Source organism: Ambystoma mexicanum, chromosome 2q (assembly GCF_040938575.1).
Source record: "Ambystoma mexicanum isolate Mex_15411 chromosome 2q, UKY_AmexF1_1, whole genome shotgun sequence".
NCBI classification, from domain to species: Eukaryota; Metazoa; Chordata; class Amphibia; order Caudata; family Ambystomatidae; genus Ambystoma; species Ambystoma mexicanum.
In genome coordinates, this window is record NC_090924.1 from 1004763798 (window position 1) to 1005811741 (window position 1047944).

A 1047944-nucleotide genomic window follows, 5' to 3' on the forward strand; every position below is an offset into this window, starting at 1 on the left:
GTGTCTGCTTCATTACTGGACATGATGGCAGAAGCGGGGTGCACATGTTCTCACCTTAAGGTTTGCGTGAATGATGACTTTGGCGCATTGCTGTTGTGGGGAGAACCTTGTTGCACCTTGGGAGACTCTCCTCTGGGCACGTAGATCAATGGCAGCTTGTAATGGAGTAAATGCCAATTGGGACTCAAACCACTTTTGGCGGTCCGCCTTTGTGATGTAGTGTGTTGGCAGTAATGTTTTTGCTGATCATTTCCTCCGTGGCGGTGCAATTTGGAGGCTAGTGTGCAGGATCTGCGCTGGATTGTTCCCTTTGGCGGGAAACTTGAAACATGGGAGAAATGAGGCCTTCCTGGAGTCTTCCGCAGTGCGCGTGTGGCAGGGCACCGTCATACATGAACAGCATTGTGATGAGGTGGCCTGTGCAGCCCGTGTGCCATGTCACACAGTGGTAAGTGATTAATTGTTCCTTATTCAGTGGCAGGATGCAGCGCTCTCACCTGCTATGGCGTATAAGATGTTCGGCCACGTGCAATCTCAGGCTGTGTTAGTTTAGGTGTCCAACGCATGTATCTTCAGGCTGGAGCTCCGGAAGAAGCAATGTGAGTGGTAAACAGGGTTCTCAGCGATTTTTCATTGTTGAAGTATCCTCATCGCCATTGTTCAATCTCAGCATGTGATGGCAATAAAACAATAAGGCAGCAATGTAAATGAAGCACAGAGTTGGATCTGTGCATGTGATTCTTTATTCAATCAAGCGCGAACTGAACTCTCGGGCGGAAGAACCGCCCATCATAACATGTGGGTCGCAGCCCACTCAGGTAATGACAATAGAAAGGAGATGCGGCTGTTCATGATATTGATAACAATACAAATGGGATATTACACCATGTATATAATTGAGAAATTAATGACAAAGTTCTGTTGGCTAAAAAGCAAGATGGCCTTAATGAGCCTCTTGAGATGGAGCCACTTGGTAGCTGTGTGAACATTTCATTATTAAATGTACATCATACATGTCCTATACTGTTTGGGAGACAGTAGTCCGGACTTGTCTTTTTAATTTCATTTTACAACACAAAGGCGAAACCAGTGTTGGATTCTTACGTTTCTAAGCGTAGCTGTTGTATAATAATCAGGGCACAGGTGGCTTGCAGCAACAGTTTATTTTTACTTAACACATGCAGCAACTGGTATCATGGATAAAGGTCCATCATATGTTCATGTGCTGCTTGGGAGCAGGGTGCAGTCCCTGAGGCCCCAGGCCTATCCTGGTGGCCTAGTGGCTTTGTGGCAGTCTCAAAATCCTTCAACAGGAGGAGCACCAGGAGCATGTTTGCTCAGTGTAGCTGGCACCTTGCACTGTCTCGTTACCCACTTTGCGTGACTTTGTGTGACTTTGCACGCTTCCGGCAGGATCTCATGAGACTATGGCAGTGCTGCATCTCGCAAGCTTCCTCCAGTCGCCTTTAAGAGAACAAGGTGTGTCACAGCCCACAATAAATACAATGAGAATGCAAGGCATGCCAAGAGCACTCCAATGCAAGACCTCGACACATCTGTGTCTGTCTCGTTATTATATATATTTTACATGGCCCCCGCCTGAGTCATCAACACTAGAGGCATGGGTGGGGGCGCTTGTGAACCCAAGCAAGATGGCCACAGGGTGACAGAGCTCCTGTGCGGACGAGCGATGACGCCTGATTTTATCCCGTTCTGAACAGTGGAACCAAGATGCTGATCGACCCTTACAGCAGATAAAGGGACATGGCAGAGAATGACCAGGCTGCAGATTACACAGATCTCAGATGCCTGAGATTTCCAGCATGTACACTCCGGCCACCTGTAACACTGCTGTGTCTCCTGCCAGCAGACAGATCTGGCCATAGTGGCATTGCTGTCCCTGACGGGTGTCCAGAGAAAGCTGGCAATAAGGAAACAAAAAAATGTCACCTGCCACAGCACGTGAGCCCTGGTCGCTCGATCATTGAGGGTGGCCCAGAGAAAAGATGAGGCTGATTCCGGCAGGCGTGAAGTTCCACCACTTTGTGTTAATGTAACTTTAAACCACCCCGTAGCCCACCCCTTCAACCGACTCGAATCAGAGCCCAACGGGACCCATCTGGACACCAACAGTCGAGGTGAGAGGGCTATGGGGAAACAAAACATGCCTGGAGGCTTATGAAACCTGCAGCAGCACTGGGCACAGCAGACCCGTCACAATAACCTACTTCATCGCCCTCTCCGCTCTGGAATCGGACTGCTATGCTGCCCCAGGTGATGGCCCCAGTGGTCTGTCTGAGGGGACAAGGGGTGCACATGTATATGAATATATGAGTGGGGATAGATTTGCAGCACTTATGGTGGACAAGGTGTCAATTTTGGAATAATGCCACGATAACACTTGATGGGAGAATAACATACACACAAGCCCTCTGAATCTCTTGATATGGTGGTGGTCGGAGAAAGGTGGGAGCGACTGGGTGCTATGCCTACTCCTTAGGCCGATTCCAAGTTCCCCCAACAGCCGGCTACCAGACCCCAGGCTCACAAAGCAATGGCGCTTCCAGAAACATCAATGTCTGCTAGGCCAGATCCAAGTTGTTTCTGCAACTAACCCAGGTGAACACTACCTTTCTGCTTGGGTATGCAACTTATATAACCAGAGCTGCAATCTCAAATACAGGTGATATTGAACGAAAGGAAAATCATCGGACAGCGGACTCAAGAAACGAATAACACTGTTCAAGACATCGAGAACTGCAGGATGTGAACACCTGATTGAACGCCCAAGCCGAACACACCACAGAGAATGAACAACGCATCAGCAGACTGAAGGATAATCGTGGCACAGTCGCTATGGACCTTGATGGGGTAATCTGAGAAGTGCAGTGCTTGCGGGTCAAATTGGAAGACCAGGAGAACAGGTCTAGGTGCAATAATCTCTGCCTCGTTGGAATTCCTGTAAATGCAGCTGTGCCGATCTGGAAGGATTAATTTACGGTCTCCTGCAAGATAAGCTGCTATAGAAAACATACAGAATTACATAATCAAAAGAGTACACAGAGCCTGTATTCCTAAGCCAGCTGCAGGGGACCGCCCCCGCATTATCACTATGCACCTGTTACATTTGTAACATAAATTGGCGATGCTGAAGGAATATCACACGACACGGAGCATACATGTGGAAAACTCCAGTATAAGGATCTTCAACAATTACTCCCTTGAAGCCTCCAGGTGCAGAAAGGGCTTTAACCCCTTATTTGAGATATTGAAAGGTACTGAACATAAATATTACCTCAACATTCTGCCGGTGTGGTGTATACAGATCAACCGGCAATGAAACTCATTTGAGGGCCTGGAAGAGTCCTGATGATTCTTAAAACAGTGAGACTTGATCACTACTGAATATACCGCCATGGCGGACAAGGAGGTGCAAGCTAACCGGCTACCATCACAACCGCAGCGTCACTTCAGGGCGAGGAATGGATGGAAAAAGGTAGGTAAAAAGCCCTTAGGCCCGGAGCGCAGGCGAAAAATGAACTCGAAGTAATGATATAGTAACTACGCACTTGATGTCATCAAGCCGGTTTAGATGAGTATGAAACAAGAAACATCTCCTAACTTGCATCCTCCCTCAGGGCCGGCTTGTACAGAGACGCAATGGTTGTTCTAAACCCCTTTGATATAAATTGCCGTATTTGGACTCAGGTTGCACAGACTCTCAATCCTATCGTTTTGAACCTCGGGATGAGACGCGATGCACAGCTCGTCACCCGTGGTTCACCTTTTTCCCCCCTAACAAATCCTTAATGCAAATGTTTGGAAAAATACCCAATGTTTCTTCTTCAGGGGCACTGGAATGCAACCGGAGGAGAAATGGCCAGAGGGCCTTACCCATTGAGCTCCATGCATGGGCTGATTTAGCTGTGTATTTGGATACAGTTCCTCGATCGCAATGTTTTTGTTCTTATTGTTACTGTTTGTGCTAGAACTGGAAAAGGTTTCATGTACATGTTTGCTGTCACGAAGATGATACTAATGTCCTCGACAAGCGCAGGGTAAGGATTGCATGCTGGCTAGACTCTCTACACATAAAACGATGGCTGCACTCACACTCATTATGCTCAACATCCAGGGCCTGGGTCATCCCATTAATAGAAAACAGATGCCAACTACATGAGGGATCTCCAGGGTGATCTAGTCTTCTTACAAGAGGCGCATCTGAATACATGAAGCTGGGTCATGGCTGGGAGGAATACTGGTGCACTCCCCATGTCAAGGGAAAAGAGGTGGCTCCATCCTGATTCATAAACGCGTTCCCCTTAAAGTGATTTCCACAACGACATATAAGGAGAGTCGATATGTTCTGATCCAGGGGCTCCTGCAACATCATCCTATCACATTGCTTAACATCTATATACCCACCACCGATGCCCTGAACATTTTTGTACACATACTTTCACAACGTGTACACGCTTCATGGGTAATCTGACAATTGTGGGAGGGGACTTAAATGTGACCTTGGATCTGCAACTGGATAGGCATAGTGTGGGTACAACGTCATGCATCACCCCGATAAAACTCATCACCCTTAGCTCCCTCATGGATGACCTTCGATTAAGGGACAATTGGCACCTAAAAAACTAGGATAAAAAGGGAATTATATACTTTTTATTCCAATCAATATCATACTTACTCCAAATTGGATAACTGGCTTCGCCCCTGCAATTCAATACACATGATTTACAAATGTATCATACTTCCCATGACTCTTTGGGATCATGCACTGGTGCTATTACAAATGATGCTACCGAAAGTTCTGCAACAGTATCATCATGAAGATTAAATTCAAGAGCCTTGAATCACACCTGTAGCTCAAGCAGTCAGTCTTTTGGAAGAAGTCCGGATGCAAACCCAATCCTCTGAGCTCTGGAAGGATATTTCAAGGAAGAATCCATGGAATCTGAGAACCAAGGATGGATATTTGTTCAAAGATAACGCTCTAGTCATTCCCACACAGAAACTACAACAAAGGATAATAAACCTCTGCCATGATACCCTCCACTCCGGACATCATGGCATCATCAACACTCTCCGTCAAGTAACAAATGGCATTACTTCTGCCCATTCTCTCTACATATGGGCACACGTCAGGGGTGCCCTATATTGTCTCTTTTATATGCAACTGGCAGTGAAACTACAAAATGACCTGGGATGGGCAGGTATCATAAAGGGTCCAGAAGAACATTGGGTCTCCCTGTATGCAGATGACCCCCTGTTGTACATTAGCCAGTGCTTGACGTATCTACCACGTATACAGCATCTTTTGTAAGAATTCGGCCCTATAGCTTGGTACAAAATCAACTGGGACAAGTCAGAGATGTTCCCGCAGGTTCCAAGGACTGACATTCCTTGGGACCTGGGCTTAATTGCGCCGTTCAAAATTACAGCAACACTGCATTAAATACCTAGGGATAAATGTGAGTGCGAAGCTAAATAAACTGCTCAAGCTGAATTAACCACCAGTGCTTTGTAGAATCCAACTGGACTTGTCCAAGTGGGACTCGCTGGCCGTATCGCTCTCCGGCAGGATAAATGCCTTTAAAATGAACTCCCTACCAAAACTGATATATTTGGCCTCGATGATAACAAATGCACCCACACCTAGGATGTGTACAGATTTAGTTGCCCACATTTCTAAATGTACATGGAAAGAGAAATAAGCACGGCTTAATCTAAAAACGATAGAAGCCTCTAAAGCTGACGGTGGTCTGGCACTACCATCCTGGAGAGTCTATTACCTAATGTAACAAGTCTGTTGGACCAAAAGCTGGCTAAACTCTGAGGATTTATCAAGAGGGATCAGCATTATGAAGAGCAGCAGGAGAGAGCTACCTCATGGCAAAAGTCCCCTCCAAGGAGCAGTTCCTGGAGTTCAGTTGGAGGGAGTCTCTTCAGACTCTGTGAAGATGAAGTAAAGACACAGGGATGAAGAAAGAAAGTAGAAAAATGACCATCCGCAGTACTGTAGGGCCAGGAGAGTAATATCCTGGGACAGGTGAATCAGTTCTGCCGGAAGCGGTTGGTTGTTTCCAGCAGCGGTTGCTTCACGGGTTCTTCAGCGACCACTGTAGGCTGCAGTGATGGCAGACACAATGCACGTCGGACCCCCTGCCATTTAGGTACGAGGATCACTCTTGATTTAGAGATTTCCATATCATGGGTAGGAGCCAGAGGAGCAGAACGTTGAGTCTGCTTCAGTCAACGGTTGCCAGAGATGCAGGATTCTCACATCATCCTCAGGAACAGAATCTGGCTTCTGATTATGGGGTTGGCTTGTAGAGAAGAGCTGATATTAAAGAAAGGTTGAAGAACTTTCACCGGAGAGGGGCTAGCAGTGGAAGGACCAGGAAGGTGAGTTTCAGGGTGTGGTCACAGGATTTGAGGTGCACAGCATCAGGAGCATGCCATTTGTGGAAGGATGAAACCAGGGTGCTTGCCTGGGGCCCTCTGGTGAAAATTCATGGGCTACTGTGACTCACAGAGTCTTCAAGGCAGTGAAGGGGCACCTTCTTCTGGGTCCAGCAATGTGCAAGGCCTTCTAATAGGAGCTATAATCCAGTTGTTGCCAGATCCGGGGAAAGGAGCACTGCTGTGGGTTCCTGCTGGTCTTCTTTGCTGAGGCAGAGTTTCACATTTAGATTCTGAGGGGGTCTGCTTTTATCCCCTGGGGAAACAGTGAGCGAACATTGAACCCAATCACACCGAGCATAATTCAAACAAAAGGATGGCTAGCCAATGGCAGCCTATCCATCTTGCCACTTCCATGCCTTGTGGACAAACATTCCACACAGAGCAACTAATCCACATTGTCGTAGACAGGCACCTGAATATGCCAGTCTGAAATTGTTTCAGATTGATCACAGCCCCCAGTCCTGGGGCACACAAATACAGTGGCCAAAGAGGGTCACCTCCTCTCACTTACATAAAGTGGAACATGGGATGGTCAAGTGACACTCAGGTCTTTGAAGCAGCAGCTACAACCTCCTTTTTAATGATTGTAGGAAGGGGTCAAAAAGGGACCCAATCAATTAAAATGGATTCCACCATGTGGAACAATTCTTACACAGTATAAGAGTATGAAGATAGGAGACTGACACAGGAGTTGTATGCTTGTTGCTATACATTTTGTATTGATAACAAAAATGGGGTTGGGGAAAGGTCCTAACTTTCCCTAACTCTAGGAGGGGGTTTCCCTACCTCAACAAAACTAACTCATGAAATGGTCTGTGTCAGTATTTCCAAAGTAATATATACCGTCCTGTGTCCAGATCCTAATCTTTCCCTCACAAGCTGAACTTAATATAATGTGGAAAGGACAAATGTCTCCCAGCTGACCACCTGTAGCCTTGAAGTACAGTTCCAAAACTAAGGTGCTCCAGAATAAAGTTCCACAGAGCTCAAAGGGGTTGCTTTTCTTTCCTTTGATATTCTCTATATAGTTTCCCAGAATGTGTCTCCTCTTTTTGGATGAAGGGCTGGATCCCAGATCCTGTTGAGTCAATCGGGCTACCAGGTACCATTGTGAAAAGAGACAACTTGGCTATCCTTCTCCAGGCTGTGTGGATGGGCCCCCAATACTGTGTAAGCATACCCGGGTTCCAGTGACAGCGACGAGGAGGAGGGTGCTAGAGACTCTCTTTGTTTTACTTCAATCCCACTTACAGCCTTGGTTTACTCTCCTGTCAAGATCTGTTTGTTCCCTTCATATACATATACAGTTCGTATTCCCCACAGACCCAGCACCCAAACTGGTACCTTTGTTGTGGTTTTACTGTGCCCTTTTCTGGTTTTCCACCAGACTCGGGGACTGCGGATCTGGAGAACCTCATCACTCTTCCTTAGCTCAGTGACAGTTCATGTGATCTAAGCCGTGTGAGATAACGCCATCTGCGCCGGTCCACCGGCCTCTGATTCTGTGAGTGCTTTGCTCTGGGATGGCATGACCGCCATGTCTCTGCCCTGCCTTGGTAAGGCAGCAGTAACACCAGACAGTGAAACGCTTCTCAGGATCACTTCTTGTGTTCCTTTGCCAGCCTCTTTGTGTGGCCCAACTTACAGAATGTACATTGTATTGAAACTTCCATCGACCATCCATCTTTGCTGGGGCCGGTTGATTGATCGAGCACTTTGCAGTTTCCATTGCAAGTCTGTGAACTCGGTTCGCAAGTCTGCGCTCCACTTCTCCCCGTTCTTAGGCCCACCTTGAGAATTTATGGACTGTGGCACTTTATAAAGTGTGTATATGCTCTTCCTTCTCATCGAGCCTGAAAAAATATATGTCAGGCATGCAAGGGAAGTGGGTTCCAGCCGGTATCATCGGGCAGCATGTGGCACTCCAAGTCCTTCTTAGAGAAATGCCGGCAGTTGAGGAAGGGCAACAACAGGCAAACCTTGTTACTGTACATGTTCAATGGACACCAGGGGATTTGCAAAACCGGGTGAAGGAATTCCCATACATTAGAAATTAACCACTGTGTTTTGTGGAGAAACTTCAGATGGTCCTCCAATATTACAACCCTTTCTGGGTGGTGTGGTGGGTCAGAAGGACACAGACTGACTTTCCATCTCACTGGTACTTTTATTAACTGAAAGAAACACATGCCTATCTTTCCCTGCGCTAAGGGTTTGAATAACTAATAAAACTAAGATGCTCATCAATGAGTTCAAATCAGGATCAGACCACTGTCCAAACTAACTTATTATAGCCCTACCACTATTGTAACAACAAAAGCCAGGAGATTGACTCCTTTCTCCTGTGAGCCGATTCTTCACCAAGTTCATTCACTATTTCCCTCACTACTTTTATTAAGTCACACAGTTCTACTACTGGATGGATTCTTCAAAGTTTCAAGCATCTCTTTCCTTAGATTACTCTTTTGTTCCTTTTTATATTTCTATTCTCTTACTCTACTTGTGTTTATCCTTTCATAGGATAACTTTGTCCAAAAGATAGAACGTATACCTTGGCTTCCTGAGTTCTTAATCTTTACTTCACAGACTTTGGTTTCAGTTTGGCCTTGGCCCTTGTTTTATATTTCAATCTGTTCTATCAGTTTGTCCCTTTCACAGAATCTCCTATTCAGTAATATCTCTGGGTTATCCCCTTCAGCTCCTGGATTATAAACCTTCCAGTAAGGATCATCATTCCACATAACACGGCTGGGATGAGAATGAACGTTCCAGTAACAATTTTATTTCTCGAATATCAATATCTGATCTTGACTGGGAAAAGTATGAGCATACCAGTAATGATTCTGCTTCTCTTCAGTTAATCTCAATATCTGATCCCGGGCCAGAATGATCATGCCAGTAACGATTCTCCTTCCCTTCATTCAGTCTTAATATTGGATCTGGACTGGGATGAGTATTTGCATGCCAGTAATGATTCTCTTTCTCCTCACTGAATGTGAATATCTTATCTTAACTAATCTTTCTCATCTCTCAATACAAATATCTTGTCTTGACTGGGATGTGAATGACCGTCCCAGTAATGATTCTTTTCAGTCCCCTCTGGAGTCTCCCCTTTTCACCAAACCACGAGGACGTCATCACCCAGACTTTTGACGGGTTGGGACCATCTTCTGCACTGGTCAGGTTAGCCTCTTGTAGTTATTGCGGTTTCACACACAGTCTCTGTGGTTTCTGATTCACTGGTTTGTTTGATCTCCTTTCATTCAACAAAGTGGTATTGGTGTTGTTCACAGACCTCCTGGTCTACCTCTGCGCAACTTTGGTCACGCCATCACTTAGTTCTTGTTCTGGGCTAGGACGCCTCACCTTCCCTTCTGCTTCTCTCGTCCCTTCTCTTCTCCAACGCCATACGTCAGAAACGTCAGCTGTATTTCACCTTCACACAGGATGCCACGACTGAAGCTTTTGATATGTTCTTCATAACTTGCTTCACTGAATGTCTTTAGAGTTATCTTGGTGGTGTGTTTCTTAAGGAGTTCCTCATCAGAACGGGAGTCCTTGTCCCCAAAGGGGGAGTCTCTCCCGGTGAAGTCCCACTTGCCTCTACACCTAGGAAGGGTATTGTGGAGTGGGCTCACCTCTCTAGCATCACAGTGAAAGACTCCCCCTTGGGGAAAAGTGACAGATTCCTGTAATTCATCACAGTAGATAGGAACCAGCTCATGACAATAATGATGCTGCCCAATGTTCAACAGAGACTTGTAGAACATCCAATAGCGCAGCTCAGGATCCAGGAACAGGGGACCTTTTGCTCCAAACCAGGAACGAATAGTTACAAATCAAGGTGATTTGTCCCTTCTCCCCATGGGGAGCCCCCTCCCTGTGAGTCTAGGGAGATGAGCCCACTCTACAACACCCTCTCTAGGGGGCCGAGGCAAGAGGGACCTCACTGAGAGAGACACCCCCCTTGGGGGCAAGGACTCCGTTTCCCAGGAAGAACTCCCTGATACTCTCCATGTGAAGGCCTATATGGAAATATCTAATACACTAATCAGTACAAGTTCCATGACTGGAATGAAGATAAAGTGAACGGATACTGTTACCAAGGAGAAGATGAACTGTCCGTTTAAATCAAAGTATCCAATGTACTGTGCCGAGTTTGCTGAAAAGGGATGACATGCCAGAGGGATGGTGAGAGAGAGAGCAGAAGGCAGAGAGAGAGATAGGGGAAGTCCGATGTGCGTAGAATAACTGAAGGAGGCGGAGCTGATGTAGACCACAGAGCCTGCGAAACTTAGGATGGCTCACATCAGGAGCAGGAAACTCTGTGAGCCCGGTGGGTACGAGAAGCAGAAAGCCAGGAAGGCTGGTGTGGAGAACTTGGTGTGGTGTGACCACGGAGGATTCGTGGGGAACAGGCTGCCCTCTGAAGGACGTAGACACCAACAGAGGGAGGAAGCATCTCCCAAATTGATTACCCGTAGCGTTATCGAAAGGCCAAGAAGGGGACAGGAACACATATGAAGCACACATCAAAGAAAGGGGACAGAGAAGCAAAAGGAAGGAAGAAGCAGTTTTCCCCCATTTCCTGCAGACACCAGAGACGTTCCACTACAACACAGAAGGTAATAGGGAGAACGGGAATACTGGGAAGCCAAAAGGGAATCGTTGTAGCCTCAGAGAAACTCGTCCCAGTATCCATGATGAAAGAGTGGAAAGAAAGCTAATAACTTCAAACTGTGTTCATGTGATAAAAGGAAGTACAGAGATCACAGAGAGCGAGAGGAGAATTGGAGTATTACTACCCTGGAAAAATCACCCAGCAGCCAAGGAACAAAGAGTGGAACATAACAGGGAGAGCCACTTGTGTTGTAAAGACCAGAGGGGCCCCTAGGATAAAGCTTCTACAAGAACATTTAGGGCTTGATTCACAGAAGTGAATTATAATGGTGCAAACCCATAGGAAAATGCTCTGTGACTCAGGCCCTTGGAGTCTTCTAAGAAAGAGGAGGAGGAGACCTACAAGAGCAAGACAAAAACTCTATGCAAGAGGAGAGCAAGAATGACAATCCTCTGAGGGAGTTACCCAAGTTAATACAGAGGATAACAAGAGAATATTTACAGAATATATATTAACCAGAACTTTAATATAAGTTGATTAAAATAGTAGCAGGGTTATTTTTGGACCGCAGACTGATTCTTTTTGCACATTGATTCACAATTGATGAGCACTTTAGTAATCTAGGTAGGGAACACCCCATAGTGATAGGGAAAGAAAGATAAGCCCCCCTTTTTCCCTGGTAATAAACGTATAGTTATAATGTCCTCAGAGTGTCAGTGTCCTTCTTCTAATCCTCCACAGCTACCATAGGGAACTGTAAGCAAAATATAGGAGACTCTCTGACTGACTATTTAGATAGGTTGAAAGTAGTATTCCCACAGTATTTAGGTATTAGCAAACCAGATGAGAAAGCAAAGGAAGCTATAGCTAATTAATTTGTAATCGAGCTGTTACCTTAAGTTCAGATGAAGCAACAAAAATGTATGTATTGGGTCACAGACTAAAAATGTAGTGGAACTGGTGGTGTTTGAAGAACATTTTGTCACTTGCCAGGAGCAGAAGAAGGAAACGTTAGAGAACATAATAAAGACTTCACAGATGCAGAGTTTACAGGGTCAAGTGCAAGGACAGATGCAGAACAAGCAGGCACTGACCCAAAGGGGAGGAAATCCCTGGAATAGTGGTCAAGGTAGTCCTCCTGTGGGGCAAACGATGCAAGGGGGGGGCAAGAGGGTTGTTACCCCAGGGCAACCAACCCAACAATGACAGTGGATTCCACCAGATCAACAAAGGCCCTGCCAGATAAGTCGAGCCAGTGGTGTTCGGTAGATCAGCAGCAACAAGGGGGTTGGCCAAATCCACAGGGACAACAGGGCCCTCACCAAACCCCTTGTTTTGTAACTACTTCAAGCAAACAGAGCACTGGAAAAACAAATGTCCCTACAGACTGCAGCGACCATATCCTCAAGGTAAAGCATGACAGAGCGACATCCAAGCTCCCCCGCCAGAGGGCAAGATTCCCTTTTCGTACACTTCCATAAGAGCCCAAGCTCCTTCCCTCATTCAAATGCCACTACATTTACCCCATGGCCACCGAACACTACCCTAGTTGACCAAAATCCTTTCTGACTACCAGAAGAGGAGGGGATTTTGGAAATGCCTTTAATCTCAGTAGACCAAAACAACCCATTTGTCCAATGCATTGTGTAGGGAATGGAATGCATGTATCATGTTTCGTGGGCACGGGGGCCAATATACCAGCCCTGCGCAAGGATGCTTTTTCTGATGTACCTTTGTTGAGAGAGAAACAGTGAAAGCTGCCAGCAGATCCAGCACTCCAAATATACACCCAGTCACAAAACTCTTCAGATTAACGCTGGGGCCCTTTGCTTGGCAGTGTGCATTTCCTTTGACCCTGATTGCACCAGCAAATCTGTTCTGTAGAGATCCTCTATGTAATCTCAGATGCACTATATACTGCAAATCAGACAGTATTTTTGAGAGTACCTTCAGCCAATACTGAAGCAATTCGTGCAACTCTGAAGCTGGAAATGGGTGAAATTTGGTGATAGGCGAGGCGGGATGGTCGGATGACTTAAAGGCACTGATTGACACAGTACCCATTTATTTATTTATGTATGTATGTATGTATGTATGTATATATTTTTATAAAGCGCCGGTAGCCCGAGGGCATCAGGGCGCTTGAACATTACAACATAGAAGAGAAGAAAGCAGGCATAAAGAGACGCGAAACAGTTGGCATGGAAGACCTGACAGCCACTAGCGTTAGAGATCTTATCTGAAGAGGAGTGTCTTCATCCGTTTCCTAAATACAAGGTGGTTTGCTTCTGACCTCAGTGAATCGGGAAGGCTGTTCCACAATTTAGGTGCCAGTACCAGAAAAGATCTACCCAACCCCGATTTCAGCTTGAAATTGGGTACGACCATGAGGCACTTTCCTTCCGATCGTAGTCTTCTCCTGGGTGTGTAGAGGACTAGGCTGTTTTTCAAATACTCTGGTGCTTTACCATAGAGGCACTTGTGGACCAAAGAAAGAGCCTTAAACTTTATACGTTCCTCTACTCTTAGCCAATGAAGGGAAATCCTATCAGGGGTGACATGATCTTTCTTCTTCAGATTTTTTACTAGCCTAACCGCACTGTTCTGGATCACCTGACATCTCGCTAAGTCCTTAGACGAGGCCCCTAACAGCAGTGCATTGCCATAGTCGAGCCGTGATAAAATAATAGCTCTGGCAATGGTCGCCAGGTTACATTCATTTAGGAAGGGCTTGATATATCTCATTAGCCTGAGATAATAAGCCGTGTTTTTTTGGAGATAGCTGGTCTGGGCATGAGAATCTACCGCAGAGTTAACCATCATGCCCAAGGTTTTCACTTTAGGGGCCACCGAGATGATGGCTTCCTTAATTTGGAAGGATTTGTACTCTGCCCCTAGATTAGCCAACTGACGACTGGAACCAAACAGCATCAGTTCGGTTTTTGAATCATTCAGGCACATCCAGTTAGCCTGCATCCAATCGTCTATTGTCTTATAAACCCTTGCAATCACTTCGCTGTCAGCGGCGTGCTGGCTGCCCCCCAGTTCCAAAATAAGTTGAGTGTCATCTGCGTAATTCGTAAACGACACGCCTGCATTCACCAGTATGCTGCACAAAGTGCGCATGTATATGTTGAACAGCATTGGTGACAAACTGGCCCCTTGTGGCACTCCGAAGAGGATATCGCAGGGATCAGAAAAGTTGCTGCCCCAGTGGACTCTGGCTTGGCGGTTCGATAGAAATGACAATAACCAGTCAATAGCTCCTTCGGATGATCTACCAGATCGAAGGCAGCGCTTAAATCAAGAAGCATCAGCATCCCTAACTTATTTTTGTCAAGCAAGCTCAACATCTGATTCTGTAGGTCCAGCATGGCTGTTTCAGTGCTATGAGATGCTCTGAAGCCAGATTGTTGCTGGTGCAAGGCTTCCTGATTCTCTACAAATTTCTGTAGTTGCTGCGTTGCGACCTTGTCCAGTAATTTAAGAACAAAGTTGGAATTTGTAATTGGGCGCAGGTTAGCAGGGTCCTTTGGATCCAGGCCGGCTTTTTTGACAAGAGGGGTGATGGTGACCTTCTTAAGTTCCTTTGGCACTACACCCTCCTGGAACGAGGCATTCACTATTCTCAGGAGAATGGGGGCAAAAATGTCTTTATGTTGCAGAATAATGCTAGGTGGTAGAATATTTTCTGCACAGGTGGTGGGTTTCATATTGTTCAGTACCTCTAACAAATCTGCTACAGTGATGGGGTCAAATTTGAAAATCTGTTCTCTTGTGGTTATCTCTGCTTCTATAGATTGTATCTCCTGGTTCACAGAGGTTCTAGCCTTGATAATGTTTTGTCGTGCTTTATCAGTTTTAGCTTGAAAAGCCTTAGAGACAATATTACAATCCTCCTCTGTGGGCGTAAACGGGGGTGTGAGACTAGCAGGTTTTTCAATGCTCTTTAGTATGTCGAAAAGTTTACTAGTCTTGTTGTCAGCAAGTTCAATCTCTGAATTAAAGAAGTTAGCCTTAGCTGACTTTATTTTGTCTCTATATTCCTTGTCCTTTGTTTTCCAATTATTTTTACTATCCACTGATTTTTCTAGGATCCATTTCCTCTCCAGTGTACGTTTTTCCTTTTTTAAAGTGTGGAGCTCCTTAGTAAACCATTTTTGGCAGTTGTTGTTTTTTCTGGCTAATTTAGATTTGAGAGGGGCCTCTGCCTCCACCAGCTCAAGAACGTGCTTATTGTATTTGTCTAAGAGGATTGCGCATGAGTCGAGATCCTGAAAGGAACACAGTATTTCATCAGCGCATGACTTAATCTGTGCCCTGTTTAGATTTTTGAAGTTTCTATTAACTACTTGGATATGGGGATTGTGCTGATGTACGTCCACACATACATGGATTTGCTTTAATCCAAACAGTGTCAGCTGTGTCGATGTACCCAAACTCATTATAGTATACCTCATTACGCCTTGAAGCCTGAGTTAGATACTTCACCTGCCATTAAATTACTCTTCATTCACAGACTTATTATCCTACTAGTAGTCTGTGCAATACTCAATATTGACTGTGAAAAAGCAGGGGAATCCACTTACCATTTTATTCAAGATGGAAGAGCTGTAAATGCAGAAGTGGTCGCCTCTTTCCCAGGGATGTCAAACCCTGTCACTATCCACTCATCCATAGCCCTTGATGTCACCCATTTCACCGTAGTGTGGGATGTTTTTACCCATGCATCCAAGCCCTACCATAAAACTGTGGAGTACTGCCATGGAAAACATCATGATGGCCAGAACTCCCCAGAGAGTGCACAGGGAAAACATGAAGAATAGGCTGCCACCCATTTTTGCCTATGTTGTGAGCACAGGAGGGCAGTGCCTAAAACCACCATTGAGCTACACACACAGTAGCCTGAAACCATTGGGAATGGCAATGCTGATTGCCAAAAAGCAACTCAGAACTGTGGGGAATTCATTTTCTTAATCCCAAAAATGGTTGCAATACCGGTACTCACCACTATCAGAAAGCCGGCGTTTTAAAACCACCAGACTTTTGTGTAAAACTGAACAGAGGAACCCAAACCAGACCAAGGAAAGACTTGCTAAGAGGTGGATACAATGTAAAACTATATTCTGAAATGACTTGAAGGAAGTAATTATTTAATGTATATGTAAATATTGTAAGTTTGATTTAAACTGGGAACTAAAGTGACATTTAGCTGAATTCTGCCTGACAACTACCCCCAACAGGAGAAACCTGCTCAGCCACTCTTCCCAGGCCTAGCTGCATCCTGCTTCCCCACCAAAAGGAGTTGGTTGACACCTCTCTGATTAGATTAGGGGAGGGGCAACTGCAGGAAACTGAACAATGGACTCAGGCAGATGTTATATTGGGGGGGCCGTAAAGTGGCTTCCTCTTGGGAGAAGTGGGAGGAGAAGTGCCTGTGAGAGCCAGCTGAGCTTGGGGGAAGTGGATAAACCAGTTCTTCCACCATGTGATGTAGGAAGCCACACCCCTTTTTGACCAGGGCATAAGTTAAAAAGATAGATAACTCATAGTGCGGACTGGTCAAAATTATATAAGTAATATAATTATTCTTGGGATTTTTCTGTGCACGTTTTAAGAGGCGTTAGGACCCTGTGGTGTATTCTGGGGGGTTGCTAGCGGAAAATAGGGTCTCACTCCAAATGTCTGCATGTTAAAAATCTGACACTTCATCAATTAATGTCCATACTCCTTGCGCACATGTGTGTAATTTTTGGTAAATGTCCGATATTGGTAAACCAGTCAAAAAGCGCAAAATGTTGTCATTTTTGAATGCAAGCCCCCAGGAAGATCAGAGGCGGACAAGCATGGACCATAAGGAATATATAATGTGTACATGTAATGTCAACCTCTTGTGTATCTGGGAAATATGTATTTGAATCAAATATAGATTTGTGGGCAAATTGACCAGGGGAGGATCCTCTGACCCATAAACAGACCTCATCACTCTAACTCACAACCCAATTCCCCCAATCATGGGAGAGGGGAGAATTGGGCCAATGACAAGTAGAGAGGGGCAGGCTCAGTTATGCCACGCACACACCCACTTCCAAAACACATAAAAAGAGACTCCTGGGACAGGTAGAGATTCAATTCCATTTTCTGCGGGACGCTCTGCCGGGAGACTCCAGACTTCACATCCATCAATCTTCAGAGACCAGAAATTTACTTCAGAACTTAAAGCAAGGGCCTAAACCCACAAACTGAGAACTCTTCTCAGCAGGCCTCAGCATCTTTAAAATCATTTGCAAACTATTCCACAGCCGGGCGAGCTGTCTGAATTCTTGTGCCAAGAACTTTTGCCAGTACCCAGAAAGCAGTGTTACATCCAGAATCCACTTGATCCGGACCGGAAAGCAGAGCAGTATCCAGAACCAGAGGTCGCTGTATCCAGAGAGGCTAGACCAGCAGAGCAGAGCTGACCCAGACCGCTGTGAGTAGAACCAGAGATCCGGATCACTGTGAGCAGAACCGGTGCCTGATTGACCCGCCGAGCAGACAGAACCGCCGCCGGACGTGTTGACCAGATCCGTGACAAGGCCTCGTTCAAATTTATATTGTGAGTACCTAGCAGAACTGTGCAGAACCAATCTCTTAGTTAAAATAATCTAATTCAAGCTATTTTAACCTAAGTAGAACTGCCTCCTAGAAATCGTGTCATCTATCATTTTTAAAGCTGCACAACTGTCACCTGTCAATTCTGCAGCTGCAAGCTGTCACCTGTCATTTTGAGTTTTACTTTAAATCCGAAAATCTACCTTTATTAAATCATCCGTATCTCTGGAACCGTTTGGAACGAAATTTAACTTTCATTTTAAAGCTGTGATTCTAGGCTTTCCAACGTACCTAGAAACGACTACCTACTCCCTATACTTTTACCGCAATCGTGATTTACGCACTCGCGAAATTTACCGCGATTTGCATTTTGGCTCAATTTCTCCACTTGTCAAAATATCCGCTCCATTCTTTCCTTTGTTAAAATCCGTTTGCAACCTGGTAATAACTCATAGAGCATTGCTAAAGTGAGCCTGAACTAATACCAACAAGCATCTCTCACTCACCCGGAACCTCTAGAGGGAATTAAAAGCAATTTTAGCACCTTTTCACTTCCTTGCAAACCACATTAAAGTAATTCGCCTGTGTTTAAAACTCATACCTGTTTTCTCTAAGCTTGCCGGGGGAACTGGAACTGTGTATTGCATTATAAAGTGTGATTTGTTGGGATTCTTGAAGACTGTTTGCTCTCCTTCCATTTCTTGTATTGCATAGGGGGGGGAGTGAATTATCAAAAGAAAACGTGATCATATTACCTTTTGCTAAAATCATAACAAGTTATTTCTGTACTGCATTTTATTCCACCTTGCATTTCCTTGAAACCATCAAGCATTTTCAGCTACCTCATCCTCTATACTACTCCTATGTAACCAAATCAGTGTACCCCTGTAACATTATCCATTGTTGATCACGGTCATATTCTGAAGTGTGATATCAGTTATCAATTTATTTATAAAGTGTGATAGATATATATTGTTGAATTGTCCAAATAAACCTTTAAATTTGCAAAACAAACCTACTTCTTGGCTCAGTGGGGTCAGGGGGATTCTAAGAGGGGGGTGTTATACAAGGGTTGTCATCCAGAGTACTGAACTGGACATAAAAATACATCAATAAGGGTTTTCCTCAGCATCCCAGACTGGGCATTGACTTAGCTGTAGTGTTGATTGAATATCGCTTACAAAAGTGGGGGCTCGTAGCAGGAGATTCTGGGTTAGATCTATCACTTGTGCAGATTAATACAGTGAGCTAACTGACAGGAGACATACATCCGGTCGGATCACCACGCTGTGTTATGCTGTAAAGCACTCCTCAAAGGAACGCTCTAAGGAAACGGTCTGTTTTGCAAAAATAAAATACAAACTTCTGTAAGTCAGGAAGGAACTCGAATTCCAGAATGACGACACTGGTAGACATCAAAATAGCCAGAGAGCACTTCTTACATAAGCTATTTGTGAGAGGTGAGTGGACTCATCAGGACCAAACGGTCTGGTTGCAGACAATTGCGCAACAGGTCACTGAAACAGGGTCAGATATATGGAGAGATCAGGGTCCCCTACATGTGGCCCTGAGTGAACTATATATGGCCCCTAAAGCCAAAGATGAACATAATAAGATTGCCAGGATAGCGGCATATTTGTACCTATATATGGGAGCATGCAGGACAAATGTGCTGAAGGCCAAGATCTGGCAAATAGGCAACAGATGGCGTTAGAGAAGGCCCAATCTGATCTGGACTCTTCTGAGCAGAGGCTGCTCAGGAGCCAGGAGTCAGAAAAGGACAGGAGACAGTACATCACTAAAATAAAGGAGGATATGGATGTGCTGCAACAGGAAAAGGCTGACCAGGATACCAGATTTCTGGCCTTGCAGAAGGAGTACCAAGAAGGTTTGAACTCCCTACTGCAGAGCCAGAAAAAGCTGGAGCAACATTTAGACTTCAATAGTGCATGTGCTGAGCAGGTAGTCACCCTGCAAAGCCACCTAGATAGGGAGAAGGCAGAGAGCAATAAACTGATTTTGAAAGACCTGGATACCCAGGCAGAGTTTGACCAGGAGCGCCAGAAAGCTGGTGCCTTCCAAAGGCAAAGGGACGACCTGGCGGCACAGATGCAGGCTCTTAGTCAGGAAAGAGATACCCTAGGCCAGGAAGTCTGCCACTTAAAAAAGAAAATGGAAGAAAATCACCTGGCCCTCCAGGGACTGGGTGACCTCCAAAAAGAACACCAGAACTTATTAGAGCACACCAGGAGGGTGGAGGATGCTCTGGCAAGAAAGAAGCAGGCCAATAGGGACACAGCTCAGGAGGTAACCCTCCTGCAGCAAAGACTGGCCCAGTACTCCAGGACCAATCAGGAGGCACAGAGAGAGAATGAGGCTCTCTGCCAGCACAATGATAGGCTCCAGCAACAGGTAGCGATGCAGGAGAGACTGATAGAGTCTAGTAAGGCCTTAACTGAGGAACTGAAAGCGCAGGCTCTTGCATTGCAACAGGAAGCAGGGGCGTGTAGAGATGAGGTTCACTGGGAAAGAGAAACTCCTGAGCATAACCTCAGGAGCCCTAGTACCAGAGGCCTTCATCTCTCCCAGTCCCTGGACTCTGCCACCCTCATGTCCCCTCGCGCACATGAGCCCAGGGCCACGGGGATGGCAGATTACTATCCAGCTAGAAGTATGGGGCTCATAGGCCAGTACCTCACAGGAATGGATGGGCAGGCATCCGGGTATGGGCACCCAAGCACAGTGCAATTTAGTGGGGAACCCCAGGAGAGTAGGCCCATTAAGGGCATCCTGAAAACCTCTGCCCAGTTAGGTCAGTGGGGGGGGGTACCCATCAAATCCTGGCAGCAAGGAGGGATCTGAAGACTCCTCTGAGCATTACAGGACACAGGAGACCAGGTCCCCACATTCTGCCAGCCATTCCCAGGCTCGCAGAATCCGGGAAAACCTGGAAGATCAGACGGGCACCTCTGGGAGCAGTGCTTCTGAGTCAGAGGATGAATGGACCAGGGTTACCCGAACCAAAAAGGCCAATAAGGCAAAAAGGGCCTTGCTTAAGGACCCATTGAAACAAATAAAGGCAATAGGGAGTGTCATCAGGCCTTATCATAAGAACGCCAAGTATTCTGTTTGGGAACACTTGGAGCTCTATGAACAAATGATGGAGACTTTCCATTTGAAGGACAGCAGTAGCTGCATCCAGTACGTCAAATGGACCTTCTCACCAGAATACTCCAGTTTCTTTGCAGGGCTGGAAGACCAAAACCATTCAAGATGGTCCGCATATAGGGCGGCCATCTTGAAACATTTTCCTGTGCACAGAAATCCTCAAGAGGCTCGCAAGGCAGCCTACAATTTGCAATGTGGGGAGGATCAGGCCCCACAAGAGTTTGTGCAAGAATTAAAGCGTGCTTTTACGCAGACCACCAGAAGGGTGCGCACGGATAGCAGAGAATTTATCAATACGTTTTTCCATGCCTTACCCAAATACATAATGACCCAGCTCGTGAGAGATTTTCATGAGAAAAGATCTTTAGACTGGGTCATTGAACAGGCTACCCGGATCTATGAGGTGCAGAAGCCCATCGAAAATAAAAATAATGCGCAGAAAACCCCCAAATAATTCACAGCCCAGAAGGCCCTTGGGCCAGTCACAGACAGGGAGTCGAGGAGGTAGTCCCACAAATGGGGTCCCCCGCTCCCCTGACTATGTAAATCCCCGCTACAAGGGAAACCGACCCATCCTGGGTTATGTGTGGACTCCTCCAGCCCAAGGGGGGGGATCCAGCCAAGCACCTGACCCAGGGAACTTCCCTCCTAACGTCCCCTAGGGGGGCAGAAATTCACCAAATCCTGGGCAGAACTTTTTCCCCAGGTATCCACCCAATTTCCAGCCCCAAAATCATCCATCCTTCTTTCCCCAATTCCCCGAGCCCAGATTACCTAATCCGGGAGAGGGGAGGCCAAGGGTGGAGGGGTACCCAAATCTTCCCAATCCGGGGTATTACCAGAGAAGGGATAGCTACCCTTCCCGGGATCAGCCCAGGGGAGAAAATAGAGCCCCGTATCAGCCTGAGCGGGTTTCCCAGTTAGAGCGTCAGGTCCAAAATATGGCACGGGATCTGGGTCACATACTGAGGGCTCAACAGAACCCTCAGATGAGCATGCCACCGCAGAATGCCCCAAACTCTGGACCTGGTGCTCCAGAACAATGACGGGGGCAGCACCCCGATAACCCACCGGTTCCCTGGGAGGAGGCACAAGGGGAAGGGGGGTGTAAAGCCTTGGAGGAAGCTTCCTTCCCAACTTGTAAACAGCCCCTGGAAAACCAGGAACCGGAAACAAAATCTCCTGCCCCTGAAAGCCTGCCTCCCAAGGAGCAGAGGGGGGGGTTGGAGAAACAAGGGGCCCAAACAGACCCACTTTGTGGAGGAGGTACAGGTCTTCGAATTTGAGGGAGAGGGATCCTCAGGAGATCCTGGGAAAAGGATCTTCTCCTTCAGAGATGGGGGAACTCCTCCCAAGGAAAAATGGGTCCCAAGGGATGCCAATTCAGACTGGGGAGATGTGGAGACTAAGCTACCGCCGCCCATCATCTCATCCCAGAAACGACAATACCAAAATCCCATGGGTCAAACCCATCCTGATGACGGCCTCCAAAACGGGGTGGGGCGGCCCAGAACCCGAAACCATTTCCAGTTGCCAACTTTTTCTTTCAGATTCCCCAGGCTCTCCACAGAATTCTGCCCAAATCTCTTCGCTAGCAATGTCCAAAACCAGAAAGTTAGCCCACCAGTTGTCCAAAAATGTGCATTATCTGTGCCCCCTTGAGGAGAAGGAGGGAAGATATTATGCCCCGGTACAAGTACAGGGGCAGGGTACAATTTCGGCACTGGTGGACACTGGATCCCAAGCTACCCTTCTGTCCAAAAGGGCCTTTGATGAACTAAATGCAGGAAGGGGGGAGAATTACCGTATTCCTCTCACCTCTCTTCCTGGACAACTGCAGAACTTTGACGGGAAGGAAATTACTGTCGAGGGGACTGCAGATTTGGACATCAAAATTGGGCGACACAAGGTGAAACACCCGGTCATAGTAGTGACTCCAGAGGGCACCCCTTGTTTACTAGGGAACGACCTCCTGAGAAGGTTGTCACCCCTAATAGATTGTGTAAACAAGGTCCTCTGGACCCAGACTAGCCGACCAATAAAATTAAAACAGAGTGTCAACCATGTTAGTCTAAACGGCACATGCCACATGGTTGAACAAAAATCTGACCAAGTAGAATTTCACTTCCAGAACAACCAAATTCCAGACGTGACAGTAATAGCAGTAGGACAACAGACTGGTGATGGGGGTCCTCTCTATTTCTGAAAATCAACCTTCCTTCCAGTTAAAATGGTATTCCGCGCTGGAAGAAAACACACTGAAATTCTTTACAAATCCACAATCAGAAACTCCCACTCCTATAGTCCAGAAAGATGTGAAATCAGCTCAGAGCCTGGCTGATATTCAGCAAATTGGAGAGCAGTTGTTCATCCCTGTTCAGTTAAATGATGGGAAGGACTCTGTTCTCGCTCGAATGTGTGTGAACAACGGTAAGAGCTTCATTAGCGAAGCCATGTTCCGCCAACTCCCAAAAGATCCAGCCATTCCCACATTCAAACTGATAGACAAATGGGAAATGGACCTGGAAGCCCCTAATTCCAAACATCTCCTGCCAAGCAGGTGTATGCTCAAAATCTCCATTGGCAACAAGAGCATAGTCCATAATTGTTGGGTCGTGCGAGACGTCACTGCCGCCTTTTACTTAGGCAGTGACATTCTCAATCGCTTTGCCATTAGTTTGGACCTAATAAACTTCAAAGCTTGGTCCCAATTATCGGATAATCCCATGGGCTTTGATGATTCAGAAAAAGCATTTAGGTCAGCTCAATTGCTACCTTATGCAGTTGAAATTCAGATTAAAGAGGAAGTCACCATCCCAGAAAGGACCCGACAATTCTCCCTTGAAGTGAAAGTTAAAAGAGGACAAAAATTGAAAAACCCTGATGCTTACATACATCTAAATGCTTCTCTCCAACAGCAAGGGTTGGGGGTAAACCCAACACCATTAGTCAACATAGAACATGACACCATTCCAATAGAGGTGGATAACAGCGACTTGAAGAGTATTACTCTAGCCGCAGGCACCATTATTGGAATGGCGGTTGATGACCGACATTTTTCCATTGATTTAGGAAATGAACTGTTCGGACCGATCCCTAAGGACTGTTTTGACAGTGACAGTGAGGACAATACAACACCAGACAGGATTTTCACCCGGCATGGGGGGAACTTCCTGGTGTACACTTCTTGCCCTTATGGTAAGGAAGATGTGACTTGTGACTTCAGGAGGGATGAGGTGATTTTCCAGGTCCATGAAGGCTGCCTTTCCCACCTGAAGCCTCCAGTCCAAATCAGCACTCTGACCAGGGACTTCTCCACCCAGCTGGAGGAGGCCGCTGAGATAGCCAAACCAGAAGTCTTTCCAGGCTTCAGGCAGATGGTGGAAGAGAGGGTCAACCTAGCTGATGCCTGTGTGACTCTGGAACAGAAGCAAAAGTTGAAACAGGTTTTCTTGGATTTCCAAGATCTCTTTGCGGTAGACTCATATGACGGTGGTCGCACCGACATCCACACCACAACAATTCTCACGGACCCTGGAATGACTCCAGTGTTTGTGAAGCAATATTGTTTGCCTCTCGCATCCATGGAGTCCCTTACTGAAATAATTAAGAACCTTGAGTCCCGGGGGATAATTCGTCCAGTCCACAGCACCTTCAATAATCCGGTGCTGGGAATATTGAAGCCAAACGGCCAGTGGAGACTCTGCGCCGACCTTAGGGAGCTCAACAAACGGGTCCATACTTCCCAATGGCCTCTGCCCTACATTGACCAAGGGCTGGCCCAGATCCAGGGGTCACAGGTATTCACTGCAATAGACCTGACCAATGGATACTGGACCGTGCCTGTCAGTAGGGAGGACCAATACAAACTGGCTTTTACCTTTGGGGGCCAGCAGTACACATGGACCCGGACTCCCTTCGGATACCTCAACTCCGGCAATGAATTCAACATTTTCTTACATAAGGCCATGCCCGACCTGGGTGCGAGGGGTAACCTGGCTTATGTAGATGATGTCCTCATCAAAAGTTCATCTGTGGAGGAACACATAGCGGAGATCCGTTATGTTCTGATGCAGTTGAGGGCCGCCGGAGCAAAACTTTCCTTTCAGAAAGCACAGTGGTGTAGAACCCGTGTTAATTTCTTGGGGCATGAGATTACTCCTCAGGGTCTCTGTCCCCGGGAAAAGAAAGTGGAAGCACTTCAGAAACTGAAAGACCCCACAACTCTGCAGGAACTAAGGAGCCTCCTTGGACTGTCTAATTACAGCAGAAAGTTCATTGAGGGCTACGCAGAGATCACCAGACCCCTGATTCATCTCCTGAAGGGGGGGATCAAGTGGGATTGGGGTCCAGAACAATCCGAGGCAGTAAGACAACTCAAGAGAAGCCTCTCACAAGCGCCTTGCCTAGCTTACCCTGTCAGAAACAAGGAGTTCTTCCTGGAGACAGGGTTCTCTAATACGTGCTTGACGGCAGTATTATACCAAAAGCATGACAAGGTCAATAAAATAATCTCCTATGCGAGCAAAACTTTATCCTCTGTGGATGAAAAATTCAACGATTGTGAGAAGGCACTCCTGGCAACGGTGTGGGCATTGAAGAATTACTGCCCGTTTATCCAGGGGGAACACATCATAGTGGAGACTCCCCACCAGCCTCTGCAATATCTCCAGAGTGACAGAATCCGGGCCGGAAATGTGAGTAATTCCCGAATTACTTCCTGGATTCTGTCAATGCAAGGCTTTCCTGTGGAGGTCAGATATGGCCAAAACAAGAAGAGTTCCCTCGCGCAAGGTCTGGCTGACTTGCATGATTGTGCCAGAGAAAACTGTCTCGAGGACGAAAGTCTACAAATCAAGGACAACATGGAGGCATACCTTAATTCCCCACACAAAGTCTTTGAAGAAGACAAGTGTGAGGGAATGCCCACTGTCTATGTGGATGGATGCTCTTACCATGTTGACAACAACGGGGAGAAAGAACTGGTGGCCGACGTAAAGAAAGCATGGGTGAATGAGTCCCCAGTACCCTCTGCTGGATACAAAATTGGTCCCCGAAGTAGTCAGGTGGCAGAGTTGATGGCTGTGCATCAGGCCATCCTCACTGCCGTCCAACATCAACTCCACGAACTAGTCATAATCACAGATTCGGATTATGTACGGAACGGGTTCGTGGAGCACCTGGTTAATTGGAAAACCAGAGGCATGTTATGTGCTAATAACAAACCCTTGAAACATTGGAAGTTAATCCAAAATATTGATGATCTGGTCATGGGATGACCATCTACTGGAAAAAGATCAAGGGTCATTCCAAAGTAGAGGGACCAGACAAAACTGGAAATGACTTAGCTGATCAGCTGGCCAAAACCGGGGCCATCCAAGGGGATCTAATAGAAATAGAGTCCCTGTTGGGGGAAATCCAGGTCACTGCTATCACTAGGTCCCAGACTAATACTCACAATGATCGTTCAACTGCACAATGGAGTAAGGAGACCCCTGATGCTGATTTAATTACAGCTCAGAAGGGGGATCCAATTATTGGTAAGTTTTACCAACACCTTGAGGACCCTGAGAACTTTCCCCTGATGGATACCGATTACATTGGGAAAGAGGACCTAAGAGTGTTGATGAAATGTCCAAAAATGTTCCGAATCCAAGACGGTTTGCTGGTAAGGAAATCCAAAGCTGGCCACGATCAGTGGGTGGTTCCTACCTCATTCCGAAGCCTGATGTTAAGTCACGCCCATGATGCAGCCACCGCCGGTCATAGGGGGTTTCACACAACACTGGAAATCTTAAGAGAGGTTGCATACTGGCCACACATGGGGCAGGACCTCGACCAATACTTGAAGGGCTGTCTTGTGTGTGCACAATTTCAGCCATCATCCCTCACACACCGTGCGCCTCTCCAAAAGAGGGGGATGACACTGCCATGGTCAGATTTGCAAATCGACTTTGTAGGCCCTGTAATTCGCTTGTCTAGAGGAAACAAGTACATGTTGACCGTTACATGCTTGTTTACCAAGTGGGTGGAATGTCTCCCAGCCCCAAACTGCAAGGCAGAAACAGCAGCTGCCCTGATGATTAACCACATCTTTTCCTGTTTTGGTCTACCTCAAAGGATTGAGTCAGACAGGGGTAGCCACTTCACCAGTGAAGTAATGACAAAGATGTGGGAGATACTGGGGGTCAAAAGAAAGCTACACATTGCTTACCGACCAGCTTCTTCTGGAGCAGTAGCGAGATACAACCGAACCATTGTGAGCATCTTAAAAAAGTTTGTAGCAGATTCTGGGCCAAGTTGGGATATCCGACTACCTCTGGTCCTAATGGCCATCAGATCTACCCCTTCATCTGCAACTAAAATGTCACCATTTGAGTTGATGACTGGACGCAAGATGGTGCTTCCCCAGCATCTGCTCTACAGGACCCAAGAGCAGACACTGATAAATGCCTCCACAACTCATGAGTATGTGGAGAATTTAAGGAAACACCTCCAACATGCTTTTGCCTATGCTCAGCGGAATCTAGAAAGATCAGCTGAGAGTATGAAAACCCACTATGATTTGAAAATTACCCGAAAGGAATATAATGTGCGTGATCGGGTCTATCTATACAATTTCCAAAGGAACCAGGCCAAACAGCGAAAATTCTTGCCTACATGGAAGGGACCGTTTGAAATTATAGACAAGATCTCCCCTGTTGCCTATAAGATCTGCATCCCCAAAGGCAGTTTGGCAGAGGGGGAAGATAAGTGGGTCCATATAAATTAGCTAAAGTGTTGCCATCCCAGGCACACTCTGCAGCAACTAGAGGAGTCCTCTGCAATACCAGAGGGGGCCGCTCCAGAGTAATTCAGTTCCAACCCTAAAATATCCCATATATAGTCTCTAAAATATTATGACGCTTGTAAGCCACTGTCTCTGAATTATATCTTGTTTTTAAAAATTGGAATGCTATGTCTATTAAAGTATAAAATGTATATGTCGCCACACTATATCAATAGTGGGGGAGAAATGTCTATGGTATTGCCGCTTTCCTTTGTCGTCCTAGGAGAATGAAAACATGGAGACTGACCACGGAAGGCGACCTGGGGACCGGGAGCGAAGATCCGAGGGGTCCGGGGTACCGCCCAATCCTCCCATCAGGACCAGCAAGGAGAACTGATTGATAGACTGGAGGGAGGAAAAGATGCTGAACTGTGCCATCTATGGAATTGGAAGAAGAGGAGGCAAACATTCCAGATCTTGCGAGTTCCATCAGTGAAAGGACAGAATGGCCATCGCAAGAGGGGGGGCTTGTGGGATGTTTTTACCCATGCATCCAAGCCCTACCATAAAACTGTGCAGTACTGGCATGGAAAACATCATGATGGCCAGAACTCCCCAGAAAGTGCACAGGGAAAACATGAAGAATAGGCTGCCACCCATTTTTGCCTATGTTGTGAGCACAGGAGGGCACTGCCTAAAACCACCATTGGGCTACACACACAGTAGCCTGAAACCATTGGGAATGGCAATGCTGATTGCCAAAAAGCAATTCAGAACTGTGGGGAATTCATTTTCTTAATCCCAAAAATGGTTGCAATACCGGTACTCACCACTATCAGAAAGCCGGCGTTTTAAAACAAACCACCAGACTTTTGTGTAAAACTGAACAGAGGAACCCAAACCAGACCAAGGAAAAACTTGCTAAGAGGTGGATACAATGTAAAACTATATTCTGAAATGACTTGAAGGAAGTAATTATGTAATGTATATGTAAATATTGTAAGTTTGATTTAAACTGGGAACTAAAGTGACACTTAGCTGAATTCTGCCTGACAACTACCCCCAACAGGAGAAACCTGCTCAGCCACTCTTCCCAGGCCTAGCTGTATCCTGCTTCCCCACCAAAAGGAGTTGGTTGACACCTCTCAGATTAGATTAGGGGAGGGGCAACTGCAGGAAACTGAACAATGGACTCAGGCAAATGTTATATTGGGGGGCCGTAAAGTGGCTTCCTCTTGGGAGAAGTGGGAGGAGAAGTGCCTGTGAGAGCCAGCTGAGCTTGGGGGAAGTGGATAAACCAGTTCTTCCACCATGTGATGTGGAAAGCCACACCCCTTTTTGACCAGGGCATAAGTTAAAAAGATAGATAACTCATAGTGCGGACTGGTCAAAATTATATAAGTAATATCATTATTCTTGTGATTTTTCTGTGCACGTTTTAAGAGGCGTTAGGACCCTGTGGTGTATTCTAGGGGGTTGCTAGCCGAAAATAGGGTCTCACTCCAAATGTCTGCATGTTAAAAATCTGACACTTCATCAATTAATGTCCATACTCCTTGCGCACATGTGTGTAATTTTTGGTAAATGTCCGATATTGGTAAACCAGTCAAAAAGCGCAAAATGTTGTCATTTTTGAATGCAAGCCCCCAGGAAGATCAGAGGCGGACAAGCATGGACCATAAGGAATATATAATGTGTACATGTAATGTCAACCACTTGTGTATCTGGGAAATATGTATTTGAATCAAATATAGATTTGTGGGCAAATTGACCAGGGGAGGATCCTCTGACCCATAAACAGACCTCATCACTCTGACTCACAACCCAATTCCCCCAATCATGGGAGAGGGGAGAATTGGGCCAATGACAAGTAGAGAGGGGCAGGCTCAGTTATGCCACGCACACACCCACTTCCAAAACACATAAAAAGAGACTGCTGGGACAGGTAGAGATTCAATTCCATTTTCTGCGGGACGTTCTTCTGGGAGACTCCAGACTTCACATCCATCAATCTTCAGAGACCAGAAATTTACTTCAGAATTTAAAGCAAGGGCCTAAACCCACAAACTGAGAACTCTTCTCAGCAGGCCTCAGCATCCTTAAAATCATTTGCAAACTATTCCACAGCCGGGCGAGCTGTCTGAATTCTTTTGCCAAGAACTTTTGCCAGTACCCAGAAAGCAGTGTTACATCCAGAATCCACTTGATCCGGACCGGAAAGCAGAGCAGTATCCAGAACCAGAGGTCGCTGTATCCAGAGAGGCTAGACCAGCAGAGCAGAGCTGACCCAGACCACTGTGAGCAGAACCAGAGATCCGGATCGCTGTGAGCAGAACCGGTGCCTGACTGACCCGCCGAGCAGACAGAACCGCCGCCGGACATATTGACCAGATCCGTGACAAGGCCTAGTTCAAATTTATATTGTGAGTACCTAGCAGAACTGTGCAGAACCAATCTCTTAGTTAAAATAATCTAATTCAAGCTATTTTAACCTAAGTAGAACTGCCTCCTAGAAATCGTGTCATCTGTCATTTTTAAAGCTGCACAACTGTCACCTGTCAATTCTGCAGCTGCAAGCTGTCACCTGTCATTTTGAGTTTTACTTTAAATCCGAAAATCTACCTTTATTAAATCGTCCGTATCTCTGGAACCGTTTGGGCTAGGAACGAAATTCTGTGATTCTAGGCTTTCCAACAAACCTAGAACCGACTTCCTACTCCCTATACTTTTTACGCAATCGCGATTTACGCACTCGCGAAATTTACCGCGATTTGCGATTTGGCTCAATTTCTCCACTTGTCAAAATAGCCGCTCCATTCTTTCCTTTGTTAAAATCCATTTGCAACCTGGTAATAACTCATAGAGCATTGCTAAAGTGAGCCTTAGGTAATGGCAGTTCCACTTACCTTGGTCAATTTTGCTTTGTTTGTGGCTCAATTGCCCATTTCCTCTTCCTTTCTTTATATTATTATCTTTGTCCTGTAGTGAATGACAAGTTCTCCCCTTTTCCCAGGGTATTTCTATGCATTGGCTTTCTCTCACACTACTGTTCAGCTTTTCAGCAATTCTTTCTCGTGATTCACATCCTTTGTAGCTACTTTGTCTCAAAGTCAACATTTAATAGCTTTTACTGTGTCGAGTAATCTGCATTATATAATGATTTCCTTGAATCTCCCTGGGCTTCCCGTTCTCCTAGTTACCTTTGTTCTTGAAGGGGAACATATTCAGAAGCCTTCTTCACCTGGTGCTCTCCCTCTGCTCTTGAGCCACCAACGCCTCCTCTTCTCTGGCGTCATCTCCTCTCATTCTTCCATTTCGTTACAGTGTTGCAGTGTTCGGTTACTCACCTGCACATACCATGACCTACTCCTGCCGGTGGTATTGGCAACATTATGCGGACCAGCTGTCCACCACGTACTTCCCTCTGTGGTCTCACCACCACCTATTCCTGGGCTTCTGCTTTGTCTAGTTCTTGGGCTGTGGGTCTGCTGCAAGTCTGGCATTCCATTTGCAGTCTCCAGCGAGTTTGAACCCTGCGAGCTTCCTGGTTCCCGTCATTGCCAGGTGATGGGGCCTACCGCAGCTTGAGTGTTAAAGCATCTCTCTCCCTTTGTTCCGTTCTCTTCACGTTCTCCTTCCTCTGGACTCACACTATACATTTCTCATCCCTATGAATGGGGCATTCTCAATTAAAGGGACTTGATCCTTTTGCATAAGATTTCTTAGTTCCAGTTCTGACACTTTATGGTTGAATGTAGGACATTGTATGTATAGCTTGAGGGAGTTCCTCACATGAACAGGAGACTGTGTTTCCAGAGGAAGAGACTCTTCCAGTGAGGTCCGGCTTGCCTCTACCCCTAGGGAAGGTTTTGCAGAGATGGCTTACCTCCCTTGCCTCACAGGGTTGGGGGTGGTGGGTTCTCCCCCTTGGGGGGAAGGAACATATTCCATCAATTTGTCACAATACCCACTGCTTATTACAGTAGAGAATTACATCCTGCAGATTCTGGAATGCCACCCTATCTAAGATCTGTGGCTGTAGCAACATCAGCATTAGAACAGAGTGAAAGCATTGTGTTGGGTTCTGCTTTAGAAGTTGCAGTGTCCCAAGCGGTGGTTTCCGTGTTGTGGAACGCCAAGACTCCACAGTCTATTTCTAGAGCAAGCAAGTATAAGATTCTTCTTTTGAATATCACACTGGCCAGCTCTTTTATGTTAAATCCACAACTCTCCACTCCCCAAGCAGTGGAACCACATGATAGTACATCACAGATTGTACATGCCACATGCTGATCTCACCGATTTACCCCTACCTGACCAGATCTAGTGTACTTTGTTGACATGTTTTAGGGATCAGAATGGGAAATTGGTTACAGGGTACATGGTCTGGGTAAGTGATGGAGAGTGGATGGTTGGCCAAGTTTCCTCCACCCAATTGGCAGAATTAGGGACCCTGACCAGAGCCTGTCACCTAGCAGTCGGTCAAGATCTATACTGCATTGCACTATGACTTTGGTGTGGCCCAAACTGTGGCCAAACATTTGGAAAGAGCAAGGAATCTTAACCTCAACAGGAACCCCCATTAAGAATGGGCATTATGTAAAGGAATTTCAAGATAACATTATGCTGCCTAAGAATATAGCCATCATCAGGTGTGCCGCTCAGCAGTCATTAGATGATATAATTGTTTGCGGCAATTACTTTGCGGATTGCACCATTAAGTTTGACTGCCACATTAGGATGACTATGATGTTCCTATCAAAGCCAGCTCAGATCCATCCCCCTAAAAAACGTAATACGATCTGTCCTCAATACAAGAAAATTCCCCCTTCAGTGAAAAAGATGATTGGATATGGAAGCGGTGTCATTTGCCTGATGGCTGACTGTGGAGAGATGGCCAAGGTCGATTGGTGGCCCCCAAAAATTTTAGAATATCATGTCAGGCTGTTTCACAGACAAATAGTGGGATGGAATGGTCATGTCCCTGAATCACTCTTGGATTGCCCTCACGTTTGCTAAAATGGTACAAGACTACTGTGAACAATGTATTATTCATCTCCAGAATAATATGGAAAGTATCCTCCACACAGTGGGCACATCCACCTCATTATGGCCCCTTTGTGGGTCTTGTGACAAATCAAAGGCATTGGTTCCTTCTCCCCAAGGGCTCCCCTCCCTGAGAGGCTAGAGAGGCGATCCCACACTGCAACACCCTCCGTAGGGGTTGAGACAAGCGGGACCTCACCCAGAGAGAATTCTACAGTGGGGACAAGGACTCCCGTTTCTCTGAGGAACTCCAAAATTCATTTATGGCTTACTTGTGAATATCAGAAAATGTGAAAGACATGCAAGGTAAAGTCTGGGAAGAAGAAGATTGTATGAATTGTTATTTCCAACTAGAAGTTGCATATGTCCTTTTAAATAGGAATCCCCACTTAAATAGGACAAAGAAGCTGAAGCCACAGTCAGCTAAGAGAGAGAGAGACACACACGTACATCAGCCAGGGAAGCCCCCATCAGATGCAACACCCGAGAAGGGAGGAGACGCTACACAACAGTATAACCCTCAGGTTGGAAAACTGGCAGGAAGCCATAAGAGGAACGAGGGATGTGGAGCATCCATCGAGAAACAAGAGGCAAAGTGTAGTGGTGTGACCACGGAGACCCCATGGTTGAACGAGGGTCCCTCACACTGTGCCGAAACACTAGGTGGAGTCGACCGCCTACCAGATGAATATCCAAAGATCTGATTACCTATATTGAGAAGGGATACAGATGTTGAGATGCTGAAGCGAATCGAGAACGAAGAAACCAGACTACCCTGAATGGACAAAGGCCCAGGTGACGTTACCCCAAGCAAATACAGGTAACAGGGAAAATTAGAGAAGACAACTGAGAGCAATCATTTTGGGACCATTCATACATGTATTAGTAATTTAAATGAGAATAAGAAAACAGAATGATGATAAGAGAAATTTGAATAATCGTTAAGGGACCATTCATACTCATCCCAGTAATATAACATGAAGAGTAAAGAATTGGAATGACGAGGAAAAGAAAAACCTGAATACAATAACTATTGGAAAAGAAGCTACATTAGAAATACAAACACCTGAGAAGGGAACAAGAGTATTTAGTGAGATATTAGCAACGTAAAAGAGACTTTAAAACCCACCAGAATTGAGAGAAACACATGTGGGGGAAAAAGGCAATTGTGAATATTTATCAAAGGCCAGAGAAGATAAAGTGATAGAATATTAAAAAAAAACTCTAACCTGGGCAAGAAGGAAGAAACTCAGAGACCGAGTATCACTACCCGAGAAAGAGGGGAACGTCCCCTACTATATAAACTGAGTAGTTAGTCAAGACCCAAGAAATCAATTACCAGGAAAGGACTGCAATACAGTCCTGAAGGAACTACACAAACTGATAAAAAGAGCCACAAATGACTACTTGAAAATATCTTACTAAAGAGACAAAAGAAGAAAAAGAAGCCAGAGGAGAAGGGAGACATTCTCCTGTCCTTAGTTGTTATAATAGTGGTAGGGTCAGTTAGGTTTAGGTTTGGATGGTGGACATTTTTCTTTTGGACATTCACTGACGAGCACCTTATTGGGAACACCCTTTTAAAATAAGGACGTTAGGCATTTTTGTTTATTCTTTAATAAAATCAATACTGAAATGGCCACCAAGAGTCAGTGTTGTCCTCCAGATTCGCCTGTCTCCAAACTGACTTCTTACACCTTCGACACTAATAATTGGCAATATGCCCTTGTTATTTTGGATGTGCTTTTGGGGTGGGTGGAGGCTTACCCATGCAGGCAAGCTGAGCTTAATAAAATATTTTGTTGCCAGGTTTGGATAAGCCATTAGCATCAATTTGTGGCAAAGGCACTCATTTTGTGAATGCTATCACCATGGCACTTCTGTCCACTCTGAAAATGCAACATCATTTTCAATGCTCTCAGCACCATCAATCCGAAGTAGAGAGGAGGAATTGGGTGCTGAAAAATATGTTGCCCAAGCGGTACCAAGAAACTGGCCTGAAATAGTATGGTGTATTACCCTTAGTTTTGTTCAGCATGAGGATTATTCCAAACAGGAAAACAGGACTCAGTCCCTACAAAGTCTTACATGGTCACCCTATGCGATTGAAGTTGCCTCAAGTGTGAATGCCTCAAGTGTATCAAGAGCCATCTGTGGAGAGTGTTACGAATCTGATGACATGGCGAACAGAAGGGTCTCAGACTCTGGGCATTTATTTAATCGAAATTTTACTTTATTAATCAAGTGTAATCAAAACAAGGTTTAAATAATAAAGTAAAAAGTTCTAAAGTCCATCTCTGAGTGAATAATGCAAACCAAAGTTGTACTTCACCTATGAAGTATAAATGGGCCCCAAAGTACTAAAACCCTTAAAGTAAACTCACCTTTCACAACTAATCCTATATCTTAAAATTAAGGTTTCCTGAATGAAAATTTCCTTGAAATTGAGTTGTCAGAATAGCTAAATCAAATGGTGCAATGATGGAGAACAGGAACTTAAAGTCCATCCCTTGGCCGAAATGTATTGAGGGTAGAATATCTAACTTAAAGTCCATTGAATTGAATTGAATTGATATTTTATTTCTATCGCACTCAGACACAAGTGTTTCAGAGATCCCATTCCTAAATAACGAAAGTTCAAAAATTCAAAAGAGGACTGCTCACGCGAAACAAATCAAACTGGGACCTGTAGTTGTTTTCTAGCTGCAGGACCTCTTAGGCGAGGGATCAGCTAATCTCTCTGCGTGACTCCTCTTTCCTTCAGGAGTCCATCTTCATTACCATTCTTCTCTCTTTCCTCTTTTGCCCCTCACGTCCTCAGGGGACCTGGATTATTGCCCCTCTCCACTTTAGGGGATCTTTGCTTTTACTTCCCTTCTCCTTAGGGGCCCTGCTTCTATCCTGGTATCTCTTAATCAGGATCTTAGCAAGGACTTGCTTTAGGCTTTTGAGGTGGGTCAGTTGTTTCACCTTTCTGCATGCAGGGGTACTCTCCTTCTTCCCCCTGTGTCAGCTAATCTCCTTAGCATCTTCTTAGGATTCTCAGGTAGGTCAGCTCTTCCACCCTTTCTGGCTTAGGTGGGCTGCAGGGGTACTGTCCTTCCCCCTGGGGCAATCAGTTTCCTCCAGGCTCTTCAGGCAGCCAGTGCTCATAGATATTTCACCCAGGAAGCAACTCCTCCTTCAGGATACAACTCCTCTACATGCAGCAGAGTCTGGAGAGAAGTACAGGGAACCTGTCCCTGACTGAGACAAGTTCAGAATGAGCTGGCGCCACTTTATAGCCAGCGTCCTCCTCATCCTGTTTGCTGCTGATAGGTTGAAAGCCCTGCTTACAGGATTGGCTGACAGGGTGTTTCCACTCTGGCCCTCCTTTTCTTAGGCTCTCTTTCTCTTGGCCAGTTGGGCTTCAATTGTTAATTCACTTTATTTTCTTTTGTTATTCTTGTTGTTATCCTAGGCTCCTTTTAAATAGTGTGCCTGATCCTTGGGGCTCAGGTTTTTGTTTTATTAATCTAAGTACCTCTACCATTACCTCAGGTTTCTCTATGGGGATTGGAACCCGGGTCCTCCCATAGGCTCTATGGAATTCCAAACATCTGGAAATTCTGCTGGCGCTGCCCAAGGAAAAGACTAGGGCCTTTCCTCTGAGCTCTTGCAGCATTTCTCCACCATCTTCTATCATCGACTTCCATCCCCCAGAATAGAGAACATTCTGGCTCCCGGTGTGCCTGTACAGGAATGCTAAGGGGTGGATGCCCATTTGTTCCTCCACGTGTCGGGAGCTGCGCCACTTCTGTTGCCGCCTCGCTTCAGCAGACCGCATCGCAAATAAATAAACAACGCAAATAAATAAATAAATAAATCGCTGTAACCATCAGACAGTCAGGGGTAAGTCTCTTGTGGGGATTGTGGCACCATGAATCACCACAATTGGAGCCGGAAGAAGGACACGGAGAAGATGTTTTCATATTAAGACTTTTTTCATTTATATGAAAAGGGAAAAACACCTTTCTATCTCTATTTCTAAAAGGGGGATTCCTGTCTTACAAAACTATACTAAGGGCGCTCGTCAATAGTCAAAATGTTATACAAAGTCCTCTGACCAAACAGATCTTCTGGTCTGACCCTACCACTGAAGAAAACGTAACTTAAACTAGGCAGAAAATCCTTCCTTCATAGTTATGTAATTTGACCTCTCCTTGGTATCTTCTCTTCAGTACCCTTTTCTGTCCTAATCAAAAAGTTCACGAAAAGGCTCTAAAAGAAATACACAAGTTTTCAAGTTCCAGAAAATATTGAAGATCTGATCATATAAATGGAAGGATATCTCCTTAATCGCTTTCCACCATTTGGCTGAGCCTGTGTTCATACTTTAGTTGTCTCTGGGTTCTTCTTCAATTCATTCTATACTTATCTCTTGCTCTTCTGGCTCTGGTGACGCTCTCAGTTTCACAGTCTTACGTATTCCCAAGGGTTGTTGGTAATCCTTGATCAGATGCTCATTACCTGGTTCTAGATAGTGTCTGTACGCCGTTTGGGTGGACATAATACCTGGGTCTTCTGACTGCTTTCATTCGTTCTAGATTTATCTCTTGGAGCACTTCTCATGCTGGTGGCTCTCTCACCTCTACAGTCTTACTTATTCCCCAAGGGTATTCGTAACCCCACATCAGATACTCTTCACTGGGTTTTGTGTAGAGTCTGTATGCCATTTGTCTCGTTATTATACCTAGCTCTCCTGTGGTTTATGGTCTTTTCATCGAAAACCTTGCAACACAAGTTTTTGCATCGAAAATTAACCATCGAAAATGCATTTTTTAGTAATTTATTTTTGGGGGTCCTCCCCCCAAACCCTCTTAAAAACCCACCCCAACAAAAATGTACCCATATATATATATATTTAGCTTTTATTTATTGGCAGACTTAAGCAGCATACACAAACGGTAAAGCAATACTTGTAAAGATTCATGGGTGCAGTCTACATTCACGTTGGCAGATAATGCATACATACTGATTACGTATCACATTCTTGATTTATAAGTTTTATAAGTTTGCACTCCAAGTTAGCTCTGGTGGGACGCAGGTGCAGGAGATTCAGGGTCTTCTTCAGGGCAGTCCATTGAGATAACTTAAGAATGCAGTCCATACATTTTTAGGCTTAGAGTGCATGGGGAGGGAGTTAATATATTCCTCCTCAGAGGTCTAAGTCCAGGTGCTTTCAGCCACATTTGAAAGGTAGGGGGGGGGAGCAGCATTTCCAGCATTGTAATATACATTTCTTGACCACCATGTTGCTCATATTAAAATAATTTGACATTTTCCTGGCGTCCACACTGCTCCAAACCCAAAACAACACACCTATCGAATCTGAGTCAACTGTAGTACCCACAATATCACCGAGAGCTCTTAGCACCTCCCCCAGAATTCATGAAGTCCTGCACATGACCAAAACATGTGAATATGATTGGCTCCTTCAGAGCGGCATCTAGGGCAGGTGTGTGTCTGGTTGCGGGCCAACTTAATGACCTTATTGGGTGTGTAATATAATCTATTCAGGAGTTTTTACTGCATGCAGCGGTACCTGAAGTTTAGCGAACCTCTGCGCGTGTAGGAGCACATCCTCTTCCACAAGTCACCTGAGATCTCAAGTCCAAGCTCGACAGCCCATTCACTGCATACTGTAGGAGGTTGTTCTGGAGATTTCGTTAATAGTGTTTTATATAACGAGGAGACCACTCCTCTGGCGTTACCAGAGTTGGCTATGTATTGTATTTTAGGGGTATCAGGGGGTTCGTCCGGGAGGACACCCACATATCACGTACCGCAGCTCGAAGTCTATAGTATTGCAACATCTCCAGTGCCGACCCGGAGGGACCAGGACGCCATGTCTGTGGAGAGATAAACTTCCCCGCAGGGAACAGATTAGTCACCGCTTGATACCCCAGTGCTAGTCAATGTTGGGACAGAAGTTTGTCATGTGTGGGTTCAAGCCCGGGGAATCCCCAGATTGGGAGCCATTTGTAGTAGGGACGCACCTCTGGCACCGGGGCAAGTAAGCGATTCCATGCCATCAGTGTGGATGCAATGGGATCAGACGCAGTGTCGACCTCGTACTTGCGGTGCAGGACTAGTGACATGGGGCCTCATTACGAGGTTGGAGGTAGCCATGGCGCTATTAGCGCCATGGCTGCTTCCAAACTCGTTCTGACTCCGCCCTGGTGAATGGAGCAATTACCGGTCCATTCCAAGGTTTGCGGGACAGGTAATTCCCCATTCACCAGCACTCTTCCCCATTCCCATGTGAGCCACCAGAGGGTGGTAGTGTTATTAGCTCCAGAGTCCCTTTGCGGGTCCCATCCTTAACGCCTGGAAAAACCAACCATTAAGGGAGGACCCGCAAAGGGAACTCGTAGTAGGGCGGTAAGGGATTACCGGCACCGGTGCCCTTACCGGTAATCCCTTACCTCCCACCTCGTAATGAGGCCCATGATGTTTACCTTGGCCGCTGCAAGTCTCTCCAATTTGACATGAGATGGAGCATTTGGGAATTTGTACCAGTATGTTGCGTATTGGGCTTGTGCAGCAACCCAGTATAGTGTCAAATTAGGGGCGGTGAACCGCCCCCTGTATGGAAAAGTCATATGTGTCCACTTTTTACGGACCGCCCCGGCATGCCACAGGAACTGCGCGCACATTTTGTGTAACTCCTCAAAGTATTGTTTCCCGGGCCAGACTGGAACGTTCGCAAATATGCAGAGAAGTTTAGGGACCAAAATCATCTTAATCAGTGAGAGTTTGCTGGCTAATGAAAGTGGGAGGGGGCGCTACCTCGTCATTTTTGACTCGATATATTGTGCAGCAGCAGTATAGTTATCGGTTAATAGGGTTGATTTGGACAGTGATATATGGACCCCTAGGTACTTAATACCACTCGGGGACCAGCGGAGGGGGTATTCACACGTGGGTTGCTGAGTCGTGCTAGTCAGCGGAAATATCTCTGATTTAGAATAGTTGATTGTGAAACCAGAGAAGGTACCTATTTTCGTGATGTCACGTATAATGGGGTCGAGATGGGTATTTGGATTCCTAATATATAGCAGCACATTGTCTGCGTACAGAGATATTATCTCGGGGGTATCTTTTAGGCATATTCCTTTGCAGGCATGCCACACTCTAGTGTAGTCCACCATTGGCTCAATGACAAGGTCGAAAAGAATGGGGGAGAACGGGCAGCCCTGACGAGTGCCCCTCAGCAGAGCAAAAGATGGTGAGGTTAGAGAATTGACCAGGACTCTAGCCGTTGGGCACGTGCAAAGTTACTTGATGTACCGGATCACGTTCGGACCTACTCCCATTTTCTCCAGGACTGCCCACATATACTACCATGAGACGATGTTGAAGGCCTTTTGGGAGTCCAGCGTGACCGCCACGGGCTCAGCTTTTTATCAATCCTGGACATCGCATTAAAGAGGCTTCTGATGTTATGAGCAGTCGACCGCCCCGGGTCAAATCATAAAACAAGTATGGCATGATCAGGAGAAATATGTTCGCTATCACCTTGGCGAATACCTTTGTGTCTATATTCATGAGTGATAGGGGCCGGTAGGAGCCGCATTCGTTCCTAGGCTTGCCAGGCTTGAGGAGAACTGTTATAATTGCCTCCCGTAGAGAGGGGGGAGAGTAGACACACGTAGCGATTCGACCCAAACCTCCAGAAGTCTCGGCGCCAGGACTGCCACGTGCCCCTGATAAAATTCCCTAGTGAGTCCATCTGGTCCGGGGACCTTGCCCTGCAGGAGGTCGGTAATGGCTTGGACTATCTTGTCCAGTGTGATCGTGGTATCAAGCTATTCCCTAGTGGATTGGACAATGCTCGTCATAGGAATCTGATCATGTGTGTCTTGTATACCATGCTCAAAGTGTGGTGTGTATAGGTCAATGTGAAATTTTGAGAAGGTCTCAAGTATCTGCTGGTCAGACCATTGTTGGACTCCTTGCGCATCCTTGATACATTCTATCTGGGCCCTGCCTCCCTCCGCCCGCACCAACCTGGCCAGAGTTCTCCCCGGCCTACCTCCTTCCCCATATTTCCTCACTGCATGTGGGCAGGCGAAGTATCGTATTTCCCGCAAGGCATGTCATTCATAGACTTCGAGTTCTTCTCTTATCTGTGCTAGTTTGGCAGGGGTAGCGGCTGTGGCGCATTCTTGTTCCAGATTTTTAAGTTTGGACCCCGTGTGTTGTGTCCCGTTGGGAATTACATTAAAAAAAAGTCTCTATGTCCTAGAGGATCTCCGCCTTGAACACTTTGTCCAACAGAGCGTCCGACTTGAAGCGCCAGACGTTTCAGGCAGATGAATTTGACCCTAGCAAAACTGACAGTGTCAGTGGGGCATGGTCGGACAGCGTGCGGGTAAGTATCCTAGTGTCCTCAACCTTGCCAACCAGCTTGCCCGATATTAGGAACAGGTCGATCCTAGATGAGCTATCATGCACCGAAGAGTAGTACATGTATTCCCGCTCCAGGGGATGTAGTGCCCTCCATATGTCCTGCATGCCTAGCGATGTCATGTGCATGTGTAATCTCCGGGCCGCACGAGACAGGGACCTCTGTGCAGTACCTGTCCTATCAAGGTCATTATCAAGCATCAAATTCATGCCCCCCCCCAGATGATAGGAACCCCAACGTATCCCATAAGAAGGGAGGCTATGGTGTAGAAGAATTCAGGGGTGTCTACATTGAGGCAGTACGTGTTCACCACCATATACTCCCCATGTGTTTTTGTACAGTGAAGGATAATATATCTGCCCTCAGAATCTATGTGGCTCTTCTTCAGTACGAATTTGACAGATTTGGGAATTACCGTCAAAACACCTCTGGCTTGTGTGGAGTATGTCATGTAGTATCTGTTTGGTCCCCAGGATGGTGCCAGGCCTAATGCAAGGCGTCCCCGGGCATGAGTCTCCTGTAATAGGAGTATCTGTACCCGGTGCCTCTGAGCATAGGCTGTAATTCTGCGGGCCTTTGTGAAGTTACCTATCCCACGGACGTTCCATGCCATTAACCGGAAAACCATATCAGCACCTAGGGGACATCCCAGCAACTGTGCCACTGTGCACGCAGACCTGCATAAATTGCAATATCATGTCGCTCACCCGATATGCGCAATGCCGCATCTCCTCTGCCATTATTTGTGTAACATTCCCCAACATTTCCCCCCACCCTCACTGCCCCCACCCAGTCAGCAGTGTAACTCCCCCCTCCCTTTGTCCAAATACCTGTGAGCCGACCCCAACCTGGCCCACCGGTGTCACAGGCCCAACAGGGGCACACTCACAACAGAACCAACAGAACAACCATTGCAGTCGCAGTTGGGGTGAGCCGTTGCCGTATGACCAGCGTGTTTAGGAGCCGTGGTGTGACCACACTATGTCGCATATATTGGCGGTAGCATTCCCACATTACATTGTAGAATGTGTACAACAGGATTGAAGTTCATAGAGGCGAAGATAGTAAGCGTTTCTCACGCCGTCACAGAGCATTGCATACATCACAGAATATAACAAATGAATGGTATGGGCATGTGGTGCCATTGCCAAGTGGGAAAGGAGATTATAGAAGCCTTGGATATGGAATTGCAATGTGGACATCTATTCACGTTCAATCACTCAATGTCAAGCGTAACAGACAAATAACGGTTTGTAGGGGTGCCATCAACTCGTGGATCGAAGGATAACATATCTCAAGGTAAGACCGCCAATGGAGAAAGGGTGGCGGCACCCCTTCTCCGTCATTGTCCATTAGATCATCTGCGGGGTTGTTCGGAGGGATATGTGCTTCTAAAAATGTCACTGCTTCGTCTGGGACCGTAAAGAAATAGATCTTATCCCTGAATGTGGACTTAAGACGCGCTGGGAAGAGCATTGCATAAGCCAGATTCGTTTCTCTAAGCATCTTCTTCAATCCGGTGACTTGGCGTCTTTCCTGTTGGACTCCCGTAGATAAATCGTGAAAAAATCTGATGACTTGTGATCCCAGCCTGAGCTCACCATTCTCACTGGCCAGTGGGAGTATTAGGTCTCTGTCACTATAGCTTAAGATTTTTGCAATTATGGGCCTTGGAAAGTTACCAGGTTTGGGGCGCGAGGCTAGCGCGAGTTGGTCCCGTTCAACAGTGAAGAAAAGAGACAGCTCGGGGTTGTCCAGCAGGCCCTTGAGTAGGTTTTCAGTTGCAAGCTCCATTCGCCCCTTGAGCGCATTCTCGGGAACCCCAATGATACGGATGTTGTCCCTGCGTGATCTGGATTCCAAATCGTCACATTTTGCTTTAACGGATTTCATATCACAGGTGAGGGTGGCGACCGTGTCTTGCAGTGCCTGTATTCCATCTTCGTTAGCCCCGGTTCTGGTTTCGGCCTCAGTGATTCTGGAGCCTTGCTGATCAAGTTGTGTTTTAAGTGATGCCACATTTGCATTGCTGTCATCTGGTTTTTCATGAAAGGATGCAAAATAAAAATGTTCGCCATGGACTCGATCATGCTGGTTAAGTCTGGGACTGGGATTTCAGTCGGTGTTGCTGAATCCTCCTGGCTGGCAGAGGTTTGCACCTGAACTGGCATAAGCACCGCCTTTGCAAATTTATCCATAGCGCCAGCCTTGTTGGCTCTGCGGTAAGCGCAGGATCGGTGGCAGAGCAGCGCTTCGCCTGGAGACTGGATCGCCGAGTAGCTTGATGTACCAAAGGAGTCCCGTCTCTGTGTCATGCCACTCATGTGGCCTTTATGCAATGGTGGCCTGTATGGCGCAAGTCCCACGCAGGTGTCCGCTGTCCGGGGCCGCCACCCTCGGGGTGTCAGAAAGCAGCCGGCTTACCAATCAGAGGGTGTTTGTTGCAGGTAAATGATCCGGCGTGTGGAGCAGCTCCACCCACCCAGCACCAAGGGGGGACAGCGGCTGCCAGCGCGCCGCCCAGGAACCTGGCTCACCCCTCAAGCCGCCGCTCCGGAGCAGGAGTGCAGGGGCCAGGCAGGCAGACAAATCCACCTGCCCCCGCCACCCGGCAAGGGAAGTGGGGACCAACACGATGGCAGGTGCGGCGAATCAGCCCCACTTTAAGATCCAGTAACAGGTGGGGAGGTGAGGGACAGGCAGCACCGGAGAGGACACCTGCTACAGTAGGTGGGGGAGGCAGGCTTCCCACCGGTATGGAGAGATGCAGGCAATTCGTTCCTGAGCCCGCAGCCCCAGCGGCCACCCGCTCCAAGCCAGCATGGATGTGCAATGGGGCGGGCTTGTTGATGTTTTCGGGCTGAGTGCCCAGAGCGGGTATGTGCAGTCCCTCTAGCAGTGCCATGCTCCGCTCACCCCCAGCGGGCTCAGACAGGCGGGAAGGCTCCTCCTCTAGGACACGACCAGAGTCAGCGGGCCACCGCTCCTCAGGTCACAGAGTTGAGACCTCCGCCACGGACCGGTGAAACCACCCGAAACTCGGACCGATTATGCTTCACACTCTTGGCTTGCCATTTTCATGCTTTATGTGGGATAAAGATATCTGGAACCGCCATAACGTCTAGCTTTCTGATGGTGTCGTGCAGAGCTCGTTAGCTAGGCAGCCAGTTTCTGGCTGCTCAACAGCGCCCCCCACCCGATGCATATTTGTTTGATGGATAAGTTTCGATCGACAAGGTTTTGTTGGAAACTTTTTCGACTGGTACCCTCTCCTGTCCTCCTGACAATCCTTAGGCTTACATTATTATTTCTCTTCCGCTGGGCCTTTGGGCCCTTGATCTGAGACTGGGGCAATTCTTCCCATTTCCCCTTACTCTCTCTGGCTCCTCTGTCCCCCTGCACCACAAGCAATCCAGGTACCTTCTTGGACGTGGGACTTGTTCCACTGAGGCAGATTCAACTTGTTCACTGTGTTACTCTCTGGTGTTGTACCTCACTCATCTTGACTGCTCTTCGCCCGTCGATTTTGATGCAGCAAGCAGGGGCCTTGTTCCTCCCTCACCATCTGGATTTGGCTTTTCTTGGTGTCCACACCCACCACATCCTCTGCATGGTTACACCTCCAGGTGGGACTGGGTTTGCTCGGTCCTGGTATCGCCACGTTGCATGGTTCATTGCCTGCTCAGCAGCATCTCTCACCTTCTCCCCTCAAAGCCTGCGTCACAGCCAGCTCGGCTGTGAAGCACAACTTGATCTCCAATTGACATACACACAGAGGCTTGCCTCTGCACATTCCTTCTCCTCAATTAAAGGCTGATTATGCTCTTATTCTTATCCCATGACCAAAAAGGGCTGTTATAGATATGATCAGCTGTCAAGTCCTCCTAGTAACCAGCATTGCCTGGAGCCAAATATTCGTAGGTACTCAAGATTGTTTTGAGTCCTATGGTTGAATTAAAGATTTTCTTACGTCTGGACAAACATGGGGGGCACCTAGATGAGGTTGAGGGCAGGGTGTCCACTGTCAAGGATGATACCCGTACCGCCACTAGAGACCTAGCCTCGTCAAGAGAACACTCAAAGAACTAACTGATAAGCAGGATAACTGCAAATCCCGTTCCCGCAGGAACAACCTGAAAATGATTGGGGTACCCAAAGTGATGCATCAGCACACCATCGTGTCTACTGAGAGAAGCCCTTGGAAATTAAGAATTCTCTGCAGTCTTTAGCGAGGATCTACTGAGAGAAGCCCTTGGAAATTAAGCATTCTCAGTGGCCTTTAGCGTGGAGCGGGCCTACCGTATTCCTAGCGGGAGAAGACCACTCCTGGGAAATCTGCCAAACCTATAATCGCTCAGCTATTGAACTACCGCAATAGAGCCCTGTCCCTATGGAAGTCCAGAGAGAAGTGCCCCCAGACATATCAGGGAGCATCGATACATTCCTTTCTAGACTTCTCTGATAAAGTACAGTCATCCAGGAAGATATTCATAGATGTCAAGAAACTGCTTTGAGAGAGACATCAAATATGCAATGCACTTCCCTGCCAAACTCAGGGTGGAACATGATGGTCGTGTGCAGTTCTTTCACACCCCGGATGAGGCAAACATGTTTCTAGAATTACTACCCAGAGCTCCTCACTGTATAGGGAATAATGACTAGGAGAGAAGCTCCCCAGGATACAAAGGGTATTGGAGGCAGGCGAACACAAGCAAAGATGACAATCTGAAGTATTGGCAGTCAGAACCATGTACGTCAAGCGGAATGCCCAGGTGACTGGGCCCTGGCGTATCCTTATGCGTGAGCACATGGGAACTTTTGGGGGCGGGGGGTTGGGAGAGGGACAGTTGGGGTTGTCAAGCTTGATGTTAGGGGAAGAGGGTGGGGAGGAACTGGTGGGTAGGGTGGGGGAGAACTGGCAGGTTTGGGTTGGTGGTGGGGAGGAGGTAGAGCGGGAATCTCATCGGGGGCCTGGCAGGTTGGGGATGCAGGAAGGGAGTTGAGGGTGGGGTTAATATTAACATTACACAGAAAATTCAGAGGTTACTCTTTGCTTCCGACCAAAGATGGGTAACGCCACAGGGGATTTGGAGACTATTGTGTGGCGCTGGAGTATGAAACATTATGGTGATATGCATACTGCTAGATGAGCAACACGTGGTAGGAATGTTGATGAGGACAAACAATGACCAGGTCACTTGAAATATCACATGGAATGTGCGGGGCCTGAACTGTACATCTAAGGGGCGCAGGGTCTTACTATACATGCAAAGACATCAAGTGGGAATAGCGTTTCTGCAGAATACACATTTGACATCAGACACCGCTACTTTTCTTCATATTCATCACACTCTAGAGGGGTGTGCATCCTCATCCATAACTCTGTTGGGTTCTGTCTAACTACAATGGTCAAGGTCCAGGAGGGAAGGGGTCTGGTAGTGCAGGGAACTATAAAAGTGTGACTATGCACTCTCGGCAACTATTACGGCCCCAACCACTATACGATGGAAGCATAACTGTCACCCAGGGAAATAATCTGGGCTGGAGATTTCAATGCGGTCATGGGACAGGGCCAGGACCGCACAGGGGGAACACAAAGCCTGACACCTAGGGTGACCAGTAAAATTAAAGGCATGTGCTCATTGTGGAAAGTTGCTGATGTCTGGAGAACCAGAAACCACTAGAATACACATTGTTCTGTGCACAACTCAGCATCTCAGATGGACTACCTCCTGATTTCCCACACATTCATAAATAAGGTGACCGAGATGTCTATTCTGGTGCGCCCATTGTTGGACCATGCCCCAGTACTATTGGCTATTGAGCTGATTTCTATTTGTATTTAGTTTATTTATATTGTGCGCCTAGCCCAAAGGCATCTGAGCAATTTTCTTACCGTTTACAGGTAAGTGGGTTACAGTAGTGTTTTACATAGTAAGATAAAGTTAACGTACTGTAGAGGTCAATGCAGGGTGAAGTGAACATAGGAAAAAAAACAGCAATGCATTTACAAGGAGTTATGCAATATTATTACAAAATGTACACGATTTACAAAGGATTAAACAGTATATTTACAAGATTTAAAATGCGTCATGCAAAGAATTGCACAGTAGGACAAGATTAAAGTAGGGGTCAGTCGTTTCAGCTGCCTCGCTGTCCCAGTATCCAGCAAGCAATGTAAGTTATTGAAGACATGGGGCAGCTTTCTCCTGCTTAAAGAGCCACATTTTGGCTTTTTTCTTAAAAGAATGAAAGGACTGTTCAGATCTAATTGGGTTGGGAAGTGAGTTCCATAATTTGGAGGCAAGGACTGGGAAGCTGGACCCACCTGCTTTCTGCAACTTGAATCTGGGCAATGACAAAGAGTGGGCTTGGGCAGATCTAAGAGGGCGGATGGAAGTGTATGATGTAAAGTGGTTGGCCAGGTAATCAAGGGCTTGGTCAGACCGGCACCTATGTGTAAGTGCAAGGGTCTTGAGGGATATTCTTTGAGCAACAGGAAGCCAATGTAGGCTACGTCTGGTGTCAGAGATATGTTGTTTCCTAGGAATATTGAGGGCAGCCCTTATGGCGTTATTCTGGGTTACCTGTAACTTAAGTTTCCTTTGACTCGTCCTTAAGTACAGGGCATTAAAGTAGTCAACTTTAGAGTTCTAGCAAGGATGATGCAGTTAGCAGAGGTGAGGAAGGCTCTGCATGCAGTGATAAGTATACATGTATAGGCAGATGCAGAGACCATTGCATTGGTTTGTCTTGTGAGAGACAGGGTGGAATCGAGATATATGCCTAGAGTTTTCATGTCATTGGATTCCTTGATGGTATTGCCATCAATAAAAAATGATTTGAAGGCAGGATCAAGTCTATTGAGTCTGAAGTGGGAGCCTAGGATAAGTAGCTCTGTCTTTTCGTCATTACGACAGAGCCATGTTGTGCCATCCAGGCCTGAATGACTAGATACACATCATTCAGGGCTTTGGAGTCTGTCACATTGTCACCAGTGATAGGTGTGAGTATTTGGGTGTCATCAGCGTAATTAGTATAGGTGACACCCAAATAATCAAGAATATCAAAAAGTGGCTTCGTGAACACATTATACAGTGTGGGCGAGACACATAACCCTTGATTGACTCCACACGGGACAGGCGACGGTTCAGCAGAAGGAGAGAAGACCCTCATGGTTCTGTTAGCCAAAAAGGATCTAATCCAGGAGGTAAATTCATCGGAGAAGTGGGCAGCAATTTTGAGATGATGGCAGAGGATTTGATGGTTGACCAAATCAAAAGCTGCCGAGAGGTCAAGTAGGAGTAAAAGGGCCAGCTGGCCGTTATCTTTTAGGTCATCAATTTGTGTTTTTAAGTCGATGAGCGCAGTTTCGGTTCCGTGCCTGGGCCGGAAGCCAGATTGTCTGACCCCAAGAACTTTATTAGAATCTAGATAATCCTGAATTTGTAAATAGGCAGCACGGTCCAATAGTTTCAGTAGAAAAGGCACTGTGGTGATGGGCCTGTAGTTGGACAGGTTTCTAGGATCTAGGGATGGTTTTTTGATAAATCGGATAATCCACGCGTCCTTAAGGTTATCAGGGACAATACCTGATTTGAACGAGGCATTTATAAAGGAGGTGATAAAGGGGGCTAAGTCATGGGCAGCCTCCTTGATGACAGGGGCTGGGAATGAGTCACTTTGGCAGTTAGAAGGTTTAAGTTTTTTGATGATATTTTCCACTTCCGTGATGGACAGAGGTGAAAAGCTGAAAGGTTTAAAGGAGTGTGCAGCCGGAGGTGTTATGTTGGTGGTGGAGTGTTAAGTTGTGAGTCCTTGAGTAGACTAGATTTTTTATCATTGATTTTAGTTTGTAATGTAGATATTTTATCAAGTAGCGCTTTTTGGATGTTCGTGCACCATGTGGTGTCGTTATTACAGTTGTCCAAAGGTGCTATGGGAGATTCAAGTTCTTTAAGTATCTTGAATAGCTCTTTGGCATTAGATTCTGCCTGCAAGATGCGCTTATTGTATGTGTCTTTTTTAGCTAGGAGTATCTCCTCTTTGTAATTAGAGGAGGATGTGATAAGGATGGTTTTATTGGCATCAGAAGGAAGACTTTTCCAACATGCCTCTGCGTTTCTTTTAGCTTTGCGTAGTTCTCTCAGGTGTGGTGTGAACCACGAATTGAGATGAGCACAGGGTTTAGATTTCCATAGTTTCATTGGGGCTATAATGTTTAGTGCTTTTATGATGGTTTGGTTGAAGATATCTACTAAGACTGTGGGGTCAATGCATGATACCGAGGCATTGTTGAGAATGGGAAGGATAAGGGGGAGTAGTTTCTCTCTTGTAATATCCTTCTTGTTTCTGGTACTGATAGAGGATGCAATGTTTTGTTTAGGGCAGAGGTTATTGGCTTTAATGTTGAAAGTTATCTTATGGTGATCCGACCCGACACAAGGTGTGTTGGACACAATGTTGATACTGCAATTCAGGTCAACAAGCCAATCAAGAGTTCTGCCTTTGATGTGAGTAGGTTCCTGGATGTGATGAGTAAATCCCAAGTCAGTCAGTGTGCTGGTAAGGTCGAGAGCTTTGAAGTCATTGGGGTCTTGGAAACAAAGATTGAGGTCCCTGAATATTATAATTTGTGAATTAGTCTTGGTGTTAGCTGCAAGGAGGGATGTGATATCGTCAGTGAAGGTGGAAGTAGGACCTGGCGGCAGATAGATGAGATGCAAAGTCGCAGTTTGATTAGGAGATAGCTGCAGTTTGACTGTTAGTAGCTCAGCAGAGGGGATCTGCTTAATAGGAGCAAGTCTAAGTTCAAGGGAGCTTTTGAGGATGAAGGCAACACCACCACCTTTGGATTGTTTGGTGTTCCTGTCACATCTGATGATGGAGTAGCCATTAGGGATGGCCAGTGAGAGTGGGGGTCCTGCTGCTGCGTGTAACCAAGTTTCCGTGATGGCTAGGAAATGAAGATCTTGGGTTACAATGAAATCAGCTATCTCGAGCGCATGAGCTAGGAGAGATCTAGCATTAACAAGGGCTCCTTTGATCAGGGTATCTTTGGTGATAATAGAATTGTTGTTGTCAGGATTGAAGGCGTCTTTGGGATTAAGGGTAGTGATTCCTAGGGAATCAGGATTAGTAATGAGGTTGCCCAGGCGAGTGTGTGAATTAGTATTGGTGGGATGTAATGGACCGTAAGTTTTAAGACGAAATCTGGAGCCCAATCTTTGGTTTCTAAGATGGAGAGCACAAGGTTGGTTGGGAGTATGTTTGGTAGCAAAGTGTTCCAGCCATAATGCTGGTGAGTTCAGATATGGGTTGATGCAAGACATAATGTGGTTGGTCTAAATGTTGTGAGTGCACAGGGAGAATGTGCCAGGGGAGGATGAGAGAATGCTCAGTTGAGGTAGTGTATTAGAGCTGAAGGTGAAGGAGGGGCCTGTGGTGTTGTGCCGTGTTTTTAGCATGCAGGGGGGCTTGAGGTGGGTGTCAAGGTTCCCGGAGGACCTAGTGAATGAGATTGTGGTGAGGAGCATGAGAAATATGCAACATGTTAGGGAGATCAGGTACATTGTGATATGGAAGCTAAAGGCTAATAGCTAGGCCTATGGGCAGGGTTCTAAGCAGTGACATGGAGTTAAAGGAAGAGGGATGCGAGGAGGCCTGGTGAACGGTCTAAGAGTGGGCGACTGCGTCGTAAGCATAAGTGTCAATACATAGGAAGTGACAAGCAGTAATGCAATATGACACTGGTTGGCTTACAATGATATGTATAGTAGTAGCAATCAAGCAAATTACTGACAAAAATTAGCTGGGTAGAGCAAAGAGTGCCATAGGCAAGTCTGGCCATCCGCTGTCTTGTGAGGCATGCGTTATGGAGGGTTATGCAAATGTCCACATACATACTCATGAGCTCAGGCTAGTTCACAATAGCACGGCTCAAGCAGAATGTAGTTCGACCTGAGAGTAAGTGGCTAAAACGTGAGTGTCTTACAAGATAGCAGGACGGCAGGTCAGGTCAGTATAGCGTACAGAATAGTGAACATCATCGATAGACAAGGCAACTATGCGCTAGGCTGCAGCATGGGTGGAGCGATGTAATAGTTCAAGAACAGGTGGTGCTCCAGCTGAAAGCCGTTAAGCAAGGGCTCGATACAGCGTCCGTGCTACGATAGGCTGGTAGGTAATTGGGCGCGCGTAACAGATATCACAGTTAACATGCCACAGTTAGCAAAGGAGAGAGGTATTAGTCAATAGGTTGTGTATGCAGGGCACAGACAATCAGCAGAAGTGCGTGAAAAATGAATTAACAAAGATCATACTCCAATTGACATGAGACAAATAGGTTTATAGCTAATGCATGATATACATTAAGGCATAAAACAATTTGAGTAGTAAAATAGACAAATCGTGCACAAAGTGGATAATCCAGCAGGGTCTACTACAATCGGCAGCCGGTTAGGTGTAGAGGTGCATGGAAGGCTATTGAGAGGATCAGGCACGAGATGTAATCAGATCAGTAATTATGAGACTCGGCTGGGTGGGACAATGAGCAGTGCTTCTCGGTTGTGCGAGGGCGAAAAGTAACACAACGTTTAAAGGCATACCCGTGTGTTTCTTACTCAACCACTTAGGCAGACATGGGTAGTCCATGTGAATAAGTCCATGAAGTTTACAGCGAGTTCACAGGGAGACGTAAATCGGCATAGAGTCAGGCCCTGGGCTCTGATGGGTCAGGAAAAGGGGAGAACACCCTGGGTATGTAAGAGTGAAGGGCTGACAGACATGGTGTTCTTGGAGGCTCTTTCTGGGGTTATGGACACATTCTATGAGGTTAACGCTGGATCATGAATTCAGCTATGACCCTATGTGAGAGTTTTAAATGCGTAATTAGGGGAGAATGCATTTTGAAAGAATCTGGGGTATTAAAACAAATTACATGGGAAATCACGAATATGGAAGCCCTTATACAGGGTTTGCAGACAGGAACGACCACACCTCAGGAACAAACGGAAATTAGCAAGCAACTGCAGTTGTTCAACGTACTGGCGCACAGAGAGATCAAGTTTCACTGGGGGAAAGCTGCAGTACAACAATATGGAGAGGGACAGAGACCAGGTATGCTGCTAGCCAGAGCTGCCAAAATGGATGACTCCAACGACTGAGTGTTGTCCATAAAAGATGCACAAGGCACAGAACATTTTGCAGACCTAGAGATACTTCAAGAATATTGTAGGTTCTACAGTCAGTTGTACTCCTCCCATGTTCAGGTCTCTCAGGGCGCAGTAGGGGAATATCTGAAACAAGTCGTTTATACCTGGTCGCTGTACCGCCCATGGCCTTCGAAGGATGTTTGGATTGTTGTCCGCGGTGCAGCAAGACGAATCAAAAATAGTAGCACTCTTGGATGCCACAAAGGCATTTGACTCAGTAGAATGGCCCTTCCTGTTTGTGGTACTACGTAAGATGGGAGAGCAGTTTATCTCATTAGTATCATTATTACACACATTGCCCAGGGCTAAGATCAGGGTGCATGGTCAATTTACCCCCGACATAATCCTGGAAAGAGGCACCAGACACGGGTGCCCCATGTCACTGTTGCTGTTCGCCTTGGCGATAGATCCTCTAGCTGAGGTGATCAGGGAAAGAGATCTACACAGAGGGGTCCAGTTGTGTAAACGCAGGGTGGTGATCTCTCTCTATACAGACGACATAGTGCTTTTTGTATCTGATCCCAAGCACAATTTGGATCTGATTATTGATTGATTGATTTATTTATTTATAGAGCGCTTTACACCAAGGCGCTGATTATGAGAGATGTACTGGCATTTGGGGACTATTCTGGGCTCAAGATCAATCCAACAAAGTCAGTCCTCTTACCAATGACAGATAGTGTGGAACAGTATGCAGATGGGTGGGGGTTTCAGTGGCACATCAATCACACTCGATACCTAGGGGTTGACATAGCCCGCAACCCAAATGCCCTATACAAATATAACTATGGGAGAGTGCTCGAACAGGCCAGAACTGCAATGGGCAAGTGGATGAATTTACCCCTCAACCTATATGCTAGGATCTTCCTGGTCAAAATGGTATTATTGCCCAGGCTTCTATATATGTTACTAAACGTCTTGCTAGCATTACCCAGGGAATACTTTAAGGATCTAAAATCTGTGATGCTGCGCTTCATTTGGGCTGGGAAACAGGCCAGAGGTTCCTGGGATAGGCTAGTAGCACCACTACACAGGGCAGGATTGGCTCTACCTGACTTCGAGACTTGCTATAATGTGGCTCAGGCAGGGTTCCTCCTATACTGGTTCGAGTACCGGGGAGAAAGAGAACATGTGGAGGTTGAAAGAGCAATAGCATCACCATTCATTTTAAGGTCCATCATCCCAACGGCGCCTGACACGATGTCTAGGGTAACTAATATGGCAGATCTGACCTTTAAAGCATGGACACGCATTGAACATAAATCCAGGGCCGAAACCATCTATACCCCCGATCTACCGATCATTTATATCCCTGGAATTCCCCATACAAGTTAGAGAAGTTATGTCACCCTGACGAAACGCCTGCATCTGATCTGTTTCTGAGACTTGTTCCCGAATGGGCAGTTTATAACCTTGGCAGAAATGCAAGGAAGGTGGGAGCTCTCAGCACTAGATGTGTTTTTGTACATTCGGTTACGAAACCCTATGAAGCAGCTGTTGCTAACCTTCCCCAGGCAACCTGAAGGGGCCCCAATACTTGATAAAATACTCCAGGGACTGCAATTTTCCCTCTAATTATTTTCTTCTATGTGCAGAACTGGTTGGCTGTTGTGCGCACATTATTTTTTATGTGCGCAACTGACTAATGAGGTAAGCCACTTTGTGAGCATGCATATTTAGTGAACTACCGTTACAGAAGAGAGTTTGGAAAGGAATGTCTTCTTCCCAGCCACTGCAATTCTTTACAAATCTTAAGACACTTTTTCCAAACACATAGACTTAAATAAAATGTCATATGTGATTATACAGAAAACTCATCAACCAGTCCAAGACTTTAACATCTGTCAAACTACCTTGCAAACGACTTCTATGCAGAGAAAAATGTATGTTTTATGCCACTGCAAAATCACTCATGTCACGTGTATTCCAAAACACAAATATCTTGCGTCATAACTGATGTGGCTGTCAAGAAATTCAGAAACAATACAACATTTGCAGATGGATTTATGGCAATTAAAAGCAATGTGTCAAAAAACATGCTGATCAGATTTCAAGTGCCACCTTAATGAATTAATTCAAGGGCCAGGAGAACATGCTGGATGATAATTGCATCAAAATAACTGCACCTCAGAATATGATTATCAAGAATTCCTGTGCCTCTGCTTACTATCCACATTATGTTTTGTGGGTAGTTATAACACCAGCCTTATAGCTAAGAGACATATGCACCATCCATGTTTACTCCCTAAACAAATGTGCCAAGAAACAATGAACATATTATAGTGGCCTAGCACCTGGTAGGATGAGCTGTGTGTGTGTTTGTGTGTAAGTGGAGTGGAGGTTGGAATGTGGCGAGGGGTCTAGAAGGTAGGTGGCACCTAGGTTCCAGTGATGACGGTTGGTGGGGAAAGAGATAGAGAGCCAAAGGGAGTAGAAGCTTGTTACCTGCTCTCCTTACTCACCTTCCTCCCTTTAACTGGAACAATAAAGCAAGCTTACCCTTTGTACATATCTGGCTCTGGCGTGGTTCCTGCTTACTACTTGATAATCCCTGCCACCAAAGATACTACACATATTGCTTCAACCCACAAAGCTCCACTGATATTTTATTGAATTAGTGACCGGAAGAAACTCTAATAATATTAATGCCCGATCTCAAGAGGAATTTTAAGAGGAAAGAACATATTTTAATACACAAAGTACCCCTATTGGCAAAGCTAATTACTTTTTTACTCCCTCAAAAATCATATGACTCCAGGTAGGGAGCAAAATCTGATTAGAGCCCTGCTTCTACCCCTGACATAGGGAGTGAAATTATAGGGCACATAATAAAGTAATTAGTTTTTCCCACACTTCTGCTACACAGCCTAGATCAAATATAGACAAGAGCCTTACTGAGGTTTATTATAGAGCCCTGTTGAAGAAAATCACATATATATGCCTTTTAAGTTGATGGCATCAATTCATCAGAGATACAACTGATTGAGTGCCTTCTTCTGTAACTATGGATCCCTCTTCAGTAATTCTTTGTTATCAGTTAAATAAGATGCAGGGAGATTCTAGGGACGATACAAACAGAACACATGTTATATTGAAAAGCCCTCAGCAGTTGAAGATGGAAAGAAAAAGAAGGTGCTGTTGTCTAGACAGTGTTAAGTGGAAACATTCTTTTCGCTTTACTGAGAAAAAAAAGATCGATTTAGAAAGACTGCTCTGTGACCGCACAGAGTGGTGGTGGGTGGTGAAATGGGGTATTTGTAGGGTTTAAACCCCTGATTAACAAGACGACCAGCAGGAGAGGGTAGGGGTGTTGAAGGGATCAACTTGCAGGGGCAGTATGTGATATTTCAGCATTTTAAAGCCAACACAGAAAGGGCTGGAAAAAATATTTTTTTTGTGTTCGGTCTTTCAAATGTGGAAATAATACATATAACCATCTAGAAGGGTACTAGAATTTCCTATTCTTTAGCTAACAAGCAACACATTTCCTTCAGTATACTGCCGAAATGCCTGCCTTCGTTTTTTAAATGTGCTGCTTTGTTCATCACACGCAAGGAGTGATGACCTGTGCTGTTCCAGCCATATCCTTCCCCAGCCCCTGTACTACCCTCCAACATTAGTTGAGAAAGCACTGTAAAAAGTGAGGGATTGTAGCAGTAAACATCCACTGGGAAATGTGCAGACCCACAATACTTTGCAAGCATGTCATATTTAATGCCTCAACATATTATGTGAATTTTTAAGAATGTCATAACTCTGCATGTATGCAATTCTTTTGCAGTGCATACAAGATTGTTTTCAACATACCCTACCCTTATATCATTGTGTAGGATTACACAAGTGCTCATTGAAACCGTTTTTATATAGCACCGAGTTACCATATAATGTGTGAAGATCTATGCCCAAGGGAACTATGAACACTTGGAAACGATGCAGATGGTGTGAAAAGCATTCTCCTGTCTGAATATCCACTGCTCTGATACTATGGACGAGTAATTCCAGGCATAGTCCATACCCATTATCCCTTGTAGGCAAAGTAAATGATATTGCAATGTTGTTCTCCACTTATAGGGTAATGATAGCAATGCTAAAGTAGGAGATGCTGAGCATCACATTCGTCTTCTCAAAATCCTTAAAGGGCAAATTAATATTTGAGTGTTACAATGCGGTAACTTGGAAGCAGGCCTTTTTGTGACATATGTACAAAGAGGAGGAAGTATGTGATAAGGTTACAATTCCGAGTAGCCTGCTTATTTACAGTCGGTATCTGATATTTGAGCTGGTAGTTCGATTGTATATTGTGGGTGACGCTTTTGGTAAGTCACAATGAGTAACAGAAATTCTGGCGCGTGAACGTTATTCATATTACAACAAACATAAAACAAGTGGATGTAGCTACATGTCTGCTAACCTTTTGCAGAGTCAAGAGAGGAAGCGTCAAGGTTGTCAGATAGTATCTTAATGTGTTCTGGGGCAGAAGTTAGAGTCATAAGGTGAAAGTATGGTAGTCCAGTTTAGGGGTCATGGGTGGGGAGGGACCATTATTTGGTTAATGAGTGCAGGCATATCTTGATTAGATTCTTCTGTTCCTGGATCCAGTTTTTCATATTCGTTTTTAACCTCTTGTGTGTGTATTTTGCTGTTAGGGATTCTAGGTGTTTACGGTCACCCTTGCAAATGCAAATGAGCAGAATATCAAGACTAATTGCTTATTTTAAGAGAGAGAACATTTCAGGTAATTGCTGTGGCTCGTGCCTTATTAAATCTTTTTGAATAAGTGAGAATTGTCTGTGTGCGCTACTAAAATTCTTCTGAGCGGCACCCAGAAGGAAGCTGGGCAAGCGCACATGTGCACGGCTTAGAGGGAACTTTGCCAGGGAGGCTGTAGCAGGAGAGTGGTCTTAGCCCTGTATGCTATACGTCTTGATGTTAGGTGCAGGGTGGATGCCTCTCCCCAGAAGAAATGGGAGACCTCACTGGGATATACAATACCAGAGGAAACATGGAGGTACTGTTATGAGGGCACGAGGAAAGTGGGCCTCAATGCCAGATACAAACAGATCAATTTCAAATATCTGCACCAATTCTATTATACACAAACTTCAATACACGGATTCTTTCCCAACACCCCAGATAGCTGTGGAAGATGTCACAACACACCAGCTGACTTCCTACATCTGGCATGGGGGTGCCCACAGATCTCCAGCTTCTGGGGACAGCTATTTGGAGCGCTATTGTTATTCTGTTCTTTATACTAAGTGAAGGAAAAAGAGGATTTAGAAAACTGTATACTGAAGGGCCAGGTACCACAGTGGTGACAATGGGGTAATGAAAGCAGGACCACTGATGCAGTACATTTTCCTCTGGGAATGCACAGAGTGATTGTACTAAGAAAATGCAGCATTTAAGACCAGAGTAAGATGTCGGGGAAGAGTTTTAAAGACATGGTGAATTATAGCTATCTGTTCACTATCTTAGAACACACCTTTGAGATTTGACTATTGTTCTTAGAATCTAACACTGTGTCCAATGCTTTGTGTCAGTTTACTAGGGATTTAGACAAGAGGACACATACAACGTTTCAACATTTAGTGTATCCTACAGTTAACAATATAGGTGAGAAATAATCTGATACATGATCAGTCCCTCTGGTATGACAGTTACTGATATAGATAGGCGAGGATACAGGTATCTTGTCTTGAATGCCATGTTTGTGACTGAGTTTTCCGGTACCTCTGTCTGCCTTTCAGGTCAGAACACAGTTTCCAAACTGATCTGAGGGAGCTGCAATTTACCTGCAGCAACAGAGTGAGGTGTTACAGAGGACAACAGAAAAGGGAAGTAAGATATTGGATTTGGGATGGGAGAAATACTGCACTTGCCACTTATCTAGCAACATTTAGAAGGTTGACTGGATCATTTGGAAGAAGTCACTGGGCTTAACTCAGGGAGGAGGGTATAACTCCCATTCCAATAGTGGGGAGCTACATGTTATTGCGACACACAGAAAATTAACCAGAGAAGACTTGCAACAGCTGGTAACAAGTGTGATGACGTTGGAAGAGAGTTGCAGTGCGACATTGCTCATGAAGAGGAACAAGACTACCTGTATACTGAACTGTTCAGCATCAGAGAAGACGTTGAACATAGGAGCTGTCGGAGAATCCTTGGAATCAATTCTGGGCTACTGGAACACCGGTGGTCTTGGAGAAACTTCTGGCAGTACAGTGGATGGTTCTGGGAGTTAAATGACTGTACCTTTACACCCAACGGGCCAATAAAAGGGACCTTCTTGGCCCCCTTCAGCAAGTTAGTGCCTGGCCCGTGGCCAGGATGCAATATGGAATGGATAACGCACCAGGAAGTGAGACCACCTGGTAGTCCCGACCGGTACCTTACATTTTCCCCAGGGATAACCCGAGATTTGTGGTTCCAAATGGGCTCATCTTGGGAATCACGGCCCCTGCAGCCACCCAAGTTGCAATGTCTTAATCAATTAGGTATAGGGTAGGTGTTGTTAGTGGGGAGTCGAATCTGCTGGGGTGGGGGGACGCCTCTAGGTTAACTTGAGGAAAGGATGCATGTATAGAATTGATTTCATTTCTTGAGACAGATGTACATTTCGTAGCACCAACAGAAGCCAGACCATTACAGAGAAGAAGCAGGTGAAGATACACATAGAACTTTTGAAAGAATGGCCTAAGTTGGTATCTAGAAGGTTCAATACTGTAGAGAAATGAGCACCAGAAATAAGGAAGATAACTGATATCTAGGAAAGTTAACAGGTATTGGAGTTAATATTTAATTAGCAAAAAAGATCGTTTGAGGTAACTCATCATACAGCCACGCTGTCCACTGCAGTAGATATGGTATGTGCAGTTAGCAAATTATCAACTTTATATCACCCCTACCATGTGTACAACAGTAATTTTCTTACTTTAGGCATAGTTTCCTGCTGTCGCAGATGCTGCAACAGAAACTGAAAAGGGTCCGTAAAATGAAAACACATTGCCCACCAGGTCTGCTCCTCTTGACTCAATCCCAGAGATGTGTGCTTCTTTTACGCTCCTGGTAGTGCATAAGGAAGCACATGCTTGCATAACAAGTTAGACTGACATATGAGAAACTGAAGCAAAATGCATATAAAGTTTATACCTCATTAAAATGTAGAAGAAATAAAGGCGGAAAAACGGATGGCCCTTTCTAAGAAATGCACAAGCCATGCAAAGAAAGGGAAAAAAAGGAAATTAAAAGAAAGAGAAAAGGACAATGTTTCCCTTGCTGAACACATGGACGCCCACTTAACTACAGAAGCCGTCTATATGAAGGCATTCTTTCTCCTTGTGATGCCTTCGCCATAACCGGATGTTACTGACCCTAAGTCACAATGGACTCTATTGAGAGTTTTCCCCATTCGTTTTCTGAAGGTAATGCTTGTCGGGATAATATCAATTGGTGTGCATGCCCCAGAATTTGTTGAGCTCTGGACTTTGAGCTTGAGGTTACTGGGTAAAGGTCATCACTCATCCTGCCATTTTGTGGACTGCCCCGATTTAAACAAGAAAAGGCAATGAGTCCAACATAGGGGACAGGAAGAGCATCAGGGGTGGAGGACCAACACCCCTCACCAGAGGACGGCAGAACAGAAAGCATCACTGACCTGGAAGTCTACCACCATGTGATACTTGGGAACCAATGAAATAGACAACAGACCCTCTTAACAATAAGTGTTCGTTTGTTTGTGGGAGGCAGAATTGCATGCCAGAAGGCCTACGTAGGACTCTTTGAAGATTTGGGGTCGAGCATCTTTGGGGGTTTAAGGGTGGCAGTGCTGGGGGATGGAACTTGTTGTTTGGGTTTCAGGGTTAGGATGGGATGCTGTTTTCTTGCAAGAAACATGAGTCAATAAACCTTTTACCTGTCCATTTACTAAGATGGAAACTGCTGTTCTACTTGCCATTTAACACTGGTCACTACCCCATTCTCTTCTAGTACAAAGCCAGCATGGGATGCACCAATGCGCAAGCACATACCAGGTCACATGAGTCTTGAAAAACAAGCAGACACATGACTTCAAAGTTAACCACGCAGGGCAGAGGGCAAAGCGGCACAGGGCGGACCGCAGCAGCACTACTACCAGCAGAACCACCACAGGGGCAAGGCCACTGCTGAGTAGGCATTCCTGTGCTGCGTTCGGACGTATAGTAGAATATCTTGGTGTGGTGTTTGACAGGCACCTTCATGGGCTCAGTGATGGCTTTGTGTGGATCACTTTACTGTAGGATTAAAGCACGTTCAATCTGTTTTAAGTGTATAAATAGCCAAAATGTTCAAAGAAGCAATTACACATTTGGTGTATCAATTTGGGACACAGCTACTATCTATTAATATTTTATGTTAAGCCAATTGGTATTTCCAGACCACACATCTACCAGCAGTAGGGCCCCCATCACTCCCAAACAGTTGCAACCCCAAATATGTTGACACTGTGGGGAGCAGAAGTGGCTGGTGGTTGCAAGTTGCCATCCTGACATGCCACAGGTATGCTAGAAAATAGTTGGGCACCAGTACATACCTAAGCATTGGGCAAACTCTAGTGCTGACATCTCTACGTGTGGTGGAAATAGCGGTTAAATTGACAAAACCAGGTGCTTCAGCTGGCACTAGCACAGTGCCCGCTAGGCACTGCTGATTGAGCCAACCAACCCAACCATTTACCCAAGCTCTTGCTGCTACATAGTACAGACTAAGTGACAACCACTAAGCCCTAGCAACACATTAAAACAAGCACCCTACATAGATTGTATTCAATACAACCCACCCATTACTCCCGGCATAATGTAATGCATCATTTGTATGATGCCTTTTACCATTAGTATGGTCACAACGCACTGTAGGTTGAACTTCCTCAGGGGGACCAAAGTCCAGATATGGGAAGAAATTTGAGGTGCTAGTATGCATGTGTGCATATTGGCCAGTACGATGATGAGGGGTGGCCAAGCCCCTGCAAGCCAGTTAGGTCAAGCTGGCAAGTGGATGGGTGGAGACAAGTGGTCTAGAGGGATATGCAAGAGCGGGAGAGAAATTGTGTGCATCTACTAATCGAATTTGTTGTGAATGGTAGCTGCATTCTCATGGCAGAGGTGTTGAGCAATGTCTCTTCATGTGGTGCATGATGGCAGGGGCCTGCAGGTCTGCGGCCGTGCCTTTAGCTAATTTCCCTATGCATGGAGTGTGAGGGGTTAAATGCATTGTCTACATTCTAAACAGTGCCCCAGGATGAATATGATGGCTAACTCAGTCTACTAATTAGAGGTTGTATTCTACCTGCACTTAGGATCAGTGCAACGATGACCATCAACATTCTTCTCGATTCAACATCTGCCTGCACCCCACGTTCTTTAGATTCAAGCCTTGGCTAACATTCGTCATATCACTGGATTCAGTAGCGTGCTAGATTCTTCAATTAGCTTAGATCCCCAGACTATTCGTGTTTACCTAAATTCAGTGTAACACCTACATTCTAAGTTCACCTGGAAATTAATATAGTGGCTGCATTCTGCAAGGGCCTTCAATAGAAGGATGGCTACTCCACAAAGGTACCTAGGATCAATGCACGGGCTGCATTCTGCATTAACCTAGATTAGAGCCTGTAGACACCTGGTGTTGATACACTACGACAATCAATTAAAAATGGGAACACAGTCCCTACACCTTAATGGTCGCCTGGCTGCATTCAACCACTGACAACACCTGCTTTATTTGATAGAGGGAGCACACTGCAGAGTAGACAATCACATTTGGCTGCCACCAAAACCCACAGTTGGGCCTCAATATTCCGATTAGGACCCACTAGCCAAGGGTTCAAGCATTCACACAGCATTCACATCGACCCTGTTTTGGATTCCTCGCCAAGAAAAATAAATCCGCAAACAGATAAAGGAAAATAGTCGCATGCGCCACCCACAAGGGCCCAGTTAAGCCTGAACTCACCCAGCAGAAAAATGTATGCAGTAATCTCAAGGGGCAGCAAGACTAGTGGTCAGGGATACTGCTGACAGAATGCAGACCTCCAGCATCCTACACTTTGATGCACTCTATTTGCAGGAGTCACCCTCAAAGCCCCTCCAGTGTGTAAATGCGTGTGTAAATCAGCCATGTTTTAGAGCAATGTTCGGCAACATCTCCTTACCTGCATGGAGTGAATTTCTCCTCGCTTTGCCAAGATTACCCTTTGTGTTTCTCAATATTGCCAGTCTCCATTTAGTATTGCAAAATCTTTTCAAGTCCCTGACAATTCTCATTCTTCAGATCCTCAAGTCCACTCAGGCTCCAAGAGCTCTGAGCTTTCTCAAGCATCAGCTCTCCTGAGCGATCCAGGTACTGGATGGCTATCTCCATTAGCCTCTCAGTAGAGCAGCTTTATGCTTCCCCTTCCTGCTCCATGACGCCCCCTCTCCCAGGGATCTGACTATCCTTCCAACCCCTCCACTCAAACAATGATGTGATGCATAGGAGGTGTAGCGTCCTCTTTCTAGATTCATGAAAAGGAGCTGACAGGAGAAAAGGGGCAGAAGGAAAACTATGAGGAATAAAGACATCATTCTATAGTGTACCTGGCCCAGTCTTGTTATGAGGGCCCTGGCTTGAAACGGGGCTGGGGGAACTCCACTGTCCAATTCCATTGGCTTGGAGTTTTAGCTCTGCTACTTGCCCCGTCAGGCTCTGCTTCCTGCCCCATCATGTGATAGGGGAAGGGGAGTTGCTATAAACCAGGTTTGCAAACCTTGGTTTGGGTAAGCTAACCTACGGAACTAGTCACTTTGGAGCAAAACCCTAAATTAAACTCTGGTTACACAGCTTTATTTTTTGGAGTAGTTTGCATTACATCATCGAAAACTGGGCCATCCTGTGAGAATGCAAAATATGGATGCCTTGGCCAATGTGGAAACCCTTAACAGATGACTCCTAACTCCTCTTAAGGGCTATTATTTGGCTGTGGATATGGGAACCCATCCATATCTCTAAATATTTGATGTTTTATTGTGTCCACATTTCCTTTGCTTCTAACCAGTTGATTTATCTTGGTGACCCCATAAATAGGCTTGGGGAAGTGCGACTGAACACGAAGCAAGATGCAAACACCCTACAAAGCTTGTAACAAAAGGAAAGCCCCAATAAAACCTCAAAACAGCACTGCAGCACATGCTGTGGCATCCTTCGCCTCCTAGGTTTGCAGTATAGTACCCAGCAGCCACCCAAGGTCCCCCCTTACCTAGATCCTCACCTATAGCAAGGTCCATATCTCAGTATCTTCCAATAATCAATGCTTCTTTCTGCAAAATCCATTTTAGAGCCATTCCTGTATGCCCACAGTCACACATCATAAATGTCCATAGCATTTTCTTTGCCAGACTGAGCCTGGGGCACCAACCCACCAAGGGTGCCATGGGACGGGCCAAGCGCCGCTCGGCCATCTGTGCAAGTCTCCCGAATGTCTCCCTATTAAAACAAGATAGAGCAGCTCCTGAACATAGCAACAAAATAAAAATAAAATCAATTTAGCAGGGAAAGAACAGCCCACAGAACTATCCTTGTGTCCCAAACGGGCGCACTGGTAGTTAAGCAAATACAACACCAAATATCTGATTAACCAGAAAACAATGTTTATTAAAAACCATTGCATATCGTATTACTGCAGTGCTCCAGTCCACTGGCCCATTACTGGCCTTGCAAGATGAATGTTGTGATGCTGGAAATGCATCGGAGGGACAGGGCCTCCGTATCCTTGTCCTTTACTGCCTTTTTATCGTGTGTCATATTTTCCACGCAGGAGTTCATGTGGGACTCCTGGCGGTGCAGCTCTCTCTCTTTTGGTTTGGTGCACAGACCCATGGGATACCCTTACGGAACCCATGGGTGGGGAGTACAACCCTGTGCCCCTAGTGTATGTTTTTGGGCACCTGTGGGCGGCCCGCAGAGCAGGGTATGGGCTGGTGGCAGCTCCATGCTGACTTTGACAGGTGCGCTGAGTATCCTCCATTTTGGGGATCCCCAGGCCCTGCCATTGGAATCAGTTGATTCCTGATGGAAAACAAGATGGCCCCTGTGGCCTCTTGCTTTCTATTACCTACTACCTTGTTTTCCCAAAGTCCTGGGAAGCCCTGACTCTGTCCCTTCCCCCTGACTGGCTGTTGGGTGGAAGTTCCATATATGGTGTTGTTGTGAAGTCCAGTCCAGACTGACTGGAGCCTTCCCAGTGACTGTATGTTGTGCGTACGCCCTGTGGGTGGGACCTGGGTGAATGGAGTGTGTGACCAATATGCACTTCTTGTTGTGGTTGTCTGGTTTCTGGTATGAGAGACAACGACTGAGACAGCCCTGCCCGAAACTGGCCTGAATTCAGTGTGTAGTGTTGAATGGCTGGGTACTCATCCCAATCCACATTCCTTGTTGTGAGTGTCTGAGAGGGAGGAGGATGGCCTGAATGCACTGTGTGCCTGATTGGCTGACTGACTGCATGAATGCCCTTCTGTATGATTGGCTGCTGAGTGTGACCCAGCCCTGTGGATGAGAGACAGAATAGTATATCTGGGGACCTCTCACCACTGGAAATTGTTCAGAATCGTTCAGAAGCTGTGTCTACACTTTAAGAGTAACTGGAACTGCTGATCCTCGACGCCCAGCTGGAAGACGAAGACTTGCTGTTGCATTTGCTTCGACCGATCTGAAAGCTGCCGAATCCGTCGAAGACTGATCCGAGAAAGGACCTGGTAAGGCACCCTCTTCCCGTGCTCCAAGGGACCATCGAGCACCGGTAACCTTTGCCGGAGCTCTTTGGAAGTCAGACCCTCGAAAGGCTGCCGACCCGAGACGTGATCGCTGAGGAGAACGAAGCAAAGCACTCGGACTTCTCCGCTGTCGAAGTCCATTGCTGTCGACCAGGGTTCGCAGGTTTGTGTAACCGCTGGAGGCCCGTCGAAGTTGTGTTGCCCAGCCGTGGGGACCACTTGACGCCGTGCCACCGACGACCGGAGCCGCCCGCTCCCTTTGCCTAAGAACATTTGAATCCAAGGACTCCCTTGTCCGCAACATCGACCGCTTTGTCCCGCCAGAGAAAGTCGAGGACGACCAACACGCCAGGGAGAATCCGCCGGTGGGTTTCCCGCCACCTGAAGGCCACAAAGACTTCAACGACTCAACACCCTTGTTGGGCCACAGTTCTTCCGAAACTCTTTGCGGTCCTGAACATTCTATCGCCGAGGTGCCCCGCACACCTCCTCCTCGCAGGACGTCGCTGACGAGCACCGCCTGGATCGACATCGGGGTCTCGGCACCCTTGAACTTCTCATCGCCGCCGTCGACGACAAGTTCACCATCTTCAACGCCTCTCGACGATCCGTTGCTCCTGCTTTAAAGGGAGTCACTCAAGAAGGATCCTTCGACACGTCTTCGAAGAACTCTACTCCACCAGGTACATTGGGGGGGAAAACATTATAGGAGGAAATAAGGCTATTGAACAATATATGGACTGGGCTTGTGCTATATCTTTATTTTACAGGTTGCCCAGGTGGGGGGATCTCCACACAGAACTGTGTCTATCGGTAGAGGCCAGCATTCTGCCTATTGTTTCAACCATCTATGTTCCCTCCTATCTCTATTGTTGGTTTCCTCGTTATTGATCTGTGTGACATTTTAACAGTACAGTTGATGCACTTTAATGAGATTTGATAACATGAGTGGTACCACTTTAGAATTGTACATATTTATCATTGTTGATTTCCGAGTACAAAGTGCGTTATTGTGATCGTGTACATACCTTTGAATATTAATTATATAAAGACTGTGTTTTCAGTAATACAGTGTGTGGACATTCCTTTGTGGGGGTTCGGGGACTACATGGTACTTAAGAACCAGCCTGCATCACCTCCTGAGAAGCTAGGCTTTGATTGCTAGACTACGTTACCAATAATAGAGAATCTTGGCTGGGGTCCTCTGTTACTCTCCTCTACCATATAGAGAGCGGAAGTACGGACACCCCCCTCCAGTCTTTACACTGGTGGCAGCGGTGGGATGCTTATGGTTTTAAGAATCAGTGTATAACCGTGCCACTTACAAAATATCTGCACTTTATTAAATTAAGGTTTGGTTGTGTACAAAATAACTGCATTACAAGCAATGGAGTCTATTACAAATGGTAAATTGACTAGGATGAGCTTAGAGGCTCTCCAGAGTGCGTTTGAAGCCAGGGAGTTAGACTTTGTGGATAAGTCTAGGGCTGAGCTGATAGCTGCCGTGGTGGACTACCAGACTGATGGTGAAACTCTTGATGAGGGGGGAATGCAACCAATGAGGACTCTGCCCCTGGCGTTTCTGCTGAATCTGTTTCTGGGAATGCCACTACTCCTGCTGCCTCTGTTCCGAACCCTAGCAATTCCTTGGAGCTTGAGTTATTAAGGATGAAATTGGCCTTTGAATATCGCAAGTTGGAAATAGATGCTGAGCTTAAGAAGGAGGAGTTGGCTCAACAAGTGGAGCTCAAGAATAGGGATCTTGAACTCAAAAATAAGGACCTTGAACCCAAGAACCAGGACACTGAATGTCAGAGAATCCAGCTAGAGAAAGCTAGAGTGGAGAATTCAGCGAAACCCAGTGAGAGTGTCAGGTCCCCAGCAACTAAATTTATGAAAGATTTGGTTGGTGTGTTTGTGGAGGGTTCTAATATCCTCCAATGGATTGAAGCGTTTGAACTGGCTTGTGCAATTCATGATGTTGACAAAAGAGATTGGGCTAAGTGTTTGTTAAGCAGAGTGCCTCAGACTGGGTATGACTGTATTCTGAAGCTGAGTGTGGAAGAAAGGGGTCAGTATGAGTGTATGAAATCTGCTTTGATTGCCAAGTTTGGCAAGACACCTACCCAATACCTTAAAAGGTTCAGGGATTTTAAGAAAAGAGAGAATGTGTCTTGGGTTGACTGGGTGAGTGCTGCGCACATGAACATGATGGGGTGGATTAATGGTTACAAGGTGAAAACTTTTGTTGAATTGTCCCACCTGTTGTTTTTTGAGCATTTTTCTGAAGCCTGTTCACCAGAGCTGCGTCAGTATGTTGCTGACCAGAACATTTTGGATCCCTTTAAGCTGGCTAGGCTGGCTGGCAAGTGGGTCTCCCACCAGGTGTCCCCTAAGGACTCCAGTGGGAAGGACAAGAAAAGGGGGCCTCTCAGAAAGTTGAGGAGTCCCAAAAGCAGTCACAGTCGGGTAAACCTAAACCCTCCTCTCCGAAGACCCAAAAATCTAGTGGGGATAAGTCATCGGTGGGTGGGAATAAGAGTAGTGGTCCACCTGCTGCAAAGCAGGCTCCCAGTGGTTCCAGTACCGTACCCCGCACTCCCGGCACTTATTGGGATTGTGGGGCTCTGGATCACAAGAGGGGTGACTCCAAGTGTAAAGGTAAGGCAGTTGGAGTACAGGCTGTCAGCCTGACCTACCCTTAACCATGTCTGAGGTGGAGGCCACTGTCCTCCCCTCCTCGCCAGGGATCACATTTGGTGCTCCTGTAGAGATTTCCTTAGTGTCCCTTGGGGCCTGGTACCAGTACACAGAAGTACTGGCGACTATCCCACAGAACACCCGTAGATTTTTGAGAAGTGTCCTCCTGAATGGCAACCTTCTACTGGTTTGAGAGACACTGGGGCAAGCATGGCAGTGGTGGACAGGACCCTGCTCAAGCCAGAGGACTATGTAGGTGCTCCTCTGAGAACCACCAGGTTAGCTGGTGGGCCTCCCAAATTATCACCTGTAGCCTTAGTCACACTCGTAATTGGAGACAAGACAGCAACGCTTCCTGTCCTGGTTCAGGACAATGTCCCTGCTAACATTCTGTTAGGTAATGATCTAGTCGAGTTGGGATTGATCTCGGATGGTCTTCCCATGACTGCTGCTGCGGTCACTAGGTCACAGGTGACCCCGGGTCTGGCTGTGAGATAGGTACCCGAGCCAAAGGCACGTCCTAAGGCAAGACGAAGGAAGAACAAGAAGGCCACCTCTGTGGAGGGAGCTCCTTCTCTTCCTGCTGTTCCTACAGCACCCATTGGGATCCATGCCCCGGACAGGCTGGGTCCAGTGGTAAACCCCGTCTCAACTCCTGTGAGAGAAGAGCCAGAAGACTCTCCTGTAGAAGAGGTTCTCAACCCGGAGGATCATCCCGATCTTCAATGCTTGTTAGCTGAAGGGGGACGCTCCCGGGCCAACTTCTGTAAAGGACAGAGAGAGTGCCACTCTCTCGAGGGTCTGAGGAAACAGGCCCTGTCCCAGGCACGAGGAGAAGTGCCTAGGACATTCTGGATTTATTGGGAGGGTGAGCTCCTTGTTAGTAAGCCCAATATGCCTGAACTTGGTGCCCTCAAGAGGGTGGTGGTACCCCAGGTTTACAGGCCCTTCCTACTGCAGTTGGCGCATGAGGTGCCCTTGGCTGGTCATCTTGGTACCAAGAAGACTAAGCAGAGGCTCTCTGCCCATTTCTACTGGCCTCGGATGGGAGTAGAAGTGGAGTCCCACTGCAAGACCTGCCCAACTTGTCAGTTGTCTGGCAAGACTGGAGGCAGTGTCATTGCCCCACTGAAGCCATTGCTAGTGGTTGGCACACCATTTGAGAGGGTGGGCATCGACATTGTCGGTCCCCTGGACCCTCCCACTTCAGGTGGACATCGGTTCATCCTGGTTTTGGTAGATCATGCCACCAGGTACCCTGAGGCTATACCCCTTTGGACTGTAACTGCCAAGGTGGTTGCCAGGGCTATCCTGGGCATTTTTACCCGTGTTGGATTGCCCAAGGAGGTTGTCTCTGACAGAGGATCCAACTTCATGTCTAGTTACATGAAGACCATGTGGAAAGAGTGCGGAGTAACCTACAAGTTCTCCACCTCTAACCATCCCCAGACCAATGGTCTGGTTGAGAGATTTAATACAACTCTCAAGGGCATGATAGGTGCTTTGGAAGAGCCCCTAAGGAGGAAATGGGATCTCCTCCTGCCATGCCTGCTGTTTGCTTACAGAGAGGTACCTCAAGAGGGTGTTGGTTTCAGCCCCTTTGAGTTACTCTTTGGACATCCCATGAGGGGGCCCCTTGCCTTGATCAGAGAAGGTTTGGAAGCCACCCCTCCAGGTCCCGCCAAGCAAGTGGGGGACTATGTGTTAGGCCTCAGACGGAGGATGACACAGATGATGGGTCAGGCAACAGCGAATCTCAAGGCCAGCCAGGAATGGAACAAATACTGGCATGACCTTAAAGCAACGCAAGTGGATTGGACTCTGGGACAGGAGGTCCTCGTGATGGAGCCTACCAAGCCTCGGGCATTGGCAGATAAATGGACTGGACCCTTCAGGATAATCTCCAAGATGGGTGAGGTCAACTATCTGGTTGACATGGGAATCCCAGGGGTAGCCCCTCAGGTATTCCATGTTAATAGGCTCAAGCCTTTCCAGAGGCGAGCCAAAGTCTCATGTCTCTTGCTGGCTTCAGAGCAAGAAGAGGATGAGAATGAGCCCCTTCCCGATTTGCTGTATAGCAACCCTCAGGATGGCTCAGTGGAGGGAGTGCATCTCTCTCCAGATTTGACAACAGAGCAGCAGAGGGACTTTGCTCCAGCAGTATGCCTCTCTGTTTTTGCTGACGCCAGGCCTTACACCGTGGTGTAAGCACGAGATTGACACTGGTGACAGCGTGCCTGTCAAAAGCAGGAGCTACCGTATGTCAGATACTGTTAAGAACCACATCCAGGCTGAGATCGCCAAGATTTTGATTCTGGGTGTTATTGAACCCTCAACCAGTCCCTGGTCCAGTCCCGTGGTCCTTGTCCCAAAGGCAAGTTCCCAGGCAGGTACCAAGGATTGGAGGTTCTGTGTGGACTACCGAGGAGTCAATGCCATCACCAAAACTGACGCGCACCCATTGCCCAGGGCTGATGAGCTCGTGGACACCATAGGTGCTGCCAAATTTGTGAGCACATTTGACCTCACCTCAGGCTATTGGCAAATAGCTCTGACGGACCATGCCAAGGAAAAGACGGCGTTCTCAACACCAGAGGGACTCTACCAGTTTAGGGTCATGCCTTTTGGGTTGAAGAATGCCCCTGCCACCTTCCAGAGATTGGTCAACCATGCTCTCAGTGGGCTGGAAGCCTTTTGTGTGGCTTATTTAGACGACATTGCCGTCTACAGTTCCACTTGGGAAGAGCATTTGACACATCTGGGTAAGGTGTTTCAGGCCTTGAAAAGGGCTAACCTCACTATCAAGGCCACCAAGTGCCAGATAGCTCAGGGGAAAGTCGCATATCTTGGTCATGAGGTAGGAGGGGGTCAAATCCAACCTCTCCCCAGTAAGGTACAGGATGTACAGGACTGGGAGACTCCCACTACTCAAACCCAGGTAAGAGCCTTTTTGGGCCTCACTGGGTATTATCGCAATTTCATGGCAGACTATGGAACCATAGCTGCACCACTGACAGCTCTGACTTCCCCCAAAACAACCTAGGAAGGTTAATTGGACTGAAGACTGTCAGAGGGCCTTTGATGGCTTGAAAGAAAGTCTGTGTAGGGCACCTGTGTTGTGTGCGCCTGACTACAGCCGGCCCTTTGTCGTCCAGACAGATGCCTGCGACATCGGAATTGGAGCTGTCTTGTCCCAGTTAGATGACAAAGGGAGGGAACATCCTATCATCTTCATCAGTAGACAACTCAAGGGTAGAGAACTTAGGTGAGTTACTGTTGAGAAGGAGTGTTTCAGTATAGTTTGGAGCCTTAGGCGTTTTAAGCCCTACCTTACGGGGTCTACCTTCAAGGTCCAAACAGATCATAAACCCCTGAAGTGGCTTATGCAGATGAAGAGTGAACATCCAAAACTGCTCAGGTGGTCCATTAGCCTGCAAGGGCTAGACTTCACCATAGAGCACAGACCAGGGAAGAGTCACGATAATGCAGATGGCCTTTCCAGAAGGTATGTTGACCGTCTGGATGAGGGTGTCTATCCCGTGGGAGATTAGGCACCCTCCACCTCAGTCTGGGGGGGGCCACTGTGATGCTGGAAATGCATCGGAGGGACAGGGCCTCCGTGTCCTTGTCCTTTACTGCCTTTTTGTTGTATTGTGCCTGTCTGAGGTGAGGTAGCTTGAGATGTCATGTGGAATGTTTATGTGTGGATGATGGAATATTCTGAGTGAGTGTTCTGTGTAGAGGCGGTTACAGCTGGCTGGCCCTGGGTGATGGGAGCCGGTGTTGTCACAGCTCATGTCCTTTATGTCTTCATGTGGATATGTAACTGAGAACTTGGAATAAACTTACCTGAAGAAATCTTAAAGAGCTTGGAACATGCTTTTTAACAATGGCGACGAGTCGGTCTTTAGTAACCTACGTGCCACAAGCTGATGGACTGAGGACCCTGCTGCGGGGGGTGCAGGAAGGACAAGCTTCTGGAGAAGGACAACACCACCCCCAAAAACTGTAAGTCCCTTCACCCAGGGTGCAGGGGGAGCCAGAGGATTAAAGCCCCATCTTTGGTGGGACCGGTGCACATAAGTAGTGGGCAAGCTGTGCCCCAGGGAGTCTTCAGGGAGAAGCCCTGACATGGCTCCCCAGAGCGCAGGGGCAGGAACAGGAATTGGGCCCCATTGCAGCGGGATCAGCTCCAGGAGCAGGAAGGAGGACTGCGTCCCAGAGATCAGGGGAAGTCCAAGAAAGAGGCCCCTTTTTGGATGGGCAGCTCCTAAGTAGGAGGCAGAGCTCTGCCCTGGGGGCTGGAGATGGCGCTGGACCAGCAGGTGAAAGATAATACTGGCAATACTGAGAAATTGATGTTGAAAGCAAACGCTGTACCCTGGTCCTCCGTGAGATGTAATGAAGAGCTAGCCCACTGGGAGGAATGTGATGCTGCTCTACGTTTTTTTTAAAAGTTAGAATGGCAATGGAAGAAAAGAGACGCTGCTCTATGTTTGGGAAATTGATGTGAATTTGACATGAACAAGGAGGACTGTTTGCCTGACTACACGTCACTCCCATGTCTTGTGCACTCATAGCAATGGGGAGCTGTTGTTTTAAACGCTGTCCTTCTCACAAGATAATTGCAGGCTTTGAAGTTATGGGAGCCTGGCAGCACCCTACTGTGCTTATCGTGCACATCATGTTTTTGGTTGTCTGAAACTCTGGTGATTTATGAGCCTTTCGTTGCGAGGTCTCCTGGGAAGTGAACAACCGTTGGCCTATGAAGCTCTGCATAGCCCTGCTGAGCAGTAGTGACTGATGATGTCACACATGCAGCAGGGGGAGATGGTGAAGTGTAGAATGTTCTTTGGAATGTGCTATTGTTAGAGCTTGTATTATAAGTGCTGCTTGCCCTGAGGATGTAAAAGGGAAAGTACTTTAAGAAATCTGACGTTTGGCAAGACATGTGTCTTAGAAGGAAGGAAACAAAATATGTGTGCAGCTATATTAAGGCAGGAATGAACAATTCTTAGAACATGGGAACCCTATGATACAAATCGGATCCAAGAGACATGGTTTGTTTAGGTGCCAAATGCTGTGGTCTCTGCTTGGCAAAAGAGACATTTTCGGCAGATTGTGATGCTGGCATGCCGCTCCGTCTCAGTTACTGAGGCCACAGGTAGTGGCCAACAAATAAGGTGACATTTTTAGGTCATGACAGTATGGTGGGGTAGAGGCTTGTGCAGAGAGTAACAACCATAATGTTGGGTAGTTTGGAACTTTAATATACCTATTTAAAACTGACAGAGCATTTTTGCATGTACAGGATGGTGAATGCCTTAGTGCGCTGTGAATCTGTAGAATGGGGGCACTGCGAGGATGCAAATGAGTTTGTGTTTATAGAAGATATACATGCATCTTAAACAGCGCTGTTCTGTTATGTAAATGGATAAGTGAAACAGTGACAATATAGTGTGGTAATATGTTGTATTGAAGGGTATTTAGCATAATTCTTTTGAGGAATTGCAGGTTTCGAGTGCCAAGCACCATGGCACATGGACACTAATGTGCATAAATCGTTGCTGTTAGTGTAAGATGGGTGGTATGCATATGAGTGTGATAGCTTTAAGCATTTTGAGGATTTTGCGCTATATTGCACATGTCAGTAGAGCCTGTGTAAATGGCTATGGACTCATAGGTTCGCTTAAGAGCCTACAAATGGATATGGACGTTTTAGTTCATAAAAGTGTTAGTTTTGGGGATTTTACTTACTATGAGCAACATGGTTTTGTATTCAAATGTGCACAACGCAAATGTTTTCAATGCGGTTTATGTATTGTTTACAGCATATGGTTGCAGCATTCTATGATTTTGGAATGCATGTTATGATGAATCTGACTCAGATAGGTTGGAGAGAGTCAGTGAGTGTTGGGTATTGGGTGAACTCACATTCAGCATGGAAGTGTTGCAGTGTGAAATGCATGGTTTGAATTGTTTGGGTAATGTCAGTGGGGGATATAGTTTTCCTTACATTGTTTTGGTTTGGTTTGGGTAGTTACCTGTCGTGGTAAAAGTTGAACACCCATGCCATTGTTCTAGAGTGAGGTAGCGCCTCGACTCTTTCATTAAGGATGTTAGGATTTTCTAATTTCATGTGAGGGGATTGGTCTGGTTATAGGGGTTACCTGATTCCGGTAAAGGTTGAACAGCGATGGCATTGTTCTGTGAGGGAGGTAGCGCCTCCTCTAGGGTTTTTTTTCCATCCTTGTCATCACATTGGACAGTAGGTAGCTGGTGGTAAAGGGCTAACTGGGGACGCCTGGTAATGACCCGTCGGGATTGAGTGTGGTAAGTCCTGAAATGATGAGTAAATTGTTTTCTATGTTACTTGTGGTATTTTTTGTGGATTTCGTTGTATCCATGCGTTCAACAGCTTGTTTTGGGTTAGGATGTTTTCCTTGCTATAAGACCATTTAGTTTTTACCAGTCATTGATGTTGGCATTGGGAGTGCGTGGCCACCGCTCCCAATGTGTTTGGAAGGCCTGTACATCCTGGGCTGGTGTAATGAGTATGGTATAAAGACCATGGGTGTTTGTGATCTCAGTGATGTTGTATGTTTCCACTTTGTGAATCCCTGTTGGAGTGAGGTTGTGATTGTCTTTTTGGAGGCTTTGAGGTCTCAGTTCTCTAGAGTGTCAGACTAGAGGCCTGCTGGGGTTCCAGGGTGGCAGCCTGGACACCCGCGTTGTTGTAGGCGGGGGCAGGTGGTAGGAGGTGTAGCAGTCTTGTGGTTGTTCAGGAATGTAGGTGAATTAGCCCAGTTTCAGGGTTGGCCAGGTCCTGGGGTGAGAGCCCAGTTGCTTGTTTGTGGCAGGAACAGGCAGATGGATGACAGTATTTTTGTTATTGGTACATGGAATGTAGTTTGCAGGGTGTGATGTTTTGATGGTTGGGTTTGGCCGTGGAAGTGTCTGTCTGCCAGTTGAGTGTTACGTGTGCGTATATCTTGGTGGTAGTTGTGTTGTTCCGGTATGTGACCTTTTCTGTGCATGTATGGTTTAGTAAAGGAGGGAGGTGTGTTGTATTGTGCCTGTCTGAGGTGAGGTAGCTTGAGATGTCATGTGGAATGTCTATGTGTGGATGATGGAATATTCTGAGTGAGTGTTCTGTGTAGAGGCGGTTACAGCTGGCTGGCCCTGGGTGATGGGAGCCGGTGTTGTCACAGCTCATGTCCTTTTTGTCTTCATGTGGATATGTAATTGAGAACTTGGAATAAACTTACCTGAAGAAATCATAAAGAGCTTGGAACATGCTTTTTAACACTTTTTATCGTGTGTTCTGTCATATTTTCCACGCAGGAGTTCATGTGTGACTCCTGGTGGTGCAGCTCTCTCTCTTTTGGCTTGGTGAACAGACCCATGGGATACCCTTACGGCACCCATGGGTGGGGGGTACAACCCTGTGCCCCTAGTGTATGTTTTTGGGCACCTGTGGGTGGCCCACAGAGCAGGGTATGGGCTGGTGGCAGCTCCATGCTGACTCTGACAGGTGCGCTGAGTATCCTCCATTTTGGGGATCCCCAGGCCCTGGTATTGGAATCAGTTGATTCCTGATGGAAAACAAGATGGCCCCTGTGGCCCCTTGCTTTCTATTACCTATTACCTTGTTTTCGCAAAGTCCTGGGAAGCCCTGACTCTATCCCTTTCCCCTGACTGGCTGTTGGGTGGAAGTTCCATATATGGTGTTGTTGTGAAGTCCAGTCCAGACTGACTGGAGCCTTCCCAGTGACTGTATGTTGTCGGTACGCCCTGTGGGTGGGACCTGGGTGAATGGAGTGTGTGACCAATATGCACTTCTTGTTGTGGTTGTCTGGTTTATAGTATGAGAGACAAAGACTGAGACAGCCCTGCCCGAAACTGGCCTGAATGCAGTGTGTAGTGTTGAATGGCTGGGTACTTGTCCCAATCCACATTCCTTGTTGTGAGTGTCTGAGAGGGAGGAGGATGGCCTGAATGCACTGTGTGCCTGATTGGCTGACTCACTGCATGAATGCCCTTCTGTATGATTGGCTGCTGAGTGTGACCCAGCAGTGTGGATGACAGACAGAATAGTATATCTGGGGACCTCTCACCACTGGAAATTGTTCAGAAGCTTTCAGAAGCTGTGTCTACACTTTAAGAGTAACTGGAACTGCTGATCCTCGACACCCAGCTGGAAGACGAAGACTTGCTGTTGCATTTGCTTCGACCGATCTGAAAGCTGTCGAATCTGTCGAAGACTGATCCGAGAGAGGACCTGGTAAGGCGTCCTCTTCCCGTGCTCCGAGGGACCATCGAGCACTGCTAACCTTCGCCGAAGCTCCCTGGAAGTCAGACCCTCAAAAGGCTGCCGACCCGAGACGGGACCGCTGAGGAGAATGAAGCAAAGCACCCAGACTTCGCCGCTGTCGAAGTCCATTGCCGTTGACCAGGGTTCGCAGGTTTGTGTAACCGCTGGAGGCCCGTCGAAGTTGTGTTGCCCAGCCGTGGGGACCACTTGACGCCGTGCCGCCGATGACCGGAGCCGCCTGCTCCCTTTGCCTAAGAACATTTGAATCCAAGGACTCACTTGTCCGCAACGTCGACCGCTTTGTCCCGCCGGAGAAAGTCAAGGGCGACCAACGCGCCGAGGAGAATCCGCCAGTGGGTTTCCCACCACCTGAAGGCCACAAAGACTTTGACGACTCGACGCCCTTGTTGGGCCACAGTTCTTCCGAAACTCTTTGCGGTCCTGAACAATCTATCGCCGAGGTGCCCCGCACACCTCCTCCTCGCAGGACGTCGCTGACGAGCACCGCCTGGATCGACATCGGGGTCTCGGCACCCTTGAACTTCTCATTGCCGCCGTCGACGACAAGTTCACCATCTTCGCCGCCTCTCGACGATCCGTGGCTCCTGCTTTAAAGGGAGTCACTCAAGAAGGATCCTTCGACGCGTCTTCGAAGAACTCTACTCCACCAGGTACATTGGGGTGGTAAAACATTATAGGAGGAAATAAGGCTATTGAACAATATATGGACTGGGCTTGTGCTATATCTTTTTTTACAGGTTGCCCAGGTGGGGGGATCTCCACACAGAACTGTGTCTATCGGTAGAGGCCAGCATTCTGCCTATTGTTTCAACCATCTTATGTTCCTTCCTATCTCTATTGCTGGTTTCTTCGTTATTGATCTGTGTGACATTTTAACCGTACAGTTGATGCACTTTAATGAGATTTGATAACATTGGTGGTACCACTTTAGAATTGTACATATTTATCATTGTTGATTTCCGAGTACAAAGTGCTTTATTGTGATCGTGTACATACCTTTGAATATTAATTATATAAAGACTGTGTTTTCAGTAATACAGTGTGTGGACATTCCTTTGTGGGGGTTCGGGGACTACACTGTACTTAAGAACCAGCCTGCATCACCTCCTGAGAAGCTAGGCCTTGATTGCTCGACTACGTTACCAATAATAGAGAATCTTGGCTGGGGTCCTCTGTGCCTCTCCTCTACCATATAGAGAGCGGAAGTACGGACACCCGCCTCCAGTCTTTACAAATGTGAAGCTTGGCTTCAGAGTCTATTTAAAGATCTAGGTGCAGCTTCGTCTTCTAATCCTCCGGTAACAGTGATGTCCAAGAATGTATGCAACAACCTGGAGTACAGTGCAACAATTCTATTGTTATATAGCACTTTGATCCAAAGCACTTTACGTAGCACAGATTTACATTAACCAATCGACATTGGAACAGCTATTCATGGATTTTAGCTGCCCTGCACCATGCATCGCATAGCTGTGTCTTAAACTGATGTCCCTTTGTAGATCAGAAGGCAAGACCCCTGCCTCAGAATTCCTAGAAAGGTACAGGGCATTGGCCACTCATTCATCTCTCCTACAACAACCAGCCCCCCAAGTAAACGCGAGGGCAGCAACAGCCGAGAAACAGAGAAAGCCATTCAGACAGCGAATGTCCCACAAGAGGCCCTCACAGTTTGCATTCCCAATACAGAGCGCTGCTACCTCTTACTGCACATGTACTTGCAAGTGGCTGGCAGCCATGTTTCAAAGCAATACCCCTTTCCTCATGCAAAAAGTAGGCTTATCTGCTTAGGAAGTCATTCCTGATCCACATACATAAAAATCCCTGGCAAACTAAACTAAGCAGGAACATCAAAAAGCCAGTAAGTGGTCACTTGGGGAAAACTGGCATCACCCCTCGCCCCACCCACACATCGCCAGCAGAATCTTAAGCTGTTTCCAAGCCAAAGTCTGGTTGAGAGAAGCAAGCATGGTTGTGTCCTATGGAGGTGATTCAGAAGCATAGAAAACCGGAAAAAGATTGTCCAGAGCAAAATATATTTGAAAAAAATGTGTATCAAAGTTTATTAAAAGTGATGCCAACAATTTAAACAATGGTGTGTCAATCACTAATAATTAAACACTAATCATTTTAATACAATACAACAGCAGCAACCATATGCCTAAAATTGGCTAAAACATTATCACACATACTTGCCATTCATAGTGCGCTCATTCAAACCCAACTCATCATAACGTGACATACATCCAAAAGCTAAAAAACAAAGGAATCATGTTAAAAACCTATGGGGAAGAGGATTCCATGACTATTCCCCATAAAACAGACATTATTTTTATGTTCACAATCAATAGAATTAACAAATGATCTATTGACAGGGTGGATTGGAAGGAAAAGTGCAAAAGATCACATCCCTGTAGGGTTTATCTCTCGACCGGTTTCGACGTGTAGTGGTAGTAAACACAACGTCTTCCTCAGGAGGTAGATGTTACCATTCTGTAAGAAACATAAAGACATAGCTATAGACTACTACATAGGGAAAAGTATGAGTCATGGTTAGCTGTCTGCAGATTACAATTAAAAGGGGAAGCAACTGCTAAGAAGCAACCCAAATTTACTTTGTGGTACAACTATGGGATCATATATGCCGTTTAACAATTAGCAAACTAAAAATCCCAATCTAACAGCTATATATGACAGAGTGAAAGTGTTAGTAACTCCCAAAAGGAGTCCGTGCAGAGTGGTAGAAACCTTCAGGGCCATGGTTAATCAGCGGCAAATGTGTGAGCGTGCAACGCAGATTATATATGAACAAAGAATGTTAGTCAGGTCCAAAAAAGAACCGTGCCCCAGGAGTAGACCAACCTGGTGAATGCCAAATTGCTGTAGTGGCCGTGACAGAGTAGTGCCACCAGTCACGCTAGGAGAAGCCAAGGCCGAGTCCTGACCTAAAACAAAAACCGAAATGCACATAATGTAGCAAAGCAACTCTAAGGTATTAGAAGACGCGCCTGTGACTAGAGCAAGGATGGAAGCTCACCTGAAAGGTACCCTATGGAATTAGGGAAAGCCAGGGCTGCATGTGTAGAGAAGTGGGTAAATAGCACAGCTTAGCCTGAAGTGCCAATCTCGTCTGTGGATCACTGCAACGAAACAGCAAGAGAACCCATTACAGCGATGGAAAAAAGTTTGCCAAAATTGCCTGAGCCAATTAGAGACACTGCTATGGTAAAGTTACAAATAAAACTGAACTGAAACAACAAGAAAACCCATTACAGTGATGGAAAAAATGGCCAGAATAGCCTGAGCCAATTAAAGACACTGCTATGGTAAAGTTTCATTTCTTTTTAAAAAGCTGGTAGAATATCTACTCTTGACAAAGCTTTTGTTGTAGAACAAACCATCTAATTTTGGGTTCATTGCAAATCCTTCAAGACCAACTACAGACCCAGTTTGACTCATTGTCAGGGTGCACTGCTCTCCAACCTAGAGTATTTTCTTTTTAAAAACGTATTTAGGGAACAGGCAGTCGTGTTTCAAATCACAGATCCCAAATTGTTCCAAAGAGAGAAACACAATGTTCAGAGTTACACGGTCCTTCAGTAAAACATTGCATTGAATCAAGCAGACATTCCATTGCAGAGGTCCAGTAGTCCATTCTCAACACATCTCAGCACCCATTCATCTCCCGCTGTTCGTTGGAGAGATAATCACACAATTCTCCCCATATATCCTTAGGACGACATGATACAACCATTGCCGCATATCCTTCCTCCCTGGTTAACATACACCAGCTGCCTGAGCCCCTCCCAGGCTGAGGGAGCCGTTTGAGACTTCCAATATGCATTTTATTTAGCTATTATACAACCAAGATTAAACAATCTCTGTACTGACAAAGAAACATATGCCAAGAAGGTACTCCAGGGGAACGTCTAACATATCATACATCACGTATGTCACTTCTTCACTTCCTGCCAGAAACACCCCACCTGTGGGCAGTCCCAAAACATATTAAATGAGTCCGCTCCTGCATTTCACGCACGCTGAGATCCTGGACAGTGTCTCTCTTGGGTATAATATAGCTGTTTCAGGACTTTCGATTGTATGAGGTGCAACCTGACAATCAGCAATACCTCCCTTGTGAGAGGACAGTATTTCTGCCACTGTATATCTTGTATGTTAACAGCTAAATCTCGCTCCCACTGGTCCCTAGCCATATTCCTTGAAGGCTGATCAGCCTGAGCCAACTTATACAATCTAGAAACCAATCACCTAGAATCCCCGCATGATACACCACCTCCATGTATTTATGAGCATCTGGCTCTTGCGGAAACGATGGCCACCGGCCCCTCGCCGCTGTCACCCGAAAAGAATATTGCTGTGGTATAATTGTATTATTACCAAGGTTTTCCGCAAGCTCCTCTGACGTCACATACCTCCCTCCTCACTCCCCGGAATAGATCACCCAGAACTATCGTTTATCTATGTCCCAGGACATCTGTACTTTAGGGTCAAATGTGGGTGGGTGTCCCGGGTAGTTCCACAGCGGAACTGTGCCACTGTACAGAGCCATAAGCTATAATGCGCGAGTGCCCTATGCACTGGGCCTGGGGAAATCCAGCTTTTACCAGCTTTTCCCAGCTCATTCGAGCAGCCCCTCCACCCCACACAAATTCTACAACCACAGACCTTAGTTTGACAAACAATGCCCGCCCAGGCCAGACCAGGATGGTGCTAAAATAGTATAACTTAGGCACTACCACCATATTCAACAAGGACTGTCTACCATACAAGGAGACAGGGAGCTTGGCCCACAATTTCAATTTAACCTAAGTACCTAAAAAAATCTCAGATTGTCTGCATATAGCGAATGTTGTGTCCGGGACACCAGAACACCTAGGTATTCAAATCTGAGCGGGACCCAGTGAAATCCCAAGACATCAGATGGGCATACTGTCCTGTCCATGATGGGAAATATTCTGATTTCGCACTATTCATCTTATACCCCAAATGTATGCCCCAAATATGTAAATTGCCATACTGCCTCCGTTATGGGCTCGCGATTCCGCGCTGGATCCCGAACATACAAAAGGGCGTTGTGCATGCAGTGAAATGATCTGTGGAGCCCCAGCAATGAGGATACCCTATTACTGTGGCGCATTCTTACCAGCCATGCTAAAGGATCCATTGTTAGAGCCAACAACAACAGGGACAGTGGCCATCCCTGATGTGTTCCCCGTCCCAAATCAAAAGGCTGCAAAAGCACAGTTGGCACGGACCCTAGCTGCCAGGCCTGCATATAACAGACGCACGCAGACTCCTTTTTTCAAACTATTCATTCCTCCCCAGTCATATGCAGGTCTACATTGAGGTCTGACGTGTGAAGTGACCTCCAACCATCGCTTGTTAATCCGGGACAGGAAAATCCCATGTACAGCTTAATGTTAACAAATTGTGATCACATCAGTTTTGTTACCAGCAAAATAAAAACTTCCATCCCTTTTTATCATGGAGCAAAATATAGTCAGGGTCATTGACTTCACAATGTCCTAAAAGCCTCCGATCAATGCTATGACCAGTAGCAGTGAAGGACTTGCCTACAAGAACTTAGGAGATTTCCTGCTGGGATTCTGCACCATGGACCTTTTTGTATTGGTGGCTTATTTTTTCTGCCTCTTATCTCCTCACTTGACACCAACCCCTTCATCGCTCCTCCACCACCACTTCAATTTGAAGTAAAGAATTGGTAATTAAGCTCCCTCTATGTTCATTCCTCACAATCTTAAAATGTTAGTTTGAAGTTAAAACAAAAAACCTGACCATTAAATAGGGACCAACAAGGTGTTTTAAAGCACTTCTATATTTTCTTGGCTAGAGGATCTCCCCGAACTTAGTTCAATGGGCTGACCCTCCTCATTGCATTTGCTTGCATGGTGTAAAAGCCACTTCAAGCATTTCCAGAGTCTCTTGCTCCCGAGCCCACCCCTCACCCAGTAGCTGTTTTTACCAACAGGCCATGCCATTGTTGAACGTTTACCACATTGTTGTGGCAATGGTAAATTCCATTTAGACTAGGCTTTTCTTCCAACTAACACTAGGTTACAGTGTGCACAGAATGTTGCTGTGAATCTCCTCTACAGCCTCCACAATCAAAGCATGGCATCAGAAGCCAGACCAATCTTGAATGCCCGTCTATGGGATACAAAAATATAAAACGTTGCCAATAACTTGATCCTAAGGTCCCTCACAAGACTACATCTTGTCATCATGAAGCTTGAATTGGATACTTTGCATGGAGGATAGCTCAGCGGCAGCGTGCGCGTCTTGGAAGCAAGACGACACGAAGCAACACAGGTTCGATCCCCGGGTCCGCGCTTAGAAACCTCTGGGTGTTTAAGCGCGTTATAAATACGTAACTAAGACCAAAAAAACATAATACGCAACTAAGAAAAACAAACAATTCCTGTAACAGCGCCTCGATGCCTGCGGGCTGTGTGAGCGCTTTATAAATGTAAAATAAAATAAAAATGGTCCCTCGGGGTAATCGGTTCATAGTTTAGGCTGGCAAAATCTGCACAACAACCACTATTCCAGCAAGAATTTAAGGTACGCGACTGTTAAGAAGTTAACAAGGACCCAGAGGCCTTCCTTGAGCTTAATGGTATCTTGGATGAACTCAGTCAGGCTTTCATCCCACACTGGTCACGGTTTGGGACAATATCCTGCACACTGCTGATCCTGATCCTGGTCAACTAACCCTGTTGGAAATGCTGGATCCGTCCACTGTATTCAATACTGTGGATCATGCTATTCTGGTATCTCGGCTGGAAGCACCGACTGGCCTGCAAGGTTCCCTTAAACACAGTTTAAATATTTTCTTGTAGGGAGACAGCAAGTGCTCGAGTTGGGACCATAGACCTCTGGGCCGCTATCCACTAATAGCAGGGTACCACAGGGGTCTCCCCTACTCTGTTGAAGCACAGCCTCTGATGGTCTAAAAAGTGAATTTCATTCATACGCAGCTCTATGTGAAGGAAGCAAGCGCTCCTTATTCTTTTTGGGGCCCTTGAGTGTTTAAGAGCCATATGACAGAAGACCGTTAACGGTCTACAAATGAAGCCATCTAAAACGGAGGTCATGCTGATAGGCCTTTCCTACTTTAACGATCAGATTTCCACTCCCCCAAACCTTCTGGATGTCCCCATTTCCTATACCAGCAAAGTCAAGACTCTTGATTTCTGTAGGACGCTGATCTGTCCCTCGCTGCACAGGTCAATGAAGTGGTCCGCACATCTCTATAGGTTACGACTACTAAGAACGACTCAGTTTGTTGCTGCTGTGTTACATGCTCATGTGGTGGAGCACTTATACCCCCCGCCCCCATTTTGACTACATGAACAGTTTCTATATGGGTATCCCATGAACCAGTTACACAATATGCAATCCGTCCAAAACGCAGCGGTGCATTTTAATTCTTAAACCTTCCCAAGGTATCCACTTATCTTAGACAACTCCACTGGCTACCTGCCCAGCAGGGATCAAGTTTAAATTGCTCTGCCTTGTTCAAGTGCTTGCATGGTCTGGTTTCTCCATGCACAACATTTTTTGGATACTGGCCAACCCATTTACAAGATTTGGTGAATCATTCTCAATGCCACTCTTGGTGATCTATGTTTTGCAGTCGCACGGCCGAAGAATTAAATCTTAGGCTCATATAGCTCATATAGCAATATGTGTGAGGGTATCTCATGATGAAATGTAGGTCATCATCCCACTGAAGTATGCATGCAACTCCTGCTATCCTGGAATCCTCCACTGCCCTCAATTCTACTTATCCCCCTTTTACCCACAGAAGTAGGAACTACCGAGACAGTGGAGCAGAATACGGGTCAAAACTGAGGCGCACGATTGGAATCTAAATCTCACTGGGCAGAAGCTGGTGCCCATTACAGGCAATAGAGGGTATTTTAAAGCTCCAACGTCCTTTTGAACAAGTCCACAAAGTGTATTCAGGCAGCCATCACATGTGCTTATCTGGCAATAAGCAACTAAATAGCATCAACCAATAAGCAGGTACTCCCTCAACAGATCAGGGCAACAGAGGAAACCATGCATGCCACGAATCCACAACCAAAGCAACTAACTTGCTCCAGAATTATGACCCGGCATGCTTGGCTTGCTAAAGCGGACCTGGGACTAATTTATTGCCAAAAATTCAGAGCCAGCACCATCAAACCTACCTATGGCACCTTTGGCCCAAACAGTCCAAAGCAGTTCCAGGTGAGCGAGGAGGTCATTCTAGTCCAGTTCATTCAGGCCACAAGCAGACGCTGAATAGGTCCCAGCAGTTTTGATCCTGGGAAAAGATTTCAGCGACTCCAAACCAGTAAAGGGATTATATTTGGAAGGCAAAATACAAGTAGTAGTGCATTTATGAGCAAGCTCAATGCAATTAGATCATTGTTCAGCTTTAAAATTGAAAATCATTCCCCTCACCGAACACCAACTCACAGCCACTTGGAATACATCTTTTATTAATCTTAAGACATGAAAAGTTCACAGAAGCACATAGGTAGAGTAAAAGTTAAGTAGTGCCAAGCTTACAGTAATAACACTTGCAAATGCGTGCAAAGTTCACATTAGTTCTAAAACCCTTATTATTAAAGTAAAAAATAATTAAATTACTCTAGCTCTGCCCTTTAACAGTGGATGATTCTCCTGGTTTCTGTGTAAGAAACCAGCCTTCATGTTTCGGGAAATCAACACGACCACCATCGCAGAGGCTTCCCTTCTCACCGTCAATCGGCTTGTATTGTTTATAGCGCCTGTAAGAAACACAGGTTTTATTTCCTGCAAACAATGTAGTGAGAAAGCCATTCTATAGTGGCTCGTTTAATGCTGGCAGTGATCACTTACTTGTACAGAAGGACTGTCATTACAGCAGTCAGTGCCACCAAGAAGCCAGTGGTTAACATAACATCTGCCACTGTTCTTGCTTTGCAGGCACTAGTGTGAGACAGGATGATATTAGAAGGTAGACCCTGCGTAATTGCTACCACATCTAACCCTGCCCGCACAACCAGTCACCCCATTAATGGTGATAAAGCGGCTGCCAAAACCTACCCAATGCTGCACCTCCACAACCTTTCCCACCAATCTGCCTAGTTCCAACCAGGGCTTTAGGGCACACATTTAATCAAGAAGTCTGTAGAACTATTGCTCCATTTCAACATCAGAAAACACCAACACACCACTATAATGGTGGTTATGTTTTAACTTCCTCAGCCCTCCTACTCCAATAGGCTAGCCATTGTGGTCCAAATTGCATTTGACCCTGCACCCCAACAGATAAACGCCTTTAAGCTTCATAAGTCCCTTTGAGGGTTTGTCCATATAGCACTCACCTACCTTGACAGACAAAATTGTGCTTGCAAAAGCCATGCTCCCATCATCACTTAAGCTTATGCTCACACAGTAGGTTCCTGGTACAATTCAGACTAGTCAGCAATTTCTATTACTGCGTTGTGTCTGTTTTACCAATTCTTTGGATTTCATGATGCATGAGGTCTATGATTTTAATGGTTTTATGTATGTGAAATAATCTGAAAAGAACTTTGCTTGATGAGGATTCTCTCAGGGCGTGTTGGGCTGGCTCCAGGTCCATGTGCGTGGAATTTATAAAGTACAAACCTACTTGGGAAGCAACAACGTCGTGTTCATAAGGGACACCCCCAGAGGGGCACAGGTAGGCGCTGGGCCGGCAGAGACAGCTGGAAGGGCGAGGAGAGCACTCAAGAGTGACAGATGCAAGTGTGAACCGAGCGATCAGCATGTTGTTCTCTGAAGAGCAGAGTCAAGCCTTTCCTGAAGCTTAGGATAGAGGGGGCCAGTCTCATCTGCATTGGTAACGTGTTCTAGGGAGAGGGCGCATAACCATAAAAGGCCTGTTAATTCCCTCAAGTTTCTCAACTAGAGAGACTGCTTTTCTGGTTGCCACTGCATTGTAGATGAAACACGCTGTCTTTAATATGATGCATACTTTAAGGGCTAGCGGCGCAGCTCATGGATTATGTGGATTACATGGTCACATTTTCTTCTTCATGTGATGAGGCTGCTCTGGGTTGAAAGGAGTTCGTATGGGCTAAGGTGGCATCTGGACTCCTGTGAATAGAACACAGTCTCTGTCCAGGTGGGAGATGACCAGGGCTTGTCCAACTCTTCTAGAGCTTAGGGCAGGGATGAAAAGGTTGACTCTGTTGAGGAGCACCAGGTCAATCTGGCACTGGTATCTGAATGAGATGGCACAATCAATGGGAAGAATGAGCAATTTTGCACTGGGCCCACGGGGACTACAATTCCTGGCAGGAAACGGTGTATGCGTCACATCAGCCGTGCCGCATAGGACGCATGCAGCTCATGTCACCCGGAAGGGGATGCGGTATGCAAGTCCCATAAAGAAACACTGATGGCACAGGGCGATGCTCCTCAACGCTGCTAAATTCCCAGCTGATTAGGTTCCATTCTGGGTTCTCTTTGTTCTTGGGCCTCTGGTCTCTCGCATCTTGTCTTGTACGCAAGGGTTTACCTTCCTCCTTTCCAGGCCTTAATGTTTGTGCTGTGGGTGACTTCCACAATGTTCTCACTTGTGTCTACTTCCTTGGTTCCTCCTGCCTAGTGCCTATACTATTATCACTCTGCTGTGATACTCAGTGTCCTGTTCCCTGCCAGTATTGCCTAAACTCTGGTTGCCGCTCTATATACCCTGAACCTCTGCTGTGAGGCATTTCGATACTGAGCACCCTATCACATACTGCCTGATAGACTGCCTTATTGGAAATGATTCCTCCTACGATTGTTTGCTGAGTGGCCTTACTGAAGAGGATTGCTGTGTTTATTACTGGATTCTTTACCTATCTAGCCCCATGAACCGGTTCCTCCTAAATTGTATTTATTTATTTATTCAGAATTCTTATAAAGTGCTACACACCGCCAGGCCTCAGAGCGCTACAGAGAAAGCCACATTTACAAACGACAACTTACATAAATAACAACAAATACACAAAAAGGAGAAGACAAAAGGAGCAGATCAGTCTGGGGTGACGGTAAAAAACAAAAAACAATCAATGTAAAATATTCCAAATAAAGATTAGTTATCAAACTACTAATCCTAAATTAGAGGAACCCCGGGGGGCGATATTTACACACCTTTAGAAAGTGGAGCCGGTTACTGTTTCCACAGCACACAGTCCCTATTCCTCTGAGAACACCAATCATCGAGTTCTAATCTGCGCAGGAACTTTAGATCAAGAACATCGAACTACCCCAGGCCCAGATCGTGCACAAAGCCGAGCAAGTACTTTATTACATAAAGCTTCACAATGTTCTATCCCAGAGGGTTTCACTACATTCCTGATGATAAAATTCCTCTGATCCAGCACCAAATCTCTAATATATTCATCCTTAGGCGCTGGCATATGAGTTTTTCTTAAGCGAAGACTCTGCAAATTGGCTGATTTAAGTCTAGGGTTCATGAGTCCAGGGGAGCCATCTGGGTAAGATTTACCAATGGAGTCAACAGAGGCAGACGAATATTAGCTGCCTCCTTGTGTCGTCATGCAGCACTTTGATTTTTGCCGTTTATTGCACTGCAGGTCGTCAGAGAGGGTTTCCTGTTCTATGGACTCCAATCAAGGGGAGGATTGTGAAGTCGCCTAGGTTCTACTCTTGAACCTGGTGTGGTGATGGGGTCCTGCCTGAACAGTCCTCTAAAGCTTTGTTTCGTTTTATTTCTCTAACCTGGGGATCCATCGTTACGGCCTCACATACCCCTCTACTCTTCTTCTCACCCTTTCTTGGGGTTTTACCCTATGGGAGTGGGGCATTGTGGGACCTGTCCACGCAAGTACCAGTGTCTTGAACAGGATGTGTGACAACATTCTTCCTGGTTAGGGACTGATTAGTGTGAACATCATTACCTAGGATGGTAGCAGTGAAGACCAACAACTGGGTGTGGTGGCCCAGCCCAGTGAAGGTCAAATGAATGAGATAATTTCATCAGAAGAGAGACAGTAAGGGATGTATGAGACAAGACCTGATGGTAACCAAGCTAGAAAGCACTGTACAAAAAAATGGGAGTGAAACAGATGCGGGCAGGAGAAGAGGATCACCTTTCACTCCAGAGTTGACAAGCAGGGTCTTCAGGTGTTTCATGAATCACAGGGGTAAGCGGTATGGGCAAGGGTAGTCAGGCTGATGTTAGCAGAAAGGCTGTTTCAGAGCTTGTAAACAAAGCAGGCATGCTAATTTTCGGATGTATACTAATTGACCGTTTCACAATTAACCTTGGGAAAATTGACCTAATTTAAAAGGTCAATTAGGACATATATAAATTCGGGGGAAACCCCCTGCAGCCCCTACCCAATCCAAAACCCCTCGCAGCCTCCCACCCGATCCCCCTATATTATTTATAATCCAAAACCAACCCAATACCTATATAAAATAACTAAAATAACATAAAGGTCAATTGTGCAGAAGGTCAATTAGGACAACTATAATCAGGTCAATTAGGACAAAAGGTCAATTGCAAAAGGTCAATTTGGGTAATACCTAATTTTCTGCTCTTCCTGGATTCCAGACTGGTGATATCTTGGCTCCTGGTGTTGCATTGACCTCTTGAGTTATTATCAGTGAAGTATTATGGCGTCTTGGACATTAGTGCTTTGTAGGGGATTCAGTCTGTCTTAAAGGGGGTGAAACTTTTGAGGGATACCTAGTGTAGTTCCAAGAGTGGGGTAAATGTGGCCACATTTTATTGTCTGTAACAAGGTGTTCTGGACTGTTTTCACAGAGGCCAGAGTAGTGGTTTGGACACCTACCAGGAGGGCATTGCCACCATCCAGGTGTGAGCGCACCAGGGACTAGACAACAGACCGGATGTCTGATGGCCAGGAGGAATAGCTTGATCCAGTGCAGGAGTGTCCGCTGGTACCATGTTTTGTGCCTTCCTGGCAAGGTGTGCTTTGAAGGCAAGGTCACAATGGATGAAGCAGAGGGACCTTACCGTAGGAGCGAGTTGAGGGTGTTGAGTGTCAGAGCCTTCACGCAGGCTTGCGGGAAGCTCTCTTTCTCGAATGGAATGTAATCTAGCCCCGACAGGGCCATAAAGTACACAGACACCAGCGGGTCAATTACACATCTTTATTTACTTTAACAAGGTGGCAAACTGCCTGAGTCTCGACCCCGTGACCCCTTTGTCCCCGCCCCCTTCCCTAGCCCAACGTCCCTCTTCATGTCATGTGGCCCGAACTACGAGCCACCGCCATAACGATGTGGGAATGCTACAAAAGCCTTCTATAAGAGTCACATTACGACGTGACATCTCCCCCGTTTTTATAGTACAACTTAACTCATGTCTTTACCCCATTTCCTTGATCAGTCTGAGGGGCTTTATGCGGCTTCGTTGAGGTCTTTGGGGGTACGGAGGTTCTTGGGTGGGTGAGTTTTTTCGTCCACGCTCCACACTCCTCATCTTCAGAGGGTTCACTATCTCCTTGGTATGAGTCATCCGAAAATGACTCATCAACATTGTCACTTGACAGCTCCCATTTTTCAGGTATGCGACCTGGAAGTCTTTTGAAATGAGATGAGTTTCGTGGGACCTCTTGTTGGCGATCTCCACTGGCTGTTATCATGTTGCCCTTTTTGGTAGTCACTATCAGTGTTTCTGGGGCAAATGTCGAGTCTTCCTTCCGGGCCATTGGCTGGCACATCACTACCTGGTCTCCCAGATCTACCTTGCACTCCTGCGCTCCCTCTTGTTGTGTCAGCCCTTTCCTTCAGCTTCTCCTTTTGTTCTAAGTCACGATCCGTGTCTTGTTCAAGGGGTGTAATGGGCTGTCGACTTTGGCTCTCAGGTAATCGTGTTCTGATGACTCGTCGAAACATGAGGTCAGACGAGCTCACTCGTGTGGTGCTATGAGGGGTGTGACGATAATCACGTAGTAGTCCATATAGTGCTTGCTCGAAGGGTTTGTTGATCAGATTGGCTATCTGTAAAGACTTCTTGATGTTGGTCACAAACTTTTGTTGCGTTATCTTGCGGTGTAGGAACCCCATATATTTGGCAAAGTACTCAAAATCATGACTTGTGAATGGGGGTCCATTGTCTGATTTCAGGACCTTTGGTATGCCATATGCGGATAGCATTCTGTCCAGCTCTGGAATGATGCTCGTTGCTGACGTGGAATCAATGATCTGTGCGTCTGGAAACCAAGAATGTTCATCAATGAGTACTATTACATATTTTCTATTTTGCATTGGTCCAAAATAATAGACTGCTACCTCTTGCCATTTGTAACGGATTTGGGTGCGGCTGGGGAGCCCCTAGTGTGCACAGCTCGCATCTGCAGACACATTCCTCCACCAGAGTGTCCAACCTGGGAAACCAGACCTTTTGCACATAAGATGATTTGTGGAGGCTAATCCCTGGTGACCTTCATGTGCTAGCTCGATGACACGATCACATAGCGATGATGAGATTACAACTTTTGAACCTTTCATCACAATGTGGTTTTTAACTACTGTCAGCTCTTCCTTTACCAGTTCCAATGCCCTAATATCATCTTTCACAGTCTCTTCTTCTTGTTTGGCTTGTTGTTTAGCGTGTGACATCCTGTCAGTTCGTATGCAGTGGGGTATTATAGCAAGGGCTTGATCATTTTCTGATTCTTTACGTATGATGGCCAAACGCACCGGCAGAGGATGAAGATAATGTATGATGTAGTTGATGTAGTTGTCTGCGATGGATGGACCAGCTCGGGCTGTGCCTGCAGGGTGTCTTGAAAAGTAGTCTGCTGGGTTGTTTTCCTTTCTTGAGCGGTGTACGATGTTAAATGTATAGCCCCGAAGGCGTAGTCCCCACCTTGCTATTCTTGAGTGCATTCTTGCCTTGGGGTCACCAAAAATTGTAAGAAGTGCCTGGTGATCAGTGATGACGGTGAATGCTTTGCCATATAAGAACAGGTGAAAATATTTGCAGGCCCACACCACTGCTAGATTTTCTTTTTCTGCCTAAGAATAGGCTTCTTCTGTAGCTGTAAGGCTTCTACTTGCATAAGCCACTACACATTTTTCACTGGGTTCTGCAGGGTTGCATTGTATCAATATGGCACCGAGTCCAACTGGGCTGGTATTAACTATTACTTCAGTTTTCTTATCTGCGTCAAAGTATACCATATTATCTGCTTTAGTGATGTTGTTGCAGATGGTTTCAAAAGCAGTTTGACAGTCTGGGGACCACTTGAATGATTGATTTTTCCGTGTGAGCAGACGTAGTGGATTACTTACTGTTGCATGATCTTGTAAATATCGGGTGCAATAGCTAGCCAGCCCAGGAAAAGAACGTAGCTCTGATATATTTTTTGGCGGTTGGGCAGAGTTGAGGGCCGCCACTTTTTCGGGGTCTGATCTCATTCTTTTTTCTGAGAATATGTGTCCGAAAACCTAAGAGAGTCTTTTCGGAAATAACTCTTTGCTCGATTGAGCGTAAGGCCTGCTGTTTCGAGCACTGTACAAACTTTATGGAGAGCTGCATCAGGTACTTCCTTGGATTTTCCATAGACAAGTACATCCTCTGAGTAATTTAGACAGTTTAGGACATGGTGGATCTTGTGAATTTCCTCCAGGAAAATCTCTGCAGCCGACGAGATGCCAAAACAGAGTCTCTTGTATTGGAATAAGCCCAGGTGAGTTACGAAGGTGATGATGTACCTGGACTCTTGGGCGATTTCAATCTGATGATGTCCTTTTGTAAGATCCAGTTTCGAGAAATATTTGGTTCCATGAAGAAGGTGAATCATATCTGTTATTCTCGGAGTTTGATGTCTTTCCCTTTCTATGGCCTCATTTGCTCTTCGCATATCTACACATAACCTGATGGAACCGTCTGGTGATTTCTTCGGTACAAGTACTATAGGTGACACCCACAGAGTGTGGTCCTGTCACCGGCTCTATAACGTGTTGTTTTAGTAATTTGTTGAATTCATCCTCCACTTGGTGTTGTATATTAATAGGTATACCCCAGTAGTGTTTGGCAACAGGTTTTACTTCTGGATTGATATGAAGCTGGACTTTCCGATTCTTTAGCTTCCCTAATCCTTTAAACAATTTTGGGAAAGCAGCCTCGATGTCTTCTGGCCGAAAAAAGAACCTGTGAGCCATCAATTTGTACATGATGTGGATTAGTCCCATGTCCACTGCAGTCTTAAAACTGAGGATTCATCCTCTGTTTGCTTCAGTCTTGAGGACATGTACCTGAACCTTTGCAACGTGAGATATGTGTGCACACGTGACTGATATGACCCCTTTGCAGGGCAGTGACATGGTGGAGCCATAGGGGTAGAGGGATACCAAATCCTTCTTGAGTTTTGGTGCATTGGGTAGAGTGTCATAGGCTTCCTCGCTAATTGTGCTGACGGTGGCGCCTGTGTCAATGAGAAAATCCATGGGCGTGTCATTTACTTGGATGCTAACAACAGGGCTATGTTGCGTTGCAGTGTTGTTATTTAAAGCCCACACATACCCCTTTTTACGCTGGTCGTCTCCTGAGGAAGATGATTGCCTGCTGGAAGGTGACTTCATTTCTATATAGCGTACATAGCGCCTGCGTCTGCTGCGTCCGAGGTGTCAGATGGTGTATGTTCATCTCTCTGATATGTTTTCTTGTGGTCCCTCTCATCTCGCTTTTGCCACTTATGGTCTGCATCTGGGCCCCATTCCCGTGGCCTTGTTTATGTTGATCTTCTCTGCTCCTTGAAACTTCTCCAGAAGTTGGGCTGAATTGGGGCATTCTTGCACATGGCTCTGTTATGGTCATATCCCCCACAAGCGGCACATTTTTGTCCCATGGCAGGGCACTCTCCTGTATGGGGGTACTCATAACCACATCTGTAATATGTGGGCTACTTGCGTCTTGGTAGCGAGTTGGCTGAAGAAGATAATTTGTTGACCACTTCTTGATCAGTCAATTTTATCTGTATGGTGACTTTGCCTAGATTATCCAATTGAGATTCCACTGCCGCTTCCATGCGTGCCAGGGCAAGAATTTCATCAAGGGACTGTTGCTTTTGTGGTAGCTTCTTACAAAAACCTTGAGAGTCACACCCAGCTATTACTTGGGATCGGAGCACCTCCTCATTGGAGTACCGATGGAATTCGCAGTGCTTCAACTTGATGTGCAGTCATTACAAAGTTGTCTATGGATTATCCCTTTTCTTGATGTGTAGTATAAAAATAAGTCTTTCATAATCTACATTGGTCAGTGGTGTGAAATATTCTGTCAATTTGGAGTGTAACTCAAGATATGAGGCTGTGTCAAGATTGATTAACTCTCCTACAGTGTCCCTTCTGGCGGGACCCACAGCCATGGAAAGTCATCTTTACGTCCTATGGCACCTACGTAGAAATTGAAATCACGTAACCAGGTAGCCCATCGTGGCCCTAGGTTACTTTTATCACATATATCAAATGCATGAGGTAAGTGTAATACTTGTGACCCTCCATTTGTCGAGGGCTGCATTTCGTTTGATGGGGCTGCCCCTGTTGTGGACGTGGGATCTTTCTCAGACACATTGGCTGACTTGGTTCCTTAAAAATAAAAACTGCTTGTGGGAATTAGCGTCACTGTGACAGACTTTTGCGTAACAGCCACGCGCTTCAAAGTTTTGAGAGTGTCTCTGTGATGGTGTTTACTGTTCATTCTGTTTGTTAGATTCCTTGAATTTTGTTTACTTGTGAAAATCTTTATTGTTAGCTTCTTACTGTTTTCCTCAGTCTCAGTAGATTGCTTGTTGGGCCTTATGCTCAATGCCTCACACTCACGTGGTTGGGCTAAGGGTGCAGCACACTTCGTGACCAGTGGTGGGCTGAAATCATACTTCTTCTCCCTTATGTGCTCACTGCTTTTGTAATTGGTGCTTTATTGAGGCTTTATTGCCATGCCTCGTTCATGTGATACTCTTTATTGAATACATTTGTTTTCCTTTACTAATGGTGCTGGGCTTTCTGCTTGCTCTGCTTCCTCCCCCCTTTTTATTTGGGTCTGAGGGGGCAGTGTGCATTCAGGAGGCGCAACGAGCAAAAAAAAAAAAAAAAAAATCTTTTTCTCTTCATGGACAGTGGCGGGCTTCCGGTATGGTTTACTTAGTAAATACCTGTTATTCCTCCTGCAACTTGCAACACACGGAGGCGCACCGACATGCTTATGCAGTGCCCGACAGCACCCTCCTCGTCATTTTCTGTGACAGACAAAACTTCTGTCACGGTGTGGATTCCGTTTGCGCGGTTCCCTCAGTGCCAGCAGTCAGAGTCTTCGTACAAGCTTGCAGGAAGCTCTTTTTCTCAAACGGAATGTAATCTAGCCCTAACGGCCATAAAGTATGCGGACACTAGCGGGTCAATTACACCTCCCTTCCCTAGCCCAACGTCCCTCTTCATGTCATGTGGCCTGAACTGCAAGCCACCCACATACCGATGTGGGAAATCCACAATAGTCATAAGAGTCACGTTACGACGTGACATGGAGAAAGAAGCAATCACCACCCATCTGTGTTAACCTGTTTTGAACTTGTGTGCATTTAGTGGCTCTCCCAAGGAAGATGAAAACTGGTTTGGTAGGGTTGAGTTTCAGGAAGGCAGTCGACATCCAGTCTGCAATGGTGGTGGTGCAGTGTTTCAATTGGTGAATGCCATCAAGGCAATTGATCTTAAAGTATAGTTCTATCATCAGCATAGTGGAGGATTTTTATGTTGAATTTTGCCAAACATGACTCCATCTTATGGTTAAAGGTGACAAGAGAGAACGGAACCACCTGGGTGTTGTGATTTGCAGGTGCCCATATGGACAAGTTGGTGTGTGTCTGAGATATGAGTAAAACCATCCAAACCCATGCATGGCAACGGGATATAGTAACAAATTGTAATCAACCATGTTGAATGTAGCAAAACAGGAGCATGGATCCTCTAGGATCATATGTCCTGGATGGTGGCAGTCTCAGGGTTGCATCTTGTTCATAAGCAGGACTGATATTCCAGTAGTAGGTGATGTTGGCAGATCTTTTGAAATGTGTAGAATTTACACCACAGGAATTCCTTATGTACAAACCAAGTTGTGACACACATATTCAAATGAGGCTACTAAAATATACCCATTAAGTCTAACAGTCTCAAATTTGTATATTTTATAATGATTGTTGTTCAATCTTTTTATTAGATTTCAAACTTGTACTGCCCGTTACAAAGGGTGGGCATAAAAATCAGCGGTCCATTCATTCACACTGCGATCATATCCAAATTTCCCATAACACAATCACAGTCTGCTGTGAGAAAGTAGTAAGTATGCCAGTCTATGGCTATAGTAACTACCCTATATCAGATTCACAAATACATTGCATATGTTATGGATTAAGTCGTCCTGTTAGTATACAACCTTATAACGTTCCCTCCCAAGGTCCCAGACCATTCGCCAGAAACACGTAGGTCTCATCCAGCACAGACCAGCCTAAATCGCCATCCCAGAGTCCTCCCCTGGTGTTCCTGCGTCCTCCTGCTCCCCTTCCCCAGTCAGACAATTGTAAAGGTAGCTCTATTCTGACGTGGTCCTCTTGATTTTGCCTGGTCACATAATTCCCTAGCCCATCCTTGCTCTTGTATCCCAGGATCGGTGCCCATCCTCTTCCGATTCATGGGCACTTAAGTATGGGAGAATTTAAATGTATGGTTTGGCTAGATTCCAGAAGCGCACCGCCTGTTCAGGCCTAGAGAGACGTTTGAAGGTACCATGTTCCAGAGAGCAAGTTTAGTAAATAGAGCCTGCCACATTAGTTTAGTAGGAGGGTTGGCGGACTTCCAATAGACGATCAGGGTTTTGCGAGCGGTGAAGAGCATTATGTGTACTATCTTGCACTGTAGAGGGTCTGTGTGCCAGTCCTCCCTTTGTCCCCTGAATAGCAGTGGGACCGGTGCAAATTCGACATCCACTCCATCAAGGTGTGTAATCTGCCTGTATATCATTCCCCAGTAAGCCCCAACCTGTGGACAGCACCAAAGGATATGCCCCATCATACCCAGTACCCTGCATAGTCGCCAGCATGCCAGAGAGTGTGTGTGAGACCCATCCGGAATAAATCACTTGGTGTATAGTCAATCAATTGGATCAGTTTGTGCAGGATATCCAGATTGCAGATACTGGACGAGACCACCAGTATGGCTTCGAAGAAGTCATAAAAGTCACCTGGATTGAGAATCGCTACTAGGTCGTCGGACCATTGAGTCGCTAGAATGTGATTGCGCTCCACATTATTGGGGCGCATATTGTGTAAAAACTACACAGGTGTGGGTGCGCAGATGTGTTTTGCTCCATTTCGGTTTCACCTGCCGTTGGTGTCGCCAATGGATTGTTCAGTAGCGTGTTAGCCAATTACAGTCAATAAGGTCATATACTGGAGCCACTCTGACTCTCCCAGCCCGAGTAACCTCCTAGCCTCCGGGAAGCCAAATGGTGAATTCTCCTCATAGAGATCCATCACCCTGACGTGCTGCCACTCCACATCCTGATTACAGTGTAGCTTGTGGTCCAGCCCGTATGACAGTAGTGCTCTAATACTGCTCCAGGCTGGTGCTACCCAAATTGGTGAGTCTAGCATTGCGCGTAATCTGTGCCACTGCGAGAGAGTCAGCCCGATTATTGGGTGTTTCTTAATCTCCCCCGGCAACTTGTGCAGGGGGATAGCCAGGGCCTCGGATGGCACCAACAGGGATAGTTCTATCGTTTTCCAGCTGGTGAGGTCTTCAGTATTAAGCCAAAGCTTGGCCCAGCACACTTTTCCATGCCGGTACCGCCAGTCAAACATCTGTCTTGGAGGCCTGCAGAATTTCAAGCCTGAGCTGCGCTTTATTACCCCGCCAGATGAATCTAGATATGTAAGCGTCCAGTACCTTATACATTTGACTCATCAGGGCAAATGAGAGCATCATGGCCAAATACATTTCAGAAGAGAGTTCATTTTAAAGGCATTTATCCGTCCGGAGAGGGACAGTGGTAACAGGTCCCATCGGAGAAAGTCCTGCTTGATTTTCAGCAGGAACGTGGGATAGTTCAGTCCCACTATCTCGTCCAAGGTGGGGGGGACGGGACATTTTCACACCGAGATAGGTAACATGGTAAAGCTGGAGCCTGAAGCATCCCCCCTGTCCCCTTGCCAGGGTCCAAGGGGATGGCAGATCTTAGTGGGAGGATCTCTGACTTTGTCCAATTAATAACATAGTTGGCCATAGGTCCAAAATATTGTAACAGCCAACAAAGTCTCAGGAGTGAGGACTTGTAGCTACTTATGTACACTAGCAAATCGTCCTCATACAGGGATACTGATGCTCCTCAGTACCACATTGTATTCCAGACCACCCAGGGTTAGCCCACAGTTTTGCCGCAAAGGGTTCAATGGTAAGGGCGTACAAGAAGGGCAATAGCGGGCACCCCGGTCGTGTACCTGAATGCAGTAAGAAAGGAGCGGACATAACACCATTCATAATCATGGAGGCTGTCGGCTCATTGTATAGAAGTATTACTAGTTTGGTGTATTCAGTTGGGAAACCATAGATATCCAGCACTGAAAACAAAGTCCCATTGGACCTTATCGAATGTCTTCTCAGCATCTAATGCTAGATTCCCTCCATTGCATCAATCTCCCCTGCGATGACATGTAGCAGCCTGCGGACATTGTCGGTGGAATGCCTGCCGCTGATGAAGCCCGTTTGGTCTTTATGAATGAGGAGCAGAAGAAGCTCTTCAATGTGTTGCGCCAAGTATTTTGCCAGAATTTTCACATCGGTATTGATCAAAAAGATGGGTTGGTATGATCTGCAGTACCCCGCGTCACACCCTTTTTTGTGGAATAACATGATGTAAACCGCCAGCATAGAGCCTGGTAGGTGGCCGTAGTCCTGGCTGCTGCATATACAGATTCAAGAGTGGGAGCTAAGCGGTCTGCCCAGTGACTGGGGCAGCATGACCCCCTATTTAGGATGAATCTAGCTTTGTCAGCTTGATGGTCCCCAAGAATTCATGGACACAACAGGGATCAATTGGTTTCCTGTATAGCGTGCCGTAAAACCATGCAAACCAATCATTGACCTTCACATCACCCTCGAGCAGATTCCCCTCCTAATCCCTAATGGAATCAATAATTTGTGCTGGCTGCCTGTTGCGTGGCGCGAGTGCCATGCAGTGAAGGGGCCGATGTCCTTCACAATAGTTAGCCTGTGACCAGCTAGTGAAGGATTTCTGGGCACGGGATGAGGGGACTTGCTTTAATTCAGAGCATTGCCCAACAAGCGAGGGTCGCGTGTGCATTTATGTTGCCTCTCCAAATCTGTATGTCAGCCCTCAGTTGCGTTTCCCACTCCCCCCATAATTTCAGTTTATGGGACCATCGTCAGATACATTGCCCTCTCATGAATGCCTCATATGCATCCAAACATTTCAGTGTGGGGTAGTCAGGGGACATATTAATTTTCCAGAAAACATCAGTATCACCCTCTAGATGTTCAAGGAGATCTGGGAATCCCACGGCCCTCAAGTTGAGACGCCACAGCAGTTTCCTCCAAGGAACCTCGGGCAGGGCGACACATAGTACCGGCACATGGTCCAAAAAGGTTGAGGCCAGTATGCTGCATTCCTGAATCAAATGGGTGACATTACAGGGAAGAAACCAGTAATCGATCCTGGAGTAGCTGCCGTGTCTATTGGTGTAGCAGGTGTAATCTCTCTGATGGTCATGTGTGAAGTGGAAGCTCAGCAAGAAGAGACTGGAGGGTGGCTAATTTACACGAAGTATATTGTGAGGTAGTGGCTGTGCTTTGTCACTCCAGTTATGGGGCCAGGGCTATATTGAAGACCTCCCCCAACTAATGTCAGGGCTCCCATGTATTGTGCGCAATCCGGGAAGACATGCGTGAAGAGCATCGGTGTGTCCATCGTGGGTCCATATATATTGAGAAGGGTGATCATTTGGGGTTTTATGCACCCTGTATCAAGATATTTCTGCCACCCCCATCCACGAGAGTGTGAAGGACCCGGAAGAGAATCCGCTTATGAATTGAAATTGAGACAAACCTCTTCCCCTGATATGGAGAGTGCGCTGCCGTCCCAGCCCAACTTTTCATATTCCGTCGCATTAAGGTGAGTTTACTGGAGAAAGAGGATATCATCTTGCATATCTCACATGTAACTCGTTTTCTCTTTATAGGGTGACCCAGCCCTTGAATATTGAGTGCAATGTATTTAATGGTAATCATCTTAGGTCTGGTGGGGGAACCTGCCCTTCCTGGGCTCCATGTCTGATTTCTTAGCCACTACCCATATTCATGACATTGGAATGACATATGGAGGATTATACCCCGAAATTACCCTGAACTCCCCCCCCCCCCAAACCATAGTAGAACGTTGGGATCTTGAAACTGTATCCCAACACTGAACAGCAAAAGCCCATGCGTGGGGTACGTCGTGAAGGATCCGAGGACCCTCACCTTTCCCCATGCATACCGATGCCCCCAACCGAGGGACACCGGCTATTTCGAAAACCAACTCCAACATTGGAACAGTTAACATAAAATACACACCCACCATTGGAGCATATGAGCTCAGGGTGACAGGTGATGCAATGTGCGTCATCCCACACGTAGAAAAAGAGCCAGTCATCTGTGACATTGGGGCACAAATGAAAGCATCAACACAAGATTGCGTTGCTTCGGGTGTCTCAATAGTGGGTAGTGGACAAATGGTGAGCGCCCATTGACTGGGGGTGGTTTTCTGAAGGTGTGCCCTTATTAGAAATGCCATGAAAACATGTGTTAGGTCACGAGTCCCGGTTTGAAGCCATTCATGCAGTACTCATTTAACTGGTGACATCCATGGTCCGTAGAGCTTCTTGTAGTCGGTTCCGGTGCTGCGGTCGGGGTGGAGGTGACGTGCGCTCCACTCAGGAGTTTCCTGCTTCTGCAGCAGGAAATTCGGTAGAGACCAGTACTCATTGTCTCAGGAAGCGCCGGGCCGCCTCTAGGTCTTCGAAGGGGTGGCACTGTTTTTCTATCTGAATACACCAGACAGCCGCGAACTTTAGGTAATATCTGTGATCTGTGCCTTGGGGAATCAAAGATGAGATTGAACTCTTTCCTGCGTCCCGACACTTCAATGGAAAAGTAATTGAATAACCAGACGTCAGCCCCTTTCACACGTATCGTACCCATGGACCTGTATGCCTTCAATATGGCCAGTTTGTGTTAAAAGTTGAGAAGCCCCATTGTAATGACACATGGGTGTTCTCCAGGCCTGTGGACAGGGGCCCTCTGCACTCGTTCTATGAGGTTTCTTGGATCCTGGATCTTCAATTTGTGGCGATAAAACCCGTAGATATTGGCCTCCACTTCCAGTCCTTCGCTATGTTCAGGAAGACCTACCAGGAGGATATTATTCCTCTGGGACATGTTTTCCTGGTCCTCCATTTTTGCACCCAAGTGTTCTACCTCTTTGATTAGGCATCAATATCAGTGGTGGTCGTGTCAACATTGTCCTCCAGTGAACTGATACGCTTTTCACGGTTGGTCATCTGGTTAGTCTGTGCGAGGAGTTGTGTGTGGACATCTTGCAGGTTGTGTTTAATGTCCTGGGTGATATTATTTGTTTCCTGCATTCTCCGTCTAATGGTCTTCACCTCCAGGAGGATCGCCTGCAGCTGGTTCTGGATTTCAGCCTCCATCCTGGGCTGTCACCGGGCAGAGCGGCGTACTCAGCAAGCCAGCGTCTATGGTGTCATCAGAAGTGGGGCCGGGCACTGCCCATATTAGATTATGCCAGATGGGCACTGGTTTAGAGTAGCCCAGGCCACTGCAGTTGCATTATTTGGTGTGCCCAGTGGACAGGCTCAGCTGTGTAAGGGCATTCATAAAGAATGTCCCCTCACCATTGATGGTCCTTGTCACCACCAGGTGGGTGTTCGATCGGGGTCACTTGATTGTTCTTGGGCTATTGGGGGCCGCCTCTAGGATCACATTCACCCCCTTGTTCACCAGGTCCAGAAATCTAGCTTTTTCACTGGAATCAGAGGTGCCTCTGTGCTGGCTCCTCCCTACCAGCTTTCCCATATGCATCGGTTTGACCAGCAGAGGCCACAACAGCCACTGATCCACCAGACCCCAGCACCGTAGTGTTCTTGTCTGGGTCCCTGGGACCTGTTTCTGGCCTGAGAGGCAGACAGTGTTGGTCAAATGGTTGCCAGTGGTCCCATAGGTGAGCAAATGTGGGTTTCTCATCATGCACTGTCCATGAGAGGGAATGTCACCGGTGTAGTCTAACAATAGATGGACAGCCTGAAATATAGCGTCTTGAGGGCATTGTGCACAGGTCCTCACTCAATCTTAATCTTGCAGCACACTTTTCCCCTCAATCTGTGTAGCATTACAGGTCCAACATGGTCAGACGTATCTCAGGCCCATCATGGTTGGCCGCATCCTAGCCCACAGCTCATGCACAACACCCCTAAGTGGCTCACCTCCATGCCGAGTCGGTGGCTGGCATCCATGGCACTGCCAATCTGGTCGGGAGGAGGCACCTCCACAGGTGTGTCAGCGTGGTGGTTTCTCACAGTATAGTTCTCAGGCTACACTGCGTCTCTGTACTTCAATGTCTTCTCACCGGGCCATACAGGGTGTCATGGCCACCATGCACAAGACTGTATTTGCTGGGAGAGCAGCATCACAGGCCAGTCATCCCTCACCCACCCCGACGTTCGGGAATATCCCATGGGACAGGCGGACTGCAACAATGTTCTGGTTTTACAACATGGCTACTGCCAGACTCGTAATGATGCCCAGTGTCTTTAAGGTTTAAGTTGGCAGAGTGGTTTTCTTTCACATTCTCTGTGATGGCAAGTCCATTAGTTAAGGGCCCTTGAGTCGTAAACCAGTTTCACCAAACCTCACTAGTTCTGGGGCTGGCAATACACATACATGCCCCGGGATGAAGGTACTACCGGTCTCCACCAGCACTGGGATGGTAGGCATCTCACTCTTGGAGTACCTGCATTTCCTCCTTCTTTGTCTCAACTATTTACCCTCTCGTTCAAAGTGCTTTCCTCCTCAAGCTAAGCAACTATTGGGTAATCTTCACCTGCCCAGTAACCCTTTGCATACTTTAATTCCTTTTCTCTGGGCCTCCTGCTTTCTCGAGAGATTTCTTCCTTCATTTCACTTGCTTATCCTCCTCCAAGACCGCTTTCCTCCCCTTTTCAGTCTTGCTCTTCTGACTTCTCCCAGCCTACTTCTCCTGTGCAGTGTCTTTCCACTGACTGCCATTTTATGTTTATGGTCGTACCCCTTTTCCCCATAGTCAACACCTTCCTTTTCTAGTAGTTTTAGTGCCCCATCTATTCCAATATCTTTTGCTGCCGCCCCCCCATTCCTTTTGTGTTACCCTTCCCAGATCACTCCCACCTCCTCACAATCTACCCTTTTCTCATTCACCAGCTACTCACCTTTCTGCTCTTTTCCTTCTTCTTCAGTTTTGTCACCACCTCAACCCTCCTCCTCCATCTTTCGCCCAAACCCAGCATAAAGGACCAGTACACGTCATACTGTGGCAGCTTTACCACAAAGCCTGCCTTCACCAAATTAGCCGATCGTGAGGATTGGCTCCTCCAAATTGAATCATTGAGTAGAGAGGACGGTTGGACACCTGAGGAAACTGTTGCATGCAGGATTGCAAACCACTGTAAGGGCTAACTACCATCGTGGCTCTTAGATCTGATGTAATGTTATCGTTGTCCAGCACCATTCCCTCCATCTCTGCAAACACATGTTCGCAGAGTTTAGTATGCCAAGCAGCTGAGCTGGCCTACTGTCATTTAACCATTGCTGAAAATTCTAGGTCACATGTTCCCTGCAGGTTGAAGTCTTTATTGTGCACTGGTATCCGATAGGTTCCAGTGGTCCTTTCTGGTGCAACGTAGTCAATGTTGAAATGTGGTTGCCGATCCCTGTTGGGCGGTATTTTCAGAACCAACACTCGTGTAGGGATCTGAGGCCAATCTAGTATCTCTGCAAGGGATTTATACACTGGGGTCTAACCAAAATAAGGTGTACATCTGCTGAGCAGCAAGTTTAGACAATGAAATTTGGTGTAGAAGTACAGTTAACAGACACAGATGTATACAAATATACTGATTTATTAACAAAGTCAGTACTATAAGATACCAATGCAACTTAAAAATATAGATTGCGTAACTCCAAATACAATGCCAAACTAAAGCAACTGTTTTAGGTAAGTGGGGGGTCAGGAGGGACGGTAAACCCATAAATGTCAGATACCTTTTTAAGTCTTTCCAAATTCAGCCCGTTTATATCACTAATGCTGTAGTGGAACCCATTTTCCAGCAAGTACCTAAATGCAGTGAAGTCCAAAAGTTCTCCCAAAGCCAACAGGTACATTTTACATAGTCATAGCATACTTTAGTTAGAGAGATTACCCAGTAATTAATGAGCAACTCAAGTCATAATCACAGATAGCCCACAGGAAGGAAACACCAGAACTCCACAACTCCTAGTCAAGGTTAGTTACATGAAGAAACCCTAACCAGAACTCCACAACTCCTGGTCAAGGTAGTTACAAGAATTGGACCATGTACCCATTGAATCTCTATTGGGAAGGTAGGGAGCAATGAGTAGCAATCAAACTCTGCTCCTATAGGCCAGTTGTCAACCCCCCCCCCCCTCTGCCTCCCCCAAAGTAGGCGGTGGGCAGGTCACTGGACCTTCTACACACACAGGTAATTTTGTGTCATATGTTCTGGGTAGTGCCGGTTCCAAACTCCTTAAAAGGGATCCACCAGCTGGACAGAAGCAGTGCAACTCACAAAGGACAACCCCCCAGGACAGTGCAGGTACAGAGCATTGGCAGGGTGACACCAGTCAGTGTCAGGCAGATTCCACTATTGCAGACAGCAGAACCCATGCTCGATGCAGACCCCTCTTGGAAGGGAGCTCCTGCAGGTAACCAGGTTCCTATCTCATGAGCGATAGTGATGCCCCTTTTAGTGGCTGCTGGGATGCTCCAGCAACACCTCCATCGCTCGCATGAGATTAGTTCAGCCCACCAATCTAGGAGAAAGGTACCCATTGGAAATATTCCTTTTTAAAGGTCCGGCGCTCCAGGATAGCTCTGGCAAGGCTTGTTCTCCAGAAGCAGTTGTCTTCCATCTCTTGGCGTCCATAGGCAACATACAGAATGGCCCCAGCCCACCAATCCTGGACAGCTGCCTACCCAACACCTCCCCACCAACAGCAATACCCAGCTGGAATGTAGGCTGGGACTAGCCAGCCCCAATCCAAGGGTTGCAGCATTACTTTCAGGAAAGCTAAGCACATTTCTGAGTCTGGGTAAGGCTTATATAGAATTGCCCGTTAAAAATGGAAACCAAGACTTCCTGATACTGTGAGATTATGTGAACCTTTCCAGTTGATTAGATAGTGGAGCACCACAGTAGATTATGGCACACGCCTCATTCAGGTTTTCCAGTTCTGGAATGGTGCATGTCAGGATGGGCAGGCTTAATCAAGGATACATGGAACACGGAATGCATGCGAGATTGTGCAGGGAGTTCAAAATGTACTGCCGATTAGAGCACTTCAGGTGTAGGGGCCTATGCATCTTGGGAGCAACTTGAAGACCATTAAAAGAATATTTCTCATGGCAAACCATACTTGATCCCCCAACCTGGTAAATAGGGCATCTTTGCAGGGCAAATCATTTGTAGGTTTCCTTGGCATATTGTAGGTGAACCTTAGCTCAGTCTACTGTGTATCATGTCTGGACCATGGGCATTCCAAGAGACATTAGTGATCAGTGGGTGCCAGCCATGTAACAGTAATACAGGGTATAGCCTGTGGAGGGCACTTTAAGAGCGCTACCCAATCCAATTCGTGATACCTGCACGTTATTGCTCTAGGCATCAGTTTAATCTACCCATCGGTTTGTGGTTAATAGCTCAACAACCTGACATCAATTGAGGGCCACAGAGTAACAATAGGCTAGAACAGGGAAGTCGACTATGGGTCATACATACGACCCCTGAGGTCTAGCTTGCTACCCCTGTAATCTCCATTGCCACACCTAAAACAAAGTAAAAAAAATATATAAAAAAATGTAATTGATGCTCCTGTGCTGTGACCAGCAATATGTGGCTCTTTGGAGAGGCTGGTTTTATGGTAACTATAGCCAGTAAGATAGCTCAGTGGGTTGAGCACTCACTGCTGCAATGTGTGTGTGATCTGCAGGTTCGACTCCTGGCAAGGTCAACTTAACCTTTCATCCTACTGAGGTTGATAATCGAGTACCAACACAGGTTGGGGATATTGTATGTATATTTGTTCTGTATGAAGCGCTTACGCGTAAGTGCTATATAACAACACATCATCATCATTTGGCCTTGGACATCTGCTTGCATTCACAGTAATTTGGTAACCTGCGCCCATACACACTGATATTAACGATACATAGTGATCCATTCTTGTATGAAATGTATATCACTTTACAGTAATATCATAACCATATTTGTGAATTAGAAACAATGCTACATGATGCCACTTCCTGTTTTGTCAAGGGGTGAAGGGTCATGATCCATGTGATGTCACTTGCACTACCCCTGGCATTTTGGTGAAATGACCTCTCCAGGTTAGAAGCAACAGGGAAATTACATGACTGAAGGGGAATACGAAAATAAAGGGGAATACGAAAATAAAGGGGAATACGAAAATAAAGGGGAATACGAAAATAAAGGGGAATACGAAAATATAGGCGAATACCTTCAGCATTCTAAGCAGGAACACAAATGCAAGCTGTGAAAATCCCTATGAAATGGCACATAGAAAAGCAACAAGCAGCCCTGTGTAATGAAAGGTTTTCTAACATAGGCCCAGTAACCATGCTTTAGACATGACCCCCACTTTGTAGATAGACATAAACATGTAATTTCAGCCTATCCCAACATCCATAGTGAAAATGAGTGTCCAATTGAATAGATGACCATTATTTTAAATTAGCTGAACCCAAAATATGTAGGCCATAGGATTTAATTCGATTTTCTCAAAGCATGGCAACTTCCCCATCACAGAACACCAGTCCCTCACAGAAAGGCACAAGCACACACTCCATGTTGCAACAAGTCACACAGAGGTTGACTGCCCCAGAATGATTTGTCGATGCAAGGAGGGGGGGAGGGTGGCAAAAGCTTTCGCAGGGTTTAGTTCACAGCAGTGAAGTCATAAAAGAGCAACATGAAAAGATGTGAAGCCTCAAAGTTTAAAGGACAAGATACTGTACACGGATTGACCAGCAAGCCTCAAGTTTACCAAGTTCCCAAAGCTATCTCCCAGAAAGTTAAAACAATTTACATTCCTAGGCAGAACATCCAAAATACAACCTAATGGAGGTCATCAGCTGGCATGAATTGAACAGCACAACATGAAAAGGTATGATCACAGAGATAGAACAATCATAGCACAACACTGCATGTCGGGTAAATAGCACTTGCAGTTTTCCATGTCCAAGAATCAGTTATACAGAGCACCACAATCCACAAAGGAGCCCGAATTAGCGACCAGTACAGAGACATGCATCTAATGCACATCATGTAAATGCAGCGGTGATAGGGAGTCTTCATGAAGCTATAAGTCACACGAGCACCCCTGCATTGGACCCACGAGATACAATATTCAGAATAATAGTGTTCACATCACATGATGGTAACATTGATTACAATCTCACAATAGTTTATAATGCATAAACACATTTGCACCAGTGCGAAAGAACTAAGCCTGCAAGCAGCTAAGCCCCTGCATGTGAGGTCAAAAACAGATTAGATCATGAGAACAGGAAGGACATGCAAGTAATTCTTCCAACAGAGAAGTTGCAAAATGAATGATATGAAGCAGTTCCCAAAGGTGGGAGCAGTTGGACGGTGCCAACAGCTGATGTAAACAGGAAAGTGTGTAGAAAGTAATAGTGTGCGTCACACGGTCACATCTCACGAAGATAATTGGTCCAAGTGCATGTAATCATTCACTCCACTTCTACACTTCCTTAAGAAACCAATAGTAAAAGTAGTTTTGACTGATACAGGAGTCTATTGCTTCAGTCCAATTGCAGTGCGTGAAAAGAAACATGACACATGCAAATGAGTTAACTCAATAAGCACATCACTTTACAACCTGGTCAGAATACACCAATGAATAGGTACCTATATTGTAGATCACACCAGCCAATCACAAGTGACACAGTTGACAACTGTTGTGTTATTCCTTTCTGGAATGACTATTTATCTGACCATTTTCCTCTTTTGAATATCTTTTAGATATTTCCGTGCTCTGGTAGTTAGAATAAAATGTTATTTCTCATATCTCATGCACCTCATTTTTTTGGCTCTTCAGATTACTTTTACTGGCAAAAAACATGAAGCCATACAATTTGCTGCAGGAATAATGGCATTAGGTACTCGTTCAGTGGAAGGGAATGTGCCATTTTGGATGAATTGTCCATGTTAAGATGGATTTCTGAAGTCTGACCTGGAGGGGCAGAGGTTCAGAAGGCCAACCTAGTTTCTTGGAACAGGGCAACCTCTGGACAAGCCAGACCAATCAGGGTAGCGATGGCAGGCGGTCAAGACTAAGTCTCAAGAGGGGTGAGGGTGACAAAGACCTCAATGAGCACACAAAGCAAGGACACTTACAAATTACTCCAGACAGGTGTTATATTAAAAATATAGACACATTTATTACAAGGCCTTTGTAACATAGACCATAGCAAAGAATCACAATAATACTGAAGTAAACCAACACATCACTATATATATATATATATATATATATATATATATATATATATACATACACACACAAGACCCGAGGGGTCTAACGAATTAAGAAGCACGAAATATGTAGACCACCTAGATGGGGAGGAAAACGGGCCGTGCAAGTAATCTTTAGACCCAGTTCCACATCAAAAATACACCTAAGAGGCAGTCCAAGCCCTATGAAGAGAGGACCCTTATGCTCAATAGTACATGCACATGCTTGTGCCACTGAACAAAATAGGGTCTCTTCAAGGGTCACTAGCAGCTCAGGAAGGTGGATGAGGTCGATGAAGAACAAGTCCCCACTATTCAAGCAGGACCTCCACTTGCGGGCAGAGGCAGGTTGAGAGTGTGGGAAAGAGTCGCTCTTTGGCAACAGCGGTAGAAAAGAAATGGGCTCGTGCGCTAGGGGCCACCGGTTGCGGTATGGACTACTCACCGGTCCCCGACGCAGACAGACCCAGACTTCGCCAGTTCAGTCCACTTCGCTGGCAGGTTCGAATGCGACAATCAGGACGTCTCGACACCGTGGAGTTTCCGCGGTAGCAGGCATCAGGGTCAAGAGGGTCACAAGTGCAGCAAAATTGCACAGGTCGTTGCCACAGCAGGGCAACACGGTAACTGCGTTTACTCCGGTCCGGGCACACTCGTCTCACTTCAGACCTGGGAATGCCAAGTGTACGAAATTCGGTGTGAGGGTGCCGTGGACACAGAGCAAGCAGTCTACAGCGCAAACATCCTGCGTAAGCTGGTCAGCCCACAGATTGCCCCAGGGACACTTCTGAAGAGGCTTACTTGCAGGGTTTGATGAAGGTGCCGAGAATAGTTGGTCCCACTATTCCAATGGGTCGAAGCGCCTTCGCAGACCTTCTAGGACGATCCGAGGCAGAGGGGTTTCGCAGGACGACAGCAGGCTCTGGGTGTCAAACCTTCCAGCGGGTCACCAGCGGTTCCTCGGTTCGGCTTCTTGTTGCAGGATACTTCGCTCCTTATCCTTTGTTCGTGTGAATTCAGGAGATCGACATGGTAGTGGTGTTTTCGGACTCCTCTTATCCAAAGTTCCCTTCGCGCCAAAACGGAGAGGACCCAATGGGAGATCTGCTCACAAACACTCACTCCATACATGGACCAATCACGGACCAAGGTGATCCCAGGCATTCAGGACACTCCAGACTCTCTGGCACCCAGGATGTGTATTGGGAACAGACATCCCAGCCCACATCCTGGAGGAACACACACAAGGCATGTAGAAGCCTGCGAAAGCTTTGGCTTTCATGGGAAAGTGCATGACCAAATAAGGACTGACCCAGCTCAGCGTGACCTGGTGAAGGGGCAAGATGGCCAAAGGACAGGACAAATAACCTCATGGCATGGCCATTTTGGAGCCAGGCCACCTATTCGTACCAAACGCAGTAAGCGCGGATAACATGGCAAAAAAGGGTTCAAAACACAAGATAAACGATAGCTGCCACCAGTCTTGTCCGTGACACACATGCACAGTTCATAATAAGTCCAGCGAGAGTTTCTAGGGCCTTTGGAATGACTAGAGACCCAAGAGCACGGTAATATAAGTTACGGTGCCCTCTTGGTACATGTTGCACAAAAGCTGCAACATGAGGAAAGGACAAAGGGAAACGAAGTCTTCCAGCACTGACTGTCTTAAGGGCATGTCAGTTTCCCCATAAGAAGTGAGCGAAAGCCCAGAGGAGTGCGGCTGAGGGCTGCGCTTCTCTGGCAAAAGTTAAAACAGGGTGTAAAACAGCAGCAAAAAGTTTGGGGGTTGACACATGGAGGGAAAATATGAAATCTTTCCTAACTGTCCACAACCAAGATGGTATTGAATCCACGACAGAGGGTGGGCGGGTTGGGAGGGGGGAGACTATAAAATCCATTGAGAGTATGCTATGCACCACAGAGATGGGACACCATTGCCAGTTGCAAGAGCATTTAAGGTTGTTATTGGCACTTGCATTAAGCGTGCAACATCCTTCTTCAAAGTGGGCCACCAATTACCTTGTTGGAGCTTCAATAGTCTTTTTTGACTCCGGGTACAGCCAGGAGTAGAACATGATATCTACACAGGACCCAGTTTCACAAGTCAATGCTGGGGAAGTAGTCATTCAAGGTGGTAGTTTAACCCTTACTTTATACTCTGTCCCAGTTTTGCACCAACCCACGTTTTCAGGTCTTGAGGATGCCAGCAGATGTCACGGCAGGTCTTGAACTTCCCCCTTCTTTACCAACTATGATCCTTCACAGGTGTGATAAGGTGTTCTGGGATTCATGTACTCGTTCCTCCTCTTCCTTGCTCAGGCCCATTCACGAAAGGGCATCCGCTTTTCCACTGCAGATACAGGGGCAGTATGGGAGGATATGAGAAAGAGAGCTTCAAAAGGCAACTGGCATGCAGAAAGGGCTTCAAGAACAGCAGGCTACAGAAGGTTTGACCCCTAGTGGATTGCCATTAAGACAGCCTTCAAGGAGAGGGTGCCCCACTCTAAAACCTAGAGACTAACGTGTCAAACTAGTCAATCCTACCCTAGAGGTCTGTGTCTGAAGTGACCCCAGAGAACACTAATCTTGAGCAAGACACCTATCGCCATGATGTACAATTTACGGTTGCCAAAAGTGAGATGATCAATTGGTTGCCGGCGAAATAACACATACGGAGCAAATGCTAGTGTGGGTCATTGACTCTGCAAGGTTTTAAATGCCTCTGATCAAGGTGGTGGCCAGTAGCAGTGGAGGACTGGCCTACAGGAATTCCTGCTCTGCTTTTGCACCATGGGCCCCTTTGTGTGGGTGCCCTGTCTTTTCTGCCCCCTTACCAATTTCAAATAAAGTATTGGCTGTAAAGCTTAATGTGAGTTGGTTCTGCAAACCATTAAGATTGAAGTTGAACAAAAACTAACCTTTAAATAGGGACAAATATGCATCAACCTTGTGCATGTAAAGAACTTCTACATTTTCTTAGTAGGCTACTAAGAAAATGTAGAAGTGCTTTAAATGCACAATGTTGATAAACCTTTTTAAGTCCTCCTTCTGCCAGTAGATGGCACTACAGGATGAACCATTACTTCCGCACACATGAGCTCCGCGAGTAGGCTCTGCAGTGGCACTCCCGAAATGCCTTTCGACTCGGCAGGCTGCGTGGCAATTAGCAGCATTTTCTAAAAGGTAGGTTACTGGCCTAGCGCATGCACGGCCCTGGTAGTTCCCCAACCCCCTTTTATATCGGACTTGTCAGCATTGCACATTTGTGGCTGCACTTTGTTCTCACGGCCCCAACTCATTGAAATGTAGCTTCTCTGCAGCGTGTGCCGGTCATGGTGACAGTTACTGACGGTCATATCTATAAGCAGAGCGCTGCAACTGGCGTTAACCAGCAGTGACAAGTCCCAGATGCTGCGATTAATCACCCAGGGCCCTGGCCCTTGCCGTTTCATCCCAATTGAAATAACACCCTTTTTGAATGCCAGCAGACTTTGAAAGGATCTCGGAGCCGCAGTCTGCTGCCCTCCTCATGTACACGACTCTACAGGCCCAACAGTCATCTCTGGGCTGATCTCTTGCCGTTTGACACTTTTAAAACGGTTTGTCGAGCGATTTTGAAACCTACATTTGTTCTAGCAAGCAGTGGTCTGAAAATAGGTGTGCTGATTCAAGGGTGTCTAAGAAAAGCATAGGCGATTGTGAGCGTGCAGATGCGAGGCTACGTGAGACCTAGCCAAGGATGTGCGAGTGTGCAGGGAGGGACGGAAGTGCAAGCAAAGGATGTGGAAGTGCCAGGATGCATGCAAGTAAAGGTGCAAGAGAGTGAGCAGGGAGGAGCGATGGTGTGGAAGAGAGAAGGCGTGGAACAGAACAGGTGACGCAGGGCGTTCCTAATAAAAGCCCCGCCCCCACCCGCAGGAGGCAGTTCCGGGGCAGACCATCCACAAGTGTGTGTGTGCTTCATTGCTGCTCCCCATTCGCCCTCTACTTGCCGGCTGGGCAGTGTGGCGCCATCTGGCCTCCCACACTAGAGGGCAGCAACACGAACTGGCATCAGAACCACGTGGGAGCACCAGTTCCTGAACTTTCCGTCACAGTGCTTGGAAACCGCAGCACTTCCAGGGAAGGCCCAACGTCTCGGCGCTGGTGGTCGCCCGAAGAGCTCACGCCAACACCGACCAGGTACACGTCAACATGGCTGCTGGTATGTCCACACCTGGGCCCACCACACCGTCCAGAATTGCGGCAAACCTGTCACTGACATCCCCACAGCCTCGCACACAAGGAAGTTCATCGACACTGGTCCAGCCTTTTGACCCCTTTACCGACCCATCATCGAGTGGACCCAGATGGCAGCTCTGGATCCAGAAATTCACGATGGAGTGCAAAGATATAACAACGGCAAGGAAGATGAAGGCGCACCTACTGCTCAGTGTGGGTGACTAGGTACTGCACATTTTCAACTTCTTGAATGTTGACAATGGCCAAGATGCATACCGAAGCGCAAAAGATGCCCTCATGGCTCATTTTCTCCCTCAACTGAACCCGGACTATGAGACTTTTATTTTCTGCACCACCATACAGGCAGCGGACGAAACCCTGGATGCCTACCACACTTGGTTGAGAAAAATTGGCCATGTCCTGCGAGTTCACAAATGTTGAGAGGGAGATCAGGAGGCAAATTATTAACGGCATACAATCAGAAAAACTAAGACGCCTGATACTCAGCGAGGGCGGTATTCCCCTGCAACGGATCCTTGAACTTGGACGACAAAGGGAACTAGCTCACACCAGAGCGGCCAACATGGAGGCCACACTACAAAGATTGCAACCTGCTCTCAACACAGCCATGGTGGCCCAGATCACCAACAAACAATCCTCGAGGGATGAACACAGTGGGGGGGATATGGCCAGAACAGGTGGCAACCGCGCATTCCTGGGCCCACAGAGTGTGGCTGGTGTGGTGGCCCACGACATGGCCGCCGCAACTGTTCTGCACAAGGCACCACATGTGGCGCCTGCGGCAGGAAGGATCATTATGCAAAGGTATGCAGATCGGGCACCTCCACGCAGCCCCCACAGAACCTTCCGGAGAAGAACGCGACCAAGAAAAAGAAGCAAGCCAGTGCAAGGAGGGTCGCAGTGGCCAACTCTTCCACGGAGGAAGAAGGGGATGATGTCTCGGCAGGGCAGCACGATTCCGGTAAGGATAACGAGAGGAAAAGCAGAAAGTTATACCTGGTGTCTGCATTAAACCAAGGTCAAGAAACACAAAGAAAATCTGTCCGAAGGCGCAAGTGCATGGTCACCGTCCAAAACCAGCGCTTTCTCATGACCATTGACACAGGCGCCTCGGTGAATGTTATGCCCACAAGCATATTCCAGACTCTAAATCCTCAACCAGACCTGAAAAGCACAGACACGCTGTTGTATGCATACGGCAGCCGGAAGCCCCTATCAGTCATTGGCAGGTTCCGCACTACGCTGGAGCACGGCAAAAACAGACTATGGTCGAAAGTCTATGTCGTGAAGGCAGGAATTGAAAGCCTCCTGAGTGGGGATGCAGCAGAAAGCCGTAAGGCATCGGAGGACACTTTTCCACATGAGAGAACAAGTGGAGCAGGAACTCAAGGCACTGGAAGAATCCGGCATCATGGAGGCGGTCACAGGGCCCACACCATGGGTCTCTCCAATGGTTGTCACGCGAAAGCCTAAACAGCCCGGAAAAGTCCAGATTTGTATTGATATGAGTCTCCCAAACACTGCCATCAAAAGAGAACGCCACATCACCCCAACGATCGAAGAAATCGTGGCGGACCTCACAGGGTCTTGTGTATTCTCGAAAGTTGACTTGAAGGCGGGGTATCACCAACTCAAACTCCACAGAGACTCTCGCTACATCACAACATTCGACGCATTTGGGGTTGAGGAGATACAAACACCTGAGTTTCGGGATCTCGTCCGCTGCTGAGGTATTCCAGCAAACCATCCAAGGGGTCATCAGGGGCATCCCTGGTGTCCTCAACCTGAGCGACGACATTCTGATTCACGCCCCCGACAAGAAAGAGCATATCAAGAGGCTTCATACCCCACTGGGCAGACTACAAGAAGCGGGGCTGACCATACACAGGGAGAAGTGCGAGTTCCTCAGATCGGAAATCACTTTCTTTGGTTACAAGTTTGGCTGCACGTGCATCTCCCCTGATCCCCAGAAGGTCGCAGACATTCAGGTGGCAAGCCCACCGATGACCCCCACAGAGGTACGCAGTTTCCTAGGCATGGCTACCTACTGCGGGAGGTTCATCCGACACCTGGCCACCCTATCTGAGCCACTACAGGAATTGACGAAAGCAAAACATCAAGTGGGACAGGGGGCAGAAGTGCCAAGACTCGTTCGAAAGCATCAAAGAACCCCTGTCCGTTGACACCAAAATGGCATATTACAATACTGAGCTGCCCAGTTTGTGGATGCAAGCCCCGTTGGGCTCGGAGCCATCCTAATGCAGGTGACAAAGGAAGGGGAGAAAAGACAGAGCCTACGCCTCAAGAGCCCTCACGGAAACCGAACAGAGGTACTCCCATATTGAGAAAGAGGCCATCGCCGTGCTGTGGGGGTGCAGGCACTTTCATCTCTACTTATATGGGCGGCGGTTCACGGCAGTCACTGACCACAAACCCGTACTACCCATCTTCATGGGAACGTCATCACACCCTCTCCAAATGGCTACTACATCTTCAGCAATACGACTTTGATCTCATCTACCAACCAGGCAGTGGAAACCCCGCGGATTTTCTCTCGAGGCATCCGCGAGGGGCAACCCAACAAGAAATCCAAGTGGCCAAAGACTGAGGAACATATATGCCAAGTGGTACGCGCAATGAGACCAAAGGCTGTGAGCATCGAGTCAGAAACTCACAAGGATCCTTGTTGCAACTTAGTGAAAGATGCCATTATCTCAGGGGACTGGAAAACCTTCATGAGACACTAACACACACACACACACACACACAACAGAACAGCGGAAGCGAAAGGGTTTCTGTCCGGCATGTTCACCGTCCGGCAAGACTTGTCGATCACAGAATGCGGATTGATACTAAGAGGAAACCGCATCGTAATCCCTCTCCGAATACAAGACAGGATAGTGGCCCTCATAAGGCACAGGATATGGTTTCCCCAGATCGAGGAACGGGTCGAGACACTCATTAGCACGTGCCTAGCCTGTCAGATAACGGGGGCCCCGCCAGAACCGGAACCAATTCTATCGGCGGAACGCGGCCGCTCTCGGTGGGAGGCCATCAGCATTGACATCTACAAGCTACGAGAAGGCCTCCACCTTTTGGTGGCCGTTGACCACTCCCGATATCCGGAAGTTGAAATAGTCAAATCCACAGCAGCGGAAGTGGTCATTCCGGCCATAGAGAAAATGTTTGCAACTCACGGGCTACCTACCTCCAACAAAAGTGACAATGGGCCACCGTTTACCAGGGAGGAATTCAAACACTATCTGCAGGACCTAAATATAAAGTATCATCACATCATGCCGAGATGGCCCCAGGCAAATGGGGACGCAGAACGTTTCATGAGAACCATGGTATCCAAGGCGAATGCCAGCCCATGGAAGGTTGACCTCTACCGTTTCCTCCGGAACTATCGGGTCACCCCCCACAGCACAACCGGCATACCGCCAGCGGACCTCATGTTCGGCACCGTCATCAGATCCTCGATTCCGCACCAAGTAGGACCCCGGACGAGGTCAACGAAGGACGCACGGAAATGAGGAGAAGGAGTGCCAACGCCCACATGAGTGGCAAGAGGAGAGCGAGGCCGTCCAATCATCAAGTGGGGGACCAAGTCGTCATGCTACGCAACCACACCAAGTCAAAACTCGACACCAGATACGAGGAACTGCCATGGAGCGTCAGTGATCGGCACGGAACCATGGTGACTGACACGAGGACACCGTCAAGTGACGAGGAACTCGTGGTTCAAGGCAGTGCCTCGCAACCTGTGGACTGACAGTGAGTGCCACCGGGAAGACGAGGACGCTCAGCCCAGCGAAGAAGAGCCTGGGTCCATCCCGGATGAGACAGGAGCGATGGATGGAACTTGGGAACCGCTGGAGGCACCCGGCCTCAAGGACCTGACCAGCGAAGGTGAGCCAGATCAGGAGCCCGGGGGGGGGGGGGTGTAGGCCCCGAGAAGGGCAATACAGTCTGAGATCTGCCACGAGACCGCCAGCCAAGTTAAATGACTACGTGTGGTAGTTTGATGCACCCGGACCACGAACATTAATGGCAGGGTAGCTATTGGTTAAAGACGTGAACAGATGCTGAACTCACAGTTGATGCCAGTTATTGTTATGTTTGTTTGCTTTATAATAAAGGAGGAATGTGAAGTTCCGCCCTGCGTCCCGCTACGCGGTGACGCAGGCCGTTCCTAATAAAAGCCCCGCCCCGCGCTCGGGAGGCAGTTCCGGGGCAGTGTGTGTGCTTCATTGCTGCTCCCGCTGGAGCTGCGCCACAGACCGTGCGGCCTAGTCCAGCAACGCCAGCACACGCACGCCGAGGGCTGGAACTTAACCTGCAAGGGTGGAGCTGAAGTTTGAATCGAATTGTTGTACAGAAAGGGCAGGGTGTAGGAGAGCAGATTATGGACGGCGACAACACCATGGCAGCAAAGGTCTGACTTGGGCCTGGAGAGGCTGAGGGAAGGGGGCAGCATGCATGTTCTTACTGAGTCAAATAGCCATATTACTGAGCTCACAAAGCACAGGGTTTCTCACGGCAAGTAGTACGTGCAGGCCTCATCCAGCACAAGTGTTCCCACGGTGGGACGAGCAAGGTTGGCAGTACATACAATGTCCCTTCACTCGTGTGCCCTTTATAATGTCTAATTGCGCTCAGGCAGGACTGGTGTTCCTGCATTGGAACTACTGCCTTTATTGGGCAGTGTTATTAGTTTGCATAATGCACTGTGCATATATTTATACCAAGTTCAAACACTGGCCAAAATGAGCTCCTGAAGTACGAGCTCACTGGACAGCAAGACATCTAGGGCCATGAAGGTAACCGGAGATGCCTGGTCACCTGGTATCCCCCTAGGTAAGCTCCCTCAGTGGAGGCATGCATTGCCAGGAACTGTACGACAGCCAGTACTCTCATATTGGTTTGTCCGTATATTTCCATTGCGTTTTATTGATCTTTATGTCAGTGTGTATCCACTCACCATTCACACAACCTGATGCGCGAATGGCTTTTGCTTCAAGGTTCGGGACTCCCAATACTGCGAGTGAGCTCTCGTTATGTCGTGCTTTTGCCAGTTGTTGCTGGACATAAGACACTGGGCCTCATTACACGGTAGGCGGTAACCATGGCGCCATTATCACCATGGTTGCTGCCGGTATTTTACCGTGTCCGCCTTGGTGGATGGCAGAATTACCGCCCTACTCCAAGGTGAGCGGGAGTGGTAATTCCCCATTCCCATTTTTTGCCCCCATAGGGCATAATGGGAATGGGGAAGGCGCTAATTACAGTACTGCAAATTGCGGTACCGTAATTAGCACCAAGGTCCCTTTGCGGGTTCGTTTTTTAACGCCTGCTAAAAGCAGGCATTGAAGTACCAACCTGCAAAGGGACCTCGTAATAAGGCGGTAAGGGTTAACGGTCACCGGTACCCTTACCAGTGACCGTTAACCCTTACCACCTACCGTGTAATGAGGCCCACTGTCTTTTCAGGGTGCAAGCAGATGGGACCCATTGTACAGCATTGCTCTTGAAAGCTAAGGTATTTTGAGAATCCTGCACCTGTGTGTAATGCAATAAGACCGCTGATAGATTTAGCACCAGCTGCATGTATCCTGCAGGTCACAGGGTCTAGGCCTTTCATACACTCTCTGATTATTCATATGCCACGTGTGAAACCATCAGGTGAGCCCAGTACTGAAGTGAAGCCAGCAGATAGCAAGGCTTCGTTATAAAGTCTGCTTTCAGGGAGTGGGACTGACGTAGACCAGACAAATATGTACGTGTCTCTAGAATGGCATTGCAAGACTGAAACAGGTATGCATCACACCCCCCCCCCGCCCCCCAAAATCGGGCTAATGCACCGACTGCAGAGATCGTATCAGCTCAGGTTCACAAGTTTGAAACTTGGCAAGGACGAGTCTGCTTTTTATTTCCCGTCATGAAAAGCCCTCGCTTCCTCCCTGTATTGGGAACCCTCAGCCTGGTAACGTGCGCACTCCAACATGAATGCGTTTCTCGTTGGAGCATTGCGCCAGACTATAGCTTGACCAGAAAGTGCTGCTTAAGTCTGTGGTACAGTCTGCCAAAGCTACACATCTCCCTGACACTTGGCCCACTGCTGGCGCAGGAATCATTCCACTGTGCAGTTTACCTCACCCCACACTCCACGGTACACTCATCTCAGTACTGGTCCACAATTATGACCTTCTTTCCATCACTGGCTGAACTCATTGTTACTCTTCAAATTCCATTTACTCTCACATTGTAAAAACAGTAAAATACTCCCACCTCAAAATCATGTGGAGCACTGCCTGCAGGCCTTAAAAAAAATAAATAAATAAAAAAAAAAAAAAAAACACAAAGCAGCCCCGCTCAAGCTAGATAAGCCGGAAATTGAGCAAGTGAATGATTATTTAGGTGAGAACGTGCTTGTACTGGGAAAGGAGTCTACAGGAGTGGGACAATAGCCAGTTTTACTGGCAACGGTGGTAACGGAGCAGTAAGGCCGGCTCTTGAAGCAAACAGATACAGAAATGCTGCCGTTTATGGGGCCGAGCCCTAGGGGGCAAAGTCATTGAAAACTGGTTCTTAGAGGATAATCTTGGGATTGCCTAAAAGCGCAAAACAAGAAGCACTTGGTGGATCACAGCTTCACCACATGTTGGCATCCCAACCACTTCTGCATTAGGTTAATGAGTGCACCAGAACTGGGCAAGACACCGCAATAGGCACACGAAAGCAAACACTTTCCCCTCTGGATGGGGAGGCAGCTATAGGTTATGGGAATTACATAAAACCCAACACGTTACCTAAACAAAAACCGTGCATGGGACAAGGTCTATATTGCAAAGTACAAGCTGAAGCACATTTTATTGGCATGTTCACCATCTTAATGACAGAAGAATGGTGGAGAGTGGAGCGCGAGTGGTTTACTGTGGTCTTTCACTGAGCCCAAGTCGTTCCATTGTGTCTGCGGGGAAGCTGGAACCACTCAGTTTAACCAGCACTTAGTTGCTAAGTGGTGCACGAGTTGTTTACCAGGGTTCACAAAGAAAAGGTAACCACCATTTGCTTAACACTAGTATTGTGTGAACAGTGTATATGGAAAGACTACAAAATGAACACGTTCATTCTTAGTAGCCTTGCAAAACATTCTAACCTGTCACTACAGGACCAGATGTTGGATGGCGAAAGTGCCCCCACTCCCTGACTCGCCACCCGTAGGTGATGGGGATTACAGTATGGAAGGTGCCTGATCTGAACTGGTGCAAGTGAATTCAAAGGGGGTGGGGGGGAAGACACCAGCATGAGGCGTTAGCCAGACAAGTAGGTCAATCAGAGCGCTCAATAGGGGATGAAATAATCCGAGCTACCGACAGACAACAGGAAAGGTCAGCACAGGGAGGAGCCTTTTCACCCTCCTTGGGGCAAGGACAGGGCTAATCACTCAATTGCATCCTGTGTTCAACCCCACACCAGCCATCAAGACGAAGTTCCTTGGTCGCCAATTCACCAAACCAGAGGAAGCAAAACCCAGGCACAGAGCACTCTTGCACAATCAGGTCATTTGCAGCCCTAAAAAAATATCAAAGCAGAGTTGAAATTGCACACCCTTATTCTGGGAGCTATTCAAAACAAGCTGGACGTTTTTGGGGAGAGAACAACACTCCCATGGTAATTGAATGCCAACATGCCCGTAAACCAAGAGCACGATCTAATACGAACAATGAAAGAGTTGACGGGAAGAAAGAGGCCCAGTTGTGGTGTTGAAGGGTCATCCCAAGGCTCCACCAGTCAACATTATCTGTTTCGATGGGATGCAATACAGCTAACAGCATGGTTACTGTGGACCTGAGTGGGGCACAATATATATTCATGAAGTGCCCCAGAGAAGAGAGAGGGAGGGGGAAGAAAAAAAAAAAAAAAAAAAAAAAAAAACACACACTAGGCAATGTTCACTAGGTGGCCCAATTTCCATTTTGAAAGGTGCCAGTGGCAGCGAGACAATTATACTAGGAGATGGGCAGGCAAAGAGAAATTAGTCGTGTTTAAAGCACATTTTCTTTTAAAAGAAAGTATCCTATCAACTGTTAATACGAATTGCCCACCTGAAAAAAATATTCTAAGCCAGTCAGCAATATTATCCCTGTGTTCAGTAATTGTAAATCTGAGCATTCTCGACTAGAGCTATTGAGAGCTTGGAATTTGTAGATCCTTTGAGAACAATAAGTGGTATATGAATTATTATTGTAGGAGGCCATCACCAGAAGACCAGTAGGTTTCACAACTTCCTCAGACAGGGGGATGGGGAAGGCACAGTCAGAAAGGATGTTGTCTTCTCAATGGAAAGCTTCATAATGCTACATGTACTATGGATTATGCAAACAAAAAGGTATGCCAATATGGTTGACCACAGTAATAGCAACGAGATTTGGTCCTGCGTGGCTGCCACTCTGAATAACCATCTGTCGGAGGGGTCCACTAGAAGAAGCTAGCTCAGATAACCTTAGCCTCTTGGAACTCAAGAGGGCATACCCAGCCATTTACTAATGTATATTCGATTGGTCTTCAGGAGTCCTGGTTGACAGGCACCAGTATTAGGTGGTGAAGTGGTGCTCTCACAATTGGCTACTAAGGGATTAAGAGTAAGGATGAAGGGGGCATTATGACCCTGTTGAATTCCGAGTGGTGCAAGAAATGATATACGAGAGGGCATTTTTGGGAATTGAATGCAGGGTCTTGGTCGTCATATTTTTGTTTTGTAATATTTATTGGCATGAAAGAATTGGTCCATTGGATCCATCACTGGTACATCCATTATGAATGGTCAACGTGATCCACAACATCTTGCCTGCCGCCAGACAGAGGATGAAACACAGGCTTTCAGGATTTCTCCATCTGCCCACTGAACCCGGCGGTAAAGGGAGAATGTTGGCATTGTTCTACATATGGGACAGACAGAAGCGATTCGGGGGAGGTCAGGGAACCTGGCACAAAGGCCCCCTGAGTTAGTCTCTGGATTATATATTTGTGGACAATTTTATGTTGAGGAAATGTATTGGTCGAGACTTGAGAACAGGGGGCGCGACTATTCCTCATTGAAATGTTAAGGGAACCAATGCAACGACGGGTTTATGAGGCGAGTCACAACTAAGCATAGGATAGACCTGATGAACAAGGAATTGTGTTGAGATCAACCAACCATAGTTCCAGGAGGATTCAGAGGTCAGTCAAGTCTTCCAGAATTATAAAAAAAAGGCAGATAAGTATGGCCCAGATTCTAAAGTGGGAAATGAGGGCACACTGACCAGCTGAACTTGGGAAAATCAAAAAAGAATAAAAAAGATGGGCGAGACACAGGGCAACAGTGCTTCACGCAGATGCCGAGGCACAAGTTTCTTTTGGGCATTGTTGAATGAACAAAAGGGCAGCAATTCATCAATGCCATAATAGAAGCCGAATGGGTGCAGCACTTCTATATGGTGAAGATGAGAGCCAGCAACTCAGAACACCTGGTCCTAATCAGACTCGACCAAACTGTTCAAAATGTCATTTAATCTGGATGCTTCTTGAAGACCACCTCAATATATACATCTTATATTAGTTATAGGTGTCTAAATAGACCGAACCCAAAACGCTCCACCAATTCCATTTTGGATTCAGATGTGTAGGTACAGGATGGATCACGACAAAGCAACAGGATTCTGTAAATTCCATGGAACTAATATTAACGAGTTTGCTTTAGGTTGCTTACAGGATTTAGTAACCAAAGGGAATGACGTAATCCATTTAGCAGGTGTGGATTTACCAATTGCTTTTGGGATGGTGGGCGGGGGAGGGGTCAGTGTCTGCGGGGAATCCCAGGACTCTAAAATGTTATTGCATGAAGTAACCTCCATTTGGATGCCATGTGCTCCCACCCAAATTCAAGCGTTCCTCTAAGAGGAGTGTGTAACTGCACTGTCACTATTCCAGCAAGAATCTCAGGTACTAATCTCATTTAATTCACAGTGGAGGACCCAGAGACCTTTGTGTAATGGAACTGCTTGCTACTCAATGCTTACGAGCCTCGTTGTAGGATCATAAAGCAGGCAGCCTGTTAATGGCTTCTCATGCTAGAAGTGTAGGCCTGGTGGTGGTTGTCCCACTGAAGTATACATGCAACCCTACTGTCCTTGAGTCCACTACACTACATGTGTACTCCCAACCACAGCAGAATAGGAACTAGGAGTTGGAGGATATGGTTGCAAAACTGAAGTATACAATTTTTACTGGGAAGAAGGTTGTCCCATTACATGTTGATAGTGAAAGCTCACAACATCCCTTTGAGTCAACCCCACATAAAAAGGCGTGGGTCACAATACTACCAGGCATTCATTACATGGCCTGCTCTGGCAATAAGCAGACTTAAGCCATGTGACAAACCTAACTCGAGTACTGCCAACAACCAGTAAGCAGGCACTCACAGCAGGCTAAGTTAGAGAAAAGCCTGCATGCCACATCGCTCCCGAATTAGGACCTAGCATGCTTGTCTAGAAGATGGATTGCCGAAATTTCAGTCAGCATCATAATTTACCTTTTGCCCAAAGAGTCAAGGCAGTGCCAGGTGAGCATAGAGCCCCATGTTTGGATCACAAGCAGAAGATAAGTCCCACCTGTGAAAAAGATTTCAGCGACTCCCACAAATAGTCAAGGGATTATCTTTGGATGGCAAAAACACAACAGTGTACTTCTAATCAAGCAAATTATTCAGGTTTAAAAATGCAAAGCATGCCTTACTGAACACCAACACAGTCACTTTAATTAATCTTTTATAAATCTTGGACCTGAAAGTACACGAGTAAAAAAAAAAAAAAAAGTAGTGCTAAGCTACAGTAGTAGACATGTAAATGCGTGCAAAGTTTACATTACGGATAAAGTTGAATATAAAGTACAAAATAATTTGATATTTAAACTACTCCAGCTTTTCCCTTCAAGAGCGGACGTTTCTCATTGTTTCTGAGTACAAAAACAGCCTTCATGTTGCTGAAATAAACGCGTCCACCATCACTGGGCTTCTCTTCTCCACCATCAATCGGCTTGTATTGTTTATAGCGCCTGTAAGAAACACCAGTTTTATTCCCCGGATTGAAATGCCATTCTATAGCTACTTGCATTTAATGCTGGAGTGATCACTTACTTGTACAGAAGGACTGTTATCACAGCAGCCAGAACCACCAAGAAGCCAACGCTCAAGAGAACACCTTCCACGGTTCTTGCATTGACAGGCGCTAGCACGAGACATTGAGATTTAGAACGTGGATACTGCTTCATTTCTACTACATCTACACTCCCACCCACACCCCCACCCAATGCCCTGCTCCAGTAACTGTGAAACAGAACGAACAGGTCAATTAACCCAAATCCACACCTCCCTTTTCCCACCACCTGCCTAGTTGCAACCAAGGCTGTGGGGCAGATTTAATGAAGCAATCGAATTACTGGTCCATTTTAACACCAGTACCCCATTGTAATTGTGAATCGGTTTTATGTAACCTTCCTCAGCCATCCTAACCGAGAAAAGAACTATTGTGGTCAAATTGCTTTCGACCCAACAAACTATTTTAAGCTTCATAAGTAACTTGGGTTGGCAGTACTCACCTCCCTGGACAGCCAGCATTGTGCTTGCAAGCGCTAAGCTCGCATCATCACTTAAACTTATGTTCACACAGTAGGTTCCTGGTTCGCTGAAGGATCGCCGTAGGGTCAGTAGGCACTCATCAGTGGTAGCTTCTACTGTGTCACACACCATATCTTGGGGCACCATGCAGGCGGAGTCCGATATTATAGTACATGCATTTTTAGGAATACTGAAAAACAAAATTAGAACCAATGGCTCACCAGCTCTTCCTTGGACTCAAATTCCATCTACAATACCTCTCAATAACAGGCCAATCTGATAAGACCAATGGGATTTGGACGTGGGTTTGCCCCATGGATGGGGAAGACCACATCCAATTCTACGCAAACGACTACTTGAAGGGCTCAGCCACAAAACCATACCTTGCACACTTCCATGCCCTGTAAACCTCAGCCGCATCCCAACCACCCTGCGGTGTAGCAGTCACTGATCTAGCTGGAGTGCACGGTTCCGCAGTCACAGCACTCGCTTTAGTTCAGACAGCCTTGTCTAATGTAGCCATGTGTGCATTAAGCACATTGGCTGTGCAATATTTCTGATGCAGCACTAAGCACACAGCATCAGAAATATTGCATAGCCATCCTTCAGCAGGCAAAGTTCATGGAGACATTGTGCCAGCATGCACATTTCCCCAGCACTCAGATCACCGACACACTTTGAGGCTAAATGGTCACTAAGCAAGTGAAGACAACCCTTTAGGGTAGGTTCCTCCTCCAGGATTCTTACTAGTCCCTACTGAGGTCCTCATGCCATAGCAGCATAAACCAGCAGACATTACTTCTGCATCCACTTTGGTCTGGAGTACAAATGAAGGCTTCCCAGACAGAACACTGCCAGTTCCATTCTTAAGGTAGATGGGGTAATGTGTGCGGTTGCAAACTCGAAACCCATTGCTTCCCATTCCTCCCTTGCCCACCTTACGTTTAGCCAGCACTACGCTGCTGCGGGGAGAGGGGCAGAATCTTCCACACTCTCCATATGGGCCGTGCTGTTGCAGGCCATACAAGAAAATAATGACTACACAGTACATGGGGTCAATCCCTCCGTTGTGCACACCAGGTGGGTCGCAAATTGCAATAACAGGAACCCAAGCACACCTTACCTGCTGATCCGGTGATGTTTCAAATCATTTTATGCCAGGTAGTAGCCTTCACCCATGGTAAAGGTAAGAAAACTAAGGTGTACCGGCCTCATGGGAGGCAGGGGAAGGTGGTCCAGTTTGACACCCCCCTGATTTACAGAGGCTAAGCATGCATAGGTTTTAGCTACAGCAAATAACAGGGCACAGACCAAGGATGCGTCACATACAGGTAAAACATTACCTCACTGGTAATATTCAAGCCGATTCTGCACCCAGCGTAACAAGGGCCCTCAGGTTTGCAATGCAGTCAGATCATGAGAGCTGCCTCTTGTAGGATGGTCCATGGCTATGCTAAATGAGATACATGCCTTCCTTTAGAGCCAGCAAGCACCTGGTCGCTGGTAAACACTTGCATGTGGAAACATTGCTGGTTTAGGTAGTAAACTAGCTTGCATTCCAGTGCAAATGGGGCTGCAGGTTAAGCTCCCCATTGCAGGGAATCGCCAGGCCTCTTGTGTGACAGTGTCCCTTGCATAGCACGGAAATAAATATAGCTAGAAAGTATTGTACAAAGACTGGGTTCGAGACCACCACTCGTTTCTTGACAATCACTGTCCCAGCAATGGCTCATACAGTAGGACATGACATCCATTGGTATCGTGGTATGGGAATTACAAAAATAAAATATACCCATTGGTGAAGCATGCAAGGTTTCAGTTCTATAGCAGGAAGGATGCTCTGCTGCCAATGTGTGGCATTATTAAAGGCTTATACCATAGATGCCCTTTGAGGACTAAAGTAATACATACACTGAGGCTGTGCTTATGTCGTCAGTTGGCCAGTTAACATGAGTTAGGGTGTTCCCATCCCTTGTTTAAGGGTTCATGTTTTTTGTGTGCTGAACAGGCAGTTACTGCACCACAAGTGGTTGCACTATGCCGTCAGATGGGGAAGCTAAGCAGGGACAGGCCTGGCTAGTACTTGAAATGAGACCAAGTGGCCAGTATGCAAGGAGCTTATTCTTTTTTTTTCATTTATTGTATGTGGTTTACAAAAGAAACCTTTACTAAAAAATAAGGAAAACATTAATTACATCTAAATTTCATGTATACAAAAAGTTAACGATCCAATTTCCAGATAATAAGGGACACAAAAAAAAAAAAAAAAAAAAAAAAACTAAATTAGTGCAATTACAATTCAGCATAATAAATTGAAATATAAAATACACAATACATCTTCAAATAACTAAAAGACAGCTTATACCAGAGAACTAACAGAAGTTTAAAATTTCATATAGACAGGCATAATCATGAAATGGGGCGTACAAATCAAGAGCTTTAATAAAGCCCGCCACAGCAAGCCCATCCTTAATATTGGTAATAGGAAGACACTGACCAGATATTATCAGCCCCCAATTGACCCATTGTATTAATCTAGCTAGATATTTGTCCCTTAGACTTATCAAAGCTGTGCATTCTAAAAAGAGATGCCATGAGGACTCAATCACCCCCAAAGTACTGCAGAAGTGACAGGTAAGATCTAAGTCAGAGAACTCCTTCCTTTTATGTAGGACTTCCCTGGTGGAAAGGAGATTCCATCCGAGTTTAAGGAGAAGTGAACGATAATATCGCTTAGGGCATGGAGTCAAAATAAAAGACAACAAGCCTCTTTTCTTATGGTCAAAATGTAGGTCACAGAGAGGGATAGGAATGCAATTTCTCAATTGTATTGCTCCAGTCATGACTAAAAAGACACTCCTTAGCCTTATTGGGATTCGTTAACAAAGTGTCCCCATCAGAGGAGATATCTGACAGTGTCTTGTCACAGAGATCACTGAATGCATTGAGATATAGATTACGATCCAAAGGTCCCTGGGAAAAAAATTGTTTGACCCACATCAACGTAGAGGGTATCAGGTTTAGGAGAGAGCAAAGCTGAAAAAAAGAGTAAGGACTCTCCAAAGAATCCTGGCTCGCAGAGAGACTAGCCCTAGTTCATATCTTATGGCCACTATTGGAATAGAATTCGGCAGTTCAAAATTTTCCTCCAATAGATACCCTCGAAAGAGTCCCAAAAAGTCGAAAGTGCAGAATAGTCAAGTTCCATTCCATAAAGTTGCTTTGGGGTGACCTTACCCTTAAAAAAAAAAAAAAATCTACTACAGGTTTGAGAGAGAACATGCAGTATTTGTTGTGCTCCGATGATATTTTCACCGCCTATCTTCCATACTTTGTTGTCCCCTTTTCTACCCTTTGAAAGGCCCATGGTTCGGGTTTTGCTCGGGTTAATCTTCAGCCCGTTAATTGCATATTCTTCAAATTTGCAGATGAGCCTCTGCAAGCGAACTTTGGTGTGAAAGTAAATCATCGGCATATGCCAACCATGAGAGCCTGAGTTCTCCCAGTTTAGCACTCACCATGCCTGCATTTCCAAAGAAATCACCCACATCTGCCATATAAAGGATAAAGAGACAGGGAGCTAAAGAGCAACCCTGTCTCACCCCAATACGGGTCCTTATCCTTCTGGAAAGGGTACCTGCCAAATTGATCCTCTTATGGACCCCCGAGTTCTCATACATTGCCATGATGAGAGTTAGAAGACCAGCCGGAATACCCCATTTGGTAAATTTTTCCCAGAGTCTTGACCTTATTACCAAATCGAAAGCATTTGACAAATTGATTGAAGCAACATAGAGAGAACCATCATATTTACCCCAGGTAGAACTTTGTAAGGCAGTAATGATGAGGCCATTAAGATTAGTTGAATCGCCCACCCTGAAACCCTTGTTTCGGGAGAATATGATTCCTTGTTCCAGACGTTAAGATGGGAAAGAAGCATGGAAGAAAAAAAGCTTGCATTCCGCATCAATGAGAGAGATAGGTCTATATGTAATTTTTTGACACCAAAGAACGTAAAACTCTTAAAAACGGGAACAATGTGAGCGGTCTGCCAGCTAATGGGTACATTCCCAGAATTAACAATGTCTTGGAAAAGTAAGTAAAGGAGGTTGGCCCAAAGTTCAGCTTTAAATGTGTTGTTAGTTAGGCCATAAGGCCCCGGAGCCCTAGATTTCTCAGCTTTCGAAATAAGTCCAAATACTGTCTCAAAATCAATTACAGGCTTCCATATTTCCCCGAAAGACAGGAGTCTAATCCCTCTCCCCCTATATCAAACAATTCAGTGTAATGCTCTACCCATTGAACCTCTGGGATAGCATTAAACTGGTCGGCCTCTGCCACATCATCTAAGCTGGACAAAGTTACCCAGAATGCCCTCAGGTCTCATTATAATTACTGCAAGCATAAGCTCTGCAGCGTTTTCTAGCATCTAGCAGAGTAGCTTTTCTAGACTTACAGTAATTTTTATATATTTTTGGCAGATGGCTTTAATTTTTTTCTTTTTATCATCCCACTCAGTGTCTAGAGCTTGTACACCTCTAATAAGTTTCCGAGTGTGGGCCTTTTCATTAGCCAGATCTTGATCGAATCTATGAGGATGAGATTTTTTGAAAACACCCTTCCTAAGCAGGCCGTCTATACTACCGTGAAGAGCATTAAGAAAACTGTCAAAGTAAACTGTATTGAAAACTGCCAATTTCCATGAGAAAGAAGTATGATTACAGGAAGAGATCAGTTTATGGTTAAGTAAACTGTTATTTGTAGGAGACCAACGTACTCCGGTCCCTTGACCCACAGTTTGTAAATGGCAAGGCCCCCCCCAGCAGGCAGAAACTTCATGTCAAAAGGACAGAAATGAAACCCGCAGAATACCATGATCACTCCATAGGTTGAAAAAGACCTCAACTTCGGACGAAAGAGGAGTCAGGGAATGATCTACAAAGACAGTCTAAAGTAGGGGTTGACAAGGATCTGCACCATGTAGGACAAGATGAATTAGTGGTATCATAATAGCAATTGAGACAAATTAGACCAACCGAATCCAAAGCAAAATTCCGAAGACGACCCCGTACAAATTTCAGCCCTAGACGAGAATCATCCTCCATAGCCAATCCCAAATCATATTTGGATTCAGAAGAGATAGAACAATCAGAGTTGAGATCACCAGCCAGAAATCAATTTCCCCCTAGGGTGCAGAGATCTCCAAGAGAGAAGCATATCCGTTAGCCTTTGCAGAAACGGCTCAAGTGCAGCAATACCCTTGTGCAATATACATTAATGAAACGGAGACTAAGCATTAAATCAAGAGAAGTAACCTACACAGCCAAGATGCCAAAGGGCATATCCGGAAGAACCTTATTCCTAAAGCCAAACTAGGTACTGATTCCTATAAGAAGGCCCCCAGAAGCCTTCCCTCCCAGACTAGGTTTAGCATTTTGAGCAAAGAGGATCAAATCCATCTAGAACGGGAATTGAAAGCATCCAGGTTTCCTGCAACAACAACAACAACAAAAAAAAGCAGTGTGAAGCCCTAATCATAGTTACAGTATCCCAATTCGTAAAGAGATGGGAATTACCTCTGGAGTTCCAAGATAGAAACGCAAAGCTATTCAAGGGGAAAACTTTAATAGGAGATTCCGATTGAATCGGATGGTGCTCATTTCCACAGACCTGCGGTAACCTGGGCCCAGTTTCGAGAGTTTCCATTGTATCTGGGCGTAAATTGCCTCTGTTGGTGCTGTGGAGCTCTTTCCGGATTATATACCATGGTGAGGTTTCCCCTATACTCTTCACCCCCTCCATTATTACTGGAGAACTGAGTGGGGTCTAGTAGGTTTGCTTCGAAACCAAGCTGCTTTAACCCTTCCCTTTGTCCCATAATCAATTCCAGTACCACTCCTTGATTTGAGAACGATATTACTCACATCTACCCAACCCTGAATAGGAAAAAAGATAGTATCCATATCATAGCTAGAAATGAGAGAGCTAGGGTAATTGATGAAAAATGTTTAGGATATTACCACGGTTAAGACAAATTGACATATCTTGACCCCGGAGACTAGTAAGCTGCAAAATTTCAAGACGATCTTTTGCCTCTGACGGTTGAGGTAGAGAATCAGTAATCTTTTTAGTGAAAGGAGTTAAAGAGTCAACCTCCAAATCAGTGCCCCTTGCACCCCTTAATATAGTCCTGTTTTGGGTTACGTTTGGACCCACAGGGAATCTTTCACATGATTTGAAAGAATTGCTGTAATCGGCAAAATCAGGCCCAGAACGATCACCTTCGCGGCCCATAACAGGGCCAACACTTGACATACTTGAATGAACTAAATTAAGAGCGTTGGGTGCAAAGGAACCCCCCGCTGATCGAACTCCTGTATTGGCGGGATGACCCTCGATCCAAAGAGAGAGAAGGAATAGATGGAGCCTCATCCTGAGGAGGGATTGGAGCCTCATCCTGAGGAGGGATTGTAATTGAATTAAACAATTCGCCCCTTAGCAATTTTAGGAACAAGTAGCGCCTGGAATAAATGTTTAACCATATCAATATTAACCAAGTTTGCCGCAATCGGAGGAAATGTGGTCTCTGGATGGGGCAGATCCACCCCAGATACAGAGTTACATGGAATAATTAGGGTTTCTACGGCTGGGGAGGAATCCTGCGGCTTAATAACAGTATTGGTGGTAGATTCAACTGAAGCGTTGATAAAATCGGCTCTGGTAAAGTGGAAACTATTGTCGGAGGGGTGGAGACCAGAATGTCCACAACCCCCACAACACTAGGCCCCACTACTGGAGGAACAGTGTTAATGGTGATGGAACCGTCCACTAGATTGAACTGCTATAATGGAAAGCGAATTAACTATGGCCGGAATGGCCACAATATTAGGAATAGAGGTCACAGGAACAGGGCTCCCAGTCCCCTTGGAAACAAGAGAAGGGGTTGTGAGAGCTGAAGCATTTGCCAAAAATAGATTTTTAAAAATTGGTTAGTAAATGAAGTAATATTTTTCAAATTCCGATTTTTAGTTTTCTTTATTTGCTGACTAGTTTTTTTTTTCTTTCCTATGCAGAGAAAGCCTTTTTGATGTATCATTTCTTTAGTAAGATCAATAGGATCAGATGAAATCTCTGGAGAGGGAATAAATATAGGATCCACAGAAGAGGCAACGTGGACTCCCTTAAGTGGACCGGCCAATTCTAAAGTGATCCCTACTGGGGGAAGACCCCGAGGGATAAAATTGAGAGGATGGCCGATAAACCCCTCGTGAACTTTCTCCTCCATTAATTCCGTAATGGGATAGGGAGTTTTACCTCCATGCCAATAACCTCTCGCACACCCTCAGAAGTCATAAAGGAATCATAGAAGGATGATTACAAATATCCTGATCCGAGCATCGGGGGGGACAGTGGTACCTGGACCCATATCTAAAACTACCCCTTCTGTACTCGACGTTTTCCCAGTGAGCACTTTATTAACCAGATGGACATCAGCAATTGGCTGGTTAGAGACGATGGGATCAGAGCCATGTCTAGGCATTAAAGGATGGTCTTCCTTAATAATTTTGACTAGCTCTTCGAATCTATCAAGGCCCTCTAACCTGGAATAGATTTCAGAGAGAAGAAGAGAGTGTGATCTAACCTCTGACCATATATCATCATACAGGCTCACAAAAGAACTCAAAACCATGTTCAGAGCAGAAAGAGTTGGTTGAGAAAGTGTTATTCTGTCAACCGCCTCTATGATGCAGGATAGACTCACATACTATGATCCTTTTTTTTTAAGTCTGGGAGTAGACCCTTTTGTCTCAACCAATTTTGTTTTTCTGTACACTCATCAATAGAATTGATGAGATCAGAGGGAGAGCCCACATAGGAATCATCACAAATTTGCTGGGTGACATTTGTATTGTTAGAGTTAAGGCCGAGATGGCTCTCAGCGATGGCCTTATCAACACATTCTATTATGCTAATGTCGTCAATGTCCTGAGCTAGGGGGATCTTCAATCTCTAATTTCTTAGCTACATGATGGGTATGATCCAGTAGGGTATGATCCAATGTGGCCACTATTGGAAGTGAATATAAAGATTTAACAAGGGTGCTAGTTGCAGTCCTCTTTCCCCAAAAAATAAAAGATTTTTTTCCCTTGGATAGGTTTGCCTTGGGTACCCAAATTAGATTGTTGGTTTAAGGGTGAGATTAGAAGATTTATTAAGGAGTTTAGACACAATGGATTTCACTGTAGGAGTATTGGGAATTCCAGTGAGGTGAGCAGAAAGATTGACATGGATAGAGGAGGTATGGTTTACACCCCTAACAGAGGAAAAAAACCTCTGGCGGAAATTTAATGGGAGGAATGACAGTTCCTTTTAACCATAGAGGAGGAAGGTAGGGAATCAACCGCCTCACGGTCACCACCGAAGAATCTGTCGCGTTAGCTGCAGAGTCATCCACCATAACAGGCAGTATAGGCGTCGTAGGATGTAATTGAACAGGGGTTGAGAGCACAGTGTTAACCATATTATTGTTAGCGTGATCCATATAACCCCTAGCCCATGGTAAACTGCTGCCTTTCTCAAGATTAGAGGCTATAGTAGATGCTAGATGCTCTTCCTGTGCGTCTATGGAAATGTCTAGTTTTCCAGGCTGGTGTACGTGGAATACCCATGGCATTCAGAACCTCAGATCTGGCTCTGGCATGAATTTGGACCTGGGCCGGAGATGTCGAGAAGTCATGGGAAACATCTACTGAAGCATGATGTGGATTAACCGGTACAGCAGAAATGGAGTTACCTGGTAGAGTACTGACTGGCGAAGCAGAGGGGAGATCTCCTGTAGCAGAAGGAGTAGAAACAAGAGAAGCCTTCATAGCTGCCTGGCTTCGAAGTCCCTTATATGTCATTCAGACAAAATGAAAACCCAAATGAAGTAGGGGAACGAGAGATAAGTGAGTAGACTAAACTCAGACTGAATATGTAGTGGTTGAAATAGAGAGAGCAAAATAATAGCATATAAAACAGTCTGAGATAGTAAGCAGAGAAAATGTTGCACTGAAAACAAGAAGCTGCATGAAGCAAATCTAAAACTGCCCCAAAAGCACTAATAGAAAATGCAGATACAAATGGATCTATGGCCGAAAAATAGGAGATAATAAATACAAATACAATATAGAACATTTCTTGTGTTAAGAATGTCCTTTAAACCAGAAAGGTCAAGTAGAATGATTTAAAACAAGCTTCATTCATCAGTGAAACCAGAAGGTGCTCTCAGTCTCAGGGTAGGGAACGCCCGACAGCTTATGGAGCTGCCAGAGTCCGACTCTCCACCCCTAACCCTGAGAACTGGAGATGGTAGTGCAAATAGGGTATCAGCTCTAGGGTATCAGCTCTGGACCCTAGAACAGTTTACTCACAGGTCACAGCCAAACAGCGAAACAGCGGCTCCAGCCCTTACTACCTCCAGGTAGTAACGCCGCAAGGGTGGATATACCGGCCATTTATGGTAGGATAGAGTCACGTGACCACTCACGTGTGCACGATGGGCCCTGCCTCCTCCAGGAAGCAGGGGAAGCAGCAAGAGCTCGGCTTGCAGTGCTGCTAGGCTCAGAGTCAATTGCCAGCAAATGCAAACGCTCGGTACATGAAGCGCACCTTCCAGTTAAACAAACACAGGAGCTTGTTCTTGCAAGGCAACACTGTACCATAGTATCACAAATATTAAGCATTCCTAGGCCTGGGTTTCTGGCAAATGCCGATAGCAGCCGCTTTATTTCCTTCTGGATCAGAGCCCCTCTCACCCGTTCTCCCCCCCCCCCCCCCATATTGGTGCTCCCAAATTATTTGAATAACTGAAAGGAAATCCTTAGTCCCCATACATGGTGCGTGGGCTTCCTTGGAATAGTGATTTCCCCGATCATGGTTCGAGTTGTGCCAGTTGCAGTACATTGTGCACCCCAATAGAGGGGTGATGGTAAAAATAATGGGAGACTCCCTCAGTGTGAGCACAATCTCCGTTTCCTCTAAGAGAATACAGCAACTTGGATACCAGAAGAGGTTTACCATGCACAGACTCCACCAAGGTGATGTGCTCCATTCCATCAGACGCTGGGGCATCAATACGTTATAGTTCTGGAGCAAGCAAAGTGTCATAAGGCTCCTTCCAAATGAACAACGAGGTTAGACCCGTTGGGTGAAAACCAATGCAGACTCATCCAGAGTCATGCCATCTGTTAATCTATGGTCAGTAGCAGATCGTCCATCCCCAGAACTTGGCAAGTTGACGGGGTTACTGTCGTGCTACAGCGTAATCAATACTCAGTCAGGACTGAGTGCCAGCTCCAAGTTGATGGGGAGCATGTACTCCTTACATTCTGCAGATTTAGTCAACAGTGCAAGCAAGGCTCCATTGCGTTACTAACTGTACAAGTCATTATCCAATATAAGCATTTAGTGACTGCTCCCACCTCCCATTCTGTCTTTCAGACAATGGGGCACTCACTCCAGCAATAAGATCCCAACATGATCTATGTTCTACTCTCATGTAGGGCTGTGGTGCTGTAACACCTTGGTGGGTTGGTGTACCAAATCATAGACTCCAAAACATTCTCAAGCTGATGCCAGGTTGTGTGCATAAAGTTTGTGTTGGTTATGTAGCCGTTGATTACTGGCATGCTACATTCCATCATCTTGGAGGCAACCAAGAAACAGAAGTGCTGCACAACACGTCAATATTCCAGCGTCTGTTAGACATCACATGCATGTGCGATTCAATGCCTGCCGAATGTCATCTTCCTGTTGGCAACTAATCTTCGTGGTCTTTGACCACGAATTGTGGGTAGTCGGATCAGACTAATGCATCATACCCTTTTTTGATCAGACTTCCTGGTTAATTTCCTCTGAAGGTGCTACTTAGGGAACCCATCCATAGCAACTAGGCCCTGGCCTAATATAAAGCCAGGTTTGACTGATCTGCAACACCACATGAGTGATTAAGCCCGTTTGCTATCATTCCACTCTGACAGCTAGAGGTTTACTGGCAAAACTGTTACATACGCTTAAAGCTATTGGCAGGGTGACTGGTTTAAAATTGTGTTTTGCCCCACTACAAACCGAGAATACCCACTAAGTGCAATATTACCTTCCTTGGCAGGTCACAACGAAATCAAAGATGGCGTCAACTTGTGCGGCAGAAACTTGGACACTGGTCATCTGAAGAATGCTCATTTCGACAATGCCCTCTAAAAAGAAAAAAAAAATCCCATCAACCACAAGCAGCAACATAAATGTACACCACCCTGTAGTGGTACCGGAATCACTGCCTTGGTACCATATAGCATGCAAGTGACACTGCATACCCAGTCCCATCATATCACTGGTGAACCCATACCCTCTCAACGAGCCTTCTATGGTGCCAGGGTTTGAGAACATCCAGGGAGGGGTGAACCATTAGCCATCACTCCAGATATTGACATTGTCAGGGTGATAGTCACTAGCCATGCATGCGGAACATACCTTGCAGAATCTAAGGCACTCGCACCATAGGCTCTAGCACACCACAGTGGGCACAGCCGCCAACCGCGCAGCGATAGCCTAGGCTTACTACCAGCTACCGTCACCCAATGGGCACTAGGGAAGTCAGTGCCCAGGATTCCCAACCTTGCTCCATCTTCTGGACACTCCAACCGTTGTTGGTCTGAACGTGTCCGTAACATGAAGAGTAGTCCAAGTCCACCATAATATAAATATTGCCCTCAAGGGACCCCATGATCCAGAAAAGCTACATTCAGACCAACAGTGCACCAAACTAGTGTTAGATGCTCCACACAGCACTTCTGAAGGGCTCAGAACACAGAAAGACATTACAAGAACAAATCATGCAGCACTTCCCTCACCCTCCCCCCCACAGCGTCCTGGAGGCTTTTTAATTACTTCTTAGGTGCACCCAATGGCCACAACCAAAATGTACCAAATCCAGACAAACCACAACTCTAGATGCCAAATTCCATCACTGGTTCTAGTGATTTGAATTGCGTAAAATGGACCATAGACTTATTCTGAGCCAAACTAGAAAAACCATTAGCAAAAAAGCCTCTGTTAAGAGGGTGGAGGGGTCAAAATAAATCAGGCGGAATTGGATGGGGGGGGGGGGCGGCGGAGGTTCTCAATATACCAGAGAAGCTGCTATATTGAATCTTACAGGACTAGCCTGACCTGCAGAAAAGCAATTAAACATTCTTAGGAGACTAACCCTACATTTCGCCATCATGAACTCCCAGAAGAAGGATCACATTGGCAAACGGCTCAGTCCCAAGTATTCTATACCCACTGAAGCGCACCCATGTGTTCTGGGCTGTTTCAGGTCGCAGATTGTAGCAATACCACCAAAGGGAACACTTCCCACAAAGGTAGACTCAATCACATAACTTACCTACAATGGTGATCTTGCTGGTGTAATAGCCATATCTGTGGATGACACATTCAACAGCAGCTGTTGTAGGTATTGCTGTCGTTGCAACAGTTGTAGTAAACAGTTCAGTCGTTGCATTTACGGTGTCAAGGAAATCTAAAAGTTAAGCCAGAGACATGTTAATGCAGCTCTACAATAGTAAACAGAAATGACAAGTATTTAGGAAAGGCTGCAATACCTTGCAGAGTTGGCAACAGTTTACAGCGCAAAGGAAAGTTGCTTAAGTACAGCACAAGGCATCCGGTACTGTGCTGGGGGATGCCCGAAGTCTGAAAACCCTACAAACTATCACTCTGACGAGCCCCCCCCCCCCCCCCCCCCCCCCCCCCCCCCAGATTCCATGCACCACTGCCAGCCAGCTTGTAGACTCCAGCGGTGCATCCTTCTCATGCTGGCTATTCTCAGGTTCCACCAAACGAAGCCAACGCCCAACCCCTGGCATCTCCTCAGAATTAAGCATGCACAACTACTATTTGAAAGCAGTAGCGAGTGCTGCGAAGGGTAGTGCAGGGCTTGCCTACTCCACAGTAACATATTGCTGTGGAACAACTCCTGCAGGATACCTAAAGAACATGCAACTCCAACCTGCACAGAGCAAGCAGGTGCCAAGGACCTTCAGTAGATCACCAATTGCCCTCCAGTCTTTAGGTTGAAGTATTTGTGGCGGATGATAGTCTCCCAGGTGGAGTGGGACATGCGTGGCTAGATATTAATGGCTTAGTTTTAGAAAAGCGCAGTTCATACACTCAATTGGAAGCAAACAGCAATTCTAAGGCTGGGCTAGTGTTCTAAAAGTAGAACCACAGGGCGGGAGTGTAGTTCAGTAGTCAGTTACCTGGCAAGTTTACTGGGGACCAGCACCTGAACGAATACCGCTCTATGACCCCAATCGGTTTCTGTGGTCAATATACAGCATGCAAACCCGCAAAATACCTTGTTGGAAATTCTGAAGCTACCTTCTAATTCAGGAAGACGGGACTGCTACTGCGCCCAATAGCATCCCCACGATTTCAATTTTGCTTAGACCTACATACCACCTTCTGGCTCCCAATAAAGACTGATGGAAATTTGGTTGTACAGCCTACAAAATGGCTTCCTATGGAACCATTCTGCACACCTTATGCAAGATGTGAAGTGCATCCTTTTAAAGGCCATGTGGTGCGTTTATCATGCTACCCCTACACTGCTGAACAGATGTCACCAACTACGTCCAAAATAACCAATAATCTTCTGCCCTGTTTCAAGAGCCGATTCTCATTAGGTGCACCGGAGCATGGGACAGCGGGCCTGTGTCATGCTACCACAAGGGGCAATTGTCCAATACGTGCATTTGTGAGAGTCCAAAGTGACCAAGGTAAGTAGTAACCATCACACCGTATGCACGATACGATGTGGGTTGTATCCAAAATGCAAGAAAAGTGGGCCATGAATAGGGATGGCATCAGGATGATGAAAATCAGAATTATATCATGAAGGGTAAAATGAGCAAGGTCAGTAACCAGGCGAGAAGAGACAGTATGAACCACAGTGGACAGGTACAGTTCAGCTGTGCAGAGGCCCTCTTAAAACCAGACCGGAAAATGTTGCACGACATCTGCCAATGCAACATGTGTGGGGTGGGTTAGGGTGCTACCTGAGGCTGTCTGCAAATGACCAAAGAATTGGGTCAAAAAGGCTGGTTACTAGAGTATTGGTTGGTACCAGTCTTCTGAACAGAATCTACAGCAACTACTGCCAGACATGGGTCCTTCTGTAGTTGGGTTCAAAAGGGTACATTTGGGGGGGGGGGGGGAATCTGTAAAAGGGAGGCCATTAGTGCGTTGCAGAGGGACTATTGATATTTGAAGCAGCTCTGCACTCCACATTACTCCCAACAACCGCACACCACACTCCAGGGAGCATACCATCGAAAATTAAATGCCCACAGGTACTATTTATCATTCGTAGAGTATCTGCTCGGTAAATGGAGATGCCTTTAGATCCAGAAAAACGCTAGTGTCGATGCTTGTTCTCAAGTTATGCTCACCCACAGTTGTGAAGTCTGGTTTAATTTGCCAAACAGCCCAAAACGCGTTCCCCTTCCAATCACTGGCAAAATGCTCTTGCTGTGCCCTCAACACCACAAGTGCCTGGGACAAGATCCAAGCCATCCCTTATTGAAGTAATGCTGCCACTCCTGGAACCAGGAACGGTAGTAAACAGTGCCTTCTTCCCTCGGCCTAGTGGCATCAACCCGTCCTGCACCAATAGTCTTCGGTGCTGGATGCAGCCAGAAGCGTCCCGAGACCATCCTTTTGGCGGCCGAGCAACCGACTAGACCTCAATAGTTGCTGTCCTGCATTAGCGCATTGCAGATCCAACATCACCCAAAAAAGGTGGCAAACTGCTCTTATAGGGGCCCACACGGAGCCCAACCTTTGCCATGGCAGAGAAACTGCTTAAAATGAGGGCCTCCACTACTGCACTCAATCCATGTTGTTGCTTGGCCTACCTGCAACCGGAACTGCCACCCAGCCTGGCCCAGTCTTCCAGCCACTGCACCAGACAGACCCACGTGTCACCAGCAATGGCATACCCCAAAGGTGGACACCTGGGAACGTGGAGTAACAGGTGCAGTTTAAGTCCACTGTTCATCCCTCCCCATATGGTTTCAACGTCCACTCACTAGCACTAAAAGTGGCTGTGGCGTTCTACCTTAGAATGCCCCAAGTCTTACACACCCCTCCCGCCTCACCCCCCCAATTGTTCCATTTCCTACAAATGGCCTTTAAACTAATATTGGCCTGCTGGCTTTAGCCAAAGCATGTGCAGAGGTACCTATTCGATCAGTAATGGATGCCAAAAGGTGCATGCTTTATAAAAGCAAGCTTCGATGGGTTTACTTTACCTCAATGTGTGCAATCGTTTCATAGTAACTAGGGAGTTTTACCTGCTTACTGTAAAGGCCTACTGAATCGTTGGTTTATACACATCTGTGCGGAATTTGTTATTACTTGGCTGTCAGTGGTGGTAACGGTTTTCAAAGACTGCGGTTTAGCCGACCTGACTCGGTATGGTGTTCCACCTGCTTACCCCATCACCCACATGTATGGGAATTCAACAAGTCAACCAAACTGCAGCCAACAATCCAAACTTCCACTCACTGCTTGGCCAATTATAGCTTGAGAGTTACAAGTGTGCAAATCACTTAGTGGTGGCCTCAGAATGCCTCCCCTCCCCCGCACCCCCCCCCCCCGCCACTTGGACTCACCACCCTCTTCCAGGGTTGGTTCTGGAAATCCCTTCCAATATTGGCTTCTATGGGGGGACTCTAAAGGGCAAGTAGGGTTTGAGGGAATCACTGCACCACAAGGTGTAGTCAGTTGTGCTCGCCACATCAACCAAGACTCAGTTGGTTTTTACTTACCATCGGCTAATCTCAAACTAGCTACCAAAGATTTCCCAGGAATTTGCTTGGACACCATTGTACGCCTTCATTTTCTGCACATTTTGCACTCCCCATTGCCTCAGCACTACTGCAACTCCTAACCACGCATAGTCTGGTTTCAAGATCCTGCAAATCGGCAATTGTCGGCTTTCATTTCAAATGAGGCTTGCTGCACCAATTTCCAAGATTCACTGCCAATCTTGGCTGCAGGGTAGCGATGAGCCCAGTCAGTGGATGCATTTGACATGCTTCAACCATTGGGGTTATTCCACTGTTGTCGTTTGTTCATGTGGGCTAATCTGCAAATTCCAACATATCCTGACCCGTCAGAACACAACAGCAGCCAAAATATTCTCTTGCACACAATCAGTACATTAACAAGCCCAATAAATGTGGAATCTTACCGTCTGCATCAGTCGCATTGGTGCTGTTGGTAGGAAGTATGGTAGTTGGGATTGGGAGAGTGGTGGTTGGAGACTTTGTGGTAGGAATCACAGGTCTACACGGTCCTGGTATAGCAGCTTTGATGGTCAAGTTAAGGCTGAAGTTGCCTTCGCGTGTGTAATTATGAGAGGTTAATGGATTATTGGAAACAAATGCCCCACTGCCATCCCCAAAGCTCCAGTCATAGGAGATCACAGAAGTGCTCAGATAATGGCTGGGGTCGTGGATCTTCACAGCAAAAGAGATCGGAGAGTCCTTAATAAAGATCTGGTCAGTGGTGTTCCGGTCATTCTTCTGAGAGATGTTCACAAAGAAAGGAATTTCATCTGCAACAAACAAGGTGTGATTAGGTGGTCATCTACTGCCAATCTGTCCGAGGAGGAACGCATGCCAACATACAGAATCAATAGCTTTAAGATGCACACAAGGGGTGGAAGAAGAGGGACAAGGCCTTGGTTACACTGTGCTAGCATTTCTCACTACATGAATCAGTGCAACTCGAGCATTCACACTTTGCAAGACTGAAGCTGTCATTTTATATAGTTTGTGTGGCGTCCGGGAACAGTTGCCCTTCACCCTAGATATTCTAGCCAGCTGTCCTGCATCCGAGAACATAAAGGGCAGAACCAGCACCAAGCTTAGGATTCCATTTTGCCCCAAATTTCAGCACGTGCAGACTCCATCTACCCACATAAGATCCCTCAGTGCCAGAGCTGAAGCGCTGGACAGTAATTGTTTTGCTTCCGAGCCTAGCAGTGCCATTGACGCGCTACAGATATCATTTCCACAAGCAGGACCAATGCACTGTAAATTTCCCCCGACCCTCCTACTAGTACTTAGTATGTATTGTCGATTATGGCACTGCACTTCCACCTGGGCATCAGGTTCTGATGATTTAGTCGAAGATCAAAATAAATTCATTCAGGATCATCTCTGCAGCGTGATAATATAAGTGATCATTACTCAAGCCATCTCCCTCCAGCTATATGCAGAAGACGAATTTCAGCCAAGCCATTCACCCAAAGTTATATCAAGAGAATTCCTACAGTCGATCACTGCTATATTCCAACATCTGCTTGAACCGAAGGATTCCTAGTTTACTGATTCCATTCAGACGGCAGAGACCTTTCCATTCAAATGACTTGGGAACCCCTGCCCACCCAACCTCCCTAGGCACCACCTTGGACAAGCCCATGTCCTTGCTGCAGATCAATGGACTAGTCCTAGAGTCCCACCTTCATCCATTTGGCAAGAATAATTTGCCCCTACCTGGAAAGGTACACAAGTGTACATTGGGCAAGTGCTTCAGTGATTGCCCTACTCAATGCTACAATAGCATATGTACACCACAGAATAAACATACCCATAAATGATTAATCCCTGCCCATTATGATTCTGGGGCACATTATCTTAGAGCCCTGAGACTTGGTAATGACCAAAGAGTACAATTCAAAGTGGTCCTCCGACATGAATGGCCCCGTGTATACCAACCCCATAGATATCCAAGGTAATCACGACAACCTCACAGGAGGTACAAAATACAACTACAACTTGAAGGGATTACTTGCAGTCGGATCCACCAACTAGAAGCTACCCAAATATAAGGCTATGAGTTTCAAGGGCTGCACCCAAACTGTCCACTAACAGTTACTGCTCACTTCTAAACAGTTGGCAAAGCAGGACGGTTGGAATTGGGGCCTATACAAACGGAGCAGCAGAATGGGAAAGCCCATTTGCCCAGTTAGACTACGTGGGCACAAATAAGCAGACTTTGTCGTGTCTAAGACGACACATGCAAATTGAATATTCAGGGCACTGAATTAACATTCCCAGTGTGCATAGGTGTGCCACCAATTGAACCTTCCCAACTGGTGCCATCCTAGTTTTTCCAGAAACACGACAAGCAGCAGTAAAGGAGGAGTGACCCCACTCTCTACAGTAGTAACCCCAATTCCAAGTATGTCCAATAAACTGGTTATGGGAGGTGATGACACTGGTACCCCACATTACTGCTAAACTGGATTGCAAGCAGCTTCCAAGTTAATTGCAGACCATCGCTACTCCCGCAAAGACCCCCCCCCCCCCCCCCCCAAGTGGCCGCAATGTAAAAAAGTCCCACTTGCAAGTGTAATCTGTTAGCCTCAGTGTGCCTCAAACACCAAGATGGGATTGTTCTCCGACACTAGATAAAGGAAGACCAGTTCGTGGAGAGGACTTGCAAGGGTTTTTTGTCAGACGTTATGCATCGCATTCAGGCTGCACATTCGCATTTTACTTCACATTTCCCCAATTGTTGATATTCAATATGGCCCCCATAGGTCCTTTGGCCTACTCACTGCAGTGACGTATCCCTCCTCCCTTTCATTAGCAACGGTCAATTCTGAGGCAGTTTCCATTACATCAGAATACTTGGTTTTTCAATAATGCAACCCAACAGTCCATGTACTTTTGTAGAGACTCTGCCTATGTCGCCCAGTAGGTGCAAGGGTGGGGGGTGGAATTCCGCTCGATAATTGCATGGAACACCTTCTCCTCCCGCCAGAACTGTGCTATCTTTGGCAAGTCAGCCCCCCTTCCCACCACATGTAATCGCATCAGGGAAAAATCGTGAAACCCTTGCCAGCGTTTAATGCAGCCAATTCCACACTGTACGAGCGCGTGCGTGGAGAGAGACTGATAAAGGCAGCACCTCTGCCACTTGGGAGAGAGGCTCACAGCCAGGTCTCTCCCATTTTGCCCTTGCCGTGTTCCGTTGCAACTGGAAAGCCTGTCCAATCTCGATACCCGTCTCCTCGGCTCACCGCCTCACACTATTACATCTATACATTCACAGGATTCCGGCTCCTGCGGAAATGATGGCCATCTCCACCTTGCGCTGCCCATTGCAATAATCTAACGGAGCCGATTCCCAATTTTTCTGTAAATTCTTCTCAGGTTACAAACCTCACCCTCCTCACCCCCCAGGGTACATATCTCCCAGTACCATTCCCCTTTCTGGGTCCCAGGATGCTTGTATATCGGGAGCAAACGTTGGGGAAGCCACACACACAGAGATCCTGCCACTATAAGGAGTGGTCGTTTCCAGGCGTTTACACACTCCGTCCATGCGTTTACGGTTGTGCGCACCAGGTCAAATTTACAAAGCGATCTTCCAGAATAACAGCTTTAAGATCCAATGGAGCTGCCCCATAACACTCTTGGGCCCGACGTATACCAATGTCCTGAGTATTGAGCCTGTGCCGCCAAGTAACATAACTCGAAGTCTGGAGCAGCCAGAACCCCCCGCCCCCCAGACACTGCCAGCGTATGGAATTATGTTTCATGGTCTTCATACAATGTCTGCTGCATCTGGTACACCAATATTTAAGACGGTATGACCCCATCTAAATCCCATAAGCTCATTTGGTTTTGTAGTACCCTCAATCAGTGGTAACAGCTCGGACTGTATTAATCAATACCCTGAAGGACTTGTGAACCTAGCAACCTCCTCCATTACCAACCCAGCCCAATGTTCTCGTGTCATCTGCGTATAGGGCAATGTTGCAAGGGGGGTCCCGCTATATGTATTCCCCTGTGTCCATGCTGTTCCCTAGTCAGGCAAGCGGTCCTATTGTGAGTGCAAACAATAGGGGGGGGGGGGCGATTGTAAGAGTGCAGCCCTGTGGTGTTACATGCACCAGTGCAAAAGGCCCAGATACGACTCAATTAGTTCAGACCCCGACAACCAGATTCATGCATAATAACCTCACATATCCTATATAAAATGGTCTCCAAACCCAAAATGTTAAATACACATCCATGATCCAGAATCAAAGGCTTATACAGCACCCAAGGAGGCTGCTGCTGCAGCCTGTGAAATATAAAAGAGTTGTTGCAGATTTACAGCTGTAGACAGTGAGAGAATAAAGCCAGATTGATCCAGGAGTAGTAGTTGCAACATGTGCAGCATCTGCAGTGATCAATGATACGATCACCCAGGGGTCTACTGGGCTTCAGCAGCACCGGGATAACAGCCACCGAGACAAGAGAAGAAGCCGCCCAGCCTTCCCAAACCTTGAGCAATTGCAGGGCCAGGGTCCCACTGCAAGTTCCATTCCTAGACCATCAGATCCTGGGGCCTTGCCGGAAGCCAGTGAGGTGATTGCCTCAAGCTACTTCTGTTGCCACAGGTCCATTGAGTGCCGCAGGGGTCTCTGTTGGTAGACTCAGGAAGGCAATCTCTCCTAGGTACTGGTCCATGCACTCCTCAGCATTTGCATACACCACCATGCAGTAATTCCCATTAATTGCCTTGGTGGCCGCCAGAAACTGTCCTGCTGCCCCTTCAATCCCAGTGATGAGCCATGCCTCGCCCAGGTCGGTCTTCCTTCTTGCATTGGTAGGCTTAGCCATATAACACCTCTTGATCCACCAGCTCGCAGCAAAGTGCCTGATTAGATACTGTATTAATGTACAAGCCTACGCAGTTCCACCTCCCATAGCTCCTGCCTAGTATAATACCCCAGTAGTGATCAGTGCGCCACATAACCATAGTTTCCGACATCGTGGCGTATCCAGTCCCTTCATCCTTCAAAGAACCCTTCTATTTTCTCTTGCAAGGACGTCATAAGTGCAGCATCCAGTAGAACCGCGTGTGACATCTCTACATGCGACGGGTCTCGCAAATCACCCAATAACAATTACCACAGGCAGTGGTCCAACAGGGTGCGTTGTAAAATCCTCCTGCCCTGTAATCTTGGCACCAATACCACAGAATAGCCATAAGCCAATCCAGGACATCACGGGCTGTAACAGATGTGCTCATCTCTTCACAAGCAATCAGCTCCAGCTGAACCATACCGCAGCAGTTAATCACACTATGAGCAAATACTTGTATCCTGGCTTGCAACATTATGTGTTACTACTGACTTCTGCAATTGTATTTCGCTCTCCACTCTTGCTTTTCCACTCTTTGACTGCTTACTCTTTTCTCTCCTCTTTTCTCTTCTCCCTTTTCCTATCTCCCCTTACTTTCTTCTATGCACTTACTCGATCAGAATTGTCCCTGGACCTAATATGATAGCAACCTCCCGTCTGTTTCTTCCACCCTCCCATTACTGTGTTTTTCCGCCCCACCACCCTTCCAGCACTATCTGAAATGTCGCCAGGCCTAGTATGATAGTCACTTGTTTTGTTCCTCCCCCTCCTTTTCTGCACCCCTCTCCCTCACCTTTTGTTTTTCTCCGGCTCTACCAGAAATGTCGTCAGGTCTAGTACGGTAGTCGCCTGTCTGTTTCCATTTCCTTCCCACTCTCCCCCTCCCTTATCTAGGTAGCTCTTGCACTATCTGAAATGTCGTCAGGCCGAGTACAATAGTTAATGTCACATCCTTACTGTTCACGGCCGTTAAGAATGTGGTTGTATTTTCCCTTGTTCCCTCCCTTGCCTTGAAGCGCTTTGAAACACATTGTGTGTAGGCGCTATATAAATAAACAATCATATCATGTGGTCCTCGCTGTCCCAGAGTACATCAAGGATCATGTTAAAGTCACCATCCCATATAGAGACATTTGCCGCTCTCACTAAATGCTCAGATATGTGGCTATAAAGCCTGGGTCGTCCACATGTACCAATAACCTCCTTACCTGACATTTCCCCTCAGATGACGTCTCTCCCGTTGGTGCCTACTTTCCCCTCCTGAACTTGAAGTGGTGTACTATGGTGAACACTCCCTCGCCCGAGAGGATTAGGACGCATAACATCTTTCCCACACCCATTTAGGTGCAAACTCCTCCATGTAGTGGCCCCAGAGCATGTTTCCTATTACAATGGTGAGGTGGGGGGAATGGCGATCAAGGTACGCTAGAATCTGATGCCATCTAGCATGGGTGTCTAACAAAAGAAACATGTCGAAGTCACGCCCTAATAACAGACACCCACAATAGCTTTCTTACCCATGGGCATTGTCTTGTTGTGAGGCTAGGCTAAGGGCTGTCGATGCAAATTGGTGAAGGTTTACAGGAGCCTTTTGCATCAAGCAATTATGACCTGAACTTCTGCATTTGGCTGTATAAATTAACCTTGCAGACTGGAGTCTTCCACCTGCCTTAGCAACAACTTTGTACGTTTGAGCAGCAGTGCCTTAAGTGTCCGACATGTACTGCTACTCGTCCAGATGTTGGACTTTTCAAGCCTACCAATTCAAAAACGCTGACAATTACATCTAATGTAAATAACCAGACCGTGAGCGCTTCCTGTTTTCATTCATGCTGTTGGTTTCCTGGTTAGGAAGGACTCCTGCACTGGCTGCATAACAGGTTAGCAGGATGAGGATGCAGGTCTAAAACCTAGTTCCCTTACAGGAGGCCCACTGCTTGCCAACCAGGAATATTCTCTAGCAGGCAAATCAGACACTGAGCAGGCAAGCTTCTTGCAACTCTGACTATAGGGCCATTAGATATTCAGAGTTGTTTATCTAACCAACCACAGTATTGGTGGCCAGCCTGATTCAAGCAATGGGTTCGGGGGGTGGGGGGGGTTCGGAATGTATGCCCCTTAAGGCTAACTAGGGCCTCCATTTCTGGTCCTCGAGGCAAAATTACTAAATACCAATTTCTCGAAATTGAAATACCCAACTTTGAAACCGCCACAACCAGACGTTCCAACACAACCAGACGTTCCAACATGGCCACTGCATTTTTTCCTCCCTGGCACCTGAAGTGCCTACCTTTGTACCCACCTCCAGCACCCTCCACCAATTGGTTACCATCTAATGTTGCTCCCTGGGAGAGGGCATGCTACACTGTCCCCCTGCAAAGGCTAAAATTGGAGACCCATTTGCACCCCCGTCCACCCCCCCCCCCATCTAGCCTGGATGGCAACAACCGGTCTGCCATGCCCAATCATGCACAGCCAGTCATCGCATCCTGTGCACTCCCATGCTGACCAGTCTCCCCTCTGCCACGGAAAAGCAGGACCACCTGCACACCCACAGACCAGGCAAGGCGGCCATGCCAACTATTGTCTACCAGCACATGTCCCAGTCCCTCTAGGATACTTTGTACTCATCTTGTGAGCTAGAACCATCCCGCACCCAGCCAGTTCCTCACTCCACCAATCCTCTGCATCCCCTTGCCACCAACCAACATGAACACCTACCAAAGCACCCAGCACACATACTGTTAGGAAAGATTTCATATTTGAATGTCATTTTCCCTCCTTGTGTCAGCAGCAAACCGTTTGGGGGTTTACACCCTGATCTAAACTTTGCCAGAGAAGCACAGCCCTCAGCTGCACTCCTCTGGGCTTTCGCTCAATTCTTATGGGGAAACTGACATGCCCTTAAGACAGTCAGTACTGGGAGACTTAGTTTCCCCTAGTCCTTTCCTCATGTTGCAGCTTTTGTGCAACATGTAACAAGAGTGCAATGTAACTTACTTTACCGCAGTCTTGAGTCTCTAGTCATTCCAAAGGCCCTAGAAACTCTCGCTGGACTTATTACGTTATTACGAACTGTGCAGGTGTGTCACGGACAGGACTGGTGGCAGCTATCGTTTTTCTTAGGTTTTGTACCTTTGCCAGGTTATCCGCGCTTACCGCATTTGGCACGAATAGGTGGCCTGGCTCTCAAAATGGCTATGCCACGAGGTTCTTTGTCCTGTCCTTTGGCCATCTTGCCCCTTCACCGTCCCCAGGTCAAGCAGACCCTCCATATTTGGTCATGCACTTTCTCGCGAAACCCAATGCTTTCGCAGGCTTTTGCATGCCTTGTGTGTGCCTCCAAGATGTGGACTGGGATGTCTGTTCCCAATACACATCCTGGGTACCAGAGAGTGTCGGAATGCCTGGGACCACCGTGGTCTGTGATTGGTCCACGTATGGAGTGAGTGTTTGTGAGCAGATCTCCCATTGGGTCCTCTCTGTTTTGGCACGAAGGGAACTTTGGATAAGAGGAGGCTGAAAACGCCACTACCATGTCGATCTCCTGAGTTCAAACTGAACAAGGGATAAGGAGCCAAGTATCCTACAGCAAGAAGTCAAGTCGAGGAACTGCTGGAAGGTTTGGCACCCTGAGCCCGCTGTCGTCCTGCGAGACCCCTCTACATCTGATCGTCCTAGAAGGTCTGCGAAGGCGCTTCGACCCATTGGAATAGTGGGACCAACTATTCTCAGCAGCGTCAAACTCTGCAAGTAAGCCTCTTCGGAAGTGTCCCTGTGCCAACCAGTGGGCTGACCAGCTTACACAGGACATTTGCTCTGTCACTGCCGCTGTTTTAGGGAGCCCTCGAAACTTGGCCTCCTGCTAGCTCTGTGTCCACGGCACCCTCACACCGAATTTCGTACACTTGGCATTCCCAGGTCTGAAGTGAGACGAGTGCGCCCGGACCAGAGTAAATGCGGTTGCCGTGTTACCCTGCTGTGGTAACGACCGGTGCACGTTCGCTGCAATTGTGACCCCCTCGACCCTGAATCCTGCTACCGCGGAATCTGCACGGTGTCGAGACGTCCTGCTCATCACATCCGAACCTGCCAGCAATGTGAACTGAACTGGCGAAGTCTGAGTCTGTCTGCGTCGGGGACCGTTGAGTAGTCCATACCCCAACCGGCGGCCCGTAGCGCAGGAACCCATTTCTTTTCTACCGCTGTTGCGAAATAACAAATCCATCCCACACTCTCACCCTGCCTCTGCCCGCAAATGGAGGTCTTGCTTGAGTAGTGGGTACTTGTTCTTCATCCACCTTCCTGAAGTGTCAGAGACCATTTTTTTGTCCATTGGCACAAGCGTGCATGTACGATTGAGCATAAGGCTCCTCTCTTCGTAGGGGTTGGACTGCTTCTAGTTAGGTGTATTTCTGAGGTTGAACTGGGTCTAACGATTACTCGCACTGCCTGTTTTCCTCCCCATCTAGGTGGTCTACATATTTCGTGCTTCTAACTCTTAAACCCCTCTCATATATATAGTACTGCTTGTGATGTGTTGGTTTACTTTAGTATTATTGTGATTCTATGCTATGGTCGATGTTACAAAGGCCTTGTAATAAATGTGTCTATTTTTAATATAACACCTGTCTGGAGTAATTTGTAAGTGTCCTTGCTTTGTGTGCTCATTGAGGTCTTTGTCACCCTCACCCCTCTTGAGACTTAGTCTTGACCGCCGCCATCGCTACCCTGATTGGTCTGGCTTGTCCAGAGGTTACCCTGTTCCAAGAAACTAGGTTGGCCTTCTGAACCTCTGCCCCTCCAGGTCAGAGTTCAGAAATCCATCTTAACACATACCAGTCAAGCGCCCAGCCATGCTCTCACCTTCACACTGTTGCATTCAAGCTTCCGAACATCTCCTTAATCATCCACACTGATTCCGCAACCAACAGGACGACCTGCACGCCACATGATGAAGACCAATACCTGTAGCAAAGTCGCACCCAATATGCCCATAAACCGCACACAAGGCAATGAGATGGTCAAATACCACCACCCACCCCCACCAATGCTATGCCAAGCATTCCAGAGACATCACAGCTTGCCGGCTACCATGCAGCTCACTAGGCGGGCCATCACTGCCAAGATCAAAGAAATGAATGCTCATCTCAGCCAGAGACCTTGCATCACATCCAAGCATAAATATAACAAGCCCACCCTCAATACAGCACCACCAGGAAGTCAGAATCCCCTGCCCCGCCACCAGCAATCATGAAACCCTCCCTAATAACTCACCTTAGTGAATGCACTGGCATAGTCACTGCCTCAACAAGCTCCCAACCCAAGAACCAGGCTTCTTCCAGCAAAACACTCCCATGCCTCCATTAGGACACGCAGTGATCAATGCAAGAACAATCCAGGCCCATACCCTAGACAATGACCTTAATTTCACAACTTTAGTTGCCACAGAATCTTGTTGCATCAAGCGCTACCCTTTCCCACCAAATGCAAAGGGGGGCGTTCCTTAGCCAACAGAGAAATCCCCACCCTAAACTGATATTCTTACAGTCAAACTGACCGTATCAGGCTCTGACACCATCACCCTTCACACTATATCGCCCTCCTGGCCCAACATCCACCTTCGAAGATGTAGTACACCTCCAAAGGACCTTAACCTGGGATACAGTGCTCCAACAGATGCAATAGCCCGCATTAGTAGACTTGCTTAGTATGCTAAGCTTCACCAGCTCCCCTGGACAAACCCACCAGGCAAATTCTCCTAGCTCTCCCCCCCCCCCCCCCAATACCTCACCAAGGAACACATGTCAAAATTGGGGGTGGGGGGGCGACACCACATTTGCAACTGAATAAACTAGCATTCACCACTGCAGCTATAAAACATAAGCAAGTGGTCTTGGGAGGATAGCTCAGGGCCAACGTGCTCGCCTTGGAAGCAAGACAGCACCACAGGTTCGATCCCCGGGTATGCACTTAGAAACCTCTGGGTATTAAGCGAGTTATAAATAACCCATCATATCCTTCTAGCCAAGTTAACCGTGTACAATAACACACACATTTCAAATGGTAAATCCAGCAGCGAGTGATTTTCTTACCATCCTCTGAGCTTCAACGTCCCTCCAACCCCCTACCACCAAAGAAGAACTTGGTGCACCAACATTCAAAACACCATCCCTACCAGTCCCCTATGCCGCGCCCATGACCGACCACAGGTGTTCTGCTTCACAAACTGAGAGGTCTGTAACCCTCAAAATGCACAGGAGACATCTTCCCACCTCTCATGGTGTTCTGGTTTCCTGGTGTTCATCGAGGCCCACTCCCCCACACCTTCAGCATACTATTGCAGCAACATTCCATGTTGCTTCTTCAGCAAGTGCTTTTTACATCCAGGTTACATAAGGTTCTACCTCCTTCTTAATCTGGATGTCTTCTAGCGATGGTCACTCCTTGACCACCGCTGTCTGTACCTTGCTGCTCCTAGCTTAAACCCTTGCTTCTGCTGCCCGAAATGGTTGTTCTTGCTGACTCAGTAAGGCAGTTATGACTTTCTCTTCTCTACACTTCACCCATGTGCTCTTGCCAAAGTGATGCAATCGTTTCACGAGTGTCCAGCTCAACATAATCTGCAGAAGTCAGGAGTGGAGAACACAAATGCTGTAAACACTGTATAGAAGAACCGTGAAGAGGACGCATGGGGCAAATGCACTGTGGTTGTGGGGCTATCCAACCCCTCAAGTGGATGTAAGTCTACAGCAACGAAAGTGGATTCTGGTGCAAGATACTCCATACTGCCCCCATGAAAAATGTAATGCAGTGTTCAATAGGAGCCCGTCTATCTAAAAAGTGGCATAGAGGTGCAAAGAGCAATATAGGACGGTTCACAACAAAAGGCCCAGTAAGTCCGGAGGAAGGTATTTGTATTGGAAATAAGCAGCATGTTGAGATTGAGTTGAGCTCACCAAACATGTGAAATTCGATCCCAATGTTGATGATCCACTCAGTTTGGAAAAAAAAACTAGGATCCCTCAAAGGGTATGGCCAATGCTGGTTGTGATGCTACCGTGCATAGTTTATTTCACAATGAGGTAGGCGGTTGTGACAACTAGAAAAACAGGGGATAATACAAAGCAGTCAACCCTCCAGAGTGCGTTTCACCTCTAGTAGTAAGAAAGCCATTAGGGAAGTTAAGAATATGCGTTGATTTGCAGGCTTTAAACAATGCAATATTGCCACCCACTACCGAATATTCATGAATTGCTATCCACTATTGGCCCAGCGAAATTATTCTCTACCTTAGATCAGTGGCATATGTGGCATATCACCAAGTATGATTGCACAAGGCATCAAAAGCACCTCACATGGTTCACCACACCAGAGGTCAACCCCAGCAGCAAATACAGGTTCAAAAACCATCCATAGGATATTTGATGGGGATGAAGGCTCATTTTTTCCAAAACGATATGTTGGTGTAGAGAAATAAGGAGGAACGTGGTGGAAGACGGAGGTGTGCGCTGCCAGTTAGAAAGGGCAGGGTTGACACAGCTGAAGTGTATATTGAATAAGCAACAAATAAGATACTTGGGCCACATCAGGAATGGAGCTGAAGAAATACTTGGCAGATATTGAGAAGACAAGCGGAGGGCATTTCTAGGCGTGGCCGAGTACTACACCAAATGTGTGCCTACAAAATAGTCCTGAGAGATTGAGTGGACAGAAGTAATAAATCCAAAAAACTAGAACTTGAAGAATGCATCTGCCTTGAGCAATAAGCAAGTAAGAACGATCATCGCAACGGATTCAAGGAGCTGGGAGCTGCGCTCATACAAAGAGCGGGGTTAGCATTATATTATGCCTTTGCATCAGAGCTGCAAGGTGCAGGAAAAGAGTATACATGATAGAGATTAACCATGGGGAGGGAAGGGGGCTTCAGCAAAGTTCTGATGGTTCACATGGGGTGTGATTTTGAATCACATGGATCATACACCATCAAGAGAAATGATTATCACATTATCTAGGCAATGATTCACTACGGAAGGAATGGGGCAGAAGGATTGGGTTGGACATCACAGAGAATCTATGGCAGCAAATGTGTGTGAATGTGACATTGTGCTCGTTAAGTCAGAGAGGTCGAGACAGATTAAAATTCTAAATCGGATATTTTGGACGCCAGAAAAAATGTGTAAAAGAGGGATGTTGGAGAGTGCTGATTGTTGGAGATGTATGTGTGAGATTGGTACGCTGGAACATCTACTATAGGATTGTAGATTGGTGAGACTGTTTTGGGGTGAGATTGGGCTGGTGTGAGGTGATTGATGGGCTGCCTGCCTTGGATTTCAGTGTGGTGGTGTTGGGCAGTGATGAACCTTTGGATGTCTTAATCAGAAGAAGAAGTGGTTATTCAGAGGGGCAATGACTGGTAAGAAGATTATCTTGTGGAATTTGAAGAATGCTTTGACATTGAATATAGCGACGTGGATATCTGAAATGCATGATCTGGCTAGTGTGGAGAGGGTGCTTTATAGGAGAAGTGGAAAAATGGGTTTGAGAAAATCTCGGGTAGATTTCTTCAGTTATATGAAACTTGGCGTTTTATATTGGTTGGGAGGTGGGTATTTAGGAGAAGTTACTGTGATTTGTAACATGATGTTTTGTAAATAAACTTTAAAAAAAAAAAAAGAAATGATGCAAAGGTTTGGATAAGCTGTCGAACAGAAAAAAAAAAAAAGGTTTGAAGTTTGAATTTACAAGAACATTTGAAGAGGAGGTGCAGTGCATAACCAGGTATCCTTAATCTCACATGGAGGCTAACTGACAAAGAAATTAATGTTATTTTGGCAGTCATGAGCCAGGCCATTAGTAGGCAAGAATGAAGACGTATTAGATGGTATCGAAAATGTGATGACGGTTGGAGAGGAACGAAGTTAAAAAACAATTGATGCATGCCATTGAAGGGGGGCAGTTGTACCACTGTGGATAAAGAGAAAGTGGAGGCCATCAGGGGGAATCAGAAAGATGATCTAATGGATAAGAGAACATTGGGGGCCAGGCTGTGACATGCAAATTGAAGAGCAGAGTGCCCTCTCCAAAGTGGGTGGGACAAGTCTGATGACAGTGACTTAGATTCCCAGTGCGCCACAGGAAAAGGTTGGCACAGAAATAGCTGGCTAATACACAGTGAGGATTACACAATATTTTGCATTGCAATAGACCTGCTAACAAAATGTTCAGAAGTGACGACGACAATCAAGATTTTCGCATGAGACATTCCATAGGGAGGGCAACAGTGTCAGACAATGGGCATCATTCAAAGACTCGCCTGCTATTGAACATTGCACCAGTGCAATATATGATCCTCAGATCAACGGGGTGGAAGGAGACTACAAGATGGGCAAGAGACAGTGAGAGATGTATGCCACTTGGCGATTGTCTGAATTCAGCAGGGGAAGGAGGCCTCCCTGGCTGTAGCGAGCTATGCTAGTGGAGATAAATTAGAAACTCGAGAAATAAGGCGTAGAGTAAGACAGCCCTCACATGCAGAGGTAAGGGGATGGGTGTGGCCGAGGCCACCAGATGCACTAGGAACAGCATGCGAGGTGGTCAGAACCAAAGTAGTGTAGGAATGCTGCAGGACCATTAGACGTAGGATATGAATATCAGGGTGATGCCATGGTATGAACATGGGCCGTTATCCTGAATGAAAACCTCATGAGAATGAGATAAACGGAGCAACATGAGCCCCGTGGGTGGAAGATCAGATGGCATAGTGTGCCGGAGTGAAGGATCCCAACGAGGTCAGGGAGGAAAGCAGGACAAGGCTATTTGCGGGACTATGGAGTGAGGATACGTAGAACTGGTTGAAGGAAGAGGGCTGTGGCATGTGGTGGAAGCCCATGACATGATTGTGGAAGGAGAATCACAGAGGAACGGCAGTTTGTGGAGTGGACGGAGGAGCAGTTGAGGCAGAGCTCTGAATTCAACATATTTACAAGTCTTCTCACGCATTACAGTAGATTAGCTGAATGGAAATATTCCATGAAATTCAAGGACGGGTATTCAGGGACTCCAACGTTGGTTACAGCAGATGCACAACTAGGTACTAAATGAAGTTGGCTCCTTAATGTTACAACTTTATTACTTAATCCCACGTGGGCAGATGATCGCTTGGTGAGAAATTCTTGGCATAGCATTTTGGCACACAAGTTTAGGAGCAATTGAATTGCTCGCCAGAAAGTATGGACCAGGGTGATGCCTGGCCTCGACACAAACGTTGAAAGAATAATTTAACCAGCTCTGCATGCAACTCACATAGTTGAAACTATAGGCGCAGGGCAATGGCACCAATTCGTCACGTGGCATAACAGACAGCAACATGTGACTCCTGGTCAAGTTAGTATTGAAGTGCTCTCATCGGTCTCCATTTATTTTCTAACAACTAATTTTACAGCTATTATGCCATTTGCAGATTTAATGAACAAGTTTCCAACCGCTATCTGAAAAAAAAGAAATGGATAATAGTATGCTTTGAACAACCCTAGATACCCTTTGCCCACTCAGAACCGCCCATCTTGGTATAGTATGTAAGCACAGCCATTGCCTCACCTGTTACAACATAAGCACCACTTGCTTTGGTTACAGGGGTATGATGCCCACGGCCTCGCCTATATACAGAGACCTCCATCAGCTGCGTTCCAAGGGTGATGTTCGTCGTATTAATGGAAAGAATTGCAGATGAGCCCCCGATTAGTTGGAAGTATTGACCTAAAACAAGTTAGAAGTTAGAAGCATGGCCAAGAGAAATCTTAGCTTTAATTTGCAGCATACTACAAAGTAAGATCACCAAGTGTATGAAAGACATAGATGAAGTTCTTCCTTCTCCAGTCATGGTGAGGAGGGAAGGGCCTGCCATCGGGGAAATTGCTTGCCGAGCCATTGAAGCAGTTCCCGGAGTCGCAGTAGTCCAGCCATTGAGTCCAGTTGTAGACAAACTCCCCAGCAGACAATGATGATGATGATTCTAGGGCAGAAACAGCAATGTCGGAGCAGCAAGAACAAGCGAATGCTTCCCTTATGGAGCCAACTCTGGAATGCTAAAGACTATTGCGGGGCCCAGTACCCGTATATAGCACCCTAGGAGTGAATAAGATGCCAGTGCTAGGGCTTACCATTCCTGCATTGCACACTCTGATCATAGACTATGTCTCCATTCTCATCTTCCTTCTGGCACCTGGGATACTGTAGGTTGACTGCAAAGGTCACGTTGGACCCCACCAGCGCTGGGCTGTCACTGGTGACGAGAGCCACCACCTTGCCACCTACAAAACAAAGCGTAAATATCACTGGCCCATGAAGGGGGCCATAAGCCCGGCAGCATCAAGACCATGGACCCTACAGGATTATGACGCAGCCATCAATTACCTTTCCAGCAGTTGTTCCATCTGGAGTCTTCGTCTCCCCAGGCAGGATAGCGCTTCTCATCCCAAGAGTTGCTGTCTGGTGACCAGTCCTGAATCCAACCAGATGGAGCAGAGCTGGTCCGCTGATGATGCATCACATCACGAAACCCTGCAGGTAATAAACAACCACACAAATTAGACTACTTTCACTAACAACCACTGGATGATCAAGAGTACCTGCAGCCAATGCCGTGGTGTTAGAGCATGCTGGGAACTGAATTATAAGGTGGGGCGCAATCAGATAGGGCAGCAACAAAGAAAAAACAAGCTGGTTCGCCATATCCAAACATACCATTGAACCCACTTTGAAAGTGGCCTCTGAAGTGGTACAGTCAGAGGGCAGAAGCCCGACTGTTGGTCCGTTGGTTGTTTTTACTCTATTCAGAAGGAACCCGGTTTAGGCAACGAATCATGGGGAACGCAACAAATGGAACGCTGCCAGGGGATCAGGACAGGTGCTCTACCCCCAGCAAACGCAAGGAAAGCACATCCTACTCTAGGGTGGGTTTTGCTGCACCCCTTTAGCAGTTTGCAGTGTGACCCAATGTGGAAATAGTTATTACAATTGCATCGGCTGAGTTCAAGCCCCTACAAAAAGGGGGGCAACAGCAGTGTTAGAAGTTACAGTAGACATGACAAAGGGAAAATCCAGGAGGCGAAAAAGGAATGCCCAGGACCTCAGCGTATCACATACAGACAGTTCTACGCTGCACGCATAGGCAATCCGGGATATTTTAAGGAGACATAGCAACCTGATTCAAGGTTCAGTGGAAGCCAACGAGGCTGTGCAGTTATCCGCATCTCAAGAAGGACGTTGGCCAACTAGGGAAACTTTACAGTGGTGCCAAGATTTGGACAACTCAACCATTCCCCCCTCGCCCCCTCCCTTTCTCAAATGGCCATTTTTATCAGCAGGATAAGCAAGGATGCAAATATGAAGGCTTCCTAGAACTAAGCCAGTAATAAAAGGTTCATAGAGGCACAAGCAGATGAGCTTAGTGCAAGAAATTCGCTAAATTATTGTGGAAACGAAACTGGTGACAGGGTCATTTGATCACTTGAACTAAGGTACTGATTTCGGAAAGTCCGTGGCAATTCATTGTACCCAGTAATGTGCTTTCACTATACATTTCCTGCTGGGAGTTGATGCGATGGGTCACTTCCATTGACTGAAGCTGGGAGTTGATTTGAAAGCAAGTAAAAATCAAAGCCCGAGGTGTCCTTCCTGAAGTCTGGTGTCAACTCCAAGAGCAGTAGAAATAAAATATGGCTATAGTGACTACTCACCATCCAAATACAATAGTCCCATAAGTTATCTGGGGATGAAAGAATTGCCTCAAATGGAGCACCTATACAGTGGAGTCGCCAGGAATCAAATTTAGGAGGGGAACAGAGGGGGTCAAAGACAAAAGTAGGGGGGGCACAGACAAAAGTAGGGCGGGGGGACATGGTCACAGCTCGTCTTAAGTAGGGGGGCAATGGGGGACCCTGGCCCCCCCTTAGCGACGCCACTGCACCTATACCTGACTTTACACTAGAGCGCAGAATCTCAGGCCAATGCCCTGCATGCGTAATGCAGGTTAAAAGCCTTGGCAATATGACCCAACCCCCTATCATTTGACACTCAATGAAGTCTGCTTTTTAAATTGTCAAACGACATAGATTTCTGGATTGTTTCTTGTGCCCATAAATTGCAGTTGTTGAATGCCTTCATCCACAGTAGGTTTGCCATCTGGCACACCGCAGGCTAGTGAACGTGGCAGCCTGTGCCCTTCGAAACCATTGCATTGGAGTAAAGATAGATGTGAGAGTTTACTCGTGTATCCACCCATAGCTAGGCACTCCCCATGCACTACTTGCCCCTCCCTGCATCCTTCAGCTAGTTCCATCAAGCAGTAACAAAAAACACTGGCAGGCTCCCCACCAAGGTAGCCTTCGGAGGGTCGATGGCTGATATCGAATCCTCTACTGGTGTTTAAGTGGGCCCTCCCTCACTTTATAAGCAGGATGTGTCCTCTACTTACAACCAAGCACTGGCAAAGCCAACAGCTTCGGTTCTGGTTCTGTTCATTCGACAGGCACGGCTATTCAATGCCCAGCTATTACCCATTTTCCACCTTTTACTGTCATGGCCTGGTAAAACCATTAGCACCCAAGTGCTCATATGCATACATAAACCAAAAGAGTTGGCTTTGCCAATGCTTGTTAAAATCGGCCACCAAGACCCATGTACCGTCGGTCAAGGAAAGTATTCCATAACACCTTGCGATTGGTGCATAAATCCCTTGTATCAGAGGGACTAGGGTTTCCATCCAGCAGATCTCAGATTGTGCAATAAAGCTTAGTTATTGGTCCGGCCTTAGTCTTGCACATGTGAGAAGTACAGGCAGCCAAGGCCTGGAACTCTTGCACTGTAGTTGAGGATCACCTGATGTTTGCCTCAACCCCAAGACCACCATGTTCCTGATACCCTACACTAAATATTTGCATAAAATGGGAATCTCTGCGGCGAGATGCTGCTTCAGGTGTACGAGCACTCTCAAAACTAACACCACAGGAAAATAAAAACGCTAGGATGGCCCTTTATTACCACAATAGCTCCACCCCAACATAAAGACACACATTGCTCATAGCTACGCAACACCATGAAAATGCACGCAGGGACAGCAGCAGAACCAAGCACCATTGAATGCAAGTAATCCCGTTCCTAAAGGCTCAAGAACATTCCAGAGCCGAGGTCTTGAACTTGGAGGGTGTTCAGTTTTGTCTTCCAGGGATGATTGCCACAATGCAATTAGTTGCAGCTTGTAAGGCGCATCTACGTAAATGCTATTGCATAATAAATGTCAGTGGTTAAAATGACACCCAGTGCTGGAAGGAGTCAATGTTTACATTTTCAAAGAACAAACAAGTGCAGGCTGGTACTATAGGTGTGCACTGGTCACTAGCTGGCATCTTCCTTCTTGAGGGACAGATGTCCTCAGGGTCGGACCGGGGCATACAATCTGTCCAGGCACCAGTGAAATAGTGCTCTGCATTGCTATCCAGAACAGACCGACTATGCAAGGTAAAGTAGGTGGCAATTATGCATTTGAAAACATTTACTTCGGAACATTAGTGTAATATCGTATGAAACCGGTCTACTCGGTGTAAATCAATATGAAAGTCTCATCCTGTCAAAAGACCACCCATCTTTGAACCACGGGCTGGCAACTCCATAGGCAGCCAGTCCAAGCCTGGATTGATCAGTTATCCGAAAAGTATCGGACACATACGGGCCCAAGGGAGATTGAGATACTACAAAAAGAAGCAATTTTCCAAACGCATCTAGATTGCACTGGGAGAAGTTTCTCCGAATGAAAACGTCAATTCAAAACCACGGAGGTTAATTGACATTAGCCATGCCCGGCCCTTGGTTCGCCGTGGGCCTGTGACCTGAAGTAGTAGCCCGCTAGCGATCACTAACACACGAGTCATGAAGGACCCTTCCGAGCAATTCAGAACACGCAATAAACTTGACCGCATTCAATCATTCAGAGTCAGAAAGGACGGGACACAGCGTCAACATGGCAGACTACATACTGTTTAAGCCGCGACAGGGAAACCGGAAGATCGATGTAGAGAAACCTTCCAGTTCGAAGATACGTACCATTGAAATACTTGACAAAGGACAACCGATTACGCACAAGGCAAACATTCAACCAACACGTTTTGCCCATTTTCTTTGAATGGTAGTAAGCGAATTTACCCACCACAAGGCCAGCACCTTTATGGTTATTGCCACTCACTGCCAAGAGCCTTGTAAGGGAGACATTATCGCTCCGGATTACCGACGGCTTAAATTGAAAGCCGAGCATGTTCTGTCTATAGGGATGGCTCCAGCTGCATGCTGGGCACCCAAGGCCGCCTCATCGAAGTGAAGAGGAAGTAATGAGGGCTTCAGGCATCAGGTGCCCAGGAGTTCCTGCACCACAGAGGGCAAAGACAACACCCAGGGCCGTGAAGATTGCACTTACTGCCTCAAGAAACAGCACAACCAGGGAACTATGGCCACCACGCGAGGTAAACTACAGGGTCAGACAATTGTCTCGGGCACCAATGAAAAAGTGGCTCATATTTGCAAGTAACTATTCATTTATTTTGTAACAGACTGTTCAGTAGTAGTAACCAAGGAAGTGGTGTTTGATAAAATGTGATGCAAATTGTGCATGTAAAGAATATTTACTGGTCAATACTACTAGCCACATGGTGAAGCAACTTATCAAACTAGCCCACATTGGCCAAAAATGTGGCCCACACCAGCATGTCATTTTTTTAGGGTTCAGGCATGGACCCATTGCCCTCAATGCCAGTCCCACCCAGGGTAAACACCGCACTGAGGGTGGCCTGGTCGGAGCCACCACCCAGGATGAAGGAAGGAAGAGCTCTGCCAGGGAGGAACGAGGCAGGCCGCCCGCCACCACAGCACCCAGCTCTCATTCACTACCACCTTGTGTCTGGGCAGTAGCCTCTATCATTCTTGTGTACATATTATTGCCAATGTATATCTCCTAGGCAAAAACTAACTGTATAACTGCTCTAAATGTATATCCTGTATTCTGCAACCATATTCATAGTCTTGAGCGCCCATATACCCCTGGGTCTGGAGCGCTTTACAAATAAAATAAACAAACAAACCACGCAGAGAAGCAGGTACGTAAAAGCTGGGCTCGACCACAGTCAACAGGGAGCTCCTGGTCAGCCCGGGAAGGCGGAGGCTGAGCAACTGAAGGTCAATAGCTCTGCCGGGGAGGTGCGAGGCAGGCCGCCGCCACGCAGAGGAGTAGGTACGCAGGAGCTGGACTCGGCCGCAGGCACCAGGGAGCTCCCGGTCAGCCCGAGCAACTGAAGGCAAATAGCGCCTTGAATGGCGGAAGTCTCTCTGGTTGGCTGAACCCATCAGAACGTTCCACACGTGTGGTTACATGGGTAATAATAAAGGCCGATATAGGCAGGACAGACATTAACTAGGGACGAAAAGCTACATAAAATGTAGCAGGGGAGTTGCTAGGTCTGGAAAGGACCCGGGGCTAAGCTGATCTCAGTACTGTTGGGACTGGGGGCTAGCTAGTCTTTTGGCTGTAGATCCTGAGATTCTATCCGGGGCTACAACCAAAAGATCAGGGGCTATAGCCCCCTTAGCCCCCCCCCCACCTAGCAACGCCCCTGAAATGTAGCATTCTCACTTCAGCCCCACAACCACCTCTGTGATTCAGGGGTACAAACTACCAGTATATTCACCCGAGGGCCTGCATAGAAGGATGGACACATGTTAACTAGCGCACCTATAGCCACGAGGGATTAGCCTATACTGAAATCACCTGAATTAATTTGGGGGGTCGGGGGGCAGGGGAGGGTGCACACATCCTTAATACAAGTGGCAAACTAAATACGCGCCATCGACTAGTCCCACGGCGGCGTGCTTCGTGGATACTAGACGCTATAGTAAACCCGGGGATACTAGGCGCCATAGTAAACCCACCCCCACGGCCCCACCCACGCCTGCCGTGCCCGTCCACCCCACTCACTCTTTGCAGCCTGCGCGCCGAGCAACAGCCCCGGCAGCAGAAGCACAGCCACCGCCCAAGTTCGACTCATGTTGAAGGCAGAGTAACGCGGGCTGCCTCCCTCCAGCGCCCTTTAAAGCTCGGCCATGGGCTGCAGCTGAGGCTGGTTATCAGCAGGTCTGAATCCCCCCTCCCCCCATTCCCATCCTGTCCGGGCAGCGCCCGTGCTTCGGGGCCCATCATGTGATGGAATTAAGGCGCGATGCAGCCAGACTTGGGTAAGAACCTGCCAACCCTTCCCGCTCATGTGCTTCTGACTCACAGCAAGAGAGAGGCCACCGCTTGCCTTCCTGAAAACACAATAGATGCATATATGCGACTTTTTACGATTCGCTGCATTGCGATTAAACACCGAAGTGGTTTCCGATATCTGACAATGTGGCACACCCAGTCCTGCACTTTCCTTTTGTTCACGTTAAAGTTATGGTACCTGTTAACCGAGACTACAACTCCCAGAGTGCATTTATGTGTGATACTAAGAGACCAGGACAGGGCGAAATTGATATCTATCAGGTTGACACCGCATAGTTGCCAACATGACACATTCCATTCTGATGGCTCTTATCCAGTCCTGTTTTTTTCTTTGCATTCTGGGACGTGCAATCCGAGTTTTATAATAGAAATAGTGGAACTACAAGTCCTACCAGAATGCAAAGCACATAACCGGACTGGATCACCTACAGATTGGAGTGGGTCATGGTGGCAACTAAGGGCATGGCGCTTGTCTGTGTCATTCGCTGACGTGGCGCTATATGTGTTTGCCAATCGGACAGTTGGGGGTGGCTCATCGTGTTGCTTTTCATGTTTGCATCTGGTGGCTAGCTGAGTAGGATGTCGGCCCCGCAGCTGTACTGTAACCTGTAGATCACAGGTTCAGGCATCATTCGGGAGGCGTATAGGATAACACTAGTAAGTTCCCATGTCACTGCAGTTCAGCGCTGGGATCCCGCAATGGGACCCCACCCGGTATTACTCGCCCGTGGGCCCTGCTCGTGATTTCTTGACGCTGGGAACGCTGGTGCTTAGCCCGGGGCAAGGCGCCATCACTCCAGTGCTGTATACTAGTTCAGACTTCTATTTCCCACGGATAACAAAGCCCAGGGCAATCGGAAAGTGTGCAGAAAAGAAAGCACATGAAATCATGCACGGAAGCCGCACGCACGTGATTGACTCAGTCCCAGTGCCACCGGCCTCTCAGAGGCTCAGGCCTGTTGGGAATGTTATTTCCCTAGAGGCCAGTCCGTATCTGAGATCCCAGGAGGACAACGTGATGACCGGGGACGCAAACTTACCCGCAATCTTTAATAGCACCAAAATAAACATACGTTTTAACCCCTTCTCTCATCATGTGACTGTATAAAAGGGCCCCCCTCTCACTCACACAGCTGTAATACACAGACAGGTAATCCGGCCCAAAATCGCTAGTTGGGGTGGTCAAGAAGTAGGACTATGATAAAGAAGAGTAGGACTCAGGGTGATGAAGGTTACCAGTAAGTAATCCGGGCATTACCCCCTCGTTCCTCATCCTAGCCCTAAAGCAATGGCGGCGCAACAAGTAATAAGGGATACAAGAAAAACGTTTTGCACGCCAGTCCATTTCTTGCGTGGATCCCTGACCCTTAGCCTAGTCATGCGCTCACAGGACCTTTGCCCCGAATGGCGGTTGTTTCCTCAGAGGTGGAAAAAGCAGGGTACTGCTTAACAAAAGTGATCAGAGTAGCCCAAGTGGCAGCCTAGAAATTGTTTGAAAATGAAACAACGTCAAAGGACACCCAAGAGACGGCACTCGCTCTGGTTGATCTACCCTGGCTCCATGGAAGGAATTGTAGGAGTCGCGGCCAGATGGTAGGACATTCAGATCGCCTGTTTTATCCAGCGGGTTATGGTGGCCACCCTGGGTTTTCTTTCTGCATGTACAGCACCAAAGGTAACCAAGAGAGGGTCACAGGTCCTAGTGTTAGCCGTCTTCTCCAGCTAAGGCTTTACCTACCTGCCCATGTCCAACTTCTCAGTCTGCTCTCAAAACAGTGTGACGAATCGCAGGTATTCATCCCTTCTCCCCAAGGTGGAGACCACCCCTGTGAGGCCAGAGAGGTGAACCTGCTCCAAAAGACCCTCTCTAGTGGTTGAGGCAAGTGTGACCTCACCAGTAGAGACGCCCTCTTTGGGGACGCGGACTCCCGTTCCTGTGAGGAGCCTCCTAAATTAACAACCATAGCCGCATATGTAGGACTAGCTTCTATGAAGAGTAGCGTGGCTACTTTATGTCTGGCTGAAGACACTGTGAAAAGAAACATGTGGAAAAAGAAAGGAAGATTTCTCTTTAACCAGAGACGTGTATTTAACTGAGATGAGTCAGCGCAGAAAGGGAGAAGGAGAGTGCTATGCGCAGATGAAGCCCCCTGACGTCATCACGCTGTGTGAAGGTGGAGTCAATGCAGGTCGCAGAGCCCGAGACTTTCAGAGAAACACAGTGTGAGAAGCTGGAGGCCCTGTGTGTGCAACTGCAAAGGAAGCAGTACGAGAAGGAACAGAGGGAAGAAATACCTGGTAGTGGTGTTTCCACGCTTGCAAGTGGTGGGCAGGACGCCCGAGCAACAGCACCAAGACTACTGAGATGGGAAGCCTGAACAACTTTCGATTGCCAGCGTCTGGGGAAGGCAGGCACCCGGCCATGAACCAAGAACGGGAGATTGTGCAGCGAGAAGCAGTACCAGAGCGAGAGCTGAGCCCTGCAACCTTTCCCTGCACAACGAGAGGTACAGAGGGAATCGGAAATAGCAGGAGGCCACAGAGAAATCATTATATGCGTGAAGAAACTTGTCCCAGTCCTAAGGACGAGAGCGAAAATATAAAATTGAATGACTAACTGTAAAAACCTGAGAAAGCAGTAGTACGGTTGTCACCGCTGCGACGAACCACCGGATCCGCTAAGCCGCAGTGTTCGGCCCCTATGCTGCAATCAACCCAGCAGTGGATGAGTGCAGAGAGGTACCATCGCAACCAACTGCGACCTCGGCCGTCAGTCCAGACAAATCTACCATCCTGCGGCGTGAATACCAGCCGCGATCGCCAGGCCCAGATTGCCTGCTGGAGATGAGGTGAGCCACCATCAACCCCTCAACCTCTGGCCTCCCCCGTTCCCCAGCGCGCCACTTCTGGCAGCGGGCACAAAGGAAGATACGCTCCCACTCCCAGGCTCGTACTATTGCGATACCAGAAGCCACCTGACGGCCCAGAAGAGGGGGCACCTTCGGCTGGGCAAGCGACCGGCACAAACAATATCCAACTGTTGCACAGCGACCCCCTTGATCCGCAATTCCTGAGTGGCCGCGGCCTGCCCATCAGCGCGGGAGCGGGGTGTGGAAGGCGGGTCCCCGTACCGTTCCTGGGGCCCAGCACAAGTAGTACCAGCGAGACCAAGGCAGCAATCACACCTAAGACATTCCCTGCCATCTGCCAGAACCGGGACACTTAACCGTGATCAGACCCTGCGATCCGCTTCTCCCGCGCGGTCCCACGCTGCTCAGACCGAGACGGCGGCAGCATTCTGTGAACACAACACTGCAAGCAGGGAACATCCAAACCCTCTGAAATGGCCTGTAACATCCACCTCACCAGGCCCCTACCTACCTACAACATGGAGCCCTTGGTATAAGCTAGGAGAGCGAGACAAGCTGGCACTCCGGTGAGTGGAACCGTAGAGCACCAGCATATGTACTGGATTGCCGAGACAGAGCTTGATACAGCCATTGCTCAGTTCACCCCGGTGAAGATTCCAGAGGGCGCAGACCGCAGCCGGAACACTACCCCTGCTAACGTTAAGAACCAAGGAACCAGGACCGCCCCCAACGTACAGCCATACGTATGGTAAGCTGCGCAGCAGGACTTTATGAATAGTGCTAGTGGGAAATGTAGCGGGCTGCACTGCTGACAAGACATCCGTGGCTGAGAGGAACACGCAACCCACCTAACCCTACGCATAACAGCAAACTTCCATACTGCAACCCGGAGTGACTGTTAAACAATGGGAGTAGAGCCATTCACGCAACACGCTCATTCTCTACAAAGAACATGGGTCGGCTGAAAGGGGGTTCACTGTAACGCAGGCAGCATAGAGACATTGCTGGCACACAAGAAAGCCACGTACCGCAGGTGATACCGAAACAGCCACCGCACTGAAAACACGAAGGGGGTTGGAAGATACGAATAGAGGCGCATACCTGGGCACAAGTGGAAGCAACCAGGGGGACAAAGGTTGCTTCCGATATTCAGATTGCCTCGCTAAGACTGCCCGGAAGCATCGCTGGCCTGCAGTGCACGTGGGAACCCACGAAGAAAGAGACACGGTCCCGGTGGCGGGCAGCAGTGGGCATCTTCCTAGGCTGGTGGCGGGGGGCCACCGTTCCACACTGGCCTCTGAACCAGTCAACATGCGGCCTAAGCATCAGCCAGAACAACAGATAGGCGTGAGCACCAGAAACAGCTCAAAAGCACTGCATTAATCACCCCCATAAATATCCACTGGCACCAGCGAGGGCTCCACATCCCTTGACCACATTAAACTCTCGGGGCTCTGTGGAGAGGAAAAGGGGTTTCAGCACTCATCACCACACCTTATCACAACACAAGATTGGCCTGAGATCTCTGTCTCGGATCACCGTCTGACCTCCTGATCATGCAACCCCAGCCAGCACTTTCCCCAACGCGAATACAAGACTTAATTTGACACAGTGGGAAAGGATCTGTGCACAGGGCTACCTACTGTGCAATCATAAGAAGCCAGAAAAGGGGCAAATCATTCTCAAAGAACTAAGGAGGGCAATTGAAGTACCTCAGAGGTCGCAGGCGAAATGGCAGCCTGAGCAGTGAGTAGAGAGCTCAGCCGAAACCCTCGTAATTACACGGGAAACATACGCTTGCCCAGCCCGTAACCCACCCGAGGAGCCTTGATCAAAAGGTGAGCAACTAGCAACGAGCAGCTCGAATCCCGAAAGAAATCGGACTCGGCTTCACCGAAAATGGCACTATCAAAGAGGCGCCCCGGCCAACCAATCACCCGCCACGCAGAGACCGCTACTCTCTAAACCCCTCTCTAAACTCCTTAAAAACACCCCTGGTAGGTGCCGAAGCCCCGAGCGAACACAGGTTTCCCATGCTGCAGCCCCAGAACAACCAGCAAGAGGGAAAGCGGGGAGAAGGTGACTCGTGTGCGACAGGACCCGCAACACACTTCCCCTGTCAGCTGTATACATACGGATCCCCCTCCCCAGCACCAGCCGTGTGCACTGAGAGCGAGCGGCCAGGGGGCTTGGGTCGAGGGGAGGCCTACGGACATCGACAGCTACAAGTTACGTGCAACGTACAGCATATATCTGCCAATCCTGAACTGCCACCAGTTTGCGTTGCGCCCCGGATCCAGCTCCGGAGCAAGTACATGTACTGTGCGAGGGGGCGTGTAAAAGTGCACCGGAGTGAGGAAAACAGCAGGACCTTGTTGGGGGGGGGCGTGGACTTGTGACGGGGGCCCCTGCTCCCTCAACCCCCCAAAATTAAGATTTATACAGGCTCCCAACCGACACAGTCTAGACATTCTCACGGGCACTGAACTACTGATGCATTAGCCCACCTATACACCTGTCGACATGCACAGCAGCACACCCACCTGCAAAAACCTCCAAGCAAGGTGCAGAGTCCGCAGCGACATCACTCTGCACACCTGTTAACAGTGCAGCAGCATGCTCCTTTGCATAAACTCCCAAGCAATATACAGTGTCAGCAGCACCATTATCCTGGAGCTACCACCAAGAATGTAAACAAGTGCTGCCTCAAGGTGCCCCTGAGGCCCAGAGAGCGTGATAAGGGACAACAAGAACTGTAAAGAAGCGCATCAATCGGCCTAGGAGCTCCAAGAGGTGAAGGAGGCATACACATTGGTGAAGAAGATAGCTCCGCTGTTTTCTGAGTGGCACTGACGGAGCAGCTCAGATACCAGGGGCTAGGGGAAGGCCCGGACAGTCAAAGTCGAGAACACAGGCTCATTGGGAATGGGGAGGGAGCTCACAACGAGCCCGTCAATTACGGGCACCTTGTTAGCTAGCTCCCTGGTTCCCTTGCAGGACCCGCTATGGACGCCTGGAAAAACCAGATGTCCACAGCGGGTCCCGCGAGGGGACCTCGTAATAGTGCAGAGTGGGTTTAACGGCACCGGCACCATTGCCGGCGCTGTTAAACCCATTCCGCACTACTCGTAATGAGGACCAATGTCACTCAAATTATATGTTCTTGAAGAAAAAGGTGCAACAAGGGTATTACCAGCCACTAGGGCCCCACACATGGACCAAGGGTACAGGGGCTATCAATAGTACTGGATTCCAGTTCTTAGGCGGTTTGACAGGGTTGAACCAGGCTTTGGGATGCAATGCTTGCAGGTCAAATTGGGTTAGAATGCAACAAGTTGCTTTCATTCCAGGTGACGTGTCAGCATCGAGTCAGTTTTGGGCAGTGCTCCAATGAATCACCAGAAGCGGTTCGACGATTGAGTGTGGTTCAAAAACTATGAGTACCGCTGGTTCGGGCCGATGATTGATGCGATGAAGGCAAGAGATGCCCAAAGAAAAGAACGAGGAGCTCTTCCACAAGGCCACTTGTGCTTTCTGACTGCCCTAACTCTGCGCCCTCCCCAAGCTTGCAGCTTCAAAGAGTCTCTGTTGTGCAACCCTTTATTTTGAGGCAGGTCATTGATATGGCAGTGCATGTTAGAAGTCAGTTTCCCAGGAGATCTCCTGGTGAGAATGACCATACCTGGCAGGGAGGAGTTACTCTTTCTCGCAGGCAGTCACAGAGGCAGGCATGCAGATTTGTATCTCATTCACTGCAATGCAGCCAGTCAGGCTGCCTAGAATTCCCATAGGCTCCGATAGCTGGTCTGAGCTCACAGAGTTGACACTGGTATGAATCAAATTTCAGGTAGCTTTAATAACCATGTTTTAGCAGTGACCACACTGAAATCAGTATGGCTTACACTTATAGTTTAACCTGCCACCAGACTGATAGATCCAGGATCACAATATTTAACATCAGAAGCGCTGAAGTTAATTGCAGCCTCTGTCTGCAGGACCTTTGAACTTGCTCCATGTCACAGGGAAGCAGGGACTGCAGCTCTGTCAGGAGACCGCTGCAGCAGGCACATTTGCACACTATGTTTTTGGCATGAAGTTTTACGAAAGGGGGGGTCCTTTTGTAGCAGGTCACCCTTTCTGAGATAGATTACCGACATCATTTGATTATTAATAAAAATACAATATATGGGGCTTTCACACCCTTGCCAGATAGAAACCCATCATACGTGCTAAGGCATGTTTACATCCTAGCTCCTTCCCCCAGCTGCTCCCCTAAAGTACCAACCCTTGCTCACACCCTCTGCCTTTTTGTCCTCTAAACATACATTTCAACATTTCCCTTCCTGTTCAAACCTGTGCTCACCTGTGTAGCCTTTTACTTGTCTATGTCCCTCTCTCTCCTGCATGTAGTCTCCAGATTATTCGTAATCCTAAATGTCCCACAGAACAACCACTCAAAGCTTAATGTAAACGATGTGTACTCCGAGACCGACCTACACACCCTGTGTAATATTCCCCAAACTCTTCCCAACAATCTCCTCATTATGGGCCTGTGAACTATATGTCCCATCTCCCTTCCCCGAACTTTAATCTTCCTCCTAACAATGTCTCTTGCTGACGGCTCAACACCCCAACCCCGCTTCCCCTAGCACTTGATGCCTGCCTATTTCCCTGCAGTTGTGTTCTGTGAAAATACTTTCTCAATCATGAGCAGACTGAATTGAGCCACATCTTTTTGTCTTTTCCCTTGTGCTGTCCCCGGCCCATGCCATTGTTGTTTGTCACTTTGAAGAACATTTTCCACATTTGTTCTTATTGGTCTTTAATGTTCCTAGTGCAAACTACTGTTCTAACAACTCTAGCATCCACATTTTCTAAGTGACCACATTGCTAGTGGCCCGCTCATCAGTATTGCATGCAACCACGCTGGAGCCAACTCTGCAGTCAACGAGATAAGGCCTCCGCTTTATCATTGCTCTCTCATAGTCTGGCTCTAAATCAGGCCTGAAAATGTGCTAGTGGCAAGGGAGAGTGACAATTGTCCACTGGTGTGTAGGACATGGTGTGCTGCATGCACATGGTGAATGGAGAGGGCAAGTGACTTTTTATGCATGGTTAGTAGCTTGCAATTTGACATGTTTTCCCCTGTCTAAATGATATATTGCGTTCCAAACACTTTAACCAGAGGCGTTGCTAAGGGGGGGGTAAGGGGGCTAAAGCCCCAGGTCTTTTGGTTTTAGCCCCGGATAAAATTTCAGGAGCTACAACCAATAGGCTAGCTAGCCCCAAATTCCAACAGTCCTGACATTGGCCTAACCCCAGATCTTTTCCAGAACTAGCAACACCTCTGACTTTAACCCAATCCCCTCAGTGATCTCAAGACTCTAGTTTGGTGCTAATTGGCTGCTCATTACTTCCATTGCTCTCATGTCATCCACGTTATAAATCACCCTTTGGTTCTCTAGTTCCTTCGCCCACCTCGGCAGCGCCCCTATCAAAGGGAAGCCCGTTGGAAGCACTGTACTAATCCCTCTCCTAGCTAATCCACTGGCCAACTTTCTGCACGCCACTTCCCTTGCCAGTACACGCTGAAACCCACTGCTGCTGCTGCATCTAAAGATATCAGTACTGGCCATGCTAGGATCCCATATCAGCCGCATGGATAATATATCAGATTGAAGCAGATACACGTGCCACGCCATCAGATCCTCCTGCATTGCTCTGGAACAACCAACTCCATGATGAGGTAGCCTGGCTCCTGACATTCCCCTAGCAAAATTCCGACAAAATGTCTTTGGGCACATATTACTTTACAAGCAATGTTCAAATGTCCTAATAACCCTTGAACGTTCACCATCAGCATCTTCTTTTAACTGACCCCCTCCTCCACCAAACCTGAACACCTCTCTGTGGTCCTGTAGTAATTTCTAACACATTGTCACTGCGTCGTTCTAACCCCAAAAATATGAGACAAACTCCTGGACCTTCATCTTTTCTGGTGCTGATGGATCATCCAACTCTTCTGCCATAACCAGAAACCCTTGCAGTATTTTGGCACAGACCATATACCTATGTGCACCCCCCTGGTTAAAACACGAATTCACTGATCTTCCTTCCGGCCATAAAAGATTTATCAGGGGGAACTCTCTGTCCTTCTTCGAAACATCCCCAAGTAGATTTATAATTACTTTCCTCATTGGCGTCTCTCTAAACAGCCTTCAGAATCCTTCCCATCTTCACTGCGTTTCCCACATTCTTTCTTGCCACATCTGGCTTTCCTTTTTCCAATTTGAAAGTATCCGCCCATCAGCTTTCACAAAACCCCATGAAACCCACCGTAAATCCTTTTATCAAAATTTTTTACTGACAGCCGCGCTGCACCCTGCTTGGATATGAAGCTAGAATTACCTTAAATATCTCTAATTGAACCTTCGTATGCTCCCTTTCTGGCAGTCCCTCTCCAATTCCTTCTCATCATCAGCGCCAGTTTTAGGATTTTTGGGGCCAAGAGCGAAGTGTGGGGCCCCTTAATTTGAATGGGATGACATCACAGGAAGTGACGTCACAGGAAGTGACAGTTACTTGCCTGTAAACATAGTTCTTCATAATTTGAATATTGCCTCAGACTGGGAAAGAGCCTCTTGTGAGAAAACTGCATTGTTCCTTAAGACTCAACCAAAAACCCTCGACTAGCCAAACCTAAGAGTTCCCTGCATGTTGATATCTTTAAAAGAACACTTGGAGCAGACTTGAAATCTGTACGGTAGACAGGCTTAGTTGATATTTTCACAAAACCTTCGTTCCTTTCCTTAGGTGAAATCCTGCTGATGCTCTAAAGCAGCCAGTTTACAGTGTTATGCCATTTCATAGACATGGCTCTACAGAGCTCAGCCTGTGCTTACTTCTTTGCCATTTCATAGACATGGTTCTACAGAGCTCAGCCTGTACTTACTTATTGTGGATTCTCCTGTAACACTGATTTGTGTTGATGTGTGGGATACAGCATGGGCACTAATGCACCCTGTAACCAGGTGTATGCAATAGATAATGTTGCACAGGTCTGGGCAATAATACATGTCTAGTCCTCCTTACCGGAGATGTTCTGGCACCCGAGTGTCTTAAAGAAACCCTGGATTACAGGCTCTTGCTTCTATAAACTGCAATTATTTATTTATTTTTTTTTTTTATTTTACTTGTGTATAATCAAAGAAAATGATTTTTACAAGAAGTTGATAGTTACAGTAGATGAAAATCAAAAGAAATCAAAAGAAAGGATCGCCAAGTTGAGACCCAGTGACTCAGCTGCACAGTAGATATTAGAAGTAGCAGAAAACCATCAGTTAAGCATCCATGGTCTGCAGGCCACTAGTTATGCCGCCAATTTTAGTGAAGGCTGCTTCTAATATTTTGGCCGTGACAACCGCCCAACGAGACTTCTCGCCGGATATTAAGCGGCACCACCATGTGTGCTCCTCGAACAGGACCGAGTCTGACCGAAGCGGAGACAGAAATGGGGCACGAATGTCGTCCAAAGCCGGGCAGATTAGGAGCAGGTGGCGGATGTTCTCCACAGAGTCAGGGTCTTCACACAGTCTGCAAGTAGTTGAGGTGGTCTGCAGTCTTCTTCTCAAGGTTTCGCGGGTGTGGAGCAGGTTTAAACGAGCCCTTAGAAAAGTTGAGCGCAGTTTTTTATCTGGAAATCGCAGACAGTACGTCATAGGAGATTTCAGTTTATTGTAGGTTGGAGGTAGATGGTTTAGGCACTTGATGGAAGCTGCTTTGTCCACGGTGGTGATCCAGTCCTGCATTTTTAGTTTTTCACTTACTCTTTGTGGGTTCGTTATCAGGTCGTTAAGTGAACATTGCAGGCCTTCCAGTTTGGTTTTTTGAAGATCCACCCACTTTTGGACCGACTTAGTAGTGGTTGATTCAAGTTCCTGCCCAATTGTTTTAAAAATTGGGAGACTGTCTTTAATTAAGGTTTTCCTGAATAGGGCGAGAGCAGCCCCACTGACAGTGGCGCCTAGAGACAAAAGGCCCAGATCTCGTCTGATTGCTTCTATAGGAATAGCGTTCGGCAGACCTAAAAGGGACTTCCATATGTAGGCCTCTAGTTTACGCCATAGTTGGGGCGGTATGGTGAACATGGCGTCCATGCCGTAGGTCAGAGAGGGTACCATTTTACCCTTGTAAAAATTGATGGCCGGGATTAATGAAAATTTGCCAAACTTCCTGTCAAATGCTCGTAATTGGGAAGTCAGTTGCCTTGTTTTGGTCCAGAGGTGTTGCTGCATTTTGATTTCATGTGGCGACCCGTCTAAGAGCACACCTAGATATTTAAATTGTTGAACCACTTCGATTCTAGTTTTGCAGACTGACCAAGACCCGGTGGTTTTAGGCGGGTGGCGTGAAGAGGACAAGATCATGATTTTAGTTTTGGTCTGGTTTATTTGAAGATTGTTGGTGGTCATGTAGGTTGCCAGATTGTCCAGCTGCCTTTGGAGGCCGATCGGAGTTTGGTCAAACAGGATCATGTCGTCGGCATATAGGAGGCGAGACAGGGGGAGATTGCCAAGCTTTGGGGGGAAGCAGCGCACCAACGCTTCCGAATCTTTGAAGTCCCCCAAAAAAGCCACGAAAAGTGCCGGAGCTAGAGGACAGCCTTGTTTGACACCTCTGAATGTCTGAATGTTTCTGGACAGGGCCCCCTGTTTGTTTAGACGGACGTTAAGAGAAGTATTGGTGTGGAGGGCTATTATAGGGTGTAGTATGGCCGGTGGGCAGTTCCAGTTTGCCAGCTTTCTCCATAGTATAGGTCGGTCCACTTTGTCGAACGCCTGAGAGAGGTCGATAAAAGCCACGTACACCGCAGGAGATCCTTGTTTTATTTTGGCTTTTAGAAGTGAAAGTATGAAGATGTTCACTGTGGTGCTGCTGTTTTTCTTGAAGCCTAGTTGGTAGGGATCGCTGCAGGGAGCTGTTTTCTCCCAGCGGTGGAAATGATCTAAAAGAAGGGAGGCAAATATTTTTCCCATTATGTCCAATAGGGCAATCGGACGGTAGTTTTCCGGTGCTTCTCTGGATCCGCGTTTGAAGATAGGGATGATGATTGCTTTGCACCATGATGATGGGATCTGTCTGGTAGATCTGCAATGGTCGAACAAAATGCTCATAAAGGCAGCCCATTCCGCGTGGTGCTTTTTTAGATCCATGTTCGACAAGCCGTCCGGGCCTGGGGCTCTGGAAGATTTTAGCTTTTGGATGACAGTGCTTATGGTTGATGTTAGGGAGAGGTCGATCCAGGGTGCTCCGGTGGTGACAAAGGACGGATTCGTCTCTCGCGCTAAGCTGGCAAAAAGATCAGTGTAGAACGTGACCCAAACTTGTTCTGGGACAGAATTACTCATGTTATAGGTTGTGGATCCTTGCGAGGCGTTTACCAAGTCCCAGAAATCTGCCGTTTTCTTTGTGTGTAGTGCTTTCATCATAGCTTCTGCGTCCTGTTGGTATAGAACAGCACGACGTGCCCTGATCCATGATTTGTAGGCTTTTTTTTCAGTTCTCCAGCGGTCCCATGCCTCTTCGGTATTGGTGGTCTTTGCACGTCTTCTGAGATTTCTCAGGCTGTTTTTTTTCCCCGCAGTTTCCAGGTCATACTGGTGGGTACAAGATTTGGGGGTGGTTAGGCCCACTGCCGGGTGATTCGTATATTTTAAGAGCATGGGATAGTAGTCCGGCCTGGACGATGGCACGGAAGGTTGGTCGATCCCAAATTCAGCCACGTACTGATCGGTAATAGCTCTAATGTTGGTCCGGGTCAGTCGCAGGCGTGATTGTTTGGGATTTGTTTCAATCGATGGTAAATAGGAAGTTGAATTCCTCGCTAGGGAGCTCCAAGAAGTGGTGAGCATGTTATGGTCACTGGCGGCTGTTTTAATCACCTTAAAGTCTTGAATTGCAGCACACACAGCTTGAGACGCAAAAATATAGTCCAATGTGGCTGTCAGTCGGCCCCTCTCCCAGGTCGGGAGGAGCGTCTGTCCTTCACGGATCCAGGCGACGTTGTGTAGGTTCCGGGATGCCATGAGGGTCATCCATGCTTGTCCTCTATGCTCTGCTTCAGTTGCGTCGGATGGTTTTTTTCGGTCTGTCTTCTGCTGGCTACACTTCGCGTTGAGATCACCGCAAACCAGTATGAAAGGAGTGTTCCATTCAATAAGGATCTCATCCAGGACCTCTGCCATATTTTGGCAGAAAAGTTGCGTTGTGGTTCTTTGTGGGTTCCAGTACGTGGTGATCACAGCGAGTGGTGGGGATGAAGGTTGCTTTGGCCGATGATTTAGTGGACCCGAAGCAGGGTTCCAATCAATTAGGACTGCCAATATCCCGTATGAACTAGCTGTGGTCTTGAGCATTTTTAGATTTTGGTCTGACCGTACACCGATGAGTAGACCCGCTGAGGGGCGGCCTAGTAGCCCTTTTGTCGCCGGCGAAATCACAATGTCGTACCCGTCCATGGAGGGTGTATCTTGGAGCCAGGTTTCTTGTAGACAGAAGATGTCAAAATGGCCCAGGTCAGAGGTGTTAGGGTCAGTCAGGTGGGCGTGACCTCTGGTATTCCAGGAGGCCAGTGACAAGAGTTTGACGCCTAGGTGGTCATCGGCTTCCTTGGGTAATTGCTATCTGAGGCGGTAGGATGATAGAGCCCCTTTTACCCAGTCCCAAGGGCCAGGTTGAGGGACAGACTTTTTTGGAGCTGGTGACGATGGTGGTTTGGGTTGCCCACCCGATCTGTGGGGTGCGCGAGCTCTTCGTGGAGATTGCTCTCTCCAACTTAGTTTCCTATGCGCTCTGCGTGGTCGCTGATAAGGGGAGTGCCGTAGACGTTGTCTGGCTTGGTCCTGAGTGTCGATAGACCGCTTGGAAAGCTGTGATGGCCGTAGAAGTGGATCCGGAGATCCCCCGACGGGTCTTGTGGGGCGTTCAGGTGAGTCTTGTCTTGGCTTCCGGGTTGTTGATGGATAAAAAAAGTGCGACTTCAGTGTCTCTCTTCGATCTGTATGCCGTTGGGATGGACTATGGGCATCAGGTCTTTCATGTGGAGGTTGCTGGTCCTGTGTGATGTTCTTAAGGACAGGAGTCTTTAATTCTGACAGTAGAAGGCCTTGTGATTTGAGTTCATCGCTAGCTAGGGGGCCTATATCTTGAGTTGCCGACGAGTAGATGTGTAGGTAGGCTTTTGCTTTATTACCTCTATGATAAGGCTCCACCCTTTTGAAATCATCCGAGGTTAATTTACGTAGCGAGGGTGTAGACGATGTAATTTTTAGCACAGTTTTTCTATTCAAGATGATGTACTTATCTTTGCAATTATAGAAAGTACATATGATAGAGTACCCACTCGAGTCTTAGATTGGGATCTAAAGAAATTCAATAACAAATATAGGTATGAAAATCTGTTGCAGATGGTGCACCTGTGTTGCAGTGATCTATACATATAAAAATAATGCTGCTGATGAAGAGTTGACATGTCCACTTGTGTTTGCGACGTTAAAACATGCAGCACTTACAAAGTGGAGTCTTGCACCCTCCTGATTCCGCTCCCTTGGAACCACACAAGCTGTGAATACAATTTCATGGAGCAAGGTCCGAGAAAAAGAATAACAGAGAAGACAAGCATTGGCAATACCAACAGTTTGGGCTTTTGTGTAGGCATGGGAAAGGCACTTGCCAGGCACTGACGTACTGCTATTAACTGGCCATCGATGGTAGCCGGTGCAAAATGGTGTGAGTACATGGGCATCTAATGGCAGTACCTGGCAAATGCTTAATACACATGTCCAAACTGTTGGCTTTGCCAATGCTTGTTTTTAACAGAACTTCGGTGAAGGACACGTATAGTGCTTATAAACAGAGTGGCTGAAGCCAAACCTGGTTAAGACATTTTTATTACACAAGTAGGTTGGTTTACAACTTCAATTAAGTCATTAACTCTCAGAAGACTGCATTGAAAAAAACACTGGCAGACCTTTGAGTGCAACGTTTGATGGCAAGGCTTGATTTAAGCAAGCTCAACGAGTTCCCACTGGGGGGTGGTTTGGACGTGGAGCGGCAGGAACTGGGTGGGAATGGCCATAGGTAGTAGCATGGCCATGGGCAGTCAATGGGTGGGCAGATAACCAAATAACACCTCAAAGCTATGTGTCCCTCCTTATATGCCATTTCACCATATCTGTACTGTAATGCAATAGTTTCGGCTTAGTAGCCTAAACTAAAAATGGACACTGGCGGGGGGCGTGGCTTGGCGCTGAGGATGATGGCTTCCTAACCGTGCCGTTCCGACCACTCGATGCATTACTTCAGCTTGTTCTCATACTGACCGCCTTCTGCCTGCTACGTCTTCCTCTTACCCGCATTCAGCGTCTGCGTCTGCTACCTCCATTGGATTGTGGCCGCTTCTGTAAGGAAACCTCTGGCGTCGAGTGTGACGCAACGGGCCGGCTTGGGCCGTGACGGTTGGTCAGCTTGGCTAGGCATTGAAGCGCCACCTCCTGTTTCACATGATAATTACATGTGAAGCTGTTAGCTTAAAGCTAAGTTCCTTTTTTTCCCTTTTTTTTTGTAGTTTGTGCAAATGCTGGCAGCTTAGTCTAGTCAAGTTCTTTTCACTTTACCAAGAGTGTCATAACTGAGCTTCTATATTACGAAGGTTAAAAGCTCTTTCTTTTGTGACAATGTGTGGGAATTTCTTTGACTACGCCTAACAATTTGATAATTTTACAACGCCTCCACTTGAATAATTATTCTAATGCGGCTTTTCTGGAGTTTGAAGGCTATTTTTCTTCACAGTAATGGCCGTGCCTTGATACTACTTGTTCCCTTATTAGGAACCTCATGTTGCATTCGGGAGAATTTGAAATACTTTCTGCCTATGTTCTCTTAACATTAGAAACTTGTGGAGATTTCTGCTGCTGTGCCTTGGTGTTATATGGCTGTCTCAACCTGAATACTTCAACTGTTGTGGGACGTCTGATGCGTTAAGACTCCGCTCTCCCCACTTCTCTATATTCAAATGGTTGCTTCATCTCTGCCTATTTTTATGCAGCCTTTCTGCTGTTATGGTCACTTGGAAGGGCAATCAAGAATTGATCTTGAAAATGTGGGGAGCCTTTTTTATAGGGTACCTCCTCAATTGGACCTCAGCGCCCTTTTAATAATAGTTTATTATTCACCAATTACGGTCGCATGCCTGGGTAACAACGGAGTCTTCCTGGCCCCCTTGCTCCGTTCGAAAATGTATATATGGGTTGTGTTACTCTTACTAATATCATGCGCCCTTGTCGTATCGTTGTAAGAAAAGATAAATCAATGCTTCTTATACTCCAAGTCAAGTCATTGATTTTTTATTACTCCTTTGGTTCCTTAGAAAAATGCCCTATGTGATTACACGTGTTTCGACATTCTATGTCTTTTTCAAATCAGGGCTAGTCACACATTACATAACAAAAATTACCATTTTGTAAATCCAAAAATGCACCCAATCAAAAATTAAACAACATTGATGAATGGCCATTTTGAGGGAGGGGGTAGGGTGGGATTGTTAGGAATGAGAAAAACGTTTTTCAAAATGAAGAAACAGAAATATTTGACAAAACACAATGAGAAAGAAAATTATTGTTAGAAATTGATTGAAAAAAGATTGCTTCATAATTGTTTTATGTGTTCATCATTGAGTGTGTCGCTCACTCTTATTTCTTACCTAATCTGTTTCGTTCAAAATTCATAAGTTGAATGCTTAATTTCAATAGTCATGGGTTAAATCCCTAAAATATAAACATCATGAGGCTCATTAGTGAGTTTATTTACCCCGCGATATGTCAAATCACTTCAAATACTAAATAGGGCTATCCCTTCCGTTATTTTCTCGGCGGAGAGCGTGAATATCAGTGCCATTAACCGTGTTAAACTGTATTGATCATTGCAATGCCTCTTGGCATCTCTCACTATTATGACTAGATCCAAAGAGTATTGCCACGTGGTCGCCACGTGTAGTTGGACCGTATAAACAGGACCCCCATTTCAGAGCCCCCTCAGCACGCTTACCTGCTCCTTGCGAGCGTATTCCGTTTCTAAGAGTCCCCATCCATTCTGCATCTAGGTACTGATATTATTGTCAACTTGGTAACGGTACCGCTTAGTCCTACTACTATGTTTATTACTTTCATCCTAATTCTTGCACAATACGATCAAAAGGTCAATTGTTGTTTTGGCGCAAGTTGAAATACTTCTTTTATATATGTCAGTTGTAATTTTACTAATCCAAGACGGAGTTTTAAACAAAAAAAAATTTTTCCTCGATAATTTACCAATAAATCCCATTTCTTGATAGTCCCTGGTCCAGCACTGATTTAAATTTATCAATAAGGTAATTTTGTCTCTAAGGTAAAATATACATAACTAAGCTACAGTCGAAAAACTGTTCCGATCGTGTCCCTGACAGTCCTTTTTCTATTTTTAAACCCGCGGCCATATTTTGGGAAAATTTCAATTTTGACTTATGGAGATCACGTTCTCCTTGTTTGTTACACTTATCATTACATTGGTTTATGTCCCTAAACATCGATGGCTTATTCAAAGTTAGTTGTGTATGTAAGAAATTGCTTATATGTACCTTTGTACATAGAAAACTGATTCCGGAAAGCTATGTTTTTAGACAGAGCTGTCCCAGTTTCTTAACATGCCATTCCAGCATTGCCCTCTGGTTGTTAATTGAAGTTTCTGAACCTGGTGTATAAAATATTATTATATGCTTGTTCGACCCTTTCCAAATGGTGTTACCTCAAAGAAAAAGATATAAATTATTATATATACATACACAAGTACTGGAAACAACTATTTTTAAATCACATTATGTTGAACTTGGTTAACCATTATTTTCTTTATTTAAAGAAATGAGGACATCTCATGTTCTGAATTTAAGCCTCTTTCCACTGAACGAAATTTACAAATTAATTTTGCTTCCTCTTGCCTCAATTTAATTTCAAGGTTTCCTCCTCTTGGTCCCATAGTCACTTTTCTGAGTCCAATAAATTTTAGATGTTTCTTATCAATTAGTTGATGTTTTTGTTGCCAATGTTGAGCTAAGGGTAGGTTGGTATCCTGGCTACCAATACTTGAGATGTGTTCCCTTATTCTTATCCTAAGTTCCCTGATAGTGCTCCCTATGTATATGTCTTCACATTGACAAATAATAGCGTAAACCACAAACTTACTTCTGCAATTAATCTGATCAACAATTTTATGTGATATACCATATTTGTCCTTAAAAGTCACTGTGTTATTTTGAGTATATTTGCACATTGTGCATGTTCCACATTTCCGAAATCCTGTTGTTGGTGGCGGAAGCCACGTCAATGAGGTTTCTTTCTCTTCTGGAAGGAGTGAAGGGCTTAAAATGTTTTTGATAGTTTTGGCCCGTCTGTACGTCAACGTGGGTGTGTCATTGATGTATTTCCGAACATTTTCATCTAGTTGCAGAAGATGCCAATTCTTCCTTAAAATCTTTCTCAATATTTTATTATTTGCACAGTAGTTCGTGATGAAGCTTATCTCTTGTCTATCATCTTGAGTAGTTTTTATTGTCTTTAAGGTGCTTGCTCTATCAATTTTGGAAGCCTTTTCTTTAGCTTGAGCTATGGTGTTGTTCCTATATCCTCTTAATTGGAATCTCCTTGTGAGTAGTTTACACTCTTCTTCAAATTTCTCCTGTTCAGAACAATTCCTCCTCGCCCTAATAAATTCTCCTTTAGGTATATTTTTTATCACAGAGTTAGCATGACAGCTGGTAGAGAATAAGGTGGAGTTTGCTTCAGTATTTTTCCTGAAAGTTTTAGTTTTGAGACGGTCGTCTTCTACATAAATGTTCAGGTCTAAAAAGTTGATTTCCTTAGTGCTGTCAGTTCCTGTAAATTCTATCCCCATAGTGTTCTTATTTGCTCTTTTTCTGAAGTCTTCCAGGGATCCCTCCTGCCCTTTCCAGATAATAAATACATCATCTATGTACCGTGTCCAAAGTATGACATTAGCTTCATATTCTTTGTCCATGTAGATATGTTTATCTTCATACATCGCCATGGTTAAGTTGGCAAGGGCAGGTGCATATTTGATGCCCATTGCCACTCCTTGTGTTTGTTTGAAAAATTGGCCATTAAAGATGAATATGTTATTCTGTAATGTCAGTAGGAGCATTTCTTTCAACATATTTACTGCTTGATAGTTAGATGCAGTTTCCTTTGAAAATGTATAGTCTATGGTTTCTATTGCGGTATCATGTCTAATTGATGTATATAAGGACCGTACGTCCCAAGTTGCCAAACGATAGCCTTGTTGCCATTCAATCCCTGCTAATTTATTAATCGTTTCGGTTGTATCTCTCAGGTAAGATTTGGTTTTAGTGGCCAACGGTCTTAGAATATTGTCAATATACTGTGCCATGTTCATGGTTACCCAACCTATTCCACTCAGGATGGGTCTTCCTTCTGGAATTCTGGTGTATTCTTTATGTATTTTGGGTAAAAAGTATATTGTTGGTAGTGTTGGTTGTTTCATTTCCAAAAAGAACTTTTCATCATCTGTAACTAATCCTTGTCTGTGCCAGGTTTTAATTGCATCTTGTATTTCCGTAAGTATCTCAAATTTAGGATTAGAGTTTAGTTTGGTGTAACAATTGGGTGTATTCAGATGTGTCATTGCCATCTCCACATAATCTTCTCTATTCATAACCACTATTTTCCCTCCTTTATCGGCACCTTTAATGACCAGATTATGATCTTTTTTGAGTCGGTGTAATGCTTGTCTTTCCATCTTTGTCAAATTATCAAATTGATATTTCAATTTAGATCTGTTTGAAATTTGAGCATCATTATAGTCATTTAAATCCTTTGTAACTGTTTTATAAAAAGTATCCACTAGGTTTTCTGGCATGAACTGTGGCGTGAACTTAGATTTAGGTTTAAATGCCCTAGTGGAAAGGGTGGTTTGTTGTATCTGAAGTTCATGTAATGTCTCATGAATCGGTCTTTCGTCCGTATCTTGTAGAGATCTCAGTAAGTTTATATTGACCAGTTCTTCAATAGTTATCTCACTTTCCTGTATCCGTAATTCTTTCGGTTGATGCACCTTGATTTGTGTGTCAAAGTATTTTTTTAATTTCAACTTTCTCACAAATTTAAATAAATCTATGTGAACTTCTGCATTGTTGAAGTTTGTGGTTGGTGCAAATGTAAACCCTTTGTTGAGTAATGATGTCTCTTCTGGCTTAAGATGATGTTTGGATATATTTAACACCAGGTCTTTCACTTGTTCCTTTTCAGTGCTTCTCTGGCACTTGCTCTTGTTAATCTCCTGTAGTCTTCTGACCCCTCTGGGTTTCCTGTGTCTATTGCTGCCACGTTTTCCCCTCCTCTTATAGGCGGTTGTATTTCGGTTGCCTGTTGTGGTAATAAAAAACTAACTTGTTTTTGATTCCGGTAAGTAAGTCTATTTCCCTTCTTGTATCTTCTTATTTGGTTCAAAAAACCTTGTCCTTCTTGGATCTCCATGGTATTCGTTGTGTCTTTTTCTTGGTCTCCTTCTGAATCTGCATCCGAACTACCTGGGGAAGTATTGGGTGTACTCCCTTTTGAGCTAGGTTTACTTAATTGTTTGTATTTGTCTTGGAAAGTGTAAACCTTATCATCTTCATAATCCCTATTATCTCGAAAAAAAATTCTCATTTTTCTTAGCTTAATTTCATCTTGATATTCCTTCAAAATTTCAAACATTTTTTGGTAATTTTTCTCTTTAGTCGCTTCTGGTGCTTTCGCTTCTTGTATTTCCTTCTTAACTTCTTCAATTTGAATTGTTATCCGTTTATGCTCCCTAGAGGCATGTTCTGTTAGAAGCTCTAACATCATGTTGGAACTTTGATTCAGATTCCGTTCCCAAGATTCTGCTAGGTCCTTATCATCATCTTTTGTAAAGTCAGGGAAGATCAATATTCTTAATCCTCTCGGGATCTGTTTCTTCGTGATATAATTTTTTAGAGATTTGATTTCCCAAAATTTATCTACTTCTTTTTTTGATAGCCTCTCCAATTTCACAAATTTATACCTTAAGTCTTCTCTCTGTTTCGGTAGATTCGATGCAAATGCATGTGCGTTGCTGCCTTTTGGGGCAAATAAGTTTAAAGCATCCTCTTCTCTGTTTTCTAAATATCCTGCCATCCTTGGCTAATCTTTCTTGGATTTCTTTTTAGGGCTGCAAGGTCCCAAGTACCCTTACAGAAATATTCTTGAAAATGTGGGGAGCCTTTTTTATAGGGTACCTCCTCAATTGGACCTCAGCGCCCTTTTAATAATAGTTTATTATTCACCAATTACGGTTGCATGCCTGGGTAACAACGGAGTCTTCCTGGCCCCCTTGCTCCGTTCGAAAATGTATATATGGGTTGTGTTACTCTTACTAATATCATGCGCCCTTGTCGTATCATTGATTTTTTATTACTCCTTTGGTTCCTTAGAAAAATGCCCTATGTGATTACACGTGTTTCGACATTCTATGTCTTTTTCAAATCAGGGCTAGTCACACATTACATAACAAAAATTACCATTTTGTAAATCCAAAAATGCACCCAATCAAAAATTAAACAACATTGATGAATGGCCATTTTGAGGGAGGGGGTAGGGTGGGATTGTTAGGAATGAGAAAAACGTTTTTCAAAATGAAGAAACAGAAATATTTGACAAAACACAATGAGAAAGAAAATTATTGTTAGAAATTGATTGAAAAAAGATCGCTTCATAATTGTTTTATGTGTTCATCATTGAGTGTGTCGCTCACTCTTATTTCTTACCTAATCTGTTTCGTTCAAAATTCATAAGTTGAATGCTTAATTTCAATAGTCATGGGTTAAATCCCTAAAATATAAACATCATGAGGCTCATTAGTGAGTTTATTTACCCCGCGATATGTCAAATCACTTCAAATACTAAATAGGGCTATCCCTTCCGTTATTTTCTCGGCGGAGAGCGTGAATATCAGTGCCATTAACCGTGTTAAACTGTATTGATCATTGCAATGCCTCTTGGCATCTCTCACTATTATGACTAGATCCAAAGAGTATTGCCACGTGGTCGCCACGTGTAGTTGGACCGTATAAACAGGACCCCCATTTCAGAGCCCCCTCAGCACGCTTACCTGCTCCTTGCGAGCGTATTCCGTTTCTAAGAGTCCCCATCCATTCTGCATCTAGGTACTGATATTATTGTCAACTTGGTAACGGTACCGCTTAGTCCTACTACTATGTTTATTACTTTCATCCTAATTCTTGCACAATACGATCAAAAGGTCAATTGTTGTTTTGGCGCAAGTTGAAATACTTCTTTTATATATGTCAGTTGTAATTTTACTAATCCAAGACGGAGTTTTAAACAAAAAAAATGTTTTCCTCGATAATTTACCAATAAATCCCATTTCTTGATAGTCCCTGGTCCAGCACTGATTTAAATTTATCAATAAGGTAATTTTGTCTCTAAGGTAAAATATACATAACTAAGCTACAGTCGAAAAACTGTTCCGATCGTGTCCCTGACAGTCCTTTTTCTATTTTTAAACCCGCGGCCATATTTTGGGAACATTTCAATTTTGACTTATGGAGATCACGTTCTCCTTGTTTGTTACACTTATCATTACATTGGTTTATGTCCCTAAACATCGATGGCTTATTCAAAGTTAGTTGTGTATGTAAGAAATTGCTTATATGTACCTTTGTACATAGAAAACTGATTCCGGAAAGCTATGTTTTTAGACAGAGCTGTCCCAGTTTCTTAACATGCCATTCCAGCATTGCCCTCTGGTTGTTAATTGAAGTTTCTGAACCTGGTGTATAAAATATTATTATATGCTTGTTCGACCCTTTCCAAATGGTGTTACCTCAAAGAAAAAGATATAAACTATTATATATACATACACAAGTACTGGAAACAACTATTTTTAAATCACATTATGTTGAACTTGGTTAACCATTATTTTCTTTATTTAAAGAAATGAGGACATCTCATGTTCTGAATTTAAGCCTCTTTCCACTGAACGAAATTTACGAATTAATTTTGCTTCCTCTTGCCTCAATTTAATTTCAAGGTTTCCTCCTCTTGGTCCCATAGTCACTTTTCTGAGTCCAATAAATTTTAGATGTTTCTTATCAATTAGTTGATGTTTTTGTTGCCAATGTTGAGCTAAGGGTAGGTTGGTATCCTGGCTACCAATACTTGAGATGTGTTCCCTTATTCTTATCCTAAGTTCCCTGATAGTGCTCCCTATGTATATGTCTTCACATTGACAAATAATAGCGTAAACCACAAACTTACTTCTGCAATTAATCTGATCAACAATTTTATGTGATATACCATATTTGTCCTTAAAAGTCACTGTGTTATTTTGAGTATATTTGCACATTGTGCATGTTCCACATTTCCGAAATCCTGTTGTTGGTGGCGGAAGCCACGTCAATGAGGTTTCTTTCTCTTCTGGAAGGAGTGAAGGGCTTAAAATGTTTTTGATAGTTTTGGCCCGTCTGTACGTCAACGTGGGTGTGTCATTGATGTATTTCCGAACATTTTCATCTAGTTGCAGAAGATGCCAATTCTTCCTTAAAATCTTTCTCAATATTTTATTATTTGCACAGTAGTTCGTGATGAAGCTTATCTCTTGTCTATCATCTTGAGTAGTTTTTATTGTCTTTAAGGTGCTTGCTCTATCAATTTTGGAAGCCTTTTCTTTAGCTTGAGCTATGGTGTTGTTCCTATATCCTCTTAATTGGAATCTCCTTGTGAGTAGTTTACACTCTTCTTCAAATTTCTCCTGTTCAGAACAATTCCTCCTCGCCCTAATAAATTCTCCTTTAGGTATATTTTTTATCACAGAGTTAGCATGACAACTGGTAGAGAATAAGGTGGAGTTTGCTTCAGTATTTTTCCTGAAAGTTTTAGTTTTGAGACGGTCGTCTTCTACATAAATGTTCAGGTCTAAAAAGTTGATTTCCTTAGTGCTGTCAGTTCCTGTAAATTCTATCCCCATAGTGTTCTTATTTGCTCTTTTTCTGAAGTCTTCCAGGGATCCCTCCTGCCCTTTCCAGATAATAAATACATCATCTATGTACCGTGTCCAAAGTATGACATTAGCTTCATATTCTTTGTCCATGTAGATATGTTTATCTTCATACATCGCCATGGTTAAGTTGGCAAGGGCAGGTGCATATTTGATGCCCATTGCCACTCCTTGTGTTTGTTTGAAAAATTGGCCATTAAAGATGAATATGTTATTCTGTAATGTCAGTAGGAGCATTTCTTTCAACATATTTACTGCTTGATAATTAGATGCAGTTTCCTTTGAAAATGTATAGTCTATGGTTTCTATTGCGGTATCATGTCTAATTGATGTATATAAGGACCGTACGTCCCAAGTTGCCAAACGATAGCCTTGTTGCCATTCAATCCCTGCTAATTTATTAATCGTTTCGGTTGTATCTCTCAGGTAAGATTTGGTTTTAGTGGCCAACGGTCTTAGAATATTGTCAATATACTGTGCCATGTTCATGGTTACCCAACCTATTCCACTCAGGATGGGTCTTCCTTCTGGAATTCTGGTGTATTCTTTATGTATTTTGGGTAAAAAGTATATTGTTGGTAGTGTTGGTTGTTTCATTTCCAAAAAGAACTTTTCATCATCTGTAACTAATCCTTGTCTGTGCCAGGTTTTAATTGCATCTTGTATTTCCGTAAGTATCTCAAATTTAGGATTAGAGTTTAGTTTGGTGTAACAATTGGGTGTATTCAGATGTGTCATTGCCATCTCCACATAATCTTCTCTATTCATAACCACTATTTTCCCTCCTTTATCGGCACCTTTAATGACCAGATTATGATCTTTTTTGAGTCGGTGTAATGCTTGTCTTTCCATCTTTGTCAAATTATCAAATTGATATTTCAATTTAGATCTGTTTGAAATTTGAGCATCATTATAGTCATTTAAATCCTTTGTAACTGTTTTATAAAAAGTATCCACTAGGTTTTCTGGCATGAACTGTGGCGTGAACTTAGATTTAGGTTTAAATGCCCTAGTGGAAAGGGTGGTTTGTTGTATCTGAAGTTCATGTAATGTCTCATGAATCGGTCTTTCTTCCGTATCTTGTAGAGATCTCAGTAAGTTTATATTGACCAGTTCTTCAATAGTTATCTCACTTTCCTGTATCCGTAATTCTTTCGGTTGATGCACCTTGATTTGTGTGTCAAAGTATTTTTTTAATTTCAACTTTCTCACAAATTTAAATAAATCTATGTGAACTTCTGCATTGTTGAAGTTTGTGGTTGGTGCAAATGTAAACCCTTTGTTGAGTAATGATGTCTCTTCTGGCTTAAGATGATGTTTGGATATATTTAACACCAGGTCTTTCACTTGTTCCTTTTCAGTGCTTCTCTGGCACTTGCTCTTGTTAATCTCCTGTAGTCTTCTGACCCCTCTGGGTTTCCTGTGTCTATTGCTGCCACGTTTTCCCCTCCTCTTATAGGCGGTTGTATTTCGGTTGCCTGTTGTGGTAATAAAAAACTAACTTGTTTTTGATTCCGGTAAGTAAGTCTATTTCCCTTCTTGTATCTTCTTATTTGGTTCAAAAAACCTTGTCCTTCTTGGATCTCCATGGTATTCGTTGTGTCTTTTTCTTGGTCTCCTTCTGAATCTGCATCCGAACTACCTGGGGAAGTATTGGGTGTACTCCCTTTTGAGCTAGGTTTACTTAATTGTTTGTCCTGATTTGAAAAAGACATAGAATGTCGAAACACGTGTAATCACATAGGGCATTTTTCTAAGGAACCAAAGGAGTAATAAAAAATCAATGACTTGACTTGGAGTATAAGAAGCATTGATTTATCTTTTCTTACAACGATACGACAAGGGCGCATGATATTAGTAAGAGTAACACAACCCATACAATCAAGAATTGATGACTGTCGTAAAGGAATCAGACCCTCCCTCTGCCAATCTCAAGAGACCTAAAAGTGACTCACCTCCACCACTCTCCCCTGATGATCCGGATATTGCGGCTATATAACAGGAAATTAGAGCTCTTAAACCCTTCATTGAAACTACCAACCAGAAGTTACAGCAATTTGATGACATGTGGAAGAGGTTTTGAAGGTAGAATGGATGAAATGGAAGGAGAGTTGGCTTTGTTGAGGATGTCTCTCCGAGGGTGATGTCGCTTGAAAAAGTGGTCAAAGATCTCCAAAGACATACTCAACTTCAGCTTATAATCTCTAAGGTTAAAGAGAAAAAAAAACGTAATTGGCATGGCAGTAGAATTCATATCACGCAAGATGTCGCTAAGATCACTGATCAACGTCAAAAATAATTTGTGTCTTTCTACCTGCATTGAAACAGCTCAATGTGAGATACGGTCTCTATCATCTTTGCTCTTTCAAAGTGGCTTATGAAGGTAGAACAGCTATTTTTGATGATCCTGCTGACTTGAAGGTTTTTATTTGCACCATAAAAACTGAAGGGATGGACACATCGCTCCCTTTGAATTGTCCCTCCTCCTCGGGATCCTGATTCTCCATTACACTCTGCGGTTTATATGTACTTATTATATGCATTGCTGTTAATAACTTTTATTTTGTGATTTGATGGGTCAGGCAATGTTTGGTGGTCTGTCTCCTGCTAAGGACTGTCTGTGGTGTTTTTGACGGTCCTGGAGGTGTCACCTACTCCTATTGCCTTTTCCCTTTTTCTCCATTTTCAAGTCTGATCCTACAAGGTTTCATAAGTTTTCATGCGTTTTGCTGCCTGGATCATTGTTTTTCTCCATATTTTTAATGCATCTCTTTTGTGGCGAGAATTCCCTTTTTGCTTGTGTTCTGTTCATATGTGTTTGGCCTCTGGGTTTTGAGCCACTTTTCCCATGAATGTATATTTCTGGCTCTCCGTTTATACTTTTGTGCATACTGGTTTGGTTTTGTCCATAATTATTGCTATGTATTGGTTCATATGTTGTTTTTTGTTTCTTTCTCATTAATAGGCTGTCATGGTCTTTAAGTGTGTAACCTGGAATATTAAGGGATGTAATAATCCTATTAAAAGACACAAGATAATTTCCTACCTTAACAAACTTAAACCATCCGTGGCATGCATACATGAAACCCACCTATCACTTCCCGAAGCCATAAAGCTCAAATCCTTCTGGATTAAGGAGGTTATTGCCAGGCCTGCTGTGGGTAGGAAGAACAGCGTTGCTAATCCTATCAGCAAAAAAATGTCATTTAAGATATTGGGTCAGGATGCTGACAATAATGGGCTTTGGGCTTGGGTTAAACTTCTGATTGCCTCTGACTTTTTTCTATAATGAACATCTATGGCCCCATCCTACCTGACCCTAATTTCTGGAATTCCATTAAACAAATTATTCTTAGTTTTGGCCTTAATAACCTTATTATGTGTAGTGATGCAAACCAGATTCTGGATTCCTTCTTAGACAGGAAACCTAAGTGCATTTTTAAAAGCTCTAAGCCCATAAGGCTTTTGCCCGCTATCTGTTTGAAACTGGCCTTGTAGATACCTGGAGGCTTTCTCATCCAACACACTTGGAGTATACCTTTTACTCTCCCCCTCATGATACACTTCCGTGTCTTGATTATATATTTTCATCTAAATCCCTCACTGACATTATTATCAATTCTTCCATCTCTAACATCATTATGTTAGACCATGCTCCTGTTTGTACCTCATTTAATCTTGCTGATATCAAGAAGTCATCTTCCTGTTGGAGATTTAGCAATAGTTTATTACACAATCAACAGTTTATCCAATCATTCCTCTCCTTTCAACAGCAGTACTTTAATGAGAACCTAGATTGCCACATTTCAAGGCTGCTGCACGGGGTCATATCTTTGTGTACTCATGTAGGAAAAAATAAAACTTAAAGCACATCTCAATGACTTATACCTCCCCTCACCATAGCTGAAAAACAATTATTTCGGTCCCCCTCTGATGCTAATCTTCACTTGGTCCTTTCCTTGCGCTTTCAGATAAACAAAACACTTACTGAGATGGCCGCTGGTGCTTTGTTAAAATACAAAACCAAGAATTATCAGACTTCTATTAAGGCTGGTAAATCCCTTGCTTCATACTTTAAGTCCAAAATGGAAAAAACGTGAATCTTGCATATTAAAGATAAATCAGGCACCATCATCACCAATCCCGATGACATCTCGAACTGCTTTAAGCAATTCTATTCTGATTTATATACCCCAATGTCCTTTGTCTCCCCCTCTGGTATTGGTACCTTGCTAAATAATATCAGCAGACTATCATATCCTCAAACTGATCTTACGCACTTGGAGGGTGAGGTGACACTTCTTCAGATTAATCGCGCCATTAAGGGTTTGGGTAGAGGGAAAGCCCTGGGTCCTGATGGATTCGCTATTGCGTTTTTAATTCATTTAGATGGCTTCCTCTCTCCCAGGCTTAAAACGCTACAGTCCGATTTTGCTTCTCAGCAGCGCTCGTCGGGATCCTTTTCCGAGGCACCACTTATCCTATTCCCCAAAGCCACTAAAGACCCTGTTCTTCCCAATAATTCCAAACCAATCTCCCTCATTAACGCGGAAGGCAAGATTCTTGCCAAAGTTCTGGCTAATAGAATTGAATCATCTTTACCCACTATTGTCAAGTGCAATCAAGTTGGCTACGTCCTGGGCAGTAACATATCCACAAATGCAAAACTTTTGCTAGATGCTTTGCACATGGTATCGAAGGATAAAAAAGACAAACAAGGTTATGCTGCTATTGCGCTTGATGCTGAAAAAGCCTTCGATCGGGTCAACTGGGAATTCATGTTTCAGTCTCTTCGGTGGCATAGGTATGGTGAAAATGTCATATAACTTGTTAAACTTCTTTACTCTTGTCCCAAATCTTCTATCTGTATTAATGGCCTATCGTCATCCTTCTTTTCTTTGCTAAGAGGAACTAGGCAGGACTGCCCTTTATCTCCCATTCTTTACATTTGATCTCTAGAACCCCTATTAGAGCTTATTAGATTTGATGGTAACATTCCTGTGATTTCTTGTGGGACATCCAGTATTAAAATCGTGGTGTATGCAGAAGACATTTTAATTCTTGTTAAAAACCCCAAACTTCACATTCCCCATTTGTTGGACAGACTTTGTCAGCTCTCCTTGGTCTCCGATTATAAACTTAAAAAAGACAAATCTCAGATACTTCCTGTCAATTCTTTCTCTGTCAAACACGATCTACACGTGTTTGGATTCAAATGGTGTCATAACTCAATTAAATATTTAGGTCTTTGTTTTGTTTCCACTGTGGCCAACACCATTAAGCGCAATATGGAGTTACTAGTCATCAGACTCACATCAAAGTGGTCACCTCTCTATTTATCTTGGTGGAGTCATCTCAACACCATTAAAATGATGCTGTGCCCTATTGTGTTGTATCATCTGTAATTACTTGGGGTCCCACTACCCTCCTCATTTTTCAAGTCCATTAATTCAACCCTTCTTAATTTTCTTTGGGGTACAGGAAAGTGTACGAGAATTGCCGTTAGTAAACTAAAAGCCTCATATGAAAGGGGGGGGTCAGGTACCTGGATTTCAAACTGTATCACTTTGCCTTCTTACTCAAACAGTCCTGTTATTGGTTTGCGCCTTCCTTGCCCTCAGACATTCCCTCTTGCTGCAAGTTGGAAAAAACTTTAGTGCTTCCTTACAACATTATTGACCTAATTTTTGTCTGTAGTCACATGTCAGCGGCTTTACCGGACCCACTCAAAGCTTCTACCTCTGCACTGAGATTGTATCTCTTCCCCCACAGTAAAGCCCCATCCCAGAATTCATCTGTGTTTTTATGGCATAATAAAGCTATTGTCATCGAAGATAGAGCACTATATTGCAAGTCCTTGTTAAATAAAGGCATCAGATTATTAATGATGGATCCCTTCTTTCATTTCAACAGCTTAGAAATGTGTTCCCTATCGCTATATCAGATTTTATATTTTATAACAATTTGGTCAATGCATGCTTAGACGCTCTTCAGCGTTTTGCTAATATCATTCTTTTGCCTGATACCTCTAGACCATTGCTCTTGACCATGGCTTCCGATGTGAAAGCTGCCAAATTCTACAGTGTTTTGCTTAATTGGGAGCAGGCTACTACTAAATGGCTTGTTCAATCTAATTGGGAGTGTGATTTTGGTGTTACCTTGGATAACACATGGGGCCTCATTAGAAGGTTGGCATTCCGGTAATAATGGTACCAGTAAGGCAATACTGGCATCCATTACCGGTCCGGTGTATTACGACCATAGAAGCCGGTACTACCGGCATCGACAGGGGCCCGCTGTGGCCGTGCACCACCATACCGGTGTGCACGCGTGCGCATGGGTGCCGTGCCAGTAACACCGGCATGCCGCAAGGAAGAGGACATTATAAGTCGCACGGGCATGCACATACCGGCATCCAGAAGCCGGTAAGAAGGGCCACCATGATGCCGGCATCGCGGATCACCCATAAATAGCAAACTGCTGTGTTCCCACTTCCTGGCCACAGTCACATACCAGCACACAGTGGGGCAGCTGCATGGCATCTCGCAACCATGTTTCTCCAGTGTGCTAAACCAAGTGCTGGATGCACTCCTAAAGCATGCAAGGGCCCACATATCCCTACCACGCACAGAACAGGAGGTGAATGACACCAAAATAGCATTTCATGCACTGGCAGGCATGCCCAATGTCATTGGTGCCCTCCACTGCACCCACGTGGAGTTGGTAGTCCTGCATGCCGTGGAGGTGGTGTACCGCAATCGTAAGCTATACCACTCCATCAATGTGCAGATGCTGTGATGCCAGCAAGATGATAACACATTGTTGTGCCAGATACCCAGGATCCACGCATGATGTAATGATGCTGCGGAACTCCTCGCTACCCTGCTATATGGAAGGAGATGCTGCACGACGTGCCAGGCTTCTGAGTGAGTCTGCACTCTGGGCCATGGGAGTGTATCGTGTGGGGGCACATGCATATGCAACCTGTCTGCCCTCTGGGTCATGGGAGTGTATCGTGGGGGGGGTCATGCATATGCAACCTGTCTGCCCTCTGGGCCATGGGAGTGTCCTCAATGGGGTGTCTGGACAGTGTCCATGCTGGCAAACAACATGCCCATAATCATACGATAGAAATGGACAGATTTAGAAAATTGATTCCTTATTTACTTGGTTCCATAGTGAATTGTGGATGTGCATTCTGTGTATTGACCATGTATTATTTCAAAAGTCTACAACAAACAGACAGACAGGAGCTCCCTACTTACCTTTTCCAGCTACCATCCAGGGGCGTTGAGAGAAAACCTGCCTTTTGGACAGTTTTTAAGGTACTGAAGATTGTGTACTAACACTCCAGACTACGTGATTCAAGCCACAGAATTAAAAGTACAACTAACCAGGATGGGTTATCCAAAAAGATCATCAAGTCCACGTACAAACGAGCACGCAACATTCCAAGAGAGATCACTTTACAGAAACAGCCAAAACCACCACCACAAGAGAATATCACAGCTGTATTGAGTTATTCACCATTGGTGAACTATATCAAAAAGAAATCAAGTCACTTTGGCCTATTCTGAATACAGGAGAGCATCACATACAGGGACGTGCATTTTCTCTGAAACGCAGACCCAATGTGAGAGACAGACTTGTAAAAATCCTACGAGAACAAAAAGACACTGATCTCACACAATATAGCTTCTGTACAACAAATCAGCCCACTGGACACGCGCCATGTTGGTGCTGTACCATGTGCTCACAAACTGGACGAAGCTCGCAACTAGACATTGGACTCAAGACCCCTTGCATACAGCAAACTTTTATTAATTGCAATACAAGTGGAGTCATATATTTTATTACATGTCCATGCAATCTACGATACGTGGGTATGACTATAAGAAAAGTCAAGACCAGAATGATAGAACGCAAATCATGCTTGCGTACTAGAAAATGGACAGCTCCTCCAGTAACACACTTCGTTAAAGCAGGACATGGGCCCAATGATTTCAGTTGGACAGTGATTGAGAAGATACAACAACCTAGATGTGGGTTAATTTTCATAATCTCCTACTAAAAAGAGAACAACATTGGATTTTAAGATTTGGGACTCACACTAGGGGACTCAATGAACAGGTATAGTGGAATGATTTAGCAGTACTCCATACATGAGGCATTGCCCAACTTCAAATGAGTCTTTCCAAAATATTTGTATGCACCACATTTCCATTTGGAAGAGGACTCAGCCAGTGTGTTTTACCATCTGCAGCTGGTCAATTTTACCCAGAAAACCATTAAATTGAGAGACCTGCGATGTATTTAATTCTTTATTTACAAGTTATTGTTTTGCAATACGGCATACACCTATCTGGTTACTAACATCCGTTGAATTATTTATTCTAACATTGCATTTGGGTAATAGATATTTGTTGTGGCTCCCTACCCAGGCTCTCTGCCCCTCTTCAGTTTCCAAGCCTCACTATATAAGGCATACCTCTATTATAGACACACTGTACAGCGAAAAATGCAGGCTTCCACTTAGATCTGGTTGCCATATCACTGTAATTTGTGAGTTACCACGAGAACAGGCTCATAATAATATAAAGATGAACAATAACCTGGTGGAGCCCAATCCAACATGGTGCTCAGGAACGATGCGGCCGGTACACACTATTATTTAGGCACGCTTTGTACGCCGGCACCATAGAGACGACTACGAGCAAGGACATACGCAGATACGAGAGATCTGGCGTTTTAAGAAAAATAAGAGGTGAGCGTTTATCTGCCACGTACAAACAGAAGGTATCCGCGCCCGATATCTGGCGATCAGAGACTCTAATGATTCATGGCACTAAGACAGGCACTAAGGAGCCTGGCGAGTACGAAGCATCACACACTAGTCCGGCACTTCCATGCATTTAATTGACAACATAAGGTAAGCGATAGCTACCGCATTAATTAGCATTAAGCTGCTGCCTCAAATCATTAAGTTGTGCACACTTGGTAATGGAGTGCATATATATATATATATATTTTTTTTTTACACATTTTTATAGATCAAACAAAAAGAGGGACATATAGCCGGGCAGCCTGGGCGCATCTATTGCCAGATCGTGTTAGCAAGGTCTCCTCACAATCCGGGGGTATGTTGATGGATAAATGTAAAAAGTTTTCACCATCTATATGCATGCAGGCGGTGCAGCACAAACTAGCCTACACGGACATATGGTGGCCGATAAAATAGATACACCTATTGACTTTTACAACAGGTCTAGATGATATAAAAAGCCCCCACTTTCCCACTCCTTTCTCTTTTTCCCCACCCTGCATGCTTTTGGTATGTATAAGGATACTTCATTGAATTCCTTGTAATCACAGCACCACTACTATTAAATAGTAACCTGCAGCCAGATGGCTGCAAGATTACCACAGGGGGATACTTACCCCCTGTTCTCTACCTTATGTTTCCTGGCAGGAAGCAGAGGTATCCATCGAATTACTCCACAAAATTCGACAAGAACTATACTCTATCAAATCTGAATGGTCCTGAAGAAGATGATCAAAGCAGCCACTATCATCGAAACCGGTCGACCCCACCCGGCATGAGTGAACTCATGCTGAAGACTATGTTCACCAGTACATTATCTTGACATGTTTACAAAGAGATGTTTTATTGCTAGAAAGCTTTGGCTGCCTATAGCAAGTCACACGCTTTACATAGAGCCAGTCTTTTAAGCCTCTATCAGAATAAGGTCTTTAGTGATCAGTGCCATCCCCGTAAACTGGTGATTAAAATTCAGATTGAAATTCCAGACGAGGCTAGGACCCTGTCACTTCGATAGAAAAACAAGCATAAGATACTGTGTCTCCTTATATCAATAACTTTAGCGACCTCAACCTGATTTAGATTTTTGTACTACAGTGATGTATGAATGAAGGTTGGATAAGGATATTTTTCTTCCTATCCCTGTTAGATTGGCGGTACACCATCTGCAGCCTATGGAGAGATCCCATATGAGTGTAGGGACAGGGTGTTCTTCTAGTAGGGATAGTCTGTATGAGTGTAGAAAATTGTGCAATAGACACTTTGCTGTCATAATCAGTTACATTGTTCTCTGACACTGTTCCTTTGTTCCAGGGATGAAGCATTGATTTGTCAATTTTTACTAACTGTTATGTTTCATATCTGGGCATCAATCCGGCGGCAGCACATTGAGTCCTTGCACTTTGTATGCCTTTGGGCTTTGTAACCAGGTGTCCCAGTGAAAGGACATTGTACTGTATTTACACCCAGATGTCCCAAAGATAACAAAATTAATTCCTTTATTTCATACAATATTGTGCCTCATAAATATCTGTCATTGTGAGAGGGCATTGCTGTGTACTCACATCTAGGCAGCCCTAAGGCAACGCATTGAATTCCATTTTTTATACACTTCTGAGTTTCATATCCAGTTTCATATCTAGGTGTTCCTTGAAGGGGCATCGCCACATGTTACTCTCTGTGTTTCTCACACTTTGCCATCCCTAACTAATGCCTTACATTGTTTTACATACTATCTCACATGTAACATCCCGTAAGAAAGTATACTGCATTGATTCTTAATTAATTCTAAATTGCGCTGACAAATAGGCATCACTAAAAAAGCACATTGCAATGCTGTGTTTATTGCCCTGTTTTCCATATATGGAAGTCTCTGGGAAGGCAAATGTGTTGTTCATTTTATATACTGCTGGTTTTTAAATCTGTGGGTACTCTATATACTGTGGTGTTTCATATATGGGTGCTGCTGTGATCGTGCAATGCACTGTACCTATTTCTTGATATTCTTTACATCGTGCATTGAGTAGTTCCATTTGGTATACTATTGTGCTTCTTAAATGTGTGCCCCTTTGAGAGTACATTGCCACTTATTGTGCTCCATCTTGCCCACAGCTAGATACCGCTAACTGAAGGCCTGGCATTGTTTTACACTCTGTCACCCATCTATCTCTTAATGTGTATGCTTTATTGTTTCCAAATCATACCCTTGGCAAGACTAAAAATGGGCACTCAACACTAGCCATTGGTGGGTGGTGGCAGGGATGTAATTTCACCAAAATGCCAGGGGCAGTGGAAGTGACATCAAATGACCCTTGACCTCTAATGATATCAGAGGAAGTGATGTAATTTGAACCAACCCCAAAGTGACATCATAGGAAGCGATGGAACATGACCTTTCACCCCTTGACAAAATAGGACGGGGCATCACATAGAATTGTTCCTAAGTGCAGAACGAAAATTATTGTTATAAAATCACTATCATGGAATGGATCATAATATGTATCATTAATATCAGTGTGTATAAGCCATTATTACCAAATCACTGTGAATGCAAGCAGAAGTCCAAGGCCAAATAATAATGATGTGTTATTATAAAGTACTTATGCTTAAGTGCTTTATATAGAACAAATATACATACAATATCATCCAACCTGTGTGGTACTCATTTATCGACCCCAGAAGGATGAAAGGCTGAGTTGAGGTGTTTAAGAACAGGCTAAATCAGTGACTCACCCCCGGAAGTGTGCCTGAAATAAACCTTTAATGAGTGTAGAAATTATTGTATAGAATTCCAGAAAGACAAATTATTTGTAATTCCCATTCTTTATTATTTAGGGTCACTGCTCAAAGTGTTACACTTGTGGAACCCCCTGTTTTTTTTTTAAAGGCCAGAACAAGAAAGCCAGCCCTACAGAAACAATGAGGCACCTGGCGCTGGCCACAGCCAGCCCAGGAGCTTACATTTAAAAAATAAAAATATTAAAACTGTTTAAATTATTTATTTTTTATTTTTAGGGGTAGCAAGGGAGACCACAGGGGTAGTTAGGGAAAGCTTATGGGTCAGAGTTGCGAACACCAGCGACCCCCAAATGACATCCCTGGGTGGTGGCTGACTCTTGGCCGGTGGGGCAGGTGAGTAGCCACCTTTGCAATGTTGGTGGGGGACCAAAATTCCCAGTGGTACATTTCAGATTGTGGCATTAGAGCAGTATAGCTATAATACTTCTGAAAATGTACTGCCCAGACATGATTGCAAAGTAACAATATGGTTGCAGCCTGTAGGAAAGAATGCAGGACCTGTCATCTGTAGGAAGGATAGGTTCTATGGGGAAGGCCTTTCCCTTAGGAAGGATGGGGTTTTGAGATAAACCTTTGCTTGTGTAAGCAATAAACGAAGGGGATTCACTAAGCCACATGGACCGTAATCCCGAAGATTAGTGGACTGTAAGAGTTTGTCAATGGAAAGAAAATCGCCACTTATCCCAGGGGTCAAATGTTAGATTCTGGGCATTGTCTCTCTCATAGGAAGGAAGAGTAACACACATTTACCTCTTGAAATAATGTGTTGTGGGGAATTGCTAGGTCAGCAGAGCCATCCCTGAAGGATGGGTGGATCTACGGCTGCATAGAGGGAGAGAGAATCTTTCCCTTGTAGGTAGGGTGGATTGTGGGGAATCGCCCATCGACAAAGAACCTGTCAGCTGTTGAAAGAATGGGTCTGGGGCATTGGCTCATGGAAAATAACCTGCGACATGTTTAAAGAAAGTGATCTGGGGATCAGTACAAGTACAGAGAACATGTAATTAAAATGTAAAACTATGCCAGTAAGCGCAATATAAACACAAGTTAGTTTTATGCTGGAAGAATAGGTTCTAATGATTAGCAAAGAGTTGGAAAGCCAGTTACCTAACAGGAGGTTTGGTTCACCAGCGATAGAGATGAGCTTGCTGGGAGGATGGGTTCTGGGGATTTAGACAGCAATCAGGAACCTGTGAGGAACAACTTTGTGTACAGATTTAAGTTCAATGACTCTTGCAGAGCTCTAACAACACCCTATTGAACCAACTGTAATCAAAGATAGGCCTCCACAACGGTCCCCTAGCTTAAACATGATTAGCATAGCCCAACCTCAAGGCCAATCTCTGCCAGATGTGCCTAGTGATTAATGACCCAAAACCTCAATGCAATTAAACATTTAAAAAATCTTTTGGATCAAGAATTATTTCAAGGGTTTAGCAGAGGAATTCATTCTGTCACCTGTAGGAAGTATGGATTGTGAGAGTCACCACCAGGGATAGAAAACATGTAATTCCAAAGAACAACCTGTTCTGTGTTTTCAACCAAGGAAAGACAATGTGTCGCCTGTATTAGGGACAGGTGAGGTTCTGGGTTGCTCAGGGATAGAAAACAAGTGAAGTGTAGAAAAGGTGAGTTCACACCAGTAGGGAAACTGTTGACCCTAGAAACATTGGGTTCATCCAGGGATGGAGAATTTTCTTTTTGCATGGATGGGTCTGGGTATTCTCTTCAGAGGCTGGGAACTTTGCTTGTAGGAAGGAAGGCCTTTTGAAGATTGTGGCAAACCAGAAGAAGGATTCGGATTATAACGTACAATGTTAGTTGGTGTTTTTATTTAAATATTTTTTTTTTTTTATTGTTAAAAGCACGGACCTAGCTCGAGAGCAGCGGAGCACTGTACAGAGTGTAGGTAGCCAGAATTTGGGCTGCCATCTGTTAACAGTAGTGCAGTACTGTGAGGTCTGTGCGTCGGTATGTGTGTCCATTGGTATTAGTCCTTGGTTCAGTGTTATTGAAAGAGCCATGTTTTGAGAGGTAAAACGCCTATTTAGCCCTACTGCTATACGGGAAATACCCTACCTAACCAACTAAAAAGTAAGGTCGCTTGTGTAAGTCTGAAAATAAATGTCCTTAGTCCAACTCCTAATAGCTAATTCGACCTACCACTTAGAAAAACCTAACAAAAAGGGGGATGCCGGGGCAATAGCTACTGTCTTCGGCTTCTGCCTGAACCAATCACTTGGATCTCTTTTCCATGGGTTTAAAAGTTCCTCTGTGTCCCACAACACAGTTCACAACCTCTATCTGCAGGTTCTGTTTGTCAAATTGTAATATCTTCCATTCAGTTTCATTTTCCTCGGGAAAAACAAGATTTACTCAATACAATTTACACAATGTCAACTTGGTTCTGGACAATGTTCTTGTTTTATACCTAAAGACTGGAAACCTCCAGATGCTCTCTTTCTTCAGTTCTCATTATTAAACTTTGTGGTTCTTGGACTTCCCAAAACTCCTCTGGCCTTCTGACAGGCTTACTTTATCTCTGTCTCTGTGGGGCGTCTGCCCGCTTACGTTTTCTTGGCTCACATTATCCTTGTTGCTTTCACAGCCTTGAATGTTAAAGTCTTTTGGTTTCTCAGGGCTCTCCAAAGCCCTCTGGCCCTCTGATAGGCATGCTTTGACTCTAATCAGGTTTATCTGGCTGCCGGCGTTACCTCATCAGGAGCATTCGTTTCCATTCCGCTGCTCATCTTGGCAGCTAAGGCGCTTCTTTTGTGGGGCTCAGGGATCCGGGGTCTTTTCTGCAGTATGGTCTCAGCATCGGTTAACAAGCACCAAGCCCACCACAGCTTTGTTGTGGTCGCACTACGTGGCGAGACGGTCGCTTTTCCGTCTCTGTCCTTAGACCTTGGCTTCTCGGTCAGTCAGGATGGCAGCCTTTCGGCGTCCGGCTAGCAATTTGGTTGGTCTCCACATTACCGCTGGCTCTGTGGTCTAGTGTGGCTCCACCCCTCCAGGAGGTCTTCTCTTCAGAGGCTCGCCTCGGCATAGGAGTCTCGCCCTTTCATTCAAAGTTCCTCATGGTTTTTTGCATGTCATCAGAAACAAAAGGGGTGTGTCTTTCCGCTTTGACTGTGGAGCTCAGGCGAGATCCATCAGCACCTGATGCCAAAGAGATTGTAGAAATGCCACTATTTGGTGTATTCAAAACAGAAGTAACAACAGTCTTTCCAATTCCCATGTAGGCAGATAATGTATTCTGGACAGGAAGTTCCTTGTCGGAAGAGGAGTCCTTGTCCCCAAGAGGGGGGTCACTCACAGGGTCTTGCTGAGCTGGCTCATCTCACTATCCTCAAATGGGGTGGCTATCCTACGGGGAGAAGGGACGAATAGTCGAGATTAGTCACAGGATTTACTCAGGGGAAATAGAACTAGTCACAGGCATGTATAGTTTCTGGTGATTAAGTCAATAAGGCAGGGATCAAGTCTTCAAAAAAGTGTGGGGGCTCATTAACATACACAATGGGATCTGATATCACCAGAAATTAGCATATCAAGGTGAAATATGCACCTCAGTCCTTCACTAGTCTGGGGTCTATAAATTGATTACTTTCACAATGGCTAGTAGCAACATCTATTGCTACAGGGCTTAAACCAGCAGGAAACTCTACACACAACATTTTTAATCAAGTGGCAAAGAACTTGTAAAAACAGTACAGACCTCAGGAATTAGCACTTGGATACAGAGCTTCTCATCTCTCAGGAAGGATCATCTAAAATATTGTTACAGCGCTATCAAAACACCTCCTCCAGGAGAATATGGTCTGAAATGGTTAAACCAGGGACACACAGCCGTTCACCTGCACTGCAGGATGGGCTCAATGGATCAGAGCAAGTACACACAATTTTGCAGCTCAAATAGTGGATAGCTCCATGAACACTGGAAAGGGACAAATGATTAAACACAAAACAGTACTTCCTCTCTCTGAGAGTTGATGGGTTGTGAGCTGTTTCCAAGAACATAGGGTTTAGTAACTGAGAGCCAAATCAACAACACCCTTAATTAGGACTGGGTGAATTTAGGGGAATTGCACAGGAATGCCTAACTCAATAACCCACCCTTTGAACGTTTCAAAACAGATATTAACCATTAATGTGCTTCTCTGACCTTTTGCAAGCCTCCCCTGTTGTTAGATCCCCCACACCGTTGTTTCTCTGCTCCCCAATCTATTATTCCCCTTGTGACTGTAAAGCGCTCAGTTGTTTCCCGAAGCAACGTCCACGCTCAATAAATATCTTTAATAAAGAATAAAAACATAATTGGGTTTGGAATTTTCCTCATTATCCATTCTTTGGCATCCTCTCTAAAAGATGTTACCTCTCTGAGAGTCTCTGGTAGCCAGTACATGGCCTATTACTGAAAACCATCTTCTAAAGTTTTGGTTTTCTGTATTCATGCACATTCAGTCCTTGAGCTCTCTTCAGAGAGGACCCATTCAAAGGCGAGGTGCACACTCTATATCCTCATTTATTCCCTTTTTCAATCCATATCCCATCAATGGGACACCATCCTTCCCCTTCACCCATCTCTGATGTTCACCCGGCTCTACTCTATGGCCAGCGCTTCCCATGAAGCTCCCTTTCTTGATCCATCAGTATCTTCTCCATGCACTTCCCCCAGTTCAATTTAGCTTAGGGGTTAGGGTCTAATTACTGCAGAAATATATTATTGTAAGATTCTTGCCTCATGAGCTCAGGTATCACTGGGGCTGTGAGCAGTTAATGGGCTATGGTGTTTGGCTTGGGATACCCACAGAGATACACATGTGAAGTAAAAACAAAGAAAGCCATACTGCAGAGAAGAACATGGTCTTGTTACCATCTCCAAAGCAGTTGATGTTGTCCCTTCATGTCCCCCTGAACACTTAAAGAGTTGATAGAACACTCTGCTCAGGCAGTGCTTTGTAGGGTTCAATATTCTGGATCCATTTCTTTCTCTGCTTAAAACTACACTCAGCCTTGTATCTTCTTACTAGTTTGTTCTGCAAGCCAAATATGTAATATCCTGTGCTTGCTAATTTGGGCTCAGGAATTCACATACGACAGAAAAACGCTTTAGCAATATTAATCTATGTACTCAAAAAACCTATTTAGGTGGACATTGGATAGAAAATGTATTTCCAATACACGCTCTGTAGGTTGCGTAATAGCTGAAAGGAAATATGCAATGATATTCTATCTGCGGACATGATAATGAGCAATTGTGCAGTGTAACAAATGTCCTTTTAATTGTGACAGCAATCAAGAAGCAGGGACTTCAAGAAATTGCCATAGTTGATGCATGTCATTTCTCTTGCCCGGTAGGCCTTTCTCATTTTATTTATTCCTTTATTTAGTTATTTATTTTAGGCCACCTTGTTGGTATCTTTTCATAACGAAAGTTCCTGTTTAAACACTTCTTCCCCAAAATATCATATTAATAAAGCAACAATAAAATAATTAGTAATGTGACGTATTAAATTGCAGATATAATTTCCAGGATTTTCTTCAGCTTCTGCAGAGCCAGTCTTTAGTTATTTTTAAGGATGCTGAAAAACCTATAATTTGCCTATGCACCCCTAGTTTAATCTTGCACTTGCTGTAGAACTCAACACATAACTGTCCAATCTGAGTAGAAGTCTTACAGCAGTACTCTGGGTGCATTTCAGTAGTCCAGCATGCCTTGGTCAGGGACATCATTTGGGGGTCGCACCTGTCACCCCCGAGGTCTCGCTTGCTACCCTTGAAGTCTCCCTTGCTACCCCTTTTTTTAAAATGGAAGCTCCTGGGCTGTGGCCAGCTCCATGTGTCTCTTTGTTTCTGGAGTGGCTGGCTTTCTTGTTCAAGCCTCTTAAAAAAACAGGGGGTTCCAGAAGTGTAATATGGGCCTATACATACTAATACTAACGATACATATGGTATCCATTCTTGTATGAAATGTATAACACATTACAGTGATATCGTAACCATATTTTCCATAGTGTACTTAGGAACAATGCAGTCACATCGGGGTGGGGTCAGAGGTCAAGGGTCGTGTGATGTCACTTCCACTACCTATAGCATTTTGGTGAAATGACGTCCCTGGCCTCGGTATAAGTTGTTGGTGCAGTTGACTCTTGAGAACACTAGGGAGATGATAGCTCGTGTCCTGTAAATGGAAAGTAAGAAAGGTTTGAGTCATCAGATGAAGCATAGGTAGTAAAAGCATTTCTAGACCAAAATGTCAATTTGGGGTTCCAGTGTAAGGCTGCTAGACATGCGAATTCCAAGGTTTTATATCACTTTTAAAGCTTTCACTCTTGGCCCATTTCTACAGGCCAGAGAAGTGATGCATATGGCCCATTGGGTGGGTGGCGGCGACAATGACTTCCATTTTGTCTGTATTTAGTGTAAGGTAGTTGAGAGTCGTCCAGCTATTTATTTGGTTGAGTTATCTAATGAAGCAGTTGTATGACTTATCATCAAATGTCATCCTGAAGATTAATTGGGTGTCATCCACATAGCTGTAACATGCAGGTACATGCCTTTTGAGGAATCTCTTGAGTTGGGACAGGTATTTGCTGAAAAGAAGCAATACATGATTTGATCCTTATGGCAAGACCATCAAGCATGGAGTTCTTTACTAAAGTTGAAAAGGTTTTGTCTCCAGTGGACCGATGTATGGTGATGATGATGATGATGATGATGTTCTTCTTCATATTTAAATGTTAAACAATACCATTTCTTCCTTTGCTTCTTTTTCTTGCTTTGTTTCTATCTGCTCTTTCCTTCTTGTTTTTATTCATTCCATTGTGTTTCTTCCTTCCATCTTCATATCCTCCTTCCTTTCACAGTGTTGCCCCTGTACCTCATTTTGGCATCCCCACCCATCATTTCCTTTGATAATGTTATTCCTCTCCACCGCACCTACCCTTTGCCCCCTTTATGTGTACCCACCCCTGCTATGACCCTTTCTTGTCCCGCTCCCCTCACCTCATACTCTACTGCCTTCCTGATCCCAGAATTGCACCACACGCCAACCCCAAACCCTAGCTTACTGCCAATTTGGCCACACCTCATCCTAAACTAGCCAATGGGACTAACCCACAGACCACCATAATCAGTTGACCAGTTTATGACTATCAGTTGGGAGTACATTAATAGACTCAATACTGACAGATCGCTCGTTTCATCCAGTCTCGCAGCAGCTTGAACGACAAGGAGTTAAACATTATCAATGAGAAGGGAAGAAGGAAATCCTGCAATGCAAGTGGCCCAAACAGCTGCTAGCCTATCCTATGACCCACAGTTAGGGATAACAGACACTGTCCAAACACTGCCCTTATTCAGGAAACTGAACTCTAAGCCACAGTATAAGAAGAGAGAGAACCATGCCAGAAGTGTTGGGAGTTCATTTCAACTGCATTCTAAAGAGTTTCTGTTTTACCAGTGAGAGGCAGAGGAGAAATAAAGAAAGAGCAGGAGGCAGCCAAGCCAAATAGGCGAGAGTTGAGACTTGCAACAGAGAATAGAAGAAGGAACCTGCTGTGGGTGGGGCATGGCCCAGAAGCTGATCAGAACCAGATCATAATAAAGAACAGCCTGTGGGGGATATAGCCCAGGTCCTAGTGCTAGCTGCACAGCCAACAAGTCTTAAAATACTCTTGCAACCTTGAAACTAGTAAGACAACGTGGTGCTCAAGTTCAGGATGGTGCCCCTTTGCTGGTTGTTATAATTACTGCAGACTGAACACGGGAGAGGAAAAGTCCTGCCAAAGGGAATCCCTAATGCAAGAGTGGCAATCTGAACAGCTTGCCCTGGAAAGAGTGTCACAGGGTTCCAGCGGACTGTCCATCACTGGGATAATCTGACATGGCCAAGAGGTGTGCTAGACATGCAGTAGATTATGCTTTTGTGGGCCCAGATGTCCTGGCAGCACGTGCATTTGGGTAGGGATTGAACTGAAGACATTAGTTTCTCTTAATGTGGCCTATGTTCACTTGATGTTGCTGCATGCCTCCATCCAGGAACATACCTGCAAATCTCTCTTTTTATGTAGATGTTCCCTTAGGTCATGTAGGGGTTTTCCTGAACCTTATGCTGACCCTAGGACTCCAGTCTAGCGGAACTGGGAATACGTTTTGGAAACAAGCCAAAGAGAACAAACCCATTTTAGGTGAGAAGAGGAGGGGTACCAATGCCTGGGTGTCACCCCTATAACTATGGTATACCAGGTCCGGTCAGAGAGGCCATTCTTTGTTCATAGAGACCCCTTTTTGGTTCAGACCATCCATCCTGCCAAGTACAGACATTTCCTTGTTGTACCAACCCTTTCCTCATCAACCACACCTTTGGGATCAACCTTGCTTAAAAACAGATCAATTACAAAGATACAACCACACTGCAACAATGGCCCCTAAGTATTGCATTTAATTAAGTAATTTATCAGGTGAAATAGCTTCTGAACCACCTGACACGTGTTTTGAGCTCATGCTCTTTCTCAAGGCTTATGTTCCTGATAATACTAACTCCTAACAAGATTATGAGAGAATGTATGTTGCGGGTAGTTCTCAAAACCTGATCAAGGACGCTGTTGAGTAAACTGCTAAATACTTTGCTGGCCTTTCGGCCACCACATCTGTGTAACTCAAACAGTCCTACTTCCTTCATTATGTGCGTAAGTGGCCTTTTCCTCCCTACTCATGACCTATGTGTAATAGGAGCCTCATCTGGCTCGTCCTGCTGCAGATTGACTTGATTTTGGCATGTTTGGAACATGTGTTCACTGCACGGCCCTGTCATGGCCATGTCTAAATGGAGAGCCCTGCGGTCATAGGGCTCAAGAAGTTCCGAAGTTATGATGGGCGCTAAAGAAAAGAGTGAAGAAATTCCCCATAAACAAATGTGTAAAATGTGTTACAATGAAGCATCTAAAATAAAAATAATGATGTGCGACAATGTCTAAAATCTTTCTTTCCCGACACCCTCGCTTCATAGGGTTTGCTCTATCCCTGAATAGCCACAGTAATAAAACAAACTTGAAAACAGGAAAGGCACTGTCCCATGCATGTGACTAATCAGGCTGTTGAGCACATTTGGCATTCCCTCCATTGAAGTATGAGAAAATAAGGCATCAACTACTTTAATAGTTGATAGCCACCCATCCAAGTCACACTGAAGATACGGCCTTGTAAGTTGAATGGGTGCCCTGTATAAAGCTGATGGAGTGTGTGAAGAGTACTAGCATGGATAGATTCCAAAAGTGGAGAGCGGTGCAAGCTCTGCTTTGATGGGTGACAGGGTCTTTATGCTGGAGGAAGAAGTACTTAAGAATTGATGTTAGTGTCATGAACAAGGAAACCTCTGATAGACTTGGGGGTCAGCTGTACATTGAAAATGACAGTGGGTTTATGTAAAACTATACCTGGCGTTGCCCGGGCTTTCATTCAATCATAGGTTTAGGCAACTCTGCCAAATGTGGTGCAGATTGGTCAAACGGTGTGGCATTGTATAAGGAACACCGCTTCGCCAAGCCACACACCCACAAACACATTTTGACTTTTGCTGAAATCCGGGGAAAGGAGTGGGGTATCCAAATGGCATGTAGCCAGTAATGTCTTGGGGGTCATAACAGGCGACTGTGCAAAATTTGGTGCAGATTGGTGAAACAGTGTGGCATTGTATAAGGAACAGTGCTTCGCCAAGTCACACACACCCAAATACATTTTGACTTATGCTGAAATCTGAGGCAAGGAGTGGGGTGTCCAGATGTCATGTAGCCAGTAATGTCACAGCTGACTGTGCAAAATCTGGTGCAGATTGGTGAAACGGTGTGGAATTGTGTAGGGAACATACGTGAAGCCACACACCCAAACATTTTCACATTTATGCTGAAATCCAGGGGAAGGAGGTGGGGTATACAGATGTCATGTAGTGAGTAATATCCGGAGGGTCCTAACAGGCGACTGTGCAAAGCTTTGTGCCGTTTGGTAAAACAGTGCGAAATTGTATAGGGAACATACGTGAAGCCACAAACCCACACATTGTCACTTTTATGCTGAAATCCGGGCTAAGTGGTGAGGTGTCATGTAGCCAGTAATGTCTAGAGGGTCCTAACAGGTGACTGTGCACAATTTGGTGCAGATTGGTGAACTAGTGTGGAATTGTATAGGGAACATACGTGAAGTCACAAGCCTACACATGTTCACTTTCATATATATAGATAAGAGTAATATAAGTGCTAGGATTTCTCTCTGGTAAGGAAGAAGCATAGGGCCCAAAGACTCTCATTTTTCATACTTTGAACTACTAAAAAAACTGAGAGAAAGACGACAGTTCTATATATATATGGCCAAGGAGTTGGTGGCTATAGTCATTTCAGTATGCTTTCTCAGGGAAGGGAGCTTCATTATTGGTGTAAAATGTTGAATTTGGTCAAGAACCTTTTTTTATTCGTAGAAGAGGTGAGGATATTAATGTGGATGGAAAGATCCCTTTTTAGTTTTCACACATATGGTGCCACTTTAGCACCATCTTATGGGAAAACTATTGCTACAGAGGAGAGAAAAGGAGAAAGGGTGCCGAGAATCAGAATATTTGGTTGGCGTGAAAACAGGAAAAGCTGTTGACGTGCATTGGCTTCATTACAAATTGTTATTTTACTATGTTCTTCCTCTCACCATTCCTTAGTCTGGTCCTTCATGCTAGTCCTTCATCATAGTCCTCCTTTGTCCTGGTCTTTCTTCATCAGTCATTCATTTTAGCCATTCTCTATCATATCATATCATTAATCAGAGTGCTTTATAATAGTCCTTCTCCTTCCTCATGGTCCTTGGTCACAGTCCTTCTTCTTAGTAATAACTCTTTTATCACAGTAATTTTCCTTTGCCATAGTCATTCTTCTTTCTGATAGTTGTTAGTCCTAGTTCATCATAAATAATCCTTTGTTCGAGTCCAACTCCTTCATCATAGTCCATTAGTCATTTATCACAGTCCTCCTTTGTCATAGAGCTTTGTTCCAGTCCTTTTCCTTCTTTCCTTCTTCATAGTCGTCCTCTATCCCAGTCCTTCTGCTTTATATTAGCCTTGTGTCAGTCCTCCTCAGTCACATACATAGGGAGGATAGTTCAGGGGCAACGTGCTCGCCTTGGAAGCAAGACGACATGAAGCAACACGGGTTGGATCCCCGGGTCCGCGCTTAGAAACCTCTAGGTATTAAGCGCATTATAAATAACCTATCATATCATAGGGTGCAGCAGCATAAGGGGGGCAGGGCCCACCCTTGTTTCCCCAGGGGCCAATCTGCCATTCTGGCAACAGTTCCACCCTGCTCTAACCTGATGAGAGTGCATATTTGCTTACTTGATGGCTTTAATGTGGAACTGCACATTGTATGCAGGGCCAACAAACAATACCAGCAGGGGGCATGGCTGCGATGGTTGCCCAAGGACCGTCCTCCCACTACCATTCCTTGGTTGATCCAGGTTTTCCACGTCCTTTGGGCCAGACTCAGTACCCAGAGTTTGATCAAGCCCCCCAGAATGTGAAGGAGTCAGTTCTCCTTGCAGCAATCCTCGAGTGCACCACAGTGAAAAAAGAGGACAACGAAGTATGACAACCACCCCAATGCGAGAAGTCGGGCCGGGCCATCTGTTCCCTCATGCCAGTTGGGGGCGCAGGGGGGAATATGGATGCAGCACTGAGGAATGGAGCCCACATCCCATTCACCGAACGGTAAGTGGAGGCATGAGGGCGGAGAAGCAGGAACTCCACACCATGGTGCCTGCGATTTACTGAGGGGGCCGAAGTAGCAGGAGAGCATTGTCGCAGGACGCATCTTGAACGTGACGGTGTTGAGTGGGGTCCTCCCCTGTGGTGTCACAGTAGCACAGTGCTGCTAGGGTGTGCAACCCACAGAGAAGAACGGAACTGAGCACTAGTTCAACAAGCCCCCTGCTTTCCTAGGTGCTACGATCTAGACACTGAAGCACTGCACTTGGGTGAGATGAACACAACACTGAAAGACTTTACAGGGGAATACCTTAAATGGGAGGCTGGGCCATTCCACGGGAAAGACTTTACATGGGAATACCTTAAATGGGAGGTTGGGCCATTCCACGTAAAATCCGCATATCCTTCATGGAAAAGGATGCCATAGGTGTTTGCACAGGGCACTACTTCTAGGGGTGTGAAATATAAGATGGAGCCTGAGTCAAGAAGCAGCACTGGAGAAATATTCAAAGAAATATGGACTCTCCAGGCAGAGGTTGAATCTTCTATTGCTGAACAGTGTTGTGATTGAAAAGGTGGAAGATGGACTGGAAATGGGTCATAATAAATAACTATCTAGATATACTAAGTCTAGGATATGACATGTGCCTGAGTTGCAAAACAGAACTGCAGGACTTAAAGTGGGCGACACTGAACATAGAGAGACTATATAACCTTAGGTTTCTTAATGTGCCAGAGTTGTAAGGTGAGACCCTGGCACAAGCTGAACAGTTTTTTAAAGATAGAGAACTTGTCCTGTTTCAAGGTAGAGGCTTAAACCTTTGGCTTGACTGGGCACACAGAGGGGCTGTGTAGGGCTAGGGCCTTGATCGCCACATGATGCCCTTTCTTCATCAAGGTGCGCAATCTGAACAAAATCTGAACAAAATGAGAAAAAGAAGGATCCAAATGCATGGGAAACAAGATTTGCACATTGCGAGAACTGGTAGCCCTGAAGCTTGCAAAAAGACAAGTCTCATGTGCTTATCTTCCTGGTTTCTCGAGAGGCGCATTAAATATAGAGAGAGATTTCTTTTTGGCCTGGTTTTTGGAACCGGAAACAAATCCGACTCATTGGCCCTCATCACAAGGTTGGCAGAATGGGTTTACCGGCACTGGTAAAGGTGCCGGTGCAGGTAAACCCATTCCGCCCTACCATGAGGTCTCCTCGCGGGACCCGCAATGGGCATCTGGAAAAACCAGGCGTCCATTCCGAGTCCCGCGAGGACACCAGGGAGCTAACAACGGGCCTGTTATTAACGGGCCCGTTGTTAGCTCCATCCCCATTCCCATTGAGCCCTATGGGGACTCGAATGCAAATGGGGATGGACCGGGTTCCTCGGACCGGGAATTACCGGGTCCGCCAAGGTTGCGATGGCCCGGTAAGTCCTCATTTGAGGTACCTGGGCCCGGAATGCGGTAAGGAGGCAACCATGCCACTAAAAGCGGCATGGTTACCTCCAACCTCCTGATGAGGGCCATTGACGTCCTTGATGAGATCAAGCGAGTTAGTGGATATATTCTGACAAAGAAGAGGTTCTGAGACAGGCACAAGACTGCACATTCCAAGACTGCAGTTTAAGAAATTGACAACGCTGCCGGGTTGGATATGGCCAAGACTGTGAGCTGAAAGTGACGAAATCCAGATTTAAATTCTATGTTAAGAAACTACTTTTATGGTTGTTGACTGTTTCAGAAGTCTTGGCTAAATTTAAGTACATTCGTAGACGCAGGGTTCTTTTAGCTTCCCGGTGTTGGTGTTGTGTCAGGTGGAAAGGTTGGGGATAATTGGATCAGGTTGAGAATTATTCAGCAAGGGTGTGGAGATGGAAACAGTTTCCGATTTTACGCAGTGGTCGAAGTGTACGAAAAGAAGTAGTGGAACTATGGTCCCTGCTGGTCTGCCCCCGCTCCTCACAAATCCCATTGCTGCGCCACCTCCCACACACAATCCAAACCCCCAAACGAACACACCTGCTATTTATGGGAATGTTCAGTGCAGTGCACTGAAGTGCAAGCTTCAACTTCTTCCTACACTTTTATTTTAAAACGAAACCATTCCATAAAGGTTTCTTTTTTAAATAAAAGTATCGGAACAGTTAAACTTAAAAATAAAATGTATAGGAGCATCGCTCCCGCCCACATCGACCTCTGATTTTACTCAGGGAAGGTGGCCATAGCTGTGGGCATATATTATCGCAGGATGAAAAAGGGGCAGAGAATTCGAGGTCTGCTTCCTGAACCACACAGTGGGAAAAGGGGTTGAGGAAAAGATGGGATGGATTTTATTGTTTTTTTCGATAGTATATAAGTTTGGTACTAAAGCATTGGCTACAGGAGTCTGTTTACAGGTGAGCAGGTCCTGTGATATCAGTGGAGCTTTGGAAAGACATTTGGTTTCTGATGCATCATGGCTATGCTTGCATAGGTATATAATGGATAGTCAGTAGCGTCCCTGAACGTAAAGGGGTTGAACTCACCCTATAAGCCTTCTTAACCATCACGTGAGAACGTAGAAGACATGCCATGAATGCTCTTTTTCGCAGGAGACGCTCTACAGGAGAGGCAAAGAGAGAATGAAAGGTCTTGCAATGGAGGTATCCTATTGGTAGTCTCAGGACAAGAAGAAAGCAGGTTTAGGCCTACTTGTAAAAGATGAATGGAGGCTGATTGAGGTAACTTCTTTTAGTTTATTACATAACGAGCACGCCGGAATATCACGGCACAACCCAGCCCTTTCAACTGCCGCTGCCGTCACGCGAACCCTTGCGCTCCGAATCCAAACAAAGAGGCAGAGCTCGCGTGACGGCGCACAGACAAAACACACACCAGTCTCCACATATCTTCCCCCTCGGAAAAGAAAAAAAAAATCCCCCACATTGATATACAATTTGAACAAATACAAAATAAAACAGATCTAAAACAAAACACGAAAGAACAACTGTGAAACTGACCAAAAACTTATAAGTATATCTTAAACACAACTAATGAAACTACTTAAGACACATAATCCTTCATCCAGGCAGGTTTAGACCTCAACCTGACCGGAGCATCATAACTCCCATTCCTCACAACATTTTCTTCACTGCCGATATTAACTCGCTTGTCTGTCTTTCTCACACTTTCGTTCACACCATGTACTTTCGCAATCCTTCCTTTTGACCATACCTCACCACCTTCCAAAATCACCACCGACTTCTTGACAGCAGATATCTTCTTAGGCCGTAAGTACTTACTTACACAACATTTGCTCACCAACCTGGGATTTTTCACATACACATTCTCCCCAACTTTCCACTCTCGTGGCTTGTGGTCTGACCTGACAACAAAGGCCCTGCCCCATAAAAAATATTTAAAGTGATTAATGGCCCAGAACATTGCTAACATCTCTCTTTCAATGACTGAGTATTTACACTCCGATCCCCTCAATGCCCTTGATGCAAATGCAATTACTCTCTCCTTTCTTTCACTGTCATATTGAATTAAAGTCGCGCCCAGACCCAACACACTTGCATCTACCACCAAAACCATTTTATCCGATGAATCAAATTTTCCAATCGATGGAGCTTTACATATTGCCCCTTTAATATGTTCAAACGCCTCCGCGCACTCCGAGGACCATTCAAATCTGACACCCTTCTTTAGTATCATTCTTATGGGATTGGGTACCATCGCAAAATCCTTAACAAATTTATGATAATATTCAGCGAGCCTTAAAAAGGATCTCACCTTATCCTTATTAGATGGCACTGGCGCACTCTTTATTGCATCCACTAAACTTTTCTTGGGCCTCACACCATCCTTATCAATTTCATGCTCAAGGTATTCCACTCTTTCCACACCTATTCTTCATTTATCCCTTCTCACAGTCAAACCAGCCTTCGACAGTCTGTCCAAAACTTTTGACAAAACTTCATCATGTTCAGCCACACTGTCAGCATGAATGAGTATATCGTCCTGAAATTTCACAATGTTCTTAATTCCTTCCAAAACAGTGTCCATCACCCTCTGAAAAACTGAAGCCGCAGAAGCAAGACCAAACGGCATTCTGGAATATTTCAAAGTTCCAAAGGGTGTTATAAACGCAGTCAGGTGCTGACAACTTTCCTTCAAAGGAATCTGATGATAAGCTTGAGAGAGATCGATCACAGAAAAAACTCTGGCACCCTTGAGTGTTGACAACGTATCCCCAATTAACGGCAATGGGTGCCTGTCAACTAGAATGTTCCTATTGATACCCCTCATGTCCACACAAAGTCTTATTTGTCCATTAGGTTTCATCGCCACAACAATGGGGGATAACCATTCTGAACTTTCAATCTGCTCTATTATTCCTTTCTGCAGTAATTCTTCAATTTCTGTCTTTAACTTCTCTCTCAACTCATGAGGCACCGGCCTCACTTTATGTACTCTTGGAACTGCTCCTTCTTTCAATCTTATTTCATGCTCATACCCTTTCAGCATTCCTAACTCACTTTGGAACACCTGTGGAAACTTATTTTCCCGTTTGTCGTTAACTTCTGCAACTGTGATCAGTTCCTCTGCGTTAGCCTGTATGCGAATGCCCAGTTTATGTTGCTCACCCCAACCTAGCAGGGATGACCCTTCCTGTGTCACGTATATATCTGAATCACAATTTCTCCCTTTATATTCAATCGTTGCTTGAAATTTTCCTAAAACTCCTATCTTCACATTGCCACAGGCATATGGTTCTATGCTGTGTTGCTTAAGATCAGCGATTTTGCCCTGTAAACAGTTCTCATAGGTCTTTCTTGACATCAAAGTCCAGGGTGAGCAACTATCCACTTTCAACGTGACAACTCTGCCATTTATCATAAATACATCCGTAGGAGCACTCTCTTTATGAGAAATTTCTGCTATCTCCAATACATGTTTGGCTTGCATGGTTTGGCCCACACTCACGTTTTCCTCTTGTTCCGGCATTCTTGTTCCTGATTCAATATATTGTACTTGCCCTGAATCACGGCAGACCCTCCCACAATTTCCCCTTTTCTTGCACTTTAGGCACGAAACATTCCTTGCAGGACAAAATGTGCTCTTGGAAATATGCTGATTGCTACCACACTTGTAGCATTTAGTCTCTTTGTTCATACTCATCTTCTTAAATTCTTTCACAGCTCCCACTTCACCTCCCTGTTTTTCTCCTTTCATTGTCGCCATGTACTTATGTGTCTGTTCCATTCCTCTGGCAGTTTCCACTGCTACATCCAGAGGTACATCCTTTGTTAATAGTCTCTCCTGAATTTTCATGTTATTAGTGCACCGCACTAATTGATCTAGAATCAGAGAATCTGTTAATTGGCCAAATTCACATGTGTGGCTAAGGGATCTCAATGCCGCTATGATGTTTTCCACCGGCTCACAAGCATCTTGCACTCTCTGAAAAAACGTATGCCTTTCAAACGTAATGTTCTTCCTTGCTTCAAAATGTATTTCTAATTTCTTCTCAGCCAGGGTGTATTGATCTACCTCACCTTGGCCTTCTAGCGGCAGTTGTGGTAGGCCATCATAAACACTGCGACCCTCTGTGCCCAGATTATGTAGAAGAATAGCCTCTTTTCTCGCAGCAGCAAATGTATCGCCCCCATTGCCACTAGGTAAGTGTCAAAGAGTTTCTTCCATCTGTCCCACCTTATTGGGGGAATTCCAGGTTCCATCAGAATGGTGGAGGTGGGGCCATACTGGCTGCAGCCATCTCGATTGTTACAACTGTTAGGAAAATATAACTCTATAACACTTGATAAATTCACAGTATTGGGCTATTTGTTTACTAAAGAGTCTTTGTGCTTCCAATTTCAATGTCTTGCAGCTCTCCTAACAAGGTATAAATGTCTTATTCAAAACACTGTTCTCTTCAAACAACATCTCTCTTCTTTATAATTCAGTACTTCTTTGTAAGTCTTCACAAACAGCTTCCCTTTGAAGCTTCGTTTTTTTCTCAACAGGTTTGGCCCTCTTTCTACGAATATAGAGCCTGTTTTTCCTTTTATGGTGGGCGTGCCAGAGGGTGTGGCTTAGCAGGAGGCCTGAGTCCGTGTTACGTTGATCTGAACGGAAAGTTTATTTACTTTCTCTTTCTTGAACCCTTCCCCGCTCTCCCCACCGCCGCTCCTCACCTGGAAGCTTCCACGGGACGGGAAGCGGGGACAGGGCACTCAGCCGCTGAATGCGACCAACAGTAGGTCCTGCCGGCACCTCGCGCTGCTAACTCTCCCGAGAGATGCAGGAGGCACCAGAGCTCGTAGAGCCAAGCGGGTGGGCGTCCGCCTGAGTGCCCAGCTGAAAACGCTTCGCGGATCTCCGTCGCGGGCTCGTGTCACCGTTTGTATCCTCGTCGCCAAATGTAAAAGATGAACGGAGGCTGATTGAGGTAACTTCTTTTAGTTTATTAAATAACGAGCCCGCCGGAATAACACGGCACAACCCAGCTCTTTCAACCGCCGCTGCCGTCACGCGAACCCTTGCGCTCCGAATCCAAACAAAGAGGCAGAGCTCGCGTGACGGCGCACGGACAAAACACACACCAGTCTCCACACTACTCCTAAAAGAACAACAGAGAACTGGTTGCTTGGAAGTTAAAAGGGACTCTGGAAGATAGACCATTAATGCTCAGGGAATATTGAAGAGATTGCGACCACTCCTTGTACTGCCCTAATTAAGGTCACATGGAATTTATTGAGAATCTTTTTGAGAAGATTAATTTATGAGCACAGGGAATGTTGACAATAGGGAGCTTTACAATCTTGTCCTTATCCAACTGCAAGGAGGGGTTCTCTGGGTCGGGAATGACCTGTGGAACAGCAAGTTCTTCTAAAGTCCAGTCTAGTTTCCCCGGGCAACCCTCGCACTTGGGGACTGCTTCTGTATCCCTACAGCCCCTCCTAGCACTTGACCCCTGTGTCTGCACTTACCCTTGCACTTGTCACCAGCTGGGTGCACTTCTATTTATTTATTGTCTTTATTTATTTTACTGTTATCCTATGTACTGCACTGCCCCCTTCCCTGCACTTGCGCGATCACAATGTCAACTGGCCTAGTAGGATCGTTGTCTGTCTTCCCTCTGTTTCTCCTCCCTTGCCTCGTCGTGCCTTGAAACACTTGTGTATAGGCGCGTTATAAATGCCATATTTGATCAGTTATGGGTTGGTAGATGCATGGAGAATGGGAAACCCAGAAGTGAGAGGGTACACCTTTTATTGACATCAAGACCTATTCTTAGGTTGACTAGGTTTTATTTAATGCAGGTCAGAGACGAGACAGTTGCTAGGTAGGGCTCTTATTCTTCAAGCGTTGTTGTCGGACTACAACTTGACGTTAATTTCGTAATGCAACTGAAAGGAAAATGGCAACGCACTGATCTTTTGAGAGATCAAGCTTTTAGCGAATGTTAAAATGAAGAAATGGGTCATTTTTATGAAGCTCATAACAATGGGGGATTTTCACCTGGTTTAGTATGGGATGCTGAAAAAGCAACCACTTACAGACTTTTTATATACCTTAAGTGGCTGACAGGAGGCGGTTGAGAGTCCAACAGGAACGAGAGCTGTACAAAACTCTTCAGTGTCTTAAGTCCCAGATTGATCAGTCAGATGATTGGATGGCTCTGGTGAGGGAAATTAATAGTGGAAGTGAGGATCTTAAATTGAAGAGTATAGGGTGTGCTGTTAAAGTCAGGCAAGACATGTTGTGGCACTGGGGGAACAGCTGTATCATTTGCTGAGTATTATTATGAAGTGTTTATATAAAAGATGTGAGATGTAACTCGATGTAAATGTTTCTTTTCTCTGAATTTAACCAAACTGGTGAGCGAAGCTACAGAGCAGCGGAACCTCAGATTATTGGCAAGGAGATTATTCCTGAAATTAAAAGGATGGTTTTTGGAAAAGTTTCAGGGATGATTGATTTTTCTTTTCTAAAAGGTTCCATGAGTGCTGAAGCTGAGAAATGTCTCTGGAAGCATCCATGTTAGTGATCGCCAAGGAAGGGTATAATATCGAATATTGTGGCTCAAATAGGGCAATATCTTAATTAAATGCAGACGCCAAAATTCTTCTGAATATTGGATTCAAGGCGAGACTGGCACCTCTACGGGCTGAGCCATTTGAATCAGGTGGGTTTCCCGAGAGTTCATAAGTGGGCAAATATTATTCACAAAACCACATATCTGATTTATGCTGTCCAACAAACACCTGTTATTTGCTTTGGCCATCAAACCCACTTACACAAGGACTCACGATGCATTTAATTATCGATTATTTGCAGATTATATATTGCTCAAATTTATGTAACCAATGTGATCCGTGACAGCTTTGTTCAGCCCCTTTACAGTATTACAGGAACATCTCAGCATACAAAATGAATATTGATAAGCCTACTTTACATTCATTGGATCCAAGATCACAATATCTGGAAGATGAGGTGGGGAACTTTCTGTTCCAGAATCAAAGAAATAGGATACAATATTTGGGCATAGGCTGCCTTTGGACTGGTCACTCCTTTACCAATTAAACTACACCCTGCAGTGGGAACAGATTAAACTGGATATGCAAAGTAGAGAGAGGTTTGGGCCTCTCCTGGATGGGTTGACTAATGGCCCTAAAGATGAATGTCCTCCCCCAAGATCTTATTTCTGCTTGCTCTGCTCCCTATTAATGTTACAGGACAATTCTTAGGGGAATTGAAGATTTCTGCTCTCAGGTATTTATGGAACGATAAGTGCCTGAGAATTTCAAATTCATCTCTTACCCTCCCCTCCCAGTATGGAAATGTATTTAGGGTGGGCCAATTGAGGGTAATCCCATATTACTTGAGAAACAACCCTATAAAACAATGGATAGCTCTTGAAAATGGCATTCTGCGACCAGTCACAGAGGGGAATTGTTATGGGTGTCCAGGTCGAGGTCGAGGTTGAGGAGCACTAAGGGTAATTAAGGGCTACCCAGTCGGAAATCCATTCTAAAGGGTTTTGTGATAATTCCTGCAGAGCCCTCACAGAATCCCTGCGTAGAGTCTCCTCCAAGGTGGCCAGGGGAAGGCAGCTGCTACCTGGTCCTAACCTTGGGGGTGGTATTCGCCGGGTGGATCACCTAGAAGGAGAAAGCCATTGTGGGAATAATGTCACTCCATCAGGATAGACGCAGTGTTTATCTTCTTCGGAGGATAGCATTTCCATAATGGCAGACTACCTAAATGCGTGCTATCAGAGTAAGGTTCCCTTTCCCAGAAGCACACAAGATATTCGTGCTGAAGATGCCTATGGTCAGTATGAGAATGATGGGTGTAACAATCAGAGAATCAATACCATATTTTCTGGGGGTTACGGGTCAGCTTTAAATATGAAATATAGAACCAAAAACCAACCAGTAATCCTTTTAAATTCTTTTTTAAAAAGTGCCTTTAATAAAACCTTAAAACCAAACAAATTGAATCAGTATAAAATAGCTCAAGACATTAGGGAATTCAAGTCCCATAATGCCTTGACTACTGGAATGAGGAAGAGGAGTTCAGAGATGCAGAACTCTGATATGCCATCTGTTGGCTGTAATGACCCACACCTGAGCGGGACCAGGGAGTACTTAAGGCCCCCTCAGGTGCAGGCCCTGAGTACTCATCAACCGTGTGAGCAGCAGAGGCAGAGAGGAGATGCCGGGACCGCCGCTGCATTTTCAGAACGTTACAGTCCTGAGATAGTCATAGAAGTAGTGGCCTCAAGGAGCAGATATCGTGCAGTGGGAAGCAGTGTGCAGGGTGTCTTTCCCGTGCGAGAGAGGAACTCTCCCAGTTTTGTGAGGTACTCTGGTGGTAGGCGAGCACCGGAAGATCTCGCTGAGTAAAGGAGACTCCCAGCACAGAATCGCAAGCACTGGAGGTGTGACCGGAGCGGTCAAACGTTTGAATCCGAACGCGGGACGCAGACGCTGAACCAGCAGTGGGTCGGAAGGAAGCGCAGTAGAAGACATGTGAGTTTGCCCTCATGAGGTAATTCCAGAGTGTTCTGTGGAAGACTGCTGTCCGGAAACAGACACTTTGAATACCAACCTGAAGAAGTAAAGCGTTTGTGAAATAATTCTTACATAAAGAGCAGTAGGAAAATGAAAGACAATATTCACTGTTGACGAAATGAAGAGGAGGCAATAATTGATCAAGAGAACCAGTAATGCCTAAGCCAAAAGAAGGGGGCAAGATCTGGAAATGATAACTACCATTGGCAAAGTAAAAAGGGGGCACTGCTTGAGCAGGAGAACCAGCATTGCCTAAGCCAAAGAGAGGCATCAAGAAATAAGAGGGGAAACACGTTTTCCTGGAGAAAGAAAACTAAATCAGAGACATTATCAGCAGTTAATTGTTTAAGCAGAAGAGACCCAAAGATGGCAGGAAGAAAACCCTCCTAGTAATCCTTATCAAGGGGGAGAGGAAATTAACCTGCATTGCATGTGGCAACCAAGCCAATTAACCTGCATTGCATCTGGCAACCAAGTCAGAGGAACAAAGGACAGCAGTGGGTATTATGTCTTTTTGAAAGAAGTTATAACTTTCAATGTTGAAGACCTTTTTGTGAAGTTTGAAGTAAATAAACCTTACCATGAAGTACTAGTAGGAGTATTATCCTGGCAGACGAGAATACCAGGAAAGGGACTTTTCAGTGGTTGGTCCTGGCAGGTTAGTGGACCAGGAAGAAGATTTTGAACCACTGCATTGTGGTTGAAGGTTGTGGTGGAAAGCGGCAAGGCCACTAGAAGGTGATGATTTGAACTGTGATAAAAACTCATCTTGACAAATTCTTACTGCGTATGAAGAGATACTGAACAACGAAAGAGTTGGAAGATAAAAGTCTTTTGGTGTTGTTGTAACAGAAAATTGTGAAAACTTTGAACAGTCATCTTGGAAGAGAACTTTGTGTTGCATTTGATCCATTTGCCAAGTGGAAGACCTATGCGATGAACTATGTTGCATTTTCAAGCAGACTTTGGATATTGAACAGAACGTTCTTGACTGGAACTTCGATCTACGAATGCTGCTTTAATCCTGGGGAAGGGGGAACGGCCCAGGTTACAACGATCTGTTAGGTTTATACAATTTAAGGTTTAGTTTCATATACAGTGGAGCTTTCCCATAAAGACATTTATGGGTCGGTGAAATCACATTGAAGTGTATCCTAGTGGCTCCCAGTAACCAGTGATGGTCCTTCCCAACACTGGTTATATGCTCTCTCTTCGCAACATTCCTGACCCCTCTGATTGCCTCATTCTGTATTACCTGTAATTTCTGTATACGGTTCTTGCTAGCTCCTCCAAGTCAGGCATTGCAGTAGCCTAGATGCGGAATGATAATGGCCCCTGCAAGCGTCTCACAGTTTTTACTTGTCACCAAGGGTTTGATTTGTCTCAAGACTTTGAGATGGGAATGGTTTACCACACCAAGGGAAGCTTCCAGAAATACACCTAGTGTTTTCACTTTCTCAGAATGTGTTCTCCTCTACCTCAAAGGCTGCATACTTTGGGCCTAATTTCACCTTCGCTTGCTTTAATCAATAGACCAGGAGTTCTGTTTTGGTATTATTAAGACATAGCCAATTTATTGCCATCCAGTGCTCAATAGGTCTGTAGATCTTTGCCAGTATTCCTCAGTCTTTTTATAGTCTACATTTATTTCCATCAGAAGTTGGATATCGCCTGTGTAATTTTTTAATTGAATATCAATATGTTCCTTTTGGTCACATAGGGATTTCATATAGATGTTGAACAGGGCAGGGGATAAACTTGCTCCTTGTGGAACTCCACAATGTATTTCATCTGGTCCTGATGAGGCTTCCCCCAACAGACCCTTGACTTTGACTTGACTTGTTCACATTCATGATCCAATAAATCAAAAGCTGCAGACAGGTCCAGTAATATTAGTAGGGCTGTCTTGCTTTTATCAATGGTGTTCAGCATTTGCGCTTGCAAATCTAAAAGAGCGCTTTCCTTCCCAAAATTGCCCCTGAACCCTGATTGTCTTAAGTGGAGGATCTCAGCCTCCTCGAGATATTCTTGAAGTTGGGTCACCGCAATTTTATCTACAATCTAACAAAAAATGGGGTGGTTAGTTATTGGTCTTAAGTTAGATGCATCTTTGGGATTTTGTTTGGTCTTACCGAATGGCGTTGCCACGATTTGCTTATAAGCAAATGACGAGTTTACAAATCTTGTAAGAAGGGAGCAACAATCTTAACATTTCTTAGGACAATTTTTAAGGGTAGAACATCTCCTGGACAAGTGGTAGGATGCATCTTTTTTAGGATTCTTTCCATCCCAACAATACCAGTGGTTTTACATTGGAATTTCGTAGATCGTTGCTCTCATTTTGCATAGGGTGATTGGGAGCCTCTCTTGTATTACATTTATTGACAATCTTGGTACAGGCAAGGTTCACCTTGTCTAAAAAGGCATGTTGTACTCTAATACAGTCTTCTTTTTCCAGAATAAACGATTGTGATTGTACTTTTGGCTTCTCCAGATTTCTAAAAATCTCAAACTGTTTTTTCAGCATTCTCTGCTTTTTCAATTTGTTCGATGTAGAAGTGTTTTTTTGTCTTGTAGATTTTAGATTTCTGTTTTTTCCTGTAATTTCAATGCCATCCTATTATGCTTGGATTTATTTTTTATCCAAGCTCTTTCCGCCTGTCTTGATTTTTTTAAAGATCTGACAGGGCTGGGGTAAACCAATTCTGTTGATAAGGCTTGTCTCTTATCATTTTGGGTTTTATAGGGGCCACTCTATCTAAAAGTGTATTCAACTGCAACCCATAGACATCCATTAATCTATCCGGGATATCCTGATCCATGGCTTCCATAATAGTTTTAAGAAAATTGTCTTAGTCATCAGAATTAATCTTATTCAACGTTTGGTTGGACATTTTCTTTGGCATATTACCTATATGTTCTGGTTTCTCTGGTAATGTTAGCCAACTTTCTATAATAGAATGATCGGACCAAATACAAGGCTTTGTGTCTACTTTTCTTACAACAATATTTATGCACGGCCACCCAATCTAACATGTTTCCCTTCACGAGTGGGTTCTCTTTTTTTTCTTTTTGATCTTTAGGATGTTTAGTTCATGTTCCAGACTTATGACTTCCTTATCTGAAGATTCTCTGTACCATTGGTTCAAACCTCCCAATAGTACAGTAGCACTATTGGGTTTATTTGGGGGGGCATAACATAAGAGAGATAAGTTCCTTGTTAAAGGTTTGGCATTTCCTCTGGAGGACAGTATAGCACAACGAAGTTCACACGTTTACTGATATTGTATAGTCTCTTATCTATAATGAATGTTTACGAGTTTTCATTTCTAACCAACATAAACTACACAAAATCAAATTGCTCCCTAGGTGGCAACTTCCCTCCTTCCAGGTTGGCCAAGGGTCATAAAGGAGAGGGCGATAAATGTTTGAAACTGTGGGGAGGGGGCCACTTTTTGGCATATGTGGTGGGAATATGTTATCGACCAGGATTTTTGTCCAGAGGTCCTTTTGTGGATCAACGACACAGGTGGATTAGGCAGACAGCTGGGCCTATTATTAATACTCCTCTTTGATCTCCCACCTTAAGAGGGTGGTTGGCATACTTTGTGCTTCTGGCAGCTAGGGAATGCTTGATAATAGTTTAGAAGAGAGACTGTCCAAGGAGGAAGGGCTACAAAGAGTCAGAGGCAAATGCCAAATGGCACTGGTTAATTTCCTTATTGAATGCTGGCGGATTCCTGTTTTGGTCGAGATACGACACATTCATCTCAACCCTACGACATCCGTCTGAAGAGGATGTTCTTTAAATTGAAAGGAAGTCTCACCCTAATGACCTTACTTATAGGTTATATGCATTGAGATGTGTGAATGGTCCATGTAAATATATTTTTTCTTTTGATTCTTTTCCGTTATAAGAGCGTCCACTGTTTTAGAAAGTGTTCTTAATAATGTTTATTGTAGGCTGCTATGAGTGGCTTATTTCATGAGAGCTTGTCCTTTACGAAGCACACTTCGTTTTTGCCATGCATATTTATTTTGTTGAGAAAATTGACCTAGAAAAGAAAACAAAATATTTTAAATGATTCACTAGGTATCGTCACTTCTTTCCAAGGGGGAGCCCTTTTCCATGAGGCTAGAGAGGTGTGGCGCTATCCAGTAGTCCACGTAGGGTGGTATAATGCAGGAGCACCTCAGGGGGAGGGACTTCTCCTCTGGTGATAAGGACAATCACCTAGGGTATAGCCCATTGGCCAACGTCACATCCCAACCTTATCTACCCCTCTTGCCCCTCACCTGGAAAGTAGGTCCATGTATTTCTGTAGTGTAGGAGAAACCATCACAACAGAAAGTACCAGGACAAGGAAGAGCACAGAGGACATGAAGATTACTAACTGTGCTAGTACTGGTATGAGGTGGCCAAGTGGATGCACGCAGATCAATACATCAATAACAACAAAGCACTTTAACAATGCTCCAGGGCGTGATTGGCAACATTGTAAGAGAAGAGAAGAAGGACTGAAGACTTTGTCAAGCCCAGCCGGGATAGGCAGCAGGTGTGAGCAGGAGATTCAAACCCTATCGGCTGACCGAAGCAGAAGAGCAAAGGACGCCAGTGAGGTGTTAAGGGAGTTCTTTGTGGGTGCAGCTGAAGCAAACCTGAACTCAACACAAGAAGTAGTAGCCAAGCAGTCCAGGAGAACACGAGGCGCTGTGCTGCTGCAGCGGTGGAGAAAAGCAGCCCGTAGAGCTGGAGAGATGCGCCCTAGTCGCAGGAAGACCCGGTGGACTACCGATGTCTCAACAAAGTTAACGGGAGGTACGAGAGACCCGCAGGGGACATAGGGGTGGAAGAGAGGCAGGCTCAAGAGGCTATCTTCTGACCTAGAAGTAATAGTCCAACTACTGAGAAGGGTGCATTGAGCATCAGAGGGGAACTTAGTATGAGCATCAGAGGGGAACCTCTCTCATTGTTGTTGAAGTGGGAGAATGGAAGACCAGGCTCCCGTCCCTCACCTCTCGCGCTTGGCCTAGAGGGTCACGGCCCAGACACCCGCCGCGAGAAGAGTTTGTCCAGTTACCAGACGACCAGGTACCCTGGTACAGGAACATACGGATGTGTCCACCTGTTTGCCCAGCAGCCCGTACTGGCCATGCCAACACCTGCGGCTCGGATCAGCTAGACTAAAAACCACACGTCGTTAGAGATGCCATGACGACCTAGACAACGGGAAGCACATCAGTACAAATATACACGCCTAACATTTCCACACCAATCTACACGAAGAACATACTCAGTGCTCTGACATAGGCGACAGGCATACTCACGGACGTGCATCTTTATTATTTTTACATAGGCTTTCAGAAAGCAGAAACGCAAGATGCATCATGAACTCATCTATAACGCCGCTTGCTCACGCTTCTCTTGAAACCCGTTACCACCATGAGAGGTATAATAGAAACACGATACTGGTCATGGAAATATATGCCACTATAACCTAAAGCACCCATGCCCGAAATGGATCACTTATACACCAGGCCAAGTAGGCCTCAGGCAAGAGTTCCCATGGACATTAACAAAGCAAAAGTCAGGTTGCTGATCCCGCAGAATGAGCCTGGTGGAGCAACCAGCCAAGGTCGCAATGTTGCAAACCCACATCCAAGAACAAATCATCAAAGGCACGATGTTGCAACCTCGCACTCCGCGTACCAACGTTAAAATCATATCTACAAATTAAACCAGACACACAGTGGAAAAGCAATATTAATTGTGCAGGATTCTGCCTCAAACACGGTCCCGCCTCACGTGACCAAGCCGAACCTGACGAGATGCCAAAGCCCAGGAGGAAAAAGGCGTCTGGGTCCCTCGCTACGAGACATAGGCCGATACACTTGAAAGGCTCAATGGACATCTGCTACAGTGGGAGCGGTCAGCCTTCCACCTATGAATAAATCCTCACATTGTCTGCACGTACCCATATTGAAACATTGTTGCAAACACAGGTACACCGAGAGCTGGGAACAACGGTGGTCCCAGGCTGGGGAGCTCACGGATGCACCAATCAGAACATGGGGCTCTTATCTCAGACGTCAGTAACATTAGCCAATCCTCAGGGGTCTTCATGTAACAATTCTTATGTATCTAATTATAGGGACAACCCAGATATACCACCTGACTACACCTTGACCACTAATATCATTCTCTATATGTGTACTATACTAAACCTACCACTCGAGCAACCAATTAAGAGTGGCGATAGGTTTTTTGTTAACTTTCTGAAGTGACGCAAGTAGCGCGTCATATTACAGTAAAAAGGGCCTGCGAGCCCCACGATTGTGTGTGTGTCAGGACGGACGCGTACGCTCCTTGACCCATCCCTGCCGTTTGCATAATAAACAGCAGAAGTTGCCTTGCTCCTTGTGTGTGCCTCATACTCTGTCTCGATCCGAGATATACACGGGAGGAGTTGGGGCCTCCCTGCCCGGAGGTCTGCGGACGGCTCGGCCGACCCCGGCAGAATTTCCCCCCCGACAAGTTGGAGGCACTGCTGAGATCTGTTTAAGATCGACTTTTATTTTTAATTGTTCCAGGCACTCCCGTTGCGAGGAGGCCCGGCGGCGCGGCCCCCTCTGCCGTTGCCCCCTTCTGAGGACTACAGGACCATCGCGGAACTGCGAGAGGACCGGACAGCGCAATCCGGATATTGGCCCTCGGGAGCCGGTTGAGAAGTATCCCGCCCGCGGTCGGCGAGTGTCCAGACGTGGTCCAGACGAGGGGAGGTGGCGAGCCGCTTGGAGGGGTGCACGCAGTCGAGCGGCCCTGCATCGAGAGAACTTGGTGAGCATGACACGCACAACAAGCAATGCGAAATTGGGAGGGGGAGGAAGTAAATAAGGGAAGAGGGAGGTATTGTAAAGCGGCGAAGGTTTAACTGGGTGTTGCTAATGGACTGAATGGTAGCGAAACGAGTGCGAGAGCAGGCGGCTAACGTTATGCGAAAGAGGGGGGCGGGGCACGGAAACATCACGTGCAGCCGCTCGTAACAGTGAGCTAACGTTATGCGAAAGAGGGGGGCAGGGCACGAAAACATCACGTGCAGCTGCTCGTAGGACACTGATTGGCCTAAATCGCGACTACGTGTGTGGGTGTGTGTGGTTTCCTATGATTTGACATTTATTGATCAATGAATAGATGAGGTTCCCTATTGTTCGAGCAAGAAACTCGATAGGTAGATGACGTTTCCCTGTGGGCGGTGGCTAGTTACATAGTTGCTCGAAACGGAAGATAATTGGCTGGTTAAGCCCTCCTGGCGACGCAGCGTGCGCAGTCCGGTTATAGTATTGGTTATAGTATTGGTGAGATTACCTTGTTCCAGGAGAGACAAGAAGACAGCTGTAGGGTTAGCGGGGTAGATCACAAGTGTATTTGAACTTAAAGAACATAATAAGAATGTACCAGTAGCTCGAAGAAATCGGTGACGTCACCAGTAGGGATTTAATAGGATATCGCGAGCACAAGGAACCTTGGGTTTGAGAGTGGTGGGGAAGAGAAGCATGATAAAGGAGCTGATACGGAGATAAACTATAAACCAGTGGATCGAAAGAAGAAGGGGAAAGGGGCGTGGCTGCGCACGGAGAACGCCGGCCACGGCAAGTGTAAGAGGGGGAGGAGAACGGAGAAACAGGACGACTGTATAAGATCGTCGTAAGGGGTACGCAGCCGCAGGGGGCTGCGTGCGCTTCGGCCGCAGGGGGCCGTAGGGGAAGGAATATAATATAACATCATATTTATTATTATTGCATAACTTGTCAAAGGATTGTCGTAAGTCCCCACACTTGCGGGGCGAGGTAAGCAATACAAGGTTGTATAGTGTAAACTGCTAGTAAGGGGGAGGGTAACAAGGGGAGTGCAACCATGTCATACGGGAGAGGGTCGGGAGGGTGGGGGAACACCCTCACTACCCCACTACAGCACATATGCATCACACTGCCACCATACAGGGAGAAGTTAATTAAGTACAGCATAGAGTGGACCCAGGGGACAGACAACAAAATGTTAACACCATGGCCGCCTAATGGTAGTTTCGATCCATATGCCCAACATTCACTACTGAACCATCTGCACAATACATACAAGGGGAAGAAGTTGGCAAACCACGTGGAGGTGTTTAACTTATGGAGGATGTTCCAGGGGTCTCGACCAGGACCAAATGGGATGTTCACTATGGGGGAAACACCGGAAGAAAAGGAGATTAAGAAAGAAGGAATGGGTGGGGAAAAGGAGTGCGAAAGCACAAGAAATACGGGGAACGAAAGACAGGGAGGAGAAAAGGTTGATAAATCAGACGACATAAAAAAGGAACCGAGCAATGAGATACCCATAACACCGGGAATGAAAACGAAGGGAGGAGGGTTGTACCCTTTAAGAGAATTAGGAGAAATAGAAGGACAGTTAAGGGCGGCTGAAGGATATTCAAACCCGGCATATAGCCCTCCACCATATGTGGCTCATGGGAAGATACCAATGGGGGAAGGGAGGATTAGAGAAGAGCAGACTGTAGAGATAGGAAACGATGAGTGGGTAGCTGCACAGATATTGTTGAAATTACGAGGCTCACTAACTGGAGAAGAAAGGGAGGCGGTAAGGAGAACAAACGAGGATAGTGCCAGAGAGAGTGAAATGAGGGGAGAGGAGCTACTACGGCAGAAGGAAGAGATTTTGGAGGAAAGATTAGCAAAACTAAGGGATGAGCAGAATGAACTGATCAAACAACTTGAGGGGGAGGAAAGAGAGAGAGTGAGGAAAAGGAAAGAAGGAAAGGACGAATTGGAAAGATTAAGGGAACGAAGTGAGGAGCAAAAGAGAGAAGTTGAAAGGGTAAAAGCAGCAGCAGATAGGGTATCAAGAGTAGTGCTGAGAGAGAAGAAGAAGGAAGAAGAAGAAAAGGAAAAAGAAATGGAAATATGGAGGAGGAGGATAATATCTGAGACAGCTAAAAAATATGAAGAGGAGAAGGTAATAGAGAGTATAGTAGAAAGAGAAAGGGTGAAATGGGAAAGGAAGAGGGAGGATGAAAGGATATTGGAACAGATGAGCAACGAAGTAATGGAGGAATTAAAAAGGAAAAGGGAGGAAAATAGTAGGGAAATGGAGGAGAGAAGTGAAGAAGGAAGAGAAGGGAGGGGTAGGGAGAGTGAAAGATGGGGAGATGTATATAAAAGTAGGGAGGTAGCAACGACATCAGCACTAGGGGGGACAGTTGGTAACAACGAAAGGGGAGAAAGAGACCTAATAGATTTGAAAACAGTAACAATAAAAGGAAAAAAGGCAGAGTGGGGGGTGCAATTTATAAATGATTTTTGCAGTGAGGAAGAAGAAGGAGTGGAGAAGGATGGAAGAAAGAGTGAAAGGGAAAGCTTAGATAAACTGTACCTCACTAGAACAAACATAGATTCGCCCTGGATAAGTAGAAGAGGGGAGGAGCTGGAGAGAAGTAAGGAGGAAACGAAAAGAATAGAGGAAACACAAACTAATGAAACCACGCCACCCACATCCCCATCACGCCGCCCTCCCACGTCACTACCTACATGTTCAACCACCGCACACTCTCTGCACAGAATAAAGCTCGCGCCCTTCATGAACGAACTTACACCTTATGCATGTCGGCTTAGGGACCTCCCTAGTCGCAGGCAAGATAGACAAATAAACATACCCATATTGAACACAGGAAATGATGAAAGAAGGGGAAAGGAAGAAGAGGGAGGTAGGGGCAGAGGTAGTAAGGAAGAATTTGAAGTAGTAAAAGAAATGGGGGAAGAGGAGGGGTGTGAAGACTCAATATCATGGAGCGTAAAGGGTGACACAAGACAGAATTTAATGCCACTGCTGGAGAGAGGAGGGGTTAGACCTCAGTATGTACCTTGGAAACATACGGATAAGGAAAATATAAAATGTAGGCTCCCATCACTAAGTGGAGGTGCGGGTAAGTGGATATATGAAATGGAAAAACACACCGCAGGACAGAAACTAGCAGTAGGAGATGTGAAGGGCCTGTTAATATCAATATTAGGGGATAGAGCGGATGACATTTGGAAAAGAGCGGGATTCCATGGGGTAACAATAACAAACACATCACATGATGGGGCACCATTTGCAAACTGCAGACATGCGCTATGGCAGGCACTGAGAGTGCAGTACCCAGACACATCAGACATAGGAGCCATTACTTCCCGTAAGATGGGTGAAAATGAGGATCCTGTTGATTATATTCAGGATATTCAAGAGAAGTGGCGCATGGAAACTAGGGAACAATGGGACAAAACACCAGCCATATTTTATCATATACTAGTACAAGGGCTCCCAGAAGGAGTTCAGAAACAGCTAAAGAAAGTAGTGGGAATGGAAGCAAAACCATGGCCAGAAATACAACTGACTATAGTACATCACTGCAGGACATGGCAAGGGAAAATGAAACAAAAGGAGGAGGACAGGAAAACAGAAGAGGCCAAATTAGTACAGAAAAAACTTACTAAATATACAATGGAAGGGGCACTAATAACTACGCCCACACCAATGGCCCAAAGCCCAACGCAAGTAGTGGCTGCACAAGATCCAGCTCAAATAGCGCCCCCACAAGGTGTAATACAGCAAGTGCCGCCTCTGCAATCACACACACCGAACATGGGAGGAGGGTACCCAATGCAAGGGACTGGGTATTATAGTTATAACAGAGGGAGAGGAGGGTTTATGAGAGGGAGAGGATATGGATATAATACCCAGCAACAGGCTGGGGGACTCAGAAATCACTACCCCACAGGGCAACCCGTATACCAGGACAACACAGGGAGCTTCCCATGGCAAAACAGGGAACCACCCGTGTGTTGGAGCTGCGGACTATTAGGACACATGTCACGTACATGTAGGGTCAGGCCAGGAACACCAGCATGGAATGACCAAGCACAACCTAGGACCCCACAAGAACAGCAGGGCATGAAACAACAGCAGATGTCACAACAAGGGAGTGACCAACTACAACAAACACAACAGCCACAAACCTATTCACTGCCACAACAACAAATAACACAGCAACTGCCACCGACACAACAGCAAGTAGCGTTAATACAACCACCACCTCAAACTGAACAAACGCAATTGGGTAGGGTGTCGGTGTTGGGACACAACCCTTACACAGGGAATGGCCAATCATTGTACCCCCAATAGGCCAGCCCACAGACGGCCTTGGTGTGTCCCATCCTGTCAGTAACACCTAATAGTGCGGAGGAGCCACGCATAGAGGTAACGATAGGTGACAAAAAATTATCATTTCTTGTTGACACCGGGGCAACCCGGTCTTGCATAAGGGAAGGTAAATTTAAGATGTCAGGCGAAGCCATGAACACCCAAGGATTTTCTGGGGCTAAAGGGTTGGTTCCATTTACTGATAACGTTCCCTTATCTATTGGAGATTATGATCTGTCAGTCCCACTTTTGTATTATAGTGCCTCGCCAGTAAATATACTGGGGAGAGACATAATGAACAGGTTGAATATGACGATCTCCTTTACAGAGGATGGCATAATTTGCTCTACTCCAGGGATTAACATGCTCGCAGCACGACAGATTTTGCAAGCATACTGTGGACAGACAGCGATTAGGGCGGAGCCACTGGATGGCGAGATATTCCAATATGGCACAGACATGACATTTGCATGGATGCCAGGGATAGAAGGGAAAATATGGAGGAGACCAGCAGCCTATCTATTCCGACCAGAAACACCAGTTAATGAACTAGAAGGGAAGGTGTTTGTAGTGGACATTGAGAGCATTATTGCAACGGCTGATTATGTTGCTGTGCACGCCCAAGATAAAGAAGGGAGAGCATGGAGGGCGGTGATAGCACTAGCAGAAGGGTGTAGGCTGACACAGGTGTCAGATGAAGAGCTGTTCTCAGAAGAAAAGGAAGAAAATGAAATGGTGTTCATGATGAGTGTAGAAATATGGCTAAGAGTGGCTCACAAACAAGTAGCACAGAAAATTGCAATGGCACTTGAGGCACCAGCAGGCACCCCAGTCCCATTTTTTAAGGAGGATATGTCAAAGGTGCCCAAATCATTATGGACTACTAGCCCTTATGACGTGGGATGCATAAAAAGCATAGGGGGTGTAAGGATAAAATTGAAAAAAGGTGCCATACTACCAAGAGTGAAACAGTACCCATTGTCAAAAGAGGCAGATGAGGGCATATATGAAACCATAACGGCCCTTATAAACAATGGCATATTGGTCCCCTCAGAATCACCATGTAACACAGCTGTGTACCCGGTGCGCAAGGCTAAAGGGGGGTCTTGGCGCTTCATACAGGACCTCAGACCCTTGAACAACATAGTAGAAGCAGAGTATCCAGTAACAGCAAACCCGGCCACAATATTGTGTGGCATTCCAGCAGAAGCATCACGATTTACAGTGATTGACCTTAAAAATGCTTTTTTCTCAATACCATTACACCCAGACTCACAAGATTTGACAAGCTTCACTTACCGAAATACAAAGTGGAAACATACCAGATTACCACAGGGGTATTGTGAATCACCCTCAATTTTCAATAGAGTAATACAGATGGATTTAGGTAACATTGAGGTGGAAAGCACAGTGTTACAGTATGTGGATGACATAATAATTTGCAGTACAAACGAAAGCAAATGTAGAGAGGACTCCTTAAAAATGTTAACAATATTGGCTGAAAAGGGGTACAAGGTAGACATGGAAAAGTTACAATACTGTCAGGAACAGGTACTTTACATTGGCCAACTGATATCCCAACATGGAAGAAGGATTGCACCACAAAGAGCACAGGCCATCTCAAGCACTCCCGTGCCACAGACTGTGAGAGAACTGCAGCAATTTCTGGGGCTGTGCAACTACTGTAGAGCATGGGTATTTGATTATAGCTCATACATAGGACCCCTGCTTGAGGGTTTGAAGGAAGCAAATAAAGGGGAGAAAAAGTTGGGATGGACTATGGAAATGAGGGAGGCATTTGACGAATTAAAGGACGCGATATCAACTGCTCCAGTACTGGCATCGCCAGACTATGAGCGGCGCTTCTTTATATTTTCACATTGCGACTCAGCAGTGATGAAAGCAGTGTTGGCCCAAAAAACTAGCATGGGCTACAAACCAGTAGCATTTTACAGCGGTCACTTAGACCCTATAATGTTAGGCCACTTCTCTTGTGAACAAGGTCTTGCTGCAGCTGCTTTTGCAGTAGAAAAAGCATCAGCAATAACTATGGGGTGTCCAACTACACTATTTGTGGAACATGAATTATTTGCAATATTGAATAAACCTAAGTCCACACTAACAACACAGAGGGCATCAGGTTATGAGATTATTTTGTCTAAAGCTGAACTAGCAATTGTTAGATGTAGCACGGTTAACCCTGCAAGGTTCCTAGCAGAAGTAATTGAAGAGGGCGATTACGCCCACGACTGCACCCAAGTAACTGAAATGTACTCATGTACTAGGAAAGTTGAAGAAAACGCACTAGAGGGAGGTGAGCTTTTGTTTATTGATGGGTCATCAACTATTGATCAAGGGGATGGGATACGAAGGACTGGGGCAGCAGTAGTAAAAATGATGGAGGCGCCGGTGTGTGTGGCTATGAAGTGTGTACAATTACCACAGCATTACTCTGCTCAAGCCGCGGAACTGGTTGCACTAATATTGGCATTAAAGGAAAGTTTTAATAAAAGAGTAACTATATATTCCGACAGTGCATATGTTACATCCACTGTCCACTCAGGGCTATCAAAATGGAGAAGGAGAGGGTTTAGGAGAGCTGATGGCACTCCAGTACAACATGCCCTCTTGTTGGCTGAACTAATTGAAGTAATAAACGACCCCCAAGAACTAGCCCTAGTAAAATGCACCGCACACACCAATGGAGAAGACTACGTCTCAAAAGGAAATGCAGCAGCAGACGCACATGCGAAATATGCTGCATATTTTGGTGAGATATGGAACCCCACAGACTCACAGAGAGGGAGAGGGAGGGGAATAGCTAGGGAGATGTTAATAAGAGAAGGGTACACCCATCTCCCAGCCACACAGATTATGGAACTACAAGCGGCTGCACCAATGGCCGAAAAAGAAGTATGGGTGAAAAGAGGATGCACAATGTCACCAACTGACGCACTATGGCGCCAGGGTGGCACTGGGAAAGTTGTAATACCGTTGGCACTGTTAAATACCGCCCTGAGCCAATTACATCACCCTGCCCATACAGGCAAGGAAATAATTGCAGCACGAATTAGAGAAGATTGGTTCTGTCCCGAGTTAACCTCTCATGTGTCAAATTTTATCAGCAATTGCCTCACATGTCAACAGTTTACGGCCGGTCATACTTTAAAAGTGATAAGAGGTACCATACCCCGGCCAGAAGGACCTTTTCGGCACCTTCACATTGACTATGTTGATATGATCAACATATGTCAAGGTAATAGGTATATGATTGTAGTAGTATGCCCATTTTCTAGATGGGTTGAAGCGGGGCCCTGTTCACACCCTGATGCGTTTAGAGCAGCCAAATTCATAGTAAGGGAGGTTTTCCCCAGGTGGGGAGTGTGCGAAGTGTTAAGATCAGACAATGGCCCCCATTTCGCAAATGAAATGTTCCAGCATATCACATCCCTGCTGAACATTAAACACAAATTTGCATGTGCATACCACCCACAGGCTAATGGTGTATGTGAACGCCTGAATGGCCTATTGAAGGAAGCAATTGCTAAAATACAACAAACAACAAAGAAAAGTTGGTTGTATTGCCTTCCGTTAGCATTGTTTGAACTTAGAAACAGGCCAGGGTCCGACCACCACCTCACCCCACACGAAGTGGTCACTGGACGCCAAATGCGCCTTCCCCTAACACCAACATCAAGGGCATTCACCGACCACGAAAGTTCAGCGAATGTGTTAGGTGATGAAATGTATCAATATGTGTCTTCTTTGATTACTAGTGTCGTGTTTGTGTCTCAACAGCTCGAGCGCACACGGGGCGGGTCTACCAGCAATCAAGAAAAAGACGAAAGTACGGAATTGGGAAAGGAGAACTCGTGCAAACTTGCCAAAGGTGACCACGTGTTACTTCGCAATTTCAATAGACAGTGGAACCAGAAGAGGTTCACTGGCCCCCATCTGGTAGAGGATGTATCGACAAGAGCTGTAAAATTAAAGGATAAGCGTGCCTGGAATCACCTACATGACGTAAAGATCTACAAACTGCAGACCCGCCCCAGCGCCAACGACAGGTCCATTGGAAGAACAGCAACCACATCCCCTACAGCGGAAGAAAGTTCCACCACAGACAACGACCCAATTGTTCCCTCGGAGACAATAACTGACGAAGAAGGGGGTGATCTCCATACTGCCCACCCCATGATCACTCGCTCAAAGAGTAAAAATACTTCCGCCATTTGAGCACAAACCCCCCCCCACTGACTGATAAGTACAGTTGTATCTAAAACTGAAGGACATTGTTTGCACCAATACACATGTAAACACGTGAATGTTCTCCTTTTTCTCTCGCACATACAGGAACCGCGTAATATTGTATTGTTAAGAAAGCTAATTAACAAATTCAGTGTGCAGGTGTAGATGGTGCTGCCAGACGATAACTACCCAGAAGAATTGTCACACCAGTTCGTATACGAAATAAAGAGGCCAACATACTTAAAAAGGAGAAGGGTACGTGTCTACTACACAGCCTTCCTCCTGGCCATAGAATATCACATGCCCCACCTCCACCCATACTTGCCGGTCTTAAGAGACCCATCACTTAGAGTAGCGTGGGAGCAGCTCTTCGCCTGGGCACTGAATGACTACTTGATAGGGAGAGCTTAAAACTAACATTTAATAACGAGCACTTTTGAGAATTTTTAGGCGGGCAACTTTAACGTCGCAAGAATACGCTGCCAGGACTGCAGCAGGGTAAGAGCAAAATGCCGGTGAAATTAGCATATGTAATAAAAATAATAGGGATTTTTATGATCACCGGGTTCTTGGCTGCCTCTGTATGGCAGTACAGCTATGCTATTGATTTTATTGCTGCACCTAAACCTAACATACCCCCGTCCCCTGCTGCAACAGGTGTTACGTCAGGTGGTAATAGTAACATTGCACCCAAGCAAAATAGAGTTAAACGCAGCACATACTCAGATAATAAAGGTATTGATAATTATGTACAAGATTCAGCACACGTCACAAACAACATATGGTACCAGCACATGACCCGCATTGGTAAGCAGACAACTGAGGATAGCTGTTACGTTTGCTCATTAATACCATACGCCATGAGCGCTTCACGAACATTTGTTGCCACAGAAATAGATGAAAAAACAGCACAGTGCATAATATATTTGGCCCTGTTCCAAACGAAAGGAAGATTCCAAGGAACAGTAGTGCACATGACATGGAAAACACGAGACTCATACCCATATGAAAACAACTTCCTCAAGACCTATCTGAGTTATCACAAGACCAGTTTACATGCTGAAGCATTCAGATACATAACAAGTGGCCCTGCAAAAGGAGAAACAAAGAAGGTAACACTGCAGTATCTACCATGTGATTGGTACGCCACTGAAGTTCCGGGTAAACAAGGATGCTGGGAGAGGCCGCTACTGGCGATAACAGGAAAGGTGTATTTGGGAAACAGCTGGGAGATAGGAGTGGTTGGCAGCAACATGGTAACAAAAGAAACTATCTCAACCATCGAGACACACAATCATCGATGTTGGACGACGTGGATCAAGTATGTACCAATGCTCACGTGGGTAGAAGAAGATGAAGACCCAATAACCATACTACCATTGACTGCGCCCAAAGTATGCTACCAGCATAAAGGAGAGGTGGACGTAGGCTATAACACCAATTGTGCGAGCATCATGGAGTTACCTGAGGGGGGAGCGGGAACAGCAGTAATAATGGACCATTATTGGGCCTGTGGAGAAAAGGCATATCATACACTGCCTCCCCTGTGGAATGGTGTGTGCACAATGGTACACGTCAATGTACCATCACTAGTGGTACCTAAGAAGCATATCAATGTGGCGAAATTTCCTAAAATGGATGAAGGGGATAAGAGGCGAAAGAGATCTGCACCACTCCAGGAGGAGCAAGAGAACAAGACCAACAGCGAAGATACTGTCCTACATAGGAGAAAACGACAAGGAGAGCCACTGACAGGAAATTACCTGTGGGGAAGGTCGGAAACGGAACTAACGTCAATACCGCCAGAACACAGACTATTCAGCAGAGCAGCAATGTTCTTCTCATCAATAATACATCCGGGACTGCAGGCCTATGCAAACGCAAAATGGCTCCAAATAACCAGATGGGAACTAATGATGACCATCAATTCAACAGTAAATGGGTTCAACGCAATTAAAGAGGAGCTGCGAGCTGTAAGGATGGTAGCTCTACAGAACAGATATGTACTGGACCTTCTCACAGCAATGGAAGGAGGAGTTTGTGCAAAGATAGGACAATCTTGCTGCACGTTCATACCTGCCAACGATGCTGACAATGGTACACTGACAGAAGCAGTTTCACAATTGGCCCAGATGCACTCTAAAATGATGGACGAGAGTAACGGTGTAAACAAGGATAAGAGCTGGTTTTCACTATTATGGTCATGGATGCCATCTTGGCTGTCAGATGGACTGAAAATAATAGTGGGGTGTATTATTTTGGCTGGAGCTATTTTGATCATAATTAGATTTTGGAAAGCCCGGAAGGCACGCACGAATGACGAGTTGCTGGAAATGGTGGGAATGCACCCCTTGATGCAAGCAGATGATGGCCAGCATACAGGGGTGATAATACAAGAGAGGGAGAAGCTGCGCACACAAATCATCACCAACCATCTAGACCCACCATCAGTGAAGATCGAGAACCCAAGGAACCCCAGGAGCTACATAGGAAGATGGGTATACTGTACTCCTGGAGGAACATGTGAATACATGTATTGGTCATTTGAAGATCATTTAAACCATTATGGACATCTCGGAGGGATAACTAAGATATGGAGGGTAAGAGGAGATAACGAGAAGGATATGTTTGTGGTCGACAAGTCGACCAGAGGGGGGACTGAAGTGGGAGAATGGAAGACCAGGCTCCCGTCCCTCACCTCTCGCGCTTGGCCTAGAGGGTCACGGCCCAGACACCCGCCGCGAGAAGAGTTTGTCCAGTTACCAGACGACCAGGTACCCTGGTACAGGAACATACGGATGTGTCCACCTGTTTGCCCAGCAGCCCGTACTGGCCATGCCAACACCTGCGGCTCGGATCAGCTAGACTAAAAACCACACGTCGTTAGAGATGCCATGACGACCTAGACAACGGGAAGCACATCAGTACAAATATACACGCCTAACATTTCCACACCAATCTACACGAAGAACATACTCAGTGCTCTGACATAGGCGACAGGCATACTCACGGACGTGCATCTTTATTATTTTTACATAGGCTTTCAGAAAGCAGAAACGCAAGATGCATCATGAACTCATCTATAACGCCGCTTGCTCACGCTTCTCTTGAAACCCGTTACCACCATGAGAGGTATAATAGAAACACGATACTGGTCATGGAAATATATGCCACTATAACCTAAAGCACCCATGCCCGAAATGGATCACTTATACACCAGGCCAAGTAGGCCTCAGGCAAGAGTTCCCGTGGACATTAACAAAGCAAAAGTCAGGTTGCTGATCCCGCAGAATGAGCCTGGTGGAGCAACCAGCCAAGGTCGCAATGTTGCAAACCCACATCCAAGAACAAATCATCAAAGGCACGATGTTTCAACCTCGCACTCCGCGTACCAACGTTAAAATCATATCTACAAATTAAACCAGACACACAGTGGAAAAGCAATATTAATTGTGCAGGATTCTGCCTCAAACACGGTCCCGCCTCACGTGACCAAGCCGAACCTGACGAGATGCCAAAGCCCAGGAGGAAAAAGGCGTCTGGGTCCCTCGCTACGAGACATAGGCCGATACACTTGAAAGGCTCAATGGACATCTGCTACAGTGGGAGCGGTCAGCCTTCCACCTATGAATAAATCCTCACATTGTCTGCACGTACCCATATTGAAACATTGTTGCAAACACAGGTACACCGAGAGCTGGGAACAACGGTGGTCCCAGGCTGGGGAGCTCACGGATGCACCAATCAGAACATGGGGCTCTTATCTCAGACGTCAGTAACATTAGCCAATCCTCAGGGGTCTTCATGTAACAATTCTTATGTATCTAATTATAGGGACAACCCAGATATACCACCTGACTACACCTTGACCACTAATATCATTCTCTATATGTGTACTATACTAAACCTACCACTCGAGCAACCAATTAAGAGTGGCGATAGGTTTTTTGTTAACTTTCTGAAGTGACGCAAGTAGCGCGTCATATTACAGTAAAAAGGGCCTGCGAGCCCCACGATTGTGTGTGTGTCAGGACGGACGCGTACGCTCCTTGACCCATCCCTGCCGTTTGCATAATAAACAGCAGAAGTTGCCTTGCTCCTTGTGTGGGCCTCATACTCTGTCTCGATCCGAGATATATACGGGAGGAGTTGGGGCCTCCCTGCCCGGAGGTCTGCGGACGGCCCGGCCGACCCCGGCAGAATTTCCCCCCCGACATTGTGGTCATAACAGGCCCACTGACCACCAGCAAAGGGTCTGGGACACAAACATGAGCATATTGAGCATCAGAGGAGAACTTCCTCACTGCAGTGGACGCAACAAGCCCACTGACCACAACTATATTGCGCATTCCGAGTAAAGCATCCTCGTTGCAGTGGCAGGGAGGAGTCCATGGAGGCCCTGAGAAGGACTTGGGACTTTGTCGATACCAGTCATTCTCCTGGTTCTGAGAATCCAAAGAAACAGTGTTTGATCAGGAGACACCAGTGGAAGGGAGTCATTCCCCCTGGCTTTGGCATGAACAACAGTGGAGTGAGTGAACCACTACCAGAAGGGAGTCATTCTCCTGGTTCTGAAAGTTGTAGAAACTGAAAGTTCTTTTCAGGAAGTGATGTCTGGGGAAGGCAGTCATTCCCCCTGAACTTTGTGTGAACTACATTGGAAGCAGTGAACCAATACCAGGAGAAGGGAAACATTCTCCTGGTCCCAAAAGTTGACTGATTTAAAGGTTTGTTCTAACCACAAGCCAGGAGAAGGGAGGCATTCCCTCGGCATCCCTTTTAATAAATAACCTTTATCAAACTACCAGGTAAAGGGAGTCATTCTCACGGAAAAAGAACGTTTCTGTTGACTTATTCTTTGGCTGTAGTATAAGGGATAGAAGTAGGTAATGACGCAGGACAGGGGAGTTTGATTTTGATTGACATTCCAACAGCCCATTTTTAGTATTAGTTTGAGGCAGGGAAACGCCTCTTAGAAGATAGGGATAGTAAGGGTTTCTTTAGATAAAAATAAAAGTCTTTGCCAACCATCATGCCACCTTTGTGTCAGCCTCCTTTTTCGACCCCCTTTACAAAGCATGTGGCTTTATCTGGGACATGTCTAAGTCTCGAACAAAACACAAGTCATTGAACAGGGGCTCAAGATGTCCTAAGCCAGGTATGAAATAATGTCAGTCTAGGCTTTTAGGATAACATCTTATTGCATGATGGTACTTTTATTCTTTATTAATCAACTGGACACAAATAGAAAATGACATGTGCTAACAATACAGGACTTAAACACCTGAATTGAAAACTCAGTTTCAGTATATTTTTATGAGAGTGTGACAGAGGTATGTGAATGAGAAAAGTGGCTTTAGTATCTACACTCTGATCATTATTTTGCATGCCGGGAAACATCAGCAGAGGCAAGACAAGAGGGTTCATCCTAATGACAATGGGGCATATTCACATATGCTTAGATCTCCAGTGATCTTGGTGGAACCTGCATGCAGTAACATAACACATGGTTGAAACAGGCAGGAGCCTTTAATTCTTCGATAAAATGGGTACCATTTACACCCTTTATTAGGGTGCAAAATGGTGCAAGTACGTGAAAACCAGTAGAAACTACTATGTTCCTTTGGGCTTCACCGCATATGCACCATTTTAGGGAGAGCCACAGTGGGAAATTCACTGTGAATTTCCCTGCTCCATGTAGGGAATCCAACTGTATCTCCACCTACATCACTATGAAGAGAAAGGGATCCCTTTGGCATGCCTGCTCCTAGCACACGCCAAGAAGCAGGCAGAGTCAGAAGGAATCAATGTAATGCATCTCTATAGGTGCTGCCAATACTGATATTTTCTGTGTGAGCATTAAAGAGAAGGTAGTGGATTCACCACAGGATAGTGTTAGGCATGGGAACCCAGAGAACGCCCCACTTGCTGTGCCTAAACAGCGTCCTCCAGCGAATCATCGGAATCCCTTTGGAAAATGCCTGCACCACAGACGTGATAGCCGTTGTGTTCTTTCCGATAGATTGAATCTATAGATATTAAAACAAACATAGGTCTGTTCAAAGAATCACATAAAAAAAGAAACATGCCACTTAAATTAATATACAGCTAATTTAGTTTATGGGGACCCATTCCTAGGCCCACATGTATATGGTGCAAGGCCACCTGGTTATAAACTTCTGGCTACACCACTAGTCAAGTGGCATAGGTCCCTGTTCTACTCCTACTTTGTCCTAGCCCTTTTCCTTTGTTGGCTTAACCAGTGGCTTCTACAACACACCAACTCCCGAAGTTATTTTCTTGAAAGGGGCTGTAAAGGGCCGTCACTCTGTCTCTCCTCTAGAGGCAGCAAGACCCTCCATACCCAAGGCGTCCCTACTCCCCACGGTGGTATCTATTTATTATTAACCCCAACTAAGTTTCAAATGTCTGATCGTGAGGGCTGTGATTAATCTAGCAATGTCATCACTGCCTCCCCATGTACAGTCTCCCATCTTGTGGCCAGGGAAAGGCAGAAGCTACCTGATCCTGTCCCTGGGGGCAGCTATCTGATGGAGAACCACATGAGGGGAGATCACCCTCATGGGAGTGAAGTGGACTCACTAGGTGGAAAATGGTATCTTGTAGCCCCTTAGAGCCTGACAACACCCCCGTAACTCCCCAATCCTCCATGGCATAGTGTAATGTTAGACAAGAACATCCAGTAATGACTAATAACAAAGCTCTTACATGTCCTTATTTGAAAATGTCTGACAATATTTAGAGAAGGAAGAGTACTAGAGCGAAAAAAAGATTGCTGAAGCTGAGAAGCAAGAGATGCACTGTAGTTGGCGTCAGGATATTCAAAGCACCAAGCATCGGGAGTAGTAAGACTCCATCTTTCCCAGCGCACGTTGGGAAATCTGATGGAAGCAAGCTGCAGCGTGGAACGAGGAAGCTCCTGGAGGCACTGTCAGAAGTAGCTCTAAAGATGGAGGTTCGCTGTGTGACTGCCGTGAGCAGACGAAACTGCTGAGTGAAGTCTGAGGCATAGCGAGAAGCGGAGAGCTGACGAGACACCTGTCAGACAAGGAAGCAAGCCGCTGGGGGAACAGAGCACCGCGAAGCACTCTGAAGCTTGCCAAGTGAAGCCGGTGAGCCCATAGAGGGAAGTTGGGAGGCCGGGGCACTTCGTCCCATGTATCGCGTACCATTAGAACAGAACTGTATGAACTTAGTGACCCCAAACAGGGGGGCTGGGACACCAAGACATTTGTTGAGAGAAACTAAGGAAGATGATAATGTGTTGAGGTCCCAATCTATAAAAGAAGCAAATATCAAATCTTGGAATGGTTTAAAATTGAGAAAGAAGTCAAGTTTGTTAATTGATAGAAAGCCCTGGCAGGAGAGTATACCAGGCATAAGGATTGCGAGTCTGCAACCCACACACAATTGTGTTGATCCAAATCATTGAAAGCAAATCTGAGAGAGATCAAGGAAAGAGTCATTCCCCTTGAGAGTGTGAATTATACAAGAACACCCTGGTAGGATAGTATACCAGGCAGAAGGATTGCAAGTCTGGGACCCGCACGCAGTTGTGTTGATCCAAATAATTGAAAGCATGATAGGAGAGTGTAACAGTCAACCCCCCAGGAACTGGAATATATTGTGACCAGGGAATAATTTCCACCTGGTGCTGTCAGGAGGATACGAGAAAGGAAGCTGCTTCTTCACCTTGTAGAAATCTGGGAAAAATCAATGTAAGAGTGATACCCCCGTAGGATTGTGAACTGTGAGAATATGGAAAAGCTCAAGAGAAGAGTCAAACCCCTCAAGATTGAGATGTTACTTTATGGAGTATTTCTTTAGTGCCTTTCATCATTGGTATGATCTCAACATGCTATGGGTTGGACGCCCTCGGGGTCACTGTAGGGTGATAAGTAGGGTGTAGGGTGGTAAGTAGTGCATGTGTGCACTCAGTATGTGTAGCTGCATTCTAGTGGAGGTGGTGCTTATATATGAGAATATGTGTGCAGCTAGGCCAATTTGTTTAGTGGGGGATAGCTACATTCTAAAGATTGTGGAGGTGTGCATAGTGGTGTATAATTATGTGTGCAGCTAGGCTGACATTAATCATGGGGGATAGCTGCATTCTATTGTTTTTTGATGCAGAGGAGAGAGTCAGCCAATTAGTAGGCATGTGCAAGTATCTGTGCAGTTGGAAGAGGTCCCCTGTTCCAGATTACCTTCCTGTGCCTGTCGAATTAATGTTTTCTCCCTTAAGTCTAGGCATTGCAGGGGCTCAAAGGGTAGTGGCCATTCTAGTGTTAACAGTCCTGGTGGTTTACTGGGCCAAGCAATTGGAGATCTACAGTCCGCCATCCCTGTGACCATCTGAGCGGGCAATTGCTTGTTGGTTAAGACCTTCCAGATGAGCAGTTACATCCAGTTCTGTCAGAATTACGAGTGCTTCCTAGATACATGTATAGAGGAGCAGTCAAATGCCTCTACAGGAAGTCCCGCTCCTATTTTGCCTATATGCTGGAAACCGGAAACTGCAACATGTGCAACGCCAATAATGGTACCTATACCACGACGAATCTTTGAGACAAGGTATCGGTTGAGAAAGCCCTATGTGTAGTATCCCCAAAAATCTGATGGACTCCTTAGAGAAACGCCTGAAGAAGTGTGAAGATGTGAAAAGGAGAAGCTGGTGACATCACAAAGAGATAATAGTGATGCATTCGGAAGGATGACCAGAAAAGAGAATGCATAGGTGACATAGAATTTAATGGCGAAGTAAAGAATCGAGTAGGCTTTCATGTGTGGAATGAAGATTGCATGTGTGAAGAATACTGCAGAAACCACAAGCCATTTTACAATTGTACAAACGCTGCAACGCAAGTAGACTACGTATTCATAAGGCTGGCTATACGTAGTATATAGATTGCAGGCAGTGCCGCCAACATGTATGTATATAGGGTTATGGACATTCGATATATTTTAATAAGCGAGTCTCCATGAAGGAAGACTGATTGAAAGCTATGTTTGTCGCAGCAAAGAATAGGCTCAACTTTGAAGCAAGACCAAAGAGGCTGTCTGGCTTGATGTCAAGGACTGCAAGCAGCCAAGAACTGGTTATCAGCCGCGAAGAACAGTATAACGCGAGAAGCCGAGACATCGCCCTCCCCTGTAATCCCCGTGATGTCACGGTATCCCCACTGTGCCAGTGTATCGCTGTGTAACCAGCCTCCCTGTTCCCCATGATGTCTCTATGTATCCCTCTACCCCCCCTGCCCTGTCACTGTGTCAAGCCCCCTGTCTCCCTGTGCCCCTTATGCACATGTGTCGATGTGTACCCTTGCCCCTTGTTCCCATGATGCTGCTATATATCCTTCACTACTACCAGCCCCCTAGTGCCAAACCCAATCATCCCAACACACGCGTCCTTCCACTCCCACCAGAAACCCACCAACCTTTCCGCTCGCCCTCTTTTCCCATCGACCATCATCCACCCCACCCCTCTCGCTCACCAGTTTCCACCCTCTCTCCCCCACCCCCACCTCTGCAGCTCCGACAGCAACCTCTTCTACCGAAGTGAATTGCATCCTATTGAACGCCCGATCAGTAGCAAAAAACAGACACAGCATCTTTGATCTCCTCGCCTCTGACAACCCAGACCTGGTCTTCATCACCGAAACCTGGTTCTCTGACGACTTTGCCCCTATCGCCAATGAATCCTTCCCCCCCTACTACTCCCTCATCCCACTGAACCGTCCCTCTAGTGGAGGAATAGCATTCGCCTTCAAATCTCACTTCCACACCTCAATCATCGACAACCAACCTTCCATTCCTTCCTGCGAATCACTCCTTGTTAAACTATCCCTTTCCCTTTCATTCTCCCTCAGCTTCCTAATAATCTACAGACCCCCTGGCTACGATAGACAATTCGCAAACAACCTCTGCAACTCTATTGCCACCCTCAACTAAACCATCCCAACCTCACCCTTCTAGGAGATTTCAACATATGGCTCGACGTTCCCACCACCCTATGACACACTCTCTGGTTGACGGCCTAGACACAATTAACCTCCAACCCCACATAAACGGCTCGACTCACTAAAAAGGGCACACTCTTGATGCCATCTTCAGCTCCTACAACCGGATACATCTAAACCCCTCTACCCCTATTATCTGGTCTGATCACTTCATTGTCTCTTTCGCCATGCGCTCACCCAACCCGCTTCCCGTACCCGAACCTGAACCTCCGAATCTACGCAAATGCTGGAAGAAACTAATAATCCTTCCTGACCTAGCCGACGCACTCCTCCAGTCTCCCCCACCTACCTGCCTACTCAACAATCAACTAACCCCCGACACCTTTGACTCATGGCTCAACACCTCACTAAAGCGGCTCACACCCTCCTGCAAACCATCAGCCCGCCGTGGCCCTTTCCCTAGATGGTTCACACCCAAATTGAAGACCAGTAAACAACTATATAAATACCTAGAATGCAGATGGTGGAAAGACAAAACTCCCCTGAGCAGATCCACCTTGGCCAGGCACCTTCATCAGTACAAGGCCGAAATCCGGAAAGCAAAAAAAGCCCACTACAACTCCCAAATCCTAAACTGTAAAAACCCCAGCAAAGAACTTCACAAAATCATCTCCGAATTCACCAAACCATCATGCACCACCACCGTCCCGACCCCTCACAATCGCTGTGCGACTCACTCTCTCTCCACTTTTACACCACAGCGCTCGAAAGAACAAATGCTCTAACCAACAAACTAGCTCTCCTGCACCCACCAGGCAGCCCACCCTCCATACCAGCCAACCCACCGCCTGCAACCACTACCCAACCAACGTTCGACTCCTTTAGTCCAAAATCAGCTGACCAATTTCTCAAACTTCTCTCTGCCCGCAAACCATCTGGCTCTCCGCTGGACCCTTGCCCAGCCACAACCCTCAAAGAAATTTTCGCATCTACCTGCGCAGGAGAACACGCAAGAACCATCATAAATGACTCCCTTGCCTCAGGAATCTTTCCAGATGCATTCAAAATGGTTCACGTCAAACCACTAATAAAAAAACCTTCCCTCGACCCTCTCGAGACTAAAAACTACCACCCCATCTCAAACACAAGATTCCTTGCCAAACTCATCGACCGAACTGCCTACTCCCAACTAAATGCTTTTGTCGAAGCCAACAATCTCCTAGACCCCGCTCAATCAGGTTTCAGAGCCTGACACGGAACCGAAACCACCCTAACCTCAATCTGGGATGACCTTAAAAACACGGCAGACTCTGCGGGATGCGCCGCATTAATCCTTCTTGACCTATCCGCCGCCTTCGACACAATCAACCACTCAATCCTCTTTGACCGCCTCCATTCCCTAGGAATCCCTGGAACTGCTCTCAAATGGATAGCATCCTTCCTCAAAAATAGGAACCGAATAACCCTACTATCCACCTATTCCTCCCAAGTCCGACCAGTTGATACAGGAGTTCCAGAAGGAGCTTGCCTATCAGCCCTCCTGTTCAATCTCTATATGGCCACCCTCCCACGAATAATTCATTCACACAACATCCTGTGCTACAACTACGCTGATGACACTCAACTAATTCTAAAACTCTTGAACTCAAAACCCAACTGTCGACCTGACCTTGCTTCCTGCCTCCTCGACATAGAGCTCTGAATGACCACAAACTACCTCTTGCTAAACCCCTCCAAAACCGAAATCATGGTATGTGGCAACACCAAACTTCTTCCACACCCACTACCCAGGCCATCAGCCATGGGCAATTCGCTGACCCCCTCTAATTCAGTAAAAAATCTTGGATGCACCCTAGACTCTGACCTAACACTCTCGCGCCAAGTCATCAACGTCTCAATGTCCTGCCACTACCACCTTAAAACTCTTATGCACACTCTTCCATACCTTTCCTTTCCCAACAGACTCTCCGCGGCCCAATCAATTATTATATCAAGACTACACTACGCTAACCCCCTCTACCCCGGAATCCATGCATACCAACTGACTAAACTACAAAGAGCACAAAACGCTGCAGCCAAACTGCTACTAGCGCTTGGCCCGAGAGACCACATCTCCCCAGCCCTTAAAACTCTGCACTGGCTTCCGGTTGCCCGAAGGGTGAGCTTCAAAACCCTATGCATTTCTCACCGAGCACTGCATAAAACCAGACCTCAATATCTTCAAGACAAACTAAAATCCTACCAGCCAGCACGTACTCTAAGATCTAGCTCAGCCGGCCTCCTAGTCATACCAAAAACAAACTCAGTCACGGTAGGCGGATCGTCCTTCTCAGCCTTAGCCCCCATGCTGTGGAACGCACTCCCACCCCACATCCGACTCACTGAAGACCTCATGTCTTTCTGCAAATTACTGAAAACTTGGCTCTTCCCCTAAAAACCGACCCAAACTCAAAACTCAAACTGGATAATGCTAAATCATAAATAGCAACGTAGCATCACGATCCGAGCGAGGGATTGAAAACTAATAATCCCTATTGGTTGACTAAAAAGGCCTAACAAATTAAAATGAGTATAGAAAAAATAAAAAAAAATAAAAATATATATATATATATATATATATATATATATATATATATATATATATATATATATATATAAAAAGGGTGAACGAATGAAGTGGAGCAGATGAAGTCGGTGAAGTGGATGAAGCGCATAGAGCGGATGAGTGCGCAGAGCAGATGAATCACGTAGAACGGATGAAACGCATAATAAGGGTGAACGAACAAAGTGGAGCTGATGAAGTCGGGGAAGTGGATGAAGCACGTAGAGCAGATGAGTGCGCAGAGCGGATGAAACACGTAAAGCAGATGAAACGCGTAGAGCAATTGAAATGCATAGAGCAGATGAAACGCATAGAGCGGATGAGTGCGTTGTGCGGATGAGTTTGCAAAGCGGATGAACGGATGAAGCGCATATAGCCGATGAGTGCGTAGAGCGGATGAGTGCGCAGAGCAGGTGAATCGCGTAGAGCAGATAAGTGCATAGAGCGGATGAGCACGTTGAGCGAATGAGTGAGCAGAGCGGATGAGTGCGTTGAACAGATGAGTGTGCAGAGTGGATAAACGGATGAAGCGCATAGAGCCGATGAGTGCGTAGATCAGATGAACAGATGAAGCGCGTAGAGCAGATGAGTGCGCACAGCGGATGAATGCGCACAGTGGATGAGTGCACAGAGCGGATGAATCGCGTAGAGCAGATGAAACACGTAATAAGGGTGAACGAAAGAAGTGGAGCTGATGAAGTCGGTGAAGTGGATGAATCGTGCAGAGCGGATGAGTGCGTGGAGCGGATGAGTGCGTAGAGCGGATGAGGGCGCAGAGCAGATGAGGACGCAAGAGCGGATGAACGTATGAAACGCGTAGAGCCGATGAGTGGCTTGAGCGGATGAGCGCGCAGAACGGATGAGCGTGCAGAGCGGATGAATGCGTAGTTGGTCATGCGGATATAGATTATGGTGTGGATGTAGGGTGTGAGTGGATATCTGAGTGGAGCGGATGTAGGGTTAACAGATTTCAGGTGTGGAGCAGATGTAGAGCCTGATGGTGCTGAGCAGATGCAGAGTGTTGGGCGGACCTAGGGTATTGAGCAGATGTAAGGTGCAGTGGTGTTGAGCCGATGTGAGGTGTTGAGTGGACGTAAGGTATTGTGCGGATACAGAGCGGGTGTAGTATGCGGAGCGAAGATCGGGCGTAAAATGTGGAGCGGGGAGCGGCGGTAGAGTTTGGAGCGGGTGTAGAGTGCGGAGCGGTTGTTGGGTGCGGTTCAAACGGATGATGTATGCAGATGGAAGTGGGTGGTAGGAACGGAGGAAGTAGCTGGAAGAACAGATGACGTTTTTGGATGATACGGGTCAAGTACCAGGAAGGAACGGGTGAAGTATGTGGACAAAATAGGTCAAATATATCGAATAGAATGACTGAAGTATGTGGACGACACGGGTGAAGTGGATGGATAAAATTGAAAAATATAGTCAGAACGGAGGAAATATGAAACTCAAACAGGTGAAGTATGCGAGTGGAACGGATGGACTGGATGGAACGGATGAATCTGGGTCGGACGGATGAATCCGGGTAGAACAGATGGACTGGGCAGAACGGATGTACTGGGTGGAACAGATGAACTGGTTGGAACGGACGAACTGGTTGGAACGGACGAACTGGGTGGAACGGATAAAGTATATAGATGGAAAAGGTGACGTATGGGGATGGAACGCGTGAAGTATGGGGATGGAACGCGTGAAGTATGGGGATGGAACGGATGATGCATGCGGTTGGAACGGGTGAAGCATGCGGTTGGAACGGGTGAAGCATATGGATGGAACGCATGAAGTATGTGGATGAAACGGATGAAGCATGTGGATGGAACGGGTGAAATATGTGGAAGGAACGGGTGAAACATGTGGAAAGAACGGGTGAAACAGATGGAAGAAACGGGCGATATATGTGGATAAAATGAGCGAAGGATGTGGATGGAACGGGTGAACTGATGTAGAATAGGTGAAATGGGTAGAACGGGTAGAATGGTAGATCGGATGAAGTAGGTGGATGGAACCGGTAAAGTGGTTGAAACGTGTGAAGTGGATAGAACATGTGAAATGGGTAGAACCTGTTATGTGGACGGAACGAGTGAAGATGACGTATGTGGATCGATGATGCATGGAGAAAGGATAATACGAGATAGAACAAATAAAATCAGCAGTGCAGAAATGGTTGAAGTGCATAAAATGGTTGATGTCCGTGGAACGGACTGGAGCGCTTGGAACGGACTAGAGCGCTTGGAAAGAAATGGAGTGCATGGAACGGATGGGATTACACGGAACAGTCGCAAGTGCATGGAACAGTCTGGATAGCATGGAACGGATTACATAACAAAGATGCCGACATCTAGGCATATACCTTGCTAACTTACCCCGGCACCTCTCTCTACACTGCATGCACCAACCGCACCAACTACTTTGTAAAACTTTGCATGCCTTCAATGTACCTGCCTGTATGTATTGTAACCTTATTGTGCCCATATGTAACCAATCGGCACCTGCACACAAATGTATTTTACATGTTGTAACCAAGCTTTGAATATCCTTATGCCTTGCGCCTCAATACCCTCGGGTCTGGAGCGCATAACAAATAAAAAATAATAAAATAATAAACTAAACAGTGCACGGAATGGATTGGAATGCATAGAATAATTTGACTTACATGGAACGGTCTGAAAGCGCATTGAAACTAATGGCTTTGAGTGCTAGACACGATTGTAATGCATGGACAGTCAGAGTACATGCAACGGATGGAGTACATGGAACGGATGGAGTACATGGAACTATTGGAGTGGGCCCGGTCTCAAGCAGCTGAGATAAACCACCATATCCACATCTCCATGCTTACTCTCTCCTTTACACCACCACTCAAATAGAACACAGCGATACTATGACACCATCCGGTATAGCTGTTCTCATACCATCATGTGCCTCATACTCCCCATCACCCTAAGTAAACACTGCTGGTTACACACCCTCCAGCATGTGCGTTTCTCCTCAGGCTTAATGCAGCCAAATAGGTCTGGATAATAACCCGCCAGAACGAACACATACTCCTGATCCCTCAGCCTCCAAACTTACAGCTAAGAAGCAGATATCACACGATTGCCACACCATCTGCACACATATCCGGTGCTCACACGCACCTTTTGACTCTCTCAATTCTCTCTACTGATCTCTGAACTTCGGTTCCCGAGGGCGTTCAACCTACCAGCGCCTTGAGACCATACCAATGGTACATAAGGCGCTATATAAATGCAAAGTAACTTAACATAAAATAACATCCCTTGATAAGTTGCAAGGAGAGAACCCCATGGATGGCAAGTTTCTTTATTAAAGACAATTAAAGGCAATAATATGAGCAAATTCACAGTCTCTGATCATGCGAGCTGAGGGTGAAAATAGATGATGGGCAAGGTGCACCAGATTGAAGATAGCGTGTGCTCACACTCCCTTATATTCCCAGATGAGAAGCTACTACAAGGCCCGAGTTCAAAGACAATGTGAATGGCAGACGGCATGAGTGATGAGAGGGGTCAGGCTAATTGGGTGAGGAGATATGGTCAAGTTCACCCACGTGCACCTGGGGCACCAGCTTACGTGATGCTATAGCATCGAATGTTCCAGAAGGTACAAGCGTGCCAACCAATTATAGAAGGCCGTAGAATGAAGAGCCTTATAGTTTGAGAGCCAATGAAGTGTTGTGTTTCTAATTATTGTCGAAGATGACTTGTATCAGGGGAGGGCATACGTTGCCCACCTGACTGTAGATACCCAATCACGATCCTATCCCATATAGAAAGTATACTTAAATGGTCCCCTTGAGCCAACCACAATCTCCTATAGGTTTTCTTAGTTTGTCACGTAGTATTATGTCACATATGACTAACTTTTAGTATGTGTGGTTTTTCATGAAATGCTTTGAGATCATGCTGTGCGACGTCAGTTGATGTCTATTGTACTCCTTGTTTTAGACAATTGTTAATAAAACAGAGTTATTTGCAAACGTCCTGAGTCAGTGTTAATATTTAATTTGAGAAGTTATTCTCCGTCCCATCCATAGTACATGTTACCTTGAGTAAAAGGGCCTCTAGGGTTCACGTGGCAGCATGTCGGATAGTTGACATAAATACCCATCGACCTATAGACTCCAGTGCTTCGGACGATCAAGTGTCCTTTGCCATCTAGCCGGAAGATTGCAAGGTTTTCTGTAGAGAGCAGCTGATATAGAATTCTTGCAAGAAAATCAATACAGGTGGGACAGGTCCCTCTTTGATAAAATCCCTCCAGGTTTCCACAGGCGCTTTGTGGACAGAGGGCGAAAGTAGTCAATTGGGGAGGGGAGTCGATACCGAAGGTCTTTTTATGAAAGAGCGAATGGTGAGTAGACTAAGGGGAATGGCAAATTGAGGATATGGGATTGTGGTAGTTTAAAAGTAGTATGATAACAGACAGAGAGCAATGAAAGAACGGGATAGCAGGACAGAAAGAAGAAGAAGCACAGAAATTGAAAGATAAGAGGATACAGAGACAAAAGAAAGAGGCACAAAGAAGAGCAGGGGAAAGGAGAGAAGAAATAAAAAGGAAGCAAAGAAGCAGAGAGAAGTAGATGAAGAATTAGAACGAAAAAGAAGACAGCGAGAACTTGAGATTGATTGCATTCAGAATGAATTAATGGAGCCAACTCCAGTGATACACTTGAGCGATATAGAAGAGTTCCTCCCGTTACAGGGAGCAATGTCAGGACCATCTAAAGTCACATTAGATGAGGATTTTAGATATAGGGAGCATCGGAGATAGGATCGATAAAGTCTATCAGGATTTAAGAGAGAGGTGAATTGGAAAGCTGAGGAAATGGAGATCGATTTATAATCTCCCAATCACGAGGTGAAGAGGGAAGCATGTTTGGTTTTGAGCATAGAGCTCTGTCTTTAAGTAGGTTAACCTTAGACAAGGTTGAAAAAGAGGAGAGCCATACCAGCTGGGGACTAGACATGTCAGATGACCATAGAGAACACATCAGTGGGGATGGAAGGAGTGTGTGTGCCCCTGAGGGAGGCATACAGGCAGAAAAAGGAGTAAGATGGTCTGATTTAGAACAACCTAAGGATAGGACAAAAGATCCTATATCATGTCCACAGCATCCTAAAGGACGATCATTGTTATGCTCACCTGGTATCCACAGGGACACCACCCAGCCGGGTTACTCGCTGGTATGCTTCTCAGCTTTGCCCTGATGTGGTCTGCAGGGAAAGTTCTGCCTTGTGGTAGAATTGGGAGTGCTCTCTGTCTTGCCTTCTTTGCAGGGGCGCGTGATCTTTCATGGGCGAGTGCGGTCCAGTTACTTCACTGACGCCGGCCCGTTTGATATTGTTCAGGTAGGTTTTATTGCTGTTGTTTAGTTTTGTTGCTATCCTGCATGCCTTTCTTTGTTTAAAATGACTCTTTTTCTCCCTTAGGTATGCGGAGCTTCAGCGCGGCGAACTGGCTTGGTTGAGCCCCGCTGGTAAATGATGGCGCATTAAGAGCGCTATGATGTGGTAAGTTAGCGCTATGCGCAGCGCTGCAAAGTCTTGAGGAAGCTGTTCTCAGTAGCTGCGAGTGTTAGAGATGAAGACTGCAGGTAAGATGCTGATGCTAATGATGTTCCTTTTGTCTCCTTGCAGGTTCTGCTTCTCCGAGGTTCGAGGGAATAACTGGACATGGTGAGCGTCATGTTGCAAGCTGAAAAGTAACCCGGAGCGTGTTCTCTTGCTCGGGTGTGGTTTAAATAGCTCCAACAAAATAGTCTAGGCTTCCACACCCAAAACACTAGACCACATAGCTTGGTTCTTAGGAACCAAGCTATGTGGATGCCTCCATGTTGGCTGACAATACAACAAAGTAGTTCCCAAGCACATTGTTTTTCGTGGTGTATGAGCCTGGCACCATAGGTGCCAGGACTGGCCCCATGAGGGCTTTTGAAGAGGATGCTAGGCTCTAGAGGCCCGAGTCCTGACTCTACCTGGCAAATGGGTTTGCCAGAGGGGGTTTTGGGCGAGGGTCATGACAGCACTCCCTCCTAAGGTCCCTCCCATGGTGTTCCTTCTGTCTGGCCCAGGTTTGGTTGGGAAGTTCCAATGGAATTTCCCGATTAGACGTGGTGCGTGGATATTCTCACTGGGCTCCCAGGATCTATCTTGTGGTCCAAATCTTTTCCAATCGACGAGATAATATAGCTTGGTCCTAGAGTATTTAGAGTCCAAGATATCTTAGACTTCGAATTCTGGTTCTCCGTCAACAAGTATGGGCTTAGGTGGTGTCCCAATCCGTGTGCCGAGTTGCATTGGTTTCAGGAGGGACACATGGAATACCGGGTGGATGTGTAGATTAGGTGGTAAATCCAGTTTCATGGCTGCTGGGTTGATAATTGCCTTAATGGTATAGGGTCCTAAGAATCTGGGATGAAAGGTCCGGGTTCCCTTGATGGGTACGAATTTAGCGGCTAACCAAACTTTGTCTCCTACTTGATAATCAGAGGCCTTTTTCCGGTGTTGGTCGGCGAATCACTTTTGTTTTTCTTTGGCATGAATAAGGTGTTCCTTTGCCCTTTTGAAAGCCTGAGTAATGGTTGTGTGTAGAGTCTTTACAGCTGGCATTTCCAAGCTGGCTGGAAGGTCTAGTTCAGAGGTACGTGGATGTCTGCCATGAAGGGTATAGAAGGGCGTTTATCCCGTGCTTGAATGCAAAGAATTGTTATATGCATATTCGGCTATCCATAGTAGGTTTTTTACAATTCCTTTGTTCGTGGTGCAGCATGCACCGTAAATATTGCTCGAGTGTCTGATTGGTTCTCTCGGTTTGGCAGTCCGTTTGGGGATGGTGACTGGTAGATAGTCGAACATCGATCTGCGCCATTGCACAACATTTTTTCCAGAAGTTTGAAACAAACTGGCTGCCTCGATCAGAGACCAGAACCGAAGGGAAGCCATGTAGCTTAACCACGCCCTCCAGGAACACTTTTGCTAAAGTGGCTGCGTCTGGGAGGCCTTTGAGAGGCCTTTGAGAGGAATAAAATGGGCCATCTTCGAGAATAAGTCCACAACCACAAGGATGGTGTTGAACCCTTAGCTTGGAGGTAGATCAGTGATGAAGTCAAGGGAAAGAGTGTGCCATGGAACTGGGGAAATGTCTAATGGTTGTAGGAGACCAAATGGTTTTTGTTTCTGTGATTTATTTTGTGCGCAGACACCGCAGGACTGAATGATGTCCTTACGCCAGGTAGTCCACCAAAAGTTCTCTTTCACCTTAGCTAGGGTTTTGGCGATCCCAGGATGCCCTTCGATCAGTGAATCATGATAGTTTGAAATAATATGCTGTTGTAATTCCTTCTTGGGTACATATAGGCGATCCCTAAAAAAGGGTAGATGGTCCTTGATGGTACATTGTTCTCTTTGCGTTTGCCATGCAAGGTAGGCATCAGGATTCATTGTCCATTGGATTTCTTTTCGTAGTTCTGCTTGTGTTAATGCCATTGTGATACCCAAGAGTTTGTCTTCAGGTATAATAGGTACTGGGTCTGGAGTTGTATATACTATTTCATCTATGCCCATGTGAGATAAGGCATCCTCCTTTCCGTTTCTGACTCCTGGTCGAAATGTGATTACATAATCATATTCGGCGAATAAAAGGGCCCACGGTAATTGGCGCAAGGACTGGGCCTTGGCTGTTTTGAGATATAGCAGTTTTCGGTGGTCTGTGATGACTGTAATGGTGTGTCTGGCACCCAGAAGGTAGTGCCTCCAGGCTTCAAAGGCGGATTTGATAGCCAGGAGTTCCTTGTCCGTGATGGCATAATTAATCTCTGGAGGTGAGAACTTTTTCGACCAGAAGGCCACAGGATGTAGCTGGCCGGTTTCCGGTCTCTCTGAGAAAGGACAGCCCTCATTGCGAGACTGGACGCATCAGTTTCAACGACAAAAGGGAGGTCAGGACGAGGATGTCGCAGGAATGGAGCGGAGGTAAACCTTTGTTTAAGTTCCTGTAAGGCTTCTTCTGCTTCTTCGGTCCAAGCAAACTTTTTATTGTTTTTCGTAATAGTACTGTGATTGGGTGCACAACCTGAGAGAAGTCTGGGATGAACCAGCGGTAGAAGTTCGCAAAGCCCAGCATGCTTTGTACCCCTTTCAGAGACGTCATTGAAGGCCATTTCAGAATGGCATCTACCTTGTGCACGTCCATTCTGATGCCTCCTGGAGTAAGAATAAAACCAAGAAATTCTACTTCGGTGACGTGAAAAAAGCATTTTTCAAGCTTTGCAAACAAGCGATGTTGACGGAGCTTGGTGAGGACTGAATAAACATGCCTGACATGATCTTGTTCCGAGGCTGAGTATACTAAGATGTCGTCTATGTACACTAAGGCGCACACATCAATTAACTCCCTTAAGACGTCATTCATGAAATACTGGAATGCCGCAGGAGCGTTGCATAACCCGAAGCGCAAGACTTGATATTCAAACAAGCCGTACTTAGTACAAAAGGCGGTTTTCCATTCATCTCCTTTTCTGACTCGGACAAGGTGGTACGCTCCTCGAAGGTCCAATCTGGTATAAATCTGGGCATCTTTAACTTGGTCTAGCATCTCAGGGATAAGTGGCAATGATTAGCGTTTCTTCATGGTGATCTGGTGCAATGTGCAGTAGTCAATACAGGTTCTCAAGTCTCCTTCCTTTTTTGGTACAAAGAACAAAGGACTGGCTGCGGGGGACTTCGAAGGACGGATACATCTGTTTGCAAGGTACTGGTCTAAATAGGATTTCAAATGAAGGTTTTCTGGTTCTGTGAGAGCGTAGATCCTGCCACAAGGGATTTTTGCACCAGTAACAAGGTCGATCTGACAGTCATAGGGCCTGTGCGGCTGCAATGTATTGGCTTGGTCCTTTCGGAAATCATCCTGGAAATCATGGTATTCACTTGGCAAAGTATTAGTTGCTCCCAGGGTTGATACTGTCGTTCCGAAGTCATGGGGATACAGACGTCGGGTTTCTCCTCTTGGTAATAGCAGCCAGGGGAGCAGTCACCGAGGAAGGTTAATTTTTCGTGTCCGCCAGTCTATCAAAGGGTTGTGAGCAACCAACCATGGCATCCCTAGTATTAGCCTGAACTGAGGTGCCTTGATGAGATTGAATGAAATAGACTCCCGATGTCGGTTCTGGCACAGCAAGGTTACCCTGGCAGTGCACTGGGTTACTGGTCCAGGAGCGATTTCTGTCCCATCCACGGTGGTTACCTTGTCCATAGTTGGCTTAGACCACAAAGTAAACCCCATCTCTGCTGCCAGTTCTTGATCAATATAATTTCCAACTGCTCCGCTATCAATGTATGCTTCAACGGCATGCATTCTTGACGACTGTTGGTGGTTAATTAGGATCACTGGTATTGCAAAGTGCGAGGTCAGCAACTCTTTCTTCTCACTCGACAAACTGACCTCTACATTTGTCAAGCTTGGTAGTTTTCCGATTCCTTAGCTTCATCCTTCTCTGTGGTCCCAACTGTTCTTGGGGGTTTTACTGGACAGTCCTTCAGGAAATGTCCTGGTTTACCACAATACAAACAGAGCTGTTGTCTTCTTTTTTCCCGCTCTTGTTTTGTTAATGGAGGCTGTATCCCTCCAATCTGCATGGATTCTACAGCATTTTCAGGTACATGGGGTGTGTTTTCCCTTGGTCGAACATACATGGTCCGAGGGTCTGTCGTAGACCGGTCTGCCTTTCGGTCCTGCAACCGGTGGTCTTGCTGCACGACCAGATTTATGAATTCTGCACAGTCTCTGGGTGGATCAACTACCTGGGCTAAGACGTCCTTTAATTCGCCTCGTAAGCCTCGAAGGAATAACTTGGTTCTTTTGTTTTCTGGCCACCTAGCTTCGGCAACCAGTCTGTTGAAGGTAGCAATGTACGTTAACAAGTCCTGATTCCCCTGTCGGAGGGACAAGAGTTCATTGTCTACTACTTGTTCCCGGGTATTGCGAGCAAAATGTTTTTCCATTTCTCTCTGGAACCCCCCAAAGTCATGTAATAGAGGATCGTCATGGGTTACCAACGGCACCGACCAATCTGCTGCACTACCACTCCGGTATGATAAGACAAAAGCTACCCGAGCTTGGTCGTTTGGAAATGCTCCAGGCCTACAAAGAAAATGAAGACGGCACTTATTGATGAATGTTGCATACTTCCGTGGGTCACCTGAGAACCTCTCTGGTGGTGCCAGGGGCACTGTTCCAGGTAACGTGATCTGTACCAAAGTGGGTGGTATGGCGGGGTTTTGCATCGTTGGATTGCTTCCAGGTAGAGGTGTCTGTCCTGCCTGTGATCGCAAGTATTGCCTGCTAATCTCTTCAGTGCGTTCTTTGGTCACTATTAGGTCGCTCCGGAGGGCATTAGTCTCTTGTCAGGCAGAATGAACCTCAGCAAGAAGCTCTCATAGTAATTGGGCCAATTGGTCCATTTCTGATGTCTCCTTGGCGCCCAGGTGGATTTGTTATGGTAGGCTTCGCATTCTGTTATGCTCACCTGGTATCCAAAGGGACGCCACCCAGCCGGGTTACTCGCTGGTATGCTTCTCAGCTTTGCCCTGATGTGGTCTGCGGGGAAGGTTCTGCCTTGTGGTAGAATTAGGCGTGCTCTCCATCCTGCCTTCTTTGCAGGGGCGCGTTGTCTTTCATGGGCGAGTGCGGTCCAGTTATTTCACTGACGCCGGCCTGTTTGATATTGTTCAGGTAGGTCTTATTGCTGTTCTTTAGTTTTGTTGCTATCCTGCATGCCTTTCTTTGTTTAAAATGTCTCTTTTTTTCTCCCTTAGGGATGCGGCGCTTCAGCGCGGCGAACTGGCTTGGTGGAGCCCCACTGGTAAATGATGGCGCATTAAGAGCGCTATGATGCGGTAAGTAAGCGCTATGCGCAGCGCTGTGAAGTCTTGCCTTTGCTAACCTGTGTTTTCCTTCCTTGTAAGTCGCGGTGTTCTTCAGCGTGAGTGGAATGTCAGGAGTGGTGCCAGCGAAGAGGCGACCAGCCAGGTAAGCCTTTTGAGCAGTTCGTAATTTGTAAATGTCCCTGCTGCTTTCTTTAATGTTGCCTCTTTCTTCCTCTTTCAGGTCGTTCTGTCCGGGAGGCGTGCAGATTCGAGGAAGCTGTTCTCAGTAGCTGCGAGTGTTAAAGATGAAGACTGCAGGTAAGATGCTGCTGCTAATGATGTTCCTTTTGTCTCCTTGCAGGTTCTGCTTCTCCGAGGTTCGAGGGAATAGCTGGACACGGTGAGCGTCACGTTGCAAGCTGAAAAGTAACGCGAAGCGTGTTGTCTTGCTCAGGTGTGGTTTAAATAGCCCCAACAAAATAGTCCAGGTAAAGTAGTCCCTATGCTACCACACCCAAAACACTAGACCGCATAGCTTGGTTCTTAGGCACCAAGCTATGTGGATGCCTCCATGTTGGCTGACAATACAATAAAGTAGTTCCCAAGCACATTGTTTTTCATGGTGTATGAGCCTGGCGCCAGGACTGGCCCCATGAGGGCTTTTGAAGAGGATGCCAGGCTCTAGAGGCCCGGGTCCTGACTCCACCTGGCCAATGGGTTTGCCAGAGGGCGTTTTGGGCGAGGGTTGTGACAATCATATAGTGAACGGGGAGAATCACTGCCATATGTAAACTGGTTGAGGTTCCTGCCAAGAAGGAGGCGATCAGGAACTATTGTTCCTCCCATGGATAGGCAGACGATGGGAGCGGATTACGGAATAGGATTTACACAGTTTCCCCTATTGGAGAAGGGAGGGGCAAGACCACAGTATATTCCATGGTCACAAATGGACAAGGGTAATTTAAGGTGCAAACTCCCCAGCTTAACGGCAGGTGTGGGAAAATGGATTTATGAGTTAGAGACAAAAATGACTGGCAATAGACGCTATCAATGGTCTCTTAGCAGCTATTCATGGAGAAAGAGCAGATGACATTTGGACGAGAGCAGGTTATTCAAGGGTCACGGCACAGAACATAGCACACAATGGAGCACCATTGAATAACTGTAGGGCAGAGGTTTGGAGAGCCCATAGAGTACAATATCCTGATGTATCAGATATGGGTGTGTTTATGACACGAAAAAATGAAAGAAGATGAAGATCCACTTGCTTACATTCAAGAGCGCTGGTCTCTTGAAATGCGAGAGCCGTGGAGTAAAACAGTGGCAGTATTTTAGCACATCTTGTGTCAGGGGCTGCCTGAGCCGGTACAAGAAGTTAGTGGGAATGGAAGCAAAACCAGGGCCTGAGATACAGTTGACTATAGTGCATCACTGTTGGCTGTTACAGGAGAAGGATAAAGAAAGAAAGACAATGCTAGAAAGATTGAGCAAGCTAGGTCAATCCAGAAGAAACTGTCAAATACACCACAGAAGGGGTGGTATTGACAAGCAGAGAAGGGCTAGAAGTACAGCAAGTAGTGGACACATTGCAGGCGAATAATCAGCACCCGATGAATCAAGGAGGAAGTGGGTATATACCACAAGGTAGAGGCATGGGTAACAGAGGAAGGGGTGGATTTCAAAACACTCAAAATCGGTTTCAGAATGAGAATCAGAATGTGCAAGGAGGATTTAATCAAGGAGGGCTAATTACACGAAACCCTCATATATGTTGGACGTGTGGAATGACAGGCCCCATGTGGAAGCCAAGGGTATATACGAAATGGTCAGTACTCATGGGGGGGCAGCTTATCATCCAGCATATTGCTCACAGGCTTGGGATGGATTCGCCCAGGATCAGACAGTGTATCAGGCACAAGCACCACAAGTACAACAGGTACAGCAACCACAGCAATTACAGCAAACATCACTGTATCCACTGCAAGGGCAGTTGGAGCACGCCCCATGCAGATACAGCAGACCGCACACATGAGACAATTATTGACACCTATAATAGGGGGTGTCACAGTGGTAGGAGAGAATCCTTTTACAGGTACAGGGGTATGTATGTATCCACAATAGGACAGCTCACAGGGCGACTTGATGTGTTCAGTACTATCCGTGACACCAGACTGCCAAGAGGAACCAAGGGTTGATGTGACAATAGGAGGCAAATCTTTTTCTTTTTTAGTTGACACTGGGGTTACTCGTTCATGTATACGAGAGGGAAAATACCCAATGCCGGGAAATGCCTTGAATACTCAGGGATTCTCTGGAGCTACAAGTCAAGTTCCTTTTACTGATGAAATACCAGTCTCTATAGTACAATGTGATACGTCTGTTCCATTATTGTATTCACGGCAGACACCAGTTAATATTCTGGAAAGAGACTTAATGACAAAACTTAATATGACGATTTCTTTTACTGATGAAGGTATAGTGTGCTCCACTTCTGGGATACACTATATGAATGTGGGTGAGTTTATATTGACATTCACAGGGCAAATGGCTCTGCGAGGGGTGCCGATGGAGCCCGAAAATGTCCTTTATGGGGTGAGCATTCTGTTAACTTGGTTACCTGGCTTAGTGGGAAGACCTATGAGGATACCTAAATAATTTCTTTTTAGACCACAGGTATCAGATTGACTGACGTCTGACATGTTTAGAGATGATCCATCAAACGATTCAGTGGTGTTCTTTATGAGCATTATGTATTGCATCAGAATAGAGAAAAGGAATGTCCCACAGCGCATGGCGATAACGCAACAGCATCCAGCATTCATTGACAAAGACTTGGAGAAAGTGACAAGTGTTTTATGGACTACAGGCCCTTATGATGTAGGCCTATTAAAAGGAGTGGGAGAGGTTAAAATAAAGCTGAAACCAGGAGCAATTTTACCTTGAGTGAGGCAATGCCCAATGTCTCGAGAGGTGGATGACGGTATTTTTGAGACTCTCTTAGCATTGATGAAGCAAGGTATTCTGGTACCGTCAGAGTCATTGTATAATACCGCGGTGTACCATGAGAAGAAATTAAAGGGAGGGTCGTGAAGATTCATAACAAGACATGAGACCAATTAACCAGATTGTAGAGGCCGAGTTTCCTTTAGTTCAGAATCCGGCAAAAATATTATGTAGTATCCCAGCATGATATTTCACAGTAATTGACTTGAAATATGTGTTTTTCTCAATTCCGTTGCACGAAGACTCACAAGACTTTACTTCCTTTAGGTTTTTCCAAATTCGACCGAAACATACTCGTTTGCATCAAGGGTACTGTGAGTCCCCGTCGATCTTTAAAAGAGTCCTGTAGATGGATCTTGGTAATATTGATTTGAAAAGTACCATGATTCAGTACGTAGATGATATTCTGATTTGTAGCATAACAGAAGATAAGTGTAGACAAGATTCAATTTAATTGATGACTATCCTTGCAGACAAGGGATACAAAGTAGATGAAGAGAAGTTACAGTATTGCCACGAAGAGGTGTTGTATATAGGCCAGTGGATCTCACACAAGGGACAAAAGGTGACACTTGAAAGAGCTGGAGCAATTATGAAAACTGCAAAACCACACACAGTAAAGCAGATCCAGCAATTCTTGGGATTATGTAATTATGTGAGAGCCTGCGGGTTTGACTATAGCTCATACACAAGACCCCTTTTGCATGCTTTAAAGAGAGCACAGGTAAACAAGGAAAAAATAGAATGAACTGAGGAAGGATTTGAAAAGTTGAAAAAAGCAATTTGTACAGCTCCAGCTTTAGTAATTCTCAATTATGACGACAAATTATTTTTATTTTCACACACTGATGGGACTGTTATGACAGCAGTGCTAGCACAGAGAACCTCATTAGGGTACAAACCCTTGGAATATTACAGTGGGATGTTAGACCCAGTCATGAAAGGGCATTTTCCGTGCGAACAGTCATTGGCTGTGAATTTGTTGTAGTAAGTGCAAGACTACATCTAACTTTTCAGCACAAGCGGCAGAATTGGTAGCACTTATTGTGGCACTTGAAAAACACAAAGGACAGGAAGTGACGATATACAGTTCTATACAGTGCCTGTGTGACGTTGACTATGCATTCAGGGATGGCATGTTGGAAAAGGAGGGACTACCTCCGGGTAGACAGCACTCCAGTGCAACACACATCATTATTGGACAGGCTTATTAAGGCACCACAACTCCCAGTAGCCATAGCGATAGTTAAATGAGCAGCACATACTAAGCAAACTGACTATTTCTTGTGGGAACGAAGCTGCAGAAGTCCAAAGAGTTGCATATTCACCAGAGATCTCAAGTTTTGATGCTCCAGAAGTTAAGGAAAAGGTGGTTAGAATTATGATGGTAAAAGAGGGGTTTAACCATTTATCAAGAGCTCAGTTAATGGAAATCCAAGGCAATGCACCACAGGAAGAAAAAGTTATTGAAACGAAGAGGGTGCTCTTTATCCCCCACAGAAGCATTATGGTGATAGGACAGTACCAGAAAGCCGGTGATGCCAGTGGCATTATTAAGGGTGGTGCTTGAACAGCTGCACTACCCAGCGCATGTAACTAGGGAGAGTCTCGCTACAGCTGTTGCAGAAGACTGGTTTGTACCGAACATGTTGGAACACGTTGCATTCTATGTAGTAAATTGCATCGTATGTCAAAAGTTTACCGCTGGACATACACTGCAAACAATTAGAGGAGTAATTCCTCGACCAAATGGTCAGTTTCAGCATTTACATATGGATTATGTTGACATGCTGCAAGTATGTAGTGGATATAGGTATTTGATATCGGTGGTGTGTCCCTTCTCCAGGTGGATCGAAGCAGGTCCTTGTACACACCCTGATGCCACTTGTACAGCAAAGTTTTTAGTATGTGAAGTCTTTCCAAGATGGGCGAGTGTGTGAAGTGTTGAGATCCGATAATGGGCCACATTTTGTTAATGAAGTATTTGAACAAATAGAATTGTTATTGAATATTAAACATAGGTGTTCTTCTGCTTATCACCCACAAGCAAACAGAATATGTGAGAGACTCAAAGGCCTCCTGAAGGAGAGAGTCGCAAAGCTAAAATTGACACTGAAAAAGGGATGGCTATATTGCCTGCTCTTAAGAGTTATATGCCCTAAGGAATCAGCTTGGTTCGGACCATCACCTCACACCCCACGAGTTAGTGACTGGAAGACGAATGAGAATGCCTTTGACTCCTCCATCGAGGAGCAGAAGTGATGCCCAGAGTTCTGCAAAACTGTTAGGAAATGAATTAAATGAGTATGTAATGACTGCTAATATCTCTGTCATTTCAGATCAACTCAAGCGCCTGGGGGTGGGGGGCGGTCTCAGAACACAGATGAAGACCATTCAGCAGCCGCAGTTTCCAAACTATTATCAGCACCCAGGTTGTTTATTGGTGACACCATGCTGATCCGGAACTTTAATAGAAAGTGGCACGAACCTAGATTTGTTGGCCCGTTTATCGTGGAAGACATTACTCCCTCTGCAGTAAAAGTTGAAAGCAGGGGAGCCTGGATCCATCTTAGCAATGTTAAAACCTGCATTGGAGAGGCTGACCCACCCCTAGCAATTGATTTGGAAGCAAGGCAAGAAGAAGAATTTCAGCAGGTGCAGACTCAATCGATGATGAGGAAGAAGGACGATAAACCAATGGATTACTCGATAAGTGCAGATTTGCACTTGGACTGTGGCTCTCATGAACACTCCTTGCAGGAATTATGGCAGGCGTGCAAATCAATTTCTTGAGCCACAGAGTTCTTTGAAAATTAACTTTAAACAGTTATTGACATATTGTGGATATGATTGAGCGGAAACATTTGATAAGAAATTGGAAGCGTGAACAATATGCCGATTATTTTCGCACAACGCAATTGTTTGGTTGAATATATAGTTTTGACAAACGACGATGCCCATAGGATCCTACTTGCTGTTTTCATATTTATTCTTAGAGCTTATACTGCCTGTTGTTGGGCATAGTGTCAACATACCTACTTTTCTGCATGATCCTAAATATGGCCCTGCAATAAGGAGGCTGCTTACGGCGATAATTGAACAGATCCTGTAGCTACCTGATTTACCTGGACTGCCTGATTAAAAAGTTTTTTTCTTTCCTTAAAGTAGTATACAGGCATAATGAGGAATCTTGAAAATGGCACGATTTCAGAGAATGAGCAAACTCAAGAAATACCAGAATGGCGTGGATTAATATTCTGGTGTATAATATATGCATGTGCAGTGTCTATCTTTGTTTTCCTGTTTCTCCTGATCCACACTCTTTACTTTATTGGTCCAGGAACAGTGGAAACTCCTTTGATTCCCCCTACTCTAGGAACTCGTGCAGATTTGCTCATTCTAGATGAGCCTAGGTCTCAAGTGCTTTCTGCCCAGAGCAGAGCTGCTTTAGAGGTGTTTCAATGGGCTGCAACCATTATGTTGGGAAGACACAAGAGAAATACAGAGATTAGACTATAATCAGATTAACACACATTTAGACAGTACAGCACATTTGGGTAATAAAATGTGGTATCGGCACATGAAAACAGTATGTGAAAGAACATCTAAAGAGGGTTGCCACGTCTGCTCTCTTGTACCTTTTGCCATGAGTACTGGCCAAATCTTCATTCCCAGAGAAGTACCAGAGTATAATGCTGGTAGTCATGTCACCTAGCTGCATGTATGAGCCAAGGACATTGGGCCACCCTGTGATGGAGATTGAAATGGTTGTTCCCATTCCAAGATGATTCACTCCTGAGTTGAAGACCACTAAACGACATTACAAATACCTAGAACGCAATTGGCAGAAAGAGAAAACCCACGAGAGCAGGACCACCTTGGCCCGACACTTGTACCGGTACAACGCCGAAATCCGGAAAGCAAAAAAAGCCCACTACAACACCTGAATCCTAAACTGCAAAAACCCAAGCAAAGAACTCCACAAAATCATCTCCGAACTCACCAATCCAGCTTGTAATACAACCATCCCGACCCCGTCACAATCACTGTATGACTCACTCTCCCTCCACTTTTACACCACGGCTATTGAAAGAACAAAAACTCTAAACACCAAACTGGCTCTCTTACAGCCAGCCCGTCAGCTACGACCTCTACGCAACCAATGTTCAAATCCTTTAGTCCAAAATCACCAGAACAATTTCTCAAACTTCTATCTGCCCGCAAACCATCTGGATCACCACTGGACCCTTGCCCAGCCACAACCCTTAAAGAAATCTTTGCTTCCACCTGTGCAGGAGAACACGCAAGATCTATCATAAATGCCTCCCTTTCCTCCGGTATCTTCCCCGAAGCATTCAAAACGGTACACGTCAAACCTCTAATTAAAAAACCTTCGCAAGACCCTCTCGAGCCCAAAAACTACCGCCCAATCTCAAACACCAGATTCCTTGCCAAACTCATTGACCGAACTTCCTACTCTCAACTAAATGACTTTGTCGAAGCCAACAATCTCCTAGACCCCGCCCAATCAGGTTTCAGAACACGTCATGGAACTGAAACCACCCTAACCTCGATCTGGGACGACCTTAAAATGACAGCAGACTCTGCGGGATGTGCCGCACTAATCCTTCTCGACCTATCCGCTGCCTTTGACACGATCAACCACTCAATCCTCCTAGACCGCCTCCACTCCCTAGGAATTTGTGGAACCGCTCTCAAATGGATAGCTTAATTCCTCAAAGACAGGCACCAAATAACGACACTCTCCAGCTTTTCCTCCCAAGCTCGACCAGTCGACACAGGAGTCCCTCAAGGAGCATGTCTATCCGCCCTCCTGTTCAATCTCTACCTGATCACCCTCCCACCAATAATCTGTTTCACAACATCCTATGTTAAAACTACGCCAACGACACTCAACTAATTCTAAAATTCCTGAACTCGAAACCCAACTCCCGACCTGACCTGGCATCCTGCCTCCTTAACATAGAACGCTGGATGACCCAAAACCACCTCTTGCTAAACCCCTCCAAAACAGAAATCATGGTTTGCGGCAACTCCGATCTTCTTCCGCACCCACTACCCTGGCCACCAGCCATGGGCAACTCACCGACACCCTCAAACTCAGTGAAAAATCTTGGATGCACCCTGGACTCCAACCTAACACTCTCGCGCCAAGTCAACAATGTCTCAAAGTCCTGCCACTACCACCTTAAAATCCTTAGGCGCATCTTTCCATACCTCTCATTTCCCAACAGAGTCTCCGCGGTCCAATCAATCGTTATATCCAGACTGGACTACGGAAACCCCCTATACCTCGGAATCCATGCCTACCAACTGAATAAACTCCAATAAACTCCAAAGAGCACAAAACGCAGCGGCCAAAATGCTACTTGCGCACGGACCACGTATCCCCAGCCCTTAAAACACTGCACTGGCTTCCAGTAGCCCGTAGGGTGGCTTTCAAAACCTTATGCCTCTCCCATCGAGCACTGCATAAAACTGGACCTCAATATCTTCAAGACAAACTAATACCTTATCATCCTGCTCGCACCCTAAGTTCAAGCTCAGCCGGCCTCCTAGTAATTCCTAAGACAAACTGTACCAGGTTAGGCGGATCATCATTCTCAGCCCTGGCTCCAACCCTGTGGAACTCGCTTCCACCCCACATCCGCCTAACTGAGGACTTAACGTCCTTCCGCAAACTACTGAAAACCTGGCTCTTCCCCTGAGACCAACCGGCTTCCAAACCAGCATCATCACAATAACACTGACTCATCAAACTACCTGAAGCGAGAAAACAGCTAAATAAACTCGAATGTAAACTAGTAAGACAAACAGACCTAAACGAGTAAAGTAGATCAAAACTCGAAGCGGATAATAGGAATAAATCAATGAGAAACTAATGAGATCTGAACCGATGAAATGGACACAATGAATGAGGAGGGAACACAGTGAATGACATAAATGAAATAGTTAAAATGGATGAAGTGTATAGAACAGATGAATACACTAAGTGGAAGCGTGCATGAGTGGAAGAACAGACGACTAGAAAGATCAAATTAGTATGGAGACCGGATGAAATAGATTAACATACTAAAACCAATAAGTATGTAGAATGGTTGGGTGTGTAGAGCGGTCGACTGTATTGAGTTGATGAGTACGTGTAGAGTTAACTAGCAAGCAAATTCAGAGAAGCGAACAGAATGCAAGAGGGCGTAGAACTATTTTGAATGGACGAATGTATAGACTGGATGAACATTTGGCCAGACGAACGTATGAGAGCGAACGAGCATGTAAGAGACGATGAGCATGGGGATCGGATGAGCATGAGGATCGAATGAGCATGGGGATCGAATGAGCATGAAGAACGAATGAGCATGGAGAGCGGATGAGCGTGGAGAGCGGATGAGCGTGGAGAGCGGATGAGCGTGGAGAGCGGATGAGTGTAGAGAGCGGATGAGCGTAGAGAGCGGATGAGCGTAGAGAGCGGATGAGCGTAGAGAGCGGATGAGCGGTTAAGTGTGGAGAGCGGTCGAGTGTGGAGAGCGGATGAATCTGGAGACCGTGTGAATGTAGTGTCTGTGTGAATGTGGAGAGCGGATGAGCGTAAAGAACAGATGATCATGAAAGAGCGGATGAGTGTGGAAGAGCGGATGAGTGTGGAAGAGCGGATGAGTGTGGAAGAGCGGATGAGTGTGGAAAAGCAGATGAACATCAAGGGCGGATGAGCGTGGAGACCGGATAAGCATGAGGGCGGATGAGTGTGGAGAGCGGAGGAGCATGGAGAGCGCAGGAGCATAGAGAGCGGAGGAGCATAGAGAGCAGTGGAGCGTGGAAAGCGGAGGAGCGTGGAGAGCAGTTGAGTGCGGAGAGTGACTGAATGTGGAAAGCGCAGAAGCGAGTGTACCCAGAAGCAAGTGTGGAGAGCGGCTGAGTATGGAGATCGCAGAAGCGTAGGGAGCTGTTGAGTGTGGAGAGCGGATGAGTGTGGAGAGCGGATGAGTGTTGGAGAGCGGATGAGTGTTGGAGAGCGGATGAGTGTTGGAGAGCGGATGAGTGTTGGAGAGCGGATGAGTGTTGGAGAGCGGATGAGTACGTGGAGAGCGGATGAGTACGTGGAGAGCGGATGAGTACGTGGAGAGCGGATGAGTACGTGGAGAGCGGATGAGTACGTGGGGCGGATGAGTACATGGAGCGGATGATTGGGCGGAAAAGGTGAGTCTGTGATGCGGATGTGTGTATGGAGCAGACGAGTGTCTGGTGCCGATGTTTGTATGAAGCAGATGAATGTCTGATGCGGATGAATATGTGGAGCGTACGAGCGTATGAAGCGGATGAATGTGTGGTACGGATGAGTGTGTGGAACAGAGGAATGTGTGGAGGGGACAAATACATAGAGCGGATGAGTGTGAGGGACGGATGGACACGCAGAGCAGACGAATAGTATTGTCAAGCGGACGAGTAGTAGGCTGTGCCGATGAGTGTTGCGGACTGGACGAGTGTGTAGACTGGACCCTGGACCAGTGTGTAGACTAGTCGAGTGCGTAGACCAGACGAATGTGTAGACTGGACGAGCGCGTAGACTGGACGAGGGTGTAGACTGGACGAGGGTGTAGACTCGACGAAGTGTGGAGCGGACGAATGCGTGAAGCGCACAAATGTGTGAAGCGGACGAGTGTATGGGGAGCGGACGAATGTGTAGAACGGATGAGTATGTATGGAACAAATGAGTGTATATGGAGCGGATGAATAAATGTGCTGCCGATGAGTCTGTGGAGCAGATAAATGTACGAAGCAGATGAGTTTGTGGAGCGGATGAACGCATGGGGCGGATTGATTTGTAGAGCGGATGAGTATGCCGAATGGAGCATATGGAACACATGAGAGCATGCGTGAAGCACACTGGAGAATAAAGGATAGGCTTGAGCATGCAAAGTGAACCAGAGTACGTGAATATGTCGAGCAGACATGAATGTGTAGGACAATCTTGAACGCATGAAACAAACAAATATGCATAGAACGGACCTGTCCGCAGGAATTGAGTGACGTCCATAACAAGCTTTGGAATACAGGGAACACCTGAAGCAACATACATCATACCACACCCCACGCTTACTCTCCCGTTTACACCACCACTCAACTAGAACACAGAGATACTATGACACCATTCGGTATAACTGTTCTCATATCAACATCTACCGCTCACTCCCCATCACTCTAAGTAAACATTGCTGGTTTCACACCCCCCAGCCAGGCGTTCTCCTCAGGCCTAACGCAGCCACACTCGTCCTGGATAAAGCCGGCCAGAGCGAACACATACTCCTGATCTCACAACCACCACACCTACCGCTAAGAAGCAGCTACCACTTGAATTCCGCACCAGCTGCACACATACCTGGTGCGCACACGCACTTTTTGTACTCTCTCTACTGACCTGAACTTCGGTTCCCAAGGGCGTTCAACCTACCAGCGCCTTCAGAACATACCAATGGTATATAAGGCGCTATATAAATGCAAAATAACATAACATATTAAGACTACACAGATGGAAAAGGAGCCTGCATGGAAGAGCAGGATGCGGACATACCGTAGAGCAGGACAGGATGAAGTAGTCAAAACAGAATTGAAGAGAATGGACTGTCCGGATAAAGTAGAGCTGGCTTGGACGCCTGGATGCTGGGAGAGAACACAGATGCTAGACTATGGACAAGTAAGGACCAAAAAAGGATGGGAAGAAGGATTGATGTCCCGTGCAGCTCATCTTGTAAAGAAAGAATATGTACGAGAAGTACAAAAGGTGAATGATGAATGTTTAAAGTCATGGGCCGAACATGCCAAGCTGCTGACATGGGTAGAAGATAAATCAGGACTAATGTTTCGAATCCCACTGACGAATGCGACATTGTTATTTCAGCGAAAAAAGGAAAAGACATGTGGAAGATAACGTAGGTTGCAAGACTATAGTTGATGTTTCCAGTATGGGGGCAGGAACAGCAGTCCTGATGGATTGATATTGGGATTGTGGGCCCAGGGCTTACATGAAATTGCCGTAGGATTGGGGAGGACCGTGTTCCTTAGTGCTTATTCATGCTCCAGCATTAGTGATTCTCAAGAGTCACCTGAATATTGGCGAATTTCCGAAAGCAGATGCCCATTTGAGGAGGTGGCAATCACTTGAATTCCTCAATCGAACCAAGAGGGAGAATTATTTCTCTGCTAAATCAATAGAAGCCTTTGATGCTATTCCATATGAACATAGGCTGTTCAGTAAGACTGCTTCAATCTTTATGACAATCTTCATGCCAGGGATCCAGATGATGGCTAAGGCAAAATGGTTACAGATTACCAGATGGGCACTCCTGCAGACTATCAACACCACTATTAAGGGATTCAATGCGATCAAGGAGCAATTGAGGGCCATAAGGATGATGACCCTCTAGAATAGATATGTCCTTGATATGATTACAGAAATGGATGGAGGTGTTTGCGCCAAAATTGGACCATCATGTTGCACGTTCATACCTTCTCACAATGACGAAAATGGGACATTGACAGAGGCCATATCACTACTAACAAACGTGCACAACAAGATGGAATAAGAAACAGAACACATTGCGAATGATGGTTGGTTTGGATCCATCTTCTCATGGATTCCACAATGGATGGCGAATATCTTCAAGCTCTTGGGAGCTATACTCGTGATGATGCTGTTTGGATTCTGTGTAATCGGGATAATGATTACACGGTGTAAGAAGACAGCAAAGAAAACAGTAGGGATGAACATCATAATAGATGTCAAATCAGGATTTGGACCCAAGGAGTTGACAGATGAAGAAATCAGAGACTACATAGGCCAGTACCTTAGCACCAGAGCGAATGAAGTTTATGCATCCAAGAAACCACGAGAGGTATGTGGGACGATGGATCTACTGTAATCCGAATGGCCGATGCAGCCAGATGACCTGGAGTGTTGATGAACATGTAAAATCAGCAGGATCTCTGAAGGTAGTAATGAAAATTTGGACTCCAAAGAAGAACTGTTTCAGAAAAGGATGCCAGCATGTGAAAACTGATGGAGTGGTCGATGAATCAACCAGAGGAGGGAGTGTAGAGGCGCAGCCAAAGGCCTCTTCAGGAAGTCCCGCCCCTATTTTGCCTATATGTTGGAAACCTGGACTTTTGCAACACATGCAACGCCAGTAATGGTACCTATACCACTAAGAATCTCTTAGACAAGGTATCCGTTGAGAAAACCCTATGTAAAGTATCCCCAAAAGACTGGTGGACTCCTAAGAGAAGCACCTGAAGAAGTGTGAAGATGTGAAAAGGAGCAGCTGGTGACATCACAAAGAGATAAGAGTGACACATTGGGAAGGATGACCAGAGAAGAGAATGCATTGGTGACATAGAATTTGATGGCAAAGTAAAGAATCGAGAAGGCTTTCATGTGCGGAATGAAGACTGCATGTGAAAACAGAAAACACAAGCTATTTACAATTGTACAGATGCTGCCCACGCAAGTAGACTAAGTATTCATAAGGCTGGCTATACATAGTATATAGATTGCAGGCAGTGCCGAAAACATATGAATATTGAGTTCTGGGCATTCAATGATATATTTTAGTAAGCGAATCTCCATGAAGGAAGACGGATTGGAAGCTATGTGTGTCGCAGGAAACAATAGGCTCACATTCGAAGCAAGACCAGAGAGGCTGCCGGCTTGATGTCAAAGACTGGAAGCAGCCAGGAACTGGTTATAAGCTGCGAAGAACAGTAAAACGTGAGAAGCCGAGGCATCCCTTGATTAGTTGCAAGGAGAACACTATGGATGCCAAGTTTCTTTATTAAAGACAATTAAAGGCCATAATATGAGCAAATTAAGGGTCTCTGATCATGTTAGCTGAGGTTAAGAAAAGACAATTGGCATGGTGCACCAGATTGAAAATAGCGAGTGCTCACACTCCCTTATATTCACACAGGCGAGAAGCTACTACAAGGCCGAGTTCAAAGACAATGTGAATGGCAGACGGCATGAGTGATGAGAGCGGTCAGGCTAATTGGGTGAGGACATACGGTCAAGTTCACCCACCAGCACCTGGGGTACCAGTTTACGTGCTGCTAGAGCATCAACATTCCAGAAGGGTACAAGCGTGCCAACCACTCATAGAAGGCTGTATAACGAAGAGCCTTATAGTTTGAGAACCAATGAAGTGTTGTGTTTCTAAGTACTGTCGAAGATGACTTGCACTAGGGGAGGGCATAAGTTGCCCACCTGACTGTAGAGACCCAATCACGATCCTATGCCATATGGAAAGTATACTTAAACGTTCCGCTTGAACAAACCACAATCTTCTGTAGGTTTTCTTAGTTTGCCACATAGCGTGACGTCACGAATGATGAGCTTTTAGTATAAATAAATGCTTCAAGATCATGCTGTGCAACAACCGTTGGTGTACTCCCGGTTTTAGACAATGGTTAATGAAACAGTTTTTTTGCCAACTTCCTGAGTCGGTTTTATTATTTAGTTTGAGAAGTTATTCTCCGTCCCATCCATAGCACGCATGTTACCTTGAGTAAAAGGGCCTCTAGGGTTCACATGGTTGGGTACTCAATGAACATGTAGAAGACCAGCATCAAAAACCAGGCTGTGCTATAAGTGCTGTGCCTGTCTGACATTTTTTAGGTGCAGCGGATGTGTCGAGTAGCACTGCGGCCTTGATTGAGTTCTTTCACTCAACGAACTGCCACAGTCTTTGTGGGCAACTCTAAAGCATGCCCAGTTCTGCTGCTGTGTAGGGTTGCACAGGGCTTGTGTCTCTCACCGACATTATATAACATCTACATCCATCCCTTGTTCTACGTTCTGGAGGGTCCTGGCATCAGCTACACCAATGATACCCAGAGGTTCTGGAACTCATAGGTGACTATAACCAGGATTCAGAGGCCATTAATCAGAAATACACAACAATCGTGGATGGCTGTCAATTCACTTGCCCTGAATGACAATAAGTGAGAAATATTGATCTTGGAGTTAAACCCTCCGCTAAAAAAAGTTGGAGCCTCATTATAATCAGTTTGTGATTGCTGATTGTGCCATCTCAGTGGCATCCTCTGTCAACGCATTGGGTGTAAAACTGGACTCAAAACTTTCTATGCAGAAGCATACACTTCATCTAAGGTCTACTTGTGCATATGTTTGTCAAATTGTTGAGACAGATTAGACCTTATTTATCTGAGAAAAATAGATCCCTATTGGCCTGTACCCTAGTAAACTCCAAACTCGATTACTGTAGTAGTCAGTTTGCAGGCACTTCAATCATCAAGCTTCAGAGTATCCAGAATGGGGCAGTGAGGGCCATTCGGAGTATTGGCAGCAAGGATCATGTCACTGCGGCCAGACTAGCACTTCTTTGGCTTCCAGTTATGCAAAGAATCGTTCATAAAATGTTTACTTTGACCCATAAATGTAGTTCTGGGAATGCACTGTGGTACCTCTGATTGGCTGAAAGCTGCTCCTAATAATAGATTACCCCAATGGAGATAAGCTCCTTCAGCCACTCGTCAAATTACAGCGATTTGGGGGCACAAGGTTTGATGCATGGGCTCTGTGTGCTTGGAATGGTGTGCCGGCCCCAATATGTGCCATTTCATGTTTGCCTGACTGTAAGAGAGCTATTAAAACATATCTGTTTAATAAGAAGCACTAGTGTGTCGCTTTTTCGACATAGGGCGTCCCTGTGTATTCCTGGTTCTGTGGCACGTTATAAGAATTGAATAATAAGAAACGACAGATTAACAACTGATTGGTACAGTACAGTACATGTCACAAGAAGATGTTAATTTACTTTACCACTATAATTGAACAGGGTAACACAGTAAGGTGCACACAGCTCCACAGTCCAAGGCACAGGTCACAGTACCAGACTATGTGAAACTGGCTTTCAGCAGCGAGGGTAAAGACACCTGCAGACATTTCCCTTCACACAGCCACCACATATTTATCCGAACTGAAACCGTGCAGTACAGTGGCAGATGCCCCACTGGCATACTAATAAGCTACTGGCCAAGTTCTGCTCCGTATCTATAACTCCAGTCATAGTTTGGGACCATCCCAAATGTAACAAAATAACAAATTCAAGTAAGAAGCCAGAGGAAATCCTACACCTCACACAAACTTAAGTGTTCCAGCTCTTCTGAGTGACCTTGTGTATGACACACAAAGATGAAGGGAAAATAAAGAAGGTTTGGAAAAGGTAAGTGTGCAGGTTTTTCCAAGATGAAAAAGGGATAGAGTTCTCACAAGGCTGGATAGTCCCGAATATGGACCGGCCATATGAACAGTGCCAGGATATATGCATTGTGACAAATCGAGGGGATTCGTCCATTCTGCCCAAGAGGAATTGTAGAAATCTGGGAAAGGTCAACGGAAGATCCATAACCCTCGAGAGTGTGCACTTTACGAAACCTGAGGAAACGCCTTAGACTTCTGGAGCTTGTTTTTGTTTTCAGCACCTTTCTTTGGAACTTTATGTTGGAACTTTGGAAAAGAGCTGTGAGTGGCCGGCTGAGAGACATTTCCCTGTGCAATGTATATTGACTTCAGCATGCAAGGAGGTCAGGTTGGGATTTGGACACAGGACGGAGACCTTCTGACTGGGACACCATTTTGTTTTGTTGAGGCAGTGAAAACCCCTCAGAGTTCGGGCGAGATAGGATTTTCTGATTTCTTACAGGGCCTAAAAGGCAACCGCCGTATCTTTTGCTTTACCTCTAGGATTTCGTATATGTAACCTACTCTACGTCTGGGTTCATTCTAAGCGTTGCGAGGGGGCCATCCAGACACTGTTTTTTTCCTTTCACGCCTAAATGTTACTCTCCCTATAGCTATTTATCACTCACCCTTCCTCCACCCACCTTCTCTCGGCCAAGTCTTCCTCCCCCCAACCCTCTAATCTTGCTTTCTATCCTCCTCCACTCCCCTTTCGACTACTAGTCTCCCTCTTCACACTACCCCTGCACCACTCCCCCTTCTACTCAGTCACTCTTTCACGCCCAGTCACCTTCCACTCATTCTCTACTAGTGTCAATCACTTCTCTCACTCACACACCTTACACACACATTCACAACGCATTATCGCTTTCTTTCACCAACCAATACCTCAGCTTCTCGGAAATAAACGTCTCTACGCTCCTGTCCACCGTCATTTATACTTCTGGTCCTTCTGGTACCACCAACTCGTCCTCACCTGAACAAACCACATCTGTCTCCAGCGTGATCCTCCCCTTCTTTCTCACATCTGTTATCCCTCACCGATTCCCCAGGCCAACTCCGACTGCTCTTTCCTACCCGGGAGGTAAGGAAAGAGCAGTCGCCAGCTCTCCCCATGCTGCTTCATTTAGTCATTTCCCCTCTACAGAGGTAGATCTTTGTCTCTCTGTCCATCCTGCTCGTCTTTCCCTTCATTACACTGGAGAACGTTTCGGGCTGGATGGAATTAACACAATAGTAGCCAAAGAAATAATTAAAGTCTTCAAGAAGGGATAAGGGGCTGGATACAGAATGCATAAAATGTGACGTGATCTACAAGAATTTCATTCAGTTATGCTCAAAGATCCGCTCCAAAGCCTGAATATCAATTGCGTGTGTATTTCAATAGGGGCCACGCTTGGTTGGAGGGTTATAGGCATGCCTGGAACTTAAGTTCAGCTGTTAAGCACACGACTTCTAGAAAAGGACACAGAGCAGCGGTTGCAGTTCTCCCAGCGGTAAATAAAGGCATGCTTCTTAAATGTTTCTCAGCTAGAAAAGGACATATGGCCTTCAGCCCATCTGATCTTCCTTACAACAGTTACAGCTAGCATGCTTGCAGGAATGTTGAAGCCATTTTTGCATGGGCATGGCTAGTAAACTGGTGCTAGGTCTTGGTACACCATAATGTAGTCATCAAGTAGAACATGCCGGCCTCCTCGTGGACTCGTATAACATATCTCAGTTTCTTATTTTGGAGTCGAACAGTCCTACTGGTAGTAAATGGATTGTTACTGGAACATTGTTTACATCCCAAATTTATTGGGGCGTCTAAGTGTGTTTTAGCATTAGCATTAAGCGCTTTGAAACACATAGTTTATTCATATAGCGCTATAAACAATCATATTATTGATGCCATCTGGATGGTACAGAGATCAAAATTATTTTAAGGACACCATCGAATGCTTTGTTAGCTGCTGATGCAAGATCATAGAAATATGTCATCAGCAACAAAGACCAACAGCTCCCATAATAATCATGTGATGCCTAGCCCTTCATCTTAAATATTCTCTGCGCTGGTTCTGTAAAGGGCCAACAGAAATTCTTTCCTGTAAATGTAAAATATAATAAACAACTGCAAAAGCCAAATCTATTGACTTTACCAGCGCTCATTTTTATAATCTCAGTCAAAATATGCACCGAATATGTGCCCTGGTCTGTGAAGGTTAATGTAGCTGGAGGAAGGGGGATATTGGAGTGCTTGGTACAATATGGAGAGGGGGATATTGTTGGGTGGTATGAGCAGGGCAGTAGGATCATGAGTTTAGATGATGCGGGTACAGATTATTTGGTGTTTTGATGCAGCATGAAGAGAGTATTCTGTTAAGAGTGTGAGACCCAACCATTCATACCCCATTCCCTACCACTAGACATTCCCAGAAGTATTTGGATGTGTGGCTCAGAATGAGGGCAATTTGGTGTTTTCCTTGATTTTTAGGGTTACCAGGCGTGCTTACGTGGTGCCGACATACTTGCTAGCACTTTGATCAGCACGGTTCATGAGCTTTGCTGATCACTAAGCTCTAGTAGCACAAGGAAGTTGATTGCTTTCTTGTTGTAAGGCATGCAAGCTTACAACATGTGTGGGCATCTTGCCGGAAGAGGGAAATTGAAAATTGGTACCGAGGTTGTATATGGGAAGGTTTTTGAACGAGCATAAGAACATTCTCAAAGGTTTATATTTACCAGTTGAGAGAAGAGTTATAGGTGCACTCACGAATGGACTTCCAAAGTTCTCTCAGTCAACTGTAACTCGGTTAGGCGAGTATTTGATTCCTGATGCTCTTTAGTTTTGGCTATTAGGTGGTCCTAAAGTGTCACCTATAATCCGAAACTATTGCATTAGGGTACAGCTAGGGAGAAATGGCATATGAGGAGGGACACAAAGCTTGTAGGTGTTAGAAGGGTGTTAAATGGGTGTTATGTACCCACCCATTGACTGCCTGTGGCCAGGCTAATCCCTTTGGCCATTCCCACTCAGGTCTGGCCCCTCTCTGCCCGAAATACATCCTCCTGGAATCTGAGGTAAACTTATAAAGCCCAAGCATCAAACATTGTGCTAAAAGTCTATGCCAGTGACTTGCAAAGCAGCCTTCTGAGAGTTTATGACTTCATTGGAGCTGTAAACACTCTACTGGTGGAATAAAATTGTCTGAACCAGGTCTGCTTTCAGCAACTCGATTTAAAAGCACTATGTGTGTCCTTCACAAAAGTCCTGTTAGTAACAAGGACTGGCAAAGCCAACAGTTTGGGCTTGTGTATAAGTATTAGGCATTTGCCAGGCACTGCGATTATATGCCCAGGTACTCGCACCATTTTGCAGTTGCTACCATCGAAGGCCAGTTAATATTATTATGGTAGTGCCTGGCAAATGCCTTTCCCAGGCCTGTTGCCATGGTGTATCATGCGAGCAAGGAAGGCACAACAGTGGGATAGATGCAGTAAAAGACTGATGGCCTTCAACACTACAGTGTTTGGTTTAGTGAAGTCATCCAAGTATAGATGGGAAACAGGAGACTATATCTGTGAATTGTTCCCTGAAAGAGTATTGGTCCGAGGTGATCTATAGATAATATTAAAGCAGGTCTGTTTTTATTTATAATGCGCTTAATCCACAGGGGTTTCTAAGCGCGGACCCAGGGATCGAACCTGTGTTGCTCCATGTCGTCTTGCTTCCAAGGCAAGCACGTTGCCCCCCAGCTATCCTCCCGAGCTCCTGTCTATGGAAGTAGGCTCCGGGAAAATGGCCAACACTTAGAGAGTTTACTGTTGGTAAATCAGAGGGGGAGATGGCAGTGAGTTACTGCATTCATTTTTTGTTTAATCTACCCCTGTGGAGGATGTCAGTCTTTGGGGTGGCTCAACATTGGTTTGACAAGAGATATTTTTGAGTGACAATTTTGAAGCAGTTGAGGGGACCAAAACACACTAACCAGGTGGGTTTGGAAAGAATAGCATTTTTCTGTGCGACATGATCACACTGCGGTAACGGATACCAGCATGTAGGAGGCGCCCCAATCAGAAGAGTGCTAGTGTTGGAAAGGGACTGCTGTGGAACGCTCCCTGGCTGCACAGTGCGTGTAGGTGAAAGGGTCTCTGGTGACGGGCTTCAACAATCTCATTGTCGATTATGTTGAAAACAGTTTAGAGGACGGCATAGCAGCTGCCATGCTAATATTTACAAGCTTACACTATTGCAAAATGACTTTCAGAATAACCAGGGGAGGAAAGGACTTTGTAGATGGTCGGTTCTATGCCCGACTGGTTTGCAGTATATAGCAATTACCATTTACCTGCCCACATCAAGAAAGACTACGTCTGCAACCTAACCTTTTGATCTCGCAGAAATAACTGTCATAACGTTTGGTGGAAAATCAGTAATGAAAAGAACGACTAAAGGAGCTAAGCTTGGGATGAGAAAACAGAAAAAATGCGGAAAAAATCAATATAATCAAATGACAAAATACTGGAGCTGAATTTCCTTTAATCGTAGTTTTACCATTTGCAAAGCTTTAAAACTGCACTCGGGATGTATGGCAGAATATGTCCGATCTTCCCGAAACGCCATGTAGAGCAGCATTGTATTGTATTGTACCAGAGTGACTTGCACTGGCGTGCAATTAGAAATAACCTAATATACAGAAGCGCATGACTGCGCGTGCCTCGCAGTCCGCGCGCGCATCATATGATCTGGTCATCAGGAAGGGAGGGCGCACGAAAGGGACTTATTCCCAAATTGCTCAACGCACTTCCTGGCTGCAATCCAACAGCGTCCCGCGTCCCACTCAAGCACAACTATTCACAGCGAGTTTTCAATGGAGGGACTGCCACTCCAGACGCGGTGGCACAGCCATAGGGCTTAGATGTAAAGTAGCACCGCGAGCTGTGAAGTTATGCGGGGCCCTACTCGGAATAAAGGCTGAGAGAAAATCGGCCACAGGGTGCGGGGTGTTTGCAAGGTGTAGACACCTAGGGGGGTAATTCACACAAAAATCCCCGTTTAACAAATGGGGATTTGCAGGCAGAATGGCGCACAAATCCCTTTCGGCGCAAATAATCTATGAATTACCCTCCTAGATTGCGCCCTCCCTGTGTATTGGCACATTGCAGTCATTCATGGTGCAGCTTCGCCTTATATAAACCACGTGTGCTCGCCTCAGCCGTGTCCCCTGTCCAGCTTTGCCCTCCCTATAGAAGTTACAATAATGGGGGTTTGAATGTTTCCGCGCACCAGGGTTTGCTAACAGACGCCAAGATTGAAGAAGTACCAAGGCTTTAACACTCATGAACAATCATTCTCGTCGTGGTCAGAAGTTTTAGAGGAACAAAGGTTAAACAGCACATTATTTTGTAATAATATTGCGTGTTTGAGGAACTACACCGTATAATTATTTTAACATAGCTGAACAGTTTTTCCTCCCTCACAGACTATGTTATTGAATGGGAATAATCCATAGTTTTAATCCAAATGCCAGTCATATTTCCAGAGGTAAATTAGAAGTAAAGAAAACTAATCGGAGTTAGCAATTCCCCATTCTGTTGGAACTATGTGATTATTGCGACGGCCGAAAATGACATTTTTTTTTAAAAACCCTGTACAACACATATATATGGGGGTAGACTCCCCTTATTAATTATATTCTATACACCCCTATATATATATATATATATATATATATATATATCTGGTGTATGGGGCAAGGGGGAGTAAAAAAATAAATAATAAAATCAGCATTTTCGGCCGTCATATTGTGAGGGCGACATTTTGGTGCGATTGCGTTCTGTTAGTTGGAGATGGGTTGGGTCAGTAAAAGTTTCCTAAATACAATTATTTACACGAGTCTGCTCACTAAATTATTATGCAGCTGGTAAACATTCCTGAATATTTGCAATAAAATAGATACACAGGTTTACATTTAAACCTTTTGGTGCTTTGCAATGAAACCTAATCGTTCTCTTATTTATTTATGTTGCTAATTGGCGTCAGCCGGAGTCTCATTTTTGCAGCTATGAAATTCATGGAACAAATATTGAATATTGTATCCGATGTTTTGAAATGATTGATCATTGGCTTTGACACGGGATGGGAAATGATGGAACTTTTTTTCATACACGTATGCTGAGGTCTGCAAAGGTTTTATGGAAAATTGTGAAACGTTTAAACCAATAAAATGCATAAACAGGTGTATATCTAAACCATTAGGTGCGTTGCAAGGAAACCTAATCTTTCTCTTAGTCATTATAATAATGGGCTTACTAGTCCACTTGGTGCAGCGTGAGCTTAATTACCTTTGGTGCAACCGATGCAGCTGCACGGAGGTCCAGACACCCATCACATGGTCATGCACCATGGCACTGCAAGGTGATTTGTCAATATTGTCCTAGAGTATAAGATCCACCCCACCTGGTAACCCTAACATTGTAACTTTATTACTGTTGCTATATTGGTTCTTAACATTGCTCTCAGAGTCACACCAGCAAAGCAGGAGGAACTGGGTTGCTGAGCAGAGTGCCCTAAAGGGGTAGGCAGGTCTTAGAGGACCCACCGCACCTGGTACACCTAACATTGTAACTTTATTACTGTTGCTATATTGGTTCTTAACATTGCTCTCAGAGTCACACCAGCAAAGCAGCAGGAACTGGGTTGCTGAGCAGAGTGCCCTAAAGTGGTAGGCAGGTCTTAGAGGACCCCCCCCCACCTGGTACACCTAACATTGTAACTTTATTACTGTTGCTATATTGGTTCTTAACATTGCTCTCAGAGTCACACCAGCAAAGCAGGAGGAACTGGGTTGCTGAACAGAGTGCCCTAAAGTGGTAGGCAGGTCTTAGAGGACCCACCCAACCTGGTACACCTAACATTGTAACTTTATTACTGTTGCTATATTGGTTCTTAACATTGCTCTCAGAGTCACACCAGCAAAGAAGCAGGAACTGGGTTGCTGAGCAGAGTGCCCTAAAGTGGTAGGCAGGTCTTAGAGGACCCACCCCACCTGGTACACCTAACATTGTAACTTTATTACTGTTGCTATATTGGTTCTTAACATTGCTCTCCGAGTCACACCAGCAAAGCAGCAGGAACTGGGTTGCTGAGCAGAGTGCCCTAAAGTGGTAGGCAGGTCTTAGAGGACCACGTTTGACTGTGTACTGACAACTGGAATAATTCGATGAAAGCTGTATATTCCCAATTTTGACACAAAAATATGCCCTATTGTGCAATTTAACTTTTACGCTTTGATGCTGCCTGTATGAACTCTGAACTATATACCTTGTAAGCAGACATGTGTTGCAATGATAAAAAAGATCCTGCAACATTGGACATAGATTTAGAATTATTCAATTAATTGCGACATTTCCAAGCTGGTACTTTCAGTACACATTTTTATAAACTTGTTTCTTCCCAGTTTTATAACGAACACCCATTTTTCTTTTACACAGTAAAGCAGTGGATTCCAACTACTTATTCGAATAAGGAACACACGGTTTTAAGACTATTTAAATTCCTTATATTTACAGATGCAGATGTTTAAGTAATTTGCTTGATTCAAATCCGGTTTCTTTGCCATTCACTTAACCATTATTGACCACTATCAACAATAATCACACTATTTGCGGTTTTATATTTTAAATGTATGTTTAAAATTTTAATTTGACTATGTCCACCAGTGACACATTTTTAAATGTGCAGATAAATACCGTTATGAAGGAGAAGGCGAAAGCCTGCAGGACGTGGAACCAAGATAGGTCTTGAACCTGTGAAATGCTGACCCTTGTGTCTGGAAGGGACTGAAACCTTGAGCCTCGGACGCATCCAGCCCTTGAATCTGAGATGGGGTGGGACAGTGAACCCAGAGGGGCAGACACTGAGCCTGCGAGGAGGGGAAAGATCAACCAAAAAAAAGCAATGTAGATGCCTTGAACCTGAAAAGTGCAACACTTGAACCGGAGGGAGCGCTGTGAGCAGATTGCCACGGACCTAACAGATTGCTATTACGGCAATGCCAGCCCACATTCTCCCAGCAATTTGCATGGATTGCGCCTGGTGTTTGCATGTGCAAGTAAACGGGGCGCAAGTAATGAAAATCTGCAGATTACAGGAAAATCATAATGTTGATGCCAGTCTGCAGATATGATGAGCCATGTATAACGTGTCTGTACACAAGTGTTTCTAGGCGCCACAAGAGAAGGAAGGGTAGAAAGAGGCAGGAAAAAACAAACGATCTTACTAGGCCTTGTGTCATTCAGATCTGGCAAAGGGGAGGGAAGAGAAGTGCCAGGGGGGTTTGGGAGGGAAGGAGTGCAGTGGCAAAACGCGGTAAGTGGGGGGGGGGGGGGGGGGGGTGGCGAAGAGAGAGAGAGAGAGAGAGAGAGAGAGAGAGAGAGAGAGAGAGAGAGAGTATCTGATCACACAGAGTTTTTGTAGGCTTCCTTCAATGGTAAAAATAACACATTTTTGCATTGTAACTATTGTAAATAGTTAATATAATATTTTAAAGGAAGTTAAAATCACTACAATCTTTTACTTGTTTGTACTAAAATAAAAAATGTCAGGCTTCTTTATGGTTGCTCATGCCAGAATCGTCCAACTTTTAACAACTGTAATAATAATTATCATCCAATTTAATGAAACTCAAATTATCAACCTCAGAAAGATGGAGGCATCCCCAGTGGGATTCGAAAATGAAATGTACAGGCTTACACCAGGTAAGAGGCAACCACTTAATCTGTGACATATCTAAAAGGACAAAGGAAATAAAAACCGAACAGATTCGCTTTGAAACAATTAGCATTTGATATCTTTTTTTTTAAAAAAAAACACTTTTGAATAGCATTTTCTTTAAGATAACAGTAACCAAAACCCCCAAAGATGTCCCATTTCGCCCTCCCCCCACCCTCTCATATTCGAATGTCCAGGTCATTCCATCCAGGTCTCTCTGCTCTTCCATAGTTGACAGCAAACAACCCTCCATGGTCAGCAGTGTCACTAAGACCCTGGCAACTCTGCACAACTTCCTCGGAACTTACCGCCCCTACTTCCCTCTTACATCCCCACCTCTCTATCTGGTGGCCGCCCTTCATGGCGGTCTTAGGTTGTTGGCTTTCTACAAGTCATTCAGCAGCTGGGTCCAGTGTATTGTCACTCCCTCCCCATCCGTCTGTTTCTGCCCTCTGCGGGGTCACCAGTTCCGCCATCCCCCATCTACGAATATCCGCCTGCCACATAGTTATTGCCGGGCCTTGTGGGTGTTTCCATGCTATGGCTACCCTATGTTTGGCGAATATGAAAAGAAACTGACCCATCTTATTCCGTATTTTATGTTTGTCCCCCCCCTGGGAGATGTCCCCAAATACATATTCCCAAATTCCGTTCCAGCTTGGCCCCCAACAGTTCATTCACCCCTTTAATCACCTCATCCCACTACTCCACTATTACCCCACACTCCCATATCATGTGCCAGAACCCCGCCTGGCTTCATCCACACCTGGGACATTCATCCGACAAATATTTATTAATTGCTCGTAATTTTACTGGGGTCACCTATGTCCTGTGTATGATGTTAAATTGGACCAGCTGAAAGCGGGCATTGCACGATACCTTCTGCACCAGTCCCCATGCTCACTCCTTTTCCGATATTTGGTGTCCCATGTCCGTTTTCCATTTCTCCTTCACCTTCAGCTCCCCTCCGTGATCCCCTTTCATCAGGGCTTTGTATATCCACCCACCCCCGCTTGATCTAGCAGTACCTGCAACAGTGGACTTGGTTCCTCTGGGATTTATTCCCAGATCTCTGCCTGTCTTCGGATCACCGCCCCGTACGTTAGGAACAGACCTTGCGGGAGTTCAAACTTTAGACACCATTCCTTACAGGTGAGCAGCTTCCCTCCCTCAAAAAGATCTCCTACCGTCTCACACCCCTTTTCTCAAAGCCTCTGTATACCTGCCCTCCCGATAGGCTGGCAGAGTTTCTGGTCCACACCCCATGGAAGTTTACCATCATACTGCCCCCCTGGCCCTTCTCGTGCCTACATATTTCTTCCATGTCTCTCTCACCACTTCAAACACCGTGGATCTCCCCTTGTTGCCTAGTGGGTTCCAGAGCAGTTCCACAGCTCTCCAGTTTGGTGGCAGCTCACCTGTTAAGGATTTCAGTCAGGCGATACACTCTGCTCTCGGCCTAGTGTACAGCGCAATGGAAAAACTTATTTGAGATATAGATTCAATTATTTGAAAGATGTACCACTCGTATCGCACCCCTTACTTAAAAATACCCCGGGTCACGCTGGACATCAGGCTGGTTTGTAAAATGTATTATTTATTTATGATCACAATATATATTTAATAGGTAAACAACAACCACCAATGGGGTGACAGAACACTGGATAATATCTTTAATACACCAGGACTAAGTAATGAGAAAAAAAAATGCAGCACCGAAAATAATACTTTTGTGTTGGTTTCAGATCAGATAGCACTATGGTTAGAAATTCCCCCTGCAACACACCGCCACCCACCAATAAGCACATTTAAATAAATGTGAGGAGATAGCAGGTACTCAGAAATAGTACAGATCAAACAGTGTTTCACTTCCCCCTTCCCTCCTTACACAGAAAGAGAAAAAGAAAGTGGGCTTTTCAACTGTCAGATGACTTTTAAAGTGGCTGAGCAAGAACTCTAAATGTGTGGAAAAATGCTAAAATTATTATAAATTCCTACGGGAGCCGCTTTGAACAGTTGCACACAATTACCAGCAATGATTTAGTTCAAAGAAAACATTTGAAATCTTAAAGTCCAGGTCGGAAGCAAATGGAAGCGTTTTCACATGTCTAAAAATTTCTCAAAATGGGAATTCGCTGCAAACATTTCTGTGCGCGATATTCGCGATAACGGGAGAATCGCACTGTTTGGAATTCGCGATAACGGGAGAAGCACACTGTTTGAAATGCGGTTCTATGGATAGCTAAGGATGTTAGGTACAAGTAGGAGTTGAAATTTCGTTTCTATCACAAAAACGGAGGGAGTTATATAGGTTTTAGTAAAGGTTGTTTTTGCGAGATAGGTGCAAGAGCTTCAGTTTTAAAATCAGAAAAATATTGACTATGGACTAGAGCATCCAAGCTAAACCACCAGGATGGCACAACATAAGAGTCAGGAGTGATTCGCGACTCAATCCTGGTTCCTCGATGTCCACCTTGGAGCGCTAGGCTGGTGACTCGAATGAAAGAAAATGACTAGGAAAAGGATGCTTTTACAGATACAGATACAGAATGCGATTTCACTACGGATTTATACAATGTTACTGATTATGGAAGTACGGATAAGTCAGAGGTTAGGAGGGGACAAGATAATGCACAGTAGTCAACAGTTTCTAGCTTCCTGTTAATACACACAAAACAAATGGATTTAAGATTTTGGATTTAAGATTTTGGACCATCAGGATTCTGGACCATTGAATCAGATCTATCAGGGACAGACCGCTGGGCACATCGGACTGGACAGGGTCAGGAAGGCTCTCTGGTCACAGCACGGCCCTTCTTGGTTCTGAGGATATTTCAATTCAGCAGGCAAGCATTAATGTATTATGATGCTTCCCCTAGGCTTTTGGGATTAGTTTCTAGAATTTGAGGCCTAGCTGAGAGTGGTTCAGCTGTGCATAGGCCTATGCTTTGCCAAGTTTCTGGAGTCTGGAACAAGGAAGATGTAGATTTTAGCAGCAGAGTGCTTCGCCAGCAGTCAGGAGATAGAAAAGTTGCAGCAGTCCCTATGTGTTGTCAGCTGTCTCTATTTATGCTATAGAATGACATCAAAAAGGGGAGTATTGGGCCAGCTTAGCTAAGCTTGCCCCTGTGAAGCCAGAGGGTCAGAGCCTACTCTCTGCCTTGATAGGGGAAGACAAACACAGTGTCATCTTTATGGTATAATTTTATGATGCAGAGAATCCACCTCTAGCCACTGGAACACAAAGTCTAATTTTGGCAAAATACATATTTACACATGTGCAACCTCTTTAAAAATCACATACAGATTTGTATCCTTTATGGAGTATCTGCTCCTTAAAGTCCCCCGTCCCCCACAGCTCTGCGACTTTGTTTTGTCTTTCTGCAGAATCTTGTCAATTTTGTAATGAGAACAGGTTCCACTATTTCTGTAAATGTCCACAAATAAGCACATTTACCATGGGAATGTGGGTATAAAGTTTCACAATTCTAGCTGAAATACAGTTCCCATAAAACCACATTTATTGCCATTCCTGTTCAGAATAAGCTACACAGTTGTACTATGTTTTCAAAGGTAGTGCTAAAAATTAGGTTAATTAACTTGCCATTTTCCGATTTTGCACCCCTTCTGATAATAAGTTATACACTTTCTAAAAATGCCCATTACATATCCTGTTAACACCAAATGGTCAGTATTTGTCATTCCTTGAAGCATGTGGTCGCCCCCGCCTTTGAATTTTCTTCTGTCAGCCAGGAGTTTCCTGGGCTGCAGCAGTTTTACGACCCTTGTTGCTTCTGTGGTTTGGTACTATTGCACGGCTTTTAGTCCGTGGGATGTTTTTGTTGTTCTTCCTCTCCAATGGGGAATGTCACTCTAAATTGACACCACATTGCATGTTGTGGATACTCCAGGACGAGTAAGTGCTAGTGTATGTAACAGCACAAATTGGTTTGAGTGCATGGTCTTGTTTAAGGCTATCATGGCGGCTGATAAAACCCGTAGCTACGATGATAAATATGTGGCAGAATGATTGGCCAAGTCTTCATTAATTTCTAATGATGGAGATAGTTCCCCCCTGACCAACATTAGCACCTGGTTGGTTTAAATGCAGCAATAGATTGGAATCTGTAACATTCTTTGTTTCGTTACAGTAAAGGCAACAATTCTCTTGAAGAAAAACATTTTTTATAAAAAAAAATTCAAAAGAATCTAGGCACAAGATTTTGTCTAGCACAGGATATATATGTTGTTGACAGTATAATCATTTTGCTGAGTAGGTGCATAGTACATTTTACCTGTTCCTAACTGTTCATGGGATTCCCTACATTCATGGTGAGTGTGGCACACCTCTGAATAATTGTTGGTGAATTTATCCCATCAGAGTTTGATGATGCTGGACCGTGACGTTATGATCCACGTGCATGATGGTGGCATTTTAATTGTATAAAACATCTTAATATTTGATTCAATGAGAACGACCCGCTTTTGATCATCTAGTGAGGCTGTATCTTTAAGATCAGAGCGAGCTTTATTTTACGTTGCGTGTATGTCACATGTCAACACGAGCGCATACATGACCCGGATATGTAGAGCCTGAACGTTTGTCGTAACGGCTCACAGAAACACCGTGGCGAAGAGCGAAGGACGTTCCTCGGAATAAAGGTAAGCAGCGTTGCCCGTCTCCCGTTCATATTGATGGGCTGTGCCAGTAAGAATCCTCTAGGTTTCCCGTATATCTAAGGGCAAGGCAGTTGGCTTTTTTCCATGAGGTGTGTTTATTATAACACTTCCTCAATGGCAGCAGCATTTTCAGACGCCCACATTACAATGAGTTCATGCTGTAGGGTGCTAGTCTGGCTCCCTGTTCTGTTTATTTTATATCGTCACAGAATCGTGAACTGTTTAGATTCGAATTGGACAGTACCGATCCGGTTTACGTTTTTTTTCTCGTTGTGAGAAGAGACTTTATGTGAGGCAGTCTCCCTAGATGTATATACGCGGATGGGAAAGATCATTATAATTAAGGTAAGCCGGGTCGATGTGTGATAGTTTTTACTTCTGCCTCAGTTACTTAGTATCATGTTACTCTGAGTACTTTATGTACACAGTGGTTAATTGAAATCCACCACGCTCTAGTGTTAATGAAATTGTGGGCGGAATTTGCAGGTTCACCTTGATTGTCGCGTTCCTTTTTTCCGCTTTTGTGTGATTCTAGGTGGTTGAGGATTTACCCTCGTGAACACACGGGGTCTATATAGTTGTGCCTGCCCCTATGAGTGTCGGGCACTACCTCCCAAATGGTAACGGTGTACCTTCGTGGCTGGCGAAAACTAGTGTAACTACTGAAGACCTTTACATGAGATATACTGTGAGTTTTTGCTGGATTTTGATCTTGTTCACAGCTTTTTCCACGATATACCACTGGGTTGTGATTGGTTTCATCACAACTTTGAGGGATGGCCTTAGTAGTCCTGGAGGTCCTGATGTGTCACATGGTGTTGGTGATGGTGGCGTTTTGTGAAATACACCAATTTGTATGGTGTATCAATCATGGTGCCGTGTTTCGGTTCACATGATCCCTATAGTGGTGAAGGAAGTTTATGGGTATTGATGACCCTTTTTCTACTCCCCGTTCATTTTTGGTGCAGTGGTAGTAATGCTCTATTTAGAGATTTAAGCATTTGAGCTCAATTGATGGTGTTTATATTTAGGTGAGCTATTGGTGTAGTCTACACGTTCCTATTTCCATCGACTTTCCATTTTCCAACGCTGGACCTTTGTGCCTTTGAAGAATTTCTGTTGAACAAGATTTGCACAGAAAGAAACATGTCGGGATGGGGAGTGTACTCTTATTTGTAAACAGTTTTGATAAATAATAGTTTGAGCCTTTATTTGCCATAATAGGCCGTACAATTAACGGTGGCTCAGCTGTGAATAACTTATGGTTCATATTTGTAATGAACACAGTTGTATTGTTGTATTTTAGTATGATTGTTTTATATTGATGAATTAAATGTTGGAATTGAATGAATTGATTAATTGTTTGAGTATGAATGATGTATGGTTGACGTGTGGTTTGTTGTGGTTTTAGACGGGAATGATGTATCTTACCAGTCGAATTACTAACTTGATGGATTGGCTGATGAATGTATTGATACTGACATTTGTGACTGTTCTATTACAATAACGAGATCAGTCTTTTATAAATGTTTTTTCTACATGTTAATAAAAATGTTGAATCATGAGAGTGTCTATTGGGTTGAATTGAATGTTTTTCTTCTCATTACATGGTTAGTGAAAGACAATTATTTACAAATGTTTTTGAGTCACATTGATATTGTGACTTTGTAGATGGGTAGACTATGCCCGAACTCGCCACATAAAAACACCAGTACTATGACCTTTGATGTTAATATACATTTTTGGGTTATATCCAGGCCAGATCATAGTACTTAGATATTCCTGGTATCCCTTGTTGCTTCTGTTGTTTGTCACGACCCTTCACACCTTCCTGGGTTGGAGGATGTCCATTGTTTAGTCCTGGGCTAACCAGCAATTAGCACCTCCTCTTGAGTTTCAGCTGAAAGGAAGGCACTCCTCCTGGGAGAAACCTGCCTTTCCAGTTCTTGCAGCTCAGCCAGGTTTAATTTAATTGTTAAATTCTTTTGGCTTTTACTTCCGCACAAACCAAACTTGTTGCATCAACTAACAGATAGAATTCTCATTCAAGATTTTAAACCTATGGGATCAAAAACAACTACAATATGGGTTACTATCAGTAACAGGCCTCTTATATTGCAACCATTTGACTTTCAGTTTATAACATGTTCAAGTTTAATCAGGAAGATCCCTGACAGCTGTCATCACAGGTTGCCCTCTGCTGCACAGAGATTTTTTTTTACAGATCCACAGGCAGGCCACTTTTGCTGTAGAGATCTCTTTATGCTCTTAGCCTTTCAGGACCTTGTGAGTTCACAGTGATTCCTTAAACTAAGCGAATTGTAGCACCCAGCGAGACTATTTGGAAGGTGTTCTGTACCGGCATTCTGAAGTTTCAGCAGCAAAGAAAAAGGTGATTTAAAGCAATATTTGGAATTTCATTTAGCAAAGCACTGCTTTTTCCTTCTGCACTGCACTTTCAATTGTTGTGGAGCCCATTGACACATTTCAGTTGTAAGAGCCCTGTTCCACCACTGACAACATGCGTGGCAGATTGGACAGCCATCTTTTTGTGCATTGGAAAGCGCGATTTCAGGGGTTTTGGCACGCACAAGGGTTCTGCGGCCATTTTGCTGTTTTTGGCACCACCATGACAGAGTGATGCAGCATAGCAGAGCGAAAAGTGGATCCATACATCCCACAGAGCCCCCTCCTGAATTGGTTTTGACCACCCGTCAAGGGGAATTCGGGAGATTGGAATGTTCCTTTTCTGTCTTTGTGGAGAATTTCAGTCGCTTCTCCCGTCAGTACTGGAGGAGACCCGCTCCCCTCGCCGGTTCTAGTCAGGAGTATTGCTGGTTCTGTTTGGGAGTATGGAGCGGCACTCCAGGCTCCTTGGGCCTTTCCTCCCGGTCCTCGAATGGTCCTCCTTGGGAATCCCTTGGATCATTCTTAGTCCAGATGCTAGAAGATAGAACATAGCATGGTTATGGATATTTTCCCACTACTGTGTCCACACGTCATCTGGGGGATGTCAGCAGTGGGAAAGACGTGCATTTATTACAATTGGTAATATTCCCCATCTATGTTTACTAATGGTCTTAACACTCTTCTTGCACATACACAGTGAATATTTAGTGATTCTATGTTTCCAGATTTTCCCCCTCTGGGTTTCCGGTTGGCTCCTCTATTTGCCGCAAAGTATGCCTGGGATGGCAACTCTTCAGCTGGTTTATGTGGACCCACTTGTCTTCCCCCTCTGCCAAACTGCCCTTGGCGATACAGATTCTGTAGGCGACTGTTGAGATTATGTCCACAATTTCAAAAGGACCCCGCCAACCTGGGAGGAATTTGCGCTCTTTAGCTTGGTTCCTTTGGAAATTGTACAAGTAGACCCGGTCTCCTATTTGATATTCTTTTTTAGTTGTCTTAAGATCATAGTGGGTCTTCATACTGTCTGCAGATCTTTCTAGATTCCGCTGAGCATAGGCAAAAAGCATGTTGAAGGCGTTTTCTCAGATTCTCAACATACTCATGGGTTGTGGAGGCATTTATCAAGGTCTGCTCTTGGGTTCTGTAGAGCAGTTGCAGGGGTAACACCATCCTTCGTCCAGTCATCAGCTCAAATGGAGACAATTTTGTTGCAGAAGAAGGGGTAGATCTGATGGCCATCAGGACAAGGGGTAATCGACTTTCCCAACTTGGCCCAGAATCTGCCACAAACTTTAATATGCTCACAATAGTCTTATTGTACCTCTCAACTCCACCACTAGAGGACTGCCGGGAGGCAATGTGTAGTTTCCTTTTGACCCCAAGTATCTCCCACATCTTTGTCATCACCTCGCTAGTGAAGTGACTACCTCGGTCTGACTCAATCCTTTGGGGTAGTCCAAAACACGAGAAGATGTGATTGATCATCAGGGCAGCTGCTGTCCCTGCCTTGCAATTTGGGGCCGGGAGACATTCCACCCATTTAGTGAACAAGCATGTTACGGTCAACATGTACTTGTTCCCGCTAGAGGAGCGAATCACGGGCCCGATAAAATCGACTTGCACATCTGACCAAGGCAGTGTCACCCCCCTCTTTTGGAGGTGAGCACGGTGTGTGAGTGATGTTGGCTGAAATTGTGCACACACAAGCCACCCCTTCAAGTATTGGTCGAGGTCCTGTCCCATGTGTGGCCAGTATGCAACCTATCACAAGATTTCCAATGTCGTATGAAACCCCCCGATGACCGGCTGTGGCCGCATCATGGAAGTGATTTAGCATCAGGCTTTGGAATGATGTGGGGACCACCCATTGGTCATGGCCAGCTATGGATCTCCTCACCAGCAAACCGTCTTGGATTCGGAACATTTTTGGACATTTCATCAACACTCTGAGGTCCTCGTTCCCAATGTAATCGGTATCTGTCAGGGGAAAGTTCTCAGGGTCCTCAATGTGTTGATAAAAGTTACCAATTATTGGATCCCCTTTTTGAGCCGTAATCAAATCAGCATCTGGGGTCTCCTTACTCCATTGTGCAGTTGAGAGTTGATTGTGAGCCTTTGTCTGGGACCTAGTGATAGCAGTGACCTGGATTTCCCCCAACAGGGACTCGATCTCAAGTAGATTGCCTTGGATGGTTCCAGTTTTAGCCAGCTGATCAGCTAGGTCATTTCCAGTTTTGTCTGGTCCCTCTAATTTAGAATGACCCTTGATCTTTTTCCAGTAGATGGTCTCCCCATTCGAGGTGACCAGGTCATCAATATTTTATATTAATTTTCTGTGTTTTAAAGGTTTATTAGCACATAGCATGCCTCTGGTTTTCCAATTAACTAGGTGCTCCACAAACCCGTTCCGTACATAATCTGAATAAGCGATTATGACCAGTTTGTGGAGTTGGTGTTGGACAGCAGTGAGGATGGTTTGATGCACAGCCATCAGCTCTGCAACTTGACTACTTCGGGGACCGATTTTGTACCCAGCGGAGGGTTCTGGGTCATCATTCACCCATGCATTCCCTATGCCGGCCACAAGTTCCTTTTCCCCGTTGTTGTCAACATGGTAGGAGCACCCATCCACATACAGTGGGCATTCCCTCATACCTCTCTTCTTCATAAGACTTTGTGGGGAATTACGGTATGCCTCCATGTTGTCCTTGATTTTTAGACTTTCATCCTCGAGACAGTTTTCTCTGGCACAATCATGCAAGTCAGCCAGACCTTGCGCGAGGGGACTCTTCTTGTTTTGGCCATATCTGACCTCCAAGGGAAAGCCTTGCATTGACAGAATCCAGGAAATAATTCAGGAATTACTCACATTTCCAGCAGGCTTCTGTCACTTTGAAGATATTGCAAAGGTTGGTGTGGAGTCTCCAATATGATTTGTTCCCCCTGGATAAACGGGCGGTAATTCTTCAATACCCACACCGTTGCCAGGAGTGCCTTCTCACAATCGTTGAATTTTTCCTCCACAGAGGATAAAGTCTTACTCGCATAGGAGATTACTTTATTGATCTTGTCATGCTTTTGATATAATACTGCAGTCAAGCATGTATTTGAGAACCCTGTCTCCAAGAACTCCTTGTTTTTGACAGGGTAAGCTAGGCAAGGCGCTTGTGAGAGGCTTCTTTTGAGTTGTCTTACTGCCTCGGCTTGTTCTGGACCTCACTCCCGCTTGATCCCCCCCTTTCAACAGATGGATCAGGGGTCTTGTGATCTCTGCGTAGTCCTCAATGAACTTTCTGCTGTAATTAGTTAGTCCAAGGAGGCTCCTTAGTTACCACAGAGTTGGAGGGTGTTTTACTTTCTGGAGTGCTTCTACTTTCTTTTCCTGGGGACAGAGACCTTCAGGAGTTATCTCATGCCCCAAGAAATTCACACGGGCCCTGCACTAGTGTGCCGTTTGGAAAGAGTTTTGTTCCGGCAGCCCTCAACTGGGTCAGAACGTAACAGATCTCCACTATGTGTTCCTCCACAATTGAGCTTTTGATTAGATCATCATCTACATAGGCCAAGTTACCCCTTTCACCCAAGTCAGGCATGGCCTTATGCAGAAAGATGGTAATTCATTGCCGGAGTTGATGTATCCGAAGGGAGTCCGGGTCCAAGAGTACTGCTGCCCCCACGAAGGTAAAGGCCAGCTTGTATTGGTCCTCCCTACTGACAGGTACAGTCCAGTACCCATTGGTCAGATCAATGGCAATGTATACCTTTGACCCCTGGATCTGGGCCAGCCCTTGGTCAATGTAGGGAAGAGGCATTGGGAAGTATGGATCCGTTTGTTGAGCTCCCTTAGGTCAACAAACATTTGTCTCCACTGGCCGTTTGGTTTCAAAATCCCCAGCACCGGATTATTGAAGGTGCTGTGGACTGGATGAATTATCCCACGGGACTCAAGGTTCTTAATTATTTCAGTAAGGGACTCCATTAATGCGAGAGGCAAGCGATATGGCTTCACAAACACTGGAGTCATGCCAGGGTCAGTGGGTATTGTTGTTGTGTGAATGTCGGTGCGCCCACAGTCATATGAGTCCACCGCAGAGATCTTGAAAGTTTCAATTTTTGCTTTTGCTCCAGAGTCTCACAGGCATGAGCTAGGTTGACTCTCTTCAACCATCTGGCTGAAGCCCGGAAAGACTTCTGGTTTGGCTACCTCAGCGACCTCCTCCAGCTAGGTGGAGAAGTCCCTGGTCAAAGTACTGATTTGGACTGATGGCTTCAGGTGGGAAAGGCAGGCCTTGTGGACTTGAAGGATCACCTCATCCCTCCCGAAGTCACAGGTCACATCTTCCTTACCATAAGGGCAGGAAGATGCACCAGGAAATTCCCCCCATGCCGGGTGAAGATCCTGTCTGGTGTTGTGTCATTGTCGCTATCACTGTCAAAACAGTCCTGGGGAATTGGTCCTAACAGTTCGTTACCTAAATCTATGGAAAAATGTCTCATCAACCGCCATTCCAATAATGGTGCCTGCGCCCCGAGTGATACTCTTTAGGTCGCTGTTATCCACCTCTACTTTAATGGTGTCGTGTTCTGTATTGACTAGTGGTGTTTGGTTTACCCCCAACCCTTGCTGTTGGAAATGAGCATTGAGCTGAACATAGGCGTGAGGATTTTTCAGTTTCTGTCCTCTTAATTTTTGCTTCCAGTGAGAATATTCGGGTCCGTTCTGGGATGTTGACTTCCTCTCCAGTCTGAATTTCAACTGCAAATGGCAGCAGATGAGCTGACCGAAATGCTTTCTCTGGGTCATCAAAGTCCATGGGATTACCCGCTAATCGGGACCAGGCTTTGAAGTTTATTAGGTCCTAACTAATGGCAAAGCGATTGAGAATGTCACTGCCTAAATAAAATGCAGCAGGGACATCTCGCACGACCCAATCAATTTATGGACTATGCTCTTGTTACATATGGAAATTGAGCATACACCTGCTATGCAGGAGATGTTTGGAAATGGGTGTTTCCAGGTCCATTTCCCATTTGTCTATCAATTTAAATGTGGGAATGGCTGGATCTTTTGGGAGTTTGCGGAACATGGCCTCGCTGATGAAGCTCTTACTGCTGTTCACACATACTTGGGCGAGAACAGAGTCCTTCCCTTCATTTAACTGAATAGGGATGAACAACTGTCTCCAATTTTCTGAATAGTCAGCCAAGCTCTGAGCTGATTTCTCATCATTTTGGACTATAGGAGTAGGATTTTCTGATTGTGAATTTGTATAGAATTTCAGAGTGTTCCCTTCCAGTGTGGAATGCCACCTTAGACTGGAAGGAAAGTTGATTTTCAGAAATAGAGAGGACCCCCCATCACCAGTTTGTTGTCCTACTGCAATTACTGTCACGTCTGGGATTTGGTTGTTCTGGAAGTGGAATTCAATTTGGTTAAGTTTTTGTTCAACCATGTGGCATGTGCCATTTAAACTAACATGGTTGACACTATGTTTCAATTTTATTGGTCGGATAGTCTGGGTCCAGAGGACCTTGTTTACACAATCTATGAGGGGAGACAATCTACGCAGGATGTCATTCCCTAGTAAACATGGTGTGCCCTCTGGAGTCACAACTATGACCGGGTGCTTCACCTTGTGTCGCCCAATTTTAAGGTCTAAATCTGCAGTCCCATCGACAAGAATTTCATTCCCATCGAAGTTCTGAAGTTGTCCAGGAAGAGGGGTGAGAGGGATTTGATATGTCTCCCCCCTTCCCGAATTCAGCCAATCAAAGGCCTTTTTTGACAGAAGGGTGGCTTGGGATCCAGTGTCCACCAGTGCCAAAATTGTACATTGCCCCTATATTTGGGGCGGGGCATAAAATCTTCCCTCCTTCTCCTCAAGGGGGCGAAGATAATGCACATTTTTGGCCAATTGGTGGGTTAACTTCTTTGCTTTGGATTCTGACAAAGGGGTGATTTGGGCAGGATTTTGTTTGGGATCTTGGGAACCTGTAAGAAAAAGGTGGCAATTGGATATAGGGGAGGGGGTGAGGAGTTTTGGGCTCCCCTGGTTCTGCTTCTGGGCTGCCCACCCCCCTTTTTTGAGGCACTCACCAGAATCAGATTGACCAAGGTGATTTTCTTGCTGGTCATTCTGGGGTTTGATGGGCGGTTTTTACTCAGTCCCCACATCTACCCAGTCTTGGTCAGGATCTCTTGGGACCCATTTCTCTGTGGGAAGAGTTCCCATCCCTGAAGGAGAAGATCCTTTTCCCAGTATCTTCTGAGGACCCCTCTCCTTCAAATTGGAAGACTCGCACCTCCTCCACAAAATGGGCCTTTTTAGGCTCTTTATTTCTCCTACCCACCCTCTGTTCCTTGGGTTGCAGAATTTCGGGGGCAGGAGATTCTGGTTTCGGTTCTTGGGTTTCCAGGGGCTTTTCACAACTGGGGAAGGAAGCTTCCTCTAAGGCTTTACACCCCCTTCCACCTGTGGCTCCTCCCTGGGAACCGGTGGGTTGTCGGGGTTCTGCCCCCATCATTGTTCTGGAGCATCAGACCCTTGAATTGAGGAGTTCTGAGTCGCCATGTTCATTGGAGGGTTTTGCTGCGCCCTCAACATACGACCCAGATCCTGTGCCATGTTCTGGACCTAGCGCTCTAGTTGGGACACCCGCTCTGGCTGGTACGGGGTTCTCTGGTCTACCCTTGGTTGATCATGGGAGGGGTAACTGTCCCTTCTCCCATAAGACCCTTGGTTAGAATAGTTTTGGTACCCCTCCACCCTTGGCCTCCCCTCTCCCGGATAGGGCCGTGTGGGTTCAGGAAAGTGGGGAAAGAAAGAAGGGTTGTTTTGAGGGTTGGTGTTTGGCAGGTACCGGGGAAAGAAATTCAACCTGGCATTTGGGGGGAATTACTGCTCTCCTGGGGAAGGGGGGGGGTGTTTCCTGGGTTGGCAGTGCCTGGTTGGATCCCCCCGCCCCATGGGCTGGAGTCCACACATAGCCAGGAATGGGTGTGTCACCCTTGTAACGGGGGCTGATGTAGTCCGGGGAGTTAGGAGTCCCATTTGTGGGGTTACCTCCCTGACTCCATGTTTGGGATTGGCCCGAGGGCCTTCTGGGTCTTGGGTTAGTAGGTTCTGTGCAGGAATGTTTTTAGGCCCCCCCATCTCCAGATCTAAAATGGGGGCAACCTTCACCTCCGCCACCTTAGCAGCAGCAGGGGTGTTGGTTGGTTTTGGGTTTTTGTTAGCATTTTTACTTTCTAGTGGCTTCTGCACTTCATAGATGCGAGTTGCTTGTTCAATGACCCAGTCTAGTGATCTTTTCTCATGAAAGAAGGTATTAATAAATTCCCTACTGTCAGTGCGCACCCTTCTGGTGGTCTAGGCAAAGGCACGTTTCAGTTCTCGGACACATTCTTGTGGGGCCGGGTCTTCCCCACAGTGCAGGTTGTAGGCTGCTTTGCGGGCCTCTTGAGGGGTTCTATGGATTGAAAAATGCTTTAAGATGGCAGTCCTATATGTGGACCATCTTAAATGGTTCTGATCCTCCAGCCCCGCAAAGAAGCTGGAGTACTCAGATGAAAATGTCCACTTGACGTACTGAATACAGCTTTGGCTGTCCTTCAGGTGGAAAGTCTCCATCATTTGCTCAAACATTTCGAGGTGCTCCTAAACTGAATATTTGGCATGTTTGTGGTAGGGCGTTATGACGCCCCTAATAGCCTTGATTTGCTTCAGGGGATCTTTCAGTAAGGCCCTCTTAACTTTTTTGGCCTTTTTCGTTTTGGTCACCCTGGTCCACTCATCCTCTGACTCAGAGGCACTGCTACCAGAAGTGGTTGTCTGATCTTCTAGGCTCGCCCTAATTCTGCGGGCTTGGGAATGGCTGGCAGAATGTGAGGGCCTAGTCTCTTGAGACCTGTGGCGCTCAGAAGAGTCTTCCGACTCTCCCTTGCTCCCAGGATTGGCTGATGACCACCCCCCTCCCCTCCCCCCAACTGTCCTAGCTAGGACGAGGTTTTTTAAGATGCTCTTAGTGGGCCTATTTTTAATGGAATTCCCCATCAAATTTGACTGACTGATCTCTAGGTAGGTAATATTTCTGAGTATCCAGTTCTCTGATTCTCCCCTCACTGGAGTCTCCCTGATCAGAGAGGCTGGCCCTAATATTTGGGCACCTGCACATAGATGTCCGCCGATCCATTTCTGGGAGGCGCTGACCTGTCAGTCCCATATTTCCCATTGTGTTGAATTCTACCATCCCGCGGCCCTTGGTTCATATGAGCCAGTGGACATGGGGGTGGCAAAGTCCAAGGAACTGAAGGTATTAAAGTCTCTGATGCTGGGGTTCCAGAGATAATGCTCAGGGGTTTCCCTCTCCCATCTCACCTCATCTTTTTCAGCCGCTATTTCCTGATGACATGCCAATATCTGACCTTTTTGCTCCTCTATTAAGGCCTTACTGGTCTCTATGAGTTGTTCTTGCATGGCTATCTGTCTATGGAGCCTGTCATTCTTTTCACAGAGAGCCTCATGGTCTCTCTGTGCTTCCTGCCTGAATTGGGAGTATTGTGCCAATTATTGCTGCAGGAGACTCACCTCCTGAGTTCTAGCATCTTAGGCCCGATTGCTCTCTCCCAAGGCATCTTCCACCCTCCTGGTATGCTCTAGGAGCTTCTCATATTTGTGTTTGACTCCACTAAGCTCCTGGAGGGCCAACTTTCTTTCTTCTAACCTGGTTTTTAACTGGCTCACTTCCTGGCCTAAGGCGTCCCTCTCCCCTCTGCTCAGCCAGGTCGTCCCTTTGTTTTGTAATGGCATATCATTTCTGGCGCTCCTCATCAAAATCTGTTTAAGTGTGGAGATCTGTCACTATTAATTTATTATTTTCCTCTTTTAATTCATCAATCTGACTTTCTAGGGCAATTATCTGCCCTGCGAAGGCTCTATTATAATTTAATTGCTGTTCCAGCTTTTGTTGGCTCTGTTGTAGAGAATCCAACCTTTCTTGACACTCTTTTTGCAGTGTCAGTTATTTGGTATCTTGCTCCGCCTTCTCTTGCTGCAGGCGATCCAGATCTCCCTTTAATTTTGTCAGGTACTGTCTGGTTTCTCTCTCCGATTCTTGGCTCTTTTGTAGCCTTTGCTCTGCAGAGTCCAGATCAGTTTGTGTTTTCTATAGGGATTGTACTTGCCTCTTTGCCAGATCTAGGATTTCAGCATGTTTTTCCTGTATTACTCCAATGTGGGAGGTACAGGTAAGCCGCTATTTTGGCAATTTTACATTGCTCTTCTTTTACTTTTGGGGCCATATACAGTTCACCAAGTGCCTGGTTTAATGGACCCTGGTCCTGCCATATATCTAAGTCTATGGCAGTGACTTGTTGTTTGATTTCCTGCAGCCAGACTTTCTCATCCTGCTCTGACCACTCGCCCCTGACAGTTTGTGCAGGAGGTGTTCCCTAGCAATAGTGATTTCCACTGGGGTTGTCATTTTGGAAATATCAATTTCCTAGATTAATTATTTCAGGGTAAATTTACTTTTTCAAACTGGCCGGATTTCTAGAGCATTTATTTTAGGGGCACTTATACAGTGTAGCACAGTAATCACACCACACAAAGTATTATTACTCTGCAGGTTAGACTGCTGTGTTAGACTGTCATCGGTGGCAATCAATCAAACCCCGGACTTGAGCCTCCAGATTTATTAAGGATTTCAATCAGGTGATACACTCTGCTCTCGGCCTAGTGTACAGCGCAATGGAAAAACGTATTTGAGATATAGATTCAATTATTTGAAAGAAGTACCACTCATATCACACCCCTTACTTAAAAATACCCCGGGTCACGCTGGACCAGAAATCATGGTGGTTTGTAAAAGGTATTATTTATTTAAGATCGAAATTACAATAATATTTTTTTTTTTAAAAACTTTATTTTTGTTGCACATCACAGCTGTTACATCATGAATTACATATATACTTTACAACCATGTTATATTCATCCAAATCCGTATCAATTGTTACCAATTGGCATCGTAATTTTAACAGTTAATGGCCTGGGCGTACATCTATAAGAGTATGTATGGGAAGAAGTAGGGCACCATACAGGGTTAAGACACCTTAAAGTTCGTTCGCACTGTTATCATCAGAGCTTTCTGAATCCGAGGAATTTTCGGTTAGGTACTTCCTGAGCGGTGCCCAGATGTCCTTTGGTTTGCATGGGGTAGGTAACAGTCCCACATACTTTTCCTCACATTCATTCACATATATCAGTGTGGAGAGAAACTGCTCCAATGTCGGAGGCTGTGTACTTTTCCACTTCTGCAGGATGCATTTCTTAGCGACTGCACAGGCGACATTGAACAGTCTCCTAATTTTTTCGGGCACCTTTCCGATGTCTCCAAACAGGTATTTCGGGGGGTTAAGATTAGCAGGGATTTGTGTAATGCCTTCTAGGGTGGTTGCTACTTCCCGCCAGAATTTTGCTATGAAAGGGCATTCCCAGTACATATGGTAGGAGTCTGCGCCGGGGGTGTGGCACTTTGGGCAGGTGTCGGGCACATTGGTGTAGCACTTCGCCATTTTTGCCGGGGTGAAGTGTAATCTGTTCAGGATCTTGAACTGTATTAGTCTTAAGCCCGCGTTTAACGATACCTTTTTGGACAGGAGACAGTATCTGGACCATTTTCCCGCCTCGATGACAGTGCCCATATCTTTTTCCCATGCTGACTTGATGGTACTCAAGGCGTCTGTGTGGGTCTGGACCAAGGTATACAGTTTGGACACCCCTATGCCAGACTGGGAGTGTAAGGATTGAAAACATGCGTGCTCTGGAGGTTCGTCTGGAAATGTGGGCCAGCGCTTCTTGAACGCTGCTTTCATTCTGTGGAACTGCAAGGTTTTTAGGGGAGTCTCGCCGACCGATTCTGCAAAGTCTTCGGGAGTTACAAATTTACCGTTTGGGAACATGGATTTCATTGTGAACTCATATTCTGGGAGCCAACTTCTTTGAATGCCAGTATCGTACGTGGGTGCGATGTCTGGGAAGTTCCAAAGCGGAGCTTGTGAGTCATACGGGACATCTATGTCCAGTCGCTTGATGATAGCTTTCCATGCTGTGATCGTGCATGTGGTTGGGTCAAATTTGCAGTCATCTCTGTGTCTTTTCGAGTAGATGACTGAGCGCAAGTCTGTTGGGCGGACTGAGCGGCGTTCTATGGATACATGTGGTGTCGTGTCCAGGGGGTTTTGCCAGAATTTCGCGTATTGGGCTTGTGCTACTTGCCAATATAGTTCGAAGTCCGGGGCCGCGAAGCCCCCCTTATCATAAGGTTCGACCAACTTGGCCCAGCTTATCCTGCTCGCCCCCCCGTTCCACACAAAGGTTATAACCATGGATCTGAGGTTATCGAAAATGATCTGCCCGGCCAGATGGGGACGTTGCAGAAAATGTAAAGGAGCTTGGGCAGAACAGTCATCTTGAGCACTGCAATACGGCCAGCCAGGGATATGGGGAGCTTATCCCAGATCTGAAGTTTTGAATGTATGTTTTGTAAAATGGTCTCGTGATTATCTATATACAGGGAGGCGCCGTCACGGGAGACCTGTATTCCCAGATAACGAATGTGTGCAGGAGCCCATGCTAGTCCATGTGTGTTTGTGGGACAGTTGGTGGTATCGGTTAACGGGAAGATTTCAGATTTGGTGTTGTTGACTTTGTACCCCGAATGTAGGGTGAAGTCGTTTATTACGGCCAGTATGGGACCCAGATTTTTTTCAGGTTCTCGAACATATAGCAGAGCATCGTCCGCATATAACGAGATGGCCTGGTATTCTCCTGACATATATATGCCTCGATGTTCCTGTTCTGCCCTCACTGCTGCCGCCACTGGTTCGATTGTTAAAGCGAATAGTATGGGAGAGAATGGGCATCCCTGTCTAGTCCCTCTGTGTAGTGAGAATTGATTGGAGAGCGTTTGATTAGTCAGTACCCTGGCTTTAGGAGACGAGTACAGGAGCCTAATACAACTGGTTAAATAGGGGCCAAATCCAAATTTATGGAGAACCTCAAACATATACATTCAGGAGACTGAATCGAACGCTTTTTCTGCGTCCAGGGATATCGCTACTGCCTGTGCTTGAGGTTTGATCTGTGCTAGGATGCAGAACAGTCTGCGCAAGTTTAGCGCAGTGGATCTCGTGGGTATAAATCCACATTGGTCGGGGTGTACCAGTGTGGGCATCTTGGGGAGCAGTCTATTTGCAAGAACTTTTGCGTAGACTTTAGCATCCGTGTTTATCAACGACAGGGGGCGATAAGAGGAGCGATCATATGCTGGACGTCTGGGCTTCGGGAGTACTGTTATAACAGCTTCTGTCATCGAGTCCGGGAGCGAGCCAGTGTTAATGGCTTCCTCCCATACACGGGTGAGGACAGGGACAAGGATCGTTGAGAAGGATTTGTATAGCTCGGCACCTAGCCCATCAGGTCCCGGGGTTTTACCTGAAGCTAGTGTTTTGATGGCTTCGGCTATTTCGTCACTGGTAATTGGCTGCTCAAGGATCTGGTGATCTGCCAGGTTTAATTTAGGGAGGTCAATCCTGCTCAGGTATTTGCGAATTCCTTCTTGTGTACTATTATCACGATTGGAGTATAAGTCAGTATAATAGCGCAGAAATACATCATTTATTTCTTTGTCGCCGTTGACAACTACATCTTCCTCTGTCAAGATGCTCGCGATTGGGGTATGGGAGTGTTCATTGCGGAGCATGCGGGCTAAGAGGTGGCCTGCTCTGTTGCCCTCCCCATATCTGCGTGCTCTGATGGGAATGGCCATGTACTGCTGTTCCTTAGTCGCCAGATCATTGAAGGTATGGAGCTGTGCATTGATGTCGGCTAGGGTGTGTCTGTCATGTGTCATGCTATATTCAGTTTCGAGTATTTGCAGGTGTGATTCTATAGTGTCTAGTTCGTTCCTCACGGCTTTGAGGAGACCAGTCGTTTTGGACATCAATACCCCTCTCACCCACACCTTAAACGCCTCCCACACAGTCGCCCATCTGTCTACGGAGCCATGGTTCAGAAGGAAGAATTCCTCTATATCAGTGTGGAGAGTCTCCACGACATTCGGGTCTTTTAATAAGTTGGGGGACATTCTCCATCGTCGTGTTGGGCGGTCTATGCCAGGGAGCAGCGTGGTCAAGGTGATCGGGGAATGGTCTGAAAGCGTGCGGGGAAGGATTTCGCATTGTTCCGTGTAGTTAACCAAAGGGGACGAGATAAGCCAGTAATCAATTCTAGATTCAGTGTCGTGCACTGAGGAGTAAAATGAGTATTTCCTCTCCGTAGGGTGAATACCCCTCCAGGCATCAGACAGGGTGAACTCTTCGAGGGCATGTCGTATAACATTCGCCGCTTTGGTGAGGGTTCTAGGTCTACTGGAGGACCTGTCTAATGTAGTGTCGAGAATGGTGTTTAGATCTCCTCCCCAGAGGATCCAGGCGTTAGCTGTGAGGCCTATCATAGCAAGGAGTTGTACATAAAACTGCGGGTCGTCATTATTCGGGCCATACGTGTTAATCAGGACGAGTTTTACCCCGGCCAGGCTACCCCAGACCACTACGTATCTCCCCTGTGGGTCTGTCTTGCATTTGTCGGTGGAGAACCCCAAGGAGGGGTGTATCAGTGTGATGACCCCTCTACTCTGTGAAGAATATTCCGTATAATGTCTATTACCACCCCATTGCCGAAGTATTTTTTCGTGTGTAGACTTCAGCGCGTGGGTTTCCTGAAGCATTACAATATGCGGATGGTGCCTGTTGATGTAAGCGCCTACCTTACTAGCTTTTGCTCTGTTATTTAACCCCCGAATGTTCCACGTGAGCAGTTTCAGGCGGAGCCCCTGGGGTGTCTTAGTGGTTTGTGCCATTTGTGGTCATGATAACATGTAAAAGTGTGAATAGTTCTGTAAGGAGGGGCAGCGAGTGAGCCAGTGAGTGCACTTTTAACCAAACGTAACCCATAACCACTAATGTAAGCTGTGCATTAAGTGCCCAATAGGGGCATCCAGAGGCCTCAACAATGGCCAACAATACCCATTGGCAACCCATATCGCCATATCCCACCCCCACCCACACCATCGCACCCAACTTGATGATGATGATCCCTTTACTCAGTACTAACTTGTGGGAGAACCCAAAGGTAGGGGTCGTGTACCGCAGCAAGACCGGCTACATACCAGAATTAAGAGCAGAGGTGCGTCTCTACCCCAGTCCATTGCCATACAAAGTTCACATGTCCGCCAGACTCACTGTGTACTCAATGTGAGGTGAATGTTCAGGTTACACCGGCTGTTGCAAGTCATCATGTTCAGCGCCCTGTCTTCCAGGCGGTAGAGGAATCGAAGCCTCCATATAGGATAGGGCGGCCGCAGGGGATTCGAAGAAATGTGCTCTTCCGCCATGTTGTATTCTAAGTTTAGCTGGATAGAGGAGTGAATAGGGGACCTGTCGCAGCCGCAGTTGACGTTTAATTGTTTCGTAGGATCGTCTTTGAGTTTGGACCCCTGCTGAGAAGTCCGGGTAGACGTGGATGCGATCATTTCCAATCTTTAGGGGGCCTTTCTCTCTGGCCAGCCGCAGGATGGTATCCCTGTCTCTGTAGTTTAACAATTTCGCTATGACAGTGCGGGGTGGGGCCCCAGGCCTAGGCGGCGGCACGAGGGAGCGGTGGGCCCTCTCCACCATAAATTGAGACGAGAAGGCCTCTTCCCCAAGGAGAGATTTCAGCAAGTCTTCAATCCGAAGTTCCATTGGCCCCTTACAAAACGATTCAGAGAGGCCGACAATACGGATGTTGTTCCGCCTGGAGCGAGACTCCAAATCGTCGCATTTACTACGAAGCGTGTCCATCTCCCTTTTCAGAAGGGTAATGTCCTGCGCGTTTCGCCGGGTAGAGTCCTCGTTCGAACCAATTCTTCCCTCCGCTTCAGTGATCCTGGCACTTTCCTTGTCCACTCGGGCCTTCAGTGAGCCTATTGTGGATACGATATCGTCTAGTTTGACGTTTATAGCCAGGAATCCGCTCTGGACCGTGGTGAGCAGGTGGTCGAATTTAGAGTCCTCCGACAACGGAGATGTGGTGGAGGGTGGTGTGTCAGAGCTAACAGAAGGCGTCTGCGAGTTGGTGAACGAATCCATAGGGCCGGTTCTTCTGCACTTATTCGAGTTCTTACCAGGCATGTTGTGGGGTAAACAGGAGTTTGATGTTAACGGCTCAGCGTGCCGCCCCGGAGACGAGCCGCGGCGGGGCACAGTCGGCCGATTCCAATGCAGGTATGGCCCGTTGTGTGCAGGCCTCTCGGCCACCGCTGACGCGAGTTATAGAAGAATCTCCCCAGCCCCACCCCGGGGCGGAGGGCAGGCGCCGCGACAGCCCTACACCAAGCCAAGCGCCAGGCCCGTCGGTACCCGCGATCTCCGGCGACGCCGCTCGGAGTGGTGGCGGCACAGAAGCACCTCTCAGCGTGTTGTTTTATCGCTTTCCCGCGCAGCGGCGCAGAGCCAGGGCCCACAGTCCACTAGGGTTCCTGGATCGGCACTCAGGAGCTTGTCCGTCGACCTCGCGCCCGCGGCGCAGCTCGGTCCACCCTCGTTCTCTCCGGTCCCAGGGCCGCGCCAAGGGATCGATTCCTCGCCTCGTATCGAAGGATCTGGTTTAGGAGACCGAGTCGCAGCTCAGCGGATGACTGTTCACGTCCACAATGGTCTCTGCGTAGGAGTGTCTGGGCGGTCCCAAGCCGCGGTTCCTGCGCGATAGGCCGCGGAGCCGCGCGGCAGGCAAGGCGAGCGAGACCACGGGACTCACCCGTCCGTGGGCTTACAATGTCCGATTTCAGCCAGGATTTTCCCCAGTGGAGTCTGGATGTGGCGGGAAGCAGCTCAGCTAGTGTGGGGGTTCGGCGCACTCTGGTTCCGGATAAAAAAGTTAACAAGGATTCATGCCGGAGTGGAGCTCCTCGGCTATGCGGCCATCTTGCTGCGCGGTAGCCACGCCCCCCGAAATTACAATAATATTTTAATAGATAAACAACCACCACCAATGGGGTGACAGAACACTGGATAATATCTTTACTACCCTAGAGCTAAGTAATGAGCAAAACAAATACAGCACCAAAAAGAATACTTTTGTGTTGGTTTCAGATCAGATAGGACTATGGTTAGAAATTCCCCCTGCAACACACCTCCACCCACCAATAAGCAAATTTAAATAAATGTGAGGAGATAGCAGGTACTCAGAAATAGTACAGATCAATCAGTGTCTCACTTCCCCCTTCCCTCCTTACACAGAAAGAGAAAAACAAAGTGGGCTTTTCAACTGTCAGATGACTTTTAAAGTGGCTGAGCAAGAACTCTAAATGTGTGGAAAAATGCTTAAATTATTATAAATTCCTACGGGAGTAGCTTTGAACAGTTGCACACAATCACCAGCAATGATTTAGTCCAAAGAAAACATTTGAAATCTTAAAGTCCAGGTCGGAAGCCAATGGAAGCAATTTCACACGTATAAAAATTTCTCAAAATGGGAATTTGCGATAACTGGAGAATCACACTTTTTGGAAAGAGGCTTCAGTTTTAAAATCAGACAAATATTAACTATGGACTAGAGCATCCAAGCTAAGCCACCAGGACAGCACAACCTAAGAGTCCGGAGTGATTTGCCTCTCAATCTTGGTTCCTCGATGTCCCCCTTGGAGCGCTGGGCTGGTCACTCGAATGAAATTAATAGATCAAAGTTGACAAAATGACTAGGAAAAGGATGCTTTTACAGATAGACAGAAAGATTTCACTACGGATTTATACAATGTTACCGATTATGGAAGTAAGGATAACTCCGAGGTTAGGAGGGGACAAGATAATGCACGGTAGTCAACAGTTTCTAGCTTCCTGTTAATACTCAAAAAACAAATGGATTTAAGATTTTGGACCATCAGGATTCTGGCCCATTGACAGCTGGGCACATCGGACTGGACAGGGTCAGGAAGACTCTCTGGTCACAGCACGGCACAGGATCTGCCCTTCTTGGTTCTGAGGATAATTAAATTCAGCAGGCAAGCATTAACAGCACGCCCGGCTGTATTACGAAGCTTCCCTTAGGCTTTTGGGATTCTTTTCTAGAATTTGAGGCCTAGCTGAGAATGGTTCAGCTGTGCATAGGCCTTTGCTTTGCCAGGTTTCTGGAGTCTGGAACAAGGAAGATGTAGATTTCAGCAGCAGAGCGTTCCGCCAGCAGTCAGGAGATAGAAAAGTTGCAGCAGTCCCTATGTGTTGTCAGCTGTCGCTATGCTATAGAATGACATCACAAAAGGGGAGTATCGGGCCGGCTTAGCTAAGCATGCCCCTGTGAAAGGTGATTGGGTCAGAGCCTACTCTCTGCCTTGATGGGAGAAGAGAAACAGAGTGTCATCTCTATGGCATAATTTTATGATGCTGATAATCCACCCCTAGCCACTGGAACACAGTCTAATTTTGGCAAAATACATATTTACACATGTGCAACCTCTATAAAAATCACATATACAGATTGCATCTTTTATGGAGTATCTGCTCCTCAAAGACCCACAGCTCTGCAACTTTGTTTTGCCTTTCTGCAGAATTTTGTCAATTTTGTAATGAGAACAGGTTCCATTATTTCTGTAAAATTCCACAAATATGCTGGTTTACCATGGGAATGTGCATATAAAGTTTCACAATTGTAGCTGAAATACAGTTCCCATAAACCTACATTTATTGTCATTCCTATTCAGAATAAGCTACACGGTTGTACTAAGTCTTCAACGGTAGTGCTAAAAATTAGGTTAATTAACCTGCCATTTTCCGATTTTGCACCCCTTCTGATAATAAGTTATACACTTTCTAAAAATGCCCATTACGTATACTGTTAACACCAAATGGCCAGTATTTGTCACTCCTTGAAGCATGTGGTCACCCCCTCCTTTGGAATTTTCTTGTCAGCCAGGAGTTTCCTGGGCTGCAGCAGTTTTTTTACGACCCTTCACACCGTCAATATCCTGTGTTGGAGGATGTCCATTGTTTAGTCCTGAGCTAACCAGCAATTAGCACCTCCCCGTGAGTTTCAGCTGAGAGGAAGGCACTCCTTCTGGGAGAAACCTGCCTTTCCAGTTCTTGCAGCTCAGCCAAGTTTAATTTAATTGTTACATTCTTTTGGCTTTTACCTCTGCATAAAACAAATTTGTTGCATCAACTAACAGATAGAATTCTCATTCAAGATTTTAAACCTATGGGATCAAAAACAACTACAATATGGGTTACTATCAGTAACAGGCCTCTTATATTGCAAACATTTGACTTTCAGTTTATAACATGTTCAAGCTTAATCAGGAAGGGCCCCTAACAGCTGTCATCACAGGTAGCCCTCTGCTGCACAGAGATTTTTTTTACAGATCCACAGGCAGGCCACTTTTGCTGTAGAGATCTCTTTATGCTCTTGGCCTTTCAGGACCTTGTAAGTTCACAGTGATTCCTTAAACTAAGTGAATTGTAGCACCCAGCGAGAATTTTGAATATTTGCAAGGTGTTCTGTACCGGCATTCTGAAGTTTCAGCAGCAAAGAAAAGGTGATTTAAAGCAATATTTGGAGTTTCATTTAGCAAAGCACTGCTTTTTTCTTCTGCACTCCACTTTCAATTGTTGTGGAGCTCAGTGACACATTTCAGTAGTGAGAGCTCTGTTCCACCACTGACAACATGCGTGGCAGATTGGGCAGCCATCTTTTTGTGCGTTGGAAAGTGTAATTTTCAGGGGTTTTGGCGTGCACAAGGGTTTTGTGGCCATTGTGCTGTTTCTGGCACCACCATAACAGAGTGATGCAGCATAGCAGAGCAAAAAGTGGGTCCATACATCCCACACACCAATCAGCCCTTTCAGAGTTTCGCCCCAGGCTGATCCCATAGCAGCACCCACTGTAATTGCGCTGCCACAAAATATTTCCTATAGTCCGGCAGCCCCAACCCACCTTCCTCTCTAGATTTTTGCAGTATCACTAGGGATAACCTCCTCCTCCCAGTATTCCACAGCAACTCCCTTACCTTGCTATCCAGCATTTTGAAGACTTTTTGTGAAATATGGTATGTTAGAAAAGAGGTAGAGAAGCTGTGGCAAGGTAACCATTTTACATAATGCCACCCTACCCATCAGAGAGAGAGAGAGGTAGGTTCTTCCAAAATTGAACCAAATCTCCCATCTGTGATAGCGCCCTGCCTGTATTGTGCACAAACGTATCCTCCATATCATTAAATATCCGTATGCCTAAATACTTGAATGAATCCCTCTCCCATTTTATCCCCAATACTCGTAGATCTTCTAATCAACAATCCTGCAACCCCCCGTGGTGGAAAAAAAAAAGATTTCTGCATTAATACAAAAGCCGGACATAGCCCTGAAATTCTGCAGTATCTCAAGCAGCTCTGGGAGGTATATCCTAGGGTTTGTCACCTATAGCAACAAGTCATCCACGCATAATGAAACTATAGGTCTCAGACCCCCTGCTTCAATCCCCACCTCCATTTCCTGCTGCAAAAATGCTGCCAAAGCTTTCAGAGTCAAGGCAAACAGAATTGAGGAGGCTGCAAACCCGTCGAGTCCCCTTGCCCAACTCCCACGTTCCAGACACCCAATTATTGGTCATCACCATTGCCATTGGTTTACTATATAGCAGGCCCAACCATCTACATACATTATCCCTAAACCCGAATTCCCCCAGTACCCGGAATAGCCACTTCCATTCTAGCAAGTCAAACACCTTCATGGCATTGAAGGAGGCTATTGCCATGTCATGCTTATGTGTCTTCACTACGTCCATGACATGAAGGCGAGAGATGTTACCAGACGTGTTCCGTCCCCCGACAAACCCGCATTGATCCGGATGGACCAATGGCAGCCAATCTGGTTGCCAGAAATTTCCCCAAAATGTTCCCATAAACATTTAGTAAGGATATCAGCCGGTATTCCGTACAATCCAATGGGTCCTTTCCTTCCTTCAATATCACTGTGATAACTGCCTCTCTCAGACTCCGGGAGACGGCCCTTCTGAAAAGCTTCCTCGTACACTTCCTGGAGCTGTGGTGCTAGGAGGTCTACAAACGTGGAGTAAAACTCAACCAGGAATCCGTCACTACCTGGTACAGTGTCTCTCATATTGCGGATTGGCCAACAACATCTCCCTCCTCAATTGGGGCCTCCAATTCCTCTCTTAGATCCTCCCCTAATTTCGGTAACTATCGATTCCATAAGGTCTTGCACATCTATATCTACATACCCATTCTCACTCGTGTACAGCTCTTTATAAAATGCTGCAAAGACTTGATTAATCTTTTCCTGAGTCCCCCACTATCTCCCCCGAGTTTGTTCTGATTTGGGTGATAACACGACTCGGGCTTTCCTTGCTAATCAGCCATGCCAGTAGCTTCCCTGCTTTTTCCCCCTCCCAGTGTAATCGCACATCCTGCTTAATGCTATCAAACTGCGACAGGTTCGACAGGGTCTCCTGGTGGAATGCAAGTTTTTGGGCCAGGCTTTCCACTACAAGGGCACCCCTTGCCGCCTCCCTGTCTAAATCCGCCACCTAGGTTTCCGTTCGCCATAGCGTGTTGAGCAGGCTGCTGTGCATACTTACCGTCATGGATGGGCACTTGCCTCTTATAGTCACCTTGAAGGCCTCCCAGAGTGACTCCCTGGAGTCTACCGATCCCTCATCAAGTTCAAAATAGGTTTTGATCCCTTTACAAAGTTCGCCAACAAACGCCCCATCCCCTAGGGCCTCTTTCTGCATTCACCATAGCCGTCGGGGAGATCTCTCATTAGTCCCAAATAATGTAGCCACTAAGGGGGGAGTGGTCCGATGAGTGCGCCCAAGGATTCCAGCACATCGAAGCAGTGACAATATTTCCTGTTAGGCGGTAGTCCACGAGAGAGTATGAGCCATGCACGCCCGAATAGTAGGAGTACCCTTTTTCCTCACCATGCGGTTCCCTCCATACCTCCACCAGGTCAAGTTCCTTTATTACCCCATGGAGTGACGCTGTCATGTGCTTCTTAGAGACCCCCTGCTCCCAGACCTGTCCATGCGTTTATCCAAATGACAATTAATGTCCCCTCCACACACAATCATATCACCCCTGTATGACCCCATCATACGCTGAACCGATGGGAAATACTCCCCATCATCAATGTTTGGCGCATATGAGTTAACCAGGCAGAGTGCATAGCCTTCCCATAAACCTACTATCACCACTGTCATACCTACATCATCCTTCAAAACTGTTTCCACCTTCAGTGGCACCCCCCAAACCACCCAAATTAGCAACCCTCTTGCTTGGGTTGAGTAAGTTGTTCAGAGTACCTGTCCTCCCCATAGTTTCCCCAGTTTCCCCAACTCCTCCTTACCCATGTGCGTATCCTGTATAAAGGCGCATCCCCAGTCCCTGGACATTCCATGTCCCATTTTTTAAGCCTCCCAACCTAGCCATCCACTTTGCTGGGATCCTTTCTCAGGTCATCCACCCATCACCATCGAGTCCCTCCCTCTCCATTCCTTCCCCTCCTCCGTCGCCAATCCCTGTACCCGGATCCACCCCCAGTTCAGTTACATTCGTTGTCACTGCCGTCTCAGACCCTTTATCTCCTCTTCGTCCCTGGACCTCCACCCCAATAACATCCAACAGCGCATGGAAAGGTATGTAGAGGCAAAAGACAAGTCACAAAGGCAAGATGTACCGGAATGACAGTCGGAGGAGAGAGCGTCCTGTGGAGGGGGGAGCGGAGTGACCAAGTTGGGGTTTTACATTTTTACTCTCCCCGTTCCACCGCTCCCATCCCCTAACCCCAACTTGGTATCACAAACCACAACTCCTCCACCCCTTTCCCTTCCAGCCCCTTCCTTTCCCCCTCCCCCAAATCAAACTACCCAAATGTGGGGTGTGGGCACATCCCAATCGGGTTCTGACCCTCCACTCCTTGAATGTAAACCCCTTGACTTGTCTAGCCTACCTTTCTCACTCCACTCGTGGGTAGTAGTCAATGGTGTCATAAAACTGGGGGAGGATCCACTGTCTCCTCGCCACCACCCCTCTGATACAGTTCCTCTTTCCTTCGCCAGTTTCCTCCATTGGTAGTCGACTAGATCTTAATGGGTATTGCCTATTCAGGCCTCCATCCTCGTCCCTGTCATTCCCCTATATCAGGCTGTGCTGCCGCCGCCGCCGCCGCCTCCTCCTCCTCCTCTCCTTCATTCTGGCGGTCTCTGCTGTGGGGTAGGGTGTCCAGCCAGTCCCAGACTTCTTTAGGGGATGTGAAGAACCACGACTTTCCTTCCGATAGGATCTTCAACTTTGCTGAAAAGATCATGTACTTTAGATTTAGCTACCGCAGTCGGCGCCTCACTGCGTCAAATGTCCTCCTCTGGCGTTGGACTTCCAATGTGAAACCTGGAAAGATGCGCAACTTCGCATTTCCAATTTCGTAGAAGCCCACTTAACGGGCTTCTTGCAGAATAGCATCCCGTTCTCAGAAGTTCATTATTTTGGTCACTAATACCCTCGGTGGGTCGCCCAGTGGTGGGGCTCTTCCCGGCACCATATGCGCGCTTTCAACAGAGAAGAACTTGGACAAGCCTTTAATCCCCAACACCTTTAGGATTATATTCTCCACAAATAATTCCGCACTGGGACCTTCTTCCCGTTCCGGCACTCCGAACAGGCGGATGTTGCAGCGCCTGGAGCGACCCTCTGCTTTTGCCTCCAGGGTTCTGGTCACCCCCACCAGGCCAGCGACATGATTTTTAAGGAGCTCCACTGTGCTGACCCTCTGTTCCACCATTATGACCCTCTCGCATACTTTCTGGAGGTCCACCCCCACTTCCTTAATACTCTGCTTTAGGGTGGATTTGGAGGCTCATATCACCTCCATTAGCGAGTCCAATGTCACTCCGCTCCCCCCTCCACAGGACGCTCTCTCCTCCGACTGTCATTCCGGTACATCTTGCCTTTGTGACTTGTCTTTTGCCTCTACATACCTTTCCATGCGCTGTTGGCCCTTAACCATGTTGAGGAATGGTTCTCTTATGTCGGCTTTATATATCAAGCCTACCCTATCTGGGTGTCTTGTGGCCGTTCTCTTACGCCCGTGTAGCAGGCCCCTCTGGACCCGCTCCCACTGTGTTGTCTGTTAGTCCGCAAGGCCACCAGTGTAGTGTCTTCTCTGAGCCGCTGTGGTATTCTTGGAGATATGTCGCGTTCCTCATGTTCCACTCCGCCCGCACCCCTGTCAGGCTTCCCTCCGTACACTTGCTGTTCGTCCCCTGCTCCGCCCCAGGCTTCCCTCTGCCAGATGGGGGGGGATCCGGCACCTCAGTAGTGCTCTGTGGTCTCGCTCTGGCAACCAAAGGCTCACCTTTCCCCTTCTCTCCTCTTTGCTCGGTTCTGTGCCAGGTCAGGTCACAGTTCTCAACCAGGTCTTGGGCTCGGTTATCGCATTAGGAATGCTGCAGTGACCGCATACAGATGGCTATCAGGGTGTTCAAGAGACTCCCAGGTCTCCCGCCTCCCCCCAACCTTCCCCCGTCTCTCAGCCGCAACTTACTACAGTCCCTATATGTTGGCCGGGCCGTTACCACAGCGGGGGGAAGGAAGGGAAGACACTCCGGGCCCCGGGGATTCAAATATTGGCTCACCTTCAAAACCGCCTCATCAACAACGTTCCAAGGAAGCAGTGCCGGCACTCAAGCCCTCGACGACCGCAGCCATCCAGGACGCTTCCGCGCCTCACTGACTCCCGCTGTCCCGTCCCTGCAGTCTCCGCCCTCTTGTCTCCGCCAGGGGTCTATGCAATCTCACTGTTCCAAACCGCTGCTCCGGAACAATTGACCACCTTCGAGGTCTCGTCGGCTTCGTTGCTTCATCCACTCCCGTCACTTTTATACTGGCAGGGTAGCATCCGCAGCCCTCTCCTAGTGTGCGGGCGTAGGCAATCTGTGGCACAGCTTCAAGGCGCTTGCCGACTCTCCCTGCTACGCTCTAACTCAGCCCGGGAGCCTTCTTGGAGGGGCTCCTTGCTTCAGGACAGTCGTCGCAGTTCGCCGAAATTTCTATGCCTTAGTTGGCCTGTATTGTTATCACAAAGGCACCGCTCGGTGCAGCCCGCATTCGACTCTAGGCTCTGCTAATTTCACGGCATCTCATGTGGGTAATATAACAGGATTTCCACAGGATAGGGCTGGCGGCGCAGGAGCTCCCAATATCAACTTGCTCATAGCGCACCTGCTCGCCACGACCCCCACATTTGTTATCTTAATGTAAGAGGGCGGCTAAGCTACAGCTCAACATCACATTTTCACGTACCCATTTGTATCATTGATGTAATACTTAAACATTGAGGAAACTACCTTGTGTCTTCCAAGCACCCCTTAACCCTCTTCTGTTATCATATGAATGACGTTCAAGCACAAGAATTTCTGTTACTCATGGTGCCTTAGCAAAATCTTTACACAGACTATGTAACCCAATTCCAGCTCAAATATCAGATACTGGCTGTAAGCAGGCTACTTGGATGTGTAATCTCATCCCATGCTTCCTGTTCTTTGTACATATGTCATACAAGCACTATGAAGCAGCCCCGTTTCCAAGTTACGCATTATAAAAACTCAAATATTAATTAGCTTTCTAAGGATTCTATGGAGGCAAATGTCATGGTCAGCATCTCCTACTACTCTAAGTCAGTGGTCTTCAAACCTTTTTGGCCTGAGACCCCATGAGCAAGATGTTGGCAGGCGGTGACCCCCCCCCCCCAAAAATGCCAAATGGACAGTCAGTCCAAATGGCTATGAACTATCGAGTGCCGTCACTGCACCCTGCTCCCAGTATAGTCCCTGGGCTCCCCCACCTGCTTCCATCACAGTCTCTGGAGTCCCTTATTCCTCATACATCATCCCCCCACTCCTAGCCCCATATCACCACATACATTGGACTCTCCCCACCCTGCTCTCACCACTAACCCATGGCACACCCCATAATACCCCACATTCATTAAAATAATTGGTTAAAATGCTGCATTTTAGAGCACACCTTTCAAAAACAATTGGGTAAAAAGCCAAACAGTTTGCAATTGGCACTGGAGGGCCCAGGGGGAGTCGTGGTATTTTTTTACCAGACATCAGTGACAGCTGCTGTATTTCTCTATTCTATGATCCATTTAGGTTCTAAAAAACGGAGAATGCCACCAACATGCAGTATGCGAAGAAGAAATTGCCAAGATCATTAGAACTTCAAGAGGCTGAATTGAATTTTTCAGTAGCGTACAGGGTATGATGACCCTTTTAACCAAAGAACATTATTAAATATACTTTTTAAAACAGTCACAACTATTTCATAGGGTTTGGAATATAAGGAAACCGATGCAGGCTGCTGAATCCAAACACTGGCGGGTGCGTGCCTGCTATCCGTAATACTGCAGGAGTCTTTCAGAGTATCAGCTGTATCGTTTTGAGAATTGGTTTGAAATGATATCTCTGTTTGTACAAGTATCCCTCAGAGAGCGTGAATGGAGGCATATGTGAAGGATTTGATAAAAGTCGGTGGAAGACATGTTTGAAATCAGAAAGCAGGATTGAAGCACCAACAAGGGTGGTTGAAAAAATGCATTCACATCTGTATATGGCACGTGAAAAGGAATTTGTTCTGAGAGTTTCAATCTTAGCCTAAAAACAGTTAGGAATTGAAACTGTTGTTGAGAGGGGTGAGAAGGTGCAGAAGACATGCAAGTGAACCTCACACCTTTATATGCATTATTTGCCAAATAAATCTTAGTAGAAGAATCGTAATTATTAGCCAAAAAATAGCTTTTGTGTATAAGATTTGATGAAATCTCAGTTTGAGCCACAGTTTAGACCACTTTAGAGTAATAATGTGACCACAATCTTTGTTCACTATGTCAGCTCTACGCTGTTTCAGATCATCATCAATATACCATAGTTGTGAAGGTTTTTAGAAACTGTAACGAGGTTCATGACTTTCTCCTTTCCATTTCTGCCTTTCTCATTACAAATTCACTCTTTATTGGCATCAGAAGCATGCAATACTACATGGGGTTTACAGTACGGTCTTGTTTGTTTTATACATTACATACCATTACAGCTCTTCCGATCACAAGTATATCATTCTCTCTCCATTAGCTTCACGAGGGTTTGATACTGTAGAGAGATACACTACTGTATGTCGTGGTATACTACCTGCTAAATGTGGTCTTCAGCTTGCAATGAATATAGCGTGTAATGGTACCATTTTACCCGCGTATGGCTATCATTAATCTAAATTCCTTTTGGTCTACAATCTAGACAGAAAGAAAGAAACGCAGTGTAATGATAGCCATATGCAAGTAAATGGTACCATTACACATGATATTCATTGCCAGCTGAAGACCAGATTCTTTTTTTTAGTCTAGAGTCTAAACTTGTCTAGATTCTAGAATCCCAAAAATATATTTTTGTTTTAATTAAGACTGTGGGTGTGCGACCCCCTTGACATGAGCCCGCAGCCACCCATGGGGCCACACCCTACGGTTTTACATCATTTACTTGGCCTGCAGGGGATAATAGGCATGTACTATGCCTGCCATTATTCATATATACTATTAGGGAAACCGCTATTAAGTTAGCTAGAATGCTTTCCACACAATCTGCTACCTTTCCAAGTTTACAGCGTTCCATGGGGCAGATACCGTAACCAATTATATAATAACTCACTGCTACACAACAATAGTTTCACTGAGCACATGTATAATCCTACCCAACAACTGAAAAGTGGTGTATGTTGCAAACAATCTTCTACGGACTTCATGTTAATAGTGCATTTGCAGATTCATGACATTTTCTTAAATTGCACATATAACGCTGAGGTTTTAAATATGTTTTGCTTGCAAAGTATTGTGGGTAAGCAAATATCCCAGCTAGTGTTTGCTACTACGATCACTCACTTTTTACAGCAAGAGTATTGGAGGCAAGCATGGGAGCGGGGGAGCGGCACAGGTGGAAGGGCACTAAAAACACTCCTTTGGGGTGTAGAATACATCAGAAACTTTAAAAAATCAAATCAAATGTTTAGGCAGTACAGTGAAAGAAATTGGTTGTTTGTTTGCTAAAGGATAGGAAACTATGCATTCCATTTCTTTCTATGCTAAGCCGAGGGGGGATTTTCAATATAATCATGTATTGGTGTTTATTGGCTCTAGCATCCCCATGCATCTTGTTCAACTGATGAGTGAATTTCCAAAGAGTGATCCCTAGATAAAGAAGAAGGCACTCAACTTGGTGTACCTGCGAGCATTTTTGCTATGGACTTAAAAGGCAAATAAAAGTGCTTTTTTTCAACTGAGACCCAGAAGAAACGTCAGTAAGGCTCTTGTTGAGGTTTGTCCAAACTGTGGTGAGGAAAGGTGGCCAAAACTATAAGATGTGTTATGTACTCTGTCATTTCACTTCCTATGTCAGGGTTACAAGCAGGGCTCTGAAACGATTTTACTCCCTGCTTGGAATCAAATGATTTTTCAGTGAGTGAGAAAGTATTTAGGTTTGCCAATAGGGATATTTCACTCTAATTAAAATATGTTCTTTCCACTTAAAATTCCTCTTGAGATTGGGCAGTAATATTATTTCAGTTGCTACCAACGTCACTGCTCTGAAGAATTATCAGTGGAACTTTGTGGGTAGAAGAAGGAGTTAGACTCCTAAATGTTCATGGGTTCATGTTTTTGTTGGGCACATTTTCCTGTTTTTAGGGACTAAAAATGGATGGTGTATATGCCACTTAGCTGTAAGGCTTGTTTTGATTAAATGTTGTCAAAACTCACAGGATAACGTAATGTGGATAGTAAGCAGAGACACAGCAATTTTGATCATCTTATTCTGTGTTGCAGTTATTCTAATTATCGCCTCACGCAAATTAGGACAGGCATGTTCTCCTTGCCCATGCATTACTTTATTAAAGTGGCACTTGAACTCCTATTGGCGTGTTTCCTGACACATTCCTTTTAGTTGCCATTAATCAATTTTCAAAAATGTTATCCTGTCGTAATTTCTTGACAACCACACCAGTGATAAGCAATATTTGTATGAGTATTTCTTTCCCCAATGACATTGAAGACTTTCTATATGGTCTCTGAGAATAGTCGACAAATGAATAGCAACAAACTTGTTTATCCTGAGCGCACACAGCTTTTTTGTGTATACATGTTTTTTTTCTCTGTGCAGGAGTAGATTTGGTAGGTAGTACTATGGCATATTTTGAAGTCTTGGATGGGTTAATGAGCTCTCCTTATAATCACATATATATCAATATGCTATTTTTAGCCTATATGTTTGAAAAGGAGTTGTAAAATGCTCCTTTTACAGTAATTTGTAAAGAACTACAGAGGTGGGAAGAGGAAATTCCCTTCCAAACTCTTGGGAGATATTAGCTCACTAACTACACATGCTCACAAATTGACTTACCGCGCTATTCAGTTGCGCACATGGAAAACAATGTGTGCACGAAAGCTAACCATTTCCGCACTGAGGGGAACATTGCTAAACGGCACAGGAAGATGAAGAAATTAACGATCCAGTCTTCGTTACCTGTTCATTTTGATCCCAGTTGCGAGCACTCCACTACAAAGACAAAACAATTTCATCACGTTCGGCAGCTTCTGGGGTGCGTCTCATGATCACAGACGCACTGCACCCCATCCACTGCTCAGTTATTTTTGAAATGATCACTCAAATACATGAACCCTTAATACCAATAATTAAATATGCCTTTTTAAAAACAAAATATAAGGCTCCTTTCTGTTCAACCAATTGGTACAAAAGATGCACCAATAGCATTATTTGCCTCGATTAGTGCTCCCACTGCCCCCAGCCCCAGTCGTTGGGGACTATGAAACAATTGATAGTTAATATTGAATGTCAATACAGTGAACACTAAATTAATAAAGCACCAAGAAGAGGGCGGGATTGGGCTTGATGCAATATACAAAGAGCTGGATTTTAAAGGAGTCCAAGAATGGTGCACGATTCTCATTTCAGGGACTTGCTTACCTGTTTCAAGTTGTCTGGACCACATCACAATGAGCCCAAGGTATTCTGACAATGCCATCTTTTATAACCTATGCACAAGCCCAGAAACACCAAGGCAGCCCTTTATTTGCCAGGTGTCAATGTAAAAATGCCTTTTGTAGAATAGACCTGCCAGCTGCATCAGATTTAACATATTTCATTCAAAATTGCTTGTTGAAAAGATAGTAAAAGGTCAATTTATTCCACAATCACAGCTTTTCTTCGCCCATGAAGATGATTTTTGCCTGGGGAAAACAAAATGCAAACTTGGTAACTCAGTCACTAGTCACTCAGTTTAAAACTACTTATAAAATTAACAGTTCTGATGGTGGTGGCCTTATGGGGATCCTTCCGAGGGTAAACCTCTTTGCTTTGAACTGCTTCAGTTCTTCAGTAGTGAGTTCAGTCATAGGGGTGAACAGCAGGCTTCCCAAGCCACTTGTTACTGCTGCTGGTACTTTACTTGCAACACCTATGACAGGGTGCCCTGCAGGGTGGCCCAACAAAGATGAACCTACATTGGAGGCCATTGATCCAAAGGACATGGAGTTAGCTGGTGTGGATTTTACAGTGCCAAAACCAGGTGCAACTATGGGAACCGCAGGAGTCCCAAAGCCTGAAACAGCCGGGGCTCCGAACCCAAAGGGAGTGGACGTTGAAGTTGACGAGCTCCCAAAACCGCCAGAGCTGGGAGCACTAGGTGTAGCAGGGAACACCAGGGGACCCTGAATGGTGGGTGCACTGCCAAATGTTGTGGTGCTCCCACTGCCTGTGCTGGCAAAGCCTGACTGCGGCTTGAAGCTAAAAGCACTGGCACTGGTGCTTGAGACAGCATTCGTGGGAAAACCTACAGGATTGAAAAAGACAAAAAATTAAACGTCAGCAAATCTATAGCAGCCTTACAAGTGATATTTAGCTGGTCTACTAAATGCACTAATCACCACAATGACCCTGCTGCAAAGAAACCAACCAATGAAGCTTACATTTAATGCAACTCATCAAAACAAAGATACACTAATGAAATTGGAAACAGGCGACCAGGGGCCAGATTACAGGAACGTTGCACCTATGCAAGTGCAAAGTTGTACTGTGTTAACACTAGGAGCCTAGAGCAAAAGACATTGGGTCCATATTTGAAAACATTTGCACCGTGATGGTATAAGTACTAGGGCAAAAAACATGCACTTCCAATGCATTTTTGCACCAGGGCAACGTCTGCCCTAGAGCAAATACGGAATGGTATTAGCTCTAGGGCAAACTTTGCCCTTGTGCAAAAATGCATTGGAAGTGTATGTTTTTGCCCTAATGCTAATATGGTCCATCTTTGCCCTTCACTGGTGCAAAATTTCTGTAACCTGGCACCCAAGAAATTCACAACTACAATGGAACAGAAAGTTGGCGAGACAAGAGTCAGAAAATGGTGTTCTGTCAAAGTATGATCCAATTGCTCTTCCATATCGAGTCCAGCTTTCAACCATACAGAGCCTCAGAAATTAGGCACCAGAATCCCTGCATGGGGACAGTCCAGGCATGTGCATTCAGTGCGGTTGCACAGGGCCTCGCTGTCATGAAGGCACCGCAGGTACCAGTGCCTGCCTCGACTATACCAAGTAATATGGTTTTAAAGAGGGGCTGTACTACTTGAATGTAGAGGCTCACTCTTCTTTTTGTCCAGTGAGGCCATGGTGCGACCCCCAACCCTCCTAAAAGCTCTAGATAAAAATACCCCTTCCCAGGTAGAGGGGGGAGAGAGAGAGGGTGCCACAGTCGCTGCAGGCTATATCATTACGGCTCATCAGAAGCCACGGCTCATTTAAGAGACCATTTTTTTGGAAAATACTTTTTTTAATGTTTTCGTGTTAAGAAATGCAAAGGGACATTTTTATTCTAAAAGCACACACAAAGCACCAGTTAGCTGCCTAAATCTATGCCCTCCTCCAGGCCAATAAAAATATATCACACATACAGTTGTAAACAAACGACTATTTTTAGATGTTCACATTGAAGACCCCAAAAAGCGTTGATTTTTTGGTAGAATGTAATCTTTTTAGCACATCATATATGAAGCATGCATTTGTCAAACATTGAAACACAAACAGGTAGCCTTTTCTCAGACATTAATTTCTGTTACAAATCCAAGTCATACATTTTCAAAACTCAGGGCACTTTTTGCTATATTCTGAATTGTATTCTGGTATTTGTAGTTGCTCATTCAGGAAGGGGGGTGCGGCCGGCCCCTTAGTGTGTTTTTGAGACTGGCAAGCTTGCACAAGTGTTTGACTATCGGGCATTCACCTGTTACTAGTGCAGATGGTTACCCACAAGACCATATACAAGTTGTCAAAGCGCAGGTCTTGTATTGGGATTTTGTTTTCCAGTAAATATTTCACTGTAGGTTGTTGGGTTTAAAAGATGGACACCATTTATAATTTGCCGGAGTAGTTATTGGAAAATCTCCCCTCTCAGGTTAACTTTCCAGTGATGATTAATTTGTTTGAAAGGCCAATGCTCTTTTGTCTTGTGGACTTTCTTTTAAGGGGAAAGGTCAATTCAAGTAAATTTGTATATTTCACTTTAGGATATGTTCACGTACACTGTGCGTATTATGTGGGTGCCAGCTTTAGATTTTCGCTATGGAGACAGACGTTCCCACACCGAGTGAAGCAAAGAAGCTGTAACTATCCCCACGCACCACATTTAACAGCACATTTTGCAGCCGGTAGAGGAAAACCGCTATATGATTTACAGGAAGGTAAAAGGTTTAAGTTACTTACCTGTAACTATTGTTCTCTAGCATAGGTCTGGCATGGATTCACATGCTCATGAATATTCTGCGTGGTCAGGTTGGGAATACTCAGTAAAAGAAAAAATAGTTTCACTTTCACTTAAAAACTGTATTCCTCTTCTATAGCAATCACTGTCCTCTTTGTCATGCTGCCCCCATACAATGACAATCCTCTCCCTAAGCACCTCCTCTGGCAGCCATCTTTAGAATTGGTAAGCACGTAAAGTGGCAGTATGATAAAGAAGAGCCACAGAGGGGCTGGAGGAAGGGTTCACATGTGAATTCAAGCCAGACCCATGGTGGAGAACATTAGTTACATGTAACTTAAACCTTTCCTTGAATGGCTGCTATCCTCTTCTCCAAGATTGACGCAAGGCAAGACACCATATTGAGTCTGGCGCCTAGGAACAGTTAAGCAGGACGTTGGATAGTTGATGGAGAATCCCAGATCCGTCGGTAGCCGGACGGTCATCTCTCTGTGCCAGTCGGCCAGCTTCCTCGAGCAGGCGTGAATCAGCCAGTTACGGCCCAGGACATACATTTATGTCCTGGGCCATAACTGTAGCCAGGCATTTCGTTATCACCCTAGGGGCCGACTTCAAGCTGAAAGGTAGAGCCTTGAACTGGTAGTGCTGTCCCTGCACCATAAAACATAGACACTTCCAATGTATCTTGTGAATGGGGATGTGGAAATAGGTTTCCCTCCAGGTCCAACAACGCCAAGAAGTCTCTTTTTTTCGAGTTGGTTGAGCAGGTGTTGCAACATGACCATCCTGAACTTTTGGGACTTTGGTATATGTTGAGATGTCGTAGGTCTAGGATGGGCAACCAGCCCTCTTTCTTCTTTCTGACCAGAAAGGTTCTGGGAATAGACTCGAGCCCCGGAGCCGTCCGGGAACTAGCTCGATCGCCCCTTTTTGGCAGCATGGCCCATACCTCTTCTAGGAGCGGAGGGATGTGCTGCTCTTGCCATGTAACCAGGGGATCCGCGGACACCTGCATTGAAACTCCATGGTGTGTCCTTGGGCAAGAGCATCCAGTACCCGTCTGTTGGTGGTGAACTTTCTCCCCTCGCTGACTAACATCGTCAGCCAGTCTCCCACCAGGGGGCACTTCTAGCGGCCCGACGTTCCGGCCGATTCAGCCTTGCTTTGGTGCCAGTGTCCTGCCTCGCAGGCAATGGCGACAGTCCTCTGCTACCGTAGGCCATAGAACGGCCCCTGCAGACTTCCTGCATTGAGGACCTGGAAGGCTGTGGGTACGACGTGGAGAAACATTTTGAAGACCGGTTTGACTTTTCCCTGGAGGAGCGAAAAGACGAGCAGTGCTGCTGGAGAGTGCCCAGGAAACAGGCCGTCTCCATGTCTGTTTTGATGGCCTGCAGGGACTCGTCAACGACCTTCCCAAACAAATTCTCTCCACCTTCGCTTGGACCACCTGACGGAAATCAGTGGCTTTCATCCAACCTTGGCAATGAAGGAAGACACCGTTCCCCATCTGCCGAAACCCTCTGTTGGTGTGGTCCAATGCCACTGTGACGGTGTGATCCAACATAACTTGCCCTTCCTGGAAGAGCGCGATTGCCTCCATCTTCTTATCTTATCGTCGGGGAGGAACTCCAGAATCGGCCTAGTTGATACCACAGCTCCCTGTCGCACCTGGTCCAGGATCGCCAGTGTGTTGGCCGTCTTAATAGAGGACGCTGCAGTGTAAATCACCTTCTTTTTCCATGGCATCCACCCTTTTCCCCTTGTTGTCCGGAGTGAGCGAAGACGACAAGGATGGGTCGGCCGACTGTTCCCTCGCAGACGCTGACGCCACTGAATCCGGCGATGGTTGCAACCTCATGCACTTGGGTGCAGAGTCCGGCACCCTATACTTCTCCAGCCTATCCTACTTGGCTGGAGTCATGTAAGGGTTCTTCATGAGGGTCAGGCTCTCTTCCTAAACATAGTCCAGGAAGGGCACCACCATGATAGTTTTCATCTTGACCTCGCGCCTCTGATACGAGAAGCCCTCCTTCTTGGTTTCCTCAGGCACCAGATGGAAAAGCAAAAAGGCTCTGGCGATCATGGAGTGGAAAGATCCCACTTCATCCGGTGGGGACACCCTGTGCGGTGCATCCAAATGAATGTGGCGATTCACCATCCATCGCAACGATATCATCATCCATCGTTGTGACCGTATCAGTCTCCGTACCTGTGTCTGGGTCTGCTGGGGAAGACTGAACCCAACGTGGAAGAGGAGGTTGAACCAGGGGCGTCAGATGCCGCTACCTCTTCTTCGCTGGAGGCACCAGGTACCAGAGTCAGAGGCATCCTCATCTAGATCTCTGACACCAAGGTGTGTAAAGTCGACAGAATGTGTCATTTACGTTTCTTACGAGATGATGTCATTCACATTGCGCACATAATTGGCAATCTGATATTTCCTTGATTTTTATGATAGTAAGATTCCTCCTCTATTTCTCTCTCTTGAGCATACTTATATCTCCAGAATAACTATTATACTACACCTTTGGTAATTGCAGGACCTCTTGGTCCACTAATAACACTTCATTCATGTCATCCGCCCAATGACGTTAGATATTCTTTTATGCTTAGAGATAATCTTCTGATCTTCAGACTAGTTGGAGATTTTCTATAATACTTATGGTTTATTAAACTATAATATATACCCGCACATAAAATACGAGATTTCTTTTGTTTACTGACATGACGCCACTCACGTTCACAACGTGATGCGACATATACCATGCAAACGGTACATATATTTCTTTACTTTTTGGAATGGAATATATCTCTCTCCCTTGAGCATACTTATATCTCCGGTATAATTAGTACACATCACTTTGGATAATGGAAGGACATTTCCATCTACTCATAATACGTCATTTTCGTCATCCGCGTAATGACAAATTCTTTTTACGCTAAGAAATAGTACCCTAAAATGTTATACTGATCTTGAGATTAGAAGGCTAGTTTTCATAATACATACTTATACCATATGATAAAACTAATGGTCTACAGAACCACACTCAATACCTGCACATCTAACTCAGAATTTGTTTTGTTTACCAACATGACGTCACTCACGTTCATAATGTGATGACGTCACACATACCACGCATATAAAAGGCCGTTTGGTTTTTTACAAACCACATTGCGGCTTGATTGGAAACATATGCACAACTCTACAGCTCCTGACAGTGAGTATACCCTAGGGATACTTCTGTGTTTTTTTTATTTTTTTACACCTTTTATAACTATCTGTATGTAGGTAACTAACGTTATGTTGGTTTCCTTATCCTTAGGCTGCCTGAGTTTAACCATGGTCATCACTTTGATGACCTTATCCACTCATGCTATCAGGCACTACTCTCTGAAGTTATAGTAAGAAGCAAAACAGCTACACCCTTTTTTTCAAGTAAGCGCTCTTTGGCATCCTTTTCTTCTACAAATACGGACTCGAATTCATGTAGCATCTTCTCAAAAATGTACATCTCTTGTTTTTCTTAGTGATCTACATTGAGATTACAGAGATGATACACCCTTCATGACTTATGGACTATCATTAAGCACAAGGCTAGCCCCATCTGGACAGACAGAATAGTGGACACGGTATAAAATTCTCCTGGCTCTTCCAGTTAGACTTATCCTTTCAAAGTGATGAACTTTAATTGACTAGTATCTGAATAATCTACTAGCAATTTATACAGAAATCATACCCAGAATGACCACATTAGTTCCACATTTAAATGTAAACTAAGAGTGCATTTCATGGGTATTAAATACATCATTGGACAATCCATAGTACATTTGGAATGATCTAAACCACGAGTTTAGTGTATGAATGTTATGGAAAATGTGCTTGAATTCTTTAACTCATTCAGGAAGAATGAATTGGTTTTTGATGTTATAGTGTAAGTGGAATCCCTAGAAATGTAGATGAGCATTGTTTTTTGCACTTTAATATAATCATTTTCCCAAATGGTTAGAATATAATTGTCATATATGTTTAATTCTTTTTGTAATAGATTTGAAGTTTGAACATTTGATCAGGCCCTGAAGAAGAGCATCTATCCCGAAACGTGTTTGGCAAACCTGTATGGAACAATAAATTATTTGTGAAAAAAGGAAAATATGTTTACAAGTCTAACTATTTGTTCAACTACTATGTCATAGAAGCATTGTTATAATTACCCTTCATTTATACATCCTTGAGGTACCCAATATATATATATTTTTTTGAAAATTGTTTGGCTTTTAAGCTATAGATAGTGTGCAGGTGACGGGAGTTCCCTAATAGAGAACTTATTCTGTTTCTAAAGTCGACAGAATGTCCAAGGAAATGTCCTGTGGCTGAGAAGGCAGAACAGGAAAACTAGGCCCTGTGCCATCATCGTCCTCCTCAACGTCCTCGTGGACCATGTGTAAGGACTCCTGATCTTGCCAAAGTCACTGCGGCGGTCCTTGGGGGTAGGTACACTGAGCCATGGGGGCTACCCTCGCAGGATCAGTGCCCTTAGCTGTCGTGGCAGTAGCAGTCGTCGATGGGTACACTCACAAAGTCGCCGACAAGGTCTTACCAAGTGCAGGTTGAACATGCACTGTTTGTTCAGTCTTTCACCTCCGTCCGCAGCTTCTTGGATTTCTCATCATGGATTTCTCTCATGTAGTTTAGCCGAGGTAGAGGACTACCTCTTTGAAGAGGCGATTGATGGTAGGCTGGCAATGGAGGTGGAAGGTGATGCTGATCGCGCCCTATCCACTTTGGGACCCGCTTCTGAGGTGAACCCGGTGGACTCAGACTTGCAGCTCTTGGTCTTGTCTTGGACCCCCACTGTCCTTCGTTGTTTTCTTCGAAAACCTGAGGCAAATCTTGCTCTCTACCTCCTTGTGGTCCGGGTGCAGGCAGTAGAGGCATTGTAGGTGCTTGTCCTCCACAAACACATTCCATAGCCCGCATTTGGTGCAGGAACTGAAGAGAGACCCCTCCCCCCCTCCTCCTCCGTTATGGTTGGAGGGCACGAAGTAGGCCCAAAAGCCTTGTAGAATCTTTGACAATCTTCGCCGTTGAGGGGTGCGTACATTCACCAACAACGGATCCCTGCTGTCAGATGAAGAGCACACACGCTTCTTTGAAACAAAAATAGAACTTTGGCAAAAACACGAAAAAACATACAAATGGCTTGGAGAGCAAACTCGAGGACTCCCAACACTGAAGCGAGCAGTAAAAATTTGAAGATGGCTGCCAGAGGAGGGGCCTAGGGAAGAGGACTGTCATTGGATGGGGGCCGTATGACAGTGATCGGTTTAGAGGAGAAATACAGTTTCCAAGTGAGAGTGATTTAAAGGAGCCAGGCACTCAATCCAGGAATAGTTCTTTGTTTTTGGTCGCCCCATGCAAATACTTTGCTGAATCTCCACAGTGGCAAAATTACACTTCTGCCCCCGTTGTTCAAGGAGAACAGGAGCAACTGCACCCTTTGCCCCATGTACTCCGCCCCTATGCGTATATTGAGTCCCAAGCTTTTTCTTAGGACTTGAGGCCCTGTTTATTTTGTTATCATTTGAAGACATGTGAAATTGCTTACTCTCACTGCCTCAAGACCTCCCAGATAAATAAGCTCTATCACACTATATGGCCATCCTGCAATATACACAACCTGCCCAGTCTGCACCAGGCCCAATCCCTGCCTTGACATGACAACCTTGAAACCTGTTTGGAGTTTATTTCTTTTGACAGTCAAAATAATTCTTTTCGGGAGGCGCTGTTCAGCGGTGAGCGGAGGAGGACGTGAGCCTCTGTAGCTCCGGATGTGGCTGCCGACATCCTGATTTATAAATCATGTTCCCTGGTGACGTCTAATTGACAACTGCTGGTAGCGCAAGTATTCTGCTGCATTCTGTAAGGTTATGGACTGAAAACAGAGCCGGGAAACCCTGCTAGCCAAGACTACCGGCTGGCAACGGCGTTGCAAGCCAGGCGCCATTTTGGTAGAGAAGCTGGGTGACCAACTTTGTCGTGGTGAAAAGGGAGCAGAACCCCCTGCGAAGAGGCCCATCAGAGGGAGGCAGAAAGGAGTGTGATCAGCAGTGGCAGCGGTGGAAAGCTGCACCCCGCTGGGGGACCACACCGAGTGAGACCCGACCCCCAGAGAAGCAGAAGGACAGTGTTGCCAAGGCACGGTAGGGGGTGCTGCAGGCCTTCAAGACAGCAAGAGGATTCCAAGCGGCAGAGTTCGGAAGTGGTAGTGGGCGAAAAACGCACCTCGGCCCGCTTCAGAGCTCCTGTGTAGTGCAGCATTACAGAAGGTTGTCGAACGAAAGCCGGGCCCGGTGTAGTGAGCCCTGGAAGGCGGGCACACAGCGTCAGCTGTGGATATCTAGGCCTAGGAGACAGATGTAAGGTGAGCAGGATCCGGCAGGAGGAGGTGGGTGCCTCTCCCCTGGGAGTGCTGAATCAGCGGGCAACCAGCCCACCTTTAGGACAGAGAACTCTGCCACTATAAACTGCCCCAGCAGCAGCGGTGAAACGCATGCAGCCTGCGAAAGTGAACCGGAGTGGCTGGGGCACCGCAGTCTAAAAAAAAAGCAGCACACAGAAGCCCGGGTACAAGGAAGGGGGGCTGGAGCCATTGCGCAGCGGATGTCGGGCTGCATTACAGATAGACACCAGGCTATTGTCTAACAGCAGAGGCCACTGGTGCAGAGCAACATTAATGGGGGATCCTAGCCCTGAGCACCGAACATCTTAAGAGGCGGCACACGCTACAGGCCGGAAGAGACTGGTCTTGAGGCACTCCGGGGCAGCAGGATCACACTCTGGCAGAACAGGCTGGGGAAACGAGTGGGTCAGCAGCCCAGAGAAACAGACCCACAGGACGTCTACACACTGAGGCAGGGGACAGGCCAGAAGCTGCAGGCAACCACTAGCATGGACAAGACTGGCAGAGAAGGGAGAAGGGCAAGGAAAACAGAAGGAGGGTGTTCCCTGGCAGTATGGGGTACACTCATTTAGTATCTGGACAACGATGGCAGACTGGTCCGATTTAAAATAATGCAGGCTATCTAGGCATAAGTGAACAATAACCGGGGGCGAAGGCTCTCCTGGGATCGGAACAGAAAGAGTAGTGGTGGAGAGGGGCAGGCGATGGTGGCAGAGGGAGCATCCTAGGACCAACAGGTGGTGTGCAGTGGGCACTGTGTGCCGGGAGTGCTTGGCAGGCACCGAAGGCGAAGAGGTGGTCAGCTCTCCGGGCATGCCACACAAAGTTATGGACAAGGATAAATCCAGGAAGGGTGGGCTCCAGAACAAAATTAGCCAATAACAGTGTGCTGCCCCACCCCCCTACTCCCTCCCACTGCTGCAATCCACACCCCAGTAGAGGGAAGCGTGGCATGAGATACCCAGAAACCCTCAGATCTTCCTAAAGGACATTACCCGAGCCATAGGGGAGTCTAGAACCTTTGTGGAGGAAAGAACTGACAGACTTGCGTCGGAATTATCTTTTTTTGTGACCACATTTGCGGAGGCTTGCCATGAGGAGGGGAGAGGAAGAGCAGCGCATCTCTGACTCGGAGCACGCCCTTAGACGCCTGGAGGGACAGATGGCCGCCTGTCTATCAGAAACTCACCCACCTGGAGCAGAGGGCGGAAGACAGTCGGGTAAGATCGAGACGCAATAAACAAAGGATTCTTGGAAAATCACCTGGGGCGGACATTCCACTAGTACTAACCCCGTGGACTGTGGCGTCCCACAGGGAGCCAGTTTCTCCCCTCTCCTCTTTAATCTATATATTCGTTGTCTCTGCGCCCTCCTTTCACAGTTGGGGATCTATTTCACCAACTTCGCAGATGACACACAACTGATTATAGAACTCTGTGGAGACCACACCACAGATAACAGACTATCAGCCATCTATAACACCATAGAGAGCTGGATGAAGGCTCACTGGATGTGCCTAAATGGTTCGAAAACTGAACTCAGGGCTTTTGTGGATCCAAATGTCATATCTAATCTGGGCCTAGCCTATTCCACTTTCAACATTAAAGACTCCAATATTATAGTCACGAATAAAGTTAAAACACTTGGCATATACCTGCAATCCTCATTAGGAGCAGAAGCACAGGCTTCATACCTCAAAAGAAATTGCCAGTACTACCAGAGACTACTACGCCGCATCAGGCCATACCTCAACTCTAAAAATAGCGCCACCATCGCTAGAGCCACCATCCTGTCCCGTTTGGATTATGGGAATGCATTGATGCTTGGTTCAAGTAATATCTGCATTAAACAATGCCAGATAATTAAAAATAATGCTGTTAGATCCATCACCGGGAAAACCAAGCCGGAAAAACATCACTCAAGACCGAACAGGCCTCCGTTGGCTCGCCATAGAGGAGCACATTAAATTCAAGTCCCTGACGCTGGTTCACCGCTGTTTGTACGGTACGGCTCCATCATACCTTAAAAAGGAATTCCATTGGTACGAACCTAGCCGCCGTCTAATATCAGCCAAAAAAGGGCTACTCAAAGCTAGCCTTATCAGAGTCAAAGCTACTGGACTTGGGAGGGCTTTTCCCACGAAAGCTATTGCCCTCTGGAACGAACTTCCGGACAATCTTAGATTGGAAAATAGTTACTCCTCGTTTAGAAAGCAGCTGAAAACTTTACTTTTTCGGTAAGTTGTCATATATTCAGCTTCGGACTCCCTGAGTCCTTCTCTTTTCCATGTAGTCCTGTGTCCTCTTCTTCTCGTGTTCTTGTTGCGCCCTGATGCTTGCGAGCTTTGGCGCATTATAAATATATAAATAAAAAAAAATAAAATAAATAAGGAAGAGGGTCCCAGTATAGAGACGTTTTGGGAGAAATGGCTGGCAGACTTGTATGCTCAAAAGGAATCATCAAAGTTCTTCTCTATTCAGCAGGCGCACAGGATCCCAATGGGTCACCAGGTCCTGGATGAACCCTGGCGCATTAGTATCGCAAGGCTCCTAAACTATAGGCACCGGGACACCCTGTTGCAGATGGCGAGGGCCACCGCTCCGATAACTTATAACGCACACAGAATCGGCCTCTTACCAGACTACACCAAGGAAGTTCAGAAGGCTCGCCAATCCTTCGATTTGGTCAAGAGAAAGCTGGCGTCTCTGGGGGTAAGTATGCGCTCTTCTTCCCGGCACAGTTGAAAGTGTATCACGAGGGGGCAGCCCACCTGTACAACAACACTGCGGAAGCTTGGAACTGAATGGATCCGTCGGCCCCCGGATTCAGACCACCAAAGTGAAGGTACATAGCAGAAGAGTCAGCGGGAGATCTCCACTTAGGTTTGAATCACGGCACATGAAGCAACCTGATGAAGCAGCCGATGTGACATACTCAGGGGGTGCTGGCTGTACCAAAGGCTGGGACGATCCTGGCTCAATGCAGTGGTTATTAAAACTGAGTTGCAGTCCAGTGGTGGCGGCACGCAGAGGGTGAGGGAGGCTTGCAAATGATTGCCTGGCAGCGCACCCCACCCATGGTTGGTAGTATTCTCTTGTTCGTTTGATGTGGGATTAGGGCGACAGGTGCTTCCTGTTGGGGGATGTGTGGAGGGAGGAGAGTACGGGGTGGGGTTATTTGTTTGTTTCTGTGGTTAAGTTCGGGTGTGTATGTCTTGCTTGATGGATTTCCACTTGGATACGGGGAGATATGGGGGGGCGGCATGGGGGGCCTGGGAAAGGAAGGGCAAGCTGGTAGAGCCCAAGTCCTGATATGGTCTCTCTGGGATGATGGCTCATGATGCAAAGTCTCGTTGATGACTTGGAATGTGAATGGGTTATGCTCTAGTGTAAATCGCAGACTAGTGCTACAATGTCTAAATAGGTATTCCCCCGACATGGCATTTCTCACTGAAATGCACCTAGCGGGAACTGATTGTAAATTATTTCTTAGAACTACCTACAGAGTGGAATTTCATGCGGGTTTCTTCAGAAGCTTCCGGCAGAGACACATACTCCTGTATCAAAGGATCCCATTCCAGTTTACGGAGGTGAAACCGGATACCAGAGGGCGCTTTGTCCTGGTCAAAAGGGAACTATGGGGAGCTAACTGGGGCATGGTGGCAGTGTATGCACCCCCCCTCCCTGCTTGCCCCCTGACATTCTCCTACCTCTAGGCACTAACCCTGCCAGGCCACACTGACGTATGGGTGTTGGGGGGGGGGTGACTTTAGTAAGGTGATGGACCGGGGTCTAGATAGAACACATGTTGGCACCAGGAAACCCAAGATAACCACTAAACTATGCTCTTTCACTAATGCCCTGGGTTGGGTGGATGCATGGAGGGGGCTGCACGCAGAGGAAAAGGGGCACTCATTTTTCTCAGGGTTCCATGCCTTCCATTTCAAGGATCGACAATCTCTTTGTCCCGTCTAATATAGCCCACAGGCTACTAACTGCAAAATTCCCAGCCAGAGGGATATCGGACCATTCCCCATTAATCACTGAGCTCAAAAGCGGGCCCACCAAGCCCACTGCACTACAGCACTTGAACACTTATTACCTGGAGACAATGAGGTTGTGGAAGACCTGTCCATCAAAATAGTGGAATATTTCAATATGAATAAGGAGACTGTTGACAACCCAGTTATTTTATGGGAAGGCTACAAAGCAGTGCTCCACAGGGAGGCGATCTCATTAGTAGCAGCTAAGTGCAAAAAGCCTACACAGGCCGTTGAGGCGGAGAAGGCCGAGTGGCGGGCAGAGGAAGAGTTCCATGCCTCTGGGATGCCAGCGACGAGGACGGCCTGGATTACAGGTGCTGGAGACATTGTGCAATGTGGCCTTGAATAATGCCAGAGCAACTCATTGGGATAGGCTGAGTCAGATACATGAAACAGGAGACACAGCGGGTAAAATGCTAGCATGGCTGGAGGGAGTGGACAAGGGGAACAGGTATTTCGGGTCATACAGGATGCCCAAGGGAGGTCACTGACTGAGGACGAAGACATTGCGGGTGCGTTTGCCCCTTTTTATTAGACATTGTATAGTCCCTTTCCTGGAGGGCCTGTGGCGGGGGGGGGACGGGCTTGATTTAGTGTCTCTCCCATTACTCACCACGCAGCAGGCCTCAGGCATGGATGTGGATATCTCTGAGGAGCAGATTTCTGCAGCACTTGCACAGCTGCAGATGGGTAAAACTACGGGACCCAACGGCTTCCCAGTGGAAGAGGGTGGTGGAGCGAGTGATTTAACTACTGCACTGCCTCTTAATTCAATGTAGGCAGGACGGGTGTCTCCCACCTGATCTCAGCAAGGCCAGCATAGTGGTTCTCCCAAAACCTGGAAAGCCTCCCGAGCAATGCGCCTCTTACAAGCCGATAAAGCTGATCAATGGAGAGGCCAAGATCCTCGCCCGGGTTCTGGCCAATCGCTTACAGGGGGATTTTGTCCCTAATCCACCTGGACCAATGCTGGTTCATGCCCTCTAGATCCACACGGATGAACCTACGGAGGGTACAATTCACCATAAACCAGGCTGCTGAGATACCGGATTCACTGGCTCTCCTCGCAGTAGATTTTGAAAAGGCATTTGACTCTGAGTTGGGATGCACTCTGGGCTATCATGGGCCGCATGGGGTTCCGGGAGAACTTCTTGTCCTTGGCCCGCCTGCTTTAGGCCTCTCATGAAGCGTTGATTAGAGTGAATGGCATTTTCTCTCTGACTTTTTCCTTCGGGCAAGGCACTAGGCAGGGATGCCCCCTGCTCTTGTTCATGCTGGCCACATAGCTAGTTGCGATACAACTCAGAGCAAGCCAGGAGTGCTTAGGATTCAAATGGCATGGGGGTGGCAAGATGTATCAGGGTCTCACTATGCCGAATATCTACTGGTTTCTATGAGTAACCCAGCGGTTTCGTGCTCGCCCATGACCGGATACTTACGGACTACCAAGGTGTTAGTAGACTTAAAATAAATTGGCAAAAATCAGTCCTTCTGTTGCAGGGGGGGGGGGGGTGAGGAGGCGATTCAGCGGGACTGTCCGTAGGCGATTGCGGTCTCAGGCTTCAAATAGCTGGGTATTCAACTGAGCCCAAGCCCATCAGATTTCTCCTGGCTTAATCGCTCCCCCGTTGTGGACAGGTTTGCACTAGACATAACGCACTGGCAATCCCTCCAACTGACCCTACTGGGCCAATCGGCTCTTTTAAAATGTTGAGGCTACCCAAGTTGCTTTATTTTCTACAGAACACCTCACTCCCAATTCCCAGGCAGGTTTTCAGATATCGAGGGATCCCTACGTGGGTTACTGTGGGGAGGGATGCAACCACGGGTGGCCCTTAAAACACGGAAAAGGTTGGTATGGGAGGGGGGGAAATAGGCCTACCCAATCCCCAATGTTACTACTGGGCTCCTAACTAGGAGTAGTAAACAACTGGTTACGCAGGGACCTGACACTCCCTTGCATTGGGATTGAGAAGGGGTTGCATGAAGGGGTGCCCCCCAGACGGGTACTATATACAGGGTTGTGGGAAGAAGGGGTTGGCCCTTCCGGAGATGGTGCAACCCATGTGAGATCAGATATGGTCGGATGTGCATCAGGATATTGGAGGGGGGGAGGGGCAGGCCCACCCTGGACCAGCCCATCTGGTGTAATACACGCCTGCCTTAACTGCTTTAAATGGGGCAATTTGGGATTTGCGAAGGAAAGGGGATATTCGCCCTAGCAGACTTGATACAAGAGGGCCAACTCTGCTTGTTCGAGATGTTACAGGAAAACTATGTTCTACCGGGCAGGGAACAGTTTAGATACATGCAATTGGCATACGCCACGAGTGCTCAGTTTCACTCTCTGGAAGAAATCCCGAAGTGCTCACCACTGGAGGCTAACCTACTCCATGCGGTCATCTCTTCCCAAGTGACCTCCACACTATATCAAGTGATAACTGCCTTTGGCACCAAGGAATTGACCCGCCTGAAGGTTAGGTGGGAGCCGGATGTGGAGCAGTTGGAGCCAGAAGAATGGGTGGAGGCTCTCGTGTTTCCAAGGAAAGTGGGGATTGCGGCCAGACTTCGGCTGATACAATTTAAGATTCTCCACATGGTGTATTATTCTCAAATGGCACTGGCCCTGTGGGGCACTGCAAGGGATGATGTATGAGATGTGGAAGAGACGGGGTCACCTTTTATAACATATTGTGCGATTGCACACAAATCCAAATCTTCTGGGGGAGATGTAGCCGCAAACTCTCAAATGTAATGGGTGGTGAAGCGTCTCTTGATCTGAAATTAGCTCTGCTGGGGATATGGAGAGAGGTCGGGTTCATGAATTATGAGAAACCATTTTTGGTGGTAACAATGGCGCTTGCTAAGTGGGTCATTGCAGCACTGTGGAGCTCTGCGGAGCTCAAAGACTGAGCCACTGGGATAGCGGAGGTGGACCGATATCTATCCATTGAGAGGTGAACGTACAAGGCGAGGGGGTGGCCCCCAAAAAATCCTTGGGGCAGATGGTTGGGGCAGGGTGGAGAGAAAATTGTGGTGTGCTTTTGTTTATATTCCAAACCTTTATGATGCTGCTATATCACCCGCTGAGATCCTCTTTTATTTATCACGTTATTTGCAATTATGTTACCCTGTGGAGGCTGTTCAATCAAGCACAGACATATGTATGTTTGTTTTATATGTTGCCAAACTAATAAAAAGTTATGATAAAAAACAATCTTTATCTGTAGCTTATGAGGTAAAAGCATATTGTTAGTTTTGCTAATATATACACATTAAAGGAATGGTTCGCACATAACATTTTATTGCAAAAAAAGATGGGCAATTAAAAAAAAAAAAAAAAAAAATCGATTGCTAGTCCCTATGTAAAATTGAGAAAATGAAGCTCAACATTTTCAAAAGGAAGCACATGGGGGCATCCATTTTGTGAAATGGATGCCCGCCTGTGCTTGCTTTTGCGGCACTAATGAAGGAAAAGCCAGCCAGCTGTAGTAAACAAAAGCTACCACTGGGGGGCTTTTCTTTCATTGGTGCCGGGACTCGGAGGACGCAGACCCGAGACTACAGGCAGAAAAGCTGCAGCTGCATCTCGGTAAGTGCTATTTATTTTTTAAAAAATAAGCACTAGCTGCGTTTTTTTTTCTAAGTTTTCCGGGCTGGAGGAGCCCGGAAAACTTAGAAATAAAACTGCAGCTTTAAAAAAGTATTTATGTTTGCGGTAGCTTTTGAAGCTACCGCACACATAAATACAAAGTTATTGTGTTTGAAAACGCTGCGGTTTTTCTTTCCAAGTTTCTCAGGCTCCTCCGGCTCGGAGGAGCCTGAGAAACTTGGAAAGAAAAACCGCAGCATTTTCAAACACAACCGCGTTGCGTTTCGGCCTAAAGCTGCTTTCCCATTTGGGGCTGGGAAAGCAGCTTTAGGCAGAAACACAATGCGGTTGTTTTCTGAAATGCTAAACGCTGCGTGGGGAGCCCGAGAGCCCCAAATGGGAAAACAGCTTTAGGCAGAAACACTGCGGCATGGAAACATAACCGCGTTGTGTTTCTGCTGCCTTGGCTTTCACTATGGGTCTCCGGTGCTCCCCTGGGGGAGCACCGGAGACCCAAAGTGATAGCCACGGCAGCAGAAACACAACACGGTTGTGTTTAAAAAATGCTGCGGTTTTTCTTTCCAAGTTTCTCAGGCTCCTCCGAGCCGGAGGAGCCTGAGAAACTTGGAAAGAAAAACCGCAGCGTTTTCAAACACAATAACGTATTTATGAGTGCGGTAGCTTCAAAAGCTACTGCAAACATAAATACAACGTTTTTAAAGCTGCCTCCAGCCCGGAAAACTTACAAAAAAAAAACGCAGCTAGTGTTTATTTTTATTTAAAAAATAGCACTTACGAGGGGGCGCTGCTGCGGAACAAGATGGCCGCCTGAGTGAGGAGCTCCTCTCCGGCATGAATCCTGATTGACTTGGCCCCTGTTTCCGGATCGCATCGACCCTCGTAAGCTACCCGCGCTGTTCCCGGAGAACATCCTGACCTTGTAGGCGCATCCCGACTGAAATTGGACTTTCCTAGCCTGGGAACCCTGGTGGCCCTTGAGGACACAGGCCCGTGCCGCTTCGCAGCTCCACGAGAATCTACGAGGGCGCCGCAGCTCCCTCTTACGCTGGGCCTCGCAGTGGGCTGAGCGGGACCGGCGGACTGCGGCCACGACACTTCGCGCCACACGTTCTCTGGGCATATTGTGCCCTGCCCGGCATAGGGCGCCCTGCACCGTCCCTCCCTCGGTGGAAGGTGCTCACGCCAGAGCCTCCCGGACCATTGTTGCTGCGCCCCGTGCCGGCCCCTGGCCCTTCGGCGGATCTTCACGGCGACCACGGTGCCTGGATTGGATGTTCCCGACCCCGTTCCTTGTTCCTGAGGTGAGGGCTACGTGGGACTGGGCTGGCACGGTGGCTGGTCGCGGGGCACGTGTGGGGCTCTCTGACCCGAATCAAACATATCCGGTGCCCCCCCTACATCTGGCTCGGTGCTTCTACCATCAAATTACACCGTGAAAATTCACGCCTGTCAGCGCTTGCCGTCATTGCCACCCCCTTACGCCACGGAACACTCCATCTTGGAACAATCGCCGTTTTGGCCATACCGGGATCCCTGTGGGCATAGCGCCCTCCTGAGCCCTCGTCTACCACACTTTAACACACGGCCCTCTCATCCAACCAGCCCCAGGCCGTTTCTCCACCTCCACAATGCCTGGAAAAAACGCGGGAAAGTCCAGGAAGACGGGACCGATGGACTCCTTTACTAGCTCACAATCATCTACTGAACGCCCGGACCCTCAATCTCCGGCCTCACCCCTAAATGCAGAAGATACGAAATTTGATCACCTTCTAACAACAGTTCAAAATGGATTCCTGGCCATTAACGTCAAACTTGACGACATTATTTCCATGATAGGCTCCCTAAAAACTTGCCTAGACAAGGAAAGTGCCAGAATCACAGAGGCTGAAAACAGAATCGGCACGAATGAGGACTCTACTCAGCAAAACACCCAGGACATCGCACTCCTTAGAGGGGAAATGAATAAACTCTGCGATAAATGCGACGATTCAGACGGAACAACATCCGCATAGTCGACCTCGCAGAGACCTTCTGCAAAGGCCCAATGGAGTCCCGAATCAAAGACCTTCTGAAATCTCTCCTCGGGGAGGAGGCACTCTCACCCCAGTTTCTCGTCGAGCGGGCACATCGTACCTTCGCTCCACCACCCAGACCAGGGGCTCCTCCCCGCACAGTGATTGCCAAACTGTTGAACTACAGGGACAGGGACGCCATCCTCAGACTGGCAAAAGAGAAAGGACCCCTTAGGACTGGTAACAACAACATCCATGTATATCCGGACTTCTCCGCAGGAGTCCAGACTCAAAGACGATCCTACGAAACTGTCAAGCGCCAGCTACGTTTGAGACGGGTCCCCTACGCCCTTCTCTTTCTAGCGAAACTTTGTATACAACATGCTGGAAGAGCACACTTTTTCGAATCTCCTGCCTCAGCTTTGGCCTACATGGAAGCCTCAATACCCCTCCCGCCCGGGAGACAGGAACTTGACCAGAACGACTTGCAACAACCTGTATAACCTGTTTTCCTACTCATTGATCCCAGCCGCAGTCAGGACTGGTCTATGCTGGCCACTGTGAATGCTGGAAACAGGATGCAGCAGGGAGAACTCCCCTGCCCTCCATCCTTTAGCAATGCCGGATGAGATGCGCTCGACCTCGAAGCGGAGTTGCTGCACTCGTCCCCTTCTTTGGGAACATCCACAAGTTAGTTAAAAGGGTTCATCATCAAGTTGGGCACGATGGTGTGGGAGGGGGGGTGGTTACGGGCAACAGGGGACTGTTTCACTGTTCGAACGCTACGTTAATGCTGCAGGCAGCTCCTGTTGGGCACAAGGCACAAAGTTCGGTTGGCTTAACCATTGGTAAAATTGCACTCACGGTTTCACTTGCTGTCCTCCTCTACGAGAAAATCCACTTACTTCCCATGCTCTTATACGACACACGGAAATGGCGCAGAAAACTCATGCACTCGGGGGGGCTTAAACTAAAACTGCTCACCTGGAATATCCGGCGGTTAAACAGTGCGAAAGCCAGCAAAGTAGGCGCCTACATTAACAGACACCACCCACATATCGCTATGCTCCAAGAGACTCATGCATTAAAATCCACCAACAAAAGTATCCTGCGACAGTGGGGAAACAAGAGGTATTACACGGAATACTCCTCCCAAAACAGAGGCGTCATCACGCTAATACACCCCTGACTAGGGTTCTCCACCAAGAAAAGTATAATTGATCCACAGGGCAGATATGTTGTGGTCTGGGGCACCGTGGCTGGCAGAAAATGTATATTGGTCAATACATATGGACCAAACCTGGATGAGCCAGAATTCTACACACACCTCCTTGCAAAGATTGGCCCTACAACAGAAGCCTGGGTATTGTGGGGAGGAGATCTTAACACTATGCTTGACACTACGTTAGATAGGTCCTCAAATAAGCCTAGAGCTCTTACTAAAACAGCCAACATTTTACACCAAGCCCAGGAGGAACTAGCTTTGTCCGATGCGTGGAGAGGGACCCACCCCACATATAGAAAATACACCTTCTATTCCTCGCCCATGATTCTGAATCCAGAATAGATTACTGGCTCATCTCCTCCCCCCTCATCAACTCCATCGAATGCTGCGATATTCTTCCACGCACACTCTCGGACCATTCCCCCGTCATTCTAAATATACTGCTCCCCGGCATCCGTCGCCCTGCACATTGATGGAGGATGCCCCCCAATATACTGAAGGACCCCGAATGTGGTGGAGGCTATATACACAGACGGAGGAGTTCTTCGAACTGAATAAGGGCTCTGTGGGCAGCTGGGCTTCCATCTGGGAAACATTTAAGGTGTGGGTACGAGGCAACATTATGTCCAAGACGTCTGGTCTCCTCAGAACCGTAAGAACCAACTTGGGCAACCCAGAATCAATCCTGCAATCGCTCGAATCGGCCTACAGTAGGACCCATGACAAACGTATTTTGGTGGACATTAGTCTAAACCTCCAAGCCTTTAATGAACTGACTACCAAAGAACAACAATACATTGCCATCCCGTCCAGGGCACGCAAATACGGGGAGAGCAACAGGGCGGGCCACCATCTGGCCCGTATACTTCGCAATGACCACACCCACACCCCTATTGCAAGTATTCTAACAGATGGGGGGACGGCTGTGCATGGGGAGGATGAAATAAACGGAGTTCACGGACTATTACATTAATCTTTACGCCAACCACGATAGATCCACACGGGACGACGTGAAGTCGTACTTTAGTAAGATTTCCCTCCGTAGCTTAACTTTAGAGGATAACTGGTCCCTTGAACAACCCATGACAGCCGAGGAAATGGTGGAAGCGATCAAGGCACTAGCAGCGGGTAAAACTCCAGGGCCGGACGGCCTAAACGCTGACCTGTATAAGGAATGCTCTTGGATACTCGCCCCAATATGGTCCTTTGTTTGGGAAGACGCAATGAACGCTGGTTCACTCCCTGAGTCCATGTCAGACACAGTCATTACGGTGGTCTTGAAACCTAGACGCATACGAACGCTCCTCCTACCGTCCCTTGTCCCTGATTAACACGGACGCCAAGATTTACGCAAAGGTGCTGGCCAGTAGGCTGCTCCCCAAAATGACCATCCTAATCCACCCCGACCAATGCGGATTTATCCCTACGAGATCCACGGCCCTGAACCTGCGCAGACTGTTCAGTGTTCTAGCACAGATCAAACCAGAGGCACAAGCAGCAGCCATTTCACTTGACGCCGAAAAAGCGTTCGATTCGGTATCGTGGCTTTACATGTTTGAGGTTCTTTATAAATTCGGATTCGGCCCTTACCTGATAGGTTGTGTCAAACATCTCTACTCCTCTCCCAAGGCCAGAGTTCTAACCAACCGTACCCTATCCAATCAATTTACTCTATGCAGGGGAACGAGGCAGGGATGCCCCTTCTCACCCATCCTTTTTGCCCTCACCATTGAACCAGTGGGGGCTGCAGTCAGAGCTGAACAAGACCTTAGGGGTATAAAAATTGCCGGGGTATACCAAGCAATCTCATTGTATGCAGATGATGCACTACTATATGTTCGGGAACCAGAAAAGAAACATTTTAGCGGTAATTACCGAATTCACTACACACTTAGGCTACAAGATCAATACATCCAAATCCGAGATCTTTCTGTTGACACGTGCCACTACTTGCCCCGCAAACACTCATGGCCTGTCGTGGGCTCCCGATCACATTCGATACCTGGGGATCCTGGTTTCCCACAACAAGAACTCTCTTTATATAGATAACTATGAATCCACGATACAAACCATACACTCCAAGCTTCAAATTTGGTCCAGACTCCCCACATCTCTTGCTGGCCGGATAGCGGTCCTCAAGATGACGGTACTCCCTAAGCTCCTATACATCTTCTGTAATGTACCTATATGGCCCCTGATTTCGAATTGTACTATGTGGCACAGGCACACTATGCAAAGTTCTGGCAGGACCCCTCGGATAACACACCACATATACCCATCGAGCTTCATTCGGTCCGCCCAACCGATTTGAGATCCATCATATTTACAAAGTCACATAAAGACGATTGCAAGTTTGACCCCGCCTCTTGCCCAGTTACGGCACGGGCTGCAATAAGCAAGCGTCCGCACATAGACTGCCCTTATGATTCCCAAGCCCCGCTCTGGAACTTCCCGGGCATTAAGCCGACGTATGACATTTCCATCCAGAAAACCTGGCTACCCGAATATGAATTCACAATCAAAACCATGTTCCCCAATGGTACATTTGTAACTTCTGAAGACTTCGCAAACTCTGTGGGGACCAGTCAACTAGCCACCCTACAGTTCCACCGTATGAAAGCCGCGTTCAAAGAAAGGTGGCCATCATTCCCAGACGAACCCCCCCGAGCATGTATGCTACCAGTCATTGTATTCTCAGGCAGGCACTGGGGTCTCCAAATTATACAATATTGTGCAGGCGCACACGAAATCATCGAACACCATCAAAGCATCGTGGGAAAAAGACATGGATATTATAATCGAGGAGGGGAAGTGGGCCAGATATTGCCTCCTATCTAAGAAAATCTCACTCAATGCAGGCCTGAGATTGATACAATTCAAGGTTCTGAACAAACTACATTACACACCAGCCAAAATTGCAAAGTTCTACAAGACCACTCCCAACAATTGCCCGAAACGCCACGCCCCTGGTGCGGATTTGTTTCATATGTACTGGGCCTACCCCCAGATAGCAGGTTTCTGGGTTTCTGGCTCGCAGTGGCCAACATCCTTGAAGAAATAACACAAATCCCTGCACACCTCAATCCACCTAAATACCTCTTTGGAGACATTGGCAAGGCCCCGGAAAAAACGAGGACACTATTCAACGTCGCCTGCGCAGTAGCGAAGAAATGCATCCTCCAGAAATGGAAGAGCGGCCAGGCTCCAACAACAGAACAGTTCCTTGCAACCCTCACTTACGTGAATGAATGTGAGGAAAACTATGTTAATTTGCTATCTGCTCCATGTAAACCAAAAGACACTTGGGCCCCGTTCAGGGCATACTTAGATGAAACCTCCACAGGCACTGAAAACTCGGACAACGATAGCGTGGATGATGGGCCATGCCACACAGCTAGCTATATGTAACCTCTTTCTATGGGTATATACGTGGACATGCACCTGATGTAAAAATTTACAAGGGGAGTTGGGTTGTCAATTTTGTAATGCGAATCTGTATTATGTAGATGTGAGATAAGCACAGTGTACTGTGACATGCAAACCAAAAACAAAGTGCTTAAAAAAAAAATAGCACTTACCGAGATGCAGCTGCAGCTTTTCTGCCTGTAGTCTCCGGACTCCTTCCTCCAAGTCCCGGCACCAATGAAGGAAAAGCCACCCAGTGGTAGCTTTTGTTTACTACAGCTGGCTGGCTTTTCCTTCATTAGTGCCGCAAAAGCCAAAGCAAGCACAGCGGCGGGCAACCATTTCACAAAATGGATGCCCCCATGTGCTTCCCTTTGAGCTTCATTTTCTCAAAATTTTACATAGGCACTTAAAAAAAAGAAAAGTGCCAATCGATTTTTTTTATTATTGCCCATCTTTTTTTGCAATAAACATTTTTGGGCGAACCATTCCTTTAACAGCTTCAGTTAGAAAAACACAATCACCAAATGTGTGCAATGCCTTCCACAGTCAGATGGTGTTTTCAAACCAAAGTTTCAAAAGTATCTTTTGAAAACAATAGTTCTACTAATTACATTTGTTAAGAGATGTGTTCAAATTCCTGAATTTGAGACTGCTCTCAAATCCCGGCTTCACCGCTTAACAAAAGTGTGTGCTCCCTGGCAAATTCTTTTACCTCGCTATGCCTTATCTGCCAAAATTAGAAGTGTCTACAGGGTATTCAGCGCACACGCTGTCTTTTACTTCGAAAAGGCATCACTCGCGATATTGCCACATAGGTAAACAATAATAGTGACAATTCACCACAGTGTATTTGTCTCCTACCTTATCATGGCAACGTGCTTTTAATTTAACTTCCCAAGATACCGTTTCATATTAAAGACTCAGTCTGTGATATCATTTTCTGCAGTATCACTATGTATACAAATAAGGGGGGCTCCAAATAGTTTGCCTCCCCGGCTCCCACAAATCATAGGGATGGCAGTGATGATGTTTGCATAAAATCAAACGGAAAATGTAATCAGTGTGGAACCTGAAAAAAGGGCAGGGTTAGCTTAGCATGATGGGAGGCCGAGATGAGGGAAAGGATCCAACGCAGGATGCAGCGAAACAGCAAAATCACACAACAATAATTCAATGTGGGGGAGCCTCACACTGAAGGAGGAGAAATTGACGAGCAGGCCAGGTTCTATAGATCCTTTGAGTTGGAGCTAAAGAAGGAACAGAGAACTGGCGTTCATCGGTCACACTGCATGTGGCTTTGCTAAGGTGTGGGCACAAATGGTCCTGGAACGATGCTCAATCTTAATTATTTCAACTCACTTGCTGTTCCAAAGGTTGATGTCTGTTGCACTTCAATCCCAAACGCAGGCTTTGATTCACCAATTGGCTTCTTTAATTCGGAGATCTAAAATAAACCGTTTTACAGAAATTATTTTTATACAGTACAACTAATTAAATCCAATGATTTGTTAATGTAGACTTTTTTGCATTAAGTGATTAATTTGCAGAATTCTAAGTGAGACAACGTTATGCCCATCAAATGCTAGCATGAACATCTTATCCAAACACTTCCCAAGGGGACAGTACATTTAGCTATACAATCGGGTCGTCCTTTTCTGTACTTTTTAACTAGCCCCATGCACAGATAATGACCTACAAGTACAAGCTGTAGCGACTGATGCACTCCTTGTAGTGGAATATATGTTTTCATTGTGCATACTCACCTCATCATCATTTTGACCCTCCATTATAAACGCAATTTTAAAGAACATTCATTACCATCTGTAGAGTTTGCACGTGTCCCATTGGCCATGCGTGAGAAGGTCATCCAGTCCTTTTCCCTTTGGATTCTGGGAATTATTCTCCTATATTTCAAATGGGAAAGAAAAAACTACAAGACGCAGAATTTCAAGCAAAAACCGAACTGGGTGGCATTTTCACACATGGCCATGGGAGATTCGACAGCTCCGTCTCCAAAACCGTACAACAGTCGGCACACGTAACCGCAGGTTGCTTGCATGTGGCGTTATATATAGACTCAATTAGCAGAGAAAAATACCGAAATTCAAATGCTCATTTGCAGCTATGGCTCCAGCCCAAAGATGAAAAAAAAAGTTATCTTGATGGTAATAATCTACAGGCGTTGCTTCATTAGGCCGAGGAGCGGTTGATCTGCCACATTAGGTTACAAGCAATCTACTGGAGTGGGTGGAGGGAATATCAATAAGGAACATGTGAGAGAAATTCTGTATTCACCAGAAAGAACATTACTAAAGGCAAGTAATTTGTATTTTCAATGGATACTTTTCTCCATCATATTTCTCAATTTCATAGCAGGAACTCATTTGGATGGTGGGTAGGTTGAAAGTAACCAGAATCTATAGGAGGAAGCATTTAATGACGACGCCTAGTAGTCATGCTTGGAAAGAAAAATAGGGAAGAAAGTCAATGTTATTGCTTGTCAAACTTCCAAAATTGGCACACACTTCTGAAAAGCAGAGAGGTTCTACCTGACTAATAGAATGTGCCCTGAAGCTTACCTGCACTGTTTTTGTCCATCTTGCAAAATATTCTGGTAGCGAATGCTGCCCAATCAGAAATAATTTTGTAATTGCTCTGCCTTTTCTGGGACCAGAAAAACCAATTAACAGCTGATAATAAATCTGAATTACATATTCAAGAAACATTACAAGGGATTTAAAAAAAAACTCTGCTCTGGCATGCACTTAAAGGAAGAGACCAAGGTCAAATAAACTGTACAAACATTTAGTCACATGTACTAACCAACGACAACATGCATTCAAGGATCAGCAACGATTGGGACACGTAAAATGGTGAAGATCTCAGCCACATACCAGCCCGTAATCATGCTCCACCTGCAAACCTCTATGATTCTGTAGCAGGCCAGACATGCAGATAATCAAACTTTCATTATATCTTCCGAGAGAGTCTAAGATCCAAGGCTTTAAATCACCAGGAATCAAGCTTCAAACTTTCAAAATTTCAATGAAGGACTCTGCTGCAAGCCCGTCATGGCAGATCCTCACTGAAGCCCCACAGCTGGGCAAATCCTGAAGAAAAATGTCTGGGCACCACAATCTAATCACCCAGTCAGAAGAAGAGGATCAGCATGGCACTATACCTCCCCACTGGAGGTGGGAGATCAGGGTAAGGGTGCGGCCTCCAGGAGAGGTGAGCATGACAGGATGGGATCGGAATGGGCAGGCAATGATGTTGAGAATTAGCGGGGGTTTCCGGGTGAAAACTCCCTGATGGAGTCATAATCCCACCCATTTAAGGCTGTTTCGAAGTGGTTAAAAAAGGCGGACATTTTGAGGCTCATTTTACAATGGTCGGGCTAGTAATATTGAACAGACTTTCTCCCAGATTCTGCTTTTCATGCATACTTCACGTTCCCATATGAATCTTTTTGGGAGCGTTTTTCCTGGCATTTCAGCCAATTAGGGTGCTTAAACATTTTGCAGCACGTAATAGGCTGAAATATCAGGCAGGAAAATAGCCAAAAATGCGAATTTCCCAGTGGCCCTAATTTTGGCCATTTCGCCCACTCTACTCCTAAAACAGCTCCACTTTGTGAGACGTCGATTCTTGCCTGCTGAGGCCATCTCGAGCAACGGTTACCAGACATTTGGTTGAAAAAAATTGGTCGACCAGACAAATGGTCGAACCAATTTGGTCGAAAACCAAATGGTCAAATTTTTTTTTTTTTATTTTAACCCTTTTTTTTTGGGAGGTCCCCCCTCAACCCCCTTTTTTTCCTCTAAAAACCCCTTTTTTTACAAAACGAAAACCCGAAAAATAAATATATAAATAAAAAAAAATTCGATCTTTTGGTTTTCGACCAAATTGCGTCGACCAAATTGCAGTCGACCAGTTTTCAGTCGACCAAATGACTGGACACCGTGAGCAACATAGAACACAACATTGTACTCCAAAGTGCGTAAAACTGATACTATCTCTGCAGAGCAGAACCAAACACAATCTGTTCTGCTGGTTGAGATAAAGCAGGGCAATGGTATTGACTGCCAATATTTGGGTACATTTTCCCCTGATGGAAGGGATACAAATAAAACTAGTCTAATCGGCCTGAGCTTTAGGAAATCGAAATGGCAACCCCTGCCCTTCTAGTATCGCCACGCAACAGAAGGCCTCACAGGCAAACACCACAACCACTCAAGGTTATCCAAGGCCAAAGTTACTGCACAGGCTCCCCCTCCTCAACAGTTGGAATGCAGAGTCTATGCAGATCCAGATAAACCCATACAGGAACTCTCAGCATTTCCTCTAAATCACCCCAAAACAGAGAACACTGGTCTACACAACTTTGGGGACCAAAATGATACCTAAGGCCATAAGGGGAAGCATCCTGGTAAGTGTCATTGCAGTTAAGACAGGTAGCTGAAGGAGAACACAGAACATACGCAACTCACAGTCTTCACCTGCTCCATCTGGTACTAGTCTGATGAACTGAAGTTGCTTGATTGGTAGGAACATAGACCAAGGTTTTGGGAGAAGCCCAACAAATGTAGCAGATTGTATGCCCAAACTTTTAACGGTAAGCAGACCTCCCACAGTGCTTCCATCTGTGTACCCCATAACAATGAACGGCGAGCAGTCTCGCTAAACCCACGTACTTTAAAAATGACTCACTGCCTCTATGTATCCACACGCCGGCAATTCCTCTGTAAAGCCAGAAACAAAGATCTCACTATAGTTTTATCCCACTGTATGTACCACAGTGCTTAATTGCCATAGCAAGCACAAATACGACAGAATGGATAAGCACTATATTCGTCGCCTCTCGCTTTGTTGTTGTCATCAATTAAAGTGTATGTAATTGCAGACGGGTTACTGTGCCAGACACCCAATACTCTGAACATTTTTGATTGGTAGCCAAACTAGTGCTCAGCTATCCCCAGTACTGCCACTACTGTTCCCATGTCTCTAGATACTGCCTTGCCACTTCTGTTTCCTAGCCCATACTGATTGCATTGTTAGTACTGCTAGTCCTTAGCCTCTAATGATTGCCTGCCACTTCTGCTGCCTAGCCTGCATTGATTGCATTGTTAGTACTGCTAGTCCTTAGCCTCTAATGATTGCTTGCCACTTCTGCTGCCTAGCCTGCATTGATTGCATTGTTAGTACTGCTAGTCCTTAGCCTCTAATGATTACCTGCCACTACTGTTTCTCAGCCCTGGTGATTGCATATCGCCCATAGTACTAACAACCTCTCCAGGTTATTACTGTCATAGGGAATAAACGCCAATTAGACTGAGCAGTCTAGATTTCCGCTCCCATCCAACATGTACACCCTGCCTCTACTCATATGCATGTTAGGCACCCTGCCCACACGCGATCGCAGGCCAGGCCCAAACAACCACGTGTACAACAGCAGCCTTAACCACAACACCATGGACTTCCTGCCTAGTCCCCTCCAACACACCACGCTCGCAGCCATGAACTCCACTACACTCCAGACTACACAGACTTAGGAACCGCACTCACCCTATGAACCTTGCTACCTTACCCTCCTCTATCTCCCTCAGAAATAATCCCTTAGGATCCAGGACCATCCCTAATGCTAGCACCAGTCACCTCAGCCTAACTAACATTAGCACTAGCAGGACGAAGGTGCGTCACCTGACTCCCACCCACAATAACACCAAACAATCCTCTGCGCCTCTTAAACCAGAAACCACAGAGCCTACAAAAAGTAACAACCAACCCCTTTGCTATAAATGCGGCATACTCAATGTTCGTTTGCTTAATGCCCATGCGTTAGAAGTCAATGATCTCATTTTCAACCAAGATTTAGACATAATTGCCATCACTGAAACTTGGCTCCACGAGGCCTCCGGCCCAGCCATCACAATTGCATTGCCCAAAGGTTATTCTATCCTCAGACAGGACAGGCCAAAACAGGAGTAGGAGTAGCCTTAATATTCAAAGAAAGCATATCTATCAGACCTATACCCCCACCAGGGAGAAGGAAAGGTAGACCTCTTATCTGCCAAAATAGCCCTATCACCAAAAAGTACCATAAACATACATGTGGTGTACCGCCCACCTGCCACCCCATCAGACTTCATAGGACAAGTTACCCACCTTCTAGGAAACAACCTCAAAAAATCTACCAAAACCCTACTCCTAGGTGACATCAATCTAGGCTTCAATGAAGCCAACGACAAATCCGCCACATCCTTCACGAAGTACCTTAGTGACCTTGACTTCGCTCAGAAAGTCACTTCGCACACACATGCAAAAGGTTGCATCCTAGACTGGATTATAGACCACAACTGTGACACAAACATGGTTTCCAATACTGTTCTCCCATGGACAGACCACAACTGCCTACAATTCACCATCCCCATAATTCCATGTGCCAAGCCTACCACACCAGCACCGGCTACAGTAGCCAGAAGCGCAAAAAAACTCACTGCAGAAAACATCAGTGCCTATCTCAATCTCCCATGCCTAGCGCCACCATTCTCACCTGACCCCGTCAAACTAGCGGAATTATTGAAGGACACATTGACTAGCGCCATCAACACAGTCGCCCCGCTAGAAAACAAAAAAGAAATCATTCCACTCCAATTCGTGGTTCACAGAAGAGCTCCTAAATATGCGCAACTCCAAACGACAGGCGCTAAAAACTTGGCAGGCCAACCCCTGTGACACCACTAAAGATATCTTTCGAACCATCGCAAAAAAATACAAAGACTCCATATTCAATGCCAAATCAGAATCCTACAACAATAGAAACTCTTTGGCCAATTCACAATCTAAAGAACTCTTCACCATCTTTAAAGAATTAACAGTACCTCCCACCTGCACTGTCGAAATCGTTAAAGATGAAGCCTAGTGCTCCAGCATACAAGCTGCCATGCTGAAAAAAATAGACCTCCTCCAAAACAAAATCTGACTATTACAAAGCTTTACCTAAACAGAAGCTCCTTAAGCAAACCCTCCACAATCGCATAGGTAACAACCCTCCTAAATTCTCCTTCTCTGAAATATCAGAGGTAGATGTCCTGAACATCCTAAAACATCTCAAACCATCGCTATGCAAGGGCGATGTATGCCCCCCTAAAATCATCAAAGAATGCGCTAAAAACTCGCTCCTTTAATTACCGCCTTCATAAACGCCTCATTCAAAACAGGGATAGTCCCCAACTGCCTCAAAGAAGCTTGGGTGCATCGACTCCTAAACAAAATACATTAGACCCTTCTCAACCTAATAATTATAGACCAATTACAACCGTTCTATTTCTTCTTAAAATACTAGATAAGGCTGCCCACAGGCAAATCCAACTATACCTCGAACCAATGCTATCCTTGGAAAGAGACCATCACGGTTCCGCAAAGGACACAACGGAAACCGCCTTACTAGATCTGAAAAACCAAATCACCTCCATCCTCAACATGGGTAAGCCTGCCTTACTCCTGCTCCTAGATCTCTCCGCAGCGTTTGATCTTGTTGACCATAACACCCTCACCAACCACCTCACTAATGCAGCGCACTTCTCCAAGCACGCAGCAACGTGGATCACTTCCTTCCTAGAAGGCAGAGCAATGAAAGTGTTCTCCAATATAGCAAACACTGAACCCACTGTCATACACTGTGGTGTTCCCCAGGGATCTTGTACTGCCCCAACACTTTACAATTTATTTACAAAACCACTCTTTGATAAACTGGATGCACTTGGGATCACATACACAGACTATGCTGATGATACCCAGGTGCTCCTTCCCCTCACCAGGAATCTCCAAGACGCCTTCACCCTTCAACAAATTTACTCCACAATCCAAGCCTGGATGGTCACTAATGGCTTATGCCTAAACGGGGATAAAACTGAAATCCTCATCCTAGGTCAAAAATCCACACTAGCCAAATTGCGTGCGACCTATCAAAACTTCTGCATTGACAACTGTGTCATCCCAGTCCTATCCCCAGTTAAAACGCTCGGAGTCCACATTGACGCTACACTATCTATGGATAAACAAGTTAGCGCCATTGTATCGGCCTCTGCTCTGAGCACCAAACTGATCAATGCCATTAAGCCGTTTCTAACACAAGACAACTGCCTCTCCATTGCGAGAGCCACCTCCGGAGCCAAATTGACCTATTGCAATTCCCTCCTAGCTGGCACATCAAAAAAAAACCTAGCCAGACTCCAAACCACTCAAAACAACTCCCTCAGAGCAGCTCTCAGTATTCCTAAAAGAGAACACATCTCTCAAGCAAGAAAAAATGCTCACTGGCTACCAGTTAAAGACCGAATCACTTTCAAGATTCTCTCCACCGCACACAAATGCATCAACCTGGGGCGTGGCTTGGACGGCCATGTAAAGGGACGTGCTCTCGTGGAGCTCCGCTGATCCTACAATGATCCTGGAGGAGAAGTGCGTGCACAGGAACCGGCCAGCACTGGAAAATAATGCCCATGCGTGTGAAGATGATGGCTACATTCGCTGAAACTTTGATGCGAGTGGAGGGTGAGGACACTGAGTTATACTCGTCTGCGAGCCGCGGGCCCCAGATCGGCGAGTGGAACAAGATGGCGGCAGAGACCAAGAGGACAACAGGGGTCACAAGATGTAGGTCCTGTAAAGCCCCTGCATTGATCGCCAAGACCAGCGATTAGAAGCAGACCGCGGCACTTGACCGAAATGCGCTGTTGCTTCACATTGGTAACCAACGCTGGGCCCGCGGCGTAATCGGATCGAACGCCGGCGGTACCCAGGAAGATTCATTGTGGCAGCGTACCAATTAGGTGGCCGCGGATCGTGGGGCCGACGCGAACAAGCGGGCGGTGGTGGCTGCAGTTTTCCACAGCGAAACATCGGCGCAGGCCAGTGGTTGAGGCCGATGCGAAACAATTGCTGATCCCCGGCACTTAAAGCGGCCCCTCTGGGCCTGGGCATTGAGGGACGGATGGCCTTGTGATCGCGGAAGAGGGGGAACAAAGGGAGTGCGGCGAATAGGTGAGCGCCCTCGAGCACTGGCCACAGTAGGAACACAGCACAGGCCGGGCCACGACACGAAGAGGGTACAAGCACAGGAGAGGAGACTGCTCACTCCGGGACGAGAGAAGAGACAAGTACATACAAGTACATGCTTGGCCTGCTGAGAGTGGTCCGTGACCACGCGGCCCTTTGTGCGGAGGGAGGCACGGCAGGCCCTCGCCCTGTTAACATAGCAGGATGTCCTCTAAAGTGGTTAGACCCAGGATCCGACAGTCCACGATGGAGACCTACGCCAGATCGCCCCCAGAAGCGAAGGGAGCAAGAGCAAGGAGATCCCCACGGCAACGGCGGAAACAACAGGCACGATCCAGGAGGTGCTGGCAGCGATCGCAGACTTAAAGGTGGCCTGGGAGACTAAGCTGGGCCAGGCAATGAAAGAGCTGCAGGAGGGCCTGGACCTCAAGATCGGAGCGGTCCAGGAGAAGGTGAACCTGCTGAGACAGGACGTGCGAACGATTGCAGAGCGCACTGGGCCTTGGAGAAGGAGATGGCCCCGAACACGGAGGCGTACGACGCACATGGAAAGGAGCTCCATGCCCTCGTGCAATGGGTGGGCAATCTGGAGGACAGAACTGAGCAAGCAGAAGGGCGCGCCAGACGCAATAACATCCGTATAGTGGGCCTGCCGGAAGGTATGGAAGGGTCAAACCCCACAGAATACTTGGAATCCATGCTTTTACAGGAGTAAACAGGCGGGGTGCTGACCCAGGGGTTCGCAGTTGAAAGGGCGCACAGGGCCTTGACAAGGAGACCGCCCCCTGGAGCCCCCCCGCGGCCGCTGATGGCAAAGATCCTGAACTATCGGCATCAGGAGAAGATCCTCGAATTTTTCCGGAGGGGAGGAACGATCGAAAAGGGTTCCGCAAAATCACGGCCTACCCGGACGATACGCTGCTTGTAAAGCGTAGTAGGATGAACTTTGGATCGGTGAAAAGGAGGCTGAGGGAAGCAGGCCATCGCTACATGTTGCTCTACCCAGCCAAGCTGAAAGTGTTTTATAAGAACAGATCCCTTTTTTTCGAGACGCCGACCGAGGCAATGGACTGGCTCGACATGCAGGGCCGACCTCAAGAACCGGATGTCCTAATGGGAGCTGCAGGAGATAAGTAGCAGACGGCTGTGGCACCTAGGGTGACATGGCCAAGACATTGGGACTTGATTATAGAGTTGTATTAAGCTGGTGGGGAGTGTGTTGTAGTATCAACTGGCTGGACCCGCTGGACGCACCAATCCTAAAATAGACGACTGGGAGCTCCTGGGAGGCATCCCTTGTACCCAATAGTAATATACTTAGTTAGGTCACTGTTAGATCGGTGATGCCCCACGGGGTCCTAGTCCTCGGTGACGGGACACGACCAGACGCGGGTGGGCCTGAGATCCAGGGATGGAGCTGGGCATTTGTTGGGGTAGGGCAGGGTGGGGGGAGGGGCTGGGTTGTGTGCAGTGGATGGAAGTTGGGGAACAGGGAGGGGGGGAAACTGTTGAGGGGGGGAGGAGGGAGAGCCGGAAAACAAACCATCAAGGGAAGCATTGAAGGGAGCGGTGGGTTGGGAACAAACCGAGTGGATGGCATCGGGTAACCTCAGAATTGTGACCTGGAATGTACGGGGCCTTAACAGCTATCTGAAACGTAACAAAGTAATGCTGTATCTAAAAAGGACGCACATTGATGTGGCCCTGTTGCAGGAGACTCAATTCACAAGGGAGAAGTTGGAGGTTGTCAGGCGAAAATGGAGGGGACATGTTGTGGGGGCCACATATTCTGCGTACGCTAGAGGGGTTATCACTTAGATGGCGCCGCACGTGCCGCTCCAGGTGCTTATCTCAACGGTAGACACAGAGCAGAATGGTGGTGGTGACAGGACTCCTGGAGAACAGGGAAGTGCATATCATAAATTTGTACACCCCCAACCATGATACAGGGGCTTATTTCAGGTCCGTTTACAGCAAAATTAGCCCCCTGGTTGGGGGTGCGGTGGTGTGGGGAGGGGACTTTAATTGCACCCTGAATCCCAAAATGGATAGGTCAGTCGACAAAGCGGGGAAACCGGCGCCGGCGGCCAAAGCCCTGGGGACATTGTTAAAAGATCTAGACCTAGAAGACGTGTGGAGAAGGTTGCATCCAATGGATAGGCAATACTCGCACTATGCAGCACCACATGACCTGCACACAAGGCTAGATTATGTGTTCGTAGCGGCTGAGATAGCGGGAGAAATGGTGGGAGCGGAATACAAGGCCCGGGTACTATCTGACCACTCGCCTTTGGTGGTAGAGTGGCGACACCAACCCCCCCAGAGCGCGGATCCCGACATGGAGACTTAGGACTGAGGCATTACAAGATGAGGGGTTCCGGGAGGACTTGAGGGAGGCCATCGAGGAATATTTTGATATAAACATGGGCAGTGTGCGCTCGGTTGGAACAGTATGGGAGGCGTTCAAGGTGGTGGTGTGTGGAGTAGCCAGCTCAAAATCTAAAGGGCTCCAGGGGGGCATTGAAAGGGAACTTCAGGAAACGGAAAGGGTGCTGGAGGGCCTCACGAGACATGAGTATACCGCCCGGAAGATAAGACCTACAGTTAACCTGCAGTGGACTCTGGGATAGGTTATGTAGATTAAATTACAAGAAATAAACGGCGAGGCTACACGCAGGGGGTGATAAGCCGGGAAGATTGCTGGCCTGGCTGTACAAGAGCGAGACCCCCCGCACAGTGATCAGCGAGATAAGGGATGAGGAAGGTTGCATCTGTAATACCCAGGAGGGTGTGAACGAGGAGTTCCTCAAGTTTTACAGACACTTATATGAGGACGCAGGGGAGGATAGGCGCCAAGACATAGTGGACACGTTAGAGGACATAGAGCTGCCCACCCTGGACAACCTAGAACGCGCGGAACTGGACGCCCCTATCACCTCGGAAGAGCTGGAGGTGGTGATCCAACATTTGCCCACGTGTAAGGCACCCGGGACGGACGGGTTGCCTAGCGAGTTTTACAAGACATACAAACAGGAGCTGCTTCAGCCACTGCTCGCTATGTTCAACGAGGCCTATGAGCAGGGGGAACTGCCATTGTCCCTTCGTGCGGCGATGATCATCCCACTCCTAAAACCAGGCAAGCCGGCCGCGGAGTGTGGGTCTTACAGACCCTTGTCCATGCTGAATCAGGACAGCAAAATACTTATGGCAGTGCTGGCCAATAGGCTGAAGAGGGTGATCGGTAAACTGATACACCCAGACCAGACTGGATATGTCCGCGGCAGGAACATCACAGATAACCATAGGAGGCTACACCACATCATTGACCACACTGAGGAAGATACGGGTGAGCTGGCCATCGTGTCGCTAGACGCGGTCAAAGCCTTTGACTCGGTGCGATGGCCCTGGTTGAAAGCAGCCCTCGGGATACGGAATGGGACTGGGTATATCAGGTGGGTCCAGTTGTTAAACAGCACCCCGGTGGCGAGAGTTAAAACAGGATCCATAATCTCAGATACCTGGCAACTCAGCAGGGGGACCAGACAGGTATGCCCCTGGTCGCCCATACTATACATTCTGGCATTAGAGCCGCTGGCAATATGTCTGAGGCAACAATACAGGGAGGTGGGGATTAGTACAGTAAGTGGCAGACACCTGGTATCGCTGTACGCAGATGACATGCTCCTTTATCTGCGCTATCCGGAGGAGAACTTGCAGTATGTGCTAGAGGTGATGGACCGATATGCCACCCTCTCGGGCATATCGGTGAACCCTAGGAAGTCTAGTCTGTTCCCCTTGGGTAGATACAAGAATGTCCCGTTACAGAGGCTGCTTAGCCTGCCGATACCATGGCACACTGAGACAGTTAGGTATTTGGGAGTAAATATTTACCATAGGATCGAGGCGGAGCACCAACATAACACAGAGAAAGCAATAGAGGGGGTCTAGAACAGCATGGTGTTTTGTTCCAGATTGCCCCTGACCATGATGGGGAGAGTGGCCTTGCTTAAGATGGTGGTCCTGCCCAGACTCCTGCACTTCTTTGTGAATGCCCCGTTTTTGATTCCCAGGAGCCTATTTGTGAGACTTCATACCGTGTGCAGGGGATTCATTTGGGGTAACTCCAGGAACAGAGTGGCCCTGTGGAAACTCCAGAACCCATGTGACAAGGGGGGCATAGGCCTGCCAAATTTTGAACTTTATTATCTGGCGGGGCAGCTGCTGTATGCGGCCAGGTGGCTGTCGACTGAAGGCTCGGCGGAGACCAGGCTTCTGCGGGAAGACTCGGCCCCATACTTTTTGAATGAAGTGGTGTGGTTACAAAAGAACAAACTGGTGGGAAGAGGGCAGCTGTTGAGGCTGGGCTGGGAGGTTTGGCGCAGAATGTGGAGAATGATGGGTGACAGAGCCGTTCTCTCCGCAGGCCCCACTGGTGGCACTATGCGGGAATGACTCAACTGTTCGAAGCGGTCCGTAGATATTAGGAACCGGTGGGCCTGGCCACCCTTGGGGACATATGGCAGGAAGGGGAGGCATTGGAATTTCAGAGGTTGCAAGAAGAGACAGGGGTGCATAGAGGCCAGTATATAACCTACGCTAGGCTCATGAAACGGGTAAGGGAGAGATGGCCGGAGACAGTGCTAGCGGATGGCCCTGATGCCTCCCTGGAAACGATGTATGATGTTTCGGAGGGCGGGCACGAGATATCTAGAATATACGAGCTTCTAAGAGCAAAGGTAGGCAAGGAGCTGCTTCAATTGAGGCAGGACTGGGAGGGGGAAGTAGGAGGACCAATGACAGATGGGCAATGGGAGAGAGCCCAAAGGTACCATAAAAAGGTATCCCGGAATGCGAGACTCCAACAACTCCAATTGTACGTCACTCACAGGGCTTATTTGACTCCCCGGAAAATTGCAAGGTTTAGGGGCTCGGCTACGCAGAAATGTCCCAGGTGTGGGGAGGTGGAAGCGGGGCTGCTACACATGTTCTGGACTTACCCGGAGGTGCACAGATTTTGGGATGAGATTAAAACTAAATTGGCTGGTGGGGGAGTGGAGCTGGACGTGGGATCAGCTTGGCCATGCATGCTCTGGATTTTTCCCAGGCCACGGGATTTAAAGCACATAAGCAACTTAGCCTACATTCTGGCCAAGCGCAGGATCGCGATGGGTTGGAAGGTGGAGCTATGGTGGACGGACCTCCTCAGATGGGCGGAGGAGGAATCCGTAGTTTTGTTTGAAGTGGTTACTAGGGGGGAGAGGAGGAAGTAGGGCCCTTGCTGGCCTGGCGGCAATTGGTGACCTCTATGGCAAACCCTCACCAAGACAATGACGAATCAGAGGACGCTGATGAGTGCACAAGCACTGCGATACCTGATAATGCTCCCATAGATGACGTGTGCCGGCTCTAGTTTGTGGGGTGGGAGGGGGGAGGACGGAGAATTATACTGTATAATGTGATGGGTTGTTGCTGATTATGTACGTCCTAAACAGTTGTAATGTGTGTCATTTTGTTTGGTTTTATTGAAAATAAAAATAAATTTAAAAAAAAAAAAGCATCCACCTAACCGCACCCTCCTACCTATCGGACACACTAGCCAGAACACAATCCACTAGACACACTAGACTAGAGTACACCAACCAACTTACAGTACCTCGAATTACCAGGGCCAAGGCAGGAGGAATTGGATTCCCCTACCTGGCTCCTAAGCTCTGGAACACGCTACCCGCAGACCTCAGAGCGGAAAGCTCCCTCCTTGACGTCCGCAAAAATCTAAAAACGACACTCTTCAACTAGCTGCTAGCTCACTGTATGTACTTGCTCACAGCTTGCATTCTGCACCTTTTGTCCAAGCGCCACAATGCCACTTCAGGTTGTATGTGTTTACATGACTACTGTAACTAAGATATGAACATCTACTGTAACCAGCGCCACAATGCCCACAGGCTGATGTGCGCTTCATAGTGTATGTGTTCACATGACTACTGTAACTAAGATTTTAACATCCACTGTAACCAGCGCCACAATGCCCACGGGCTGCTGTGCACTTAACAAATGTGAATAAATAAACATAAGCTCAGCTGATCTAGTCTTCAAGATACAGTAGGCAAATCAGAAGATCCCTCACAATCACCAGCATCTTTAAGGTCAGTCAGAAAGGTAGAAAAGTGAACTTTGTCCATCCGACTAAGAAATTAAGTTACCCTCAGATGTACTGCAATGTGGAAATGCACAATCTGGATTCTGGTGGTCCAGTGACACTAACCAGTCGTCCTGTCCAACGGCTTACAGGATCGGCACCAGCATAATCGGTTTTAAGGTCTCCATTTGGAGGACTGTGTTCAATGAGCATAGATAGTGCACAGGTATCATGCCACTGCCCTTCTTTGGTAGCAGGAAGTACTTGAAGTTCCATCATTTCTGCACCCGTGTCAGACCGACTATGTCCCTTTGGGCCAAGAGCTAAGAAATCTCCCTGCATAAGTCAAGAGATCATCCATTGGAGATAAGGGTAAACGTGATTTGTTCACAAGGTGCATTGCAGCAAGGGAGGACAAGAACTATGGGAAATTATTTTTGGTATCTGCATGCCAGCAATATGTCCCCATTCCTCAGGAATGCTCCAATTCTGCCTACCAGAATCAAATGTGCCAAGTGGTTTGAATGAAAATGGTTTGAGCAGGTATAGAGTTGCTGTGCGCCTTCACACACAGACCTTTTTGCTGGAAGGTCAGAATTTATCCTGCGCTGCAGCCAGCCATGTTCATGTTTGTCAATGTGGACCAGGAAATAGATATTGGCAAACAACCAACTGTTGTAGGAAACAAGAAGAGTTTGAAGGAGCATCTTTAGCCATATAATGTGTATACCAGGCTCAGGTACATGCAATATTAGCAAATCAATGAGTCACAATCCCAAATGTGAATGCCTTCCTCAGAAAGAAATCTATTTTCTTTGACTCCCTGCCCCGGGGGCGAGTGATGTGAACCCCATAAAGTGGGAGGCAGCACTGTAAGCCTTCACAATGCAAACTGTCTAATTTAGGAGACTTCTGAGTGGAACCTTGCATCTCCAGGTACTAGGTTCATCCTTCTTGACCAGATTATTCGATACTGGCAGTACTGAAGACAGTTTATCGCCAAGGGCCAGCACAGAATCACGCAATGTCACACTAAAAAGGAAGCTCGATGTCAGACCGGGCAACATTTTTGCCTGGTCCCAAACACAACCGTCCTAACAATAAAAAGAAAGACAGGAGGAAAGAGGCAGATTTGCCCCTTTAAGAGCACTGCTTTGCCCCAAATTCAGTCTCTGGGGAGGTTTCCAACCCACAGCCATCCCCTCAAGCCCATCACAAGATCTTTGGAATAGGATCCTGGAATGGCACATCATGGTCAAACTCCTGAGGACGGTCAGTTCTACCACACCTGAACCCCGATCTTAAAATTCAAAGGGGATCAGGCTGGGGAAACATTTTGGAGGGGCAGGAATCAGCATTGAGCCCTTGGCTCAGGCCCGGACATGTGATGGAGTGATGATGCCACGGGTTTCAATGGTGGCAGAGCCGAATTAGGCTCCATTAGCAAATCTGTGGCGAACCAGAATAAGGAGTCGGATTCAAGGATGACATATCAATTGTGTTTATTAAACAGAAAAGGAAAATGCCTATCCATGCCTACTGGTAATAGGTATTTTCCCTACCTACAAAACAAAGTTAAGGGTGCTAGTCAATCAAAATCAAAAGTAGTCCTCAGTCCAAACCTAATTGCCATCTGTCCCTGTCACTGTGGAAAAACAAGAATAAAAAAATAAGCCAAAGCAATAGCCTCTCAGTTTAGGCTTTGTCCGGCCAATCGTCCTTTGGCTCTCTCGCTGGAGATGGTTTCCAGTACATATAAATATAGTGTAGAAAAGAGATTCTCTGCTCTCTTGTAGCCTCTTCATATAGACTTGTAAGTTTCTATATAAATCAAAATGTCTCAAGTGTGTGGAGGAATGATTCCTCTATTCCTTTGCCACCACCTTGACCACATTCCCTCTGTTGGTTTTTTAGGTATCTAGTCAATTAATCTAAACCCATTCCATCTAATACCATTCCGTCAAAATGTTTCCATCTAAAAAATGTCCATCTAATGCATGTTTTTGGGGGGTAAAGGGTTAATTTTTGTTCAGGTGTATTTTAAAGGGTAAAAAACAGGGTTTTGGGGTCCCCCCCCCAAAAAAAAAGAAAAAATGCATTGGATGGATATTTTTTTGATGGAAAAATGTCGATGGAATGGCATTAGATGCAATGGTTTTAGATGAAATGACCATAAACACATGGACTGAACCCTACAGGTTCCCTTCCCCTTTTATAAGTGGCCCTTGTTTCTCGAGGGTTATCCAGGACACTCTGGCTTTCAAGTTTTCTTAACCTCTCTGGTTGTATCTGTGCTTCTTGCCAACATTCAATACTCTGGTTTCTGGGGCTCCATTGCCCCTCCTTGTCAGTTTCCTACTCTCCATTTGGCTCTGCTCACCTCCCTCCACCCTGGACAGCATCGCCGGCATTAAGAGTCTGCTTCTCTGCTTTAGCCGATTTGGTAGTCTCCCCAGTCCTCACGTTCCAGGTGGAGGATTCATTCCTCTGTTCTGTCCTGGTCTCGGCGTAGTGTCCCGGGTCTCAGACCCATCACAGCTGCAGCATGGTCACGCCACCGGGTAAGCTGGTCTTTCCGTCCCCATCGCCTTCTTGGTTTTATCCCCTTTTTCAGTGCCTGTCTTCTGTAACCTATGCCTTCTCTCTGTCTCTCTCCACATTACTGCTGGCTCCACAGTGTAGCGCGGCCCGTCCCTTCCTTTCTTTCTTCACCTCAACCTTGGAGGGTATGCACTCTTGCTGTGGCCTTGAGGCCCTGGGATCCATGACCCTGCGACCACCTTCTGAAGGTAAGCCCTGTGGGCTTTAAAAGAACACTATGCTGATGCATGCGCTCCTAATAACTTTGTGCAGACCGATCGCCTTCACAATTCTTTGTGTGTCTTGTCACGTTGGCCATTACTGCTTTCAACATCTGAGGCTTTTTTGTATTTAATGTACATTGTCAGGCTTGCTATTCAGGCCTCTTCAACATGGCCGATGCCCTTCCCCGTGGGTCTGCAGGCCTCCCTGTGCTGTTCCTTGCTGCCTGTGATTGATGCACTTCGCCTTCATCAACGCCGGCCCGCCTCCAAGGCCTGTTTGTAGGCCCCGTTTCCTTGGCACTTCCTTCTTCCTTCCTTCACCTCGACATTTCGTGTGTGTTGCCCTCCCTCTGCATGCCGCCGTGATGGTTGTGTGTGTTCCCCTCCATCCCCATAACCCTGTGATGGTTGTTTGGTTTGCCCTCCGTCCCCATGCCCCCCGTGATCCTTGTGTGTGTTCCATTCCCTCCCCATGCGCCCTGTGATGGTCGTGTGTGTTCCCCTACCTCCCCATGTGCCTTGTGATGGTCTTGTGTGTTCCCCTCCCTCCCCATGCCCCCCGTGATGGTTGTGTGTTTCTCTCCCTCCACATGCCCCCCGTCATGGCCGTGTGTTTCTCTCCCTGCTCATGCCCCCGTGATGGCTGTGTGTTTTCCCCTCCCTCCCCATCCCCCCCGTGATGGTCGTGTGTGTTCCCCTCCCTCCCCATGCCCCCTGTGATGGTTGTGCGTGTTCCCCTCCCTCCCCATGCCCCCTGTGATGGTTGTGCGTGTTCCCCTCCCCACCCCCCTCCTCTCTTGCCCCGTGTTATTTTGTTTTCTCCTTCTCCCTCTTTCCCTTCCTACCTCCGCCCTCCAACCCCTCCCCCCCTTTTGCTACATTCTGGCATTACCTCAATTGCCGTCAGGCATAGTAATGTACAAGTTGGTCTGTCTCAATCCCTTTCCCTCTTTTCCTCCCCCTCACCCCGCCCCCTGTCCCTACATTCTGGAATTACCTCAATTGCCATCATCCATAGTAATGTAGCCGCTGGTCTCATTCTCTTGCCCCCCCTTCATTTTTCATAGCACTTACTCTATCATTTTGTCTCATGACTTGTGTGATAGCAGCTTGTCTGCCTCCAACCCTTTCCCTCCTTGTCTTCCCCCCTCCCACTCCCCCTGCCCCTCCCCCTCCCACTCCAGCGTTATCGGACTCGTGATAGTAGCTTGTTTCGTTCTTCTCCTTCTCCCTTTCTCCAACCCCTCTTCCACCCTTCCTTCCTCATGTTAAAATCCAGCACTACAACAATTGTCGTTAGGCATAGTAATGTAGCCGCTTGTCTGTCTCCTCCTCACAGGCCCCCCAACATCCCCCCCACCTACCTTGTTCCTTGCACTATCAGAAATGTTGCTAGGCTGATGATGATAGTTATTTTTCACATTCTGAATGTATCAAGGACTTTTAAGAATGTCACTATATTCTCCCATGTTCCCTTCCCTGCCTTGAAGAGCTTTGAAACACATTGTGTATAGGCGCTATACAAATAATCAATCAATCAAGGATGTCTGTATGTCAGAGGCTCGTCTCTGCATAGAATTCTTCCTCCTCTATTGAAGGTTCCTCATATCTTTATTCACAGCACCGTACTTCATAGCAGTGTATTGCTTTTCGTCCTTTGCTGAGATCAAGGGAATGTCAGCATTAGATCATTGGATCTAAAAGCAATATCAGTATTTGTTGGATGAAAAACTGAACTAACAGTCTCTTCCATTTCTCTTCTAATGTAAAACATGAAGTTACATTTTGAAATCTATACGGAACCTCCCAGTCCTGTCCAGTTTGGCCACTAAAATGATGGGGGAGCCAAGGGCCTCTCTGACGGCTCAATGTCGCTGGCCTTGAGCATTTAGTCAAGCTCCGTCTCTATGATTTTCCTCCTTGCCTCTGGGATTCGGTAAGGTTTCAAGTTTACTGGCTGGTGTACGAATAGAGTGGAAAAAGTGAAATCACTCTGCCTGGCTGTTCAGAGAAGACCTCTGGGAATTGTATTAACAAATCATGAAGGTCATGTTGGGAGAGTGGTAGATAGCCGAGTATTAATTAGCTCTCTAGGTCTTGGGGTCTGTAAGGAGTGTGGCCATGGTCACAGTAATTTGCTCTACTGGGTCAATCTTCCATTCCTTTAACAGTTTACATGGTATATCTGCATCTTCTGACATCCATCGGATTGGACCATTACATAATTGAAGGGACCTTTTCTTTCCAGTTTCTAAGGACCATACCATTTTGAAATCATTGTGTTCTCTGAAGTGGGCAGGAGAACTAATTCACCTATGGAGAAGGATCAGGCTCCAGCTTGTTTATCATGCAGAGCCTTCTCGTGTTCATGGGTTTTGCCTAAATGGAGTTTCACAATTTCCCTAACAGCAGGCATGTGGGCTTTGAGTTTCTGTGCCGGTTGGGAGATGGGTATGGTAGCCTTTTTTCTTTCCTCTCAGGTCTTTTTTTTAGCATGTTGAGTACATGTTGAGATTCCCTTTCGTTTAATAATTTAAAAGGAGAGTATCCTAGAGACGCCTAAGGTGTTTTCCTAACAGCAAAGAGAGCCCAGGGAACCATGACGTCACAATTATGGCCATCAGTCTTTAACAACCTATGTAGAATTATTTTTAAACTTTTATTGAACCTTTCCATGAGCCCATTGGTGTGAGGGTGATACACCGATGTACGCAAAGTTTAATGTGTAAGATCTCTGACATCCTGCATAATCTTGGACATAAAGGTGGTGCCTTGGTCAATGAGGATTTCCTTTGGGAATCTGATTCGGGACAGGAAGGGTAGTAGGTGCTTTAACATTTGCTGAGGGGAACTGCTTCAGGTGACCAAGTAGCATAGTCAACGATTACACGAATAAACTTGTTCCCCAATTTAGATGTTTCTAGTGGGCCCATGATCCATTGCTATGCTTGAAAATGGTACCTCAATGAGTTTTAGAGGTTGTAATGGGGTCTGGGGTACTGGAGTAGCTGCTGTTTTTTGGAATATCTCACAAGTTGTGACATAACTCTTCACGTCCGCAAATATGCCTGGCCAATGGACTCTCGATATTACTTGACTTTGGGTTTTCCTTATTCCCTGGGAGGCCGTTGTAAAATGGGAATGTGCCAGCTCCCACACTATCCTCCGGTAGCTTCAGAGAATCACCAGTTAGTTCGGGGAAGATCAGCCCTCCCGGTATCCCCTCTATATAATAATTCCTTTTTAAAGGAAGAAAAATGGCCTGGCTTGACTTTGCCCATCCTTTTCCAACTTTACTTATCCCTAGGCCTCCATGTGGGCTCGATCAAAAGCAAGATTGGGTAGTGGTACAATGTCTTCAGTCTCCAGAGGGTCGAGGTCATCTCGAGGGCGGTCAGCCTTGCCAAACCCTAGTGCCCCTTTTTCGGTACAGCTTAGGGTTTCTACCTCTTGTGAAACTGGGACCTATTTGAGAATCCCCCTGTGCTATGGCTTCTCCATCCTTAAACATGTTGGGTTGAGACCTGTGGTTATGAATGATCTTAATCTCCCCCAATAATCAGGATCTATTACGCCAGCCACGACATCTACAGTATATCGCCAGGCAAGGCCCGACTTTGTGGTCAACTGCATATGGGTCCCAGGTGGAGTGGAAGGCCCGTAGGTATCGAGTCTCTCTCGTTAAGTGGTATGGGGCCCTCCTCTACGCTATATATAAAATCCATTAGATTGTGGGGTTGCTAGTGTGGGAGTCTTGGCCTTTGTGCATAATCTTCTAAATAGCATAGGTCCCAAACTATGAGCTGGTCTCAATCCCACACTGACACCACATGTGGCATAACAGAAAGAAGTCTCAGACTCAAGGATGATATTTCTTTTTAAACTATTTTATTGATTTTAGAGTATACAAACAGTTTATGAACTCCTCCCCCCTCCCTCAGTGGTGTTGATGATTGAGTCTTCGTCCGGGGTGTGGAAAGTTTTAACAAAATGTCAGATTCTGATGTTGTGCTGGCACCACTGTAGCATATAGTCACTTTGCAGGTAGTGTAACATTTGCCCCAGTCTTTTCGGAAAAGCTTCGGGTGTTCCCTGAAGTTTATATGTCATCCATTTGAGCGATATAAATTGCCAAACCTTTTGTAGCCAGTCGTACAGCAAGGGCAGAGTTTATTGTTCCCAGCGTTGGGCAAGCGTCAGCCAAGCCGCTATTACCAAGATCATCACTCCCCTCTTGAGTTTTCATATGGAATTCCCGGCCTGGTTCCCACATTCCCACCATCCATACCTTTTCCAGAAGTTGGTCTGTTCCCTGCACCATTTTGACCATTTGGGATTTCACTTCTCCCCAAAACTGTTGGAGGTTCCGGCAGCTCCACCATATATGTCTCCAGTCCCCCTTCGTGGGGCACCCTCGCAGCACGTGCCGCTGGTAGACTGGTACATTAGCGTGGAGTCTTTCGGGGGTGTAGTGCAATTGCAATATAACTTCATGCCACATCACTCTCACCTGCATCAAGCATGTTAGCGTGGGGACTATGTTCCATAGAATTTCCCATTGTTTCCTTGTGACAATGTTCTTTCCTAGCGTTTCATATAGTTCCACTGTGTTTCCTCCCCTTGATCACTGGTGAATTCAAAGAGATAAGAGACCATCTTTTTTTGAGCCTGTGTCTGTTGTCATGTAGGTCTCAAACAGTGTTAGATGTCTTGTGGCTGCTTCTCTAATGGGGACGGGGGCGATCCAGTTATTTAGTTGGGTATATTTAAATTCATCTCTGTCCTTTATCCCCAGAGTCTGCTTGCATTCCTGGAGTGTCATTACTGTTTGACCACTGTACATTTCACTGATCTTGCAGCAGCTTGCCTGTACCTAGTTTGTGTACAGGTTCTGGTCCATCCCCAGCCAGAAGTCTGCATTCCCAAACAGCGAGCAAACGGTGATGGGAATGTTGTAAGGGGCCCCTTTTTCGACCGTGCTATCCCAGGCACCGATCCCAACTACCATGACTTCAATTATCTTGGTATTAGGATGTCTGTAACATTTACTTAGCCAACGTAGGTTCGAGAGAGGGGAGCAGGCCACAGCCCTGTCTTGTCTAGCCCATGTGGGTAGGGGGATGGGGGGGACGGGAGTGTGCCACCCATTCCCTTATTACCATCAATTGTGCTGCCTCGTAGTATCTACGAAAGTGGGGGAGAGCTAGTCTGCCTTGGTTTTTTGTGCTGTTAATGTCGACATCGATATCCTTGGGGGTTTGTGTTTCCATATAAAAAGGTGTTTATTAATTTATTCAGTGACCTAAAGAACGTTGGTATCTTTACTGGCAGCGTTTGGAAGTAGTAAAGTAGTTTCGGCAATAGTCATTTCTATCACGGTCAGTCATCCATGAGATGCTTAGGGGATTTCATTTTTCTAGGTCTACTTTTAGATTTTCCAGGAGTTGCGAGTCGTTAGCTTATACATCTGCCCAAATGATGACGTTAGTTTGATCCCTAGATATGTGATCCCTTCTAGTGAGTTGTGCAATTGTGTGGTTTGGGCCAGTCTATCCACTATCGTGGGGTCTTCTGTTAAGTTTAATATTTCTGACTTTTGTTTGTTAATTTTCAAACCTGAGATGGAGCAAAATGGATCTAGTTAGTTTATCATCGCCGCCAGGGATTGTTCTGGGGTCGTCAGTGCTATTAGAATGTCGTCCGTGAAGGCCATTACTATCCCTTTCACCAGCTGGCTTCCCGAATCAAAAGTGGTTCTAAAAATATGGTGTATAGCAAAGGCGAGAATGGGCATTGCCGTTTGGTGCCTCTGCTCAGGGACACCAGTCCTGAGAAGAGTCCCATTCAAGGCAATCTGCAACACTGGTGAGTTACAGTTGGCTTTCATTATTTGCAGATAGTTCACCATGTATTCCATAGTGTGGAAGAGTTGTTTCCACTCCACCCTGTCAAAAGCCTTCTCAGTGTCTAGGGATACGAGGATTGCTGGTGTGCGAATCACTTCTGCTACCTCAATTAGATGACTTGCCCTGCGAGTATTGTGTGTAGTTTGTCTCGTGGGTATGAATCCCATTTGGACCAGGCCTATACGAGTTGGGAGCAGTCGTGTGGGCCTCTTCGCCAAAATTTCTGTGTATAATTTTGTGTCTAGATTGATTAGGGCTATCGTGCGGTAAGACCCCGGAAGTGACGGGTCCTTTCCCTGTTTGGGGAATACCACCAATTTTGCTTCATTCATTGATCTGGTTATGTTCCATTTAATCTAGAAGCTGTTAAACAGGCTTGTTAGTTTTGGTGCCAGTACGTCTTGGTATTTCCTATAAAAGGTATCCGTGTACCCGTCAGGGCCCGGTGCCCTATTTCTTGGAAGCTTTATTTATTGCGCTTAACACCTCCTCAACCTCTATGTCCCTATCTAGTATGCTCTTGTCTGAGATTTGGGGCAGATCAAGTTTCTCTAGGTATTTTTTGTCTACCTTTCCGTGGTTCATCTGACTTATATAGGGTCTGGTAGTAATCCCTCAGTATTTCCCCCATATCCTCATTGGAGGTCTTAAGCTGGCCTCGTTTGTCTTGTAATTTCATAATCGATTTCCTCTGCCCCTTTTCACAGTTGTCTTGCCAGTAGTTATCCGCCTTATTAGCGCTGATGTATTTATGTTTTAGGTGTAGGAACGTGGTTTCCACTTTTTTGTTTTGTACCATCCCCAGTTGATATTGATATTTTATTTGTATCGCGCTCGTACACAAGTGTTTCAGAGCGCGACGAGGCAAGGGAGGGGAACAAGGGAGAACAAAATAACGATCTTTATAGCCCCAATGACATTGAGAATGCGCAAGTGCATGGGAGAAGGAAAGGGGGAAAGTGCAAGGAAGATGGGGAGAAGTAGAAAGTGCTGAGCAAATGGAATAACAAATAAATAAAACATGAATAAATAAATAGTAACAAGCAACAAACAGTGGTAGTGCAGCCAGCAAGCGACAAGTGCTAGCTATAAGACAGACAGGGGGTGTCTGATAAGTGCAGAAAAAAAGAAGGGGAGGACTGTAGGGTTACAGATACAGACCCCAGTGCCAGGGATTGCCAGGACGCAGTGCGGGTGGGTGGCAGGGTGAGCAGGTCCCTGGGCCCAAAAATCAGAGGGTGACCAGGAGTACGATGCCGAGACAGAACAGATCAGCAAGGGAGAAGAGGAGAGAAGGCAGAAGCAAAGAGGAAGGTCTTGAGGTGCTTCCGGAACCGGAGATGGTTCTCAAGTTTCAGAGTAGCAGGGAGGCTGTCCCAAAGGGAGGCCCCAGCCGAAGACAGATCTACTCCTAGCTAATTTCTTTGAAAAATCGACTGGCCCTGAGGGAGTTGGAGGTGGAGGAGCAAAGAGCTCGGGAGGGAAGGTATTTACGGAGAGATAGCTGAAGGTATTTTGGACGTAGGCCCCAGAAAGCCTTGTGGACAATGCAAAAGGTCTTGAAATTAATCCTTGCAGCCACTGGAAGCCAGTGGAGAGATTTCAAGGTTGGAGGGATACAATCCCAGGGCTTGAGGCCAAGGACAAGTCTCGCAGTTCTGTTCTGGATACGTTGCAAAGGGCGGGGTAGAAGCAGGTAGATTTAGAAAGAGGCTGATGCAATAGTCAGACCTAGAGAACCAGGGCTCGAGAGACTGAGCTTCTGGGGGAACTAGAGGAAAGGCAGAATACCTCTGAGAAGGTGCAGTAGGAAGTTTGACTTTTTAGAGACATCAGAGATGTGGGCAGAGAAGGAAAGCGTGGAGTCAAAGATGACCCTGAGGTTCTTAGCCTCGCAGGTGGGTGTAGGAGGAGGGCCACGAGAGCCGGCCAGAGAGTGACAAGAAAGGAGGGTGAAGGTGTGCCTATGAGTAGAATCTCCGTCTTGCTGCCATTCAGGCACACCAATTCTGAATGGCAGATAGGCAATCCGAGATAAGAGAAGGAGAAGAGGTGGCAGAGGGAAGCCTGAAAATGAACTGAGTGTCATCAGCATAGCACTGAAAATTGGAGCTGAAGATGACAATGCGGTGGGCCTTGTACGTGTTTAAGGGCTAGCTTCGATTTCCTGCTAGGGTTATTTACTATTTCCTTTTGCAGCCCTTTCAATTTCCCCTCTAGTTCGTCCTACCATCCGTTTCTCTGTCTATCGCTTTGTGCTTTTATGGCTATTAGGTCGCCCTGCATTACCGCTTTGAAAGCATCCGATACTGAGTTTTCCCAGTGTCATTATTGCCAAAGTACTGTTCAATCTTGTCCTTTATGGCTTCGACTACGAGCTGATCTTGTTATTTTTCTGTTGGGAATTTCCAGGCCAAGATCCCTCCCCACGTTGTGTGTATGTTGAATGTTGCCGTTATCGGAGGGTGATCCGAGAGGGCGATTGGTCCTATTTCAATGTTGCACACCTTTCCCACTAAGCCTGTGGATGCACAGATGTAGTCTATTCTAGACTGGGAATTGTGAATGTGAGAAGTGGGTGAAACCCTGCCTTTCCCCTCTAATGGCTCACCATATGTCGTGGAGTGCTAGTGTATCAGATGTCTTTTTCAAGGCTATTGAGGGAGCATTTGTCTCTTGCTGTGACTTTGTGCTTCTATCCACCCTAGGGTCCCACGCTAAATTGACGTCTCCCCCAAGGCCAGGTTCCTAGGAGCGCACAGAGGAATTGTCCCATGCACCTGGCCCCCAAACAACCTCAGAACTAACCTGTGGGGGGATCCTAAATCCCACTTGTGATTCCAAGAACTCCATCCTTCCATCGGGCCACCTTATCCTGGTGAGGTTACCTCCATCTTCTCGCTTATAGTGATTTAAGGACTGGTTTGTCTTTCACTTTTTCCTTCCTTCTCGACTCCTTTTTAACACGGTTTTCCATCCTTCTGCTTTTCCGGAGCCTTTTGTCCCTCCCCCCCCCTGTGCCTGTTCCTGATCATCTTTGTCTTCTTGGTGCAGGTGTAGGATCTGTTCCCCTTCCTCGCACGTCGTGATCCTATGTTGTCGCCCCTCCCATGTGAACAGGAGGCCGAATGGGAATGTCCATTTGTAACTTACTTGTTTGGTTGTTAGATGCTGGACAACTGATCTCTTTCTTCTTCTCTTCTGGAGCGTGGATTGTGCAAGGTCCGGACATAATTGTACTTCTTTTCCGTTCACTTTGTTCTCGCCTTTCTCATGATCTCCTCTTTTTAGCTGTACAATGTCACTGCCACAAGTACATCCCTTGGTCGCGGACCCTTGCTCGACTGTTCTCCTTGGGCCTACTCGGTGCAATCTCTCAACCTGGACTGGGGATTCACAGTCCCCCGCCAGAACTTCCGAGAATATTTGGATGACCGTGGAGGTCAGATCTTTGTCATCCACCGATTCCGGTAGGTTTTTGATTCTGATGTTGGATCTTCCTGATCTATTTTCTAAGTCTTTGCATTGGATTTCTAGGTTGCTGGATAGGCGAGATAGGTGTTTTAGCACCGCCCCTGATTTTTGGGTGTCGTCTTCCATGTGTTGAACCACTTTCTCCAATCCAGTTTCGCAATGTCTGTAAGGATTGTTTCATGTCCTCTTTTAAATTTTGGAATTGTTCCTGGAAGGAGAGTAAAAATTGGCTCGGAAATTCTTTGAAGCAATTTTGCATGTCTTCTTTTGTCATTGTTTGCTTCCCCATTGCCTGCCGCTCCTGGGGGGGGTGGCTCACGATTTGTTTCACCCAGTCTCGTCGTCGTTGTGTCGTCCATACTCCAGAGCTGCTTGATGTTTTTGGGTTGCTTCCCTTGGGGGGATTGATGTGCTGGGGTCGCGGCTTTTTGTCTGGATTTGGACATCAATGCTAATGCTGTGGTATAGTTTTGGTCTCCCTTACGGTGACGCTCCTTAGCCTGTGGTATAGACTGCTTTGGGATGGTTGTTTGGCGGGGTCCCTCCTTCTATACGTCCCAGATGCGTTTGTTGATGCAGCCCGTCTGGCTTCTTCCCTTTCCCCTCTCCCATCCGGCTCTGGGGGAGGTTCTCTCTCATCATTGTTTTCGCTGCCATTTTCACTGAGGGTCTGGAGTGCTGTTAAGACCCTTGCTTTGTTCAGAAAGCATTGCCAATTGGGGATCCCTGTTATTCTTGGGTGTTCCGTGGGGTTTGGCAGTTGTTTCTCTGTGTGTGGGGTGGGGGGGGGGAAGCCTCTGTGACCCTGACGCTGATAGAGGTCTGAGCTGTCGCCTTGCTTCCAATTGCGGGACTCCCCTTGATTTGATGCGGAAGGCCCTCTTTGCTTCTTGCCCCCTCTGTGTTTACAGTCCTGCCTGCTTCCACTTGTCTTTGCCGTCACGCTGCAGTGTGATAGGGGCCCTCTTCAAGTGCTGCTTTTCCCCTCTGGAGGTGTTACTCACGTTGCTGCCAAGTCCCGCCGCAGTGGGCACTTCCTGTCCTGTGTTTGGGTCTTCCGGTCGTTGACGTTTCCTTCTCCCGCGGGCCGGACCCAGCAGGATGTTCCTTGCACTGGTAGCCTTTCGCCCTTAGCTTGGCGCAGCTGCGGGCCTTACCGACTTTTCACTGCAGTGTCAGTTGCTCCCGGGCTACCCTGGCTGCTCCGATGCTGCATCTCTAAAGGCTCCGCTTCCCCAGAGATATTTGCATATGGGTCTGCAGTGGCCTGTGGATGCTTCCACTTGCTTGGCACCGGGGTCTGCGTTTTCGCTGTGTCCCTCGCCGTCAATGGTGTGCCTTCCTCGTTTTGCCTTCCCGTGTCCGGGGTAGGATGGAATTTAGGCTGGGTCCTTTTGTTCCTTCTTCGACGCCGCCCTTCTTTCCCTCTGGCGTCTCTGCTTGGCGCTCGCCAGTAGATTTTGACTGTACTGCACCAGGATCAATCTCTGGACCTCGCCGCAGGGAGTATACCCTCCCGGCACTCGCTAGGGACGATGGTAACCCTTTCTTGATTTGGTTCCCACTTTGTGTGGGGAGGGCGGGGGGGAGTTATCCACCGTCGGAATCGCTTCTTTGTTGCTCTTGTTTATGCGGCCCGGTGGGGAGAGAGAACTACACACGTCCTCTGCCGGCCGCCATCTTGTATCCACAAGGATGACATTTCAAGGGTGTCTACTAACACAAAAGGACAATGCCCATCCATCCCTACTGCTAATATGGATTATCCCTACCTACAAAACTACGCTACTGGTGCTAGTCTGCCATCAAAATCAAAAACGAAACAAACAAAAAATAAGCCAAAGTAGCCTCTCAGCTTAGGCTTTGTCCGGTCACTTGTCCTTTGGAACTCTCTCTGGAGATGGTTTCCAGTATATCTAAAACATAGTTCAGTAAAGAAATGTTCTCAGCTCCCCTGCAAGCCTCTTCAGTTAGACTTGTAAGTTCCTATATAATCAAATGTCTAAAGTTTGTTACGTGTAGGAATATTTCCCTTATACCTTTTCCACCACCTTCAGCACTTTCTCTCTATTGGTTTTATATCTTGAACAAGTAGATTAAATCCTGCAGGTTCCCTATTTCTCAAGGGTTCTCCAGTCCCCTCTGGGTTTCAAGTTTACTTAACCTCACTGGTTGCATCTGTGCTTCTCGTCAACATTCAAAAATCTGGTTCCTAGGGCTCCCGTAACCCCCCTCGTCAGATTTGTTCCCTCTGTTTGGTTTCACTCTACCCTGGGCAACCCTGGTACCTTCTCTACTTTCGGGTGTGCTCCAGCGGGATGGCATCCCAGCTGGGTTGTTTCAGTTCACCCTTCTCATCTACTTCTCCCCGACTCAGCAGTCTTTGCGGTCCTCACGGTCCAAATGGAGGATTCATTCATCCATTCTATCCTGGGACACAGCTTAGTTTCCAGGGTGCCAGACTCTCAGCTGCAGTGTGGTCATGCCACCAGATAAGATGGTCCATCCATCCCCGTCACTTTCTTGGCTGTATCGCCTTAATCTGTGCCAGGTTTCTGGTGTCTATGCCTTCTCTCCCCGCTACCTATGGCTCCACGGTACAGAGCACATCTGTATAAGAGGCTCACCTCTGCACAGGATTCTTCCACCTCCATTCAAGGTTCTTCTTCCTCGTCCCTTTATTCTCGCTGCCATACTTCAAAGGGGCGTGTTGCTTTTCGTCATTTGCTAAGTTCAAGGGAATGCCAGCATTACCTTGAGCCAATGACATAAAAGCAATGTCTGTATTTAATGGATGCAAAACAGAGGTAGCATCAGTCTCTTCTATTCCCACATATGTGAACAGAGTATTCTTCATAGGGAGTTCCTTGTAGGATTGTGAGCCCTTGTCCTCTATATGGGAGTCACTCCCATTAAGGTCCCACTTTTCCGAACTCCTAGGGCGGGTCTTGCTTAGCAGGCTCACCTGCTTAGATTCAAAGAGACAAATTGTCCAGATTCATGACAGGCTCCACAAAGACTTTGACAGAAGGCCTGGCATCAGCCAACATGGAAAGACGATCCATACTATGTCAATGGTAGTAGAGAAGATTTTGGTGCATGTGGCAGTGGAGTATAGACTGGTCGCTAAGGCCAAACGATGGAGCACAGGCAGTGTCCCCAACACCTTTGGGAGCTGGAGCATTGGGACTGGCACCAGCTTCAACATGCCCAGCATACTAAGATGAAAAGCTTTCGATACAGAATGGATGCAGGAAACTCCCTTACCGGTTTTGTCTATGGTATTGTGATGAATCGGATGGTGTCATCACTTCTTTGCTGGCGGTGACCTCTCCCCATGGGGCCAGGGGACAGCAGCCGCTAACTGATCCTGACTCTGGCGGCATGAGGGAGGATCACATGGGAGGGGGGGACGGATTTCAGTGGGGTGTTGCGTCATGGCATCATCGAATGAGACAGGGTAGCCCCCTTTTTGTTCAGAAAATACTTCATCCATGCCCAGTGCATTCATGGCATATTGTCATGCTTCAGCTTGTCCACCTAGGAAGAGTACTGAATACCTCTTTAAAAAATCTGAAGGAAATCCATTAACACCTAATCTGCCTTTTAAAAAACCTCTTCCCAGACTACCTACAAGTCCTCCAGAATTGACCTACCCTTAAAAACATTGAAGACATTGCCCTGGACTCTATACACAAATTGTCAGGAATGGACTTCCATTTCTATAAATAGCAAAATACTAAAACGAGAAAGATGGGTTGAGCACTGTAGAGCAATGAAGACCACGAGCGCACGCAACGCTCCAGTTGTTTTGAGCACTTGCAGCCGGGAGATTTAAACAAAGGCAACACTCTTGGCTTGCAGCTTCCAGGTGAGCAAGGCGTTGTCTGAGCCCCTCCTGTGTTCATATTTTTGAACGTTTTGTGCAGCTTTAATTGTGCGCTCCACAGCGCTGTTGATTTCCTCCTCCCTCCCTCCCCTGCAACCACTTCCTCTATTCCTATGCTGCAACATGGCATTGAAGCCAGAGATCTAGCATTTATCAAGGGCTGTTATATTTTGTATGTGTACGGATTTACCGCTTAAGGACTGTAATAAGAAATGGATCTCAGCGCAACAACGACTGAATCTAATATGAGTCTCAGAACGATCTAAGAGCTCTGGATATTGGTGAAGTATTGCTCTTCCTAACGGGACTGGACATCTTTGCCTATGCCAGGGGAGAATGTTGCATGGGAACACGTAATGGCTGACTACATGTGAATCAGGCATTTACGCAAAGCTGGAACATAGAAAGCACTTGCAGGAATTCATTGCATTTCTTGTGTTATATAGGCCCAGCCTTGAAAAGGACCCAAGTGGGTCGAAACACGTGTTGGCTTCCAAGTGGGCAGCAAATATGACTTTCATGTTAAATTAAATAATTAACCCAACAGAGGCACTTTATATTCATTGTTGGTATTTCATTTCCATTTGGTACAAGAACACTCAGCAATTTGGGTTTAACCTCATGCTGTCTCATATCAATGTAGTGACAGCGCACACGACATACAAAACTACTTTCCTTGAATTTGTGTTATCTGCAGGTTGGGATTTTCTGCAGCTGTATGGGGGTGTGGCAGACACGCTCCACAAGTTTTATAAATCTTCTCTATGCATAATTCCATAGCGCCCATTACCTGGCAATCCCACTCTACACACTCAGTTTAAAAATGATATCCTGGTCTCCAACCCAGGCCTCCCCATCGCCTACACCTATATACCAGTGCCTCCTCTAGGCAAACACTCACTGACACCCTCTTTGTCGTTCCCTCACCAGACCTATGGACTCTTCATATGGTCTCTGTGCCTTCTCCTCTCTTCTCCTCCCATTAATGGTGGCACCCGGTGGGAGGTCCTCCTGTCCTCCTTCCACTCCTCTAAGGTCATCATTAATGTTTACTTGAACGGTACAGTCTTGGTCCAAGGCCCTCAAATCACTTCTCCTATTTGATGGATGCTTCCCGCGCCTCATCAATCTCCTTTCTTTTCTTGCTGTCCCCTCTATTCCAGCCACGGCTTCCTTGCCTCCCCCAGCTGTCTCCTCCTTAGCTACCTTGCCCTCTTTTCCTTCCTCTTCCCCCCCACATCCCTCGGGCCTCTTCTACACCTCTGCAGAGCATACCTCCGATTCGTACCCCTCCCGGAAGTCTTTCAAGGGTGGCAACCTTCGCCATATCATCTGCCACCTCCTGTAGGAACTTGACCTCGATGTCCTTGGTCTCACAGAGACATGGTTCACGGCCAGCTCTGTCACAAGCTTTGACCCTCTCCTCCCTGACAGCTACAAGATCCTTTCTGTGCCCAGATCCAACCGTTCTGGAGGGGGTGTAGCCCTGATCTTCCCTAATTGGAGTCCTGCCTCTGTCCTCCCTACGCAGGCCTACTCTCTCGAATGCCTCGTCTGCAGGCTCTCGCTCTCTCCGAGCCATTGACTTACTGTGGCTACTATCTATCGGCCACCTGGTCAGATCTCCTCCTTCCTCTCTGAATGGGCGGACCTCTCCTCTTCCCTCCTGAACTCGACCACACAACTCCTCCTTCTTGGAGACTTTAACATCCACCTGGATGCTTCTTGTCCTTCCTCTGGACTCTTTCGCGACCTCTGCGACTCACTCTCTATTCTCCCCTCTAGCCCGACTCACTCTCTAGGGCACACTCTGGATGCTCTGATCTCTTCAGATCTTCCCCTTTATATCCCTCGCACCACTCTGTCCTGGAGTGATCACTGTCTTTCCTCCCAGCTCACCCTCTACCCCTCAGGCCAAGTCAACTCCAGCACTGCCAGCCACCTTCTCGGTCTTCCGACCCATGAAGTGCGTGTCAGTTGAGGCTTTCCACACCACGTTCTCCCCCTCCCTCCCCATTTGGCTGACTCACACCCTGATACAGCCCTTTCTATGCTTCACTCTGCTATATCGGATACTCTCTATGTTCTTGCCCCCGTCATGTGGATCTGCTTGAAACCCAAAGCCAAGTACAACTCTTGGTACGACTCCGACCTCGTCACCCTCAAAGGCAACTGCAGGGTGTGCTTCTGGCACATTCTCTGACAAACGGCCCTGCTGCCTGCTCCAAAGGCACTACCGGTGCTCTCCTCCAAGCCCGCATCTCTGCGGCATCTAACAACTAGGCCGAAATCTTTTCAAATCTGCGAGGAACTGGCCAATAATGCTGCAGTCTCTACCACTCCTGTCCCTTCCCAGGCCCTCTGCACAGCTCTGGCTTCCCATTTCATCTCTAAAACTCAGGACATCCTGCCCTTCCTCTCCTCCTCTCCGCCTCCTCCCTCTACTCCCTGCTCTTCCTCTGGCCTTTCTTCGGCCACCCCGCCGTTCCCCTGCTCTCCCCAGACAAGGTTTCTAGACCAGTCTGATCTATGAAAGTCTTGTCAAAGCAGGTTCATCCCTGTTCCTCCAAAACCATCAAGGACCACATTGACTCCCTGGCACCTGCTCTGGCCAACTTCTGCAACCACTCCTTTGCTACTGGAGTCTTCCCTTCCATCCTGAAGCACTCCCTTGTGCACCCTCTTCTCAAAAAACCCTCTGCTGGCCCGTCCTGCCCAGCAAACTATCGCCCAATCTCCATCACTCTTTCTTGGGCAAACTTCTGGAAAAGCTGGCCATCTCCCAGCTCAACCTCCACACTGAATCTGTTGGTTGTCTTCATGATCATCAGTCTGGCGTCAGAGCTGCCAGAAGCACGGAAACCGCTCTCCTGAACATCCGTGAAGACCTGCTCTCCAACCTGGATTCCAACACCCCCTATGTCCTCATCCTACTCTACTTGATCTCTCTTCTGCCTTGGACATGGTCAACCATGCCATCTTGCTCAACCGTCTCAGTGATAACCTGGGTATCACTGGTTAGGCCCTGGCTTGGCTGACCCCTTTCCTCTCTGATCGACCCTCCCAGGTCCAACTTGGGTCCTTACTCCATCTCTACCTGTGATGTTCCCCAGCGGTCTAACCTCTCTCCCTGTCTGTTCAACAAATACCTGGCACTTCTTGCCCACCGCATTGCCGCTCTCTGCCCCAACTTCCAGTGCTATGAGGATGACACTCATCTAATTTTCAAGCTACCGTCAGCCACCTCTTCTCCTTCACACATCTCTGACTGTCTGCTTTCCAAGAGTGGTGTGCCGCCAATGATATCTGCCTTAATGCCAGTAAGACAGATTCTCCTCATCGGCACACCCGCTCCCTCCTTTCCTGACTCTGTGGCCAGCCTCTCTTGGCCCTCTTCCTGCTCCCACCTGCAATGCTAAAAACCTTCCACACACTTCTTCTCTTCTCACATCTCCGCCATCTCTAAGAAGTCACACTACCAGCTGCACCTCCTCAGAGGTATTGTTCCTTTCCACTCCTTCCCCCAGAAGAACAAGTTACTTTCTTACCTGGTAACGTTCTTTCGATGGGATGATCCGACGACGTATTCCATATCTATGACAGGTAATGTCCACAGCTGTGCTGCTTCGGAAAATCTTTGGCGTCTGCGTCCTGCGTCAATGCGCCGTCCCCGAGGACCTCCTCCGACGGCCGACGTCACCCGATGTGATGAGTAGGACGCACGACGCCCATAGCCTCAGTTATAGTATTTTCCCCAGAACGTGTGCCACCAGTTTTCTGCCAGTCAGACACGCAAGGCCTTGCGGAACACAAGCTGCAATCGCAAAAGAAATTCTGCAGCGGGGAGGGCAGGGAGGGAGCGATATGGAATACGTCGTCGGAGCATCCCATCGAAAGAACGTTACCAGGTAAGAAAGTAACTTGGTTTTCGAGGGGATTGTGTCCTCCGACGTATTCCACATCTATGACAGACTCCCAAAGCAGTACCAACGCATGGAGGTGGGAAAAGAATTTAGAATTTTAGAATGCCCAATCAAATTGCAGAATAGAGGACTGCCTTACCAAAGGCCAAATCTTGCCCATGGATAGAATCCAGGAAGTAGTGTTTTACAAAAGTATGGACAGAGGCCCATGTGGCTGCTTCACAAATGTTACGAATGGGAACACCCCTCTGCAGAGCAGTAGAGGCTGCCAAACCCTTAGAAGAATGGGCCCCGTAAGCCTACCGGAGGGTCCTTACCCGCCAAACGATAACTATGAGATTGTCAAGATAATCCATCTAGACAAAGTCTGCTTAGTAACAGCTTGTCCCAAGCGCCTTCCAGCGTATCCTACAAAGAGCCGATTGTCCACTCTGACCCGGGACATGCGTGAGATGTAGAAACTTAAAGCTCTCCTCGAATCCAACCTATGGAGCCCCGCCCCTTCCTTCACAGGATGCGGAGGAGGATAGAATGCCGGAAGAATGACCTTCTGGCTTAAATGAAATTCCGACACAACCTTCGGAAGAAAACAAGGACGAACCCTAAGGACAACCCTGTCCTTACGGAACACTGTGAAAGGTGGCTTGGCGGATAGTGCCTGCAACTCACTCACTCCGCGAGCGGAAGTAACCGCAACCAAAAATACAGCTTTAAATGTCAACAGACTCAAAGGACAAGAATGTAAAGGCTCAAACGGAGCTCCCATCAGGAACTTCAACACTAAGTTCAAATCCCAACCAGGCACCTGGAAAGGTGATGGCGGAAACACATTAGTGAGCCCTTTCAGAAACTGAGAAATCCAAGGAATCTTAAAATTAGAACACTCCTCAGACAAGCGCTTAAATATGGACAGGGCCGCCAGGTAACCCTTAATGGTACCCACTTGCAGGCCCTTGTGGGCTAACGAAAGCAAAAAGACAGAACCACAGGAATAGCACATGAAAAAGAATCCACATTCTTTACCCTGCACCAGTCGCAGAACTTTCTCCAACAGCAATGGCACCGGGACTTTGTTGCAGGCCTTCTGGCCGAAAGCAACACCTCCATCACGTCTTCAGGGAGGTCCCAATCCTTATACCTCAACCTTTCGATACCAAGCAGGAAGGCTGAGAGACTTGACCTCTGGATGGAGAACCAGACCCCACCCCCTCCCGTGAGAGCAGATTGTCTTCGGTAGGGAAGACTGTGGAGGGCAGATGGAGATTTCGAGAAGGTCCGGGTACCACGCTCTCCTGGCCCATGCCGGAGCAATGAGGATCATTCGGGAACCGAACCTCCGTAACCTCCACAGTACTTGTGGAATGACGGGGACTGGAGGAAACGCGTACAGCAGTGGGAAAGACCACTCCACAACAAACACGTCCCCTAAGGCTCCTCTTGGAGGAAATTACGCGAGCAGAATCTTTTGCACGTCCGGTTGACACTGCTGGCGAAGAGATCCATTTTGGGGTCCTCCAAAAGGCGAATATCTCCAAGAGAACTTCTTGAGCCAGCTCCCACTCATGAGAGACTGCTCTGCCTGCTCAGAGCGTCCACCGCCTTGTTTTGAACTGCCAGATGAACTGCCAAGATCGAAATGTCTTGCTGGATGACCCAAAACCAGAGCTGCATCGCCTCTCGGCACAGAGGGAGTGACCCTGCCCCCCCTTTTTGTTGAGGTAGTGCATGGCCACCGTGTTGTCTGTCAGAATTAGGACATTCTTCCCCCGCACAGTCGGCAGAAAAGCCTTCAGGGCTAGCCTGACGGCCCTCAGCTCCAACAGATAGATATGGAGTCTGGACTCCGACGGAGACCAACGACAGCCAACTCGTCGGCATGAGCGCCCCATCCCGTGAGGGATGCGTCCGTCACGATCGTTACCTACGGCCAGGGTAGCCAAAATGGTGCACCCCGCATCAGATTGCCTTTGACGGCCCACCACAGAAGATCCTGGGTGACCGAGGGCGGCAGCTGAACGGGATCCGACATCCTGCCGGAGGACTGCGACCACTGCATCTTTAGAGCCCACTGCAGAGATCTCATCCACAGCCTGGCCTCTGGCACCAGTAGAATGCAGGATGCCATAAGGCCGAGCAACCTCAAGAACTCGAACGCCGGGAGACTCTGGGCATGTTGAAACTTGTTCACCATCTGCAGAATGTGATGAGCACCCACCTGGGAAGGCAAACACTGCCCCAGGGATGTGTCGAGCACTGCTCCGATGTACTGGAGCCGCTGGGTCAAATGGGACTTCTTTAAATTGAGGGAGAAGCCCAGCTTGTGAACGAGTGGCAGGTGACTGACAGATGATCCAGGACTTGCTCGGGAGAGCGCGCCCTGATCAACCATTCATATGGGTAGGGGTAGAAGTGAATCCCCATTTCCTGAGATACGCTGCCACCACCACCATGAGCTTGGTGAAGACCCTCGGGGCAGAGGTCAATCCGAACGGCAGAACCTGAAACTGAAAATGCGAGTCGCCAACCGCAAACCTCAGGTACTTCTTGTGCTTGGGATGAATCGGCACATGAAAGTAAGCATCCTTGAGGTCAAGAGACACCAACCAGTCCTGAAGTTGAAGGGCCTGGAGGACCTGAGAGAGAGTCACCAACTTGAACTTGTCCTTCCTGAGGAGATTGTTCATACCACGCAAGTCCATGATGGGTCTCAATCCCCCGTCTTTTTTCGGGACCAAAAAATATGGGGAATACCATTCCTTGTTCCTCTCCGCTACAGGCAACAGTTCTATGTCGCCATTCTCCAGCAGGGATTGGATTTCCTGCACAAGGAGCGTATCCGGACTCTTCAAAGAGAGCTTCCCAGGTGGATTGTCGTGAGGCCTCTGCCAGAAAGGAAGACAGTAGCCGTGGGCTATGATCTCCAGAACCCACACATCAGAAGTAATGGCACGCCATTCTACAAGAAACTGCGCCAGCCTTCCCCCAAACCGGCAAACCATGGGACATGGCCTCATGACAGAGCTGAAGCAGCTGCGGCAGTGCCTGAGTGCAAAGATGCAACTTTACGATCGGCCATGGCACCTCGAGTTCCTTGTTTTCTACCTCTGGTACTCCTACTTTGGCCCCTTTGGCTGGCAGCCACCCTCGATCTACCAAAGTTAGAGCAGTATCGAAAGGAACCTCCCTTCCATTGCTGTCCCCTAGGACGAAAAGGCGGAGGTTGACAGACTGCAGCGCTTAACGACTTTGCTGCAGCTTTGGAGGTCTGCAACCTCTCAAGGCTCTCGTCATCCTTGCTGCCAAAAAGATTTTCACGATCAAAGGGCATGTTGAGAAGCCGGGCTTGTATATCCGGAGCAAACCCTGACTTTCACAACCACACAAATCTGCGCATCACGTTGCTCGCCGCCATGGACCGGCTGACAGTCTGCCACGTCCAGACCTGATTGAACGGATTCACACATGGCATCCTTGCCATCTTGTGCATGGGCAAGAAAGCCATCCCATTCCTCCCCTTCGGGAATATGTTCAGCCGCCAAAGATACACAATTCCACATAGTGCGAGTGAAACGTGTTAAGTCACACCCAGAGTTGGCTGCCTTCAAAGCCATACCCCCCTGAAGAAAATACTTTCTTCGCTGAACCGTCAAAACGTTTGTCGTCCCTATCAGGAGGCATAGTAGGGTACGCTTTGCTGGTGCCGTAGCCGCCTGCACCACCAAACTCTCCAGAGTAGGGTGCGCTGACAAGTAGCAGGGGTCGCTACTGGCTGGACGGTACTTTTTCGGCAACGACTTACCCACTGCCGGGAGACTCCAGAGCAGTCCAAGCCGCCGCCACCCTTCTTTGCAAGGCCATATGAAATGGCAGTACCGGGTCAGTTGGTGGACCTTGGGCCAAGATAACGGTCAGGTAATCCTGCAGAAAATCCACTGGTGGCCCAGACCACCCCAAGTACTCCGTCAACTTTGACATGAGACGGCACTACGAAGACTCGACGTGCGTGCCTGGCTCAGGCCTACCGAACTCAACCTCCAGAGAGGTGTCCAGACCACTGGCATCATGCAAAGACTGACGCAGGTCTTCCATCTGGGCTATGACCAGACAATAGTTCGTCAGGAATATCATCAGGAACCAAACCTTCATCAGACCCTTCATCCACCTCAGAGATGTAATCCAGAGGCTGGAACAAATCCCTAGATGAGGGCACAGAAAAAGGCTCCAACACAGGCCTTCCCGACTTCCTCAGGGCCTTCTTCGGGGTTTCGACCGGTCTCCGGGGCACCTCCGATAAAGCCTCCTCAAAAGGCATCAACTGAATCGCATGGACGTCGAGCGAGGCGCCGACGGCTTCGACCCAGGCCTCGAGGCCGGAGCCCCGAGCGTGTCCTTAGACGGCCTAGGCGCCGATGACTTCCTCGCAGGCAGAGCCTCGAGAGAGTCCCTCGACGGACATGGCGCCGATGGCGTCGACGTCTTCTTAGAAGACCTCACAGGCTCCGACGGTCTTGAGGGGTCGAGGACAGTGAGCTGGAGCAGGCATGGCTAGAGCGATCCACCTTGTCCGATCGGGACCTCGACTGCTCCCGATCATCGTGCCGACCGCCCAAGCCCAAAGGCGTGAGAGCGGCGGCCCTAGCGCGTTCCTTGCCGGCTTCTCTCTAAGGCACAGACGGAACGGAGTCCTGCGATTCGAAAATCGCCATCATCTCCTTGCGAAAGGCATCCCATTCCGCAGGAAATGAATGCTTGTTGGGACAAGCTACCCGCCGTCTGGCGGAGTCCTCAGACGAGGACTGGGAAGGCGACCAGTAACAGCGCTTCCGCAAGTGCCTAGAAGCGGCAGAGGAATGGCGGGAACCACTCTGGAACCGAGACCCCATGGACTTACGCCGACGCAGAGAGTTGCCCCTCGAATCATCAGTCGAAAGCCCGTCGGATCTCGTCTTACAGAGTTTGGAAACCCTACCGACCGTCAACAACTTCTTCTGCTCCCGCAAGGCCTTCGATGTGAAAGACTGGCAATCGTCACAGTCATCAGTGGTGTGGTCCTCGCCGAGGCACCACAGGCAGACTTCGTGCAAGCCCGTAAGCGACATCTTGGAACCGCAACCGCGGCACTTCTTGAAGCCCGACCGCGGGGTAGAAGTCGAAGACATGATTCACTAATACCAAGAACAAAGAACTGAATCAATCAAGAGAAGAACCAAGGCACGCCGAGATCTCCGAAGTGAACAAGTTTGCGGAAAAAACGGAACTGAGGCTACGGGAGTCGTGCATCCTACTTATAACATCCGGTGACGTCGGCTTGACTGAGGCACTCGAGGGAGCGTATCGACGTCATCAACGCAGGACGGCAAAAAAAATTCCAAAGCAGCACAGCTGTGGTGATTACCTGTCATAGATGTGTAATATGTCGGAGGACACAATCCCCTCAAAGCTCACTGTCTCCAGAGCCCTGGTTATCTCTAGGCTGGACTACTGCAACAGCCTCTTTCTAAACCCTCCTGCTTCCACTCTCTGCCCTCTGCAACTCATCCAGAACAGGACTGCGACACTTGTCCTTGGCCTCAAGCCCAGGGATCGTATCTCTCCACGACTGAAATCTCTGCACTGGCTCCCAGTGGCTGTGAGGATTAAGTTCATAACCCTCTGCATTGTCCACAAGGCCTTCTGGGGCTTGGGACCTCAATACCTTCAACTCCATCTTCCTAAATATCTTCCTGCTCAAGCTCTTCGCTCATTCGCCTCCAACTCCATCAGGGCCAGTCGCTTCTCCAAAGCAACGAATTGGTGATAGATCTCTTTCTTCAGCTGGGGCCTCCCTTTGGAACCTCCCTGAAACCTGAGGAGAACCATCTCCAGTACCGGAAGCACCTCAAAACCTTCCTCTTTGCTTATGCTTTCTCTCCCCCTCTCCCCTGCTGAATTCCTGGCTGAAACTGCACTGGCTACCTGGCCACTCTTCTGATCTTGGACCGAGGTCGCCTCCCCAGCCAGTCGCACACCTGCACTGCCTCCTTGGCCACCCCCGCACTTGGGGACTACCAGCACTTGACACTGGATGTCTGCACTTACCTTTGCACTTGCTACCAGCTGGCCGTATTATATATATACATATATATTTTTTTCATTTATCCTATTGTTTATTCTTTTATCCCATATACTGCACAGTGCCCTCCCTCTGGCCACCCCCACACTTTTCTCCTTCCCCCCCTTCCCATGCACTTGCGCGATCTGAATGACACCTGGCCTAGTAAGATCGTTGTCCCAGTCTTCCCTCTGTTCCCCCATCCCTTGCCTCGTCACGCCTTGAAACACTTGTATAGGCGCATTATAAATGGCATATCATATCATCACAACAGCTGACTGGAGGGCGCTGCTAGCGAGAGAATGCTGTCTCGGCAACAACCAAGAGACCAAGACACGCAAGAGGATTCCGTGGAGTGTAAGGAAGGCATGGTATCAAAGCAAGACAGACAAGTGATCACAGTTCAAGGGTGTTCATTAAAACAGCAAAATGGGTGAGATAAACGCCTAATCTAAACAGAATTCTAAGATGGGAGAAAGTTACAACCATCAAAAAATAATAGTGTCCTAGTATTGTCTAGTCAAATAAAAAGGACCTATTCTAAAGATTGCCAATCCTTGCTGCTATGCTACAAAATAGTGAGGGATAATGTTCATAAGAAAAGAAAGAAGCGTTCAAAAAATGATAAGTCAAGATGTTATGGCCGGGGTCTCCCTTCCCCGCGTTTTAGCACATGACAAAGCGGGACTAGCACAGCACACTCCTGGGCTTCTCTGTGGTACGAACTTACAGTTCCTTTTCTCTATATCAGGGCCTTCTGTGTACAAGTCTCTTCTCATGCAAGGTCTCTTGCTTCAGAGGGCCCAAAAACAAACGGTTCCTTCTGGTAACCTTCATGTTGGGCGATTACTCTTCACCCTAGGATCCCCCTCAGCCTGATCCTTCTGTCAGCGTTACCCTCTCAAAGCACTTGCCAACTTAAACAGAGGCTTCCGAAGGGCGGTCACATCTCGCTGGGTCACTGTTATACTATGGCAAGTGCGTTATTTATAACATCACAGTTTACAAAGCGTTACCCTCAGCCAGACCCAGACGCAAACGCCCATTTCCAAATTCCCTCAGTCGGCTTCATACTTTCCACAGTTCACAATTCCTAAATCTCATCAGAAAGCGGGAGTTCCATTCCCCTAGCTTTCGCTTGGCATCCCTTGTTGGGTTCACATTTGCCACAGTTCACATTTCAACAGAAAGTCATTTTAGGCCCCTTAGGTTCTTCCCTTTTCCTAAGTCTGGGTTTTAGCCCCCAGTCGGGCTTCGCACAGTTAATTCATCACAATATTCTAGGGTGTGTTAGGGTTCACCCCAATTTGCAGGCATCCCTCAGTCGGGTTCACGTTTGCCTCTGCAACATGTCAAAGACTTGACTGTATAAGGGGTTTGTTTGACCCTCGTATGACCACCTTGACACCTTACGCTGGCCTCCCTTAAGTCCTTTTGGTACTCCTGGTTTGAGGGGGCACCAGCCAGAGACATTCAAATGAGTGCCCATGTGGGCCGGACCACTATCTCTGCCACTATCTCTGCCACTATCCCTTTCTCTCCCAAAAGTTCAGTCTTTCAGGGTCTCCCTCCACTGGGTTTGGGCCCTCTCACAAAGTTCACAAGGGTCTCCCTCTGCCCGGGTCGGACCCCATCTCACCAAGTTCATAAAGAAGACTTCCCTCCGTCGGACTAGAGTCTCCTCTCACAAAATTCACAATCTTCAAAAGGGTTTTGGAACACAGTCCCAGAATGCACTGTCAGGATTTTGCTCCCACTTCTCAGCTCCCTTAAAACGGCATTTGGCATTGGAAACTGCATGAGCTAAAAGGGGATATTGTGCTGGGGTCAGGGTCTCTTTCGTCGATTAATGGCCCAGGGATTCCTATGGGTAATCCTTTTTCCTCCTTGTTGCTTCTTTGCTGCAACCCATGAACTTTAAATCTAGAGACATATGGCCCCCCTTCCGCAAGTACCTGCCGTTACCCAGAAACAAGAACAAATAACCGAAACTTTATCCCAGAAATAAAGTTTCCTCTGTCCCAAACGTCCAACTCGCTGTTCTACTGATGCTTGTATTTCTTTTCATTGCTTTCTATGTTGTAATCGCAGCACAGTTAATTCCAACGAATCTGATGTAATGTACCTGTTGCAGTTCATATTGTTTATGTCTATAACTGTTATAATGTCAAGCACTCCATAAAGAAAGTTTTTTTCAAAAAACATTTAAAAAGGAGAACATAATACATAATAGATGCAAATAAATGTAAACGTACAAAGTTGATACACAATTGGTGCATGGATAATATACAATTCAGAGACCAGATAAAATGTTTAAAAAAACAAAACAGGTATCAAAGTGGTTTAAAAGCAATGAGGACAGACCTGCTCACAACCTCAATACACAGTTTCACCATAATTGTATACAACGCCTTTCATTTATTCATACATAAGGAGTAATTAGAAGCGCAATCGACCATCCTACTTGCTATCATATATGCGTTTGACACTTAAACATACTCTTCCTTAAGAGCCAAGATCTATGAATGTAACGAGCACACCCGAACACCACAAAGGGGTCTAAACTCTGCCTTAGTAGTTTCAATGCCGAATTGGTGTCCCCTACACCCTGCCGAATTGGTGTCCCTACACCCAGCCTTCTGCAGAACTGGTCTCAGATACATCCATCTTAGATGCTTGGATTTTTCACAAAAGAACATGAAATTAATTGCTGTTTTTGTGTTGCCACACATCGGACACTGATCTGTATTAACTGTGGCCCATGATTTTGTGAAAATAGCCACTTGTAGCGTGCCGTTTCTAAGGCGCAACTATAGAGACCTTTCAAATGATGGGCAAATAATGTCCAGATATGGTTTATAGCCAAAGGGGGTGGACTCGAGGTAGGCCAAGCCTGTTTCAAGTTTTAGCCTCATGCAATAGTTAATCACAGGCATTGTTGGCTATAGCCTCTTTGATCATTTTCTTTAAGGCTGTGGGCTGGCTCTCTGGATTACTCCACAAGTTGGCTTCACCCACTTCAAGGATTATTTTTTTTTTTTAATGTGATGAACCCAAGCTATAGATCTCCCACCATCTAACGACATGAGATGTCTCAGTGCTGACCGAGAGTTTACCAACCCCTCTTGGGTCCACAGCTTTAACCAAAATAAAGCTTGTCTAAGCTTAAACTGGACAGCCACAGGGGCAACAATAGGTTCCATGAGAACCAAGGCAGAGGGTGCGCTCTTGGGTAATAACACTTTTAAGAACTTGTGTTTGGTTAAGGTAATATCTTTAACATTAGCATGACCCCATAGTTCCGTCCCATATGGCGCTGCAGGTAAGGCTTGCTTCCCATAACTGTTCAATGTAGGGGAAATAGCGCCACTTCCATGTCCAACATGGAAGGACTTGATGGACCTACTAAATTTCTCTATGGTGGTAATTGAGCGCCTCACCTGCTCTATCCAACCTCCTGTATGGAACCGACCACTGAGGTAGTTGAAACATTTGACTTGTGCGAGCTCTGCTCCCTCCACCTTGAGCACCAAGGGTATTTTGAGAAACGAGGCCTGAATACCAGAACCTTAGAGTTTTCTATATTCAATTTCAGCTGCAAGTCCGTACATTTGGAAGTGAAAATTGCCAGGGCTTTCTCCAGGCCCTGCGGGGTGGTGGCCAAAAGAACTGTCATCCACATAAAAGAGTGCTGGGTATTTGTTTGGGGTCATTTTAGGGCAGTCCGGACACCCCTTCAATAAGGCGTCAATAACCTCTTGTATATAGAAGTTAAATAATAGGGGTGCCGGGGTGCAACCTTTCCTTATGCCCCCGTTGACTGGGAAGGACTTTGTAGTTTCCCCACCTAGCCCATAGCGAACAGAGGCACTATTTCCAGAATACAATAAACTGATTATTTTTATCAGTTTGGGAGGGGCCTTACGGTGGATGAGACTATTCCACAGCCTTTCGTTGGAAACTGAGTCGAAAGCAGGTTTGAGCTCCAGAAACACGGCATACAATTTCATTTTCCTTAGAACTACTTATTTTTGGATCAACAAATATATAAAACATTGATCTAGCGTACCCTTTTTCTTCCTAAAGCCAGCCTGTAGATCAGTAATTGTATTGTTGTCAGCCCAGTCCTGGAGGTGTGCAAGGATTAGGTTGCCAAAAAGTTTGACCGTGCTGTCCAGAATGGACAACGGACAGTAATTAACCGGGAGATTCCTCCCGCCCTTGTTATACAGCAGGATTATTACAGCCTTCCTCCAAGACTCTGGTATCTGGCCTTTCCTAATAAAATTAAACATTTTACAAAGGATTGGAGCCCAAATATAAACCATATCCCTAAAAAAATCTCCTGGGATTAATCATGAGAGATGTAAGATAGTGTTCTCTCATTTATTTATTTATTTATTTTTGGATTTTTAAAGCGCATCAGCTGCCCTCGGGCATCGTGGCGCTGTTACAAGAAAGTTTACTTGACATGGTGACTTAGTTACAGGCATGGCTATGGTTCCAAGGTTACATGGGAACAGTGATTATGGCACAGACGTAATTTACAGACATTGTTGCATGCAATAGAATTATAAGTGGGATTCACTTAAATAGGGTGGTTTTCAGAGCTTTTCTGAAAGCTATGAGGGATGTTTCAGCTCTTAGTTTGGGCAGTAAGGAGTTCAAGGCTTTTGGCGCTAGGACTTCGAAACTCGAGCCGCCAGCTTTGACTCTAGTGAAGTTGGGGATTGCGAGTTGGTTGGCATATAGGTCCCTTTTGAGTCTGAGTGATTGGACTGGTAGTATCCGTTCATTGAGGTAGCTAGGGGCAGATTGGGATATGCATCTATGTGTAATGGTGAGAGTCTTGAACTGGATGCGCTCTTTAACTTGGAGCCAGTGGGCATTTTGTCTTGCTAGGGAGATGTGTTCCCTCTTTGGAATATTGAGGGCTGCTCTCAAAGCATTGTTTTGTGCAATCTGAAGTCTATTAATGTTTTTGGCGGATGTACCTAGTAGGACGACGTTGCAGTAGTCCAGTTTCGCGCCTACGGTGGCTCTGGCAATGTTGAGGCGGTTTGTGGTGGACAGGTGAGGCTTTACTGCATTGATTATTTTGGTTGTAAGAGCTGCTGAGGAGGAGATGTAACTGACATGTCTGTCCATGGACAGGGTAGAATCTAGGTATACCCCCAGTGTTTTTACAGCACGGGAGACAGAGATTACAGAGTTCTCGATTAGGAAAGTACTGTATTTGCTTTCTAACTTGTTGAGGGTTTCTTTAGGGCCCACTAGTAGGATCTCTGTCTTGTCTCCATTGAGACAGAGGCCATTGGCTGCCAACCGTGCCATGTAACTTCGTATACGCTTCTAGAACAGCCAGATCACTGGCATCATTGCCACAAACTACCTCAATGTCACCCATTATTGGAGCATAAATCGCTGGTTTAGACTTGTTTTATAGCACTTTCATCCATGTTACAGATTTACGTGCATGCCCAACTATATATAAAAATTGGTTTGGGCCCTAGGCCTCTGGACAGCGAGGACCCCCCTTCCCCTAAGGCTTAGTGCCTTTTGTTGGTGGTCACTCTCTGTTCGGTTCTTTACTTCAAAATATGTTAGCCTTGCCAAATCTGCTGCCGAAACCAATATATAGTCTATAAGGGTCGTCCCTTTATGCCCGCTAAAGGTTTTCTTTGCTGGTCGGTCATTAGAGGTTCTCCCGTTAAAGGCCCCTAGGATTAAATTATATAATAAGCAGGCAGATTCTATTACAAATTTATGTAATCGTGCTTGAGCTGCTACCACTTCAGGGATGTCCCAGTCCACATCCTGGTCCTCGCACAAGCCCGCAAGAGCTCCCAAGGGTTCGATCTGAAGGTTTAAGTCACCAGCGACCAAGGTCAACTTATCTATACAACCATAATCATATTTTTGATCCAAGGAGTTCTTAAGGAGGTTAAGTGTCTAAACTCCCTGTGTACTGTGCAGCCTGTTGTATATGTTCCTGAGAAGATTATTCTCCCCTTCCACTGTAATGATAGATAGGGATTGGAGATCTCGGGAGCCTGTTTTGGTCACCACAACCCTCCATCCTAGGGAAATGGCCACCCAAACTAGTAGCCCTCCACTAGGTCTTCCCTTCATTTTTTTTTTTTTTTTTTTTTTTTTTTTTTTAGCAGGTACACCGTATGATTGAAATCCTTGGAAAGGGACAATTTCAGTAGCTCAAGTCTCCTGGAGCGCTATAACATTGACACCTCTAATAAAAGTATTACATGCCGTATCTGCCAGTGCGCTATTTAGTCCAGCTACGTTCCACAACAAGCCTAATGTTCCCTCCCTCTTTGCTACACTGGATCTCTATGCCCAGTCACTCAACATCGAGTTCACCCGAGTCTGAATTTTGGGGTGTGTAATACTCTTTCGTTCCAAGCTTTGAACCCAACCCATGGAAACTAGACTCTCCATTAGGTAAGAATTTACTTGGGCATGTAAGGAGCAAGAATTACAGTGATCTTAGTACGATTTTAGTTCTATTAGTGGGCTATTTTCTGCGATCAATACTCAGTAAAACCCTCTACCAGGTCCCAGGATCAGAGATACATTTGTGTATTGTCCCATTGTGAGTTCAGGGTATTTCTCCTGTGACAAGCTATAATATCACCATGGATAACCGATAAACACTCTTATGTGGATGCCTTGTGTCAGCATTAGTTCCCCTCGCAAAACCCCCCGCCAGAGTCTTTAGGTGTAAGCCCAGTCCCACTTGGGACCAGAGTCTTTGTATTTTTCTATGTCCGCCCCATCTGGTCCCCTAGCTGTGGGATTACTTTTAATTCGGAAAGCCTAAGAATCCCTCTCTATTTCTTTTGTTGCTACACAGGAAACTTCATTCACTGACAACCCAGTGACACTACTTTCTTTCCAGGGCTAACTGGTTGTCTGTTGTGCATCTACGTTCCTCTCTGCCTTGCTGTACTGCTCTTGCATGCGCCTCCTCCAGCGCTGCAGTCCCGTGGTGTCGGTTTTCGTGATGCGCGGTTTCCACGGCTTTCACTCTCCAAGGAGTGATAATATCCACAGATTCATCACACTACCCTATAGTTTGCCCACCCTTCTTCACCCCAGCCTAAACAAAATTAAACAAATAAGTGCCTCACTTAGGGCAGGAGTTACAGAACCACTTTAAAAAACACAAAAAATAACATAGCTTTGTCTTATAGGTTTATAGCAGTCCTGCTCCCCGGTATACAGATGATGTGCCTTCTCCTATAACTAGGAGTCCCTCTTCTACAAATTACTAATTAATCAAGATGGAGGGAATGCTAGAGGTGCTGAATCCAGCATACATGATTATATGGAAACTACATAAGCAGCTGAAGAGAGAAAATAACAGAAGGGTTAACAAACTGCATATTTCCTTTGCTGTACTTCTGAAACATCAGACCTGGATTTTGAAAGTGGGTGATTTGTCCTTCACCCCCAAGGAATGCGCTGCAGTGCTCCTAACCGCCTGTGCAGGCTTCCAAAACTAGTCGACAGGGCTTACTGAAATGTGAGGTAGGGTAGTCTAGGGATTACAGAAGTAATCCACCACAATATTTGCAAGCCAAACATAGTAAAGCATCACCATGATATTATCAGCAGTTCAAGAAAATGAATCTGCATACACCACACGCAAACCACCCTTCCCTTAACGGCATTTGGCAGGATCATGCAACTGATCAGTGAACCCATTCGTTTACAGTAGAGATTAGAGTTACCAGAGCATCAAGTAAAGTCTATATCCAGTGGAACAATGAAAACATGGAAAGTATGCAGACTGCCTGTAAAGCATTGTAGAGTCTGAATACATATTGCTGTAATGCCATCAATGAGCAGTGCCAGGAAAATGTTACCCATAATAGGTCGCAGGCCAAGCAAATTGTAATGCAAAGTTGCTCTGATAGCAAAGGTTTGCAAACTAAGGCTCTGTGATGAGTCCAAGGTGATTCACCCAGGAAACTTGACCTGAAAACCCTCATGTGGCCAGGGGAAGGCAGACGCTTTCAGATCCTGACCTTGGGGGCGTGTTAGCCAGGAGGATCACCTGGGGCGGGGGGGTGGAACAGGTCGGGAGTAATCGGAGAGCTCCTTCGGTAACTTTCCCCGAGACCCCAATCTTCTAATAGCTTATTGTCAAATAGAAGCTATTAACAGAACTAACTTGTGTAGGGACTCCAAGTCCCAAAATTCCCAGAGTACTGAGACGAGGAGGAGGGCTGCAGAGGCACAGGGTTGTAGAGAACAGCCCATTAGAGTACTCCCTGTCCCGGGAGGATAGCTCAGTGGCAACGTGCATGCCTTGGAAGAATGACGACACGAAGCAACACAGGTTCGATCCCCGGGTCCACGCTTAGAAACCTCTGGGTCTTTAAGCGTGTTATAAATACGCAACTAAGACAAAAAAAACAATCAATTACGCAACTAAAAAACAAAAACATTTCCTGTAACAGCGCCTCGATGCCTGCGGGCTGTGTGAGCGCTTTAAAAATGTAAATAAATTGGAATGGCCATTAGAGTAGGAGCCAGATCCAGAGTGGGAGAAAGGGTGTGAGGGGTCCGTGGCAGCAGCAATAGAGCAGTAGTAGCAGTAGTGGGTGAAGGAGTTAGTCACTCTCCACAAAGCAGCAGAAGAAATCCTGGAGAAACCAGGACACAAGACCAGAGCGGCGAGAGAAGCTGATGCTGGTCCTGAGAAAGGCTTGTGGTTCAGAGATTACAATTGCAGGGATCGTGCAGCTGAAAGCGCATCTGTTCATAACTTTCCGCAACGAGAGGAGTGGAGCGTGGCAGGTGAACCCCCGAGACGCCTGGGAGACTCACGCTGCAGAGGCTGCACAGCAGACCGCGCATCCGCCTGTGACTTTCCACAATGTGCTGCATTTAATGGTGGCAGGCGAGCACCAGAAAGCTGCGTGAACTCAGACGCGGAAGGCAGTGCAGGAGAATTTGTAGGGCTGCGTTGGAGAAGAGAATGAGACAGGATGGGAGCAGCGAAGTACACAAATGCGTACTTCACTGATGAGTTCCCCATCGAATTGTGACCTCAGAGCGCTCTGTGGGTACTCGTTGCATGAACCCAGTCATATTATTGAATTCCGACCTAATGTAAAACTGATTACTGACTTCAACCAATACCAAGCTTATGTAAACAAAAGCAGTTGGCAAAATAAAACCCCAAAGATTCCATGTGAAGGAGGTAATTGCCATATGGTGGATGTTCAGAACAACCAATTCTTCAAAGGGGCAATATATAAAGAAGGGAACCCAAACCATCATTGCGAACGCCATACACTAAAACACTTGATAAATACCCTGGGTTATCCAAGTCAAGGAAAGAAATTGAAACAAAGTATGAGAAATATTGCCCAGATATAGAGAATGTCTTAAATTCACAGGACCAAAGCCAACGAAATGTGTAAAAGAGGAAGCAGTGTAATCAGTTTTTGGTTAACCATATAGAAGGTAGAACAAGATTGGTAGGAGGGCTGCCCTTCTGGTGCACGAGGATCAGGAGGAAGGGAGCATAGCCTGACTTGCGCGTGGCAAACACATAGGTGTGACAAATCGCATCAGTGTGATTCTTGTGTCCCTGAAGAGAATTCTAAATCTTAAGTTGTGAAGCAGTTCACCCATACCAACTAAGTGCTTAAAGGTAGTAGTTGGACCTGGCAAGGGAGTATAAGAGGTCTTGGAACTTTACAATTTGTTCTGTTTGGGCAGGGGAGTATACCTATATAGTAAACTGCAGTGCTTTGTCTTGGCTGGCAGGAAGGTATACCAGACCAAGAGCTTTGGTAACCACTGGTCCTGTTCTGGCAAGAATAACCAAAACGAATTGTTGTCGAAGTAGTAAACCTCGCATGATAGTAAACCAGGTAGAAGTTCAAAGTACTGTGGTGGGGTAAAGCATATGATGAAGTTGAAGGAATGATCCAAATTAACAATTGTTTTGAAGCTAATGAAGTTTTGAAATATGCCATGTTGTCAAGTTTGATAAGGAAACTAACTGAAGTGAAGCTTTTTACTTATTATACAGGTTGTCCTTATCCATTTTGAACATTTTAAGAAAGGTCTGCTTGAATCTGGGGAAGGGGAATTCACCCAGGTTGTCAGAAGCAGCAGTTGTGTTGTGATTTATATTGCTTTGAATGCTGTTAAACTGCCATGTAACTCCTTATTGATTTGGTGTGTATACAAGTGTGAGGGACAGAATTATTTTGTTTTAAGTGTTTTCTTTTAGTTTATGTTAGGCAGGGAAATCATTGTCAGGGGAGGGGATAGTGAGGCATGTGTCCAACTTTTATTTTATTAAAATGGGATTTGTTTAAAATAAAATCTTTCATCAAGTTGTCCGCCTCACATTTCTGACCCCTCACAGCTCTGTGGATGTTTTGGGCTACAACTCTTATCAGACGTAGCCGGTATTTTCATTTGGGTGGGTTCATGGGAGTCACAGTACAAATCATATGGAGAGCCGAAGTTTGCAGACCACTGCCTTACTGAGTAGTATTAAAACTGCTAAAGTATGCACCAAGTGCTGGGCCATATCACATGTACTGGTCATGCCCTTTGATTGTGGAATTTTGGCGGGAGGTGGCAGAACTCCTTGAGGACATAACGTCGATCCCGGCGACTCTGTCCCCTCTGAAGTACTTGCTTGGCGACATCGGTAAAGTAAGGGAAACCACAAGGCGTTTATTCAACATTTCATGCTTTGTCGTCAAGCGCTTTATTCTCAAATCATGGAAATCCGCAACTGCACCTTCCAGAGTCAATTTCTTAAAAGATCTATGTATGATGAATGATGATGAGGAACTCTTTGTTCCATCGGTCCCGAAACCCTGTCGGCCCAAAGACATTTGTACACTGCTGCGTGCTTACTTGTGTGATCAGATACCGGATGCAGATGTAACACCTATCTCCTTACCCTGCTATGCGATGTTTCTTGCCCAGCGTATATGTGCCAATAATGCAATTACATCCAAACTGTGTTATAATGTTTTATGCAGATAGTCTTGTTGTTAAACCTGCTCTCTCAATAAAATAAATGTTTTTTAAAAAAAAAAGAAAAACTGCTAAAGTAGGAGAGGCAGAGCAAGAAATCTTCCAATTCAAAATCCTTAGCATGCAACTGCTGTGGCTTGCGTCTTATAATTGTGTTGTTTGTGTGTGCTGCTAAAGCTCTGCTGAGCGGCACCCAGAGGGAAGCTGGACAAGCATGCAGCTTAGAGGACAGGATACAAGGATAGCTCAATCATCAGGAAAGAGTTGACAGGCTGGATAGGAAGGCAGAGGGAATGGAAGGAATAGAAAGGGGCAGAAGGACAAAGGGTAGATTGAGAGGAAGAATGCACAGTTAAGAATGGGAGGATGGGGGGGCGCTGTTGCGCACGAGAGAAGATGGCGGCTCTCGTGTGAGCTCCGGCTAGACCCAGAGCCGCAAAACCAGAAAAGACAACTTGCAGGCTCCGGTTACCCGCGATTTTTGCAGAGAACGGGTGACAGTATCTTCAGATAACCCACACGAAATTTCAGACTGATCGGTGCGGGGACTCCAGAGATAGAGGCCCGGATGATCTTCGGGCGGCCCAGAGATCGGCAAACGGCTGGAAGAGAGAGGAGCCCCGCCCCAGCGTGGCACCATCGGGCCGCTCCTGCCGTTCACTCAGCGTGAGGAAGCCGTGGCTACCCCAAATATCGTGCATCGCCCACTTGCCCACCTGCCGCCTTCTTCGCATGGGAACCTGAGCAGCCCAGACGGGTGAAGGCCTGCCCTGGGGTCGGACCGCACTTGCAGAGGTAGGCCCCCCTCGCCTCGACCAGCACGCCGCCTAGCTATCCCCGAGGGGGCCTACGCGGGCCACCATCTCCCGGGGACTGCTGACCGCAGGCGCACCGAAACAAGCGCTCCATTCGTCCATATATGACAGTGAGAAACGACTGCCCCCTCTAATAAAGCCGCGACGGCAGATATAGCGCAGAGCGAATCGTGGTGGAACCGACACGGCCTTCCCACTGAGTGCCTGGATGACCCGCATCTTCCATTTCGGGGACGATGCCCAAAAACTCTGGCCCGAAGAAAGGCAGAGGAACCATCGACAAATTCACGACCGGGATGCAGGGAGAAGCGGAGCCCGTGACGGACCAGGAAACGTCGATGCAGGAGAACCAGGCAGCTCCGGCTACGATGATGGACCCCCAGGCCGTTTTTCAGGCGATGCAACAGGGCTTCGCTGCACTCACAGACAAATTAGATGGGATCACGGCAAGTGTCGCCAACATTAAGTCACAACTTGACAAGACAACCACGCGCATGACGGAGGCGGAATCCAGGATATCTGGCACTGAGGACGCTTTAGAGGCCCTAAAAACCATGGTATCCACAATGGCTATCGAACTTGGAACAGTGAAGTCCAAATGTGCATATTTGGAGGCGAGATCTAGGAGAAATAACATCTGCATTATTGGCGTTCCAGAAGGCGCCATGAAAGGGTCAATGGAGAAGGCAGTGGAAGATCTCCTCCGCACACTATTGGGTGATCCCGGATGGTCACCGATGTTCATAGTCGAGAGGGCGCACAGATCACTGGCCCCGAAACCGAAACCCGGAGCTTACCCCAGGCCCATCATAGCGCGCATGTTAAACTACAGGGACAGAGACCTGATCCTTAAAACCGCCAGGGAAAAACAGGAGCTCAAATGGGAAGCAAATGTTATCCGCATCTTTCCAGACTTTACCTTGGCAGTCCAACAGGAAAGGAAGCTTTTTACAGGAGTCAAGAAAATGCTACGCGAACGGCAAGTTCAATACGCAATGCTCTACCCCGCCAGGCTCAAAATCCAGCATCAAAACAAATCCTACTTTTTTACATTTTCCGAAGAAGCGGCGGCCTTTTTTAGAAACTCATATCCCACCGAACACGGGGCAATCTTAAAATGTGGGCGATTTGAACAAGACTGAGACCTAAATATTCTTATTCCGTCCTCGAAGTGAAAAGGGAGCAACAACGCCTGAAGCCTCCACCCTGGAGGCCCGCATCTGGGACAATAAAGTAGTATGTACATCTCTATCAGCTATGGAAACACCGTCCCGGAAACCAGTAGGATGTGGGAGAGCAACGTGCGTAAACCAGACACGACACCTATAAGTGAAGCTGGCTTGGGCTCTGGAGATCGCACATCTACGCAAGCTAGAACACTGACTAAAGCCGCGCAAGCAATACACCTACATATGGCTGATCTACAACTAAACGATGCCTGGAGAACATTGAACCCGATCGATAGGGAATACACCTATTACTCCACAGTCCATGACATGCACTCCAGGATAGACTTATGGCTCATAGATGTGGACAGCATGGCATGGGTCACAGACTCCCATATACACCAGAGAACGCATTCGGACCACTCACCGATACAGCTAACACTAAGAATCCCTGGTCGGGTCATCTCCAGACCACCTTGGAGATTCAAGCCGGCAGCCCTGAAAGATCTGGTCTATAACACCTCGATGAAACAATATATACAGAACTACTTCGATAACAACGAACACTCGGTCTCTACCCAGTCTATACTATGGCAGGCGTTCAAAGTCTGCATCAGAGGTCACTCGATATCCGTAGAGGGGGGAATCCTTAAAGACATTAGGAATAGGTTAAGTAGGCTAGAATCCCAAATAGCGTCCCTGCAATCACAATATGCATCAGCTCCGTTACCCCTAATCAACTCTGAGCTAAAGACCAAACTAGACAAATACACTGAGACTGCAGAACAGGAGGTCAGAAACATTGATCGACCAGCTGCAGCCCGTAGATATGGGGAAGGGGAACGCCCGGGGAAATTATTAGCTAGAACGGTACGCATAGAGAATGGCCCCATTACCATACCATGCATACAGATGCCTGATAGCACGGTAACCACCGACCAGGACAAAATGAAGGAGACCTTCTATGCCTATTACAAAGACCTATACTCCCCGCAAAGCACCGCAACAGATGACGAGATTGAGAACTACCTGGCCCAGATTCCCACGACCCTGTTAGCGGACACCACCAGGGAAACACTTTAGCTACCCACCACCGAACCCGAAATACGCGATGCAATAAAAGCTCTCCCCAACGGGAAAGCACCGGGTTCAGACAGGCAAAGCGCTGAGTTCTATAAAGAGTTCAGTAGTGAGCTGGCTCCCAGGCTCCACGCTGTGTGGATGGACGCTCTGGACACAGGGGAACTCCCTGAGACCACCATGGAATCTATAATTACTCTACTGCTGAAATCGGGGAAGCCCCCTGGGGATTGTGGATCATACCGACCGTTATCCCTAATAAACACTGATGCCAAAGTCCTGGCCAAAATAATAGCACCTAGGCTTACACCACTGATGCCGTACATGATGATCAGGCGGGGTTTATATTGGGCAGATCTACTGCAACGAATATAAGGAGATGCCACCAAATCATTGCCACGATTCCCCCAGAAACCCAAGGTATAGCTGTCTCCTTAGATATGAGGAAAGCATTTGACACTGTCTCATGGCCGTTCCTGTTTGGGTGTTGCGGAATTATGGATTCGGCCCAAACTTCATAAGGTGGATCCGAATACTTTACATGCGACCATACGCTAAGATCAGAATTAATGGATCTTTTACAGATATACTTGAACTACTGGGGGGTACTAGGCAGGGCTGCCCACTCTCCCCACTACTCTTCGCCCTGGTTATTGAACCCCTCATACTCAGATTCCGTTTAAGCACATTCGGGATATGGCTAGAGGGTAAGCCACATATTATAACGCTTTATGCGGATGATATCTTATTATACGTGAAGAACCCAGACCGTACACTGGGCAGGGTGCTGGCTGCAGTGAAAGAGTTTGGTGAATATTCGGGTCTTCGCCTAAATCCCAATAAGTCGGAGCTATTCCCACTCACGGATGCCACCATGCAGCCCCAGAGTCTCCACGGCCTTATATGGAGTCCATTACACATTGTTTATTTAGGTGCGACAATCGCCAGATCCGCTCAACTCTCCCGAACACTAAACTACACCTCACTGGCAGACGCACTTTGCACCAAAATAAAGCGCTGGAATGCCCTTCCAATATCAATGATGGGTAGGATAGCATTAATTAAAATGATCATTCTGCCTAAGCTTTTCTACCTGTTCAGTACAGTACCGGTGTGGCCGGGTCGAACACTATTTTCCAAAATTAATAGTGCATGTCTGGCGTTTGTGTGGGGAGGTCATTCGAGGCTGAGCTGGAGGGTGCTAACAGATACGTATCCCAGAGGCGGCCTAATGGCTCCCGACGTGGAGTTGTATTACCTAGCAGCACAGGCACATTACGCTTCCGACTGTGTTACATGCTTCCTCAACCCTGCCCCCCCAACCCCTCCCGCGAGGGAACAGGAAGCGATACTGGCCCTACAGGAAATCACTGGGCCCACAACTAAATGATACAACACTATGCATCCATCCAATGTCACGATCACTGCATGGGCCAAAATAAAGGATATGTTTGCAGGCGGCAAACTATACCACCCAAGCATGCCAATATGGGGCGACCCCCACACACCCTTCCCCTTGGACAGTGCGGTGGCAATACATTGGACCGCCAAGGGAATCACACAATGGGGACAGATGTTTCAGGACAAACAATTTGTGGAGTGGGATGAGATTAAGGACATGGTAGGAAACACACACAGACAGCAATTCCAAAAGATTGCAACAGCCACACAACAGATCTACCCATCATTCCCAAAAGAACCCGAAATAAACATGGGCCTCTGTTACATATTCACGGGGGGGGGGGGGGACTCAGAAGGTTACGGCCTCCACTCTCTACAAAACTATAATGCAAACACGCCCGAAAACACCTCACACCGTAAAGGCCGCATGGGAGCGTGATCTGGACCAGCCGATAGAAGAACAGGATTGGTCTCAGATCTGTGCACTGACTAAGCTGGTGTCCTGCAACTCGACATTCAAATTGATACACTATAAAATTGTCCATAGAACCCACTACACACCAGCGAAACTCAAGCGTCTATATCCTACTCTGCCCAAGATGCAACTCTGAAAATACCAATATACACCATATGCTGTGGGACTGTGTAGAACAAAGTCAATACTGGGCCGGGCTCTGTGGAGCTCTGGATAAAATGGCGGACCAACCGGTTGAATGGACACCACAGTTGTGTATAATGGGGGGCGATTGGGAAAATGAACCCAACTTGGCGAAAACCTCTCAATTTGAGTCTGCTGTTGGCAAAAAGGGTCATCCTGATGAGGTGGAAAAACGCTCGCCCGCCAACAGTAGAGGACTGGAACAGAGACATGCTGTGGGCTAATGACACCGAAGAACTGTATATAGATCCAGTTATAACCCCCCTCTAGACCCAGGAATATATGGACACGGTACAAACAGTATCTAGCAGAGCAACCAACCCCTGAGGATGTTAATGTAATGTGAAATTGGCCAATATATGTATTATGATCACTGTAATTGAATGTCGCAAATGTAACTGCATAATCTGTGTGCAAAGTTAAATAAAGTTGTAAAAAAATGAAAAAAGAATGGGAGGATAGATAGGAAGGATGGGATGATATGGGAAAGACTGAAAGATGGTATGAGGAAACTACATGCCGGATGGATGGATTAATAGGAGGATAGAGAGATGAATACTAAGGGTGGACGGAGAAAGATGAAGAGAAAGTTATGGTAGATTGAAAAGATAGATAACGGTCCTTTTTCCCAATCCTCCAGTAGTATTTTATTTCTCCAGCTGGTAAATGCCTGGCATCCGTTTAATTTCTTCCTTCAGCTTATCTCAGTACTTCCTTCTCCTTTGCTTTTCTCTCAACCTCCTTCCAGTCTTGCTGATTAATGTGTACTTGCTTCATACCTCCTTTTGCTTTCTTTCAAGCACATTCTTTAATCTAGTCAGATCTCCTTTTTGTCCTTCTCATCGCCTTCTTCCCTCTACTCTTGTACTTGAAGAGACTGCTGTTTGATGGGCTAAAATATGAAAGCGAAATTCAAGAATCGTGCAAATCTTTTTTTTTCTTATACTTTTATTAATATATGTAAATACTAGAATTAATCCCAATATTGAGTCCAGCAGGCAATACTTTAACAATATCCCTCATGGTGTTACAACTTATTTCCCCCTCTATCCTTCTGCTTTAGAACACTCAGACCGTGAATTCCAATGTTTGAACTTTAGGGAAAGCACTACCCCCCCACTTGATCTGCATGTCATTCCAAAACATTTTCATCCTGAATCACTACATTGAGGCTGTCTCTGTACAGTCATTTTTGAGTCTATTGTATGATTATTCCTACATGGTCCGGATCCAGTTGGCTCCCTCCCACCCCAATTCTCCATCCCTCTGAAGCGCCAACTGTAAATTCCAAGTATTTAATTTTAAGTCAAACAAGTTCCGAGTCTCACCAGGCATGTTAGTATGCCATTTTCCTTTGCTAAATATCCTATCGAACATCTACACAAAGCATCGGAGGAATAAACGGACCCAAGAGCGTCCCTCGACGCCTCCGAAAAGTCATGTAAAACACACGCACCAGAAAAAAACTGCCACACCAAGCGTGATGGAAAAAGATATCTTGGGGAGTAAACAACTGGCACGTCTAAAAAAGAAAAGATTGAGCAATCCTACAGTGTGTAAACAAAGAGTACCCTTACCAATCACTTCCCCAGAGGAAAAAAAAAAAACAATAAGAAATAAGCACCAGGGACAAGTAAAGGTGAAATTGAACAAATCCGACTCTAAGGAACCCTTTTTAAAAACAACATTCTGGAACTCTTTGAAGGACTTCTTCTCAAGACGGGAAAAGAAAGCACAACGTTCTTGAAGAACTAACGGATGACAAGATCCTGGAAGTTCTAACGGACCCCCCGCCAGTTCTCAAATCTTGGAAAACTGGTTAGAATTTGCGAGGACACAAAACAGAAAAACAATAGTCCCCTCGGGTCTTCCCCCTCACCGTTGCTCAACGAACATCCCTCACATTTGCTCCAACCAAATGAGGAATGTAAGCCAGATCCAAAGACTGCATGGAATTCGAATTCTCAGGAACATGAATCAAATGTTGAAGTCCTACCCCCTGGGGAAATCATTCCGCCATCAGAGTACTCACCAGGAGCCTCAGTAGACACCATATATGGGGCGCAAAAAAAGGAAATCCACTCCAAAATCGCCATTCTTAGCCCCAGATTAGACTTGCATAAGGGCGACGAGCCACATCACTCACCTATCTGTCTTGAGGCAGACGAAGACTGGCTGATACCAACCAAGCCAAGTTCTTTAAGAAGCGCACCATCACCTCAGCCGTCACCAAATAAACTTCTCAAAAACACTCACTTGACAGACCAATACACAAACTTGTTCCAAATATGCCTGGCAGAAACCGCCGCCTATGCGAATTACCACCCAAAGAAACACTGTAAAAAAAAAAAAAAAACATGCTCTCAATAATGTCTGATGTTACCATCACCTTAGCCCCCTTCGGCAAACTGTACGAGGCTTTAAACGATACATTAAAAGGACCACACGACCCTTTTCGCACTGATGCACGCTAAATTGACCTATGGGGAAGGCTTTATCACCACCAAAGAAGGAGAGCCTAAGCAAACACACCGTTCATCAGCGCCAGCAGAAAACAGTCGTGAAAATCAAGTTCACCCCCCTGGCCGGATCAGCAATCAAACACTGCAACACAAACGGATTCACCTCTTCGCCCACCGCTCTTAAGATTCCAGTAGCCAACAAGATCTCTAAAATCTAGTAACCCAGCAAGAAGGGACAAGACTAGTTCCTTTGCAAAAACCAAAACAAGCGGACCCAGCATGCATCGTTATTGGACCCCCAATAAAAGCCAGTCGGCCTTGGAAAGACCCCCTTGTACCAAAAGACTACCCTGAAACTACTGGCCCAAAAACACAAAAAAAAGATATGGGTGGTAGTACTCGAAGCAAAACCACCACTTTAGAGAGAAAGCACAACAGCCATCACACAACAAATACTGATCTGTCAAACATCTCGAAGGTCTCCGCAACCCCACGTACAGAACCCCAAGCACCATGGAAGATTTCCTGGCAGACGAAAATTCTATGAACATTACCCTACATCTAACACCCGAAAGAGGGATCAGTGAGAAAGCTCTTGAAAGTGTGACAGAAATAGAGCTGACAAAGGGAGGAAAACCAGTACCCAAAAACGTAGACAAAACAGCGAACAAACACCCTCCCCACAATCATGGGTGAGCTCCAGAATACCAAGAGGACCAGCATTCACCAAGAGACAAACTCCCGCATAACCTTACAACAGCCAAGACCAGAGACAAGACTTGGCAATAGAACGGAGGGCATAAGAAATAGTTATTCCGACCATTGGCCTGGAAGAAACCCTCCAGCTAGGGTCTCGGATTCTAAAATGACAGGTCGTAATTACTCCCAGCCTTCCCCTCCTCGCCACCAAAGGGACCCAACCAGGACAAGAACAAAATTTGATCCTCAAACTGAAATGAGCAAGCCGGCCCTGACAAAGATTCTCAAATTAGAACAAATCCCAAGAAACTCTGAAGTTCTCATACTAAATCGTGGAACAGTTATGAAGATTCTAAGAAACACCCAGGAATTTAAACACCTGAGATCAGACGACATCACCCTAGTGGAGCCGTAACACAGAGCCCAGAAAGCGAAAGCTTACCCCCACATAAAAGAAGCCGCAATAGCTTCACCAAGCAATGAAGGTTTGGAAGACCTACTCCAAAGAGGATACCTCCTAACAGAGCTTCGACCACCGTCCAGCAAACCGTCCCAAGACTAGCGGCATCACATAGCTTACATTATAGGCCAAAAACATAATTAAACCACTGGACAGGCAGTAAAGCGCAAAAATCAATGAGAATGGCCTCTCCAGTAACCAAAATTACACCAGGGCTACACCCCTTTCACCCTCAAAAACCTGTAGTAAAGAAAAAAGGCATGTAGGTAGGAGCCCAGACAATCTACGGAGTCGACTCAAAAGTCCAGACACCATCCCACAGAAGGATCAAAACAGTAGAATGACAGCATATGGGCGAAAGGAAAAGAAAGGAAAGGAAAGGAATTGACTGCCGGAAAAAACAACAAAAAACTAAGAAAAAAGTCTCATTCGCCCCAATTAATCAGCTTGAGGAGCATAGCCGGAGCCAAATCAACAGTAACATTAAAAATGGCCTCATGGAACACCCGTGGCTATAAGCACTTGACGAAAATAGGTGGAATCGACTTCGACATCTTGGCTCTCCAGGAGACTTTGCCGACAACATCATCCATGGACGGATTCGCTATAGAAACCTCACCTGCGACCACGCGATGGCTAGGTCGCACTTCTGCAAGTCTTTTGGTTGCAGTTCGCTCCGGTAGTGGGCCGTCTATCAAAAAAACAGGTGGCTGTGTGTGTGTGCGCGACAGCTATCGTTCTTGATGAAGTTGGACCGGTACAAAACGACGACGGGGAAAAGTCTTGGCAACGCTGATCGTCACAATCACGACGTACTGGAACCCCAATGCCATTACGGAGGAGAGATTTTAAAGGACTATACAATCAGAAATAGACGGGATCTGTGCCAACTCCGAAGTCTCGCTATTAATCATCTGCGGCAACCTAAACGCCAAGTGCCTAGACCTCGACAGCCGCTTCCACCGAACAACCCAAAATTTCGGGGCGATTCCCGAGGCCAACAATCGCAGAAATGAACAGACTCAAGAAATTTTCACAACACAGACCAGATTGCCCCTAAAGCCCCTCTAACCGCAACGTGGGAGAGATGTAGCCAAAAGGCAACCATCGATTATATCTTCGTCTCTGAGGCTATGCTCAATCTTGTGACATCTTTCAAGATAATACGATCCGACGCAAGCGACCACAACATCCTTAAAATAACGTGGGGTTCTCAAAGACTTACAAATCCAACGATGGCAGAAAAAGTAGAAAACCACAAACCAAGGCAATCGGTTGAGATTAACAGCTGAAAGAATCGAAGAATTAACATCAAACTACAGAACTAAGCTTGGGGACACAGGACCACCACAAATCGACTATCAGCCCTTACTGATAGCATACCAGATCAGCCCTCCAAAACATCACTGAGCAACACAATCTGCCGCCCACTTTTACGACAAACTGCTTGAGGAGAAATGTCGTGATCTACGCAAATTAAAGAGACAAGCCGCTAAATCTGAAAATCGGCCCTACTTGACAGGAAGTTCCTAGAGGAATCAAAGAAGTACAAATCTTGGATCAAATCATACCATATAACACTGTACCAACATGATTCGGAGGAGATGCTGAGCAAAGTTGTAGAGAAGTTTGGTCCCTGGTAAAATCTACTGATAACCAATTGGGTCCGACGCAGCTTAACACTGAGCGACAAAAGATTGAAGACCCACTTTACCACCTTATTCCAACTTCCCGCTCAGACAGCCATGTCTTCCAAGCCATCTTGCTCTACCCCCTGGGAAGACCTTTCAAACATTGACAACATAGAAAGAGCGATACTGAGGCTAAAGTTTTCAAGAGCACCGGGCCCCGACAGGGTAACAAATATTGATAAAAAAAACACCCAGCCGAATGTGCATCATTCATCAGTCTGGTCGTCAAAGAATCCTGCCAATCAAAGTCAATACCAAGATCATGGACTCCTGCAATTGTCATCCCAATCTTTATAAACAAAGACAGATCTGATCCCCGAAATGTTCAGCTGTTCGCACTGCTGGATACAATTGGGAAACTATATGGCTCCCTCCTATTGGAAAGCTTCCAGCATTGGGCCAAAACCTCTCCAAGCGCTGACCCGCTACAAGCAGGATTTACGAAAAACAACAGAACCACGGTGAACATCATGCTGTTAAGAATTATAAAAAGTAAGCTATGAGCGCGACAAACTCATGGCTTTCATCGATCTCACACAAGCCTTTGACAGGATCGATAGAGCACTGCTGTGGTCAAAACTCACAAACTGGAACTGCCCGAATCAAATCCTGGAGCCAATTCTAGTACTCCTCTCTGTAACCACAATGAGAATCGAGCTGAACCAAAACGGTCTCTTGTCAGACGAAATTCCAATCAACAGAGGGGTAAAACAAGGCTGCCCCCTCGCACCCGCCTTGTTCATTGCCTTCCTCGGAGACTACAAAGACTCATGTAACGACATCAGACATCTCGAGATAAACAAAGAAAAAACCCAAGATGATGATTCTGGAAAAAAACATCAACGAGAAAAAAAGCCCACCAATGGAACCTAGAGAACACCAAAAATTGAAGTAGTCAAAGACTTCAAATATCTAGGGGTAATGTTGGACAGCTCAGGACGCGAAGCTAGAATGCAGATCTATTTATGGGATAAGATACGGAAATCAACCTCCCAAGCACATGTGATGGACAAAGTTCGGACGTTTCTCACTGATCCCAGTTCTGAAGTTCTATAAGGCGAATGTAGTTCCATCGCTGACATATGGAGGAGAAGCCTTACCCACAATTCCACCGGGCATTTGGCACAAACTGGAAGGTTACTTCTGGCGAGAGGTATTGCGTTTTCCGAAGTCGACCACCGTCTCAGCAATCAGAAGAGAACTAAGCCTACTGTCCTTGAAAGCAACAGTGGAGTCAAACGAAATGGCACTCTACAGGAAAGTGATCATTCCGGACTCGCCCCCTCTATACAACTTGACAAACAATGAACTGCAAAGAGGAGGCTGCAAAGAGGAGGCTGCAAATTGCCATCAGCGTGGGCAGAAAAGAAAAAATCCCAATTGGAACAAACTGCGTGCTCGGAGGAGGAACTATCCCTAATCCCAACAAAATTAAGAAAAAAATGGATCAGCGAGACTGGATCGAAACCCAGGACCAGGCAGGATCAAATAAATTACTCACTCACCTGCCACCTCACATTAAAAAACTCAATGAAACAGAAATGTTTGTCTCAATGCTTTATTTGGGAACATCGTGAAGATTTGTTCTAAGGGCCCGGTTAAACCTCCTCCCAACCAACAAAATCCATCGCAAAGAGGCATCTCAACGACCAGCACCTGTAGACTCTGCAAGTACAACTCTTCAACCGAATCAGTTCGCCACCTGTTGACGAGCTGCCCAGCGATCTTAGTCCTAAGAAAAGCTTACCTCAGCCCTCTCCTAGAGTAATTCACCCTGCGTGAAGAAGAAACATGGTGGAGCTGCCTAGTGAGTGGAAAAAAAACCTCTTGGACAATTGCGACGGCAAAGATTCTCGAAGCAGTCTTAGTAGAATGCTCCAAAGTAGTGCAACTACTGCCCCCTGTTGAAAACAATCTCCAAGAGGGTGCGGCACCTAGAAGCACCCGAGGACGATCCAAAGGGATTACTCCCACTATTCATCCTCAAAAGGAATGAACTGAATATAGGAAATAGAAATCGAACTCCGAAGACAGGAGAATTTTTTTCAAAATTTCACAAAAACGCACACATTTTGTAAAATCAAATTGATGAACAAAGAAAACCAAAAAAAATTAAAATATCGTATCAGTGCTTCCCATTTCTTCCAAAAAGATGTCGCGCCATCACTAATGGTTGCATGATTTTTTCCATTGCCAATATGAAACACACTTTGTGCCACCCTATTGTGATCTGTGGGGGTTCCGTTTTTTTTTTACATGTTGCTCCGATCACTAATTTCACAGCCAGAATCAGGCAGTCCAGCCAGCCTTCGAGGTATTGACCTTGAGGATTGAGATCTAGTAACATATTAATGTCTAGTCCCACCGCAGCTGTGATGATCCTACCCACGTCCCTCCAAAATGGTTGGATTTTCAGACATTCCCACCATATACACAACTGGGATCGCCTTCCTCACAAAATTCTGGCAACCTTTAATCTGACATTTTGGGTGATACTCGTATGATTCTAGGTGAGGTCATGTAGTTTCTGTTTAAGAGTGTGTAGTTAGTTTCCCTACTTTGCAAGTAAGCTGTAGATTTCCTTATTCTCTTCCAAGTCTCTGCCCATTAGTGTTGTGAAATCTCTATTCATAAATCAGTTTCCCATTGTGCCATGTGTGGTCTGGTTGTGGGTTTGAGGCTTATTCAATACATTTTCTGGGGGTATAGTGGTCTTGTCGCTGCTCGCTTCATTTGAGGGTGCATGATCCAATGCTGTAATTGAACGTATTGAAATCAGTCTTCTTGGAGCACAAATTTCATCTATCAGTAAGGGAAGGACTTTATAGTCCCCCGTCCCACCCCCCACCCTCTGAACAGGTCACTTTTGCACCATCCCCGGTTTTCCATCCAGTTGAGACAGGAAATCAGCATTATGCATTGGGGTGAAAGTAGCAGGAAAGAAGGTTAGTCCCGCCTTAGTCGCTAACGAAGTTACTGGGTTTACATATAGCAATGGTGGTCTATTCGGTTTTGGTACTGTGTCGAACCAGAATAGGGACTCAGACTAAGATGGGCCATGTTAAGTGGTTCTATAACTACCCTGACTGCTATGAGGGGGCGTTCCCTGCCTAACCAAACTAAAATAAGGATGTGCATCCAAGTCCAAAACAAAATAGTCCTTAGTGCAAATCCAACAATCTGACTAGCCCTACCACTTAGAATAAAACAGCAAGAAGGAGGCTAGAGCACTGACCATCCTTGTCTTCTGCCTGACCCAATCACTTAGATCTCTCTCTTAGTTAGTTTCCAAATGTGCAAAGATAACAGTCCACAACTTCTGTGCAGGTTCGGTTTTGTCAAATGTCAATACCCTTCATATGGTTTCCTCTTCCTCAAGAAAAGTATGTGTTTTTTCATACAATTTCCCCATATTCTACTAGGAGTTTGAAACCTTCAATGTTCTCTTCCTTTACAGTTCTCTTTTAATGAACTTCATGGTTCGTGGAGACTCCAAAGTCTTCTGGCTCTCTGACAAGCTTACTTTCTCTTGGTGGGGCCTCAGCTCGTTTGGGTTTTCCCAGTTCCTGTAACCCTGGGGATTTTCTCGTTTCATCTCTATTCGGGTTTATTGGCTGCCGTAACCAGTGTGACTTTTACAGCGTCATTCGTTTCTCAGGACTCTCCAAAGTCCTATGCCCCTCCGATAGGCTTGTTTTACCCCTCTTTGGGTTTATCTGGCTCCCATAACCCTTGCAGCTTTCGCAGTCTAGATTACCACTCTTCGTACCTTTCCACTGCTCGTCTCGGTAGGTAAAGTACTTATCGTGCAGAACTCGGGAATCCAGGCTCTCCTCTGCAGTCTGGTCTCAGCGCATGTTACCGGGCCCCAGTCCCACCATGGCTTCCTAATAGTTACGCCACCAGTTGAAATGTTACTTTCCTGTTGCTGCCTCGGTCTCTTTCCCTTTGCAAACCTTGGCATCTCAGTCGGTCAGGATGCCAGCTTTCCGGCATCCAGCTAGCAATTTGTTCGCTCTCCATGCCACTGCTGGCTCTGCTGTTGAGCACAGCTCCGCCCCTCCAGGATGTCTTCGTCATCAGAGGCTCATCTCTGCGTAGGAGTCCCTCTCCTTTCTGCGTAGAAGCTTCTTGTTGTTTTATGTAAGCAATTACAAACAAAAGCGGTTTGTTCTCTTTTGACTGTGGCATTCAGGTGAGATCCAGCATTACCTGAATCCAAAGAGATTAAAGAGATGTCAATATTCTGTGAGTCAAAAACAGAGTTAAAAACAGTCTTTCTGATTCCCATGTATGCAGATAATTTGTTCTGGACCAGGAGTTCCTCGTAGGAATAGGAGTTCTTGTCCCCAAGAGGGTAGTCACTCCCAGTGAGGTCCCACTTGACCAGACCCAGAGGGTCTTGCTGAGTGTGCTCACCTCCCTAGCCTCAAAGGGTTGGGTTAGTGTCTGGGGAGAAGGAACAAATAGTTCAGCTTTGTCACATGCCCCTCCTGTTAAATGTGAGGTTCCCCCTTGTTTGGAAAGTTTGAAACGTCCCAAAAATTCCACATTGCTTTGTTCCTTCCTTTACTGCCTCTGCCCCTTTGAGATCTTCTGGACAAAGTCAGAGCAGATGTCAGTTTGCTTGCTCCCAGAATCAATTAGGTCTTTGGTCAGGATGTTATTGACCCTTACCTTCACTTGACTTTGGAAGGGCGAAGGGATGCAATAACGAACATCTGCTGCTTCCAGAATCTCTTCCCTCTCCTCTTCTTCTGCTTCGCATTCTTCCACCCCTACCCAACCTAGCGCCATAGGTTCTTCTGTGCGATTTTTAGAAGAGTTGTTCAAAATGTCCCTTTTCTCCCCAGGAGAAACATGTGGGCAAAGTAGGAACAATAGGTTTTGCACGTCCGATTTCCTCTCCTGGGGTAATCTGAAACGGATTAGTGCAATGTATCTTAAATGTCCGTGGGCAACTGCAGAAAAATGTTACGGTTGAACCCAGTAATTTATTCTATTTTTATTTAGTTCTTCTAGAGGTCCATGTTCTAGCAGAACACTAATCCATCGAAAAAACAATTGCTTATTGACCTTCTGTCAATCCTACTTCAAATGTATAAGATTTTGTAAGAATTCAATTTGTTCCTACAAGTTTTAATTATTGTTCCCAAAATCCTACTAGTTTCTAGTTTCTCACAAGTTCGTAATAGCTACTTATAAGAATCTTCGAAGGCATTTTGACCCAGAGAACGATGACAAAGGAAAGCTAATAAATGCTTCCTTCAAATGGAAAAACGTCAAATCAGTCAAAAGAAGGGTATAGCCACTTACCAATGCTGTTTTGGTTGACACAGATGGATTCTTCAGTTCATCTAACCGATTTCTCCACTTGATCATCAATTGCTGAACTGCATTAAGCTAAACAAGAGAAGGAAAAAAGCTGCAATGAGAATATTTCCATTTACTACCGGCTCAGCTATACATTTTAAATAAAGTTTGTAAAATTGAATTCATCAATTGGCCCTTAAAAGACTAAAATATTGATGAAAGTGGTGAATTTACAATATCAAATGACACTTCTAAAAAAGCAGGAGGCATCTGATGTTCTCCTGGGGCTTTGTCTTTGAACTAGATTATATCCAGTTCACAGCAGTTAATAGCAAAACCAAACATTCTCCAGAGCATGTCTTAAATATTAAGAATGCTACCATGACGTTGTCCTCAGATATCTATATACCAGTTGCATTGCTCATACCAAATACAACATATTCACTGATCAACAAGGCAGATATTTTCATACCATTTTCTCGTACAAGGAACCAGTGCCATCAGACCAAAATGGTGGCGATTAGCTCAGAATGAAAGCTCAGCAACATGTATCATTTAGTACACAGAGGCAATATATGCCTGTAACATTCTTTTACTACTGAAATAGCAACTACTCTAGACATGTTCCTCCACATATTCCAGTGAATTAGAAACAGGTCTATGAATTATCCAATCCAAAAATTACTTTTGGCTATGCCACTTACATAAACTGAAACCATACGTCTGACAACCGAATGAATTTTCGTCCAAAACACAAAAAATTCGGATAGTTATTCTAAAACTCATTATTGGACACCCGTTAGCCATTTTAGTGCTCTGTTCCTTAAATCAGACTCTAGGAAGAGAAAAGAATGCCAGAAAAGCGTACCATCATTTTACCAATCGGGAGTAAACCATGTTCAACACTCTAAACAAGTATTTCAAAAAAGGTAGCAGGCGCTCCTCTCCAGAAAGAGCATGGCATGATAACCTGTTCTGAGATGAGAGTTTGCAGCACACGCTTTTTGCTAACTGTACCTTTCACAGATGGGAAATATCCATTTGCATATCAGTCTTTGTACCGCCCACAAGGGCAGTCCAGCACCAAAATGCTAGGGCAGTTCCTCTCTGAACAAGAGTACCAACAGCAACCCCATAAATGTGTTTCAGCCTTGTGGGGCCTCATCAATGAGGTGAAGCTGTTCCTCCCTGTGAGCAGGGAGTCCACGCCTGGTTGCCCCCAGGTAACTTAGGGTGACCAACCCCAAGTTCCTTGCAAACATTTCTAAAAAGGTAGCAGGCGCTCCTCTCCAGAAAGAGCATGGCATGATAACCTGTTCTGAGATGAGAGTTTGCAGCACACGCTTTTTGCTCACTGTACCTTTCACAGATGGGAAATATCCATTTGCATATCAGCCTTTGTCCCTGTTGACTCTAAACAAGCAACTCAACTAGAATATTACCTTCATGTTAAATTAAATCGACACATTCCTTTATATTTGTATGAACAATTTGCATTTTGTTGCAAGACTGGAGGCTCTTACTGTTGTTTGAAGGCTATTCAGCATTGACAATACCACAGGGCACCCAACCAGTCTGCTGCCTTCATATCCAAGTGATTAAAACAACCCTCATTAGGTTGTTCTATGTTTGGTCTATTCATTGAGTGACATTTGTCAAGCTACATTTTTTTTGTTCCAGTTATGAGGGAGGTAGGGGGCACCCAGCCCCCTTCTCCATGTACTACACCTCACCCCTAAAACTGCAACACAAACTTATGTACACATTTCAAGTTGCAATCCCCTAGATGAGAGGAAGGGTTAAGTTACTTTCCTGTAACTATAGTTCTCTGCAATGGGTCTGGCATGGATTCACATGCTCATGAATCTTCCCCGTCAGGCTGGGAATCCTCGGCAAAAGAAAAACCAGTTTCACTTTCGCTTGAAAACTATTTCTCCTGTAAATCAATCACTGTCCTCTGGTTCATACTGCCCCCATCCAATGACCGTCCTCTCGCTAAACTCCACACCTGGTGGCCATCTTCAGATTTGGTAGGCATGTAAAGTTGCAGTATGAATCAAGAAGAGCCATAGAGGGGAAAGAGGGAGGGTTTGTTTGCATGTGAATCCATGCCAGAAACATGCTGGAGAAGTCAACCCTTCTCTAGCATGGGTCTGGCATGGATTCACATGCTCATGAATAAGATTACACAGCAATAGCAATACACAACCATGGGAGTTGGCAATAGCTCAACAGAAGAAACAATCAACCCTGGAGCAGACTCACCTCAATTGGTTGCATAGCACCGCTTGGCCGACCCGGGACTCCTCCCTGGAATCCCTGTCGACGCAGTAGAGCCTTGTGAAGGTGTGCGTGGACCTCCACGCAGCAACCCTGCAGATGTCGAGCCCAGGCACACCAGAAAGAAACGCCATCATAGCTGCAATGGCTCTTGTGGAGTGGGCTCTCGGCCGGCCTGGAAGGGGTCTGCGAGCCAGCCATGGTGCATGAAGCAGCTGGAGAGCCACCTGGAGATGGAAGACTTCGACAAGGCCTTTCTGTGATTCAAAATTGATGAACTGAAAAGTCTTCCGAAAACTCTTGTGTGTGCCACGTAAAACTTCAAGGCATGCGCAACATCCAGCGAATGCAAGGCCCTCTCCGCAGGCAACGCCGGATTCCGAAGGAAGACGGGCAACACCAAAGGCTTCTTGAGGTGGAATTCTGATGGCACTTTAGGCATAAATGTGGGGTGTGTGCACAGTACCACCCTTGCAGCGTGGAAGGACAAGTACGGCTGCTTGCAAGACAGGGCCTGAATCTCCCTGACCCGCCTGGCCGAGGTGATTGCAGTCTTCCACGAGAGAAACTTGAGCGAGGCCTGATGCATTGGATCAGAGGGTGCCGCCATGAGCTTAGTCAGGACCACATTGAGTTCCCAAGCTGGGGCAGAAGCCTTCACTGGTGAACAAGTCCTGAGGAGTCCTTTGAGGAACTCCTTGATGAGTCTGCGCAGCCACAGGGAAGTCGTACCTGGAGTTCTGGTGTAACAGGATATGGCTGCCAGGTGCAACTTGATGGAGGCATGAACTAGTCCAGCTTTGCCCAAGGAAAGCAGGTATGGTAGAAGCTGCGGGCGGTGACACACAGCAGAGTGATCTTCTGTGCCCGGCACCACACAGAGAAACATTTCCACTTATGCCCATAGCATGTTAACGTTGAGGATCTGGCCCTGGCCAGGTTGTCCTTACATTGTGCTGGTAAAGCATAATGCCCAGAATTCTAGGGCTGCAGGCGCCAGGCCCTGAGGTTCAGCGACACTGGGTCGTGGTGTAGAATGGCTCCTCCCCTGGCGAGAAGATCCGGAAGTAGAGGCTATCTAATGAGAAGGGCCGCTGACTGGTCCGGGTACCAGAACTGTCGTGGCCATGAAAGGGTGACTAGAATCATCCTGCAGTGACACAGAGTGTGTTGATCAATCGTAGCAGGAGTTGAACGGAGAGAACGCAGGGAACGCATATAGAAAGAGTCCCTCCCACAGGAACGAGAACACATCCCCCATGCTCCTCGGCTGTGGGAACCTGCTGGCAAAAGACACTTAGCGTTTGTCGGCGTTGCAAAGAGTTAATCTTGGGTTGACCCCCATTGAGGAACAGAAGATAGACCTGGTCCTGGCGAAGTTCCCACTCATGGCAAGAATGCAGCTCCAGAAAGATGCTGTGCTGCAGGGCCCAGTGCCATAGATTCTGCGCCTCTTTTGAAAGGGCCGGAGAGCAGGTCCCACCCGGTTTCCGGTTGTATAACATGGTGGTGTTGTCCGTGAAGATCCTCACTACCTTGCCCCTCAGCGATGGCAGGAATAATTTGAGGGCCCAGAAAATGGCCAGAGGTTGCAGGACATTGATGTGGAGGTCCTTTTCATCTGGCAGCCAGATGCCTCTGGCGGGCAGCTGTCTGGTATGGGCTCCCCCCTTTTAGAGAAGCATCCGTGTTGACCGTCTCCTGGTAAGGAGGTACTTGAAACAGAGCCCTTGAAACACATTGTGTACAGGCACTATATAAATAAACATATATCACCACTATCACCCATCGGAATTCCTTGTTGAGGGGGATCCTGTCCATCCAGGCTCCCAAGAATTACAACCACCTCGCATCCAGGAACTCCTGAAGAGGCATCATCTGCTGTCTGCAAAGGTGGACGAGGTGGATGCAGAAGGACATCATGCCCAGCAGAGACTTGATGGCCCGCACCGTGGACGTCTGCGCTGACAACAGGCGCTGCACTTTCCCGAGGATGGCCAACACCCTCTCATCCAAGGGGGAGGCCAGGCAAGTTACTGTGTTGAGTCGGACACCCAGAGCGTACTGCGATGGCTCCAAGCAGGACTTCAAATAATTTATGGAAAATCCAAATAGTTTATGGAAAATCCCAGCTCTCTCAACAGACTCATTGCCCTTGATGTGGGCTTGCTCGCCAGTGCGTGGAATCGGACAAGTCCATTGGCCAGGTACAGGTAGACGTGGATGCTTTTGAGACACAGATGTGCCGCCACCGGGGACTAGCATTTTGTGAAGACGCTTGGAGCAAAGGGGAGCACCTTGAACTGATCGTGTCGCCCCTGGACCACGAACCGCAGGAATTTGCAGTGCTTCCTGTGAAAGGTACCTGTTGAGACGGTGCAGGTCCAGGAACACCCTCCACCCTCCAGTCTTCTTTCAAACCGGAAAGTATCTGAAGTACACTCGAGCCCCAGAGGTGCTGGGGGATGGCCTCCATCTCTCCCTTTCTTAGCATGGTGCAGACTTCATGCAGCAGCTGTGCCACAGGTTGCTCTCGTCGAGCCACAGGGGGAATACAAGGACGTCCGCGCTGTAACTCCAAGGTGTGTCCCTGTTTCGAGAGCATCCACCATCCATATGCCGGTGGTAATGGTCTTCCACACGCCGACAAACTTTGCCAGACGGCCTCCAACTGGGGTGCACAAGTGGGTGCCCAAATCCACGCCTGGTTCAGGCCCTGCCCTGTGGGCGGCACGGACGCTGTCCCCCGCTGCTGTATGCCTCCGGATGACCTCTGTTTTTTTTTCCCTTTATTTCTTTTTGCTTTATATAAACCTTTACAAACAGAATAGTTAATAACAAAACAATTTAACAAAACCATAAGTCATTTCATATAAAATAGAAAAAAAGATTAAGAACAACAATCTTTCCAATTGCATAAAAAACATCAACGGAAAAATAGAAAATGCAAATTACTTGCAATCCATACTTCTTAATTGAGCACTATCTCACATTCGGTGACATTTTTATCTCTGCATCAACACAAACTATTTAGCTCATTCCATTTCCTATGTTTAATTTCTCTAAAATATATAAGAACTCATAATTTCAATCCGAATTATTCAAGAACACACATTTTTAAGAAAAGCGACAGTTCTCAGCTTTAGCACCATTGATCTTCCATGTAACATTTCATACCACAATGTTTCACAATTTACTTGAGAAGTGTCAGTTACACATTGTTTTAAAATATTCTATTCTCCGTGACATTAGTTTCGGACATTTCAGTAAAAGATGGTATAACGTTTCTCTTTCTCCATACACACAGCAATGCCTGCAAAATTTGTATTCGTCCAAAATGAATGTAGCGTGGCTTCACCACAACTTCACCAGCGCAACCCTGCAGCGGAGCCACTACTTCACCAGCGCGACCCACACCCTGGCTCCACTCTGCACAGCCACAACTTCACCAGCGTGGTTTCACCCCAATTTTGCCTGGCTCTACTCTGCAGCAGAGCCACTGCACTCAGCTTTACCACTGCGGGCTCCGGGCCTCACTGGCTGCCCCAGATCACATTTGCTCCCTAACTTTGCCCGCCAGCCCGGCTTGTCTCTGAGGTTCTCCTTTGCCTGCCAACCCTTCTCAGCGCTGGCCCATCATCTTCTCAGCGCTGGCCCATATGACTGGTCTCTGCTTGCAACTCCAGCTACGCGGGCGCCACAGACTGCCCGACTCCTCCTGCAGTGCGCCAGTCTCTGTCTGGGTCCTACACTGACTGTCTCCGACCTCCGTCCCTCCTTCAGTCTACCTTGGCTACCACCGGCAACTCCAACAGCGCGGGTGCAGCAGACCTCCACGACTGCTCCTGGATGCGACCCGGCTCTCTATCCTCTGCCTGCCAGTCCACCTCCTCCAGCGCCCCCCTCATTGTACTGCACTGCTCCTAGCCCACATTGTGCTAGCTATCGCTACCTCACTGACGCGTGGCCATGGGGGCTTCCCACCTTCTGTCTGCGTGCTGCATGCCACTACCTGATCCCACCCGGACTACCCATCTGGACCTTTGACTGCCGCCTTCTGGCCACTTCCACCCCTCATACTGCCTACCATCTCCTGGCCTTTGCTGCCTAATTTGGTCCTTATATTCACCATCCTAAAGGATCAACTGCGGCGTCGCCCGCCCCCATTCCTACACTGAACCACCCACCATCTCAACCATCTGAGCCCACCCGGACCCCTGCCGCCTGCCACCCCCAAGGCCCTCCACTCCCAGCATCAGTCCCTGACCTGCCTCCTGCGGTCGCTCACCCATTCCACTCAGCTCCACGAACCATCTGAGCCCACTTGGTCCCTGGCCGCCTTCCACCCCCAAGGCCCTCCACTTCCAGTATCTCTCTCCTCCCTCTATACGCACTTCCCCTTCTTTTCCCCTTTATTCCTTCATCATACCACTCTCCTCACCTGTGTTATGCGTACTGCCAAAACTTTTTCTCCCCGTCCACATTACTCTTTCCCCCCCTTCAGTCCCTCTCTCCTCTATCCCCTTCCTCTCCTACTCTCCTTCTCTCTCCTCCTCATGTCCATTCCCCTCTTCAATCCCCTTCCCCCACTCTCCCCATTCCACACCTACCCTCCCCCACCATCTGAATCTTATTTACCCCCCACTGCTCATCCCTCCAGCCTCATGAACATTGCTCTCTGGAACGCCAGATCCCTCTCCAATAAGACCTCTGCTGTTTTGGACATGTTCTTTCGTCTCAACCTTCATTTCCTATGTCGAACCGAAACCTGGATCCCCCCTCACAACTCTACTGTCCCTGCTTCCCTCACCACTTCCTCTTCATCCTTCTCTAATATCTCTCGCTCTGCTGGTCATGGCGGCAGTATTGGCCTCCTGTTCGACTCCAAATACCTTTCCTCTACCTCCTCACCATCTCTTCCTTCGAATACCTTTACAAATCCTTTTCTTCTCCTCACCCCATCTCCTTTCTAAGCATCTATTGGCCTCCTGGCCCCCTTTCTTCCTTCTACGATGACCTTGATCACCTCCTTTGACTCATCTCTCTCGTTCCCCCTCTCCTCTAACTGTACTCTAACTGTCCTTGACCCCTACCTCCTTTCCCCTCTTCCTTCCTTTCCCCGACGTGACCTTCGCAACTTTTTCGAAACTTGCTCTTCTTCTCTCCCCTCTCCAAGATTTCTCTTCCCTTTCGGCAGTGATGCACTATCCACTCTTTCTTCTCAATCTCCTCCACTCCTGATCTACTTTACCCCCTTTCCTTATGCCGTTTCACCCGCAAACCCTCTCAACCATGGCTCTCTCCTCAACTTATCTCCATGCGTCGTCTCCTCTGACGTCTCGAGAGACTCTGGATCAAATCTCCTTCGCTATCCAACCAAACCTCATATTTATCTTACCACTCTCTTTATGACTAATGCCTCACCTCGGCAAAACGTTCCTACTACTCTAACCTTCTCCACTCCCAAGCCTCTCACCCTCGCCGTATCTTCCAAACGCTCTCTTGTCTTCTCTCCCCACCTACCGCCGACCCTTCAGCCTCTTCCACCCTTTCTCCCTCTGACTTTTCAAACTTCTTCTCATCCAAGATTCTTGCCCTTCGTCAATCAATCAATTGCTCTTCTTACTCCCCCCCTTCCCCTTCTTCCTATTCCCCCTCAACCTGCATGTACGACTTCTTGCCTGTCTCCCCTTCTGAAGTGTCCATCCTCCTGTCCAAAGCCCACCCCACGTCTGATCCACTGACCCTCTCCCCTCCTATCCTTAATATCTACCCTCTTCTTATTCCCTACTTAACTTCCTTCTTCAATGTTAGGCAGAAACCTGTGCAGTTCCCTTAGGGACCACTGCAAAAGATTTAAGACTACAGGTGTTTGGCAGTAAACCCACTTGGTAGCAGTCTGTACCACACAGATTCACTTGGTAGCTGTGGCTGAACAGCCAGACTTCCCTCAAGAAGAGTTAGGCAGTATATAGAGTATACACAATAGGCACAGAGATACAGTAGCACAAGCAAACACTGACCAGAGCTTTGGTGTAAAAGTATATAATTATTTATTTAAAGACACACTTGTAGATTACACTAGCACAAAAGAGGTAAATAAATTCAGCACACAGTCACTATTATATGGGATACATTACTCACCGTAATCGTATTTCTGATGCTTGTATCTGCTTAGATTCACATGCTGTGCATAGGCTGACATCTAGTGGAAGCTGCGGAGTATTACAGTTTGTTTTTCGAAACTCGAAAATGGGCGTCGACACAGGGCGTGCCAGTAATACTATCCCTAGTGTGACGTCCACTGTACCCAAGATCCCTCACGCGTCTAGGATCCTCAGATTGTATTTTTTTCTGACATGGAGTAGCGCGAGTACAGATAATCCAAGCAGATAGACAGAAAGGTAAGACTACAAGCAATCATGCGCCTTCTCTCGGAGGGGAGGAAGGGTGGGTTGCATGTGAATCTAAGCAGATACAAGCATCAGAAATACGATTACGGTGAGTAATGTATCCCTTCTGAGGCTTGCGGAATCTGCTTAGATCACATGCTGTGCATAGATTAGCGAGCAGTACCAGAAGAAGGAGGTGGGATGTGAGAAGGGTCATGAGCAAATAAGTGTCTTAGAACCGCTTGTCCCACTTGTGTATCTGCCTTGGAATGGGTGTCAATGCAGTAATTCTGAGTAAAAGCGTGAATAGAGCTCCAAGTAGCTGCTTTGCAAATGATGTGAAGGGGTACATTTGCAATGAAAGCCAGAGTGGCCCCAATGCCTCTAGTAGAGTGGGCCCTTGGCGTAAAAAGGCAGAGTCTTTTCAGAGAGTGAGTAACACAGCTGGATACAGTTAATAATCCACTTCGAGATGGCACCTTTAGAGACGCGATCCCCCTCTCTGCCTGTAGCTACGGAGACCAACAGTTGATCTGTTTTCCTTAGCGGTCTGGTTTTATTTACATAGTAGAGGACCGCCCTACGCACATCTAAGATGTGTAGTTTCACCTCAGCCGAGCTTTGCGGGTTCTGGAAGAAAGCCGGAAGCTCGTTGGACTGGTTTACATGGAATTTTGATATAAATTTAGGCGAGAACCTAGGGTGTGTGCGTAAAACCAGTTTGTCTTTATGGATAATAAAGAAGGGATCCTGCACTGACAGAGCCTGAATTTCACTGACCCTTTTTATAGAAGTAATAGCTACTAAGAAGGCCGTTTTATAAGTCAGGTGTTTGAGACTGCTTTTATGCATGGGTTCGAAAGGGGGGCCCATGAGCTTGGCTAGCACCACATTAAGGTCCCACCCTGGTGGTGGGTTTGAAATAGGAGGGTGAAGTCTCTTTACTCCTTCCATGAAGGCTTTAACTACTGGTACTTTCCACCACGAAACCTTGCTATGGGAAGTGGTGTAAGCCGAGAGGGCTGCCAGGTGTACTTTCAGTGAGTTAAAAACCAATCCTGCATCTAGCAGGTGGAGCATGTATGTAACAATAGTGGAAGGAGTGCAATCAACTGGGTTGATTTGTCTACTCTGGCACCAGATAACGAACCTCTTTCACTTGTCAAAGTAACAGTGCCTTGTGTTTGGTTTCCTAGATTCCTTTAGGATGTCCATACACCTCTGTGGTAAATTGAGGTGTCCAAACTCTATGACCTCAGGAGCCATGCTGCCAGGTTCATTGAGTTGGGTTGCTGGTGCACTGTTTGACCTTGGTGCTGGGACAGTAGGTTGTAACAGGCTGGAGGTTTGATGGGCTCGCACACCGCCATCCTGCGTAGGTGTGGGAACCACGGTTGTCTTGCCCACATGGGAGCAACTAGGACGAGCGTCATCGACTCCCTGTTCATCTTGTTCACCACTTTCCTGGAGAGGAGTTGGTGGAAAAGCGTACGCAAACATCCCTGACCAGTTCATCCACAGGACGTTCCCCTGGGAGTCTGGTTGGGGGAACCTGGATGCAAATCCTGGGCATTGTCTGTTTTCGCTTGTGGCGAATAAGTCTATAGTGGGGAAACCCCACTGAGAGAAGAGATCTTCTACGACCTCTCTGTGACGAACCCATTCGTGTTCCTCTGGGAGGGAGTCTCTGCTCAGAGCATCCGCTAGGGAATTGAGCTCCCCTGGAACATGTTGTGAAGACAGGAAGATGTTCCGTCTGAGTGCCCATATCCAGATTTTCTGGGCAAGCTTGGACAGATTTGGCGAGCGAGTCCCTCCTTGCTTGTTCAGGTTGAACATGGCTGTAGTGCTGTCCGTCCGGATTTGCACTGACAGGTTTAGTAGGTGGGGCTCGAACGCCTGAAGCGCTCTGAATACTGCCAGAAGCTCTAGCAGGTTGATGTGGTTCTTGGCCACTGAGTGAGACCAGAGATCCTGAGCTGTGTGGTGGAGATGGTGAGCTCCCTACCCAGTCAGACATGCATCTGTAGTGACTACTGCCTGTACTTCGGGATCGTAAAAGGGTTTCCCCTGTGCGAGATTTTCTCTTGTCCACCAGTGAAGGCTTTGTACCAGTGTTGGCGAAACGACCACTAGATCGTCCCACTGACCACTTGCCTGAGACCACTGTTTCGCAAACCATTCCTGCATGGGACGCATGCGCAGGCGCGCGTGGGGGACCAGGTAAATGCATGACACCATCATGCCTAGTAAACGCATTGCTTTGCGTACCGCTATTTGTTGACCGGACTGAATGCGGAATTTGCAGTAGTATATTCCGAATTCTTTCTTCTGAAGGAAAGGTCAACCCCTCCTGGGTATCCAGGATTGCTCCTAGGAATTGTTTTGAGGTGCTTGGCACCAGGCTTGACTTCTTCTCGTTGATTGAGAAGCCCAACTCGTGGAGGAGGTTGATAGTCCTTTGAATGTTTGTCCTGCAAATTCTTGGGGTTTCCCCCGTTATGAGCCAGTCGTCCAGATAAGGGTACACTGGGATTGCCTCCCTGCGTAGGTGTGCAGCCGCCACCGCCAGTACCTTGGTGAATACCCTTGGTGCTGAAGCTATCCCGAAGGGCAGTACCTTGAATTGGTAGTGCCGATTGTCCACCTTGAAGCGCAAGTACTTTCTGTGCGCTGGGAACATGGAAATATGAAAATAAGCATCTTTCATATCCAAGGTTGCCATGTAATCCCCCTTTTTTAGGAGGGGGATTATCTCTTGTAGCGTGGTCATACGAAATTTTTGGGGCTTGACATACTTGTTGGCAGGCCGTAAGTCCAATACTGGGCGCATTGTCAAGTCGTTTTTTGGCACAAGGAAGTAAGTTGAATAAATACCCTTGTTTACCTGGTGTCCCGGGACGAGTTCTATCGCGTCCTTTTGTTGAAGAATGGCGATCTCCACGAGGAGAATCTTCTGATGTTCTAGGGAGTGTACTCTTTGTCGTGGAGGATGGTTCCGGGGACGCTGCAGCAGCTCTATACAAATCCTGTGGATACTGTAGACAGCACCCATCTGTCTGATGTGATGTGATCCCTTCCCAAGCCTGGCTGAAGTTTGAAATGCGTCCCCCTACTGGGGTTGCGTCAGAAGGGACCCTGAACTGAGCGTCACTGCTTTGGTGGAGGCGTGCCGCCTCCCTTGCTGGGGCTGCCTCTGCCTTTACCACGACCTCTCCTATTACCTCTGCCATAACCCTGGGTAGACTGTTGGTTGTTCCACTGTGTACCCTGCCCCTGGGAATAGTTAGATCCTCTCTGGGAATTTTGGCCGCGTGGGCGACGGAAATTACTATTCCCTCTCTGGTTAGGGGGTTTATTGGTTAACTGGTCAAGGGATTTGAGTGTCTCGTAATTCGTCCTTGGCATTTTTGCAGTGCGTCTTCGACCGCCTTACCAAACAGATCGGCTTCCACCGGTTTGTCTAACAATGATGCCTGTGTTTCTGCCTTAAAACCAGACTGCCGTAACCACGCATGTCTCTTGATAACAGTACCTTCTGCTATCAATCTGCCTGCGTTGTCCGCGGCGTCAAAGGTTGCTTTCAAAATGCAACCAGACACGGCTCTACCCTCTGCGGAAATCCAAGCTAATTGGCCCTTTAACGGTTCAGGAGCAGAGGCTATGAGAGCCGCGACTTCTTCCCACTGATGGCAGTTGTAGCTGGCCAACAGGGTGGTGGAGTTAGCAATCCTTGCTTGATAGGTGGACGTTGAGGCTACCTTCCTGCCGAAACCCTATAGTTTTTTGCTCTCCTTGTCGGGAGGAGCTTCTGACGAAGACAAGGGTGTCCCAGCCCTCTTACGAGTGTTGGTGACAACTAGGGAGTCTGGCTTCAGATGTCCTCTTATATAGAGAGGGTCAGACTTAGCTGCCCTGAAACGTTTTTCAACCCTGGGATTGACTGCTCTGGTGAGGTTTGGGTTCACCAGGGACGGATCTATTCTCTGCTGAATGGATTTAAGGATAGGGATGGTCTGGGCAACAGGCCTCCTTTCTCCCACTAACTTCTGCGAAGTCCCTTTCCTCCTGTACACCATGGGTGTCAATGTGGAAATGTTCTGCTGCGCGAGCGAGAACCTCATTTAGGAGGGTTTGGTTATCGACCGGGGAGTCGGTAACCGGGGCTTCGTTCTCTACCGGGGAATCTACTCTGTATGTTTCCGGGTCATCCTCTTCTCCCTCCTGGTCCTCCTGGTCCTCATCATCCCCATAGTAGCCCGTCCCGGTTTGCTCTTCTATCAACCCAAATTCTTGGTCTTCACAAAAGGAAGCCTCTCCTTGATACCGTGAGTATGATCTTGCGTAAGGTTGTACCTCGAAGGGTTCGGACCTCATAGGAGTTTCAAACCGGGCCTTCTTACTCGGGGGGGGGGGGGGGAATAGGATCAGTAGAGCCTGAGGGTGTGGCCCCTTGTGGATCATACGAGAGGAAATGTTCTGGATTTTTATCACAAAAATCAGCCAAAGACGACATTATTGTCTATTTCTTCACTGGACCATTTTTTGGAACTGGGAATGACTCTCAGCAAGTCTATGGGATTTATCTTGAGTAGCCTTGCTGGTTGTGGACCTATCAGCAGACCTGGGCTTGTCTGTCTGTTTAGGGGGGGGTGGAGTGTTTCACAGGTGTGGAAGAATGTACAGGTAGTTTCTTCTGCCGTTTACCCCCCCTCCCCGTGCGTAGAAAAATGTTTTCCCTGTCCTTTAGTGGCTCCGGAGTTTTTCGACGCCTGGCGTCGAGGATCGGGAGAGGTGTCCCTGTCCTTCGAGCGTGGGGCCTTGCTGGCTTTAATTGCGGACTCCGACTCTGGAGCGCGGCCTGGGGGTGGAAGTCTTTTTCGTCTTCCGACGATCGAACTTCTGTTAGCCTAGGGAGCGAGGCAGTGGATGATTGCCTGGAGTCATGCGGCGATCTTGATCGAGAGCGCCCAGAGGACACTGAATCAGACCGTTCTGTCTGTGCCTCTTTCCGAGAACTCGACGTCGTCGAGTCTCGGTTGGACTTAGTGTGTTTAGTGTGTGTATATTATGTGAAGCGCTTGTGTCGCCGGGGGTCTTCCCCATAGCCGCCCTGCCGGACGACCTTCCGAGGTCGGGGACCTACGCTCGGTTGTCTTTCGACGCCGTAATGCCCTCGCCGTCCGAAAGTACGGCGTTGCTGCCATCGCTGAAGGCGCCCTCCGCTGCCATGGCCGCCTGCCTGCCTGGCGTGGTGGGCCCAACGCTTCGTCGAACGGTCCTTAAGTGTCTTAGGTTTAAACCTACTACAAGCTCTGCAGTTCGCTTCGGGGTGGTCCCTCGGCAAGCAGAGATTGCACGTGGCGTGCCTGTCGACCCAAGGGTATTTGCGATTGCACTTGGGGCAGAATTGAAAAGGAGTACCTTCCATACGCACCTTGAGGCAGCGGGCTGTTAAGTGTAGGAAATGTATACGGTGTACCTATATACCAAGAGTGTAGAGTATGTAACACCCCCCACTCTCCCTACTTGCAGGGCCGAGGCCAGCGGCCTACCATGCCCGGGCCGAGGCCCAAATCCGTCGTGCAGCAGCCAACGGTCGATTTCTTCTCCAGCCGGCGTCGAGTGTCGAAGTTAGACGTTGGGGTGGGAAAAGATGTCAATAGAATATTATTTTAATTTCTAGCAAAAGTATGGCTAAGGCCAGGGGACTCCGCAAAATGCTTCCGACCAGAATGGCAGAAAAAGACAATCTGAGGATCCTAGACGCGTGAGGGATCTTGGGTACAGTGGACGTCACACTAGGGATAGTATTACTGGCACGCCCTGTGTCGACGCCCATTTTCGAGTTTCGAAAAACAAACTGTAATACTCCGCAGCTTCCACTAGATGTCGGCCTATGCACAGCATGTGATCTAAGCAGATTCCACAAGCCTCAGAAGGGAGTAGTTTCTTACCTGTAACTCCATTTCTCCAGCGTTGGTATCTTTCATGGATTCACATGCTTAGAATATTCCCCGTCGTCAGACTGGGAACCCTCGGTACACATATATAGTCGTTTCCTATAGGAAAAAACTTCCGACACTTGTGTGTCCTATCCACATATACGTCCTCCCCGGGGACGTCCACGCACGCCCCATAGGACGTAATGGTATCAAAGCCCCGCCCCCGCGGGTCCCGTCAGATTTCGACCCCTCCAAAGAAGAAAGGGGGAAACCTGTTTATGCACATATACTGCACATTGCATTTCGGGGAGGCTGGTGGGCGCATGTGAATCCATGAAAGATACCAACGCTGGAGAAATGGAGTTACAGGTAAGAAACTACTCCCTTCTCCAGCATTGGATCTTTCATGGATTCACATGCTTAGAATAGATTGTATAGCAGTATCCCAGAAGAAGGAGGTGAGAATGCAATGCAACATACATTACAAAACAAACCACTCCCAGTCCAAATATATATATACATATATATGCCCGTAAGCAGTAACATATTTCTGATAAACATATTTCTGATAAACATATTCAGAATATATATATATATATATATATATATATATATATATATATATATATATATATATATATATATATATATATATATATATATATATATATATATATATATATAAAGGCGACACATCAAGGAAAAAACCAAACATCGGCAAGGTAAAAGACAACAGTCTCACCATTTGGCTTACCTCATTGAAAAAGATGGCGCAGCACTGCCCTCCCCATCTGTACTTCATCCGCATGCTGCCTTTCCAGGCAGTAATGGCGTGTGAACGTGTGTGGGACTGACCACGCCGCCGCCTGGCAGATGTCTGTCAGAGGAATTCCTGCCCATAGCGCCGCGGAGGAGGCTGTCGATCTCGTGGAATGGGCTCTAGGGTGCCCTTGTAGGGGTCTCCCGGCCTTGGAGTGACTAAAAGCAATTGCCGACGAGACCCATCGAGCCAGTCCTTGCTTGGAAATTGCCCTCCCTCTCGTCGACGGACCATATGCGATGAACATATTCGTAGTTCTGAGTTCTTGCGTTCTTTGCAGATAAAACTTTAACGCTCTTTTCACATCGAGCGTATGAAGAGCCTTTTCCGCCGTCGACGACGGGGTCGCAAAGAAAGTAGGCAGAGCAATGGTCGAGTGCTTGTGATAGACCGTCGGTACTTTCGGGATGAAAGTAGGATTAGTTGATAGTATCACTTTATCTTTAAAGAATCTCATGTATGGAGGGTCTCTGACAAATGCCTGTAATTCCGACACTCTTCTAGCTGACGTAATGGCAATTAAGAAAGCCAGCTTCCACGATAGGAACTGCATGGATGAAGAGGACATTGGTTCGAAAGGAGGCTTCATTAAAGCCGCCAACACCACATTTAGACTCCACGATGGTGGGAACCGCTTCATAGGGGGAAAAGTTCTAAAGAGACCCCTCATGAAATGTTTTACCAGTCTGTCGCTGAATAACGGTGCGGAATGTCTCCTTCTCGTGAACCTTGAGATGGCCGCCAGGTGCACCTTGATGGATGACGAGGATAGCCCACTCTCTGCTAGGTGAAGAAGATACGGTAAAATTTGTTCAGGAGTTACTTCCCAAGGCCGTATTTCGTGCTGTGTTTGCCACCACATACAGAACCTTCGCCACTTGCATATGTATGACTTTTTAGTGGAAGGAGCCCTAGCAGCCTGTAGAATTTTCCGGCAATCCGACGAGACTTTCAAATTGCCAAATTCTGCAAAGTCAGGAGCCATGCCATCAGGTTGAGGCTGTCCGGATTGTGATGCCACACCGTTCCCTTGTCCCTGGATAGGAGATTCGGAACTTTCTGGAAAGTTATCGGTTGTTCCAACGACAGGTGTAGTAGGTCGGAAAACCACGGTTGTCTCGGCCCATACGGTGCCACCAGAATGACCCGGCATTTGTATCTGCGAATCCATTGTATTGTCCTCCGTATAAGGGGAAACGGAGGGAAGGCGTACAGGAACTGGTCTGTCCACGGGAATGAGAACGCTTCCCCTAGGGATCCTTTCTGAGGCCATCTGCTCGCGAACTGCTCGCATTTCTTGTTTTCTTTTGTTGCGAAGAGATCGACTGAGGGGTGACCCCACCTTTTGAAGATTCTTTGCAGCTGAATGGTGTCCATCTCCCACTCGTGTATCTGAGCCATGCTCCTGCTCAGGGAATCCGCTTGTACGTTCTTCACTCCTGGGAGATGGTGAGCCACTATAGATATGTTGTGTTTCAAAGCCCAATGCCATACCTTTTGAGCCTCCACAGAAAGGGTCCTGATCTTGTGCCGCCTTGTTTTATCAAGTAGAACATGGCTGTCGTGTTGTCTGTCAGCACTCTCACTCCCGACCCCTTGATATGTGGGAGGAATGATTTCAAGGCCCATCTCACTGCCCTCAGTTCCAGTACATTGATATGTAGGCGTGATTCGGTGGGAGACCATCTGCCCTGGGTTTGGTGGTTGTCCATGTGTGCTCCCCAGCCCGTCAGGGATGCGTCCGTGATGATGGTATTCTGAAATTCGGGTTCTTGTCCAGGTTGTGAACGATTTTCCACCATTGGAGGGCTCAGATGATTTCGTCGTCGTCGACGGTTAGCCTGTCTGACCACCGACCCGTGGACTGCTTCCATCTGTCCGCTAGGAATTCCTGAAGTGGCCTCATGAACAATCGACAGTTGGCTACTAGATGGATGCAGGAAGCCATGGAACCTAGGATCGCCACATACTTTCTCACTGACAGTATGCCATGTAGACGTAGTTGACTCGTCAGCCGATTGATCTTTGACATTCTGTCTAGGGAAGGCTTCACTATTCCCGACTGGGTTTCGAATTGAGCTCCCAAGAACTTTAAGTTCTTTGATGGCCTTAGAGAGGACTTTTCGAAGTTCACTGCGAACCCCAGTCGTTGCAGAAGCTGTAAGGTAGCCTGTACGCGGTCGTTGGTCGACGCCGAGGAGGATCCCCTCACAAGCCACTCGTCGAGGTACGGGTATACATGATGCCCTTTCTTTCTCAGCCAGGCTGCCACGGGCGCCAAACATTTTGTGAACGTTCTTGGGGAGGATTTGAGACCAAATGGGAGCACTGCGAATTGGTAGTGTGTCTGACCTACCATGAACCTCAGAAACTTCCTGTGTTTTTGACACATAGGGATGTGGAAGTACGCGTCCTGTAGATCTAGAGATGCCAAAAAATCTCCCACTTGAACAGACCTGATCACTTCCTGCAGCGTGAGCATTTTGAATTTCTGGCTCTGTAAGGTCTCGTTGAGGTCGCGTAGGTCGAGAATGGGACACCATTTTCCGTTCGGCTTTTTTACCACAAAACACCGCGAGTATACCCCTTGGCCTTTCTGCGATGCAGGGACTAACTCTATGGCACCTTTCTGTAATATAAGTGCTACTTCCTGCAGCAAATTGTCCAGATGTGGTTGGGGTAGGGGTATAGGTGGACACTTTGGAGGTTTGCATTTGAATAGTAGAGAATGTCCGTACCTCACTGTGTCCAACACCCACTGATCTGTTGTGATGTTTTCCCATTCTTTGACGCAGCTTGACACTCTTGCTCCCAGAACGGTGCGCTTTCCGTCATTGCTGGTCTTTCTGTTTGCTCGTCGACGACGAATAGGTCGGTCGTCTCTTGGATGACTGGAAGTTTCTGCGCCGGCTTGAGTTTTGAGAGGCGCGTCTATATCCTTGGGAAGGGTACGCCGATCTGCCGAAGGATCTATCCCTGGGTGTAGAAAATCTTGAGTTGCCAGATGCCCCTCTAAAGGGACGAAAGGATCGAAAGTGTTTACCACCCTGAAGAGCACCCAACGACCGTGCCATATCCGAATCCTCGTTCATGCCCTTCAAGGCCTCGTCCACCTTTTCTCCGAAAAGAAGGTCACCTTCGAAGGGCATGTCCAATACCTTATACTGCACCTCGGGTCTGAAGTTGGTGCACTTAAACCAAGCCTGGCGTCTTAGAACAACTCCGTTGTTTATCTGCTTAAAACCCGAATCTGCCAGGTCCACCGCTATGTTAATAGCATGATTCGACGCCTCTTCGCCCTCACGTACATCGCCGTTCTTCTATGTTCCTCCGGAAGGTGGTCCAGTATAGGGGCCAGTCTGTGCCACATCTCCCTGTCATACCTGGCCACAATAGGCAGAGAGTTGGCTGCTTTCACAGTTGCAGCACCCACAGAAAGAACCTTCTTACCAAACACGTCTTGGCGCCTTGCCTCATTATCCGGAGGGGTAGAGCGCTTGTGTTGAGCCTTGGCTTTCCTCGTCGCCGCTGCCGACACCACTGAATCAGGTGTAGGTTGGGACGAAAGACACTTCGGGGTAGAGTCTGGCACTTTAAATTTCTTTTCAATGCGGCCTTTGACAGCCGGTTCAGAAAACGGGTGACGCATGGTTTGAACACCCTCTTTCCAGACATGATCTAAAATGGGTATTGAGAATATTGCGCGTCTATTCTTACCCATATGATCGAATAGAAAGCAGTCCTTTTTCTCCTCCTGCTGGGCCAGGCCAAACTCCTTACATGCTTTTTCCATCATTGAATGAAAAGCGCCAATATCGTCTGGTGGCGATGGGTGAGTGGGGCTCTTTGGTGTTTCCAGTTCCACATCCGAAACCCAGGATGGATCCCTAGATGGAGACAGGGAGATATCCGATGCTGACCCACGGTCAGATAAAGAGTCCGAAAGCTCACCCTCCTCCTGGACTACTGGAGTCACCAGAACTCCGATCGTTTTGGTTGGACGGTGTGACGGGCCGGGTTCGTCGACGGGAAGGGGGGAGGGGGGGGAGGGTCGATGCCACAGGTGGAAGCCTTTCATCCAACGATTTTAGCAGCGAGTGTAAGGAGGACAGGACTTCCATGGACAGGGCCGATTGAGAGTTTGGAATATTGGTAAACACCTGAGAGCAGGTTGCTCCTGATGGCGACTTGGCTCGTAGCCCAAGGTCTTCCGGGCCCGCAATCCTGAAACCGTTGTCTTCCTTCGAGGAAATCGACACTGCTTGTTCCTGCAGTAACGTGTCCGGCAACCCCATATCAAAAACTTCTGGTCTCCAGGCCAGAACTTCGGTCGACGAGGACATCGTCGCCGTCGCCATTGGGTTGATGACGGGGGAAATCAACTGCGTCAGAGGCAGTGAGGACACTGACTGGTTCGTCGTCGTCGACGGTGGGCCTGCAGGTGGCTTAGGCGGTCCCGCCTTAACGGTGCTCTCCCTGCGTTTATCCGATTCTCTACTCGTGGCAGATCTAGGAGGATCGCCCGAGGAGGATTTTGGCCTTTCCTTTCCTTGTTTTTTCGACGATGATGATGATGATGGTATCTTTTTCGAAGATTCTTTTGAAGAGTCCTTGGAAGAGTGGCTTCGTGGAACATCCCTTTCCGCCGGTCGAGTCTTCTTCGCCGGTGGTTCCGACGAGGTTGAACGGCGCGGGGCTCCAGATGTTTTCGTAAAGGCCACGCTGCGCACGGAGCCCACCTCCGACTGAGGGTATGCTCCCGCCCCGTCATTTAACCACGACACCAGCCGCCGATTCCGATCTTTCAGGGTTTTCTGAGAAAAACCCTTACATATTTCACACTGGTCTGCGGAATGGTGAGGGTGGAGGCAATAAATACAATCTAGATGGCCGTCCCCCTCGTAAAACTTCTTCAATCCGCATGTGGCGCACGGGCGAAACAGAGGTTTGCCCGACATCCTGGTAAAACCAAAAAAACCTAGAGGGTCGTTCGGTCAACCCAGCGAGTAATTTCAACGATAGCCTAGAAAGTAGAGACTATGCGAGGAGATCCCACTATCTTTGGAGACGGTTGAAATCTGACGGGACCCGCGGGGGCGGGGCTTTTATACCATTACGTCCTATGGGGCGTGCATGGACGTCCCCGGGGAGGACGTAGATGTGGATAGGAAACACAAGTGTCGGAAGTTTTTTCCTATAGGAAACGACTATATATGTGTACCGAGGGTTTCCAGTCTGACGACGGGGAATATTCTAAGCATGTGAATCCATGAAAGATCCAATGCTGGAGAAATATATATATACAACCCTAATTACTTATTAGACAAGTCTTAGTGAGAAACGCCACTTATTTCCAGACAGAGGTGAGCGCTTAGCATAAGATGGCACTCTAATAAGTTATAAAAAAAAGGGAGGGGGAAAAAGGCAGAGTTATGGAAGCACACAAATTTCAATACTTTCAAACGAACCACAGTAAGGCAGGATAGGCAGAGTTCTACTGGAGAGCAAGGAAGTCAATTGCAAGGCCCAGCTCTTGGAGAGAGCAAGCAGAAGGGGTCCAGGTTCACATAGTGGGGTTATGCCCAAAGAGTCTTGTAGATAGTTCGCACACAAAGGATGAAATTAAAGTCAGGAAAAGTTAGCTAGGTTGTCCAAGGCCAGCCCAGGTTAGAAAGTCGAGGCTTTACTGTCACCCCGAACGATCTGTCGCAAGGGAAGCCAGGCGGGACACAGTACCTTAAGTGTGAAGGGAGCTCCAGTAGGGGCAGTTGTTCCTGGCAGCGGGTGCAAGTCGGTGTTTCTTCCAGAGGAAGAGGAGGTCTCGCCGTGGAGGAAAGATGAAGGTCGTTGCACTGCCAGGGAAGAAACCAGCCGCGGAGTTCTTCGGTTAAAAGGTACTACCCTTCTCTTCGCGGTAGTGGTAAGCCGTGGTATTCCGGTTGCCGGGGTGCTTGGCACAGGCAAGGCGGCCACGAGATGCTCCAGGAAAGTGAAAGGAAGGCAAAACTGGTTATACCCACCAGTCAAAGGAAGAAGACTCTCCGGACTGGAGATCTCCTCTGTCGTTGGGAAAACTGGTGAGGCGGTTCAGCAGGGCTCCACCGGTGGTGTCGTCATTGCAGGTCGGCTCAGCTTCTCCCTCCTCGGATTCTTAGGTCCTGTGGCGACTTCTGAAGTTCCAGTCCCCAAAGCCCTGCTTTTATGCAGCACACCCCCATTCATTCAGCCTAGCTGTCAATCAAACATGCTAAGTGGTGAGCCGGCCGGCTCACCACTTGGGCCAATCACACAAGAGTGCGACTTGAGTTACCAAGGCAACTCAGTCCAGGGTGCCTAAACCCCCTCCCACACCCCCTGTGGTAACCAGACAGAGTGGCACCACTTTTGGAGGCTTCTGTGGAGAAGCCCGCCAAAAAGTGGAACAAAGGGCTCGACTTGGGTTGGAGTCACAGAAGAGAACACAAACGCCATTTTAGAATCGAGTTCTGGCAAAAAATACCAACCGGTGAATTAATATTAAATAAATAAACCGGTGGTATGTTCGAGGCTATAAGAATTAAATAATTAAAGTTGGTAGCCTCGAACAATGGGAAAATCCCATAGAGATATATTTGCGGTTGAATATAAAAAGTAGTATCCACTGCCACCAGCCAAAACTCGATCAGGAGGGACGGAGACGTGCCCCCTCGAACAACAGACCCCGGGGCAATCGAATTGCCCCAACCAGTACGTCCACAATATGATGCTTTGTACTGGTTTCTGTTCACAATTTGGGACTAGTAAAGCCAATGGTGACTTTACATGCCCTAGGAGACAGTAGTCAGTCCCAGGGTATGGAGTCTATGTTGGGGGTCGCTACGACACCCCTGGGTTACGGCAAGAGGGTGCTGTGTAACCCACATCAAAACCACATGAGACCCTATGGAGTAAAAGACCCCATAGCCCATAAAACACATGGAAAGATAAAAGAACACCTCAATTCATGTCTAAGAGTGGGAGTAAAAGAGTCTCACTCTTAGCAGGAGAAAAAAAATAACCCTAAAAATCCAGCAAAGCTGCTGGGGGACTCACTAGGTTTGGGAAATTAGCCTTTACAGAGAATTCTCCCTAACATTAAAACACCTGCCTTTCCTCAGCTACCTTCCCTTCAAGCATGCCACTATCATACAGATTCTGAAGAAACCTTCTGCTGATCCCCTTCTTACCTCGAACTTCCGACCAATCTCTCTTCTCCCATTCCTCTCTAAATTACTTGAACGCCTTGCCTATTCCCAGCTCTCAACCTTGGTCACCAATCTTTCTCTCCTACCCCCCCCCACTCAATCTGGCTTCCGACCTAACCACTCTCCTGAAACGGCCTTCACCTACATACTTAACTTTCTTCTCTCTGCTCGACACTCTAAGCAATCCTCTGTCCTTATTTTTCTTGACCCCTCTGCTGCTTTCGACATTGTTGATCACCCCCTTCTTCTCAATACTCTTTCTTCCTTTGGATTCAAAGGCTCTGTTCTTAACTGGCTATCCTCTTACCTCTCCTCCCGCTCATTCACTGTTTCCTGGGGCAGGTGTTCCTCACCAACCCAGCCTTTGGAATACGGCGTACCCCAAGGCTCGGTTCTTGGTCCTTTCCTAGTCTCACTTCACACCTCCCTCCTTGTCCCTATTCTCTTCATTCGGTATTTCTCAACATTTCTATGCTGATGACACTCAGGTCTTCCTTTCCTTCTCTTCCGATCTCCACCTTAAACTCTCTTCCCGTCTTACTGCCATTAAAAACTGGATGTCATCCAGCTTTCTTTCCCTCAATATTGATAAGACTGAAGTCTTATTCTTCCCCTCCAATTCTCTTCCCCCTCCCTCTCCTCCACCTTTCATTCACTTTCCTCCCTCTAATCTCCCCATCTCTGCGCACGCTCGCAACGTAGGCATTCACTTTGACTCGTCCCTCTCCTTTTCCCATCATATTTCTCTCACCTCTCGCGCCTGTCACTACCACCTCTTTAATATTCGCAAAGTCTCCTCCTCTCTCACTTTCCATGCTACTAAACTTTTAATCTCCTCCCTTATCTTCTCTCGCCGATTCTATTGCTCCTCCTTACTCTTTGGACTACCTACTTCTCATCTGGCCCCCCCTCAAATCCATCTACCATTCTGCAGTCCGTAACCTCCGTCTCCTTACCTCCCTAGGCTGCATTTCTGATTCCCTTTCTTCCATTGGCTGGCTTCCCTTTCACTCCCAACTTAAAATTCATTTCCTCTGTTTAGTCTTTAAATCTCTCAATGGTCTTGCTCCCCTCATCTCTCCTCCCTCCTCCCTTTCTACACTCCTTCCCACGCCCTTCGCTCAGCTGACCACTTCCTTCTCACTGTTCCTCCTTCCCCGTGTGCCCCCTCCCGGTTCCGCTCCTTCCAGCTCCTAGCCCCCCTGCACTGGAACTCCTTACCCCTCTCCATCCGCTCTATACTTATCTTCTCCTCCTTCCGCACTTCCCTAAAATCTCTCCTTCTCCATCCCCTGCCATGAAACCCTCCCCGCTTCTTGCTCCCCCTCCTTCATCTCTTCCCTATGATCCTCTACCTCCCCTTCCCTCCACCCACCCCATTCTCGCCCTTATACCCCTTCGGTTTCCTTCCTCCGTCCCGTTCTCACCCATCCCTCTCAGTTTAATTGCTCTACCTACTGTTTTGTTGGTTTGATTCATAATTGTAAATTGCTTCTACTGTAATGTTATATGTATCCAGTTAAAATGTACAGCGTTTTGGAGTAAAACGCTATATAAACATAATAAATACAAATACAAAATACAAATAGGATATCGAATGTTCCTAATTTTCTGAGTGTTTAATACATTAAGTCTAAATCTCATCACGGAATTCCTAATTACTCGATCCGGATATTTTAAAATATACATTTCAGGTTCAGGTTGCCATTTCCAAAAGGACACAGATTGGGAATAGACTCTATAGAGTTTAATAGAGTTGCATTATTTCTCACCCAGTCGAAGGCTTTGACTTTCAATGGTTTTATTTACAGTTTTTGTAACGATGTTCCCATTAGGAGTAGCGATTGCTCTACAGTTTCCTGTAGATTTTTCATGAAATATCATTTTTTATCGTCTGCTCGATAGCTGTATAGCTGTTTCCGGTTCCCCAACTAGCATTTCCTTAATAAGGAAGCTTTTTTCCAAATCATACAGCTTTCCAGAGAGGATAATCCAAACTCATATCGAACTGTTTCAAAAGGAATGCATTTGGTTAGGAAATACAGGACATTTCTCCATATGATGCCTTCGATAGTGTTTAAAAAAGGATTATGAAGCCGACAGAAATTCCAAACCATAGAAGATTCTTGGAATTATTTTCTTCTTATATAATTCAATACATGCGTATAGCGAACACATTCTATATTTCCTTTCAATGCCCTTTAACTGTTTAGCAGCATCCTTTGCTTTGCACTTCAGACAATTTTTTATACAATTCATAGATGGTACACTTAGAAATGTATAACCCAAGAATTTCATTGAATTATGTATTTTGATCCTGGTGCCATTAAAGTCCCATGAGAATCCTAAGGATTTCCTATTCTTTTGTCCTAGGTTCATTATAACTGCTTTTACAGCATTTATTTTTAATTTCAGACCTTTTATATATGAGACAAAGGCAAATATCAATCGCTGTAAACCTATTTTCGTCATATCAAATAGCAGAAAATCATCCGCATATGCACACCAATTCATCATTAACGTAACCACTTTTGGAGTAGCTAGACCTTTTCCCTCCAGACATTTTCCCTCAGAGGATACATAAAGATTAAATAAGATGGCGGCGAGTGCACAACCCTGCTTCAAGCCATTTTTTGCTTCAAAAGGGTTTGTCATTAGACCGCCATTATTTAGCATTACACTAATCATGGTGTTCAAATACAGTGCAACCAATATGGCTAATAAGTCAATGTCTATACCAAGATGCAGTAGACTATGCCATAGCGTGGGCATATCCACTGTTCAAAGGCTGCAGATAGATCCATTGCTGCAACATACAGAGGACCTTTCTTCGTTACCCGAGCATTATTTTGTAGCTGGGAGACTAACATCCCTCCAGCATCCACACCTGTGTTTTTTCTAAACCCAAATTGCGTGACGTCCAAGAGATCATTCTTCTCAATCCATACCAAGAGTCTATCTAGTATAATAGAGGAGAAGATCTTTGCCTCTACATTCATCAGAGAGATTGGGTGATAGTTGGTGATATGCATTCTATTTCCCTTCTTGAATATTGGCAATATATAGGACAGTAGCCAGTCCTTAGGTATCATCTTTTTTTTCCCATAACATCGGTGTAGTGGATTTGGAGTATTCTGGCCCATAAATCGGTGTTGTTTTTAAGAGTCAGAAATGAGAGACTATTTGGACCTGGTGTTTTAGACATTTTGGCCGCAAGATACTTTTGATATTTACTACGGATACATCAAGCTTCCATTTTGGTCGATTAATTCTGTCCATATTAAATGGGCTTTAATTAGATTCGCTCTAGATCTTCATAAAGTGTTCAGACCAGGCTTCAGCACTAATTGGATTGAGGGCCAGGTGTAGCTGTGTTTTTTCAGTGCTGTTCATTAAAGACCAAAATGATCTTGATTTCGTGTTTTATTTTAGCTTCAAACAGCAATTCCGCATCTTTCTGTTGCAGACTTACCTGGTAATTTATTGACCAATTCTTATATCTCTGTCTACATTTTCTTATTCCTAACCTAATTGTATCTATATCATGATTTTCCTTCTTTATGAGGCGGATTTCTCTATTCATAATAGTTTTTCTTTGTTTAATGGGCAAGTCAGAACTATGCTTATGAATAACTTGCATCCGACTTGTCCCCTGATTCTTCATACATTGCTTCTCCAATACCTCTACCAGGTAGGTCCGAGTATCTATCAGCTGAATAATTCCATCTTTTTACCTCCAATTTCACTGACTCATACTCCACTAACATTTGCTCGTTAAATTGGTCAATTTTCCCTGGGTTCCATTTAATTCTGGAGCCCTGAACATTGATTTCAACATTCGCACAAATTCCATGCACTTTGTCAACATTTCTTTTTTTTTCCATGGTAACATGCATGTAAGCATAGCGTGATTGCTGTTATTCGTTTGTATTACTTCCATGTTACCCATACTTAAGAACATTTCAGAGCTCACAAAAATATAGTATATGATTGAGGACAGTCCTCTTGCATTCCATGTCGGGGTCACATTATACATTGGGTACAGTCCCCAGCTTTTTGCAAATTGATTCCATATACTTCCACTTAATTTTTTACAATTAACATTGGGTTTACTGGCATCTTGAGAGGTCATTGCCCAAACCATGGAACTATTAGCTATATTGCAATCAGCATTTAGGTCTGCCGCTAGAACAATGGAGCCCCTCGGTTTAAGGTGTACCCAATCTTCGATTATTGAGTCCAATTTCCTAATATTGGTTTCTAGTGCATTATGCTCCGAAGCATTCGAATATATGTTTATAATCATCAAGTGTACTATACCCGTATTGGTATTAATTGTACATTTAATGACCATGATTGAATCTTGAATATGCTCTTCAGATTCAAGATGCATATAATTTCTCATGACCAGGGCAAGACCTCCTTTTGGGCGACCCTTGTGTCTGACTAACTTTAATACTTCAAAAATTGAATCCATCCCAAAGGATTGGGCCTGTCGCCCAGGTTTCCTGCAGTAAAACCAGATCGAAATGCGCCAATGATCGACAGACCTTCCTGTTTACTGCAAGATGCGAATTACCCTAGTATTCCATGATATTAGCCTGAAGTTATCATTTGAGCTAAAGGGGTTGACATAGTGTTTTCAACTGCGTAATAGAGTCTTTCAAAGAAAGTGCTAAGTCTCGCCATTCATTCATGTCCTTAAGAATCCCACTTTCAATATTTTTATTTTTCATTAATTCTGCTCTTGGATTACTAGGCAAATTAGATCCCTCACTTCCCTGCTTGCATGCTCCTGCAATTTGTGCATTGCCCTGAAAATTAAAAATATCAAAACCTCTCCTTTGGAGTGTACCTGCTTCTTTCAAAATCAGGATCCCTAACAAGAGGTGAAGGAATCACTAATCTAACAATCAGATCTATATTTGTGTATGAAATCTATATGTTTTATATCAGCCGATGTTATTAGATTCAACTCTGGAATTTCTGAGAATAGATTTAAGATATGAGGTCTATTCAGAGACCTTGTTCCATCACCTTCAAATATGTAATGCATAATGAGGCTTGGCTCATTTGAAAATACAGGTTTTCTTAGATAATTTGCTCGCTCTTTATGCCAGTAATTTTCGTCCAACCTTTTATTAGTTGGTTCATAACCTGGACCATCGTCCATTGTGACCCTACACGGCAAGGAAATTTGTTCTTGCTGTTCCAACTGCGGGTCCTTGCAAATTCTTATTTTCAACCACACATTGCCCTTCAGTATTCTTTTTCTTTAATATATCTTCATAACTATATCTCTCAATCTTCCTCACTTAATTTTCAGATATCTGAGTTTTAACTTTGGTGCTGGTATCACACTCTAATACACTAATCACCTTTTGGAGGTCTCCTATTCAATTGTTCTTGTCTGTAGTACCAGGAACGTCACAGCTCATTCCTATGGGTGCTGTAGTATTACTATCGACCTTAAGTACCAATACACTTGCTTGTCCAATTGGTGCCTCATTCAAGACCACTTCAGATATTCCATGGCGGGCCGCGCAAGCATTGTTTAATGTTGCTTGCAAACATTTGCTCCAGCATGATGCTGATGAGGACGACACTGGACCTACAGAAGAGGATGTATTTGGACGCGATGCAGCGGAGGGGTTTTTAAATATATCAAAGATGTCTTGGAACCCCCTCTCAATCGATCTCAAGTTTTTATCAATTCTACCTGACATCTCTTTGTTTAAGGCTTCTGATAATGTGTTAGTACTTAATACATATCCAGACTCTAGATCACCTATGCCTGCAGCACCAACATTGGAATGATCGGATATTTCTTTTAACCCATTCACAGAGTCGTTGCCCAGTATGACACCCGGGCTGGGTTGCGGATTATTCAATTCCGCCCTCAGCTTTCAAACTCTAAGAATTTCCGGGATGAGGTGTTCAACACCTTCTGGGCCAGGGCATTTTTTCCCCTCTTTTTTCCTTTTTTGTGGATAACTTTACAATAAACTCTCCAGCTGGTTTGCTCCCCTCTGGTACCTCTTCAGATGATCTTTCCCTAGCATCAGACGCCCCAACTACGGTTTCGAAAGCTGGGGCATAACACGGTTCTAGAGTCAAAGTATCCTCAATACCCTGCTTATCTGGTTCAATTATAACAGAATCAAGTACAATAGGCTTCATTCCAGGACCTTCCTTAACATTCACGCATGCAGTACAGCAGAACTAATTTTCACTGGAGACATATTCAGCCATGCCTTGCAACACACTTCAGGCATGGAGGTTAACACCACAAAAATGTCATTAAGGAGACTAGAGTGCTTTTTTAACTCTTCAATGATCCGAGTATTCGCATTATACACTATCAATTTACAGTCATCCTCCTTTAGGGGCTTAATTTTGTGGTTTTAAGTCCTTGTTCGCCATTATCTAGATGTTGTGATAGACATAAAAGTGAAATTTCACTGGTCGAAAATATTGGTGGCGTATCGAGAAATGAATGATTAGCGTCATTTAAATGCTTTGTTGTGATGACAGGCTTTAGGTGGTCACTAGTCTTTGTCATCACCTGGAGACCATCTCTCATCAGCAAAAAGTGATTGAGAGGACTCATGTAGGGACGCCATATTCATCACCGCCACTTTTGGCATACTTATACTGCTTGCCAAAGAGCATTGCTGGGCACCTTCAACTAGGTCTTCGTCAGTATCTGATGAGCCAGGCATTGGCAACACCGATGTTTGTGCCATGCTCATGCGCCTAGTTTTTGGTCCTACAGAATTATATTTTCTTGCAATTGTAGGGTGAATAATTCTTCGTTTCATGTCAACATGCCGAACATAACATGCTTTCCCATATAACAATCTCATTCCCCATAGCCCACGCTCAACACTTTAATGAATGCGACAGTTGAGTACTAGGCTTCCGCATCCAAGTATGTTTCTATACCACTTTATAAGTATTATCGTGTGGGTACTAACTTCCTTACACACATGGGGAAAAAAGTATTTACCAGATCTCCAGATATTAGATGGTAACTTACTTTTGCCCCGTGCCGCCAGCCAAACAGCCAAAAACACTTTCGGACACTTCCGGTGCGCGTGCTGTGCACGTGACCGGCTTATTTCTGAAGCTGTAGATCCAATCACAACAATTGCAAAAAATCAGGGCGGGGCTATAGGCAACACAAGAAAGTGAAAAAGATGAGGTTTCATGAATATGGCCAAAGCCAGCACCAGCACCTAATCAAAAACAAAAACATGTGGGCTAATGATTCCTTAAGAACGAAAGTCCATATTTACTTGTTAGAGTCCAGGAAATCGATACAGCAGCAAGTTGCGAGCCCGGTAATCTTCCCCTTGCCGACGACATCCTCAAGAGGCCAGTGAAGCCTGTGGATTCAGCAAGATTGCCAGCCAAAGACACTGACACTTCCGGCGGGCATGCGGTGCACATGACCGGCTTATTTGTGAACCTGTAGATCCAATCACAACAATTGCAAAAAAGCGGGTCAGGGCTAATGGCGGCGCGGAGCGTTGTGAGAGTCCAGGTATAAGTAGATACAGCAGCGACTTGCGAGCTTAATTCCGAGGTCGGATGCAATGAACAGCTATTTCACACGTGATAGATTTGAGTCAAATGAAAAATTTGCAGGAAACTTTTCCGCACGCGGTAAGCGCGATTGCAGAATAACTATAATGTCGTATTTTTTCATAAAGAGGCAAAATTGCAAAACAAGATTGCGCTTTTTAAAATTACAAACAAGATTTCTTTACACTAGGGGAGACTATGAAGATGCAAACTACATGACAGTGCAGCCACCAGCACAGGATATCACTGGATGGTTTGGCCTGCCAAGATGCTCGCCTTTCTTCAGAAAATACATCAGAGATGATTTTAACACTGCTATTACAAAGGACTATAGGGTAAGAGAAGGAGTTCAGGCAAGACAAAAGGATTTTAACAATACAGTTCTGGATATAAGAGAATGGGTTTGGATAAGGATGACTTATGGACAATACATATGCTAGTGACAATCCTATGCTATGGATACTCACTACCAATGTTTGGAATGAAACCGTCAAGAATCTGGTCAGGGATACTTTCTGGACAAGAATTCTGCTAGCACACCGGACTGGACTCAAGGCGCTCTGGTTCTGCAATCAGCAAGGCACTCTGGACACCGCACGATGGGACTGGACTGGATCTCACGGGTTCTGGTTTGCAGTTATCTGGTCGCAGCACGGCTCTACTGTGTTGGATCTTTGGATTCTGGCAAGAATTCTTAGCAAGAAAGCAGCACAGCCAGGCTGTTCTTTTGTTCCCCTTAGAGGTCTGGGGTAAAATCTGGTTTCTGGATTTTTAAAGGCCAAGCTGAGAAGGGTTCAGCTTTGGAAATGGGCCTTTCTGCTTTCAATGTTCTGGAGTCTGTAGTCTGTAATATGGATTTCTCTTGCAAAGTGCTCCGCCAGCAATCGGTTGGTGGGTGAATGTGTCCCCGTCTAGGTCCTAAACTGTCTATGTATTTTCGAAAGGGGTGGGTATCCTGAATTACACTAAGCACACCCCCTGGTATTCTATTGGTTAGGGTCTTTCCTCTCCCTTGATTTCAGAAGAAAACAGAGTGTCATCATGACTATGTGTTTTATGATCCAGGGAACCTCCTCTTTGTTTTTGCACATGAAGTCTACTTTTCATACAAGACATATTTACAATTTTACAAACTTATAGCAATAGCATATTTATATCCCATATTTGGTGGAGCAAGTATTCATCCGAGCCCCGTCGCGGTGAAAGCTTGGGTCTAGATTTGGCAACTTTACGCTTTTTTGGTCTGGTACCCAATGTCGGATTTGTCCACAATTTTACACATATGTGTGCATGATATCTGGGCATAATCATATGAAGTTTCATGTTTCTGGCATCAATACAAGTGCTACAAAACCACAAATTCTGTAGTCATGTCCCTGAACATAGCACAGAGTTCTGAGTACTTTTAAAACGTGACAAAAAATGTCACATTAACAGTACTGTAATTTTACAATTTTTACCAATTCGCACAGTCCTTTGTCAGTCCTTTTCAAAACTATACTTTTCTGTGCTTTAAGAATACACAAAACGGTCTATTCCCGCCCCCAAAGTTCCTGGTGGCTCAAGAGGAATCCCCGCCTCTTTCCTCTGGCAGGGGCTTCTGTTGACACTTTAATCTGCATATCTTTTCAATCAAGGAAGTCCTTTGTCTCTCCCAGGAGCAGCAGCCCAAATCTCCTCCCCTCTTCATTAACACCTGAATGTGAGTTCCTGGGCCAGAGAGCAGAAGGGAGGTGCCTTTTGCAGGGGCAAGCTGTGGAATTTGCTTTCTAGTTCATTGGCTTAGAGATTACTTTAAAACTCAATTTGTTAAGTTTTTCTTTGATGAAAATAAACTTACATTTTCAAAACAGGCAAACAGAACTCTAATTCCAGCTTTTCAAACAGAGATTAAATAGTTGCAACCTATATTGCTTTTGATAGCAAGTCACTTAATTCCAACCATTTGATTTTAACTGCCCAGGTTTAAGCTGCTAATGCACTTAAATGACAGCTGTCATACAGGCAGCCGGCGGTACTGCGCCCATATTTTGACAGATTTTCACAGACAAGCAGACTTTTTAATGTGGATATTCTTATGATGGATTCTGCTTTTCCTGACATTGTGTTCTCATGTGGATTCCTTAAATAAGGTGACTGTTAACACCCAGCAAGGATGTTGGATATTTTCTGATGTTTGGAACCATTATTTTGTAATCTCAGCAACCAAGGGGAAAAAAAAGGATTTCAGAGCACTCTGGGTTTCCTTGCAATAAAGCAATGCCATTCATGCAGTTTCCATCTCCACTCTGTGGGCAGCCCAGTGACAGGTTTCAGTAGTGTGGTCTCCTGTTCCATCAGGGACACAGGCAAAGTAGATTGGCAGCCAACTTTCTGGCTTCACAGCGCAATTTTCATACGTTTAGCACGCATAGGGCTTTTTGCGGCCATTTTGCTGGTCCTGGTGCTACCAGCACACAGGGTTGTCGCAGGGCAGAGACTAGTGGGTCAGTACATGTAATGCTCACCTGATTCCCGTAGAGGCGCCGGTCTTGACTGGGCGTATACCGTATCTTCAAAGGTGATGTGTAACACACGGCTGGCTCTTTGGATTGGACCTCTGTGCACTGTATGTCTGACGCGAAGGGTAAGATGTCTGCAGATAGAAAATATGGGATTAAGGAACTGGGTTATTGAATGTCTCTCTCTTCTTCCCTTTCTCTTCTCCTGTAGAACCCCAAAGGTTAACGCTCTCACCTTAGGTAAGTGAACGCCGTGCTCTCCATCTGCCTCGGGGCAGGGTGCTGTAACCAGTTTCTTCACTGGATAAGGGGAGCAGGCCTCTTGATTTCAGAGGACTGCTGTCCGTCGTTTACTGCACGAACGGTAAGTTTCGAGTAATTCTAATGTCTTTAAAGTCTTTAGTAATGATGTTTCTTGTTTTGCAGGGTTCCGGCGATGGCGGATGACGGGCTGAAGTGAGTTGAAGATGGAGCCCGTGTGATGAATAGAAGCGCCTGGAAGCACGTAAGTAAGCGCTTGTTGCCTGCTTCACGATGCGCTCTGTCTTTTTATTTTGCAGGTACAAGTTCGGAGCGGCTGCAGGGTGCCGGAATACCCACTGGGTTAGATGTGGAAAGGAGTAATGGCACGTGAGTATTAAAGATCCCCAATGTCTTTAAACGCACCTTGTTTTGTCTTTCCGATGCGGGATGCAGCGCCGAAGGCCTCCGGAGCGTGCGAAGAGTTGGTAAGCTTTTGTCTTTCAGATGCCGGAATGCAGTGTGAAGACCCCCGGAGCGCACGAAGAGTAGGTAAGCCTTTGTCTTTCAGATGCCGGAATGCAGCGCGAGGCGTTGGTGACAGCCGATGTACCAGGTAAGTGAAGAGCTGTCACTGAAGACCGTAATGCAAACCTGTTCTTTCTTGTCTTTATAGGTGTTGCTGAAGACTGGATTCAGGATGGTAAGCCTTTTTCCTTAGGTCCATGATCAGATGCAGAAGACACGATGAGCGTTCTGCTGCAGAGGATGCAGAATAACGCAAAGCAAGATTCATCCATCGGGTGTGGTTTAAATAGCCTCCTGTAGTGCTTAGGTGTCTTCTTCCACAGCCACGCCTAGGTAAGAAAAGAGTTCCTGCTTTCCAGAGGAGTTTCAGTGTTCTGAATCTAGGGAGTGGCTCCTGCCCCACCCAACAGGAAAAGTAGTTCCAAACAGAAGAGGATCAGAGGCTCAACTGGCAGGCAAGTAAGCAGCATGGTCTGCTGCAGGTAAGTCCACCCAAACATTATGAGCCCGGCGCTTCCAGCGCTGGGACTGGGCATATTTATGAGCCTGGTGCCACTGGCGCCAGGACTGGGTCCAAAAGGTCCCAATTGGGACTGGTTGGCACTCGGAACCTGGGTTATGGATCTGCTTCCAAGGGAGTTGGGAAAACCCTGACCTTTTGGAAGCAGAGATCATGACAGTACATCCCACACACCGGTATGTGCAGAAGAATATCCAACGACGCATCCCTTGGTTGGGATGTGAAAGGACCCAGAGGTGTAGGATTCGGGCCGACGTGCCTCCTTTTGCAGACAGGAGACAAAAGCTCATCGCCTGCAGGGACCCCTCCTCCTTCGTGGACTGTATAGTAGTCATCTGGCAGATCATCCTCACCCTCATCAGAACTAGTATAATCCTGCACCAGTACACTCAGTTCAGTCCCTTGTCCTGCACCCTTACCATGGGTCATAGGGGCCTTACTCCTACACCTCTCTGGTGACTTCTGGGGGAAGCGGCTGCTGCACCCATTCCCTGGATCTTAGCCAAAGCCACGGCAGTCAACTCCCGCTGTGGCGGTAGGGACACACGTGGAGTAGCCGCAGTCCCGACTTCAGACACCACCTTTGTGGTTTGTCCCCCTTTTGAAGTAGTAGTAGCCATCAACAAGGTCAACGGAGTCATTGACGGGGTGGCAACATAAGTCTTCAACGCGGTGATGGCCGTTGACGAGGATGCTACTTTCTTGACTGTTGCCGAGGGAGGCAGCAGAGGGCCAACCTTGGACCTCTCAGTCGCCTTATCCGACGAGGGTCATGGACTTTCTATTCGAAGGGGTTCCCTTCACTGGTAGGCTCACTGTGGATGTGGTAGGCGACGGTGACAATGTCCTTCCTGAACCGGGACCCGCAGCAGTGGCGAACCCAGCAGGATCTGTGGCCTGCAGCCTTGACTTCTTTTGGACACCCGAAGTGCGGGGTGTCCTCAAAGGACCTCAATCTCTTTTTTGAGCAAGTTTGTTTGTGGGACCGGCCGGGAAGCATGGTCATGCCGAGAGGCCGAGTCAGAGGCCTTACCCGATTTGAACCATGATGCCAGCCTGCTGTAGCGATCCTTCTTGAGCTTTTAGAAAAACCACGGCAGTCGTTGCATCCTTCCGCATCATGGTCAGGATGCAGGTAATAAAGACATTTGCGGTGACAATCCTCCACGTAGACGTTCCTTAGTCCATATTTCGCACAGAGTTTGAAAAGGCTTCTCTTCTCCTCGGACATAGTGAGAAGTTGCGAAGTAGGCCCCAATCGCGGGACTTCTCGAGAACTCGAAGATCCTCGATGCAGTACGATCTTTGCTGACATCAAGTACCCCGAAATAGTAGAAAAGAGCTCAGAGAGCACCAAGAGGACTCCCAACACTGAAGCATGCAGTAAAAAATCTGAAGACGGCAACCAGGGGTGGAGCTTAGGGAGAGGACTGTCATTGGATGGGGGCAGTATGACCCAGAGGACAGTGATTGGTTTAGAGGAGAACTACAGTTGTCTAGCGAAAGAGAACTTTTTTTCTTTTTACAAGGATTTCCAGCCTGACAACGGGGAATATTCATGAGCATGTGAATGCATGCCAGACCCTGTGTTGGAGAAGGAAGGCCAAAGAGGCGAGAGCCAAGGAATAACAAAGTGCTGCCCAAAAGATAACAGTGGAACTAGTTGAGAAACCAAAATTGTTAAGAGATGAAAGAAGAATAGTATGGTGGACTGTTTTGAAAGCAGCCGACGGGTCTAGAAAAATGAGAAGAAAAGAAAGTTTAGAATAGCGTGATGTGAGAAGCAGGTTGATGACAGCCAGAAGAGCAGATTTGGTACAGTAACGTGGCCTAAAGACAGACTGAAAGGGAGGTAGAAGTGAGTGCAAACTGACAAAGAAACAAATCTGAGTGTATACAATAGGCTCCAAAAGTTTGGAGAGGAAAGGAAGAAGAGAAATACGGCAAACATTGGAGGGAAGAGAAGGATCAAAATGTTTTTTTCAAAATAGGGAAAAGGTGTGTTTGAAAGAAGAGGGGAAAGCAGCAGAGGAAAGAGGGCTGTAAGTTGAGGAAAAAGACAAATAGACAGGCAGAATTAGCAAAGAAGGAAGAGTACCGAGAAAGTGGGATGAGCTTTCGTAAGAGCAGAAAAACTTTACAGATCAGTGAGTAAACAAAGAAGACATCACAGAGGAGGACAAAATAGCACAGTTGGAAAAAGGAGGAGAAGGAGGTGTATAGAAGGGGAAACAGACGACCGTAGAAGAGACATTTTTGATGAAAAGTAGTTGGCAAGGTCAGATGCAGAAAGAAAAGAAGATGAGGCGGGATCAGGAGAGGGAGGAGAAAGGATACAATTAAAATTTGGAAAACGAGAATGAGAACCCAGAGAGGTGAAGAGAGTTTTGAAGTATGGTTGCTTAGCAGAAGGGGCATGGAGTCAAAGAGATGACAAGAAAGCTGCTGCCCCGGACTTACGCCGGCGCTGCTTGGCCCGACAACGTGCAGCGCGAAGAACTGAGATTCAGTGAGACCCAAAGCCGAGAATGTTTATGGGATGGTGGGAATGGAGCAGATGAATAAAGATCAAGAGAATCTCTTAGGCTAGTAGAAAGAAGAAAGGTAAGAATTAGGAGAGAGCAGTGAAAGTTGGAAGCAAAGGAAGAATAGAAGTACTGGCAGTGGAGAAGGAAGAGATCAAATAATCGGCAATCACAGCAGAGGAAGATTGAGGAGGGAGGGTGTGAAGGGCGAAGAGAAAAGGAGAATGAAAGGAGAGAATGATCAGAACATTATAAAGGAAGTTAACGCAGAAATTGGGATAGTCGAGGAAATTAGGTCCCATGAGGAACCAGAAGTATGAGAAGATGGAGTAGGGATTTGAGTAAGAGTCAATAATAGAGAAGAGGTAAGGGCATAATGAATAGAGCAAAGATGAAGGTTAAACTCACCTCGGTTCAGAGCAGGGTGAGGAAAGCAAGACGGAAGAGAGAAGGTCGTCCGGATCATCACAAAATGTGTAAACCGGACCAGGAGGGCGATAGATAACAGTTAGGACAAGCTACGATGGACAAGAAAAAGAAGAGTAATGATATTCAAAAGGTGAGAATATAGGAAGATTAGCAGGAAGGGTAGTGGAAGCAGAGACCATCTAAGAGAGAATACCAACTTGACTGCCCCGTCAAGATGGGCGGTGTGTGTTAGAGAAAAAGGTTTGTGTGAAGGGGAGCACAGCAGATGGGAATAGTTTCTTACCTGTAACTCCATTTCTCCAGCATTGGTATCTTTCATGGATTCACATGCTTGGAATATTCCCCGTCGTCAGACTGGGACCCCTCCGTACACATATATAGCCTTTTCCAATAGGAAAACATCCAACACTTTTGTGTCCTATCTACGTCCTTTTAGGACCCGCCTACGCATGCTCCGTAGGGCGCCCCCGTATAAGAGGCCTGCCCCCGCGGTTCCCCTTCAGATTTCGGCCCCTCCAAAGTAGGAAGGGTTAAACTTATCAATCAAATACATTACATTCCGGGGAGGTTGGCGGGCGCATGTGAATTCATGAAAGATACCAATGCTGGAGAAATGGAGTTACAGGTAAGGAACTATTCCCTTCTCCAGCATTGGATCTTTCATGGATTCACATGCTTAGAATAGATTGTATAGCAGTAACACTTGAGACGGCGGTGAGAATGTAATGTAATATACCCTCAACATACTACACGATGCATATGTACAGTAGGAATAAGTTACCTCATATAACCTTACCCACATAAAATAAACTGTCATTAAGAAGGTAGACAACAGATTCTCCACAGCGTGGAGCTTACCTTACTGAAACAGATGGCGCAGGACAGCTCTTCCCATCTGCACCTCGTCCGCATGCTGCCTGGCAAGGCAGTAGTGGCGGGTAAACGTGTGGGGCACTGACCATGCCGCAGCTTGGCATATGTCCGTCAACGGAATTCCTGCCCATAAAGCTGTTGAGGAGGACATCGATCTTATAGAATGGGCTCTAGGATGTCCTTGCAGTGGCCTTCCGGCCTTAGAGTGACAAATCGCAATCGTCGATGAGACCCATCGAGCCAATCCTTGTTTAGAGATTGCTTTTCCACTCGTCGACGGATCATATGCGACGAACAGTTGTCTAGTAGACCGGAGTTCCTGTGTACGATGTAGGTAAAATTTCAGAGCCCTCTTAACGTCCAGGGTATGAAGAGCTTTTTCTGCTGCCGATGATGGTGTGGCGAAGAAAGTAGGGAGAACAATGGATGAGTGTTTGTTATACACTGTCTGAACTTTTGGGACGAACATAGGATTAGTTGCCAGGACTACTTTGTCCTTAAAGAATCTTAGGTATGGCGGGTCTACGACCAGCGCTTGCAGTTCCGAGATTCTTCTAGCTGATGTGATAGCAATCAAGAATGCCAACTTCCACGAAATGAATTTTATGTCGGACGTGGCCATAGGCTCAAAAGGCGGTTTTCATTAAGCCTGCCAACACTGTGTTGAGACTCCAAGTCGGAGGGGAAACGTTTTTCCGGGGGAAAAGCTCGAAATAAACCCCTCATGAAGTGTTTTACAAGTCTGTCGCTAAATAGAGGAGACGACTGCCTTGTCCTTATGAACCGCGAGATGGCCGCCAGGTGCACCTTTATCGATGTGAAGGATAATCCCCTCTCCGCCAAGAGGAGCAGGTAAGGTAGAACTTGTTCCGGCGTCACCGACAACGGTTGTAGGCCCTGTTGTCCCCTACACCATTCACAGAACCTCTGCCACTTAGAGGAGTAGGATTTGTTTGTAGAAGGGGCTCTAGCCGCCTGCAGAATTTTTTGACAATCCTCCGAAACGTCTAAAGCACCGAACTCCGAAAAGTCAAGAGCCAGGCTGTAAGGTTGAGACTGTCCGGGTCGTGATGCCACACCGTGCCTTTGTTCCTGGATAGTAGGTTCGGGACTTTCGGAAACCCTATGGGATGTTCCAGCGACAGGTGAAGCAGGTCGGAGAACCACGGTTGCCTTGGCCAGTATGGGGTCACTAGAATTACCCGGCAATTGTATCTGCGTATCCACTGTATTGTCCTCCGTATGAGGGGAAAAGGGGGAAAAGCATAGAGGAACATGTCCGTCCATGGGAAGGAGAATGCCTCCCCCCTGGAGCCCTCTTGAGGCCATCTGCTTGCGATTTGCTCGCATTTCTTGTTGTCTTTGGTCGCAAAGGCGTCCAGAGGGGGGTGACCCCATTTCTCGAACACTTTCATCAGGTGAACTGTGTCCATTTCCCACTCGTGTATCTGGGCCATGCTTCTGCTGAGGGAGTCTGCTTGGGAGTTCCTCACTCCTAAAAGGTGATGAGCCACGATGGAAATTTCGTGCTTTAATGCCCAATGCCATGTTTTCTGGGCTTCTATGGAAAGAGTTCTTGATCACGTCCCTCCTTGTTTCCTCAGATAAAACATGGCCGTTCTATTGTCGGTCAGTATTCGTACTCGCGAACCCTTGATGTGTGGTAGGAATGCCTTCAAGGCCCATCGTACTGCTCTGAGCTCTAACACGTTTATGTGTAGGAGTGACTCCGTTGGAGACCAGCGACCTTGCGTTTGGAGAGCACCCATGTGAGCTCCCCATCCGGTTAGGGACGCATCCGTGACTATGGTTCGCTGAAACTCCGGCTCCTGTAGGGGTACGCCGTTGTTCAGATTGTGGAAACTCTGCCACCACTGAAGGGTCCGAAGCAGCTTGTCGTTGTCGATGGTTATCTTGTCTGACCACGATCCTTGAGCCTGCGTCCATCGGTCCGCGAGGAATTCCTGGACTGGCCTCATGAATAGGCGACAGTTTTCCACCAGATGGATGCAGGATGCCATGGCCCCCAGGACCGAAACGTATTTTCTCACTGAGATCTTGGTGTTTCGCCGTAGTCGGCATGCTTGTTGATTGAGTCTTGAGGTTCTGTCGAGAGAAGGTTTCACTAGCTCTAACTGGGTCTCGAACTGTGCCCCCAGGAATACCAGCGATCTCGATGGCTGCAGAGAGGATTTTTGGAAGTTTATGGCGAATCCCAGCTGTTGTAGAAGCTGCATGGTGGCTTGTAAACTTGTGTTGGTCGACGCTGGGGAGGTTCCCCTTACCAGCCAGTTGTCGAGGTATACATGGTAGCCTTGCTTCCTTAGCCAGGCCGCTACTGGAGCCAGGCATTTTGTGAACGTTCTGGGGGAGGTCTTAAGGCCAAAGGGAAGAACCGTGAATTGGTAGTGAGTCCGCCTTATTACAAATCTTAGGAATTTCCTGTGTTTCCGACACATTGGAATATGGAAATACGCGTCCTGTAAATCCAGGGACGCTAGAAAATCCCCCTCTTGAACGGCGCGGATCACTTCCTGCAGAGTGAATTTTAGGCACTTTAGAGACTTGTTGAGATCGCGTAAGTCTAAAATGGGACGCCATTTGCCGCTCGCCTTTTTTACGACGAAATATCTTGAGTAGACTCCTTGACCTCTCTGATGTTGGAACTAATTCTATCACGCCCTTTGCTAACATGTGTTACCTCTTGTTGCAGTATCTTCAGATGGGAATGAGCGGTGAACGCAGGTGGAATTTGCGGAGGGCTGTGTTTGAATTGTAGAGAGTGTCCGTTTCTTATAGTATCCAGCACCCATTGATCCGTCGTTATTCGTTCCCATTCGTCGACATATGCTGAAACTCTTCCCCCCAGAACGGTGTGTTGTATGTCACTGCTGATCTTTATTTTGCTTGACTCTCGACGAATACGGATATGATGGTCTTTTCCTGGAAGTCTGGAAGTTCCAGGGACGGTTGGCCGTTTGGGAGGCACGTCTGTATCCCTGGGAGGGGTAAGCTGATCTGCTAAAGGATCTGTCTCCAGACGCAGAGAATCTTGAATTACCTGAAGCCCCTCTAAAGGGACGAAAAGACTTGTAGTTTCTGCCACTCTGGAGGGCACCCAATGAACGTGCCGTGTCCGAGTCCTCTTTCATTCCCTTTAGGGCTTTGTCCACCTTCTCCCCGAAAAGAAGGTCTCCCTCAAAGGGCATATCTAAAACTTTGTATTGTACTTCTGGCTTGAAGTAGGTACTCTTAAGCCATGTCTGTCGACGTAACACGACCCCATTATTGACTTGCTTGAAGCCTGACTCAGCGAGGTCCACTGCAATGTTTATTGCGTGATTTGAGGCTTCCTCACCTTCTCGGACGAGTAACATCGCTGCCTTCCTATGCTCTTCCGGAAGATGATCAAGCAACGGAGCTAGCCTGTGCCACATCTCTATTGTATCTGGCAACAATCGCCAGAGAGTGTGCGGCCTTTACTGTGGTCGCAGCCACGGATAGCACTTTTTTGCCAAAGGCATCTTGGCGTCTCGCTTCATTCTCAGGAGTCGTCGTGCACTTGTGCTGGGCCTTCGCCTTCCTCGCCTCTGCCGCCGACACCACCGAGTCTGTCGTTGGTTGGGAGGGTAAACACTTGGGGGTAGACTCTGGAGCCTTAAACTTTTTTTTCCAGGCGTCCTTTCACTGCCGGCTCTGAAAACGGGTGACGCATTGTCTGCAACCCCTCCTTCCACACATGGTCTAGTATTGGTATCGAGAACACAGACCTCCTTCTCTTACCCATGTGGTCGAACAAAAAACAGTCCTTTTTCTGTTCTTCCTGGGACAAACCAAATTCTTTGCATGCCTTCTCCATCATAGAATGGAATGACGCAATGTCGTCCGGAGGGGACGGGTGAGCTGGGCTTCTAGGGGTTTCCAACTCCACCTCTGACTCCCAGGTTGGATCCCTGGAGGGGGATGATGAGATATCCGACATGGCTCCCCTGTCAGACTCCGAATCTGGCAGCTCACCTTCCTCTTGTGCCAGTGCTGAGATTGGCGTGCGTAGGTGCGTCGGTTGACGGGACGGGCTCGTCGACGGGTGACTGTGGCAGGTTTGCCCGAGGTAGTCTCTGGTCCAACGACTGTAACAACGACTGAAGCGTGGACAGAATTTCCAACGACAAAACAGATTGAGAAGAGGGGCAGATACCGGTATAACGGATCCCCTCGTCGACGACTTGTCAACGACTCGTAGCCCGAGGTCTGCTGGGCCAGCTATTCTCTCATTCTCGTCCTCCGAGGACAGCAACACAGCCTGTTCTTGTAGTAAAGTATCCGGGGGGATCGGATCAAAAACTTCAGGCCTCCAGGCCTCCTGTAGAACCCCCGTCGACGTCGTTGTCCGTGGGACGGTGGATGCCACCTGCGTAAGTGGCAGGGTGGAGGCCGATGACTGGACCGCAATCGACGACGGTGACTTAAGTAGGTGGTTTTGGCGGTCCACTTGGCTTGCTTTTATTCGACTCTCGACTCATGGTCGATCTATGATGATCACCCGAGGAGGATTTCCTTTCCTTTTCATGCTTTTTTGATGAAGATTATTTCTTTGACGAGGAGTCTCTAGTTGAGTGACTTCCAGACGACTCTTTTTCCGTTGGTCGAGATTTCTTCGCCGGTGGTTCCGACGAGGTAGCGCGGCGTGATGTTTTCGCCGATTGTGTGGAGCCTACCTCCGAAGGGGGGTATGCCCCCGCTCCATCATTCAGCCATGCCACCAGTCGTCGAATGCGGTCTTTGAGGGTTTTTTGAGAAAACCCTTTGCATATGTCGCAGTTATCCGCCGAAAGATGAGGGTGGAGGCAATATATACAATCCATATGTCCGTCCCCCTCGTAACTTTTTTCAAGCCGCACGTCGCGCATGGGCGGAACAACGCTTTTCCCGACAGGGAGGACATTTTCTGTACTCAACTTCCAGTAATACAACCTTGTACAAAATAGTAAGACAACGCGAGGAGATCCCACTACTTTGGAGACGGTTGAAATTTGAAGGGGAACCGCGGTGGTGGGCCTCTTATACGGGGACGCCCTACGGAGCATGCGTAGGCGGGTCCTAAAAGGACGTAGATAGGACACGAGTGTCGGAAGTTTTCCTATTGGAAAAGGCTATATATGTGTACCGAGGGGTTCCAGTCTGACGACGGGGAATATTCTAAGCATGTGAATCCATGAAAGATCCAATGCTGGAGAAATGGCTGCATTAAAAAGGAGACAGACGAGTTTCGTTGAAGGACAGAAAATGCAAATGGAGCCGGGTAAAGAGGTCTAGGACCAAGTGGGCTTTGGTTACATGGGGACGTGCATTCCAGAGTGCCACATTTAGAGTCTGTGACTAATCATAGGTGGGAGAGTAAATAAGATTAGCAACATTGCCGGGGGAAGAGGATTCAGGGCTCATACTAAAGTAGGAGCAGGGGTATTGTGAGGGCATATGGCAGGAGACAAGAAAAAGTAGACAAAAAGAAATATACATCCATAAGGTGGATATCAAAACACCTGAGATTGTGTTGCAAAGAAAGGATCACCAGTCAAAGTTGGAGGGAGGCGTGTATGAGGGTGGAAGTCTGGGTGATGAAGGGACGCAGACTGGAAGGGGAAGCGAAAGACAGAAGATAACATAGGAGAGCAAGGGCAGGCAGCATGATAGGAGACAGGGGGAAAGGGCTGCAACCAGATGCTCACAGCTCGGACTTTGCAGTGGCTTTGCTCCAGCAGTGATGTTCTACACTTCTCGGGTGCAGTGGAAGGGCAGGGGGCGTGACCAGTCCAGCTGGAGGCAGGTGATGGGGGGAATAGCCCACAATGTGGAACCCAGGTTCCGCGGCACTGTGTAGCACGAGCAAGTCCTGAAGTGCACCTCATTTCCGGCAGTCCAAGCAGATGGGAGCCAGGCGTGAGCTGCAATCCCTGCTCACAGACAGCAGATGAGATGAGTACAGCCCAACTTTTCCCAGACTGAGTCTTCGATGTAATTTGAGGAAAAGTCTGTGGCCCAGGGCTCAACAAAATGGATATTATGGGGAAAATTCATTAACATTCAAACGTTATTAAGAAAACAAAAAAAACGCTGTGCTTCAGCCGACTCCCATTAATTTTCCCACAGGGAAAAATGTGCTTCCGTTGAACACCAGCGGCATAAAAATAAAAAATGGACAGGTTTCGACCAAATTAAACAAATATTCTTCAGAGAAGGGGGTGCCCCCTGCTGCCAAAAAAATGTTTACCGATCGCCCATGGTGCATTTTAACAGAGTCCTTTGAGAAATGAAAAAACGTGATTTTTATTTGCTTAATGCAACAGATTCCTGCAGTAACTCTAAGGGAAGCGGAAAAAGAAAGTGCACAAAATATTTGGAGGTGAGAAAGGGGCAGATTCATATCAGGCTACAGGTGGCGAGGAGTGTGTGAGAAGAGGGCCACACGTGAAGTGGGGGAGTTGAGGGTGGGCTGGGGAGCAAAGTTGGTCCAGAATGTTTTTCTTTTACCAAGGGAATCCTGCATGACTCTCACGAGATTCCCACAGTAACAACAAAAGCGGTGCTTGGAAAAGAAAATTCCTCATACAAACCAGGGAGAGGGTCAGGGAGGAAGTAAACAAGGAGACAGCGGGGGGCATAAAACAAAGGAGGCAAACATGAAGAGTGCCAGGTGGCAACAGGGGGAGACCTACATATTCAAGTGTTTTCACATTACTGCAGAAATTGGCAGATGATGCGTTACCACAGGAATTGGCATACTCTGCATTACTGTGAAAATGATTACCAGGAAAGATTGCCGTGGGAATAAAGAACGGTGCCATGCTTTATTAGTGCAATAAATTATCCTAGGATGCAAGGAAGGTGGGGGCATAAAGGGAGAGGGGGAAGTTGACCAGTTTGCCATGGGCCTCTAGACATTGGCCATGAGGTTTTTAATGTAAGTGGTCTTGTAAATCACCCTGTGCTTAGTTCTGTTAAAAAAAAAAAGGGGGGGAGGGGTTAGGGGGTATTAGTGGGACAGTAGGAGAGTAAGATGAAAAACCTGTGGTGGTGATGGGTACAGGTTCAAAGTACCTGGTTCTTGTGTGCCAAATCCTATGGATTTGGAAGGGAAACTTGGGATATCATCCGTAGGGAAGAGCCCAAGATTTGATACACTACATCGATTTGTGTCTGGCTAGCCGCTGATTTGGGAGAGTATCAAAGGGCTGAACAGGAGAGCTTAATCATGGTGCAGATAGTGTTAATGTGCTAATGGGCCAAGCCTTTGTCAGGAGTCTTTGGGGGTTTGTGTGTAGTTTAAGGTGGTAGGAGATCTTTAGAGGTGAAATGGTTAGTCGGGGGAACTTGGGAGTAGGCTTTTCAAGGCCTAACAACCTACAAACCTGCACTCCCACCACTGGCCTCTTGTATACAAGTCCCATTTCACTAGCTCACATTGCCACTGTCAATCGCTCTCTCTTTCTCTCCCTCACATCAATATATTGAATTGCATGTGCAACAAAAACAAGCTTCTGTGAGTTGGCAGATAAGGGGCAAGGGGCAATCTGGAAACCTAATTCAATACCATAAGCTGCAGCTAAGGGCTATGGGAGGCAAGAACCTTTGGCTAAAAGAAAGGGCTATTTGAAATTTAGGCACGCAATCACCTATTTTGCCTACTAGACATAGGTGTGATCTCATTACTAACTAGGCCTGTGGCAGCCTCCTTTTTTAATAATAGATAAAACATGTACAGTGGACACAGCCGAAGGCCGTGGCTACTTGCCATATCCCATGGTGGTGGAATCTGGTTAGTTACTAGGGATATGTATTGCAGCCATTCGTCTTTTTTAATAATTTAAAACTCTTAATTTAAGTCAGCAGGTGTGGGAAGTGACGGATTTTAACTCGGAATTCCCCAGTTGCTAAGTGCATGGGCACATACATGCAATAAAACCAGGGATTAACAATACGATTAAAGAAATGCCATCATGGGGACTTCTATGGGAGAGAGGGATGTTGGGGGAAGACAGTGAACCCTGAGTTACGATGGTCACTTTGCACACCTGCTTGTTGAAAGAAGTCAGACCATCTTAATTTGGTCTTAACTAACATTTCTTCACTGAAATTATATATATATACATTATGGTTACAAGTTATGGTTACAAGTAAAACCGAACCTCCCAACCCCCCCAGAAATTTGCCAGTTATGATAAGCTAAGCAAACATAACTCGCGCCAACACCGTGCACTGCTAAGACGAACACAGGACATCAAAGATGACATCACAAATGTCATTGATTACATCACTGATGACATCACATGAAATTAATTTTGATGAACAATCCCCTACAAGGGGTTGTGTTCACAAGGTTGGCAGCAACCTGTCAGAGGTCATTAGGAGACGCATCATGAAGTACTTCATGTATTAAGGAATGTACTCATCTAAACAAAATATTATATTGGAGTATTGTTGTTAATACAAAACTCTACAGATAACCCTATCAGCATATTAAACTTCCACACACCAACTGTCACTTAAGAATGTTGTCCAAATCTTCTCCATATGCATTTCCCTTGCTTATTCAAGAAAATTGTACACACTGCTGCTATAAATGCACATATGCATTGTGCAGTAAAAGACGTGCATGAATGGAAAGAGGAGTAGAGATTACCAAATGCTCATAGAAGCTTGAAAGGAATGTACCAAGACATGCCAAAGTGAGAGGCCACTAACTACCTGCTGGGGCAAAGGAGTCTCAAGGGTGTGGTACACAGCCGCCAGGTGGTACACCCGCAAGAGCAGTGCTGAAGGGTGGAGGGGTGCACTGGTGTCGACCAAATAAAGGGCCTGGAACCTGTAAAGGTTTACGAGGGACCAAGCCACAGTGTCGGTGGCATGAGTTAGAAAGGAAGGACTAATTAAAACAGGAACACAAAAGCACAGTTTTGAGAAGTTTTTGAAACTTAAGGTCCAGTTGAAGTATAAGGAAAGCTGTTCTAAAGAGAGCCACCAGCCGAAGACAGACACATGCGCCCCGCTCTCTAAACACATTTCACAAGCAGAACATTAGAGTTACAGCAGCAGAGCCCTATAGCAGTGCAGTATTTAGGGAAATAAAGTTGGACATTCTATAGTCCTTGCAATTAGCAGGACCCAGGACTCAAAGTACACATTTTAGAGCTGCAGCGATACCATGCCTGGGCTTCAGGACAAGGATAGGTCCTGCAGCCCTATTCTAGATTAGCCAAAGTGGGTATAGACAACAAATGGGGAGGGTTAAGGAAGAGGCTGTTGCAGTAGTCCAGCCTACACAGTACAAGGGCTCTACAGAGGTTGAGCTTCTGAGGAAAGGTAAAGAACAGTGCAATGCCTGTAATGCGATCAAGCTCAAACCATGGGCTTTCTTTACAAGCTCCAAAATGTAAGGAGTAAAAGAGAAAAGATTTAAAAATAACCCCACGGTTTTGGCCTCACAGAATTGATAAGAGTAGACAGCGCAAACAAAGCAGCTACAGGGTAGGAGAAAACAGGGTACAGGTGTCATAATAAGGAAGTTCTCTGCCTCCCTGGAATTGAGATAGATATTGTTAGCCGCACACTATGCCACAATGGCAGTCAGACAATCGGGGGATAAAAAAACAAGGAGAACAAATTAGTTCAGGGAGGTTTAAGTAAAGCTGTGAGTCATTACCATAACACTGGAAATTAGAAAAGAAGAAAGACGTCAGGTGAGCTAGAAGGAGGAAATAGATATGTAATTGCCACAATGATAGGATAAAACCCTGGGGTATTCTGCAGGTACAAAGTGAGATGGCGAGTACAAACAGCCCCGCAACAGCTGGGAAGGACTATTAGTGCGGAAAACAAATGAGCCAGTCCAGTGACCGGTCCATGATGCGAAAAAGGTATCATGTAACCGTTTAATAAGGATACAATGGTTCACCGTATGAAAGGTGGACGAGACACGAAGGAGAACCATACCCAATTTAGTACAATCATAAATACTATATGCACATTAATTATAACATTCCAACATATTACAAATACTCTATACTCCCCCGGCATTGCCTGTAATTACTATACACATTACTATACCGTGCGTCGCCAGTGGCCAGAGTTGTGGGGGCGTGGCCTAAGAATCTGGCCACTGGCCATAACCACCACAATAGATATCAACCATATAACAAGTACATACAATACACCTTAAAAAAACAACTCACCCTGAACCCCCGGCAACCACTCTGCGTCACCTGCACACCCCTTTATCACCTAGAAAAACAGCTCTATATTATGTTCATGCCACTTCACTACCCTTTGCACACCCTCTTAAAGACAACAAATAACCACAAATGTATTTTCCAAATTCTTCATTCGCAGTGCTGTCCGCAGACTGCCGCGGTGTCCGTGGACTGGGCAGCGCAAGCACCCACTTTTTTCACCTAGAAAAAACATCTCCATATCTTTATTCCACCCCGCCAGCCCTTCTTTCGCCCACCAGATAACCCCAAAAGTGTTTGCCAGACTTTTACCCCACTGCTCTATCCGTTGACAGCAGCAGGGAAGGCGTCTTGCTAGTCTTTAGACTTGTGGGGCCTGTCATTGGGCGATCGGGAGCTAGAGTGCCCAGAGGACAGGGATTCTGTAGATCTCCCCCTTGCCAATGCCAAGTGTGGGCGTTTGGTCGACGACACCGATTCCTTGCCCCGGGATGAGTGTTCATTGTCGGGGGTTGTGATAGTTCTTTCGCCGCCCGCCGGGTGTCTCGGGAAGATAGCTCAGCAGCAACATGCGCGCCTTGGAAGCAAGATGACACAAAGCAATACGGGTTCGACCCCCTGGTCCGAGCTTAGAAACCTTTGGGTATTAAGCACGTTATAAATAACCAATCATATCATATAGTCCCCATAACAGAGCTGCTGGCCTGTCTCTTGGGGTCAGGGGTATGCACTCAGGAACCTAACGGTTCCCCGTCACCTTTGCTGTCTGTAAAGACCACGACACTGCCATGACTGGAGGCTCCCTCCACGTCCATGGCGGCCTCGGCCTGCATGGCGTGATGGCCCCATCGTTTTGCCCTCCGGTCTCGAAGAGGTTTTGGTTTGATTAGCGTGCAGGCACGACAATGCCCCTTGTGATCACGCTACACGTTGCACACCCGGTGCTGGTCTATCCACAGGAATTTTTTATTGCACTTGGGGCAAAATGTAATTTTATTTTTCATGTTTAAGGGGAATGTCAGCCAGCCGAGAATGGGAAAAGAGGGGAAAATGCATTCTACAATCACCATCCCCCACTCTCCCGACTATTAGGGGCTAGGCCCAGTGCGGCCTACCAAGGCCAAAAGCGTCAGTCGAGTCTGGAAATCGTCTGACGGTCATCTTTTCCACAGCGTCGAGGAATTAGTCGAAGTCTGTTTGGAAAAGGACAGAAAGTATACTAATCTTAATTTCTCATAAGCAAATGAAGTTGGCTGAAATGAACTCTGCGATAAGCGTCCGCTCACAATGGTGGTAAAAAAACAATCTGAGAGACCTAGACACGTGAAGGACAAAGGGTACAGCGGACGTCACAATAGGGACAGTATTACTGGCATGCCCCGTCAACGCCCCTTTTTTTGAGTTTCGAAAACAATAACTAATACTCCACAGCTTCCACTAGATGTCGGCCTGTGCATAGCATGTGATCTAAGCAGATTTCACAAGCCTCAGAAATATATATGTGGTTGACTTGTGCAAAATTAGTCGACCCAATGTACAATGATTTAATTTATGTAGTTATGATCACTGCACACCGATGCCTTCATGATACTTTATCTTCACTCCTACGACACAGGCCTTTGACACCACTTACAGACTGAGCCTCAGATTTAGGTACAACTCCGCTTGCTGCAACATCCACCCCAACGACATGTTTAAAGTTGGCGAAAACACAGAAGCACAGAGTCGGCAGATGGAAATCAACTGTGGCTCTAATCTAGACAAGGTACACCCTAGTCAGCACATGATAGGGTGTTCAGGTGACTCAAGGCCAATTGCAGATGGAAGGAAATGCAACACAGGTCACCGCACTGATGGGCCCATTTGTCCATCTGACTATGGGAAAGGTCACCAGATCGGTGGTAAAAACTTTCCCTCAATATTACATCTGATAATCATTTTGCAAGAAAAAGAATACAGCCAGCTTAGAGGCATTGGAAGTGAGAGACACTATATGCCCATGTGTTGAACAGTATTTGAACCCAAGTTCATCCCAAACCAGAGTACTTGGGCTACAGGGTTTCACCTTAAAAATGTTCTTGAATAATCTACATGAAAGGTAATGATCAGTTACCAACGTAAGCACATACTGGCACATAAGAATTAAGGTAGGGATAAGTGGTCTCGTACAGCGCCCTTTTGCCAATAATGTTGCCTGACCGCACACGGCTTTTTGTAAAAACGGTAGGTTTGGGGTGTTAGTATGATAGCGGAAAAGGCAGAAATTGAAAACCTGTAGTGTTGATGGGTGCAGGGCCGAAGTACCAGTTTCCTGTGTGCCAACATGAACATTATGTGCTCCGAGTGTGGAATATGGACAGGTGCAGATTAGCCGTAAGGGCAGCCCCCGTTTTGCGAAGTATTACTTGAGGGAGTGGTTGTCGATAGAACGTGGGTAGGGTAGGAAAGTACACTAGACCAGGTGGGTTTTCTGAATGGAGCGAGTGAAGAAAGTGCAAGATTTTTAATAACAGGGGCTTCGTTGAGGGTTTAAAAGGATAGGGACTGCAGTATTATTATCTCTGCCGTATTTCTTCCCGACTCTTACTTGTAGATTTCTTCAAGAGGTTGCGGTGCGGTCCAAAGTCACAAGCCAGGGTTCGAAGTCTACTGTGCGGTGTGGGGGTCCCACAAGTGTTGGTCTAGCAAGGAAGTCAAGTTTCTAAGATTTCAATTTGAAGGGCTAAGGGAATGTTTGAATTAGGTATTTTAGATAGCACCTATTAAAATAACTGGTGAAGAGTTGGGTGCGAGTGCTCCTCACCAACGAGAGGAGAGTGGATTGCTTCTCACAATAGGACATCTTTGCACGACGCGCTAGACTCCTTGTTCATTTATCCGGCAGGGTACTGGGCTAGGAAGGATATCTGATGCATAGCATTGGTTAGTAGCGGGTTTCTTTCTTATCTGTTTCCCGAACATTAAATGGTTGACTTCCTGGCAGATTCGCTTAGGTAGGGTGCTCCAGACTTTCATGGTCACAAAGGAGAAAGAGGAACTCCTTGTCGTTTATTACTGAACTTTGAGACTATGACTAGTGTAGCTGGACCCTAATGAATGATAAGTGTTGTAGTGTTGGAACTTCCTTCGAAAGCAGAGGGGGCCCGACCAACCATGGTAGGAGCGATCTGTGAAGAACAAGGTTTTGAAATTAATCATTTTCTTGATGGTCAGCCAATGGAGAATACCTAGTGCTAGTGTGATATGTTCGAATCTCTTCATTGTTAAAACGTATTTTGGCCTGTTTGCAGTTTCCTCAACAGGTAATCTGGATTCCGAGATAGAGGCTGTTTGCATAGTTTAGACTGGATATTAATAGTGAAATCACAGCCCTGTTTCGATAGGACATTATTCTGTAGTATTGATCTTCATTCCCCAAAGTGAAAGAAAGTTAGCTACATGCTGTGGTATTGTAGCGCAAAACAATTTTAGACATGGAAATCGCAAAGATGTATTTTTCTTTTTTGCAGCGTTATGGTCACATTGTTTGCTTGCTTAGCGGATCTATCAAGGCCTGACTGGGAACCATTACTCACGATTGCAGGATGCAGACGGTTCTTCTCTAGTTCCCACAATGTTCATTTGGTGTTTGCACCTTGTAGCAATAAAGTGTGCTACAGCATTTTTTGGACCTAAAGCTTTATGGCGACCACAGTGACTAAACCAGTCACTACAGAATGTTACAGAAATGAAATGGCAAACCATGACAAGCCACCCATGCATAGTAGATATGCCAGCTATAAACTTTATAAACCAAATAGTACAAAAGAAAGGTACTATAGGGATGTTTAAAAACAGAAATGCAAGTATGGCGGTTGGCACCAGTTGCTGGGTTTCAACGGAATGTGATCTTTTGATTGCAACAAACCGATCAAACATTATCACACGTGATGTTAAGCAGTCCAGGTGAAATACATTTTCTGGCTGGGCATTTCTATATCCAGAAATGGCAGATCAAAGGATCTGGAGGACAATGCGTTTGCCTTGGAAGCAAGCCAACGCAGAGCAACAGAGGTTGGAATCCCGATCCCACGCTTTGAGACTGTATCTCCGGTAGTAAGCATGTTATGCAAGATTAATAAATTTAATTAAAAGAAAATGAGAAATGTTTCAAAATGAACTAATAAAACTATTTTAAAGAAAATATAGTTAAGTATGGTAAAATCTATATTTCAGTAATATATATCTTTTCTCTCTAATACGGCTGTGGATAGCCATTAAATGATTGTATGTTTTTAATAATTAAATATACATTCATGTATGCATTGTGGTTGGAGGCATTTACTGGTTGAGTGAGTTTTCTTGGATTCGTTTTATAAATTAAGTATTTATCACACAAAGATATACAACTATATCATCTTCATTGTGCATCCTGTCTCCCAAAAAATGTACTTTTTCCATTCTACGATAAATTATTATCGATTGTTTATACTTTTTTAAATTGCCACAGTAAGCTTTACAAACCTATTTGTGCACAGTCCCTTTGCACAAATAAAATGCAGGCCAAAGAACCAATCGTACTAAAAAAATAAACACAGGAAAGGTCTTATTGCATCATGACAGAGGTTAAACCTCACCACATAACAAGTCATATGGCATAAGTATCAGCGATTCTTTTACTTTCCATCACATGATACAGGGCCATCTGGACTGGGAGACTGCTGCTGCTTGGGATTACGCAAGGTTTATCTCAACCCCTTTTGCTGAATTACAATAGGCATAAATCGAAAACATTAGGAACACACAACTTTCTTCCCTATGTCTAAAGAACTGAGAGGCATGTGTTTGACACATACAAAATAAAATAGGTCAATTAGTGTTTATAGGTCAATTAGTGTTTATAGGTCTGCAAACATCCAACTTTTGTACATGCCATTGTTGAATTAAAGTGTGTGTGTGTGTGTGTGTGTGTGTGTGTGTGTGTGTGTGTGTGTGTGTGTGTGTGTGTGTGTGTGTGTGTGTGTGTGTGTGTGTGTGTGTGTGTGTGTGTGTGTGTGTGTGTGTGTGTGTGTGTGTGTGTGTGTGTGTGTGTGTGTGTGTGTGTGTGTGTGTGTATATATATATATATATATATATATATTAGGGGGATTACGGGAGGTCTTTAATTGGGCAATTATATCCTTATGAATAACACAATTGTTCTGTGGCTCACGGGCATCGACTGTGTTTGAGGCAACTACAAACAGTGACACAGAATTGATCATCAAAACTAAATGAAAATAATCATTGGCCATGGACACTGATGAGCCGGGAAAAAAAGAATGGTCGACAGGTGGTGGGGTTTCCTTTGTCAACATTTGACTGCCAACATCCTTTAGTTATAGCGAACTCTAGCTTGGGTCAATTGGAAATTTGACGTTGGTGGGATTGTGGACAGTGGCCCGTTCATACTAGAGTCGATGCTGCCTGGACTTCCTTGCCAATTTGACCTTATGGAGGCCTGTGAGGCAGGTTAGGCTAGCAAATCACCACAAAAAACATGCCAGTATATGGAGACCTGCAACTCCTAAAGATATGGTGACAGCAAGTAGTCCATGTAAGAGGTCTTCTGCATCTGCCCTATTCTACCATGCATCTGGAAAAAGGCTGGGGGTCCACTCAATGCTGTGCTTAAGGAGGTGTAGCAGCAAGGACTTTCCATTAATGGCAGAGCTCCAAAGAGGCCAGGCTGAAGCATCTTCTCCCCACTGTGCTCCGATTCACTGGGTGAATTAGGTGCACACTCTTACTGCCAGCATTCCACCTTCTACAGTTGCATATTCAGCACAGGAAATGTCACATGGCAGTCATCTAGGACTGAGTTTGCAAGGATATGTACCAATCCCTTTGTGGTGGGCATCTTCAGAACACTATGCCAACACATAGCTAACAAAGAAATCAAACATCCAGCAGCTGTATATAAAATGCCTATATGGGGACATCCATAATTACAAACAATTAACAGAATCACACCCTTGCCCCGCACATTCCAATACTATGCAAGGATGAATTAGCACTGGACTGGAAGCGACAAGATGAGGTGTTAAACTGTATCCAACAAAATAGGAAGGCATCATTTGAGACGCAAGCTTCCAGGAGTAGGAATAACCTAGTAGCAGAGCAATAGCAGACATGTCGGAGAGCCGACAGAGCTGGGAATTGCATAAAGCAAAAGCTAAATGGTGCGAATGGCCACTCACACTGTGCCCATTCGTGACAAGTGTGTGCTGTAGGGAGGAAAGCAGAAAGCACCAGGTAAACCGTTTCTCTGACAGAGAGAAGTATTATTATGGTATTTATACAGCACAGACCTAGCTTCGAGAAGCAACAGAGTACTTGGACAGAGGTATACACCAATACAGATACATAACAGAGCGCTTTACAGAGATGTACAACATTACAGATGCGAAACCGAGTGCTTTTCAGAGGTAACAACGTAACAGATATACATCGGGGGTAGGATACAGAGGGGCACAGAGAAGGAGGGCGGGCGACATCTAGCAAGTCATGTTGCACGAGAGGCAACGTGATGGCCTGGGTGTTGAGGAGGAGAGACTCTTTGAAGAGGTGGGTCTCGAGTTCTTTTCTGAATTATAGGAGCGTGGGGGCAAGTTTGATGCAGACAGGGATGAGGTTTCATCGTCTTGGGGCACAGACAGGCGGCTTGTTTTCTGTCCCTTTCCTTTTTTCTGCGTCAGATTTCAAGACGTTTCCTGGCTTCTGTTGGTGCGCTGTCCACCAGAGATGCTTAGTTTCTCTGCAAGGTAGCTGGGTGACTTGAGGGCAGCTTCCTTATAGATGATGCAGCAAGACTTGAAGGTAATTCATGCGGCCGGAGTGATGTGGTTATATCTGTGTAGACCCTTTGTGAGGCGTTCAACCATGTGTAGGACACTTCTCAGGGACACAATGGAGGACGACAGGAGACCTTCGAGGAGTCCATTGCCCCATCCAGGTGGCATAGGAGCAGTGCTTGAACAGTGGATGTAAAGCTGTCCGGAAGAAGGGCTTAACTTTTTACAGGAGGGATAGCGGATACCAAGCGGTCTGAGTTTTCTTAGCTATGTGTGTCTTGAAGGAGAGGTGTTTGTCGATGTGGAATCCAAGGTACTTGGCGCAGGAGGCAAGTTTGGGTGTGAAGCCCTCAAGAGTTCATGGTTGATAGCCAGGTCTGTATTTCTGGGTGTTCAGTGTTGTTGGTGAGGAGTAGGAATTCAGTCTTAGGGGGTTGAGCTTCAAGTGTGCACTGGACATCCAAGAGTGGATCAGCAAGAGGCAGGTTTTGAGCCTATGGATGTCCTTGATGGAGTCGATCTTGAGGTATAGCTGTGTATGGTCGGCATATTGTTGGATGTTGTGTGTGGCTAGGAGTGCACCCAGCGGCTCCATGTATAGATTGAAGATCACTGGAGAGCAGATGGAACCCTGAGGGACTCCACAGGTGATGGGTAACATTGACAAACTGCTTGCTGTTGGCGAGTTAGGACTCGAACCAGCAAAGGACAAGGTTGCTGAACCCCATGCACTGATGTAGTGTGTCTTTAAGCGCCCAGTGATTTACTGTGCTGAAAGCGGCTGAGAGGTCGAGTAGAACAAAGAGGCAGGAGTGGCCATTGTCGAAGATGTTGAGGGCGTCGACGACCACCTGTACGTTTGCTGTCTCCATGCTGCATCTGAATCCGGATTAGTAGGTTTGGAGGAGATTGTTGGTGTCTATGTGTTGCTTCAGTTATGTGGCTACCGCTTTCTCATTGATCTTACCTAGGAAGTGAAGATGGGTGATTGGGCCATCGTTACCTAAACTGTCGGAATTCAGAGTGGGTTTCTTTAGTAGAGAAATTTTGTCTTGTTTTTATGGTCAATAGGAAGGTGCCTTGGATTATGGAGCCGCTGATGATCTGCAGGTAGCGAAGGAGAGCTTCTGCGGGGAGGGTCTTGAGGAGGGATGCTGGGAGGATGTCTGTATATGATGTGCCTTTGAGGGCTGCCAGGGTTTCTACCAGGTCCTCTGTCAAGAGTGTCTTGAATTTTGTCCTGGGTGTGGAGATTTCGCGAAGTGGCACGTGAGGTAGGTCTGTAGATACAGAGCTGTCATCTATGTGCTGGCGAATCTTGCAGATTTTGTATATTAAGGTGTTGATGGCAGTGTATTTTTTGATGGTGTGGTATTGTAGGGTTGATGCAGTGCTTGAAGACTTTGAAGAGAGCTCCGCTTTTGTTGTCTGCTTCCGCAATGGTATTCTGATAGGAGGCAGCCTTAGCTCTGTTGATTAGTTGTCGGGTTGCTCAGAGTTCGTTGAGAAGCGCCAGGTTGGATACAGTCCTGAAGCAGCACCAGGTTTTCCCATTTCCTGATGACTATTTTACTGAGGTTGAGTTCTTGCATGTACCAGGGTGTTGACGGTTTCGGTTTGCAGGTGCGTTGTTTCAGAAGCACGTGTCCGTTGATGGAAGCTGAGAGGGTGGTAGAGAGTCACAGTTTGGTTGGGGTGTTTGGTCCATGTAAGGTGTAGGTTTGCGAGGTCTTCTGTGAGAGCTTCCACTGGGAAGTTCTTGAAGGACCTGAAGGTTTGTCTGCTGGGCTGATGTGCGGGATGTTGAAAGGCACAGCTAGGTGGTCAGATCAGTCTAGCAGGAGAGGAGCGCTGTAGTGGAGGGAAGACAGTTTAGTGATGATTAGGTCGAGGATGTTACCTTTCTCGTGTGTTGGGGCTTTTGTGTGCTGTGTGAGGCTGAGGGTGTCGAGAAGGCTGAGGAGAGCTTCCTTTATCGGTTTGTTGGCCTTGTTGCCTGGGAGGTTGAAGTCGTCTAGGAAGATGCTGTTTACATGGGTGAGGGACATGGTGGTGATCAGGTCAGTGAAGTCTCTAATGAAGGCAGTGTTGGGTTTGGGTGGTCTGTAGATGAAATCGAAGGCGTCACTGCATCTGGGAAAGCAGGAAATGGCAGGAGAGGACTTCGGAAGAGCCAATGTTGTCAATGTCAAGTCTGGGGCAGGACAACAAGGTCTTGTGTATGACTGCGAGACCACTGCCTGTCGGGTTCATCCAGTCAATGTGTTGGATGCTGTAGCCATCAGGGACAATGACATCTAGGATGTGGGGGGGGGGGGGGGAGGTGGGTGTCAGCCAGGTCTCGGTGATGAAGATGGCCTCAATGTCGTGTGCAGTGATGAGATCGGTGATGTCTGCTGCATGAGCAGACCTTTGCGCAAGTAGCAATAATCCCCATAGCCCAGCCTCCAGAATAAAGACAAAAGACAGACCGGACTCTCTCATATCTGAGAGCATAGGTGATGTGTGGGATATTTAAACGAGTGCCATGTACAGGCATGTGTTGACTTTGTCTGTGGCCCAGTACAATACTCCTTCAACGGCTTTTACAAGGGGTGATTCCCAAATCTTTCAAGGGCAGACGGGGAAAATGCTGAGCTGCATGGAGAAATTAGGCAATGCAACATCAAAGCCCTCTGCTAGACTCGATTAGACATTTCATGTCATTTCTAAAGAAGGCGATAATGCTGTTCTGTCCAAATGTAACAGGGGGCTCTACTATTCTGCGGATGTGGTTCACTTTTGAGGACTTTATGGTAGAGCTGGTATTGTATATGGATTGGGTGGACAATGTCCTCAGTGCCTGCTTAATGTTGCACAGTTGTTTCAGCTCGTGTGCTCGAACAATTTACTGAAAATCCTACCATTTCCTCCCCACCAAAGAGAAAAAGAATGTTGGCAAAAGGAATGTGTAAGTTGTGATGGGGCATGAAAAGTACAAAAGGAGAGAAGGGTGCAAACGGAGGAGACAGAGGAGTGGTGGTGATGTGGTTTTGAAGGACGACATTCCCCCATTTTAAAAAAAGGGGCAAAAGCCAAAGAAAAAACGAAACAATGAAAAAAACAGCCCCATTCTCATTAAGGGAAATGTGAATTCAGGACATTTCCCTTTAACCCACAACCGACATTTGCATCGTTGGGCAAATTCCCATAGCCCTGTGTAGGTTTCCCCAACTGTTAATGGCAGGGAAGAGGCTAGAGCAGATCTGCTTGCAAGTGTACATAGGTACACAGAGCACAAAACGTGAGGCAACCCACACACATTATTTATAGCTGACCTGAAACAATGGGGTCAAAAAATAAAATGTATCAACAAAGAACAAGAAAACAGGTCCTACGAATGTGTAATGGATACAAACATTTTGATTGCAACAATTAGAGGTGATGCAGAAGAATATTTTATTTTTGATAAGTAGCCGAGTATAAATGCAGTCGTCAGTACCTTAAAAAAACAGTTTTGGACATACGGATGTGTACAAAAAGGTCAAATGCTAATACAATAAAAGGACAGAATTCGCACCAGGGACCAAGTGCCACTGATGCCCTACTACAATTTAGACAGAGCCACACTTGTGTGTTGGCTCTGCACAGACAGGCTTTACATGTGCAACAATATTCAAACAAAGGGTTGGATAACGCCAATGTGGCTCCTATAGCTGCTAAAGGAGACCAAGGACAAATATGAGGCCAATCAGGGAGCCAAATTAATTTAAAGGGCCCAGCCAGGGACGTCATTTAGGGGTCGCCAGAGGTCGCAACTGCGCCCTCTGTGGTCTCCTTTGCGACCTCACAAAAATAAATAAAATGTCCTGTGTTGTGGCCACCACCATGTGGCTCTTTACTTCTGGAGTGGCTGGCTTTATTGTTCAGGCCCCTTAAGAAAAGAAGAAGACAAATAAGAACAGGCGTGCCACAAGTCTAAAACTTTCAGCACTGACCCTAAATAAGAAAGAATAGGAATACCAAATAATGTGTCTTTCTGGAATTCTATATAATAATTGCTAGACTCACTAAAAGTTTATTTCAGTCACACTTCAGGGGGTGAGTCACTGATTTAGTCTGTTCTTAAATGCCTCAACTCAGCCTTTCATCCTTCTGAGGTCGATAAATGAGTACCAACACAGGTTGGGGGATATTGGGTGTATATTTTTTCTATTTAAAGTGCTTAAGCGTAAGTGCTATATAATAACACATCATTACAATTTGGTTATGGACGCCTGCTTGCATTCACAGTAATTTGGTAATATGGGACTATACACACTGATCTTAATAGATATGGCGATACATTCTTGTATGAAATATACATCACAATATAGTGATATCGTAACCATATTATTTGGAGTGTACAATGCTATGTGATGCCACTTCCTGTTTTCTCAATGGGTGAACGGGTGTGTTCCATCGCTTCCCGCGCTATCACTTCGGGATGGGATCAAATGACATCACTTCCTGTGATGCCATCAGAGGTCAAGGGTTGTGCAATGTCACATCCGCTACCCCATTTTGGTGAAATGACGTCCCTGGGCCCAGCCTTCCTCAGGGCAAGCAGGGATACAGATAAGAAAGGGAAACGGGCTAGCATTTGCAGTCTTATTCTACATGAAGCCATCAGTGCCATGGTATGAACAAAGCATTGCAAAACAAAACATAAAAGAAACCGTGATGTGCAAAGCATACACCTATCTGGGTTGGTTTACTTCAGCATTTGAAACTAAATCATATGAAATTCAAAGAGGGTTTTGCATGGAGGACCATCCCTCGTCCAAAATCGCACAGTGCGTGGGGCCAGGTCTGAAAACATGCACAACCGTAAAGAATCGTTCAAAAACAATTGGAGATCACAAAAGTATATGATGCAGAGTGTGCTTTCACCTGGATTGTTGGAATGGTGTTGCACATGTAAAGCCTGTCTGTGCAGAGCCAACACACAAGTGTGGCTATAGGTGGACATTCTAGTAGGTCATCAATGACACTTGGTCCATGGTGTGAATTCGGTCCTCTTTTGGTGTATTGTTATTTTACCTCTTTGGACACTTCCATATGTGCATATTTTTTATTGTTTTTAAGCAATAACAATTGCATATATACTGTTATTTATCAAAAATAAAATGCATATATTTTCTTAACTTACTGCATCACCTGTAATTTTTGGAATCAAAATTTTTGCATCCATTGAACACTCGCAGGACCGGTTTTCTTTTTCTTTATTAGTGCAATAGTGCATAAGACACTGATTTTAACTCATCATTCTCAATGCAATATATTCGTGTCACACTACCTCTATCCGGCCATAGCTATTACTACTCTGTCTAAATACTAAGGAGGCTAATTTTGAATTTAAACGCCAACATAGGTATTTGGGAAAGATACTTTGGATGTCAGATTGATAGGAAAACCATTACTTTAATACTACCAAGAGCATTCTAAAGCACAAAATCTATTGCAGGAACGGCTGCACTCCAGGACGCTTAATAGTTCAGCCATAGATGTGAAGGCACACCCCTGCACACTCACACCAGAAAAAATACAGCCCACACCACACCAGAAAAAATACAGCCTGCTTGGGAAAAAGGTCCATGGCACACTTGCAAGTATAACAAGTTTTTATTTCTATAAAATATAAGTGCATCAGCAAACTACTCTGCTGCCGCCCAACATTGTGAGCTCCGTAGGCATGTGCAGTTCATTATAAACACAAACAACATCACTAATGATGTAATCATATATAGTACAATTCTACAATACGGATTGGAGGAGCCCTATACATGTAGGGCCTACTCCAAGTGGGATGCCAGGCCATTGGTCCATCTTCATCTGTCCATCTCCGTCCACGTGGGCACTGCTGGGGTCGTCATCCACGGTAAATCGGACTTAATATTCAATTATCTACTCTGCTAAACAATATTATTCTATTGTAATAATGCACCTGGCAGATACAGGAATGGGCTCGAGGTGGGGGGTGGGGGGAAGCCGAGGTCACACTAACTCAAATACTTCACTCGCTCCCAGACAGACCAGCAACTCCCAAGGTCCCCGCCACCTTAGTTTTAGGCTATAATTCAGATGCTACCCTGCACCTTGCTGCACAAATCACGTGACCCATTTCTGAAGGCACAATAGTCTGGCCTTCTAATCTTAGTGATCGATCGAGGGGTGTAAATATTTTATGGTTGGTGGTCTGGGTTTGGATGGTGCTTTGGCATGCGAAGGTCATGGGATGAAAGTTTGGCAAAGCTGTATTTCTCATGTGGGGGTCGTTGGGGGCAGGAGGGCCTTGCTATCTGCTTCATGGGATGATACTGCCAAAAGGCGCTCTGCTCCCTTCTCATGACCTTGCAGGGGGCATTCTTCCAGGGCGCGAGGGCCTGTAGCATTCTGAACAATGGAGGATGTTGAGAATCTCTAGACCTGGCCGGGTTGGGTCTAATACTAAAATACACAAAATGCTGTTCGCAGTGCTTGGGCCTAAATTCCTAATTTGCCGCTTGCCAAGATGGCATTTGCACCCTCATCTACCATATAGCTTGTAATGCATGAAATAAGGTGATTGCGCACCCCACTCTATGTGAACCCCCTGTCCCCTGCTCCCTAGATGTGCTTAGTGTTTATTTCTCATTCGATATCGCCAATGGGGGTGGGAAGGCCCTCTCGCCGTTCCAACAGATGTCCTCCAAGATGTGATGGTCAGTTTAGTGTTCAAATCTTGAAGAACATTTAGGGTTGAACACTAAACTGAGCATCGCCTAATGCATAGTGCTTACAGAATTTGTGGCACATACCCAAAGTGACTGTCTTGCCGATAAACTTTGTATTGATTTAGAAAGCCTCGGATGTGGCCCTGGCCCTCACTGCATGTGCCTGAGTGAAACCTAGGCAGGGAGCAGTATGTGGAAATAATAAAAAGGTAGTGAACAGAATACAAGCCACCAGACTATGGAGACCATTAGAACACAATGTGTTGGAGCTGGAGCTAGGAAAATGTGCATACTGCAGATAAAAGGTTAAACTGCTTAAAGGGGCTTTGCGAAGATGGCGGATCAAGTAGAAATGTCAGTTTTCTGTTCGGATCCACCCCACCAACATCTCAGACCACCGACATAAAGAAGCAATGTAACTAAAAATACTTGAGGAATGACTGTGGCTGGGAAGGAGGACCGTGACCATGGATATAGGAAGCCGGATGCCGTCCAGCCACACAGAGTACGATCGCCTCATAGATGGGGCTCGCATGGGCAACCAACCTTGGTAAGGAACAAGTTACTTACCTGTAACTGTTGTTCTCCAGCATGGGTCTGGCATGGATTCACATGCTCATGAATATTCCCCGTCGTCAGGCTGGGAATCCTCGGTAAAGAAAAAACCAGTATCAGTTTCGTTTCTGATCTGTCTTTCGTAGTAATAACCAATCACTGGTCTCTGCGTCATACTGACCACAGCCAATGACTGCCCTCTACCTAAGCACCGCCTCTGGCAGCCATCTTCAGATTTGGAAGCACGTGAAGTGGCAGTATGACCAAGTGAAGAGCCGCAGAGGGGTAGGCGGGAGGGTTCGCATGTGAATCCATGCCAGACCCATGCTGGAGAACAACAGTTACAGGTAAGTAACTTGTTCCTTCTCCAGCATGGGGTCTGGCATGGATTCACATGCTCATGAATAAAGAATACATAGCAGTACACACATGCACAACCACGGGAGGTGGCAAAGGCTCAACATTAAGCATCACATCAACTCAACATTAAGCATCTTACCTCCTCACCAGGCTCACCTCAGGCGAACAGGTTGCGCAGCACTGCTTGGCCGACCCTGGACTCCTCCCTGGAATCCCGGTCGACGCAGTAGAATTTCGTGAAGGTGTGCGTCGACCTCCACGTAGCAGCCCTGCATATGTCCAGCAGGGGCACACCAGATAGGAACGCCGTGGTAGCTGCGATCGCTCTGGTGGAATGGGCTCTCGGACGGCCAGGCAGCGGTCGGTTTGCCAACCGGTGACAGCACATGATACAGCCGGAGAGCCATCTGGAGATGGAAGCCTTCGAGAGAGCCTTCCCCTGATTGACAGGTCCAAAGTTCACAAAGAGTTGTGACGTCTTCCGAAAACCTTTCGTGCGGTCCACGTAGAACTTCAGCGCTCTAGCTACATCCAGCGAGTGCAAAGTCCTCTCAGCCGGCGACGAAGGCGACGGGAAGAACACAGGTAACATCAAGGGTTCGTTGAGATGAAAGTCCGACGGTACCTTGGGCATGAAGGAGGGGTGCGTCCTGAGCACTACCCTCGTGTCGTGGAAAGTCAAGTACGGGGCCTTGCAGGAAAGGGCCTGGATCTCTCCCACTCGTCGTGCGGAGGTGATGGCCACGAGAAAAGCTGTTTTCCACGATAGAAACTTCAACGGGGCCGAGTGCAGAGGCTCGAACGGAGGTCCCATGAGCTTGGTCAGCACCACGTTGAGCTCCCACGCCGGGGCCGGAGCCTTCACCGGCGGGAACGATCTGAACAGTCCCTTCATGAACTCTTTCACCAGACGATGAGACCACAAGGACGTCCGGCCCGTGGTTCTGGTGTATCGGGAGATCGCCGCAAGATGAATCTTGATGGACGCGTGTGCCAGACCAGCTTTGGCCAGCGTCAGCAGGTACGGCAGTACTTGGGGAGCCGTAATCCGTAGAGGGTTAATCTTCTGTGCGTGGCACCAGACAGAGAACCTCTTCCATTTGTGTCCGTAGCATTTAAGAGTCGAGGACGCCCTGGCCTTTGCAAGAACCTCTCTGCAATCGGCCGGTATGTCGTATCCTCCAAACTCTAGCGCTGCAGGAGCCAGGCCTGCAAGTTCAGCGACTTCGGGTCGTGGTGGAGGATGGCGCCTCCTTCCCTGGAGAGTAGATCCGCGTCCGCCGGCAGCTTGATTGGCGGGGACGCCGACAAGTCCAGAAGGTCCGGGAACCATATCTGCCTCGGCCACGTAGGTGCGACGAGGATCATCCTGCACCGTGACCTCTTGAGCTGGTTGACGAGCCGGATTAGCAGAGGCAAGGGAGGGAACGCGTAGAGGAACAGGCCCTCCCAGGGGAACGAGAAAGCATCGCCCATGCTCCTCGTCTGGGGAAACCTGCTGGCGAACCTCCGGCACTTGGTGTTCGTCGCCGTCGCGAACAGGTCGATCTGGGGTGTGCCCCACCGTCGGAAGAGGCGATCCACCAGATCCTGCCGTAGTTCCCACTCGTGGCACGAGCGCAGCTCCCTGCTGAGTGAGTCGGCGATGGTGTTTTTTATCCCTGCCAGATGAAACGGCACCAGAAGAATCCCTTGGGCGACGGCCCAATGCCACAGGTCCTGCGCCTCCTTGGACAGCGCTGGGGACCTGGTTCCGCCCTGTTTCCTGATGTAAAACATGGTGGTGGTGTTGTCGGTGAAGATCCTCACCACCTTGCCCTTGAGGGACGGAAGGAAAGACCTGAGGGCCCAAAACACTGCACGGAGCTCCAAGACGTTGATATGCAGGGACTTCTCCGTCGGGAGCCAGAGTCCCCTTGCGTGCAGATTTTCGGTGTGCGCTCCCCACCCTTCTAGGGAGGCATCCGTGGTCACAGTCACCTGGTGGGCTGGGGTCTGGAAGTCCATGCCCGCCGTCAGATGCGCGCGGGTGCCCCACCACCGTATCGCTCGTCGGAAACTCTCGTCGAGCATGATCCTTTCCTCGAAGCTGCCCGTCGTCTGGATCCAGCGCGCATCCAGGAATTCTTGCAACGGGCGCATCCGGAGCCTGCACATGGGAATGAGGTAGATGCAGGAAGACATCATCCCGAGGAGGGACTTGATGGACCTCACCTTGGCCGCGTCGGCCACCAACATCCGTTGCACCTTGCCCAAGATGGTCCTGGTCCTCTCCTCCGACGGGGAGGCCAGAAGGGACACTGTGTCGAGCCTCGCTCCCAGAAACAGTGCGACTTGCGCGGGCACCAGGTGGGATTTGGCGTAGTTCACGGAGAATCCCAGGTCCGTGAGGAGTTGGACGGTCCTTGCCGTGTGGACCACGGCGAGCTCCCTCGTCTTGGCGCGGATGAGCCAGTCGTCCAGGTAGGGGTAGACGTGAATCCCCTCGCGGCGCAGCTGCGCCGCCACCGGTGCGAGGCACTTGGTGAAAACCCTGGGTGCCGACCGTAGTCCGAAGGGAAGGGCTTTGAACTGGTAATGACGCCCTTGGACCACGAATCTGAGGAATTTTCGGTGCCCCTTTAGGATGGGAATGTGGAAGTAGGCATCCTCCAAATCCAACGACGATAGGAAGTCTCCTTCCTCCAGCTGACCCAGGACGTGCTGGAGGGTGACCATCCGGAACTTCTGCGCCTTGATGAACTTGTTCAGGCGTCGCAGGTCCAGGATGGGGCGCCATCCTCCCGTCTTCTTCTTCACGAGGAAGTATCGCGAGTAGACTCCGGAGCCCCGAAGCCTCTTTGGGACGAGTTCGATGGCGCCCCGTGAAGTTCTTTCCTGGCCACGGGGGGGACGCGCGGGCACCTTCTTTGAAACTCGAGCGCGTGGCCCCGGGCCAGGGCGTCCAGCACCCAACGGTCGGTGGAGATGGACTCCCACACGCTGACGAAGCCCGCCAGCCGGCCTCCCACCGGGGTGCTTCGGTGGGGGCCCGACCCCACGGCCGGTTCAATCCTGCTTGGACGCGGCCTTGCCGCCTTGGCCTCCTTGAAGACGTTCTGCAGCTGGCATCCAGGGCAGGCCCTGAACAGCTTTCCGGGCGTCGAGCTTCCCTTCTCCTGGGCCATCTCCGAGACCGGGCCTGAGAAGCTTCTGGAGTCCTCCGAAGTGTAGCTCGACGAATCTTCACCCTTGAGGGGCACAGATGAATCCGACACGGGTCCCCGTTGATCGGATGTAGGATCGGTGGAGCTTGAGGCTCTTTTGACCGAAAGAATCAAAGTTTTTGTGAAAAAGCGCGAAAAAATAGCACTAACGCTCGAGAGCAATAGCACGAGGATCCCAACACATGAACGTGCGGTAAAAATCTGAAGATGGCTGCCAGAGGCGGTGCTTAGGTAGAGGGCAGTCATTGGCTGTGGTCAGTATGACGCAGAGACCAGTGATTGGTTATTACTACGAAAGACAGATCAGAAACGAAACTGATACTGGTTTTTTCTTTACCGAGGATTTCCAGCCTGACGACGGGGAATATTCATGAGCATGTGAATCCATGCCAGACCCCATGCTGGAGAAGGAGCTCCAGCAGGGAATGTGACAGATGCTCGCAACCATCCAGATCAAGGGAAGATAAATAGTTTTAAGGAATGAACGTAGAAAAACATGCAACGTTCAAATACACAAAAGAAAATATCTATCCGGGTTTGACTGGTACGAGGGAGAATATGAAGAAATCCTGCCTATGAATTGAAAAAGAAGCCACCGACAGTTTAAATTAAGTTTAAATGCATGCACCCAAAGTTGATGAGAACTACTGAAGACATTTCCTGTTGGCTGGAGGAGGTAATCATCAATACACTTAAAGGGGTTTAAGTTTGACAAAGCACAGATCTAAAAACATTTTTGGGCACCTGTACAGATTTATGAGGATAATATTTAGCTTATTTTGCCCCGGGCTATGACGTTCTAGTCACAGTACTCGAGCATATGGGGTCGGGTAAGAGACTTCTATAACCTCTAGGGCCTTGCACATTTTGACCAGCGTCAGCAGGTCCGAATAGTGTCTACCTTGCTTTCCCTTGGCAGTATTATTTAAGAAGACATAATGTCCTTCACAAATTGGTTTAGATCTCAACCAAGTCTCCTGCAGGCATATAAAGTCCAAAGCAGTTGAGACCCAATTTCTCATTTACAAATAATTCTGCAAAACCCCTAGTATACCATGACCCAACCAGGAGACCCTCTTTACAATCCAATATCTGGTTCTAATGTTTCCGCGGCTCAGCCAGGGCAGCCGCCAGCCATTCCCAGCTTTGTGGAGACCACCTATCGGGCAGGGGCTTCTGCCCTCTTGCTGTTGGGTTCCCCTTAGCTGCCACATTTTCAATCGTAATCTAAAATGATTCCAGCGACTGTGGTTGTGCTTCTTGCTCCAGCTTCTCTATATCTTGATGGAAGTTTCGCAGACAGAGCTTCTTGTGGAAAGTGTGTTTCTTCAGGGGCTGATTGTGCCCATTCAATAGAACTACCCTTAGAATCCATGAAATTGCTTAATTCGAAGCCCAGCATGAGCAGATGGTTACCCAATTCCAACACCATTGATTTTAATAGTGCAGAAGTAAAATGCAAAATAACCCAGTCAGTACGGTTCTCGTTTACAAATTGCACAATACGAATGTCAACTGAGGTGATGGTTCTCAATTTGGGGATGTGATGAAGCAAGATCACCACGTTACGTCGGTTTAGAATTAAGTTATCATCTACGGGTGTCAAACTCTCCAAATCTATACGATTTCTGTCCATCTTGTCGTCGACTCTGGATCTTGTTGGTATAAATGACGGTTTGTCACATTTGCGGAAGTCCCTCCCGGTGCCTCCCCGTATGACTCTATGGCATTCGCCACAAACTTTCACTTACCCCTTTGATTGAGCTAGACTCTTCTTCACCTGCTGGGGGGCCTTGGCACTTGTCCGAGCAGACGGCCTCTTTTCCTCCAAGGTCTTAAACGGCAGGTTAGCCGGACCGTTATTTGATATTTGTCCTGACCTTTGGGCCTCCACTAGTGATCCAAAGGATGGTCTCTGTAATCTTAGAGACCTGTCGTACTATTTACACAAGATCCGATCGACTACGATTGCACCAGTTTGCGTCTTCATTGTTAGGCAGAATCCCTTAGGGAGCACTACCTCAGATTAGGACTACAGGTGAGAGCAATACATACCCTTTGGTATCAGTCTGTACTACAAAGATTTAGTTGGTAGCTGTGGCTGAGCAGTCAGATTTATCTCAAGAGGGAGATGAGCAGTATTTAGGGTTGACACAATAGGCAGTACAGTACTATGGAGCAAGGAAACACTGACCAAAGCTTTGTATTAAAAAGAGAATATGGATTTATTTTATACACTTCTTTCTATACACTTCTAAGTCAACACATAGATCACAGTTGTTAAAGTAAGTTAAGTTTAGTCAAAAGAAAAGCATATACAACTCCCCATTCAATTGTAGACAAGTTTGCGGTAGAGTGAAAACGGAGCAAAATGGCACAGTGAAAACCAACAATTTAACGAAAGGGAGGTAAAGCACAAGTTAAACCGAAATATCTTCAGGCACCCCCTAGCAACACTTACCTGAAGTTTTGTGAACAAGTAATGCACTGTAACACTTTAGCCAATAGATATGTGAATGAAAACTGAGCAAAATGGCACTCCACGGATTAAAACAGTAGGAAGGAAGAGGGGTTTAGAAGATTTAGGTACATCCACACATTTCTCATTGAAAACCAATCTGTGAGAGCATATCTAACAAATCAGCCAGAATCAATAGGCCTGGGCCAGAGATAGTGGTACAGAGCAAAGGGCTTAGGAGCAAAAATGTTCTTGTAGCTGCAGTCAAGTCTTTAGTAGAAAAATATTGAAGCGGTAGATGGGAGGCGAAAGACAATGTTAAGAGAGAGTGCGGCCGACCCCACATGTAGTTAAAGGATTTAAAACACCTTTAGGGCTACCATGGAAAAAAGGGCGTCCTGGCGGAACAATATACCTTAAACGTGGAGACGTGGCTCCTGCGGTGGCAGTTCTTCCTGGTAGTTCCTGCAGGTCGAGGGATCCAACAGAGGAAAAGAGGCTCTCGTCGTGGAGGAAGGTTTGAGTCGCTTCACTACCCAGGGATGAAACCAGCCGCGGTGCTGCCAAACGAAGTTTAAAAAGGTACGCTCCTTTTAATCGCGGTCCGGGTCGATAGCTGCCTGGCTATCCGGTCTCCAAGTGCTGGGCACTGTCAATTCGACCAAGGCAGGTCCAAGGAAGCAATAGGTGAACTGGTTGACCCCACCAGTTCAAGGGAAGGAGGCTCTTTCGCTGAAGATCGCCTCTCGTCGAATGCAAGAAAAGTGGTGAGACGATCCGGCAGGGCTTCACCAGTGGTGTAGATGCTGAAGAGGTCTCTGGCTTCTCTCCCCTACGGTTCCGTAATTCCAGTGGCGACGTCTTGCTCTTCCAGTCCTCAGGACCCTGCTTTTATGCAAAAAGAGACCCATTCATACAGCCTAGCTGTCACTCACACAGTGGAGTGGTCAATTTGGCGGGAGACCCTCCAGCCTATCGCGTTAGAGTGCGAGCCAAGTTGCTGTGGCAACTCTGGCCAGGGGTTCTACTCCCCCTCCCAAACAACAGACCCACCTCAGACTCAAAAGGAGGGCTTCTGGGCAGTAGCCCAGCAAAAGAGCGAACAAAGGATCCCCAACCTGGGTTAGGAATATAGAGTAAGACTCGAGAAAGAAGTTATTTCAAAGTTCTGGCAAATAAAACCTACCGGAGTAAAGTTAATAATAAAATAAGCCGGCGGTATGTTAGAGGCTGTCAGTAAAAGTATTAGCCTCGAAAAATGGAAAAATCCCATAGGAAAATATTTGCGTTTGAATATAAAAAAGGTAGTAACCACTGCCACCAGCCAGAAACTTTGTAGAGGGGGACTTTAAGGTACCCTCTCGAAAATGAACATGGGGGAAAAACTATTAACTCCATCCAGTACTTCCGTATTAAGATGGGGTGTACTGGTTTAGTTCATAGAGATTGACTAGTAAAGTCAATGGGGACTTTACATGCCCTGGGAGACAGTAGTCAGTCGCACGGAATGGAGTCTATGTTTGGGGGTCGCTACGACACCCCAGTCACTGCACGGAGGGTGCTGTGTAACATGTGCATAAAGATGGTTCCTATGGGTGAGAGAAAAGATCCCATAGGCATTAAACACAAAAATAGCCTGGAACACACATAGCAAAGATGCCTAAGAGTGGGAAAAAAAAGTCTCACTCTCAGCAGGTAAAAAGAAATAAACCCTTCAAATCCAGCAGAGCTGCTGGGGGGACTCTATAGGTAAGGGAAATTAGCCATGAGTGAGAAGAACAAGTTACTTTCTTACCTGGTAACGTTCTTTCGATGGGATGGTCCGACGACGTATTCCATATCTATGTCAGGTAATGTCCACAGCTGTGCTGCTTCAGAAAATCTTTGGCGTCTGCATCCTGCGTCAATGCGCCGTCCCAGAGGACCTCCTCCGACGGCCGAAGTCACCCGATGTGATAAGTAGGACGCACGACGCCCATAGCCTCAGTTATAGTTTTTTCCCCAGAACGTGTGCCACCAGTTTTCTGCCAGTCAGACACACAAGGCCTTGCGGAACGCAAGCTGCAATCGCAAAAGAAATTCTGCAGCTGAGAAGGCAGGGAGGGAGCGATATGGAATACGTCGTCGGACCATCCCATGGAAAGAACGTTACCAGGTAAGAAAGTAACTTGTTCTTCGAGGGGATTGGGTCCTCCGACGTATTCCATATCTATGACAGACTCCCAAAGCAGTACCAAGCAAGGAGGTGGGAAAGAATTTAGAATACAAATTTAACATGCCCAATTAAATTGCGGAATAGAGAACTGCCTTGCCAAAGGCCAGATCTTGCCCTCTGATGGAATCAAGGGAATAGTGACGTACAAAAGTATGTACTGAAGCCCAGGTGGCTGCATCACAGATGTGACGAATAGGAACTCCCCTCTGCAGGGCAGTAGACGCAGCCACTCCTCTGGTAGAATGGGCCCGCAAGCCAGCCGGAGGGTCCTTACCCGCCAAGCGGTAACACTCGGAGATAGCTAAAATAATCCAACGAGACAGTCTGTTTCGTCACAGCTTGTCCCAAACGCGTTCCAGCGTAACCATTGAAAAGTTGATCGTCCACTCTGACCCGGGACATGCGCGAAATATAAAAGATCAATGCTGTCCGAGGATCAAGCCTATGGAGCCTCTCCTCTTCCTTACCAGGATGTGGGGGAGGATAGAACACCGGAAGAACAACCTTCTGGCTCAAATGAAATTCCAAAACCACCTTCGGAAGAAAGGAAGGACGAACTCGAAGGACAACCCTGTCCTTATGAAACACAGTGAAGGGTGGCTTAACTGAAAGTGCCTGTAACTCACTCACTGTGCGAGCGGAAGTAACCGCAACCAAAAACACAGTTTTCAGAGTGAACAGCCTCAAAGGGCAAGAATGTAAAGGCTCAAACGGAGCACCCATAAGAAACTTAACAAGGTTCAAATCCCAACCTGGCACCAAAAAAGGTGACGGAGGGAACACATTAGTGAGCCCTTTCAAAAACTGCGAAATTAAAGGAATCTTAAAATAGGAACACTCTTCAGACGAGCGCTTAAATATGGACAGCGCCGCCAGGTAACCTTTAATGGTCCCCACTTGCAAGCCCCTGTGGGCCAAAGAAAGCAAAAAAGACAGAACCATGGGAATGTCACATTCAAAAGGATCTACATTCTGAACTCTGCACCAGTCGCAGAACTTTCTCCAACGGCAACGGTACAGAGACATTGTTGCCGGCCGCCTGGCCGAAAGCAACACCTCCATCACGTCTTCAGGGAGGTCCCAATCTTATACCTCAACCTTTCAGAAGCCAAGCGTGAAGATTGAGGGATCTGACCTCTGGATGGAGAACTTGACCCCCACAACGTGGAGGGCAGATGGACAAGTCTAGAAGGTCCGGGTACCACATCCTCCGGGCCCACGCCGGAGCAATGAGGATCATCCGGGAACCAAACCTCCGTAACCTCCGCAGCACTTGCGGGATGACGGGGACTGGAGGAAACGTGTACAGCAGTGGGAATGACCACTCCACCACGAACGCGTCTCCTAAGGCTCCTTTTGGAGGAAATTTCCGCGAGCAAAACCTTTCGCACTTCCGGTGGACACTGGAGGCGAAGAGATCCACTTGAGGGGTCCCCCAAAGGGCGAAGATCTCCAGGAGAATCTCCTGAGCCAGCGCCCACTCGTGAGAGATCGAGCTCTGCCTGCTCAGAGCGTGCGCAGTCTCATTGTCGTCGCCGGCCAGATGAACAGCCGAGATCGAAACTTCCTGCTAGATGGCCCAGAATTCGAGCCCCCCCCCTTTTTGTTGAGGTAGTGCATGGCCACTGTGTTGTCCGTTAGAATCAGGACACTCTTTCCGCGCACAGGCGGCAGAAAAGCCTTCAGGGCTAGCCTGACAGCCCTCAGCTCCAACAGATTGATATGGAGTCTGGACTCCGACGGAGACCAACTACCGCTGACTGTCAACTCGTTGGCATGAGCTCCCCATCCCGTGAGGGATGCGTCCATCACGATCATCACCTCCGACCAGGGCAGCCAAAATGGGGCCCCCTTCATCAGATTGCCCTCGACGGCCCACCACAGAAGGTCCCGGGCTACCGAGGGCAGCACCTGAACAGGGTCCGACAGCCTGCCGGAGGACTGAGACTACTGGAGCTTGAGTGCCCACTGCAAAGATCTCATCCGCAGACGAGCCTCTGGCACCAGAAGAATGCAGGATGCCATGAGGCTGAGCAGTCTTAAGAATTCGGACGCTGGGAGATTCTGGGCAAGCTGAAACTTGTGCACTATCTGCTGAATGTGAAGAGCCCTCAACTGAGGAGGAAAACACTGCCCCAGGGACGTATTGAGCACTGCTCCGATGTACTGGAGCCGCTGCGTTGGTGTCAAATGGGACTTCTTTAAATTGAGGGAGAAGTCCAGCCTGTGAAGGGAGTGGCAGATGACGGACAGATGATCCAAGACTTGCTTGGGAGAGCTCCCCCTGATCAACCAATCGTCCAGGTAGGGGTAGATGTGAATCCCCCCTTTCCTGAGATGCACTGCCACCATCACCATGAGCTTGGTGAAAACCCTTGGGGCGGAGGTCAATCCGAACGGCAGGACCCGAAACAAAGTGCGAGTCGCCAACCGCGAACCTCAGGTACTTCTTGTGCTTTGGATGGATCGGCACATGGAAGTAAGCATCCTTGAGGTCGAGAGACACCAACCAGTCCTGAAGTTGAAGGGCCTGGAGGACTTGAGAAAGAGTCACCATCTTGAACTTGTTCTTCCTGAGGAGTTTGTTCAAACCGCGCAAGTCCATGATGGGCCTCAATCCCCCGTCTTTCTTCGAAATAAAAAAATAAGGGGAATACCATCCCTTTTTCCTCTCCGCTACAGGCACCAGTTCTATAGCGCCTTTCTCCAGCAGGGCTTGAATTTCCTGCGCAAGGAGCGGATCCGGACACTTCAAAGAGAGGCTCCCTGGTGGATTGTCATGAGGCCTCTGCCGAAAAGGAAGGCAGTAGCCGTGTGTTATGATCTCCAGAACCCACACATCCGAAGTAATGGCTTGCCACTCTACAAGATGCTGCGCCAGCCTTCCCCCAACCGGCGAACCATGGGACCTGGCCTCATGACTGAGTGGTAGCGGCTGCGGCGTTGCCGGAGGGCAAAGAGGCAACTGCCCGAGCAGCCTTGGCACCTCGAGTACCTTTGTTTCCACCTCTGGCACTCTTACGATGGCCTCTTTGACTGCTAGCTCCCCTCGCTTTACTGAAGGACGAGTAATAGCAAAAGGAACCTCCCCTCCATTGCTGTCCCCTAGGACGAAAAGGCGGAGGTTGGCGAACTGCAGGGCCCAACGACTTTGCTGCAGCTTTGGAGGTCTGCAACCTCTCAAAGCTCTCGTCAGCCTTGCTGCCAAAAAGGTGTCCACCGTCAAAGGGCATTTTGAGGAGCCGGGACTGCACATCAGGAGCGAACCCAGACTTCCGCAACCACGCAAACCTGCGCATTACGGTGCTCGCCGCCATGGGCCGGCTGACACAATCCGCCAAGCCCAAGCCCGACTGAACGGCCTCACACATGGCATCCTTGCCATCCTGAACCATAGCAAGGAAACCATCCCGTTCGTCCCCTTCGGGAATATGATCAGCCGCTAATGCAGCACAGTTCCACAGAGTGTGTGAAACGAGACAAGGCACATATGGAGTTGGCCGCCTGAAGCGCCATACCCCCCGAAGAAAACACTTTCTTCGCCCAGCCGTCAAAATGTTTGTCGTCCCTACCCGGAGGGATGGTAGGATACGACGCCTGCTTTGCCGGGGCCGTAGCCGCCTGCACCACCAAACTCTCTGGGGTGGGGTGCCTAGACAAGTAGCAGGGGTCGCTACTGGCTGGACTGTATTTTCGCGACAAAGACTTGCCCACTGCTGGGAGACTCTCAAGAGCAGTCCAAGCCGCAGCCACCCTTCTCTGCAGAGCCATATGAAAAGGCAAAACCGGGTCAGTGGGTGGACCAAGATCAAGGATGTCCGTGAGATCATCCTGAATGAACTCCCCTGGGGGAGCTGTCCAACCCAAGCACTCGGTAACCCGAGACATAAGGCGCCGATATGAAGAATCGGCATGAGTGCCAGGCTCTGGCCGACAAAACTCCACCTCCGGAGAGGTGTCCAGTCCACTGGCATCATGCAGTGACTGCCTCAGGTCAGCAAACTGGCTATGGCCCGAGATAAGCTCACCTGGAACCGTAACCGGAACCAGGCCGCCATCAGAGCCTTCATCACCCTCTGAAATGTACTCCAGGCGGGGAGAGGAAGACCTCTCTGAAACAAAGCAGTGCCGGACCTTAGCCATAGCCTTTCTAGGGGCGAACTCCATGCCACGGGGCCCCTCCGACACCACCGCCTCGAAAGGAGTCGAGGGCGGCGAACGAGTCGGCGTCGACAGAAAAGGCATCGAGGGCGCCGAAGGAGTCGGCGTCGACAGAAAAGGCATCGACTTCGAGCGAATCGGTGTCGACGTCAGCTGCAGCGCCGCCAGCATCGGCAGCGTCGACACAGTCCTCGAAGCCGGAGCTCCGAGCGTGTCTCTCGACAACCTAGGCGCCAACGGCGTCGACGACCCCCTCGGAGGCGCAGCCTCGAGAGAAATCGTTGCCGACCTCGGCGCCACAGGCGTCGACGTCTAATTCGAAGACGGCCCAGGATCACACGGTCTCGAGCGCGTCGAGGACCGGGACCTGGCACGGGCATGGAGAGAACGGCTACCCTTGTCCGAGCGGGACCTCTCCCGCAAACCGTGCCGACCACTCGAGCCCGAAGGCGTACGAGGGGTGTCTATCGACTGGTGCCGACCTACCCCACTCGGAGGCACAGACGGACCGGTGCCCTGCGATTCCAGAATCGCTAGCATCTGCTTCCCGAAGGAAGCCCATTCCTCTGGTGTCGCTTGCATGGAGGGATAAGCGACCTGCCGACGGGCGGAGTCCTCGGAAGAGGACGGGGAAGGCGACTTATGCAAGTGCTTCCTGGAATGCCTCGAAGAGGCGGAGGAGTGGCGAGACTGACTCCTGGAAGGAGACCCACCGGACTTTGACGATGACGCGGAGAGTCGCCCCTCGAGTCATCCGTCGAAAGGCCTAGCAACCTCGACTTCCGGGGCTTAGACACCCGGCCTACCGACAGCTTCTTCTTGCATTCCCGCAAGGCCTTTGCCGTGAGCGACTGGCAGTCGACACAGTTGTCCGTATCATGGGCCTCCCCGAGGCACCAGAGGCAGGCGTCGTGCGAGTCCGTGACCGACATCTTGGACCCACAGTCCACGCAGTTCTTGAAGCCCGGACGCGGGGTTGAAGATGAGAAAGACATTGCCACGAACAGGTCTACACAACAAACCGGACAAGTTCAACGAACCGAGAATTGAAAACAGCAAACTCCAACGAGTCGAGGCGTACTGAGATTCACGAAGCGAATACGTTTGCGGAAAAAACGGAACTGAGGCTATGGGCGTCGTGCGTCCTACTTATCACATCGGGTGACGTCGGCCGTCGGAGGAGGTCCTCGGGGACGGCGCATCGACGTCATCGACGCAGGACGCAGACGCCAAAGATTTTCCGAAGCAGCACAGCTGTGGACATTACCTGTCATAGATATGGAATACGTCGGAGGACCCAATCCCCTCAAATTCTCCCTAACACTCATCATTATTGATTATCTCCATTAGATCACTCAGACAGATGTCGGACAGTGATTTGACTTCATTGTTTCCTTGTATTCGGGGAATGGTACTGCCTGCTGGTGTCGATTTTGGGTCTTGCAGTTGTTGTGATGCATTACGGTCCTTGCACCAGTGCTTTTTAGCACGTTTCGAATTTGGGGGAGGGAAAATAGGCAGTGTTCTCAGGTTCCTCAAAGGATTGTGAGCCAATAGATTTTCGGTTTCTGCCCCATTTTCATATTTTTCATTTTTGTGACCCTTGTGAACTGGGTTTCCCTTGATTCATATCTCTCCCCTCCAATGCCGCAGGACTTTGAAAGATCCTGAGGAATGGGCACTGTAGACAGATTTCCTTCTTGCCTTACCAAGGGGGCTGGGACAGCAAGTGAAGCACAAGATACCTGTATTGCTCAACGAGCTACCTTCTCAGGCTCCAAAGCCAATTAACTTTTGGGGGCTGTCACCACCCCCTCCCTATTACACCCCATCAATGGTTCTTCACATTTAGCATATGCCTCTTTCTGAGCCTTCTTACAGGTCACCACCTTCTTGTTAGGGCGGCTCGGGCATCCTCTTTGTTCCGCCCCAACGGATTACTCAATTGAGTTTTAAAGTGACTACGCATCAATTTGCAATCTGCTAACACAGCTGCCATCAGAGATGGTTTTTCATGCTCTTCTCTTCTTGCCAGGGTACACAAGCGGTTTTGCCAATTTGCTAATATTTCCGCTTCTTTGTCTAACTGCTCTTTAATCTTTGACACAAAACCTTCTAACTATGTCACATTTGAATGGGTCATTGCTAACAGGGTTGCCTGATCTTTTAGAGAGTCATTGAGGGATTCATACAATTTTCCACATGGGGCCAAGGATATTGAGAGAGCTGCCATGACAGTATTTTTGAGGTGGGACAAATCCACTAGAGAGATGCGCAGCTCTCTATTAGTTTCCTGAGGGCTGAGTAAATACTCCCATCTCTGATCGAGAAGGCGGATAAGCTGCTTGCAGAGGATTCAACATCAACTTCTTGTTGCGGCTTTCTCATCACCTGTTCCACCGCAACCTCCACTCTCCTTCTCATAGTTCCGTCCATCATCACACACAATAGTTGCAAAGACCTCTGTTCAGATAGAAAAATCTCTTCATCGTTACCCTCCATAGTAGGGTTTGAGCTCACTTTCTATTTTTCCTTTAACGCTTGCCGAACTTAGGCGTTTCTGCCTCACAATTGTAGAAGTTAGGTCCTAAATGTCTCTAGACAAGCGCGCCACCAGGACCGAGGATTTGGTGTCCACCACCCCTGCCTTTCTTTCAGGAGGAGCACTTTACTTGATTTCATATTGGGGAATACAATTGTTTAGGACTACCCCACATTCGGGAGAATCCCTGAAGAGACTTTCCAAAGAAGCATCTTCTTCTGCATTTTGCCTGGAATTTGAGTCCAGTATTTCAAAAGCCTCTTCATCTCCATGTTCCCCATCCATCAGTGCCGAGATTGACAGTAGGCCATGCTTTGCTCTTCTGGCCGACTGCTGGCTGTCTTCTTCTGAGGCAGTAATTACTTCAGTGCTCTTGCTGTTATTAAGAGGCTTCTGTGTCATTGATATTGCAGTAATCATGGACTCAAGGGAAGCAACAGGAGTTTTATTACCCAACCCCTTAGTAGCCAAGGACAGCTCCCCCCACTATTAGCAAGCCAGTCTCTGGACGTAGAGCAGCAGATGGTTGGTTAGATCTTGGGAGCTTTTCTTGATTTGGGGGCTCGCCTTGCACGGCCACTATTTCTACCCCCTCCCCTTCATCATTAGGCCCCCCTATTGTAGTAGTCAGCGGGCTCACTACTTCCTGGGGGTTCAGATGTTTCGGGGGACTCAAGAGGGTCAAGGGTGTCCAGTCTCACCTGCTGGTGGGTCTGAAATTACCATCCCAGACAGAGACTTTTGGCAAGTAGGGTGGCATGATCACTATTCACTCTCACAAGCACCGAAACACTCTACAGTCACTCTGCCCAGTTAGAATAGATTTTCGGTTGAACTCACCAGTTACAGGGCCTGGTTATATCGTCCTCGTTCCGCAGTCCCCTGCAGACCACTTCTGCCCCACTTCCGCAGTTAGTGTAATAGGTTCAATCTTAAAGATACCTATTGTTCCCCAACGTTCACTGTACACCCAGGACAAAATAAAATGGGGATTTTCTGTCTTTATTCTGCCTTATTTTCGAGTTTATGGGCTCAACAACGACCACAGTTTCAGCTGTCAGGTGCTTAACCCCCCCAGCCGCAGAAAATACTGGAGGCAATAGCAGCGCGCATCAATACAACCATCAGCTGAATGGTGTTGCACAAGATGCTGCATGCTGTTTTATGCTGCGCGCTAACAGAAGGTGCCACAGACCAAAGTCAAAGCCTTTTAATAACCACTTTATTACAGCTTATAGCAATTACATTGAGCTTGACCAGTGGTTCGCACTACCTCACTGCCTCGCGTTGTTGGCCAGAATGGGTTAATATGGTGCTCACTCTCTGCATTTCTTACTCCACAGGAGGTATTGGGAGGTGGGGGGCTGAGCGAAGCGCCACTCAGCACTCTTCAGATTGTATTTAGCAGCCAACATTGCAATCCTCGGCACACAGCAGCTGTGCGCCTCCTATCAGCCACTGCAGCCTGCTTGCATTCACAGGAGCTAGTGCTAGAGGAAAGAACCTTGTGTCGTGTTGTATCTTGCCGTGAGGCTGCACGGCTTGCCTCAGCGTCTCGCAGCAGCTGACTCCAACAGCTGCCCACAGGTCCACCAGAAGGAAGGATAAGTGAATACTTTAAATCAGACAGTGTAGAAAGGAAAGAACCAGAAGACAGGCCTTCTCTGTCCATGCCGCCAGAATCTAGAACCTCCTCCCCGTCAACACCAAACACACACCCTCACTTCTACATTTCAGGAAGGAGATCAAGATTCTCCTCTTCAAGGAATGGCTCCCCCCCCAACACCTAGGTCTATACACCCTCCAGTCCCCACCTAACAGGAGGCTGGGTGGTCTGCTCTCTCTGTTTCCACCCAATTGCTCATCAGTCCATTGATTCTAAATTGCCCAACCTCACCCCACCCCCCCATGTTAAGAGCCTCCATCACTTGCATCTCTGCTTCGCTCCCAGTGTTCTTCTCCCTAGGACTTATTCTCAGTTTTACATCCAAGACCTTTAAGGCTTATGGGCGTCAGTTTTTTGTATGGAGTCACTGAATGAATTGAATGTATATGTACACGAAGACGAGAATAAATGAAGTGAGAAAAACGTTTCTGGTTGCATTAATGACATTTTAACTTAAGAGGTTACTTACCAACTGGTAATGTTCTTTCGTCTGGATGTTCCTCCAACGCATTCCACATCTCTGACATGTAATGTCCACAGCTGTGCACTTCGGAAACTTTTTCGGCAGAGGGCATCCTGCGTCGATGGCGTCGGGTCCATGTCCCTCGAGGGCCTCAGTCGAGGACGACGTCACAGGATGTTATAAATAGGACGCACAGCGCCCGTATCCTCACTTTAAGTTTTTTCCCCCAGAACCAGTCTGATGCCTGCTGGACTGCACTTAGCCTTGCGGAAACGGAAGCTGCAATCGCATAGGAAATTCTCCTGAGGGGCAGGCTGGGAGGGCGATGTGGAATGTGTTGGAGGAACATCCAGTCGAAAGAACGTTACCAGTTGGTAAGTAACTTGTTCTTCGAATGGATTGTTTCCTCCAATGCATTCCACATCTTTGACACACTCCCAAAGCAGTATCAGTAAATGGAGGGAAAAGAATTTATGGTACCCAATTAGATTGCAGAATAAAGAACCACCTTCCCAAAGGCCATATCCTGACCATGGATTGTATCCAGGGAATAATGTTTTACAAATGTATGGATGGAAGCCCAAGTAACAGCATCACAAACATTCCTAATAGGAACACCCCCGGTGGAGGGTGGTGGAAGTAGCCACGGCCCTAGTGGAATGAGCTCTCAACCCATCAGGAGGGTCTTTACCCGCCAACCGGTAACACTCCGTCATGGTAAGGATAATCCACCTGGACAAGGTCTGATTGGTAACAGCCTGGCCCAATCGGTGTCCAGCATATCCTACAAAGAGTTGATCGTCCACTCTGACCCTGGACATCCTAGAAATATAAAAGCTAAGAGCTCTCCTAGGATCCAACCGATGTAGACGCTCCTCTTCCTTACCAGGATGAGGAGGAGGAGGTTAGAAAGATGGAAGAACCACCTTTTGACTCAAATGATATTCAGAGACTACCTTAGGTAGAAAAGAGGGAGGTACTCGCAGTACAACCCTGTCCTTGTGAAACACAGTAAAGGGTGGCTTAGATGAAAGTGCCTGGAATTCACTCACTCTGGGAGCGGAAGTAACCGCAACCAAGAACACAGTCTTGAAGGACAGTAATCTCAAAGGACAAGAGTGCAAAGGTTCAAACGGAGCTCCCATGGGAAACTTCAAAACCAAATCCAAATCCCAAACCGGCACCTAGAAAGGTGACGGCGGAAATACATTAGTCAGTCCTTTAAGAAACTGGGAAATCAAAGGAATCTTAAAGTAAGAACATTCTTCAGACGAGTGCTTAAAGATAGACAGCGCCGCCAGGTAACCCTTAATGGTACCCACTTGGAAGCCCCTGTGGGCCAAAGAAAGTAGAAAAGACAAAACCATAGGAATGGAACACTAAAAAGGATCAACATTGTGATCTCTGCACCAGTCGCAGAACTGGCGCCAACGGTACAGGGATTTTGTTGCAGGCCGCCTGGCCGAAAGCAACACCTCCATCACGTCATCCAGGAGGTCCCAATCCTTATACCTCACCTCAACCTTGCAGATACCAAGAGTGAAGGTTGAGAGTCTTGACCTCTGGATGGAGAGCCTGACCCGCCCCACCAGCTTCTTCTCCCCCCCCCCCTCGCACGAGAGCAGATCCACATGGAGGGCAGATGGACATTTCCAGAAGGTCCGGGTACGACACTCTCCTGGCCCAATCCGGAGCAATGAGGATCATGTGGGAACCGAACTACCGCAACACTTGAGGAATGACGGGGACTGGAGGAAACGTGTACAGCAGTGGGAATGACCAATCCACCACGAACGCGTCTCCTAAGGCTCTGCTCAAATTCCCTTGAGCAGAATCTCTCGCACGTCCGGTTGACACTGGTGGCGAAGAGTGTAACGCTCACCTGATTCCCGCAGAGGCGCCGGTCTTGACTGGGTGAATGCCGTATCTTCAAAGGTGATGTGTAACACACGGTTGGCTCTTTGGGCTGGACCTCTGTGCACTGTATGTCTGACTCGAAGGTCTGCAGATAGAAAATATGGGATTAATGAACTGGGGTTATTGGGTCACTCTCTCCTCTTCCCTTTCTCTTCTCCTGTAGAACCCCAAAGGTTAACACCCTCACCTTAGGTAAGTGAACGCCGAGCTCTCCATCTGCCTCGGGGCAGGGTGCCGTAACCAGTTTCTTCACTGGATAAGGGTGCAGGCCTCTTGACCTCAGAGGACTGCTGTCCGTCGTTAACTGCACGAACGATAAGTTCTGGGCACTTCAAATGTCTTAAAAGTCTTTTGTAATGATCTCTTGTTTTGCAGGGTTCCGGCGATGGCGGATGGCGGGCTGATGAGAGTTGAGGATCGAACCCGCGTGAGGAATAGAAGTGCCTGAAAGCACGTAAGTAAGCGCTTGTAGCCTGCTTCACGATGCGCACTAACTGTCCCTTTTATCTTGCAGGTACAAGTTCGGAGCTTTAGAGAAGCTGAAGGGTGCTGGAATACCCACTGGATTCGGCGTGGGAAGGAGTAATGGCACGTGAGTAATAAAGTTGCCCAATGTCTTTCAACGCACCTTCTTTTGTCTTTCAGATGCGGGATGCAGCGCCGAAGGCCTCCGGAGCGTGCGAAGAGCTGGTAAGCTTTTGTCTTTCAGATGCCGGAATGCAGTGCGAAGACCTCCGGAGCATGCGAAGAGTAGGTAAGCCTTTGTCTTTCAGATGCCGGAATGCAGCGCGAGGCGTTGGTGACAGCCGATGGACCAGGTAAGAGATGCGCTGCCACTGAAGACCGTAGTGCTAACCTGTTTTCTTTGTCTTTACAGGTGCTGCTGAAGACTGGATTCCAGGATGGTAAGCCTTTGTTCCCTTAGGCCCAGGATCAGAAGCAGAAGACACGATGAGCGTTCTGCTGCAGAGAATGCAGAATAACGCAAAGCAAGATTCATCCATCGGGTGTGGTTTAAATAGCCTCCTGTAGTGCTTAGGTGTCTCCTTCCACAGCCACGCCTAGGTAAGAAAAGAGTTCCTGCTTTCCAGAAGAGTTCCAGTGTTCTGAACCTAGGGAGTGGCTCCTGCTCCACCCAACAGGAAAAGTAGTCCCAAACAGAAGAGGATCAGGGGTTCAACTGGCAGGTAAGTAAGCAGCATGGTCTGCTGCAGGTAAGTCCACCCAAGCATTATGAGCTCGGCGCTTCCAGCGATGGGACTGGGCATCTTTATGAGCCTGGTGCCACTGGCGCCAGGACAGGGTCCAAAAGATCCCAATTGGGACTGGCTGGCACTCGGAACCGGGGTTATGGGTCTGCTTCCAAGGGAGTCGGGCAAGTCCTGATCTTTTGGAAGCAGAGATCATGACAAAGAGATCCACTTGCGGGGTTACCCAAAGATCAAAAATCACCTGAAGGACTTCCTGAGCCAACTCCCACTCGTGGGAGACTGATCTGCCTGTTCAGAGCGTCCGCCGCCGCATTTTCATCTCCAGCCAGGTGAACTGCCGAGATCGAAATGTCCTACTGGATGGCCCAGAACCAGAGCTGCATTGCCTCTCTGCACAACGGAAGTGACCCTATCCCCTGCCCTTTTTGTTGTGGTAATGCATGGCCACTGTATTGTCTGTCATGATCAGGACACTCTTCCCCCGTACAGAGGGCAGAAATGCCTTAAGGGCTAGCCTTATGGCTATCAGCTCTAACAAATTGATGTGGCGTCCGGACTCCGACGGAGGCCAACGACCGCTGGCGGTCAAGTCGTTGGCATGAGCGCCCCATCCTGTGAGGGGAAGCATCCGTCACTACCGTCACCTCCAGCCACAGTTGCCAAAACTGTTCCCCCCCCTCATCAGGTTCCCTTCAGTGGCCCACCAGAGAAGACCCTGACTTCTGCAACCACGCAAATCTGCATACAGCGGTGCTAGTAGCCATGAACCGGCTCACACGGTCAGCCGTATCCAAACCCGACTGAAGGGCCTCACACATGGCATCCTTGCCATCCAGCACGATAGCAAGGAAATCATCCCTTTCTTCCCCCTCGGGAATACGCTCAGCCGCATAAGATACACAGTTCCACAGAGGGTGTGTAAACTTTGCCAAGGCACACGTGGAGTTGGACGATTTCAAGGCCATGCTTCCAGCTGAAAACACCTTCCGTGCCCAACCGTCAAAGCGCTTGTCGTCCCTATCCGGAGGGATGGAAGGGTACGCCGCCTGCCTCGAAGTGGCCATAGCCGCCTGAACCACCAAACTCCCAGGAGTGAGGTGATTAGATAAATCGATGGGGTCGCCAACGGAAGGGTGGTATTTTTTGGTCAAGGACTTATTCACAGCCGGAAGAGAATCTGGGGTCTGCCAAGCAGCTGCCACCCTTTTCTGTAAGGAAGGATGAAAAGGCAAAACTGAGTCAGAGGACAGGCCCTGATCTAAAATGTCCGACAGATCATCCTGCACAAAGTCTTCAGGAGGATTGGACCAGCCCAGATACTCTGAGACCCGTGACATGAGCCTTCTTTACGAAGACTCCGCATGAGCCCCAGGCTCAGGTCTACCAAAGCCCACTTCCGGGGAAGTGTCCAACCCACTGGCATCATGGAGTGTCTGTCTCAACTCCTCCAACTGACTGTCTCCAGAAAATTGGGGAGCCTCATCCAGGTCACCAGGGTCCTCAAACTCAGACCTCTCCTCCTCTTCGTAAATGTCAGCCAGAGAGAGAGGTGAAAACCAGGTCTGGTGACAGAAGAGGGACCGGAGGCCACAAATGGCCACACAGACTTCGATGTAGCCTTCCTCGGAGGATTCATGATGTCCGGGAACTCCAAAAGGCACACTCAGAAAAAAAAAACCCTGAAGGCGCCGAAAGCGTTGAAGGCTTTGACGTTGAGAGCATCGACAACCTCTACGTCGGGAGCGCCAAAGGCCTTGGCGTCGCCACAGGTGCCGTGGGCTGGTATGATGGCAAAGCATCGACGTCTGAGTCGCACGGACATGGCGCCGACCGAATCGACACTGGCACCAAGCCCTCCATAGGTAGCTGCAGTCTCGCTGGGGATGAGGACCGAGACCTAGAGACACGTCTCTTGCGACCCTTCGATTCCTTGTCCGTACGGTACCTTGACGGCTCCAAGTGTGTCGCAACGCGAACCTGAGCCCGAAGGCGTGCGAGCTGCGGAACAAGACCAATCCAGGCTGGCTTCGTCAGAAGGCGCGACCGGATCAGTGTCCTGCGATTGAAAAATCGCCATCATGGATTTCTTAAACGCCACCCATTCCTCAGGAGTCGAGGACTTCGTAGGGCACGTAACCTTCCTCGAGGCACCATCCTCAGAGGAGGACGGGGAAGGTGACCGGTGACGGTGCTTCCGCGAGTGCCGGGACGAGGAAGAAGAGTGGCGGGACCCACTCCGTGTGCGAGATCCCCAAGATTCCTTCAGACGCGGGGAGTCGTCCCTTGGAAGTCAGGCTTCGAGCTCCTGCCTACCTAGAGCTTCCCCTTCCGTTCCTGCAAGGCCTTGGCAGTCAGCGACTGGAATTTCGAGAAGTTGTCGGTGTCGTGCGACTCGCCGAGGCACCACAAACAAATGCGGTGGGGGTCGGTGAGCGACATCTTAGTCCCGGCAGGTCTTGAATCCGGACCGCGGAGTCAGAGGCGTCGAACAGAAAGACATCTTCAATGAAGAAAACACACGAGGCGCGCCGAGTCTCACAAAGTTAACACGTTCGCTGAAAAAACGGAACTGTGGCTTCGGGCGCCGTGCGTCCTATTTATAACATCCTGTGACATGCTCGACGGAGGCCCTCGAGGGACATGGACCCAACGCCATCGACGCAGGACACCCTCTGCTGAAAAAGTTTCCGAAGTGCACAGCTGTGGACATTGCATGTCAAAGATGTGGAGTGCGTTGGAGGACACAATCCATTTGAAATGTTATTTATTCAAATGGGTTTCAATGATTATTGTAATGCAAGGTTTTGCTTGAAACAGTTCAAGTTACTCAGCCTAGTGACTCCTAGTCCAAAGTCCCCTTTCGAACATCCCCTTAGGATGTCGTCCCTATGGGTAGGTGACCGAAGTAATCAGATTATAGAAAGATTCTTAAGGGCACAGGCCTAAAACCATTTTCAAGAAAACTGCATCCCTGGTCACCTTCACATTGGCTAGGCTCTGAGCTAGAAGGAGCCTTTAATATTGTTCTGGGATAAAGTGGTGGTGCTGAGCACAAAGCCCACCTTCCTAATTAAGGCAGTAACAAACGTTCTCCTTAATCAAGAGATTTTGCTTCCGGCCTCCTTTCTGGACACCGATGACAACTTCGGGCATGTGGCGTGTAATAAGAATAAAAATAAATAAATAAAAATAGAGAACCTTAACCAATCTTAACGTGGCCAAAAATACTAATACAGATGTGCTTTGGTAGGCAGCGAAGGCCACCATCGCCTGATTGGTAGTCCGTTTCATCTTAGAGGCATCTTCACACAGACGTGGCCAGAGCCAAAGAAGCATTGTTTGTCTTCCACAGGCATGCCTCCCCGTCACCCCTGGAGACATGCCAAGCTGCCACCTGATACACTCTGCATGTGTTATGTAGTCATTACTGGATACCAGCTCGCAGGCAGATCCGAGATTGTCCACAGGTTATGAAGAAACTTTTCATCAGGAATTGTCAGCAAGGTTGCCTAGTGAGAGGACGGAGATACGATGGGCGAATGTCTGTAAGAATGTGGCTCTCATCTATTAGCTTGGGAGAAAGGGAGAAAGGTCAAGGCAGGTTAACATTTTATAGAGGCATGAGCGATCCGAATGAATGTTTGGGTTGCACGCATTTAGCAGGAACTCTGGAAATGTGTTAAGGTGCAGAAGTTCTGGGAGAATTTGTGCGGAGTATTTAACAGAGTGCTTGGGTTCTCTCTTGATTATGATTTTGAGACATTGATTATGGGTGGGTCGACTGTGGCACAGAAGCAATGAGGTTCATTGATGGCAAACAATTTAATTCTAAGACTTCGGAAGTCAAGGATTTTCCCAATTGAGAGTACATGGTTTGATGAGATGTTTAGACTGGCAGATATGGATCGAGTGATCTATAATCATCAGAAGAAAAGGAAACTGAGAATATTTGGGGCCAGTTTCTAGATATGCATTAGCTCTGTGATCCAGGTTTAGGAAAGGGGGGGGGGTTCTGGGTGGGGAGTTCCTGCCGGCTGCGATTATTATTATGTGAATTTGAAAAAAGAATAAGCTTTTCAGCTAAGCCCCCAGGGGAGATCTGCATGTTTAATCCTCCCTTCGTCAATATGCTTTGGTACTCTCCCAAAAGGAATGCAGGAAAGAGGGCGGGATATAAGTTAAAGTTAACTCACTACTGACGACTGCACTTCTAGTCCATAGTCCTTTCTGCCATACAGCCCTCCCGCCTTCCCAACTAAACAGTGTCCCCTAGTAGTTAAGACATGCAGATAAAGGGCCTTGCGATTGGGAGACAAGAAGCACGCAAAGGAATGATCCGCACACAGGAGTTACCCACACATACGCATGTGGCAAAGCTTTTTGTAATCTTCTGGGCGGGTGTACCGGTCTGGTCCTGTCCCTGTAGGGACGACATCCCAAAGCTATGGCAGAAAAGGGAGAGGATCTAGTGGTACTTTTATCTCTATTTGCAAAGCAATAAACTAACTTTTGTTAAGTTAATCTGCCTCCCTTTTGATTGCACAATGAATAGCTGAAATAAATGACAGTGCAAAACAAAATGGAAACCTTAGTTTTGGAACCCAAAATTCACTTTTTAGAAAACTCTGATCCACTGTCAGTAAGGTCAGTAGACGTTTGGGGGGAAAACCCTAGGACTTTATTGGTTAACCTCAAAGGCTAGGAGGTTGATGTTCACTGGCTTCTGTTTCTTGTCATTCAGTTGGGCACTAGGATTACCCTTGCACCTACCATCATAACATACATATTAGTATTTTGCCTTTTACTCTCGTTATTGACAGCGCCAGGGTGGGCGGCAGTACAAGTAGACCCACTATAAGAAAGGATGACAGCATTTTGCAGGCGGGTTGGACCACAGTTCAGGGAAACCATCATTGATTTTCGTAAACAAAGTAAACTTACGTAGTTTTGCAGGTTTCCATCAGCTCTGCTGCGATAGCATTCCATGCGTAGCTCTTCCGGAGAGAAGTCTTCAAAGCCTTAAAGAAGAACCATCAGAATCACCTTACTTTTAAATATAAAATGAAGCACACTTATCGAAGCACGAATAAGGCAGACATTTCACATGAAAACCTCTATGCAATCACTTGCTATATTATATTATAGTATGTTGGAATGCTATGTTATGTGATGTAACAGTCTTCTTCGGCTATGATGCTACATCCCATGCTATTTTGCTTTTTCAACACTTTCCTTTCAGCGCGAACCTTCCATTAGAACAGATAACTAGAAGTAATAAAGGTTTACATTTAAGTTAAGTTGATTTATACTGTGCACTGCTGACATTTTGATGGTATTCAGGTGCTCAGTTGTTTCATCGAAGTGAATTAATTTATGGTAATTCACTTCGATGTATTTACTTTGTGGGGAAGTAATTATCTATGCATAATTGGGGTTAAGAGGTATAAGGGTGGGGAGTGGTAGGTGGGCATTGGGGAACCCCCATTATTAAAAACATTTAAAAAAAGGAAATTCTTAGGAAATGCATCGAAGAGAATGACTACAAAGTAATTAACTTTGATGAAACATACAACCGTTATAGATACAGGAGGAAAAGCCAGCTTTGATGTGTTAAATGGTGTCTATGTATACATAGAAGTATAAAATGGTCAGGACACAGCAGCCAGGCTCCTGCAATACATTTAAATATCTGGGCCTTCATCAAGTTCTGAAGGTGAAGTCCCACGTGCTTGGTAACAATAGGATGGGAGGCCCGTACAATGGATGCCAGTTGGTGTTAACATACCAGAGGACAAAAGGCTGCATTTATATGTTCACTTGGACTCCTCTTTCGAAACTGTATGCACATTCCAACCCAGAACCAGTAGCCAGCCCAGCAGCGAAATAGCATTACATCGGAATGACCACATTTTGGCAACCTGTGTATATCCTTGTGCCGTTTATGGATGCTCTTTTGCCGTTTCTCTGATCCATTTAGATGCAACTTTCACCCTTCACTCTCCCAGGTGCAAGAATGCAGTTACCCATTAAATGTGTACCACCGCCAGAGAGAGGGATCAACAAACAGGAAGGGGGTCACAAGGTTTTATAAAGAGTTGGCAGCTGAGTTGAGTTGCTGCAGTCTGTGGCAGTCTACTCTCTCCTTCACTACAGAGACCCGAGTCTCTCTTCAGTTCCAGTTTTGTGGGAGGACCCATATAAACCCTTACTTTCCACGGAGCAGCCGCAGAGTTGGCAGCAGAGTTCAGTTGCTGCAGTCTGTGGCAGTCTACACTCTCCTTCACTACAGAGTCCAGAGTCTCTCTTCAGTTCGTTTTGTGGGGTTGACCCATATAAACCCTTACTTTCCGCGGAGCGGCCACGGAGTTGGCAGCTGAGTTGAGTTGCTGCAGTCTGTGGCAGTCCGTGGGCAGGACTGGCAGACCACCTCTTCATGGAGTCGGAAAACGCTCAGGGTGGAGCTGACGAAGAGGGTCGCTGGATGCGGAGTACCAGCTTAACCCCTAATAGACCAGATTCTACCCAGGCCCCCTCGGCTCGTTCGACCCTAGGACCTTGTGGCCACCCACCATTGACATTGACTTTGCCCAAAGAACCAAAGCGAGCTAGAAACGCTGAAAATGCTCTAACATCAGCCCGTCGTGCGGGACGCTCACCCGCCCTTCTCCTAAATTCACCAGACTTGGCTGATTCCTGCAAACTCTCCACCCCATTTCCAATGGCAATGGCAGCAGCATTGGAAGACCCGAGACAGCCTGAACAAGCACCGGCGGCAAAAACTCCCGGCTCGTCCCCAGTGCAGCCTGCCGAAGGGCGGTCTGCGAGGGACACGCCTGCCGGTTTGAGTTGCGCCACCGGTCTTGTTGAAAGTATCGAGCTTCAGCCCTCCTCTCCATCTACACTCGAACTTCCTCGCATCGCGGCTCCAGAGACGGTTGACTGCAGTCCGCGGTCCAGGGACGCGACGGGCCCTCGTGGAGTTCCGGGCGCGGGTAATGTCTCTGCGCACTCGGCGCTGAACAGCATGGAGTTGGGGCGGGGGCCTTCCTCCATCCCCTGCACGTCATCAGAACAAAGGCTAGTGGAGGCCTTGTTTCACGCGCCAGCGGGCGCGGCCTCGCCCCCAAACGGGGGCACGGTCAAGAGGCTCCAGGAAGGTGACAGGCGGCAAACGTCAGAAGGGAGAGAGAGGAGCGGCCCTCCTCCAGAAATTCTCGATCAAGCCGATGACTCAATTGAAGAAATGGTGGAAGCAAGTGAGTCCACCACCTCGTTCACTGTTACCCCACCACCAAAAAATAAAAAAACAAAAACTGGACCAAAAGCATCCCATCTACCAACTTCAAAAAAAAAAAAAAAGAAAACAACTCACCAGACTCTTCAAAAGAAAAAAACACCTGCTTTAAAGGCTATGTCAAAAACCGTCATATGCAATTCCTTGAAGGAATATTTCGTGAGCCAAGGCAAAAGGAAATATGATGTTCTAAAAGAACTCACAGATGCAGAAATATTGGAAGTTACCATAGAACACCCTGCAGGACCAAAACAAAGTCAAACTCAGAGGCCTAGTCATCTCACTTCTTCCTCAATTTCGACCAACTTACCCTCTCCTTCCAACTCCAGTGGTGTCGCATTGAGCCAAGACCCTTCAAAAGCCAAAACCCCTCATTTACCCCTCTCCACTCTCCGCCAGCACCAACCATAACAGAACCTGAGTTTTCGCGGCTTCTACCCCCCAGCAAAATACCATTGGTGAGAGACCGGCGATCTCAATCTCCGTCCGGGGATCATCCAGTTTCTCCTAATCAGACTGAACCAGTGGTAAACCACACAAGCCCTGCAATAGGCCGTTCCGTCACAACGACCAGCTTCATCTCCAATACCTAAGGCCCAAAGGCCAACAAAAAGCACAACACAGGTCCCTGCCCCCCAGAACCAGTCCCCAGCCACACCAAGGAATAAAAGTAAATCAGAAGAGCAGCAACAAGACGACGCGCAGAAAGATACTCACCAAAAAGACAGGACCCAACAACCTTAATGTCTGCAATAACAATTGCCCTTGCGCCGTTCAGAAAACTGTACGAGGCAATTAGCGACTCACTCAAGGAACAAACAACCTTAACTGCAATGACTCGCACAAAACTGACTTTCCTTGAAGGATACATCACAGCGAAAGAAAAATAGGACACTGAATTGTTCAATAAAATCCTGCTGGCTCCCCCTCACCTCCCCAAGAATTGGGCCTACTCTCGAGCTTCCACTCCAGAATACCATAGTTATCAAGGATTCAAAAGACCAAGCCACTCAAACTGAAACTAGTAACACAAACAAACCGCAGCCGGTTCCTAAACCACAAATGGCGGACTGAACGTCTCGGCCTGGAAACTGTCTGGTTCATTAAAATAAACAAAAAAAAAAAAAAAACAGTTTCACCCTGGTCACTCCGAATTACCCAACCTATTTTCAATCGGAGGCTGCAAACGGTGGACCGCCAAGCCCTCCATACAATCATAAAGGACCTTCAATGAAGTTCCCAGACAACGCGAAACCTCCGGATACTCAGCCTGGCGCACAGACTCACGCAAAGCGGGTCGAGAAAGCAAAACTTTCACCACAGTCCGACAAAGCCTTAGTACAATCCGACCCAAACGATAGAAAAGAGCGGGCTCACCAAGTAGCACACACGGTCAGGCCAAAAGAGAAAGAACTGAAGCAAAGGGAACTCTTGAGGCCTACCTCGAAGAACACTCGCTCAGAGATAAGCCCCCACCAGGCCCCTCCACGCCAGTCACCGATCACAGCAGAGGACTTTATGAGAGATGAACATCTCATGAATTTAACCCTCCATCCTTCAGCCGCGAGTGCCATCGACCCCCACAATTAGCACTTTGGCAAGCAAACTACGTCTACAAATCTCCAAAAGATGGCCTCTCCAGTATCAAAAAGCATAGGCGTCGGAGTGGCCCCCGCACGGAAGAGCACCAGGTAAACACCCCAGAACTCCGAGAGGTCCGTTACTGTTGAGAAACCTCTCATCATCCCCAAAAAATCAACATAATGGAGTGGATCTGCGGACCTGCGAGAAACAAAACCCGAGAAATAGAAGTAGTCCGGCCAATCCTTGAAGAGGATTCAGTCCGAAAAAGCTAAGCAGTCCATGCAGGCAAAAATACATCTCCCGACTTCACAGACCCCAACGCTGTCGGTCTCCTATCACCTTTTAAGAACAGATCTCACAAAACTCCGAAGCGATAACCCTCAACAGGGGTACAGTCCTAAAAATTTTGAAGCACGTCAGATTTTAAGCACCCGACGACGGCTGACTTAACGTTAGTCGAGCCATACCAAAGGGCACAAGGCAAAGGCCTTTCTCCACGTTAAAGTGAACGCGGTGAGACGGAGATCTGGAGAAGGGGATGTCGACCTACTCAAACGTGGTAATATCATCAAAGAGTGGACAGCCTCAACAGAGAAAGAAATTGAAACCACGGTGGACAAGTACCCCAAGTCAAAGTCGTCCATAGCGGCAGCACAGGGGAACCCGCAAGAACATCCAAAACCAGAGAGCCATCGGACGGCTTCTCTCGCCGGCCTTGGTGCAGAGGTCAAACGTACATACTGGAAAGTTAACCAAAATCCTTCAAGTTGGATAAGAGAAAGGAGATACCCAAGTCCAGAATCACATGGGACTCCTAAAACAACAATCAAAAAATTGAAGGACAAGTCTAAAGAAGCGCAGAGTGAGAGGCCCCTTCCTCCACCTCCAAAGACCTTGTCTACATTCGCCCCAATCTAACAACTTCTAGCGTGGCTGCCCAAAGCCCCAACGTCCTCGACGAAGAAATAGCAATTAACATCAATGATTTTGCCAACGAGAGAAAAGACTCAATCACCTCCTTCAACGACCAGCCATAGCTTGAAGACTCAAGGAAGCTCAGACCTTAAAATGATGTCTTGGAACACTAAAGGATTCAGCCACCTAACAAGACTAGGTGAAGTAAAGCTAGCGGATTACGACATCATAACGCTACAAGAAACTTGGCTCGTCGACAAACCGGGAATCAAAGGTTTCTCCGTAATGGTCTCACCAGCCAGCAAAAGGCGACTGGGTCGCCCGTCCTCCGGTCTCTTGGTAGCAGTCCGGCTTGGAGCCGGTCTGACAATTAAGAAATGCCTAGCAGCAACCCAGAACCATCTTGCGGTGTTGGTGGGGTGGGCAAAAACATCTGTTCCAGCCACTAAAATAATGACGATCAACTGGCTAGCTATAATTACAACATACTGGAATCCGCAGTCTATCACAAATGAGAAATTCCTCAAAACCATTGAATCAGAGATCGACATTATTTGGCCGCACAGGAAGAGACATTAAGGAACAAGTTACTTACCTGTAACTGTTGTTCTCCAGCATGGGTCTGGCATGGATTCACATGCTCATGAATATTCCCCGTCGTCAGGCTGGGAATCCTCGGTAAAGAAAAAACCAGTATCAGTTTCGTTTCTGATCTGTCTTTCGTAGTAATAACCAATCACTGGTCTCTGCGTCATACTGACCACAGCCAATGACTGCCCTCTACCTAAGCACCGCCTCTGGCAGCCATCTTCAGATTTGGAAGCACGTGAAGTGGCAGTATGACCAAGTGAAGAGCCGCAGAGGGGTAGGCGGGAGGGTTCGCATGTGAATCCATGCCAGACCCATGCTGGAGAACAACAGTTACAGGTAAGTAACTTGTTCCTTCTCCAGCATGGGGTCTGGCATGGATTCACATGCTCATGAATAAAGAATACATAGCAGTACACACATGCACAACCACGGGAGGTGGCAAAGGCTCAACATTAAGCATCACATAAACTCAACATTAAGCATCTTACCTCCTCACCAGGCTCACCTCAGGCGAACAGGTTGCGCAGCACTGCTTGGCCGACCCTGGACTCCTCCCTGGAATCCCGGTCGACGCAGTAGAATTTCGTGAAGGTGTGCGTCGACCTCCACGTAGCAGCCCTGCATATATCCAGCAGGGGCACACCAGATAGGAACGCCGTGGTAGCTGCGATCGCTCTGGTGGAATGGGCTCTCGGACGGCCAGGCAGCGGTCGGTTTGCCAACCGATGACAGTACATGATACAGCCGGAGAGCCATCTGGAAATGGAAGCCTTCGAGAGAGCCTTCCCCTGATTGACAGGTCCAAAGTTCACAAAGAGTTGTGACGTCTTCCGAAAACACTTCGTGCGGTCTACGTAGAACTTCAGCGCTCTAGCCACATCCAGCGAGTGCAAAGTCCTCTCAGCCGGCGACGAAGGCGACGGGAAGAACACAGGCAACACCAAGGGTTCGTTGAGATGGAAGTCCGATGGCACCTTGGGCATGAAGGAGGGGTGCGTCCTGAGCACTACCCTCGTGTCGTGGAAAGTCAAGTACGGGGCCTTGCAGGAAAGGGCCTGGATCTCTCCCACTCGTCGTGCGGAGGTGATGGCCACAAGAAAAGCTGTTTTCCACGATAGAAACTTCAACGGGGCCGAGTGCAGAGGCTCGAACGGAGGTCCCATGAGCTTGGTCAGCACCACGTTGAGCTCCCACGCCGGGGCCGGGGCCTTCACCGGCGGGAACGATCTGAACAGTCCCTTCATGAACTCTTTCACCAGACGATGAGACCACAAGGACGTCCGCCCCGTGGTTCTGGTGTATCGGGAGATCGCAGCAAGATGAATCTTGATGGACGCGTGTGCCAGACCAGCTTTGGCCAGCGTCAGCAGGTACGGCAGTACTTGGGGAGCCGTAATCCGTAGAGGGTTAATCTTCTGTGCGTGGCACCAGACAGAGAACCTCTTCCATTTGTGTCCGTAGCATTTAAGAGTCGAGGACGCCCTGGCCTTTGCAAGAACCTCTCTGCAATCGGCCGGTATGTCGTATCCTCCAAACTCTAGCGCTGCAGGAGCCAGGCCTGCAAGTTCAGCGACTTCGGGTCGTGGTGGAGGATGGCGCCTCCTTCCCTGGAGAGTAGATCCGTGTCCGCCGGCAGCTTGATCGGCGGGGACGCTGACAAGTCCAGAAGGTCCGGGAACCATATCTGCCTCGGCCACGCAGGTGCGACGAGGATCATCCTGCACCGTGACCTCTTGAGCTGGTTGACGAGCCGGATTAGCAGAGGCAAGGGAGGGAACGCGTAGAGGAACAGGCCCTCCCAGGGGAACGAGAAAGCATCGCCCATGCTCCTCGTCTGGGGAAACCTGCTGGCGAACCTCCGGCACTTGGTGTTCGTTGCCGTCGCGAACAGGTCGATCTGGGGTGTGCCCCACCGTCGGAAGAGGCGATCCACCAGATCCTGCTGTAGTTCCCACTCGTGGCACGAGCGCAGCTCCCTGCTGAGTGAGTCGGCGATGGTGTTTTTTATCCCTGCCAGATGAAACGGCACCAGAAAAATCCCTTGGGCGACGGCCCAATGCCACAGGTCCTGCGCCTCCTTGGACAGCGCTGGGGACCTGGTTCCGCCCTGTTTCCTGATGTAAAACATGGTGGTGGTGTTGTCGGTGAAGATCCTCACCACTTTGCCCTTGAGGGACGGAAGGAAGGACCCGAGGGCCCAAAACACTGCACGGAGCTCCAGGACGTTGATATGCAGGGACTTCTCCGTCGGGAGCCAGAGTCCCCTTGCGTGCAGATTTTCGGTGTGCGCTCCCCACCCTTCCAGGGAGGCATCCGTGGTCACAGTCTCCTGGTGGGCTGGGGTCTGGAAGTCCATGCCCGCCGTCAGATGCGCGCGGGTGCCCCACCACCGTATCGCTCGTCGGAAACTCTCGTCGAGCTTGATCCTTTCCTCGAAGCTGCCCGTGGATCCAGCGCGCATCCAGGAATTCTTGCAACGGGCGCATCCGGAGCCTGCACATGGGAATGAGGTAGATGCAGGAAGACATCATCCCGAGGAGGGACTTGATGGACCTCACCTTGGCCGCGTCGGCCACCAACATCCGTTGCACCTTGCCCAAGATGGTCCTGGTCCTCTCCTCCGACGGGGAGGCCAGAAGGGACACTGTGTCGAGCCTCGCTCCCAGAAACAGTGCGACTTGCGCGGGCACCAGGTGGGATTTGGCATAGTTCACGGAGAATCCCAGGTCCGTGAGGAGTTGGACGGTCCTTGCCGTGTGGACCACGGCGAGCTCCCTCGTCTTGGCGCGGATGAGCCAGTCGTCCAGGTAGGGGTAGACGTGAATCCCCTCGCGGCGCAGCTGCGCCGCCACCGGTGCGAGGCACTTGGTGAATACCCTGGGTGCCGACCGTAGTCCGAAGGGAAGGGCTTTAAACTGGTAATGACGCCCTTGGACCACGAATCTGAGGAATTTTCGGTGCCCCTTTAGGATGGGAATGTGGAAGTAGGCATCCTCCAAATCCAACGACGATAGGAAGTCTCCTTCCTCCAGCTGACCCAGGACGTGCTGGAGGGTGACCATCCGGAACTTCTGCGTCTTGATGAACTTGTTCAGACGTCGCAGGTCTAGGATGGGGCGCCATCCTCCCGTCTTCTTCTTCACGAGGAAGTATCGAGCCCCGAAGCCTCTTTGGGACGAGTTCGATGGCGCCCTTTCTGAGCATCGCCTTTACCTCCAGGAGAAGTTGAGGGACGTGAAGTTCTTTCCTGGCCACGGGGGGGACGCGCGGGCACCTTCTTTGAAACTCGAGCTCGTGGCCCCGGGCCAGGGCGTCCAGCACCCAACGGTCGGTGGAGATGGACTCCCACACGCTGACTAAGCCCGCCAGCCGGCCTCCCACCGGGGTGCTTCGGTGGGGGCCCGACCCCACGGCCGGTTCAATCCTGCTTGGACGCGGCCTTGCCGCCTTGACCTCCTTGGCGACGACGGCGGGGTCCGCTAGACTTGCCTCGTCCTCTGTAGGCCTCTTGCGACGACGAGCGGGCCGCTTGACGGTAGGAAGCGAAACCGCCGCCGGAACCTTTGGAGGCGCCCTTGCCTCCGCCGCTCCGAAAGGGCGTTCGTCGTTGCTGCAGGACTCCAAGGGCCCTGGCCGTCTCAGTATCTGCCTTGATGGCCTGAAGGGAATCGTCCACTGTCTTCCCAAACAGGTTGTTCCCGTCGAAGGGCATGTCCAGGACTCTGGTCTGGACGTCCTGCCGAAAGTCTGTAGCTTTGAGCCATCCACGACGTCGAAGGCAAACGCCGTTGCCCAGCTGGCGGAACCCAGTGTCGGCGATGTCCGTCACCTTCCTGCAGGATCTCAAGGGCCTCCGCCCTCTTGTCGTCCGGCAGAAAATCCAGCAGGGGAGCTATCTTGTACCAGAGCTCCCTGTCGTAGCGGGCCACAATAGCCAAGGCGTTGGCCGCTTTAATCGTCGTCGCTGCCGACGAGATGACTCTACGTCCCATAGCATCCAATTTCTTTCCCTCGCCGTCCGGCGGGGAAGTTGATGTGGAGGCCGCACCCCCCCCGCTTTCTTCCTGGCTGCCGCGGAGACGACGGAGTCCGGGGTAGGCTGCGCCCGGAGGCATAGGGGGGCCGTGTCCGGGACCCGGTACTTTTTCTCGTACCGGTCTCTTCTAGCTGGCGTTGTGGAAGGGTTCTTGAGGAGGGAAAGGCCCTCATCCCAAATGTCGTCCAACAGAGGCACTGCGAGGACCGTCTTCCTCTTGGCCTCGCGCCGCTGATAAAGGAAGCCTTCCTTTTTCTTCTCCTCAGGGCAGAGTTGGAAAAGCTCGGAAGCCCTGGAGATCATGGAGTGGAAAGATCCGATCTCATCGGGCGGAGAAGCCCTGGTGGGAGGCGACGACGGAAAATCCTCGTCGTATGCCTCGTCGTCCGTAACCGTCGCTGCCGTGTCAGTCCCCGTATCATCCCCTCGGGTGGACGGGGAGGAGGGCTGGACGGGGCGCGACGGTTGAAAAGGAGGTGGTGGATGGATCCTTCTTTTCTTGGTAGGGGGAACACCAGAAGGTCCCGGTTCTGGATCCCCCGACGGGAGAGGTTCCTCCGTCGGTAACGGTAGCCTCGTCCTTATCTCGGAGCATAAGGACTGTATGGCCAACAAAATGGCCGCCGAGTTGTCTTGCGGCGCTGGCAGAGGGGAATCCGACGGGCGAGCAGGGGCCCCGTCGGTATCCTCGACGATGTCGTCGTCGTCACCTGCGTCGGGGTCCATCCCGGCGGGCTGGCCTTCTTCCACGCCTAGGCCGTGGCTTAAGACCTCGATCAGCTCCTCTTCTGAGGTTGAGGCCGAATCTACGACGACGCCCTGCCCCCCCTTCTTCTTCCCCACGGAGGGTTTCACGGGGGTCCTATCGATGGGCACAAAGGAAGACTCCCTCCGCGGAGGCAGGGAGATTCTGGGCCCTGAGGTCGCCACCACTGGTGTAGCCACCACAGGCTGAGCCAGGGCCGCCGCGACCGTTTCGATAGAGGGCTTGGTCGGATGGATCAAGGCCTTCACCACCTTAGGTGCGCTCACCGCCTTATCCTTGAGGGAGGGGGCACTGCCACGCTCCTCCTCTGCCTTAGAGCTCAACCGGGGCCTCTCCAGGAGCTTCGCCGGGTGCTCGGCCTTCCTCTTACCCGACCCAGAGCGTTGGCTCGTGGTTGATGGTGCCGGGGAGGGTGCGCCCTGCCTGGCGCCCGTAGAGCCCGACCGTTCGGCGCTCCCGGTGCCAGCGGACTCGCGGTGCTTGGCCTTATGTTGGGCCCCCGTCGCCGGGGCGCCCTCAAAGGTCTTAGAAGACCGCTCGGATTTCTTCTTCTTCTCGCCAGACGGGCTCTTACCCTCCAGCCAGTTGGCGAGACGTTGATGGCGGTCCTTCATGGTCCGTTCCGACATGTTGCCGCAAAACGCACAGTCCTTCTCCACGTGCGTCTTGTCCTCATGAAGGCAGTAAAGGCAGAAAGAGTGTTCGTCCTCCTTGAAGACGTTCTGCAGCTGGCATCCAGGGCAGACCCTGAACAGCTTTCCGGGCGTCGAGCTTCCCTTCTCCTGGGCCATCTCCGAGACCGGGCCTGAGAAGCTTCTGGAGTCCTCCGAAGCGTAGCTCGACGAAATCTTCACCCTTGAGGGGCACAGATGAATCCGACACGGGTCCCCGTTGATCGGATGTAGGATCGGTGGAGCTTGAGGCTCTTTTGACCGAAAGAATCGAAGTTTTTTTGTGAAAAAGCGCGAAAAAAGCACTAACGCTCGAGAGCAATAGCACGAGGATCCCAACACATGAACGTGCAGTAAAAATCTGAAGATGGCTGCCAGAGGCGGTGCTTAGGTAGAGGGCAGTCATTGGCTGTGGTCAGTATGACGCAGAGACCAGTGATTGGTTATTACTACGAAAGACAGATCAGAAACGAAACTGATACTGGTTTTTTCTTTACCGAGGATTCCCAGCCTGACGACGGGGAATATTCATGAGCATGTGAATCCATGTCAGACCCCATGCTGGAGAATCATAATAAGTGGCGACCTAAACGCCAAATGCCAGAAAAACAGCCAAAAAACCAATCACTGACGACCTAAAATACAGGCAGAATCTCGTGGGCAGAAATTGCAATCACTCATGAATTCCAGAAACCTCCACAACATCGAGGAGGCCCTTCCCCCAGTATGCCATATCCCGACTTGGGAAAGAGGTGCTCAAAATGGAACCATTGACTATATCTTTACATCGGAAGGAATGCTTACTCGGATTACATCTTTTGGAGGTCCTACGGATGGCCGACAGCGACCACAAAATCCTGAAAATCAGTTGGCCTTCGGAGTTCAGTACGAGGGAGTACTCGTCTGAAGTAACGGAACCAACAGCCCAAGGAAATCGTCTCAAAATAACGACTGAAAGGATCACAGAACTTACAAAAACTACGCCAGGCAGCACTACCAAGAGGCAGGCGTCCTAATATCCTCAGCAGACTACCAGCCTCTCCTACTCCCATACTACTCTAAAACACAGAAAAATGCTAGGGACACTGCTCATCCCATCCATGAGTACAATAAGGAGTTGGTCCTCAAAAGGCGAAATTTGAGGAAATTGAAGAGGCAAGCGACTAACTTAAACACAAATGATGCTAAGAAAACCTTCCTGGAAGAACATAAGAGTTATAAGTCATCGATTAGATTCCACAGATTTTCCCTCTACCAACAAGACACCGAAGAAATGTTGAGAAAACTGGCAGACAAAAACTCTGGAGCTTTCTGGCAACTAATAAGAAAGATTGACAATTCCACGATTCTCGCAGCAACAAACTGTGTCGCGGAGGACTCCTTGATATCCCACTTCTTCGCCACTTTCAAGCTCCCCACGCAGGAACCTGGCATCACTGAAGAAGCCCACGAACTCACCAACTGGGAAGACTTCTCAGACTTTGATGACATCGTGACCGCCATAAAAAGAATAAAAACCTCAAGAGCCCCTGGTCCCAATGGAATTACCAACATCGACCTGAAAAACCACCCGACAGAATGGGCCACCTTCATCAGTCAAGTTTTCAAAAACTGTACCCTCTCTAAAACAATCCCGAGTTCTTGGACCCCCTCGGTGGTCGTACCAATCTATAAGAAAGGAGACAGGGCGGTTCCGGGAAACTACAGGCCAATAGCTCTCCTAGACACGATCGGTAAGATCTATGGCTCGTTCCTGCAAAAGAGCTTTCAAACCTGGGCAAAATCCGCTCAGTTTAACGACCCTTTCCAAGCGGGTTTTATGAAGAACTGCGGAACAACTGTGAATATCATGATCCTTAGCATCTTAAAGAATAAACTCATGGAATGACCAGGAAAGGTTTTTCTCGCTTTCATTGACCTCACCCAGGCATTCAACCAAATTGACAGGGAGTTACTATGGTCAAAATTGGCCTCCTGGAACTGCCCGAATACGTTACTGGAGCCTGTCAAAGCCCTTCACACTGGAACCTCAATGAGAGTCAAACTGACCCACAATGGCCTACTTTCCAAGGAAATACCAACATTCCGAGGAGTTAAGCAAGGATGTCCCCTTGCCACAGCACGGTATCTCATTTCTAGGCAACTACAAAGAGAGTGCCAACCGAATAAGATCTTTTCCGCCCAAAGTTGGTCAAGCAGCCCTGGCTCGACGGCTATATGCTGATGACATTATCCTCCTCGACCAGACAGAAATCGGCCTCCAAAGACAACTGGACAATCTGGCCTTGTACATATCAGAAAACAACCTGGAGATAAATGAGGAGAAAACTAAAATCCTGATAATGGAAAAACCACCCGGAAAGAAATAAAAAAATGTACAAAAAAAAAATCAAGCTGGCACATTGAAAACGCACCCTTGGAGGTAATCAAAAACTTCAAATACCTGGGAGTGATGATAGACGGTTCTAAAACTGAAGTATCAATGCAAAAACATCTGTGGGAAAAAACATGAAAGCTAACAACACAGGCGCGTGTTATCGATAGAAAATATGGTCGATTCTCATTGCTACCGGTGCTAAAATTCTATAAAGGGAAAGTCGTGCCGTGCTTGGTCTACAGAGGAGAAGCAATGTCTGCGATTCCATCAGCAATTTGGCAAAAACTGGAGGGGTACTTGTGGTGGAAAGTTCGCCAATTTCCAAACTCGACATCAATTGCAGCCATCAGAAGAGAATTGGGCCTTCTCTCCCTGAAAGCAGTAAAAGAGGCAGGAGAAATGACCCTGTTCAGGAAAGTGCTTATCTCTGAATCTCCACCATTATACAATCTGATAAAAACGGAAATGAACCATGAGAGCTGCAAGGCACTGACAGCATGGGCTGCCAAACAAATAGCAAGCCTGGCTAACATTGCATGCACAGAAGAGATATTGATCCAGAATCCAACCAAAGTCAAAAAGAAAATGGACCAAGAAGACTGGATCGACACCCAAGCAACTGCAGAAAAAAACAAATTACTGGTACTTCTTCCTGCCCAAGCAACAAAACTGCACTTCACGACTGAAATCGTTAAAAGGTTTCCGGACAGAGCGCTGCACCTTACTTTCCTAAGGGCCAGGCTGAACTTACTGCCAACTAACGAAGTTCAGGCCTTCAGGGGCTTTCTACGTCAAACCATTGTCACCTGTGGAAAATCCCAACAGAAAAGGAGTCAGTGAAGCATCTTTTGCAAAAATGCTCAAATACCATTAAATGGAGAAGAGCGTTTCTTGGACCTTTAATCAAACCACTCTGCTTGTTTGAAGAGGAAGTGTGGTGGTGCCGTCTAATGAGTGGTTCAAAGTCCTCATGGTCCCTAGCAACGGCAAAAATATTAAGGGCCGTCTTGGACGAATGCGCTAAACAAGAGACAGACCAACCAACAGTGAGTTTGGCTGACTAGTCAAGTACAACGAAAAGCAACAGACTCTATACAGTGAAACTAATACAGAGTACCTAAAAACAAGAGAAATAGAAGTAATAGAAGATTGAAGAGGAAAAAGAAATGAAGAAAACGCAAATAACTAAAGAAGATCATCAAAACATTTTACAAAAACATAGAATTGATAAAGGCAAATAAATAAATAAAAAATAAAGAAACGCCAAAAAGTAAAGGATTAGGTGCAACAGAGCTCAGGGAGTAGGTGTTCGCACAAAAAATTAAATAAAAATGGGTGCTGTCCTTCCATCTTTCTCTTTGTGGTTGCTCCACGTTGTTTTGGCTGAAAACAGTCACACAGTCTTTGGGGTTTCAAGTATTTCTTGGCTTAGTTAGTTCGGGTCAGGATGTGGTCTTGTTTCTCCTGGATTGATGTAAAACTCTTCCTTTCCCCCTTTCCTACTCCTCATCCTCCTCTCTCATCCTCCCTCAGCCTCCTAATCTATGGCTTCCTCTCCAGCCCACCAGGCTGTTCATTCCCCCCCCCCCCATCTCATTTCTCTTCACTACTATGCCTTAGTTTCTATTGTTCTCTCTTCCAAACTCGCGTATCCCTCAGCTGCACCAGTCACTCTTCTTTCCTCTGCTCGTCACCTCTTTGCTCCACTCTTCTTTCTTTGAGCTCCTGTCTCCATTCTCACCTCTGGTCCTCCCTAGAGCCTCCTTGCTCCACCCGCCCCTTTCTGCTAAATCCTTTAATCTACCAGTTCACTTTTGAACATCTTTTCAGCACTCTTAACTCCCATACTATATCACCCGCCTACCGGCTTTCATTACCCCTCAGCCAGGTTTATGACTACTAATGGAATGAGGGCCTTCAGATGTGGAGAATGTAAAAATGTTGCCTGGGGATTGAGCGCAAGACCGTGGGACTACAGGTTTGACAGTTGGAATCAACTGGTGGAGGGGCCTTAGCAATCTGAGGACATTTCAGCTGTATACGTCATCTTGAAACCAGACTGTAGAGTGTGGTTATTGGTAACTGCTTCGCTCTCCCTTCAGGGGTGAGTACGAGTTTGACTTTTCAGAATTGTGCCACCTCACAAAGTTTAACATGGGAGGCTCACAGACCAACTTTCCTTCCAAGTAGGAATTGCTTCATGGACATCCGTGATCACGGGTCCAGAGACTGATCGAGATTCCCTCCCTTCTACGGAGTGATACATCTTTGGAGCCATTATCATGCTTGGGACTTTTCTGGTTAAAACTACAGAGTATACAGACTATACAGTGGTGCCAGAGGGAGCAACTAAATACCTCCTCTCTTAGGCCTAACATTAACCTGCAGGTAATGCCTGGCACCCAAGGTCACCATATTCCCATCCTCAAGTCTTGCTTGTCCAGCTTGGGGAATTGGTGTTGCATATAATCTAACATCTGTAACTGGTTCTGCACCCGAAAGTATGTCCTTCTGACCACTAAGTCACCAAAACAGTGGTATCCTTTGCACTTCAGCAGTTAATTCGAATTCACTACCGTCCAACCACGTGTTACCTCTAGTAGGCAGTCTTCACTTGCAGTACACGCTTAACAGTACAATTTAATTCCAGACTCTGTTAAATAAGGGTTAAAAGGCTGGATTATGCAGGTAACAACCTCATCCCATGAGTGATCCAGCCTCGCATCCCCATAAAACTCCTAGCAGGCGTCAAGAACTTCCTGTCGGCACATTCAAGGACGCTGCTCCAAGAGGAGCAACAATTCCAAAGCCACAATCGCGTAGCTGCAAATACCCGTCCTGCCTATAGAACCTAGCCAGGTATAGCTCTCCCATCTACTGTGCATTGCTTCAACACAACCACACCAACATTGGCACCCAGGTATCGCAGAAGGCATTGAAGGCAGCCCACCCCTGCGCAAGACATTCATATTATGCTCAGAGCACGTTTTGGGGAGGAAGCAGAGTTGCTTTCCTTCTGCAGGGGAAATCTTCCCTAAGGGCACCTATTCTGGTCAAAAACCTCTCCTCTCCTCACTGCTGGCCATGGCATTCGCCATTTAAATGGCTTCTTGGTGCTCTTTACAAATACTGCTTAATATAACAAAAACAATTTAAATAGCTGACCATTTTACAAAGGGTGGGGAATAATGGGCCGCTTGACTAAAGGTTGACTCAAGGCATGCTGAACTCTATTCATTTACATAAGTGTCATGTAGAGCAAAGTGACTTTTCCGTGCAGCCACTTTAAAGCAAATGCACACCTGATGGATGGTGTCAATACTAAAGGTGGGGTCACCAGCAGATAAGTGAGTGTAAGATTAGCTGAAGGGCTATCGGTGGGCTCGAGTCCCTCAGTTGAGGGATGGGAGATGCATTTTGGTCTTGCCCAGACCAATACTGGCATCATTTGTTTGAGCATTCTTCCTTAAGTTAATTTTGCAGTTTTAAGTTCCTGTATTTGCCATTTGCAGGGGAATATTAAGTCATGTCTTGCATCTTTATCACCTTTAGGCAGGCCTGCTCGGAACAAGTTCTTGGTTGTGATACCTTGCAGAAGAGGGCAACTTCAGCAAGTAATAATGTATGTAAATATGTTCTATGTAAAGCGATCTATAAATAAGTTATTAATTTACGTTTTCTGTGGTGGAGAGAGAACCATTCTGTACCCATTGCAAGACCCAGAGGCACCTGTGCCCATGTTGGCAAAGCGACTGAACAGATGGACTGTCGGGCCAGAGATGACTGCATGGCCAATTGCTGTCCACCATTTGACCACGGATGCCCCCTTACGCTCCGAGCCTCACAGGTGCATTGAGAGGTGATAGGTAGGGTCTCTGAGGATCTGGAGCTCGCTTCGGAATTGATGTGCTACAGCCAACAGTGGACAGATTCCTCAAAGTTAACATTGCATGAACATCGCTCTGTCCTCTGCAACACTCCGCAGCTTTTCCTGAGGCAGTCACATGGAAGGTGCTTAGCTGGAGGGGGCTCAAGGCATGATGAGTGTAGGTGATCAGATGAAGATAGAGTGCAATGAGGTCTGCGAGTGGACAGTAGAGAAGCAGAACCACGTGCAAATCCCATGAACCATTTCAAGAATGGAGAAGCAGCATGACAGGGTCACTGAGAAGAATAGATTTTTGACAATGGCGACTGAACTTCCGATTCTCCAGTACCTTATTGTCTAGCTCGGTGTTGTGGGCTTCCCCTCTGAGGGAAGATGGGATTGTTCCTGCCAACTTTATCGCTAGGTTACTAAAGCGCTAAAAGCCTGGACTCTGAGGAGGAACTCATATTTGTTGACAATTGTTACATGATCAAATCAAAGAGGCAATAGCTGGGTTCTGACTGTCATTTTCTGGGTGCTGGACTTTAGGTACAAAGAGCAATTACTGGCATAGGATAAACTAAAGGCGATCCGTGAGTAGGAGTCCATAAAGAATTTTCATCTGCAACCATCAACAAAAAAAAAACAAAAAACACGACAAGCTTGAATGTGATTGAGGAGCAATTCATTGAATAATGGCAGAAGATTCATAAAATCTGGATCCCTCTGCGAGTCAGGGGAGGGCCTTGGATGCAGACTGCCGTGAGTGATAGTGAGCCACTGGTTATTTACAAACGTTTTGATGGAGTGCAGTAAAGCCAAAGGAATCAGTGACCGAGCCACGCATTGATTAACTTGGTGCACAGTCTGTCTAACTTTGTTGTTTTACAAATAATCCTATTCCTCATTTGTTGTTAGGGAGTAGGTTTGGAGAGACTTCCTTTAAATAGATCGATATGCACATTTGCTTGTATATGCGCCAAGTGCTGACAGTTGTGGCACGAGTCCTTCCAACTAGATTATGAAAAATAAGGATTTACATACAGCTTTTCTGGGGTGCAGTGTAATTTCTTGTTATTAGCAAAAGCTTTATTAGGTACAGCAGATCTTCAATTTCACTGTATGCAAATTAAAACAGAAATTAATACATTTCACAAAACTTAAACATCTGCATAACAAACCAAAATATAAAGTGCACAAAATAGAAACAAGGCAACACAACAAGGACGACACAAAACAAGAAGAGAAGACTAAACACTAAACTTCATTAAAAAAAAAATGGTTTGCCACCATACGCTGTGTAACATCAATGGAAGGGGCCTAAGTGTACAGGCCATTAAAGCTCTCCAATACAATCTGATATTGGTGCAGCCTGTCCCACCATCTAAACCTAGTTTTGTCATATCTTGACAACTGCACCATGCCCGTTATCCAGTCCTCTGCCATCGATCTTCTACTAGTTGGCCATCATTTCCGAATCTCTTTCTTTATAGATGTTAGGGCCTCATATCACCAGTACCAGGCATGTACATGCGAATGGACAGAACTTGGGAAATAAATGGAGATTTCACTTGCAGGCCAAAAGGGGCCGAAAGACCAGTCAGACAAAATCCGGTCTAAAGCCTACTTGCAGAAGCTCACCACCTGGCTACACTTACAGAACACATCCCAGTAAAGCACTAGTTCAGGACCAACATATCAGTTGCCCAGACTCTGGGGGCAAATGGGTCCCGAACAACACCGGTTGCATAATAGCACGCAAGTCACATTTACTCTTTCCTACTACCACAAATATTCTCACATTTCCCCAGAAATAGACAGACAGGCCTAGCATACGACTGTCCCACGCTAGTCTAGATCCAGCCACAAACTTAGGCTCTATGGTGGAAGTAAAGCCTGTCTCGCATCCTTGATTCTCAATTTGGTCAGGGACCCCAGAAGGGCACCCCACAGATTTGTACCTTTGTTATGCTCTGCCGGATATCTCATACATTTGAAGAATTCATAGGTGTGGGCAGAACTGCCAGAAAAGACATTTGCAACCTTCAAGATAACTGCTGCAATCTAAAAATACCAGCTGTGAAGAATCACAGGAATTTGTCCGTTAATCCCAAGGGTGAGCTCCCCCGTGAGGCTGGGGAGGTGAGACCGCTCCACAACACCCTCCCTAGGGGTAGAGGCAAGCAAAACCTCACTGGGAGAGACTCCCACTTTGGGGACAAGGACTCCCGTTCCTGTGAGGAACTCCCTCACGACCCTCCTAAAATTACCTCTTCAAACATACACTCTAAGGACTTGTACGAATAAAGAACAAGTATGTTTTACTGTAAACATGAAAATGTGAATATCCCTTTAAAAATGGAGAGGTATTTAATTGAGACGAGCATGATGAATAAAAGACTAAAGCCCCAGCAAGCCAGAGGAGAGAGCCGTTGGTCTTGTCCGGTATATATCCACCTCCAAGTAATGTCAGATGTCAGAAGGCGATTGGAGAGTCTAAGAGACCACTGAAATACAAAACAGCTACTGAGCCGAAATAGGACGCTGCACTCCTATCAGTTGAAAAACTAGAGAAGAAACCAATGCTGGTGTAACCACGGGGAGCCAATGGACCGAGACACGCGTGCTGAAGCATAGCTGCAGAAGAGACAGGAACGAAGCAAGAGCAGTCCAGAGATGAAAGCAGGCAGTACACATTTGCCGCTTGAGCGTGAGCAGGACGGGAGCACCAGCAACAGCCGAGGAGTCAGCCCAGACTCTGTGGGGGCCCTGGGGCATTTCGGCATCCGCGCCAAATACAAACTGTAAAAATTGAAGCCACAGAGGGAGAGAAAGTAAAGAGGCTGAATGAGCAACAAGTAAACCTATTGCAATTGAGAGCCCCAACAAGATAGTATTGTATGAATACAAATATGTGCGGAATCCAAATTAAATTATGTATCAAGGAAATGTAATATACCAAAGAGGGTATGCCCAACTGTGGAAGTAAACCAAGAACGTCATGAAGTAATAAGAAGTCCTGGCAGGAGATTAAACCAGGCAGTTGCAATTATATATGAATGCAAGAAGTCCTGGCAGGAGAGTACACCAGTTACTGCGTCACAACATGGGACTCTTGCCTGAAAACCTACAAGGGTACACGATTGGATAGTTGGGGTGTCATACCTATACCTGGCACCTATACAGGTTACTCTATTGGCCCTCGTATGTCAGGTGATGTGCCTGCCCCTTCTGCAGAAACAATCTATTATATTGCAGGGTCGCAGGATTACCCTTGACCCTTGCAATCCACCCCTGAATTTGTGTTCCCTGATTGGATAGAGCTGAGATCCCCAGGCCTTGGACCCAGCTCTGTTCTCAGTACCCTTTCTCAAGGTGATGAGAAGGACTATGCGTTCCCTATGTAACCGTTAGTATTACCACTTTGCCTTTCAGAGTGCCCGCAAGAATTCAGGTTTCACTTTACGTCTGTTGCTGAGAACGGCTCATCTTCCCACCGCGGGTGAATGACCATTGAGCTTTCTGGTCTGTGATTTGTGAGGATTCATGCTAGTATTTTGCAGATGGCTTCTTGTCTCTGAGGCTCAGGAATGTTATGCTAATCGCTGACCTTGGCTGTGAGCCCTGGTCTGCTGCTTCATTCAGCCTAATTCTGCTTTTGTTTGCCTCTCGTCCCGAGGCCTTGTGTAACCTCATTACAGTTAGACTATGATTTCTATATATCTATATCGTGCTCCATTTCTTATAGGTTAGTAGTATTTGGCTTTTCCAGGGTCCTTATATGATCATTTTAGTTCCATATGGTTAGTTACAATAAGCGTCTGCAAGCTTGCTCTGCATTTCTTCTTATTCTTGCGTTTTGCGTTTCTGCATTTGGCTAATGAGAAAAAAATAATAAAGGCTTTTGACAGTATGTATATGTATCTCTCCTCCATCTACAGAACTGTGTAAGCATGTTGTTCGTTTGTTCACATGTATGTCTGTGTAACTTCGCGCATGTGTGAGAGTTTGCTTCATGACTTGCGTTGCTATGTTGTGGTGTCACTAATGACGGCAACACAATTGATGTTCGGTATTCAGGCAATCTGATCCAATGAAGTGTTGTGGTACCTGTATGCATAAAGAAGTTGACTGGATAAGGTTTGAGTGGTTGTCTGAGTGAATATCTGTTCGCATATGTGGATATCACTGGCCCACCTGGAGGCCAGTTGCATCTTGTGTGGTTGACTCTTCGGGCTGTCATGTTCATGGGGGCGAGGAGGGGCATTCCAGGGACCATTAAACTGAATACTTGAATCGGATTCATACTTACAGTATATAAAACATTCTCAAATAATTAAATGGAGATTAGTGCCTGTAAACTATATGTGTAGTATTAGAATCTCTTCGGGATCTTCAATCCCAATTTGAACTGGTGAGTTAATACTCAGACACTCAATTTTCATGAACAAGTTAATCAATTGTGTTTAAGAGTACTATTCTATCCGTAGAAATAAAATACATGGTCTCATCAGTACCCACCACGTAATCAATTAAGACAATTACATGGTATGCTAGAATTAGAAACAGATTTGTAAAATGTGTTGCTGCTTAAAATATATTCTTTCCTCCCTCGCCTAATATTTTCGGTTATTAATATGACAATTATAGATTGGCCATTCAGAATTAAATGGACAGAACGTTCTTATGAACTGTGGTATCCCTATGTTCCAAGATCAATGTCTGTGTCCTGGCGTGCCACATAGTTAATGGCAACTGTTGGCATATTTAAAGTGGCGCCATAATGCATATGACATTGTGACTGATGTCATATGCATTAGGAAGCCATAGCGTGTACATATTTTGCATGCGTCCAAAAGAAAAATTAACGTCCCATCTATATTTGTTATCTTGACCGTTGTAAGGGTGCAGAAGTAAGACTGACAGAGGGGTCATTGTGGTTGGTATAAACTTTTATTCAAGTGAGAAAAAGAAAAGCTTATCTTGCCCTAGCTCTAAGAGGGGTGTCCCTGCCTCAACCAATATTACTAATGCCGCAGTCAGGATGTCGAAAGCAAAAGTCCACAGTCCTGTGTCTGAATCCTACCTCTGTCCCGCACACTCTGCTAAACTAAATAGAAAAGGATAACTTCCCAGTTCAGAGGAATGACTCCCTTCCCCTGGACAAAAAGGCAGTTCTTGGTTTGAAAGCTCTGAAGGTTCAGTCACCAGACGAGAAGGAAAAGCATGTTTTAGTAATAAAGGAAAGGAGGAAGTGGGAAGGAAGACGCAAGGAGGAGCACAGAGTAAGTGTTACGCTCACCTGGTATCCACGGGGGTGCCACACGATACTGGATGGAGGTCTAAGCGCTATCCCGGACCCCTCTCTGCTTGGTTATGTGCCAGATGTTTGGTAGCGCCTATAACAGGAGAGAGGAGGGTTAAGATACTGGTTCTGTGATGGGTGGACTCCCACCTCCCTCTGGTCCATATCCCCTCCCATGGGGTTATTGCACACCTTAGGTTTTTGTGCGTTGAACTCTCCGTCCTGCGTCTCAGTGCTTGGACACGTCATTGGTGCGGGCGTTCCGCGGACCTAGTTGCTTCACTGGTCCGTGTGCCCTTATGTCGGGTCCAGACTATCTGTGACTCCGACTCTGCTTGCTGTCTTCCAGGTGAGTTATAATGTCTTTTCTGTCTTTATTCTGTCTCTTTCTATCCCTCCGTTTGCTGTCTTCTCAGCGTCTTGCTCCACTACGCTGTTCCCTAACAAGGTCTCTGTTTTCACAGGGATGGTTGCGATCTCTGAGTTGCTGCGCTGATGGCGAAGACCATGTTGAGTTATTGATGCGCGGAGCGCTGCACCGTTTATTGGTGTTAATTGCTAACATGTGTTCTCTTCCCTTCTTTGTACAAGTTGCAGTGATGTTCCGGAGTGGTAAGCGATCAAAGCACCGCTTGCCAAGGTAAGTGCTTTGTTAGTGCTGACCTTGTTCCTTCTCCCTTGCAGGTTGCGGTGAAACCCAGAGATGGGCGAGGTAAGAAAAGCACAGGGTGCTGCCAGGACTCGCTGCTTGCCCAGGTAAGAATTGTTATAAATGCTGTCCTTGTTTCTTTACCTTTGCAGGTTGCAGCGAACTCCGGAGATGGGCGAGGTAAGCGAAGCGGTTAGTTCACAGGTACGTGTTCTTGCTCGCTAATGCTTTTCTTGTTCTTACAGGTATTAATGGAATCCGGATCTAGGGCTTCAGGATCAGGCCGCCCGAGAAGCAGATGAGCAGGAGCTGGACACAGTGAGCGTTACGCTGCAGGAGTGCATAATAACGCGAATCGTGTTCTGCTGTTTGGGTGTGGTTTAAATAGCCCAGGCCAAGTAGTTCCAGGCCCAGCCACACCCAAAACACTAGACCGCATGGCTTGGTTCTAAAGAACTGAGCTGTGTAATAGGCCTCCATGTTGGATTAAGGTCCAAAACTGGTATTGCTTTATTCCCGATAATGAGCCTGGCGGCAAAGGTGCCAGGACTAACTCCATGTATGTTTCTGATGGAGTTTTAAGACCCTTGGGGCCAGTGTGAAGGGCTTTAGCCCCACTGCTGCCAGGGGGCTGTTATACCTGAGGGGGTCAGGGGCATGGATCGTGACAGTAAGAGACATAAGAGTAAAATGGGGATTGACCGCATCAGACGATAACGCTGGAAGATAGGCAAATGGAGCAAGATCGCAGCAAGACATATGGCAAGTCAGCCGCGCTGCCAGACAAAGCCAGCACAGGGTCCTCCATGAGGGGGGACGGCGGGAACCTGATAGACCATTAGGGGAACCACAGGGAGGCAAGGCACAGAGGACACCGAGCTTCCATGACGATTTTGACAGTGACCTGGGAGACACTGAGTCAGAAGACGTCTTGGTAGAGAGTGAGGACGAGAGGATGGGGCAACCTATTAGATCGACAGGGAATAAGACTGATTGATCCTCGACATGGGGAGCAGAAAGATATGCAGGGGAATGGCGGGGTGACAAGGACGAAAGACCACAACAGGCTAGGGATACATCACGCAGCCTAGATGGGATAACCCCATATGCGCAGAGGCTTAGGGACCTCCCAGCAAGAAGGAGGGGGGAAATGGTAAAGGCGTTCACCGGCACCAAAGACACCGGGAGATCTTAGGGGGGATTCAGTTGACAAGAGGACTGGACAGGGAGACTGGCTTCACACAGATGCCATTACCAGAAAAGGGAGGGGGTGACCTCAGCACATACCATGGAAACATAAGGAGAACTTGAGGTGTAGGCTACCCTCGTTGACTGTGGGTGCAGGGAAATGGATAGACGAGATGGAAAGGATGACAGCAGCACAGAAATTAGCAGTGGGTGTATAAAGGTTTATTAGTGGCGGTCCTCAGAGAGGCTACCGATGACGTATGGAAAGGGTGGTGTACCCAGGAGTAACAACCCAGAACACAGCGCACAATGCTTTGCTGTTCCCTAACTGCCGTATGGTAAGCTCTGCAGACAAGTCAAGCCATTAGTGGGATTACGGCGTGCAAAATGGGGGAAGACAAAGATCCCTTACAATATATTTCAGGCTATTCAAGAGTTATGGCACCTTGAAACGCAAAAATTGTGGGATAAAACAGTGGCATTATTTGATCAACTACTATGCCATGCGTTACCAGAAAAGGTGCAAAGGCATCTAAAGAAGTGAGTGGGAATAGAAGCAAAACCATGGTCATAAATACAACTTACAAGAGTACATTTATGCAAGCTAATGCAACAGAAGGCAAGGAAAAAGTGTGAGGAAAGAAGGAAGGGGGAGGCGAAGTTAATGCAGAAGAGCTGTCTAAATACACCATGGAAGGGGCAGCATTAACGAGCACGGGAGGACAAGGGGTGCCACAGATACACTACAAACCACTGCCCACAGGAGGGCTGGGGGTTCATGCGGTGGAGGGATGAGCAGCATGGGTTTCGAGGAAGAGTGGGGCAACCAAGGGGACGTGGGTATGGACAGCAAATGCAACACAGCCAATGGGGATTTCTGGGAGAGTATCGTGGATATGGGCAACAAATGCAGCAGGGTCCAGAGGGGTTTTCTGGTGCGTATCAGAAAAAAGTAAGAGAAGCGCCCCAGTGGTGGGTGTGTGGACAGGTAGGACATATCTCAAGGTTATGTACAAGCAGAGAAGGGATGCAACAGAATGGGGGAATGCTATACCAGCCAGCATATCCAGGGGAACAGAATGAGTTCTATGCCCAGGACCAGACAGCAACAAGGACAGACACAGAACGCATACCCGCAGACAAACCAGCCCATGACACACATACCACAAATCCAGGCGCCTGTGCAGCAGTATTCACAGTCACCACAGATAGCGCAAATGCAGGGTAACACGCAGCAATTATACACGGCACAGCAGATGCAGCAGATGCAGAACAGCACAACCAAACGACGGGACAGTGGCACACAGACTTCATGACACAGACCCCCCCCATTAAGAAGCTAGGGGGATTAAAGTGGTGGGGGCAACCCATTCCTGGGAAATGGAATGTCATTATACCTTCAATAGGACAGCCCACAAACTGACTTGATGTGTTACATCCTATCGATTACACGCAACCCGGCGGAGGAACCACGCATAGGGGTGATGATAGGTGACAACACTTTTTATATTGTAGACACTGGGGCGAAAAGATCCTGCAACTGGGTTCTCAGGGGTAATCAAATTGGTTCCATTTACAGACGCTATTGCACTTCCTATTGGGGAACACAACTTAGCATTACCCCTACTATAGTTTCGACAGACACCCATAAACATACTGGGGAGAGATCAGGAGCAAATGTAACAAGACCATTTCATTCACTGACAAGGGGGAAGAGTGTTCCACACTAGGGATACACCTTTTAAACATGGAGATCATTCAAGCCTATTGTGGACAGACAGTACAGAGGGGGGGGGGGGGGGTGCCTGTAGAGGAGGAGCTGTTCCAATATTGGACTGAAATAATAGCATGGCGACAAGGGATTCAGGGGAAAATGTAGCATCCCATAGGGGTCATCCTATTTTCCCCACTTCCCATGCACTGTTGACTTTAGGGTTCCTTGTATCCTCTAGGGATCCCCAACCATAGGCACCTCCATCCAAATACCTTTAGGGTCTTGGCTGCAACCCCATGCTCGGTCATGGGCTTCCCTGTGTCTTACTCAGTGGCGCTCTGGGGCCCTTCTTGGCTTGCCGCAGCAGCTCTGTGGCTTCGGACCCTGTTCAGTATGCCTCTCCCAGCCAGACCGCATGGTCCTGCAGTGCTGCACTGCTGGCACTCTTCCCCAGCCAGTCTTTCTGTTCTCTTGGCATGTCCTCTGGACACCATACTGCTTGTCTTCCAGCATCCTGGTCGCCCTCTGCTTGTTCTATGCATCCACCACTCTCTTGGTTCCTCCAGGGAGGATCCGACACTCGGGTAAGTCAGTTGTCAGTTTTTATGTCAGCATCCTGTGAGGTCTGTAGTTGGAGACTAGATCATTCATGCAAGTTCATCCAAGTGATCTTTGCGGGTGATCCTTGCTTATCCGCACCTCTTCCTCGTCAGTTTTTTGGTTTGGATCTTCATAATAGCTGCCTCTATCTCTGTCCTTTCTACTACTTGGGTCTTATAGAAGTACATGGGATAGGAGGGTAGGGATGGAGTGAGTAGGGGTCGAAGGAGAGGTCTAGGGGACAAAACCTACAAAAATAAAATCTAAACTAAGGAGTATTATAATCTTGAGATTAACCAGGCCTCCAACTGCCCAAAAAAACCTTTTGAAATTCTTAGACTTTTAGAAAAACCAAAAGGCCCTTCTTACTCCATTTGTTACCTCTAAGCAGAACTCCATAGATGTACAAACAGCATTTGAAGCAAAAATAAAGGCCAGAGATAAAATCAGTGTAGTACTGCCTAATGTCGCACTCTCGACTAAGATTCAGAGTCATGCTCTTAGAAGCGAAACTATCTTATCTTTACGCCTTCTCTCCTATACTTGTACTGGAGATGCAGAATCTTTTATCCACTATGTGTCCCACCACATGCTCTGAAAACATCCTCCAGTCTAAGCTCATCTTGGAACACAGAGACCTTTTTGCCCCTTTTCCGACCAGGTTTATTAATGCATCCTTTAGAGATAGCTTGGTGCCATCAGCAATTAAAGCAGTTACTCCACTGCTAAAAAAACAAAAAACAGTCTGGACCCTAGGGATCCAGGTAATCGGAGACCTATAACCAACTGTCAATTCCTCCTTAAAATCTTGGATAAAAATCTGCTTGCATACAATTTCAAGCTTTCGTAGAAACAGATAACATCCTCGACGACAATCAGGTGTTCGACTCTGCTATAGTACCGAGACAGCGTTACTCTATCTACAATTTCAAATGCTGGGTATCGTCGAAAAGAGCAAAGTGGGAATGCTGGTACTTCTGGACCTGTTGGCATCTTTCGACTTGGTTGATCACCAACCCATCCTGCAGTCCTTACGCCATCTGGGACTTTGCTCCTAGAGTGCGGATGATTGACTTCATTTGTTTCTATCAGGAGACAAATCCAAAATTCAGTGGGGATCGGTTCCCTCTCCATCAGCTCCCATTTGGTGCAGAGTTCCCCAAGGGGCAAGTTTGTTCCCCATCTTGTTCAACATATACACAAGAACTCTTCACTATTGGATGATCAAGGGGTATTTTTTTATGAACTACGCCGATGACACCCAGCTGGTCCTAGAATCCACTGGAGATTATTTCAAGAATAATAGATCCATCTCCCACATCTTCTGCCAAATAGAACTCGGGATGGCCTCCAACTGGCTTTGTCTGAACATCAACAAAACAGATTCTGTTTTTTGGCTCCAGGCAGGCTTAGGCGAAATTCAATCCGGCTTTCACGAGTTTTAGAATCAACGACACCACCATCCAGGTTCAAACTAAGGTGAAAACGCATGGTGTTCAGCTGGATCCCACTGAGTTTTGAGGCACATGTCAATCGGCTGATCCGAAATTGTAATTACTAGCTGCACCTTCTCAGAAACATTCATCCATACATTTCAGAAGAGAACACTGCCACCATAGCTCGAGCAACATCAACTCGAGGTTAGATGATTGTTACTCCCTATTGATTGGAGCCTCAAACTCATGCTTAAATAAATATAAGGTTCCGCGTGCTAACATCTCCAATCACCAACATAACCTTCACTGGCTTCCTAGGAACTATGGTTTTAAAATATATCTCTAGACAAGCCCCTGCTTATTTAAATTCATCCATTCCACACCATTGTCCGCCAAGAAATCTGCGCCCTACTGGAAAGAAGCAGATTATCTGCCCTCGTCATAGATGTACTAATGGACTTGGCAGATCTTTTTCAGTTAAGGCGGCAATCTTTTGGAACGCTCTCCCCATTACCTTGAGGTCGGAAGAGGCACTAGGAACTTTCAGAAAAGCTTTGAAAACATATTTTCAAGCGATCCCCCCCCTCAACCCAATTGTACACTCCCTTTTGTCCTGTTCCTTGATGGTCGTCATGCCGTGTGAGTGTTATGGGTGCCCAATGCCCACATGCTTTTGGTGACTTCCTAATAAATAAATAATAAATAAGGTGTTAGGCAGATACCACCTTCTCCCAGAATAGTCAGCACTGGTCCCATAAGGGCCTTCCCATCCCATGAGAGCCACACACTGAATACCACCCCCAGGGGCACCATCAGGTAGCGGCCTCACTTCCACTGCCTCATATGAAGCTGATACCCCTACGGAAGCAGCAAGGACATTCTGGTATACTTCACACCGCTAAAAAATGAAATCGAAAGCTGTTGCTTGTTAACTAAGTGAATGCCTTTCATTTTAAAATCTATACTAATCAATCAAGAATAACCTGAGTGAATGACTGTGGTAGTCTTTTCGGCCAGCGTCCTTCATTGGGGCCATATGCCCATGCTTATTACTCAAATTCTTCAGAAAAAGAAAAAAAAAAGTGTTTTTGGTGTAGTTACAGACATTGTGTCAATGTTACATTCCAATGGACTGTCAACATCACATAATTTAGCATTAAATCACAGGGCGCCCACAACATGTTACAGTACATGTAGACACAAACAGTAATACAAACAATGAGAAAGGGAGAAAACGTAACAGGCGTAAATACATTTGATATACATCATGGCTTTGTCTGCAGTTTTACATTTAATGGTTGTTTTACACCTCGTGCCCCATTGTCACCCAATTATGTACACATGGTGAATTGTTTTGCTCCTTTGTTGTGAGACAACCTTTTGTCGCTAATTAAAAATAGCACTTTTAAAATGAATATTGGTCATATTTATAATATGCTGCGTTATTCCATAATTGCTCGCATCACCCCCTGATCGTGCCGTGGGACACTAACCTTGTTGCGCTTTCGCGTTAACTAAACACTGTTCAGCCACGTCCGGCTTCTGTAAATCAAATCTAATGTTAGCATCACCTTCCAGTGCTTATGCGTCTTAGCTTGTAACTCTTGTAATCTTTCTTATCTTGTGTATTATCTGTTGCTTACTGTAACTATAAGCCTCTTTCCTCTCGTAGTGCGATTGAACCGGCACAGAGGAACAGTGCTGTAGCATGTGTTCTAAACTATGTTGTGTGGTTGTCATGGAAACTATACCTAGAGTTCGTTTTGCAACAGTCAGCTGCCTGCTACAGCGGCAGCCATCTTTTAAAGGTGCTTCTCCCATCTGTTTCCTGCTCTTAATGTGTATTTATATTCTACGTGCTTGATATTTGTGTTGATTAACCCGCATTATTAAAAATTAAAAATGACGGATTCTGACGCGTGTTGGTGCTGTGGTTTGGATGTTGGGACTCTTGAACATATGCTCTGGCATTGTGTCAGGGTACGGGGCTTCTGGCATGAGGTTTGCAGTATGTGCTTGCGGGTCCTGGATCGCACAATTGACCTGGACTTTAAGACGATGGTTTTGGGATGTAGTGAATTACTTGAAGATCTTTCGGTGTCTGAGAAGAAATTTTTGTTTAGGGGAGCTTCAGTGTCTAAAAGACTGATCTTGAGGGATTGGAAATCCCGGATTCCTCCAACTGCGGAAAGCTGGATTGATGAGATGATTTCCTTGGCAAATAATGAGAGGATAATATATAGGCGATTGAGGAAAATGCAAGTACATGCTAAGGTGTGGGATTCATTCTTAGATCTGTATTAGCAAGTAGACTATATGTAAACATTTATTGGCTTGAGGTTTGTATACATTGCTGGGTGGGTTTTTTTCCCCCCCCTTTGTTGTATTTATTGTATTTGCTATGTGATTGTTGTATTCTTGTTGTGGTTAAATTGTAAATAAATATTTAAAAAAAAAAAAAAAAAACATTATACAGCGGTATGTTGTCCCCAATTCCCCAGCGTATAGTTTGTACGGGCTCTTTCCTATGTACATAATATTTACGTGAGAATGTATTAGCCGTGTTTACAACTATGTGATTTATACGGGATGGTTCTGATGTTAGTAATAAGCAATCTGAGGAATGCACGTGTGCCTTATTATAAGTTCTAATAGGTAGTATAAAGATGCCTATGCACTGCCAAGCAAGTGTCCGATTCATTCAACGCATACCCCGCTCTTCATAATGATTGACCACTGGTCTACCAATGCCTAGTATGTAATACAGATGTGTAGTTCACTGGTTGGTTTGGAGTTGTGCTGTCCTTTTTGTTACTTTAACCTCACCTCTAAGTTGTTATGCAGCTAATAGCTGCAGGGTCCAATATCTCTGTTGGTGTACACTGATCATAATGGCTGGTGCCTAAGGTCTAATATGTTTGGAAGCTGCTGTTTGTTGTGGTAACAAACCTTAGGATTTGCGTGAGCCTTTGGCTTCCTGAAATACCTGCTTGTTTCAAGATGGTAAAACTCCATGTATTAATGCTCCAAGTTCTTTACACCAAATAACATTTTTCAACAAAGTGTAATCATATTCGACAATCATGTTCTAACCACTCTTAACAAGTGGTGTTACTTTCTTGTAACCATGAGGTACCATGTCTACTCAAAGGACATGTATACTATTCTTTTCTGTCCAATCTATTGTCCAATGTTCGTGTAGGTTCTTTCTACAGGAAGCAGTTTAAGTCCCATTCATCATTCATGTCTCTTGGTGCCATACTGTCAAGCCAATCTATCCAAAATGCTTCTTGTTTCCTGAGTTTCTTCATGTCCACATATCGTCCTTTGTTGTCAAGAACTGAGTACCCAAATTTGATTTGTGATACACTGCGATTCATGGCATTGAATGTTTAGCTACTGTAGAATTAGGATTTCTATTCCTTATGCATGATTTATGCTTATTCAAGCGCACGCTCACTTTTCTACCCGATTCCCCTACATAACAAAAGCCGCAAGGACACTTTATGCAGTACATGATATTCCCTGTATTACAGGTGGCAAAGCTTTTCAATTTGATTTTTTCTCCTGTTTGAGGGTGTGAAATCATATTCCCCTTAATGATATTGTGGCAATTGCCACAATTTAGACATTTTTTGCTAAGTATTTGAGTAATAAGCATGGGCATATGGCCCCGATGAAGGACGCTGTCCGAAATGCATAGGCCTATTGTTGCCCTTTGCTTATAACTAAGTACCCAGGAATGGTACTATTACTGAGAATAAATATCAGAGATATCTAACAAATGAGACTAGTTCTCCATTTTTAACGAAGAACAGGAAGAACTGGTACTAATACAGATTAGAACTGTGTCTTGAAAGACATTAACCCTTTTAGGGCATTAGGCCCACACTGACGGCTGATTGGCCTAGGTCTCTTTTTTTGGGAAATATAATTCCTCATGTATGAGCTTGTGGCAGATATGATGCCTTGTACCATGATAAAGTCACAGAGATTTGGAATGGTCAGACAATTGAATGAACATTTTTCCTTTTCTAGTCAGATGTTAAGTTGTACAGTGTGAACATCATATTTCAGGTTCGACATAAATAGTGATAGTGTTTGTAATCAATAGTACTGCTTCTAATGATTATCGTAACCTTTGGTAGCTTGAAAAACAGTTGATGTTCAAAAACAAATGGTACTTGTGAACAATCGTAGTTCTCAAAAATATTGTTGAAACATCTCACAAATGGAGTTTATAGGAAAACATGCATTTCCTGATCCAGAATTTAGTCATGTGAATCTTGTATGTTGAGCTCTAATTGTCTTAATTCTGCTTCTCAGTTTCCCCCTTGGATATGGATCCTGGCTTGATCCATAGTCAAAAATGTTATCTCGATTTAGTCACTGATTAGTTTGCCAATGCACTGTGTGGCAAGTTAGAAGAAGAACACAAGACACTAACTTTGTATCTCACTGCTGTAGTTTAGTAACAAAGGTGAGAACTCCCATCTTTCCTTATACTCCAGGTGTTCCCTGACTAACTAAGGTGCTCGTCAGTCATCAGTGAGTCCAAATCAATATCAATTCACTGTCCAAACTAACCTGGCTTGACCCTACCACTATTATAACAGAACTGCAGGAGAATGACTCCCTTCTCCTGTAAGGTGACTTTTCCACCTAGTCCAGTTCAATAAAGTTTCCATAAGTAGTTCTTGGTAACTACTTTTATCAAATCATACAGTTTAAGGTTTCAACTGTCTTTTGGTTGATTATTCTTGCTTTCTTACTCCGTTTTTCTGCTCTGATTAATTTTGCTCCTCTCCTTTTGTGGGACAACTTTGTTCCTTTGTCTTGACTCAAACTTAAGAACTTCCTTTTGTTTAATATCACTTCTTTATCTTGACCAAGACAAGTTTGAGGGTTCCAGTAATGATTCTCACTCTCTTCCTGTATTCTTGACACTTTATCTCGACATGGACGAGTATGAGCATTCCAGTAATGATTCTCAATCTTCTCAGATACTCCTGGTACTTTGCCTTGGCTGAAATGAGTATAAGCGTTCCAGTAACAATTCTCTCCCTCTCTTCGGGTATTCTTAAAACTTTATCCTGACTGGGATGAGTATGAGCGTTACAGTAATGATTTTCACTCTCTTCAGGTATTCTTAATACTTTATCCTTACTGGAACGAGTATGACCATTCCAGTAATAATTCTCCCCCTCTTCAGCTATTCTTAAAATGTTATCTTGACTGGACAATTATGAGCGCTCCAGTTATTACCTTTGATCCCTCTCGGGTATCCCACTTTCCCAGTTACCTGCTTTGGTTAGCAATAACTTCATCAGGCTGGGACAATATCACTTGTCAGGACAGCTCTTGGTTTCTTCTGTAGTTCTCCACACAGGTTTGCCATTCTTCCTTCAGTTGGTTCGCTTCACTCTTCCTTAATGAAAGCAGCGTCTGCATTGTTGAATGACCCACTGGTCCACCACAGCCTCATCATGGTCACTCCACCACTTACTCCTCACTCGGGACTCGGATGTCTTGTGTCCCTATATGTCTCCTCTCCTCCTCTCCCTCGACGCCACACGTCTGAAGCTGTACCTGGTGCTTCTGTTCTAAATCGGATGCAGCACATCCAAATTTCCTCCTCTGTACCGCGGCAAGCATGTTTGAAACTTGTGCGTCTCCACTCTCCCCCCTCTCCTGTGCTCTCACCTTCCCACCTCCCTTTCCTCCCTTACCCACCCACCCCCATTCTTATTACGCAGGACTTCTCTAGCGGAGCGTTAAAGTCTTTGCTTCCGTTTCACTTGCATTTCCCATGGTAGTCTTCGTCTCAGTATAACACAAGTTTTCGTTCACAGGTACAATTAAAGTATTTGGACTACAACAAAAAAATTTAGATTTGTTCTTGATGTTTTTTCAGGCGATATCTTTAAAGGTGGGTTAGTGATTTATGGCTAAGGGAGGTTCATCATAAGAATGGGAATCCTTGTCCCCAGAGGGGGAAGTCTCTCTGGGTGAGGTCCCACTTCCCTCTACCCCTATGAAGGGTATTGCAGAGTGGGCTCACCTCCTTAGCCTCACAGGGAAAGGCACCCTCCTGGGAGGAAGGGACGGAATTCCGTCATTCGTCACAACTGTCACAGGCATTCTTGCATCCAGACTGCCAATGGTGTTCAAATGTTCTGATGTGTTGTCGTACTTCCTTTTTGTGCTGCACATGTATTCCTCGTCACCGAAGCACACTATCATGTACAAAAGAAATGTACTCCTGCAATTCACAAATGTTCTTGCATTAATTTCTGGCCCTTGCCGTTTAATACAGTGTTTATCATTCAAAGTTTAATTGCACACTGTGCAATTACCATACTTATAAAAGCCAAGTCCTGACTTCGACTGAGCCAGGTTGTCCTTGCACTTTTATTCGTACTCATCAAGCTCCTAGCCGTTAGCACACTTGCAATGCAAGATATTGAACACACAAAATAAATCCAGTCAAAAATGCTATGATTTATATAACTATGAATCAGCAAGGGCCAGAAATTAATGCAAGAACATTCCTAAATTGCAGGAGTGAATTTGTTGTGAACATGAGTGGGTGTCTGCGACAACATATACATAGGCAGCATGATAACGGAAATATGACAATGCATCAGAGAACATTTAGACACCATCAGGAGCAAGGATCCAAGAATGCCTTTTTGGCACTGCATTGGCAAAAGAATCAACAGAACAGTAACAAAAGCAAGATAAAATGTTTGGCTATAGACCAAGCCAGGATCCAGGTGTGAGGAAGAAACCGAAAAAGAAGTAAGAACATTACAGGCAAGAAACATCTGCGAACAGCATACAGCAGTCACAGGACGAACTATGGATCATGAAATGCATGTTTTCCTATGAACTGTGAGATGTTGCAACCATATTTTTATGAGGAGAAAAGACTGATCACAACTACAATTGTTTTTGAACAACTATTATTTCAAGCTACCAAAGGTTATGAAAATCAAGAGAAGCACTATTTGATTACAAACACCATCACTATTTACGTAAAACCTGAAATTTATATGATGTGCACACTGTACAATAACTTGACAGAGTAGAAAATGAAAAAATGTCATACAATTGATCATTCCAAACATCGGTGAGTATATCATGGTACAAGGAATCATACCTGCCGAAAGTTCATACATGAGGAAATACATTTCCGAGCCACTGACTTTATACATAGTTCTAAAGTAATGAGAACATGATATTTTGTTTAATTTGTTTGTCAAAGAGATTCAAACAACTTCTTATCTTCGACAAGTATAGAATCCTATCACTTACCATTCCAATTGCAAGTTTATTATAGAAAATTAAGACAGTAACATGCTTTATCATATATGCTTCTCATAGATATTCAAACAATTATAAATAGCAATATACTATGCACAATATATTGTTTTTTGGTAACTCTTAACTAATTGCACCCCAAAAAGACTGCTGTGATCACTCCTCTCAGGTTATTCTTGATTGATGGATATATACATTTTAAAATGAACATGAAAGGAAAGCATTCACTTAGTAACAAGGAACAGCTTGCAATTTAATTTGTAAGCAGTCAAAATAACAAGTATCATAGATATGACATTGATTTTCCATTCGGACAAATGTAATATATTTACACGCTTATTCACGGGCTAGGACATCATGCGTCATAACATAATACGCATTATGAAGCCACTTTATATATGCCGATAGCTGCCATTAACTATGCGGCATACCAGGACAGACATTGATCTCGGAACATGGGCAAACCACAGTTCCCAGAAACATTCAGTTGATTTAATTCGAAGCTACAACACATTTTACAAATGAATGTCTATATATTCAAAACACTTGAATATAAGAAGCAATGCCAAAATAAGAAGGACATGCATACCATGTAATTTTCTTACTCAATCGATTACATGGCAAGTACTGCTGAGACCTGTGAAGGCATCATGAAGTAAGACACAGACAACAGATTCAATTTTCTAAAAAAAAATTTAAAAAAATAAATGTTTTATTTTCCTTAAATGTCAAGATGGGGTAAGGCCTAACCGGCCCTATGCTAAGGTGGGGTTTCCCTACTTAAAGAAAACCAAGGATAGTCTGTCAGTAAGTTCAACCCAGACATTCGTTTCCACAACCTATACTCCCCCCCCCCCCCCACCCCAGAACTAAATATATATAATGTGTAGGGATGTCAGCAGCAAAAGAAATAGTGTTCAAAACAAAGTTCTGAGCTTCTTCCAGCTCCTGGCTTATATTTGGCTTAAAAGGCCTTGAGTTTCCCTTCCCCAAGTTCAACAGTTGAAAAGATCTTGGGATTCCCTTTCCCAAGAAGTCAGCTCCTTTAGCTTCAAACCGATAATCGGTTCAAATCTCCTGGCTTTCAAAAAACAGTTCCAACTCAGTTATCCAGGCTTTTCAACAGTTCATGCTCTCAGTCTGCCTTTCTCATGCACTTCAGCAACTATTGTACAATACAAGCTTCTTTACATTTGCTTTCCCTGGCTCTTTCCAAGTAGGGGTCACTCGGTCTAGGCACATTTGTCTGACCACACGGTCCATCATCCATCCATCCATCCATCCATCCATCCATCCATCCATCACAGGTTACATAACCGATAACCCTAGGCACTCTGTTACGCTTATGTATTGTTCAGGCTTTCGCCAACAGTTTTTCTCTCTCTGAACATGTGTCCTTGGCCAACACTTATTCCACATTCTCTTTGCTTTGCCACAACATGCATATCATACAATTCTTTTCATGGTGTTCACCCTTTTCCACCATCTTGCGTGCACTTTCTTTCACTTTATTCCTAAGTGTTGCTTGCACTTGCTTTCACTTGATTCATAAGTATTTACTACTTGCATTCGTCTCATACTGTAATCACATATATGCTCATCATGTTTTTCAGTCAGTTAGATAATCAACAATGCTTGCTGCATTTCCCAAAAGTATTTTTAACACGAATCGTGTTCGGTATTCAAAAAACTTGGTTTGAACTTTCACAGCAGTTACAATCGGTTTCAGTTCGTTCGGCATTCAGGCACGCTCGTTTCCAGTCCACATTGCGCCCCGGTAGAAGTGTTTCCTTCTTTACACTCACCGTTATTGAGATTGTTCCTTTGGGCGACTTGGTTCTGCTTCTTTGCTTTTCGCTCTGCCTTGTCCTTGCGGAAGCCCCAACAAGTAGCGTTCACCGCCCTTGAGTCCTGCAGTGTGTAGCTCCACGTTCCCTCAGCAGATGCTACTGAGAGCACCTCTTGCTCTCTCAGCAGCTGGCGCAAGCAATCAGGAGGCTTCTGTGCCCCACAGCTCACCCTTTCACGCCCAGCTTTGGCCCTGGCCCCTCTCGCACTGCTCAGCCCGGCTTCCCTCCAGCTGGCTCCTTTCCAGCCTGCTCCACTTCTGCAAGCTGCGTCTCTTTCTCCAGGCTGTCTCTCCCCCAGCCTTTTCTCCCTCACTGCTGGGCGGTCACCCATTGTATACACCTGTGATTTGTTAAAGGGGTACAGGTTTAAGTCCTTCACTTCGATTGCTGTACCTCGGTTAAGCCAATTAGCTGGATATGCCTGGTTACTACAATGGAACTCCTCCAAGGCCCTCTTCCTCATCTCAGTAACAAAGTGGGGTGAATGAAGCAATGTATGCATACCTCCCAGTTTCTTCCTTGTCTCAGTCCCAAAATGAGATGAAATGACTGTGGGAACTTCTGAGTAGAACAAAGGGGTAAGGACTGAAAATAGCCTACAAATGCAGGTGGAATATAGGGTTCCTTTTTTTTACAAGGGAAAGGGGCATCACATGTCTCAAAGGCAACCTTTCACCACTCCCCAAGTTCCATTCACCGTGGTGACCCTCCCTTGCACATCTACCCCCCCCAGGGTCGGGATCCAAGAGCGATGGCCTTTCCCTGGCCAGCTGAGAAGAGAATTCAGGAGGAGTATAAGTGAAGATACCCTCCGGTTCCTCACAGACCATGTATTTTAATTCTATGGACAGAATAGTACTCTTAAAAAGTATAAACTCTGAATGCTTTCTGGGAAGTTTGTTTGTGAAACTTTAGTAACTTGAGTATTAACTCACTAGTTGAAATTAGGATAGAAGGATTCCCCAAGAGATACAAATACTACACATATGGGTCACAAATATTAATTACATTTCATTATTTGAGAATATGTTATATACTGCAAGCATGAATCAGATTGAAGTATTCAGATTAATGGTTTAACATAATTGTTTTCTTCTTTTCCTTCTTTTTTTGATGACCTAGGGTCAATAATCCAACATACAAGTTGTGTTTTGAAATGGACAGTGTTCTATTAGAAACTGATGTTCATATAATGCGTTGATCCTAGTATGAATGTTCTAGAACCGACTATGCATCAATCACTACAGCCTTGAGAAAGCCCCAGAGGGTGAAATACATGTTTGCTAGCAAGTGGTGATGAAAAAGGCAAAAAGAAAAATCTGGATAATGCATTTTATTTATTGTTTGCTTGTTAGACGCTTATACAGCAAGTAAAATACTGTTTCATAGTACCCACAGGGCAAAGGGAGGGAACAAGGGAAGCAAACATATTACAAAACACACTATTTAAGAGCAGTGGGAGGAAAAAGGACAAACCTACTATACCCTGCGAGTATTCAGAAGGTGCAAGTGCAGCAAGCTAGGGCCTATGAAATATGACGTCCACAGAAAATGACATATATAAGATATCCACATGCTAAACAATGTTCAATATATATAAAATGGCTAATAAGTGGTGATGAAAAGCTGAAGTATATGAAATATGACAGTCCTATATTTGCTATCACTATATTTCCTCGACATCCACAACCTTCAAGACCGCCTACAAACAGCTTTCTGCTCCCGTCACTCCACAGAAACTGCCCTCATGAATGTCTCCAACTCCATCACCTCTACTAAGCACGCCAACCTATCCTGTATATTAATTCTCCTGAACCTGCCCGTTGCCTTTGACACTGTCGATCACTCTGATCTCCTTAAGATTCGCGATCGAGCCCTTGCCTGGATTGAATCCTACCATGCACCTCACCAATTTGCCGTCTCCTGGAGCAACATTTCTCAGCTCACTCCTCTAACTGTTGGTGTGCCACACGGCTCTGTCCTCGGTCCGCTCCTCTTTATAATCTATACCTCTTTTCTTGCAGCACTAATCTCCTCCTTCGGATTCTCGTACCAACTCTTTGTGGACAACACCTTAATCTTCTCTTTTCCCGAACTCTCCTCTATCAAAATGTCCAACTGTCTCTGCCATTAAAAAACGGATGACTGTTTTGGTAGAGTTTAACATAAGAGAGTGCAGAGGTGCACTTCTGCCTTGCCGAAAGCTCTCCCTCTTCCTCCTCTGCATATCCAGTTTCCACCTGACACTCTCCCCTACTCTTCATCTAGAAACTTCAGTGTCATCGATAACCCTTCTCACACCTGCTCCACTGTCATCTCCAAAGCTGGGACAGCAGCACGCCAGAGTATTCGGAAAAATCAGGCACGTCCTCCCTTTCAACACTGCCAAGCTTCTCTTAACCACTCGTCTTCTCTAAACTGGACTACTGTGCCAGCATCCTCTTTGGTCTCCCCAACTATGCCTGCTGTCCTCTCAACAAGATTATTAACATTGCTATTGGGACCCTCTTTGAACTACCTCACTTCATGCCTACTTCCTCGTACCGTCACCATGCTGGATGGCGGACGATGCAAAACAGGGCCAGATTAACATTTCTTCTCCTGGTTCACAAATCCAACCATGGTAAGGCGGTATCCGTATGAAAGATCAAAAATAAAAAATTGAATGGTAGAATTGAACATATCGTTACCATTAGAGAACAAGGGAATCTGCGGTTGCAGGGGTGTCCCCCGCACCCTTGTTCCCTATAACGGCAACAGGGGCAGTGGGGGTGCCCCCGCTCCAGATAGGAAAAATATATATTTTTTTAAAGAATAAAAAAAAAGGGATCCTGCGGCGCTGGTTCCCATGTATGTAAGTGAAGGGGACCGGTGTTGCAGAGAGATTGAGTCTGTGGCACACAACGCGGTGTGCCGCCAACAGGTAAGTAGGTGGGTGGGGGGGTCAGCAGGTTGCCGAAATGTCAGCTGGAGAAAAAAAACAAAAAGTACTACTTTTTCTACTGCAGACATTTCTAATTCGATAATTTCATGGACAACCTGGTAAGGCATCACTGTATCTATCCTCAACTATTCAAATCTACAAGCCTTCTTGTAATCATTGCTCTGTCTCCTCGACTACCCTTATGGTTCCCTCACCCTCCCTGTGCTTCCTCCCGCTTCAACTCTCTCGCTCTTCTTGCTCCACTTGCATGGAATTCTCTTGCCCTGGACATTCGAGAAACAGTCCACACAGATTTGTTCAAAACCAAACTAAAAGCCTAACTCCTCATCTCAGAGTTGCCCTCTCAACCTACCTCATCTGATAAAAAAATGTCCTTGCCCAATCTGCCTCTGTCCCTCACTTCCTCTACCTCCACTCCAGCACTTCATCCATCATGGTCCTTTACCCATGTATGTCCACTTATGTTTGTCCCAGGTTACTGTTCCATTTACTCCCCTCCACAAAGTGGTCAGATTGTCCCTCACACTCACCCCATTGTAAGAAGCTCTCTGCTTCTTGTCAAATCCGATTCATCTTTTTTATGTCCTTTTGTGATCCAAAGAGCATTGTTCTTCTTGTATATGAATACAATAAATGATTATGATATATACATAAAAAGATTGTCTAATGTATGTTAAAAAGTAGGGGCCCACGGAAGGCCTAATGTTACTTGCACTATAAATAACACTGATCTTGCAGCAAAAGGAAAGAATAGAATATATGGAGTCTTCTTTGTGTATATGGAATAAGAACTCTTGACTTATGTAATTATATTATTTTTGGTTTGTATAACATCTCAAAGGCATGTCATTCATGCTGGACTCAAACTCTGAAAATCAACAGCGCAACCAAGTGTTAAACCCTTTATGCTCATTTGACAGATTATGTGATTTATATGTTTTGAAGGTTCAACTGCTGAGTACTGTGAAGGCATCAGGAAGTAGACAGACAATTGAGGAAAATTTGGGCTACAAACTTTTATTTTAAGTTACAAAAAAACTTTGGGATAAGGCCTACCTTGCCCTATGCGAAGGTCGGATTTCCCTACCTAAATGAAATAGGATAGTCTGTCAGGAAGTCACAGTCAAAATGTGTGTGTCCAAAACCTATACTTGCCCCCACATCTTTGTTCAAACTGTGTTGATATCAGCATTAAATGTTGAGATGAGGTGAAGAGGTGAAGCAAAGCCAGACAAAGGATTGGTAGTGGAGCAATGAGTCATCTGTAGCGAACAGAGTTAATGAAAAGTAGGATCAACCAAGTCGGGGGGAAGCAATAAGGCATGGATCGCAACACTCTTATGAAATAATGCACCGTAATGACTCAAGCACCCCATAGATAGATAGGGGAGGAATTGTGTGTATAATTTTGTTTTTTCAAAAAGTTTGTACAAACTAAATGAAAATAAAAAAAAAAAAAATACAAAAAAAAAAAGATATCAGCATTAAATGAAAAAGTGTTCAATCAAAAGTTCAGAGCTTTTTCCAGCTCTTGCTTGGAAAAAGGGTTCTCCCTTCCCCAGGATTCCAAGTAGTCCACTTTTATTCACAAGGGGTTCCCTTTATAATTATATTTGGTTATTTATTTATAATGCGCCTAATACCAAAGAGGCTTCTAAGCGTGGACTCATGATTCAAATCTGTGTTGCTCTGCGTCGTCTGGCTTTCAAGTCTCTCAATGGTTTCACAACAATACAATTCCTTGGGATTCTTCCCAGCTTTCAGGCTTTTTACCTCTTTTCATCCATATCATAATGTTCGACTCTTGATGTTCACAACGTGCAAGCTTATCGTCAAGTGCCTTCTCTTTAGTGGGGTGTAGTCGGTCTAGGCACAGTTGTTGGACCACACGGTCCTCTCATTACAGGTCATGCAACCAACACACCTGGTTTGCTTCTTTTCCACAGTTGTACCACCACTGCTTCAGCTCACCAGTGGTATTATACTTATCTTTCTGCAGCCCTTTTGAACCCTTAAATTGACACTATTCACCTGCTGGATTAGCAAGCTTTTTCTTAGTGTTGCCACAATTTCAACTTGGAACTTGGACAATTCCTTTTTTCCGTATGGCTCTTGCCAATGCTAGCTTTTCTCAATTTGTACAACTCACAGTTCTTTATATTCAGCAACAATGCTTGCTTTATTTTCTATGCTTCACAGTTCCTTTGTATCGGGGAACGCTTTCCTCAGTTTTCTACTCATGTGGCATTCACTAATCATTCTTTTCTTTTGGTTTGGAATTCCAAAGTGCTGTTCATTTATTTCAAAACAAGGCAACATCAAATTCCCAGTTCTCTACTGCAGGGAATTTGCCCTTTGCATTTGCTTTCAAATGTACTGCTTTTCTGGCCCTTCTGCAGCCTTCCCATTTTCATTACAGTTCGGTATTCACTAACCATTACTTTTATCGACTTTCACTGTATCGCTGTCATTCAACATCTGAGTTTCAGGCAATCGCATTGCCTTTGCTGCCACTCACGAGCGCTCCAACCTTTCTGCACCAAGTGGCTCACACCACAGCGTCCCGGATTCACTTGGCCTCATTGATTCACTGGGTACGCTGTCTTCCTGTGCCCTTCTCCACTTTCGTCAGTACTTTGTGGCTGCTTCTGTTCCTGGCTCAGCAAACCCCTCCTCCAGGGTCTAAGACACACAGGGCTACCAGAGAGGGAGTCCTCTTGACTGCAGGAGGTCGGCAGCCTAGCCCTGCCACAGGAGACCTTCCGAAAATGCCAGCCACACTGCTTCCGCTACAGTGACTCTGCAGCACCTCAGCGTTTCGGAGACACGCCTCCCTGCCTTTACTTCCGGCTTCTCCATCTGCAAGCACTCCACAGGCGATCTCAATCTCCTGACTTCCTCCATTAGCCTTACCTGTGCAGGCCATTTATACCGCTCCTCTAGCTTCCAGTGCAGGCCATTCACATTGATTTCACAATGGTCTTGGTACTCGGCATCCATCTTCCTCATCCCAGTACGAGTGGTGTTTTTCTGTTAATAAAGTAGTATGAATGGGAGTTCCGGTGTGGTTTCTTCCTCGTCTCAGTACCAAAGAGGTCTACATTGGGAGAGGGTTTTCGATCAAAATAGGAAAGGAATTGGAAATATCCCATAAAAGCCTGGGGAATATTTGATTCCTGATGGAAGGGAAATGGGGATACATGTCTCACCCAAGGGTGCCTCATTCCCCCTTGCATATCCACCCCCCAGGGTTAGGATCCAAAAGACAGCTTTTCCCTGGCCGCCGGGGGATATTTCAGGGAAAGAGGTGAGGACGCCCTCAGATTCCTCACAGTGGCAACTTAGATCTTAAAAGACTGAAAATACTACATGGCTGCATACAACTAAAGGTTTGATGCAAGATGTTATCCAATTAGCCAATTGCACTTTTCTGAACTGGGAAACCTGGGCCAAATTATGCAATCCTGTGCAAATCACTATCTCTGTGTCCCTTATTTTCCATTACTTCTAGAGACTTTTCTGACTGCAGATCATAGCCAGATTTCCTTTAACTTGCTCTTGTCAAACTTGAACTGAAAATTCTGATTGGGGGATTAACTTTAAAAATAGCAAAAATGTACATTCGTTTTGACAAGTGAATGGCATTTATCAATCCTCTGCTTAAATGCAAATGACTTAAGATGGAAATGCTAATGGGGAAAACACATTTTACACTTCAAATATAATTGGTCATATTTCCTTAGCCCACTAGTGACATCTACAGGCCGATTCATGGAATCAACGTGTGCCGAAAAAAAGGCGCACGCGTGCGAAAACGTGCGATTCGCAGTGAAATAGCGAAAATCGCAGTGCAAGTGCGATTATCGCAGTGCAAGTGCGATTATCGCACAGAAAACATCGCACATCTATTCATGGAAGTCCGTGCACGTGCAAAATGTGGGATGTGCGCTGAAAAAGTGTGCGGCGCACAGGTCACCGAATGCCGTGCGATAAGGCCACAGCGAATTTGCACATAGCGCGGCGCACATAACAAAAGTAGGCGTAACACGGGGCGTTACACGCAGAATGGGGAACAACTCGTGAAAATGTGGGCGTCACGGGGGGGAGGGTGGGGGCGGGGGTGGGGGGAGTACAGGAGGCAAGTGCGCAGAACGCCCACACGCTCACCTACAACACGTATTCATGGAATCGAATAGGGAAAAACAGCGCACGGCCAAAGACGGGCACAGGCCCATACATGTCCACCACACGAACAGGTCTGGGCCTGGGGGAGCGTGTGCGTGTATTTCAGGGGTGCGCGAGAAGTTCCACACGCGATTGGCCTGGGCGTGTGTATTTCAGAGGTGCGCGAGAAGTTCCACACGCGATCGGGCCTGGGGGAGCGTGTGCGTGTATTCCAGGGGAGCGCGAGAAGTTCCACACGCGATTGGCATGGGCGCGTGTATTTCAGAGGTGCGCGAGAAGTTCCACACGCGATTGGCCTGGGCGCGTGTATTTCAGAGGTGCGCGAGAAGTTCCACACGCGATCGGGCCTGGGGGAGCGTGCGCGTGTATTTCAGGGGTGCGCAAGAAGTTCCACACGCGATTGGCCTGGGCGCGTGTATTCCAGAGGTGCACGAGAAGTTACACACGCGATTGGCCTGTGCGTGTGTATTTCAGGGGTGCGCGAGAATTTTCACATGCAATTTCAGCAGGGTACGTGTATTTCAGGGGTATGCAAGAATTTTCACACGCGATTTCAGCAGGGTACGTGTATTTCGGGGGTGCCGGGGAGTCCTACATGTGATTTGGCAGTGTGGGTCCTCCCAGGTGTCCCCTGTACACCCTCCACGGCCCCTGCAGGCAGCCCACACCACAGGGGACTACCCTGCATCCCTGGTCATGTCCCGCAGGCAGCCCACCCAACATGGGCATGCCCCCCAACAAAGGCACATGTCTCCTTGCACTACTGATCACCAACTCCTGTCCCCTTGGACCCCCACCCCCAGCATTGCAGGGCACCTGCCAGCAGGCCCCCACTCATGTCCCCCAGCCAACATGTCATCACAATCTAGATCCCTGGCCCTTATGGTCAGCCTCCAAATGCAAAACACCCACTCGAGTATTGCATCCACCCACTAACCCCAATAGCAAGTTTGGAAATGAACACATGGCCCTCACATACACCCAATGGGTGTCAGTGAATCTCAAAACCCATGTCAGGATATGCATGATACCAATGAGATGATACTACACATTGAAGTTTGATGAAAAAAATGTATTAAAAACAGCATAAATGGAATAAAAAATAAAGAAATGACAATGGGAATCAAAAACCAAAAGCAGCATGTCCGTAAAATAATGAAAAACGACAAATCATAATCCAAAGGAAAGGTGTCCAAAGTTACAGTTCAAGAAAGTAAATCCAAGGTAAAAACAAAACCGAAAACCATTGTTTCATGGGTAAATCAAAAAAAAAAAAAAATCCAACAGTCAACTATATACAGATAAACAAACCAGGGTCCATGATCCCAACTGAAGAAATGAAACCTACATAAAAATACTACCTAATAAAATAAAACTATATACAAAAATGTGGCCCATTGTCCAAAAGGTCCAAAATCTATTTTCAGCAAGACTTGGTTAGGAGACGTATTGGTTTCCAGGGCTGGGGTCAGGCCTGGAAACACTACATTCCAAAAGACTAACCTGAAAAAATTATGGATTCAGACAGCAACCACTAAAATTCACCCCAAAGTCGGTACACCGCAATTACATCTCCACACCAAAATCTTTAGCCAACCCTGCGTCCCCACTATCCCTTTGTGTGCTCTTGTCGTCTAGACCCAGTAATGGCAGATTTTAAGCACAATCTTCACTAACCCTACTGCCAAAATCAAACCCTATTACAGCTGACGCATTACCCAAGTATCACAGTATGCAGGACCTTGACTGTGCCCTTTTAGCTATTTAGTTGTGCAATATAATCAGGGTACCAGAACTGTAGATTATGTGGGGCAATTCCAGGAGTGACAGTCGACGGCCTGCCCAACAGCAGTACGTTTCCTCCTAGGATTGTCTATACATTTTATATTACTAATAAATCCTACCATGGCAAGTCAAGTAATTGTCGCTTCATCGTTCATGTAAACGTTAATTATAAAAGAAGAGGGGAAAGGTTTGTGCCAGGACCCCAGGGAGTGGCAGTCTGGTGGGTCAAGTATGGTCCTAAGGAAGACGCAGATTTAAGTAGTATTGCAGCGGGTGACGAGCAGCAGTTTTGTGATGTATGTAAGGCGTGGCCTTGGGGTGCTAAGTGAGTAAGGCACTGTCAAAAATCTTAGAATCAGTATCTCTGTGGTGGTGAAATGGAAGGGGCATACTTGATGCAATTTGGTTTCCTTTTTCCAGTGGCAATTTTCTCCTGGCAGCTGTCTCTAAAGGGTTGGTGCACGACACGATTTCCCAGGCACAGTAACAATCATGTGCATTGGCAAGCGGCATTCATTTTGTGTGGGGCCTGCAGAAAGTTGTGTTTGTATGCACTTTGTTTGCTCACTCTGTGGTACTGGTGGGCTACCAGGAAACCGGTCCTAATGAACATACAGAAGAGGATTATCCAGAAACGTTTATCTCCAGGCAGTAGCTTAGTACATCAAAGCAGTCAAGGGAGCAGGGTAGAAATGAGGGAAAGTAGACACACAAGCATATAACAAAAGAATGGCCACGCAGTCAATGACAAATGTATACAGTTCAGCAAAAGTTGGCCAGAAAAGAACATCTACATTACTGATAAGTACCATGATCTGGAAATGAAGCAGATACAAATTGTAGTGACCCTAAAGGGACCCACCAAATAGAAACTAACATATAACCATTCCTTACAGGAAAGTAAACGTTTCAGTACTTTTAAAAGGAGTTCAGAATTGTTCAAAGGTCCACAGGAAACAGTGGGGTAAAGACCAGAGGGACCTCCCGGTTACAGGTAAGGTAGGCAAGCTGCAGAGAAGTCCTAGAAAAATAAAATGTACAGTGGATAACAGTTCCAGAGGGAGACACTTTTACAGTTGGGTGCCCTGAAGACAGGTCTGCACTATGTGAAGGCGGCTGAAGGAGTGGTCCATGGAAATACATGGGATCAAGGTTCAGAGAGGAGTTGTAGAAGCAGAGTCTAATTGTGGTAACCGTTCCGCCCAGTGTAAGGGGCCTTCATGGAGTGTTCTAAGGAACAAGACGAACGGTCCAGATGAGATTGATGGAATCCCAAGTGGCTGGCCCTCAAGACAAAGGAGCAGTAAAAAGTTTTCAGATTGGGACCTTTGCCACAAGCCAGCAGATACCTTGGTCTGAATTCAACACTGCCTGACAGGACATTGAAGAGTTTCAATTGAAGAAAGGACGGCAGAAGACTTTGGGGTGAAGCAGACACTTTCCAACAGCAGAAGCAACAGTCTGGTCTCCATTAGCAAAACTGTGCTTCAACTTGGAAGCAGGATACAAGTGGCAAAGAGCTTCAAAGGAGGGGCATAAAAGAGCTGTGGAGGCTAAGGATGCAACTGTCCCTACCAGATGAAGGGGAGCGAAAGGGACAGCTGATTCCATCTGGTGGCAGCGCAAAGAGCTTTGCTTTACAGGAGTAGCAGTCCAACAATAGAACTTCTAGCAGGATCTTCTGCAAAATCTACATTCCCAAGAGGTGGTCCCGGCTCCCCCAAATCCCAATATACACAAGCAGGGTTGGAGGTAACTCTTATTTCCACCAATTGCATTCCATGCTCAATTCAAACATCTGCCTTACTCCCAAACTGTAAAGGCCAGCCTCCCTCTCCTTTTCTCAGGCTTCAGCATGGGCATACAGAGGGAAAGTGTCTGGTAGACCCTCACGCCAGTTAAAACTATCCTTTCCAGACAGGCTGGCTTTGTGAACCCTGCCAAGTGTTATGGCCAAGTCTTAGGGCCTCAGCATACATGCTAAAATGGCAACAAAGCTAGATGCCCAATTACAGAACTTGAATGCAAGACCTCCCTTTCATCTTTTTTCAAGGAGAGAATTACCACTATTGCAGTAAAATGCCTACTCTGTTGCATTTTGTAAAAAAAATCCAAAGCTTCCACTAGCCTGTAACGAAGACTGTCTTGGGAGAAAATGCAGGCAGGGACATTGCGAGATGCTTTTGGGCTACCCCTACCATGGTAGCCATAGGGGCAACAACGTAGCACATACTAAATAGAGGTGCAGTATCCAGTGATGCTTTGGATTATGCCTCACAGGGAAGAAGAGGTCTGGACACTGAAGACAGTACAAGTGTCAGGGGGCTCACTCAAAGGAATGAAAGTGACCCTCTTACCTAAAAAACACATTGGAGAAAAAAAATGAGGGCAAAGTTTTAAATTTTCAGTTCACAATCCGCAGTCTATCGTTACAAGTTACAACTAAAGTTAGATGTTTTGAGGCACGCTACATAACTGCTGATATTTCCAGTAACTTGGTGGGTACTGTGGAGGATGGATGCGATTTTGGTACTGACCGAGTACAAGTACTGTTTTACCAATTTTGGGTGCTAGGTCGAGCACCATGTTTTTTCGTTATTTTCCACTTTTTTCATGTTCTGTTTTAATAGAAGGGTAAAGAAAAACCCACCAGGTGAAACGCTATTTTTGCTTTCCATAGGAAAACCAAACTGAAGTAGAAAGCTTGGAAAATTAAATAACTAAATGCTTACCGCATGGGTTCACAATTTTAAATGGTTGATAAGAGAAGGAATTTGAAAGATGTACCATATTTGATGAAAAATTAGGGGGTGGTGTTCTATCCAGGCCTGATGCATGTTTAAAACTGGAACATTGCTTTGGCGAGAGAACAGCAAGAAACAATCCTCTTCACAGTTTGAAAGCAACTTGCTAAATCAGGCAAAGTCCCTGCGCCACTATCAGTGGAGGCATCATCGGCTGCTTCGTGAGCATTGCTCGGCTCACTTCCACGGTAACGGAGGCTGCTCTGCCCTTCCTGCTGGAGCAGGCATCCGAGGGATCCTTCCATTCCCCGCTAGACTGCAGCACCTCAGCGCATTGTGGGAGACGTGCCTCATAGTCCGTCCCTGATCCTGTTCTGGGCTAAGTCAGGCAAAGTCCCTCCATCACTGCCGGCACACGGAAGCATTCTTCTCTGCTCCTCACAGTTTTCTCCCATCTACATTGTCTGTTCGTTCTTACAGTGCAGCTTCCCATCGACGTACCTCCATCTCATCCCCTGCGCTACATCCCTATCCCTGGCTCCGACTCCCGCCCACACCCGACTCCCGCCCACACCCTCCTCATTTCTGGGTTCGAGTCCGGGGCGCGTGTTGCCCTTTCCCCAATTATTTCTTTGCACTGTCGCGCCTTTTTTCCCTCTCGTTTTTTTTTGGTTTTCCCTTTCTCCATGACCTCCACAAACATTTCATTTAACTTCAATAACTTCATCCATACCCCTCTCGTCGCCCTTCCCCCTCTCAATCGTGGCCTTTGGAAAGAGCGTTCAATCTGCAATTCTGTTAATGACACTTTTTCGTCGAAATCTTAATATTCACTGTCTCACTGAAACATGTCTCACACCAACTAATCTCGTCACTCCAGCTGTGCTTTTTTCTTCTACTACACTTCTTTCCCCCACAACCGCTGCCTCGCAGGCCCAGGTGGGGGTGTTCTTTTCCCACTCCTAATCTGCCTCTTTCAGTCCTTCAAATATCCGTTCATGTGTTTCACTAAACCTTTCTATTGCCTTCCTTCTGATCTACCGCCCCCCTGAGCTGGCCAATTCCTTTTGCAATGACCTTGATCATCTACAATGTTCTCTTCTCCCATTAGATGCTCCTCAGATTCTGGAACTATGACTCTGCCCTTTCTCTTGCTAAACAACTCTTTTACACTAACCTTTTTGAGTCTCTCTCGTCGGACCCTCGCCGTTTGTTCCAGATCCTTAATCAGATTCTTTGTCCGTCCACCACTCCTGATCCCTCGCTCTTCTCATCTGTCTGCTTCTGACCTTGCCTCTTACTTTTTTCCAAAGTCACTCTTTGCTCATCTATTGTTTCTTTTGCTGCTCCCCCTCTCCATGTTCCATCGTCCTCTTCCCTGCCTTTGTCTTCTTTTCACCAACTCACTGCCTCAGATATTCTGGCTTTCTTTCCAAAGCCCGTCCCACGGCCACTCCTGATGCTCTTCCCTCTTCTCTTATTCCCAATGTCAATCCCGGTCTCTCTTCCTACTTGGCTCTCCTTTTCAACCTCTTGCTTCCGTTCTCCACCTTTCCTTCTTTATCCAAACATGCTTGGATTCTCCCCATTCTTAATAAGCCTTCTCTGGACCCATCTCTCCCCTCTGGCTATCGCCCAATCTCGCCGTTACCTTTTCTCTCCAAGCTTCCAGAGCATATCGTCTACTCTCAAGTCTCTTCTAATGTTAACACTTCCACCCGTCTTCCCATCTATCAATTTGGTTTTCGGCCTCTCCATTCCACCAAAACTGCTCTTCCATGTCTGACTTATCTGCTCGCTACGCTAGGTAATCCTCTCTCTTGGTCTTACTTGATCTGTCTGCTGCGTTTGACATGGCCGATTACTCTCCTCTTCTTTGTTCTCAGTATTATCTTGGTTCTATTCTACAATGGTTTGACTCATCTCTCTAATCACACCTACTCTGTATCTTGGGCTGGTCTAAATTCTCTCATCTTTCCTTTTCAGTATGAGTTTCACAAGACTCGGTTCTGGGTCCCCTGCTTTTCTCCCTTTACATCATTCCTCTCTCATCACTCCCTTTGGTCTGTCCCATCATGTTTATGCTGACGATATATATATGGGATACATTACTCACCGTAATCGTATTTCTGATGCTTGTATCTGCTTAGATTCACATGCTGTGCATAGGCCGACATCTAGTGGAAGCTGCGGAGTATTACAGTTTGTTTTTCGAAAGTCGAAAATGGGCGTCGACACAGGGCGTGCCAGTAATACTATCCCTAGTGTGACGTCCACTGTACCCATGATCCCTCACGCGTCAAGGATCCCCAGATTGTGTTTTTCCTGACATGAGGTAGCATGAGGAGTAGCGTGAGTACAGATAGTCCAAGCAGATAGACAGAAAGGTAAGACTACAAGCAACCATGCGCCTTCTCTCGGAGGGGAGGAAGGGTGGGTCGCATGTGAATCTAAGCAGATACAAGCATCAGAAATACGATTACGGTGAGTAATGTATCCCTTCTGAGGCTTGTGGAATCTGCTTAGATCACATGCTGTGCATAGATTAGCGAGCAGTACCAGAAGAAGGAGGTGGGATGTGAGAAGGGTCATGAGCAAACAGGTGTCTTAGAACCGCTTGTCCCACTTGTGTATCTGTCTTGGAATGAGTGTCAATGCAGTAATGCTGAGTAAAAGTGTGAATAGAGCTCCAAGTAGCTGCTTTGCAAATGGTGTCGAGGGGAACATTTGCAATGAAAGCCAGAGTGGCCCCCATGCCTCTAGTAGAGTGGGCCCTTGGCGTAAAAGGCAGAGTCTTTTCAGAAAGAGAGTAACACAGCTTATACAGTTGATAATCCACTTCGAGATAGCGCCCTTAGAGACGCGATCCCCCTCTCTGCCTGTAGCTACGGAGACAAACAGTTGATCTGTTTTCCTTAGCGGTCTGGTTTTATTTACATAGTATAGGACCGCCCTACGCACATCTAGGGTGTGTAGTTTCACCTCAGCCGAGCTTTGTGGGTTTTGGAAGAAAGCCGGAAGCTCGATGGACTGGTTTACGTGGAACTTGGATATGAATTTTGGTGAGAACCTAGGGTGTGTGCGTAAAACCAGTTTGTCCTTGTGGATAGTAAAGAAAGGATCTTGCACTGACAGAGCCTGAATTTCACTGACCCTTCTTATGGAGGTAATGGCTACTAAGAAGGCCGTTTTATAAGTCAGGTGTTTGAGACTACTTTTATGCATGGGTTCGAAGGGGGGGCCCATGAGCTTAGATAGCACCACGTTGAGGTCCCATCCTGGCGGTGGGTTCGAAATAGGAGGGTGAAGTCTCTTTACTCCTTCCATGAAGGCTTTAACCACTGGTACTTTCCACCACAAGACCTTGTTATGGGATGTGGTGTAAGCCGAGAGGGCTGCCAGGTGTACTTTCAGAGAGTTAAAAACCAACCCTGCATCCAGCAGGTGGAGCATGTATGTTACAACGTTGGAAGGAGTGCAATCAACTGGGTTGATTTGTTTATTCTGGCACCAGATAACGAATCTTTTCCACTTGTCAAAGTAACAGTGCCTTGTATTTGGTTTCCTGGACACTTTTAGAATGTCCATACACCTCTGTGGTAATTTGAGATGTCCAAACTCTATGACTTCAGGAGCCATGCTGCTAGGTTCATAGAGTTGGGTTCCTGATGCACTGTTTGACCTTGTTGCTGGGACAGAAGGTTGTACCAGGCTGGGAGTCTGATGGGCTCGCACACCGCCATCCTGCATAGGTGTGGAAACCATGGTTGTCTCGCCCACATGGGAGCAACTAGGATGAGCGTCATCGATTCCTTGTTCATCTTGTACACCACCTTCCTGATGAGAGGAGTTGGTGGAAAAGCGTACGCAAACATCCCTGACCAGTTCATCCACAGGGCATTCCCCTGGGAGTCCGGTTGGGGGAACCTGGATGCAAATCCTGGGCATTGTTTGTTTTCGCTTGTGGCGAATAGGTCTATAGTGGGGAAACCCCACTGAGAGAAGAGATCTTCTACTACGTCTCTGTGAAGGACCCATTCGTGTTCTTCTGGGAGGGAGTCTCTGCTTAGAGCATCCGCTAGGGAATTGAGCTCCCCTGGAACATGTTGCGATGACAGGAAGATGTTCCGTCTGAGTGCCCATATCCATATTTTCTGGGCAAGCTTGGACAGATTTGGCGAACGAGTCCCTCCTTGTTTGTTCAGATAGAACATGGCTGTCGTGCTGTCCGTCCTGATCTGCACCGACAAGTTCAGTAGATGGGGCTCGAACGCCTGCAGCGCTCGGAATACTGCGAGAAGCTCTAGCAGATTGATGTGGTTCTTGGCTACTGAGTGAGACCAGAGACCCTGAGCTGTGTGGTGGAGATGGTGAGCTCCCCACCCCGTCAGGCATGCATCTGTAGTCACCACTGCCTGTACTTCGGGATCGTAAAAGGGTTTCCCCTTTGCGAGATTCTCTCTTGTCCACCAGTGTAGGTTCTGTACGAGTGTTGGCGAAACGACCACTAGATCGTCCCACTGACCACTTGCCTGAGACCACTGTTTCGCTAACCATTCCTGCATGGGACGCATGCGCAGACGCGCGTGTTGGACCAGGTAAATGCATGACGCCATCATGCCCAATAACCGCATAGCTTTGCGTACTGTTATCTGTTGACCTGACTGATAATGCGGAATTTGCAGAAGTATATTCCGAATTCTTTCTTCCGAAGGGAAGGTCAATCCTTTCTGAGTATCTAGGATAGCTCCTAGAAACTGTTTTGAGGTGCTTGGCACCAGACTTGACTTTTTCTCGTTGATGGAGAAGCCTAATTCGTGGAGGAGGTCGATAGTCCTCTGAATGTTTGACCTGCAGATTCCTGGGGTTTCCCCCGTTATGAGCCAGTCGTCCAGATAAGGGTACACTGGGATTGCCTCCCTGCGTAGGTGTGCAGCTGCCACCACCAGTACCTTGGTGAATACCCTTGGTGCTGAAGCTATCCCGAAGGGCAGTACCTTGAATTGGTAGTGGCGACTGTCCACCTTGAAGCGCAAGTATTTTCTGTGCGCCGGGAGCATGGAAATATGAAAATAGGCATCTTTCATATCCAAGGTTGCCATGTAATCCCCCTTTTTTAGGAGTGGGATTACCTCTTGTAGCGTGGTCATACGGAATTTTTGGGGCTTGACATACTTGTTGGCAGGCCGTAAGTCCAAAACTGGGCGCATTGTTAAATCTTTCTTTGGCACAAGGAAGTAAGTTGAATAGATACCCTTGTTTACCTGGTGTCCCGGGACGAGTTCTATCGCGTCCTTTTCTAGCAGAATGGCGATCTCCTCGAGGAGGATCTTCTGATGTTGTAAAGAGTGGACTTTTTGTCTTGGAGGATGGTTTAGGGGACGTTGCAGTAGTTCTATACAGTACCCATTGGATACCGTTGACAGCACCCATCTGTCGGATGTTATCCCTTCCCATGCCTGGGTGAAGCTGGATATTCGTCCCCCTACTGGGGTTGCATGGGAAGGGACCCTGAACTGAGCGTCACTGCTTTGGTGGAGGCGTGCCTCCTCCTCTACTGGGGCTGCCTCTGCCTCTACCACGTCCTCTTCTACTAGCCCTACCATACCCCTGGGTAGACTGTTGTGAGTTGGTGTTCCACTGTGTACCCTGGGTGTGGGAGTAGCTATTTCCTCTATTGGAATTTTGGCCGCGGGGGCGACGAAAATTGCCGTTCCCTCTTTGGTTAGGTGGTTTGGTAGTTAACTGGCCAAGGGATTTGAGGGTGTCGAATTCTTCCTTAGCGTTTTTTAGAGCATCCTCGACTGCCTTCCCAAACAGGAGATCACTTTCCACTGGTTTGTCTAAGAGTGCAGCTTGTGTTTCTGCTTTGAATCCCGACTGCCTCAACCAAGCATGTCTTTTGATGACAGTCCCCTCTGCTATAAGTCTACCCGCATTGTCTGCGGCGTCCAGAGTTGCTTTTAAAGTGCAGCCTGAGACGTTTCTTCCTTCTGCACAAATGCGAACTAGCTGGCTCTTAAGGGGTTCGGGAGCAGAATCTATTAGTGCTGCCACTTCTTCCCACTGATGACAGTTGTAGCTAGCCAACAGTGTGGTGGAATTCGCGATTCTGGCTTGGTAGGCTGCCGTGGAAGCTACTTTTCTGCCAAAACCATAAAGTTTTTTACTTTCTTTGTCGGGGGGAGCCTCAGAGGAAGATAATGGTGTACCAGCTCTTTTGCGGGTGTTGGTTACTACTAGAGAGTCTGGCTTAAGTTGACCTCTAATATATAGGGGGTCCGACTGGGCTGCTTTAAACAGCTTCTCCACCCTCGGGTTCACAGGTCTTGTCAGGTTTGGGTTGACAAGGGATGGTGCTATTCTGCGTTGAATAGATTTCAGGATGGGAATGGTCTGGGCTATTGGCTTCCTTTCCCCTATTAGTTCTTCCGCAAAGTCCCTTTCTTCCTGGACACCTCGTGTGTCTATGTGGAAGTGGTTAGCTGCCCGAAAGAGCAGTTCATTCAGGAGGGGCTGATTATCTATTGGGGAATCAGACACTGGGGCTTCCCTTTCGACTGGTGAGTCCATTCGGAAAATATCTGGGCTATTTTCTGGCTCATCCTCGTCTTCGTCTTCCCCGTAATAATCTGATCCTGCGAGATCTTCTGGCATGTCAATTTCCTGACCCTCTATAAGGGAAGAGTTTCCTTGGTCTGTAGGGAAGAGGTAAGAATAGGGCTGGACCTCGATGGGGTCTAAAGGCCTTAATGGTGTCTCGACCCGGGGTCTTTTATTTGGAGGGATAGGGTCCCTTGACCCTGAGGGAGAATCTTCCTGAGGGTTTAAAGCTAGGAGTTGTTCAGGGTGTCTTTCGAAGAAATTCGCCAAGGAAGACATCCTTGACATTACTCTGTCAATGTCCTCGCATGACCAGAGTTTGGAGCTTGGGGTGACCTTGCTGGGACTTTCTATGGACTGGCCCTGAGAAGACTTGGACGGGGAAGTCAGTTCTTTTGTTGTGGGTTGTTTACTTTGCTGTTTACCCCTTCCCCGTGGGTGGAAGTGTGTTTACCCTTTCCCTTATCTTTCGACGCCTGGCGTCGAGGATCGGAGGTGGAATCCCTGTCTTTCGAAGTAGCCTTCGAAACTGGGCCCTCTTTACTCCCAAGTGATGTACCCTTTTCTTGGGGTGCAGGCTGGGGATGGAAGTCGTGTTCGTCTCCGGACGATTGATCTTCCGTGATGTTAATGGTCGAGGCACTATGTGCAAGTGTGGAGGCTTGCCTGACGTCGTGCGGCGACCTCGACCGGGACCGCCCAGAGGACGTCCTTTCGGACCGCTCCTTCTGTGCCTCTTTCCGAGGTTTCGACGACGTCGAATCTCGGGTGGATTTTTTGTGTTTAGCGTGTGTATGTGTAACGCTTTTGTCGCCGGGGGACTTCCCCATAGTCGCCGGGACGGACGACCTTCCGAGGCCGGGGACGTGCGTTCGGCTGTCTTTCGACGCCTTGGTGCCCTCGCCGTCCGAAAGTTCGGCGTCGCTGCCGTCGCTGAAGGTACCCTCCGCCTCCATAGCTGCTAGCTTGGCGTGGTGGGCCCAACGCTTGGTGGAGCGGTCCTTGAGAGTTTTGGGCTTAAACCTACTACAGGCCCTGCAACCCGCCTCGGGGTGGTCTCTGGGTAGGCAAAGATTGCACGTAGCGTGCTTATCTACCCAAGGGTATTTTTTATTACACTTGGGGCAAAACTGAAAGGGCGTACCCTCCATACGCGCCTGTGGGCAGCGGGCAAGTGTGTGTAGGTAATAAGGTGTCTATATATATATATATATATATATATATATATATATATATATATATATATATATATATATATCTATATAGCCGAGTGTGGAAGTGTACCACCCCCCACTCTCCCTACTTGTAGGGCCGAGGCCAGCGGCCCAGGCCCGAGCCGAGGCGGAAGCCTCAAGGCCCAATCCGTCGGCATTCGACGTTGATCTCCTCCCCGGTTCGGCGTCGAGATGTTGATCGACGAAGGTTGACAAAACGGGGCAAATTAGAATTATTTTAAGTGAAAATATGGCAAAGCCAGGGAACTCCGATGAAGTGCTTCCGACCAGAATGGCGGAAAAAAACAATCTGGGGATCCTAGACGCGTGAGGGATCATGGGTACAGTGGACGTCACACTAGGGATAGTATTACTGGCACGCCCTGTGTCGACGCCCATTTTCGACTTTCGAAAAACAAACTGTAATACTCCGCAGCTTCCACTAGATGTCGGCCTATGCACAGCATGTGATCTAAGCAGATTCCACAAGCCTCAGAAATATATATATATATGTATATATATGTATATTATATATACACACACACACACACATATATATATATATATACACACACACATACATCTCTCTCCCCCTCCCCTCCTCCCTCCCTCTCTCCCTTCCTGCCTCCCTCCCTCCATTCATTCATTCACTCCAAACCTACATTCTGCCTTGACTTCTTGCAATTCAGTCTTGAATGTCGACCCACTTTATCCATCTATAGCCATCCAAGACTGAAGCTCTTTTCTTCCCTGCCAGAACTGTCCGCCCCACCCTGCCTCCTTCAATCTTTTTCCCACTTCTCTCCCCATGTACCTCTCTGCCTGGAATCTTGGTGTCATTCCCGACTCATCTTTCCTTTTCTAGCCAGATTTCCACTCTTTCCCACTCTTCTCGGTTCCAGCTCTTTAATATCTGCCACTAAAATTCTTATTTTCCCTTTGCTCTCGTCTGTTTTACTGTTCTTCCCTGCTAATAGGTCTTCCTGAGACCCATGACTCACCTCTTCTATCTATAACTCGGCTATACGTCTCCTCTTCCCTCTATCTTCTCGTATTCCATTGCCCCTGCGCTTGCCTCACTTCACTGGCTCCCCTTTGAATCACGTCTGTTTAACTTTACCCGTCTGGTTTTTAAATGTCTTCACACTCTTGCCCAACCCAATCTCTCCTCTCTTATTTCTTTCTATGTCCCATCTCACGCTCAAGCTCATTCTTCTCACTGTCCCTCGTCCTCCTTGTGCCAATGACCATTTCCGTTCTTTTTTACTTCAGGGCCCTAAACACTGGAAAGCACACTCTCTCCCCCCCCTTCCTTCCATCTCGTCTTCCTTTTTTCCACTCTCACTTGAAAACGCACATGCTTAATTGTTAATGTGTATACTCCATTTCATTATGTATTATTTGGACCATCTCATTTTTTGTACAGTGCTTTGGTGTATAGCGCTACATAAACAAAAATCAAATCAAACTTGCAACTTTAGGAACATGCATGACGAACACATACATGAATAATTTAAGGTACGTTATAAGAACAAGAGAAGAGATATGGATAGTCGGCAACCCGATCTTAGATGAAGTTGAACATGGTAAAAGGATGACAGCATTCTTTAAGTTGTTTAAAAGAGTTATCCCAAGACAAAAAAGCAGGAAAAGGGACACACTGTGGTACTGATTGGAATGGTAAGCAGCAGAGAAAGAAAAGAGAATTTTTCCAATTAGCTATGTAACAAGGAAAGATGGATGTTCTGTGTTTTGAGAGAAAAAGAGTGTTTTGGGATTATACTACATACCAATTCCAGTATGCTTTTTATGAGTCTAAATGTTGATCGACCGTGTGGGTGAAAAGGAAGAGAATAGGTTTCCTAAAGGGGCTCCAGGGAAACTAGGATGTCTGAAGATTAGTTTAAAACATTTTTTTTTTAATCAGTGCAAGATGGAGTATTCCAGTGTTTGTAGGAAGAGTGGTCATGCAAGTAGAAAATACTGGTGAATGTAGAGGTTCAGAGTGCCAACATGACCACATCGGGTTCTTCCTCGGATGCCAGCAACCAAATAGGTTAGACAGGTGCGTCTGTCGATATTGCATCTGCATGCCATAAATTACACTCCTAGTCAAGGGCAGTTACTGTGTCCATTACTCCAGAGGAAATGTGTTTGAATTGGTTTCAACAGCATCCGTTTTCCTGAAACTAAGGACAATTCAATGAGAAAAGAAAAGGGGGTGGATTCAACTTCCAAGAATGTTTTGATAGTGGAAAAAGACTACCCAGAACACGACAGAAGGCTGGAACATGTTTTGGGACTTTTAGGGAAGGCAGGATTGACGACAAAAGAAGCACTGTTCTGAAGTAGAATAGAGTACCTTGGTTGCACTGTTGATGGTGGATGGCGTCAAACAAAAAACACCTTGTGTGAGCTGTTGTGGAAGCTCCAACATCTAAAAACTATGCTGAAATACTAGCTCCTTGGTCCTGTGAAGTATTACTTCAAATGAGTACAATATGGTGCAACGAGGACAAGACACATGAGGTGATTAGGGAAGAAGAATGCACGGTTTTCCTGGAATGCGAGTCATATTTTGGGGGCTTTGGGAGAGCATAAGGGGACTCTGCGGGAAGGGGAAGGCACCCTCCTGATGATGCGACCCCTGCAGGTGGTATGCATCGAATCCCCTAGAAACCACCCTGCCTTCCCAATACCATGCAACAAAAAACCCTGAACTACACTCTCAAGGGAAACCATACTCATGTAAAGCACCAGTACATGTGGTGTGTGCATCAATACACAATGCACCTTTTTGGGAGGCCAAGGATTTCCTGGTAAGTACTTAGAGCAACAGCTTGAGGACGACGGCACAATTACAGTTTTGGCTGGCTTTGTCCTGCGGCTACACCTTTGAAGAACATGGATGAAATAAACTTTCCAAGGAAAAACAGTCAAGACCAAGAAAGGTTTTTATGCAGAGAGGCAACAGAGTCATGGCTCGGGCTGGCCACCCGTTTCCGGCCATGTATGCATCATTTTATGTGGAGTGAAATTCATCAAAACAGAGCATAAACCAGGCTGGAGAAATGGATTACAAGATTTTTAGTCAAGCTTTCCAAGGACGTAAAATAGTGTGAGAGAATGTATAGACCGGAGTAAGGAGGCAAGCCTAGTCTGGTGTCTTGAGGGGTTGGTGCAAGTGCAAGATGGCGGGTGGGAAGAATGCAGGTGATGGTCTTGGAGGAGGGGGTGCGGGGGGGGGGGTGGGGGGTTGGTAAATAAGGCCCTCAGCAGTGAACGTGAGGTCATGCCTCTGAAAGGCTGGTAGAGCTGAAAAAAAATAATAAATCACCTGCAATTTAACAGATTCTTCCGGTTTCTCTCAGGCTTTTCTAGAGATACTCTACTGGAGTGTACACGTGCTTGACCTTAGAAGCTGCTCCAAGCACCGCCATTGGCACACGACTTTCCTCCTTGTACAGACATACGAAGGCCACAACAGCAAGAACTGGATACAGATGAGACGTCTCAAAACTAGCATTTTAATGAAGTCACAGGGACACCAGCAATTCTGGATTTACTTCAACACTGCGATATGACTGCTTGGCGGTTGAGGGTCAATGGCAGTCGCAGAGCTCACATATTGCTTGCGAATAACTCCGTAACACTGATATCCTGTCCGGAAACAGAGGACAAGGAGGGGAAAAAGGGGCATGGGTTTTCAGTACACAAACAAAAGCAGTGCTAGGGTCTCCCAAATCTCAACATAAACAACAACAACAACAAAAACACTACACTCAGTTGCAACCCCTAGCCTCCTTCACCTCCCACCAACAGGGCATAAAGACACGCTTTAGGATGTGGATGCTTGCTTTGCTTAAAGTCCACGCTCCAATAAAAAGTCAAGCATTAGATTGTTTTCTCATCAAAATCTCCCACCACTCCTAAAAAACACAGCAGAAAGGTACATGTGTGTGTCAACCAAACTTCATTGCTAGTATTCATTGTACTATTGAAGCAGCATAGACTATTCAGATTTTTATAATTCGCATGCAGTGGACAGGAATTTACCTGAAATGTTAGGCTTCTCTTTTGCAACTGAATAGGTAGAAAACATCCACTGTCCTGAAGATTCCCATGACTCCATATCTTTTTGAATCATATCTCTTAAAACATAAAAAAAGAAAGTTGAATGGGTAAAAATATAAACACAATGTAGCAAGTCGCAACAAACGGTAGCTATTTTGCAGGGGACTACAAGGATGGTTTTGGAGAAAAAAAAAGTAATAACACAGACCCCTACCTATGACATCCCTATTTTCTTCCATATAATTTTTATGAACCTTTTCAGTATAACATTACAAACTCACTCCCAGAAACCAGAAACCACCCACCCCCCCCCCTCACCTCCTGGTCCGGTCGTGAGCTCCAACACCTCCAGTCCACTCTTTCCTTGAGCACAGCCCTTTGGCTCCCCTTTCTGTTAACTTCAGCCCCTCCATCATGTCCGTCCTTTTGCTAGCAAAACGGAATGCTATGTGTCCATTGCAGTAGTACCAACAGTCTTGTTCTTTTTGGGCACTAGCCCCCGCTAACCCCTTCGTTGAGATACTCCATAACTATTGCCCAATCTGCTAGAAAGCCTTGGTGGTCTGCTCGTAATGAGTAGGACACCCACTCCATGGTCACAAAATTCCACACCCTGCCCACCCATTCATGCTCCAATGGGGGATTTTGATTTCCATCTTTGCGCCACTGACAGGGCGTCTGCCATCATCAGAATAACAGACATTACTCTCTGTTTTGGTTGGTAGGTCCCCAAGGTGGGCACCTATTCCAAGAAGTGCCAGCCCCATGTTCCCCACTTCCTCTATCCCCAGAGTCCTCCTTAATGCCTCCGATATTGTAGCCCCATGAAGAATAAATGTGCGGGCATTCCCACCAGATGTGGCTCCAAGACCCTACCATACAACATTCCCACCAGCACATTTCTGGTGCTGAAATGTAGAATGTATGCAGCCTTTCCGGCATTAGGTGGCACTGTGGCATTACCTTTATCCATATTGCCTGGATCTGGAGCGATCTAGTCAGTTTGGGGATGTGTGCCCAAAGCTCTTTCCATTCCCCTTCCTCTATCGAGATGCCCACAGATTTTCCCCCATTTTCCATGTATTTTCTCTCCCCCGGTTCTTCCCCCCCGTTTAGCCAGAGCATAGATAGCTTTTAAATGGGGTTAAAGCTCATGTTGCCCCTTCCCTCACTGGCCCCTACAGCACCCAGTGCTGTATTTGGGCATACCTATGTTTCCTCCTCCCCCACTCCAAAGTTACTTTTGCATTGGATAAAGGATTCAATTTCACCCCCCTCAAACATATCCCGGAGTCTGAGAAAACCCCCTTCCTGCCATCCGTAAAATCACTTCCTGCTCATCCCTGGGGAAAATGGAGGATTGCCGAATAATGGAGTACATGGAGAGGAGAACGTCGTAAATTGGGCTTGCTTTGCCAACATGTCCCAGGCCACCCCCATCACAGAGAGTATGACACTATTATACATATTTACCGGCCTGTCTCCTTTCGGTTTCCACAACACTTCGGTCAAGTCCCCTCCCACTACCACCTCGTCCATCCCCCTCCATACTTTTTCTTGGTCGTCCCGCAGCCAGTCCCTAACCACTCTTATCTGTGCCGCCTGGTAATATATTGGGAAGTCCGGCTGTCCCGTTCCCCCACTATTTCTAGGCATCATCATGACTCGCCTTGCTAACCTCTGCTTTTATGGTTCCACACAAATCTCCCCACACACTTTTGAAGGGCTCGAAAGAATGGTGGGGGATCCTGTAGATGCAGGGTCAGAAAATAGTACATTGCTTGAGGGAGAATTGCCATTTTGAGCACATTCATTCTGCTCATCCACGTTACATTCAACGGGCCGCAGTCCACCACTTTACTTTTAATTCTCTCCAAAAGAGATGGGTAGTTGGCTGTGTAGAGCATCTCAATTTTATTAGTGAAATTGACCCCAAGGTATTTTATAGATTTCTCCACCCATCTGTATGGTAAATCTCTCCGGAGGTGTTGTTCCCGGGGAAAGGGGATTGTCAGATTCAGAATCTCAGATTGTGAGGGTTTATTCAAAGTCCTGCTCCTTACCCAAACCTTTTCATCTCCCCTTCCAAAGCCTCCAGGGACTTTGCAGAGTTTTGCAGGGTCAACATGTCATCTGTGAAAGCAGCAATTTTGTGTTTCCCTCCCTCCGAACTTAATTCCCTGTAGATCCTTATTGGCCCTCACAGCTTTCAGTAGCGGTTCCAAGTGGATGGCATATAATAGTGGTGATAAGGGACACCCCAGTTTCTTTCCCCTTTGTACTCGGGTAATGGCTAATAACTGGCCATTAATTGCCAAGCGTAGAGAGGAATGATGATAGTTAGCCTTGACTTTAGACAAAAACCTTTCTGCAAATCCCATCTTCTGCATTGTTACAAAAAGGAACTGCCATTCCACTCTGTCAAAAGGCTTTTCGGCATCAAGTGTAATGAGAAGGGAGAGCATGCCCCTTTCCCCAACTTTTTCAATGAGGTGATTTATTCTCTTAGCATTATTGCCAGTCTGTGTGCCCTTAATGAATCCCGACTGGTCCAGGGCTATTGGTCTGTATGATCCACATGAGGTAAGATCTTTACCCTGTTTTGGTAACAGAACCACTTTTGATTTATTTTCTCTGTCCTTCCAAACTCACTATAGAGGGGGACCAGATAAGGAATTTAAGTCTCCCGGAAAATTCTATGAAATTCATAAGTAACCCATTTGTTGATTGGCAGGGTTGAAATGATCTGCCTCACCTCATTGCTTGTAATTTCCTGTTCCGATACCGCTCCTTGTTGGGTGGCTACCTTTTTATCTGCTAGTTATTCCTTTTGTTCCCCTTCCTGTGCCCCTTCTGTGCTGCGTAGGAGTAAAATTTACCAAATTCCTAGGATATGTCTTCTGTATGTGTGCGGATCTCCAACCACCCCATTCTAATTTAATTCTCAGTATAGTTTTGGCTTTTTCTTCCCTTCGCAGCATCCTTGCCAACATCCTGTCGGCCTTATTGGCTTTGACATCATACTTTTGCTTAAGAAACGCTAGGGAGCGTTCTGCAGCCCTTGCCTGTATCTGCTCTAATTGTCCCCTTATTGCCCTATATTCCCTCCTGGTTTCACTGCTCCCTCCACTCCCCATATGTGCCATTACCTCCTTTAACTTCCCCTCGAGATCTCCTGATTTCCTTAGCTCCTTGTCCCGCTGTGTTTTGGTTGCCATGATTCTGCCCCCTTATTGTAACTTTGAACACGTCCCACCATATCTGTAAAGAAATGTCCTCTTCCCCATTGTCCTGGAAAAACTCCCAAATTCCGTCTACGATCTCCTCCATCAGTGTACTGTCCTTGAAGAGGTAGGATGGGTAGCACCATTTCCACACTCCCAGGAGTCCTCACTTCCTTGCTAGTTTCAGTGTAATGGGCGTATGGTCAGAGATGGACATAACTCCCACCTCCATATCCATGACCGGGCAAAGTAGACCAGGAGGACCAGACAATCTATCCTTGATGACCAGCGATGTAAATGGGAGAAGAATGTGTAGTCATCCATGTCCCCTTCCTTCTCCCTCCATATATCGATCAAACCCAATCTTTCCATGTTCCCTACCAGTTCCTTTGACGACTTAACCTGCGTTCCCACCTGCTTACTGCTCCTGTCTTTTACCGGTTCGCAGGTCATGTTGAAATCTCCCGTAAGTATTATTGGGCCCCTAGCAAATTTCTCTAGCCTATTTAGTGCGGACTGAAGGAAGCAGTCCTATCCCACATCGGGGGCGTACACTGTAGCTATTGTGAACCCTTCTCTCCACCCCTTTCACCTGAAGTGCTAAATATCTACCCTTTCAATCCCCTCAATTGAGAGATTGAGATTCTTTCTAAGTCCGATCAGGACCCCTCCCCTTTTTGAATTCTCATTAGCCTGGGAAAGCAGCTGGAATCCCTGTAGTCTCCCTCAATCCCCATCTCATAATTGCACATGGGTCTCCTGCAATGTGATAATATCCGGTCCCTCCTTAAGAATCTTTCTAGCTTGTTCCTCTTCACTGGAGAATAGAATGAATACCATTGATATTCATGGAGATCATTTTCAGGACTTTCTGTTCAGTCCCCATTAAGCAGGTAGTTGCTTGTGCTCAACATCCTTTGCTCACGTCCATCCCTCTCCTTCCCCACCTCCCCCTTCCTTCCCACCTCTCCCCCTCCCCTAGGCTGGGCTGGGCTGGGTGGATTCAACCAGCCTCTAATCACTCCCTCGAGGATTGAACCCCTCCCTTTCCCAAGCACATTTACCTGCAAGTACTGCCATACCTTGATGGCCCCTCTGCATTATTTCCCCCCCCCCCACAACCACCAGGACTTCACCCTCTCCTTGCCCTCCCCAGGCATAGACCAACTCGGTTCGCCCCAAACATACCTCCGTATGAGGACTCCCTAGCTTGTCCCTTAGCGGTCGATACCCCACCTCCCTTTTTACTCTCACTTCGCTTGACCTTTCAGCTACGGTTGATAGCCCCTCTTGCCCCCTTTGGGTCTTGCTGTTGACCATTCCCAGTTCCTTGGTTTAAAATGCCCCCTCTGCGGGGGTTTGCTCGGGCTCTGAACATCTCCTACTACAACCTAGATTCTCGCTCCTTCATAAGAGCCAATCCTTCTCTGTTTCCCTTGCCATTTGAAAAGAACTCCAAAGGGAAACATCCATCTGTATCTAATGTCCTGGTCTCTTAGTACCTTCATGACAGGTGCCATTTGTCTCCTCTTGATTAATGGTATGTGGGCCGCTTTCCTTGCTGCATTCAGGATCTTCTCTTCCGTGGTATAGTCGTGAAGTTAATGTTAAAGGACATTTGTACCGCGCACTATCACCACCGAAGCGGTACCTTAGCGCTCTGGCGGCTCTGAAAAGGGAAGGCGGGGAGGGGGGGGTTAGTGGGAAGGAGCTGGAAAAGTGCAAGAGAGCAGTGATGTGCTGTTGGCGGCCTCAGCCCGGTGGGTCCGTTGGCTGGGCCTGGGGTGTTTTGCGGCCAGTAGTCGTTGTGTACTGTTGTGCGAGTCTATGTGCGTTTTTGTTTTGTTGTTGCAATGTAGTGAAGTTTGTGCGGTTTGTTGCGCTGTAGGTTTGTGGTTGCGTTTGGTTTGGAGTTTGAGAGATGTATGCAGAGGGGGAAATTGTTAGTGCAGTTGATTAGTTGGAATCTCTATCCTGACTTGAGGTGGTGGTTTTCTGTATTCTCCCCATATGGGTTTCGGTAGCACCCCTATGCATCTGTCATGATCCAAGTCCATCCAGCCTTCAAGGTCCCTTTTACATCTAGCCCCCCTCCTCCCCCAGCCAGCCTCGCAGCACTACCCATCTTCCCTTCCCACTCATACAGCCATTGCACCTGCCTACGCCTACGTATCCTGACAAATCCAACCAATGTGGTACCTGGTGGGAATTAAGGGGCGAGTGCGTATGTTGGGTGGGATTAGGTAGGGTTTGTTGATTCCGTCTCCGTGGGTGTTGCCGGTGTTCTACTCTACTCGGTGAGACTCATCCGGGTGCCGTGGGAGCGTCCCAGTGGGTTCCGGAGCCGTCTGTGTCTGGTTTAGTCTAGTCATCCAAGTGCCACTAGGACATCCCTTGGTCTGGCCCCTTCTTCCGATCATCGTGGCCGCACTATGGACTGTCCACTCATAGGTCTTCTGGGTTCTCCGGATCCAGGAGATCAATAAATATATTCTGGACCGCCTCCTTCAAATCCTTGTCCAACACCTCCAAAGGCAAAGCCTTAATACAAATGTTCAACGTCCAGGACCCATTTTCCAGGTTTTACGCCTGGAGCTCCAGGTTCATGGTGGCGGTCACCAACTGTTCCATGAGCTCTTCCGTTTTCCTGGAGTCATCAGCAAGGTCTTCAATCGCTCTCTCATTGATGTCAACTTTCTCCTCAATCTTGCTTACATCTCTTCATGTCTTGCAAGGCCCCTGCCAAGTCCTCCCTCATTTTGTCCATCTGCCGTTGAACTGTGTCAGCAATTTTATCGCCAAAGTCATTAAAATATTGCCCAAGGCTTGTTGTAGTAAATGTCTGGTCCAGAGTGTCCTGCAGATGGGAGTCCCTCTTCTCCTCTTGACCCTGAGCATCCTCTGGTCATTGCGGAGAGCCCAACTCTCGGCCCCCTAGACTAGTGTCTTGGGTTTCTTGATCCCTTTTTGGTGGGGGGGCAGGGTAATTTCCCCTGATTTGGACATTGTGGGTCTTATTGGTGCGAGGCGCGCACTGCCTCTGAGGAAACCCAATCTGTATGTAGCTCAAACCCACTCTTGCCACTCTAAATTTGTCCCTCGCAAAGTACCTTTTGGTTGCTCACGCAGGCTTGAAAGCTCGATGAACTGCATGGATGGAATCTCAGGCGTACCTCTCGTGCTGTGGGTCAGCCTCACTCCCACTCAAGATTGCGGTGATCGGGCAGGCAGTCCCAGCGCAATCTTTCTGCTGGTTGTCGCTCACCGCGTGCCTTGCCAGTGTCACTTGACTTTTCCTTTTCGTGGGGAGGAACTGCGAAACGGCAGAGCACTTGTCTAGGTATATTAATCGGTCCCCCGGCAGGTCCTCCATGCAGATATCCTGAGCCACCTTTTGCCCCCGGAGAATTTGCTCCAGCCTGCCGGTCTCCGCCTCTCCCTCGCTGACCATTCCTCGTTATGGACCCGTGCTTTCCTCCGTCCCTTCTCTTTGCGGCCTGGCAGCTTCGGCGTCTCCTCTCCTTACCCACCTCGCTCTGCTGCATCCAGTCTGCTACCTAGGGGCAGGAGCAGCCGTCTCCTGCGGGCGCTTTCCACACTTAAACAGTGCTTTTGTTGCTGCAGTCCCTCAATGATCGCACTCGACTGACACTGGATCGTTCCTCTACTGGGCCCTAGCTCAGGTGCTTCTTCTCCAGTTGCAGCACGGTGAGGGTCCAAATTCACCCTATTCTCTCCTCTTTTGCGGCACCGGCAAATGTCGCTGGGTTTTCCCTCTCTCCTCTCCGGTCTAACACCACTGACAACAATGCCTGGGGTGGGCAATCCAGGCTCCTGATGACGCCTTTGAGGTCCCGAGGTTCGGGAGAGCTTCGGTTACAGAGTTCTCCACCACCCAGCAGCCATCTTGGATCCAATGTCAGCCCTATTTAATATGCATGGTGTTCAATTTTACACCTCACTACTATCAGGCAAAGCTCAATTAAGCTGTTCATCTTAAATACACACAGAAAGCGAGCATCCCTGCCATTCTGTGCTGGGCTGGGCTTGTCTGTTTTCCCTTTTGAAGCAAGTATAAAGTTCATTATTAAATCAAGAAAAAGATTCATTCGAATTTAGTCATACGAGTTTACATTCCCCATGGAACACATTTTCAAATTCAGTCCCTCTCCAGAAACAAATCTGGTAAACAAAATATTTTGCCAGCGTTATCGAAACCTTGGGTACAGCATTGCATCCGCATTACTAGAATCACTGTTATGCTAGAAATCCTTTAGAGCCATTTAACTAAGAAGAAGACAACAAACAATTCCAGGATCTTCAGGCCACGAGCTTCTCCTTTCCAGAATGTTCTTTCAGATCCTTCTATGATGACTGCTTCAGAAACTCATCTACAGGAATTTGAAGTGTCAGCGTTCAAAGCTACAAAACATATGAAAGGCAACACCCCACACCCTCTAATGGAGAGAACTATCCTTCTTGAGGCAATTTTATGCAATTTAGTGTTTGTCGTAAAAAAAATGCAGGGGCTTACTCCCAAAATTAGATTCTGTTCTCTCAAATTGTAATAACAACCTGCTTTTTTCAAATGATGGGCACATGGCTTCACAAATCCGTTCCACAACCCGTTGTTCAAGTGTTTCAGGTATGTCTAATGCCAGGATTAGAAAATGAGGGGAGCTAGGAGCTATTTATGATTCTGCTTGTAGCCTAGAAAAGCCTGGTTAGCTTGATACCAACAGCTACCAGGAGTTACTTTTTGCTCCCTAGGCCAACTAATACTGAATAAAGACAACTACTTGAATTTAACACTGTGCGTTTGGAACAATCGACACAAAGCATAAGGGAAGAAGAAAAAATAAATAAAATGAATTTAAAAAAAAGGACCTGTTTGAAACCTATATGGAAGTTAAGATTTGTGGAACACAATGTACTAGCTCCTCGTTCCGCAGTGGCAGCTCCTGGTCACGGATTAATGCTCGATACCCAGGAGCGGCTTTTAGCTCCTCCTTATCCAATATGAATTTCGATCCCTGTAATACAGTCCCCCACATTCTCCATAACCTTCTCCATAAGTATGCCCTATCCATCCTTCAGCATGGATAGGGCATACTTTTCTGGACCCACCCTGACAACAGACATTTTAAAAGCAAAACCTGTGCAGAAATGTACAATATAAGATTTACAAGGCCCATTTCAAATTGTACACCCAATTGCCAGATCGCAGTTTTATTCTGGTGTCAGTCTTACTTAAATTAGTTGCTCAGTTTGAGAGGTCATCAGGGTTGCTCAGGGGAAGATGAAGGACACCTAATGTGTCATGGTGCCAAAGGCCAAGATGCACTGTTTAGGGCTCTCAACTTTCAAGGGACATGCATGAGGGGACATGCATGAGGGGACACTCCAGCCCTGCTCTTCCCCCCCAAAACCCCCACCCCCCTGGATTCTGGGGCATGTATTTTTTTTTCTTTGCCATTTAAAAGATAGAAAAAACAACACCAGTGGCATCAACAACAGCCAATGCACCCTGCTTTGCAAAATAGGGCTCTCTGAAACTTCAGACATGGAAGTCTGCCTAAATGGTAATATTTTGGCCAGAAGAGTAAGACTTCCTGGCCCCATCACCTCCTGACTGCACATCATACATTCCTCATTTCCAATGCTCTCAGATTTGCACACATTCCAGGAAGTTATCATTTGTGTATTCTATAGAGGTCTGACTAGTTCAAGTTAGAAGGCACAAGATCACCTGTATAGTTTTGATTGCATCTTCAGCAAAACAGTTTGTGGGTTATTTTATTAATGGTTGATAAAATAAAGACAAAGACACAGCATAAATACATCACTGAGGGAATCTTCTCAAAGTAAAATGTTCATTTGTAAATAGCAATTGAAACAAGAAATGAAAACAAAATTAATTTAATCCCAAAAAATATGCAAGAGGAAGCATAATTCAAATCAAAGGGGCATGCCGACTCGGATTTTTTATAAACCAATTTTGGTCAAAATAATCCATGCCCACCAGAAACGTGGATACTCAGTTGTAGGGTTGTAAGGCTTTGTAATAGAAACATTAACACCACACTATGAGACCTTCACATTTAGGACAACCATCATCATGATGAAGGAAATGGTCAACTTTCGCACCCAGATGTTCGCTCAGGAGTATTGAAACTACGCTACTTTTCTTTCCAGACAGGAAGGACCCGACTGTATCTATAGAATTAAATTGAAGTATTTGTCCTCCTATGCAGTCAAGTGAACTCAATGAATACACAATGGCTTTTTTGCAAAAATATAAATCTTAATTTATGCCTTTTGGAAAGATGTCGCAGTGAGATAAACAACCTTAATTTCTAGGGCAGCCATGATATCAAATTAAAGATGCACATCTTGATAATGGAAATGTGACACAGGCGCAACATTGTGGAATAATACATTCTATACATAAGAGCATAGTGTTATATATTGCTTTATATTTCTTATGTGAAACATATTTCTGTATAACTGCCTCACATAAACATGTTATGATGCCAAATCCTTATATGGACATGAACAGCTTGGTAACCCTGACAAGTAACCATGTTGTCACTTATTTCATAACTGTATGGATAAACATGTTTTGTTTCCATGTCTGGTTTAAAGTTGCATCTTCCTGTGTTGCCATGTGTTGAGATGGCACTTCTGAGTTCAAGAAGAGTCACCAGACCGTGACGTGGGTTCAAATATTTAATGCATCTCGTACATGGAGTCACTAGGTAAGTACATGAAGTTGAAGACACAGGTACATAGGGAGGCAGGAAGACATCCACCGGTCCACATCATAAGCAATACCGGCCCCAACTGACTCTGATAGAATGTAACAGTCACACCGCACATCAACATTTAAACCAACATTCCAATCAGAGCAGGAGTTCCACGCAATATCAAATGACAGGAAAACTAGAAAATAACACCATGTCAATGACAAAACAGAATAAACTTGTTTTGTAATCTCCTTCGAGACATAGAATTTTCACAAGGTTCTATAGCATTGTATATATGTGTGAGCCAACCTTCTGGAGGTCATAATCAGCTTCAGCAGGAGGGTTTCTTTTCTTTATGAACATAAATACTTTAGTTGGAGAAACTCACCTGGCTCCTGGAAATCACTTCCATCAGAATGTCGACGAGCTGAAGTATACTATAAGCCCTCCTGCACCTTCATTGGACCTGCTCCTCCTGGAGCCCCTTGGCTGGATTTTACCTCCTCCTGGGGCATCTTCTGCCCTTCAAATGCTCTCTTAGGGCATCTCAGACCGTCTCTTGCCACCAAGCCTCTGGCTTTACCTCTCACACACGTGGATGCACTCCTAAGGTGCCACAGCTGTAACTGAAAGAAGTCTCCTCACCCAGCAACACCCAGGAACTCCTACATCTTCACAGAGCCAATCTGGCTTCTTCTGTCCTCACTGTGGATCATCAGTTACCTGGTTGGGCCCCGCCTAGTCAGGCAGTTCGGAGTACAGCATCCTAGTCCACTTTATTATTTTTTTTTACACCTGTCATTTTCAAACAAGCATATGCAAGATATTACAGTATATATTCAAATAGTACAAGTGAAATACTGTATATCCTAACACATACAACTACTAAATATCAACCATGCCCCAGAAATTATTCATACATTGATTACATATTCATCGCGGCAATAATTACCAATCCTAATAACATCAAACTACAAAAAGATTATCCATTTTTCAAACCCTTCGACGAAAAGTACAAAACAAACACTTAGACGCACACTAACAAAAACGATACCTCTCCTTTGATATTACCTGACTGCTTAGACTAACGAGCGACTCATCTGATGCTCCATTACCATAAAAATCATTAAAAGGTTTCCATAAGGTCCGATAAGCTTCCTCCTTACCCTTTCTTTGAAACATGACCAGTTCAAAATCAGATAATCTCAATATAACAATCCAACTCTCAATTTGCGTATTCTTCCTGGTTTTCCATACTCTAGATCTGCTTTGCTTCTATCACAAGAATTCTGTCAATCCAACTCCCATACAATCGAGCTGTTAAACAACACCCATTATTCACTAACATTAGCACCTGTAATGGCCTTGTTGGAAATGTGATAGATAAGATCATATCTAGTCTGTCTAACACCTCAAACCAGAAGGCAAGAACTCTGGGACAATACCATAGCATATGAAGTAACGTGCCTTTCCCTTTCCCACATCCCCACCATGTATCATTTACCAACCTCAAGTTGCACATGCGCTCAGGTGTCCAATATAATCGTCCTAAATGTTTTTGATGAATAAGTTGTAGTTTGAGGTCTAGCTTACTACTGTGTCCAACCCGCCACATGTGTCTCCAAATCCCATCAGTGATAGTACAACCTAAATCTACTTCTCATTTCCTTTTCAGGTTACTCCATGATTCAAGCACTGAAACATTCTCAGGCATGAGCTTCAAAACATGGAGACTCTACGCGGCGATAAGCAAAATATGGTCCATCCTGCCAGTTCTTCCTCCATTGGGGCAGATAAAGTATTTAAAATCTGAGTCAAGAGACAATAATTCCGTAAACCTACTCCTTTCCCTTCTACCTAAATGAAAACTCTTGAAGCTCTACAAAAGAAATGTGTCCACACATTAAATCCCCTATTGTTAAGATCCCCTTTGAAATCCAGCTTCGCCAGTACAGGGTCTTGATTGCAAGCTGCAATGCAGGATTATGCCAAATAGACGACTTGTAATTTAAAAACAAATTCCCATTAAAACGAACAACCATGTCATCAAGTTTTTAGTCACTAACAGATGGTAGTTTAACAGCCTCTTTAGGTAGCCTTTCCAAAGAAAAGATACTGCTCAATTGAAACTGCAACAAAGCAACCCTCTCAATTGCCAATCAAATTGGTTCCTGTTCTGTCTCCGCTGTCACATATAGGGCTGCTTTCTTTAGGACAAATCCCCTGTAGTCATTTTCATAATTTGGATATCCAAAACCTCCCTCTTTAGTATCTCATAACAAGATAAACTTTGGAATCTTCAGAGCCTTTTTCTACCCCCAGAGAAAGGCTTGAAAAACCCGATCGATTTCTTTAATTCATTTCTTTGAGAACCTAAGTGGTATTGATTGCATTATGTATAAGACCTTTGGTAAAAGCAACATTTTAAATCACATTAATCTTTGCCCAGATCCCTAAATCCCACCTTGTCCATTTCCCAATATCTCTCCTAAGATTTTCTACTAATTTAGTCACATTAAATCCTACCATCTTTCATATGTCTTTGATAAGAAAGATCCCCAAATATTTAACATGCGTCTCAGACCACCTACAGTTCCATTCAACAAAATCTCCCCTTCTTACAGCCGTCGAGAGCGGGAACACCTCTGTCTTATCCCAATTGATCTTATAACCTGAAACTTACCACCTTTTCAAAGATTTAACAACTACACTGCCCCTTTCTGGTTCTGAGTACCACCACCATATAATCAGCGTAAGAGAGCACTTTAACCTCCTTTAGCCCAAATGTCAGCCTACTTATCCTCTGCTCATTGCGTATCAGAGTTACTAATGGCTCCAAGGCAATGTTGAATAGAAATGGCGATAATGGACAGCCTGGTCTTGTTCCTCTAGCAAGGTTAAAGGCAACAGACATCACATTAATCCAGACACGCGCCTTAGCATAACTCTGCAATGAATCATCCCACAAATCTACTTCCAAAACCCATTTTCTCCATTGTAAATTTCAATAAAGCTTAGTTCACCCTGTCAAATGCTTTCTCAGCATCCATAAAAACAAAAGCTGCATTAACAGGTTCATTATGATGAAGACTTATTATATCCACACGTGTCCAGACGTCATCACATCCAAATCTATTCTTCATTAAACCCACCTGAGATTCATGAATTATTTTCCCAATACAGCCACTCAGTCCATTTGCCATTATTTTGGTAAAAATGTTGATACCCACATTTAACAAGGATATCGGTCTATAATTCCCACTCTTCCTATTGTCTCGCCCTTTAATTGGTATTAATGTAATCATGGCCTCAGTCATAGATTGGCACAATTCCTCTCCTTGTAAGAAGGAATTAAACAGCTTACATAAGACTGGATCTAAAGAAATGTTATCGAATTTCCTATAGAATTCCAATGGCAAACCGTCTAAACCCAGAGATTTCCCCAACTAGAGTTGCCCGATTGCCAACAAAACCTAATCAATTTCAATGTCTGCCTTTAAAACCCTATAGTATCCATCAAGTGATAATTTCTTCATGTTGATATGCTCAAATAGGATCTCCAGATCTTGCTGCCAAACTGATTCTTCATCCGTATATAATCTTTCATAATTTTTTAAAGCCTGCAAAAATCTCAGTATTCCTCCACACTAATTGATCATTTTAATTCTCAATTCCCTGAACAAAAAGATCTCACTCATACCCTTCAACCTACTCGCCAGTAAGCACCCAATTTTGTCACCACCTTCCCAATAATTTTGTCTCGTGAAAAATAGACACCGTTCTGCCATGAAGTTGGTTGCACTTGCGGGAGTTTCCTGAACAGGATTAATTTCAAACCCATCCCTAGCCCTTCCCGACCGAGCATATTTTTGCTGCAAATTTGACAACTTTGCTTCCATCGTGTTCAGTTCACTCATGGATTTCTTCTTAAGACAAGAGTTCCAACTAATAAAATCACCTCTGATCGTTGCTTTAAAACTATCCCATACAATCCCTTGATCAGCAGAGCCTTCATTTATCTCAAAGAATTGGGTCATATTAAGATTACATCCCTAACTTCCAATATCCCCCATCTTTAGTCTCCATTTCCAAAAGAATGGAGCCTCTATATCCATCTGCAAACGAAGGTCAACTGGCGCATTATCTGAGATTTTGTTACGCTCACCTAAAATTTGGTAAGTATTGTGGCGAGGAGGTTTCACCTCGTTTGTCCCTTTGTTTCACCTTGCTGTCCTTTTGTTCCCCTTAGGGGCTGGGGTACGGCGAGGATGCGGTGGAGGCTGCGCCGACCCGTGAAGAGGAATAGTACCCCCGGTGGTAAAATCAGGTAAGTCTATGGGGGGTAACCAATATTGCCTCCGTTTATTCCCTTTGCTCACCTTGCTGTTCTTGTGTTCCCCTTAGGTGCCGGAGTGCGGCGGGAACATGCAGAAAGATGCGGTGGATAATGAAGATGTTGCGAAGGCCGGTGAGTTCAGCGCGGCACTGCAGCAGGCGAGGCGACGCGCATAAAATAACTTCTTTCTTCCAGCTCAAAGGCGCGGTGGATCGGGAATTCAGGTAAGGATCAAAGGTATTGCTCTTGTTCTAACCTTTTCTCCTTCTTTCTCCCTTTTTCTAGGAGCTCCAGACTCGAGGCGGGCGTGGCAGAAGACTGGATGCTGACTGCAGGCACGGTGAGCGTTACGCTGCTGGATGCAGAATAACGCAAAGCGTGTGCTGCTCTTCGGGCGTGGTTTAAATAGCCTCCAAAGTAGTCCCAGGTAAGTATTCCTCCCCGACCCCACCCGAGTAGAAAATAGTCCCAAGGTAAAGTAGTCCCTTTCAAGCCTCTTTTGGCTTGGAGCTCTTGCAGCATGGTCTGCATCAGGTAAGTTTTAATCTATGAGCCTGGCGCCATAGACGCCAGGACTGCACCCAAATGGCCCCTAGCAGGGGTTGTTGGGCTTTCTTGGAATAACTTGATGCCTGCTTCCGGGGCTGCTGGACTTGATCTGGATCCCCGGGGGTAGGCATCATGACAGATTTCCCTATCCCTAATATTAACATTAAGAGTCTTCTCCAATAACGCCTTAGTGATTAATATATAGTCCAGTCTAGAAAAAGAGTAGTGCACTGGAGAAAAGAACATTAATTCCTTGACTGAAGGGTGTAATTCCATCCATCAAGTCAAACTTTTGGAGAAAAAAAAATAATCAAATTCCTTACAAGCGTTCACATTAGTATACCTACACGCACTAATTTGTGATCACAAATACTATTAAAATCTCCCCCCAGGACAACTGTATTTCCATGCACCTCACATAAGAGTTTCAAGACATCATCAAAAAAGCATTTACCTGACGAACACGGCCCATAAATGCATGCATTGACTTTCCCCATCCATCACCACTTTAGCAACCCTATATTGCAACCCTTTCCTAAATAAGATACTTACCAGTCTGGAATAAGATGAACAACAATTAGACAGATCCTTATTATATTTCGCCCCTTGAAACACTTGTGTATAGGCGCGTTACAATTAAATGTGTCTCTTGTAAAAGGACTATATCAGCTTTACTTCGCCACAATCTCACCATCACTTTCTTCCTCTTTCTAGGACAACTGTAGCCCTTCACATTCCACATCACTACAGTCAAGTCACTCATTCATTCCCTTCTCAACCTGTTCTCAAATCTTCCCCCAACCCATAGTATAACAAAAATGGAAGTCAGAGATACCACACCCATCACATTTAGTTATTATAACAAATAACTCAATTACATAGATCATTTTAGCAGTAAAAGCATCAAAATCCCCAGATGACACCACAGTAAGTCTAAGTAATTCATCAATGCAAGCACGTAACATTGAAACAGACATATAAACTAAAAATCCACGAGACATAAAGAAACAAACCATACCGAGATTACAAGAATAAACCTCGGAGAAATCCTCCATGTGACCATTGGATATCAAGCACCTGTGAACAACCCATATTCCAACGTAATTCCTCCAAGGTGGTGCCCGCCATGTTTCATTATAGATGCATGAATTATCTCCCAGAACAAAAATGTAAATAATGACCAATTATTAAACACATTATCAGATACAAAAATTAAAATGGTTTTGAACTGAACTAGTCAAGCTACCACTAAGTTCCCACAAATAAATCCAACATATTCCCCACATACTTGCTATAAGCATTACCCACTACTTCTTGACACCCCACACCCACATCCTTATATCGTCATCCAGGTAATTCCACGAACAAATTCCAGTGTTGCTATAAATGGCACAGAATAATAGCATTCAGCCACCTAGCAATCATTCTGCTCACATTATAACCCAAATGACTCCTCATTTATCTAAAAAGTTACCACACATTCAAGTCATAACCATCCACCCTCTAAGTATTAACTAAACCCCCTTCTAGCGTCCATTATTCAACATAACATCCTTGGCATCCATAAATTGGGTAGCCTTCATCTACATGTCCATATCTTCGCTTGCAATATTTTCCCCTGAAACGCGTGAAGGAACCCATTCGAACCTTTACCACTATTCCAGGCATCTTAATTCAGAAACGAATATTCAGACATATTATTAGTTTAGTGGCCAGTTAACCAATAATAAAGGACCATTCTCTTCCTCACCCGTGAGAGTTCCCTAATCACACCCAGCCTAAAGAAATCAACCACCAGACAGAACTCAGTACATGTATGATGCCACATCACTATAGCAACAGTATATATAGCTTTCCCCCCTGCACAGAGTTAAAATATCCACAGCGTTGCGTAAGACATGCATGCAGAAAGGAGCAAAGCAAAACCTCATGTTTCACAACCCTACTATATGTCCAGTGGAAACAGCAAGTGCATACATAGAAATAACGTAATGCCAATCATAATGTATATTGTCCATTAACATGTCAGTCAGCAGTAACAATAACCCTAATGCAACCACAACATATAAGATGTTTATATATTGAATATCTACCTATTAATGACCATACACAAGTGATAAGATCATCACAGGCTGTATATCATTTTGAAAACAGGGCAACCAGGACGAGCAAATTCACCTATGTGCCGATATCCAGCATTAGTATGAAAAGGAAGAACCCTCCGGTACACAGTGGGGTAACTGGGTGGGAAAAATCAACAAGAGTCCAGCCTATGAGTAGTGGTATAATAATTCAGAGCCCCGTAAGCGATGGAAGCAGTGAATACAGCTGGGAGGAGGCCTAATGTTTTCAGACGAAGATTGACAACCTTGCAATGTCGCATGTAGATGCTTTGGCAAAAGAACTGATCAAGTTCACAATGTAACGGATGGGTGTCCAGCATCCCCAAATAAACATCTCTTTGAAAGTGTAAACACACCAGGCGTGTTGAAAACAAAGACAGACACAATCGCACATACCCGTTTAAAAAGAAAGGTCAGTATATTTGTACAGAAACAAGCAAGCCTCAATTAGATGTGTGACCCTCCATACTCCCCCTCGCTCCTGGCAACGGCAGTGGCACAGTCTAACTTCTCCCCGAGAGTCAGTGGTGGTCTCCCTCCCTCATAATGGCGCATGTACCCCGCCCTTGGAGGCGAACGCCTCGCTTGTTGATATGAACACATGCCTCATTATCAGCCACTGGTTCTGAGGCCAGGCCCAGGGATATTTGGCACAATCTGGCTACACTGAGATCAGTATGAAAATCAGCTGACATATTAGCAGTTCTTTTTTGTTTTTTTACCCACATCGCATACAGATTGGGCTCTTGCTGTGGCACATGCTGTACTACTAACTTATATTGACAGCTTTTGAGCATCATCTGTCAAGTTATTACTTTATCATAGAAATTATGTGCATACTGCCTCAATAAGTTCCATCATTAGCTTGGTAGGCCTGTATATTCAAGAACCTATGCTAAACTGAGTTACTATTGCATCCACCATTGGTACAGATGTTTGTTCATCTTGCATGACCTCCAGTTCACTTATATTAATAGTTATTGAGGTCCATCTTGCAAGTCATCTCATTACCCTGTTATAGGCATTGCCTGCATAATGTCTTCAGCTCACTGTACACTTTCCTTGTGCTCTAAGCTATCCATTCTCAAGCATGACAAACGTATCCCCCGCCCATTTTTAACCAAATGCAGATGAGCCGTCAATACCATAGGAAACTTGGGATTACCTTTTAGATTATGTCAAAGCCATCTATGGTCCCAAATTCAACATGGAGAGGTACAGCGCACTATTAATGCATTGCTTAGGGTATGAAGGGAGGATACTAAAAAGCCTTACTTCTGAGGCCTCTGGTGAAGGGTCAGGTGCACCCACTGCTTATGAATTTATCATTAAGAAATTTGACAAACACTATGAGAAACGTTTAAGTATGGTCTTGCAACAACAACACTATTTCAGCACAAGAGAGCATGCAAAAGAGGAATCTTTTAATATTTTATAACTGCACTCAGAGAATCGGCAAATACCTGTAACTTTGGTTCATCATATGACAAAGGATTACATGATCAATTTATGCTTACGGTAATGGAACTAAAAATAAGGGAGGAAATATGGGCAGAAGGCAACCCCTCCTTGAATGAAGCTTTAGACATTGACAATTGCCAAATATGATCAATTTTGCCAAACAGCTGGAAAACAAGAACACAAATTCTGTTTGAACCATGGCTCCTCCCAAATCAAAGAAAAGGTAAAAAGAAAAAAAAAAGCATCCAACAAGACATGTGACAAAAAACAGTGCCAAACCTTCATCCACAAATAAATGTTATAGATGTGGTAGTATCACACCATATTGTCGAGGCAGAATTTCATCTAGTTCCAAACCCAGTGGCAATTTTGTGTAGCATTCCAACGGAAGCTACCCACTTCACGGTTATAGATTTGAAGAATGCCTTCTTCTCTATACCCCTCCACCCAAGATTTAACTTCCTTCCTATATAGAAATAAGAAATGGAAACACACTAGGCTCCCACAATGGTACTGTGAGTCCCCTTCCATATTCAATGGAATTAGGCAATGTACAGTTAGAACGTGTCGTTATACAATGTGTAGACAACATGTTGATCTGTAGCAACAATTAAACAGTGTAGAAATGACCCAGTGCACTTGTTGACTGTGCTACTAGAAAAGGGGTACAAGGTAGACAAGGCCAAACTACAATATTGCCAGAAGGAAGCATTGTATATTGGGCAACAAATATCGCAAGAGGGACAGAAAGTGACACCAGAAAGAGCAGAGGCAATTCGCAAGACACCGAAACCCATAACCATAAGGGAAATGCAACTGTTTTTAGGCCTCTGCAATTACTGCAGAACCTAGGTATTTGACTACAGTACCTACACCCAACCCTTGTTAAGCGTACTGGAAGAAGCACACAGTGCCCATTTTCCCAATGGATCGAAGCCTGTCCATGTTGCCATTCGAGCTGCAACATTCCTGGTTAGGAAAATGTTCCCAAAATGGAGTGTGTGCGAGGTCTGACAACGGTACTCACTTTGCCAATGAGATGTTACATCACATCTTTGCTAGGAATTCAACACAAATTCTCCTGTGCGCACCACCTGCATGTGAACGGTATGTGTAAGTGCCTCAATGGGCTACTCAAAGAGAACATAGCCAATATAAAGAAAACATTGAATAAGAGCTGGCTACACTGTTTCACCTTGGATCTATTCGCATTGCGCAACAAACCAAGGTCCGACCATCATTTAACCCCCAGACAAGGTGGTGACCGGGTGGCGCATTCAACTCCCCCCGGCTCCTCCCATTAAGGCATTGTGTAAGGAAGGCATGGTATCAAAGCAACACAGACACAAGTGATCACAGTTCAATGGTGTTTATTAAACTGTAAAATGGGTGAGATAAATGCCTAATCTAAACCTAAATCTAAGATGGGAGCAAGCTGTGCCCATTAAAAAAAAATAAAACAGTCCTAGTGGAGTCTAGTAAATAAAAAAAGAAAAAAAGGGGCCTATACTAACAAAAAAAACAATCCTTACCAATATGCTACAAAATAGTGTGGGATAATGTTTTCACAAGAAAAGAAAGATGTGTTCACAAAATGATAAGTCAGGATGTTATGGCCGGGTTATCCTTTCCTCATGTTTTTTAGCACAGGACAAGGCAGGACTCTTGAGCACAGCTCACTCCTGGGCTTCTATGGCACGAGCGCACAGTTCCTTTTCTCTATATCAGGGGCTTCTGTACCCATGTCTCTTCTCATGCAAAGTCTCTTGCTTCAGAGGGCATGATATTGACAAAATAACAAAACAAAAGTTCCTTCTGTTAACCTTCACATTGGGTGATTACCCTTCACCCTTGGTTCCCCCTCAGCCAAGCTCTGATCCTTCCTTTAGCGTCAACCTCCCAAACCACTTGCCAATTTAACAGACTTCCCAAGGGCGATTACGTCTCGCTGATTCACTCTGTTAGCCTATGGTAAGTGCAGGCTTCACAAAATCAGTTCGCATGGCGTTCCTCGCAGCTGGGCACTGTTAGGGAGAATTCTCTCTTTAGGCCGAATTTCCTAACCTAGTGAGTCCTCCAGCAGCTTTGCTGGATTTCTGGAGTTTGTTTTTTTCCTCCTGCCAAGAGCGAGACTCTTTCTCCCACTCTTGGACATGATGTATGATATTCCTGTGACTGGTAATGTGTTTTATGGGCGTTGGGGTCCTTTACTCCATAGGGTCTCATGTGTTTTTCCTATGTGTGTTACACAGCACCCTCCGTGCAGTAACACAGGGGTGTCATATTGACACCCCACCATAGACTCCATACCCTGGGACTGACTACTGTCTCCCAGGGCATGTAAAGTCACCAATGGCTTTACTAGTCCCAAATTATTAACAGAAACCAGTACAAACCATCATATTGTGGACGTACTGGTCGGGGCAATTCGATTGCCCCGGGGTCTGTTAGTCGAGGGGGCACGTCTCCGTCCCCCCTGATCGAGTTTTGGCTGGTGGCAGTGGAAACTACTTTTTATATTCGACCGCGAATATTTTCCTATGGGATTTTCCCATTGTTCGAGGCTACCAACTTTAATTATTTAATTCTCATAGCCTCGAACATACCGCCGGTTTATTTCATTAATATGAATTCTCCGGTTGGTATTTTTTGCCAAGACTCGATTCTAAAATGGCGTTTGTGTTCTCTTCTGTGACTCCAACCCAAGTCGAGCCCTTTGTTCCACTTTTTGGCAGGCTTCTCCACAGAAGCCTCCAAAAATGGTGCCACTCTGTCTGGGTACCACAGGGGGCGTAGGAGGGGGTTTAGGCACCCTGGACTGAGTTACCTTGGTAACTCAAGTCGCACTCTTGTGTGATTGGCTCAAGTGGTGAGCCGGCCGGCTCACCACTTAGCATGTTTGAGTGACAGCTAGGCTGAGTGAATGTGGGTTTTCTGCATAAAAGCAGGGCTTTGGGGACTGGAACTTCAGAAGTCGCCACAGGACCTGAGAATCCGACGAGGGAGAAGCTGAGCCGACCTAGCACGACGACACCACCGGTGGAGCCCTGCAGAACCGACTCACCACTTCCCGACGACAGAGAAGATCTCCCGGCTGGAGAGGCTTCTTCCCCTGACTGGTGGGCACAACCAGTTTACCTTTCTTTCTTCGCACCCCAGCCCGGTTTGTGGTCGAACTGCCCGTGCCAAGCACCCCGGCAGCCGGGTAGCCACTCACCACTGAACCGCGAATCACTGGACCGCTCCTTGTACCCGAGAAACTCTGTGGCTGGTTTCTTCCCTAGAAGTGCAACGGACTCCTGTCTTGCTCCACGACAAGATCCTCTCTTCCCCCGGACAAAGCACCAACTTGCATGCGCTGCCAGGAACAACTGCCCCCGCTGGAGCGTTCTCACCACTTTAAAGGTACCGTATCCGCCAGGCCTCCCTTTCTAAAGATTGCTACAAAGTAATAATAACCCCTTAACCTTCTGGACTGGGCTGGGCTGGCCGCCTTGACCCTCTAACTGGTCCCTTTGTTTGGTCCAACTCCTTTTTGAACCTTTGCAAGACATTTGTGCACTGCAACCGTGTGACCTTGGACACATTTCGTTTGGATCCTCTGAAAGTGGATCCGGCCTCTTGAACTCTAACTTCACGGTTTTACTTCGCCTTCCTCTCTTGTTATGTTCTGATAAAAGTGTTGGGATCTGTTTCAACTTGTTCTCTGCTCTTCTCTCCCTTTTTAAAACAAATTATTAGAGTGCCATCTACGTTAAGCACTCACCGCTGTCTGAAAATAAGTGGGGCTTTACTTAAGACTTGTCTAATATTCTTTTAAAGGGAGTGTATATCTTTTAGTGACCGTGTTTTTGAATTGCTTACTATTAGTGCCTGTGTGTTTTTCTAGATGTGGTTTTAAATAAATAATTATATCTCTTTTACACCAAGCCCTCGTCAGTGTTTACTTGTTCTACTGTGTTCTCTTGACCTATTGTGAATACTCTGTATACTGCCTAACTCTTCTTGAGGGAAGTCTGACTGCTCAGCCACAGCTAAAAAGTGAATTTGTGTGGTACAGACTGCTACCAAGTGGGTTTACTGCCAAACACCTGTAGTCCTAAATCATTTGCAGTGGTCCAAGAGGGAACTGCACAGGTTTCTGCCTAACAGGCACAAACGCCCGTTTCAAATTCCCTCAGTCGGATTCACAATTTGACAATCGTCAAAACTTCTGCAATGTGTCAAGGACTTGTACAAGGGGTTTGGTTTGACCCTTGTATGACCACCTTGACACCTCCCGTCAGCCTTCCATATTGCCTCTTGGTACTTAGAGTTTCAATACAGTCTTTGTTCAGGAGATGGGTACCAGCCGGGAACCCTTGTATGAGCGCTCACGTGGCGCCAGACGACTATCTCTGGTACCAAGTTTTCACAAAAAAAACTCTTAATCTTCTTAATGTTGCCACTGCAACCTTGAGTCTAACACAGTCCGGCCCACTATCAGGTTCTTCTGACTCACCGGTTGCGCTGAACTCGTTGGCGTTTTTGCAGCTGGAGTCAAGGACGGTAGCACAATGGCAACCGTATCTCCCCGCCCTGGCTATCAGTATGGGAGGGTTCCACGTACCACTGACATCCGTTACACCATTCGCCAGCTTCGATTCCCTGTCTTATGTTTCCTTTGTCGGAGTCTTTGCAGGTCTGGGTTAAAAAGGGCAAGAGCAACTCCCTCCTTGACGTCCTTTCAGGTCTCACTGCCTTTCTCCTCCGTTTGATCTGCTGTCCTGGAATAGCTTCTTCCACGTGCGCTCTGCTTTGCTCAGAGTGTTCTCTTGTGCTCTGTCTTTTATCCATATGGGGAAGGGAAAGCAGTCAGGTGTGTATGTAGTTGTCGGCAATTGCCAGACTCTGCTTGACCCTTCTATTGGGCCATATCAGGTAAACAGCTCTGGTATAAATCTGTGTCCGGCCCACCTGGATGACAGATCCCCTGGGACTAGTGAGTGAGACACCTTCAGGTTTCTCACAATTGACAGATGCTGAAAAAATGTCTGATGTATTTGGACAAGAAATGTAGGAGTACACCGCTGCCTTGATAGCTAGTGCCTCTTATTTCTCGCAAACTGCAGGGATAACGGGAAAGGCCCAAAGGAAAAGAAGAAAGTAACAAGCTAGAAACAAACGAGGAATGACAAACCACCACAATTTCATCCCGGAGATGCAAACCTTTTGCTTGACTTCACCAGGACCTGCTTTAAACCCAGATTCACAGGCTCTCATAATATCGATCGAGGAAGTAGTAGATCGCACAGTGAATATCAAAAGGCAAGTACTCATGGAAATACCTTGGTATGTCTAGCCCTATCGAGCAGCGGCCTCTCCTAGCAACGACTGTGAAAGGGCCAACGTTCCACAAGAAGAAGAACAAAAAGATCACAGAGGAGCATTGGAGCCCAGCAGAGGCCAACCCATGATTACTCACTCCCCAGTAAGAGATAGGGAAAGGGCTCCCTACACATCCAGAGTGAGGATACACTGTTAATTTATTTTATTTCACACACTGACAGCATTCATTGTGAAAGTTGCGACTGTTATCCCTCCATTGTCCCATGCTTCCCAAAGTCCATCACCCTATGACCAGCCAAGGCCAATTTGTCCTCTGTCAGGGGATCCAACTGTGCAAGACCCTCTTCCAGTTAATTTTACCGTGTTTTTCTGGCATATTTTTCCCAAACAGACCCACGACTTCACTGAAGAAATCCATTGTACTTGCAGTGCTTTGTGACCCTAGAATACGCATTGTGTGGGAACAATGATTCCTTATTGCAGTAGAACACTGCGACTGCGGAGCTTAACAGAACTAACAAAATAATGGCTTTCTAGCGCATTTTAGGCAGTTCATCAATATTTACAAAGCTACACAAGGTTCTGAAGCAGAGTAAATAATGAATGCCATTATTAAAAATGTCATATGCTGACTTGTGTTTTCTTTTCGCTTGGTATCTTTGCCCTTATTTTTTTTGGCGAATGTCTTGTTACAGAAAATAAAGCTGTGACCCCCTATTATCACAACCCCAATTCCGGCAGGTGTGGCTACCCTGGCAGGTTGGGAGGTAAGCACTGCCAGACCAGTAAGGAGAGCTAGACGCAGTGTTGATGTAGATGTAGGAGGGGTAGATTCCTCTCTCATTGATACTGCTTAAGTATCAAACAACATGTGGGACAAGCACATGACTAAAGTAGGTAAACCAACCATTGGGGAGAGCTGCTAGGTCTGCTCCCTCATCCCTTTTGCGAAGAGTGCCTCCAGAACATTTGCGGCAACTGAAATACCAGCAGCAAGAGCACAGTTCCTTATGTACCTATCGATGTGTACCACCCAAGGAAGGTTCCAAGGCAAAACAGCAACCTTTAAAATGGATCTCCAAGGCTGAAGATCGCTATATAAAAACATTACACATGATGGACAGTTATTGGAAGAAAAACAAACGGGCTATACAATATATCACTGACGGCCCACAGAAAGGAGAGAAAAACAATAACATTGAAAGAACTACAATGTTCTAAGAGGGGACCCATAAAATAGGAGGAGAACAAGGATGCAGGGAAAGACCACAGACTATTGTATATGGCCAAGTATAACCAGCTGAAGGATGGAAAGAGGGAGTAGTGGGGGAGCAAGGCGAATACATTCCTAACCGTTCCAGTTCATAAAGTACAAGAAGAGAATGACAAATGCCTAAAGGAATGGGAAGCAAGTGCAAAACTACTAACATAGGTAGAAAATGAAGCTGGGCCCATGCCCATAATACCACTCAGAAGGCAGCTGTCATGATCTCTGCTTCCAAAAGATCAGGACTTGCCCGACTCCCTTGGAAGCAGACCCATAACCCCGGTTCCGAGTGCCAGCCAGTCCCAATTGGGACCTTTTGGACCCTTTTGGATCCGGCATCTGAAAGACAAAAGCTTACCAGCTCTTCGCACTCTCCGGAGGCCTTCGGCGCTGCATCCCGCATCTGAAAGACAAAAGAAGGTGCATTTAAAGACATTGGGCAACTTTATTACTCACGTGCATTACTCCTTCCCACGCCGAATCCAGTGGGTATTCCAGCACCCTTCAGCTTCTCTACAGCTCCGAACTTGTACCTGCAAGATAAAGGGGACAGCTAGTGCGCATCGTGAAGCAGGCTACAAGCGCTTACTTACGTGCTTCCAGGCGCTTCTATTCCTCACGCGGGTTCGATCCTCAACTCTCATCAGCCCGCCATCCGCCATCGCCGGAACCCTGCAAAACAAGAGATATCATTACAAAAGACTTTTAAGACATTTGAAGTACCCAGAACTTACCGTTCGTGCAGTTAACGACGGACAGCAGTCCTCTGAGGTCAAGAGGCCTGCACCCTTATCCAGTGAAGAAACTGGTTACGGCACCCTGCCCCGAGGCAGATGGAGAGCTTGGCGTTCATTTACCTAAGGTGAGGGCGTTAACCTTTGGGGTTCTACAGGAGAAGAGAAAGGGAAGAGGAGAGAGGCACCCAATAACCCCACTTCATTAATCCCATATTTTCTATCTGCAGACATCTTACTCTTCGAGTCAGACATACAGTGCACAGAGGTCCAGCCCAAAGAGCCAACCGTGTGTTACACATCACCTTTGAAGATACGGCATTCACCCAGTCAAGACCGGCGCCTCTGCGGGAATCAGGTGAGCGTTACAGAACGCAAAGACTACCGCAAAACTCCCACCCAGGCGCTATGGAAACCTCGGATACCGACTAGCTAGCACAGTTACTTAGGGAACTAAGAGCAGAAGTGCATGCAGCCCGTCAGGAAACGAATGCTCTAAGAAGGGAACTGATTATTTCCAAGGAGCGAACAGACGATCTCGCTAGACAATTGCTACAGTCACAAGCCGGACAAACTCCGTTACCCGCATCAGGGGCAAATCTTCCTTCAACATCCTCTACGAACCCAGTGCAGATCAACCTACCTGGGAATGTACCTCTGGCTCCGCCCAAATGATTTTCTGGTGACCCAAAGAGGTTTGCAGTATTTATTAATCAGTGCCGGTTGCACTTCTTATGCCGGCCAGCAGCCTTTCCAACTGATCAAGATAAGGTAGCTTTCGTGCTTTCCTACCTTAGTGGCAATGCGGCAGACTGGTCGATCCCTCTAGTTAATCAAGATGATCCGGTTCTCCATGATTTTCAAGCTTTTCAGCTCAGTATGGAAAAACTGTTTGCAAGACATTCACAGGGGCAGGCCTTGGACAATGAGCTCCTTTCATTGCGACAGGGTAATCAAGACCTTTTGGCTTATATTGCGTCTTTCAACAGACTGATAGTGGAAACTCGATGGCCTGAGGACAAAAGGATTACGCTGTTTTATAGAGGTCTACGTGGAGAGCTCAAAGATGTGTTAGCCCAAGTAGTGAATCCCCTGCAAGACTGTTCGGACTATATTGACTTAGTCGTTCAAATTGACCACAGACTGCAGAACAGGAAGGCCAATCGTTTCAAGTTTGATGCTCGAGAATTTTCCAAACCACCAACTCCTACCAAAGGAGTAGACTCCGGGGAACCCATGCAAATAGGGGGCCTGAAAGGACCACTAACACAAAAGGAACGGGAAAGGAGAAAACAGCTGCAATTATGCCTCTATTGCAGAAACTCAGGGCACTTTCTTCGAGACTGTCCGGTGAAACCAGCCAAGAAGGCAGTAGGAGCTGCAGTTACCAGGGTCACAAACTCTGAGCAGGGAAACGACCTCGCCCGACAAGAATAGAGGTCCTCTTGCCGAGCGTTAGAACCAGTTCCGTGACCTCGCATTTCGTGATACCTATGGTCCTCATTAGCCCTGAACATCCGGATCGATTACATGCGATTGAAGCTTACGTCGACAGCGGTGCCATCGGCAATTATGTGGATCATGAAATGGTTTTGAGGATGAATCTGACTATTTGTCCAAAGGCTGTAAAGGACGTCATTACTACGGTGGATGGTACGGAGATAGCCTCCGGACCACTAACGCATACCACCCAAGAAGTGACGCTAGTAAGTCAAGATGGACACCATGAGAAGAACGTGTTCGATGTGATCAAGGCCCCTCAGTTCCAGATTATTCTAGGAATTCCTTGGTTAGAGAAGCACAATCCTCAGATCGATTGGCGAGCAAGAACGGTTCAGTTTCCAGAATGTGTCTCTACTTGTCACCCTCGACCTGGTGTTGCACTGGCAGCAATTTCCTCGGAGGCTCCCCAGTTACCTCCTGAATACCTAGAATTCCAAGATGTTTTCCGGAAGGATCAGGCTAACTCTCTACCTCCTCATAGGTCTTATGACTGCCAGATAGACCTGATACCTGGATCTACTCCTCCTTGTAGTAGAATTTATGCCCTCACCGAGCCTGAGAATCTTCACCTCCGACAATACCTGGATCAATACCTAGCGAATGGGTTTATTCGTCCTTCCATGTCCCCTGCTTCCTCAGCTTTGTTCTTCGTTCCAAAAAAAGAAGGGGACCTTAGAACTTGTATAGATTATCGCTCCCTGAACCAGATCACCGTTAAGAATAGATATCCGTTACCTTTGATCCCTGAACTCCTGGACCAAGTCAGAAAAGCATGCATATATACAAAGCTGGATCTTAGAGGAGCCTACCACTTGGTACGAGTAAAAGAGGGCGATGAATGGAAGACGGCCTTCCGCACCAAGTATGGGCTATTTGAATATCAGGTCATGCCCTTCGGACTTTGCAATGCCCCGGCCGCCTTTCAATATTTTATGAACGATTTCCTCAGAGAGCTCATAGATGTGTGTTGTTGTTGTTTACATTGACGACATCCTCGTTTATTCTTCATCGGAAACTAAACATCGGAAACACGTGAAAATGGTCCTTGAGAGATTGCGGCAACACAAACTTTTCGCTAAGTTGGAAAAATGTGTTTTCAACGTGACTGAAGTTGAATTCTTGGGATTCATATTATCACCTAGCGGAGTGCGTATGGATTCAAAGAAGGCCGATGCAATTCTCAAATGGCCATCGCCATCCTCCGTAAAAGGTGTTCAAAGCATGTTAGGCTTCGCTAACTTTTACCGCAGGTTTATCCCCGAATTCTCTCGAATAGTCCAGCCCATCACCGCCTTGTTAAAGAAAAACAAACGTTTTGAATGGTCCACCGAGGCGGAACAAGCTTTCCAGGATTTGAAGACTAGATTTATCTCTGCACCGATCTTAAAACATCCTCGCCCAGAACTCCCCTACATCGTTGAAACTGATGCTTCGAGCCTTGCCATGGGGGCAGTTCTATCACAAAAGGACCCAGTAACCAATCAGTTGCATCCCGTGGCATTTTGGTCCCGCAAATTCTCACCTCCTGAAATCAATTACACTATTACTGATAAGGAACTTCTAGCTATCAAGTCCACCTTTAAGGCTTGGCGGCATTATCTTCTGGGGGCCCGACACACCGTTACTGTGATTACAGATCACCGAAACCTGCAATATTTGAAAACCGCAAAAGCTCAATCCTCTAGGCAACTCCGTTGGGCACTATTCTTTGCCGAGTTTGACTTCATAATTACCTATCGACCTGGTACAAAAAACGGTAAAGCTGATGCCCTTTCTCGGATGGGAGTGGAAGAACATTTGATCAATCCTAAACCTGTACCTATCATTCCCGAACAAAGAATTCTAGGTGTAATCGCCACACAATCCATAGAGGAAGTTAAGGATAAAGCCAGGCTACTGGTAACTCCAGCAGACATACAGAATTGGCATCTGCAGGGAAAGGACTTTACGGTGAAGGACAACCTATTATATTTCCAAGAACGGTTATACCTGCCCAGCACAGATTTACAGAAAAAGGTAATCTCTTGTTATCACGATTCTTTAATGGAAGGACATCCCGGTATGACCAAGACCTCGGAAAAGATCAAGCGCTACTTCTGGTGGCCGTCTTGGAAAAAAGATATCAGAGACTTTATAATGTCCTGTGGAGTATGCGCCCAAAACAAGAGTCAAAAGGAAAAACCAGCCGGCCTCTTACGCCCTATTGACATCCCGCCTCGCCCTTGGCATACGCTTTCTATGGACTTCATCACCGATCTACCTCCATGCTCCGGATACAATACGATCCTAGTAATCGTGGACCTATTCTCCAAGATGGCGCATTTCATTCCACTCAAAGGCTTACCAACAGCAGCAACTCTGACCCGAGAATTTCTCGAAAACATTGTCCGACTGCACGGTTTTCCTTCAGTTCTAATTTCGGATCGAGGTAGTCAATTTATTTCTCATTTTTGGCGAAGTTGCCGTCGGTCGGCTCAAATTGATGTGAGACTTTCGACCAGCCACCACCCTCAAACCGACGGACAAACCGAGAGGACCAATCAAACTCTGGAACAGTATTTGCGCTGCATGCTACAACAAACTGAAAAAACTTGGAAAGATATCCTTTGGATAGCCGAATATGCCTACAATAACTCTGTCCACTCGGGAACTGGGAAGACCCCGTTTTTTCTTTTATACGGTAGTCACCCTCGAACCTCGGAGTTGGATCCACTCCAAGATCTTGGAACACCAGCAGTAGACCACCTGCATTCTACAAATCACCCAAGCCTTTAAGGAAGCCGTTTCTCGCCTTCAAAGGGCTAAAGAACTATACAAGAAAGGAGCAGACCAACATCGGAAGGAAGCCCCCCAATATCAAGTAGGAGATCAAGTCTGGTTATCCACCAAATATCTACCGCTAAAAGGACCATGCACATTCAACCCAAGATACCTTGGTCCCTATTCCATCACTACCATAGTAAATCCAGTAGCGGTCAAGTTGGACTTGCCCCCTCACATGAAGATACATCCGGTTTTCCACGTCTCTCTATTAAAACCCGTGCAACCTCAAACCCGACTAACTACATCTCCAAAACCTATTCTAGTTGATGGAGAACTCGAGTTTGAAGTCAAAAGCATCCTGGATTCCAAGATCTCCAAATCTAAACTATTTTACCTGATTGACTGGAAAGGCTACGGTCCCCAAGAAAGATCCTGGGAACCTGCAGAATATGTCCACGCGCCTCGTCTAATCAAAAGATTTCATCGAACATTTACTAACAAGCCCAAACCCCCGGAGAAGCCCGGTTTGGGAGGGGCTTTGAGGGGGGGTGCTGTCATGATCTCTGCTTCCAAAAGATCAGGACTTGCCCGACTCCCTTGGAAGCAGACCCATAACCCCGGTTCCGAGTGCCAGCCAGTCCCAATTGGGACCTTTTGGACCCTGTCCTGGCGCCAGTGGCACCAGGCTCATAAAGATGCCCAGTCCCAGCACTGGAAGTGCCGGGCTCATAATGCTTGGGTGGACTTACCTGCAGCAGACCATGCTGCTTACTTACCTGCCAGTTGAACCCCTGATCCTCTTCTGTTTGGGACTACTTTTCCTGTTGGGTGGGGCAGGAGCCACTCCCTAGGTTCAGAACACTGGAACTCTTCTGGAAAGCAGGAACTCTTTTCTTACCTAGGCGTGGCTGTGGAAGGAGACACCTAAGCACTACAGGAGGCTATTTAAACCACACCCGATGGATGAATCTTGCTTTGCGTTATTCTGCATTCTCTGCAGCAGAACGCTCATCGTGTCTTCTGCTTCTGATCCTGGGCCTAAGGGAACAAAGGCTTACCATCCTGGAATCCAGTCTTCAGCAGCACCTGTAAAGACAAAGAAAGAACAGGTTAGCACTACGGTCTTCAGTGGCAGCGCATCTCTTACCTGGTCCATCGGCTGTCACCAACGCCTAGCGCTGCATTCCGGCATCTGAAAGACAAAGGCTTACCTACTCTTCGCATGCTCCGGAGGTCTTCGCACTGCATTCCGGCACCTGAAAGACAAAAGCTTACCAGCTCTTCGCACTCTCCGGAGGCCTTCGGCGCTGCATCCCGCATCTGAAAGACAAAAGAAGGTGCGTTTAAAGACATTGGGCAACTTTATTACTCACATGCCATTACTCCTTCCCACGCCGAATCCAGTGGGTATTCCAGCACCCTTCAGCTTCTCTAAAGCTCCGAACTTGTACCTGCAAGATAAAAGGGACAGTTAGTGCGCATCGTGAAGCAGGCTACAAGCGCTTACTTACGTGTTTCCAGGCGCTTCTATTCCTCACGCGGGTTCGATCCTCAACTCTCATCAGCCCGCCATCGCCGGGACCCTGCAAAACAAGAGATATCATTACAAAAGACTTTTAAGACATTTGAAGTACCCAGAACTTACCGTTCGTGCAGTTAACGACAGACAGCAGTCCTCTGAGGTCAAGAGGCCTGCACCCTTATCCAGTGAAGAAACTGGTTACGGTACCCTGCCCCGAGGCAGATGGAGAGCTCGGCGTTCATTTACCTAAGGTGAGGGCGTTAACCTTTGGGGTTCTACAGGAGAAGAGAAAGGGAAGAGGAGAGAGGCACCCAATAACCCCAGTTCATTAATCCCATATTTTCTGAGAGGCACCCAATAACCCCAGTTCATTAATCCCATATTTTCTATCTGCAGACATCTTACTCTTCGAGTCAGACATACAGTGCACAGAGGTCCAGCCCAAAGAGCCAACCGTGTGTTACACATCACCTTTGAAGATACGGCATTCACCCAGTCAAGACCGGCGCCTCTGCGGGAATCAGGTGAGCATTACAGCAGCATTATGTTTCCAGAATGACAGAGCAGCAAACAGAGAAAACAGACTGAAAACTGACAGTACAAGCTCCAGGCATGAAAATAGGAGCAGCAGTACTAATGGATCACTATTGGGCTTGCAGATCCAAGACATACAAGAAGCTGCCACCCAACTGGGGAGGAGAATGCTCAATCAGCACACCAGCATTAGTAGTTACACAGAAAGACATAAACACAGACAAATTCCCCAAGATGGACTCTGCCAGAAGAAAGAAGGTCTGTCAAATTAACTAGGGTGAAGAGAGTAAAGTACAATCAGCAAAAGAAGACTCATTAGAAGACATTCCACCTGAGCACTGATTGTTCAGCAGGACAGAAATATTTCTTCGTATCCGTCTTTCCCGCTGTACAGAAATACACAAAAATGCAAATGGCTCCAGATTATGAGGTGGGAGTTGATGCAAACCTAACTGTCAACGGTTTCAACGCCATAAAGGAAAAGCTCCGAGCAGTAGGGTTGATGGCCCTCCAGAACAGATATGTTCTGGATCTCCTCACAGTAATGGAAAGAAGAGTGTGTGCCAAGATCAGATCTTCTTGCTGTATGTTTATTCCAGCAAATGACGAAGCCACCGGGAGACTCACTGAAGCAGTTACTCAGATGACACCCAGATACTCCTCACCATCACTGGCAACTACAATAGACGCCACCAGGATTAACAACATCTTCGCCATCATTCAGGCATAGATGGCCACACACGGCCTCTGCCAGAATGATGAGAAGACCGAGCTCCTCTTAGTCGGGTCCCCTAATAACTTACAGAAACTTGGTCCCGATTACTCCAACTTTATCATAGATGGCAACATCATCCCAGTCGTGAAAAATGTGAAAACCCTAGGCTTCTACCTCGACGCCAATACCAACCTCGCCAAACAAGTTAATATGACCGCCTCAGCCACCGCCTACACTGGAAAACTAATTAGGGCCTGCAGACCTTTTCTATCCACGAACAGCTGCCTCATTCTGGCTAGGGCCCTCATACAATCGAAGCTTGACTATTGCAATAGCCTCTACCTTGGTGCCAGCCAAGCTATAATCAAGAAACTTCAGATCCTCCAAAATAATGCGCTGAGAGCAGCATTAAATATTCCCAGGAGAGAGCACATCTCCCACATAAGAATATCCTGCAAATGGCTATCCATGCAAAAACGACTTAAAAACTCTCTGCCTTACCTATAAAGCCCTAAGCCACCTAGCCCCCCCGTACCTCACCAACAAACTCACCTTAAAACCAAACACAAGAATCACTAGATCTTCCAATATACTCTGCCTCACCGTGCCCAGATTCACCATCAAAAGAGCTGGGGGCTCGAGTTTCACTGTCCTTGCCCCTCAACTTTGGAACACCTTGCCGCTGAATATTAAATTGGCGAAAACCTACCAATTGTTCAGAAAATTAGTCATTAGTTGGCTTCTGGAGAAGGCAACCCTTAGATAGACTAAGCCTATTACTAACTGTATATATTGCACATACCCTGAAATGTTTAACTGTGAAATCTAACTACCTGCTTGTACATACTGCATATGGCATATTACCGCCACAATTGTATAATTACAATCATTTTCTATATATACTGTAACCATGTAACCTGTCCTTAAGCGCCTATTTACCCCTGGGACTGGAGCGATATACTAAATAAAATAAACAAACTCAGTTATCACAAATGCATGCCAAAATGAAGGAAGAAGCAAAAGGCACTGGTAAATATGAAGGTTGGCTGTCATACATCTTCTCATGGATACCTACATGGATGGCTAACGGACTAAAAGTGCTGCTGTCAGCATTGATTTTAGTACTACAGACACTGTGTGATCAGGATATGCATGCATATCACAATGCTGAAAAATGACAGAGAAAACAGTAGGAATTAAAATATATTAGTAGAACCAACTTCCGAAGAAGACAGGATAATAGCAGGCCGAGATACCCGAAGGATGCACATAACAGGGTGTTCACCATTTCCGACAGCAACAGTTCGAGGACCCCGACGACTCAGACTATTGGGGGGAAATGGCTGTGGTGCAACCCAGAAGGTGATTACTGTTACGTCACATGGTGTTTAGATGACCATGCACTATTTTATGGACACCTAGGAGGTGTGACGACAGTTTGGCTCCTGAGGGCAAAGGTGAATACGTTTGTAGTGGTCGACAAGTCGATCAGAGGGGGGATTGAAGAGAGGGTCCCCGGAATGGCCCTTGTGTCCCCTATGCGCATGTCAGCCAGAAGGAGGAGAAACGAGAGATGCCGGTCACTGGTTAGCCAACCCCCAGGTGGACCAGTGTATTCCACGTATGGAAACAGATATTCTCTTAGACAACCGTTCAAACCCATCCTATCGAGGTCTTTGCGGATACAGGTTCCTCATCACTGGACCAGGTTGACTAATGATAATGTCTAGCCGTGTTGACGTTAGTGACAAGATGACCTAGCAACGTTAGTCACGAAGTAAGCTTGCATTCCTCCACAAAGTTTATTTTAATTTTATTGTTTGCTTGTTACACAGGAACACACATGTATACAAGAAGAACACAAACACTGTTCTGTAGATGGACAGATGCATACTGTCAGAATCCTTTCCTCTTTCACCCGCCAAATGCAGAAACGCAAGAAAGCTAAATTCTCACAGAGCAAGCTTGCAACTGCTTTATTGCAACTAACCATATGGAGCTACAGGAACATATAGGGATGTCATGATGCCCGCTCCCGGGGAGCCGGTTCAAGCCCTGCATCCACGAAAGCGGACATCCAGTCCCCAAGGAAGGACCCAGCAACCCCATATAGGGGCCCTTTGGACAGTGTCCTGGCGCCATAGGCGCCAGGCTCATTATGGAAGTGCTTAGGTGCACTTACCTGATGCAGACCATGCTGCAGGATCCCGGCCTGCTTGAGGCCTGAAAGGAACTACTTTACCTGTGGGACTAATTTACCATCCGGGCGTGGTCGAGGAAGGATACATACCTGATTGGAGGAAGGATACATACCTGGAACTTCTTCCAAGGCTATTTAAACCCCACCCGAACAGCCACACGTGCGCTTTGCGTTGTTCTGCATCTAGCAGCTGGACGCTCACAGTGTCTGCTCCTGCATCCTGACTTCTGCCACGCCTGCCAGCATCCTGGATCACCTGCAAAGGAAGAGAAGAAGAGAAAGTCCTTACCTGCTAAATCCTCATCCCGGAGACACCTCGCCGATAATCCTGAAAAGGAAGACTTATTTAAAAGCTCATCGCGTCAATCGCTGCAGCGCCGCATTCCACTCACCTTTACAGGGCGCCTCCATGTTCAGCAGCGATCATCCGGATTTGCAGTCACGCCCCAGCGCTTAGGGAGAAAAAGACAAGAACAAAAGGTGAGAGAGAGAAGGGAATAAGGAAAGCTAATTCTCCATGTTAAGACTTACCTGTTAATTCATTCCCTCTTCATTTCGGGTCCGCGCCGCATCCTGGCATTTCCGGACCCCGGCCCCCTAAGGGGAAAAAAAAAGACATCAGCGTTAATGAGCGAATGAAAAGCCATTACCAAAAAACGCTCATTAAAGACTTACCTGATTTCATCAAGGATTTCACCTCTCATCTCGGGTCGGTGCCTGTTCCCCGGCATTCCGTTCCCCGGCCCCTATGGGGAAAAAGACACTAGCATTAGTACATTAATGCATGGACACAAGGGGAACCTCTTATCAAAACACTTACCTGGAAGCCACGCAAGTTTGGTTCTCACCAATCCGAAAATCCAGTGAAGTAACTGGATACCAATGCGCCCCTGCATCAGAAGCAGGATGGAGAGCTCGTCCTTCCAGACCCTAAGGTGAGACGCTACGAGGAATCACAGAAGGGTTTCGAGGAGGGCGAGAGGGGGAAGTGGGAGGCTGATTGCATTACCCCGCAGACAGTTAATCCCCCATTTTCGCCTACAGAAGGATACTTCTGCGAGCCAGACTAGCCACATTTGGGGGCCCGGTCCAGTCCGTCTTCCGAACCCTGCGCATCACCTTTGAAGAGGTCACAGCAGCGCGAACCAGGCCAACGCCTCCGTGGGAGTCAGGTGAGCGTTACAAGGGAACCTGGAATGGCTTGTGTACTACTAACCTCTAGAGAAAAGAATACAATATATAGGGAGACCATACAATGACTGCATGTGAATTCACATGAAGCCACAGGCCTCAAAATAAGGGAAGATGAGATGCAAACTCTACAGCAGTGCAAAGCTCCGAGCCAGAGCTCACAGTCAAGGACAAGGGCAGGTGGATAATTCCTGGCTCCCGGGCAGGGAGCCACCTGCAAAATAACAAAATTCTCACTAATTCCAGACCGAAAAGCTCAGTTTTGTGGTCCTCACCCATGTGACTCAGCCGAGCCGAACAATGGTCTTATATACTCTTGGTGAGACTCTGAGCCGTTCCCAGCGAGACAAAGAATAGATACATGCGTTGTCTACCAAACATTGCAACCGGCAGGCACTCTTCCAGGCTAGGTGGCTATATCACTGGCAACAATGGGGACACAGTCTCTCTTATTAACTTGAAAAGGTACACTGAGCGCTGTGAACAGAATAGGGTTCAAGGCCTAGGGAGACCCACTCCAGCCAATCAAGACGCTCAAATCCTGGGGTGGCGTTTGATGGTCAAGAGCCAATGGTTTTTCTGTGACCCTGCAACAATGTAATAGATAGTCTTTGGGAAGTCTCAGGCGACCTCACCTGGCATGGAAGGACCAATTGAATAACTCCTATAGGGGATCTCTATAGGTGTTATTACCCATGCTACCCAATAGATGTGGTTCTTAGGTTTTTGGGAAGAGCTAGGGATTGTGCCCCAATTGTGCTCTCTGCCCCAACTTTTAGTGCTATGCGGATGACAGCTCATTTTCAGGTTCCCCTCGGCCACCTCTTCTACTTCTCTCATCTCCGACTGTCCGTCCGCCATCCAAGAGTGGTGGCCCACCAACGATTTCTGCCTTAATGCCAGTAAGGCCGGAATTCTCCTCATCGGCACAACTGCTCCCTGCTTTCCTGTCATTCTCTGGCCGGCCTCTCTTGCCCCTCTTCCTGCTCCCACCTGTGAGGCTAAAAACCTCGGGGTCATCTTCGACTTCACACTTTCCTTCTCTCCTCACATCTGACGTCTCTAAGAAGTCACACTACCAGCTGCACCTCCTCAGAGGTATTCTTCCTTTCCTCTCCTTCCCCAGAAGCGGTCTCCAGAGCCCTGGTTCTCTCTAGGCTGGACTATTCCAACATGCTCTTTCTAAATCTGCCTGCCTTCACTCTCCGCCCGCTGCAACTCATCCAAAACAGGACTGAGAGACTTATCCTTGGCCTCAAGCCCAGGGATCATATCTCTGCAGGACTGAAATCTCAGCACTTGCTCCCAGTGGTAGTGCGGATTAAGTTCAAAACCCTCAGCATTGTCCACAAGGCCTTCTGGGGCCTGGGACCTAAATATCTCCAGCTTTCTCTTCCTAAATATCTTCCTTCTCAAGCTCTTCGCTTATCCGCCTCAAACTCTCTCAGGGTCAGTCGCTTCTCCAAACAGTGAGTTGGTGGTAGATCTTTCTTCTGGTGGGTCCTCCCTCTGGAACAGCCTCCCTGAAACTTGAGGAGACCCATCTCCGGTTCTGGAAGCACCTAAAGAACTTTCTCTTGGCTTCTGCTTTTTCTCCTTCTCTCCCCTGGCTGAATCTGAAACTGCATTGGTTACCTGGCTACCCTCTGATCTCGGGCCCAGGTTCCATCCCCTCCCCGCCAGTTGAACACCTGCACTGCCCCCCTGGCAACCCTTGCACTCTGACTGTTTCTGCATCCCTACAGCCCCCTACTAGCACTTGACAACTGATGTCCGCACTTACCCTTGCCACAAGCTGGCCGCACTTTATTGCCTTATTTATTTTACTGTTACCCTATGTACCGCACATCCCCCTAACCCCCACACTTTTCCCCCTCCCCCTCCCCTTGCGCGATCTCAAGGTCACCTGGCCTAGTAGGATTGTTGTCCGTCTTCCCTCCGTTTCGCCTCCCTTGACTAGTCGCGCTGTAAGTGATTTCAATCCAGCACGTCAACTAAGTCAATGACTAGTATGGGATGCCCAATGGAAACCCTTATTTATATATTTTTATGTCAAGTTGGTTTAATTCTGGATGATGTACCCTTATATCGCGCCCTTCTCTTTGAATTCCCCCGGTCTCACTGAACCAAGAAATAGGTTTGTTTTGCAAATTAAAAGATTTATTTCAAGAATTGAACAATATATATATCACACTTTTATAAATATGGATAATGTCTGAATGTCACACTTATGAATATGAACAATGATCAGCAATGGGTAATATTACAATATCAACAATCTCTTTAATCAGTTAAGAGAAGGAATGGAAAAATAATGTAGCAGAGAATACTTTGTATGGTTCAAGGAAATGCCATAATAGGAAAGAATGCAGCACAGAAATAAGACTTGATACGATTTCAATCAAAAGACAATATAATCACTTTTGCCCCCCAGTATGCAATATGAAGAGGCGGAAGAGGGATCGGTAGGCAAACTACCTACCAACAATTACTGGATTATCAAATCCAACAAGCGCCTTTCCAGTCCAAGAGTTTGTCAAACCCCACAAATCTTCAGGAATACAATCAATAATGCAGTTCAATCCCAGTTCCCGCAGCAAGCTTAGAGAGAACAGTATTTTTGGCATGGGTGGAGTTTTGGCGGGACTCCCTCTCGCCTGCGCACCCTCTATTCGGTTAACGGAGTTAGACCTGCAGCCAGGGTCCTAGTTTGTCAAGGAACCAACTCTGAGGTTCCTACTGTCTAGAAGATTTGTGGGGTTTGACAAACTCTTGGACTGGAAAGGCGCTGGTTGGATTTGATAATCCAGTAATTGTTGGTAGGTAGTTTGCACAAAAAGTAGATGAGTCAGGTTTATTAGTGTGTCAAATATGAGGTTTTTAGGTTTATTCCTTGTTGTAGTCAGCACCAATGAAAAACATCATTGGATGTAAAGGTAATATTCATAACATGATGATGATATGTTACACAGCCGACGCGCGTTTCAACCTAAGTCTTTTTCAAGGCCATTTGGGTTTGAGGGTTGAGCTTCCAGGTGGGGTGGGCTGGTCCTCCCAAGTGTGGGTGCCAGTGGGCTGGTTAGCCGTGCTTGGCTGTGTTTGGCAGTGCTGGTGTGTGGAGTCGTGGATCGGTAGGCAAACTACCTACCAACAATTACTGGATTATCAAATCCAACAAGCGCCTTTCCAGTCCAAGAGTTTGTCAAACCCCACAAATCTTAGAGGGAACAGGTATGATTTTAAAACAGGTCAAAATGCTTTTGAATGTGGTTTGAATTGAATGGGAAAAATGCTAACAATGATTTTAATTTGCTAAATGGATTCAGAACTAGTGAGAGTTGCTTTGGATTGGTTCAAGTCAACACTAGCAATGATTATAGAATGATGAGCAGATGGAGTACGAGAAAACAAGAGATGACTATGGACAGTTCTAGACTAAATACTCACTCCTGTGGCTTTGGAATGGAATGGACCCGTCGAAGATCTGTTCAAGGGTTTGGCTGGGATTCTCGGGCACTGGGTTCTGCTCTCAGCAAGGCCCTCTGGTCTGCACGGCCTCTTGGACTGGATCTGACGGGTTGGTTCTGGGTACAGCTCTGCTCTATGGGTCTGGATCTTGGTTCTAGCACGAGGTTCTTAGCTAGAACAGCAAAACAGCTCAGCCAGGCTGTTGGATTTTGTGATGCCCCTTGGAAGTTTAGGGGTTAGAAGCAGGTTGCAAAAGATTCTGAGACCTGCTGAAAAAGGGTTCAGCTTCTTGGGTTAGGCCCCTCTGCTTCAAAGTTCTAGAGTTTGGTTCTACAGTCTGCTCTCTGGATCTATGTCTGGAGCCTGGATCTTCCTGCAGGGTGCTTCGCCAATAAATCAGTTGAGGAGTGGAAAGTGTGTGTCTTGTCTGTCCTCAGCAGTCCCTATTTATGTATTTCCAAAGTGGGTGGGGAGGCTGATTCTACTATGCCCAACTCTCTAAGGATCTGATAGGTCAGAGAATGTCCCCTCTCCTGATTTGAGACAGGAGCAGTGTGTCATCAGGTGTCAGAGTGATGCTGTGTTTATGGCCCAAAGGAAATCCCCTCCCCTTTGCTTTTTCTTAGGAAATCTATTTTCCCCAAAATACATATTTCCAAGCTACACAAATTGTTCAAAATACATAATTACATGACAGATTGCCTAAGGTACATTTCTGTTCAACTCCCATCTTCCTGCGAGCTATGGTTCATAAATGACAACTTTTTCGTGCTTTTGGTGGGTTTCTCAATGTTCGTTCTGCACCAATTTTTATGCATGCATGCACATCCCCTCTGGGCACATTCCTGTAATTTTTCATGTTCCTAACATAAACACCATGGCTACAATATGAATAATTTCTGGGGTTCAGTCTCATAACATCGCACAGATTCCAACTTAGTCTCAAACTGTGAGCAAATTTTTTATTTTAACAATCTCCAAGTTTAATATTTTTGTCAGTTCAGTACACTTTGCTATAAGCATTTTTTTAAAAACATATTTAATCCAATGTCAAATCAACAATTTCAGTCTGGCCCGCCCCCATATCTGGGCTGAGTCAGAGGGTCACATGGCTTGTCTTCCTGTCAGAGCAGTTGTTGTGAGTTACACCAGAATTAGCATTTTCTATTCAGCCCAAGGAACCCATTGTTTCTTTCTCCTGACAGCAGAGGAAATCTCCTCCCCTCCTGATTAACATGCCAATGCGATATCCTCCTTTTGGTTGGAATGAACAAGGTGCGGGTTTCCCAGGGGAAGAAGGCCTCTTGGAAGTTTTAACTGAATCAGGTTACCTTCTGGTCAATTGTAACATAGTTCCTTGTGAAAAAAATACATTTATAAATTTAAAATAAACAAACCCATCTTTACTTTGTCCTTTTTCCACATGAAAATCAATGTGTGGCACTCTTATATAGCAATTTAATGGAAATCTCTTCTTTGGCATAGTTTGAGTTCAATGTTCAACTTTAAAAATGATAGGTTTTAAATCATCGGCTTCTGCCAGACGTGAGTAACGGTACTACACCCATTTTGACAGATTTCTTTCAGCAAGCAATCTTTAAAAGATGATTTTGTTCTGATAACATATGATTCTTGCTGACATTGTACTTATGTAGATTCTTGCAGTAGAATAATGTGGAACACCCAACAAGGAGGTTGGATCTTTTAGGTGGTTTGTGAGCCATGATTTTTGCACATTTTTGACGATCAAGAAAACGGATTTCCAAACAGCTGTTTCTTTTTGGCAATCAGCATTGCTTTTTCAAGTGATTTCAGGCTATTTTGTGGGTAGCCCAATGGTGAGTTTTGGCAGTGGTCTCCTGTGTTACCACTGACATAGGCAAAAGTGGATGGCGGCCTATTTTTCAGATTTTTACTGCGTACTTTCTGATGATTTTTAGCAAGCAGCATGCTTTCCGGCGGCCATTATGACGTTTCTGCTGCAAGTAATGCACAGTAATGTTGCAGGGCTTGGATTAGTGGGTTGAGACATCCCACAGCGCCTTGAAACACTGGTGTATAGGCGCGTTATAAATGCCATATCATATCATTGTGACATTACTACGGGATAAAAGCTTGTGGCTCAGGAGCTGGTATTGCCAGAGATTCTGTTATTTCCTGGAAAATAACAGGACAGTTCTAACTTGCCCCATGGTCGAGTCCTCCGTCATTGCCAGGGGAGGATTTAATGGGCCTTGGGTACTCTGCTGCGATTCTGTGGGGAGGACCCCCGGTCCTCTGGCATACCTTAAAATGGCACATTAAGAGAATGCCTTTTTGTTCGATATCCGCTGCTGCATTCTTTCAAAGAATAATGAGTGATCCGTTAGGGGGCATCCCAGGTGTTTTCTTCTATCAAGATGACATCTTAGTTATGGGATCCTCCATCCTTGAAAACGACAGTAGACTCAATATGGTGTTAAAAATAAAAAAAAAATCAAGTAATGCAGGCTTCATATTACAAAAGTCTAAATGCTGTTTCAGAACATCTCTCGATTATTTAGGTCATCAGCTATCTGAAAAAGGAAAAGCCTCAAGAGTAGGTTTGATTTCTGCTATCCTACAAGCAACTCCACAAACAAAACAGAATGTCATGTCATTCTTGGGGGTGGTAGAGTATTACTCTAAATTCAGAAGAAATGTTTCAGATAAATGCTTTAAACATTAGGTGTCTTTGCAAAAAGTGTCATGAGATTGATTGGAACAAAGCATGCGAAAATGAATTTAATGAAATAAAATAATACCATCATCATTTGATCCCAACAAAGATAACTACATCATGACTGAGGCCCGCAATACAGGTTTGAGGGCTGCATGTATGCAAGCTTTTAATCATGGTGACAAAATCATTTGCATCCAAAGCCTTAGAATAAGTGGAACAAAGATACTCTGTAATTGAAGAGGCCCTGTCTGCTATATGGGCCGTAAAGAAGATCAAAAGCATTTTGAGGGGTAGAAAATGTACCATTGTTACTGATCACAAGCCACTGGTGGCTGTATTTATGTCCAAAGGTCTGGATGGCATATCAAGAAGAATAATGAACTGGGTGACATCAATACAAGATCATGGTTTTGTGATTTATCACATATCAAGTAAAGAAAACGCCATTGCAGATTATCTCTCAAGACTTTCAGTGAACAGCTGTGATGAAGACTCCAGACAAAAGAACCAACACAAAAGGTATTCTGGGTGCTTGGTGAGTCTGGCGAGTCTGTGACCCAAGATGAATGGGAATAGGAGTATTGATTTAAAACTTCAAAAAGAGTGTTTCAAATGGATGGATTGGAACCATGACAAAGGTCTAGGAGCATTTCACAAAATAAAAGATAAAGTGTTAAAAATATGCATGTATTGAGAGCTAGTAGGATCATCTCTCCAAGTGGTATAAGAAGAAAATTCATTGACTTAGCACATGTGTCACATGGGTATGTCCAGAACCAAAGGTATGCTTTCTACAGATTATTGGTTGACAGGTCTGGACACAGAGGTTGAGAAAATTATAAAGAATTGCAACACATGTTCGGCCTCAGACAAGGTACTCAAACATTTATACCTCTAAAATCAACAGAACTACCCATGTTTCCCTGGGAAATACATAGCATTGGATATATTAGGTCCTTTGACGTCCGAAGAAGGAAGAACAAAATATGTGATTGGTATGGTGGACCTTTACTCTAAACGGATAGAAGTGATATATGTTTTTGAAGCTGACTCTAAAGCTGTACTTCAATTTATGGATTTCTTTCAAAGAGAAGGAATCCGAAAAAAGATTCTCACAGATAATGTTCAATTCACATCAAACCTAATGAGAAAATTCTTGGAGAACATGGGAATTGGACACCATAGATCATCACTATTCCATCTCTCAACCAATGACGTAGTGGAGAGATTTAACAGAACTCTTATGCAAAACATTTGCATGTCTAGTCAAGGAAAAAGACTGGGACCATGAGATAGAAATGCTTGCTCTAACATACAGATTGACTCCACATGCCACTACTGGGTTAATTTGAGATTTTAATGAGAAGAAAGGCAGCAACTCATGCCTGTCCCCCTTGGTTGGGAAGGATGAGGTTCATTGAGTGGAATGACAGTTGAGAAAAAAAGTTCAAATGAAATCGGAGGTGGCTATGAAATGGTACAATAAAACATTTAACACAAGGTTATCGAGAATTGAAAATGGGTCCGCAGACAAGTAGGTGTGCTTATGGGAGAAAATGGAAATGCTGGTCCATTTAAAGTAGATTGTGTCTTAGATGTTCCTGTGATACTAAAAGGAACAAGACTGCAAGTCCCATAATGCTCCAGTTACTGGGAAGAGGAGCTCAAACGTGTAGAACTGTAGTGTGCAGTCTAGTGGTTCTAATAACCCACACCCGAGCATGACTTATATGTTTGTATGTTCATTAGAAGCAGACAGCAGCAGTGGGAGCAGCAGAAGCTGAATGAAGACGTGCCATAGCCACCACTGTTTCCAGCGGGACGCAGTGTCGAACGAGTCATAGAAGTTGGGACCCTAAAATGCAGATATCGCACAGCAGGAAGCTGTGCGGAGACCAGCTATCCCGTAAGAGAGAGAGAGGCTCTCCCAATTCTCTGAGTCCTGCTTCAGTGGTTTGCATTCACCGGAGTATGCAAGGAGTAAGACGGGCTCCCTTTCCAGAAGACGGGGGCCGCGGGAGTCAGACACCCAGGATTGACAAGAGAAGTAGTCAAAGCAGCAGCGGGTCGAACCGAGGTACAGGGAAAGACCGGCGAGCTGGCCTTCATCAGTTAATCCTGGGGAGCTCCATAATAGACCACTAACTGAAAGCAATTCTTTTGAATACTGAACTAAAGAATTAAAGCCTATTTTGTGTAACGCTTATATTGAAAAGAACTTTGTGCTGTATTTGGATCAGACCTTGACTATTGAAAAGGAACTCTCTCAATGCGAACTTTGGTCTGCAAAATCCTGAACAAATCCTCAGAACCCTAGTTACAAGGATACACATTGACTAGTTGATGATGTTTGAATACAACTTTTAATGAGTTTAAAAAAAAAAGGTACCACCTCACAGTGCCCAAATTCAACAGAGCGAAAGCCGGAGGCCGAAGCTTCCCGGTAGTAGTGGCTAAGGAATGGAACACCCTTCCACTAACTATAAGAACTGACCCCTCCCACTTGTCGATCCGTAGAAAGCTCAAATCCTGGCTTCTAACATTCAATCGATAACGATGCCTGAAGCAAATCAGCCATCTCCCCACACTCCTAGTAAAAGTTATGCGCCGCCCAACCATACAGTATATGCTGTACACATATGAACATATTGAATATCATGTACATACTGTAAACCTGTAAATATGTATAACTATATTTTCTACTGTGGATCACTTGCCTGTCCTGCGCCCCGAAAACCACGGGTTCAGCACGCTCTACAAATGCCTAATAAATAATAAACAGCATACGATACCTGTACGATTTCTGTTGTATGTATAAGTGTGACGGACAGATACCTTTTGATATTAGAGTGTTTTCCTTAACAGGCAGTGAAATCCTCATTAGGTTAGGGAAAGCAAGGTGCTTTTCTCACCCTTATTTAAATAAAATGGCCAGTTGTGAGAAAACTATCAACTTGTTCGTCTCACATTTCTGACCCCTCACATACATCTTGGAAAGCTTCCCTAAACTTAGCATTATTACCAGGCGAGTGCACGTGATTTGGTAAAAGTCATATTTTAACTTTTTAGACTTTACTGAATGAAAATCAATAGTTTATTAACAATATAGTTCTCTAACTTATTTGGTCAAACACATTTTTTTATTCAATTATATCTGCATAATAAATTAAGGCATTTTAGATTATCTCTGTCAAACAGCAAGGAAAACAAATTAATGTAACCATAATCAACAGCATTCATGGCACAACCAGTATGCTAGGAATAAACTGTCAGTTTGGTGCTAATAGTTCTTAATGCACTATTTTAAATGCATCGGTCATCTTTGTAGCTAAATAGAAAAGTACTAGGAGCATATCAATCTTGACCAACATCTCATCAAAAAATACTGAAAGTTGCAATTACTCGTTTTTTAACCAGTTACTGGCACCAATTACATCATTTCGCTCTTCAACATTACTATTTTTTTATCCAAATATTAATTTAGATCTAAACAAAAATTTAAATGTCTACGTACAGGAGTACTAACTGGCATTGGAAAAGAAAGTATACCTTGCAAAACATGTCTTGGCGATGGTTCTCATCATTGTTTGGATGAATTGCAATACTGGAGCTCGCTTCAAGAACATCTTAATTCGTTTTCCCACAGTTAGAAAAAGTGTGGAATGCGCCCAATTACATGGAACAAATCTTAATTATTGAATCATTAATCCATTGCCTGTTTGATGGGGTTCCTTGCTGTGATCCAATCAGAATTGATAATTGCATATTCTTTGCATACATTAAGCGCAGATGACTCCTTAATTGCTATATTTGATTGTAATGTTTTGCTGGATTGATCTCTGCATCTGAAATCCTCAAACTAGTGCTTACCATTAATCTGCTCATCATCAAAAAATCTGTCATCCATCAGTGTTAGACCTAGTTGAGCTGACATTCTGAATAAGTAGGAGTCCGATAATAAAACATTTAGAGTGAGTTCGGCAAGGTCAACTGATAAATCCATGCAGGTATGTCAGAACGCATGAACAGACACCAAAACGGCTCAATGAACACATCGGTTCTGAGCAAATGTGCTGCTAACTTAGACCGTACGGTGAGTTCAGATGACCGGAGAACAACTCAACAAAAACAGTCTCTGTTCTTTTAGTGCAACAAACCAGACATAATGGGCTACTCATCAACTGCCCATGTCAATGGTGAGAAACAAAGAATCACAAGAGACAGTGATCTTACACTAGAACCACATGTTAAAGCTTCCTTCAGCTCTGCACTTTCAGACCCATTCCCTAACTCGCCTTCATACATAGGACCATGGCAGTCATTGAGCTAGTACCACCAATAGTGTATGCCAACAAAAACGGATGTACATTTGTGTGGAATCAATCATGTTGTTGCATATAAAAAGTTTTAAAAATTATTAAGTAGCAATTGTTTTTAAAAAGTGCTTTGTACCAATGGGTAGACAATAACGAACATGCACAAAGAATCGATTTCTTTTGCTAAACACTGATTGCTCAACCGAGCAGGCAAGCATGAAAAATGTCTATCAGTGTATGCCAACTGCCTGTACCTTGGATACCCGGAATATCTACTCAGACTACACAGTCCAAATGGCAGTATCCAGACTACTCCAAAGGCTGAAAAGGCACAAAACACATAATTCCAACCCTTCACACCATCCATTGGCTTCAAACAAAAGGATTCATTCACTTAACAAATGTTTGCCTCACCCATCTGGAATTCTAAGGAAGGGGCACAGAAGCCATCACATGGAAACACTATCTACCAGCAAGAACAATCCGATCAAAAAACAATGCACTAGCAAAGGCCGAGCTTAATGCGGCAACAGCATGTAGGATCCTCAGTCTCCCATATTGGCAAACAAACTCTACGTCGAAACACCTGTACAAAGGAAAGATTCAGCCACTGAATCCACAGAAAACCACTGAAACCATATCCATTCCAAGGCATAAAATAAGTAGGTTTGCTAATCAAATTGACACTTGTGTAGCAAAGCTAGCTATTTACGTTACCCTGTTCAATGAAAGCACAGTTTGCCCTGGTCTCTTGCTGTTGAGGATCTTTTTCACCCTCTTTTCTCTGTCCATGTCAAGTGCAAATTTGGGGGGGGGGGAGGAAGGAAGGAAGGAAGGAGCGAGAGAGCGAGAGAGACTAGGCAAGTATTTCTTTTTCAAATAATTGCAGGCCAGAAATAATCGGGATGATAGGTTATAGTTAGCTAAATAAAATTGTTTTGCAAAGGCCAGTATGTGTTAACGTGACAGTCATGCAATTCCATTCCTAAAAATATAGGTTGTTACATAATGCATAATTACAGTATTGATACTGTAAAACACTGAATTATCTCCATGCTCTACAGTGAAGTTTAGGCTAGTGTATCCAAATCTCATAGTGCCAACTAGATTTCATTTTGTTGGGGAAGATGCATCATATTGATGAGTGAACACTTTTGAAAATGTACATGATCACATGCTTTTGATGGCAAACCCATGAGCTAATCCCATACTCATTGACTATCTCATCACTCTGTTGCTTTATACCAGCTACCCTGAAAGTGAGATGGCCAGCAAACTACAGCATTTCTGCCAATTTGCCCAGTTCTCTGCATGCTACGCCAGACACTCTGCTTAGTCTCTTACTTTCTTTCCTCTTACATAAAAACACAAAGCTAAATAGATGTTTATTCAAGGTAGTGATCAATAGTTCCATACAGTCTGTACATACACTGATCTACCACTACAATACACTATGGTTGGCCTCCAGAGCTCACTTTGCTCTATGATTGCATTATTTATATTTTGTATTTGTATTTTATTGATTTATAAAGCGTCTTACGCCAAAGCGCTGTACAAAAAACATGATACATAAAACATGAACGATAAACTGTTGAAGCATAACAATATGAATCAACCAAACCACAAAACAATGGAAAGAGCAATTAACTGAAAGGGGAGGGGGGGAAGGGAGATGGGACAGGTAGGGGGTGGAGTGAAGGAGGAGGAGGGCAAGAGGGGGAAAGGGAGGGAGGAAGGGAGGGAAGAAGAGGGGGGTAGTGGAGGAGAGAGAGTCTGGGAAAGAGAAGAAGGGGGAAGTAGAAGGGGGTAGGGGATTCAAGGAGGAGGATGGAGAAGGAGAGATTTCAGGGAAGTGTGGAATGAAGGGAAGGTGGGGGAAGAACGGATGGCAAGAGGAAGGGAGTTCCACTGTAAAGGAACTAAGAGATGGAAGGAGCGAAAACGGGAGGAGGCACAGGGAGGAGGAGGTGAAGTGAGAAGGAAATGGTCAGCAGATCAGAGGGAACGGGAGGGAGAGTAGAAGGAAAGAAGGGAGGACCATGAAGAGATTTGAAGACAAGACAGAGAAATTGAAAGTTAAGTTGGGAGTGAAAAGGAAGCCAGCCAAGGTAGGAGAGAGAGGAAGAGATGGAATCACGGGAGGTAAGGAGACAAAGGGTGCATACAGCAGAGTGGTAGATAGATTTAAGAGGGGCAAGGTGAGAATTGGGGAGTCCAAATATTAAGGAAGAGCAGTAGAAGAGGCGGGAGAAGATAAGGGAGGATATTAAGAGTTTAGAAGCGTGGAAAGTGAGAGAGGGCGGATTTTGTGAATATTGAAGAGGTGGAAGCCGCAGGAGCGAGAAGTGAGGGAGATGTGTTGCGAGAAGGAGAGAAAGGAGTCGAAGAGAACGCCTGGGTTGCGAGCCTGAGAAGAGATAGGGAGATTGGAGGGAGGGAAGTGAATGAAAAGGGGAGGTGAGGGAGGGTGAAGAGAATTAGAGGGAAAAAAATAAGACTTCTGTTTTGTCGGTGTTAAGAGAGAGAAATCGGGAAGACATCCAGTTCTTGATGGCAGTAAGGCAGGAAGAGAGGTGGAGGTCAGTTGAGAAGGAGGAGAAGGAGAGGAAGAGTTGAGTGTCGTCGGCATAGAAGTGGTGAGAGATGCCAAACGAGGAGATAACCGGGGCAATGAGGGAGGTGTACAGAGAGAAGGGAAAAGGGCCTAGAACAGAGCCTTGGGGTATGCCATAATCAAGAGGATAGTTAGAGGACCGCCCACCCCAGGAGACTGTAAAGGAGCGGGAGGAGAGGTAAGAGGATAATCAGTTGAGCATGGAGCTTTTGAAGTCAAAGGAGGAGAGGGTGTGAAGTAGGAGGCTGTGATCAACAGTGTCAAAGGCTGCAGGGAGATCAAGGAGAATAAGGATAGAGGATTGTTTAGCATGGCGGGCAGTAAGAAGGGAGTTCAGAATAGAGGTGAGAGCAGTTTCAGTGGAGTGTTTAGGACGAAAGCTTGATTGGGAGGGTGGTAGGATAGAGAAATTAGTGGTGAAGGATGAAAGTTGAGAGTATGCAAGGCGTTCGAGAAGCTTGCAGAGGAAAGGGAGAAGAGAGATGGGTCTGAAATTCGAGGTGAGGCGTGGGTCAGCAGAAGGTTTCTTTAGTATGGTGATGACTGTGGCATGTTTAAAGGCAGAGGGAAAGGTAGCAGAGGAGAGACATGTTGAAGAAGGAAGTGAGGTAGGGGACAAGAAGAGGGTAAATCTTAGGGATGGGAAGGGAGAGGGTCAGTAGGGGCAGACGTGGGATGGGCTTTGGATAGGAGGGTGGAGACTTCAGAAGGGGAGACAGGTGAGAAAGAGGACATGCAGGAAGGGGAGGTGGGCGAAGAAGGGAAGTCAGAGGTGGAGGTGAGAATTTTTGGGGAGAGAGCTGGCAAAAATGTTTTGTGCCTTTTTATCGGTACTACCCATTTTGACCGATAAAAATCGATCGAATGGTACAATTTGACGATTTCGGCCAGTGCTATTCGATCGATTTTTAAAAATACTGAACATGTGGAGTCGGGGTGTCCCCAAATTCCTCAAAATTGAAGGCGTACGACAAAGAAGGCAATAAATGCTGTCAAAATGGTATTGCTTCCGAAAGTTTTGTATTACATTCAGTCCCTTCCCTTAAAGTTCACGAAGAAGGCGTTGAAGCACATTGATAGAATTTTTATGGATTTTTTGTGGGGGAGGGCAAGAGACCGAAAATTCCACGATTTATTTTAATACATAGTGTTAGGGATTGGGGGTTTTGGTTATCCAATATTAGATAATTATTATAAAGGATTCCTTTTGAAAATAGCTACCTATTACTTTGAGTATGGGGGTTTTGATCCGTTTTGGCTTCGGATGGAGAGAGAAAAGTTGAGTCCATTCCCTGTGGACTGCTTATATTCATATGGGAAGTTACCGAAATCTGGGTTTAAGATAGAAGCGTTAGCAGCAACAAAATCTGCTTTAGTCTCCTTGATTCAAGGGTGTGGACAGAATTTGTTTTTTTACAGTTCTGCTTCTCTTTGGTTGAATCCCGGTTTACAGATTGAGAACAAAGTGTTGAATTGGAGGGGATGGGCTAATAGAGGCATTTTGAAAATTGGTGATATGTGGAAAGATGGTAGGATGGTTACGTTTGTAGACCTGATGGATCAATATGGGTTAGCTAATAGGGAGTTTGAGAGATATAGGTTACTAGAAAACTTGTTGTTGCAGAGGTATCAAATGTTAGGTGACCCTTTAGGGGACAAGCCCCAAGTGTGTACATTGTATACTGCTACTAGGAAATGTAGCCTCTACGTTTACCAGACTTATACCTGTTCAGGTATGTATGCGGGATTCTTGGGAGAAATTGCAGAATAAATGGGCGGTTGAGTTGGGGAGAGATAGATCGTAAACTGAATGGGATAATGCTTGGAGGGTAACAGTAAGAGCCAAAATGGATTTGACCTTGAGATATGTTCATCAACCGATCTTGGGGCATATTTATTGGACACCGGTGAAAATGAAAGAGCGGGGTTTGCTAGAATCGGATTCATGTTGGGGATGCTCTTGTTCAAAAGGAATTTATCTGTATATGCTTTGGGAGTGTGATAGGATTCTTACATTTTGGAAGGAGGTTATAGATCGGGTAGATCTAGTGATAGATACGTCGTTCCCTCTGACTTATGGCTGCAGTTTTTCTCTCGAGGGACGGTAGGTGTTTGGAACTTTGTGATTCCTCTGATTGGATTGATAGGGCATTATTAATGGCATTAAAACATATTATGAAAGTGTGGAAGTCACGCAAGAAGCCACATACCGATAATTGGGTGGCGGATAAGCGTATGCTTTCAAAGTATGACATTTCTCAAGCATTTTGGCATCAAGAGACTGAATACTGTGAAAATTAGGATTCTTTTAATGATTTGTTTGAGTAAACGTATAGAATTAATGCGTTTGGTGGATTATGGGAGTTGGGTGGGGGTTGATGTAATGTGTTTTTGTCTTTTGTCTTTGTATGTGTAGAAGTGTTGTTTGTGTTGCCAAAGTTCAAATTGGAGTGTGAGGGGAGGTTTCTGATAAGGAATTACTGTTGACTGATGTTTATTATTGTCAAAGGAACTGTTATGTACATTGTTGCTTTTCTGACTCTCACCAATATGTTTTAAGGTTGTTTATGGTTTAAAATTAAATAAAGTTGTTAAAAAATAAAGAAGGCAAAAAAGGGATCCTACGACGTTTGATCCGGCCCGCGTTAGAGGGACGGATCCAACGTGGCGGGGGAAGCAGCAGCGGAAAAGTAGATAAGTAGGGGAGCTGGGCGAAAGGTACATTTTGGGTTGTTTGGCAGAAATGCAAATTCATTTGCAGTGAAACTAACTAAAGTCAATTAAGCCGCTATTTATTACACTTTGGTCAAACAACCCAGATCCTGGGTGGCAGCGGTGTAGCAAACAAAGTGGGTTTGTGGTGAAGTGCACCATTTTGCAGAAAACAAATTTAAATTGTTAACTGTTGCATTGGTCGAGTAGGTACACAGTTACTCGAACTGCTGATCTAGCAGAATTTTAAAGAATTTGCAAGGCCTGACTCCTCTCACTAATGTCTTACTTCAGTGGTACACACAACTGTTATATTGTTTCTCATTTTATGTCTTGTGTACAAGTAAGTTCTGGTGACATTAGTACAACATTGCTAATCAAACGGGTTTGTTTGCTAATCAAGACAATTTTAAATTAGCAAAATCTGCTAATCACTTTTTGAAAACAAATTTATGCCTGGTTTCTGAAATAGGTGGTTATCAATGCGGAGGATGTGCAGAGGAAGGGAGTTCCAAATGGCAGGGGCTTGCGTGGAGAAAGAGGATCCTCCCAATCTGGTGGCGTTGTAATGGGGGATAACGAGGAGAAGAGCAGAGCCATATCTGAGGTTCCTGGTGGGTTGATAGTGTATGTGTGTTTATCCAGGAGGATAGTAATAGAGGGGTGTCAAAATAGCAGGTCCACCACATAAACCATTACAAAGAAACCAAGGTGATCACATGGATTCAAACTTCCAAAGCAAATGTTTTGTGGGATAGACCACCTAATGACTACAAAAGAAATGGTTGCAATGTGGCAGTCTAAAGACAAGGTAACAATTCGCAGCATACGTATAAGCACTACAAAAAAACGGGTGCAAGAGTTCAAGCCCTGGTCAGCAGAATGCAAATACACGCAATATGACCTCAGCAGTGACATTAAAACAACCTGCTGTGTTACGCTATATAAATATAAGAGTGATGTACAGACTCCCAAGACCCCAAGGAATGGTACACATGAACCATGTGCAGGGGAACAGGTCAATGCACAGCAGACCATGACAAAGGAAAGTATATAGAAGCTGGTAAGCTGAAACTGCATTTTTAAAAACTTTAAATGCACATGGCACATACACAATGAACATAATTATGCTAGCAGTTCTCTGGATATTAGTGCTTTAATTGCACCGATGTACTAATGCACCAGTACAATACCATCAGCACAGAATCATTCACCATTGGACCAATCACTGGGAAGATTTGAAACGCCTCTTGTCTCCAACAGAGAGGAAGTGGATAGAAACGGGAGGAGGGTAATATGGGGAAGGTTGCTGACAGAGCGACGGTGGAGGACAAGGGAAGGGATATGCACAGTGGTGTGGCTAGTATAGAAGAACAGGTGGTGTGGCCGAACAAAAAGAAATTAGAGTTGGGGATTGGCACAACTCTATATAGAACTCTGGATAAGGGGACTCGCAGAGAGTGAGCACAGAGAAGAGCTGGTGATAGAAATGTGGAAGGTTGGCTGTGTCAAGTGGTGGGAAATCAGTAAACAAGATGGGTAAAGGAAGGAACGCCCACCCTCTACTTGTATGTGAGGCAAAACAGAAGGGAACCCGGCCCTTTGGAGTAAGTAAGGGTGGGGAATAAAAAGGTAAATCAAGCTGGGGCACATGCAATGAGCAAGTGCCACAGTAAATTCAATGGAAAGGCATGCAACTGGATAAACCAGTAATTATGGCAGAAGTGCGATGAGGACCTGCAGACTGAACAGAGGCCCTCCTCCTCCCCCATGGAGCCCAAACAGACCCCCATGGAACCAAAAGAAAAACACTGCAGTCCCTCAGCCATTTAGAACCCAGAGCAAATGCCATAAAGGATAGACCACCTTATGACTACAATAGAAATGGCAGCAACGTGCCACTACACAAGGCAGCACAACATGCAGTACAGGATTAGGTTTGGTGTACTGTTGAAAGACAATTTGTTCATGTCCTGTGCTAAACGGGAGTTGTACCAAGTAAGTAATTTAAAACAGATAAGCCAAGTACAAAACGTGACAACAGCAAACAGAGAGAACCCTCCCACCCCCATAACAAATAGAACATCATTCAGAAGAAAAACAGAAAGGTGTACGGAAATTATGGAGGATAGCTATCTAAACCAGGACAGAAGGGTAATGAGTAGGAGGTAACATTCATGATCAAGCTCAGAAGACTTCAAAGCCACCCATGCAACCCAAAGAAAACATTTAAGTACCTGAGTCAACCTGGATCTGAGAGAGCCAGCACACAGCACGACTGAGGATCCAGACCTGCAATAACACTTAACCCACAGACCATGATCTAGGAGAAAACATCACATAATTGGAATTGAGGAAGGATCCACAGGCAAACTACAGAACCCAAACTGCTCACCATAAACAGGCACCTATAGATTAAGCAACCACAGAAGTTCTGTTCTGACAATGAATGATAAAAGAAAGGTGTTTCCAAATGAAGCTTGAGTTTGGGTAATAAGTGACAAGGGAGTAAAAGTCAAGACTGGCACCAACTTGTATATGCAGGCAATCTGCTATAAAGGGCCCAGGGGGTACTGCTCTGGGTCTGTTCTCTACACCCCCTGAAGGCCTAGAAAACATACAATCAACACTGCAATGTTGCCTGTAACACTTGTGCTTCTACCTTGGGTATTAAGGCTGCTCATGAAACCCTGTTGAAGAAGTTAGTTAACAGATCTACTGTAGGTACTGAGCAGGTTCTTTTATACGCAGAGAGAATAACCAGTACAAACAAATTAAGAGTTTAAAGTAATTCACTGTATCAAAACTGCAAGATACTAAATGTCTTAGCCATACACAAGATAACACAGAGACCGGACCAGTTTAAACTTATTTCAGTACATGCCCTTCTTTGAGCAGTGTCTTTGTACATCCAACGATTCTGGGGAGTTTAACATCTCTAATACAGGAGGAATACAACTGATCACTCCAGGCAGTGAATGTTAGCCAGCTTACCACTTCAATGGAGTCTTGGCTACCTTTCAGCAGAACAGACAGTCCATCTGACCTGCCCTGTGATGTGGCGGATCGGACCAGGGAGAGGAATCCACTCTGAACGGTGATGCTCCTCAGTGAGATTGGGGGCATGATTTATGTTATGACGACATGCAATAACAAATTATCATAAATGTGATTAAGCCATGATATGGGAGTAATTTTTGGGAAGATATCTGAATGCCCGAATTGTCAGTCTTTTCATGTGCCCAAGTGTTTATTTTTCTTTAATTCTAGCAGACATTGGATAGGGAAATCATCATTTGAGTAAATGTTTGCCCTGAGAGCTCCTTAAAAAGGGGCATGCACTGTAGGACTGCTGAGGCAGTGCTTTCAGGAGCTCTTGGAGGAACTGAGGAAGGCCATTTGGCCGCCATTTTCGATTTCACTTGGTTATACCAGTTCAGACAATATAGCCCTATGCTTTGCCCGAGTGCACCAGGATGGGATGGAAACAAAGACAAACTATAGAAATATACAAGGAGTATTATTGTTATGCCTTGTGGGCAGGAAGGGTCAAATGAAAGTGACATGTACTGTAAGGTGCCAGACCATGGGGAGATATAAGAGGAAGGTAAATTGGAGGCAGTTTGGGTTAGCTTGGGGTGGTGTCTTATGTGCTGTCTATTAGTTTGCAAACCAGCAATGCATTGTGTCTGCCTTGTCCATTCTCAATAGGACTCCATAGTCTTGTTATGTGTTGATGGATGGCGATAGTAACTTGAATCGGGGATAGTCTAATGTGGGATAGGCTGTTAAGGGATATGCTGAAATGGGAAGGAGATTTGGGGCTGGGTATATAGTATTGGTGGGAGCTTTTTCCTGTTTCCGAACTGATTCCGATTTTGCTGTTTCTCTTTTATCCAGAGATTAAATTTGCAAAATACAAAGGGTAGGGGCCAAGCCCAGTAAAGCAGGGTACTCGAGAGGGTATGAAACATCAGCTAGAATACCCAAGTACTGGTTAGAGTACCAGCTGGGGGAAAAGGGTAAGGTCCAGAATTAAAGGACAGGAGGATGATTGCATGGTGAGAGTTCCTACCCCTGTCAGGACCACTCAGCGGCATCTCTGGGTATTAAACATGAGCCGCTTCCCTCTGAGGACCACGAAGGAGTGGAGTCAAAGTACCCATGCCTGGGTAATGGGGCAAGTGACATGTGAATGCAGATTTAAATTGGGAAATGAAAATGGGAAAACGGCAATCTAAACAGGCAGGGGAACCGCAAAAGAGGTTGCATGCCCATTATATGTTTAGGCAGTTTAGCAGTTAGTCTTGTGATTATTTGGACTCACGGCACTATTTGACATGACGTAACAGACAGACTCAATTTCTGATTGAGGAGACGTTTAACTTTGGTGAATTGGGAGCCCTTAGGCGGGCTTTGGAGACACATCAAACATTTGCCCCAGGCTGCCTGGAGAGTGAGTGTTTAACAACTGCTTGCAGTGTTTAGCATCTGCCTGACTTTCTTCCTTTGGAATGCAGTGCTCTTTCATGTACACCGAAAGGCAGCTCTGTGGACACAACCCTTTATTTGAAAGGTTAATCTGCCACAGGAACGTCTCTGGCACCTTGACAACATTTTGGGCATACTCTAGCCTGAAATCCCCATGGTTTGGAACATGCATTTGGTCATCTTGAAAAAGAAGCTCGTAAATTGGTTACACAAATGAAGCAAGTGAAAGCTTCTTCCGAATCAGAGTGTGTGAATTATGGGGAAAACTCCTGCCATATTACTCAAATTACACACTTCAGAATAAAGGTCGTCACTGTATTCTAAATGCGAATGAACGGCTGCCAATGGTATAAAATAACGTCCATGTCACAACTCGCAGAGTAATCAAAAGTAATCAAACTGAATCTGCTTTGCCTGTTTTCAGGCCTGTAAATCATACTGTAGGCAACTGCTCTTTATTTATTCCTCTCCCTGCTACTCTCTTTTTATCCTTTCGATTTCACGGCTGTGGTGTCACGTGCCAGGATACTTCCGGGTCATGTGACATCCGGCTAATAAAGGAGCACTCCCCCCAGACCTCAGGAAGGCATGCATTGTAGTCATACACAAGCCTGGAAAACCCCCGGAGGAATGTGCCTCCTACCGCCCAATATCCCTGATCAATGGCGAGAACAAGGTCCTCGCCAGAACACTTGCCAATAGACTACTGCAGGTGATTGAGACCCTGGCCACCCGGACCAATGTGGATTCATGCCCAATAAATCAACTCGAATGAACTTACGTAGAGACCAACTGGCGCTGAGCAGAGCGAAAGAAATACCAGCCCCCTCGCCCTCCTGGCGGTGGACTTTGAAAAGGCGTTTGACTCTGTGGGGTGGGAAGCTCTGTGGGCGATCATGGCTAGGATGAACCTGGGGCCGACATTCATATCATGGGTAAAACTTCTTTATACATCCCGGAAGCCACGGTGAGGGTGAATGGCAGGTCTTCCAAATCATTCCCCTCGGGTAGGGGCACGAGGCAGTTGTGCCCGCTATCCCCACTCCTCTTCCTCTTGGCCATTGAACCGCTAGCAATTGAGCTTAGAGCCAATGCCAACTGGACCGGTTTCGTTTGGCCGGAAGGGGGAAGAGGACCGCCTTTCGCTCTATGCGGATGACCTTCTCATATACCTCAGTAACCCGTGCATAACATGCCCAGGCTGTCTCCCTCATACTGAGGGAATATCAGAATTTTGCGGGCCTAAAGGTTAATGAAGCCAAAACCATCTTCCCGATCCAGGGGGGCGAGTCTGCGATCCCGGAGTCCTGCCCATACCATGTCTCTATTAAGGAATTTAAATACCTGGGTATACGGCTTGACCCGACACTCGAGGAGTATTCCCGACTTAATCTACAATCAGTAATTGTGCGGTTCACCAGAGACACCCCCCATTGGCAATCACTTCCCCTATCGCTAATGGGTAGAGCCGCGCTATTCAAAATGATGACCCCTCCCCAGGCTTTTGTATGTCCTTCAGAACACCCCATTCCTCATCCCTCGAGAAACCTTCGCATTCATTGACAAGTACCTACCCACACTGCTATGGGGCGGGAAACAATCCTGGATCGCCCTGGACACGCTCCAGAGATCAGTATGGGAGGGAGGCATCGGTTTACCCTGCATACGCACCCATTACCTTGCGACACAGATAGGAGTGGTGAACGACTGGATGCAGGCAGACCCCACATTGCCACACATCCTTATCTAACTGGAGATCATGGCTCCGTTGACACCGCTGCAAATCCTGTACGCCACCCATGCCCAACTCCCAGCGCTGCCCAAAATGACCCACCATATACGTCGTTCCTGGCGAGACGCACACAAACTAATCGGCTGGAAAGGACAGTCAACGCTATCACAACCCATATGGCACAATGCGCTCCTCCCAGAAATAGTGAGAATGGGCTCCTTTGGTCACTGGCATGCAAAAGGAATACACACACTAGCACAGGTGATACAAGGGGGTCGCCTCCTGGGCTTTGAGACCATCCGAGAACAATTCGACCTGGAACCCATTGACCGAATTCGGCACGCGCAACTAGCCCACGCTATCCGCACCCAATTCCCTGATACGACAATCATAACCCCCGGCTCCCCCATCGAGACCAATATCCTCCCGCAACGAATCTCCTCTAAGGTCACCTCCACTCTTTACCAGGCCCTCAACTCCTTCGGGGCTACACAGCTAGATGGGCTCAAAGCAAAGTGGGAAAGGGATGTAGGTCACCTTGAACCTGAAGATTGGGTTGATGCATTAATGTCTCCTAGAGAAATTGGTATGGAATCCAAGCTTAGGCTAACACAGTTGAGAATCCTCCATCACTCATACCACTCACGTGCTGTAATGGCCAGATGGGGTGGACTAGAAGACGGGACATGCGTTTGATGCAAAAATGAACCTGCCACCTTCTACCACATGATATGGGACTGTCGGGTGTTACAGGCCTTCTGGGAGGACTGTATTAGTACAATCTCTGCCGCCCTGGTGACACCAATCCCCAGGGATCCCAAAATGGTTCTCTTAGGCATCTGGGGTGAAGTAGACCTGTCAAAATATGGGAAAATGTTTCTGGCAATCGCATTGGGGGCAGGCAAAAGACTTATTGCAGCTGATTGGGGATCTGCCGACCCACTGTGCCTGAACCGTTGGAGTAACGAGCTGGACAGGTGCACAGCTTCAGAGTGCCGGATTTATAATGCACGGGGCTGCCCCCGTAAATTTGAAAAAATTTGGGGTAAATGGCTAGATGCTCACTGAGATCCGCTGGTGGGGATAGATTAATATCACTGTTAGCATTGGTTACCTGCCTTGTTTTGTTATTGTCTTACGGTCCTCGGCCTTATGGGCTTCTTAGAACTGTTATTAATGCTATGCTGCCTTCATCCTATGCATGCCGATGATCCACGTTTGTTTTTCTATGTTGAGTTGTGCAAACTCGGTTATTAAAAAAAAAAAAAAAAAAAAAAAAAAAAAAAAAAAGATGAACACCAAGGCCCAACAGTCTGCCATCGAGATGACGAGCTTCATGGGGATGGCGACATATTGTGCAAGATTCATACCAGACCTTGCAAGCATCGCGAGCCCCCTCCGAGAACTGACAAGGAAAGATCAGAAGTGGGAGTGGACACCCATCCACCAACAAGCTTTTCGACAAATCAAAAACACCCTATCAGCCTCCACAACCATGGCATTCTTCGACATAGAAAGACACACCGAACTCTTAGTCAATGCCAGTCCAGTCGGCCTAGGGGCAGTACTCACCCAAACAGAAAGCGAAGGAAACGTGTACCCCATCGTGTTTGCCAGCCGGGCACTCACCAAACCCGAGCAGAACTATGCCCACAGAGAAAGAGGCCCTCACCATCCTGTGGGGATGCAGACATTTCAAGGTATACCTACTAGGCAAACAAGTCAAAGTACTCTCAGACCACAAGCCTCTGATCCCAATATTCATAGGCTCAGCACCTCATCCCCCAGCACGCATCGAAAAATGGATGCTTAAACTGCAGCCCTACAATATAGAAGTAGACTAACGACCAGGAACAGACAATCCAGCCGACTATCTGTCCCGTCACCCGCGGCCCGCCACAGATCAAGAACAACGCCACGCGACAGAGACCGAGACAGATGAACATGTATGTCACGTTGTAGCCTGCGCCCGACCACGGGCCCTGACCCTGCAAGAAGTAGCAAACGAGACGGAGACCGACACCATCCTAACGCACACCACCACTGCTATCCAGTTAGGTAATTGGAAGAACTTCCTCACCTCCATGGCCCAACGCACCACAGCCGCTCAAGCAAAACTTTGAGCACTATTCGGGGTCCGCCATGAGCTCTCAATTGCCCCAGAAGGAGTGCTCCTCAAAGGCCACCGAATTGTGCTACCAGCATCACTGGAGGAAAGAGCCCTCAAGCTAGCCCACAGCAGACATCAGGGCATTGTAAATACTACAGCATACCTGAAATCCAGGATGTGGATGCCCAACATCCAACAAAGAGTAGTGGAGTCCTGCGCAGCCTGGCAAGCCTCCCGGAGGGCTGAGAACCCAGAGCCCATCATCAGCGCCCCAAGAAGCAACCAGCGGTGGGAAGCCGTTAGCATGGACCACTGCACAATTGCCGGCGAAGGATACCTACTCGTTGTGATCGACAAATTCAGTAGATATCCTGAAGTAGAGCATGTGGCGTCCACCAACGCAGAGACCATGATCCTCACGTTGGAGAAGATCTTTGCAACACATGGAATCCCATCAAAAGTCAAGAGTGACAACGGACCATCATTTACCAGCCAAGAGCTGCGCACGTTTTTTCAAAGACCTAAACATAAGACATAAACGGATCACCCCAGGATGGCCACAAGCAAACGGCAATGCCGAAAGGTTCATGGGGTCACTCAAAGTTATCCGCATCGCCAAGGAACAGGGACACCCATGGTTGAAGGCAGTCTCTCGCTTCCTGAGGACCCATAGACAGACCCCACACTCCTCGACAGGAATCAGCCCAGCTGCCCTCATGTTTGGGGTACCCATACAGGCTGAACTCCCCATACACCCACAGTGGGTAGCCCCTGAACCAGACATCCCAGCTATAGATGCCATGAGATCGAGGAGAAATGAACAAGAGCATCGCTCGATGGGCCAGCCACCGAGATCTAACACCAGGAGACACTGTCATCGTCAAGAACCGGGCCACGCCCAAGAAGATGTCCCTTAATTTTGAGTTCCAACCTTGGACCGTCAGTGCCGCAAACCACAGCATGATCACCACCACCAGAGGAAGCAAAACAGTGAAGAGGAATGCATCTCACTTCCGGAAGCTACCACCCGGGCTATGGGAAGAAAGCCCGACAGCCGCAAGGGAAGAGCTTGCAACACCTTGCACACCACGAGACCAGATGATACCCAGAACCTATGCTACGCCACGAGAGACCGAGACACCCCACCGGCAAGGAGACAGAACCAGACTCGGGTCCCCTGTAGCAGACTATATAGAGAGGGGAAACCCCCGGTACCACCTGAGGGAGCGGCCAAGACCGTCATCTTACCTCCAAGGGTACGTGGTGGACGGAATCTACCTGCAGGCGAGCCCGCCCAGATGTAATCCGGAATGTTAGGGTGCACCGCACCTGTTATATATGTTTTGTTAACTTGTACAAACATCTCCAAGTTGGGGAGGAATGTGGTGTCATGTGCCAGGATACTTCCGGGTCACGTGACATCTGGCTAATAAAGGAATCACCGGAACTGCCGTTAGGACGGCAGTCCGGGTTTATGCACCACAACGAGCGGTCTTGCGTTTTTTTATGCGCTGCGACGCGCTGCGCGCACGGCCTTCCGAGGCCTTCATCTGAGGTCGCCCCCCCTGCCCTCAGTGCAATAATGTCATCACAATGGCATTGTTTCACTCTTCATTGTCTCTGTCACGCTTTCCTTTTTTCTTCCTCTTTCTAATTTTTGCTCCACAGTTTCCAGTGTTCCGACCCGTTGTCGATCGTTTATACCGTTGCCAGTCTGAGCCCTCATCTACCTTCGTTTATCAGTGTATCACCCTTCCACCGTACATGCCCCTTTCAAATCTGAACTCCCTTGTGTCTCTTCCATAATTTACACTTGCAAACAGTACTCTCAGACTGGCTCAGCATGCACACACACTCCCCTTGCACTCAGTCTCTCACACCCTGGAAACGCACACTCACCCTCTCAAACACTTGCATGCACTCTCTTGTTTACGGTGCGTTGCATGCATGTTCACCAAATCACATCTTTGCACGTACCTTTTCTCTGTCACCATCACACACACCCTCACTCTAGCATTTCACTCCTAGCCCGAATGCCAGAACTAGCCCCATAAACACCACCACACAGGGCTGCAGAGGCAGCACCACCACCCAGAACCTCAACGGTAGCACCAGCACCACTGGCAACAAAACCATCACCATGCAAGTCCCAGTGAAACACACCACCACCCAGGGCCTAACACACAGCACCACGTCCACCAATTATACCCGCCATGGCAGTGCCACCACCACAAACCATGCCCTCAACAGTAGCAAAGACCTAACCTACATTACCTTCACAGGCAGCACCACACTCACCAATTGTTCTCTCTGCAGAAACATCACTCCCACCAACACTGCCACTCATGCCCTCTGTGCTAGATCCACCAACACCACCATCTTGTTCTACAGAGGCAGCATGTGCCCCACAACCAACACCACCACCAGATGCCTTGCTAGGAGTGCAGCCAGCACCATCACTTATGGGCCTCAGCAGCATCACTAGCTCCACCAACGCCATCACCATGGGCTTCAGTGACAACGCCAGCCACAATATCAACACCACCCGTACTCCCACCCAAGGCCATGCTGAGAGTGCAACCATCACCCACGCCCTCTCCACCACCACTTGTGGCCTCTGCAGCACCACTGGTCCACCAACACAACAACCCATAGAAGTAGAGGCAGTGCAACCCCCCCTGAATAATCACCATCAGGCAATTGAAAAAGCTGCAATAAACGCAGTTGTCTGCCGCAAAATGTGCTTTTTTGTGCCTCAAAATGTGCTTTTTTGTGCCGCAATATCCTGGAGGGTCTGATTTGCAACGTGGTAGAAGAGGCACAGCCAGGAAGCATGACAGGAAAATTATAGGACTGACGGAGATTAATGATAGACTGTGGGGACAAAGTTTCTGAGAGGCAGACGAGGAACAGAAGGGGGTTGGATGTGCCCCCAAATAAGTCAAGAGGGGGGATAAGGGAGGGGAGGATGGAGAAGATCAGGATAGTGAGAAGCCAGATCTACTTGAATTTTCCACTAGTATAAGACCACTTACAGGGCTGAAACCAGATGAGGCGCCTTTGGTGGAGATGCCTCTTTTGGTGCCCTCTGTCCCCAGGACGCCAGCCGAGCCGGTTGGGGTCTACCAGAGCACAGGAATCCAGGTGACCACCTCCTTCGTATGGCCCCTCTATGATGAGGGGAGATATGATGTATGAAAGGTATTAAATAGACAGCGAATTGTCGAACTCTGTGCGTTGGTAGTCCCGCTGCGGACAGTAAAATTGAGTGATTTTAAGATAGTAGACCAACTAGTAACTCCAAAATTAGTCACCACTAATGTGTGGTGCTCAGAAGCTACTACTCTTGAATTTATACTAAGCCATAAAAATGTTTTTACTAAATTAGGATATACCTGCACACAAACGTCTATGCGTAAAGTGAAATACCAGAGGGCAGCAATAGAAGTAAAAAGAAGTGAGAACTTAAGAACTGTAATCATTAAAGAGATTCCAACGTAAATGAATCCACTTAAATCGTCAAAATGTGTAAAGGACCTAGTGACACAAACCAATATTAGGAATGCTATCCAACCTGGAAAGGCCGGCAACCTAAATGACCATGGTGAGACTAACGGTGATCTAGATACGGTTGGCTACTTTTCAGGCTCCCCTCAGACAAGTACCATCTGGTCGTGAGGACTGAGTACAACATCAGGGTTTGGTTACTGTCCATGTACCCTGGACACCCAGGGACTTTAGGACATTGGCAAAGGAGTTCCCCAATAAAAAGGGGAGCGCCTCATCGATTTGTGGAAGAACTGCTGACAGTATTGCAGTGTTATAACCCATCATGGGCCAATATGAATCAACGTATGAGGCTAGTGATGCCACCACAGTTCAGACAGATTAGTGGAGAGGGGGCGATCCAGGCACAGGGGATGCCCTGGTGCTGGTAAGGGAAATGATAGTGACGGCAGTTGCAGAGGTGTGGCCTAAAAAGACTGATTGCTCAAAAATTGCAAACAGAATAAGGGCGAATCTCACACCAATATCTAAAGGAGGTGTTCACTCAGCAATCTGGTATTACAAAGCCGAACGAGACAGCTCAAGTGGCCATAGCAAACTAGTTTGATTCTTGCCTGCTTTCGAAGGTACAGGTACAGCTTAAGAAAGTGTGTATAGGCTGACATACTACACCATTAGCCGAGTTTGTGGCAAATCATTGCGTTGCTTGTCAGGAGCAGAAGGAAACATTCAAGAGCAAACTCATGACGTTGCAGACACAGTCTTCAGGGACAGCTCCAAGGAATGGCACACTACTTGGGTAATCGGGCCCAAAGGGGGGCCAACAAAGGGGTAGAGGCAGGGGCGGAGGGTCTGGCGGGTCCACAGCTATACCAAACCCTGCAGGGGGCTATATAGGATACCGGCAGCAACCGCGACAATGAGGACAGCCCGATCAACAGCAGGCGTGGGGAGAATAGGGTCAGTAAGCACAGGGAAATTGGAATTATTAGCAGGCTCCTACAGTCATGGTACCGAACCCTATGATTTATAATTATTGTAAGCAGAAAGGCCTTTGGAAAGTTAGTGCCCATTTAGACCACAAAAGCCACAGCCACAAGGTAACACTGTTCCCAATAATGCTCAAATGCCACAGCAAGGAGGGCAGGTTCAAATTCAGACAGTTCCAATTGAGCTTATGCCCTAATTTCCAAATCCAAACACTAACCCTTTTGTCCCCAGACTCACGAGGGTCGGAGGAGGATTCAACTGGGTTCCGACAACCAGGAGGAGAAGGGACTCTGGAAGGACTAATGATCCCAGTCGACTAGGAAGGTATTTATGTGCAATGTCAGGTGCAAGGGACACTGGTGCCGTGTTTGGTGCACACAGGGGCAAATTGATCTGCTTGGTAAATTATTATTTTCTCCATGTTCCTATATCAAGAGAGGAAGTGAGAGAGAGCACTAGGCATATCAAATACTACTGGTGTACACCAGTTGACAGAGCCCCTTACCGTCACTTTAGGGCCTATTACAGTTCAACATTCTTTTCTTTTATGTCTCACATCACCTGTACATTTCCTGGGGACATATACTTTTTAAATCTTTATTTAAATTTGCTCAGTGGCAATATAGAAACCAAAGCACTGGAAAAATGCACATCACATATTATGGTTAACAATACAGTCACCGGTAAGGTCAACTGTTCGACGGGGATGGATGACTAACTGCCCACACCCGGCGTCTCCGCTACATCGCTGTGGTTTGACCAAATGTCCTTAGGTCTACTCCTTGCGTGGACTAATGACCCATACGTTTCCTCCATATCATTAGCCCACAGTATATCCTGCATCCATGTTTCAACCGATGGATGTCTGTTCTGCGTCCAATGCAATAAGCCGAAGTTCAGAAATCTTTGTTTCTTTTCTGCCATTTTGGCAGTAAAAACTAGCGTGCAAACCGCTGGAGGGCGAGGGGACAAGGGAACATCCTGGCCAATCGTGTCTATTAACACTGTGTATACTCCTTTCCAATATGTGGACATGTGAAAAGGCGGAGGAAGCAGTGTACAGCAGTGTGGTTTGCACCACGGGCATGATGAAAAGATGAGCTGCTTTTGACAAAATTGGAGCCATTGACCGTGAAGCTCTTCAGATTTTAACAAGCTGTGCATTAACACCATTGCCTGAATCTTAATCCCTCGATCATGTGATGCTCTAAACCCGCCCATCAGGATCAGTTAAATACCCAACCTCCTGCGCACCCAAGGAAGTACAGAAAGTACTGTTGGCTGTTGGGAAACGCAGTGGAGAAATGCTAGGAGCTACGCTCGGAATTCCACCAGGAGGAGCGATTTGAATGTAGCACAGTTTTCGGATTAAAAGCCTGATGGACCTTTAAGAAAGTAAATATTCACAAACATTAATGTGTCCGCATAAGCACTTTGAATGAACGTTCGTGTACTGTGTAGTCTGTGTAGTCCGTGGAACCGCCCCTTTTTTGACAGCATTTCATTGAAGTGCGTTTTCTGTTTCCATCCCAGAATCTTGATCCCTCGATCATGTGATGCTCTAAACCCACCCATCTGGATCAGTTAAATACCCAAACTCCTACGCACCCTGCACGCGCACCCATGGAAGTACAAAAAGTACTGTTGGCTGTTCGCGGTGCATGGCGCAAGGTGCATAGTGTAGGATTTATGCTGCAGGGCAAAAAGAACAACAAAATAGCTATCCGTGTGGGGAGAAACACAAAGTCTGCATGATTGTTAATAACATTGGGCACAATATAGCTGAAAGAGTGTGCGCTAGTGATACATTGCCTAAGGTGAGTTGATTTGGATCTGTTATTTAACTTTTGTCTGGTTGTTATTTAAATAAATCCCAATTGAAGATGAAAAAAGGTCAAATAGTAGTATAGACATTGAAGTAAAAAAATTTACTGAAATGATCCAGCGACCGAACCGTGCTTGCAAAAGGAAGATCATAAGCAAGCACGGTCTTCTACCTGAAGCCAAGCTAGCCAAAATGACAACATTCTTTGACGGAATTGAGTCCACAAAGTCGGGTAAGATCAAATTAGCAGAGAATGTAATACCAGAACTAAGTGCCGAGCTGGTGGATGATCTCTCCAATAGATTGCCGTGTATTGGCGTTAAATTACTCTGAGTTGTTAGAAACTCAAAATAGCAGAGGTGAGAAGAATGCTCATAAGAGAATAAGTATAACGGATTCTTGTAATACCTGTACCGCATGAAACAGTAAATGATGCCAGACACCATGACGGCGACATTAAGGAGGACTGTAGCCGTAATGTTGACCAATTGAGTAAACTGGGTGAGAACGTAAAAGAAAATTATTGTTGACCCAATTTCTGGCCTAATAACGTATGCTGTCACTTCAACTAAGGTGACAAACACAAAAGCGCCTGTCCCCAACTCTAGAACGAACACCAGTATGATCTCTATAAACAGTAGACTTTCAGAAGAAAATGAGAGCTTCAGTCCATTGAAAAATGAAGAATTATGGGAAGCCTTAGAACGGTTGCCAACTGAGATTGTAGATAGATGTGATACAATACAACGTAAGTTAGATAGTCACACTGTCTCACTGCATGCAGGTTCCAACAAAGAGTGTGTGACATTTAGAGAAGTAGGTACTAGTACTGAAATGTCTTCAAATGTAGCTACCCAGGGTGGTTCTGATCCGGAGGCCAACATGGCCAAGTTACTCAACGATCAGAATCCCCAGGCTGTGGGGTATTCCATTGACTCCAATGCTATGGTATGTTGGTATAAGAAAAGTTGAGAAATGGAAAAAAGCTAATGAAACAAAGAAAATTGAAAAAAAAAAAAAGACCATCGTCACATGATGCTTTTGAGAGAGTGATCACTAAGACCCAAACCGATCCACATCACCAAAGAACCTAATTACTCAGGCAAACGCATAGTGACAATCCACGCTCCAGTGGACAAAATTGGAAATGATAGTCACAATAAGAACAAGAAGTCAAGTAAAGTGCATGAGATATTAAAACCCACTAAATTAGTAGTCCCGACATTGGATGAGTGGGTAGTCCCATTAAAGAAAAAAGAAAAGAAGGAAAAGAAGATGAATAATAATAAAGAAATCTCTACCAAGGGATTAAAAGCTATTACAACTCTTTTCTTAGAAGAAAGTATTGAGCATGATCAGTGTCCAGCGACCTGTGCTGAACCAGAATCCTCCCAGGAAGGTTATGTGGAGGAGAAACAGGCTAGAAAGGCAGTACATTTTGGCGAATATAGTAATGATAAAGTGTATGAACCTACCTACAAGAGAGATCCACTAAATTTTGTTAAGGCACTACAGTTTCAGGCAATTGATAAATCTGGACCAATTGAGATATTAAATAGACAGCGAATTGTCGAACTCTGTGCGTTGGTAGTCCCGCTGCGGACAGTAGAATTGAGTGATTTTAAGATAGTAGACCAACTAGTAACTCCATAATTAGTCACCACTAATGTGTGGTGCTCAGAAGCTACTACTCTTGAATTTATACTAAGCCATCAAAAATATTTTACTAAATTAGGATATACCTGCACAGAAACGTCTATGCGTAAAGTAAAATACCAGAGGGCAGCAATAGAAGTAAAAAGAAGTGAGAACTTAAGAACTGTAATCATTAAAGAGATTCCAACGTAAATGAATCCACTTAAATCGTCAAAATGTGTAAAGGACCTAGTGACACAAACCAATATTAGTAATGCTATCCAACCTGGAAAGGCCGGCAACCTAAATGACCATGGTGAGACTAACAGTGATCTAGATACGGTTGGCTACTGGCAATGGCTAACAATAGAGTTCAAATCTAGATTAGAACAAAGTTCCTGATGACATCAATATGATGATCTCATGGAACACTAGAGGGAATTTGCACTAAAAGAAAAAAGATGGGCTCCTCAACAATTTGGATACCTTCTACTTAGTCACATTGCAAGAGACATGGCTATATGAAACATGCAATATAGACGGATGGTGTTCTATTCAAAGTTTGGCATCCAAAGGTCCAAGAGGCCGCCCGAAAGGTGGACTATTAACAGCATTAAACACCCATGGACCGGTGTTAAATCTAGCTGATCCAATGAGATGGTCCTGGGAGTGATTGTAAAAACTAATTTCCCCCGATTCCTGAGTATTCTACTCATAAATATATATAACCGCCCAAATGGAACTAAGAATAAAGAGAATGTAGAGATGCTAACAAAAATTATAATAGAACATAATGCTGTGCTTCCCATTATAATTGCAGCCGATTTTAATGCTAAGATGATCTTACCAGAGGACCGAATGTGTGAGGATAAGAGTTCTGGTCCTATTGCAATGGGATTCTGCAATAAATATGGTGAAGCCTGGTGTAAGTTGATACTGAGACAACAGCGGACTATGCTTAATGGACATACTAAAGGTGATGCTAAACGAGGTGCAACAAGAGTAGGATGGGGTAGTCTAACTACAACTGACTACATTATTGTTAATGAAAAGGCCAATAGCTTCATTATCGATATGGCGATAGGAAGCCGAGAAGAAAGTGACTATTTACCACTTATTGTAATGTTGGAATACCCGAATGAGGAGGCAGAACATCATATGGCTGGGAACATAAAAGTAAATAATGCCGCTAATCGGATCTCTTGGAATCCCACTTAACTAGAAAAAGTGAATGTGGTAGCCGTTAATGAGCTACAAAAGTGGTGGGATATGATAGATGATAGACAAATAGCTATTCATAGCAAATTTATTGGGAAATATGAAGAAGTCATAAGTAAAATCAAAGAAGCTGCCTCCCAAAAACGGAAGTATTCCAGAAATGGTGAAAAATGGAATCTTACACACGGCAAGCACAATTCCTATGATCCAGCAATTAATAAAGCTAAAAAATGTGCTGAGGAAAGCTATCAAGCAAATTGCTGAATCCAAGAGTAATGATGCCACCAAACAGATAAAATGGTTCAAAAAATTAAAACTGTTGGACATTTATGGCTGATAGGCCAGAGTGGCTGGACTGAGCTTGATGGAAGGTTTTTTTTTTAAGGGTGCTGCAACCGGGAATTGAGGGGGGGAGAGGATTATAGGGGTATTCATGTTGATCTTATTTTCATGTTTCATTGTTCTGCTGTTCTTGTGAAAATCAATAAAATAAAAAATAATAAAAATGGTTAAAAAAACAACATAGGAAGTGGATTAGCAACCATCAAAAAATTAAAGTATGTGAAACATGGTTAAATATTGCTGCACAAGCTAGAAGTAATAATCAGCAAGGGATGTGGAGAGTAATAAATGACGTAAAAAAAAACGTACTCTCCCAATTAATAGTGTGGCAGAAAAAGAGTGGATTACGCATGTAAAAAACACCTTGGGCTCCGATGAGACTAAAAAAGTTGGGTTGATGACCAGGCAGGCAATATGGGTGGGCAATTATTCTGAAACTTCTCTGGCTAACATGATTGAGAAATTGCACTCCTCAAGAGCCACAGGCCCTGATGGGACCTGCAATGCTCTCTTACGATTAGCACCGGACGTATGGGCAAAAGTACTTAATCTCCTGTTCAGATGGATTGGTATGAATGGGTTGATCCCTAAAACGTGGCATGAAAGTATAATACTGCCGATATATAAAAAGGATGAATGGAAAGACCCTAAAAACTACCGAATGCTGGCGATGCTGGACATCCCGGCAAAAATATTTGCAAAAGTATTACTGGATTATCTAAACATATGGATTGAGGGGAATAAGATCCTGCCGATTTACCAAGCAGGGTTTCGAGCGAAATCCTCCACTACCCATAGTATAATCAACCTAGTATAAGCAGTAGAGTACTCGTGGAATGTCCGCAGGTTGCCAGTAAATGTGGTATTCATAGATTTTTCTGCCGCATTTGACACAGTGATACGGGAAAAACTATGGAACAAATTGAAGTTGTGGGGGATACCAGAAGGGCTACTGTTTATGATACAGCTACTCTACTCTGACACTTCAGTTAGAGTACGTTTAGACGGCAAAGGATGGCTCTCCCAATCAATCCCCACAGTATGTGGAGTAAAACAAGGTTGTAGGCTAGCAGCGACATTGTTTAATCTTTACCTGGCCGATTGTATTAATGAGGTAGATGAAAGAATGGTCAATCCAGTGAAGTTGTGTATGATAGATCTCCCACGGCTAGGATATGCTGATGATTTGGTCCCGCTAGACTATACGCCGGCAGGGCTACAAACAAGGCTAAATTGTCTGATGCAATTCTCTGAAAAGAATGGGCTAAAGATTAATATTGCAAAAGGAACAAGTTACATACCTGTAACTGTTGTTCTCCAGCATGGGTCTGGCATGGATTCACATGCTCATTAATATTCCCCGTCGTCAGACCGGGAATCCTCGGTATAGAAAAAAAGAAAATCAGTATCAGTTTCGTTTCTGATCTGTCTTTCTTAGTAGTAACCAATCACTGGTCTCTGGGTCATACTGCCCCCAGCCAATGACTGCCCTCTCCCTAAGCCCTGCCTCTGGCAGCCATCCTCAGATTTGGTAGCACGTAAAGTGGCAGTATGACCAAGTGAAGAGCCGCAGAGGGGCAGGCGGGAGGGTTCGCATGTGAATCCATGCCAGACCCATGCTGGAGAACAACAGTTACAGGTAAGTAACTTGTTCCTTCTCCAGCATGGGGTCTGGCATGGATTCACATGCTCATGATTAAGAGAATACATAGCAGTACACACATGCACAACCACGGGAGGTGGCAACAGGCTCAACATTAAGCAATACAACAACTCAACATTAAGCATCTCTTACCTCCTCACCAGGCTCACCTTAGGCAAACAGGTTGCGCAGCACTGCTTGGCCGACCCTGGACTCCTCCCTGGAGTCCCGATCGATGCAGTAGAATCTTGTGAAGGTGTGCGTAGACCTCCACGTCGCAGCCCTGCAGACGTCCAGCAGGGGCACACCAGACAGGAACGCCGTGGTAGCAGCGATCGCTCTGGTCAAATGGGCTCTCAGACGGCCGGGCAGCGGTCGGTTTGCCAACCGGTGACAGTGCATGAAGCAGCCGGAGAGCCATCTGGAAATGGAAGTATTCGAGAGAGCTTTCCCTTGATTCACAGTCCCAAAGTTCACAAACAGCTGTGACGTCTTCCGAAAACTCTTCGTGCGGTCCACGTAGAACTTCAGCGCTCTAGCTACATCCAGCGAGTGCAAAGTCCTCTCGGCCGGCGACGGGAAGAAAACTGGCAACACCAAGGGCTCGTTGAGGTGGAAGTCCGACGGCACCTTGGGTATAAAGGAGGGGTGCGTCCTCAACACCACCCTAGTGTCATGAAAAGTCAAGTATGGAGGCTTGCAAGATCGGGCCTGGATCTCTCCCACTTGTCGTGCGGAGGTGATGGCCACGAGGAAAGCTTTCTTCCATGACAGGAACTTCAAAGGCGCCGAATGCATAGGCTCGAACGGGGCCCCCCATGAGCCTGGTCAGCACCACATTCAGCTCCCACGCCGGGGCAGGAGCCTTCACCACAGGAATGATCGGATTAGTCCCTTCATGAACTCTTTCACCAGGCGATGAGACCACAAGGACGCCCGTCCCGTAGTTCTGGTATATCGGGAGATTGCAGCCATATGTATTTTGATGGAGGCGTGAGTCAGTCCAGCTTTGGCCAGCGACAGTAGGTACGGCAGTACTTGAGGGGCCGTAATCCGCAGAGGGTTAATCTTCTGTGCACGGCACCAGACAAAGAACCTCTTCCATTTATGTCTGTAGCACTTGAGAGTTGAGGACACCCTGGCCTTTGCAAGAACCTCTCTGCAGTCGGCTGGGATGTCATACCCTCCAAACTCTAGTGCTGCAGGAGCCAGGCCTGCAAGTTCAGCGACTCCGGGTTGTGGTGAAGAATGGCGCCTCCTTCTCTGGAGAGAAGGTCTGCGTCTGTCGGCAGCTTGACTGGTGTGGACGTTGACAAGTCCAGAAGGTCCGGGAACCAGATCCGTCTCGGCCACGCCGGTGTGACAAGGATCATCCTGCACCCGGACCTCTTGAGCTGGTTGATGAGCCAGAGCAGCAACTGCAGCGGAGGGAACGAGAAAGCATCGCCAATGCTCCTCGGCTGGGGGAACCTGCTGGCGAACCTCTGGCACTTGGAATTCGTCGCCGTCGTGAAGAGATCGATTTGGGGTTCGCCCCATCGTCGGAAGAGTCGATCCACATGATCCTGGCGTAGTTCCCACTCGTGGCACAAGCGCAGCTCCCTGCTGAGTGAGTCGGCGATCGTGTTTTTTATTCCTGCCAGATGAAGAGGCACCAGAAACATCCGTTGGGCGACGGCCCAATGCCACAGATCCTGGGCTTCCTTGGATAGGGCCGGGGACCTGGTTCCGCCCTGCTTCCGGATGTAAAACATTGTGGTGGTGTGGTCGGTGAAGATCCTCACCACCTTGCCCTTGAGGGACGGGAGAAAGGACCGGAGCTCCAAGATGTTGATGTGGAGTGACTTCTCCTCCGGGAGCCAAAGCCCTCTCGCGTGAAGTTCTCCGGAGTGCGCTCCCCAACCTTCCAGGGAGGCGTCCGTCGTCACCGTCACCTGGTGAGCTGGGGTCTGAAAGTCCGTGCCCGCCGACAGATGGGAGCGGGTACCCCACCACCGGATCGCCTGACAGAACGTTTCGTTGAGGGATCCTGTCCTCGAAGCTGCCCGTCGACTGGACCCAGCGGGCATCGAGGAACTCTTGTAAGGGGCGCATCCGAAGCCTGCAAAGGCGCACCAGATAAAAGCAGGAGGACATCATCCCGAGGAGGGACTTGATAGATCTTACCCTGGCCATGTCCGTGACCAGCAGACGCTGCACCTTGCCCAGAATGATCCTGGTCCTTTCCCCTGATGGCGAGGCCCGCCGCGCCACTGTGTCGAGCTTGGCTCCCAGAAACAGGGCGACTTGCGACTGAACCAGGTGGGATTTTGGAAAGTTGATGGAGAATCCCAGGTCTGTGAGCATCTAGACGGTCTTCGCAGAGTGCCCCACGGCAAGCTCCCTTGTCCTTGCCCGGATGAGCCAGTCGTCCAGGTAGGGGTAGACGTGGATCCCCTGTAGGCGCAGCTGCGCTGCCACCGGTGCGAGGCACTTGGTGAACACCCTGGGTGCCGACTTCAATCTGAACGGGAGGGCCTTGAACTGGTAGTGCCGCCCTTGGACCACAAACCTGAGGAACATTCAGTGTCTTTTTAGAATGGGGATGTGGAAGTACGCATCCTCCAAGTCCAACGACGACAGGAAATCGCCCTCCTCCAGCTGTCCCAGCACGTGCTGGAGGGTGACCATGCAGAACTTCTGTGCCTTGATGTACTTGTTTAGTCGCCGCAGGTCCAGGATGGGGCGCCATCCTCCCGTCTTCTTTTTTACGAGGAAGTACCTTGAGTAAACTCCGGAGCCCCGAAGCCTCTTTGGGACGAGCTCGATGACACCCTTCTTGAGCATCGCCCTTACTTCCAACAGTAGTTGAGGGACGTGATTTTCCTTCCTGGCCACGGGTGGAACGCGAGGGCACTTCTTCTGAAACTGGAGGGCGTGCCCTTGGGCCAGGGCGTCCAGCACCCAACGGTCGGTGGAGATGGACTCCCACACGCTGATGAACCTCGCCAGCCGGCCTCCCACCGGGGTGCTTGTTTGGAGGCCGCCTTGCCTCCTTGACCTCCCTGTCGACTACGACGGGCACCACCTGACTTGCCGCGTCCCCTGTAGGCTTCCTGGGATGAAGATCTTGCCGCTTGGCGGTACGTGGTGGAGTCACTGCCGGATCCCTTGGAGGCACCTGGTCTGCCTCCGGAGCTCCGAAAGGACAGCCGTCGTTGTTGGAGCACTCCCAGTGCCCGGGCAGTCTCTGTGTCTGTCTTGATGGCCTGAAGGGACTCATCAACCGCCTTCCCAAACAGGTTGTTCCCGTCAAAGGGCATGTCCAAAACCTTGGTTTGTACGTCCTGGCGGAAATCCGTGGCCTTCAGCCATCCTCGTCGTCTCAAGCAAACGCTGTTGCCCAACTGATGGAAACCGGTATCGGCGATGTCCGTTGCCACCGTGATGGCGTGGTCCGAAGCAATCTCACCTTCCTGTAAAATTTCAAGGGCATCAGCCCTTTTGGCGTCCGGAAGGAAGTCCAACAGAGGGGCCATTTTGAACCACAACTCCCTGTCGTAGCGGGCTACGATAGCCAGGGCGTTGGCCGCCTTGATAGTCGTCGCTGCGGATGAGATGATCCGTCGTCCCATCGTGTCCAGCTTCCTGCCCTCGCTGTCCGGCGGGGAAGTTGATGTCGAGGCCGATGCCCCCCCCCCCCCCCCCAGCTTTCTTCTTTGCTGCCACCGAGACGACCGAATCCGGGGTAGGTTGCGCCCGAAGGCACAGGGGGCAGCGTCGGGGACCCGGTACTTCTTCTCATACCGGTCCCTCTTTGCCGGCGCCGTGGCAGGGTTCTTGAGGAGAGCGAGCCCCTCATCCCAGATGTCATCAAGAAGCAGTACGGCGAGGACCGTCTTCCTTTTAGCCTCGCGCCGTTGGTAAAGGAACCCTTCCTTCTCTTCTGGGCAGAGCTGGAAGAGCTCGATGCCCTGGAAATCATGGCATGAAAGGATCCAATCTCGTCGGGCGGGGACGCCCGAGCAGGGGGCGACGGGGGACACATCCCGTCGTCGCCTGTCGTAGCCGTGTCCGTGCCTGTATCATCCCCGTGGGTAGTAGACCGGGGGGAAGGCAGTGCAGGCCGTGGAGGTGGGAGAGGTGGCATAGGATGCGTCCTCCTCTTATGCGGTGGACTTTCCGAAGGTCCTGGCTCCGGTTCCCCCGTCGGGTCTGGCTCAGGTACCTCCGTCGGGGGGGGAGGAGGAGGGGCAACCTTGTCCTTATTTCCGAGCATAAGGACTGAATTGCTGACAAAATGGCTGCCGAAGTGTCCTGCGGCGCCGGAAACGAAGGGCGCGAGGGCTCTTGAGGAGCCTTGTCGGCGACACCGTCGCCCTCGTCGTCGCCCTCGTCGGGATCCCTCCCGATGGGCTGGGCCTCTTCCACAACTTCGATGAGCTCTTCTTCAGAGGTCGTGTCCGTATCCACGAAGGCCACCAGCCCCTCCCCCACCTTTTCCAACGAGGACTTTGTGGGGGTCTTCTCAATGGGCCTGAAAGACGACCCCCCTCCACGGTGGCAGGGAGACTCTGGGTCCTGAGGTCGCCTCCACTGGTGTAGCCTCCACAGGCTGAGCCAGGGCCGCGGCGACTTCCTCAATCGAGGTCTTAGCAGGGTGAATTAAGGCCATCGTCACCTTCTGTACGTCTGGGGCCTTCACCTTGGGGGGGAGGGTCCGAGCCTCGCTCCCCCTCTGCCGGAATCTTCGAGATCGACCGGGGCCTCTCCAGAAGCTTTGCCGGGTTCTCGGCCTTTCTCTTACCCGAGCCAGAGCGTTGGCTCGTGGTTGATGGCGCCAGGGAGGATGAGCCCTGCCTGGCAGCCAAGGAGCCCGACCGTTCAACGCTCCCGGTGCCCGCGGACTCGCGGTGCTTAACCTTTTGTTGGGCCCCCGTCGCCGGGGCGCCCTCACAGGACTTAGAAGACTGCTCAGACTTATTTTTCTTCTTCTCGCCTGACGGGCTCTTCCCTTCCAGCCAGTTGGTGGCGATCCTTCATGGTCTGCTCCAACATGTTCCCACAAAACGCACAGTCCTTCTCTGTGTGCGTCTTGTCCTCATGGAGACAGTAGAGGCATAACGAATGCTCGTCCTCCTTGTAAACATTCTGAAGCTGGCATCCAGGGGAGGTCCTGAACAGCTTCCCGGGCGTCGAGCTTCCTTTCTCCTGGGCCATGTCCGGGGTAGGCCTCGGAACTTCTGTAATCCTCCAAAAGCGTAACATCGACGAAATCTTCACCCTGGAGGGGCGTAGAAAACTCTGAAACGGATCCCCGTTGATCGGATGTAGAAACGGTGGAGCTTGAGGCTCTATTTAACTGAGAAATGCGAAAAATCTCCTGAAAAAATGCGAAAACGCTGCAAAAGCTCGAGAGCTACAGCATGAGGACTCCCAACACTTGAACGTGCGGTAAAAATCTGAGGATGGCTGCCAGAGGCGGGGCTTAGGGAGAGGGCAGTCATTGGCTGGGGGCAGTATGACCCAGAGACCAGTGATTGGTTACTACTAAGAAAGACAGATCAGAAACGAAACTGATACTGATTTTTTTTCTATACCGAGGATTCCCGGCCTGACGACAGGGAATATTCCTGAGCATGTGAATCCATGCCAGACCACATGCTGGAGAAACTAAGGTTATGGCCTTTCTGGGAAAAACGAAACAAACTTGGTCTAACAATTTTAAGTGGATGGTGAATTCAGAGATACTTGAAAAAGTTGAATGCTATCGGTATTTGGGAGTCATAATAGACTCGAAGCTGCTGTGGAATCCTCATTGGAAGGCAACTAAACTTTTATGATAAAAAAATACTGGCGCAATTAGCGAATTCATTGGTAAACAAGGGGGAATATCAGTAAATACCATTTTACTATTATATGCCAGTAAAATAATATCTTGTCTACTATATGGAGCCGAGATATGGGGAAGTAAATTTGCGAATGAAACGTGCAAATTGGAAGGAAAAATTTTAAAATCGTTATTTAGATTACCTAGTGCAATATCCTGGGAATATATTTTATTAGAAGGTGATTTTAGATTTGCAAAGGATATATTGGAATATAAATCTGCAATGCTATATGCAAAGTTAAGCACGTTATCCACTAGCACTTTTGTGGTCAAACTGATGAATAATTTTACCAAGGATGGTCACAAAAAACATTTTAAATCCTTGAGTAGATTACATATGGTATATGTGAAATGGGCGACTGTTAATGAAAAGAGCTGGTTACTTTTAAAGCAAGTTAAGAGCAAAAAACTATTACAAGGAGCAATATATAGCCAAGCAAAGGAGTGTGACATGATTACCTTGGCCACACAATCTACAAGTGGTTTATTTTTAGAACATTGGTCTTTAGTATCTGCGAAACCAAAATATCTGTATGCTTTCCCCACTGCAGCCATTGTGAGACAGTATCTGATGTTCAAATTTAATCGTTGTGACACGATGGAGATCTTAGGCGCTACATTGGGGTATGAGAGAAACACAAAGTTTTGTAGACTATGTGGTACGGAACAAATTGAAACTGCTAAACATTTGCTATGTCATTGTGACAGTCTTGTAAACCTTCGTGAAAAGTATCTTTTACGTTATAAGAATTCCAGTCTAATTGAGGAAATAGAAATTATTTGGAAAAGACTGATGGAAGGGAACGACATGAATCTGATATATGATGAAAAGTTTATGAATTTATTTTAACAATTTTAAAGGACCTATCAGAGGATATTTTTGTATGTACATTTTAATAATTGTAGAATGTGTGATAATGTGTTTTAATCTATGTTTGTATATGTAAAGCCATTCTTGGCTGTGAACATATTATAAATAAATATGTGAACATGCACGGGCAAGTAAAAAACATATGCAACAAATCAGCTCCTTCCCCCGGCATACCTGGGGGCACTTGCCCGTACAGTCTCTGCCAAACTGTCAGATTTTTGCCAGGGAGTATTGACAATCAAGAATTGAATGAGAGGAAACTTCCAATTATAGGAGACGCTCTTAATTAGGCTGAAAACATTGGACCAGGTTTTATTGGTGAATACATAATAACATATCCATCTCCCGTTCCCTCTTTGCCTGGTTATCTTGGCCACTGTTCCTCATCTCACCCAGCAGCCGGCTATATGACACGGATACACTTTTAGCTCTTTCCCCCACCCCGTCCTCATTGATATACAACTCGCCAAACTGATCAATGACTCGCTCGAAAAACAAGGCCATTTAGTCTTGAAGGCCCACCCTCATTCTCCAGTAGTAGAGCTTTTGCAACCCCGAGTCCCCACGTGTTCCCTAAACTCCTTGGACTCTATACATTTCCCTCGGTCATACATACACTCCGGGGTGCCAACCCCTGCACGCCTCCAGGTTTTTCCTATTGAGGGGTCCAGCGTGGGGGACAGACCGGCATGCCCCCAAAGCGGGGCCCACCTATCGTACAAGGCCCCAACCTTGCGCAGCCTAAAGAGCCTAGCCCAGGCCAGTCTAGTGGAGTCAAGCGGGTTCAGTGCACCCCTGGGTGTATTAGTTACTATACAATATTGCTCATAAGGACTGAATCCGCTGCACTCCTTTCCAATCTAACTTTGGGAGGGGGGGAGGGGGCTTTCTACGCCTTTGCAGTAGACTGCATATAGGCCCTGCACCACTAGATAGTATAACTCAAAGTGGGGGGCCCCAAGACCACTGTGAAGAACTCATGGTAGCAAACAAGTGATCACAGGTGTTTATTAAACTGTATGCAGGTTGGAAAAACACCTAATCTAAAACTAAATCTAAGATGGGAGCGTCGACCATCAAATGAAAATAAGGCGGTCCTAATGGTGTGGTGTCAAAATAAAAAGGGCTTATACTATGAAACCTATTGCCAAGCCTTACAACTAAAACAAAAAGGGGTGTGGGATGCTTTTTAAGAGAAGAAAGAAGTGTCCACAAATAATATGTCAAGATACGATAGCTTAGCTCCCCCTTCCCCACGTTTTGAACACTGGGTAAGATGGGACCTTGGAACACAACACAGTTTGAGCTTTCTCCAGCACGAGGCGACAGTTCTGGTTTCTGTTTCTCAAATGCCTTGACGGCCAAGTCTCTTTTCAACAAAAGGCTCTTGCCTTCGAGGGTCATAAAAATAACAAACAAACACAAAGTTCCTTTTCACGGTTCCATTGAGGTGATGGATTCACCACAGGGCCCCCCCTCTTCTGGGCACTAACCCTTCTTTACATTCAACCTCCCTGTTACGCTCACCTGGTTCCCACAGGGGCGTCGATCGGACACAGACAGCTGAGGTCTCCACCAACGTGGTGCGTAGTGAAGAGATGACAGTTTGGACTGGCCCGCCTAATCTTGTCTGCTGGACTCGTAGAAGTATTCTCCTGCAAGTGGAGAAAGGGATTCAGCCACCCGTGGACTTTAGTGATGTGCGCCCCCCACCCCCTCCAACTGTTCTCGTTCTCCCCACTAATCACCTTCGATATCCCCTCTTGGTAACCCCACCTTATGTTTTTAAATGATGAGCTCTCCATCCTGCATGGCATGCAGGGGCGCGTAGATACCAGTTACTTCACTGGTTTGAAGGTACTGGAGGAGTTCCGGAGGAATATTGACTCCAGTGTCTATACATTTCAAAGAGTTCAATATGTCCAATGTTCACTCTTGTTCCATTCCCTCGTTAGGTTGCAGCTGGGTCCAAAAGAATATTGCCTGGAGGCAGCTGATGGCGTTCAGGTAAGAGTCTGTATTACCAAACACTGTCCGGTAAAAGTTGCATGAGTTTAACTTGCTGTTTTCTCTCCCTTTATAGGTGCGGCATAGAAAGATGCGGCAAATTAAAGGATAATACCTCCGGTGGTAAAGCAGGTAAGCCTATGGTGGCAAAGAGATTGTCTTTGTCGGTTTTCTCGGCTCACCTTGTTATTCCTTTTGTTTTCCCCCCAGGTGCTGGGTTTCGACGGAGAAAATGATGGAGGCAGCGCCGAGTTGAAAGATGCAGTGGACTGGTGAGTATAACGCGGCGCTGGTGCTGCAAAGCGACGCGTGCTGAAATAATGTCCTTTCCAGGCTCGGAGATGTGCTGGGTCCGGAATCAGGTAAGGAATCAAATAATGTCCGTGATCTAACCTCTTCTCCTTTCTTTTCCTTTTGTCTAGGAGCTCCGGATTCGAGGCTGGCGTGGCAGAAGACTGGATGCTGACTTGCAGACACAGTGAGCGTTACGCTGCTGGATACAGAATAACACGAAGCATGAGCTGCTGTTCGGGCGTGGTTTAAATAGCCTGCAAGTAGTCCCAGGTAAGAAGTTCCCCAGAACCACACCCGAGTAAAAAATAGTCCCTGTAATAAAATAGTCCCACCCAGGCCTCACGTTGGCTTGGACTCATTTGCAGCATGGTCTGCATAAGGTAAGTAAAGTCTATGAGCCTGGCGCCTATGGCGCCAGGACGTATTTCTATGATGAGCCTGGCGCCTAAGGCTGTTGGGGTTTTAATGAGTATCTGGATGCCTGCTCCCGGGGCTGATGGACTCGATCCGGATGCACGGGGGTAGGCATCATGACACTCCCTTCTCTGGGTTCACTCTTTTTCTTCAATGGAACTTCCAGGACACGGATGTGCGAAGCGGAGAAGGGGCAATAAACCTTCAATCAAGGTGGGAAAAACCCATCCTCCTTCAGGGGGGGAAGTGACAGTTGGTGGTAGCTGAAAAGAAAGAAAACAAAATGGGCCAGTGTAGGACAAAGGAGGACCATTTGTTTCAAAAGACTATTTTACTAAGAAACTTTTGAAGACGGTTATCTTTGCAACAGGACACTGCAAAAATGTTAAAATTTAGTAGTTTAAATGTGACTTTCAAATAAGAGGTCTTGGCTGTCAATAGCATGTATGGGAGACGAACGCCAGAAGAATGTGAATCATGGGGAAAGGACACATGATGGAATGTTAAAAATTAACAGGGAGACTGGCCACCAGGGGGCGCACGGATGGATCCTCCCTCTGTGTGAGCTCTGACACCGTAGGTCCATAAGGCGGATTGAGCCCCCTCCTTGGGACCCCCCCACGATCAAAATAGTGGAGCAGTAGTCGGAAGATCACCCCCCCATGCCGGCAAAAAATCCGATCCAAAACGGAGCTCGGAAGGCTGAGAAAAGTGCCTTTCCACACGTGTGACGGCCCCGCGGCGCTCCGGTACCTTGTGAAGCCTGGGCAGCAACGAGTGGCAGGCCTCGGACCTCCGGGACTGGTGGAGCCTCCCCTGCCTCTCCCCCTGAGACAGCAGCTTTCTACTCGTGAGGGGCCTATTGGAGACGCCGACACCACACCCGGCGCTGTGCTGCCTGTGCCCGCGCTGAAGGAAGCGCCCACTGGGTCACGGGGCGAGCCCGCCTAAGGGAGAAAGGTACGCGGCCGTCTTCCCCCCTCCCAACACTCGCTGTGAGCTGCGATCACCCCGTGGCCCACTTCACCCCAGCGGTCGCGGGAAGCTAGAACTGCGCGCCGCCTCTCCTCTCCTCTCCTCGCCGAGGGACCGCGTATCACGCGAGAGGCCCTGCGGGCGCAGCGCCAGAGACCCGCGCTCGAAGAGGAGTACACGGAATAAAGAAGAGATCCGCTCACGGACCCATCCACCCCCCAACACTCACCTGACTGCGCGGAAACAGCGCAATTGCCTAAATAAAGGAAAGGGGAGGGGAGAGGAAAGCAGACAATAAAACGCATAGGCCTCAATCATTGGGGCCCCACATACCCACGATTGAACAGATACCCCACCTACAAGGCACTGGGCATCAAGGCCATCAGTGAGCATATGATCCTCACCAATGCTCTCCCTTGATTCCTGCCACACCACGATGCACCCAGAAGCGCTGTCAAGGGCTGTCACCCTTATTGCACCGTTACCTCCACCAGCCTTCATCTGCTATTAACCCTGAAACAAGCACCCAAATCAGACGAAGACACTCTTTTGGGGGATACTCCCACCCAAGACTTTGCCGGAAACACCACGCCCTGTGCTTGCCTCGCAGAATACAAACACTGTGGATTGTCTCCCTCCAATGTGCTGTCCCCTGTGCCTTGGATTCTCAAGGACAACCTGCTAGGTGGGCATAAATACCGCTCGCTCTAAATCAGAGGCACTGAGGATTGTTCCCCGGTCTACCAACCAGATAGCCTCCATTGGTGGTGCTATCCCAGACCTCTTGCTATCAACGACGACCCATGAACACTACCAACTAGTGGAAAGTGAACCACAAATAGTCCCCCTCCACTGTGGACCACCTAGTGAACCCCACAGCCATCTCTCCGGCCTTGTCACGAGCCACGCAGACACCTGAACGCGTGGATCTACCCTGCTCCCACCAACCCACGCTCCGGCTCCGACAAAGAGGGTAAGGCCCGCGACTACGGGGCGTGTGCCTCCTCTAATCTGGGACCCACTCCATGAGTGCAAAAAGTAGGCTCACCAAATACACCTACGCCCCATCCTCCCCGAATCCTGAATAGAAAGCAACAATGTCAACAGACGCCGCGGAAGCGGGAGCCGCTGCCACCAAAGGGGACATTGCTGCATTGCTAAGTGAGATAAAGTCACTTGGAGCCAACCTAGGCGGTAAAATCGACAGGATCACCCAGAGAATGGACAATTTCGAGGAGAGGTTAGAAGGTGTGGAGAACAATCAGGCCTCGATTGACACCCTTGAAGCCCAAATGGACACGAGGATTCGTAACATCGAACAAAGGGAAGAGGAGATACGCGTCAAAATGGATGGTTTGGAAAACAGAGAGAGAAGGAACAACCTCCGCTTTTTCGGAATTCTGGATTCCCAGGGGGAAACCGAGGACTCACTCAAAACCACAATACACAACATCATAAAGATCTTAATGGCAGACGAGGAGATAGACGAACCTAAAACGGAGAGGATACACAGGGCTGGTGGGCCCCCTGGTGGACCACGCTCTGTCCTAGCAAAGTTTCACCGATATCAGGACAGGAACAGGATCCTGATGAAGGCCAGATCCGGGGACTCGCTTACACTGGGAGGTGCGCAAATCACCATCTTCCAGGATCTATCCTCACTTACACTGGCACTGAGGCGCCTCTGCAGCCCCCTGACGAAGTGGCTCAAGGAACAGGGCACAAGATACAGGTGGGGATATCCTTTCTCCCTCACATTTGAACACGATAGCTCGAAGATTGTCCTTCGATCCAAGCAAGAGATCAAGGACTGCATTGCGGACATCCTCGGAACAGCCCCTAGAGGAGGTGAAAGGGACGGGCATGAACAAGCGGTAATGCAATGGGAACTTCAGGGTCCTAGAAGTAGAAGAAAAAGAGTGAAAGGATCAAGGAAATACATGCGACCAAACAATACGCCCGAAAATGGAAAATGAAAGAGAATCTCAAGAACCTTGCAAGCCAACTGACTGCAATCCACGCCTGCAAATGTTCGGAAACGATCATCTGAACGAATTTGCTTTATTACCAAAAGCATGGGATGAAAGAATCAAACACCGGTCTGGCCACCTGAAGTGAGCGATCCTCTAAAAATACCTAACAATGGCGACATCTGATGAACACATGGTGAGAGACTCACTCAGGGTCGGGACTATTAATGTGAAAGGATTGAACTCCCCGACTAAAAGATCCTTGGTCCTTAGGGAATTTCGTAGATCCAATATTGACATACTCCTCCTGCAGGAGACCAAGTATGCCAGGGGCGAGGAGCGGAGCATCCTGGGGAAGCGAGGAGGACTCGAGTTTTGGGGTTCGGGCCCACTCAGGAGAGGCGGTGTTGGAATTCTACTCAAGAAAGGAATCAACTTTGAAGTGGATAAAACATGGTCCGACGTTGGGGGCCGTGCCCCGCTCATAACGGGCAAAATAGCAAAATCTCAGGTGACTATTGCCACCGTATACGCACCCAACACTGGTCAGGTCGCATTCCTTGAGAAAACGATCCCTAAAATAATGCTAGAAGCCACAGGGCATATCATCCTGGGAGGAGACTTTAATCAATGGGCTGATCCGTACAAGGATTGGAAGCCAGGCAGACCTGAAGCGAGACAACAAAACAAGAGGGAGCCCACCGAATTGGCTGCAATGATGGCTCTATACGACATGAAGGACGTGTGGAGACTCATACACCCCACCGAAAGTGGATATACCTTCTACTCAAACCCCCATCACACATTTACACGGATTGACTATATATATATATATATATATATATATATATCTCTCAAGTGCTCTCGCAACCACGACACAGCAATCCGACATAGTCCCGATAACCTGGTCCGACCACGACATGGTTCTGACTGATATCAATTGGGCGGACCTACCTGTCAACGGAGGAAAGTGGCGATGTAACGAGTCTCTTTGGAAAGATCAGGTCTTCAAAACCACCATGGAGACCGAAATTGACGAATATTTTAAAATAAATAATAATGGGGAGGTCTCCAAACAAATGGTATGGGAGGCGGGGAAGGCCACATGAATTATGAATGAGAAGCAGCATCAGAAGCAGAAGCCCATTTGCTATTGCCTTTGCAAAGATGTTTTTGAATCAACATTGATCAAGGAGAGTGATCGATACGAGGCACACTCATTGGGGACATTACCTTGCTTTAATAATACAGTGATGACAGCCTCCTGTACAGACTCCGGAAGATATCCAGCATTCAGGACCTCCCACATCTGAAGCAGGTAAGGGGTCAGAGTGTCACAGTATTCCTTGTAAAACTGCCAGCAAGCGGTCCGTCCCGGGCACCTTGACATTGGGCAGTCCCCTAATCACTCCTTTAATTTTGTCCCCCGTTAACGGGGTCTCCAGGTCCTCTGATGCCTCTCTGGACAACAGAATTGTTGGTATTGCGTCCAGAGAACTCAATTTCACCGTCTGACAGACCCCTTTCGGCTGATGCAGATTAGAGTAGAATGCATGGAACATTACGTTAATGACTCTGTCCGCGTATACTCGAGCGCCCAAACTCATCTATATACGCAATCGGGGTCCGGCACGATTCCCGTTGTATCAACCTGGTCAACAAGCAGCCAGGTCCGTGTCACGCTCCCTGTAACTGTGCTCCATCATGGGTTAGTCCAAGAACCTAATCTCTCTCTCTGGGCCAGGTCCCGAAAGACACGGAGGAGGAGCTTAGTCTCGGCTAAAAAAGCTGGTGTAGGTTTCCTAGCATACCGCTCCTGCAGTGCATGCAGCGTCCCTTCCACCTCTGTTAATTCACACCTGATAGACTTCAAGACTCCGAATTTGGGTGCCATGGCGGCCCCCTGAATATACCCCTTGAATGCCTACCACAGCGTTGCAGCGTAGGATACTGACCCCACGTTTTCAGTGAAGTACAATTCGATGTTGTCCTCGTCACACATACCTTTGTCTCTGCCGGAGCGATGGACGAGCCTCCCTTGACCCAGAGTCTTCACTTCCCCCGTTTCACCCGGAGGAATACCTGTCAAATACAAGGTGTACACTCAGACCTGAATTCACCCGATTCCCCTGGGCCCTCCCCTTCTCTTTACTGTGTGCTGTGATGTCCCCCTATGGGCTTACCTTGATCTTTAGTAGGGTGTGCACTCCATCCTGCATTTGCAGGTGCACGATTCACACATGTGATTGGTGCCAATGTCTGTAGGCTGAGTTCAGATGCCAAACGCTGTTTTATACCTTCACAGCGAAGCCGAGAGTTCAAGGCGCCAGTTTCTTCACTGGCTAGAAAGTCCTTCCCACAAGTGAACGTTGCGCAGAGAATGTTGAGTGTCCAAAATTGTCCGTATTGTCTTTGTTTGCCGGTATTTTTGTGGCTGAAATAGCGCTGCATGTAGAAGCTAGCTGCTGGTAGGTTTGCGCAGCACCTTCAATTCGAGCGCGTCTAGTAATGTCTTTCCCTTTCCCTTGCAGGAGAAATTATGTGGTATTAGCGCCTCGAAGCCAGGTTCAGTGCTACTGGAGACTTGGTGGTTAGGTAAGTTTGCACAGAGGCTTTTGGTAAGTATGCACCACGTAGAGAGAGAGAGTGCAGTGAAATAAGTGTCCGCGTTATTGGAGCGATTTCTTACAGGGGTTTGTGCGCAGCGTTACTGATGTGTGCGTGTTAACACTGTTCTTCTTTGTTCTTAAGGTGCCAGTGAAGAAGTCCCCACTTGACTGGAGATAGCTGCAGCGTGGAATAAGAACCAGGTAAGCTGAATGATCCAGAGCGGGTAAGCAGACGCAGGATGATCCGGAGCGGGTAAGCAGGAGGATGATGATCCGGAGCGGGTAAGCAGAAGCAGGATGATACGGAGCAGGTAAGCAGAAACAGGATAATGTGGAGCAGGTGAGCAGATGCTGGCTGATCCGGAGCACAGCAAGTGTGTTGCTGATACAGCTCACAGTAAGTAACACGAAGCACTGGAAGAATCTTGGGTGTGGTTTATATAGCCAGCCACACCCAAACACTAGAGAGCTCATGAATTATCATGTACTTCCTGTTTGGCAACAGGAAGTGGTAACCAGGAAGTTACTACAAACACTAGGAAGGAATGAAAGGAGGGATTTGTTATGGGTTCTGTGTGTGCCTATGCCAGGCCTGCCAAGCCTACACCCAGCTTGCCCCAACTACCTGCCTGATACCCATGACAGTCCTGTAGACCGATTCCAAAAGCCAGGTCCCAAAGCGACTCCAGCTTAAACCTCCAGACAGCTTGTGCCCATTCCTCCGTCACCCATGATAGTACTAGTAAGACGAGGGAATGATCGGATTGCATTCTTGGATAAATTATACAGTTGTCTACCATCCGCAGCAAAGACTGAGACGAACCATAGATTTATACGTGAATGCATCCCATGAACTGACTAATAGGTAACCTCTTTCTCCCCCGGATGGCGCACCCTGCACACGTCAACCATGCCCAGCTCTCTCGTCCCCTCAGCCATCACCCTTGCTGCCTTTGTGAGCACGCAGCCCGACTGTGGACCGGTCAAGAGACACATCCATTATCGTATTGAAGTCCTCTCCCCAGCGGAGCGCTGCTGTGGGGCATCCGGCAAGCCAGTCGATGACTTCTGCATGAAAGTCGGGGTCATCAGTGTTGGGCCCATAACTTAAGGAGCACTACCACCTTCCTGCACAGATACCCATGCACCAGTACCCACCGTCCCACTTCGTCAACCTCCACCTTCTAACAGGTAAACTGTAATGCTTTGTGTATTAGGATCATCACCCTGTGTGCTCTGGTGGAGTATGAAGTGTAATATCGGTGGTCGCCCCAACTCTGTGCCATTCGCTGTGCCACTCGGTCAACCGGAGGGGTTTCCTATAAAGAAAAAGTATCTTAGCCCATAGTTGGTTAGCATTTGCAATAATCTTTCGGGTCTTAACACAGTTGATCAGGCCTCTAACAATCCAAGTACTTTGAATGGATTCACCCCCTCACGTGACCGCAGCATTGCAAATTATGTACCACAAGTGCAAGACTAGGCCAATGCATCCCAGAGTATGAAAACGCTGCATGTGCCACCAAGTCTTTTGTAACTGTAAACCCCTGCAACCCCCTTGCATTCCACCCCCACCCTCACCCTCACCCTCACTGCCCACCCACAACGGGTAGGGTCAACCACCCTACCCCATACCCCCAAAACTGCTTGGCAATCGCCACGGGGCAAGCTTTCGCTGCTCACGCACCAACATTGACCTAGAATTGCATAATACGATAAAAAGTATACGGCACCCCGTGCAGGCGATCCAGACCTCGGAGCAGTATCTTGGCTGCAATCAACTTCACTGCCTCTTCTGCCACTTTAAAAAAATACATTTTCCCTTGGAATTGAAAACGTAGGCAGGATACAACATGGCGTATTGCAGATTGCACTCACAAAAGTTTTTTTCCGCTCCCAGGAATTGCCTGCTTTCCTGCTGGACCGCTATTGAGAAGTCAGGGAAAATGCAGATTATTTGAAACTCAGACGCAGCCCCGTTTGTCTCTCTCAAGCTTCAACAACCAATCCCTGTCCGAGTAGCTCACGATTTTGTTATAAATGGCCTCGGGGGAAGTCCCCAGGTTTGAGCCTCAGAACCAGTGCCCTATGCGCCGGATCATCCAGCAGCCTTTTGAGGAGTGACTCGACCGCCCGCTCAATGTTGCCTGACAGGGAATCTTCTGGTACCCCCACCATGCAGACATTCCTGCGGGACCTAGGTCTTCGCACTTGGCCTCGACTTGTCCTTGACCAGTGTGGTCACAGTGATGCATACCTCCTATACGGCATCCTCTGTTGTGTTACCCTGCTTCATTAATGTATTTTTACTTCTTTCGCGAGCTACAGTTGAGGTGACATTGGACGTAATGTCATTGAGTTTCACATGGACTGCAGCAAAGCTTTTCTGCAGTGTGTCGCGCATTCGCTGCATATCTGGGGCCTCGCCTGCCTCCAATGTCTCAGATGCCGCTGCGGCATGGTGTTGATGGTCGCCCTATGCCCTGGGCGTCACCTTGGTACATCTGTCAATGCCCCCAGTTTTCTTCCTCCCTCTTGCCCGTTTTATCATGGTGCAATCTGTACTGCAGGCTGTCTAAGTCCCAACTCCCTGCTCGCAGGCCTGGGCACCCTAGCCTGTATGAAAAGTTGGCAGCGGGGCACTCAACTTCATATTATTCCCTCCCCTCCAATCACCAGAGGACTGGGCATTACTTGCTGTCAAGCCCCTGCAGAGGGACTCACTAGAGCGCCACCGGCAGCCTCACGTATCTCCTATTCCGTGATCCCAACAGGCGCACGATCTTATAATAAACTTGTGCAAATGCTCTTATTGCACTAATGTGGAAGCTAGAAGTCTGACGCACCCCGCATCGCCAGTTAATGCTCCGCCACCTGCCGCCTGGTTGCCACCCAGCGGGGGTCATATGCCAAATGTCCCCTGGTCTTACTGCTCCTACCACCAGGTAAGCAGGCCCCCTGCTGAGAAAGGATATCACCGGGAGGGGGAAAGTACCCCGCCTGTGTCAGCAGTCACCGGCTCCTCGCCCACTCCCGCTGATCTGCCGCGGTCACAGCATGGCCACACCACGGATCCTGTCCCCAGCAGAAAGGCGCACCTCCCAACTCTCCAGCACCCTCTGCTCCCTCGCAGGCGGGCTGCCACATGCAGACCTCCGGCATGGTTCCCTGAGCCAACAACAGCTCCCTGCCTCAGGCACACTCGCCAGCTGTCAGTCTTGTCAGCTCGGCACCCACAGCAGCGCGATTCATGTATTGAGCCGGCAGGCCCCAAGGCTCACAGAGCAGGTTCATGATCCCGCATTGCACAATGTGGCAGACACCCCAGCACATATGCAGCCCGAGTCCATCCCTCCTCTCCCACCAACTGAATCAGATTTATCGCGGCTATGGTTGCTTAGCTCGAAGTATTGCAGTGCGTTCAAAAAGAGCTGAAAGCTAAGCAGCCATCTCCATCAGCTGCTCCACAGCGCTCCAGGGAATAGATATTGCACTGCAGATTGGTTCTTTTGGAGTGTGCTGTGTGATGAATCCTGTGAAATCACGCTAAAAACCCGGTATTGGACTCCCCTCATGTGGCCAGGGAAAGGCAGCCACTACCTGACCTTGGGGTGGTATTCTGTGGGAGGATCACATGGGAAGAGACTTATTGGGAGGGGGAGAGACGGTGGAGGGATCAGGGGAGTGGTAACTCCATTAACACAGGATCCTTCCAATCTCCCCGAAACACTGATGGAGTATTGTAAAGTGGGTAACAGCAGTGTAAATGCAAATATTCACATAACATCTTCTGTTTCTGACAAACTGAAGTTCAACCAACAATTGAAACAATATAGCCTTTGAAAGTGTAAAAACATTATGGACAATTCTCATAATACTTATTGTACTGGGACAAAGAAGGAGGGAAGAGTCAATGTGAAACATGAACAACCTTAAGCCAAAGGTGCAGACTAGTTATCATTATCAGCTGTGTGGGAGATTTAAAAATGGTGCACCTTCTCATGCACAGGAGAGAAGGCGGTAGTTACAGTCTGGAGGAAGACTACTGAGCAGAAAACTATAGAGGATATAGAGTGGGAGTCGCGCTTAGAAGCAGAGCCACCAGAACGAGCCGCCCTAGAGCAAGGAGATACTGAAAGGCACCTGCCTGGAGGCGTCGCAGCTGGAAAGCAACAGCTGCAGGACCCGACGAGACACAGTCTTGCTGAGCAGCAGAGATCCCATTGGTGGCAGTCCAAGAGACCGACATGGGAACCACGAGGGGTTCCCTGCAGCTGGGCAATCGGCACAGCATCGGTGCTCCATTACTAACACATGTTGACCAAATGAGTCAACCAAAAGGAGTTGGCGAGGTCCAAGACACTTGGGGAGGCAAGAGAACTTGAAAGAGACAGCAGGGCTAAAAGGGCAAACTTCTCCTTACATGATATATCCGTTTGGGGAAACCTGAATCCCACATTGCCACAAATAGAGAACCAGACAAACATTGTACAATTCTCCTCATATATGTTGTGTTGATGTGGAGAAACCTGGAACAAACATTGCCATAAGCAGAAAAACATCAACCGGTCACAGAGAAACATTAACAGTTGTTTGAAAGTAGAAATCATTCCTGGCAGCGAGTAAAAGAATTGAAACCATTCCTGGCAGGCAAGTGAACTGGGAAAGGAACAAGTTTCTGAAGTAGAGAGCATTCCTGGCAGGCGAGTAAACCAGCAAAGGAGCAGTTGCTTTAAAAATGAGAAAACCTTTGTTATAGAGAGTTTGAGAGAAGAAAATATTTGCTTTATCATTTTGACCAACTATTGTTCATCAAGAGAGACTTGCTTTGCCATTCTGACAAGAGCATTCTACAATAAAGACTTAAATCTTTCAGAGTAATCATTTTGCCACCTTGAAAGAATACTTTGTGAAGGAAATCGTTGCTTTGGTTTTGACCCAGTGTTCTATGGAAGAGACATTTGTTTGGACAATTTGAGAAACGTGTGGTAGGAAAAATTTACATTGAAGTGTATTGAATCTTGTTGGAACCGAACGCTGCCAAAAGACTTCCTGAATTCATCAAGGGGAAGGGTGTGTTTTGAATCCTCAGAGGCTGCGCTTCACGAACGAAGCCTTGATATTTACAGAGACTGCAGCGTGAGCCCAGCAGCACTGCGAGCCTTGCTCTTGCTGCTTCCCCTGCTTCCTGGAGGAGGCGGGGCCTAACGTGGACACGTGAGTGGTCACGTGACTTGAAGGCAGCATTAAGTGCCGGCTTATCCGCCCGAGCGGCGTGTGTTTTGAATCCTCAGAGGCTGCGCTTCACGAACGAAGCCTTGATATTTACAGAGACTGCAGCGTGAGCCCAGCAGCACTGCGAGCCGTGCTCTTGCTGCTTCCCCTGCTTCCTGGAGGAGGCGGGGCCTAACATGGACACGTGAGTGGTCACGTGACTTGAAGGCAGCATTAAGTGCCGGCTTATCCGCCCGAGCGGCGTGTGTTTTGAATCCTCAGAGGCTGCGCTTCACGAACGAAGCCTTGATATTTACAGAGACTGCAGCGTGAGCCCAGCAGCACTGCGAGCCGTGCTCTTGCTGCTTCCCCTGCTTCCTGGAGGAGGCGGGGCCTAACGTGGACACGTGAGTGGTCACGTGACTTGAAGGCAGCATTAAGTGCCGGCTTATCCACCCTTGCGGCGTTAAGCCCTGGAGGCAGTAAGGGCTGGAGACGCTGTTTTGCCGTTTGGCTGTGACCTGTGAGTAACCTGAACTCGGATCCTGCTGCACAGTACATAACACTCTATCAGCTCTAAGGGTCTGGGGTGGAGAGTCGGACTCTGGCAGCTCCACAAGCTGTCGGGCGTTCCCTACCCTGAGACTGAGCGCTCCTCTTAGATCCTCAGACAATTGTGGTTTCTGCTAAAATTAATATTCTTTGATTACGTATGGACTAAGATCATTTTATCCTTAGTTCACAATACATCTGTTTTTACTATTCTGTTTTGGGGTAGGGGGGGCTGCATAGATCCATTTCCTTCTGTATTTTTAATCTAAGAGTGTTTTTGGGACAATTGTTATTATTATTTTTTTCTTTTTTTTGTTGGCTGAGGTTGCCTTGGTCTTTAGTGCAACATTTATTAGATTGCTGTGTTTATATTTTTATCGACTGTGGTGTATAAAATAGGTATCTTTGCAATTTCAGTCCACTTTTAGCTTAACCTTTCACTGTTATATTCTTAAATCCCCTGTTTCTAACTACTGGGCTCTGGTTCTCTCTGAATGACACGCAAGGGACTGCGAAGTCAGACAGCTATGGAGGCCTCACTGGCCTCGACTCCGTCTGCTACTGGTAACTTACCCTCTGTCTCATCAGTTACTACTGTCAGTCCCTCCCCGGCTACAATGGGGAATTTACAGCATGTTCCACCAGATGCCCCTTATAACCCTTTACTCCTTAAAACCCTAGCCCGGGCTCAAATCCATGTCAGCGATAGGTCCGAGGTACTCAATGCTATGGGTAGTTTACCCCGCAATGCAGTCTACAATAGCTGCATTTTTAATGGAACTCAGGATATCTCGATAGACACACAGGAAGAACGCCTAGCAGCTACCTTAGCCTCTAATCTTGCGAAAGGGGCTACCCCTCAAAAAGATAATGGCCATCTGGATTACTCCAATAACAATGTGGCTAATTCTGTTCTTTCAACATCTGCCAACTCCGACTCCAGGATGCCTATCCTATCTGTTAGGGCGGCTGACTCTGTAGCTACTGCCTCTGCATTACCAAGGATAACGGTTAATGGGAACTCTGCTCTTCCTTCCACTGAACCTCCACTCGAGGTTAACTCTGCAATTAGGGCCATTAATCATACTTCGACTATACATGTTAATCTGTCTACTAATGTGGCTGGTACTCCATATACGCCTAAAGGGAAACCGATACCTACCATGTTCAAAACTCCATTTAACAAATCCCATAATCCCTCCCTTAAAACAAAATCCAATCTGGGCACCCAAGGGAAACCAATTCAAGGGAAAAACATTTCACACTTCTTTGGAAAGAGGTCTACATCTAGTACCCTTGTTAAATCTTTACATTCACTTCCTACAGTGTCTTCATTAGATCATAATAACCTAGTTGATGTAGTTAAGAAATTGGTGATTGAAGATCCTTCAGCTCAGGATATTGACGATATCAGCATTATAGAATGTGCAGACAGGGCAATTGCTGATAGTCACCAGGCCCCTAATTGCAATAATACTAATAATGTCACCCAGCAAATTTGTGATGATTCCTTTGCAGGCTCTCCTTCTGATCTCATCAATTTTATTGATGAGTACACAGAGAAACAAAATTGGTTGAAAGAAAGGGGTTTACTCCCAGACTCAAAAAAGGATCAGGGTAGCGAATCGATCTTACATCACACTCTTAAGGAGGCAGATGAAAGAATTAAACTTTCCCAACCCACTATTTCGGCTCTGAATATGGTTCTGAGTTCCTTTGTGAGTCTGTATGACAATATATGGTCTGAGGTCAGATCGCACTCTCTCCTCTTATCTGAAATTTATTCTAGGTTAGAGGGCCTTGACAGATTTGAAGAGCTAGTTAAAATTATAAAGGAAGAACATCCACTTTTGCCTACACACGGTCATGACCCCACTCCACTTAATCAACTACCCTCTGCAGCCTATACCATACATAAAGGACTTACCGTGATCACGCCAAGTATGCAGGAGGTAGTTTTAGTTCAGGGCCAGAGCCCTACGGTCCCTCAAGGTCCAGTTTTGAATTCTTGTACCCAACCCGCTAAGATGTCGATAACTACCTCTGAGGGTCGGCGAAAGTTTACTGGATCGAAGCCACTACTAACTACCCCTCATACGAAACTTACGATGGTATCAATGGACGAGAAAGTCCAAGAGGAAGCGGCTGGTTCGCTTCCTAATCCTATTGTTCAAGGTCTTCCCCTTATGGGAGGGTCTTTAGAATTGGCAGATCTCTCCAAGGGTCCCCCTATCGCCTCTTCCCTGGAGTTCATATCTATTTCGAATTCAGAGAATTCATCTATTTCCATTGAACCCATCAAAGAAATCCTACATCAAAAAGTTGTGCCCTGTATAGGAAGGAAAAGGAAAATCACTCAGCAAATGAAGAAAACTAAAAATCAGAAAAACGTGAAACATCTAAATTCTTATACGAATCAATTTTTTAAAAATCTCTTCTTGGCGAATACTGTGGCTTCCTCATCTACTACTCTCGTTCCGAAGGGGACTGGGAACCATGCTGATTCAGTGGCTTCTAGGACCCCTATTCCGACTAGGGTGGCTAATGCAGCCACAGTTGACCTACTTCCCACTACAGCAGTTCTATCTCCCTTACCGGATGGTGTGGTTGATGGTCTCTTGACTAACAACATTCCTTCCCTGGTAGTGGGACCCAATATCGAGGGGGTTGTGGACTCTGTGGCTTCTGGTACCCTGACAACAACCCCAACTTTACCAAAGCCGACCTCCGTTAATGCCTTGACTGTGCCTATTACTTATGCTATTGTTAAAGCAAAGGATTTCTCCACTGATGCAGTGTCCCCGACTATCTTATCTAACGGTATATCAGGGTCAGTTCAGAGTCACTCAGAGACTACTCGGCCAATGACTACAGCAAACCTGGTTAACATTGATATGGTCAAACATCTTTTCCGGGAGATACTGGCTCCTAAAACTGTATGTGGGGCAGTGCCTAAATCTAATGTATGCCTGTCCCTAGATGGGGCTTCTTCTACCCCGCCCCTACCTCTGGAGCCAACGCTCATTGCTGTCACTGAGGGTTTCCCTGTGACTACTGAGCTTATAACGAGGGACGGGGATATGGGAGCTTTACTAGAGAGGGATTCTTCTGCCCCTCTCCCTTCTAACCCAGCTTTTCTAAGTCTACCTATTGCTGCCCAGATTATGGACCGTGAAGGTGCTCCCTCTGGGCTCGATTCTGTTCGCTACAATACTTCTCTCAATTTCTGTGAAAGACTCCCTGTGGGTCCAAATGTTATTCAAAATAGGACTATATTAAGAGGTGCTAGGGGTCCCGACTTGGCGGTTGATTCTTTATCTCAGTTTACCAAAAAGATTTCTGACTCCCTTCCTAATATGTCAGAATCAAAAGTTCCTCGGGATATTATACAACTTACCAGCCTCTGGGGCCAAGATACGCCAATCTGCTTAAACCGTGGAAATATTTTAAAGATCTTCCATCAACTTCCCTCGCTCTCACTCATCTCTAGCTATGACTTGGATAGCATTATCTTCCCCATTCATGACCGGGTAGATGTAAGCAATATCATTCTTAAATCAAGAGTGGTTTTGGATTTGATCATGGGACATAAGGAAGGGTTAAAGCAACTTGGCTTTGAAGCAAATTTACTGAAATCCACCCAGCTCTCCACCAACAATGAAGGGGATGCAAAATATAGGGATAATCTTACTATGGTATATTATCCGGAAAGAACCCCACAGCCCCATGGGAGGCAATTCATGCCCAAATCAAATGGACACTTTTGCAATTGGGCACAGGTCACTGCAGGTCTGTGGAAAGGAGTCCCTCCTGATTAATCCAGAACTACCTCCAGATGCTCTTCCTGTGAATACCTTTGGGTTTCTCTCCTGGAATTCTAGAGGTAACTCTCACCTCTTTACGAACTTAGACACTGTTACTGTGATCAGGGCTTCACATTGCTTCTTTCTTCAAGAAACCTGGATGCTCTCAACTCCCATTCTAGATGGGTTTAATATCTTTTCTCAAAATGCTAGACCCAGCCTGGGAGGGAGGCCATCGGGGGGGGTCTTCTCATGGGATTAAGAACTTCTTTGGGTTATAGGTCTAAGGTGCTTTTGGATACGCCTTTTGGTATCCTGGCCCTGGAGGTGTTCTCTCTTGATCTTACGGTTACTCTACTTCTGGTCAATGTATACTGGCACAAGGGAATCTCTCCTCTTGAGCCGTTTCTGCAAAAGTTAACGAATATGCTTCTTTCTTGGAGATCTGTGCATCCCAGGGGTAAACTGATCCTGGCAGGTGATCTTAATTCGGATTGTTCTATCTCTTCCGAATCCAAATATGACGACTTGGGACTAGCGATGGAGGACGACTCCCGCCTAGGCATGAAATTTGCACGTGGTCGTTGTTGGAATTTCGCCATGGATTCAGTGGGTCTTACTTGTCTCAATGGTTATTACGACGCTACCAATCTATCTCGACCCACATGGCGTAGATCTTCATTAACATCTACCTTAGACTACGTGTTTGTAGATCACTCTCTCACTCCTTTCTCGTCTAATGTCGAGGTTTCCTTCAATTCATGGAGTGACCATGGTATTCTTCGGGTCTCATTTCTTTGTCTCCTTCCGACTAAGTCTTTGCCCGTGGGGGGACCTACCCATCTCCAAACTGTGGGACAAGGGACAGGGGTTCGTTGGACTCCTCTCAATATCAGCCTACTGAATCGTAAACTGATCTCTTCTTTTAACCATACCTCTTTTTGTTGGAAATTGGCAGTCTTCAATACAGTTCATTTCGATAGCTTTCTCACTGCCCTACAGCGCAGTATTCACGGCCAGCTTAGGAAAGGTGTTAATAAAATATCTCACCCTCATAGATTTGATCAAGAATTGGCTAACGAAAAGGGTCTCACTAAGAAACTCATTAGAGATGTACAAGCCCTAGACATGGAATGGGCCGACAAAAATATAAAAATTAAAACCATCCGCCAAAAATATAAAAACTATTGTAAGTTTAGAAAAGCTTCTATGCTACAAAATGATGCAGATCATATGCTTGCAGTGCTTATAAAACGAGATCTGAGGGCATTTTGGGTTACAGTAGCTAGCCTAGATAATGCGGCGGTTGCCGACCAGCTAAATGCCATTCCTGAGGTTCAATGGGTTGAGCACTACACCAAACTCTTTGACATTGGGGGTGAGGGATCAGTTTCCTGTCTTCTGGGGAACAACCCCTCTAAGGACTCATGGAAGCCTCCGACTGATTCCGAGACAATACTTGGACTCATCTCCAAAGCCAAGAAATCTAGGGCTCCTGGACCTAACGGCCTTACTAACAACACATTCAAAGCTGAGCCAGTTCTCTGGGCTAACCTCCTTTCTCTGCTCTTTGAAGATGTCGTTAACTCCAGGAAGGTACCCACTAGTTGGCAAACTGCTCACATTGTCCCAATTTTCAAAAGAGGCCTGCGTAACGAGGTCAAAAATTATAGACCTATCTCGCTTATAGATGCGGATTGTAAGCTTTTTGCCTCCTTGTTGCTCTCGCACCTTAATGTTTGGATCAGGGAAAATCATATTCTCCCCAAACTACAAACAGGCTTTAGGGCAGGCCACTCAACTAATCTCAATGGTCTTATTCTCAGTGCCCTACAGACCTCTTCTTGGGGTAAATATGATGGTCCTCTCTATGTTGCATCTATTGACCTGTCAAATGCTTTTGACCTGGTTATCAGGTCAAGACTATGGGGAAAATTAACCAAATGGGGCATTCCGGCAGGGCTTTTATCTCTTATCATGGCCATGTATGAAAATTCAGGGGTCCACATCAGGCTCGACTTGGCAGGAACCCTCTCCAGAAGGATTAGGACACGTATTGGGGTGAGACAAGGTTGCTCGTTAGCTCCCTGTCTCTTTATCCTTTATATGGCTGATGTGGATGACTTCCTGAGAAATGCAGGCATGGTGAGTGCTAAACTAGGGGATCTGAGGCTTTCTTGGTTGGCTTATGCCGACGACTTTCTTCTTTTTGACAAAACTAAAGTGGGCCTGCAGAGACTCATATGTAAATTTGAAGAATACGGTATTCTTAATGGCCTTAAGATTAACCCGAGCAAAACCCGTACTATAGTCTTTTCAAAGGGGAGAATGGGGAATAACAAAGTATGGAAAATAGGTGGCGAAAATATAATTAGAGCAAACAAAATCGTCTATCTTGGTTATTTGATTTTGGCTAGACCCTCGGCGATCGAACTTAGTAGATTCCTCAGACACAAATTGCTCCCTCTCACCTCCCAATCCCTCAAACTAGATAATAAATATGGTATGTTCTCCCTTAAGCCTGTAGTAGATTTTTTTAAGGGTAAGGTTACTCCCAAACTTTTGTATGGAATGGAATTTCACTACTTGGCACTTTTTACTTTCTGGGACTCTCTTGAGGGTATCTATTGGAGGAAAATTCTAAAACTGCCAAATTCCATTCCAATAGCGGCTATTAGGTATGATTTAGGGTTAGTCTCATTTCGAGCCAGGATTCTCTGGAGGATTCTCTCACTTTTTTCAGCTTTGCTTTCTCCTAAACCCGACACTCTTTATGCTGATGTGGGCCACATGATTTCTTCTCAGGGACATTTAGTCAAGAATCTATATCTCAACGCTTTCAGTGATCTCTGTGACAGGACCCTATTGGATATTTCCTCCGATAGGGACACCCTACTAACGAATCCGAATAAGGTCAAGGAGTGTCTCTTTTCTCACGACTGGAGTAATACTATTGAAAAATTACATTCGTACGTACCCCTCTCTGAGAGATTTACAATTTGATCATAAGAAAAGAGGCCTGTTGTCTTTTATTTTGAACCAATTCCCCAACAGATATTATCGCTCCCTTCTCATTAAACTCAGATGGAATCTCCTCCCTACTCGGGAAGTTCTACATAAAAGGAAGGAGTTCTCTGATTTAGATCCTAGTTGCCGTTTCTGTAAAACTTTGGGGGTGATTGAAACCGCTCGGCATCTCTTTTTAGACTGTACTGCTTTGACAGCTTTAAGGGACAAATATCTAGGACGTTTTAATGTAATGGGGCAAATGGGGGAGGCCCATTTGATCTGGTCTCAGTGTCTCACTATCTCAAACATTAAGGATGGACTTGCTGTGGCTGGATTTATCAAAGCTTTAGATTTATACGCCCCGCTGTTATGATTATGCTTGTTATGACTATGCCTGACTCTATGAAATTTCTCTTTATTCTCTGCAGGTTTATTTTCTATTTTAGAATTTTGTAAATTTTAAAGTTTATTGTCGGTATAATTTTAATGCTGCAGTGTACTTTTGCACTGAACTCTTTAAATTTAAATGTGTCCCTTATTCTCTGGAAATCTTAACTGGAAATTGGATCTATGTTTTAACGCTTGTTTGTATAGTTGAAATTTAAATGTAATGAATGTTTTTCTACCTTTTAAAGACAATTTTTTTGTAAAGGTTTCTTGTAAACCATATACAATAAAATAAAAAAATAAAAAAATAAAAAAACAAGGGGAAGGGAGCCAAACCCTAGGCACAATGATTACTTTATTGGAGTTATAATTTTATACTGTTGCACATTTTTGTTGACCTGGAAACCGATACATTTCCCTTGTACACTTCGGTTGTATATATTAGTGTGAGGGTCAGATATTTTGGACACAAGGTGGACTTTCTTTAGTTTGACACGTAGGGACTGTCTTGTTAGGATTGTGACAGATAGACCTTTATTTTTTTTATTAGCATTTAGTTTTACAATTTTAAACCTTAAGGTATTTATCAAAAAAAAAAAGCAATTTACATTACTCAACTTATTAAAAAAAAGAAAGAACAAACAAATGCGTGAAAATGAATCCTAAAAATAAATCTTGATACCACATCTTCAGAGGGGAGCCTTGCCTCCCCCAATTAGTGGATTTCAAGTAAATTCTTCTATGCAGCCTAAAAACATGTAATATAATACTATGGCAATGTTACTTTTTATCTATTATTGAAAGCAATTCTTTCAGAAATTATAATAGAGCAAGAGTTAATGAAATACGTTCACCTTGGAGCAAAGCTGACCACCAGTCCTCCGCTGTCACCGTAGTAAATGGCGAGAAGAAGTTCCCCAGCCATCTTCTCCTTTGCGGATTTACATCTAGACGCACTAAAGTCAAGTGGTACAGCGTCTCCCTATGGCCTATACATAGTCTGCATTCATAATGTCTAAAATGTGTTTCTTTTCTCGCTTCTTTAAGTTCGAGTGGGCATCAAGTTCAGGCGAAAGCGCAAAAACTGTTCTCAGCTACTTAGACACTTTTCCAAGTATCGTAGAGGTTTCCCTCTAGATCTATGTTCCAATCCCCTGTGGCCAAAAAGATTTTGTTCTCTCACCTTTTCCCTAGTGTGGATCCAGTCTTGATTGAAGAGTTTTTGTTTGACTTTAGCCGGTTCCCTCATTAAGTTTTTTTCCGATGTGCTCAGATCATACAGAATCTTTAGACAGGAATTTTTCCCAGTTACCAGTGATGGTTCCATACTGTTTTGTAAAGCTTTATTTAGGCCTTTGAAGCCGCCTTCTGGTGTACCTAAGAAATATTTACGAAAGAAGGCTAGAGTTTTCCATTGGGTAATGGCATACAAAGAAGCAAGCCCCCGCTCCTCCCTCAGTAGTTGAATCGGCAAGCTAGACGGGAGGCCCAGGATTGTCTCCAAAGAAAGTCTGCCAGCTTTGGCCATAGCTCCGCTGGTAAGAGAAATGTGGTTTCCGAGCCAAATGTAACTATAGGGGCCACCTTCATTGTATAGAAGTCAATCACAGGCTGAAGATGTAAAATTACAGTATTTGCTTTGAATTATTTGTGCCTGCGAGGTCAGGCTTCTAATCTTAACTCTTAATCTGTCTTATTGTAGTGCTTCAACTGCACTGTTATTTATGCACACACCCAAGTAAACCATACTAGAGACTCATGATTTTTTCACCTTTTAAATACCAGATCTGATTTTTGGAAATCTTGTGGCCAATTTTTCCTCCCACAGACAAAATTCTTGTTTTTGCCACATTGACTTACAATCCATTCTCGTCCACATAAGCCGCTAGAGCATTCAGTTGTCTCTGCAGTCCCACTTGCGTCTGGTCCAGTAGGATTAGGGCGTCTAAATAAAGCAGACGGCCCACCATGTCTCCAGCTATTCTAGGAGGGAACATTCTGATGTCATTGAATGCGGTAGGTATGTCTGAGATTAATTGGTTAACAGATGGGATAAAGACCAACGCCTTTTATATTATGATGATATATTATATTACATTATTTATTATGCGCAACCAAAGTGGCCCGGAGGCATACAGGCGCCAAAGATAATCTGTGTCAAGTTGTCCGATCACAAAACAAAAGGTCGGGTTAGACCCCCTTTATCTAAACAGGAAAGTCTCTTCTTAAATGCATCCAGTGTTGGGCAGTTTCTCATATTTGGCGGTAGGGCATTCCATTTTATTGGGGCAGTAGCCCAAAAGGCACCCCTTCTGGTCGTTTCCAGTTTGGTTTTTGGAATTTGCAGATTTCTTTCACCATTTGAGCAAAGAGTACACTCATGTTTATTTATCAATCTATCAATCTATTTGAGATATAAGCTGGAAGGGACTTAAGAGACTTAAGTGATGGTAAGCAGCCTGAACCCAATCCTCTCTGCAATGGGTAACCAGTGCAGTTTTCTCCTCTCTACCAACATGTGCAAACCTTTCGAAAGCCCATAATCGCTCCAATGGTGCTATTCTGCACCACTTGGAGTTTAGCAATATCTGTTTTTCCTACTCCTATAAGAAGGAAACCCTTTTGTGGAGAATAGTTTGTGCGATCGTTTCGCAACTCTTTTGGGATAGAAACGGGAAAATGTGTGAAAGCAGTCTGATGTAGTAAGCAGAAGCTTCTACCAAGCTATTGACATGGGCAGACATACCCAAGGTCTGATCAAATGTGACACCTAAAATGTTTATTTTTTCCCCTCATATGAATGACATCCGCAATACGGAAGGATTCATACTCTGAAGCGAGTTTGGCCGGTCTAGGTCTGGAGCCAATGATCATAAGCTCAGTCTTGCCATGGTTCAAAGCCATCCCACTCATGTCCATTCACTCTTGTATAAGGTTGTATACCTCTGACACTGTTATGACGTCCTTCTCATAATCACCCTTAAGGGGGATAAGGCACTGTGAATCGTCAGCATAGTTTGAAAAACAGATAATTTTTTCTTCTAGCATGTGAAAGAAGGGAGTTGTAAATAAATTGTATAGGACAGGGGAGAGCGATGCCCCCTGCGGGACGCTGTAGTTAACTGTAATAGGATCCGCTTCGGCTTGCTTACTACAAACCTGCATGGTTCTCGTCCCTCAAAAGGACTGCATCCATTCCTTTGCTTGTTCACTGAAGTTTGCTACCTTCTGCAGTCTGACCGAAAGGAGAGGGCGATCCACTAAATCGAACACGGCTGATAAGTCCAGGGACAACAGCAACGTTGTGGTGTCCTTATTAATATTGGGCATCATGTTGAACTTAAGTTCCAACAATGCTGATTCTGTACTGAATCCTGGCCAGAAGCCTGACTGACCTTCATTCAGGATAGGATAATCTTATGTGGCAGAGAAGTTGTTCATACGCCACCCTTTCCCTCATCTTCAAGATGAAGGGAGAATTAGAAATGGGACGATAATTAGTGTCAATTTTGGGTCTCGGTCATGTATCTTTAGCAAGGGGGTGATCCAGGAGCCCTTCAGTCTAGTGGGAACCCGGCCCTCTTTAAAAGAGGTGTTCACAATTCTGATAGAGCTGACCAGCAGCTCGGAACAGGCTTTAATAGCCGTAGCTGGGAACTGGTCCCCTTCACAGGTTAAGTTTACCTAGGATGGTACCATCTTCCGAGATGCTCCTGAAGTTGAACTTTGGTATAGGTTGTGAGGTAACCGGTACCTTATCCTGAGTAACCTTAAGAGTTTCTATTAACAGTAAAAAAAAATATATATTTTTTAATAAACATGGGAAATGTTGAAAGAAAAAAAAAAGTACAGCTTTGTGTCCATCTCTCATTTCTGCCCCCTTACAGCTCTCAGATAACGCAGTAGCAGAATTAGCTACATTAAGGGAAGAAACAGGAGGGTTGATTGACTTTATACCACAGCATTGACAGAAAAGGGCATTAGGCAACTATTTATATTGTATAGCGCCAAATAGCAAGCCCAGGGGAATCAGGGCGCCACAAACAAGAATACCGACACCCAAACAAGACAGGCCTAAAAACAAGCCATATTCACAGTTTGTGTCAAAGTAGTGCATAGCAAGAAATGCTACTTATAGCAACTACCCAATGAAAGATGTTTTCAAGGCTTGCTTGAAAGGATCCAAGAAGCAATAACTCCTCAATTCAGGTGGCAAGGCATTCCAAAGCTTTGGAGCAGCGTAGTCAAAAGCACACAGTCCGACCAACACCAAATTTCTTCTCGGCACAGTCAGCAGATTAGTAAAGTTGGACCATAAACTTCTCTGTGTGGGTAGCCCAGAAATTCTTTCCAATAGGTAGCTAGGGCTACTACCAAACAGAAACCTGTGCGTAATGGTGAGGAGTTGGAAGGTTATCCAAGCTTCCACCAGCAGCCTGGCCTGAGTGACATAACCTCTTCTTCCTAATCTTTCAACCAAGCGCACAGCACTGTTCTGTACTGCTTGTAGTTTAGCAATACTGCCCTTGCTTATTCCATAAAACGGGCAACCACAGTAGTTAAATTTAGCCCCAATGAGTGCCCTCGCTATAGAAGCACAGCTTTCCTTAGATGGAAAAGGTCTGATTTGACCTAACAGTTTGAGATGGTATACTGATGTTAAAACTATGTTAGCACCATCCTTCATAGACATTTCTAAGTCTAAATAGACACCTCAGGTTTTTACATTCTCGGCGATGGTACAACATGCAATGATAACGTTTTTATTTTTATATTCATAATCTAATTTTCCGAGTCTGACCGTATCGCATGCCAACATGAACTCTGTTTCAGAATCATTTAAAGCCCACCCATTATGAGCCATCCATTGTTGGATAAGGGAATACACCTCATGGATGACTTCAGAGTCCTTATAATTTCCTGAAAAAGGGATAAGGCACAGAGTGTCATCCGCACAGTTGACGCCTTTAGAATCCAGTAGTTCAAACAGTGGTCTTGTAAAGATGTTCTAAAAGGTTGGTGATAAACACAAACCATGTGGCACCCCACAAAGCACATTGACGGCATCTGCTGCTTCAGTCCCAATAAACACTCTGGCCGAATGACCAGACGGGAAGAATTTTACCCATTTAGCCTCCAATGGAGAGAAGTTAGCGGAGTGAACCAACGGATCGACCAAGATAGTGTGATCAACTAGATAAAATGCAGCCGATAAGTCATGTGACATCAATAAGACAATACCACCTTTGTCTAAAGTCTGCAAGATGTTAATCTTCAAATCCAACATGACTGTTTCAGTGCTGTGTGCCTGCCTACAACCCTGACTGACGTTTGCATAAAAGGTTTTGACTTTTAAGATGTTCCTGGACCTGGAGAAGCACAGCTCGCTCAAACATTTTCAGTAGGAATGGTACATTGTGTGAGGGGTCCGAAATGAAAGCATGACACTTTGCTTGTAGACTTTTATTCAACTTAAATGGGTTGGGAAAATGCCTCTCTGACCCAACTCTAAAGAGGATTTCCCTACCTAAACACCAAAACTTAGGATCCGTCTTTGTCAGGATGTCATAAATCAAAAAGCTGTTCTTGTGTCCAAAAGTTCTATCCTGACCGTCGCACTAAAACAAGGTGACAATGGAAATGTCTAACCAGGCATTCGCAAAAAAATGTTCTTTAATAAAAGTAGAATGGCTCCAATGTAAAATGTTCTCCAAATCGGAATATATCAATTCCAGAGGGTGATTCCCTTCCCCTGGATTCCTCACTGGTATCACAAATGTCCCTGGGGATAACAGTTCTTTATGCCTTCCTTGGCCCACAACAATCCTGTTAGATGAACACAATTCAATCTTTGTTTTTTAACAAACACTGCTTCTGCTGGATACTCTGTGTAGGTTTGCACTTTACCTGCTATACTCCCCTGCCAGGGCTCTTCATGCATTTCCAACTGCCTGGTCTACTCTCCTGCCAGGACTTCCCTTGCACTTGCCTCTTTATTTTCAAGTAGCATATACCCTTCTTGCTGACTTGGTATATCTATTTGACAAACAATCCTCTTTTTACTTTACTTTCCAAAGTTGTCCAAAATCTTCTGCTATTTTAATTTATAAACACCCTTATCTCACTTTTCGTACCTTCCCAAAGTTCTAATTCTATTTTGCACAGTTGCCCCACTTTGCTCAAGTAGACTCAACAGCTCACTGTAGCGTTTTCCAGGCTTCCTCGCACTTACACAGCGGAACTTTGCTGCCGTTATCCCACTCTGGGGGCTCTGATGTCTAGCCAGGTTCTCTTGCAGGTCCGCTCCTGCATGCTGGCTTCTAACCGGCTCCGGGTAAGAACAACGCTGCTTCTCTTGTCTGCCGGATGCTCAGGGACCCTCTCTCAGTTCCTAGCATCTCCACAGCCCTCCTCGCTCGCACAATGTTTATCTTCATCTCTGCCGGCAAGCCCCTTCACTTCGCCACACCACCTCGCGCCTCCCGCTTCCTCCCAGAAGATGTTGCGTCTTCTGAGATCCTTCTCTCAGCTCAGTGACCATTTTTAAATGGTCCTGTGCACAGGTGCTTTCATCCAATGACTAGTAAGCATGGTGAACATGCCGTTTCGTGCCAAGGATATTACCTGAGGCTTTAGGTGGTTGTGGAAATTATAGTCCATTGATTGTTTCTGATGCATAACTCTTGAAGGGTCTTGCTCAACTAGTCCACATGGAAAATCAGTTCTACCTGAAGGAGAACAAGCAAGGCAATAGGCCATTAGGGTATTGGGCAACATGGGGGGGGTCTCCCTCTTGGGAAAGTGCTGGATACCACATCTCACCCAATGGAGACCTGACATCCCCCTGGTGGGATCCTCCCTCATGCATCCGCCCGAGGGTCAGGATCAGGTAGTGGCTGCCATCCCCTGGCAGTATGGGAGGAGGCTAACACCATGGAATCTGTGATGACTCCATTGGATTCATCAAAATTGGTAATAGATTATTATTATTATTATTATTATTATATCTATAATTAGCTGCAATATCTGTAAAAGGCATGATCCAAGCTTATTTAATAAGATGTGGCATAAATCCCTCTGCGAAAGAGCTGCTAATGAACTTCGTAATAACAGGGCCCAGCACCGAAGCACAGGCTTTAACAAGGATAGCTGGGCAGTCATCACCCTTGCAGGTGGTAGGTTTGAGCTGAGCAAATATGTCCAAGGCCTCCGCTTCAGTCACTGGTCCGAACATGAAGGAATCTAGGATTCCGCCAGATGATATAGCAAGTAAAATGCGGATTACTTGATCCTTTCCAGGGCCCTGACATTCGGTGAATGATCTACGGTTCCCTTAAGTCTATCCTTGATATTCTCTCTAATATTTTGTACATTTGTAACCATAGCTTCCTGAATAGACACGCACCAAGATCTGTCTTTAACCAGTTTTGTTTGAAAATCTACAGGGTTCTCCAATTCCATTAGGATTTCGAAATGTTCACTTGTTTTAGAGCAAGCACTGGCAATGCGCAAATCATAGTTCCCTGGCCTTCCAATTGTATGGTCAGACCACTACTAATTCCTTTCTCTTGGACCTTCCACCATGTCACAGATAGGCCCTCTATTGGCCCTCGTCACGACTGGCGTTCTGTCCCTTTAGACAATATCTAATTCTGTAGTGGCCTCCTGTTTGGATAGCCTGTCTATAGACATTGACGCTATCGCCAATGCCCACTCTGCCGCCGCAGATACTCTTGCCCCCCTTGGCACTCCTAAGCCTATGGACCGTATTTTCTCAGCCGTGGTTTTCTGAACAACTTTGCTCACTTTGCCCCTCATGTAGACACTTGGAGCGAAAGTGGCGCAGGAAACAGGAATCTGTGTTCTGTCTTATCCACTTATCATAAGGCTATTTTTACTGCAACATTTTCGAAATATGTGGGGAACTCAATTAACCAGCCCAATGAGTTGCTTTGAAGTGGTATGCTCCTCATCTTCTCGTCCTTCTGAATCGGTTCCTCTTTCCCTTTCTCACTCTACTTTGTGGATAAATATCGAAAGAAAATAAAAAAAGAAATAAAAAAATAAGTGGTGCCATGGGCTTTTTTGGCCAACACTCTCCTTTAGTTGATGGCCCTATTGATAATACTCCTACTTCATTGTGGTCTTAGTTCCATGTTTTTACCATTGCTGACATTTTGTCAGCTGTGTAGAAATCCACATCCCCCGTCAATCCTATTCCTTTATTCATATTAAAAGACATCTTGCCTTGCATCTGTCCCCTGATCTCAGATGCGGCCAATTCTTTTTCGTCTGGGCTGATCCCGATCGGTCTTAAACACTCTTTGGTGGTCCCTCTCTTTAAAACATCTTCACTTGACCCTGCTATTCCCACTACCGTCCCACCTCTCACCTTCCGTTTTTAATGAAACTTCTTGAAACTCTGGTTGGTCCACTGCTAAGTTCTTTCCTTGAAAACTCCCCCTTTTTCCATACATCTCAATCTGGCTTTCGCTATACAAACCTTTTGGGCACAAATCAAAACCAAAGTTGCCGAGGCCGACATCACCCTGGAGGTGCAAACGCCCACAGCATGCATTCTGGGAAGATACCCCAGGAAGAGGAAAAATAGGCCGCTGAATAGGCTAAAGGACCTAATGTATATACTTGCTAAACGACGCATCTATTTGCGTGCTGCCATAGTTAAAACCACACCTACTCTATGCTGGTATTGTACTGCTCTAGCTGACCTCGAACCTGCCTATTGTGATCTGTGCACTGCCTTAGTTAAAAGCAAACCTGCTTATTGCTGATTGGGTACTGCCTGCGATTCTGAACCTGCCTATTGTGATCTGTGCACTGCCTTAGTTAAAAGCAAGCCTGCTTATTGCTGATTGGGTACCGCCCGCGATTTTGAACCTGCCTATTGTGATCTGTGCACTGCCTTAGTTAAAAGCACACCTGCTTACTGCTGATTGTGCACTGCCCGTGCTGATTAGGAACCGCCTATGGTAAATTTAAAAGTACACTTTCTCTCTGCTGACTGTGTTCTGCCTTAGTTGAATTCGAACCTGCCTATTGTGATCTTTGCACTGCCATAGTTAAAAGCACACTTGCTCGTACATTGTACCTTAGACCATTCTGTGATTGTTTAATGTAGGTGAACCTGCAGCTAGAGCTGCTCCCACCTGTTTGCACATCATACTTTAGACCATTCTGTGACTGCTGAACTTAGTTGGACCTTGCAGCTACAATTGTCCAGTCGCCAGTGTTTTAGGCATTTTGCGCTAAAATTGAATCTAACTGCCAGTATGCTTGCACATCCTCAGTGTATTTCTACAACTTAAATGTACTGTATGCTAGCTCACTGTACCCCCTAGTCATTAGTGCCCCAAGCATTAGCATTTAAGACAACACTGCTTAGACAGAAATGTCCCCTACCTGCCTTATCACAGTCAGCTTAATCCTAACGCTCATCCCCGCTATACTTAGCATAATGGCCTCTACTATCAAAACTAGCCCGCCCAAGGATAGAAACTTGAGACTCAGGTCCAGACTGCCCAGTTATTACGAACCTGTAAGTAACCATCCGAATAATGCCAATAGGCGTACTAATACCCAGCCCAAAAACCTACCTCGATTAGTCAAGCAATCCACTTATACCGGCGCTCAAACCTCTACTAAAGTACCCACAACCTTAGAGACCATATTACCTAAAACTTGTCAAACTACTAAACACAACAACTCTTTGACACTAATAGGATCCCTTATTAACGCAAGATCAGCGGTGGCCCACGCCACAGAAATTGCTGACATCCTAAATAATGACAATCTGGACCTACTGGCCATAACTGAGACCTGGCTTCACGATGCAGCAGGACCAACACTAATGCTAGCAGTGCCCGACAAATACCAAATTCTCAGAGCTGACAGGCCAAATGCCAGAGGCGGTGGACTAGCCATCATCTTCAAATCTACCCTTCCCATCAGACCCGCCATTCCAGCCTCCTACTCATCCTGTGAAACACTCACAGCCAAAATGTCCCTCTCTAATAATCGTACGCTCTCAATCCACCCGATATATAGACCTCCGGGGCCGCTAGGCACCTCTGAAGACGATCTAACCAACCTCATAGCTAACAATACTAAAGATCATTCCCAAACCCTACTGTTGGGAGACTTCAACCTTGGCTTTAATGAAACTGACAACAAACATGCAGAGTCAGTCGCAGCGCTGATCAATGACCATGGGCTTGATCAAAAAGTCCTCTCCCCTACCCACATCAAAGGAAGGACCCTCGATTGGGTATCTGAACTGAATTGTAATATCAGTATTACAGATATTGCTCCTCAAACATGGACTGATCATTATCTAATAACTTTCTCCACCACACTAGATCTCCTGAGCCCCAAAATCAACTACACGGTTCCTCCTCTCCCAACTAGAAGCAAGAAGGATATGACAGCTGAAAATATTATCCCTCTCCTCCTTCCAACCATATCGGGACTGGAAAGTAACAACCCTGACGCCTTAGTAAATACTTTCAATGATGCTATGATTAAAGCCCTAGACACTACTGCCCCATTCAAACTGCACAAAGCAAAACAGGAAGCCCACCTAAATGCCTGGTTTACGCCCCACCTCAAATCTCTAAGACTACAAAAAAGAAAACTCCAATCTATCTGGCGCCACTCACCCACTGAAAGTAACAAAAATACTCTAACTGAATTTGCCAAAGCCTACAAAAAAGAAATAATAAAAATTAAGAAGAACACCTTCAATGATAGGATTGAGAAAGCTAACTCTAATACTAAAGAGCTATTCGCCATCCTCCGCGAATTGGAATCCCCCATTCAACCCACAGACAATGCCCCCAAAAATAAAATATGGTGTACCAACATCCAAACTGCCCTCTCTAACAAAATTTCCTTGCTCCAAAGCAAAATTGCAAAAAAAAAAAAAAGGCCACACTGTTACCCTCTGACCAACAAATACCCCAACCTCAGGAGAAGAAGTCTACCGCACCCTTCAGATTCAAGACTATCTCCATAATTGACACAGAAAAAATAATATTGTCCCTCAAACCATCCAACTGCAAGGGCGACTCCTGCCCTGCACAAATAATAAAGGACGCAGCTAGGGACTTAGCCCCCTTCATCACCACGCTCATAAACCCCTCCTTTAAATCCAACACGGTACCTACCAACCTCAAAGAATCATGGGTCCTCCAACTACTGAAAAAACAAACCTTAGACTCCACTATCCCTACCAACTACAGACCCATCACCACTGTGCCGTTTCTACTCAAGATCTTAGACAGAGCCGCTTACATACAAATCCAGGACTACCTGGAAGCCAACCACCTGCTTGGCTCACGGCAATCTGGCTTCCGCCCACTCCATGGGACAGAAACGGCTCTATTAGACCTCAAGACACAAATTGAGGAACTAAAGGATATTGGAAAAACAGCCCTGCTCCTCTTACTGGACTTGTCGGCAGCGTTTGACTTGATAGACCATGCAGTCCTATGCAACCACCTCGAATCTGCAGCCAACTTCACTGGAGATGCCATTGCTTGGGTCCAATCCTTAGCTAATCGCACTATGCGAGTCTTCTCCACCTCCCACTCGGCTGACCCTATCAAAATAACTTGTGGTGTCCCACAAGGATCTTGTGTCTCCCCCACCATGTATAACATCTTCACCAAGCCTTTGTTTGACAGGTTGGACAGACTGGGTGTCACCTACACGAACTACGCAGATGATACCCAGATCCTCATACCCCTTTCGGGCGACCACGAGACAGACTCAGCCTTGGTGAACAAGATATACACCCTCATTCAGGCATGGATGGCCTCACATGGCCTCTGCCTGAATGACGATAAAACCGAGATACTAATCCTAGGCTCCGAAGCTAATATCCAAAAACTATGCCCAAACTACACATCCTTCAGCATTGATAACAACCCTATCAAAGTGATGCCTGTGGTTAAAACCCTTGGATTCTATCTGGACTCCTCCCTCACTCTCAAGAAGCAGGGCAACTCCCTCGTCTCCTCTACCACCTACAACTGCAAACTCTTCCGCGCAGCCAGACCGTACCTCTCCAGCTCTAGCTGCATCACTCTAATGCTCTCATCATGTCTAGGTTAGACTACTGTAATGCCCTGTACTCAGGAGCTAACAAATACATCACAGACAAAATTCAAAGACTATAGAACAATGCCTTGAGAGCAGCACTAAACATCCCCCATAGAGAGCACGTCACCAAATTTAGGAAAGAGGTTAATTGGCTAAAAATAACGGACAGAATCTTACTCAAAACAGCTTCCATCACCTCTAAATGTCTGAACAACCTAGCCCCCCCCCCCGTATCTTATGGAAAAAATTACGAGGAAAACCTCCACGCGACCCATGAGATCGGCCAATACCTTTAAATTAGAAACTCCCCGGTTTAAGCGATCAACCGCGGGAGGAGCTAGCTTCCCAGTCAAAGCTGCTCACTGTTGGAACAAGTTACCTCTCGACCTTAGAACTGAACAACCGTACCCTAAATTTAGACACAAAATAATTAACTGGCTGCGGGCCAATGACACATAACCTGACTAACACCCACCTACAAGTATATGATACCTAACCAATGACACATAACCTAACACCCACCTACAAGTATATGATACCTAGCTTTATAGTTTGACCTATAAACTTAATCATATATTCAGCTACTAGACAGTCTTGCTAGAATGCTTCATACTCCTTTAAGCTAGGTCTTGTACGTGCACACATGTTTGCATATTTTACTGTATATATTTATTTTTACCTTGTGTTCGGTATACTCATGCCAAATATTGTATTACTGTATACATTTCTTTTTGCCTTGTGTTCGCCATATTCATGCCAAATATTGTAACAAGCTTAAGTCTTCATGTACATTGCTGCGCCCGGTTACCCAAGGGTTTGGTGCGCATTACCAAATAAATAAACAAACAAACAAACAAATCGCCATGTGTTGGAAACGCCCCCATACCCCGAGCTTAGCAATGTGGTGGGAAGACCTCCGCATATGGACACAGGCCGAAACAGGGGCCTGGGAGATCGCCAAACGCCAACAAAGACAGGACTCCTCCGACGATCTACTGCAATGGGTGGAGCTCACAGTGACGCTATTCAGCCCCAAAATGGTGGACTCCTCGGGCGAAAGCACGATAATTTCAGAATGAAAAAACATATATACCTTATGGTGTAGTTTGCAACGGTCTTGATGGGCGGGAGGGTGGGAGGGAGGTAAAGAAGGGAGGGAGGGTGTTCTAAGGAGTTATATGAGGCCGCGTTGAGGCCCTGCTGGTTGTATTGTTACAAAATGCAATAAATAAATCTAAAAAGAAAAAAATCTGGCTTTCGCCCTGGGCAAGGCACAGAAAAGTGGTCGAGGCTCAGTGGTCGATGATCTGGCACTTCTGCAAGATCAAGGTGGGATCAGAGCCTTGCTGCCCTGATATCTCTCCGCTGCTTTCAACACCATTGACCACACAGTTCTACTAGATTGCCTTGCCAGCTCAGCCCTTTCTGATACTGTTCTCTCTTGGTTCTCATCTTTTGTTGCTGACCAGACTCAATCTCCTTCTCTGTCTGAGGTGTTAGTGGTGGGTCCACCTTCAGTGGCGGCCTTTTGTTAGCCAGCCAACCTTCAGATCACTGCCATCTGCCAGAAAGGAGGATACTTGTAGCTGTAAATCTTGTGAAATATTCTGCCTGATCACCCCTCTCAATTTTGCACTCCAATGGTATGCTCTCTTATTCTATTAACAATGGACTAGTTTAACACCTTATTTGTGGTGCAGCCTGCTTATTTTTGGGAGCACCTACAAGTGCTGCAGAATTCTGCTGCGTGTGTGGCCACCTTCACACCTAGACATGCACACATCTCTACAGTACTGCGTCATCTTCACTGGCTCCCGGTTGAGAAACGTGAAATTTAAAGCACACTGCCTGGTCCATCATGCATTCTATGGCTGCTTAACTGAATACCTTCAGGTGAAATTCTGTCCATATGTTCCAGCCCGGGTTCTCTGTTCTGCTGATGCCCGGCTGATCTCAGAAACCTCTTTACAGGGACTTGCACATTTAGTCGCAGCAGCACAACTTTGAAATTCTATTCCCCCCTCACTACGCAAGATTGAGGAACACCTTATGTTTAGGCAATCAATTAAAACCTTTTACTTTTAGTCTTCTCGCGTCTTTTCTGCTTTAACAGTGCTCAAATAGCGCCACAATGCCTTCAGTGGCGACCATGTGCTCTATGAATAAACATTAACATTACATAGCCATTTTTGAAGCCAAGAAATCGAACAAACATATGTTTTTGCCACAAATGTATAGGTCTCCCTGTTTTCTATGTTTTTAGATTTGGCCAGGCATTATGTGCCTTGCGCTTAATCCTTTTCAGATTATGCAACTCTGGCGAATACCAGGGTTTATTGGGTTTTGTAACTGATAAGGTGTGAGCTTTAAGTGGGGCAACTTAGTCTACAACCATAGACAGAGCTGTCCGATACCACACAATGTAACCCAAGCATCTAGGTTATGTTGCAGAGGAGTAATATGCTGAATTAGTAACCGGCGAGAGGGGTGTGGCAGCCTCCCAGCCAATGAGGCACAGAACAGGGGTTTTAACCACACGATAATAGCAAGAGGCCACCATCCTCCCTAGCTGGAGTCAGGTGTGTGCGCTCCCTCCTGAGTCCCCTGCCCCTTCCCCTCCCCCCACCCCACCAACACTCCCACCCCGATCCCCCTTTTCAACATCTCCAACCCCATGCCCCATCTACCTTGCTCTGCCTTGTCCCTCGCATGCGCAGGGACAACTAATGTTCCTGGCGCATCCCCGATCAGGTATTGGCCGCCATGGAAAGAGAAGGGACTACATGTAGTTGCCTTCGCCCCGATCCATGGCGGCAATCTTGATTTGTAGTTTTTATCTCAAGCTGACAAACAACAAACACACAGTTTCTCAACTTGGGATGAAACACTATTAGTACACCGGTACAGTGTGCCGAGATACAAATCGCAATATAATCCTTGCAGGGGGGGGGGTGGGGGGTAATGCCCCCCTGCTCAGGTTATATTTCTTAATTAGTGTCTCAGCAGTAAATGCCCGAGCGTTCCGAGACACAACAGTGACCTTCGGTTGCTTGTTCTTCCTTAGCTGTGTAAGTGGGATGATCGCAAAATGAATAAAGCTATGGTCAGACCAAGGACATAACACAATGGACACTCCGTCTATAACTGTGTTGCAACTAGCTAGCCAGTCAAGTATATTCCCTTTTAAATGAGTAGGTTCCCTGATTTGTTGAGTAAACCCCAGATCTGCCGTGATGATTCAATAGAGCATGCTATTGGGTATGCTGAATTTGACAACTGTAAGGTAGGTATGGTATCAACAGTAGACACAGACACAATAGATGCCCTAACTCTAAAATGTGAGTAATCTCGACCATGAAATAAACTAACCAGGTTACTCACCGTAGTGACCACCTTACTCCTAGTCCGTAGTCTCCTTTCCTCCATACTTATGGCACATTCCTCAGTCCTGCAGGGCGGGACCGGAGCACTTTGTAAAAGCAACCAAAATTTGGCAAACATGTTTGTCCTTCCTCTCTTTCTACGCAGGGCCTGGCACGCGGCCGTAGCCCCGCCCATCTTGGCTCCCCCCGTGCATCGCCCATCAGTCCTTTTCTATCTGCAGGTCAGAGACCTTTTAGCAAGAACAGAGGAACCTTATTAGAGGGGACGGCGGGTGGGCGTATGGAGGAAAGAGGACTATGGACTAGGAGTAAGGCGGTCACTACGGTGAGTAACCTGGTTATACTCCTATGTCCCGTCCCCTTTCCTCCATACTTCTGGGAGATTCCCAAGCACTCCTTACAGGAACTATGGGTGGATGGAAAAACCCCTTACTGAAAAATGTTCTTCAGCACAGCCTGACCAAACTGAGCATCAGATCTTGAGCTCAGGTCTAGACAATAATGCTTACAGAAAGCTGATGGGGAGGCCCAAGTAGCTGCCTTCGCGATGGTCTCCCAGGGGACATATTTCTGAAAGGCAACTGCGGCTGCCTTGCCCCGCACCAGGTGTGCAGGAATACCTTTAGGAGGCTTCAGTTCTTGGACGGTGTAAGACTAATGCAGGCAGCGATCCATCGGGAGATAGTCGCCTTAGAGGCCTGCTTACCTTGTGGATTACCGAAGGTCACCAACAGTTGAGAAGAGCTGCTAAATTCAGATGTTCTGTCCAGATAGAATTTAAGAGCCTTTCTAACATCCAGGCAATGCAGACCTCTTTCCGCCTCTGAAGCGGAGTTCGGAAAAAAGACCAGCCGGGAGATTGACTGGTTCAGATGGAACTCAGACCACCTTCGGCAGGAAAACACGATTTGTCCGTAGGACCACCTTATCCTTGTGAAAAACCAAGAAGGGATGCGCCACCGACAAAGCCTGGAGCTCACTGACGGACCTTGCCGAAGTAACGGCAACCAAAAAGGACACCTTCCACGACAGGTGCTTGAGGTCCACAGTGGCCATTGGTTTGAAAGGTTTATGGCACAACGCCGTCAGGACCACATTTAGATCCCACGACGGGTGCGGACTACGAATCGGAGGATAAAGGCGCATCAAGCCTGCAAAATGTCCCTTAACCACTGGATTAGACAGAGAGTAAGAGCATTGGTCCGTAGATAGGTAGGCGGAAACCGCCAAAAGATAAGTTCTGCATGACAGAAAGTGAATACCCGAATCTGCTAAGTGGGATACAAAGGATAGTACTGTGTCAATTGTAGCCGCCCTTGGGTCCAGCAGCTTGTTTAAACACCAATGACAGAACGAGCCATTTGCTTCTGTACTGGAACCTAGTCGAGGGTTTTCTGGCTGCCTGAATAATACGCATGTTATCCGCAGACAGGCGAAGATGTTCTAAAGACCTGAACTCAGGCACCATGCTGCCAAGCTGAGCGATTGTGGGGAGGGGTGCTACAGCTGTTCCCCCTGGTGAAGAAGATCGGGGGTCACCGGTAACCTGATCGGCGGATACACCGACGGGTGTTGAAGTTCTGAGAACCAAAACCTGGCCAGCCACCACAGGGCTATGAGTAGAAGAGAACAGTTCACCGTGTTCTTCAGTTTGCAAATCGTCCGATTAACTAGAGGCAAAGGTGGGAAGGCGTAAGCCCTCATGTTGTGCCATGGAATCTCAAGAGCATCCCCCAGAGAGGAGGTTCCCATCCCGTTTCTGGAGGCATATAGAGGAAGCTTCTTGTTTGCCGCCGTAGCGAAGAGGTCGACCTCCGGAGTGCCCCAGTGCAGAAAAATCCATGAGAGGACCTCCACCTTCAGCTCCCACTCGTAGCTGACCATCGTCCGCCGACTGAGGGCATCTGCCGTGACATTCAGCTGGCCCGGGATGTGCACTGCAAGTAGCCAGACACCATGACGGACCGCCCATTCCAAAATCTGGATGGACAGGTCCACGAGGGGGGGGGGGAGAATTGGTGCCCCCTTGCTTGATGTAATACATCGGCACCACGTTGTCCGTGCGAATAGTCTGAACGCCTTGAGCGCTAGAAAGATCGCCAGAAGCTCCAGGTGATTTATGTGGAGGAGCTTGTCCTGAGGCGACCAAAGATCTGAGACCTGAAGATCCAACGTCGCACCCCACCCCACAAAGGAGGAGTCAGTCGTGACAGTTACCATAGGGGCTGGATCCTGAAAACCCGCCCCCACCGACAGGTTGCTGAAAGACGACCACCAGTCCAGGTCCACTCTCATGGAAGCCGGAATCATTATCAACTTGGAGTCCGGATCCACAGCCTGAAGCCAAGAACTCAGAAGAGCCATGTGAGTCCGCCTCATCTTGAGGCAAGCAAGAGGAAGAGTCAAAACGCACGAGGCCCAGAAGCCTCTGGAACCACCAGGCCGACATGCTCTCCGACTGCGCAAACATCTGACATGTGGCCAACAGATCCGCCATTCTGTCCCCAGTCAGGTACACTCTGCAGTCGATCGTGTTGCAGCGAAAACCCAGGAAAATCAAGTCCTGAGAGACTGCCATGGAAGATTTGGAACAAGTTACTTACCTGTAACTGTTGTTCTCCAGCATGGGTCTGGCATGGATTCACATGCTCATGAATATTCCCCGTCGCTAGGCCGGGAATCCTCGGTATAGAAAAAAATCAGTATCAGTTTCGTTTCTGATCTGTCTTATTTAGTAGTAACCAATCACTGGTCTCTGGGTCATACTGCCCCCAGCCAATGACTGCCCTCTCCCTAAGCCCTGCCTCTGGCAGCCATCCTCAGATTTTTACCGCACGTTCAAGTGTTGGGAGTCCTCGTGCTGTAGCTCTCGAGCTTTTGCTGCGTTTTTGCGCTTTTTCATGAGATTTTTCTCATTTTTCGGTCAAATAGAGCCTCAAGCTCCACCGTTTCTACATCCGATCAACGGGGATCCGTTTCGGAGTTTTCTACGCCCCTCAAGGGTGAAGTTTTCATCGAGTTACGCTTTTGGAGGATTCCAGAAGTTCCGAGGCCTACCCCTGACATGCCCCAGGAGAAAGGAAGCTCAACGCCCGGGAAGCTGTTTAGGACCTGCCCTGGATGCCAGTTTCAGAATGTTTTCAAGGAGGACTAGCATTCGTTATGCCTCTGTCTCCATGAGGACAAGACGCACACAGAGAAGGACTGTGCGTTTTGTTGGAATATGTCGGAGCGGACCATGAAGGATCGCCACCTCCGTCTCGCCAACTGGCTGGAAGGGAAGAGCCCGTCAGGCGAGAAGAAGAAAAAGAAGTCCGAGCGGTCTTCTAAGTCCTGTGAGGGCACCCCGGCGACGGGGGCCCAACAAAAGGCTAAGCACCGCAAGTCCGCGGGCACCCATCCTTAGATTTGGTAGCACGTAAAGTGGCAGTATGACCAAGTGAAGAGCCGCAGAAGGGTAGGCGGGGGGGTTCACATGTGAATCCATGCCAGACCCATGCTGGAGAACAACAGTTACAGATAAGTAACTTGTTCCTTCTCCAGCATGGGGTCTGGCATGGATTCACATGCTCATGAATAAGAGAACACATAGCAGTACACGCATGCACAACCACGGGAGGTGGCAACAGGCTCAACATTAAGCAATACAACAACTCAACATTAAGCATCTCTTACCTCCTCACCAGGCTCACCTTAGGCGAACAGGTTGCGCAGCACTGCTTGGCCGACCCTGGACTCCTCCCTGGAGTCCCGATCGACGCAGTAGAACCTTGTGAAGGTGTGCGTCGACCTCCACGTCGCAGCCCTGCAGATGTCCAGCAGGGGCACACCAGACAGGAACGCCGTGGTAGCAGCGATCGCTCTGGTCGAATGGGCTCTCGGACGGCCGGGCAGCGGTCGGTTTGCCAACCGGTGACAGTGCATGATGCAGCCGGAGAGCCATCTGGAAATGGAAGTCTTCGAGAGAGCCTTCCCTTGATTCATAGTTCTAAAGTTCGCAAACAGCTGTGACGTCTTCCGAAAACTCTTCGGGCGGTCCACGTAGAACTTCAGCGCTCTAGCTACATCCAGCGCGTGCAAAGTCCTCTCGGCCGGCGACGTAGGCGACGGGAAGAAAACTGGCAATACCAAGGGCTCTTTGAGGTGGAAGTCCGACGGCACCTTGGGCATAAAGGAGGGGTGTGTCCTCAGCACCACCCTCGTGTCATGAAAAGTCAAGTATGGAGGCTTGCAAGATAGAGCCTGGATCTCTACCACTCGTCGTGTGGAGGTGATGGCCACGAGGAAAGCTGTCTTCCATGACAGGAACTTCAAAGGTGCCGAATGCATAGGTTCGAATGGGGCCCCCATGAGCCTCGTCAGCACCACATTAAGCTCCCACGCCGGGGCAGGAGCCTTCACCGGCGGGAATGATCGGAATAGTCCCTTCATGAATTCTTTCACCAGGCGATGAGACCACAAGGACGCCCGTCCCGTAGTCCTGGTATATCGGGAGATTGCAGCCAGATGTATTTTGATGGAGGCGTGAGCCAGTCCAGCTTTGGCCAGCGACAGTAGGTACGGCAGTACTTGAGGGACCGTACTCCGCAGAGGGCAGCTAATCTGTGCACGGCACCAGACAGAGAACCTCTTCCATTTATGTCCGTAGCACTTGAGAGTTGAGGACACCCTGGCCTTTGCAAGAACCTCTCTACAGTCGGCCGGGATGTCGTACCCTCCAAATTCTAGTGCTGCAGGAGCCAGGCCTGCAAGGTCAGCGACTCCAGGTTGTGGTGAAGAAGTGGCACCTCCTTCTCTGGAGAGAAGGTCTGCGTCCGTCGGCAGCTTGACTGGTGGGGACGTTGACAAGTCCAGATAGTCTGGGAACCAGATCTGTCTTGGCCACGCCGGTGCGACGAGGATCATCCTGCACCGGGACCTCTTGAGCTGGTTGATGAGCCAGAGCAGCAACGGCAGCGGAGGGAACGCATAACGAAATAGACCGTCCCAGGGGAACGAGAAAACATCGCCCATGCTCCTCTGCTGGGGAAACCTGCTGGCGAACCTCCGGCACTTGGAATTCGTCGCCGTCGCAAAGAGATCGATTTGGGGTTCGCCCCATCGTCGGAAGAGTCGATCCACTTGATCCTGGCGTAGTTCCCACTCGTGGCACGAGCGCAGCTCCCTGCTGAGTGAGTCGGCAATCGTGTTTTTTATTCCTGCCAGATGAAGAGGCACCAGAAACATCCCCTGAGCGACGGCCCAATGCCACAGATCCTGGGCTTCCTTGGATAGGGCAGGGGACCTGGTTCCGCCCTGCTTCCGGATGTAGAACATCGTGGTGGTGTTGCCGGTGAAGATCCTCACCACCTTGCCCTTGAGGGAAGGAAGAAAGGACCTGAGGGCCCAGAACACTGCGCAGAGCTCTAAGATGTTGATGTGGAGAGACTTCTCGTCCGGGAGCCAAAGGCCTCTCGCGTGAAGATCTCCAGAGTGCGCTTCCCAACCTTCCAGGGAGGCGTCCGTCATCACCGTCACCTGGTGAGCTGGGGTCTGAAAGTCTGTTCCCGCCGACAGATGGGAGCAGGTACACCACCACCGGATCGCCTGACGGAACGTCTCGTTGAGAGGGATCCTGTCCTCGAAGCTGCCCGTCGACTGGACCCAGCTGGCGTAGAGGAACTCTTGTAAGGGGCGCATCCGAAGCCTGCAAAGGCACACCAGATAAATGCAGGAGGACATCATCCCGAGGAGGGATTTGATAGATCTTACCCTGGCCATGTCCGTGGCCAGCAGACGCTGCACCTTGCCCAGAATGGTCCTGGTCCTTTCCTCCGATGACGAGGCCAGCCGCGCCACTGTGTCGAGCTTGGTTCCCAGAAACAATGCGACTTGCGACGGAACCAGGTGGGATTTTGGAAGTTAATGGAGAATCCCAGGTCCGTGAGCAGCTGGACGGTCTTCGCAGTGTGCTCCACGGCGAGCTCCCTTGTCCTTGCCCGGATGAGCCAGTCGTCCAGGTAGGGGTAGACGTGGATCCCCTGTAGGCGCAGCCACGCCGCCACTGGTGCGAGGCACTTGGTGAACACCCTGAGTCCCGACTTCAATCCGAACGGGAGTGCTCTGAACTGGTAGTGGCGCCCTTGGACCACAAACCTGAGGAACTTTCCGTGTCTTTTTAGAATGGGGATGTGGAAGTACGCATCCTCCAAGTCCAACGACGACAGGAAATCGCCCTCCTCCAGCTGTCCCAGCACGTGCTGGAGGGTGACCATACGGAACTTCTGTGCCTTGATGTACTTGTTCAGTCGTCGTAGGTCCAGGATGGGGCGCCATCCTCCTGTCTTCTTTTTTACGAGGAAGTACCTTGAGTAAACTCCGGAGCCCCGAAGCCTCTTTGGGACGAGCTCGATGGCACCCTTCTTGAGCATCGCCCTTACTTCCAACAGTAGTTGAGGGACGTGATTTTCCTTCCTGGCCATGGGTGGAATGCGAGGGCACCACTTCTGAAACTCGAGGGCGTGCCCTTGTGCCAGGGCGTCCAGCACCCAACCGTCGGTGGTGATGTACTCCCACACGCTGATGAACCTCACCAGCCGGCCTCCCACCGGGGTGCTTAGGCGGGGCCCCGACCCCACGGTCGGTTCAATCTTGTTTGGAGGCCGCCTTGCCTCCTTGACCTCCCTGTCGATGACGACAGGCACCACCTGACTTGCCGCATCCCCTGTAGGCTTCCTGGGACGAAGATCTTGCCGCTTGGCGGTACGTGGAGGAGCCACTGCCGGATCCCTTGGAGGCACCTTGTCTGCCTCCGGAGCTCCGAAAGGACGGCCGTCATTGTTGGAGCACTCCCAGTGCCCGGGGAGTCTCTGTGTCTGTCTTGATGGCCTGAGGGGACTCATCAACCACCTTCCCAAACAGGTTGTTCCCGTCGAAGGGCATGTCCAAAACCTTGGTTTGTACGTCCTGGCAGAAATCCGTGGCCTTGAGCCATCCTCGTCGTCTCAAGAAAACGCCGTTGCCCAACTGACGGAAACCGGTGTCGGCGATGTCCGTTGCCACCGTGATGACGTGGTCCGAAGCAATCTCACCCTCCTGTAGGATTTCAAGGTCCTCAGCCCTTTTGGCGTCCGGAAGGAAGTCCAACAGAGGGGCGATTTTGAACGACAACTCCCTGTCGTAGCGAGCTACGATAGCCAGGGCGTTGGCCGCATTAATAGTTGTCGCTGCGGATGAGATGATCCGCCGTCCCATCGTGTCCAACTTCCTGCCCTCGCCGTCCGGCGGGGAAGTTGGTGTCGAGGCCGATGCCCCCCCAGCTTCATTCTTTGCCGCCGCCGAGACGACCGAATCTGGGGTAGGTTGCGCCCGAAGGCACAAGGGGGCAGCGTCGGGGACCCGGTACTTCTCGTACCGGTCCCTCTTTGCCGGTGCCGTGGCAGGGTTCTTGAGGAGGGCCAGCTCCTTATCCCAGATGTCATCAAGAAGCGGTACGGCGAGGACCGTCTTCCTTTTAGCCTTGCGCCGTTGGTAAAGGAACCCTTCCTCCTTCTTCTCTTCTGGGCAGAGCTGGAAGAGCTCGGATGCCCTGGAAACCATGGCATGAAAGGATCCAATCTCGTCGGGCGGGGACACCCGAGCAGGGGGGCGACGGGGGACACGTGCCGTCGCCGCCTCAGTCGTCATCTGTACCTGTCGTAGCCGTGTCCGTGCCTGTATCATCCCCGTGGGTAGTAGACCGGGGGGAAGGCAGAGCAGGCCGCAGAGGTGGGAGAGGTGGCATAGGATGCGTCCTCCTCCTCTTATGCGGTGGACTTTCCGAAGATCCTGGCTCCGGTTCCCCCGTCAGGTCTGGCTCAGGTACCTCCGTCGGGGGGAGGGGCAACCTTGTCTTTAACTCCGAGCATAAGGACTGAATCGCTGACAAAATGGCCGCCGAAGTGTCCTGTGGCGCCGGAAACGACGGGCGCGAGAGCTCTTGAGGAGCCTTGTCGGCGACACTGTCGCTCTCGTCGTCGCCCTCGTCGGGATCCCTCCCCATGGGCTGGGCCTCTTCCACGACTTCGGTGAGCTCTTCTTCAGAGGTCGTGTGCGTATCCACGATGGCCACCAGCCCCTCCCCCACCTTTTCCAACGAGGACTTCGTGGGGGTCTTCTCAATGGGCCTGAAAGACGACTCCCTCCGCGGTGGCAGGGAGACTCTGGGTCCCGAGGGCGCCTCCACTGGTGTGGCCTCCACAGGCTGAGCCAGGGCCGCGGCGACATCCTTAATTGAGGTCTTAGCAGGGTGAATTAAGGCCATCGTCACCTTCTGGACGCCTGGGGCCTTCACCTTGGGGGGAGGGTCCGAGCCTCACTCCCCCTCTGCCGGAATCTTCGAGATCGACCAGGGCCTCTCCAGAAGCTTTGCCGGGTTCTCGGACTTCCTCTTACCCGAGCCAGAGCGTTGGCTCATGGTTGATGGCGCCGGGGAGGATGCGCCCTGCCTGGCAGCCAAGAAGCCCGACCATTCGGCGCTCCTGGTGCCCGCGGACTTGCGGTGCTTAGCCTTTTGTTGGGCCCCCGTCGCCGGGGTGCCCTCACAGGACTTAGAAGACCGCTCGGACTTCTTTTTCTTCTTCTCGCCTGACGGGCTCTTCCCTTCCAGCCAGTAGGCGAGACGGAGGTGGCGATCCTTCATGGTCCGCTCCGACATATTCCAACAAAACGCACAGTCCTTCTCTGTGTGCGTCTTGTCCTCATGGAGACAGAGGCATAACGAATGCTAGTCCTCCTTGAAAACATTCTGAAACTGGCATCCAGGGCAGGTCCTAAACAGCTTCCCGGGCGTTGAGCTTCCTTTCTCCTGGGGCATGTCAGGGGTAGGCCTCGGAACTTCTGGAATCCTCCAAAAGCGTAACTCGATGAAAACTTCACCCTTGAGGGGCGTAGAAAACTCCGAAACGGATCCCCGTTGATCGGATGTAGAAACGGTGGAGCTTGAGGCTCTATTTGACCGAAAAATGAGAAAAATCTCATGAAAAAGCGCAAAAACGCAGCAAAAGCTCGAGAGCTACAGCACGAGGACTCCCAACACTTGAACGTGCGGTAAAAATCTGAGGATGGCTGCCAGAGGCAGGGCTTAGGGAGAGGGCAGTCATTGGCTGGGGGCACTATGACCCAGAGACCAGTGATTGGTCACTACTAAGAAAGACAGATCAGAAACGAAACGGATACTGATTTTTTTCTATACCGAGGATTCCCGGCCTGACGACGGGGAATATTCATGAGCATGTGAATCCATGCCAGACCCCATGCTGGAGAACCGACAGCCCAAGGCCGAACAGGAGCTGGAGGAGAGACTGAAGATTGCAGGCGGCTTTCAATGGGCAAGGGCTGCGTAAAAGCCAGTCGTCCAAATATGGATATACATGGATACCGTGCAGACGAAGATAGGCCGCGATCACCGACATCTTCGTGAGGACATGTGGCACCAAACTGAAGCCAAAAGGAAGAACTCGAAACTGGAAGTGCTCCTCTCCCACAGAGAAACTAAGATATCTCCTGTGTGGATTCCAAATCCGAATATGCATTTACGCATCCTGAAGGTCCACCACACTGAGCCAATCGCTCATCTGCAAGGAGGACTATCTGGCCGGGCGTGATAATCTTGAATTTCTTTTGGGGTAGGAAAAGATTGAACTGGGAAAGGTCTAGGACGGTGCGGAGGCCAGCCTCGTTGGGTTTGGGCACCGTAAACAGCCAGGAGTAGAAGCCCACCCCTCGTTCCCCCAGGGGAACAGTTTTCACAGCTCTGAGGTCCAGAAGCTTCTGAACCTCTGCTTTTAGGGAGGATGACCCCGACTGCTGGAAAGGAGGGTTGAAAGGTGGGGTAGGGGGTAAGGGTAAGCGGAAGCCCACCTGAGCAACTGACAAGACCCACCTGTCCTCGGTGATGGTCTGCCATGCCTCCCAATGAGACGCAATGTGTCCTCCCACCGGGGTCTCGCGCGAGCGCGGAGAACCCTCATTTGGTGGGTTTTTCAGTGTTACCACTTGAACCTGAGGAGGAGGCTCAGGAGCAGGAGAAAAACCTAGTCCGTTGCTGCCTCCGGCGGGAATTACCCAAAGGGGTCTCCACTCTGCGGGATTTCCGGTCTAGAAACCCCCTGACAACGGTCTCTGGGTCCTGAAAGGAGTTTTAACCAGGACGGACAAGGATTTATCTGTCTTGGTGCTGTCCTTCGTTTTGGTGAGCTCCACATCCGTTGTGGAAAGGAAAAGCTCCTTACCGTCAAACGGCAGGTCCAACACCTTTTCCTGCACCTCCTTTGAGAACTTGGTGGCATGCAACCATGCCTGCCGAGGGGTATCAACTCCCAGCATAAGGCCCCGAGCCGAAGTGTCGATGTGATGAGACGCAGCCTCAAATAGATACTGGGCCAAGAGCCTGGCATCGGATAAACCCGCCTTAAAGTCTTCCAGCTTCTTGACCGGAATGAACTCCTCCAACTCCTACAGACCTTTCCACATCTTCATATTCGCCCCCGCTAACACCAGCACCGCATTAGCCTGCCGGAGCTGCAAGGCTGAGTTACCAAAAATCTCCTCCCAAAGGAGCTTGTCCTCCTTCCCCAGAACCTTAGTAGCCGTCGTAGAAGAGGATGCTGCAGGCCTGGACTGTAAAGTGGCCGCAGCCACCACTGTGGAGGAGGTGGGAGGACAAGATGACAGGGCCATCTCTTTCGAAGAAAGCAGCCTGTATCACACCTCAATTTTCTTATTGCGGGAAAGTCCAGAGTGTGCCTTTTCCCAGACCCTACGCACCTCGGCCAAAACATCCTTCTGCAAGAACAGGCCGGTACGCTCCAAAGGAGACAGGTGCAAAGCAGGTGCCTCGGGCACTGGAACATCCAATAGGCACATCATGTCCAGGCGGGCATATCTCCCTAAAAAGACCCTTGTAATACTCCTTCATGGGGTCGGTACGCATGAGCGTCTGAAATTTGTCGAAAAAAGGCATCCTCCGGAGACGGTTTTGGAGCTACCGGAGGCCTCTCATGAGGAGGATAATTCCAGGGGCGCAAAGGAGAGGGTTGCCACACAGGCTCATCCCCAAGTGTCCACAAAAATCAAGGTTGCCGAACCCACAGGCAACGAGACATCCGAGCGTTCTAATCGTAAACTGGGTGAAACGGATGTGCACACGGAATATTATGTTCACCCCCAGAACCAACTCCTACACCGGAGGCCGATGTCGTAGTTGTAGGGGAAGCACCCAAAATGGCCGCCGTGGTCGTGGCAGGAACGTCTGCCATTTTGCCATCATCTGAGGGGAACTGCGGCACGTGAGGAAGTGAGGCAGGGGTCACCGTCGATGGATCAGGGGTCTTAATTTTAGCCTTTACATAAGCAACCTTGGCCGAGCCGTACTATGAGGCGTGGAATGTTTCTGCGACATACCAATAGCCACACTAGCCTTCGCAGGAAGGACCTCGGCACTGCCGGTAAAGGAGGAACTTTCACTCCTTGCCCCCTTAACAGTTCTGGCATCGCCACAAGAGCGGGAACGGTGAGAAACAACTTTCACCGATAAGGCCTTGCCAGGCCTCTCAGAAATGTTGGTTACTTAAGCCTCTGTACGAGAGACCTCGGACCCAGGTCCGGTAACAGCCTTACTAGCGCGGGCCTCGAACATCCGTTCGGTAACACCAAGCCCAACCAAGGCCTCGGGGCGCACCCTGGTACCTTTGAGGGAAGCTGATAGAGGCCTCAGAGCGAGCTCCGGTACCCCACGACTCAGTAGAACTGGGTCTACAAGCAGCTCCCACAGGAGGGGCCTCAGAGCGTACTCTGGTATCCACAGGCCCCTTATGGAGACCCTCAGAGAAAACTCTGGTACAATTATTAGGCCCAGAAGGCACCTCAGGGCAATCCCCGTTGATAGAGCGGTTGAAGCTCCTCCCGGCTTGGGAAGAGCCCGGAAAGGTAGCTCCCGTCCGGGGTGCTCTGAAAAGTAAAGAACTTACCAGGCGTTTCTTCTTTTCGTCGATAAAAGCTTGAAAATGCGAAACACCTCCTCCCACCGCTCCAACCGACGTTGAAGTGCCCGGACCGAAAGGGAATCACAATAAAAACAGGAGTCCCAACGGTGGTCCGTACCCAAACACTCTAAACAAAGAGGATGTGGATCGGCCCTCGCAAAGCGTCTGTGACACGAACAATCTGGAAATTCTAGTTTGAACGACAGACGGACTAGTACACGTTTGCTAGCGAGAGCCAGAGAAGAGGGAAAAAAAAAAAAGGAAGATCTTCCGCGGATGCAAGCGTGTCCAGTCCCGAACGAGCGGAGAAAAGGACCGATGGGCGATGCGCAGGGCGGAGCCGGGATGGGCGGGGATACGGCCGCATGCCGGACCGCGCATAGAAAGAGAAGAAGGACAAAAAAAAATTGCAAAATTTTGGATGCTTTTACAAAGTGCTCCGGTCCCGTCCCACAGGACGGAGGAATGTCCCATAAGTATGGAGGAAAGGGGACGGGACGTAGGAGTATAACGGATCCACGTCAGTCTAGTCAAAATAAAGGCCTATGCTAAGAAAATCTAACATTGCCCTCTTTCTCAAATAACAAATGTGTAAAGGGAATAAAAAAAGGAAAGTGTGTCGAAAGAAATGTCAGCATGGCTTAGGTAACAGCTCACTTCCCCACGTTCTTAAGCGCAGGGTCTCGAGAGTTGGGATAGATGGACCCACCTATCCATCAGTCTTGCACACTCTGTCTTACTGGTACAATTCAACATTTCAGGCTTGGGCTTCAAGCTTTTCACAGTCTAATCAATTATTTAGGCGGCGTCCGCCTTACCACAAACATAGTAGTTCTCTTGGCTTTCACTTTGCCACTATTCAACACAGGCTTCCATCCACCAGACTCGATCCAGTCTCTCTTTGTGGGGGTTCCCTTCCCACAGGACCCTATACACCAATGTCATGAATGTCAATTAAGGCCCTAGATATAAGGACATCGTCCCTGCGCCCCCCCCTTACCACCATTTCTATCTGCTCTGAAAATATTGAATCCTGAAGGGACAGTCAGAGCAAGGGAAGGACAGGCAGTACTGTGAATCCATGTCTCAGAAACAACACAAATATCAATATCACGAGCAAGAATGTAGTCCGCAATTTCCCTTGCATGTTTGACTAAAGACCATGTATTCATTAATACACACTTCATTGAATTAATGAGTACCTGCTCAGTCTTAGCACATGGTGGGGCACAAACGCCCGTAAAATATTTCTGGATAGACTGAGAAGATATCAAAGGCACCCAAGACATTAATGGGTTTACACTTAACGACGTAGCATTTTGGACAGAGTGAGCCACAAGAGTCCTACTAAGGATAGGGACAGAGCATAGCCATAGCAATGTTTAAAAGCGAGATTTAAATTGATCTGAGCAGTATTATTCACATGCAGAGTATGCTCTGGCTGCACAAATGCATAAAATGCACACAATTCAGCATCCAGCTACTCAATAGCAATATGAGAGGCATTTTGAGTACTATGATCCTAGTCGTTAGCACATAGAACAGGTTCATCCCAATTATAAAAAGGTAAATCCAGAGTTAATATTACTGCCAGTCATGGACGCTGGCAAATCAGCCTTGTCAATAATAACAGGTTGTTCGGTCACAATAAGAGGAGCATTCTGATCAATATAGTCAATAGTACTTTCAACCGAAATGCAGTCCATTTGCGTCGGTGTTAATCTTGCATGACTGAACATTATCCCTAGAACAGTCATAAAAGCCTGGTCAATCCCCAGAGCGGTGGTATTCTTATTAGCGACAACAGCAGACGAAACCACACTCAGTCTCGGGAGGATAGCTCAGGGGCAACGTGCTCGTCTTCGAAGCAAGACACGGAGCAACACAGGTTCGATCCCCGGGTCTATGTTTAGAAACCTCTGGGTATTAAGCGCGTTATAAATAACCTATCATATCATAGTCGGAAGTGGGGACAGACTCAAAGGCCAGTGATAAATAGCAATGCAAGATATTCGTAGCTGTTCTGGACTCAGGCCGATAGGTAACACACAAAGCAGAGTTCTGTCTGAAACTATATAGCATGCTATTTATTACACCCACAGGGTCTGCTTTAGCTACTACTGACATGGTCAATCAAACACAGACACTAAAAAAAGTACCTAATAATACATGATCAATCAAGTGAAAAACCAAGTCATCAGCCACCGACAGCCCAGCACGCACACATAAACCGACTTTTAAGGTGCTCACGCCAAAGCGCCTGCAATGTTAAGAAATATGCACGAATCACGCTGGGAAATGTAGTTTTAGTCAGAAGCCAGAGATTATGTAAATAAGCAACAGATGAAATAACACCCTCTGAAAACTAACAAATGAATGGCATGTAATTCAAAATTGCCTAGCTTCTAAGAAGCAGCTACAGTTATATGTGCCCTCAGGGTACATTATTTGAGACATGACCTAATGAAGGGATGTCTGCTGATATCGACGTCCCGGAAAGAGACTGTTTATAACGTACCAAATCCCCAGACTATTTCTCAAAAGCGGTCACGATCCATGCCCCTGACCCCCTCAGGTATAACAGCCCCCTGGCAGCAGTGGGGCTAAAGCCCTTCACACTGGCCCCAAGGGCCTTAAAACTCCATCAGAAACATACATGGAGCCAGTCCTGGCGCCTTTGGCACCAGGCTCATTCTCAGGAATAAAGCACTACCAGTTTCGGACCTTAATCCAACATGGAGGCCTATTACACAGCTCAGTTCTTTAGAACCAAGCCATGCGGTCTAGTGGGCCTGGGACTACTTGGCCTGGAACTACTTTACCTGGGCCATTTAAACCACACCCAAACAGCAGAATACGCTTTGCGTTATTCTGCACTCCTGCAGAATAACACTCACTGTGTCCAGCTCCTGCTCATCTGCTTCTCTGGCGACCCGATCCTGAAGTCCTAGATCCGGATTCCATTAATAACCTGGAAGAACAAGAACAGCATTAGCAAGCAAGAACACTTACTTGTGAAGTAACCGGTCTTGAATCCATCCTGCGCTTCGCTTACCTCGGCCATCTCTGGAGTTCGCCGCAACCTGCAAAGGTAAAGAAACCAGGACAGCATTAATAACAATTCTTACCTGGGCAAGCAGCGAGTCCTGGCAGCACCCTGCGCTTCTCTTACTTCGCCCATCTCCGGGTTTCACCGCAACCTGCAAGGGAGAAGGAACAAGGTCAGCATTAACAAAGCACTAACCTGGACAAGCAGCGCTTCGATCACTCATCACTCCGAAACACCACTGCAACCTATACAAAGAGAGGAGGACACAGGTTAGCAATTAACACCAATAAACAGCGCAGCGCTCCATGCATCAATAACTCACCGTGGTCTTCGCCATCGGCACGGCAACTCTGAGATCGCTACCATCCCAGGGAAAACAGACATTTTTAGGGAACAGCGAGTCTGGACCCGACATAAGGGCACACGGACCAGTGAAGCAGCTAGGTCCACGGAACGCTCGCACCAACCACGCGCCCCTGCATAGAGACGCAGGACAGAGAGTTCAATGCACAAAAACCTAAGGTGAGCAATAATCCGAAGGGAGGGGATTTGACCAGAGGGATTTGGTAGTCCACCCATCACAGAACCAGTATCTTAGTCCTCCATTCTCCGGTTATAGGCACTACCCAACGTCTGGCACATAAAGCAGAGAGGGGTCCGGGATAGCGCTTAGACCTCCATCCAGCATCGTGTGGCGCCCCCGTGGATACCAGGTGAGCGTAACAAAAGCAAGCTTTCTTAGGGGCAGTCGGTTACTGCCGGCAATAGATCACAGGATTTGTAGAAATAGTCAAACCACTTCAGGAGTATAACAGATTGAACACTATAGAACCATTACAGTGGAAGCCAGATGCAGAGGAGGCTTTTACTAAAATTAAACGACTATTAACTGAAGCGCCTGAATTGGGGCTACCCAACTATAAGAAAATATGTCCCTTATACAGTCACAAGAAGAATGTGTTTGCTCTGGCTGTCCTTACTCAGATGCATGGAATCCAACATATACCTGTAGCCTATTGCAGTAAAGCGTTGGACCCGGTTGCAGCGGGAATGCTGCCCTGTCTATGATATGCTGGTGAAACAAATTAATAATATTGTATTAGGTTCACCTTTAGAGTAGTCTGTTCCACACGCTGTAGTGTCATTATTATTGAGGACAAAGACTCGGCACATGTCTGTTTCGAGAGCTAGCAAATACGAGATGCTTTTACTGAACTCTTTCAACATTACTTTGACTAGATGCTCAGTTCTGAATCCAGCAACCTTGTTGCCTACACCACAGGAAGGAGAGCCATACGACTCTACCATGCATGACTGTTAACTGTTTGGTGATGCCCTGTACAGACTTCACCACTGCCAGACCAATATCTTGAATATTTTGTGGATCGCTCGTGTTTTAGATGTCAGAGTGGGCAGGTGGTTGCAGGGCATGCACTATGTGCCCCTGGGGAGGTGGTGAAGATTGGCAAACGGCCACAGGTGACGTCACCACAGGTGGCAGAATTAGTAGCCCTCACACGGAGCTACCATTGGCAGCTCAGCAGTCTGTTGATGTTTACACTGATTCACAATATGCATTTGGCATAGCCCATGACTTTGGTCAGCTTTGGAAGCAGAGGGGCTTCATGACACCAACCGGTACACCCATATATAACAGTCAGTATGCATTGGGCCAATTAGAGGTCATAATGTTGCCGGAGTGGATTGCTATTAAGTGTGCCGGCCACTAGGCACTGGATGATCCTATTAGTTGTGGGAATAATTTTGCTGATCGAACTGCCAAGTTGGCTGCCACATTAGTGAGGTGTATGTTTTACCAGTTTAAACTGTACAAAACGTTACAAGACATTGCGCATATGCAAGAGAATGCACCATCTAATGAGAAGGATAATTGGATCATAAATGGTTGCCGGTTGCATGAGGACTGTCGCGAAATTAACAGGGTCGATTAGTGGATCAAAAAATACTAGTATTGCACCTCGACAGGATGTACCATGTGCAGGCACATGCTGGTAGCGATGGAATTGCAATGCTAGTGGGACGTTCATGGTTTGCACTATGGCCCAGGAATACTGATCTGTAATCTGTCTGCAGAGAAATGTGAGGAAAAGTGTACCGATCTGACCAGGGGCGCATTCTCCCCCTTATGGCCCATTTGTAGGGTTACAGGATCATTTTCTTCAATTGGCGAAGAACAATCAGTGGCAATACCTGCTGGTGATGGTGGAAGTGTTTCCGGGTGGGTGTCGGAAGGCTGATGTAGTGACTGTTGAAAACTTATTGATTCAGGAGTTTGTACCCAGGTTTGGTATATCTGTATGTATTAACAGTGATCAGGGAGCTCATTCTGTCAACATCATTAAAACACATCTAATCATTTTGAAAATACGAGGCATAGCATAAGCAGCGTCACGTAGCAATTTTCTATGCCATTCTGTAGGTTTGCCAATTATATTGGCACTTGTGTAGCAAAGCTAGCCATTTAAGATACCATGTACAATGAAAGCACAACTAACTCTGCATTCCTCTCTTGCCTTCAGGGCTCTCTCCACCCTTTATTTCTGTTCACTATAATTTCAGAGAGGCTAATGGGGAGAGAGTGCAGCAGTAATCCTCTGCTCCACTCTTATGTGCCAATGGCCTGTGTGAGTGCTCGGCGAGAGTTTTATGTTCCTTTTTCAAATAATAGCGAACCAGAGGTAATCCGGATAATACTTTCATCAAGTTCACTGTATCCTGTATGGCAAACACCAGTATGTGTTAAAAAAGAAATGTTTTTTAATGTGCTACAATTCCATTTCTAAAAATGTAATTTGTTACATAATGCATAATTATAATATTGCTACTGTAAAACACTGCATTGTCTCTATGCTTTACAGTAAGGTGTAGGTTAGTGCATCTAAATATCCGTATCATTGGACTAGATTTCATTTTGTTGAAATATATTGACGAGTGGACACTTGAAAAAGTACATGATCACACAAACAAATGCTTTTGATGGCAAACTTAGTTCTGTTACCTGCTGGTTACATACATCTTGGAACTGGTGCTCAACCCATGAGCTGCTCCCAGACTCCTTGACATGCTATCTTATTACCCTGTTGCTTTATACCAGCTATCCTGAAAGTGAGATGGCCACAAGCTACAATATTCAACCTAGTTTGCCCAGTTCTCTTGCTGCTACGCCATATACTCTGCTTAGTGTCTTACATAATGAATAGACAAAGCTAACTAGATGTGTACGCACAGCAATGATCAATAGTTCCAGCCAGTCTGTACATCTATAGATCTATGGCACTAGCATACACTGTACTTGGCCTCCAGAGCTTGCTTTGCTCTATGACTGATTGCATTATATATTAGCACCAGCGAAAGAGAGCTGGCCAAACTGTTTGAGCTTTTTAGATCCATTAATTTGTGTCTATTCATGCAGCTACCTTTTTACATTTTACTGACACTCATCCAGGGATTGCTAAGTATTTGAGTAGATTTTAAGAAGGGCCAATACCATTTGTAGGGGGTGTTTGAAACTTTGAATTAACATTTACTTTGTTTGCAGTAAATGTCAAATCCAGTTTTATTGTCCCTGGCGGACCTCGCAGTCGCAGCAGTGTGTCAAATTAAGGTGGGTTTGTGGTGACATGCACCATTTTACAGAAAGTGCATTTAAATTTGCCCTCATCCGTTGACATAGGTTTAGTGCATTTCTCTTAGGTCAAGTGGGAAAACTAAGTTACTCGACCTGCAGGTCTAGTGGAATTTTAAAGAATTTGCCAGACTTGACTCATCTCACTAATGTCTTACTTCAGCGGTACACAACACTGCTGTATTGTTACAAATTTTATATCTAGAAATAAATTCTGGGGCCATTAAATATATGAAGACAACATTGCTATCAAATGGGTTTGTTTGCTAATCAAGAACTTTTTAATGAAAAAAACTCTGCTAATCAATTTGTGAAAACTAATTTATACCTTGTACAACATAATTTGCATTGCCCTTACCACCCCCAGTCAGCAGGGGCAGTAGAGAGACAAAATGGGGTTTTGAAGAATAGATTGCCTGTAGCACCACCAGACAAAACTTTACCAGATCATTTGTAGATGATCGATTGTTGGAATATGTCAAGACATTAATGTCTTCCGTCAGTCTCATTCACAATCCAGTTAAAGCTGCTTTGCCACGGGAACCAGACTCTCCAGGTCCTGCATTGCAGTTTGTGACAGTGTCGAACATGACTACTGTGCAAACTATTATAGCTATGAAAAACTGGATTAATGTTGCGACATTGACTGATGTCAGGGCTTGGCCCTGGTATAAGTAAAAGTGGACAATGCATTGGTAAGGGGGAACCTGTGATCTAAATGGAGATTGGGAAGGTGGGGTGGACCTTTGGTTGGGATTTATACCACGGCTAGCCGAAGGTCCTCTGGGGTTAGTACCATATCCCTGTGAGGCTCTACCGAATATGTGGAATCCGAGAGCATCCTCCCGGCTTTCCCTAAACCAGCCTCCACCCAGGTGGCCAGGGCAAGGCTGAAACTGCCAGATCCTGACCCTGGGAGTGGATTTGCAAGGGAGGACTACCTGACTCTCCATATAGAGTTTAACGATGTAAAATATTTGACATTAGTATTATTAACTTTCATAGAAACAATTTGACTTTTCAGGTTAATCATTGGTAACAGCTACACCTGAAGAGGCATCCAGACCGGAAACGCATAGTGAGGGGTCTCTTACAAGCACCACCCGGAGGGAACTTTGCTCTCATTAGTGTGGTATCACTTGCAGTGTGACACCAAGCTGTAACCAATTAAGAATTGTGGTTGTTTTTTTAAATTGTTGATTGGAGGTCAAAGAAACTCTTGTGAACCATGTAATGCAGAGAAATTTCACTGTATTCTTATTTTCAGATTATTATTATTTTTTTTTTTAAATAGGGGGTCGTGATAACTGCTTATGAAGTTGTACTTACGATTTATGCTTTAAATTTGGTTACTCAAAGCATTAAGCAAGAGGTTTTTACCTCGTTTGGGGTGAACGGGTCCTTCATCAAGGCTTTTGAGGAGTAGAATTTGCTAGTGTATTTTTTCCTGTGTGGCCAGGAATTGACCCATAGCACCTGACATTTTTTTATGTTGTTATAAATGATCTTATAAACTTGAAGGAAAATAATCTTGTGCACCCTGATTTCTACAAGTATATACAAAAGGCACATATAGCGGGTCGAGTTGACAAACCTGAAAAGGCCATCATGCTCATATCTGGCGCAGTGCTTACATGTAGTGAGACAACAGCGAGATCCATGTAATAGGCATCGTCAGTAAACTTACCAAAGGTGCTCTTCAGAGACTGATGGATGGGGTACTTGAAGCAGGAAGGAACCTGGAGTGAGACATGGCGTGTGAAGAGGTGTAAGATAATCTTAACACCGAACTGATATAAATCAGAGAAGCTGTGTGACAATGGTTGGCCAGGACAGTTGAAGAATGACTCCAGGATACCTGAACGTCCATGGTAAGGGAGGATTTTCTGGAAGTAAAGTGGCTGGTACTGTGAGAATAAATAGTGTTCATCTACAGCCATGGGCCAATCAAAGGACTATGGGTGCTGGCCAGAAGAATATTGCCTGGGCAGGGTGCAACTGGGAATGAGTGACTCATCACGAAGGATGGGAAATCAACCTCCTATCAATGCCTGAACTCTGACCCGCCGATCACCTCCGATTTGTGGTTTAGTCTTGGTTCAAATTAGGAGTTATGGCCTTTACAGCCCCCACCTCTGCAAGTAAACTAAGTGAGGGACAGACAGTGTTAGTTTGAAACTGTGTGCTGGGAAGGTGAGGCAGCTGGATACAGTGGTAGGAAGAAGATTGTTCCAAGGGAATGATTGTTGTTGAGAGTTAGTAGCACTGCCAAAGTCTGATTTGCATTTCAATGTTTATACATGTTCTAAGCAATTTACTGTTTTCGGTCAAGCTAGAGAGAAGGATAGTAAAAAAAAGGGTTGGCCCAAGTAAGTGCCACATAGATTTCAGGATTTAGTGTAAGAAGCAGCAAGACATGCAACAGATATGACAAAGAGTTTGCAGGTGTTGGAGACCGTGTTTAATAAAGAGAAACATGCATTTAAAAGTGGCTCATCATACAGCCACGATATGTACTGCAGGAGATGTGTGCGTGTAGCAAAGCCGGATGTGTCTGAACTGCCTTACATTACCAGCTTAGTATGTCTCACAGTATTTTCTCTTATATTGGCTGTGATAATCTGGTGTTGTAAGAGGTGCTCTCGCTAGCCAGGAGCCATGGTAATACAAAATGAGCCTGCCAGCCTGCCTCCTCTTCGGTCAGCCCCTGACCTTAGCACCTCCTTTGCCCTGCTATAAATACAGCAGGAAACTGATGTTACAGAAGAAATTGGGGCGATTGCTGCAAACCCATAAGGATGATTGTGTGTCTTGTAAATAGTAATACTTGTAGTGGTAGATGGTTTACCTACACAAATCAAAAGCAAGTGTGGACCATAGTTAGGTGAGGAATTAAATTCCTTGTGCAAAGGAAAAACAGGTGAATTGGGGTATTAGTGCAGGGGTGTAAGAGGTGTAGTTAGATTAGTTAAGCAGTAAGCACAAAAAGGGGGTCTGCGAACGTTGAGGGCCAACGGGGAGGAGGAACAGTATTGAGGTTGTGATGATGCCATAAAGGCATGCGATAACGAGTGATCATAAATGCCAGTAAATCAGGATATGGGAGGAGGAGTTTTGGGAAGACCTCTGAATGCCCGAAGTGTCACTCTTTCATATGCCTGAGTGTTTATTATTTTTCTTTAATTCTAGCAGATATTGGATAGAGAAATCATCATTTATTGGCTTAAGGTATTGTTTGTCCCGAGGGCTCATTAAAAAGGGACATGCGCTGCAGGACTGCAGAGGCAACGCTTTCAGGATCGCTTTCAGGGGAGAGTGAGGGGGGGGACTGGGTGAAGGCTACGTGGCCGCCATTTTCGGATGTCACCAGCACATATCAGTTCATACAATGGAGCCATGTTCTTTGCCGGAAGTGCGCCAGGGGGCCGCTCACCTGAGGTGGTGGACGCCAGACATCAGCAGACCAGAGCAACCGCCCCGGAAGTAGGAGATCACGTGAAGACAATACACAGGATGGAAACCGAATGGATTTGAGGGCAGGAAGGGTCAAACGGAAGAGACATGTATTGTAAGGAACCAGCTTTACAATAAGGGGCCAGCCCATGGGGAGATATAAGGGGAAGGAGAATTGGAGGCAGGTTGGGGGGTATTTTGTTAGTAATGTGCTGTCCATTTATTTAACCACCAATAAATGGTGTCTTGCCTGTCCATTCTTGATAGGAGTCCTTAGCCTTGTTTTGCATGGATACCATTTTGCTTCAGGAGGTGCTTCCAGCATCACTTCTTTTTGACGCAGTTCCGGCAATCAACGCTCAAGCTTACGGCCACTGAAAATTGGGCCAAAACAAAAATATATAAAAGTGTCTCACTGGTGGGTGCGAATAGAGTGATCTGAAACTATGTATGGTCCCACCAAAAATGCAGTGAAACAGGTAAATCCAGCAGTCCCTCAAGCTCTGGGCCAGCTTCAGTCGCAATCCCAGCCGCCAAGACGTGTGGTCTCCAAAGCTGGTGATTGCAGTGCTGCAGGACAACAGGGAATGCCTCCTGGTCCCAGAAGCAAAAACTGAAAATGTGTTGCTCCCTTACTGTACACCTCAGAACCTTTTCTCCAAAAATCTCCTCAGAGAACTCCCTTTCAAACAGTGTTCTGAAGTTCAGGGTGCCACCATTGGCTTCAGTGGGAACACACTCTCTTAGGAGGGCGATTGGTCCAAACCAATTACAAATATTACATGTATATTTTTAAAGAACATTTTATATTACAAGCCTATTCTCACATCAGGCATTCATACATGGGGATTAAAGTAGCTATATTCACAATGCGCCTGCATAAAACATAGCCTGATTGTTGAACCGCCTGAGCAACCAGATTTATAATGTGCCCATTTTTCTAGAATAAATATAGTTTTCTAAGATTACCATTTTGACACTGTTTATCAGTATAGCAGAGGTAAAACAATTCACATTGCAAGCTACTAGCCAGACATAGTCGCTTTCATGCACACAGAGGTTTGAGTCGCTTACGTGCAACTGGATTTCTCCAGCATTGGCATCTTTCATAAATTCACATGCTTGAATTATTCCCCATCGTCAAACTGGGAATCCCTGGTATATATAACATCACACAGAAAGCAATGGACAGTGCTAACAAAGTCAGAAAGGCTTTCTTTTTGCAGCTTATCCACCTCATTTCAGTCATTTTGCCACTATCCAATGAGATATCGCTTTAACGCCCACTGCCCTCTCCCACGGCCCCCCAACCCCAGGCAATAATCTTTTAATTTGGACTTCCAATCAAGTGACTGACTGAACTGCCTGACTCAATGGAGCAGCCTCACAGGGGAGGTGGTTGGGTGCATGTGAATCTATGAACAATACCAATGCTGGAGAAATACAGTTACAGGAAAGCAACTAAAACTACTCTAGTATTGGATCTTTCATTGATTCACATGCTTGAATAGATTACCAAGCAGTGGTAGCATGCAGCCAGATGAAAATGCTACAAGTACCCCGAGAGGGCCAGTACGGTCATGTTGCATTCATGCATGCTTACAGTAAAGTGAAGGCTGCTCGTACATTATGAGAATATATACTGCAACACTCCCTGGCCAACGGCAGACTCCTTCCTGGCGTCTTCCTCCAGGCAGTAATGTTTAGCAAATGTATGGAGTGTGCTCCATGTGGCCATTCTGCAGATGTAATTTATGGATACCCCTGCATGGAACGCTGCGGTTGCCGCCCTTCCTCTGGTAAATCGAGCAGTAGCCCAGCATTGCGAGAAGGTCGACAATCACTTCATGGCAGTGACTGATGCTATCTGCCACCCACAGTGACAGGCCTAGTTTGGAAATGGCTTGTCCCTTGTGTGGGCCTGCAAGGGTGATGAATAATCTCGGGGATGCACGAAAGTCACTTGTCCGTTGCACGTAGAATTGCAGTACTCAATGGATGTCTAGGGAGTGCAGGCTGCATTCTGCTGCTGTGGTGTGGTTTCTAAAGAAAGTCAGGAGAACAAACTATTCAGCTACAGTAATTTCTGAGACTACATTGGGTAAAACCTTTGAGTGCAAATTGAGCGTGATCCGATCACTGTCAAAGGAGGACGCAGCTCACCGTTGTGCCTGGTCAAGGTCATCGCGACCAGGAATGCCACCTACCAAGAAACATTTCTCCTGCAATACTACGATTGGCGAGTCTCTGCTGCTCAGTAACTAAGCCCTGAGGCAGAGGGACGCCGGGTCGTGGTGGTGAACTTGGCCATACTGTTGCGTCAGCAGTGCCTGATGTGTCTGGGCATCTCGCATGCAATTCTTGGGAGGATCAGGTACCAAATCAGTGGCGCCCACACTGGGGCGATCAATATCATTTTACACAATTATTTGTGCACCCATCTTTTTACCCTGAGTAACAAAGATTGGGGGAAAAGCATACATGAACTTGCTGGTCCAAGGTAACGAAAACGCATCCCTCAGGTATTGTGTCGCAAATAGAGGACTTTTGGCATTGGCCCTTGTGCCGAAGAGATTGACTGGTGGTTACCACACATTCCTTGAGAACTCCTTCCCATCGATCTCCCACAGTCTTCTCAACTGATATGCCAGGATGTTGTCTTTCCACAGAAGATGCTCCGCTCGGACATGGATCCCTTCCCTAAGAGAACAGTCCCACAGCCTATGCGCGTCTGTTGATAGTTGAGATGATCTTGTTCTTCCTTGTTTGTTGGTGTAGTGCATGGATGTTGTCCGTTTGCACAGTATTAACTGGCCCTTCAGGACTAGTTCGAAGGACTCCAGCGCCCACCAGATGGCTTTTAACTCCAGGATATCAATATGCAGAGCCGACTCCTCCCATGACCATGTCCCCTTCACTTTTAAGCTGCCAGATGTGCTCCACACTCCATCAGAGGGGCATCTGTCCTGTAGATGAGGGTTGATGTCGGTGACTGAAATGGCATGCAAGGACAGGTTTTGTTCATCGTGCAACCAGTGTAGTACTCGGTGTAAGCGTAGATTGAAGTGAATGACGACATCTCTTGAGCCAGGAGGGGCGTGGCCAGCGCGCATGCCGTAAAGACGTGCATCTGCGAAGCTCCTGCCCGCAATCCTTTAGCTGACTGCAACAGGCAACTACGGCCAAGAAATTTCCTGCAAAAATATATGCCTGGAAAGAGAAACCTCTCCCCGCTGCAGCGATCCGACCTCTGAACAAAATCGGAGTCGGCATAACCCTGAACGAGGCAAGCAAAGAGACGCCCCTGAGGACCCAAGATGGCGGCGACCGTTGCGATCCCGAGTGCCGCCGAGTGAAGTGGCGAGGCTGCAGTGGGAACCGCCGACCACTTGGAGTGAGCAGGGATCCTACGCAGCGGGAGCCAGAGGCGAGGGCCTCCTCTCGCTGCCCGACAACACAGGCGCTGGGCCCCACTGGTGACCGAACACGAGGAGGAGGGAACCGACTCTCCCCAGAGGCACGGGGAGCGGCCCCTGGGCCAGACCTCAACGGACCGAACCGCGGGGACAGGCCTGCGACACGGGAACGATTGCCAACGCCGAAAACAGTGAGTGGCTGCCTTGCGCCCCATCCACCCCCCATGCTGCTATGGAAATATAACGGGGGCGCCAGCCCAACTGTCAGGGCCTGTGGGCAGGGGGACCAGGACTAGCTGCCTTGCCCAGCATAAGACATCCCTGAATACGGCTCACAAATACCCCCAATACATGCATGCCCGACAGGTGATTACATTGAACTGCTTGAACCCGGGTGGTACCACATCACCGTGATCACACGGGAACACGACTCAACGCTGCCAAGGTCACCCCCCCCTAACATCATCGATGGCTGAACCTAACTAGACGCTGCAATAATGCGCAAAGGGGGGGGCCTCAGCTCCGGTTCTTCACCGAAACTTGGTACTTAGATAGGCACCCAACGAATAGAAGAGGCTGGCACGGCGGCGCAGAGGGAAAGGATGTCTCCGCCCAGAGCCAAACCGAAATCCATGACAATGGACACCTACACGACGGTCAGGCCTAAACAGTTGCCACTGTCAGAACCTATACCCACTGATGAACCATCACATACGGCAGCAGTAACTGGTGATACGCATGTCCTTCAAGCCATTGCAGCGCTCCGCGCCTCCATTGAAGGCAAGATTGACGAAATGAAAGTGGATATGCAGCTCATGCGGCAAGACGCACGCAATCTGACCGAAAGAGTCAACGCCAACGAAGCCACTTTACAGGTGAATGTTGAAAACAGCACAGACCTGAAGAAGCAAGTCCTAGACCTAGAACAGAAAGTGGCAAGACTGGAAACACGATCCGAAGACGCAGAAAGCCGAGCACGGCGCAACATCAGGATCCTAGGTGTTCCCGAAGATATGGAAGCCCGGATCCCACAGAATTTATAGAGACAATGCTGCAACAAGAAATTGGTGCAGGAAAACTCTTGCAAGGGTTCTCAGTAGAACGTGCCCATAGATCCCTTCAAAAGCGCCCTCCACCGGGCTCACACCCACCCCCGATTATTGCAAAAATTTTAAGAGAGACAATATTGCGCTATTCCAGGGAAGGAGGAGAAATTAAAAGACAAGACTCGTCAATTGTCATATATCCAGATTACACCCCCGCAGTACAGCGTGCCAGGAACTTATTCATACCAGTAAAAGCGAGACTCCGGAAACTTAATCTAAAATACATGCTGCCCTACCCCTCTCGCCTCAAAGTCCTCTATAAAGGGAAAGCACTCTTCTTGGAGACCCCAGCCGCAGCAAACATGTGGCTTGAGCACAACAACTTAGCGGACGACGGAGAGGAACCACCAAGGACCAACAACGGATAAAGCAGAAAGCCACAACCATCAACACCGGTCGTCAACTCCACACAGAGGTACAACTCAGCCAACCCAGACCGTAATATGACGATAGCAATATCGGGCAGAAGCACGAGGCACCGCACACGACCACGCCAATGGTCGCCCCCCAAAAAAGATGTGTGAGTCAAATGCTTGCACACAGCCCGCACCAGAAGGCCTGGAGAGGCCCAGAAGGCTCGGGAGCCCCTGAGCGCTGCAAGTTCAACGCAACTGCTGGGGGCAGTTCACAGTTAAATGGTTTAGTTAGTTAATTCATTCATTGGAATGACAGTTGAAAAAGTTGGTAAGTCTCCATACCACATTATGCCAGCTGCAGAGAGGGAATCGGGAGAGGGGAATACGCGCCAGGAACCCGGGCGCATAGACAAAGCTCCTTACCAAAAAAACACCCCGACCACGAGAGCCCACCTGGAAAACTGCGAACACCACAACACCCCCCATGACATGACGATGAAAATAAAAATTATGACATGGAACGTAAGGGGCCTCGGCACTTACCTTTGAAGAAACAGAATTAAGTCCCATCTGCACAGAAAGGGGATAATGATAGCGCTCTTACAGGAAACACACTGCACTGCAGAATCCACCACCAAACTCCAGGAACACTGGGGTGGGCAGGGGTACGGAACTGCCTACTCCAAGTACGCTAGAGGGGTCTGTACATGGATCCATCCCCAACTCCCATTTCAATTAAAGAAAGCAGTAAAAGACCCAGAGGGCAGGTTCGTGATACTGCTCGGATGCATAGAACAGCAAGAAGTTTGCATAGTGAACTCTTACCTCCCCAATAGTAATGTCCCAGCCCACCTCGATTCAATGTACACTAGAGTCACACCACACAGAGATGGCCTTTTTATTTGGGGAGGGGACTTTACCTGCACCCACAACCCAGACCTAGATCGATCCCTACCCTTGCCTAGGGCCCCATCAATGGCTACGACCTCACTAAACGCAGTGACGGATAGACTAGATCCTGCCGACATATGGAGGGAGTTACACCCACAGACACGCACCTACTCTTGCTATTCGTTCCCTCATGGCCTCCATACGAGACTAGATTAGGTCTTTGTAGGAAGGGAACACCTACCCCAGATGGAGGAGGCACAGTACCTGGGTAGGACGATTTCTGACCACTCTCCATTGGTGATAGAGTCGAACCATGCTGGCCCACGACCACCCATTCCCATGTGGCGAATGCCGGTGGAAGCCCTGAAGGACCAAGTTTTTAAAGATGAACTCCAGGACTCAATAGACAACTATATATAGCCAAATACAGGGAGTGTAGAACACGTGAGCAGCATATGGGGAGCCCTAAAAGTAGTAATACGAGGTGAAATTATAGCAAAGGCTGGAGGTGTGAGAAAACAGTTCAGAGACGAACTAACACAAGAGAAAGGGAGATAGAGAGGCTTGATAACAGTCCCTTAAGCCCACAGCAACGGGAAGACAAGCTTAAAGTCCTTAGAGTCGAATGCACGAAGGCCTGGGATAGACTGACCAAGTTTGATTATACTACCAGAACGAACAGAGCACACACGGAAGCTGACGGGCCTGGTAGGCTGCTGGCTTGGCTCCGCAGGAAAGAACACCCCAGGCACACAATTACTTCTCTACAGGACAAGGATGGCAACATACATCAAGCCCAACATAACATAAATGACACCTTTAAAAATGATTATGCGCACCTGTACTCACACAAAGCTGAAATCCCCCTAGACCAGATAATGGACACCCTAGACGAAATAGGACTACCCAGGCTCTCCCCTAAACAAGCCAAAGCCTTAGATGCCGAAATCACTGCGGAAGACATAGCGGAGGCAATTAAATCACAGGCTACATGCAAGGCCCCGGGCACTGACGGGTTACCCTCAGAATTTTATAAGTCATACGACACTTCCCTGGTCCCGCTGTTACACAAAGTCTTCCTAGAGACATACGAGCGAGGTATCCTACCTGACAGCATGAGGGAAACCCTTGTGATCCCAGTCCTCAAGCCAAACAAACCGGCTGAACACTGCGAATCACATCGACCCCTAGCCATGCTTAATTAGGACGTCAAATTATTGACTACAATCCTAGCTAAAAGACTTTCTAGACTCATAGGCGATATTATTCACACAGACCAATGCAGATTTATACTAGGACACAACACAACCATGAATTTACGCAGACTACAACACATAGTTGAACAAACAGACACGAATCCCGAACCATATGCCTTACTGTCGCTGGATGCCATCAAGGCATTTGATTCTATATTTTGGGAATGGTTGCTAGCAGTCCTAAAGGAATTCGGTTTTGGTCCTGGGTTTGTTCGATGGGTCAAAATATTATACACCAGACCAAGGGCTCGGGTGAAAACTGGGAGACGTGTCAGAAATATGGGACATATGTAGGGGCACAAGACAGGGATGCCCCCTGTCGCCATGCTATATATTCTCGGGTTAGAACCCATTGCAATTTATTTCAGGAAACAGTTCTTTGATGCAGGGATAAGACTTGACGGGACGGACCACATCATTTCACTCTATTCGGACGATGTCCTGTTTTACATCAGAGACCCGCACCTTAACATACCAACCATGTTGGAGGTCCTCGACAACTTCTCCAAGATCTAGGGCATACGATTCAGCAGAGCTAAGTCCTGCCTGTTCCCACTGGCAGGATTGAGAGGCAGAGACAGGGAGGAGCTCCCTGCACTAGGTATACAATGGCAGACCACGACATTCCGTTACCTCGGAATCCAAATAACGCACACCCCGGAGTTTATGCATGAGCACAACACGATGGCGGCGATACCTGCACTACGCAAATCAATGAGCTTCTGGGCAAAACTTCCCCTATCAGTGATGGGCAGGGCCTCTGTAGTTAAAATGATTATCCTCCGCCGGTTCCTATACAAATTCCAGAACGTACAATACTACATCAAAACTACGTTCTTTCGCCTGCTTGATTCAATTGTTCGTGGCTTTCTTTGGGGGCAGGCCAGACACAAAATAGCACACTCTACCCTGGTATTAACATACGCACAAGGCAGTATCCAACTCCCAAACTTTGAAAAATACTATATAGCTGCTCAACTCAGATTTGTGTCCAAATGGTTGGCCGATGACACCACGTCTGAGACACCCCTACTACAATCCATGATTTCCGCTATACATCTGAGAGAACTCATATGGGCACCACAACACCTACTGAGTGACATACCCTTCATTGCCACCCTGGGGGGGGCAAATATGGCAAAGGGTGAAGGCCATATCACTGATCCAAAACATGTGTAAATCAGATGACGACCTACTTCACCTTAGACACTGGGAGAGGAAAGGTGTCTATACTTGGGGGGACCTGTACGACGAAGGCTCCTTCAGGGAGTTTGAGTCGTTACAAAAAGAGGAGGACATACATGCTGGCCAATTCCTCTGGTACCGCAGGATACGGGAAACAGCTAAGAAAAAATGGGACGTTTGGCCAGAGGAACCAGAGTCAGCCCCTCTTATAACGCCGTTATATAATCTGGGAGAGGGACAGAGAGCGGTCTCTCAGATATACAGCCACCTCAGCGACACACCCAACCCAAAAAGTGAGACAATGAAAAAGAGATGGAGACAGATCTGGGACGGGAACTGTCAGAAGGGAAATGGAACAGAGCGCTAGCATACCCCAAAGCTGTGTCCAGAAACCACAGATTCCGATTTATACAACTGAGCATGCTACATCGAACATATCTGACCCCCTGCAGGCTAGCGAAAATTAACAAACAAAAGGAAGCTCACTGCCCATGGTGCAAAGCAGACGGGGCAGACCTACTTCACATGTTCTGGGAATGCAACATATCGCAATCCTTATGGATGAAAATAAAACTGACCTTTGAAAAAGCGGCCTTCCCCAAATACAAGTGGTCCCCCGAGGAGTGCCTCCTAGGAACACACCCCAGGCCAGCCAAACTCAAACACTGGATGAAACTTAAGGACTTCACCTGTATACTGGCTAAAAGACAAATTGCCATGGCCTGGAAAAAACCTGCAGGCCCGAATTATAAGGCATGGCGCAATGAACTAGAAAGGTGGATTAACGCCGAAACAAGAGCATGGGAGGACAGCGTCATCAGGTCAACCGACGAATCAAGCTCTACCTTGGAGGCATGGAAGGAAATAACCATTAGCATGCTTTCCTCCCCAGATGATAAACCCCCATGAATGAAAAAGGACCCGACCACACGGCGCTGCAGGAACACAACACCCATTGCAGAGACAGACACAGGTCGCGCCGAGCCCCTGAAACTTTGGAACCCCCATCTCCCCTGCTCCCAATACCCCACCATAATGTTTGCCAAGACTTTTGAGCAAAGAAGTTGAAAAAAGGAGACAGTTAAATGTTAAGTTACCCTAATTTAAAAAAAACAATTTTTTTACTGTTTATTAAGCAAGTATTGCTATACCTGCTATTAAATGCAGGCCGATATGTCTTACTGTAAGATAACAAATGCCAATAAACAAATTGGAAAATAAATCATCCCTTGAGCCATTGACTTTTGTCCACTGTAGATCTAGCTCTTCCTGAACAGAGCGGGTTGAGCAGGATGGCCTGGTTGACTGTATCGAAAAGCAGAAGAAAGTTTGAGAAGAATGAGGACAGAAGGAAGGTTAGACTCAAGGTTTGAGATCAGGTCTTCACAGATGTTCACGAGAGCAGTTTATGTGCTTCTGGCCGCTCTGAAGCCAGACTGATGGTCGTGTAGACCACCAACAGATTCAGTGTGAAGGTTAAGCTGGGAGATGGCAAGCTTTTCCAAGAGTTTGCCCAAGTAAGGAGTAATGGATATAAGGCGATAGTTGGCCGGGCAGGAGGGATCGGCAGAGGGTTTCTTAAAAAGGGGGTGCACAAGGGAGTGCTTCAGAGGGCAGGGGAAGGTTCCAGTGGCGAAAGAATGGTTGCAGAAATCGGCCAAGGCTGGAGCAAGGGTGTCAATGTGGTCCTTGATGGTTTTGGAAGAACAGGGAAGAACTTGTTTGACGACATTCATAGATCAGACTGGTCTAGAAATGTCGTCGGGGTGAACAGAGGAAAGGAGGAGAAGGGAAAAGGAGAGACAACTGCAGGGGGGCCAGGAAGGGAGGAGAAAGATGGAGAGGGGGAGAGGGTGGACAGGATGTCCTGAGATTTAGTGCTGAAATGAGAAGCCAAGGCTGTGCCGGGAACAGGAGAAGTAGGGACTGCAGCAGGATTGGCCAGCTCCTTGCAGATTTTAAAGAGTTTGGCCGAGTTGTAAGATGCTGCAGAGGCGCGGCATGATAATGACTTCGATACAGCATGCAGTGGCTGGATGTCACATAATTTCTACCCTTGTGAAGAAGAAAACTAGTTTTTACTTCCTTGCAATCGCATTTAGTCTAAAAGTTTCAAAATAGGGAGTAAAACACTACCACCTCAAAATCTTACCTGGAGCACTGCTTTATGGCAGCTTATTGGATTAATTGTCCAGTTAACCCATCCGATACTTAAGAACCTCATTTTCCAACCTTCCATTTGCAGGTTCAATCATCAGATGGAATACGCTTTTTCATAACTTGAGCTAGCCTTTAGTGATTAAATGGCATAATCGTTGTTAGAAGCCACTACAGAATAGACTTGAAGAAACAATCGACCTGCAGACTGCTTCAGGTATATTATCTCCAAGAACAGGGCAGAGAGAACTCTTTTTAGTTTGGCCCTCAATTTAACAATATCAAAGTCTTAACAGACTGGTGTGTATTATGACCATGTATGGCGGAAGCTGCATAAGGCAGAAATCTCTCAAACACCATAATGGAACTCGCCAATAATTTGTCTAGCATTTGTGGACAAGCGGTTTTCCCCACTGAAGGAAGCTGGTTAAATTGTGATCACAGATTTTGTATGCAGCCAAGTACTATACAGAAGGAACGACCTAATCTGTAATTTAAGTGATTAAGTATCTCCAGATATGAGCATTTAGAATAGAATATATTGAACATTCAGCAAGACTAAAAGGAAGTTAAGTTACTTTTGGCCTTCTACAATGGAATGACATCGCAAGGAGCAACCTGCTTGGGATGCATATCCCGCTCCCATTTACCCCCAAGCCCTTTAGGTTGAGAAAATATATTAAATACACACGAGAATGGATGTGCACAGGTGTAGTAGTAAGGGGGGTATGATATGCACGGAGTAGCAGTACCGCGTGGTGCAAGGTGTAGGGGAGTGTATAATATTTACTAAACCTTGATGTAGGGGATACATGTTTTTCTTAGCAGAAGTTAGTCATGAAGCAACAAGAATGACCCATGTAGCAGTTAACCCTCCCAGTCCTGTCGCGAGAAAGACTAAGGTGCTGCCATATTGAATGAAAGGCCTAGTTTGCCACAGTGACAGTAGCAGCGCATTATAGCAATGAGGCTCGAGACACCTCTCCTACCACTTCTTTAGCAGCCAGAGAACTAGATGCAAAGACCTTCTGGCCCCTTTAGATAAACCTTAATTGTATCACTTTGCAAGCCTGTAAAACCGGAAAGGAATGTGTGAAAAACTTGAAGGTATTTCCCCAAGTAGATCTCGATCCCTTTTTCAGGTGGCCAAGAAAGAACCAGCTCTCAAAGTCCAAACGTAGGGGTAGACAAACCGCGGACGATCACCTGGATAAGGGAACACCGGGCTATGCTCAGGTAAATGCCCCAGGTGAGACGCGGTACTATAACTGAGAAAGGGACGAGGAAGAAGAGGTTCCGGGGCTTTTATGGGATGTCCCTTCCATCCGATAAACTTCCTTTTCGAGAATCGCCATCCCCACTGCTTCTGGTGAATCCATTACACAGCCCGTTGCATTTAGAAACCATCTCTCAGAATCCTTGTTTTCCTGTTCCCTATCCGAAAACTCCCAATCATTCTTCCCGTCCCTCCGATTATTTCCTGCACTCCTAACCTGCTCAGATAAATACTACCGTTCCCACAATCCCCCTTGTTTATGTCACGATACCAGCTTTTCTCGTTTGCCCCGCAAACCCTACCAATCCCGTCCCCCCCCCCCCGATTGTCACTTTCTGAACTCCCACTCGAAAGTGAACAATTCCAGTTCCCACACACCCTCCTACTCATTTCGAAAATTCTCCAAAAACCACCCTTCCAAAATCACCTAACCCCCTAGAACAAAGACTATAATTCCTTATGACACCTCTTCCACATCCCGTAGGACACTGACACTCCAACCCCTTCCCCTTTCCAACATGAACACCGTCTTACCCCACGAAAGACAGCAGACTAATAAAACATTTTCCTGACATGTCTCGCCGCAAGGATCAGGCAATTGATCTAAATCACACACACCTCACAGTCCTTTTCTTTACCCACAGGGATAAAAGGTGGAGCAAGAGAGCAAACTACAAGCAAGGCAGACCGCACGACGGGACAGCTATCCAGACCCAGCAGTTCAAAAGGAGGAGAAAGGCGCCAAATATCGAGAGGCTGACGAGGAGAGACACAACCTTGCCCTTTTCAACAAAAGCCTGCGAACCCTCCGCTGTAGTAATCGTAAGACCAAGGACAATAGCCCAAGTGTGCTGCAGCAGATGCCAACGGTACACGGAGCGTATCGATGCTGATAAGCCGGAGCAAAGGAGACTCCTGCTTCCATGGTACCAGCCTTGATTCCAGTAAAAATGAAAGCCAAGCGGTTCATCATAGCCGGTGAGTCAAGGGTAGTGCCGATAAGAACCAGGCTGTGGTGAATGAAAAAGAAAAAAAAATGTAAAGAAGAGACCAGCTGCAGAAGGGGACCGGCACCACGTGGGTGCTGCTCCGAGAAACTCCGATCGATCCCTGAAAGAGAAACTACAGATACCAGAAGCCCGTAGGAGAGCCGCCAAGATAGGTTAAAGTAGTCACATAGGTCACATAGTAGGTCAAGCAAAATCCTTTGACCCAAGAACTATAAATAAAGCAAGGGAAGGAAGTGAATCCCGCCACATGAGAAAGCAAGTGAAGTGAATCCCGTGGACATAGAAAGTAAACGTGAATGAAGTTGGCAAGAGTGAACCCCGAAGAGGGGGCAAGTCTAAAGAGCCAAGAAATAGTGTGTTGACAAAGGTGTACCGGCCAAGGGATGTCCACTGGAACGGTTTAAAAATAAAGACATTAAGAGTAGGGAATGCTAGAAAAGTCAGTGTGAACCCGGTGAAAATGCCCACAAAAAGAACTCTTAAATCCCTCACCTGGTGACCGATTAGGGCGGTCCTTGGGAGGCCCAGGTGTAGTCTTGGGAGGGGTAGTTGACAAGGGGGAGCGTAGAGCAAGATGCCCAGTAAGTTACACTACGAGGTGCTAGGAGTGAAGCCTAGAAATCCAGTTGTGTGCAGGGAGGCATCGCAGGGGCACTTGTGTATGGGATTACAAGCGGCTACTCATTTCCAGAGGGCTAATTTGACCTCGAAAGTATCCACTGAGCTTGTCAACAACCAGGTGCACATCATGTGGTATCATGGGTAGGGTAACTTATCCAAATGACTGCCAATCATGTACTCTGAGCTCAAGGTGGTGGGCAGGAGACCACATGGGGAGGGAGTTGGAGTGAAACATTTGCAGCAAAATCGGTAATATGTACATAGGGGGTTAGCCAATGATAATGGGGAATGAATACTATATACTGCTTGCGTCACCTGCGAGGGCATTGTTCCATAAAATACGGTGTTCGCTTTGAAGTACCAGAAATCTCTGGCATTCAGGCTCATTACACCCGTTAGCACAATTTATCCTTTATGGATACATAATAAACCCGATTAACCTTGCAAGAGGTGCAGCAAGCCTTTTCCCTCAGGGGATTATTTTTTGCTGTCTGGTTGTGCAGTGATTCGCCCCACAAAAGGTTCTCCCATGTGTTTCATTAGACCAATCATAACGACATCTGCCTGCACCATAGATCGATGTGTTGAACGTTTTGTTCACAGAGATTTTAAACTTTCGAGACAGAGAGACAATATTGCGCTATGAATATCCATAAACTGCAGCTTTTCTCATCCGCCATCTTGTGACCCGCCACCTTGTAATAACGTAATCTTTAGCGCAAGCAACCTAATGTCAAGTGGAAGCAATAAATAGCAGAACACACCCTTGCTTGATGGGACCACTGAAAACACCCCTAGTCATGACGTTGGTGCACGATAGAGTTAAACATACTATCTAGGCAGTAACTTAATCACATGTCTTCATACAAATGCGGATGACATTCACTTGTGCAATGCATAACCACATTAATTTTGGTTGCTGGCTTGGCACAAACATTTTTTTTCATTATTATCCTAACAGAATGAAGTGAAGGAGTAGAAGTGCTAATATAACTACAAGGTTTGTATTCAAATTTAAATTGCAAGATACACGGATTGTAGGTAATTAAACTGCGTACGGTGAGCACAATAACAAAAACATCCATTTTTTTTATTCCACTTTGCTTTGGATCCCAAATTCACAGAGATCCAAGAGCCAATGGTCAATTATGCTAAATTTTCTTTGTTTAGCCGTTTACGCTTAACTTTCAAATCTGTCCTCCATGATTGTCTACAAAAGTCAGGCTGAATGTCCAGTTATGACAGATGTCTCAATCCAAGGGCAAGATGAAACCAATTATTTTTATGTCAGAACCACAGCATTCACTGGAGGTTCTAGTAGTTTATGCTCGATACACCCATACAAAAATCTTTCTACATGGGCATGATAGGCACATTTCTTTTCAGAAACGGAACAGCGAATGGGCATGCCTGCCCTGACGGGCCTTGCCATATTATTTTAAAGTTCCGACCTATAGAGGGCGATATGTTTGTGTGATTGTTGTAAATCGCAGGAGGCGGAATATAAACTCTGACGACAGGCTAGACTGATGTACCTGTTGGTCGATAAAGAAAACTTTATAAATACATGACTAAAAAAGCAAATTAAACATTTATTCATAAGGGCAAAATATTAAAAGCTCAAATACCCCACATGCCAAATAATTCACATATTTTCCTTTTTTTTCTGGTCTAACATCCTTGCTCTGTCCCACTAATTCCATAGATTATTTTCTTGTACTGCCCCAAAAATGTTCCTTACATTTTTGCTGGCACCATGTTTTATGTCTCAATTGTAAACACCTGTAAGGAAACCATGTTCACCTCAAGCACTTTTGTGTTCGTATAAATACGGGCAGAACTATTGTGGCATCCAATAACTCCCCATTAAAAGCTGCATCTACATTTTGGGACCAGTTTTTCCAATCTTTTGCTAAAGAATTCAGCTCATTAGAGATAGTCCTGGTTTATTCTTCTTGCTACGTTAGAATTTTGTCTAGAGCACAATATTTTCCTTTTTGAGGGAGAATATTACAGACAAATCTGTGGAACTGCTCTGGAGTTCTTGTATGGCGGCCACTTATGCAAGTGTAAGCATGGGAGGAAACAATAGCTTGGTCAGAATGTTATGATAAATATGTTGACCATATTATCCATTTGTATTGTATATAGACAATTTGTTCATCATCTTAAATAGCTCTTTAGAACTGCCTAGATCAATACGTTAGCCTAAATAGGAATTCCATTAATTTAAAGTTAACGGACGTCTAGTTGAGATGAATAGGTTTTCTTGGATGTTACAGATTCTTGAAAAAAAAAGTGACTAAATTGTTCAGAAAGTCTACTTCATCCAACTAGCTTCTTCATGCTAAAAGTTTTTCATCCTAAAGCTTTAAAAGATAGTATACCTTATGGAAATTGTTTGCAAGCTAAAGACAATTGCGCTCTTGAAAAGGATTTTATTTTGGGAGCCAAAAATTATTGATCGATTTTTTGAATAGAGGCTATTTCTCGAATACTTTTGAAAGAGCTTTTGTTAAACCAGAACAGCTAAAAATGATTGATTTATTGAAATCCTCCAAGAAAAGGTCAGAAGATTAACCAATTAGATTTATCACTACATTTAATAATCAAGCTGGTGATGTGAGAAGTATGTTAGAGACACTAGCATATACTGGTACAGATTTATGCAAAATATTGAACGATTACCCTAAAATCAATTTCTCTAAAGCTCCTTCACTTTAAGATATAATATCCCTGAGCATGCCTATGAATCAGAGTTAAACTGTCTTTCTACCTTTCGAAGACTAATGATTTTTAAAAAAGTGTCGGGCCAATTTGCTAGAGTTACTGAACATTAAAAATAGAATGACCAGAAAACATGGACAATAAATAACATAACTTACTTAGCTAAATATGTGGTATATGTCCCTTTGTCTCCTTGTGACATAATGTATATTGGCTCCACTATAGGTCCATTGAAATTGCATATTGTCCAACATTATGGAGCTATACAATAATTGAGACGTTACTTACCCTTAACTGTTCATTTTGCAGAACATGGTGAAGAGGTTAGCTTGAATGGATTTTAAGATTTAACAGATCTGCCTGAAAATGTCAAAAAAGACAATAGGGAGCTCAAATTACATCAACTGGAATCACGTTTGATTGCAAGATGTAATATTATGAAACCTAATGGGATCCACAGAGATAAAGAGTTGTAGGTTTTAATTAATGTGTGCTTTTATTCACTGATGCAATGTTGATGGAAGACATCTCTTTTTAGTGAGCACATTTTTAGTATTTTCTTGCTCTTTTGATCATGTTTAATTGCGTCACAGTAGGAATCAAAATGGGCTCCTTTATTTATTTTTACATTTGCAAAGCGCCTCAACCCACAGGCATTAGGTCGCTCTGGCAAAACCAATTACATGTGATCGTCAACGCAGGTAAGCAAATGATGGCATAAAACTGATCTTCACCCTTCCTACTGGCGGGGCTGCACAGTCGGATGAAGGGCCCCCGTTCCGCTAGAACGGTTGTGTATTAGGTAAATATCGGTCTTTGTGGCATGACCAGTAGAATGATTCTGCTCTTAAAGCACGTGGGAGGTCATTCCAGTTGGTCATTGCCACAGACGGTAAACTGGAGCTGCCTCCTTTGGCTTTGTTTACTCTTGGTAGGATAAGGCAGTGGGCGGTTCTTGTTGGTCTGTTGGATTTGGATCTCACAATTTTTGTGAGAGGTATTGGGGCGCTGTGTTAGGTAGAATTTTAAATATGATCCTTTCCCCGATTGGGAGCCAGTGCACTTTCAGTTGGGGGGGGGGGGGGGACTTCTTTTTTAAAAAATTAACAAAAATAAATAAAAACTAGGTTCTTGAGCATTGCTGGGGTTCCCATTAGTAAGATTTCCGTCTGGTCATTTAAGCATAGGACATTTTCTGCCATCCAAGATTGGATTGTTGAGTAGACGTTGTTAATGGTGCGGGAGTCTTCCTCATAGCTAATTGTCAGGATTAGGACAATATCAGTGTCATCGGCATAGTTCATGTGGGATATGCGGATGCCGACTAGGAGGTTGAAGAGGTGTTTGGTGAATATGTTGTAAAGGCCAGGGGAGAAACAGGAACCTTGTGGGACTCCACAGTGGGTAGGAATGGGTGGTGTGCTGACCAGGTCGGAAAAGACTCCTGGATCTGCCCTCCAAGAAGGAAGCTACCCAAGATGTTGCCTCTGGCGAGAAATTGGCTGCCTCTGTGAGGTGATGGCATAGCGTTTGGAGATTAACCAGGTCGAAGGCAGCCGAGAGGTCTAGTAGGATGAGGAGGCAGCACCAGCTTTCCTTTGCCTTTGATCATGTCTGTTTTTTTAGGTCAAGGAGCGCCGTCTCCATGCAGTGGCCCGATCTAGAGCCAGATTGGCGCATCCCCTAAATGTGGTTTTCTTCGAAGTAAGATTGCATTCGGGTGTACGCTGCTCTGTCAAGAATTATTTTATTAAAAAAGGCACAGTGGTGATGGGGCAGCATTTATTTGGGCCGGGGAGGGGGGGGGGGTCGAGTGTCGGATTTTTTAGCAGTGGGAGGACCCAAGATTCTTTGAGACTTAGACGCTTGTGAAGGAGGCATTGGTGAAAGGTATAAGGGATTCTGCGCAGTCTTTAATAACGTTGGCTGGGCAGATGTCCCCTTTACACTTGGAAGGTTTTAGATTTTTAATGATGTTGGCGGTTTCAATTTCAGAGATCTCTGAAGCTGAAGGGAGGCTGTTCAGATGAGTAGGTAGGGGAAGCGTGGCGGTGGAGAGCTTTGGTCAAGGCTGGTTTCTTGCAGCACCAGTTCTCATCTTTGGAGATGGTGGCAGGAGGATTGGGGGGGGGGCGGGGAGGGGCGGTGTGAGATCATTCTAGTTCCCCAAGAATTTTAAATAGTCCTTGGGAGTTGGAGCTGGCGTTAGCTATTCTAGTGTTGTAGGTGTTAGCTACTCAGTACAAACAAGCGATCATTCCGAGCAAAGCTATCTTGTTGAATGCAATTTTGGATGCTGCCGATGAGTTTTTTACAGATGGCTTCTGCCAATCTTTTTTTGTTGCGCTGAGCCTGGAGATCTTCAATGAACTAGGTATTGAGGTGCCCTACTGGTTTTGCTTTCTGTAGGAGTAGCAGGGCTGCCAGGTCTACCGCTTTGGTGAGGGTGCTGATGTATATATCAATTAGTACATCTGGGTCTGTGAAATTAAGAGATTCTGGGCAGAGTGGGGTGAGGAGTGGGGAAAATGATTCTTTGGATAGCCTCCGGGTGCTGCGTGACAGATTGGGGTATGGCTTGGTTGTGGGTCTGTTTCTTGAAGGGGAAGGTGATGATATGGTGGTCAGACCATGGACATGAGGAAATGGCTGTAATAGCAATATGATTGTAAATATGCAAAGTTGTTTTTGCATTTTAACATTTGCCAGAGGCAGTCCTGTTGTAGGATGGAACGTTTGGCAATTATTAATCATTCATAGGTTCCATTTTCCTTAGTCCATGGCACTTTGTCGGTTTGTCACCTGGACTTGTGTTTACGGCAGATTCTTGGAGATATACATTATTTAAAAAAAACTTTGTTTAAATGAACATTTTGGTTGCAGTGGATATTCGAAAAACCAAAGAAATTCACCAGTTATGGTAAGTTATGCAACCCTAACTCATGCCCCCATCATGCACTGCTCAGACTAACAACTAGCACAATGATGGCACTGTAAATGGCATAGATGACATCACTGATGACATAACATATAACATCACTAAGCCGAAACAATCCTGATGGACAGTCACAAATGGTTATGTTTAGGGTACTGCTACCAACACAAAGGGTTGGAGATATGGTTCTCATGAACTTTTCCATGCATCACAAAATGTACCAATTCAAACAAACCGTTTACTCAAAATCTGTTATTAATATAGCAATACTGAAAATCTGTTAATATAGCAATTGAAAAATACATTAATGTATGCAATGGCTGCAGCATTGACCACAGGAAGGTGAGTATCCTTGATCTGTGAAGGCTATGGAATTTGTTGCATGGTTTGCATGGATTTAGGTTTGTAATGTGTATATTTGGGGTGCTTTTTTACTACTTCATCTATTTAGTAAATATTTTATAGTTGAAATTAGGTGTTTGTGTATTTGTTTATGTAAGGCATGACTATTGTAATTTAAATGTCAATGTACAATGCATAGGTTGTGTCTACATTGGTTATTTGCTGAAATAAATGTTACTAAATAGTGTACAGGCCGCACAATTTACACTCGCCACTTGCAATTGGCGAGTGAAAATTACATTAAGGCGAGTAAAAGGTAATGGGCCTGTGGAGAGCTTGCAACCTGGCATGTGCTCTGCATCCACAAGCTCTACAGCCTGTGTGTCCCCCTCACCCACAGTTGCGAGATAATTACCAATATAAAAGGCCAGGATGGGCTTGTCCCAGATAATTCATAGTGGCATCTAATAGCAGTGCCTGGCAAATGCCCCGTACTTGTATATGCCAAAACTGATGGCTTTGCCAATGCTCATGCTAAACAGGACTGCTTGCTTTTACCAAGGACAAGCATAGTGCTTATACATCGAGAGACTGAAGGAAGACCTGGTTGAGACATGCTTTATTACACCAGAAGCGCATCTACAGCTCCAATCAAGTCATTAACTCTCAGAAGACTGCTCTGTGAATGCGCTGTCAGGCATTCTGAGTGCAAAGTTTGATGGTAAGGCTTAATTAATATTTTCTTTGTTTAAACCTAGGACAGGGTGCAACATATCTTTAGTTGGTGTTCCGTTTGTTAGTAGAGTGATTGAAAATACACATGTAATGTTTTGTGCTAGACGGAACACACAAATATATTGTATGAAAATAGTTTAGGTTTTGTTTTTATTTATTTTATTTATTTATTACGCGCCGAAGCTCGCAAGCATCAGGGCGCGACAAAAAGACTCTGGGACAATAATTTCACAGGACAACACAAAAGAAGGGAGACGAGAAGCAAGAGAAGCGACCCAGAGCGATGAAGTAGAAGCCTAGTTATTTGAAGAGGAAGGTCTTCAATTGCTTCCTGAAAAATAGAATGTTGCTTTCCAGTCTAAGGCTGCAAGGCAGTTTATTCCAGTGAGAGATCGCCAGGTTTGGGAAAGCTTGACCTAGGCCGGTGGCTTTGCCTGGGGGACAGGGATTGATCAATCCTTGTTTGGTAGATCTCAGGCAGCGACGTGGCTCATACCAGCTGAATTTTCTTTTTAAATATGCTGGCGCCGTGCCGTAGAGACATCGGTGGGTTAAGGTCAGTGATTTAAACAAGATCCGTTCTTTCACTGCCAGCCAATGAAGATCATTCCTGTCCTTAGTAATGTGTTCTCGCTTAGGTTTGTTTACAATGGACCTGACAGCATTATTTTGGATAGTCTGGCATTGTTTCAGGCAGTTGTTACTGGCGCTAAGCATTAATGCATTTCCATAGTCCAAGCGAGACAGAATAGTAGCTCTCCCTATCGTGGCACTATTCTTGGTGTTTAAGAATGGTCTAATACGCCAGAGGAGCCTTTGATAAGATTGGCAATTTCGCTTAAGATAAGCGGTCTGGGCTTCTGCGCCTAGGGAGGATTGTAGGTAAATACCTAAGGTTTTGACCTTATTTGATACCTTGATAGTGGAATCTTTTATAGAGAATTCGGAGTAGTCCGGGCCAAGATTGTTTAAGGCTTTTGCGTTTCCAAAAAGTGAGGAGTTCCGTTTTGGAACTATTGAGACACATCCAGTGTGTTAACATCCAGTTTTCTATGGTGTTATATGACCGATAGCTTGTCGTTGTCTATAGAATGATTTCCACTCAATTCCATAATGAGCTGTGTATCATCAACACAATTAGTGAAGAAGATTCCAAGTTGTGATAGAATGTTGCAGAGGCAACGAATATATAAATTAAAGAGTAAGGGAGAAAAACTAGCTCCCTGAGGGACGCCACAATCTACAGGTTTGGGGGAGGTGGAATGGCCTCCCCAATTGATTTTAGAATTCCTGTCTTCTAGGAAAGATGAAACCCAATCTATTGCATCTTGGGAGCAATTTCCAGCTACACCTCGGGCCTCTCGGAGCTTTTCATGATCTAATAAATCGAAAGCTGCCGAGAGGTCCAAGAGGATTAACAGTCCTGTCTTGCCTTTATCCAAGATGCTCAACGTTTCGGTCTGCAAGTCCAGCAGTGCTGACTCTGTGCTGTGAGCACTTCTAAAGCCCGACTGTTGGGGGTGTAGCAGGATGTGTTGGTCTATATACTCTTGCAGTTGTTTGGTTGCTACTTTATCAAGTACCTTCAACAGAAAATTACAATTGATAATGGGTCTTAGATTAGTGGGGTCTTGTTGATCTAGTCCGGGTTTCTTGACTAAGGGAGTGACTGTGACAGTTTTAATTCCAGTAGGCACTTTACAATCTCTAAAGGAGGCATTTGTCATACGACAGAGAAAAGGGGAAAAGATTTCAGCGTTGTCGAAAATCAGTTTTGGAGGTACGATGTTTTCAGCGCAGGTGGTGCAATTCATGGCGGAAAGTGTGTCATTCATGTCTTTAGTAGAAACTGGGGAGAATATGAATTTAGGAATGTTTAAGTCAGGGTTCGTTATCCTAGGTTGCACAGATGGAGGTGGGATCGATACATTGCAACTTATGATGGAGTCTCTGGCTTTTTAAATTTTATTTGAGAAGGCAAGTTGAACTGCTTCACAATCTGTCAAAGTTGGTTGGAAGGGAGAGGAAAGTGTAGGTGGTTTTTCGAAGGATTTTAAGATTTGGAATAATTTCCCGTCGGAATTGGAGGCACTGGTGATTTGAGCATTGTAGAAATCTTTTTTTACTTCCGTCAGTTTAGCTCTGTATAAGAGATCACATTTTTTCCAATTGTCTTTATTTTCCTCTGAAGGGGTTTTAAGCCATGTTCTTTCTAATTTCCTTTTAGCTGTCTTGAGAATGCTCAGGTCAGGCGTAAACCAATGCTGGTGGTTGGGATTAGGGCGAGCCTGTTTATTTTTAAGTGGTGCATGTGTGTCAAGTAGCTCCAGGAAGTGATTACTAAATTTGCGGATGATGTTCTCGCAAGAGTCTAAGATTACTAACATTTTAATACGTTTACATTTTAGAAAATGATTTGTTTGTATGCATATAATTGTGCATCATATATTAGTAACCGGCGAGGGCGCAATCAGAATGAAAGGACCATTTTGATTGGTCCTCGCCAGGGCATTACCTAGCCGGGAATCCCTCGGATTCCATGCCTTTGTCCCCGTCGGGGGGGCGTGGCAGCCGATCAGCCAATAAGGAGGCTCGAAGCAGAGCCATCCCCGCTCCGAGCCTCCACACGGCTGGAGGTCGCCTTCGTCCCCCGCCGGGGAACCACCTTACACTTCCTGGACATGAACGTGGGAATTGCTAGGTTGGAAACTTTGACTGACCAAGACAAAGGAACTTCACATACTAATCAGACTTGGGTCTGGGCTGAGCCATCTTACAATGGAACTTCCAGGTGACGGTTGTGCCAAGTGAAAAATCACACCTACTTGTGACTTCTACAGGAAGCTTCAAAAGGAAATCTCTGACAACCCTGGATTGAGGGGGTAGCTTGAAAGCTATGCCTGTATATGGGAAACAATACTGAACATTTGTTTCCTACGACTATTTTATAAATACAACTTGTAAGACTTTTATCTTTGCCACAGGACTTTGCAAAAATGTGAAAAGTTAACAGTTTAAATGTGATTTTATGGGCTTTCATTTAAGACGTCATAGACTTCACTGACACATGGGGAATAGAAATGGCAGATAATTGGGTATTATAATGAAAGTATCCATGATGCCATTGCAAATTTTACTACTTCCACCACTAACATCCACCTTGATGCCTCCAGTCCCCCCACTGGTCTCTTTCGTGACCTCTGCGACTCTCTCTCACTCTCTATTCTCCCATCTGGGCCTACTCACTCTGCTGGGCACACTCCTGATGCTCTGATCTCTTCTGACCTTCCCCTCTCCGTCCCTCTCTCCACTCCTCTCTCCTGGAGTGATCACTTTCTCCTATCCTCCCACCTCACCCTGCCTACCCCACAGGCTAAGCCACCCTCTTCACTGCCACCCACCTTCTCGGTCATCCGACCCATGAAGCGTGTGTCAGTTGAGGCTTTCGCTGCTACCTTCTCGCCCCCCTGCCCCTTCGGCTGACTCCCACCCTGACACAGCCCTCTCCATGCTCCACTCTGCTATATCTGTTACTCTTGATATCCTTGCCCCCATCATGAGAATCCGCCTGAAGCCCAAAGCCAAATGTAACTCCTGGTATGACTCGGATCTCGCCACCCTAAAACGCAAGTGCAGGGTTGCAGAGAGGAAATGGCGTGCTTCATGTTCATCCTCTGACAAACTGGCCTGCCGCCTGCTCCAAAGGCAGTACCGGCTCTCCGTTCTCACCAAGAAGAGAGCCCTTATCCAAGCCCGCATCTCTGCGGCATCAAACAACTCCGCCGAACTCTTTAAAATCTGCAAGGAGCTGGCCAACCCTGTTGCAGTCTCTACCTCTCCTGTCCCCCCTCCCAGGCCCTCTGCTCTGCACTGGCCTCTCACTTCATCTCTAAAACTCAGGACATCCTGTCCTCGCTCTCCTCCTTTCACCTCCCTCCCTCCCTACCCGGCCCTTCCTCTGGCCCTTCTGCGGTCACCCCTCCTCCCTCTTTCTCTGCCTTTCCACCTTTCTCTGCTGACGAGGTTTCCAGACAAGTCCGATCAATGAAAGTCTCATCTAAACAGGTTCACCCCTGTTCCTCCAAAACTATCAAGGACCACATCGACTCCCTGGCTCCTGCCTGGCTGACTTTTGCAACCACTCCTTCGCCTCTGGAGTCTTCCCTTCCCCCCTCAAGCACTCCCTTGTGCACCCTCTTCTCAAGAAACCCTCCGCCGACCCCTCCTGCCCGGCTAACTATCGCCCTATCTCCATCACTCCCTTCCTGGGCAAGCTCCTGGAGAAACTGGCCATCTCCCAGCTTAACCTCCATGCGGAATCTGTTGGTAGTCTTCATGACCATCAATCTGGCTTCAGAGCTGCCAGAAGCACGGAAACTGCTCTCCTGAACATCCGTGAAGACCTGCTCTTGAACCTCGATTCCAACACTCCGTGTGTTCTCATTCAGCTCGATCTCTCCTCTGCCTTTGACACGGTCAACCATGCCATCCTGCTCAACCGTCTCCGGGAAAACCTGGGTATCACTGGTCAGGCTCTGGCGTGGCTGACCTCTTTCCTTTCAAATCGACCCTCCCAGGTCCAACTGGGGTCCTTCCTCTCCGACATCTTTTTCTCCACCTGTGGTGTCCCCCAGGGATCTAATCTCTCTCCCTGGCTGTTCAACCAGTATCTGGCACTCCTTGCCCACCGCATCGCCGCTCTCTGCCCTAATTTCCAGTGCTATGCGGACAATACCCAGCTCATTTTCAGGCTACCCTAAGCCTCCCCCTCTCCTTCCCTCATCTCTGACTGTCTGTCTGCTATCCAAGAATGGTGTGCCGCCAATGACCTCTGCCTTAATGCCAGTAAGACTGAGATTCTACTCATCGGTACTCCCACTCCCTCCTTCCCTGCAGCTCTCTGGCCTGCCTCCCTTGGCCCCCTCCCTGCTCCTACCTGCAAGGCAAAAAACCTTGGGGTCATCTTCGACTCCACACTCTCCTTCTCTCCTCATATTTCTGACGTCGCCAAGAGGTCACACTACCAGCTGCACCTCCTCAGAGGTATTCTTCCCTTCCTCTCCTTCCCCCAGAAGCTCACTGTCTCCCGAGCCCTGGTTCTCTCGAAGCTGGACTACTGTAACAGCCTCTATCTTAATCTGCCTGCCTCCACTCTCCGCCCTCTGCAACTCATCCAGAACAGAACTGCGAGACTTGTCCTTGGCCTCAAGCCCAGGGACCGTATCTCTCCAGGACTGAAATCTCTACACTGGCTCCCAGTGGCTGCGAGGATAAAGTTCAAAACCCTCTGCATTGTCCACAAGGCCTTCTGGGGCCTGGGTCCTAAATACCTTCAACTCTCTCTTCCCAAATATCTTCCTTCCCGAGCCCTTCGCTCATCCGCCTCCAATTCCCTCAGGGTTAGCCGCTTCTCGAAGCAACGAGCTGGGAGTAGATCTCTCTCCGCGGCAGGGGCCTCCCTCTGGAACAGCCTTCCTGCCTCCCTGAAACTTGAGGAGAACCATCTCCGGTTCCGGAAGCACCTCAAAACCTTCCTCTTTGCTTCTGCTTTCTCTCTCCCTCTCCCCTGCTGAACAGCTAATGAATTCTTCACTGAAACTGCACTTATCCTGCAACTGGACCACTCTAAACGGCCTCGGTCCTGGGCCCAGCCACTCTCCTCTTGCACGGATGCCCTGCTGGAACCCCTTTGCACTGCGGGACTGTCTCTGTATCCCTACAGCCCCCCCCTTCCCCAGCACTTGCTCTGCACTTACCTCCAGCTGGCCCTATTTATTTATTACTTTACGCCACTTACCTTACTGCACTCCCCCCCCCCTTCCCCTTGCACTTTTCCCCCTCCCCCACCCCTGCACTTGCGCGATCTGAATGACACCTGGCCTAGTAGGATCGTTGTCTGTCTCCCCTTGTCCCTCCCCTCCCTGCCTCGTCGCGCCTTGAAACACCTGTGTATAGGCGCGTTACAAATACCATATCATATCATACTTACATGCCTAATGATAATCCACACCCATGTATAAAGTTATACAATTTTAGGTAATACAATTCTCACTGAAAAGTGCGAAAAACTGGTAGAAGGGCGAAACAAGGTCCCACAACCGTGAGGATTGGACTACTATGCTCTACCTACAATATGCAATCTGCCCATGTGATTGGTTAAAGTGCCAAAAATGTATAAATGTGTAAATTAGGTTATGACAGATTTTTGGCAAAAAGGACTGTGGGATGGCTTTTTACCTCATAAAGTGCAACCTGATAAACTGGGACTCCTCCTCGAGGAGGCAACCAACATTGATTGTCCTATCCGCTTCTTGGAGGTAGGCCTAGCTCAGTTCTGCCCACCAATAATTCTGTGAGGTCACCATGCTCTATAAATAAGATTGGTTGACAGAGCTCCAGACAGACTCTCTGCTGAATTTCCTGCACCTGCGTTCCTGATCTTCCACATTCATCCTGCCAGACTCCAGATTCCACTACAAGGCCAAAGCAAAACTGACCAGATTTCACTGCCAGGCCAGAGCATAGCTGACTCTACTGCAGCAAAGGCCTAAAGTACTTCCCACTAAAATCCCATTAAAAAGGGTTAAAGCTGTGGTACCTTAGCATCCTGAGACCAGACCGGCTTGTCCACTACCTGTGCCATCCAGTGACCCAAATTGCTCAGCTGTACTTGCCATCTGGTGACCAGACCTTTGCCCAGCTGTCTTTTGCCAGGAGAGACCGCTACCTGGTGACCCGAGCGGTGCAGTGACCGGAACCCCGTTGACTGTTCCAAAATTCCCAAAACCAAGCATGGACTGGGAGTATCCCACATCCCATAACACATAGTCTACCCAATCTTGACCCTTTGTCTTTGTTTCACTCTCTAAGCAACCGTATCCATATCCTGATAACTTGTCCAACTGTCAGAATTCTCTCTGCCTCTTGCCCTTGATCTCCAAGCATTAGCGCCACTTTTCTCTTCATTTCAGTCTTGCATAGATCATAAGTCATTAGCGATATTGTGTTGAAAGAAATTAATGTTCCCTAAAGAAAAGGGGTACACTGCATGAAGGGTTACAACTGCAGCGTAACTTTGATATTCACGGGTGGCATTCCTCTTTTCTTAGCCATTAAATCTAGTTTAAATAAAACTTGCCTTTCACTTTTAAAAAACGATTTTTGCTTTTTCACTGCTATATTTTCCTAAAAAACGAACCTCACGCTACCTTCCTAATCTCTCTCAATTCACCAGCTAGAGACCCATTTCACCTCTATATTGTCCCTGTGATATATATCTATCCCCCAGCCCAAAAACCGCATTGACAATTCAAGTAAGTAGGGGGCTGGGAGATGGAGTGGGGTTCCGAAATGCAAATTCAAGAACAATTTTGTATAACGTACATTTCTCATGCAGTCATTTCCGCTGCAGACATTTCATCTGTGATAAAACAACCCTAAATATTTTTTCTCCACTGTTCATACTTCACAAAGGGTAATTATCAAGTAGCAGCATTTGTACATATTTTATAGTGGCCTCTATTCTCCATGTATGTCATTTACTTGTATTGAATTTTATATAACCTTTCTTTTCAATAGACACTGAAATGTAATTGTATGACCAAAAAGTTACCACTTGTCCATATGGTGGCATTGTATTGAATTGTATTGTAGTCATGTATATCGCCCCATTTTCCAATTTGCATGGCCTCAATGCGCTTTGTGGTTGGAACGCCCTTGGGGACCGAAGTCCATGTATGGGAGAATCTAAGAGTTAACTTTAAGATGCGTGTGTCCATTCTGCCAGGTTAGGATTTAGGAGGGCTGGCTGGGCCCCATTAAGCAGCTCAGAGGTCCGGCACGTGGGCAGGTGCTGTTGACAGTTTAGGATAGAGTGCTAGTGCAGGAGAATCGATGTGTGCCCAGCTAGACTGCACTGTTTTAGTAGGGAAGTGTTATGGGGTAAACTTCTCCATCTGGGTTTTCCCAAAAGACTTGTTCAATGAATTGCTATGCTTCACAACGCCTGTTATCAAGTAAGAGTAAATAAAGAGGGGACCCTTACTCCTCCTATTGTCATGGGGGTTAAACAGGGCTGCAACCTTGCAGCCACACTGTTTAACCTCTAGCTTTGTGACATGCTATGGACCGGAATAAACATGTTTCTTGCTAGACTGGGAAACTTAAAGATGGACTGGCTGGGTTTTGCAGACAACATTGTTATATTTGATAGGACCCCGTATGGCCTGCAGAACAAACTAAACTGCTTTCATGAGTATGTCCTGTTACATAATCTTGTTCCTAACCCAGAAACGTCTAAAATCATTATCTTTCGCAATGGCAAAAAGATGAAATCTTATTTTTGGACTATTGCGGGAGCTAGATTGGAACAAAATAAATCCATAAAATACCTGGGATATCCTCTAGCGGAGGTCAGCTCGTATAAAGCTTGGGAGGAGTACTTGAAAGGTAGGTCATGCCCAAGGTTTGCAATGATGAAGATTATGTATGGGAAATATTGTACATTTTCAATGTTACCCCTTATTGATTTTTACATACTAAAAGTTTAACCTATTATTCTTTTCAGCCTGGATATAGACTTAATTCTGAATAGGATTCAAGGGGCTCCGTGGAAACGTACATTGGGCTTGGCAGTGTCAATTCCCAACTCGATTGTACGCCACGAGGTGGGGTTATCTTCGTTAGCAGCAAGATGGAAGTGGCGACAACTTTCAGGATATGCAAAAATACTATCGCCTCCGAGAGACTCCCTCTTTCAGGATCTAAATGCACTATTAAAGGATGGTTTAGTACTATCCTTTGAACAGTAAAAAAAAAAAAAAAAAAGACAACATATTAGAATCAATTGATGTATCCATCGAAGATCTAATACTTGGGCTCCCCTAAAAATAAATTCAAACTTTATGATTGGATTATGACTCTAGAATCAAATAAAGAATATCTTTTATACTCTGACTATGCAAAAAGACCTAGAAAGAGGGGATCCTGCCCTTTATATTTGATGAAATGTCCATGTAACAAGGTTAGACATATCTACCTGAGATTTAAGCTAAACCAGTTCTCCACCTTGGAACGCATCCAAAAGTGGGATATGGCCAAATCTCTGAATAGTGACATAAGTTGTCGCTTCTGTCTATGCAAAAAACAGATAGAAACAACAAAACATCTAGTGGTCTATTGTCCTCACTTTGATGAAGATAGGCGTATACTTTTGGGTGAATTCTGCCCAGGTGTGACCGAGATTTCAAGAATTGTCTTTTGGGAACGTTGCATGTGTGGAGATAGTATGCGTCTAATTCTGGTTTTGTCCAGGTTATTGGTTAAAATTGACGAGGAATTGATAAACTACAATAGGAGTTTAAATCAAACCACAGAGACAGATACTGAATGTGGTAGATTGGGAGCCATGATGGCTCATTTCTAGTTCACATTTGCAATTTGGCTGACTCGAAAATGGTGTGCCTTTTCATTTTAAAAATATGTTACATTCATGAGGAAAATTGTGTTCAAATAGTAACAAGACTAAGAATCTTGTATGAAGATGTTTGGAAATCTAATTTAACACATTTCTTTTAAATTGAAATGTTTTGATATGTTGTAAAAGTTTATAAGTCTATGTAAACTATAAACAACTGTTAAATAAAAAAATAAAAAATATAGACTATTAGCTCCACGCTCATCTTCCTTACCTAGTTTTAGTCCCAAACTCCCTTGCAACAAATGTTTTCCAATATAAGTCCGATGACGCAGCCATTTCTACTGAGAGCATCACACTCACAGACACTTCAATTTATCAATTAAATAACCTCCTAATGCCTCATTTTCTTTGTTCAATCCTCCATTGGCCAGGAGAGACAGATCACAATTATTTTGACGAGGAAGAATAGGGCTAGGCGTAAAGAAGATTCATGTTTTGAAGAAAAAAAGCTAGCCGTTTCAGGATTCTTTTATGCTAGGTGTGGGTCGAGTAGTCTCCATATGGTCAGGTTTCCTGCAGTGCATTTCTCGTATAGGGTTTCAGAATTTAAATAGTTGTTTTCTGAAATGTTTCATTAAAGTGTGTTATGGTCAATTACACCTTTAAAAACTACAATTATCAAGAAAAAAATGACAATAGTCAATATTCAGTAAAAGGGAAAGTCAATACAATATTCACTATAAAAGATCCAACGATAAAACATCTACAATAATTCAAGTTACACCAGTTAAAAGTACATTTCCTTCAAATCAAGCAATACGAAAAAAAAAAGAATCCAATTAGGATTATTTCATGTCTTCAATGGAAGTGATCATTGACTCACTCAGTTTCTCTTATCTTCAGCCAAATGTGATACAGTGCAGAATTCAACATAGTGCAATTACCATAGTATAAAAGGCCCCATATTTGATCAGATTAAACATTTCCAAGTTGGTTCTTCAGATTAGGATAGACTTAACGGTAAAGTTCCTGTAATCCTACACAGTTGATAAATGCCCCTGAGTCTCAATTTCCTTTTTACAAATGCTGCAAAGTCTTGCATGGTAAGGGATATCCTCCCATGTCCCTATTTTAGCCAATGTGGGAAACAATTCTAGTCTAAATTGAATAATACATCTTCTCACATTGGAATTATATAAATGTTTAAGAAACAAGCAAGGTTTCTCCACCGAAAACTCTGCATCACATAAAGGTGATCTTTTTTGAGAGAATGAATGGTCACATTATTTGTCCCAAGTATTGGCCAATTTCTTTGTTCTTCACCAGTATGGACGCATTCAAATCTTTTTCTGAGTAGCCAAGTATGTGAGAACTAACTCACACCTTATTGCCTCGATGGGAGCAGAGTTCTCACCCAGCATTCTACGCCACAGTTTACTTTACAATTTTCTCAACCAATACATTTACAGATTGGTAAAAAGGTCAAAAAGCATAGTAGGAGCTAGACTTGCATTATATCATTTTAGGAAACCTTTGTTTGAGTAACCACCTTTAAATCTGATGAAGTTCTTGATTGCATTACACTTCTTTCAGCTTTCCCTGTGACACATTTCTCCAAGTGCTGATTTTTAATGAATCAGACTAAAACCACTAAACAAGTATAAGAGTTGCCAATCTGGATGATCTCATTATCCATCTTCCATACATACCATTTGAGTGCCTTCTCTTCCTAGTACCGACTTACAACACTTTCGTTTTCGCATACTTGATAATCAAGCCATTTTATTTAGAATCTTCACTCAAGGCCTGGAAACTTCATTGGAGGCCAATCTCCGTTCTGTCAAGCAAGAGGGTGGCATCAGAATAGGCCAAGCAAGCAATAGTTTGCTGGCCTATCCCAGTTGGAAAACTGTGGCAGCCCTCCAAGGCAGTTCCAATGTCCACCACATAAAACTTGTAATGAATGGGGGTCAGCGGACACCCTTGTTTAAGACCAAAATTGGTTTCCATCTTGTTAGACAGTAAACCTTCTTGTGAGAATCTTAACTGTACAAGGTTATCAGAGTAAAGTACTTTGACAAAGTGGAGAATCATTGGGTTTAAGTTCAATTTTTCTAATTTGGCCCAAGCAGCCTCAGGTCCACTGTGTTAAAAGCTGCTTTGTAATCTACAAAAAGAATTAACAAAGCAGCATCTTTATTAGTCAAAGTAGTCCAAATTAAATAGAAAAGCAACCAGAGATTAGTAAGGATACTCAGACCTTTCTGGGAAACCAGATTGTTGGTTCCCCAATAGTTTATTTTTTGTAGACCAAATATTGATTTCAGATAGCAGTATTTGAGCAAATAATTTGGATGTAGGATCTACCATGGCTAAAAGTGCAATGTTTTGAGGATTCTCTCTACAGCCTTATTTAAATATAGGATTTAAAATGAATGCTTTACGGCTAGTGGCAGCTGTCCCGTTTCTCTAATGGTCCTAAAATGTTTATTCAACGTAGGAGCCCCGTACTCAACATCTTTTGGAGCCCAGTTCTGAAAATCTTTTTTGATTATCAAATTTGAGATTCCATCAGGGCCAGGGGAACGGGATGGTTTTATTTTTTCTATCATCCTTGCCATTTCTTCAGACAATGGTGTTAATTTGCCCTTTGAAACACCTGTGTATGAGCGTGATATAATTAATCATATCATATATCTTCCTCAAAAGGATAAAGAAAACAACCAGGATCTCTGGGGTGAACTTGTGTTTTATAATACATTTCAGCCAAACTGATTCAGGAATAAGGTTTACTTCATTTTCCTAAAACCATTTCCGATTTGGATTTATATAAATTGCTTATTGAAATATGCACTGCACCTATCGTTATCAATCCCAAACTGTATAGTTAGACATGAGCTTGGCCTTATGTCACTCTCCTGTTGATTGGAATAACGAGCTCTGGCTAACGATGCTAAAATTCTTGATCCCCCAGAAATTCTCATCAGGTTTTTCATCAAATGTTACTGGGAAATAGTGTATGTTCTTTTAGGCAATTGCATGGGAAAATGAACGGTCTGCTTGATTAACTAGATGTTGCGCCCTATGATTTATGCACTAGACCAGCATACGTCAAAAAAAAGTTATTTGAAAGGGACTGGATCAGCACAATCTATGAACTACGCAGATACAACACCTCTAGTGAATACGCAAAGCAAACTCAGAAAAGAGTACCGCATTGTACTTACCCAACTATATTTCCGTGTAATTTTACCTGCATGCATTACATGCGTTTTAAATGTAATCAATTTTATGCTTGAGAAAGGAGTAGGCTATTGGAAAGTGTAAAAGGGTATGAACATGCAGCGAACTGCCGCTTCCCGTTTTGTACTGAACTAAACAAAACCCTCAAACACTTAGTGTTGGAATGCCCTCACTCTAGGGTCACGCAAACAAACCTGCTAATGAGATTTACCAATATCGAATTGGAAGACTCTCTCGAATCCTTATGACTAGGATGATGTTGGGCAATCAAACCCTTGATATTTGCACTGGTACAGTTATTGAAAGTCATTGAAATTGAACTAGTGTCTCATGACTGTACTGATGCAAAAATAAAAATAGCTCACTAATTTCGAGTCCATTGTGAACTAGTGGGCCATTACGATATGCAACTTTTATGAAGATCTAGTACTCATTTATGTACTCTATGGGACAATTCGCGCACTGAAGTAACCGTAACCCGATCGCTGACCTTTTAATTGCAAATAGTCTTTTACCCCTTATGCAAATGTATCCAACCAACGCGACTCCTATATCAGTTAAGCGTCTGCAGTGTTAGTATTGCAATTGACATACTGCCAAAATAACGATACAAAGTGAAATATATTCGTGTTATCGATATGAAGTGTAAATGGAGTGATGTTCAATATTGCTTTCTATTTTATGTTTTGGGTGGCAGTAGATACGCATCTTTTAGTAAAAACATATGGGTTTTGCGAGCTTCATGTATTACAAACTAACCTAGAAGCTGTTCATGTATTGTCAGATGTCGAATGTTAATTTTATTTGTTATATCTTATATGAATATGGACTGGAATTGTGTTTAGATTAATTCAATTTGTTGAAATGTAAAAACTTTGAAAAGGTTTTTTTTAAACCATAAACAAATAAAAAAAGAAAAAAAAATGTGTAAGCCAAAGGAAGGACTTCTTACTTGTAGTCCATAGGGAACCTCAATGTGACCAACTAGCACAGTAAGCTGGAGAGAGAAGGCATGCAACAGAGAGCAATGCTGGATAATAGCAAAAAGGCAGTCGCACTGCTGAGACGTTGATAAATCACCAGACAGCTTGAGCACTTAGATGCCAACAGGCTGTAGGAGTGGTAAGAGGAAGGAGCCCATATTACAAACAGCTTGAGAGGGATTACCGAGCAACAGCAGTTGTGAGGAAAAAGGGGCTTGTTGGGAGCTCAGCAGGCCCGTTTCAGGCCCGGGCCAAAGGACTCAGAAAACTACATTTCCCATGAGGACATGGGGTTGCAGAGTGCTCACCCGCCTTGTGCTGCTTGTTGGCGATTGTTGGTGTTGTAAGCACGGGCCGAAGGAGCTCAAGATGAAGAACTGGCAGACCCGAGCCCTCTGTGGTGAGGAGGAGGAGAGAGGGACATCGCTGACAAAGCTCTGAGGAGCCACGGCTCCTTCCTTATTCCTCACTGAGGCACAAAACACATCACAGTAACCAGCGCTCAACACAGGAGCCGCTTTGCCTGAGGAGGTGCCATCTGGCCTGCCTCAGTTAAGTACATGCAGGTTATCAGGGGTGAAGAGTGGGAAAAGGGAAGACTGCGCCATTTGCGGCCACATGCGTTACGACATGACACTATTGCCTCCATGAACTCTAATCAGTGAGCGCTGCGGGAGGCAGATGTCCCGTTAATGAACGCTTGGGGTGTGAACTGGATTGTCAGGGATGCAATGTGTGGTCTGTTGCCGCTTGCTCTTGTCAACTCATAAGATGGGGCATGTTACAACTCATAACAGTTCATAAGTGTACCCTATGGAAATAATCACTGTCGCAAAGCAAGAAAAGGGTCCCAATGGAGAAATGGTTGCGGTGCTGCTGGTATATGTAATATGCTATGCCGATTACTTGTTTTATGCCATGTTTCATGGTGTGTGCTACTGCTGGTGCAGGAGATTTTCCTGAAAATACCATGTGCTTATGTTAATCGCTTGATTAAGGAATGAATGTTTTGAGATACAGGTTCTAGGACACATTATCCTAAGAAGAACAAGTTACTCTCTTACCTGGCAACGTTCTTTCGATGGGATGGTCCGACTACGTATTCCATATCTTTGACAGTAATCACCACAGCTGTGCTGCTTCGGAACATTTTTGGCGTCTGCGTCCTACGTCGATGCGCCGTCCCGAGGACTTTCTCCGACGGCCAAAGTCACCCGATGTGATAAGTAGGACGCACGACGCCCGTAGCCTCAGTTGTAGTTTTTTCCCCCCAGAACGTGTGTCACCAGTCTTCTGCCAGTCAGACACACAAGGCCTTGCGGAAACGTAAGCTGCAAGCGCATAAGAAATTCTGCAGCGGGGAAGGTAGGGAGGGAGCGATATGGAATATGTCGTCGGACCATCCCATCGAAAGAACGTTACCAGGTAAGAGAGTAACTTGTTCTTCGAGGGGATTGGGCCCTCCGACGTATTCCATATCTTTGACAGACTCCCAAAGAAGTACCAAAGCAAGGAGGTGGGAAAATTTAGAACACAAAATTAGCATGCCCAATCAAATTGCGGAATAAAGGACTGCCTTGCCAAAGGCCAGATCCTGTCCTCGGATGGAATCAAGGGAGTAGTGACGTACAAAAGTATGTACAGAAGCCCAGGTGGCTGCATCACAGATGTGACGAATAGGAACACCCCTCTGCAGGGCAGTAGACGCAGCCACTCCTCTGGTAGAATGGGCCCACAAGCCAGCCTGTGGGTCCTTACCCGCCAAGCGGTAACACTCAGAGATGGCCAAAATAATCCAACGAGACAGTCTATTTCGTCACAGCTTGTCCCAAACGCTTTCCAGCGTAACCAATGAAGAGTGGATCATCCACTCTGACCTGGGACATGCGTGAAATATAAGCGCTCAACGCTCTCCTAGGATCAAGCCTATGGAGCCTCTCCTCTTCCTTATCAGGATGCGGAGGAGGATAGAATGCCGGAAGACCAACCTTCTGGCCCAAATGAAATTCCAAAACCACCTTCGGAAGAAAGGAAGGACGAACTCGAAGGACAACCCTGTCCTTATGAAACACAGTGAAGGGTGGCTTAACTGAAAGTGCCTGTAACTCACTCTGCGAGCGGAAGTAACCGCAACCAAAAACACAGTTTTCAGAGTTAACAGCCTCAAAGGGCAAGAATGCAAAGGCTCAAACGGAGCACCCATCAGAAACTTAAGAACAAGGTTCAAATCCCAACCGGGCACCAGAAAAGGTGACGGAGGGAACACATTAGTGAACCCTTTCAAAAACTGAGAAATTAAGGGAATCTTAAAATAGGAACATTCTTCAGACGAGCGCTTAAATATGGACAGCGCTGCCAGGTAACCTTTAAATGGTACCCACTTGCAAGACCCTGTGGGCCAAAGAAAGCAAAAAAAGACAGAACCATGGGAATGTCACATTCAAAAGGACCCACATTCTTAACTCTGCACCAGTCGCAGAATTTACACCAACGGCAACGGTACAGAGACTTTGTTGCCGGCCGTCTGGCAGAGAGCAACACCTTCAACACGTCTTCAGGGAGGTCCCAATCCTTATACCTCAACCTTTCAGAAGCCAAGCGTGAAGGTTGAGGTATCTGACTTCTGGATGGAGAACCTGACCCCCCCCTCCCATGAGAGCAGATCGTCTCGGTAGGGAAGACGACATGGAGGGCAGATGGACAAGTCGAGAAAGTCCGGGTACCACGTCCTCCGGGCCCACGCGGGAGCATGAGGATCATCTGGGATCTGAACCTCCGTAACCTCTGCAGTACTTGCGGGATGACGGGGACTGGAGGAAACACGTACAGCAATGGGAATGACCACTCCACCACAAACGCGTCTCCTAAGGCTCCTTTTGGAGGAAATTCCCGCAAGCAGAACCTTTCGCACTTCCGGTTGACACTGGAGGCGAAGAGATCCACTTGAGGGGTCCCCCAAAGAGCGAAGATCTCCAGGAGAATCTACTGAGCCAGCTCCCACTCGTGAGAGATCGTGCTCTGCCTGCTCAGAGCGTCCGCCGTCTCGTTGTAGTCTCCGGCCAGATGAACAGCCGAGATCGAAACTTCCTGCTGGATGGCCCAGAACTCTAGCTGCATCGCCTCCCTGCACAGAGGAAGTGACCCTGTCCCCCCCCTCCCCCTATTTGTTGAGGTAGTGCATGGCCACCGTGTTGTCCGTCAGGATCAGGACACTCTTTCCTCGCACAGTCGGCAGAAAAGCCTTCAGGGCTAGCCTGACGGCCCTCAGCTCCAACAGATTGATATGGAGTCTGTACTCCGACGGAGACCAACGACCGCTGACTGTCAACTCGTTGGCATGAGCTCCCCATCCCGTGAGGAATGTGTCCGTCACGATCGTCACCTCCGGCCAGGGAAGCCAAAACAGAGCCCCCTTCATCAGATTGCCTTCGACGGCCCACCACAGAAGGTCCTGGGGCGACCGAGGCAGCACCTGAACAGGGTCCGACATCCTGCCGGAAGATTGCAACCACTGCATCTTGAGTGCCCACTGCAAAGATCTCATCCGCAGACGAGCCTCTGGCACCAGAAGAATGCAGGATGCCATGAGGCCGAGCAACCTCAAGAACTCGAACGCCGGGAGCATCTGGGCAAGTTGAAACTTGTGCACCATCTGCTGAATGTGAAGAGCCCTCACCTGGGGAGGAAAACAGCCCCAGGGATGTGTCGAGCACTGCTCCGATGTACTGGAGCCACTGTGTTGGCGTCAAATGGGACTTCTTTAAATTGAGGGAGAAGCCCAGCTTGTGAAGGGAGTGGCAGGTGACGGACAGATGATCCCGGACTTGCTCAGGAGAGCTCCCCCTGATCAACCAATCGTCCAGGTAGGGGCAGACGTGAATCCCCTTTCCTGAGATGCGCTGCCACCACCACCATGAGCTTGGTGAAAACCCTCGGGCGGAGGTCAATCCGAACAGCAGGACCCGAAACTGAAAGTGTGAGTCGCCAACCGCGAACCTCAGGTACTTCTTGTGCTTGGGATGGATTGGCACATGGAAGTAAGCGTCCTTGAGGTCGAGAGACACCAACCAGTCCTGAAGTTGAAGGGCCTGGAGGACTTTAGAGAGAGTGACCATCTTGAACTTGTCCTTCCGTAGGAGTTTGTTCAAACCGCGCAAGTCCATGATGGGTCTCAATCCCCCGTCTTTCTTCTAAATAAAAAAATAAGGGAAATACCATCTCTTGTTCCTCTCCGCTACAGGCACCAGTTCTATGGCGCCTTTCTCCAGCAGGGCTTGAATTTCCTGCGCAAGGAGCGGATCCGGACACTTCAAAGAGAGGTTCCCAGGTGGATTGTCGTGAGGCCTCTGCCGAAAGGAAAGATAGTAGCCGTGGGTTATGATCTTCAGAACCCACACATCTGAAGTAATGGCACGCCACTAGAAGATGCTGCGCCAGCCTTCCCCCAACCGGCTAACCATGGGACATGGCCTCATGACTGAGTGGTAGCGGCTGCGGCGTTGCCTGAGGGCAAAGAGGCAACTGCCCGAGCGGCTTTGGCACCTCGAGTACCCTGTTTTCAACCTCTGGTACTCCTACGGTGGCCTCTTTGACCGACAGCTCCTCTCGCTTTACTGAAGGATGAGTAATAACGAAAGGAACCTCCCCTCCATTGTTGTCCCCTAGGACGAAAAGGCGGAGGTTGTCGAACTGCAGCGCCCAACGACTTCGACGCAGCTTTGGAGGTCTGCAACCTCTCAAGGCACTAGTCAGCCTTGCTGCCAAAAAGATGTTCACCGTCAAAGGGCATGTTGAGGAGCCGGGACTGTACATCAGGAGCGAACCCCGACTTCCGCAACAACGCAAACCTGCGTATTACGGTGCTCGCCGCCATGGACCGGCTGACACAATCTGCCATGTCCAAACCCGACTGAAGGGCCTCACACATGGCATCCTTGCCATCCTGGACCATAGCAAGGAAACCATCCTGTTCGTCCCCTTCGGGAATATGTTCAGCCGCTAATGCAACACAGTTCCACAGAGTGTGTGTGTGTGAAACGAGACTAGGCACATACGGAGTTGGCCGCCTGAAGCGCCATACCTCCTAAAGAAAACACTTTCATCGCCCAGCCATCAAAACGTTTGTCGTCCCTATCCGGAGGGATGGTAGGATACGACGCCTGCTTTGCCGGGGCCGTAGCCGCCTGCACCACCAAACTCTCTGGAGTTGGGTGCCTGGACAAGTAGCAGGGGTAGCTACTGGCTGGACGGTATTTTCGCCACAAAGACTTGCCCACTGCCGGGAGACTCTCCGGAGCAGTCCAAGCCGCCGCCACCCTTCTCTGCAGAGCCATATGAAATGGCAGTACCGGGTCAGTGGGGGGACCAAGATCGAGGATGTCCTTAAGTTCATCCTGAACAAACTCCCCTGGGGGAGCCAACCATCCCAAGTACTCGGTGACCCGAGACATAAGGCGCCGGTACGAAGAATCAGCATGAGTGCCAGGCTGAGGCCTACAAAACTCCACCTCCGGAGAGGTGTCCAGTCCACTGGCATCATGCAGTGACTGCCTCAGGTCTTCAAATTGGCTATGGCCCGAGAGAAGCTCATCTGGCACCCTATCCGGAACTAAGCCCTCATCAGAGCCCTCATCAACCTCTGAAATGTACTCCAGGCGGTTAGAGGAAGGCACCTGGGGGCCAAAGCTATGCCTGACCTTAGCCAGAGCCTTTCTAAGGGCTTCACCCATGCCACGGGGCAACTCCGACACCACCGCCTCAAAAGGCATTGAGGCCGCCGAATGAATCGGCGTTGACGTCAGCCGCAGCGCCGCGTTGACACAGGCCTCGAAAGCCAGAGCTCCGAGCGTGTCCTTCGACGACCTAGGCGCCGACAGCGTTGACGACCCCCTCGGAGGCAGAGCCTCGAGGGAGGCCGTTGACGATCTCGGCGCCACAGGCGTCAACGTCTTCCTCAAAGACTGCACAGGATCACGCGGTCTCGAGCGTGTCGAGGACCGGGACCTGAAACGAGCATGGCAAGAACGGTTACCCATGTCCGAGTGGGACCTCTCCCGCGAACCGTGCCGACCACCCGAGCCCAAAGGCGTGCAAGCGGTGTCTCTCGACCGATCACGACCAACCCCACTCGGAGGCGCGGGCGGACCTGTGCCCTGCGATTCGAGAATCGCTAACATCTTCTTCCCGAAGGAAGCCCATTCCTCCGGTGTCGCTTGCATGGTGGGATAAGCGACCCGCTGACGGGCGGAGTCCTCGGAAGAGGACGGAGAAGGCGACCGATGCCGGCGCTTCCAGGAATGCCTCGAAGAGGCAGAGGAGTGGCGAGACCGACTCCTGGAAGGAGACCCACTGGACCTCCGACGATGACGCGGAGAGTCGCCTCTCGATTCATCCTTCGAAAGCCCCGCAAAAAACGGAACTGAGGCTACGGGCATCGCGCGTCCTACTTATCACATCGGGTGACGTCTGCCATCGGAGGAGGTCCTCGGGGACGGCGCATCGACGTCGGACGCAGAACATTTTCCGAAGCAGCACAGCTGTGGTGATTACTGTCAAAGATATGGAATACGTCGGAGGACCCAATCCCCTCGAAGGATTATATACTGCTAGTAGGAGGAGGTTCAGGAGGTTAATTAACCCACGAATTAAGAGGGTTACATTACTATGTTTCATGAAGTGTATGATGTTTCCCTTTACTCTCTGTAACTATCCAATTCAAGAATCCTAACCCTTTTTCCAGTTACCCTAAACACCCCCTACCTATTCACAACTTCTCCCCAACACTCTTTCCCCCATTGGCTGTCTCGAGGTTACCTGTCTATTTTTGCACCAATGCTACGCTTTATTATGATGAGCAATGCATTTCTGTAATGAAGTTAATTTGGACAAAAAAGCCATTGCTTTAACCCAAGTCCAAAGACCCTTGTGCAGTGGGGTAGGTTCAAAGTGTGAAACTAAAGAGAAAGAGATGATGTAAAATAGGGGTAGAGGGATAGAATTGGTATTTTATCCTGTGTGCTGAGGAGATGGGTATCTACAAGACTATCAATCTGAATTCCAAACATTCAGAGGCACGGAAAATGCTCTTCTGAACACCTGTGAAGAACTGCTTGCATCTCTTGACACTAACTCCCCAGCTGTCCTCATTCTGCTGGATGTTTCCTCTGCATTTGATACGTTCAACCATTCCATCCTCATAAAACATCTCCAAGATACTCTTGCTATCTCGGAGTGGGCACTGGACTGGCTGACCTCCTTCCTCACTGACAGTCACTCACAGGTCATCCTGGGCTCTCTCTCCTCTCCTACCTCCCATCTCCACATGGTGTTCCCGCAGGGCTCCAACCTCTCACCCTGGCTCTTCAACGTCCATCTCGATCTGCTTGCTCACCTTATCGCCACATTCTCCCCTCACTACCAGTGTTATGCAGATGACACCCAACTCTTCTTCAAACTTCCCTCTGATGCTCCCCTTTCTTCCTCTACTATTCCCGACTGCATATCTGCTATCCCGTCTTGGCGGGCCCTGATCTCTGCCTCAATGCGAGCAAGACTGAGATCCTTCATATTGGGACTCCCACCCCCTCTTTCCTCCCTTTACTCTGGCCACCATCTATGGGCTCTCTCACTTCTCCTGCATTTGAAGCAAACAAACTTGGAGAAATCTTCGACTGATCTCGCTCTTTCCTCCCTCACATCTTGGATCTTGCCAAGCAGGCCCATTTTCAACTACAACTCCTCAGAGGTATCCTTCCTTTCCTCACTTTACTCCAGATGCTCAACGTCTCTAGAGCCCTCATACTCTCTAGGCTTGACAACTGCAACAGCCTCTTCGTAATCTACCCTTTTCCTCTCTCCGCCCCCTCCAGCTTGTCCAGAATAGGGCTGCGAGCCTTATCCTTGGCCTCAAGCCCAGGGACCGTATCCTTCCAACCTGAAAATCATTCCAATGGCTCCCGGTTGTTGCGAGAATCAAATTTAAATCCCTCTGCATCATCCATAAGGCTGTTTGGGGCAGAGAACCACTATCTACAACTTGCTCTCACCAAATACCTTCCTTCCAGACCTTTACGCTTGTCCGGCTGCAACTCTCTTCTTGTCAGGCGCTCTTCTAAGCAGCGAGCAGATGGAAGATCTCACCTCGGCTGGCTTCCTTCTCTGGAACAGCCTCCTCTCCGTCTTGAGCCAGACCTCCTCAAATTCGGGAAGCTCAAGGCTTTCCTCTTGACCTACTCCTTCCCCCTCTCACTCCCTAGCTAATACCAGGCTGAGATTGGTGGCCTGGATCCTTGTGTCCTTCTGGGTCCCGGCCTTCCGCCCACTCGTCTTCAGCCTTCCGCATCATCCCAGCACATGCCTTCTAGCCCCCACTGGCTTGTGTTCCACGGGCCTGCACTTACTAATGGCAGGTGATCACTCTACACCTACCAATCTCTGCCAGGCACTTACTGTTGCACACAACTGACTCCTTGGCACTTCCCTCTGTGGAACTCCTATCCCATACCCTGTCACTCTCGCTTCGCTCTCCCTGCACTTGCATGTTCTTAATGCTCACATGGCCTAGTAGGACCACCTTTTTTTCCCCTGATCCTATGTTTATTCTTTGCTTTTGTTCCTATGTTCCCTCCCCTTTGCCCTGTGGGCGCTTTGAAACAATTTCTTGATGTATAAGCGCCTTACAAATGCACTATAAAATAAAAAAATAAAAATCTGTTTACTTTAAACATGGCCCTTGTGAATACTGCCCAATGAGCATTTTTTACTTTCAAAATGGCAGTCATATTGGGACATTGGACAGGACGAACAGCAGGTATAGGGGTTATATTTTGGCGATGGTTAGCCTTTTGTGAGACGGGTGATGTCACTATGGCTGGCCACGACAGTTTGGATAGCAATTTCCTCGCAGCAAATCACTGGTGCATTTAAGACCCACACATGTAGCCACGGGAGCATAGGATACCTGTTGGAAATGAGAAAGGTGGGTAAGGATCTCATGTTCTTTCCTTGTCGAAGGAGGCCCCCGTATTGAGGAGCATTGCCAACAGCCATGGAGTGAGGACGTGCCGAAGAGGAGCTCCCGACTGATCCTAAAGCAATTTTTTTCCATGTATTTAATTGCTTGTAAAAACAGAAAAGGGACCTTGGTATTTGGGGATAGAGCAATCTGCTATATAATCAATAGACGATCTTCATATAAAAAAAATATATCTTATTTTCAAATGAACACTTTTAGTACTGTTTGCTCATCGAGTACATCGATTCATAAATATTTTACATCTGATCATTCATTTCACCATCCATACAATCTCACATTCCGTACAACCAATGATCAATTTTTACAAACAAAACAGGTAAATTTAACCTGTATACAAAAAACATTTCAAAGTACAATTTTTGTTAAACCAGTGACCATTCTTTGTGTGTAATTATGTAGAATAGCTCCACAGCTTATTCACAAGATCTACATATGTTTCAGTCGTACAGTGGCTGTTGTTCAAATGGCCCACAATTCATCTACCTTCTTCAGGATCTAGCCAGACCACAAATCTGGTCTGGCCTATTATTATTAGGTGAACAATGTCTTCTGATACAGATATACAAAATCAAAAACAATATCACCACATTAATCTATAGCCCCTTACTCTTGGCGACAGAACACTTGTGTCTACATGTCAAAATTGACTAAACTGTTTGGCACTCACCTCCAACATCCAATTGATGGGGGTAGTGTCAACAAGGGATCTTATCCTTCAGGCCTTCCAGCAATCACATCAAGAACAGCCTGAAAACTAACGAGAGAACACAGTGAACCCGGTTCTCCTGGTCTTATCAATCTAAGTTAATACATCAATCACTTGTGCAGAGTAGCACAGGGTGAACATCCACTTACATATTCAAGAGTTGACCACTAGACGTTAGTTCCTCTCTTCATCTGACTCATTAGTTCCTTAATGGTCAGCCAGTTAGGTCAATTTCCAACTGCTCATACAGACTGGTAATGTCTCTTTCTCAAACTAGGGAGGGAACCACAAAAGACACGTTTTAAAAATCACACCATCCTCGTACACTAAGCTATTAACAGATTAAGTCACCCTTTAACACGTGCCGTCAACCAAACTTACCCAAAAAAGGTTTCCAAGTCGGTTGCCCTGTAATTGCAGCTTGTCAAACCGAGTGACCCAGTATGATGTACTAAAACTTCCGGCAGTTTCTGAAAGTTATCGGATCTTCATTTACAGCGAATTCTAAAGGGGAGAAACAAGGGGAGCGTCTGCAATATTGCTGCCAATATGGTAGACAACTTATTTCGTGTATACCTCCATCAAGTGCACATACCCAGCCTACATTAGGTTGTGTCCGTAGACAGTCACAATAGTGTTATTAATGATCACCCTCATCAGTCGTATTTGGGGTCCAGAAAAGCCTGACGTGCAGTTTAAATTCTAACCGCATAGGCATACGTGCGTGTCACTAAAAACTGCCTGTCTAGTGAGGCGGTTTACTACTTATGCATACAGATCGTGCTCGCACCCTAATGCCTAGTGTGCATCTGTTATGCTGAGGACTAGTGCTCCTATGGACAGCATTTCGTGCTAGTGGAAATAAATTTGCAGTGTAGCTCTGACCCCTGTGCCTATTGCCATCCGCTGATGTGCTCTAATCACATAATGACCAGCGCTTATATGCCAACCGAGATTGCGGATTGAATATACGAGGGAATATGCTGATGGTCATGTGCGAAAACATAACGTGCATGTTAAATAAAGCAACAGAATCAATGTAGCAAAAAAATCTAGCAAGGGCCAGCACAACAGCGCTTACCTGGCTGCTCTCTGTAACAGGTGCTGGAGTCTTCCTCCTCTCTGAGTGGGCCGGGCAAAAACGGCAGCGCCCTAGTGAATAGCGAGGACCCCCTGGGCGTGGCTACCTTGTCCGTGATGGGACTAGAAAGGGACTGCACATATCCCCACATCGAAGCGTGCTAAATCAATAGGATAAATCCAAAGAGGTGCTCAATGCAGGTACCCCTTATTGAGAAAATGTGGTGTGTACAGTCCAGCAACAACATAATTGTTGGAACAGTATCTACATAGGGTAAGGGTTGCTCTTAACAGTGGAATGGCAGCTGATCCGGGATAGGGATCAAAATATGCAAAATATGGAAAAAATGCAAAGAATACAATGGGCTCCAACGTTGGTCTGTGGAGTCTACCGCTCGGCCCTAGTACTCAACCGGTGCTGGTGAAAGCCAAAATCATGAACATCGTTGAAATGAATATTTGGGGAACATATTCAAAACATTAGTGAAAAATGACAAGACAGAATGGAGAACCACGGAGTGCAAAACATGCTACTGTGTAACCGTCCACATAATGATGAGTGCAACAGCAGAGTTCATACTTGGGGGGCAGGGGAGGCCCCCTCAGCTGAAGGGGCTAAAAATGGCTTGGTAAACTGATGAAGGGTGATCCGTCGGTACCCCAATCATCTGAGTGGATCAATGCAGTATTGACCGCGGTTTAGGATACTTTTAATTTGCTCCACACGATTGAGATGTTCAGACCCTGTTTCACAGTGTCCAGGGAATTACTCAATCTCTGTTTGACCCGATGCAGCATTGTCGACACGTCACGTCCCCTCGTGGGTACTTTGATAGTTTGTAATACAAACCATCTTATGTCCTGGTCGGTGTGTCCGAGTCTGTTGAAATGATCAACAAGGGGATTTATCCTCAATCTTGTTACGAATACATGACCGATGTTCTAAGATACGCTGGCGCACTCGGCGTTTAGTTTTACCCACATACAACATGTTACATGGGCACAATTATGTACACAGCATTTTTAGTGGGGCAGTGTGTTTTGTCTTTCATAGTCCATTTGACTTTGCCATGTTCAAAGGTTTTTCATGTCTCTGTAGAGAGAGGCCGCGCAGTTGCCACACTTATAGTGTCCAATGATGGGTGGTAGCCCCCATTGGTTTCTCACTGTCTGCTTCCCTTCCGTATCAATGTACGTATGAACCAGTATGTCTTAGATTGGTGTTGCGTTTAAAGCCAAACAGGATTTTTTTTGCCAAAGAGCCCATCCGTTTTACCAGGTGGCAGTTTTTATTAATGCTTTTCTTAAACATATTGCTTATAGGCGAGTACGTGGACACACAGATCAAGCCATCATTGGTTTGTCCCACTCTAGGGGCAAGGCATTTGTCCCGATGTGTATTCACCGCTCTTTTGTAGTGCTGTTTCACAAGTTTTTTCAGATAACCCCTGTCCGTCAGTCTCTCCTTTAGGATAGTTGAATTTTCCTGAAAATCATTCACATTACTACTGTTCCTACGAGTCCGTTGGGATGAAAACTCCAGTAATGTAAGAGACTGTTCTTATCCGTTTTCTTCCTATAGAGCGTGGTCTCCAATGCTGTATCATTTTTCCGGATCATGAGATCTAGGAAACTTGTGTGTGATCCCACTCGATGGTAAACTTAATATTTCGGTCACATGTATTGACCCATTCGAAAAACATCAGCAGGGACTCGCTCGATCCTCTCCAGACTAGAAACACATCAATAAAGCGTTTCCAACTTTTCTCCAAAGTCTTGTTGCTGTAGACAGTTTTCCACGCCCAAGATATGTACATCCTCAAAATTAGCCATGTACAGATTTGCCACCTCAGGTGCGAAAGTGGAACCCATACTCGCACCCCTAAGTTGTTTGTACAGTTGTTTCTTAAACAAGAAAAAGTTCTCACTCATTGCTAATCTGGCACATTCAAGGATAAACCCTGTCGGTGGTGAATGGTGGTGGCTCGTTTATCTAGAAATGTAACCAATACATCAAGGCATTGCATCTGGAGAATAGAGGTATAAAGTGACTACATCCATTGTCACAAGGATGTCATCTTTGTCACTTATGATGTTAATCATGTTGGTAGCATCCTTGATGTACACGGGCATTATGTACAAATGGTTTAAAAACTTTTTTAAAAAAAACATTTAAAAAAAAATCAGTGTATATCGACAGAGGTTCTAATAATGAATCTATAGCCAAGACTATAGGTCTGCCTGGTGGATGTGCTGGATTTTTATGCACTTTGGGTAATATATAGAAAGCACCATTCTTAGGGTGGTTCTTAAATAGGTGTAGATCTTCCTGACTTATCCATTTTTCGTCACTAGAATGTTTCATGAGACTCAGAATTTCAGCCTCGAGTCTATCCGTTGGTTCATGATCTAATTTTATATAGGATCCCCACATCTCCCAGCAGTCTTAGGCACTCTTCTTTATATTTTCAAGTGTCCATAATAACAATACCTCCACCTTTATCGGCGGGTTTGATGGTCAACAGTTTTCACAAAGGTTCTCGAGACTCTCCTCCCTCTCTTCAAATTGTCTTGATGATAATTTCTTTTTTTAAGTGCTTCTTGCGTTTGTTTTATCACTAGATTTTCGAAAGTGAGGATTTCTGGTGGGCACACACGCGGTGGAGGTGTAAAATATGATGTATGCTTAAGACCAGTGATGTTTATCATCTCTAGTTCATTGTGGGTTTTCATGTCCTTCCTGTTCAAACTTGGTAGATAGATCTCAAAGTAATGTTTAAGTCGGTTGTTCCTAAAGAAACTATGTAACTCCATTTCACAAGTGAAAGCATCTGCCTTGGACACCGGCACAAAAGGATAAACCTGTCGCTAGTAACTCTAGTTTGGCACCCTGTCGCTAGTAACTCTAGTTCGGCACTTGTCAGAATAGACTAAGATAAGTTGAAAATTGGTATTTGATCCATCACTAATGGTTCCGATACCATTGGCGGGTCCTGACATCTGGTCCAAATTGCTGCTGCCTCTTCCTCGGGCGACCCCTTTGTCCCCCATTGAAAAAAACCTGGCTTTTGTCCCCTTATTTTACTGGTGCTAGTGCTTGGTTGCACATCAGCGGACGGCAATAGGCACGGGGGCCCGTGATATAACGCAAGTGTATTTCCATTAGCACGAAATGCTGTCCATAGGAGCACTAGTCCTCAGCATAACAGATGCACATTAGGCATTAGGGTGCGCGCACATTCCATATACACAAGTAGTAAACAGCCTCACTATACAGGCAGTTTTTAGTGACACGCACGTATGCCTATGGGTTTAGGATTTAAACTGCATGTCAGGCTTTGCTGCACCCCAAATACGACCGATGAGGGGGATCATTAATAACAATGTTGTGACTGTCTACGGACACAACATAATGTAGACAGAGTGTATCTGTACTCGATAGAGGTATGCACCAAACTAGTTGTCTACCATATTGGCAGCAATATTGCAGACGCTCCCCTTGTTTCTCCCCTTTAGAATTCACTGTAAATGTAGATCCAATAACTTTCAGAATCTGCTGGAGGTTTTAGTACATCCTACTGGGTCACTTGGTTTGATGAGCTGCAATTACAGGGCCACCGATCTGAATAACTTTTTTGGGTAAGTTTGGTTGACGGCACATGTTAAAGGGTGACTTAACCTGTTAATAGCTTAGTATATAGGAGGATGATGCAATTGGGGTGCGATTTAAAAACACGTCTTTTGTCGTTCCCTCCCTAGTTTGGGAAAAAAAAAAGACATTACCCGTCTCTATGATCAGTTGGAAATTGCCCCAACTGGCTGACCTTTAAAGAACTAATGAGTCAGATGAAGAGAGGAACTAACGTCTAGTGGTCAACTCTCTTGAATAAGTAAGTGGATGTTCACCCTGTGTTACTGTGCACAAGTGATTGATGTATTAACTTAGATTGATAAGACAAGGAGAACCGAGTTCACAGTGTTCTCCCGTTCATTTTCAGGCTGTTCTTGATGTGATTGCTGGAAGGCCTGAAGGATAAGATCCCTTCTTGACACTACCCCAATCAATTGGATGTTGGAGGCGAGTGCCAACCAGTATAATCAATTTTGACATGTACACACACAAGTGTTCTGTGTCGTCAAGAGTAAGGGGCTAGAGATTAATGTGATGTTATGGTTTGATTTTGTCGATATGTACCGGAAGACATTGTTAACCTAATATTAATAGGCCAGACCAGATTTGAGGTCTGGCTAGATCCTGAAGAAGGTCGATGAAATGTGGGCCAATTGAACAATGGCCACTGTATGACTGAAATATATGTTGAACTTTTGAATAAGCTATGGAGCTATTCTACATAATTACACACAAAGAATGGTCACTGGTGTAACAAGAATTGTACAATGAAATGTTTTTTCGTACACAGGTTAAATTTACCCGTTTTATTTGTAAAAATTGATCATTGATTGTACGGAATGTGAGATTGTATAGATGGTGAAAGGAATGAGAAGATGTCAAACGTGTATGAATCGATGTGCTCGATGAGCAAACAGTACTAAAAGTGTTCATTTGGAAATTAAAAAAGATTTTTTGATATGAAGATCATCTATTGATTGTATAGCAGATTGCTCTAGCCCCAAATACCAAAGTCCATTGTCTGTTTTTTCACATATAAGTTACCTGGAGGACCTATGGTCTTACAGGTACCCTTATTTTCTACTTGTTTAATTGCTTGAATGCACTACCAAAAAGGTTGGTCCTAAGTGAAGATGTTGTTTTCTAAAGATCGCTCCGTAAACGCAAGGAGCAGCATTTCTAAATGGAAATGTCATGCCCCTGCCGCACACAGGAGCATGCAGGGGCGGATGGGATCCGGAAGCAGAGGCAGAGGGTAACGGTGAAGTGTGTGTGCGCATATGTTTTGGTGTGTGTGTTATCTGCATGCATGCGTTTTTTTTTTTAGGGGGGTAATCTTGGGTGGGGGGGAAATCGGGCGGGGGTTGAGAAAGCGAGGTTCTGAGGCAAGACTCCAGATCATAGAGGTAATAGCGCGGGAGAGTGTGTGGGTTGGAGGGTGAAACCCCCCCAAATTGGAAACAATAAACAAAAAAGGCAGAAAGAAAGGCTGGGTTCAATGCCAGATGTTCGATCAATGGAAACACGGTCTAATGAAATCAGTATTTTCCTCTGGGGACCTTTAGAATGAGGTCCTCGAACCAAAAGGTTTGCTGGACCCAGAGATCCTATACAACAGCGACTGACAAGTTTTGGGAGGAACACTAAGAAGCTGATTAGTGGCGGCGGAGAGACTGCAGTAGGCAAGATGGCAACCAGAAAGAAGTAAAAAGGACAGCGCAGCCAGGGAGAAAGGCAAGCAGCTCGGACATACAAAGCAGTCATCCAGAGCGGAGTCGCTTAAGAGGGGACAGGCCGATACGGATTGGGCCAGGCAGCCGCTGATCTGCACCGGAGCATGCTCAGATAACACACGGAGGCCGAGATAAGAGCCAGTAAGAGGTGGAGACCTACAGTGGATGCAGGAGGCTGACATAAAAGGAAGGTGCAGCGGGTGCGCGTGAGGTGTTAAAAAATGGAGTCAGACTAAAAGGAGACCCAGAGAAGCATAGAGTGTTGTAAGGGCTACCAACAACAGCAGAGGAGGCTGCAAGAGCGGCCATGACAGATGCACAGGGCACCACCATAGGATCCGCTATTGAAGGCGCAGTGCAACAAATGCACACACTGAAGTGGGCAAAGTGGACAGACATAGGCATGGGGGCCTACAACAGAGCGACCACATACAAAGGGCACCGGAGCACTGCATGACTGATGCGCTGAAGCTTACTCAGGCAGCCCTCCGCTCTGAACACCACCAGCGATCGCCACGTACAGTGGGAACCACTGCCTGATTGGGTCCCATGCTGGACAAGAGAATAGTTGGGAAGGCCAAACAGACGAAAATGGAGGCCTTTGCTTGAAAGGAGGAGGAGGAGGAGGAGGAGGAGGAGGAAAGAACCGCTTCCCCCCCAACTGCACAGGAGGGGGCAATGGCAACAAATGTGCAGGCCCAGTCGGGGCCGACAACCAAATACTGGAGGCCACAGCAGTACCAATGATGACAATGGAAGCAAGGATAGAGGAGGTAATAATAGATGTGGGCCCGATTAGACAGATGTGGGCCCGATTAGACAGATGTGGGCCCGATTAGACAAGATGTGCATTGCCTGGTGGAGAGAGTGGGTGCAGCACAGACAAACATGGAGGACAAGATGAACATCACCAGGGGGCTTCGGTCAATGGTGCAATATTTGACGTTTGTATGCTAGAATGTAGAGCCAAAGCCGTTGAGGAGAGCGCACGGAGGAGCAACATTAGGATTGTAGGGCTACCAGAAAGAGAGGAAGGAAGGGATCCTACCACCTACGTGGAAAATATGCTGCTCCATGAGGTGGGAATGGGAACAATGATAGAACAGTTCACGGTGGAGAGAGCGCACAGAGGGCGCACTACTAATTGTGGCTCCTGCCGTGCCGCTCCGCGCTGTTCATGCTGGCCCTACATCTGTCTCCCCCGGCGTTTCAGCCAGTGCTCCCAGCCTCTGCCCTGCACTTTTGGCTGTTGTTGACCTTCCCTTGGTGGCCCTCCTAACACAACTGTTTTGCGCTGGGCTTCCAGACCTTACATCTTTCTCCTTGGAGATCCCCCTCTTGGCCCTGGCCTCCATTCTCCATCATTGGTTGTACCCGACTGTACCGTGTCTGCTGTCTTCTCCATAGATCCTCCTGGGGTTTAACCCCCTTCCTGGCGCTCTTGGCAGTACGGCCTGCTCCTCCGTTCCTTCCTCCCACTGTTCCCAGGATCCTGCTTCCTCCTTCTGCCTGCAGTATACTACCTGACGCTTGGTCTACCTTCAGAGTTACGGAAGCCCACTTCAATGGACTGCTATATCTTCGCCAGCCGCTGCCTTTAACATGTGTGCTCCTGCTGTCTTCACCCTACTCCTATCCTGCAGGTGACTCGATCCTCCCTCCATTGGCCCACTGCTGAGCGTCTTCCCCAGCTCACACTGATTGTCCTCTCTCTCCAGCTCACCTCGGCCTCGGCTGCCCCCTTACCGCTCTGCTCCCTCTGGGACACCTTCCTCCATCCTGTGTGCTCCAGACAGTTGAACCTGATCCACCCGACCTTCTGCGCCCTCTCCTGCTCCTTCCACCTGCACCTTGACTTCTTGCCCCTGGAACACTCCTTGTGTAATTCCTGCCCCCCCTGCTTTTTACACCCTCTCCATCTCCCCCCAATCATCTACTGACCTCCCTACCTTTTTTATTATTGTCTGTGAAGCCAGATCCACCTGATCTCTGTGTCCTCCCACTAGCACCTTGGACTTATCTCCCCAGTCTGCTACTGACTCAGCCTTCCCCTTCCTTGCCCCCCGCCCCAGCGATTTGCACTCCTCCCCCTTACTCCATCCTCTTTCTTCATCCCCTCAGTCCCGATCCCTCTCAGGAATACTCCCATAGGCTGCCCTCCCTACTCACTAGCCACCCCCTCACTGCCCGTTACTCTCTGTTATGCTCCGTTCCTCCTCACAGTCCCGTTCCTCTCCTCTTCCTCCTCTCCTCCCCCCTCAATATTCTCTGCCTACTCATCATGGCCATCTCTCCTCCCCACCACCCCCTTACACACACTGCCCCTGCTTCCAAACACCCACTCCACCGCCACAAACCCATCTACCCTCAAATCACTAATACTTCCAATGCCTTTGATCGTTGCCCTTTGGAACACCCAATCGATCTGCAACTAAACTACGGCTGTTCTTGACCTTTTCCTACGCCTCAACCTCTAATTTCTCTGCATTACAGAAACCTGGATCCCTCCCCACAACACCCCCGTTCCTGCTTCCCTCACTTCATCCTCATCCTCTTTTTAACATATCCCTCATTCCTCAGGCCGCAGAGGTGGCTTAGGCTTTCTTTTTCGTCCTCACTTTACCTCCTCTCCCTCTCCTACTTCGCTACTTACTCTCCCTTCCTTTGAATTCATGTTCAAAATCTTTAATACTCCCCATGCTATTCCATTCCTCATAATTTATCGCCCCCCCTGGCCCTCTAGGCTCCTATGAGGACATTGACCATCTCCTCAGTTTCATTACTCCTTGCCCTACTCCACTACTTTTAATTGGTGACTTCAATCTCCATCTCTCCTCTATCCCTCCCACCTCTCCTCTCTTATCTATCCTCGACTCCCCCCTCCCGTCCCCTCCTACTCATCAGTCTGGCTCCACTATCAACCTCATCTTTAACTCCTCTTTCACTGCTTCTCCTATTTCTATCCTACCCAACTATCTTTCCAAACACTCCTTGCTCTATTTTTCCCTCCCATCCTCCCCCCTAAGTTCCCTCCCCCCATCCACCACCCACTTCTTCCGGCGTGATCTACGCAATTTCATCCCCCCTCTATTCCTTGCATCCCGTTCCTCTTCCCTCCACCCACTCTCCCTCTTCTCTTCCTGCTACTGAAGCCTCTTCCACCTTATCCTCCTCTCTCTCTCTTCCACTCTTGATCTTCTTTACCCTCTCTCCTCCTTCTGCCCTTCCCGCCGACCTGCTCAACCCTGGCTCTCATCTCATCTCATCTCTCCTCCATGCGCCACCTCCTCAGGCGCCTTGAACGACTCTGGCTCAAACACCCCACACCCTCCAACCAAACAGCTTACTTCTCCTATCACACCCTCTATGACTCTTACCTCAACTCAGCTAAACGCACCTACTTTTATGACCTTCTCCAGTCTCAATCCTCTCACCCTCGTCGCATCTTTCAAACCTTATCTCGACTTCTCTCTCCAGCTACCCTCTGATCCTTCCATTGCCTCTCCTCTCTCTGGTTCTGATCTTGCCTCCTTTTCTAACAAAGTCCTCAATCTCTGCCAAACTATCCTCTCTTTCCCTTCTTACTCTCCTCCTCCACCTCCTTACCCTCCCCCTCCTTGCTCCATGTCCTCATTTACTTCTGTCACTCAATCTGAAGTTATCCTCCTCTCTAAAACTCATCCTACAGCTTCTCCCACCGACCCCATTCTTAAAATCTACCCCCTTCTCATACCCTACCTCACCTCCTTTTTCAACACCTGTCTTTCATCTTCCACCTTTCCTACTCCATTCAAGCATGCGTCTATCATTCCCATTCTCAAAAAAACCTTCTGCTAATCCCCTCCTTGCTTCCAACTATCGCCCCATCTCTCTTCTCCCTTTCCTCTCTAAACTTCTCAAACGTATTGTCTATTCTCAACTTTCTTCCTTCATCTCTACCCACTTTTCTTCCCTCTACCCAATCTGGTTTCCGTCCTCTACCCTCCACTGAAACTGCCTTCAACTCTCTTCACGCTACTCGAAACATTCCTCTATTTTTATTCTCCTTGACCTCTCTGCTGCTTTTGACACCGTGGACCATCCTCTTCTCCTTAACTCCCTCTCCTATTTTGGCCTCAAAGACGCTGTCCTTAACTGGTTCTCCCCTTATCTTTCCAACCGCACATTTGCTGTTTCCTGGGGTGGCTCCACCTCTCCCACCCTCCCTCTTAACCATCGTGTCCCCCAAGGTTCTGTCCTTGGCCCCTTTCTCTTTTCACTGTAGACTTCCTTCCTTGCCCCCTTCATCTCCTCCTTTGTTGTCTCACACCATTTCTATGCTGATGATACCCAACTCTTCATCTCCTCTGCCGACATCCCCCATAAGCTTTCTTCCTTTCTCTCCGCTATTTAATCCTGGAGGTCCTCTCACTTCCTTACTCTCAATGCTGACAAAACTGAAGTCCTATTCTTCCCTGCCAACACTCTCCCTCCCCTCCCCCTTTCATTCTCTTTCCCCCTCCCAACTCTCCTTCTCCCACCACGCCCGTGACTTTGGTCTTTACATTGACCCCCACCTCTCTCTATCTCAGCACATTTCTCTTACTGCCAGATCCTGCCGCTTTCACCTTTACAACATCCTTAAAATTCGTCCCTTCCTAACCTTTCATGCAACTAAACTCTTAATCTCTTCCCTCATATTCTCTAGACTTTTCTACTGCTCTACTCTTTACTTTGGACTCCCCTCCTCACACCTCTCCCCACTCAAATCTGTCTACCCCTCTGCTATTCGCTCCCTCTGCCTTCTCTCACCTCACTTGGTTGGCTCCCATTCCACTCTCTACTCAAATTCAGCTTCCTCTGCCTAGTCTTCAAATCCCTCTATGGTCTTAACCCCCCTACCTATCCTCCCTCTTTACTTTCTATACTCGTTCTCTCCGATCTGCTGATCTCTTCCTTCTCCCTCCTCCTCGTCCTCCTCCTCCTCCTCCCCCATGCATCCCTTCCCGCTTCCACCCTTTCCAACTGCTCGCTCCTTTCCACTTGAACCGCCTCCTCCTCTAGATCCGCTCCATTCCCTCCTACCCTTCCTTCGGCACCATCTCTTCCATTCACCTCTCTAACCCTTCCACTCTACTCCCTCCTTCCAGCATCTCTAATTCTTATCACTTCCATTCTTCTCCTTTTCACTGTCTGCTTCCTCGTTACTTCTGCTTTTACCACTACTCATTCCTCTTTTTCCCTCTCACGCCTCGTTCCTTCTTCTCTCTCTCCAATCCTCATCCATAATGTAAATTGTTTCTTGTACTGTTTTCTGGTGGTTTGATTCAATTTGTTATCTAATGCTTGATGTTTCTAATGTTTGTTGTATCTTGCTTGTTCCTCTTGTAAAGCGTTTTGGATTAAAACGCTATACAAATTCAATAAAATACAAATACAAATTGTTGGCCAAGAGACCGCTCCCTGGAGCCCGTGGTTCCCCATTCCATTCCATCTAGCCTTTCCATTCATTCCATCCATGAAAATCCAAGAAAATCCAACGCACAACTACGTGACCCAATACTACCTTTTTTTTCGTGCCTTCTCGTCATTCCTCCCACCCAAAAGTGGGTGCAGTTGGCAGGTAAAAACCAAAACACTCTGGGGGCAGGGAGTTTGGGGAATGGGAAGGGAGGGTATGGGAGTTGGGAATTGTTATATCTAATTGTTATTGGAGTGTGTTCTACAAAAGGGGGAGGGGGGAACTGGGTTGGGGGATTTGTTGAACTGTCTCCTTTTTTCTTCTTGTTGGAAATCAATAAGTTAAAAAAAAAAAAAAAACTTTCTCATTTCAAAACGGACCGCGGACAACCTTGCCGGCATAGCCCACACCCAACAATGAAATCTAACACCAGCAGGCCAGTGCACTCTGCTTAAGCTCCCAACCTGGTACTCCAATCTTCGTCCCATGAGCTTGGGCCAAAACATACTCCTCCATCTCTACACCTGTACAGTATATTCCGGGTAAATGGCGAGTGCAGAACACCCGCTGCATAACATCCCCTGCCCTAGGGAACGCTAAAATCCACTATCTTTAAAATTTAAATATTTTTCTTTCAGCGGTCTCAGAGGGGCTCCAGGGGGTGATCGCATGAGCGTTGGGAAAATGGCTGAAGGTCTTGAAGCTAGTGGATGTCTGGAGGTGGCTGAGTGGAGATCACAGGGCATATTCATATTTCTCAAGCACACATAGGGTTCACGTATGCATTGATTACTTCTTCAAGGGGCAGGAAAGAGTGGGGCAATTCACCAACACCACCTACAAGGGTAGGACACACGCAGACCACGCACCGTTATTAGTTACTTGGTAGATAGGTAAAGAAATACCCCCATAACCTACGTAGCAGCATGACTGAAGGACCATTCAGGGAAGATATGGCAGGGAAAAAAAAATTTAAAAAATTTTAAAAAAAAGAAAAAACCGAGGAATCCCTTACACTAAACAAGGTTAGTGTAAAGGGTGGGGGGGCTGAGAGAGACAACATGTGGAATGCATTTAAGGTTGTGATGAGGGGCAAAGCAACAGCCAACACAGGAGACGCTAGATCATTATGTGCGAGCCTATCGAAAACCAAGGCGCAGATTGAGCGGTTGGTACACTTACTTAACAGTAGATTGCATAGTTGCATCTACTTAGCTGGGAATGGCAAAGTACACCAAAAGATTGCACACACCCAGCAGGATGCTGGCATGGCTATGGTGCAGGAAAATGCCACGAGTAACGATTAACCAGATGATTAACGAATGGGGAGTATGGCGGTCTCAAAATGAGATTGATGGCATTTTTCATAGATTCTATGTGGCACTATACAGAGCAGACCGGTAAACAGATGCACGAGAAATCAAGACGCTCTCCTAGATTAAGCTACAAAGATTGCAGAGGGAACAGGCAGAGATATTGGGAGCCCCACTGACTGAGTAGGAACTGCAAGTAGTGAACCCATCACTGCCCACTTTTAAAACACAGGGGGGCCTTTTGGAAGAATTTTACAGAGAAAACATGGCTAAGATAACCCAGAGACTGCTGGAGATGTTTGACGGAGCCTATGAACTTGACATACTTCCTTTAACTCTTTAAGTGCCATGGGTTTTTCCCCCCAGTGCCAAGGCCTTTTTTGGCGATTTCGGTATGTCGCCATTCAATGCCTTGTAACTTTTTTGTTACATGAGATATCTCGGCCAAATTTGCCCCCTTTTTTTCCTAGGTTGCTGTAGAGGGGTGAGAGGGGTGAGAGAAATTAAACAAAAAGGGCGAAAATGTTTTTTTCAAAAAATGCCAATAGAATGATGTACAAAGAAGCCTGTGTTTTTTTTTCCTTTTAAGAGCTAGGAACAAATGGTTTGCTGTGCTGAATTCCCCTATTTCCTGGTTTTCAAGAACAGGTTGAGTGGAAACGAAAAAACAATATTTCGATGTGATTATCAACCGTTTAGTGGGAGGTAGGCGATTTTGGCCATTTTTGCCAATTGGACATGCTTGGACGGAATGGATGAAAAGGGTAGGAAAGCCGAATTGGACGATCGAAAGGAACACATTTCGGAAAAGTAGACAAAATTCCAAGTTTAGAAATGGGTGATTTGCACAAGTCGGGCAACATCTAGGTAGGGGAAAATGCCATAGTTTGGGGAAAAAGCGAGAAAATGACCGAAAAAAAAGGTATGCGGTGGACATGGTTGGCTTGGTACGGCAATGGCTTCTATGAATTTTGAGAAAAACAATGTTCCACTACATTCCCCCCCCACCCGACTCTTGCAGTTATGAAAGCACACATGTTTTGCAGTGTTTCAAAAAACAAGCAATACCACAAGCCAAACACTGAGCCATGGTACACAGGAGTTTTATGCTTGCGGCCTGAACAGACGTACTTAGCATGTGTAAATCAGGAAAATTAATGCGGTGAGGAACGGCAAGCATACATTTTTTGAAAGAGCACAGGCAGACCTTTTCAAGGGTAGGCGACTTGTGCAGGTTACAAAAGTGTATGGAGCCTAAAGCAGCAACTAAATGTAGGGCACATTTGGGAAATGAAAGGGTTGTGTGACAAAGGGCACCAACAAATAGGTTGAAACGTTATGAAAACCACACAAACACAACAAATGTCATTCCTTCCAGCGTTCCCACAAGTGTCCCGATGAAAACGATAACTCACATGTGTGGGTGCACTTACCTGGGTGCCAAGGGGAAAGCCTAAAACACCCCTAACCCCAAGTCTTTTGCGACAGCTGAGTTTCATGATTTTTCCAGACGGGCACACCAGGCCTCAGGTGTCCAAGCCAGCAAGGAAAACAGGGAACCCCATGCATTTCTGAAAAGAGGACACCCGTGGAAATCTGAAGAGGTCTGACTTGCGCAAATCGACCTAGAATTTACACGTGTGGGGATGCGGGAAAGTAGGCCATGTGTTGTTGGCGGTGTGTTTCGGTGGGTGGCCAGAGCAAAATGTCGGAGAATGGTCTTCATTTCCAGTCAATTTCATTTCCCTCTGTCCACTCACCGAAACACTTCGCCAACAACAGATGTCATACCTTCCCGCGTTCCCACAGGTGTCCCGACGAAAACGGTACCTCACATGTGTGGGTGCACCTACCAGGGGGCAAAAGGAAAAGGGTAACCCCACTGGTAACCCCAAGCCTTTCGGAACAGCACATTTTGTTTGTGTGGGTAACCTACAGATTTGGGCCTAGGGTGTCGAAGCCAGCAAGGAAAACAGGGAACCCCATGTATTTCCCAAAAGAGGACACCCGGGGGAATGCAGAGGTCTCCAAACATGTGGCCCCATGCTTTGAGGCCTCGGGGAGGGTGAGGGGCTTACCTAGTAAGCAGCGCCCCCTCCCCGCTTCTAAATGGAACCCTGGTGGTCTAGTGGCCACTGCTAGCCAAGGATCGTGCGCCCTGCGCCCGATGCGTGACTAGCAATGCTTTACACACGGTGTCGTTGGAAAGGGGAGATTCTCCCCTTTCCAACGACACCATTACAGAAAAATTCCTGGTGGCTAGGGTCCCCCCCTTCCCATTAAGTATTTCTTTTTCCAATTTCTTTTTTTTTTTATTCCCCCACCCCTGGGGGCAGATGGTCACCTATCTGGCCCCAGGGGTGTTTATACATGTGCCCCCATGTTTTGAGGCCTCTTGGGTGGATGGGGGCGGAGGGGTGTTTACCTAGCAAGCAGCTCCCCTCCCCCATACTGAAAAGACATCCCTGGTGGTCCAGTGGCATTGCTGCCCACGGTTCGAGCACCCTGCGACCAATCTGTGAGCAGCAATGCTTACAAAAATGGTGTCGTTGGAAAGGGGAGAATCTCCCAATCTACCAATCTCACAACACATGCCAACAGTCACCAACAATGTGTAAATGATTTCTACTGGTTGGAGAAACAAAAGCCTGTTTCCTTCTTTTGAGATATGGCCACACAAGAAGTCTTAACCAATCTAAAGGAAGCTTACTTTTCAGCGTCTGTCTCAGTCCAACCTGTTGCTCACAAGCCATTTGTGCTAGAAGCAGACCACTCCAGTGGTGTGCTGTCCCAGAAAGGATAAAATATGTAAAACCCCATCTTTTCCTAAACTTACACCAGCAGAGATTCCAGTTATCAAAGCTGGATTCATGCAATTTTGCTGGAAGGATATTTGCACCCTGTAGAAGTACTTCCTGTCAATACAAAACTCCAATTTTTAAAAGAAGCCCAACAAATCAGCCTATGCCTGCTGGATGCTGTTCATCTCCCGATGCAACTACTGTCTTATCATACTGGCCTCTGTAAGTGAAAGCTGAGGAATTGCTAACTGGTGAGGATGAAGAAGCGCTGTTTTTTTGCTTTTTATTAATAAACTCATGCAAGTAATTCCATCTCAGAAAATGTGGTCTGCTGATCAGCCCTCCACCCCCACCCTTTGCGTTAGCTCCATGCCAAAAGCATAGAGACACACATGCCCGTTCCGTTGCAACAGTGTCCTGCTTTGTAGCTCAGGCTCTCCAGTGGCACAGAGCAGGCTCAGAAATAACAGGTGCACTGTTTGTCAGCTGCTGGTACAGCAAAGTCAACGCAGTGCAGAGGCTGAATTTTAATCTGCACCTCTGTTCCAAAACCAGAATAATTATGATATACTATCTCCTGGTGCCAGGAAATTCTTGAAATATAAGCCTTACCTAGGTTGTGGGATGGTGGTTAGTAATTGTCATAACTATGAGAATCATACTCGTGTCAACACCGAGCCCAGGCTAGCCACGTACAGACTGTGTATTCTAGTCAGACTGCTCTCTGCTTTGCCAGCAAGACAAAGAGCCGGAAGACTGATTTTCCTTTGATCCTTTGTGAGGTCGGGCAACCCTGCTCTACAGCACACGATGATCTAAACAAGACCATCCTGTGAACTAGGCTCCATAGGGAGAACCCTAAACAAAAAGGCTAATCTCACACCAGGGTGTTGCATTCCAAAGCACCTTTGAAGTGTAGGCCTAGGAAGGGGTGGGATTAGACTGACAGATCAGGTACACCGGAAGAAGAGCTCCTCCATCTTGGTTTTCTGTGGGCCGTTCTTTCCTTCATGTCTCCCACAATTCCTGCACAGAAAAGCACTGTGGGTATGATGCAAGAAGGCAAGTCACTTGTTATCTTAACAGGGATTGGCCCCTTTAAAGCAGGCTTCATTTTGTCCAACCTCAAAAAAAGGTGGGGCTCGGACTAGTGTTTCCCTCTACCGGGATACAAATCTAGAAGAACACCACCTGTGGGAAATATTTTTCGTGACTCTGACACCCATCTATTATCATTCTCACTCAGTCAGACTCTGTTCAGAAAAGTTCTACATGTATAAACATTACTGTGCTCAATGGTTTACAGTACAAAAAAAATAAAATGTTTTTATTATATAAGAAATATTTAAAAACTCAATAGGACAAAGTTCCAAGTCCACTCTCGGTGGGTTACCTTTCACAGAAATGAGTGATGGGTTTAGTAAAAGTGATTCCTAAAACAGCTCATCCCGTGGACGCACCTACGTGCCTCTGTTTGTGTTTGTTCCCGGCGGGAGAGGGTGGCAGCCCCTTAGCCAATGAAGAGGCTCGAAACGGGGCAATCCCCGCTGCGAGCCTCCCCAAGGCTGGAGGCTGCCTTTTGTCCCCCGCCGGGGACTCAGGTACGTTTTTTTCCCCCACCCCCATCCCCTCCAAACTATCCCCACTCCACTCCACTCTCCCAACCCCACTTGCCTTCTTTTTTCTTCTTTTCTCAGAATGGAAATCCTTGTCTCATCTACGTTCAAACAAATTTTGTCCCTGGAGGTCAGACTCATGTCATGTCATGACTTGTAACCCATTGTAACGCTCACCTGGTATCCACGGGGACGTCACTCAGCCTGTTCTGACCTCCTATGACCTCGAACCCTTCCCTGGAGGCTATTCGACTGGAGACTGGGCCTGAAACACAGGATTGGTAGAGTTTAACTCCCTATTGTCTCTGTGTGCTTGAACCCCTTCTTCCCCGGGGTCCAACCCTTCCCTTTGATCCACAGCTCACCTTGTTTTCTTGGATAGTGTGCTCTCCGTCCTGCTTTCAGCGCAGGGGCATGTTTATTGATGCGGGCTCGTTGCTGCCTAGTTACTTCGCTGGCAAGAGTCCGACAGGTAAGTATAATGAGTCTTTTGAACAGTTCTCGAACTTCGTTCCTTTCCTTCCTTAGATGATGGCCGGCGTCTGGGGATGGCAGCGTGCTGCTGAGATGAGTAGCGCTGAAGGTGAGAGAGCACGATGCACACCTTTCCTATTTGTATTGAACAGAGTTATTTTTCTGGGTCTTTTAGGTGCCGCAACGTTTTCAAAATGGATGCTGGTTATGAACAACAAATGCGGTGGGTAAGCGCGCTATGCGGCGCCTCTAGATGTTTCCACGCTAACCTGGAGTGTCTTTTCCCTCTTGCAGATGGATGAGAAGTTCCGGAGACAGAGTTCCCCCAGAGCGGCTGGGATTCAGGTAAGCGTTTGAACCTCGTACAGTATTTAAAAATAAGTGAAGATTTGCAGAATGCTTACTAATGCCTTTTTTCTGTTCTTTTCCCTTAGGAAGCGGCGTGCCGGGATGGGAATGACACCGCCGAAGATGCCCGCAGAATAGAAAGAGCGATGAATGATAGGCAGAAGCGCCGCAAGGTAAGGCTGTTACTAACGGTGTTCTTGTTCTTCGAGGAGCTGAGCGCAGAAGAAAGATGCAGGCCTACTGGAGACCGATCCGAACACGGCGAGTGTCCCGCTGCAGGTGCAGAAAACACAAAGCATGTTTCTCAGCCTGGGTGTGGCTTAAATAGTCTCTAGGTATCCCAGGTGTCTCTGGGTTGAACCACACCCAAAAGACTAGACCGCACATGCAGTTCTGGGAACCGAAATATGTGGGGGCATCCATCTTGTCCCCATCAATGCACTACAAGTCCCATCCCCAATATTATCCTATGGAAGTGAGTGAGTCTGGTGCCACAAGCACCAAGTCAAACTCCAAGTGGGTCTTTGGAGGGATGGAGAGGCCCTTGAGGACCATGTAGGTGATCGTGGCCTGGCTCCAGCCTGACATCTTGGAGGGCTGGGGACATGAGGGGCAGGAATCATGACACCCATTGGACAACAGTCGCGCATACGGGTGCTGCGGATCCAGTAGGGGAGTGCGTGAGAGCCAGGAATAAGCCGGTGCATTGATAACAGCCAGGATCAGGATTTACTACCTGACCTCCGGGGACGAAACTGGTTTGATCCTAGATGAGACAACAAGGATAACTCACTTCCAACATTCAGGGTCACCCGTCTGTCCCAGCCCCAAGACACACTAAGGAGGTGGTAAAGTAAACTCCCGCCTTCTTTTTTGAAATTCAACTTGCGGTATGTACCGACTAGACCTACCTTCCTGTTGAACACCAAAAGACTGTCCTGTAGAAAGTGGCCACAACACACGTTGCCGCTGAAACCGGTAGACAGTAATTGCTACAATTTATAGATATTAATTCAACTTTTATACATGAGCTATTTTTTTACCTCACCCCACTAGATGCAGTAACACCACCACCACCACCACCACCACCACCACCACCACCACCACCACCACCACCACCACCTAGGGAAACGCATAGTGGAGTGTGCATTGTCTTTATGTTGGTCTGTAACACAACTTTCGAGTTTTTGTAATTTGTGTTTGTCTCTTTCTTTTAAACTTCGGCGTATGTGGTTTACACACAATCCCTGGGTTATTAAATTTTTGTATAACCCAGTGGATGTCTGTACACCCAACCACTATAACAGCGATTTTATGTCTGGCTATTTGTCTCTTCCAATACAGACACATAGTGGAAGAGAGTGGCTGAGGGGCATGACTTAAACAAGGCTGAATGTCTTACAACAACTAGAAGTAAATAGTTGATTTTTATTTTTTTATTGTTTAATAAAAAAATAAGATTTTACAATACTTTTGTAGAACAGTTCGTCAGGCAGTCGATAAGAAACAAGGCAAATTTCATTGATGCTTTCGTCGAGCTCCTACAAGTCTTTTGGCGAGGCTTTGCTGTAGCCCGGTAATAAGTCGCAGTGCAGCTGGGTGCGATGCTTATATAACTGTTTAACTGTTTATTGATCACTTTTGTCGTTTAGCAGCTTGTTCTCAATATATTCAGTCATTTTGGCCATTGCAATTTGCCATGCAGTTTTTTCGCCTCCTATCAATCGATACCACCATGTATCCTCTTCGGCCAAGATGTCGATGCCTACTATGCATGCTAGATATCTTTGCCTGATGGAACTGGTAGCTGAACAAATCATAATCAGATGCCTTAATGTTTCTTTTGGTGGACGTGAATCATGTTTGCAGAATCGGCAATTGTAGGTTAACGCCTGGCCTGGAATGTGTAGGATCTCATTTGTTTTATAAACGTTCAATCGTGCTCGTAATATCAAATTACGGGCCTGTTTACTTGGACATTGTTTTACGTAGGCTTGCAGCTCATTTCTTTTTACCATATTGCTTGGTAAGTGGCTGGTGAGTTTTAGCTTTGCGGAAGCATCTAGTGTAGAGGCCCAGTCGTTATCTTTTATTCTTTTTAGGATTTTACACGGGTTGGATATAAGTTCCTCTTCATTTGATGCGATGCTGTTTAGCACCATTTGATTTTCGTTTTGCCAATTTTTTAGCATGTTGCAATTCCTACTATCCATTTCACATCTTATCAGTCTGAAGATCTCATTACTATGTGCCATTCTACATTTTCTATAGAGCATCATCGAATTGCACGTTACGGAGCATTCTAATGATTGCAGACTTAGTTCTCGTCTTATTGCTGCCCCTGGTGTTGATGTCGGTAGATGTAATACTGTACGCCAAAACAGTGCTTCCAACTTGGCCCATAGCTGTTTTGGAATTGTGGGCATTGCTTCTACATCATATGTTACTGTGGGCACCACTTTCATTTTGTAGAAGTTTATCGTGGGTACTAAGGAAAATTTTCCGAATTTGCCATCGATGACTTTGGCTTGGGCAGCTAGTTTTTTAGTTTTTGAGTACAATTCTGCTTGCATGGCAATTTCTTTTTCTGAGCTATCCATAATCACTCCTAGATATTTGAACTTGGCAACGGTTTCAATGTTGGCTTCAACTAGATACCATTTAAAGTTGGATTTTTGTTTCATCCCACAGTTCTGGATGTCATGACCTTCGTTTTGCTCGTGTTAATTTCAAGATGATTCTCTACGGCATATGTTTGCAGGGCGGTGAGTTTTCGTTGTAGCCCAATTTCTGTTTGATCAAATATTGTCATGTCATCTGCGTACAACAGATGTCCGATCTGCAGTGGACCCAGTTTTGGTGGAAATGCCCTAGTTGATTTTTCTATGCTTGTGATGTCACCGATGTAAGAGAGAAACAACGCTGATGCTAACGGGCACCCTTGTTTGACCCCTCGTGCGCTTTGAATTTCATCTGATAGCGCGCCTTCCCGATTTAGTCGTACTCTCAGAGAGGTGTTGTGGTCTAAAGCTTGAATAGGGGCTAGTGTGCTCTCTGGACAGTCCCAGGCCTTTAATGTGTTCCAGAGTACCTGTCTCTCCACTTGATCAAAAGCCTGAGAGAAGTCAATGTATACTACGAACAGGTGTTGCTTGTTCTGGCGTGTTTTGGCTTTTAGTATGCTGCATGCTAGGATATTGCAAGTTGTTCTTGCATTTTTCTTAAAGCCCGCCTGATAGGGGTCATTACATTTAGCTCCAGCTGCCCAGGTTTGAAATTTGTTCATAAGTAGTGACGCGTATACCTTGCCCATTGCATCAAGTAAAGCACTTGGTCGAAAGTTCTCAGGATTTGTTAAATTATCCTTTTTGTAGATTGGAATGATTTTGGCTTTGGTCCATGATTGTGGAATGGATCGAGTTTCATCGCATCGCCGGAAGATCGCGCTCATCAGGCTAGCCCACTCGTCAGGATGACTTTTCAATTCTGCATTAGAAATGCCATCTGGGCGATTCACGCAGCCCCTTCCATACTTAATTAGACTTGGAATAAAGCTCTGGAACAGAGCGTGCAAAACTGTGGGGCCAGCCGATCCTTTCTCACCTCAAATCCCTATAGCAGCAATTATGGCTCATCAGCCATGGGGCTTTCACGAATCGCGCACCCAGTGGGAGCCTCACGGAGTGGCCACCCTGGGAGATCTAATGCGGGACGAAGAGATCATGCCCTTTCCTGACCTTACTGAAGCTACGGGATTACCCGCTGGCCAATTTTTGCTCCACGGGGCAGTGACACACGCCATTAGGGTTAGATGGCCGGAGGCCACCACCCCCATGACGGAAAATACGGTCATAGAAGCATTATTGAACACAGCCGAGGGCGGACATGAAACCTCGCAATTGTACGAAACCCTGCTCCTGGGCACGACCAACACCGAGCTTAAATGTAGAGCAAAATGGGAAATCGAACTAGGCTTAGACTTCACGGATGACGTATGGGAGAAAATAACCCATTATCATAAAAAAGTCTCCAGGAATGCCCGTTTACAGCTCATCCAACTATACATTACTAACAGATCCTACCTAACTCCAGAGGCTATATCTAATTTCAGGGGAGCCGAGGTCCAGCTGTGCCCCAAATGCAGGGAGCCGAAGGCGGGTATGACGCATATGTTCTGGGGCTGCCCGGAGATACGCCACTTCTGGACACAGGTTCAGGGGAGGGTGGCGGACGCAGACATCGAGCTAGAGGTGAACTCCCCCGCTGTATGCATCCTGGGCAGATACAAACGCAACCACAAAAACAAACCTCTGAACAAGCTCAAAGACTTGATCTACATAACTGCGAAGAGGCGCATAGCCATGGGATGGAAGAGCCCTAGGGCCCCGCATGAGGCATTGTGGTGGGGGGACCTGACTAAATGGATAACGGCAGAGACTGGAGCGTGGGAAACGGCAATCCTTGAACAAAGGCTAGACTCCAGCGGAGAACTACATCGTTGGGTGGCCTTGACTGAGCCACTTCTGCATCCTAATAACTCTGACGATGCCTCGGATGGATCGGACCATCCTAGCCATCAATCTGGCCGACCGTAATGGGACAATATTGTTTACTTGGTCTTGAGTTGGGGGGGTGGGAGGGTTACGTTACCTTTCGATTATTTGCCTGATACTTAATTGATGTATACTTGTTTTTGTTATTCCGTTAAAACCAATAAATACATTTAAAAAAAAAAAAAAAAAAAAGAAATGCCATCTGGGCCAGGAGCTCTCGAGTTTTTTAATTTCCTGATGGCGTCCATTATGTCTTATTCTTTGTCTAGGTTAATCCAGGTGGGCCCATAGTGTTGCTGTTCTTTCTCCTGGTAGCTGACCACTGACTGAAATACTTTTGTGAAATGTTTCTCCCAGGTGTCTTGATTTATGTTATTTAAGATTTGGTTACCAATGTTTTGTCTGCACCCCGTATTAGAGTCCAGAAGTTCCTGCTGTTGTTAGTAACAAGGGTTTTAGTTATTTGTTTGGCGTCAGCTCGATGTAATTTATACCTGTGGAATCTCACCCAATTCTTGTATCTTTTTCTTACGTCCTTGATGTCCACTGACATGTCTCTGCTCGACACCTTGTAGGCGGATCTTAGCGCTCTTCTGTATTCTGGTCTTTTCTCGACCAGTTGTTTGTTATAGACATGTATGCTGGTTTGTTTTGAAGCGAACTCAAGGTGCCTTTTTTGTTGGATATACGGGATTAGTAATGGTTGGTAATCTATGCCGTCGCTTCTGAGTATGTGTGTTATACTCAGTAGTCACTTTACTAATGTCCGCAGCATTTAATCTTAATCTTGTTCCTTGCGCAGTGGACTCAACCTGGGTGATGTATTTCTGTCATTTTTATGACTGGTTATGTTCCAGGCAGTTTCGAGCAAGTTGTGATCGCTCATAGGGGTGCGACGCACCTTGGAGAATTTTGTGATGCAAAGTAACGACTGTGATACAAAGTTGTGGTCGATAGTTGTGACTGATGGTGGACGTTCCCACGTTGGTAGTCTGTCTGCTGCAGGGAAAGCTTCATCTAGATTGTGTAGCCCGTGTGATTTACTAAAATGTGTCCATTCTTTGCCTCGTTGTACGGACGCTTGTTGGGCAGCTGTTGCTTTTTTTGGCTCTTTACAAATAGCATTTAGGTCTCCGCACACGAGTACGGCAGTAGTTGGATATTCGGTCGTAACTGCTACAAGCAAATTTTCACATTGTTCGATAAATCTTTTTCCAGATATAGTCACTGGATAGTTTATCTTCTTATTCTGTCTCCTGTTTGTAGGCGATACACCAGTGCTACATAGGGACAGACACGGGTAGGAGGAAGGGATATTTAGAAATTCAATTCTATCCTTTTCTGTCTTCCTCCAGAGCCTTGTTACTGCTGGTGGTCAAATCCACAGCAGTTCTGTTGCCTTGAAAAATAATTTTGCCCACAACCACAGTAGTTTTATCCAAAAAACAGGTTGGTTGCCTGGTTTTGGAAATCAGACTTCGTTTGGTTTTAACTAAATTACATCTCAGCTAGCAATTGCCCTACCTTGTAGTGTTACTCTGTCTATTTGTGCGACACTTCATGGCTCCCAGACAAAGTGATCTTGAACCAGGCACCTCAGTTGACGGCTAACTTCTAGCAGGATATGGAAGAATAGCGAGGTTTCAAAGTTCACCACTCCACTACGTTCAACCCGCAAACCGATGGCCAGACTGAACAGGTTAACCAGGTGATCGAACAGTAGCTCAGCTGTTTTATACAACAAGACAAGAATAGTGAACTCCTTGCACTAGCCAAATTTGCCTACAACAACCATCATGTAGTCATTAGTAGGACTCCCTTTCCACTGCCCGAGAGATTGCTACCCATGCATGTTCCCCGTCCTGTTACTCCGAACAAGTCCCAACTCCGCAGCACAAGAGTTAGCAAAGACTAGAGACTCCATAAAGCAGACACAAGAAGTTAGACACTTACAAGTGCGTCACAGATCTTAAGCGATGACTGGATCATGCCTATACAGTCCACAATAGTGTTTGGCTAATGTCTGGCTAACAAGGAAACATCCAAAACCTGAAATGTGAATGGAAGCTCAAGCCCAGTTTCATCAGTGATTTTTAGATTTTAAAACTAGTTTCCCAGATAGCTACCAAATGTACACTTGTCAAGCATTAGCGCAAACATACAGTCTTTCATATGTCCCTTCTTAAGCTTGCACATCCTTGCGCTGGCTCCCCTGGTAGTAACATTTCATCTTCTGCTGCGCCTGAGATGGTCTGTTCTCGATTCCACAAGTTTGAATACCCAATACCTAATCCATTGGAAACATATGTTGGAAACGTCTCGGCCACGAAGAACACTCTTGGGAACTTGCCCTTCCTGTTCTTTGATACTCGGTCAGCAAAGTTAGCAGTTTGACTGTTCCACCTTGCAAACCCTGGTCTTGGGAGAAAGGGGCACAGTCAGGAACCGGGTCAGGTTTTCTCACAGATCTCTGGCTCCGAGTGTTCATGCTCTCTAGAAGCACTGCAAGGGGTGACTATCCAAGTTTCTCTTCACCTACCGAGCTATCAACAGCACATGCAGCACACCTTTGTGTGCAGATGGCTACAAAAGCTGGCACGCCCTTCGCTTACCAACTCAGTTTGTCATGGTTGCCTTGTCCATCTCCTGGGATTCCAGTGAGACTTCCTGTGCCCATGCTTAGACTGTACCTCGACCCTGGTGCAGTCTTCAGCCAAGTTCAACTCATTGCATGCCAGTTCCTTCGTCATCCCACTCTGTTTCTTTAGCCAATGTGCTTACCTGCCAGACTGTCCACCCCTGCGATCTGCAAGAAGCCTTGGCACCTGGGTGGCAGGAGACTCTGGGCCAGGCCAAGCACTGATTACTCATCTCCTCTTCCCACTCCACTGGTGTTCCAGTAAACAGCTGCTGACCCAGCCCTTTGTGGTCTGCTTCCTGGCCCGCTTATCTTAACCAAAGCACCCATTTATCACAAACATTAGAAAGCTGTTCCGTCATAGTTTTAGCCTAATTTCCAAGCCAATGCCACTGCCACATGCACATGTTTCAACAAATCAGTAGAACACAGATTCACCAACAGGCAACAGTTCGTCCACGTGTGGACCCAAAAAGCTCATGGATGTCCGAGTCACTTGTTGCATACCACAAGGATCCATATTCTCACCGATCCTCTTGAAATTCCACATGGAACCCTGGGGAATTGGGAAGATAACTCCTCTGCAATCGCAACATCAATAGCCCAAATAAAGTACACAATATTCAACTACTGATGATGATTTTCCTCATCAACTACATCCTCTGCCTCAAAGACTGCTTTTTCCTCATTCAAAAATGGATTTCAAATGCCTACCTTAGTCCTACTTTAGTATATCAAAGAAGACCTGAACTCCTAACTCTTCAATTATACTGCTAAACAAACAAGTGCAGACATGATTGGCAGCAATGCAATTAGACGAATACTGATACTTTCAGCACAGGAAAAGTCTTGGCTTCCCCCTCAACAGTTTTCTCAATCAAGACAGATGTCACAAAGCAAACTCAAAAGGGGTCCATGGTGCCGTTTCTCATTATGAAACAAAATCAAATGTTACCTTCCAGCGGACTACATAAAGCCTGGGTTCTATTCCACACAGATACTGCAACAGCCTATTGACAGGCAACCCAGTGGAGTCAATGGAACTTCTATTCTTCGGGCAAGACCTCACTGACATGGGGTATGTTGTTTACTTGTCCTTTGTACAGCTCTCCATTGCTTGATAGCTAGATTCCAGTATATAAAGTCCTTATACATGTGTTCGACAACCAGAGGCTTTACGAATAGCATTTTATTTTTTACATTCTGCATATCCTACTTAACTATATACAAAATTATATGAATAGCTTGGACTTATAAGAACCTACAATGCAACTCCCAAAGAGACTGCAATGAACTCCATTAGACAATTAGAACCAATAGCCACAGAGATTTGAGTAATGCCTTGGTATTATGTTAGCCAAAACAGTGCCAGTACCATGTTGCCATAACTGTGTTAATGTATCTTTAAACTCCTTGAAACATTTTTAAAACATATTCAGAGTAGTGCTTTACATGTCGCGTGTGAAGGAAAGCTGAATATAATTCAATATTAACAGTCACTGCAAACATTACATCTATTTTATCATAGCATAACCACGACATATCCAGAAATTGAACTACAAATGTATTTTTACTCACAAATAATCCCCCTCCTCATCTCTTTGGCCATCACCATCCTGGCCAGAACTTAAGGCAGAGAATTTGTTCTGAGAGAATCTGGATCCAGAGGCACTAGAGTTGGTAGAACGTTTGATTTGGCTGTCTTGAATTCCAAAGCCAGAGTTTGAACCATATGCAGACTTCCCAGTGTCTCTGTTGCTTGAAGAGAATCCCAACTTATAAGCATTAGAAGACTGTGTGCCACTGCTGTACCTATCGGACGGAGTATTCCAGCCTCCTCTGCTGTTACCTTAAAATAGAAACACATGATTTAATTAGGATATGCTGTTCAAAAAACCAACAGCCACTTGTTTTCTTAAGTCAAGTACACTAAAGTTTGCTTACAAAAGAGACTGTAAGCAAATATTCTGTTCTTCGTGCTCAGCCCGTGCCATGTGGGTACATCACCACCTAATGGGTGGTCTCAGAAATTGTGTTGCAACTAAACAGCATGTAGTGAGGCCACTGCACAGTTCTCCTCCCTGCCCACCTTGCCCTCAAATACTGCTAACTGGGTCCTCCTACCTGGTGCCTCATCCATCAATAACCAAGAACAACTAAGCTAGGACAGATGACATTTTGCATGAAAGGTGCTAAACTAGATGTTACTCAGTCTATGCCTTTAGCAAACCTCATCCCACGCACACCCTTCTTAAACATAGGATGTAACAAAGGGTGTTGTGGGGGGTAAAGGAGAGGGCGACAGAAATTGGGGCGACAGAGAAGGGAAGACAGTAGCAGAGAGGGAGAGGCATGGTAGAACATCAGGGAAAGAAGCAGAAAGGCTGGGAAGAAAGGGCACATACCAACATTGTGATTTAAAAGGCACCGTATTCTTGAGAACTATCCCTTTAGGGACTTCCGGTAAGATTTCACCTCGATCGTTCACAGAGAATTTTAGCTAGATAAGGCTGCTGCAGTTAGGCAGAAACTTAGATAGCAGGGGTTATCCATCTCTAATCACCTGGGGATTATGGATGCCTGGTTTAGGGAGGGAACCGCCTAGGTTATTTTTATTTATTGCATTTGTGTAACGCCCAAATCCAGAGGTATCACAGGTTTGTACAGAAGGCAGGAAGAATTAATCACAGTCTTACAAAGCAGGTAGCAATGACTTTAATCATATTTGTTAAAATAACCATGTTTAACCACTCACCCTACCCAACTCTCTATACCCCCACAATGAGCAGCATGGCTTTGTCATAATTAGGACAAAGATTGCTGGTGGCCATCCAGCTTTGGATGAGGCTATAGATTCTAGTGATAGTGTCAGTGTCACAGGAGTAGTTTGCTGTAATGGGGAGGAAAGACTGGGTTTCCTCTGCAAAGTTGGTGTGTAGAACGCTGAGGGTGTCTAGAAGATCAAATAGGGGGTTAGTGTAAGTATTGTAAAGGTTCGATGAAATGCAAACGCCTTAGGGGACTCCGAGAGGGACAGTGATGGGATCAGTGGCTGAGTCTGCGATGAATAATCTAGAGGAGCGTTCAACTCAGGAAGGATTTGATCCAGGTTGCAGCCTCGATGGAAAAGTGGAAGTTAGTGGACAGATGTTGGCAAAGTACATTGTGGTTGACAAGGTCTAATACTGCAGAGAAGTCAAGGAGGAGGAGGATGGCAAGATTGCCAGAATCACAGATGCGGTCTAGTTGGATTTTGAGATTTAAGAGAGCTGTTTCCATGCTGGGTTTAGGGCAAACTCCAGATTGTCTTACCTCCAAGCAGGTGGTGGTGGTGGTCTAGGAAAAGCTGATAAGGGCATAAGCCATATGATCCAGAAATCTGAGGAGGAATGGCACAGTGGTAATGGGTAGTTTGTGGGGACAGAAGGGGTCAAGAGAAGTTTATTTCTGTAACTTTTCTTTTTTTTTCGTTGTAAAAAGTAGTGGGGTGATCCAGGTTGATTTAAGTAAGGTAGAGGCAGAGTTGGTCAGAAAGGAGGCGTTAATGAAGTCGATGGTGGTAGGGGTCAGTGTAGTGGCAAATAGCTTGACAGGTATCTCCCTTGCAGTTAGATGGTTTGAGTGAACAAATAGTTGAGAGTTGGGAAAAGCTGAAAGAGGGGGCAAGGATTGTTTAGGTTGAGATGAGGGTGTCGGCACATTCATCAATGGAGGTTTGACTGCGAGTTGGGCTTTTTTTGTAGTGATCTTCTCGCTCAGTGTATCACTTTTGTTACGGCAGTTTGGATGGTGGAGCACCAAGCATTGTCTGAGCAAACCTGGAAAATGGTGGGGATGGGGGGTTTCAAGCTCGAGTATGGAGAAGAATTCTTTAGAATTGGACCTGGCATTGGTGATTGTAGTATTGTAGGAATTGGCTTGGGATGCGATTAGGGCGGTATTGTAGGTTTTGGCTGCAATGGAGAAAGATTCATGGTTGGTGGGATTAGGATGTTTCTCCCATAGGTGCACCTTTGCGTCTGCAGAGAGTAATAAGATCTTCGTCACACTCTCCAATCTGCACCAGACAGGACTCTGTGTAATGCAACCTGGAGAATATTGTGGCTCCTTGAGTCCGATTCCAACATAACTGTAATCAATGGTAACAATTCTTGATGGTGACTTTATTTAGGGCTTGATAATCAACGCAAGTGATAAGTTCCCTCTTTCCTATGAAGGAAATACAAGGGTGAGGCTGCCGGAAACAAAGAATGTCAGATAAAGTCTATAGATAAATTTACATCCAGGTACTTCCTTCAAGTGCTAATTTACAATCAGCACAAATTCCTCAACAAAGTGTAGATGCTAATGGCTCAAGATTTACCTTGCAGTAGAAAGCGGATGTATGAGTAATTCTCCAGCTTCCACCTCATACAGAAGTCGTAATAACTAGTGTGTCATTCTCCTAACCAAGGGTTAAAAATGCAGGGGAGCTATTAAGCGCCTGCTTGTATCCTAGAAGAACCTTGTTAGCTTGATCCCAACAACTACCAGGACCTACTTTTCGTTCCATAAGCCAACTGCTACTGAACAAACATACCTTTATGAATTTAACTGTGCATTTGGGACAACCTATAAACATAGGACACATCTATAAAACATTTAAAGTAGAAGGGGTTATATATAAAAGGACAAAATCATACGTTTGCATCTTATGTGGAAGTTAAATTTGTGAAATACTAAGTTACTCGGACCTCAATCCCCAGTGCTAGCTCCTGGTCACTGGTTAATTTTAGATACCCAGAAGCTGCTTTTAGCTCCTGCTCATCCAATCTTACATTTCGATCCCTGCAACTGCTGCTCCGATCTCAAGTCGCTGTCTATCACTCGAGCCAAAGGCTGACTGATTTTCTCCCGCTTATTTAAAAGAGGCTACATAGATTCCTTCTGCAAAAGTCCTGGCAGAACATGGATCTGAACTCCACATATCTTCCCAAATCAATGCAGGAGCTATGGTGTGTGGGCTCCTGTGAGGACTCCAGTGAGTTAGAGGAGAGCCTCTGGAACCCCAAAACAGGGGTGTGTTCTACAAGGGGGCGGGGGGAGGAGGAGGCGGCTTGGGGGGTGGTGGAAGAGCCCCGGGGGAACTCTGAAAAAGGGGTGTTCTCCAGTGAGGGGGTGAGGAGGAATGAGGATAGCCCCTTGAGCCAGGAAGAGAGATATACACCAGAGACCCACACCACAGGCCCTTGATCCAAGTGTGTGGGGGGCAGGGGGAAAGGTTGTAAGACAGAGTGACTTTATTCTCCGAAAGAAGGGCGCAAGTTACAGAGGAGAGCCCCAAGAAGGAGGACTTTTGGGACACTTGTCTAAGAGAGGAATCCCTAAATCCTGACAGAGGCAGAGAGGTTTTGTGGCCCCCAGACAGAAGATATTAAGAACTGAACGCTACAGCAATATAAACAGGAGGACTTCCTGTCTGGAACTTTCCAAATTACTTTCTTTGCTGTGCTTTGTATATAATTTGTGATTTCAAGGACTACCTTTCCCAAGAATATTTATGTTACAGCCATCCTGAACCAATTCCTATGCAATAGTTGCAAGTTCCACTTTTGCTTAAGAAGTTTCTCAACAATATTCCAGTGTCCATAGTTGTGTGTTCAATCGACCATGTGACATCACCCTGGTGTTAAGTCATGCAGAGCTGTTCGGTGTTATTCCAACAGTCATCTTGTCATATGTTCTGTGTTTAATCCTTCACAGTAACTATTATATACCCAAAATGGATATCTTGCTCTGGGCTGTGCATTGCAGCCCAAGTGTTAACCAAGCCGTGTGCTACGTTCTACACAGATACCCTTTAGAGTGTAAACCCTGCAATGGGTTATGCATGATAACCACATTATTGCCAAAAATCGACACTCCACCACTTCAATGGGGATGTGCATTGTTACCAGATAGGCTATGCTTACTTGCTTTGAGACCTAACTGAGAACTAGAGAGAAAACCAATGAATCTGACACTGGAATACAAAGTAGCATAAAAACCCAATATTTTCATATGCAGTTGTATTTATAAATAAACATGGTCATGAGTTGTGCCGCTAGTATTCATAGAAGATGGGGCCTGGTGGTGGGTTATATTCTGTTGATTACTTATGTAAATTTTAAAGTTCTCTGACGAATATGGATTATTCGTCCCTTCTCTCCAGAGGGGAGGCACCCTCTTTGAGGCTAGGAAGGTGGGCCTGCTAAGCAAGACCTTCCCTAGGCGCCTGGGAAGGCAGGACCTCACTGGGAGAGACTCCCCTCTTGGGGGAAAGGACTCCCATTCCTGTAAGGAACTCATGTTCTGAATAGATTGTCTGCATACATGAGGATGGGAAAGACTTAATGTTTTGTATTCTCCAAATAGTGACATTTCTTCAATCTCTTTGGATACAAGTAATACAGGATCTCGCATGAGCTCTGCACTCAAAGAGGAATGACACAGCCTTTAAGTTTGTGATGATGTACACAAAACTCAGGAACTTGGAATGGAGGAGAGCTCATTCTATGCAGAGGCGAGCCTGGAGGGGCACAGTCACACTAGACCGCAGAGCCAGCATTAGCGTGGAGTGAGCCGATTGCTAGCAAGACCCCGGAAGGCTGGCGTCTTGAACGGCAACAAAGTCGAAAGATAAATGGAGACAGTGAACAGTCTTATCTGGTGGCGCTACCACAGGGAGACAGTGGTGGGCCTGAGGCCCGTTAACCGACGTCGAGACCAGACCTCAGCAGAGGGATCAGATCCCCGATCTCCGCATGAGGAGAGAATCTCCGTACTTAACGAAAGCAGTACCGGGGAGTGGTCAGATAAAGTTGTAGGCAATATACGGCACTCAACCACCAGTTCAATAGCTTGTGTGATGTCAGCCAGAAATCGAATCGATGCACAAGTGCATATCTTGCCCATGTGAATAGAAAGTGAAAGCGCGCTGTGTATTATGGAATGTGCCCCACACATCCCTAGGCCTGACGACATTTCAGATAGTCCCTGGAGGGGGAGGGGGTGACGACAAGTATGGGGAGGGGGAGGAGACAGACAAGCTTTGTTTTATTTGTAATGCGCATCAGACCCGAGGGTATCAGGGCGCAAGGACAAGGACATTTTCAGCTTACATAGTTACAAGGACATTTTCAGCTTACACGGTTACAAGGATGCGATACAAAAGACGTCATAGCTTACATGGTTACAAAGATGCGATACAAAATACAGCGTAGATTACAGTAAAATAGTCAAAGCTTGCATGTGGTGCAGAGTATGTGTTACCAAATATAAGATCCGAGGTGATACAACCACAGGATTGCAAATGGGGCTAAAAGTAGTACATTTGAGTTTGGCAGGCTCCATGAGGTAAGAGTAACAGAGTTAAAAATCATTTTCTTTAAACCAGTTAATGATATTTAGTCTGAAATGTGGGTAGGTTTGGTCCTCCCTTAGGACGGGCAGGAGGGTGTTCCAGAGTTGGGCAGCTTTGACAGGGAAGCTATTGCCGCCGACAGTCGTCATTTTGAAGGAGGGGACAGTCGGGCAATTCGTATAAGCCGCTCTAGTAGGTCGGAGTGTGGGTCTTCTATTGAATCTTTCAGTCAAATAGCGAGGTGCTCCATTGTTGAGGCACTTGAATGTTAGTGAAGCAGTTTTTAGCCTAATTTTGTTGATAGTGGATAGCCAGTTAGACTGCCTCCTTACTGATGAGATATGTTCTCCTTTGGTCATTCCTAACGCTGCTCTCAAGGCATTATTTTGAAGTATTTGAATTTTCCCGGTAATGTGTTTGTTCGAACCAAGGTTTAGGGCATTGCAGTAGTCCAATTTGGACAGCACGAGTGCTCTTGCCAGTGTGGTACAACTGCTCGTTGAGAGGAAGGGTTTGCCGACCTGATCAACTTACATGTCTAGGCTGTGGATGATGCCATTGCATGCACTTGTTTAGCAAGTGTAAGGCTGGCGTCAAGGTAAGAACCTAAGATTTTTACCTCCTTAGCAACCTTAATCTTGTTGCCATCTATATTGAAGGAGGTATAATTATGGCCAAGTTTATTAATGTTGGACGTGGTCCCCAGAATGTTTTGTTTTGTCATAATTCAGGTATAGACCATGGAGTGCCATCCATGCCTGGATGATGAGGTATATTCTGTACACCAAGGCCAAATCCTCATTGTAATACCCTGTAAGTGGAATGAGAATCTGGGTGTCATCTGCATAGTTAGTGTAGGTGACACTGAGACAGTCCAGATCAACAAAGTGGGGCTTGGTGAATATATTATACATGGTGGGGAAGACGCAAGACACTACAGGAACACTGCAGGTGATGGGAATGGGATCAGCTGCTGTTGTGATAGAAAAGACCCTCATAGTTCTCTCACTTAAGACTGGATCCAAGCTATAGCTTGTTGCGAGAAATGTGCTGCTGACTCTAGGTGGTTGCAGAGGACCTTATGGTGGACCAGGTCTAACGTTGTTGAGAGATCTAGGAGAAGTAATAGGGCAGATTTACCTTGGTCTCTTAGTTAGTCGACCTGGGCCTTAAGGTCAATGAGCGCAGTTTCAGTACCATGGTGTGGTCTGAAAACCGATTGCCGGGTGCCAAGATGTTGGTTCTGCTCCAAGAATTTCTGAATCTGTAGGTAAGCCACCCTGTCTAATATCTTTAGGAGGAATGGCACCGTTGTGATCAGACTGGAATACGTAGGTATGGACGGGTCTAGAGTTTCTTTCTTAAGGAGAGGGAGGACCCATGATTCCTTAAGATTGCTTGGGATCATGCCTGAAGTGAATGACGCGTTGATAAGCTTAGAGATGAATGGTGCTAGGTCCCTTGCAGCGTCTTTTACGATTTGGGCAGGACAATTATCTCCTCGGCAATTGGAGAGTTTAAGCGAAAGTATGATTTTTTTCAACCTCCATTACAGAGACTTTAGCGAAGTTGAAGCTATGTCCTGGTTTAGGTGGAGTAGGTGGTTTGCAGATTTGTGGGGTTGAGATAGGTATATTTTGTTTTTTCTTGGAAATTTTGACTTGGTGTAGCAATTTTGTCGGCAAGTGCCTTCTGTATGTCAGACACCAGGTCTTATCTTTAACACAATTGTCAGTTATATGGATTGGGTCCTCAAATTCTTTTAGTATTGAAAAAAGATCCTTGCTTCCCGATTTAGTTTGCAGTATCCCGTTATCATAGCTTTCCTTTTTGGATCGGCGTATTTCAGTTTTGTATTTAGTGGAAATATTGATAAGGTTAGCTATGTTTACCTCAGATGGTGCTAGCCTCCAGATGGATTCACTTTTGTGTTTTTCTTTGTGATTTTAGATATGAGTAAACCAGGCTTTTAGATGTGCTCTCCGTTTGCTGTTCCTCATTTTGAAGGGGGCAATGGTGTCAAGGGCTTCTGTCATAGCTTTGTTGAATTCGTCAACTAGGGTCGATGGATCTAGTGTGTCTGCTAGTGAGTTTAAGGTAGGGAATATCAACGGTAAGAGTTCATCAGTAATGTTCTTTTTTTTCCTGGTTAACGTGGGAGATGCTATGGGGTTATTTTGAGTCGTGGGGATTTTGGCCTCTAAGGTGAAATCTATGAGTGAGTGGGGTGTCCAAACCTTTGGGCTAATAGTGGTAATGGTAGTATTGCTGTTATAGTCACCCATCCAGTCAAGCGTTCTACCCTTCTCATGGGTTGGCTGTGTCACTTTTTGAGTGAAGCCGAGCTCCAAGAGGACGTTAGCCATGGATGATGCTTGTGCGTCTTTAGGATCATTGAGGCCCAAATGCATGTCTCCCAGTAGGAGTACTGTGATGCATTTTTAGGTTATCCGAGATGATCATGGATAGGTCCTCCTCGAAAGAGCCAATGGGTCCTGGTGGTCCATATATTAGGTGAATGCTGATGGTTTGGGAGTCGGATATGGGTAGCTTGGCAGTGAGGGATTTGCAGGAGTTGACGTGCATAGGTGCTGCTATTCTAGGTCTCCTCCACGGGTCTCAGCTCTATCTTCTCTTAGGATAGTGTAGTTAGCTGGCACAGCAAGCATCAAGGCAGGGCCCGTTGCCTGATGTAGCCAGGAGTCGGTGATGGCTAAGACGTCATAGTTTTCTGTTTGTATCAAGTCAGCAATTTCTGTAGCATGGGCTACTAGGGACCTTGCATTAATGAGTGCTCCTTTAAGAGCAGGAGTCATTGTCGGTAGCGTGGACAGGGCCTTACTGTTAGGATCAGCTGTTGTGGTTGGAGGTTTATTTAGTTGGGTATTCTAGGATACGGTTTATGGGTGACGCTCATGTTGGTATGATTCATTTTTTTAAGTGTAAGATCTTGTTTGTTACTATGAGGGGCAGAAGTTATGTGATGGCTGGCAGGCAGTTCGAATAATTTGGATAGTCTGGAGCGCAGTTTAATGTTTCTGTGCGAAATGTTGCACAGGATATTAGTTCTAGGAGGGTTGGATGTGTGGATCCACTTGATTAGCTTCACTGGGATACATTCCATCTCCGGTGTGGCCACCCTAGTTTTGCTGGTCATCGTATTTAAGGTAGTATTATAGAGTAACAGAACAAATGTTGAGGTCAATGCAATCCAAGGAGCAATTAGGCGAGGGGTGGTGGCATACATTATGTTCCCGTGGTGATTAGGCTGTTCCAGTATAGGCGCGTACAGGTTGCTCTCAGTAGGCTAAGCAAGCGTAATACCTACATAGTACATATACTGGTGTAACAGGGCTAATTTAACAGGCAAATAGAATAGATATCAGAATTATATTCCCATGTAGGCAGATACAGGTTGCTCTCAGTGGGCTGAGCATGCATGAGCTAGTCCAATGGGCATAATTGGCTACACGATTTCATCTAATTTGGCAACCAAAATTCTACAATGTGTTTAGTCAATGGTATGCATGCGGTATTGGTCTGTAAGATGCAATCCTAGTTTGGCAAATTGTAATATATGGTGTTAGTTATCCAGGTACAAGTTAAGTCATGAAGGAGTCATTTAGTCTCTAGCAGTGAGCATTCACCACCTCATACGCATTTACAACATAACGGCAGAGACGAGTAATACAGAAATAGGTAGAGGCGCCATGGCTTTAGGATGTGTGATTACTTGTTAAATTAGCGTAGTTAGCGGTAGGCATGGAGTGACGGAGCATAGTTTGCAAATAATAGTCTGGGGCAAACAGCATTGATAGTGATGACGCCGAGTAAGCCAATTGTGCGTCAGCGGGATAAAGTTCATTTGTGCGATGATTGAAAACAGACGAGGGTCTGAAGGGAAAAAATTACACATTTAGTTATACTCACGCGTGTGAGCGAGAAGTGAATCTGCCTGTTAGACGTGTCTTGACTATGACGACCAGAGCGAAGAGGGATGTGTTGCTATCATACTAGGTCCAGGGACAATTCTGATAGGATAAGTGCATAGAAGAAAGTAAGGGAGGAGCGGAGGAGAAAAAAACAGAGTAAGCAGTCAAGAAAAAAAAGAGGGCAAAGCAAATACAATTTGGGAAGTCAGTAGTAACACATAATGTTGCATGCCAGGATACAAGATGAAGATGGGAACAACATGTCTCAGGGCCACATGAGTACAAGAGGCAAAAGGGAGTCCAGCATGAGAGTTGAGAAAGGGTGACGCACCGTGAATCAATGAAGTCCATAAATGTCAATCCAGCATTGACCACAAGACAGTGATGGTGAAACCAGAATGTATCAGGAAGGACAGACTCCTGCCTCCTGCAGAAGTAGGTTGGAGGGGGCCAGGGGGAGCAGGGTAGAAGAATCAAGCAAAACAGGCAACACTGTTGTGCAGGAAGGGGGGGGCACAAGGGAACATCGCGGGGGACCAGAGGAGGTAGGGATGGCATGTGGGGACAGAGGGAGTATGCACATGTTGGTGCATTCTTACCTGCTGTCTGAGCAGGGAGTCGGCCCTGGATCCTCCTGGTCCAAAGAGGAATTGCCCTTTTCTTTGTCTGCCCTTCGCTTCGGACGCCCGGGTGAGAGACGCCCTTGATCTAAGATTTGAGAGCAGGAAGGAAGAGGCAGGGCTAAGGTGGTGGCTGGTGCTTGGGCCAGGTGACCTAAATCCACTTGCACCTGCTCCCCATCTGCAAAGGAAAAGGCGGGAGGGCTCCTTAAGTAGGGAAAAAGAGCGGAAACCAGGAAGGAACCAAGTGGACGGGGCTTGCTAAGTGGGGGAAAAGAGAAGCAGGCAGGAAGGCACCAGATGGGCAGGGCTTGGGCCAGGTCACCTAGATCCACTTGCACCTGCTCCTCACCTGTGCTCTTCATTTGTATGGAAGGGTCACGTAAGGGTTAGTTGGAGGCGTCTCACACTACTGTATGAGTTAGGAGGGTTATCAGCACCGGACTTCGAGCTGTACTACCCTGCTGCCCAGGCATATTATGCAGTTTATTGGGTTGAGGGGGGACCGCTCGCATAATATATCAGCTTGAAAAGGCAATGAGTGGCACCGGCAACTCTGATGCGCAGGCTGGCCATGGGGACACTAACACCAATCCGCTGGATCAAGTGACAGTCACACAAGAAGCATGGAATAAGCTAGTCAAGCGCCCCAAGAATACTGAATTATATGACTGTGCCATGCCAATCTGGGGCACGCCTTTCCAAGGCCCAGCAAAAGTCAAATTACTGGCAATACATTGGCGTGGGGCGGGCATATTGAACCTAGGTGATTTGTTTCATGAGGGGGTCATTTGTGTCATGGGACATGATTAAGATGCAGGTGGGGGGGACACGCAACTTCAGAAACTCCAGTTTTGCCGGATTCGCACAGCTGTGGCATCAGTGTGGTCCGACTACCCACGTGAAGTGGCTTCATACCTGTGTCTTAATTACGTACTGACTTAAGACGCAATGAAAAAGTCAGCCTCGGTGTTGCATAAACTTGCGCAGACGTCCTGGGGAGTGCAAACACTGAACATTAGGTGCGACTGGGAGAGGGATTTAGAAGTCACTTTCACGGACACACATTGGCTGCAAATATGCAGATATCATTAAACTCCAGGTACAGACAGATACATTTCAAGGTCTTAAATAGAACACATTTTACCCCGGCCCGCTTCAAGAGGATGTACCCCACTTCGGAAGGGAAGTGTCCCAGATGTGAAATGTTGGATGCAGATATAAAACATATGCTGTGGGTATGCTGGGCATTATCAAAATAAGGTGCGTCAGCCCATGATGTGCGAACCAACGACATGCATATTGGGATATGTGAATAGACTGAACCTATTGAAGCGCAAATTGGTTAATCTTGACCTGGTGTTGGTAAAAAGGGCTATTGTAATGAGGCGGAAAGGCAAGGAAGCCCCTACATATGACAACTGGCTTTGTGGTATGATCTGGGCAAATGACAGGGAGGAATTGTATGCTGGCTTGGTGCCTTCAACACATCGCCAAAGAGACATGTGGGGTGGTTTCCGACAATACTTATTGTGTCAAAATGTGGAGGAAGAGGATGAAGTAACTGATATGAAAAAAACACACAAATGTCAGGGTCAACAGATGTTTTCTGCTCTACCATTTCTGATCATAATTCAGCCAATAAATATGCTTGCCTTGCAATGTTGTACCCTTGTGCAAGTTAAATAAAGTTAAAAAAAAAAAAGAAAATTAGCCCCAGGAGCCAAACATAGCTCCTGGTAGCTGCTGGTTTCAAGCTAACCAGGCTCTACCATGCTAGAAGCATGAGCTAAATGGCTCCCAGCTCCCCTCAATTTCGAACCCGGATGTATGCCCAGGGAGGAGGCAGCAGTTGAAGACTCATTAGGGAAAACAGGCAAACCCCTTAAAAGATCTTATACTACAGCTTATTAAGCATCTATATCTATCTATATATCTTGTACACAGCAGAAACAGTGTTGTTAGGGTTCCAAACACTTTCAAAGGCTATGAAGACAAAGCAGATTGTGCACCAATACTGTGATATGCAGAAGCAGTTTGACCTGCTCTCAGACCTTCCATAACATTGAGTAAGGGGGGGGGGGGGGGCAGCAAAGGAATTGGGAGCAGAGATCTTGGGTAGACGCCATATCATCTAAGCGATTGGTAACCCTCAGTGTGATAAAAGGGCTAATGCACTGAAAATCCCATTTGACTGACAAATTGATCCAGGATACCTTAGAGCAGGCCCGCTCTGACCCTCCTGAGATTCCTTCTATTAGATCCGGCAAGGGTCAAGATGAACTTCAGTCAAGGAGGGCCAGCACAACACAGAACCTTGAGAACAGTGCATTATTAAATTGGTCACAGGTGGGGAATCATTGGCCAGGAAAAGCCACATTAGAGACAATGGAGAGGACGTGATCCCAACTATGCAGCGACTTCATTCTGAACTCCCAATGTGGGCACTGCCTCCGGACCCAAATAGCCCTGATGCACTAATGGAAAATGTGGACAATGATGTGGAAGCTAAACTGTGCACTATCAATGTTGCAAGCCCCTTGGGCACAGATTTGAAAACAGGAGAAGGCTGCTTAAGTACACAGAGTGGTCAACCTAACCCCACTAGTTTAGCCGTTGTGCACACCCTGCACCCAGCTGCCAAAGGGGTACCAGTGGTCAGTGGGCATAAATGTAGCACTGTTGGTCTGACTGAGCTGGCTACTCCTGGCTCTCCTTGAAACTCGCAGAAGGGGGAGGGGAGGACTCACGGGGAGCCATCAACCGGACAATGTCCTTGGGGCCCTGAAACTTTCGGAGGTGGTAGACCCCCAGAACCCTTCAAATATGATTAGCACCAACATGGCCGGGCCCAGCAGATAACTTAGAGAGCACAGGCACCAATAGTGGGTCGCTGGACGAGGGGGCCTCTCAAATCCACTCGGACGCCCTTGCCCCCATCCCTACATCACTGAACTATGCTGCGCAAATCCCCCTGCTGTTCTGTAGCCGGAAGGTAGATCAAGCTTCTGGTGCTAAACCCACAGTTAGCAAACCAGCTAGCAGGGCAGGCCATGTGGCACCCAACTGCGTCCCCTATGGTACTCGCCCCATGGTCTGCACATCACAGCATGTGCAGGGTATGATAAACAACAAGGTGAGAGGTGGCTGTGGGGGAGGGGGTATTCTTGCACAATGCCCCCAAGTTGGCCCCCGACCATGTGAAAACCAGGTAAGCGCTTACCAAAAAATGCACCCACTAGTTCTGTTCTGTACATGGGTGCCTATTCGTAACCCTTGAGGACATTTCAAACTGTACCCGCCTGCACTACCAGGGGGCGAGTGCCTTTAACCTCATTCGGATTGAGTTTAGGGAGCAGAGAGTGGCAATGGCAAACAGCATATTGGGTTTTGACAGGAAATGCCCCCCCCCCCCCCAGTAAAACAGCATGATTGAAATCAGATCTAATTTTGTGCATAACAATGTTTACCCTCTGAAACTAGGCCACACTATTCCGTGCTCACTGGCGCCAATGCAGTGCCGTTGGGGAAAAAGACAAAGACTTTGGGCAATCTCATCGACCGGAACAGTCAAACATGTATCCCTGGCCGGGTTGGGGAGAACTTAGTTGGGTTCTGAGCCTTCTGGCCACTAGCCAGGCCTTGGATCGAAGTAACTGACCTTACTGCACTATGGAAGGGTATATATACACTTGCATTATTGATTATGCATGTGTTAGGATGTACTTTTAAGGCTCATGGCCAACTGACTTGATAGCAGGCCTCAATCACCACTGGGGATTGGCTACCAACAAATGGTGCGTTGTGTGTGTGTGCTGTGTGTATGTGGATAACTGAGGGGGCCAGTAACTTTGCATGCCTGCCTAGTAACCTGCAGCTTGACAGTTTTACACCTGTTCTAGAAGGCAAAGTGCATGAGGTATGCTGAGCGGACAGGCATGCAGAAAAGCTAGGAAAGAACAACAGAACAGATCGTCCTCAACAAAGCACAGATCATCGGGGGACAATAAATCAGTACCATACTTGGGGGCGTGGCTTGGACGGCCATGTAAGGGGTCGCACTCTGGAGGAGCTCCGCTGATCCTGTTTTGATCCTGATGGAGGGGTACGTCCACGGGGACCGGCCGACGCTGGAAATCGATGTCCAGGTGTGTGAATGCCACCACTACACCCGGTGAAAGTTTGTGATGTCTGGAAGGCCTAGAAACCGAAATAAATGTGATTGACTGGGACGAGCCCTGAGCAGGCGGACAAGACAAAATGGCGGTGACACGCTGCGAACACCGAGGATCGTGAAGTCAGGGTCGCGATCACGAGTGCAGGACCCTTGGGTCCCTTTGCTTGGAGACTAAAACACGTGAGCGCCGCCTAGGACGCACGGTGGCCCAGCGAGCTGGAGAGCCGAACGGATGTAGCTGTGACGACGGGACCGTGGGCCCGGTGGTTGGGGTGCTCCGGGCATGTTGGATGCCCCATGGTGTGGTGGGCCAGGCTTTGAGCATTGTGTGGCGTGACTCCCCCTCGGTGCCTGGCGGGACGGGCCCCTGCCCGACTCATACAACAACATGACCACGAGAGGTGTGAAACCCAAGGCCAAACAGCCCACGATGGAGGCTTACGCCAAGTCCCCCTCAGGGGCGGAAGGAGGCAAGAACAAAGAGACCCCCGTGACGGCCGCGGAGTCACCGGGCACGATACAGGAGGTGCTGGCGGCGATTGCGGACTTAAAAGTGTCATGGGAGACCAAGTTGGGCCTCGCCATGAAAGAGCTACAGGAAGGCTTAAACCTCAAGATCGGTGCCGTCCAGGACGAGGTGAATCTGCTTAGACTGGATGTGAGGGTGATCTCGGAGCGCACGGGGACCATCGAGAAGGAGACGGCCACGAACACGGCAGACTGCGCTGCTCATAAAAAGGAACTACACGCCCTTGTGCAACGGGTGGGCAACCTGGAGGACAGAGCGGAGCAGGCGGAGGGACGTGCCAGGCGCAACAATATTCGCATCGTGGGCCTACCTGAAGGAACGGAAGGGCCAGACCCCACGGAATTTGTGGAATCCATGTTTTTGCAGGAGATTACCGGCGGGGTACTGACCCAGGGGTTTGCAGTCGAGAGAGCGCATAGGGCCCTAACCAGGAGGCCGCCTCCTGGGGCCCCCCCGCGGCCGGTGATCGCGAAAATTCTGAACTACCGAGATCGCAAAAAGATTCTTGAATTCTTTCGAAAAGGGGGAACGATTGACAGAGGATCGGCCAAGATCACGGCCTACCCTGACTACACGGTACAAGTACAGCGGAGTCGGATGCACTTCGGGGCGGTGAAAAGGAGACTTCGTGAAGCTGGCCATCGCTACATGCTACTCTACCCGGCCAAATTGAAAGTTTTCTACAGAAGCAGATCCCTGTTCTTTGAAACACCAACTGAAGCGATGGACTGGCTAGACGCGCTGGGCAGTCCTCAAGAATCGAGCATCCAGGCAGAGACTACGGAAGATAAGTAGCTTATGGCTGGGTCGCCTAGGGCAATGGGGCCGAGACATTGGGACTTGAATATAGTCATTTATACGGTATATGATGCGTATGATGTGGTGCTGACTGGTTGGCCCATTGGGCGTGCCTACCCGTGGCTACTTGGTTGGGAGCTCCAAGAGGCTTCCTTTGTCCCCAGTAGTAACATATCTAGTTAGTTAGGTCGCTGTTAGATCGGCGACGCCCCGCGGGGTCCTACTCCTTGAATACGGGATAAAACCAGACGCGGGTGGGCCTGAGATCCAAGGATGGAGCCGGGCTTTTGTTGGGATGGGAGGGGTTGTTTGCTGTGGTGTGTAGTTGGGAAACAGGGAGGGGGGATGGGGATCAAGGGCGGAAGAGCCGGCGGAGTGTTAGACCAAGGGGGTATTGTGGGGAGGGCGGGGCTGAATACAGACCAGACCAAACCGATGACATCGGATAGTCTTCGCATAGTTACCTGGAATGTCCGAGGCCTCAATAGTTACATCAAGCGGAACAAGGTAATGCTATACCTGAAGAGGATGCGGATAGACATAGCCCTGCTACAAGAGACGCACCTCACCAGGGAGAAATTGGAGGTGGTCAAGAGGAAGTGGAAGGGCAAGGTGGTGGGTGCCACGTACTCGGCGTATGCTAGAGGGGTCATCACCTGGGTGGCGCTGCACGTGCCGTTCCGGGTGCTTGACTCGATAGTGGACCCGGAGGGTAGAATGGTGGCGATAACAGGACTCCTGGAGAACAGGGAAGTACACATCCTCAACCTGTATGCCCCCAATCATGATACTGCAGCCTACTTTAGATCCCTCTATGGCAAACTTGGCCCCTTGGTAGGGGGTGCGATGGTGTGGGGTGGGGACTTCAATTGCGTCTTAGATCCCAAAATCGACCGGTTCGCTGATACCAAAGGGAAAATGTCGCCGGCGGCCAAGGCGCTTGGGACATTGCTAGGAGACCTGGGACTGGTAGATGTGTGGAGGAAACTCCACCCCACAGAGAGGCAGTATTCGCACTATGCGGCGCCATACGATTCATATACGAGATTGGATTATGTGTTTGGAACCGCCGAGATAGCGGGCGAAATAGTGGGGGCGGAATACAAGGCTCGAGTATTGTCGGACCATTCGCCCCTGGTGGTAGAGTGGCGACACCAACCCCCTAGGCCTCGGGTCCCCACATGGAGGCTCCGGTCGGAGGCACTGCAGGATGAGGGATTCCGGGAAGACCTGAGGGTTGCCATCGGGGAATATTTTGAGATAAACACGGGTAGCGTGCGTTCTGCGGGAACTCTGTGGGAGGCCTTTAAGGTAGTGGTGCGCGGAGTGGCCATCTCTAAATCCAAGGGACTTCAAGGGGGTATCGGGAGGGAGCTTCAGGACACCGAAAGGGAACTGGAGAGCCTGGCTCGTCTCGAGAACGCCACTCAGGTAGACAAGACTAGGATGAGGGACCTTCAGGTGGCGTGCAGCGCTCTTTGGGATCGACTATGTAGATTGAACCATAGGAAATACACCGAGCGGCTGCACTCGGGAGGCGACAAGCCAGGCAGACTGCTGGCCTGGCTGTACAAGAGCGAGTCCCCCCGAGTGGTTATTCATGAGATCCGTGGTGAAGACGGTTGTCTTCGCAGCACTCAGGATGGGGTGAACGAGGAATTACTCAGGTTCTACAAACGTTTGTATGAGGACACTGGGGAGGACAGGAGCCAGGACATCCTGAAGACATTGGCCTGCCCACCCTAGACGACCAGGAGCGGGAGGAACTGGACGCCCCTATCACTTCAGATGAGCTGGAGGTGGTGATCCGGGGCCTCCCCACGTGTAAGGCACCTGGAGCGGATGGACTGCCTAGTGAGTTTTACAAGGTGTACATGCAGGAGCTGCTCCAGCCACTGCTGGCCTTGTTTAACGAGGCATACGAACAGGGAGAACTCCCGCTGTCCCTCCGTGAGGCCATGATTGTCCCATTGCTGAAACCAGGCAAGCCGGCTGTTGAGTGTGGATCTTATAGACCTCTGTCCATGCTAAACCAGGACAGCAAAATACTCACGGCGGTGCTGGCCAACAGGTTGAAGAAAGTGATTGGCAAGCTGATCCACCCGGATCAAACGGGATATGTCCCAGGCAGGAATATCAGCGATAACCATAGGAGGCTGCACCATGTTATCGACCATACTAAGGATGACACGGGCGAGATGGCGGTAGTGTCGCTGGATGCGGTCAAGGCCTTTGATTCAGTGAGATGGCCTTGGCTGAAAGCGGCCCTACAGGGATATGGCGTGGGCCCTGGGTATATCAGATGGGTCCAGTTGTTATATAGCAGCCCGGTGGCAAGGGTCAAGACTGGGGCCACAGTCTCGGATGCCTGGAAACTCAGCAGGGGGACCAGGCAGGGATGCCCTTGGTCACCCATGTTATATATACTCGCGCTGGAGCCGCTGGCGATATGCCTGCGGCAACAATACGGAGAGGTGGGCATTAATACCGCCAGCGGCAGCCACTTAATATCTCTCTATGCGGACGACATGCTGCTTTACTTACGCTGCCCGGAGGAGAACCTGCAGTACGTACTGGAAGTACTGGATCATTATGCTGTCCTCTCGGGCATATCAGTGAACCCCAGGAAATCTAGCCTGTTCCCTCTGGGCGGGTACAGGGACGTCCCGCTGGAGAGGCTGCCTGTGTTGCCAATACCATGGCGGACCGACACGTTTAAGTACCTGGGGGTAAATATTTACCACCGGATTGAAGCGGTACACAAGCATAACACAGAGAGAGCCATAGAGGGGGTCAGGAGTAGCATGACATTCTGGTCCAGATTGCCCCTGTCCATGATGGGGAGGGCGGCTTTGCTGAAAATGGTGGTCCTTCCCAGACTCCTGCATTTCTTCGTGAACGTCCCGCATTTGATCCCCAAGAGCCTATTTGTACGACTTCATAGTATGTGTAGGGGCTTCGTGTGGGGTAACTCCAGAAATAGGGTGGCCCTGTGGAAGCTCCAGAACCCGTACGAGAAGGGGGGTATAGGCTTGCCCAACTTCGAATTATATTATCTGGCGGGGCAGCTGTTGTATGTGGCCAGGTGGTTGTCTGATGAAGATTCGGCGGAATCTAGGTTGCTGCGGGAGGATGCGGCCCCATACTTCCTGAGAGAGGTGGTGTGGCTACAAAGGAATAAACTGATGAGAAGAGGGCGGCTATTGAGGTTGGGATGGGAGGTCTGGCACAGAACGTGGAAACTGATGGGAGAGCCAGAACCGCCATCTTGGCAGGTCCCGCTGGTGGCCCTGTGCGAAAACGACTCCCAACTGTTTCAGTCTGTCCATAGGCACTGGGAGCCGGTGGGCCTGGCCACGCTCGGGGACATATGGCGGGAGGGGGAGGCGTTGGACTTCCAAAAGTTGCAGGATGGGACGGGGGTGCACAGAGGCCAGTACATCACCTATGCCAGGCTAGTGCAACGAGTAAGAGAGAGATGGCCGGTGACAGCACTGGCAGATGATCCCGATGCCACCCTCGAAACTATGTATGATGTCTCAGAGGGCGGGCATGAAATATCACGGATATACGAACTCCTCAGAACGAAGGCTGGGAAAGAGTTGCCCCAACTCAGGCATGAATGGGAGGAGGAGATGGGTGGACTCATGACGGAGGGCCAGTGGAAGAGGGTCCTGGGGTATCATAAAAAGGTGTCCCGAAATGCACGGCTCCAACAACTCCAGTTCTACATTACTCACAGGGCCTACCTGACTCCCCAGAAGATCGCACGGTTCGGAGGCTCGATCACTCAAAAATGCCCCAGGTGTGGGGAGATGGACGCTGGGTTGCTACACATGTTTTGGGCCTGCCCGGAAGTGTATAGATTTTGGGAGGAGGTTAAGATGAAGCTCGCAGGTGAGGGAGTGGTGTTGGAAGTGGGATCTGCCTGGTCGTGTATGCTTGGGATCTTCCCCAGGCCCAGACACTCTAGGCACCTGAGCAAGCTGAGGGACCTGGCATATGTTCTGGCCAAACGCAGGATTGCCATGAACTGGAAATCGGCTAGCAGGCCGAGGGTGGAACTATGGTGGGAGGACCTTATGAGGTGGGCGGAGGCTGAATCCGTGGTATGGTTTGAAGCGGTCACTAGAGGGGGCGAGGAGGAGATAGGGCCCTTGCTGGCCTGGCGACAATTGGTGGCCTCTATGACCAACCCACAACAGGGCTTGGACGAATCTGAGAATTCGGAAGATGAGCCTACGGACAATGTTCCACCTGACAGTGCCCCGACTGAGGATACAAGGGAGCCGGCTCTGGCTTGTTGGGGGTGGGGGGAGTTTTTTTTCGTATTTTCTTTTGTGTTTCTGTAAATAATTAACAGTTGTATTGTGTTGTGTGTTGTTTGTTTTTCTAAAATATAAAATCAATAAAATATTTAAAAAAAAAAAAAATCAGTACCATACTTTTCTAAATAAGGTGAAAGCGAGGCATGCGACTTGGAGTTTTCAGCCACAGCACTAACAACTAAAGTCTCACCACAAGAATCAGAATTCCTGAACTATAAAGGGCCAGTGGATGTAAGACCCCAGCACAAGACCTGGGAAAAGTGGTCAGCGGGCAGCAGGGCTATTCAGATGATGCAATGGGGCTAGCAAACCGATTTCTAATTGCCTCCAGTTGAATCAATCAGCATCATGACCCTACATCAAGAAGCAGGGTCAAAAGAATATCCATAAATGTAGCTATGAAGGTACCTACAAGAGTGCCCATGGAACAGAAAAAGCATGATTCTATTCCATAATCTTTCAAGTTCCAAAACCATCCGGCAAGTTCAAACTAAGCTGGGATCTCAAGGTCCTGAACGTTTTTGTGAAGGTGGTGGGGATTCAAGATGGAGACATTACAGAGAATAATTCCCCTGGTGTTAATGGGAGCCCAGATGGCATGAATAGTCCTGCTGGATGCTAACTACAATATCCAAGTCAAATTTAGTCACCAGAAATTTCTCAAATGTGCCATAAGCATATCAGTCAGTGCTGTCATTTGGTCTAAAACAGCACCCAGGGTGTTTAGAGAGTTGGGGGCCCACTGGTAGCTCATCTACAGTTGCAGGGGATTTATATTTCCATATTTAGATAATTGGTTAATCAAAGCCTCTCTGAGAGGGAACAGCAGAGGTACACCTCCAGCAAATATGTCAGGCTTTGGCATAATGTGGGTTTCTGATAAATTGGGAGAAGTCACATTTATCTCCCGTCCAGGATTCGACATTCATAGAAGCCCAATTTTGCACTAGGCAGGGGCAGGTGTTCCTTCCGTTGGACAAGTCATTGTGCCTCGAGGCAATTATTTCCAGGAGCCTGGGGGGTGGGAGGTGAGTTGGACATTGGCAAGGGAACAATATGGAGTCATAGGAGTGTTCCTGGTGCCTGGTACACAGGCACTGGCGACCAGAGCCGCAGGATTCTAGCTAGCGATAGGAGAGCAGGGAGACGAGGTCCCTGGCGACAGTTCACATTTGTGGTGGCGAACGTGGAACCAGAGACAAAGCAGGGCGCTTCCCAGCTCTCAAGAGGTGTATTGTCAAGGGAAACTTTAAGAAAGTATGCCAGAGGTTTAGCGATCCCAGATTAGACACGTTTGCATCCCCAGAGCCAGCAAAGTTGGAACACTGGTGTTTGAAAGTTCAGAAAGAAGAGGCAGGTTTTCTTATCAGGGGGCAGAAATTCATGATGCAAGCTACCAGCCAGCCATAAAGTCACTCGTTACCTCAATGATACATACACACAGCACATAATTTCGTGCTCACCAAGAGTCAAATATCACTAGCCGATGGCTAGTGCAAATTTTGCACCCTGCTATTATTACTATACATGTTTATAGCACTCATCTAGCTCAGGAGAAACAGATCACTGTACAGGTCAAAGCAAAACACTGGTACTGAGAAACAACAATAATAATAATAATGTTCACAGTACAATATAAAGATAGCCAAAATCTAGGCTACACAAAAAGGTGTTGGAAGAGCCAGGTCTTCCGTTTTTCCCAAAACTGAAGGACATTTTGAGCAGTCTAGTTTGCCAATGGGGTGGAGCTCCAGAAGACCAGAGCTTTACAGGAGAAGGACTGTTTCCACGTTTTCTCCTTGCTAGCCAGCCTAGTTTCTTGCCTGCAGATGGCCTTACTGCAAAAGGACAGTGTGCCACCAAATGCTTAGTGTGGCTATCAGGCAAGGCCGGCGGACCTACTACAGTGGTCGTCTTGTAGGGTAGGCTTGTGGCTTTGAGGCCAGGATAGGGAGCCAGATTAATTTGCGCATGGTGGGGTTGATGTGGTCAAAATGTTCTATAAGGTCGGTTGATTTGAGGGGGGCTCTGCTGTGAGGGGGGGGGGGTAAAGTGGTTAAGCCCCATCGATATGCACCTTCACTAGGGCCTGCAACACCGTTCAAAAGTCTTGGGACGGGAGGAGGGGCTTGATCTTGTGGAGTAGATAGATTGCAATCCACAAAGCAGCCTAGGAATTTTGCGGAGTAAAGGGGAGGGTTGAAACCATCCAAGTGCATTTCATCCACCCGCCTTTGAGGGGGTTGCAGAATTAATTTGTTCTTGGTGGCATTAAGTAGGCACTTGTCATCCATACCCAAGTGGTTTCAAGTCATGAGGAAGGAGAGCGATATCCTGTGGGCTCTTGACCTTTACATAAAACCATCATCTGCATACTGGCGTATTGATATGTTGTGGTCATTTAGAAGTGAGCACAGCAGTTCCATGTAGATGTTAAAGAGGAGCTGGTGGAGAATGTAACCAGGAGTGACTTCATAGGCGACAAGGTGGCATTTGGACTGGAGGGAGTCCCTCTGGACAGCCTGGTGTCTGCTAGATTGGTAGGTTGTGAACCATTTCAGAACAGTGCCAGAGAAGCCCATCCTGTGTGCAAGGAGGAGGAGTAGTGTGAGATGGTCGACCATGTCGATTGCAGCTGAGGGTTCCAGGAGGACTTGCAGGCACGGGTCCTCTTTATAATCTCAAGGGAATCAACCACCTGGATGGTGGCAGTTTCAGGGATGCATTTGGCATGCAACCCGGATTGGAAATCCGAGGGGAGAGAGTTGCTCGATGTATGCAAGATGTTGATCATCAACTACCTTCTTAAAGATTTTGCTGAAAAATGAGAGTCTTCTGATAGGCTGGTAGTGTAACAGCTGTGCCACTGAAACACCAATCGCCACCATTGTGGACTATTTGGGACTCAGGTATTATCCGGGGAGAATTACGAAAATGAATTCTATTTATATTTGTTCCTTTCCGTACTTAATTTCATTTCAAAACTAAATCTCATAATGCAACTTGTGGCAGTTCTCATTATATGGCTATTCCTATGCAGCAGTCTTAGAACTAGAATCCAGAGAAACCTTAGAGATCAGTGCTGCTTACACTTTCCCAGAACCAGAGAGGGAGGAGGCAGATTACACGCATGTGTGGTGCTCCAAGTGCTACCAACCAGCCTGTCGGTCAGTATTTAAGCAGCTGCATTGCAGAAGCCCAGGGCTCTTGCACAGATTTCACTGCCAGAGATCGCTGTGCTTTGAACCTTGCATTTTTTCTCTGTCCTGGTGCAGCGGTTTTTAGAACCTGCTCCAGTTGCATTGCCCCTGCTCCCTGCCCTGCAGCACTGATTTCCTGCCTGCAGTCCTCTGTTCACTGCCTGCAGCCCCTTCCTCTCTACCACCAAGTCTCTTGTTTCCAGGCCTGCAGTTCCTTGCTCCTTCCCGGCAGGCAATCTCTGCTCCTTTCCTTTGTGTCTCTGTCTTGTCTATTGTGCCATTTTGGTAAACAGTGTGCTGGTTGCTGTTTGGGGCAGTCACTGTTCCATTCCTGCTGGACCTGTACAGGCTTCCGTCTTGCGAGTACAGTTTCATTGTTCATGCATCAGGGCTCAGACACATACACCCACTCCTGCTGCTGTAGGAGCATTCAAAGTGGGCCCTGCAACCAGCTCAGAATGCTAGAGTTTCCCCTGTCCTGTGTGAACTCTCATTCTGCGTACACCCCACGTGGGAACCTGTATTCCCTGCCCCTTTCGATTCACTGCCTTTGTTTCCAGTATGTAGTTATTGCCTATGCTTTCTGGTTTGCAGGACTCCTTACACTCCTGTCTCGAGTGCAATTTTCTCCCCTGGGCTTTGTGGGCACGTCTCTGTCCTCAAGCCCCTGACAGATAGTTTGCTAGGTCTTCCAGGTCCTAGGTGAGGTTTCTTTTGGATTTGGCAAAAAAGCACCGTTTTTAGGACATCTGCAAACATACCAACGCTCAGGGAGTCGTCAAGTATTGTGAAAAACCTGAGGGTATTCTCACTCCCAGAGACCCCAGATCCTCTTCTCGGGTGGCCAGGAAAATGCCCTCACTATTGGATCCCGACCCTGGGGGTGGAGTAGCGAGGGAGGATCATCTGAGTGGAGGGTCCTTGGGAACTGGGTGTAGGGTACCCTCAAGAGACATGGTATCCCCCTCCTCCTATTGAGACACAACTAAAACCCTCCCCGACCTTAATGGGTTATTGGAAAGCGGTTCCCCTCATTTCCCTATATAGAATACCTGATAGAACTGAGACTAAGAATAATTAAGATGATACCCTTTCACCACTTTAGTACTGGGAAGAGGAAGATGCTGGCAGGGAGCTACAAGGGTCAGGCAAGTCTCATTAGAGAGTCACACCTGCAGCCTGTCAAGAGCCGCAGGTGTATAAAAGGAGACCAGTGCAGCAGAGGAGTGAGCAAGGAGGAGGACTGTGTGGAGGAAGCCAGCAGGGGACCATGCTTCAGAGGAGGCAGCCATGGTGGGACTGGACGAGGAGCCAGGGCGGCTTGACACTTCCCGGGGACTTACACAGCCCAGGGTCAGGTCAGAAGGCTGTGTAAGTGTGTGCAACCTTGGTGCCTCCGTGAACCATGCTCGGCAGCAGGAGCTGCGGGAGAGCACAGAGAAGAGGGGACGCTGTCTGCATTCAGAAAGCGGCATTCCGGGAACCGGCCTGCAGAGAAAGACATGCGACAGGCAAGCAGAGCCCGAAAGAAGGAGATGCCACAAGCTGGTGAGTGTCAGGGGAAGACGCATGAACGCTGGGGCGCTCCTACAACGGTATTGAATAGCAAACTAAAGAACTTTAAAACGAATGCTTATGGAATACCGAAATGAATGGAACTTTAAAATACAGTGAATCCAATGCATATTGAATACCGCACTAAAAGGAATCTTATTCAGCGACATGAATGGTTATCCGACACTGAATTAAATGAAACAGAAATTAAGCATTCTAAGGGTGGAATGGAATAAACCCAAATAATGAAAGTGAATAACCCAAATGCCCAAGTGAAAAGCAGTTCCAGAAGAGGGCACAAAAAGTGACAGAGGCCTAAGAAGGTGGGTGGGAGTAAAACACCCTCAACTGAACTTTTATGAATGAATGAATGAAGAGCGGCAAGGCCTCAAAATCTGGAAAGAGTGTGTAACAAGTAATGACAGAGCCAAGAGTATGAGAAGGAAAAATCAGAAGATTGTAAATCTACACATCAAGCCCATGAAGATGAAAGTCAAGGATCCTGGTTGCCGCGACCTGCGAGGGGTGGACCGTGTGGTCCAACAACTGCGCCTAAACCAGTGAACCCTAGATATTGAAATTCCAGAGACATTGTGGTGAAGTGAAAGTCTTGGGGAAGGGAACCCTGATACTGGCTGCATTATGTGGTCCTGAGAAACGGAGCCTCAAGACCCATTTTGCGTTTGTGAACTGTGGTGCTTGAAAATTGGGGAAGGGAACCCCGAGTATCGGTCTGAACTTTATCGAATTATATTAAACGTGAACTGCAGCAAGGTAATCCATGAAAAAGTCTCACGAACTTAGTTGGGGAAGGGGAGCTGAGAGTTGAACACGATTTCTTTTCACTTTGACATCCCTACACTTTGGTTAGCTTTAGAGGTCAAGGATAGGTTTTGGCCACAGACAGACTTAAGTTGATCTCTTTGATGCAGACTTTTCTTAGCTTCGTTCAAGAAGGGAAATCCCACCTTAGAATAGGGCAAGGTAGGCCTTCTATCATCCGGTCATTTAATTTAATAAAGAGCTGCGTCGGCTGGACCCACACGCTTTTAAGGACGGTGGCTGAAAGGATGTGGTCTGAGTAAGAGGTTGGTTTTAAGGATGCAAGCATGTTCAAGTGGTCTTTGAGTGAGAGAAGTCACACAAGGGTTGACCAGCCCATGGGGTGGGATGGGGTAGGATGGGGTCGGAGGGCGGGGTAATCTAAGGAGGAGTGGGGGTCTAAGGATTATGAACTCTGTGGAGCCTGATTTAACCGACCTCATTGATAAACAACTGTTTACCTATTTTTCAGGTGTCGATTAATTTTCTGAAAGGTAAATGAGCATTTGTCCCACGCACTTCAGTCAATTAAGAAAGGCCAATTAAATGAACTTTGCATTTTTCACTTTGATATGTTCACTCCCTGGGACTTTACTTCCCCCACCGGATACAAGGAGCCCTTCCACTATTTCAGGACTTGCGCCCTGAAAAAACTATTGAAAGGTATAAGAGCCACACACACTTTCATAGTTACCATTTTAATATTTGGATGCAGAACTTCAAACATACTCAACAACATGCATTACAACAAGCTGGACATTTGTGAAAAACAATCTATACCAATTTACACATTTTCTTCTAGAGTGGGGATCATGTCTATGATGTAGCATAAATATGTTTAAAATGTAAAAGCTTTTACCACATTCTTTTTACACTGCAGCATATTTTCATTGATTTGTATGGCGGAGAGGGGACAAGGAAGATAATTGCTGTTCCTGCCACCCTCTATCATACAAAGGCACAAGCACTTAAGCCAGTATGACATTTTCATGCTGGAGCAAATTATTTGGATTCTTATGGAATCTGCCTGCAGCTGTAAGCAAGTAAACCCCAAAGTAGACTTGCTTTCCTTTGTGCTCTTTCTTCCTCGGCCACATCACATTCACTGAACAGCATCATCTTGTCTCCCTGCATTTTGCCTGGACCACAAGGGCCTTTCAAAAAGGATGACCCTGCTCAGCGGGCAAACCAGCTGACCTCGTCTGCCCTGCTGATAGGCTGGGAACCTGCTCTTTGTGTACAATGACACCAGAGCCAGCAGACGATGGCCTACCCCCTCAAAGGCGCACTACAAGCACCCCTGTCCAGAACTGGACAGAGCTTCTCTATGCCGTCGCGCCAACAACTAGTCCCTAGCCCACATTGGTCACAGACTAAGCTTTCAGAACTTCCTGCATCTGGCAACCATGATCCATCTACTTCTACTCTGCACCGGTAAGCACTGCGGATCTGCTGGTTGCCAACTGACTCTTACACCTCCCTTTTCCTTCTAGCACATCTGAAAACTGACCCGGGTTTAGCTCCTACTATGGGCACCCGCCTTAAACTCACTCACTGCCCGTTAGTGCCTTCCTCAAACTGTCTGCCTTTACATCTGTGCATCTTCCATTTTGCAAGGCATAAAAACAAACAGTGTCGCATAGCAATTTGCTACGCAATTCTGTACGTTTGCTCATTAAATTGACACTTGTGTACCAAAAGTTAGCTATTTAAGTTAACCTGTTCAATAAAAGCACTGCTCACTGGCTCGCAAGGCTCTCGCCACCCTCTTCTCTGTTCACTGCAAGTTCAAAGAGGCTAATGGAGAGAGAATAAAATAGTAATCATCTCCATCACTCTTAAGTACCGAACGCCTGTGTGGGAGTGCAAGGCAAGATTTCTTTTGCAAACAAACAATTGAAAACTAGAAGTAATCTGGGTGATACTTTTATTAAGCTAACCTTATCCTCTTTGGCAAAGATAAGTGTCACTTTATTCAAAACAGTCATGCCATTCCATTTCTAACAATGTAAGTTGTTGCATAATGCAGAACTACAGTATTGCTTCTGTAAAACACTGCATTGTCTCCATGTTTCATAGTAAAGTTTATGTTAGTGTATCTAAATCTCATAGTGTCAACTAGATTTTCTTTTGTTGGAGAAGATGCATCATATTGAGTGAACACTTTTGAAAATGTACATGATCACACGACCAACTGCTTTTAAATGGCAAATCTAGTTCTGGGACATGACCTGCTGGTTTTATTTATCTGTCAAACATGCATCTGAACATTGTGATGTCCTAGAGCTGGCCCAACTGTTCTCAGAGACTTTTTTTTATTAAATCTATTTATTTGTGTCCATTCATGTAGCTAATCTTTTACATTTTACAGACACTCAGCCAGAACTTGCAAAGTCCACCCACCCACATGCATTTTAGCCCTACTTTTGAATTCTGAATTTAGGTGAACCCTGTTTGCACATGCATTTTAGCCTTACTTTTGAATTCTGAATTTAGGTCAATACTGTTTGCACATGCATTTTAGCCCTATCCTTGATTTTTGCATTTAGGTGAACCCGGTTTGCACATGCACTTTAGCCCTATCCTTGATTCTTGAATCTAGGTGAACCCTGTTTGCACATGCACCTTAGCCCTATCCTTGATTCTTGAACTTAGGTGAACCCTGTCTGCACTTGCTTTTCTGCGCAGATTCTAACCTATATCTAGCGTACCTGCGTTAGTAATGTGCGCTTAGGTTGCCCGACCTACACTAACCCAATATTATGTATCTGCCACTATTCTACACAGTTCTACTCAGAACCATCCTCCACTCGATTACCTCTCATAACATGAACCCAGCACAAATACAAAATCAGCTACCTCATGGTAATGCACCCCCAGAGCTAGCTAACATCGCCATTAAACCATGCAGCCTCCATCAGCGGAACTTTAGACTCTGCGCTAGACTCCCAAGAATTTATGACCCTTTAGCCACTATCCAACCTGCCTCTAATCATAACAAACACACCCTGTCTACCACTAACACTCCACTACATACAGTCAACACCGGCCTACACCGACTACAACACAGTCGAATCTTTAGAGACGCCCCTTCCCTCATATGCCAACATAAAACCCAAACGCCTTCTGACCCACTCGCCCCACTTGGAATAAAGGGCACCCTATTAAATGCTCGCTCTATGGTAGCGCCTGCCACCGAAATAGCGGACACAATCCAAAATGAGAACTTGGACTTCCTGGCCATCACGGAATCCTGGCTCCATCCCGCAGCAGGTCCAGCCATCATGCTAGCCACCCCAGACAACTACACTCTTATACGCATAGATCGCACCACGTCTAGAGGCGGCAGCCTGGCTATAATTGTCAAAAACAACTTAACCCTCAGACTCTCCACACCCCATAAAACTAAATCTTGTGAATCCCCCACAGCTAAACTCACTATTGCCAATAATCAAACCATCACCATCCACCTGATATATCGCCCACCAGGTCCTATAGGCTCCTTTGAGGAAGACCTCACAAACCTACTATCTGACAATCTAAAGAATTCCACACAAAGCCTCATCCTAGGCGACTTCAACCTTGGACTAAATGACCCACGTGACCCCAATGCCCTACAAATCAATAACACCCTGGAGGAACTAGGATTCTCCCAAAAGATTACAGAGCCAACACATATCAAAGGAAGGACCCTCGATTTGATCGCCGCACATAACTGCCCAATTACTATCACATCTATAATGCCCCAGCTATGGTCCGACCACTACATGGTATCCTTTACCTTAGAAGCCACCACGCCTACCAACAACAGCACCCTAGCCCCCACTGCACCTACTAGAAAAAGAAATATCACAGTTGAAAATATCATCCCCTTTATCCTCCCTACTTTGAATTCCATTTCAGATCAGTCTGACCCAGCCTCCATGGTAGAAATATACAACGAGGTGATGCTTGCCTCCCTGGACACTATTGCACCACTGAAAATCAGGAAGAGCAAACCCCGCAAACACCTAAATACCTGGTTCACACCCCTACTGAAAGACATTAGACAAAAGAAACGCCTAAGCGAAAAAACCTGGAGATCAGACCCCTCAGACACTAACAAAAACAACTTGAAGAAATTAACCACCCTCTATAAAAAAGAAATTATCTTAGCGAAGCAAACTTCTTACAACACCCGTATCACTCAAGCCAAATCTAACACGAAAGAACTGTTTGCCATCCTGAAGGAAGTAGAATCCCCCCACACAAGCGCCCGACTCCTGCCTCAAGGACAGGAACTGGTGCACAGGCATCCAAAATGCCCTAGCCAACAAGATAACCATGCTTCAGGCGAAGATTAATAATAAAAAAGTGTCCATTACTGCCCCAAACGCTGTTAACACAGGCCCTGCCATAAACCCACCTCCGACATTGAAACCGCTGGACACCCCCTCCTTCTACTTTCGCAAAGTCTCCACCAAAGAAGTCGAGAAAGTCATCCTCACCCTTAAACCCTCCAACTGCCAGGGTGATTCATGTCCAGCCCAAATCATAAAAGAGGCCACCCGCGAACTCTCACCTTTCATGACTAAACACTTATAAACGCCTCTTTCACATCAGGCACCATACCCAGCAACCTGAAACATTCATGGGTCCTCCCCCTCCTCAAAAAGCAAACTCTGGACCCCTCCATCCCAATCAATTACCGCCCCATTACCACCGTGCCGTTCCTATTGAAAATTCTAGACAAAGTGGCCTACCAAAAAATTCAACACCACCTGGAACTAAACCACCTGATAAGAGTCCGACAGTCCGGTTTCAGACCACAGCACGGCACAGAGACTGCACTCCTAGACCTTAAGGCACAAATAGACTTAAGAGACAATGGCACGACCTCACTCCTACTACTCCTTGACCTCTCTGCCGCTTTCGATCTGGTAGACCATGCAATACTATGCAATCATTTGGTCACGGCAGCCTGCTTCTCCCAGGAAGCAGTCGCATGGATCCAGTCTTTCCTAGACAATAGGACAATGCGAGTCTTCTCTCCCCCAGCTGCTGCTGACCCCGCACCCATTACTTGCAGAGTGCCCCAAGGATCCTGCGTATCACCCACCATCTACAATATCTTCACAAAGCCCATTTTCGATGATCTAGACGGTCTTGGTATCAACTACACCAACTACGCAGACGATACACAGATCCTCATCCCGCTGACGGGAGATTATGACAAGGATTTGGCCTTTGTGAACAGAGTCTACCTCATCATCCAGGCATGGATGGCCGCTCACGGTCTATGTCTGAATGATGACAAAACTGAACTCCTCATTCTAGGCACCTCCTCCAACATCAGAAAACTGGGCACCAACTATGACTCCTTCATAATTGATAACAACACCATCACTGTAGCCAAAGTAGTCAAAACCCTCGGTTTTTACATTGACTCTACACTTACTTTCGATAAACAAGTGAATTATATGGCCTCAGCCACCTCCTATACCTGCAAGCTAATTAGAGCAGCCAACCCCTTCCTCTCACCTAATAACTGTCACTCTAGCAAGAGCACTAATCCTGTCGAAACTAGATTATTGCAACGCCCTCTACATAGGCAGCAATAATACATCACCTCTAAAATTCAAACATTACAAAACAATGCCCTGAGAGCCTCCCTAAAAATGCCCACATATCAGACCTTAGCAGATCCACTAACTGGCTATCTACTAAAGACAAAATCCTCCTCAAAACAGCCTCCCTCACCCATAAATGCCTCAACCATGCAGCCCCGCAATACATCATAGACAGATTCACCAGACAAACAGCCTCCCGACCCTTACGAAAAGCCAACTCTAACCTCCTGTTAGTACCCAGATTTAAACTCACCAAATCTGGCGGGAACAGCTTTGCTGTCAAAGCGGCACAACTGTGGATCTCCCTCCCAACTGATTTAAGGGAAGATCTCCCCTACCAGCAATTCAGAACCAACCTGATCCAATGGCTAAAAGGTAATGACGTTTAACCTCACGCTACTGCCATTTGGGATCTCATGTATATTCTGCATATGTGCTCTGTTCTATTAATCTGTCAATTCTGCATTCTTGTAAGCCTATTGTCCATATTTATATGATCCTCTGACACCACATGTCTACAGCACTGTAACCGCAGCTGTATTCCTTGTTTATTTGTAACATGTAACCTAAGCTGAACAACCCTCTTTCTGCCTTCGCGTCCGAATACTCCCGGGTCTGGTGCGCAATACAAATAAATGAACAAACACAAACTTGCATAGTCTAGTAGATTTTATGAAGGGCAAGTACCATTTGCAGAGGATGTTTGAAACATTCATGTAACATTTACTTTTTTTGCAGTAAATGTCATCAAAGTTTCACTGGGCACAGCCGGCTTCTTGGCGGCAGCAGTGAACCAAAGTGGGTTTGTGGCGACATGCCCAATTTTATGGAAAGAGCTTTTACATTTTTTGTCACCAGTTGCTCTGGGTAGAGTGCTTTTCTTTTAGGTCAAGTAATTAAATTACTTAACCTGAGGTCTAGTGGAATTTTAAAGAATTTGCAAGGCCCGATTTGTCTCACTAATATCTTACTTCAGCTGTACACAGAAATGCTGTATCGATGCTCATTTGAGGTTTTGGATCGAAATAACATCTAGTGACATTAAAAATATTAGTACAACATTGCTAATCAAACGGGTGTGTTTGCTAATCAAGAAAACTTTAATTAGCAAACTCTGCTAATCAATTTAAGAAAACTAATTTATGCCTCAGGTTTGTGTTGTATTGTACTTTTTAGGGGAAATTCTAAGTTAGGGGTGATTTTAACCTCATTAGTGCCAAGGACGAGCTATCTCATCCTTGGGATTACCTCCCTGTTGCCAAGGACGAGATTGCTCGTCCTTTCAGGCACTCAGTTTTGTGCGATCCCTGCAAAGCAGGGATCGCACAAAACTGTAATCCAACCCCCGGGCTATGTGAGGGGAAGGTTCCTCTTCATGGCCCGGGGGTTGGATTTCCTTCCATTTCACGTTGGCGTGCGTGACGCACGCCAACATGAAATTGAAAGTAAATTCACTGCGGCAGCCGAAAACAGGTGAGTGTTCACCTTACTCTGCCTCGATCTCCGGCTGTATTTCAAGCCGGAGATCGAGGCAGGTATCGTTGGAAAGGGGAGATCCTCCCCTTTCCAACGATACCTTGTGTGACAGCATTGCTGCCCGCGGATCGGGCGCAGAGCTCTATCCGCGGGCAGCAATGCACACTAGACTACCAGGGATCTGTTTTGGGAGCGGGGGGAGCGGGGCCGGTTACTAGTTAAGCGGCTCCCTCTCCCCCAAACCCCCAAAGCATGGCGCCACGGCTGTGGAGACCCCTGGGGGCAGAGATCATCTGCCCACAGGGGTGAAAATAAAAAAATAAAAAGAAACTTTTTTTTTGAAGGGAAGTGGGAGGCGTTTGGGGCCCACTAGACCACCATGGATTGTAGAACAAATGGCGTTGTTGGAAAGGGGAGATTCTCCCCTTTCCAAAGACACCATTTTTGACGCATTGCTCGTCACGGATCAGCGCAGAGTGCTCGATCCGTGACCAGCAATGGCCACTGGACCACCAGGGTTACGTTTGTGATGTGGGGGGGCTGCTTACAGTAAGCAGCCCTCTTCCCCCCCCGGCCCCCAAAGCATGGGGGCACATATCTAATAAACCCTGGGGGCAGTTGGCTGATCATCTGCCCCCAGGGAAGGGGGCAAAAATAGAAATAAAACATGGGACTTTTGGGTGGGAGTGGGTTTTTTTAGGAAGGGGCATCTGCTGAATGAGATGCCCTTCCCTGCATTTGGTGTGGGGGGTAGAGGGTCACCCCTCATTACATTAGAAAATTACCTGGCGGTTTAGGGTGCCCCTCAGCCCGCCCTAAAGTGTAGTGTACCATTTTCCATTTTTTTCTTGGTTTACAAAACTTGCATTGGCGCAGAGGGGCCCATTGGTGTGCCAATCTGGCGCCAGGGTGCCCAAACCTTACTGTCTCACCCACTGGGGGGCCTGCCCCACCATTTTGGGGGCCCGCTCCCCCCTCACATCAAATGGGTGGCAGGGGCACCTCATGCAGGCCTCCCTGGGCCTCCTACAAATGGCTGCGTGAGGTACACCGCCCCTCCATTTGGGGTGGGGGGGAAGAGGGCCCCCAAAAATGGTGGGACAGGCCCCCCAGTGGGTGGGGCAGTAAGGTTAGGGCACCCCAGCACCAGTTTGGCACACCAATTTTTTTATTTTTTTTATTTATTTTATTTATTATTTATATTGCGCCGGTAGCTCGCGAGCCTCAGGGCGCAGAAACAAGGACACGAGAACGGACGGAACAGATAGTGATTAGACAGAGCAGACGGGACAGTCACATAGAATTAAGCTAACTGAGGTATATGCCGTGATGGCCGTTTATTTGAAGATATGGGTTTTTACCCGTTTGCGAAAACGCGAGTAGTTGGTTTCCAGTCTAAGGTGGTCTGGTAGGTTGTTCCAAAGGTTGGCTGCAAGGGTTGGAAAGGCTCTACCTAAGCCACTTTTAGTTTGTGAGGTGACGTAGCATTTTTAACAAGTTGGGATGATCTCAGTGTTCTATTAGGAACGTATGGTTTGATCCTAGTTTTTAAGTAGGTTGGTGCCTTTCCGTAGATGCATCTGTGAACGATGGTTAAGGTTTTGAAATGCACCCTATCTTCGATTTTCAGCCAATGCAGCTCCCTTCTGGAGTTGCTGATATGCTCTGTTTTAGTTTTGAGCTTGACAATTCTTACCGCGTTGTTCTGTACAATTTGGTAGCTTTCTAGGCATTGCTTGGAGGCACCCAGGACTAGAGCGTTGCCATAGTCAAGGCGCGACAAGATGGTGACTCTTGCTATGGTCGCACAATTTTCCTCGGATATGAAAGGTCTGATGGCTTTTATTAGACGGAGGTGGTAGGCACAGTTTTTTTTGATGAACTGTACTTGGGCGTCCGCACCCAACGATGCTTCTAGCAGCATACCTAGGGTTTTAACCTTGCTTAGGACCGGAATGGGGGTATCTTTAATGTGGAAGGATGTGTAGGATGAGGGTAGTTTAGCACGAGCAGAGGATGAGCCGAAAATCATGAGTTCCGTTTTTTTTCCGTTTAGGCACATCCAACTGGAGTCCATCCATTGCTCCACGTGGTTGTATATCGTGGTAAGTTGCTCCCTATCTTTCTGATAATTGTCACTTAGTTCGAATACAAGCTGCGTGTCGTCAGCATAGTTAGTGAAAAAGGTGTTTATGTGGTCGAGAACAAGGCATAGGTACTTTAAGTAAAGATTAAACAATAGGGGTGACATACTGGCCCCTTGGGGGAACTCCACAGAGGATTTCTTTTTCGAGGGAGAACTTGTCCCCCCAGTGCACTCTGGATATTCTGTTTTTTAGAAAGGACATTATCCATCTGATGGCTTCATCAGAGCAGTTGGTGGTCTTTTTTAGCGCATTCTGGAGTAGGTTATGGTCGAGGAGATCAAATGCGCCGCTGAGGTTAAGTAGAACGAGGAGGCCTGTCTTACCCTTGTCAATAATACCGAGCATTTTGGTCTGCAGATCTAACATGGCCGTCTCGGTACTGTGTGCGGGGCGAAAACCAGACTGCTGTGGGTGGAGGGAATTAGATTGTGCCCCTGTGCGCCAAGGCAGGTATAGTAAACAAAGAACACAATTCAAAATGGCAGGCTGCCCTTTAGAGGGGCGGAGGGGCCCTCTACACCGCTGTGGAATATTCTAATGTGAAGGGGGGTGCACTTCACCACCCCAACCCCAATTGGAGGGGCGGCCCATCTCATGTAGCCCTCCGCAGGAGCAGATAATGGGGGGGGGGGCTGTCCTGCACTCCTCTCTGGGCTCAGGCGTCCGTCCGTTCTTAGGAGCAGATATCTGGTCCCAGGGAGGGCTGCATGACATGGCACCCACTCCAATGCGGGTGGGGGGGGGGGGGTGATGGGTGGGGGGGGGGGGGGGAGTCTACGCCCCATCCCATTAGAAAATTCCCCGAGTAAGGTTTGGGCACCCCAAGGCCAGATTGGCACATCAATGTGCCTCTCTGCACCAAGGGGAGTTGGGTTATCAAAGGAAAAAAGTTAAAATGGTGTAACGCTTTTTAGGGGGGCTGTGGGGCACCCCAAAGGGTTGGGGAATTTTCTAATGGGATGGGGCGTTGACCCCCTCACCCCCACCCGCAATGGAGTGGGTGCCATGTCATGCAGCCCTCCCTCGGACCAGCTATCTGCTCCTATGAACGAACGCCTGAGCCCAGGAAGGAGTGCAGGATAGAGCCCCCCCCCCTTATCTGCCCCTGGGGAGGGCTACATGAGATGGGCCGCCCCTCCAATTGGTGTGGGGGTGGAGAGGTGCACCCCCTTTCACATTAGAAAATTCCACAGCGGTGTAGGGGCCCCCTCCTCCCCCGCTAAAGGGCAGCCTGTCATTTTGAATTGTGTTCTTTGTTTACTATACCTGCCTTGGCGCAGAGGGGCACATTGGTGTGCCAATCTGGCCCCGGGGTGCCCAAACCTTACTGCCCACCCACTGGGGGGCCTGTCGCACTATTTTTAGGGGCCCTCTCCCCTCCCACCCCAAATGGAGGAGGGTGTACCTCACGCAGCCATTTGTAGGGGGACCAGGGAGGCCTGCATGAGGTGCCCCTGCCAGCCATTTGGGGCGAGGGGGTCCCCCCACAATGGTGGGACAGACCCCCAGTGGGTGGGGCAGTAAGGTTTGGGCACCCCCGGGGCCAGATTGGCACACCAATGTGCCTCTCTGCACCAAGGGGAGTTTGGTTACCAAAGGAAAAAAGTGAAAATGGTGGAATGCTTTTTAGGGGGTGCCGTGGGGCACCCCAATGGGTCTGGGAATTTTCTAATGGGATGGGGCCGTTTTCATCGGGACACGTGTGGGGACGCGGGAAGGTAGGCCATGTGTTGTTGGCGGTGTGTTTCAGTGGGTGGCCAGAGGGAAATGTCTGAGAATTGTCTTCGTTTCCAGCCAATTTCAGAGACATTTCCCTGTGTCCAGTCACCGAAACACGTTGCCAACAACAGATGTCATACCTTCTCGCGTTCCCACAGGTGTCCCGACGAAAAAGGGACCTCACATGTGTGGGTGCACCAACCGGGGACGCAAAAGGAAAAGGGTAACCCGCTGGTAACCCCAAGCCTTTCGCTACAGCACAATTTGTTCATAGGGGCAACCTACAGGTTTGCGCCTAGAGTGTCGAAGCCAGCAAGGAAAACAGGGAACCCCATGCATTTCCTAAAAGAGGACATCGGAGGTCTGCCTTGCGCAAATCGGACCAGAATCTACTACCCAGATCCTCTGGCAAATTCCCAAATTTGGGAGTAAAAACCAATTTCCAGACATTTTACTCTGCTCAACCACCAAAACACACTGCCAACAACAAATGTCATACATTCCCGCGTTCCCACAGGTATCCCAACGAAAACAGTACCTCTCATGTGTGGGTTCATCAATCTAGCCGCAAAGGAAAACGGCTAACCCACTGGTAACCACAAGAGGGTTTGGGGTGATAACCTACAGATTTGGGCATAGGGTGTCCAAGCCACCAAGGAAAACAGGGAACCCCATTCATTCTGAAAAGAGGGCACCAGTAGGAATCCACTGAGGTCCAACTTGCGCAAAGCGGACCAGAATGTTTTACCCAGAACCCCCGACAAAGTGAAAAATGTGGGCTTTTTTCGGCACATTTCGGACTTTGCCGGGGCTTCTGGATAATACATTCTGGGCCGATTTGTGCAAATCAAACCGCTGCGGATTCCCACGGGAGTCCTCTTTTTGGAAATGCATGGGGTTCCCTGTTTTCCTTGGTGGCTTGGACACCAGAGGCCCATATCTGTATGTTGTGCTTGTCTGGAGAAAGTGTCAAATTCAGGTGTCGAAACAGACTTGGGGTTACCTGTGTTTTAGGCTTTCCCCTTGGCGCCCAGGTAGGTGCACCCACACATGTGAGGTACTGTTTTCATCGGAACACGTGTGGGAACGCGGGACGGTAGGCCATGTGTTGTTGGTGGCGCGTTTCGATGGGTGCGCCGAGTGAAATGTGTGGAAAATGCATTTTTTTCCCCACATTTCAGACTTTGCGGGGGTGTCTGGGTAATAAATTCTGGGTCGATTTGCGCAAATCATACCTTTGCGGATTCCCACGGGAGTCCTCTTTTTGGAAATGCATGGGGTTCCCTGTTTTCCTTGGTGGCTTGGACACCAGAGGCCCATATCTGTATGTTGTGCTTGTCTGGAGAAAGTGTCAAATTCAGGTGTCAAAACAGACTTGGTGTTACCTGTGTTTTAGGCTTTACCCTTGGCGCCCAGGTAGGTGCACCCACACATGTGAGGTACCGTTTTCATCGGGACACCTGTGGGAACGCAGGAAGGTATAACATTTGTTGTGTTTGCGTGGTTTTCATAACGTTTTGACCCATTTGCTGGTGCCCTTTGTCACACAACCCTCATTTCCCAAATGTGACCTACATTTAGTCGCTGCTTTAGGCACCATACACTTTTATAACCTGCACAAGTCACCTACCCTTAAAAAGGTCTGCCTGTGCTCTTTCAAAATATGTATGCTTGCTGTTCCTTGCCACATTGGTTTTCCCGATTTACACATGCTAAGTGCGTTTGTTCAGGCCGTGTGCATAAAACGCCTGTGTACCATGGCTCAGTGTTTGGCTTGTGGTATTGCTTTTTTTGTAAAACACTACAAAAAATGTGTACTGTCCTAACTGCAAGAGTCTAGGGAATGTAGCTGAGCATTGCTTTTCTCAAAATTCATAGAAGCCATTGCCGTACCAACCCAACCATGTCCAATAAATACCATTTTTTTCTGTCATTTTCCCGCTTTTCCACCAATCTATGGCATTTTCCCCTACCTAGTTGCTGCCTGACCTACGCAAATCCCCCTTCCTAAACTTGGAATTTTGTCTACTTCTCAGAAAATATGCCTTTCTGTCCTCCAATTCGGCTTTCCTACCCTTTTCTTCCATTCCGTCCATGCATGTCCAAATGGCAAAAATGGTCAAAATCGCCTACCTCTCGCAAAACAGTTGATAACCACATCAAAATATTTTCTTTTCGTTTCCACTCACCCTGTTCCTGAAAGCCAAAAAATGGGGGAGTTCAGCACAGCAAACCATTTGTTCCTAGCTCTTACATGGAAAAAACCAGAGGTTTCTTTGTACATTATTTTATTGGCATTTTTGAAAAAACCCAACATTTTCGCACTTTTTGCTTATTTTCTCTCACCACCCTACAGCAACCTAGGATTCCTGGGTGGCGTTATGACCGCCTACATGTGGGAAAAAAAGGAGCCAAATTTGGCTGAGCTATCTCATGTAACAAAAAAGTTACGAGGCTTTGAATGGCCACATACCGAAATCACCAAAAAAGGCCTTGGCACTGGAGGGAATACCCATGGCAGTTAAAGGGTTAAATCTCTGCATCCACCTCTCTCCCTCTGCTGCTAATCCGCCTGATGGGTTTGTGTCGTGCCTTGTGCAACCTCTCCTTCCATCCCCCTTTCCTCCACCTCCATGGCACTTGCCATCTCCCCAATCTACCCTTCCTCTCTCACGAAGTCTGGAAGAATTTCTTAGCCTCTAATCCTTGCCTACCCATTGCAGACACCCATAGCCGTGTTACTTCCAGACAGACCATCACTGATATCCTCTTCTCTGTACCCTCTCCAAACCTATTGACTCCTCATATGATCTCCACTCTTCTTTTTTTTCGACTCACCCATTAATGATGGCACGAGATGGGAAGTACTCTTGGCTCATATCCCATCATCTAGGTGTATCAATGTCTATCATAATGGCACTGCCATGGCTCAGGGCTCTCAACCCCATCTTCTCCTTTTTGACTGGTTACTGCCGGCCCTCGTCAATTTCCTACCTTCTGCTGCTACTCCTCCTACCTCTCCCTCGTCACCTCTTTCACCACCTCAGACGTATGTACCACCTCCTTGTACCCCTCCTCGGAAAACCTTCAAAGGTGGTAACCGGCTTCACTTAGCCACTCTGAATGCTCCACCTGCTGTCAAACTCTCTTCTGATCTCTACCTCCTTCTTGAAGACTTTACTCTCAATGCCCTCGCTCTCACCGAGACGTGGTTCAATGCCAGCTCTGTCACTGCTCTTGACTCCCTCCTCCCTGATGGCTACAACATCCTCTCCAAGCCTCGACCCAACCAATCTTGTGGTGGAGTAGCCCCGATTTTCCCTGAATAGGTCCCTACCTCTCCCATACCCACCCAGCCTTACTCCTCCCTTGAAAGCCTTGTATCAAGCTTGGTGTCTCTCCTACTTTCTCCCTCACCCTTGCCACTATCCACAGGCCTTCTGGCCCCATCTCTCTTGCTCTCCGAATGGGCTGACTTTACCTCCTCTCTTCTGACTTCTACCTCTAAACTTCTCCTTGCTGACTTCAACATCCACCTCGACTCCACTGTCCCCGTCTCCACACTCTTCAGCAATCTTTGTACCTCTCTCCCTCACTATGCTCCCTTCCGTTCTCACCCACTCTGCCGGACATTCTTGATGCCTTCATCCATGCTCATCTTCTGCTATCGGCCCACTCCCTCTGTTCACACTTGGGACCTCTCATCCCTCTGACTGAGCCTCCCCCAGCAATGCCAGCTTCCTTCGCAGTCAGTTGCTGCATTTACCTCCACCTTCACCCCCCCCCCTTCTACTGACTCTCGCACTGACTCAGTCCTTGACAATCTTCCTCTTGCCATTACTAACATTCTTGCCCCCGTCATGAGGATCTAAAATCTCTACACTGGCTTCCGGTTGCTGCAAGGTTCAAATTCAAGAACCTTTGCATCATCCATAAGGCTGTCGGGGGCCTGGGACCACACTACCTGGAACTCTCCCTCACTAAAAACACTTTCCTTCCAGACCCCTTTGTTCTTCTTGCTCCAACTCTCTGCTGGTCAAACATTTCTCCAAGCAGAGCGCTGGGGGAATAATAATAATAATAATAATAATAATAATAATAATAATAATCTTCCTCCCCTTCCTCCCCTTCCATGCTAACCACCCCCCACAGTCAGAGATAGACCGCCAGGCCCCTCAACAGTTCAAATAGGGCCCTGGCCTTCTGCCCAATCGCCACCAGCATCTGCACCGACCGCTGGGCCCACACTTGCCTGTTGGGTGGCTTGTCTCTGGCACGCACTCACCTGATGGGGGACCTCCCTCCTCACTTGGGATGTCTCCACCTGTGCACTTACCATCAGCCTGCAACAGGCACCTCTGGCCCCTGGGGTACTCAACCCCCAACTCCCATTTTCTCTTTTGCTGCACTTGCACACTCCAAATGTCACAAGGCCTAGTAGGACTGCTTTTTGTCTATTATTTATTGGCATTTCTATTCTATTCTATTGTTTATTTACTCCCCTGCTCACTGTGGTGCTTTGAAACACTGTCTTCTGTACAAGTGCCTTATAAATGTCCAAGAAACAAATAAAGGTATCCACCCAAATACGTTAGTTGAGACATTCAACAACACTATGTCCAAAGCCTTGGACATCAGTACCCGTATCAAACTATGTAAAAGTAAACGAGAATCTCATCTCAACACATGGTTCACCCCTCACCTCAAAGAACTACGAATCCAAAAACGTAAACTCCAAGCTATCTGGAGGCATACACCTTCAGTTGAGAATAAAACTCTACTCCCCAACCTTGCTAAAAAATATAAGAAGGAAATAATCCAAACCAAAAAAAACACATTTAATGAGTGAATTAGTAAAGCTAACTCTAACTCCAAAGAACTCTTCTCCATCCTCCGGGAAATGGAAAACCTGATTGCTCCCACAGACACTGTCCCCAAGGACAAACAATGGTGCACTAGTATCCAAAATGCCTTAGCAAATAAAATCACAACCCTACAATCCAAAATTGCAAAGAAGAAAGCGGCCTTGAGTTCCATTGGAACCCGTACTACCCATTTGCCAGATACACCTAGAACATTTACACAAAGCAACTGCAAACCATTCAGATTTACCAACATACCCATATTGGAAACTGAAAAGGTGATATCATCCCTGAAACCACCGAACTGCCAAGGTGACAGCTGCCCAGCACAAGTTATTAAGGACGCAGCTAGAGACTTAGCACCCTTCTTCTCTAAATTAATGAATGCCTCCTTTAGATCTAGTACTGAACCTACTAACCTCAAAGAATCTTGAGTACTGCCTCTCCTTAAAAAAACAGACCCTCGACCCAGCAATCCCTACCAATTATAGGCCTATTACCACAGTCCCAATTCTCCTTAAAATCATTGACAGAGTAGCCTACCTCCAGATCCAAAACTATCTGGAGACAAACCAACTACTAGGATCACGCCAATCTGGATTCAGACCATTACATGGTACTGAAACGGCCTTAATGGACCTTAAAAACACAAATCGACGAGTTGAAGGATAAAAGGTAAAACAGCTATGCTCCTCCTCCTTGACTTATCGGCGTCCTTTGACCTGGTGGACCATGCAGTGTTATGCAACCATTTAGCATCTGCCGCCTATTTCTCAAGCGAAGCCATAGCCTGGGTACAATCCTTCCTAGCCAACCATACGATGAGTGTTCTCCCCCTTAGCTTCAGCGGACCCACAAGGCTCATGCGTCTCCCCCACAATGTACAACATCTTCACTAAGCCACTCTTCGACAAACTTGACAGACTGGGGGGTAACATACTAATTATGCGGACAATACGCAGATCCTCATACCACTATCTGGCAACTTTGTCGAAGACACAGCTCTAGTAAACAAGATTTACCTCCTCATTCAGGCATGGATGGCCTCCCACGGCCTCTGCCTGAATGACGACAAAACAGAGATACTGATCCTGGGTTCCGACTCGAACCTCAAAAAACTCAGCCCTAATTATCTCGCCTTCAACATAGATGGCAATATAATTAAAGTGGCAACTGAGGTAAAACACTTGGTTTCTACCTTGATTCCACATTATCTCTCAAAAAACAAGTCAACTCCTTGGCTTCCTCCACAGCTTACACCTGCAAATTAATCAGGGCCGGCAGACGCTACCTTTCCAAAACCAACTGTATCACACTAGCCAACGCCCTAGTAATGTATAAATTGGACTAATGCAACGCCCTATATGCGGGCGCCAGTAAAACTGTCAAACAAAATGCAAATACTACAGAATAATGCTCTTAGAGCAGCCTTGGACATACCCTGCAGAGCGCACATATCTAACATCAGGAAAGACCATCATTGGTTAAAAATCAGGGACCGTTCTCCTCAAGACACTATCTCTCACCCACAAAGGACTGAACAATACTGCGCCCCCACACATCTCGGCTAGACTGACGAGAAAATACTCTAGTCACCACACTAGAGCTTCTAACCACTTCCTACTTAAAACTCCCAGATTCAGACTAACAAAAGCGGGTGGAGCAAGCTTCCCTGTTAGAGCTGCCCATGCTTGGAATGCACTCCCTAGTGCATTGAGAGTTAATCTACCCTAGATTTAGATGTAATGTGAAAAGCTGGCTCTGGACCAATGACGACCAACAAACTGATCCCCTGCACTAGGCCCTGGATCACTGCATATATTTACCATGATACTTCTGAAACCTGGACTATAGACTATCTCATTGCCCCTTGTGATGTGAGGTACCCATATCTTGTATCTCGTGTATATATGTACTGTAAATACGCTAATAACACATGTAATGCATCCTCTGTATGTAACCTAAACTTAAGTATTCTTGTGACTGCTGCGCCCGGCTACCCCTGGGTTTGGAGCGCATTATCAAATAATAAACTAACTAAACTGCAAAAACTGCCTGCCATGCCCAAATAGCAGGCTGCATTTACTCCTTTATTTTGCACTTCATTGTGTTTGCATTGAAGTACAAACGTAAAAGGTGCCATCTGTGCAATTTACCTACTGCATTTTTAAGTTCAAAGCTAAAAGCTCGGTGCTATACAATAGAAGATTTGTCAGGCTATCTTTATTATGAATTCTAAGACTTGCAATTTTCCATTCAGGATGTAGAAAATACAGTTAGAAGAATATTATAGACTATCAGACTGAAATCCTGCCCTGTTGCTGCCAGTCATCGAAGTTGCCTGGGCCATTCAGCATACCACCCAAATTAAGAATAAGTGAAGCTCTTTGAAATGATAGGTTATTTATAACGTGCTTAATACCCAAATAACGTGCTTAATACCCAGAGGTTTCTAGGCGCGTACCTGGGGAATCGAACCTGTGTTGCTCTGTGTCTTCTTGCTTCCAAGACGCGCACGATGCCCCTTAGTTATCCTCCCAAGACAACGCCCATTTAGGCTATGTAACTGAGTCTTGCCTAGCACAACTTCTGCCTTTTTCAGTTTCTCACATCTTCTGGATTTGGAAGAAGTTGAGTATGGGACTAACACAGGGACAGGACAAGGATGCTCTTTGCAATGTTGATTTTTGCAGCTCTCACAATATAAGGCTGTCTGCAGGCTACGTTTAGATATTTTGAGACTTAGACTTAGAGCAGTGGCTAACGTGCGCACCATGTTGCTAGCATAAATTGTGTGGTTGTCTGTGTGATCTGTCAGAGTGGTGTTTATGGGAGTTTAGAGAATTGTGTTGATGTGTGCCATTGTGGGTTTGTAGTGTTTTAAAGGAAATTTAGTGTAGACATGTCTCTTCCAGTAGTGTGCGTTCCATTGTGTAACCAGTGTTTTTCTGCTGGCATTGTGCGTCAACATTTGTTGGTGGGCTAGGTGAGGCTATGTCAGGTGACACCATACCACGGCACAAATTCAGGGCCCACAGTGTTTAGTTAGTTTCCTGGGACTCAAGACACTGCAACCAGCGCCAATAGGTCTTACATGGGATTGTGGTACAACGGAGCCACCAAATAAGCCGATCAAGCACCACATCACAACCACACCATTACCATGCTGGCAGGAATCATTAAAATGTGATCTTGCATTTAAAACCGATCATGTTTTTTGCCAGCGTCACTGGCCAAACGTATGTTAAAATGAAAATGCTCCCTGGACTGCTAATGTGGCACTAGTTCCCACAAACATTTGTTAGGGACAAGGGAAATGGCCGGGTTATTTACCAGTCATTTTCATTATCCCTAAGTCTTAATCTTCCTCGTCGTAATACATAACAGTTGCAGTGATCCCACCTCCCAGTCAGGTCTACCAAAACCAAAAGGGTGGGGATACTCACCACACACAATGGGATGAGGATCCCCCTGCTTAACCCCTCACCAGATAAACGTTTTCCGAAAGTACATCCCTAAGCAACCAACCAAGCCCACCCATAGCGGGAAGACGGGACGGGGAAGAGTAAGACTTGGGTTAATGAGGATTACCAATAAGTAACCCTGGCATTATCACCTCGTCCATCTTTTTCGTTCAAGTCCATAACAGTTGAGGACGTAGCGAGCTGGGCCTGCTTCAGAAGAAAAACAGACACCAGAGCCAAGTTACCAGTGACTTTATCCCCCCGCCCCCAAAAAAAAACACAACTAACAGCGTGCATCCAGTACTGCAGAGCCAAAAGGTAGAGTCGTCCAGGGATTGCCAATCAGTAGGGATGAACAAGTGGAAGCAGAAGCCCACATGGCCCCTGACAAATGTCAGCGATAGAATCACCCTGAAGGCTACCCAGGAAGTGACTCTACCCCTGGTGGTTCTGCCCAGACCCTCCCAACTTGAGCCAATGGCCGAGTCGCCACTGATTACCTGCGTGGGCTGCACCAAAGGTTACAAGTAGAGTCACATGACCTGAAGGAGGCAGTTGCGCCCAAAAATGTCCACACAGTTTGCGAGACTGAAATACAAACAGTAGGGGTACCCCTGGGGCTTATGTGGATAAAGGGGTAAAAGGTACTCAAACAAACCAAGAGAAAATCCACATAGAGAACAAAATTAATTTCATTGTCAATTATATACAAATAATGATGTACTTGAGGAGAGGGGCTTCGATCAGTGCTCTAAAGGTCACTAAGAAAACAACAAAGTGAGGGTACACGCTAATGGAGTTAAAGTTTTAATATTAATATGCTTGAAGTTGAGAAAAAGAAACACCTAAAAGTAAAATCATATAACATAGTTCAAAATCATACAACATAGTTTGTTAAAGGTATATACAGACAAGATATACACATATTAACAAGACTAACTTCTTAAAACTAACAAATCTTAGATAAAAGAAAACAGTTAAAGTAATCATAGCAATCATCTATCAAGATTAACTGATTTGCAAACGTGGAACAATTCCTGCTGTGAAAACTAAGAGTCAGGGTATTTTTATGTATGAATCCTAATGGGCTGTGGTCATTTATTCTAGACTGTAGACCTGTTTAGTATTTGAACAAGTCTCTAAATTTGTGAACTGCCAACGTGTGAAGATTTTGAATCATTTGGAAAAGTGGCCAGTGCTGATGTGGAGAATACTATGAAGACGCAGTCCTCCATTCGACTGTTAAGCACTGAAAAAACATGTTTCGGCTAGGCCACTGGTTGTGGCATCTATATGTAGCCTTCCTCAGGGCGAAAAGAGCTTCTATCCCCTGTTGGGTAAGCAGAGCGTGTGACTTCTTATGCGCATGTCCAGAGTCGTGGTACTCAGACCTGGGGTGCACCCCGGTGTCCATCTTCTGTATTCCAGGAAAAACAGGTAAGTGTGTGTTTTCATGGCGTCCTGTTAGTGCAGAATAATGGTCAGTTGACCCGTCCTGTTTGCGCTATAGCGGGCACTTTTTGTTGCTCAGGCCTCAAAAGTCAGAACGGATTATCAGTCCATTCTGCAGTTACTTGGCACGCAGACTGCTATTGTGTTCGAGAAGAGAAACATTGCACATTCATCCCACGAGGCCAGATTCTGTGTGGAGACAGTTTGGCGCACATCAAGGAGGCTAAAGGCAGGATCCTGAGCTAAAGACCCCCCCTCCTCTCGAAGAGAAGAAAGCAAGAGATCCTCCTTCAGGTGAAAAGAGAAGATCTCCTTTGGACACAAATCTGGGGAGGGACAACGAACCAGGACCTCTGCAAGGAAGCTAAGGTAAGGAGGCACACAAAGCTCATAACTCACCCAAGCTTCTAGCGGAGGGGATGGTCAGCAGAAAAATAGTTTTAAAAAGATCAAAAACTACAGAGAAACCTCACTCGAAGGGTTAAAGGGAGGCAAGGACAAGCAGAGGATAACCAAGGGGAGATTCCAGAATGAGCACAGAGGTCTAATTCGGGGTCTTGCCCTGGAGAAATTCTTAAAGAGACAAGCTGGAAAGACCTCTGCCTCACCAACACCACCCCACCGACTCTCAAAGCTCAAATGGCCACTAACGGTGCTGTAAGTGAGGAAACGGCCATCCCGAAGTTGAACCACTCTTTCAGAAATTCCAAGAACAAAGGAGGGCATGAAAGAGGAAGCAAGCCCAGAGGCAATCACCAGGCCATTAAGAACACTGCCAATGCTTAAGGTGAAGGGTTTCCTGCAACCCTGAATATCCACAGCCAAATTATAGGACATGACCTTTATCATGAGCCCTTTTAATTCAACTTCCATACCTTAGATGGGGGGCAGGGGATGGCAGGGAAAACCGATTGTTAGGTAAGAATTGGTGTAGTAACAGTGTGGGACTACACAACACTTATCTGCTTGGTTAGGTAACCCACCTTTGGTATAGGTTTGTACTACACAAGTTGGTAGTGTGACTGAGCAGCCAGGTTTATCTCAACAGGGGTAAATGTGAGCTGTAGAGCTGTAGGAATGAAATTCGCAAATACAAGTAGCCAAGTAGCACAAGGTTTTAGTTATTTATTTTAACATCAATTTTTAAATAAGCTTTCTTTAAAAAGGGCAAGATATGTAACAATCAAATACTTTTCCAGAATCAGCACAAGTTAGTGGATACTCTTTGGATATTCTTTTTACACACTTCATATACCCGGAGGTGACATCATTCACAAGGACAGTAATGGCATTTATATATCACTAGTTATACTTTGCAGATTCTGAGGCTGCAGAAAGGCAATGCTAAAGGAAGGAAAAAAAGGTTAAAAACAGGTTCTCGGTATAGGTGAGGACAATTAATCTTCCAGTGAGATAAGGACAAGCCTTTCCCAGCAATAACTGTCTAAAACAAGTTACCACCTTTGAGGGACAGAAATATCAAGTCAATGGACTAGAAGAGTCTGCATGGAGCCAGGAAAGCCAAAGTCAGTATGAGCACAGTCTATGTAGCTGAGGCACTTCTTAGATAGTAAAGGTTTTGCACAAAGTTAGAGAGTTTTGTAGAAATCACTTGTTGGGTCACAAGCTGTTAAGCCTGTGAAAGGCAGAGTTGGAATCAACTCTAAGGTAAGCCACTGCAAGTCTCAACTAAGGAAAGCACAGCTCAAAGAGACACTGAGGTAATTACCCCAAGTCTGAACAGTACCTCTGGTTTGAAGAAGAGTTGCCAGCTGGATTCTGTCCTGTTGCAGCAATGCAGATCCTGGGTTCCAGGGCCTTAGTCGTGGGGACAAGAGGGAGGATGTCTGGAGGACACCCGCAGCAGTAATTTGGAGGTCGTCGGCAGCTCCGGGCTCTTTTCGGATCAGCGGCACTTTGCAGTGTCAGCGTGCGGTAAACGGCACCACCGCAGATCTGGGATAACATCTGCGCTTCCTGCACTCCTCGAGTCCTGTACTCTGGTGAGGGGACTCGAGCTCTGGTGGTCCTGCTTCTGGAGGGTCCTTAGGAATCCCCTGGAACTTATGGCCGGTTTGCAGACATTTCACTCAACTACGGATTTCTCGACCCCTGGCACTCGGCAGCGAAGTACAGCCAATCACGGAAGATAGTCCAGTGGAGTTCATCTTGGGGTTAGTTGGTCCCACTAACTCAAGGGAAGAAGTCGTCCCTTTCGGAGCTTCTCTTGCCAATCAGTAAGAAGAGTTTCAGCACAGCAGCAGGGCTTCACCGGGCAACACTAAGGTCCATGAGGATGCAGCAAGCTTCGTACATGGTTTCTCCCAGTAGTCGACTCGGCCTCTAGTCCCAAAACCCTTGCCTTTTAAGCAGGTTTCTCCCATTCATGCACAGCCAAGGCTGTCACTCAAACAGCAGGATGGCTGTCCCGTCAGGACATCCAGGCAGCCAATCCGGACTTGTTGCTTTCATGCACTCCTAGAGACAAAGGACAGGGGAGTTGCGGGCACCTTCCTCACTTCCTGCCTTTCCAGACACACTGGAGCCAGAGGAGGGTTTCAGGACTGAAGCCCACCAAAGTCAAAAGGAATAAAGGGCTCAAACCTGGCTTGGCATGCAGAGTAAAACCCAAGACCTCACAAACAGAAAATGGTGAAAAAAGAAGACCGGGGCCATTTTGACAAAACGGTCACCCATGGGTGCTATACTGCAGCTGAGGATTCAGCCTGCGGTAGAAACGCACAATGATATGAAAATTAAACCACTGCCAACAGCCATTTAAAGTAGTGAGGGTAACATGAAAAATGTTACATGAGAATGTAGGATAAGGGGATACTAGGTAACGCCCCCCAGCACTCCACATAAAATGGTGTACGCTGGACCCACAAAGAGAAAAGGTAAGTAAAGTCAATTTGACTTTATTCTTGGGAACAGTAGTTCACACAAGAAAAGGTATTTAAACCTTATGAGAAATCTAAAGGATTTCTCCATGACACTGCACTGAAGGTGCTGTGCGTCACCATACAAAACGTATATGCCTATGGAGTTTGACAGACTCCAAAAACAAAAAGGAAACACAATCCAAATCAGGTCAAAAACACACGAGAGAGTGAGAAAAAGGCCTCACTCGCTCTAGAGTTAAAATTAAAAAGTCCTAAAATCCAGCAAAAGAGCTGGGGGTCTCCAAGGTTGAAGGGAATTAACACAGAAATGAGAATTCTCCCCAACACTGTGGAGGTCTCATGGGACAGGGGGATGGAGGAATAACAGGGGCATGGTGGTATGCTAATGCCAATGCTTAGATCAGGGGAACCACCCTCTTGTGCCAGGCTGGCGCTACTAACAAAACAGACACACCCTCCCTCCTCACCCCGAATAGGAACCTGGACAGGAGGAGAATGGGGGTGGGGGAAAGGCATACAGGAGACCCAGGGTCAACTGAATAAAGAGAATCCTGCCCCCCGGCCTGAACAAATCTATCACTGGGACCCCAACAATTATGCACAGGGTACAGAATTCTCCCCCCCCTTGGGCCCCCCCTCAACCTCTGCCCCCCTCCCAACCCCCTGCACTCCCCCCCTCCCCCTGCCTCCCCACCACCACCACCACCACCACCTCCCCCTACCCCCCCGCCTAAAGAGGAACTTCCTTACCTAGAAACCAAAAACGAAGGATCTATCTGTGTCAGGATGTCAGTAACTGAAAAGCTGTCCCTGTGTCCAAAACATCCTATCCTGACTCTCACACTCCAAACAAAACAAAGGGATGCAAGGACATGTCTTTAACTTGATTTGATGTTGGCAGAAGTGTTCAAAACCAAAAGTATAATAATGACTCGAACAAAAATGTTCTCCAAGCTACACACCAGACCCTTGGATCCACAGGATGGACCCCTGCCCTGGATTCTAAAATTAGATGCCAAAAATGTATCGTTCTTTTGAGTCTTCACTGGACTCACAAAGTTCTTGTTCAAACAATAAGGTCTGTAACAGGCCTTCTGTAGTATTTCTTGTACCTTGCCAGGAAACCTTATACAGTTTACAGCTGCCTGGTGTACTTTCCTGGCAGGACTTCTGCGTTTCACAGTTCCTTGGCTATACCACAATAGATTATACCATGAGGTGCTTGGTATACTGGTGGCTGCGAGGATCAAGTTCAAAACCCTCTGCATCGTCCACAAGGCCTTCTGGGATCGGGGCATCAATACCTTCAACTCGCTATTCCTAAATATCTTCCTTCGAGCTCTTCGCTCTTCCGCCTCCCTCAGGGTCAGTCGCTTCTCCAAAAAACAAGTTGGTGGTAGATCTCTTTCCTCTGCGGGTGCCTCCCTTAAACATGAGGAGAACCATCTCCGGAAGCACCTCAAAACCGTTCTCTGCTTCTGCACCCCCCCCCACCTCCCTGCCCCCTCTCCTCTGCTGACCTCCTGGCAGAAACCGGCACTGCACAGGCTACCTGGACACCCTCAGATCCCGGACCCAGGTCACACCCCCGCACTTCGGGACTGTTCTGTATCCCTACAGTCTCCTTACCAGACATCAACAGCTGATGTCCGCACTTACCTATGCACTTGCTGGCCGTTATTTATATTTTTTTACTATTGTTATTATCTATTCCCATGTACTGCACTTTCCCTTCCTCTCTCCCCCTGCACTTGAGCGATCTGAATGACACCTGGCCTAGTAGGATTGTTGTCTGTCCACCTTTGTTCCCCTCCCTTGCCTCATTGCGCCTTGCACCACTTGTGTATAGGTACGTTACAAATGCCATATCATATGGTAACTTTTGCTTAAACATTTCCCCCACACTAGCATCTTATGCATCAGTACTTGATTGGGGTTTGCCTTTGTACTTTGCCCTGACTGCATTCAAACATACTTTGGATATTAGCTGCATCAGCAAATGTGTACCATTCAAACATTTGTTGGCACGCTTGTCTTAATGCTCCGGGGTCCCTAGCTGCTTTGAGCAGACTCACTGGTTCCATCCAGCGTCTCCGACTCGGCTCGCTCCTCTGCGGAGCGTTTACTTCACCGGCTTTCCACTATGTGGTCACACGCCAGCTTTCCTTTCAGGATAAGGCTGGAGAACGCTGTCTCTTCGAGCGGCCCAACGTCCAAGAGCTCCTGCACAGCTCCCAGAGTCCCCATGGGCCTTGTTGCTCGCATGCAGCATTTCTCCTCCTGTCCCGGCGGCCTCTGTTCTGATTGGTCTGTAGGCCTCATGTTTGTGAGCCCCAGCAGGAAGTTCTACATCTTCACCTGCACTGCTCGATCCAATAGTTTGATTGCCATCTTTAAAAGGTCCCACGCACTTAAGACTTGGAAAAACAACTAGCCTGCATGTTGTACTTCGAGCTCCTGTCACTTTGCACAAACTCCCTCATCCTCCTCCTCGTCGTCTCAGTACCTTAGTGGTTATGGGAGTTGGAGTCCATGGATGTCATTGTACTTTTATTTCTAAAGGCAGATCAGAAACAAAAACTGTTGTGTGAAGTTGGGGTCAAAGGTGGGGGGCCGGACCATAACGACAATAAGCTCAGGTAGAACACAGGTATTAGAGGGTCTTCCTCATAGGAATGAAGTGTTCAATGAAGTCAAAACATCTCATGTGATCCTCCCTCATATACCCACCCCCAGGGTCAGGATCAGGTAGCAGCTCTCGTCCCCTGGCCACATGGGAGGAGGTCACCTCCGGGGAATCCGTGATGAGTCTATTGGATTCATCACAATTCCCGGACCTCAAGATGTGTGAAACCAGAGGTTGGAGAGGAGCCCTTGCCTAGGGGACAATGAGGAAGTCATTTCACCCTAGCTCTGAAGCCATGTCTGGCCTGGAGCTGATGATATGGAAAGAAGGCATATCAACCAGTCTTGAAAAGTGACTGATCTGTGGAAAGGCAGTGACACACAACCCACAAAGAGTGTTGAAATCCACCCCTATAACCTCAAGCAGGATCGAGGAATCTGGTGGCTCTTCTCCAAGTTCAATTTCCATCCAGGGTTTGACAAACAATATAGTCATGTTATGCAAGGTCTTTTCCCTGGTAAGGTCCTGGACCAACCGATTGTCCAGGTATGGACTCATTTATTTATTCTTTCATTTGTAAAGCGCCTGAGCCCAGGGGCATCAAGGCGCTGTAGCAACCAGTTACACTTATTGTGGGTACATGGGGACAAAAAAGACACTTACATACAGTGCATATATACATACAGAGAACTCAAGAAGTTATGATGCCAGTCGGTGTTGTAGGGAAAGCAGCCCGGTTCAGTGTTGTTTAGACAAACAATCATGTTTCCCAGTGCCTTATGGAAGACCCAGTAAGAGTTCTCAGCTCTAAGTGCAGGTGGGGGAGAGAGAGAGATCCAGTGATTTGCCGCCACCATGGGGAATCTTGCGTCGTCTCCTCTGATTAATTTGTATTTAAGTTTGGCGAGACAGTGTGTGTATGCTGATCTCACAGGTCTGGATGAGCTTGCTTTGGATATTCTTTGTGACAGGTAGATGTGGGCGGAGTAGGACAGGCACTTGTGTGCAATGGAGAGTTTTAATCCTTTCCCGGATTGAAAGCAAGGGTACTTAGAACAGGAGCATGAAGGATTTTTAAATTTTATATTTATTAGCATTTATAAAGCGCGCATCAGCCCTGAGGCATCGTGGAGCTGTTAGAGAGATACTTGCTGGTTACAGAGGACACACATACTTAGTTACATGATATACAGTGTTAAAAAGGACAGGAACATACATAGAGTAAGGGTGTTAGCGAGGAGCAGGGAGAGAAGTAGGGGGGTGTTAATTGAACAGTGTGGTTTTGCGGAAGGTAGTGAGGCACATTTCAGCCTCGAGTGCGTTGGGTAGGGCATTCCAGAGTTTGGGTGCTAGATGGGGAAAACCAATGCCTCCAGCATTTGCTCTTTTGATGGTGGGTACGCGTAGTGACTTCTTTTGGGGCGCATGGAGGGGTCTCTGGTGATGGTTTCGGATAGGTAGGGCGGGGCAGTGAAACAGGCATTTGTGCGTTAAGGTGAGGATCTGAAAGTTGACCCCATCTTTAACTGGGAGCCAGTGGGCAGCTTGTCTAGCCCGCGTGACGTGGTCTCTTTTAGGGATGCGAAGGGCTGCTCGGAGCACATTGTTTTGGACTATGGAGCCTGTTTAGATGTTTAGCCGAGATCCCTGCAAGAAGAGCATTACAATAATCCAGTTTTGCTCAGATAGTGGCTCGGGTATGGAGAGGCGGTTTTGGCTAGTTAGAAAAGGTTATGTTTTATGGCATTTATAAGTTTGGTGTAGTGTGGGAGGAGGCGGAGGCAATGGCGCGCGCGGACCTGTCGCGTCATCAAGAGGGTGATTTCTAGGAAGACTCCCAAGTGTCTTTACAGAGGAGGAGACTGGTATGATGGTGTTGATGGTAAAGTTGTCATATTTTTGGTCGAGTTTGGGGAAGTATTTCTTTGGGGCCTATGAGGAAGATGTTCGTTTTGTCCCCATTTAGGCATAGTCCATTGGCCGCCATCCAGGTTTGGATGGTAGTGTAGATTTGAAGGAGGGCTCCTGCGTCTTGGTCGTAGGAACCAGTGAGAGGGAGGAGTACTTGCATATCGCCGGCACAGTTCATGTAGGCTATGCCGAGAGAATCCAGTTTATCGAAGAGTGGCTTCGTGAATAGGTTGTAGAGGATAGGGACAGTGCAAGATCCCTGGGGAACTCCCCAGTGGATAGTGGTAGGAGCTGCGTTAGCTTGGTCGGAGTAAAACCTCATAGCTCTGTCCTCTAGGAATGATGTTATACAAGATGCGGCCTGTTTAGAGAAGTGGGCTGCTTTGGAGAGGTGGATGGTGAGGATGTTGTGATCAACAAGAACGCAGCAGAGAAATCAAGGAGCAGCAGGAGGGCTGGTTTGCCCTTGTCTGTTATCTCAGTGATTTGGTTTTTTAGATCTAGGAGGGCGGTTTCTGTGCCATGGCCTTTGCGGAAACCGGCTTGTCTTTTGCCTAAGATGGCGTTTGAGTCAAGGTAATTTTGGATATGGACACGGGCAGCTTTATCTAGAATCTTGATGAGGAAGGGGACAGTGGTGATGGGCCGGTAGTTGTTGGGGAATGAGGGATCTACAGAGTTTTTTTTATTTTTTATGAGGGGGCAGACCCAGGCTTCTTTTCGGCTTTGTGGTACAGTTCCTGTTGAGGAGGCGGCATTGATGAATGCCATGATCGGGGTCAGAGTGCTACACACTCTTTGATGATGGCAGGAGAGCATATGTCACAGTTACACTTGGAGTGTTTGATGTGTTGGAGGAGATCTGAGACTTCCCTTTCTGTGACGTCTCTAAAGGAGAAGAGAGGGTTGAAGGGATTGTGAGGAGGGGAGATGGGCAAGGGCATCCGGTCAGGTTTGGGTAGTGCTTCGCATTGCAATTGAATTTTATCTTGGAGAAGTTGGATTTTGTTTAGGAGGGCTGCCTGAATGCTAGAGCACCAAGCTTCGTCTTTAGCGATTTCGTCTGGACTGCTAGAGGGGGTGATTCGATCTTTGAAAATCGAGAACATTTTCTTGGATTTTGAATTGGCTGTGGAGATGCATAGGTTGAAGGATTCATATTTGGCTTTGAATATGGCTTTTTTTTAGATCGATGAGATTCTTTAAAATTCTTCCAGGGTAGAATCATTGGGCATGGATTGCCACTTGGCTAGGGCCAGGCGTTTGTTGGAACGGAGGGCAGATAGCTCTTCCGTGAACCAAGAGTTGGTATTATGCATAGATTTTTCTCTCTTTTTTTCCCACAATAGGGGCTACAGCATCGATGGCTTTAGTGAGGGTGTGGGAGTAGATGTTGGCGAGAGAGGAGGGATTGTTGACGAAGGGTGGTTAAAGTTCCGGGACATCTAAGAATGGGAGGAGGTTGTGTTTGGTTAGTTTTTTGGAGCTTCTGACTTCAGCTGGAGGAGCATACGATAGTACTTTGGAGGTAGGTTTAGTGGGGATAATGAATTGGATGCAGCTGTGATCCGTCCATGGGTGGGCCGAGATAGCAGTGATGGAGGATGAGCAGTGGTGGTCTACAACCCAGTCAATGGTGCAGCCTTTACAGTGAGTTGGCTCTGACTTTGGGAGAACCCTAGGTCCGTGAGGCTGCTTTGTCCTTTGGGTCATGGAGGCCTAGGTTGAGATCCCCGAGTAGGATTGTTTTAGTGGCGCTTTTTAGGTGGTTTCCTAAGATTTGGAGGAGGTGCCTTTGGTAAGGTGGGGCTGTACGTGATGGTCTGTAGGTGACAAGTATGTTTATGCTGCATTTGGGAAATAAAGACAGTTTAGCAGAGACAAGGTCAGCGTCATTTTCCCAGGGTTGGTTGCATAGTCTAATGGGGACTGTCTCGTTAGAGATGAGAGCTACACCTCAGCGTTTGGATGTTTTACGGTCCTGTCGCAGGATGGTGTATCCTTGGGGGAGGGCGAGAGAGAGATGGCTGGACCCGATGCCTCATGGAGCCAGGTTTCCGTGATGGCAAGTAGGTCGAGATAATGGGTGGTGATGAGATCATTTATCTCGAGGGCGTGCGCGGGGAGAGAACGAGCATTGATGAGGGCACATTTGAGGGCAGGGATGGGAGTGTTCTTTATGAAGGTGGGAGTGGGGTGAGTGGTAGTAGCAAGGCCCGCGGTGGTGGTTACGGTGGAGCTGGGGAGAGTGAGTTTAATACTGGAAGTAGTAAGGAAATGGGGGGACTGGGTGGGGAGAACCAGGGGTGGTAGCTGGCGAGCTGGTGTCTGCTGTTGGTGCAGGTACTTAGATGTGGAGAGGCGTGGAGATGCGGTGGGGGTGCGGGAGCATAGTCAGAGATTTCTGTAGTTAGTGGTGAGAGGGAGGCTGGGGTGCGAGTAGGGCTCTGAGGGTGCCCTGAGCCTGGAGAGCCTAGTGTGCAGGAGGACATGTCCAACTGGTTGGGCAGAGTGGTAGCTGGGTATGGTAGCCTTGGCTGGAATTGTCAGATGCCGGAGAAGTAGTGGCAAAAGGTGTGTATATGTGGCCAGAATTGTGTCAGAGAGCCAGAGAGAGGCTATGATGAGGGTTATGGAGAAGACGAGTGCAGTAAGAAGGTGGTACAGGGTGTGAAGGCGTGTGCACAGATGAGCTGGCCTGAGAATCATGAGGGGATACATTTGTAGGCGAGGGTTGTGCACTGTGAGCGCGGATGAAAGAATTTATATACTGCGTGAGAAGAGCAGCATGATTTGGGCTAGGTGCAATACAGTGGGGGCACAGTGCGATCACAATCAAGATAGTTTCACAGCGTGATAAGAGAGGCTCAGACTTGGCTAAGCAAAGTGCAGTTGGGACATAAAGCGATCACAATCAATGTTTTTTTTTTCCAGCGATCAACGCCGATTCAGTTCAGTAGAGAAAGGAAATAGGTTCATGGTTCCAAGGTGCGGAAAGAACGGGCGCGTGTAAAATAAAGAACAGAGACCTACCGATGGAGAGTGGCAGGAAGGGGTTGGCGCCGCGCTTACAGGCGCAGGCCTTAACCTCCGAGGGCCGACTTCCTCCTGCCGGCGGATTTTTGGGGTTCAAATGCAGACACCGTTGCCTAGCAATGCGTCCTCAGCTGGGATCAAGGGGCGGGCGGGCGGCCATCTTAGAGGCAGGCAGCCTCAATCGAACAAACGAGGTACAATGGTGGCATCATCCACGTTGGAGAATCACAGCAGATGGGCTCAGACAAGGTGATCCTTGAGAGAGCAGTGCTTCTCACCTTCCATGAACAAGTGGGAGACAGCAAGCATGGTGAGCACGCTGCTCGATAGTTGGCCGAGCCAGCTGCTCCTGCGGGTCATTGATAAGGGGCGAGGGGCTCCTGCCCTGACCTCGGACTTGGAGAAAAGGATACCCACCAGGGCCACCAGAACCGCATTGAAGACTCTTGGAGTCTATGTTAATCCAAAGTGCAGCACTTAAAACTGTAAGTGACTGAATGACAAAAAAAAGGAATCTCTGATCTGCCTTTTTGATGGGGGATGTGAAGATAGGCGTCCTCCAGGTTCACTGCACATAGGAAATTCCCTGGAGCGACCCCTGAATGATGGTATGAAGAGTCTCCATCCTGAATTTCCTCTTGGTGACAAAGAGGAATAAGCCCAAAAAGGAAATCCCAGGGAGAAGGGAAAAGTACAGAAAGCAACTGAAGAATTACAGAACTTCAAGAAATCTCAAGCGACTATTCCATAAATGAGTCTTCAGATTGGAACTAAGGCCCTTAAAGAGACATCGGAGACATTCTCCGAATAGAGGTTAGTTTTCATAGTGGTAGGGTCAGTTAGGATAGTTTGACTACAAACTATTTCTTTTGGACATTCACGACCGACTAGAACCTTAGTTAGAAATATAGGCAGGGACCACCCATAGAGATATGGAAAGTTAGGCCTTATGCTTTACTTAAAGTTCATGAATCATGTCCACAAAGTGTTGGTGTCATTTTTCTGACTCGCCACAGTAGGCAGCACAGATCACTGCAAGAAGATGGAAGCTGCGTGCGCCTTCTTAAGAGAGCCCTTTTGTCGACCGGTTGTCCATGATTTGATCGAATGAGAAATATCAGAGGGGAAAAAACGAAAGTAATTTAAACAAGAATTATGTGTTTTTTTCTCCTGCTGACATTTCTGGTAACCCGCACCCCTACCCACTTTACTTGCCTTTTGACGGCACACTTCACTGTGTGCTGCAGACTCCTACTGTGCGACGGCGGTTCCCTTCACTTACGTGCATGGGAACCAGCACCGCGGGGTCCTTTCGTTTTTTTGTTTTTAAACTTTAGTGTTTAGGTCGCAGGGGACACCCCTGCAAACCCTATGCGATTGTAGTGAACAGCGGTGCAGGCAACACCCTCACAGCACCCACTCCCGTTGTTCACTATAATGGCACCGAATGGGATATTGATTTGAAATTTTCAGCTGTTTGTAATTTTCGTAAAGCCGACATTCTAAATAAATATCCCATTCGTTTTTTTTATTCAGTCATTTCTACATATTCACCATAAACCTGGTCCGGTGGTGGGATTTCCTCTGATAATACAGAAGTCTTTGCGTTTGCACAAGGTAAAAGTGAGCCCATTGTAAGGTGACCTTAATGTTCAAATTAACAGCCCTAAAGAGGGTACATCATAGGCCAATGACTAGGGATCACTGTTTTGTCCATGTCTTCCACTCTCTGTAAATGATGTTGCACACACTGAAGAATGGTTAAGCCCTGAACCTGTGTAGGTACTCAACGACTACAGGCATCTCTGGTGGAAAAGGGGAAGGTGCCTCGATATCTGCAAAATGCAGATTGGAAAGTAAACGCGCTGCAACTTTCTCAATAACCTAACGTTTGGGGTACTTGCCCAATGTATTCGAGCTACCTTGATCCTGAGGTTTACCAGTACAAATGTATGTATCTACTGAGGGTGCAGGATCCACAGGAACTTCAGGCCCCGTTTGAGACCTTTGGAGCAGGAGGTGGAAATCTTTTATAGATGGCCGCCTCCTACTGTATCGATTATGCGTTTCAAGTCCTCCACCACCAACATGCAGACGAGTTGCGGGGTAGGAGCTGCAGGAAACGGAGGCCCGCATAGATGGTGCTAGAGCAGACTCCTTCCCTGCCAATCGCTGTGATAGGAGGGTCATGACCTGCTACAGCTCCTACAATGAGAATACTTGTGGGTCATCTCATCCCTGTGCAGAGCGCAACCAGGATCTGCGCCTGGAGCACAGACGCTAAATCTGACTGCAGAACATGATGCACAGCAAAGGAAAACAGTACCTTACCCAAGTCTACCCTTACAGCTGCTAAAGTACCAGCAGCCCCACGCAGCGTCCTCATGCTCTGGAAGGCCTGCTCTACAGGCCTTCTCTACTTCCAGGAGCAGATGCAGAGGGGCAGCACAGGACTAGTGCTGTGCCCACAATGGGGATGTGTAACAGTACGTCCCACCTGCGAGGCAAGGCTCTGCCCTGAGGGACGAGGCGACAGGCAACTCCCAGTATACTTAACTGCAGGCGACAGGAAAGAACAGGACGTACTCTTGGAGGAGGTTCCTCATCTGGTCCAGAGTTAAGGAGGGGGGGCCTCCTCCCATTGGGTGGGGTCAGTATCTGCACAATTTTGGTTTTGTTATACCGGTCTGAGAAGTGAGGTGAGGGGGTCCCTCAACTGTTATGGACTGAGACAAGGGGGTAATGGAGCACCACAGCAATAAACGTGCCCCCGCTCGATAATCCTTCAGATATCGGCCATTTTCCCTGGAGGAGGAGGGACCCTTTCCATGAGGCTAGGGAGGTGTGGCCGCTAACCAATAGTCCCCCTCAGGGTGGTAATATATGGGAGGACCTCATGGCAAGAACTCCCCTCCTGGGGACAAGGACGTGAATGGATGCCACGGCTCCTCTAACCCCTGAGCCCAGAAGGTAGTAACATCATCCAAACCTCTTTTTCCTAGATTTATATCGAACACCATGTGTTATTGTACTGGGTTAGACAGAGAAGTACAAGGAAAGGCTTGGGTGCGCTGTAGTCAAGTGGGAAAAACGCTCGACCATCTGTTGTGAATGGAACTGACGTTACGACAGGGCAGACCATGCTTTTGCCAGAAGGGAAGAGAGGGAGGAAGGAGAGGGGCGTGTGGGGAGGAAGATGGAGGTCAAGGCGAACATAGAAGCTGATGGACAACTCGAAAGAAAGATGTGGAGGGTGTGGTTCAAGAGAACGCACAAGAACGTGGGTGGCAGAAGTGGAAGCAGAAACTGGACAAAGCGTGCTGCACGGAGGCAGAACACCAAATATTATACAAGCAGGAGCCTTTTTGACTGGGACGGTGCCTTTTCATTTGTTCTTACTCAGACTTCCTGACTAGCACCAGAGCTTCTCTAGTTTAGGTATGGGAACCCCATTAGAGTAAGGTACAGCTCAGTTTATTTTTTCTGTTGAATGAAAGTTTATAGCAGTCATCACGGCACCACTTGGTCAGTCTCTTCATTCCTCGTCGCCACACCGCCCACAGTCTCTGAAGGTATCCCCGCCCTATCCTTAATCACATTAACCCCCTCTCTCTTCTCCAATATAGGTTGCACAACTCCCCGATATTATCCTGGTACAGCTAGTAGTTATCCTGATAGTTTTGCTGATGGCCTAGATGCCAACATTTGAACTTTGCTAAGACGGAGATAGGGTAAGGACCTCACAAACCCCATGATTCTCCCAAGTTAAATGGTGTGGTTGAAAAACATATACACAATGAAATTCACTGCCAAAGTCTAGTGCGGTGTCATGAAGTTTTCAAAAGTACTTCCCAACAAATCAGACTTCTTGCGACTAACAAAGAAATTAAGACTTTAATAAGAAATTAAATTTAAGGTGGCCTTTCAATTAATGTTTTTCAAGCATTGCGAATTGACTCCAAGTTTATAAATGCAAAAAATACTGTTTTTTGCGGGGGTGATTAGAGTTTGCTGGGTGGGGGATAATGGTGAAGCTTATGGTGAGATCTTTCTCTTCACCAAATAGTTTGCCTTGATGCCCGATCACTTGCCATCCCCTGTACCTTTTAACCTCTCCTGATACGGCTACCTTTATGGCGCATATACTGTCTTATTGTATGCACTTATCATTCCTATGCACTTCCCTTACCCAGCCCTTGCACTTATGTTTCTGCTCTTATCCTTGACCCCTCCCCTACACTTATGCAGGAAGGAGGGTACCCTGTAGTTCCATATCTGTTGTTGATATTAAGGACCAATTTGGATTGACAACCAGCATTTACATCAATATACCTGTCGGAGATCTTCCTAGGAAGACCCAATCACGTCTTCTGAAATGTCAATCTAGAATTTTCCAATTGAGGTAAAAAAAGAAGAAAAAAAACTAAATAAAAATAGACCATAAATATCTGATGGCTAATACCTACTGAAGAATACTTAGTTATTCAAAACGCATTGGACCTAAAACATAAAAACATTTGCATTGGTGAAAATTCACAAGAATATACACAAGATGTTTTTTATGACTTGATCACCTAAAGATTAAAATCACAGTGGGATGTGAAATATATGAAAATGTTTGAAACAGTAGATTTTGTCGAATTACTAATTACAAAAGTAGAGATTGACAGATATAAAGAAAGTGTTATAACACTATTATAATAGACATGGTTTGTGTTTTTCCCCCTTTTAAAAAGCTGTACACATTCCAAAAGGACGGCCGGCAGAGGAGGATGTATTTAGGAGTCTCTCCTAACCGAGTCACATCAATCAGCACCACAAGTAAGCTTTCCGGGCGAGTCAAAGCCCCAACACTATGAGAACGAAGAGCTCTACAAGCATCGGAACAGCAGAAACCTTCCGCTGAGGAAACCGCAAAACAAAAGAATCGGAAGCTTCTGAAACCGCCCAGCCAAGAAAGGGCCCCAAGACATGCTGGCAGGACCGGCTCCCTGAGAGAGGCAGATAAGAGGAAATCACTTTGCTACGAAGCCAGGCGCCTCGGGACCCCCTAGTGAGGTGGTGGGAACTGGGAGCAACATAGACTCGGCAGCGGAAGGCAGTCAGAGGAACCAACACCAGGGCACTGCTCCTCCAAACGAGCAGGAAATCTAGGAGAACAAGGACCAGCCTGACCGAAGGAACCGTCCCGCAAAACAACATTGCAGAAAAAAAAAGGAGGAAAGGCTGCGAGCAGCAGCTCTAACCGGACACTCTTCCACCATCCTTCTCAAACACGCAAACAGCACGCCTGAAAAAGAAAAACAGCCGGTGGCGGGGAAATCCAGTGGCTCAGCCGGAGGCCTCCCCATGGGAACGATACCGGAGCGAAGAGGGAAGCGCCCCACACCACAGGGCACATAGGGAAGAGGACACGAAGGCCAGAAGTGCTTGACACGGCACCCACACAAGCACAGCGGGACGACCCAACGTACATTCAGCAGCCGCCGGAGACTGTTCGCGACCCCCCAGGGCCAGGAAACGGGAGGCGAACCGCACCACAGGGAAGCCAAGAAAAGCAGAAAATGCAGGCATGTGTGGCCATGAACACGCAGTGAGTACGGCGCATATCAAAGAAACCCCCACACGCCCACCCCAGATAAGCGCATAAAAACTAGCCCATGGCAGGCCCCCGACCAAAGCCGTAAAAACAATTGTAACAGTAAAGTGGGGACACCCCGTATAAGTACAGGGGAAAGTTAAACAAGCGCAAAACGTGGGCCCACACACCCGCTGTACAATTTGGGGCGAGGAGCCTAAACGCAAGGAGACAAAGCTAAGACCCACCCACCGCGCCACATCCATCACCACCGGCAACCACTCCCCACCCAAAAGGGAATCGGCAAGAAACACTGGAGCAGGAAATGGCAACGTCCGGACAATAGCATCCAAAAGATGCACAGAGCCCCAAGGCAAGAGGGATCAAACAAGGAAGGGGCTATACTGGAAGGTAACAAGGGGAGGCCACCACATTAACAACTAAGCCTCCGAAGCCACGAGGCAATACAGACCCCGACATGGACCAAGCTCAGTAATTAGCAGCAGGGCAAGAGACCCACGGAGCAGCAATCCAGGGAAGACGGGCCAATCCGGAAGAGGCCAAACAGACGTGACACACAGCACCCACGAGAGGGTCCAGCAGAACAAGATCCAGAAGGGAAACCACCCTCCACAACCAAGAAGGGACGGATACTGACTCCAATTCCACGAGAGATAACAAATCCACGACACACAAGGGGACAGGGCCCTGGCGGCTCAGGAAGGTCCTCTCCCACGCAGGGAAAGCAGAGAAAGGGAGATCTATCGGAAGCACGCCCACAGGGACCAAGAATGTGAACAAGGAGCCGGGCAACTGAAGGAGAACAGCGAGAAGGCCATCACATTAGCATTGATGCCCAATGTCTAGAGTAAAAACCCCAGTGCAGTACACCCCTTCCGCCCCCCAGAAAAAACAGAACAGAAGCTTGAAGCAACTGTGGTGTGCAGATGATACAACCTAGACAAGAAAAGGGGGAACCACAAGAGAACCACACGACGCAGCACAACAAGACATGGGGGACAACACCATGACCAAAGTAGATATGCAAAACTGTTAAGGAATTGCAGAGTCAATTCATATACTCTCATTCAGTAACAGTTCCAGACGCTGAAGGAAGACATGAAACAGTCCCTCCAAGAGGTAAAAATAGACATTGCAAAGCTAGAAGAGAGGACCGACAAACTTGAAAAAGTGGTTCAGCAGGTGGAAGAGGACACATAAATCAGACGAGATACTTCAACAACTGGCATGCATATCCAACAACCTAGAATTCCAATGCGTAGACTTGGAAAATAGGTTGGGAAGGTCAAACAGACTTAAAAACTCACTGGAGTCAATGGAGGATAAAGCTCTACAGGGAAAAGTCACTCGGCTCTTTGCAGAAATTCTAGCGGAGGACACGGAACCGCAGATAAAAATAGACAGACTACATCGGGTGGGCCCCAAACGATCAACCCTACCGGGGACTAGACCAAGAGAACAACTAGCAGCCACGACCTCCAACACACAGAAAGAGCAAATGCTACAGAAAGCAAGGTATGCTGGCCCGATATGGATAAATGGCCAAGAAGTGCAATTATACCAAGATCTAGCATAGTCTACCTTGCTAAAAGAGACGGAAAATGGGCCCAGTGGTCCAACACCTTACGGCCAACCAAGTGAAATACAAATGGACTTTCCAATTTGGCCTTCTGTTTAACTGGGAAGGGAATCCACACCGGATAACATGTTAAGAAGGGGAACATATCCTGGGACTACAACAGGAAGACAGAGACGGGCAGGACCGACCACAGAGGAGAGCAGGAGGCCCCAACAAGCCGGAAGGATGGAAAACAGTAACGAAGAAAAGCATAGGAGGGAAGAAAAGATAAGGCCCACCAAATTAGCAACATAAGGAAAAATGCTAAATAAAGGAGCATTAGAATAAGCCAAGGGGCGAGGATTCGCCCGGAAATACAGAACATAGGCCCAAGGACGAAGGAGGAAGAAGGAAGGGTGTGTATGGAATCCAAAGTGGGGTTTAGGATACCCCACAACTTGAACCTGAGGTGGATAGGGGCCAGGAGTGTGGGACACTTCTAGGAACCTAGCCCCCCCCCTTCAGGGGGGGGGGAAGGTAAGTTGGGGGCGAATTGGCAGGGGGGGAGGGAACGGAGTTAAGGGGGGCAACGATGGTGGGTGAAACATAGGTCAGAAAAACTCAACAGTCAAAAGAGGCAGCAGGAGCATGAGGGACAGGAATTTGAGGACCATGGATAGTGGTAGTACGAGCCAGATAAAAAGGTCCTGAAGTAACGGCAGGGGAAGGAACATCCACGATTAAAAGGAAAAAACTGGAACATCAGGTTTGGCGAATGAGGGCAGACATTATGTATCAGGAAACCCACATGAAGGGTGACAAAACGCAGATCAAGATAAGGGGGCGTTGCATACCTATCAGGCAAACGCGGAAGGGAAGAAGGCGGAGTGCTTATAGATTTACAGGATAGACTTGAGGCACATGTCCAGAGCTTCCGGGCGGACAAAGAGGGGCGCTACCTCTTCTTAAACATAACAGTAGAAGGCAAACACCTCACACTAGCATCCATATATGCACCCAACATGGGGCAAGATGGATTCCTCCAAGGGACCCTTATAGCATTAGAAGAATTTGCTACAGGGAATATCATCATGGGGCAACCTCAACATAGCATGGGACCCCAAACTAAACAGAAGCTCCAAAACACGAACGGGTACAAACGTCCCCACAAAGGCATTGAAGAAATCTTTAGAGACCCTAGCGCTCCATAATATTTGGCGTGCCAAGAAAGGAGACACACAAGGCTTTACTCACTATTCACACATCTACAATACACAATCCACAATAGACTATGTCTGGGCCTCTACGGGGCTAGTGGGAAAAACGTCAGATCTAGAAATTGGTTCGATCTCCCTCTCGGACCATGCTCCGATAACCACATTCAACATCAAGAGTACCAGGGGGAGGGTGGCCTGGAGATTCCCATCAACTATCCTACAAGACAGCACGATAGTGGAAACAATAAAGGGAAAGATTGAACTCTACTTTGCCAAAAACAACACAGGTACAGCCACACAGGGGGTAGTATGGGACGCATTTAAGGCAGTGATGAAGGGAGAACTTATAGCAATAAAGGCACAAAGGGACAAACAATACACTAGATGGGAAGAAGAGCTGGAGGGCAAATTAGCGGCAGTGCAAAAAGAAATAGTGAAAAGCTCCAGCAAGAAGGCGAAATTAGCCTTGAAACACATACAAGGCCAACTGGGGATGCTACAGACCAAGAAGGCAGAGCTAGCCTCTTAAAAATGAAACAGATGTACTATATTAGCGCCAACAAACTCCTGGCAAACCAATCGGAATATCCGAGGACGGACAAGCAGGAGGCCTACCTAGATAGTATTACGCTACTCCAGATATCGGAAACAGATAAACAGACACTGGAAAGAGATAAACAAGTAGAAGAGGTTATTCAGGCAATTAGGAAACGTCTTAAAAATAAAGAGATACTAGCCCCAAGACTGACCAATTTGTTTAATAGCTTCAAAACACAAGGGAATAGAGTGCACTCAATGAATGAAGCGAAACTGGTCCTATTCCCCAAACCAGGAAAATACCCGACCCTACCAGGGTCATACCTCCCAGTTGCTTTAATAATTAACCTGGATGCTAAGCTGTATACAAAGACACTGGCGGAAAGACTCACCAGACTCCGACCGACACTCGTAGGATCAGGCCAATCTGGATTCATCCCTAGGAGACAACGGGAGACAATACACGCAGGGTGACCCACCTCAATGAAAAACTAGAATATGCCCATACCCCAGCGATCCTTTTCCACACAATGGAACGCATGGGCTTCGGACAGACATTTATGCAGATGATCAAAGTCAACTAAAAAACACTCACGATGAGGATATCACTGAATGGTACCCTCGAGCCAAATACCGCTGACCAGAGGCACAAAAGAGGGATGCCTGCTTTCACCCCTCTTGTGTGCAATTTTTCTAGAACTATTACTGATACGAATACAAGAGACAACTAATAAAAAAGGCATAAAAATAGGAGGAGAGGAACACAAAATGATGGCCGTTGCGGATGACATGCACCTGGTCCCGTTGAGCCTGGAACGAACCCTCCCAGCTCTCCTAGGGAATTCTACCACTTCGGGTCTCCAGCATAAAAATCAACAGGCACAAATCAGAAATCTTAAATCTGATGGCAGATCCCGTAACGGTGGAAAACCTGGCCCGCTCCACCCACATGAACAAGGCCATAGACAACATCACATACCTAGGGATCAGAGTAACACCCTCAGTAAAGCTGCTATACAATGTCAACTATCCAAATCTTTTAGATAAACTGAAGGCAGACCTAAAAAAATGGAACCCCCTCAACATCTCATGGTGGGGCAGGATCCCGGTCATCAAAATGTCGGTCCTACCGAAACTCCTTTATAATTTTCAAACGCTCCAGATAAAAACAGCAAGAACAATCTTCAGGACACAACAAAATGGTCTCCGCCTTCATATGGCAGCACAAACCACAAAGAGTAGCGATGGCGACCCTAACAGCACAAAAGAACGAAGGAGGACTTACACTCGCTCACTTCAGGAAATGTTATGAAGCAGCACAACTGCGACTTATAAAAGAATGGGTCAAAAAGCCCCACCAAAATATATGGGCACAACAGGATGAAGCAGTAGCGGGAGCCCCCCTGTCAAACCTATTAAAGCAGCACAAGCGCTACAGACACCCAGACATCAAGGTCAGTGAGGTGATGGGGAGGGAATAGAAGCATGGGACAGCGAGCAAAAGAGGGACTACCATAACACACCCATCACCCCAATATTTCTAAACACAGATTTCCAAACAGGAACGGACAGAAGGCATACAACAGTTGGAAACAAGCGAGGTGCACGAAAATATGCGACATGTACAAGGGACAGACCATTATGACATTCCAGGACTGTGCACAGGAGGTGGGGGTGAAAGCCACAGAAGAATACCAATATACACAGCTAAGGCACTGGCTATTGTACCCCACCCCCAATAAAGATGCAGCTACAAGACAGCTAAACCTGTTCAAAATATACATGACAACCGACACAGGTTCCAACAAACTGATCTCAAACCTATACAAACTTCTGAATGAACAAGGTGAAGAAATCCAATGGAAATATATGAAGAGGTGGGAGAAAATGCTGGGAGAACCGATAACACAGGATCTGTGGTGGGAGCTAAGGAACAAAATCCCTAAGCTGAAACGCTCCATAAAGCTGAGAGAAATGTGGCAAAAAAATAAATCCTCCTACAACGGCACTACACCCCAGAGAGATTCCATGCAATGTACCCCACCACTAGTGACAATTGTTGGCGAGGATGTGCAGCAATGGGAGACTGGAAACACATATGGTGTAGTTGCCCGGTCATATCCAGCTTCTGGGGGAGATAAAAGAGCAAGTGGGGAACATGGTACAAGGACCCGACGAGCTGGAAGACAAGGTATGGCTGGCGGGCCTTTGGGACCCGAACGAAGAGCATACACAAAAACACAACAGAGAGGAGTGATGACGCCGATGATAGCAGCATGGCTGACAACAGGCCAGTACTGGAAGCAAAAGGAACCAGCTACTAAATGTAATTGGCTCCAAAAAGTATGGAAATTAGTCTATGGAATGGATGACATCCAAAATCCAGGGAATCCCGGAAGTCTTTCGTTCAGAATGGGGCAATATCCTCTCATGCTTACAAAGCGACTATATGCTCCAATGGTGCCCGCGCAATATCAGACTCCTGGACATTTTGTGAAGTTACACACAGCAAACTACTATGGACTCAATACCGCCATCCAAGGAGGGGTAAGGGCATAGGTTATCAATGTTGATATGAAAACATGCAAAACCAATACAAATATCTTTTTTTTTTTTAAAGGAAAAAAAGCTGTGCACTCTGTAGATTGCTGGAAATAGACTCCAATTGTTGTGGTGGACGATTCTTGACATAGTAACTGTACAGCAGTGGCTAGATCCCCGATGTGTTTCCTGCACCCCAAGTTCGACTCACAAAAGCAAAGATCAACTAACAAGTGTCAATAACTGAACATACAGTAAAACTTTGAGTGCACCAGATACAAGCCGCACGACTAAGGAAAGCGGTGGTAAGTGGTGTGTTTGAAAACCATACACACAATGAAATAAACTGCAAAAATCTAGCGCGGCTGCATCAAGTTTTCTAAATAACTTCCCAACAAATTGAACTTCTTGTGACTGAATAAAGCATTCAAGACTAATAATAAAAGTTGGCCTATGCATTAAAGTTTTTCAAACACGCGAATTGACTTGGTTTTTAAAAATGCCAAAACATACTTGTTTTTGAGGGTGGAGAGTTTGCTGTGTGGGGAATAATGGTGAAGCCTATGGTGATGTTGCTCTTCACCAAAACTTTGATGTTGATGCCTGATCGCTTGCTGTCCCCTGCACCTTATAGCCTCTATGGCGCATTTACTGTACCATTGTACGCATGTATTGTTCCTATGCACTTTCCTTGGCGTTACCCAATTTGATCGAATGGTACATCTGGCCGAAATTGATCAAATTAGGTAATCAAAACTGAACATGAGGAGCAGGGGTTGCAGGGCTATATCCCCCGCTCCCCATGTTCGGTATTGAGGGCCTTGGGGATTGGAGACGGGGTAGAGAAAAAAAGTGGACCCAGCGGCATGGGATCCGACCTGCATAAGAGGGACAATGTGTTTCTGACGCTGCAGGGTCAAAAGGAAGCGGACGAGCAACAGGTAAGTGGGGGCGTCTATTGAGGGGGGAGCATAGTGTGTGGAGTTTGTCCGTGGCAAAATTGGTTTCACAACGAAATGGACTACGGTCAATTCAGCCGTGAACAATTCTGCCACGGCCAAATCATATAGGCCCCTTTCCTTACCCATCCCTTACACTTATGTTTCTGCTCTTATCCTTAACCCCTCACCTACAATTAACCAATCACTACGATTCTCTGCCCCTCATTTAAGCTGCTCCGCTATGTCCCTTTCCTTCCTCCTACTTCAACTGGTAATATCTGCCACTGCCTGCTCGCCTCACTCTCAGGCTTCCAGTTACTCTTCCTGTTATTTCATTTGTTCTTCTCGGACCAAACTTTCTCCTGCTCTCACCCGAGTTCCTGCTCTATAACTCTGACTCTTTCCTGTACTTTGCGTTATATGTGGTTCTTCATATGCCTGTATTTCGTCTGCTGCTCTCGGTCTGTTTCACTGCTCTACATGAATCTCACAAAATGAAGGTTAGGGTCATAAAAAAACAGAAGGGGCTGAGGGCTGTGGTGAGGTCCCCTTTAAACAGCCTGATGCGTGTAATGTCAGACAGCATGCTAAATGCCCGGAACTGCGCATAGTTAGAGTCCTGCTGAACTTCAACATACTGACGATGAGGCGGTTGCTTGGTGGTGGAGGAGGACCCCCACAACCTCCTCTCCCACCAACGAACCCGATGGCAACACCTGGCCATGTTGGGTCCAGCACATATTTGATGCGCTCCAGCTGATGCTTGGGCAGATCAACCTGCTTTGCGCACAGTGTGTGCAGGTCCACCGGGCATACAAAAGTGTCCAACGACTCTCCTGGGGTTGCAGTTCCATACAAGAGTGCTTGTAGGTCTCGGAGGAAGAAGAACAAAAATAAAATAAATCTTTTTCATTTGCTCTTTTTTCTTCTTGTAAATTTGAATTGACTATTGGGGTTGTACCCTGGTGATTTGCCTGCAGTCCAGGCCCCATACTTTAAAGTAGTGTGCCCTGCGAGAGTGGACCATGTGAGCTACAGCACACCTGCCTGGGCATCTGGTGACCCTGGTTGGTGGCTCCCTTCAGGAGTGTTTGTGCCACTACAAGGGTGCGTTTCTGACTCAGTACTGGGTTAACTGAGAGCGACAGGCAAGCTGAGGACCGCACAATGGTCAATGATGTGGGTGTCCCAAAGCTGCAGCCCCAATTTCCAGACTAGAATTCAATGTTACTGGAGCCACATCCAGTTTAGGCCCAAGATGGCTTCTGTGGTTGGAAACACTTGAAACGTACTTTGAGGCCCTAGGCGAGGTAAATGACCACACCAGGAGGTTGATGCTTTTATACTGAGCGGGGCCAGCGGTACACAAGTTGTTCAAAACATTACACCCTGCGGACAATTCATATGCAGCCACCAAGAATGTGTTAAGTGAATATTTCACCCAAATGGTGAAGAATCTAGATTATGAATGGTTTGTCATGTGTTCAGCTAAGCAAAAGGAGGATGATTCCCTAGATGCTTCTCAAGGCTGGCTCGGGCATCTGGCCGCCTCATGTGCATAGAACTACGAGAAGGAGGTCCGCCAACAACTGATTCAGAGCTGCTAGTCTACCAAGATGAGACAGCAACTTTTGAGGGAGCCTGGCATCACATTAGCCCGGATCCTTGAGATGGGCTGGTCTCATGAACTGCTAGACATGATTTAGAAGTTAGAAGCATGCATGCGCAGTTAACAGGCAGCAAACGTGGAGGCCTGTCAAGAAGCCCATGTGATCCAAGAAAGAAAAAAGGTCCAGAACTCTGCCATTATGTCCGCAATGCGGATACCACAATCTGCTGATTGTCCAGCCAAAGAATACACATGCGGGCGGTGCAGCGCAGCAAATTTTGCTTGGGTGTGCCGTACTCCTGTGCATGCCATGATATCAAGCGTCACCCAGCACCGAGACAGTCATCCAAAGTGGCGCAGATTGCCCAGTGGCAGACCAAGCATATTATCTGGTGGAGGACGACGATAACGAAGAGGTTGTGTTTTTCATTTCAAGTGAAAAGCAGTTGAACAAGAAGAAACACCAGCCCAGGTGCACAGCGAGTGTAAATGGAGCTAGCGTCCCCATGCTAGTAGACACGGGGCATCAATCAATGTAATGGGCCACTCACAATATGTCGCATTGGCACCGCCCACCCAAACCTGGACAGGTCCAACGTGCAGATATTCACATTTGGGGGGAAAATCCCCCATTCCGCTAGACGGGACAGTTGTGTTGGAGGTCAAGCACAAAGAAAAGACAATAAAGGCGAAATTCTTTGTCACCAAAGTCAGCGGTGATACACTATTGGGCTGTCCTGCTGCTGAAGCCCTAGGAATGTTGAGTTTTGCTTTTGGGGAATACCAGGAAAACATTCAAATGTTGGTAGAGAGGTTGGCTGACGTTTTTGGAGGTGATAGGTAAGCTGAAAGGCGAACCAATCTGTTTACATTTCGATGAATCAGTCCAGTCAGTTGCATTAAAGCACCAGAGGATCCCATTCAATCTACGGGATCTAGTGGAGAAAGAACTGGACAGCCTGGTTCTGGTGGAGGGCACCATGCCGTGGGTTTCGTCCATCGTGGAGGCCTGCAAATCAAAACAACCGGACTTGAGCATATCTGTATGGACATGCACGTCCCCAATAAGGCCAAGTGGGAGAGGCACATTACCCCTACCATCAATGATATTGTCACAGACCTGCAAGGGGAGGTCTTTTCCAAATTGGACCAGAGGACAGGGTACCACCCATTGGTCTTGCATCCTGACTGTCAGTATTTCACAAACTCTACCACACACTGAGGCCTCTACCGCTACAAGAGACTCAGCTTCGGGGTCTCTTCAGCAGCTGAGGTTTCCCAACATGCGGTACGAAGGGTGCTGGCTGGTATCCCTGGCACCTTGATTATCAACGATGAAGTTCTTGTTTTTGCGATTTTCTCAAAAGACACCTGGAATTTTTGGGTTTTGATTTTCAGCAGGGGGTGGAGGGTGGTGTTCATTTCAGGCGACCCAGTTAAGATGAAACATTCGAGAAGCAAAGGCACCAAAACATTTCTCAGCTGGCTGCAGTTTCTTATGTGAAGGTAACATACTGTGGGCGCTTCATTGGAGACCTGGCCACCATATCTGAGCCATTGAGGAGCCAAACTAACAAGGACGTGCCACATAGATGGTCCCCGCTCGAACAAACATTGTTTGAGGCATCAAGTCAGCTCCTAAAACGGACACCATGATGGCATTGTTTAACTCGGAGAAAGGCTTGGAGGTGGTTGTAGACGCAAGCCCATTTGGCCGGGGGGCGGTGCGACTCAATTAGACAAGAATGGTCATGTAAGGCCCGTATCTTTAGCCAGCAGAGCCCCATCCACAGTGGAGCAGAGGTTTTCACAAATTGAGAGAGAGGCATTAGCAGTGTTGCAGACATTTTCATTCGTATATTTACAGGAGGCCTGTAACAGTTGCAACTGACCGCAAACCATTGATCCCAATCATGGCGGGATCCTCTTCTAAACCACCAACGAGAATTGAGATATGGATCCTGTCATTGCTAGAATATAACGTGAATCTTGTATACCGCCCAGACCATAACAATGCGGCGGACTCTCTGTCAAGACATCCCCAACAAGGTGAAATGACCTCAGAACATGAGGCAAAGGAGACCGAAGATTTAGATGTCTAATCACAGAGGCGGCAATGATTGCTAACGTATTCTGAGAGATGCCATCATCCACCACGGACATCAGGGATCAGCCAAAACCAAATCTTGATTGCGCATTAAAGTGTGGTTCCCTGGACTAGAAAGGGTTAACTGCTTTGGGAAGGAGTGTAAATGGTGTTGGGCATCTGCCCTGGCGAACAGGTAAACCAGGATTTAATCTATACAGCACCGCTCCAAGGCATGGGAGGTGGTGCATGTTGATTCTGGGTCCATAGGAAGAGAGACATTTTAGTTGCAATTGATGAATGGTGTAGGTACCCCGCGGTTGGGTTTGTCCCCTCTACAGCATTGTCAGATGTACTACCGGCACTGGAGAAGATCTTTGCGGCACATGGGCTGCTTGAAGAGATGTTCTCAGATAATGGATTACCGTTCCAGAGTGAGGTGTTCACTGAATTCATGCGAGAGCGCAAGTTCGCCATCGGAAAATATCACTCGTATGGACAAGGGCAAATGGAGGTAGAGAGGTTCACGAGGGCAGTTGGCAAAGTGTTCAGAATAGCCCATGGACAATGATGTTATCACCAAAGAGCACTATAACAGTTTCTGAGAGAGTACTGCACTGCCCCGCATTGCTCTACTGAGTGCCCCAGGGAGAGGCGTTGTTCAACAGATGCCCCAGCGGGCTAATACCCGACACAGAACAGCGGGTCCTGGGAGAGATTGATGGTCAAGCAACTGCAGCAGTTCGCAGAGCAAGAAACGAATACGAGAACGCCCAGAGATGCCTGAATGACTATGAGCTAGCGTTGGGGGATATGGTTCTGTTGAAATGCTGATACCCAGATGGAAAGTTATTCCCGATTTATGAGCCTCGACCATTGCAGATTGTGGATGTGAAAGAGTCGATCACCACATCAAACGCTTGTGGTACAGTGACCCGGAACTTGTGTTTCTTTAAGAAAACATAGTCCAGCACGGTGGCAGGACTATGATGAGAATAGGATGAAGACCAAGGTTATGTTTGGGTGTTTCTCAACCAAGATGGTCAAGTGTTTTGTTTCTATTTCAATGTGCTCTTTTTTCAGTTATATGAAAAAGGAGGAGGGCGGTGAGGTCCGATTTAAGCGGCCTGACACGTGCGATGTCAGGCCGCATGCGAAATAAATGGGGCGCCACGCCACACTAGTGAGTGCACGTGCCAAGCTGATCACTGGTGTCCTGCGTGCTCCCTGGCAGCACATAGTTAGAGACCTGCTGAGCCTCATCGTCGGGGCCTTGAGAGAGTCCCTATAGTTAAAGCAAACAGGGCATTTTGGGTCCCATTTTAAAGCACAGCATATGTTCACAGTAAAAAAAATAAACAAAAATAAAATGTGAGCAATTAAATGTACTCAAATTTAGGAAAAGCTGAAAGTGGACAGGAAAAGAAGAGTCGAAAAACATCTCTTGCTGTAATTTGAACTCCTGCTGACAATTAACTGGTCAGATTTTCACAGTAGTAAGGACTTGCGCTTCCTAGCAAAAAGTCAAATAAGTACCTTGAAAGATTTGTTCTTATATGGAGCAGATGCTATTGTTAGGCTGAGCCCTAGCTAAGGGAGTGAAAACTGCGAATTCATATTTTCCATACTAATGTTATAGAAAGTCATAATTCTATTAAAAGACACAGAGCCAAAGTATTATGCTTTACTCTTTAATTCACTACTCGAGCAGCAAAATTCAAAGTTTCATTTAAGTAAACAACCTTAAAGAACCTCTATTTCCATGAAAGACAGTCTCTTTGCTAATGAAACTTGACTGCTCTGACAATGTCTCACATGACTCAGCCCACCAATCAGGGCTCGGTCCACGGCATAAACGCCATCAGTCCTTCCTCCTCTTTCTCTTACGGACACTGCTCCCGCAGAACTTCTGTAGTAACTGAAAGCCAACATGACCCAACAAAACTATCCGAACTGTCCACGCCCAACGTGGTGTGATTCTCTCTTCCAACTTAAGCCCTTGCTCGACCTGAGCCAGTGCCCTTAGGAACCAGTCGGTTTTGCCTGTGCACCTGAAGATACATACTTAACAGTCAATGAATCATTGAGCGGGCATACAAAGCCGCTTCTGTGTCCTATCAACCAGCCTCGTTTGCGCTCCTACATTGACATGTCGCTTGGCTTCGCTTACCTCTGCCCTCCTAAACTGCCTATTGATTGCAGGGGTGGGATAATACTTTGCCTCAGTGTCTTTAAAAGAATGAACACTTTCTATAACGTTAGAATGGAAAATCTGAATTCTATGTCAGGACCCAGAGGCTCATATTATGCTGGTTTAAAACGTACTTACCACCAACGAGGCTACCCAATCCACTGATTTGAAATAGAAGGTTGTCTCATTCGACCAATCTGCGGCTCGTGATATCTTGGAGCCGTGCTCCATAAGCAAAAACTTTCAACGCCATAATGCCATGTGCCAAGTGTGCTCTAAAGCATTTCACATCTATGTCAACCTGGAACACAATCCACTTGACCCAGCGGGCCAGGGTGACCACTGCCGCTGCCTGAAACGGTTTAGCATATTTTTTATTTTAACATTTTTGTAACGCCCAGTCCCAGGGGTATAACAACGTTTGGTACAGTAAGGCGGGAAAGGAAAGTTATAGAAGACAATGGTCAGATAACAAGTGTTACTTGTATTTATCAAACAACCAACTTTTTTGAAGATATTGCAGGATTGTTCGTTTCTGATGTGGCCAGGCAAAGAGTTCCAGAGAGTGGAAGCTGTGACGCAGAAGCTGGTACCGCCGGCCCTTTTGTTCTTGTAGGGGAGGGGAGGGGGGGTTGATAAGCTAGATGCTGGAGCAGGACCTTGCACACGCACTGGAAGGTTTTGGGTAATACTGGTGTTGAGGTAGAGGGGAGCTTCGATGTGCACCATGGCAAAAGTTTGGAAATTCACTCGAGCTTCGTTAGGCAGCCAATGCGGCTCATGTCCGATTTCTCAGATGTGGTCGGCTGAGATCGGAGCTGATGGCTGTCTTTGTCTCACGTGAAAGGTTACTCCGTCCGGTGAAAAAGGTTTGCTATCCTTCTTAAGAGCCCCCACGTCTGAAACGATCTTACATGCTGCTAGACAACAGCATTGCTAGCTTCATGGAAAGCTCTTTCCTGGATAACTCCGGGCTGTCAAGCCATCCTTCCAAGAACCAGAGGACTACCGTCTAGGTCAGATTGGGTGGCCGGACAGCTTTCACTCCTTTGAGCAACCTGGTTATCAGAGAGCATGCTCAACTATCAGAGCGCTGAGTACTTATTCTAGCCCTGCTGAAATGGCTGACCAGTTGGTGTTCACTTTTCTATGAACTTTACCCTGAGCTGCCAGGGCTGCCTTTAAATTGATGTAGATCACATTCGCAGAAGCGGGATGGACGGCCCTCGCCAGACACCAACTACGCCATTTAGACCAGGCTGTCCTGTAAGATCTAGTTGTTTTGTGCATCCAGGACTCTTCAATGAGTATCAGTTTCTCCCGAAAGGCCTGGCTGCCTCCAGGTACTCTCGAATCACCCAGGCCATCAGCCTCAGAGTCCCCTGCAGGACTAACGGGTGCGGGAGTCCCATAGGATCCAGGAGGATCTCTGCACCGTCTGGCAGTAGAACCAGAGTATCACACAAGTGATCAAGAGGTTCGGGGAACCAGACCCGACTATTACAGGCACCGTGACTAGGACCAGCCTCGCTCTCAGCCACCTTGCATATGCCAGCGCCCTGCCAATCATTGCAAAGGGGGGAAAGACGTAATCCGTTCTAGGCCCCCACTGCTGTAGGAAGGCATCTGTGGCACCTGCCTCCTGGTATATGATATGATGTGGCATTTATAACGCACCTGTACACAAGTGTTTCTAGGAGTGACAAGACAAGAAGGGGGAAACAAAGGGAGGACAAAATAACGATCTTACTAGGCCATGTGTCATTCAGATCACGCAAGTGCTGGGAAGAGAGAAGGGGAGAAGTGCCAGGGGGTGGGGAAGGAGGAAGTGCAGTTAACTCACAAGTGCAGTCAGCAGGTGGCTCGTAGGTGCAGAGGGAATGGTCTGCAGGGTTGTGGATACAGACCCTGGGGAGCCCAGAGGCAGTGCAAGGGCAACTGGACATGCAGGAGGCTGGGCCCAAGTTCAGAGGGTGACCAGTGCACGGAGCAGTCAGGTGCATCAGCAAGGTAGAGTAAGAGAAAGCGGAAGCGAAACGGAAGGTCTTGAGTTGCTTCCGGAACTGGTTCTGCTCAAGCTTGAGAGAGGTCCTCTGCCCCCAACTCTCCTTGGAGAAGCATCTGACCCTCAGAGTTGGAGGTGGATGAGCAGAGAGCTCGAGAAGGAAGATGTTTTGGAAGAGAAAGTTGGAGGCAGAGAGGTCCCTGGCCCCAGAAAGCCTTGTGGACGATGCAGAGGATCTTGAACTTGATCCTTACAGGCACGGGGAGCCAGTGAAGAGATTTCAGAGCTGAAGAGATATGATCCCTGGGCTTGAGGCAAAGGACAAGTCTTGCAGTCCTGTTCTGGATAAGTTGTAAAGGTCGAAGAGTAGAGCCAGAAAAATTTAGAAAGAGGCTGTTGCAATAGTCCAGACAAGAGAGGACCAGAGCTCTGGAGACAGTGAGCTTCTGGGGAAAATGTGAGAAAAGGAAGAATACCTCTGAGGAGGTGCAGCTGATATTTTGACTTCTTAGAGACAAGAGGGGAAAGGAGGGAGCGGGTGTCCAAATGAGGAGAATCTCAGTCTTACTGGCATTAAGGCAGACATCATTGGCGGCACACCATTCCTTAATTTCAGCCAGACGGTCTGATATGAGAGAAGAAGCAGAGGTGGCTGAGGGAAGCCTGGAAATGAGCGTCATCAGCTAACATTGAAAATTGGAGCAGAAAGTAGCAATACAGTGGGCCAGAGGTGCCAGTTAGTGGTTGAAGAGCTGGGGTTAGACCCCTGGGGAACACAAGTAGAGAAAGAGCTAGAAGAGAGGGAAGGCCCCAGGTGAACCTGAGAGGGTCGGTTGCTGAGAAAGGAGGTCATCCAGGACAGGGCTTGATCAGAAATACCAAAGTTGTCCCGGAGGCCATTGAGCAGGATGTCATGGTTGACTGAGTCAAAAGCAGAGGATAGACTGAAGAGAAGGAGGACAGAAAGGAGATTAAAGTAAATATTGGAGAGCATGTCTTCTCAGGTGTTCAGGAGAGCAGTTTCTGTGCTTCTGGCAGCTCTGATCCAGACTGTCGGTCATGGAGGCAAACAACAGATTCAGTATGTAAATTAAGCTGGGAGATGGCCAGCTTTTCCAAGAGTTTGCCCAGGAAAGGAGGGGCAGCCAGAGAGGAAGGATTGGCCGAGGGTTTCGTTAGAAGGGGGCGCACAAGAGAGTGCTTAAGGGGGAGGGGAAAGTTCCAATGGCAAAGGAGTGATTGCAGAAATCAGCCAAGGCTGGAGGAAGGGTGTTGATGTGGTCCTTGATGGTTCTGGATGAGCCCGAGAGAACCTGCTTTGACAGGACTTTGATAGACCGGACATATCTAGAACTATCGTCAGGGGTGAACAGGGCAAACGAGGAGCAAGGACAAGTAGAGACAGCCTCAGACGGGCCAGGAGTGGTAGAGGAAGAGAAGGTGGACAGGATGTCCTGAGTTTTAGTAGTGAAATTAGAGGCCATGGCCGTACAGAGACCCTGAGAGGGAACGGGAGAGGCAGAGACTGCAGCAGGATTGGCCAGCTGCTTGCAGATTTTGAAAGGTTCGGCCCGGTCCGGTTTTCACCTTAAGAAATGTAGCAGTCGGCAATTCAGTCTGGATGCAAAAAGACCAGTTATGCAAGGCACTTTCAGATTGATCAGGCTGCGAAATATCGGTGTCCAGCTGCCAGTCGCTGGAATAACGGAGATGACGTGAACGCCAGTCTGCAATTGGTTGACCATCCCGGGAAGCTACTCCACCTCGACGACAATTCTCTTGCTCAAGCAGAGGTGCCAGAAGTCCCTGGCTAGTTACGCCAACAGCTTGGACTTCGTGCTGCCCAGTCAGTTGACAGCCAACACGTTGTCCATCTTCAGCAGGATGCAACACTGCACTCTGTCTGGAGTCAGACTCCTGATCGCGAAGCCGCACGCCAGAAGCTCCACGCAGTTTATGTACAATCAGCTCTCCTCAGTGAGCCAGAAGCCCCCAGTCGAGACCAATCCGCAGAGTGTGCCCCCGCCCGTGCAGCTAGCATCTGACTATATATAACCAGTTCCGGGAAGGAACCGAAAACAGCTTTACCATTCCAGGCATCCATATGTTGCACCCACCGTTGCAGCTCTACCCTCGCCTCCTGAAACAGACACACTCCGATTGTAAGATAGCCCAACCCAGAGATGCTTTATTTCGATCATTGCAATGTCGGGGCCCTGGGAATATTGCTTGAATGGAGGAGACGAGCCTCCCTACTATCCACGGCAGGTCCCTCAGGGACACCTGGTCATTGCCCAAGACTGCTCGGAGGGCCTTCCTGATTTCATGGACGTTCTTCAGAGGCAGGCTCAGAGTCCTCTGTACTGAGTCTAATATGAAGCCCAGAAACTCTAATCTCTGGGTGGGAGGGACCTCTGGCTTCTCCCAATTGAATAGGAAACCCAAGTCTTCCAAGAGCGCTGTTGTCTCCACCAATTGCTCCCGCAGGAGCTGGGCATCTTGCACCATGAGAAAAATGTCATCCAAATAAATGATCACCCTCACTCCCCAATGACACAATTCCGTCACCGCCAGTTTTAGCACTTGGTGAAACACCAAGGGGCTGAAAACAGGCCAAACGGCAGCCATCCCAATTGAACACAGCGGGGGGACTGCACGGTATAAAGAGGAGGGGCACCCCCGTGGTCGTCAGCTTCCAGCTTGGGCTGGTGGAAAAGGAAAGCATAACGGCACTCCATCCAGCGGCACTGGCCAATGTGTGATGTCCAGACCGAGGCTCTGGGAGGTTCGGGGAGTGGCGACCTAAGTATGCTGGAAAGGAATAGATAAGTAAAAGAGAGCTGACTGGGAATAAATGAAGAAACAGAGAAAGGTGAAAAGGTGGTGCCAAAGAAGGCGTAAACAGAAAGGTGCTGCCAATCGTCTGGGATTGTAATAATGTGGTAGTGTGAAAAGTGTATAAACTGCAACCTTGTTATGCCACACATTAGGAAAACTGGTCTGGCCTCAGTTATTTAGCTGAGGAGGGGGCAACAACAGGGTGTTATGTGTCTTGACAGGTGGGGGGCAAGCAGTACCCGACTGCCGACGTTAGACTGCCAGCAGGTGGCATGGTAGCCAGTAATGCTTTCGAGGCACGCACTGGGCAGCAATCAAGCTGAGACGTGTTGAAAGCACCCCATTTCTGTGAAAAAACAAAGTTCGCACAAAGAAATGCTGAAGGCAACATGGTACTTATCTGTCAGGACTGACAGTGTTTATGCCGTGGATCGAACCCCGATTGGTGGGCTGAGTCATGTGAGAAACATTATCAGAGCAGTCAAGTTTCATTAGCAAAGAGGCCGTCTTTCATGGAAATATAAGTTCTTTGAGGTTATTTACTTAAACGAGACGTTGTGCTTCGCTGCGAGAGTAGTTAAAGATTAAAGCATAATACGCGCCTCAGGTCTTGACAAATAATTAACTGTAATGGGACGGAACGAACCCCATACGACAGCCAAACCTACAAACGTGACCTCTCTCCGCACTTTAACTTCTCTGGCAGACAAAATAATTGTAGTATGGGTAGGCATGGCATGTCTCAAGTATGGTAACATAAGAGCAATACTTAGGGTGGCTAAAGAAACGGGTGGGCTGAGCAGCGAATAGTTGTTGTGACATGTTGCTTTGCAAGTTCCGAGTAAAACCTCATAGACGGAATGCCGAGCCAATCTAATTCTTAAAGTACAGAATCTAGAGGCGGGAGAAGGAACAGCACTCGGGCTACTCCCGCAGTACCGTTTGATTTTGGAAGGTTGGCACTTATGTGATGTTACGAGTCTCTTGAGTGACATTAATTGGAAATCTTATGTTACTGTTCTTTTGAGGAGCAACTCCTCCACAATTACCCTGGTAGTTCTGCTGGTACTGTCGGCCTCCACCACCTCCTCCACCTCCTCCTCCTCCTCCTCCTCCACGGCCAGGGTGTTCATTCCAACAACGATCCCCGTACCTACATCTGCCTTGCAAAAAGAAGTTACACACCACCATGATAAACACACAGTTTACTTTAGAGGAAAGTCCTTAGCAACGCCTCTGCATCATGTGACTTATACCTAAGGTTCTGTGGAACGTATCTTACGCAACTCTAGCTATTACGTTCCATGCAGACTAGTCCAGCTCACAGAATTCTATAAATAATTTACAGGTCTGTCGTCCCGCTACATAATCATTCTAAAATCTGGATGATATGCCCCGCTGAAGGTTCGTGACTGACAGCTAGCTATTGCGTACAAGAATATTCTTTCCGAGAGCGAGGGGCATTTAGCCAATTTTTTTCTAATGTCTCAGGCGGATTAGGGTTAAAGCAGGGTGTATATATCCCGGTATTCGTGGTACAGAGGGGTCCAGATAAAAACGCAAAGCACTTAAATGTCCTGTGGCCATGCATGAGAAGGTCCTCCAGTCCTGTTTTTTCCTTTTGAATTCTGGAATTTGTAGTTTTTCTTTCCAATTTGAAATTTAGAAAAAACACTACTCACAGAATTCTAAGCAAAAACAGGCCTGTTGGTGAGGGCACAGCCTGGTCCCGTTTTTCTCTTTGGATTCGGGAGCTTGTCGTTTTTCTTTCCCGTTTGAAATGTACAAAAAGTCCCATAATTCCAAGCTAAATCAGGACTGTATGGCCTTCTCAGGCATGGCCATATGGGAATCTTGAGAGCTCTGGAAAATAGGATGTCAGTATGACTATGGACATTGGGTGTGCCTGAGAGTTTGGAATCAGGGCTCCCTTAATTGGGTTTGTAAAGGAAGGTCTGGGGCAGTATTGTTTCAAGGAATGTCATTAGTTTTGGTGAGGTCACCTATTTCTTCCAGGGGCCCAGCAGTACTACCGAAAAGAGATGCAAGAACTTCAATAATGATGGAACCATATTTTGGTGTATTATGACTGCAAATTAATCAAGGGTCCGGCTTGTGACAAAATGACTTCTGCTCTGCAGCAGTACAGGGATGACTATTGGTTAAACCTGGACAATGGGCCGCCATTTCAAGGCAGACAATTTGCAGAATTCATGAGCGACTGCGGTATCACACACAGAAAACTGACACCGGGATGGCCGCAAGCAAATGGAGAGGCGGAGCATTTCATGCGCGTGCTAAACAAAATATTTTGCATCTCGCAGGGACAAAGAGGTGAACTCAAAAGAACTTTATACCAGTTCCTCAGAGAGTATCGGTTGACAGTCCATGGGTGTACCTCAAGCCGAAGATCTGTTTAACAGATGCCTGAGGGGGCTGATTCCTGAAACAGATGGCCGACCACCGGGTGTCATCGATGACCAGAAGACATCCGAGGAAAGGCAGGCGCATAATGGGAGTGAAAACGCCAGGTGCCGGCTGAAGCCTCCGAAAATCAAAGTGGGAGACGTGGTCCTGGTGAGAAACCTGTCATGATTCGCCGTTTCTGCCCCTTTTGGACTTCATGGTCCATCATGCACCGCAACGTCGTACCTGATATCCTACCAACATGGCCGACTGTTAGGCACAATCCTGTGCAGTTCCCTTAGGGGGCACTACAGAAGATGAGGACTACAGGTATGAGCAATAAACCCCCTTTGGTATCAGTCTGTACCACAAAGATTTAGTTGGTAGCTGTGGCTAAGTAGTCAGACTTATCTCAAGAGGGAGATGAGCAGTATTTAGGGTTTACACAATAGGACTACAGCACTGTGGTACAAGGAAACACTGACCAAAGCTTTATATTAAAAAGAATATATATATTTATTTTACACACATCTAGTTCAACACATGAATCACAGTTATTAAAGTAAGTTAAAATCAGTCAAGAAAAATATACACAACTCCCTAGTTAAATTGTAGACAAGTTTGAGCAAGAGTGAAAACTGGGCAAAACGGCACAGCGAAAACCAAACACAAATGGCACTCTAGCAATTTCTCACAAGGGAGGGAAAGAACAAGTTATACAGGAATATACTCTTAGTCACCCTAGCAACACTTCCCAATAAGAGTGTGAACACGTTTAGGCAAGGCAGTACTTTAGCATGTATAATACTTAGGTGAAAACTGAGCAAAATGGCACTTCACAAGTTTTAAAAGTGGGAAGGAAAATGTGGTTATAAGAGTTAGGTGCACCAACACATTTCTAGGTGAGAAGCAATCTAGAGAAGGCAGTTGTAACAGATTTAGCCAGAGTCAATAGGCCTGTGCCAGAGTCAGTGGTACAAGGCAAAGTGCCCAGGAGCAAAATGTTCTTGTAGCTGCAGTCAAGTCTTTGTTAAATGATTCAAAAAGGTGGTAGCAGAAGGTGAAAGACAATGTTAGTCGATAGGGGCGGCCAACCACACAGGTAGGTAAAGGATTTAAAACACCTTTAGCACTACTACACGAAAAGGGAGGCCTGGCGGAACAAAGTACCTTAAAATGTAGAAGAGGCTCCTGCGGTGGCGGTAGTTCCTGGCAGTTCCTGCAGTTCGGGAGATCCAGCAGAGGAAGAGAGACTCTTGTCGTGGAGGAAGGTTTGAGTTACTGCACTGCCCAGGGATGAAACCAGCCGCAGTGCTGCCAAACGAAATAAAAGGTACGCTCCTTTAAATCGTGGTCCTGGTGGACGGGTGCCTGGCTATCCGGTCTCCGAGTGCAGGGCACTGGCGATTTGACCAAGTCAGGTCCGGGAAGGCGATTGGCAAACTGGTTGGCCCCACCAGCTCAAGGGAAGAAGGCTCTTGCAGATGAAGATCTTCTCTCATCGTGTGGAGAAAAGTGGTGAGACGCTGCAGCATGGCTTCACCGGTGGTTCAGTTGATGCAGATGTCTTTGGCTTCTCTCCTCTTTAGCTTCTTAGTTCCAGTGGCGACGTCTTGCTCTTCCAGTCCTCAGGGCCCTGCTTTTATGCAAAAAGATCCCCATTCATACAGCCTAGCTGTCACTCACACAGTGGAGTGGTCATCCTGGCGGGAGACCCTCCAGCCTATCAGGGCAGAGTGCGACGTGGGTTGCTGAGGCAACCCTGTCCAGGGATCCTACTCCCCCTCCCACACAATGGGTCCACCCCAGACTCAGTGGCGCCGAAAGGAGGGCTTCTTGGCAGAAGCCCGCCAAAAGGATGAACAAAGGATCCCCGACCTGGGTTAGGATCTTAGAGAAAGACACGAGAAAGAAGTTAATATAAAAATAAACCGGCGGTATGTTAGAGGCTGTCAGTAAATGTGGTAGCCTCGAACATTGGGAAAATCCCATAGAGAAATATTTGCGGTCGAATATTTTTGGTAGTAACTGTCACGAACCTCGCCCAAAACCCCCTCTGGCAAACCCATTGGCCAGGTGGAGTCAGGACTAGGGCCTCTAGAGCCTGGCATCCTCTTCAAAAGCCCTCCTGGGGCCAGTCCTGGCGCCTATGGCGCCATCCTCATACACCATGAAAAACAATGTGCTTGGGAACTACTTTATTGTATTGTCAGCCAACATGGAGGCATCCACATAGCTTGGTTCCTAGGAACCAAGCTATGCGGTTGTTACGCTCACCTGGTATCAACAGGGACACCACCCAGCTGGGTTACTCACTGGTATGCTTCTCAGCTTTGCCCAGATGTGGTCTGCGGGGAAGTTTCTGCCTTGTGGTAGAATTAGGCGTGCTCTCCGTCCGCCTTCTTTGCAGGGGTGCGTTGTCTTTCATGGGCGAGTGCGGTCCAGTTACTTTACTGACGCCGGCCCGTTTGATATTGTTTAGGTAGGTCTTATTGCTGTTCTTTAGTTTTGTTGCTATCCTGTATGCCTTTCTTTGTTTAAACTGTCTCTTTTTGCTCCCTTAGGTATGCAGAGCTTCAGCGCGGTGAACTGGCTTGGTTGAGCCCCGCTGGTAAATGATGGAGCATTAGGAGCGCTATGATGCGGTAAGAAAGCGATATGCGCAGCGCTGCGAAGTCTTGCCTTTGCTAACCTGTGTTTTCCTTCCTTGTAGGTCGCGGTGTTCTTCAGCACGAGTGGAATGTCTGCAGTCTTGCCAGCCGAGAGGCGACCAGCCAGGTAAGCCTTTTGAGAACTTCGGAATTTGTAAATGTCTCTACTGCTTTCTTTAGTGCTGCCTCTATCTTCCTCTTTCAGGTCGTTCTGTCTGGGAGGCGTGCAGATTCGAGGAAGCTGTTCTCAGTAGCTGCGAGTGTTTAAAGATGAAGACTACAGGTAAGATGCTGCTGCTATGATGTTCCTTTTTGTCTCCTTGCAGGTTCTCCTTCTCTGAGGTTTGAGGGAATAGCTGGACACGGTGAGCGTCACGTTGCAAGCTGCAAAGTAACGCAATGCGTGTTGTCTTGTTCGGGTGTGGTTTAAATAGCCCCAACAAAATAGTCCAAGTAAAGTAGTCCCTAGGCTACCACACCCAAAACACTAAACCACATAGCTTGGTTCTTAGGAAGCAAGCTATGTGGATGCCTCCATGTTGGCTGACAATACAATAAAGTAGTTCCCAAGCACATTGTTTTTCATGATGTATGAGCCTGGCGCCATAGGCGAAAGGACTGGCCCCATGAGGGCTTTTGAAGAGGATGCCAGGCTCTAGAGGCCCGAGTCCTGACTCCACCTGGCTTTGCCAGAGGGGGTTTTGGGCGAAGGTCGTGACAGCACTCCCCCCTAAGGCCCCTCCCATGGTGTTCCTTCTGTCTGGCCCAGGTTTGGTTGGGAAGTTCCGAAGGAATTTCCTGACTAGACGTTGTGCATGGATATTCTCACTGGGCTCCCAGGATCTATCTCTTGGTCCAAATCCTTTCCAATCGACGAGATAATATAGCTTGGTCTTAGAGTATTTAGAGTCCAAGATATCTTTGACTTCGAATTCGGGTTCTCCGTCAACAAGTATGGGCTTATGTGGTGTCCCAATCCGTGTGCCGGGTTGCATTGGTTTCAGGAGGGACACATCGAATACCGGGTGGATGTGCAGATTAGGTGGTAAATCCAGTTTCACGGCTGCTGGGTTGATAATTGCCTTAATGGTATAGGGTCCTAAGAATCTGGGATGAAAGGTCCGGGTTCCCTTGATGGGTACGAATTTAGCGGCTAACCAAACTTTGTCTCCTACTTGATAATCAGGGGCCTTTTTCCGGTGTTGGTCGGCGAATCTCTTTTGTTTTTCTTTGGCATGAATAAGGTGCTCCTTTGCCTTGTTGAAAGCCTGAGTAATGGTTGTATGTAGAGTCTTTACTGCTGGCATTTCCAAGCTGGCTGGAAGGTCTAGTTCAGAGGTACGTGGATGTCTGCCATAAAGGGTATAGAAGGGCGTTTTTCCTGTGCTTGAATGCAAAGAATTGTTATATGCATATTCGGCTATCCATAGTAGTTCTTTCCAATTCCTTTGTTCGTGGTGCAGCATGCACCGTAAATATTGCTCGAGTGTCTGATTGGTTCTCTCGGTTTGGCCGTCCGTTTGGGGATGGTGACTGGTTGATAGCCGAACGTCGATCTGCGCCATTGCACAACATTTTTTCCAGAAGTTTGAAACAAACTGGCTGCCTCGATCAGAGACCAGAACCGAAGTGAAGCCATGTAGCTTAACCACACCCTCCAGGAACACTTTTGCTAAAGTAGCTGCGTCTGGGAGGCCTTTCAGAGGAATAAACTGGGCCATCTTCGAGAATAAGTCCACAACTACAAGGATGTTGTTGAACCCTTGGCTTGGAGGTAGATAGTGATGAAGCCAAGGGAAAGAGTGTGCCATGGAACTGGAGGAATGTCCAATGGTTGTAGGAGGCCAGATGGTTTTTGTTTCTGTGATTTATTTTGTGCGCAGACACCGCAGGACTAAATATACTGAATGATGTCCTTACGCCAGGTAGGCCACCAACATTTCTCTTTCACCTTAGCTAGGGTTTTGACGATCCCAGGATGCCCTTCGATCAGTGAATCGTGATAGTTTGAAATAATATACTGTTGTAATTCCTTCTTGGGTACATATAGGCGATCCCTAAAAAAGGGTAGATGGTCCTTGATGGTATATTGTTCTCCTTGAGTTTGCTATGCGAGGCAGGCATCAGGATTCATTGCCCGTTGGATTTCTTTTCGTAGTTCTGCTTGTGTTAAGGCTGTTGTCATACCCACGAGTTTGTCTTCAGGTATAACAGGTACTGGGTCTGGAGTTGTATATACTATTTCATCTATGCCCATGCGAGATACGGCATCCGCCTTTCCGTTTCTGACTCCTGGTCGAAATGTGATTACATAATCATATTCGGCGAAGAAAAGAGCCCACCGTAATTGGCGCGAGGACTGGGCCTTGGCTGTTTTGAGATATAGCAGGTTTCAGTGGTCTGTGATGACTGTAATGGTGTGTCTGGCCCCCAGAAGGTAGTGTCTCCAGGCTTTAAAGGTGGATTTGATAGCCAGAAGTTCCTTGTCCGTGATGGCATAATTAATCTCTGTAGGTGAGAACTTTTTCGACCAGAAGGCCACAGGATGTAGCTGGCCGGTTTCCGGGTCTCTCTGTGAAAGGACAACCCCATTGCGAGCCTGGACGCATCAGTTTCAACGACATAAGGGAGTTCGGGACGAGGATGTCACAAGATTGGAGCGGAGGTAAACCTTCATTTAAGTTCCTGAAAGGCTTCTTCTGCTTCTTCGGTCCAAGCAAACTTTTTATTGTTTTTTCGTACTAGTACTGTGATTGGGTGCACAACCTGAGAGAGTCTGGGATGAACCAGCGGTAGAAGTTCGCAAAGCCCAGCATGCTTTATACTCCTTTCAGAAACGTCAGTGAAGGCCATTTCAGAATGGCATCTACCTTGTGCACGTCCATTCTGATGCCTCCTGGAGTAAGGATAAAACCAAAAAATTCTACTTCGGTGACGTGAAAAAAGCATTTTTCAAGTTTTGCAAACAAGCGATGTTGACAGAGCTTGGTGAGGACTGAACCAACGTGCCTGACATGATCTTGTTCCTAGGCTGAGTATACTAAGATGTCGTCTATGTACACTAAGGCACATACATCAATTAACCCCCTTAAGACTTCATTCATGAAATACTGGAAAGCCACAGGAGCGTTGCATAACCCGAAGGGCATGACTTGATATTCAAACAAGCCGTACTTAGTACGGAAGGCGGTTTTCCATTCATCTCCTTTTCGGACTCGGACCAGATGGTACGCTCCTCGAAGGTCCAATTTGGTATAAATCTGGGCATCTTTAACTTGGTCTAGCATCTCAGGGATAAGTGGCAAGAGGTAGCGGTTCCTCACAGTGATCCGGTTCAATGCGCGGTAGTCAATACAGGTTCTCAAGTCTCCTTCCTTTTTCAGTACGAAGAACAAAGGACTGGCTGCGGGGGACTTAGAAGGACGGATAAATCCGTTTGCAAGGTACTGGTCTAAATAGGATTTCAGATGAAGCTTTTCTGGTTCTGTGAGAGCATCGATCCTGCCACAAGGGATTTGTGCACCAGGAGCAAGGTCGATCTTACAGTCATAGGGCCTGTGCGGCAGCAATTTATTGGCTTGGTCCTTTCGGAAAACATCCTGGAAATCATGGTATTCACTTGGCAAGGTATTAGTTGCTCCCAGGGTTGATACTGTCGCTCTGGGAGTCATGGGGATACAGACGTCGGGTTTCTCCTCTTGTTAATAGCAGGCAGCGGAGCAGTCACCGGGAAGTTCATTTTCGTGCCCGCCAGTCTATCAAAGGGCTGTGAGCAACCAACTATGGCATCCCTAGTATTAGCCTGAACTGAGGTGCCTTGATGAGATCGAATGAAATAGACTCCCGATGTCCGTCCTGGCACAGCAAGGTTACCCTGGCTGTGCACTGGGTTACTGGTCCGGAAGCGATTTCTGTCCCATCCACGGTGGTTACCTTGTCCATAGTTGGCTTAGAACACCAAGGAAGCCCCATATCTGCTGCCAGTTCTTTATCAATATCATTTCCAACTGCTCTGCTATCAATGTATGCTTCAACGGCATGTATTCTTGACGACTGTTGGTGGTTAATTAAGATCACTGGTATTGCAAAGTGCGAGGTCAGCAACTCTTTCTTCTCACTCGACAAACTGACCTCCACGTTTGGTGAGCTTGGTAGTGTTCCGATCCTTAGCTTCATCCTTCTCTGTGGCCCCCACTGTTCTTCTTGGGGGTTTTACTAGACAGACCTTCAGGAAATGTCCTGGTTTCCAACAATACAAACAAAGCTGTTCTTTAGTCCCGCTCTTGTTTTGTTAATGAGGGCCGTATCCCTCCAATCTGCATGGGTTCTACAGCATTTTCAGGTACACGGGATGTGTTTTCCCTTGGTCGAACATACACGGTCCGAGGGTCCGTCTTAGTCCGGTCTGCCTTTCGGTCCTGCAACCAGTGGTCTAGCTGCACAACCAGATTTATGAATTCTGCACAGTCTCTGGGTGGATCAACCACCTGGGCTAAGACGTCCTTTAATTCGCCTCGTAAGCCTTGATGGAATAACTTGGTTCTTTTGTTTTCTGGCCACCTAGCTTCAGCAACCAGTCTGTTGAAGGTAGCAATGTACGTTAACAAGTCCTGATTCCCCTGTCGGAGGGACAAGAGGTCATTGTCTACTGCTTGTTCCTGGGTATGGCGAGCAAAAGGTTTTTCCATTTCTCTCTGGAACCCCCCAAAGACATGTAATAGCAGATTGTCATGGGTTACCAATGGCACCGACCAATCTGCTGCACTACCACTCAGGTATGATAAGACAAAAGCTACCCAAGCTTGGTCATTTGGAAATGCTCCAGGCCTACAAGGAAAATGAAGGCGGCACTGATTGATGAATGCTGCATACTTCCGTGGGTTGCCTGAGAACCTTTCTGGTGGTGCCAGGGGCACTGTTCTAGGTAACGTGATCTGTACCGGAGTGGGTGGTATGGCGGGGTTTTGCATCATTGGATTGCTTCCAGGTAAAGGCATCTGTCGTGCCTGTGATTGCAAGTATTGCCTGCTAATCTCTTCAGTGTGTTCTTTAGTCACTATTAGGTCTCTCCGGAGGGCATTAGTCTCTTGTCGGGCAGAATGAACCTCAGCACGAAGCTCCCCTAGTAATTGGGCCAATTGGTCCATTTCTGATGTCTCCATGGCACCCAGGTGGATTTGTTATGGTAGGCTTCGCGTTCTGTTACGCTCACCTGGTATCCACAGGGACGCCACACAGCCGGGTTACTCGCTGGTATGCTTCTCAGCTTTGCCCAGATGTGGTCTGCGGGGAAGGTTCTGCCTTGTGGTAGAATTAGGCATGCTCTCCGTCCTGCCTTCTTTGCAGGGGCGCGTTGTCTTTCATGGGCGAGTGCGGTCCAGTTACATCACTGACGTCGGCCCGTTTGATTTTGTTCAGGTAGGTCTTATTGCTGTTCTTTAGTTTTGTTGCTATCCTGCATGCCTTTCTTTGTTTAAAATGTCTCTTTTTTCTCCCTTAGGTATGCAGAGCTTCAGCACGGCGAACTGGCTTGGTTGAGCCCCGCTGGTAAATGATGCCGCATAAGGAGCTCTATGATGCGGTAAGTAAGCGCTGTGCGCAGCGCTGCGAAGTCTTGCCTTTGCTAACCTGTGTTTTCCTTCCTTGTAGGTCGCAGTGTTCTTCAGCGCGAGTGGAATGTCCGGAGTGTTGCCAGCCGAGAAGCGACCAGCCAGGTAAGCCTTTTGAGCAGTTCGTAATTTGTAAATGTCTCTACTGCTTTCTTTAATGTTGCCTCTATCTTCCTCTTTCAGGTCGTTCTGTCCGGGAGGCGTGCAGATTCGAGGAAGCTGTTCTCAGTAGCTGCGAGTGTTTAAAGATGAAGACTGCAGGTAAGATGCTGCTGCTATGATGTTCCTTTTTGCCTCCTTGCAGGTTCTGCTTCTCCGAGTTTCGAGGGAATAGCTGGACACGGTGAGCGTCACGTTGCAAGCTGCAAAGTAACGCGAAGCGTGTTGTCTTGCTCGGTTGTGGTTTGAATAGCCCCAACAAAATAATCCAGGTAAAGTAGTCCCTAGGCTACCACACCCAAAACAGACCGCATAGCTTGGTTCTTAGGGAGACAAAGTTTGGTTAGCGCTAAATGTGTACCCATCAAGGGAACCCGGACCTTTCATCCCAGATTCTTAGGACCCTATACCATTAAGGCAATTATCAACCCAGCAGCCGTGAAACTGGATTTACCACCTAATCTACACATCCACCCGGTATTCCATGTGTCCCTCCTGAAACTAATGGAACCCGGCACACGGATTGGGACACGACCTAAGCCCATACTTGTTGACGGAGAACCAGAATTCGAAGTCAAAGATATCTTGGACTCTAAATACTCTAGGACCAAGCTATATTATCTCGTCGATTGGAAAGGATTTGGACGACAAGATAGATCCTGGGAGCCCAGTGAGAATATTCACGCACCACGTCTAATCAGGAAATTCCATCGGAACTTCCCAACTAAACCTGGGCCAGACAGAAGGAACACCATGGGAGGGGCCTTAGGGGGGAGTGCTGTCACGACCCTCGCCCAAAACACCCTCTGGCAAACCCATTGGCCAGGTGGAGTCAGACTCGGGCCTCTAGAGCCTGGCTGTTACGCTCACCTGGCTCCCACAGAGGCGTTGATCAGAACTGGACAGCTGCGGTCTCCACCAATGTGACGCATAGGGCCGAGATGACGGACTGGACTGGGCCACCTAGCTTCGTTTGCTTGGCCCGTAGGAATATTCTTCTGCAAATAGAGAAAGGGAATTAACCACCCGTGGAGTTGAGCATAAATTCCCCCACCCCCGCTGTTCTCCCCACAGATCACCTTTGATGTCCCCTCTTATAGTCTCACCTGATGGTTTGAAAAGATGAGCTCTCCATCCTGCATTGAGCGCAGGGGCGCGTTGATAACCAGTTGCTTCACTGGCTCGAAGGAATTGGTGAGTTCCAGAACAATATTGACTCCGAAAAGTATGTAGTTCGTAAGAGTTCACATGTCTGACCTTCACTCTTGTCCGATTCCTTGTAGTTTGCAGCTTGACCCCAGCGAAGGGTTCCTCGTGGTAGCTGACGAAGTTCAGGTAAGGATTTGGCTTATCTTACACAGTTCAATAAAATAAGGCCAGAATGTAACCTGTTGCTTGTTCCCGTATTCAGGTGTGGAGAGAAAATTAGGTAAGTCTATTGCAGTGAGAAGAGTTCCCCTTATTTGTCCCGTTGTCTCACCTTGTCCTTTTGTTCCCCTTAGGGGCCGGGGTACGGCGAGGATGCAATGGAGACTGCGCCGACCCGTGAAGAGGAGTAGTACCCCCGGCGGTAATCAGGTAGGTCTATGGGGATAGTTTCTGTTGCCTCTGTTTATTTCCTTGGCTCACCTTTGCTGTTCTTGTGTTCCCCTTAGGTGCCAGAATGCGGAGGGAACGTGCAGAAGGATGCGGTGGATCGTGAGGATGCTGCAAAGGTCGGTGAGTTCAGCGCAGCGCTGCAGCAGGCGAGGCGACACGTGTAAAATGCTTCTTTCTTCCCCCTCGAAGGCGCGGTGGATTCGGAATTCAGGTAAGGATCGAAGGTTTGCTCTTATTCTCATCTTTTCTCCTTCTGTTCCTCCCTTTTTCTAGGAGCTGCAGCCTCTAGGCGGGCGTGGCAGAAGACTGGATGCCGGCTTGCAGACACGGTGAGCGTTACGCTGCTGGGTGCAGAATAACACGAAGCATGTGCTGCTCTTCGGGCGTGGTGTAAATAGCCACGAAATTAGTCCCAGGTAAATATTCCCCCCCAGCCCCACCCGAGTAAAAAATAGTCCCCAGGTAAAATAGTCCCTTCCAAGCCTCATTTGGCTTGGAGCTCTGCAGCATGGTCTGCACCAGGTAAACTTGCAGCATCGTCTGCATCAGGTAAGTTCTACTCTATGAGGCTGGCGCCTATGGCGCCAGGACTGACTCTCCATATGAGCCTGGCGCCATAGGTGCCAGGACCGCACCCAAACAGCCCCTAGCAGGGGTTTTTGGGCTTGTTCAAAATAACGTGATGCCTGCTTCCAGGGTTGCTGGACCTGTTCTGGTTCCCCGGGGGTAGGCATCATGACACTGGCATTCTCTTCAAAAGCCCTCATGGGGCCAGTTCTGGCACCTATGGCGCCAGGCTCATACACCATGAAAAACAATGTGCTTGGGAACTACTTTATTGTATTGTCAGCCAACATGGAGGCCTCCACATAGCTTGGTTCCTACAAACCAAGCTATGCGGTCTAGTGTTTTGGGTGTGGCAGCCTAGGGACTACTTTACCTGGACTATTTTGTTGGGGCTATTTAAACCACACCCGAGCAAGACAACACGCTTCACGTTACTTTGCAGCTTGCAACGTGACGCTCACCGTGTCCAGCTATTCCCTCGAACCTCGGAGAAGCAGAACCTGCAAGGAGACAAAAAGAACATCATTAGCAGCAGCATCTTCCCTGCAGTCTTCATCTTTAAACACTCGCAACTACTGAGAACAGCTTCCTCGAATATGCACGTCTCCCGGACAGAATGACCTGAAAGAGGAAGATAGAGGCAACATTAAAAAAAGCAGTAGAGACATTTACAAATTACGAACTGCTCAAAAGGCTTACCTGGCTGGTCGCCTCTCGGCTGGCACCACTCAGGACATTCCACTCGCGCTGAAGAACACCGTGACCTACAAGGAAGGAAAACACAGGTTAGCAAAGGCAAGACTTTGCAGCGCTGTGTATGGCGCTTACTTACCGCATCATAGTGCTCTTAATGCGCCATCATTTACCAGCGGGGCTCAACCAAGCCAGTTCCCCACGCTGAAGCTCCGCATACCTAAGGGAGAAAAAAGAGACATTTTAAACAAAGGAAGGCATGCAGGATAGCAACAAAACTAAAGAACAGCAATAAGACCTACCTGAACAATATCAAACAGGCCGGCGTCAGTGAAGTAACTGGACCGCACTCGCCCATGAAAGACAACGCGTACCTGCAAAGAAGGCAGGACCAAGAGCACGCTTAATTCTACCACAAGGTGAGGAGAGGGCGCCAGAGGGACTGAAATCATACGGGGGTGGAGGGAGGATACTTACCCCAGTCGGTCAGTCTTGAACACAGTCCTCCTGTATTTTCAGGCAGAACCTTCCCCGCAGACCACATCAGGGCAAAGCTGAGAAGCATACCAGCGAGTAACCCGGCTAGGTGGTGTCCCTGTGGATACCAGGTGAGCGTAACAGTAACCACTGCCACCAGCCAGAAACTTTTGAGAGAGGGACTGTAAGGTACCCTCTCGAAAATGAACGTAAGGGAAAAACTATTAACCCTTTCCAGTACCTTCATAGTAAGATGGGTTGTACTGGTTTTGTTCATAAAGAGTGACTAGTAAAGTCAATGGGGACTTTACATGCTCTGGGAGACAGTAGTCAGTCCCAGGGTATGGAGTCTATGTTTGGGGGTCGCTACGACACCCGTGTCACTGCACGGAGGGTGCTGTGTAACACATGTGTATAAAGATGGTTCCTATGAGGGTGAGATAAACCCCATAGACATTAAACACAAAAAATAGCCTAGAACACACATAGCAAATATGCCCAAGAGTGGGAAAAAGAGTCTCACTCTTAGCAGGATAAAAAAACAAACCCTTCAAATCCAGCAAAGCTGCTGGGGAACTCTTTATGTAAGGGGAATTAGCCATAGAATGAGAATTCTCCCTAACACTGACACCAGAGGAACGCCGCTGTCTAGTGTTTACGCAAGACTTGTTGCTTGCTAGAAAACAGGCACGCCCCTCGGCTCTGCGCATCTTAGCGCTAACCTTTCCAGTACCCTGCAGGTGCGTTCCTAACTTCCCTACTTCTTCCGTGCTACTCCTCCGATAATTATCGGTCCCAAATTCCTTCCTGATGTGCTTAATTTGCTCATGGTGCTCCCACATGAGGGTCCGCTAGCTCCTCTCTCTTCCCGGGCCTTCGCTCAAGTCCTTCCATGCTCGTGCACTGCTTGCTGCACAACGTGAGCATCGCCACTCCTCCCTGGTTCCTAGATCCATCCCGGACATTGACTGTTACTCACCTTACCTTCCTTGAATACTGAACGTTTACCTTCTCTCCGAGGCTGTGTCCGGTCTACACACTGAAGGCAGAGGAGACCCGACCATACCTGTATAAGTCCCGAACATCCAGGAACAAGGAAAGACCTCCAAGAAGGAAGACAACACAGGACAAACAGGTGGGACAAGGGGTAGAGTGTGACAAAACTGACATCCGGAAGGGAAACTCTCCCTCAACTATGATATGCCGGTCAAGTGGCACAGCGAGTAGAGCGCTCGCTTTGACATCCGTGCAGAGCCTGCTAACGCAGGTTCGAATCCCGGCGGGGCCAAACTCAGCCTTTCATCCTTCCGAGGTCGATAAACCACACACCGTGGGTAATAATAAGCAGCGCTCAGGTACCTGAGGGTTCGTAGCGCTATATAAATGCCAAATTATTATTATTATTTATGATCCCATTCCTATGGAAGTAACCCACGTCAAGGGGTCCATGGTGACTGCTGCCGATCAGCAATGGTTGGTAACAAGAAAGTCATGCTTTTTCAAGAAAGTCGCCGGAGAGGGACATCAACCTGAGCCAGCAGTGGGGACATCCCCGGCCCATGCAGTGCAAAGGGAGCAAATCCCTGTAGAGGACACAGGGGATCCCGAAGGAGGAGGAGGACACTGTCGAGAAAGGGAGCGAAGCGATGACAAGACAGGGGGAGATACCCCCACCGGGAAGGACGGAGATGTTCGACGAGGTTCAAAGACTATATCCTGGACCCAGGCTGAAGCAAAGCAAAGAGACTGTTACAAGTGTTTGCCCACATTGGGCCCCCATACTGTTTTGATGTACCTTCACAGGTCTGTATGTCACGTTGACAGAATGTTATGCATAATGTTGTTTAATGTTTTGTTATGAAAAAAGAGGGATGTGACAGAGTCACGTCAGCGCAACAGCAGTGTTTGTGGTCGCGCAATGGGAGCTTTAATAAAGTGGGTGTACCCCAGCGCTCTTCAGAGAGCATGCCGGGAACCCAAAAGAGCAAGACCTGCGTCCTGCGTATTCTTGACAGGTACGGGAGGCAGAGGTCTGCCAGCAGAGGTCCCGGGGGCGCAATACCAAGCATCATAGGTATATATTTCGGGATTCGTGGTACAGAGGGCTCCAGATGAAAACACAGAGCACTTATATTCCTGTGGCCATGCATGATAAGGTCCTCCAGTCCTGTTTTTTACCTTTTGGATTCTGGAATTTGTAGTTTTTTTTTCCCGTTTGAAATGTAAATCCATGCAAAAACAGGCCTGTTGGTGAGGGCGCACTCTGGTCCCGTTTTTCTCCTTGGATTCGGGTGCTTGTCGTTTTTCTTTCCCGTTTGAAATTCGAAAAAAGTCCCATGATTCCAAGCTAAAGCAGGACTGTATGGCCTTCTCAGGCATGGCCATGGGAATCTTGAGAGCTCTGGAAATAGGATGTCAGAATGACTATGGGCATTGGGTGTGCTTGAGGGTTTGGAAGCAGGGCTCTCTTAACGAGGTTTGCAAAGGAAGGCATGGGGCAGTCTTGTTTCACAAAACTGTCATTAGTTTTGGTGAGGCCCACTATTTCCTCCTGTGGCCCAGCAGTACTACCAAAAGGAGATACATGAACTTCAATTATGAGGGAACCATACTTTGGCGCATTATGACTGCAAAATAATCAAGGGTCCGGCTTGTGACAAAATGACTACTGCAGCAGTACAGGGATGACTATTGGTTAAACCCCCTACACAGCCTGTGAGAAACCTGAGGGTATTCTCTCAGTACGACCTCGGGAATCCCATATTCAGGTGGCCAGGACACAGCCATCCCTGTTGGATCCAGTTCCTGTGGTTGAACCAGTGGGGGAGGATCACCTGGGTGGAGGAACCCGGAGTTATGCTTGGGGGAATATCCAAGGTGAGATGCTGCATCATACCGAAGAAAGGGATTAGGAAGACAAGGTTCCTGTAGTGTTCATAGGTTGCTCCAACTCAACCTCCCTTTCACCTAAAATATCTCCCTTACTTAGATCCAACAACCCCTCTGTGAGTCATCCATCTTCTAAGGTCCTAAACCCTGTACATCCAAAATACGTAACTCCCAGAATCCTTGTCTCCATTCAAATAGGCCCTAACTGTCTTCTTTCCTTTTTTCTGATTATCATTTTCCGCATTCCCAATTTGATCAGACAAAACACTACAATTTCCACGATCCCATATTTTCCGTTCTACATCCTGGTCATTTTCACCCATTTCACAAACTTTCCCCATTCTGCCGGATAGGACCCTCAAAACCTCTAACATCCTCTTTTTCCGATACAAATACGTTTTGTTGCTGTGATAGACAACAGACTTGTAATAAACCTGTTTACCTGACATGTCCCAACCCGAGGGTCAAGCAAAGTCAGGCAGTTGACGTAAACCATACACACCCGACAGCCCTTTCCTTTCCCCCACAAAGATAAAAGGTGGAGCAGGAGAGTGCAGTACGAGCAAGGCAAGCAAGACGGATACGAAAGGCAGCACGAGGAGACGGCTAACAGAAGGCGGCAGTTCAAGAGAAGACAAAAGGCGGCGGGAGGTGCAAGTGTGGCAAGGAGAGAAGCGACCTTGCCCTTTCCAACCCAGGCCTAGGAAACCATCCTGGAGAGGAATCTGAGACCGCATACAATAGAGCAAGTGTCCTTCTGCAGATGTCAATGGTACACGGGGTAAGTCTATGATGATAAGGCGTAGCAGAGGAGACTCATGTGCCTGTGGTACCGGCCTTGACTCCAGAGGCCAAGCGGCTCATCACAGCCGGTGATTTGAGGGGAGAATCGATAAGCACCGGGCTGTGTTGAGGGAGAATCGCAAAGTGGCAAGTTTGAACAAAGCTAATGAACTTTAAAGAACCTGTTGAAAGTGTGACAATGGGAAGACAGCACCACGTGGGTGCTAACTCGAGAGACTCTGGTCGAGCCCCATATTGAGAATCGACAGTAACCAGAAGGTCATAGGAAGGTCGCCAAAAGAACTCAAAGTGGTCATACGTGAGCATCGAGCAAAAGCCCAGTACAATCGAAAGACTTTGATATGCAAGTTGGCTAAAAGCAAGGGAAGTGAATCCTGCATTGTGAATAAAAGAAAGGGATGTGAATCCCGTGAATATTTTAAATAGTAAGAAGGAATTGAAACAGCTATAGTGAACCCGGATGAGGAAGATCCGGGGTGAAACTAAACTCAATACTGGCAGTCGAGAGAGGTCTGAGCCCGAATGAGGGAGATCCAGGGGTGAAGTCGTCACACAAGGGCTGGCAGTCGAGAGAAATCTGAGCCCGAGCAAGGGAGATCCGAGGAGTTAAGCTATCACCCAAAGTTTAGGGAGAAAAGAATAAGGTCACAAATTGAAAAAGGGTCAGCCCAGAAGAGGGGGACCCAGGGGTGAAGGCGTCACCCACACTGAACTTTCGATTACAATTGAGAAGAGTCAGCCCAGAAGAGCGTGACCCAGGGGTGAAGCCGTCACCCTTTCGGAAATTGTAAAGTATGTTATAAAAGGGTCAGGCCAGAAGAGGGGGACCAAGAGGGGAAAGCATCACCATTTTTTGGAACTTTGGAAACACACTTTCATTTGTTAAAGGAACATTTGCTTTGTTGTTTGAACACATCAGGCACTGAAGGCAAGAGACTTTCTGAGGAAACAAGACTTGACCATCGACAGTCCTGAAACTGTCTGCCATTGAAACTGTCGTCTCGTGCTAAAGAAGCCCGAGACTGTACTGTGCTCCACCAGCTCCAATAATACCCCGTGCTAAAACATGGGGAAGGGAGACCCAAACCACTGCATCCTGACTTATTATTTGAGAGCACTTCTTTCTTTTGTTGAGAACTATCTCACACCCTTTTCTGTTATAGTTGTAAGGTTTGGCAATAGGTTTCTTAGTATAGGCCCTTTTTATTTTGACACAACACCAATAGGACTGCCTTATTTTTCATTTGTTGATCGACATCTGTGCTCATCTTAGATATAGGTTTAGATTAGGCGTTTTTCTAATGCGCACCCCATTTTTCATTGTTCAGTAGACACCCTTGAACCGTGATAATTTGTGGCTGTCTTACTTGTGTCACCATGAGTTTCTCACAAGCCCGACACTACTTCTTAGCTAGCAGTGATCCAAATCATAAAGGTGAAAACGGGCACAATATGAAAGACATACCTCTTTTGCCTCTTTTGGTAGCGCGGGCTGAGGAAAGGCTTTAGCTTCAGGAAGGGTGTGAGCTGATAACAGTAGCAACCCAAACAACGTAAGTTCAATGGGCCAAAATAAAACAATGTCCAATCAATGTTCTATAAGGGGGCTGCAAGGTTGTATGCAGCGGTCATGTTGGACTGGCTATTTACCATAGCAGACACCTTTAACCCCTTCTGTGCCAAGGACGAGATATCTCATCCTTGGAATTGCATGTGCAGTGCCAAGGGCGAGATAGATCATCCTTTTTGGCACCTTGTTTTGAGCGATCCCTGCAAAGTGGGGCTTGCTCAAAACTGTAATCCAACCCCCGGACTATGTGAGGGGGTGGACCCCCTCACTGCCAAGGGGCTGGATTGCCTGCAGTTTCACGTCGGCGTGCGTAAAGCACGTCAGCGTGAAACTGAAAGTAAAATCACTGCAGCAGCCATTTTCGGATGTTCCAGTGAAGAAAGAAGGTGAGTGCCCTCCTTTCTCCGCCTCAATCTCTGGCTGTATTTAAACCCGGAGATCGAGGTGGGTATCGTTGGAAAGGGGAAATTCTCCCCTTTCCAACGATACCCATTGTGTGGTATTTCTGCTCACGGATCGGGTGCAGGGCGCACGAACCGTGGGCAGCAATGTCACAGGATCAATAGAGATCCGTTTGTGATGCGGGGGGAGGGGGTGCTGCTTACTAAGTAAGCATGGGGATACAGCACTGGAGACCCCTGGGGGCAGAGGATCACTGCCCCCAGGGGTGAAAAAAAAAGGCGAGGGAAGGGGGAGGTGGGAGGGGGTTTGGGGCCCTGGGGCCCACTAGCCCCCAGGGATATTGGCGAATGTGGTATCGTTGGAAAGGGGAGATACTCCCCTTTCCAATGACACCATATATATGAGGCATTGCTGGTCACGGATCGGCACAGAGCGCTCGATCCGTGACCAGCAACCCAATGCACCACCAGGGATGAGTTTGTGACGTGGGGGGGCTGCTTACAGTAAGCAGCCCTCTCCCCCCCAGCCCCCAAGGCATGGGGGCACATATGTGCACAACCCTGGGGGCAGATGGCGATCATCTGCCCCCAGGGAAGGGGGCAAAACAAAAAAAATAATTAAAAAAAATAGAACGGGGATGACGGTGGGGGTGGTGTACCTGGGATTTTTTGGACCCCATGAAATGGTGGTGGCCCTTCCCCTCCCACACCAAGTGGAAAGGGGGGCCACCCCTTGTAGCCCTCCATGAGGGCAGATTTATGGCCCCAGGCAGGAGTACATGAGGTGGCCCCCCCATCCAATTGGGGGGTGGGGGGGCTACCAGGAATAAGTGTGCAGGCCCCCCAAAGGATGAGGCCTGCAGGTTAGGCCCCCCCCTGGGGGCAGATGGCTGATCATCTGCCCGCAGGGAAGGGGGCAAAACAAAAAAAACAAAAAATGAAAATAACAAAAGGGAATTTTGGGTGGGATTGGGGGGGGCACTAGCGACCAGGGATATATTTTACAGAAATGGGTGATGGCCCTCTCCCCTTACCCCAAGGGGAAATGGGGGCACCCCTTGTAGCCCTCCCTGGGGGAAGATATCTGCTCCTAGGAAGGGGCATCTGACCCCAGGGAGGGCTGCATGAGATGCCCCCTCTTATCTGCCCCCAGGGAGGGCTGAATGAGATGCCCCCTTGCATTTGGTGTGGGGGGTAGAGGGTCACCCCCCATTACATTAGAAAATTACCTGGCGGTTTAGGGTGCCCCTCAGCCCGCCCTAAAGTGAAGTGTACCTTTTCCATTTTTTTCTTTGTTTACGAAACTTGCCTTGGCGCAGAGGGGCACATTGGTGTGCCAATCTGGCGCTGGGGTGCCCAAATCTTACTGCCCCACCCACCGGGGGGCTTGTCCCACCATTTTTGGGAACCCTCTCCCCCCCCACCCCAAATGGAGGGGGGGTGCACCTCACACAGCCGTTTGTAGGAGGTCCAGGGAGGCCTGCATGAGGTGCCCCCGCCACCCATTTGGGGTGAGAGGAGAGGGCCCTCAAAAATGGTGGGACAGGTCCCCTAGTGGGTGGGGCAGTAAGGTTTGGGCACCCCGGGCCAGATTGGCACATCAATGTGCCTCTTTGCACCAAGGGGAGTTGGGTTACCAAAGGAAAAAAGTGAAAATGGTGGAACGCTTTTTAGGGGGGCTGTGGGGCACCCCAAAGGGTCAGGGAATTTTCTAATGGGATGGGGCATTGAACCCCTCTCCCCCACCCACAATGGAGTGGGTGCCATGTCATGCAGCCCTCCCTGGGACCAGATATCTGCTCCTAGGAATGGACGCCTGAGCCCAGGGAGGAGTGCAGGACAGCCCCCCCTCATCTGCCTCTGCGGAGGGCTACATGAGATGGGCTTCCCCCCCCAATTGGGGTGGGGGTGGAGAGGTGCACCACCCTTCAAATTAGAAAATTCCACAGCGGTGTAGGGGGCCCCTCTGCCCCCGCTAAAGGGCAGCCTGCCATTTTGAATTGTGTTCTTTGTTTACTATACCTGCCTTGGCGTAGAGGGGCACATTGGTGTGCCAATCTGGCGCCAGGGTGCCCAAACCTTACTGCCCCACCCACTGGGGGGCCTGTCCCACCATTTTTGGGGGCCCTTCTCCTCCCACCCCAATGGGTGAGCCGAGTGAAATGTGCAGAAAATGTGTTTTTTTCCCCCACATTTCGGACTTCGCGCGGGTGTCTGGGTAATAAATTCTGGGCCGATTTGTGCAAATCATACCTCTGCGGATTCCCACAGGTGTCCTCTTTTCGGAAATGCATGGGGTTCCCTGTTTTCCTTGGTGGCTTGGACACCCGAGGCCCATATCTGTATGATGTGCCCGTCTGCAGAGAGTGTGAAATTCAGGTGTGAAAACAGACTTGGCGTTACTTGTGTTTTAGGCTTTCCCCTTGGCGCCCAGGTAGGTGCACCCACAGATGTGAGGTACCATTTTCATCGGGACACCTGTGGGAACGCAGGAAGGTATAACATTTGTTGTGTTTGTGTGGTTTTCATAACGTTTTGACCCATTTGCTGGTGCCTTTTGTCACACAACCCTTTCATTTCCCAAATGTGACCTACATTTAGTCGCTGCTTTAGGCACCATACACTTTTGTTACCTACCCTTGAAAAGGTCTGCCTGTGCTCTTTCAAAAAATGTATGCTTGCCATTCCTCACCACATTGGTTTTCCCGATTTACACATGCTAAGTGCTTCTGCTCAGGCCGTGAGCATAAAACCCCTGTGTACCATGGCTCAGTGTTTGGCTTGTGGTATTGCTTGTTTTGTAAAACACTACAACAAATGTGTGCTTTCCTAACTGCAAGAGTCGGGGGAATGTAGCAGAGCATTGCTTTTCTCAAAATTCATAGAAGCCATTGCCGTACCAAGCCAACCATGTCCAACACATACCTTTTTCTTCAGTCATTTTGCCGCTTTTCCCCCAATCTATGGCATTTTCCCCTACCTAGTTGTTGCCTGACCTATGCAAATCACCCCTTCCTAAAATTGTGTCTACTTTTCAGAAATATATGCCTTTCTGTCCTCCAATTCGGTTTTCCTACCCTGTCTTCCATTCCGTCCACGCATGTCCAATTGGCAAAAATTGCCAAAATCGCCTACCTCTCACAAAACAGTTGATAACCATTGGCAGCCTGCTTGAACCACTGGCGAAATATATAGATAGAGTGGTACAACCACTCATCCAGGAAAGCCCCACTTATATTAAGGATACTACAACCTTTTTAAACAAATTGAATTACATCCGATTTGTACATGGTCAGAACTTCCTATTCACTATGGATGTCACATCCCTGCACACAAATATAGTACATGAAGCCGGACTTGAGGCTATGGAATGGCTCTTGTTATCTGAAACTTGCAAGGCAGACAGGATATTCCTTTAATTAATTTTGAAATTGGTACTCCAAAACAATTTCTTCAAATTCGATGACACTTTTTATTTACAATTATCTGGCACAAGCATGGGAGCAGCAATGGCACCTAGTTATGCAATGGAAGTTAAAGGGAACAGGTGTCTCAGGGTCCAGCGAGACGGAAGGCAAGGTAAGTAAGGGGGTGGCGGTGGGTGTGTGTTGGGGTTGGGGGTAGGGGTGTTGGTGGGGGGTTGCGCACCTCGGGAATGTTCATGGGAGAAATGACCGAAGATTATTTTGAGCAAATTATCTTCAGTCATTTCTCCCTCGAACATTTCCGTCGCAGAAAAATTGTGCAGATTTGTTACCGGCACCAAAACAGGGCAGCGAAACGTCACAGAGTTCTGTCCTGGCGGCAGTGCAGATTTTCTTTCCCTGTCAGAAATTATCTACTGAAAGGACTTCTCCGGGCCAACGCCTATAAAAACAGATAGTTGCAGGAGTGGCACATGCTGGAGACCGCCTGTGAGGGACAACAAGGGAGGTTCCGGCGTGACCTTAGAGGGTCAGAGCCCCTGACGTAGACAACACGCAGTAACTGCCGGGATTGGCAAGCTGAATAAGCACTCCACTTTAGAATCCGTTGTTAGTCTGTGGGCCCGGTTGGCAGGGGGATCAGTGTGCGAAGAGGAGGCTTTGCAACCAGGAGTTGAAAATCAAGTGCCCACTGGGTGGATTGTGGGATTTGTGCTGGAGTAAGGGCTGTACGCACATGCCAGGTGGTAGGAAGAAGCAGACCCTGTGGGGCCAGTGCTATCACAGCTCAAACAGTTCAATCCACTGGGGAGGTTCCTGGTAAGGAACCCGGAGATCGTTACATGCATGTCCCAATTGGAACAAACACTCCTCTTGGCCCCATCCACCTTGGACCCAGATATGGAAGCATCAATAGAAGACTTTACCAAGAGGTTCCAGGACTTCCAAGATAAATTCACTGCCTCTTTTCAAATTCAATTTACCTCGTTCACTTCAGAAATCAAACTCTTACTGGCCAATTTTGGCAAAGAAATCTCTGTACTGGGGTCCAAATAGATACAAATGAGAGGGTAATCCAGGGTCTGGTTCACAACAGCAAACAATCAGACATCGCAATGGAAGAACTGGCCAGGGTTACACATAATCTCGAGATTCAATGTGAAGAGTTTGAGAATCGATCCCAATGTTCTTATATTCAACTGAAGAATCTCCCGGAGTCCGTGACCGATATAGAACTTAAAGGGGCAGTAACGCAGATCTTTGCAGATCTCATAGAACGGGAGGAAACTACAACTGTCCCACTCAACAGGGTCCACAGGCAAGGGCCGAAGAGGTTGGATCTGGGGCTCTCCCCAGCGACGTGGTGTCAGCCTGCTCTTCATACCCACAGAAGGAGCCGATACTAAGAGCAGCGCATTTTTCTGCACCAATAACATAATGAAGTGGAAATCCAACTCTACCAAAATGTATTATTAATAACCCTTCAAAAACGCAGAGACATGCAGATGATGGTAAGGACTCTTCAGGCACGCAAAATCAAATATAAATGGATGTTTCCATTTGGCCTCCTCTTTACATTGAATGGTAGACAGCATAGTATAGCGTCTAGAGAATCTGGTATGGCGCTGCTCCAAATAGAGGAAGAAGCTGGAATTGGTTCATCAGCATCGGCTACGATTGAGGCGGAAGAATGCACCACACAACCTGCATCTGGGGAATGGTCCACAATCAATCAATGATGTAGGAGACTTAAAGGTGTACAGAGAGGTGACTGGAGAGCCAGCCTCTATTGGGCACTGTGCTAAAACTGCTAGTGAAGATACTCATTGGAATGGAGATGGAGAGTGACATCTTGGACTTCATCGGTTCAGGTAACAGATGGGGGTGGTAGTCCACCCTGCACTCAGCCCTGGGGTAGCAGGTGACTCACAGCTGGGGGTTTGTACCCCAGGTAACAATAGGTTCTGTGTCTCACACCAGGGAACTCTTTGGGGGCGTATTTGGGGTAAGTTGGGGAAAAGGGAGGTGAATGAGTTGCAGTGGAAATAGGGGAGTCAAGGGGGGTAATCCGGGGTGCAGTAGCAGTATGTGAATGTGGTCTTAGTCAGGCACGCTCATAAAGCGACCCCACAGAGGATCGATCCACATACATGTAATTCAGGTGTTTATCATTGAATCTTAGGGGGCTTAATACACCCACAGAAACGAAAAAAGGTGGAAGGACTACTGGGGCACCACCAACCGAACTTGGTGGCGCTTCAAGAGACCCATATTCGGGTGGCGGATAGAGGTAAACTCTGCCTGCGTCAGTATCCATTAGTCTTGCAGGCAAATGCTGAGGGGAAGGTTGGAGGGGTGCTCATAGTTTTTAGAAGAGGAACTTTAATCAAAGTATTACGCTCTAAGATCCACAAGAAGGGCAGATATATATTCTCAATTTTGCAAATGGCCGTTAAAAAGTTGATGGCGGCCATATTATATGTCCCCAACACCGGTGAGGAAGGGTTTTTGAAATCCACCAATGGGCAGTGTAAGGAACTCATGGTGACAACAGTAAAGACAGACACAGTGATCACAGTTCAAGGGTGTTTATGAAACTGTAAATGCAGGGTAGAAAAACACCTAATCTAAACCTAAATCTAAGATGGGAGCAAGCGTCAACCATCAAATGAAAAATAAGTCAGTCCTTGTGGCGTTGTGTCAAAATAAAAGGGCCTTTACTAAGAAACACCTATTGACATTCCCTACAACTAATTACACAAAGAGTGCAGGATTAGCAGGGCTGGCTAGCAGCTATGCTGTAAGAGCAGTTCTCCTATGGCTCCTGCTGACACTGAAAGATCCTGGCCAGTAATGGTGGCATTATCGAGGCAAGCTCCCAGGAAAACACAAAAACTGATGTCGGAAATGGGCTGGCACAACACGGAGTGGAAACAAAAGGTGGCAGAGTGTGGCGAGCCGAGCATTTGATGGAAGAGTTGTGAGCTTGGCCCGCAGCGACGCACACAAGATGGGGGACACCCGGCCACAGCCGGCATACATGGAGAACGGGCCATGAAGACAATGGGAGAGCAGTGTGAGACTATCCGAGAGCCCGGGTGGCCCTGCCGTGAGTTCCCCATGTGAAGAGTGGCTCTGAGCTGAGCGGACAGCAGTGGACGGTGTGCAGACACTGCATAAGCAGTGTAACATGTTCTTCAAGCAGAAAAAGGAGACTGGAGTGGAGGCTGAGACCACCGGGGGAGAGCTGTGCAAGCAGCACACGGAGTGGTGAGGGGCGAGCTACTGTGAGCCTGGAAGAAGAACCGCCCGGCAAAGCAGCATAACAGAGGGCCTGGGCTAAATAAGCTGGAAGGAATTTGAAGCACCCCCTGCCTCTGCCACTGGACTTGTATCCTGAGTAATACAGAGGTGAAGTGAGGAGGAACCCGTCGATACGTGTACAGGGAGTAAACCCTGGTGCACTGGAAGTGAAATACATTCACAGTAAAGCCTGTCTGCTGCTGCAAACAAGTAAAAGGGCAGACCATATTGGGGACCGTTGGTGCATGGAGGCGAAGCAGGCCCCAGCGGGTGACCAGGGATTATAAATGAAGTACAATCAATGTACAGACAGTAACAGTGTAAGAGGCGGACCACTGAGGGAACTAGTGTTGCGCATAACAAAAAGCGGGCCAAGCCTGCAGAGCAAGGATCTTACAACCAGGCACTCGGCTGCTAACGTGTATAGGGCTTGAGGAGGTCCAGAGTGGGAACACTGATGTGAAACAGTGAGACAGGCCCCGGCCTGTGGTGTAAAGACTCCAAGGCACAGTGCATTTATCCGCAGGAGTGGGTGGAACGAGTGGAGGGCCACCTAAGAGCCATTTGCACACGTTGACTTAAGCAGGCCCCCTGCTGGCACGAATTAGAGCTACAAAAAGTGACATTCACCGGTTGAACTGTATAGTGGGTTATTGTAGTGCGCTCTAGACCGGAACGACTCAGGAGCAGGGTAAATGTAACACAAATTGTAGTGACACATGCAGGGGGACTTCAAAGAGTGCCTAGGCAGAACTTATAAAGAAGTAAGGGGCGAGAGGGAAGCTGTGGATTGGGACCCAGGCTGCCCCGCAGACCAGCACGGTGGGGACAGAAGACTGGGTGCGTTGTGTGAGTTTCATAAGGTGCGCACAGTGAAAAATTTAGCACCAGGTGCTGTCCACGGCCTCCTTCACGCTGCCAGATCAGGCACACTGACATAGTTTACAGAGACAGGATGCCGGATGTGGGGGACGGGTTAAGGGAAGGGGGCAGTTATAAAACCCCTGTCAGCAAGTGAGTTGAAAGCTCATTTTAGATTAAGCTGCTAGAGGCGCAGCAACCCACATCCCCGCAGACAAGAACTTAAGGTGGGGATCGGCAGAGGCAAACGCTGGACCACAGATCAAGGCCGCTGGAAAAAGAGCATGCAGCGGGGTGTGCCGGCAACGGAGCAGGGTCACACGAGACACTATAATTGAACAGTAGGAGTGCGCAGCAAAGTGAATTGGCCAGGAAGGCATGCAGGGGCCAGGAGGGCGCTTGAGGCACAGGTGGGGAGCGATCAACATAACAGATACCGCCTAGGTTGTGACAGGTGTTTGGGCGACAACCCACCTTGGAGCAGGGTGATATCACACCAGCTGTGGACCGGGTCAGAACGCACTGACCAGGATAAAATTACACGGTATACATCAGGGACGTCAACATTGCAGCACGTGCTGTTTGAGGCTGCTACATCTAAAGACAAGACTCGCAGAGTTTAGCAGAGTTTATTGCGGATGCCGATTTTACCATTGTGCACCCATGGATAACATCAGCCACAGTTGCAAAGATGCTATGGAATGCTAAACTCATACTGTTTGACATGGGTTTTCTTATTACTCAGGACCCTGATCGAACACAATCCCTATTTAATCTGACAAATGTAGCAGCTCGTACTACTGGCCAATCCTTCCCCACCACACAAGTCTACCAATCTAACAAAACTATGTGCCACAATTTATAACCATCAGACTGTCAAGATCGTCAATTGTTTTTGTTAGGATGTTGGAGTACTCGAGGACATGCACATTTGCAACACTCCATTAAAGTATTTACTCATTCATATGACATCTTAGCTATTCAAGAAACATGGCTTTTAACACCACCTGTTTGGGACAATTACTCTACTGCCTTGATTCCTGCTATAAGAGGCGAAAAAGGTCGCCCAATGTCCGGACTCCTGGTAGCAGCCCGTCAGTCAGCGCATTTACAAATGCAACCGTGGTGCGCCTTTGACATTTTCATACAACTAGTTAAGATAATCGGCTGTGGTGGCAACATGGCCATTTTCAATGTACATGTATATCGGAACCCAGTAAAACTCCCTATGAACATGTTTCTCAGAGAATTGTCTTACTTGTTTGAACTAGTATCACAATCGTCCGATATCACTGCCACTCTTCTAGTTGGTGACATTAACCTTGACTGTCTCCATCCAAAATCTGAGGTTGCTTTACAGCAAGACACCATGTGGTCCACTTTCATGTCTGATAACAATTTTAATATGGTTAACGGTGCGGTACCTGGTGACTTGCCCGCCACTACTACCTGGCAACGTGACTCAAGTGTCAGTACAATTGACTACATTTATGAGGATTTACTTTTTTTTCAGAACATCACCGCTTTGGCAATCACTCCTCAGGTATATAGTGATCACAAGTTTCTAACTCTACATTTTTCAAGACCACACGTCAATGCTCCTCTCAACTGATCATTAACCAATCTGGTAACCGTATTTCATGGTCTTTAAGTAAGCTCTGGTTACTAGAACACTCACTTATTCCTTCCTATTTGAACAATTCCAAAATTGAATACACGGATATGTTACACCTGTTCCATAAAAACATCATAATTGCCCAACATAAGCCTCTGACCCACCTACATTCCTTTGACAAAGAGTTACATCATAGAAGGATTTGTTACAGAAAAGAGTGAAAATCCTTACTTGCTTCATCTTCATCGTTACGGTTTGATGCAACCAAATTAGCAAAAACTTGCTATACTAACTGGATACGTGCCCATCGAGCACAACTATTTCAGAAAGATAGCGAGCTCATGCTTAATACTTTGGCTACCAAAAATTCAGCGAGCATTTGGAAACTGCTAAAACACAAAAACTGCAATTACCAAACGGATGTACAAGCTAACGATGTACAAGAAGCGCAATGGATTCGCCACTTCTCTAATTTATACAATGATTCAAAATTTGTCCAGCTTTGAATATCAAACGCAATCAGTTTCTAAGTAGTCCCTTAATTGTGACCTGGATTCTATTATCAACTATATCAAATTGGCTAAAAACTCTAGAGCGGCGGGGCCCGACGGTATTAGCAATATAATGCTAAAGCATAACCTACACCATTGGGCACTCATTTATTTTGTTTGTTTCAAAATATCTTACATACAAAAAAGCTACCACTGTCTTGGCACTCGTCCAACTTGGTCCCCATTTATAAAAAAGGAGATTGTGCTTTACCTGAGCACTACCGACCCATAGCGCTTCTTGATTCACCAAGTAAAATATTTGCAAAATTCTTACTGCCTGAATTTTCAGCATGGACGCTCACTCATTTTCATCGCAATCCGTTTCAAACAGGTTTGTTGCTGGGATGGGCACTGTTGTCAATATGTTTTTGTTAAATGCCATCAAAACACAGTGTCACGTGCAAGAACAGCAGGTTTACTTTGCATTTGTGGACCTGCACTCTGCTTTTGACTCAATTTCAAGAGTCAAACTAATGCATAAACGCATAAATGACCATTGTCCACCTACAATCAGCGACCTTGTTTATCATTTTCATTCTTCAACATCTGTTCAAGTCAGATTAACTTTGAATGGTTTACTTTCGCAGCCTATTTCAACTACACGTGGCCTCAAACAAGGCTGTTTACTGGCTTCTGCCATCTTTAACTATTATATACACGACATCAAATTTGCTTTTGAACCTATTCACTCTGATTCACCGAAAATTAATAGTTCTCCCATCAAAGCATTGTTTTACGCTGATGATATAGTTTTAATTTCAAAAACTCCTAGTGGTCTCCAGAAATTACTTGCTGCCCTTGACTGTTATGTGGCAGAGAATGAACTAAGAATTAATACTACTAAGACTCAAGTGTTAATGTTCAATCCCCATCAAGGAGTTCAAACGCTAAAACATTGGTCCATTGGACATAATGTCAAACTGTCTATGGTATCTTCGTACACTTATTTGGGTGTCATCTTCGAAGCTTCCTTAAAGTCAATGAAACATATGGCCCTGATTGACGTTAAACTCTTCACTGCCATCTCTCAGGTACGCATCCTCCTCACTAAATTTGGTAAATTTTCCATAGTCCCGGCCATCACGTTTTGGCAAATGAAAGCCATTCCTACCATCCTTTACGGGCTGGAAGCAGGTCCTCCTTTGTCCACAATAACTCTCGATAAATGGGAGGCCAAATTCTGGAGGAGTGTGCTGCACTTACCGATGTGTATACCCATTTCGTGGCTGCGCTACGAATTAGGTCTCACATCATTGGCCTCGTCCCTTGCTTGGAAGCAATGTTCATTCCTCAGAAAGTGCCTGATTTCTTCGCAGTCTGATAATTTACTCAAGATAATTTCGACCTACATATTCACCACAGATCACTCATTTGTCCGAAGTTGGCTGTTGTCAGTTTATAAGATCTTGGCACAGGCCGAAATTACTATTGAAGTTTTAATACACGATCCTAACAAGGCCAAATCAAAACTCTTTCAGTCCTCATAGATTTTGAATCACCAGAAATGTTTGACATATAGACATGCTACTAGTCATCGCTTTCCTCCTCATAAAAGAGGTTTTCCACAAAGATATCTTTCGAAAGCGCCCTCATTGAAATACAGAATCTCAATTCTGCGCTTTCGCTTGCATATCTGGGAAACCAGAGACCTTCAATGCACGCGTAAACTAATCCCTTGCACTCACAATATTTGTCGGTTTTGTCAATCTATCGAGTGTCCTGAAACCTTGGCTCATTTAATTACACAATGTACTAATTTAAATTGGCTAAGACAATTACATTTCCACAAGTATTGCTCGGGCTTTGCTATGTTTGAACCAAATGTTTGTTGGAATCACATTTCTGGTTCGACTACCTTGGGAGTCCAAGTAGCTACTATAAATTTCTTAACTTCACTAAAATTAGATCAAGCAGACAATGCTTAAGCCTCAGTTTTTAAGCATATAGGTCATTGAACCATGTGAGTGTACCAACAATGTACTGGTTTCATGATTAATGTTCATTGTGATTCTATTTGTTTTAATTTGAAAGTTTTCGTATCTGTTTTTATGAATGTTAATTTGTGGCTGTCCTTATGTTTTAAGTCTTATTAATGTCATCAATTGCTTTGTTTATTGAAAAGTTGTAAAAATCAACTAAATCAATAATAAATAAAAAAATAAAATAAAAAAAAGGCAAGACTTGACCAGCGGAATGGGTAATAACAAAGGCGGAATAAATAAACTGAGACAGAGGAACCAGCACTAGGTGAGTTAAGCATGGCGTCCAAGGCGCAGAAGAACAAGTTGAAGCAACTCTATGCTAGACAATTTCACTAAATCTACAAGTGTGACAGAAAATGCCACGCCAGCATCCCAAACTGTACAAGGAGAACAGTCCCAAACGAGAGGAGACCAGTAGGTTCTGGACGCCATTGCAGCCCTGAAAGTAGCACTGCAGTCCAAAATGGATGCCATCAGCCTGGACGTCTACCTCCTGAGGTAGGATGTACTATTAGTTGCAGAACGTAAGGAAGTCACGGTGCACACCTCAAGCCTGAAGGTCACTTTGCGTGACATGTCAATACTGCAACAGCAAGTGTAGAATCTGGATGGTAGAGTGGAGGATGCAGAGGGTAGAGCCAGACGTAACAATCTCAGAATTATTGGACTCCCCGAAGAAGAGGAGGGCACGAACCCCACCAACTTCATTGAGACTATACTGTTACAAGTAGGTGGCCCAGGAACTGTCACCCAGGTCTTCACAGTGGAAAGGGCACATAGATCCCAGTCGAGGAAACCACCACCGGGAGCTCCGCCAAGACCCATCATAGCAGGGATCCTCAATTACAAAGACAAAGAAAAGATTCTTGAACACTTCCGGAAGGGCGGCACGATAAAGCGTGCTTCAGCCACTATCACTGCATACCCAGACTACACCCTGCAGGTGCAAAAATAGAGAGTGCAGTTTACATCAGTAAAGATGCAGCTGTGGGAGGCGAACCTCAAGTACATGCTGTTGTACCCGGCAAGGCTGAAAGTAATTTGCAAGGGAAAATCCATTTTCTTTGACACCCTGGAGGATTCCCACAAATGGATGGATGCGGAAAACATGCCAACAGGCGGGGGCGATCGAATGCTGGAGGATGGTGATACACGATAGCAGCCTACGGAGAGCAGACGTGGAAGCTGCCGGACCCGTCAGTAAGCCAGCGGTGAGGAGCAACCTTCTAGTTTAAACATCTTTCAGACACCATTCATTTTACAGGAAGGGAGCCAGCAGTTCCCATTTGGGAACGCACTGTAGGGAGGTGTTCTTCACAGATACTAGCGGTTACGTATCCCCCTGCTGCGCCACGACACCATGCCAACAGTGAGTGTGGGGGTGAGAAGCAGGGATGCCTGAGCATCAGGTATTGAGCTTGGCAATTGTTGGGGAGGGAGTGGGAGTGGGAGTTGGGATATTTAGTTGGGGGTTAGCCTATGGATCCACACTAGAACGGTATACTATGTATGATGTATGGCTGCGTCATGTAGGAACATTGACATTGGAACAGGGAATTCCAACCTATAATGGGGGAATTTAAAAAAGTCTCATGGAATGTTAGGCCCTAAGCAGTTACATCAAACGACAGAGGGTAATGACTTATCTAGGGCATCAGAAAATTGATATAGCACTTCTGCAGGAGACGCACCTCACAGCAGAGAAATTGACGGTCATAGGTCGAAAATGGAGGGGGACGACAGTTGGCTCATCGTATTCTGCATATGCTAGTGGGGCCCTAAATGGATTGCACTGACGGTACCTGTTAAAGTCCTCATGACCTTCGCGGATGATGGGGGAGGTTGATTATAGGGCATGGACTGATTGAAGGGAGAGGTATGTCCATAATTAACACGCACCAAATCACGATACAGCAGCCTATTTCCGTCAGTTATGCCCCCATATAGCCTCATATAGAGATGATGCAGTGGTATGGGGAGGAGACTTCAATTGCACGCTGCGCCCAGAACTAGATAGATCAGACAACAAGCAGAAACACCCGAGCCCTAGAGCCAAAGCCTTAAACACTCTGTTACGAGCATTCGGCTTGGCTAACATATGGAGGACACTACACCTGCAAACCTGAGGATATTCTCAGTATACAGCCCCCAAGGACTTAGGCACCAGACTAGACAATGTCTTCACAGGGGACGAGACATTGGGGGAGTATTAAGACGGCCGAATGTAAATCTCAGATACTAGCAGACCATGCCCCTTTGGTCATCACATGGCAGGGCTCCCCCCCTTAGGGTGCAAATACTGACTTGGAGGGTTAGAAGTGAATCTCTGAGAGATCCAATGTTCAGGGAACTCCTGAGGGAGGGGGTGAAAGAGTACTTTATAAACAACATGGGCAGCATTAAGTTGACAGGTACGTTGTGGGAGGCCTTTGAAGTGGTAACAAGAGGGACAGCGATAGGGAAAGAGAAAGGAATGCAGGCAGTAAATGAAAAGAATTTGCACAGAGCTGAAACTGAATTGGAAGTTTTAGAGAAGGCGGGTGACATGACCAAGGACCAGGCCTGCGAGATCACTCACCTGCAGAAGGAATGTTTAGTGCACTGGGATAGACTAGGCATGCTGAACTACAGCAAATATGTAGAAAGGCAACATGCCAAAGGAGATAAACCGGGACGTCTTTTGGCCTGGTTGTGTAAAAGCGAACATAAAAGGGAAAATGATAAGCGAGATCACTGGAAGGAACGGGGAGGAGCTGGGGACACAGGACAGCATAAACAAGTGCTTTCAGGAGTATTATCAAGAACTATAAACTGAAGCATTGGCAACGCAAGCCGGGGACATAGAAGAGGCATTGGAACAGATAGATCTCCCACATTTAGACACAGAGACAGCGAGCCAGCTAGAAGCCCCTATAACCAAAGATGAGCTGGAGATTACCATAAGAGGGCTGCCAACAGGCAAGACCCCAGGGACGGATGGATTACCCAGTGAATTCGACAAAGAATACATATTAGAAGTGGTGCTCCCATTGTTAGCCATGTTGAATGAGGCACTAGAAATTGGCAAGTGACCAATGTCGTTACGAGAATCAGTGATTGTTCCGCTATTGAAACCCAATAAGCCAGCGGCAGACTGTGGATCATATTGACCCCTGTCCTTGCTTAACCAAGACGGGAAAATATTAACGCCCTTAATGGCCAACAGGCTCAAACCGGCAATATCAAAACTAATACATCCAGACCAGTCAGGATACGTCCCGGATAGGAATATCACAAGTAATTTAAGGAGATTACACCATATCATTGATCACACCCAAAACAGTTCAGGCCAATATGCAGTGGCCTTGTTAGATGCGGGCAAGGCATTTGACTCGGCCAGATGGCCATGGCTGTTTGCGGTCCTGCAGAAGTTCGGCATGGGGTCCACATACATACGGTTGGTGCGGTTGCTGCAAAGCAGCCCAATAGCGAGGGTCAAGACAGGAGGCCACATCTCAGACCAATGGATGCTGGAGAAGGGCACGAGGCAGGGTTGTCCATGGTCACCCATGTTATTCATTCTGGCCCTGGAGCCATTAGCAGTTTATCTCAGGAAAGAATATCAGGAAGCAGGCATAACATTGAGGGGCACTGAAAATTTGATTTCTCTATATGCTGACATGTTATTATAGTTACAGTACCCTGAAACCAACTTGCAGTACATCTTGGATGTGCTCGAGAGATGCGCAGATGTATCTGGTATTATGATAAATGCTCAGAAATCTTGCTTGTTCCCCTTAGTTGGGTACAAAGGGAAATCCCTGAACACATTACCAGTACTGCCTATCAAGTGGGAGGGAATTCATTCTGATATCTGGGATAGACATTTTTCATGATCGCTAAGACAGAATACATATGAAACACGATGAAAGCGTTTGGAAATATCGAGAAATCTATGATCTTCTGGGCCTAGCTACCGCTCTCGGTGATGGGCAGGGCAGCATTGCTAAACATGGTGGTACTCCATAGGCTGCTGCATTTCTTTAGTAACATCCCGTACAATATACCTAAAGGTTTCTTCAAGTCACTTGACACAATATGCCATAGCTTTCTATGGCATAATTCCAGACGTAGGGTGGCACGGTCGAAATTGCAGAGGCCATATGACCAGGGAGGCATTAAAGTGCACAATTACGAGGCATATTTCTTGTCGTGCCTGCTGCAGTATGGTACGAGTTGGTTGTGTGATGAGCAGACCCGAGAAACGAGGCTGCTGCAGTCAGCATGTACCTCATTTTATCTGAAGGAGATGATATGGACGGAGGTGCAGAGGGTTTCGAAACTCCTGCTGTTGTTGACATTAGTTAAGGCGGTATGGCAGAGGATCTCAGATCCCACTAGCAACATTAAGAGAGGAAGTGACCCAACTCAGATTAAATGTGAGGAAGTACTGGGAGCCCATGCAAGTGGTAACAGTGGGAGATTCCGTACGAGAGGGCAGGCTTATGGACTTTGGAGTGCTCACAGTGGAGACAGGTATACATGTAGGACAACACGTAACATACGCCTCGCTCATCACTATGCTAAAGCACAAATGGCCGGGAACGGAAGGGGTGCTGCAGGAGGATGAAGGGATAGAAACCTTTGATGATATTTCAGAAGGTGGGCAGGCTGTGTCAAGAATATATGAGCTACTAATGGCTGAAAAGGTGGACATGCAGGAGCAGACTAGGCTTAGCAGGGAAGCAGACCTGCAAGAGCAGTTGACAGATGCGGAATGGAGCAGAAAATTGTACAATACAATTGTACATAATACATAGGGCATACCTAACCCTGGGTAGAATAGCCAAATTTAGCAATGCCTCCAAACAGTCTTGCCCTAAATGTGGAGTAATTATTGCCGGCCTGGTACATATGTTCTGGGCATGTGGGAAGGTACACCCATATCGGGATGATATAACACTGGCCCTAGCCAAGGCACGTATAACTTTCGACACATGATCCCCCAAGGCCTGCATGCTTTGTATTTTTGCACGCCCAAAGCTGGCAAGACATGTGAACAAGCTAAAAGACTTAGTATACATCTTACCGAAGCTCCGGAAAGCAATGAGCTGGAAAGCACCCAAAGGTCCAGACGTAAACAGGTGGTGGAGCGATCTCCAGAAATTTTCACTGGCAGAAACCAGAGTGTGGCAAGAAGCAGCCCGTGGAGGCCAGGGGGTACGAAATGTGGACTTAGAGTTATGGAAGCAGATAGTACAAGAACTGTTGGCCTCAAGGCATACCAAAATGCAAGGGGCAGTAGAAGCCGCGCTCGCAGGATTGTCGGATTAAGTCATTGAACGTGAGTGGCAGTGTAACGCTCACCTGATTCCCGTAGAGGCGCCGGTCTTGACTGGGCGTATACCGTATCTTCAAAGGTGATGTGTAACACACGGCTGGCTCTTTGGGCTGGACCTCTGTGCACTGTATGTCTGACTCGAAGGGTAAGATGTCTGCAGATAGAAAATATGGGATTAAGGAGCTGGGTTATTGAATGCCTCTCTCTTCTTCCCTTTCTCTTCTCCTGTAGAACCCCAAAGGTTAACGCTCTCACCTTAGGTAAGTGAACACCGTGCTCTCCATCTGCCTCGGGGCAGGGTGCTGTAACCAGTTTCTTCACTCAATAAGGGGAGCAGGCCTCTTGACTTCAGAGGACTGCTGTCCGTCGTTTACTGCACGAACGGTAAGTTTCGAGTAATTCTAATGTTTTTAAAGTCTTTAGTAATGATGTTTCTTGTTTTGCAGGGTTCCGGCGATGGCGGATGACGGGCTGAAGTGAGTTGAAGATGGAGCCCGTGTGATGAATAGAAGCGCCTGGAAGAACGTAAGCGCTTGTTGCCTGCTTCACGATGCGCTCTAACTGTCTTTTTATTTTGCAGGTACAAGTTCAGAGCGGCTGCAGGGTGCCGGAATACCCACTGGGTTAGATGTGGAAAGGAGTAATGGCACGTGAGTATTAAAGTTCCCCAATGTCTTTAAACGCACCTTGTTTTGTCTTTCAGATGCGGCAAAGGCCTCCAGAGCGTGCAAAGAGTTGGTAAGCTTTTGTCTTTCGGATGCCGGAATGCAGTGTGAAGACCTCCGGAGCGCACAAAGAGTAGGTAAGCCTTTGTCTTTCAGATGCCGGAATGCAGCGCGAGGCGTTGGTGACAGCCGATGGACCAGGTAAGTGAAGAGCTGTCACTGAAGACCGTAATGCTAACCTGTTCTTTCTTGTCTTTATAGGTGTTGCTGAAGACTGGATTCAGGATGGTAAGCCTTTTCCTTAGGCCCAGGATCAGATGCAGAAGACACGATGAGCGTTCTGCTGCAGAGGATGCAGAATAACGCAAAGCAAGATTCATCCATCGGGTGTGGTTTAAATAGCCTCCTGTAGTGCTTAGGTGTCTCCTTCCACAGCCACGCCTAGGTAAGAAAAGAGTTCCTGCTTTCCAGAAGAGTTCCAGTGTTCTGAATCTAGGGAGTGGCTCCTGTCCCACACAACAGGAAAAGTAGTTCCAAACAGAAGAGGATCAGAGGCTCAACTGGCAGGCAAGTAAGCAGCATGGTCTGCTGCAGGTAAGTCCACCCAAGCATTATGAGCCCGGCGCTTCCAGCGCTGGGACTGGGCATATTTATGAGCCTGGTGCCACTGGCGCCAGGACTTGGTCCAAAAGGTCCCAATTGGGACTGGTTGGCACTCGGAACCTGGGTTATGGATCTGCTTCCAAGGGAGTTGGGAAAACCCTGACCTTTTGGAAGCAGAGATCATGACAGGCAGTCAATGTAGCAAAGAGTAAGGTGGGAGAAATAGGGTGGGAGAAATAGGCTGGGGTGATGGAGGGCTAATCTGGAGGGGGGTTAAGAAGACACACTTTGTTAATATATGATCCTGCAAAGGTACATGGAAGTCTGTATGTTATGCTGTGTTTAAGAAAATAATAAAAAACAGATTAAAAAAAACGTTTTAAAAAAAGAGTGTGGGGTTAGGGTTCAATAAAGAAAGAAGTGTTCACAAATAAGAAGTCAGGATGTGATTGCCAGGGGTCTCCCTTCCCCATGTCTTCAGCACGGGACAAGGTGGGACCTTGGAGCACAGCACATGCCCAAGCCTTCTCAGCACGAGCCAACAGTTCCGTATCAGCTATCAGGTTCTTCAACGGTTAAGTCTCCTTTCAACAAAAGTCTCTTGCCTTTGAGAGCCTGATGCATTTCACAAACAAACAAAGTTCTTTTCCACTTATACTTTGGGTGATGGCTTCACCTCTGGAGCCCCCTCTTCCGGCGCAGACCTCACAAAAACAGTTCCTTTTCTCAATGAACTTTGGGTGATGCCTTTCCACCCCTGGATCTCCCTCGGCCGGGCTCGGATCCCAAATGACAAGGGGAACACTTCACCTCCCCTTGTCTTGCAATATTTCCTGCTTTCACAAATCTCAAGGTTTTGTCAAACAATGCAGTGTGAATTACCCTCGATTTGGTTCATTTCTGCCAATACACTGTTTATAGGGACTTCAGGCCTTGCCCCTTTACGTTAGCATCCCTCTGCTGCGTTCACTCTTGCCAACTTTAAGAAACCCAGTTCATTAGGGGATTTTAGACTTCGCCCCTTCTCGTTAGCATCCCTAAACAGGGGTCACTCTTGCCAACTTTACGAAACAGTTAATTATGTGACTTTAGACTTCGTCCCGTCTCATCAGCATCCCTCTGCCGGGTTCACTCTTGCCAACTTTCACCATATGGGATACACTTCCCCTTCTTCACAATCATCTCTCGGTCAAAGACTTTCGATGGTACAGACAGGAGTGGACTGGGAACTAAAAGAGGCCCTGGAAATAATTACTGGGGAGCAAGAGAGGCCCTGGAAATAATTTTCAAAGTGGCCCCATATGACACATCGTCAGCAAGCTCAATGCTTATCCTATGAGAAAATTTGGAACTACCACACAAAGGAGGCCCAGGGTTCAGAGGCCCACCGGGAAATCTCCAGAGTTCCCTATAGGCCAGTCTACCCCTGGGTACAGAGCATTTTACAAAACCCTGTTATGACCACTTTGACCTCTCTTCACCTCTTCCCAAGGTCTTCTGGTTATGGTGCGTCTCTCCCCGGCATGGCTGTCAGCGGGGGAGGCGCCCAGGCACCATTGACATCTGCTGCCCCACACGCTGGCTATTGTTCGTAGTCTTACGATTCCTTTGCTTGCGGCGTCACAGGACTTTGTCGATGTTACGCTCACCTGACTCCCACGGAGGCGCAGGTCTGGTTTGGAGTGTTGTTGCTTCTTCTATGGTGAAGCGCAGGACCCGGAGGATGGACTGGACCGGACCTTCGAATCTGGCTTGTCTGGCTCGCAGGAATATCTTTCTGTATGTGAAAAGGGAGTATTAACAATCTGCGGGAGAAAGTATAAGCCTCCCGCTCCCTTCTCACCCCTCTACGAAACCCTCCTGCGAACCCCACGTGAAGTCTCACCTTAGGGTTTGAAAGATTGAGCTCTCCATCCTGCTTCTCATGCAGGGGCACGTTGTATCCAGTTACTTCACTGGGATTTTAATTGTAGAGGGTTCAAGTTTTGTTTTCCCGGTATAGTACCGTAAGGATTCTGTTAATGAGTATGATTCCGCAATATTAATTGTTCGTTGTCTCTTTTTCAGGTGCGGAAACTATTCCGAGAAGAGCTGTGGAACCGAAGAATGAGACTCTGGTGAGCTTGATGAGAGTTCTCTCAGTGTCCTTGTATCAATGCGCTCACTAACGCTGATGTCTTTTTTCCCCATAGGGGCCGGGGTCCGGAAATGCCTGGATGCGGCACCGACCCGAAACAAAGCTCAATCCAGAAGAAATCAGGTAAGTCTTTAATGGGCGTTTGGGTAATGTCTTTTCATGCGCCCACTAACGCTGATGTCTTTTTTCCCCATAGGGGCCGGGGTCCGGAAATGCCTGGATGCGGCACCGACCCGAAACAAAGATGAATCCAGAAGAAATCAGGTAAGTCTTTAATGGGCGTTTGGGTAATGTCTTTTCATGCGCCCACTAACGCTGATGTCTTTTTTCCCCTTAGGGGCCGGGGTCCGGAAATGCCAGGATGCGGCACCGACCCGAAATGAAGTTGGAATAACCCAACAGGTAAGCTTTGTAATGGAAATTAAGGTTTCCTTGTTTTCTTTCCCCTCTCACCTTTATTCTTGACTTTTTCTCCCTAGGCGCGGTGATGTGGCTGCGAGTCCAGTTGTTGCCGTAGAACGTGGTGGTACCTTGTACAGGTGAGTGAGATGCGGCGCTGCAGCGATCGATGCGATGTGCTTTTAAAATGGATGTCTTCCTTTTCAGGACCGTCGGCGAAAAGTCTCCGGAATGCGGATTTAGCAGGTAAGGACTCTTCTTTACACTTTTCTCTTCTCTTCTCTCTTTGCAGGTGTTCCAGGATGCTGGCAGGAGTGGCAGAAGACAGAATGCAGGAGCAAACACGGTGAGCGTCCAGCTGCTAGATGCAGAACAACACAAAGCGTGAGTTGCTGCTTGGGCGTGGCTTAAATAGCCTTCAAAGTAGTTCCAGGTATGTATCCTTCCTCTCAGGTATGTATTCCTCCCCTGACCACACCCGTGTGGTTAAGTAGTTCCAAAGATAAAGTAGTCCCATTCAGGCCTCAGAAGGCCTGGATGTTGCAGCATGGTCTGCATCAGGTAAGTTAACACTAAGCACCTTTAACACAAAGTCCCCTTTTATGAGCCTGGCGCCTATGGCGCCAGGACTGTGGCCCGATATGTGCCTGGCGCCAAAAGCGCCAGGACTGAGTCCAAAGAGCCCCTACTTGAGGCTGTTGTGACTTCCCTTGAAGACATGATGTCTGCCTCTGGGGTAGCTGGGTCTTGTCTGGCACCTTGGAGGTAGGCATCATGACAGTACCCCGTCCCAAGGCCCCTCCCAAGGTCGTCCTTTCCGGGGGTTTCGGCTTGCTTGGGAATTTTCGGTGGAATCTTTGCACTAATCGCGGGGCGTGTACGTGGTCACTTGGTTCCCAAGATCTTTCCTGAGGTCCGTACCCCTTCCAATCAACTAGATAGAAGAGTTTTGATTTTAACATTTTGGAATCCAATATGTCCTTAACTTCAAATTCTAATTCCCCATCGATTTGAATTGGTTCAGGTGGTTTGCTTAGTCTGGTTCCAGGCTGCACCGGTTTTAACAGTGATGCATGAAAAATGGGATGAATTTGCATGTTGGCTGGTAGATCGAGTTTAAAGGCCACCGGGTTAATTATAACTTTGATGGGATAGGGTCCAATGTATCTGGGATTAAAAGTCTACGGTCCTTTGAGAGGCAAATGCTTGGTTGCCAGCCACACCTGGTCTCCAATCTGGTACGAAGGTGCTTCACTCCGATGTAGATCAGAATTTTCTTTGTATTTTTTCTTGGCTTGTTGCAAATGAGTTGTAGTTTCCTTGAAGGCTCGGGTTATAGTAGAATGCAAATGATCGCCTGCAGGCATTTCCAGGTTTTGAGGAGGGTCTAGGTCTGAGGTTCTAGGATGATGACCATACAAGGTGTAAAAAGGGGTTTGTCCTGTTCCAGAATGTACAGAATTGTTATATGCATACTCGGCGATCCATAGAATATCTTTCCAGCTGTTTTCAGATTGATGCAACATGCACCGAAGATATTGTTCAAGGGTTTGGTTAGTCCTCTCGGTTTGACCATTGGTCTGGGGGTGGTGACTAGTGGATAAGCATACATCAATTTGTGCCAGTTGGAAACATTTCCTCCAAAAATGGGAAATAAATTGGCTTCCTCGGTCTGAGATTAATTATGGATTGAAAAACAATGCATAAGAACTATGTTTTCCAGAAATTCCTTGGCCAAGATGGAGGATGAAGGTACCCCTTTCAAAGGGATAAAGTGGGCCATCTTGGAGAACAGATCCACGATTACCAAGATAGTGTTATATCCATAGCAAGGAGGCAGGTCGGTAATAAAATCCATTGACAAGGTGTGCCAAGGGGCCGGTGGAATATCCAAGGGTTGTAGGAGACCGGCTGATCTCTTCTTTTGACCTTTATTTTGGGCGCAAACTCCGCAAGACATCACAAAAGATTTTATGTCTTTTCTCCAGGATGGCCACCAGAATTGTCGTTTGATCTTTTCCTCAGTTTTTGCGATACCAGGATGTCCTTCCATTAATGTATCATGATAGTGAGCAATGACCAATTCTTGCAGTTCTTTGTTGGGCAGAAATAACTGCCCCTGGAAGTACGGTAAATCGTTATTAACGGAAAAGTGTGACCCCTTTTGAGTCCATTCTTGCAAGGCTGTGGAATTTAAAAGTTGTTTAACTCGAGTTTGAACGTCCTCTATAGTTTGTAAAGAGGTCACGCCTAAAATTCTTTGTTCGGGTATAATTGGTACTGGTTCTAAGTTTGAATTTGTTTCATCCATTCCAATCCGGGATAAAGTGTCCGCTTTGCCATTCTTGCAACCAGGGCGGTAGGTGATTATGAAATCAAACTCTGCAAAGAATAAAGCCCATCGGAGTTGGCGGGATGATTGGGCTTTGGCTGTTTTTAGATATTGCAAATTCCTGTGATCTGTAATCACCGTAATGGTGTGTCTTGCGCCGAGGAGGTAATGACGCCAAGCCTTGAAGGCGGACTTAATAGCTAGTAATTCTTTGTCGGTGATTGCATAATTGATTTCAGGAGCCGTGAATTTCCTGGACCAAAAGGCTACAGGGTGCATCTGGTTAGTTTCTGGATCCCTTTGAGACAAGACAGCACCCATGGCCAAACTGGAAGCGTCGGTTTCAACAATGTAAGGGAGGCCTGTCTTGAAAGGCCTGTTCTGCCTCAGGAGTCCATTTGAAACGTTAATTCTTCCATAAGAGGGCTGTTATGGGTTGAACCACTCAAGAAAATTCCGGGATGAATCTTCGATAGATATTGGCAAAGCCAAGCATACTCTGAACCCCCTTAACAGAGTTAGGAGATGGCCATTTGAGGATGGCGTCCACCTTTCGCGAGTCCATTCGGACTCCTTTAGGTGTCAGGATGAATCCGAGAAACTCGACCTCTGTGGTATGAAAAACACATTTTTCGAGTTTTGCAAACAGGTTGTGCTGTCGCAATTTCTCAAGAACTGCCCTGACATGTTTTCTGTGTTCGGATTCCGAGGAGGAGTATACCAGGATGTCATCGATATATACGATGACACAAACATCGATAAGTTCCCGAAGAACATCATTCATAAAGTATTGAAAGGCGGCAGGTGCGTTGCATAATCCGAAGGGCATCACCTGATATTCAAAGAGCCCATATTTGGTGCGGAATGCAGTCTTCCATTCGTCGCCTTCTTTTATACGTACCAGGTGATAAGCTCCTCGGAGATCTAACTTGGTGTATATATAAGCATCTTTTACCTGGTCAAGAAGTTCAGGGATCAGAGGCAGACGATAACGATTCTTAATCGTTATTTGATTTAGGGCGCGGTAGTCAATACATGTTCTAAGGTCGCCTTCTTTTTTCGGCACGAAGAACAGAGCTGAGGAAACAGGAGACTTTGACGGGCGAATAAAACCGTTGGCAAGATACTGATCTAAATACTGACGCAAATGAACGTTCTCAGGTTCAGTAAGAGCATAAATCCTACTACAGGGCAGTTGAGCATTGGGTACCAGGTCGATTTGACAATCGTACGACCGGTGGGGAGGTAACGTGTTCGCCTGTTCTTTTTGAAAAACGTCTTGGAACTCTTGGTATTCAACCGGTAGTTGTAGCGTGGTGGAAGTTACTGTGGCCAGACCCATATCTGGATTTCTTGGATAACAAGTCAGTTCACAATCAGAAAAGGTTATTCTCTTTGCTCGCCAGTCAATTCGAGGATTATGTGTTTCTAACCAAGGGATTCCTAGAATTACTTGAAATTGTGGGGCCTTGATTACATCGAACACAATTGCTTCCCGATGTTCATCCTGTCCCACTCGTGTCATTTCTGTAATGGAATGTGTTACCGGCCCTGAGGCTATTTCGGTTCCATCTACTGTAGTAATGACATCCTTGTTAACTTTCGGACGGAGAGGAACATTAATCCTGGAGGCCAATTCACGATCTACGTAGTTTCCAATAGCTCCACTGTCGATGTATGCTTTTATAGCATGCAACCGCTGAGGCTGTTTCGGGTCCACGAGCACCATTGGCATGACAAAATGCGAGGTCAAAGAGTCTGTTTTCTACCTTGGAGGTAGGCATCATGACAGTCGATAAGGGCAAGGTCAATTCTCCCCTTGGTATGCTCTCAACTTGCTCCATCTTTGGCCTCCTCTTGAACTGCCATGCTGAGTTAGCTCTCATGTTGTGCGGTCTGCCTTGTCCGTAGGGTGCTGTCGTGCTCCACCTTTTTTCCCTGTGGGGAAGGGAAAGGGCCATAAGGTGTGTGTGATTCTGGTCAATTGCCTGACTTTGCCTGACCCTTGTATTGGGACATGTCAGGTAAACGGCTCTGGTGTTAATCTGTTGTCTTGCCTGTAGTGCGAAAGTGTTTGTGTTGGAAAAGGGGGGGGGGCAGTGTTTTGGAATATCCAATGTGGTAGGATGGGGAAAGGTTATTGAAAGAAGGGGGATACCACGTCTCACCCGTTGGTGTCCCGCTGTCATGGCGACAGGTTCCTGGAAGTATTGGGCTAGGTGTGCGGATCCGCCATTAATGTGCCATTATGTTCCCCTGCAGCGGTCTAGTCTTTTTGCTGCATTTCCTACTAATACCCTCTAGCCCCTCCCTGCAGTGCGTTGCAACTCTAGGAGTATCTTCCACTCCATTCCTACTCACTCCGTGACTTTGTTTTTGGTATCGTTTCTGCTACCAAATTGCCTTCCCTTGTCAACGTTGACCTGCATTTCTTTTTTGTATACTATTGTTTTCTTTGCCTTGTTTATTATTTCTGACATCTGCTTTCGCTTGCCAGTCGCGAGTCTCGCCTCGTGATCCTCCCCTGCTGGCTCTCTCTCCCTTTCCTTTCCGCGTTCAGTGTTTTCTGTTCATCCTTATTTGTGCTTTTGCCTATACTGGTGCCGCTCCATCCCCGCACGGTGCTCCCTTTCTCTTTTTATTTGGGTCTTTGGGCTTTTCCTTCTGTTCATCTGTTTGCCTTCCTTTACTCACGTATCAGCTGGCTGTGGCATTTCCAGTCTGCAATGCCTTCTAGCCTGCCGTTACGCGGCGCTCTAACTGTGCTACTTTGTTTCTGGGCTCAGTTTCGTCATTGTCCGCTTTCCTCGCAGTTTTTTATGTGTGGGTTCCCTTACCTGTTTCCCAGGCGTTAAGGAAGGACCCGCAAAGGGAACTCGTAGTTGGGTGGTAAGGGATTACCAGCACCGGTGCCCTTACCGGTGCCGGTAATCCCTTACCGGCCACCTCGTAATGAGGCCCACTGTCCCTCACCCACAAGTGCTTATCCAACCAGGCCCCTATTTACCTTTCCAATACTATTGCCCGTCAATCCTCTACATGACCCACTAGAACAGACCAGTCGCACTGCGTCTCTATTCCTCGCTTTAAGCAACACAGGCGGGGCTAGCTTCCCAGTCCTTGCGGCTAAGAAATAGAATGCACTATCAGTATCTCTGAGAGAGGAACCATCATTCCTCCTATTTCTGAAAAAGATTAAAGATAGGCTCCATGAGCAAGAAGTCAACATGGTTGCATGAACAGATAGGCTATTTGGCTGCAATCTTTCACCTGAGATATATATATGTAACCACTGCCCCACCTCACTATAATTTGATGTGTATCTACAGATTTTGTGCGTAATTCTTTTTATGTTACCTATTATTGTATACCTCACTGTGACTGATGTATATCTGTACATTCTGTGTGTAATTTTCTTATACTCCTTTTACTGTATTACAGATTTGATTTTGTATACTTTGTAACTTGTATGATTAGCACCCAGATGCCCTTGGACTCGGTCTGCGATGTACAAATAAACAAACTAAACTAAACTAAACCCCGACCATTGCATATTAGAAACAGCAGAGCCATGAGGAATTCATTGGTTAGGGCCGAGCTGGATGCACAGAAGAAAACGAAAAAACAGTACATGGGCACACTACCTTGCCACAAGTGCCAACATTGTGACAACATCGTGAAGGGGGATATCATCACACACCCACATTCAGGGAGAAAAATACAATAGAAATATTCTTGAACTTGTGATTCTACCAATGTGGTCTACGCATTAAAATGTCCGTGTGGGTTCTTTTATGTGAGAATGACCACTAGAAATTCTAATATTCACTCTAAGAATCTCAAGTCTTCTGTTGCTATGCACTTTTTGGAGACAAGACATAAAATAGCACAAATTAAGTGTACTATCCTGGAACAGGTGAACTTACCAGGAAGGGGAGGGGATCTGACAAGAAAATTACTGCAGAAAGAAATTGCATGGATTGATCGTTTGGATTACATGATACCTAGAGGCATGAACAGTGATTGGGACTTGACATGTTACCTCTGAGGGACAAATGTGTATGGTCTACAGGAATTGATTATGTTTCACACTCATGAGAGTATGGTATTGGTGACATTAATCATTGATGGTCTGGAGTTTGGTAACATATGTGGACCAGAGATTGTGAACAGATATTTCTGAGAGTTAACCCCTTTTTTGTTGTTGAACATATTACCCTCTCTACTAGAATGTTATTGGGTACACCTGTGAGGAATCTGAGTTGTATTTTTTGAAATTATCTGTCATTGAAAAATGTGAGCAGGCACGCCTGTTATGTGTATGACTATACTGTTCGCCACAACTTAGTTCTTTGTAACCTTTGACATTCTAGTGATCACTATATTACATGCAGGGGAATCTCCTATTCTGGTCTGACCATTTAATAACCTGATTATTAATCCACTGTACAACATATAAGGGATCAATGGCTCACAGGCCGGTTAGGATGTGAGAAAAATTGGGACAGTACGAGGTATACATTGCATCAGTTGTGCGGTATCCTCCTGGGTACCCCACTATCCAAATCACTAACTATCACACCCGGTGCAGATAGAGTTGTTACTGATATGATCATGTGATTGGTGACAGGTGTAACACCGATACAGTGTAGGCAATTTAAGTTTTAAGTTATGAGTGATCCCTTTCCCCCTGGGGTTACTCCTTTAACACAGAAGCATGGCCTATGGCCCACGTGATTTTGATAATATGCAGGGACTTGCCTGGCGGCTTGTTGCCTAGTGACGCCAACATGTCCTGATGGCATCATGCATTAACTACACATTCCTCAGGGGGCAGGGTCGACCCTTTAAGGTCTTACAGTATGGTAGGAACCATGATGGAGAAGGTGTGTTCGACCTCTCGTATACCAGCAAATTAGCTAGCGGTACTAGGCTAGCTTCTAGTAGATGACGCCCACTGTTGTGGTATGGCTATATTCAGAGCTGCTTATCTCACATGGTGGCACGGCCGACGTCATTGATGGGTTTACCACATGCATACACAGTTCGTTGGGAGCCGTAGAAATGCTGGCAGACCCTGGGATGATCCGGTAATGGTTACCGTGATTATGTTCCTATGTAATTTATTGTTGCAGTTGTGAGCTTTGCCGACTTCGGGCATTAGGACATTTCACTGACTATGTATTTTTAAAGAAGGCACAGGTGGATATTTCACTCCGGATAGCAGGCCGTAATCATTTAAAGGTGTCTGGTATGGTAAATAGCCAGTCCAAGATGACCGTCGCACACAACCTTGCAGCCCCCTTGACCCATGGATGGGTGTCCAAGGTTACCTGCTTTATAACATGGACGCAGAGCACCCGACTGGTTTATCTGGTCTGTTGCCCTGTGTTCCGCCTAAATATTTGAAGTCAACTTGGGTGAGTGCTCTGAATATGGGAAACTCTAACAACATTTAGTTGAGGAGGGAAGGTTCATCCTTGTGTATATTGTTTTTTGTAGATCTATTTGAGCATGTACAGAGAATCACGTTTCTAGGGTGCACATGCACAACAGGATATTCAGATATGGGTGAGAGTATTACTATACTGTTGGAAATGTGACACAAGTAAGTACGTTTTGGTGATGTTCTTTAAAGGCTGATTAGTGTCTCTTACCCCTGATTTTAGGTTTTGACCTGCATGATATGTTATGTTATTTAAACTTATAGAGCGCACGGTCGCCCAAGGGCATCATGGCGCTAAAAGGGAGAGCTGATCGCACAGAGGATGGCCTAGGAGAGAAAAAATTAAAACAAAATGGTCTTGAGGGCTGTTCTGAAACGGAGATGGTTAGTAGCACTTCTAAGTTCCGGAGGAAAGTTGTTCCAGAGTCTAGCCACAGCGATAGAGAAGGCTCTACCGCCGACCCTTTCACGATTGAACTTAGGAACAGCAAGAAGGTTAGTGGTCGAGGAGCGCAAAGCCCGTGTAGGGATATAATGAGTACATTTTGTTTGCAAAAACTCTGCTCCTTGGCCATGAACTGCCCCGTGCACAATACACAGAGACTTAAAGAGGACCCGCTGGCCCACCGGAAGCCAATGCAGTCGGCGAAGTACTGGAGAGCTGTGGGCACCATAGGAGTGCTAGTGGCTAACCTAGCCGCCAAACAGTGCATGCGCTGCAGCCGCTGTATTAGGCCAATCGGTTGCGACAGATACAGGGAGTTGCAATAGTCTAATCGTGAGAGCACTAATGCAGCCACCACAGCGGGGGCGGAAGGCTTCCGGTATCTTGGGTCAGGAGCCTGATCTGATGGTGGGCGGCTCGGCACACAGCTGTCACCTGGTTGGACATGGAAAGGGTGGCAGGAAGAATAACACCCAGGTTTCTCACTTTGCTAACTGGGCTAGGAAGAGGGCCCAGAGAGGTGGGCCAAAAGTCTGAGGTCCACAGTAAGGAGTCTGGAGGACAACCTACCACCGATACCTCAGTTTTATCACCATTAAGTTTAAGCCAGGTCTGGTCCATCCAATCCCCTATGGCTCTCAGGCAGTCATGGAGGCACGACGATACCTCAGCCTGGTCTTGATCTAAGCGGATCAGAATTTGAGTATCGTCCGCATAAGAGTAGCAGTTAAGGCCATAAGAGCGGATGAGGCAGACCAGTCCCCAGATGTATATATTGAACAAAATTGGGGAAAGTGAAGATCCCCGTGGGACACCATGAGTGAGGGGGCAGGTAGAAGAAAGAAAGGGGGGCATGACCAGGGTTTGGGTACGATCTGAAAGAAAGGAAGTAAACCATGCAAGGACTTGGCCAGATATCCCGATCTGAGCCAAACGTGAGAGCAGAATAGGATGATCAACCGTGTCAAACGCGGCTGATAAGTCCAACAGAATCAAAGCACCTACTCCACCTGCGTCAACTAGTCTGGACATATCGTCTTGTACAGACACCAGCACACTTTCAGTGTCTCTCCCTGGCCTAAAGCCAGCCTGAGCAGGATTAAAGATTTTGGAGGATTTCAAAAAAGAGGACAGGAGGGTAGTGATGAGAGATTCCAAAAGGTTTGGACAGAAAGGGAAGTAAAGAAATAGGACGGAAATTAGCGGGGACCGTGGGATCAAGTGTGGGCTTCTTAAGAAGGGGAATGACCCTCGCAGATTTCAGCTCCAAGGGAACAAGGCCTGACTGGCATGAGTCATTAATAGCCGAGGTAATATCTGCTAGTATGGGAACTCCATCAGAGAGGTTAGTGATTTAGATGACTGTATGTCACTAGTTGGTTGTAATTATTTATGCAGAACCTAGTAATGGGATATCATGCTTTTTAGGTTGTAAAGAGGGCATGATATCAACAGCATATATACAAGACAACAGAGGTGAGTTTCAAAAAAACTTTATTTAGAAAATCAGCAGGGTTGCAGTAATTCCTAGCTAATCCTAACTCTAACAAGGGAGTAGTCTCGACCATGAACCAAAAGAAAAACAGACCTTGGCAGTCTAAGTCAAATTATAAAGGCCTATACCCTAAGGAAGGCAAGGCATCAAAGTAAGACTGACCCAAGTGATCACAGTTCAAAAGTGTTTATTAAAATGTAAAATGGGTGGGATAAACACCTAATCTAAACCTAAATCTAATATGGAAGCAAGCTACGACCATTAAATAATAATAAGAAAGTCCTAGAGGAGTCTAGTCAAATAAAAAGGGCCTGTACTAAAAAAGAAATATTGCCAATCCTTACCACTATGCAACAAAATAGTGTGGGATGATGTTCACAAGAAAAGAAAGAAGTGTTCACAAAATGATAAGTCAGTATGTTATGGCCGAGGTCTCCCTTCCCCACGTTTTTAGCACGGGACAAAGTGGGACTCTTGAGAACAGCACACTCATGGGCTTCTTTGGCACAATATTACAGATCCTTTTCTCTATATCAGGGCCTTCTGTGACCAAGTTTCTTCTCGTGCAAAGTGTTTTACTTCCTAGGGCCTAATATGCCAACACAACAAAACAAACGTTCCTTCTGCTAATCTTCACATCAGGTGATTACCCTTCACCCTTCGATCCCCCTCAGTCGGGCTCCGATCCTCCTTTCACTCGATAGCCTCCCTCAATTGGGCTCAGACCAACCATTCACTGTGGAAATCCCTCAGTCGGGTTCATACTTGTCGTCACAATGTTGTTCACTGAGCTTCTTCACAACTTTTCTCTTGACGTCCCTCAGTTGGGCTCACTATCACCTTTCGATCACAATCTCCTTATTTGTACTATTCAAAAGCCTCAATGTCTTTTTAAACAACCACCTTTTTAGTTAGGCCCCCCTCATCCGGGCTCAGACCTTCCACATCACTTGCCAATATTAAACAAAGACTTCCGAAGGGCGATTAGGTCTTGCTGGGTCACTCTGTTAGACCTATGGCAAGTATGTGTTTATTCACAAAATTACAGTTCACTCTGCGTTCTCCTCCACCGGGCACAAACGCCGGGTTCACAATCCTCAAAACCTCTGCAACGTGTCAAGGACTTTTGATTGTACAAGGGATTTGGCTTCACCCTTGTATGACCACCTTGACACCTCACATCGGCCTTCCCTATGGCCTCTTGGTACTTGATATTTCAATACCCTTTTAATTCAACACAGTCACTTTCTTCAGGAGAGGGGTACCAGTCCGAGACCTCAGAACGAGCGCCCTGTGGCGCCGGACCACTCTATATCTTAATCTTCTTAATGTTGCCACTGCAACCTTGGGCCTAACACAGTCCAGCCCACTATCAGGTTCTTCCTACTCACCGGGTGTGCTGAACTCATTGATGTATCTTTTGCCGCTGGAGTCAAGGACGGTACCATGATGGCAACCACGTCTCCCCGCCTTGGCTATCAGTCCAGGAGGGTTCCATGTACCGCTGACATCCATCACACTATTCCCCAACTGCAATTCCCGGTCTTATGTTTCCTTTGTCAGAGGCTTGTGGTTCTGGGTTGAAAAGGGCAAGGGCGACTCCCTCCTTGAAGTCCTTTCAGATCTCAACGCCTTTCTCCTCCGTTTGAACTGCCATCCTGGAATAGCTGCTTCCTCGTGTGTTCGCATTGCTTAGAGTGTGTGCTTGTGCTCTGCCTTTTATCCCTATGGGGAAGGGAAAGCATAGTCAGGTGTATGTAGTTGTTGGCAATTGCCTGACTTTGCCTGAACCTTGTGTTGGGACATGTCAGGTAAATGGCTCTGGTATTAGTCCATTGTCGCCCATGGTGTGAGAAAGTGTTCGTGTTGGAAAAGGGGGGGGGGGGTAGAGTTTCTAAATATCCTACTGGGCAGGATGGAGGAAAGGTGTCATAAGGAAGGGGATACCGCGTCTCACCCGCCGGTGTCCCTCTTCAACTCCCTGAAGCCCCCTCATCCAGGTGATCCTCCCGCACTGGTCCACCCACAGGAACCGGATCCAATATCGATTGCCATGTCCTGGCCACCTGGATGGCAGATACCCGAGGACTAGTGAGTGAGACACCTTCAGGTTTCTCACAATACTAAAGAAACCTAACCTAGACCTCTTTCTCTAACAATATATGTGTATAGGGGAAATAAAGAGTGTTATCAAAAGAAGTGTCAGAATGGCTTGTATAGCAGCTCCCTTCCCCAGTTTACTAGCACAGGGGTTTAGAGGGCTCAGATGAATAGGTGACAGGCACAGTTTCATCAAGTTCAGCACACTCTGACTTACTGAGAAACCTGCACAATTCAACAGCTCCTTTTAGCTCTCTTGGTCTCGTTTTCCCAGTACAGTTCAGCTCTGAAATAACCATAGGACTGTAGAGGAGGAGCCAAAAGCCTCTACCGAAAGTCCCGTCCCAAACTTGCCTATATGTTGTGAACCTGGAAAAGGTGACAAGCAAGATTCCTATAATGATGCCAATAACACAAGCAGCCTTTGCGTAAAGTATCCATTGATAAAACCTTTCTTTATGTATCCACGAAGAGATGACAGCCTCTTGGGAAAGATCCCCGAAGAACGGGAGAAGACGGTGAAAGAGGAGACTGGTGATGTCACATGAAGCAAAGTAACACACCAAGAATAGATTAAGATAGAGAAGATGAATAGAACATATAGGGCCTCATGATGAGACTGGCAGTAGCTGTGCCTGTAAAACCGGCATGGATGCTCCTGGTATAATTGTTTTTTTGCCGGCACCCGTGAATGGGCAATTACTGGGTCATTACGTCCCCACCAGACCTGGTAATTGACCATTCACAGGCGCTGGAATAAAATTCTCCTCATTCCCATTTCAGCCCCATAGGGCTCAATGCGAATGGGGAGGTTGGATGTACCGGCTCTATTCGTGAATGGTGACGGTGCATCCAACATGCTCTGCTTGCGGGTGCTGTTACAGAAGGCACCGCGAGCAGAACTCATAGTTTGCCAGTACAGTAACAACGGTACCAGCAAGCTTACCGGTACCATTCTTACCGGACCGGCAAACTTATAATGAGGCCCATAGAATGAAATGACAAAGTAAAGAATCAAGTGAACTTTTTTCGTACAGAATGAAGATTGCACGTGTAAAAAGCACGGAAGAAAATGCAAACCGTTTTTATAAATGTACAGATGCTAAAATGCAAGTAGACTAATTATTCATGAAGGCTGGTAGTAGTGAATAGATTGCAGGCGGTGCCGTCAAGGTATACATATATATATGCATAGGAATCTGGATGTTCCACATCGTGTTTTAACAAACTGGAATCCCATGAGCAGGGAAGCCAAAAGTGTGGCACATTTAACAAAAGTAGCTGACGAGCAAGAAAGAATCAAGAAGGCTTGTCTGGCCCAGTGTCAAAAGGCCGGGAACTGGTTCAACAGATACAATAAATGCAAGAGACGAGACGAGCCCCTGCAAAGATGCAGCAAAAAGACAATGGGCCTCATTACTTGCAGGCCCGTTATTTGCTCCTTCCCCATTCCCATTGAGCCATATGGGGGCTTGAATGGGAATGGGGAATGGTTTTCAGAATGGGGACTTACCGGGTCCTCCAAGGTTGGAATGACCCGGGAAGTCCCCATTCCGACTACCCAGACTTGGACCCAAGTTTGGAGTTAGCCATGGCGCTAATAGCACCATGGCTACCTCCTAACTCGTAATGAGGCCCAATGAGTGTCAAGTTTTATCTGTTTTAATACCATTAAATACAAGGAAAGAGCTTGAAAGCTTGAAGCGTGGTCTCCAGTAACATGGCCTAGATGGAAATAGAATTGGGCGGACTGGGCAGAAGATAAGAGCAGTCTCACACTCCCTATTATTCCCTGGAGCTGTGAGGCTTGCGAGGCCATGTTCAAAGGCTAATTCTATGGTAGACAGCTGAAGTGATGATTGATGATGGGCTAATTGGGTGTGGAGATATGGTCAAGTCCAACCCACCGGCACCTGGGGTACCATCTTGCACTCTGCTAGCGAGTGGAATATTCTGGAAGGGTACAAACGTGCCAACCAATTATAGAGGGCCATGTACCAAAGAGACCTATAGTTTGAGATCCAATGAATCGTCGTGTATTTTGTCACGATAAAGATTACATGCACTATAGGAGCCCTATGTTCCCCATAGACAGACCACAATCCAGTTTAAGTTTTTACAGTTTGTCACGTAGTATGACGTCAGTGATGACAAATCTTTTGTATAAAATATTTTATGTAAATCTTTGAGGCCTTACTGTGAGACGTCTGCCGATGTCCGTTGTACTCCCTGTTTTAGATAATTGTTAATAAAACAGCGTACCTTTTTCCAACTTCCTAAATCAATCTGATTATTGATGTTTGAGTAACTTCTGCATCCCCATCCTTCCTTTAGAGCGATACCTTGTCTTAAAGGGCTTTCGTGTTCACTTGGTAGCGGGTCGGATGGTTGAGATAAAAGATCTGTCGATTTAGTAGACTGGGGATTTTCAGCTAATCGGACACTTGCCGCTATCTAGCTGGAATGACACAAAGTTTCCTGTGGAGAGCGGCCGATATAGAAAACTTGCAAGACACTTGAGACAAGTGAGACGGGTCCCTCTTTGACGAAATGCCTCCTGGTTTCCACAGGCGCAGAGCGGACAGAAGGCAACAATGGCTGAATTGAAGGAGGGGGACGATACCGAGGGCCTACAGCCAAAAAGTGAATGGTGAGCAGGCTAAGGGGAATGGCAAACTGTGGGGATGGGATTGTGGTAACATAAGGTGGTTGTTTTAGTGTATGACGAGGAGCGTCAAAGATATATGATAAGGAGTTAAAGTGAGACGTGAAGTGTCTGAAAGCCCTGTTGTTCTCACTCAAGGAGCGCAGAAGGTGGTGTCCCAAAATCTAAGTAGATAAAATTAGGGTGCACACAGACCGGTCTGTGAGAGGGGACAGCTCAAACTCCCATTAGAGTATCTTAGGGGCTAAGTGAAAAGAGGTGTCATGACGTTTATGTAAAAGTCGACTAGTTTGTCTGTTTGTGAATTTTAGGTTTTGAAGAAGTGTTGGAAAAGTGGCAAGGATAGGTTGTGTTGAGTAAGAGGCAAAAGTTATTATCTATCTTAGGTCATTGTCGGCGCTGACTGCAGGGTAGATTGAGATTATTGAGACATAAGGGCTTTGAGCGGCGAGTGTTGGAGCACGCTCATATTTGTTATCTTTCAGGAACGTATTTTTGTATACACACTGGTAAGTATTGACAGTCAATTGAGACTTGTCAAAATGGGAGAAGTTAAACCACTGATGCATATGTGCAAAACACTGCCAACACATATGCCCAAGATCAAACAGTACAGTGCAGAATGGGTAAAGGGCACAGCAGATAAGATGTTCATGCCGTGGTCACAAGGGGGGTCACTGTCAAAAGCAGTATTGCAACACAGGACAACATACTTGCACGCAGCATTCACAGGAAAGAAATTAGAAAAAAGGCTTGCTATTTTAGAGCACTGGAAGATGTATCAGGGGGAGCGAGAGGATCCGTCCCCTGAGGAATGGGTGCGTAACCAGAGCAGGGCGGGAGGTGTCGAGCCTTCTGTTCCTCTCACTCTGCCGGAAGTAAACAGCTATAGTACAGGACTGTATCCGTTAAAGGAACTGAAAGCGGCGGCAGGGTATAGCAATCCGATATATGAACCACCTGCGTATAGCAGTGGTGATAGTTCAGAAGAGATTAAGAGAAAGGAAGAAATCTTTAAAGCCTTGCAGAACAAGGAGGAGAACAGCAAACGATTGAATGTGACCACAGATATAGAATGAGATATCAAGAGATGGAAAGTGGAAAAGGATAAAGCTGACGGGATAACGCTCATAAAGAACGAATGGATGGGTGGACAGATATTGCTTAAACTTAATGGGAAAAGCATTGAGGAAGTCAGGCAAGGGGAAGATCAAGCCAAACAAGATAATAAAGATAGGGAATGAGAAAGAAGGTTGAGGGAAGATGAGAATAAAAGAAAGAATAGACAGGGGTGAGAACAAATGTATCAGGAGGAACAGCAAAGAAAGGAAGAAAGGGCAGAGGAGCAAAGGAAATATGATAACAGGTAGAACACCATTGAAGAACAGAATAGACAAGAAAGAAAGAGAGAAGAAGAGTACGTGCAGAAATTAAGAGATAAAAGGATAAAGAGACGAAAGGAAGAAGAAGAGCGAAGGGCAAACAAAAAAAGAAAGGAGAAAAGACTAGAGGAAGAAGAAAGAGTTAGATGGGAGGCAAGAAAATGAAGGGAATTAGACGAAGAAACAGAGCAAAAAAGGAGACAGTGGAAACGCAACATCGAGCACATTCAGAAGGAGTTAATGGAACCATGCGCACTGAAACAATGGGGCAATATAGAGGAGTTTCTTCCATTAAAGGAAGCAATGCCTGCACCGTCTAGGGTAACCCTAAAGGAAGATTTTGACATAGGGAGCATCAGAGATAGGATTGATAAAGCCTATCAAGATTTAAGACAAAGCAGCCGATTGGAAGGCAGAGGGAATGGAAGTCAGTCTTTTGTCTTCCAATCACAAAGTGAAGGGAACGACTCATGTAGTCTCGATCATATAGCACTGTCTTTAGACAGGCTGACGCTAAACAAGGGTGAAGAGGACGAGAGCCATACCAGCTGGGTGTCATGATCTCTGCTTCCAAAAGGTCAGGGTTTTCCCAACTCCCTTGGAAGCAGATCCATAACCCAGGTTCCGAGTGCCAACCAGTCCCAATTGGGACCTTTTGGACCCAGTCCTGGCGCCAGTGGCACCAGGCTCATAAATATGCCCAGTCCCAGCGCTGGAAGCGCCGGGCTCATAATGCTTGGGTGGACTTACCTGCAGCAGACCATGCTGCTTACCTGCCTGCCAGTTGAGCCTCTGATCCTCTTCTGTTTGGAACTACTTTTCCTGTTGGGTGGGGCAGGAGCCACTCCCTAGATTCAGAACACTGGAACTCTTCTGGAAAGCAGGAACTCTTTTCTTACCTAGGCGTGGCTGTGGAAGGAGACACCTAAGCACTACAGGAGGCTATTTAAACCACACCTGATGGATGAATCCTGCTTTGCGTTATTCTGCATCCTGTGCAGCAGAACGCTCATCGTGTCTTCTGCATCTGATCCTGGGCCTAAGGAAAAAGGCTTACCATCCTGAATCCAGTCTTCAGCAACACCTATAAAGACAAGAAAGAACAGGTTAGCATTACGGTCTTCAGTGACAGCTCTTCACTTACCTGGTCCATCGGCTGTCACCAACGCCTCGCGCTGCATTCTGGCATCTGAAAGACAAAGGCTTAACAACTCTTCACACGCTCCGGAGGTCTTCACACTGCATTCCGGCATCTGAAAGACAAAAGCTTAACAACTCTTCACACGCTCCGGAGGCCTTCGGCGCTGCATCCCGCATCTGAAAGACAAAACAAGGTGCGTTTAAAGACATTGGGGAACTTTAATACTCACGTGCCATTACTCCTTTCCACATCTAACCCAGTGGGTATTCCGGCACCCTGCAGCCGCTCCGAACTTGTACCTGCAAAATAAAAAGACAGTTAGAGCGCATCGTGAAGCAGGCAACAAGCGCTTACTTACGTGCTTCCAGGCGCTTCTATTCATCACACGGGCTCCATCTTCAACTCACTTCAGCCCGTCATCCGCCATCGCCGGAACCCTGCAAAACAAGAAACATCATTACTAAATACTTTAAAGACATTAGAATTACTCGAAACTTACCGTTCGTGCAGTAAACGACGGACAGCAGTCTTCTGAAGTCAAGAGGCCTGCTCCCCTTATCCAGTGAAGAAACTGGTTACAGCACCCTGCCCCGAGGCAGATGGAGAGCACGGCGTTCACTTACCTAAGGTGAGAGCGTTAACCTTTGGGGTTCTACAGGAGAAGAGAAAGGGAAGAAGAGAGAGACATTCAATAACCCAGTTCCTTAATCGCATATTTTCTATCTGCAGACATCTTACCCTTCGAGTCAGACATACAGTGCACAGAGGTCCAGCCCAAAGAGCCAGCCGTGTGTTACACATCACCTTTGAAGATACGGTATACGCCCAGTCAAGACCGGCGCCTCTACGGGAATCAGCTGAGCGTTACAGAACGCAAAGCCTACCACAAAACTCCCGTCCAGGCGCTATGGAAACCTCAGATACCGACCAGCTAGCCCAGTTACTTGGGGAACTAAGGGCAGAAGTGCATGCAGCCCGTCAGGAAACGAACGCTCTAAGAAGGGAACTGATTATTTCCAAGGAGCGAACAGATGATCTCGCTAGACAATTGCTACAGTCACAAGCCGGACAGACCCCGTTACCCGCATCTGGGGGAAATCTTCCTTCTACATCCTCTATGAATCCAGTGCAGATCAACCTACCTGGGAATGTACCTCTGGCTCCGCCCGAACGATTTTCTGGTGACCCAAAGAGGTTTGCAGTATTTATCAATCAGTGCCGGTTGCATTTCTTATGCCGGCCAGCAGCCTTTCCAACTGATCAAGCTAAAGTAGCTTTCGTGCTTTCGTACCTTAGTGGCAATGCGGCAGACTGGTCGATCCCTCTAGTAAATCAAGATGATCCGGTCCTCCATGATTTTCAAGCTTTTCAGCTCAGTATGGAAAAACTGTTCGCAAGACATTCACAGGGGCAGGCCTTGGACAATGAGCTTCTTTCGTTGCGACAAGGTAATCAAGACCTTTTGGCTTATATTGCGTCTTTCAACAGACTGATAGTGGAAACTCAATGGCCTGAGGACAAAAGGATTACGCTGTTTTATAGAGGTCTACGTGGAGAGCTCAAAGATGTGTTAGCCCAAGTATTGAATCCCCCACAAGATTGTTCGGACTATATAGACTTAGTCGTTCAAATAGATCACAGACTGCAGAACAGGAAGGCCGATCGTTCCAAGTTTGATGCTCGAGTATTTTCCAAACCGCCAACTCCTTCCAAAGGAGTAGACTCCGGGGAACCCATGCAAATAGGGGGTCTGAAAGGTCCTCTAACACAAAAGGAGCGGGAAAGGAGAAAACAGTTGCAATTATGCCTCTATTGCGGAAACTCAGGGCACTTTCTTCGAGACTGTCCGGTGAAACCTGCCAAGAAGGCAGTAGGAGCTGCAGTTACCAAAGTTACAAACTCTGAGCAGGGAAACGACCTCGCCCGACAAGAATAGAGGTCCTCTTGCCGAGCGTGAAAACCAGTTCCGTGACCTCGCATTTCGTGATACCTATGGTCCTCATTAGCCCTGATAATCCGGATCGATTACATGCAATTGAAGCTTACGTCGACAGCGGTGCCATCGGCAATTATGTGGATCATGAAATGGTTTTGAGGATGAATCTAACTCTTTGTCCCAAGGCTGTAAAGGACGTCATTACTACGGTGGATGGTACGGAGATAGCCTCCGGGCCAGTAACGCATACCACTCAAGAGGTGACGCTAGTAAGTCAAGATGGACACTATGAGAAGATCGTGTTCGATGTGATCAAGGCCCCTCAGTTTCAGATTATTCTAGGAATACCTTGGTTAGAGAAACACAATCCTCTGATCGATTGGCGAGCAAGAACGGTCCAGTTTCCAGAATGTGTCTCTACTTGTCACCCTCCACCTGGTGTTGCACTGGCAGCAATTTCTTCAGAGACTCCCCAGTTACCTCCCGAATACCTAGAATACCAAGATGTTTTCCGGAAGGATCAGGCTAACTCTCTACCTCCTCATAGGTCTTATGACTGCCAGATAGACCTGATACCTGGATCTACTCCTCCTGGTAGTAGAATTTATGCCCTCACCGAGCCTGAGAACCTTCACCTTCGACAATACCTGGATCAATACCTGGCAAATGGGTTTATTCGTCCTTCCAAGTCCCCTGCTTCTTCAGCTTTGTTCTTCGTTCCAAAAAAGGAAGGAGATCTTAGAACTTGTATAGATTATCGCTCCCTGAACCAGATCACCGTTAAGAATAGATATCCGTTACCTTTGATCCCTGAACTCTTGGACCAAGTCAGAAAAGCATGCATATATACAAAGCTGGATCTTAGAGGAGCTTACCACTTGGTACGAGTAAAAGAGGGCGATGAATGGAAGACGGCCTTCCGCACCAAGTATGGGCTATTTGAATATCAGGTCATGCCCTTCGGACTTTGCAATGCCCCGGCCGCCTTTCAATATTTTATGAACGATGTCCTCAGAGAGCTCATAGATGTGTGTGTTGTTGTTTACATTGACGACATCCTCGTTTATTGTTCATCGGAATCTGAACATCGGAAACACGTGAAAATGGTCCTCGAAAGATTGCGTCAACACAAACTTTTCGCTAAGTTGGAAAAATGTGTTTTCAACGTGACTGAAGTTGAATTCTTGGGATTCATGTTATCACCTGGCGGAGTGCGTATGGATTCAAAGAAGGTCGATGCAGTTCTCAAATGGCCATCACCATCCTCCGTAAAAGGTGTGCAAAGCATGTTAGGCTTCGCTAACTTTTACCGCAGGTTTATCCCCGAATTCTCTCGAGTAGTCCAGCCCATCACTGCCTTGTTAAAGAAAAACAAACGTTTTGAATGGTGTACTGAGGCGGAACAAGCTTTCCAGGATTTGAAGACTAAATTTATCTCTGCACCAATCTTAAAACACCCTCCCCCCGAACTCCCCTACATCGTGGAAACTGATGCTTCAAGCCTTGCCATGGGGGCAGTTCTATCACAAAAGGACCCGGTAACCAATCAGTTGCATCCCGTGGCATTTTGGTCCCGCAAATTCTCGCCTCCTGAAATCAATTACACGATTACTGACAAGGAACTTCTGGCTATCAAGTCTGCCTTTAAGGCTTGGCAGCATTATCTGCTGGGGTCCCGACACACCGTTACTGTGATTACGGATCACCGAAACCTGCAATATTTGAAAACCGCAAAAGCCCAATCCTCTAGACAACTCCGTTGGGCATTATTCTTTGCCGAGTTTGACTTCATAATTACCTATCGACCTGGTACAAAGAACGGTAAAGCTGATGCCCTTTCTCGGATGGGAGTGGAAGAACACTTGATCAACCCTAAACCTGTACCAATCATTCCCGAACAAAGAATTCTGGGTGTAATCGCCACAGAATCCATAGAGGAAGTTAAGGATAAAGCCAGGCAACTTGTAACTCCAGCAGACATACAGAATAGGCATCTGCAGGGAAAGGACTTTGCAGTAAAGGACAACTTATTGTATTTCCAAGAACGATTATACCTACCCAGCACAGATTTACAGAAAAAAGTAATCTCTTGTTATCACGATTCTTCAATGGAAGGACATCCCGGTATGGCCAAGACCTCAGAAAAGATCAAGCGCTACTTCTGGTGGCCGTCTTGGAAAAAAGATATCAGAGACTTTATAATGTCCTGTGGAGTATGCGCCCAAAACAAGAGTCAAGAGGAAAGACCAGCAGGCCTCTTACGCCCTATTGACATCCCACCTCGCCCTTGGCATACGCTTTCTATGGACTTCATCACCGATCTACCTCCATGCTCGGGATACACTACGATTCTAGTAATCGTGGACTTATTCTCCAAGATGGCGCATTTCATTCCGCTCAAAGGCTTGCCAACAGCAGCAACTCTGGCCCGAGAATTTCTCGAAAACATCGTCCGACTGCACGGTTTTCCTTCGGTTCTAATTTCGGATCGAGGTAGTCAATTTATTTCTCATTTTTGGCGAAGTTGCTGTCGGTAGGCTCGAATTGATGTGAGACTATCGACCAGTCACCACCCTCAGACCGACGGACAAACCGAGAGGACCAATCAAACTCTGGAACAGTATTTACGCTGCATGCTGCAACAAACTGAAAAAACTTGGAAAGACATCCTTTGGATAGCCGAATATGCCTACAATAACTCTGTCCATTCGGGAACTGGGAAAACCCCGTTTTTTCTTTTGTACGGCAGTCACCCTCGAACCTCGGAGTTGGATCCCCTCCAAGATCTTGAAACACCAGCAGTAGACTACCTGCATTCTACAATCACCCAAGCCTTTAAGGAAGCTGTTTCTCACCTTCAAAGGGCTAAAGAACAATACAAGAAAGGAGCAGATCAACATCGGAAAGAAGCCCCTCAACATCAAGTAGGGGATCAAGTCTGGTTATCCACCAAATATCTACCTCTAAAAGGGCCACGCACATTCAACCCAAGATACCTTGGTCCCTATTCCATCACTACCATAGTAAACCCAGTAGCGGTCAAGTTGGACTTGCCCCCGCACATGAAGATACATCCAGTCTTCCATGTCTCTCTATTAAAACCCATGCAACCTCAAACCCGACTAACTAAATCTCCAAAACCTATCCTAGTTGATGGAGAACTCGAGTTTGAAGTCAAAAGCATTCTGGACTCCAAGATCTCCAAATCTAAACTATTTTACCTAATTGACTGGAAAGGCTACGGCCCCCAAGAGAGATCCTGGGAACCTGCTGAATATGTCCACGCTCCTCGCCTAATCAAAAGATTTCACCGAACATTTCCTGACAAGCCAAAACCCCCGGAGAAGCCCGGTTTGGGAGGGGCCTTGAGGGGGGGGGGACTGTCATGATCTCTGCTTCCAAAAGGTCAGGGTTTTCCCAACTCCCTTGGAAGCAGATCCATAACCCAGGTTCCGAGTGCCAACCAGTCCCAATTGGGACCTTTTGGACCCAGTCCTGGCGCCAGTGGCACCAGGCTCATAAATATGCCCAGTCCCAGCGCTGGAAGCGCCGGGCTCATAATGCTTGGGTGGACTTACCTGCAGCAGACCATGCTGCTTACTTGCCTGCCAGTTGAGCCTCTGATCCTCTTCTGTTTGGAACTACTTTTCCTGTTGGGTGGGGCAGGAGCCACTCCCTAGATTCAGAACACTGGAACTCTTCTGGAAAGCAGGAACTCTTTTCTTACCTAGGCGTGGCTGTGGAAGGAGACACCTAAGCACTACAGGAGGCTATTTAAACCACACCCGATGGATGAATCTTGCTTTGCGTTATTCTGCATCCTCTGCAGCAGAACGCTCATCGTGTCTTCTGCATCTGATCCTGGGCCTAAGGAAAAAGGCTTACCATCCTGAATCCAGTCTTCAGCAACACCTATAAAGACAAGAAAGAACAGGTTAGCATTACCGTCTTCAGTGACAGCTCTTCACTTACCTGGTCCATCGGCTGTCACCAACGCCTCGCGCTGCATTCCGGCATCTGAAAGACAAAGGCTTACCTACTCTTCGTGCGCTCCGGAGGTCTTCACACTGCATTCCGGCATCTGAAAGACAAAAGCTTACCAACTCTTCGCACGCTCCGGAGGCCTTCGGCGCTGCATCCCGCATCTGAAAGACAAAACAAGGTGCGTTTAAAGACATTGGGGAACTTTAATACTCACGTGCCATTACTCTTTTCCACATCTAACCCAGTGGGTATTCCGGCACCCTGCAGCCGCTCCGAACTTGTACCTGCAAAATAAAAAGACAGTTAGAGCGCATCGTGAAGCAGGCAACAAGCGCTTACTTACGTGCTTCCAGGCGCTTCTATTCATCACACGGGCTCCATCTTCAACTCACTTCAGCCCGTCATCCGCCATCGCCGGAACCCTGCAAAACAAGAAACATCATTACTAAAGACTTTAAAGACATTAGAATTACTCGAAACTCATCGTTCGTGCAGTAAACGACGGACAGCAGTCCTCTGAAGTCAAGAGGCCTGCTCCCCTTATCCAGTGAAGAAACTGGTTACAGAACCCTGCCCCGAGGCAGATGGAGAGCACGGCGTTCACTTACCTAAGGTGAGAGCGTTAACCTTTGGGGTTCTACAGGAAAAGAGAAAGGGAAGAAGAGAGAGACATTCAATAACCCAGTTCCTTAATCCCATATTTTCTATCTGCAGACATCTTACCCTTCTAGTCAGACATACAGTGCACAGAGGTCCAGCCCAAAGAACCAGCCGTGTGTTACACATCACCTTTGAAGATACGGTATACGCCCAGTCAAGACCGGCGCCTCTACGGGAATCAGGTGAGCGTTACACTGGGGTTTAGATATATCAGACGAAGAGAGGGATGCCTTCCGAGAGAGGAGGGAGGAAACACATGTGGTCCTGAGGATAGGACGCCGGATCTCATAGCATATCCAGAGTGCCCTAAAAGACGAGCGCATAGTGAGAAGGGAGAATTGCAGCCATATCTGAGCGGGCTAAGTTCATTGCCAGGTAGAAGGCGATGCAGAACAATTGTCCCTGCTATGGATAGGCAGACAATGGGAGCTGATGGCAGATCTGGGTATACGCAGTTCCCCTTATTAGAGAAAGAAGGAGCTAGGCCACAATACATCCCATGGCCGCAGATGTAGAAGGATAATGTAATATGTAAACTCCCTAGTTTAACGGCTGGGGTGGGAAAATGGATCTATGAGTTAGAGAAAATGAGAGGAGGAAATACGCTAGCTATAGGGGACATTGAGGGTCTCTTAGCAGCCATTCCTGGGGAAAGAGCTGATGACATATGGATACAAGAAGGTTATTCTAGTGTCACGGCACAGAATACTGCGCATGACGGAGCGCCATATAATAATTGTAGAGCAGATGTTTGGAGAGCTCTCAGGGTATAGTATCCAGACACATCAAATATGGGTACAATTATGGCACGTAGGATGCAGGTAGACGAACATCTGCTTGCTTACATTCAAAGCATTCAGGAACAGTGGACTTTGGAAACCTGCGAGCCATGCGGGAAAACAGTAGCAGTATTTTGCCACATTTTATGTCAAGGACTGCCAAAGCAAGTGCAGAGGCAGCTCAAGAAATTAGTGGGTATGGAGGAAAGGGCATGGTCAGAAATACAGTTAACTATAGTACATCACTGTCGACTGCTGCAAGAGAAGAATTAGAAAAGAGACAAAGCTAGGAAACCTGAAGAAGCCAAGTTAGTTCAGAAATTCTTTTCAAAATACTCTCTAGAAGGGGTGGTTTTGACAAGTGGAGAAGGGCTGGGAATGCAGCAACCCATGGGTGCATCACAGGTAAATAATCAACGTCAGATGGATCAAGGAGGAAATGGGTTTGTGCAGCGAGCCCAAGGAATGGGTTTCAGAGGAAGAGGTGGTTTTCAAAATAATCAAAGTGGCTTAGAGAATGACAATAAGAATGTGCAAGGAGGGCAAATTAGAAGAGCGTCCCTTGTATGTTAGACGTGTGGCATGACAGGCCACATCGCACACATGTGTGGAAGCCAGGGGTATGTACAGAATGGGCAATTTTCAAGAGGGGGACAGCTTACCCTCCGACATATTGCCCACAGGCTAGGAATGGGGTTGTACAAGATCAGACAGCGTATCAAGGGCAATTGCGGTAAATGCAACAAGCATAGCAAATACAGCAAGCACCATTGAATCCACCACAATTGCACCCACACAAACACAGCTGAACACAAACACAGGACAGTTAATGACACCTAGAGTGGGGGGGGGGTGTCACAGTGGTGGGATGAAATAATTTTCACAGTTACAGGGATTAATATATATCCACAATAGGACAGCACACAGTGCGACCTGACGTGTTCAGTACTATTGGTAACACCAGACCCCCAAGAGGAATCAAGGGTTGATGTAATGATAGGAGGCAAATCTTTTTCTTTTTTAGTAGACACTGGTGCAACTCGCTCATGTATAAGTGAGGGCAAATATCCAATGTCGGGAAAGGCCATGAATGCGCAAGATTTTTCTGGAGCTACAAGTAAAGTTCCTTTTAGTGATGGATTTCCAATCTCTGTGGGAGAGTGTGACATGTCTGCACCATTATTGTATTCACAGCAGACACCAGTTAATATTTTGGGGCGAGATTTAATGACAAAGCTTAACATGATGATTTTGTTTACTGATGATGGCATAGTGTGTTCCACTCCTGGGATAGATTATTTAAACGTGGGCAAACTTATATTGCCATTTACAGGGCATATGGCTCTGCGAGGAGTGCCACTCCAACCTGAAATCTTTCTATATGGGATACGCATTCTCTTAACATATTTACCCGGCTTAGTGGGAAAGACTATGAGAATACCTGATGAGTTTCTCTTTAGACCACAGATACCTATGGACGGAGCGGGGGGATGAGTCATTCCTCTTTAACTAGTTGCAGCCGTAGTATGAGGGGAATTTGCCATGCTCGAAGGATTTGATGAGGGCAGGCCATGGAGAACAGTGATTGCCATTGGGGAAGGGTATAGATTGACTGATGTCACAGATGAGGATATGTTTAAAGATGACCCATCAGATGATGAATTGATATTCGAGATGAATATTACATACTGGATTAGAACAGAGAAAAGGGAGATCCCACAATGAATGATGGTAGTGCGGCAGCCCCCAGCATTTTTTTGACGAAGATTTGGAAAAAGTGCCATCCTCTTTATGGACTACAGGCCCCTATGATGTAGGCCTGTTGAAGGGGGTGGGAGAAGTTAAGATTAAGCTAAAACCAGGAGCAATTTTACCTCGAGCAAGACAGTACCCCACATCTCGAGAGGCAGATTATGGAATTTTTCAGACTGTTTCAGCATTAACGGAACAAGGTATCTTAGTGGCTCTCAAATAATGCCCCCCATACCTATCTGCCAGGATCACCCCCGTCACCTCCTCCAGACCCACGAGGTCTCACCTTACCAACCAGATCATCTTTCAAACGAGCCAAAGCAGGGGGGGGCGAGCTTCCAACACCTAGCACCAAAAAACTGGAACGCTCTCCCCTCAGCCCTCAGAAACGAAACTTCATGTTCAGTATTCCAGAAAGCTCTGAAAACCAAACTCTTCATCTAGCCTGTCCACTGTACTGCCTCTGTAACATAACTGTAACATGCCACTATTGTCTCTGTTTCTACCTGCTCCACTGTAACCATGGAACCACTATCTTTTGCCTTACACTGTTTTGTGCCACCAATACTATGTAATGTGTTTTCTCAACTGCCCAACCAAGTAAGGATCCTGTAACAGCGCCACGATGCCCCAGGGCCGTTGTGCGCTTTATAAATATGAATAAATAAAAAATAGTGATGTCAGAGACACCGTGCAATACTGCTGTGTACCCTGTGAAAAAACAGAAAGGAGGGTTGTGGCGTTTAATCCAGGACATGAGGCCAATTAACCAGATTGTTGAGGCAGAGTTTCCTCTAGTTCCAAATCCTGCGATAATATTATGTAGTATCCCCATTGAAGCACTATATTTCAAGGTGATTGACTTGAAAAATGCGTTTTTCTCAATCTCGTTGCATAAGGACTCTCAAGACTTGAAGTCATTTACTTTTCGTCAAAGTAAATTGAAAAGCACTTGTTTACCTCAGGGGTATTGTGAATCTCCATCGATTTTTAATAGGGTTCTTCAGATGGACCGAGGCAATATTGAGTTGAAAGGGAAAAGTGTTGTACTGCAATACGTAGATGATATTATGGTTTGCAGCACGCCAGAAGATGAATGCAGGGAAGACTCGATTCAGTTAATGGTTATTCTAGCAGACAAAGGATATAAAGTGGATAAAGAGAAATGACAGTATTGCCAAGAAAAGGTGTTGTCCACAGGCCAGTTGATCTCACATGAGGGAAAGAAGGTTACACCTGAAAGAGCAGAGACAATTATGAAAACAGCAAAACCGTACACGATAAAACAGATGCAACAGTTCCAGGGATTGTGCAATTATGTTAGAGCATGGGTATTTGATTATAGTTCATACACAAGACCATGTTTGAAGGCTCTCTAGAAGGCACAATTGAACAAGATAAAATAGAATGGACTGAGGAGATGGAGGAAGAAATTTAAGAATTAAAGAAAGCAATTTGTACAGCTCCAGTTTTAGGAATTCCCAATCATTCTGAGGTGTTTTTCTTATTTTCGCACACAAATGGGACAGTCATGACAGCAGTGCTTACACAGAGAACTACACTGGGGTATAAACCTCTGGCATATTACAGTGGGAATTTAGATCCAGTTATGAGAGGACACTTTCCTTGCGAACAATCGCTGGAAGCAGCTACGTTTGCCATTTAGAAGTCTACAAGCATCTTAATGGGGTGCTCGATGACTTTGTTCGTAGCACATGCTTTGTTTGCAATTTTGAAAAAACCTAAGGGCACATTGACAAAACATTGAATCCTGCAATTAAGATAATCAGATGCAGGATAGTGAACCCTGCCACATTTGTAGCTGAGCCCGTGGCAGAAGGTGAGCATGTGCATGATTGGGCTAGCTATGAGGAGTCATATGATGACATACCGCATGTTAAAGAAAACGCATTGTCGGAAGGGGACATTCTCTTAATTGATGGTTCGTCAAAGATTGATCAAATTAATGGAGAAAGGCGGACTGGTTCAGCTGCATTGATATATAGAGAAAATGGGGAGTTTGAAGTGGTGGCAAGCACAAGACTGCCATCTCATTTTTCGTCACAGGCAGAAGAATTGGTGGCACTTATTATCATGCTTGAAAAATACAAAGAGGAGGAGGTGATGGAGTACAGTGACTCCACCTACATGACGTCAACCGTACACGCAGGGCTAGCACGTTCGAAAAGGAGGGGCTACCGATACAAGGCGCACTATTATTGGACAGACTTATTAAGGCACTACAGCTGCCAGCAGCCATTGTAATAGTTAAATGTGCAGCACATAGTAATAGAACTGATTTTATTTCACGTGGAAACGAAGCCACGGACGAAGAAGCCAAAAGGTTTGCAGATTCTTCAGATGTTTCAAGTTTTGATACTCTTAGTATAAAGAGGGGGTGACTATGGTTATGATAATGCAAGACGGGTTTAATAATTTGCCGAAAACACAGTTGATAGAAATTCAAAGTAGTACACTGCAAAAAGAGCAGAAGTTATGGGAAAGGAGGGGATGCTCTTTATCCCACACTGAAGCCTTGTGGCAGCAAGACAGCACTGGAAAGCCAGTGATGCCAGTAGCATTATTGAAGGTAGCACTAGAACAGCTGCACTACCCTGTGCATGTAACTAGGGAAAGCCTCGCAGCAACTATTGCAGAGAACACATTGCATTTTATGTAGTAAATTGCATTGTATTTCAAAGGTTTACTGCTGGGCACAAACTGCGAACAATCAGAGGATTAATTCCTTGACTGAATGGTCCTTTTCAGGATTTACATATTGACTATGTTGACATGCTGCAAGTATGTAGTTGATATAGGTATATGATAGTGGTAGTGTGTCCTTATTTCGAGATGGATCGAAGCAGGTCCATGTACACACCCTGATGCCACTTGTGCAGCAATGTTTCTAGTACGAGAAGTCTTTCCAAGATGGGAAGTATGTAAGGTGCTGAGATGCGACAATGGACCCCATTTTGTTAATGAATTATTTGAGCAGATTAGTTTATTATTGAATATTAAGCATATGTTTTCTTCTGCTTATCACCCGCAAGCGAACGGAATATGTGAGAGACTCAAATGGCTTCTCAAAGAGAGAATTCCTAAGTTAAAATTGACACTGAAGAAGGGATGGCTCTATTGCCTACCCTTAGCATTATATGCATTAAGGAATCAGCCTGGATCGGACCACCTCACACCCCATGAACTAGTAACAGGCAGGCGAAAGAGAACACCTCTGACTCCTCCATCGAGGAATAGGAGTGATGCCCAGAAGACAGCTGAAATGTTAGGAAATAAGATACGTGACTATTTGACTTGTATGACCGCTAGTATCTCTGTCATTTCAGATCAATACAGAAGCAAGGCGTGTTGGTCTCTGGATGCAGATGAAACCATTCAACAACCGACTACAGGAATTACTACCTGTACTAAGACTATTTGTGGGAGAGCCAATCCTAGTTCCTAACTTCACTAGGAAGTTGCACGAGCCCCGTTTTACTGGTCCATACATTATTGAAAACATTACCCCTTCAGCAGTAAAAGTCCAAGAAAGCCATTCCTGGATTCATTTGGGTGATGTTAAATCGTATGCTGGCAAGACCGATCCACCCCACCCGTTGATTCGGAAGCAAGTCAACACAAAGTAGTTCCGCACGTGCAGACTGGATCGAGGATGAGGAAGAAGGATGCAGAGAGTGCTGATTAAATAAATGCAAGTGTGCATTTGGACTGTGGCTTATCGTGGACACTCCTTATAGATATTTGTCATGCCTTCTTGGAGGATCTGGAACCGATGGCAGCGCCATTAGGTTGTTCCATTACGTTTCCACCATTCCTTCAGTAACGGTCTAGTTGATTTGCAAGATGGCTGCCACCAGGCATATACTCACATATCTACAGAGCCTCGGTCCGTTGCAACTTGTATTCTTCCATGCGCCGACGCTCACTCTCTATCGCTTGCAGTAGCGTTTCTTCAGCCTTTCCTTGTTGGGAGCTCTTCTGAGGAGTTCTTCATTTTGCTTCTTAATTAGCAAACCTTTTCTTCTAGTTTGCTCGTATCAGTCTTCTTGTATTCCTGTTTCCCTTTCTCTCTTCTCTCCCCTCGGCCCCCGGCCACGTCTAGTTTCTCTTCGCTTTCCTTCCTCCTTTGCTTGTGCTTCTGCACATCTGACTCCCGACTCTCTGGGATTCCGTTTTGACTTTCCTTCAGCTTCGTCTAAATTCTGGCTCGCTTCGGAGCTCCTCCTACCCATGTTCCTTGTTTTCTTCCTTTGGAAGCTGCTCGTGTTTGGCACAAGGCGGACTCTTCTGTTTCGAGAGTTTGTTTCCACTGCCGATCACATCACCTTTGAGGTCAGCAGCCTGCCCTCAATATTCTGAGTGCCTTGTGGAGGACTTCCTGGGACTTCCAGCATCTTGCTGTTTTCAACCAGAGACATTATTTCTGTACTCCAGACCAAAGATTACAGCACCATTACTGCCTTCCCTTAAGACTTTCTATAGTCCTGTTCTACACCATAGGACCTACAGGGTTGTTCAGCCAGGAGGCTTTTCTGTGTTTTTTGGGGCTTGCTCCAGCGGAGGCCACACTGTTGGGGATCTCCCTATTGACAGTGTGGCATCCCGAGGAGAGAGACCCTATTTACACCAAAAGAAAGACAAGAAGGGGAATACCCAGCAAAAGACCTCTAGAAGAAAGAAGAAGGATCCTGAAGAAAGCTCTGTGGGACCCAGGTGAGGAGGAAGGGAGGGAGGTTTTTTCAGATCCCGACAATATTATAGCAAGCGTGCAAACTCGTTGCTTGAGTCACAGGAATCTTTTGAACTTGGACTTTAGAAAGTATTGAAGTCCTAAAAAAGTATGCCAGATCTCGAGTTTTTGTTTCATGATTGGAATCGGGAGCAGTTTCCTGATTCATTCTTCACCAAGTTCTTGTTTGGTCTCCCTAATGGTGTTGTCTGATGTCGACAAACATCGGCTCCTACTTGCTGTTTTTCTTTTTCTTTTGCAAGCATATCCTGCACTGGTGGGGAAAAATACTGATATTTATGTTTTCTTGCACAATCCTAAAAATGGTCCAGTCATAAGAAGATTGCTCTCAGCGATTATCGAGCAAATATTTTAGCTTCCTGAGCATCTGACGAATTAGCCCGAATAAAAAGGTTTTTTCTTTCCTTATAAAATAGTTCACAGGCATAATGTGGAGCCCTAATAGTGATACAGTAGTGGACAACGTACGAGTTCAGCGACGTATGAGAAATCACTGCTGGTGTGGACTAATGTATTGGGGTATAATATATGCATGCACGGCATTCATCATCATTTTCCTGATGCTTTTGATACACACTGTTTACTTTGTTGGTCCAAAAAGGGCAGCAGTTCCTTTGATCCTTCCCACTAAAGTGACCCTAGCAGAAACGTGCATTACAGAGAGTGCAAGGCCATTTGTTATTATCCCTACACCAGTGACACGAGTGAAGAAACCATTTCTATGACAAGTGTTCCTACGATTCCTCCTGTAGGGAGAATGTTTTCTGATATATGGCATGAGTATCTTGCAAGAACTTATTTCCAAAAAAAGAGCGACAGAAGAGGTCTAAGAGAAGATGATTATGAGTTTAAAAAAGATCTAGACAGTACAGCACATTTGGGAAACAACATGTGGTACCAGCACATGAAAGAGGTGGTAGATAGGGCATCCAAGAAAGGCTGTTATTTGTGCTCTCCTACCATATGCTTTGGGTATATAAAACATATTCATAGCTATAGAAATAGAGGTCTAAAAGGATCATTGTTTAACATAAACTTTCACTCTGCCATAAAAGAGGCCAGTTTGAACAGCATCCTTAGTATGGGTAACTGAATGGACAGCTCCTGAAGAAGACAATTATGTCCAAGATCTAAAGACAAGAGAGACACCACACACAGGAGATCATGTGATAAGATATGAGAAGCCAGGAATGAGAGTAGCTGGTATCAGATATGAGATAAACAAAAAACTCAATTGCCAAGGAAAAAAATATGAAGAAATACAAAGATGCAAAGAGAGAGTCCAGATGCAAATCAGAGGAACAGTACTTTCTCCAGACGGATGGGAAGAAGGCATAGCTGTCTGCAGAGCAGTGGCAGTAACAGGACATCACAAGCCGGTTATATATTGTGTAGAAAATGGGTGCAAACCCCTCTGGCCAAAGCTTGCAAAGCTTTTAGCATGGGTTGAAGACAGAGAAGGCCCGTTGCAGATTTTGCCTCTGGCCAGTGCAGACCGATGCTTCAGAAACAATGGCACATGAAAAGTTGGAGAGAATCAGAAGTGCGGTCGGATGTTTGATGTACCAGGAATGAAAGATGGGACGGTAGTAATAATGGACTACTACTTTGGGCATCTGTGGCCTGTGGATCCAGAGCATACATGAAGCTTCCCAAAGACTGGGGAGGACTATGTTCTATAGTGATTGTTCATGTTCCAGCATTAGTGATTCCAAAAAGTGACCTGAACATTGGAGAGTTTCCAAAGGCAGATGCTCATCTATGAAAAAAAAGAGAGCTCGGACTTCTCAATCGAACAAAAAGGGAGAATTACATATTGGCCAAATCGATAAAGGCTTTCAATGACATTCCCTATGAACACAGGTTGTTCAGCAAGACTGCCTCAGTATTCACGATTATCTTTATGCCGGGGATCCAGACGGTGGCAATGCAAAATGGTTTACAAATAACCAGGTGGGAGCTCCTGCAGACGATCAACGCTACCATAAAGGGATTCAACGTGATCAAGAAGAGCTGAGAGCCATAAGACTAATGACACTCAAGAACAGATATCTCTTGTACATGGTCACGTGATGGATGGAGGTGTTTGTGCCAAAATTGGGGAATCATGTTGCACCTTCTACCTTCTCACAATAACAAGAATGGGACCTTTACAGATGCCATAACGTTGCTGACAAGCTTGCACACCAAAATGGAGGATGATGTAGAAGACATTGCAGAGGACAGTTGGTTTGCATCAATCTTCTCATGGGTCCCACAATGGATGGCGAACATCTTCAAGTTCCTTGGAGCATTACTGGTGATGATAATGTTTGGATTCTGTGTAATTTAGGATAATAATCACACAGTGCAAAAAGACAACGAAGTAAGCAGTAGGAATGAAGATCATGATCGATGTTGAACCTGGATTAGAACCCAAGGAGCTGACTTATGTAGAAATCAGAGACTACATAAAGACCAGCATTCATGCACCTGAGGGAACGAAGTTCCTGTATGAAAGAGACCACAAGACCTATGTGGGAAGATGGATCTACTGTAGCCCAAGTGAACAATGCAGTCATATGGTTTGGAGTGTCGATAAGCATGTGAAATCAGCAGGATCTTTGAAAGGAGTGATGAAGATATGGACCATAAAATATGGAGTGATGAAGGACTTCTTCAAGAGAGGATGTCTAGATATGGAGACAGGTGAACGAGTGGTCAATGAATCAAACAGAGGAGGGAGTGTAGAGGAAGCCCCGCCCCAAACATGACTATATGTTGGGAACTGTAAAAGGTGACAAGCAAGACACCTATAATGATGCCAATAACACGCCAACAACACGAGCAGCCTTTGAAGCAAAGTATCCATTGAGAAAACCTTTCTCTATGTATCCACGAAGAGCTGACAGCCTCTTGGGAAAGATCCCTGAAGAACAGGAGAAGACGGATGAAAGAGGAAATGTGTGACGTCACATGAAGCAAAGTGACACATCAAGAATAGATGACGAGAGAGAAGATGAATAGAACACATGGAATCCAATGACGAAGTAAAGAATCAAGTGAACTTTTACACACAGAATGAAGATTGCACCAGTAAAAAGCACAGAAGAAATTGCAAACCGTTTTATAATTGTACAGACGCTGAAACACAAGTAGACTAAGTATTCATGAAGGCTGGCTATACGTAGTGAATAGATTGCAGGCATCGCCGCCAAGGTGTATATATACATAAGAATCTGGACGTTCCACATCGTGTTTTAACAAACTGGGATACCATGAGCAGGGGAGCCGAAAGTCTGGCGCAGTTAACAAAAGTAGCTGACGAGCAAGAAAGAATTAAGAAGGCTTGTCTGGCCCAGTGTCAAAAGGCCAGGGCAGCCAAGAACTGGTTGAAAAGATACAATGAATGCAAGAGACGAGCCGAGCCCCTGCCAAGGTGCAGCAAAAAGACAATAATGAATGCCAAGTTTTGTCCGTTTTAATACCATTAAATACAAGGAAAGAGCTTGAAACGTGGTCTCCAGTCACATGGCCTAGATGGAAAAAGAATTGGGCGGACTGTGCTGAGACCAGAGGATAAGAGCATGCTCACACTCTCTATTATTCCCAGGAGCAGTGAGGCTTGCAAGGCCATGTTCAAAGGCTAATTCTATGGCAGACAGCTCAAGTGACGATTAATGATGGGCTAATTGGGTGGGGAGGTATGGTCAAGTCCAACCCACTGGCACCTGGTGTACCAGCTTGCACGCTGCTAGCGAGTGGAATGTTATGGAAGAGTACAAGCGTGCCAACCAGTTATAGAGTGCCATGTACCAAAGAGCCCTATAGTTTGAGATCCAATGAATCGTTGTGTATTTTGTGACGATAAAGATGATTTCCACTAGAGGAGGGGTAAGTTGCCCACCTGACAGTAGAGGACCTATCACAACCCCATACCACATGGAAAGTATATGTAGATGTTCCCCATAGACCTACCACAATCCAGTTTAAGTCTATACAGTTTGCCACATAGTATGACGTCAGTGATGATGAATCTTTTGTATAGAAGACTGTTTTTTATGTAAATCATTGAGACCTTAATGTGAGACATCTGCCAATGTCTGTTGTACTCCCTTTTTTAGATAATTGTTAATAAAAGAGTGTACCTTTTGCCAACTTCCTGAGTCGATCTTATTATTGATGTTTGAGTAACTTCTGCATCCCATCCTTCCAATAGAGTACTACCTCGTCTTAAAGGGCCTTTGGGTTCAGGACCATCGTCCTACACATGCCTTCCACTGACGGACTCAAACTTGTTTCAATATTCCCTTTTCTTTCACCACAGCACAATGTTCACCTTCATTTCACAATATTTCAATATGCACTTTCCGTTCACCAAAATTTCATTACAGGCTTCCCTCTACCGGGCTTGAGCCTGCCTTTTCTGTTCACCTTGTGGTTCCCTTCCCCAAGTCTTAATTCTCTTGTTTCAACATCTTGTTCTTTGGGCTTTTACTATTGAAGACTTTCGAAACTGCAAGGATTTGACTCAGACCTTTGCATTACAACTCTGACATCCCATTCGAACAGTTCTCTCAATTTCAAAAGGCTCATAATGCTCTCATTAGATTGTCTTCCTTTGGCCACTCGCCCTTTCACAATCCTTATCAACTGTTTACTTTCAATCTTCCACAAAACTTCAGCTTCTTAGGTTGCAGACACTTTTCCTGTATTTGCTTTGCTTAATGGCTGCTCTCAATTGCTTCCCATAGCTTGCGCTCCCTTTTGCACGGAACGTTACTTTTATGCAGAATTACAGAGTCTTTAGAAGGGCCGATGTTTCCACGCAAACTCCTCTGTTAATCTGTATCCTTTCTCATCTCACCGTAATAGTTCTGTTTCATTAAGCCAGTCAGTCAAACAACTTTATTCGGCCGAAAAAGGCCAACAAAGTACATCCTACCAATACAGTTATGAAGCTGAAAATACAATTCAAATACATGACTACAAAACCACAACAAACGATAAACCACAGGGCGTTATAAATGACTGCCCCCTTCCTAGAAGCCCCCAGACAGAACTTCTGAGCCAGAGATTATTTCTCACCAGCCCCCAGACCCTGCTATTTCCTGTGACGCGTCAGACCCAATGCAGCCAGGTTTGCCCCTGAAAGGGGACTGTTGCTAGGGGCAACCCCGATGTGGCACACAGGGACAGTGATGGAGAATGTGCTAACTGCAATGTCGCTTTTCCTTGACCACTCAGGGACATTGCATTTTTCTAAGACAGCCCTTGCCATGTGGGGATCCCTCAAGACTAGTTTGTCAGTGTCCGTGTGCGCTATGGGATGGGACAGTCTGGTACATTCCAGCAAAGAGCCCCTGGAGACAAACCCGCATTCCCCCACTGCCCGCAGCCAGTGAAGACATTTATTATGGAGGGCGTCCCTTGGTTCTTTTTTATAGGAGGTCAATTTTGGGACACCATGGAGAAACACCCTAGAGGTGCTGCCATCTTCGCGAGGCTGGTACCCTGATAGAGGTCTACATAGACCAGGGATTATAGTACCGACCTCCCTCCCCCCTGCGCGCACGTTTCCCAGAACTCTACCATTGGATTTTGGCAATGCTGAAGGTTCAGTCCCCGAGTTTAAAGATCATGTAATCCCGATGGTCTCCCTTCGTTCGATTAGTACTGGGAGAATGACCGCTTCTGGTCCACTTTTCAAGAAAATGGGTGGAACTATCCACAGAGACAGGGGGAAGTTGAGAAAGCGAGGGGTTGCTTCCCTTGGCCATAACAGGATTCGGAACCCCGGGCCCTCCCCCTGATGAACACATTCTTCCCCTTCCCACTCCTTCCCCCCTGCTGCCCAACACCCCCTTAATCAGGACAAGTAAGAGATATTTAACCTCAAACAGCTCTGAGAGCAAGAAATGGCAGGGGCAACTTGGCGAATTGGTGAAAGCTAAGGAGGGTGGGACTGATGGACAAGATTCTCCCTTAGTAGTGGAGTTAGAAGCCCAGCTGGGGTTGAGAGGAGAGGGTAGGCTAACACCGGGCAAAAAATGACTACCATTTCTGGGTGGACAACTGGGCAATTCTCTTAAGTCCAAACCCAGACCATCCATGCCCACATCTCCAGCATCCAATGTCATATGCACAGGGGGCGGGAATGAGTGGGCTTCAGGAAAGTCCAGTGTCGACTGCAGGGTTTGGGTATCGGGGCCTGGGTCTAGGCCCAGGTGTGGATGAGTGGGGGCCAGTTCCAATTCCAAAAGGGGAGCACAGGGTAAAACCGAGGGTTGAGCCAGCGTAACAGAACCTCCAGTCAACTTTGAAATGCCTGATGAAATCCTCTCGCACCCGGTTGACAGTTTGTTAAAAAAGTCAGTAGTAGCCTCACTGTTAAAAACCCCCACCGGGAGTAAGCAAGTTGACAGGGTGTGCAGAACCTTCCACAGAGAGGCTGGTCAAACTGATTGTTGGGAGAGGAATCAGCCCCGTACCACGAGATCCAGAGGGACCTGCCAACAAACCAGAAATGTGGAGAACTCGTTCTTTGACTCTCTTTTCTTCGCAAACAGTGGTGTTAGTCTCTCCCTTTCCACAAAGGGTTCCACTCCGTGGTTCATTGCCCTGCGCAACCCCAGAGGTCGTACACAGGGACCCCCTCCTCGATCTTCTTCCAATGATGGGTTTACGGTGAGCCACTGGGACTGGGGGACTATAAAGCTTTGAAAGAAGGGAGGATTGCGATAGGTGATGAGGGGAGAAAGGGGAGGAAATGCCCCCTTCTTCTGGGGCTCCTGAGGTTGTGCTCCAAAGTGGGCCCACCATCATATGACTTATATACTAGGGGGCCCTGAAGGTCCACTCCAAAGTTACAAAAAGCTGCTAAATCCGGGGGGTTTCCAGGGGCGGGAGGATGGCTCAACACCCCACATTGCTGAAGGCCCACGGCTTTATGTGACTCACCTCACAGTCCAGTCCAGCAGATATGGCCCTGAGGAGCCGCTAACACCCCCAGCGGGCCACCAACACCCCGCGCCCTTTCCCCGCGGGCTTCACTCGTTCGGGCTGGGGTCCGCGGCGGGAATAGGTGAGGGGACGTGGCCAGAAGTACAGCGTCCCTCCAGGGACAATGGTGAGCAGCGGGCCACCAAAACCCCACACCCTTTCCCCGCGGGCTTCACCCGTTCAGGCTGGGGTCCACGGCGGGAATAGGTGAGGGGGCGTGGCCAGAAGTACGGCGTCCCTCCAGGGACAATGGTGAGCAGAGGGCCGCCAACACCCTGCGTCCTTTCCCATTCTGCAGTTCTATCGCAACCTTTCATTAACGCTGCTCTTCCGCTTACTTCTAACACGAGCCGGCCAGCCTTCAGATCACTCACCGGTCATGTACTTGGGGGGCTTTCTTCAGCAACGCCTACCTGCTTGCCTTCAGATCACTCACCAGTCATGTACTTGGGGGGGCTTTCTTCAGCAACGCCTACCTGCTTGCTTCCAAGGCTGTTGACTGCAGCTCTGCGGGCCATTCACTCCAGTTGTGCCTAGCGACCTTTGCCACCCTCATGTGTCTCAGGAATTGTCCTCTAGGTAGTCCCGCCCATTGCGTAATGCTGGACAGATCTCTGAATGACCTGTTTTCATACATGTAACTCCAGGTAGTTATACCCGTCATTTCCCAGCATTGAATATCCTTTATCTCATCTAAATTGACACATGTATCTGCCAGAATCGGGACATTGGGGGAGTAAGGGTGTTGCCGTCGAAGTAACTTTAATATTCTAGATCAAATCTGTCTGCCTCCTCGCAGTATCAGAGGCTGAGGCTCAGTGTGACTTATCGGGAGCCACATGGCCTACCTGAGCCAAGCAGGTCTCACCAGTGTGTTGAGTAACTCATGTTCAGATTAATTGATCTGACAACCATTTCGTAATAAAATTTATCTGGGCAGCCAAGTAGTAAAACTCCAGGCGTGTGAATTGTAACTTTCCCTCTCTATAAGGCAGGGATAAAACATTAAGTGCCAATCTGGGCCTTTTTGGTCCCCACAGAAAGTCCCAAAGTATGCCTTCAAGATTACGAAAAAAAAGGCAGCTTCTATGTAAAAATATACATTGGGGAAACCATATAGAAATCTGGGGATGATGATCATTTTGTTAATAGCCACCCTGCCCATAAGTGAGAGAGGTAACCAAGACCAGAATGTTATTTACCTCTTGACACCCTCCACTACCCTTTGTGTATTTAATACATACATGGCCCTAGGGGTATGCGCAATTTATATTTATTTATAACGAGCAAAACATCAGGCCCGGAGGCATCAGGGATTCCCAGATATTTAAAGGAGTGTGTTTCCCATTTCATTCCCCATTCTGGGAATCATGCCGTGTCTTCCCGCGTACTCCTGCCAGCGGAAAAAGACATGATTTCTGTTTATTAAAGGAAATCCCTGATAACCTGGCAAAGTCATCTAGGACATGTAATACTATTGGTTGGTTATGTTGTGGTTCACACAAGTAAAGAAGCACATCATCTGAATATAAAGAGATAAGGTGTGTCGATCCCCCAATTTTAACACCCGCCTCCAAGTATTCCTGCCTCAAATGCACAGCCAGTGGCTCTAAAGCTAGTATATAGAGCATGGGTGAGGGTGGGCATCCTTGCCGTGTTCCCCTCTGTATGGTCCATTGTACATATATCTGTCTAACAGATCTTACCCTGGCTGTTGGGGAAGTGCATAAAAGTTTTACCCAATGAATGAAGTTTGCTCCAAATACAAAACCCTGTAGTGCTGCAATTATCCACTCCCAGTATACTGAGTCAAAAGCTTTGACAGCGTCCAACAACACCACTATGTAGTGTACAGTGCTGGAGTTGGTTTGATCAATCACATGCTGCAATCTACGCAGATTCAGGGTGGTATTATGACCAGGTACAAAACCACCTTGATCAGTATGTATTAGAGTTGAAATACATTCACCGAGGCGTATAGCTTACATAGTGGTGAGTAATTTCACGTCGTAATTCAGCATGGCTAAGGGGCGATATGAGTCACACGCCTCCAAGGATTTTCTCACCGCCTTCATTATCGCCTTTCCATGCCGCTCGTTCAATCAGCTGCTTGTAGATGTGGGAAGGAGTTCTTAGGGGAAAGCAAAGGTCCCTTCACACCTGACCTGCAGGGTTTTCAATTAAACTACCCACTATCTACAGGGAGCTTCTCGTTCTTTCCGCCGGATGGCAAAGGACCTGTGATATTGCTGAGGACCCGAAGTTACTTATGTCGACGGCCAATGGGTGTCTTATCTAACCATCTAATCTCTGCTACCAAGTGAACTGGATGGACCTCAGCCGGCCTATAAGACTGGGGGGTATCCAAACAGCCCTTTAAGATGAGTAGCAGCACCCTCGAGATAGATGGGGATGCAGATTCATACTCTTGCACCAAATAACTATGACTACTCAATAGTTTGGCAAAGGGAGTCCGTTTAATGACAAGTATAAAAAAAACAGAGTTCAATGAACATCAGCAACCGCTCGATCTTCTTTCTCGCTTCAACTCCACTTAATTTCAGAAAAAACAGTATTTATATCAAAAACTCATCATCATTGACGCGCAATCTTAAAAACCTAACATGCAACGTGATTGGTTATAGGAAGGTAACTTTAACATAGGTACTATATCTGTATGTGGTAACGGGGAGAGGAGATTGGATAATCAATGTCAGGTGGGGCAACAACGCCCTTCCTTCAAAATGGCGACGATAAACGTCATTAAAAGTAGGACGTCTCATTGGTTCTACTCACTATAGGACCCTAGATTACATGGATACTTTTCCACTTACGTCTAGTAGCATGCAGAACAGCCAGCCATGTGCAGGGAGTTAGTCTGCACCCCAGATTCCCTCCAATTATGTTACAATCATTCATCACCTCAGTGGTCATGTGTCAATTACTTCTTTGTAGTTTGGCCTCGAGTCTGCTTCTTGGTCTGAGAAAGTTAAGGGTATTGCAGGGATCCATGCGTAGGTGTGAAAGTCTCATCCCTTCCTGCCTGTCTTGTCACGTGGTTTGGACACCGTGAAATTGGCTTCTTCTTCATGTATTTTCGTGTATTTGATTTAATTCTGCCAGTCATCTACCATCTGTGGCTTATCTTGACCTTTCTGAACAGGATACTCTTTTCTTTTTCTCTTTAATTGTATCCACTGTTGGCCTTTTCCAGCCCGATACGACCTTGGCTTCTTGGCATGGTTACCTTCAGCTGGGTTTCTCTCCGTCTTAATTCTCGATTTGTTTGCTACAACATTCTCCTCTTGAGACCTTTAGTAACCTTTGTTCAATTCTGCTCATGTGCGTAGTGGATGTTCACTCATCTATAAAGTGCTTTTGAGATATATATGTATAGTTGGCGCTTGCCGCAATCTATTTTACTACTAAGCATAAGCAAGTTTCACGATTTCTTTGCTTCTTTCGGTTTCTTGCATTTATACACGTTTAAACTAAATGAATATCTTCATCGTGCAATTGCCATAAGTTTCTGCATCTTGACATAAGTTTCTTCATCTTAGGCTCAGGATGTCACTAATGCATGGTATTTCGTCTATGTCAGGTCAGTATTCTCAGGTCATTATATCTTCTATATGTACGTCAGCCCGATTTCTTATGACGTCACCATTCGTCTTCCTTTATCATCTTCTTGGCTTCTTCGGGTATTCCAATCTGACAACCGACATTTCGTCTTGCCTGTAGTTATGGTTTTCTCAATGGGTACCTTACTGTCCATGTTTTCTTAGGTGTTGGTACTTCAATAGGTGCTGTTACTCTGATAACCACTGGGCAGAGCCCAACATCTGCTCTTTGCTGGTTTATTTGTTCATCATAAGTCACATACTTTGGTGTGAAAGTACCTGAAATTACAAAGGGCGTGGCTGGACTTCCTCTTCCGTGGGATGAATCTGCATGAAACACTATATAAAAACATGATATGGTGTCTCCAAGATGCAGCAAGTCTCACCGTAACAGTTGCTGCGACCACAAGGGGCAGGTTGACGAAGTGTGGCAAGAGGAGTAGCGGTTGGGCGGGCGTGAGCTGTGCGCCACCCAGACCGCAGATATTAGCCCTGTGGCGGCTGTGTGAGCCAGGACAGCCTGCATGGCGTGTGACCCCGGGTAAGTTCGTGAGGGGGATCGCTCCTCCAGCAGGAGCGGGGAGGCCCCCAGTGCTGAGACACCCCACAGGCACAGTGGCTAAGGTTGCAGCAGAGATTAAAGCCGTGACTGCAGGTGTCAGCGGTCAAAGCAAAATCAGCCTGGAAATGGCCCATGTTGACGCAGCAGCGCTGCAGGCGGGAGGCAACTGAGCACGTTGGAGAGCCACCCGGCTCCTCTACCCCCAATAAGATTAATGTACGGTGAGGCCCACTGGTGGTGGTGGTGGAGGAGGAGGTATGGCCTGGAGGGTAGGAGAAAGGGTAGGGGGCCCGCACTCACACCATAAGAGAACGAGCAATGCGGTGGAGGAGGCCTGGTTCCCGCAAAAGGGCAGAGCAGAAGATGAGGAGCGATCTGCGGCGGGCAGGAGGCACCTGCATAAGTTTGGCTGCAGCAGTGGTTGTGTAAGCAGAGAGTGGCCACATCCATAAGACTGTCTCTGGGATAACTCCAGGCAACTCTGGAGAGGAGAACTGGGCTTTATATAGGAGGCTGGTGAGGCCGGTGAGAGAGAGAGCCTGCACAGCACGCTTGACCCCAGTGGGGGAGGCCGGTGACCGCCCCCTGCATTAAAGGCCAGAGAGGGTCAGGGCAGCAACTCTGAGTGCCCATCCAGGGCTGCATGATATACTGGACGAGGGGGCGTGCACTGCAGGTACTGGAGAAACCCGTGGGATGTGTGTGGTAGGAACGGGACAGGCTGATGCCATGTTCTTTAATGGTTTTGAAATAAAAAACATTGCTTAACAAACATGTGCCATTGCTTGGTAACCCATCCTCAGAAGTGTGTCATATAAATCGAAGGCGCAGAGAAGATTGTAATAGTGATAAATCAGCCTATACCAGGGAACATGTAAAAACAGAAAATAATGGGATCATACCTTAGCCCTCCCCCACCAACCAACCACACACCTTCTGGAATTTCTAGGGACAGCCCCTTACATTATATACTCACCTCTCAAGTGAAATACACCTGTCAACTTGAGCAGAGCAACAACTGAGTCTTGGGCAATACGCCGAGCCCCACACTTCAGCAATAATTCTCTTAGTCAATCCAAGTGTTACAGAGAGAAATACCTTTTCATACTTAGTGAACCCCATCTCCACCCAAATCCCCAGCAATGCCAGTTACCTGCAACCCCAGCAGCAATGTTAACCTGCAGATACACTTACTCCAGAAAACCTGGATTTGTTCACATTCCCATATTATATGGAGAGAAAAATGCCCGCCGCTCTCCCACACCTCAGACAAATATCCCCATCTGCCACCCCCATTGAACAAGTGCCGCCCATGGGTAATATACTTGATGCAGTATTTTGAATTGGATTAGGCAGTCTTGCAGCAATCCCAATCTCACGTGGGAACATGAGAGCCTCTACCCATTCCTCTGGGTCCAGTGGGTCTACATCCCCCGCCGATTTGCCCTTGAGTTGGGACAGTTCCTGGGCACTAAATGCCATCAGTACCCAATACATCGTCGAGGTGACCTTAGAAGCAATATGTGCAGGAAAAAGATTGGCCTCTAGGGGCAAACTCTTTGGGACCTCTACCAGTAAGGGCAACTGCGAGCCAATGGCATGAGACAGCTGCAGGTACCTGTACTGTTATTTAACCGCTAGCCCAAAAGTGCGATGAGCCGCCCATCTGGCACCACATCAGCCAGGACCTGCACTCCTCCCAGCTTTTGAACCGGCCCATTTTAACTAGCTCAGGGAGGGGTTGTTGTTCCAAAGGCAATGATCTAGCGTTGGCTCCCCCCCTCACCCGATATACTGGTGCACATCGGCCCATACCCATCAGACAGGCAATAACATCAGAGGGAGATCGGTCTTCCCACCCCATACAGCATTTGCTTGGGTGGCGTCTGTCCCTTTCTACCTCTTTCTATCGCGATATGGGGAAGCCTGAGGTCACCATGAAGCCAGTCGTTCACCGTCCCCAGTTGTGCGGGCCAGTGGTATCGACGAAGGTAGGGTAGGCTGATACCCCCCTCCCATACAGAGCGCTGGAAAATTTGAAGAGCGATATACGGCTGCTGCCCTCCCTCCCCACACAACAGCCCCTGCATTGTGCTCTTGATCGTGGTGAAGATCGTTTTGGAAACCGGGAGTGGAGCGTTTTGCAGCACATAGAGAAACTTAGGGAGAAGGGCAGGCTGCACACGCCCACTTGCTGTTACACCTCGCCCTCGGCCGCGCCACGTTTCCCGGGTTCTGCCTCGTTGCTCTCGTATGAGCAAGAACAATTGGGGAATTCCAGGTAACACCAAAATAAGGGACAGGAAAGTGATCGCCCTTCATAAAGGGTTACGGCGCCAGCATGCGCCCTTCTTATCGCGCTGGCAGCTGCCATGGCAAATTTCTACACGAACTACAGTATCCAGAAAACCTGTTACGTTGTAGTTCCCGGCGTTGAGATGGGAGCCTCATTTTCAAGCGATACACCTCTTGTTGTTATTTATTCCACAGCGGCATACAGAACGCTGCTTCTGTTTAAAGTTACAACCGGCATACTTTCCGAAGTGCTCTCCCTGTATCTTGAATTGTGAAGCCCTTGTTTTTTCCGTGTACCGACCCTGCCTACACACGGACTCCTTCTTCTGAATCCTCGATTGAACTGTTTTCTGACCACCCGTGTACCAGACCCCTTGCCTGCTTTCGGAACTCTTGACCACCCGTGTACCAGACCCCTTGCCTGCTTCCGGAACTCTTGGACACTGATTGTGCTGTGCTTCGTGACCGCCTGTGTACCAGACCCCTGCCTGCTTCCTGGACTCTGAGATAGTAACTACTCCGGTAAGAAAGACTCTAATTGGAATCCCATCTTCTGTGGAATTCGACTTCATTCCTAAGTGCATCTTTTGAACGCTTTGCTGTGGTGCACCATCCCGAAACCAGTGCGACCCTCGTTCCGTTCGGGGATAGCTACCTTACTAACCTCCCTATTTTTTATTTTATACTTTCGTTGTTTCCCAGGACCCTTTACGTCAATCCTATTTCCATCAGGGGTAAAGTACAGTTTTGCTTGGTTTTTCCATACTGCAGAATTATACATTAGCCATATACTAAGGCCTCTCTACTTTATAGGTTGCTCCGGTTCCTTTGGCTTAAGGGGAGATTAAACCAGGTACTACTAAAGGGGAATAGTCTTGGGAAAAAACCAGTTTCATTATTGGCAGATTGTTTAACTTGTTATCCTTTCCTTTACAGCCTGGGTTTGAGACGGTCTGTTCTCCCCGCTTTTTTGATCGATCGGTCCCCTTGTCTGTACAGTTCAGCAGGTGGTCATATCGGTTTAAAGAGTTCATTCCCTCACAGAGAGGAGGCTTGGGTGGAGGCTCCAACCCTAGCTCCTTCAAGCAACTCCCCAGCAATAGAGGTCCGGCCTGTTTACATACTCTCCATTCCGGTGAGTAACACTTTTGAGCTCCATAAGAGGTGGGGAGTGATCCGACATCCCTCTAGACAGGAATTTCACTGTGAGCAGCCTGTGCAATATGCCCTGGGAAATAAAGAAGTAATCGAACCAGGACATGGCGGCATGTGCATTGGAGAAAAATGAATACCCCGACTCAGACTCATGTAGTGCTCTCCATTCATCAACCAGGCCCATTGCAGCTGCAAAGGAATGTAATTTAGTGGGAAGAGCTGGGTTTCTGCTGCCAATATGTGTTCTGTCTATACCCCGGTACATGACCTCATTGAAATCCCCCTTAGCATCCATGCATCCGCGTGAACTAAAAGTATCATAGCCTGGAGGTCGTTTAGTAAATCGAGCATGAGCAGTGGAGGGGCATACGCCACCACTATACCCCACGTGGCCCTCCCATATCTCACCCTTCAACACAAATCTCCCCCCGGGATCCTCCCGCAACTCCCCAAGATGGAAAGGGATCTCTTGTGAATGAGGGATTACCTTGCCCTGTGCCACTCTCGAGAAACCAGCATGAAAGGCCAATGTGTAATTAATTCAGTCTCAGTTAGTGGTGTAATGCCCGGTGTATATTGGAACATTCCCAGCACCTGGTGTCGATGATCATGCAGCTGCACTTAGACACCAGGATGAGAGTTCAACTAGATGGGCATGGCTGGGTTTCAGGAATGGATACCTACTAATAGTGGGGGATAAGCAGGGCTGCACTGTGGCCACAAACCTCTTCAACTTATACCTTGCTGATCTGGGTCCAGGTTTTAAACCTACAAGCAGCTTGTCTGGGCAAAGTTGGGGCCCTAAAAATGGGATGGTTGGGAAACGCAGATCTGCTTCTCCTGGCTACACCCCGAGAGGGTTTCAACTGTTGATAGATGCTCTGGGCAAAAATGCCATCGTAAAATGGCCTACATATCAACATTGAAAAAACAAATTATGGGATTTGCGTTGGCACTGAGTTCTGATTCAAAATGTGTTTGGCGGCTTAATTCTCAGCCAGTTGAACAAGTTGGGTGTTATAAATACGTGGGTGTCATGATCAACGATAGACTTAAGTGGACCCTGCATTGGGAATAAACATATGCTAACTGTATGAGACAATTAATTGAAAAACGGGGAGGACACGATTAAGACAGTTCTGCTATTATATAGAGCCAAAATTATAACCTGCATGCTTTATGGTGCAGAAGTGTGGGGGCATAACTACAAGAAGGAACTGGTAAAATTAGAGGGTACAATCTTACATTCTCTGTTAAAAATGCCTAAATAGCTATCTTTGGGGTACATTTGTTTAGAATTCGATCTGATTAGTATTCCCACAGAGGCAATCTACAAATCGGCTATGTACTACGAGAAATTAACGAAACTGGATAACGACACAAAAATGGTAAATCTTTTCCAGACTTTCCAGAATATGCACGAATCTGAGCAGTTTGGCAGCCTTGTGAAACTGTTGGGGATGCATAAGACATGGCTGTCTGGTCAGGCACTATATATCCCAACAGGCCTACATATCAATCCTTGAAGAGAGCTGTAAAGTATAGGCTAAAAGAGTGCAGCTATGATACTGACATTGTGAAACTGTGTTAGGCAAGATTGTATGTCATAACCCTGTGGGAGACTACACCAGCCTTGTCCTTTTGGCAATAGATAACCCAACTATTGGTATAGGTCTGTACTGCACAAGATGGTAGAGTGACTGAGATGCCAGACTTCTCTCAATAGGGGTAAATATGAGCTGTAGAGGTGCAATATAGAATAGAGGTTCACAGTTACAAGTATTCAAATACCACTTATACTAAAGGTTTTCTAGTAAAATAAGTATTTATTTATTTACCAGTCAGTTTTAAAATAAGCTTTCTTTAGAAAGGGCAATGTGCAATAATAAAATACACTTCAAAGACACTTCCTCAGATTCAAGTTAAGTAAGTAGATACCCTTTTGGGATGTCACACACACACACTTCCTAACCCAGAGGTGACTTCAATTGCTAGGACACTGGACATTGATATATCACTTTTGACACTTAAATGCAACACTGAGGTTTGTGGAAAAGGAAACGGTTAGGGAAGGAAACAAAGGTTAACAAGTTCTTTACAATCCCCCAATGAAGTATAGGGTAACCCTTTCCCAGTAATACAAGTAACTTATGTACCACCTATGAGGGACAGTTAAACACAAAGTCAATTGGTCAGAAGAGTCTGCAGGGAGCCAGGACAGCCATTGTCCGTTGAACAAAGTCTAGGGGAGCTGAGGCACCTCTTGAAGATAGCACAAAAGTCTTGCACAATGTTAAAGAGTTTGTAGAAAAGAATCACAGTTGAGCCACAAGCTGCAAGCAACTCTGCAGAAAAATCAGATACTGTAAGTCTCCAGTGAGACAGACAAGCTACAGACCAAAAGGTTAAGTACCCCTTTAGTCAAGATAGTAGCTTAGGTTGGAAGAGGATGTCGCTGGCTTCTGTTACTGTTGCAGTCCTGCAGATCCTTGGTTCCTGGGCCTCAGTCATGGCGGCAAGAGGGAGGACGTCTGGGGACTCCTGCACTGCGGTTTGAAGGTCGGTGGCAGCAATGGGCTCTTTCCAAATCAGCAGCACTTAGCGGTTTCAGCTTCCAGTCAATAGCACCACCGTAGTTCTTGGACACCTTATGGGCTCCCCTTGCTTCTGGGGTCCAGCACTCTGTTGAGGAGGCTTGGTTCACCCTGCTTCGAGAGGGTCCTTAGGATCTTTCTGGAGCTCAGGTCCAGCTTAAAGACTATGCACTCGTTTCTGGTGTTCCTGTGCCCTGGCACTCGGTTACAACAGCAACAGCAACAAAGTACTATAGCCAGCAGGGAGAGGGGTTCCAGTCAAGTTGGTCCCACCAACCCAAGGGAAGAAGTCGTCTGTGCCGGGCTTCTCTAGTCGATACGAACTTTGGTGTTTCAGCACTGCAGCAGGGCTTCACCGGGCAAACCAACGGTCCAGGAGGGTGCAGCAAGCTTCTCTTCCAGTTTCTTTCTTCGGATTCTTCGTCCAATGGTCGACTCTACCTTCTTTCCGATAGACCTCGCCTTTATGCAGGTTTCTCTCATTCATTTGCAGTCTAGCTGTCACTAACGCGGCAGGGTGGCTGTCCGCCAAGTAACCAAGGAGACTAAGCACAGGGAGTTTCGGGCACCTCCCTCGCTTCCTGCCCTGCCAGACACGCTGGAGCCAGAGGCAGGCTTCAGTAGTGAATCCTGCCAAAGACAAAAAGAACAAAGGGACCAAACCTGGTTTAGCGCGCAGAGTAAAACCCAAGAAAGACCTCACAAGTAAGAAATGGTGAAAAAAGAAGACTGGGGCCCTTTTGACAAAATGGGCACGCATGGGTGCAATACTGCATCTGCAGTCTGTGGTAAAAACGCACAATGGTAGGAAAATTAAACCACTGCCGCCAGCCATTAAAAGTCGCGAGGGTAACATAAAAAATGTCAAATGAGTAAGTAGGAAAAGGGGTTACTAAGTAACCCTCCAGTACTTCCACATAAGATGGGGGTGTACTGGACCTACACATAGGAAAAACAGGTAAAGTCAATTTCACTTTACTACTCTTGGGAACAGTAGTTTACCCAATAGAAGGTATATAAACCTTAAGAGAAATCCAAAGGACTCAGGGTGCTGTGCGTCATAGTACAAAAGGTGATGCCTAGAGAGTTTGTCAGACTCCAAAACAAAAACAGAGTCCAGATCAGATCAAAAATACGTGTGTGTGAGAAAAAGGTCTCACTCACTGCAGGAGGAAAAAACACAAGTTCCAAAGTCCAGCAAAATAAAATTCTCCCCAACTAACTGGCATCAAATGTTAACAATGACCCCTTTATTGACTACAGGCTTCAGACGAGACAACTGGCAACACATATTGAGGCGTATCCAAACAGCCATATAGTAAAGCAGTACCTACTGATTAAATTTAACAAGACCTCTGTCTTAGAAGTAGAGGGTTCAAAATTGGGTAATTCCAAGGTAAGAACTCCTCTGTAGACTATGTGGTTAGGCGGATATTGAAAACACAAAACAGCCTGGAAACCATTAGGTATAAAAATATATGAAATCTCATAATAATTAGACAACATGTAATGATCCTACTTTTTTCATGGGAGTTCTAAATGTAAAGTAATGATAAACATTTTATGTATCATATGGTAACATTTTACAAAGAACGTATGGAAATTTTACACTGCTTATCGCAGGGGATTTTATATTGATGGAATACTGTTTATCCCAATATGAACTTATTTTTATGGTATTTATTGGTTTTTAGGTGTGGCTTATAATATTGATGTACTGTGTGATGAATTATTTATGATGTGTATATACAAAGCACATTTTGACCAAATATAAACATTTAACCAGGTTACTCACCGTAGTGGCCACCTTACTCCTAGTCCATAGTCCCCTTTCCTCCATACTTATGGGTCATCTCTCCGTCCTGTGGGACGGGACCGGAGCACTTTGTAAAAAGCATAATTTTTCCAAAATGTGTCCTTCCTCTCTTTCTTGCGCGGGGCCCGGCACTCGGCCGTAACCCCGCCCACCTTGGCTCCGCCCCGCGCATCGTTCACCAGTCCTTTCCTATCGCCAGGTCAGAGACCTATTAGCAATAACAGAGGAACCTTATTAGAGGGGACGGCGGGCGGGCATATGGAGGAAAGGGGACTATGGATTAGGAGTAAGGTGGTCACTACGGTGAGTAACCTGGTTATACTCCTACGTCCCGTCCCCTTTCCTCCATACTTATGGGAGATTCCCAAGCACTCCTAACAGGAACTACGGGTGGATGGAAATACCCCTTCCTGAAACAGGTGCTTCAGCACAGCCTGACCAAACTGAGCATCAGCTCTTGAGCTCATGTCGAGACAATAATGCTTACAAAAAGCAGATGGGGAGGCCCAAGTAGCTGCCCTAGTGATGGACTCCCAGGGGACATATTTCTGAAAAGCAACCGCGGCTGCCTTGCCCCGCACCAGGTGTGCCTGAATACCCTTAGGAGGTTTCAGCCCTTGGACGGTGAAAGACTCTGTGATGCAGCCGGCGATCCACCGAGAAATAGTCGCCTTAGACGCCTGCTTACCCTGAGGGTTACCAAAAGGTCACAAAAAGTTGAGAAGAACTACTAAGCTCGGAAGTCCTGTCCAGGTAGAATTTAAGAGCTCTTCTGACATCAAGACAGTGCAGAACCCTTTCAGCCTCTGAGGAAGGGTTCGGAAAAAAGACCGGTAGGGAGATCGACTGATTCAGATGGAATTCAGTTACCACCTTCGGTAAAAAGGCCCGACTACCTTGTCCTTGTGAAAGACCAAGAAAGGATGCTCCACTGACAAGGCCTGGAGCTCACTCACTCTCCTGGCTGATGTAACGGCGACCAGAAAGGACACTTTCCAGGATAAGTACTTGAGGTCCACCGTGGCCATTGGTTCAAAAGGTTTATGGCACAGCGCCATCAGGACTACATTAAGATCCCACGGTGGATGCGGACTACGAACCGGAGGGTAGAGGCGTGTCAAGCCTGCAAAATGCCTCTTAACCACTGGGTTACTCAGAGAATAAGACCATTGGTCTGTAGAAAGATAAGCGGAAACCGCTGAACAGTAAGTTCTGCATGACAGAATGTGAACACCCGACTCTGCTAGGGAGGACACGAAGGACAGTACCGTGTCATTCGTAGCCACCTTTGGATCCAATTGCTTCTCCAAACACCAATGACAGAACCTGAGCCTTTTACTCCTGTATTGGGATCTGGTCGAGGGTTTCCTGGCTGCCTGGATAATACGCATGTTATCTGTAGACAAGTTGAGATGCTCTAAAGACTTGAACTAAGGCACCATGCTGCCAAGCTGAGAGATTGTGGGGGGGCAGGGGGTGCCACATCTGCTGTTCCCCCCCGATGAAGAAGATCGCGAGTTACTGGTAACCTGATCGGCGGATACACCGACAGGTGTTGAAGTTCTGAGAACCAAAACCTGGCTGCCCACCACGGGGCTATGAGTAGAAGCGAACAGTTCACAGAGTTCTTCAGCTTCCAAATTGCCCGATGGACTAGAGGCAGAGGCGGGAAGGCGCAACGGTCACACGATGAAAAATCTGGAAAGTCTAGTTTGAACGACATAGACCGACTAGTAAATGACCGCTAGTGAGAGCCAGAGAGGAAAAAAGAAAGAACATCTTCTGAGGATGCAAGTGCGTCCAGTCCCTAACGAGCGGAGAAAAGGACTGATGGGCGATGCTGAGCCAAGGTGGGTGGGGTTACGGCCACGTGCCGGGCCTCGCGCAAGAAAGAGTGGAAGGGCACATTTTTGGAAAAATTACAAAGTGCTCCGGTCCGTCCCACAGGACGGAGAGATGTCCCATAAGTATGGAGGAAAGGTGACAGGACGTAGGAGTAAAAACATCTCTATCGGCCACTGCTAGCTTGCAAGTAACCTCACAAACCACACAAGACATCCGTCATGTTCCAATAACTGTACGTGCACGCAGGCAACGCCCCTCATCACCAACACAAAGCACACACACCTGTATGCCCCATCTAACTCGCCATTCGCTCTGGCAACGCTCCCCAACACCATATCACCAAATCAATGCAGGCATATACAACATGCCCTATTATATCTGCGTGCACATGGCAACACTCCCCATCAACCTTATTACCAATGCTTGGCACACTCAGCAGTCATGCATACACATCACAGTGTGCACAGTGGTATAGCTCAACTCAACATCAACAAATCACAAAAATTAGACGCACACTCGCATGCCCACAATATTTCTGGTGCTTCCTCTGTCAACAGTCATAACTTCATCTGCAGCATCAGACACTCTGACACACTCACATCATCACCACTTCTGCCTGTGTGTCATTTGGTACAAGGCTCTACCACACCTCAATACATACCACATCACCACACACCTTATATCCTAAACACATTATATGCATCTATTATGCCACTTAGATACCCCTGGTGTGTTCCGAAGTAGCGCTCTTCATATCACCACCTCACCAATCTAGGCATATTTATTCACTATGCCCACAATATCTAGAGTGTGGTCATGGCAATGAACACATCACATACATTGCATTCTTGGCAGAAATCACCTCTGGTGAGTTTATTTGTCTGGCGAGTTTATTTGCTGCACGTTTCATCTCACCTCCATCCTGATACTTCTACCAAATATTCTGCCACAGTATTTCGGTAGTACCCAAATTGTTCGTTGACCGAATTTAAAGGGTCACAAATTGACCATATATATATGATACATTACAGACCGTAATCATATTTCTGATGCTTGTATCTGCTTAGATTCACATGCTGTGCATAGGCCGACATCTAGTGGAAGCTGCAGAGTATTAGTTTGTTTTTCGAAACTCGAAAATGGGCGTCGACACAGGGCGTGCCAGTAATACTATCCCTAGTGTGACGTCCACTGTACCCAAGATCCCTCACGCGTCTAGGATCCTCAGATTGTATTTTTTCTGACATGAGGTAGCATGAGGAGTAGCGTGAGTACAGATAATCCAAGCAGATAGATAGAAAGGTAAGACTACAAGCAACCATGCGCCTTCTCTCAGAGGGGAGGGTGGGTTGCATGTGAATCTAAGCAGATACAAGCATCAGAAATACGATTACGGTGAGTAATGTATCCCTTCTGAGGCTTGTGGAATCTGCTTAGATCACATGCTGTGCATAGATTAGCGAGCAGTACCTGAAGAAGGCGGTGGGATGTGAGAAGGGTCATGAGCAAATAAGTGTCTTAGAACCGCTTGTCCCACTTGTGTATCTGCCTTGGAATGGGTGTCAATGCAGTAATGCTGAGTAAAAATGTGAATAGAGCTCCAAGTAGCTGCTTTGTAAATGGTGTAAAGGGGTACATTTGCAATGAAAGCCAGAGTGGCCCCAATGCCTCTAGTAGAGTGGGCTCTTGGCGTGAAAGGCAGATTTCTTTCAGAGAGTGAGTAACACAGCTGGATACAGTTAATAATCCACTTCGAGGTGGCACCTTTAGAGACGCGATCCCCCTCTCTGCATGTAGCTACGGAGACAAACAGTTGATCTGTCTTTCTTAGCGGTCTGGTCTTATCTACATAGTAGAGGACCGCCCCACACACATCTAGGGTGTGTAGTTTCACCTCAGCCAAGCTTTGAGGGTCCTGGAAGAAAGCCGGAAGCTCGATGGACTGGTTTACGTGGAATTTAGATATAAACTTAGGTGAGAACCTAGGGTGTGTGCGTAAAACCAGTTTGTCTTTATGGCCAGTAAAGAAGGGATCCTGCACTGACAGAGCCTGAATTTCACTGAGCCTTCTTATAGAAGTAATAGCTACTAAGAAGCCCGTTTTATAAGTCAGGTGTTTCAGACTGCTTTTATGCATGGGCTCGAAAGGGGGGCCCATGAGCTTGGCTAGCACCACATTAAGGTCCCACCCTGGTGGTGGGTTTGAAATAGGAGGGTGAAGTCTCTTTACTCCTTCCATGAAGGCTTTAACTACTGGTACTTTCCACCACAAAACTTTGCTATGGGAAGTGGTGTAAGCCGACAGGGCTGCCAGGTGTACCTTCAGTGAGTTAAAAACCAATCCTGCATCCAGCAGGTGGAGCATGTATGTAACGATAGTGGAAGGAGTGCAATCAACTGGGTTGATTTGTCTACTCTGGCACCAGATAACGAATCTCTTCCACTTGTCAAAGTAACAGTGCCTTGTGTTTGGTTTCCTGGATTCCTTTAGGATGTCCATACACCTCTGTGGTAAATTGAGATGTCCAAACTCTATGACCTCAGGAGCCATGCTGCCAGGTTCATTGAGTTGGGTTGCTGATGCACTGTTTGACCTTGATGCTGGGACAGTAGGTTGTACCAGGCTGGAAGTTTGATGGGCTCGCACACCGCCATCCTGCGTAGGTTAGGGAACCACGGTTGTCTTACCCACATGGGAGCAACTAGGACGAGCGTCGTCGACTCTCTGTTCATCTTGTTCACCACCTTCCTGATGAGGAGTTGGTGGAAAAGCATACGCAAACATCGCTGACCAGTTCATCCACAGGGCGTTCCCTTGGGAGTCTGGTTGGGGGAACCTGGATGCAAATCCTGGGCATTGTCTGTTTTCGCTTGTGGCGAATAAGTCTATAGTGGGGAAACCCCACTGAGAGAAGGTATTTTCTATGACCTCTGTGTAGAACCCATTCGTGTTCCTCTGGGAGGGAGTCTCTGCTCAGAGCATCCGCTAGGGAATTGAGCTCCCCTGGAACATGTGATGACAGGAAGATGTTCCGTCTGAGTGCCCATATCCAGATCTTCTGGGCAAGCTTGGACAGATTTGGCGAACAAGTCCCTCCTTGCTTGTTCAGGTAGGACATGGCTGTTGTGTTGTCCGTCCGGATTTGCACTGATAGGTTTAGTAGGTGGGGCTCGAACGCTTGAAGCGCTCTGAATACTGCCAGAAGCTCTAGCAGGTTGATGTGGTTCTTGGCCACTGAGGGAGACCAGAGATCCTGAGCTATGTGGTGGAGATGGTGAGCTCCCCACCCCGTCAGGCATGCATCGGTAGTGACTACTGCCTGTACTTCGGGATCGTAAAAGGGTTTTCCCTGTGCAAGATTCTCTCTTGTCCACCAGTGAAGGCTTTGTACTAGTGTTGGGGAAACGACCACTAGATCGTCCCAGTGACCACTTTCCTGAGACCACTGTTTCGCCAACCATTCCTGCATGGGACGCATGCGCGCGTGGGGGACCAGGTAAATACATGACGCCATCATGCCCAGTAAATGCATGCTTTGCGTACCGTTATTTGGTGACTGGACTGATATTGCGGAATCTGCAGTAGTATATTCCGAATTCTTTCCTCTGAAGGAAATGTCAACCCCTCTTGAGTATCTAGGATTGCTCCTAGGGACTGTTTGGAGGTGCTTGGCACCAGGCTTGACTTTTTCTCGTTGATTGAGAAGCCCAATTCGTGGAGGAGGTCGATAGTCCTTTGAATGTTTGTCCTGCAAATTACTGGGGTTTCCCCCGTTATGAGCCAGTCGTCCAGATAAGGGTACACCGGGATTGCCTCCCTGCGTAGGTGTGCAGCCGCCACCGCCAGTACCTTGGTGAATACCCTTGGTGCTGAAGCTATCCCGAAGGGCAGTACCTTGAATTGGTAGTGCCGACTGTCCACCTTGAAGCGCAATTACCTTCTGTGCGCTGGGAACATGGAAATATGAAAATAGTCATCTTTCATATCTAAATTTGCCATGTAATCCCCCTTTTTTAGGAGGGGGATTACCTCTTGTAGCGTAGTCATACGGAACTTTTGGGGCTTGACATACTTGTTGGCAGGCCGTAAGTCCAATACTGGGCGCATTGTCAAATCTTTTTTTGGCACAAGAAAGTAAGTTGAATAAATATCCTTGTTTACCTGGTGTCCCGGGACGAGTTCTATCGCGTCCTTTTCTAGCAGAATGGCGATCTCCTCGAGGAGAATCTTCTGATGTTCTAAAGAGTGTACTCTTTGTCGTGGAGGATGGTTCCGGGGACGCTGCAGTAGTTCTATACAGTACCCTGTGGATACTGTTGGCAGCACCCATCTGTCTGATGTGATCCCTTCCCAAGCCTGGGTGAAGTTGGAAATGCGTCCCCCTACTGGGGTTGCCTGAGAAGGGACCCTGAACTGAGCGTCACTGCTTTGGTGGAGGCGTGCGGCCTCCTTTGCTGGGGCTGCCTCTGCCTTTACCACGACCTCTCCTATTACCCCTGCCGTAACCTTGGGTAGACTGTTGGCTGTTGTTCCACTGTGTACCCTGCCCCTGGGAATAGTTATATCCTCTCTGGGAATTTTGGCTGCGTGGGCGACGAAAATTACTATTCCCTCTCTGGTTAGGGGGTTTATTGGTTAACTGGCCTAGGGACTTGAGTGTCTCGTATTCGTCCTTGGCATTCTTCAGTGCGTCCTCGACTGCCTTACTAAACAGATCGGCTTCCACCGGTTTGTCCAACAATGATGCCTGGGTTTCTGCCTTAAAGCCAGACTGCCGTAACCACGCATGTCTCTTGATAACAGTGCCTTCTGCTATCAATCTGCCTGCGTTGTCCGCAGAGTCAAAGGTTGCTTTCAAAATGCAACCAGACACGGCTCTACCCTCTGCGGAAATCCGAGCTAACTGGCCCATTAAAGGTTCCGGAGCAGAGGCTATGAGTGCAGCGACTTCTTCCCACTGATGGCAGTTGTAGCTGGCCAACAGGGTGGTGGAGTTTGTAATCCTTGCTTGATAGGCGGACGTTGAGGCTACTTTCCTGCCGAAACCATATAGTTTTTTGCTCTCCTTGTCTGGAGGAGCTTCGGACGATGACAAGGGTGTTCCAGCCCTCTTACGAGTTAGTGACAACTAGGGAGTCTGGCTTCAGATGTCCTCTTATATAGAGAGGGTCAGACTGGGCTGCCCTGAAAAGTTTTTGAACCCTGGGATTGACTGCTCTGGTGAGGTTCGGGTTCACCAGAGACGGGTCTATTCTTCGCTGAATGGACTTAAGGATAGGGATGGTCTGGGCAACAGGCCTCCTTTCTCCCACTAACTCCTCGGCAAAGTCCCTCTCCTCCTGGACACCGTGGGTGTCAATATGGAAATGTTCTGCTGCACGTGCGAGAACCTCGTTTAGGAGGGGTTGGTTATCGGCAGGGGAATCGGTAACCGGGGCTTCGTTTTCTACCGGGGAATCTACTCTGTAGGTTACAGGGTCTTCCTCTTCCTCTTCTTGGTCCTCATCATCCCCATAGTAGCCCGTCCCGGTTTGCTCTTCTACCATGCCAAATTCTTGGTCCTCACCAAAGGAAGCCTCTCCTTGATACAGTGAGTATGATCGTGAGTATGGTTGTACCTCGAAGGGGTCTGTAGACCTCATCGGTGTCTCAAACCGGGGCTTCTTACTCGGGGGGATAGGATCGTTAGAGCCTGAGGGTGTCGCCCCTTGTGGATCATATGAAAGGAAATGGTCTGGATTTTTATCGTAAAAGTCAGCCAAAGAAGACATCCTTGACATGACCCTATCTATGTCTTCACTCGACCATTTTTTGGAACTGGGAATGACTCTCTCAGCAGGTCTCAGAGATTTATCTTGAGTAGATTTGCTGGTTTTAGACAGATCAGCAGACCTGGTCTTGTCTGTCTGTTTAGGGGGAGTGGCGTGTTTCACAGGTGTGGAAGAGTGCAAAGGCTGCTTCTTCTGCTGTTTTTCCCCCCTCCCCGTGAGTGAAAAGTGTTTTCCCTGTCCTTTTGTGGCTCCGGAGGTTTTCGACGCCTGGCGTCGAGGATCGGGGGTAGAGTCTCTGTCCTTCGAGCGTGGGGCCTCGCTGATCTTGTCTGCGGGCTCCGACTCCTGGAGCGCGGCCTGGGCGTGGAAGTCGTCTTCGTCTTCCGACGATCGAACTTCTGTTAGCCTAGGGAGCGAGGCACTCTTGGCAAGAGTGAATGATTGCCTGGAGTCATGCGGCGATCTCGATCGAGAACGCCCAGAGGACACCGAATCGGACCATTCTGTTTGTGCCTCTTTCCGAGAATTCGACGTCGTCGAGTCTCGGTTGTACTTCGTGTGTTTAGTGTGTGTGGTGTGTGAAGCGCTTGTGTCGCCGGGGGTCTTCCCCATAGCCGCCCTGCCGGACAACCTTCCGAGGTCGGGGACCTGCGCTCAGCTGTCTTTCTACGCCGTAATGCCCTTGCCGTCCGAAAGTACGGCGTCTCTGCCGTTGCTGAAGGCGCCCTCCGCTGCCGTGGCTGCCTGCCTGGCGTGGTGGGCCCAACGCTTCTTTGAACGGTCTTAGGTTTAAACCTACTACACGCTCTGCAGTTCGCTTCGGGGTGGTCCCTCGGCAAGCAGAGATTGCACGTGGCGTGCCTGTCGACCCAAGGGTATTTGCGATTGCACTTGGGGCAGAATTGAAAAGGGGTACCCTCCATACGCACCTTGAGGCAGCGGGCTGTTAAGTGTAGGAAATGTATAAGGTGTACCTATATACCAAGAGTGTAGAGTATGTCCAACCCCCCACTCTCCCTACTTGCAGGGCCGAGGCCAGAGGCCTTCCGAGGCCCAAATCCGTCGTGCAGCAGCCGACGCTCGATTTCTTCTCCAGCCGGCGTCGAGTGTCGAAGTTCGACGTTGGGATGGGGAAGGATGTAAATAAATTAATATTTTAGCAAAAGTATGGCTAAGGCCAGGGGACTCCGCAAAATGCTTCCGACCAGTATGGCGGAAAAAAACAATCTGAGGATCCTAGACACGTGAGGGATCTTGGGTAAAGTGGACGTCACACTAGGGATGGTATTACTGGCACGCCCTGTGTCGACGCCCATTTTTGAGTTTCGAAAAACAAACTGTAATACTCTGCAGCTTCCACTAGATGTCGGCCTATGCACAGCATGTGATCTAAGCAGATTCCACAAGCCTCAGAAATATATATATATATATATATATGTATATATGTATGTATGTATGTATGTATATATGGGTTTGGGGGGGTTGGCATTGGGTGGGGGGCTCTGGGGGGGTTCCCCCCACATATATGTTACAATTGACCGTCACAATTCGGTCAATTGTGAAAAGGTCAATTGTAATTCGAACAGTTGTAAAACGAACAATTTGTATACAACCAGTATTTCACTGCCTCGTAGTCTGTTAACTTTCAGATTCACTGTATGCAAATTTCACCTCTTCCCATAGTCGTTTGCCCCATTCACTCGCAATACCACATTTATGTTTTCACCAATACATCTGGACACACATTCATGATGCCCAATTGGACGGTTGCACCCAATACATCTGGCACACAATCTAGTTGTACCAATTAACCATATATTTGCATCCACTACCATCTGGCACACATTTGCGATGCACAATAAAAAAATATCTTTTCATCCATTTCATCTGATACACATTTGTGATGCCCAATAACAATATGTGTGCTTCCAATACATCTGGCACAAAGTCTAATGGTACCAATAAACAATATCTTTGCATCAAATACCTCTAGCCAGTACACATGAATACATCTGGCACAATCTAATGGTCCCATCCTCGTTGCCATTGTTGAAAAAACTCTCTGCATTTCTCATGTAAGAATTCAAGTAGGCTTTATTCAATACATTACATAGAGGACTCAACGGTCCCATCTCTCCAACTGACTCCTGTGAGAAACCAGAGGCATCTCACCCACTAGTTCACAGGGATCCGTCATCCAGGTGGCCAGGACACGGCCATCACTTTTGGATCCAGTTCATGGGGGTGGGCCAGTGCGGGAGGATCACCTGGGTGAGGGGTCTTCGGGGAGTGCGAGCGGGACACTGGATGGTGAGACGTGGTATCCCCTTCCCTGTAACACCTTTACCCCAGCCTAACAGGTAGGATATTAAGGAACTCCACCACCCCCCTTACAACACAAACACTTTCTGATGGACAACCCACTATGAGATAAAGCAGACTAACACCAGAGTAGTATACCTGACGTGTCCCAATACAATGGTCAGGCAATTGCTGATTATCACACACACCTGAATTCCATTACACTTCCCCACACAGATAAAAGGCAGAGCACGACAGCACACTCTGAGCGAAACAAAGTACATGAGGAAACAGCAGTTTTGAGATGGCAGCTGAACGAGAGAGGAAGCAACAGAGTCTTCTCGCCACTAGCCGCTGCAGACCCGATACCGATAACCTGTGGTGTGCTACAAGGTTCCTGTTGATCTCGCACAATGTAGAATATATTCACGAAGTCATTGTTCGATGACCTAGACCATCTGGGTGTCACCTACACTAACTATGCAGATGACACCCAGATCCTCATTCCTCTCACAGGAGATTATGACAAGGACTTGGTCTCGGTGAATAAAATATACCTCATCATCCAGGCCTGGATGGCCACACACGGCCTATGGCTGAATAAGACCAAGCTCTTAATACTCGGAACCACAGCTAACCTTAACAAACCGAGTTTGAATTATACTGCCTTCCATATCGACGATGACACCATCAAAGTGGTTAAAGAAGTACAAACTTTAGATTTTTACTTCGACTCTGCCTTCACATTTAACAAACAAGGCAATGCCTGGCATCCTCCACAGACTACACTTGTAAGTTGATCCGAGCCTGCAAACCATTCTTGTCCAAAGAAAGCTGCACAATCTTAGCTATAGCGCTTATCCTCTCCAAGCAGGATTATTGTAACGCTTTGTACTTAGGGGCGAGTAAATACATCATTAACAAAATCCAAATTCGGCAAAATAACGCTCTCAGAGCTGCTCATGGCATACCTAGGAGAGAACACATCTCACATTTGAGGAGACTGAACAAGTGGCTTTCCACCAAGGACAAAATCTGGCTCAAAACACCATCTCTGATGCATACATGTATTAATCTAGCAGCCCCGATCTACCTCACTGAGAGAAACATCCTGTCTGGTCGTGTCTAGATTTAAACGGAAAAAAAAGCAGGAGGAAGCAGCTTCCCCGTTACGGCACAAGCATGGAACGCCTTACCTCAGTCATTGAGAGCTAACCAACCCTTCTTCATGTTCAGGCGTAATACTATAAAATGGCTGGTTACCAATGACTCAACTGGACAGTTCTAACCTGAGACAGACAAGAAGTTCCCTCCCTCGACTCTACCTAGTAACCCCTCCTGACCGCCCTTTCTTCTCCACGATACCGGTCACTTATGTATATATCTTTGCACCTTATCTTGTACAATTCACTGTATATCTTGTGTATCCATTGTATATTTTGTATAATTCACTGTATCTGTTTTATATTTGCTTGCACCGTACCCAAGTTGAAAGTATAGCTGTAACCCATTTTTGAAAGGTGCCAAGTTACCTCCAAGTTGGGTGTGCCACAAAAATAAATAAACAAACACACTAAAGGGGATTGCAAGGGGGTTAGTTCCCTTGACCTTTTCAACAAGGAACCATTACTTTCAGAAGACCTCGAGAATAGAAAGCATAAAACCAGGAAAACAGGCTGAAGAATCCTGAATTGTGTGTCAGAGATACCCAGGGCCCTCCTGCGTCAATAATAAAGGCAGAGAGAATCGCTAGCCGACATGGCAGTGTCCTTGGTTCCAAGAACAAAGCAGCTTCAGTGAATTCAACACAGCAGGTGAGTTGGCGAGACCGATACAAGACCAGTCTGTGTTGAAGCCAAGGTTGCAAGAGACGCAAGGTTATTTAGAAAGAAGGATTGTTGTTTTGACAGACTCGACTAGGACTGCGTTATTTGATGGTCGTAGCTTGCTCCAATCTTTAGATGTAGGATTAAATAGACAGTAGCCCTGATCAACAACCTGCACCAGTGATCTCCTGCCACCTGCTGTAGTGCTCGGAGCCCTTTGCCCAACAGGAGCTGAAGTTGATGCTACCTGATTTGACACTCCCCTGCTGGGACATCAGAACTTCTTTGTTTGCTCAACCGGATAGTGAGTGTAGCAGTGGAGCCCCTTCCTTTTGACCGAAAGTGTAGGAGGAGAGGCTCGACTGTTGGACTGCCTACCCTAAAGACTTAGCTGTAAACTGTTTTTTATAGAGAGTCGTCAGCTTTGGGGGTCAAAGAAATGGTCCACGTTGAAGGCCATGTCCAAAAGCTTTGATTGCACAAATGGAGAAAACCTGACACACTAAAGGTAAGAGGGTCTACAGAGAACGGTCAACATCCCCATGGACAGCCCAAAGCAGTCTGCCGCATCTAATCTAGCGTGGAGTGCTTGACCGGCCTCCGTTCCATAATTCAGAAATCCAGGAAGCACTCTCTGACCCCACCTCTGGTAAACACGCTGATGCCTCGGACACCACATGTGATCACTTAGCAATGACACAAGAGGCATTCAGCGTCTTCAGCACCATGTAAATCGATGCAAAGATCTTCTTGGCTAAGGCTTCACTGTTTTATTTACCCCTTCCTATCATTCGCTAGGGATGACGTCGACAGTCAGAAGTTGACGGTCACAAGCTGAACCACTGTACCTTCGGGACTTGAGGGCACTGAAAGGAAAGGTTGATCACCCTGGGTGGGCTTGTATCTTTTGGTAAGCTCCATGTCAACCGCTGGCGTCAAGCAAGGTCGCTGCCACAGTGCCATAAAGGGATCCACAATGCCCGCTTTAAACAAAAGAGGCGTTTCAGACTGGGGACACTGGGCCTGTGATGTCCTTCAATTTGTATTGTACCAACAGCCTCAAAGGGGCATCAAGCTTTGGACTGCCACCACTTCTCATCAATTTTTCAAAATTGTGCATTAGGATGTATGGCGCTGCCTGCTGCATTTTGAAATCGAGGGAAATATACAGTCCGCTTGCTAGTGGAGCCCCAAAAGTTTAGTTCTATAAGCTATGCTTGCTTCTTTAAAAAAAATCTCACAGGGTCGAGGAGTGGCAAAAATAATTTGCATCGACTGGAAATAATCCGTCCTCGACTTTGCAATCCCAGAGTTGCCCAGTTTGACTAGGGCGGAGTGAAGCAGCAGCTACAACATGAAGCCACTAGTGTCCCCCACAGTAGCGGTCAAAGTTGACACACCGACAACAGACTTTGAATGAGCCCAATTCGAGGGTGTGCAACCCGACTCCATCACCTTCTTTCTGGCTTTCTCATGCGCTGCAGTTGGGCAAGCCCCCAATGTTGAGGCCGAAACCATACTTGGTCATGGCATTGGTGAAAAGGTCAAGCATTTGCTGCTTAAATTCCTCAAACTCTACTCTAGACGCCCCTTGGACGGTTCGGGCTTACGCCTCTCGGTTGACGAGTTGCCATCATTCCGCCTGTGCTTTCTTTTTCTTGCAGGAAGAAGAAAAAGAGGAGTGGGATCTCTTCAACCTTTTTATGGTGCCTGCCCTCTCGTATCCTCTTTCTCCGGGGTCTGCTCTTCAGTGTTGGCCTCAGAAGACTTTGCAGCCAAGTGGGCTGGCGACTTCGAAGGGCTAGTCCTGACTCCAACTTAGCCGTGCATTCCCGCAAGGCTTTCGGAATCATAGACTGCGACAAGACACACCGTTATGTTGTGGCCCGCCGTCAGAAACCACATATATTGTGCAGGTTGGTGAGGGACATCTTGGTGCTGCAGTCTCAGCAGTGCTTACAACTTGATGACTGGGGCCCAGCATAGTGGCGCTCAATTAAAAATGTGTTCAAGATCGTTCAGATACAGCCTGCTGAGTGTGCAGAAAAAATAAACTGAGGTAGTCGGTACTATAAGTATGAATACCGACGTCATGTCCAGGGTAGAGAAGCAAGAGAGCCGAGGAAGGTGTTGAACCATACAACGCTCCCCGTCGAGATTTGTTGGTGAGATCCATCCAGATGAGGAATCTGTGGGATGATGCAATAAATTAAATAGTATAATGTGGTAGGGGAATGCTTGCCCAACTAATAGCAATTAGTAATATGGTGCAAGTTGAGAAGTAAAGGCAGCAGACAGCTGCATTTATTGAGAAACTGTATTGTAAAACTTCATTGTTAATGAAGGAATTAGATAATTAGTTCCTTTGACTGGCGTTAGTACATTCCATAGCAGCTTGTTGCATCCAGAGCAACTGTATACCAATGGCCAGCATAGGCCATTAACTATCTTCCCACTTCATGGGGTCCTCTTCAGATATATAGCTCTTATTTACAGCTCTTGCTTTGGGGAGCCTGGGCTCAAATCACTCCGCATCATTCTGCAACAAGAATAATTCGAAAATACTTATGAAGTACCTCTCCAACAGATAGGGAGGGGGAAGTCTCTATTACCTTACAAAAAAATCTTTTTTTAAATTGGGATTTTATACAGGGATTTCTTGAAAGGCACATTCATAAAAGTGACTAACAAAGCTTGAAACAATGCCGACTCTCTCTCTCTCTCTCTCTTAGCCATTCCCTTACCGTGGCTACTATCAAATGTCCTCCTTCCTCTCTGAGTGGGCTGACCTCTCCTCCTCACTCCTGTACTCAACCACTCAACTCCTCTTTCTTGGAGACTTCAATATCCACCTTGATGCCTCCTGTCCTCCCTCTGGACTCTTTCGCAACCTCTGCGACTCTCTCTCACTCTATTCTCCCGTCTGGGCCGACCCATTCTGCAGGGCACACTCTTGATGCTCTGATCCCTTCTGACCTTCCCCTCTCTGTCCCTCTCTCCTGGAGTGATCACTTTCTCCTATCCTCCCACCTCACCTTCCCTACCCCACAGGCAAAGCCAACCTCATCACTGCCACCCACCTTCGCGGTCATCCGACCCATGAAGCGCGTGTCATTTGGGGCTTTCTCTACCACCTTCTCGCCCCTCCTCCCCCTTCGGCTGACTCCCACCCTGACACAGCCCTCTCCACCCTCCACTCCCCACTCTGCTATATCTGATACCCTAGATATCCTTGCCCCTGTCATGAGAATCCGCCTGAAGCCCAAAGCCAAATGTAACTCCTGGTATGACTCACATCTCGTCACCCTTAAACGCAAGTGCAGGGTGGCAGAGAGGAAATGGCATGCTTCATGTTCATCCTCTGACAAACTGGCCTGCCGCCTGCTCCAAAGTAAATACCGGCTCTCCGTTCTTACTAAGAAGAGAGCCCTTATCCAAGCCCGCATCTCTGAGGCATCTAACAATTCGGCCGACCTCTTTAAAATCTACAAGGAGCTGGCCAACCCTGCTGCAGTCTCCACCTCTCCTGTCCCCTCCCAGGCCCTCTGCACGGCATTGGCCTCTCACTTCATTTAAAAAACTCAGGACATCCCGTCCTCACTCTCCTGTCACCTCCCCTCCTCTATTCCCTGCTCTCCCTATGGCCCTTCTGCAGCCACTCCTCCTCCTCCCTCCTTCTCTGCCTTTCCCCTTTTTTCTGCTGACAAGGTTTTGAGACAAGTCCGATCTATGAAAGTCTCGTCAAAACAGGTCCACCCCTGTTCCTCCAAAACTATCAAGGACCACATCGACTCCCTGGCGCCTGCCCTGGCTGACTTCTGCAATCACTCCTTCGCCTCTGGAGTCTTCCCATCCCCCCTCAAGCACTCCCTTGTGCACCCCCTTCTTAAGAAACCCTCCTCCGATCCCTCCTGCCCAGCTAACTATCGCCCAATCTCTATCACTCCCTTCCTGGGCAAGCTCCTGGAGAAACTGGCCATCTCCCAGCTTAATCTCCATGCTGAATCTGTTGGTAGTCTTCATGACCATCAGTCTGGCTTCAGAGCTGCCAGAAGCACGGAAACTGCTCTCCTGAATATTCGTGAGGACCTGCTCTCAAACCTTGACTCTAACACCCCTTGTGTTCTCATTTTCCTCGACCTCTCTTCTGCCTTTGACACTGTCAAACATACCATCCTGCTCAACCGTCTCCGTGATAACCTGGGTATCACTGGTCAAGCTTTGGCGTGGCTGACCTCCTTCCTCTCCAATCGACCCTCCCAGGTCCAACTGGGTTCCTTCCTCTCTGACATCTTTTTCTCTACCTGTGGTGTCCCCCAGGGATCTAACCTCTCCCCCTGGCTGTTCAAACAGTATCTGGCACTTCTTGCTCACCGCATCGCCGCTCTCTGTCCCAACTTTCAGTGCTACGTGGATGATACCCAGCTCATTTTCAGGCTACCCTCGGCCTCCTCTTCCCCTTCCCTCATCTCTGACTGTCTTTCTGCTATCCAGGAATGGTGTGCCGCCAACAACCTCTGCCTTAATGCCAGTAAGACTGAGATTCTACTTATTGGCACACCCACTACCTCCTTCCCTGCAGCTCTCTGGCCGGGCTCCCTTGGCCCTCTTCATGCTCCTACCTGCAAGGCAAAAAACCTCAGGGTCATCTTCGACTCCACACTCTCTTTCTCTCCTCACAAATCTGACATCTCTAAGAAGTCACATTACCATCTACATCTCCTCAGAGGTATCCTTCCTTTCCTCTCCTTCCCCCAGAAGCTCACTGTCTCCAGAGCCCTGGTTCTCTCGAAGCTGGACTACTGTAACAGCCTATCTAAATCTTCCTGCCTCTACTCTGCGACCTTTGCAACTCATCCAGAACAGGACTGCAAGACTTTTCCTTGGCCTCAAGCCCAGGGACCGTATCTCTCCAGGACTGAAATCACTACACTGGCTCCCAGTGGCTGCGAGGATTAAGTTCAAAACCCTCTGCATTGCCCACAAGGCCTTCTGGGGCCTTGGGCTAAAATACCTTCAACTCTCTCTTCCTAAATATCTTCCTTCTCAAGCTCTTCGCTCATCCACCTCCAACTACCTCAGGGTCAGCCGCTTCTCCAAGCAATGAGCTGGGGGTAGATCTCTCTCCGCAGCAGGAGCCTCCCTCTGGAACAGCCTTCCTGCCTCCCTGGAACTTGAGGAGAACCATCTCCGGTTCCGGAAGCACCTCAAAACCTTCCTCTTTGCCTCCGTTTTCTCTCCCTCTCTCCCCTGCTAAAATCACTGAACCTGCACCGAATCTGCAACTGAGCCACTCACCGATCTCGGTCTTTGGCCCAGCAACTCTTCCCTGCACTGCCTACCTGCACTACGGGACTATCTCTGTATCCTACAGCCCCTTCTCCCGGCACTTACCTTGCACTTGCCACCAGCTGGCCCTATTATTTATCTGTATTCTACTAACCATGTACTGCACTTTCCCCTCTCCCCTTGCACTTTTTCCCCAGTCCCCCTACCCTTGCACAATCCGAATGACACCTGGCCTAGTAGGATTGATGTCTGTCTCCCTTTGTCCCCCCCCCCTGCATCGTCGCGCCTTGAAACACTTGTGTATAGGCGCGTTACAAATGCCATATCATATCAATCAATTCTTACGAAGACAAAAGCTTTAGGAAAAACAAATATTTAATCAACCAGAAAGCCATATACAGGGGGAGAACTTTGTTCGAACATATTCTTCCATTTAAAAAAATCCTAAAATTATGAAGCATGACAAAAAGCTCAAGAGGAGATTGGTCACAATGTTTGTCCTTACAGTGTCATATGGCTCGTTTCAGCTTCTAGAGTTACCCAAGATTTCCCTATGCTTTAACTCATACAGCGGGACATTGCTGCCATTATATGAATGGAAGTCAGAACATGCTTAGAAATCCTCATATGCTACTGTATTAAGAATAATGTTGACATGACTCTAGAAATTATGACTTTTTATAAAGGAGTGTTCACCCTCAAGGTAGTGAATATTTTTCTTTACTAGTGTATGGGAATAATAATTTGATAACTATGTTCATTTTGTTTTCCTTCTGGTCATGTGTACATTGGACGATGATGGTGGATAAAATAAATTCATCTTTAATCCCGTTTAAGATGTGGATATAACTGAAGACAATGAAACAAAAGGTTTTCAAATCAAGATGGAATTCGAGTCCACACTTGAAATTTCTTTGTGAAGTCATAATGAACATTTTTCAAAATTCCTCACCATCATGGTCTGCTCGTTTTGCTTTTCAAATGTTTTATGAAAGTGTGCTAGATGTAAATGGCCTACCAGTCTTTCAAAAAGGAACGCAACACCGGATTATCAAAATCTTAATTGCTTATAGGCATAAGAGATTAAATAAAATACCACTAAACAGCTGGGGGTGTATGCAGAAAAACAGCAAAGGCTGTAAGGACTAGACAACCAAATATCACCTCCATTTATTTTCTAAACTTTGCTTTTTGTCATACTTTGAGGGAATGTCTTGTTCAAATGGATAGGCTTTGCTTTGATACGACAATACAATAAAATGAGGACACCGACATATAAAAAAAGCAATACAAACATTTAAATAAAAACTTCATAAACATTGGGTTTTATCTTTTCAATTAACTGGGGTTTTAAATAGTTTGTGTTAATTAGTAAACTATCATGAAGTATGTAATCTCTCATCATCACTGTAAAACATATTCCACGCCCAACCTTTCTTACCGATTTCCCTCAGGCACATCGAGCTAGAAGTGGACAAGCATTGGAGTGAAAGCTGAATTTCAAAGACCGCAAAAAGAGTACTTGAAAACATTTCAGAGGTTGCTGGACAACATAACCAACTGCCAATGCAATACCTTCACTGGGTCATCTCCATGTAATAGAGAACATTCAATTCCTAGATATTGATATACAAATGCACACAGAAACAACTGTGCTGTGGGGGAAAGATTAAATGAATGTTCCCATTATCATTATGACAACACAACAGTATTAACAGACCAGCTCATCTAGCAAATGGCATCACAGATTCACTTAGCATTAGATCAGACAAAACTGCTTTAGAATAAATGTTCTTTTGAAGCATCCAATTTCACTGGATATCTTCTTTTGTCCACTTGTTTTGCATATGCTGTTAAATATTCAATTGGGGTACAGTAAAAAATCTCCACACATTTTGACTGCTGACAACTCTGAATGGCTGTACTTGGTGAGTAACCTGTATATTTATCAAGCTGATGCTGGACCTTTGCAAGACTGCATTTAAAAAAAATAAAAATATAATCCAACAGTCATGATTCCAAATCATGGTATTTTTTTCAGTCCGACCAGACTGACTGAAACGAAGCGTGGCAATGCATTTAAAATATAGATTCCTTCTGTCTCTTGAGCAGTCTTCAGGTTTCAAAGGTTTCTTCATTGGCTCCACAAGTGTCAACCAAACATATTAAACAGCTGGTTACTGGGAAAGCACGGACTTTAGAGTTGGCAACCCACTTGTCTGTTTCAGTGTTGTATTCTAATATGTGACCCAACCGTCCAACACCTTGAAAGCCAGCCAATACATAGAGCACAGAGTCAACTGCGGCACATTTCACAGTTACCCCTTTCCAGGGCATTGGAGATACCATCTTCCATTCATTGAGTTTGATGTCATAATATTCCACACTGTCCAATCCACCTAGAAACAAAACAATGAAAAATGGTAAATGTTTAGAAATTCAACTGCCTGGAGAAATAGCATCAACTCCCAATAAGGTATTTCCGCTATTGGTGAATTTTAAACAAATTTTATTTATTTATTTTTATTTATTTATTTATTGCATTTATTACTCGCCCAAACCCTTGGGTACCACGGCGATGTTACAGACAGCTTGGTTAAAACATTTCTTGGACTTTGCCAATCGGGCGCAGTGCATGTGAATACAAAATAATCATACACGAAGACATTAAATGCAGGGTTTCAGTACAATGATATTTCCTGAAGCATGGAGGGGGATTTTTTAGTCTTGGTTAAATAGCCACGTTTTCAGGGATTTCTTGAAACCTGAGAATGTTTGCTCATTTTTGATGGGGAGGGGAAGAGTGTTCCAATATGTGGGTGCGAGGTATTGGAAACTACTGCCTCCTGCCTTGGTTGTCTTGTAGCGGGGGATAGCTAGGAGTAATTGACTGTTAGATCTGAGGGGCCTCTTAGATACTTTTCTGGTGATGGTGTGGTTGAGGTAGATGGGGACACATGAGTGGATGCATTTGAATGTGACGCACAGAGCTTTGAATGTGACCCTGGCTTTGATGGGGAGCCAGTGATGGTTTCTTCTAATATTTGAGATATGATCTGACTTCCTTATTCCAAGGGCCGCCCGAAGGGCTTTATTTTGGATAAGCTGTAGTTTGTTTAGATTGGCTTTTGAGGTACCCAGGTAGAGTATGTTGCAGTAGTCGAGCCTGGATAAGATTAAAGCTCTTGCCAGCGTGATACAATTGGTGGGTGTCAAGAATTGGCGACTGAGAGCAATAAGTTTTGCGGTGTAGGATGTAGAGGAAGAGAGGGCGTTGATGTGCTTGGTCATGGTGAGGTTGGCATCAAGGTAGACACCTAGTGTTTTCACTTGTTTGAGTACTGTTATGTTTGTGCCATCAATGTTGATGGATGAGTAATCAGGATGTAATACTTCTATTTTGGATTGGGAGCCCACAATGAGAACCTCAGTCTTCTCATCATTGAGACAGAGGCTATTTAGTGCCATCCAATTTTGGATTATGGCATATATTTTGTTGATAGTGTCGGTGTCTTGAGTGTAGTCTCCCGATAAGGGGATGAGGATCTGGGTGTCATCTGCAAAGTTGGTGTAGATGACACCCATGTCGTCTAGCGCTGAGAAGAGGAGTTTAGTGTATGCATTGTATAATGTTGGTGAGAGACAGGAACCTTGGGGGACACCAATGGGTACTATGATGGGGTTGGCGGCTTGTTTACCTATGGCGACCCTGGAGGTGCGGTCAGCAAGAAAGGATTTGATCCAGGTAGTAGCTTCGGTGGAGAAGTTGAAGTCTTTCGCTAGTGTGGCGCACAGTTTATTATGGTCTACTAAATCAAACGCTGCGGAGAGATCGAGTAGGAGGAGGATGCAGAGTTTCCCTGAGTCTCTGATGGTATCCATCTGGATTTTTAAGTCAAGGAGCGCCGTTTCTGTGCTATGGTTGGGGCGGAAGCCTGATTGCCTCGTGCCAAGGAGGTGGTTTTGTTCGAGGTGAGTTTGGACTTGGTTGTATGCTAATTTATCCAATATTTTGAGGAGAAATGGGACAGTTGTTATTGGCCTGTAATTAGTGGGCACAGTGGGGTCTAGGGTAAGTTTTTTCAGGAGAGGGGTGACCCAGGCTTCTTTAATACTAGCTGGTACTAGGTTAGTATTGAAGGAAGCGTTGACGAAGTTGGTGATAATGGGGGTGAGGGTGTGAGCGCAGGATTTGACTACTGATGCGGGGACAGAATCGCCTTTGCAGTTGGAGGCTTTAAGTTTGGCGATGGTGTCAAACACTACATTTTGGGATACTGGTGTGAAATGGAATGGGGCGCTGGTGAATTCCTGATGTGGTCGATTTAGGTTAAGGAGGGCAGGTTTGTTGGCTAGTGATTGTTTTTTGGAAGTGATTTTTATTTGGAGTAGTTCAATTTTGGCTGTTAGTGCGTCTTGTATAGTGGTGCACCATTCCTTACTGGGGATGGTTGGGTTTATGGCTGGAGTGGGGTTTTCCAATTCTTTTAGAATGGCAAATAATTCCTTGGTATCTGAAGTAGCATTGCTGATCCTATTATTATACGCATTAGATTTGTAGGTAATAGTAGCTGTTTTATAGGTTTTGTTTATTTCTTGGTAGGCTTTTTCTGCCTCTGCAGTAGGATGCTTTCTGTAGGCATGTTCACACGCGCGTTTGGTTCTTCTGAGGGCGATAAGATCATCATTGAACCAGAAGCTAGATCGCTTGTCTGAGCGTTTTGCCTTGGTGGTGAGCGGTGCTATAGCATTAATGGTTGCAGTGAGGCAGTTGTGATATATGTCTGCTAGGAGGCAGGGGTTGTCACTGGTGATCGAGGTAGAAGCTAGAAGTTTTGAAAGAGGAGGCGTGAAGTTTTCTGGCGTGAGTTTGCGGGCGTTTCTAGTTTCATAGGTAATCACAGTTTTAGGTTTCTTTTGTGTGGGTTCGGAGGGATTGATTGTAAATACAATGTTATGGTGATCGGTCCAAGTAAGAGGGGAGATGACCTCAATGGTTACGGGGGTATTAAGGGAGAGGATCCAATCAAGAGTCCTGCCTTTGATATGTGTGGGTGCATTAACTAGTTGGCTGAAACCCATGTCCTTCAGGGCGGAGTGCAGTGATTCTGCTTTGGCATCTTGGCTGTCATTGAAACCTAGGTTAAGGTCACCCAGGATGATGTATTTATTAGTGGAGCTAATAGCAACGGAATTTCAATCTCTGGGTGGTTGTTGGGGCTAGGTGCTCTATAAATTACTATTAAATTAATAGTGGTTTTGGCATTTATGGGAAAATTTGCGAGTAGTGTTTCGTACCCTTCAATACTTTCAATGGGACAAGATCTAAGCTGTAATTTAGTCTTGGCTATAATAGCAACACCGCCTCCTTGTGAGTGGGTCCTATCTGTTCTGAATATGGTGTAGTCGGATGGGATTGCCAGAGTTAGTAGTGGACCTGATGCTTGATGGAGCCAGGACTCTGTGACTACTAGTATGTCGAGCTGTGATTCCATAATGAGGTCGTGAACTTCTATAGCATGCGCCCCTAAGGAACGGGCATTGATAAGCGCTCCTTTAAAGGTGGATAGTAATTTATTGGGGGTGTCCGGAGCTGGTTTGGAAGTAGTGTTGGGTTTCTGGCTAGGAGTATGATTTTGATGAGGGGGAGGTACTCTGGGCTTAATTTGTTTGGGAGGTGTGTGTTCATATTTGACTGGGTTGGGGTGGTTGAAGGTGCGAGACCTTAATCGGAAGTGTCTTGCTACACCTGTCACGGGGTTAGAGAATTTTTTGGTATGGCTGTGGTAAGGTGACTCTGCTGTGGGCAATACATGTGAGATTGGATCAGGGCTGATAGCATGCCGCTTGATGGTATTCAGATAGGTCCTGGGAGTAAGACTTGCGCTGTTTGGGAATGGGGGAGTAGAGGGAAGGAACGGTGTAGGACATGGGATAGGGTGATGCCGGGGGCATGCCGGCTTGCTGAGACCGTTATTATGGGGCCAGTAGTAGTGGGCCAAGCAGGGTGTGTGGTTGGGGAGAATGCAGAACGGGAACATGATGAGGGGCAACCAAGTTTGCATATTGGATTAGTGTCAGGGCGAGCTGCGACCATAAGGCACAGTGCTAACTCCTCAAAGTGGTCTGTATGCGACCAAAAGGCACAATACAGCAGTCTAATGTAGTCTGTAGGTGATCCTGGGCACAATACAGCAGTCTAATGTGGTCTGTAGGCGACCAAAAGGCACAATACAGCAGTCTAATGTAGTCTGTAGGTGATCCTGGGCACAATACAGCAGTCTAATGTGGTCTGTAGGCGACCAAAAGGCACAATACAGCAGTCTAATGTGGTCTGTAGGCGACCAAAGGGCACAATACAGCAATCTAATGTGGTCTGTAGGCGACCAAAAGGCACAATAACAGCAGTCTAATGTGGTCTGTAGGCGACCAAAGGGCACAATACAGCAATCTAAATGTACAAGGACCACTTTGCTTTACCAAAAAAAGCAATATGGGGACAAGTGCATTATAACTTTGAACCTCTATAGGAAGGTCCACATTGTTTTATCTAATATTTCAAAGATGGTCTAGTCTGAAAGTAAAAAAAAGCAAAACTCAAATAAATTACCTAAGCACACCACATCACATGGCAAATTATTAGGAAACAGAATATCCTTGTGCATAAGAGAGTCCATTATAAGATGCAGTAAAGCACCTGGTTCAATCATTCAGGAACCCTGTTCTGGTTCTTAAACAGCCCTCCTCACACAGAATATTAGTTCTTTGACAGAGTCTTAATCCGGACTTGTGCATTACTACATATGTTTGTGTTTCTCCAATTTTCTCTATTTTAGTCAAGATGAAGTTCACATTTAATACATGAAACTGATATAAAGCTAATGCCAGACAGAAAGATTGCTTTGTATTTCTTTTACTGAAGTTATACAGGTAACAGCCCCCAGCACAGCCTCCTCCCTCATCCAAGTCTCTTCAACCGACTTGATCAGAACCCAGGACGCAGTTCTTCCGTACACATTAGATCCCTCACATTCCATGTTCCATCATCCCTTATAAGTTACACCACAACACGTATCCTCTCCTGTCCTGTCAACATTCCTTTTCTTTACCATTGCAATTCTAGTCTTATTCCAAACTTCTCCTCTGACCACCACTGCACCTTTCATCACTCTTTCCACCAAAACCGGTTTGGATTATAGTGAATCTCCTTTTACTTTCACAACTCCTTTCTAAACCCTCACCCAATCTCCAAGCTGTAAATCTAATTCCTTTTTTCCTTTTGCATTCTCTTCCACAAACCATTTCTCTTTTCTTTCCTTAACCCTCCCCTCTGAGCTCATCCACCACAGAGTCAGATTCCCTGGCCCTTCCTAGCCACGGTGGCACCACTCTTGTATTGGCCTTTCGACCTCTCATTAGTTCAAACGGATTCATTTCGGTGTCTGCATGTGGAGACCTGCGCAAGGCATATAACCTTTCCTATAGAGCCACTCTCCAATATTTGCCACACGCAACAGCCATTCTAATGGCATCCATTATGCACCCATTTGTTCTCTCCACCATCCCATTTCCTTCTGGATGATGCAATGCAGCCATTTTATGCTTTATCCCACACCTTTTTAAATACTCTTGGAAACAACCTCTAACGAATTGCGTGCCATTATCAATGAGAATGCTGCAGGGCATTCCCCTCCCTTGCGAAAACTTCTTGCAATTATTCAACTATCCTTTCACCATGAGTCTCTCTCACTATCTTGTATTCAACCCACCTGCACAGCAAATTGACAAGTACAAAAAAAAAAAAACTCGACCATTTCCAATTTCTGCAGGACCCAAAATGTCCATGGACAATTCATATCGCACTTTACCAGGCACATTTATCGGTGGGGATTTTGCAACTCCCTTCCCCGACTTTCTACACAACCATTTAGTCGCCTTTCCACTTCACGGTCAAAGCCGGACAACCAATACTCTCCTAATTAGTACAGCCTTTGTGTGAGTAACACCAATATGTCCCTCATGCGCCAGACTGATAATCTTCTCTCGAATGTACATGGGCACAACTACGTGCTCCCAAAGGTACAATAAGTCTTCCACATCACACAACTCATTTTGTACCTCCCAAAAGGATATTTCTCTCTCTCTGGTTTAACAAGCCCTTGGGTGGCCAAACCATCTCAACATAACTTAACATTCTTTACAGCTTCATCCTTGTCCATGGGTTCTAGCCACTACCCTTAGTCACAATGCCATCGTAATTCACATAAATCATCACCGACATTTCCTCTTGACATTCCTCTTCTTCTTCATGACCTCCCAGATGCGTCAATCTGATAAGATGTTATCACGTCCTGGTATCACTTCCATGTTACATTTATAACATTGTAGTCTTGTTACCCAACTTACCACTCTTGTAGACACACTACTGAGACCCTTCGACTCAAACTTAAGAGGCTTATGAACAGTTCAAATCACAAACTCGATGCCCAAACTTTCTACTGCCCAATGGCATGCGAGAGCTTCCTTTTCTAGTACTGAATAATTCCTTTCAGGCCCTTTTAATACACGAGAGGCATGAGCAATAATCTCATTCTGCCCATAATCACTTATCTGGGACAATTCTGCTCCGACGCCGCTATCGCTGGCATCCACAGTGACAACACTTTTCCCCTCTTGTATCAAAACGTTTCAACGCCTTTGCCAAGTCCATTTCTTCCTTGATGCTACAAAATTCCTTCTCACATGCACTGCTCCATATAAATTCTTCATTTTTCTTCAGTAACTTCCTCATTTCCACCACTTTATCCTCTAACTTTTTCACATAACTAGAAATGATATAAATTCTCCTTTCGATGCCGGTCTCGCAACTTTCATGATTGCATTTATCATCTCACACTTCGGCTTCAAACCAAAACTTGATAATTCATGACTTATTCTACCTTCTCCCTTTTGAATATACACTTTATTTTTCTCGGGAATCATCAAGACCTGTTCCAGAATTAGGTCATGTTCCTTCTCACTCACCACAACAGAAAACATCATCTTGAAAACAAAATACTCCTTTCATCCCCGTGAACAACCGATCCATCACCTTTATAAATACTGAGGACGCCAACACCAAGCTAAACGGCATCCTACTAAACTGAAAAGCCCCCTCATGAGTTATGAACGCCATAAGCTTCCTACTCACTTCTTCTAACTCAAGTTGATAAGCCGAAGCCATATCCAATTTAGAAAACACCCTTCCTCTTCCTAGTTCACGCAGGTCAACACAATCTCAACTCACTGGTAGGCTTTTTCACCACCACTAGTGGCGAAATCCACTGCACTCCTCCTGCCCTCTCAATTATACCTTCCTTTTGCAACTTCTCAAGTTCCCTTTTAACACCTTCTCTTAGAACCAAAGGCATTGAGCGCAAATTCGCAGCTACAGGATTGCTTCCCCTTTTTTGCATTATCTGATACCTCATTCCTTTAACTCTTCCTATACATTTTTCAAACACTCTTTTAAACCGCTCACACACTGCAACATCCCCAACCTGCAACACTTGCTCTGTCATATTAGGATCAGTCTGAGCTGTTATCTTTTTTGGTCACGCCATCCTAATAAAGTTGCACCCTTCCATGTAACATCTTTCCTTGAGCACTACTTCCTTTAAAGGCAAAGTTATACCCTCCGGGATTTACATTTGCTTTATGCAAAACCTGGACATCACCTCCTACTACTTGCTCAAACACTGCATTAGGGCAACAATGATTGTTGCCACAGAGTCAGCCTTCATAGTGACTTCCCTACCATGTACACATCACAGAATAGGGGCTCACACACATCTTCCACACTCTGGACTACATTCACAGTAATGTTCTCAATTGAACAGTCTTCGGCATCATTCAAGGATCTGTCCTCCTCTTCAGCTACATACAGAACTTTCTTTTGAGCAAATTTAAAATGTTTACAACAACTTGCCAAGTGCTCTTTTCTGTTACATTAGGCACATACAGCCTTGCGACCAGGACAAATAGGGGAAGCAGCAAAATGCAACCCGCTCGCACAACAGAAGCATAGTCGCTCATCTCCCTTCTGGTACTTGACCTTGCCCATTCTGTTATCCACACCACTCTTTTGGTTAGAATTTTCCTCCCCTTCTTTTGTTTTTTTCGGATACCTTTAAAACTTCTTGCCATCTTTATTTTCGACTTCGGTTAACTTGGCCATACATGCTAGCGAGTGTTCAACACTCTTAGCAATTTCTAAAACTTCATCTAGCATAGGTTCGTCTCTTAACCAGAGTTGTTCTCTTATTGTATTGCTTTTGCAATGTATCATGAACTGGTCTCTAATGTACTCATCGAACTTCTCTCCGAATTTGAAGGATAGTGTGAAATGTTGCAGTGCTGTAACAAACTCCCCCATGCATTCCCAGTGTTCCTGCACTCGCACGCCAAATTATAGCATTCTAAATTGGAGCTAGTCTTTGGATTGAAATGTCTCTCCAACTTTAGCAGAGCTATCTCAAATTCGTTGTGTGCACCCCCATCTCCTGTCCCACCTAGGGATAAGTGTTGAAAATGTGTTGCCCTTTGTATCCTAAGAAGTGCATTAATAGAGAGACTTTCCCATCAGTGGATACCGAATTTCCACATGCAGCCTTTATGTAGTGTAAGAAACCCTTCTTCCACTGGTTCAATTTTATTTTCACAGGACCAGGTGATACCATGAAAGTAGCCGATCCTGGCACACCTGGCATGGCCATCTTGCTGTGTTAAACTTGTTGCAGGTATACTAATTAAACTACCCTCCCCTAAGGACTGCAATGTGGGAGTACAATCCCTTGTACAAATCCACAAATAATTACCTGCATTGGTGTGTTTTATTGTCTCTAGGTAGCACACAGCTCAAACTGCCTGCTTAAAATAAAACTTACTGTACACGTGAAGTGAGTAACTTTGATGAAAATACTGCCTAGTAGTAATCGCTTCCAGAGTTCAACGAAATCTGCTATTCTTCACTCCCTTGTGATCAGCGTTACTAGTGTTGTGGCAACCTCATGCATCATATGTTGTCACGGCAATGGTTGACAACTGCAATGTCTGCTGCATGCTGTTGACCGTCATAGGATCCTTTACTCTGCACTAGTGAGCACTCACGCTGCTGAGATCTGGAATGGAAATTGCTACAGTCGGCCGAGGCCATTAAGGCTAGTGGCCTTCAAGCGCAGAGCCTTGATTTGTTATTGGGACCTCGAGGTTTCCTTTGCCCAATTGTCAACCTTGCGAGGAATTATGACTGCAGCCCTTCCACCTTTCTCCAACCCTTCTCCGTATTGGAACACGCGCCCCACTTTGGTCCGCTTTGCCCTCCGCATGGTTACTTTCTTTCGCCTTCTCTCGCCAACCAGCACAGCTCACCGGTTACTGGGGACGCCTTCTCCCTGGAACGGTGATCACACGCAGGCAGATGGCAGGGATGGAGATAAGTGGTTCTATGCACGCTAGGGGTTGTAGCTTCTGTTGCTAGCTCGTCGCCATTGATATAAAGCTAATTCCAGACAAAGATAGCTTTATATTTAATTTATTGAAGTTATACAGGTAACAACCACCAGCACAGCCTCCTCCCTCATCCAATTCTCTTCAACTGACTTGATCAGAAGCTGGGACGCTGTTCTTCCATATACATTCCATGTTCCATCATCCCTTAGAAGTTACATCACAACAAACATGCATGGTTTACCAGACGCAGTTCAAAAAATCTCAAAACTCTAAACTCGACTTATTAAGACTACCAGAGTCATCTTGCTCCCAATTACATTCTGGAGCTAACAAACCCAAAGAATTAAGAGAGCCTGACACACAAAGCTGTATGCGCAAAAGGCTTGTGCATGACTTAAGAGTACCCTGTTAAGGTATGAGCCAACATAGGATCCCTTACTGTTTGGAATGAACACGAAGACTGCAACAGAGATGGCAATTTCTGCCATTAGAACGAGAAAAAGAATAACCCATTCAGTTAACACTTGCTCATAATAGCTGCGATTTAAAATTCAGAGGTCAGACCAATGTCATGTAAAGGTATCACATCGTTTAAAGACCAAAGGTAAGAGTCTGCTTTGACTTGTCTATTTTGCACCCCAAACCCCTGTTTCTGTATTAGGATTTGTTTCTGGAGCCTTTCCTGATACTTAAGACTTCCATATTGAATTTTGGATACACTCAAGGTATCAGCTGTTTATTACGCAGCCAAAAATATTGCATCGTTTACAATTGATGTGGCAGGATTGTCCTGATACTATACCTCCTAGCAATCACCCTCCCCTGCTAGGCCCCAGAACCTTCACCAAGGCTTAGCCTGAGGACTCTTGCTACACCCGGCTCTCCTGTCATGCCCACACCCCGCCTTGGCTCAGCAGCCCACGACCTAATGGTGCCTCGGGACCCATGAGACACCAGCTCCCAGTACCTTTCCATAACTGTGTACAAATACCACCTTATAAGGAGTATTCAGTTGTGTATGCCCAAGTTGCGTACTGATCTTGCTACACAATGTACCCTGCATGTAACCGCAAGGCTTCTTCACAAATGTCTGCTTCACAAATGTCTGCTTCCTAGTATTACAAATGTCATGGAAACTTGCCAAGCTATATAAGAAACCCTTTGAACTAACACAGGGAGAGCTCTGACGACTGATTGCACCCGTCACTGGTCATTCTGTATTACTGTATTTTGCTGTTTGTCTTTCTCAAATGATAACTTGGTTTGCCTCTCAGCTGTGTCCTGACTCTTCATTGCTGTAGGGGTTCCCCCCTGCCTTAGGGATTTCCTCATCAGTTGGTGCCGTGACTCGTTCCATCCTGCTTGCCTCCTGGGATGTCTGCGGACCACAGAGTATGTGCACACTGATTTGATGGTCTGTAGGCATACTGGGTGTTGCGGTACGGATGTAAGGAACCATTGAATTCTTCCGACCTCTGCGGATGGGTAAAACAACCTGTTTTATTTCTATATTGGCACCGTCTCCATGCCATTTTATCCCCACCGTTTGCAGTATTCCCATGCCGTGGACTTCTTGGTACCCCTCTCACCACGTGTTTTGTATTGTAATGCATGTGCCTGGCTATGAAATAATATTGTGTTATGTTGGTTTCAGTATGTGCCTAGATGTCGTTCACTGCATCTATCAGTGTCATACTTTGCATTGTCATGATGCAAATTGTTATTTGCTGGGTTTCCTGGATTCAGGGAAGAGACTCCGCTCCGGGAGGCTGCCCACAGTTATATTAGCTTTCAGAGGCTTATCCTGTAGGAAACTGTCAGAATAGTGCCCCATTCAAGAGACCAGTAGGTTGCAGAGTACATTTTGAAAGTAAAATACCCACACTGTAGCTCTTATAAAGCACCTAGAGGCGCCTTCCAAGACTTACCACTGCATTCAAGCTGCGCCACAGCCACTTCCCCTTTTTCCTCTGCCAGGCACTGCAGGGCATTGGCTAGTTCCTTTTTTTCGTTCAGCAATTCAACTAGTAGCTCCCAGCACTGGTACATACTTCCTTTGCTAGGTTTATACTGAACATTGTTGTCGCATAAATGTCACAGCTCCATCATTTCCATTGCTCGGTCATCTGCCCCACGCCCAATTGTCATTACATGTACAGGTCTGCAGCTGCTTAGTTCGTGTCAGCTGTGTCATTAAATGTACAGTACTGCATCTGTTCATTTTGTGTCATCTGTCTTATCTCGAGTGTATGAAAGTAAAGCGTTGAATGTAAAGCGCTGCATTTTTGTACTGTATTTACCACAGCATTTGTCATCTGGTTGTGTGATCTTGTGCATTGCAGCCAGTGGCCCCTGGGTCCCTTCCCAGGGTCCATGGCCCAAGTAAGGTTTCAGTGTTTAAAGGGGTCATGCCTATGCCCCGAGCTGCAGGGCGAGCAGTGGATATGGTTATCTGTGTAAATATTACAATTGATTGTAATATCGGTTTTTGGGTGCCGTCTCAGGAACAGAGGTTACAGTGTTGCCAGGTTGTTGGGGAGAGCCTTTGTGTTTTGTCACATAGCCCCCAAGCTTACTAAAAGACTCTGTTGCTTTTGTCCGTTGCCTTATCAGGACGCTGCCGTTGTAGAATTGTTGCGCATAGTTTGGGTTGTCAATTGTTTTGGTCCTTAGTGAAGTCGTGGTTTTAACTACTGGCTGCGGCTTGTCATTGCCTCTCTCTCCAAGGCGTTTAAGTGGTATGCTATTACCACATGCTGCCTCGTTCACGCCAGACGCCTCTTCAGTTTTTCCGGAAGGCTCGCCTTAATGGGGGAATAAACATTGCCCCTTGATCGCCTGTTGCACCTAGTGTTTTCATATTTGGCCACTGTGTTTTAAAGCGCGTTGCGCTGGATTGTATTAGGACTGTGGTATATACTAAGTTTGGCCTGAATATAGTTTCATTGCCTCCCTCGTTTGCTACAATCACACTAGCATCCTTATATAGCTTTGCATACCACTCGCATGTTGGTGCAACAATTTCACTCGCCCAATGCCTCTCACCTGGCCCTACTCGCCACCCAGGACTCGATCCCATTCCAGTAACTTCCCACCTCAACTTAAATTCACTCCCCTGCTCCCACGACGGTCCCGGCTGCCATGTCATCCTACAGGCGCATGTCTGGCTCGATCTATAAAAGAAATATATATGTATGTTGATGGCTCCATGTTGAAATCATTTTCGCTGACACCAAGGCCTCACCTCGCTAGAAGGGACATTGACTTGGCACTTTTCCGCGCTGAACACAATAGCTGAGATAACTGCCAGCCCCAGCTCCCACTTCCTATATTCGACAACGTGCTCAAATTCAGCTGTAGGCAGCGTTTACCAACAAGGGAAGCCACCGAAGAGATGACAGTGAGACATATAGTAGCTTTTGAGATTGTGTTTTTATGTATTGGACTACAGCTGTGTATTTTTTTCATCGCGTTGTATGTAAAGCGCTGCAGCTATTTTTGTTATCTGTGGCTCTGTTACATCAGGGTCTCTGTGTTTGCTTTTACATGTGGTGTGATGACTACCGCCCCCTCGTGCCATCGAGGGAGTTAAGTAGCAGTGTTAGTTCTGCAGGGAAGAGCCTGCTATTGAGGACTTGATTTTTGAGCGTCTTAGTTAATTGCATTGTAGTGGGTTACTCCATATCGTTTTTTTGGCTTGCGCGTTTGTGTCTTGTAAGTGCGTTAAAATATCTCTGTTGTCTATGCCAGCTATTTTCTGTTAGAGGTTCTGTATCTGCATGCAGTCAAGGTGCTATCGTGAGGCATAGTGTTTATGTAGATTTGTTGAAAGATGCGGATATCATTGTTTATCACAACCTCCCCACACGGTATAGTGGTATGCCATTACGGTTGTAGGACAAATGATCAAATCTAAATGGTCGACAGGACAAATGGTTGACACCAAAAGGTCGACAGGTCAAATGATCTAATTCTTTTTTTGGGGGGTCCCCCGCCAAACCCCCTTTTTTTGTTTGAAAACACTTTTTTCCCTAAACGAAAACCTAAAAAAATATATATAACTAAACAAAAAAATGCGATCATTTGCCTGTCGACCAAATTGTGTCGACCTTTTGACTGTCGACCATTTGACTAGACACCTGCCATTACCACTAAAAGTCTCCATTACGCACAAGTTGTAGTGGTGTGGTATTACCACTGAACATCGTCAGTTATGCCTGAACGCTTTAAATTTGCCTGCAGGCTCATCTAAGGGGGTTTCCAGTTACTGCCCCATGCTCGCCGAACATGCCTGGTATACCTAGTTTTTTCTTGTGGGTGTGCCCTAGATATTTGTACTGTGTTGATTTTTTTGCCACATCTGCCTGTTGTGGATGGTCGGATGGGTTTACTCCCTTTTGTCCCCCCATCCCTTAGTGGACTTCCTTGATGACATTCTGCCACCCTATTCTCCTCCAATGCCAGTGGTCCTGCCACACCTACCACACCCAGCGCCCACTCCCACCCCACCCAGTGACAGTGCAACATCTGCCATCAACTCCGGCAGCTCCCTCCCACCCAAACTTCCTCCACCTCAGCTGATGCATCTCCATCCACCTCTTCCTCTGTGTCACTTTCCATAGGTAGCTGTCCCGCCCACTCACTATTCACCTCACTTTACCAGGGGAGCTGCCAAATACAGCCTTCACTTATCAGAGACGGCACAGCATAGAACACCAGTCTCTAATAACTTGGCTTGCCTCTCAGCTATGTCCTGACTCTTCATTGCTGCAGGGTTTCCTCCTGCCTTGGGGATTTCCTTATCACAACGAATCGATCCAAAAATAGAGAGGTGGCTGTGTTGGGGTAATCATTAAAGTGGGCGGATTTGAGGGGGATCTGCGGGAGGTCTAGGCCTGCATTCATTTTTTGCATCGATTAGTTGTAAACTATTCGACATTTTCGGCCGCGCAGTAATGGATGCACAGTCATCACATAGATCCTGCACGCAGGTGAGCAAAAGCTAGTTACTCAGGGATCAGGCTGGCACTCAATTTCAGAGATGTAAGGAAAACGTGATTAAATCAACTCCCTCCTTGTGACAAAAAGAGGGTATGAAATGTGTCCAAGAGAGGAATGAAATCTGAGAAACAGAAGATAGGAGAAGTAGAAGCGGTTTATTTGTTCTTGTCTACGCGTGCGTGCAGAATAGGCACCTCCAACCTTACCAAGTGTTTTACCATATGTCATTCGCTAATGCTCTTTCTCTGGAATACACACATTGACTTCCCATGTGTGGCCCCATGGTAACCTTTGTGTCATAGCCTGTGTTCTATCCTGTGCATGTGATTGCTTGATGGGAGGCGTGTGTGTGATGTCATATGAAGTGTAGTGTGTGCGTGAATTCTGAATATTCAATGAATAGTAGTTAGAGCTTATGGGTGCAGGAAGTTTGAATGGATGCATCTCTTATCAACATTGAACTTGGTTACCTACCTGGAACTTAATGACTAGAAGAAAGCTCATCTTAATTTACATACTGCTGATCAGTGAGGCACCTCTCACTTCAGTCCTCAGTTTGAATATTGGTGACAGGACTCTTAAAAGACCCTGTTGAATAAATAGGAGGACACATCATCGTACATCTACTTCCCCTCAAGTGTACAACATCTGTGCTACCCCAAGAGAATCATCCATCAGAACGCAGTGCGCTTCAGGCAGGACACCTCTAAAGCAACAGCTGCGTCACTTTCCCACCTGGGATGGGTCTTTCACAGACGTTCCACTGTAATCCTCGTTGGCATGCCATCATCCTGGACTGGTGAGAAGGTGCTGTCATTATTGGCAGAGACAAATGCAAGAAGTCGCATAAACCTGAACTTATTACTGTGGGATCTGCTGACTCATAGCACTGTGTATGCCTGGCTCACTTACATTGTAGCTGTTCCGTTGCTAGAACACAAGACCAGTTTGCTGCTACAAGCCACTCCATGTATGATACTGAGAGGATGTGTCGCAATCTTTTATGTGTGCTGTGTCTTGGTTGTGTAAAAGGGGACAATGTTTCATATCCTATTCCATGTACTGTGCATGAGTGAAGTTGTGCTTGATGTCATATGGAATGTAGCTGTGCAGAATGTTCCATGGATGGCTGGTAGAGCCTGGTCCTATGTGATAGAGGAAGTGCCAGTGGATATCTTACTTGGCTATAATGAACTTGCTTACCTGTAACATGAAGATTGGGATAATACTCATCTTAATTTACAGATTCTTGAACCTCTCAGAACGTCTGTCCTCTGTTAACATACTGAAAACAAGCCCCGTCCTCAGTTCTAGCCAGATAAGGGTGACAGTAGACACTGAAAAGCACATTGGAGCCAATTGCATATGTGAAGTTCTATGTTTACTGCTAAGTGGACCAGAGGATGCAAGCTTACTCTATACCGAAGGTGTTATTCAACTGGCTGTAATGGTGCCGAGTAGGATTAAAAAGCCTAAGACTGTTGAACCTTTATTTCCACTTCTGGCTCAAGCTCCAAATGTCAAACATACCCCTGGCACAATATTCAGACAGATTATATCAGTACACAGTGGGCTTTTTAATTTTATTTTTACATATAGTAAAAGAACTGGTTGGAGGTAACAGAAGCATTCCTGGACTATTGCTTAATGGGCACTCTAGCATTCGAGGGATAAGATAGTCGGCTCACATTGTCATTCTTTATAATTAACATTTTAAGCTTCAAGTGCAGGTACACATGCAACCACGGTGACGTAGATTACAAATGGACCCATGAAGCAATCTATGTGCAAAGCACACAGGGCATCTCTACATTCCAGCAGCCAGGACCTATGGATTTTTTTTCAAGTTTTCCTAAGACTCCTCTAGTAGGTGTGCCCACGGCAATCAACATGGAAGTATGGAAACATGAAAACCTTAGCTCGCCTTAGTGTTCCAAGGCAAAGAGGCAGAGGTTTGTTCTCACAGAAAGGATTTCTGCACAGCGGATACACAGAGGTCATTTACCTTTGTGCACAAACACACACACAGTGTGGTGAGTTGCCCTAACTCCCATTCCTGACATGAGGGAAACGAGACACCATGGAATGTGCAGGTCTGCCCATTACCCCCCAATGTGCCTTCCAGAGGGTGAATGAGGAGTGATCCTGCCAACCCGCTTTCTTTTCAGGGATGCAATAATGCTGCCACAGCGGCAAAACGGTGGGACACGTTTGGAGGACTTCAAATTACAGAGAGCTTTACAGAGGGTTCCTATAGTCCGTGAACCAGAGCAGCACGTGTAAATGTGAGAGAATACCTTCCAAGTACCTGTGGTGCTTGTGAGTCACAGAGAAAAAGTTCAAAATGTACACAAGAGGGGGACTGTAGAAGGAAGCACACACTCACGCTCCAGCGCTCATACTGCAGCACCATCCCCGACAGGACAAAGCCATGGAATGCCGTGGACACACCTACTATGTTCCAAGGAATTCCAGGATGGCGCAGCAAGCACACACTATTAAAATCTCTCTGGCACTACTTACCGGCAATAGAGATCATCAGGTAGTAACCCAATACCAGCCTTTCACTAATATAATAAGAATGAAGCATTTCCAAGGGAATAACCAATCAGTATAGGTCCCATTTTAGAGACTATAGAGGGCTAGATAGGTTCAGAAGGAGAGAGTATCCCGGAGGAAAACAGTCAGTTCATGCTCCCTTGACACAAGGGGAGGTGCTTTGAACAAGAAACGGGGGAAGGCATACGGCCTGGTGGAAGGCAGTGCAAAGCTAGAAGATCAGAAGCCAGGCTTGACGCGGTCCCGACCTGGAAACCCTAGAAAGGAGAGGGGTCCACAGCGATTGGAGAACATCTCTAAAAACCTTGAGGGAATTGAAATGCCAGAGTTTAAGGCTTTCTCTCCAGCACTCCTAAGGAAGAAAGCAGTGGACCTTGACTCCTGGCAGGAAGGTGACAACATAGACTGTTAGAAAAGGTCACCAACGAGGGGTGGAGAGAAATACCCATTATTTCATCTGCAAACCTTGAGGAACCTAAGGTCTGGAAGCCGCCAACTTTGACCCTGAGTAACCAAAAGGTCTGGAAGAGACCTGCTGTATATCCTAAGAAAGCCAAGGTCTATGAAGGACCTGCTACGAATCTTAAGAAACTCGGGGTCCCAGAAAGACCTGCTGCGTTTCATCAAAAGCCCAGGGTCTCAGATAAATATCCTTGGGAACAGAAGCAGAGACCTGGTGGAGACCTATGATCCATCATGAAGAAGCCAAGGCATGGAAAAGGTCTTCAGTGAATGCTGAAAACCCAAGAAGCAAAAATGACAAAGACATACCAAAAGATTAAGCTGAAGCCTGGCAGAAGGAACCCAAGATTTCTGCAGCCTGGTAGAGGTATTCAGAGATATCAAGAAAGGGATACGACTGAGGGAGGTCTAGACTGCGAGTACCTATGAAAGTGCCATTACAGAAGAAACTTTCCATTTCTTTGTGTTAGAATAGGGGGGACTTTGAAGACTACATTTTGTGAACTCTTATTAGGAAAGATTTGGGACAATTGTGTTATAGTTTAGGGTAGTGAGGAGGCTAAGGACCTCCTAAGACTAGAGATCGGAACTTTTTGTTGCCTGCCTTTTTTTATTGCTACTTTGTACAATAGGGTGTCTCAGGTCTAGACAAGGACTTGTATGAATATATTGGGAACTTTCTAATAACACCTTAGAGAAAGCACCACTTTATGTTTAACCTTCCTTTACACAGATTATGTTAACCCAATCCTGATAAATTATAGGAACCACCCTAGTACCTATAGGTGTTTGTGTCCAACCCTCACATTGAAAAACTCACTGACAGAGACAGCCCATTGAACCGCAAAGATGTCACAATCACGGGTGTGATTGCTCACACTTACCACAACCCACACATGTGCACACAAATTAGACACCATCAAGACTACTGTACTGCTAGTCCACAGCCCCTTTACCGCCAAACATGTGGGAGCATTCTGACCTAGAAGGATGAGACTGCAACATGATGCAGAGCAGCTTTTACATTTCTTTTATGAAGAGTGTCGGCACAAACGAGCGACTGCACTCTGCTTGGGAGCCTCCTTTGTGTATCCCAGACACAACCGCTAGTCCTTTTTTCAGTGTGGCAATTTGGAGGAAAGGGGACTATGGATTAGGAGTACAGCGGATATTACAGAGTAACCTGTCCTTGTACATCTCACCCCCCTTTCTCCAGAATTGTGGGAAATTACAAAGCATAAATAATTCAATGAGTAGAAGCCTAAGAATAAGGCGAACAGAAAAAAAGAGAATATGTAAACCTTTTTGTTTAAATAACTTGACTATACCATGCCTGGGTCACGTGCATTATTTTCACAATTACATTTTGTACCTATTTGCGATCAATTTAGTGAGAATCTCAAAATCGGGATTAAGCAGCAATAATGGCCTGAAAGAGGGACAACTAGGAGGGTCTTTACCCAGTTTCAATGACACTGTGGGTATGGACTCCCTAAGTGAGGCTAGAAATACCCCTTTCTCCTGTGCGGAATCCTTTTTTTTTTAGCACATCTGTTTTATTGGTTTTAAAACGATAGAATCCAATAAACTGCAAAAATGTTTAGCCAAGAAGAAAACCAAAATAACAGACCTAACACAAAACTGTATATTAGTTATACGATTGCTCTCACACAATAATAAGAAAGAAATCAGGGAAGATCTAGTTATCAGCGAATTGCCCAGTTGTGTCCCACTGACTCCAGATCTTGGTGTGCTTTTGAGGGTTGCCCCTTGTGCTGCTCACCCTCCCTTAATTTCATTTATTTGGGCTCATATAGCGCTTTATGCCAAAGCGCCTAATGTTAAGACAGCAGGCAAAATCTGGCAACGGTACAAAATAATGGCAATTAATCAAGAGAACGAATAGAGGCAGAGTTCCAGAGTTTAGGGGCCAGTAAGGTGAAGGAGCAGAAACGTGATTGGGCAAAGGGAGGGTGAGGAACTGAGATTAGGAAAAGGGATTGGGAGCGAAGAAGGCGTGGTGGTTGGTACCAAAAAACGACAGATGCCATAAAGGCAATTAAAGACAATAGAAAGAAAATGATATTGAAGACAATGTGCAAAGGATAACCAGTGAAGCTAAGAACAGTAGAGTTGGAACTACGATAAGGGGGAGAGCAGATAAGACGGATGGACGAGTGGTAAATAAACCAAAATGGGGCAAGAGAAAAGGCAAGAAGACCGAGAAATAGAAAAGAGCAGCAATCGAGTTGGGCCAAGAAGAAACTGGAGACAAGAAGTTTGGTTGCCCTAAAGGGGCAAGCTTTACATAGATTGAAAAGATGGAAGTGGCAAGCCAGGGCAGTGGCAAGGATATGAGAGGAGAAAGACTAAAGTAGGGTAAAATATAACGCCAAGATTCCGAGCAGAATTGGCTAAAGGAAGCTGATACAGGGGGAAAGAATGAAAGGGGGAGGAATAGGAGGCAGAATGCAGGAAGAGGGAAAACATTGAATTTCTGTCTTACATGAGTACAGATGTAAAGAAATGGGAATACATCAAAGACTGTATAGAGGAAAGACCAGTGGAGAGTTGTGAATGCAAAGGAAAGAGAAAGAAAAAAAACATGTCATCTGCATATAAATGATAACAAAGATTAGCTGATAGATGAATTGGTATAGAGATAAAAGTAAAGGGAACTGTGGTGGGTCAGCAATGTGAGGCGGACAACTGTATGATGATTGTTCAAAAATGCCATTTTATTAAAGTATACATTATATTAAATGCCTCACTAGCCCTGCTGAGGATTTATATGCCTAACAAAACTAAAGGGGAAACACTAACACAGAATGTCGGGCCCTCACACTAAACATCATGGGGATGGGGAACTCCCTTCGCCAGGATTCAAGATATCTTTAGCTTCAATGTTCATCAAAAGAAAGGAAATCCACGTGTGTAGCAAAGTCGCAATTCAGTCCTTAGAGTTTCAGTATTAAGATAAAGTTTTGTTAACCAAAGTTCCAACAACAAAGTAGTAGTTCTTTTTTAAATAAAAGACTTTCCACTTCCTTAGAATATCATCAATGTTATTCCCAGCCAAAATGCTTTCCCACCGCTTTCAGTTATCCAAGGTTTGAAACAGTTCAAAGAAATAGGACTTCTATAAATGTTCGTGAAAAACAAGTCTTGGTTAACAGTTATTGTATCTCTGCTCAAGGTTAGGCTTTACAAAAGGTATATTTTTCAGGATGACTCCAGTGCTGCATCTTCTACTTCAACAACTTCACTTCTCCTTAAGGTCATCATGAGGGCATTCTCCTTTGCCTCATAGTATTCTACCTCTACTGAAGTCTTGCATCCACTGAATCGGGTATACCACCACAGCTTCAGTATTTATGACTCAGACAGGCTCTGACGGCATTAACTCCTTTCAAATAGGGAAGGCACTTTTCCTCTGAATATCTCTTTAAAAAGTGGCAGCCTCTCTGGTCTGTTTGCCACAAAAACAACCTATGTTTGCCTTTATAACCCACGTCTCTCTTTCTCTCAGTCTTTGGCAATATAGGTTGTGTGAACTTGAAATAATCTTTATAGATTAATCTGTAAAGTCCCTGAGTTAGACCAAGAGGATAGCTCAGTGGTAACACGTTTGTCTTGGAAGCAAGACAATGTACAGCAACACAGATTCAGATCCTGGTCTCGCGCTTAGAAACTGGTCTTGGGTTTTATGCATGTTATAAAACAAATCCCTTCTCCAACTTTGCCTTCATCTCTCTGCCAACTGTTAGCCAACAAAATTACCCAGAAGCATTGGTGCCACCCTCTTGGCTTGAGGTAATGCGTGCACACTTGTGTCTTAGGCAAGGTTGAACTTCTACTGGACTCACAGTATTTTTTCTTTATTTACTTATACCATGCCGACAGTCCGCAGGCATCTGGGCGCCACAAAAACACACATGGACAAACAAATAAGACAGGACGGAGGCACTAGTGAAGTGCGTCAACAGTGTAACTTTAGGAAAGGGAAACCAGTAGAGACAAGTTATCTAAAAAGGTGTGTTTTCAGTGCTTTCTTAAAAAGTTGTGGATTTTCCATGGCTCCGATAGTCACCAGTGTTGTGTTCCTAAAGGAGGAGGCGGTAGCTGGAAACAATCTGCCCAGACCCCTAGCTCTAGAGTACTTCAGGCCTTGGAGCTGTATGCCAGATGAGGAACACAAGGTCCTCTTAGGGTGATAATGTGGTATCAAAGCTTTGAGATATTCTGGGGCTTTGCCAAAGAGAGAATAATGGATTAGCATACCAATTTTGAATTGAATGCATTCCTTCACTGGAAGCCAGTGTAGGTCTCTCCTGGAATTGGAAATGTAAGATTTCCTAGGAATTTTCAGTCCCACCCGAACCTCGTCATTTTGAATAACCTGAATGGCACGCAAGTTGTATTTTGAGGCTCCACCAAGTAGTGAGTTACAATAATCCAACTTGGATAGTATCATAGCTTGTACTATGGTGACAGTTCTTTTCATTGAGGAAGAGCCGAATGGATCGCAGAAGTCTAAGGTGGTAGATGCACGTCCAGCGAAGGTAATGCACCTGGGCGATGGAATGTAAGGAAGCCTCCAGAAAACCCCCAAGGGTTTTAACCTTCAAGTGGGTCTTGATGATGTTGCCTTGAATCACAAAGTGATCGTAGGAAGGATCTAGTTTGGAAAGGGCCTGAGGGGAACCAAAGACCAGAAGTTCTGTTTTATTTCCATTGAGACACAGCCAGTTTGTAGACATCCATCTCTCGATGGCATTATAGATGGTGTCTAAGGTCCCCGGACATCTCGATGACAAGCTGCGTGTAGTCGGCATAGTCAAAAATACCCCTAGCTCTTCCAAAAGAGTACAGAAAGATCTAATGTACAAGTTGAAGAGAAGGGAGGGAAATGAAAGCTCCTCCTGGAACACCACACTCTATGGTTGAGGAGGGGGGGATAAGGCTGGTTGGACAAGAAGGACCGAGTCCACTTTGCTGAGAAACAAGCACCCTCATGTCATAAGCACTGAAGCAGGTGTTTGTGATCGACAAGATCGAAGGCCGCGGATAGATCCAAAAAGAACATCCCAGCCATTCCCTTCTCCAGAATTGTCAGCAGGTGGGATTGGAGGTCCACCAGAGCTTAAAAGACAGTTGGAATCCTGCTCGTCGGCCGTGGAGGTTTTAGTTGTATTCCGTAAAGGCTTGTGAGCTGTAGCTGCCTTATTGAGGACTTTCAATAAAATTGACTATTTGTGATGGGCCTAAGATTATAGGGGTCAGCAGGGTCCAGGTTTGGTGGGTTTCTTGACCATCAGTGTAGCAGTGACTTTCTTGAGCCCTATGGGCATGCGATTGTCTCTAAAGGAGGCATTTACGAATTGGGTGAAAAAAGGTGCAGATAGTTCTTTATGCTCAAGTATCATTTTAGGGGGCAAAAGGTTGGAAGCACAAGAGGTTGGGTGCATTGATGAAAGCATATTAGTCATATCTTCCAACGAGATGGATGAAAATGAGAAGCCCTCAGTGAACCCTGCTTTAACTGTTGGGCCAGTGCAAGTTCCCCCTATCTGGCTATCTCGGCCCTGAGCTAGTAGAATTCGGTCATGTTGCTGAAGATATGTTTTCGCTGAAAGCCTCATGGGTTCGGGCACAGTCTTGCTCTCTGGCTGCGAAAGGGACCCCAGAGGATTTGGGTTTTTCCAGGGTTTTAAGAATCTAAACAGCTTGCCCGTTGAGTTGGAGGCCGTTAGGATCTGGGTATTAAAGACGTTTTTCTTTGTCTCATTGATTAATGGTTTGTACGGCTTGTCCTGTTTCCACTCCATTCAAGTGGCATCAGAGGGATGCTTTAACCAGCGTTGTTCCTTTTCACCAGCCTCCAGCTCAGGTGTAAACCATTTTTGATGCCGCAGGTTATCTCCGACTAGTTTGGCTTTTTCTGGGGCGATGTTATCCAGCATTTTGATGAGTCTGTGAAAATAGCCAATAGTTTATCTATGTGATCCTCGGGGGGGATGAGTGGATCATGATGGAATCCAGACCTTGCTGAAGGTCCGAGGAGTACTTTATTTAAAAAAAATTACACCCGTTGACGGATTTCACTGTGTTAGTGGGTTTAATTAGGGGAGTGGGGAGCTTTAGCGAGAAAGCTGATGGTAAAATGGTTGGACAAGATGCACGGGGAATTGACAATGTTGTTGGCTATGAGATTCCGAGTCACAATCCAGTCTAGGATGTGGTTGTTGGTCCTGGTGGAATCGGAGTTGATGACTTTGTGGTCGCTGTGTAAAAGTGCTGTTTCCAGGGCGTTTGCCTCTTTGTCCCCAGGGTCGCTTCGCCAACAGTTTAGATCCCCCAACAATACGGTAGCTGAATTAGGGCTAATTATGTAATTCTGAAGTGTGGTAATGTCTTCGTTGAAGTCCAGCATATTACGGAGAGGGCAGTAGATAAGGATTAGGTTAATACCGAAGTGCGAGGAAGGGGTCATTTTAAGATGCAAAACCTTGCAATCCAAGTAAGAAATGGTTACATGGAATAATCCTACGTTGGATTTTGCAATATTGCCCATTCAACTTCCCCTGTCCCTCTATGCAGTTTGCACTAAAGGGCTTATTTCCGGGTGGGGAAGCCAAGGAAATAGCTGGGCCACTAGTGTCCTGAATCCATGTCTCCGTGACACAAAGAATGTCCGTCTCACTGCTCAGAATAAGATCATGTAGATCTTGTGCATGCTTTATTAGGGAGGGTGTGTTAAGGAGAATGAGTTTAAGAGTGTCAGTCTTAGTCTCTTACTTGCGCTGATGTGCCACAACCGGAGGGAAAGCTAGGGCTGCTGGTTGGGCTGCGGCAGGGGGATTTGAGCAAAAGGAGGAGCCTGCGGGAAAACCTGTTGTGCTCGATGTTTCTGGTGATTCCCCGCCCGGTACAACATATAGTTCTGCCGCGGTAAAGGAGTCTGCTGGTGTACTTTCCTGGGGACCAAAACCCTCAATGGGGATGGCAGGGCTGTCTAGTTTGGTGTTTTTCAGTTTCTCAATAAGGGCCAGTCTATTTAGACGAAGTGCTGCCAGTGAAATGGGTTGCTTTTTGGGAAACCCATGATTCAGTTACCTTATGTCCAGGAGTAAGGAGAATGGTAGATGTTTCCACCTCCCCGGCAAATACCGGCTAGTCACTTAAGTGCTGGCACTCAAGTGCCTGACGTTTCAATATGTGCAGCCGTGGGCCCCCTGGGAAGTGTAGTTCTAGAGTGTATGTTAACGCTGTTACACTGCCTGAGATTCAAATTATGCCCAGTATTGGGTAACAGTAAAAACAAATCACAAGTCCCGAATGAGAGTGCTTTTCCTCTCTGACAAACTAAATGAAATCACGTAGTTGGTGCACAGAAAATAGGAACAGAACCAATTGTGAAAATTACCAGAGATACCAAGTGATAAAAGTCTAGAGGAAATAATGCCAGTGACCTGATCGTGCCGAAAGAAGCAGATTCAGTTACAGAAGTTAAGGCTGTTTCGGTTGAATGAAAAGGTCATAAACCAGATTTCGGGGAGTAAAGAGTGGAGATTTATAAAGGGAGAGACTTGCAAGCAAACAATTCTTTCAAGGATTTTTGATAGAAAAGGTAGTAGAGAAATAGGATGAAAATTCATAGGAATAGAGGGATCAAGAGGGTTTAAAATAGGAATGATTGTGGCATCTTTGAAAGAAGTAGGAAAGGTGGCAGACGAAGGAGTTGTTACATAGAGACGTACGAAAAGTGATAAGAAGAGCAAAGACTTGAGGAATAAGGGGATGGGACTGGGTGCTTAGGAGCAGCTATAGAATTAGCAGGGGCAAGAAAGAGCAGTATCAGGGGGTGGAGAAAAGGAAGAGATAGAACAAGTTACTTACCAAACTGGCAACGTTCTTTTGACTGGATGTTCCTCCAATGTATTCCTCATATATGGGCGCCCTTACGTCGATGGCCTCGGGTCGATGAAGAAGCACGCACAACGCCCCTAGCCTCAGTTCATGTTTCCCCCCTCACAACGCGTGGTACACGTGCCCAGAACACAGCATCGACAGCACTTAGTCTTGCGGGACGTAAGCTGTAATGGCATGGGAAATTCTTGAGAGGGGTAAGCTGGGAGGGCGATGAGGCATACGTTGGAGGAACATCTAGTCCAAAGAACGTTACCAGTTTGTTAAGTAACTTTTTCTTCGAATGGATTGTGTCCTCCAACGTATTCCTCATCTATGACAGACTCCTAAAGCTGTAACCATGATTGGAGGTGGGAAAAGAATTTAGACATACAAAATTAAATGGCAGAGTAAAGCACTGCCTTACCAAAGGAAACATCCTGAGCATGGGAAGTATCCAGGGAGTACTGCCTAAAAAACGTGTGTATAGAGGACAATGTTGCAGCATCACAGATATTTCTTACCAGCACCCCCCTCTGGAGGGCTGTTGAAGTAGCAATGCCTATGGTGGAATGAGCCCGTAAACCCTCAGGAGAGTCCTTTTCAGACAACCGGTAGCATTCCGAAATAGTGAGGATAATCCACCTAGACAAGGTCGGCTTAGAAACAGCTTGTCCTAAACGGCGTCCAGTATACCCCACGAAGAGCTGGTCGTCCACTCTGATTTTGGCCATTCTGGAGAGATAAAAGCTCAAGGCTTTTCTAGGATCCAACCTATGGAGCCGTTCCTCTTCCTAACTAGGATGAGGAGGAGGATAGAAAGCGGGGAGTACCACCTTCTGGCTCAAATGAAATTCTGACACAACCTTCGGTAGAAAGGACGGACGTACTCTCAATACAACCCTGTCCTTGTGGAACAAAGTAAAGGGTGGCTTAGATGAAAGTGCCTGCAATTCGCTCACTCTTCTAGCAAATGTTACTGCAACTAAGAAAACAGTTTTAAATGTCAACAACTGTAACGGACAAGAGTGCAAAGGTTCAAAAGGAGCACTGATCAGAAATTTCAGAACCAAATTAAAGCCCCAGACCGGCACCTGAAACAGCGACGGCAGGAACACATTAGTAAGCCCTTTCAACAACGGAGTGGTCAGTGGAATTTTAAAATAAGAGCATTCCTCTGAAGAGCGCTTAAAGATAGACAGTGCTGCCCTCTTACTGCTCCCACCTGTGAGGCTAAAAACCTTGGGGTCATCTTCGACTCAACACTCTCCTTCTCTCCTCACAACTCTGATGTCTCTAAGAAGTCACACTACCAGCTGCAACTCCTCAGAGGTATTCTTAGTTTCCTCTCCTTCCCCCAGAAGCTCTTTGTCTCCAGAGCTCTGGTTCGCTCTAGGCTGGACTATTGCAACAGCCGCTTTCTAAATCTGGCTGCTACTACTTTCCGCCCTCTGCAACTCATCCAGAACAGGACTGCGAGACTTGTCCTTGGCCTCAAAAGCCCAGGGATAGCATCTGAAATCTCTGCACTGGCTCCCAGTGGCTGCAATGATTAAGTTAAAAAATCTTTGAATTGTCCACAAGGCCATCTGGGGCCTGGGGTCTCAATACCTTTAAATCTCTCTTCCTAAATATCTTCCTACTCAAGCTCTTCGCTCAGCCGCCTCCACTACCTCAGGGTCAGTTGCTTCTCCAAGCAACAAGTTGGTGGTAGATCTCTTACTTCAGCTAGGGCCTCCCTCTGGAACAGCCTCCCTGAGGCTTGAGAACCATCTCCGGTTCCGGAAGCACCTCAAAACCTTCCTCTTTGCTTCTGCTTTTTCTCCTCCTCTCCCCGGCTGACCTCCTGGCTGTAAGTGAAACTGCACTGGTTATCTGGCCACCCTCTGATCTCGGGCCCAGGTCCCCCCGCTGTCAGACTCACACACCTGCACTGCCTTCCTGGCTACCCTCGCACTTGGGGACTGTGTCTGTATCCCCACAGTCCCGCTACCAGCACTTGACATTGGATGTCTGCACTTACCCTTGCACTTGCCACCTGCTGGCCGTACTTCACTTACTGGTTATTTATTCTATTATCCCATGCACTGTACTGCCCCCTCCTCTCTCCTCCCCGCACTTTCTTCCTTCTCATGCACTTGCGCGATATGAATGACACCTGGCCTAGTAGGATCGTTGTCCGTCTTTCCCCTGTTCCCCCAACCTTGCCTTGTTGCGCCCTGAAACACTTGTGTATGGACGCGTTATAAATGCCACATCATATCACAACCTTTAATAGTGCCCATCTGAATACCCCTGTGGGCCAAAGAAAGCAAGAAGGAGAGAACCTTCGGATTTGAGCACTGAAAAGGATCAACATTCTTTCCTCTGCACCAGTCGCAAAAATTGGTACACAGACTTTCTTGCCGGCCGCCTAGCCGAAAGCAACACCTCCATCACGTCATCCAGGACGTCCCAAATCCCTATATCTCAACCTCTCAGAAACCATGTGTTAGGCAGAAATCTGTGCAGTTCCCTCTGGGACCACTGCAAAAGATTTAAGACTACAGGTGTTTGGCAGTAAACCCACTTGGTAGCAGTCTGTACCACACAGATTCACTTGGTAGCTGTGGCTGAGCAGTCAGACCTCCCTCAAGAAGAGTTAGGCAGTATACAGAGTATTCACAATAGGTCAAAAGAACACAGTAGAACAAGTAAACACTGACCAGAGCTTGGTGTAAAAGAGATATAATTATTTATTTAAAACCACATCTAGTAAAACACACAGGCACTAATGTTAAGCAGTTCAAAAACACGGTCACTAAAAGATATACACTCCCTTAGAAGAATAATAGACAAGTCTTAAGTAAAGCCCCACTTATTTTCAGACAGCGGTGAGCGCTTAACGCAGATGGCACTGTAATAATTCGTTTTAAAAGGGAGAGAAAAGCAGAGTATCATTTGAAACAGATCCCAACACTTTCACAAGAACACACCAAGAGAGGAAGGCAAAGTAAAACCGTGAAGTTAGAGTTCAGAAGGCCGGATCCACTTTAAGAGGATCAGAACAAAATGTGTCCAAGGTCACACGGTTGAAGTGCACAAAAGTCTCGAAAAGGTTCGGAAAGAGTTGGACCTAAAGAAAGGGACCAGTTAGATGGTCAAGGCGGCCAGCCCAGTCCAGAAGGTTAAGGGATTATTATTACCTTGTAGCAATCTTTAGAAAGGGAGGCCTGGCGGACACGGTACCTTAAAGTGGTGAGAATACTCCAGCGGGGGCAGTTGTTCCTGGCAGCTGATGCAAGTCGGTGCTTCGTCCAGGGGAAGAGAGGATCTCGTCGGGGAGGAAGACAGGAGTCTGTTGCACTGCCAGGGAAGAAACCGGTATTACCCAAATTGTTCCCACATATATGTTACAATTGACCTTCACAATTCGGTCAATTGTGAAAAGTCAATTGTAATTCGAACAGTTGTAAAGCGAACAATTCGTATACAACCAAGAAACCAGCCGCGGAGTTCTCAGGTAAAAGGAGCGGTCCTTTTATTCGTGGTCCAGTGGTAAGTGGCTATCCGGTTGCCGGGGTGCTTGGCACGGGCAATTCGACCACAAGAAGTCCTGGGATGCGAGGAAAAGAAGGTAAACTGGTTGTGCCCACCAGTCAGGGGAAGAAGCCTCTCCAGCCGGGAGATCTGTCGTCGGGAAGTGGTGAGTCAGTTCCGCAGGGCTCCACCGGTGGTGTCGTCGTGGCAGGTCGGCTCAGCTTCTCCCTCGTCGGATTCTCAGGTCCTGTGGCGACTTCTGAAGTTCCAGTCCCCAAAGCCCTGCTTTTATGCAGCACACCCCCATTCACTCAGCCTAGCTGTCAATCAAACATGCCGGCTCACCACTTGGGCCAATCACACAAGAGTGCGACTTGAGTTACCAAGGTAACTCAGTCCAGGGTGCCTAAACCCCCTCCCGCACCCCCTGTGGTACCCAGACAGAGTGGCACCACTTTTGGAGGCTTCTGTGGAGAAGCCCGCCAAAAGTGGAACAAAGGGCTCGACTTGGGTTGGAGTCATAGAAGAGAACACAAACGCCATTTTAGCATCGAGTCCTGGCAAAAAATACCAACCGGCGAATTAATATTAAATAAATAAACCGGCGGTATGTTCGAGGCTATGAGAATTAAATAATGAAAGTTGGTAGCCTCGAACAATGGGAAAATCCCATAGGGATATATTCGCGGTCGAATATAAAAAGTATTATCCACTGCCACCAGCCAAAACTCGATCTGTGGGGACGGAGACGTGCCCCCTCGACTAACAGACCCCGGGACAATCGAATTGCCCCGACCAGTACGTCCACAATATGATGGTTTCTGTTAATAATTTGGGACTAGTAAAGCCAATGGTGACTTTACATGCCCTGGGAGACAGTAGTCAGTCCCAGGGTATGGAGTCTATGGTGGGGTGTCACTATGACACCCCTGTGTCACTGCACGGAGAGTGCTGTGTAACACACACAGTAAAAACACATGAGACCCTATGGAGTAGGACCCCATAGCCCATAAAACACATTAACCGTCAAAGGAACACCACAACTCATGTCCAAGAGTGGGAGAAAAAGAGTCTCCAGAAATCCAGCAAAGCTGCTGGGGGACTCACTAGGTTAGGAAATTCAGCCTAAAGAGAGAATTCTCCCTAACACCATGCGTGAAGGTTGAGAGTCCTGACCTCTGGGTGGAGAACCTGACCTTCCTCCCGCGAGAATAGATCCTCTCTTAGGGGCAGATGGACAAGTCTAGAAGGCTCTGGTACCACGCTCTCCTGGCCCACTCTGGAGCAATTTTGGGTCCCGAACAGTCGCAACCTCCTGAGAACTTGAGGAATGACGGGAATGGGAGGAAACACGTACAGTAGCAGGAAGAGCCACTGCATGGCAAAAGCATCTCCTAGAGCTCCTCTGAGAGGAAATTCCCTCAAGCAATACTGTTCGCACTTCCGGTTGTCACCGGTGGCGAACAGATCCACTTGTGGGGGTTCCCCAAAGGGCGAAGATCTCTTAAAGGGCTTCCTGAGCTAGCTCCCACTCGGAGACCGTGCTCTGCCTGCTCAGATCGTTCGCCGCCATGTTCTCCTTTCTGGCTAGATGAACAGCCGATAGGGAGATTCCCTCGTGAATTGCCCAGAACCAGAGCTGCATTGCCTCCCTGCACAGAGGTAGTGACACCACACCTCCTCATGTTGAGGTAATGCATCGCCACTGTGTTGTCCGTTATTATCAGGACATTCTTTCCCTGTACAGACAGCTGGAAAGCCTTCAGCTCCAGTCTGATGACTCTCAGCTCAAAAAGATTGATGTGAAGTCTGGACTCCGGTAGAGACCAACGACCGCTGATGGACAGATCGTTGGCATGGGCTCCCCACCCTGTCAGGGAAGCATCTGTCACTACAGTGACATCCGGCCATAGCTTCCAAAAAGGTTCTCCTTTCATGAGATTTTTCTCGTCGGCCCACCACAGAAGCTCCTGCGAGACCGAGATTAGAACATGAAGGAGGTCAGACATCCTGTCCGAGAACTGGAACCATTGAGTCCGGAGTGCCCACTGAAGGGGTCTCATTCTCAAGCGGTCCTCTGGCACCAGAAAAATGCAGGATGCCATGGGGACTAGCAACCATAAGAATTAGAAAGCCGGAAGACTCTGGGCTTGTTGAAATTGTGTGACCATCTGAAGAATGTGATGAGCCCTCACCTTGAGTGGCGAGCACATCCCCAAGGACGTGTCCAAAACTGCCTCTATGTACTGGAGCTGTTGGGAAGGGGTCATATGCGACTTCTTGAAGTTGAGGGAGAAGCCCAGCTTGTGAAGGGAGTGCGAGGTGATGCGGAGATGATCAAGGCTTGTTCGGGAGAACGCGCCCTGATCGGCCAATCCTCCAGGTAGGGGTAGACGTGAATCCCCCCCTCTCCCAAGATGTGCTGCCACCACCACCATGAGCTTGGTGAAGACCCTTGGGCGGAGTTGAGCCCGAACGGCAGTACCCGAAACTGATAGTGGTAGCCGCCAACTGCGAACCTCAGGTATTTTCTGTGCTTGTGATGGATTGGCACATGAAAATAAGCACCCTGCAAGTCCAATGACACCAACCAATCCTGAAGTTGGAGGGCCTGAAGGACCTGAGAAAGAGTGACCATCTTGAACTTGTCCTTCCTGAGGAACTTGTTCAAGTAACTTAAGTCCAAGATGGGTCTCAGTCCTCCATCCTTCTTGGGTATCAAAAAAGAAGGGTAATACTAACCCTTGTTCCGCTCCGCCACAGACACTGGTTCTATAGTGCCTTTCTCCAGCAGAGCTAAAATCTCCTGCACAAAGATCGGATCCGGAATCTTCAAAGAGGGTTTCCCCAGTGGATTGTCATGAGGCCTGCGAAGAAAAGGGAGGCAGTAACCGTGGGCTATTGTATTCAGAGCCCACGCATCTTAAGTAATGCCTCGCCACGCTTCGAGATGCTGCGACAGCCTACCCCCCACCAGAGAACAAGGACTCAAGACCTTGGTTTGGAAGCGGCAGTGCCTGATGGCAAAGAAGCAGCTGCCCGAGCGGCTTTGGCACCCCTACCTCGTCCACCACGTGGGAACTTACGTTGGCCCCTTTGACAGGCCATCCCTCTCGCCTTTCCAAATGAGTAATATCGAAAGGAACCACCCCTCGATTGCTGTCCTGTAGGACAAAAAGGCTGACGTTGTCGAACAGCACCACCCAAACACTTGGCAGCTGTCTTGGAGGTCTGCAACTTCTCAAGGCTCTCGTCAGCCTTGTTGCCAAAAAGATGCGACCCGTCAAAGGGCATGTTGAGAAGACAGGCCTGCACATCTGATCTGGTGCAAAATCTGACTGCAGCAACCACGCAAATCTGCGCATCACAGTGCTTGTAGCCATGGACTTTGCAACACTATCCGCAGTGTGCCATCCTGCACAATAACTAGAAAGCCATCCCTTTCTTCGCCTTCGGGAATAAGCTCAGCCGCTAGTGAAATGCAATTCCACAGAGTGTGTGAAAACTTTGCTAAGGCACAGGTGGAGTTTCAGTGCCATACTCCCAGCAGAAAATACCTTGCGCGCCGAACGCGCCATGCGTTTGTCGTCCCTATAAGGAGGGATGGAAGGGTACGCAGCCTGCTTTGAGGTGGCCGTAGCCGCCTGGACCACCAAACTCTCGGGAGTGGGGTGTGCGGACAGGTAACCGGGGTTGCTACTGGATGGGCAGTATTTCTTGTACAATGTCTTGTTATCCGCCGGAATAGAGTCCGGGACATTGCAAGTAACAGCCACCTTCTTTTGCAGTGCCACATGAAATGGCAATATCAGTTCAGTTAACGGACCCTGATCCAAGAGGTCAGTAAGATCATCCAGATCATATTCTACCGCAGGCCTGGACCAACCCAGGTACAAACCTTAAACATCAGTCTCTGATAAGAAGAGTCCTACATCATCATCGTGCATGCGCGGTGTGCCCAGCAGTGTGTTAGGGGTTTGGTGGAGTGCTGGCGCGGTGGGGTCTACCCGGTGATTATGGTATGTACTGCTCCGAATCCAATTTAAATCAAATTGCGCTACTTCAGTATAACACACTGTCTTCATCGCTCAACTTCTGCTTGCATTCATGAAGGATGTGACTTGATCTGTAATCAATTACTCGACGCACGTTATGACCTGATCACATGAACTGAAATACCGGGGGCATCTCTGAGGCCCACTCAGGTCTATCCAGGAACCTTTTTGCTATTCTCAGGAACAGAGTGCCAGGTTTAGGCTCCCTTTTGAATCTAACATTTAGATACTGATGCCCTACCCTGGTCTCTTGAAACTGAATGTACTTTCATGCAAAAGTCATTGACTAATGAATCTTGATTTGCAGATTGGCATAACATCTATCCTTGTAGGAAGGTGTTTGTGGGTATTCTTCTGCTTTTTAAACTCTCGAAAAACCCTGCAATTAAATTACGGGGTATTTGTGTTTGCGAACCGCTCCTAATTGGGTGTATGATTGAGACAGTCAGCACAGAGTGTCTGTGGTTCAGAAGGTCTACAAACCCCGTGGGATAGTTCGTAGTCAAATGTATGGTGGACGCTCCTCTAAGTGATTAAATCCAAACTCTTATTAGTGGGTGACTGTGAGCCATAGGCCTTTTGAACCCTGGAGTACATTAAAGAGAGCGAACAACTGAGTTCTCTCCAAGTGCTTGCACCTATACTTCCAACATAAGGTGACTGCGGGCCACGGGCCTTTGAACCCTTGAGTACAGTCAAGATCGGGAATATTAAAGATTGTTCTAAGTGTCTGAATTTATACTCCAGATAGAGGGTGACTGTGGGCCTTGTTTAGTTTAGTTTATTCATTTGTATTGCGCACCAGACACGAGGGTATGAGGGCGCAGGAGCAACAAGGTTATTCACAGTTTGGTTACAGGTTACAATGGAAGGGAAAAAGGTTACAAATTTACAAATGAACATAATTTACATGGTATACATCGGTGCAGTGGGCTGGATAGTATTAGTGGTCATTGTTCTTTATCCAGTGGATATAGTTGCGTCTAAAGTGTGTGTAAGTCTGGGGTGTCCTTAGAGAGGGTGGTAGGGAGTTCCAGTGTTGGGCTGCTTTCACCTGAAAGCTGATGCCACCCAATTTGGTGCGTTTGAACCTGGGAACTGTGAGCAGGTTTGCGTTGGAAGTTCTGGTAAGTCTTTTAGAGGTGCATTTGCTTATTCTATAGACTAAGTAGTGGGGGCAGTGTTGTTGAGGCATGTGTGTGTTAGTGAGGCTACATTGAGCAGGATTTAATCTGTAGTGTTGAGCCAATTATGGGTTTTCCTAATGTTAGAGATTTTTTCTCTCTTGGGGATGCTGAGCGCTGCTCTGAGAGCGTTGTTTTGTAGTGTCTATATTTTGTTAGTGACCTGCTTGCTAGCTCCTACGTAGAGGGCATTACAGTAGTCCAGTTTTGATAATACAAAGGCTCTGGCTAACGTAATGCAGCGCTAGGTGGATACGAAGGGTTTGGCTGCTCTTATAAGCTTACATGTGTAGGCCATGGAGGATGCCACAGAGCTAACCTGTTTATGGAAGGAAAGGGAGGAGTCTATGTATATTCCTAAAGTTTTCACTTCTTTGGCTACCTTGATCGTGTTCCCATCTATAATGAAGCTGGTGTAGTTGTGGTCCAATTTGGTTAGGTTTGAGGTGGAACCAAGGATGAGGAGTTCAGTCTTGTCATCATTCAGGCATAGACTGTGAGAAGCCTTCCATGCCTGGATGATGAGGTACACCTTGTCCACCAAGGCCAAATCATGGTTGTAATCTCCCGTCAACGGGATGAGGATCTGTGTATCATCGGCGTAATTAGTGTAGGTGATACCCAGACCATCTAGATCATCAAACAGGGGCTTCGTGAACACGTTGTACAGTGTAGGGGGCATGAACCTTGGGGGACTCCACATGTGATGGGGATGGGGTCGGCGGCAGCAGAGGTGGAGAAGACGCGCATGGATCTGGTGCTGAGGAATGACTCGATCCAGCCGATGGCTTCTTGGGAGAAGTGGGCAGCTGAATCCAATTGACTGCATAAGATTTTGTGATCGACAAGATCGAATGCTGCAGAGAGGTCCAGGAGAATAATAAAGCAGTTTTCCCATTGTCTCCAAGGGTGTCAATTTGAGCCTTCAGGTAGATAAGGGCAGTTTCTGTCCCATGTTTGGGTCTGAAGTCTGATTGCCGAATACCTAGGAGATGGTTTATTTCAAGGTATTTTTGGATTTGTTGGTAGGCTGTCTTGTCTAATATCTTGAGCAGGAAAGGGACGGTGGTAATAGGTCTGTAGTTAGTGGGAATGGAGGGGTCAAGAGAGGGCTTTTTGAAAAGGGGGAGGAGCCAGGACTCTTTAAGGTTGCTGGGGACGGTACCTGAGGAGAAGGAGGCGTTCAGGAGTCTGGTGATGAATGGCGAGAGGTCTCTTGCCGCATCTTTAATGATTTGTGGGGGGCAAAGGTCGCCCTGACAGTTAGATGGTTTTAGGCTGAGAATGATTTTTTCCACTTCAAGAGTGGAGACTTTGGAAAAGCTGAAGCGAGTGGGGTTGGGTTGGGGCTGTTGGGGCGCGGGGCAGTATTAGTGGGGTTGGTTGGTTTAGCTATGGATTCTTTCTTATTTTTAATTTTAGTTTGTAGGCCTGTGACTTTATTGTTTAGGGCATTTTGGACACTAGTGCACCATTGTTTATCCTTCACACAAGTGTCTGGAGTTAGCACCGGTGTTTCCAGTTCTTTAATGATCGTAAACAGCTCTTTGGTGCTGGAGTTGGATTGTGCAATTCTCTGGTTGTAAGACTCTTGTTTGGCAGCTATGATTTCTTTTTTGTTGTTGGACGTTATTTTATTAAGCACTATCTTGTTATGGTCTGTGGGAGACTGTCTCGAGGCTTGTTCCATTTTGCGTTTTTTTGTAATCTAAGAGCATTAAGGTGGCTAGAGAACCATTGGTTGAGGTGCTTTCTCGGTTTACATTTTCTTAGTTTTAATGGTGCAATAGAGTCCATGGCTGTGCGCATGGTTTTGTTATAGCCTTTTACGAGGTCGTAGGGGTTGGAAGTAGCAGGGAGTTGGTTAAGCGTTGGGAGGATGAGAGGGATCAATTTTTCCACTGTGATATTTTTCTTACTTCTCGTGGGGATGGCTGAGGCTAGCACATTATTGGTGACGGGGCTCGAAGCTTAGAGGGTAAAGGAGAGAAGATGGTGGTCAGACCATGGTTGAGGGGAGTTATTAGTGATGGAGGCCACACAGTTATAGTCTGCTACCCAGTCAAGGGTTCTCCCTTTGTTATGGGTGGGGCCAGATACTTTTTGGGTAACGCCTAATAAAGACAGTATTGTTGATGAGGGTGGCCTGGTGATCTTTGGGGTCTTTAAAGCCTAGGTTGAAGTCCCCTAGGAGGAGGCACTGGGAGGAGTTTTTTATGTTATTGGTGAGGATGGTGCTGAGGTCTTCCTCGAAGGACCCTAAGCGTCCAGGAGGCCTGTAGAGTAAGTGAATGGATATTGTTTGTGAATTGGCAGTAGGCAGCTTAGCTGTGAGTGATTCACATGATGGAAGGTGGGCAGAGGAGTCTAATGTTGAGGTGAGTTTTGGCAATTACGGCCAGGCCACCGCTCTAGATTCTGTTCTATCCGCTCGGAGGACGGTGTAGTCATCGGGGATAGCTAGCGAGAGGGCTGGTCCTGCGGCTGCGTGGAGCCAGGACTCGGTTATGGCTAAAAAATGTAAATCTTCTGCTAGAATGAGGTCTGCTATATCTGTAGCATGGCCTATTATAGAGAGTGTGTTAATGAGGGCGCCTTTTATGGGTGGGGCGGTAGTCTTAGTGGGGGTGGTTGCTATGTTGTAAGTTTTGTGTTTGGTCGTAATATTAGGTGGGCTGGACTCGAGTCTTTTCAACGTAAGGTTGGCACAGGTGCTAATGGTAGTGGAGCGGTTGGTCAGTTTGGATTGGATAGAGTCCCTGGCTCGGGGCTCGTATAGTTTAGCTAGTCTGGACCGTAATCTGGTGTTTCTTTCGGAGAGGCTGCATGGTAGAGAGAATTGGAGCAGCATGGTTGTGGCGTACGGCTCTATGGGGGGGGAGAGGGGTGGAGTGGTGCCTATGGTGGCCGAGCTAAGGGTAGAACTGGGAGAGCATGAAGAATTGATAAGGTGGAGAATAGTTCTCAGCAGTATTGAGTAGATACCTGGTAGGAACTTTTTGTTGGCGGTGGGTGGAGTGTGGGAGTCAAGTGAAGGCCGGGGCGGTATTCAGCGATAGGGCAGCTAGGTATCAGAATACAGTAATCCAGTGTAGCAGTCAGATAGGGGATCAGGTGACTGCTACGTTACTAGGCGGTGTTCTGTCAGGGTTAGCAGTGGAGGTGTTCACAGGGCGGGGCAGCTAGGTGCAGGATGCAGTAGTCAGTGTAGCCGCCGAATAGAGAGGCAGGTGGTTGCTAAATGTAACATAAATGACATCTTTGGGTCAATTTTAGCGACAAAAGGCTTGGCTGAGTTCAGGGACTTTGGCCTTTGAACCCTGGAGTACAGCCAAGATTGGAAACAATAGAAACTGCTCTAGATGTTTGAATCTATACTCCTGATTAAGGGTGACTGCGGGCCATGACCCTTTGAACCCAGGAGCATAGTCTACAGAGTGACTATTAGTGGCCCACTCAAGAGCACCCAATTATTCTTCTAATAGAGGGTGTTTGTGGGGCACAGGTCTTTGAACCCTAGCATATAGTCAAGAACTCTTGCAATCGAGTTTCCTGTTAGGAGATTGTGGGTTGACAGGACACTGAATTCTGTGGAAATGGTTTGATATGTGGGGGCATATTACTCTGGCAAGTGTGAGGTGGCTGAACTCATCTCGTCAAAATAATTGTAAATAAATGAGTTTATGAGCTACTGACTATTTGAAATCCTGTTGACTTCTTTTCCTATCTAAACCTCTCTATTCTTCCTACTTTTTTTGTTGGTTGTTTTTTCCTATTTTTTGTCTTACATTCTGTAATTTATGGTTTTGCTCTGAAAAGACTTCAGTTTAGGTATTATAGTTTATCTGCTCCCTGAGAGGAACCTTGATACTATACAGAAGCCTTCCTACTTGTTTTGCCAGCAGCATTTCCCTATTTGGTGTGCGAAGCCTTGTGTGAGCAAGGCCTGCGGTTTGGCACCTCTCAAGTGGTTGTGTAAACATGAGTGGTAATCTACGCAGCACGAATCGCATTGGTGAGGCTCCTACTGGATGGCCCAAAATGACGTCAAGTAAGGCAGCCAACACTACTATTCCTTTACCTGTGGCTTGCAAAAAGTAATTACTTTCAATGTCAGTCATTGCACCTCAGACCCTAGATCATCTGGGTAAAAAGGTAGACCTGGTTTCACCACCTCTAAAGCCCTCCGATTTTAGTGAGGGCACACCATCACCTGAAGACACCCTTATGCAACCTTTGCCTTCATGTTCGGTCAAAGAGGCCAATAATGACACTAATAATATGATGGCTGAGATTCCGCAAGGACACGATCTAAGCCCTTGTGCGAGCGAGGATCAGGGGGCCCCTTTGCCCATCTTAAACAACTCTATGCTTGGCCCTGTTGTAATGGACAAATTGGGGAAGCGGGTTTGGTTGTCTTTAGTACCCTCCACAATCCTCCCGCAACGGGAACAGGTACATCTACACTTGGCAGACAATCAATTCCTCAAGGGTCTCCCCGCTCCTGGAAGGGATCTTTTTGGGTCAAGCTAGCATGAGATTGATGCCCAAAAGGAAGTGTCAACCCAAAAGGCAAATGGATACCCCTTAGCAAACTCATCCACGGATCATGAGCACACTTCTGGTGGTATAGATCATTATGGGATGCAGCCAGGGAATATCCCTTTCTCTACCCCGGAAGACCCTCTTGAGAACATTGAGGAACATGAGTCGCAAAACTTTCCAGTTATCACCAGAATTTGAAACTCCTCGATAAGGGGCATGACCTCACACATGCTATTCTTGGTGAAATGAAAGGTGCTGTAGGCTCTATGATGACCAAAATTAGTAAAATTGAAGTATATATAATGGCAAAGGAACAGGCCCATACTTTTTAAAATTCGACCTTAAACAAACAAGTAGACACGCAGCCGCCCACACGGAATACCATCACAAGATGATCCCAAACTGAATGCGATGAGACCTGTTCTGAGAGCAGCCGGTAGGCTATACACCCACGTACTTCAGAGAGATCCTTCCCAAAGAAGGAGAACATTGACCTATTGGAAATTGCTAAATCGCACCATGATCGGATTCTACAAGTAGAGCAGCTTTTATTTAATGCTGTTTCAAAACATCCAACTCTAATAGATGAGGAAGTGATAAACTGTTTAGCAATGGTGAAAAGGAACGTAATCCACCAGATAGCCCATCTGTATTAACAGCCATAATTGAACAGGAAGTAATTGAAGGTGAAAAGTCTGACCCGCAGTCGGATAACGACCAAAAGGAAACAACTCAAACAGGCCAGCACTTTATATCATGAAGAGCCAGGAAATCATTTCTCAGAGCACAGAAGAGACTTAGGGCCTCATTACACGTTAGGCGGTAGGGATTTACCGTTACCTGTAAGGGATTACCGGTATCGGTAAATCCCCTCCCCAATTACGACCCGGACATACCGCCATTAGCGGCACCGCTAAGTACGGTGGCACTATTAGCGGCAAGTCCGTGAGCGCGCGCCCCCTCAGTCCGGAAATAGCGGCATAGCGCTAATAGCACGCCATCACGAGCCATGCGGACATGGCAATACCGGCATGTAGTAGACCCAAAAACCCCTTACCGGCAAGGCGCTAATACCGGCATTAAAAGAGCACAGCAGTGTTCCCACCTGCCACAGGTTGACAAAATCAGCACAGGTGGAGGCAATGGAGACTGGCAGCACAAAAGAGCACACCACACCCCTTCCCACACCCATTCCCACACCAAGATGGATGCAATACTAGCAGCATTACATGGGCTAGAGGACATGATTGCAGTGCAGCAGCTACAACAACAGGCAGCACAGAGGAGACGCAGGAGGAGGAGGAGGAGGAGGGCAAGACAGGCGCAGCATTCACCACCAGTGCACCTAGTGATACCACAGAGGCAGCCACCAATTCCCAGGATCAGACCCAGTCCAGTCAACCTAACCCCTGAGCAGATACACACCCTGTACCGTCTGGACCGGGATACCATCACCACCATTGTAGACATGATATACAACGACATTGTGAGTCTCATTGACATCCGTACTGCCATCCCCCCCTCTACTGAAGGTGGTAACTGTGCTCCACTTCTTGGCCACAGGCACCTACCAGCATACGGTAGGTCAGATGCATGGCATATCACAACCAGTATTCTCACCCACACTGAACCAGGTGCTCGATGCCCTCCTGAAGCACACAGGTCAACACATATACATGCCACGGACTGCCCAGGAGATCTCCAACACCAAAGTTGGCTTCCATTCACTGGCAGGCATCCCAAGTTGCATCGGGGCCATCGACTGTACCCATGTTGAACTGGTGGTCCCACATGCCAATGAGGTAGTGTACCGTAACAGAAAGCAATACCACTCCATCAATGTCCAAGTGGTATGTGACTCCAACAAGATCATCACACATTGCTGTGCCCGATATCCCGGTTCAACCCATGATGCAATGGACCTGCGGAACTCGACAATACCACGATACATGGAGCGACATGCTGGACAACGTTCGTGGCTACTTGGTGAGTAGCAGGCCAACCACATGGCAGTGTGATGTGGATTGTGAGTGGGGGGTAGATGCATACTCCAACTGGGCGTGATTGGGGGGGGGGGGGAGATGCATACTCCAACTGGGCGTGATTGGTGGGGGGGAGATGCATACTCCAACTGGGCGTGATTGGTGGGGGGGAGATGCATACTCCAACTGGGCGTGATTGGTGGGGGGGAGATGCATACTCCAACTGGGCGTGATTGGTGGGGGGGAGATGCATACTCCAACTGGGCGTGAACTGGTGTCAGGAGAAGAATGGACATACATATTTGCATCAGAAATGATCCGCGCACATGAGTGCATACAAATGGATCTCCTGTAGCCATTGCAGTGAGCCACACCCATAACCCATCACTGAATTGCCATTGAACAGCATGGGGACATCAACTAAGGAATGGCAGTGTACTAGCAGAGTGGCACTAACGTTGCCAGGGCCAGGAAACACAAATTACTTAAACTCAGGCGGGACATGGCAATCCCTGCTGTATGCATGCATGGTGCATGTCCACTTGCAAGGACCACCTCACCTTCCCACATTGCAGTTACCCTGATTGCCATGCGTGCTTGGATCAGTGGATGTCGTTGAAAATGCTATGTTTGTTTGTGTGATATGTGCAGGCTCCACTTTATGTAGACACTTACACATACCCATTGTCCCCTGAAGAGGTGGCTCCTTACCCCTGTGCGGAACCCACAGAACAGGCACGAAGAGGACTACAATCATGCACACACCCGTACCCGCGTGGTGATCGAGCAGACATTCGGCCTATTGAAGGAACGCTTCCGGTGCCTCAGCAGGTCGGGCGGGGCACTCCTGTACGGGCATGAGAAGGTGGCCAAGATCACCATGGCATGTGTCATGCTGCACAACATGTGTATCAGACGGAATGTGCCAATGCCCCCTGACATTGAACTGCAACCACCGTCTGAGGATGATGACGGGGATGAGGATGGAGGAGAGGGGGCTGCAGGTCATGCAGGTGGCGATGCCCATGAGGGACGTGCTGTGCGGCAGCACCTGATAGACCATTGTTTCTGATGCACATGGATTAGGAGGGTGCAATTGATGTGGAGCTCAGGGCACGGGGTGTATGGAGGACATTAACACAGTGCACCCTTCAACAATAAAGCACACAAACAATAATCAATGTCCAGTCATGTGATTATCCATGCCATTACGTGTGTATTGAGCATTATGTCATTCAAACGTGCATGTACCCTCCACCCCAAACACCCTCACCCCCCTCCCCCCACAACGCCACCAAACACCCTCACCCCCCTCCCCCCACAACTCCACCAAACACCCTCACCCCCCTCCCCCCACAACTCCACCAAACATGGTGTGGCCATCAGTGCTGCATTAGTCTCCAAGTGTCAACAGTGACAGGCTGGCCCTACTTCCCTCCTCCACTACCACCATTGGGGGGTTGTGAGTCTGACCGCCGCAAGGACTGGCTGGACCTGCGCAGGATGGTTGTTTGGTCGGAGCTAGTAGACGAGGGGGTGGCTGGTTGATCTGCTCCTTGTGTGTGACGCATGCTCTCCATCGCCTCAGCAATGCGCGTTAGGACCTGCCTCACAGCGGCCATCTCGTCACATAGGCGCGTCGTGTTGCTGTCCAAGGCAGCTTTCATGTCCCTTGATAACCCCCGGATCTCCTCCCTGCTCGAGGCAGCCTCGCTCACTTGCCGGGCAACCAGGGCATTGAGCTCCTCCTGGCGCTGTCGTATCAGGCTCATGCTGTCGTCTGGGGCCCTGCCCCCGTTACTCCTCGGCGCAGCTTGCTGCATGTGGCCGACATCAGGTGAGGTCGCCACGGGACTGAATGACCCATCCATTGAATCTCCGGCATGCACCTCATGGATGCTGCCATTGGATGTGTTGCATGGGCTGTGGTGTGGGGACAGCTGGATGCTGAGTGTACGCTGCCCTTCCGGTGTCGGACATGGGTCGTCCACATCACTCATGGGTGCCGTGGCTGCTGCTTCCCCGACGGAGCTATTGGTTGCGGACGGCGTGCCTTCTGGTACTGGCTCCTGAGTGGTGGGGGTGGGTGGTGTGGGTGCTACCACAGTGTCGGATGGCATTTCGACCCTTGGTGTGGTCGGTGCGTGTGTGGCTTGTGAACGCTGGGCCACTCCAGATTTCCCAGTGCCCCTCGATGTAATGGGCATGGTGCCTGCATCCTTTCCCTTGGCCTGCTTCTTGGGTGGTGGGGCCTGCGTTGCAGAGTCCAGCTCCTCACTGTCAGAATGTGACCCTGTGGGGGAGCAAGACAGGGATAGCATCAGTGATGGGTCAACGTGCATCATGCATATGTTGTTGTTGCTGCAGTTCTTTGGATTTGGACATCTAGTTTGGACATGCAGGTTGTTGGCCAGATGGGTGGGTCATCCGGACATGAGTCAGGGTGACACGTGTGTGAGGTGCTGCATGCATGTGGATGTGCACGGCATATATGCAGGGTTGTGTACATGTGTGTGATGACCCCATCCATTAGCTAATTCCCATTTCACATTTGGGGGAGGAACTCATGCTTTGCATTGCAGTGTTTTGCGTGGACACTCACCTCCGTCTGACGTTGCCACACCGCACTCCATTCAGCCCACTCCCTCGATGGATTCAATGCCAATGGTGCTGGCATATGTCTCCTCCCACTCCTATATCTTCATCGGGGATCCTCCTCCGCCTCCTGTGCCCATGGCCAGATTCCTGTTGGCCGATAATATGCTGCGTACACAGAGGCGCAGATCATCCCACCGCTTGCGCACGTCCTTTATGGTGCGGGGGGTGGAGCCCACCGCACTGACTTTCTGCGCCACCTCAGCCCAGATCTCCTTTTTTCTCAGGAGTGCAGGGCGCCGCATGCCGCTAGCAAACACTACGTCTGCATTTGCAGCCAGGGTGTCTGCCAGCATTTTCAATTCCTCGTTTGAAAGGCGTTCTTTGCGCTGGCACACATCGGCTTTCTTTAGGGCCTTGGGCATTGTTTGTTATTGTGGAAAGTGGTTTTGCCAGTTGTGGTGTTGCTGCAGGTCCTGAGTGCAGGGGATGGCAATGGATTGTGTTTTTAAAGATGGCCGCCGGGCTCTTTCCCGTTCCTGTGCGATGATGCCAATTCCGGTTCCGGTGTTTTACGGTGACCGCTAATAGCAGTGACCGCTAATGGCGGTGACCGCTAATAGCATGCAGCATGGGGGCGGAGGTGCTATCAGCACTTTGGTCGGAGCCGGAAAGGTGCTTTTGCGCCATGGCAGTAGAGTCATTTACCGGCATGACCCTATGCGCGTGTCCGCTTACTCGTAATGGAACGCTATTAGCGGTCTCCTGCAAGGGCGGACACGCGAATAGCGCCATGCTGGTAAATCGCATTTTTTACCGCCTAACGTGTAATGAGGCCCTTAGTCTCTCTAGAGCAAAAGCTAAAGAAGCCTTGGCTAAAACTTCAAAAACGGAAGCAAAGGATTCTGCTAAAGTCTCTGAGCAGGCACTTAATCTTTCAGAACTAGATGGAGAGTAAGAGTCTCCTTCAAATTAAACCTCAGTGTGAGCCTCAATCTTCAAACTCTTAAGCAAAGGCGATGGTAAAACATGTGTAAAAGTCTGAAGTGCAACTCCACAATTTTTTTCCAACTATACAAACTAAAAAGGCAGGTTATACAGGCAAAGTGGGGGCAAGTACCTTGGATGACCAGCAGGCAGTAACCTCACCGATACAGGAATCGACCATCAGCCCAAATGTTGATTTGTTACCAGATGGAGCCTTCAAGGGTCCATTGCAAGAAGTAACACCTGAATTTAATAGTGGCTTACGGGAACAACTTGAAAAGTTATCTTCGGCCCTTAATGGCCTAAATTGGATGGAACCCCTAATCTAAGTGGCAGCCAACATGAAAAACCCCTCTGCGACATAACATCCAATAGTCGCAATATCATCCTGGAATTGTTGTGGGGAAAAGAACCTACATGCTTGGGTCAAATCTGTGAATATGCCACATATACTGATCTTACAGGAAGCCATGGCAACCATGGATATTGTCCTAGATGGATTCACCCCTTTTTGCGCTCCGGCTTGTCCCACATTACTAGGTCGCCCAAGTGGCGGTCTTGCCATCCTCATCAAGAATAATCTAAGATCTACGGCCAGGATTTTGCAATATACAGATTTGTATATGTTGGTTCTTGTAACCCTGGTCGGGGAAGTTGCACGTAATCTATTGCTTCTCTCAGACTACTGGAAACCCTTGAAGATAGGCCTAGAAATAGCATTTCAGCTTCTAAATAAAGCTTTGACTAGTGCTATGCTGCAATACAAACTTATGAAATCTTGATAGGTGGTGATTTCAATTCAAATTTGGAGCAGGAAGAAATTAAATCTGTTTGTCGAACGTCGATGCCTTATGTCCAACAGGCTCGTTTGAGAGGCAGGCTTTGGACTGAATTTTTTGACGCTTGGAACATTCAGACCTTGACCTTTGCACCCTCAAATAACGGTTTCATGGCAGCAAGGTTCTTCATCCTCTCTAATTGACTTTTTCCTGGTTTCGAATGAACTATCATCTCATTTTACTCTTGCCCAGATTTCAAATGTGGGCTTTGGTGATCACAATATACTATCTACTGAGTTTCACTTTGCTTGTCAAACATTTGAAACTCTGCCACACATCGCTTTAGTACAAAGTGATCGTTTTGCAATATCTGTTCGCTGGAATGCCAGCATATGTAGAAAACTGGCATATCCAGTGAACAGGGACCTGCTTGGACTCACTCGACTCATTTACCTATGGAGAAAGTCTTACAAACAGAAACCTAGATATCATCCAGGAGCATCTTGTTACTCTATCCAAGCTGCCTCAAAGACTGCAAAACAATGACGTTTCCACCAAATTCTCTAACGAAATACTAGTATCAAAACAACAGACGCATGTCTACAACCAATGGTTCATACTTAATACAAAAAAGAGCCATTATGGCCAAATACAAAAATAAAATAAAGGAAATACGTAATATGCGACATACTTTGAACAATCAAAATATGATCAAGCATTTGTGCAAATGGAACGCAAGGGAAGTATGGGTAATATTAAGAAACCCGTTGAACAAACAACGAAATTGCATGATTGCATCTATAGATGGTTCTACCTGGCAAACATACTTTAAGCTCAAATATGCCATGCCCCCTCAAACATGCCAAACAGGAGTCTGAAGCCCCTAATATGAAGTTGGCTCCAGCATGTAGCTGGACAGTGGCAGACGTGATATGGTGCATATCCAAACTCTCATCGTCGAGGGGGGCCGGCCCGGACGGGCTTCCATCTTATCCCATCAAAGACAACCCCCACTTTTGGGCTAAGCCTCTGCTCACTCGCTATCGGTTAGTATTTGAACAGAAAGCAATTCCAACTTTGTGGCTTACAGCCAAAATACAAATCCACAAAAAGCGTCCTTCTGGTAATCTGGGTAATTTTCGGCCGATTGCCCTCATTGACGTCGCTCCAAAGGTCTTTTCCCGTTTAGTATTACATGATCTGGAAGCATATATGACTAAGTCACTGATTCTTTCTAAGGCACAAGTGGGTTTTCAAACAAATGGGAACCTCCCTAATGCAACCATATTGGCCCATCTATTGACATCCACACGAAATTCAACCAGTGGACCAATCTACACGGCCTCATTAGATCTTTCATCGGCATTCGGCAGTGTATTGCGAAACAGATTATGGACTAAATTATGGACTAAAATGCTTGCCTATGGAGTTCCACCTCACATCGTAGCATTGATTTCTTTACTACATTCAAAGACCTCTTATAGGGTGCGCATCAATGCCACTGGATTGCTGTTTGATCACATCAATACATTTATTGGTGTAAAACAGGGGTGCAATTTGGCAGCAGTATTATTTAACCTGCATCTCGCGGACATTGGCAACATCTGGAAAGCATTAGACATTTTTTCTGTAAAATTGGGTCATCTTCGCTTGAGCTGGTTAACCTTTGTCGATATTATACTCTTCGACAGAACTCCATTTGGTCTTCAAAACAAACTGTTTATTGTACAATATTGGTGGAAATAGTTCAATCTCACTATAAATTCTGAAAAATCAAACATTCTTATTTTTTCAGCAAAAAAGAAATTGCCAAGATTCAAATGGTATGTTGATGAAAAAGATCATAATAAAATCAGAAATGAGATACTTGGGATATCAGCTATCTAACACACTCTCATACAAAAATTGGCAAATTTCACTGAATATTAAAGCTGTAAAACTGACAGCTCAGATGAAATTGATACTCCTGCGCCACTTCAATTTCTCATTAATGCCTTTGATAAACTTTGACCAACTTAAGGCTGAACCAATTTTTTTGTATGGCCTCGATCTATGCTTGCTAAACATTGGTGCCATCTTTAAAGTAATACAGGGAAAACTGTGGAAAACAGTATTGGGGCTTCCAGTGTATTTGCCAAATTCAATCCTCATTCATGAATTAGGCTTACTTTCCTTGAGCGATAGATTTGAATGGCGGATGCTCAATAACTTTATGAAAATGGTTTCACCACCCCCGAATTCTTACTATTAGGATTTCCAAGCAATGCTAACTAACGATCCGCCTCGATCCATTTATAAGTTTCATGATTGGATGAATGCAATTCTAGCCTCTCTGAATCTGAGCAAACAGGACATCAGCGATCGTCCAGGATTAGTGAAAAAAGATTTCAACTCAATTCATGGGCGGTAAATTCCAATAAGATTGAAAGATACTCATCCTTCACTAATTACTTGCTTTTCAGACATGCGCAGAAACCACGTTGCGCATACCTGTTGCGATGTCCGTCCGAATGATAAAGTGCGCTCAACATATATGAGATTCGTCTGGATTTAGTACATTCTGGAACACAAATTTGTAAATGGTATAAACAAGATCATATCGATCTCGGACTAAGAAGGCGTTTCTGCAATGATGAAAAAGAGATGGAGACCCTACAGCACCTATTTGTAAATTGCCCACATTTTTATTGTGACAGAAAGGCTCATCTTGGAGCTTATATGGGATCGGAATCACACTATGAAGGTCAGCTAATATGAGCACGGTGTATGTGGGGTAGCACAGATCAGATAATCATAGCCACTGCAAGTTTGTTAAGCAAGATAGAAGCAGCACTGAAGGAGAAAAATCAAGGACTTCTGGAAGAAAAACTTATAATGTAACAACTGACTGAATTCCAAGGTCTCGTGGTTGCTTATCAGGAGATGATGAAGGGCCCCGGAGTGTATTAAGATGGAGCTGATCCGGATAAGGAGGGCATATATTATGGTGGTGTATGTTGTAAATGGGATCTGATAAACAATTATAGCTGTGTTGTAGTAAATTAACATCTAATTTACTAGGTTTATACAATCTTATTGGTATGAAAGGTATTCGTTACAGATTGAGGACAAAGTATAACCACATGAGGAGCTTGGGATATGGCAACATCCTTAAATGGGAATGTTTAAAACCTAACCCAGCCATATGCTTAGGTCTAAAAACCTAATCTAGTCTGCCACTTAGGAATAAGTGACTCTTTGCATTACCTATGCAACATCTAGATAAACCATTATTGTTCAGTAAATCCTACAGCAACATACAACATGAATGGCTTAGAATCTAAACCTTGCTCAAAGTTATATCTTTCCTTTTTTCTTTTCTTCTCCTTCTCTTCTTGTATCGATCTCCATAATGTTCCTCATTCTGTTTTTCTCCACTTTGTCGTCAGTGTGAGTGAACTTCCATTCAAAAGTTGCTCGGGTGATAAACGTTGCGATTCCTCAAGCACATACAAATTTCTTGGAAAAGAAAAAGCGCAAAAACATGAAAGAATTTGTATTTTTGTATAAAAAGTATGGAATGTTTACGCTGCTAAATTTTATGTCTAAGAATGTATATGCTGTGATTTGTGTATAAATAGTTTAAAAAGGAAAAAAAATGTTTGTAATTATGTGGATTTTAAGGATTCGATATACACAAATGAAGTATATAGTTTAAGTTATTTTAACAATCTAAATGTTTTGAGATATTTGCAAAGGTTTATTCTTTTGTTAAACCAAAAACAAATAAATAAAATAAATTTTTTTTTTTTTTTTTAAAAGATCCCTCTTGTCCCGTGCTAAAAACGTGGGGGAGGGAGACACCCGTTATACCATCATGACTTATCTTTTTGTGAACAGTTCTTTCTTTTCTGGTGAACATTATCCAACATTATTTTGTAACTGAGCGGTAAGGATTGGCAATATTTTTTTTTAGTATAGGTCCTTTTTACTTGACAAGACACCATTAGGACTGCCTTATTATTATTTGATGGTCGTAGCTTATTCCCATCTAAGATTTAGATTAGGCATTTTTCTCACTCATTTATAAACACCCTTGACCTGTGATCACTTGTGCCGGTCTTTACTGTTGCCACCACGAGTTCCTTACAGCCCCCAGGGTTGGAATCCAAGAGTGATGGCCCTTCCCTGGCCATTTAAACAATGGATCCTCAGGGACTACTTGTGAGGACACCCGTGGATTTCTCACACAAGCCTTTCAGTAGATTTGAAAAATAGTCCATCTAAACCCCCTCAGGGAATTCCTAACTGTCCCTGTTCTATCCAGTTGTTAGTGATCTAATAGGATTTGGGATGATGCTTTCCAAATACTCTGTGTAACATGCTAATTCTCCCCTCTAGGTTTACTACTCGTTTATCTTTTAAACTCTGCCTCACTCCACCCACCACTCTTCTGTCCCTCTTCCTTGGTATTTTGCCTCCAACTATTGATGTTAGTCCTCTTTCCACCACTACTAGTACTATTCCCTTCTCTGCTCTTCTCCCCCCTCCCCATACTACTGCTCCTCCCGTCATACTACTTCTCCCCCAACAAACCACTACACCTTCGTCCACTACTAAAACACCCTCCTTTTATTAAGTAACATTTGCTTCACAATCACTCCTTATTCTACCTTGTATACTAATCTCACTGCAGTATCACTAACTTTATCCAATAACTCACCAGCTTCCCAAATTGCCTCTAGACTCCACCATTCCTTCCTTCCTCCTAGTCTCTTGTTAGTGCTCCACCTCTAACGTCATCCGAATAACCCACACTTCCTGCTTCCTGTCCCTGGCTTATATCCCCCCTTTCTCTCCCAGGATTGTAGAGCTCTCCCTGGCCAATCTGACACAACTTCCCCAACAGAGGGCATGTGTGTATCAAAAATTCAGAAGAAAGGGGCTAAGCCACGCACATTTCCTCCATGCGGTCCTACTACACACCAAAAATGGTGGCCCTGGAGGCCAATGCTTATGTTCCAAGACCCAGTACCTTGAGGTCTCCCAATAAGTCCCTCCGGCGAGGGAACCTCTAGGAAACCTTTGGGCTGTCATGTGAGCTCCCCTCTGTGGTTTGGGAGCTCTGCAGCATTGCAGCGTATGAACACAGCTTCCCTGTCGCAGCTTATGGGTGCGCGTCGGCAGCGCAGTATAAACTGAGTCTCTCCTGGGCAATGTTCTCACTCTCTGCAGCCGATCACAATTCCGCTTGAATGGTCTTTCTGCTCTATTCTCATGGCATACGTGCTGATGGTTTTGCTCTCCTTATTGCATGGATAAGAGTGGCGAGCAAAATGATGAGGCATGTCATGAGTTAGCAGTGGTCTGCACACAAACATTTTGCCGCACAGGCTGGGGACCTTTCTGCTGCCACCATCCACCTCAGGGGTAGCACTGGGAGGCCTCCCACCCCTGGCTGAGAAGGGTTCCTGTCCCCTCTTGACAAGGCCAATATATTAAATTTGAGATTTACTGTGCGCGCCAAACCAGGTTTGGTCCCTTTGTTCGTTTGGTCTTTAGCGGGATTCACGAGTGAAGCCTGCCTCTGGCTCCAGGGTGTCTGGCAGGGGCAGTAAGCGAGGGAGGTGCCCGAAACTCCCTGTGCTTAGTCTCTCTCTTAGGTGATTGGCCGGCTGGCTGTCCGGCCAGGACAGCCACCCTGCTGGGTGACTGACAGCTGGGCTGGAATGAATGGGAGAAACCTGCATAAAAGGTGTGGCTTTTTGGCTTGGAAGACAGAGTCGACCACTGGATGAAGGAATCTGAAGAAGAGCTTGATGTTTGTTTAATTTTTTGCTTGTTCATGAAATACACAGAGTCATTATACATGCAGATAGGCAGACTTGACTGGCACACACCGCATGGAAACACCTAGTATTATGATCTCTTAGGTTTTCATAGATTCATTGGTGGTTTATCCAGGATAGTTTGTAGTACCCAGATATTCCTGGTATCCCCTGTTACTTTTGTTTTTGAGCTTGAAGAGGACGCCTGCTGCAACTCCTGGACCGTTGGTTTGCCCGGTGCAGCCCTGCTGCTGTGCTGAAACTCCAATTTCATTTTGACTAGAGAAGCCCTGCAAGGAAGACCTCTCCCCTTGAGTTGGTGGGATCAACTCCAAAGTAAGCCACCTGGACATCCTCTCATAACTGGTTGAAATTCCACTGCAGTTGCTGCTCGAACCGAATAGCCAGGGACAGGAATACCAGATTGTGTGCGTTACTTTTAAGTTGGCTAAGAGCTCCAGGAAGATCCTCCGGACTACCAGGAAGCAGAACTGACCAAGCCCGACCCACCTCAACAGAGTGCTGGACCCCAGATGCAAGGAAAGCAGGCAAGAGTCTGCGGTGCTGCTATTTGCTTAGACGTGAGGAGCTGAAACCACAAAGTGCCACTGAATAGAAGGTGTTACTTTTCTGTCGCTGATCGTCCCATTGCAGTGCAGAAGTCCTCCAGATATCTTCCATCTTGTGCCCATGACTGAGGCCCAGGAACACAGGTTCTGCAGAGCTTCACAGGAACAGAAGCCAGCCAAAGCACTTTTCTTCTAGCCAAAGGTACTGTACAGTCTTAGAGAACTTACCTCTTGTTGTAACCTCCCTTGTTCTCAGCCGAGATTTGTCTGGGCTGCTCTGTAGAGTTGCTAATAGCTTCTTTACTTCACAAGCATAATCAGCTTGTGGCCCAGCTTTGTTTTCATCTGTTCTACAAAGACAACATTGTGCAATAATTTTACATACCTGCAAGAAGTGCTTTAGCTCACCTAGACCTTTGCCCAATTGACTTTGACCTAGCCTGGCTCCTTGAATGACTCTTCTTCCCTCTGACATTGTGTTTGGTCTTCCTTCCAGGAAGGGGTTAACTAACTTTGCATTGGGGGTAACCAAAAGTACTTACCTGCTTCAGAATGTGTGTGTGATCTCTTGTTTTGTTCTAATAACCTTTTTTCCTTTCGCATACTCCTAGGTCTGATTCTAAAGGCAACCAGTGGTATATTAATGTCCACTGTGTCCTAGTTACTAAAGTCACCTGAGGGTGTAGGACGTATCTGTGTGCTATCCCAAAAGGGTACTTACTGATTTAGAAATATTAAGAGTGTGTATTTTGGAGTGCATTTGTGTGTTACTATTATATTGCCCCCTTCTGAAGAAGGCTTAAACTAACTGACTGTTGAATAAATTAATAATTGTTTAAGCAAGAAACCTTGTGTGTAAGAGTTTATTTCAATACATGTCTCTGCAAATCTCTGTGTAATTCACCTACAACTCACATTGACCCCTCTTGGGATAAGCCTGGCTGCTCAACACGCTACCAACCTGTGTAGTACAGACTTATACCAAAGGTTGGGTTCCTATTGCCAGGAGGTCAGGGTTGTTGTAGAGCACCCAAAGGGTACTGCATACAATCTTGCCTAACAGAAGGTATCTCTACCCATGAGCTTCTGCAAAATTCCAACAACTCTACCCTCATCGGTGAAGCAAAGTATCTGTAATGTCACTCTTCTTTCTACTCAAATCAGAACGCCTCTAGGAAAAGAATGCGACAGATTTTACATCACACCCAGCCCCAAATGTCTAGTGTAGTCTTCCGTACCCAAATGAGTCTCTTGTAAATGTGCCTCCTGGATTCCCCTCATGACCACACAGGATCTGACCATCCTACTCTTGCCCATGCCCTCATTTATGCTTACATGACACTCTCGGTGCCCATTTGAATTTCCGGAGTGCCTGGCCTGCTCAAAGCACCTGCAAGTGGATCTCCATCCCCCTTCGCTAGGATGATTCAACTATAAACCCAGAACGATAACACAAACATATTATTAATACAACTGTAATGGTGTTGCTTGTTCCTCAGTGGTACTAACCCTAACCCTTGATTGGAAGAAGTCATTGACATCATATGTTCATTATAACGAACGCTAATACCCATGATACTTGTTTACACTAGCTTTTAGCTCCCTTTTACCCATTATCCTCTACCATCACCACAGTGACCAGTGTCCATTTAAATACCCTTATAGGTGTGGACAATGGATACAATTGGTACTTAAATAATTTTATACTTAGTGGGTCTGCATCCAGACTGTGGGGTGCAGAACCGTGTCTATACCTACTCTGCATAGAACACCCAGGGCCCGGCCACAGCATAAGCTTTCACAAAACAAGAGTTCACAAGTCTGCATTTCCTTCAAATTATACTTTGCCCCTCCATTAAAGCACGGCTAACCTAGCTTGGTCATTGTTGTTAACGTTTTGACTGTCCTTGAGTGGTGGCATCTCTGAATCTGATTTAACTATTCATCTGTGTTCCTAGTTCCGTCGTTATTGTCTTTCCTCTTCCCACACACATGTGGTTTCTTCCTATGACCTCTTTTTGGCCCATTTCCATACCTCCTGCATGACGTCAAAAAGCAGGACTTTACCCTCGATTACCTTTAATTTAGCCTGGAACAGGGCACAATGCTTAATCTGCAGGTGTCTAAGAACCCTTAAACGTTCTGTTGCTGGACTCGCGTCGTGTAGTCAAGACAAATTACATTTGATGGTCCTTGTGGGGGACTTTATGCTAGAGATGTGCAAGATTCTGCACCTGATACCATAGTTCAGGACTCTGGCTAGGATGCTTCCTGGTTATGCACCTAGATCTTCCTTATGCATCCTCCATGCTAGCTTTTGCTTGGGTTTGCTTTTGCAGGGGCCTTGACATGGGCTTTAAGTTCAAAGATTCCACCTTCAACTTCTGAGATGCTTGTCTCCAACTCTGTGGCCTAGATGTCACCTTATCCAGGTCTTTCCTGAAGTAAGACTTCCACCCTAATTGCTTCAATCTTCAATTTTAACGACTGCCTATATCCTAAAGTTTACCTGGAGGTGGGGGTCTTGTTTGGCTTCCTGCATCAGTGGCATCTCCTTCCTACACCACCAACGTCTGCCTGTTAGACTGCAAGGACAACATCTATCTTAGGTTGCTGTGCCCCATATGACTGTTTGTTCTTTGCCATGGTCACAGGCCAACTGTCTCGCTCCACTTTCCCAATGATGGCCCCTCGACAAGGAGTGCCTGCTTTTCTCCCCCTTACTATTTCTCCGATAAGTATTCTTGATCAGGGGTTTCCCACAGGTGCCTAGTTGGGACCTGCAATTCGCTTACTCCTCCAGGCACTATTCTGTACCAGTCTGCGGTCGCTCACAGTCCCTTCAGTATGTGTGGGGTTTACTTTCCCTCGTGCTCAAGGGACCATTTACAGAACCATGCACTGCTGCAGAATATTATGTTGGCTCAGAAACACTTTTAGTTTGTGTCATGCCTGCCAATGGCTTCTCCTCGACGTCTTGTCATTCAGCCCAGCGAACGGCCAGACCGTTCTACACTCGCTGGGGCCTATTTAATAAACTACCCGGCAAAAGAATACGTTGACATTATCCGCAACATTTGGTTATGACTTGTACTTTGTTTACATACCTTCCTTCTATTCCACCTTCATGTGCGTAGTGCCTCTTTAAGGACTTTCCAGCATACGCGATAGCCAGTTGACAATGCGTTGGTCATGTGTTACGCGCTAATCAGCTGACACGTACTTAAACCCGGAAGTTCCGGTATTCGGCGCTTCTGATCGTCGTTAGTTCCACGTTCTACGTTCCGGAGCCGTTGCTCTTGCTTCTTTCCTTGCTCCTCCATGGAATACTCTTGGCTACTCTATCTCCTATTGAGTCGCCGTCCTGGCTGCATTACACTGTGACAGCCACCTGAATATTCCGAACTCTGCAACCTCCCGAAGCGGCACCTGCAGTCTTTCCCGCAGGGCCATTATCCGGTATTGGCTGCCCCCGCTATCCTGGCCGCATTACCCTGCGACTGCCACCTGAATATTCCAAACTCTCTGCAGCCTCCTATTGTTGTACCTGCAGCTCTTTCCGAGGGGCTGCGCTCTGGATTCACCATTCCTCTCCATTGTCTCCAACCAGCTATATTCATGGAGCGAACATTCTTACTCCTTCAAAGGTGAGAGAGGTTTCCTCTACTCTCTTCTGTTGTACAACCTCTGAGGGCAATTCCTGCAAAGGACTTACCAGCTTGTATTTCGGTTCTTCTCATCCCACGAACTTCCATTGTTACTCCAATCTTTGTCTCTGTTCTTCACCTTCATACATCAAGTGCACTGAGACTTTATGGACGCTATCCTGCATGCACCATCCCGAATCTAGTGTTGCCCTCGTTTCGTGCGGGTTAGTTTTTCCCTACTAACCTTCCTTTCCCTGTCATTGGTTAGAAGTCTTCTATTGTGGGGATTACTAAAGACACAACAGTAGCAGGTTGTTCGTTCCTACATACTTCTCGCCTTTAAAAGAAAACAGGTCCGTGGCTTTTCGAACCGAAACATACTGTCTTATATTGTCTCCATCAGCTCCTAATATCTTCTTTATCCTTCTCCTAACAGGCTGGTGGTTCCTATATACTTACTCGCCCTTTCCACTGATTCCTCCCTTGGGCTGTTTCCTTAACAGTCAAAGAGTGCCGTCAGTTGGAAGGTCGCTATTCAACAGATACGAGGTACATCGAGTCATCTCTGGAAGACTCTATGTGTATCCTTTTGGTAAAATCTACCATACATGTATCCTTTTATGCTGGTATGCTGTACAATTGTTGGTTTATTGAAGTTACCAAATCCATTTCTCATGGATTTATAACAGGAATTCTAACAGTTTGCTCAGTAAATTGGTAGTCAGAGTAACCTCACATTACTCAACTCGCCACTACTCACTTCACCATCCTTTGCCTGAACTGGCTCTGGGATGACAATCTAGGGTACCCAAGTGATCCCCATCCAGGTACCTTTGTGTGCTCTGGAGCTACAGCTCCCGTGGTCAGTAACCTAGAGGACACAAGCGGTGCACAACCTCCTCCCACCAGGCACTCCACCTAGCCCACACACCTATTATAAGCAGATGTTGTCCCCCCCACATTTGCCACTAGCACTCATGCCTCTCCTGCCCAACCTCCAGTGATAGTCAAAATAATTGGGGAGTGGAAGGACACCAGACTCCACTGAACCTTCCAAGAGACCACCCATGAAGTTATCAGTCTCATCTCACTTATGGCGCATTATGATAGAACATATCTATCTTGGGACCACTCCAGATCTATGCATCTGTACTCTGCTTGCCCGGATTAATCCAGGGTCCACCTTTAACCCCATCGCTTTCTTCAGTAAGAGGCTTGGGCCCCACTGCATACATGACCACAGCTGTTACAGTTCATCATTCAGTACCATATGCCTTGTTTCAGCTCAGGGGGCCCAAAATAAAAAAGCACTATCGGTAGGGGTCTGCATTCGACTGGCAATCAAGCAGTCCTCTTCAATGCGTGTGTAGGTAACCCATGGTGCATCCACCCCGCCAGCCTCTCTCTCCATCCAATGACACTAGTGCGACCCCCCTGTTTCTAGTCGGACCCGCTCCACTAATCCTCACAGGCCAGAAGAATATCTGTTTGGCTTCTGTGTCAGACGCTGTAGTTGCTGCTCCCTACACCATGAGCCCCATTCACACCGAAGAAAGACTAGAGGAAGGGGAGTTGATGGGAGAGGGGGGGGAAGCATGCATCTACCAGGCATCTGCAAGCCTGTCACATTTAGCCACCCGGTACCACTGATGGGCCAGGTCTCACAGCAGTCACTCCAAAACAGTAGACATAGGTTCAGCACCTCTGGCCGCTCCATCTTCCAAACCAAATACTCACTAGCTGGCTTCACTCGTCCATTTGGTCTCTGCTCTCCTCAGCCCTCCAATTGTCACCGGCAGCATGGGGGGAGGGCATCCTTCTTAGGGAGGCTGGGATAGGGGATGGTGATGGATGACATCTACTGAATGCACAGACCGAGCATGAAGCAAGGAGAGAAGTGATTGAACAGTTGGCGGAACTAGGAGTCAGTGGTTGAGGAGCAGTTGGACTGTAGGACCAAAGACGGCACTTTGGGTTGAGGAGCAGTTAGGAGAATGAGAAACCACTGAAGGCTGTATGTAGACTAGGGGCGATAGGCATTACCTCTTTGATAATGTCCCTAAAGAAGGATTATGAGCTGCTCAACCATGTTGAGCAGCATTTCTTTCTCTTAAGAAGAGAGAGCCTGAAGAGTGAAGATAGGCTCTGAGGGCATGGCGTAAACAAGCAGGCTCGGATGGCATGGCCCGAATAAGCATGGTTGACACCTGGAAGACATTGGTTCTAGTAGCCTCTACATGACAGAGCAAGGTGTTGAGGACTGCATGAGGTAGAGGGGCTCCCTCATGTCCAAACTCTTTCACGACCGCTTTTCGAAGTGGGCACAGTAGTAGGCCTCGCATCCTTATCTTGTATGCCTGGTGTCTTTTCCCAGCACCTGTGCAGTCGTTCCTTCATCGATTGGAAGGCTTTTCACTGTTTCACCACCCTGATTCTCAAATGTAATCGCAGCAGGAAGGAGCACTCAGTCTCACTGACAGAAAGCATTGGTCAGGCGGAAGAGCTTGTAATTAATAGTGATTTAAACAGTAATCAGGGTCAGATTCTGGGCATATGAAGCATATGATGCAGGCTTAACAACATGGGATGGGGGTGTTGCATTAAAGGGACGTGGGATGGAGAATTAATTACTCCATCACTGGACTTCGAAGCAAAACCAGAAATATGCATAGGCCCCAGAAGACTCTTTGTGGTATGGACTGCAACTGACTGATAGGACTGCCAAGCACCTCAGCCCAGGGGACAGGAGAGGGCTGTATGCACAGTACTTCAGGATTTCTCCTAGTGTTGGGCCTTGGTGGTGCATCAGCACAAGCGCCATGAACAAGCGTCTTGCAGCACAAAGAAGGGTCCAGATGTCCCTCTCTACACCCCCATATTGGTAAACAGGGATTGAGTCGCCTCACCAAGGTGGCCTGTGAAAAAAGCAATTTTCTCAGCTCTGTTACAGCTTGGGGGAGAGGGGGAGAAATTAACAAAATCAAAATTAAAGTATAATTTTGATGACTTATTAGGAACAACAGAAAGCAGGGATTTAGGTATGAAATGAGCCAGCAGGGGATTCTTAAAGTAAGAATAAACTAGGTCAGGGCTTCCTTAGGACCATGTGCCCCAGTCCATTTCTCTGCCCAAACAGATCATCATACCTGGTGGGAAAACAGCGGTTCTCAGTCTTATGGCTCTTACTGGATTTGTCAGGATGACGGTGTGGTTATCCTGAGTCCTTGGATACATGGCACTACCACCCAGATGCATTGGGCCATCTGTATGGTGCTGGCTCAGCTGTCAAATTCTTTCACAATCATTGGACCCCAGGTAACTCAGGACTCCGTCTGACAATAGCAGGCGTTTTTGCTGCCTAATTGCCTGGGACCTATGTAGTAACATGAGAGCTTTTCGTCACTGCTTTATTCTGTGCCAGATTGAGGGTTTGGGTCACTAAGTATACTCGTCTTTTTCCCTTGCTTTGTTTCTCATCTCCTTCCCTATTCCGGTTCTCTCTCTCTTACTCTTCCTTCTTGCTTACTTCCTGCTCCAACACTCTTCACCTTCCTTTTTGTACCACCTCCTCCGTTCTCTTTAATATTCATTTCCCCTCCAACACCCCTTTTACTAACTTAATCACCACTTCCATTGCTCGTGTCTCTCCTTTTACAAACCTTATTTTCTCTTTTTCCATTTTCTCCTTGCTCTCTCCTCTTCTTACTTCCTTCTGGTCCCTCCCTCCTTTGTCACCCTTCTTTCTTTTAACTCCGCTCTCCCGTGGATTACTCACTGCAATGCCACATACTAACCTTCACCTCACTCTCTGATGCACAGTTGGGGTAAGGTGTGTATGTAAACTACATGCAGCTCCAGTGATTAAGCGTGTGTTTGGACTACCAATTACAATGCTTGGAAATGGCGAGAGCGGACTGCCCCGCAATACTGCTAGCCTGTCACCATTTGTAATTAATTCCACACTCAATAGTTCATTCTGCGGGTCAGTGTCATCTGCTTTAACAGTATTTACCCTGTCATGCCTTAGACCTGGATGGGGCCACACACATGGTGTATGGAGTTCAAGGCACTGGTGGTGCTTGCAAATCTCTGCCTTTTGTTGAACTAGGATGCAATATCTGTTTGCTGGAGTGCGCAGATGCCCATGGCAGTGGGTTCCGAGAACTGTGGGAATCTTCTCCAGTCTTTCTCTGAAGGGGATCACCTTCCAGACCACCATGAAGTGCTAGGGAGATTAATTTACTCTATGCATAGGCTAGGGAATGGCTGGGGAGCCTGGGCAATCCACCATGTTCCTCCTATTGGGCATCTTCTTGACCTGTGTGGTGATACCCCAGTACAGGCCCATCCCATACCTCAAGTATGGGTCTTCTTCACACCTTCCCCCAAACTTGCCATTTTTGATGAACTCCACTGGAAGATGTTGACCTCGCGAGCAGGGTGGCCAAGGCGAGTGGCGGAGCAGTCACACTCGATGCGAGCTCAATGAGCCAAAGGCCCAAGTCCGGAGAAACACCTGATCGTGTGGTGGGGGGGATGCACTGAGGCAATGACGGCTCAGACAGCACATTTTGGCAGCTGGCTGTTTCCTGTGCCGGGAGCGTAGATCTCAGCTGAGGCTTGTGTCGGATCGCTAGATCGAGATGGAGTCTGCTGCGGTTCTCTAAGCTCACGACAGACCATCCAGTGGGAGGGGGTGGGGAGTGACCGATGGAGGCTGATGCCCTGGACTGGCTCATCGACCTATGATATTTGAGCTTTCTGCATAACGAACACTGGAACTTTCATAGCTGGAGCATAGGAGGCACTGGTATCTATTTGCGCACAAGGCCTGCTGCGTTGCTTGGAGGTCTGCGGCCAAGTTGTCGCACCGTGGACGATCCACTTCCTCAGCTTTACAATGTCGACAGCAAGACGCCCAAGGGCATTAAGAGTGGCGGTGTGTTGGCCTTCATAAATCCAAGAAGCTCGACCCTATTGCTGAAGTTCAAATCCACGCACTGCACGAGGAGGAAGATACTCCATCCTCACCAGCTACAAGATCTGATGTTTTGATGATGCTGGCAGAAATAAAGATGGAAATTCAGGGTTCACTGGGCAAACTGTCTCAGAAGGTGTCTGCAGTTGATAAGAGGATCAATGAGGCAGAGATCTGCACAGACGACCTAGATAATGGAGTGTGAGAAACAGCTTACGAACTCTGAGTTGTCCAACAGGGTTGATAAACTGGAATCGTGTAATTCCCAGCTACAGATGCGTCAGGAGGATGCAGAGAATCGATCGAGGAGTGATCATGTTCGCCTTGGAGGCATTCCGCCTCAGATTCAAGATTCAGAGTTACACGTTTATGCCCTTGATTTGTTTAACACCCTCCTGCAAGGGCATAGAATTGGATCGCACCCACCGGGTGTACTCCTCAGGTCAGCTTCGCAACAAGTGGACGCCTGATGTTTTGACCAGGGTACATTATTTTCGAGTCAAGGAAGGCATTATGACGGCTTCCAGTGCAACCGCAGACTTGTTTTTTCATTGCACTAAGGTAACCCTTCTACCCTTCTACATGACCACACCACATTCACCCTGGCTAAGAGAAGGTCTTTACATGATATGATATATAATGATGTGTTATTTATGCAGTGCCTTAATCCAAAGCGCTTTACAGAGCACATATTTACATACATTATCACCCAATCGAGATTGGTACTCATTTATCGACCTCGGAAGGATGAAAGGCTGAGTTGCACTTGCCGGGATTCGAACCTGCGACCTGCAGGTCATTCTCAGATCGCAGCAGCGAGCGCTCAATCCGCTGAGCTATCTTACCGGATATATGATAGTTGATTTATATAGAGCCTATACACCATGTGTTTCAAAACGCTTCAAGGCAAGGGAGGGATCAAGGGAAAATTCAATGACATTCTGACAGGCCATGAACAGTAAGGATGTGAAATTAACTAGCATACTCGGCCTGACGACATTTCAGATAGTGCAAGTGCTAAGACATAGATAAGGAAGGGAGAGGGGGAGAGTGGGAAGGAAATGGAAACGGACGACTCCCAGACTAGGTCTGACGACATTTCTGGTAGAGCTGGAGAAAACAAAAGGCGAGGGAGAGGGGTGCAGAAAGGGAGGGGAGGAACAAAACAAGCGACTATTGTACTAAGCCCAACGACATTTCATATAGTGCTGCAGGGGTTGGGGGGAGGAGACAGACGAGGTTGCTATCATACTAGGTCCAGGGACAATTCTGATAGAGTAAGTGCATAGAAGAAAGTAAGGGGAGGAGATAGGAAAAGGGAGAAAGGGAGAGGAGGCGAGAACAGAGAGTATGCAGTCAAAAAGAGTGTAGAAGCAAGAGGGGAGAGCGAATACAATTGCAGAAGTCAGTAGTAACCCAATGTTGCAAGCCTCGATACAAGATGAAGATGGGAACAGCATGATTCAGGGCCACCATGAGAAAGGGTGACGCACCGTGAATCAATGAAGTCCATAAAATTCAAATCCAGAATTGGCCATAAGACGGTGATGGTGAAATCAGAATGCATCAGGACAGACTCCTGCAGAAGTAGGCTGGAGAGGGGGGAGCAGGGTAGAAGAATCAAGCAAACAGGCAACACCTGTGTGCGAGAAGGGGGAGAGGGATGCAAGGGAACATCACGCGGGGACCAGAGGGGTGGGGATGTCCTCTGGGGACAGAGGGAGTAAACATATGTTGGTGCATGCTTACCTGCTGTCTGAGCAGGTGTTCGGGCCCTGGATCCTCCTGGTCTGAACAGGTCCAAATAGAAAATGCCCTTTTCTTCGACTGCCTTTCGCTTCGGATGCCCGGCTGAGGGATGCCCTTGATCTAAGAGTTAAGAGCAGGAAGGAAGAGGCAGGGCTAAGAAGGTGGGCGGGGCTTAGGCCAGGTGACCAAGAGCCACTTGCACCTGCTCCCCATCTGCAAAGGAAAAGAGGCTTGAGGGCTCCTTAAGTAGGAAGAAAGAGCGGCAACCAGGAAGGCACCAGGTGGGCGGGGCTTGCTAAGTGGGCAAAAAAAAGCTGCAACCAAGAAGGCACCAGGTGAGCGAGGCTTGGTTCAGGTGACCAAGATCCACTTGCACCTGCTCCCCATCTACATGTCTTCACGCAATGGTTGGCTGAAAAGGCCAGAAATATCGTTGGGGGTTCCCATGTGCGGTCATCTGAACCATCAATCTAGAGCGCAAAACTGTCTCGACGATGCAAGAAGCCATGGCTATTATGAACCCATCCTCGCACACTCCTTCCCCTTCTACGCTGGTGTCGGATGAGGATTCATGGGAGGGCCGTCGGTCTCGCTCTTCTACCTGGTCCAGGTTGTCAGGCCCAGGTCAGTCGGGTCTTGTCCCGCACATTGGTTTCTTGAGGGCTGGAGACCCCGATGTCGCAGCCTTCTGCTTGGTGTAGCAGACTAGACATCAGTTTCTTGCTGGCTGGGTGGTCATCTAGTTCCACTGTGAAGCTGTTGCAAAGACTGAGGGATTGACTGCCACACCTGTTCTTTATATGCAATGCTGTTGCTTTCTCCTTTCCTTGACTGTTCTTTCTTGATGAGTGTTGGCAATTTTCATTTCAAAGCGGATGTTGGCCAAATGTAGGCCATATCCAGGTGGCCCATAAGGCAATTGGAAGGACATGGGCTTTTCAAGTTGGGTTGCGGAGGGGAGTGACAGAGGGGGTTAGTTGTATTTTAGTTGTACATGGGTAATGTTAGTTTTGAGCGATGGGAAGAATTGTCCGCGACACTTGTCTATGCGGTGGCTAGGGACTTTATTTGGCTGCTGCAGTTACATTTCCTCTTTTCTAACTTTGTCATATGTTGTAAGGGTGCAGAAGAATGAGTGACACAAAGGTGCCATATTTGGGGCTATGGACGTATTAGTAAAAATAAAGCAAGAGAAAAACTCTTTTTCCCCCATTTCTAAGAGGGGTTCCCCTGCCTCTACTAAAGATCTAAGGTGACGGTCAGAATGTCAGTTAATGTAAAATTGTCCACTGTCCTGTTTCAAGAAAACCCTACTTCTGGCCCTTACACTACAAACTAATAAATAAACAAACACTGTGCTCATCCCAGTGCTACTGTCAAAATTCCACACAGTGCCTTCCTGGTGGGCCAGGAGAATATCTCCCTTCTCCTGGCGCTCAGTCTCAAATAACCTGGTGAAATGACTCCCTTTCCCAGGCCACAAAGTTGCAAATAAGTTCCAAATACTAGACCTGGTGGGACGTTCCCATACCCTCCCCAGCCCCCACCACCCTCCGTCTCCAGGTCACAAAGTTCCAAATAATACACAATGTTCCCTTGTTGAGCCAGGAGCATGCCTCTCTTCTCATGGCATTCAGTTTCAAAATAACCTGGCAAATGACTCCCTTCCCCAGTTCACAAGGTTACAAAATAGCAGTTACTTCATAAGCCAGGACAAAGCCTCCCTTTACCTGCCCAGGGAATGACTCGCTCCCCCAGGCTTGTTAGACCTTCCACCTGGTCCACGTTAAGAGGAGAATGACTCCCTTATCCTTGTAGTTATGACACAGTTTCCTACAACCAGGGGGAATATCTCCCTTCCCCTGGTCATCTTATTAGGTTCCATACTTACAACACCCAACTCTTAGTATTGCGAGGACCCGCAACCCTGGTTTTTCTCATCTTTGTTTTGGCCCACTTGCCTGCCAAGTACTGCCACGAGGAAGATGACTCTGATCACTCTGTTGGGTTGGGTCCTCGACCCCGGTTTCTATCCCACTCTTTATGTCCTCTTGGCTGTCTTGCTTGCCAAGTATTGACACAAGGAAGATGTTCCTGCTCGTAATCTCGGTACAAGGTTTGTGCCTCCCGCACCTTTCGGCCCCTACCAGTCCCCATGCCTCCCCCGTTACCTTGTCTGCACCTGGGATGCGTGGCCACTTCTTCCTGGGGTGTTTCTCCTGCTCAGATTGCTGCAGGGCTACTCAGTGTCTCGGTTCCTTTTCCTTGCAGATCTCCTGCCTGGTCCTTGGAGTGACGCTATGGACGCTGCTTCTTGTGTTCGCATCACCGTCAGCCAGCCTCCCAATACTGTTTGGAGCAGTCAGGTGAAGGAGTCCCAATTGTCCTCTTGACTCCGGGAGCTGACTTCTCTTGGCTCTTTCCAGGCCTTCTATGTTCTTCCCAGGCTTCACAGTCTATCTCTTGGTTGGCTGCATCTTCATCGATAGACAGTCCTTCTTTGGTCTTTATCGCATAAGGAGGACCAGGATACCGCTGTAGTTCCTTCTTAGCATTGTTCCTGCTGCTTAACACTATCCGGTTTACACCCGCCTCATCTGATTTAACATGGCTCCCAGGCAGGTTCGGATATATCCCCAACCGCGGTGGCGTCTGTTGCGGCATTAAAGCAGGATCCTCTTTCTTTGTATCCGCTCTGCTGCTGTTCTCCCGCTTAATCCCGCTGAACACCGAAGAACACTTTGCACACTTTTCACTCCGCTTTTCGCCAGGTGCAGGGTTTTTAAAGCCCACATGTCACGTGTCTTCTGAAAGGCTGCTGCTTAAAGGCACAGCAGCTGAAGGGAAACACGTCCAGCACCGCAGAACACTTTGCACACATTTCCCTTGCAACTGAAATTCATATTATCTGGGTTTTCCAGATGTACTGAGAAAGCTCACAGACAAAACGAATGAGTACTTTGAGCTAAATGAGTCGTCAGACGACCCAGCGGTTCTATGAGGGGTATAAGACCGTTAACCAGGGGGAGGCCATTTTGATTATTAAGACTAGGGAAAGAGAAAGGCTGCACAAACCCACTAGTAATGGTAAGGAGCTGGAGAATGAGTTTATTTTCGACCGCTCCCCAAGGACAAAAGGGCTGCAATCGTGGGATTCTTAAATGAAATGAAATATTTTATTTATATCGCGTTCGTACACAAGTGTTTCAGAGCGTGACCAGGCAAAAAAGGGAGGGGAACAAGGGAGAACAAAAAAGAGAAAACCACAATCTTAATAGGCCCAGTGACATCTAAGAAAGCGCAAGTGCATTGAAAAGGTGCATGTCAGATAAATAAATAAGGGCGATAAACCATGGTAGTGCAGCCAGCAAGTGGCAGTTGAAAGTCAGATAAGGTATATCTGATAAGTGCAGAAGACAATTGGGAGGTGGACTGTATGGGTACAAATACAGAGCCCTAGTGCAAGGGGTGGCCTGGAGGCAGTGCAGGAGGGTGGCATTCTGCGCAGGTACCTGTTAGAGTGACAGAGGGTGGCCAGGTGGACGATACCAAGAGAAGAAACAGATCAACCGGGGAAAAGGGGGGCAGAGGCAAAGAGGAAGGTCTTGAGGTGCTTCCGGAACCAGAGATGGTTTTCCTCAAGTTTCAAGGTGGCCGGGAGTCTGTTCCAAAGGGAGGCACTAGCCGAAGACAGATCTACCCCCAGCTCGTTTGTTTGCAAAACGACTAACCCTGATGAATTTAGAAGTAGAGGAGTGAAGGGCTCAAGAGGGGAGATATTTATTGAGGGATAGTTGAAGGTATTTTTGACCCAGGCCCCAGAAAGCCTTGTGGACAATGCAGAGGGTTTTAAATGTAATCCTTTCATCCACTGGGAGCCAATGAAGGGATTTCAGGGCAGAGCGATACAATCCCAGGGCTTGAGGTCAAGGACAAATATTGCAGTCCTGTTCTGGATTAGTTGTAAAGGGCAGAGAGTGGAGGCAGGTAGATTTAGAAAGAGGCTGTTACAGTAATTCAGTCTGGAGAGAACCAGAGCTTGGGAGACGGTGAGCTTTTGAGGGAAGGAGAGGAAAGGTAGAGTACCTCTAAGGAGGTGCAATAAAAAGTTTAACTTTTTGGGGACGTCCGAGATGTGTGCGGAGAAGGAAAGTGTAGAGTCAAAGATAAACACGGGGTTCTTAGCCACGCATGTAGGAGGAGGGCCAAGGAGGATCTTGGTCTTGTTGGTATTTAGACAGATCGTTGGCGGCACACCAATTTTGAATGGCGATTAGACAATCGGAGATGAGGGAAGGAGAGAGGAGGCTGAAGGAAGCCTGAAAATGAGTTGGGTGTCCTCAGCATAGCACTTGAAAGTTGAGCAGAAAATGGAGATGCAGTAGGCGAGAGTGCCAGGTATTGGTTGAAAAGTCAGGGCGAGAGGTTAGACCCCTGTGGGACACCACATGTGGAGAGGAAGATAGGAAGGACCCAAGTTGTACCTGGGAGGGTCGATCAGAAAGAAAAGAGGTCAGCCAGGCCAGAGCCTGATCAATGATACCCAGGTTGTCACGGAGACGATTGAGCAGGGTGGTATGGTTGATCGTGTCGAATGCAGAGGAGAGATCAAGTAGGATGAGGACAGAGGCGATGTTAGAAACGAGGTTGGAGAGCAGGTCTTCACAGATGTTCAGGAGAACAGTTTCCGTGCTTCTGGCAGCTCTGAAGCTAGATTGGTGGTCATGGAGGCAGCCAACAGAGTCGGAATGAAGATTAAGCTGAGAGATGGCCAGCTTTTGCAGGAGCTTATCCAAAAAGGGAGTCATGGAAATTGGGCGGTAGTTTGCCGGACATGATGGAACAGCAGTGGATTTCCTGAGGAGAGGATGCACAAGGGAATGCTTAAGAGGGGAGGGGAAAGAGCCGGAGGCAAAGGAGAGGTTGCAGAAATCAGCAAAGGCCAGAGCAAGGGTGTCAATGTGGTCCTTAATGATTTTAGAGGAACATGGATGGGCATGTTTTGATGAGGTTTTCATAGATCGGACTTGTCTAGCTACCTCATCAGGGGAGAAAATAGGAAAGGAGGAGAAAGGGGGGTAGCTGATGTAGGGTCAGCAAGCCTAGAAGGAGAGGGAGGAGGAGGGGTAGCGGAGGAGAGGGTAGACAGGATGTCCTGGGTTTTAGAGATAAAGTGAGAGGCAAGGGCATTGCAAAGAGCCTGTGAGGCGAGAGGAGGGGTGGAGGCTGCCGTACGGTTGGCCAGCTCCTTGCAGATTTTGAAGAGTTTGGCTGGATTGTTAGATGACGCAGTGATGCAGGCTTGCATGTGGCAGCCTGGGGTCGAGGACGGGGGATGGAGGGAGGTTGCAGCCAAGGCCTCGACTGACACGCTTCATGGGCCGGATATCCAAGAAGTTGGGTGGCAATCTAGGAGTGGAATTGGCTTGGGCGGAGGAGATGGAGAGATGAGAGGAGAAGAGGCAGTGATCACTCTAGGAGAGAGGAGTGGTAAGGGCGCTAGAGACGGGGTGGCCGGATGAGATCAAGACATCAAGTGTGTGCCCAGAAGAGTGAGTCGGGCGGTAGGGAAGGATAGAGAGGGAGAGTGAATCGCAGAGGTTGCAAAAGAGTGCAGATGAAGGACAGGTAGAATCAAGATGGATGTTGAGGTCACCAAGGAGGAGAAGTTGAGGCCAAGAGGGAGCAGGAGAGGTCAGCCCATTCAGAGAGAAAAGAGGTGATTTGACCAGGGGGCCGGTACAGTAGCAACAGTAAGATATAGAGCAAATATGGGGACAAGGCTGGGAGAAAGCTAGCTTTGATTGAGAGGCGAGAGCTGTCCCCAGGTTATGTACATGCAATTAGAACAACCAAGGTCGAAATGTTATCTGGTGACAATGAAGTTTGTGATATTTTTGCAGACCATTATTTATGCACAACTATATAAAATGCTCACAGAGCAAATAGGGCCAATACACTGATCTTCTAGAGGAGATCTCCCTACCTAGTATTTCTTCACAGCAAAGAGATTCCATTGATTCTGATGTTACCAAAGAGGACCTTGCAGCTGGTATCGCAGCTCTCCAATCGGTTAAACCCCCTGGGCCCAGCAGATTCCCAGCTGAGCTATTGAAAAAGTTGGCCGACAAGGTGACTGGCCCCATGCTTTCAATTTTCCGTGGCGAGCAGAGACAGGATGGAGTTACCCCTGATCTACAGAAAGCTCTTATTGTTGTCATATCAAAGTCTGATAACTGCCTGACGAATGTGCCTCCTAGATGCCAATCGCGCTTATTAACATCAGTGCGAAGGTGCTGGCAAATATTCTTGCATTGCGACTGATAAACATGCTACCCTCACTGGTCCATCCAGACCAAATCGGTTTTCAGCCAGGGAGGGCCATGTGCAATATATTTGCAGTCTGCATATCGCCCTAGGCAGGGCCCGGACGCTCACAGACCTTCTTGCCATAGCGGCGATTGCTTTTGAGAAAGCCTTTGATACTGTCTGCTTGGATTTTATATTTGATGTAATGACTAAAATGGGATTTGGGGAGAAATGTCTTCAGTGGTTTGAACGGTTATAAACATCCACAAGCGACGATAAGGATTGAGTATCCTCTCGTTTCTTCTCTCTGGAATGAGCAACGATTCAGGGATGCCCTCGCTTGCCACTCCTCTTCATTTTAGCCATAGAAACATTTGTAATGCGGCTGCTAAGGGAAGAACCTTTAATGAAAGGTTGTGTGGGCTTTGGGATGTGAAGATTGAGTATCACTGGTGGATGACCTCTTCCTGTTTTCTGTGGAATCGCATACCTCTTACCATCGGGGCGTAGAGATGCTACAGATATTTGTAATATAGCGTTGTTAGGGAGAATTCTCAGAATTTTCCAATTCCCTTCAACCTTGCTGGATTTTGAGGACTTGATCTTTTTAACCTGGAGAGAGTGTGACCCTTTTCCCACTCTCTCATGTATTTCAATGTGATTTTCTACACTGTGTTTCTTTTGGTTATGGAGCCTGACAAACTCCATAGGCATCCTTTTTTACAATTGTGTCACAAAGCACCTTCAGTGCAGTGACAAAGGGTAGTGTTCCAGATTTCCCAAGGTTTAAATACCTCCTCTGGGATAAACTACGTTTCCCAGAGCAGTAAAGTGAAACTGACTTTACTTAGCATTGTAACTTTCTAGATCCAGCACACACTACCTTTACCATAGAGTGCTGGAGGGGTTACTTAGTATCCCCTTTGTCTAGCTTCTTATGTAGCATGTTTTATGTTACCCGTTCCTCACTGAATGGCTGGTGGCAGAGGTTTTCATTTTTAACTACCATAGTTTGCATTTACTGCGACCGTTCGCGGCTCCGTTAAGCGACCGCGGGAGCCCTCTTTTTCAAAATGGCGCAGAGCCATCTTTAATAAAATGGCCCGGTCTTTTTTCGCCATGTCTTTGTGGAAAGGTCCTTCTAGAGAGTTTCTCTGTGCGCCAAACCAGGTCTGAATGAAACCCTCCTCTGGCTCCACAGTGTCTGGGGTAGGCAGGAAGTGAGGGAGGTGCCCCAAACTCCCTGTGCTTAGTCTCCTACAAAACCTAAATGCACTCTGTGGTGACTGGCTGGCTGACTGACTGTCCGGCTGGGTGAGTGACAGCTAGGCTAGATTGAATGGGAGAGAACTAAATAAAAGGCGAGTCTTTTGGCTTGGAAGGCAGAGTCGACCACTGGATGAAGGAACCGAAGATGAGCTTGAAGAGGACGCCTGCTGCAACTCCTGGACCATTGGTTTGCTTGTTGAAGCCCTGCTGCAGTGCCAACTTGCCAAGTTTGCATCTACTGAGAAGCCCCTGCAAGGACGACTTCTCCCTTTGAGTTGGTGGGAGCAATGAACGCCAAAGTAAGCCACCTGGACATCCATCTCAGAGCTGGTTGAATTTCCACCGAGTTGCTGCTGGAAACCGTAGAGCCAGGGAGAGGAACACCATATGGTGTGTGTTGCTTTTAAGCTGGCCTAGAGCTCCCCAAGAAGCCGGACTGACCGAGCTTGAGTCCCCTTAACAGAGTGCGGGACCCCAGAAGCAAGGAAAGCCCACCTCAACAGCCAGGAACCGCGTTGTTGCTATTTGCAGTGGTCACAAGGAGCTGAAATGCGAAACAGCCACTGAAAGTGAAGTTTGCCGGTTGGCAGTTTTGACAGTCCCAGTGCATTGCAGGTGTCCCCAGACGTCCTCCCTCTTGTCCCCATGACTGAGGCCCAGGAACAGTGAGATCTGCACAGGAACAGAAGTCATCAGCTGCATCTTTTCCTCTTTGCTAAGGTACTGTAAAACAAGTCAAAGAGAACTTGCCTCTTACTGTAGAAGTGCCTGTAACTTCCATAACTCACAAGTCTAATCAGCTTGTGGCCCTACATTTGATTCTTCTTTGTATCAAAGACTCATAAGAACTTGTGCAAAGACTTCCATTTACTTACCTGAAGTGCTTCATCCTATCCAAGACTTATGCCTATTGACTTTGGCTTAACCTATTGAATTGTATGAATCTTCAAAGAGGATCTGAAAGTATTTGCCCTGCTTAAGAAAATTGATGATCTCTTGTGTTCTAATAACCTTTGCCTTTTACCAACTTTTAAGAGTGTTCTGAATGCCAACAGTAAGATATTAATGTCCCCAGCACCCTTTTTATTGAAGTCACCTGTGGGTGTAGGTTGTGTCTGTGGGCCATCCCAAAAGGGTCTGGTCTGATTCAGAAACTCAGTGTACAGTACTGAAGTGTATTTGACTGTTACTAGTATATTGCTCCCTTCTAAAGAAGGCTTTATAACCGACTGATAAATTAATCATTGTTTATGCAAGAAACCTTGAGTGTAAGAGTTTATTTGAATACCTGTAACTGTGAATCTTTGTGCAACTCCACTACTGCTCACATTTCCCCTCTTGAGATAAGCCTGGCTGCTCAACAAGCTACCAAAACTGTAGTACAAGCTTCTACCAAAGGTTGTGGTGCCTATATCTGTAGTCATAGTTGCTTGTTGTGCTCCCAGAGGGTACTACATTCAAGCTTTGCGTAACAAGCGTGCTCTGCATTAACTGGAGCAAATCGATCTGGTTCCCAGTGCAGGGTGCACATGAGGCAATCCCAACTGTTTGCACATTTTAAACAACCACTGATACTTTCAAATATATTGGTATTTATATATGCTACAATCCAGAGGTTCTGTTTAGCCATAACTTAATACCTATTAAACAAATGTTTCTGATAGATGTGAAATTCTAGGAAGCCCTTCCTCTCACTGCTTGTATGCGCCACCTTGTTTAAAATGATGACTGTCCCTAAATCCCTTTATGTCCAATAGTACACTCTAGTTAGGATTCCCAGCAGAAAATGTACTAACATTTTACAGGCTCTGGGGAAACTACTATGGTGTGGCTCCCTCCCAAGCACAAGGTTGCTCTAGATACCATGTACATTTCAGTTTGGAATGATCCGCTCCAAATGTTATACTGTGGCGGTGACATGAGTGGGTTATCAATGGCATCACAACAGGTTATCCGGACACAGAGCTCTATCTAGCCAGAGCTATCCATCTAGCCAGAGCTCCTGGACAGAAGGGGGAGACGTCCTCAGCCTTGGGCGCCAGTCTCCAATGTGGGTCGACCGTCCCCAGGTCCAGCGGTGGTCCCGGGGAGCCCTGGCGGCATCCTTGTCACTGGCCTGTTACAGCTTTTCCCTGTAGGAAGGGACAGGGACCCTGCCGGGGCTCGCCGGGACAGCCGTTGAGCTTGGGTGCTGTCTACCCAAATAGGAGCCAGGCACTCAAGGCTGGGGACATCACCCCGTTACAGAAGTTCCCTCCGGGAAGGGATGGGGACCCTGCCGGGGCTCCCTGGCACCGACTTTGCACTTGGGGATGGTCGACCCACATAGGAGACAGGCACCCAAGGCCAGGGACATAACCCCAACCATCCTGGAGGTCTGGCAGCACTACGTTTGAGCTTTTCCCTCTGGGTAGAAATGGGGACCCTGCTGGGCTACCTGGGACTGCCGCTGGACTTGTGGCTGGCCAGGTCAGTCCACCCACACTTGAGGTACCGTTTTTGTCAGGCAACCTGTGGGAACGTGGTAAGGGAGTGGGAATGTGGTAAGGTAGGACATGTGTTGTTGCCAGCATGTTTCAGTGGTTTCCTGGTGGCAAATGTCAGACAATTGTGTTTTTCCCTTAAATATTGCACTTTGCTGGGCCTTGTGGATAATACATTCTAGGCTGATTCAAGCAAGTCGTACCTCTTTGGATTCCCATGGGTGTCTTCTGTCCTGAAATGCATTGGGTTCCTAGTTTTCCTGGGTGGCTGCGATATGGCAGGCCCAAATCTGTGGGTTGTCCACAAGACCAAAATAAAAAGAAATATCCTATTCCCAGACCCTTTGGCATACCAGTGGTTTAGCCTTTTCCCTTTGCGCCCAGGTAGGTGCATCCACACATGTGAGGTACCATTTTTGCTGGGACACCTGTGGGAATATGGGAAGGTAGGCCATTTGTTGTTTGCTCTTGGTTTTGATTAACGTTTCCATACATTTGCTACTGCACTTTGTTACACAACCCTTTCATTTCCCAAATGTAACATACATTTAGTAGCTGCATTAGGACTGTACACTTCTGTGACCTCCACAAGTCACCTATCCTTCAAAAGGTATGCCTGGGCTCTTTCAAAGTATGTATGCTTGCCATTCCCTCACTACATTTGTTTTCCTTATTTTCAAATGCAAGTCCGTTTAGGCAGTCAGCATACAAATCCTGTATACAATGTCCCAGTTTTTGTCTTGTGGTATGCTTGTTTTGTAAAACTATTACGAAAAAAGTGTGATTTCCTAACTAGAAGAGTCGGGAGAATGTAGGAGTGTATTGCTTTTCTCAATATTCACAGAAGCCATTACCTTGCAGGTCCAAACATGTCCAGCACATACCTTTTCTTCTGTCATTTTTCCAATGTTTTCCCAAACTATGGGAATTTTAGCTACATAGTAGTTGCCCGACCTGCGCAAATGACCCCTTTCTCAACTTGGAATTTGTCTACTTTTCAGAAATGTATGCCTTTCTGTGTTCCCATTCAGCTTTCCCACCCTCCTCTTCCATTCCATCGAAGCATGTCCTACTGAAAGAAAAGGGGAGAAATCGCTTCTCACAAAACTGATTGTAACCTTATAAAAATAGGTTTATTTTGTTTCCACTCAATCTACTCTTGAAAGCTTGGAAAATGGGGAATTCAGAACAACCCATTTGTTCCTAGCTCTTACAAGGAAAAAAAAACACAGGCTTCTTTGTACATCATTTTATTGTCATTTTCTGAAAACACACAAAATGTGCTCCCTTTTTTATTTTCCCTCCCCCCCCCCCCATACAGAAAACTAGGATTCATTGGTGGCGTTTGACCGCGTACATGTGGGAAGAAAAGGGGCCAAATTTGGCAGAGATATCTCATGTAACAAAAATGTTACAAGGGATTGAATGGCGACATACCGAAATCTCCAAAAAAGGGTTCAGCACTGGGAGGGCAAACCCTAAGCAGTTAAGGTGTTTAACAGAAGCAGTAGAAGAGCTCTAAAAGCAGAGAAAATAAAATGGATAATTAAAGACCTCCCACCAGAACTTAAGAAAAAAAAATGCGCTAAATTAGAAATTAAAAATAAATTGTGTACTACATGGGTCATGTACAGATTGATACATTTTGGTATAACTGCATTTATTTAAGACATGTTGACCAGTCTCATCTAAGTGGACTATACAAAATTCTAGACTCGAACATGAAAAGCATTGGACTCTTAGGGGGTATTTTTGTAATTCTTGCAAATGACAGCAAAATATTTAAGAGAACTGGAGAAAGCTATATATTAATATCAATATCACATTTTATATTGCACTCCATTCTAAGCCTTAGGTATTAATATTGCCTAATTTAATGATATTCTATGCACTGACCTTGGAAGGACTAAAGAAGCCTGCCACATTTCTAAAGTCAGTGTACAGGCCAAACACAGATCTAGAAGGCGAGTGATTAATTCACCGAGTTATTTCACCAGTAATATTTGAAATGCATACATTTCTAAAATTGAAAAATGTAGTGGATGCAAAGTCTCAACTTAACAGTTCTGTCGGGAACAAAGGTTCTGTTCCACCATCATGTCGCTTGCCGTGGCGGGTTTACTTCCCAGTTCCTTGCCTAAATGCCGGCATGTTACGGTCAGAGGACGCCACGTTCATTACGATGGAAAACCGAAGCCTTGAACAAACTTGGATGTGAACGCTCCCGCACTTCTTAACAGTGTTTAGTTACCTGTCCTTGTGTACTGGAGTGTTTAGATATCCCTACATTTGGATTGTGCTTCTTTGGTGTTTTCCCATGTATTGATCGCAGCTTTGAACTTGGACTGTGCTGTATTACTCTTGTTGGAACTTTTCTCAACGTATACTGTGACTATTTTTTTGGAACTTGCTTGCTCTTCCTCAATACGCCTGGATTTCAGGAACAGTGGGACTTGAATGTGTTTTTTCCCTTTAGGTTTATCTTACTTGTTAGCTGCGCCCTTGTTCCATACGGGTGAGGTCCCTCGTGTGTTTTCTTCTGCGCCCTTTTTTGGCTACAGGCATGGCTACCTGTTGTGTAATGCTCTTAATGAAGGAAAGAACAAGCCAATGGAATGTTATCAAGCAATGTTATGTTCAGGTTCTGCAAGGGAATGTTTATTGATGAAGGAGGGCAGTTGGAGAAGAATAAATCCTAAGTGTGCTTCATTTAAGTGATGTGGCTCATCTTTTCATTGGCAACAAGGATGGGATTTGAAGGACTGCAAGACCCCCGACGCAGTTTTTCCAGAACTGTCCACCAAGGAGGAGAGACCGTGGCATGTGAAGGACCTGCTCTCCCTCGACCGTGGATCAGATACAGTGGGGACACAGCGTGGGAAGTTATGGTGTGCTAATACACACGAGCAAGGCTTTCCCCTGTCAGAGCACTTCCAACATTTCCAGGCAGAGGATTATGGAGCGCCTAACATTCGGTGGACAGACTGAGCGTTCTCAAGTGGTACAGCATAACTTTTCGTAATTTGCATTAAAGAGCTAAGCGATAGTGCGCAGTAGAGTTGTGCATTTTGTGAAATACAGAGGTGCGTTGGTCTCACCGATTGAACACGTCCTATCTCACGGCATAGTTTTGTTAGGAGCATTGTGTGGGCGTATCCTGGCAAAGCCGTCACTACGCCCCATCGTCCAATCTGATTGTGAGAAGAACAGGAAGGGGGAGGTTCCAGAAGGAATGCAATTTGCTGTAACGTAGCAACGGCGTGATGAACCTACTTCCTGCTCCTGCCGTGTTGTGACGCAACAAGGGACGCCGTAGCGAGGTGGGAAAGGAGCCATCAGCTGAGGATCTTCGGAGCGCAGTCACCACGATTCTTACGCCTTGGGCCCATTTGGGAAGGTGTTGATGCTCTGATTTGGCAAGTGTTTCTTTTCGGACCTTACACAGAAGTATTAAACGCCCAGGAGTGTTTTTAAAAAGGTACTGTATTGAGCTATTGAGCTGATCACAACTCTGCACCAGTACCTAATGTCATTTGCTGGATGATACCCAGGAGTATTGGATGCTTTGAAAGGAGCTATATTGAGCTGACTACTATTCTGTGCTAATACATAGAAATATTATCATCGCTACGAGTTAAACTGTCATTTACTTTGGGTCACCACATCGTTCAGTAAGGATAAAAACCCTCAAGACTAGTACTTGTAATTTCAAGGGGGGGAACGAGATTGAACATGGCAATGGCGGGGGTGCCTGGTCCGCCAATATTTATGCCGAGCTCAGGTCCTCCTAGGATCAAGTGGATGGCATGGAAAAAAGGGTTTTTACATTGCGTCAAAGCTGCTTGTGGGAATGGCATATCATCAGAACGGAAAGTGTCCATGTTGATGCACTTTATTGTGTATGAGGGCCAAAGGATCTTTGACACATTGCCTGACATTGGAGAACTAGATGTGGAAGGCAGCATGAATGATTTTGACGTGGCTTTATTGAAACTAGATAAGACATTTTGAGACACGTGTTAGTACTCTGTTGGAAAGATATCATTTTGTTATGAGGCAGCAACATGAGGGATAAAGTGTTGAAGAATATATTACAGCATTACGCCACTTGTCTTTAAATTGTACGTTTGAGTCAAGCTAGTTGAGCACATTCGGGACCAATCTATGTTACATTGTTCCAATGACAAAATTTGTGAGGAAATTTGGCTAAAAGGATGAGCTGGATCTTGAGGAGGTTATTGTGATGGCAAAAAGGGTTAAGCATACGTTACAATGTGTGGCAAAGTTATCTCAAAAGGAAGTAAAAGTTCCCATGAGTGAAGTACTAAGGGTAGGTGAACAGAAGAAAGACTTTCACAAAAATGTTAAGAAAACAAAAGATAAGGGGTTCAAGGGTGTTGATCCAGGGATCGAGAAAGCCATGGGTCTGAAATGAGGGAAAAAGGAGGACCGGCTATGTTTTCGCTCCGCTAGTGCGAGGCACTTCGCCAATTCTCCTATTTGTCCAGGGAGAAAAGTCTTGTGTGGGAGATGTAAAAGGTAGGGACATTTCGATAACTGCTGTAAAAATTACTCCATAGGGGATAGCAGGAAAGTGCTGTAGGTAGGGGAGGAATCAAGGCAATCATCAGGTATAGATGAAAGAGTGGAAGTTGTTACAGTCAATATGGTGAAATGTGATGAGGATGACTGAACATCCCCTTGCGGATATCAATGTAAATGGCAAGAGGGTAAGCATAATGGCAGATTCAGGTGCTAAAATAACTTATTTCTCGAGAAGTGTATGAGAATGTAGTAGGTGGGAAAGTTAGTGACTTAATGCCATCTGATAAGAGGCCAGGAGGATACAATTGTGGGAAAATACATGCGATTCGATACTGCACTGCCAAGTTTGAATTCAAAGGTAGAGAAACGTAAGGATACATTTATGAGACGAAAAGTGGGAGACTCTTTTGGGGTGGAGGGAACAGAAGGGACTGCGAATAAGGTTAGACCCAAAAATAGAGGAACAAGTTATCCATGTAGGAGAAAGTTTGGACATAATTGCGAGGTACCCAGAGGTTTTTTCAAATAAGGTGGGTTGTGTTAGGGGCATGGTGCATAAGATTGTGATGAAAAAAGGGAGCAAGCCGGTGAGTGCTAAACTCCGCCCCATACCTTTGGCACTTCGTAATGGGGTGCAGGAGGAGCTTGAGAAATTGAAGAGGGTGGGGATTATAGAATCGGCAAAGGGTGTGGAGTGGATTTTGCGATTGTACGTGGTGAAGAACGCGAATGGAGAGTTGAGGGTATGTGTAGATCTGAGAGAGTTGAATAAGTATGGTTACGGAACGGCACCCTCTGCCTAATATGGCAGAGATGCTGAGCAGAATTGGGCGATACAAAATTTTACAAAGTTAGACATGGCCAGTGTGTATCACCATATTGATCTTGACCAGGGGTCCAGGAAACTTACCACGTTCATAACGCTTGATGTAGTGTATCAATTTCTCCTGATGCCTTTTGGGTTAATTTCGGCATCGTCCGTTTTCCAGAAGGTGATGGACAAAATTTTGGGAGGTATGGACAATGCATGGTATTTTCAGGACAATGTTCTAGTGTGTGGAGAGAGTGAAGATGGCCTTGAGAGGAACGTGAAGAGTGGTGGAGGTTTTAAGGAAGAGGGGAATACGTCTTAGGGCAGAGAAGTGTGTTTTTGGAAGTAGAGTTGTGGAGTACCTTGGGCATGAAATTTCTGTGGAGGCACTCAAGCCCAAAAAGGATCTTGTAGAAGGCATTAAGAAAATAAGGTCTCCTAGGGACAAGGCGGAGCTGTGGTCATTTGTAGGCATGATAGAGTTCCACCACAGGTTTGTGGACAATTTTGCAGATATAGTGAACAAGATGAGAGGTCTGTTGAAGAAAGATGTTTATTTCAAATGGGACAATGAGTGCGAGGCCGAGTTTCGTGAAATAAAAAGGAAAATTGATATGGCTAAAGCTTTAGCTATGTTCGATACGAAGAGGAAATGCATAATTTCAGTGGATGCCAGCGAGGCAGGGATTGGTGTGGTCTTGTCTCAGATTGGGTTGAAGGGCAATGTAGAGGTTGTGACGCATGCCTCCAGGATGTTGAGGGGTGCGGAATTATTCCGTTTTGGAAAAGGAGGCATTGGCGTGCCATTGGGGAATTGATAAACTCAAGAACTTTGTGTGGGGGTCAGAATTTACTTGGCGGACGGATCATAAACCCCTCAAAGCTATATTCGAGAATAAAGGTTTAGAGATGGTGTCAAGGAGAGTTGGCATGCTGGGTGGCAAGATTGCAGCGTCACAAATTTAATATTGAAGTTATTCCTGGGAAGGAAAATGTGCGAGCCGACCATGTTTCTAGATTGCGGGGTGAGGATTTTGAAGGGAACCTGAGAATGCCAGAAGATGTTATTACGGAGATGGTTTATGTCACACATGATGGGGATATCACTAGGGAGGAGTTGGAGAAGGCGTTGAATTCAGATGGAATGTGGAGACGCATTGTGGACTTTGTTCGGTATGGATGGCCAGAAAAGAGATTATTGAATGGGGAGGAGAGAGCAATGTGGCAAGTATGGTTGGAATTAAGCATAAAGGATGGGCTGGTATACCGCTGGGACCGCCTTGTGGTTCCAGGAAAGTTGCGTAAGAGGCTCATTGAGCATCTTGTACTCAGGTGGCCCTGAATCATGCTGTTCCCATCTTCATCTTGTATCCTGGGTTGCAACATTATGTGTTACCACTGACTTCTGCAATTGCATTCACTCTCCCCTCTTGCTTCTCCACTCTTTTTGACTGCTTACTCTGTTCTCCTCCCCTGCCCTCTCCTATTTCCTCCCACCTTACTTTCATCCATGCACTTACTCTATCAGAATTGTCCCTGGACCTAGTATGATAGCAACCTCGTCAGTCGATCCCCCCATCCCCTTACTGTCCCCCCCCCTCCTCCACCACCACTATGTGAAACATCAGGCCTAGTACGATAGTCGCTTGTTTTGTTCCTCCCCTCCCTTTCTGCATCCCTCTCCCTCACCTTTTGTTTTCTCCGGCTCTACCAGAAATGTCATCAGGCCTAGTACGGTAGTCACCTGTCTGTTTCCATTTCCTTCCCACTCTCCCCCACCCTTCCTTATCTATGTCTTAGCTCTTGCACTATCTGAAATGTCAGGCCGAGTATGATAGTTAATTTCACATCCTTACTGTTCGTGGCCTGTAAGAATGTCATTGTATTTTACCTTGTTCCCTCCCTTGCCTTGAAGTGCTTTGAAACACATTGTGTATAGGCGCTATATAAATTATCATATCATATATCATATTAGTCACCAAGGACATATTGGGATTTTCAAAATTAAAGAGATCATTAAAGGAGATTACTGGTGGCCTGGTTTCAACCGTGAAGTTGAGAAGGTGATTGGGGCATGTCTTGAGTGCGAGATGTCGGTTAAAAATGCCCATGCCAAGCAACAACCTATGATCAAAGTTGATGCTCCTGTAAGGGCGTGGCGTGATTTAGCCATGGATATTGTTGGCCCCATAGATTTAGGAAGTGGTTGCTGGTGATTGATTTATTTTCTAGATGGACAGAGTTTAAAGTTGTAGGGGAGGTGTCATCTCAGTACATGGTTGAATTTTTACAAAGGATTTTTGAAAGAGAAGGTTTGCCTGGGACCATATTGACTGATAATGGCACACAATTTGAGGGTGGCTTATTTCAAGAGTATTTAAGGATGTGCGGCATAAAGCGTAAGTGCACTGCTTTATATCAATCACAGACGAATGGTATGGTTGAAAGGGTAAATTGATGTATTATGGATGCCGTGCGAATGAGTGGTGTAACTGGAAGAGATAAGAACATTTCGAGAAGAGACTGGTTATATGCCCTGCGTTTGGAACCGCATGCTGAGACTGGAATTGGTGCATTTGAGTTGATGACGGGCAGAAAACCCAACACGTTGGTGTCTCCACCATGGTTCGGAAGGGCTAGGGAGACGAGTGATGTGGTGGAAGAGATAAAAGGGAGAATGGATGAGAGGAAGGAAGGTTGGGTGAGAAGAGTGAATACACAATTTCCAAAGGGAGCAGGAGTGATAGAGGTTGGAGATTGGGTGCGAGTAAAGGGAGTTGTAAAGAAAAAAGGTGATATGATATATTCTGAGCCTGTGATGGTATCACAGGTGTTGAAAGGTGCGGTAAGACTGCAGAGTGGACAAGTGTGGAATATGTCTAGGATTGTTAAAGTGAATAAGAGATCGGACAAAAGTAAGGTAGAACAAAGTAGATAGATTCTATGTGTGTGTTCTTTTAAAGTTGTATTTAGTTTTATTTCGTGAATTTACATTGAGGTGTAATGCCATGGTTTCTGTTCTTGAAAATGATAAAGAAAAGTGAGAAAATGTTCAACGCTGACGTTGAGTGTTTAAGATATGTAAAAGCTCATGAATGTACTTGTAAATAGTGTTTAATAAGGGGAGGGAGGTGTGTTGTGTAATGCTCTTAAGGAAGGAAGGAACAAGCGAATGGAATGTTATCAAGGAGGGCATTTGGAGAAGGGTGCTGTGAGAGGATGGTGGGATTCTTTACTTATGTATATTTCTTCAGAATAAATATAAGTGTGCTTCATTTAAGTGCTGCGGCTCATCTTCTCACTACCCTATCATTTGTTTTTTCCAATTTGTGCACCTACATGGTGCAGGTAAATGAGGAGAGCAGGAGGAACCAGACTGGATACATTGGCGCTTCATAAGTTGACCGATTCATTTTTTCTTTGCAGACTGGTGTTCTGGTCAGCAGCCCTCCACCCTTGCATCCAATCGCCTGGCCAGTATACTTTGTTTAACCTCATTGGGCGCACTTGGAAGCAGCTGTACAGGAGAGGACGACCTATTCGAGGCAGGGGTCACGAATTTGAGACACACCAATGCATACCAGTACCGAAGAAGGGATGATGCGGATGAGCAGGAAAAGCCATAGAGGCACAAGGAGCTGCGCAGAATCTCCTAGGTATCAGGGGGCATCTGGAAGCAGCGTTCATCCCCCCAGAACGAGAGAGGAACCAGTGTGTGACCGCTGAGTCGCGCTAAACACTGGGGAGACCTCCACTTATTCCAGGGTGGAAAGCAAAAGAAGCAGCTGTTCCACAAAGGGGCAGGCAGAGTCAGAGACACAGAAAGAGACCGGCGAGTCCACCCAGAGCAGCTGGGGATTCCCGGGCAAGCCGACAAGCGCGCCAGCCCGCATTTGATAAACAAAGTTGTCAATGCTAAAAGGACCATAAAAAGAATATTTGAATAGAGTCAAGACACAGCGTTATCACAATACCCAATAAGAAGAATGTTTGTATGCAGACAAGACAGAGTGGCAAGAGAAACCCCAACCCAATACAGGTGCATGAGATGCCAGTGTGGGGCAAAGGTCTGATATACAAATATATGCAAATATACCAACTACCTCACGGTATAAGCCATTATTGTATTTTTGTATAACCAAGGAACTATGAATCAATTAAGAAAAATCCTGGCAGGCAAGTACACCAGGCAGTTGAAGCCATGTAAAGATTCCTGGCAGGAGAGTATACCAGGGAATATGACAGGAACTATAAAAGAAACCCTGGCAGCTACACCAGGTGGATACGATGGAGGGGAGTCTAGCAGGCAATTTGCAGAGTTAAAGGAAAAATTACAGAAACACCGTTTCAAAACTTGTGATTTAAACAAGAACTTTGTGCATCCACTGAAGGAACAAACCTTACAGACTGCTTTTGCAAAACTTGTGATGCAAACAAGAACTTGGTGAGTCCAGTGACGAAACAAAGGAAATGTTGATCAAAGTGGAACTGTTACCATTCTATTCAAGAAACCAGGGGAAAAGAAACCACTGCCTGGATCCAAAGGTCTTTGCCTTGGAGAACATTTCTGGTTTTTAACACTTTTTGCCAACACCGAGAAAAAGACATTTCCTTGCATACTTTGTTGTTTTGTTTTAGTGCGAGGGTCAGGATAGGACATTTTGGAAACAAGGACGACTTTTCAGTTAACTTATTTCCTGACAGGCTGATCCTCAGTTTTGATTTCTATGTAAAGAAATTAATCTTGGAATAGTACCAATTAGGCAGTTTCCCAACCAACTTGTATTTCAATAAATGTCTTTACTTGAGAATATGAATACCTTGTGTACAACTCCTTTCTGGTTAGTTTTTGAAAGCCTACATTGCCCGGAATACTTAAAGATGGTGCCCGCTCTTGGAAGGTGAGCAGCAGCATAGGAGAGGACGACACTCCAGCTGGAGGTGCGCGAACACGAGACACAAACGTTTACCGGAACCGAAAAAAGGGATGCTGCGGACGAGCAGGAAAAGCTGCAGCGACACAAGGAGCTGCGCAGAAGCTCCTGGGTGTCCGGCCCCTCGTAGAAGCAGTGTTCATCAGTCTGGAACGAGAAAAGAAGCCAGTGTGTGACCACAGAGCCACACCAAATGCTGGGGAGTCCTCAGCTGATTCCTGGGTGGAAAGCGATTAAAGTAGCTGTACAGAAAAGCGCAGGAACAGTCGGAGAGGCGGGAAGACACCAGTGAGTCTCGACAAGCGCACCAGCACGTATTTGATAAACATGAAGTTGTTAATGCTAAAAGAAGTACAAGAAGAATATTTGAATGCAGTCAAGACACAGTGTTATCACAATACCCAAAAAGAAAAATGTATGCAGACAAGACACAGTGCCAAGAGAAACCCCAACCCAATACAGGGGCATGAGATGCCAGTGTGAGGGAGACGGCTGTGCAAGTGCTAGCTTAGGCAAATATACAAAGTACCTCACGATATAAGCCATTTTTGTATAACCACGGAACTGTGCATCAATTGAGGGAAGTCTTGGCAGGCAAGTACATCAGGCAGTTAAAGTTATGTAAAGATTCCTGACAGGAGAGTATACCAGGGAATCTGAAAGGAACTATAAAATAAATCCTGGCAAGCCAGTATAATAGGTGGATAAGACTGAATGAAGATTCCTGGCAGGGGAGTATAGCAGGCAATCTGCAGAGTGTGAATGCATCATGAAGCAAGACAGACAACAGATTCAAGTTTCAAACAAAATATCTTTATTTTGTTAAATGCCGGGATGGTGGGAGGCCTAACTTTGTCTAGGCTAAGGTGGGATTTCCCTACCTAAAGAAACTAAGGATGGTCTGAGTCAGTAGGTTCAACTTGGAAGTCTGTCTGTGTATTCGAAACCTATACATGCTCCCATAACCAAAGCTAAATAATTTGTAGGGATTTCAGCAACAAAGACCTAGGGTTCCAAATAAAGTTCTGAGCTTCTTCCAGCTCTTGGCTTACTTTTCAGCTCCCCTTCCCCAACTTTAAAGCAGTCCCAAGAAAACAACACAGTTTAAAAAAAGGACTCAGGATTACTTCCCCAAGGTAACAACATAGTTCGAAAAGGGCCTTGGGATTCCCTTCCCCAAGACGTCAGCTCTTCCAGTTTGCCAACTCACAATCAGTTCAAACCTCTTAATTCTCAAAACTAGTTCCAGGTCGACTTAACAATCCTTCTGGCTCTTCAATAGTTTATAAACACTGATATCTTCTGCATTCAATTAAGCAATCTTATTCACAAGTGAAGATTCTTTTTCTTTACTTTCCTTGGCTTTTCCAGACAGGGTATCCTTGGTCTAGGCGCAGTTATCGGACCACATGGTCCACCTATTACAGGTCACACAACTGATAACCCTAGGCTTCTTTGACCACACGTTTTTCTGTCACTGCACCTGTGCTCTGGTTTACATTCACTTTGGTTTCTCCTTGCCAGTCTCTTGGCTTTGCCACAATGTGTTCTTCCACACAACTCACTCCGTGGTGCTCACTCTTACACCACCTTGCTTTCACAATCTTCCTAAGTGCTCATCACTTGCCTTTCACTTTATTCATAAAGATTAATTTTTCGTCTTTAAATGTTCATTATGTCCATTTCACACACGCTCTCTTTTCATTTATAGGCTTATAAAAGCTTTCCTTTAGTTCGGTATTCAATAATGCTGGCTTTATATTCAAGTCCTTTTACTTATAATTCAGCGTTTGCCCAGATTCTTAAAAAAACTCACTTGGGGTTCACCGTCCATTGTGCACATTTCACTTCATACGGCATTATCATATTCCCCGAGGTAGCCCATGGAGTGCTGCGGTAAAAGTGTTCCCCCCGATTCACTCACTGGTCCTCGGTGTCTCCTCCGGCCGTCCTCTCTTTGTTCTCGGCTCCGTGCACTTCTCTGGATCTCTGCGAGTAGCGCTCGACTTCTGCAAGGTTCGCTATGGGTTGCCAGTAGCTCCACTCTTCACACCTGGACGCTACCGGTGGCCTGCAGCACTTGGGAGTCTTCCGTGCCCCACAGCTTTGGGGGTGGGCATCAGACAGAGGAGGCCGACAGCTTTGACCCTCTTACGGCCCGCTCGGGCCTCAGCATCAAGGTCTCTTGGTAGCAGCCGGCGCCCTTGCCTCCAGGCAGGACCCTCCTCCGCAGCCTCCTTCGGGGCAGGAATTCTCCCCTCTCAGGCCAGTCTCTCCCCGCCCGGCTTCTCTCCTGCTTGTTTCCTTTTCCTTGCTGGCGGCTCCACCACTTATGCACCTGTGACCTTTTAATAGGTTGCAGATGCGAGCTGTTGAGTCCAATTGCCGACCACAATTACTTACTTTCTTTGGACATGCCTGACCCTTGTAATAGTTTCCAGGCCTCTTAATCGAGTGGTGTGACGGAGGGGAATTGTGCACATATCTTGGTTTTCTTACTATTTTGCCCTGATGTTTTTCTGAAACACTATCAGGGGGTTGATATGGGTTTACCTTCCCTGAATAAGAAAACATCCTCCTATTTAACCTCTTCCTAGTGTCATCACATTGATGGCTTTTTCCAGGGTATCCTGAAAACAAGCAGAGGGGAAAGGCTGACAATATCCCATCAAGTCTGCTGGGAATGAAGGTTCATCATGAAATGGGGGATACCATTTCCCACCCAAGAAAATCCCCCTTCCATTCCCCAAGTCTCCTCTACCCAGGTGATCCTCTCTCGCATATCCACCCCCAGGGTCAGGATCCAAAGGCGATGGCCCTTCCCTGGCCTCCTGAGCAGAGGATATCGGAGAGAAGAACATGAGGACGCCCTCAGGTTCCTCACAAGAGTTAAAGAAAATCTTACAGAAACACTGTTGCAAAACATGTGATGTAAACAAGAACTTCTGAGTGCAGTGAAGAAATGAATCAACTGTTCATCAAAGTGGAACTTTTACCATTCTATTTAAGAAACTAGAGGAAGGGAACCACCCCCTAGATCCAAGGATGTCTGCCTTGGAGAACATTTCTGTTGGAGTCATTATCACATTGTTGGTTTTGAACACTTTTTGCTAAAACCAAGAAAAATAAATTTCCTTGCACCTTCGTTGTTTTGTTTTAGTGTGATGGTCAGGGTAGGACGTTTTGGACACAAGGACAGCTTTTCAGTTAACTGACTTCCTGACATAGACTGATCCTTAGTTTTTGATTTCTAGGTAGGAAAATGTTTCTTAGAATACAGCCAGTTAGGAAGTTTCCCAACCTACTTTTATTTCAATACAGGTCTTAACTTGAGAATATAAATACCTTGCGTCAGACTCATTTCTGACCCCTCACACAAGCCACGTTGACATTTTTAAGTTTTAACAACTATTTGTGCAAGGGTGTAAAATGTGAAGGCCTGTAAGGAACAAGGTTTAGATCACAAGATACGTAGACCCATGCCCTTTACCCGTTCCATGAATACCGTAACTGCTGGAAATATATTGTGCAGTGGCATTTGTGGCTGAGGTGGACAAGTAGTCACTCAGTGAATTGTACTAATGCAATGCTGAGATGTTCTAAGCATTTACCGACATCTGATTCTGTGCACTGTATTGGATTTACCATGTTTGTTGAACCAAAACATTCCTTAGTGTAGACACACCTTGTGTTATCGTAGCCCTTAAATAAGGAAAGTGATGGTGAGTGGGTACTTTAGGTTATAAGATACTATGGAGAAGCAAGGGACCAGAGGGAACCCGCGATGCAATGGAAATAAATGATGAAGCAACCTATAATGGAAAATGTATTAAGGGAGGTGGTTACACTGCCACTGTAGTGGCATCCCCAAGTTTGAGGATAAAGGTGTTTGATCCTGGGCAACTAACAGCACAAAGCAGGAACCTGTAACAACACCAACAAACAAACTACTGAAAATTATACATGGGGTTACTAACCCAATAACTAAAAACAGTACTTAAAATAGAAACACATGACACATGGAATTATTTTGCAAACACCTAGTTCTAATGTTTTTCCTAATGAAAATCCCATGACAACTGATATAGCAACGTTTACATTCCATTCTTAATCGCATTATTCCTAGTGAAACATTCACATACATTTGGGAAATGAGACCAAGCAAACATTATAAATCAATGCACTTCTACATATTTTCCATAGATGAAACCATCAACTGAATATTATCCTTCCTGTTTTTTCCTAAACCCAAAGCAGCTGCAATATGCCAAACAAAAATTAATAAAAACGTAATAGGCCCTTGCCAAAGTCCCCTGCCTGACCTTAATGATGAATGGTGGGTGTTGCCAAAGAGGGTGGGGGGACATCGCAGGCGATGCTGGCCCTGGCATGGAGAGGAGCTCCCGTGAGAATGCGGCTGACAGTGACTTTGGAGTGTTATGAAATGAGAGGGGGGAACGCTCCCATGCAATGTATCCGTCGGGGTACTTAGATAATACCTTGTAGACGGCCAGCCACGGACAGGCCACAGACAGGCGCTCTGCCTTTTTGTTCAGGCCTTTGGGTGGATCAGATGTAGTGGCATGCAATTGGTTCCAAAATGCTATAATTCCCCACGGTCTCATAATTGTTCTTATTGTCAGGCAATGGCTTCTGAGAGTCTAGAAAATCTCTCAGGAATGTTTTAGACTCTGTTGGTATTACACTTTACTTTAGCACATTTTCTGAGGAACCCAGAGGGTGTAATTAGACTGAATGTCGTGTGTGCATGTTGCAAAGTTTCCCGTTGACAGCCAGTGGTCTAGGAAGGGATACACATCTACTGTGTAGATGTGAAATAAATGCCTTTGTAAATATCAGAGATGCTAATGTTATTTTAAAAGGCAGCTTTGCATGAGTCTTTTATATTGCTCATACATATAACAGTTCTAGGAGTGCTGTCATGTGGAATGTTTGGGTATTTACGAATGTGACCAGAGGCTGCAGATCCAATATAGGAAGGGATGTATCATTGCTATTTACCATAAGGAAGTACGTTAAAGTTGTACCGTTATTGTGCTTATGTGCCAAAACCTCCTTGATAGCCCTCGTTTCTAGTCTTGCGTCTGCAAGCAGCAGGGGGGAGTTGATAAAAGATTTCCTTGGAGGTAGATTGGAATGTGTGTGTACTGTATATATATCGCCCATTACGTCCAGTCCTTTCACCCCCCCCCCCCGCCCACCCCCTCCCCCCGGATCTATAGTGATTGCTTCCCATTTGTGGGCATGATGTACAATTCTTTACCCAAATGGTGAAGAACTGGTCGATGTCTCTTTGGGCAAGTAACTGTTTTAGTGAATGGCTGCCTTTTGCAGGTTCACCCCTGGACTTTTGTTGTCCTTTCCTGCCAAGATGTTGTTCTTGTTGATATGGGATAACACCGTATGCCTGTTGGCGTCACCGGCATGTTTTGAGTGGGGCCTGAAAGCACTTGCTGGCATCTTAATCCTGTTTGAACACTGTACCCTCGCAAGTAGTGGCCTAGCCTTTGAAAAGCGGTGGTGGAAATAGCCCCTAGAGAGCACATGCTTTTTTTCTCTTGTCTGGATTTTCCTAAGGATTTATCAACCCGACTGCCAGGGAGATTCTCGCCATCAAAAAAACATGTTAGCAATTGTGGCCTATGCTGCTTCTTCATTACAACATTTGCGGGGTGTCTGCGTAATGTTTCTGCTGAGCCAAGACTGCTTTTAATGACTGTATGCGATATGTCATTTATAACCCGCCAATACACAAGTGTTTCAAGGCACAAGACAAGGGAGGGAAGACAAGATAAACAATCTTACCAGGCGTTGTCATCGCAAAAAGCAGGGGAAGGGAGAGGGAGAAGTGCAAGGGAAAGGGAGGAGGGGAAGTGCAGCCAGGGCAGCGCGGCTCTGGGTAAGTGCAAGGAGGCAGGTGACTGTATTGTGTTAATGTGGATTTCTAAACTCTGACCTGGTGGGCAGAAGTTTAGGAGGCCACCCTAGTTTAGTGGAACAGGGGGACCTTCTGGACAAACCAGGCCAATCTACGGTAGCTTGGCAGGCGGTCAAGACTAAGTCTCAGGAGGGGTGAGAGCGATCAGAGGCCCACAATGAGCACACACAGTAAAACTCCACAGAATACTTTTAGACAAGTGTATATCTAAAATACATGTATTATAGGCCTTTAAAATTAAACATGAATAACCCACAGAAATAATAAACAGTTACCACACACGCCTTATATTATGTACCAAATATACAAATGTGTTTTGCCTAATGCGGATAAGGGGGAAATCACAACCTTTAACAGAAGTGAACACAATTATCCCTTACGCAGTTCCTCAGAGGCAATCCCTAACTTATGCAGTCCAGCCCTACGAAGTGGGGAGCAATGGGCTCAAAAGTACAGCAGTGCGTTAGCATGCAGTCGTGCAGAAGAGCCAAAGCGGGTCCTCTTCAGGGAGCTGTAGCAGTTCATGAAGGGGCTTGAGGCGATGAAGTATAAAGCCCTATTATTCGGGGAGGGTCTACCCTGGTAGGCATAGCGACTTTCGGATTCCGAGAATAGCTAGGGAGCGCAGGCTAGCCCAGCTAGGGTAAGTATCTTTTTGGGAATTCTCGTGTGTAAAAACAATAGGCTGTGCCAGGGGCCCACCGGTAAGTGATGCAAGTACTCACTGACCCTCGACACAGTCCAGGCCAAACTTTGGCAGTCTAGGCCAGGTCGCTTGTAAGTTTAACCCCTGCTATTACATGTTGCGCCGGCTCTCAGCAGCTGTGGGATGGGACGATCGTCCATGGCGGGACAGTAGCCTTTTCTCAGCTCTTGAAGAAGAAAGGAAGACAGTTCCAGTGCAGCACGTCCCAGGGAACAGGTAGGCAAGGCTCCTACAGTGACCGTCACAACAGCAGGGCGACATAGGGACTGCAAATGCTTGCGACATGGCTCACTCTCATAAATCGCGACCCAGAAGAGCTAGGATGAGTATTGGTGGGAGAGGGCCCAGGACCACAAGTAACCGATTCCCTATGTCTTGTCTCAAATCGGGACAGCAGCGCTCCAGCACGAAACCCCAGTTTCAAGCTGGTCATTTCGCTGTCCCAGTAACACTTCCGAATAGGCTGTTCTCGAGGGTAAGCAGGAGGTGCCAAGAGTAGTTGGTCCCACTGCTCAAAAGGGTCGAAGCGGCCTTGCAGGCCTTCTGTGATCGATAGAAAAGAAGGGTTCCGACGGGAAAATAGCAGGGTCGTGGTGCCAAACGTTCCAGCACGTCTCCGGCGGTTCCACAGGTCTACTTTTTCGTTTCAGGATACTTGGCTCCTTCTGTCGTTCGGTGTGAACTTCAGTTGATCGACCTGGAATGGATGCAGAGCCCCTTCTCTCATCCGAGCTTCGTTTCGTGCTCAAATCTGGGATAGCCAATGGAAGATCTGCTCTTTTGCATGCACCCCAGGCGTGGGCCAAATAGGTGGTTCCAGTCATTCAGGCCTAACAGATATACCGGCACCAGTAATGTGGATTGGGACCAAGCAGTCCCAACCCTCTTCCTGGGCACTGGCACACATGACATGCAGGACCCCGCGAAAGATGCGGTTTTCGCATGAGGCTGCATGCCCAAATAAGAAATATCCGGATCCCTCGACCTGGGGAAAGGCAAAGGGACAAAATAGCCAAAGGACAGAACAAAAGACTTCGTGGCACGGCCATTTTCGGCACTGGCCACAGTCTTGCAGTAAACGCAATATGGTCCATCAAAAAGCAGTACAAATTCTTTCAAAGTAAACTGCTGCCAACAGTTCGTTCTAGGCACACTTGTACAAACACCAAAAAATCCTTAAAGGGTGGCTAGGGCTATAGAACAAAAGGACCCATATGCATGGTACTGTAAGGTACTTGGCACATAGATAAAAAGTTACCAAGAAATGGCAACATAGTCAAAGACTAAGGGAAACATAGTTTCAAAGTACTGACATCCTGAAGGATGCGTCAGTTGCCCCATAACAAATTAGCAAAAGCCCAGAGGAGTTTCAGTTGAAGGCTGTGCTCCACTGGAAAAGTCAGGTTAGGTAAGCCAAACAAAAGCACAAAGTCTGGGGAGGGCCCCTAAATGGAGGGAAAAATCGCACCTAAGGGAAATCTTTGCTAACATAGACGTTACAGTTACAGCGCCTAAGTGCATGGTAGGCCAGGGTAGGCAGTGCAGCAGAGACTGATCATTGAGGAGCCTGGTACCCAGTGAGACTCCGAGGGCAGCCAGCAACCAGTTGGCGCAGCAAACAGGTAGGTCAGCAGGGGAGGGAGGGAGATAAAACGGAGGAGAGAAATGTATTGTAAGCAATGCAATGTATTGTAAGAAAGATGGCCCTTCTGTAGTATAGCCTGTGATTGTGCTCCTAATTCTTCAGATTATGGTCTTTTCATTGAAAACGATGCATCGAAAAGACAATCCATCAAATAAAATCCAACGAAAATAAATGCTTCGAAAGTCTATCTTTTGCATCTAAAAGTACATATCCATCGAAACTTGTCCATCGAATATAGGAATGGGCAAGTTTCGATGGATATGTACTTTTAAATATAAAAGATAGCATTTCGATGCATTTATTTTTATTTTTCATGTCAAAACGTTACATGGAGCTGTCCAGTGCTGAAATTTCGGCACTGGCCAGTTCCTTGTAACATTTTAGTGTTTATTGTATATTGGGGGTCTCCCCCCAAACCTCCACGCAAAGCCTCCTTAACCCTAACCCTTACCCCACCCCTAACTCTAACCCTACATCTAACCCTAACCCTAATTATCGATCGAAATGTATTCAATGAATATGCTTTTCGATGGAAAAGCAATTCAATGCATACATTTCGATGGATAGGAATTCGAT

At 46.6% G+C, this 1047944-nt stretch overlaps 3 protein-coding genes and 2 long non-coding RNA genes across 5 annotated transcripts in view; all 5 read right to left on the reverse strand.

Moving 5' to 3' along the window:
• Positions 1 to 78268: 78268 nt before the first annotated feature.
• LOC138569050 (uncharacterized) lies at positions 78269 to 86063 on the reverse strand. The gene is made up of 4 exons (XR_011303084.1): positions 84398 to 86063; positions 79198 to 79300; positions 79023 to 79105; positions 78269 to 78653 (listed from the first exon to the last, which is right to left on the reverse strand). It is a non-coding gene; the product is annotated as an uncharacterized lncRNA (long non-coding RNA).
• Positions 86064 to 123127: 37064 nt separating this feature from the next.
• GPNMB (glycoprotein nmb) lies at positions 123128 to 161936 on the reverse strand. Its single transcript, XM_069648324.1, has 11 exons — positions 161781 to 161936; positions 156176 to 156322; positions 155923 to 156072; positions 155598 to 155774; positions 155360 to 155518; positions 140305 to 140670; positions 136435 to 136569; positions 135145 to 135244; positions 123989 to 124197; positions 123528 to 123618; positions 123128 to 123445 (listed from the first exon to the last, which is right to left on the reverse strand). Exons 1-11 carry the CDS (start codon positions 161848 to 161850, stop codon positions 123298 to 123300), a joined length of 1752 nt encoding a protein of 583 aa, XP_069504425.1. The 5' UTR covers positions 161851 to 161936; the 3' UTR covers positions 123128 to 123297.
• Positions 161937 to 319905: 157969 nt separating this feature from the next.
• On the reverse strand, positions 319906 to 848499 carry NUP42 (nucleoporin 42). Its single transcript, XM_069648326.1, has 7 exons — positions 848311 to 848499; positions 767172 to 767442; positions 559426 to 559520; positions 498669 to 498745; positions 411342 to 411428; positions 344630 to 344714; positions 319906 to 320581 (listed from the first exon to the last, which is right to left on the reverse strand). The coding sequence occupies exons 1-7, from the start codon at positions 848450 to 848452 to the stop codon at positions 320040 to 320042; spliced, it is 1299 nt and encodes a 432-aa protein (XP_069504427.1). The 5' UTR covers positions 848453 to 848499; the 3' UTR covers positions 319906 to 320039.
• On the reverse strand, positions 739927 to 740464 carry LOC138569900 (uncharacterized). The gene is made up of 3 exons (XR_011303352.1): positions 740348 to 740464; positions 740116 to 740239; positions 739927 to 740014 (listed from the first exon to the last, which is right to left on the reverse strand). It is a non-coding gene; the product is annotated as an uncharacterized lncRNA (long non-coding RNA).
• A 106749-nt stretch (positions 848500 to 955248) lies between the features above and the next one.
• Positions 955249 to 1047944, reverse strand: part of KLHL7 (kelch like family member 7) — a gene marked incomplete in the record, with an annotated part of 773580 nt that continues 680884 nt past the window's right edge. Inside the window, 1 exon segment of the mRNA XM_069648328.1 lies at positions 955249 to 957290. Within this exon segment, the coding sequence (XP_069504429.1) occupies positions 957263 to 957290 (28 nt within the window).

Bases quoted from the DNA above. Each gene is read 5' to 3' on its own strand.
- GPNMB (XM_069648324.1), bottom strand. From the start codon at position 161,850: ATGAGTCGAACTTGGGCGGTGGCTGTGCTTCTGCTGCCGGGGCTGTTG. The intron at 155,775-155,922 runs GTAAGCCCTAGC...TTTCTGCCCTAG, and splicing joins GAGTGTGCAATGCAGGAATG to AATCATCATCATCATTGTCT. The intron at 124,198-135,144 runs GTAATATTGCAC...TTTGTTTTTCAG, and splicing joins GTTGTGACCTGCCAAGGAAG to TATTCCTAAAAATGCATGTA.
- NUP42 (XM_069648326.1), bottom strand. From the start codon at position 848,452: ATGGTGGTGTGTAACTTCTTTTTGCAAGGCAGATGTAGGTACGGGGAT. The intron at 767,443-848,310 runs GTAATTGTGGAG...TTCTATTTTAAG, and splicing joins GTACCAGCAGAACTACCAGG to GTAACAGCAGAGGAGGCTGG. The intron at 320,582-344,629 runs GTGAGTTGAAAT...TCAATCCTGTAG, and splicing joins ATCAACCTTTGGAACAGCAA to GTTTTCCCACGAATGCTGTC.